Source organism: Megachile rotundata, chromosome 5, assembly GCF_050947335.1.
Source record: "Megachile rotundata isolate GNS110a chromosome 5, iyMegRotu1, whole genome shotgun sequence".
Lineage (NCBI taxonomy): Eukaryota > Metazoa > Arthropoda > Insecta > Hymenoptera > Megachilidae > Megachile > Megachile rotundata.
The window spans coordinates 8,347,794-9,419,843 of NC_134987.1; the positions used below are offsets into that span (position 1 = coordinate 8,347,794).

The 1,072,050-nt window shown below is 36.5% G+C and overlaps 55 protein-coding genes and 4 long non-coding RNA genes across 141 annotated transcripts; 24 read left to right on the forward strand and 35 right to left on the reverse strand.

Moving 5' to 3' along the window:
* Window positions 1-11,050: 11,050 nt before the first annotated feature.
* Window positions 11,051-30,228, forward strand: LOC105663314 (putative protein FAM10A4). Of its 2 annotated transcripts, none has more exons than XM_012291358.2 (5): window positions 11,051-11,337; window positions 11,601-11,909; window positions 11,987-12,399; window positions 28,366-28,581; window positions 28,697-30,228. In XM_012291358.2, the coding sequence occupies exons 2-5, from the start codon at window positions 11,609-11,611 to the stop codon at window positions 28,922-28,924; spliced, it is 1,158 nt and encodes a 385-aa protein (XP_012146748.1). In that variant the 5' UTR covers window positions 11,051-11,337; window positions 11,601-11,608; the 3' UTR covers window positions 28,925-30,228. The 2 variants fall into 2 exon arrangements, with proteins under 2 accessions (XP_012146748.1, XP_076387921.1); XM_076531806.1 differs by lacking the exon at window positions 11,051-11,337 and adding an exon at window positions 11,455-11,530.
* Window positions 12,624-24,311, reverse strand: LOC100877631 (uncharacterized). Of its 3 annotated transcripts, XR_013038187.1 has the most exons (11): window positions 24,031-24,311; window positions 17,681-17,767; window positions 17,517-17,614; window positions 17,266-17,446; window positions 15,838-16,881; window positions 15,608-15,724; window positions 15,216-15,445; window positions 14,765-14,956; window positions 14,434-14,697; window positions 13,579-14,322; window positions 12,624-13,504 (listed from the first exon to the last, which is right to left on the reverse strand). XR_013038187.1 is itself a non-coding variant. In XM_012291356.2 (10 exons), the coding sequence occupies exons 1-10, from the start codon at window positions 24,101-24,103 to the stop codon at window positions 13,945-13,947; spliced, it is 2,664 nt and encodes an 887-aa protein (XP_012146746.2). In that variant the 5' UTR covers window positions 24,104-24,311; the 3' UTR covers window positions 12,624-13,944. The 3 variants fall into 3 exon arrangements, 2 of the variants coding, with proteins under 2 accessions (XP_012146746.2, XP_012146747.2); XM_012291356.2 differs by having other exon boundaries at window positions 12,624-14,322; XM_012291357.2 differs by having other exon boundaries at window positions 12,624-14,322; window positions 15,216-15,388; window positions 24,031-24,303.
* Window positions 26,179-28,352, reverse strand: LOC143264462 (uncharacterized). 4 transcript variants are annotated; one of them, XR_013038192.1, is made up of 3 exons: window positions 27,588-28,352; window positions 26,895-27,499; window positions 26,179-26,823 (listed from the first exon to the last, which is right to left on the reverse strand). It is a non-coding gene; the product is annotated as an uncharacterized LOC143264462 (long non-coding RNA). The 4 variants fall into 4 exon arrangements; XR_013038191.1 differs by having other exon boundaries at window positions 26,895-27,383; window positions 27,443-28,352; XR_013038193.1 differs by having other exon boundaries at window positions 26,895-27,257; window positions 27,355-28,352.
* LOC143264461 (uncharacterized) lies at window positions 30,069-31,476 on the reverse strand. Its single transcript, XM_076531808.1, has one exon. The coding sequence runs from the start codon at window positions 31,474-31,476 to the stop codon at window positions 31,042-31,044; it is 435 nt and encodes a 144-aa protein (XP_076387923.1). The 3' UTR covers window positions 30,069-31,041.
* LOC100883006 (proton channel OtopLc) lies at window positions 31,466-49,162 on the reverse strand. The gene is made up of 9 exons (XM_076531805.1): window positions 47,726-49,162; window positions 36,475-36,703; window positions 36,195-36,309; window positions 33,724-33,949; window positions 33,489-33,646; window positions 32,956-33,172; window positions 32,715-32,877; window positions 31,794-32,657; window positions 31,466-31,603 (listed from the first exon to the last, which is right to left on the reverse strand). Exons 1-8 carry the CDS (start codon window positions 48,723-48,725, stop codon window positions 31,826-31,828), a joined length of 2,940 nt encoding a protein of 979 aa, XP_076387920.1. The 5' UTR covers window positions 48,726-49,162; the 3' UTR covers window positions 31,466-31,603; window positions 31,794-31,825.
* A 4,007-nt stretch (window positions 49,163-53,169) lies between these two features.
* LOC100882783 (zinc finger matrin-type protein 2) lies at window positions 53,170-55,239 on the reverse strand. The gene is made up of 5 exons (XM_003705785.3): window positions 54,865-55,239; window positions 54,368-54,588; window positions 54,226-54,299; window positions 53,992-54,137; window positions 53,170-53,903 (listed from the first exon to the last, which is right to left on the reverse strand). Exons 1-5 carry the CDS (start codon window positions 54,871-54,873, stop codon window positions 53,760-53,762), a joined length of 594 nt encoding a protein of 197 aa, XP_003705833.1. The 5' UTR covers window positions 54,874-55,239; the 3' UTR covers window positions 53,170-53,759.
* A 155-nt stretch (window positions 55,240-55,394) lies between these two features.
* Window positions 55,395-57,864, reverse strand: LOC100882674 (Adenosine kinase 3). Its single transcript, XM_076531807.1, has 7 exons — window positions 57,702-57,864; window positions 57,396-57,618; window positions 56,974-57,147; window positions 56,634-56,904; window positions 56,281-56,547; window positions 55,997-56,198; window positions 55,395-55,628 (listed from the first exon to the last, which is right to left on the reverse strand). The coding sequence occupies exons 1-6, from the start codon at window positions 57,709-57,711 to the stop codon at window positions 55,998-56,000; spliced, it is 1,146 nt and encodes a 381-aa protein (XP_076387922.1). The 5' UTR covers window positions 57,712-57,864; the 3' UTR covers window positions 55,395-55,628; window position 55,997.
* A 58-nt stretch (window positions 57,865-57,922) lies between these two features.
* VhaAC39-1 (V-type proton ATPase subunit VhaAC39-1) lies at window positions 57,923-59,975 on the forward strand. The gene is made up of 6 exons (XM_003705783.3): window positions 57,923-58,177; window positions 58,268-58,618; window positions 58,742-58,899; window positions 58,977-59,153; window positions 59,233-59,310; window positions 59,388-59,975. The coding sequence occupies exons 1-6, from the start codon at window positions 58,057-58,059 to the stop codon at window positions 59,547-59,549; spliced, it is 1,047 nt and encodes a 348-aa protein (XP_003705831.1). The 5' UTR covers window positions 57,923-58,056; the 3' UTR covers window positions 59,550-59,975.
* A 132-nt stretch (window positions 59,976-60,107) lies between these two features.
* Window positions 60,108-62,270, reverse strand: THG (tRNA-histidine guanylyltransferase). The gene is made up of 3 exons (XM_012291351.2): window positions 61,904-62,270; window positions 61,511-61,755; window positions 60,108-61,373 (listed from the first exon to the last, which is right to left on the reverse strand). Exons 1-3 carry the CDS (start codon window positions 62,268-62,270, stop codon window positions 60,918-60,920), a joined length of 1,068 nt encoding a protein of 355 aa, XP_012146741.1. The 3' UTR covers window positions 60,108-60,917.
* Window positions 62,271-62,669: 399 nt separating this feature from the next.
* Window positions 62,670-67,934, forward strand: LOC100877407 (tRNA (guanosine(18)-2'-O)-methyltransferase TARBP1). 2 transcript variants are annotated; one of them, XM_012291352.2, is made up of 10 exons: window positions 62,670-65,423; window positions 65,495-65,724; window positions 65,790-66,006; window positions 66,080-66,232; window positions 66,318-66,482; window positions 66,553-66,741; window positions 66,818-66,992; window positions 67,070-67,404; window positions 67,474-67,610; window positions 67,668-67,934. In XM_012291352.2, the coding sequence occupies exons 1-10, from the start codon at window positions 62,670-62,672 to the stop codon at window positions 67,816-67,818; spliced, it is 4,506 nt and encodes a 1,501-aa protein (XP_012146742.2). In that variant the 3' UTR covers window positions 67,819-67,934. The 2 variants fall into 2 exon arrangements, with proteins under 2 accessions (XP_012146742.2, XP_076387919.1); XM_076531804.1 differs by having other exon boundaries at window positions 67,349-67,404.
* LOC100882341 (ATP synthase, subunit G) lies at window positions 67,930-68,801 on the reverse strand. The gene is made up of 2 exons (XM_003705781.3): window positions 68,643-68,801; window positions 67,930-68,304 (listed from the first exon to the last, which is right to left on the reverse strand). The coding sequence occupies exons 1-2, from the start codon at window positions 68,677-68,679 to the stop codon at window positions 68,045-68,047; spliced, it is 297 nt and encodes a 98-aa protein (XP_003705829.2). The 5' UTR covers window positions 68,680-68,801; the 3' UTR covers window positions 67,930-68,044.
* Window positions 68,802-68,942: 141 nt separating this feature from the next.
* TBCC (Tubulin-binding cofactor C) lies at window positions 68,943-71,334 on the reverse strand. Of its 3 annotated transcripts, none has more exons than XM_003705780.3 (3): window positions 71,141-71,334; window positions 70,618-70,840; window positions 68,943-70,174 (listed from the first exon to the last, which is right to left on the reverse strand). In XM_003705780.3, the coding sequence occupies exon 3, from the start codon at window positions 70,150-70,152 to the stop codon at window positions 69,124-69,126; it is 1,029 nt and encodes a 342-aa protein (XP_003705828.1). In that variant the 5' UTR covers window positions 70,153-70,174; window positions 70,618-70,840; window positions 71,141-71,334; the 3' UTR covers window positions 68,943-69,123. The 3 variants fall into 3 exon arrangements, with proteins under 3 accessions (XP_003705828.1, XP_012146739.1, XP_012146740.1); XM_012291349.2 differs by having other exon boundaries at window positions 68,943-70,308; XM_012291350.2 differs by having other exon boundaries at window positions 70,618-70,857.
* A 440-nt stretch (window positions 71,335-71,774) lies between these two features.
* On the reverse strand, window positions 71,775-79,205 carry LOC100882049 (WD repeat-containing protein 26). 4 transcript variants are annotated; one of them, XR_013038188.1, is made up of 12 exons: window positions 78,738-79,205; window positions 78,146-78,382; window positions 77,404-77,563; window positions 77,163-77,333; window positions 76,776-76,949; window positions 76,378-76,563; window positions 76,032-76,298; window positions 75,800-75,945; window positions 75,522-75,730; window positions 75,159-75,353; window positions 74,834-75,005; window positions 71,775-72,181 (listed from the first exon to the last, which is right to left on the reverse strand). XR_013038188.1 is itself a non-coding variant. In XM_003705778.3 (11 exons), the coding sequence occupies exons 1-11, from the start codon at window positions 78,749-78,751 to the stop codon at window positions 74,950-74,952; spliced, it is 1,815 nt and encodes a 604-aa protein (XP_003705826.1). In that variant the 5' UTR covers window positions 78,752-79,205; the 3' UTR covers window positions 74,415-74,949. The 4 variants fall into 4 exon arrangements, 2 of the variants coding, with proteins under 2 accessions (XP_003705826.1, XP_012146735.1); XR_013038189.1 differs by lacking the exon at window positions 71,775-72,181 and adding an exon at window positions 72,245-72,878; XM_003705778.3 differs by lacking the exon at window positions 71,775-72,181 and having other exon boundaries at window positions 74,415-75,005.
* Window positions 79,206-80,018: 813 nt separating this feature from the next.
* LOC100881941 (protein expanded) lies at window positions 80,019-175,701 on the forward strand. 3 transcript variants are annotated; one of them, XM_012291347.2, is made up of 13 exons: window positions 80,019-80,494; window positions 104,047-104,098; window positions 128,104-128,259; window positions 137,659-137,758; window positions 151,038-151,117; window positions 161,108-161,187; window positions 167,036-167,276; window positions 168,031-168,306; window positions 168,858-169,023; window positions 169,453-169,761; window positions 170,316-170,594; window positions 171,227-173,088; window positions 173,398-175,701. In XM_012291347.2, exons 3-13 carry the CDS (start codon window positions 128,146-128,148, stop codon window positions 173,872-173,874), a joined length of 3,984 nt encoding a protein of 1,327 aa, XP_012146737.1. In that variant the 5' UTR covers window positions 80,019-80,494; window positions 104,047-104,098; window positions 128,104-128,145; the 3' UTR covers window positions 173,875-175,701. The 3 variants fall into 3 exon arrangements, with proteins under 3 accessions (XP_012146737.1, XP_076388013.1, XP_012146738.1); XM_076531898.1 differs by having other exon boundaries at window positions 170,319-170,594; XM_012291348.2 differs by lacking the exon at window positions 104,047-104,098.
* On the reverse strand, window positions 111,099-120,360 carry LOC100877294 (putative sodium-dependent multivitamin transporter). 2 transcript variants are annotated; one of them, XM_076531744.1, is made up of 8 exons: window positions 119,802-120,360; window positions 119,502-119,723; window positions 117,701-118,041; window positions 117,037-117,156; window positions 115,628-115,942; window positions 114,357-114,719; window positions 113,892-114,185; window positions 111,099-113,257 (listed from the first exon to the last, which is right to left on the reverse strand). In XM_076531744.1, exons 1-7 carry the CDS (start codon window positions 119,910-119,912, stop codon window positions 113,915-113,917), a joined length of 1,743 nt encoding a protein of 580 aa, XP_076387859.1. In that variant the 5' UTR covers window positions 119,913-120,360; the 3' UTR covers window positions 111,099-113,257; window positions 113,892-113,914. The 2 variants fall into 2 exon arrangements, with proteins under 2 accessions (XP_076387859.1, XP_076387858.1); XM_076531743.1 differs by lacking the exon at window positions 111,099-113,257 and having other exon boundaries at window positions 113,266-114,185; window positions 119,802-120,359.
* Window positions 175,702-176,742: 1,041 nt separating the features above from the next.
* Window positions 176,743-215,618, forward strand: LOC100877177 (putative multidrug resistance-associated protein lethal(2)03659). 4 transcript variants are annotated; one of them, XR_013038217.1, is made up of 13 exons: window positions 176,743-176,861; window positions 208,408-208,556; window positions 209,766-210,017; window positions 210,565-210,820; window positions 211,137-211,311; window positions 211,561-211,717; window positions 211,793-211,995; window positions 212,133-213,444; window positions 213,591-213,805; window positions 213,998-215,076; window positions 215,167-215,274; window positions 215,332-215,508; window positions 215,587-215,618. XR_013038217.1 is itself a non-coding variant. In XM_012291339.2 (12 exons), exons 2-12 carry the CDS (start codon window positions 208,483-208,485, stop codon window positions 215,362-215,364), a joined length of 3,864 nt encoding a protein of 1,287 aa, XP_012146729.2. In that variant the 5' UTR covers window positions 176,743-176,861; window positions 208,408-208,482; the 3' UTR covers window positions 215,365-215,618. The 4 variants fall into 4 exon arrangements, 3 of the variants coding, with proteins under 3 accessions (XP_012146729.2, XP_076388014.1, XP_076388016.1); XM_012291339.2 differs by having other exon boundaries at window positions 215,332-215,618; XM_076531899.1 differs by lacking the exon at window positions 176,743-176,861 and adding an exon at window positions 208,006-208,066 and having other exon boundaries at window positions 215,332-215,618.
* Window positions 180,156-183,374, reverse strand: LOC105663312 (uncharacterized). 3 transcript variants are annotated; one of them, XM_076531922.1, is made up of 6 exons: window positions 183,031-183,374; window positions 181,647-182,091; window positions 181,272-181,557; window positions 180,740-180,839; window positions 180,602-180,666; window positions 180,156-180,523 (listed from the first exon to the last, which is right to left on the reverse strand). In XM_076531922.1, the coding sequence occupies exons 1-6, from the start codon at window positions 183,034-183,036 to the stop codon at window positions 180,520-180,522; spliced, it is 906 nt and encodes a 301-aa protein (XP_076388037.1). In that variant the 5' UTR covers window positions 183,037-183,374; the 3' UTR covers window positions 180,156-180,519. The 3 variants fall into 3 exon arrangements, with proteins under 3 accessions (XP_076388037.1, XP_076388038.1, XP_076388036.1); XM_076531923.1 differs by lacking the exon at window positions 180,602-180,666; XM_076531921.1 differs by having other exon boundaries at window positions 180,156-180,666.
* LOC105663321 (uncharacterized) lies at window positions 183,795-187,685 on the reverse strand. Of its 2 annotated transcripts, XM_076531919.1 has the most exons (7): window positions 187,117-187,685; window positions 186,015-186,462; window positions 185,509-185,800; window positions 185,210-185,315; window positions 184,456-184,557; window positions 184,200-184,355; window positions 183,952-184,138 (listed from the first exon to the last, which is right to left on the reverse strand). In XM_076531919.1, the coding sequence occupies exons 1-7, from the start codon at window positions 187,144-187,146 to the stop codon at window positions 184,088-184,090; spliced, it is 1,185 nt and encodes a 394-aa protein (XP_076388034.1). In that variant the 5' UTR covers window positions 187,147-187,685; the 3' UTR covers window positions 183,952-184,087. The 2 variants fall into 2 exon arrangements, with proteins under 2 accessions (XP_012146762.2, XP_076388034.1); XM_012291372.2 differs by lacking the exon at window positions 187,117-187,685 and having other exon boundaries at window positions 183,795-184,138; window positions 184,202-184,355; window positions 186,015-186,478.
* On the reverse strand, window positions 187,747-189,154 carry LOC143264482 (odorant receptor 82a-like). Its single transcript, XM_076531924.1, has 5 exons — window positions 188,924-189,154; window positions 188,668-188,773; window positions 188,140-188,241; window positions 187,929-188,084; window positions 187,747-187,867 (listed from the first exon to the last, which is right to left on the reverse strand). The coding sequence occupies exons 1-5, from the start codon at window positions 189,121-189,123 to the stop codon at window positions 187,817-187,819; spliced, it is 615 nt and encodes a 204-aa protein (XP_076388039.1). The 5' UTR covers window positions 189,124-189,154; the 3' UTR covers window positions 187,747-187,816.
* Window positions 195,030-198,612, reverse strand: LOC105663320 (odorant receptor 82a-like). The gene is made up of 7 exons (XM_076531920.1): window positions 197,865-198,612; window positions 196,965-197,415; window positions 196,163-196,451; window positions 196,001-196,106; window positions 195,505-195,606; window positions 195,294-195,449; window positions 195,030-195,227 (listed from the first exon to the last, which is right to left on the reverse strand). The coding sequence occupies exons 1-7, from the start codon at window positions 197,892-197,894 to the stop codon at window positions 195,177-195,179; spliced, it is 1,185 nt and encodes a 394-aa protein (XP_076388035.1). The 5' UTR covers window positions 197,895-198,612; the 3' UTR covers window positions 195,030-195,176.
* Window positions 198,608-201,785, reverse strand: LOC105663313 (uncharacterized). The gene is made up of 6 exons (XM_012291337.2): window positions 201,672-201,785; window positions 200,556-201,003; window positions 199,898-200,183; window positions 199,398-199,503; window positions 198,728-198,904; window positions 198,608-198,658 (listed from the first exon to the last, which is right to left on the reverse strand). Exons 1-6 carry the CDS (start codon window positions 201,783-201,785, stop codon window positions 198,608-198,610), a joined length of 1,182 nt encoding a protein of 393 aa, XP_012146727.2.
* On the reverse strand, window positions 202,803-206,106 carry LOC105663319 (odorant receptor 82a-like). The gene is made up of 6 exons (XM_012291369.2): window positions 205,983-206,106; window positions 204,904-205,348; window positions 204,547-204,829; window positions 204,022-204,127; window positions 203,232-203,333; window positions 202,803-203,179 (listed from the first exon to the last, which is right to left on the reverse strand). The coding sequence occupies exons 1-6, from the start codon at window positions 205,989-205,991 to the stop codon at window positions 203,012-203,014; spliced, it is 1,113 nt and encodes a 370-aa protein (XP_012146759.2). The 5' UTR covers window positions 205,992-206,106; the 3' UTR covers window positions 202,803-203,011.
* A 229-nt stretch (window positions 215,619-215,847) lies between the features above and the next one.
* On the reverse strand, window positions 215,848-229,980 carry LOC100881834 (amino acid transporter heavy chain SLC3A1). Of its 7 annotated transcripts, none has more exons than XM_012291343.2 (8): window positions 229,600-229,980; window positions 227,136-227,239; window positions 226,046-226,256; window positions 224,437-224,573; window positions 220,007-220,188; window positions 218,660-219,674; window positions 217,767-218,032; window positions 215,848-217,550 (listed from the first exon to the last, which is right to left on the reverse strand). In XM_012291343.2, exons 2-8 carry the CDS (start codon window positions 227,235-227,237, stop codon window positions 217,325-217,327), a joined length of 2,139 nt encoding a protein of 712 aa, XP_012146733.1. In that variant the 5' UTR covers window positions 227,238-227,239; window positions 229,600-229,980; the 3' UTR covers window positions 215,848-217,324. The 7 variants fall into 7 exon arrangements, with proteins under 7 accessions (XP_012146733.1, XP_003705824.1, XP_012146732.1 ...); XM_003705776.3 differs by having other exon boundaries at window positions 220,007-220,200; XM_012291342.2 differs by lacking the exon at window positions 229,600-229,980 and adding an exon at window positions 227,745-228,107 and having other exon boundaries at window positions 220,007-220,200.
* A 5,709-nt stretch (window positions 229,981-235,689) lies between these two features.
* RpI1 (RNA polymerase I subunit RpI1) lies at window positions 235,690-244,558 on the reverse strand. The gene is made up of 6 exons (XM_003705818.3): window positions 244,415-244,558; window positions 244,140-244,358; window positions 239,733-244,060; window positions 239,505-239,660; window positions 239,121-239,424; window positions 235,690-239,036 (listed from the first exon to the last, which is right to left on the reverse strand). Exons 2-6 carry the CDS (start codon window positions 244,324-244,326, stop codon window positions 238,903-238,905), a joined length of 5,109 nt encoding a protein of 1,702 aa, XP_003705866.1. The 5' UTR covers window positions 244,327-244,358; window positions 244,415-244,558; the 3' UTR covers window positions 235,690-238,902.
* Window positions 236,075-238,746, forward strand: LOC100881723 (thioredoxin-2). The gene is made up of 4 exons (XM_003705775.3): window positions 236,075-236,214; window positions 238,074-238,190; window positions 238,266-238,379; window positions 238,461-238,746. Exons 1-4 carry the CDS (start codon window positions 236,191-236,193, stop codon window positions 238,521-238,523), a joined length of 318 nt encoding a protein of 105 aa, XP_003705823.1. The 5' UTR covers window positions 236,075-236,190; the 3' UTR covers window positions 238,524-238,746.
* Window positions 244,559-244,573: 15 nt separating the features above from the next.
* LOC100876954 (protein SHQ1 homolog) lies at window positions 244,574-247,935 on the forward strand. 5 transcript variants are annotated; one of them, XM_076531918.1, is made up of 10 exons: window positions 244,574-244,699; window positions 244,992-245,100; window positions 245,191-245,381; window positions 245,449-245,639; window positions 245,725-246,129; window positions 246,207-246,330; window positions 246,397-246,560; window positions 246,628-246,782; window positions 246,881-246,928; window positions 247,257-247,935. In XM_076531918.1, exons 3-10 carry the CDS (start codon window positions 245,315-245,317, stop codon window positions 247,408-247,410), a joined length of 1,308 nt encoding a protein of 435 aa, XP_076388033.1. In that variant the 5' UTR covers window positions 244,574-244,699; window positions 244,992-245,100; window positions 245,191-245,314; the 3' UTR covers window positions 247,411-247,935. The 5 variants fall into 5 exon arrangements, with proteins under 5 accessions (XP_076388033.1, XP_012146720.1, XP_012146722.1 ...); XM_012291330.2 differs by lacking the exon at window positions 247,257-247,935 and adding an exon at window positions 247,103-247,250 and having other exon boundaries at window positions 244,591-245,100; XM_012291329.2 differs by having other exon boundaries at window positions 244,594-245,100.
* LOC100876843 (uncharacterized) lies at window positions 247,257-250,776 on the reverse strand. Of its 2 annotated transcripts, none has more exons than XM_003705816.3 (7): window positions 250,208-250,776; window positions 249,533-249,826; window positions 249,323-249,431; window positions 248,767-249,139; window positions 248,452-248,657; window positions 248,171-248,356; window positions 247,257-248,113 (listed from the first exon to the last, which is right to left on the reverse strand). In XM_003705816.3, the coding sequence occupies exons 1-7, from the start codon at window positions 250,435-250,437 to the stop codon at window positions 247,931-247,933; spliced, it is 1,581 nt and encodes a 526-aa protein (XP_003705864.2). In that variant the 5' UTR covers window positions 250,438-250,776; the 3' UTR covers window positions 247,257-247,930. The 2 variants fall into 2 exon arrangements, with proteins under 2 accessions (XP_003705864.2, XP_012146723.2); XM_012291333.2 differs by having other exon boundaries at window positions 250,281-250,409.
* Window positions 250,777-251,313: 537 nt separating this feature from the next.
* LOC100876625 (sushi, von Willebrand factor type A, EGF and pentraxin domain-containing protein 1) lies at window positions 251,314-262,943 on the forward strand. 2 transcript variants are annotated; one of them, XM_076531896.1, is made up of 32 exons: window positions 251,314-251,846; window positions 251,928-252,215; window positions 252,305-252,560; window positions 252,767-252,961; window positions 253,019-253,183; window positions 253,960-254,142; window positions 254,271-254,483; window positions 254,762-254,962; window positions 255,065-255,313; window positions 255,411-255,659; window positions 255,784-255,996; window positions 256,109-256,203; window positions 256,375-256,675; window positions 256,735-256,947; window positions 257,023-257,184; window positions 257,423-257,719; window positions 257,962-258,104; window positions 258,176-258,275; window positions 258,355-258,568; window positions 258,847-259,003; window positions 259,086-259,175; window positions 259,303-259,412; window positions 259,484-259,656; window positions 259,755-259,969; window positions 260,043-260,250; window positions 260,672-260,845; window positions 260,915-261,006; window positions 261,057-261,193; window positions 261,262-262,171; window positions 262,241-262,394; window positions 262,468-262,647; window positions 262,706-262,943. In XM_076531896.1, exons 1-32 carry the CDS (start codon window positions 251,571-251,573, stop codon window positions 262,873-262,875), a joined length of 6,783 nt encoding a protein of 2,260 aa, XP_076388011.1. In that variant the 5' UTR covers window positions 251,314-251,570; the 3' UTR covers window positions 262,876-262,943. The 2 variants fall into 2 exon arrangements, with proteins under 2 accessions (XP_076388011.1, XP_076388012.1); XM_076531897.1 differs by lacking the exons at window positions 251,314-251,846; window positions 251,928-252,215; window positions 252,305-252,560; window positions 252,767-252,961 and having other exon boundaries at window positions 253,145-253,286.
* Window positions 254,177-265,117, reverse strand: Manf (mesencephalic astrocyte-derived neurotrophic factor). Of its 12 annotated transcripts, none has more exons than XR_013038223.1 (8): window positions 264,907-265,117; window positions 264,533-264,631; window positions 264,334-264,458; window positions 264,102-264,243; window positions 263,838-264,028; window positions 259,085-259,116; window positions 258,840-259,001; window positions 254,177-254,471 (listed from the first exon to the last, which is right to left on the reverse strand). XR_013038223.1 is itself a non-coding variant. In XM_076531926.1 (6 exons), the coding sequence occupies exons 2-5, from the start codon at window positions 264,615-264,617 to the stop codon at window positions 263,853-263,855; spliced, it is 528 nt and encodes a 175-aa protein (XP_076388041.1). In that variant the 5' UTR covers window positions 264,618-264,631; window positions 264,907-265,117; the 3' UTR covers window positions 254,177-254,471; window positions 263,838-263,852. The 12 variants fall into 12 exon arrangements, 6 of the variants coding, with proteins under 6 accessions (XP_076388041.1, XP_076388042.1, XP_076388043.1 ...); XR_013038222.1 differs by having other exon boundaries at window positions 254,177-254,474; XR_013038221.1 differs by lacking the exon at window positions 254,177-254,471 and adding an exon at window positions 257,789-258,112.
* A 354-nt stretch (window positions 265,118-265,471) lies between these two features.
* On the forward strand, window positions 265,472-266,960 carry Alg3 (Alg3, alpha-1,3- mannosyltransferase). Its single transcript, XM_003705773.3, has one exon. It carries the CDS (start codon window positions 265,472-265,474, stop codon window positions 266,780-266,782), a length of 1,311 nt encoding a protein of 436 aa, XP_003705821.2. The 3' UTR covers window positions 266,783-266,960.
* A 2,287-nt stretch (window positions 266,961-269,247) lies between these two features.
* Window positions 269,248-271,693, forward strand: LOC100876517 (zinc finger protein 277). 3 transcript variants are annotated; one of them, XM_012291324.2, is made up of 9 exons: window positions 269,248-269,638; window positions 269,743-269,879; window positions 269,945-270,161; window positions 270,234-270,411; window positions 270,483-270,685; window positions 270,746-270,908; window positions 270,980-271,192; window positions 271,262-271,404; window positions 271,484-271,693. In XM_012291324.2, the coding sequence occupies exons 2-9, from the start codon at window positions 269,867-269,869 to the stop codon at window positions 271,602-271,604; spliced, it is 1,251 nt and encodes a 416-aa protein (XP_012146714.2). In that variant the 5' UTR covers window positions 269,248-269,638; window positions 269,743-269,866; the 3' UTR covers window positions 271,605-271,693. The 3 variants fall into 3 exon arrangements, with proteins under 3 accessions (XP_012146714.2, XP_012146713.2, XP_012146712.2); XM_012291323.2 differs by having other exon boundaries at window positions 269,248-269,518; window positions 269,596-269,879; XM_012291322.2 differs by having other exon boundaries at window positions 269,248-269,514; window positions 269,596-269,879.
* Window positions 271,694-271,832: 139 nt separating this feature from the next.
* On the forward strand, window positions 271,833-275,171 carry LOC100881397 (putative inactive peptidyl-prolyl cis-trans isomerase-like 6). Of its 2 annotated transcripts, XM_012291326.2 has the most exons (11): window positions 271,833-272,070; window positions 272,152-272,340; window positions 272,424-272,486; window positions 272,605-272,752; window positions 272,831-273,023; window positions 273,119-273,269; window positions 273,360-273,549; window positions 273,614-273,804; window positions 273,887-274,032; window positions 274,113-274,242; window positions 274,983-275,171. In XM_012291326.2, the coding sequence occupies exons 1-10, from the start codon at window positions 271,837-271,839 to the stop codon at window positions 274,228-274,230; spliced, it is 1,623 nt and encodes a 540-aa protein (XP_012146716.2). In that variant the 5' UTR covers window positions 271,833-271,836; the 3' UTR covers window positions 274,231-274,242; window positions 274,983-275,171. The 2 variants fall into 2 exon arrangements, with proteins under 2 accessions (XP_012146716.2, XP_076388032.1); XM_076531917.1 differs by having other exon boundaries at window positions 274,113-275,171.
* Window positions 274,336-279,432, reverse strand: mei-9 (DNA repair endonuclease XPF mei-9). Of its 2 annotated transcripts, XM_003705847.3 has the most exons (20): window positions 279,239-279,432; window positions 278,949-279,076; window positions 278,737-278,861; window positions 278,532-278,648; window positions 278,334-278,469; window positions 278,090-278,178; window positions 277,836-278,015; window positions 277,569-277,749; window positions 277,354-277,506; window positions 277,164-277,277; window positions 276,940-277,088; window positions 276,710-276,864; window positions 276,414-276,642; window positions 275,992-276,334; window positions 275,776-275,913; window positions 275,492-275,710; window positions 275,241-275,414; window positions 275,025-275,165; window positions 274,731-274,922; window positions 274,336-274,649 (listed from the first exon to the last, which is right to left on the reverse strand). In XM_003705847.3, exons 2-20 carry the CDS (start codon window positions 278,976-278,978, stop codon window positions 274,488-274,490), a joined length of 3,027 nt encoding a protein of 1,008 aa, XP_003705895.3. In that variant the 5' UTR covers window positions 278,979-279,076; window positions 279,239-279,432; the 3' UTR covers window positions 274,336-274,487. The 2 variants fall into 2 exon arrangements, with proteins under 2 accessions (XP_003705895.3, XP_076388020.1); XM_076531905.1 differs by lacking the exons at window positions 278,532-278,648; window positions 278,737-278,861; window positions 278,949-279,076; window positions 279,239-279,432 and having other exon boundaries at window positions 278,090-278,266.
* A 1,817-nt stretch (window positions 279,433-281,249) lies between these two features.
* LOC100876289 (uncharacterized) lies at window positions 281,250-586,517 on the forward strand. Of its 3 annotated transcripts, XM_076531903.1 has the most exons (13): window positions 281,250-281,572; window positions 360,242-362,149; window positions 465,312-465,362; window positions 532,004-532,159; window positions 577,843-577,984; window positions 579,134-579,350; window positions 580,746-580,844; window positions 581,312-581,470; window positions 581,597-581,735; window positions 582,148-582,463; window positions 582,716-582,845; window positions 582,967-583,436; window positions 586,375-586,517. In XM_076531903.1, exons 2-13 carry the CDS (start codon window positions 360,578-360,580, stop codon window positions 586,380-586,382), a joined length of 3,459 nt encoding a protein of 1,152 aa, XP_076388018.1. In that variant the 5' UTR covers window positions 281,250-281,572; window positions 360,242-360,577; the 3' UTR covers window positions 586,383-586,517. The 3 variants fall into 3 exon arrangements, with proteins under 3 accessions (XP_076388018.1, XP_076388017.1, XP_076388019.1); XM_076531902.1 differs by lacking the exon at window positions 586,375-586,517 and having other exon boundaries at window positions 281,251-281,572; window positions 582,967-584,971; XM_076531904.1 differs by lacking the exons at window positions 465,312-465,362; window positions 586,375-586,517 and having other exon boundaries at window positions 281,251-281,572; window positions 582,967-584,971.
* On the forward strand, window positions 389,139-412,707 carry LOC143264483 (uncharacterized). Its single transcript, XM_076531929.1, has 2 exons — window positions 389,139-390,518; window positions 411,827-412,707. The coding sequence occupies exon 2, from the start codon at window positions 412,252-412,254 to the stop codon at window positions 412,573-412,575; it is 324 nt and encodes a 107-aa protein (XP_076388044.1). The 5' UTR covers window positions 389,139-390,518; window positions 411,827-412,251; the 3' UTR covers window positions 412,576-412,707.
* LOC105663310 (uncharacterized) lies at window positions 551,872-555,413 on the reverse strand. The gene is made up of 2 exons (XR_001096791.2): window positions 554,598-555,413; window positions 551,872-553,173 (listed from the first exon to the last, which is right to left on the reverse strand). It is a non-coding gene; the product is annotated as an uncharacterized LOC105663310 (long non-coding RNA).
* A 1,824-nt stretch (window positions 586,518-588,341) lies between the features above and the next one.
* On the reverse strand, window positions 588,342-591,211 carry LOC100880276 (coiled-coil domain-containing protein 43). The gene is made up of 3 exons (XM_003705846.3): window positions 590,823-591,211; window positions 590,136-590,524; window positions 588,342-590,067 (listed from the first exon to the last, which is right to left on the reverse strand). Exons 1-3 carry the CDS (start codon window positions 590,985-590,987, stop codon window positions 589,995-589,997), a joined length of 627 nt encoding a protein of 208 aa, XP_003705894.1. The 5' UTR covers window positions 590,988-591,211; the 3' UTR covers window positions 588,342-589,994.
* A 109-nt stretch (window positions 591,212-591,320) lies between these two features.
* Window positions 591,321-592,374, reverse strand: RpL24-like (ribosomal protein L24-like). The gene is made up of 2 exons (XM_003705810.3): window positions 592,220-592,374; window positions 591,321-591,989 (listed from the first exon to the last, which is right to left on the reverse strand). Exons 1-2 carry the CDS (start codon window positions 592,298-592,300, stop codon window positions 591,549-591,551), a joined length of 522 nt encoding a protein of 173 aa, XP_003705858.1. The 5' UTR covers window positions 592,301-592,374; the 3' UTR covers window positions 591,321-591,548.
* A 230-nt stretch (window positions 592,375-592,604) lies between these two features.
* On the forward strand, window positions 592,605-594,306 carry RFeSP (Rieske iron-sulfur protein). The gene is made up of 4 exons (XM_012291318.2): window positions 592,605-592,900; window positions 593,149-593,313; window positions 593,373-593,550; window positions 593,630-594,306. The coding sequence occupies exons 1-4, from the start codon at window positions 592,693-592,695 to the stop codon at window positions 593,916-593,918; spliced, it is 840 nt and encodes a 279-aa protein (XP_012146708.1). The 5' UTR covers window positions 592,605-592,692; the 3' UTR covers window positions 593,919-594,306.
* Window positions 594,307-594,636: 330 nt separating this feature from the next.
* chinmo (Chronologically inappropriate morphogenesis) lies at window positions 594,637-673,625 on the forward strand. 7 transcript variants are annotated; one of them, XM_076531913.1, is made up of 7 exons: window positions 594,637-595,005; window positions 617,017-617,244; window positions 635,341-635,561; window positions 636,273-636,685; window positions 637,209-637,456; window positions 637,733-638,014; window positions 660,471-673,625. In XM_076531913.1, exons 2-7 carry the CDS (start codon window positions 617,124-617,126, stop codon window positions 660,701-660,703), a joined length of 1,518 nt encoding a protein of 505 aa, XP_076388028.1. In that variant the 5' UTR covers window positions 594,637-595,005; window positions 617,017-617,123; the 3' UTR covers window positions 660,704-673,625. The 7 variants fall into 7 exon arrangements, with proteins under 7 accessions (XP_076388028.1, XP_076388029.1, XP_076388026.1 ...); XM_076531914.1 differs by lacking the exon at window positions 594,637-595,005 and adding an exon at window positions 595,531-595,724; XM_076531911.1 differs by lacking the exons at window positions 594,637-595,005; window positions 660,471-673,625 and adding exons at window positions 603,345-603,450; window positions 654,163-654,289.
* A 135-nt stretch (window positions 673,626-673,760) lies between these two features.
* LOC100880049 (neither inactivation nor afterpotential protein G) lies at window positions 673,761-680,365 on the reverse strand. The gene is made up of 9 exons (XM_003705844.3): window positions 680,230-680,365; window positions 678,455-678,657; window positions 677,294-677,653; window positions 675,928-676,101; window positions 675,674-675,827; window positions 675,489-675,610; window positions 674,657-674,840; window positions 674,374-674,596; window positions 673,761-674,186 (listed from the first exon to the last, which is right to left on the reverse strand). The coding sequence occupies exons 1-9, from the start codon at window positions 680,348-680,350 to the stop codon at window positions 674,051-674,053; spliced, it is 1,677 nt and encodes a 558-aa protein (XP_003705892.2). The 5' UTR covers window positions 680,351-680,365; the 3' UTR covers window positions 673,761-674,050.
* On the forward strand, window positions 677,554-678,869 carry LOC143264484 (uncharacterized). Its single transcript, XR_013038224.1, has 3 exons — window positions 677,554-677,775; window positions 678,435-678,672; window positions 678,732-678,869. It is a non-coding gene; the product is annotated as an uncharacterized LOC143264484 (long non-coding RNA).
* Window positions 680,366-725,698: 45,333 nt separating the features above from the next.
* On the forward strand, window positions 725,699-838,109 carry LOC100875947 (uncharacterized). The gene is made up of 5 exons (XM_012291315.2): window positions 725,699-729,822; window positions 816,377-816,611; window positions 834,332-834,447; window positions 835,754-836,084; window positions 836,498-838,109. The coding sequence occupies exons 2-5, from the start codon at window positions 816,579-816,581 to the stop codon at window positions 836,702-836,704; spliced, it is 687 nt and encodes a 228-aa protein (XP_012146705.2). The 5' UTR covers window positions 725,699-729,822; window positions 816,377-816,578; the 3' UTR covers window positions 836,705-838,109.
* A 1,007-nt stretch (window positions 838,110-839,116) lies between these two features.
* On the forward strand, window positions 839,117-845,874 carry Sra-1 (Cytoplasmic FMR1-interacting protein Sra-1). 2 transcript variants are annotated; one of them, XM_003705842.3, is made up of 20 exons: window positions 839,117-839,413; window positions 839,544-839,765; window positions 839,878-840,057; window positions 840,136-840,317; window positions 840,390-840,914; window positions 840,998-841,202; window positions 841,270-841,484; window positions 841,552-841,682; window positions 841,764-841,934; window positions 842,007-842,089; window positions 842,175-842,243; window positions 842,347-842,420; window positions 842,480-842,885; window positions 842,956-843,155; window positions 843,235-843,764; window positions 843,829-843,923; window positions 844,008-844,246; window positions 844,324-844,471; window positions 844,553-844,781; window positions 845,637-845,874. In XM_003705842.3, the coding sequence occupies exons 2-19, from the start codon at window positions 839,556-839,558 to the stop codon at window positions 844,766-844,768; spliced, it is 3,879 nt and encodes a 1,292-aa protein (XP_003705890.1). In that variant the 5' UTR covers window positions 839,117-839,413; window positions 839,544-839,555; the 3' UTR covers window positions 844,769-844,781; window positions 845,637-845,874. The 2 variants fall into 2 exon arrangements, with proteins under 2 accessions (XP_003705890.1, XP_012146703.1); XM_012291313.2 differs by having other exon boundaries at window positions 844,553-845,874.
* Window positions 845,297-847,609, reverse strand: LOC100879752 (WD repeat-containing protein 55 homolog). Its single transcript, XM_003705841.3, has 8 exons — window positions 847,369-847,609; window positions 847,101-847,274; window positions 846,824-847,016; window positions 846,562-846,744; window positions 846,416-846,489; window positions 846,176-846,342; window positions 845,893-846,110; window positions 845,297-845,806 (listed from the first exon to the last, which is right to left on the reverse strand). Exons 1-8 carry the CDS (start codon window positions 847,394-847,396, stop codon window positions 845,548-845,550), a joined length of 1,296 nt encoding a protein of 431 aa, XP_003705889.1. The 5' UTR covers window positions 847,397-847,609; the 3' UTR covers window positions 845,297-845,547.
* A 171-nt stretch (window positions 847,610-847,780) lies between these two features.
* l(1)G0020 (RNA cytidine acetyltransferase l(1)G0020) lies at window positions 847,781-852,075 on the forward strand. Its single transcript, XM_012291312.2, has 16 exons — window positions 847,781-847,921; window positions 848,045-848,308; window positions 848,383-848,541; window positions 848,625-848,861; window positions 848,928-849,132; window positions 849,191-849,312; window positions 849,383-849,519; window positions 849,597-849,960; window positions 850,028-850,144; window positions 850,240-850,416; window positions 850,485-850,632; window positions 850,732-850,876; window positions 850,936-851,144; window positions 851,225-851,397; window positions 851,470-851,718; window positions 851,790-852,075. Exons 1-16 carry the CDS (start codon window positions 847,814-847,816, stop codon window positions 852,018-852,020), a joined length of 3,045 nt encoding a protein of 1,014 aa, XP_012146702.1. The 5' UTR covers window positions 847,781-847,813; the 3' UTR covers window positions 852,021-852,075.
* Window positions 852,076-852,154: 79 nt separating this feature from the next.
* LOC100879645 (nuclear FMR1 interacting protein 1) lies at window positions 852,155-858,075 on the reverse strand. The gene is made up of 6 exons (XM_012291311.2): window positions 857,236-858,075; window positions 856,620-856,811; window positions 853,152-853,450; window positions 852,845-853,074; window positions 852,591-852,776; window positions 852,155-852,521 (listed from the first exon to the last, which is right to left on the reverse strand). Exons 1-6 carry the CDS (start codon window positions 857,662-857,664, stop codon window positions 852,166-852,168), a joined length of 1,692 nt encoding a protein of 563 aa, XP_012146701.1. The 5' UTR covers window positions 857,665-858,075; the 3' UTR covers window positions 852,155-852,165.
* Window positions 858,076-858,948: 873 nt separating this feature from the next.
* On the forward strand, window positions 858,949-862,027 carry CycA (cyclin A). The gene is made up of 6 exons (XM_012291310.2): window positions 858,949-859,325; window positions 859,528-859,998; window positions 860,090-860,313; window positions 860,396-860,600; window positions 860,672-860,919; window positions 860,997-862,027. Exons 1-6 carry the CDS (start codon window positions 859,164-859,166, stop codon window positions 861,076-861,078), a joined length of 1,392 nt encoding a protein of 463 aa, XP_012146700.1. The 5' UTR covers window positions 858,949-859,163; the 3' UTR covers window positions 861,079-862,027.
* A 330-nt stretch (window positions 862,028-862,357) lies between these two features.
* On the forward strand, window positions 862,358-867,271 carry Clc (clathrin light chain). Of its 3 annotated transcripts, none has more exons than XM_003705838.3 (7): window positions 862,358-862,517; window positions 863,180-863,338; window positions 864,569-864,655; window positions 864,748-864,837; window positions 864,974-865,085; window positions 865,275-865,286; window positions 866,220-867,271. In XM_003705838.3, exons 2-7 carry the CDS (start codon window positions 863,188-863,190, stop codon window positions 866,398-866,400), a joined length of 633 nt encoding a protein of 210 aa, XP_003705886.1. In that variant the 5' UTR covers window positions 862,358-862,517; window positions 863,180-863,187; the 3' UTR covers window positions 866,401-867,271. The 3 variants fall into 3 exon arrangements, with proteins under 3 accessions (XP_003705886.1, XP_012146699.1, XP_012146698.1); XM_012291308.2 differs by having other exon boundaries at window positions 862,379-862,517; window positions 863,183-863,338; XM_012291309.2 differs by lacking the exon at window positions 865,275-865,286.
* Ankle2 (ankyrin repeat and LEM domain-containing protein 2) lies at window positions 865,567-871,265 on the reverse strand. Of its 5 annotated transcripts, none has more exons than XM_012291305.2 (11): window positions 871,044-871,265; window positions 869,650-869,811; window positions 869,232-869,563; window positions 868,850-869,158; window positions 868,240-868,392; window positions 867,951-868,180; window positions 867,706-867,847; window positions 867,501-867,639; window positions 867,313-867,418; window positions 867,073-867,201; window positions 865,567-866,919 (listed from the first exon to the last, which is right to left on the reverse strand). In XM_012291305.2, exons 2-11 carry the CDS (start codon window positions 869,780-869,782, stop codon window positions 866,871-866,873), a joined length of 1,722 nt encoding a protein of 573 aa, XP_012146695.1. In that variant the 5' UTR covers window positions 869,783-869,811; window positions 871,044-871,265; the 3' UTR covers window positions 865,567-866,870. The 5 variants fall into 5 exon arrangements, with proteins under 5 accessions (XP_012146695.1, XP_012146694.1, XP_012146692.1 ...); XM_012291304.2 differs by lacking the exon at window positions 871,044-871,265 and adding an exon at window positions 870,568-870,725; XM_012291302.2 differs by lacking the exon at window positions 871,044-871,265 and adding an exon at window positions 870,521-870,723.
* Window positions 871,266-871,381: 116 nt separating this feature from the next.
* On the forward strand, window positions 871,382-881,554 carry bmm (brummer). Of its 3 annotated transcripts, XM_012291298.2 has the most exons (14): window positions 871,382-871,518; window positions 871,600-871,995; window positions 876,735-876,847; window positions 877,264-877,383; window positions 877,466-877,654; window positions 877,736-877,819; window positions 878,041-878,217; window positions 878,295-878,470; window positions 878,928-879,038; window positions 879,345-879,502; window positions 879,589-879,676; window positions 879,750-879,843; window positions 879,911-880,109; window positions 880,191-881,554. In XM_012291298.2, exons 2-14 carry the CDS (start codon window positions 871,836-871,838, stop codon window positions 880,379-880,381), a joined length of 1,860 nt encoding a protein of 619 aa, XP_012146688.1. In that variant the 5' UTR covers window positions 871,382-871,518; window positions 871,600-871,835; the 3' UTR covers window positions 880,382-881,554. The 3 variants fall into 3 exon arrangements, with proteins under 3 accessions (XP_012146688.1, XP_012146689.1, XP_012146690.1); XM_012291299.2 differs by lacking the exon at window positions 871,382-871,518 and having other exon boundaries at window positions 871,538-871,995; window positions 878,994-879,038; XM_012291300.2 differs by lacking the exons at window positions 871,382-871,518; window positions 878,928-879,038 and having other exon boundaries at window positions 871,538-871,995.
* Window positions 881,555-882,054: 500 nt separating this feature from the next.
* Window positions 882,055-888,917, reverse strand: LOC100879308 (uncharacterized). 7 transcript variants are annotated; one of them, XM_012291295.2, is made up of 22 exons: window positions 888,559-888,916; window positions 887,592-887,702; window positions 887,209-887,400; window positions 887,011-887,129; window positions 886,656-886,905; window positions 886,318-886,530; window positions 886,060-886,238; window positions 885,762-885,971; window positions 885,501-885,660; window positions 885,342-885,416; window positions 885,212-885,230; window positions 884,895-885,121; window positions 884,662-884,821; window positions 884,374-884,579; window positions 884,162-884,309; window positions 883,853-884,046; window positions 883,645-883,782; window positions 883,458-883,554; window positions 883,284-883,360; window positions 883,008-883,191; window positions 882,672-882,838; window positions 882,055-882,599 (listed from the first exon to the last, which is right to left on the reverse strand). In XM_012291295.2, exons 2-22 carry the CDS (start codon window positions 887,637-887,639, stop codon window positions 882,444-882,446), a joined length of 3,219 nt encoding a protein of 1,072 aa, XP_012146685.1. In that variant the 5' UTR covers window positions 887,640-887,702; window positions 888,559-888,916; the 3' UTR covers window positions 882,055-882,443. The 7 variants fall into 7 exon arrangements, with proteins under 7 accessions (XP_012146685.1, XP_012146680.1, XP_012146683.1 ...); XM_012291290.2 differs by having other exon boundaries at window positions 884,895-885,230; window positions 888,559-888,702; window positions 888,783-888,915; XM_012291293.2 differs by having other exon boundaries at window positions 884,895-885,230; window positions 887,209-887,385; window positions 888,559-888,917.
* A 652-nt stretch (window positions 888,918-889,569) lies between these two features.
* Graf (GTPase regulator associated with FAK) lies at window positions 889,570-898,670 on the forward strand. Of its 3 annotated transcripts, XM_076531935.1 has the most exons (21): window positions 889,570-889,748; window positions 890,708-890,871; window positions 891,332-891,489; window positions 893,159-893,230; window positions 893,297-893,398; window positions 893,480-893,590; window positions 893,977-894,081; window positions 894,855-894,926; window positions 895,151-895,217; window positions 895,293-895,390; window positions 895,468-895,562; window positions 895,968-896,049; window positions 896,136-896,238; window positions 896,324-896,545; window positions 896,710-896,815; window positions 896,892-897,213; window positions 897,311-897,494; window positions 897,578-897,704; window positions 897,802-897,858; window positions 897,931-898,010; window positions 898,089-898,670. In XM_076531935.1, the coding sequence occupies exons 2-21, from the start codon at window positions 890,712-890,714 to the stop codon at window positions 898,178-898,180; spliced, it is 2,415 nt and encodes an 804-aa protein (XP_076388050.1). In that variant the 5' UTR covers window positions 889,570-889,748; window positions 890,708-890,711; the 3' UTR covers window positions 898,181-898,670. The 3 variants fall into 3 exon arrangements, with proteins under 3 accessions (XP_076388050.1, XP_003705884.1, XP_012146676.1); XM_003705836.2 differs by lacking the exon at window positions 889,570-889,748 and having other exon boundaries at window positions 890,432-890,871; XM_012291286.1 differs by lacking the exons at window positions 889,570-889,748; window positions 894,855-894,926 and having other exon boundaries at window positions 890,432-890,871.
* Window positions 898,660-901,705, reverse strand: nSMase (neutral sphingomyelinase). 2 transcript variants are annotated; one of them, XM_012291289.2, is made up of 7 exons: window positions 901,278-901,703; window positions 900,980-901,153; window positions 900,706-900,889; window positions 900,295-900,621; window positions 900,097-900,202; window positions 899,936-900,035; window positions 898,660-899,368 (listed from the first exon to the last, which is right to left on the reverse strand). In XM_012291289.2, exons 1-7 carry the CDS (start codon window positions 901,319-901,321, stop codon window positions 899,353-899,355), a joined length of 951 nt encoding a protein of 316 aa, XP_012146679.1. In that variant the 5' UTR covers window positions 901,322-901,703; the 3' UTR covers window positions 898,660-899,352. The 2 variants fall into 2 exon arrangements, with proteins under 2 accessions (XP_012146679.1, XP_003705882.1); XM_003705834.3 differs by having other exon boundaries at window positions 898,660-900,035; window positions 901,278-901,705.
* A 167-nt stretch (window positions 901,706-901,872) lies between these two features.
* Window positions 901,873-906,596, reverse strand: Sas-4 (spindle assembly abnormal 4). 4 transcript variants are annotated; one of them, XM_076531932.1, is made up of 4 exons: window positions 906,139-906,596; window positions 902,560-905,755; window positions 902,287-902,482; window positions 901,873-902,219 (listed from the first exon to the last, which is right to left on the reverse strand). In XM_076531932.1, the coding sequence occupies exons 2-4, from the start codon at window positions 905,661-905,663 to the stop codon at window positions 902,091-902,093; spliced, it is 3,429 nt and encodes a 1,142-aa protein (XP_076388047.1). In that variant the 5' UTR covers window positions 905,664-905,755; window positions 906,139-906,596; the 3' UTR covers window positions 901,873-902,090. The 4 variants fall into 4 exon arrangements, 3 of the variants coding, with proteins under 3 accessions (XP_076388047.1, XP_012146674.1, XP_012146673.1); XM_012291284.2 differs by having other exon boundaries at window positions 902,560-905,759; XM_012291283.2 differs by lacking the exon at window positions 906,139-906,596 and having other exon boundaries at window positions 902,560-906,043.
* Window positions 906,597-907,236: 640 nt separating this feature from the next.
* LOC100878865 (E3 ubiquitin-protein ligase TRIM33) lies at window positions 907,237-913,203 on the reverse strand. Of its 4 annotated transcripts, none has more exons than XM_076531933.1 (12): window positions 912,895-913,201; window positions 911,921-912,832; window positions 911,431-911,660; window positions 911,065-911,345; window positions 910,868-910,978; window positions 910,591-910,785; window positions 910,408-910,520; window positions 909,024-910,250; window positions 908,737-908,896; window positions 908,482-908,665; window positions 908,245-908,397; window positions 907,237-908,170 (listed from the first exon to the last, which is right to left on the reverse strand). In XM_076531933.1, the coding sequence occupies exons 2-12, from the start codon at window positions 912,249-912,251 to the stop codon at window positions 907,997-907,999; spliced, it is 3,159 nt and encodes a 1,052-aa protein (XP_076388048.1). In that variant the 5' UTR covers window positions 912,252-912,832; window positions 912,895-913,201; the 3' UTR covers window positions 907,237-907,996. The 4 variants fall into 4 exon arrangements, with proteins under 4 accessions (XP_076388048.1, XP_012146672.1, XP_076388049.1 ...); XM_012291282.2 differs by having other exon boundaries at window positions 909,024-910,142; window positions 910,218-910,250; window positions 911,921-913,201; XM_076531934.1 differs by having other exon boundaries at window positions 908,737-908,875; window positions 911,921-913,203.
* A 668-nt stretch (window positions 913,204-913,871) lies between these two features.
* Window positions 913,872-923,120, forward strand: insc (INSC spindle orientation adaptor protein). Of its 3 annotated transcripts, XM_012291278.2 has the most exons (7): window positions 913,872-914,127; window positions 914,425-914,614; window positions 914,689-916,903; window positions 917,393-917,746; window positions 921,249-921,671; window positions 921,744-921,951; window positions 922,023-923,120. In XM_012291278.2, exons 3-7 carry the CDS (start codon window positions 916,602-916,604, stop codon window positions 922,992-922,994), a joined length of 2,259 nt encoding a protein of 752 aa, XP_012146668.2. In that variant the 5' UTR covers window positions 913,872-914,127; window positions 914,425-914,614; window positions 914,689-916,601; the 3' UTR covers window positions 922,995-923,120. The 3 variants fall into 3 exon arrangements, with proteins under 3 accessions (XP_012146668.2, XP_076388051.1, XP_076388052.1); XM_076531936.1 differs by lacking the exons at window positions 913,872-914,127; window positions 914,689-916,903 and having other exon boundaries at window positions 914,351-914,614; XM_076531937.1 differs by lacking the exons at window positions 913,872-914,127; window positions 914,425-914,614; window positions 914,689-916,903 and adding an exon at window positions 916,970-917,127.
* Window positions 923,121-954,279: 31,159 nt separating this feature from the next.
* On the reverse strand, window positions 954,280-955,288 carry LOC143264547 (uncharacterized). Its single transcript, XR_013038294.1, has 2 exons — window positions 954,981-955,288; window positions 954,280-954,860 (listed from the first exon to the last, which is right to left on the reverse strand). It is a non-coding gene; the product is annotated as an uncharacterized LOC143264547 (long non-coding RNA).
* A 35,479-nt stretch (window positions 955,289-990,767) lies between these two features.
* LOC100878643 (RNA-binding protein MEX3B) lies at window positions 990,768-1,060,381 on the reverse strand. Its single transcript, XM_076532074.1, has 2 exons — window positions 1,058,903-1,060,381; window positions 990,768-1,004,952 (listed from the first exon to the last, which is right to left on the reverse strand). Exons 1-2 carry the CDS (start codon window positions 1,059,201-1,059,203, stop codon window positions 1,003,997-1,003,999), a joined length of 1,257 nt encoding a protein of 418 aa, XP_076388189.1. The 5' UTR covers window positions 1,059,204-1,060,381; the 3' UTR covers window positions 990,768-1,003,996.
* Window positions 1,060,382-1,072,050: the final 11,669 nt, after the last annotated feature.

A 1,072,050-nucleotide genomic window follows, 5' to 3' on the forward strand; every position in this document is an offset into this window, starting at 1 on the left:
AGAATGCCGCTGCCTTCCGTTTGTTCATACTTCTCTTTCTGTCCTCATTTCTTTTTTTTTTTGTTTCTTGAAACAATAGAGATTAAGAGGTAGACTCTATGAACGCTGTTTATAAAAGTAACGAGAAAAATGTTTAGCGCGTAAGTTGAGAAAAAGTTGCGAATAAACAAACACTCATGGACTATCATCAGAAATAAAGTTACGAAAACAAGAAAACAAACGATCAAGTGTAATCGTCGAATTATAAAATATCGTTCGCCAGGATTTTATTCGTTCGATCACGAGGTAGACAAACAATATGTCGTTGTATACAGGAAAACGAGGAAAGGAAGCTACTCTGTAATAAGCTTGTTGTACAGTTCCTTTGACGTTACAATATTACTTTAAAGTCTTGCAAAGGGAGTAGGATGAATGAAGCGAAATATAAGAAGCGATCGTCGTCGAAGCTCTCTGTTCGTCGCCCGTGTAGAAATCATTTCCTTTGTTCGGACAAATCATTCTACGAATTTTATCTCTCACCTGTCATGGGTTATTTTTGAAACGCGTGACACGATGAAATCGAGCGCGATATGCTGTTGAAAGAAAAGGACGCTTTTCTTTTAGCATCGTATTAATGTACAGGGTGTTTCAGATTCTTTGGACAAAGCATGGGGGTTTATTCGTATAGATGTTGCGTGAAGGTTGGCTACGGACATTTTATTGTAAACAAGCAAATGTAAAACAGTAGATTTGATAGAATTAATTCATTAAGGACCAAGCAATGAAGCAATACAATTTTAATGCGTTATTGGAATGTAGAATAACTTAAATTGTTTTATCAGAAATTAGAACAAAGTATGAACTGTTAGTAGACAAGTATCACGTGACAAAATAAAAATCAATCTTAATATTCGTATAATAATTTTGTTATAATTTGTAATATTTATGGCCAACCTTTGTACGACATTTTGTCCCCCATAGAATTTTGTCGTGACAAACCTGCGACACTCCATATGTTCTTTGTATAAAAGCGTAGAGAGCACGTCACGATACGCCACCCTTTTTCGAGAATACAATTTTCCACCATCGTTATCCCTCCACCTTTTATCCGGGTCTCTTTCTCTCTGTGTCTATAATTAATGTCCGTTTTTCTCTTTATCTTTTCTTTTACCAAGTTGATCTCAAGTTGCACACACCACGAGCTGTATAACGATGAAAGAGACAGACTATTTAGCAAATGCCATGGAACTTCCGAGGAAAAAGGGGGATTAATTTTAACGTGCTAGTGTATCATATTAAACTATACGCCTGACTCTATTTGCTGTTTAAACGAAAATGATGAACTTAAATGAAAATAAAATGGTATTCTTAAATGCAAAAAAAACGTAATAATAATAATGATAAATAATAATAATAATAAATAATAATAAATAATAATAATAATACTAAAACAGTCTACGAGGAATATAATTACACACTTACATCATATCAAAATTCTAGCGTATAAGAATCAAATCATTATACATACATACATAGATTTATTTGTACACGCGTTTCGATCAACTATTGTGCGCCCCATAACCATGCCATCATTGTATGTACAATACGAACGTACAAATCTTTGATTCTTCATCGACATTGTCACGTTCATTATACACGAGCCAAACGAACGGATTAGCGCGTCATTACGAGCCGTATAATGGGTCGTCAACGATCCTCGTTACGAGTTTACGTAAAATGAGCTGATTACAGGTTTTCATTGAATAGTCGCGCGAAATACGAGAAACGGCCAAGTTGAAATTCGAAATTGTTTCGTTAAACGAGCTGCACGACGCGTTAACGACCCAGAAGCGTATTTTACTTTATATTCGTGCGAAATGTACAGATTAATTACGGAAAGAATTCAGGAGCCATTAACCTCTTCAAGGATGTCGACACGTTTAGTTTCTTAAATTCTATTTTGGTAATGCGTACGCCTGGAAACTTTTAATTTGAAATTTTCTATTAAAAGATTTTTTAATTTAAAATTTTATAAATTTGAATCTGAGCGAATATAGGCTGGATATTGATCTCCAGTGACACGAAATTCAAAAATCCGGAAGAAGGTTAATGAGTATAGTCTGCTGCATAACTCCTGAGATCTTTTTTGATATCCCGTACAGATACGCTCTCCTTATGTGTTCAAACGCGTGACACGTGCATTTTACGAACAAAGGAGGCACCACGAAGAGACCGAAAGAAGAGTAAACATATGGCATGTTTTCCGTTCGCCGAAAGCCATGTAATCAATTCAGTTTACTTTGGAAAAGAGGTTCAATCAAATAAACGTACTCATATTGGCATTTCTCATCTCGGATAGAGAGCATTGTTATCGCTAGTCGGACAGATTTTATCGAACACGGGTGAAGCATTATTGATGAATCAACGAAGAGAGTGATAATATAACAAAGCATCCCCGTGTTATAAACTGCAGATTACCAAGTACGTTACAATAATTTTATAGCTGCTGGCAAACGCAGTAGATCGTGTAGGAAAACGAGCATGTAGGAAAATCAAAATGATAAACGATCTTCAATGGTTACGGATACTAAATCCGTCAAATGTTTCGTTAACACTTCGATGGTCGCCATTTTTATACTTAATGTTTTGTGTTACTATTCTTTATTTCATGTATTAATTCAGAAAGAGTGATGTATAAAAGCGTGGTTTCTTTGGGAAAAATGGCGGAGGAGTCAGTTTGTACAAAGATGTTCAAACTATCAGGTTTCTAAATTCCTCAAGTCAGATTTCTAGGTCTGCAATTTCCTCAATCTACAAATTTCTCGTCCCTTATACAAATTAGAATTTTTAATAACACCAAAGTACTGTGAATGATTTTCGAAATCAGCATTTTTCCTAAAGAAGCCTACTACGCTTAAATACATCACTACCTCGCAACTCTGCGAGTAAATACAAAATTACGAGATTTATTTCGATAAAGACCGTCAAAGTGTTAAAGAGAAGAAAAGAAAGAAGCAATGAAACTTCAAGTAGAAACATTCCAAATTGAAACGAGTCCCACCCTCGCTCCTGTACCCTCGTTTAATTAATCCCACGCTCAACGAGAGAGAACATTAGAAATTCGTTGTTATTCGATGTTCGACTGTTCAAACGCGATCGTAGAACGTACGATGTAATCGTATTTTAATGAAACGATTGTAATTAATGCCTGAGAGAAAATTTAGACACGCGAAACTCGTGTTACACACGCGTCATGATCTTTGTTCACACATTGAAATTTCACGATACGAGCGGGAAGAAAGAGTAACAAAGAAAAAAAAAAATAAAAAAGCAAACTGTGAAGATGGAGGGAAAAGAAGAAGAAGAAGTGTACAAAGCGAACTATAATTTTATACGGAAATCGAAACGTAAATGATTTTACTTGATATCCGTGAACGTTCAAATTTTCATGCGTGACATTACTACTTAGTATCGAACGAGCATTGTTATATAAAAAAAAAAAATTCTGACGACTTCTGAACTGTCTTCGAGCGACAAATCCTCTGGTCCTTCGTTGTCTTTTTTCTCATATTTTCTTTTCTCTTCGCCGAGTTGATAAACAGTATTTTTCTAGACGGGAAACTGTTTTTCTATTCACGCAGGGTAGAAGAATCGCGCGAACTCGAGGGAAACAAAATCGATTTCGAGAGACAAAACGATACGATCCACGCGTTTTCGTTTTCTACGCATTTTACGTTGAAGCTGACACAATTTCTTGTATTCGAAGAATTCGCGTTTCCTTTGAACGATGCGTTAAAAGAATCTGAGACGTGTTAACAAGTGAGAAAAATCCACTTCGTGCATCGATTTCGAGCTGAATAAAAGAAAGAAGAAGAAGAAGAAGATAAAGAAGTATGTCTTTTTAATCGTTTGATAAGGGAGATGTATAAAAACGTTTTCAACTGGCCGTCCTACATAGAATATGGCGAATGTTAAATATATTATTTGAAAGCTATCCTACGTATTTGCCATAACTTATTGATGCGTGTAAATTGTAACAAACGATCCAACGTACTAACGGTAAAAAGAAAGATGAAAAAGGAAAGAAAAGGTGTAACGAAATGTAACACGCAATAATTTTGTAGACTTTATGTTATAATAAAACCGATGTTAAGAAATATTCATTCGAGTATTGTGAAACGATGATTTGAAACGGAACGGGTTAACTGGAAGTGGTAAATCTCCGTAAGAATAAATAAATGACAAGACTTGTATTTCACGATTAATTTCACGGTGTCTGCTGCGTGTTAATTTTAGCTGAATGTTATGGAGACGTTACGATGCAAAATATGCTGTACTGAAAAAAAAACGTCAATTTATTTCATTATCGGTGACGTAACGGGGGTTGGGTGAGAGGCGAACTTACTTTTTGTTGGACGTTTAGAAATTTTCTAATTTACGGATTTGCAAATTTGCAAATTTCCTAGTTATCGAATCCTAAATTTCCAAATTTAATTGCAGAATTTCCCAAATTTCCGAATTTTCGAATTTCCACGTTTCCGAATTTCCAAATTTCCGAATTCCCAAGCTTCCGAATTTCCAAGTTTCCGAATTCCCAAATCTCCGAATTCTCAAGTTTCCGAATTCCCAAGCTTCCGAATTTCCAAATTTCCGAATTCCCAAATCTCCGAATTCTCAAGTTTCCGAATTCCCAAGCTTCCGAATTCCCCAATTTCCGAATTCCCAAGTTTCCGAATTCCCATATTTCCGAATTCTCAAACTTCCGAAATCCCAAATTTCCGAATTCTCAAGTTTCCGAATTCCCCAATCTCCGAATTCCCAAATTTCCGAATTCTCAAGTTTCCGAATTCCCAAATCTCCGAATTCCCAAACTTCCGAATTCCCATATTTCCGAATTTCCAAATTTCCGAATTCCCAAATCTCCGAATTCTCAAGTTTCCAAATTCCCAAATTTCCGAATTCCCAAATTTTCCGAATTTCCAAGTTTCCGATTTCCCGAATTTCCGAATTCCCAAGTTTCCAAATTCCCAAGCTCCCGAATTTCCAAGTTTCCGAATTCCCAAATCTCCGAATTCCCAAATTTTCCGAATTTCCAAATTTCTGAAGCCTCTTCCATAAAATTAGAAACCTCCACCCCAGAAGAGATCCCAGTTACGTCAACGGAACTCAAAGTCCCAATTGCATTGTACAAAATTTTCGTTTCCTCTTTTTATTTCCTTCCTTTTGCCAAACGTCTCGCTGTGTAATGTATCGTTTCAAAACGCCAGTATCTTATCGTACATGTAACATAGGAGTAAGGAGTATATCATGCCGTAAAAGTGACAAATGGTAAACGTTTCTAAACCGAGAAATCATATAGTGATATAACTACCATACTCTCATTCAACCACGAGGATATTCTCATATTACGGTAAACTATCATTATAATGTCACCTCGAAAGCTATAGAAACAGTGTTTAGAGCTGGCAATATATTTGATTGGTATTTCATATTATAACAGTTGTAACATTTTAGAGTGACGAAATGTAAGGGTGACAATAACGATAGTTTACTGTAACTGTGTACATGACATTCATTTCCTGTTCTAACGCGTTTACTGTTGGATTTCATCCATTTGAAAAGAATTTTCTTCTGCTCTCTGATTTGTATTGTTCATTTTAACCTGACAGTGCAACCTTTTGAAACACGTGGGGTGCTACAAAAGTGACATTTGACTGTGCTACAGTTTGTGGGTTTTCATGATTCTTTACTGAAAAATAAAATACATAAAAAAAATAGTGAAACAATGCAAAGTATTCATCAAGTCATACATCTTGCTGGATTTGTTTCAGAAGATATTTTTACTAAATTATGTGAACTAGTACAACTTGCAGGAAGATGTCGCATTTACAGTTGTGTTGTATAATTCTAAAATTCTGTAAATCCTAAAATTTAAAAGAGGACAAGGTAGACTGAATATTGCTAAAGGTTGGCAAAGATATACTTTTCTAAGGATGAAGGTTCCCCCACGATGCACTGTCGAGTTAAAGATGATTATAGTAATGCTCGGTTAATCGTCGTAAAGCTCACTGAACAATTTTCTTCTTTGTAATTATGAAATCGCTGTAATCGCGAGGTACGATAATTTTCGATGTTTAAATACCCGAAGAATCCGACTATTAATCGAGCATCGTATATCCGTGATTGATTCTAAATAGAAATTAGACGTCCTATTTTATCGCTACTTTTAGGTAAAAAGAAACGAAAGAAAAAAGAAATAAAAAATCACATGTAAATAGTGTGAGAAGTAATTAAATTGAACGACGATGGTCTTAGAATTTTTTCAACAGATTTCTTAAACGGATACACGTATAATTTTTGTTATCTGTTGCGCAACGGAGAACAATCAACTTCTTACAATAGGGCACAGCATAATATGTTGCAGAGTGGCTGACTGGGGATATTTCTATACAATAATTTCTATGATAATATAGATTTTTGGTGTGCACCGTGGAGAGCCGTCTTGTAATTGTTGATAATTTTTAAACAAGTGGATGACAAGGTGTATCTTGCATACTGTGCCGTCTTGTAACGAACTTGTCGATATACATAATATCAAATTTTTGAGAACTTATTGTTAAGCTTGCGTTACACACCTCATTTGTAAATATTAGATCATATTTTTGTCTGTAGCATAATGAGGATTTTAACTGCAATTTATTTAGTTTATAGTATAAGATAATAAAGCTGGAAAATATAATGGGATAACTGAAGCGTTATTATTTATTTATACGTAGCTCTTTATTCTACTTCGTATTTTATTTCAAGGATATTCGATTGAGACGAACGAAATAAAATTTTTGCTCGTTTTTAATAAATTTAAGAGACCTCTCATAACTTACAAGTCTGCCTTCTTTGAAGAAAATAGCAGTCGAGGAGAACAAGTTTCAACCACACAAAATAACAGGAGCACACATCATGCTTAATTTGCAAAGAACATTTCCTAAATCGACAAATAATACAGTTCATTCACAATTTCACTTTATTGACATAATATGACAAAAATAATTTGAAAGAATTTTGGAAATCTTGCTTTCCGTATTTCACATTTCATATTTTCGCGCGCACTGGCTGCGAATTCACTGACGCTATCTGGCGGTGGAACCTAGAAACTAATGAAACTACATCAAGACTACAATTCATGGATTTATCAACATTTCCGAGTTATTAATACTTTCAGAGCATTCCAAAGTGAATTAGAATTGCTTCTTGAAGTAATTTGAGGTGTATTAACGAGTATTAACCTGGAAAAACGATAAAAATTATTTTTGGACTGGTGGCGCCATCTCTTCGGCGAACAGGGTGAACTACTGGGTTTTGAAACAGGTCCTTCGTTAGTTCCTATTTTCTACCGCGAGAGAGCGCTGCTTGCGCCATTTTCCGAATGAATTAAATTTATATTAGTGCCTTTTACGATTTTCTAGAATTACCAGAGCCTTCTACGACGTCAAAAATTACAAAAATACCATTATTTCTTAAAATATTACAAAAGAAAGAGAAAATATAGTATTTAAACTAATAAATATGTATTTGTTATATGCACGAGCGCCGCCTAGCGGCGGAAGGTGGAACTAGCGAAGGTGCTGTTTGAAAACCGTGTAGTTCACCTCATTCGCCGGAAAGATGGCGCCACATATGCTATTTCAATTTTTGAAGCTAATTAGTTCCTACGTCTCCCTAGTAGATGGCGTCAGTGGTATAATTTACAACCAACGAGCGCCAAAATGTAATTTGAAATACTTTTGAAAATTTTGACAAAATTCTTCCAACTTTTGAAGTTAATTTTACCATAAATTATTGTGTTTTGCATTTTTATTGTGAATGTAAATTTTGATTCAAAATGCAAGTATATCCGATATAGTTTTCTTTTTGAGATGAAAAGTGCACAATAAAACAACTTATTTCTAAGAGCAAATGTATACTTGCAAAAATTTTATCACCCACAAATTTCGGATGAGTATATTGTAAATTAATCACAATTCGTGATAATACGTGTACGTTATTGGTAGTAGGGGCTAAATAGTCCAAGGTTTCTCGTGGCTACCATTTTCTAAGGAAGCCAGATATATTCATGAATATATAAAGTTTTGAATATTCAATCAGAACCGACATGCGTAAAACGAACATAAATTCTTCATAACAATTCTGTTATGTTGCAATATTAATAACTTGTTTTATCGCCGATATTCGGAAAAATAATTACATACTTTACATGTTCCTTTTTTGATAGATAACGTTTAAATTTCATAATTAGTAATTGAGCGAGCGAGCAGAAGGCGAGCGAAGCTCTTATACTTGACTTTGCAACTTCTTTGTCCGCGTTTTTCTTTTGCACCACTCAACCAATTCTCGTCAAATTTTGCATGCACATGCGTATGTACATCCAGATGGACATAGAAAGAAAAAATTTTAATCGGACTTGCCACGAACGAATAATCACCGAAAAAACTGATCCTAAAAAGTGAGGGTCCGAACACGCATATAAGGAAAATAAAAAAATGAATATTTCGGCACTTTGACGACGTAGTGTGGTTCCTGAGGCATTTAGAAACAAGTTTCTATTAGGGTTTGATGCGTTTTGATGCCTAATAAAGCCAGAAAATCAATTTTTGTCGAATTCGGTCCAAAACGGTACAGGTGGCGCCATCTAGCGGCGAGCGGCGGAACTACGAAGAACTAAAATCTCGATTTTCTTGAAAACTAGGAATTTTTCCGAAATTCTGAGATATACAAATTGTTCTTTATCGCCTACGGAATCGAATGAGTACTTTCATAGCCCTCTAGGACCCTTATTAAAGAAATTAGAAAAATAGCCCATTTCATGGACCAAAAAATTACCGTCCATCTAGCGGTGAAAGTTGGAACTACAAAAATAGAAAATCTCGATTTTCTCGAAAACTAGGGACTTTTTCGAAATTCTGAGATATACAAATTTTTCCTTGTCGCCTAAGGAATCGAACGAATATAATTATAGCCTGCTAGGGCCATTATTAAAGAAAATAGAAAAATAGCCCATTTCATGGACTAAAAAATTGGCGTCCATCTAGCGGTGAAAGTTGGAACTACAAAAATAGAAAAATTCAATTTTCTCGAAAATTAGCGAACTTTGAGTACTTCTGAGGCTCAGAAAGTGCTATGTGATCGCATTAGAACCAAAATAAAGCAATAAAAGTTTCCTGAAAGCTTTAATAAAGAAAATGAAAAATGTCATTTTATGGAGAAAATTTGTGGCGCCATCTAGCGGCGAAACTGCGAACTAAACTGAAAAAACGTATGTCCGGACACGCGTTAAGGGGTCAAATAAAAATTGATTTTCTGGGCTTAATAGGCAAAAAAATGTATAACTTATTGAACAAAAATTGCTTCAAAATGTCTAGAGGATCATACTACGTCGTCAAACTTGTGAAATATTACTTTTTATATTTTTCCTTAACGCGTGTTCGGACATACGTTTTTTCAGTTTAGTTCGCAGTTTCGCCGCTAGATGGCGCCACAAATTTTCTCCATAAAATGACATATTTTTCATTTTCTTTATTAAAGCTTTCAGGAAACTTTTATTGCTTTATTTTGGTTCTAATGCGATCACATAGCACTTTCTGAGCCTCAGAAGTACTCAAAGTTCGCTAATTTTCGAGAAAATTGAATTTTTCTATTTTTGTAGTTCCAACTTTCACCGCTAGATGGACGCCAATTTTTTAGTCCATGAAATGGGCTATTTTTCTATTTTCTTTAATAATGGCCCTAGCAGGCTATAATTATATTCGTTCGATTCCTTAGGCGACAAGGAAAAATTTGTATATCTCAGAATTTCGAAAAAGTCCCTAGTTTTCGAGAAAATCGAGATTTTCTATTTTTGTAGTTCCAACTTTCACCGCTAGATGGACGGTAATTTTTTGGTCCATGAAATGGGCTATTTTTCTAATTTCTTTAATAAGGGTCCTAGAGGGCTATGAAAGTACTCATTCGATTCCGTAGGCGATAAAGAACAATTTGTATATCTCAGAATTTCGGAAAAATTCCTAGTTTTCAAGAAAATCGAGATTTTAGTTCTTCGTAGTTCCGCCGCTCGCCGCTAGATGGCGCCACCTGTACCGTTTTGGACCGAATTCGACAAAAATTGATTTTCTGGCTTTATTAGGCATCAAAACGCATCAAACCCTAATAGAAATTTGTTTCTAAATGCCTCAGGAACCATACTACGTCGTCAAAGTGCCGAAATATTGCACTTTGCATACGCAGTAGAATTGACATAGGCGGCTCATGTACGTATCGCAGTGCTGACACAAAATAATTAATTACTCATTACCCGAACATTATTTATGAACTTTTATGATCGAACCATGTAAATAATGCATTGCTGACCATTCTTTAATCATAAAAGTTCATAGACTGTGCTCATAAAGTGAGTAATTAACGATTTTGCATACTCGTTATCGTATATATTCCTCCTGCGGGCCGCCCGCGCATGTCACTGAGGAATAATTACCGAAAAACCATATCCCCGTAGACTTTAATGCAAAATTGAATTTGCTCGCGCTTATGTACTTGACTTTTCAACTTTTTTGTCCACGATTTTCTCTTGCACCACTCAACCAATTCAACTTGATGACATGGTTGACTATTTTTGCTTTAGCGTGAAATTTACTCGCTCGCTCAACAAGGCGCGGAGCGTCTTATCAAACAGACTAGTTATAAATATACGAAGCTGAACTTATTTATTTATTTACTGTATACGTGACCGATCTCACGTATTTATGACTCTAATATACTTTCTGCGTCACTATTTTTAATTCATTATTAATTTTATGAGAATATATTTCAATACTAAACTTGATCATTTTATTACATACATCATAAAACATCATAAATATGATTTACTATCATTAATCTCTTTTTCCATGGATGTAAAACTCGAATTGCAAGACGTAATGTCTTAAAATATGCGATCATCAAGACGTTAATATACATGAGTTAACATTAACTTATTATTATCCTTGCAGCTGCAAAATGCTTGAAATAACCAATCGTATACAGAAATGATGCAAGTAGAGTCACTTGTAAACAAGCATGATTATACAAATTGTGCATCGCGAGGAATGTGTATTGAGCTTTATGATCGGGTGAAACTGGAACGTATTTATTTCGTACCAATTTTCTGAGCAGTTTGTTGTGATTTGTATAACATTGATTTGTTGTATCGGAAATACAATTAACGACAGTATTTTGAGTAGATCAAGCATTTCTGCAAAATCTGTTTCGTACTCTGTATTAAAATTGACGTCAAGTTCTGTTGTTCCTGAGAAATATTTAAAGACGCAGGTACGTTTCAATTATCCGTCACCGGCTTTCATAACTTTGTCGATTTAATTTTGTTTTAATAGATGTAAAATATTATAGGCTATAAAATGAAAGTGTGGTGTAAAAGATATAGGTTCTATCGCTTTGTATTTGATGCATTTTATACAAATACGTTATTTTACGATAAAATGGCGTGTGTTTGTAGCTTTTAGTTGTAATATTCTAATATTCTCACCTATTTTATACTGTTTTGTTTAAAACTAATTATTAATTATTGTTTACAGGTGGCAAAATGTCTCTTCCCTTGACACCAGAGCATCTTGCACAACTAAAACTATTTATCGACTTGTGCATGACACGTCCCACAATGTTAAATCAACCTGAACTTTCTTTTGTAAAAACGTTCATTGAACATTTTGGAGGAAAAGTACCAAAAGATGAATCGCCGTCTCAAAAATCAGAAAGTGCAAATGTATCCAAAGAACCGGAAACTAAACCTCAGCCAGAGCCTAAAGTAGAACCTGAACCTGAACCTGAGCCAGAAGAAGAAAGCGAGGAAAGTGATTTGGAGTTGGATATGACTGGAGTTATTGGTAAATATAATTTTTTCTTTTAGTATTTACAGAAATATTTTATATCTTTAGTTGCTGATATTTATTTAATGTTTTAGAACCAGATACAGATGCTCCACAAAAGATGGGAAATCCTACTTTACAACCAACCGAAGAAGAAATTGCAGAATCACAAGCCAAACGTGCAGAAGCTGTATCAGCATTTGTAGAAAAAGATTATGAGAAGGCTTTAGAGCTTTACACAGAAGCTATTGTATTAAATCCACAGGCATCTTTACTTTATGCCAAACGTGGACAAATTTATTTACTGCTAAATAAGCCTAATGCTTGCATTCGTGATTGTAACCGTGCCTTGGAATTAAATCCGGATAGTGCAGCTGCTCATAAATTCAGGGGAAGAGCTAATCATTTACTTGGAAACTTTGAAGAAGCAGCTAATGATTTGAGACTCGCTTGTAAATTTGACTTTGATGAACAAGCTGATGAATGGTTGCGTGCAGTTACACCAAATGTAAGTATTTATCTTTTAATTTGTTATGATTTTGTAAATAGCTATGAAAAGAGTTGTAAGGTCTTTTAACTCGATTAATTTATGTACTTTTGTGGAAACTTAGATTATTCTTATATTATCTTGAAGATATTAAGTAAACTATTCATTTTATCTAAATGTTTATTATATTTTTAACTGTTATTATGTGAGTAGTCTTTAGGATCAAGATGTCATGTTCACACAGATGGCAATCATAACGTATATTCCTGTTTGAAAAATACATAAATTAAGTCTACTTAACTTAAGTACATAAATTAAATGTAATCAACATGTTCACTTAACGTGATAGATGTAATTAACATAATTTTGTATAATTTAAACGAGAGTAATAATAACTGCAACATAACAATGCTAACAATCTGCATATTTGCAAGAACCAATCACACGTGTGAACATTAATAATACAATGCAAACCAACAAATATTGTGTAAGAAGTATTTAATTTACACGAGGTACATTAGAAATCAACTTTCTTTTTTCTTTTTTTACTAAAACAAACAATATATTCATTTACATTAAAAATATAGCTTATGCTTCAATGTGGGAAAATGTTATCGAGAAACTAATAATTTTTTCTTGTTTTTTTTTTAATAAACGTTTTGTAACTTTTAATAAGAACACAATTTGTTTATACAAGGTATTTCACAAAAAGCCTCAAAAAAGAGATCATTTGTCTCTTTCTCAATGGAAATATTTTTATACATTTTACATACTTAATAATATGTAATTACTGCTTCAGTTGTCTGGTCTTCTGACAGTTGAAGTCACGCTGCTGTATAATAGCTGGCACAACCATTACACTAAGGTTCGACAAAGTTTGTCGCGCGAGTTCACTTTATTTGCAAGATTTGATGTATCAAATCATAGGACCCCACTATTATCGTGATGCTTTTTCCAAACGTGTCTGATCCAAAGCTGCATTCGAACACATTCAAAAGAGACTCACTATTCATATTTTTTTTTAATTTTTTTCTATTTTATTTAGATTGGAATGGTAACACTCGTACTGTCCTCCAAACACAAGTATTATCTTGAAAAACCTTTGACATTCCAATCCACCGATACACTTAAAAGTATGTTAAGCATTACGATGATCAAATAGTTTGTTTCGTAGTGTCACCAATATTCATTGTTGCTTACCTATGGAAGAACCAACCAGCTTCGTCTCTTCTGTTCGCCCGTCTGGTCTAAATATATTCGTGCAAGTTTGTATTTCAGGAGAGCTCTGTTTAAAAGTGTTACTTTATTCTTTTGCATTGTCTTAGGAGCCAGTTGGCTTTTCTGTTCACCTAAGGGCAATCCAATCCTACTTTTTTGCTGTTTTACAGTTGAGAGAGAGAAACAATAAACAACATTCTCTGTACCGCCTCGAGTACTTAAACTTAATAGTATAAACGTTTGTTTCCTTGTCGCTCTCTTTCTTTTCTTATCTCGTACAATTTGCTCTCACTGCACACCTCGGTGTATCAGATATCAAGAGCTCTGTTTCAGAACGTTCAATTGTACTCAACTAGAAGGAGTTTCGTACTCATGGATGACTTGTTCCACGGACTTCTTGTATTTACCCACGAGCTCTGGCAGATCGTAGGCAATCGCCACGTCTAGTCTATTGATCGGACATCCACGGAAGTATGTGCACGTGGAACTCAATAGAGGGAAATCGTAAAGAGGATTCAGTCGGAAGAAGTCTCGATAAACGTCCGGATCAGGCAGATCGTAACGTGATATGTTTTTCAGAGTACTCAGTCCCTCGTAGATATGGTAATCTTGAGGATTCTCAACGATCTTGTCGCTGATCTCCTTCTTGTTTGCGAAGAATGTTTTGTGATTGTAATACGTGGTTAGATAGCAGTCTACCATTTTAGCATGATTGCGCACTCGTACCTGCAAATGTTAAGACATGATACAGCAACTAGAAATTAGGGTGACATGTTAGAGTACGAAGAAGGTATGACTCTTATCGATTTATCTAAAATAGCTCGAATGGTAACTTACAGCGAATCTTCTGGCGCTCGCTATCTTGTGCTCAACTCTCTTGTCGATGGCAGTTCGCAAATCTCGGAGGAATGCACGTTCCTGAGCGTACAATAATCTGGTAGGCGCACCAGCCTCGTATGGCAACGACCACAACGACGTGGAGTACATTATCGGTGGTTCAGCGCTGGACATCAGCGGCGATATATTCCAGATTAGAGCGCCTTGCACTCTCATCAGTTCCTCTGGTTTTACTTGATCAGCTTTGTTAAGAATGATGCGCGTCTGTTTTCGGAAGTACGCGTTACACATTATATTAACGCACAGCTGAAACTCGTCCGTCGATGCTTACCTGATGTTCCCTTCCTTTCAGTTGGTCAAGGATCGCCTCTGTTTCTGGTCCGACATCCAATTTCGATGGATCGTAGACTAAAAATATTATGTCCGCACGGTCGATGAACCATTGACACGCGTCGTTGAACGGGAACAAACGTTGGACTTGCTTTCGAATTTCTAGGATTCCTGGTATCTCGACGATATTTACCTGTTGTCACGTACAAATTACAGTGACGGTGCAATTGACACGCAATTTATATAGTATGACAGGAAAATAGTTAGACTACTCTACTTTTGCAATGGGTGGAGAAAGGTCATATAAAAATAAATGCGAATGTTATAAAAAATGATAGGGTTTCGAAGATTTAAGAGTTCAGAGATTTAATCACCTAGTTCCTTGCTGACCTGTATATAGACTATTTACATCAGGAAAAGGTTAGAATAAAGTCGTTGAAAGAGGTACTCACTTTTTCCAGCAGCTTGTTGTCGAGCCGTAAACCCTTCAGACGATCGAGCAAACCCTGCCCGAACTTTTGCAGTCCTGAGAATGTCCAGTCAGCTGCAAGCTGGGTGCCATCAAGGATCTCTTCTTCCTCGCCGTGCATTAGAATATTGAAGTAGGCCGGAGATGGCTCGGCTCCTGTGTCATTTCCATTTGCCGTTTTGCATTGCTCCTCTAAGCACTCTCTCAAACCACCTAAACACTATCTGTATATTCATGCTCCTAGCATGCTTCTACCGCTAATTTTCTAAAACTATTTTTGAAGGCGTGATCACAGCCGACTGAGTTAAGCGTTGAACGAAACGAGTCGAAGCATCCTCGCACAACAAATTCAAAAAGTTCTCGTTACTTACGCACCTGTCCTTAACGATGTCTGTCTGTACTCTATGTCGAGCAAGTAATTGATGATGGAAGATTTACCGCCGCTCCAGGGACCCATAAATAGTATCAGCGGTTTGGAGAAGATCTCTGGATCTGGAAAGATGAATGTCTTCGATCAACGTTATGTTGATGTGCATACTTGAAGTATAGGGTTTTTCGAAAGCAGTCTTCTGAACTCTTATATATATTCTGGGAAATGTACTCACCACCAAAGTGTCTGTTACTCAAGTCCCTGTATTTGTATAAAGATTCCAAAGGCTGTATGGCATTGTCGTATACCTTCTTCAAGTCCTTGAGAATAATATCCGCTAACTTTTCGATAGCTCGTTCCTTATCCTCATTTTCTTCATCCAACTTCAGCAGTTGATTTATGTGTTCCCTTGGTCGTAAGTTCTCCGGTACCACAATTTCTTGGATCAGGTCTTCCTCGGGTGTAGGTTCTTGTTCCTCGTCCTCGGCTGTTTCTTCCTCGCTTTCACCGTCCTCCCCTGGTTCTTCGCCTACTTCTCGTCTGGCACGAGATTTCGGTTTCTCATCAGCTTCCTCGTCATCCGACTTCGCTTCTTCCGCGGATTTCTCTTCCTCTTCCGCGGATTTACCTTCCTCTTCGGCTGATTTACCTTCTTCTGCTTCCGCTGATTTACCTTCTTCTTCAGCCTCCTTTTCTTCTTCGGTCACATCTTCCGCGGCATCTTCAGACTCCTCCTTAGCTTCTTCGCTTTCCTTCGCTTCTTCGTCTACTTGGCCCTCGGCACTCTCCTCTTGACCTTCAGCACTCTCTTTCCCTTCTTCTTCCTGTTCCTGGGATTGTGCGTCCTCGTCCTTTTCTTCTTTGGACTCGGCATCCGTTACTTCTTCCGTCTCTTCGGCTTTCGAGTCAGCCTCTTCCTCGGCTTTCTCTTCTTCCTCGGACTTCAGCTCCTCGGCCTGAGCTTCTTCGGACTGATCCTCGTCGGGTTTCGCTTCTTCGGCCGATTGTTCATCGGCCTCTGCTTCGTCGGATTTTCCATCGTCAGTCTGCGCTTCCTCCTCGGATTTCACTTCCTCGGTCTGCGCTTCTTCGTCGGCCTGCGTTTCTTCGTCGGATTTTCCTTCGTCCTCCTGCGCTTCTTCGCCAGACTTATCCTCCTCGGCTTCTTCTTGTTCCGAGTCTGCAGCACCCTCTTCTACGTTCTCCGCAGATTCCTCCTTCTCCTCCTCGGTTCCTTGGTCTGCTTCCGCAGACTGCTCTTCTGTTTTTTCAGTCTCACCTGTTGAGAAATAATACTTGGGTTACTGGAAGGTTACTGGGAATATAATCAAGATATGATATACTGAAGATTCGTATATTGACTATTCATAGATAGACTCATATATTGTAGATGTACTCTTCATCTGCATAAAATACATTATTCTGGTATTCATTTCTGGTGTATATTTCTGGTGTACATTCCAGGCGTAGATTTGGCTAAATAATTTATGTGTGCTGATGGAATGTATCAGACCAAAGTTGCTTTGTAGAGAAACATAATTTGATGTAAAAATTTTGTTGATGCACATGTAGAGGTCGTATGAAGGTCAACTTCATTTTTTATTAAATATTAGGAGCTCTGATTCTCCGGTCCTTATCACTGTAGGATTAAAATAATGTTCACCTTCTTCGGTTTCATCTGCCTCGGCACTTTGTTCTCCTCCATCTTCAGCCTCCGCGGACGCATTGGCAGACTCCTCTTCAGCTTGTTCCGTACTCTCCGCAGCTTCAGCCTCTACAGACTCCTGTTTATCTTCCTCCGTTGCCAAATCCTCTTTCGAAACATCGGTTTCTGGCTCGCCATCCTGAAAATACACCAAAAAATCATTCTCTTTGATCGCATAACCCTTAAAATTTCAATTTGATTCGACTTACTTCCTCGCTCGCTGCTTGTCCGTCATCGTCCTCTTCTCCTTCTTGACTCTGTTTATCGGCATCGGTCCCCGCCTCGGCACTGGTCTGCTCCAAAGATCCTTCAAACGTAACATTCTAGAAATTGCTATGCTCCAGATGAAGATCCCTCAACATCTGAACATTACCTGTACCGAGGTCCTTCAATGCCTTCTCAATGTACGGTCGACATAAATCCTCCGGCGGCACCTCTAGCTCATCTTCGCTTTGCACTCCTGAAACGTGTCGAATTTAATTTTATAACATTTTCGATTTTTATAGATTTTTCAAGGTACGGAAATTGTATTGAAATTTGATAAGGAAGGTTTCGATCGACCACATGTCTGACGTTTTTAGATTTGAGACAATTGTGCTAACTATTATTTTGTGTATTGAATTACATCATGATGTAGAATTTACACTATTTTTGAATTATATAGGATTTGATTTAGAATTTCTGTACCAGTGATAAAAATACGTGACTGTATAATGTGTGGTAATATGTGGTATTACATGTGATAATACACGTGGTAATATAACATCATGCAATGTAACACGTGGCGATAGAACACGATCGAAGGTAATTCGGTAATGCTTTCGGATCACGTATGAATTCGATGTCTGGCTCGATTCTATACCGATTCTTCGGCTGCCAGGAATTTTTCATCGAGAGTTCCCCGCTATGCAAAACACGCGGTGCCAAAAGAAGGCGCGGAGTATTAGATAACCGAGCATGAAGCTTAGCAAAGAGGGTTTAACGCCACGCGACCACCAAAAATATCTGACCCAGGTGATGCAAGATCTTGTCAAAGTCGTTACACACCGCGTTGGGTCAGCCGCGTGCTCAGACAATGACAGGTGTTCAGAAACAACAAGCGTGTTCGTTGAATAACCTGAACGGAAAATAGACACCAAACTGATCGAGAATTGATCGATTTAAATCGACTATCGATTAGCTTTGAAAATGAGCGCGAAGATACGCATCGAAGTATGAACTACCTAACAAAATTTTAATAAATCACTGCTGTCTATCCAGTAACTGATCATTTTGGGAATATTATAAGCGGTGACGATTGGGATATTTAAACAGAGACGTACGTTATAGATAACCGGTACTACCTTGAAAATTGAAAGAGGTATTAGTAACTTGAATGCATTCCAACATACAATACTTCGTGTTTAAACATTCTTAAACATAAAATTATGTCAGTATCATCCTGATTACAGAATTTCGTATATTACCAAAAACTATTCTATTCGGTGGATTATTCTGAAACGTCGAAAACGAGATGGAATGATGGTTGTAGAAAAAGGAGAGAAACTGATATCGAATCTACCTTGAAAATTAAACGAAGTGTTAGTGATTTGAATGTATTCCAAAATACGATGCTACGAAGTAGCCAACAAGAAATAGATAGGATGCTACCAAGTACGATTTATAGAAAGTTACAAATTAGCTTTGGCCACGCGTTAGGTTACTACAAACTGTATGGTGGTATTACGCGTTGAATCACTTTGCATTAGGTTACTTCGCGTTATATCGCCACGCATGGAGTTACCACGCGTTATATCGCCACGCATGGAATCACCACGCGTTCTATCGCCACGCTTGGGATCACTACGCGTTAGATTACTACGCGTGGAATTACTACGTGTCGAATTACCTTGCGTAAGGTTACTTCGCATTATATCGCCACGCGTGGAATTACGGCGTGTTGTATTGCCACGCATGGAATTACTACGCGTTGTATCGCCACGCGTGGAATCACTACGCGTTGTATCGCCTCGCGTGGAATCACCTCGCGTTGTATTGCCGTGCGTGGAATCACTACGCGTTGTATCGCCACGCGTGGAATTACGGCGCGTGGAATCACCTCGCGTTGTATTGCCGTGCGTGGAATCACTACGCGTTGTATCGCCACGCGTGGAATTACGGCGCGTGGAATCACCTCGCGTTGTATTGCCGTGCGTGGAATCACTACGCGTTGTATCGCCACGCGTGGAATTACGGCGCGTGGTATCACCTCGCGTTGTATTGCCGTGCGTGGAATCACTACGCGTTGTATCGCCACGCGTGAAATTACGGCGTGTGGTATCACCTCGCGTTGTATTGCCGTGCGTGGAATCACTACGCGTTGTATCGCCACGCGTTGTATTGCCGTGCGTGGAATCACTACGCGTTGTATCGCCACGCGTGGAATTACGGCGTGTGGTATCACCTCGCGTTATATTGCCGTGCGTGGTATCACCTCGCGTTATATTGCCACGCGTAGAATCACTACGCGCCGAATCACCTTGCGTACGATTACTTCGCGTAATATCGTCACGCGTTATATTACCACGTGTGGAATCACCTCTCGTTAAATTCCAATATATTGCATTTCTACACATTGCATTGCCACGCGTTATATCGCCACACGTTCTACTACCAATACAATTGCAACGACAAAATTGAAAGCAATAGATCTTAGAACAAATGTGTTTTACACGCTCTTAACCAGTAGGACGAGTTATCTCGTCCACGAGGCGAATTCAAATCGTACCACTTGCGTTTCAAGTTTAAGCACGAATCGCACGACGCATCGTCGTGGCTCCATGATTTTTCTGTAGAAAGTTTTCGCGGCTGAATAATGTCCCGAGATCTAGATCTTGGTGTCACAATTTGTGGCACACAGGACGTAAAATCTCGGTCGATGAAAATGTCGATATCATCTTTCTAGGCAGTACCTGGGACCAGGCCGGTTTCTAAGTTTAGCGCCGAGTAGGCGGCTTTGCGCCGAGCAACACTTGAAAATATTTATATATTGGATGAGCGAAACGTATTTTTATCGGTTATTCGTTGCGATGAAGGAAAGAAAAAAGAAACGAAAAATTTATAAATATTTATGACACATTTCTATCTGCACGCCGATGATCACCATAGTAGAGTTTGTTGTGACTGGGATTTAGTAGCTGATAATATAGAAGTGAAATTTGAGAGTTTGAGAACTTTTAGGTTTTACAATTTGTTTGTTATATCCCCACATTTCTTTTATAGATATGTAGATTCTTCAAGCTTTAGATTCCTATATCTTCAAATTCTTATACCGCAAGTTTCAATATTTCTAAATTCACATAACCTAAAATCTTCACATTCTCAAATTCCTGCATTCAAAAATTTCTCCATCTAAAAATCTACACACTCCTTAAATCACCTGACCTCTAGACCCAAAAATTCACACAGCCCAACTTCCTGTACTATAATACAGCTAAACCCGAAGCTTTATTCTTCATAGAAAAGCCTACCGTGTTCAACATCTTCCTCGAATGGAACTTCAAGTAAAAATTGGGTTAAGGGTAGGTTATTCGATACTTCCACCTCAAGCAATTTATGACCTCAGACACATGATAGTGTCCAAAAACTTCTATCCGCTACTGTGTTAAATCTGCCGTCAGTCAAAGTCGAAAGGCAGAGATTGAAAGCAGCAGAGTGTCGCACGTTATACGAGGTTCAAAGTGAAATTTAATGGGTCCACGTTACTATGCGCGAAGAAAATAGGGATTTTCGTAGCATGTCGTAAATTTTCACAGTTACGTCACCGATGCCGCCGGTGCTTTTTGGCACGAGATTTTATCATTACGCTTTTGTTCGCCGCTAGATGAAAACGGTCAGTCTGGGAAAAGTGTATCGTGCTATTTTTTGTTTCTCTAAAAGAATTTTCCCCAAAAAATTTCTAATCAAATATAATCGTAAAGTTCATCAGATTATACGCGATTGTAAATAAAAATTCGCAAAGGAAAATGTAAATTCGTGAAGGAAAATAGAAATTTAATAATTGGAAATTCATTTGTCGGATAAATTGGAAAATTCGGATGTCATGCTGGGAATTGGTTGTTCGTTTCGATGGACGCGGTCATTAATAATGCAAACGAAAGTTGACGCGGATCTTTGGCACCGGCACTACGTCAAACGCGTTAATATCGGTATCCCGCGATTTTGTAAGATAATATGTTGAAATTATACAGCTGCAAAATCCGTGAAAATGTCAAGATATGGGTAATGGAAGCAGAGGTAAGCCGACTGTCGTTTGGCAAGCAGAGCCAGCAAGGATAAAGATAGAATCTGAAGGCTTGTTCCGCGCTCTACGGCATCTATAGCCTTTAATCCTTTCGCTAGAAAAATTAAATCACTTCCAAAACTATTACTTTCACTATTGCCATTGCTTGCTCAAATTTCTATAAGTTCAAATTTGCAGGTTCAAAAATTGTTAAATTACTACATTTTTTCAAGTTCTCAAATTTTGCAAAATCCTAAAGTTCCAATTTTCTAAATTCTCAAATTTTTAAGAGATTCTAAATTCTTCTATCTCTAAAGTTCCAAAAACATGGATTCATTTAGAGATTTGAAAAATGAGCAATTCTCTAAATTTTCAATTTTAAATTTTCACCACTTTATAATCCTAAAAGAGTATCACTCAAAAACAAATGACATGACAATGCAAATAGTACGTCCTCCTTCTATATAGCCATTTTGTAAAACCCTGACAACATAGTAACAAAAAAGAACTTGTACACAATACGCCTATTAAATGTGAAAATGCGAATGCATTTTATAAAGTATTTGTAAATGTTAGGTGCGAGGTGTTTTATAATACGATTGGGCGCAAGGGATCGACTTTAAATATCTCTTTACACGGAATTCACCGGTGAGTTTACAGAATTCGGAGCAGAATCTGGCACGGATTTATATCTGTCCTTATGTAATTATTTGCGAGTTGTTGACAGTCGGTTTCCATTGATTCCCAAAATAACGGATCCTTGAATACGCGATCAAACTTTTTACCCGATCGTTCCCATTTCGCCTCGTTAATCCGACCAAAAATACGATTGCATTTGTGACAGACTCTAAAGAAAAAAGACCCTCGAGTTAACAAATATTGAACTCTATTCACCATATTGTGAACGCGAAGAAATGTTGTAAACGATATCGTATTTGTGACGCAACGCTGATTTTTAATCAGACTGCGAAGAAAAAAGACCCTCGAATTAACGAATATTGAACTCTATTCACCATGTTGCGAACACGAAGAAATGTTGTAAACGATATCGTATTTATGACGCAACGCTGATACGTTTTGATCGAACGTGTCTGCTCGATGCTAAAGAGGCTCGACGAGCCAGGAACCGATGACGCAGACGACTGACTTTACGTAACATTGACCTTCGTCACTCGTCACACGTCCGTCAGTACGTCAACCACATCATCGACCGTTAAAATCTCTTACCCGTTTTCACAATTTCGTACAATGTTTCACAATTTCGCACAAATGTTCACCCTGAACGTCACCCTGCTCCTCGAGGTTCCTCGGGGAAAATTCACCAAGTGCCCGATCGACGTTCGCCGTGAGTCATGACCCTCCTTTATTTATACAATTAACGCAAACAAACGACGCCGACAGCGGTGCATTCGAAAAAACGGTCGCGTGATCCTCCGTTAAAAATAACGAGACAACAAATCGTTTGATTACATCTCGATTGCAGTCAACGATCATTCGAGATGCCGGGGTGAATTCGAAAGCGGGAAATTTTGTCGATTCTACAAAAATTGGAAACTGATGTAAGGGAAGAGATACAGTACATTTATTAGAGAAAGTTTGAATTAAGGTCTTTATTAACACTTTCAAACCCACTTATGGGTTGCACAGTTGAGAGGATCTCGTTATATGAAGTCGAACGTTAATGTTTTATAGCTACCTATATTGTACCGACATTTTAAGATGACAAAAGATAATTGTAGTTAAATTTCACTGAAACACCTCGTATAGCATGTGGAGACTTTTGACTCAATCATCCCAAATTTAGAATATCTTATTCCTTAAAAAAGGGAGAGGAAAAATGCAAGGTCAACGAGACAAGAAGTTACCCTGTACAGGGAAAGCTCTTTTTGAAACTGAAAGTTGTAATAAAAGAAAATTGAAGAGACAGGGGTTCGCAATGTCAATAAGATAGGGAAGTACGAAGAGAAGCAACTTAATTTGAATCACTCTATTTCGAAATTTGGGAAGGTACCCAGTCTATTTTTCGAAAAGCATGTAAAAGAATCAAAATGGAAGGGATGCAAACAAGGTCAACAAGGTAGAAAATAAAATGTTACACCAAACTTTAGAAGGTAATTTATTCCCCGAAGAAAGAAGAATCGGAAGAGGAAGGTTGCACACGAGGTTATCAAATTAGGAAAATACAAAGACAATGCTTACACTAATACTTTCTAAAAAATCGAGCACCAAAAAAGATTGAAAGGATATCGACACAAGGTCAACAACACCTAAACTAAAATTTTCAAATGTTCGGCAACCTCGAAGAAAAAAGACAGCTCAAGGTCACGCAGGTGACGAAGAAGTTTAGCGTAAAGTTTGAAGATTCGTAGGAGCGTCATTTCCGAAAAAATGAAACGCGGTCAAGGGGTACGCAAGGTCAACGGGGTTCAGGATCACGATAGGAGGCGGTGGGGGTTACTCACCCTGTAAGGCGACGACTAGAAGGGCCAGGAAGAGGCCCACGAAGTACGCGGGTCTCAGCCGCGAGCCCGTCATCTCGTTTCACTAGGCACTACACGATGAGCCAGGGCTGGCAGCTCGTCTAACTCGAAACTCGCCCGCGAGGAACTGGCATTGTCACTACCGCCAAACCCCGAAGACGCCCCTCTACTTCGCACCCCACAGGACCACGCGTCTCCCTGTTTTCCTCTTCGCTTTTCTTCTATTTTCTTCTTTCCCGTACGATCGCACCAGATTCCATTCGGTTCTCGTGTACCTTAAGGGAGCCGTGAACCGGATGTCCCCTTGGTTCGCTAATGGCTGGAATTAAAATTAAACTCTCGCGGGAGAGGGGATGGAAAATCGGGAGTGACTTTCAGAAGGTCGGAGACCGTTTCTAGACCACGTTTTCTTTTATGGGATTCTGTGGTTACTCGCTTGGTTGACTCCATCGTTTTCATCGCTTGCGATTGTCAATTCGGATCATTGTAAATGGAGGGAATAGACTTGTAGTTGTCGTGGAGTAATTATGTACTGATAAATTAGTAAGTTATGAACTAATAAAGTGGCAAGGTAGCTATGAACTAAGTGGTGAGGTAGTTATGAACTAATAAATTAATAAACTAGTGAACTAGTAAATCAGTAAACTAGATATGGAAAATTAATGGTAGCCATGTGGTAAATTAAGTATAAGTATTCTTCATGGTAAACTTGCCACATGTAAGATGTGTTACAATTGCAATTATTTAATTTTATGTTGATTTAGCTACTCGATACCATCAGTTACCTATGGTACCAACGTGGCATTGAATGTTGCACCTTCCATGATGAAAATAACCATATGCAGTATGTTACTATATGTACAGAGTGTTCCAACAGATCATATACACGTGTACATATTGTACTTATAAACATTTATATATCATATAAATTTATTACTTATACATTCAATATTAACAATTTAAAATGTGTACACGTACTTAAAGTACGCCCTATATCTTTGATATCCGATCGTTCATGAATACGTCACATCGATCAGAAATCGTGTAAGTTGAATAGCCTGTAGGGCCGAGTATTGTAACGAGACATCCGAACAACGAATACCTGGCTCGCCTTCAAATCATCGAAATCAACGTACGTCGATTAAACAATAAACCGTTTCTTTATTACTCGAAAGAAATAATTCGAAATAATCGAATGTTACCGTACGCGAGAACTCGGTGATGGATGCAACCAACGGAACGAATTTTTATCTTTTACAATCCGAAGATAGTGGCGGTTCGTAGAGTCGCAGTTTTAAAAATACCTCTTGGCGGCCCGGTTTTCTCGGGTTTGCAGGGTCTACCTGGCCGACAGACCGCAAAGACATTGACTAGCGATCGCACTAGGAGATCCTGCACACGACCTACCTTCCCACCTAGTCTTCAACCTCGTTTCTCGTTTCCCCACTCGTCACTTTTTTCATCTTCGACAAAACAAAATGTAGGAATGTGGAGATTTATGGACATAGAGGAGTATAGCGATTTAGGTATATAGGGGTTTTGGGGAGATAGAAGTTTAAGGACGTAGGAGTCGGGGATATAGGAAACTGGGGATGTAGAAATTGGGGGATAATCTAGAGATGTGGGTATTGGGGGATATAGGAATTTAAGGATATAGGTATTGGAGGATATAGGAATCTAGGGATGTAGGTGTTGGAGGATATAGCAATCTAGACACATAGGTATTGGGGAATATAGCAATCTGGGGATGTAGGGGTCGGGGATATAGCAATCTAGGGATGTAGGTGTTGGGGGATATAGCAATCTAGGGATGTAGGTATTGGGGAATATAGCAATCTAGACACATAGGTATTGGGGAATATAGCCATCTGGGGATGTAGGGGTCGGGGATATAGCAATCTAGGGATGTAGGTATTGGAAGATTTAGCAATTTAGGTATATAGGTATTGGGAGATACAGAAAACTAGAGATGTAGGGATCGGGGTTTGCAGTAACCTAAAAATACAGAAATCGGGGTTACAACAATCTAAGGACATAGGACTTCAACTATATCCCTCGGTGGTAATAAAATTTGAGAATGTAGAAATCCATAGAAGGATTTGATGGTGTAGAAATTAGAAACAAGAACAATCATATGCATTTCTTTTTATTCCAACAAAGATTAAGGACATCTAACGAATGTCACTGGTCAGGTTTAATATAGACAGTTATGAGAACCACGGTTATTCGGTTCTGAAAATAAATGAGTGATACGAGGACAAGGTCGCCATGGAAATCGCTGAAGACATCATTGAAAAGAATTTGTATACGTGTAGCTGTTGCTATTGAGCTGTACTGTTAACCGGAAGTGTATTGTTCTGTAGCAGTATGCATTGATTGTTTGGTTAAAACAATTTGAAACTTATACCATTGCTTGCAACTTGCATATTAGAAGCTTTATGAATATAGTCGTGCAAGCAAGAATGTTCGCATACGCAAAATGTTGCAGTTTTGTTTAGCAATTAAGTACATTGATAAGAATACATGAAACAATAGTCTGTCTCTGAATTACATAGCCCGTATCTCGATATTTTAATGGCTGCTGTAGCGGACCATTCAGTAAAAATAGTACTGTCAAACAAACATTTCTCAAACGATTCAGAAATACAATTCTCCAATGCTACTTAACATTTATTTTTACCTCAAAATTCTTTATTACGTTATTGAACGTTGTCAAACGCTATTCTCCAGATTTGAGTGAGTGCAAATAATTTGCTCTTAGATATCAGTGATATCCTAGTGAAAAATTTGAAAATTACTCAAAGTACTTTTTCATAATTTAGAATTTGTATGTATGATTGTTTTACCGTTTTAGAAATTAATATGGCGGGTATTGTGATACCACCGCACCCTCTCCCAACGTTCGCGTGAAGTAATATTAGCAAAATTCCAGCTGCCTCTTATCGCGAGCAAGCTTGTCTGCGAAGCGTGTAGCAAAGAGAAGAGATTCGCGGCGAAATGCGTGCGCTCGGACAGAGAGGAGCGTCGGGACGACGGGCGCCTTTATATTTAGAAGCCCGGGTCGCCGCCGTATAAGGTGGTGCTCCCTCGTGCAAAAGTTCTTGCGCTTGCTAGCTCTCTCCGCCGCTATCTCCCGTCGCTTCTTCTTGTCCTTTCTTCTTATCTGCAACATCTTATTCGCTGCACACGAGCACTTGACCTCCTCCTATCTTTTAAATACAACTTAACGTCATTTAGAAACATCAATACTTGCGATTATCTAATACAGCACTTCTGACACTTATTTGTATTATACTTCTCACATACCTCTTTGTATGCAGTACTTTTTACTCTTCCTAAACAAGAAAGTTCATATTAAACTTCTACTCGAATTTATATTTGTACATGCATGTACCTGCATATGATTTATTTTTGATGAAATTCATGTAAGCTCAATTTATCGTTGAGGCACCTGAAATTGATGTAGCAATAATATCTGTTCAAATGTCTTGATTATATCTACTAATTCGCATAATTAATTTTTTCTGTCGCTATCATACCTTCGCGTTGCTGCAAACTCGCAGCGTTCGTTGAAGTACGGAACTGCACGAAGACTTACGAACGAGCGCCCGCGAATATGAGCACCATTCGAATGATAGTTTTTAATTTATATAGTTTATAAATTTATATTAACACTTTAACCACCAATACTACTCATTAACTATTTTTTTTTAATTATTACATACTCAAAACTAAATAGAAATTCTACTATTGAATGATCCGAAAAATGTACATTTTATTATACGTAACGTAGGTACACATTTATACATTGTGTGCGCGGTTTAATTATATCAGGTGAATTTGATAGTTTCGGGTATTGTAGTACAATATTCAAGGAACTTGTCTCGTTAAATATTTAAAATGTAGAACGGACTGAAAATTGAATTGAGAGCTGAATCAAGAACTGAAAAGTGAGAGTATTGTGCATAATTATAATTATAGCATCACATGTTGCGTTCAAACCACGTATACTCAACAATTTTAATTTAATTCGATCGAATAAAATTCCCTATCGAAATTTCCCGATACTGTGAAAAGTACAACTCTTTGTACAGTATCAGGAATCTGTCCAAATACTAAATCATAATGACGTGAAACACGTCTGTCCAAGACACATTGTGACCTCATACGATTACAGGCTTATTATAGATCACGAAGCAGCCAAATTGGCCAGTAAACTTCGTTTATATAGAGAATCTTTTTTCCTGTTAATCTCATTTTATAACAAAGATTTCCGCTTCCGCCGTTCATATATTAATGTAACATTATCGGTTTCAGGCCCGAAGGATCGAGGAACACAAGAGGAAGAAAGAGCGTAAGGTGCAAGAGAAGTTGGAACGCGAAAAGCAGGAAAGAATAAGGAAAGCTCAAGAAAGCGCGAAGGCCTTCCAAGAAAATACGCGTACTTCACAAACTGATACGACTGGAACTGCTTCTGGAATGCCTGATTTCTGTAAATTCTTAGACGATGCTGAGGTTCTTCAAGCTCTTATGGTAATCTCTTCACTACCTTCTCATGAAATTTTGTTTAGAATTATGTGGTTCAATTTATAGTTTTATTCATGACAATATAGCGAGAGTCCACTTCTAATTGTTCTTAAATTTGCAGGATCCCGAAATAGCCGAGTTCTGTAAGGAGATTTCGTCGAATCCAGCATCGATCTTGAAGTACCAGAGCAATCCAAAGATTATGGCGTTCATCAACAAGATGGCTGGGAAATTTGGTGCTACAGGTGGCGGTGGTTTCCCGGGCATGCCCGGAGGAATGCCCAATTTCCCAAGTGCTGAAGGGGGTACACAACCAACCACCGAACAATCAGACGTTGGCCTTGATTGAATCATTGTTCGTCCATGAAATTTTTCCTCGTTTTATCCTCGTACGATATTCTCGCTAACTTTTTCTGACGCGATATTCTTTCACCGAGGAAAAGAATTGTAAACTGACGCATAGAAAAAATATCCTTATTCCTACGAGCTATATTTTGAAAAGAATTTATTAGATTTGAGATTGTTTCGAGAGAAAACAGAATCATATTACTATATAGAATAGGAATTCTTTATAATGTATCTTGAGGTGAGAATCATATTTTAAATATAAAATATTATACATATATTAATATTCGTGTTGCGTTAGATAAACCTTCAAATAAATTCTTCGTTGTTGATTAATGTGTTCCTTGGATTCTGTTTTGAAATTGTTCATTTCTGTTGTGTAGAGAGAATTTTTTTTTTTTACTGTTTTTGTGCTTTTAAGTAAGCTTTCACGTTTAGTTGTTTGTTGTATTAGATAGATCAGTGATGGGTAGATAAAGTATACGGCACGCGTAGTAATGTTTCCACACAAATATAGATCTTAAAAGTCTATAAATTAAAGATTCTACCATTTTTTCACTGGAAAATTCACTGCCCATCGATACCTGCAAGAACATATCGCTTGCAAGTGCCTTTCAAGAGTGCATTTGTCCATCACTGGAATAACTAATAGCAAGATTTATTTTTATTGCACCGTTGTGTAATATGTGTGATTTCTTTTTAATTTTATTTCGTATATACAACTTTACTGATTGGTTAACTACCAATGTGATAAAGTCAGTTTCTCGAAGGAAAGTTTTATTGTTTTTTTAAGTTTTCTTATTCAACGCTAGATTCAGCATCACGTTATTAGGTTAAGCGTTTTACGTACATATTGTAAACGTTTTGTCCAATTCGCCTCGATCGAGATATTGTATTCTTAACATGTTAAAGATCTTCAAACAATATTTCAATGCTGAAAAGAATTACGTATGAATGAAATTAGTTGTTAATATCAAATGATTAATGATTGTTAATTTTAAACAGCACGGAAAATATAAATTGTATATATTTGTAGAGTGATACAGCATGTTTTTGACGGATTAGGTGCCATGAATGATACATGTTGCTTTTCGCTTAATTATATTTAGTAAAAAATATATTATGTGTTAAAGAAAGTATTCGATTCGTAACGAGAAAAGTTTTATTATAATTTCATGAACATCGAATGGATAATATTAGTTGGGCATCCAACAAACAATACATCGCTTTTAATGTACTTGTCGAAAGCATAAACTACCATACGATGTACCGTGATTTCAATAAATACATCATATAGTTCTGTATAAATATCAGCAGTTCTTATTCACCACAGAACAATCGTAATAAATATATACAAAAAATAGTATTGTTCGTTTAACGATGATCACATAGTTCTGCTTTAAAAGAACAAAAAAAAAATTAAAAAAGACGGAGCTGCATCGTTGTGTCTCTTATATCCAACGACTTAAAGAGTAACGCAACCTTGATGGCTAATAGTTAACGCACTATCTGCATGACTTGCACAATAAATAAATTCCTACGTGTAACTTTCTTACAAACGATAATATTGCACGTAAAATGATAAAAAAGGTACTGTACTCTTAGGGATAATTGTTACGTTTTGATACTCGCAGAATTATTCTAGTAACAACTACCTGCCTCCACAAAACTCAACGATTCTCTTCTTACATTTTTTACTTACATCCCGATTTTCAATCTTTATGAAACAATCGCTGTGACTAAGCTATAACTGACCACGGATTGATATAAAAATAATGACTCACCATATTGGAGTGACTCTGGAAAATACAGTTACATATAATATTCATCTATTACAGGTACATACGGTGATATACCGTGGCGTGATCTAACGTCTGGCGACCTAATAGATCAAATTCGTTGTTTATAGTAGATGAACTCCTTAAACTGGGGAATCAGGGATTTGAAAATTCTATAAGTTTTATATTACAATTGACTCGAATTGAATAATTTGACTCCATTCCACCCCGTTACGTTTGAAAAGTGAAAAGCGTATAACAAAACGATCAACTCGTCCAAATGTTCGAAAGAAATACGTGCTCAACGTCGAATCGTTCTAACGACCCACGTCATTTTAGCGTGCTACGTTCTTCTGATTTTGAGCATGTGCAAGTTCGGATGCCATGGCACTTTCCTGAATGTCGACGTTTTCGTCTCGTCAGCTGATAGAACCTCCTTGTCAGCCTCGGCTACCGGTGTCTCCACCAATCTCAGTCCAGTGATACCGGTGTCGTAGCTAAAAATTCTACGATGTCGTTTCACTTCTTGATCACCGGTGTTCCAATTTCGTATGCCCGGATCACTGACCACGCGTCGGTGCCTCTTCTGATGACGACGATGATGATGATGGTGATGATGATGATGATGATGATGATGACGATGCAACTTTCTTCTGGACGGTTGTACGGTGTGCTCCAAGTTCAGCGGATCCACAGGCACTGACGTAATGCGAAACAAAGAGTTCGGGTCGAAATAGAGCCGATTGTCGACGAAAGGAACGAAATGCACCGAATTCATTGTCCACAAATTCGGGCTGAATAATCTCTTTGGGGATCTCTGGATCGTGGGGGACCATTCGTTGTCCTGGTCCAGATTAATCGTCAGCTTTCTGTGGCAATAGGAGCGGTGCGATCTCGGCTGCAATCTGAAAAACATTAACACAAAATAGATATAAATCATTTCACTATATTTGCTAAATTGTTGTATATAAATGACCGATTTCACTATTTAAGATCAGGAATCGTACTACCATGCATTAAATCACAGTGCATTCACACCCGGCCCACAGGGTATCGAGCCAAGTTATAACTTTCACAAGAAGTATGAATACAAACCTAGAGGAACATGGGTGCAGCGTTCTGTGTCGTCAGTTGAGCGGATGCTCTCCTCTTGGCATTCTATAACACTTGTTCCATGCTTCCAAGAGTAAAACGCAGCTGTGGAATCGATAGAAGATCAGTAACGGCAGTCCGACCCTGGATATGACTCCCCAGGCAAGCACTCCGAAGAATCTCAACTGCAGTTCTTGCGAGATCCAATTCTGCGTAATCACCGTGTCGAAGGCCCACAGGACGGAGTTGCTGAACAGCAGGAAAGTGATCACTTGCCTGGCCGGTTTCTCTAGTATCTGGAAATCGGTTATGCAAGATCTCTTCGACGCCTCTGCTATCAGAGTACTCTGAGCGAAACACTGAACCAGTTGCAGTATGGACGCGATGAGCAGCATGATATGTCTCCCGCGAGTCTCGTACTCGTCGTCCAGGAGAACCAGCGAACAAGCACAAACCACGATCGTGAAAATGGAGTACAATTGCACCCCGAACAAGGCCACGTTCGATAACAAACTGTCCAACGCTGCCGGTGCTCTGCTCACTACGGACATCTGACGAATTTGAACGAGACCGCTGGCAGTCATCAAAGTACTCAGAGTTAAAATACTCGTCAAGGTGCCGCAGGTCAACCAGGACAACGTGGCAGAAGGAAAGTGTTCGTCTTCTCTGACGACCAGGAAGATCAGTATCACCACTATGACAGCAACCATGCAGAGTATGCCCAGAAATAAACCTTTGCTGGAACCGTCGCAGCCCACTTTGGTGTGACTAGCCACATCCTTGCTACCGTGGAACTTCTGCTTGTGCATCAACCGACTCTTACCCACATTCTGACCCATCACGAAAGTCACGGCAGCAGCGATCAAACTGAAATTAAACAATGTTACAAGAGTTCTCAGAGTTACTGAAATAATTCACATTTACCTGAACTGCACGATAAACGGGTAAAGAAATGGCATACTCGATGTCCACAACTGACCCAGAGTGTTGGTGTTTAAGCATTCTTGTAAGGCGATCACTTGAGAGATCTGCTCGTTCGAAATCGGTTGATACGGTTGGTATATTTCTTTCTCGTTTGAGGGATGTTCTGAAAAAATGATAATATAATTTTATCCTTCACATCAGAGTATCTGATATTTTAGGTGAAGCTAGTGATAAGACAAACCTATCAAATCTCGAGTATGTCTGATCAGCGACTCTGGAAAGCCTCGAAGATTCAACGGAGTCACAGAGTTGTGCAAACCACGTTGCGCCAGATGAACGAAGTATGTCCATTCTTGAGCGGAGTCCCAGATCACTAACCGAACCCAAACCGCGATGTTCGTCGCAGCCAGGTGAATGAACCCGAACCTCGCTGCTAGTCCAAATCTTTCTACTAGCACCTGTAATTGGAACATTACCATTGTTGTCATCTATACCTTCCTCTTCAACAAAGTTTTTAATAATTTCAGGTCGTATATACTTAAATATATACTTAACACTGCTTCACAACAAACTGTGATTATACAATTGTTCGAGTGTTTTATATGAAATGTTCCAGGTCATCACAAAGATATATCATAGACTAAGAAATGTTCTTTCATTTTATAACGATAGATCTTATATCTCATAAGTCTCATGCATGTCTTTGGTCAGGTTATTCTTCAAGACGTTCAAATACAATTTTAAAGAATTATTCATCCAGTTTTTATAACTCACCTGTGAATTTACGAACAGAAAGTGCATCTGCAAGAACGTGAAAAGTCCATGAAGCACCGGATGCACGAAAACCACGTCGCTCAAGCATTCAGCGCCTTGCATCATCGAGTGCATCGCCATTTCCAAACCATTGAATACGAGTGTTGCCAAACCGAATACTGAACAAACGTTGTTTTTCAATACCGTTTTTTCACTCCCATAACGGAAATCTAGTGTGCTGCTTTTAGAAACTTACGGAGCGCTCCGACACGAATGTAAAAACTCGTCGGTGCTGTTCTAGATCGCGAGATGTGAGCACGTTTCAACGAGCCGAACCTGGTTAAGGATGCACCACCGAGTTCAGCGTCGTCGACGCCAGCTGCACCGGTACCGAGACTTCCACAACTGTCCACTAACACCCAAATATAGATACTGATGATCACCGCTATGCTTCCAACGTACAGGTACATCAGGAACACTCCCTGCAATGGAGAACAATTGCAACGAATATGTAACTCAAGAATTTGGAAATTTTTTCATTTTGAAAAGTTATCAAAGATGTTTTTTAAATACAATTTAAAAACAAAGGTCTCGATTTGCAATCGATAAAGAGCCATAATATTTGGGAAATGCTTAACACGTTCCGTGCCATGTATACCACTGGTGGTACACGTTAAATTTGATCTTCAGCCCAACCTAACCATCAAGTTAGATCAGCATCATGTTAGGCTACCATTACGTTAGGTCACTATCAGGTTGGGTCACCATCAGGTTAGGTCAGCATCAAGTTAGGTCAGCATTAGGTTAGGTCAGCATCAGGTTAGGGCACCATTAGGTTAGGTCAGCATCAAGTTAGATCAGCATTAGATTAGGTCAGCATTAGGTTAGATCAGCATTAGGTTAGATCAGCATTAGGTTAAGTCAACATTAGGTTAGGTCAGCATTGGGTTAGGTCAGTATCAATGAAATTATTGTGTGATAATATATCAATTTTTATTGAAAATATCAAATGGCCTGAACGACAAGTCAGGTAAAAATGGCTTGGCACGGAACGTGTTAACGAGTTCGCGTTGGTACTCGAGTGCGCTAGATGCCTGAATTAGCTCGCGAATCGCAGCTTTGATTCTTGAAATTACGGTTACCGTGACCCAACAGCATCTCGATTCAAGTTGATCCATACATAATTACATGTGCCGTTGGAAAGGAAACGATCGGAATACCGCCAGCTGTTCGCTTTTCTTACCTTTTAATGCTCTTTCACGGTCAACGTTGATATATCTCTGTGTTTCAACGCATAATGGTAATTACGGTTGCGACCATATGACACTTAATGGAACGATTCCTAACGATTGAGGAATTTACGCGGTAAACAATTTAGGTGTCCAATAAATAACGAATTAGCTTTTTAATAGCACAGAATTGCCAATTTCATGCAAATTACGGTGTAAAATTATGGTCGCGAATTTGGAACTTTCAGAAATATGAAGACTTCAGAATTAAACAATTTGATAATAGAAATATTTAAGAAAACTTCGATATTTTGGATAATTCTATGAAAAAGTTAAGCAAGTCGAAATTTAAAGATTTTGTAATAAAAATTTTTAAGAAAACTTCGATACTTTGAATAATTCTGTGAAAAAGTTAAAAGTCTTGAATTCTTGAAAATTGGAAAATTAAGAGCTTATAAAATTCAGGAAGTTTTTAATTCAAAGCGAGTGTACATTAATATTCGCCTTTTACAACAGTTAGATTGCACACCTGTGAATCATACCGTTATACACTATGGAGATTCCGAAAAAAATTTACAACGAAACGCTCGTAAAGTTCACAGAGCGAAAAAGAAAATGAATTTTTCACCCGACGTCGAACGGATATGCACGCGAAAGTTAAAGTGCACGTGCAATGCGCCAGCATTTTGTTTAACTGATTATGATAACCGTTTCTCGAGTGCACGATGAAATATTACCGAACGTGCAACACCATTTTACGAGACATCCTCTCTACTATAATATTCAACGTTTTACGGATCAAACACCTTTTGGCGCCTAGTTTTTGTCCCTGAGATAGGAACGAGCATATTGCGAACTTTTCAAACTCGGCAAATATGTCTTTGATGAATCAGCGAATTGAATTTCTTACTTGTTTTTGTTGACGGTAATGTACTGTGAAAAGTGTGGACAAATTCAATTTCCGGTTTGATAGACAATACAGAGTTGTACATATTTTATGTGTACTTATTATAGCGATCAAAGTTTATTTAAAAATTAACGGCTTGTTCATAAATATTTGTGAAATTTATTATTTTTGTAACGTAGATTAATTTTTAGTATTTAATACTGTATAACGGATGATAGTTTTGTTTTTATTGCAACCGGGTCATAGCAATCAGATGTACAATTCTAATTTTATAGTTTATAATTAAGGTATAATTTACACCTTTATAATTCAAGAAGCAAACACATTTTAGCTTGCAATATTTCTCGAAGGAATATTCTTGAAATGTGCTTGAATAGAAATCTTATAACATTCTGTTTATTGCTATCCGTTATCGACTTCACACATGTTCAATGTCGAAGGTCACAGTCAAGGATACTGCATTTTTGTTGTATTTCTAATCAAGAATGACTATGACCTTAAAAGGATGCAAGATAATTTTGACAACCGCTTTTCTAATAATACAATTACTGAAAACTTACTAAAAAATCTATTTACTAAAAATAAACTTACTTGAAGACTGAGTAGAGGAACAGGCGTGTCCATGACCTCGGCCAAACACAGAGCAATCATCAGCACGATGACAAGCTGACCGTAAACGTTCGATAAAACGATCCATAGTTGCGAACTGCAAAAGATATAAAAATGTACTTTGAACATGATGCATACGCAATAAAAATCAAGCATTTCTCCCTGCAAGCAAATTGCACCGTTTCTCGAAAGAGTTACGATTTAATTATTACTCCAGCATGTTGCATAAATCATGCATCCGTTCGATAACCCAAATTCTTACAAGGGTTCGGAGTGGTCCAACAGATCGTTTGTGGAGCGTGTCCTGGATAAAAACCTGGAGACCAAAGACCTGGAAGGAACCGAGGTCCTCGTCATCTCGACGGTTGTAGCCTCGTTTTCGGGGTTCCTCTCGCCCCTGTTAGGAGCACCTCCAGGTGCACCCTCCACTGTGCCACCCGTTGTGCTGCCCATCTCGTTCAGGCTGTCCTTGTCGTTCTGTTCATTGCTGGCTGCAACACGTTTACAATGATTTAATTATAAACACCGTTTTTGTTGAACCAGTGATTGAAACTAGTAATTGAGTCAGGGTGAAACTGTCTCAAGTCAACAGACTACTTCAAGGTAACAACCCTGAAGTTCATCCTGAACATCTTGTTAAAGAATCTTAACTTTAAAATTGAGATTCTTAAAGTATAAGTTAAATTGTCGTAAATATTACCTTTTGTGATACTTCGTCTTTTTAAATTTAAAAAAAAATTCATTACTTCACTTTTAGACATGTTAATAAAAATAGCAGTAGACAAGTGTTACCCACATTAACTCATCCAGAAGACAATTATATAATGTTGTAAATTTACAGTATTGTATCAGTATGGAACTGAAAGACAATGCTACAGATGACCTTGACAATGATCTTGAAATATAATATTTACACAGATTATTGTGAAAAGTCATTGTATAACATTGTAAACTTGTAGAGCTTGTATCGGTGTGGAACTGAAAGACAATGCTACAAATGACCTTGACAGTGATCTTGAAATATAATATTTACACAGATTATTGTGAAAAGTCATTGTATAACATTGTAAACTTGTAGAGCTTGTATCGGTGTGGAACTGAAAGACAATGCTACAGATGACCTTGACAATGATCTTGAAATATAATATTTACACAGATTATTGTGAAAAGTCATTGTATAACATTGTAAACTTGTAGAGCTTGTATCGGTGTGGAACTGAAAGACAATGCTACAAATGACCTTGACAGTGATCTTGAAATATAATATAATTTGCACAGACGTGAAAAGTCATTGAATAAATTATATATTATAATATTGGTGCTGAATAAAGGGAAAGTTAAACAATATATGTGAACTTGTATTGGTAAGAAATAAAAATTACAAAGAAAACAAACCGGTTGCTGGAATCGTTCATGTTAATTAACTCCACTCTCTTTGGCCTTTTGGGTCAGTAGAGTGACACGCGTAACTTTCGCTGGAGGAATTCGTCCGTAAATTCGGTACAGAGATTTCGATAATTTATCGGCGGTTTTAACGGAACAAGATCATAAAGCGTTTGATTATAACGAACAATATAGGAGAAAACTGATGTAGCAAAATTTAGAAAACGAGATTATCACGGACCAAACGTATAATAACGTCGTTAAAAATTACGCGAATTGAAAGATGATACTGTTACCCCTCGATTAGCACGTTCTATGAATTATAGGCCAGTTTCTATGAATTATACGCCAGCGAAGAGTATTTTCATTTTTCTATTTCGCAACAAAAGGATCATGTATCGAATAAATGATATAATTAACGATAGCACGCCGAGCGTGTAATTAATTCCAGGGAAACTTGCATTATGCGATTTCGAGATAGCTAATTCATATACTTGGATGTTTCAGTCGATTAAATAAACTCGATGAAATAATTCGAAATTAGTTAACAGAGAGTCCATGGGTGAAAAGACGATTTAATAGAATGACGCACAGAAAACGAGATTAATCGTCCGACTTTCCTTTCGTTACAATATTTATGAAACAGTGTCTAGAAATCGGTACTCTATCACCGATCGACGTGAAAGGCTAATCTTAAACCCATTCAAATTGTTCGAAGATTCTTGCAACGATATTAGAGACGATTCCGATGCCTGTCTGCATCGGACGTGTCTGAAATCCATGAAATGAAAAACGATCTACGGTGACTTCTGCCGGGGAAGGGTCGTCCGTGATCACGATGAAATGATGAAACGTGCATGCACGGCTATCGAGCAGTGACCGATTTCGAACTGTTGACTTTCTTCAAAGGGCGATATCCCGTTAGCCGTATCATCGTTTTGTAACTGTCGGAGGCTACAATGTTAATTGCAAAATCAATAGCGGTTATTGATACGCCATATGGAATATGAATTAGTGGCAGACGTACAGGGAGTACAGGAGGTCTGTAGGGAGTTGCAGAAATTCTGATCAAAAAACGGAGATATGGAAAAAAGGTCGTACCGTTAAACGTCTGCTCGAGAGATATATGTTATGAGAATTTGGAAATTTGCGGATTTGGAGATTTTGGGGTAGGAATTTTAGGATTTAGAGATTTGGGATTCGAGGATTTGACGATTTTTAGATTTGGGGATTTGGGGAGATTGAAATTTTGGAATTTGGGGATTTAGGTATCTAGAGATTTGGTAATCTAGAGATTTGGGAATCTAGGGATTTGGGGATATAGGCATTTGGAGATTTAGAGATTTGGGGATCTAGAGATTCGGGGATCTAGAGATTTGGGGATCTAGAGATTTGGGGATCTATGGATTCGGGGATCTAGAGATTTGGGGACCTAGAGATTTGGTAATCTGGAGATTTGGGAATCTAGGGATTTGGGGATATAAGCATTTGGAGATTTAGAGATTTGGGAATCTAGAAATTTGGTGATCTAGAGATTTGGGGATCTAGAGATTCGGGGATCTAGGGATTTGGTGATCTAGAGATTTGGGAATCTAGAGATTTGGGGATCTAGGGATTTGGTGATCTAGCGATTTGGGGATCTAGGGATTTGGAGATCTAGGGCGCTAAGGATCTAGGGACCCAAGGATCTAGGAATCCATAGACCTAGGAATTTAGGGATTATCAAATTTCGAAATTTGGGATTTGGAAGTTCTGTAGATTATTAATTTGAGAATCTTGACACTTGTTATCTAAAGATCTAGAGATTTTACAAATTGAGGTATCCAGAAATGTAAGGATCTAGGAATCTAGAAAAGTATAGAAATATATAGAAGAGATAGAAGATATGTAAATTTAAAAATTTGCAACCTTCAACATGTACAGTAACAAATTAGCTATCTTAAAAAATTTAGAAATCCACTTAGAAAGCTATCTAAATTAATATAATACAAAGTAGAAAATCATTCATATATCAGTAAAATCGTTAATGTTCCTTTGACATTTTTGCTACAACAACCGGAAAAACTCTCAACCACAATTTTAGCAATAATCGTCCATTAAGTACAAACAAGCGCATAAAATTAATCGTAATAAATCGTGCGAAATGTGCAGCCGTCAGAGTGTTAAATGGAGGTGGGAACCAAATATATTGCAAGTAAATGTGAAATTTCCGATCCGGTTGGTTCGAAATTAGGTCGACGAATTTGAGCTGTTGCGGTTTACCGTGAAGTACGGTCCATCATTACGTCGTCAGAGAGTTGCAAAAAAAAAGACGAGGTAGAAACTCGTCTGTCAGCTGGCAGAGGGATTCGAGAAATTCACGTTCTTCCTGTAGAGTGGATGCAAAAAGATCAATCGCTCGGACGTTTATTTCTGACCGTGACAATAAATCATGCGATCGATCGGTATTTGCCCTTTTCGGATTGTTTCTTACGATTCTTTGATCCACGGAAATTCTCATTCTCTAAAATATTATATGATTCTGTAAAAAGTTTGCAAAATTATTTTGATTTTTAAGCTTTAAATTCACATGGAGAAGTTCCTTTTTATGATACTTTTATGTCGTCGAATTGTGTCCGACTTTCTACATTTCGAAATCAGGTATTATTATATTTGGTAATCAGCCATTTTATATCGAAGACATAAATCAAATGTTTAGACAGTCATTTTCACGAAACTTTAAGCTTTGAATTAACATATAAGTGTAATTTTATGGTACTTTTATATTATCAGATTGTGCTGGACTTTCTACGAAATCATTTAATGTGCAATAACCTAGGTTATGCGCCCATTTTGTAGTAAAACTCGCACGAGAAGCTATGGAGGGCATGTGGGTAGTCAATCAAATCATTTATGAAGAATAGAAATGATCAGTTATTGTTTAGCGAATGAAATCACAGGGTATAAATGTACACAGTTTTATGCACTTCTTAGGGGTGAATTTCGAGTGGCTTTCAAAAGTGAATTAAATACGCATGCGTCGAATAGGAGCGGCAGATTTGTTTTCTAATTTGTGGATTTAATTCTAGAATGTACCTGAATACGTGTTGTACAAATAAAAATAGTTCTTATATCTTGCAAACACAATTACCACCTAAACCACATTATCAGAGTTGCTATATGTATTAATCATTATAATTGTATTGTTATACACAATCCCCATATAAGCACACCTAAATTATTTTCACTGCTATCACAAATAAAAAAATTAATAACGTAAGTTATGTATAGTACTTCTTCTATTTTAAATAGCAATGGAAATAATTTAAAGTAGAACGCGCTGTAACGATCTCTATAAAGAACAAGTAAGATCTCTATTCATAAAGAACATAAAAATTACATATGAACGTTAGAAGTTTACCTCTGCGATTTCTGTCAAAGTAGAAGTATCCTCCAGTCTGACCAAGCTACCGTATTCTCGTACTTCAAAAATAGTACCTCCAGAAAACCAGTTGTAAGCTGGTGTCGCTACTAACACATGTTATCAGTGATATACGCACACATGGTCCGTATTAGAACACCCAAAACAACATCCATGGCGAGTAAACGTTTGAGCGAAGAAACAGCCACGATTTCGAAGAGACAGCAAAGAAGAAACGTTCCAGGCACTATCGTGAAACAGAATGGCAAAGTAACCCAGAATCATGCAACGCAGACCATCATCGATCGAATGAGACACATGATGGTGGTAATGGTGATGGTGGTGGTGGACACCATGATGCGCATGATTATGTCGATGATGATGGACATCACCACTATGACCACGATGATGATGATGATGTTTCTTCTAGCCTCGTTTTCATACGGCGACAAAAGTGCTAGATCGTGCCGCTTACGTTGCTTTTATTTTCATGAAATTTTCTGAGAATTGGAAAACGACCTAGATGCGTCTACATTTTTTAAATATTTGATACATATATATTTTTACACATTATATTGTAAATATTCACGAGCTTTCCAAGCTCCCGAATTCTCAGGTCCTCAAATTCTCAAGCTCCCAAATTCCCAAGTTTCCAAATTCCCAAGTTTCCAAATTCCCAAGCTTCCGAATTCCCAAGTTTCCGAATTCTCAAGCTCCCGAATTCCCAAGTTTCCGAATTCCCAAGCTCCCGAATTCCCAAGTTTCCAAATTCCCAAGCTCCCGAATTTCCAAGTCCCCAAATTCCCACATCCCCAAATTCCCAAATTCCCAAGTTCCCAAGTTGCCAAATTCCCAAGCTCCCGAATTCCAAAGCTCCCGAATTCCCAAGTTTCCAAATTCCCAAGCTCCCGAATTTCCAAGTCCCCAAATTCCCAAGTCTCCAAATTCCCACATCCCCAAATTCCCAAGCTCCCAAATTCCCAAGTTTCCAAATTCCCAAGCTCCCGAATTCCCAAGTTTACAAATTCCCAAGTCCCCAAATTCCCAAGTCTCCAAATTCCCACATCCCCAAATTCCCAAGCTCCCAAATTCCCAAGTTTCCAAATTCCCAAGCTCCCGAATTCCCAAGTTTCCAAATTCCCAAGCTCCCGAATTCCCAAGTTTCCAAATTCCCAAGCTCCCGAATTCCCAAGTCCCCAAATTCCCAAGTCTCCAAATTCTCACATCCCCAAATTCCCAAGCTCCCAAATTCCCAAGTCCCCAAATTCCCAAGTCTCCAAATTTCCACATCCTCAAATTTCCATATTTCCGAATTCTGAAATCTCTAAAGTATCGAATCACAGAAGCTGTGTTCATGAAAATAGGTGACCATCAATAAACGTCCCAACCTAACATTTCTCGTCTCCAACCACGGCAATATAACGAGAGTCAACTGAACTACGAGTGACACAGTGCATAAATAACATAGTTTGAAACGCGTTCATACAAAACGCTGTGCACACGACCATGCATCAGCATACTTAATACATCACCATAAATTAAAAATTTGCTATTCAAGCAGAAATTTCCCATTTTGTAAAAACGCTTGTCAACACGCATGTTAGCCATCAAACCGAGGGAATTTATACGTTGACGATGTACGCATCCCAATTATAATGCTATTAATCGTTCCTCCCGTAGAGCGTGGCTAAGTAATTAGATGACTTATTACGGCATTATTAGGTATGCGAGTCGTGGCATTCTACCAGAACCCCCTGACAAACGAGCGAAAAAATACGTCGCGACCATCTGTCACATGAATTATCGTTGCTGCTCAACTCACGCTAATATATCTGCACGCTAATTTTTCAACGTAGATGATACATCTTAGTAACGTGTTAAGGGTACATCGCATGATTCTGGAAAATTGATGGGGACAAAGTTATTTGCATGAAACATAACTTCATATGCGAGTTGAGTTGCGTTAATCATACTCGGGTCAGTCCTTTGAAGATTAACACCGTGGATAATTAATGTTTTATACATAAACGGTTAATCATGTGAATGAGAAAAGACTCAGAGGGTTATAGCAGAGGGTAGGATTTTTTATATTCCTTGCGAATTATACAATTTATGTTAATTTCAAAAAACTTAATATTTGTAGATATTCAAATTTCTAAATTTTCAAATAAAGTTTTATCATCGCTAACTTTAAGATTAGAGCATAACCACCTATTTATATATCTTTACCATTAAAAACATCGTGATGCATATCTTTTAAAATATCCTAATTACAGTACACGAGCAGCAAGTAATAAAAAGCTGCTATCGCTCTTAAATGTTTAAACACGTAATTTATTTTGTAAAAACTAGCTCTCTTTTCTAACATGTCTGGTAACCACAGGAAACATCATATCTTTAAATGAATTTTATCGGATTACGTGATTCCTTAATGAATAAAGTGTGCTCTTGCACGGCTGCATACTTCTTTTTTCATTTCTCTTGATACTTCACCCATGCGAAACTAATCGGCTCTTTTTACGGCACATAAAACTAAGCGGCTCCGTTACCGCCGCGGAAAATGACCAACCTCTTCTAATTAGATTATTATTTTTTTCAATTAACCTTAAGAATCTTACCGAACTTGGATTTCATTCAACGAAACTATATTTGTTCAGTAACGTTCTATAACACACTAAAATAATTGTTAGACGATTATTTGATAGATTATTGAGCAGTCACTTATTGGACAGTCACTTATTGAACAGTCACTTATCGGGCAGTCACGCATTGGACGGTCACTTATCGGACAGCCACCTGATAATTATTTAACACAGTTAACAGAGATAACTTGTTAATATATAATAACGACAGAGTTGACTAGTTAGGCAGTTGCTATTAATTGAATGTTTTAAAAATGCAAGTACGTGTACCGTGTTTCTTGGCAAACAGAATTTTTATGGCACTGTGACATATTGGAAATGGACATGACAGGGAATCATGCCACCATATGGACAGCGAGAACTTGAACAGAATCGCACGTAACGTTTACTGTGATATTAAACGATAGTTCAACAGATACTGTACGGTATTACCGAGATGCATCGCGTGTCAAATGCCAAGTGTTTAACTGCACTTTAAACGACAATTAACGGGTAGAAAACAGACGCTGAGCGTGGCACGAGATAGGATTTTTTGTTTCTTCGACAAGCGTGGATAAACTTGTTCGCGAAGCTTTATCTCTGCTCATCGTTGTATCCATGAAGCGTTTATTATGGCTTGGAAACGGTACGTGATATTAGATTGAACGGTACGTTAAAACGTTGATGATAAAAATTGATGGGAACATTCGAACGGCAAAAAATGCACCGTAAGACGAAGATTTATAGCCGTAACATGAGGAAGGTACACTTCGCGAAGTATGCAATTAAAGAACGAATACGTAACAATTAATGGAAGCCGAGAGACATACAATCTATAATTTATCTCGATTATCGGTGTATGCCAAAGAAAATGGAAAAATATTTGTATAAACATCGGTACATGTTTTAATTTAATGTCAAATAATCTACAATATACCGTGCATTAGTAACCATCACGCAGGTAAGATTGCTGCGCAAAAAACACGAAGTGCATGACTTAGAAATTCTGTGTTAAATAATTCATTTGTATTCTTGTTCAACGATGTGTTTAACGATGCAACGGTAGCAAACAGCCTTAAATCAAACCGAAAAAAAATTCTGCTGCAGGTTATTTCCGTGAAAATTTTACTTTCAGTCTTGCAGAAGAATTTCTCTTTAAAATTATTGCGTAGGTATTTGGAAACAGTAGAAGATAATTGCATTAAACATAGGAAAGTTCATACATTTTTTTTTTTTTTTTCGAAAATTAGAAATGACGTGCCATCTTGCTTATACGACTATGCTGAAGATATTGTTGACAACGCTAATGCATTTAGATTCGTACAGATTTAATATTCGCTTGTTAATATTTCTGAGCACAAAAAGTATTAACAGTATCAATTATAAACAATGTCAAAATGATAGTGAATCATTAATAACTAATCTTTAACCAAGCCACTAAATGATCACTGACTCTGATCGCTATGCTAATTACATTAATTGCTGACTGCTCTAATTGCCAACTACTAATCTCCGACTAATCGTTAATTGGTATCAGTTAGCACTGTAAACAATACTCAATATTGCATATCGGTAATAAAATCACTCTTAACAAAATCACTAACAATTCGAAAGAAGTTTACTAATTCTTACGTCGCCAATGTATCAGTACCTCGTAATTGCAAAACAACGATAAAGTAATTAGCGTCTACGTTAATTAACGGTTGGCTAATATGTAACAATAGCAAAAATTAAAACACATCGCAGCTTAACGAAGAGCTCCATCTAAGTGGAATGATTAATGACCTCGCTGATGAATAGCTATGAAACGAAGTGCGAAGTGGAACGAGAAAGTAAAGGGTCTTCGAAGACAAAACACGTCGATCGATTCATACGGCGGATTCAAAAGTCCGACGACTTTTCTCCACTTTCTTTTCCATGAAACGAAATGCGCGTCGTTCAGTTTTGCGTCATTAACGATATAAACGACACAGAAAGACATTTGCCCGTCATGCGAGATCGTGATCGCGATCCGTGACCCAAATCCGCCGGTGAATCTCGATTTTTACAAACGGATGCCACAAAGATTCTCGAACGTGTTTTACACGCGTTTACATGCATATCATTTTCCTTCGAGCAACCATGAAAGTCGCGTGCTTGGTTATTCATCGAAACGCCAACTGTTATCTTATTTTAGTTTCTACAAATAAATGTCTTGACGAAGAAAGTTTTAATTTCAGAATACTTTTATTATTAATTCAAATGTCAATCTCAGTGCACGGTTTTCATTACGAGCGAAAATATTTTCTTACACTATTTTTCTGTAGCTGCATTGTTTGTAACTTTCAGAACAATGTGTGTATTAATTATTTATAGAGATTTAGAAAGTTGGAAATTTGTGGGGTTTGAGAGTTTAAGAATTTGTAAATTTTGAAATCAAAAGCTTCCTAAAAGAAAATTGAAAGGTCGGAAACTTGACAAATTTTTAATACAAAATGGCTCCTGTCAATCGCCAAAACTATTATTAACATGAAAGAGGAGTTTCTTGCTTCGTCTCCAACGATACCGAGATTCTTCCGCGTTGAAATTTGATGGATGATAATGACAGAGGAAGCAGTTATCGCACTCTTTTTCACGAAGAAATTCATCAAGAGTCATTTCCAGAGATCCATGATAGGACGTTTATGCCGTGAAAGAGAGGAAACAAAACGAATAGCACAAAAACAGCGAAAGTCGAGACAGCTATTTACAATTCATTGCAACTGGCTGTGATAAAAAGTAATTGAGCTGTGAGATTCACAGGAGCTGTTTGACGTATCCATGAATACGATCTCAAGTTTAACGACGATAATTGTAGCGCAACATTATACGATTATGATCTTTAAATGGCTAGTGAAGTGTACCTTTCTACGTACGTACATAATTGCTCGATTATGGGTTTAATAGGATCATGTCGAGTTAATTTTAGAGGTTTTCGCTGCGATTGCGAAGTGCCAGTCATTGATGTCTACCGAGTCATCGTTATTAAGTCGGGGAATAAGTACATGCACGGGATAATTACATGTGCCTTGAGGTATAGTATTTCAACGAGAGTATTTAAATAAAATGATTTCCATGAGTACCAGGTGACACCGAGTGGTACTTGAGAAAGTGGGGATCTGTAGATTTGAAATTTGGAGTGTTCACAATTTTTAATATTTGGAAATTTAAGAATTTGAGGATCTGGAAATTTAAGAATCTGGAGTTGTAAAAATTAGTTAATTTAAAAATCTGAAAATTTGAAATTGAAAATCTTAAGAGGTAAATATTAAAAAATTAAAAATTTGAGAATTGAAAATTTGAAAGCTAAATATTAAATAATTGAATAATAATAAACTTGTAGTGTTCAAAGTTGAGAAACTGTAACCATAAATTTTCTAAATAATAGATCTATGTTTCTGAAACCCTAATGTCCGGATGTACAAAAATTAAGCGAATAATTAAATTAAGGAGGGCAGTAGGTGTCCACACCTTCATCCTAAATCCCAATGAACAGCCTGCCAACCAATTACAATACCGTTACGTGATGAAACGAATTAGATATTAGTACAGCTGCGAGAACAGACTGCACGCGAATATTGGTCAGCCGACTAATAAAGACACGTCGCACGTATCGAGACAAAGACTACACCACGTCGCATCTACCGCTAGACTGCTTTTTTTCGTAGGATACCGTACGACGACTAACGAGCAACTTGCATACAAATTCGACATGTTTTAATAAACGAAACCGTGTCGAGTGTAAATGTACCCGAGCAATATTCGTATCAAATGGCTTGACGCTTTATCGCTAATTACACTTTGCACTTAACATTACGCTACCATAATTTCTTGCATTAAAAAAAATATGATAGAAAGTATTGAAGATCGTTGAAAAAGTTTGAAGTGAAGCTTTCGTAGGCTTTTAAATAAATGCAATAATTTTTAAGATATACAAGCTATTACTATATTAGTGCATTTATAATTTATAATGCAAATTTCCAAATCTGCAAATATATCCGATATTTTTCCCATATAGAAGTTCCCACATATCCGAACCTCATAAATCAAGAAGTCATAACTCTCAGACAGAAAGAAAACCAATTCCTCACCCTTCTTCTCTTTCACCGAAGAAGTAGAAGCTGTCGAAGCTTCATCGGGCACATCCACCGCTCGTTCTTCTTTACCAGTGACAATTTCGTTCAACCCCTTCGATTCCTCCTTGGCTACCTCCTCTTTACTGCACTCTACAGTGCTCTGATCATCCACATGTTTCCACTCGGTTTCCTTGTTATCGTCCACGGTAAAATCCTCGAGACCAGGAATGTCCCGAATGTCAGGGACCAAGGTCTCCTCGTCGTCATCCCTTATCCTCCATTTTGCTCTCTGACGATGTTCCGTGACATTCTCTCGCGCGGCGATTTCGCTCACAGAATCAACTACCTCTTCTACGAGTTCCTCCTCCTGGAGCATGTACTCTCTCTTCTCGTTGGGATTCTGATAAACTCGATAGGGTCCTACGAGACCCACCACTCCTCGAGGCATCGAAATGGCCCGTTTCCAGTCGCCTTGCTCAAACTCTTCAGGACGATTCATTTCGGTAAACAATCGCCGAGGTTCCGGTAGCTGTTTCGAGGCTATCTGCAGCCACTTCCGCAACTCCTCCTGTCGCGAACAAGGTCGTCGATCCTCTTCGGGTCGTTCCTTGACGGGTTGAAGTTTCCTCTCGAGAAAACCCGTTTCAGGCAACTGAACCTTCTTCGGCTTCCTCACCACGCTGTACAGTGGGTCCTCATCTTCGACTTCGAGTGTTATCGACTCCACAGGCGTTACTTTGTTTCTTTGGTCAGTCCTCGAATCGTTTTCTCGCGGTTTATCGCTCTTCACCGCGCTGATCACCACCACGTTTCTTTTCACACCGTGGTTGAGTAAACTGGTGGATGGCACGGGCTCGTCGGTGTCGAGGACGCTGTAAATCGGCTCGCGAGTAGCCGTCTGGATCCACCTCGGACGGTTCTTCCGCTTCCCGGAGGATCGAAGCTTCGCAGGGTCAACCGTAGGTGTTTTTCGTTCTGCGTTTGCGACGGGAATGTCCGTCAGTTCGGCCACCATGGTCAGATGCGTCGATTACTGGGTGATTGGGTTCGCCGGATGTCACGATCAGATCGTGACGGACATGTCTGAAGAGTTCGGGCCCTAGGAGCTATTTGGGCGCGACACGAACGTGTCAGTATTTAAACGCACTCGCGATTCGTCTACAAATTTTCCTATCTTCCAAAATAAGATTCAAATCGTTGCAAGATCGTTCACCATATGTTAGAATGACTTCTAGATTCACAGACAATTCTGCGAGTAAAACTGATCGCGAAACGTATATCTGATTATCACTTTGCTTGTCAATTAAACCGATGTTTCCAAGTTTCGTGAACGGGTGCACCCGATCAACCACAAAAGGCAAATGTCGTTTCTTGGCTTCAGTTTTACCAGAAACAATTCTTCGTCGACGTGGAGGTGGCTGGAGGTCGATCGTATGGATCTGGCTCTCGTTCGTGACCAGGATGACGAAAAAGGTTTCACATCCTTCGTGGCAACGATAGCTTTTACCTTTTCCATCATCTGGGACACGATTTTCCGTCGGATCGTTGACGCAATGCCTCCTTAATCGTCCTGTTCATTATACCTTCAGAATTGCTTTCTGTTTCTTACAACAGAAGCTTCTTACATTTCTAACTATCTGTGATATAACGTGAAGACCACGTTCAATAATCATTTAATAATTTTTAACGATGAATGTAATAAACTGATATTTTAAAGGAAATTCCACTAGTGCTACAATTTGTAAAAATTTTATTAAGAATTCCAGTGAAATGTCAAAGAGAGTCATAATGAATTGAATGCGCTTTGTGCATTGTCTCCGTTGAATCGATCGATTTGTGGGACACCTTATGCAACCGGTAGTTCGCGATGATACGTGAGTTTCTACAAAGACTGACGTTTATCAATTTTTCTAGCGGTATATTATGTACGTCCAGCTATTTACGGGCCAGCAAACTCGCCTAAAGCTAAACGTGGAAGAATCTGCCGTTGTAACATCGGTGTAGCGAGCCAACAACGATTATCGAGCAGAATGCTTCGACCTCTAACACCTGTTGGAGACGCGTCTTTTTCACTCGAGGCTGTTTCTTGAGAATAAAGGGCTTCGAAGTTGCACTCGCAAGATTGCGGTCTTCTCACGCGAGAGAGAAGCACGCTTTACGATGCCCGTTCTCCAAAGTTAACGGTCCTTCGCTGTACGCAATTTTCCGATGACAACAGTTGGTCACCCACGGTGAAACAACTCCTGTATGCGTATGTCAAACGGTCTTCAAGATGCATCGATAATGAAACTGCGACTAATCTTGATGTTTGATTAGAGTTATAAAACATGTTGCGTAAAGTGGACAGAAAGCGTGAGACGAACGTTGTGAAACATTTGATGTTACAGTAAATATGAATTTAAAATGGTTACGAATTTAACTTGTGGTTTAGGAACATTTAGAGATGAAACGGTGGAGATTTGCAAGCATACTTGAAATTTGGAAATTTGAATATAAAGACCTTCTAACACGGTCTATGAAACGTTGGTCGTTTGTTCTATAATTAGATTCAAAAGCGGGCGCATGTAATTCAATTAAACACGTGTAACTAAGAGATCTAATCGCATGGTACTTACAACTATTGAAATCGCAGCGTGACGGCGAGCAAAGACTCGCTCTGTTAAAGCCGGTAACAGTTATTCTCGTTTTCTATTTGATAACAAAAGCTTTTTTAGCCCTGAGATTCGGGTCGAAGTTTCTCTCTTTCTCTTTCAAATTCTTTGGAAGGACAAGAAATCTTACACCTGTTGCTAATGATTTTAATCTTTGAAATACTTGTTCGAGAAGTTACCAGAATTTCTTGAAGTACATCATTCAACGAGAGTGAAATTGAAATATGGGACTAACCAGGAACATAACCGTCACGATCGTAATCGATACCGAGGATAGGTCAGCGATCGATGAATTATAAAGCTTGCGACGTGGCGAATTCTCGTGGGGTGAAGAACAAACTTGTTTTTCATTTTAATTAAGGAAACATCGAAGGAGAAACCTGTCACGAACGGGGACACTGTTGTACGAAGTTCGAGAGACGTTGCGAATGCAGCTGCTGGAAACTAGACACTGAAAGACTTTCAGAAACCTCTTCAGGACGTATACAACATTTACATCGATTGACATTAAACGTTGAACAGCATCGATGACAATTTTCCTCCATAACTTTCGACATTTACTTTCTCGATGTTCCTGTGATGAATTAATGATTCGGATTGTAAACTGGTGAAGCACACGTCTTTGAGATTTATGGAAAGATTCAATGTAAAATTTATGTGCTATTGTAGGTGTCTCCATTTTAACACAGAAATCGGTGGAACCATTTTGATATGCTTATACCATATTAAATGCTAGCTTACATATTATTAGATTATGTAACATTGATAAAAGTATTATATACATCAAAGAAATAATGAAATATATTTTTGTAATATGCAATGGTATATGAAAAAGTATATCACTAATATATTAGATGATTTATACTGTACAACGTAGCGTTTCTGGCATTGAAATCACCAGCACATCAGTGTTATTATAACCAAAGAACTTTGATACTACTGTATTGTATGTTAATAAATATACGAAAATTTTTAATAGAAAGATTAACCGTTATGTGAGTTTAATGTCGAAATAAACGAGAAATTGGATGTGTAGAACGATCAGCAACGATCGTTTCGGTTCATTTGTTCAATGGAGGCGATCAATCGCGCACGAGTAAGCAGAAATTCTGAAAACAAGAGTTTCGAGAGAAGAGCGGTGAGCAAACGGCGTATAATGGACAGAATTCGCTCTAGTCCGATCATTTTCACTTCCGTGGAAAAGAAAAGGGAAAGTACCGAGTCGTTTCAGAACAAGAAACCGTGCTCTGCCGAACGTGTGCAACATGCGAAAAGAAATTCACATGATCCGTTGAATTACACTACTTACCAAGACAATGTTTATTCAGAGAAAATATGACAGATAGCAAATTGCGCGTTTGCAGAAATTCTCATGAAATCAATTGCCATTTCACACGGCAACGAATCATGTAATACACTTTGTACAATGTAAGGAAATTGAGAAACGATATTAGTATTTCACGATCAAGCTTCATTTTCTTTCTTCATAATATTTTGCAGATTCGCATAAAATATACAAGAATTTGTTAATTTTGGACTTCAGAATTTTTGAGACATTAGATACTTATAATTTTGTTAAATAGTTGAAAATTACGGTGTTTTGAAACTTTTTAATTTTTGAACTTTCTTGCTTCGGAATTTTTTACCGTCCATGCGAAAAGTTATCGTTTTCGAAAGTGGATCTCGGTCCACAAAAATTTTTACAGCCCCGATCCACGCTGTACAAGTTTAAGTCCTTACTGTCTCTCAGAGTTACCATTATTAAATAAAGCAAATGCCTATAATAATTTCATCAAATCCAGAGATTTTTGTACTCACTTGATTTTTCAGAATTACATTCCTGAATAGGCTGAAGATTTCGTGGCATCGTTAAACTCGTTGCTTTCCTCAAATTACAACAAGTTCACTAATCACTACCGAAAACATACGAATTCACCGACGTCAAGTTTATACTTCAACAAATACTGTCAGGGTACCTTAATCTCTGACATTTTGACGAGAAAACGTTCCATTTTCCATTTAAACTCTTTATAATTTCGAATATCGAAGATTCATTTTTCGCGACGTATTAAAAAAGAAACGTCAAATCGAAGCACATCGCTCGGCGCACGTGCACTATTCCGTATAGTCTTCAACAGAAATCACGTGCAAACTGATTCACGGTGAAACGACCTCCAAGAACGAAACCTCCAATTCTCGGAGCAATACAGAAAGATTGATCTTCGGATAAATGGCGGCACTCGTGGACTCTTCGTGGCCACGAGTGTCGGCTATACTGGACTGCGATGCCAACGATGAACCGAGTTAACTCCCAGAACTTAAGTTCTGGGTAGGAAAACCATATACATGCTTAGTTTCAATCTTCCTCGATACATTCTCTCCTCAACATCAGAAAGAAAGAAAGAGAGAGTGCACGTATACATGCAAACGACGCGCTCGTGTATGTGAGCTACGTCCCGCAGAACTCTCCTCTGGATTTCGTCCTCCTTTTTCTCGGAGGCAAGATAAAGAACAAGAGACTAGAAGTGCAAGAGAGAAAGTTGTATAAAGGATTAGGACAAAATTACTCCATACATCTAAAAAGTTATTAAGAATCTTTGGATGTCCCGAACAATTGAACCTTCACCATTTCAAGGTTTACAATATTTATTAACAATACTGAAGTTTGGGAATTTCAAAATTTGGGATTTGTGAATTGTCCGAGATCTCCATTATAACAAAGAAGGGTGATACTGTAGTAAAATAAGCCAGATTTTATGCCGGCAATTACTATACAAAAATTCAATGACACAACCAAAATAATAGACATAGAGATAAAACCACAGATATTGTTTGTTTATAAAATCTTACACTTCTTTTATTGACAAATCGCTTGAGATATCGCTTAAATAATATTTGTTGCATCAGTGGTCCAGAAAAACTGTAAATAGATACATTTCAGAAAGCTTAATTGTTAGCATTGCAATAATTCTAAAATAGATTGACAATAAGTGATTTATAAGGCCAATGCTACTTCACATAACTTTCATAATAGTTTTGTTGTTTAATATTAAATTTCACTTTATTTGCTAAATCAACATACTTTCATGGTATTTAAGAAAGTAATCGTTACTCACTATGTAACATACAGATGTAAAAAGTATCTGTATCCTTGAAACATTGATCATACAAGAAAATGGGCATAAATTAAATTTATTGAACGTGTTGTAAACTTAAATATTTATATCAAAGACCAACGTTTTTATTAAGATCAGTCTTATTTATCCCCGATCTTGTAATGTTCAATGTTAATTGTTAAATCAAACATTTCACCAGAAATGAACACCTAACACTGTAATCTTCTCTAAAAATAAAGTCCAAAAGGCATTTTTCAGAAATAATCCGATAATGCTTCACTGTCACTTTTTTTTAGAGCCAAAACCTGAGAAACCCATTATTGCTGCCATTTCATCAGAAGGCCCACCATTGTCTTCATTAACTTCTTCAATTTTTCTTTTTTTGTCTTTTCTCTTCTCTTTTCTATATTCTTTAATTTTTTCTTCCTATAAATAATACAAAATTATGTTAATATATTGAATGATAAATAGTATACATTTATAGAAAAAATTTGTGTAGAAAACAAACACAAACCTCTTCCTTTAATTCTTTTACTCTTTGTTCTAAATCATAATCTTTCTTTTTTTCTTCCAGCTTCTTTTTATTCATTGCAAAACGTGCTTTAACTTGTTCCAGTGTGGATCTCTCAATTTTCATTGACATACCCAAATTACGTTGATCTAGAAATAATATAACAATTTAATGTCATTACTATATTATTTATATGAGATAACTAAGAAAGTTTGTGCCATTTCTAAGATTGATTACGTTTTGTTCCATTGATGTGGTCTAAGAAATTAATTGAATCTTTCACAACACAGTCACAGACATTACAATAGTACCTGCAATCAGAATATATTATTATAATCTTCTTATTAAAATTATTTTATTTGCAAAGTTTTATTCTTACCCTCCAGTTTGGGAAGATGGTGTATTTTTATTTATTACAACACTTTTCCCTAGTTTGGATTCAAGGTCAACTTTGTAGTCTCGTTGTTTGAGCAATTCTCTTTTTACAGCTGGTTGTTTTGGAATACCCAACTCTTCTTCAGCAATTTCATCCTGGAGACGCTGAAGTGCTATTCTTTCGTACTCCTCCCTGTTCCATTTTCTTCTATGATCATCTGGACGCTAAAGTTAAAATTAAAATTACTTTAGAAGTTTTGTCCTTATGAGAAATCTTTAGTTAATTATGAAGAAATATAGATTATTGTTTATTGTTGATTATTGAAAACCTGCTTCATCGTGCATTAATGTATCATATCATCATTATTATTAAAATATGTATATTTATATTACTCTAATAAAATACTAAGGTTAGGAAATATGTCAAATAATATTTTTAGCACCTATTTAATTAGTGTAATAACAAAAATAAATGTAAATATAAATTATTTAAATTCTTACCATAGACATTGTTAAAGTTTTTATTTTTAAACCACTTTGATAAGCATAAAAAAATAATCTGCCCTGTTTTCTTCGTCGACTCTAAAAGAGATGCTGGTACTGAATATTTTAGATGTTCATAAATTTATATACATAGATATTTTAATAAATGTATACTGTATTTTACAACATAAAATTACAAATAGCAAATAGAAATCGTTTTATTATTTTTTAATGAATAACAACACGTATAATTATTAATGTCCACCGTGTATATGACTGACGAAATGGAAAACACAATAATACGATGGTAGTAAGTGGAGAGTAGACTGAAGTTAGTGAAGATGCGCGAATTGAGTATAGTTTCTTGGAAGTGCATTTCATGTTATTAAAAGTTTATTTACAAACATGAAATGTGACATTGACATAGCCATTATAATGCTATACATTGCATTAGCACTTATATAATACCGTAATAATCATTTATAAGATAATTACAATAAAACATTGGTACATAAATATACGAAAATTTGTAGATAACCTTAAAAATATGACTTTTTTAAAATAATTTTATTTTCAAGCATACATTTGTACATTTTTTTTGTATACCAATAATGTTATATATGTAACATTTTTTTCCACCAATTAAACAGTGATAGTAAACAGTTTATATGAAAATAAATCATACATAACAATATAATTTTTTTAAGACTGGAATTAATTGACTGATCCATATTTTTCTTATATTAAAATTAAACTTATTTAATACTAAATCAAAATAATTTCTGAAATAAAATTATAAGTATCATCAAATTCCATAGCACCATGTTACATGTATCATTTACTGATATACAAATTTTATAAGACAGATACACAACATTATTTATATTACAAAAACCATAATTGTTTATAGATTTCACAAAATTAAATATCTATATAACATGTGTCAAATAAACTAAAAATTTCTCTATAACATCGACATAGAATCACCTACAACCACATATAAACATAGATACAGAATGTTACATTTCTATTATCACAACAAGTATTTTTTGTTTAATAGAACTCTGAGTATAAAGTACTCATAGAATTTCACATAAAACAATTAAGTACCAGACAATAACAAACAATATATAAATATTAAAATATTTACGTTATTGTATTAAATCTGGTGGTACATTTGGTGGTAATATAACTCCAAGTCTTGTTACCATAAAAGATGCTACTTTACAACCATATTCCAAACAATCTTTTGGATCCCAGTTAGCTAATACACCAGCTAAAAAACCAGCTACCAAAGAATCACCAGCACCTGTAGTATCTACAACAGGAACTTTTGGCTTGAATGGTTCCACCTAAATAAAATACAGTATAATCCTCAGTTAACCCTTTCATTTACTGTTGACCTGTATAATATGATGAAACAAATGAACATACTTGAACCGAATAACCCGTCCCCCAAACAGCAATCGCTGGTGCAGAGTCACCTTGGGTCATAACAAATACTCCACCATGAGACCACCAGTTTTTATAAATACTGTAAGCATTAACTGCAATTTTTTTGAGACTATTCAATAAAAATGGTATATCAGCTACATCGTCATAAGCAATGTTTAATGCTTGGGCTAAAGCTTCCATTTCTTTTGAATTTCCAAATACAATGTTTGCATGTCCAACCATTTCACAAATTGCTACCTGATGATCCTATAAAAATTAACATAGTAACATTAACATTATTTTCATACAACTGTACTAGTATATTAATTTAAATTAAAAAAATATTTATGTACTTTGAATATATATCTTCCATTTAAGTTAAAAGCAACAATTATATTTCTTTGTTGTGCTTGTGTAACAAGTTCTTTTGCTACAGGAAAACTGTGAGTTATGAAAAATCCTTCAATATAAATTATTTTTATTGTATCCAATGACAAATTGCATCTCTTGAGATCATCAACATTATATACACCAGCAGCACCTATATTTGCAACAAGACTACGAGATGATTCGTTTATCAATGCTATACATTGTCCTGTAGGTAGAGATGAATGAACTGCATATCTAAAAGAAAGATATATTTACAAAGATCTATGATACAGAAAATAAAAAAAGACTTAAAACACTGCAAACCTTGCATCCACACCTGCTGATCTAACTAAATTTTTCAATGTTGTTCCCTTTGAATCATTTCCAAGACCTCCACAATAAATACAATATCGATGTTTAAAAGTTTCATCGCAAAGCCATTCTAAAATTCGCATTGAGTTTTGTGCTGACCCTCCTGCACTAATTGTCGGTTCCGATCTATTTCATATATCATTAATGACATTAAAATTTTATAATAATAAAATAAAAAATTAAGTTAATTAAAAATATCTGTAAATAAAGATCAGTATAATGACATTTACATTGTACACTTTTTACACAAAATATATAACTTTTGTTTTGCACTTGCTTTAAAATAACAAAATGAAAAAATATACGTTTATATGTTTATATAAATCATGTACAATATAAATGTTTCATAACCATTAACAAATATACTTATTAACTCTAGCTGTAAGTCTGCCAATAATTCCTGCATTTTTTCAGTAGTAAGTTCTGTTTCTCCATCTATTGTAAGATTATGTTTTTTCAGCAAATCCTTATTTTTTAAAAATACAAAAGCATCCAGTAAAGGATTGCCAAATGCTACAACTGCAGGAACATTCAAATTTGCAATAGCTTCTCTCAATGGAACTTTTACTATAAACTTTGAACGTCGATTATTACATGCTGTAAAGAAATTACATTAGTTTTAAAAAGATTATATTCACATCATTTACAATAATGAAGATTTAATATATACTGCAGTCTACCTTCCAACATTATGAAAAAAGAAAACAATAGAATTATAACAATTCAATATTACACATGATTAAATCATTCATCGTTTAAAAACGCTGCAAATAAATATTAATAAATATTAATGTCTTCAGTATTTACATTTTAGTGCTATGAATTTTATATAGTATGGAACTGTTTGAAGTTATCTACGATGCGTGAAACGAATGTTCTTATGGTAAATGGAGTATATAATTTTCATGGTCTTTAGCTAACTTCTCACTGTATGGTCATATGATCGACACGAAAAAGGGCGAGTCCGATTTTAACTTTGACGGATCTGTGTTGGGAGTAGCGTAGTAATAAAACTGTAGTAAACGATCTTTTAAAATGAAGGGTTGTATGTTCAATATTGACGGTGGATATTTAGAAGGACTTTGTCGTGGATTTAAATGTGGAATTCTTCAACAAAGTGACTACCTTAATCTTGTACAATGTGAAACTCTTGAAGGTATATTTTCAATTATTTTTGTGTAGTATGCTCAATATTTAAATTACTATATACATCAGTTTATATTTGTATTCTTTTATATCTGTATAGATTTAAAACTACATTTGGCTGGTACAGATTATGGAAGTTTCTTGGCTAATGAACCATCGCCACTAGCTGTTAGTGTGATTGATGATAAATTAAGAGAAAAACTTGTTGTGGAATTTCAACATATGCGTAACCATTCTGTTGAGCCTTTGTCACAATTTTTAGATTTTATCACTTATAGTTATATGATTGATAATATTATCTTATTGATTACTGGAACTTTGCATCAAAGGCCAATTTCAGAATTAATACCAAAATGTCATCCTCTTGGCAGTTTTGAACAAATGGAAGCCATTCATGTAGCAGCTACGCCTGCTGAACTTTATAATGCTGTCTTAGTAGACACTCCCTTAGGTATAAGAAAAACATACTTCAAACTGTGTTACTTTTCTCACAAAAATATAATATATAGTTTATCATGTTAAAATTTATATTATGTTTCTATCATACTAAGTGTTTAAAAAACATTTATCATAGCACCATTCTTCGTGGATTGTATTTCCGAACAAGATTTGGATGAGATGAACATTGAAATAATCAGAAATACATTATATAAAGCTTATTTGGAAGCATTCTACAAATTCTGCAAAGAAATTGGTGGAACAACTGCAGATACCATGTGTGAAATACTTGCGGTATAAAATTAACAACATACATTATGTATATAACATAATGTGTAAAGTAACATTTTAAAGATAAATTAACTTTGCAGTTTGAAGCAGATAGACGAGCAATTATCATAACTATAAACTCGTTTGGAACTGAACTAGGTAAAGATGATAGAGCAAAATTATATCCACGTTGTGGAAAATTAAATCCTGATGGGTTAGCAGCATTGGCAAGAGCTGATGATTACGAACAGGTCAAAGCTGTAGCAGAATATTATGCTGTATGTATATGATTTCTTATTTTTATAAGTAAATTTTTTTTAATCTGTCTCTACATACACGTTTATATTACTTTTTCAGGAATACAGTGCCTTGTTTGAAGGTGCAGGTAATAATCCTGGTGACAAAACTTTAGAAGATAAATTCTTTGAGCATGAGGTAAATTTAATAGTATTATAAAAATTAACATGATATAATTTTTGTAAATGTTACTGATTTTAATATTTTCATCACAGGTTCGCTTAAACGTTCATGCTTTCCTTCAACAGTTTCATTTTGGAGTATTCTATAGTTATCTTAAATTAAAAGAACAAGAATGTCGTAATATCGTATGGATAGCGGAATGTGTTGCGCAAAAGCATCGTGCTAAAATAGATAATTACATTCCAATTTTTTAAAATGTTTCTGAAGGTTCTATCAATTATTTATGTTCAACTACAAATATCACACAAAAATATTTTTCCTCTTTATTTTTATTCTTCAACTATGAGTAACTAATGATTCTACAGTATTCTATAAATGAAGAAGAGGAAGCTGTCAAATAGAAACAAATAATTATATTTAGTTGATAATTAAAATAAAAGGCCAATTATGTGTTTAGCTAAATTGAAGAAATAATATCGAAAATTACTATTTAGTATTACTGTCATACATAACAAAAATTGATATCATATAGATGTAAATAGTGTATTTTATTGTAGATCGGTCTATATTATGTTTGATGTTATCTGATGTTGTAATTATCGATTCTATTGTAATATAAAATAATATATAATGCATTCCATAAGTTTGAAACTTCAACTAAAATGAGTAAGTTACACTGATGAATTTTTTTTATTTCCCTATATTCTTACCCAGAGATCAAACTTTGCACTTTCAAAAATTTTCGTTACCATCAATTATTCCAATAAAGTAAACGGAATGAATTTGACGACCACCTAAATAAAAAAGATATGTATCTTTATACAAAATTTTAAATATTTCAGTTTATAAAATACTTACATTTTTGCATGTTCTCAGATAACAAAATATTAATATTCAAATTAATAAATGGTATAATAGTATTAAAATTAATAAATCATATAATACTATTGAAGTTTACCAATTACTATTAAATATACAAACGCACGCATGTAACTTATAAAGCTTGATACTTCAAATCAATTTAACACAATTCATACTTTTACCTACAAAGATATGTTTTTTGTAGTATATGAAATGTGTTTACAGTCTGTACCATTCATATTTGTGAACAAAATTTCTTATAAAAATCTTAATATATTTACTCTACAGCAGCCTTTCATTTCATAAATAATTTAATATCATTCAATACAATTTCTTGCTATCAAAAAAACGTCATACTGAAATTGGATAAGTTTGAAAATATGAAATCCTAACGAAAAATATTTGTTAATCATATGTGTATTTCTTTAAAATACTTTCATAATATGTATACATGAATATATACATATACAAGAAAGTATACAAACATACACAAATATGCAATTTATTATATAAAAATATAATTCCTAAAAAAATAATACGATACAGACTATTTTTATGTGAAAAACTTACAAAAAGCCAGAAATATTATAATATTTCTGAAATTCGTAATTTTTTCATTAATAATTAACATACTACAGTACTACCACTTTAAATAAAATAACATTAGAGTACTCTTAAAATTATTGGAAATAAACTTTCGTTATTTTCCGTTAGGATATTTTTCAAATTTATTGTAAAAAAAGAAAAAAATAAATCACTGCTTATCTTCTACAAATTCGTTCACTTTCACACTGCATTTTTTCTCCTTCTGATTCCCGACTCATTGTAGGATGCACTTCTTTGTTCATAGAATTCACATTAGGAACAGATGATGGTGGAGTATTATTAATATGTTTTATATTCGCTGTTGGTGATGGTGGCTTAGTTGCTCTCATTGGATTTGTAGCATTATTAACTAAATTTGGAGGTTGATAAGTTGCTAAACTTTTTAATCCAATTACTTCTGGATTTTCTTTCCAAAAACGATCTGCGATAATATCATCTACTAAGGGAACTACTGCTGGCTTTAATCTACCTGTTCCATCAGGTACTAATTTCCTTATAAGCGTAGTACCCTTTCGGAAAAGGGGAGGTTCTTTATTATAATTTATACCAAATTCTTGAAATAGTAATTCATTCTTATGTGATGCTAATGTACCCCTAAGTTTTTCTTCTGCCTAAAAATTAAATTAATATTTTTATTATAATTTTTATGATGTATGTGTGCACTTATGTTCACATAACATTTTCTTTATACTTATAATGAATTTAAGACATCCTATGCATATAAAGAAATTAAATAGCTTAAAATTACCTGACTTGGAGTCAGCTTCCCTTTTAATACAAGATTCCAAAAACAAGTATTATATAAATTATTCACATGAACATCTGTTTGTCGCCATGCTAAGTAATCTCTTAAATTTTTATCTGTTGGGTATAATACAACACGAGCATCAAAGGATGGTGGATAATATAATTCTTTGCCTTGGAAGAATCGAGGCCAATGATAAACATATGACGATGCAAAAAGTGAATTTACATTTGACATTAATTTTGAGGCTGAAATATAATGGAAACAATATTGTAAATATTATATTAACATTAATAAAAACAATAAAACGTAAATATATTATGATGCAACAATTAGTACATTTTTCTTTTGTATTACTCATCTATCACTTAAAACTTATTTTCATAATATACATACCCCTTCTTTTATGAAGCTGAGTATCTTTACGAAAGACAAACGAATATTCATCGCTTTGACCAAAACCTAAAATAATTTCTTTGAAATCTTCCATAACCGTAATAGCCGCGCGATTCATTAATTGCAAAGCAGCTACATCATTCGGCTTAGTGAATTGATGTGCATCGCAGAATTTCGAAAAATTTCTTCCGTCAATTCTAACCACAATCCAACAATTTGGCAAACAACAGTCGTCACGTTCGAATTCTTTTACATATTCGAATTTACTTTTAGCCATTCTCGTCAAACTTATGTGCCGGCTATTGACCACTTGTTTGACCAAGCTAATGATTTTCAGGAAGTTGCTTCCTGTTGTCAGAAAATACATTTCCTGAAACTGCTGAATGTTGAAGTCTCCACTGTCGAACTTGTTTTTAGTTTCGAATGTGCCCAACCTTTTATTCTCGAAATAATTTCATTCGAAAAATATTATTAATTTTTTGTTATGAAATAAATTGATTTCGGATATGTATATTTATATATATTTTGGAAACCCACGTGCGCGTTTATTGGTTAAGTATATTCGTCTCGCTACTGTATAGAAAAATATGTAATCAACAAGTTAAGTGTAACACTTATATAAGATTTGTATACATTACAAATATTTAAATTTCCAAGTAAAACATTTTTATGAACATTAAATATTGCTTTAAGCATATATGCATGTTTATATGTAAACAAATAATTATATACAAAAGTGAATAGATTTATAAAAAGATTTGACAGAATGGATTTACATGAACGTTACATGCGTACATCAACAATGGATTTTTCAGTTTTTGGATTATTAGAAATTTCATTTAAAGATGACCCATTTTTAGTATTACATCGTTTAGTCAAACATTATAATAATGAGATCATAAAAGGCAATGTGGATACCAAAAAATTGGAAACACTTCGAATGGTGTTATGTTATGAATATCAACTTATATTTAATTCTAAGGAGAGACATACTAGACCAACTCTAAATGATTTATGTTTAAAAAATATACAAAACATTTTATTTTTAGAAAAACATTCTCAACAATTTGCTGTACATCCAATATTATATGATATCATAATTTTGCAGTTAATACTTTACTGTAATTTACAATGTACCGAAGAACATTTGACGAGTTTTCAAAAGTCAAATGTTGATATTTTAACAAATAATGAAAGTAAAGTTTTTTATATAAAAGTTTTGGAATGTTTTCTGGAATCATTGCAATTAAGACAGTTTTTATATGATAATCTGGAAATGAATGTATTAAAACATTTCAATTCATTGTACTTAAAAGATATAACATTATGGCTAGAAATTAAGGAAAACAAAGAATGGCAATTATTTGCTTCAATTCTTCCAAAGTTAATAAGCACTTATGGTTCTGAGAATGTTTTACCAATTATATGGAATTTTGTTTTAAATAAATTGGATGATTTTAAGGATTTGCTTAGTGCATTGAGTATAATAATTAATATATGTTTTTCACTTAATCTGAGGAATGATATCATTCATACACATTGGGAATTATGTTGTATGGAGCAATTATGGTTATTAATTATAAAGAGCTTAAAGTCACCTGTACAACAGTTTCGAAAACAAGGATTATTTATAATGAAACATGTAACTGATTTCATGAGTATTACTGATGAAAGTATATTACACTTAAAGAAACCTGCAATTGTTCCTTTTGTATGCAGTCAGAAAATTAAAACAGAAATATTAATAAAAGATATCAAACAAAACTTCTTTTTGATATTAAATGCATTAGAGGAAAAGCAACATCATTTAATATTACCTGCTTTAACACATTTATCAACCTTAATAAAAGGTAATGAAGAACATACTTTGTGTAATGATTGTTTTAATATTGTTTGGTTGCAATTGATTTTTGAAAGAATATTGCAACATGAAAATAACAACATAGTAAAACAGGGAGTATTGTACATTTGCAAGTTATGTACTTCTATAAATGATGCTGAGTTCTTGAAATTATTTGTACATGTTTTAAACAATACATTTCTATATGAATGTCAGTCTTATAAAAAAGAACCAGAAATATTAGATAGTATTATAGTATTGTTTACACATGCAGCAAAGAAAGAAACTGAGTTCATTAAAAATCTATTGGAAATGATGAACAAAGAAACATGGGCTCCTATACCAATATTCTATGTAATAAAAATTTTGAGAACAGTTCTAAGTAATATCAGTAAAATGAATCAGTGGGAAGATGATGAATTAATTTTAATTAAATCTTTGATACAAAAAAATTTAAACATGCATTCTCACATAATAAGAACTGCATCTCAAATTGAACTTATACAAACAATTTGTCTTCCTATAGAAAAAATAAATAATGTGAAAATTGTATTAGAAACATTATTAGAATTTTCTCTGGATGAAACACTTATAAGAGATTCATTTTCATGGAAAAATATAGTAAGCTGGTTAAAAAAAGTTCTTGTAAAAATAAATGCAATAGATTTTATAAAATGTATTTGTGAAAAATTTTCAAAACAAGATATAGTTTTGAATCTAAGTCCTGCAAAGTTTGCTGTTATAGTTGCCATGTTTTATGATGCAGGTTTCATATTACAACATAAAACATGTGTTGTGATAGGAATACTGAACAACTGGTTGTCAATACTTAATGGGATAAATACTAGACCCTATGCAAATCATACATATATATTTTATATAATAGACTTTATGTCGCATTTGTTAAATTTAAACACAATAAAAACCAGTGAAACTGTTACACAACTTTTGACTTTACATTTTAATAATGCATTACAATTTTTACTTCAAAATAGTAAAAGTATGCCATATAAATTAAAATATGATGAAATCAATAAATGTCTTGCTATAATTGCTTCATTTCTTAACAATGGAAATTTAATTTTATCAGAAAAAGAAATTTTAAATTATGCAGAGAAATTTAAGAATGAGAGTATAGTTATTCTTCAAAATATAAAACAATATACAAGCATGCATTATATGTATGCATTACAGATTTTGTATTATACTCAAGAGATTTTATGCAAAAATCAGATATCAATTTACATGGAACCTATATTAAATATTTTTGATATTTGCATCTCTGATGGTGATCAAGATCAAGTAAATATTAAAGGAAAAGTAATATCAGATTGTTACTTGTTACTTGCAAGACTTATGCATCAATTTTTAACAAAGGTAGAAGTACAGTTATGGTCTCAAAAAATTGATTGGTTCAGAAGTACTTCATATCTTTATGAAGTAGGAGGAAATGAAATCATTCCAGAAATAGCATTAATTTTAAAAACAATTATTAATAAAGGGGCTATAAAAGATAAAGAAGATAAATTAAATTTAGAATCTATTTTTACTACATGTTGGAAAACTACATTATTAAGTAGCAAGAATAAATTGTACTTTATAGCAATAAACAATCTTCTTGGAGTTATTATAAATAATAATTTTTTGGAATTACCTGATGCTACACATTTCGTAAATAATGTAAGAAATAAATTTTAATCCATCATAAAAATAGATGTTCTTAACGTACTAATCATTCAATGCATTTTTAGTTTCTTGATCAATTACTTGAAGAAAGTAATAATGTGCCAAAATTGAAACAAATGTTATTAAATGAAATGAAGTCATTAAAGATATTTTATTTAAAAAATTTACAAGAATCATTATTATCATGTTGTCTTCATGGACAGGTACTAGGAAAAAATAAGCAAATAGAAAATCAAGCATACCTGTATGTTATACAAAATTATAGCACTTGCTATCCACAACACATATCAGTAATGTGAGTATTCTTGTATAATATCAATATACCTAACACAGATATTAATTCACCAATTTTCCTATTAGAGATTATAATAATGACACTAATGTCAGAGCACTTTCAATTATATTATTATACAAGATAATCAGTGCAAATACAGAGTATGCATCCACATTTCTTCCAGTTGTTTTGCAAAAATTAGAAAAATATAGAAACAAACGTTATTTCAATCATTCTTACATACATAAGATAAAGCACAGAATAATGCAAATTTTATTAATATTGCAACCAGTCCTAAATAAGGTAAAAAAATATTGTGTAACTAATTAAAAATATTATTAAGATTGGATAAGATATATTTATAAATTTTTTATAGTTAGACACTATTACATTAGAAGAATATCTCTGCAGTTCATTGCTGTTAGAAAGCAATCAGCATAGTGTTAAACTAATGCAAGAGTGGTTATTAATAAAAATTTTTGCAGAAAATATAGAAATTCATCAAAAACTCTGGAAACTTTTTGAAGAGGTATATAGATAAATATTATTTTGCTTCATTTAAATTTGTTTGGACATTAAATATGTCAAATTTATGTAACAAAATAATTGCACAGGGTATTACAACACGCCCAGGATGTGTTAGTTCTATATCATGTATTTTTTATCATGTTTCAAACCTTCTTCCTACTGATTATCAACGTAATTTTATTTTAACGGGAATAAGGTATATTGCACATTGTTGTTTAGGGCAACAATATAGCATGCGTCTTTATAATCAGGTAATTTGAGTAACCATGTATAATAGTTTATTATCATACTGTATATACATGTATTTTATGTTTAATATAGACCATTTTTGTAAAATTGTATGAAATGTTAGAGCAATTTGATTGTAATGATATTACATCGCAATATAAAGGGTTATATGATGCTACAATAACAAGTTTAAAAGGTGGAAATTTAATGAAAAACTCAAACAGAATTCAAGATGATTTTTATCTTTCAATTTTTCATGCTATCCATGACTTTAGCCTACAGGTAATATAAAAAGTGTTACATGAAGCTATTAAAACATAAACACAATTTTTAAATAATAATTTATTGGTATTTATAGACAATTTATTTTGAACTCCCTCGGTTGACTGACATGGATTCAACTGAATGGATTACTCCGGATTTATTTCAAAATCTACATTTTAAAGAAACTATTAATCATCCTCTTCGACTTTATAATCTGAATACATTATTATCAGATACTAAAACATCATCTTACTTGATTAAGTCTTCAGGTACCCTACAAGCTACATTAATAGTAACAATAGCTATATTGCCAAGATATTAAATAATATCAAATTTTTAAACACAGCTGATAAAGAATTATCTGCACAAAATTCTATAATGGATACTAAACAACTAAATAACATCCAGAAAAAAATAGATCCTTTAATGTCTACAAATTTATCACATGACATTTTTCCAACTATTAGAGAATCTGTTTCCCATAAAAGATCGTTATTGGATGATGAAGGTCTTATAGTTGTAGCCTGTCTTGTTAACCGTGCTCCAAATTTAGGAGGACTTGCTCGTACTTGTGAAATTTTCAGTGTTAAAGAATTAGTTATTGCTAATTTAAATCAAATTACAGATAAGGAGTTCCAGAATCTTAGTGTATCAGCTGAAAACTGGATAACTATTACAGAGGTATTTTATACAGAGTAACTTATTACAAAATATGAAATGTGTGTCATAATAAAACTATAAATATTGTAGGTAAAACCACATCAATTGTGTAAGTTCTTATTGGATAGAAAAAAAATGGGGTGGTCATTAGTTGGTTTAGAACAAACAGTTAACAGTACAAATTTATTAAACATGAAATTCAAGAAGAAAACAATCCTTGTATTAGGGTAAGTAATAAAAAAGAAAGTCAAATGAATTTTTCAGTAAGAATAATACTTTTCCAGAAATGAAAAGGATGGAATTCCTGCTAATTTGATACCTTTATTTGACACCTGTATAGAAATACCCCAAGCTGGTATAATTCGCTCATTAAATGTTCATGTTAGTGGAGCAATATGTATATGGCAATATTCAAAACAACATGTGTTAATATAATTCAGTTTTTATATTCATATAATTCTAGTGTTATAATGAATAGTGCTAATTGATATTTTATATACAATGGTTTTATTTTAATTATGAAAAATAAAATAAACAATGGTGTAATTAAATGGTAATATTCATTTGTAAAGTTTATTTTTCCAGATGTATATGTATATTTATTTATTAGAATGACTATTACTTATACACAGATTCTGCCTATATTAATATTGATGTTTTTTTAAACTTTGTAACCTATGATGTGGCGCTTGCCAATACATTCTCCAATAAAGAACCAACATAATACCTCGAGTGTAACCAAAGTATTTAGCCAAACTTCACGTACTGGAAGCTCAAGAAACCGTTTATTTTTTGCTGCAGATACAAGCCTTTGAATATCATGTCGAATGGCAGGAATGTCAGATATCTTTGGTGGAACCAATTCTACTTTTGCATAATATGCGAATTTTTTAAGGGCAGGTCTTGCTGTAGTTATAGCAGCTGTAATACACATAAAATTATAATTAATAGTCAATATAGGTTATGTAAATTTGTAGCATAAAGTACTTGGTTAAGTAAAATTAATTATGCCTTTCTTAACCTTCAAATTATATTAAAGAAAACATTTCTTATAAATTACACATAATGCTATTTATCTAAAATCAATAGTATGAGCAAATAAGTTATGATTTTAATTTAATAAATAAAACATATAATAAATTTTCATTCGTGCAATAACACTACTGATGTTATATAACCATCAATTTATAGCAAAATTACAATCAATATAAAATTTAAATTACGAGAATAATGATTAGCTTAAAATATTGAATACGTACTTTTAGTCACATTAACTAAACCCTGGAGTTTTGACATTTTTGATCGTTACAATCTTCTATAAGGTACAAAAGAAAATGCACCTTCCAATACACCCCTACAATCTGCAACCCTCCTTTATAATGAACGATTCACCCATCTGATGGCATTTTACCGAACTACGATTCGCGAGTTTAAATTCGATACGCTGTCGAAATTATGTAACAAATTTGTTTCACTCACATTACATTTAATAATAAATACGAATCAATTTTTAAGGTTTTATTTGCTTTCTGTATAATGTGTAAAAAAGGTTAAACATATATGATTCACAAACAGCAAGTTTATTAAACATTTTGTAGGTATACAAAACGCTTGTATAGTACAATTTTTATGAAAAAGCGGAATATGCACATAAAGAATTTAACAAAAGTATTGAACATTGAAAAAATGATGTTTTGGAAACTGAATTTTTAATTTCATAATTTATTTTATTCATATCTATTACTCCCAACTTTTAACACGTAATTCAGGATCTAGTATGCTCCAATTTGGTGAATGTTTTTCATTAGATAACCAATTAAAGTCGTCGATACAATTCCAATTATTTATTTTTGGATCCAGACCTGCTAAGTTGAAGTGATTTGCTTGATCTTCATAAGACCAATTGTAAGGTGCAAAGCGTATGTTTGTACAATCTTCTATGATTGATCTACTTGTAACATGTAAATAAATAGTACAATCTGTTGAAGAATGTAATCGAAGTTGTTGACATGCAAAAGCAAATACACATTCATTGCAGTCATGGGCAAATACAGATGAGGTTACTGGTCCAACTAACACGGTACACTGTTTTAAGTTTACCATGTGCAAAGTACTAGGTGTACCATAAATTCGTACTGTACATCGAGTTAAATCAGAAAGCAGAACATCATTCTTATTCACATTTTCAGCATCTAAAATTAATTGTTCATCGACTTTTCCCAGTAGCATACAGGCACTATCTCCATATTTGCTTGACAACTTGTGATTTTGTTTGGCAGACCCATTTACAATTCCTTCTGATATTTTCAAATCTTTTAAACCATCCGTCACATCATGTGCTTTTTCTGAGGTTTTCTTCACAACTCTTCGGTTTTTAAAACCAAATTTCTTCTTAGGTAATAATTTCAATTCTAGATCAGAAGCTTCATTTTCTAGTACTTGTAAATTTTCTTGTGCTCTTCTAATGTCATAAACTTTTAAAAACATTTTTGATTGTGACAAGTAATTTTTTAACATTAAAATTTCCTTATTTATTTTGTCAAAGATTCCAGGAAGAGCTGATGTAGGTGCACTAGGTGCATCATCTAGCATTTCCTTAATCTTTTTGCATGATGAGTAAAAAGTGTCCTTAAAATAACTGCTTTGTTCAGATTCAACAGCTAACGATTGCCGTTCCTCTCTTCGTCTTTCAATGATATTTTTTCTTTCACGATCCCTTTTAGTAATACGGTCTGGTAAACTACCTTCTATTAAAGTAGGTGATTCCATATTGCTATATGAATATTATTTTCTGCGAAGGATTATGTACTGTATATCATTCAGCTTTAAATATTTATGATTTGTTGATAACATAAATTTATTTTAAAAAATATTTTGTTTTGATATATCTAAGAATTTTGCACTTGCTGACTTTTTAGGCAACAACTAGAAAGCATAAAAAATATAAACTATTATCTTGTACTAATATAATGATAGTTTTTATACATATAAATTTAATAAATAATAAGACAATATAATAAATGTTAACAATATAATAATGCAAGCACAAATTATTAAATATTAAAAACAATATATTAAGTTTACATTGTAGTTTAAAGAAATAACCTCAATATACTTTATGCTTACTAATGTAAATTTCAAGGTATAATAAAATATACAATAAAAATTATAAAGAAATATATTATACATATATATTAGATTTAATGTGTAAGAAAAAAGAAATTATATACATACCTTTTTCTTTAAAGCATCAATTTGAAAAATATATTTTAAGCTACCACTACCTATTAAGGATGTAGGAAGTTTTAATTCCATACAATTTAAGATGCATTTTGTTTATTTGTCCACGTCGAATGATCCAACAATTTTAAATTATTGTCTTCAGACACTCTTTCATAAAGATAGTAAAAACCATTTAATATTGGTGGACAGTATTGATACATATAATATCTGCAATCTAATGTTCATTGATGCCTGTATTAAAATTGATTTAGACGAGTTTACAGAAACATTATTAATTATATATTATAATATAAATTGTGACATGAACGTAATTTTATCAAATTATAACAAATCTAAATTGTGACATTTACTATGATTTTCATATGTTTTCTGCAAATGTTTTTTTATATACTTTGTAAGATATTAATTGTTAACAATGTGAAACATTGTAAAGGTTTATAAATTATGGTACCAAAATTGTCAGCGAATATAACCTCAAATATAAAAGAATTATAGCAAGTAATATATCACTTACCTTGGGATTTACACATAGAGGACCATAGTGCATATGATCCAAGAAAACATGTAACTTCAAAAAAGATGAATGCTTTAACCTTCTTGCGTGTAACAAAATTGTTTGATGGTTTCTTGTAAAGCATACTAAATAGGTAACAATACGATTTCCTAAAATGGAAATTATCAATACGGCAAAGTACTAAATATCTTTCGAGATATCGACTTCCAGTTCGATACGAAAACATAAATGGCATTTGAACAAAAAATTTCGATACATTCTCTCGATGTTAAAAGCGGAAAATTTAAAACACGTTAACTAAATGCAAAAAATAACCAGTAAATTGTTATCTATATTATCATAAATGGTTGGAAATAATTAATCATTAATTTCCAATCGGTTAAAAGAAATTTCTAATTAAAATGGAACTTTAACTATGCAATGTGTTACTCAATTTTCTTTAATTTATCAATGATATATAAAATCTAAAATTACACAAGAACTACACAAACTTTTACAATTCTTAAACCGAAAGAATTAACAATAGTAAAATATTAATCAAATAATGCTTAATTATTGTACACTAAAACGTGAATTTAATAATATATATATTTTGGAAAAAGTACAAGCAGTTGTACCTATAGAAGTAGTCAAATTTAAATAATGTAGAAGAATATTTATTATACAGCTTTTTATACATAAGCACAGATAAAATATATAAGCAGGGAACATGATTTCAAAGAACAATCAAGAATGTACCTGCAACTAGTGTTCATTGTATATCTAGCAATAAAAATATAATCACTAAGATAATTTGTCTAATCATTATAACAAATTACATGGTGTTTTATTTAATTTTACATGTAGAGTATCTAAAATTAAGCTCAAATTATGTATCAAAATTTAGTATAATTTTAATGTCATTAATCCAAAATTATTACAATAATCTATTATCGAATTTATTACAATTTTTTAACCTATTATTAGAGCGATATCTTACTAGAATAAGTTGGTACAAGATGTAAGCTATGCTTTAAAAGATTATGAAATACATTTCCATTTCTGAAAAATAAGAAAGTATCCATTATTACATACACTATGCATAAAGAAATATTTAGTCACACGTATATCTGACTTCTTATAGTTTATTTAAAATATTTTAGATAAATTAACATAAGTAATTAATTCACGCACTATTGGTCTTAAAGTTATACAATTAGTACCTATTATTACACAATTTTAATATGAAATAGCTATAGCAAATATTTTAAGAACAAACACACATTGCTATTGTAATAAACGGCAGTTTTTTGCATAAAATCATATATTTATTATCTTATGTACATATGAAATGATAAACTAAAATCTAAGAATTTAAGAAAGTAATGTAGAGTAATAATAATGTACATAATTATTATTTAACAAGTTTTATTTCTTTAACGAAGCTGAATCATATTATACTCTAATTATATTTGCCATCCTAATAAACTTCAATTGCACTATGGAAACATAACTGTCATGTAAAGACATCATTTTTAATCCTTAAATATTATTCGGTAATAATTATTTAGTATCCTTTTTATATTGATATATCTGGTTCAAAATTATTAAAACATTATTTATTATGATCCAACATAATATAATACTGTTTAAAATGTATTAACTTCACTTGAATTATTTATTTTACATTCTTTATTATAAATTAAATATAAAACCACTTTCCTTTAATTTTCAGGATTCCATTAAATATTTTCGCCCCCTATTTACAAAAAATAATTTAAATAATTAATTTCTTTATGAAAATCTATATATTTACTTTGTCCAACATGGCATATTTTGTATTTCAAGTTATTGTATTACACTAACTATATAGAAAAGAAGAATCCTAACAATTTTCCTTATTGCTTTTCTATGTTTCATGAACAAATATAAAAATAGTTAATTGTAAAGAAGCAATTATGTTGCCTCTACTATAAATGACTGAAAGAAAAAGTATCATTAAAAAGTTTATGATAAAGATATAAATTACATTTGAATGCCATTTAATACTAATTTTTAAGTAAAATTTATTATTTGCTGTTTGTTATATTGCAAACTATATTAAATTACATATTATTTCAAATTATGAGAAATTTCTGGAAATTTTTAATTAGATTACAAAGTGCTAAGGCACCACAGGTAAATGCAAATGATAATAGTGATTGGTATCATATTATCTCACTACAATTTTAGGGGCATGAGCTACAGATGCTTTGTGTAAAATTTTCCTGTTTATGTAAACGTGTTTATAATATTATTTGTTCTAAAAGTATTTGTACACACATACTCTAAGATTCTTTTGTATCATAAAACATCCAATTTGTTTTCAACTATCTACTATTAAATTTAACAAAGGAAAAACAAAGATTTTAGTATTTTCATTTTCTCACTTGTGATTATACTTCAAGATACATTATTCACTCTTACCATATTGTTTGAAAAAAAAAAGCATAATCTGTATTATACATATGATTCGTTTATATTCAATGATTAACAAATACCTTTAATGAAAAGTGAAAAATGCTTATTGCAAATAATAGGACATTCTACCTATTACATACAAACACGGAAATATTTTTGTTTAAACTGAAAACTGTTCATAGAACATGTGCTTGATTTATAATTCTTTTTGATTTGTAATTTCAAAATATTGTTGCGAGTATAAATGACGATTTTCATTGCTTTGTAGCTATAGAACTTAAAATGCAACGTACAAAGATACTTTATTACTACTAAGTAACCAATGTTTTCACGTAAATATTGTAAATCTATGCAATCTATTGATATTATTTTAAAATTTGTATGAGTGTGATAATATTAAGGCAAATGTAGTATTTATAAATTTTTGACACCAAGTGTATACATTTTAATATGAAATCACAGTACAGAATCAAGGTACTAACTTTAGGATTTATGCTCGACTTTCAAATTCAATTTAATTTTTTTAGTAGTAAAACTGTTAAAATTCTGAATTTTAGGATTAATTTTGAATGAAATTATTTTATAGTATAACTCAAACATTTGAAAACTGTAATTTTCTGAGTGATATATAATTACTAACAATTTTATTAAAATGAAACGTTTTCATGTAACAATCGTATTAATTTTACACTGCATCATAATTTAAGACATCTGTATACAAATTGTAACGTACAATATCATGTAAGATGGCAGTTACATACACAGAGAAAAATGAGAATTATATGATCCTCATTGATAATTAAAAAAATTAATTAGAAATTCATGACGCACGACATTGTTATTTACAGCATTTTATTATTAGAAAGATTAAATTTGACATAATTTTTGTCAAAACAAGTTTTTATGATAATCTCGCAAAATCACAAATTTTAATTCTTGTAGTACTTTTTTGCTAATGCACATTAATTTTTCTTTTTTACATCAACGCTAAGACGGAATTTGTTGAACTTATATTTTACCATAACCTATATTAGTCGACATATTATGCTGCTTTTTGCTTTCAATTAATAATTCACATATGTAATTTTGAATTTGTTTTTTACAAACAAACGGGCTGTTAAGGTTGCATACAAAATTGATTAATGAAAAAGAAACAGTTTTTCGAATAACGCCCGATTGAGTTTTAAAGAATTAGCAGTTGATGCTAGTGTATCTCTCATTTACTCTCAATGGTAGTCATTTATCCAGACTTACAGTAATGAGGCATAAAGAGTTAGCTGCTGGGGGGCAGGAAAATGTCAGTATGACGATCAATATGACAGTCTTTTGAACACCATGAGGTCATGGGGACACTGATACACTGTAGTTCGCTACGATACCATTTCATGCCATCCACTACCATTTGAGGAGTTGCTTTCTAATGGTACTAAAAATTAAAGACAGAAATCGATTTATGGTCTAAATCTAAGTGCATATTTCATTCTTGACTTATATTATACATATGAAAATTAATAACCACGATTAAATAATTATATTAAATATTATAATTTTACTATGGTATTAAGTTTGATAAACTTACCAGTCTTGTCACTTTCACCTTTTTCTGGAGAAGATGACCTCGGTCCCCATATTCTCACTGTACAATCGTCTGACACGGAAGCCATCATTTGATGATATACAGGATTCCATGAAACACAATTTACTGTTCTACTGTGTCCTGTTAAAATTGCTATAGGTAGTTCCCTTTTGATATGCCACACATACACTTTAGTGTCTGAAACACAAATATAATCATAGACCATACATTTTCTTTTATCATACCCTTAAACGAATACAACGATAATGATAATTTATATGATTTTCACTGCTTCGTGTTGTTAATAACGCATCCTAATATTGATTTGTAATCAGTACATGATTTGTATTACATGGTTGAACATACCCTCACTGCCAGATGCAATAAAATCTTGATTTACACCACCAAAACAACTATGAATTGTAAAATGCCCTTGAGTAACTCCTTGAAAACGTCTTACTAAACATCTATCTTGTAAATCCCAAAGATGTACACCTTGATTAGCTACATTTAAAAGTGCAAGTCGATCTGCTTTGTTTACACTAAATGACATTAGAGGATGATCTTCTTGTAATCTGAAAAACAGACAAATATTACCACAAATACTACAATACATTACTCGTCTAAAATAATTATAATTTTACATTGTAAAGTCACATAAATCGTCAAAATTATATCCTCGAATTCGGTGATGTGAATCAGCAGCAAGAACCGTTTTACCATCGTTTTTACACCACAAACATTTCACTCGAACTCCTTCCCAAGATTCTGATACATTGCCTTCGATGTCCTAAAACATTGTTTGCATATTTGATATACAGTTATTTCGATGTATAAATGAAATGTGTTGTATAATAAATTTAATTGATATGTTACAAATTGATAGAATTGTCCACGAAGACCTCCTGCCACAAATTTACGTGAATCAGGATACCAAGCACATGCCGTAAGTGAATCGTCGGTATTCTGAGTTACTGTTGCACGTAGTTCATAGTCAGGCGGGTCGATGCTCCAAAGCCAAAGCTCAGGACAATCTTCAGGTCCACAAGCGATTAAAAGACTACTATCAGGACTCCAAGCAATTAGTGCCACTCCATAAGTATGACCTTCTAGCGTTTTTCTGTGTGTTACTCTTAATGTTTCCTGTTGTTAATAATAACAAAATTATTAATTGTTTTAAAAGAAGAATTTTTTATTTGTCTGTATTCAATAATATGCTTACTGGATCCACGTCCCAAATAATTACTGTCATATCTTTAGAACCTGTAGCTAGCTTACGACCATCTGGAGAGAATTTACAATACCATACTTCATCACAATGATTATTGAGCACCTGTATAGTATGGCACGGAAACTGTTCTTTGCTACAGCTGTGGTCCACGAGTAACGATACGTTCTCTAAACTTGTCTAATACAAAAACAAAAATTGTAATTATATCAATGTAAAACTAGAGAATAGTTAAATACAATTTAGGGACAGAAATCAATGCTAATCCATAAAGTATTCTGTTAAACATTCGTAAAAATGAATACAAATAAAATAATTTTGTTATACAAGAATACTACAAAAATATTAGAAATAAAACTTCCGATTTTTAAAAGGTAATAAATAATTACTACCTGAGTGTGTGTTACATGGTATGTACACTGTTGATTTTGCATTTCCACAGCTTGGCACAAAAGAGAGTGAAGGCGTCGTGGTGGTAACATAATAGAGGGTGGCAGGTATTTCTGTAGTCTGTCCATTAGAGCAGCTCTCGAAACTGCACCTTTGCCATCCCAGCCTGCACGTGTCTGTTAACAAGTGTCTATTTGCTAGTGATCAAATTTTCAGTAATAGGTTAGTTTCAGAATATTTTTATATGTTTTCAAAATTGATTTCTTTAAAAGTTCATTAGTAATGAAACAATAATACAGAGAAATATATATAATGCATATTTTACTACATGTATATGTGTGAGTGTACAATATAATATTGCATTATTAGTGAAGTACATAACATAGTACCTGCAATTCATCACGTCCACTGCACATCATAAATGCAGATAATTGATGGACACGACCTGTGTTATGACCTAAAGGTGTGAGTTCATTGCGTAAAACTTGCAATGCTTCCAATACTAATCCTTCCTCCAAATATTCTAAGTATTTTTGTTCTAGTAGTAAGAACTTCATTTCCTGCAAATGAAAAGTTAATGTATTACTTATTCAATTACTTTTAAAAGTTTCTAAATTTGAACATACTTACCACTAGACTTTGATTTGCACCATTTAAAAATGTTTTAAGCTCACTAAGGTCATGTTCTGCCTTGGTCCAGTCACCATCCATAACATGCTGTCTAAACTTTGCGGCTGCTGGATGATCTAGACGACAACCTGACTCTTGCATAAGAAGATCTGCGGTACGACTACAAACAAATTTCATACAGTTAATTATAACTTGTCAATGGTAATGAAACATATTAATTATATAATTTTATTAAAAACATATTTGAATTAATAAATTCCATTTGTGTAACTATTCATTTCTATTTAATAGTAACTGAACTCTTTTAGTATGTTATTAAAGATTGTACAGAATATAACAATATACTCATTATAAATACAATCTGTGCACCTATTATGCACATACCTTTTTTCAATTGCCTATATCATTATAAAGCAAATATAACTTGCAGATACTAGTGACTATATTTCAAAGTTCTATAATTAGCTTTCTCCCACCACATACTGCACAGTCCAGATAGGTTGTGATACAATACTTCTGATAAATGCATACATACAAAGAAAACTTAAGAAACAAAGAAAACATTGCAAACTTATAACAAAGAAAGAAAGCTTAGCACTAAAGTATAACTACAATATCAAATCTTCAATTTGAAGTACTATAGAAATCACATAATTCCCATTCAATGTACACAGGTTTTCATTGAAAATATTTGTATCCATTGCAATTTATAAATACATAGGACCGAACAAACGGTACATACTTAAGTCCAACTGTCTTCAAATGTTGTCCAATGAGTCTCACAATATCTTGATTAGTTTTGTCCATTACTTTCGGAGGTCCTAAGTTTTGATTCGTTTCCCCGTTCACACCATTGATGTCATTATCTGATTCCGGTATCACGTTGCCATTCGCATGAGGTCCGCCAGAGTCAGCTGTAGAGCCATTTTGCTGAAGCCCGGACGAAATGCCACCGTTTGAAGTCTGCTGTTGCATTATGCTGTCATGCACACGGAAATGTTACCCGTGATGACAATGGTACTCCGCAATATTAACACTTATGTGTATTAATCGGTACATTCTATCTTGACTCAAGTATTTCTTCTTTTTACTTTTTTTGCAAAAACTTTAAAATTCTATGCTTGTATACAAAAGATCTATGACTATTCGATGAAAGGATTTCAAGAAATAAGAAAACCGCTTGATAGACAGCACATATGAAAGGAATCCGACGTCGATACGTCTTGAGATTCTGTAAGGAAGAAGATACACGTGAGAGCGTCATTACGAAGGGGGTAAGCCCCTTCGTGTGTTGACTACGCGTTCGCGGTGTTCTAGGGCCCTGATTGCGTTACCGATAGTTTTCCATCTCAGGATCGGTGTGGTGCTCGTCCGCTGGTCGTAGGGTAGTCGGCAGAGAACTACGAGACCTTTTGCACGGTGGCGGAGCGAGTCCACCGTCGTCTGACTCGCTGCTCGAGGCCAGGCTTATGCGCGTACCGCCCCGTTTTTCACACGATTATTGTCCCTAAGATCGTTGGTGGGGCTGGGGCTGGAGCACGCACGCAGCCACGGTTGCGTTGCACGGAAAACTCGTAGCCTCCCCCCTTTTTTTTACACTTCTCTTTCAAACTAATCCGTACACCGTCTGTCCCGTCGGACCTGATGCCCGACGATCAGAAAACGAAGAAAAACAGAATTCTTGTACGACTGCCAAAACGGATACGAACAATGACTGCTACACAGCTGATACTTGTTTAGATCGTCGTTTACGTCACACTGTGATCTTTGCAGATAGTTCCGTTGATTATGGCGCCCGCTATGTCCGCTCAGAAACGTTGCTTTTCTAAACCTATCAAAGTCGTGCGTCTGCCATTTCCACCGTTAGATGGTAGCATTTGTCTGATAAAAAATAATACAGCGGGTAGTTTGATTTTATTCCTGTGTATTTTGATAAATCTTGAACATTTCTTATATACTTTACATATTTCTACTTTGAATACACTTATTATGGTAGAATAAACATTTTGGATATAATATAATTAATCTTTATGCAGGCATATGAATAAATTATTTATTTACTATAAAAAATGTTTATGGTATTAATACAAAAAATAACTAATAATTACCATTCTGTAATATGTAATAAATTTTGTATACTTTCATTGATGCAATACTAACAGTATAATTAATAATTTTAATATATTTAATAAATTATTTTAATTTAATATATTGCATTTTTATAATTACATTTTTTTATATTAGCAAAATGTGAATTATAATACGTGTATAAACATAGAAATTATTTTAATATAAAATGAAATTTTTATTAAAATATAATAACATAGTATATTAAAGTATAATAAGCATCAGTTGTATAATAACAGGGGGCTTCGTTTCATTTAGATTGTAGTAGAAAATATCAGAACAAATTTCAAAGAATTGCAATAAAAATTAAAGTTTTAATCGTCTCAGATATAACAATGGTTTTCATAAGCGATATCTGAAGTAAAATTTATTGAAAAATTTTGTCGAATCACCTTGCGTCTAATCGGAAAATTTGAATAGTTCGGTGAATTCGCGCGTAGTTTCGTAAAGTGCGAGAATCGCGGCGGTTAGTTTAGTCGACTATGGGAAATCGGCGCGCGCCGCTCGTCAGTCGGTCGCCGGCCGCCGGTAGAGCACGTTGTGTCGGTGTTTCTTCGAGTCTCGAACGTTTCGTTTTACAGAACTGTGTCCTAAATTTTAACGAAAAAGCTTGCACGTATAACGATTAACAGCGAGATTAATGCATTCTAATTCGAGCAAAAATGTTTTTCGCGATACTATCAGAACGGTTTTTTCGTGATTCGAGTAACATGTGATAGAAAGAATTTCGTCCGTGTCGAAGTTCACGCGAGATTGTAGAATCTCGTGTTAGCGGCGGCAAACGTGCGATTTGTGTAGTGTTGTGTATTTTATGATAATTCTTGCACAAAAGTGTTTTATTCGTTACGGCTACCTGTTGCGCGCCTAAAGCACGCTTCTTTGTGTTACGTTGGATTAACCGGATTAAGTGCATCGCCGGGATGTTCTTTTCGTCGAGATAAATCATCGAGTACATGAACAAGAGGTAAGTCCTTTTTAATTTATATATTTTGTACTTTTATCAATAAAAATCAGTCGATGTACATGTTTTGATATCAAACTTTGTAATTAGCGTTTTGAATTTTTCTCGTGACGACATATTTCAATACGACGCCATCTTATTAAAAGGCGCGAGCAATATAATTGAAACATTGTCAAAATATGATATGCAATAAAGTATAGAATAAATCGAGGATTGTCCTCTTTCTAGTTGTAATATTCTTTAAATAGAGAACTTTTTACTTTCACGTGGATTCCAATATGACAATGTTAAATATTTTTGTCATGTATAAAAACCATAAGAATTTATATTTGCCTTGTATGTTGTATATAAGATAACCTAACATTATAATGTATCTTCTTACTATGTAAAAATGAAATGTATGTTTGTTTCACAATCAAACCTATATTACTGAATTGATTTACTTGATATATTTAAGCTAAACATAGTTGCAATATTATATATTATTTATGTGACAAGTAGGGGGTACACGAATGTGAGTATAGTGATAGACATTTAATAAAATTATTCGCATAAAATATCAAACATTACTCCAAATATTATTTAAACGCAAATACGTAAGAATTCGTAAGACAAAAATGTCAATGGTATTAAAAAGTTTAAAAAATGATAGAAATATTCAACAGCACTAGAGGTTATGATTTCGTGTTCAGGTTACTTTATGAGAGAAAATGTGAGATAATAATGTTACTAGTTATTTCATCGGATCTCATTAAATTTCTTCAATATTTTGCTGTTGGTTTTGAATAATATTCGAAATGTTTGAAAGTGTTTCGAATCCATCGCTATTTGCGGGACGGGAAGAGATAGCCGATGGGGAGAGGGCACATTCCACAGTGGATGCGCATGCGCACATTCCAACTTGCGGCACCCGCGCATTCGACCGCGTGTATCCACTATTGTTGAGGTTAACTTCTGGTTTATATCTGAAAAAAGTAATCTCGTTGCGAACATGAACCGCATTTAAACACACTATCGGTGTCAGATAATCACCGTAGGTAATTCAGATAAAAATTGTCTAGTAAATTACTAGTTTCTGCGACGTATAGTAATAAAAAAAATAGGTATTAATTCCTGAACGGTGGTGCACGAAGACCGCGAAAATTAAAATCTGAACTTTTATCAATTTCGTGAATGTAGACTTTTGTACTGAATTCGATCTTATTTTTTAACGAATATTAGTTCTATAGTTTTTATACGATTTTTTAATGCATTCATAACTTTTATCGTATGCAACCGTAATAGTACAGAAATGCCTGATTGTAGGCACAAAACGGTTTCTTGACGCGGCGCTCTCTTCAACATAAGGTTCGTCGTATTGAATGTTAATACGTAGGAAATGGTAGCCGTGACTATCGTGTATTATATGGCTGAAAGTAGTTTGATGCAGGGAAATACTGTTCCAATTCTTGATGTAATAATTCCGACCGCACAAATTTCAAAAATATTAATAGCTTAGTGTCAGTCTTTCATCGCGTAGAATTTCTGCTTCTCCTATTTCTCAGGTTTATATTTCAGCGTATCATCTACGTTAACAGTTAATTGTATTAAACAAGGTTAAATTCCTTCCAACGTACTCGAATTCATTACGCACGTATTCCATTTTCCTACGGAAACTTATTACGCAACCTAACAATTTATTAACGAATTACCAGTTAGTATAATCGATAAAATTTAGTCGGATAAACAGAGTTCTACATTCGGTAACATACCAACCACGTTAGTTTTGTAACTCTTACACCCTCGCTCTGTTGCTTCGTACTTTCGTATGTTTGCCTCGGGTAAATATTACCCGTGCAAAATACCTTTCGGGGCTACGTTGAAGGTCTTTGTACCAGGGTAAATAATACCCAGGCATCTCCTCAGTCGACATTCGAAAGGTCGTTTAAACACCGTTAGCACGTATTAGCTGTTCGAACCATTCGAAGTATTCGAGCCAAGCAAAACACATCTTTCTTCTTAATTATTTGTCGTTAGTATCTTAATACTCGAGATTAACAATGACTACATATACTTTTTATTTTACTAAATCATTATTGTTCAATGCACTACTGTTGATAGTAGACTCTCGTCATATTACCAGTTTTACACGGATTTCACACATACCAGTGTCGTTCACACATCGCGGTTCACGCATTCCATCGTCATTCACGCATAGTAGTGTCATTACACACCAGTGATGGGAAACGAGCATAGAAAGGAAACTTTTCGGCCAACGCGATATATCGCCAAGAATGTGCGGCAAATATAACGAGAGCTCTGTCGTGTTAGATAAAATTGAACGTCGTGTTCAGGATCGAAGCCGGCGGCGGATCGTCGTCATGGATTATTTATCACCACCCTGTGTATCGCGAGCTACGTGATCGTGTTTCCCCATGTGGACGGGCAGCGCGGTGAAAGAACGAATCGAAGCAACGATCGTACAGGTTTTCGAAGCAACCGATTCGAAACGGTACACAACGGAGCGCGTACGCGATCCTCTCGCTTCTCCTCTCGATTCCTCGCGTTTACGAGCACACATCCGACCGGACAGCATATGACTCATCGTATCGAGATATAATTATGATAATCGCGGACACCCTGTACGCGCGCCCGTAGGTAACCGTTGCGAATTTCGAGAGGAGGTTACCACGGAAAAAGGAGATTGGCCAAGCCGCGCTGGTCCAATATTCCCCTCGGTGATTACGTTTCCATCGAGCCCCCTAACTACCGCGGTTACGAGAGGACGAAAGTATGTGTTAAGCCAGAATACATCAGCTGTCCCGTGCCGAAAATTCGCAAAAGCCGTTAGCACGGTATACCAAAGACTCCTCTCTCTTCGCTGTCTCGCGCGTCTCACAAGATGCCTCGCTGTTGGCTCTCGATTCGACGATCCCTTCGACACTGATTACCGGTACTGTTATCAGATGTTTAAGCGTCTTATTGAGCAGTAATAGCTCACGGCGGTGTCTCATAAATTTATCAACCGAAATATCTCCCATATAAAAAGATACTACTTCTGACTACGTTCTTGCATTTCATTTTTAATTTTAAACATTGAAGTTATGATGGAACAACATTGAAGCTGTTATAGAATAACTGCTCCATCTTTTCAAATAACAAAATTTGTCAATATACAGAAAAAACATAGAAAGTCTATAAAAATATGTATCTACATAAACATAAATAGTAACGAGATCAAAACTGATGAGAACGATAGTCGAGCAAGAAATTCAGGACATTCCAGAAGGAACCAAAATGTTGGATCATCACGTACAGTTTAGGCATACCACAGTGTGCGAGATTAATTATACGATACCAGAACCGTAATGAATGATATCTTGATGATGTCACGATATGTCCTCGTACGTGTTCGTTTGCTCTTTGTTTTCAACGATCTTTTCGGGAGAGTCGAGGGAACGAAAAGGTTGATGAGACGTGCTCGAATGCACGGATCGGTCAACGAAACGGACAAATTTTCGGAAATTCGTCAGACTTAATAATTAATGGCAAATATTGGCATACTGCAAATTTTGGACGCGAATGTCATCGTTCAAACAACGAAGATTCAGTAATATATTTTCGGTAATGATTCTGGAGTTATATTCCCAAGCTCTGTTGGGTTCCGATCAATCAAGCTAATCGTTATTGGAAGAAAAATCGAAGTTTTCCCAAAGGGGCCGCCCGTTTGATTTTTTCGGCTTTTTACGGTTAATAGAATGGCACAGAGGCCGAGTGCACTGACGAAAGCAGCCAAGGATTCCGGAGCTATTTTTCTATTTTTCAGAAAGAATGTGGTCGAAGGCGGATACGCGCAGGTGCTTCTGTTGCCGTCTCTCTCGTTCGTCTTTGCAGGTCGATTCTGTCCGTTTCGTCTCTCTTCCTCTGGTACGGTTCCAGCTGTAAAAATTGTCTACGAAGGTCTAAATATTCGGGGGATACCACGGGGTGATTATAATTCTTGGGCTGAAGTTGGCTGGAACGAAGGAATGCCAAAGGGGCGGCTAAGACAAAGCTCGATCTCCTCCCTCTTCGCCCTTTATCTCTTCAACGTTGAAGATTAGTATCTATAGTCGGACGACAGATGGTGGTCGGTAGCTACACAGTCCAGATTCTATATAAAGTCTGGAACCAGCAGCTTCTTCTTTTTACTCTTCTTTCTTTTTCAATCTTCCTTCCTTTTCTCCGTTCTTCCTCCTCTAACCCACTCTCCTCTCTTCGGACTTTTTTCTTCTCTCTTATTTCACGCTTATAATCGATCTTCGAACGCAACAACACACGGGTCGGATCTGTTGGAACGATCGTAACCGGTACGGCTAGTTCGCGGGTCACGACGCGAAAGTCTACAGGGTGGAGCATCTAAAATGGGCCACCTCAATCATTCCCTCGTTTTTGGCGATAATGAAAAACGGTTACCTGTTAGTTTGTTTAGAGCAAATTAGGGCCTAGGGAATCCTTGGTATGCCGAAGGACGTCCAGGTATAACTAGGGGTGGAAGGGACTAACGTTCGAACGTAGAAAAGCAAATTTTCAATTCTCCGAATTTCCATCTACAAATCCCCAAGCTAAACTTCCAATTCACAAATTAACAAATTTTCAAATATCTCCTAAATTTTTAAGTCACTGAAGCTATTCCATATAAATATCCAAATTCACGAATTTATCAAAAGCGAGTTTCGATGTTTTCTTCCATTTTCTGCATCTCCACAATTTTCCATAATGTTTCCTAGGGGAATGCCCCGAATAAAACGTTGCCTATTTTACACACCCTTTTACGACTCCGTAACGATCGTAGGATATGATCGAGTCCAGGATCGGATGTAAAACGGTCTGTATAGAAGGTTCAACGTGTAACGTAAGATTTACAGATGTCCGCGTGGCTCGACCTGCATAATCCCGGCCGCACGATCCATAATGCATCGATGAGCACCGCCTGCCTGATCACAATTTATAATTTATTGCCAGGTTGCAAAGCATCCACTGCAACTTTTTCTTTGGCCAGCCTTCCAGGGCATCGTTGATTGTTGCTAGAAGTCCGATAGTTAGCAGCTTCTCTCGTGCAGCATGTTGGAATTCCGTTGATTTAAATGGCGCTCAAGGTAACCGCTTCGATTGAATTTACATCCCTGGCTTTTCTTCGTGTCTTGTTTATTTACGCGCCAACATCACGAACGTTGGATTCCTTCGCAACGCTTGTTCACGTGAAAAGCAAGATGCTAGCCATTACTTTTATTTCCGTGTGACAACTGTGGGAATAGTTCAATTTTCTGTCGATACTCTTAAAATCCTAGGTCTTAATAGCTTTTTTCTTTTCATAATTTCTCTTAAAACCAGAACACTTTCACATTTTTAGTCCAAGCGGACATTTTAGAACAAGAACGGACACCTTAAGAATTAAGGAAGTAAATGTTTTATATGTATATACTATTTATTAAGTAGTATACATTTTGATGTAGAAAAGCATTTCAAACACGATTGCTAAGAAAGCTGCCCCGTTTGGAATTTAATATATTCAGATTTATGAGTATATTATAATCCAAGTTTCTGAATATGGAAGTTAGTAAATAAGATTTTTAGTGTAAATTTGTAAATATAAAGCTCGAAGATGTGCAAGTTAAAGCCCTTAAAGTTGGTATGAGAAGGCAAAGTTTTGGGGTCCCATACCAATATTTTAGGATACCCGCATGTAACCCGTGGCGTTTCCCGTTCATATTACCATTTCGCATAAACATCGGGCATGCGAAGAGACACGGAATAAAAAGTAGCACTTTCGTGCAGCGCGAAATAATTGTGTGTACATAGCCCGGGTGAAATAAGTTACGAGAGTTATTCTTTGATAAGGTGATTTCTTAGCGACTCGCGAGGGCATCTCTCAATTTATGTGGTACCATCATTGATATTCCGTCGAGGAGCACGACTCCTCTCGGGTAAACTTAGGGAGAACGTACCATAGAAAGGAATTTATGCGAAGGGCTTGCGGTGTTTCGACCTTCACGGTCACGTTGCAGCCGGACCTCAAACCGCACGAAGGTTATTTCGAACAATTCCACGCCTTGTCTCCGACTCGGAGGACCGGGTCACAGTACCTGGTTCGTCCAAAAAATTCATATAAAAGAATTCATTTTTTTATTTATTCTTCATCTTCGAACTAGTTCTCGTTTTATAAACTATGTGGTTTGGTAAACTTTCCGCAGACACGTCTGTTCAAACTAATGTTAAAACAAGATAAAATAGATCAGTTCTCTTGTTTTTAAATTATATGGTCAAAGTAGCCTTCTTAAGTAATGATAGGAAGACTAATACGGAGTATCTAATTTTCGATTCTTACTGTAGACATCTGTTCAATGAAAGAAACACAACGAAATTAATAGATAGCCAATACACTTTTTGCTTATTCTAGAATTGTAATATAGTCATTTTCAAAGTAGTGCTCCTGACTAATGATAGGATAATAGCATCTGATATGGAGTACGATTTTTAAAGCTCGCTATAGACCTGTTTTTTGTCCAATCAAGTAACATTAAAAGGCAACAAAATTAATAGATAGGTTTTTATTTCTTCTATAATTACAACGTGGTTATCTTCGAAATAGCCCTTCTGGTTAATGACAGGAAAATGACATGTTAATTATATGTTATTATTTCATCTTATTACGTGTTATTACTCCATGTTTGTAATTTTCCATACATGTACAAATTTTAGAAGTACAAATTTCAGTTTGGGAGAAAAATATTGATTTTAGTGTAAAATGTTGATCAAGTGTAACAATTGAAGTTACGAAAGGGTTAAGAAACGTATGCCATCTTAACGAGAATAGAAAGGTTGCCGGTTCGACTTGAAAATCAACAAAGACTTACGCGGTCTCCCTTTCCACGCGATTACAATTTCAGATCGATTCGTACATCAATGAGGGAACATAAATCGCTTTTACCGTAAACAGTGAACAATGGGCTCGGCACGATAAAAATATCCTCGAAGCATCTGCCGAGTGGTCCGTGGCGCGTTGGCATCCTCTCGAAAGGTAGCTGCATACTAGTGATGAGATCCACGTACAGTGACGGGCATGGCGGACTTTTTTTAGGGCGAATTCGAAAAAATTTCGAAATTTTTAGGTTTGTAAAGAATTTGAGAACTTTAAGAAAATTTGAGGACTTCAGAAGTTAGGATTTTGGGACTTTGGGGATTTAGAAAATGGAATAATTTTCGAATTTAGAAGTTTGAGAATTTGGGGGTTTAAAAATGTGAGAGCTAGAAAATGGATGATGTCCCTCCATTTTAAACGAAAAGTGCACCCTATAGAAATATACCCTACATATAGAAATATTTTCCGTGACGAGTGATGTCCGCCGAAATGAGACTAGTTTTGCACTGAACTGGTATTTGCGAGTACATATTGAACTTGATCGCATCTCTACCGCATACACGTCTTTCTCGGTAGAAATGGCAAGGAACGCGAGAACTACTCGTTATGCATCCGAGTAGGTTGGATAGGGGAGGGCCGTACCTTGGATCGGGCCAAAGGAATCGTGGTGGATTCTGTTTCTTCGTTGTGCTCTCGAAGGAGGAGGAAAGAAACCCGCTGGCAAGCCCGATCGTGGCTCGAACGGGTGTGAATGCCCGTACGTGCCAGAAACGAATAATGAAGCCGCGGTACGATCCACGATAAAACCTGATGCCGTTGGAACGCCACTCACGTACGAATCCTTTACCTTGTACCCGATTTGCGAGCGAGCTGGTCAACATTGCCGTGCCTACGAGCCACGTTGCCCCGAGACTCGGAACACGGCTCCCTTTTCTATAACGTCGTGCTACAACGACACGTTCGACTTTCACGCTTCTACACGCTCGATCTATTACAACGGTTTCGCACCGGGAGTCATTCCGAGACGGACATCGGGGAATCCTTCAGGTGACGTGTTTTCTTCATTCACTTTTTATTTTTACCTGTAACTGGAAGACGGAGAAGCAGCTAGGTTTAACGCAATCTGGATAACTATTTGGATTATACAAGTTGGGTTTACAAGTACTAAATGAACCTGATTACTTTGAATATCAAACATTAGAGAATTTGAAGATTTGAAGTTTGAAGTTTCAACATTAGGATTGTGGTACATTTCGGAAATACAGTAGGTCTAAGGATGTTTGAATCTGGAGCTGTTTAGAGACAATGATATGTGAGGATATGTGGATCCAGAGATAGTGTTTGAGGATATTTGAACCTAAACACTCTAAGATCTAGGATGTAGAGAATAGAGATCTATGTTTACAGGGATACAGGAATTTAAGGGTTTCGATACACACGTTTCGCTTTTGCGGCACAGGTATTGAGAACACGGTGAAGGTTTCCAGAACAGGCTAATACACTCGAATCCAATTACGCTGTCGTTAAAGTAACCTTTCACGTACTTCACCATTAGATATGCTTCATAAGGCGTTAAAATAGCGTTCAAATTATCTAACATCAGCTACCAAGATGAACACGATAAAATGGTTGTCGTGTTTAGCGTTTATACGGTTCCTCGCGGCTCCGTCGTAGGATCATATTAAAATATCGAATAAATTTATGACGAGCGACGATCCGTTCCGCTTGCTTTCTCTGCGTCGTGGTTGAAGCTTTCTTCGAAATATCTTTGTCCTTACCAGGAATTCGACCCATCCCGATCAGCTCTCTCGAAGCTAAGTAGTCTTCGAATTCAGTCAACGTAGCCCCGCGACATCCACCCACGTACTAGTCAAAGAAGAAAGAAAAAAGAAGAAGGGAGAAAGGCAGGAAGGAAGGAAGGAATGTGTCTCCCGCTTTTGAAAATTCATTGCTTCTTGCACCGTTTTCCTTGGCGGGGTTATTAACGGCACACTTGAGCGCCCTACGGAGTCACGAGAGTTATACGACGGAATTTATACGTACTTAAACGCGCTATTATCGTCCTTTGCACGAGATCGCGTGGGCGAGTGTGACAGTAACTGCTGGACTTGCGGGAAGATGTAACGCACGCACGGTCCATCCGTGGACTTCTTTCACTTATTTTCTTCGTGTTGCCCACGAAAAACTACTCGGCCGGCGATAAAGCTAACGATTTGAGAAGAGTCGAGGAACTCGGACGCATCAGCGTGATGCTAACGATCCGAGGATAGTTTAAGGCTTCGTTTTTGAACGGCGAGGTATTCAGGTTTTGATAGCGTCCGAGATACTTGAAGAACTGGGAAGACTACACCTGCTCCGTGATGCTTGAATTTACTGGCGCTAGGAATCGAAAGTTTTTTCTATTAACTTCGCTCGACATGGTTTATTTTTCATATTGTGGTTAGATCTTTTAGTTTCATACATTGGTTAAATCTTTCTTTTGCATACTTTGGTTAGATTCATGTGCTTACTAATTATTTACATTCATGTACACATGTTGATGATCTTGAAATATATTATAAAGCCAACGTATTGAATTCTTTGTCTTCCAATGTCCTTTGTCCTTCCTCTTTCATTTTCATCGGTTTAACAGTTTAAGCACCATGTTAGCCCAGTATCACTACCTTTGACCATTTGATCACAGCAAACATTAATTAAGAAATCGGTTACAAAGTGTGGGATTTCGTATGATTAAACGTAACTAGAAATGAAGTTCTCGATGACGTTCGCTATAGAGTTCCATGAAATATTCATGCGTGATATTCGTAGCATCCTCTCGAACGTATCGTGAGTATCGAGAAACTTGGGTAGCCGGTGAAAGTACAGAGAAGGTGCCATTCTACACGCGTACATGTACATTTAAAAATAATAATGCGACATACGGTGTCAATGTACCATTGAAACGATTTTTTTCTCTCTCCTCGGATTTGCATACCTCGTCATACGATATAAACTCTGCAAACTTCGTTCGCCGTCTAGTAAATATTTACTTGTTTCTCGTCACGAACGGATCGTAACGTGACGTAAATAGAACAAAACGGAATCACAAGTCACGGTTTACACTTGACACTGATGGTTATATACTACTTTTCTTTTTTGTATTCCTACGGGGTGTATCATAATATGGTAGCCCGCATTGATATGTATTCACCGATATTTAAATAACCTTTACCCGATATTATCAATGACTATTATTGTGTGGAAATACTGTTTATGATTCTAAATTTTAATACATAGACATGTGTCGAGGATTATAGGAATATGTATATCTAGGAATTTCAGAATGGAGGAATGTGTATAGATCTGGAGATATAGTATATGTATTCAGAGGTATCTGGAGATCTAAAAAATGTGGAGTACTCCATGATATGAAGTAAAAGAGTAGGTATGTTATCCACAGTAAGATCTAAGAATATCTGGCGATAAAATATCTAGAGATCTGAACATATGAGGACATGTAGGGATGTTAATGTATACTTATCGCAGTGGAAATCAATTTTTGAAAGACTTGATGTGATTCAATCTCTGTACTGTTTAGCATAAGATTAGGCAAAATTGAATGATGTCAACTCCTCTTGATGTTGACTCCTCTCTTTAATTTCGCGATAAATTTCATTATTATCAAAACTGAGTTTCAATTGGAGGAATATACATATTCGCGTCGATCGAAGCGAAAGGGTTAATCCAAAGGTGGCAAACGCAGGGTGCAGTATGCACTCGGAATGCAACTCTCAAAGTGGGCTGCTCTTGGCTATCGGCGTGCATCGAGGAACTTGGCTACCTGGTGAAAGTACCTCCACCTTCGTAACGTTCCGCGTGCGTGTATATCGATGCGTGTACAAGAATTGCGCGCACACGTTGATTCCTCTCCGGGTATATACGCGTACAGGTACGAGGTACTGCCAGATAGCGTGGCACGTAGTGTCAATGTACTCCATTGTGTCATCCGTCACGGACTGTGAGATAACGTGTCCCGTAGCGATGGCTTCGATCTGACCTATTGTTCGAAAAATCGAACGATTCCGCTAGTTCGAGGCTGCTCGAACCACGCTGCATTCCGATGCTCGTTCTTGAAACCGTTTATGCCTCCTAATTGAAATTCTGATTGATCTCTTGATACGCTTCGAGTGGGGAAACACGGAGATTGATGAGTTTACTCATCGTGCTTCTCGGAAAATTAAAAAAACCGTTTGTTAAGAAGTACGGTAATGGAAACATCTATTGCGTCAATTGAATATTAAACGAGTTAGCACTCTGTGTTATTACCGATACTAGGAAAATATTATCGAGTTTTTTATTTGCAGTTTCGAGAGATTTGCGATATACAAATGTTGTTAAGAACTTTATTTTAAACTGTGCTGTTATTTTTGCCAATGGAAATTTCAGAGTTTAATTTTACAGAGTAAATAGGACAATATTGTTTCAAATTAAAATAACAGGAAATTAATTACTTTGAATCATGTGGCTATTAGTTGTACATGAGAATCGATTAAACCGATTTATAAATGTAACCTCGGGTATTAATTGTACGTCCAAAGATCCATGAGGATCGGATAAGTCACATTTTGTTCTAAACATCTTTTTCCTTAGCTAACCGATTAATGTGTGCATTTACACCGAGCCAGACGTCTATGGTCTAATTAACACGGTGGTGCAGTATGCTTGAAGGTGTGATTATCTTGCCCCGTCCAACGGCACGATACGCTATATCTATCTAACAATTTATCGGTGTCTACTTAGCACTCGCGCATGTGTGCGCGCACGTGCACGCGAGTGCAACACCCACGCATACAGCCTTTCCCTGGTAATGTACGCGCACACGCGCCACTTATACGCCCGGCGAAGCATAATCGAGCATAACTCCTTTATACTTTACACGACAGCCACACCGCGTCCTGGCCATTACGCGGACTTACACTACCAGTCAAAAGTATTTCACCGTTTCGAATATTTTTCGGTGCTTTGTAAAGTGCCCGTTTGACCCTCTCACGCTGTGAGCGTGTTCGTGATAAAATGTGCTCGTTAGGGATGAAACGTGTTCTCGATGTTGTGGAGTATGTTTGCAGATTTGTCCACTGTGAATTTATTATAATAATTAGAGCTGTCTTTCTTTGAAAATAATATCTAGAGTAATGTATTGTTTTGAGAGGAGCTGAAATAATTACTGAAGTTAACCGCACCGAATCTTTGATTTCGAATGAACGTGCATGTCGTTAAGAATGTGCATGTACTTTTGTAGGGTAGTGTATTCGACGTTCACAAGTATGCGTGCATTACCTTCTCGACTTTAAGTTATCTTCACGCATTCCAGCTTCCTAGGCGTGGATCAAGCTTTATGGCGTCCCCTACGCCTTTTGTTCCATCATTTATCGAAGGCAACCTCGCCCCATACCTTATTGGCGCTATTGCTTGGTAATTAGCGTTCCTTACGCGTTAAGGGAATACATCTATCCTTTTGTTTATACAGTCTCGGGTTTGACCGTCGTTGATTAACTTGTTCGTGGGATGTAATGGATGTTTACACTGCGCTACCACTTATAAGAATATTCCGTGGATGTTTACACAACCATTTCACGACGCTTCTGTAGCTTCGATTCTTTTATTGCTATTGGTAAATACTAACACTAATAATAGTAAAAATCGATAGTGCAACCGTTTAGCGAGATCGTTCTCGGTTGCCTATCGTGCTGCTTCTTTATGGATTTTATTTTCGGTTAGTAGCTTTTAACTTTACCGGAATGTCGATAAGGCTTTGGAATGTTAATGGCTTAGTAAAACATCATGATGTAGAGCAGTGACTTACGAGTTGAGTGCTGTAGTGTGTACTAACGAGTTCTGTTTCTTCATTCGGATTTCAAACTTTGAACTTTCTAAATATTTTAATTTCTACATTTTTATGAATGTACGAATTTGGGGAAAGGATTTAAGAACGTACTCATTTGCTCATCTATGAATGTGAATACATAGGAATTTAGATATCTAGAGATGAATCTATGGATATAGCACAACATGGTAATATCGAGGTATCTAAAAAATGTCTATAAAGAAAAACCTAAGAATAACTATGAATCTAGATGTCTCGAAAGCTATGCATATCTAAAAATATCTGAACACCTAGAGATATGGGTGCACGTGTATATAGAATAACTCAGAATACCTATGAGTACAGGAAATTCTGAAGTGTCCAAATTCAAGAGAGCAGGGAACGCCTGCGGCGATATCCGGAGGGTAGTACACGACCTTTAGGGTCTCGTAGGAATTTTCGGCGGTCCGGGTCAGATTGACCTGCGTGCCTGTGGCTTCGGCCGGCGTCGCGCTGTCGTCTGGCTCATTTTTTTTGTTCATGCCCTCGCATCTCTGTTATTAAACTCGAATGGCACGAACGTCGTTATACACGTTAACCGTATGGCTGCCGTATCCGGGAACTATCAAACTAACGACGCCTCGCCCGGGGCCGTGCGGCCCAAAAATAGTCGGATGGACCCGCCGTATAATTACGATCCCCAGGATGTAGCCCTGCCGCGGCGATTTAATTCGACTCTCTTCTGTTCTCCTCTCGACGCCCGCGAGACGCCAATCGACGCACGTCCATGCAACCACGAAATTCCAAGGATTCGTTTAGATCGGTAATTTCAACTTTGCTCGCTCCGATCATTTGGCCAGGCTGCTTCTTTGAAGCCCCCTACGAAAAAGTTACCTTAATAGGGCACAGGGTTGATTCCATGGTTTTTGTAGTTATTTCGTATCGGATTGACGTCACCGCGATCAAAAAGGATAATTCACTTGTTCTCCACTATCTTCGTGAACTTCGTCAAGTACTTTGAGCATGAACTTATAGGGACTCATAGAAAGCACATAACAAATTAGGTACATATGTCTCCTTTAGCACATATGTTCTCCCTTTTATAACATAGATTTTCTGCTGCATTATTGCAACGTTTATGTCATATCGATGTCATGTTCTTCGTAACTTCCATATATGATACATTAGAAGAAAAGCTTCATTCCTTCTATTCGCGTAATCTGGGGCCGAACTTGTATCTCTTAAGTCTACAGATGTAAAATAGCAGTCATATCGGAGTAAAATTAGATATCTCAGTGAAACGCACAAAATACTTGTAATACCATTATATACCTTCACGTCCAACATCGATAATTGATCAATAAATATCGACAAACACATAAGCAAAAATGTCCTGTACAAAGACATCAAGTCGGGAGATATGTCGAGCAAAGGATCGAGTTAACGGACATATAATAAGATCTTATCGCTTCATTACAATTTCCTTGGAAACTGTCCGGTAAACGTTTCCCGAGTGAAACATAAATTCGAACGACCGTTCATGTCAGGCCTTTAATATCCGCGGTATCGCAGGATCCGAGTAATTAAGACGCACTTACGCTGTGTTCGTTAATTTTGCTATTAGATGTGCGTTACGCCGAGTAACTGAGGTATTGCATCTTCGGAATGCGTGTATCTAGACGCGTTATGTTAATTGCAACGATAAAATTCGTATTCCCGCGAAAGCTCTAGGAGAGTAGTTTGATACGCGAATACGTCGTGCAGGCCTTTAACGATGAATGGCTACCATCTGCTTTGAAACGTACGAGCCCGAGGTGCATTAGGCTCGGAGTATACCTGCAGGTCGATGTGGATTATCGCCGGTGTAGATTATGCCAGTCCATTTATGCTTGCTAAAGTTAACTCGTCGCCGTACTAAATTCCCGATGACGCGGCCGATGTTGTTCGTTATATGGCTTATTGTTGCATACCTTTTAGAGGAAAATGGATGAAGTAACTTGCTTTCACACTTTTGTGTTTCGGTATCACGTATTCACGTGGTTCACCGCTCCATTGGGAATGCGATGTATGGAATGCCTGCATGCGTTGCCTGCAAACGAACCGCTGATTTGTTGCTGGTATTTACTATTCCCTTTAAATCAACGAATACTTATGGCTTTTACAGACGCGAGTTGTGACACGAGATAGTGATGGATAATTAGGATCACGAGACTGTTGGTTATCTGCGTTCAATTTCTGTAGTTTTATTTCTGTGAAATTGTAATTTGTGAATTAAAAGACCTTCCGGAAATTCACAAAGAGGTATTGACTTATTCAGAAAAGAGTTATTAATAAAAATTGAGGATATTTATTTAAGCGAAATTTAGAACGGCCCCGCATAAATTTCAAGAATTATGAATCATTCTGTTGAATGAACCGTTTCGTATTCTCCTACAATAACATTTTCCTACCGTTATACGCAAGTGGAACAGCTTCTTGAATATAAACGAGTCGTCCGTCGATCGTTTTTCTGGTATCTCGGATACGTCCGTGTGGCAAATGGCTCGATTGGTACACAAAATTCTTCGGAAACTGCTCTTACATAATGTCTTATGTACTTCTGTGGCGTGATCGAACCGAATGGTCCGCTACGGTATGGAATGGAATGGAATTGCTTGGAATGAGGCCACTCACTCTCGGCTCTGTGCTATTCGATCAGTTTGTGCCGCTAGGAAAGGACTCGTAAATGTCCCTAAAAAAAGTGCACTCTCTACCATTTGGTTAACCGTGCAATTTGGATACCTGTGTTCCAGTCACTGGAATACTTGCTATGCTCAACTTCTCGTGGTTACGAGCGAGTCCGTATTATTAAATGCTGGATACGTAAACGTTTTGCATGATTCATGAGAATGTACGTTCTAGTTATTGTATTAAATGATAGTGCAGTGTTGTTTCTCGGATAACAAACTTCTGTTACAACATTCTTTCATTGAACGAGTAAAATATTCAGAAAAAACTTCTTTCAAATTTTATAACTTTTCCGTATTCGTTATCTGTTATAAGTGTCATGATAAATTTTTTAACTGAACTTATCGGAATCAATGAATCGGAACACGCAATCGTTCGAATTGATCGTGTCAATTATTTAGGTATGTGTCTATGATACAAATAGATTCTGCACGGATCTTAATAATTAATCTCTCCGGCCGCTGCGTTACTACAACTTTATCGGTGACTATCTGACGCGCTTTTTGAACTATTTCCCAACAACCAGTCCCGTAGGAGTTGAATGAAACAGGAGTTACGGCGAGGCGAGGTATAACGTTGCTCGTGTTTGTAAATAGAGAGAAGGAAACGCACATACACACGCGCTTGTTATGTCGCAATGATAAATCAGCGTTTTCTGCATTACGGTGCATCGCGGGCAGAGAATGCACCCCTATGCACGGACAGCAAGGTGTACACATTCAAACAGTATACAGATTGTCTCAAAAAGGATATACGCTATTAGGGATCAATCTAAACTTTAAGTTAGGTTATTGTGGTAAGGTTAGGTTAGACCAATATTATTTTGTTAAGGTTAGGTTTAATTAACGTTATTGTCTTAACGTTAGGTTAAGACATTTACTTAAGGTTAGGTGATGTTAACGTTATTGTATTAAGGTTAGGTTATATTAACGTTATTATCTTCATGTTAGATTGGGTCAACGACATTCACTTAGGGTTAGGTAATAATAATGTTATTGTATTAAGGTTAGGTCATATTAAAGTTACTGTACTAAAGTTAGGTCATATTAACGTTATTGTCTTAATATTAGGTTAGGTCAACGACATTCACGTAGGGTTAGGTAATATTAACGTTATTGTATTAAGGTTAGGTCATATTAAAGTTATTGTATTAAGGTTAGGTTACATTAACGTTATTGTGTTAAGGTTAGGTCAGATTAACATAACTGGATCAAAGTTAGGTAAGGTTAAGGTTATTGTGTTTATGTTAGATTGAGACAGGATTAGTAAATCAGATTATTCTTATCAAATGATTTTTTCATGTCCATCTTCTGGAAGACATTCCCATACACGTACAATAAGCTCCTAGATATTTCAGCGATAGCAAGTGTACATAATCTTTTGAGGACCGCTGTATACGTACATACGTAACTGGTTACCGAGTGTGACACGATGAATCGTGCGTGTAAGCACGAAGGCCTACTTGAATCTATACGATGACGGTAAATGTCGCGCCGTTAGAGAATCGCGATGCTTATGAATGCGCGCGAACAACGTAAAGTTCGGAATCTACTAAGCGAGTGGTGAACGGTGGTATCCAACAAATTGACGAACAAAATGAACCATACGTTTGACGCTGATTTATCGTGCCATTGTGCGAACGTCGAAGCGTCGAACGTTGCATGACGTCGTAACTTATTCCATCGGGAACGAAGATGTCCAGGGCGTGCGCGTTGATCCTTGAATTATAAGCAGGAAGCGGTAAAAAAAAGTAACACGAGGAAGATTATACATACGTACGTCGAATGTCTCGCGTGAGTAAAATGGATAAGGATAAGAGGCGACAGAAGAGTTTCGTTGTTTCAATAGGTTTCTATTCACTGGACTATTTTTATAGTACAGATTTTTATTAAATTTTTAATGAGACTCTTTGAACTCTTTTGGAATCTTTAGGTAATTTGCACGTGGTGGTTTGGGCATTTCGGAATTTTAGACTTTTCGACATTAGAATATTAAGTTTTGGGACTTTGGGACTATTTTGAAACTTCAGAAGTTTGGGTTTGTGGTGTTTGGGAGTTTAAAATTTCAAACTTCCAATCTTGGGTTACAAGGACTTGGGACCTCGACTTTAGGGTTTCAAGTTTGAAATTTTAAGTTTATTAAAATATCGACATTTTCAAACTTAGGTATTTAAAATTATGGATCGTTCATTCGAAATGAACCGTAATAGACATTTCTATAGATACCAAGAACCTGTCCGTAAGCGATGTATACGTGTTGTTAAGCACATTTATGCCTCCATTTATCAACGGTATCACTTATGTACATTATACCAAAGTATATGACTATCATTTAATAGATTCTCTATTTCACTCGTAAAGCCTTGGTATTTCCCGAGGGTTGGCTTTTTCGTTTCTTAAAACTCATACCATTTTGAAGAATAACTCGCGCAGCGATATATAGCTCACGTTATTACGATGTTTATTATGATTTCTAACGATAAAATACATCTACCGACAGATCGTTTAATTATCATATATGGTAAAGAGAGTTAAATATAGTAATGCAGTCAGGTGTAGTAGGATCGCACGCAAACGAACACGACTCTCGGAATGTAATTAAGCGCGATACACGTTGGATTCGATGTGTCAAGTTCAGAGTAATTTATCGGAGAAAAACGTGACTCTTTCGGTTTCTTTGGCCGAGCGTAAAACACGATTGCAGGGGACCCATTACTTAATATGGCTCGTAATTTGCGATTTAAAATTCTTCGCCACCATACGACATATTACAAATACCAATAAATACGTGTTTCGGATTGCGTCATGAGTTTCGATCGATGTAAAAGAAAGAGAAGAAGAAGCAAAAAAAAGGAGGAGGAAGTATCCGAGAGCTGCCGCAGGTGATCGTCGTATCGAACACCAGAGAAATTGCGTAATCAACGAGTTTTCATTCTACCGTCTCGAATATTTTTCTACGAACGATAGCAATCGCGCGTTTTACTTCCAGTTTGATTACGTCGATCGAAAATATGTCCGGCATGTTGCGTGCTTAGATACGACTGATAGCGCCGTAGCGATTTCGAGTATTCCGATTGGATCTTTTTCTCCTTTTATTTGTTTAGACAGTTTTAATCGCATGCAAATATATTTGTTATTACTAGATACTATGTGTGGTATTCGCTTACGTGAGGGTGCAATGTAACTGCGTTTTCAAGTTTGCATATTTTTGGACTTCTTGAATAAAGATTTTTAAATAATTTAAATTCCTACAATTTTCAAATGTTTCCCTAAATCTTCAAACCCTACACTTTCAAACTCAAAAATCAATAACTTCGAAAACTAGCGACTTATGCGACTCTCTCGTTATATGACCCTTTTCCCACATTACCCACTGCATTTCATCCAAACAATAAAAAATTAAATCTCGTCATAAAACATCATATACCTTCCTAAATTAGCGTACGTAGATTTGATTCATTAAAAAAGATATGTGTTATAAGTACACGAAAGAAGATAATATAGTGTTTCCGTATGTATCTATTATATTCACAAAGCGTACAAAAAGTGTGGTGGCTTAAGGTCCAGAAAATCGTCCAAATAGTCGATTAAACTTCCAAGCAACTCAGAAGGGTTTTCGAAGGAAGGTTAAGGCATATCGCAGGAGTGGGAGATGAAAGGGTTGCGTAGTGCGGAAGCTTGCCATTATATTCACATTATAATCCCATCAGGGGACTCCTCTGCCTAACTGGACAGCTACGAATAATACGACGTACACGCCTCTACCTTCCATTCGACGTTTATTCCATAGACTTTACGATAGCTTTTCTTTATCCCATTGCCTTCCATCCCTTACGATCTCGGTTATTAATTTTATATTTTCGATTCTCACAATGGAATGTGCATAATAGGCACTGAAAGACGCCGTTTAAACTCTTGAATTTTTCATCTACCACTGTAAGGATTCGAGTTAATTGCATTCTGTTTAGTTCTATACTGCTTTTGAATGGAGATTAATTTCGAAGCAAGTGTAAAATATTTAACGATATCTTAAAAAAATTGTCTGCATATACCTTCCTTTGGTTAAGTATCCTATACTAGTATTAACGTATTATGTTGAACAGTAAAAATATAATATAGGTTAGAACAAATTTTGTACTCCTTTAAACATTACATGGTATCCGAAAATGTTTGCAATATTATATCTCTTCGAATAAAATCGGAAACATTTATGATCATAAAAGAACGTAACATTGAAAAATTGTAAACGATGGTGCAACGAAAAGCGAAGTCAAAGATAATCGGAAAGAAAATATTTGCCGAACACACCCTGTTACATAGCGCGTGATCTACTCGAGTATATAAAGCGGTCGCGTAACAATTCCGCTTAAACGAGACGCGTGTATCGCGTGAAAATCCTTGCGGGCATCGAAATTCCACGCCCCTTATCTGATCCGAAATCACGTACAATCAAGAGTAAAGGGTAGGCCGCGTAACCATCCGTTTCTCTTGTCATCGTGACTCTGTCGGCGCGAAGCCGTCGTGGCCGGCAAAGTGGTGAAAGCCAGGACGACGATAACCTACTCCAGTGCGGCTGCCAGTTGCAGCTGCCTGCTCGCAAAACGAGGAATCCCAGTTACGCGCGTACCAACGAACAGCGCCGCCGCTTTGAGCTTCTATACAGCCATTGGCGTAACTTGCTACCAACTTATTTCCATCCCTTAAACCACTGACAGCTACAATTTTTTAATTTTTCAAGGTTGCACATTTCTGGACTTATATGTATAGCGTTATACATTCTGGTAAGGTAACACGTGGCAATACAATGCGTGATGATATAATGCGTAAAAATTTATAACATGTGGTAATGTAACGCGTAGCGATATAATATGTTGTGGTCTGTAATATGTGGCAGTACGACGCATGGTGGAGCAATGCGTGGTAATTTATAACTTGTGGCAATATAACGCGTAGTGATACAATACGTGATCTGCAACATGCGGCAATACAACGCGTGACAATATGACATATGGCAATCTACAACGCGTAGTAATAGAACGTATGATACCATGTGATCACATAGCGGTCCACCGTGTAGCTATGTCTGGCGATTTGATGCGTGGCGATATAAGAGAGTGTTCTCAGAGAAAAATACTAGTTACGCCAATGTATATAGCGTATATAGAATGCTCGAGTCGAGATAGCAGCGTGTGTGCACGGTGGTTTACTTCCGCTGCAGGCACGCGGTTCAGCCGAGCGCACAGCCTCGAAGCAACAGGACGAAGAACGAGAAGGGAAGACGGTAAAGAAGAAGAGATACAGCAGAAGGACTCGAAGCAAATAAAATGAAAAACAGGTACAAAAGAGAAGCTAACGATGAACACAAAAGAGAAAATGCAAAAGAGAAAATGAAACAAATGAAGGTGATAGAGAAGTGGAGGGTGATTATAAGTAGACTTGTCTCTTAACCTGTTCGCTTCCCATTATGTTTTTATAAACGACAGTTAAGTGGTTATAAATAATCGGCAGTTTTATGTTAAGAACGGTAAGGAAAGATTTATATAGTTGTTTTAGATAAATGTAAAGTTTCAGATTAATTCAATACTGAGGTGATTTTATATGAAATTAGACTTCAGGTGCTTTGAAGTCAATCCTTGCTCTGTTTGGCAACCGGTACAGTCTAAATATTAATGAAATGTTTATGCAAGCATTTTCATTGAGCTCTGATAAGAGTTTTATGGTACTTTTATGTTGGTCATTCCACGTCTTTAAATTATTCATTTGATATCTCAAAATCTATGACGCTCTAAGATCTTCAACACCTGTCATTAGCCACCAGCAATTTTATACTGAAAATATTAACGAAGTATCTTGTGTCCTCTGAATTTTAAGCTTCACATCGACATGTCATAAATGTTACTTTGTGGTAGTTTTATATCATCAAAGTGGGTCTGACTTCACTCCTAAAATCGGCAACGAATAAGTTGCAAAAATGGAGATACACTAATCAAGTCAAACTTCTAGTTGCGACCCCCTTCCCGATTGAAATTTCATAACAAATCTCGTAAAGCATCAAATAAGCTACGTAGTTAACACGGAACGTGTCAATTGCTTTCCCGCTGGGCGTCCCGACGAAAATGTGTCCAGTGTCCGGATAAAGCGGAGAGTGATTAAAGCGGAAACGGATAAGAGTGAGTCTACTGTATGACGAAGGGAAAGCAGACGAAGAGTAGGCGAGAAGGATGATGCAGACGCAACTCTTCTCGCAACAACCCTCTTCTTACTACGTTTCTGCTTCCTTCTCTTTTTATAAGGACGCGTCTCTCTCGCTTCCACGTTCTACTTCGTCTTCCTCTTTCTTTCCATCTTGCTCGAGAGTTCGTTCTCTTCGTCTGGCACAGAAAAAGCTCGTTCCTCGCCTCTCTGTTCCTCTCCTGTTCTGTTCGGCCAATTCCTCGTATTATACCAGGTTGCGGCGTGGAATGCGGGCGTCCTTCGTTCGCTTGGAGCAGCGTCCAACCGATGAGCCCCGCTAGCGTTATCCTTCGCCGGTCCTTCGCATGCGCTCCTTAGGGCTCGGTAAAATTAACCTGGAATACTCGGCCGAGACGCCCGCTTCTTCTCTCTTTCTTTCTCCTTCTCTCTCTCTCTTTTCCTCTCTCTGTTTCAGATTCGTTAAACTCGCTCGGCGCGACGCGACGCGACGCGCTTCTCCGCTTCAGGATGGTGTGCAACGCGCGCGTAAAGGTAGGAACACATTAATATCGCGTCACGTGAAATTACGTGATTCCACATTGTTGCGACGAGACTATCATAAATTGCTACCCGAATACAATCGCGCATTGTTTGTGATAGCGCGTGATTTCGCGTGACACTATGCCTATGTGTTTTTACCTTCGCGGCGGAGACATTAATATCGTGACACGCGAAATTACATGGCTCTACATTGTTACAACCAGATTATCATAAATTGCCAGCCGAATATCGGAATGTACATGTTGTTTGTGACATCACGCGATTTCACGTGACACGGTGTTTTTACCTCCGAGGTAGGATCACATTAATATCGCGTCACGCGAAATTACGTGGTTCTACATTGTTACAACGAGGCTGTCGTAAATTGTGATCCGAATTTAATCGATCGGAATGTACATATGTGTTGCTTGTGGTAGCACGTGATTTCGTGTGACACGCTACCGATGTGTTTTTATTTTCAAGATAGAGATGCTTTTACACCAGGTCACGCGAAATTGCGTGATTCTACATTGTTACAATGTGGCTATCGTAAATTGTGACCTGAATTCAACCGAACGGAACATACATTCGTGTGTCTTGTGATAGCACGTGATTTCGCGTGACACGGTGGCAATATGCTCTTATCTCGAAGGTACACATTAATATCGTGTAGCGTGAAATTATGTTGTTCTACATTGTTGCAACAATGCTAAATTGTGATCCGATTTTAAGTTAGCATTGGTATATGCACATGTGTGAGAGCATGTGATTTCGTATAACATATCAATATCTTATCAGCTTCAGGGGAGGGATACTTTGACATCAGTCATGTGAAATCATGTGTCTGAGAGAATTCATCAATGTAATCAAAATATCGATCAAATGTTTATGTACTTTCATATAAGTCACACGTGTCTAAGTTCATACATATTCACACAAGTCATATCTAAGTTCATATACTTTCATGTACATCATGTCTATTTAAGTTTATATAATTATACTGTATAAAACTGCAAGTTTATACGTCACAAAAGAAACCTTCTCTTTCCATAATTAAAGATGGTTGTCCGAGGTCATCAGTGACCCATACGGTATCGACCGCGTTAATAACCATGTACGGAACACTGTTTTTGCCTAACGTGCAGCAGTGTGCCATTCTTAAAAATGTTCCCGGTAGATTACTGCGGGGGAATTCAATGTTGCGGAAAACAACATACAATTTCGTGTTTTGGACCGTAGCGGTTTGAACTATCTGAACATGTTGGTCAGCGTTCATCGCATCTGAATGCGATACTTTTTGCGTATCCGGACTTTACCTTCGATTCCTGTTATCCGGATAGAATCGAACCCGTGCAGGTGGAACACTATCATCCGAAGCTTATTTGTGTTGCAGGTGCACCTGTGCGAAGCCGGAGGCGGAGGATTCGGAGAACGGGAGAATCTAGGTAAGATTACACGAGCGAATTTACGTATAGAAATTTGAAAAAAGATTAACACTGAAATTACGGACGATGGACGTACTTATGCAGGCTTACCACATCCGTCAATTTTGTAGACATTATTTAGGGTAGCTGAAATTTATTCGATGCTATAAAATTGAAGCATGCTGACGTTACTTATGGGAGTCTGATCAGTTGAGATTTCAAGCTTTTAGATATACAAATTTGGAAATTTTTTAATTAAAATATTTATGAATGTAGAAACAAAGTTGTCCACCCTGGTCAACCCAGTAAATATACAAAATAATTATGAATTAAAACAAACAAATTATACTGCTTATTTATAAATGATCATACAGAAACTAATAGTGAATATGATTTGTTTGCGACGCGAATATATCGGCAAGAAAAAAGAAGCGAAAGGATTAAACGCTACTTAAGGCCCGAGTGTATTAAAAGATTATGTAATTTGTATTAACACATGTTACACCGATTACGCAAAGACTTACGTCACGCCACAATAAAAAGTATCCTAATTCTAATGTTGAGGAGAAGGTCAAGTTTGAACAGCGAAGGTGGCGCCTGGAAGTTGTTTCATAAGACGCGAGTTTTATTTGAAATTTTCTTTTTGTAAGACCTGTTGCTTCGTTTTTATGGCATCGGGCGATACCTGTTAACCCTTCGATTCAAGTGTACCTTTCTTCACCAGTTTTCGACGTCATTCGCTGGGAATCTATAATTTCATTTACAATCAAAACTTCAAATGTCAAAGTTTGCAGTCGTGTATGTACCGGGTATTTGTCAGGTATAATCAACAGAAAATTTTCGATTTGCAAGAAGGTTATTCGAAACCTGTTTAATTCCAACAGGTAACCGCTATGGAAATTCATGAATCACCCGTACAAATTTTTCATTCTTAATTCCACGATACCTTTCATTCGAAATTGGTCCAGCTGAAAATAAATCTAATCCAGCAGCAAATTGGATTCACGGATGAATGATATTCACGTATTTAGTCTCGTTAAAAAGAATCAATCGCCGAAAGAAAAAAGGAATTCATTAATAATTAACATAAAGTTACGTCACGTGTACTATGAACGAAACGCATTTATTTTCGAGCGAACAGGTTTTATCCGTATCGAGAATGTTGTATCGACCACTTGAATAATTGAAACGTATGAATCATATCCGCCCGTACGGATTCAGATCAACGAACCAGCATCGTTCTTCGTTGATCGGGAAAACCGTAGACGAAGACATTTCTTGTTTCGCGTGATCGTTCCATATCGATTGATCGATGGTATCTGTAATGAGACCAAGGGAACATCGGTCCGATCCCATCAATGTTGAACGGGTCGTTTTTGCACGAACGATAAATAACGATACCTTTTAATTTTATAATCTTTTTGAACCAACATACATTTGTCACATTCTATTTTGTCGAGGATGACGATTGGTTCTAGGGAATATTTGGGGATTTGGGGAGTTGGAGATTTGGGGGACTTGAGAATTTGAGGAATTGGGGATTAAGGAGAGGAGGGATTTTGAGGATTTAGGGATTTAGAAGAGGAGAGATTTGGGGGTTTGGGCGTTTAGGGATTCGGGGATTTAGAATTGTAGGAATTTGAAGATTTGGGGATTTAGGGATTCGGGGATTTAGAAGTGGAGGAATTTGACGAGTTGGGAAATTAGAATAGGTGCAATTTGAGGATTTGGAGATTTGGGGATTCGGGATTTAGAAGTGGAGGAATTTGACGAGTTGGGGAATTAGAATAGGTGGAATTTGAGGATTTGGGGATTTGGGGATTCGGAATTTAGAAGTGGAGGAATTTATCGAGTTGGGGAATTAGAATTGGAGGAATTTGAAGATTTGGGGATTTGGGGATTCGGGGATTTAGAAGTGGAGGAAATTGACGAGTTAGGGAATTAGAATTGGAGGAATTTGAAGATTTGGGGATTTGGGGATTTGGGGATTTAGAAGTGGAGGAATTTGATGAGTTGAAAAATTAGAATTGGAGGAATTTGAAGATTTGAGGATTTGGGGATTCGGGGATTTAGAAATGGAGGAATTTGACGAGTTAGGGAATTAGAATAGGTGGAATTTGAGGATTTGGGGATTTAGAGATGGTGGAGTCTGAAAATTTAGGGATTTAGAAATTTGTGAATTTAAGAGTTTGGATTCACGGAGTAATAAGCATACAAGTATCAAATGATTAAAAAGTTTAAAAAATTGAAATTTTATAATCCAACAAATTTTTAAAGCACTCACGATATGTGAACCAGTATCACCAAGATAGTACGACAATCTACACCCAACTGCTAACTTACCAGAAACAAGAAAGTATCAGAAAGTACTTAAGAACTATACTAGCCAGGAAGACCAGTTTCTCCGACCAGTTCATTATCCTCTTTATCGAATATGATCGGAAATAATAATTTCCATGGTAGAATTGAAAATTCGATTCTCACTCTTTTCACCATTGTTGATCGTGTAACCCAAGATTCCCAAGTAATGTGTTTTCGTGGCTTTGTACGTTGAACTTCGTGTTTCTCTTATGGTCATTATCATCGATTGAATCGGACATTACGGATAACCATGGGAACATTTCTATGCATCGTTCCGTGCATATTCATGAATCTTTCATAACGTAGCCTGCTTTGTGTAGTAATTACGATGGCTTGATTTACTCGGTTATCCCATTGTTACGGTAATGACGTGTAATAAGCACGGTTATTAAGCGTTTATTAATCGTACGAAGACAATAAGTGATCGTTAACGTATGTACATTGATTTTTCCGATAATATCGAGGTTAGGTTATTTTTCAGGTAATTAGGAGGGTATCAACATGGGACAAAATAGCTAGGTAATTTATTAGTACACACAAGTTGGGGTACGGTGCTCGTGTTTGTGCAATATAATTAGAGGAAGTATCCACAGAGGGTATATATTTCAGTTTCTGATTTGGGAAAGAAAGTTCAAACTTACATGTAACTTCCAACACTTCCACATGTGATTCGTGATTTTTAACATCATCAGACCTTGAGAAATATTTGTAAATTTAAAAATCTCTAAGATAGTAACTTTCAAAAGAGTTAAATGAATAAGGGTACTTATGAAGTCCATAACGAAAGATACAAAGGATCAATTTCCGACTAAAATCTTTCAATCGTCTGCATTGTAATTTCTCTCCTCTCACCGAATGAAATTCATAGTTGCAATCTTCAATTAAGCTGTCGTTAGCAGGCAACGTTAACAGACACCTCCGGTCAGAATAGCAAAGCGTTAAATTCTTCTCTTTCTGAACTTTATTAAGAAAACCTTGAAGTCATAAAGGGAGAGAAAAAAAAGAGAAATACCACATTATATTCTGTAGAAACCTTCGCGAGCAAGAGGTTCGTTGGCGCGTACAGGCTCGAGCTGTCTCGTCCTCGACGAAAAATACTGTTCAGCATAAATTTCACAAGGAATGGTATGCATCTCCTCGGTTCAGTGCATTCGAGCAAAAGAAAATACACTGACGGCGTGAACGTATCCTGTGCGTGCACTAACACGCCCGCGAGCTTACGCTCTCTCAGCGTGAATGAGCGAGTACGATGTTTATTATAATGGCGTTATGTGCATTATACCGAGTTGCTCGTTAGGCACGTATGCACGGTATGAGGAAACGGAACGGCTGCTCCCCATGGAAACTATGTACAACTCTGGTTAGGTCGAAAAAAATATATGGTGGTTGCATTGGCGTAAGGGCTTGGGGTGAATTTACGTGGATTATGGGGCAAGCTACGACTTAACGTTTGGTAGGTAGATCATGTGATAGGTAGATCATGGGGTGAATCAGGAGGACTTAGAGGGATTTTCAAAGTTTACAATTTATAGATTTGTGAGTGGTGGTGTTTGGATGTTTAGGGATTTGATACCTTGGAATGTGAAGAGGTAGGATATTTTGAAATTGAATGTTTGGAATTTGGGGATTTGGAAGGTTGATAAGTTGGGGATTTGGGAAGTTGGAAGTTTAAGCATTTGGAAGGTTGATAACTTAAGGATTTGGGAATTTGGAAGTTTAGGCATTTGGAAGGTTGATGACTTGGGGATTTGGGAATTTGGAAGTTTAGGCATTTGGAAGGTTGATGACTTAAGGATTTGGGAATTTGGAAGTTTAGGCATTTGGAAAGTTGATGACTTGGGGATTTGGGAATTTGGAAGTCCAGGCATTTCGAAGCTTGAAATTTGGAGCATTGGCAACTTAGTGATTCGATAATTTGGTCATTTAGACGCTTGCTCATTTGGACATTTGGTCATTTGGTCATTTGGTCATTTGATCATTTGACCACTTGATAATTTGACCATTTGGTCATTTGATTATTTTGACATGTAGTCATTTGATAATTTAACCATTTGATGATGTGTCCATTTGATTATTTCAACATCTGACAATGTGTCCATTTGATCATTTCAACATTTGATCACTTGACCATTTTGTTATTTGTCTAACTGGCCACCTGACCACATTGTCATTTTGTCATTTATTCAGTTATTCACTCGATCATTTGAGAATATGAAAGATTTGAAAATAGTCGGCTACCAAAAATCTAGCTACGCCAATGAGTATATACCTACACCATTTACCCCATACCCTATGGTGTACTTCCATGCGTAGAATGTGTTGGTCAAGTACAATGTTCCCCTGTTACGACCGGAATACCGGCGGTATAATTAAGAAATTTATCTTGGTAAGTCAAGAGACGGAAAATAAAAGGCTAAAACATAAATGCACGATCGGCAACTTGCAATTAGCACTAGAATTAACACCGAATCTACATATATCTACTGTCATCTTTACCGCGTTGGTTTAACAATTTTATTTCTCGAGATCTTCAGGTCCTTTCCAAACATAAACAATAAAAACCTGTGTATTCTGATTATTTTCTATGATTTAAATCAATCTATAATTTATAACATAAGATGTGTGTTCTATATAGGATCATGTGTTCTACATCTTGCATATTAACAATGTATTTAAGGAATGTGTAAAAATCATCTTCGACTCCTGATCTTGAATTGCAGACATTTCTAAGACGTTTTCCTCAAAATATCAACTTTTGTCCAGACGAAGAATTATATAAATTAATTTTTTTTTTAATTTAAAAATAACTCAAACGTTCATAAGCCTTGAAGATCAAAATCGAACAATGGGACTCGATTAGAAACTTTATCATAGATCTTTTCTTCCTCCATATTTTTTTTTATTTTCTCAGTCTAAAGCAAGGAAGACGATTACACGGAAAAATGTCTCGTTTACGTCGAGTATTAAATATCCCCCTCATTGTGTTATGAGCGAAAAGCAATGAGGTAGCTTTGCCTTTTCCTCCGGAACCTAAGCAAGGAACGCGTATCACCGCGGATATGACTTGTCTAATGTTCCCTGTCATTAAATGAAATAATCGAGTCGTTGTATCGCGTCCTGCATTCTCATTATAATGCCGCGCATTCCGCGGATGAGGTCTTTCTCTCGGCACGTACTGCATCTACACGGAATACGGAATGCGCAAATGATGGATTACATGCAAATTTGCGCTGAACATTACGTTCATCTTCGCGCACTACTGTTCCACTTTAATTACACCTTGTACGCACACCCCCGGAGGTGCGTTTAATTATTTCGATCCGAAGACTGCTTTCTTGGAGGACAAAAACTCTTAGGTAAAATTGTTTGGACAGACTTTCTATTTTCTACGAGGTCTTGGCGATAGTGGCATTCTTTAGAATCATTTCGTTATCAGTGAAAGCTGGAAGAGTGATTCGAGGAACTTGTAAAATTTAGAAATTTAAGATCTTGAAGAATTTAGAGATTCGGTGGGTTTTGGGGAAATTTGGGGATCTTTTGTGATCTAAAATTTTTGGACATTGAGGATTTTAGGATTTTAGGAAATTTGGAAAATTTGGGGAATTAGGGGATTTGATGGGTTTGGATTTTGGGAAATTTGGGGATTTTTGATGATCTCAAATTTTGAGGAATTTAGCATGATTATATATTCGCTTAATGTGGGGAATTTGAAGATTTGTGAGGATTTGAGATTTTGGGAGATCTATGGATTTGAGGAGTTTGGCATTTTGGAAACTTGGAAATTTAAGGATTTGAGAATTCTATGATTTCACAATTTGAGAAGATTTTGATTATAAATTTTGGAATTTGTTAGTTTAACAACACATAAATAAATTTGGTATGTGACCTCCACATTCATTTACACATCTCTCACAAGACTCTAATCACATCACACACACATTAAGTATCTGCAGTCCATAATAGGATGTACAAATAATAATCATGTATACATATGTTATATTTAAAGATGAATTTGTTATACAATAAAGTATGCGAATACCGGCAGGCCTAGTCATGTAATTTTATAGCGATTCTCGGTAGTGTTTTCCGGCTCCCGTTGTTCTGATCTTAATCTCTTCTAAAGTAGTCTATTACCGGGCTTCGCTGGAATCGAGTTCGTGGGGAAAATACGAACGAAGAAATTAACTGGGTTCTTTACGAGCTCAATTAGAGGAAATTTCTAACTTTATGGCGGAAAATACCAGCCATGATCTCCGAGCATACCGTGAAACACCATGTAGTGGCATATGAGAGATTTTGTAGAACAATTGTTCTCTTTGATTGTTAATTAGAACCTTTACTCCCATGGATACGGGTAATAAAACAAGTAGTATAAACATTTGAACATTTTATTGTTCACGGAAGATGAATGACGCGTATCACAATTTCTATGATCTTTTACCAAGCATCTTCGGTACCAAAATCATCCCACGAATTCGTCACCCTTACATAACCGCGGTACTCCCGGTTGTTTGCTAAATTAGCGTCGATGCGCATGAAACGTGCGCGAATTGCGTAACGCAATTACGAGGAGATAGTAGTTGCTCAACGATTGATGGCGGCGCGTAAAGGTAAACCTTCTTGTGAAAGTTCAACGCAAGTCAAATCGCGAGTACACTAGAATCTTATTTATGTGAATCGCATCCCAATCATCCGAGTCATTTTCAAACGTTACTAGTAGAGTATTGCAAGCTGGTACTTCTAAGTTTTATTTTTAAGACCTTTATTGAATGATACACTTATGGAGAACATTTTGATGGACAGTAATGATAACACTACATGCAATGCTATGTTCAATAATGCCTATCAAAACAACCTGACGGAAGTCTTAAGTCACAGTCACATTTACACCTAAGTTACAGTCCCCTGATTGTACTAGACCCAGCAGAGTAACCCAGACCCCTAAATGCTCCATGGCCCTGAATAGACCACATCGCTGAATGCCATATACCCCTGTATGCCCCACATCCCTAAATGTTACACACTTCTGAGTACCACATATTTATGTATAGGCATAGCTAATATCACATACTCCTGAATATCCCACATCCGTAAATTTCACATACTCTTGCATGCCCCATATCCCTAAATGACCAATCAGATGATTGTATCTAGCTTAGTATCACAGACTCCTAAATGACCCACATCCTTAAATTTCACATATTCCTGAATGTCCCACATCCCTAAATGACCAATCAGTGGATTGTATCTACTTTAGTACCCCTAAATGTCCCATATCCCTAAATTTCACATACTTCAGAATGTCCCACATCTCTAAATGACCAATCAATGGATTGTATCTACCTTAGTATCGCAGACTCCTAAATGTCCCACACTCCAGAATATCCCACATCCCTAAATTCCACATACTTCTGAACGCCCCACATCTCTAAATATCCAACACCACTGTACCTAGCGCAGCATCGCAGACCCTTCAAACTCCTAAACGTGTCATACCTTAAAATCCCACATATACTCCAATATGAAGTTTTATATTGTAATATATCAATATATCGACAACGTAAGTCAATGAAATCAACCAGATACCGTACGTTCGTATCAGCTCTATCAAAAGACACCAGCGAGCCACTGTTCACGATCGAAACGAATCTCGAGGTGGTCCGCAAAGTCGACAAGCGTTATTTCCTTACGTAAGCGGTGCACATTGCACGGGTCGTTGCTTCGTTCTGTATGTCACCGTGTGCCGTGCACGGGAACACCAGTCTGACGGCATTCCATCGTGATTTGCGAACGTTTCGGTAAACGTCCAAGCACACCCGTGGTCCCTGGTGTTTACGTCTGCCTGTTGCAGGAAAGAGAACGTGCGAGGACACTGTGCTTAGCCTAATTCTAACATCTTATGTCTCGGATCTTGCCTCTCCTCGTCAATTCTTTTGATGTTTGACTCTACCAAAGGGGAATATGAATACTTGGGAAGAAGTGGGAAATTGGGGGAAAGAAGAATTTGGGAATTTGGAAGTTGGGGAATGGAATTTGGGGAGTTGAGAATTTGGGGATGTGAAGGTTTAGGAGACGTGGGAGATTTGGGAGAGGTGGGATATTTGGAAATTTAGAAGTTGGGGAATGTGGGATTCGGTGAATGGAATATCGGGGTTTGAGAATTTGGAAATTTAGAAGTTGGGGAATGTGGGATTCGGTGAATGGAATTTGGGGAGTTGAGAATTTGGGGACGTGAAGGTTTAGGAGACGTGGGAGATTTGGGAGAGGTGGGATATTTGGAAATTTAGAAGTTGGGGAATGTGGGATTCGGTGAATGGAATATCGGGGTTTGAGAATTTGGAAATTTAGAAGTTGGGGAATGTGGGATTCAGTGAATGGAATATCGGGGTTTGAGAATTTGGGGATCTGTAAATTTCGGGAGAGGTGGGAAATTTGGAAGCTTGAGAATTTGGAAATTCAGGAGTTGGGAAATGTGGAATTCGGCGAATGGAATTTGGAAGGGGTGGGAAATTTGGGAGTTTGAGAATTTGGAAATTTAGAAGTTGGGGATGCTTAGAAATTTGACCATAAAATTTGAAGAATAAAATATTCAGTAACTCAAAAATCAAAGTATTTACCCTTTCAAAAGTTTGAAAACGTCCAAATGTATACAAATGTATACTATATCTACAAATCGAAGGCAATTTATAAAAGTTTCCGTGCGCAGCTTGATGTCCACGTGTCTCGTCGAATTCGGACTTAGCTCGCCTTGTTTTTAGGTGAAGGCCAATTACGAGAGTTCTCTCAAAGTCAGCCACCGTGGATCTACGCATGTGTCTACTGTAAATTAATGATCGACATTGGTGGTTCTGTTTCTGTTCGTCGGAATTTTTTGGCTGACGGTAGTGTTGAAAATGATACGATGACGTGGCAAGATTGCATGGAGAGCGAACGTTCGGTAGATTAATCGTTGCTCGAGATCGTGTTTTCGATCGGTGAATCGTAAGCCAAGGAGGCGAGGTTCGATTATTCGTTCATGTAACAGGTGAAATTATGTGCTGACGAGAGAAAATCCTTTCGCAGGTGTATCGATTTTGCCATCGTACACTTTCGTATATTCTCGATGCAACAGTTAATAGTAAATCATCTTTTAGATTTCTTATTTATACACTTTCGAATTTATACATTTTTTTCATTTTTGCAGTAACTTTGGATATTTATTAAGTTTGAAGTTTGCAAATTCGCAAGATTAAAAATTAGAAAGTTTCAGAATTTGTATATTAGATAATTTTTGAACTTCAGTGGGAATGTGAAAATTTATTCGATAATGTCTAAATTTATAAATAATGTCTAGGATTTGAAAATTTCAGATTTCGAGATCTTCTCTGATCATTTTTGATTTCCCTCGAACTTCTTCTGTTCTATTTTAAATTTCGACTCCTCAAGGATATCAAGTATACCAAGGATGGTATACCTTTACACAAATAGTCCTCTCAATCAGAAGATAGAGTCTAACGTCGCACTGCTCTGAAACTCCTCCACATTCTTCTCTCGTTTCCTCAACCTCGCAGCCAAAATAGGCGTGAAAAGATCAGGATGCAACTGTTCCCTTTCTTTCCCTGAGATACGCTCGCAGATCCAGCTGGCGACCCATCCGACAGTGAAGCTGAGTACCGATCCGATCGGGCAGTACCACATGTACGAAATGCGGTAGAGATAGAAGTATGAGTCATCGTTAGTCTGGCTGTTAGATAGACGACTTATTTGCCTGTTGGAAAGCAATTGCATTAAATGACATACTAGTATCAACATAGTAATTGCACAGGAGTCGCGAATATCAGAAGGTGTTCGATCGTGAAAAAGTAATCAATAAGCATTCTACGAGGAATGGGGACTGCGAGATTGTGCGTGGTCATTAAATAGCAGGCAAATTCCTTACCCGTTCGCGAAATGCGACGATTCCTCGTAATCGTGATACACGGTGACATTGTACTCGCACGAGGTGGCGTGCAGTTTGTTCGGGATCGGTGGCTTCGGTTGACCGAATCCGATCCACAGAGAGAAAATTAGACTGGTCAACAGACCAATTATCGCTCCTTTCTGATTGCCCGTTTGCGTGAACATACCGAGCGTGAACAGACCAAAGACAGGACCGCCAACCACACCGAAAATCGTCAGCGCGGCTTGAAGCAGTGCACCGAGGTGTCGTGACATGAAAGCCAACGCTATGCAACTCGCACCGACTATCACGCCCAGGACTTTACTGATTATGATTGATCCCGTCGTCGTGATCTCCTTTCCTCTGAAACAGTAATCAATTTTTTAATTTAATTTTATTTTGTAAATTTTTGTTAATTTTATTTTGTACGTAAGTTGTTCTTTGCATTTGCAAATATAAATAAATTTAATATCAGTAAATTTAATACAAATAAATTTAATATAAGTACATTTAATATCAGTAAATTTTAGAAATTGAAAAATTTAATTTTTAAGATAGGAAATTCATGTGCATTGAAATTTATTTGAACGGTACACAAAGTACGGAAATATCCAGTGTTATTTTTTGTTAAGTCGATATTAAAATCATATATAAAAATTATCGTATATCACGAATTTTTAAATACGACTAGCCGTTAATTCTAATAACCTCGAATCTAAATTCGGCGCTCGATTCCGCAAAAATCGTAAAAAGAAGAAATTTCCAAATGACATGATTTATGTGCCGACCAGGTAACCCGAGTGCCAACGACCTGTAGTCGCCAAAAAGTCGGCGAATTTAATATTTGTTACGCGTTTCAAATATGCGAATTTCGTTCGTTCGGGAGCTTCAGATGTATTCAGGAATTCAGCGATTTAGGGATTTAGACAGTTGTTTAGAGATTTAGCTCTTCAGGAATTTAATGATATAATTCGAAGACTTACGGATTGAGGGGTTTAAGGATTTGGACGTTGAAGATTCGATAATTCTTTGCAAATTTAAATATACAAAAATTCTATAGCAAATAGTTAATAAAAAAATGTAGAAGTTAATAAACGTATAAGTTTGTCTAAGAATTTTTGGGTAGAAAGTAAAATATGCTGACAGTAACAAAGTACGGAATTCGATAGAATCGTCCATCCGTTCGATACTGGAATCTAATTTACAAGTCTAAAATATAATTGACAAACGCGTCATAAATTCGGTTAATTCCGCGATTTTACGACTGTTACCTTGTACGGCACAGCGGCCTGATAAAATCTTCGAGTATAACGGCCGCGAGGGAATTCACCGTGGCGGAGATGGTGCTCAGTCCGGCGCTGAAGATGCCGGCTATAAAGAGGCCGGGTATACCTGGATACGCGGAGAGCATGTCCATCACGTAGAGCGGCATTAATTGATCGTACGAGGTGATCCTTCCGTTCTTGAGGGGGTCGCAATCACGATATTCCGCGTATATCGCCAGCCCGCAGAAACAAAGGCCCAGAGACATGAGCGACGACAATGGCCAACTCCACCAGATCGCGGTCCTCGCATCTCTCGGATCTCTGAAAGTTCCGAGTCGGCAATATGATTTTTCTCCACGATTATTATTAAGTCGGATCGCGCACCGGCTTCTCCCGGTTATGCGATTTATCGAACGATCGCTACCGACCGCGACGGTATGCACGCAAGATGCGTGCCTTGGATAAAGTCCCGGGGAAATTCCTTCGTCGTTCTGTCGTCACGCTTAGGAGAAGAGAATCATGATTATGTTGCCGCGAAATGAATACAATGCCTGGATACACGGTAATCCTTGGAAGTTTTATTTCTCTGTCAACGGAATCCGTTGTATGCGGAATTTAAACCTTTGTCGATGATGTATTGGTTCAACTTGAGTAGTGAACCGGTTTAAATTCGTGATGGTAATTTATCAGTTGTTTTATAGAAACTCGGAATACAGGGATATAGAGACATAGAGTTAAGAGAATTCAGATATGTCAGGATCTAGAAGTGTATACTATAATCTGGAGATACTGTGACCTACAGATATTGGGAGTCTAAAGACATCAGGGTTTGTGGACACCGGAGATCTGGTGATCTTTTGAATGTAGGCTTATTGGGGATGTAAGGATACCTTGGACCAAGTATATTGTCGATTTAGCAATATCAGAACAGGAGTTTATAGATCTAGAGATGTAGGGATTTAGGAACATACTGAAACCATGTAGGTTTACCTAATGTAGATATGTATTACCAAATACAAAAGATATTAGTGCAAGTATAAAAATGTACAAAGAGATACAAGTATCCTAACTGCAAGGATCTTGGATTTGAGAGTGTCTAGCAAAAGTTCATTTCACTCACAACCAATACTAAAATCACATACATGATCTATCTTGCTACTTCAACTTTATCATCATAATTAAATTCGCAAACGCTAGTGTGCTAAATCTTATCAAATTAGATAAATAAAAAATGTAAAAGTGGTGCGTGCCACTTGATCTGCGTTTCATGAAAGAAATAAATATGTCGAATCCGACCGGAATTCTTTCGACATATTTCATGATGGAATATCGGCATCGGTTAATCATGGAATGGCAATAATTCGCGATATCGCGACACGCGTACACCTGGGTAGAAAGTCGCCGATGGTGCTCACCTGATGGTTAACATTCTCTGAACTTGAACTTGGTTAGTGCCAAACAAGGAGAGGTAGGTGAAGAAACCGCCAAATGTCAAGCTCCACCAGGTGTGTCGTACCGTTGGGTCCATTGAAATGCTGAATGAATGCACATACCATTGTCGTCAGTATCGATACAGCTTGAATTCCACGTGAAACAAATGTTGCATGCTCGAAGAAACATTGGAAAGCTTACGAACCACCTTACGTTTCGCGTATTATCGCTACGATCGATCAACGTTACAATTTACGATATGACAGGTACAAAAACCTGTTTTACAATGTTACTCTTATACGATGTTATCGCTCACTTATATTTATACGCGCAATTTAAAACCTTTCATACTGCAACTCCCCAATTAATGCATTCTAAAATCGTAACAGTGGAAAAAGATTTAACGAATGATTAAATGTTAATTGTACTCGAATGTTTTTCAACACGCAGCTACGAGCGTAAACAAATATAAATTGTGGAAGCTTAAAATCGGAGTGGTCCATGTAATTGCATCATTTAATTATAATTCATAAAATTAGATAAATTTTACAATTACGCTTTGCACATGTCAACTCCTCTTTTTCTGTGCAGAAAATATATATTCAGTTGTATTTAAAGATATTTAATTTTAAGGAGATTTTAGTTTACTTGTCAAATTCAATCCTCGAACCTCTCCGCGCGATCTCCCAGATTTTATCTAAACCACCGACGTCGACAGCTTCCGTGACGATAATCATGATAACGGAAATCAGCATCAACGCGCTTTGGAATACATCGGTGATGAGCACCGCCTTGATACCGCCGATCGTCGAATAAAACGTGCAGACCAATCCTATGAGGATTACGCTTGCGGTCGTCGAGATACCTGTGGTGGCTTCCAGGGCTAGCGCCGGTGCGTACAATACGACACCGCTGTACAGAAGCAGTTGAAGCAGGAAAGCAAAGCTGCCTGCTAATCTTGCGGCTCTTCCGAAACGTTGTTGCAAATACTTGAAACACATCAATGTTTGTATAACGCATCTACGTCGTTGCAGTTTGTTATTGTCACGGATAGGATTGCAGCAATATAAAATTCTTGAAAATTGGCAATATATTGAGAGGGAAAAATTTTCGTCATAAATGTTCGTTACAGCTGTTTTTATAGATTTTAGTGTTTTGGAATTATTGGAGGAATGTTTTTCGGATGTGTAGTATGTGGCGATATAACGCGAGGTGGTGCAACGCGTGGTAATATGGTGCGTGAGAATTACAACGCGTCACGATACTACACTTGGTGATATAACGCGTAGAAATACGGCGCGTGGAAATTACAGTGCGTAGGAATATCACACGTGGCGATATAACGCGTGGAAATATGGTGCGTGAGGATACAACACGTGGCGATATAACGCGTGGAGTTCCGGCGCGTGGAAATTACAGTACGGAGTAATACCACATGTGGCGATATAACGCGTGGAAATATGGTGCGTGAGGATTACAACACGTGGCGATATAACGCGTGGAGTTCCGGCGCGTGGAAATTACAGTGCGTAGGAATATCACACGTGGCGATATAACGCGTGGAAATATGGTGCGTGAGGATTACAACACGTGGCGATATAACGCGTGGAGTTCCGGCGCGTGGAAATTACAGTACGGAGTAATACCACATGTGGCGATATAACGCGTGGAAATATGGTGCGTGAGAATTACAACACGTGGCGATATAACGCGTGGAGTTCTGGCGCGTGGAAATTACAGTGCGTAGTAATACCACATGTGGCGATATAACGCGTGGAAATATGGTGCATGAGGATTACAACACGTGGCGATATAACGCGTGGAGTTCCGGCGCGTGGAAATTACAGTGCGTAGTAATACCACATGTGGCGATATAACGCGTGGAAATATGGTGCGTGAGAATTACAACACGTGGCGATATAACGCGTGGAGTTCTGGCGCGTGGAAATTACAGTGCGTAGTAATACCACATGTGGCGATATAACGCGTGGAAATATGGTGCATGAGGATTACAACACGTGGCGATATAACGCGTGGAGTTCCGGCGCGTGGAAATTACAGTGCGTAGTAATACCACATGTGGCGATATAACGCGTGGAAATATGGTGCGTGAGAATTACAACACGTGGCGATATAACGCGTGGAGTTCCGGCGCGTGGAAATTATAGTGCGTAGTAATACCACATGTGGCGATATAACGCGTGGAAATATGGTGCGTGAGAATTACAACACGTGGCGATATAACGCGTGGAGTTCCGGCGCGTGGAAATTATAGTGCGTAGTAATACCACGTATGGCGATATAACGCGTGGTAATTCCAAGCGCAGCAATATAACGCGTGGCGATAAAACGCGCCATAATTCCACGCGTGGCGATATAACACGTAAAATTAGGAAATTTGAGATTTCTAAATTGTCCAAATTCCTAAATGATAACAACTGGGTTTTACCTCAAAAGCACTGGCTGTTTTAAGCTTGAAGAACACCGGCATATAGAAGTATGCGACCATGGGGGTAGCAAGTCCATATCCAATAAAAATCACAGCATACTGAGTACCATAAACGTAATTTTCTGAACTCACTCCCAGTAAACTGACCGCGGATAGGTACGAGACCGTTAAGGCAATCGCAACCGGTGCCACTTGCATCGATCTGTTAGCCACGAAATATTCCTGCCACAAAACGATATCGAAATTGCATGAAATTACTTGCGTTTATGTCATTTTTTCGAATGGTACTGTTTGGCTTACTTCCGTAGACTTTTGTTTTCCACCTGTTCTCCAGTAGTATATACCGATTCCTGCACTAATTAGCATCGTTAACACGATCACCACGTAATCTGCTGCTCCCAATGTGGCCATGTTGACACTTTCAAATCGTGATTCTTGATAAACTACTAATTTTGATTGATTATAATCTGGTAATCGGTACTGTACTTAATCGTTGGTTCTTGAAGACGTTCAACATTGCTGTTTATGTAAAGACACTATACTATACATTTACATATTTTGATGATCGTCTGAACTAAAGCGAACTTGATTTTAGACACTTTTTCTTATTGATGGTTACAATTGTCTCGAACGACTAAGGAGGCATGATGATATGAAACACTCGTATGACTCTTATCAGCGAATTATTAACTCAAACTGACGTGTTATCTTCCGTTTAGTGGGAGGTGGTAGTATTGTTTATATATGATCGTAGCGAGTATATTTATTGTACACTATCGAACGTTGTAAACATTGGCGTAACTTTGATTTTTGCATGAAATGTATAGGTTTCGTGGAGAAACCTAACTAATGTGTGACTAACTTGTAAAATAGCTTCAAAAATTGTTAGATCTTTAACATGACTCATATGAAGTATCTCATATTCTCCATTCCACATAAAGGGCGTTGGTCTCTACTTCTTTTTAGATCAGTTCTCATTTGCACATATTTCGTTGGTACATACGCCAGAGATTGTCAAGTACATACTTACTTGTAGTGTACCAAAGATCAAGTGGCTGATAAGTATGATGCAAACAATAAGCTTGAGATAACTATACTTCATTTATTTTTTACCATCGTGTACACCTGAGTCACGTTACTTAAACAATTTATTATTAGGAGAATTTTATCAATTTGTAATACAAGTCTGTTCCCATTTCGATCAATCGATCTAAATCAGTCTTATCTTACAATTGTATCGAGATAATTCAGTAAGTTTCGAATTTTTACATTTGTGAATATGAATGTGTAAACTGCGTTGTATCATACATCTTTATCCAACCTAGTATAATTACTGTGCCTAAAAAAATGTGTAAATTTGTACACTTATAAAAATGCGCGATAATTTTTATTGGACCACTGTTTCGAAGATGAAAAAAAAAATTGTAAAACAGCAAATACATCGATCGATCGTCCCGTTATCGAATTCCATCGTGCAAAGGCGAGGTGCGGGGGCGCCATAGTGTTCCTGTTGCAGAGACACACGTTCGCTATAAAGATTACAGTTATAAAGTATACGGCAAATATTAAGTGAAAGACCATAGATATCGGATCTCGTATAGGTCCGTGACAGTGTTTACGGTACCGGCGACAACCATTTCCTGCGTACTATCGTAGAACGCGTTGTTTGCACGACAAGCGCTTCTTACGGAGCCACACGGCTTATATGCACGTTCGCGGCTATACAAACCTACGCTCGTTGAACGTGCACGTACGTACGCACTTCCGCGTTCTCGTATCCTACCCGAGAGCGCGGGTGTCTCTTATGATTATCGTCGAAATAAATTCCACGGTAACCTATGCCTCTTTTCTTCCACGTCTTCTTGTTTGCTTCCCTCGCATTAGAATAGAATGCGTGGCATTCGGAAAACAGGAGAACGAGATGCTCGGTGCATTCTCCGATACCGGTATCTATCGAACGGAATAAGTAGATCTGTCTGCAGCCGGAATGTTCTGCGAACGCGTGAACACGCGTGCAAAGATGGATTCCACTGAATTTCTTCGTTAAATGATTTGTACGACATTCTGAGAAAAATTCCTGAACGACTAATTCTGACAAGAAAGTCACGATCATTTTTTAATAAAAATAATATTGCACATTGGTAACATTTTGAGAAGTTTTATCTGCAAGGGATAGAATATTTTTTGAATAATTTTATTCACTATAAAGTTGTTGTTGTTTATTATTGAAGGCCTCAACTGCCTGAACTATAAAGTTGGTTATAATTTGGGTCATGATATTTATGCATTCTGACCTTTATTTAATAGTAAAATAGTATGTGTAGTAACATAGTAGTTAAACAGCAAAATGGTAGAACAGTAATAGTACAAGTAAATAATGGAATAGAAAAAATAGTAAAATAAGAGAAATAGCGAAACAGTAAAATAAGGATTAATTGCATTCTGGATGCTGGGCAAACTTGTTTGTTCGCCTAAACAATTTACCTACACATTAGCGATTCCACGCGTTGGGTGCTTGTTAGCGCCAGCTCCCACGTCACGAGTTGGTCATGTAACGCGTTAAGGTGTGTAAATCGTGCTGGTTGTAGCCAAGATTCTAGGCAATTACATAAAACACGGTGGTCTATTGTCCTAACGGATCGTACTCGATCATTTGAATAGATACGTGAAAAATAGCAATAATTTTAACGTTCAGAAAATGGAAGAATCCGGTATCGTTTCGATTGATTCGCGAGTGGATCTATAAGATGGACCATTTCGGCATGGTATTCACGAAGGTATGCATTTTATTGGTCATGGACGAGGTGTGCCCGTGCCTCGACCAACGCGTATTCGTCGCTTCGGTTCATTTCGTCGAGACGTCACGCGCTCCGATCCTAGCTCGAGGCTCTCGAGTTGTTACGATAATAAATATTCCGTATCGAAACGTCGTTAAGTGGAAATCATTTTGCAATTAAGAACAGGTTATTCCGCGGATCGAATCGATTACGATCTAATAATCGTTCGCTCGTGCAATTTACCGCTGGATTATTCATAAATCCGTCGCGTCGGTTTATACGCGTATGCGTAAGAGAAGCATTCCAGCGGGACTTAACGAGCATGCTAAACCGCAAGGGCAGGAGATCAGGGACTTTACTGGAATGCATCGCGAACTGCGTGCACGCATTATGCAGATTCATCCAGACGTAGGTGGAGAGAAAGACAAAACGAGAGACATCGTAGGAAGAATATGGTGCACCTTCGGTTTTCCAAATTCATCAACAGCTTTATTCAATAATTCTATTCGATTTCATTTTGAACTTCTCTTCGTACTAATTCAAGTGCAGCAGCACCCATTATGCTATAAACCATTTTTACAGCGACTAATCTAAATTGCATTACCTTATCAATATTGATTAATTAGTAAATTGAATACATTTTTAACCCAATTGAAACCATCATACTTCAACTACCAATCATAAATTACAATATTAATTTTTATGTGGATAGATAACTTTATCCAAGCGGATAAACTTAAAGCGATACGGATGTGTATTACACGCCTGTTGTATCGCATTAAATATACTTTTCATCTTTTTACCCGATAACCCTGTCTGTAATCAAACAATTTTCGCTGAAGGGGAACAGTGTTAATAACCATTCGCATTATCGGACGAGTCGGTAACTCGTCTCTTTCCTTTCATCGGGAATCGTTAAACCGATTTCTGTTAAACCGTTAACAGGTATGTATCAGGGATACTGTCACGATCGATCATGTTCACTTTTACTCTAGTTAACTGAATACTAATGGAAATGTTACGTGGCCGCTAGCCTATCAGATCGATTCGTTCTTATCTTTCATTTTGCGACGAATAACCGACTATTATAAAGCGCGATACCGTGGTTAGTCTCGAGCGACGAGAGAACGGGTACATGTCTTGTGTCACTTGAGACTGCAGAAGCTGAGTAATTAAATCTACGGTACTGGAATGCGGTTTCCCAGCATCGATCACTTCCTGTCGATTCTCTTTCATCTTCTGGCATCGCGGCTAAACGGTGAAATCGAAACAAAGAAACTTCACGACGGAAAACAGCGACGAACGCAGGGGCAATCTCTAGGAGTAATCCGACACGCTTGTAATACGCGTTGTGTCGCTTTAACCCTTTGCGGTCGTATTTGTGTCGTTTACGGCGAAGGGCTGTTCACGTGCTCGAAGTGGGTTGATGGGCATTGACGAGGACGGTGTGTGCACTGACAGGATAGTTTCTGGATTTCAGACTAGTGGGTTTGGAGATTTAGAAGTTTGGGGTTTGGGAAATTGGAAGATGGGGAATTTGGGGGTTTGGGGATTTGAGCACTTGAGCACTTGGGTATTTTAGGATTTCGGGAGTTGGAGATTTGGACATTTGAGCAATTGGGTATTTACGGATGTCGGAATTTGGGTATTTAGGTTTTTGGAAAGTTAGTAAATTTCAAAAAGTTTAGCAGATTTTGATTTCTCAATTCTCTACATTTGAGAATTTACAATTTGCAAGTTTGAGAAACTGTAACATACAGTGTAAGTACTAGTATGACCACATACATCACCATCCACTGCACCGCCCCATTGAATGCACAATTGAACCAAATCCACAACACCGCATGATACTCATCGAAACTCCTACCATTATCACATCAAAAACCCCCCCAAAAATATATATTTTCAAAAACCGAAAAAATGATGAAAGGAAGGGTTGATACGTAGACATACATGGTCCGAGTTCCCATTCGTCGTTCTCCCTTGGTCGGCACCTTCTCTCTCCTCCGGTAGGTAGGTTGCTAGGTAATTAGATTTGTACACGCGGGCAGCATCGGCGCTGAGAAAAGGACGAGAAGTGGCGAGAGTGCGCAAGATACGGTTACTCATGCCGCTGGAATGTAGTTCACATTGTTTATATACCGCCTCCTACGTGCATGCACGTCGCACTTCGTCGAACGATAAAACCAGTCGCTGCCGCTCCCGTTGTGGATCGAAGCGATTTTCTTCGATTCGACCTGTACACTGTACACTCGGGGCATCCTAATCTTCTTTAGCGGAAATACCCGATGTAGCGAGTCTCCTATCTCATCGATTACTTGGAAAAATTTATTACTTATCAAATTTGGAATTTTGGGAATTTGGGATTTGGGGGATTTGGAATTTGGGGGATTTGGAATTTGGGTGATTTGGAATTTGGGGGATTTGGAATTTGGGGAATTTGGAATCTGGGTGATTTGGAATTTGGGTGATTTGGAATTTGGGAGATTTGGAATCTGGGTGATTTAGAATTTGGGTGATTTAGAATTTGGGGGATTTGGAATTTGGGGAATTTAGAATCTGGGTGATTTGGAATTTGGGGGATTTTTAATTTGGGGGATTTGGAATTTGGGGAATTTAGAGTCTGGGTGATTTGGAATTTGGGTGATTTGGAATTTGGGGGATTTTTAATTTGGGGGATTTGGAATTTGGGTGGTTTGGAATTTGGGAGATTTGGAATTTGGGAAATTTTTAATTTGGGGAATTTGGAATTTGGGTGATTTGGAATTTAGGAAATTTTTAATTTGGGGGATTTGGAATTTTAAAAATTTGCAATCTTATGAATTTGGAGTCTTTAAAAATTCAAAAATTTCAGAATTTAGAAATTTAGGAATTTGAGTATTTGAGGAATTAGGAACCTAGAAATTTGGAAATTGGAAATTTGAAGTTGGGTATTAGAAAATTTGAAACGCCCTGTATCTGAATATCAGGGGTGGTCTACAGTCAGCCACGGTTTCTTTAATCCCCGCCGATCCACGACATGTTGCTGTTTTCGAATTCAGCAAGAGTTTCGTTCGCCTAACTCAGACCGCTTTGTATCCTCTATCTATCTATCTATGGGGTATGGGTTTTGTAAGCAGTCGCGATCTGCATACTGATTCGAAGGGCGGGCTAATTGTCGGCTATCGGTGCCGGCACAAAGGTCGTCGGTGTTACTTGCCGAGCATTCTGTATCGTTCGATGGTGCGGTAATAAACTGCTGATAATTCGAATGGCTAGTTATGGTGCCTTAGTGGCCGTGGACACATTGCGGATAATGGAAATGGACAAGCTTGCTAATGACATACCAACTAGTGGCTCGTGTTATCGTATCGGCCACTCGTTTCCCTTCGTGCACCATTTCGAACCGGTGTTCTTGATAATGTCACAATTCCACCAGAGTTACTTGTTTCTCGTTGCTCCTGATATCGATTCCAAGGTTCTATACTTCCAAAGTCAAAGATTGTAAATCTCACATACTCGGAATTGTTCAATTCCAAGATCCCATAAGTTCTAGAATTCCAAACTCTTAGATTTTTAAATATTTTTAAGAAAATCCATCACATAATCTCAAGGTTCCAAAACTCAAGATTGCTGGAAACCAAAGTTGGCACCCAAAGTCACAAATCCAAAAGTCTCAGAATCAATTCCAGATCCTATAATCTCATGGTCCAAAAATGAAGTCCCAACATTTCAGAGTCCTAAACTTTCAAATCTGGGACCTAAGGTTCCAAATTTCTAAAGACCTAAAATTCAAAGGTTACAAAGTTGTATATGGAATACGATCACTCCACGTAATATGTCGGAGAGTCCGATGTTCAGACTGGGGGATGCATATCTATTCAGATCGGCGCTGTCCCGCAGATTCACCCCCGATTGACCGCGAAAAAGCGTCGTACGGGAAGCGAGACGCACAAAAATGCGCTCTCCGTGATTTTCCTTCGAAGTCGGTACACGGGGTCGGTGATCGCGAGGAGAATGCTACAGGGACGCAGGTTGAACGGCTGCGAAATGCATTGGCTATCAGGTCCAAGAGAGAGAAAGAGAGAGACACGGAGCGACGAAGAGAGAGAGGGATGGTAGGAGGGTAAGAGAGAAAAAAGGATTGAGCAACGGGGGCAGAGAGGGCAGGGGTAAGAGAGGGAGAGGAAGAAGGAGAGAGACCGGCTTTTATAATGGCGCGGCAGTTATACCGGTAAGCGAGTAAATGCATCAACGTGGCTGCAAGCCGAGAGCCAGCCGAGAAAGAGAAATAGACAACTCTGGCTACGAGTATGTACGAGGAAAAAGAACGGGGGAGAGGGAGGGTTAGAGAGAAGAGGGTGGGAAGGATCGAGGAAAAGGGACAGAACGAGGACTCCTCAGGGTGTGGGCGGATTGCACGCGTCTCTCGGTAATGGATCTCATCGATCATCCCTTCGCGGGTAGATGGTTTCTCCTCCTTTCTGCTTTCTCGCGGATCGTCCATTAGTCAATTTCGTCGATTACCCTGGCGACTTCGTTGAATCACCGCACGACCCCGAAATAGCACTCCGACATGTGGACGATAGCCGCGGAAAGGAAGCTTTTCTCGTCCCATCTGCATTTGGGGTTCTACGTCCACCAGAGATTCACTGGACAAGAAGATCATGACCACAATTTTCAAACTTTGAAGTACTTAATTGGTTCCTTTTTCAAATTGACATATCGACCCTTCCAAACTCGTTTCGACATTTCTGAAATTTTTCGTTCACCAAACATCAAGTCCTCAATATACCAGACTTCCATTTTTCCAAAATTGCTATTGCATAAAGACCCTCGAAAGTTGTCTTCGATGAAGGGGTATACAGAATGAAAACATCTTCATGAGGCCCACCAGGTTCGCCGGTATCGCGAAGTCAGATCGTGACAATGTAATCGAGTCAGGTTAAAGCTCGGTTACGGTTTTCGAATTACGGCGCAACAATCGCGTGGATCCGCTGGAAATCGAAACAATTAATCGGTTCCAGAGGGCCTCGAAATTCCACGGGAGAAGAAGCTGATGCCCTCCGCGTTGCATTTTTTTGGAGGACTTATTGCAGCCTCGATTTATGAGCGGCTGCCTGGCTCGGCGCGAGCGAGACCATTCGTTTCTCCATCCACATCCACGCGACCGCCTCTTGTTCCACGGAGATGAAAATGGAGTAACGCCGGGAGCGATTCTGTGATTTACCGTGGACCAACAGCCAGAAAGGGATTCAGCACGCGTATTGTGAAGCGTGCAGGCCACGGCCGTTCCTGCGGCTGGAATCTCTGGAAACGCCACGGTGATTTGTGAGACCGGTTACCGTTTCCATTTGCATACTACTATCGACTCTTTCGTACATTGTTATCTTCGTTGCGCGCGTTATTCTTACCTCTATAGCCTATAGCCTAACGCGGCGGTGGGAGGGATGTAATCCGGTAGGCTTCTTCCGTTTTCATGGGTTACGCGGTGATTGTTTGATCATCGTTGCAGAGAAAATTATACTATTTTCATAGGACACAACTTTACTAGTAATTTTACTACTGCTTAAAGGATGTTAAATATGGTTGTACAATTTTATGAAATCTCTTTAGATATTCGACAAACAATTGTTGTACGATTTACTCAAATATTAAAATCTTTTGAAAGTACCTTCTTTGGTGACATCACAGGTGAAAGTATGAAACGTTACAGAATAACGATGCAATCGACGAACTTGATTTGTTAAAACTTAATTTGTCAACTTGATTTGATGAAACTGTAATTTATAAATGAAGTCAGGTAGGAGATAAGTGAACTATAATCGTGTTTGGTGTTATTACAGTGAGGACGCTGGGCGTAGCGGCGACGAAATGAAGCATGCAGCATGCGTGGTAGCGGTGTCACGGCTGCGCGGTCCTGCCTTCAACCCCTGGTGTCCGCCAGCCGCTATCTCGCCGTTCAAGCCCTTCCTGGTGATCCTCTTTACTTCGTCGTTGAGGTGAGTACAACCGCTTCAAATATAATTATGTATATATATATAACTAGTACATATGCATTAGGAACATAGGAACTTCGAGATGTAATATAGCTCTCATATTCCTACATGTATAAATCTTGAAATTTGGGGATCTAGGTATCTACGTACATAGGAATCTTGAACGTAGAAATCTAAGAATTTGGGACATAGGAATTTGAAGATACGAATTTAGAAATATATGGATCTATCTCTAGGATGTAGAGATGTTTGTATAGGAATGTAGAGATTTAGGAATTTAAGGACATAGGAATCTTAAGATACATAAATTTAGAATCCAGGAATTTAAAGATATAAGAATGCAATATTGAACGCAATATTGATTCAGAGATATAGGAATTTAAGTGCATAAGAATATAAAAGTTATATGAGATATACAAGGATTTTATTCGTGATGTTAAACTTTCCTCGGTATAAAACACGCATAAGTTTTTACAGTACTTATGAATATTATGCACATATCATATACTCCTCCGACGTCCACTCTTCGAGGGCGTATAAGCTTTTCAATTCGAGAGGGTTAAACAGTTAATGGAGAGGAATAATTCATGACGACAATGCATATTCAAGATGCAATACATATAACTCCATCCTATTCCGTTATGCATGGTAATTCCGGGTCATGTATCTTCCATGGGATTTCCTATTATCTTCTAACGAGAAACGATAACAGCGTTAACGTCCAAGCTCGTAGGAAAATTAACAGCGAACAAGATTTCTGTCGATTACTCAATTTCTGCTGCGATAAAAATTCCCGTAATTCAAGTGCTATTTCTCTGTGAACCGTAATCATTCAATATATTACCAATTTCTTAAGTGCTCGAAGGCATTACCAGGTCTATCAATATTATCCGCTTAAAATAGTAAGAGAACTATGGCTTCATAAGTCCTGGCTTTGACCCATGATTGAGCCAGACTCGTGACGTTACAAATCTGACAAAACTATTTGCATAAAGTATTGAGTATGATATTGCAGTTAGTACAATTAAAGATCGCTAAATCCAAAATATACCTAATATTTCAACATTCTTTATTAACACGGCTGGAATTATTTAGGAACCTATCGAAAAACGTGTAGGCTAATCTTTTAAATTTCGAAATTGTGAAAGATTTATTAACGTAACCTTTGTTCGATCAGCCATTCTAATTCACGAAAGGTGTTCATTCAGCTTGACGTTGTAAACGACTCTCTTAGAGAGGACAAGGCAGGTGCATGTACCTTCGCACGCCTTAATATATCGACCATACTATACGCGGGTTTCTCTCGCATCGGTTATTCCACTCTCGCACGCCCACGCCGCGGATGTAACTAATCGCATTCCTCGATTAGAAAATCCAGCCGTGCCCTCGACACCGTGATGCACATGTTCCGATAAAGTCTAGTATTTCGCGGCCGTGTAAGCGCTCGCCGCGAGATGCAACACGGTTGATGCTTTTTTAAAAACGAGGTCGTTGTTTTCGTTTCATGCTCGGATATTGTGGCATACCACCGAGACGGTCAATTGTAACGTATTCAATTTTACAAGGATTCTATGCGAACAAAAATAGTTTCGCGTGTTGAGTCTTGTTTAGCTGCTGTAATATTTATCAGAGTGTGTGTGGTCGGTGTGATAAGATCGTTGAAAAATTAGCGCTGAGTGTGTTGAGATTGATTCGTGCTCGTTTGAAATTTAAGTGGGTTAGGTAGACATCTTTGTTCAGGTGAAGACGAGGGTGAACTTCATGACTTTTTCATGTGGAGATCTATGGTTTTAAACTCGTACTTTCTGAAATGTATACATTTTTTTAATTTATAAGGTCTGCTAAATTTTTTGAGTTTACAATGTCTGCTAAATTTTTTGAGTTTATAAAGACTACTAAATTTATTGGACATATTTATACCTGCAGATTATATTCAATGCTCTAAATATCCTGAATTTTCAAGTTCATGAAATGTTAAAATTCTCATGGTCCCTAACTTGTAAAAATCTCTAAAATCCTCAAAATTCTTAAATTTACAAAAACTTCAGGAACTTCAAAATCCCTAAATCTTCAAAACTTCTAACATTCCCAAAATCCTTAAATTCTCAGAATTCCTATAATCTTCATAATCTCTAAATTTCAAAAATTTCTAAACTCTTGTAAACCACCAAAATTCTCATAATCTATAAATCTTCAAAATCCCTAAAATTTTCCAAACCCTCAGAATTTTTAAAATCCTCCAAATCTTCTAAACCCTTAAAATTCTCAAAGTGCTCCAAATCCTTATATTTTTTAAATCTGCAAAATCCCCAAAATCCCTAAAATTCCCAAAACTCCAAAAATCCCTATAATCCTCAACCCCTGAATTTTGAAAAAATATCCAATTTCTCAAACATCTACATTCCAAAACTCCTAACCTCCTAAATTTCCCGAATTTGGAAAATAGCCAAAATTTAAAAGTTGCATTGGAAGAAAGCAAAGTTGGCGTTGGAGGATAATGAAAGGCGTGTAGAACAACGAAGGCGGTAACAATCTCAATGCCAAGGTTTCCGCAACGACGTCGATTTACTCGTTCGAGGTCTGTTGCCTCCTCGCGTCGTTAGACAAACCATCTACAACGGCGCACACCAGCCATGCCGTGAGCGTAGCGCACCTTCTCACACGATACCATCTTCCTAATTATAGCTAGGCTCATTTGTAACGACGAATCTGAATTCCCGGTTGCTAAGGAAATTCCTCGTTCTGCCTGCGTGCTCTCGTGTTGGCCTCCTATGAAATCAACCAGCCTCGATTCTAGCATCGTTACACCGATCAAATGCACGCGTACCGGGAAAATCTTTTGTCACGAGTTACTTTTGTGGTAAACGTTTTTCTGAGTGAGATCGTAAAAGGTTGACTAAGTACTTTGTTGCAACGTTGATGAAGAATGGTCATTTGGAGAGACGTTTTTATTGTGTGAAGATTCCTTTTTGGGTTTATTCGTCGTAGTTTTTATTGTGCAGGAGCAGGTAGGGTAGTTGGGAAACTGGCGATGTGAGGAGAGGATTAGATTCTGGTTGGTAGGTTTTTAAATTGTGGAAGTTTGGAAGTTTAAGAAGTTCGGGGCTTAGAAATTTGGAGATTTGAAAATTTTGGGAGGGTGAAGTTTGAAAGGGTAGAAATTGGAGATTTGAAAATTTTGGGGGGGGGGCTGAAGTTTGGAGGGGTAGAAATTTGGAGATTTGAGAATTTGGGGAGGCTGAAATTTGGAAGGGTAGAAATTGGAGATTTGAGAATTTTGGGAGGCTGAAGTTTGGAGGGGTAGAAATTTGGAGATTTGAGAATTTTGGGAGGCTGAAATTTAGAAGGGTAGAAATTGGAGATTTGAGAATTTTGGGCGGCTAAAGTTTGGAAGGGTAAAAATTGGAGATTTGAGAATTTTGGGGAGCTGAAGTTTGGAAGGGTAGAAATTGGAGATTTGAGAATTTTTGGGGGGGGGGGGGGCTGAAGTTTGGAAGGGTAGAAATTTGGAGATTTGAGAATTTTGGGAGGTTGACGTTTGGAGGGGTAGAAATTTGGAAATTTGAGAATTTGGGGCTTTGAGAATTTGACGACCTGGAAATTTGAAAATTTGAGGATTCAGGAATTGGAAGCTTAGAAGTTTGGAGATTCGACAATTTGGGGATACAGAAATTTGGAACATTTGAAAATGAACCTTGAGAATTTTTGAAAATATAGAATTTATGAATTTGAAAATTTTGTAACTTTGAAATTTGAGAATTTAGAAACTACAGAATTTCAGAACTAGAAAATGTTCCAAACTGGTAATGTTGAAAATTAAAAATATTTTCTGAAATATTCTTTTCATAGAATTAGTAGCATGTTCGTAACGATATATGTCAGTTCAAAGCAGTTTTGATACTAATTTATTACAGTGAAACGGTAGTATAATAACCGCGTAGATAATTAAAACGGTGATTAGAAAACGGTCCGGGTTTTAACTTGGTAAGAAAAATACGCGTCTATTGTTCGAGACCCTTTCGGTTTGCTTCCGTTCATTCCAATCTTGTGAGTTTATTGGAATTTCTAACGTAAGAGAGCAATAATCCTGGTTTCCCTGTTTGCTACTTTAATGAGAACTAATCTGTTGACTTATTTCTAGGAAATGGTAGGTCTAACCTATTATGTAAATGTGTTGTAGACTGTAGACTTTATTATTTCCTTTGCTGAGGAGAATAAATATAATTAAAAAAATAATGTAGAGTGTAGAATAAGTTAATTTATAGTTCAGCCAGATTTCCACAATCTAAGTGGAAAATATAAGTGTTAAAATAAATTTTCAACACAAGCTTATACAATGTATATACCTTTCCTGGCGCAAGAATCAAACCAGGGTACATCGTGCAGATACATAGTTAGAAAGATACTCGCTAGAATCTAGACTGGATACAATGTAGATCACTAGAATGTGGATCAAATAGATGCAGAGAGATGAGGCAATTAATTCGTTCCATCGGAGCGATTTTTCCGCGCAGCATTAACTTCTGAATGATCATGAGTCAATCGAAGTCTGCATCTTCTCGAAATCAATTTTATAATTCACGTAACTCTCCTTTAAATATAAAATATTTATTCACCTTCGTTGCCTTACTATTGCTTGTCTACTTATTTATTCTCCAAGTAATGTAATTAAAGAAGTGTTTAGAATAGAATGAACATGCTAAGAAAGAAATTGAATTTGAATAATAAATTAAAATTTTCTTTTAAAAATTGAGAAACTTGCCATGACGAGTGTACCGTAGATAAGTATCGAAATGGTGAAGTCGGTTGTGCAGGGAAGTAAATGCAAACGGAAGATCCTTCGGGGCAGATATTTTTGTCAATCTCGCGAATCTATCCCGTGGCTCGTTCCAAAGAGCGAATCGTGAAACGCGCTCCCCCGATAGGATCGACCGTAAATCTGAGCCGACAGGCTGTTCCAGTGGATATTTTATGGTGGCCCGTAGAGATTTGGTGCGGACAAGATCGGCGCCGGAATGCGTCGAGCGACTCGAAATATTCGATACGGGGCGATAAATTGTTCCTCTACCTTGGCGCGCGCATTCCACCGCGAGCATTTATGAGCGAACCATTTCCTTCGGGGCTACGTTTCAAAAAACACCACAATTGTAATAACGTTTCCGCGTACTGTTTCTTCGACGATGCTGTTCTTTTTTTTTCACTATCGTTCTACTGATCAATACTCGTTATTTATTTGCACGATTATTTATTTATGATTAACTGGTGAAATGATTTATCGTTGCTGACTGAAAGTTGCAAACGTAAAATTTAATTCTGTTGTTAAAAAATTATTGTGCACAAAAAATTATCAGATTTTTAAATTTACAAGGTTTTATAAAATATGCAAGGTTTATAGGATTTGCTATTTTGTAGTATAATAGTGGTATAATAATATGACGTAATGTAATAAAATAGTGTTAGTAATACTAGTAATATGGTAACAGTAATGTAGTGAAATATTGATGTATGCATATGGTAGTGTAGTAGAATATTAAAATAGTGGCATAGTGGTGAAATAGTATAGTAGGTTATTACAGTAGTGGTATAGTAGTATAGTGGTATAGTGGTATAGTAGTATAGTAGTATAGTAGTATAGTAGTATAGTAATATAGTAGCTTAGTAGCTTAGTAGTATAGTAGCTTAGTAGCATAGTGGCATAGTAGTATAGTAGCTTTGTAGCATAGTAGCATAGTAGTATAGTAGCTTAGTAGCTTAGTAGCTTAGTAGCTTAGTAGCTTAGTAGCATAGTAGTATAGTAGCTTAGTAGCTTAGTAGTATAGTAGTATAGTAGTATAGTAGTGTAGTAGCTTAGTAGCTTAATAGTCTAGTAATATAGTAGCTTAGTAGCTTAGTAGTATAGTAGCTTAGTAGCATAGTGGCATAGTAGTATAGTAGCTTTGTAGCATAGTAGCATAGTAGTATAGTAGCATAGTAGTATAGTAGCTTAGTAGCTTAGTAGTATAGTAGTATAGTAGTATAGTAGTATAGTAGTATAGTAGCTTAGTAGCTTAATAGTCTAGTAATATAGTAGCTTAGTAGTATAGTAGTATAGCATCTTAGTAGTATAATAATATAGTACTATGATAATATAGTAGTATAGTAGTATTTTAATATTAAGTATTAATATAATAGTACATCAGCAGTATAGTAATTTAGTAGTGTATTAATTCGTCACTATAGTGATTCAATAGTATCCTAATATAGCAGCACAGATCTCACATTTTCATATCATCGGAATCTTCTACTTCTACTTACAAACCGTAAATACTCTCGTCTCTCACGACTTGCAAATTATTAAATTAACCTCGAATATCATCGTTGCTTCGATTATTTGTAATCTTTCGCACGAGCAACATACGAACCATATTAATTATACTTCAGTCGCCACGTTATTTTGCACGACAAGATACAACTCGCGCGACGTTTCTTGTCTTAATCAGGCAAGCGCTAATTCCATTAGGCTGTCGGAAAAATCATGTTTCTTACCATTCGAATCAAACTCGAGTATGTTCGGTATGAAAGCAAGTATCCACGATACAAATAAGAAGCAACGGGTCCGTGATCATCTATGTGACAGAAGAAAAAAAGAACTAGGATGCGAGATATTTATGAGGAAACATTTATTCATCGCGTCATACGTTGTTATATTATTCTTGCTCTATCTCGTGTCGTAAAGTGTGCTGTAATTACTTTGATAACGCTTCACGCATTTCGAAAGTATCAAGGTGATGTAGTCTCGTGATAAACCGGCGGACTTCTTCGTGTCCGGTATCATCTGAATCAAACTCGATCAAGTCTCCGTGTACAGGTTGATATCGAAGCTCCTATCATTTGCATTTGATAAGCCAAAGCTGTTTGTACACATTACAGCCGATAATTTTCTAGCTGGCCATATAGCCGCGGAAATCGCGGGATTCCGACTTTGCGTTTTTACGAGAGCGGGAACTTTAGATAACAAATTTTATAATTTTGGAATTTTCTCATTTTCAAATATTTCTGTTTTTAAAATTTGGGAATGGTCCTTTGTTAATTTGGTAATTCAAGCTTTTGAGGATTTGGGAAGTTGGGCCTTTGAGGATTTGGATTTTTACAAAATTTTGGAGTCTGATAATTTAGAAACTCATAAGTTTGAACACTCAAAAAATACATGAGTTTATGAATCATTTATCTATGAATTTAGAGACCGACAAATGAAAAATTTGTAAAAGAAAAAATATAGAAAATTGTTCAAATACTCTCCCAATAAGTCGCCACATGCTATAAAAGGAACCACACATGAATACTCGATATCAAATATGTTACGGTTCCCCATTACTCGCCCCCAGTGACACCTATAGTCATAACATTTGACAGTAAAAGTCCCGGCTCGCTGTCGGTCCGAAAACATGCCTTAAACGATCACAATTCATGCAAACCGCGATGTCAACGAAATCCGTGGACGTTTGTTTCGCAACGTGGCAAAAGATCGGGTGCGTGTCCATTCAGTCGAACGAAAGAAAGAAACGAGGAGGACAGTATAGTAGGAAGCGAGCCACGATTTGAATATCCGTGGGTGTTCAGCTCGATTCTTTTTATTTCTTATTTTTTCACGGCTTGAACTCACGCGCACGCCTGTTACCATCCAATCTGTAATTCATTGAGCACAGTAAGGAACAATGGCTACGGCTGCGCCGCAGACTTTTCCATAATTATACGGTGCTTAAGTCGTGATTACCGTGCACCGGTTCGCGATGTACCGTCAGCAACTTGCCGTACACTGTGTGGATGATTTTTCGCAACAATAGAAAAGAATTATCTCTGACATTCGCTTTGTGTCGGATCCCTTTGCAGCAGAAAACTGCATTCTTTTGCCTGTATTTGGTTAAAATTTTCTAGCTTGCTTTTCGATGAAAACACTAGTCATAGTTCGTGGAGTGACCATGGAAACATGTATGAAATGTGGGGTTAGGAAACGTTCGGTGCCAGGTGCTTATGGTTGAACTGAGGATTTAGTGTAGACCTCGTGTTAGGTATGTGGATATACTTTAAAAATGTATCTCATAATAGGTGTAACACTTCAAATATTATAGTTATCATAATACTTCTACTCATAATTCATTTATGTCAAGTCCTGACATCCCCAATTATTATGCGTGAATATTATCAAGTTCTCAAGTTCTTGAATCCTAACCTTCCAAATTCCAAGTCTCCAATACCCCGAATGATTCAAGAGATCAGAATCCATAAAAAGTTGACCGATGTCACGCGTTTGTATGAAAAAGGAAGATCGATTTAAGAAGAAAAATCGACCGCAGCTGAAGTTTTATCTGAGTGGTAACATGCGCGCTGGCATTCTGCAGCGTGCGCGCATGTAATAACAATGCGTGGATGTATGAATATTGCAAACGGTGAAAGCGTACCACATACCAGACTCGTTACAACCGTCCCGTCGTAGCAGACTGCAGCCTATGGTTGGCTATGCCATACATCGACCGAAAGAATGTCTCGGAACGTGATCAGAGTGGTGCGATACACCTTGCCCGAACGTGATAACAGAAACCTGCGTTCGATCCTCGGGTTTTCAGTTTGCAACCAGACATCGCAGCTCGATTATCCTCCATTTCGATCGTGCTAATCGATGTAACGCTTCAACCATTCTGATTTTGTTATCGTATGATGAATTCCACGATCGACTCAATTAATTGGCGTAGAGGCGATCGTTTTTGCTGGTTCTATTAACAGCCTCATTGTCCTTGGTCGAAGTATCTCCGAGATTTCCACTGTTCGAGGAATTTCATAGACGGCAATTATATTCATAGCAGAGAACGTGCATACGGAAACACAAAAATCTATCCGGCGCGTTTTAACGCTTCAAAGCATACCGGAATGCACGAACATTCCATCTCAGCCAACAAACGCGATGAGCATGCAACGCTGCTCAACGAGAGCCTCTCTCAAATATTTCGACCACGACCGGATTAAATTAACCAAGTTATGCTCGAGCTGCAATGCATTTAATCGAATAAACGAATCAAACCTCTTCTCGCTGCTCGCGCTCGAGTTATGCAATACGTCTGGGTAACATTGAAACAGTTAATGAATAAACGATGGAAAATACGTTTTCATTATCTTCAAATTCTTGCGTTATTATCCATATGTGAAGTATCTAATGCCTATATAAATCATAAGGAATTACTCATTCGATCTCACATGCATAAACCACCATATGACCATATCGATATCTAATATGAGCAACATTGTAACCCTATGTACTGAAGTCATTGTTCACGCATTGTTGAAGTCATTATCAGATGTCGATATGTATCTATTGAAAGTAATCTTTTCGTTAATGTCCTAATTTGTTGGTATGTAATATGTTTTCAGGCGAAGTCGAGAGTGAAGGAGGTATACGCGCAGACATGCATGCTTCTTGGCCAGCAGGGCATGCGAGACTGCGAACTGTTCGGCCTGGCAATACTGTCCGGTGAGTAAATCGCATCTCGAAACCCTTTTCCTTTCCTACCTGGTTCGACGATCTCGTTTCCGTCGTTCCGTCGTTTAACGGACGAAATGCGGTCGGACGGGCCAGTGAGCATCGTGAATGACTTGTGGGGTAGCGTATCCGCCTCGAATTACGGCGCGCCACTTTTTAACCTCCTCAGGAGTAGATCGAATTACCGAAGCTCACGCGAGTCATTAGGTGTTGCGTTTCGCGAGAGCGCGAATACTCGACACGATCGTGCGTTCTGCAACGTCAAATTGCTCTTCTCGTTTCTTCGAGAAGAACCGTCTCGTAATAGTTCGTGATTGATGGATTCACTTTGAACTTGCTCTCTCGAACCTTTCGACCTTGCTCGAGAAATCTTAAGGATACGTAATGTTTGAAATTTTATAGTCGCAGATCTCTGATTCATAGTCATGCAGATTTTGGAACTTGCAATGTTGATCTGAATGTTCCAAAAGGAATTGAGAAGTTCAAATTTTCAGATGAAATAATTGAGAAATTTGAGACATTTGCAAACTGAAAATTTTCAAATGAAAAAGTTTGATAGTATTCAGATTGTATGAACATTCATATTCCGCAAGCCAACATCTGAATTTGTTGGGTCAAACGGTAGCCAGAAGCTCGACCGAGTCACGTGGTTGCGTCCCGCAACGCGTTCCCGTAAGGATCGCTGTATTCCTAGATCCCAATAGTCCCAAAAAGACTGTTGACTAATCTTTCGAGATCTTTGTGCATAGCCGTGGTCTTGTTCCTCTCGGTCGGCTTCTGGCCCCTGGTGGCGAGCCGTCCCTTCTCTTCACCGAATACTCGCTTGCCACTACCCTCGCTCTACTCTATGCCTTCCCACCAGTCATGACAAGCCGGTCCGACTGGTACCCCCACTAAGCGGACCCTTCTTGGGCCTCGCAGGGCCTTGCGGGACCCCTCCCTCCTACATTCCAACGGGGCCCCATCACGGCGAGCCTGAGCTGGCGGGTTTTGAGGCGCGCGAGCCATGGCACGACAGGAAAAAAATGCATCTGAAAAACCAAAACAAGTAGAAAAAGGTAGCTCACACCCCTGCATACGTGCGTTGGTTTGCGTGAACGCTCGCTACAACCTGCACACGCGAGCGGGTATATACGCGAAACTGTACTCGAACTATCCCGTAGGGTTTCCTCCCTGCGTTTCTCTGTTTTGCCTCACCCTTAGTCATTCGCTTATTTTCCTCCTTCGCTTAATTCTCTAAGACCTCCGTCTGCACGATTGAAAATTTGCAAAGAATTTAGACTATGCGAATTTTGAGATTTGGCAACTGGTAGGGCGAGTGCTGCACCTGTTCGTTCCTCTATCAATTTCTGTCGGCTCTCGTTTATCTTTTTTCTAGATCAATATAGTCCTCTTGAACGTTGGCACTTCTTTGCTCGATTTCATCGTTGCTGACGTCCTTGCTTCTTCTTCTTCATCGTCATTGTGTTCGCCGATGTTGATCTTGTTCTTTTTTCGTTGCTTCTCTTTCGTCTTCTACCCCTGCCATTTCATCGTCGTATTCTTCGTATTCTTCCTCTTCGTGTCCCCCTATCCCGAACCCCATGCCCGTGGCGGTAAAATGACACGGACCAATCGCTGCTGCAATTTTGTAATCACCACCGTCTGGTCTTGGACGCTTCTTACTAAAAATAGATATCGAGAAGGATCGCTCCGGGCAAGCGGACAGCGAGCAACCGCCGTAAAGTTCTTTGGTTACAACCCTCCGCTTGGTGAACGTGATCGAGGATGGTACTTTTGGTCCATGATTCTGCGATCAACTTTTCTGCGGAATATTTTCTAACTAGTTAACGACCTTGTACACAGACTCACGTTATATTGCCACGTACATGTGTTCTGTTGACGAATAGAGACTACTGCATGGGGATTGGTAATCGATATATTGTCGCGCTACATAGCTACGCGTTATATCACCATACGGTATATAAGTGTTGCATTACGGGTTATACTTTCACGCTTCATGTTACTATTCATTGTATCCCCTGCTGTTCTACTTCCTTGTTGTACTTTCATCCGTCGGACTTTGACGCGATTGCCACGTGTTTTAGTAGTACTGTATTTCTGTACATTTCCACGCGTTATATTGCCATATTCTCCGTTACTTAACGTCGAGTTTCATCCTTGCCATATAATAATGCTACTGCGCTAACGCATCATACTACCATATAAGTCTACGTATGGTTTATTCAGGTTATCTATAAAAATATGGCTACAAATATATGTATAAAAGTTTGTATCATTAGTATAGCTCTCCCTGATAAAATATCTATGGCGGTACGCGGCATGGACCGCGTTGTCGCAAGTAATTTATATGAAAGGTCAAATTTTTTGGGCGTCAACGCGTGGTACGTGGTGCGTGGCTGAGGGTCGAGGTGCGTGTTGTTCGCAACAAGAGAAAAAGGACCTGACGAAAAGGGACATGAAAGTGCACGAGAAAGACGGAGAGATGGTAAAAGGAAAAGAGTGAGAGAGAGGGGGAGACACACCCCTGGAGCGCGTTTTATACAGGGTGTCTTGTAACCGGTGGTATAGTTGGTAGACATTTATCGATAACTTTATCGATAGTCAGAATTGTTGAGCGATACAAAATTTTCCGGCACAATTCTCTATCCTCGAATTACCTTTCGACCCAGCGGTCGTTAGATACCGCATAGCTCGTTACAGTCGCGCGAATCACCCTGTATATAAAGGACGAAGGGTGTAGAGAAAAAGCGAGGAAGGAGGAGAGAGAAAGCGATAAATGAGAGAGATAATAGAGTGGCTGTTGTTCGTAGAGGACGGAGATACGTATACGAGAAAAAAAAAGAAGGACGAAGGAAGAAGGAGAGTAGGAAGAAAAAGTGCGAGAGAGAGAGTCGAGGAGACAGGAAAGAGAAAGGTAGAGAAAGAATGAGCCCGGGTAAGACGGTAGCCCGGTGATTTGTATAGGGCCTCTCGTATTCCACCTCCCGCCCAAGCGTCCCTGCCGCACTCGACGACTCGGGACCCAGGAATGTGGAAGGAGGACTCCGAGGACAGGAATCGTCGACGCGCGGGACGGAGCGAGTGGAAGCGAGTAGAAGCGAGTAGAAGCGAGCAGAGAGGTGGGGCAGGGGCCCAGAACGACGGATTCAGAGGCGGAAGGGCGAAGAGGGTAGAAGCAGGCAGCAGAGAATGGGTCTTAGCAGGTCCACTCGGTATATGTATACTTACCTCGATGAAGCTAAGGCTCTGCGTCACAACAGGGCTTCAACGTCCTTCCTTCCCCTCCATTACGCATGCCGATCTCTCTCCGCTGCCCGGACTTCTCGTAAGCAGCACCTACTGCACCATTTAACGTACGTCACTGGAGAACGCTTCCCTTGATTCGTTTCCTGTTAACGCTTAATCCTTTGCTATTCTAATGAGAGCTTAGAAACATCGTTGTTGGATCATCAGAAGTAGATACTGTGATATTTGCTTGCCAACGATATAACTCGAAACTCATAATTGTAGGAAAAATCACATCATGTTTGTGATTTATTCTCAGTGTTTTGATGTCATAAATATTTCTAGATGCTTGATGGTCTAGATGACTAAACACCTATGTTCATAGATCTCGATGGCCATAAATACTGATGTCTCTGAATCAGGACTTCGTGAAATCCTGATGTTCTTATATCTTAGTGTCCCTAAATGTTTGCATCTTAAGATACTTAGATCGTACACCTTATGATTTCTATATTCTTATATTCCTCTATTCTTCCGTCTCCTCTATCCTTATATCTCTAAACTGTCTACATCTCGTCAAAGTTTAGATAAGTCTCCATATTCTTAGCATGGACTACTGAAGCTACTAGGTGCTATTGAATTATCAGTCTATAAACTACCAGATTACAAATGTGAAATACTTGCGATGTTAGGTTACTAGAGCTATAACTACGTCCTGAAAGGTGGACGACTCTTCCTGGATGAGTTCCTTTTAGTACGTCCAGTTCTTCTTGGTCGTGGTGTGTTTCGTTCTTCTCACGTGCAACATGCACGAGGAGGCTTCATTAGCGATCGCGTAATATAAATCAAACGACGACGCGTTTTAATTTATAAAACGCCATTACACCTTATGAATGACCCATTCATGTGAGAGGCTTCGCTTCTTGGACACGTGTCCCCGTTGTTACGACCACGAGAGTCGGAAAGGGAGAGCCGAAGAGAGTGAACAGGAAGGGAGAGAAACGGACGTAGGGAGGAGAAGCAGAGAAAGGGAGGGTCCACGAGGAGTAAAGAAATACAAAAAGGAGAGGTCGACGAAGATGGAAGGACGTCCAAAAGGAAAGGTGGGAGAAAAAAAAGAAGACGAAGGGACGGCGAACCTTCCACGAAGGAATTTTTCTCTCCCTCGTGAATCGATGATGAAACTTTATAGTTTGATCGTACGCCAACGAAAGAGAAAGAGAAGGGAAGGAGAGGATGATTTAAACGGGCGGGAAAAGGATGCGGAAACAAGTAGGTTAGACTTTTGGGTTTGGGAATATAGGAATTTGGGGACATAGGGAATTCGGAGGTAAAAATTCGGCATATGGGAATTAGGAATATAGATACTCGGTATGTGGGTATTGGGCATGTGGGGATTCAGCATATAGGGATTTGGTATATGAGGATTTGAGACATAGGGATTCGGGACATAGGAGTTCGGAACGTAGGAAGTCGGGACATAGGAGTTTGGAACGTAAGAATTCGGGACATAGGAATTTGGGATATAGGAACTCGAAACGTAGGAATTTGGGATGTAGGGATTCGGGACATAGGAGTTCGGAACGTAGGAAGTCGGGACATAGGAGTTTGGAACGTAAGAATTCGGGACATAGGAATTTGGGATATAGGAACTCGGAACGTAGGGATTCGGGATGTAGGGATTCGGGACACAGGAGTTCAGAACGTAGGAAGTCAGGACATAGGAGTTTGGAACGTAAGAATTCGGGACATAGGAATTTAGGAACTCGGAACGTAGGGATTCGGGACATTGGAGTTTGGGACTCAGAACTTTGGAGTTTGCTAAAATAAAAAATTTTCAAATACTATAAATCTGAAAGTGTAACACTCGAAATCTGTGTGAATGTAAAAGCTTGAAAATTTGGAAATTGGAAAATCGTCAACTTCACCTATACGACCCTATGCACCCTCATAACCCAAGTATGTACCCTACTCCAAATTCTTCGACCTCCCGCCATAAATAATCACTAAACCAACGAAATATAATATTAAATAAAAAATGTGATGAAATTTGCTATATAAATCGCCATACCTGATTCCAAAGAGCAAGATGGCGTTGAGGTGTGTTTACTCTCGAATTCCTACGCGCTACAAAGTATGGTAACCGAGATACTTAAATACCGAAATTGTATCCAGAACTTTCTGAACGTTATTACATGTTCATGGCCGGTAACGAAGCGAGCCTCGCGTTGCATTACGGAAGATAGATGGAGTTCCGTTGAACGAACCGAGGGGGATAAAATGTTGCTTCCACTAGCACCATCACTACCACCACCATAAGCGAACGATGGTACCAGCAGCGCCACCAGCACCGGCACCACTCCTCCACCGGAGGCCACTATCTGGAGCTCATCGCATATTTCATCCCGATCAAATTATTCCGAGGAACAAAACACGCCACGTAAGTCCGAGCGAGAACGATGTTCTGTGCCTTTTGGCAGCCAAAGGGAAAGAGAAAGAGAGCCGGGGAGATTGTCGGTTGCCGCGAAGAAAGCAGGAAGAAAAAGGTGGACAGAGTAGTTAAAGAAGACGCGAGAACGTGAAAAAAGGGAAAAGGACAAGATTGCTTCGGACCAAACGGATTCGTCGATTAAACAGAGATATACATGGTCAATGAAGTACTGCCCTAGGGAAATCAAGGGATATCAAATTTTGGTGCGAGTGTATTCTTAGGGTTTCAAATTATATGTTCCAAATTTCTGTAGTTACAAATTTTAGTACATCTGAAGATGTATACATATGTGCTCATATAGCTAGGCCTCACATTCCTGTATCGTCAAGGTTTTATTTACTCAAGCTTCCAAATTCCTACATTCGCAAATTCCTATTGCCTCAAATTTCTACATTCCCAAATTTTTATATTCCCCAGTTTCTACGCTCCCAAATTTTTACAATTCCGAATTCTTACATCCCCAATTTCTGTGCTCTTAAATTTCAACACTTCCAAATTTCTGCGCCTCCAAATTTTGACTCTCCCAAATTCCTACACCTCCAAATTTCTGCCCCCTTCAAATTCCTACATTCCCAATTTCTACGCTCCCAAATGTTTACTCTTCCAAATTCCTACATCTCCAATTTCTACGCTCTCAAATTTCAACATTTCCAAATTTCTGCGCCCCCAAATTTTGACTCCCCCAAATTCCTACACTTCCAAATTTCTGCACCCCCAAATTCCTACATTCTCAATTTCTATGCTCCCAAATATCTACGCTTCCAAATTCCTACATCCCCAATTTCTACGCCCCCAAATTTCTGCATCTCCAAATTCCTACATCCCCAATTTCTACGCCCCCAAATTTCGATATCTCCGAATACCTACATCCCCAAATTTCTACACTCTCAAATTTCTGCACCTCCCAAATTCCTACATTCCCAATTTCCACGCTTCCAAATATCTACGCTTCCAAATTCCTACATCCCTAATTTCTACGCCCCCAAATTTCTACCTCTCCAAATTCCTACATCTCCAATTTCTACGCCTCCAAATTTCTACATCTCCAAATTCCTATATCCCCAATTTCTACGCCCTCAAATTTCATCTCCGAATACCTACATCCCCAATTTCTATACCCCCAAATTTCTGCACCCCCAAATTTTGACTCCCTCAAATTCCTACACTCCCAAATTTCTGCACCCCCCAAATTCCTACATTTCCAATTTCTACGCTCCCAAATTTCTACACTTCCAAATTCTTACATCTCCAATTTCTATGCCTCCAAATTTCTACATCTCCAAATTCCTACATCCCCAATTTCTACGCCCTCAAATTTCATCTCCGAATACCTACATCCCCAATTTCTATACCCCCAAATTTCTGCACCCTCAAATTCCTACATCTCCAAATACTTACATCTCCAATTTCTGAACCCCCAAATTTCTACACCCCCAAATTCCTACATCCCCAATTTCTATACTCCCAAATTTCTACATCTCTAAATCCCTCTACCCCAAGACCCTATCTCTAACTCTCCTCTACCCCCAAACTCCTACATCACCTTACCACTAAATCTCGACGTCCAACTTTGCAATACAGCCGATTGTTAATTAAAGTAAGTCAAGCCACGAAAGTAGAATGATTTATTAGTGTCCTCCGAAGGTTATGCAATTAATGCTCGCACCGTAATACTTCTCAAGCGGACATAACAATTTAATTAAGGTGTTCGTATAAATCTTAACAGTCGAAGTGGTCACGTAAGAAGTATTCTGCCTCGCAGCCGCAGAAAAATGACTTCGTGGAACTATTAAATGCACACTTTTCAAAGGTGTACGGAACCGTGGCGAGGTCTCGCCCACTTGGTTTGTATTTAAAAGAAGGACGGAATGCGTTTGCGAGACCAAGTAATCGTCATTCAGATCAAGATACTATTGTGCCTCTTTTCATCGTGCAAGAATCACATTGAAATTTTTTTTATACGATCCTCAGCCTTGAAGGCAGAAACGTGTGAAGAATTTGAAGAGAATGCACGGACGTGTAATCCGCGACGCTATCTGTTCGATTGCGCGATAAAAATCTGGGTGCATCGAGGAATTCACTTTTTGAAATTGACTGATCGATCGTTTGAGAGTTTCTGTCATGAGAATGGTATTCGATGTCGATTGTGGTACTGTCGTCACTGTTCGCCATTTTACTTACCTTTTTCTATGTCTTAAATAGTAGACTCTGTAAACTTTTATAAATTTGAGAAAATAGCAGCAGGTTTTTAGTTCATTTTAAAAATTATAGACAATTTGATGTTCAAGCCCTTAGGTATTATTTAGAAAGTTTTGTGTAGATAAGGACCCAAGTCTCTTATTATGCTTATTCTCATCCGAACACAATCTCGGAAGTCCCTTTGTACCAAACTAATTTCAGTTATTCCATAAACTCAGAACATTAAAATTGCAGAATGATACTACAAATTAGTTTTCTTCGTAACCACCAGCTCCAAGAAACTTCCCTAAATTACAAATTAAGCAACTTCACCGGTACTCGGCAAATTTCCGAATCCAATTACCCCCGTAACAAAAGGATACCCCGAAAAAATTCTACCGTCTAAAATTATCTTTGTACGCACAATTACCTGTCCACGGTATTCGCTGTACCGCCGTACTGGCCCATCCCACATAACATAAAAGTCACGTAACGTAACGAATGCCAACTTTGTTTAGCATTCATTAGGACTAATTTTCCACGATCGCTAGCCAACTTGTCGATTCTACGAAAAAGGCTGGGTGTTTCGTTGGCAAAAGCGTTGTATATATGTATACATGATGTTGCTCGTGCAAAAGATAGCGAGCGCGAAGGTAGAAGAGAGCGGAGCCCTCTCTCAGCAATCAGGGGTGATTACGGGTGTAATTACGGTTATGGCGCATTGCTGCGCCACGGGATGAGAGAGGGAACATTGTTTCTTTCTGGGAAACCGACGGGTTTATGGGGATCGTTCGTTCGCGGTTTTTTCTTGTCGTGAAGCGCGAATCCCTGCCACGGCCAAATACTCTTTTCCTCCGCTGCATCAAACCGCTGCAACCTACTATATTCCCTTCATTTTTCACTCATCCGCAGATTCACTTTGTTAAATGACTGCATGGGTGGTGTTCATTTTTGTTAAGATATCAGAAATTTTCAATGTACACATTCAAGCATGAGAGACAAGTCCTATACTCAAACATCAGAAAGGTTGCAGAAGGCACTTCACTTTGTGAACAGATGTAGGGTGTCACAGACTTTGTTAAATGACTGCATGTTTGGTGGTGTTCATTTTTGTTAAGATATCAGAAATTTTCAATGTACACATTCAAACATGAGAGACAAGTCCTATGCTCAAACATCAGAAAGGTTGCAGAAGGCAAATCACTTTGTGAACAGATTTAGGGGTTGTATCACAGACACATTTTGTTTTGAAATTTTTCAAGAAGTCTGCTAGATCTACAGTAATTATATCTGAACACTGATGACATTTCAGTCATGTTGCACTTAACAGTACATGATAAAACTTTGAACTCATAGTCCTGTGATAGAGCTTCAACTCTAAAAACATGATGAAACTGTAAATTCAGCATCATATGTTAGAACTTCAAGTATGAACGCATATGACAAAACTTTAAATTCACAATCATATCATAAAGCTTCAGATCTCAGACCTTGATGAAACTGTTAATTCAACAACATATGATGAAACTGTACATTCAAAATCATATGATGATGCTGTATAAACAAAATCATATGACGAAACTGTATATTCAAAACCATACGATGAAAATGTACATTCAAAACCATATGATGAAGCTGTATATTCAAAATCATATAATGAAACTGTATATTCAAAATCATATGATGAAGCTGTATATTCAAAATCATATGACGAAACTGTATATTCAAAATCATATGATGAATCTGTATATTCAAAATCATATGATGAATCTGTACATTCAAAACCATATGATGAATCTGTACATTCAAAATCATATGATGAAGCTGTATATTTAAAATCATTTGATGAATCTGTACATTCAAAACCATATATTAGAACTTCAAATTCTGAAATCATACGATAAAATTGTAAATTAAAAATCATATGTGAAACTTGAAGTAACACAATCAACATGATGTGTTGTTTTGACAGCAAATATCTGTCAGAAAGGGTAAAACGCGTCAACCATTTACCGGCCGAATTATCCGAATCCTCGAACACCCTCGCTGAATTGGCACGATTACACCGTTTTACGATGTTTCGATCGTCGGGTCTTGCGAGACCCCGTGACAACGTTTTTCCGTCTCTCCGTTGCTCCGTTTCTTGCATCTTCGCGGAGGCTCGTAAAAAAGTAAGAACGTTGCCTAGGCTCGTTCTGGGCGTGGCGATTGAGAAGAAGAAAAAGAGGAACCGTAGTTGGATAGAGAAAGAAAGGCGGTGAAAAATAGAAAAGAAGAATGGAGAAGTAGAGAGAGAGAATGGGTCGAAGAGACGGACAAAAAGGAGGACGAAGGGAAGAGAGAGAACGACGTAAGATGTTGGTTGGTCCGTGACTGGAGGGAATCTCTAGTGGGATAAGATGGACCCCATGGGCCCCGATGGTTGGTTACACGAGGGCCAGGGTTAGCCTTCGGGCAACATTCCCCGGTAATGGTCGGGTTATACCTCGGGTAACACAGGTGCCCTCGGCTACGGAGGGAGAGATCTGCAACGAAAGAACTTCGTGGCTGACTTACGACTTTCTCGATCCCTTGACCACGTGATACATCCGTCTATTACCGATTCCTCACGATTTTCGGGGATCAAAAATCTAATGGTAGGGGATGACGTAACGGAGGATTAGGAGACTCGGGGGAAGTTAAAGTAGGGACAGGAAGTTGTATGATTAGGTCGGGGTCTTGGTTTCTGAAACATTAGATTACTACTGCGTTAGTGACGGGATTTGTTTCAAGTTCCTACACACCAAAATTTCTAGCACAACTTTGAACCTCAAATTTTGTGTATCAGTGATTTTCTAAAAATTCGACCCACTCGGAAAGATAAACAGTAGATCTCCTCGGCGGTTCTAAGTAAAACTTAGCACATTTAGTGTGTCCGAAGTGACCCAGGCATCGTCATGCGAGGGTTAATGACGCTGCTGACTCTTGGCTGCTGCAAGAAATACGATGTTCTGACCTTCTTAGGTCGCCACCCCCAACCTTCTTTTTCTGCCGTCTGCCCTAACCTTCTTCTCCTCTGCTCCTTCATCTTCGTATCCCTTCGTCCTTCCTTCTTCATCCTCCTCCTGTTTCTTTTTTCTCCGTATGCTTTTTCGTTTGGTCGTCCTGGCGTCGTTGTTCGTTCTCCTCGTTGCATCCCTTCCCTTCTTCCCGTTCTTCTTGCACGTCCGAAGGAAGGCAGCAGAAAGGAAAGCGAAGAGACGTCGACGAGGGCCAGGTTGCGGCCCTCTTCGCCGCGGAGAGTGCATTACATCCCCCCGGCTCCTTCTTCTTTCATCCTTGGCCGGCTCCACCGCGGAATGTGGCTCGATCCGCTCCTTCGTGTCTGAAAGGCAGCATGCCACACGTGGCACCGGACGTCGTCGAGGTGGACGGCTCGGTGTATCTCGGGCAAATCGAAATATGCTAAATACAGGGTGTCCGAGAATCCTCGACTCCTACTTGCTTCGTGAAGGAGAAACAGGGAGAGACGAACGATAAACAGGAGGAAGAGAGAACGAGGAGACGAAGAGAAGAGGAGAGAGAGGAAGAGAAGAATCGAGGCGCGGCTCCGAGAAACACGAACGACACTACCCGGACCGGCTTCACGATGTGGAGTTTTATTGAGGAGCAGATGTTTGAAACGTAACCTATAATGATTCCATGCTGTATGTACACTCGGATGCAACGTTAGCTTCCTTTCGATAACGACACGTACTTCGATCGTCTTTCGCTTCTCAAAATTTTCAGATTTTTGTATCTAGAAGTTCAAAAACTTCTACATTTCTGGATCATTGTCCATTCGTCTTTTACTTTATGAATTAACAGCATTTGAAGTTTTCAATTTTTCGTATTTGTCACACAGAGTCAAGTTCACACATTTTGGTCTACGTTATCTATCAAATCCTAAAGTCTATGAACATGAATATCCTCAAATTACTCGATCTTCAAATATGTAGATCTTTATATTGTTAGACTTCAACATGATCTCTAGCTGTCTTGGATGCCCATATCTGTAGACCTATAACTTTCTTAGATACCTATATCCCTGGACCATCCAATCTAGATTTCAATATCACTAGATCCTTCAATTCTTCAGATTAAATCCTGTCCCTAAGTCTTTAGACTCCAAATCTCTAAATTCGTAAATCTCAAACTCTTGAATTCCTAAATCTGTAGAATTCTGTAAAATCTCCAAATCCGTACGACCTCAAACTCTGTAGAATCTCTCGATTCCTAAAACCCCAAATTTGTGGCATCTCCAAGAACCTCAAAATCTCGAAATTTCCTCCGTTGACCTTGAACGACCTTGAATGACCTTGAACCACCGGTCAAAGTTGGAGTTATCAAAGAGTCTCCTTAACACGAAAGATCTGTCATTTGACAAAGAATCTAAGATTTGCTAAAGAGGGGGCTAAGATCGTCGCGAAGGGGCCCAGTTCCAGGTTCGAGATCGAGTTCCAGTTCGGAAAGCGCGTCGCGTTGTCGCGTCACGAGGGTCTGGGAGCCGAGTGTCTGGCCCCATGTGGGCAGGACAGGTTTGGGGGCCCTCTCATTCACGAACATCTCCTCTCGCCGACAAGCTCTTTCATTGTTTCGCTCGTTTAGGGGTATCGGCATTTCGGACCATCAGCCGTGCAAAAAGTCGAGCGAGGAGAATGGGTCTTCGAGCTCCACGCAACGACCATATCGGGGCACCGTGGACGCATATGTGCGGCCCTTGTACGGGCCCATTTGGCCCGACCGGGGCCCTCGAATGTCGCGGGCCTGTCGTTCCAACCAGTTTGTATTTGGCCCGCGATTATAATAAAGAAACACCGTCGACGCCGATAAAATTAATTTGTCAGCCGACGAGGATGACTAAGGACTCGGTTTCTTGATGCTTAATGGCCAGGGAAGAAGAGGTCGTTGGAAAAATTTCTTTGCGAAGTGTCGGCTCTACCGACGGTGTTGAAGTATCGACACGAGCCTGCAACCATGTTGCCAAAGATGTTATTTCATTGTTTACGACCTTAACCATTTATGTCGCAATCGTTGTTATAGTTTTTATCTGGGTTTCTTTTGCAATCTGGAATGAGCGACAGTAATTTCGTTTAATGGTTGCAACTTTTCACGCGATACCAACACTGATTGTTCTTGGTATTTCCCTTTCAATTTGCGGAAGAACTCAATTTTTCAGTCAATATAGTAAATTCCCCGAATTTATGATTCTGCAACCTCGTGAATTTGGAAACTTTTAATTTCGCTAAACGTGTCAAGTTTCCTCGAAACAAAAAATTGTCCAATTAAACGCGCGAGAGTATAAATTGTTCGTTAATAATCGAAGTTAATTATTGTATTTTTTCGATGTTTCAGACGGCGAGTACCTGTTCGTCGATCCCGAGAATAAATTAAGCAAATACGCACCGAAGAATTGGCGAAGTTCTCATACATACGTAAGTAGCTGGTTTTTCGCAAATGATATGATTGTATATGATTCGCAAATAATATTTAATAATTATGGTATTAAATGATACGTGTTAACGAAGCTACGGACCATTAAACCTGTTTCGCTACACGCGGAGCTTTCGAATCTTTCTTTCGTTTTTATTTTAATACATTATTGCATTCGGACAACGAAAGAGGAGAAAAAGGTGAAGTGTGAATTGCACGATGACTTGGTCGTCGTTTCATCGAGTCGCCATTTACAATGTATACTTTAAGAATTTACGGGTTTTGATGATTCAGATGTGCATCGAGCACATTTGTGCTAAATGTGATACTTCATGGAGCTATAAATATCCACACTTGAATTTACAGATATTTTAATTTATTAATATTATCTGATAATCAGATGAATTATCTTTATACATCAAATATATGTGTAAAGTTGAAAGCAATATTAAGGGATTATTTTATAGAATATATTAGTATGACATGGACAAAAGAAAGTTGCAAGATTATGAAGGATAAAGAACCTTAAATAATTGCACAGGGTTTTTTCTGTATCACATAGCTCCAACTCAGACTCTGTTTTCTATGTAACCAATTTCCATATAAGACGTGTGAATGAACTGTACACGAATTACACTTCAGGACAGGTGGTTTGCATGTATATTCAAGTATTTGACACCACGGTTTGTCTTCGATAGTACGCATTCAGCTTCGCGTTGGACGCCTGGTCCGTGAAAGCCTGAACGGTCGTCCACGAGGATGGAAATCGAAAGTGTGACGTGGTAGCTCAGCTATGTACGCATCACATTCCATCGACGTCGTACATACGCGCACATTAAATCATGTGTTTTCATAAAAAATGACTTTCAGTATTCTTAAATTGCAGCTCCAATACTTGTTGATTGATTGATGAATTCTTTTGATGTCATTTTCTGTTTATGACCAATTGCCTTTTTCATTGTGTTTATCATATGAGTAGTTTTGTAGATTCAGTTAAAAGGTATCTATTCATTTTGTATTAAACGAAACGTTAAGTCCAAGTTTCGGGTGCAAAGAAGTAAAACATTGGATAAGTGAGTTCTTCATAAAAATAAAGACTTCAAATATGTAGTCAAAAATGAGTAACATGAGAATGAAAGTATGAATACATTTTCAAAAGATTTGACAGAGATTGCACATCAAGGTCTCATGGAATAAAATAAAATTTCTGCAAAAGAACATTAAGCGGAAATCATCCCTCAGTGATTTTAAATCGAAATCATCCCTCAGAGTGGTCAATCGATTAGGCTTCGTTGTTAGCGCAGTGACTGTGGACCTAACGAAATTCCACGCTGCGTTCGCTGAAACACCGTGGACAGGAAGAGAAAGAAGAAGAAGAAGAAGATCCGAAGATGCTCGGTAGAATGTAGAGGGGATGGCAGAAAGCGGCGATAGGGGAGGGGCCCAGTTTTAATAGCCGAGGACCTCTCGCACGGCCACAGAAAATCCTTGCAGCCGATGTTTCGGCGAGATAAGCACGTAGTCCGGTAGCCCGGTTTTACCGGGCCAGTATTTATTGGTTATTGGTGTGGACCGTCATTAGCGAAACGGGGGTCCCACCGCTCCGAGCAGATACGAAGATATCGCACGAGGCGGCACGCTCTGTCTCTCTCTCTTCGAGCCCCTCCGAATCCGTAATTTCCCCTGCGAGACTTCCTCTACCTTCGCCGATCGAAAGCATTCTGCCGAGTTGACAAATTCCTGCGATCCCGCTCTGCTATGCTCGCAAGCTTGCTTGCCAACGAATTATTGGAATTACTCGATCAACGGAAAGTCCTGCAGAAAATTACTCATCGTCGCTCGACTTCTAATCGCGAGCGATTTTCTGCAAATTCTCTAGCACTTGTGGTTTTTGCATTACTCGCGACTTTGAGGTGTTTGGAACTTTTAGGAATTTCGGGATTTGAGGTTTGGATGAATTAGTCATTTGAGAATTTTGGAATTTTGATGTTTGGAAAGTGGAGATTAGAATTGGGCAAGAATGTGGATGTTTGGAGAATATGAAAGTTTAGGAAGTTGAGAATTTAAAGACTCCAGGAGTTCCATTTGATAATTTGGGAATTTGAAAAGTCGAGGATTTGTTTCGTTTAGTAATACAAAAATATGATTGAAGAATGTAGGAACTTGAAGAGTTAGAAATTCGGGAGTTAAAATAAAAAGACCATTCAACACAGTGTTCACAGTTTCCAAAAAATCCCTCTATGTCGATCATTCCTGTCACCCCATGCAAACCACCCCTTCATGAACGAAGAGTCTTAAAAATTTCGAATATAAATTCTGAAACGTGAGAGCGATAAATATTATCAGAGAATCATTGGTTGGTCATCCGGGTGGATAAGAGAGTCTGTAAGAGGAGCGATGTGTCTGGTGGCGACGACGAGTTGCCGGGATATACAGCGAGGCTACTCGTCTTGAAGAGGACTGCCGTTGTACGCTCGTTTAGCGCTACCCTCCAGGCAAAACCACGACCGCCATCGTGTGCCCGCGGATGGAAATGCTAATTTGACCGAAGAGGGCCTTCTACGCACCCTTCTCCTTTCGCCGCCAGCGAGCTTCCTTCTTTTGCTCTTAAATCGTCTTTTTCTCGATTCCTCGCGGCGAGACGTACCGTTCGAACTCGACACAGTCGCGTATCTTACATACAAACATGTACGTGTATACATACATACGTGTTAGTGTATGTCATTCGATTTTGTACGTCTTCAAATTACTGTAATAATTGAGGAATGTTTGAAGTTAGAAGTAGAGGAACATTGGGAGTGGGGGATATAGGGATATTGGTATCTGGGGACGATGTGTAGGTATTGGGGTTTAGGGATATTGGGACGCAGGGATATCGGTGCGTGGAGGTATCGGAACGTAGAGATATCGGTGCGTGGAAATATCAGTGCGTGGAGATATCGGTGCGTGGAGATATCGGAACGTCGAGGTATCGGTGCGTGGAGATATCGATGCGTGGAGGTATCGGTGCGTGGAGATATCGGTGCGTGGAGATATCGGTGCGTGGAGATATCGGTGCGTGGAAATATCGGTGCGTAAAGGTATCGGTGCGTGGAGATATCGGTGCGTGGAGGTATCGGTGCGTGGAGGTATCGGAACGTAGAGATATCGGTGCGTGGAAATATCAGTGCGTGGATATATCGGTGCGTGGAGATATCGGTGCGTGCAGATATCGGTGCGTGGAGATATCGGAACGTAGAGATATCGGTGCATACAGATATCGGTGCATACAGATATCGGTGCGTGGAGATATCGGTGCGTGGAGATATCGGTGCGTGGAGATATCGGTGCGTGGAGATATCGGTGCGTGGAGATATCGGTGCGTGGAGATATCGGTGCGTGGAGATATCGATGCGTGGAGATATCGGTGCGTGGAGATATCGGTGCGTGGAGGTATCGGTGCGTGGAGATATCGGAACGTGGAGATATCGGTGCGTGCAGATATCGGTGCGTGCAGATATCGGTGCGTGCAGATATCGGTGCGTGGAGATATCGGTGCGTGGAGATATCGGTACGTGGAGGTATCGGTACATAGAGATATCGGTACGTGCAGATATCAGTACGTAAAGATGTCAGTACGTGGAGATATAAGTACGTGATCAGTGCATGAGGATATCCATAGGCAGGGATATCTGTATCTAGAGACAGCAATATGTACATATATCAATATATAAGACTATTAAAATCTTTGAATACTGAAGTCCAACTATATCGTAATGTATGGACATTTCCATTAATGTGTCTCGGGGTGTAGAATTATTGGGATCCAGTAATATGTCGTGCACCGGAGACACAAATATAAAGGAATGCAGCTACAATTCCACACTCGAATAATTTAATATTAGTCGGTATTTTAAATTAGTCCAACCAGTTGATCTACAGTTCCAGCTACTTATACACGCCACAACAACCTATTAAACATGTTCCATCCAGAAATATTAAAATTTACAATTCTAAAAAACTTGATCAAAGAAAACACGAAGCTGAATAATAACATGTATTCGGTTCGCAGAAGGAAAAAAAGAAACGAAATGATTGAGATATTGTTTGAAATAGCAGTCGCGAAATGATATATAGCGTAGCTTGCTAATGGACAAGATTTATTGATGCGTGTATGCACGCACTATATCGAGTGGAACACGGTGCAGCAGAAACACCTATAAGTGGGCGATTACCGTTCTCCCCGATGGCTCTCACAAAGTGGTAACACGCCAGGCGCCAAGTAACGGCAGTAGTCAACATCAACAATACAATCCCGCGAACCCACTGGACCATGTTAATGCACCTATATTACAATCAATTTCATGCTACCGTGTGCGTACGCGCACGTGTGTGTTGCCTCCGACAAGTCGAGATCTCGTCATTAACAGAAAGCTGTACCGCTAAAAACAAGCGTATCCGCATTCGTTGTCAGTGACGATTCGTTCCGAACATTCAATTTTTGACGTTGAACTTTATCCTTGGATACTTACGTTGCCACCTGCCGGTACGTATTCGTCACTTCACTTGAATTTGTACCTTATCTATTAGATCACTGATATTAGGACTCAGTTACATTTGTAATTTTTCAACGAAATTCTAATTTTTAGTATTAATTTCATATTCAGATATAATATGTGGTAATAGCAGTTGGAAGTATTCATACATCATAGTGTAATAATTGAGGAATGTTCGAATTTAGAAATAGAGGAACACTAGGAGTGGGAGATATAGAGATATGTGGGGACGATATGTAGGTATTGGGGTTTAGGGATATTGGGACGTAGGGATATCGGTGTGGGGAAATATCGGTGCGTGGAGGTATCCGCGCGTAGAGATATCGGTGCGTGGAGATATTGGAACGTAGAGATATCGGTGCGTGGAGATATCGGTGCGGGGAAATATCGGTGCGTGGAGGTATCAATGCGTGGAGGTATCGGTGCGTAGAGATATCGGTGCGTGGAGATATTGGAACGTAGAGATATCGGTGCGGGGAAATATCGGTGCGTGGAGGTATCAATGCGTGGAGGTATCGGTGCGTAGAGATATCGGTACGTAGAGATATCAGTGCGTGGAGATATCGGTGCGTGGAGATATCGAAACATAGACATATCGATGCGTGGAAATATCAGTGCGTGGAGGTATCGGTGCGTGGAGATATCGGAACGTAGAGATATCGGTGCGTGGAGATATCGGTGCGTGGAGATATCGGTGCGTGGAGATATCGGAACGTAGAGATATCGGTGCGTGGAGGTATTCCCGCGTAGAGATATCGGTGCGTGGAGATATCGAAACGCAGAGATATCGGTGCGTGGAAATATCGGAACATAGACATATCGATGCGTGGAAATATCAGTGCGTGGAGGTATCGGTGCGTGGAGATATCGGAACGTAGAGATATCGGTGCGTGGAGATATCGGTGCGTGGAGATATCGGTGCGTGGAGATATCGGTGCGTGGAGATATCGGAACGTAGAGATATCGGTGCGTGGAGGTATTCCCGCGTAGAGATATCGGTGCGTGGAGATATCGAAACGCAGAGATATCGGTACGTGGAGATATCGGAACGTAGAAATATTGGTGCATGAAGATATCGGAACGTAGAGATATCGGAACGTAGAGATATCGATACGTGGGGATGTCGATACGTGGTATCTGTAATACAACTTACCGGGCCAGTTACACAGTACATTCATAATAGTATGTTATTCTATAATAATTCTGATATACCATATTTCCTGTTGAAATTATTGTAGGATTATTTAATATACAATTATTGTAGGATCATTTAATACACAATTATTATAGGATTATTTAATATATAATTATTAATAGGTTCTTTGTGAGAAATTTATTCAGTACATATGATAAAAAATACACTATTACAAATTCGAACGTTTCAAGAAAAGAAAATAGGTATCGAGAAACGATTACCCTACAATCGGTAAACTTATACGGTATCGCAATAATATATCAGCCACACCTGCTACCATACCAGTCGCCAATGTCGTCCACGCTTCGATAATATCGATACGAAGCACGCCACGAGAAGCAAGTGATAGTATCGAGCCGTGTGTATGCAAATTCCAAAGTGTGTGTTGTCCTGGACTCTCGATTTTAGCGGCAACTGTACCCGCGGGCCATCTAAGAACGTCCACGCGGAGAAGGACGAACGGCCAAAGACGTGGACGAGCATTGGCGTAACAGGACCCACATGAAACCTCCAAAATGTGGATTAAACTCCTATCAGGAATTATAAGAATTATTATAATACCGAATATGATAGGTTTTTTTGAAGGAAGAACATGTTGTGGAAGAACACATGTGTTGTGGTTTGGTTAAAATTTGAGAAGTGGAGGATCAGGAGAAAGTTTGAAATTCAGAAATGTGATAAGGTAAAAATTTATAAATTGGAGTGTTCCAAATTAGGAGAAAATTTAGGAAATTCAGTGTTAGTTAATTTTAAGAATTTATAGAATTTGGAGAAATGAACTTTGTGGACTATGTAGAATTTGTTGAAATTGTGGACTTTGTGGAATTTGTGGAATTGCAGAATTTGTAGAATTTGTTCAATTCATAAAATTTGTAGAATTTGTACTATTCATAAAATTTGTAGAATTTGTATAATCTTTGCACTTCATGAAATTAATACAATAGGGGAACTTAAAAGACATAAGGACATGTGGAATTGAAAAATGTAGGGACTTTGAACATGACATATTTGAAGATATGTAAAATGAATTTGTACATGAAATTGTCTAAACATTTCTGAGTTTGCAATTGAGAGATTTGGAAGTATCAGAATTTCCATTTAAGAACTAGTAAAAAATTAGAAACGTATTCAAAGTGAATACGAACATTAAGTTTGGCAGACTGACGAGCTACCGACGAAAGAAAAACCGTGCAACGTGGGCGAAATCACTAAACTGTGAATACGCCTACACGCGTGTCTGGACCCACGCGTTTTCAAGCGCAGTAGCCGCACACCAGTCCTGTCGGGAACACAGGACTAAATTCAGGATCTTTCTGTCGATTCGCGAAACTCGAGACTGCGAGATTGGAGGACAGATTACGAGACGTAAACGCCTTGGCTCAAAACTGCTGTTCATAAATTTTTATTATAAATGATACTACAAGTGAACCATTATAATTTATAAATGATACCAGAAGTTGAACCATTTAAAAAATGTTGAATAAAACGTTTTAATTAAGAACAAACGTAAAGGTCTAATCCTTGAATCATTACTTGTATAATTTTATACTTTGAAGAGTATATTTCCTATCAAAAAAATTTTTAACGAATTTCATATCTTGAGAATGAAGAAATAAAAAGGAAATATATAACAGTTGTTCGCAGAAAATAGAACGGTAGTTGATTACATGGGAACAGTATTCGAGCATCGATCTAACGTTAATCTCTCACCCACACCCGACAATCTCGGTCCATTTAAATTCAACGATCAAAAGGATTTCGTGGGTTTCACCAATAGAAATTAGGAGCGACTAACACCGACGAGCGGCCCACTTTTCAAAAGTGTACGCTGGAATGACCGATACATCATCCGACGGAGATAGAAGAAGAAAAAGGGGGAGAAAAAGAGAAGAAAAGGAACGCGGACAACAGAGGACGAAGACGAGATCGGCTGAAGGACGAAAAGGAGAAGGAAAGGGAGACAGGCAGCAATAACTAAGTCAGCTCCAAATTCGGTAGCCGAAAATTAAACCGAGAAGGGTTTCTCGGTTATGTCTAGACCTAGACCCTCCGGTCAAATCGTAGCAAATTATACCGTCGGCTCCATCCGCATATTTTACCAACCATAAATATTAATCCACCACGGTATGCCTCTTCGTCTTCCCGTTTGCTGTGTCCTCGTGGATGGTAGGGTGGCGATATAACGAGAGCGTCGCTTCGATAAATTAGTAGATGGAAGTTTTTCAATTTTTGAATTTTAAAATTTGGGAAGATGTAAAATGGGGATTTTTATTGTAAGGTTTTGTGAATTTAGATTTTTGGGTTCTTAAGTTTAGGAATTTTAAAATTGCTAAAGTTTTAAATTTCATGCATCAGGATTTAAAATCTTTTAATATGAACTCTTCAGTTTGTATGGGCTTCTGTGCAAGTCTCTAAATTTTATAAATTCTGACATTTCCAACTCTTCAAGTTTCCAACTCTTCAAGTTTCCAACTCCCCAAATTACCAACTCCTCAAATTCCAACTCCTCAAATTTCCAACTTCTCAAACTTCCAACTCCCCAAATTTCCAACTCTTCAAGTATCCGACTCCCCAAATTTCCAACTCTTCAAGTTTCCAAATCCCCAAATTTCCAACTCTTCAAGTTTCCAACTCCCCAAATTTCCAACTGCCCAAATTTCCAACTCTCCAAATTTCCAACTCTTCAAGTTTCCAACTCCCCAAATTTCCAACTCTTCAAGTTTCCAACTCTCCAAATTTCCAACTCTCCAAATTTCCAGTTCCCCAAATTTCCAACTCCTCAAATTGCCATCTTCTCAAATTTCCAACTCCCCAAATTACCAACTCCCCAAATTACCAACTCTCCAAATTTCCAACTCCTCAAATTTCCAACTCTTCAAGTTTCCAAATTCCCAAATTTCCCACTCCCCAAATTTCCAACTCTTCAAGTTTCCAACTCCTCAAATTTCCAACTCTTCAAGTTTCCAACTCCCCAAATTACCAACTCCCCAAATTTCCAACTCCCCAAACTTCCAATTTCTAAATCTCCAAATTCTCTAAATTTCCAAATCCCAAAATTCTCCGTATCCCAAAATTCCTCAAATTTCCAGCTCCCCTAATTTCCAACGTCTCAGATTTCCAACTCCCCCGATTTCCATTGCCCCAAATTTCAAAATCCCCAAATTCCCCACCCCCCTTAAATTCCCCAAATTTCCCAAATTTTCAGATCTCCTAATACCGACCCCCATATCTTTTCCAAATTCCTAAATCTACACTGAATAAAATTGTAAAAAATTTATCATAAAATATCTGATTAGGCGACTCGACGTATCGCTTCCATCGCGATCGACTATTATCGATTCGCGGACAGGAATAATATGAGCGGTGCCTTTGTTCGATTTAGTTGATAGATCGAGTTACTCTAGTCCTCGAAAGAGCGATTATCAAAACATCGGTTCATTGTCTTAGACGGATAATCGCCGATTAAGCTTAATTAATAGGATGCGTTCGATGTTTATTCTCTGGACAAATAGATGCAATGAACAGCCGTTATCGAATTGCTCCGATTGTTTAACATGACACAGACTAATGACACGTTTTTCTAACGATCGTTCTTAACTTACTTTAATAGCAATCTAATACTTTTTGCAATGAATATCTTGCGTTCTAATCACTCATCCGAGTGCGTGTAGATCGATGATAAACATGATCACGGTACAGTTGTTTATCACTGGGTAATGTATGACGCATATGATGCGTTGTGCATCGATACATCATAATCTATCAAGCAGTTAAAAAGACGAAAAAATATAGCGATCGGTCCAGCATTCCGAGGAAATGAGTAGGTAAGTATGCAATACGATGGAATTCTACCTGGCGTATCCCTCGAATTAGTTGACCAATTAAAAATTCATCTTCCGCCTGGAGAACCGATAGAGCGGAATAATTATCATCCGTGGTAAAATAAAAACACGGGGAACGAGATACCTGAGCATCAAGCTAATCGAACTCCGATAGAACTAGCTGCATTACCGGCCAAAGATCTTGATTAAAATATCACTATCTGCGGACTAGAATTTTCGAACTTTATTCCCGCTACATTACCCCGTACAAAATTGATGTTATCGACAGATAATTTCGATCAAATTGTTTCCACCCCTCACGATGTAATTACGAATTATAAAGCAATATCGGAAACGATCGGTTTAATTAGGAAAATTATAGACGAATTTGCTTTCGATAACGAGAGTCAAATTAATTAGAACTTTCTTTTTAATTTTCAGGGCTTAGACAGCAGCGGGAGACCGGCATTCGTACTGTACTTTCGTGTTCGGTATTACATCGACACGCCATTATTATTAAGGTAAGATTTATATTTTAATATTTTACTGTTCATTTATTTTTCATTTATTTATTATTTTAGTATTCTTGAAAATAGTCAGTCAAAAATTTCTAATCTTCCTGGATCGATCTCTTTTCCCTCGTCACCTAATCCAAAGTTTTTCGAAATCGTCGAAAAACAAACAATCGATCGAATCGGCGATCGGAATCGTAAGGGCGAATAAAAACTCCGGTAGTCGGATCGACCCCACCGGCTGACAAATTATTCACTCGAGAGAGGCTGGCCTCTCTCGTAGGAAGCTAAATTAGTCGAGGACGCTCCGAGCATCGGACAGGCCCCCAAATGGATTGCAGAATTAATCGGAGTAATTAGCGTTCCGCTTCAAATACTCCCCTGTTGCCACCGTACCTGGCCAAACTGCCAAACCTGCGTAGCCTACCGTCCCTCCCTTTTGTCCCTTTTTCCTAGCTGCGGTGTATCGCGATTATAAGGGTTCCAGCCTTTGCCTTGGGCAGATCGACGGACAGAAGGAACGAGACGGACACTCGGAGAAAGAGAAACCGAAAGATCTTTTGATAGTCTCCCATTTCATGAGCGTCGAGGTGCTACAGGATATAGCGATTTTGGGGATATGAAGAATTCGGCGATATGTGGAATTTGGAGACATGGAGATTTGGGGATATGTGGAATTCAGGGATATGTGGAATTCGGGGGTATGTGGGATTCGGGGACATGTGGAATTTGGGACATGGAGAATTCGGGGATATGTGGAATTTGGGAGCATGTGGGATTCGGGGACATGTGGAATTTGGGGACATGGAGAATTCGGGGATATGTGGAATTCGGGGGTATGTGGGATTCGGGGACATGTGGAATTTGGGGACATGGAGAATTCGGGGATATGTGGAATTCGGGGGTATGTGGAATTCGGGGATATGTGGGATTCGGGGATATGTGGAATTCGAGGACATGCGAAATTCGGGGATATGTGGAATTGGGGGATATGTGGAATTCGAGGGTATGTGGGACTCGGGGACATGTGGAATTCGGGGAGATGGAAAATTCGGGAATATGTGGAATTCGGGGATATGTGGGATTCGGAGACATGTGGAATTCGAGGACATGTGAAATTCGGGGATATGTGGAATTGGGGGATATGTGGAATTTGGGGATATGTGGAATTCGAGGGTATGTGGGATTCGGGAACGTGTGGAATTTGTGGACATGGAGAATTCGGGGATATTTGGGATTCGGGGGCATGTGGAATTCGAGGACATGTGAAATTCGGGGATATGTGGAATTGGGGGATATATGGAATTCGAGGGTATGTAGGACTCGGGGACATGTGGAATTCAGGAACATGTGGAATTTGGGGCATAAAGAATTCGGGGACATGGAGAATTCGAGGACATGTGGAATTTGGGGACATGGGAAGCTAGAAAATTTGGAACCTTGACTCACCATAGAAATCTAAAAAATTTGAAAGTTCCTTATTCCCCTTTTCCAATGCCCATAATCCTCGAAGAAAGATAAAGACTATAAGCTTGTAGATTAAAGAATGACAAGCGAAAGAAGAAGCAAAGGGTGGATGTCCGTCACGAAACGAAATCCTGACTCCCGTCCGGTAGCTAAATGCTACCCACTCTTGTAATTATAAATTATTACGTGGCGCGTGATAGATAGACCGTACGCATTAAATGAAAGCACTCGTCCCGGTAATTATACCGATCCGTAGTTGCTTTCTGATTTCCACCCGAAACCCGTGATTTACATCGTCCCTCACCGACATTCACCGCACGTCCACCTCGACGAGGGTTTAATTCGCTAAAGGACCAGTATTGTCAGTCTCAACCGCAAATCTTACCAAAACGTTTCTGAATTTTGCTCGATCCTTTTCTGCTTCTGGCCTTCATTAATTTCGAACGTTATAGCTCGCGGCCGTTTCTCGATCGATTTACAGAATCGCTGCATTTTTTATCTTATGTGAGTTCGGGATTGACAGTGTAGTAATACCAGAGTACATTATACATGTGTGTATATACTGGCATGTGTATGTACTGGTATGTGCTCGTAGGCATTGAGGAATGTGGAAGTAAGGGATATGAAGGTGTATGAGGTTTGGGGATATAGAGAAGGTAGAGATGTGGATATAGGGGAATTTGATGATGTGGTGAGTAGTTTGAAGATGTAGGGAGATCTAGGAGATATTTGGGAGTACAGAGATTTATAAGTTTAGGTACCTCAGAATATAGAAATTTTGGGATGTACTGATTTGGGGATCTAGGTATATAAGGATATAGGTATTTGGTGATCTAGGAGTCTTGTGATGTAGGGATTAGGTGATGTAGAGTTGGTATATCGGGACGTAGAGGTATCAGAACACTAAAGATATGTGAATACTGGGATATAGAGATGTTGGGATGTGAGTATGTGGAAATGTAGGGATGCTGGAGTGTAGGAATACATTAGATTCAATGGTAGTTGCATTTAATGATATCTAAGGATGTTAGGATATAAGAGCTTTGATATGTAGGAATATTGGGACCTATGGGTATTGAGTTCTAAGAGTGATGGAATCTATGGGTATTGGCACATAGAAATACTGGTATATAGGTCTAGGAGTATTGGTATCTTGGAATATTGTTGTCTAAGGGTTGTCTGATGTGTAGCTATAGTGAGACATAGGTGTCCAGCAATATCGGTCTCCATGAACATTGGTATCTACAGATATTGTGACCTAAAATTATTGTTATCTAAAAATATTGCGACCTAAGGGTACTCCTATCTATAGATATTAAACTCCAGATATATTCAAGTCTATATAAATCTTAAGATCCAGAAAATAGATCTTATAGAAGATAGAGTTATAGAAGTCTAGAAATACATTTCTCAGTAATTCCAATAATTTACATTCCTCCATATTTTCCTCCATTTTTATTCCGCCGTAGACCTTCGACAAAACGATACTTTTTGTTAGAGAATAATAATGAGGATGACTTGAATTTTGCATCACATTATCCATAGAAGCGAATAGCGCAGTATTATTACGCTGTTACATCGCCATTTAGTTTATCGACGAAGTCGTACCGGAATTAGCGTTCTATTTGCGGAAGTACGCAACGGACCTTCTTTCGACGGTAATTCAACGTAATGCCATGCAACAGTTAGGTTTTTTTTTCTTTTTAAACAAACTGTTATTATGGAATATAACGTGCGTTATATCGGTTCGATACTAGCGTTTTCCGGTTCACCGTGAATAGCGGCTTTCGAAATACTATAATTCGATGTTTACGCAGAGACATTACGTGCTATTACGTTTATTAACTAATAGTTGGTTGGTATCTAATGATACCGCCATTTCGAGGATCACAGAGTACAGAAACATTTTATGCACTTTTATTTACTCATTTATTTATTTATTTATTTAGTAGATGTGTTAAGGTTTTTCACTACTTTCTTGCTGTACTATTTGGACATTTTACTGTACAACTATATTTCTCTGTCACTATTCTCATATTCTATTACTATACTATTTTACTATTTTACTTAACCACTGTACTATTCTTATATTTTATTGTTTCAGTAATTAATTTTTTCAGTATACTTTTATATGACTGTTCCATTGTTTCACTGTATAAGTTTACTATTGTACTGCAATTTTAATATTTTACTATTTTATTACTTTACTCTTGTACTATATTGTAACACTGCTACACTGCTATACTGTCATACTTGCAATTTTTTTAATATTATATAATTTTATTATTACTTCAGTCTTGCACTATATTGTAACACTCTTACACTGCTACACTGTTATACTGTCATACTACCAACTTTTTTAATATTATATAATTTTATTATTACTTTACTCTTGTACTATATTGTGACATTCTTACACTGCTACACTACGATACTGTCATATTACTAACTTTTTTAATATTATATAATTTTATTATTACTTCAGTCTTGCACTATATTGTAACACTCTTAGACTGCTACACTGCTATACTGTCATATTTCTAATTTTTTTAATATTATATAATTTTATTATTACTTCAGTCTTGCACTATATTGTGACACTCTTAGACTGCTACATTGCTATACTGTCATATTTCTAATTTTTTTAATATTATATAATTTTATTATTACTTCAGTCTTGCACTATATTGTGACACTCTTAGACTGCTACACTGCTATACTGTCATATTTCTAATTTTTTTAATATTATATATTTTTATTATTACTTCAGTCTTGCACTATATTGTGACACTCTTAGACTGCTACATTACGATACTGTCATACTACTAATTTTTTTAATATTATATAATTTTATTATTACTTCAGTCTTGCACTATATTGTGACACTCTTAGACTGCTACACTGCTATACTGCCATACTACTAATTGTTTTAATATTATATAATTTTATTATACTATCATATGTCTAATTCTACAACTTCATTATTCCTTAAGTTCCCTATTTCAGTATTTTCTACCCGACTACTTCTGTAATTGACTTCACTATCCTTGTTATAGTAAACTCTTACACGTCTACTTCCACCGTTTCATTATTCTTTAACTTCACCTTTTTACTATCATCTCCGCGACAACTTCTGCAGTCACTGTCATTATACTAAAACAGGTATACTATTCTATTACATCATTATTCTTTAACTTCCCTTCATCCACAATTCTGCAGTTGACTTCACTGTCATTACACTAAACTGGTATCATTTATTTTATCGCGCTACTAAACATTTGATACCCAATCACGAAAATAACACTTGTCAGTCATTTCATAGAGTTCTTATTCAAATGAAAGACCCTGCATAATTAATATCTGCGAGATACGCTTCTCACGGTTAGTCTTACCCATCGGTGAATGGTTTAGAAATGTTTCTGACACGCTCGTTCGAGATAATGAATCGTAGCATGACTGGTGAATAATTAAAATCCGGTGTTTCCATACTGATGAATTTTTTTCCGCTACCAAATCCAGCGAGTCAGACCTCGATCCTTTGTTGCTTCTACAAATCGTGCTTTCGCGAATAAATTCCTTCTGCACCGATCACAAGAGACGTCTTGTGAAATTCGTATGCTGTTATATAACGTGTGTATACGCGCGATCACGTGGGAGTGTTATGCTATTTACATTTCTATCCTTCCAGTTTCAGCTATTCCAATACCGATCTCTTCTGGTGTCCCGAGATTTGAAAGTGCTGCCACATTTTATTGTTAATCTACTCGCTTTCTAAGCTACGTCTGTCTCTTTTCTCGACTGTAATTTCTAGGATTACCATTTTTGGCTGGCAAGCATGTCAAGTGACATTTGACTCGAAAGTTTAGCGTCGGTTATTCTTAGATCTCCGTTTAGATTTCAGGATTTTTGTTTAGAACTGAGATAAGGCGCAGTTACTGAATTCATGAATAATGCAGGTCACTCATTTGTCAATTTATCGATTATCAGTTGCACTGTAATTCATTTACAACGTTGTCCATTATAATATACTTCAATCACATCGTTGCTTTCAATGTACGTACCTCGTTTGATTGAATTATGATGTGGTTCGTAATTGCAATCGAACAATCACTGTCAATTATGATACAATTTATCTGAATAGAAATAAATGTACTTCAACTACACTCATGATTAAAATAATCAGCAATTGAATGAATTGAAAGACTCTGTAAATAGGCTGACTATTCTATGAAGGTTGTATAAATATAGATATATGAAAAAATTAATGAGCTACTACTTTATGACAGAGTTCATACAGTCATATGTTACATGTTCTTTATACATTGATCATTTCAATAATTTTGCCAATATGAAGAGAATGAAGTGTGATGAGAATGTTAATTGATTTCAGCGATGAGACGACCCGTCACCACTATTACCTGCAATTGCGGGACAACGTGGTCAGGCATGGGGGTGGGGTGGAAAGCCTCCATCCTCACCATCCCCTACACGAGCCATCTATCGTTACGCCCCTGCTCACACTCGCGGGTCTTGCCCTACAAGCCGACCTTGGGGATTACTCCGAAGAACGGCATAGGCCACACGCAGGATCTGTGGGATACTGTAAACCCACGGATTACCTTCCACCTCACGTAAGTATTTCATTCACATCTTACACTAGAAACATTAAATCCTACGCATCAAGCCACTGGTAGCCCACAATGTTCATCGAGATCATAGTTTTAAAGTAATTAAATTATCAAACTTAATTTTTCAACAACCCCTTTGTAACTCAAAAATTTCCAAGTCCTCAGGTTCACAAATTCCCAAAATTACCAACTCCATAAATTTCTAAAATGATACATGCTATGATAGAAACTCAGCTAAGTAATCCAAATAATTTACGCGATTGTTAAAAGAAAAAAAACCACCTCCTTTCGCCTTGAAATATCCGAGGCAATAGATCAAAACGTATTACCGATCAACGAACTCATTTCGAGCCACCGATCCTTCAATTACATATCAAGCTGAGCGTATTCGTTTCGCTGCCCGAACATAAATCTTCGATCCCGATACTAAGGTTTCTGCTCGTTTTTCTAAGATTCACCTTCTGGAATGTAGACCTATTCCCGCTCCTCTGACGTCTCGATCGTAAAACCGGGTTCTCCCCTATGGGGCGACGTGGTTTAATTCCTCGCATAAGCGGGACCACGTTAAGGGTCCTCGGGGGATATAGAGATCTGGGCATATACAAATTTTTAGATGTGCAGATCGATTAGATACGGTAGCTAGGGATTCAAAGATGTAGGGAAAGGAAAGGGGTTGGTTCCATAAGTCTGGGAATATGATTTCGGTGAAATTAGTTCAGCAAAAGCAGGTATATTAAACGTAATCAATGATGTTTAGATGTGCCTCGAGTCAAATGTGCTCGGCGTGCTGGCGGCTCAGCATAGAGACAACCGGGGCCTGTCAAGGGAGGAGGCAGAATTGCAATACATTCGGGAGGCGGTGCTGCTGGAGGCGCCGCTCAACGCTCACCTCTATCGGTTACGAAGAAGCAAGAACGAGGCTGGCCCGGGACGCATACTCCTCGCGATATGTGCTCGCGGAGTGCGAGTTTACGCCGAGGAGGAGACACCGAGGGTTTTTGCCTGGAACAACATCGGCAAACTCTGCTTCGACGTTAGTTTATACCACATACATTCATTTTATCATAAATACCATATACAGGGCCTTTCAAAAATCAGAGCTGATGCTCAAATTGATAATCGTAACTTAACGTTAGTTAGCACTAAACCTACCGGCATATAATGTGTACTTAATTTGAAATTAAAAATGAAGTTAAAAAATAAATAAACAAACAACGAAACATTAATTAGTGCACACATTTATTCTTTATCTTGATGAAAATCAATGCTGATTTCAAGGAATGTACTTTAACAAAATGTGTACTTTATAATAAGAAACTTGTGAAGCGGTCATTTGACCGGTTTGGTAGTTTTAGTGTTAATATGCACTGCATATGTTCATCTTAACATAGAGACCACAGGAATACACAGAGTGTTACAAAAATCAGAACTGATGCTCAAATTGAGGATTGTAACTTAACATTAGTTTCATGTACTGTATATGTTCTCGTTATCATAGAGACCACAGGAATATACAGGACCTTTGAAAAATCAGAGCTGCTGGTCAAGTTGCGAATTTAACTGGAAATTTGATTTGCTTCACAGCGCAAGAAGTTCGAGATACGCGCTGTCGATCAGCCGGACAAGCTCACTCTCTACAGCGGGTGCGATGACAAGAGCAAACTGCTTTTGGGCCTCTGTCGAGACACCCATCAGTTCTCCATGGCCATAGCACCTAGAGTAAACGAGGCAAAGAGACGTGAGGAAGAAGGTGAACATTTTTCTCTGCCTTGGTTTATATTTTCATTTTTCAAATACCAATCAAGAAAATAATATATATGCATCCGGTCGATGTTTCATAATAACTGACATTAGGAGGCACTTCTATATAAACTTCTAGTCTATCAAAATTTCAGTAGTAGTGAATTTATAAAGAACAAATATAACTAATTTTTCATATGGTCTCCGAGATATATCGATACAAAAATCAATCCTCGCGTAAATCCTAAATACTCAGTCTCTCAGTTCTACATCCTTCTGAAGTATCTTTTGATGATCAGCAAACTCGAAAAACTAACTGATTACGGAAAAAATAGCTCACGAGTATTTTAAGTGTACGAGGAACGTTCCGGAAGCGTTAAAATCTAAATTCCGAAGTATCCGTTTGATGTTGAGATCGGTGGTCTGTTTTCAATCGCAGAGAGGAAGGTTCTCCGCGACTGCTACATGTACCCAGCTCGATGCAAGCTGAGTTTAACAGCGCGCGGAGCACGCGGCGACCAACGAATTTCTGTTATCTCGAGCACGTCGTCCAACACAACTTCTGGAATTGTCAGTGACCGGGTTCATAGCGAGGACGAGCCAGACACGGCACCCGCCTCGACCGAGTGTCTTCCACGTCTTACTGAAAATACCTCGCACTCCGGTGTTCAGTGTGGCGTGGTGAACGGCTCCAATGCGGATGTCGAGGACCGTTCTATGCCGTCGTCGCCGGTCTCCACTGTGGATGGTAAATTCAATCAATTAATACCTATTTTAATACATTACATTTAATACATTCCTCCTTCTAAATTACAACTGTATATATACCTCAGCTAGATATTTCTATTCACATAAATATGTATGTATATATGATACATATTCTTCGTATGTAATGTTTCACATATTGTGGCATCATGTGTACTGCCATGTGTATATGCTCTAGTACGACCTATCTGATAATGCTTGTAAATCACAGTCCATTTCCAGTGTTTAAATTTGTAGTTAGTTATCAAATTTACAAAATTAGAAAATGTATAAAGTTAGTAATGCACGAACTTAATAATTGAGTCATATAGTAATGTATTATCAAATTGTCAAACGAAGAAATTTTTAATTTTCCAAGTCGAGAAATTGACTCTTCAACAAAGTCATAAAACACTCCCAGTTACTCTCCCATATTTTGCATACCAATTTATTCTTATATCATACCAGGGTTACCAATTAACCACGGTTACCTAACCATGTACGATGAAATTTCAGTACTGTGTCGTAGAATGCCTGAAGCAATCGTAAAATTTTCAGAAGTCGACGGTACAGATAGCACTCCTACGACGGCTGCATTGCGATTAGCGTCGAGTGCAGCAACGGCTGCCGAGGGGTCACAATGCAGTAGCAGCTGTAGCACGGTCGTGGTCGTGAATGCACCTGCTGGTGGACCGCCACGAATGCGTCGCACCTCGGCAACATCCAGTCTGGAGCTCGGTTACTCGCATACAGCACAGAATTCAGCGGTTTCGTCGGAAACCGCTAGTTTTCCTGGCGCCATTTACGACAGGTGCAAAAAAGGTGGCAAATATGCGGGTGAGTTACAATCGCCTTTCTTTCTTTTTCTCTTCACAAATAAAAAAGAGGAGGCGATTATAGAGGTTGCATTTTCAACAGAACGTATTTTATCCTGATTACAACACCGAACAGGGTCTTTACCTGCGCACCGTTAAGATATCGGTTTATTTCTTTCAATTAAACGAGTTTATATACTCTCTTTTGGTACACTTTTAATAATATGTAAATACTATGTAACGTCGGGGATGCACTTTATCTGTATAATTCCGAAATACGAGGTAGCATTTTGATACCTGAAAAATGGAAAAGAAATTTCAGAGGAACCAGTTGAGCAACTCGCGAAATGAGCATTCCGTTTCTTCGATGCACTGTTGCTTATTCAGATGCAAAGTGCGTCAATAAAATATATACTTTCATAAATGTTAATACAAAGTACGAAAATGATAGCAAAAATACTGGATGTCCTTGATTTCAACTTTTGGCTTTGTTAATTTCATCCGTTGAATTATATACCCAATAATGAAACGTGTGTACATTTTATTGGGATACCATTTGTAGGAGTAAACCAGCTGAAAATAAAACAATCGCATAATTCCGACCAGCCTTTGTCTGGATCGATAACTTTAGACTTTGCAAATTCTGTTCTTTAGGTACTGACATCGCCAGCGAGACCAGTGGAGTGTACACGTTAAGGAGCAGCGAAATGCAGGACGAAAGGATCGGAGATTTATACTCACCCACCGGTGACGCAAACGAGTCATCGGCAGCGAGTGACATGTGTGCCTTAAGTTCCGTCCAGTCGACGACCGACGAAGCATCGGTGACATCCGGTTTCTACACGATCCACAGTGGCCTTAGATCCGAGACGAGCGACGTGTACACGGAGGACGTCGGTACCGAAGACCAAGAACCGATTTACAGTGTCTGTAAAGGTGACGAGGATGTCGCGAACGTGGTGTCCACCATGTCGGCCGTGTCTCTGGATCAACAGCTGGAAGACTCAAGATCCCGAAGCAACAGTATACTCAGTGCTGGAAGCTTCAGGGGTGACGGTAGCGACCCGTCGAGCGTAGGACCATTATTGTCGGCCGACGAGTTGTCGGATTTGATCGTCGGACGATATCCTCCTCGAAAAACTATCAGCAATTCTATGGATTCCGACTGCGATTATGTCACTATGCCTCCACCGCCTCCTCCTCCGAGGACGGACAGCGACCGGCAGCTTCCGCCACCACCTCCGTATCCGGTGAGCATGGACTACGCTACGATAAACTCGTCGCGACCCAAGATACCGGATATTGAGAGGGAACCTCCTCCTCCGCCACCGTACAACGCGACACGAGGAGAGTTCGTTCCCTTGCCGCCGAGGAGAACGGATCCACCACCTCCGCCTCCTTACACGTCGCCGAGAGAAAGAATCCAGATACCACCACCTACGCCGCCCAGAAACGATGCCGTGACACCGAGGGAACCACCTCCTCCACCACCGTATCCTGAAGTATCGGAAGTCACTCGGCAGGAAGCGATTTCGAAGCTGTATCCGACCAGCAGCGAAGAGATCGTGTCGAGGGTGACGTCTACGAAGTTCCAGAGTACCCTGGGAAACAGCAAGACCAACGGCAATCTGACACCCTCGAAGACCAACATCAATGTTGCTACCACCATCGCCAACGATGTTGCTTCGATTGCGCCCAAACCACCTCCCAGAATCCAACCACCCACTTATCCCGGTGACAAAATGAAACCCACGCCGGTTCACGCTCCCGTTGCGGCCCTTGTCGTCGGACCGAATAATTATTTGGACGTGCACGCCTCGCGAGGTGGTCCGGTTCTGTTGCCTTACCTGACACCACCACCTCCTCCTCCACCCCCTCCGCCACCCATGATTCACCCTAGACAACCTCCGCCGCCTCCACCCAGCCTGGCTACCGTTTACACGAGTCAAGTTGCCAGGTCGCAGATCGAACAGTATAAGCAACAACTGTATTCGGACGTCGACTACGTGATGTTCCCTCTGAAAGATCCTGCCGTGTCGAAGCAGGAGTACATAGACGCCAAACAAGGATCTCTCCTGGCGGCCATGGCTGCTTATCCACCACCGCCTTATCCCTCGTTCAACAATAAATCATTAGTGATGTATCGTAGCACGCCGTACCTTCCCGGTTCCTCCTTCTCGTCACCCTCTAAATACGCTTCCAATCAGAACCTTAGCAGCAGCGATACTAGCTCTAACAATTATTTGCCGCATAGTAATCTGAGCAGCCACTACGCTGCCAGCACGAGTTCGCTGTACAGCGGGGCTACCTGCTCGTCCGCAGGAAGTCAAAGTCTTAGACGCGAACCACCAGCGCCCGCTCATCCTCATACGCTACACGCGTTCTCGAGGACGAGAAGCGACGAGAACATCCTGAAGTGTTTCGAATCGCCTTCCAGCATCAAGCTGCAGTCACTGCCGCAACTCAAGCACCGCAGGCTTCCACCACCTCCCCCGCCTCCTCCTTATGAAATACAGGTAGGATTTGCGTGTTGTCTGTTTTTACGTACCTAGGTACTCATTTCTATGATTGCTCTGAGAATTTTTTGTATTCTTTCGACGGTATATGGTGAAAGCTTGTGAGAAGTAGGAGAGAGGAAAGAGAAAAGTAATAGAAAGGAGTATCTCTATTTGCTTTCAGTTTTGAAAGAACCCAGAGAATATATGAATCTACACATTTTTGTACATGAAAGTAAAAGTTGAAAGCTAGGAATGAGAATAATTGACTGCTCTTGTAAAATACACTGCTAGAATATTATCTGAAATATCTAAATATTATTGTTTCAGAATCTTGAAAAGAATCAACCACTTCCGTCCGCTTCTTCGTCGTCCTCTTCGCCGAACAAGTCATCGAGGACGATCGTAACGGAGGAACGCGAAGAAGGAAAAGAAGATGGAATGTTAGACATACGAACGCTTCGCGAAAAGAGTCGCAACTTAGACTTGCCATTGATATCCGCGTTGTGCAACGATCGATACCTACTGAAGCAAACGAAAGCGTTCGTTATGCCAAAGCATCCGACTGAGGCGACGTCTTCGACGTCCACGAAGAACGGCACGAGAAGCAGCAACGGCGGAACTTCCAGCAGAAACAAGTATCCGGTGAGTGGTCTGTCGACCACGCAAATCACAAAACCTCCCAGGAAATCTTCAACGAGTACTCACAAACACCCTGCAGAGGTCAAAGGCAACGCTTACAAAGTCACGAATTCGACGGGCGTGTCCCCGGTGAAAAAGGACCCGACGAGAGCGTCGCATTCATAAGATGAAATCGAGAAAGGGGAAGGAGCTTTGCCGATCTTGTAACATTACAGAAATTCTATACCTCCATAAAGGTACATTCCATAACGCCGTGAAAGATTTGATAAGTTTTCAAATGGTAAACAACGGCTGATCAAAGATCCTGACGATAAGTACTTAAAGTTTCATAGACCGTGCTTCTTCAACTCAGGGTGCCATTTTATCGTGTACGATTCTTCTGCTCGTCGCGGATACTCGAGACGCGAGGTCTGTCAGAGAAGCAATGACAATGTAGAAACTACTAATCAACTGCATTCTTTAGAAAACAGTATAGTATTCACACGAGATGGTTTGTGGAATATTACAGGAACAGAGTCTTTTTTGCAGATTTCCAAATTTACAAGTTCTAATTTTCTTATACAGTGTTACCAGCTTCCTTTCGTTAAATTCGTGCCACTACTTTTTTGACAGACCTCGTATACAGTAATAGCTAGATTACATTTCGTTTAAACGCAAATCATTAAACATAGTGAAACCTTCATGAAGCTTGAAGGAGTTCCGAAGGTGTCTGTTATATTCCCTTCTTCTTTGATTTCATTTTTATGTATATTATGATCTCTCCGATATCGTTGAAAATTGTACTTTTCTTCCCTTAACGAACGAAAGCTTATCGTACATACGTAGAATAATATAGAAACATACACACCAAGACAATAAAATGTCCATTAACATTATTTTTGCTCAAATAAGCTGTTAGCGCGATGAAAGAAAACATTGAATGCGATCGTTGTAAAATCCTAATGGCGTAAAAGACGCTCTTGTACGTACTTACATAGTTAACTAACAAGAGCGACGATATTTTTCTTAGGTACTAATCACTCAGATATTTTTATACTCTGAACGAAGACAGGTATGATTAATGTAACTAGAGAAATAGTACCTTCATTTTTTTTGTATGTGTCTACGAAAGTAATATTTATTACCATCCAGATGATTCTTGTCTTTGTTATTATTATTATTATTTCTTTTTTTTAAATAACTCAATCAATGCTCGCTTTATGATACTTCTATCGAAGCGTTTTTTAAGTACATTTGTGTGTACGTAACTGTAAGTGTAGTTTCTTCTTTTTGGTTAGAAGAAATTAACCTTTCTTCGGATGATGGCGTCTGCAGAGGCTACCCATATTTTTTATATAACTTTACGTAATCATCTGAAAATTTATGTGATCAAGTTCTTGAACGTTTTCGTATAAATTCATTCGTATTTATGAATTTAGCAAAGTGATAATTAGGTGAAATAATGGCTGTACGAAACCATCTGTTCGAAGAAGAGTTAACTGTGCATGCGTGAAAAATTGTCTTTCTTTAGCGACTGAAGGTATGTTACAATGATGTGCAAGTCAAATCTGTGATGAGGTGTAATTCAAAAATTTTCAAACATTCATAACTTTCAAATTTCAAAATTTAATAATTTCTATGACCTCTCCTCTTCAAAATTTGTCACTTGATCGGCTCATCATTGTAACGATCAAGACAACACGAAGATAAATCATTACTCTTGACTGCACTACAGAACACGTACCGAAAGAAAACAACGCGAAACATTTGCAAGAGTCTCGTGTTTAGCGTCGATCTTTCGAACATTAATCACAGATAATAGATGTAAGGGGTAATAATTTAGCCGTAACGTTGACTTATGTTAATTAATGGTAGATATTAATATTACAACATGACCCATTGTCTGTACATAGTATCTGCGTGAAATTATAGGACTTGTTGTAGTCGGAAACCTCATGTATGTACCACGCGCCACCTCAGCTACGAATAATAAACTCTTTTTTTTATAATGAACATCGTTTTCGATAATCATGTTTCAGGAGTCAAATCGAGTGCTACACTGTCCACGTCATCTAGTTTCCCTGTGTTAAATTATAAATGAAAGAGAATTTTAGGTGGCTGTCGGTGTAGCACAGCCATTTTTCAGACGTTCGTGAATTCACCGCTAGAGCTTTTCATTGTTTTACAAATGTGGACACAATTTTCAAATTGTGAAAATTATATTTTAGAGACTACCTCTTGGGGGATTAGCAAATATTTCAATTTCTAAATTGTTAACTTTCCAAGCCGCAAAATTTTCTGAAATTTTCAATTGTTCAATTCTTTAAATTTTGCAAAGGTGTGTTGGTCGTTTATTAGGATTTCTGGTCCACTAGAAAAAATGTTAACTGCGTTCTTACCCTTATACAAAAATCTATACATACAAGATTGTACATACTGGTGCCCACGGATGGCGCTGACGGCTCACTTCTGCAGTATGTGACTTTCGTGCACATTCTCCAGTTAACATGTAACTTCGTTGCCTTGAGATCAAACAAAGAAACCTGACTGAAAGCAAGTGTGACTCGAAAAGCCGAGAGAACCCCATTCGTTCAAATTCGAAGAAGACAAATTCGCCTCAAGTTGATCGGTGCATTGATACACCCTGGGAGCCAAATGAGCTAATATTTGAAACGATAACAATAAAGTAAACGTATTACATTGATCAATACCGTACGGCGGTCAACGTACGCGCAACGTACCGTCTACAACCCTCAAGTTGGCGTGCGGGAAGGTCCCAGACGAAAGGGGAACCACTCGGTCATCTACCACTACCTCGAGCAGTCCCAACGTGACGTTCTGACGTTCGCGGTGACCACACAAGACGTTCGTTGTTTTCCTTCTTCTTTGATTCAATCGTGCGCGATCGTTGAAGCCAATCGTTCTTACCGCCGAAAATACGTGAGTCTAGGCGTGCGTTTACTGATCTGACCAATTGGAGTCGTATCCCTTCCACGTTTCGGTCATATGCCAAGTTGAGGGTTGTCGACTGTAGTGTATATAAACGTTTATCCCTTTTACTCGTTCTTCAGTTGGCAAAACGCTGTTGCATGGTGCGAGTACGCGGAAAATTTGGATGCCAAAGTGTTTCGGAACTACGGAGACTTTGTAGCAGCAGCGAAAATCAATTTTTTGTAAGAACTCTTGTTTCAGTTACATTTTTATCGCACACTAATCACACCGATGTGTAGGAAAGGTGAAAGCCTATAGCTGCGTTTGCAATCGAGCAATTTGTGTTCTGTGTAATTTATTGACACTTTGGTGTTGCTTGTCTCGTGTAGTATATTGCAAGTTCTTTTGATTTTGAATAGATAAAACTAGTAATGATGAGAGGAAAATTGAAACGTGATAAAAAGATTCTGATTAATTTACAAATACGCTATCTCTGTATAGATGAATTAACTTTCTGGGTCAGAGTATTTGTTGTCCTATAAATTAAAAGTTGGTCATCGTGCAAAATTCGTAGAAATCTCTGTTTCGACATAGAAAGGAATTTTATAGAAAAGTTATGATTGTATAAAACACGCAACTGTCAAAGTGTTAAAGTTATCAGTAGCATGAATTGATGCCAATGTACAGATAATGCACTGTTTATACTGTGATTTTATCGTTGGTATTTGGTTACAGAAATTCGGTACATCAATAATTTCGTGTCAATACTCTCTTAACCTCTTTAATTTGTAGAACGTGATTTATCAGAACGTGGTTCGTATAACAACGAACATTTGTCATTCCATTTTTATAACCCGTGTTGGAAAATACAAATAGTTACAAGCCTTTTGAATCATTTTGTGATTGTACGAGCAACTTTTTTAACAAAGAACATTTTTCCTGCTAGTTTCAGATCTTTGTTACATAAGGTGAGTCATGAGAAACAGAACACCTAAATATCCATTGCGTGAATTGTTCATAGAATATTTTTATAGCTAAAGCAGTTAAAATAAAATATTGTAAAAGTAGGAAGTAAATGACACTTCTGTCGTTGTGGAATTATGGTAATAAACCATTCATACGTGGAAATATGAATAAAGCTCATTCGCAAACGTTATCTAGACTCTATGGCGCCATAACGCGGGTAACGATTTTTCACAGGCGGCGTTCAACAGAAATTTCAAGGTCAATATCTTTTTAGCTTGATGACTAGTGAAAGCGACCACGTGTAGAATTCTAATTACTTAGCGAATTCACAGCTATTTTATGGAAAAGTACTATCATGGCATCACATAACTTTTGCGAATAAAATTTATTATTTTAATGAATGTTAAAATGTTTTGTTTCTTGCGACTCACCCTGTATATCGATAGAACTATATTTGTCTTGTGCAGAGATCGTATTACCGACAAATAAAAATTTCCACAGAACAAAGCGAGCCAATTCAACTCATTTAACATCCATTTATCGTGCGACAATTGCTAGTGTCAAACTTGATAATTAATTGACTATCTCGCAACAAAGTGTAACGCTGTAAACAATTATGAAATGGTAATCAATGTGTCAGTAAAAGCATTATGAATTATTATTTTGAACTTTAATGAAGACTCTCTCAAGTTGTACTATTCTTTGTGAAATTCGTAACTTTTATTTTAAATTTCAAATTTTTTTCCATATTACTTGAAAGTACTAAAGTGAACAAACATGGACAGGGGCAAAAAAGCATTAAAGGACTACATAAAAATATATTTTTGATTCTTCTTTTCTGCTATAATAATCCATACTTGAATTATTTACATAATAAAAAAAAAGAGAAACAAGAATGATCCATTGACTTGATCAAATTTTATCAAGAATAATAAACAGACAAATTAATACACATGTAAGAGTAATTTTATGGCGTAATAGAAATGAATCTTTCCGAGATGTATCATAATATCTCGGAAGGCAGCGAGGGCACTCACCGTCCTCGTTTAGTCCGCTACTGAACATGGATTTAAATGTATTCAAGGATATGATTAGAATGTTAAAGCAAAAAAATCGCTATCTAGAAACATCGGAAACATTTGAAGGTTATTCAACTTACGTGTAGAATATCTATCATTCAGACTGTGTACGCATAGATCTTAATCTTTTAAAATCGTATAATCGCGTGTTCACTGATTCAAAATTGGGACTCAATTATAATTGTAAATGAATATATAGGGTGTCATTTGTCATATTTATGCATGTTATAACGCAAATTATCTTCAATAAAATTCCTGTGACTTTATTGACTGTTGTAAAACAATCAGGTAATCGATTCTTTTGTATTTCAAAGGGGTTACTGTTTGACGACTGATATGCTTCGTGATATGTGACCGGTACTTGTTTGCGATTAGCGACGGGTGACTGTAGACACTTTGGTTGAAGGAAATTAACTTCTCCTACAATGTCTGACGAGTTAGTAGACATCAGAGAAATTTTAGGCTAATAAATTTTGTCAAAATCTGGGGATCCTAGGAAAATTCAAATGAGAATTTATGGAGATACTAGAAACTTAGAGAGAAAGCTTAAGATCCTAAGAGAAATATCGGGAGGTTCTGCAGATATTTATGGAGACTTTAAGTACCTATGGAAAGTTTGGAGTAATTCTAGAAGCTCACAGATATTTTACAAAGAATCTAAGATGATCCTAAGCAAAATCTAAACTAAAATCGATTCATACACATGATACGAAATTGTCATATATTTACACTCAACATTTACAATGTTTCATCAATACTATAACTATTTTTTTGCATATCGAATGGTAGCTTTCAATGCACATCTATGACACGATTTAACAACACAAAAGTATAAAATATAAATTTCAAATAAAATACTCCCGATCAATTTTCTGTAAAATTTACTTTTGAACTCCAAAGTGAAAACATTCTAGAGACTCCGCGTTCAGATTAGATCAAGGCCCGCAATAAAGAAACGTATCCGAAGCAAGTTTTCATAATCTGTTACAAACGATAATCGATGATATTACTTTCTCGTCTGCTGAACAAGATTTACTCACCTGAATAAAACCGAACAGCGAGAACGAGTAAAACTTTCCGGCCTTAAGATTCAGCGTTTTGCGTCCATTACACATGCAGTATAGCAACAATTTCTGGTCGTAGATCGATAGTTTCAGCCAGTTAGCGTCGTAGTACGCGTCGTTCACTTTTTTCGACTAAACAGAAATATATTGATACTTTTATTGGCGTAGTTTAGACGAGAGGACTTACCTCGATCTGTAATCGTTCACCTATGTATGAGTACAGATACAGCATCAAGGTGACTATCGTGACATACAAACCGTACGTGAATATATCCACTACGTCGTCACTCTACAAACGAAAGTATAAATTCACTAATCCGTACTGAAAAATTTGGAATTTTTTTATATTCATTGCCACTGTAATTATTTGAATAGTTCAATGGTGGCGAACTTTTTGAGGGTAAATGTTAGACAATGTAACACTGCATTCATTATTACAGCTGTTCTTTTTTATTAAAGATCTTCTCAAGATTGTAAATCATACCTTTCTGAACTACAACGATTTTTATTACCGGGTTTACAGAGATTTCAATGTAACTTAAAAACAACGATATAATAAAGTACAAATATTTATTATGTTGATGATTATAATAAAAAATGAAGGAAAAATGAATTGTTACAGAATAGTGTCGTTACAAATCTTGATACAAACAAAGTATTAATAAAATTTGTGCTATCTTCATCTTCTAGAATTGAAATCGATTTTACCAAATCTTCGGGCAGTTAGTAACAGCTTATCTACTGTAATTATATCTCTGGTGCGCTGCAAACTTGTATCGGTTACTTAATTCTTATCTGAAACAAAATCTTACTTGCACATACTGTAACAATAAAGAAAGTTGAATAATCTGTAATCGTATAAGGAAATACCACCTGTAGTGTACATCATTGAGGTGCCAAATTTTGTGCACGTCATAGGTTCGCCACCATTGCTCTAACTGACATCAAGCCCTTTAAGTTCTTTGAAAGTTTTTAATTTGAGAAAGCGTTAGTTAATTGTTGTGGACGTACCAGCAGAATCGTGTACATCAAGACGGCCATTCTGATGCTTGTTTGTATGAGTTCCATCGCGAGTATGTATTGCAGCGCTGAGTTTAGGGTGTTTGCGGTCCTATAAGCAATAAGTGCAAGATATGTGGAATAAATTCGAAAATCACTATTTGACTCTTGGAGCACTATTGTACGTGGTATTCTTTTTCAGTTATTTTAATGTAACATATTATATATTTGACACATCTGACTGGTTTAAAATTTTTTTATTATAAATTACAATATTATATATTTTATTAAAATACATTTATTGAAGTATATACATTTTGATTGTGCAAATGCACTGTGAAATCTTGACTTCTGTATTGCTTCGAGATTAAGAAAAGATCAGACAAGTTTTTTTACATAAATATTTATGTACTCAGGGTATGTCAAAATTTGGAGATTTGCAAAATATAAATTTTTTGCAAATAACAGATTTTAACCGACTCGACTGTTTTATTCTATTACATAAATTTTTATATGATTCATAACGAAGTAAGAGAGTACTCACATTATTAACTCTACGTGTCTTTCCACCAATTCCTTAACTCTCCGCTGAAAAGAGTTCTTCGAATCCTCCGCGATATTTTGTATGCGATACGACAGAATCGAAAATTTACCACACACGTGTAACACCAAGCTTAGCAGCAGACTAATGCTGCTTATATGCAACAATGCTATGAACATCAGAGGCATTTGGTACGCGTACATCAGCATGTAGTTCTTCAAGTTATCTTCGTAATCGAGAAAAGAATGAACTCGAAACGGTAACCGGTACATCGTTGAATTATCGTTTCCTGCAAACAAGGATTGATTAATGCACACCTATACACACTCTTGTAGATTTATCAAGCAATATCTAACTGCGCCACATTTCAAAAAATACCTGAGCCTTGCAACAATTCTAACATGGGAGTAATGTACCACATCACCGCTATAACTGCGGTGGTTCTCACTGCATATTTGCCGAAATTGTCAGAGATGATATTATAAGACAGATACAGTTGTTTCTCGTCGTTGTTTCGAAAATCATTCTCCGCGAGCTCTCGTTTCACCATGGCGACCACGTTCTTGATCAACTTGCTGAATCGAAATAGAAACAGCATCAAATATGTAGTCGTGGCGATCGTGTTGTCTATAATGTTCTCCACCATGAGTTCTAAGTCGCCCATCACGTCGTACAGGTCCATGTACATGATCACCATATGAACTGAGAGATAGGACATGTACATCACGAACTTCCTATAGGAATTGTTCAATGGCCAGGCGTCGCATATCCAGAAGACACGCTCGTTCAGAATGAGCACGTCCTTTATTTGAGTCTCTTGATCCTGGAATATGCGTTATTCTATGCAAACTCGCGTAGCTATAGTTAGGTTAGGTTCAGTATCACAGGGTGGTAATAATAGTTATCACGAGATGGTTATAAGGTGGTAATTTAGAATCTCAAGAAACGACAGGAGATATAATATTTAGGACTGCGTTTGTAATTTTTTGTTACATCATATCAATATCGAGTGATCAGTTGCTTACGATCGCCAATTTTTAATCACTCAATTTCTTCACAATTTATTTTAAAATATTTAAAGACATAGTAATATTACATGAAAGTTTCACAAAATATCACTCGAGTCTTTTAAATTTGAAACGTGGAGAAAATGCAGAAACGTTAATATTGTTAATGTGTATCCATGTTTCGAAGTTCGGGAAGGCTGACAAGATTTCTTCATTTAAAACTATTACGAAATAACACTTATTTCCTGTTAGCTTAAAGTCTGAAGAGTTGTACGATTAATAATTTCCTCAGAAAAGAGATTGCACAACTCAAACCTTTAACACCACGAAGAAGAATAAAATGTATCATGACTATTAGACGACATTTCCTATATTATCAGTAGCAACTTAAAATACGATATTTCACATAAGTTCTGACCAGATTATTTGACTGAAATATAATTTGGCACACACTTGTAGTCATGGTATAGAAAGTAAATCGTAATGAGCATCAAATAATATCAGCAGGACTATATTCCCAAATTTCAAAACTTTATAATAAACTCTGATAGTTGCTGTCAATCTTAATATAATTGAAAAATAGTAGTATAAAAACGTATCACAAAATGGCACCAGTATAGCTTGAATGACTACGTAAGCAGTTTTCTAAAAAATATGTGATCTCACAGAACGTCTTGCATCACAAGAAAAACGAAATCACCGTAACATTATGAAATTTTACAAGTCTAACAGCTTCGAATTGATTTAAATCTTACCCTCATCACGACTCAGGATGGAATCACGGTCGGTCGCCGGTGATTTTCCGCAGGCCGTATTTTATACGCAAAATCGATAAAATTATAATCGCTTTCGAAACTTCTCGCGCATCCATGATGCATATTGCCCAGCAATTTTCTCCAATTACCGCTCTATAACTTCGGCTAAGTTTCCATTCGCAATCATCGCGAATAATAACTGCTTTTGGAAATTCAAATCATTTTCTTGCGATTTGATCGTCGAATTAATGACAGAATTTTAAACGCTGAAATCACTCGCATGGAGCGTAGCGAAGCAATCAACGGTGGTTTTCCGATACTTTATAGTTTGAGGAAAACGAGGAGAGAACAGTGGTTGATGTAAAATATTTATTGGGAGAGATAAAGTTCTCTGGAAGACCTGGCGCGGTGGAATAGCGTGTTCATTCTTTGATGGATTGAGCGACGTAGTGCAAGTGATTGTGATCGAATCGTTTGCAAACGAGTTTAACCTTTCGCTAGAATGTGCACGGTGCTTGTGATGACGTTGCGTAAAATTAACAGTTCGCAAGAAAATGAGAGTTGTGCAAATTATCAACTGCTGATGCGTAGAAATGTGAAAATGAAATTAGTTTGGAACATTGAGAATGTCAAACTTCGGAATGTCAAATTGAAGCATTGGAATTTAGATACCTCGTCAAATTGAAGCATTGGAATTTAGATATCTCAACTCCTAAGAATTGCAAGTGCAAGAATGAATTCAACAAACACTTCTCCCATATTAAACTTATTATTTCTACATACTAACATAGATACAACACGTGCATACAATACATCAATTCGTATAATAAAACGCACTTTTTATATACATATATTTATATCCAGCATTAACAATCTTTACACTAGATTTCAATGTACATATACAAACATTGACACGTTTCTACAATATGAAATATACAATATCATTCATAGAACATAAACTCCAGGTACATACAAATGCATATGTTAACCGAGTTCGAATGAACAACGTCCTTCCGTATTCCTGATGATACTTCGAGCTGCAAGTAGCATTCGGAGATCAAATCACGGCACGTAACAGAGAAACAAATCCGAAGCAAGTTTTCATAATCTGTTCAACAAAGTTGGTAATATTATTTTTTTAGTTATTGCGGTGAAGGAGATTTACTCACACTAATAAAACCGAATAGGGAGAACACGTAAAATTTGCCGGCTGTAAGACTCAGTGTTATGCGTCCATTACCCATGCAATATAGCAGCAATTTTTGGTCGTGGGTGGACATCTTCAGCCAGTTGACTTCGTAGTATGCGTCGTTCACTCTTGTGGACTGAAAATGGATTTATCATTGATATAATATTAACACAGCATTGATATAGCATTGATATAGTTTGTTATTACTATATCTGCAATTGTTAGATGACACTTACCTCATACTGTAACTGTTCACCTAGGTATGAGTACAGATACAGCATGCAGGTGACTAACATGACGTATAGACCGTAAGTAAGAAATTCCACAACTTGGTCATCCTAGAAATTAAATAAATTAATTCCATACAGGAAAAATTTTAATTCTGTATACTTGTGGATTTCAGTATGGTTACAGTCAGTATACCAATAGTGGTGAACTTGCTTAACCCCTTCCTGTGTTTTGACAAGTCTCACTCGTGACGCACTCACAACTCAGATGTGATTAATATTACTCAAATTTTGAATACTCTTCAACTTGAATTTTAGATCCAACTATAATTTGCGTTGTCAAGGATCCCTGAATATAAAATACTTAGAACATTTTGATTTTCTTTGTTCGTTTTAATGTTATAGTCCTGAATGGTTAGTCTTGACTGACGCACCTCATAAATAAATGGCACGGCAAGGGGTTAAGACGTACTGATAATTGTTGCTGTGATATTTCTTTTTTCATAATAGTTATTATGACAGTTTCGTTGTGGGAAATATTCAAAGGTCAAAAATAATTTTGGAAACAACGTACTATTTTTCCTTGGCAAAAAATTATAGATGTAGCAATGAAATTATGTATACATATGATACGCATGATATGATGCATATGTTATGACATATATGTCATACGTTCACCGCCATTGCTATAATCGCCATAATTTGACAGCTAGTATTTTTAGTTCTAGATGTGTTTTAGTTTAAAAAAGAATAATTGAAGTACCCGTAGCATAAGTATGGTGTACAAGACTACAGCCAGTCTGATACTTGTTTGTAGAAGTTCCAGCGCGAGGATGAATTGCAGCGCTGAGTTGATAGTATTTGCTACCCTAAACAACAAATGTATAATGAATTAAAAAATATTAGCAGACACTACTTGCTTGTAGTCATTTCACTAAACAACCAAATTGGTCAAATGACTTGCTTGCAAGATACATCAAGTTTGATTAAATTAATTCTCCAAAAACATTGTCCACCCCAGATATCATTTGACTGATTAAAGTGTGAATGTAGAATACTCACGCAATCAATTCCACGTGTCTCTCCACCAGCTCCTTAACTTTCAGTTGTAAAGGCTGTTCCGAATCATTTTTTCCGATGTTCCGTATACGATACGACAAAATCGAAAATTTCCCACACACGTGTAATACCAAATTCAGTATCAGAATAATAGTACTCAGATGGAACACCCCTGTAGGCATCAGAGGTATTTGATACATGTACATCAGTATATAGTTTCGTAAATTGTCTTCGTAATTTAGAAAAGTACGTGCTCGTATCGGTATTTGGTAATGCTTTGAACTATTGGCATCTCCTGCGAACAAGAATAATTTTTAATTTAATCATATTTCTATACTAGCAAGTTATTGTATTACACAAAAAATTGAAATTTAGCTTTTCTATATTAGTCACATTCTTTTTAAAAATCTATAGTTCTGTTATAAATCTTCTGTTATCCTTCTGTTATAATCTTTCTGTGACAATTATACTTTTTACCGCATTCTAGCACATACTTGCTTAAAAAATACCTGAGCCCGAATTCAACAGTACCACCAGAGGACTACTATACCACAATACCACTAGAACACAGATGAACCTCACTGTGTATTTGCCAAAATTGTAAGAGATCATATTGTAATGCAGGTATAATTCTTTCTCCTCCATGTTCCGAAAGTCATCCTCCCCGATCTCGCGTTTCACAATGGCGACCGCGTTCTTAATCAACTTGCTAAATCGTAGTAGAATCAACATCAGATACGTTGTTGTAAAGATCGTGTTGTCTACTATGTTATCCACCATGAGTTGCAAATTGCCCACCACGTCGTACAGGTCCAGGTTCATGAGCACCAAGTGAATCGAGAAGTAGCACATGTACATCACAAATTTCTTGTACGAATTGTTCAGAGGCCAGGCGTCGCATAGCCAGAAGACGCGTTCGTTTATTATGAGCGGGTCTTTTACTTGCATTTGCTTGCGCTGGAAGTATGCGTTATTCAATTGAAATAGAGTTGTACAGTTATAGTTAAATATAGTTATAGTGTTTGTTATGGTACCGGCAAGTGGCGAGATATTTCGGACATCCTTGTAAAATGTTAGGGTATTCAGAATTCATTCAAGGTTTTCTGGTACAGTATGTTTATATCGATATATTAAATTTCCGTCACACATTCAACACACGCTCAATGTCACATTTCTTAATTTCAAGTTCTAACACTTTGACTATTAATTTTAAAATGATTGTGAAAGGTGTATCACGATTAGGACACAGAGAACCATCGCACAACAATGCACACACATTATCAGTTTTGAAGCTGGGGTTGTCGAAGGAATTCGGAAAGTCAAATGTAATTTCAACACATGTGATTATGTCAAAATACCATGTATGGTAATATTGTTAAAGTAGAAATCCTGCATCATATATTGTACATTAAACGCAAGACCAAGGAACTACAAAAAACCTCGAATACCACAAAAAAGAACAAAGCTACCCTAAAGTCCATTCATATCTTTACTATTTTTCAAAAGTATCCAATAAGTATAAACTAAATGAACTTACTTTAATAAATGAACTCACATTATTTCACGTAAATAAAAGAGCTTCAAATATGGTCACATATAATTGCATCTTACCTTCATCGCGACCGTCGGTGAAATCACCATCCCTTTTCGGTAGGGCGCGTTTCACCCGCGAAATCGATAAAATGATAATCGCAGTTGAAACTTCTTGCCCGTCCATAGCGCGCCTTTCTCAGCAATTTCCTATAATTATTACTGTACCCGTACATTAGAAAATTTTACGTCCGCTGTACTTGTAATAATTGTACAATTACTGTTACAAGTTCAGTGACCAAACGATCTCTTCTTACATTTTTTCTTACCCTAATGGATGTCTGATTGACATGTACGAAGAAACTTTGTTGCCACAATCACTCTAACCCCGACGAGTTTACTTCATTGTTGAAATAATTACTGCTGATCCCTCGATGGGTCGGTTCACTGAAGATGAGCGGAGTTAATTCACTCTGAGTGAAGAAGTCGTGGAGTTCTAGAAGAGCATCGATGAACAATGTGGCTACCCGATGTGTTTAACGCAGTGTGTATCGAAATATGGACTAGATTTGGTTTGGATTTGAGGTGCAATATTGTGTGAATCGCTTTCAGAGTTTCGACAGTTACAGTGTCTTTACAGTATACTTCAATGTACATACAAATATTGACACATTTTTACAATCCGAAAGTAATATACAATATCATTCACAGAACACAAGCTTGAAATTCACGAGGACTTCGGCTAATGTCTTTTGATGACACTTCAAGCTGTAAGAGGCAGTCAGACCACGGCTCGCAATAAGGAAACAAATCCGAAGCAAGATTTCATAATCTGTCCGAACAAATAAAAATCGGTAATATTACTTCTCTATTTGTTTACGAGATTTACTCACTTTGATAAAACCGAACAGCGAGAACGAGTAGAATTTTCCTGCAGTAAGACTCAGTGTTCTACGTCCATTGCACATGCAATACAGTAGCAATTTCTGGTCGCGTGTCGACAGTTTCAGCCAGTTAACGTTGTAGTACGCGTCGTTTACTTTTATGGACTGAACAGAAATTTATTCGTACTTTTATTTACGTGGTTTGAGGGGAAGAACTTACCTCTGTCTGTAATTGTTCACCTATGAACGAGTACAGGTATAACATAGAGGTGACTATCATGACGTATAGGCTGTATGTGAACATTTCCATGACTTCGTCATCCTGGAAAGAAAATATATGAACAAATCGATATGGGAAAAATAAAAATTCATTCTATCAGATAATAAGTTAAATCTATGTAGGAAAGATTGAAATTTTGTGTACTCATGCATTTCAATGTAATTGTAGTTACATGGCGGTGAACATACTTAAGTATATATGTGTACTTGAACATACTTGATTATACTGATTGTGGCCACAGTAAGATTCATTGATTATGGTAATGGCATCATGATAAATATTCATGATTCTAGATTAAATTGAGCAGAGTTAAAATTTTTGAAAGACCGTACTATTTTTTGTAACAGAAGTGTGAAAATTATGGACGTGATAAAATAATTGTGTCTGTCGTACGTTCGCCATCATTGCTGCAGTTACCAGTGTCTTAATTTTCTCGCATGTGTTCAGAAAGGAATAATTGAAGTATACCTCTAGCATAAGTATCGTGTATAACAATACAGCCATTCTGATACTTGTTTGCAAAAGTTCCAGCGCGAGGATGAATTGCAACGCTGCATTGATAGTATTCGCCACCCTATAAGTAACAAATACAGTGAAGAATGAATTAAGAATGAATTTACAATGAAGTACGAAATAGGTATAATTACACCTTGCTTTTTTATACAATTAGAAAATTACATTCATACATTTGTATTAATATAATGACAAATGTATAATTTCTTACGATATTAGTTCCACGTGTCTTTCCACTAACTCCTTAACTTTTCGTTGGAAAGAGTCTTGAGAGTCCTCTACGACGTTTTGTATACGATACGACAAAATCGCAAATTTAGCACACACGTGTAATACCAAGTTAAGTAGCAGACTTATACTACTTATATGAAATATCCCTGTTCCCATCACTGGCCACTCGTACACATACATCAGAATATAGTTTCCTAAACTGTCGCAATTCAGAAATGGTCGAATTCGTATTGGCATTTCGCAAATATTTGTGGTATTACCATCTCCTGTGAACAAGAATAATGTCTTCATTATGGTTAGTTTTCATTAATGGTTCTTAAGTGAAACAAATTTCTGTATTAAGCTGTTGTCGTATCACACAAAAAATTGAAATTTAGCTCCTCTATTTAGGTACATTATCATTAAGGTTTTAAAATTATTTTCGAGCTGTAATTTTTATTTATTACTCAGCTAGGTAACTTCTCTGGTTTTATGTGCGTTGAGTCAAAAGACGTTGTTAGTGCAAGATATTGTAGTATGATATGTTATTTTATAGCATTCATATGTATTTATGAAATAACATATATAGTTACAATTTCTTGCGAACATATGAACATGTGAGGAACATATGAACGTTCACTGTATGTGAAAAATAAGATATTTTTCTTTATCTATTATAATGTAAACTCAATCTGAGAAGACTCCCTTACATAATTATTTTCCAAATTTCTTCCCACAGCTGTACAGTACAAAAACAATCTATATCGTCATATTTTTTACAATACCATATACACATACTTGCTTAAAAAATACCTGAGGCCGATTTCAACAGTTTCAACATAGGCGTACTGTACAACATCACCACTATAACAATCGTCGTTCTCACAGCGTATCTGCCAAAATTGTCACAGATGATATTATAAGACAGATACAGCTGTCTCTCCTCGTTATTTCGAAAATCATCCTCCGCGAGCTCGCGTTTCACCATAGCGACCGCACTCTTAATCAATTTGTTGAATCGTAATAGAAACAGCATTAAATATGTTGTCGTAATAATTGTGTTGTTTATTATGTTCTCCACCATGAGGCCCAAGTCACCCGTCACGTCGTACAGGTCCATGTACATGATCACGATGTGGAAGGAGAGGTAGGACATGTAAATGATGAACTTCTTGTAGGAAGTGCTCAGTGGCCAAGCGTCGCACATCCAAAAGATGCGCTCGTTTAGGACTAGCACGTCTTTTATTTGTATATCCTCGTCCTGAAATATCCTTTGTTTAATGAAGAATCGGTTAACTGTGTTTAATATTGAATTTACAGGAACCATATTTAATATTGAATTCTCAAGAACCATATTTAATATTGAATTGTTAGGAACCATATTTAATATTGAATTGTCAGGAACCATATATAATATTGAATTGTTAGGAACCTTATTTAATATTGAATTGTCAGGAACCACATTTAAGATTGAATTCTCAAGAACCATATTTAATATTGAATTGTCAGGAACCATATTTAATATTGAATTATTAGGAACCATATTTAATATTGAATTATCAGAAACCTTATTTAATATTGAATTATTAAGGACCACATTTAATATTGAATTGTTAGGAACCATATTTTATATTGAATTATTAAGGACCACATTTAATATTGAATTGTTAGGAACCATATTTCATATTGAATTGTCAGGAACTATATTTAATATTGAATTGTCAGGAACCATATTTAATATTGAATTGTCAGGATCCATATTTAATATTGAATTATGAGGAACCATATTTAATATTGAATTGTTAGGAACCATATTTAATATTGAATTGTCAGGAACCATATTTAATATTGAATTGTCAGGAACCATATATAATATTGAATTGTTAGGAACCTTATTTAATATTGAATTGTCAGGAACCACATTTAAGATTGAATTCTCAAGAACCATATTTAATATTGAATTGTCAGGAACCATATTTAATATTGAATTGTTAGGAACCATATTTAATATTGAATTATCAGAAACCTTATTTAATATTGAATTATTAAGGACCACATTTAATATTGAATTGTTAGGAACCATATTTCATATTGAATTATTAAGGACCACATTTAATATTGAATTGTTAGGAACCATATTTCATATTGAATTGTCAGGAACTATATTTAATATTGAATTGTCAGGAACCATATTTAATATTGAATTGTCAGGAACCATATTTAATATTGAATTATTAGGAACCATATTTAATATTGAATTGTTAGGAACCATATTTAATATTGAATTGTCAGGAACCATATTTAATATTGAATTGTCAAGAACTATATTTAATATTGAATTGTCAGGAACCATATTTAATATTGAATTGTCAGGAACCATATTTAATATTGTATTATTAGGAACCATATTTAATATTGAATTGTCAGAAACCTTATTTAATATTGAATTATTAAGGACCATATTTAATATTGAATTGTCAGAAACCATATTCAATAATCACATTTATCAAAATACTGGTTGACGATGATTTAACTTAAACAGTGTCACAAAGTTTCTACATTTAACCATATTTTATATTAAATTTGAGACTTCCTAATCTACTATGTTTGTACATATGAATTTAGTACTTTCCGTTGTGTAAATTCATACATCGTATAAACTCGACGGTTCAAAATTTTCACTCTTAATTTAAAAATAATTATATTACATTCATTTCACGATCACATCACATAAAAGCACCACGAAGTAACACTTAAGGTATATCAAACTTGAAATAAAAATTAGAAAAGATTGTCCAGATATTTTGTTAATAACGTTAAGATAATCTGAAAAAAGTATGTTGTTACCTTCATCGCAAGCGTCGATGAAATCACTATTCAGTGACATCCGTTTTCGATAGGGTGCGTTCGCTAAGTTGATAAAATAATAATGCTCGAAAGTTCATGCCTGTCCATAGAGCGTTTCTCAGCAATTTCCTGTAATTATTCCTCTCCCCGTATATTAGGCAATTTTACATTCGCAGTACTAAGAAATAATTGCTGTGTCAAGTTCGGTGACCAAACGCTTTCTTCTGACGTTTTTTCTTACCGCGATCGTCGTCGGATTTACGTGTTCGAGCAAACTTTATTGCTAGAATCATTCGAGCCGACTTTTCTTCTTGTTGAAATAATTAGTGGTGATCTACAGTTTTCAGTTTACTGAAAATGGCTGATACACTTCATGGGAAACATTAATGTTATGGCTGTGTTCGTAAAAGTCCACTGGGTTGCGATGAGGTACATCTCGTTTAAATCGCTTTCAGAGTACAAAATTTTTGAAATGTGTTCACTGTATTTGTGATAATGTTACAGAACGTTTTTTAACCATTTTCAAGGAAGGAATATTAAGGGTTGTGCAACTTATCGAGTGCTGATTCCGTGTGAGAGGAAAATAAAATTAATTTCGAATATTGAGATTTTGCAGGTTTAGATTATCGGGACTTCAGGATTTTTATAGTATTAGGTTGGGGAATAAGTTCGTGGCGTTTTGATATTTTCTTTTTTTTACAGAGACATCTTGCAATTTGCAAGAAGTTATAATATTCATTTGATAGAGCTCTTTCTGCTCTACAAAACTGTGTTAATCGTTTTTTTCAGTAGATTCATTTGTCATTGTTATTGAGGCTTAGAAATGGAATATCAAGAAGGTAAAAAGCAGCATTTTCGACACCTGCTCTTCTTCGCTTTCCATCGCAGCGAAAAAGTTATGAAAAGTTGTGAATAGTTGCTGAAACAGGCCGGGATATTTGCAATATATACGGAGAAGGTGTCATAGGTGAGTCGACAGCACGGAAATGGTTTGCAAAATTCAACCTAAGGTTGGGCAATAAGTTCGTAGCGTTCACTTCGTGAGGCACCCAGGCTCCCAATTTTTCGACAAATACCATTGAATGGAGATGATTGAGAATAGTTTTGTGGTCACAGTTCATTTTTTCGACTAATTCACGACTAATTTGAGGACCATCCTGCTTTACACGTGCTCGGAGACGCTCTTCATCGAACTCAGAATGTCTTCCGCTGCGGAGCGGGTTTTCGACGTTAAAATCGCCATTTTTGAATTTTGCAAACCATTTCCGTGCTGTCGACTCATCTATGACACCTTCTCCGTATACATTGCAAATATCCTAGGCTGCTTCAGCAGCTTTTTTGGCCGCGATGAAAAGCGAAGAAGAGCGAGTGTCGAAAGTGCTCATTTTTACCTCCTAGATATTCCATTTCAGAGCCTCAATAGTAATGACGAATGAATCTGCTGAAAAAAACGATTAACACAGTTTTGTAGAGCAGAAAGAGCTCTATCGAATGCATATTATAACTTCTTGCAAATTGCAAAAGGTCACTGTAAAAAAAAGAAAATGTCAAAACGCCACGAACTTATTCCCCAACCTAATAGATAGTCCTTGCATTGATAAAATAATTTTAAGAAAAAAAATACACCGACTTCGAAATGCACTAAAAAGTATAAAATAATTTCTATTTCATTCAATCATACAATTACGTCACAGATATGAATGAAACCTATTTACTCGTTAGGTAGTGTATTAAATACATTTCAACCTTTTCGGAGGCGGCGCAAAATTAAAAGATTTTCTTGAACATGTCAACCTTTAGACAGCCGAACATAGGCAAAGCTTGTATAGCTATTTTTTTTCTATATATATAACTCGACAGCACGCCGCGAAGTAGGTGTTAGTGCGTATAGAATGGAACTATGGTCTATCTAGATTCATAGAGTATGCGACGGAAAGACTCGATCGCCGCATATTCTATAAAGATAGAGCCGATCTGCCGCAAATTTGGTAATTCCCGCGTCGTGGGCTCCGTTTATAGGTTCTTAGATCCATGGCTTCCACACGCGAAAGAAGTAGATTCAATTTCATTTATATCAGAAACGTTACGAAATGAAGATGCAGTCGTTACATTTACGTATAGTCCCAGATATATCTATAATGAATCATATTCTTTCTCAGGATTTATTAATTTCCAATACGCCATACCACAATCAACTGATTATTGGCAGCAACGTTTACTGAGGTATTTTTAATTTTGCGCCGCCTCCGAAAAGGTTGAAATGTATTTAATACACTACCTAACGAGTAAATAGGTTTCATTCATATCTGTGACGTAATTGTATGATTGAATGAAATAGAAATTATTTTATACTTTTTAGTGCATTTCGAAGTCGGTGTATTTTTTTTCTTAAAATTATTTTATTTCACGCTTTTTAGTGGAATGGGGAGAATTTTATAGGATACTGTGAGACAGTTCTTCCGGGCTTTTTTTTTGTCCGCGTAAATGCCATGAACATAATTAAGTAAAAGACAACATGGATATTCGTTTTTCAATTTTTTTTTTTTATTAATTGTTGTAAAATTGGTAAATAAAATCGGCGATTGCATGTTGACTCATACACCACCAGAGGCACGGAGGCATACGTAGAATTCAATATACATATTAGTAACAATAGTTTTTCGCTAATAACTCGAAAACTAAAGCTTCCCCTTAATTGCGGATAAGGAAAAAGTTGTTCAGAATCGTGCCCCTGATAACATATTAAAAGGACATTAAAATCGTCCAAAGTTGATTTCAAAACTTTTCAACAATTTTTCGCTAATATCTCGAAAACTAAAGCTTTCCGCGAAATTTTTATAGGAACAAAATTGTTCAGAATCATGTCCGTGATAAGATATTAAAAGCGCACTAAAATCGAGAAAAGTTTATTTCAAAAGTTGCCGGTTTTTTTGCAATAACAACACTTTGCAATTGAAAAATGAAAAATTTTTTGATAATGGTACCAATGGGGAGTCAGAACCTACCAGATGCAAAAGGTTTCGTTCCGATCGGTGCATCCAGCTAGGCGTAATAGGCGGGCACACATAGAAAATAAAAATAATAATAATAAAAAAAAAAAAAAAAAAAAAAATATACTGATCGAATTGAGTAACCTCCTCCTTTTTCGAAGTCGGTTAAAAATGCCTAGCCACATCTTAGATCACATATTAAACCATAAAAAACACACATAATATGATGAAGCGCACTATATTTATATGCGACAATTACAGTGTCTTTACAGTATCCAATGTACATATACAAACATTGACATGCTTCTACAATAGTAATATACAATATTATTCACAGATCATAAGTTTGCGATTCATGTTAATTGATTTTGAATGATCAATGCCGCCCTTCTTAAAGATGTAAGCAATCAGTTCCGATCAGATAACGGCGCGCAATAAAGAAACAAATCCGAAGCAAGTTTTCATAATCTGTGCGAACAAATCGGTAACATTACTCCTCGATTTATTTACGTTAAACAAGATTTATGTACTCACACTGATAAAGCCGAACAGCGAGAAGGAGTAAAATTTTGCTGCCGTAAGATTCAGTGTTCTGCGTCCATTGCACATGCACTGTAGTAGCAGTTTTTGGCCGCGAGTCGACAGTTTCAGCCAGTTGGCCTCGTAGTATGCGTCGTTTACTTTTATGGACTGAGCAGAAATTTATTCGTACTTTTATTTACATGGTTTGAGGGGAAGAACTTACCTCTGTCTGTAATTGTTCACCTATGAAGGAGTATATGTACAGCATCAACATTATTATCGAAGTGTACATGACGAACGTACACAGTTCGAAAATTTGGTCATCCTAGAAAGGAAATTAATTAACAATTCGGTGTAGAAAAAATTAACAATTTGGTACAGGAAATTTTGATTAATTGTGGACTTTACTGTGGTTATGGTTACTGTAACAATGGTGGTGAATTTACTTAAGATAACTTTATTAATAATTGTTTAATTGTAACATTGTTCATTCTATTATTGCTGTTGCCTTTCGTTTTAATAAATTTTCACCAGGTCGAGGATAAAGTGCCAAATTTTTAAAACGACGTACTACTTTTCCTAACAGATATTCAGCACTAAAGCTAAAAATGATTAAATGGGAGTAAAATTGTGTCCATCATATGTTCGCCACCATTGCTACAGTTAACTAACAGTCCCTTCCTTATGTATTAATTTATGAAATAATAATTGAAATATACACGCAGCATAAGTATCGTGTACAGCGATACAGCTACCCTGATACTTGACTGCAGAAGTTCCAGCGCGAGTATATATTGAAGTGCAGAATTGATAGTATTTGCTACCCTATAAATACAATAAATTAAAAAATAAGTTACAGCACGTTATAATAGTATACTCACGCTATTAGTTCCACGTGTCTTCGCACTAACTCCTTAACTTTTACTTGGAACGATTTTTCCGAGTCCTCTACGATATTTTGTATACGATACGACAAAATCGAAAATTTACCACACACGTGCAATGCCAGGTTCAGTATTAGGCTGGCAGTAGTTGTATGGAATAAACCTACCCACACCACTGGGAATTGGTACAGGTACATCAGGATGTAGTTTCGTAAACTTTCTTCGTAGTTGAGGAAAGGTCGAAATCGGACCGGCAATTCGTAGATCATTGAACTGTTACCGTCTCCTGCAAACGAGAGTGTGTTGTTAGTTTTGATTAGTCAAGTCATGATTAGTCAAATCTTGATTGGTCAAATGTCTTGATTAGTGGTTTTTCGCAGTCTTGAATCAGAAGATATTGTTAATGCAAGACACTGTACTATGTACAATAACATTATCTTGAAGTACTATTGTTCTAAGCGGCGATACTTAGTTATATCACTACTTGCTAACAAACTAACATAATGTAGAAATAAAGATAGGATAAAGAATTTTGTGCGGGTTAAATCAGTCAGTGCATCACCACTCCCACATCTTATCCTACATAACGTTATAGTTATAAACAATATCTTTATAAACAAGATATTTTTCTATTATCCCTTTATGTATAATTTACATACACTCGAACCTCCAAAGTCCCACAACAATTTCCCAAGGTTACTTTTCATAAGAACACTTCACAAATCCATATCTCCCTTTCATCATCCATTCAAATCAATATCTTCTACTATACCATGTATACATACTTGTTAAAAAATACCTGAGCTCGATTTCAACAGTTTCGCCAGAGGAACAAAATAATACAGCAACACCACCATAAAAGTCGTCGATTTCACTACATATTTCCCATAAGTGCTAGAGATGACATTGTAAAATAGATACAGGTGTCTCTCCTCGTTATTACGAAAATCATCCTCCGCGAGCTCGCGTTTCATCATAGCGATTGCACTCTTAATCAGTTTACTGAATCGTAATAGAAACAGCATCATATATGTTGTCGTAATGACTGTGTTGCTTAATATGTTCTCCACCATGAGTTCCAAGTTGCCCATCACATCGTACAGGTCCAAGTTCATCATCACCATGTGGACGGAGAGATATGTCATGTACACGACGAATTTTTTGTACGAATTGTTCAGTGGCCAGGCATCGCATATCGAGAAGATACGTTCGTTCAGAAGAAGCACGTCTTTTATTTTGGTCTCTTTACTCTGGAAGTATATGTTCATTTGGAAAATATAATACTTGTTACAATGTCAAGGATTTAATTTATTTTAAACAGTGTCAAGGATTTGGCAATTTATTTCAAACAATGTCAAGAATTTGGTAATTTATTTTGAACAATGTCAAGAATTTGGTAATTTATTTCAAGCAATATCAATATCCTAATGTTTAGAACTGCATATGTTTTCTGATATGTGTATATGGACAGACTGAATGTTCAAATTTAGAGATTTGCATCAACAGTGCAAGCTTTGCACTTGAAACGCAAGATTCAGAACTGCGATTGAGCTTCTCAAAAAATAGTAAAATCCATTGAATATTTCATATTCAGAACTAGTAGTAAATATAAACAAAAATGTGCAATAATTTTAAAATTAATTAAGGGGAATGAATTTTAAGTAATTAAATATAGTTTCGAGTCATGTTTAAGTCTTACCTTCATTGCGACTGTCAATGAAATCACCATCAATTGACATACGTCTTCAGCAGGTTGCGTTTCACCCACGAGATCGATAAAAAAATTGCTTCTGAAAGTTCTTGCTTATCCATGAGTGCATTCTTAATTCTTACCTATCATTATTTTTCTCCCCTCATATTAAGCAATTTTACAGTCGTACATCTATACTTTGTAATTTATATCTCGTGTTATGTCTTGGTAACATCACTGTCTTCTGCCTTTTTTGTTACCGTAATAATCGTTGTGCGATCTCAATTACCAGCATCATTAGATCTAACTTTCCTTCTCGATGAAATAATTCATGGTAACCTCTCGATAGTTTGTAGTTTGCTGAGAACGTGCAAATGTGGGAGACCTGTTGTGAGGCAGTTGGTGATGGGCTGGATAAATGTGGTCATTGATATGTGACCATCGAGTTCGATGTGAGGTACGTCGTGTAATTGAATCGGGTTAACCTTTCGCTACGTGCACGGTTGCGTAAGATTTCTAATCCTTAACAAGGAATAGTAAGTGTTGTGCAAATTATCCAGTGCTGATACTATTATATGCATTACATTATTTTTACAATATATTTCAAAGTAAATATACAAACATTGACATGCTACTACAGTATAAAAGTAATATAAAGTCATTCAAGGAACATAAGTTTGAGGTTCATGCCCTTGTTACTCGATCTGAATAATCAGTGTCTTCCATTTTTGATGATAAGTGCCAGAAGTAATTCACTCAACGGCTCGCAACAAAGAAACAAATCCAAAGGAAGTTTTCATAATCTATTCAAACAACATAATTCACGTTATAATCAGTAATATTTCTTGGTTTGTAAAGATTTAGTTACTCACACTGATAAAACCGAACAGTGAGAACGAGTAAAATTTTCCTGCAGTAAGACTCAGTGTTCTACGCCCATTACACATGCAATATAGTAGCAATTTCTGGTTGCGAGTCGACAGTTTCAGCCAGTTAGCGTTGTAGTACGCGTCGTTTACTTTTATGGACTGAACACGAAGTTGATTATATTTTTATTTGTATGTTTTGGGGGCTGAACTTACCTCGGTCTGTAACTGTTCACCTAGGAATGAGTAGAGATACAGAATCAAGGTAACTAGGAAAATGTACAGGATGTACGTGATAATTTCCACGACTTGGTCATCCTGGAAAGAAAATAGAATAGAAGTCGATATGGGAAAAATGAAAATTCATACTGATGGATGTTATTGAGTGTGTAGTTACTGTAACAATTGTGGTGAACATGTTTAAGATACTTTAGATAAACGCACTGACTATAATTCAGTTCTTATTGTGGTTATTATGACATCGTCATAAGTATTCTCAAGGATTAAGTTCAAATGCAAAATTATTGAAACAAGTTCGTAATAATATCAAAGTACTTTCATTAGCAGAAACAAGAAATGATGATTCAGATGATAATAAACTAGTTATCGTACGTTCACCATCATTGTTACTGTTAAGTAGAGTGTCTTGCTAGTTTAGAAAACAATTGAAGCATACACGTAGCATAAGTATCGTGTATAACACTACAGCCAGTCTGATACTTGTCTGCAGAAGTTCCAGCGCGAGAATAGATTGAAGTGCGGAATTGATAGTATTTGCTGCCCTGTAAGTAAACACAGCTATGAACTTACAATGTATTAAAAACTAAGAATCAAGAAGTTGCTACTTTCTAGTAGTTACTTTATAACAATTTATTGAAGCTACTAAAAATGTCCGGTTAAGTACCTTACTTCAAATTATAATTTTTGTTACAATTTCGATCCATATAATCAATGAGCTGCGTAAATATAAATCATTCAAACCTTCCAGTTACAGAGAATTCCCATTTCACTCTTTCTAATTGCAAAGAAAATCAAAGACAAGTTCTTTCAAATTTTTTTCTAAAATCTATTTGGGGAATACCTTGCAAATACACCTTGCAAGTACACCTTGCTTTTTTATGCTTTATACATACTTAGTTACACAAACTAACTGAATTCGTGTACAAAAATACTCACGTTATTAGTTCAATGTGTCTTTCCACTAACTCCCTAACTTTTCCTTGGAAAGAATCTTGAGAGTCCTCTGCTATGTTTTGTATACGGTACGACAAAATCGAAAATTTACCACACACGTGCAATACCAAGTTAAGTAGCAGACTTATAGTACTTATATGAAATACCCCTGTACCCATCACGGGCAATTGGTACACGTACATCAGGATGTAGTTTCGTAAATTTTCTTGGTAATTGACGAAAGATCGAAATCGAACTGGCATTTCGTAAACATTTGAAGTATTACCTCCTGTGATCAAAGATATTGTCTTCATTAATGCTTCTTAATTAATGAATTAGCTAATCCTATTAACTATCACATTAGCTAGTTGAAATTTAGCTTCTACGTATTAGTTATATTATTATCATTAATGTTTTACAGGTATAATTATTTTTGAATTGTAATTTCTTTAATTTATTATTAAGTTAACTTCTCTGGTCTAATTTACAGTGTATTGAATCAAAAGGCATTGCTAGTACAGGACATACTACGAAACTTTATTTTATAGCTTTGTATAAGCAAACTTAATTATAATTATAGTTCACGAACAAGTTCATATCGTCAAACTACATTTTATATACTTATATACTTTATTCTACCACATACTTGCTTAAAAAATACCTGAGCCCGACTTCAATATTTTCAACATAGGCGTAACATACAACATCCCCACAGTAAAAATCGTCGTCTTCACCACATATTTCCCAAAACCACTCGAGATGATATTATAAGACAGGTACAGTTGTCTTTCATCATTATTTCGAAAGTCATCCTCCGCGAGCTCTCGTTTCACCATAGTCACAACGGTCTTGATCAATTTACTGAATCGTAATAGAAACAGCATAAAATATGTTGTCGTAACTACGGCATTGTCTAGTATGTTCTCCACCATGAGTTGCAGGTCGCCCATTACATCGTACAGGTCCATGTACATCATCACTATGTGGGCGGAGAGGTACGTCATGTAGATCACGAATTTCTTGTAGGAATTGTTCAATGGCCAGGCGTCGCATATTCGAAAGATGCGTTCGTTGAGGATTAACACGTCTTTTATTTGGGGCTCTTGTCCCTAGAAGTATGCGTTATTTTATTGGACCTATAGTTGTAACAATTTTTACGATTTTAGAGAGGTGGTAGTTTATTAAACAAAATATTGCTGAATATTAATAGAAATTAATATTGAAATTAATATAAGAAATTAATATTGACAATTAATATAGCAAGCCTATAATATAAATATAAACAACCTAATCAACTTTAGGGCCAACATATTATTTATGTAAGTAACTATATATTATTTACTTGTATATCATTTACAAGTACTGTATTGCATTATATGTGTAATGAATCGACGCTGTGAATGACCGTATCAAAGCAGTTCATAACAACCATTGTTTCAGAAATGTAAAATATCAAATATATGTCTTGCAAAATTCTGTTAAATGTATATCCGAGAATATCGAAATTGGAAAACTTGATATGATTTTATCCCATAAAACCATCTTAAAATAACATGTAACTGTGCATTGCGCACCAATAGTTTAGTGTTAAAGAAATACAATAAACGTCAAGTATCACAAATAGCAGCAAAGTCCCTTTAAGTCCATTAAATAGTCCAATATTTCACAGCTACTATGTTTGCAAAAATTGTCAATAATTTCAAAGTTAATTATAATTTCAGAGTTAAGTGTTTCACGTAATTAAAAATAGTTTCCAATACCGTCAATTACATCTTACCTTCATCGTGACCGCCGCTGAAATCACTATCCTCGCAATCGTTTTCAATAGGCCGCGTTTCATTTGCGAAATCAATAAAATGATAATGGCCGTTGAAACTTCTTGCCAAGACATAGTGCACCTTTCTCAGCAATTTCCTGTAATTATTTATGCCCCCGTATATTAGGCAATTTTACATTTGCAGAACTTGTAACAAATAATTGCTGTTTGAAGTTTAGTGACCGAACGCTTTCTTCTGACGTTTTTTCTTACCGTGATCGACGGTGTACAAGCAAACTTTGTTGCTAGAATCATTCGAGTCGACGACTTTTCTTGTTGTAATAATTAATAGTGATCTCTCGATAGTTCTCAGTTTAGTGGAGTAATGGTTCAGGTAATTCAGAGGTAATGGCTGATATATTTCTTGTGAAGAAGTTGGAATAGTCGGACTTTTAGAAGAGCTTCGATGACCCATGTACTAACGAAATTAATCGAGATCTGTGTGATATGATACTATTTTGTCTGATATGATGAGGTGCAGTTAATTGTTTGATTGAATCGCTTTTAGACGAGTGTAAACTTTCGCTATACGTGATATGTTGTGCAAATTATCATCAAGTGCTGTTACCATCACGAGCTGTGTGAAGATGAAGTTACTTTGGAATGTTAAGTATCAAATATTAATTTTGCAACAGATTCAAAACATTTATAAAGCTTTGGTATGATGAAATTTTTGATCATTGAAATTTTTATAGATCAGGCACTTTAGAGTCCTCAAAATTGAATTATTTAGAAATTTGGATACTTGCAAGTTCGATAATCTGACAATTTAAAAATCATCAAATTTGAAAATATAGACTGCTATGTCAGAAAAGTATTTTCAAAAATATCATCACATCTCATAAAATGGAAAATCTCAACGTTACACAGCACACAATGTAGAATCCAAATATTTGGTCTCAAATAATTTCTCCACAATTGAGGTAGCAGCAAAAAACATACATGGGTTCATATGATGAAATCAAGTTTTCAGATGTATTTATATACAGCGTTTACAATGTCCTTACAGTGTATTTCAACATGCATACAAACTTTGACATTTTATAATATAAAAGTATCATAAAATATTATTCATAAAATATAGTTCGAAGGGAATACTCTCGATCTACATCGAAAAATTCATATTTTGATCACTCATTTTGATACTCCGAGTTGCAAATCTCCCAAACAAAATTTGTAGGAAGTTTACGCAGATTAAATCACGACTCGCAGCACAGAAACGAATCCGAAGCAAGTTTTCATAATCTGTCCCAACAATCGACGATCGATAACGTTAATTTCTTATTTAACTAGAAAGATGTTTATTTACTCACTTTGATAAAACCGAACAATGAGAACGAGTAAAATTTTCCAGCAGTAAGACTCAGTGTTCTACGTCCATTGCACATGCAATATAGTAGCAACTTTTGATCGCGAGTCGACAATTTGAGCCAGTTAGCGTCGTAGTAAGCGTCGTTCACTTTTGTGGACTGAGGGAGGATTTATTAATACTTGTATTGGTGTAGTATGGATGATACTTACCTCGTACTGTAATTGTTCACCTATGTAGGAGTACAGATACAGCATCAAGGTGACTATCATAACGTAAAGACCGTACGTAAAAATATCCACGAGATCGTCACTCTAGAAATGAAAATTTATATTGACAAATTGAGATAGGAAAATTTCAAAGTATATAGACTCATGGATTTATAGCTGTAGTTATTGTAGCATGATGGTGGCAAAACTTTTTAACGAAATTGTTTGACATTGCAATGGTAATCTGCCGTTGTAATCATTGCTATAGCCATTGTAATCTGTCATTGTAATCATTGCTTATTATAAATCTTCAGGAGTGAAGATCAATAAAATAAATATTTTGTCAAGCAGTCTACCATTTAAACAATTCTTATTAGTGGATAAACTTAGCCATTTCTGAAAAATTAATATTGCATCTCCTATGTCAAAAATAATAGTATAAAAATTGTCAAAGAATATTCATTGTGTTACTCATGCTGAATAATATTCAGTACCACTTTCATAAAACAGAAAATTAAGAAAAAAGTTGTGAGATAATTCTGGAACAGTGTCTATGTCACAATTTGCGCAAAATTTAATTTCATGTACAACAAAATTTTACTTGCGCATGTTACAAGATTCAAGAAGACATGAATAATTTATGACTGCATTATGTGGTATCACCTGCAGTGTAAACCTTTGGTATGTCAATAAATTTTTTGTACGTCTCATACGTTCGTCACCATTGCTACAGCTAACTGATATTCCTTAATGATCTTTATATATATAGGGAAGTATAATTCAAGTATAGTACAGGTAGCAGAAGAATCGTGTACATCAAGACAGCCATTCTAACGCTTGTTTGTAGAAGTTCCAACGCGAGGATGAGTTGGAGCGCAGAATTGAGAGCATTTGCTGTCCTATAAATAACAAATACAATTTAGAAAAAATTGAAAAACACGTCTCGACATCTTGTAATCACTTTGTAACATTTTATTTTACTGTTCATTGACTCAAACTATTAAGTCAATGAAATGACTGGTTCATTTAACTTTCACAGGTTTTTCATTTTAAATAAAATTTGTCTAAATATTTTTATTGAGGCATATGTTAATTTTTATCAAAGCGAAGAATGTATTTCTCCAGACTGTTAAAGATTATGGTTATTGTACGGTTTCTAAGTTAGGCAAGCATATAATTATTCTGTTATTTTTGCTATTAAGAAGTCTAAAAACTTGAATGTTAGCAAAAGTAGTCGCATTTAGTTAATTCTTGTTTCATTATACTTTTGATATAGTTACTAATCGACCCAGAAATAATTGGAAGGTACGATACTCACATTATTAACTCCACATGTCTCTCCACTAACTCCTTAACTTTCGACTGATATCCATTCTCCGAATCCTCTACAATGTTCTGTATACGATACGACAAAATCGAAAATTTACCGCAAACATGTAACACCAAACTAAGCAGCAGACTAATACTAGTTATATGAAATATCCCTATACACATTATAGGCAGCTCATACGCGTACAACAGCATGTAGTACTTAAAATTGTCTTCGTAGTCAAAAAAAGAGTGAATTCGAAACGGTAATCGGTACATTCCTGTTCCATTTCCTACAAACAAGAATGATAACAACTTTTGTAATCTACAAACACTTTTGCAAGTATATTGTTCTTTAAACAAATACCTGTGCCTTTCAGCAATTTCAACATAGGAGTGGAGTACCACATCACCACTATAACAGCAGTCGTCCTCACTGCATATCTCCCAAAATTGTCAGAGATGATATTATAAGTCAAATACAGTTGTTTCTCCTCGTTATTCCGAAAATCGTCCTCCGCGAGCTCTCGTTTCATCGTGGCAATCACGTGCTTAATCATTTTGCTGAATCGGAATAGAAACAACATCAAATAGGTTGTCGTGCCGAGAGTGTTGTCCAGTATGTTCTCCACCATGAGTTCTAAGTCGCCCATCACGTCATACAGGTCCATGTCCATGATGACTATGTAAACCGAGAGGTAGAACATGAAGATCACGAACTTCTTGTAGGAATTGTTCAATGGCCAGGCGTCGCATATCCAGAAGACACGCTCGTTCAGAATGAGCACGTCCTTTACTTGAGTCTCTTGATCCTGGAATATGCGTTATTCTATGCAAACTTGCGTAGCTATAGTTAGGTTAGGTTCAGTATCACAGGGTGGTAATAATAGTTATCACGAGATGGTTATAAGGTGGTAATTTAGAATCTCAAGAAACGACAGGAGATATAATATTTAGGACTGCGTTCGTAATTTTTTGTTACATCATATCAATATCGAGTGATCAGTTGCTTACGATTGCCAATTTTTAATCACTCAATTTCTTTACCATAAATTTTAAAATATTTAAAGACATAGTAATATTACATGAAAGTTTCACAAAATATCACTCGAGTCTTTTAAATTTGAAACGTGGAGAAAATGCAGAAACGTTAATATTGTTAATGTGTATCCATGTTTCGAAGTTCGGGAAGGCTGACAAGATTTCTTCATTTAAAACTATTACGAAATAACACTTATTTCCTGTTAGCTTAAAGTCTGAAGAGTTGTACGATTAATAATTTCCTCAGAAGAGAGATTGCACAACTCAAACCTCTAACACCACGAAGAAGAATAAAATGTATCATGACTATTAGCCGACATTTCCTATATTATCAATAGCAACTTAAAATATGATATTTCACATAAGTTCTGACAAGATTCAACACCGAATCGAATTGCATCTTACGTTCATCATGGTATTCGACAGGGTCACGATCTGCCGACGACTATTTTCGACAGACGTTGCACGAAATCGATGAAACTGTAATCACTTTTGAAAGTCGTCTTCGATGCACGTCACCCTGCAATTATTACTTTATGTCTCCCGGTTTTTCAGACAATTTTGCATTTGCAATATTTAATTGCTCAAGTTCAGTCAAACGCTTTCTTAGAGCGTTTTTTCTTAGCGTAATCGTCGGAGCAACATGTACGAACTTAATCGCCAGAAGCTTTTCTTCTCGGTGAAATAATCAATGGTCGACAGTTTACACTTTACGAAAACGAGCAAGAAACAGCGGTTAATAGAATCCTCGTAATATATTTATCTGGGCAAATCTCTACACGAGTACGAAGTAACGTAGTGGAAGAATGAGTTCATCGAGGTCTGATGTGCTACGATCCAGTGAATTCGATACGATGAGGTGTAATTGATCGTGTGATTGAATCGTTCAGACGCGTTTTATTCTTTCGCCTCGTAGGATGTCTAGATGGTGTTCGTAATAGTTCGACATTTTTCAACTTGCAATAGGATAATGTGAGTTGTGCAAGTTTTTATTTCTATGAGTCTATTTCTTGAGAGTATAGAAGACTCAAGAAAATGCAAGTAGTTTAGCAGTAAACGTACCAGTACACTTAATACAAAATTAATAATACGGTAGACAAATGAATACATCACAGTATTTAGATATTGCAATATTGATAAATAAAACATAAATTAACATGCAAAGTAATTCTTGATGTCCATCATGTAAAATCAGCATGTTTTTTAAAAATACCTGAACAAATTTTTCAACTTAAAATGAGAAACCTATAAAATGATCATTTAACTTATTTGGTAGCTCTAATGTTAAACAGTGCGTACTTCTTATACGATTCATTAATTCATAACTTTGAAAAATTTCATACAAATTTGAATGTTTGGAAATGTTAAGTTTATCTTAATGGTTCTCGAACAGGCCTACTTAAGAAAAATCCATCAGATAGTGATGCATATCGTCAAAAATAAACATCATTATACACGACATCGTTGATAAAGATAAATCTTCCATGCGGAAATGTAAATTATTTCGGGCGCGATTCAGTATTTGCATTCCTGGAACCTGTCGTAAATTTGTTCTGCGATCACCGGTGAATTACAACCATAGAATAATTTCTGCAAGAAGGAAATATTCAGCGTGATGTTAGAATCTTTGTGTCGACGAGAAGTGTCGATAAGAAGTCGAAGAAAAAACTGGTATCGAAAATTAGTAGATATAAATTATCAATGATGGTTCTTTTGCACTTTGTGAAACGTTTGGTGAAATCGTTTGATTGTGAGACGCTCATTGAGAAACAGAGCTAATTATGATATTACTCCAAAGGTCATAGATTTGAGAAATTGTTTTCATATGGTTCGAGTGTTATTCTAAGCAGTAGGTTTAATGTTGGAAACAACAAAATTATTACAAATTCAGTTTTTTAGTATTTTTAATATAAGGCAAGTAACATTAGGTGATCACTAAGATTTATTTATTAATTAGCAAAGCAGTTTGTTATAAACATAATATAAATAATGAAAAGAGTTGAAATGATTTTAAAGAAAAATTTTTAGAAAACTCTTCAATGTCCATTTTTCTTTTTTATCTTTCAACAGTGTTGAGTCTTCTTTGGTTTCCTCCTAATTCAAATTCGAGTAAAATTTAATACTTTGTTACATGATTACGTCAATTTTGAAATAACATAATTTTGCAACTCAAACAGTGATTATAATTATAACTTTTCACAAGTAAAACCGCTTTAAAGCATAAGTTATCGCAGTTACATAAAATTCGATATCAGGCACATTTTCTGTTTGGTGATGAAATAATTAATTCGTAGCACACGTTTATAAAATTTTAATTTATTACATTGTTGTTCCCTTTTTATCGCATTATAGTTGCTCTTTAAACAATATCGTCTTTGATAAGACTTCACACGATAAATGATGAGGTAAACAAACGAGTTTCATATCTAACTTTGGCTTGAACCAGCATGCACGCTAGTTCGCCACTTGTAAATTACGATATTCGTTTGGTGAGTTTTGTGACTACCGTGATATTAGTTTTATGAGATAAAATCAATTTAAATTTAAACGCGAACCGGGCAGTTGATTAAAAAACAGTTTACAGTTACAAATTGATTCTTAATTAAACGCAATAATTAATTGGGAATAATTCAATAATTTATAATTAGTGTTTAAATTAAATTGTTTTTCATCCCCGGAAGTCGTGCAGTCTATCTAAAATCTGACAAAACTACTGGTGATTAAATTTAAAAAAGAACGAAGTGAAGTTAATGACCTAATTGCACAAACGTATCCAGAAGGACGTATTACGAGATTGTTACTTAATAGTTTTTATTTCTGTGTGTCACAGGAAATGAGGCATACAAGATAAACACAGATTTCCGGAACTTGCCTGGTATGAGCAAAAACTATTACTACAAACAAAATGGATAAAAGTGAAAGGAACCTATTGAAGAATCCGCGTCAAAATGCCAATCTATTATCTATTCTTACGTTCTGGTAAGAGTCATTAATCACTTAAGATTTATCGACAAAGATGACAGAATAAGTATTACCGGTTAACAGCTTCAAGTTTTTGGTAATATCTTTTTTTCGTGCTTTTATCATTAAAATGATTCACCATGTGTTAATTTATCATAAATTAATTTATTGTAAGTTTGTTCATTACGCGTTGTATTGCCACGCGTTATATTGCCACGCGTTAAATTATTACATTTTATATTGCTACGTGTTATATCGCTACGCGTTATATCGCCATGCGTTATATTGCCATGCGTTATATCGCCACGCGTTATATCGTTACACATTATATCGCCACGCTTTATATCGCCATGCGCTATATCGCCACGCACTATATCGCCGTGCGTTAAATTACTATATCTTGTATCGTTACTTACTATAGCATCACTCATTATAGATCATCACACGTTATATTATTACGCGTTATGTTGCCACGCGTTACATCGCCACACGTTATATCGCCACGCGTTATATCGACACGCGTTATATTGCCACGCGTTATATCGCCACGCGCTATATCGCCGTGCGTTAAATTACTACATCTTGTATCGTTACTTACTCTATAGCATCACTCATTATAGATCATCACACGTTATATTGTTACGCGTTATGTTGCCACGCGTTATATCGCCACGCGTTATATCACCACTCGTTATATCGCCACGCACTATATCGCCGTGCGTTAAATTACTACATCTTGTATCGTTACTTACTATAGCACCACTCGTTATAGATCATCACGCGTTATATCGACACGCGTTATATCGCCACACGCTATATCGCCGTGCGTTAAATTACTACATCTTGTATCGTTACTTACTCTATAGCATCACTCGTTATAGATCATCACACGTTATATTGTTACGCGTTATGTTGCCACGCGTTATATCGCCACGCACTATATCGCCACGTATTACGTTACCACGCACTGTACCATTACACATTCATTCACAACGCGATTTCATTATATATACTTAATTCTAAAAATGTATCACTCCTACAATCTCGTCGATGGCAATATAAAAGTCTACTATAATTCAGCAAGTTGCATTCTTTCATAATTAACAAATAATATATTTCTGCCATACATGACGTACGAAAAGGAGATAACACCTTTATCTCTTTGGTTTAATTTTATTATTAAGTCAAAAGGTACAATATTTTGTACGATTAAAAAATATTTGACAGGTGGATCCTCAAGTTGTTCATTGTCGGTTACAAAAAAGAATTGGAAGAAGAGGATTTGTATTGTCCATTGAGAGAGGACAGGAGCAGTTACTTAGGCGAACGTATTGTAAAATATTGGGAGATCGAAGTGAAACGACACGAGAAGAAGAAGGATAGCCCTAAACCAAGTTTATTTAGGGTATTGTACAAATGCTTCGGTAAAATTGTCATGAACACTGGACTAGCACTGTTTGTTCTAGAATTCGGCATACGGTACAGTAACAAACACATACAAACAGGTTAATGGTATCACCGATGCACTGTTCAGAATAATTTCTGGAAATGATTAAGTCAATTCGTCATAGGATAATTACTTACGAATCTTCTATCACATTCGAATATAATTTTTGGGTTACATAACCCAATATAATTTTGTAGAGGTTTACTTTATATTACACTACTTAAATATACTCAAATTTAACATAATAGTTGCAATTGCTTTAACTTGTCTAAGTTATTATATTCAACATGAGTCATAACGACATGCAACTAGTCGATTTAATTATTTTGAACAGTGTGACTCACAAATTCTAAAAAATCGTTTTGTCGCAAAAGAACATACTAACTACTGTGTACTCCGTGTGTGTTATTCAAATTATCGGTGTATCATTGACGATGTCACTTTAAATGCTAATAGAAATACGCGAAAGAGTTGAACATTAACCCAAGTCAAGAACCTCTAAACTCACGTGTTAGGGAACTGCATAGAAAAGAAAATATTCAAAGAATAAGTGGTTAATAAAATCGCATTATGTTTCAGGATCATACATCCTTTCCTTCTCGCTAGATTACTACGTTACTTCGCTGGGAATAGAAAGGATTGGACCAGTGATGTACATTACTATGCAGCAGCATTTTGTTTACTACCTTTGCTAGATGTTCTGATTATGCATTGGTCCTTACAAACCTTGACGCATGTCGGAATGAAAATTAGAGTGGCTTGTTGTACCTTGATTTATAGGAAGATATTGAGACTATCCAATTCTGTCCTTGAAAATGAAACCTCTGCTGGGCAGGTAAGAAATTATACTTTCAAACTTGCTAATTAATTCGAACAGTTTAGATATTATAATATGATAATCCACCACCGTTTCAAACTTTCTAACGACTAGGGTTTAAGTTTGAACAATTGTGAATTTGTAGATTTTTTAATTTGAAGACTTAAACATTTATAAATTTGTAAAATTAAAATTTCAGAAGTTCTGAGTATGAAATATTAAAAACACATGCACCCATATAAAATTGAACTCTTTCAGCTTACATGAAAGTGCCATATAGCGAGACTGTACATTAATTACGAGATCGGTTTGATTGTAAATGTTAATCTTTCAGATGGTTAATTTCTTGAGTAACGACGTTAATCGTCTCGATTACTTCGTCTTTAGTATTCATTATTTATGGATTGGACCTCTACAAGTATTTCTAATAGCCTATTTAATATATCGTGAGATAGGCCTGGGAGCTATTACTGGGATGATGACATTTTTATTATGCATACCATTACAGTGTAAGCATAAAAAAGTGCATATAATTATATCTTCAGATAACTCTTCGTGCAAAACAAAGTTACTGCGTTAAGGAAAATAAAATTGCACACTATTAATTTATAAAATGATATATTACATAATTTTATTTAAAAAAGGAAACATTTATGACTTTCCAAGTGCATGCGATATCATTCATATTATAATTACTAAAACTTATGCAAATTTTACACCACAAAACATGCGTTTAAATTATTATTTTTATTGTTTAGTATATTTTGGAAAGAGAGTGTCACGTTTGACTCTTGTATCGGCCCAGAAGACTGACAATAGATTAAGTTTGATGAACCAAATTATAGCTGGTGTAGAATTAATCAAGATGTACGTTTGGGAGGTACCGTACTCTCTTCTCGTTGAAAAAGCTAGACGGTAAGTGAAATTCTCAAAGCCCTCTTTGCTTATAACTCTTCTATAAAAATAAATTATTAATTGAACTTTCTTTAGAAAAGAAGTGGATGTGATCAAGAAATATTCGATTGTCGAGCAAATAGGTTTAACGTGTGATATCTATGTTCCTCGAGTCAGCTTATTTATTACGATATTAACCTACGTTTTAACTGGCAACACCATAGATGCCGAGAAAGTATTTATGACTACTGCGTTTTACGCCATTTTACAAAGCTCTATGACCGTCGGTTTCACTCTAAGTAAGTCATTTCCTTTTTATATTCAATATTTATTGATAGAAGAATACACCTAAATAGCATTTTAATCATATAGGACTCTTCTTCTAAGGTCTCAATTATACCAAACAAGTTCATAATATTCCCACATATTTTTCCAGGTGTCCATCTGCTAGCTGAAGCCATGGTGTCCGTCAGGCGTCTCGAGAAGTTCATGATGCACCCCGAAATCATTCCTCCGCCGAAGACGCAGAATCAAGTAGCCACCCAATCACTGCCCGTATACCTGAAAAACGTGTCCGCCAGGTGGGACGAGTCCAGAGACTGCACTTTACAAAACGTAGATTTATCGATACAAGCCGGAAGCTTCGTAGCGGTGATCGGACAAATCGGTTCTGGAAAGAGTAGCCTCCTAAAAGCGATACTCAGTGAGTTACCATTACAAGATGGCATCCTAGAAACCACCGGTAAAATAAGTTTCGCCGATCAACGACCTTGGATATTTGCCTCCTCCATCCGACAGAACATACTGTTTGGTCAGCCTTACAACGAAAAGCGTTACAACGAGGTGATTAAAGTCTGTCAACTAAAACGCGACATAGATTCGTTTACGCACAAAGACAGTACGATGGTCGGCGAAAGAGGGATCAATTTAAGTGGCGGTCAACGAGCTAGAATTAATTTGGCCCGTGCCATCTACGCCGAGGCCGACATATATCTGTTGGATGATCCTCTATCGGCGGTCGACGGACACGTGGGTAGCCACATCGTGGACGAGTGTATCTGCGGTTTCCTCAAGGGCAAGACTCGAATTCTAGTCACCCATCAGATCCAGTACTTGAAACCCGCCGATCAGATCGTCGTGATCAACGGCGGTGCCGTGCAAGCGAAGGGCAGCTTCGAGGAGCTTCAGAGGATGAGTCTGGACTTCATGAAGATCTTCAAAGAGGTGGAAGAGAGCAAGACCAAAGAACCCGAAACCGAGGAGAAGCAAACGATCGAGGAGACGAAGAAAGAGGAGGAACCGGAAGTAGGCAGTGAACCTGTCGAGGTGGCAGAAACGAGAACCGTAGGGAAAATTTCCGCCGCCGTTTTCTTAGCCTACTGGAAAGCAAGCAAAAACCCGTGTCTGCTCGCTTTCATGGTGGTTCTGTTTATTTTGAGTCAAGTAATGGCGAGCGGCGCTGACTACTTGCTCGCGTTCTGGGTGAACACCGAGGTAGCCTCGTGGGTTAATATCGGAAATGGTACGATGGCTTTTCAATGGAATACTTTACTATCTCGCGATGGAATTATTTATATTTACAGCGCCTTAACGTTCGGCTTCGTCTGCGTCTATATCGTCGAAGCGTTCACGTACTATGGGGTCTGCATGAGAGCCTCGAAAAATTTGCACGCGGCGATGTTTCGTAGTATTGTTCGGGCTACTATGTACTTTTTCAACACGAATCCTGCTGGTCGTATATTAAACAGGTATTGAAGGAATGAATATTAAATACTTTTTAAGTTTTTATTATCATAAAATACATATATGATTACAATTACATAATTCTAAGTAGAGTTTATGAATGAATACAGCATGTATAAACTAATATCAATCATTTTGTTTGTGCATGAAGGTTTTCCAAAGACATTGGTGCTATCGATAAGAAGCTTCCTTTCACGACGTTCGATGTCACAATTATGTTCTTAACGTTTATCGGAACTGTAGTAATTGTGGGTACTGTCAGCGCGTGGTTATTGATACCGACATTTGTCGCTCTACTCATTTTCTACTACATGCGAGTTATTTATATTGCAACTAGTCGTTCTGTTAAACGTATGGAGGGTACAAGTAAGTAACTTTGCAAAATAGGTCGCTGGGATAGTTGATCAGTATGAAATTTCAAACTATGAGATATTGTTACAGCTTTATGTCAATGATCATCCCTTTTGATCAACTATCCCATCAGCTATCACCATAGGTTTTACAAATCAAAGTTTATATTTTGAATTAATACTTAAGATATTTTATAACATTTTTCAGCACGATCGCCAGTGTTTGATCACGTCGGTGCAACCCTGCAGGGTCTCACGACAATCAGAGCGTTCAAAGCTGAAGAAATAGTCACAAAAGATTTCGACAATCATCAGGACCTTCACACGTCCACCTGGTTCATATTTATAACCATTTCCCGAGCCTTCGGTCTGTATATAGAGTGGTTCTGTCTGATCTATGTAGGAATAATCACAATCGCGTTCTTATTATTCGAGGATCTCGCTATTGCCGGAGACATAGGTTTGGTGATCACGCAGATCACCGCGGTGACTAAAATTTTGCAATGGGGTATGAGGCAAACTGCCGAGTTAGAAAATCACATGACTTCCATCGAAAGAGTTTTAGAGTACAGTCATTTGGAGGAAGAACCCTTCTTAGACAGTATACCGGAAAAGAAACCTCCCAAGGAGTGGCCCACTGCGGGCATGGTGGAATTCAAAAATGTCAGATTAAAGTATGGACCGAAGAGTGCTTACGTGTTGAAGGGTATAAACTTCGTGGTGAAATCCAAAGAGAAAATTGGTGTCGTTGGGAGAACCGGTGCAGGGAAGACCTCGTTGATCAGTGCTCTCTTTCGATTGGCATACATAGAAGGAGAAATCAGCATAGACAATATACCCACAGACACAGTTGCGTTGCACGACTTCCGTTCAAAGATCAGTATTATACCCCAAGAACCGGTGCTGTTTAGTGGTAGTCTTCGAAGAAATTTGGATCCCTTCGATGAGTATTCTGATAACGATTTATGGAGTGCGCTTCAAGAAGTAGAATTGAAGAAGACTATCGCGGATATGCCAGCAGGTTTAACTAGCAAAGTAGCCGAGGAGGGATCAAATTTTAGCGTTGGACAACGTCAATTATTGTGTCTTGTTAGAGCACTTGTTAGGAATAATAAGATTATGGTTCTTGATGAAGCCACTGCCAATGTTGACTCGCAAACTGATTCCATGATTCAAAAGACTGTTAGGAAGAAGTTTAAGCATTGTACTGTCTTCACTATAGCGCATAGATTAAATACCATTATGGATAGTGATAAAATACTTGTGATGGACCAAGGTAACTTAATGGTGAGTAAAAACATAGTCTTTGGAGTATTTCACTACTATTTGAAGTACCTAAAAAAATTGTATGTTCTTTCTGCTATTATCTGTTTTTAGGAATTTGATCATCCTTATATTCTATTGCAAAAGAAAGGATATTTTTACAATATGGTACAACAAACAGGTCCTACAATGGCAAATAGCTTATTTGAAACAGCAAAGAAGGTGAGTAAAGAAATGTTTTAATTATATCAAGATAAAACATGTTAATTTTTGTTCTAGTTTTTTTACAAGAACAACGAAGCACTGTCTTGATGATGCTTCAACTCTACAATTTTAATTTAAATGAAATTCTTTTTCTACGTCCAATTTTACTATCTTGAAACTTGACAGCTTCTCTTAAATATTCCTGATTCCTGTCTTTGGGGAAATTGTCGTGAAAGTATGGTGCTTTCAAAGGTATTACAAATTATTATTAATCTACTACGATAAGAATAGTAATAATTTTTTGTAACAGAAATATAATTTCAATAAAAGATTCTACAGCAAAGAACATATCCTTCATACCAGTCAACATTTGTATAATATAAATCTGCTGTGGCATATTTTTAAGCAGTTAATTATAATCAGGTGTCAAATTATTTTTTTAATAGTGGGATTGGAATGTTAAAATTATAGAACTGTAGAAAATAATGCATAAGAATAGTGGGTGAAAAATATTATTTCTAGAGTGGGTCTCCACTCATAAACATTTAACAAAGTGTATGTGAAAATATAAATTGGAAAAAAGAAAAGATGATGAAGTTTCCTCGTTATAAGCCCTGTTGGGTTGGACAAATTCTTCTCCCTACTCGTGAGAGTTAGAGAAGAATTTTGTCTCGACAACATTACTGTGCTTTGACCAATACTCTACCGCCCAACTCGAAGATCAGCCGAAGCTTCCTTTCCTTATCGAGAAGATGGCGGCAGGCTAGTAGCTTTTGTACTACGACACTTTCTGCCGAGGGTCCAGGGACTTTCCTCAGAGCATGAGAGTCACTGAGAACTCCGATTGTGGCTCCGCGGTGTTGCTCGAAGAAACTTCTGCAGGTCTACCGTTTTACAGAACATTTATGTATGAACTACTGCCGCATGCGAGCACTTGCGAGAAAGGTGCAAGTGGTTCTCAACCACGGACATTTAACAATCTTATACTAATATAATTCGGTATATTATCTACAAACTGCGCTATAAACATGTGGCACTAAAATTAAACTTTTAACTATTTTTATATTTTGCAATATCGAATAAGTGCTTTTTATTATAAATTTGTATAGTCATTCTAGAAAAGCAGTTATTAATAATAATTTAATTTAGTAAATCTAGAGATGATCTAGTTACCCGTACATAGACTTGGGTAATTAATTACACGCCAATAACATAGTTGATTATTTAGTCAATAACTAATAACTTTTATTAAACTGTTTATCCTGCATTAATGTTTACTGTATACACAATTTGTACCTGGAATATTTTGATTTCGAACGAACACATATTACAAATAAATCACAGGCAAAATACAAAGACGTGTGTCAAAAGGACACGTGATGGAGTCATGGTGTATTGAATGAAAATACAAAAATATTGATTTTACATAAGCACCATTTAATTCACGCATCGATAAAACATCGCTCGATCAGTACGAAATTTACTATAAAAGAAGGGAAAATTACGTACGTTGCGAACAGTTCGTATGACACGCGATAAAATATATTATAAAAATATTTCGTGTTACTTTCAAATTCGACCTGAGATTTAAAAAAAGATCTATTCGATACAAAGAAATTTTCTTGTACTTCACGAATGTAAAACAGCTCGAAACCGAAGTACGATCGTGAACAGATTCAATAGAGCCGCAAATATTTTGAGTTTTATTATCAAAACAATTAGGACGTACAAAATGGAGGACGAGTGCCTCGTTCTAGAATTTGATCGTCAAAGATGAACACAAGCGAACGTGAAATGATCTGCCCTTTTTTCTGGAATGTGAAATGCTCGAACATTCGTTGTGCTTCTTCGATATCATTTATCGTTAATCTAAATTTTGATTCTTTTTTTTCCATTCATCATCAGATCAAGCACGCTTGATCTCCAATAAATAGGAACTTTCGCATTTCAATATTCGTTGTACAACGTTCGCAACGATATCGTCCAAATGAAATATCACAAATTCACGTTAATACATCAATTAAAAAAGACGAACATGATACGTAACATTTTGATTTCGAATTAGATCTTATTTATCGAGTTTTATGATGAGTGCCTCGCCCGGAGGTATAACTAGCTGTTTTAAATAGACTTCTCGGTTCATTCTGTACGTCGGACCAACCACGACATGGCCGCCATAGTAGAGGAAAGATAAATCCTTCGTCTGTGTCTCGTTGCCTAAATTCGCCACAAACACGTACGAATTTCGTCGTGGATACCATCGTTCTATTACGATGATTTCATCTTCTGCGTATCTGCAAAAAAAGATATCAATCAGTAAATTTCATTCAAGAACTGCATCATTTAAAAAAATAAATTAACACATCATCAACTGCAGCATTAACAAAAATTTTATTAAGCAGACTCTTGAGAGGATCAAAAAGTCATATGTACACAAACTTAAAGAATATCCAGAGAGTTTATTTTTTTAATTAAACCTAAGTTCAATCTGTATAAATCAAAATAGTTACCTAATATCACAGTTCGCCAGCACCTGGTTTTGTTTTAGCACCGCTTTAACATAAATCGGAGTAGTTTGCGATCGGAGATGCGCCATCGCAGCAATTGTTCCGATCAGACTCGTCTCTAAAGGTTTCGTAGCTTCCGGAAGCCACGCTGTGGGAAGGGACGTAAACTTAATGCCAGATTCATTGTTCTTGTCCCAGTACATAGGGGGCACATTATGCACGTGGGCAAGGTCTTTGTGATCCTCGCATTCGCAGTCCACGATACCTATCTAAATATAAACAAGACTTGAAAATTGTTAGTGATGAACGTCTGTCAGACGTATTGAGACATCATGTGTAAAAAGTGAAATATTTGGCACAAGAGAAATGTTAATCGGCATTATTCGAAAAGGTAAATCTAGATCACAAAATAAGAAAAAAGTATTCTATGATTATAGAGTGTCCAGATGTACTTTGAATGCATGCAATGCATGCTGTTATTTAACCCTCATTCGATTTTCTAAGACCATAATCTACCATTTTTTATTTTAATTAAATTGATAAGTGTAATTAGGAGGTATGCTAAGTTCGAAGATCGAATGAGCTGCATAATTCGAACAGTTAATCTACTTCAATAAAAATTTGGGATTATAATTGATTCTGTAGAAAATACAGTTCGATTATAATTTATAAAGAGGCTGGACTGAATTAATTTTTATTCAGTGAAAGAATTTTTTGGACAACGTATCTTCATACAATATTTTCTTCTTATCTCGTGCCCTAGACTCACCTTCCTGAACCACTGATTCTGTACATTAAAGACTAATGCACACAATAATCAGTACTTCCGGTGGTACTCAAGATCCAAGTGTGCCTCAAGATTATAGGTACATTCGCGTTACATTCCAACTGTGTACCTCGTCTCCGTAAAATATACTCGGCGTTCCCGGTAGCATCATCCCTAACAAAGTAGTAGCCATGGTGGCGTTCTTGACGTTAACGGTAGAGGCTATCCTCGCGAAGTCCACTCCGCCTATGGACCAATGTATCCAAGGATACCCGGGTTTCTCGAACAACAAACCTCTCGTGATGTCCTCGATCTGTCTCTTGATCTCTTTGGTTCCGTTCGCGATGCGCAACGTAACGTCTACCAGATCCACCCTATTCAAAATGGAGTTTTTTGCAGCGACGGATTTCGCAGCGTTCAGTGCGTCTACGTGACAAATGAGTATCCTTTCTGGTCCCAAAATGGACTTCCAATGCCTTACATTGCTCGCGAAGGATTCTTCGTCGACGTAGTGCTCGAGTCCTTTCAGATAGAACCCATCGACGCCCCTCTGTAACCAGATCCTGATCGCGGTGGTAATCGGATCCTCCGTCATAGGTTTCACTGCATTCGACAGAAGAGCTTGTTGCTGCGACTGCTCCAGAGGGGGGGCTGTCGGGAACATAGCCTGTTGAATCGCCTGAATCGACGAGGAGGGTGTCGTCGGCACCACCTTCTGCAGCAGAGTGTCATCGGTAACATCCCTCCTCTCTCGTAACGCTTTGTTCGTCTTGTTTGACTTGTTTTCAGGGATATCATCCTCGAACAATGTCTTTATAAAGGGATACAGAGGTAGATCCAAGAGTAGGCTCATGTTTCTGCGATGAACCTCTCGAACCAGTATGGCGAAATCGTCCAACGTTCCCAGGTGTTCGTTCAAGTCTGTCAGGTTGTCGATGTTCGAGTAGTATTCCGGATAATGCACCGCTGGGAAAATGGAGTTCAAACGAATCCCCCGAATACCTAATTCCTTTAAATAGTCCAGGCGCATGGTGATGCCTCGTATGTCGCCGATACCGTCACCACCTTTGGACGAGTCTTGGAAGGAGGCTGGGAAGATCTCGTAGAAGACGCTACCCTGCCACCATTGTACTGTTGGGTCGCACCTGTTGAAACGAATCGCGTGTTAACTATATGCATTGTACACATATAGCTATTAGCAGAACTGTCGTGTGAACAAGATATTAACTTTGCAAGGTATGTAATTTCTGAAATCTTGCACAAAGACAGTTCTGGTTATTAGTAGGTACAATTCTCTATACTTGGAAGTCAGACACTAAATAATTGCTATCTTTATTCGACAAATTCGTTCAGATTTTTCTTGCGACATCGATAAATCATCCGAATATTTCTATAGTTAGCATTCTCGAGGTACTACCAAGTACAAGAATCTACAAATAGAGGTTCTATTATAATTGTAAGATATTCGAATACACACTTTCTTGGCATCGTGGCGATGACACCGATGACGAGTGCCGTGCATCCAGCTAGCAAAGACATTAACGACCAGAAGCACGTCTTTCGTATGAGCGGCCAGTTCCATTTCATGAAACGATAATCCTTCGACGGCTTCGGCACAACCAGCTGAATCCCAACCAATGGTGGCTTCCCTCCGTTCTCCTGATTGTAAAACTAAACAGTTACAGTGTAAGTTCATAAGGATGTTAGAAAGCGGCAAGCGGTGGATTAGTTAACATGGATAACAACGATGGTTGGCACAGTTCTCTGCAACACGAACAGGTATATACAACGCTGACGTAATATCAGCCCATTTTTGTCCCGGGGAAACACACCACCACCATAATGTATGAATCCTTGTATTAGATGAACTGTAGTTTCTTATTCAATGAGATTTTCTTGGCGAATTAGTGAACAAAAGAACGTGTCGTTGAGTTCGTCTTAAGATGGCACCAAGTGGCAAGCATTGTTGAGCGCTTGAATGAAACTTTTGCATGTTAATATATATGTGTCTCGTGTTAGAATCTTACGAATCGTTTTGTCCACATCCTCATTTCTTGCTTTTATTTGTGGAACAGTTTGATCGTTCAACTTTGGAACTTGTGTTGTGATATGTAATAGATGATGTTTTATTAAAATAAAAATACTAGTTAATTGTATGTAATATTTCTTTTGTTGAACAATCAAAATATTTCAAGAATGACGGCGATACTGATCACCCAGTACATTATGTAAAAATAAAACATTTAGAGGACCAAAATTTGATGTACCTATTTGATCCTGTTACGGATCATTTCCGAGGCGTCAATCCTTTGATAATCCGAAAATAAACCTGTTAGGAAGGAATTTAGCTACTGTTTACACGTGTGATGCTTATAACACAAAACGTGGAAGATATGCATGCCAGAAGTTGCACGTGAGGCCTTATTGCAGACGTGATATACAGTTGACCGTGTCTAAATCGTGATGAAATCGAGAACCGGCGAACGTGAAAAGATGCAAGCACGTTCGAGGAAGAGAAACTTGTTAAAAAAGTCGATCAATACAGTATTTCTTGTGAAACCTCTACTTCAGCCAAATAACCACAGGATATTAGAAAGAAAGAAAAATTGCAAATACAGTAGGTTCTCGTTATATTGCCGAGTTTAGGAGTCTCAAATAATGGTCCCTGTTTGCAGACCACAGAGAATAAAACTGTATCAAAATATATTATGTCTGAAACAATATAGTGACCATTCTAAAAACTTGCTACTGCTGAAACTCTTTTAGCGGTAATATATCGGGAGTCTACTAATATTGAAAGTCTATTGAGTATCTCATGCTGTGTATCTTTGATGTGGCAATCAGTGTACGAATTCAGATTAGTTAAAATACCGAAGAAGGAAGACAATACCGACAACCAATAAATTTACCCTGCCGTTAAATTAACGAAGATAATAGTTTGACTAATTTAATAGTTGAAAGATATGACCGATCGGATGTATTGCAAAAACGGCACGCAATGTTTGGCAAGATATTCCTCGTTTGTGCCAAGCAGATGAAAATATGCTGATTAAAGCGTTCGCAAACTGCTTTTCAAAATGGAACTACAGGTTATTAATCAAAGAACAGACGACAGCGAAATACATAAAGATATTCGGTTTAAATCTAAACTACATTTCGCTGAATCATTATTTGCAGCAACAATAAATTGTTCGTTTAAATGAAGCGATTAACACCGTGAAGAACTTCTGCGATATTCATATTTCACGTGTTGCAAGCAGAAATTACGTAACAGAAGTATAGTTAATATTTAACTTTCTATTTTTCGTTCCTAAGTACACGGACAGGAATATTTTCTGAGAAATACATGCTCGACGCAGTCGACGCAGGATAAATGAAAGACCATTATAACGTATGAATAACATTACATGTTGGCAAAAAGAAACAATTACTGAGATGGAAAAAAGTTGGAAGGTAGAAAGAATAATTATGTGAAGGTTTAATTTAATTTACTTTGAGAGTCATGTCTGGAGGAGTGAAATACAGTAGACTTTCGTTATATTGCCAACTCTGGGCGTCTTTCACTACTGTAGGTCATAGAGAAAGTTGGAAGTTTAGAATTTTTTAAATTAGAAATTGAGGAATTTGGGGATTTGGGAATTGGGGATTTGGGAATTGGGGAATTGGGAGTTGGGGATTTGGGAATTTGGGATTTGGGATTTGGGATTTGGGAATTGGGGATTTGGAAATTTGGGGAATTGAGAATTGGGGATTTGGGAATTTAGGATTTGGGATTTGGGAATTGGGGATTTGGGAATTGGGGAATTGGGGAATTGGGAATTGGGGATTTGGGAACTGGAGATTTGGAAATTTGGGGATTTGGGAATTGGAAATTTGGAAATTGGGGATTTGGGATTTGGGGAATTTGGGATTTGGGGAATTTGGGATTTGGGGAATTTGGGATTTGGGGAATTTGGGATTTGGGGAATTTGGGATTTGGGGAATTTGGGATTTGGGGAATTTGGGATTTGGGATTTGGGGAATAGGGGAATAGGGGAATAGGGGAATTGGGGGATTGTGGAATAGGGAAATGGGGAATTGGGGAATGAGGAATTGGGGAATGAGGAATTGGGGAATAAGGGAATTGGGGAATTGTGGAATTGTGGAATTGGGGAATTGGGAAATTGGGAAATTGGGAAATTGGGAAATTTTGGAATTGGAGAATTTTAGAATTGGGAAATTTTGGAATTGGGAATTTTTGGAATTGGGAAATTTTGGAATTGGGAATTTTTGGAATTGGGAATTTTTGGAATTGGGAAATTTTGGAATTGGGGAATTTTGGAACTGGGAAATTGGAGAATTGGAAAGTTGAGGAGTTGGGGAGTTGAGGAACTGGGAGCTTAGGAAATTGGAAAATTTGAGAATTTGAAAATTTGGGAATTTGGAAATTTGGAAATTTGGAAATTTGGAAATTTGGGAATTTGGGAATTTAGAAATTTGGAAATTTGGAAATTTGGAAATATGAGAATTTGAGAATTTTAAAATTTGGAAATGTAGGAATTTGGAAATTTGAGAATTTGGTATCTAACAATTGCAATTTTCCAATTAATGAATTAACAAAAGTGTACACCAGCACATAATAAAGAGTTGGAACGATTTGATATATGCGACCGAAGCGACGATGACTTGTATCAAAAATAAAAGCGTAGATGCAATTGAACTTGACACACTTACACCAAAAGTAGAATAGGTGATCGGCCGTGGCCAAAACAAAACGTGTATTAGTGAATAAACGAAAACAAACTGAGTATCTTATACAAATTAATATTTATAGTTCGTCTGTTACATATAAATCACAGCAATAATTAATATCATCTGACACATGAATTACTACAAACTGTTAGCATTTTACCACACAATGTTATTCATAAATGTGCAGAAAGCTTTGTAGTAACAAACATATAATACATGTATGTACATCTATATATCATAGTAATATAATTAATCCCTCACTGGCTCGACATCATGTTTCATCACGTTCATTCTTTCTTAAATCGAATACGACACTAAACCGTCAAGTAAACCCGTTTATACAACGAAAATATTTTTCGACAGAAAGAATGACATAAGACATAAGTAAACCAGTTTTTAACTGTATCAAAATTATCAAACTTCATCGAGAAGAAAATAATTTAATAATTCATTACAACCAGAAGTATACTTAATGAAACGAGTACAAGCTTCGACCACTCATACCGGTTTAGTAAACATAAAATTATAATTAACATAACTCGTCACGTGTGTTACCAATGAATCACTACCTCAATAGTGCAAATTCAATTTGAAGTATGTACAACGATAAGAAGCGAAATAATAGTAGATGTGACACGTAAATCACTTTGAAAGTTTTGAGGAACATTTTTACATTTGTATACAAAGTAATGAATGTTTTACAATATGACTGGAGACTAACTCCACAATTGCAAAATAATCAAGTAGTTTCTTTTTTAAACTACTTTTTCTTTTTTTTAAAGACTCATAGCATCTTACAATCTGCCTCACAATACAAGACATACCTCTCCATTTTCACTGTGACAAAATTCTCAAAACTTTCAGTATCTTTCGCTACTACCCCTCTGTGCATCAATTAAATAATATAATAAAATTTGACCAGCTTTATAATTGTTATTATAATCACCCAAAGATAAAAAATATTATAAACGTTTATTAATGAAAAAGCAAACATCCATAAAAGGGTATCACTTTACACTGGTTTCTCCACTACTAGCATCCACCATCAGTATTACCATCACATCATCTACGTCTATAGTCTTCATCATTGTTTTTCACTGTACTCGTCCTACCAAGTATACGTTCGATTGTGGTGCACTGTCTAGCCACAGGTGCCAATTTCTGTCAAATGCTTACCAGTGCTTGAGCATCGGGAGCAAGATGTTGATAGGCCGTGTTCAACTGCGTCAACAACTGTGCACAAACAGGTCCGTTTGTGTCGCTGCTGCTGCCACTGCTCGTCGACTCCACCATTGGATCACGGGAACTTGGCTCTACAATAATTAACGTTCTTTTATCACGAGGTGCTATTGACTGTCAAAACTAAAAGTCAGTCATGTTTCGCAATTGTTATGAAGCGGTGAAACAACAACAATCGACGTTATATATACTGGTCTCGTGATTTATCCGAGTACAATCACATTGGCAAAATTAACTCTTGGATAGCGTTGTACAAAGCTAACGCAGGGTCGAGCGAGACCCAAAAATTATTCTTAAAGATTCATATCGGATTTTTATTTGGAGATTTTAGCTCACTAGGTCTTTAGGACTAAGAAAATGACACTAGGAGGACACCATTCGACCTCTTTCAATTTTGTCTAATAAAATTTTATTTTCTTCTATCGTCGAGACAATTAATAGTGGGTTTAAGCATAATAGATGAATCAATGTGCTGAACTTTTAGACTCTAAATGTAACGTAACCGCCATTACCATAGTAGTCAATAAGGACACTAATAGTCAAACGCACTTCAGTTGCTAATTTTATTCTAACAACGAATACCAAATTATTTATCTTGTCATCCAGACACTACTTCAGTAATTTAAGTCTATAAACAGCGATTACAATAAATATTTGCCTTCATATTTCAGTTTTACTATAATTATCCTAAGTAGCCTCCATCATCTGCCTCCATCATCTTTTCCTAACCTAACTTTCCTAACTTTCAGACAATTATTTTTCTGCTACACCCCCATAATTTTCTTATCACAGTATCAATCAAATAAAGTATCTCCATAATTTTCAAACTTGTGAAATTTTTCCCCAGAGTACTATTAACTCTTCCCAAAGATCCCTTTGTTAAATCTGAACAAAGGTGTTCGACAAAGGGTCAAACTGGTTACAGTTCGTTAAGTTTCGACATTCTTTGAATTGAACTGTATTAACGACAGTGTCGAGCACGCGTCGAGAGGCCGGTCTTTGTTAAGATTAATTCGTCGCCACAATTGAAATTGAATCCTATTAAAGTACTTTACTGTCAGACTGAGAGCATTGTGCATATCGACGCAGTGTGATTACGTAAGGTTCTTTTACAACCGACTTGTGGACGCGATTCGTTGCTCCATAAAATGGCTTCGAATTTTGTTCGTGTTGAGTGTGGATAAAAATACTGACTCAATCCTTGCAAGGTGGTTGTTGGATCATTTGGACCTTCTTACAAAAATAAAATAAAATATAAAAGATATCAAATTTCCATTTCTGTTGAAACATCGTAAAGTTCCTTTTTGGAACATATGTATCTATAAAAATTCTTTTTAAAACATTTTGTGTATCTATAAAATTTCTTTTCGAAAATTTGCATCTATAAAATTTCTTTTTGAAACTTTGCATCTATAAAATTTTATTAAAAGACCATTTATTTCCTCGATAAATACATGAAAATTTGTATGCAATAAAAGAAAGTAAAAAGCGATTCATTCTATGAAACATGTGAGTGTGAACGTAACGTCCATTGAAGAAAACGTACCATCGTTCAGCACTTTGCTCGAGCTGTTCACTATATTCATGAATTCGTTGAGTCCATCCTCTTTATTAATGTTGTCGAGCGTTGGCGGTGGAATCGATTCCACGGGATTTCCTTCCAGAGAAACGAAAATCGCGCCAGATTCCAGGGCACTGCTCGTTTGAGCGCCAGGAGGGCTAGGGGTCAACAATGGGCAATCCGACGCTTCTTCATCCTGTATAAAATTACATTGCAAGTGAAACATTTTTGTACAATATTAATTTTGTGTAACTTCAAGTTTTAAGTAATGAATGAGTGTCTTGAAAAAAAATTTCACCCCACAAAGAATTATTTGCAAACATTTTGTTTTTGTACTTATTCAAACTTCAAACAAATTTTAAGTAAAAAATAAGTGTCTTAATAAAATTTCACCCCACAAAGAATTATTTGCAAACATTTGCTTTTATACTTATTCAAACTTCAAACAAATTTTAAGTAAAAAATAAGTATTTTAATAAAATTTCACCCCACAAAGAATTATTTGCAAACATTTGCTTTTATACTTATTCAAACTTCAAACAAATTTTAGGTAATGAATAAGTGTCTTAATAAAATTTCACCCCACAAAGAATTATTTGCAAACATTTGCTTTTATACTTATTCAAACTTCAAACAAATTTTAGGTAATGAATAAGTGTCTTAATAAAATTTCACCCCACAAAGAATTATTTGCAAACATTTGCTTTTATACTTATTCAAACTTCAAACAAATTTTAGGTAATGAATAAGTGTCTTAATAAAATTTCACCCCACAAAGAATTATTTACGAACATTTTATTTTATACTTATTCAAACTTCAAATAAATAAGTAATGATAATAACAGTTGATCGTTTTTTACTGTCATCAATGACTTTTTAAATGAAAAGGTTATATTGGTTCTGTTACATAAATGTCATTTATTTTAATGAAAGCTGTTAAGTGTTGTAAGGACCCAAACAATTAGAGGATAATAATCTTGAATTAACGAAGCACGTTAATCGTATATAGCATGCGACAGAACAAAGGAACGGAAAAGGTGGAAGACAAAAGGTATATTGTTCACGTCGAACACACCTGTTGGTCCTGATTTATAATGAGCTGCCGTGAACTGGGCGAAGACGCGAGTTCAGTAGGTAGAACTACTGATAACAGTCCCTCGGGCTTCTGAATATTCATCTCTGTTCAACATAGAAAATTAATTGATTTATTTCTCCAGATGCCAATTTTGTAACAGCATAAGTTCCATTTTCTAATCCATAATCTCGTGGATCTCTTAACGTGAGTTTCGAGATAGGTGAGGCGCGAACAAATTTAAAAAATTGTCAAATTTGCATACAAAGTTAAACAGTTACATTTTAAAACAATTAGTATAATGGGGCGATAATTTTCACGTAGCGATATAAATCATGCTTTGAAAGTTGTTGACGATGTTACAAAAGAATATATATTTAAAAACATTGCAGTGAAATGTTGCAAGGAAGGAGGACTTCATTCGAGAAACTTCATTTTCTGAATGAATTTCCTGGTCGATATAGAAGTTAAAAACAACAGCAATCGATCATACTCAAGTTAACGTGAAAGGAAACGTGATAAATATAAAGAAGATGAATAAAGATAAAAAAGAAAATGAGCGAGGAAAACTTTTATTTTTGAAACGATACAAAAATAAATCAAGAACTTTACCTCTCCAAAAGTTGTCCTCTACGAAAATTCTGAATTCCTCTATTCCGAATATTTTTTTAACCAAACACAAGTTTCTCAGCGCTGCAATTTTTCATTATCGAATACGTGCTCGGACGTGGTTGTGGCAAATTATATAAGTTCGTTGAAAGCAATGAAACCATCACGTGGCATTCTTATATTCGGTCGAGTTTCGCGCGACAGCAAATTAATGGGTGAAATTGCAATCGTACATTTCACGATGAAATTCGATATACCATGCCGGGCGCGACGTTCTTACGTAGTTATGTCACATAATACGCTCGAACACGTTGAAACACAATCTGAACATGGTTGTCGTATTTACGAACTGTACGGACTGGCACAGAGCGCGGCTATTGATCGAGGAATTCTATAAAAGACGCTTTGGACGAACAATTTTCTCCCCTACTCCATTAAACCGAAAAGGGCTGTCCAAACGATCCTCGAATGTCGTTTGAAAAGCAGCGAGCAGCACTGTCTAACTGTAAATGAGGCTTGTTTATCGCGAACGTCAAAAACGGTGTAATTACTCTGGGAGTAATGGTAGACTTAATTTCACAATTTTTTATTTTCGTTTTAGAAAACAAAAGTTTCAATATTAATGTACTAAAGTCCCGAGGACTAGAAAGTGATGCGATATATTGGGATTTGATACGTGACTAACCGCGCGGAAATCGAACTCTAAACGATATAGTGCATAACTCGATATAATTGTTCATACAACACGTGGCTAATTAATGGAAATCTCTTTCGTGTCCATATACTTGGATGAATTTTGTAAATGCATTTCAACGAAAAAACGAAGGTGTACCGTGTGTTGAAATGAGGTTGTAAAGCAAAACAGTATATGGCTTATCACGAGGTGTTTTTCTGAATTTGCAACGATTTTCGTGTAATTTTAACTTAATTTTAAGTTTCAATTAACTCAGTACAAGTAAATTTCTATTTCTTCTTAACAAGAAAATTGCTTAAAAGTTTATCTAAATGAAAAAGTTCAAATTGAAAGAATTTCTTAGTCAAAGTATGGCAAACACATGCAATATGGTACCCAAACTTTTTAGTTATAGTGTACAATGTAGATACGTTTACAGGGCTAGGAAGATAACAAAGTATAAGTCAAGCATATAATTAACCGGATAGAAACATTTTAGAATATCAGTAACAAATAATTTTGCTAATAATAATAATAATAATATTAGCAAAATTATAATATTATCGATCGTAATTCGTGAAAGTAAATGTAATTAACCGCGCAATATAAATTGTACATACGTCAATATGTTTGGTGCACGAGGGTCTAAGAATAAAAGGAAACAGTCACACGACCGATCACACTAATTTGGCTTGTAACAGACACATAAATTACTAAACAAATATAGGCACAAGCAAGGAAAAACTGTTATATTAGTCATTATTTTACGATTTAAGATAAAGTGAATCTTAAAATACACTTTGTATTAACATATAATTATAGGTAATTATATTGCCTCCTGGAAAGAAGGTCTAGTGCTGGATAGACATAAACATGTATATTTTAAAAAATCAGCAGGATTATTATTAGTCTATTTCTTTAATATGACAAGTATTTAATGTGACACTTGAATATGCAAGTTATTGAAAATCTTTCATCGTCAATTTATAAAACTGTCACAAGTATTTCAATCATTTCTATAATTTCTATAATTCAGTCATTTTACGAACAGTTCTGTATATAATCATTCTGTACATAATCAGTGTCGTTTTCGACCACCATGGATCACATAAAGATGATTCACCTCTCGACACGACAAATATTACATCACCTCCCATTAACCGATTAGCTGGAACTGCAGCTTACCTGTAATTCAGCCGGTTACCACGTGACAGAGACGACATCGGTAGGATACCTAAAATACATGTAAAATCACTCGCGCAAAAATCGCACAATCGAACTAAGAATTTTTTCTCCGGCTCGTTTCGTTCACCACCTTATTCCAGGCACGTCCGAACTTCTCCGAGCGGAAACGTATCACTGATATAACAAAACAGAAGTTCACCACCGACTACGATGTTTGTACTTTCGGATGTTCATGACCATTCTGCGGTCCCCAACCGTAAGAGAATCGCGTGCCTTCACGTATTATATTTAGCAACGCTCTTCCGTTTCGTTTCGTCTCACTGTGTCTCGTCTCTGGCCGAGACGTTCGCGCCCTCCACGAGCCTGCGCGTTCGTCGTTGTACTCGCGATTCGTCGTATCCAATTGCGACGATTAGAAGCTCAATAACCTCGATATTTCTGCTGTTTCTATTGTTGTTAATAACAACGATCGGAGAGGTGATTGGATTGCGATAAAAGCAATAGTATCGATCGAATGACGGAATCAAGAAAAGCTGAGCACTGTGTAACGGGTCGTTTAGGTTTATTGCGTGATCGAGCGTTTAGAGGTAATGAGATGCGCGCGATACCGCGTGATAAGATATAAATATCTTATGGGTGAAAGCTCGAATAACGTAATAGGTTGGGGATGCTGAGGGTAGAATGATATGTCGGAACAGAGCTTCTTTTCGAATACTGGGAGATTTGGAACTTTATTGTGAACGTACCTTTCGAATACTGAGAGTTTTGAAAATTTCTTCGAATGTTTGAGACAGTAAAGATTTGAGACTTTAAACAGTTGGAAACTTAAAACATGAGGAACTTGAAAATTTAGTGCAGTGACAATTAGAAATTTAAGCATTAGAAAATTTAGGAAACTTGAGAAGTTAGAACTTTGAGTATTTAGGAATATGGAGTGTAGTAATTAAGAAAATTGAACGGGTAGATAGTTGTATATATCAAGTTCTCGAATCTGGAAAACTGACAATTTTTCATCGCGGCCCCTGCAGACATGTTACCTTACTTACACCGATATTACCGACAGCATCTGAATTCGAGAAGCAAACCATTTACAACGATTTGTGTATCATATCCCTTTCGTTATGTTTAAAGTAAACTATCCAATTCTCTTTAGTCTCAAGAAGTGTTTTATACATTATCAGAAACCTGAACGAAACTTCAAAATACCGTCACGTTCCGAATCTAACTAAATTTTTCCAAATTTCGAATACTGCTTGTATTGAGTAGTTAAGAACTTCCAATTATTCTAAACTAGTATTGCTTCTGGAAGTAATTTGAAGTATATTATCCTCTATTGACCCGTAAATAACAACAATTATTAAATCTGATTTTTAATATTACGTGTGGCGCCATCTCTCCGGCGAAAGGAGTGAACTACAAGCTTTTGAAAAAGCGGCTCCGTTAGTTCCCATGTTCTGCCGCTAGATGGCGCTGCGGTTGCCGTTCTCGAATACATTCGAAATATCATTAATATATCTTCTGCATTTATTAACAGTTTATTAACAGTTAAAAATTTTAAATTACACTATAACTAACTAGGTCTGTTTGATGGAGGCGCTCCGTGCCTAACCTAACAATGTTGAGCGAGCGAGTAAATTTCACACTAAAGCAAAAATAGTCAACAGTGTCATCCAGTTGAATTGGTTGAGTGGTGCAAGAGAAAAACGAGGACAAAAAAGTTGAAAAGTCAAGTACATAAGCGCGAGCAAATTCAATTTTGCATTAAAGTCTACGGGGATATGGTTTTTCGGTAATTATTCCTCAGTGGCATGCACGGGCGGCGCGCAGGAGGAATATATACGATAATCAGTATACAAAATCGTTAATTACTCACTTTCTGAACAGTGTCTATGAACTTTTGTGATTAAAGAATGGTCAGCAATGTATTATTTACATGATTCGATCATAAAAGTTCATAAATAATGTTCGGGTAATGAGTAATTAATTATTTTGTGTCAGCATTGCGATACGTACATGAGCCGCCTATGTCAATTCTACTGCGCATGCAAAGTGCAATATTTCGGCACTTTGACGACGTAGTATGGTTCCTGAGGCATTTAGAAACAAATTTCTATTAGGGTTTGATGCGTTTTAATGCCGAATAAAGCCAGAAAATCAATTTTTGTCGAATTCGGTCCAAAACGGTACAGGTGGCGCCATCTAGCGGCGAGCGGTGGAACTACGAAAAAATAAAATCTCGATTTTCTCGAAAACTAGGCACTTTCCCGCAATTCTGAGATATACAAATCGTTCCTTATCGCCTACGGAATCGAATGAGTACTTTCATAGCCCTCTAGGACCCTTATTAAAGAAATTAGAAAGATAGCCCATTTCATGGACCAAAAAATTGCCGTCCATCTAGCGGTGAAAGTTGGAACTACAAAAATAGAAAATTTCGATTTTCTCGAGAACTAGAGACTTTTTCAAAATGCTGAGATATACGAATTTTTCCTTGTCGCCTAAGGAATCGAACGAATATAATTATAGCCTGCTAGGGCCATTATTAAAGAAAATAGAAAAATAGCCCATTTCATGGACTAAAAAATTGGCGTCCATCTAGCGGTGAAAGTTGGAACTACAGAAATATAAAAAAGCGATTTTCTCGAAAATTAGCGAACTTTGAGTACTTCTGAGGCTCAGAAAGTGCTATGTGATCGCATTAGAACCAAAATAAAGCAATAAAAGTTTCCTGAAAGCTTTAATAAAGAAAATGAAAAATATGTCATTTTATGGAGAAAATTTGTGGCGCCATCTAGCGGCGAAACAGAGAAGTAAACTGAAAAAACGTATGCCCGAACAGGCGTTAAGGGGTCAAATAAAAATTGATTTTCTGGGCTTAATAGGCAAAAAAATGAATAACTTATTCAACAAAAATTGCTTTAAAATGTCTAAAGAAGCATATTACGCTGTCAAAGTTGCGAAACATTACTTTTTATATTTTTCCTTAACACGTGTGCGGACATACGGTTTTCAGTTTAGTTCGCAGTTTCGCCGCTAGATGGCATCACAAATTTTCTCCATGAAATCACATATTTTTCATTTTCTTTATTAAAGCTTTCGGGAAACTTTTATTGCGTTATTTTGCTTCTAATGCGATCACATGACACTTTCTGAGCCTCAGAAGTACTCAAAGTTCGCTAATTTTCGAGAAAATCGCATTTTTATATTTTTGTAGTTCCAATTTCCACCGCTAGATGGACGCCAATTTTTTAGTCCATGTTTTGACCTATTTTTTTATTTTCTTTTCTAGCGCTCTGAGAAGGTTCTTGTGGCAATATATGGGTTCTAGGGAGGTCACAGAACAATTTCTGACCCTCAGAAATACGTAAAATTGCCTAATTTCGGAGAAAATCGAAATTTTAGTTTTTCATAGTTCCGCCGCTTGCCGCTAGATGGCGCCACCTGTACCGTTTTGGACCGAATTCGACAAAAATTGATTTTCTGGCTTTATTAGGCATCAAAACGCATCAAACCCTAATAGAAATTTGTTTCTAAATGCCTCAGGAACCATACTACGTCGTCAAAGTGCCGAAATATTCATTTTTTTATTTTCCATATATGCGTGTACGGACCCTCATTTTTTAGGTTTAATTCACCCGTTTCGCCGCTAGATGGACGCCAATTTTTTAGTCCATAAACTGGCGCCACGTATATCTCCTTGGTTCAATTTAATAAATACAGTTGATTTTATTAATCCAATTGACTGCAATATAAAATGAAATGCGTCGAAGTGCAAAAATGTTTTACTTTATCGAATTATTACTAATTTTTAACCATTCTTAGTTTGAGATTTCTATTTTCCTGCCATCTATTGGTAGAAAATGGGAACTACTGAAACTACAGTTTCAAAAGTACGTAGTTCATCCTGTTTGCCGGAGAGATGGCGCCACTTGCTCCAATTTCGAAAAATTTAAAATAAAAATAGCAGACCCCACTGCTTCATATAAACTTTCTTTTTTAATTTTAAAATAAAAGAAATGTTAGAGTAAATCGATAAATTAATGATATTTACTTCAGCATTACTCAAGCCTTATATAATTTATATTATTAGTAATAATATTATTATTACCTGTACGTCGTGCAAATGCTTCGTGTAGTTTCTGCAATTATTTTATGCTGCTTCAACGAGGAAAATATATGTAGGGTACAAGTACATATCTTATCGATTTCCATTTTCATGGAAATTAAAAATGTAATAGTGTCAATAGACATGGTATATCCTCTATCACTTTCTACACGGGTTAAGGAAAATCTTGGAATGATACAAAATTGATTATGAAATTCACATTTAATTATCTCTACAATTGTTTATATGTTCACATGAGATTCAATTCACATGAAGTTCAAATTTTTGTATTCCCTCAGTATTCATACAAAGAATTAAAATACTATTAATAGTTCCCTCTTCATTAATTATTATTTAGCAATATTTTGTCTAAATTTATAACTATATAAACTTGTAAACTAATAATCTATGACATGTTTTATTAACCGCAATTAATATTTGTAATGTTGGAAAAAATTAATTATTCCAAAAGTAATTATTATTTAAATGTTCGATTACCGACAATAAATAATGTAGAAATTGCTTTTATCCTTCTCTACCAATTAGAAATATTTTAGTTTCTTTAAACCTACATTAAGATTAATACGTACTTAACTTATCTGTATCTCTGATACTTATAGGATATTGCGATTATAAAAGCCTATTGCATAATGGTATTGTACATGACAAAAGTAAAACTTTTACGTTTTTCATTCGATATCAGATAAGATTACTATAGTATTGTATCATGAAGATGTTTAATCAATACGTACAAACTGTGGCTGATGTAGCTGACACGTGATATCATTTTGACATCATTAAGTATGTAAATAAATCAAATAAATATTAAATTATTGTTAAATATTAAAATACTGCTTGACATTTTTTGCTGAGAAAATACTGAATAAAATATGCAAAATTTAAAACAATACACTGACCGTTTTCCAACGTACGTTATTAAAGATTAATAAATGTCGAGGAAAAGAAAAACTGGGACACAATTTTTCCAAGAATCGACCACTTATCGAGCGGTCAATAACAAACACTTTAGCCATAAAGTGTTGAATAATAATAATAAATTGAATATCTTATACACAATATTTCTTTACATTATTACAAACGAAAGGTACATTCAACGTTGGCACAGTTATTGCCTCACCCTATATATGAATCAATCGGTTTCTGCATAGTCATTTATGCATTACGTCACGAGCGTTCCGCGCGATCTAAAGTAATTATTTGTGCCGTATAAAAATTTGAATGTACAGGTAACATCGATGAGACCTAATATTGTTATAAATTAACACGCAGAATGATATCGATATTGGAAATGAGTTTGCAATTCATCTGACGTCATGTTACGGTAAAAAGGATTACGCGATGACAGTATATTATTACAAATATATATGAATCAACACCTTAAATAAATTTCTTGTCATCACTTATTTCATTCGACATTCTTCCTAATTATAAGAAACAGCTGTAAAAATAGAAGTTGCAAATTTAAATAAAATTAACTTCTACTACCTTGTTGATCTACAAATTTTTTTAGTAAGTTGGTAGCCAATTTAAATATCACCTATTTTTAATATAAATTGTTCTTGCCATATCGATCTTGCGATGATCGATAGCTTTGGCCCATATTGTTTCAGAACTAAAGTTATATACCGATGGAAGTTCTTGATACAATTACATATTTTGTAAGCCAATGTTTATAAAGTTTGTTCCTTCCGCCAACATTTCATAAATAATGAAAATCAAAATACAAATATTATTCATCTGCATTGGAAACTTTCAAATATATTTCATAACTTTTATTAAATAAAACGAGATATTGAGCGCAAGATATAAAACCGTAATAATGTATTATATTATTTTGAAACACAAACTGTCAGAACACAAAGTCCGCGTAATATCTTATCATTGATAAAGACGAGACTTGGGTGGACAGAATTGTCGCAATTAAAGTCAACAGAAGGAATATTAAATAACGTTTTGTACAAGTATAAAATAACAATAGTAGTTTATTATATAATATAATAATGCGGTTTCAAATCCATGGATGTATTTGTCGAATTTATAGAATTTCCTTGGTAATCGAATCCACTTCCTTGTTACGACATAAGTTACTAGGAAGTTACATACAGGTATATTGTACTCATACAACGTAATTTACTTCGTTCGGAGATGTTCGCGGATCTTCGGAGCTCTTTCGTCGAACCACGAGTAAAATATGGTCGGCACGCACTTCGCTTTGCTTCGCCACACTTCGTGTTTAACCGTGACACCACCCTAAGAACACAAACATAGGAAGGAGAAAGCGAATCCTGAAGTGAAAAAGAGTTAGCCTGAAAGAACGAAAGAGAAGGAGAGAAAAGAACGGAACTACCGAGGATCTGAGTCAGAATTTCTGACCACAGTCGCTCAGTCGCTAACGAAGTACCGAAACGAGCAGTTGTGCGCTACTTGTGCTTCATTTCCAAACGTATTTCTTGTAAGAAATAAAAATGATCGTCGAGGTTGAGAATTCTGTGAGTACTAAAAAATATCTACTAATTTTCATATTTTTTCTCCACGTGTGAAATATGTTTAATTGCGTATAAAATTCTTGTACGTTGAGTAATCACACTAATTAAAAGAAGAATGCATTTAATTTCGTTTGCAGCGCAGTTTATTCGATCATTATCCTACTTTCCGTGAAACTAGTTGACCTTGAAATTATTGATTCCAGTTTGTTCGACTTAACTATGAAAAATTCTTCATGAAAAGAGTTTCCTCGAAACATGTGTAATTGCGGTCATAAACAGTTCGGTGAATCCCTTATACTGACATTATTTTACCCGATTGAAACATCGCAGAATATGCAATTAACATTTCCAAGCATGGTGTTCGTGTAGCATTACGTCAACCATAAATAATTTCAATTACTATAGTCCCCGTCACGAGAGATTGTACACTCTAAAGCAAAATCTGGCTTTCCTGGAGGAAATGGCGGCCAAGGGGAAGCGGTCCCCACCACTCGTTGTAACACCGGATCATTGACAGATTTGATTCACAGAAGGCATCTCCGAATAAATAACAAAATTTTTCTGAACGAATGTTTACCTTTAACGGCAAACTGATTCATTTTATAATGGGTAAAAGTAATGATGGTCTCGATGTGAAACTTGGTTAGGAAGCAACTAATTTGTATCGCGTAAAGTCACACGTGGATAGTGGCTCCCTCGACTTCAATTTAAGAAGCCGCAAAGGAAGTCAAATTTGCTCTCGAGTGTACATACTTATCGGCGGACGAGTTTTCCTTCTGTGCATGTTAGCTCTGATTGGTTCTAATATATTTTGTAATCAAGGATGACACGCATGCGCTAATACGATAGTTATGACACTAAACATGAATATGCGGTAATCTTTTATTTGGTATTTTCCTCCACATCATCGTTTTTTCCACTGTCCTCGTTATTTTTTCTCTATTCTGTACACGTCCGCAAAATATGATACACATGTACTGTAGACGGACACTAACTGGCGGTCAGTCAACTTTTGGATTTAGCCAAAATGTACAAAAATAAATGTAGTTGCAAACGTAGTAAGTATATCTATAAATCAATGCAATGAAAATGACTCCATCATTTATTATATTTTGATTGACAAACTTTCAAATATATAAAAATGTAAAGAAAATTGAGGAATTTTAATGTTACGTATTTGATCCCTTCAAAATTGAAGACAAGTTGTGGAAAGTTCTCCACTTTTATAGCCAAAGGAAACCTATGCACTGGAATGTACATGTTGTCGTGACAAGAACTATAAACGTATATGTATAGTTCGTGGAATTGAAATAATTTATTATACACGAGCATGCAATTTAACTAGAATTACCATTCGTGCAGATTTTATCGACACAATATTGATTCTGAAACATCTGAATTAAATCGAAAGTTTCGTACTATTTTTAATAAATAAAATTAATTATTTTCGATAAAACATTGATATCATATATCGGGAAGATATTCGCAAAAAAATAATTAAACGATAACGGCGGGACATATGTTGAAATGTAGTATGCCAGGGGGAATTAAAAATAATATTTGTATCTCAATAACACACAAACAACATCTATATTCTTAACGTAGATTTAATTGAATTTTTTGCGCAAAGTTAGGATGTTGACCTTGATAATATATTTCAAAGTTATTAAAATCCGCGGTACCACCCCTTCATTTTTATTGCAATTGTTTTTAAAATTATTTTTGATTGAATCTGTATTAACTAAGAATACTTTAAAACAAGAATCGCACTATTAGCGGAAGTAGCATAACAAAAAATTTCCGACTGATTACTTTTCTCAAAATGAATTATTTTTTTAACAATGTATAAATTACTTTTATAGGCAGATTTGAAGAGCAAGTTGGAGAAGGCAGGCGACAGTTTAGTCGTGATCGACTTCTTCGCAACATGGTGTGGTCCTTGCAAAATGATTGCACCTAAAATAGAAGAATTAGAAAAGGTCAGTCATTTTGTTTAGAAAAATTTCTATTAAATTTCTATTATACCTTTTACACAGCATGTTTTTGTTTAACAGGAAATGACCGGTGTTCTCTTCTTCAAAGTTAATGTTGATCAGTGTGAAGATCTTGCTAATGAATATGAAATCACTAGTATGCCTACCTTTGTTTTCATCAAGAGTGGCAAAGTGGTATGTGTTTCTTTAAATGAATAACTATTTTATGCTACAAGAAAATCATGATTAAGTACTAATGTCTTAAATCTGTTTTAGGTCGAAACATTTGCAGGCGCTAACTACGATAGAGTTAAAAACACAGTTCTAAAATACAAGTGAATATAATCAATTTTATTAATAAAGTTTTGTTAAGCAGAAATGTCTATTGATTACTATTAATCAGTAAGAGTAACTAGCAAAAGCCATATAATCATTAAAAATGAAGTTATGTTTCATCTGTAAAGTAAATATAAGGAGATACAGAATTTTTTGATAATGCATTGTCAGTTTTATTATAAACGTTTTGTTGCAAAATAAAATATAATCAGCTTATAAAAATATATATGCACACTGTGATTACTTTTATTTTATCTAAATAGTCGATGAAAAAGGAGATCAAAATCGAACTTCCTCATAAAGTATTAAATTTATGTACAATTATATCACTATTATCGTATTTTCAACGTAAATCTGTTATAAACATTTCATAATCATTTATTTATGCACCCACTGACAAAGAAGTCTCTAGGTCTGGTTGCATTTTTAGCAACACTGAACATATTCCAGTACCAGCTTTGCAAGGTTGGCCCAACATTAATCTGCTGGAAGGAGATACCAAGTTGTCTCGTTTTCCTGTAAATAAAAAGTACAGATGTTTAAGATTTAATTCTTAAGAAATTTTGTTTTCATAAATATTTTTATTTTTTATCTTTTTACCTTGTAACGTGGCGTTTTTCAAAAACGTAAGAGAACTTTCAAAACTGATTTGCTGCAATGGTGAAGCTGAATCCTCCATTCCTTTACGACTAAGAGGTTGAAATGTACCATCGAATGTCATATAATCCGCGATTAACGATAAATGCCTAATATCGACTGTGATACCATACATTTTGAACACGTCTTTTACTTCCTTCATAATAACTCTATTGGCTGCTTCGATGCCGTATGTTTGAGAAATACCATAAATATCGTTCGAATACAATTTATTTAAATCTAGCGATTTATCATATTTGAACATTTCCTATATTGTAAAAAAATACATAAGTGATATGAATTAACAATAAAATGTAAAATTACGTATGAATGTATAAATTTACTTACTATTATATTTATACCGTCCGTTTTAAGGATAGTATCTCCAGTATTATTCTGGAATGTAAATGCTCGTTTTAAATACGGAACCTCCCATAAAACAACTTTTTCTGCCACAGTTCTAATTATTCTTGGTAAATCTAATTTTATCATGTTAAGAGGTAGCTGGAAAATAAAAATTATAATTTTTATGCTCATTTATAAAATATACTCCTAATGCACCCTTGTGATACATACCCAAAATGTTAATTTGCACCATGAATATTTCTCCTCATCATAATCATAGTCTAGCACATTATGGTACATGCCTTTTACATCTCTCTTTCTACGGTTACTGCTTACTTCTGTTTTTGTATATTCAGCTTCGTCTTCTTCTTCTGGCTGCTCTGTACCTTCTGTTCTCTCATTTTCCATTTCTACATCATCATCTTTTTCATTGGCATCATCTATTTCCTCTTCTTCTGGATCTTCATATTCTTGATTTTCATTGTGCCGAGAAATTGATCGCGTTAACGTTGCATCCGCGTCTTCTGCTGCCTCTTCTTCATCTGAAGACTCGTGCATTTCTCCTAAGTTTGCTCGAGGTCTGTATTCTGCTCCTTCATCGGGTTCAGCTTGATCCAGTAATGCGTCGTTGTCATATGGTGATTTCTTTTCCTCTTCAACATGTAGCAAAGCACCTGCTACTTTAGCAACTTTCTTGATTTCCCTAAACATTTCTTTGAAAAATACAAATTCCGTTTTCTTCAATATTTCATGCGGCTGAACACAAAATTCTCCTTTGTACGATTTATATGGAAGAAAATTCATATTTATAGTATATACTAGTTGCCTATTTGGAGTATGTTTCAATTTCCTATTTACGCTAATGTTATCTAAAACATTTGACAAAATACACTTTGTCAATTTTAGTTTCAACCTATTAGAGACTTTTGTTACATTTTTTAAATCGTTCCTAAACGGTATTTCCATGCTAGGTGTTTTAATATTTTTCGATGCCATCATAAGTATTTCACGCAATCTAGGTATACCTAGCGTGACATTCATTTCTCCACGACCAGCAAAGTGGAAAGTGTTCAAGGTCATCTGAGTGGATGGTTCTCCTATTGATTGCGCCGCTAATAAACCTACCGGTTCACCGGGTGGGCAAACAATTTTCATCACTTTCATCGACAGGATATCCCTTAAATCTTTTCTACTAACATCAACATTTCTAGATGTACTGGCCATGTATTCATCTATTAATTTTTCTAATCGTTCGGAAAGCACACCAAAGTCTACGTCTTGTCTGTACTTCGACATCACTGGATCAGGACATTCGGTACATTGATTATAAATTGGTTTCCTCTCTTCTTCCGTGGTTCTTATCCATTTCCTCATAAGTGAAAGTGCAGCTTTACTTCTTCCACTGTTTTCATCCAATCTCTTAAATTTTGAGGCTTTAATAGTATTAGTATTTTCTACACAGAATTTTGCAAATGGACTAATTCTTCTCTTTTGTAAGGAACTTCCGTGTTTACTTTCCCACTTCTTAATTCTCTTTACCAGTTTCAAGATTTTATCCGTGTCTGAAACTTCTTTCAAGTATCTTGCGTCTTCTTCATCGATGATCGCGTTTTTATTGTCCACTAAAAAGTTTATCTGTTCTTTCCTCAAGAACCGTGAACCTGGTACATCAAGTCCATCTTCTCCATAATAAATTTGTACTAGACTACCATCTGAATCTCGTACTGTTGTATCGTAGTTAATAACTAATCCCTCAAGATGTTTAATCAGGCAACGTTGCAAATATCCCGATCTACTAGTTTTTACAGCAGTATCGATAAGACCTTCACGACCAGCCATACAATGGAAGAAAAATTCTTGAGGTTTTATACCTGTCATGAAACGACCATCGATGAAACCACCAGCTCTTGGCGTTGGATCATATGCCGGAAAACTTGGAAGACTTTTTCCACTTATCATTAACGGTGGCCGCTTTCCCTCCAATTCTATTTGTCCAAGCAAACAAGATATTTGCATAGTATTTACAGTAGAACCCTTTGCACCAGACTGAACCATCAATTGTAAATTGTTATCTGGGAATTTTTTTAGAAGACCAGCTGGTAAACATGTTTTATTTATATCGTTAGTGTAAACATCTAAAGCGGTTTTATATTTTCGATCGACCTGCGCACGAAATTTAGGGTTACTCCAATAAGATTCTTCCATTTTGGAGGTAACTACATCTGTGGATGTATCATCAGGTAATTCCAATATTGATTTTTGAATGTCTTCTCCAATGTTTCTACAATTAGATATAATTTCTCTACGTTTCGTGTCTGCCTTTTTTAACAGCAGGATATCTTCAATACCTAGTGTGAATCCATTCAGTTGTAAGCCAGCTTGAAATAATTTACCAAATGCGCTTAATAATTTTGTAGAACAATCACCACCGTACAGTTCGAAAACACAATGTATAAGACCAAATGGTGTTGCACCGTAATGGGTTTTATCCAGTACTCCACACAATAATTCTCCATTTCGTATGATAACTTCAGCCTCCGACATTGTTTTAGGATTTGAAAATTCAGTACCGCATCTCCAACGTCTTGCTTTTGCGACTTGCCATTCTTTCGCATTGATTTTAGCGCTTGCCGTTAAATTAATACGTGCTTGATTTGGCGGGATAATATTGATAATAACGGTCGATACAATCTGTTTACCGGACCACAGAGGTGTCGGTTTGATAATACTAGGTGGAAGAAGAATTATATCATCTTTTATCGTCGATAAAGCAGCATAAACTAGTTGCATATAATCTATACGAGAAAAGAATGCTCCTCTTACCGTTAAACGTACACCAGAAATCATGTGATCCTGAATAAGACCACTTAATGGAGTACCATCTTTGGGTACAAGATATTGATTAGACACATTGGCTATATTATATCCTTCACTTCTAGCAAGTTCATTTTGTGGAAAATGTGCATTCATTTCGTCACCGTCAAAATCTGCATTATAAGCCTTACAATTAGCGTAATGAAGACGTAATGTTTTCTCTCCTTTTAAAATACGTGCTTTGTGAGCCATTATACTGGGTTTATGTAAAGTTGGTTGACGATTTAATAATAAAATATCTCCGTTTTGTAAATGCCTGTGTATTACTTTAACACCTTTGAAAAATTTATGTGCTTTATCACTGGTTAAAAGACGTTTTGCAATAGCTTTTCGTTGTTGATCGTTATCGCCAGAAATTCTCTGTACACTTCCGTCTTCGTGTTCAACCATTACTGCACCAGGATGAACATCAGGACCATTCAAAATCAGTTTTCGTAACCACGCAGCATTCCAAGAAGTAACAGGTACCGGATATGTTAATTTCAAAGCAAAAGTTTCAGGAATACCAATTTCGTCTATGTTTAAATTAGGATCTGGTGTAATAACCGAACGAGCTGCAAAATTTACTCTTTTTCCCATCATATGCATTCTAATAACTCCTTCTTTCTTTTCTATAACTTGTTTCAATCCCTGGCAATTTGCAGACTCTGCTGTTTTATTCATGTCACGATCCATCAAATGGTCCACATTTATTTGTAAACTTTGCCAAGCATTGTGTAATTTCTCAATTGCAGTATTACCTTTTATTTGTTCAAAAACAAGTTTACCCTCCTCTGGCAACTGATTCGTATTTCCATCTTGAATTGTTTGAATAATATTACGAAGGACAAGACAATCTTGAATAATGCTTTTGTAAACTTGAGACTGTGGATGCTCTATCATTTGACCATTAACAAAGTTAACTGGTCTAACTATAGGTGGCAAAACCGGTATCACTTCAAAGAAAAAGACATCAGTTGGATATTCAATATCTACCATTCCAAAACAAGGTAAAATAATTTTCAGAAAATTCCCTTCATTTTCCCAAAGTTTTCTAAGAATCTCTTTAGACTGATCTGGCAATATCATGGTTGTTTCCAATTTGTGAATTGTTCCACGCGAACGTACCTTTTCAATCTTCTTTTCATCTTCATTAGGGGTTTTAATTGTCATAATTTTATTTCTTAATGTTGTAATTTTTGGTATAGGCTTTTGACAATTCTTACATATTTTTGGAGCTGTGTATTGCTTAAGAACATTTTCAACATACATATGCCATTGCATATTGATATTTTTTGTATTCAACTGATCTTCATTATATTGCACAGCAGACTGATTAAACCTTGATTTATTAATAAGATTTTCTATGTAGTCATCAGTCACATTTTGTAAAGATTCTAAATCAACATCATAAGGGTCATTTGAATTTGAAACAATAAACATTATTTCTTGTTCTAAACCTTCAACATCACTGAGATATCCTTGTTGAAGTAGCCTTAGTTTTGTAGATAACAATAATTTGACATAAGGTGGAATCTGTAGAGTAAAGCACTTTAAACAAGCCAACTTAATTAACATGCACAATCCCTTATGAAATAATGGATTGACGACTGGCATGGGTAGTTCTATGTGCCCAAAGTGACCTTGACATTTGAATACATTGCATCCACATGTTCCACATGGATCTGAGCTTTCTAAAAGTGGACCTAAATTAACAATATTTGTAAATTAATATATAACATTCATATAACATGCAATATACAATAAATTATTTTTTTTATTTACCTAATGCTGGATCATATAAACCTCCTTTCAGTGGATGTCCTAAGATATTAAATGATAAAGGTGTTCTTATTTTCGTAACGCTTAAATTTCTTATGTCATTTGCAGTAAACATAGAAAACATTAAACATTTTGGATCTAAATGTTTTGGAGTCACACGTGAAGAACGTGTATGCTTATGTTGTACCATTGTGATAAAAGTTCTCTTACGTTTTTAAATTTCTGTAAAATAAAAGAATTATAAAAGAGCTCATTAAAGAAATAAATAACTTTAATACCTTTAATATGACAGCCTATTTTACGAAGAATAGTTTTTGACAACATTTAAATTCATTACAAACTACTTAGGTTATGAAATTTTTACCATTTGATAAACCGCTCTCAGCGGCGCTAGTGTAGATATACTATATACCAACTATGTGCGATTGATTCTGGAACGATTGTGAACTACTTCAGTTACATTGCTGTTTACAAAATTGGAAGGTCACAAAACATCAGGAAAATTAGTGAAAAGGAGGAAAGAAATTGATTTTATACTCTGGAGTGTAATTAACAAATAGAAGGTCGAACATAAATACTAAATAAAGAAACTGAATTTGTTTATATTATACAATAAATAACATTTTACATATGATTTGTAAAGAATTTAACATTTAATGATTTTTTATACATTATTGTACATATAAAACTGTGATATATAATAAATCATTTATTAATATGTATTGTGAGCACAAATGTCTACTATAATAGTAATAGTGATTTAATATATTAATTTTTTCAATTTCTGAAACAAAACAAGTTTTTTTAACTATATTACAAATATGTTGACTCCACGATTCGAAATAACTCAAACAGATACAGAAGTTGTAATAATTATTCATGCGCCATATGCCAATATTAAGGATACAGAAGTTTATGTTGAAGGCACAGATTTTAGGTTTTATTCTACGCCATATTATTTAAGGTAAAATATTACTTTGTAAGAATTATGTTTGTATATCTTTGAAACACTAATAATAATTTAGAAGAAATTCTGCAAAACTTTTTATTTTAGGTTGAAGCTTCCAGGTGAGATAGAAGAAAATGATTCTTCATTTGGATCTTACGATTGTGAGAAGGGGGATTTTTGTTTAAGATTTTCTAAAGTAAACCAAGGAGAATATTTTGAAAATTTGGATATGATAAGCACATTGTTAGCTCCCTCAAAAAAGAAGAACATAAATGTTCCAAATATTGAAGTAATTGGTAAATATTGTTGTATTTACATTTATTTTTTGTGTTTCCAAGTTACTCTCATATTTTTATACTATAGGAAATCCATCAGCAAATTCAGAAGACATAAATGAAGTGTCAAATGAATGTAATAATATATTAGATGAAAATACAAATGGGGATGAATGGTACATACATCAAAACAATCCTAATGAAACTGTACCTCTTTTATCTTCTTCTCCAAAATATGGTTTTGCAAACAAAATATCTGGAGCTTTAGTAGCTTTTGAGGTATACATTTCAGAATATTCATTTTATATATCATTGCTAATGTCACAGAAAGATTGTCATACAATTTTATCACTTTTAATTTTAGTCATCTTGGATTAAAGAAGTGATAGATCTTCCAATGCCTGATGTAACACCCCAGTCTGAACGAAAAATTTTGAGAGAGAAACGTGAACTTTCAGATTTTAATGAGGAACATTATTTGGCAGATCTTATGCAGCCAGAATGCATAGAACCATATATAATGTTTACTGCAGAATGGGACAATTTAGAAAAAGATAACATTTCGTTTAATGAGATTGAAGTGGATCTATTAAAAGAGCTTCCCAATAAAGAATATTTATTAAATAATGAAGAAACACATAAATTACTTTTAAGCTTAGTTGATATTTTATTTGGAAACTGTTACAATCATAGAACAACGTTAGGAGAAAATACAGTTGAAAGTAGTTGGACTGTGAACAAATTAAGTTCTACATTGACTTGGTTTGATGTATGTTAACTATCTTACTAATTTATTAAATTATTAATATTACATTGTTTCATAGATTTGTAACAATGTTTATTTAGGATTTTTCTACCCCAGAAGAAGTTGTAAGAGCGTGTTTTAGAAGATCAATATGTTACCCACTTTTTCGAAATTGGAAACTTTCTACAAAAGTCTTTGAAGATGTAAAGAAAGTTATTAAGTTAGGTATGTAATTAAATATTGTTATCTTTAATCTTCTTCATTCTCGTATTAAATATGTTTCATTAACAGGTAAAAAATATATTATAAAACGTTTCTGTGAAATTCACGGTATGTTTAATAATTCATGTGAACCACGCTACATACTAAATCAGTTGTATATAAAAGATTATCTAATTTGGTTACAACAAATTAATGAATCTTTAATAGAATTACTGGACTCTTTAATTGCTAATGTAAGTAGTTACAATTCTGAACACAAAACTGATACAAGATATTGAAATACATAATGTTCTTTTCAAGATTCAACCCAGTAAGGAAGAAATGGGACTTGATTTAATAGAATTAGAACAGGCAGCTTATTCTGTTCAAGAAGAAGATCTTATCATAGAAAATTCTGTTCATGAGATAGTAGATCAAATTGATGACTTAACAATTAACGACAATGACAAGAGCAAGTAAGTAAAACAAATAACATCCTTAATAAATATGATCAAACTTAAGGTTTCACTGGGTAATATTATATGTCTTTACGTTGTATAATTTTATTTTAAAGGCCAAAGACTATATACTACATTAAAGACAAACATTCTTTAAAGTATTTGTAAGTATTTTAATAGAATTGTTTTGAATAACTTGTTTCAATAGCTTTATCGCTTTAACAAAGCTTAAATGATTATACCCTTAATAGATGGAACAAATAATTGTACATATCATATACCTTCACTTATGATACACGAATATAATATACTAACTAAAATGCACTACTCTTTGATAGATTACATGGATATCATCTCGCAAAATTGATCATCAATGATAAGAATAACAAACTGCAATCAGATGTGCACACAAAGCATGAACAAAATCGCACAATAAAGAAAATATGCAATTTATCTTTTCACCTAATATACATGTAATTTATTTTGGTACAGGTTATCAAGCAGTTCGAGTTCAAGTGACAGCAGTGATACAGATTCTGAAAGTGATTCAGAAAGTAGTACTTCAACTACTACAACAAGCGACAGTAGCAGTTTAGATTCCGATGACGCGAGCGAACCAGAAGAAATTTTAAAAGCGTGCACTTAACGTTTAACTCTTACATGCGTTTCTACATCTTTATGTTGATAATGATGTACTTCAAAAATCTCTGTAAAAACATTCTCCAAATTCATATATTTATTTATAATATATGTATAAGTAACATTTCATAATTGTACCCTATGTGTTCATATTAATATATATATTTACAATGTATGAATATGGGTGTAGTCTGGAAGGAGAGAGAAGAAACTCATTCGTTTCACGAATGTAGTTCTAGAGAAAATAGATTGGATTTTGTCCCTTCCTGGGGAAAAAGGAATTCAATTACAATCCTTTTAAAGCAATATGATGTATATGATGATGTTAAAGCACATCTTGTCTCTCCTCCTTGGTAACCTGACTACTCCCATGTGTATAAAATCGTTTACAGACTTTAAATCGGTGTATAAATAAGATTCTCTTATATCTATCTTACAATCATCTAGATGTCATACTCGTATAAGCATGTACAGTGTACACATTATCTCGATGGAATACACTTTCCTGAATAAACATGATCTGTTCATTAAATATTGTAGTAAATCCATGTTAACAGTCTATCATAATGGTCCATTAATCTTTGCTGCATCAAGTCATTCGTATCATCGTTATTTTCAATATTTGTATTCGTGTCAATTGCATCACTTAGTCTCACGATGCTGCTTTCACTTACGGAGGCATCATTTATATTACTTTCTGTATCGTCCGCCTAAAAACATTTCGATTGAAATGCAAACTCATACATAAATATTTTAGCTGTCGTTACCGTAGTGTCGTCGTAGTCTAGAAATTCTGCATCTTCATTTTTATCAGTAATTTCTGCGCCATCTTGAGTTCGCCAATAGTCTGCAATTTCTCCGTACGTTCCTGGGCTCTCGTTTATATTGTTCACGTATTCAGTTAACGTTTTATGCTCTAACATCGATGAATTCAATTTTTGGGGTACTACTATCTTATCGTTTGTAGCAATTAAAAGAAAAGGATTAATAAAATTAAACATTTGTCTACTTGAATACATTACAAAATATTCGAAACATTTGATATTACTTCTTGATCAGGCATTTCATTCTTGGTGTTGAAATGATCGTGATAATCAGGACTCCCTGTCTTTAATACCATGTGTGTGTACTTTTTCAACCTATCGGCTTCTTGATGCAAATGAGGAGCATATAATATGATGCGTAATGGCAATGTTTCGGTTTCAGTCTGTACTTTCTCTTCTCTCCGAGTATCTTCACTTGTAGCATTATGATCTACAGAGTGAATTTACTTTATTTACAATTTTCTTTAATTTTGGAACTTTGTAAATGTTATTTAAAAACTTGTAAAAAAATCGTTGAAATATACAAATTGAAGAACTACCTTCTTCCCCTACTTTGTCACCTAAATTATTTTCACTATTCGTACTATTATCGATGTACACGTTATTAATCGCTGAAAACGAATTGTTATTATCTACATTTGTCTGTGTACTGACAGTAGTTCCTAAATCTGGTATCATAGTCGATATTTCTTCCGTCGTCGGAATATATTTATTCGATTGATTCGTGCTATTATAATTTGTATCTATAGCTACTGTGGTATCAGAAGTTATATTCATATTAAAAGAAGTGGTACTCGTATTTTGCCCATCTTCAATTCTCTTTTGCTCATTCTCTGTTTCCTTTTCGTTCAAATTCGTATTTCTTAGATCATCTTCATAGTACATTAAATCGCTTTCTTGAGACGTTTGCACCTAATCGTTGATTAAAATAAGTTAATTCAAATTCTCTTATATTGTTCTAAAGATGAAAGAACAAATGGGTAGTTAACATAGGATTACATTGACAACACATACAAATGTATAAATAATGAACTGAGTTTATCAATGGATTAAAAATGGGTATAAACTGTGTTCGCATGTTTGAAGCATGCTTACATCGCAAGGACCACAAGGGTCTTCGTTGTACGTCGCAAGAATGGCTGCTTTAACGTAAGGGAGATATATGCTCCAAGGAATTATAACTTGATAAGTCAGTTTTCCACAACTGTAATAATAACGTAAGATTTTCTATAAATATTACAATGTATTCTAATCGATCCTTTAAAACTGCTAAAAGGATACTTAAACTAGAATATAAAAGCTCACCCATCGACGATTATCACTTCATCCTTCAAGGCGCGAAAATTTTCCCAAATGTTCAATTCAGGAGTGTCTTGAAGGACGATTATATCATTCTTGTCATCTTTATCGTTAAACACCGTTTCGTCTAAGTAAGCTGAATATTCCGATCTCCATAAAATTTTAGACATTTCCTTCCATGTTCTTATCTCGATACGATTCCCCGAGGTATTTTCTGGCAAGTCCGGCGGCGGTGTCACGGCGAAGAACAAAATATCCGTAAAGCCCGCTTTGACTAATCGTTCTTTCAATAATTTTAACCTTAACAATTAAAGTAATTCTCTATAAAAAAAATTTTACTTTTTATCGTGAAGAGGAGATTATGGTACGTGTTTTAGGTATGTCTATGTAAAATAGTTTAAGATAAGAGTTATCTTTATTGTAACATGAGAGAAGTAAAGTGGAAATATGAATATTTCTGAAATGTGTAGGAGTCCTAAATGTCAAAGACCATTTTCTAAATCTTTAAAGACCCAAATCTCCAGACTTCAAATCCCTAAATCTCCAGATGTTTTCTAATTTAAATATTGACCATCCAAAAATTAAGAAAGCCATATCCTACCCTTGTTTTTCCTATAGAAATTCTACAAAATAATTTTGTTGTACATGCCAATCATAATCGAATCGATCTAATAGACTTACATGATCGTCTGCTTATAACTGTAGTACCAAGAAGGATCTAAAAACGCGAAGACATTGACGCGTGCCAGCTGACCTTTCCATAGATTGGTGTCACGGCATTGCTCGAAGAATACTTGTATCCCTCGGTTCTCCCCCGATGGACGGAAGAAACTAGGAACTTCCGGTGTCTGCTCCTCTTGACCAATGCAACCGGTGATCAACAGAACGATTATCACGTTCAAAATCGACATGACTCGGTTTTCCCGTGACCGCGTACCGTTTCTAACTAACAGATCTTTTTGAGAGAGTGTTCCTCCCTCTAAAAATAGAACAGATGCGTGGACGAAATAAAATACTGATTCTTAATGGTAACTGGTTAATTTCACGGACGTCGACTTTTGATAAAGAAATTCTCGTTGCAATGTTTTCGTACAAAGAACAGGGAGATAATATCGATGAGAACGCAAGAAGATATCATGAAGACACTGGACTAGTTTTGATCATCGTAGAATCGACGTGCGCGTGTAGACTCTCGCGCGATATATCCGGCGAGAAAAATCAATTTATATACGTCGCATTGATGCGATATGCATGCGGGTCACACGGAAACTGTTACGTTTTTCTGACCTCACTTGCTGCCGCTGCGAAACACCCTACCAACATTTCTCTTACACGTGACATAAACATGACACCCTTCTTTGTATAACGTCAGGAAATTTGCTCCCGCATCGTGGATATTTTACGTCGGCCGATTTCTCGGTAAATTTAAAAACGTTCGTGAGCGTTACAAATGTTCGTAACGTAACAGCAGAGCCGATGATAGAGTTTGCCTTTCCCATAATCGCCGTGACCTTTCTCATAATCATCTCGCCATTTTCATCGATACGCGAACTAGATTATAGCCACGTACGGGAAGAAACTCCGAGGGAATTTCTTAATAAATTGAACATTCGTCGAGATCAGTCGATGAGAATGAACACGTGTGCATGGTATACATAAACGGAACAGAGAGTCCCTTGTTCTCAACTTTTCAAAGCTCGGACACAACTTGAACACTCGTTTACACGATTCCCCCGTCGAACAAGTAGCACCAGTTTGGCCCAAAGTGGCAGTTAGTCGATCTTTCGATGTTCCACCGGAAATAAGTGCCTTCACGGCAGTTCGCCATTTTAGATCGGTTTCGCGCCTCGTGTATCGCGAAACATCGTCGGATTTCTTTTTCCAAAACCACGTGACCCACGAGTTTCAAAGAGAAATACTCGAATGATATGTGCAAACGTCGACGAAAGGCAATCCGCAAAAAGATTATGACAAAATTCAAACTATCGTAAAATCACGGAATCAAATTTTATAGAGAAATTTGTGAAGCATGTAAATTGCAAAGATGATTAGCTCCGTCGCAAGGAAATGTATACTGATCGGTTTGCTGTCTCGTTTGTTGATCGCGATTGCGTATTTCCATGATTTTAGCAGATTCGAAGGTTTCGAAGTGGGTTCGGTTGATACAGGGTTAATTGTCGATTTCAAGGAAAGAAGACACGCGAATCATGCGTTTAATAAAAGCTTGGAGAACATTCAAAGAACGTTCAAGAATAAAGCGAATACTCTGTCGCGTCTTTTGAAAATTCATGTCGATCGCTTGAGGAACGAAACTGATCAGGTAGTCGATGTTATGTTTGTAATTTTCAATAAACAAAAATATAAACTTAATCTACTTATTATATTTGAAAATAATTATCAGATGGAATTAGTATTTCTTGTCGACGCATCAGGATCAGTCGGCCTAAAAAATTTCCAGAGTGAACTGAACTTCGTCAAAAACCTCTTGTCCGATTTTTCCGTGGAACCATCGGTAACCAGAGTTGCAATAGTAACATTCGGCGGTAGAAGAAACATCAGACGAAACGTTGATCAAATATCTCGCAGCAGTGAGATCGATAATAAGTGTTATTTGTTGAACAAACAGTTAAAGAACATTAATTACACCGGTGGTGGAACGTACACGAGGGGTGCGTTGTTGGAAGCGTTTGTAAGCATTCCTCTTCATGTATAAAGAATAACTTCAAATGTAATTGAAGTCTTTTTAGAAACATTTAGTAAAATATTAATAATTGTCAGAGGATTCTGGAGAAGGGTCGACCGAATGCGAGGAAGGCAGTGTTTCTTATAACAGATGGGTTTAGCAACGGTGGTGACCCTCGACCTGCGGCGAACCTTCTGAAAAGTGCAGGTGCAACGATCTTCACTTTTGGAATACGAACGGGAAACGTGGACGAACTTCACGATATAGCTAGTTATCCTGGATATACGTATAGTTACTTTCTCGATAGTTTTTCCGAATTCGAAGCTCTTGCTCGACGAGCTTTACACCAAGGTGAGTTGAACTGGATCAAAATATACCGAGTCTAATATAATCTGATATCAACGAGGATTAAATAAATTATGGAACACCGATTATACTATCGAGTTGTGAAGGTTGAATAAATAAACTAAGGAACACTGTATTACCATAAGTGCACTTGGTTATTGTACGAGGCGTGAATTATCTAGCGCGAATTCGGTCCATTTCCGTTGTTACAGATTCGAGAACGGGCAAATACGTGCCAGTGACATATCCAGATAATTGCAATCTCCTATGCAGGAATATCAGCGAAGGAAACGAGCGGAATTGCTGCGATAATTTCGCGACCTGCACTTGCGGAACCACTACTGGTCATTACTCTTGCCTTTGTCCCACAGGATATTTTGGCTCCGGTTTCAGAGATTCTTGTCACCGTGAGTTAAACAATTGTTACTCATTTTTAAATATTTTTTAATACAATTTCTCTTCAGCTTGTCCGAACGGAACGTATGCTTCCGGCGAAATTTCTGGAGATTCAACGTCCATGTGTGTACCATGTCCCGATGCCAATCATGTCACTGTCAAAATACCTGCAACTTCCGTGGAGCATTGCGTTTGCGGTTCTGGGTTTACCACAGATGGTCACAAATGTGAAGGTGAATACCTTAACTTGTTACCAGTAATACCCTTTGCCAGGAGCGAGAATAGGAAACTTTCCAGTTAAAGGTTTTATGTCTTTAAGAGGATCAGGGTACTCTGGTATGTAAGAACCGTATATTTCTAGCTGAAATTTAGGCTTCGAAGCGAGCCAGCCATACTGCAAGAAAAGCACATTTACTAATTACACTAAAAACAGTTTCTTGTTAATACTTCTCCACTTGTTGTGACAGGAGCTGGCAAACAGGTCTTGCCTTCTTCTCGAACGAACGTCTCTGCAGGAATCACAGTTTGTTTTTCCTCGCACAGATTTTTCAGTTCCTCAGTTAATTTGCTTTATAATTAATCATCAATGAATATTCGATACTTATAGAGTTTAACCCTTGCACAGAATTTGTAAAGTTGTAAATAAGTAAAATAAATTTTTAATTTATATAAAACATATTCCTTTATGGAAATTCTTCGAATTTCCGTACATGGGTTAATTTTGATCGAAGAACGTACTTCTGTTCCTCCAATAACCATTCGTACTTCTGCAACCATTTTATTTGCGACCATCTCTCTTTCTTCACTTTCTCGTCAAAATTTTTGATGATGGAAACGAAATCTCGAGCTCTGTAGTCGCGTGAGTCCATTGCATCCACTAGATAAAAGTTTTAGAATTGTTCGAAGTTTTGATAAATATATCCTGGATCAAATTTAACGAAAATGGCTTTCATTCATTTGTACTGAAGTTATTCGTGAATTTAAAATTCTTCTTTTCTCTTATTTGCAGTTATAACGTGTCCAAAATTGAAAATACCCGAAAATGGATATTTGGTGAAAGCTAGCGCATGCAACAATGTTGTGCACGCAGCCTGTGGTATAAGATGCAGAATCGGCTTTTATCTCATAGGTGATAGTATTCAGCTTTGTGGGAAGGATGGAAGTTGGTCTGGTAATGAACCAAAATGTTTACGTAAGTTTTAAAGTATCGTATAGTATCTACAAGGTAGATAGAATTATTTTATTTAATGTTTAATTATATTTGAGATGAGTTATATTTTTTTCTTCAAGAATATGAAGTTACATAATTTTATTTTACAGTGAAAACTTGTCCAGCACTTCGTGTTCCTGCACATGGGCGTATGCGTTGTCAAAATGAAGAGGATCAGCACCGGATCAGAGATAATTCTACAGCATATCCGATCGATACTCGTTGCCAATTCAGATGTGAAATCGGTTATCAGCTTCGCGGCAGCAAAATTCGTAACTGCCTTCCATTAGCACAATGGGATGGACTTAAAGCTACTTGCAAAGGTATTTGAAATTTTTATATGAAACAGCCTTCTTACAGACTTAATATCGAAAACTATTAAACTTTTAATAGTGTGCAATTATAAAACTGTCAAACACTGTAAAATATTCTTCATTAATTTGTAAAACTGGTGAGTACTGCAAAATTTTCTTCTACAGTTTATAAAAGTATTAAGTGTAAAATTTTGTGCTATGATTTTCTTTTAACTTTACCTAAAATAAAATGGTAGTCTGACCCAACTTGCAAAATCACTCTGTATAATAATGTTCTTCACTTGCAGCCATAAAATGTGAACCATTGAAGCAAATCGCAAACGGTCAAATTTCTCCCAAAATTTGTTCCGGACCAGAAAAAGTACCGTTCGGAACAAACTGTACAATTACATGTAAAAAGGGTTTCGTACTCGAAGGACCAAAAAGTAAAACTTGTGGTGGACGTTCTGGTATTTGGAGTCAGCGTCGAACCGTTAATCGTTGTGCAGGTAAAATTCGTAAACTTATAGTTTGCAATTCAGTTTGAAGATACTTGTAAGATTTTTAAATTTATCTCGGGTAAATTGCGATGATGTTTCTTTTTTATTCAGACAAGACACCACCCTCGATAACGTGTCCGCCTGATATTATCACAGAAAATCTGCCAGGAAAGAATTATGCTTACGTTAATTGGACAATTCCCACGACAGTTGATAACGTAGACGAATCACCGACATTATGGAGTAAACCGTATATTAGCTTTCCATGGAAAGTAAAAATTGGTACACGCACGGTGGTGTATGTGTCGCAAGACTCATCTGGCAATAAAGCTAGATGCAAATTTAAAGTTAAAGTTCTTGGTAAGAACCATCTGTTTATTGTGTACATTTATGATTACGATACCAGAACTATGATTATGATTAAAAAGTTGTAATTATTATCGTATTTTTATGTCAGATAAAGAACCACCCATGATTGAGAACTGCATAAACCCCCCAATATTTTACACTGATAATGGAATTGGCGTAAATAACGTAACCTGGGATGAACCTGGTTTCTACGATAACTCGAGAACGCCTGTCCAGGTTGAACAGAACTATAGTCCTGGAGAAAACATGTTTCCTATTGGATTGACGAAAGTCGTGTACAATGCTATTGATAGGTTTGACAACAATGCGAGTTGTGTGCTAAACATTACTATAAAAGGTAGTAATTAATTAATATTTCACAGAACATTGCACAATAATCCATGTCTAGTGCTAAGTTTCATACAATGTAGATTTCTTACTTCGAATTAATTACGGTGCATATGTCTCATTTTTATTATTAGATATCTGTGAAGAAGTTCCAAAGATACTAAACAGCTACTCAAGATGTTCTAACTTGACAAACGACACTAGTGAATGTACAGTAAATTGCGAAGAGGGATTTGGATTTGCAACCGAGGACTCGAACCATCAAATCGTGGAAGACATTTTGTTACTGAAGTGTGACACGAACAGTTCCAGTTGGACTGAGGAACATTATATCCCTGACTGCTCAGGTGTTTCATTCGGTTTAATTTATATACAATTTTTATGCAAATTCTGAGTAAAACTCGGCCATGATGGTAATAGTATATGTCTAATCTATCGTAGATTTATTTTTTATTGCAGAATCGAGTGCTCCTAAAACAGTGTCTCAAGAAGGAAGCATTGTCTTAGAAGGAAACGTTTCGATCGTTTGCGATAATCAAACTACCCTTCGCGAAGTATGCATTTTCATTTAATTAGTTAATTCTTTCCTTTGCTCTCTTAGCTCATTGTTGCTCATCTAACTAGAAGTTCCAACATCTCAACATCCCAAAATTTCAGTATCTAAAATTGCAAACAATAACTTACAGAATGTGCTTTCTAGAAAATTGTTCATTACACTATTTTAGCTCAGCAAATATATTACCGCCGACTTGAGGTCAACATTACTAGATATTTGTGGAAACGACATCGAGTGCAATCTCATCACCTTCGACCCTGAATGTGAAGAAAATATTTCAACGATTTATTCAAATTTGACAAGGAAACGAAGAGAGTTTGATTACTATAACATTCCTGATGTTGAACTCCACCCAATCAAGAATCCTATCGATAACAAATTAAAACGAAGTACCAATTCAAATATCAATAAAACCAAATCAAAAATGAAGAAGAAGAAGGATAAAATTGAAATAAAATTCCAATTTTTAGGTAAATGTCACTTGTTATATTTTCATGACTCTTTTCAAACAAGTCTTATGATCATGCAGGAAAAATAATTGAAGAAAACGTTGACAATCCACGAGAAGGTGTACAAAAGTTGAGACAGAAAATCGAGTCGATGTCTGAGTCTGGAAAATTGAATTTGTTAAATGATAAGACGAATCAAGAAATTGCGAAGCTGGCGTTAAACTTGCATGTTGTGTTCAAGAATTTCCAGGAGATTTGCGATCCAGGGACTGTTTTGAAAAAACACACTTGTGGTGAATATACGATTTTATTCTTTTAAAAAAAATGTAAGAAGTTTTATTCGAATAATTGCTTTATTTGAACTGTAGTGAAATGTCCATTGGGTACTTTCTTTAATTCGGTGACTAAACGTTGTCAGTCGTGTCCTTTCGGCGAATACCAGGACACAACTGGTTCCTTAAAATGTAAACGCTGTCCGGAATACACTTTCACAAAGAAAGTTCACTCGAAGTCTTCACGGGACTGTTTACGTAAGTATATCAATTATATTGCAGGTGTGTTTGCTCAAAACCCAAATCTTTATAAACGACGCTGTCGATAAATGCACTTCAATGCACTTCTCAAATAAAATTTAATTCACCAAATTTTTTCTCCAAAAATTTAAAAAATATATGAAATCAAATTTTCTTAAAAAATTAAATTATACTTTCATTATACAAGGACTCAAATATTAATGAAATGTTTCAAAACGTATTTCAACTTCTTCAGGTATATGCAGACCAGGGTACTATTCCCGAAGGAAACGTTATCAAGTTACACGTTTCACTCTCGAGCCTTGTTTAATGTGCAATATTGGATTTTATCAACCTGAGTACGGACAAACTCATTGCCTTCCGTGTCCACCTGATACAACCACAAAATATCGTGGAACGAAGGACCGAAGTGATTGCTTGCCACTGTACGAAATTGAAAATGGTATTTGTCAAAGGGAATCGTGTTTGAACGGTGGACAGTGTATGCAGGAAGAGGACAGTTTCAGTTGCGAATGTCTGAACTATTATATCGGTGAGTATTTAATATCTACGAAGACATAGTCAAGAACATAGTACTAGGTTATTGAATAAAAGACATGTGTAACGATTTCAAGTCTCTATCTGTAATAGACTATATTGTCATTAATGATGTTGGAAGAAAATTTTTGGAACATGGTAACATGATAAATCAAAAAGTTTTTTCAGTATAATTATACTAATGACAATAAATCTACTGTATAATAATGTATGTTATTAATTTCTTCCTCCTGTTAGGTTCAAAATGTGAAACATTTCAAAATCCTTGCGATTCTTCCCCATGTCTGAACGAAGGAGCATGCAGCCTGCAAACTTTCGCGAACGGTACAGTTTGTTACACCTGCAGCTGCAAGAGCGGATATTCAGGAAGCAACTGTGAGGTAATCCCCTTCATTAAAATAAAAATAAAAATTAAACAAAGATGAATTACAAATAAAAAATGCGATTATAGTTATATATTGACGAATGCGCTATCAACCCTTGTCGAAACAACGGTACATGTGTGAGTACCGAAAATGATTACACATGCGAATGCAAACATGGCTTTGAAGGTATATTTGTGCAAATGTAAATTAATAGATATACCAAAAATAAATCTTATACATTCTATTCCTGATACATATTATCTAGGGGAGTTTTGTGAAACCGCCGTGAATTACTGTGATCCTTCACCTTGCATGGAGGGATCTACCTGTAGAAATGTTAACGATACCTGGCAATGTATTTGCAAACCCGGTTTTCTGGGTCGTTATTGCAATTTGCTGCCTTGTGATTGGATACCGTGTAATGGCAATTCGTACTGCGTGAATGTGGAGGAGCAAGATGCAACAAGATTGAGTTACAGGTGAAAGCAAGTAATAATTCAGTAGAATTTCGTAATATTGCTGTGTTTACACGGACTTTTAGATGCTCTCATAAAATATTACATTTCATATCATATCCTCAAACGTTAAATAGCTACAATATAAAAAATATAGTTTTCTGACCAATCTATCATATTTCTAACTTCAAGAAGTTTTTGTACCTTCATTTAATTCGACGGCAATATAACGAGAGTCCACTATAATTTTACAGAAAAGAATCTATCTGTTATTTACAATAAAATAATGACTTACTTGTTAGATGCGAATGCGTGGAAGGATATACCGGAGAAAATTGTACAACAAAGATTGACCACTGTAAAAGTTTTCCATGTTTGAATAATGGGACCTGTGTTAGCAAGATTTTCAATTACACTTGCATTTGTTCTGTTCCCTTCACAGGACGCCATTGTGAGACTGGAAAGTATAGAATTAACATCTTTGATTTTTCTTATAAAAATAAAATCATTTCTTTATTTCTATTTGAACATTATACTTACAGAATTGTCGTCCGATTATGTCATACAGTTTTCTAAATCAGGAACGACGGACTATGTTAGTATGAGCGGTCCTGCAGCGAATCTTTTAGAGGTACTTAAAAATGATCATATTATTATTACAGCAAAATGATAAAATATTTTATAAAAGTTTTATAAAAACATTGATGAATGTTTACAATTTTACGGTAAAACATTGTGTGTGAAATATTAAATTTTAGTTGACGACATGCTTATGGCTGCAGTCAAAGGATACATTTAACTACGGTACGGTGTTATCCTACGCAACAAGTTATTACGATAACGCGTTTACTTTAACCGACTATAATGGGTAACAAGTGTTCCTTGTAAACAAAGAAGATACCTCTCTTTCAAATCACCAAAAATAATTTAATCTTGTAGACTGGTCATATATATCAATGGTCAGAAAGTGGTGACTGATATTAAAGTAAACGATGGTCATTGGCATTTTATTTGCATCACCTGGGAAAGTCAAAATGGCTCTTGGAACGTGTACATTGATGGACTTTTGAGAGACAATGGAACTCATTTGGCAAAAGGGACAGTAATTCAAGGTACCAAATATTTTATTTATTTAACATTATCGCATGAATTCTTCTTCAAATTATGATTGAGTGACTGACTCTCAATTTAACAATATTAAAAATAAAAGGTAGTGGAACCCTAATAATTGGTCAAGAACAAGATCGCGTCGGAGGTGGATTTTCGGAGTTGGAATCCTTTTTAGGAAAATTAACACTGCTGGATGTTTGGAGCACAGTTTTAAAAATGACAGATGTGAAGCATTTGTTCAACACCTGCGACAAATACAATGGTAACATAATTGCATGGTCACAGGTGCAAGAACATATCCACGGCGATGTCGCGGTAATTACACGCTTATTCGAATACAAAGTTTCGTAGAATTTTTATTGGGATTTTATATAGGAAATATTCTCAGATATTAGGCAGTCCGTTTTGCCGCGGTTGTCCTTTGCCAGTTGTACCATTCAAAGGTAACATAAATGTCAGCGACGATGCACTGGAAATCACCTATTATTGCGACAATGGCTACATGGTGCGATTTTATGGCAAAGAGTATCGATCTTTAAGAATTAAGTGTCTTAAACAAGGACAATGGGAGGGATATTACACACCTGTTTGTACCAGTAAGACGAGAAGCTTTATACTATTCATACTTTTATTTCGAAAAAATTATTTTTTAGTACTGATAAAATGTTTAAGAAAATTTTTAAAAAATTGTCAGTAATTGTATTAAGTTTTGATAAGATATTAAGCTGTTTCATATCAAGTGGTGAATTTTGAAAGACATAAACTGTAACACAATTTTTACCTACTGAAATCCACCATTTGACCTAAAACAACTTTCTACACTTGTACAAAGAGATCTTATCTTTCAAACTCAAACATCAATACCTTTAAGAACCATAGTAATTTGTCACACATTTGTAAACAATGATATCTGTAATTTTTTATTCCATGAACAACTCGAGATCTCACGTTCGGAACATTTTACATTGTTTCAATTGCCACAGAATTTAATGTAGGAATTGTTTATTTTCACTCGAGGAAGAAAATGTGGATTTCCCGGATATTTTCCACGAGGTCGTATGCACGGTAGATCATTTTTATTCGGGGATGAAATACGTTATTCTTGCTTAATCGGTTACGAGCTCCGAGGAAATCCACGTAGAGTTTGTAATGCCGACGGAAAATGGAGTGGATTACCTCCGATCTGTATAGGTAAAAGTCATGCTTTTATTTATAATTATTTGCAAAAATCAGAATAATTTTAATAACTTTCTTTAATAGGGAAAACGTGTAGGAATTTATTGGCTCCAGAAAATGGCGACATCGAGTACGTGATAGAAGAATATGAAAGAGACGATCTTTCTATTTTACAGGTAATTAATTGCTATTCAAAAAAGAAAAGGAAATAAATAACCTTTTACAGGTAGGGCAACAAATCGAATTCAAGTGCGACGTCGGATTTCACATAGTAGGAGAAAGATTCCTAACATGTCTGGAATCTGGAGTGTGGGATAACGAGAGGCCCACGTGCGTGCCTGATGGATGTCCACCTCCAAAGAAGTAATCGAAACAGACATAATTTGCTAAACTCCAATTTTATATAATTTTAACATAATTTTATAATGTAGGATCCAGCATGGCTATGCAATCTCTGAAAACTCGAACAATCTGCAAGAAACATCCACCAGAAGTTTTACATTACAAGTCGCAAATAACACGTTCGACAGAAATTATTATGTTGACGAAGTTATTGAATACAGTTGTCACCCAGGATATAAGTTTGAGGGTAATCATAGTTTGAACGAATTTAAACTTAGGTGTACTGAGAATGGTACTTGGATTGGATTCATTCCTGATTGTGTACCTTTAAAATGTCCTTGGCCCAGCGCTGTGAAAAGAGCTAGAATACTTTTGAAAACGAGAAACAATGATACCATTGAACTTTTTAAGAAAACACCACATAATTTTACAAATTTGGAATTTACGTCAGAAACGAGCGAGGATAGTTTTGAGGAGAACGAATTTTTGGAAGAGCAATTTGTTGTTGGGTCGGAAATTCTGGTAAAGTGTGATGTGGGATATAAGATAATTGGGGATGATGTTAGAATTTGTATGGATAATGAAGAATGGTCGTCGATGTCTTCATACTGTGAACCTCAGGAATGCTCTCTATCAAATCATCCAGTTTTTCGACATTTTAATGAGATGAATCAAGACAATTACACAGATAGTACAAGAAATAATCAAAACATTAAATGGAACAACAGAGATTATTTCAGTGGCTCTTACGAGAACATAGAATACTTTGTAGAAGGCTATACTTACATGAAGAGAATAATTCTTAGTTGCAAAAATAATATAGAAGTCAAACTAAACAATGAGGACATTGATGAACCTGTTTTTAATTTAACATGGTTTTGTAATGAACATGGTAAATGGGAAATAACTAGTTTAAAATTGAATACTACTACAATTGAAGATTTATTTAACAATAAAATGAATGATATTTGTAAAGATCTTATGTGTGATCCAGTCACAGTAAGTAATGTAGAATTGTCTTTTGATTATAAATGTTGATCCAAAGAATTAAAATAGATGTACTATTAGATTCCAGAATATGGATACATTGTTAATAGCAATTATTCGAGAATAATTAACAGCATCATTACATTCAAATGTCATCAAGGTTATATTATTGATGGAAATCAAACGTCTGTTTGTTTAACAAACGGTACTTGGTCTGCTACTCCTTCTTGCAAACGTAAGATCTAAGATATTATGGAACTTATATTCTGAAATATTATTAAAAATATAACGTAGTTTATTTCCTTTAGCTGTAGCATGTGGAAAACCACCTAAACTTACAAATGCAGTGCTGGCTGTGGAAATAGCAAATTTTACATTTGGTGATATAATCACTTATAAATGTTTGCCGGGATATATAATGTTTGGGCAACCGAATATGAGGTGCCTTGCTAATGGAAAATGGTCTAGAGCATTTAGCAAATGTTCCAGTAAGTTTTAGAATGTACAATATTGTGTCAGATTTCTTCTACTAACTAATTTTTGTAGGACTTTCGTGCAATAAACCAAAACTTCCAGCCGGTGTTACCATTCGTGGTCGCTCATACTTGTATCAAGATCAGTTAACTTATGTATGTCCTGATGGTAAAAAGCAAGGATTAATTACATGTAAAGCAAATGGGCAGTGGAGTGATCCACCCATTTGCGACAGGCTTTAGCATGGGAGATTACTAATATAGCTATAATTTCATTCATGAATCTACAATAAACCATCGTAGCAAATTTGTCTGACAGTTTTTTTATTAAATGCCACAATTATTAAATCTTTAATGACTTTTCCATTTTACATCTCGTAAATATGTCTTTACAAAATAATATTACTATACAATCAAACAATCTGTCAATGAATTTCAACTCTATACTTAAGATATTCTACACACTTATGTTTGTATTATATTATTATTCCTGAACGAAGTAAAAGTGACTTTAACTGATTAACAAGTGTATAATACTGAGCATTTGTTGGACTGCTGATTTTATCTAAATTAGTTGATAAAATCAAACTTTTATGTATTATTATATGCAACTGATCAAAAATATTGTAATATAATAATATGTTTCAGATGTTAGTAATATTTTGTTAGTGTTATGTATAAAGAAAGAAAAAAATAAATATATGTAACAGCACATTATTAGTAATTTACCACATATACATTTGTTCATACAGAACATCACATTTTGGTATAAATAGGATTCATACATGTATAAACGCACTGTATCAGAGTAGCTGATGAAAAGCAATGGAAATTAAAACGGTAAGTACGTCTTAGTACGGAAAATTTGACCGATTTATGTTTGTCTAAGATTGGTATGATAAAAAATGGAGCACCTTTTATGATACTTAAATTGCATTAATATGGCTACACTAAAAGGAATTAGCCTATTAAACAAATTTCATTGCTCAATATTCCTATTTTACATCTAAGATATTGCTTAATCAATACAATTTAAAGAAATACAATTTAACATTATTTACTGAATTTATATATCTATACTGGCATTTAAAAATGTCATTAAATAGTTTTACAAAATGGTTTTTCAAGGAGAATAAATTATGTTTCCAGTTTTGTAAAAAATAATATTAAAAAGCTTAGCCATATTAACCTAATAATTTACCTACATCACTTAACACTTTTCAGAGTTCTGTTTTTGAACTATGAGAATATTTTGGTTTGAGTTCTTCAATTCGCTTAATAAAATCTGTCTTTTCTATGCATCCCTCGCACGATTCATCCCATTCACTCAAGATCTTTTTTAAATCACGCACTTTGAGTTTCTTCAGATCCACAGTATTGATATCAATTTGTTTCTCTGGAATTAAATGGTATTGTTATAGTTTAGAAAAAAAATACATCTGTATGGAAATAATATAAATTAAACATACCAAATCTCAAGTCACAAATTTGAGCATCCATCTTTTTTAGTTTTTCACAAACTTTATTTGCAGGCATAGACCAAGATATAGGTTTACTCAATTCACTTAAAATACCTGTTGCAGATTCTTTCAAACCACCTAGATAGTAGCACTAGAAAAGATGATTAAATAACATTATTTATAAACTGATATAATCATTGTCAGAAGTTATTAATATTTGTTCATTGTTGCAAATACTTACAAATCTGTTTTCCTTAGATTTAGTACCTTTACAAAATTCTTTAAATGCTGCTTCTATTTTCTTTGTATCTTTCTTTACATCATCACTTAAAGTCTTAACAAATTTATCCACAGTAGAAATGCATACTGTAATATTGACAGATTAATGGAGCTCATAAAGATAATTAAAGAATAAAGGAAAACAAATGAAATATAATTACCTTCACACTCATCATTCTTTAAAGCTGTAATAGCTGATATAATTCCAATAATTACAATGAAAGTTAATAGCATTTTATTATTCATTTTGAATGTATAATCTGCAAAAAAACAATAATTCAGTAATTTAATGTGACATAAAGTATTAATAACAGGATAATAATTTATATCATATAATCTTTGAGAATAAATTTATTTCATTTTAGCTCAACATATTAAATTTGTATTAATACTAAAAAAGTTTCTTCAATTTGTAATGGTACATAAAATTGGAATTAAGGTGTATGTTTTAACACAAAAAACAAGATATTAATATGCAACTAGTAGATTAATGAAAAAAGGAAACAGAGGGTATTGCTCTTTTAAAAATACTTACGTTTACTATGTTTACTAGGTTATTAAAAATAGCAATAAGATTTAACTTATATATTGCTGCACCAATAATATAACTTGTATATCACGTAAAAAATATTTTGATCAACTTCTAACACAATTACACTAAATCCTTTACTTTGTGCACTAAATATTTCATTCAATTTCTTAATTTAACTACATCGGTCTCATTCACGCTCCGTTTTATACACGTTGGATTCTGTCAAAAGCCCGGAATCCCAGCTGGCGAATCCTGATTGGTCGAACATAATGTGACTCACGTTTGTCATGGTTTTTAGTGATTGGTAGAACATGTAAGGAAATATTTGAACAACCTACCGGATATCCATATTATCCACTAAGAACAATTACGAACAAGCAGACGAAACATTCGAATTTTTTATAACTCTATAAACACTTGCTTGCATTCAGCGATTGTTCACACTAAATTGCGAATACTTTTGTTTTTATTTTTGTTCCTACTCTTGCTATTATTCGTAATATTGTTGAAAATTTAGTGTAAACGCCTCCTAAGAACAAGTCAAGATAACACGTGTATCCATACCAATATGGCACCGCGCAGAGAACTTCGGTCTAACCTGAATTCAATAAAAACTTCAAAGAAAAGTACCAAGAATTGGTACGAAAACTATTTAGAATGGGAAAAATTCACTTCCTTATTCACAGATCCAAGAAAATTAATCATAATTGGAAGAGTGTTCATTGTTTTGGAAATCATTTTAAATGTTTTGGTTATCGAGAAAGTACCATACACAGAAATTGACTGGAAGGCGTACATGCAAGAAGTCGAAGGCTTTTTGAATGGAACATTGGACTACTCGAAATTGCGAGGTGATACTGGCCCATTAGTCTATCCTGCAGGATTTGTTTACATATTTTCTATGTTACACTTCATCACAGGACATGGAACAAACATAAAAATAGCACAGTACTTCTTTGCAGTTCTCTATATAATATTGCTCACCTTGGTTTTTCGCATTTATGCAAAAACTAAAAAAGTACCTCCATATGTTTTAATTATTATGTGTTGTACATCTTATAGAGTTCATTCTATATTTACTTTGAGACTTTTCAATGATCCAGTTGCAATGGTGCTATTGTTTGCTAGCCTCAATGCATTTCTGGATAATCATTGGTATTTAGGGAGCATTTTTTATAGTTTAGCAGTATCTGTGAAAATGAATATTTTGTTATTTGCACCTGCACTTTTAATTGCATATTTATGTAATTTAGGTTTAATTAAGACAGCTGTACATTTATTTATTTGTGCTTCCATTCAGTTAATATTGGGTCTTCCTTTCTTGCTTAATAATCCACTTGCATATATAATAGGTGCTTTTAATTTTGGAAGAGTTTTTGAATTCAAATGGACTGTAAATTGGAGATTTTTATCAGAAAATATTTTTGTTCATCCATACTTTCATATATTACTGTTAGTGTTACATATATTAACTATAATTTACTTTGTACCAACATGGATTAAATACATGAAATCATATGCAAAATTAAAATATATAGAAGAAAATGTACAATTACAACTAAAGAAGAAAGAAAAAGTAGATATGTCTAACATGAGTCAGTTGTTTATTTTCCCATTTTTTGCTGCAAATTTTATCGGTATAGTATTTAGTAGATCATTGCATTATCAATTTTATATATGGTACTATCATACACTACCTTACATTGCATGGTGCACAGATTACAAGACTGTAATAAAGTTGACCATTTTGGGAGTAATAGAGTTATGTTGGAATACTTATCCAAGTACCATTTTTAGTAGTATTTCATTACATGTATGCCATTTAATGTTATTATTTGGTTTCATAAGAAATAAGTCTAAGAATGAAAAAGAAAAATAAAAATTTTAATATGACATGTGTCTACTTTTCCTTTTCCCTTTTTACATGTATCTTCCACTATATTGTTAGATTGTTAACATTTAAGACATTTTTAAGAAACTGTTACATGGTGTTCATAAAATGTAAAAACTGTATTGTTAACAAGAAAGTGTAAATACATGTATTTTTGAAATTTAAATTATTGTGGTTATTACGTATATCCCTTGAAAAATTATTTCGTATTTGATTGTATTGTTGTGCGTTCATTGAGCGAGCGAGCCGAAGGCGAGCGGAGCTCTTATACTTGACTTTGCAACTTCTTTGTCCGCGTTTTTCTTTTGCACCACTCAACCAATTCTCGTCAAATTTTGCATGTACATGCGTATGTACATCCAGATGGACATAGCAAAAAAAAATTTAAATCGGACTTGCCACGAACGAATAATCACTGAAAAAACTGATCCTAAAAAGTAAGGGTCCGCGCACGCATATAAGGAAAATAAAAAAATGAATATTTCGGCACTTTGACGACGCAGTATGGTTCAGGAGGCATTTCGAAACAAATTTCTATTAGGATTTGATGCGTTTTGATGCCTAATAAAACCAGGAAATCAATTTTTGTAGAATTCGGTCCAAAACGGTACAGGTGGCGCCATCTAGCGGCGAGCGGCGGAACTACGAAAAACTAAAATCTCGATTTTCTCGAAAACTAGGCACTTTTCCGAAATTCTGAGATATACAAATTGTTCCTTATCGCTTACGGAATCGAATGAGTACTTTCATAGCTCTCTAGGACTCTTATTAAAGAAATTAGAAAAATAGCCCATTTCATGGACCAAAAAATTGCCGTCCATCTAGCGGTGAAAGTTGGAACTACAAAAATAGAAAATCGAGATTTTCTCGAAAACTAGGGACTTTTTCGAAATTCTGAGATATACAAATTTTTCCTTGTCACCTAAGGAATCGATCGAATATAATTATAGCCTGCTAGGGCCATTATTAAAGAAAATAGAAAAATAGCCCATTTCATGGACTAAAAAATTGGCGTCCATCTAGCGGTGAAAGTTGGAACTACAGTAATATAAAAATGCGATTTTCTCGAAAATTAGCAAACTTTGAGTACTTCTGAGGCTCAGAAAGTGTTATGTGATCGCATTAGAACCAAAATAAAGCAATAAAAGTTTCCTGAAAGCTTTAATAAAGAAAATGAAAAATATGTCATTTTTGGAGAAAATTTGTGGCGCCATCTAGCGGCGAAACTGCGAACTAAACTGAAAAAACGTATGTCCGAACACGCGTTAAGGAAAAATATAAAAAGTAATATTTCGCAACTTTGACGACGTAGTATGCTCCTTAAAAAATTTTAAAGCAATTTTTGTTGAATAAGTTATACATTTTTTTGCCTATTAAGCCCAGAAAAATCAATTTTTATTTGACCCTTTAACGCGTTTTCGGACATACGTTTTTTCAGTTTAGTTCGCAGTTTCGCCGCTAGATGGCGCCACAAATTTTCTCCATAAAATGACATATTTTTCATTTTCTTTATTAAAGCTTTCAGGAAACTTTTATTGCTTTATTTTGGTTCTAATGCGATCACATAACACTTTCTGAGCCTCAGAAGTACTCAAAGTTTGCTAATTTTCGAGAAAATCGCATTTTTATATTACTGTAGTTCCAACTTTCACCGCTAGATGGACGCCAATTTTTTAGTCCATGAAATGGGCTATTTTTCTATTTTCTTTAATAATGGCCCTAGCAGGCTATAATTATATTCGATCGATTCCTTAGGTGACAAGGAAAAATTTGTATATCTCAGAATTTCGAAAAAGTCCCTAGTTTTCGAGAAAATCTCGATTTTCTATTTTTGTAGTTCCAACTTTCACCGCTAGATGGACGGCAATTTTTTGGTCCATGAAATGGGCTATTTTTCTAATTTCTTTAATAAGAGTCCTAGAGAGCTATGAAAGTACTCATTCGATTCCGTAAGCGATAAGGAACAATTTGTATATCTCAGAATTTCGGAAAAGTGCCTAGTTTTCGAGAAAATCGAAATTTTAGTTTTTCGTAGTTCCGCCGCTCGCCGCTAGATGGCGCCACATGTACCGTTTTGGACCGAATTCGACAGAAATTGATTTTCTGGCTTTATTAGGCATTAAAACGCATCAAACCCTAATAGAAATTTGTTTCTAAATGCCTCAGGAACCATACTACGTCGTCAAAGTGCCGAAATATTGCACTTTGCATGCGCAGTAGAATTGACATTGGCGGCTCATGTACATATCGCAATGCTGATACAAAATAATTAATTACTCATTACCCGAACATGATTTATGAACTTTTATGATCGAACCATGTAAATAATGCATTGCTGACCATTCTTTAATCATAAAAGTTCATAAACTGTGCTCAGAAAGTGAGTTAATTAACGATTTTGCATACTCATTGTCGTGTATATTCCTCCTACGCGCCGCCCGCGCATGCCACGGAAGAATAATTACCGAAAAACCATATCCTCGTAGACTTTAATGCAAAATTGAATTTGCTCGCGCTTGACTTTTCAACTTTTTTGTCCACGCTTTTCTCTTGCACCACTCAACCAATTCAACCGGATGACACGGTTGACTATTTTTGTTGTAGCGTGAAATTTACTTGCTCGCTCAACATTGTTAGGCTAGGCGCGAAGCGCCTAATCAAACAAACCTAGTAATTTTTATCCAATAGGAAATTACTTCTGTGATAACCATAAAATATATGTCGGTAAAACATTCTACACAGTAACACATTCTACAAGGAAATGAGAGTACAATAAAAAAGCTTTTATCTTATTTTGACAGCTATATAGGAAACACCGGAAACATGTGATTATATGAACCCTTTGCAAGAATGTTAATATTTCTGTGATATTTAACAATTATGAAATTATGAAATAATTGGTTTTCCTATATGCATTTGGTCAAAAATAAATGAAAATATTTCAATAGGTGCAATGTTATTATACACTAAACAGTAGATATGTAACCTATCATAAGGGAAATTTTGAAGATAAACTTATAAATTTTATAAATTTAATCGGAAATTAGTCTGGTTACTAAAAATTTCGTAATTATGAATTCTGAAGGTATGTTTTGTAAATTTAAATTTCAGTTATAAATTTGAAAATTATTATATGATATTATGTTATAGAAAGCCATAAAAATTCATTACCAAATGTTAGTGACCAAAATACAGCTGTATATAAATCTCAATTTATTGGACTTGATGATAAACCTTATGCTACAAAATGCCTTTTATGTAGTTTAAAGTTTGTTCTTCCTCAGAACGAAGAAGATCTTTTAATTCATTTATTTAAAGAACATAGACTTGTAATAGGAGATGTTTGGAAAATTGCAAGTTTAAAAAGGTCTGAATCCCTTGTATACAATTTTATATTTTATACCTGTTAATAAAATTCTTTATTCTGAATTGCTTTTAGTTATATACATTATTGGGGCATTAAGTTTGAAAAAGAACCTCTAACTACATATTGTACAACTGTATTAATGAAATGTACACCTGATGGTAAACCAAGTGAAAATGAAACATATTATTTACTTTCTGATTGCATCTCTGAAGATAAGGCCGTGAGAGATGAAATACATAGAGCTAGATTGGTATTGATAATTTATATTAATTTTATATACGTTTTATTGGACAATATAATAACACTTCTTGTTGTTTCAAGGAATGGGTTTTAAGTGTACAAACAAATGAGAGAACTGATACAAACTTCAAACGTGGTTGTATCTTTTGTCGAATGGAATTTTCAGGCTTACGTATCACATATGTAAAGCATTTGGCACAAAAACATAATTTGTATTTGGGAAAGCCAGATAATTTGGTGTTCATAGATGAACTTTTAGATAAGATTCAAACTACTATAGAAAAGTAAGTTTCAATAAACATAACATAATTCAACATACACTACTTTAATAAATTTTTTTTTAGTTTAATATGTATATACTGTGAGAAATTGTTCAAAGACCGTACAGTGCTAAAAGAACATATGCGTAAAAAGTTGCATAAACGTATAAATCCTAATAATAAAGAATATGACAAATTTTACATAAACAACTATTTGGAACCTGGAAAATCTTGGAGGCATAAACAGGTATTTGTTTTTTAATTGTTGATAATTATTTTAAATGTTAGTTAGGAATATTTGAATTTTAATATGTTTAGACTCATTTTAAAGAAAGGAGAGCAGAAGATCAAAGTAGTGAAAATGAAGATGAAGATACATGGTCTGATTGGGATGATGATGAAGGTGTTAATATATCATGTTTATTTTGTAATTATAATGACAAGAACTTTCATGATATTCTTACCCATATGAAAACAAATCATGATTTTGATTTTAAAGATGCAACAAAGGGACTAACATTTTATCACAAGGTAACATTGTCAAATTTTGTATTTGAAGTAATAAAATAATAATTTATTAAAATTCTAACTTTAAAACAGGTAAAAGTGATAAATTATGTGAGAAGACAAATTTATTTACAACATTGTATTTTTTGTGAAGTAAGAATTAATAATGTCTTGGAACATATGAAAGAACACAATCACTTTAAAATACCTGCACAAAAGATATGGGATCAACCAGAGTTAGTATATTATAACATATAAAATAGTAATGTATTTTTAAGTTAATTTAAGTTAATATGTAACAATATGAAATTTTAGGTTTTATTTCCCTATGTGTGAAAATGATTCTTTTTTATATAATTTGGATACAAATGGTAGCAGTGATGAGGACAGTGATGTTGAAAATGTTACAAAGTCAGTTTGTGAAATGTCAACTTAGTAATGATTATGTAAAGATATTTTACTTTAATTATGTATGTTTAGAGTGAATTTGTAAATAATATTATTAAAAAGTTAATATAAATTTAATTTGAAATATTATAGACACTAGGTATGTAGGGCAAGTTTAATCAGAAATGTGAATATAGTTTCTATAATGCTATTTTAACATAATGAGCAAGGTTCATTCATCTTTTAAATAATATTTAAATAGAAGAAAATTAAGGATCACAATGATGCAAAATAGATACAGAAATGAATTATTAAAAGCAGATTGTAGTTCCAGTATTTCCGAGAATGACTGTATTAAAATTAAAATCACGGGTATTATAAATACTAGTGCTTTTCAGAAAGCACGAATATGCGCTGAAAAATTGCACCAGCATATGCCATATAAATTTACACAACCACGAGTTCTTGAAATGTTTCAAGTAGACTGGCATGAGTATATTGAAAAAATGAAAAGAGTAATCAATTGTTGCGTTCATACTTGTAAAAGTATATTATAATTAACATTACAATAGGCATTGATTGTAAATCATTTATAGCAAATTGGTGGAAAAATGTGGTCTTTAACTCGAACAGTAGCAGTCTTCATAAACAACGAGTTTATTGGTAGTGATGTGGATTTTTTTTACTATATAAGCCAAGATTATTTTCTTAGTTTACCTTTTACATTGGAATATTATGAAAATATTGCCATGGAACGTTGTAAGCAATTCATGGAAAAATCTAAGGTGAAATGGTTTACTATCTGTGAATTATTTTATTCACTTCCATAAGATTATAACAATGTTTATTTAAAGTTATTACATTCTAGAGAAAATATGTTTATTTTACATTTACTGTAAACGGCCATTTAATGGGCTCATTCGTATTTGTGGTAAGAGTTTGGTTTCTAATTTCATATAGAAATAAAATCACATATAGGGCCATATAGCAATACTTGGCAGTTAATGTTATAATTTTATACCAAAGTCATAAATTTTTTACAAATTTAGCTGTATTCTGATTTACTACCATTAACTTGTCAACATTTTTTAAATCTTTGTAATGGGTATGATGAAGTACAACATTGTTATAAAGATGCTTATTACATAAATACACGCGTACATCGTATCGTCAAAAATGGGTGGATTCAATGTGGAGGTAAGGTGGAGTAAATTTAATTTTTACTTCGTTCATACATTATTTAGAGTACGTATTTTAAATTTCTATTTCATACAGATATTGAATCATCTGAAATCAATGAAGATAGAGCAGGCAATATGGTCGTAATACCCGATGAGTCTTATTGCATTCCTCATGATCGTCGAGGCGTTCTTTCAATGGCAAATGATGGAAAACATTCCAATCAATCTCAATTTTTTATATGCTTGAAACCCAATCCTTGGATGAATCATTACTATGTTGCCTTTGGGTGAGCTAAACAGAACTGTTTCTCAGATGCTTCTGTTCAATTAAAAGTAAACAGTAATTGAGGGCAATTAAATTTTGTCTGTAATTTATATTAAGACAACTCATAGATGGTGCTAGAACATTGAAATTATTAGAAAACATATCGACTTATTATGAACATCCTACTAAGCAAATATTAGTATCTCAATGCGGAGAATATTGTCTTAGAGATGAACTTAAAATGGAGACAGAGTCACAAGTTTTCCTTGTTAGTAAACTGGAAATTATGCTTCATTTTATATCATTGTAGCAACATCTATGTTAAAGGTTAGATTTTAAATGTCCATCCACCTTTTAGAAACATCAACCACCAGCAAGTGTTGAAGGGGAAGCTACAGGGATTAGCTATAATGTATTTGACTTTTATTCTATTGCATCATATCTTGACAATATTGTAGATGTAATAGACGTTCGTGACACACCATCAGTTATTAGGGTTGAACGATATTTGAGTGATCTTTATTGTCTTTCACGTAAACATGAACCAGGTATTAGAAAAAAGAATGTTACCCTACCCTATATATGTATAGATATGTAATATATTTTTTATAGGAATGGATCTGGGTATTTATGAACAAATTAGTTCTGGTTCTGTTGCAAAACTTGATGTAACAGCCATTAAACTTCGTCAGTTACTAATACATTTTCAACCTGATACGATGACAGAATTAGAAAAAACGAGATATATTTCAGATATTTCTGAAATCATATTAGCTCATATGTTTTATCATGAAAGTAACGAAGTAAATTCAAAATCGGCAATGTTTCAAATAACTGTTTATATAAATAATCTATTGTATATAATATATTCTATATATTATTTAGTTTTGTTTACAACACATTTCAATGCATTCTCATACAACAATCCATAAAATATTGGAAATTGCATATAAAATAGCACAGAAAGTTGTTGAAAAGGCTGAGAGAAGATCTATGATCTCACGCGAGTACGGAAATATAAATATTCCGAGGTATATTTAATTTTTAACTAGAGAAGTGAACTTTCGGAAATGTACATTTTTATTGACAAGTCCGTATTTTGTAATTGTAGTATGTTCGGTGCATGTATTCAAGATGTAATGCCTTCCGAAAATTGTATGTTATTACTGCAAGATATATTAAACAAAGCCATATCATGTTTAATACAAATGTATGATATGCAAGAATAATACGTTATTCAGGTAAGAAGACATTTGTAATATATATCAGAAATAAATTTGTAAGGGTATGAATTTTTTTTACGAAGGCCACTGAAGTATATATATATACAAATATTCCAATTTTTATAAAAATTTATATTTGCAAGATCCTTTTATACATATCACATACATAATTTATAAATAATTCTTATCGGTTTCAAAATTTATACAAAAAACGACGCAAATGATAAACAACTCATTTTAAAAACAACATTCCTATATCTATATCACTGCTTGATTTTAGTAAATAATTTTCTTCCTCGGCCTCGAGTAGCAGTTTTTTTACCAGCTGTATTTGACTTTTCTTCAACTGGAGAAGTTTTCTCGTGAAATGCGTTATATAACATTTGTGCTTCATTTCTATTTTCCATCATTTCCGTAAGTTCTTCCTAAAAAAAAGTAAGGTTATTGTTAGTTACGGAAGAAATTTATGGCATAAAGTAATATTAAATTATTTAAATACTACTTACTTTTTTAAGTTCATTCAGATGATCTAATGATTGTCCTTTGCTCAAAACTGTTTGCAAATTTTTTGTAGTAATTCCGGGTAGTTTGGCAACAAAATCTTGTATTCGAGGATTAAATTTTTCTACTGCTATCTGTTTATTTTCTTCCATTCCAATCTCAGCAGCTTTAGCTGCATCTGGTTGTTCTCTTCCTTGCTATAAATTTTTATGTAACAAACATAATATATTATTTGTACTTTATAAATCTATCTGTAGAATTTTCAATCATCGTAGTAAGAAAGTTACTTGCATCATTACCTTTAACTCTTCAAATAATTGGGCAGTTGCGTGAGGACCAGGTGACCATACAAGTTTTAATCGCGGAAAATGTAAAGTCAGAAGTTGAAGTTTTGAAGTAATAAACATATTTTTTATATCTTTACTAGCATAATAATACCCCTGTAATTAGAAAATTAATTACTATCAAAAGAATCCAACCATATACTTTTTTGTATTATATGCAAAAATATATACTTGAAAACAAAATGGTTTATTTGGATCAAATTCTATGAGAAGCATTGCTTTACTATAATGTCTTGTCATAGAAATGGCTTGGTTGTATAATCTTCCACTGTTTAACGAGCCAATGAGATCAGAAATACTTTTCCTTTCAACACAAATATCTGGTGACAAAATGTAATCTCCTACCTATAGAAAAATATACTCAGATAGTTCGTATATTAATACATTTTGGATTTTTGATAAATCAAAATTTTCGACTATACTTGTAATGTTACGGGTTCAATTTTCATGCCTCTTGTATAAAGTATAGCAGGTAATTCACTTCTGAATTCTCTCATATCAACTATGATCGTATTTGGAGCCTCAGGCTGTATTGGCACTCCACCCTTACGAGTATTTGTTTCATCATCTGTATCTTTTTGAATTGCTAGACTTAAACAATCCTCAGTTTTTCCGTCTTGATCGTCAGGTATAACCATTTTCTGAAGGAAGAAATACATTGGAAAAAGTACAAATATAAAAATTAATTTGTAACATAGTGACATACAGTTTTGGCATTAATTAACAAGTGAAATGCTTCTTTTTCCCGTCGTAGCGATGTTAAATATTCCTGCTCTTCCACGGAACCTCCGTAAATTAAAAAATACACCTTTAAATCTATCGACGGATTATTATTCTGATAAACCTATAAAAAATTTGTTTCAGTATTTGTGATTACATTTTACTTACAGGTCAACGAATTCATTTTTTGTTTAATACATACTTCAATTTGCCGTACAGCAGAAATATCTGCTACATACATAATAATATTATTTGGCATATGTTCCGCTAAAGCGCGTTGCAATGCCATTGGATCACCATTTTTTTTTAAAGACTGAATTAAAATAATAGGTGTATCTATAGTTGTATTTGTTAAATCTAACTCTGCAATCTGTGAACATTCTTCAAACTGTGTTAGATTTTTATCGTCATTCGATGCTGAATCGGATTGACTTCCTTCAGGAACTTTTTGAGATAATGTTAGCATATATGTATCTTTTTCTTCGTCTTCATTCTCTTCAGTTTTCTCGGCAGTCGCAGTCTCTCCTTCTGCATTTTTCTCATTACTGCAATACATACAGTCTAATCAGTTATATATATATCAATTTTGTAAATGTACAATTTTATTTTGTATTAATAGCGTACTTTGGCTTTTGCACTTCTTTATGAGAAAGTTTTTTCATTGCTTCATAAAGTAAGTATTCGTTAGCACCCATAATTAAATAATTTTTTAACTGATAACATAGATTACGATCATGTACCAGTATCAGAATTTTCTCATTTTCCTTATTAATTTTTTTTTTATTTTGATGCTGAATTTCAAGTAATACTTCGGACAAAGCAGTCCACTTTGGAGTTATTTCAGGTTTTATTTCTGTATACAAATAATGCGTGAAAAAAATTAAAAATTAGTTTTCTAATACATATATTTATGAACTTACCATTTTTGCCACTGTACACTCTTTCTTTGGCATTTTGAAATAAAATATCTACAGAATCTAACATTAACCATCCACTATTTTTTACAGCATAATCCATAGTACGTAAACAGTTTAACATTGAATAAAATGATACCGAGTCCTCGTATGTCAAACATCTATATAATTTAATACGGTTCTTTTGATTAAAAATAGATTCGTTTTTTCGTCATTTGTCTTTTATGAATACTTACGCAAGAAGACCACGTAATGTTTTCAAATCTGAGAGCAATTGTTTTGTAGTAGCACTAAGTTGGTGCCATAAAGGATCTAATTGCAACTGTAATTGCTTGTGGTATTTTTTAGATATTGCATTTTCAACAGTTAATTCATCTAAGTCCAACTGTAAAAATAAAATGCAGTATATGAAATCGAGCATTTTATGTAATGGTATATGTTAATAAGATATTGCACTTACATATTTGTTAAGTTTTTTAAGTTCTTTGATGACATAATTCATTATGTCAAGTAAAGAGGTTTGAATATTCAACATTTTTGATGTAATTTTTACATGTAACTCAATAACATCAGGCTAAATAAAAAAGTTTGTTCTTATACTTCTTAATACAATATATGTGTTGCATCATTGTATCAATGATAAACGTTACCTTATGTTTCCCTAAACTATTATTTACAAGTGCATGGAAACGTGGCCATAAATGTAATTTTTTGACAAACAAAGCTTTCATTATGCGCTCTACCTGCGAAAATCCAACGGTCAACGCCAATGCTGAGTTACTAAATGCTTTGATAAAACCGGTCTGGAATAATGTATAAAATTAGTGAATATTTTACATTGTAATTTTCTTCTTGCGATACGTACCTTGTTACTTTGTCTATATAAACGAAGTGCAAACGCTTCTTGATATGAATTTAATATATTATGCGCTCTATATACAAGAACTCCAGTAACTAATTTTAATGGAACTCTATTTTTTAATAAATCCACTACAAGAATTCGTCCTGATAGAAACAACACTCCACCTTCTAAATACATTAGCTCCCTATAATTACATAATAAACAATGAACAACATTAAAATTAAATATCTAACAACAATCTTATTATCAGGAAAAGGATATAATTTAAACCTTTCATCTGCAGTACATTCACATGTTACAACACGCGGTAAGTGTTTGATTCCAAGACCTTTTAAAATATCAATAAAATACTGTTCATCATGACCAGTAGTTCCCAAAACTATGATCAAATTTCCTGGATCCGTGTATGCCCTTAATATATTTGCAAACACTGTTTCTAACCCAAGTCCCCTAAAATAAATAATAGTAACATGAACATGCAATATCACACAAAATTAAAATTACATATCATATAAAATATTTACTTTGCAACAACAACTAATCCATCTTCATGGATTATTTCCAAAAACATTTGATTCTCGTATTCCAACATGATTAATTTAAAAATTATACTCTAAATTATGACACACTCAAAATAAGATCTGAAAAAGTAAATCTAGAAGGTACCATGTAATAGATGTTGAAAATGATGATTGCTTTTCCTAAAACATTAAGAAATAATTATGATATACAAGCATATTATATCAATATTTGTATCGGATTATGTACCTCATTAGTATTAACTTCTGAAGTTTTTTCATACGATACGTTTTCAGTATCTGTTGTTTCATACACTAAGAGGATATATTTACTAACTTCATGAGATGGATGTCCATAAACACCTATACTAACAGGCCTTTTAAAACTGAAAATATATCAATTAAAATACATGTTTACATATTTGGTATTGAATTTGTTTTACTATACCTATCAGGGATAAGAATGGTATCTTCTCCACATGTTGCAGACTGAAGACAATATTGATCTGGTTCATAAGTTGGTTTTGTTGTTGTTTGAGAAGCATACAAATCTGCATCACCAGTCCTACAAAATAAAATAAAATTTAATATTTAGCATCATGATGAATAACATATTTAAATCAATCATTGAAGTAACTGAATGGTTTGCTTACTCCGATATTAGTGTTATTCTGATAAATCCATCATATGTTAAACTATAATATTTATATGAACCTGCTGCAACTTCATCAATTATATAATGAGAAAACTTGTCTTTATGAGCTAATACATAAGATATCTGTTAAAATAATGTTATTTTTCTTCAGTCAAATTATTACAATTGAAGATTTGATGTCATAAGTATATATGAAAGATACAAACTTACCAAAATAAGGAAAACTAATTTATTCTTCATAGTACAGTGTATTTTAACATGACCATCACGCAATCATCCTCTCAAACTTTTTCAACAAAGAACAACGCTGTACAATTAAGTTACTTTCTATATGATTTCTAAATAAGGATAAAATGCAACAATCAATAAAATCATTCTATCATCAAATCAGTTGTATAATAAATAATAATTAAAAGTTTTCTATAACACATCTTAGTATAAACTTATTTCACATTTTTCATAGTACACACATCTGAGTATGAAGTAGGTTAGGATATTACCATGTGCTGTTAATTCGTGTAATACTCCTTTTTTGTACAGAAAAGATTGAATATATCTTTTAACAAAAACTTCTAATTTTGTATCACATTTACATACTACGTTCTCTTTAATAGAATACGTATTATGATGCAAACTTCTTTAAACAGTAACTGTACAATATTTGACAGATGTCGCGAGTGATGCATTTAAATACAAAAAACTTATATTTTTTTAAAAACCTAAAGTACGTTTGAAAAATTTCAAAATATTTGTTTTATTTAATATAAAAAACAGTCGGATGTACTTTCAGTTGATAGTATATAATCAATTAGTGTAGTATGATATACCGATAATTTGGGTCCTTATCAATTAACAATCGAAAAGATATTGAAAATTCGAAAAATATTAATGAACATTGAATGGTTCAGAGAAAGTTGTCTTATCAACAAATTCATATATGCTCGAGTTTTCTCGTGTGCATGGAAAAGATGCTACAACATTCCACAAGCTATTACAGACTTCCGATAGAAGTAGGCTAATTTGAAATTTTAAAATATTCTACACGTACTTTTTCTGCTGTTTCATTAAATTAAGTGTAAAACATATTTGCAAAATAGCATTATTTGCGTAATTTAAGACAATTAGCGCGTATCAAAGCTCTCGTTTCTAGGCCTCATGATACTCGCACCTCCTCGTAATCAAGCACGATATCCGCTGCATCACTATTAGGAAATGAGGTATAATAATTACTGCTTTGTCGTAGGAACAGGTTGCATGTATATAATAATGTACCAAGGGAATTAATAATAATCCACTCATTCTATCTGAAAATGTGTCACTAATAATTCTTTTAAATTTATTCACAATTTCAGTAATGAAATTGCAAATTCTTCGTGATCAATATCTCGACAAAAAATTCTTCGTTCTGCACGTTTTACAATGTACTATTTAATCGCTGTACGATATCTAGATTATCATGACTATTTGTATGATCGGTGAAGTCGATCGGAATGCATCGTCCGTGAAGCAATATCAGTAATCGTGTATTTCATTCTATGGCTGGTAGTAAAGTAATGCGTTATCAGAAGGCATTAGAAGATCATCTCGTACGCGTTCTTTGCTACCACTAGCTGGTCCGTCGAATTGCAGCGTGGTTAGCTCGATTCTACCAGTGCAATAGGATCGGCCGATACTTTTTCCTACATCGATATAAGCTACCAGACCGGTAACAGTCTCTCTTTCTCGTGGGGTGTAAACAGGGCCTATGACGAGTCTGCAAGCAAGAGGAAGAGGGGGTGAGCGGTAGCACAGGTAAGATCGTCGGACTCCTGAACAGCGATGTGTACGTTGCCTTATTAGCGATGGGAGCAATACCCTCATGATACCTTTCCAATTCTTCAACCATCTACTATAACAATTTTAATATATTATCATACTCAAAAATTTAGCGCCTTTTTATTAAATTTTTATGGTACGGTAAGCTATATGATGTCATGTATCATAAAATATCATTAAAAGCATATGACGTATTCGTCTCAAACCTTTTATACTAAATTACCTTCAATTATTCCGTTTGTATATACAGGTGCTATATATTTGGTTTAATGGTTAGGTTAACCTCATAACTTCACCATAGAAGATGTCTATAATTTACAAGTTCCTAGATGTCCAAAAATGAGTCCTTCAAGGTACATTCAATCCGTGCATCCTTGCGTCACTTTCCGTACAGCACAATTTGCAGCGTTTAATATCAATCGATAAATCGGACATAAGAGCAATAAATTTCGTAATTAGCAGGGAATCGATCCCATCGCTAGGTGATATGCATGTATGCGATTAAAGGGAGGATGTAGACGGCGCATGGTGAATCGAGCCTAAGGGTAGTAGAGTGGGGTTCGGCGGGAGTGAGGGGAGAATGGCGGAGGTTCAAAAAATGTGTAGGTGCGCGCGCAACTGCTTTGTCTCTGTGTTGGCGGTGGTGGGGGGTGGCTGGACCACGAGGGGCCACAGGGGTCCGTGAGCGGAGCATGGCGGACCAAAGGCGACGGCATCCTTTCAGTCGGCCGCTGAACCCGCGCGCCGTGCGGTTGTTCGTGTGTATAGTCTCGGCTACGAATCGTCGCGTATCGTTCCTTTTCTACTCTTCATCGCAGAAACCACGCGTGTGAGCTTTTTCTATTCGCCGGTTATCCGTCCGTATTCGCGAAGGTGACCACACCGACGGAAACGACGTAAGCTGTGTTCCAGTAAGGACCTTTTCACGCGCCAGGACCGTTCTTTTGGATTTTTTGGAGTACGTCTTCGAGATTGTTTTCGTGCGCGGGCGTAACGCCGACGTGAAGTTCTTCTGCATGGTAAGTACTCCAAATTCAACGCCTTCTCTTTAACCGCGAAGTTAATCCAGTCTTCGCGATGAAAACCCGTATGATGTCAGCCATTATTCTCCGAAGATGTTTCGGCACCGTGTAGATAAGCGCGATTCGCTTCAATGCAACTAACGAGCTAGATCGAAAGAAAGGGAACGAACGTTGGGCAAGGTTTTCACACGTGTATGCAAGCAAAACTTGGAGGAGTGATGCAACGAAGGGGGAATAAGATAAACGCGAAGTTGGCTTGCTTTTTGAATCTCGCGACGAAAAGAAGCTGGTACCGTTTCCCGCGATAATGTCACGTGATCGTACCCACAAATCTTATTACGCGCGAACTATTTAGAAAATGGCGTACGATTTTTGTATCGGAAAACGCATTTAGATTTTGTACGTGATGAAAATTATTCTTTATTGTGTGAAATGTTTTGACAGACACAGGTTATTTTTAAGGGCAAAATTTTCAAAATTCTGCCTTGATAATGATTATAATTTAGTATTCCATGAACACAGCAAATTTTTAATAATATTTATGTACACGTAGAATTTTTTAGTTAATGTTAATATTCTGCTTTAATTATTATAATGATTTTGTACAATGTAAATTAGTAGGTTCGTTAGGTTTCATTAGGGTTCCACTTCTTGCCAATTTTCACCACCCTTATTAACAAGTAATGACCTTCATCATCCATTAAAAAGTTATCCACATCGGAAGTTGTATGTTTTTTATGAATATTCAAAAAGTTTCTCAAGAAATATCTTAAGCGTTATTTCTTAAGAAATAACGGAAACCGCAATCATTTTTACTGAATGAAAAGTGCAAGTATAAATTTTTCCTTTGTTGCTATCTTTTCATTTTAATAAATACACGAAAGGTGCAGATCAATTTTGCATTATAAAAGGACGCTAAATAGACTATAATTTAACGTAATTCACAAAGTAATAAAAAAAGTTTCGTGTCGTAAAACGAAGTGCAAGTTAAACGCTACTGTGAAAAGGGGCCCCTTTTAAAATAATTAGTGCATATAATATCAAGGGTTCGGTTTCTATTGAATCTATACATGTTCCTAGTACACATGCCATTGAAATGAATATTTCTGTATGTATATTTAAAAGAATGACACACATACAATTGCACGGGTGTGCAGTAACACCGGTGGCGCTTTCAGTAACATAAGAGTTCGAAATTGTGCGTAATTACACCATATAATCGTAAGGTACTTCGTGTGGTATTCAAGGTGCGTTCTGAATGCAACGTATATTTGCTACTGTTTCTTCTCCCGTTTATACGCGCAATTTGTTCTGCACGAGAAGAATTAAGAACCGGGGAACTTTTTATGGTAAATAGCATGAAAGGAAAATGCCATAGAACATTTTAACCCTTAACAGTATTGTTCAGATAGGATAAAAAATAATCATTCGAGTGAAAGTTTTATTTGGCTGGATGTTAGGTATTAGATATTAAATGTTTACGATTTTTAGATGTTAAAGATTCTCTGGATTATTTTTCTGTTTGACCAAAATAATTTATTTTGTGTTTGAACAAATTTTTATTCGCATCTTTTCGAATTCCAATAAATTAAGACTAAAAACTCGAATATTTTAATAAACCACTCAAAATCTAATCGACAGACAAATTGCGGATAAATTCTAATTTAATGTGAAGCACTGAGTAAAATTTAATCATGTGATCATGTCTAAAAGAGTAAAATCATTCGTTGGTACGAGCTTCGTTTGTCTCATATGTCCATGACGTTTCGCAAATTTCGCAGAGAAATCATGTGGTCGAGGAGTGTTATTGATAAATCAGTCTTGAAACTCATTGTATACATTGGACGCGCGAAACAAGTTTGATCGTTTTGCTTGTTTCCATTTTTTTATTTTCTCAACGGATCAGAGATTCGAAAGTCGAGGCGTAGAATTGCAAACGGAAGAATCTATAAACAGACAAAGTCGAGGACTTCATTCGGTTTGAAATAACTGACCATTGTAGGGATCAAAGATTTCGTTGTTGGTGCCATCTGGTAGTCGACATTAAATGACTCATATTTTAAAATCGCTTTATCGTTTGCCAACCATCTTTGTGATCCTTTATGTTTAAAATTAATTTATAGAAATATCGATGATCGATATTGGGAACATCTATTTAGAATCTTAAAAATAAATTTGAAAAATTTTATATTTACGTATAATGTATCGATGATCGATATAAAAATGTAGGAAAGTGATCGACAAGTTTAGAATGTGGTAATTTAAAATTTCTCGATTTAATAATCTCAAATTTCTCAATTTACTAATTTAGAATTTTTCAATGTACCAATTTCTCAATTTACTAATTTAGAATTGCAGAAGTTTTTCATTTTATAAATCAGAAATTGCAGCAATGGTTTAAAGGGACTTTGTTTACGGTCACTGAAGAATCACAGATTTTTTGAGCTGTTTTGCTCGCAGTTAATGTATTCTTTGAAATATTAACTCCGTCCGTCCCAGCTTTTTTGTTATCAAGATTCCAGGTTTTATCGATGTCCTCATAATACGTGGACATTATTTATTGTGACACAGTTCCGTTTCGTAAAACGGAAGCACCCTCGTTAATCTTCGAATTTTTTTGATATCGTCTTCGGTATTCAATATTTATTCGATTGTTTTATGCAGACTCTGTCTCGTAAATGAAACGATCATTTGTTTACAAAAATGAAAGACAGAAAATTTCTCATGAACAGTACATAATAAATATCGTCAATAATTTTTGTGAAATTCAAAATTGTATTAAGCTTCGAGTTTCATTATTATTCTATAGAGGAGATTTGCATAGAAATAGGATTATTGACAAATCAATACACTGCACAAGAAAAGAAAAGCAGTTCAGCCCCTCAAATTATAATAGAACTTAAAAACGTGATAATATTCGTGACTGCGGGCAGATTTAATCGAATATTAGTCTTGAAAGTTGAGAGGGTCTCAGGAAGGTTTCTATGGTCCTAGGTTTGATCTCAGGGACGCCAACCCTCGAGTTGTGCCAACTCCAACACTAGTGTCGCAGTACGACAATCGATCTCTGCTGAAACACGTATACCGAACGCATTTTCAGGTCTCGTTAATCTTTGCTGTCGCATCGAGAGAATCGCTAAATTTGTCTGTATTGAAGGAAGAATAATTAGCACAGTTAGCTGCGATTCGCAAAAAAACAACAAACGAATCAGGGCTGTATGTGAAAGTATTGGCACAGGGGTGAAATACGTAAAACAATACAATCCTTCTCTATCATCCTTTGTATTATATTTATTTATAATTTTTTCACTAATTTTTCGAACAATAACTCAAATAATCAAGTTCAGGAAAAAATAATTTATTTCGTCAAAAAAAATAAAAAAAAAATAGAGTCTTATAAAATTAAGGTGCAAACAAAAATAAATTTATTTATTTTTATACGTGTTTCATATTTTTAATCAGAGAAATTTTCATGAGAGAACTGATATTGTTTGCATAGAGGCTTTTTATGTGAATAAAAAATATCGAACGTTGACTCTGTTTTTAATTCCGAGAGTATACAGTAAATATTTGAAGTGGTAATATAATAAAAGGAATAACAATTTTGTACGGAGTTCCACAAGAGGGTGACTGTTCGCGTTGATGATCTCATTTTTCCTGATCTGGGTTTTTACGACCTTCCTTTTTCTTCGTGTATACACAAGATACATAAAGAATTACGATCACCATGATGCATGCTGATAAAAGACGAAGTCAATATTTAGGGTTGTTATCGATTGACCCTTAAACTACAGATATTCAGAAATTTATGAGTTTCATTTCGATAAGTGAGGTTCTTTTGTATAGTAGAGGACCTTTTCAACAGCAGGTATATTTCTGAAATTTATGAATAATAGTAACTAATCAACATAATTTTATTACCTATCCACCCTTGAATATACACCCTAAGTACCCTTCAATATATCTTCATTTAAATAAAGAAAACACAATAATTTATTTACCATGTTTCATTTTTCCAATTTATTTTCGATTTGACAGTAAATACAAGATCGATGTGGGTTGTCCATAATGAGTGAAACAACAAACAGAAACTTTACGTATACATATAAGTGGCATAGAATATCCTCGAACGTAAAACAATGGAGATATTATCGAATCCGGGGTTCGTTTCCCTGAAACTTTCAAATTTTTCTTCTCTCTCCACTCGAGAAAACTTGCTACGATTGATTTATGGTAGCCGCGAACAATACGGTGACCCCAAACTCAGCTTACCGTAAATCACTCCGTCGCGATTGAAAAACTTTGCAAATCAGTTGTTTAACGTTCAGAAGTTGTGCATCGGAAGCAAAGATTAATACAATGGAACTACATTTATCTAAACACGCGGAGAAACAAAACAGTTCGATTAACTTAGTTGTACCGATAAGAGGCGCCAATCTTCTTCTTCGACAATGATTTCTTGTTTCCGTGTGTTGGGTAGAAAGCGCGTGGTTCAAGTCACTGAACTGTATTGTCGAGTTGTAATTTTAGGAGAGACAGTGTGAAGGAGAAGGAAAATTTGGGAAGTTGGAGAGTTGGGGAGTTGGGGATGTGGGATTTTAGGGAGTTGGAAATTTGGAGTTTTGGGGGTTTGGGGTATAGGAATTTGGGGATGTGAGAATTTGGGGACGTGGGAATTTGGGAATTGAGGGATTTGGGAATGTGGGAATTTGGGGACGTGGGAATTGAAAGGTTTGGGGATGTGGGAATTGGGAGATCTAAGGATTTAGGGGTATGGGAATTTGGGGATGTGGGGATTTGGGGATGTGGGGATTTGGGGATGTGGGGATTTGGGGATGTGGGGATTTGGGGATGTGGGGATTTGGGGATGTGGGGATTTGGGGATGTGGGGATTTGGGGATGTGGGGATTTGGGGATGTGGGGATTTGGGGATGTGGGGATTTGGGGATGTGGGGATTTGGGGATGTGGGGATTTAGGGATGTGGGGATTTGGGGATGTGGGTATTCGGAGATGTGAAAATTTAGAGATGTAGGAATTTGGGGACATAGGAATTTGATTATGTAGGAATTTGGAAATATAGGCATTCAGAAAAGTATGAATTTGGAGATAAGCTGCCTCATAAATTTGACAATCACATAATTCCAAAATTCTATCCAATAACCACACAATTCCATTAAAAGAAAAAAAAGTACATGTGCACTGTTTAAACCCATCACTATCTGAATACATCAAGATCGCCTCAAAGTAGACAATTTAATTTTCCAACTAACAAAATTTCCTATATTACCTCCGATTGAGAAGCTTCTCCAGTAACACTCACATCGAACAATTACCATTTGAACCCCTCAATTAACAATGAAACCCGGTATACAGCCAAAATTAATAGGAACTAAAGGAGAACAATGCTCCTCTTGTCTACTCGTATCCTAGTAGACGGCATTTCAAGATTTTGGCACGGCTCTACGTTTCTCAATGGCGAATGGAGCACGTTCTCGTATATTCTTGTTCGTTCAGTTTCTTTTTCTATCTCGTTCATCTTCTGGAATTACTTCTGTTGGTTACCGTGTCTCGAGACGAAGGGATGATAGTTTGATACGATTGAACTGCTGGATTTAATTGGAGCACACGAGGAGAGATCCAATAATTTATCGATTCGAATGCTCGGCAGAGAATAAAACGGACGTTGCTTATCGTTAGATGAAAATTCTAGGTCAATTTTTCGATACTAGTGAAACTTGTTATTGAGAGTGTTGTTATTTATTCTTGTTGCGAGAGTACTTGTATTTATTGTTTAATACTCATATTTTTGATATGAGTCTCCAGATTTTCAAGTTTTGTAAATTTTTTTATTTCCTACTCTCTAATTCCCATCTCTCTAAATTCCTAACTTCTCAAATCCCCGAATTCCTAAATTCCCAGCTCTCTAAATACCCAACTTCTTAAATCCCCGAATTTCTAAAGTCTCAGCTCTCTAATTCATAACTCTCTAATTCCCATCTCTCTAAATTCCCAACTCTCTAATTCCCATCTCTCTAAATTCCCAGCTCTCTAATTCCCATCTCTCTAAATTTCCATTTCTCTAAATTCCCATCTTTCTAAATTCCCATACTTTCTAAATTCCCAACTTCTCAAATCCCCAAATTCCTAAATTCCCATCTCTCTAAATTCCCAACTTCTCAAATCCCCAAATTCCTAAATTCCCAAATTCCTAAATTCCCAAATTCCTAAATTCCCATCTCTCTAAATTCCCAGCTCTTTAATTCCCATCTCTCTAAATTCCCATACTTTCTAAATTCCCAACTTTTCAAATCCCCAAATTCCTAAATTCCCATCTCTCTAAATTCCCAACTTCTCAAATCCCCAAATTCCTAAATTCCCATCTCTCTAAATTCCCAACTTCTCGAATCCCCAAATTCCTAAATTCCCATCTCTCTAAATTCCCAAATTTCTAAATTCCCATCTCTCTAAATTCCCACCTCCCTAAATTGCCACCTCTCTAAATTTCCACCTCTCTAAATTTCCATCTCTCTAAATTCCCAACTCTCTAATTCCCACCTTTCTAATTCCCATTTCTCTAAATTCCCATCTCCCTAATTCTCAACTCTCTAAATTCCGAAACCCTAAATTCCCAAATTCTCATCACCGATTCCCGTCACGCACCGTCCAATATGGTATTGAAATTCGTCGACCTGCGCGAAGTGGTTGCGTAGGACACCTGCATCCTTATAGTCCAGCTATCGATCGCGTTCGATGTGCGTGTCGCGATATCGATGTTATTGGCCCTTATGGTCTCCCGGTGACCGGCGTGTATAGATATACGCGTTTATACGTCTCGTTACCTTGTACCCTCGCAATAGGAATCAGAACAGGATCGACGAGACGGTGTGTGGAAGGTGAACGGATCGAAAGAGAGGCAGGGGTACAGGTAAGTAAGCAGCAGGGATATTGTCGAGGCGTAACAGATCAGAGTGAAAGTTGAGGCACGACTCTGCATCTACGTCTCTTTCTCTTTCTTTACTCCGATCCTGAGTACAAGAAGAAGAGCTTGAAGAATCACGAGTCGAACGGAGTCGAAACGATCGTGTGCACGCTTTGCGCCTTTGACTTCTCTCGACGCAACGATTACGCGATTATATCACGGTGTGTCCCGTTTCTTTAACCATTTCGCCGAGGCGTGTGTTGTGTAATAATCGCGAATCGATCGTTCAAATCTGATACATAATTTGTTTCCTAGATATTCCATGATGTTCAACGGGAAAATCTGTTTCATTATTATTACCATCTGTGCGCTACGCATATGACTGAGACATAAGGATGATATGTAGTTTACGTTTTAGGGGATACTCACATTTTTTTTTTCATTTTTTCTTTTGTGAGGTGTTTTATAGTTTTACGCATATTTTCTTAAATTACAAATTGTCGTATTTGGGATAGGATGATAGCATTGATAGATTGATAGGATAGGTTCCTGAATTGATGGATTGGAGGATTGATGCAGTGATGTAGTGATGTATTTAAGGAATTCGTGAGTTCATACAATGATTTAGAAGAATATGGACTATCAGATTATTTCATTTGGAAATTTACAGTTTTATACATCTTCAATTTAAAGTCTTGAAATTTTTTAAAGTTCACATCTAACCTTCTTATAGTATACTTCGCATAACTTCTTATAACTTATACAACATAATATTACGTATACAGTACGCAATTACTTGCAGTAAATTATCGTTCATACCAAACATGTACATCAAACTTCACAATACATAACACAAGTTTAAATATTTCCACAAATTTTAACCCTATCCAATCTTCCTCACAAGCTCTATCTCAAGAGAATACTTCAAAAGGAAAAAGGAGTTTGTTTTATTTGGCAAGACGAAGCGTTCGATGGCACAAAGTTCGAAACACTGAAGACGAAATGGTATCGAACCCTGCGGGATACATGGGAGTCTGGATAAAAATAGACTATGAAACATCCGTGAGGACCCTTTCGTCGAGTCTAAGTGCGTAAGTGGCATGGAGTGGTTGGCCAGTTGGTCGGAAGTGCACGTTGCATCGTCGATGGGACGTCGGCATGGATCGTGACGAAAGGATGCAACATCCATGGGGAATCAATGGGAGAACGAGAGATAGAGCTAATGTTGTACAGGATGTCTCGGATGCGATATCGCATTCATCGAACTCTGCAAACTTTGATTTAGAGTTTGGCACTAAATTAGTTTAGTAGATGTTTCTTATTGTTAGTAAATTATTTAGTAGAAGTTTCAAAATTATCAATGTTATAGTTATTCAAATTCTTGGAATTTTAATTGGTCCAATTTGCAAAGTCTTAATTGTTGAAATGTGTAAATTGCTTAAGTTCTAAATTGCTGAAATTCTACTTGGTCAAATTCTCAATCTTGAAAATTCTAGCTGTGCAAATTTTTAAAATGATAAAATTCTAACTGGCCAAATTCTCAACCTTGAAAATTCTAATCGTCCAAATCCCCAAATTTCCAAAATTCTAATTGACCAAATTCTCAACCTTGAAAATTCTAATTGACCAAATTCTCAACTTTGAAAATTCTAATTGTCCAAATTCTCAACCTTGAAAACTCTAATTGACCAAATTCTCAACCTTGAAGATTCTAATCGTCCAAATCGCCAAATTTCCAAAATTCTAATTGACCAAATTCTCAACCTTGAAAACTCTAAGTGACCAAATTCTCAACCTTGAAAATTCTAATTGTCCAAATCCCCAAATTCCCAAAATTCTAATTGTCCAAATTCTCAGCCTAGAAAATTCTAATCGTCCAAATCCCCAAATCTCCAAAATTCTAATTGGCCAAATTCTCAGCCTAGAAAATTCTAATCGTCCAAATCCCCAAATCTCCAAAATTCTAATTCACCAAATTCTCAACCTTGAAAATTCTAATTGTCCAAATCCTCAAATTCCCAAAATTCTAATTGTCCAAATTCTCACCCTAGAAAATTCTACTTGCCCAAATCCCCAAAATCCCAAAATTCTACTTCCCCAAATCCCAAATTCCCAAAATTCCAACTGTCCAAATCCCCATCCCTAAAAACCCCAAGTACCTTCTCCACAACCCTCCACTTTCAGCATTATAAATCCCCATTTCACAAAAATAAAAAAGCACACTCCACGAATAGAATCCGGATAAGAGTTTATGCATTCTAAACGACTGGGAATCTTCTGCCGGAAATGCATGCCTCTTGGCGAAGCATCGAGTTTCGCAAGGCGGTATTTAATAGCTGAATCAGAAATCGGACAGCTGCTGGTGTCGATGACTCAGTCGATGGCTACATTCAAATTTGACAGTGACGCGACAGTGCGTGACTTTTTCTACACCAAATCGGACCCACCTAAATACGTAGGCTGGCTAAGGATTTATTCGAGCATTTCAAGTTGTCTGCAAATTCCGTGGCTCTGTTTAAACAGGTGTCTCCTTCGTGATCATTCGACGAAAATATTTTTCCTCTGGTCAGCGTAAACAACAGCAAATTATAGACGTGTCCATTGTTCTGATGGAGACAATTCGTCGTTTGTAAATTAATTATATTAATTGAGTCGTGTGTTTAGTATAGCAATTGGTAGGTTAGGTTAGGTATATCAAATGGTGGTTTTGGAATTGTCATGATTTGATGATGGAAAATTATCGTGAAATAGAAATGAAATTTATTAGGTGTATCGATAAGTCTTCAAAATTTCTTCGATGACTTCAAAGTTTTTCACAGAAAAATCGAAGGACTCTTTTAAAAAGGGAATCGAACAATTGCCTTTACGCTGGCAAAAAGCGTTAGAAAATGATGGAAATTATTTTGTTGATTAGCATTTAAGATTTCTTTATTAAATAAATGTTTTTCGCTAGCAAATAAAATTTTGATTACATTTGGGTAGCCATAATACTTATGGTTAATTAATTTTTGATCTAAATGTAAGTGACTTGAGTATATTTTTCTTAGCTCTTTGCATTGATTTGTAGTCTATAAAATTATCTGATTTAATAGATTCAGACTTGTTCTTATGTTGTATAATGAAAATGGTGCTGGTGAAGGTTATACAAATATTGTTGTCTTGACTATACTAATATTCTGTACGAAATTAAAAATGTAATTAAAAGATCAAATAAGTAATACAGTAAAGTTTCTATATAAGAAAAACTGACATGATATTCTGTTTGAGACTTGACTGAATTAAAAACACTGTAATATTTCGGAAGCAGCTGAGAAGTGAATAGAAGAAGCACAGGATGATTCATGTTTCCTCAGATAGAGATTGTGGATAATAAGAGACCATAAGCATGTTTGTCGTTTTATCTGAGTTATCTTCTTCTGCTACATAAGTATAATCTAGTTCTCCAAAATATGATAAGAAACAAGATGTGTCCTACGTAAACTGCAAGCTGTTTCCTTCGAGGTCATCAAAGATAAAGAAGTACAATTCACAAATACTTCAAAATAGAACAAACTAAACAGATGCTGCTATAAACAAACCTTACTATTTTCTGTAGATACTAAACGTTAATAGATAATTGTTCTTGATAAATTGTTTGTACTTAAAGAACAATTAAAACACGTTTTAAGAATCTTATGATAATTGATGTTTCTCTACGCAGATATTTAGCACTTTCTCTTCAAGTGAAAACTGTATCTATTAGTAAATCAAATAACAGATTTCACTTAAAAAGGTGCTACTCTATGTAAATGATTGAAAAACAAAATTCCTTTTATGCTTCTTTGCCTTTGATTAATTCAATGTAAACTTGATCTGATACAGTGTGGTTTTCTTTTTTGCTTCAAACTTTCCACTTCTCCTTTCTATTGTGATTAAATTCTGTGATGGGGATTTGGGGATTTGGGGATTTGGGGATTTGGGGATTTGGGGATTTGGGGATTTGGGGATTTGGGGATTTGGGGATTTGGGAATTTGGGGATTTGGGGATTTGGGGATTTGAAGATTGGGGAATTTGGAGAGATGGGAATTTGGAGAGATGGGAATTTGGAGTGTTGGCAATTTGGAGAGTTGGCAATTTGGAGAGATGGGAATTTGGAGTGTTGGAAATTTGGAGAGTTGGGAATTTGGAGAGATGGGAATTTAGAGAGTTGAAACTTTGGAGATTTGGGAATTTGGAGAGATGGGATCTTGGAGATTTGGGAATTTGGAGAGATGAGAATATGGAGAGATGGGAATTTGGCGAGTTGGAAATTTGAAGAGTTGGAAATTTAAAGAGTTGGGAATTTGGAGATTTGGAGATTTGCAGATCTCAAATTTGGAGACTTGACAATTTTGGTAATTTGGAAAGCTGAAGATTTGAGGATTTGGAGATCCCAAATTTGAGAACTTGGTAATTTGCGAACATGGATTTAGAAATTTGTAAATGAAAAAATTTAAGATTTAGGTGATTTACAGATTTGAAGAGTTATAAATTCGGGAAACAAAAATCCCCAACAAAATAACTAACAATGCACCCCAAAGAATAAATAATTTCCCAAATCCCCATTTCTCCGTCCACTATCCTGAAAGTTCGTAAAGCGATAAGAAGCGATTTGTCAGCGCAGCCCCTCGCGTGGCCTTCGCGACACTGGTAGCATCGACCGGTAGCAATGTTTGTTGTAGAAAAGTGTGATGAGCGGTTGCACGAAACAATGACTGGTATTCGGAGCGTGCATTTATTTAAATCGCGGAGAGCAAGTGTTGCTGGTTGTGGACGTAGTGCGCAGCGAAGAAGTTAAATATATCTGGCTTGGCCTAACCGTTCCTTCTATCCTCATTCCTTTCGAATGCCCAGCCTGGTCTCGAAACGGATCGCAAGTATGGCTTTCCAGACGAGAGAACTTCGCGGCTCCTTGCTATAACGTCGATGAAGGATAAACAGCGATCGTTCGTTCGAATGCGGTCGTTAAGGTATACCCAGCCACTTTCTTTTTGGGAGATTATAGTAACGAGGTTGCTCGGACCCCTTCGTAATCCTTCTGCTGTAAGGCGCCATGAAGACTTGTAAATGGTTGCTTGATAGGGGGCTTAAGAGTCAAGCTTCGCTGTATTGCGAAAGATCCTTAAAAGGTTTTTTCTTTCGAATCAGTTTAACGGAGTGTAGCATCGATTTTGTCGGGATTTTTATGCTTCCAAAGAGTTCCGAACAGATTTTCGTTGATTGCTGCGCATTTTTTTACATTGACGCTGATTTTTAAGAGAAGTTTTGTTGCAACGTGGGCTTAATGGAGACACGCCTTCAGAGGAGTCTTATGGACGATTCGATACAGAAAATTGGACGTTGCGAGTTTTCTTGTTTTGGGATTTGGGATACGGATTTGGGGTTGATGTTTGGATACTTGAGAAGTTAGGAATGTGAAGTTTGGATGTAGAGAGAGTTGCGAATTTAGGACTTGGGGATGTGGAAGTTTTGATATACTAGGATTTGGAGATTTGGGAATTAATAAAGTTGCAAATGTAGGGGTTTGAGAATTTGGGGATTTAGAGATCTCCAACCTTGGAAATTTAGAAATATTTGAATTTTGGAGGGTGGAAATTTAAAAATCTAGGAATCCTGGAATTTGGGGATCTGAGAATGTAGAATTTTAGAAGTGAATCTGGAAATTTAGAAATCTAGGAATGTTGGAACCTTGAAACCTTGGAAATTTGGAACCTTGAAACCTTGGAAATTTGGAACCTTGGAACCTTGGAACGTTTGGAACCTTGAAACCTTGGAAATTTGGAACCTTGGAACCTTGGAACCTTGGAACCTTAGAACCTTGGAACCTTTGGAACCTTGAAACCTTGGAAATTTGGATCCTTGGAACCTTGGAACCTTGGAACCTTGGAACCTTGGAACGTTGGAACCTTGGAACCTTGGAACCTTGGAACCTTGGAATCTAGGAACCTTGGAATCTAGGAACCTTGGAACCTAGGAATCTAAGAATCTAGGAATCCCTGAATCTGGAAATCTTGAAATTTGTGCTCCCAAAAATCCAAAACCCAAGAAATTTAATAACTTGAAAATTTCAATATTTAAAAATTTAATAATACAAAAATCTGTGTATTTGAAAAATTGTGGCTTCGAAAATTTGAAAATTAAAAACTACATCAATAACATCAAGAAAAGAAAAATTGCTTTAAATTAACAAATCAAAGTTTCCATAACAAGAAAGTGTATTTAACTTTGAAATTAAAACCAGTTTTCGCTTAAATTATTTAAAAATAATAACAGTTAGAAATTTAGAAAGCACCTGCGTGTAATTTCGTTGGAATTTTCACAATGACTGAAACGATTTCTTTACACCCGATTGAAACTGAGAACTTCGTACATACGTTTGACTAAATCCTTTGAAACTCTATTGAAACTTTTAACAACGTTTCTATACCCTGAATCGAAATAAAAGATCCTTAAAAAATCAAATGAAAATTCTTTCTGACAGAGTTATCCAGGTTCTGAAACGAGATTTAAAAACTCGCACGAAATAATAGAATTTTATCAAACCGATGCTGTAGTCTGTTCGATTGAATTGAAATGTAAAAAATTGTTCGGAATCAACGCAAATCCTCTTTATATTTGGTGGAAGCGTAATAAACTTCGTGAAATCGGTGCTGTGCTTTGTTAATCTGTGTTGGAACTAAAGCTTTTTGAAATTGGAGCATTTTGTTTGAATTCGATGGTATGGAAATGAATGTTATGGGTTGGTGTTATTTAAAATTTTCAAGCTCGGGATTTTTTAATTTTTGTATCGGGGAATTTATTAATTTTTATGGTTTTAGATTTTTGAAGGTTGGAATTTAGCAAATTGTCAAATTTACCGATTTCTCAAGCCTTCGAATTCTTAAATTTTCGAATTTTCAAATTTTCCGAGTTCTCAAATTTACCGATTTCCCAAGCTTCCGAATTCTCAAATTTATGGAATTCCCAACCCTCCGAATTCTCAAATTTACCGAATTTCCAACCCTCCGAATTCTCAAATTTACCGAATTCCCAAGCTTCCGAATTCTCAAATTTACCGAATTCCCAAGCTTCCGAACTCTCAAATTCACCGAATTTCCAACCCTCCGAAGTCTCAAATTTACTGAATTCCCAAGCTTCTGAATTCTCAAATTTACCTAATTTCCAACCCTCCGAATTCTCAAATTTATCGAATTCCCAGGCTTCCGAATTCTCAAATTTACCGAATTCCCAAGCTTCCGAATTCTCAAATTTACCGAATTCCCAAGCTTCCGAATTCTCAAATTTACCGAATTCCCAAGCTTCCGAATTCTTAAATTTACCGAATTCCCAAGCTTCCGAATTCTCAAATTTACCGAATTCCCAAGCTTCCGAATTCTCAAATTCACCGAATTCCCAAGCTTCCGAATTCTCAAGTTTTCCGAATTCTCAAAATTTCCCGAATTCCCAAATTTCCGAAATCCCACATTTTCCCGAACTCTCAAATTTCCTAAATTTCTAACTTCCAAATTCCCACATACCCAAATCTCAAACTCCCCGAATTAATTTTCCCTAATACTCAATCTCCCAGTTTCCTACATTCCTCACTCACAAATTTCCAAATCCCAACTCTCCACATTCCTATATTCTCCAAATGCACTGCCCGGGGCACCGAATATCCCATTCATCAACGCTTATCTACCACAATTTCGCCATCAAACCGAAATATTCCGAACGTCGATAAAATTCATTAGAAAAATAAATTTTCCATACTATAATAATTTAAATCCAAGCTACCGCTCCGCACAAATAAACGTCCTCATAAAGTACTACTACTCGTCTATGAAATACTCGTGCATAATGTCAAATCGTTTAATCGATAATTTATAGGGAATCATCATTCTCGCTAAAACATTTAGGTCGGAAGTTACGTGCAACATTTTCGCACTCGAGCAATAAACTAACTAAGCTATAGCCGAGAGTGGCTGTTAGCGAAGAGAACGTATAATGATCGGTAAATTGGCTCTGATATACGGATCGCTTGCATCGGTATACTCGTGATACTCGTTTCATTTGCAATCTCTGCTTACATGTCTTTGTTTCGATTTGACTGAGGATCGAGAGACGTTTCGTGGAGAATCGATTTGACGAGGAAATGGGACGACCGATTACAACCAAGTTATTAATAAGCTTGATAATGTACACATTATTCTGTACAATGTGGCTCGATGATGAAAAAGAAACAGGGGGTTAAGCGCAGATACGAAGACATTGTTATTTGGAACGTATAAAAACTTGCATTTAATCATTTTTTACAGAATTTCATTTCTTTGTATTTTATTATAATATTATTCTGTCGATGTTTATTTCATTTTTGACCACTGTGGATAGTTATCAATTTTTGTAATTACACTGTGGATATTTTTTTCTTAACGAGTTATGATTCATAACTTCTGATATTCATTTTTTAATATATTAAGGGTACCGAAAAGTAATCAAAATTTTGTTTGTTGGCGAAAAATATTTATTTATTAAAGAAATCTTAAATCAACAAAATAATTTCCAACGCTTTTTGTCAGCGTAAAGGCAATTGTTCCCTTCTTAAAAAAAGTCCTTCGATTTTTCATTGAAAAACTTTGAAGTCATCGAAGAAATTTTGATTACTTTTCGGTACCCCTAATATTTTATTTTTAATACCTTTAAATATTTTTTAATATTTTGTAATTGAATTGTGGATGTTCGGTTTTCAATATTTTATAATTAATAACTGTCGATATGTATTTCTCAATTTTTTACAATTAAGAATAGAGGATGTTTACCTAAGGACATGTTTTTATATAGACTTGTCTAGCACTTGAAATATTTTTAATATTTTTACCAAGACTGTATAATAAAATCACCGTTATTTATATTGTAAAACAGCAAACATAGCAATTAAATTTCATTAATAAACCAAGAATAGACCCTAACTTAAACCTAATCAGACACTAATAGCCTAAGTATACTAACAGACTAAGTACATTAATATAGAGTAACTACGCTAATAACCTAAGTAATGACATGAACGCATCGAAGTAAACACGTGATTAATATATTTTATTAAACAAAGTAACAAACACGTACTTTGACCGAGTATTTTTACAGCCCAAGGTCTGTTTTCATTAGCATAGTAGCAAATCGAATGAATGAAAGTGCAACTGGCAAAATGGACGCCTGTAGATACCAGTTAACACACTTTCATTTAACTTTCCTGCATTTGCGAGAAGAGGATTGATTAGCATCCGCGTTTACTTAAAAGCGCGTGAAAAACATTTCATTAGTCGTTTCAATCGCTAGTTAACTTGTTCCATAAGCGGTCAACGTTGAACCGTGAATGGGAAACAAGAGAATTTCCCATCGTTCCATATCGGGATACTTTACCGTAATGTACCGTCAATTTTACCGTAAAATACCATTATTAACACTTGCGATCCTTGTATTTTCGTATAACTCAACAAATAAATTCACCGAAAACCGTAATAATTATTTGGTGTAATTTGCATTATCGAGTTACGTTTTGGGTACGACAAGGTTTATATTATATCAATCATATTAATTACACGTTTCATTTTCATGAAATTAACGTGAATTGATTAATGAAGGTAACAACGGAGGTAAATAACTAAAAAGAAATAAAAATCATTCAAATATTAATATGTTTCATTTAATCACTCTGGGTTATTGATTCAATCAAATTTTGCTGCTGATTTTTTATTTGCTATACTTTTAAACAATAAATCATTTTAAGTAATACATTCAATCAGAAGTACTTTCCACGATTCCCTCGCACGACAGGTACGATATCTTCATTCCTTGTTCAAAAACAGGAAGGTCGGGAAGAGACCAAATAAGTGTAGGGCCCGTTTCTAGAGGAGCGAGCGAAGCAACTCAAGTGTTGAACTCAATTCCATCAGGTTCAACTTCGTTTAGCCGCTCTCGTTTTCACCGCAAGACCAATCATTATAGCCGAGGTTTTATCAGATCACGTGACTAAGAAATGCGCTGTATACTAAGTGCACTTTAAAGAGATATTCAAAATACATATACTCAAGATACATGTTTGCAAAACATGTTCAAAATACAAGTTTATTAAATTCAATTATATCATCATACTTTAGCTTCCATCAGATCACGTGACTGGGAAAAATACATTATCCAGAAAATTTATTCAAGATGTTCATAAAATGTGTTGAAAATACAAGTTCATAAGACATATTCCATTATGTAATTATACTTGAAGTTTCATCAGATCACGTGACTGGGAAAAATACATTATCCAGAAAATTTATTCAAGATGTTTATAAAACGTGTTGAAAATACAGATTCAATTATGTAATTACATATGTGGTTTCATCAGATCACGTGATTAGGAAAAATTTATTAATAGAATGTATTTAAAATATTTGCAAAATATATTCAGAGTACAAGTTTATAAAATATATTCAATTACAATGTGTACTCAAAATCTTTACCAAATGTATCCAATTGTAGTTGCGTTGTTAATCTGAATTTTATTAAAGCTTGAAAATATAAAATTATTTCACCATCGCAGAAACGGTATCAAACTGAATCATTGCGGTACGAAAGGGTTATTTCGAATCTCCGAGTTCGTCAGGGTTATTTAGAAGCTTCTTATAAGGCCATTCAGGCACGCTATTTAGGAAGACGAGAAGAGGATTTTTATTTGCGGTGAGAAGAATACTCGGCATCGAAAGAGTTACGGTATGCAACAAGCCATTCATCAAAAGCACATAATCAGCACCGAAAGGGTTAAATGACGAGGTTGTCGGTGAGAAGGCGTGAGTCACTAGCAAGCAGTGCCTCTGTTAGTTACCGTTAACTTTTAGCGCTGATGACGAGCCATATCCGCGAACACGTGAGAAAACATTCTTCTTCTTCTGTTGGTGCGCGCGTGGTTGCTCGAAGCTTTTCGTAAATGGACGCGCGGCTAATTTGCGCGTATGTAATTAAGTCGATTGCGCGAACGAATCAATCAGCCGGTCGATCGATCAGCGACATCGAATCGGGGAAAATGGCCACTCGAGTGAATTAAATGTGATCGATGCGGAACGAGATTTTATTTGTTTCCAAGTTGATTGGTCGGAACGAAGGTGCACGATAATTGCATGTTCCAAAAGCTATTAAATTTATTTTCTCGTGTTGGATCTCCCTTGTATTTAGTTTCATTGCGTTTCGTTTTTATCTCGTTTGAAATCCGATTGGAAGAAATTTGTCTTAGTCCAAGTTTTTTTAACCTGTTTTTTCCCCATGCTGCATATACGTTTCATTTATTTTCTTAACACCCATTTACTCTATGTAATATTTATGGATAGAGCTGTCTTACTACACGTTTGTTCATAATTATTAAATTTAATATCTGGTATTTCTGTGAACCGATGGATTAATATCTTAAAAATTGAAGTGTCGAAAGTTTGCCAAGGAAATGCAAGTTGAATTAGTTACTGCGTTGCTGAAATTATTTTACTAATTGGATGCAACTAATTAAAGCATTCCTCCTCGTCGTAGGAAGTCCCTGCGTTCTAGATTGAATCTCGAAACTATTCGACTTTCTTCAAATTAGTTTCTCGCAGCGTTGATACAGGGACATTTTCTTACCTTCAAGTGCCAACTTTCTTCGGTTGATTTTAATCGAATTTCTTAATAATCGGAGACCGATCAAACTTTGCTGTGCGGAGCTTTCGATCAAATTTCAAACAATACGAATGGAACCTATTGTTCTTATTGTTGGTAGAAATAGAATCAAATTACTCAATTAATTCATCATAACTTAATAACTTCTTGTAAGTTTGGTATGAAATACTACAAAAATTCTCATTAATTAATTTTCTTCATTCATCGTAGTACATAAAATATATTCAATATAAGTAGACATTAAATGTTACATTGAGAAAAGTAATTTAATCTCTGGAAAGATTAACATACATGAATATTCAGTTTGTTTTTAATTGCATCAACCGAAAGTCTCACGTACAAATATCACCTTTGTTATTATACTTCATGCATTCAAAGACTCATTTATATAATTGTTACATATTCAAAGCAACTAAAATACAATTACACTAAAAATTCTAGTTAAACACATGTTTATATTTTAGTCATAAAATTGTGCTACATCTTTATTATGAAAATCCATGTCTGAACGAATAGATTCAAATTTCACGCCAGTCCAGCGCAAATCAAGATGGCGGTTTACCTATTACTCCCAAGATCGAAAGACGTCTCAAAATAAAAATATGAAGCATCATGAAGGTTTCAAAAGGAAAATGATGTTAAAATGAGTATACTAGGCGTTGAAGAGGATAAACCAAGACGGCTTCGTACGAGAGTTAACCGTTAACCGATTCCTCTTTTTGCATCGTGTTCCTGCCCTCGGTCGTCGCGACGCTTCACCTTCAGATTGGCTTCCGCGTGCGAAAGTGAAACGATCGTGTAATTTCCTCCAGTTTCGACCAGGATGATACACGATACGTCCAAACCCGTACACCGCAAGAAATTTTGTAAGGGGATGACTGATTCCCGGTGATTCTTATAATGGCTCATCAACTACAGTGACACACACGCTCAATTACTTCCACCACTGCCGCATCCCACGTAATTTACTCCTCCGGAGTAACCAACGTCGCTAACATTGTCAATACAAGGCATTATTCTTCCTGCTGATGCCAGACACAATTGAATTCAACCTGCCACTTCGACTTTTTACTTTTTAGAGGACGGTCGTTGCTCCTCGATAATGTTTGCGCTGCATAATTTCACGGGGGGCTTTTGAAGTGTGTCGTATTTACTTCCACATTTTTGTATTAACGAATTTGAAGTGCTGCGAATTTTTTTAGAACGAAATTTTGTAGCTACACTTGTAAATTTGTACTTGCAACTTCATGCATGTGATTTACGAATTTGTTTAATTAAAATAGGCTGTAGCAAATTAAGACATCTGTTTATTTTCTGACAAAATTAATTGTAACATAGTATCATTGTTATCCATACCTGACATTCATGTAAGTTCCTCTTCGGTAAACAGAAAGTTTTAAAAAAAAGCACTTTCAGTTAGACCAAGGTACATCTATTTGAACCTAGCCAAATATGAACAAGCCAAGTAATAAATAATCGAAGCATTAGCAGGATGGTAAACAATTTTTGCCGCAGTTATTTGTCGAATTATTCTTGCGGATTTATAATGCTACAAGCGGCAGAGGAGGGTAAAGCACGCTCGAGCTGAAAGCGGATTTATAATAATTGCAAGCGTGGCGAAAAAAGTTGGAACACCCACGCGTGTATGCGTGCGAGCAACGAAACACGTGCACATGGACTATACATCGTGAGACACCGTTGATTAATGCCCTTTCGTTTTGTATCTTCTTTTTCTCTCCCTCGACGATCGTTTCGATTATTCTTTTCCTTTCCGAAGGGGAGGAGAGTGTTCGCGGCTCTGCGAGCACCGTGTATCGGTTCAATTAATGTTTCATTTTGATTACCTGCGAATTATTTCTTTATTTCATGATGTTTCGGGTGCGTGATTTATGACGGTAGGTGTTGAAGAAAAGCACGAGGGGGATGCTCTTCGAATTATGAAATATTATTGCGTTAATTGGTATATTATACAAATAGTGATTAATACTAAACATGGAAGTAATTAGAACTTCGTTGCAAATCTTTTGGGGCACGTTTACTGGGCTTATTAATTAATGATGCTCGGTGGTTTAACATCGACTAATTTCATTAGTTATTAATTACTATACGAATGTTTACATGTACATATTATAAATATGTGGTCAGAACAGATTGTAGAAATAAATGTGGTCGCAAATAGATTACAAGCGTGCAGATTTATTCTTGACTCAGTTAAGCACTAAATAATTTTATTATTTATTAATATAAATGTTGACAAACGTTACTTGTTGACTCACAATACTGATGATGGTATATATAAGCATTGACAGTAAAGTTTACACAATTTTTATTTATTAAGTAACATATTTGTAGAAGAATGAATATTTCTTATTTTATAAACGAAGGCCGTAATGATGTTAGGACCTCCTTTCAAAGGGACGCATTATTCCGTGCCGCAAGTAGGTTTAATTCATTCTAGTTTAAATTCCAGTCGTAGGTCAGAGTTCAGTCGATTACAGTGCCTTTGATCACTGCGTCCACTGCGGAAAATGTTCTCACGAAACTGGTTCTGTGTATCTCATACACGAGCCTCCATTTTGGTCCCTTCTCGAGCATGCTGCTCTAGTTAACCCAATTTACCGCGATGAAAGGATACGTGCACTTATTTTTTACCCTATCATGATCGTACTGATGCTACCTTAAATGTACTGCTTTATCAGATGGTCATAATTACTTTAATCAAGATACTTTCTACTATATTTTATACCTTTTCTTTGATAGTGGCGATCGCTTTCGAACTCCTGTCACGATTTGAGGTTATGGCATTGTAAAGCACTTGTGATGTTAATTTCTAAAGAGAGGTGGGCACTGCAATGAAACAGAGAGGTGGGACTCCAATTTAGGAATTTAGAGAATTTAGAGTATGTAATTGTAGGTAATTTTCAAGTTTTCCACTTTCAAAATTTCGAAATAATCAAATTACCAAATTTCTAAATTCCCCAAATTCCAAATTTCCCAAATTCCAGTTTCCCCAAATTCCAAATTTCAAAATTCCAAATTTCTCAAATTCCTACTTCCCCAAATTCCAAATCTCCCAAATTCCAAATCTCCCAAATTCCAAATCTCCCAAATCCCAAATCTCTCAAATTCCAAATCTCTCAAATCCCAAATTTCCCAAGTTCCCAATCTCTCAAGTTCCCAATCTCCCAAGTTCCATATCTCTCAAGTTTCCAATCTCTCAAAGTTCCCAATCTCCCAAGTTTCCAATCTTCCAAATCCCAAATCTCCCAAATCCCAAATTTCCCAAATCCCAAATCCCAAATCTCCCAAATCCCAAATCTCCCAAATCCCAAATCTCCCAAATCCCAAATCTCCCAAATCCCAAATCTCCCAAATCCCAAATCTCCCAAATCCCAAATCTCCCAAATCCCAAATCTCCCAAATCCCAAATCTCCCAAATCCCAAATCTCCCAAATCCCAAATCTCCCAAATCCCAAATCTCCCAAATCCCAAATCTCCCAAATCCCAAATCTCCCAAATCCCAAATCTCCCAAATCCCAAATCTCCCAAATCCCAAATCTCCCAAATCCCAAATCTCCCAAATCCCAAATCTCTCAAACCTCCAATTTACCCAACACCCACATAAAAATTTCCAGCCCAAAAATGTCCGAAAAATACAAAAATTAAATGGTAATAAATTTCCCCAGCCCGGAATCTGCAGCGTGCATGTATTACAAACAACAGCGGTATAATCGAAAACAGTAAACGGATGTTTATATAAATTATAGTTGGTTTACGCAGAAGCCTATTTTTAAGTGGAATGAAAGTGATCCCCAGAGCGTGTCCAGATGTTGTAGAAATACCGAAAAGAGTTCCCTTGGTAGTTTATCATTAGACGGCACGCTTTATTAAAGTACCTGTGTACTTCTGCTTAATTCAGCGTCAGATGTGTCTGTCAGGTTGTAATTACACTTTGGGCACGCGCGTCAGCTACTTGATGTTTACTGCAGTCCAACATATGCGTCTTTAAAATTCACCCTCTGTCTGAAGAAACTTAAAATCATTTCCAAGATCGCTTCCCGACGTTTCCTGTAATCTTGAAACGTTTCTATTCACGATAAAACGTTAATGGGCTACCTTGATGTTTCCGTTTCCTGGATATTGAACATAACATTTATTTTACGCGTGATGCCGTTTATCTAGCTACAAACAATTTCGTTGATTTTAAAATGACGGTGAGGATGAAATTTCCGGAAGAAAATCGCCTGTGTTGGACGTTGAGTATCACGGAAAATAAAATAGATTTTTATCAAGTATAATTATTCAGATGAATATAGTGATGGGATTAATAGAAAATATTTGAAAAATGAGAGAAGATAGATGAGTAATTCAACTACTGTTTACACGCACTGTATCTAACTTTCCAATTACAAAGGAGATGAACGAGACGTGCATCTTTAATTCTCGTTGGAAGGGTGCGTGAGGGTCCAGCTAGGTCGTTCCGTCACAGAAGGAACGGAAATATTTGACTTCTGCCCTCAGAAGCTTATACACAGAGGGAGAGAGAGGATCCTCCTTATGGCTCGCGATCTACAGGGTGTTCATAACATATTGCATTCACTTTTGTTGGCTTTAATCTAGTTAATTTAATCTACTTTAACACTATAATCTAATCTCACTTTTCATGTTCATATAAACTACTCTTATACAAGATTAATAACTTTGTTAGAATTTTACCTAAACTAGAATTGCTAATGTATGATGATCACCTTACACGATAATATAATATTGATGATCACCTTTCACGCTAATTAATCTTGTACAAGATTAATAATCTTTTTAGGTTATTACATAAACTGAGCTAACAATGTATGATCACCCAATCTTACAAGATAATTAATTTAAAAATACTTCTCTAAAAAAATTACTGAATGATGAATACAGAATATACTTCAATCTCTTTTGTTTTTTAACCTTGCCTGCTCTTGTAATTGTACCACCCTTACCGAAAGTATTGTATCGTGGAATCAATACCTTGAAGTAGTAGCATATATTATTGGACACCCAGTATTCACTGTTGCACGTTCTCCCGAGTACATAACATACGAACGAACCAAACAAATACCTATACGGTAACACAGGTATCGTAGCTGACACCGGGTCGTTCGATGCCGGTGGTGCCCGGTCCGAGCACGCACGTACAGTCACCGGCAAATCTGCCTCCCATAGGGGAATTTAATTATTTACCAATTATAGGATCTTAGAAACTGGAGTTGGAAATTTGGGATTCGGGGAATTTGGAAATTGGGAAATTTGGAATTTGAGGAATTTGGAATTTGGGGTTTTGGAGATTGGAGAATTTGGGATTTGGGGAATTTGGAATTTGGGGCGCTTGGGATTTGGGGGATTTGGAATTTGGGTTGCTTAGGATTTCGGGGATTTGGGGAATTTGGGGCGCTTGGGATTTGGGGAATTTGGAATTTGGGGAATTTAGAATTTAGGGCGCTTGGGATTCGGGGGATTTGGAATTTGGGGCGCTTAGGATTTGGGGGATTTGGAATTTGAGGCGCTTGGGATTTGGGAGATTTGGAATTTGGGGCGCTTGGGATTTGGGGGATTTGGAATTTGGGGTGCTTGGGATTTGGGGGATTTGGAACTTGGGGAATGAAGGATTTGGGGAATTTGGAATTTAGGGCGCTTGGGATTTGGGGAATTTGGAATTTGGGGCGCTTGGGATTTGGGGGATTTGGAATTTAGGGCGCTTGGGATGGGGGGGATTTGGAATTTGGGGCGCTTGGGATTTGGGGATTTGGAATTTAGGGCGCTTGGGATTTGGGGGATTTGGAATTTGGGGTGCTTGGGATTTGGGGGATTTGGAATTTGGGGCGCTTGGGATTTGGAGGATTTGGAATTTGGGGAATGAAGGATTTAGAGAATTTGGAATTTGGAGAATATGCAATTTGGAAAATTTGGAATTTATGGAATTTGGAATTTGGGAAAATTAGGAATTAGGGAATTTTGGAATTGTGAAATTTGAAAACTTGAAAATTTGGAAATATAAAAATTTGAAAAATTGGAAATACATAAACTTGAAAATTACCAAAGTTCGAAAATGCATAAATCCACCCCCTTAGAATTACAACAAAAAGACCTCAAAAATGTATAGAGTCACAACATAATTTTGAGAACCATCAAGTATAGATAAGTATAGGCGTTATCCAAAGAAGCCACGTTGCACCCGAGTGTACCTGCGGCTCGCACGTGTTGTGTTGGGCTTGACTTATGTGTGCAGCAGCTGCAACGTTGCAGTGTCATTGACATCAGGGCGCACACTAGTTTCCATGGGGCGAGCTTGGCTCACGAAGAAACCCAGTGGGTCTTGTCCTCCTACCGATCGTACATTACACACGCGAGGAGGACGATTATAGCCCCGGTACGGCAACCGGCTGTGTGTGATGTTCGCTGTTCGCGCGAGAAAGATCCGTTCCCGTTCCTCCTCCGCTCCCCTTCGCAGGGCCACGGTTCCTGCGGGTTTCTCCGCCGAGCTGCTTCGAGACTGAAAGTCCTGCGTGGCGAATTAAGCCCATTACGGACCAGTGACAAAAATGAGAAATAAGGAAGGCGGGTTTCAGAGAGGAGAAACGTTTCGTACTTGCACGCGGCGACTCCGATGCATATTCAAAGGGATGTGTTCGTTCGACCGTGCGCGCCACATGACTGCTTCTGCAATTGCTTCTTTTTGTTACACGGATTTATATTTTGGATATATTTATGCTTTTTTAATAGCTATGCCTACTGAGGATCAGTGCTAATTTTAACTCCTTATCGTGACATTTATTTAACAGATGCGTAAGTCAAGACTAACTAACTTAATTAATATTAAGTTGTTAAGGCAACATTAAAACGAACGAAGGAAATTAAAACGTGAGTATTTTATATTCAGGGATCTTTGATAATGTAACTTATAATTGGACATAAATTTCAAGTTGAATGTTCAAAGTTTGAGTAAGGTTTGTTACATTTGAGCTGTAAGTCACGAGTGAGACTCGTCAAAGCACAGGAATGGGTTAATAATAACTTGCATGAAATTTAAGAATTAGGATAGCTGCAAGTTTCGAGATCCAAAATGTAGAGATTCGAAAGTTAAGAAATTAGAAAGACTCAATTTTCAAGCACCAATAGTCAAATTTTTAAATTTTCATATTTGTAAACTTGTTGCGTCTTCACATGTGTAAACATCTTAAATTCACATTTTCAAGTTTGTAGCATTAATATCCCTCCAGCGTATCGTGATGATAATTCTTTACGGGCTGCTGAAAACGATGGTTAACCTTGCCAGCTCGAGTAATTTTGGTCGCTCGAAAATTGGGCCCCACTAAGTGATAAAAGTAAACGGGCACGAGCGCGTGCTTAAAACGACGCGAGTGCACGTGCTCGTGAAAGAAAGAGGATGAGTACGGCGGTCGTTTGTTGTGTTTGTAAAACGCGAACGAGGCAAAGGAAGATCGAAAGCTACCTGCTCGATTTGCGAGCAAACGATTGCCAAGCGGACTAGTAGCGTAAGTACACTCGGATACAATGTGGAGCTCCATTGAATCGCGACGTGTGTGCAAACTTCACTGTTACATCAAGTACTTTATACTTTCTACGTCTCTAAATAATTACATTCTTAATTTACAATTTTTAATTCTCGAGTTTAAAGGTTTCGGGACTATTTAGGTTTACAGTTTTTAAGTTAACAATTATCAAATGTTGGATTATTAAGTTTTTGGTGTTCGAGTCTTAGATTCTTAAGTTTGTTAATTTTCGCTTTTACCACGTACTCAAGTTACTAAATTTTACCCCAAACTCTGGGGTTCTAAATTTGTAGACCTCCATATCCTTAGGTTTCCATCCTGACATTGCTGGTTGATAAATTCCGAGGCTTCTAAATCTTTACATTTCCAAATTCCTATATCCCCAAATTTTTACATCCTCAGATCGCTACATCCCCAAATTCCCACGTTCCCAAACTCCCACATCCCCAAATCTCAACATCCCCAAATTCCTACACCTCCAAATTCTCACGTGCCCAAATCTCCACATCCCCAAATCCCCACATCTCCAAATCCCCACATCCCCAAATCCCCACATCCCCAAATCCCCACATCCCCAAATCCCCACATCCCCAAATCCCCACATCCCCAAATCCCCGCATCCCCAAATCCCCGCATCCCCAAATCCCTGCGTTCCCAAATCTCGGCATCCCCAAATTCCTACACCTCCAAATTCTCACGTGCCCAAATCTCCACATCCCCAAATCGCCACATCCCCAAATCCCCACATCCCCAAATCCTCACATCCCCAAATCCCCACATCCCCAAATTTCCACGTCTCCAAATCCCTACATTCCCAAATCCCCACATCCCCAAATCCCTAGATCCCCAAATCCCTGCGTCCCCAAATCTCGACATCCCCAAATCCTTGACCCCCCAAATTTCTATGACTCCCATACTCCCAACCTATCCCCAAGTCCTCAGTACCCAAAAATCCACCCCACTCGACAAGTGGTCCCAGTAATTATTGTCCCTAGAAACGCCAGATTTGCCTTGGACTGTACCTCCGATCGTTTAGTTAATGAACGCTACTTCTATGCGAGAGGTCGACGGTTGTTACACTAGCCGGTGAATTATACGCCGGCAATAAATAGCAATTATCGTACGCTCCTTTTACGGACGTGCGAAAGCTCGTGGAAATTATGCACCCGTGGCGAACACGCGTTCCTAGAAGGGTGCCAATCGATTTCGAAAGAATTCCACGCACCTCGAACCTACGTGCTTGGGAGGTTGGCAAGGGTTTAAGGATTTACAGGCAGCGATTTTTCAAGCGGTTCCACCGCGTTACTCCCGCGGTTCACTTTTCTCTCGCTTGCTTCGAAACTTAGTTACGTCTAGTCGCTTCTTACGCCTCCTTGGCTCCTTCGGTGTCTCTCCAACTCTTCGTCTTCTTCCCTCTTCTCGGGCTCTTTTTTATGTTTCGTCTTTCTCTTTACACCTATGGTGCACCTTCTCTTGCTCCTTTCCTTTTGCTCCTTTACCTTTCTCTCCGCTCGTCCAGCTAGTTGAGTCCGTCCTTTTCTACTCTTTCTTGTTCCTATTTCTATCTTTCCTTTTTACCGTCCCTCTTTGTTACTCGCTTTGACCCTATGCGCGTCTTTTTCTCGCTTTATTCTGCCACGACCGGCCTACTCTAGCGTGGTACACTCGGCTGCAATCGAGACTTGCGTACAAGTGTACGAAACAATCATCACATTTTTGGGGGTGATAATTATATTTGTATATTTTCAGAAATTTTCAAACAACTTGGTCGCTAAATTCTTACATCCTTAACACTGCAACTTTCACAATTTTCTAATTTCCACTTTTCTGATTTTGATTTTCTAATTATTCAAATTTTCATATTAATCCTTGACTACAGGTTCTCAAATTTTCTCCCAAATTTCGCAAAATTTTGTTAACTAAAATATTGTAAAATTTCTGAACAGCATTCGGAGATGTTTCTATCTGTGAAAAAAATTGAGCGGATTTTTCTCCAGAAGCATTTTTCCTAAGGCCAGATTTGCCGTAGACTGTACTCTTCCAGTATTCCTGTTGTTCTTATTTTTACGCGGACCCTCATCTTCCTTCGTTCGTCGTCTCTCTCCTAACCTTGCTCCTGTTTCATCCTCTGCCAACGTGGCTCTCGTTGCTCTCTCTGCCTCTCTTCTCCACCTTCTATCCCCTTTGCAAGTCTATTCCCATTCGCCAACGGCTGCTCGGCAGCGGCACTGCCGGAACTGGTCCATCGAGGAAAGATTCTTTGAAGAGGCAGCAACAGCCATGCCACTGGCTGCCGCTGTTGCTCTTCGAACCTGCAACCTCGACTTTAACGCTAAAACTACTCAACCGGTCAAAATCGCCGGTTCACGACTCTCTTCTTTTGAATTATAACGTTTAGCACGGTTTTACTGCCGTATACCTTAAATCCTATATGGATTGGTGCATGGGAATCTTTTGTTAAATACTTGTACTCTTTGATTTTTTGTGGATGTGTTATTACAAAATTGATTTACGTATTTAATTGGAAGTACTCTTAATTTCTTGCACTGTGATTTATTTGATAGTTGACATAATTAATGAGAATTAATTATTCTCATTGTACACATAGCTACTCACTGCTACAATATTTAAACTAATAAAAAAAGTTACAGTGTCATATCTGTTTAAGTGTCATGAAAATTACCTTCTGAAACTAAAAATTAAAGCAAGTTGAAAATATGACAAATATTTATTATATCCACGTGTCAAGTGCGTCACGAGTGTGCCTCACGTGCGTCACGAGTGCATCACATGTGCGTCACACGTGTGCATCATTCAATGTAACCCTGAAAACTGGTCAAAAGTATCAGATATAAGAAAAATTTCTTTTCTCAACATAGTACTTTGCATTTTCCCATAAAAATGAAATATGGCATCATAAAGAAAATGAAGAGAGAAGTCTTGCGAGGTATAATTAACCTCCAACGAATCAAGGTTTAACAACCTTGTCCATGGTTTAAAATTGACATCCGAAGATAACGAACGTTTCCTGGCAAGTTGACTGCAATTTTCACACCATTGAGAAGCCAGATGGGTGCATGAATAAGGACAAAGCAACGACGTTGGTAAAAGAACATCGTAATGGTGTTCATTGCACTGTGAACCATCGTTGTTCCCAGCAATTATACGCACGACCAACGGTGCAATAAATAGCCAGGGCGTTTCGACCGAGTATTTTTCAGCATCGTTCGAAATAGAGCACGAGACATCGCACGGAACCCGCCAAAATTCGTTGCTTCGATTAGAGATGCAACATAGTGGCCCGCTTGGCTGAGTAATCGGAACGGTATGGCATTCTGAAATCGGCCCTTGGTTGCTGCCAACCGCTGAACTCTAAACTACCCGGAATGAGAACTACTTGTCTTGAAAATTGGCTGTACCTTTACCTTGAATGTGTAGTTATATTATTTTGTAGATGTTTTTTGTAAAAAGTATCGTAATTTCAAACTTATGAATTTGTTTGTTTATAAATTGTTAAATCTTCAAGTTCAGTGCACAAACCTCTATTTCACAAATCTACAAGTCTCTAAATCTTGAAGCAGCAAATCTCAAAATCCTCTTTATAAACGTTCCCATTTTCAACGTTTTTAAGACCTAAATCCCTAAATTCCCCAATTTTTGCATTTCCAAATACCTAACTTCTCAACTCTCTAAACTCTCCAATTCCTAAAATACCAAATTTTTCAATTTCCAAATACCTAACTTCTCAAATTTCCAAATTCCCAATTCCAAAATTCCTTAATTCCTAAATATTCACCTCCCTGAATTCCCCAATCCCTAATTTTCCACCTCTCTAAATGTCCATCTAAATTTCCCCATCCCTAAATTTCTACCTCCTTAAATTTTCCAATCCCTAAATTTCCACCTCCTTAAATTTTACCAATCCCTGAATTTCCACCTTCCTAAATTCCCCAATTCCTAAATTTCCACCTCTCTAAATGTCCACCTCCCTAAATTCTCCCATCCCTAAATTTCCACCTCTCTAAATGTCCATCTAAATTCCCCCATCCCTAAATTTCCACCTCCTTAAATTTTCCAATCCCTAAATTGCCACCTCCTCAAATTCTCCAATCCCTAAATTTCCACCTCCCTAAATTCCCAATTCCAAAATTCCCCAGTCCCTAAATTGCCACCTCCTTAAATTCCCAATTTCTCAAACTCCAAAACTTCACACACACCTCTCCATTATCAACCCTCCCCACAACATTTCCCCAAACACGATCATATACAAAGTAAACTTGTCAGTCCATCATTTTTCACATAAATCCTTCATCCACCCTATTAATCAAGGGTCAAGCCCCACGTCTCATAATCGCCTTCAATTAGGTACAATTATGTGACAGGGCGAAAACGAGGTTGGAGGAAGGACGGTGAATAACGCGTTACATTGTTACCACAGGTCCTAGCTCGTATAAACCCGCAAAGGGCCATGGTTATTCATTTGAAAATTATAGAACCGGTTCTCTTCTCCGTCGAAAGTTATTCAATTCTCGATACACGGTGTATTGTCAGGTGGGCCAATGGCATGGCGGCTTTGTCCAACCGGGAGGCCGTTCGCCCGGCTCTGACGATCCTCAAGCGACAGGTCATTGTTGCCACCACTCGACTCGAAAACTACCTGGATCGAGAACCTCGCTGGGATGATGGCAAAATCGACTGACAAGAGACAAGGGTTACTGATTTTCTTGAAACTTTTCACATTTACAAATTTACTTTTATATTTACCTATTTGCAACATTATGTATGCATAATCATTGTGGAGATACATGTTCATTATGGATCATTGTGGAGATATATGTTTGGTACTAGATGTCTGACATGGATAGAATTAATACTATTTTACTATTTTGAAGTGTGCAAGGTTATATTTATGCAAGGTCATGTTTTATTATAAAAAGTATTATTTTGGTGTAGCAGTTTTGATGTACTGTGATTGTAGTGTACTGTGATCCATAGTGGTGTTGTACCCAGATTTATGTACTCACGCTGAAGTTCAAACGCATACTTATTGATAAAGTATCAAATGCATACTTATTGATAAAGTCACAATATTTTTATTAGTTTACGTACTCATGCTAATTGGTTCAATGAGACCCTCAATTAGTATTTGGAAATTTGTAAACTTGAAAATGTGGAAATTGTATGGTAGGAATGTCTACATTTGACAATTTGGGAATTTGGAAATCTGACAATACATTACAATATGTGACTTAGGAAATTTGACAATATTGTAACTTGTGACTTAGGAAATTTGACAATATTATAATTTTTGACTTAAGAAATTTGGCAATATAATTTGAGAATTTACAAATTTATTACCTTAAAGATTTAAAATTGTGACATCTGATCCAACTGATTGTACTAGTAACCACAAATAAAACAATGTATCCTACTCACCGTATCTAAATTCCAGTCAAGTCAACTCCTACAAATATGTTTTTCTTCTAGAACCTTATATTCTACTTATTGCACTCGTTCTGTTAATAGCGCACTTTCTTCTTCGCAGTTCGAACGAGTTTAATGGGTTGTTAGCGTTTAATGCCGATCGTTCGAGTGTAATAGATCGGCCAGTGATTGCCGCCATAAACGTCTCACAAAGAATACCAACATTTCTTTTCCCCTATTGTCATTTAACGCGAACTCTATCTGAAATGCTATAATTAATCCTCGTGGTACTGAACATCGTGTGTAACCATTGTGTCGTAAGTTCTTTCAATCAGAAAAAGAACCATCTTCTTTAAGTAACCTTTATTTTGTTTGTCAATAATTAGGGTTGTGTTCGTACGTTAATTAAAAGGGGTAGTAAATGAATTAAAAGGTGTGTAGTGTTTATGAATTAATAGTTACTCAAACTGAAGAACTCAGGTACTTAAAGGTAGGATTAATGAATCAGGGATTACTTTTAGGGTCAATGAATCAGGGACTACTTTTAGGATCAATGAATCAGTGATTTATAGAGTCAATGAATAAGTACTATTTTTATATGAAATAAATTGTATGGGGTGCAATTAGGGTAAATGAATTAAAGTACTAATTATGTGGTAAATGAGACAGGTATTATTTTCATATGAATTAAACGAAACAAGGTTTGAAACAAAAAGTTTAAGAAAATTATTTCTTACAAAATTAAAAATAATCATTCACTTGCATTAATAAATATAACACAACACTGAGTTAACTCAGAATTAAATCACTGACAGTAACTTTTAAACAATGCTTTCATGCATTAAACGTTGGTTTGATTTATGTTTAATTTGCACATACGTATAAACATAAGTTGGTATGCAAGGAAATTAGCGACAACAGTAAATAAAATTAGAGTCGTGTTTAAAGGAATCATCGTGTTCCTCTCGAAGAAAAATAATCCCGGAGGATAGATTTATGCACTGTCTATCGGTGAGTAATGTTACGCGAATTCCAGGTAATTAATTATCACCGTGAACGTTCGTGCACCCCGTAGTACAGCATTAAAATGGCGGCTTCGATATTTTTATTACTATCCGCCGCTGAATATCGCGACTTCGCATTTAACGCGCTGGGAGGAGTCAACGGGAAGAGTTGCATAAACGCGCCTCTGGAAACGTATCCTTTTTTAGTTGAAAGTAACACGAGCGGAATAATGAAAAAAAGAGGAGAAAAATAAAGGGAAAAGAAATAAAAGAATGTGAAAGGGACGCGTTGCCCCCGGCGGATTTCGGCAAGGATTTCGTGCACTGGCTTAGTTAGCGTGGAAAGTTATTTCCGTCGGAGCATAACCGTGTTCCGTTTCGCGGGCCAGAAGAAAAATGGCGATCGGTGAACCGTCGAAAGTACGGGTAAAAAAAATATTTCATGGAACTCGTGGGCGAACGATCAAAAATTCTCGGCGGAAAATCGACGAATAAAAGTTTGGAGAAGAGAAAAGGAGAGTAGAAAAAGTGCAACGCGAAGGGAAAAGCGAAATAAATTACGTAAGAGTTTTTGGAAGATTACTATGTTTGAAAGTTGAATACAATGAGTTATGTCAGACTGAATAATTATATACACATGGTATGATGAATATATTTTCTGCAATCTTGTTCTGGATTTTATCTCCAGAAAGACATTATCAATTAACTTCATTCGAAAATTTAGAACTATTTTTACGATAAATGTTAGCGTGGTTCAGCGATAACTATGCCACGGTCTCAAACGCTCGAAAACGAGACAATTTAAGATTTCAAGATCCGCTATTATATGAAATACTGTAGCCAAGACTTCCGACTTAAAGCACAAGTCAAACGATCCGAGTTTTCAAGGGAGCAATTCAAAGTTTTCAAGAATCCCTGGAGCATTTCATTATTTTCCCCTGTGACGATAAAACTGACTTTCCAACTTTAATTAAGTTGAACGTATTAACAATGTCCTGCAATTAATAATAATAATACTTAATTCAATTGCATAATGTCAATCTTCTTACCGTGACGGTAAAAACCAATTTTCTTGTCTAATTAAATTGTACGCCACAGCGAATAATTAAACATACATATAATTGCAAATAAATAATTACACAAAATGTTTAATCTGTCATAAAAATGTCATAAAAATGTACTTCATTTATAATTTATTAAAACCTGTGTATTGATCTCACGAAGTTAATTTGTAATTTAAAGTACAATAATGTCAGGGTATCTCTTAATTATTATCTTCTGTTATTTTGTTTCTGATTTTACGTTTCTAATATTTTGGTATCAACTCGGTCGTTTCGAACACTTAAACCCAGACCCGGTGGCTCCAATTCCATCTTTTCACCCCGTGGTTGTGTCAACACCAGAGAAGACCATGGAAAGTGTATACAAGGATGGCGGTACTCAAATTTCGAAAGCAGGTGGTTAAAACGTTTGAGCCGGTAAGAGAATCTGGGCTTCTTGTACAGTCATGGGCAAATCTGGTTTTTGGGAAAATGTGGTAAACAAGGAAGTTGTTCATTTATTCATTTTTAAGGATTTTTGGAGACTTGTAGAGTAATGGTATTTTTGGAAAATCATTTTGGAATATTTTATTTAGTTAGTAATGTGGGGGTGGACTATTTTTTAAATTTAGATTTAGAAGGGTTTTAATATACGTGTTAGTAAACATATAAAACATTTTATTGCAATCTATCTAATTTAACAATAATTGTAATGGTCCTAACGAGATTAAAAATTGAAATGTTCGAGTCGCACGGTTCTGGTAGCCGCGTCTTTCTATCATTATCACGTATCATTTACGGTAAAACGACTATGTGGGTTGCGACGTTCACGCAGAGACAATGCTGCGGCTGTTTACAACGTTAGCTCGCCGATAATATTGTTGCTGCCAGCCTTTCTATGTCAAGGTGAAGCTTTTTCCAGTAACTCGTGCACAACGTGATTGTCAATAACCGTTATTAATACAGGATCGCAACGATATAAAAATAACGAGCCCGGACGGAGCGGCCGCGGTGTGAAACCAGCTTCAAGAAAACGACCTGACAGAGCAAATCCGGGCAGGAAGCCTTTGTGTTCGTTGTTCTTGGCCGAGTCCTGGAGGTACACTCGCATGCAGTGTATGGTTTTTTGGGACATGTAAACGTGACAATACTTTTATTTTCAAAATTTCATGTTTACATATTTCCAAGTTTATAAATTTCCAAATTCTCAAATTTTCACATTCTCAAATTTCCAAATTCTCAATTTTCCAAATTTTTAAATTTCTAAATTTTCAAATTTCCAAATTATTAAATTTTCACATTCTCAAATTTCCAATTTCTCAATTGTCCTAATTTTCAAATTTCCAAATTCTCAAATTTTCACATTCTCAATTTTCCAATTTCTCAAATTTCCAAATTCTCAATTTTCCAAATTCTCAAATTTTCACATTCTCAAATTTCCAAATTCTCAATTTTCCAAATTTTTAAATTTCCAAATTCTCAAATTTTCACATTCTCAAATTTCCAACTTCTCAATTTTCCAAATTTTCAAATTTCCAAATTCTCAAATTTCCATATTCTCAATTTCTAAATTCTCAAATTCCCACACTTTCAAGTTCTAAATTCTTTAATGCCTCAAATCCTCAATTTCCCAATTTCCCAAATTCCCAAATTCCCAAATTCCCAAATCCCTACATTCCCAAATTCCCATGTCTCCAAATCCCAACATCTCCAAATCTCCACATCCCCAAATCCCTACATCCCTAAATTCCCACGTATCCAAATCCCTACATCCCCAACTCCCTAGATTCCCAAATTCCCACATCTCCAAATCTCTATACCTTCAAATTTCTATATTCCCAAACCCCTACATAACCAAATCTATATCCCTCCCAAATTCCATATCCACAAATCTCCATATGACCCAATTCCTACCTCCACAAATTTCTGTATCCCCAATTCCCTACATTGATCCTTCCGAATTTCTTAATCAAATTAAACGAACATTCTTCGAGTCCACATTCTTCAAACACGATAATCGACATCCCTTCTATCTTAATAAATTCTAATAAATCCTAAATTCTACCGAGAAACAAAGAAAAGAATTCTATGGCCACCAAATATTGTAGCAAGATATCGATCTCGTCTCCTAAAAGAAGGTCTAGGTAGCATTCTGTGTAGAGATTTCAACACGAGTTAGAGGGACCAGTCTGGTTCTAATTAATGTTCATCCGGTAAGCTGCACGAATGTCCAGGGCAGGTCGAGACTATGAAGCTCTCTTTCGGTTAATAGCACGGTCCATTGTCGACGACCTGTTCTCAAAGGCGGAGGCTGGAAACACGAAGGATGAATTGTCTGAGGCCAAAGGAAAGGCTATACTATACTGTCCACGAAGGTCAACTCTTGCAGAGACGAACGACGTTACCTCTGTGTCTGCGGTTACGCACGATTTTAATAAGAGAGATCTTAATAAGAGGAGTAGTAATCGATGGTTGTGATTTTATGTGCTACTGCGTTGCTTTGGAAGTTTGGGAAGTTGGGAATTTGGGGACTTTGGAATTTGAAAGTTTGGGGTTTTGGGAATTTGAGGAATTAGGGATTTGGAGACTTTGGGGGTTTCGAGGAGTTTGAGAACTTAGGGATTTGGGAAATTAGAGATTTAGGGATTTTGGGGGGTTCGGGGACTTAGGGATTTGAGGAATTAAGGAAATAGGGAATTAGGGAGTGGGAGATTAGAGAGATTGGGGATTTGAGAAATTGAGGATTTAAAGATTTTTATGGTTTGAGAATTTGAGGAATTTAGGATTTTGGGGATTTGGGGATTTGGGGATTTGAGAATTTGGGAAATTAAGAAATTGAACAGTTAGGGAATTAGAGGTTTCAGAGATTGGGGATTCACAGAATTCAGAGGTTCGATGATTTGATGAATTTGGGATTTGAGGATTTCGAGGATTTGAGATTTTGGCGAATCAAGGAATTGAGGAGTTCCAGAATTGGGGATTTGGAGATTTAGGAATTTGGTGAATTAGATAGTTGGTAAATTTGAGAAACTTGTTGCATGAGATTTGAAGAATTTGAGGAATTTGAAGAATTTGAAAAATTTAAAGTATTTGGAAAATTAGGTACTTACGTATTTGGTGATTTAAGAATTTATGCGATTAAAAAAATGGAAAATCATGAATTTGCAGATTCGGACAATTAAGGCTATACAATCCGGAGATCTATGAATTCCCACGATATTTGAAAGTGCAAGATTTGAGACATTTGAGAGTTTGAAGACTTGAAAATCTATAAGTTTGATGAACTGTGTGGGATTGCTAAATTTGAAGATTTAAAAATTTTTGATACGAAGTTCAGGAATTTGAATCTTATAAAATAGAAAAAATTCGAAAAACTCTGCTATGCCGTCTATGAAGGTCAACTCTTACAGAAGCATTCTCGTTGCCGTATGTTTGCGGTTACACACAATTCAGATGGTTGCGCGGATCGTTCTAAACTCGTCAGGATCGATTCTGCGTAGCATCATTTCTACCTAGACGCTATTTCCTGCTGCGGTATTTACCGTTTCGAGTGCTACCAACGATCGTGAGAATTCTTATGCTGTTTCATTTTTACTTAATCGAGTTAAAGGTTTAGTGTCGCATGTGCTTGTAGGTCATTAGCAACATGGTCTTTGTGTCATACTTGATAGTTACTTAGATAGAATTGTATGGAGGTATGTCACTTTGAATTCTACTGAGAAGTTTCTCAACGTTCTCTCCGTTGTTCAATTCCTTCACTGAGTTAGGGAGTTTAACCTGCTTTTCAATAACTCGACACTGTTGTAATAGATGTTGAATAATTGATAGGTTCATGAAAATTTGAGAACTTATTTTACTTCCATTAAAATGGTAGACTTATTATAAAATTAATTTTTGAATTATGATAAAATATTCACTGACAGACATATTCAGAAAATGGCAGACTTATAAAGTTAATTTTTGAATTACGATAAAATATTCACTGACAGACATATTCAGAAAATGGCAGACTTATAAAATTAATATTTGAATTACGATAAAATATTCACTGACAGACATATTCAGAAAATGGCGATATAAGGACATAAAATTATATAAAATATAAAAAAACATATAAGACACAGAATATAAAAAACGTAGAAACCTATACAAATATACATATATGCATTTCAATGAGAAAATATAGTCACATATCATTGTGCACAAAAAAAATTATTTATTTGCAAAAACTCTCAGACAAAATTTAGGTAACATCAAATAAAGCTATAGAATATATAAAAATAATGAATATTGTATTTAATTAGTAGTTTGAATAATTACTTTTAAACCTTACAAATATATTTACATTAACAAAAGCAATTATTTATATCACATATGTTTGTTTTATTCTAGGTATGTATCCGAGGATTATCCGAATAATACCTACCTAACTCTGATCCCGACTAATGTCCACATGCTTGGGTCCGCTTCCCGTCAGTTAACGAAAGAGGTAGGTGTACTTGGCTCTTGAATAAATTATATCGTACATCATGTCCTGAATAAGATCAGGGATTTCCTGACGTCTACAGAAACTGTTCTACAATTCACACAAAAGACAAATTTTTCAAATATTATTTATCAAGGTTAATCTTGTTCCAAACATTCTTTGGAATTATTTCACAAATCAGCGTATTAAAAATATATTTTGTCAATGTCTTTGCAATTAGACTGTTTGTACACAGTTACTTAGAGTTGCTCTGAGTAACAAGTTGTTCAGAATGACGTTGACATATTTAATATTTCAAGGTCATTGAAATTGACAAGGTCTTTATCTATTTTCAAATCATTTCTCGAAAAAAGCCATTTTCGTAGCTCGAGTTGCTAATTTAAAGATTAACCCCTTGCACAAAGGTGATCATTTAATTTTCACAACAATTTTAAATAAATATTTTCTCTCAAATTATACGTGACACGTAAAGAATAGTAGCAGTTAATAACAGCAATATCTATTCCACCAAAAAGTTATCAAAAACACCATAAAAAATGCCTACGAGTGCAAAGGGTTGCATGTGACGGTACATCAACCTAATGATATGTGGACACGTGGGTCGATTATGCAAGTACGTGGATAGTTGGTCAGTCCTGCGGAGATGTTAGAGATTGAAAGTTCCTTGTCGAGGGTCAGTGAAAGAAAAGTCATTGATACCTTTCACCAGTCATTGACACAGTGGTGTCCCGTCGGTTGTCGCGCGTTCGACGAATCGCGTGTACGGCAAGAAAGTATGCGCGTAATGGGTCTCGAGCGGAACGAAGAGGATCGGAGGTACACGTATACTCGCAAGCGACGTTCTGCGTGTGGACCAAGACCACCTGAACGTGTGGCTGGAATCACGTGTTTGAACCTGTTCGAACCGTGCAGCAAGAAGCGAAACGAGTTCCGAAACGAAACTGCGTTACAACATTTCACTCACTTCTCCACTCGCTTTTTCCTTTCCCTAAAACGGAAACTGGAATCGTCCGGTTCGCTTCTTCGTTTTGTGTCTGATATTCAGATTGAGTTGGAAATTCAAATGTGGATGGGATCCAAGGTTTCTCGGACACGATTTTCCAAGAAGAGCGGGATTCTTTATTGCTCTTCGACGAATTATTGTGGATAATAATGTTGGTGGTCGTTGAAGGTGAATTTTAAAATGTGGTAGGGAATGGACCTTGTGCGATGATGTTTGGGAAGGTTGGGAAATTAGTGGGGGTTGGGAAGGTGGAAATATGGGGATTTAGAAATTGGAATTGGGGTGTTTGAGGAATTTGGAGGGATTTAATCATGTGAGGGATTTGGGAAGTTAAAGGGGTTTAGTGGGAATTTAGGGGAGTGGACATTTGGGGAATAGAGAATTTGGGAAAATAGAAATTTGGCAAAGTGAGAATTTGGGCAAGTGGCAATTTGGGGAAGTAGGAATTTGGGGATGTGAAAATTTAGGAAAGTGGGAATTTGACAAAGTGAGAATTTGGGGATGTGAGAATTTAGGAAAGTGGGAATTTGACAAAGTGAGAATTTGGGCAAGTAGGAATTTGGGGATGTGAGAATTTGGGAAAGTAGGAATTTGGGGAAGTGATAATTTGAGCAAGTGGGAATTTGGGGAAGTGAGAATTTGGGCAAGTGGGAATTTGGGGAAGTAAGAATTTGGGCAAGCGGCAATTTGGGGAAGTAGGAATTTGGGGATGTGAGAATTTGGGAAAGTGGGAATTTGGGGAAGTGAGAAATTGGGGGAAGTGAGAATTTGGGAAAGTGGAAATTTGAGTAAGTGGAAATTTGGGGAAGTGAGAATTTGAGTAAGTGGAAATTTGGGGAAGTGAGAATTTGAGTAAGTGGAAATTTGGGGAAGTGAGAATTTGAGCAAGTGGGAATTTGGGAAGGTAGAAATTTGGGCAAGTAGGAATTTGGAGAAGTAAGAATTAGGGCAAGTGGGAATTCGAGAAAGTAGGAATTTGGACAATTGAAAATTTGAGCAAGTCGGAATTAGGGAAAGTAAAAATTCTAAATAGACAAATCTAAAAATTCCGACTAATTACCTCCAAAAATTCTAAACGCTTAAATCCAAAAATTATCAATAACAAAACCCGAAAACTCCATACAGAAAGAAGTCGGTGACCCTCGGAACAAAAGATCCTTCATCGTCCATTACATTTTCCAAAAGCTGTCCATCGAGTTCAATTAATCAAACCATACGTACGGTGAAAATTCAACAATGTCAATGGTGGCAACTGTCAACGAACCCGTCGTCGAAAGATCGAAGCTACTACACAAAACAAATAAACCCGAGAAAGGGATTCGGATTAGACTCGATTGATCATCGATCGTTCCACGTCACGATGACACGCGTGCAAGGTGCAGCCACCTCGAAATACGACGAAAACGACATCCCTGCTGTTCGCAGGCCGGATTTAAATTCGCAAAGAGCGACGAACTCGGTCTCGCACTTTGTCAGAATTCAAGGTTACTGTTCCCAGCATTCACGGATTCGTCATACTTCAGTGTCAACGGCCTTACTGGCGGTATTATTTTTAAACAAACGACATTAAGACTAGGTGTAGATACTTTATTCTCTTTACTGTGGATATTTAATGTTTGCTGTTTCTGGTGGGACAATCTTCAAATACATAATTCTTTAGATTAACAATTTCACAAATTTCTAACTTCTTCAATAGACTTCATTTAAAGTTCAGTCTCTCAAATTTAAAATTTCTTCAGATTAATAATTTCATAAATTTCCTACTTGTTGAACAGATTTCATTTTCAGCTCAATCTTTCAAATTTCAAATTTTCTCAGATTAACAATTTTACAAATTCTCAACTTCTTGAACAGACTTTCATTTTCAGTTCAGTCTTCTAAATTTCAAATTTTCTCAGATTAACAATTATACAAATTCTCAACTTCTTGAAAAAATTTCATTTTCAGCTCAATCTTTCAAATTTCAAATTTTCTCAGATTAACAATTTTACAAATTCCCAACTTCTTAAAAAAATTTCATTTTCAGCTCAATCTTTCAAATTTCAAATTTTCTCAGATTAACAATTTTACAAATTCCCAACTTCTTAAAAAAATTTCATTTTCAGCTCAATCTTTCAAATTTCAAATTTTCTCAGATTAACAATTTTACAAATTCCCAACTTCTTAAAAAAATTTCATTTTCAGTTCAATCTTCTAAATTTAAAATTTCCTCAGATTAACAATTTCATAAATCTCCTACTTGCTGAATAGATTTCATTTTCAGTCCAGTCTTTCAAATTTCATACTCTACCATTTGTCACTAATAACTTCAAATTTCTTACACATTTTTCATGTAATTTATTTCACCACAATTTATTTTACCACAATTCCCAAAATTAACCTTTTCCACACTCTCATAAATTTAACCCAGTACAAATAAATCTCTACACAGTTTGCAAAACCCTTCCTTACAAAAGTTCGTTATATCACATATGCATTCGTACTTTCTCTTTGTCCATTTATCCGTGTTTCTCCCGGAACGTTGCCTGACGGTGTTCAAAGCGAACCTCGTGTTTTGGCAAATTCGGTTACAGCGAAAGGGTTAAGGTTCGTTCAATATTCAACGCGTGTAATTCACGGCGCCGTGAGACGAGCGATCACTTAACGCTGAAGTATGTTAATGGAGTGCGTTCCGAGTTCTCCTACGCTGTTGGCAGATTAGAGATGAATTGCTGTAATATGCTCTATTATGGTACACGTACGTTTTCTATGGTAGTGGACGAACGGGCGGGCATACTTTAAGGCTGACACAATTTCTAACACGATAATAGGTTCATACCGTCGTATTTACTTTAACGTGTAACTGCGGTTGTGCATTCCTTTAAGATGATGTACTCACCTTTTTCGACAAAATTCCGACTCTTTTTCTTGGCTTTTGTTCATTGTTTTCTGTGGCGTTTATCCTTGATTGCGTTGGGAATTAGTTAGTCTTTGTTTTAGAATTTTGGGACTATTTGGGAAATTTTGGGGATTTTGGGAATTTTGGGAATTTTTAGGGTTTTTGGGAATTTTGGGAATTTTGAGAATTTTAGGAATTTAGAGAATTTGGGGAATTTTGGGAATTTTGGGAGTTTTGGGAGTTTTGAGAATTTTGAGAATTTTGAGAATTTTGAGAATTTTGAGAATTTTGAGAATTTTGAGAATTTTGAGAATTTTGGGAATTTTGGGAATTTTGAGAATTTTAGGAATTTTGGGAATTTTGGGGGTTTTGGGGATTTTGGGAATTTTGGGAATTTTGGGAATTTTGGGAATTTTGGGGGTTTTGGGGATTTTGGGAATTTTTGGAGTTTTCAGGGTTTTGGGATTTTTGAAAATTTTCGGGGTTTTGGGAATTTTAGGAATTTAGAGAATTTTGGGAATTTTGGGAATTTTGGGAATTTTGAGGGTTTTGGGGATTTTGGGAATTTTGGGAATTTTGGGAATTTTGGGGTTGCTGGTAATTTGAGAAATTTTAGAAAATGGGGAATTAGGGAAGTTGGATTTGAGAATTTAGGGACTTTGCTACTTCAAGTCTAAAATTTACGACTGTCAGAAGTTGCACATAAAATGTAGGAATTTAGAGGTTTGGAAAATTGAGTGTTCATGAATCTGACGATTTGAAAATTTGTTAACTAGAAATTTGAAAAGTTTGAAATTTTAACAATTATGAATTGTAGAAATGACAATTTGTCAAGTTGAGAAGTTGAGAATTTAAAAATTAATTAGAGAAAATGGGGACTTGTACTCGTGGAATGCACAACGCAATGTAAATCTACATACGTTCCCACAGGACAATAAATCGTCGAGTAAAAAAATCATATTGAGTAATGGCGCTACACGTTTGTTTTCATCGGCGATCGTTTCAAAAGGTTTGCCTATTAATAGTACGTACGATGCATCGTTGACGTTATCCGAACGGGATCATCGACCGAGTTCTCATCACGTAAATGATGTCAACGGTAAAGGTAACCCATTGTCGGTTTAAATTGGCGCGATTCGATCATTGTTGTCACAAGCCGATGCTGCCGTTGTATTTATGGCAGGTAAGTTTTGCAATTGGTCTTTATATAAAATTGACCGTACGCTGCGGTCGAATTGTGTAACGCTTATACACAAGTGACGTAATCGGATTTATCAGTAGGACAGGCTTATCCAAATCGAAATTCGGGTTAAGCAGCCTTACACCACTCTTTCAAAACGAACAGGATGCGCTCTATCTGAAAATAACATTCCTTTACACGAGACATCATTTTTGAGTAAATTACGTTTGAAGGATTTTTGTAAATTTACAATGAAAAAAAGATTTGTAAATTTACAACTAAAAATGAGCAGCTTGGAATTTTCTTTCGTTAATCCAACAATTAATGAATTTCATAAATTGACAAATTTATTTACATACAGTTGCATAACATATGCATGTACATACACATATGTTACATTACGTATAGATTTGTTATTTTCACGCAGGATTCATTTCCAAAGTAGTACCTCTAGTTATATTGCATCGTGCATACAAATCTATCGATCGTCCGCGTAAACCGAAGGTTCCCCATAAATTCTGTTGTCGCAATCCAGCATACGGTATTCGTCGGCGATTTTTATTGTTTATTCTTGTGAAATTCGCGTTGCAATCGCTGGCGATAACTTAACCGCGATGCTAGTAAAAAGAGAAAATTATTTTGCTTATCCGAGCGAGGCATCGTGGATTTAACAAGTTCTCTGGAAATTTCATTTCCTCGTTTGCTCGAAGGCGAACGTGTTCGGGACAACGATACGTACGTGTTTCTGATTGCTGTTTTTGTTGTATAACAGGTGTGCTTCGTAAACTTATGACAGTATCTTTCTGTTTTATGCACTCGCGAGTTTGAGTATCGTGTCGTTCACGTTCGAGTGGCACACGAATTTCTGTAAAAATTTATTACGTGTTTTTAGAGATACAATTATTTCTACTTAGACAAGTATCTTTGGTGAATTTAGTGAATGCATGAGGTAATTGTAGGGACAATCTAGGGAGAGTTTAAGGAGAATTTCATATAGATACATCCTGATGAACCTAGGGAAAGCATACAGAAGTTTTAGGAATAAGTTAGAGAATTTGGGCTTGTAGAAATTTGAAGAATTGTAGAATCGAAGAATTGAAGAATTGAAGAATTGAAGAATTGAAGAATTGAAGAATTGAAGAATTGAAGAATTGAAGAATTGAAGAATTGAAGAATCGAAGAATCGAAGAATTGAAGAATCGAAGAGTCGAAGAATGGAAAAATCGAAGAATTGAAGAACTGAAAAATTGAAAAATTGAAAAATTGAAAAATTGAAAAATTGAAAAATTGAAAAATTGAAAAATTGAAAAATTGAAAAATTGAAAAATTGAAAAATTGAAAAATTGAAAAATTGAAAAATTGAAAAACTGAAAAATTAAAAATTCTCAAATCTACAAACTTGAGTCCCAAAACCGACCATAATTATACCATGTCTATCCTTTATAATTATCACAAAATACCAGAAATATTCCAGCATAAAATGAAATAAACGAAAAAACGAACGGTGCTAAAAGTTTTTTCAATCGCCATTCCTCAAGGATATAATCGAGGAACATAAATATAACGGAATCGTTTCATTACGTTGAAGGAAAATAAAGCATGGTTGCGTTGAATTAGGGCTAATAAATAACCGGTTGATCTTGTAACAATATCACAATCGAACAATCGACATTGAATGAATTAAATCATACAGAAGGTACTGTCCAAGGTGTGCCCAATCTGATTGCAACGATGTATTTTATTAAACAGCCTTTACGTTTATGATACAATAGTAATTACATGGACCGGCTCGGATCCTCCGGCGAGCAATCTCGACACAACTGGTGCCCGGAGCTCGACAACCTGAATCCCTCGGATAAAAAGCAGATACCGTTCTATAAATCATTCATTGACTGTATATTAGACCGTTGCCTCACCATACCGACCTCATACATAAGGATGAAGATTCGTTTCTTTTTTTCATTTCGTTTCTTCGTCGATCGTTCGCGGCAACGGATCCAAGGATCTTTCGACGATTCAGCGAAAGTGACGATCGATAGCGTGTGTGGGTCTTTGAGTAAACGCGTAATCGTGCTCCATTAGCGTTCAATTAGGTTTGGAAAATTGTTCGCTGGATTTTCAGATTCTCGATGGGGACGAACGATAACGAGCTGTATGAGCCGATAGAATCTCTCCAATCGTATCTGCTGAAATTTTCATTCATTAACTTCGCATTTCGATCGCCGATTACTGCCTGGCCATTAAACTTCGGCGCGTTTGTGCTTGGGGATGAATCGTGACATTGATTCTACCCTGATATGAAGTACTTGAACAGCATAATTGCGTTTTAATTTTAAAATTTCAATGACGAACTAAATTAATGGTCATACGTCTTTATTATTTCTATAATATTTAACAAGGTACTTAAAAAATCCGTGAATATTTACATAAGACGTTGGACAGCGATCTTTAAATCAATACCCAAAGACAGATCTCGCACTGTCCGTTGCATCGGCGAAGAAAGAGCACTCTGCATCGAAGCGAATAAAAAAGGGGCGAAAAAACTCGCATATAACTGGGCACAGGCCGAGATCGCTTATCAAGGAAAAAGCTTAAGATCTCTTTGGGCTTAATCGTAAGGTGATATGATCGCGATATTTATCTGGATCGCACAATTAACCCCGCAGCTAACCGGTTGTGTATCTCGGCCGAAGTAATCGCGGACTTGTGCATCGAAGCAAATTTGAACATCGAGATTTCCTTCGATGGTTGATGGATTTCTGAATTGTTCCGAGGGGAGATACGAGTCAAGATTCAACCACCGTATAATAACGAGACACGTAACAGAGGAAGAAAAAAATGAGGGACATACGAACGAAATATCCGTTCGCAAATGGACTCGTAACGTTTACGTGGTCACGTAAAAAAAGTCTTGTTTGCCCACACACTGTTCCACTCGTGGCGTAAGATCGGAGATCAACTTCCGCTCTTTGATCGCCAGAAAGCGGCCTATTCTTCTTCGTGACAGCGCTCGGTTACGGGTCTCGAGTTTGACGCTATGAAAACTAAACGACCTCGAGGATGAAATTCTACCACGTTCACCGTACTGCTCGGATTTACCTTCCACTGGCTACCGTTCGTTGCGACGTTTAAACAATCCTCTGCAAGGTACCTTTTCCGGGTAATCTCTTCACTCAGACTGACACGCGTGCGTACGTTTAAATCTTTCGTTTTTTCCATTTCGATATGCTCGACAAAGACGTAACGAATATCGTTACGAATAAGGAACAGATCTTGTTACCCTCAGACAGGTGTCACATTTGTGTCACTTTAAGTACCATTGTATTGAAATCACGCTCTTTAAATCTCTTATTTTAAAGAGTTGCTGTGTGGAGTCATTACTTTCGATGGACTTTACGATAATATAAAATTTCAACCAAATCGGTGTTGTCAAGGTCATGACCTTCATAGTTTTCCTTTTTTAAAAAATGACAGATGAATTATAAAATCAAAATTATTAATGTTCAGTTCACTGTTACACTGTTTATACATCACACATATGACACTATAGATCTACTTAAATAATGCTTATTACGTTGAACCGATCGAGTCAGCTCTCGAGAGTAAAGAGTTTATCGTACCACGTGAAACGTTCCAAACTTGATTATTAATGTTACCAATGCCCCGTATAATCGTGATATAATCTGCATCGAGACGATTTGAATATGTGCACCGTTTAAAGTAGCTTCGTTAAAGGTGAGTTTCAGTATACGTTTCGCAACAAAAGCGAATGATAGCGAGTATGAAACGTGACTAAGGTTGTTTCATTAACGTCGTCCGGCTTTCCTTCTCTCACGCTGCCGTTTAATATAGTAATTGCTCCCCGATACGATGCCCCGGGACGTGGGAGTTAGCCGGGGAACGGGCGTCGTCCTCTCGCTCACCGACTCTGGGACTACCCTCCTATCCCAGTCGCTGACCAGTCATGGGTCAGTGAATCTTAGTTCCTAGTCACGAATCTGAATACCTGGTGGGCGTGAGCTGCTTCGAGTTTACTCGCGTTTACTCGATACCAGCAACTTCGACGTAAAATGTATACACCTATAGCATCCTCGACCAACAAGCTTTTCCGTTAACGATAACACGCTCGATTTCCTCTTCTGCGGCCTCCCATTATATTGCCGGGTACTGCTCTCGGTTATGCGCGCATATGGATTAGCTTACGTGCAATATATTCATAGAGTTTGTACATATGTTTGTAGATAGAAAACTTGAGCATCTACAAATAAAAAAAACATGAGAATATAACAATCTTTTGTTGATCGATTTTTGTTAGAAAATTAAGTTAAAAAGTGACTTGAATTTTCAACATTCATTTAGCTTCAGTGTAATCATATTGTACTTCGTTAACATAATAGCTAGCTAGAACATGAAATCTAGTTACAACTGAAATTATAAAGCCTTCACAAAGTTCATACTTTAGAGCATGTGTACCAGAATTAATGAAAGGCAAAAAAGATGAAATGAAACGCATCCATATCCGACTGTTCACAAAAGCATTGAAGACATTGAACCACCCCGATTCAAGTTCGAATTTCGTAACTGCATAAGTTTCGGTCGTTATCCCGGTAAATTCATTGTAAGCGTCGAAAGGACGAGCGTGGTACACCGTGATGGCTATAAATAACGAAATTTCGTAAAGGAGCATCTGCATTCCGGGGATGGAGAACGCGAGCGGAGAATCTAAAACGAGCTTAAACTGTGCCGCTTCACGGTGCGCTTCTTTTAATTTTCCGGCCTGTACATCACTGTCGCGTTTCGTTAGACAACGAGGGGAATGCTTTTTCGTTTGCTCGTGTCATGTTGGACCCCTGATTAGTCAGATGCGTTCGACTATATCTCGTTGCTCCTCTCGCACGTGTATCCACCTTTGTTCGGTTTCTCTTTCTCTTTATCCCACCGTACATTTCCCACACGGTGCATTTCTCATGTCCCCCACCGTCCACCGAATCGCTTATTTTTCAACAACATTTTCTGCCTCTGTTCTGTGTTCACTCTATTTTTCACCCCCCTTGCCTTCCTTCTATTCTGTAACTTCTTTTTTTTCCACGACTTTCTTTCGCTTTGTCTCCCGCCACGTTTTCCTGCCCTCGCGAGGCTGAAAATACGAGCTCGGAACAGTCATTGTGTCGAAGAAACTGTTCTCTCTGCTACATGAGCACGTGCCGTGAATTCTTGAGCGATCTACGGAGAAAGGAACGACCATAAGAGGGCTGAAATAGATTGAGACAGTCGGTTTGATGCAGGAAAAATTTATTTGACGAATTAATTGTGGGGAAAGACAAGAGGGACTTTTGAAATTTGGGGAATTGGGGATTTGAGGATTTAGAGATTTGGGGATTTAGGGATGTGGAAATGTAGGAATTTGGGCATGTAGGGATTTGGGGATGTAGGTATTTGGAGATGTAGAGGTTTGGAGATGTAGGAATTTGGGGATTTAGGGATTCGGTGTGGTTGGAATTTAAGAATGTAGAAATTTAAAGGTATAGAGATTTGGGGATGTAGAGATTTGGAGACGTGGGAATTTGGGAATGTAGGGATTTGGGGGTGTAGAGATTTGGACACGTGGGAATTTGGGGATGTAGAGATTTGGGGATATATAGATTTAGAAATGTAGGAATTTGGGGATTTAGGGATTCGGTGTGGTTGGAATTTAAGGATGTAGAAATTTGAAGGTATAGAGATTTGGGGATGTAGAGATTTGGAGACGTGGGAATTTGGGAATGTAGGGATTTGGGGATGTAAGGATTTGGACACATGGGAATTTAGGAATGTAGAGATTTGGGGATATATAGATTTAGGAATGTAGGTATTTGGGGAGTTAGGGACTTGGGGTCTTAGGTATTAGAATATTTGAATATTTAGGCACCTAGAAATTTGGGATATAGAAATTCGAAAATGGGAATTTGGACTGTAGGGACTTGGCGTACAGAAATATTGAGAATAGAGATGTGGCGTCTAAGAGTTACAGCCTAAGTGTTTACGGTATACAGAGAACTTGCGTATATAGATGTGAATTATAAAAATTGTGAGTATACACCCTAGTGTGTCACAACACATAGCTCCTAGCACAAATATGAAAACATCTATCAAAACATCTATTCATTCTCGCAGAATGAATCTTTAATGCAAGAAGCATCAGTTCCATCCGCTTGAAAATTGTCCAATTACTATCGGAGGTACGATATAGAAAGTGGAAATATTATATAATTTCGCTAAAGTGGAAGGAAATTTAATAACACACGACGCGTTAAAAATGTCATTTGCAAAGTTATATCTGTGTGGTACGTGAAAAGGCTCGTGCGCAGAGAGGATTATACTACCGGGACAGGTTTTCATGTGCATTAAACGTGCGAGTAGTATTAAGATGGGCAATATTTTCCGTACACGTTCATACGTATGTGTATCACTATCTTTTACCAAATTCGAGATATAACCTGTTCCATTTACGTGACGTGCCCTGCGCATAATATCGAGGGAATTCTGCACCGAGTATGCAAATATTGCTGCTTCCTTTGAACTTGGCTAATAATATGCGAAATTCATTGAAAGTAACGTGTACGAGTAGTGTTATGATTTTTATAGAAAATATTGTGGAAAAAGTTTTTAGTGGAAAGACATTTTTTTAGGGATGAAATGATTTTCATCAGATATTTTTTTAGTGTTGATTTTCATCAGATATTTTTTTAGTGTTGAGATGATTTTCATCAGATATTCTTTTTGTGTTGAGATGATTTTCATCAGATATCTTTTTAGTGTTGAGATGATTTTCATCAGATATTTTTTTAGTGTTGAGATGATTTTCATCAGATATTTTTTTTGTGTTGAGATGATTTTTATTGGATATTTTTTTAGTTAAGAGGTGATTTTTGTTGATGTGTATCGTGCAATTTCGAGGAGATTTTATTCGGGTCCAGTAGCTACTTCCGACTTTGGATCCACCATGTGGTTAGACCCAATTATAATGAACGATCTTTGCGAAAATGCATGCTGTGCACTGCATTCGTTCGGCACGCAACAGTTCTCGCGTTTTACTTAGCCTGCAGTGCAGAACCCGCCGTTTACGTCTTCAACAGCGATTTCTGAAACTGCGGGTTATCCGGTCGCTACTGTACTCCCTCTGCATTGAACTCAGGTTATTCTGCAAGGTATTTTAGTATTGCTTCATTTCCAAATTTTCATCAGCAAATTTTTAATATATAAAGTTTCTCATTCTAATACTTTCAAGCTTTTTAATTTTCAAATTTAAAAAAATTTATGTTCAAAAATGTTCAAAGACGTTCAAAGATGTTCAAAGATGTTCAAAGATGTGCAAAGATGTTCAAAGACGTTCAAAGATGTTCAAAGATGTTCAAAGATGTTCAAAGATGTTTGAAGATGTTCAAAGATATTCAAAAATATTCAAAGATGTTCAAAGATGTTCACATTTCACATTGTAAAATTCTGACATATCTGAACATATAATTTTTAACTTATCAAATTCTTAAATTCAAAATTTCAAAAATTTCTTACATTTTGTAAACCTCTTAATTTTTCAGATATTTGAAACTCTAAAACCATAAAACTTTAAAACTCTAAAATTCTAAATATCTCGTATTTTCCAAGTAACTCGTCCTGCTTTTCTAATTCAATCAATCGAGGCGAAAACGATACCGGTTATACATTTGAAAGTATAAACGTTCGAGAGTGCAATTATCATCGGTAATGGACTCGTACATTCTTTCCCAAGCGAATCGCTATAGAAACTTTGAAATAGCATTTATGTATTGATGCTCTAGATAGGACGCAGTGTGTTCGATTTCTACAAGCTTGAAAGAATTGCGTATCAAAATTCTTAACCATTCAATAACTTTCATTAAAGTATTAATATCCTCATTCATGTTACAAATATATTATTATAAATGATACAAAATTCTGTAAATATTTAAATTAGTATTATTATATTACTATACACTATTAATAATACAGTAACAATATGTAACTACAATATAATTTATTCTGCAGATATTTTTGTAGATATTTAAAACTATATTATTACATTACTATACACTATTAATAATACAATAACAATATATAACTACAATATAATTTTTCTAATTATTTATTCACATTCTAATTAAAATTTATTATGCACATAATTCCTTACCAGTACAGAGGGAGATTTGTCAGATCTTGCCTCACTAATAAATAACATCAGTAATTAATTACAAATAACATGGAACTTTGTACCATATCAAAACTGCATCAAAGACACTATCAGACTCGTCTACAATAAAAATTTGTTCACGGTATATTTTCAACAATTATCTACAAATCTACTCGTTTCGAATGCAGACGTAGCAGTGTGTTCACAAGCGTGAAAAGCAATCGTGAAAATTCATTAATAAAGTTTCTTAACGTAGCTACGCTTTTTTCCCCGTCTTTTTTGCCCTTCCATCGCATGTATGGAAACCGTAAAGAAAGACTACTGCAACCATAATAATATTTTTTCGCCGATTTGAGAAGTCGCGAAACGATCCCCGCGATACGTAAGCTAAATAAATGCGCGTTTCGATCTCGTTACGGATCGGCGTGATCCGCGTAACGAGTTCTCAGGATGGAAAAGCCGGGAAAACGGCAAGAATAGAAGCTGAGGCTAGCGTTCGAAGGGAAAGATTTGATATTAGATTTGCTTTTCAGCGCGCTCGTTAGATACGGCACAAGCACGCTGCGTGTCTCCTCCTCGGATTCCGCCTCGCTTACCCTCTTCGATGCTAACGACTTCTACGGCTTTAGTCAGCTAAAAGTTCAAGCTGAAGTCGACCGAGTCACTGTACGGCGCCATGAGCTGGAAAACATAAGCAATTTCTTCCTTCGTTTGGAATATTTGCCACGTTTTATATACTTCGTAACTTCATATTTCTAGACTCCTGTTCGTATTCTTAAACTTTCTAATTTTTGAGATATCAGGTTTTTTGTATTAAAATACTTCATGGACTCGAACTTACGTATTTTTGAATTTTTATATTGTCATATTTTCAAACACTTGTATGTTCAAATTGTCAAAAGGAGAAATAGTAACATTTTTATTTTTTCAAGGTATAAAATTGTCAAATGGTGATGTAGTAAATAATCGTGTAATAGGTATGAAATTGGAAGTCAAATAGTCAAGTAGACATACAGTTAAGTAGTTAAGTAGACAAGTAGTCAATGAGTCAATGAAACAATTAGTCAAGTAATTAATGAGTCAATGAGACAGTTAGTCAAGTAGACAAACAGTCAACTAGCTATGTAGACAAGTAGTCAATAAGTCAATGAAAGAATTAGTCAAGTAGTCAATGAGTCAATGAAAGAATTAGTCAAGTAGTCAATGAGTCAATGAAAGAATTAGTCAAGTAGTCAATGAGTCAATGAAAGAATTAATCAAGTAGTCAAGTAGTCAATGATTCAATGAGTAAATGAGTCAATGAGACAGTTAGTCAAGTAGTCAAGTAGTTAACGAATCAATGAGTCAATGAGTCAATGAGACAGTTAATCAAGTAGTCAAGTAGTCAATGAGTCAATCAGACAAGTAGTCAAGTAGTCAAGTAGTCAATGAGTCAATGAGTCAATGAGACAATTAGTTAAGCAGTCAAGTAGTCAACGAGTAAAGTAGTCAATGAGTCAAGTAGTCAATGAGTAAAGTAGTCAATGAGTAAAGTAGTCAATGAGTAAAGTAGTCAATGAGTAAAGTAGTCAAGTAGTCAAGAAGTTAAGTAGTTAAATAGTTAAATAGTTAAGTAGTTAAGTAGTTAAGTAATTAAGTAGTTAAGTAGTTAAGTAGTTCAGTAGTTAAGTAGTTAAGTAATTAAGTAGTCAAGTAGTTACATAGTCAATTAGATAAGTAGTCAAGTAGTTACATAGTCAATTAGATAAGTAGTCAAGTAGTCAATTCTCCAATTCTTCAATTCTTCAAATATACCATTATTCAATTCTTCAATTATTCAAGTAGTTAAATAGTCAAAAAAGGAAAAATCTCTTCACAGAATGAGAATGACGTCACATCACATTAATGTCACCATAAAATCTCCAATAGTCCACATAAAACAGTGAATACTTAAATTTCTAATTGTCAGAATAAAAGGATAAAAATTCTCGACATCTCAGTTTCTACTAAAATATTACATGACTCCAGTTGTCAATGTTACGTGTTTCAAGCTACTCCATCAAATAGAATCTAACGTTTAAACAAAACGACCTTGTGCAAGAAGGTTTCGGGCATACGAGAGACTGTATATTACCAGGGAAATATGAATCATTACATTCGGACTGGTTTCAGCGAGGTAATTTAGACGTTTCACACAATGTGTGCCCGGAGAAGCCATTTTCTATCATAACATACAGTGTATCGTGAGAATAGAAGGACGCTCTTGTATTCAGTTGAAACTCGGGTAATTATTTTATAGTTTCGGTGGCGAAACGCGATGTCGGTGTACGAGAAGGAATTGTTGCGTTGATGAATTTACGAATGCCGTAGTTAGGGTCGTTCAAGCGTGTAAGTGAGTTAGGTTAGACTGGCGTTTTGATTGATTGTGCTTGGAACGAAAGAATAATTAGAGAAATTGACCAATTTTGGACTTTCAAAATTTATACTTCAGTGTCACATAGATATGAAGCTAATTTGTGTATATCTCATATTTTATGTTATATACATTATTATATTTATCTATGTATGATATTACATATATTTGTCTACAAAATTTTTATTCGTCGACTTCCTTCATGGCGCAATTAAGCAAAGCCATAGAAGAAATAATTACGTTGTAATAAACATAAGATGCCTAAATTAGATTCTCATCTACAGTCACAATAAAAACACTAATACATATAATTTTCATCCGCAACCATACAAATAAAAATATTTAAACTATCAAAATAATAAAACTAATCAAATATTAATTGGACGGCGGTAAAAATAAACTTGAATATTATCCAATATTAAAGGCAATTACTGAAAGAGCCACGGCCATCAAATAGTCAGAAATATTTAACGAAACCACGTTAGACATGCGTTCAAAAACGAATCATTCAGCACGCAAGAACGCAATAAATATCTGTCGGTAGTATGCTACCTGGTTACGTTTCCTCTAGTAATTACAAGTTCCATATAAATACAGAAAATGAATTGGTTCGAAACGCTTCTTGAAAATGGCATCCAGCTGGAAAACAAAGAAGTCTCGGTGCATTACGGAAGTGCTTAACATTACGAGTATCCTGTTATGGGGGTACAGTATACTGTATGGTGTGAGTCTCCCTGTTGCTTGGTAACCCACGTGTCACGGTCGTGCACGTCTTCGGACAACGTTTCCTTAGCATGAACGTTTAAGCAATAATGGAAAACAGATTTTTCTCTTGTTGTCTAATGATTTTCGATGGTACACGTGTACACGTTTACGTCTTTTCACGGATTATAGTAATTCAGGCAATTGAATAACGCGATGCATTAAATTGCAAATTGAATTGCATCGTGGGATCAAAACGATTATAGGTATGTTGGTAGTTTAGGGTTTGATGTATAGGTGTTTAGAGTTTTGGATTTTCAGAATTAGGGAATTAAAATGTTGGGAGAGTTGGCAGCTTAGAAGTTGGAGAATTTGGATAATTCTGAAAATTGGGAAAATTATGAATTTGGGAATTTAGAAATTAGGAAATGAGGAATCTAGAAATATGGGGATATTTGGAATTTGAGAATTTGATAAGTTGGATGTTTGGGAATTCAGAACCTAAAAATATGGATATTTCTAGAGTTTGGGAATTTAGGAAGTGGGTGACTTAGGAGTGGGACATTTGGAAGAGGAGAATTTAGAAATTGGAAATTTGGGAGTGGGACATTTGGAAGAGACAAACTTGGTAGCGGGAAATTTGGGAGTGGAATATTTGGAAGTAGGAAATTTGAAAGTGGGAAATTTGGAAGAGGCAAATTTGGAAGTGGTAAATTTAGAAATGGGAAATTTGGAACTGGGAAAGTTGTAAGAGGGAAATTTGGAAGTGGTAAATTTGGAACTGGGAAAGTTGGAAGAGGGAAATTTGGATGTGGGAAATTTGGAAGAGGAAAACTTGGAAGTGGAAAACTTGGAAGTGGGAAATTTGAAAGAGAAAAACTTGGAACTGGAAAACTTGGAAGTGGGAAATTTGGAAGAGGGAAATTTAGAAGTGGGAAATTTGGAAGAGGAAAACTTGGAAGTGGAAAACTTGGAAGTGGGAAATTTGAAAGAGAAAAACTTGGAACTGGAAAACTTGGAAGTGGGAAATTTGGAAGAAGGAAATTTAGAATTGGGAAATTTGGAAGTAGGAAATTTGGAAGTGGGAAATATGGAAGAGGAAAACTTGGAAGTGGAAAATTTAGAAGTGGAAAACTTGGAAGTGGAAAATTTGGAAGAGGGAAATTTGGAAGTGGGAAATTTGGAAATGGAAAATTTGGAAGTGGGAAATTTGGAAATGGGAAATTTGGAAATGGAAAATTTGGAAGTGGAAAATTTGGAAGAGAAAAAGTTGGAAGTAGAAAATTTAAAAGCTGCAAATTTGAAAGCTACAAATTTGAAAGTAAAAAATGTTGAAATTGAGAATGTAGTAATGTGGGGTCTAAACTTTAAGAACGTGGAAAAGTGGAAATTGCAACTGGAAGTTCGAAACTTCCAATATCCTCTCCAATATTCCCCAATACCACCCGATATCCCTTTTCCCTCGAAGCTCCGTCTTCCACATAAAGTCTACGCCGTAGAATCCGATTAATAATCGAAATTGCCCGAATACCACATACGCTCTTCTGTAAAAGCATAACAGTAATAGCGTTTTTAGTCGATAAATGGTTGCGCATATTTTTTCCAGTTTCTCGCTTAATATCCTTTTTCCATTGGTTTTTCGTCGAATTGCAAAGGGATAGTAATTTTAGCGGGCACTCGGGTCACGCTTGACCAGTTTCGCGTTGAATAGCCAGGCAGACTGTACCGGGCATAATACTTGCCGCTCTTCCATCCAGACAAGACTTCATAACCTCTATAACCAGCATAACCACCATGACCATCTCGTGCCTAGTCGGGACTGGTATGGGGAGTTGGTTTCGTATTATATAACACATAGACGAGCCAGCAGGTACGAGCTGCGCCCCAAGTGGCGTATCACGAGCAGGTGTTGCCCCCGGGAACGTATCATCAAGGGCTATTTATAAAGGGACTTTTGTCTCGACCATGATCGCGGATCATCCTCGTCTAAAACACGCGATTAAATTACCATGGTGAAATCAGTTTTCAACCGATGTATCTGCTCAATTTTTCTTCAATTAACACCACGGTGAAATATAGAGGGGTCGATGCAAGATACGAATGAAAGATAGGATACAATAAATTCTAAGGGGAATTTTGTTCAATACTTTTCATTTATTTATTTTTTGTCTTTTCTAAATTTTAATTCAGTTTTCATAATTTTTCTTCTTAAGGATTTTGAAAATTTTTGTGATGGACTCAAGTTTTCGATTTTCTTTGTATGATTTTCATATATTGCTAATTCTATGAATTTCACGCTTTTACAGCTTCTTGTAGAAAGATCACTATGGTATTATATCTGGTACTTTATCATTCAAATATTTTTCTAAGGTTTTGCATTTAATAATCTCCAGATTTGTTGCTAAATTCCAATACAAAATCAAATACAAACTAGAATCCAAAAATTTCACCCTTTTACAACTTCTTGTAGAAACATCACTATGGATGTATTATATCTGGTACTTTATCATTCAAATATTTTTCTAAGGTTATGCTTAATTTGTTTCTAAAAATACAAAATCAAATATAAACTAGAATGCACAAATAAAAGTATACGAGGGTATACAAAGAAATCGACATTACTAACCAAACATAAATATGATGCTCTTTCTGCAGTCATAGTGCAAAAAGCAACAATGTAGCAGGGACGTAGCAAGAAAATTCGAGTTAGAGACAAAGATACCGTGTTGGTATAAATCCATGGTGTAATGTGGATCCGGAATGGAAAAAGGCCGGTTGTTGGCAAGTGTACCGGTGGATCGTATCTCGGCAGGGAGAAGGAAGAAGGAAAAAGGGTTCGGTAGAGTAAAAGGAAGAGCGGAATAAACGGGAAGAATCGAACAGAATGGAAAGAAGGAGATCTGGGAGTGCGAGAGAAAGAAAATTGGCCGAGGTATATACACTGTGGCGGGAACTGGTAAAGACTCCTACGCGACAACGTGGACAAGACCGGGTCTCACAATATATCGCACCTTCGAACGAGATAGCGCATAAGGCGCTATTTCACATACAAATACCCATGGTGCACTTAGTGTGGTACAGGTACGGTCTCTCGAACACCGCCTAACACCCACGCGTTTCGTTCGCTCACCGAGCCTTATGCAGTAACGTTATCCTTGCACTCTGCGGAGTATCCTACGGTTCCCTCGGCTATGCTACACTTTAAGAGATTCCCTATCTACCCCATGGAAATTCGAATTCCATGTATTACCCGGCCGTTTACCAGACAATGATATTTTAATTCTCCAAATCGATAGGATCTGGCCACGGTCGGGTCACCGTTTTCAATCGTGACTCGACTCTTTCTATCGCAGCCAACCGAATAATACGCTGTACCAAGCTTTAGGGCGCGAACGCGGCTTAGATCGCTGCCGGTGGTATCCCTGGGGAGCCTCCTTTATTCTATTTTCGTTTACCGCACGCGGCAGGAGAATGGGAAAAATTTGTGCTGCCGGGGACTTCGGGCTCAAAGGGTAACTTGGGGAAAAAGGTGGATCCGCTTCAAATTTATACTTCTAAGCTTCCTCTGTAGTGTTTAATGTAGTTTCGGTGTGAAGTTTGGAGTCATAATTTATTTTGGGGTGGAAATATTGTTACTCAAAATTTGTTCTCATTCTAACTACTTGTTACTTTACGTTATTGTTATATTGCTTTAATATTATATCAGTGTAGTCTACCACTATGTTCTGTAGAATGATATTGTTATTGTAAGACCAAGCTACTGTGGTCCTAGCATGCTGCACTATAACATACTAAAATAATAGAATTTCTGACTAGTGTAGTTGCACTAAAACAGTAGAGTAAAACAGTAGAAATAGTAGTTAGTGCAATAGTGAAACAATAGAATAATGGAATAGCAAATTAGTAACACCGTGGAACAGTAAAATGATAAAATAACGAAACAGCAATCTAATCAAACAATCAAACAACAAAATAACGAAGAAGTAAAATAGTAAACCACTAGTACAGAACAATATAAAATGATGAAATAACAAAACAGTCCAACAACCTAACAGTATCGCAATTACTTCCGCATCAAATAATCTACATATATCATACTATAAACTTCACAAAGATGTCCGAAGTTGTCCAATCGATTGCGAAATAAGATGTATTCAGATCACCCGGTACATAGGATAGTACATAGTTCTAAGTATAGTGATCGCAGCAACACGCAGGCGGCCAGTAGATGTATACGAGCACTGTACGGACATAGCCCGCATGCGAGGACGAAGCTCGCATGACGGCAATGACCCAGGACTGGCCTTGCGTTTCTTTCATCTTTCCGCCTTCTCCGAATTACATTCGATTAAACCGTCACGTTACTACCACACCGGTTCCGCTATAAACCAACCATATTTTAGAACTGCTAATCTTCCCTCACCGACAGCTTCCTTTTCGTCAAATATCTTTTATGGTACTAGATTACCTGTTTTATTCTGAGGACCTACAACAGTTTAAATTAAACGGTGCTGTTGGCCCTGCTATATCTAGCCACTGGCTAATCTATCTATGTTGTTGTCATTCATTTTTTGATTTAGATAGGTTTGCGATTTTTTTAATTTGGAAATTTTGGGATTTGAAGAGGTAGCAATTAGAGGACATAGGAATATGGGGATATAGTATGGGAGGACATAGAAATATGGAGATATTTGATGATATTTATGGACCTGATTTGGGAACAGGAAATTTTGGGATTTGAAGAGGTAGCAATTGGAGGACATAGGAATATGGGGATATAGTATAGGAGGACATAGAAATATGGGGATATTTGATGATATTTATGGACCTGATTTGGGAACAGGACATGGAAATGCAGATACTTCAAAACAAAAATGTCCTTCCACTTCGTAACTCAGAAATGTTAAGATCCAGATCCACCTCAGTCAAGATTCAGAAGCAACTATAACTTGTAATATTTCTACAAAAAACCAAACCTTTCCCATAGTAACAGAGGTTCCAAACTTTTTCTGCCAATCACTCAGCAACCCATAGACTCAAATGACCCGTGAATTATTAATATCAATGACGCAAGGTGGTTCCTAGATAGACACCTATCTGTACAGCGATCGTATCCAGTACAGGTTAATGTCGGCCATCGAACAAGAAACCAAATGCTTTTCTCTCGGTACAGCCATTGACAAGAAACTCTTAGCTGCTTGGTTTAACGGTGAACGTAACTTCTGATCGGACAAGCTATAGTGTTCGTGTTATGACATCATAAAAGATATAATCGCGAACGGTAGAAGAAAGAGGCTGGAGTTGTCGTTTTCTTGTTTCGTCGTGTTATGAATTACGATTTAATGGATGACCAACAACCATTTCCTTTTAAAGGTTCAAGCTAAACGAACCGCTACCTTGAGGTCGCCGGGTCAGCCACGGATACCGATCTCGATTCATGAATCGCATAATGAACCGTTGCGACAAATCATAGAATAAGATCACGCATAGTGGTACCTGTACTTGGAGGTTAATTTAATCTCTCGCTGGTTAATTAAATTTTTCACTAGTTCTCACAAGTAGGGTAGGGTGTAATCTTCTGGTAATTCATTTTTGGGAACGTTTGTGTATTCAGTTTTGGGGGATTTTTGGAATTTTGGTACTTTGCAATTCTGCAATTTGAAGAACTTGAAATTTCAAAGTTTTAAAACCTTGGACCTTTTACAACTTCTGAATTTTCACACAATTTTTTAATTTTCTGAATCACTGTCAAATTTTGTCTTCTTGCAAATTTTTTAAAAATCTTGAACTTCTGAAAGATGTGTGAAATTTTATTTAATACTCGAATAGTCCATTAAGCAAAATGGTGTCAATAGTGATCATCAAATGTAGCCTTCATAATGCATTAAACCACGCATCCAAGTTTTCGGTGATATAAAAATTCTGGTATTAAAATCCTATCTCATACTAGTATATCGAACTACCATTTTGTAGTCTCTTGTTCCCCGCATAATTACTATGGTTCCTTCTTTTTTCGCCGAGAAGTGGCACGAGGACAACGATGAATGAAAGCGAAACCATGTAGGCAAGAGAAGGACCACTTGGTGGTCGAGATGTAGGCCGAAATAAAGCTCTCTATTAATGTACCGAATCTTTTCGAACCGACGTATTCAGATCGTGTACAAAACACTCTATTGCCTCGCGTATACCGTTTCTAATGGGCTTTTACGATTCGCTGAAACACTTTTGTCCGCCGATTTCCCTTGAACCGCCGCCGGACAATTAGGTATTGTGCAACAATACACACGAGTTGCTAGGAATGTAATCGCGAAACGAAATATATGGTAGTTTCTTCGACTGACAGATTGCGATACTTGAAACAAAGCTTTCGTCGAACTTCGTTGCTTGCATGTCATTTTTGATGGATGTAGGGCACTGTCGATCAGTTAACTCGAGTCATTTGAGGTTATAATGGTGGCGAATAATGGTATTTTCTTTGGGGAATTTGGGAGTTTGGGGTCTTTGGAATTGGTGAGTTTGGAGATTTGGGGTTTTTTAGGGATAGAGGGATTTGGAGATGTGGGGATTTGGAGATATGGGGTTTGGAGATGTGGGGATTTGGAGATATGGGAATTTGGAGATTTGGAACTTTGGAGATTTGGAAATTTGGAGAGATGGGAATTTGGAGAGATGGGAATTTGGAGAGATGGGAATTTGGAGATTTGGAACTTTGGAGATTTGGGAATTTGGAGAGATGGGAATTTGGAGAGATGGGAATTTCGAGAAATGGGAATTTGGAGAGATGGGAATTTGGAGAGATGGGAATTTGGAAAAATGGTAATTTGGAAATTTGGAACTTTGGAGAGATGGGAATTTGGAGATTTGGAACTTTGGAGATTTGGGAATTTGGAGAGATGGGAATTTGAAGAGATGGGAATTTGGAGAAATGGGAATTTGGAAAGATGAGGATTTGAAAAGATGGGAATTTGGAGAGATGGGAATTTGGGGAAATGGTAATTTGGAAATTTAGAACTTTGGAAAGATGGGAATTTGGAGATTTGGAACTTTGGAGATTTTGGAATTTGGAGAGATGGGAATTTGGAAAAAGGGGAATTTGGAGAGATGGGAATTTGGAGAAATGGTAATTTGGAAAAATAGGAATTTGGAGAGTTGTAACTTTGGAGTCTTGGGAATTTGGAGAGATGGGAATTTGGCGAGTTGGAAATTTGGAGAATTAGGAATTTGGAGAGATGGGGGTTTAGAGATCTTGGAATTTGAAAATATGAAAATTTGTAAATCCTTGAACTCTAATTCCCAAAGTCCCAAAATTCCAAACTCCAACTTCCACTTTCCTAAAATTCCAAAATTCCCAAATCCAGAACCTCACAATCCAAAAACCTCCCAACTTCCAAAATTCCAGTACCCTAAAATTTCACCATCCAAAAATACCATAATCCCAATCATCCTCCATTTCGCTTGCCATACCAAGAAAACAAAATGGCTACTATCCCACATTCGTCCTCTCTGATCCATTAACGTCACAAAGAGCCTTACAACGCGTTCCCAACGAGGTTTCTCTTTTTTTTTCGCTAACAGCTTTTGTGTTCGCGAAACGACGAGAGAGTTCGTCTGGTGAACGTAGATTAAAATTGATCGATGAAAATCCGCGCGGAGAGTGAACGAGCCCTGGACGATTTAACCGAGTAATTTGCGCTCTCGAGGTCGATGAAACCTTCGACCCCGGTTAAACGTTTCTCGGCCATTCAATGGAAGCTACCGGCGTTGCTGGTGTCGCTCAAGCTGTTGCCCGACGAGCGTAGGACGACTGGCTAACCCAGACAATAGCTAATCCATTCTTGTTTCACTCTCTCGCGGACACGAGCTCGCTAAGGATCGTCACTTTTGTAACTTGTTCCTTTCCATCGAATTACCAGTCGACGTCATTTCTATTTTGAAGGAACAGGATATTGTAACGACGATTTCTAACTGATTAACACGGTCTTGGACACTATTGGACACTTGAAATTCAATATTTTATTTGCTGTTTTTTTTGCACTCAAAAGTTATTCATGTAATTTGTAAATCGTTATCAAGTTGGTGAGAGTTGTCAAATACGTCAATTTTATATTAATTATTGTTATAGTCTTGAGACCGGTAAATGTTCAAATGTTAGGGGTATGTTGGATGTGGTGATGATTAATGGACGGCTTGGAATTAAAATCGAACTCGAAATTCGGTCGTGATGAAATAATTTATTTAATTGACAAATACAGTTGATACTCGTAGCTTAACATTCGAAATATTATAACCACAACTCAGTACATACTCCTAAGTGCTTTTCGTGTGTGTAACATATGTTTCCAATTTGTATGCACATGTCCAAATGTACATTTACAGTTTACAAATATCATTATGCAGTCTTCTGTTTACAAATGCATTGCAGCAATACTGCATCAAAAATTCATACATCAAATGAGCCCCATAATATGAAAACGAAAATCGCATCATATATTCTCACTCCGTACTCTCTTGAAACATCAAACTTAAAACTCTCTTGTAACAATCGCGTTTAAAATGTTTGAGAATATTTGTCGGTTCACTAAAAAAACATTCATCACTTCATTGATTGTTACATGTAAATTGTCTTCTGCAGCAAGAATATGTTTACACTCGAGGCACGTATCATTTTAAAAGCAAGGTGTCTCGCAGAAAAATTCAAAGAAAATGTGTCTGAAGGAATCGCACTCCCGACGAAAGATCACGGTTAAGGGACGTGACTGCCGCGATTCGTATGCGTTTCGCGAATTTTTTTCAATGTAAAAAACGACACGAATTCTTGAATATACATCTGCTTGGCCCACGCCTCTCCGAGCACACCTGTGATGCGGTTTCACCCGTTTCTATAAAATATCCTTTTCTCTTCTGCGTCAGATATTTCCTGCGAAAGTTTTCGCGCAACTTTCCGAAAAGATTTTCTTTTTCTGGTATTCCGATAATATTGTAATATTTTCTCTGACAGCGAAATTGGTTTTAGGAAATTGATATTGCATTTGTGATACATGGGTACGATGAATTTGACGTGTTTATGGCGTGTGACCTTTTTGGAACGGCTTGTACAAATTGTTTGATTGTTTCGTATCTTAATTTCCTTGCAAACTAACGGACAGTTTTCACCGACATGACGTGACGATGGTTAAAGTCACGACTCTCACGCGCGTTCTACAGTACAGGGTGTCCATGTTGGATCCAGTTATTGATAATATATGAAGATTTATTAGAAGGAAAATTATTATAGAGAGAATGTATGAATCTTAAATTTATTAAACACTTTCTAATTCTAATTCCTTAAACATTTTTTAAAATATTGTAAACTATTGTAAATCATTCAAACTACTTGTGTTACATAATTTGTCTTTGCATTCGTATTATTTAACTCGAACAAAAAATTATTTGGGCTTGTAAATTTTTTAGAAGGTAAAATAAATCTTGATCTAATGAATAAATTAATACATGAGAACGCTAGGTAACATAGTAATTATACTCGAAGAAACCTAACCCCTATTTTTACATAATCAATTACGAAATAACAAGATCGTTATAACGAAGACACCCCATATATAGATGGTTCGAAATCGGCAGCAATATAATTAACACGCGAATCGGTAACAAAGGCTGGTCGTGCATGCGCAGCTGGCTAATGATCGTCGATGCGGTACCAACAATGTGCCAGCAATTAATGGTCGTAATTTATAAAGTCCCTAATTATATAAAAGTTCACGCTTTCTTTACTCGTGGCACGCGTCGTTTCTTTTTTCATTCTCGAGTTCTTGCTCATCTCCCGAGGTGTACACTCTCTCCCTGTTGCTTTCGTACTCCCTGTTCTTTCTCACCTTTTTCCCTTAATAAGCTCCACTTTCTTGTCTTCGCTCGTCCCTTCGTTGCACTCTCCGTGCTTTCTTTTTCAGTTTGCACGAAGAATCGTACACGTATAATTGGCTTCTTGCGTTTACCGACCGGCGCATATTTGGAGTTGGCTCGCGTGTTCACGTGCATCGCTTTTAAAAGTATTCCGTGGTATATCGCCGCGATGCATCATTATCGAGCGAAAGGTAGATGCTGTGTACGCGATACGACGATTCCTTTTCAACGTACGTATCGCGCCAGATCGCGAATCGAGCTGTGCGTGTGCGTTCGATACGTGCACGTACAACGTGTCTGTGTACGCGTTCGCCTAACCGCGAACAGTTTCTTGTAACGATTTATCGGGGATCGCCGGCTTCGGCCGGGGAAATAGAAGTTTGAATGAAACGCATCGGGAAGGGTGGGAATCGTGTCAGAAGCTTTTCAGGCTACGGATTGATTTGTTACTGACGCGAGGAATCCGAGCTCGCGGTCACTTTGAATCGTGTGTCGCGTGGATCTGGAGAATTCACCAATCGATACCTTCATGCATATCGAACATTTTCGAATTAAATATTGATCCGTTTAATCTATAGGCAATGCGTGTACTTTAGATATATGAGGCTATTGGCATTTGGTGATTTTCAGATTTGGGATTTAGGGCTTTAAGATTAGGGATTTGGGATTTCGGATTTAGGAATTTAGAATATAGGGATTTGGGATCTAGGAACTTTGAACCTAGGGAATTGGGGATCTATGGAAATTTGGACCTAGGGAATTTGAGACTTGTGGAATTTGGGGTCTAGAGAATTTGGAATCTGTCGAATTTTTGACCTAGAGGATTTGGGACGTAAGGAATTTGGGACTTGTAGAATTTGGGATCTAGGGAAATTTGGACCTGTGGTATTTGGAATTTAGGGAAATTTGGACCCGTGGAATTTGGAATCTAAGGAAATTTGGACCCGTGGAATTTGGGATCTAGGGAAATTTGAACCCGTGGATTTTGGAATCTAGGGAAATTTGGACCCGTGGAATTTGGGATCTAGGGAAATTTGGACCCGTGGAATTTGGGATCTAGGGAAATTTGGACCCGTGGAATTTGGGATCTAGGGAAATTTGAACCCGTGGATTTTGGAATTTAGGGAAATTTGGATCCGTGGAATTTGGGATCTAGGGAAATTTGGACCCGTGGAATTTGGGATCTAGGGAAATTTGAACTCGTGGAATTTTGGACCTAGGGAATTTGAGCGCGAGGAATTTGAGACTTGTAGAATTGGGAATCTAGGGAATTTGGAGTCTAGAGAGCTTGGAACCTAGGGAATTTGGGATCTAGAAATATGAAATCTCCCAATTAAAATTTTGCGGATTTGAAATTTAGTGAGTTAGGATTTAGAGATTTGGAGATGAGAAATTTGGGGTCTAGGGATTGCAGAGATTAGAAAAGCTAAAGATATGCCAATGAAGAAATTTCTCACCCTAGTGATTTTAAATCTAATGTAAACCTTGAAAACCAAGAATTTTCTAACCATCTTCAAATTTGTATCGGTATAATTATCCAAGTACTGTATCCAAGTGTACATTTCACCCTCGGTGATTCGAAAATATCCACGTAGGCGTCGCCTATCGTCGCGCCTAGATCGCAGTCATCGGATACGCGATACCGCCGCTAATTATTCGTTTAGTTATCCCATTTCGCATCTCTCCGAATAAGTAACCGGCATTTAACGGTTGAACAAGAGTTAGCTAAACAGGTGGATCGGTCGCGAAGAGTTAAAACAAGCCTGTCGTGCGCGGCCGCTGCCGAGCGTGTGCAATAAAATCAATACAATGTACCCGGCGTCAACGGGGATGTAAACAAGCGTGCGTATCAGAACAGAAGGCAGAAATGCACGCTGTAATCGGAGACATCCTCGACGGATTTCGCCTCGTTATAGGAAAGATAGCTTCGAGCAGGGGCAGACCTGAGGCTTCTTCCTCGTTTACGATCAAGATCTATCCTCCTCATTTGCGTCGTTCGACTTACCGGTTAGAATGACCGGTGAAAAAAGAACGGGAGAACGCTGGTCCTCTTTCGCATGTCCGCGTAATTCTACGCGTATCACGTGGGTGGACGTGAACACGCACGTAGATGCCGTCGAAGAAGGTGTAACGCGGATCCTGAAGATCGTGAACCTGGTTTCGCAAGTCACTCGACTGGCCTTCTTACGTTACCTCGCGTTCACGATGTTGTTACCTTAAATTCGAGAACCCTGTTCCTCCTTTACGGCCATTCAAATTTTATTTAAATTGATAGATTATTGCGTAGGGTACATATACAGGGTGCTCCAAAAAATATTCTTTACCTTGTTATTATACGTATATTTAATTTTTATCATGATGTTTATTGACATATTTGCAGGTCTAATAGGATGATTTAAAGCAATGCGATATTGAGTAAATTTTTCTTTAAAATGAGGGTGAAATTTCATTTCTGATATTAACTCCTTTCATGATATATTTTAAGAATTATGTACACTAACAGTTCCTTTGATAATACAATTTGAGACTTAATTGATAACATAGCCCTCAGTTCATTAAGTCAGACTCATGGCACACAATATTTATATTATAACAAACCCAGATTATGTTTGAAAGAGCTTCGACTTCAGTACACAACCTTAACTATAAAATATACCTAACAATTTTCCTTCACTTATTTATCTTAACACCATTACTATAATTTAGCTCTAACTTCCAAAAAGATCACAAACTACGGGGTTGAGAATGCAGAGAGGAAATCAGCAATTCAAAATAGAAGATTTATGTAAAGTATGTGTTTAAAAGATGAATGCTAAGGGTTGATTGATCATTTCCGGTGTTCAGAACAGTAAGATTTTTATTTATATTCCGAGATGTGTTTTTAAGCAATGGTCAAGTTCGATTATGGGCGGTAAAGGGAAGACCGCAGTCGTTTGTGGGTTATTGATTAGCAAATGGATTCATGGTCGGAGATTGTTCATGATTTGATCCCGCATAATAATTGTTGCTTCGATCGGACGTGATAACGTCGGCTCGAGCGGCCGTGTAAAACGAGACTGAAAATTAGAGTAGGTTACAACCACGAATTTTCGGTTAACGATCGGTTATATGCGCTGTATTACGGTATAATGCTTCACATGGATATCGATCATGGAGGGTAATATTAGAGGCCGCTTATGGCGGGATATTTTAAAATGTTCGTTCAATCACTTTCGTTATATTGCAGGTGCGGGAACTTTCACTTCACGCTGTACTATCATTTCTATAGAAATACACGATTTTTATACTCTTTTACGATCTTGACAGAGACACGTGCAAGTTGTTATATTAATCTTGTGTACTTTATCAGAATATACATTTAAAAAAAAAATAAATAATGTTTAAAGATCAACATTGAATGATAAAATTATCGTAGAATTATCATTGAATAGTACAAGTGAGTTACTGTATTGATTAAATTGAATTCCGTGGTACTTTACTAATAGCGGCTTTTTGAAATTGGCGCCACATTTGAAGCGTTTAAACATCGTCAATATTTTACTCAGATTATTAATAAATTTTGTAGAGGTTGAAACTAGTAATCTATATTCCAATTGTCCATAAAAGAAACAAGAGGTAACTTTTTCATATCAGATAAAATTGTGAAAGTTTATTTATTTTATTGTACACTGTAGAACATGTATAAGATTGCGATAGTTGGAAACTCGATGCGATTGGTTCGATCGGTGAAGCCATCCGAGCCCTCGAAAGAGATTCTTCTATCCCCAATCCAATATCCGAAACGGGCATTCTCGTCCGCGGCTCGTCTACAAAAGTCCAGTTTTATCTTCGATCAGTCTGTTCCTGGGATAGCGGAATCGTAGCTCCAGCCAACGAATCGTAGCACGTGATGTACACGTGCATAGGAGGCTAGTCCCGGTATCGATTTCACGAGCAGCAATTATTTTCTTCTTTTGTCGGGGACGTTTACCCCACCTTTCCGCCTAGTTGCGGCTGTGGTTGCCGCGAAAGGGATGGAAAAAGGGGTAGCGTAGGTGGTGGGCCGGGGTCAAAGCACCTTCCGCGGCGAAAATCCATTAGGAAGAGCGTTGCCGAGTAATACACGAAATGAAAAACATTCGCCGTCGATTCCCGTAATTACAGCGTAATTATGTTATTGCACCCAGCGCGTGTCCTCCGGGGGTGTCGAACCTTAAAAGCGACACTCACTGACGGCCGGTTCGATCGATACAGAGAAGGCGACGAGTAAATTGCGAACACCGCCGATCTGCAATTACACGTGTAAAATACAGATCGGATAGAGGGATATCCACCTATTCATTAATTAAGAATGCACGACAAATTGGACGGTCTAAGTATACGTTGGACTCGAGTGTGTAATTGCGTTAATCCTTTCGATTGCCTCGAGACTCGAAAATTACGCGATCGGACGAGCTTTTCTTCGTTCTAACGAGTCAATCATGCAGAGCGGAAAACGGAATCGAATTATCCTTCGTGTGCTTTTAAATAATTTATGGAATATTCGATTTGCTTGGGAGATTGCTATCCTGTGATATCCATAGAACGGTGATGGGATTAATGGCAACCTCTCAGATTTCTAAATTTAACTCTAGAATTTTAAGAATGCGAAAATTTTGCTGGGAATGTCCTGAGATCGTGAAGAATAGTTCAGAAATTTCAAATATCCAGGACGGTCATTAAGAAACATTCTATAAGTTTTTAGAAACGATATTGTAATTGATTACAATTACAACACACCGTTTAATGAATACCTACGACCATTATCGTTGCAGCAATCAATGTGCTAACGCTACTATACTATTTTCAGCGATTTCAATAAGAATGCTAACTATCTACACCCACGGATTGTCGACTCTAAATTCTAAAAGTGCAAATCAAGGTACACGTGGTTCACACGTAAATCGAAATAGACTCCCAGAATCAGGTGTTGTTGTAATTTCAGGATTAAAAGTTTCACCTCGCTTCGTGCATGTAATTAGCCGTTTGCCATGGTGCTCTACCCACGTTGTTCGGATGAAACGTGTTCGACGACTCATCATCGGTGTGTCCCAGCTTCAGGACCTTTCCCACACTGTTATTATAGCATTGTTCTTTGCGCGATGATCGGCTCGTTTTTCATACGGGCGAATTAATGAGAACTAGGATAATAACATTCGATCTCTTCGGATGTTCGCTTCGTATTCGAACAGGGCTTAGATGATACAGAAGACAGCGAAGACAATGGCAAATTCCGTGAGCCATTATCTATCCTTAGTGTGATCTATCGTGGATACGATCGCGTATGTCTCGTCTTTTATCCTTATTATCGTTTCGAGAGACTCGGACAGCTGGATTCTTTGTTAACGCACGTGTCTTCTAACTATTTTTGCATCTTTAATGATCGTGTTCGTTGATGTACGTTTCTGCGTAAAGATGTTGGAAGGGTTCTAGGAAATGGGACGTATAATTGGGTCGCGTATTTTATAGTGAAAAGTGCTGCAGATTTTTATTATATTATCGGCGTTTATATTGATAGGTGAACGGGTTTCGATTTACATTGAGGCGGTTCTAGGACATTACGCCACTTTAGAAAATTGCCATGGGTTACACATTATATGACGATGCATTGTAATGTTGCAATTGATGTGCATTGTATTATCTCGCATTATATTGTAACGCATTATGTTACCACTCGTTATATCACACATTCAAAAATCCATATACTGCGATAGATATGCGTTGTATTACCATACGTTACATTACCACGCGTTATATTGCCTCGCATTATATCGCCACTCGCTATATTCCCACGCATTGAAATTCTCATATACTGTGATAGATACGCATTATATTACAGCGCGTTGTATAACCACGTACTATATTGCCTCGCATTATATCGCCACTTGCTATGTCGCCACTCGCTATATTTCCACGCATTGAAATTCTCATATACTGTGATAGATACGCATTGTATTACAGCGCGTTGTATAACCACGTACTATATTGCCTTGCATTATATCGCCACTTGCTGTATCGCCACTCGCTATATTTCCACGCAATGAAATTCTCATATACTGTGATAGATACGCATTGTATTACAGAGCGTTGTATAACTATGTACTATATTGCCTCGCATTATATCGCCACTCGCTATATTTCTACGCATTGAAATTCTCATATACTGTGATAGATGCGCATTGTATTACAGCGCGTTGTATAACCACGTATTATATCGCCACTTGCTATATCGCCACTTGCTATATCGCCACTCGCTATATTTCCACGCATTGAAATTCTCATATACTGTGATAGATACGCATTGTATTACAGCGCGTTGTATAACCACGTACTATATTGCCTCGCATTATATCGCCACTTGCTATATTTCCATGCATTGAAATTCTCATATACTGTGATAGATACGCATTGTATTATAGCACGTTGTATAACCACGTACTATATTGCCTCGCATTATATCGCCACTTGCTATATCGCCACTTGCTATATCGCCACTCGCTATATTTCCACGCATTGAAATTCTCATATACTGTGATACACACGCATTGTATTACAGCGCGTTGTATAACCACGTACTATATTGCCTCGCATTATATCGCCACTCGCTATATCACCACGCGTTACCAAAGTTACTCCCATATTTTATGCTCTGTATAGAAAGACCTCCTCCTATATTACAAAATTCAGACTCTCTCCTATAATTTTCCACCGTGGCAATATAACGGAAGTGTACCGTTTCCGCCACGATTATAAATGTCTTTATTACCCGCATACTGAACAGAATCCCGTGTACAACGTCATTTATAATCCTAATTTAAACATCTTCCTCGACTATTAAGAAGCGGCAACATTACACAAACTAAGTCGTACCTTGCAAAGATCTCGTGCATTAACCATCGAACATACAACTTCGACTCGGAACTTGCGAGCAAACGATAATTGGTCGCCAGTATTCCGAGGTAATTAGGAACAATGAAGAGAAGTAGTGCGGGAAGCGGTAACGGACGATCGTCTTCGGGGTGTAACGCGATGATCGCGCGTTCCGAACACGCGGAAACGTTCACAGAACGAAATTAGAGGATTGTCGTCCGCGAGAAATCTATAGCCAGGGATGTCTCTCGTTGGGACAAACATTCGAAGTCACGCGATGTTAACTACCTGGAAGGTTAGTTAGTCCATTGATTATGGGGAAAATCCTGTCGTTCGCTTGAAAGATGTAATATTTCGTTGAGCTTTCACGAATAATTAATGCACTTGATGCTAGACGTGTTATAGACTAAAAAGTGGCTTCATCAGGTTTCTTTCGTTGAAATACCAATTTTAACTATTATCGAAAGTTTCCTCTTGTTTAATTACTAAATTGAAAGAATCACTTCAGAGTTTTTACTTCAAGCTTTTACTTAAAATCCAAAGAATATTGTATCCTTTGATATCGAAAATTGAACGAATAACAGTAATTGAAAATTGTGTAAATGGCAGCAGATTTCAGGGATGTAATTTATTAGCGTTGTATTTAAGCAAGTACGGTATTGCATGCACGATATTCATGATGAAGGGTTAATTTGTATACGAACGAAGAAGTAAAAACGGAACAGAAAATTGTAAAATTCGAAAGAGAGATACCGATCAGTGTACGTAACATTCGTGCTCCGGATACATCCCTGGTCAACCCGGTTAACGTAATTGGTCTGAATCCCAAGCCGTGACTAATTACACGCGGCGATACGCGCACGCTTCGGCGCCTCTGTCCGCTTCTCCTTCGCTTGCTCAAGACTCGTTACGAAAGAAATTTGAAAGCTCTTCCTTCGGCTGCGAGGGACCGATTAATTTTGAAAGGCGACGAAGTTACGTGAACACGCGGTTCAGGAAAATGCACGGCCGAACGATGCTGGTTCTCGCGCAACGGGATTACACCACCCAATTTATTTCCTCTTACTTTCACGGCTAAATTCGATTGCTTGGTGCATCGATGCAACCGGTTAGCGCTTTCGGAAAGATGCCATTTGCATATTTTTTAATTTTAGCAATTGTGAAGTTTTTCTTTCGTGGGTTCACAAATTTTGAAATTTTTGGATTTTTATATTTGGGGATTTGGGATGTCAAATTTTTTAATGGAGGAAATTTGGAAATTTCGAGAGTTACATAGCTGGAAGTCTGTTATAGAGATTTAGACATTTTAAGGATTCAAATAATTAAATTCCTAAATTTTTTAATTTTCAAGTGCTTAGACTGTCAGATCGTTAAATTATTGAATTATTAAATTGTCGAATCATCAAGTCATCAAAAGGTCCAATCATCACATCATTCAATTGTTAAATAGTCAAATTGTCAAAGTGTCAATCAATCAATCAATCAATAAGTCAATCAGTGAAATCATCAAATCATTAAATTATGAAGCTGTCAAATGTTCAAATAGTCAACTATCCATCTTTCCATATCAACCAATCAAAAATACACAATCTTCCAAATTTCAAACCCAAACCTTGCAAACATTAAAACCTAACCTAACCAAAAATATAAAAATTTGAAACCTAAAAAATGTACAAAATTACAAAGTACAAAATGTAACAAATATACGAAATATACACCTCGCGTGTAATGAAGAGTGATTCGAATGAAGGTTGAAAGAGTACCGTTGCAAAAGGTGTTCCATATTTCGTAGTGAAATGGAATTAGCCATAGAATTGGTTAGACGGAACGAGTTACACGGTTCCCAAGATTTCTCTGACTTTATGGCAACGGAACGCGGCTGTCTAACGTTCGTCTATGTAGGTGCAAAACAGTGAAAGGTTTTTCAAGGCACGAAAGTAAGTGACACCCACACATCAACGGCAATGCTAATGTAAAAAGGCAAGGCCGTTCGTGCGTATAAAAGTTCACTGCATTATTGCGAAACCGATCCTCTGTTGCAACTGCACAATGACGCCTATTGGGACCGGACAACAAATCTTTCGAGAATTCACTATACTTTTGTACATCTAATAATAGCTGAGAGTTCGATACTATACATTTCAGTCATCGATGTTCTTTCATAAAATCTCGCTCTTACAATTTTCTCATTTTTTAATTTCTTTGTGTATAAAATTTGTATATTTTCTACAATGGCACATAAATTAGTCGAGGTACAGAAGTTTGGTACTTTGGAAACTTTTGAATTTAGAAATTTGGTGTTTGATGCTGAAAACAAGTTGGTAATTTGAAAGTGTCTACACTTTGAAATATTAAATTTTCAAATTATCAGCTTACTACATTTTCAATTTTAAGAACATAGAAATTTATAAAAGTGTTTTGATATTTGATAAGCTATCAATATAGAAGTTCAGAAATGCACATTTAAACCATAAAAAATTTATTCTTGAAATAAAAAAATATTAAAACCTGAGAACTGAAAAATCATAAACTCCGTTCTAAAGAGTGAAAAATAAACAGCGTACTGTTTCCAAGAAAACCAAAGTGCGAAGTGTGCACTCGGTTATGCAAATAGTTGTCGTAGGTTAAAACTGCAGGATGAGAGGGTGAAAAGCGCAAGTAAAGTGCGCGTCGACAAGAAAGTTGGTAAGAAAGCATAATTTTTGATTGTCTAGTCTCGTGGCACGAGGCAAAATGCCGGAGTTTCCGTGGCTTAATTTCGACGTCTCCGGTACGCTCGAGACCGCTTGCAATTCTAATGCAGTCATTAACCAGCGTCGTTTAAATGGAAAAGACATCGGTCTCGGTCTCGCGTCGGCTCGATCTCTCTTTCTCTTGGTCGTCCTCCTCGAAAATCCGCGTTCTCTCGTCGAGAGTTGTACCTGGCGAAACGCAAAGCGGCGTTTAATTAATCCGACGACTTGACCGAATTTTTTCAGCGGCGCGATGCGGATCATCCTGGAAACCGCAGAGCCGTATAGCATTCAGTGCATGAAAGCGCGAAAAACAGAGCCAGCCAGCCTGTTACGCGTCGAACGTTCCGCGTCCCGTGAAACAAATACCGTTTTAAAGGAAATGCCAGAGAAAAAAATTATTCCACGAATTCGACAAAAAACAGAGGGAGAGAATGAAAAAAAATTAGGCGCGTGGTTGTGCGTGGATAAAGAAAAATTGTTGTTAATTATGAATTTGGGGATTTTGGAGATTTTGGGGATTTTAGGGATTTTAGGGATTTTAGGGGTTTTAGGGATTTTGGGGATTTAGGGATTTGGGGATTTGGGATTTGGGGGACTGGGGATTTGGAATTTGGGGAGATTGGAATTTGGGATATTTGGGATTTGGGGAATTTGGGATTTGGGGAATTTGGGATTTGGGGAATTTGGGATTTGGGAAATTTGGGATTTGGGGAATTTGGGATTTGGGGAATTTGGGATTTGGGGAATTTGGGATTTGGGGAATTTGGGATTTGGGGAATTTAGGATTTGGGGAATTTGGGATTTGGGGAATTTGGGATTTGGGGAATTTGGGATTTGGGGAATTTGGGATTTGGGAAATTTGGGATTTGATGAATTTGGGATTTGATGAATTTGGGATTTGATGAATTTGGGATTTGGGGAATTTGGGATTTGGAGAATTTGGGGAATTTGGGATTTGGAGAATTTGGGATTTGGGGAATTTGGGATTTGAGATTTGGGGAGATTGGGATTTGGGGAATTCGGGATTTGGGGAGATTGGAATTTGGGAAATTTGGGATTTGGGGAGATTGGAATTTGGGAAATTTGGGATTTGGGGAATTTGGTATTTGGGGAGATTGGGATTTGGGGAATTTGGGATTTGGGGAGATTGGAATTTGGGAAATTTGGGATTTGGGGAATTTGGGATTTGGGGAGATTGGGATTTGGGGAATTTGGGATTTGGGAAATTTGGGATTTGGGGAATTTGGGATTTGGGGAGATTGGGATTTGGGGAATTTGAGATTTGTAGAATTTGGAATTTGGAAATATGGAAATTTGGGTATTTGGAAATTTCTAAAATTGTAAATTTGAGAATTTAGGAATTTAAGAATTCAGGGCATTGGATATGAAAAATATAAAATTGAGACATCATAATTATCAAATTTGGAACCCATAAGTTTGGAAAAAGTAATTTTCAGAATAAGCTTACACTTTTTTGGTACTCAAATCTAAGGGTGAGCCGAAACGCTTCTGTTTGAAGCCTTATACAGAATAATTGCATTTGGAAAAGGAATGAGTTGCTTTTTTGAGAAACGGATGCGTGACTTATGCATATGAGCGTCGATCGCCTTATACGCGATCCGAGGAACTCTCACTCGGTATTGTTCGTCCACTATAAAATAGTTTCAACGCAAATGTGATCGTATGATCTTCAATCACTATGTTAACTCTTATAATTTAATTTAATGCGTGTTAACGAATTTTATATCCATTATTGAAGTCTCTTTATAATTCAGCACTCAATCCAACATTCACAAAAATTTCTACCGAATTTTGGGTGAACAAATATTTATCACTTATATTGTACAATAATCAATGCCCTAACAAAATCATTACCAATAACAGAAATCTTGAACGTCATACTAAGTGTTAGATCACCAAAAGTTTTCAGTAATGTATATGGAATTTATTGCCCGCAAAATTGATTAAATTCATTTTATAACGTGAAAATATGAAAAATAAAAGTCAGCGTGCTAACAGAGTTAGAGTGATGAATGATCATTCAGGTGTTATCAGCAACATGACTCGGCGTTATAATAAAGTGGGTTAACTGGCTATTCGTTGTAGTATCGTTCGATATTAATAAATCAGATGCAGATAGACGGACTTCTATCGCAAATTGAAATCCGTGTATCTCAGGCAGCGGTTTTGCTGGCAGCGCGTGTTACACGGGACACGAACCTCCCGTAATGAAAACAATTTCGAAAAGCTGATTGCACGCGTAACGACGATCGACTGTTTCAGTTTTAACGAGCGATAGGAAATTGTGTCGTCGAAGGGAAAGCTACTACGGATGATGTAAATCATCGCGTCGTTTCGTGTTCATCCGAACGAGAAACAGGTACAGTCGTTGTTCGTTTGTCGTATGCGTTCTGTCCACTTCAGTTTACAGATCTGACTATCGATATTCTAAGATTTCGATAATGTACATATATTATCGATCGGTATATTGACTAGGTATCGTTCTGGACGAATGGTGGTTGAAACTGTAAGTAATTCTTAGAACCTCGAATAAAATTATAGTGAAAATCTTACAGTTTTTAAATTTTCAAATTTTGAAGTGCAACAAAATTTTTCAGTTTTAAATTTCTATATTTCCGAATCTTTGATTCAATGAATTTTTAATTACTCATTGAATGTTAGTTACTCAAACTTTTGAATCCCTAAATTTTAATGATTTATAAATTCTAAAGTCCTTAGATTTCCAAATCCCTAGATTCCCAAGTCCCTAGAGCCCAAATCCCTAGATTCACAAATTTCGAAATCCCAAATCCCTAAATCCAAAAATCCTTAAATCCAAAAATCCCTAAATCCCAAATCCCTAGATCCACAAATTCCGAAATCCCAAAGTCCCTAGATCCCCAAATCCCTAAATCGAGAAATCCCTAGACCCCAAATCTCTAAATCCCAAACCCCCAGATTCCAAAATCCCTAGATCCCCAAATCCCTAGGTCCCCAAATCCCTAGATCCCAAGTCCCTAAATTTCAAATCCCTAGATCCTAAATCCCTAGATCCCCAAATCCCTAGTTCCCAAAATATCTAGACCCCAAAATCCCTAGGTCCCCAAATCCCTAGATCCCCAAATCCCTAGGTCTCCAAATCCCTAGGTACCCAAATCCCTAGGTACCCAAATCCCTAGATCCCAAATCCCTAAATCCCAAATCCCTAAATCCCAAATCCCTAAATCCCAAAATCCCTAGATCCCCAAATCCCTAGGTCCCCAAATTTCTAGATCCCAAATTCCTAGATCCCAAATCCCCAAAACTCTAAATCTCCAAATCCCAAATCCCTAAAACTCCAAATCCCCAAATCATCAAATCCCTAGTTTCACAATTCTCTAAAATCCCCAAATCCTCAGACTTCCAACTTCCGTTCGCAACAACGATATCTGAACAATATTGCCGATATACCGTTCGAATATCAGAGGGTATCGATAATCGATAATCATACCTGCAGTCAAGGCAATCCAAACGACACTAAACAACATATTTTGCGTGTGTCTATACGTGAACCGTAGATTAATACAGACCCATGTAGAATTTTAATTAGCACTCAAGATGCGTTCGAGTGCCGCACCGATTCGACAACGAGAAACTCCGACGACCGCGCTACGTTTCCCCCCACCGAATGTTTGTGCAAACTAGATAATAAAAAAAAGCTCCACCAGAAAAGTTTCGAGAACGTTTCCTCGGTTTTATAAACGTGCTTGTTCAAGTTGCACCGTTTTCAAATGAGACCGGACCTTTAATCGTTTGCTGAATCCTTAGCGTTAATTGCGGTCGAAAGTTCGCTAATTAGGAAGTAATTATGTGTACAGATTAATATTTGAAGCCAGTAGCACCTGATTTTCGTTCCTGTTACCCGTATCATTATTTTACGTTCTCCTGTGCTTCTTTTTTAATGCAGCCGCAAATATCTTTTGTTGGAAAGAGCATGTCGCTGTGAACTCTTCATGAAACTTGTCATCCGTATTCGCATATGTCTCATTACATTTCGTATGCATTTTTAAGACTCTTCGAAAATTTGTATATGTTTGTGAAAGGAATATTTGATGCTAGATGTTTGGTGACTATGATTTTTATGTAACTTTGCTGGGGTGAATTTTAAAGGAAAAATTCGAAGTTTTAGAAGTCTTGAAATTTCCAAATATATTGAACAGTCTTACATCACCTTCAAGTGCACGAGAATCTCAATCTCGAGATTATACGGTCGGTTAGAGATTGTTTAAACATCCCGAAACCGTCAGAATTCTTGAATGCATCGTAGAAAAGAATCTCTCAAAGGTCGTACGTCGTACGGTAAAAGGAAATCGAATTTTCGAAGAGTATTTCAGTAGACATCCCGGTGTCTGTCCCGAGGCACCGGCCACAAAACGACCTTCATCCTTCACCGATCTCCAGCAAATCACCTCGACTCCCTCTGTCCGCTCTTTTTCATTCTCCCCTTCCTCCGTAGGAACGTTGGCGAGTCACGAAGTCGTACGTTCATATTTCATCGTCGCAAGACCGCATCGTAGCCCACTCATTCTCCGTTCATCATCGTCTCTAATCATTTCATTATTTCACGGCCGTTGCTTCGCCGCTTCGATTTGTTGTAGCCGTTTTTCTTTTAAGTTGCTAGTCCCTATCCTGTTCCTACTTTCTGTTCCAGATTTCGTACGAACCGTCGACGTACGGTACGAAAGGCATCGAGATCGAGGATGTAGCGAACAGGGTTGTCCTGTCACGAGAATCGTATCAAGAGGATGTGCACGAGAGCACGAATCGCGTCCACGAACAAGCTCACCGTCCGGAGGGGAATCTGTAATCGTTCGTTATCGACCGAAGCATCGATCAAGACCACTGCCATCGTGATGACGAGCTAGAGACCAACGTAATATTCCGTCCGTGAGCCGTCCTTCGATAGTCGTTTTCGTACCGATCGCCGTAGAACCGTTTGTCCGCCTTTCGAGATCAAAGACTGAACCGTATATCAAAGACAGGAAAGATGTTGGGAGTGAGTCAACCGGGAAATCCACCCTCGAGCCTGCGACATTCGGCGAGCTTCTCTTGTCTGCAGCGGGGCACAGCGAGCGAGGGGCACAGGGCGAGGACCTCGACCCTGCTGCAGCAGCCGAGCCTGCAGCTAAGCGGAAGCCATCACCAATACTCTTCCGGTCAAGCATCCCTGCTGCAACACTCGACCGGTAACGTTCAGCACCGCATCGAGGCGTTGGAGTCCATTCAGGACAGCAACGACTACGGTTTCGTGAAGATTAGACCGCGTTTGCGCAGCACGAACGCCACCTTGTACTACGAGGAGGAGGTGGCTGCCCAGAAGAACGCCCTGTGGGATCGCGACGCGTCCGCGTTCAGCGACCGCGAGTGCGACACCAATTACAGAGAATGCTCCCTGAAGATGAAGGACCGCGACCACTCGCCGAAAGTGGGCACCTCGAAACACCAGAACCCTTTGAGAGGAGCGTTGATTCTGTTCACGTCGACGTCCTCCTGGTGGAAAGCCAGACAGCGAGAGGATCAGTTGAACGGGTCGTCCGATCGAGCACTCGCGACGACCACCGCGGCCGTCGGCTCCTCGTCCGAGCGAAAGTGGTCGAGCACCTCGATGGCGTCCCCGTCGAACGAACGTAAATGGCCGTCGGTGACTTCGCCCACGAACGATCGGAAGTGGTCGGTAGGCAACGGCGCCTTGACGTCGCCGGGCAACGAGAGGAAGTGGACCAGGTCGTCCGTCTGCTCGAACTCGACCGGGCAACAGGACAGGAAGTGGCGATCTCTCGGCGCTCTGCTAAGGGCTCCCACGGGCACCGGTTCGCACGCTGTTCAGCACTCGCTGTCCCATAACATGAGCGTGTCGATGATCGAGGGCGAGCACTTCCGGGAGGATCCGCGTGGCTCGAGTTGCAAGTCGACGCGTTACCAGCAGCCCACGTCCTATTCGGCTCGCGTGTCCAGAGTCAGCCGGGACATATACAGAGAAAACGGGGAATTCGGTCAGACCTCGGGTAGATCGAAGGTCAGCCGTAGGCTGTACCAAGACAACAACGCTACGGAGTCGACCGAGAGAGACATCGACGAGAGACATCTGAACAGACATCAGTTCGAGGAGGATTGCCGAGGCAGAACGAACAGGGAGAGCTTCTGCAAAACTGATCAGACCGGAAGCGAAACACGGAACACTTCTACCAGATCCAGCAGAGCTCAAAGCTTTTATCTTCTGGATGATTTCCTGCGGCCACAACCGCAGCCGAACAAATGCATGCTGAACGTTTATTTGTCGCCGTCGCACTCCAAGTCTGGCAATAACGATCACGGCAGATCTGCCGAGGTGAAACAGATCTCGCAGGGGAACGTCACTAACATAACACCGCCCCGACGTCACAACTCCAGCTCCGATAGCCTCGAGGTTGCGACCAGTCCGCTTCCGCCACCGGTTCCACCGCCGCCTCCTCAGGTCACCACCCGGGACAGGGAAAGGGGTGAGAATTTCAAAGAGAAGGACGTGTGCCAGTGCAAAATGTGCTGCACCATTATGCAGCAGAGATCTTTCGTTGAAGAGGTAAGTCCTCGGGGAGAGGAATATAACCGAGGGGGATACGTTTGCCGTACTTTGCCGCGGTTCTTTTGCCCTCATATGGGATTTCGTCGAATTTTAACCGCCGCTCGTATCTGTCAAGACTCATCCCCTTTTATGCGTTATTTTTGCTTGCGGATTTTTCTGCAAATATTTGCAAATCGATTTATAAAATTCGTAATAAAAAGATCTAACGATGATTGATAGTCGTTTCTCGTAAAAACGCGGAAACTTAAAATCTCTTTCAAATACGTGATCGATCAATGATTTAAATCGCGTCTCGTCGAAGATTTACACGCGTAAACAGCTTGGAACGTTTCAGACAACGAACCCGGCTTGAAATATCGCGGCGTGTCGCGGCACGACGACAAAAATATCGTTGCGGGACGTTTTGACCGGTGGTGCCAACATTGTTCTTTGGAGTCGTTGATCGTCGCCGGTGACGAATGTGCAGCCACAAATTGCGTTCATATGACAAAATGTCTAACACGAAAGATGTTCTGAATATTCTTTTCATGCAGTTATGATAAATTTCAAATGTCAAAGTGTATTAATTATTTTCTTACGAAGTATCACAGTAATGTTGTATTAACATCGACTCTCCAAGGGTTAATTTTGGTAAACGAAGATTCATTTACAATCGCATAAGTTCGAATGCAGGGGTAAAAATTGCGCTCTCGTACGTGATAGAAATTCGGAACGAAGGTTTTCGAAGTATCGCATGTAACATTGCATTAACACCAAGGGTTAATCATTTTGACAAACGAAGGCTCGATTTACGATCGCGTAAAAGTTCGGTAACTGGTTGCCGCGAGGGGGTTAAAAATTGCGCTACCGCACGAGTACGTGTCGAAAATCCGCAATGGAGGTTGCTGTCGGCCACAAGGATACAGCAGCCGTTTAAAATCGACCAGAAATCCAGTTGAATCGTCCAGCAGCGTTGCAGCGGTTACTAATAATAGAGTAGATGCTGGAAGGATAGAAATACGACTTCCTTCGGTACCCTCTACCCCACCGCGTCCCAAGAATAACGGGCTTTCGCGTTCGATACAACCGCACGATCAGCGAAATAAGGGGTCAGGGGCGGCAACCTAATTCAAACATTCGTGATACGGCTAACGGGGTGAACGAAGACCCGCGATCACGTGCTTCGAGGTCTAGAACAGGTTGAAAGGGAGATCGAAGGAAAAATGACGTCCACCATGATGTTTAGAAAGTTTGTCGTAACTGCTGATGATAATCCTTGGTGATGTTAATCGTTGCATGATGCTTCCATTTTTGTGGTACTTTCGTTAACTTTCGAAAGGAAAATAATATCGTGGATGTTACAAATTTTAATTTAGAACAAAAAAGATTTTTGCAATATTTTTATTATATTTTTTTACTTTCACATTAAATTAAAGCTATGTTTTCATAGAAATATTTAAAATTGTCAACTTTTGAGTTTTTTGGTTTTTAAGGATAAAAATTTTTGAGCGTGCAAGGTTTTAAGATCACTCACTTTTAATTGACATGTCAAAATATGTTCTTATCAGACTTGTAATATTATGGTTGTTACGCTTGTTTGATGACTTTCCGCTGAATGTGCCAATTACTAGGCGCCTTTAGGTGCCCATTGCATCGAAAGGGTTAATTATCGATTATGGATGGTGCATATGTACAGTAACGTTCAAAAGTTTTGGACACGGGTGTTGGTGAACAAAATTTCAAGATTTTATATGCAGCTTCAAATTTCAGTAACTTTACTCATTCAATAGTGATTCATGAACGTTCAATCATTGTCAAAGTCATAGAATTAAACCAAGGAATAAATACAAATAGAGAAGGTAAATTATTAAAAAGTTTTAAAGATGTGCAATAAAATTCTTGCCAAAATATAATAGTAAAGATTGCAATAGATAATTAAACCACACAAAATATCGCTAAATAAGACTTTTGTATAATACTGTGCAATTTACGCAACAGAAGAGTTAAAAATATAAAATCTATAAGATTATCAGGGATGCGTGTCAGTGCACGATCTAGTTAACGGGGTAACGCGTTAATTGCTCTGGTGAGTACACGTGACCCGCAACGTGGATTAAGTTTAATTAAACAGAAACGTATAAAACAAACAAAAATTCGTTCTAAACATGTTGCAGTTAATTGCACGTTATCTATGGTATTTGAAATCTAGGAAAAATTTAGAAATTTAAGGATTTTGATATTTAGAAATGAAAAAATACCAGTATTTGTAAACTTGCAGATTTAAACTTGAAATTCCTAAAAGTAGAAAATCGAAGAATCTAAAACTTGCCAATTTAAAAATGAAAAAATAGCCAACTTCAATATCCCCATCCGCAACCTCCGATTTATCCCTGAAATAACAAAGTCAACAAAAAACTGAAAATCCCGACTAAAAACTGCTATCTAATAGAAGTTCCAACAGCTCCGTCGTAGCAATCAATGCGTTATTAATTTTCATTAAAGCGTGTCGTGTCTTACATTGCCAATTTGATTGCGGCAGTAAACCGCGTTAATGAAAGGAGGCGCAACGTTTTATGGCCATTGTACTCGTTTGTCTCAGTCCGTCCTTTGTTGTCAGGATTTTAGCGACGCGTAACTTGGAACGTTTACCCTCGTCGTTCTTTCGCGATCGTTCATCAACCGTATCGTTGATTCCTCGTTTTTTTTTCTCTCTATAATATCAAGACGTCCTAGGTCAGGGACGCGTAACCTACGCATCCGGTTCAGACAACCACGTCCACCGGTCTGTCGAGAGCCGCATAGACTGCTGCTGCGGCTAATTCAACGTCTACCACGGCAAATTACTAGCACCGTGTTTCTTTTTATTCCCAGCCGAAGAATGTGGCGTTAAATTCGCGGGATTTCAGGTTTCTCGAACTACGCGACATGCTTCGAATACGCGCTACAGACTCCAATTTTTCTTATTCGAATACCTTAGCTACTGTGGAGATAATTTGTAATTGCTTCTATACGTTAATCGTGGTAATTACGTATTATGAAATATTGGTGCGGATGAAGTTAGCGCTAGGGAATTTGGACATTTGAGGATTGGCGGACTAGGGAGTTTTGGAACTAGGAAATTTGGGGACTAGAAAATTTGGAATTGGAGAATTTTGGATTTAGGAAATTTGGGATTAGGGGATTTGGAACTAGGGAATTTGGGAACTAGTGAATTTGGGGATTAGGGAATTTGGTAACTAAGAAATTTGGAACTAGGGAATTTTGGATCCAGGGAATTTAAGAACTAGAGAATTGGGGGGCTAGAGAATTTAGGAACTAAGAAATTTGGAACTAGGGAATTTAAGAACTAGAGAATTGGGGGGCTAGAGAATTTAGGAACTAAGAAATTTGGAACTAGGGAATTTTGGAATTAGGAAATTTGGATCTAGGGAATGTAAGAACTAGAGAATTGGGGGGCTAAGAAATTTGGAACTAGGGAATTTTGGAACTAGGAAATTTGGATCTAGGGAATTTAAGAACTAGAGAATTGGGGGGGCCAGAAAATTTGGGAACTAAGAAATTTTGAACTAGGGTATTTTGGACCTAGGAAATTTGGATCTAGGGAATTTACGAACTAGAGAATTGGGGGGCTAGAGAATTTGGGAACTAAGAAATTTGGAACTAGGGAATTTTGGATGTAAGGAATTTGGAACTAGGAAATTTGGAACTAGGGAATTTTGGATCTAAGGAATTTGGAGATTAGGGAATTTTTGAACTAGGGAATTTAGAATCTAGGGAATTTGGGATTTAGACAAATTGAGAACTAGAGAATTTGGGAACTAGGGAGTTTGAGAAACATAACTTTGAAAATTTCTGATCTTAAAAATTTGTAAAATTCTTAAACTTGAAGAATTGCTTGCTGAAAGAATATATTATAGTACAACAGTAAATCTGTAATATGAAATTCTTATAACTTGAACGATTATCATTTGATAATTATTTTGACCGATTTAATTCGTCACGCTAATAATTATGCTGTAATAGAATTTACGTTCTGAATGGGAATTATTAGGTTGGCAACTAAATTCGTCTCTACCGCTTCCTTCCTGTAGAATGATTTATTAAAATTCATTGAAATTGTACAAGAAGTTTGAACATAGAGGCTTATTTGTGAAATAAGATGAATTGGTACGAACTTTAGATGGTATAGTTGTAGAGAATGTACAGTATAAATCAATTTTAGTCTCATTTTGAGAAAGTAGCTCGAAGCGAGCTCGAATTTGATACAGAGAACGGGAAGTAATCTAATTTTCCAACTTACGTCAATCTTACTCTCAGGAGGTCATTTAGAAGCTTGAAACTTCTAGTATCAGTCAAGATTATACTTAATCAAGTTTTTGCTGGGAAAATGAGAAATACACCTTGAAATTTCGTTAAAAATATCATCATGTTTTTCTGTACTTCATTGGTATATTATTACAAAAACAGAGACAAATTTTGCTAAATAATATTTTGTAAAATATTTACTAATGTAAGATAAAATTATTTTTCGTTAAATTTCGTCGAATATCAAATCGGAATTGGCTACATATATTGTCAGCAAATATTATACATACAAGGTTTGTCCATCAATATTAACAACATAGATACTATTACATGTTATGATTAAACTAGATGTTTATACATTTGTGATTTATTAACGTTTGCAAAGTAAACACAAATCAATTAGTCCATATGCTGTGCATAGATTGTATGATTTATTCACATGAACCTGGACCTGGATGTATCAAAAGCATAAACATATGCAATTATATTGTACGATATTTTATTGATGTATGACATTCAGAACTTTTAAGGGATGTCATGCAGAAAGAGGTCATAAATGTCATACGATGGTCTCTTGTTTACTATGCAAGCTTTATATAAAATATTGTTCCCCAACATGGATGACGTCAAAAATACTTAAGTCATTGTTTGACTTACATATTGTCCATCGTTGATTTTCTGTTCTATCCCTAAACAAATGCAGCTACATAAAACTTAACATGATTCGAATTTCGAAATCTAAGTGGAAGTTGAATTATAATATATATTTTGCTGACGTGTGACATTCAGAATTCTGAAGGGATGTCATCTAGAAAGAAATCATAAATGTCATACGATCCCTTGTTTACCATGCAAGCTTTACATAAAATATTGTTCTCCAACATGGACGACAAAAAATATTCGAGTCAGCAGTTATTGACCCTGCATCCCCAAAAGAAATGCAGCTCCACACGACTCGAATATCGAAATCTAAATAGAACAAACGCCTCCCGTCCTTCACCTCTTCTTTATCTCACCCCTGTTCGCGATTTGCATTGACCTTAAGCCGCAAACAGTACGACTTAAAAATATCCAATTATCTCGAGTTATTCTCGAGCAGTATTTTTCTCTGTTCGCCGCACAATGTGGCTCGTTGTGTTGCTCTTAAATCTCCGACGGAATAAAAAATAAAGATGATCGGTTCGTTTTGGTCGATGGTTCCGGCGATGCATTATCGTCGATTTCTCGTTGCGGATTTTTATTCGACGCCAATATCGACGAGGACGTCCGCGAGTCCGGTAACGAGAGAAAAAAAGGAAATACGAAATTTATCCTTTCTGGTCCGAGGTTTTTATTCGCGATGGGTCGAGACACGACAAGCAACATTTGACGAGCGGGCTGTGCCGGTGCAACCTCACGATGACGCGCAAAAGCTCGTCGAGGATGGTCGCGCGAGTGAAAAGAACGCGTCAGGTATGCGGCAGTCGCGAGCATCAAAAACATTCGCCAGATGTAAAACCGAAAGGCGTTATTTTAATGCACGATCAAAAATAAACGGGCAAACGATCGTGGAAAGCTCGTGTCCGCGAACACCCTGCCAGAACACGTTTTCCACAAACGTTTCTCCCTTGTGTTTCATCTGCTACGCGTTTACTCGTCTTTAAGCATCCGCTCGCGATACAATTATGGATATTTTTGACGCTCGAAACGCATATCCTCGCTGTTTGGTATCCATTTAGATTTTCGTGAGGTTTCATCCGGTAAATAACGTGGCGAACACGTTTCGTGAGTCACCAAAATGTAAGACTTTCGGTCACATTCAAATGTGAAAGTACTTAGAGCTGCCAGAGAAAAGTTGACTGTTCATATTTTTTCAACTTGATATTTTTGTCAGTATATTGCATTGTTTAAATGAAAATTTAACTTAACACAAATTTGACTTGATACTTATACAATATATACATTAATTCATTCATATGGAAGATATTTAAGTAGTCCAACATGTCAGGTTAATCACATCCAAATCACAATTTTTCTCGCAAACCTCCAACCACAATTTATCATAATTTCCAACAACATGAACTTGACAGCATTCTTTGTCGAAGATTTAATACCAGTCTTCTCTAACATTGCAATCAGGAATTCCTCAAATCTCAAGTTATTCAGTTAGCCTAAATCGGACATTTTACAGTTCTCAGTCTTCTCGCACAAATGTTCACTCAATTATCCTTCGTCATCACTTCTCATTAATTTTATAGTATACAGCCACATGTTTTGTCCAATATCAGATACCAGTTTTTGTGAACATTGCATCAGAATCTCTTGAAATCTCCAAGTTATTCAGGTAGTGTAACCCAAATTGGACATTTCACACTTCTCAGTCTACGGACGTCCTTTCGAGTATCCTTCATCGTCATTTTTTAATCATTTTACAGTAAACTTAGTAATATCTTTTTACGTTACGCAGCAGTCTTCGTGAATCAGTCACCAGAAAACTTTAACTCAAATTGATTGTGTGTTGATGATAACAGAAAATGATATTGATAAATGACACAATTGATAATATTTAGCAATTCTGTCTTCCTACAAAGGTTCAGTCATTCTGTCCTGATTCATAGTAACAGTCTTTTTGAACCAGTGACTGCACCCGAAGTTTTACTGTAACTCAAATTGATTGTGAATTGACAATAACAGAAAATGATATTGATATATGACAGAGTTGATAATATTTAGCAATTCTGTCTTCCTACAAAGGTTCAGTCATTCTGTCCTGATTCATATTAACAGTCTTTTTGAACCAGTGACTGCACCCGAAGTTTTACTGTAACTCAAATTGATTGTGAATTGACAATAACAGAAAATGATATTGATAAATGACAGAATTGATAATATTTAGTAATTCTGTCTTCCTACAAAGGTTCAGTCATTCTGTCCTGATTCATAGTAACAGTCTTTTTGAACCAGTGACTGCATCAGAAGTTTTACTTTAACTCAAATTGATTGTGAATTGACAATAACAGAAAATGATTTTGATATATGACAGAGTTGATAATATTTAGCAATTCTGTCTTCCTACAAAGTTTCAGTCATTCTGTTCTGATTCATTAACGAGTATAATAAATTTGTTAACGAGATTTCTGATCAAAATCTATGTTGATCCAACGTAGAGTATGATCCAACGTTCTGAATCTTAGAAATCGTCCACTTTTCAAGGGCATTCAATTCAGTTAAAATTACATATCTCACCATCGTTGAAGTCTCGGAATAAATTCGATAACAGGCAATATCACATGTAACCAAACACGACAATAAATTATCCGAAGCAGTTATCGAAGAGGAATTAAACCGAGTATCCAAACGTTACACCTGAAGTAGGGTCTTGCTAGCGGTACAGGAGGAGAGATCGTGGTGCGTGATTGTCGCTTGGGGATTGATTTGGAATTGAATTTCTCGCGAATACTCGGCGCCGATGTTTCATCCATCACGCGGATTATTCTAGCAACGCGTCGAGACAGTAACGGGGATCCTCTTCGTAGAAAAATTTCCCACGGTACACGAGGAGAACTTTATTGCCAGTCAGCCGGGGGGATGCGTCCTTTTCATCGATCCCGCATCCTGTATTCGTTGCTTTCAGCCTTCTCAGGATGTACCTACTCGCGTTCGTTCGCCGTCTGAATAATCCTCCGCCACCCGCGCATACATCAAAACACAATATCTTCATGTAGCAGTTATCTCGCCGGTGATTTCTTGGCCGTACACCCTAGCCGCGAACACGGCCTATGGGTCCACGTAGGACATTCAGCCAATGGATGGCCGAGCCTGCAAAATTATTAGGGATCATTCCTGTGCTCGACAAATAAAGACCTTACTGCACGTGCTAAGGGTGCCTTTTTTATTCCAAATATTCTGAATTATTACTTCAAATGAATACCCTTATTCAAAACATTCGGGTGTTTCATATTAACATCACTTATACAAATATTCAGAAAACTTGATTATTATCTTGAGTTAATTTTATTCAAAATATAATGAAGTATTACTTCAAATAATTACCCTCATTTAAAACATTCGGGTGTTGCATATTAACACCACTTATACAAATATTCAGAAAACTTGATATTACCTTGAGTTAATTTTATGTATATATTTGATGCCAGTCACTGCAAGATTTAATCAAATCACATCAAGGTATACGTATCAGCTCATACGATTATCTTATACCATAAATTAATATGATCTAATTCTGATGCTTTGCAAACATGTTCAGTTAATATCAAATATAATTAAAGTTTGAAAAATGATTAAAAATTTGTATGAGACCACACCTGACTAAAAATATGTCCAATCGATGACAAGGGACCCGAAATTGAAAAGTAGCGAAGCAACATCGATTCTTACACCTCGAAGCGTTCGAATATTACGAAAGGTGTGCGTTAGCCTTAAAACGTCGCGTCAAGAGAGATTAGATAGAATGAATCGAGATAGGAGATTTGATAGACGCAGGTCGAAGGAAATGCGTACCCGAGGACGCTACTGAAAGGGATTCGTTCACGGCTCGGGTTTTGAAACGTCCTGTAGGGCAACGAAGGAGACAGGACCGTATAAGATAGAAGGCACAAGATAGACCCCTGACGGTGATATCTCACGGTGAGATCTTCAAACCGGCCGTGTCTGTCGTTGCGTCGAACCAGGGTGATTTATCATTATTGAAATACGGACCATTTGAGCCATCGCTGCCCATTCTATGCTCCTGCACGACGTACCACGTTTTCCATCTTAAAGGCCTGCTGGCCGGAAAGTTGCCTTTGTGCCTCTCATTCTCCGCTTTACCCTTCTTTTTATCTTCTCTTCCTCTTTTTTTTTCTTCTTCATTTGCCTCGCGTCTACTTAAACTTCCTTTAAATTCGACTCGTTCGATGACCCTTTAGGTTTGATCGCTCTTCCTGATTATGGGCGGTTCGATGATGTTTAGGATTTTGGAGGAATTCTTGATTTTTGGTATTCAAGTTTAGGCACTTTTTAAGTTTAGCGTTTAGGAATTTGGGAATATTCAAATTTAGGTATTTTGAAATTTCAAATTCCCAAATTTCGTAGTTCCAAAAGTCGCTATTTCCCAAATTCCTTAGTTCCTAAATTCCCTAGTTCCAAAATTCCCTAGTTCCCAAATTCTCTAGTTCCCAAATTCTCTAGTTCCCAAATTCCCTAGTTCCCAAATTCCCTAGTTCCTAATTCTCAAGTTCCCCAAATTCCCTAGTGCCGAAATTCTCTAGTTCCAAATTCCCAAGTTCCAAAACTTTCTAGTTCCAAAATTCTCTATTTCCCCATTCCCTAGTTCCAAAATTTCCTAGATCCCAAATTCCCCAGTTCCCAAATTCCCTAGTGCCGAAATTCCCTAGTTCCAAATTCCCAAGTTCCAAAACTTTCTAGTTCCAAAATTCTCTAGTTCCCCATTCCCTAGTTCCAAAGTTCCCTAGATCCCAAATTCCCCAGTTCCCTAATTCCTTAGTTCCCCCATTCCCTAATTCCAAAATTCTCTAGTTCCAAAATTCCCTAGTATCCCATTACCTATTTCCAAAGTTCCCTAGATCCCAAATTCCCCAGTTCCCTAATTCCAAAATTCTCTAGTTCTCCCATTCTCTAATTCCAAAATTCCCCAGTATCCCATTACCTAGTTCCAAAGTTCCCTAGGTCCCAAATTCCCCAGTTCCCTAATTCCTTAGTTCCCCCATTCCCTAATTCCAAAATTCTCTAGTTCTCCCATTCTCTAATTCCAAAATTCCCCAGTATCCCATTACCTAGTTCCAAAGTTCCCTAGGTCCCAAATTTCCCAGTTCCCTAATTCCTTAGTTCCCCCATTCCCTAATTCCAAAATTCTCTAGTTCCATAATTCCCTAGTATCCCATTACCTAGTTCCAAAATTCCCTAGTCCTCAAATTCTCTAACCCCCAAATTGCCTAGTCCTCAAATTCTCTAACCCCCAAATTGCCTACTTCTCAAATGGCCAATTCCCAAATTTTGCTATTTTCCAAAGTTCCAAATTTTCAAGCTTAAAATTTAAAAAATTGTCAAACTCACAAATTGTAAAAATTTAGATCTTCTTAGATTTACAAGTTACTAAAATTTCACATTCTAGAACCCCACCTCTTCCTATACCATCACTTCCAAGAATGTTATACCGCTCTTCATCCACGGCCATATAACGAGACACCCCATCAGATAATTTCACGCGTACACACGTAATTACAAGCATGTTACAAATGTTGCATGTGCCCGGGTTCCGAAATATTATTCAAAATTATCAACGCAATCGCATCACCGTTAACGTGCAACATAATTTACGCTTTCGCAAACAGAAAGTGGGGGATGTGGACTCTCCATAAGAGAGCAATAAATTTCGATTGCGTGGACCATACATTTTTTTCCCTGCCCGGACAGATGGTGCTTAACCGCGAATTTAATTTTACTCAAACCGGATCTCGAGCACGTGGTTATATTCTTCCCGCGAGAAACTTGAAACTGACTCATACGCTCGCTCGCAAGGTTTCAATTATTTTCACGAAATTAACGAAACCGGCTATGAAACGAAGAATAATCATGCGTATTGCACCGTGAAGGTGTTCAATGGATAGAAAGTTTGATCGATATTAAATGTGCCGCAGTCGAAAAACTTGCCTTTGTTAGGTTCTTGCATATCAAATGTGTTTCGACACGTTCGAAGTATGACATAATTTGATGACATAAAGTGTCGCTAAATAACGATTATGACATCAGAAGACTAAGAGGAGTATTATAATTGGAAGCATGTATTATTTGACTGTTGAATATATTCAGTTTCATTTTGTATCGATTATGGTTAGACAAGAGGGCTTTTTATTTTATGAAATGGTAGAAGTAGAGTTATTTATAAAAACCACCCACTTTGAAGTATTCAGTAAATAATACAATTCATATGTAAAGTTATATTTGCTGAATAAGAACTAAATATTAATTCTGGTAATTGATGCACATTAACATAACGTAGATTCATTAAACAAACATAAAGTTTTAACATGCACATTTTGCTTCGATGTAATTAACATTAATATCATGGTCGAATATACTGTACTTGAATAATCCTCTTAAATACTTCGTAACAATTACATGCGCCATTTTGTCATACCTCTGCCTTCATATCATAGACAATTCTACGATATTTTACATAAACTTATAATAATTTTATAATTAATATCTCTCTAATCCTACACATAATAATTCTAAATAAACCTATACATAAATCTATATAAATGTATAAAATAAACAATAAAATGTTTAAATGTATAAAATAAATAATAAAATGTATAAATGTATAAAATTAATATCTTTCTAATCCTACACATAATAATTCTAAATAAACCTATATATAAATCTATATAAATGTATAAAATAAACAATAAAACGTTTAAATGTATAAAATAAATAATAAAATGTATAAATGTATAACATTAATATCTCTCTAATCCTACACATAATAATTCTAAATAAACCTATACATAAATCTATATAAATGTATAAAATAAACAATAAAATGTTTAAATGTGTAAAATAAATAATAAAATGTATAAATGTATAAAATTAATATCTCTCTAATCCTACACATAATAATTCTAAATAAACCTATACATAAATCTATATAAATGTATAAAATAAACAATAAAATGTTTAAATGTATAAAATAAATAATAAACTGTATAAATGTATAAAATTAATATCTCTCTAATCCTACACATAATAATTCTAAATAAACCTGTACATAAATCTATATAAATCTATAAAATAAACAATAGAATGTTTAAATGTATAAAATAAATAATAAAATGTTCAAATGTATAAAATTAATATCTCTCTAATCCTACACATAATAATTCTAAATAAACCTATACATAAATCTATATAAATGTATAAAATAAACAATAGAATGTTTAAATGTATAAAATAAATAATAAAATGTTCAAATGTATAAAATTAATATCTTTCTAATCCTACACATAATAATTCTAAATAAACCTATACATAAATCTATATAAATGTATAAAATAAACAATAAAATGTTTAAATGTGTAAAATAAATAATAAAATGTATAAATGTATAAAATTAATATCTCTCTAATCCTACACATAATAATTCTAAATAAACCTGTACATAAATCTATATAAACCTACAAAGTGTATTAAAAACGTACATGTTTCAATTAATAAGAAAAGAATGTTAATTGTTTCACTCCTTTCTGATCGAAAGAAAGCAGTTCAACAAGCAGTAATTAGAAATTGCTCGTAAAAATTAAATTATAAAAATTGGATGAAAGCAAAAAAATATTTGTAGGATCAATATGGAAGAAAGTCAGACTTTCGTGTGGACGAAGCGAAATTTGCACGCTCGTACGAGCAGTCGGTCGTCAAACCACGCAAGGAAAATATCCTTTTAAGACTTTTTTAAAATTGCGGTCAGTGCGTTAATCATCTGATAAATGAGACTAGCCAAAGTTCCACTTGTTAAACCGCAGAACCGGCATCATCCTTGTTAGACGGTCGATCCATAAAAAGAGAAAAGAAAGAATAAGAACGAGTTTAGCGTCGAAGAGGTCCTACCAGTCCTGCGATACTCTGCTTCGGAACTCGTTTCAAGTCGCCGCGAAAATTGTGCTTTGACTTGGAAATCCTATTAGGCGTATTATTAATGTCTCGTCCGCTCTAGATACATTCTTTTCTTTCTTCTATCGTTCTAGGAATTTCTTTGGAGATTGCGATCTGTGATCGTTATCCTGGCACGTGGGGAAGGGTCGAAAATGTAGAAAGATCTGAGGGTAAGGGTAGATTATCGCGGTGATATTAACGCCCTATTTGGGTTAGGCGGACAGAGATACTAGCTATTAAATATTAAGATAAATTATGGGAGATTATGTGTTTAATGGCGGTTGAGGGAAATTGACTCCTGGAACAGGTTAATGATGAGCATGTTTTGAATATTTGAGGATGTTTTAAATTTTTAATAATTAAAATTTATACGGTGTTTTTATTAATATATTTAGACGGACTTGTTGAGTGGTTGTTTAATGTTTGATTGGGAGAGTTTCATGGATGAAGCTCCATTGGTTATTTATTTAAAGTTTCATGAAACCACATTTATTAATTAAAGTTCCAACAAATTTTTTTTTAAGTTGAAAACAAATTGAATTAGTATGATAATTATATGTGCAATTATGATATAATAATAATGTACTGTAACAGATGTAATTACAAATACTTACATCTATCTACAAAATTGTAGTTATTTACAATTACAGTTAAGTACATTTACAATAAATGCAAATGTAAAAATAAAAAGTGCAAAATGAGTTAGTATATGTAACAATTTTTTACCTAATCAATATCCAATATGAACGTCAATAAAAATATTTTTCTAAATTATTTAAAAACAATCTTTTTGTGAAGTTTTCTCCAAATATCCAAATTACCTTTATATTCTTTCTGCATACAATTTTTGGAAATATTCGAATGTTGTACATGTTCCATACACTTTGTATCATAAGAATTGATTATTAAAAAAATATTGACGATTAGAAATTAGTGATTTGGGAGATGCAAGGAGTTATTGACTTTATCTACTTTCTTTTCGCAACTGCAGGTGCAGTAGATTTCTGTCGTATCGCTGTTATATCGACCCACAGATTTCTGCATTACCAGCACGGTCCGCAGTTTGCATCTCGAACCGATAAGATGACACCACCAAATAATTTATTTTTTCGAAACCTGAAACTGCACAGGATAACACAGAGTGCTTTTAAAAAATTTCAAAACCAGTTAATTTCATGAATATTGCATTACAATTAAATTTTGTAGAAATATTTAAAATCCTTGAAGATTGTTCAAGTTTTGTAATAAATTGTAATAAATTATATTCTTGAAGATAACCATGGGGTAAATTACAGGGGGTAGTATACAATAAAATTTAAAATAAAATATTTGTACTTGAAAATAATAAAAATGTTACTTTTTTATTTTTATCTTATAACATGACATAACAAATTATATTGTAAATTATATGAAAATTGAGAGTCTTTTATATAATTTCAAAATGGTGTGTCAGTTATTATATTTGCACAAGAATATCCAATAATTTGTACAAAATATATAACAATTATTAGGGATAATTATTTTAGACAGTCCTCCAAATATAATTCTTCAAATACAATTCTCAGGTCCTTAACATCTGAAAATTGCAAAGAAACAATACAAAATTTATGCAGAGATTTTAATTTTTTAACGCCTCAGCAATCAACTATCCGTATCTCCTGTTTTCAAAATAACGACCTTACGTTTTAATTACTAAATCGTACACCCTTGAACTACGAGATAGAACGAAAATCGTATGAGCGTTATCTAAATGGAAATCGTGCGAAAATATTCGTTGTTGTCGCCCGCATGTTTGCGGAATTCCACGCACGTGGTCGAATCTCCGAAGAAAGATGCTTTGTTTGCGCGATTAAAATAATGTGATGTGGGTCTCTATGTAAATCAACGAGGCTCTGTTCTTTAAAGTTGTTTCACAACGTTAATCATAATTGCGATCGCTTGTAAAGTTCTGGCTTCCGATCGATTCGTATCAATTAATTGCTAGTCTTTGAGAAATATAAATTACAAATCTCGTTAAAAAATATGATGCTGATTTTACTGATTATGTCGGAGAAATTAATGGTGATCTTGAGGATTTGTTTTGGAAGATTAATATTAGCTATATGTATGAAATTAAAATAGTTGTTAGTGCTTTTGCAATTTAGATTTGAGAAATTGATGTAAATATTGTGAATTGGATTTAAAAGATTATTATAGATCTTACTAATTACAGCACACAAAAATTAATGTACACTTCACAAATTTGATTTAAAAAATTATTATAAATTTCACAAATGACAGTAAACAAATTATTGTACATTTCATAAATTTGATTTAAAAAATTATTACAGACCTTACAAATTACATTACTAAAATTAATGTACAGTTCACAAAATTGATTTAAAAAATTATTATAGATTTTACAAATTACAATACAAAAATTAATGTACTGTTCACAAATTTGATTTAAAAAATTATTATAGATTTTACAAATTACAATACAAAAATTAATGTACTGTTCACAAATTTGATTTAAAAAATTATTATAGATTTTACAAATGACATTACAAAAATTAATGTACAGTTCACAAATTTGATTTAAAAAATTATTATAGATTTTACAAATTACAATACAAAAATTAAAGTACAGTTCACAAATTTGATTTAAAAAAATAATTACAGATCATAAAAAGTACATTACAAAAATTAATGTATACTTCACAAATTTATTTTAAAAAAGTATCACAGATTTTACAAACTAGATTTTAATAAATTAATATACATTTTAAAAATTATACTTAATATTTTGATATCATGTTGAAGTAAAAATAATTGAAAATTGTATAATCCAGGAGGTGAAATATTTTCAAAATATTTTGTCTATAATTCTAGCTCTACTTTCATCATATTCCGGCAATAATTATAGAGATAGACTATAAAGTTCGTTGCTTTTAATTAGTTATTCCCCGTTGTTCGAGTTAGAATCTCTTGAAATCGACTACACGTGGAGCTTTTATGCAAGCTTCCGTGCCGCACGATACGGATGCATTTAATTAAGGTATTCAATTGGTAGTTTCGTTTACCTCATGGTATAACTCATTTCTAGCCTTTTAATTAACGGTATATAACGTTTACTGTTGAAATTTATTAATCCCATTTATAGTTAGTTGATATGGATTGATTCAGTTTGGAATTTAGTATGGTATATTCTGATTAAATATAATTTTAGAGGTTCTATTATTATTATACTTTTCAATACTGGGGGTTGCTGATATTTTCTGGGATTTTGGGGATTTTAGGAATTTTAGGATGTAGGAATTTTGGAATGCAAGAATTTTGGGATATAGGAATTTGGACATGAAGAGATTTGGGGATATAGGAAATTGGAGGATGTGGATTTCGGGATTTAGGAATTTGGATATGAAGAGATTTGGAAATATAGGAAATTGGAGGATGTGGATTTCGGGATGTAGGAATTTGGACATGAAGAGATTTGGAGATATAGGGAATTGGAGGATGTGGATTTCGGGATGTAGGAAATTGGGGGATGTGGATTTCGGGATATAGGAAAGTGCAGATGTAGATTTGGGGATTTAGGAACTTTGGTGTGTAAGAATTTTGGGATGTAGGAATTCGAGTATGTAAAGATTTGGATTTATAGAAAATTGGAGTTGCAGATTTCAGGAATTACGAAATTGTGAAATGTACATTTAGGAATATAGAAAATTAGGGATGTAGATTCCTAGCTACATGAATTTCAAGATTTAAAAATAACAATTTATCATCACAATAAAGTTCTCCAATCCCCCTTCAAAATCTCCTCCACCAATACCTCAATAAATTAACTACAGAATATAAAATCAGCCATAGTTCAACGACGTCATCAAATGACGAACGCGTTATGAATCAAGCCTTAATCGCGTACGTAGAATACGTGTACGCAGACGTCCTCGAACCGCACACCAGCGCAGGAGTGTTCGCGAACACGAGATACCGTGGCACTTAATCACGGTATCAGTCTATCAATTTGTATCGGGAATGCGGGTGCAAGTACGCAGTTCCTCAGGTGAGTATGTGGGTACCGGTGAGATTTAGATTCCGGTTGCAATTTGCTGTTCTGCCGGTCACTCGCCCCCTCTTACACGCGTTCGATAAACGCGCTTCGATATTCAACTGCCATAGAGATCCTTATTCTACCGCCCAATATTGCAATTATACATTTTGCTGTTTCAAAAGATAATTCTATATATCAAGATGATATCAAGTTTGAAGGTAATCCGGGTGCTAAATTGAGGAGTGCTGGTATTATTGGTATAAATGGGGTTTTTATTTTGGGGTTAGTTAGGTTAGGTATTTGGAAGTTTTTTCAATTTAGATTGGCAACTAGGGGATTTGGAAATTTGGTGATTTGGGAATTAGGGGATTTGGGAATATGGAGCTTTGGGAATTTGGGAAGTAGGGAATTTTGAAATTAGGGAATGGGGCTTAGAGAATTTTGGAACTAGGGAATGGGGTAATTAGGAAATGGGGGAATTAGGGAATGGGGAATTAGGGAATGGGGGAATTAGGGAATGGGGATTAGGGAATGGGGGAATCAGGGAATGGGGGAATTAGGGAATTTGGGAACTAGAGAATTTGGGAACTAGAGATTTTGGGAACTAGGGAATTATGGAACTAGGGAATGGGGAATTAGGGAATGGGGGAATTAGAGAATGGGGATTAGGGAATGGGGGAATTAGGGAATGGGGGAATTAGGGAATGGGGGAATTAGGGAATGGGGGAATTAGGGAATGGGGGAATTAGGGAATTTGGGAACTAGAGAATTTGGGAACTAGAGAATTTGGGAACTAGAGATTTTGGGAACTAGGGAATGGGGAATTAGGGAATGGGGGAATTAGGGAATTTGGGAACTAGAGAATTTGGGAACTAGGGAATTATGGAACTAGGGAATGGGGGAATTAAGGAATGGGGAATTACGGAATTTGGGAACCAGAGAATTTTGGAACTAGGGAATGGGTGAACTAGGTATCGGGGGAACTAGGGAATTGGAGAACTAGAAATTTGAAAATTGAGAAATTGGGAGATTTGGGAATTGAGAAATTTGGAAATTAAAGAATTACAGAATTGCATATATGAATCGCAGTATTTGAGAATTAGGTCATCATATATCAAATAATCTCGAACTTAGAATACTTGCGAATTGTTAAAAATTAATAATTCAAAATAATAAGAACTTCAAAAGTACTTAAGAATTTGCAAATGCAATGCTTCAGTATTAGAAATGTAATTTCCCTTCAACAAGTTGATAGCACAATACAAAACGGCAGCCGAGAATCGCGGTAGCGTTCGCATTGCATATCCTATCACACATGATATCGTGACCTGTACGTCGTACTAAAGGACAGTTAGAATTACCTTTGTCTTCCGGTGGCGTCTTTACTTCTCTCAACCATTTATCTGACACTTGCATGTACATTTCAAATGCAAATATTGCACCGAATCTGTCCGTTGCGTTGCGGGTTTCCTTGGCACAGTGCTTATCCTACCGTGCGATAGGGTCGTTATGCTTGCACAGCTTCCAATTTATGATAATTAGGATATAGGAATAGGGATTCTCAGATATACGGATATTGAGATATCGGATTATACGAGTATAATGATGTAGAGTGATGTTGAAGCATCAGGTTATAGGAATATGATCATATAGGCACATGTGAGGATAAAAGATTACAAGGATATGAGGACATGGGGACATGGGGTTATATGGGAGCGGTTATATAGGGTTATATAGGTATTTGAAGGTTTTGAGATATCAAGATGTAGGGACGTAGTGTGATATGGAGGATGTGGGGACGTGGGGTCGTGGGAAATGTTGGAATATGGAAGCATCGGGACCTGGACATATTGGAATGTGGAGGTATAGGGATCTAGTACATTGGAATATTGGGATATAGGGATCTGGACATATTGGAATATGGGAGTATAGGAATCTAGTACATTGGAATATTGGGATATAGGGATCTGGACATATTGGAATATGAGAGTATAGGGATCTAGTACATTGGAATATTGGGATATGAAGATTGTGCCATATTTGGTACAATTTGGATTTGGGGATGTAGAGTTTTAGGACTATAAAGATATCAGAATGTAAGAATTTGGAGATCATAGAACTCTAGGTCCATAGATATCTAAGGTGAAGTAGGGATCTAGGTTCATAGGTGTCTAAAGTGCAGTAGGACTCTAGGTCCATAGTTGTCTAAGGTGAAGTTGAGTCTAGGTCTAAAGTGATTTCAGATTTCAATTATTTATTTCCTTCTTAAATCTTTTTTTTAACAAAATGTAATTAGATCCATTTCTACACACCGGATAGAAAATTTCATCACGATCACAGAGACCAAACGAGTCGAGCAAAGTTTAATTTCCAGTTTCAGGATTCATAGGTGATCTAGGTCGGTAAGGCATAAATGATGCCATTTTCAAGATGATCTGACCCGGAAATGGTCCTATCTCATATGGACGGTTCGTCTCATCCCCTAGATTGTGGTAGGTTCGAATAGCAAGCTATATTACGCAATGTGGCTTATCCCCTGTGTTTGATCCTAGTATGTGTCTATAGTCTGTGTGCCTCTACTGCTGATCTTGCAGACATCGATACTCGTCCTTGCTATTGTCAGTTCTAAATTAACACGTTAACTGAACTATAAATTATTGAATAAAATAGAAGAAAATTATAACATTAACTTTTGGTATGGTTGTTTAAATTGTATCATTCGTTTCAATTCAAAATTAGTAGTTCAGGCTTCATATGTCATTCACATATGTCACATACGTGTGTATATTATGACAGATAGTATATGAAAACGAAGTCATGGTAGATACCTATGGTTGTTTAAATTGGATCATTCTATAATTCGTTTCAATTCAAAATTAGTAGTACTGGCTTGATATGTTATTCACATATGTCACATACGTGTGTATATTATGATAGATAGTATATGAAAACGAAGTCATGGTACATATCTATGGTTGTTTAAATTATATCATTCTATCATTTGTTTCAATTCAAAATTAGTAGTACTGGCTTGATATGTTATTCACATATGTCACATGTCACATATGTATATTATGACAGATAGTATGCGAAAACAAAGTCATTATAAATATAGACAATTATAATTGCCAGTATAAAATTATGATAGTATAATACCATGCAGAACGAAACTAATTTGAAAAAATTTCAAATCTGAATAACACAAAACAAAAGTAAAAATGAATAACAAGAGAAATCACACATGATCTTAAATAATAAATAAAAAACAGTTTCAGACAACTGTTCAGAAAGTGTGACAAATAACATGGATTCAAACAGTAAAAAAATAATATCATTAAAGTATAAATTACCGAATACCATAATTACCTCAGTACCCAATAAACTGCTAAAATTTAAAAATAAATTAAAATGCACGTGCTGCACTATTTTAGCTCGCCGCATCTTTTTCCCCTTTTATGGCTGTAACGGCGAAAATAATTTGAAGGGTATTAATGATCCATACAGATGCTGACCTTAAACTTGAACACGTTTATGAATTTTCCGATCCATTATGATCGTGCACATACTTTTGCCACATAGTTCACTGATTCTCTGTTATGAGTCCCGGCGGTTTAACGTGATTTAATTTCCCGGCTAATTACCTCGTACATACCTCGGTAACTATTAACCGCGTTATAAATATGCGGCCTTTGCCCCCCCATACTATTTAATACCCCTTTCGCTCGCTCTTTTTTACTGTTTACGAATTCCACAATGAAATATTGAACGACCTGACTCACCGTCGTGTTTTCCGTGAAAATGTTCGTTATAGCAAAGTCGCAGAATACTTGGAAACTTGGAAACTTAGGGATTTGGAAATTTGGAGAGCTGCGTTGGTTTATGGGAATTTTTGGGTTAGGAGGTTTGGAAATTTGAGAGGTGAGGAAGTTGGAAATTTAGGGGTGGAAGTTAGAAATTTTAGAATTTGGGGATGTGGGAAATCGGGGGATTTGGAATTTGGGGACGTGGGAAATTTGAGGATGTGAAATTTGGGGACGTGGGAAATTGGGGGATGTGGAATTTGGGGATTTAGAGATTTGGAAATTTTAGAATTTGGGGACGTAGGAAATTGGGGGATTTGGAATTTGGGGTGTTGGAAATTTGGAAATTTTAAAATTTGGGGACGTGGGAAATTGGGGAATGTGGAATTTGGGGACGTGGGAAATTGGGGGATGTGGAATTTGGAGACGTGGGAAATTGGGGGATGTGGAATTTGGGGATTTAGAGATTTGGAAATGTTAGAATTTGGGGACGTAGGAAATTGGGGGATTTGGAATTTGGGGTGTTGGAAATTTGGAAATTTTAGAATTTGGGGACGTGGGAAATTGGGGGATGTGGAATTTGGGGACGTGGGAAATTGAGGGATTTAGATATTTGGAAATTTTAGAATTTGGGGACGTAGGAAATTGGGGGATTCGGAATTTGGGGTGTTAGAAATTTGGAAATTTTAGAATTTGGGGGCGTAGCAAATTTTTAGAATATTAGAATTTAGGGGTTTAGAAATTCGGAAATGTAGAAAATTTAAAATTTGAGAATTCAAGAATTCTAAACCTTACAAAATTCTAAAATTTCAGAAACCTAAAAATGTACAATCCCAAAAACCTAAGAATCTACAAATATCGTGCACATCACATCTCTTGCACTCACAACATCTAAACCACATCATCAACATACTAAAAGATCTCTAAATTTCCGACATTGACACTTAATTGCAAGTTGCACACCTCCACCATTACATCATGCGCTATTAAAATCGAGAAGCTAGAACGTAAAATAAATTGAAACCATCAGACGTTCTCGTTTATACGAACAATAAACAGTGGCTGGTTTAAAGCAGTTGGATCGTCGACAGGAAAATGCAAGCCATTGTCAAGATGTCAAAAGCTTTGCTCGTTCTTTGCTACGCTCGCGTGGCAACGATTATGTCCGTTGTCTGCTCACGTACAATTATTTCGATTCGCGCAATGTATTTTTTATTTGTCCAACGATCGATAAATCGTAGTAATAAAACCTTCGTTCGTTTCGTGACATCCGCTTATAAACCACGCTCGACCAATCTCTTTCTTTTCCCATGTTGCTGGTCAACGCTTGAAAAACAGAATTGCTCGCTTTAACCGTTGCGAACACGAATACGTCCTATTTATTAATAATTTACATCGATTCTTTCATGCGAATTTTTTGTGAAGGAAAAAACGTTTTGTTCTCTATTCGATGATTTCAGACAATTTTTAAATTTTGGAATGAGGGATTGAGAAGCGAATGTTCAAATTTTGGTGTGGATTTGAGTTTGAACTTCTGTGAATTAAAAATTTTAGACAATCTTTAAATTTTAGAATGAAGGACTGAAAAGTGAAAGTTCAAATTTTTTAGTGGATTTGGATTTGAACTTCTGTGAATTAAAAATTTAGACAATCTTTAAATTTTAGAATGAAGGACTGAAAAGTGAAAGTTCAAATTTTGGAGTGGATTTGGATTTGAACTTCTGTGAATTAAAAATTTTAAATAATCTTTAAATTTTGGAATAAAGAATTGAAAAACGAAAGTTCAAATTTTTTAGTGGATTTGGATTTGCACTTTGGATTAAAAACTTAATTTGGGTTTCTTTGGAGCAAGTTTGTAATTTTAGAATTTTTTTTTGGTATTTTAATAAAGATTTTGATGTGGGTAATTTTTAAGGAAGTTTGCTATTGGTTTTTTTAAATTTAGATATCGTGAAAGGCTTATTTTAATTTTAGCCTTCAAGTTCGAGCTTCAAGGATACACTCGAGCATAATTGGCACTGTGGACGGTGTAATTAATTTGTCCGAGTGTGCTTCTTAAAATATATTTGAACTTTTAAACTTCTGTAAGAAAGGAGAATTTTGTTAGGTTGGGTTGGGTTTAGTTTGAAATGTATACAAAGACAAGTATATTTATATGACATCATTATCTATTATGTCCAAATTAAGTTAGCTAATAGTTACAAATAATAAAATCAATAAAATAATTGTATCAGCTAGATAACCTCAAAACATTGCCTATATTATTATACTGAACGTACAGATTAATTAGAGGGTTAGTTTCTACATTTCTGAAGAAGGTTTAAATTAATTTTCACATAAAAGTCAGTTGATGTAATCAAATCATTATAAAAGTCATTTATAATAGATTATAAATTTAAGCTATCGAAAGTAAATTTAAATATGGCTGACAAGTTTCCTTCCATCACTTAATGTCAGAATAAATATATGTATCATTTAATGTATGCATAATGTGTGTACATATAATGTAACATAACATGACATCACTTAATATCAGATCAAATATATAGTCTTAACATATTTTTTTAACTAACTAGTAATTTATATAACTAAACTATGTATTATTTTTCTTATATTTTTTCCGAAATTTTTCTTTTGCCAGTGATGACAATAATACCATCCACAATTTGTTTATCAGCTATATCGATAACAAGCTATCATGCATTGTACATTCATCCGCATGGAATCCGCAAGTCTCCGTAACAGCCTATACTCCTGTTTGCGATAATGATTACTCCGGTCGGTGTGGAGCCACCAAGATGACGTCGTTCATTTGCGATCTTCTGGCCGAATTCCAATTCGCCCCTCGAATCTCATCGTCGTGGACCCGGTTTGTCGTCCGGAAGTGGCTCGTTTATCTTCCTGGAGTGCTTCGCGAAAGAACTTCCTTTTGCTTAAAAACATTCCTTCAATACGATCATTAACCCTTTCGTTGCTGGGTTGTGCATTTCCTCTGATTGATATACAATTGATTATTGATTGAAGAGTATTCTGTGGTTACCAAGCATGATTCACGAAAGCATTTCTGCGTTGGTATCACAAATTTGAGTATGAGGGTGTACATTTGAAAATTTAGAGTTAAAAATTGAGGGGAGAAGGGAAATTTATTGGAGGGAGATATTAGGGAAATTTGGAGATTCTGTAGGCATCTAGGGAAGTTTGAAGAGGTTCTAGGAATGTTTGAGGGTGTTTATTCATATTTAAAAATTAAGAGGAGAACTGAAATTGATTGGAGGTAGATACTAGGGAAATTTGGAGGTTCTATAGACACTAGGGAAATTTGAGGAGATTCTAGGAATGTCTGAGGATATTTATTCAAATTTAAAAATTAAGAGGAGAACTGAAATTGATGGTAGAGAAGTACTAGTTAGACAACATAGACATAGACATAGACATAGACATAGACATAGACATAGACATAGACATAGACATAGACATAGATATAGACATAGACATAGACATAGACATAGACATAGACAACATAATCATAGCCATAGAATTTGCGGTACCCACCCCATTAATTCACAGTATAACAACTTTCGAAACGAAGGAAATTTGAAATTTTCCCCCGGGTTTAATTCCTACCAATTTTCAAACGTAATTCTTCAGTCGGTTACACTGTTCAAACATTCGAAGAAACTTCCGGTGTAAACTTGACTCGTAATTTCACCGGTGAAATGTTTAATGAGGATTTTCGATGTAAGACTCGCAGAAGGGTGTGGGCGGTAATGGCGTAAATTCAATCCAACGTCGTTTGATCCTCTCTGGTTACAGAGTTGCAGAGAAAAGAGCATTTTGATGAACCAGAAAATTTATCATTAATGTTAAATGATGTAGAATATTATCGTTAACATTCGTACCTTTATAATAATTCTCCTTTACAATCATATTAAACACTTTCCGACTTTTAATTTTCTCTTTGATACATTTATTTGTGGACGTTTTATTAACTTGCTGTTCTTTCAATTATATTCGGATGCGTTTTTAATTCTTGCGGACAGAGTATGAATTATTAGATAGGTAATGGAGAATATTTACGGACGCTGAAATATTTACGGATTTATGTATTTTATGGCTTGTAATATTAATAAATAAATGCTTTAAAACGTTGTATTATATGACATTAATAATAACTATGTTTCATAACAATATATTGTGTAATATTAATAATAAGAGTGTTTAATGACTTCATGTTATATGACGTTCATACTAAAAATGTTTGATAACAAAACATTATATAATATCAATAATAAAAATGTTTAATGACTTCATGTTATATGACGTTCATACTAAAAATGTTTGATAACAAAACATTATATAATATCAATAATAAAAATGTTTAATGACTTCATGTTATATGACGTTCATACTAAAAATGTTTGATAACAAAACATTATATAATATAAATAATAAAAATGTTTAATGACTTCATGTTATATGACGTTCATACTAAAAATGTATAATAACAAAACATTATATAATATCAATAATAAAAATGTTTAATGACATCATGTTATATGATATTCATATTAAAAATGTTTGACAACATCATATTATATAACATTGTTTTCATACTTCAAGCTAATTCCATATTTCTGCCATATAACGCGATACACATGAAACACACATCGCATATGCAGTTAAATATGCAACTCGCACGAGTGATTCACAGTTATTCGTCGAAACAGTTTGTACTCTTCAATTATGAAAATCTCTAACGCAACTTTTTACGTGAATATGGTGGATGCAAAATATTTAGAGAATATATAATCCACGAGCCCATCCCGTGGAGTTTCTCGGAAGCAGAATTCTATAGAACTCGTCTGAAAAATGTACGGAAATGTAGTCCGCGTTTCGTGCAAATTTAACAGCGTTCGCGGAAGTTCGCGACAGAAGAACGCATAGAAATCGGCCTCTTTTCTTCCGGGAATCGCATCTGCATCGAAAGAGAAGGTTGCATAAGATTTGGTGAAAACAGAACCACTAGAATATCGATTTTGCCAATGCTACATTATTCCTCTTTCACTAACCCTTTCGATTCGACATTGGGTACATAATTTTCGTTGACTGCATAGACTTTCGTTTTCAAATGCTCCATGTAATTCTTTATGTAATAAATTATTAGTATATTGCATAGAAAATTATCTTGAATATTTAATGTAATTGTTTAGGTATCAAATTATTGCTAAAATTATTTCAAACAGAAATTTAACATAACTGATGTTCAAACACGTTCATCATATACGAATTCGTTATAAAAAATGAAAGTATCCTAAAATTTATAAAAATTCATATTGTGCGATGAATTTTATGTTCAGAATCGGGGTAAAAAATATAAAACGTCGACTAAGCTACACAAATTTTAGGACTTCATTAAACATCATACATAAGCACTCATAAAAATTATATATAGAATATTTTTGTTCAAATAAATATCTAACTTCACACATCTACAAACTCGAACGTGTGACTAACTTTTGTGGATTGATAAAACTAACAGAAAGTGAGTTGTATTTTTTTATGGAAAATTGTAAGTATGCGTAGAAAAAGTGTGAACAAATATACTTCCCCATCATTCATTTCCTCCATAATATCTGTATGGAGAAATAAGTGGAAAAGGAATCCAATAAAAAGAATAAAAGAAAATGGTCTTCCATATAGAGAAAATCAATATCTCCAAAATCATTCATCCACTTACGTGGTCTATCCGAGACATTCTGACAACACAATTTTCCACGAGTTTCCTTTCCGAGGGGTTGTAGATGAAATCCCTGGGAAAGGAACAGGAGAGAGAAACAGAAAAAAGCTTCTTCGGGTCTCCTTATCAAAGAGGGTTTGTCGACCAGAGTGGAAAACGGGTTGTAGACACGAAGTGATTCGTCGACCGCTAGAGGTGCGTGGACGATCAGGTAAGGGTTGAAAGGAGGCCAGGGGATGTCGGTATTGGGGGTAGATTGTTAGGGCTGACGTCGAGCTGGGGAGTCGCAAACAGAATCCCAGATATTACGAAAAAAAGTAGCAAAAATTTTTTGCTTGTGGGTTTCACCTTTGACTTTGTTCATCCCTCAGACATTCATTTATAACACAAAATTCTTCTGCAATTTTATTTTGTATTAAAAATTCTGTGTCCTCAATTCTTAAATTATTTTCTCAAATGTGTTAAAGAATTTATATGAGGAATTATAGCAATAAAGATTTAAATATTGTCTTGTTTATTCAATAAGAGATTTGAGGTTACTAGCTATAGCTAGTAATAGTGAAGAAAATATTTTTTATTGTTAATAAACAATTGTCTATCAAATTTAATTGAAAGCAAGAAAAAATGGTATTGGCTGAAGACATCGAAGTTAAAAGTATTTCAAGAGTTCTTCTGCATAAATTTTTAAATTGAGATACTTTTAAATTTTTAAATATACATATCGCTCCGAGTTATCTATCAAAAGCCAGAAATCTTTAAATATTCAAACTAGAAATTTCCACGAATCCCCAGAAGAGCACATTCTGCGCACCCTTACGTCCATGATCTTCATCATCTCCCGTCACTGTTTTGCATTCATATTACATATCCAGCACCTAACTCAACAACCCCTATCATTATCCTAAGAAGCATCACTCGCAGCACACCCTAAAAGGCATCTAAACTCGCCCACCCCAAAAAGCGTGTAAAATCGCAACACACCCTAAAAGGACCTCAGACCGCGACCCTAAAAACGTCCTAGGCAGAGTTGATCACCTGACCGACTTAAAGCAGGTGAGTCTAACGAGGCAAGAATGGTCCTGGTAGGCTAAGATCGGTTTTAAATAGAAAAAGTGGCACATCGGTATATCAGCGGGATTCTGTGCCACTGTGCGTCGGGACGTGGAGCGTTAAAGGTAGGAAGAAAATCGAAGAAAGATGGACGAAGGGCGAAGTCGCGAGAGCGTAAGTCGCTTTGGTGAGAAAAGGAGAGGCAGAGGGTGTGGGCAGAGGACAGGGTTGGAGGGGGTGGTGGTCGGTCGGTATCGTGTAGGGTGGTAGAAGGACCTGCGCGCGAATTTCCCGCGTTCGCTCAACCTCATATTGATCCCACCCCAGTAACTCCCCGCATCCTACTATAGCGGGCTGGCAATAGGGGTTGAAGAGGGACGGTGGAGGGGATGCCGGGCGGTGGGTGGTTTATCGGCGTATACACAGTACGAGGGAGAAGACGGCGAATAGAATCGGAGGAACCGTGGGCTCCGGGTGGTCCAGCGCGAAAGTCGTGTTGCGAGAGCGTCGAAAACGCGTCGTCGTACTCGTCTTTCGTCTTCTTCAACGTCTTTCGTGGTCGTCGTCGTCATTGTGCTCGCCGCGAGTATTCTCGGGATACCCTTTTCGCGTAACGACCTTCGTGATTCTCGGCCGAACGTCAGTGTCTGCGGATATCGATCATCTCTCGTGATCTGAAGAGGCTGACGAACAAGCGGAAAATAACCGACGCGGAAGAAGAGGAAAGGAAGGTGTGAAATAGTGGGACCCGGTGGTGATATTTTTTTACGGCTCGGTACGGGATCCCCGATCTCGACACCGCCGACGGATCACGTGAGATATCTCGATCTCATTAGCCGAGCACTTTCTCTCGTTCTCACGCACCATTGATTCACGGAACACGCGGGTCAATTTGTGCCGTGTTCCGCCACGCTGGTACAACGGCTCGCACCATCTAACGCGGTCCAGGCTGATCTTTGTTGCTCGTTTCGGTTGCTGCAGGCTGCAGGCGAGTCCTCGGAACGCGTGTCTCGTTCGCGATTGTTCCCGTACGTTCCCTGCCTTTACGAAGGTTCTTAACCATTGCCACGTTTCGTGAAAACTTGTTCGATGAACACACGGTTCACGACTTACCACTGCGGATTCGATGTCTGTACGTGTACGCATTGTGCTTTCAGAGTTCACGCTTGATACATTGTTTGACTGTGTTTATGAAACTTCGTTTTGGGCTGACGTATATCTTGATGAGTACGAGAAAATTTTGAGAGAAATTGAATTATAGGACTGAAATTAGTAGTGCTTGAACTTGAGGAATTTTTATATTTTCAAGGAAGAAAAAGTCGTTTAAGATTTAATCTACAGGTATATCATATTTGTGATGTAGGAAAGAAAAAATGGTGGAGCATGTCAAGAATTGTCTTTTCGATTTATTTGTCTTGTAAACGTATAAGGGTGTAAGGAACTTTTTATATCTACTTTCAGTTTCCAGTATTTCAGTTTGTTGACCAGAAATGTTAGGCGATATTAATACTTCGGTAACTTAGGAGCATTCGATATCTTAAATTATTGACAATTATTATAGATATTGGGACAATATTGTTGTCACTCATTTAGGTACACAATGACCACTGATATTTATAGATGACTATTATAAACGACAGTGATACTGTCATTATTACTGACAGTATTAATAATATTCCTTGTTGTGTTATATAGACTTGGGTAATAATGTGAACGAATATTGCAAAACAAAGCGTCACCCGTTAACGCTTGATCTACCCCCTAGTTCTACGCACTGCGGTGAATACTTCTCGAACAAATAAAAATCATTTTTTAACAACAGTGCCAAATTATCAAACTTCTAAGTTTAAATCACCTATAAATTTTTCACTCTACATTCATAACATTTTTCGTACGATAAAAACGCTGAAAAAAAGATCGTTATTTATGTTTATAGCATGAGGTAACGTTACATCTAAGAAACCTATTTTTAACTCATTGACGGCAGCATATTTTATCGAACCGGAGACTTCTGCGAGTTGACATTACAGAAAAGACTGTATCTGGAAGATTTAGTGGTGAGTTTTTCAGAGTTTAAACTAGAGGTATAGGGAGTTAGGTAGGTGGAGATATAGAGATCTAGTGATTCAGGGATTTAGGTAGATATAGGTAGTCTGATATAGGTGTATGGAGAGGTCTGACTCTGGTGATATAGGTAGTTTGATATGTAGAGATCTGGTGGTATTTGGATTTAGGTAGCTGGAGATTTGGGGATATAGAAATTTGGGAATATAGGAATTTTGGGATACGGGAGGTTGGGGATATAGGAGGTTGGTGATATAGGAGGTTGGGGATATAGGCGGTTGGGGATGTAGAGACCTGGTGATGTCGAAATTTGAAGATGCGAGAATTTGGGAATATTGGGAGTTGGGGTCTAGGAATTTGGGAAGGTAGGGATTTGGTGATGTAGGGACTTAGAAAATAGGGATTTAGGGATATAGCAATTTGGGAATATAGGGATCTCTCATATAGGAATTTGAGGATGTAGGATTTGGAGATAGAGGAGTATCGATATATAGGAACTTGGGGTACACAAATCTGGAAATCTAGAGACTTAGATGTATAGGTATTTGAGAATATAGGAATCTGTTGATATAGGTATTTGGAAAATAGGAATTTGAAGGTACAAACATGTGGAAGTCTAAAAATTTAAGAACACATCGGTCCATCACTACAGAAACTCATAAACCTATAATCTTTCACCCCTTATCCTCCTCTCACCATATTATCAAACGCATAAGCACAAACTTTTTCCACAAATATTACCACAGTTATAAATACAGCACCCCAGATGAGAAGCGCAAAATCAGAGCAGTAACCGTAATTCTCGTCGGCAAATTACATCCGGTGAAAATGAAATATAAAATACACAAACCCTAATAATGATACACAGTACCTGAAGGGGTTCGTCTGACCGTATTCTTAGCGCCATTACTATGAAAAGTCGTAGCTAGGGCGTGCTCCATTATTCGGAGATAATAATACCAGGTTAACCTCGACGTGATCAGAGAGGCTTCGAGATCTATCGACGTGGATCTGGGAACGATCGAAATATGTTTCTGTGCGAGAACGATCGCTATGTGTCGCGTATACGTGTACTATGATGGCTGTGGTCGAACGAGATAATAGAGATGCAACGTACATTCGTCTAACTTAACTGTTGGGCATGGTCTTGGTCGAATTGCAGCGTTGATTTGCATTATGCCGTTATTAGGGAAAGTTCGATCGTGAAGGGTTGCACGAGGTGGGCGAATTTGGGTCGAGTTTCGAACGTGGAGGGAAGAGAATGTTTGAAAAGCTGAAGTGGGTTCTGTTGATTATAGTTGGAGTTTGTGCAATCGTTTGAGGTTTGAAATGGACGGATTCGTTATCACTGTGCAGTGCCGGCGAACACCATATTAGATCTTCGTTTAGATACCTTTTAAATCTTGTTTTATTATTTTTTAAACTTTTTGGGGATTTTTGCTGTTGTTCATTTTTCAAGATTTATTGTATATTGATTTAAATTATTAGTTCTATATATAGGATTATATATAAGATATATATATAGGATTATATATACTACATTATTAGTACAATGTTAATTGACAATTATTGAGTATAAATTTAATTTATAGATTATTAAAATTTACATGTTCTTCAATTGAATTATTTAATACTTTAAATCAGTTATTGAGTAAAAAAACATTTAAGAAGTTGTAAATTATCAAATTGAATTTTTTAATAAATTATTACGTCAAATCATTCAATAAATCACTAAATTGTATCATACAATAAATTATTAAAATAAATTGTTCAATAAATCATTAAATTGAATCATACAATAAATTATTAAAAAAAAATCATTCAATAAATCATTAAATTGAATTATACAATAAATTATTAAAATAAATCATTCAATAAATCATAAAAATGAATCATACAATAAATTGTTAAAAAAAATCATACAATAAATTATTTTAAAAAATCATACAATAAATCATTAAATTAAATCATACAATAAATTATTTAAAAAAATCATTTAATAAATCATAAAAATGAATCATACAATAAATTATTAAAAAAAAATCATACAATAAATCATTAAATTGAATCATACAATAAATTATTAAAAAAAAAATCATACAATAAATCATTAAATTAAATCATTGGATAAATGATTAATTTAATTGTCTCAACTAAGTTAATAGATTTCCAAAATAATCAATAAACTTCATCATAATTTGATTTCGTGTGAACCCAAACATCATTAGCTAAAGTTGACCAATATTTTTCAGCGAAGTTAAATCTATACCCACAGTATTAATTCCCCGTTAAGAAGATAAGAAGATGTTGAACATTTCTACGGATTCGTGCGAAACTCAATAATATTGTTATTCCTCGAAGCTCGTACTACAAATTTGCAATAAGTACACTTGGAAGTTTTCGTCGAATCGCGCAAAGGGGATGAAGATGTTTATCTGTCGTGCGCAATTTATAGACTGTCATGCGTTCGTTACCTTCGAGCGAAATAAAGAAAGACACCAGACGATAAAATTCACGTTCGAGATAGATTCACGCGTTTATAGTAGGCCATTAACGGCGATAAAGCGTGACCAATACAATCTCTACTGCGCTCGCAGTTTTCTTCCTCGCTGTAATCTTCGTCGAATATTTAACACCGCGACGTGTAATTTTCTCGGTCGTGAACGTTCACTAAACTTCCGTAAAATCGTCACAGAGATCGTCTAATGGGTCGACAGGAAATCTCTCGGCTCGATTCGAACGCGATTTAGGTGACGATAGGTCTCGCGTTCGATTTAACGATCCGTAATGTCGTGGAACGGAAATAACCGGTACAGCCTGCTTCGTTGACCGTGCAAACTTTACCAGTGTCACGGATTTATCGTCGCGTTATAGTTTATTTAAAGCCACCTGTGATGCTTCGAAAAATTGAAACTCTTTGATCGTCTTAAATGATGCGCTAAAAACAAAATGGCATCATACTTCATTTTTGTGCCAACATTCAAGCACTGTCAGACTTCGATTATTATGCAAACAATTTATCTATGAATAATTACTTTCGTTAAATAATTTTATACGACTCGAAAAATAAAATAAAATTTATTTCAATACGAAGTTTAATTCGTGAAGTGAGGTTAGGACTCACCTGGTAAAACACTATCAGATAACTTCTAAATATTATTAGTTTATAAAGTAAACAATGTACAGATGAATAATTAGTGTAGTTAAATAATTTTTCAATAGTTCCAAAAGTACAATAAAATTGATTTCAATAACGAAGTTTAATTTTTGTACAATGAGGTTAAGGCTGTCTGGTGTAGCACCGTCAAACAGCTCGCAGGGGCTTAGGTTATAAAATGGAGGATGCTTTACCAATGAATAAGTTTCGTTCAATTTCTTACAGTTTGCAAAACTGTCTGAAGACGTATGAATTTTTTAATGGATTAAAATTTTGTTTATTACACACAACATCACGAAAAATTTTTAAATTGAAGATGATATTTTTTGTTAAACACAATCATCATTTAATCAGAAATCTTTTTGATATATTCATATGTATTTCTGTAAATATGAAATAAATTACAAGAAATTGAAAAAGTATGAGGCATATTGTAAGAAATATGAAGTATGAAGATCGAAGAAACATGAAATATAAAAATAAAAAAAATATGAAGTATGAAAATCAAAAAAATGTGAAGTATGAAAATTGAAAAAATATGAGATACTGAATCACAAACCATAAAAACATTTTCATCGAAAAATAATTTACCAAACAAGATACAATTTCTCAGAAGGGTAGAAAAGCATTCACAAAAGCATTTAAAAAGCAAGTAACCATAGAAAGAGAGCTCAGCAAGCGTGCAACTTGTCTGAAACAAAGGTTTCTCCATAATTTCACCTACATTTAGATAACAATGGTCACTGAATCACTTGGTGCGCGTAAAAATCTTCAACGATCTAAGTTCGCTCGAGTTCTCTATTATTCTCTAACGTGTTTTGTCCAGCGTGTGTGAGGTTAAAAATCGATAACGACAAGATACCTGCATAAATTCGTAGCACGCGAAGGAAACGATATCGTATCGTGTACTGACAAATCGTCCGAGAAATCGAACCCGAATCTCGATACGGATATCTCGATACGGTATATCAGAAGTGACCGTCGACTTTGAAGATATTATATAGGAAGATATTGTATGGTTTACTTAAAATAATTGTAGATTGCATTATTTTAATATTATTCATTTATGAATTTTATTCTTTATTGTATGTTATTTGGGTTGTGTGATTGGGGGTGTGGAATTTGGGGATTTAAGGGTTGGTGAATTATGGGGAATTGGGGATGGTGGGATTTATGGGTTGTGAGGAATTGGGGATGTGGAGATTTGAGGATGTTGAGATTTGGGGATATAGGAAATTGGGGAGGTAGATTTGGGGATATAGGAAATTGGGGAGGTAGATTTGGGGATATAGGAAATTGGGAGGATAGGAATTTGGGGATATAGGAATTTGGTGATGTAGAGATTTGGGAATAAAGGAAATTAGGGGTGTAGGAAGTTGGGCAATTTGGAATTTGGGGATTTAGAAATTTGAAAATTTTAGAATTTGGGGATGTGGAATTTGGGGTGTTAGAAATTTGGAAATTTTAGAATTTGGGGATGTGGAATTTGGAGTGTTAGAAATTTGGAAATTTTAGAATTTGGGGGATTTGGAATTTGGGGATTTAGAAATTTGGAAATTTTAGAATTTAGGGATGTGGAATTTGGGGTGTTAGAAATTTGGAAATTTTAGAATTTGGGGATGTAGGAAGTTGGGGGATTTGGAATTTGGGGATTTAGAAATTTGGAAATTTTAGAATTTAGGGATGTGGAATTTGGGGTGTTAGAAATTTGGAAATTTTAGAATTTGGGGGATTTGGAATTTGGGGATTTAGAAATTTGGAAATTTTAGAGTTTGGGGATGTAGGAAGTTGGGGGATTTGGAATTTGGGGTGTTAGAAATTTGAAAATTTTAGAATTTGGGGATGTAGAATTTGGGGTGTTAGAAATCTGGAAATTTTAGAATTTAGGGATGTAGGAAATTGAGAGTTGAGAAAGTTACAAATTTGGGGGTTGTGATAGAGAAAATTGTGGATGCAAATATAGGAACAGCGAGATTGGAAAATATAGAATTTGGAAACTACAGGAATTTCGACCTATAAGTATTTCGAACTATATGTTTTTAGAGTCATACAGGTTCAAAACTATAATATCTAGAATAACATGATTTGAAACTATATAAATTTAAAGTCATAGAAGTCTAACCTAATTCAAACCTTAAAATAAATTTCTATACAAGCATTTAATATATTTCTCACAATTTATTGACTTCTCTCCTTATTTATTCAATTTCATTTACAAATTTTAAACAAATTTTGATAGGATCGAAAGGTAATCTAATAGAATTGAAAGCGCAATCAAAGTAGTTTGACGAAGGAATGCAATGTAAATTAAGGAAAAGTGAAACAGTTGTTCGAAACTATTCGTGCATGGAGGTCGACCCATTTTCGTCTTCAAACGAAAACTTTTCGAAAGCGCATAGAATTCGTAGAATTGACCAGAGTTCATTGAATAAAACAAAAAAAGAGTAGTTTGAAGTGTCCTTGATCCCTTCGTCCACCAATCCTCTTCTATGAAATTCTAATGACCTCTCGACCTCGTTTCATCTCCATATGTTGCTGAAGCTTGCTATCGTCTTTCTTAGGATTTTAATCTCACTTGGGTGTCTCAGGATTTTATGCACCTTGAGCGTGCTTTTTTTGTAATAATTTTCTGCCTTTGACTGCTTTTGAGGTTCTTCAAATAATAAAAAGCTCTTGCTGTTCTGTAAATTATGAGACTTTTAACATCTTATTTTTTTTTTTTTTTATTATTTTTCCCAGATTGCAAAATTCTCAGATCCCAAATTTTCCAGGTTCCAAAATTCCCAAATTCCAAATTCTTCAAGTCTCAAATTTCCCAAATTCCAAATTCTTCAAATTCCAAATTCTCCAAATTCCAAATTCCCCAAATCCCAAATTCCTCAAATCCCAAATTCCCCAAATCCCAATTTCCCCAAATTCCAATCTCCCCAAATCCCAATCTCCCCAAATTCCAATCTCCCCAAATCCCAATCTCTCCAAATCCCAATCTCCCCAAATCCCAAATCTCCCCAAATCCCAAATCTCCCCAAATCCCAATCTCCCCAAATTCCAATTTCTCCAAATCCCAATCTCTCTAAATTTCAAATTCCCCAAATCCCAATCTCTCCAAATCCCAATCTCCCCAAATCCCAAATCTCCCCAAATCCCAATCTCTCCAAATCCCCATCTCCCCAAATCCCCATCTCCCCAAATCCCCATCTCCCCAAATCCCCATCTCCCCAAATTCCAATCTCCCAAAATCCCAATTTCCCCAAATCCCAATCTCCCCAAATCCCAATCTCCCCAAATCCCAAATCTCCCCAAATCCCAATCTCCCCAACTTCCAATCTCTCCAAATTCCAAATTTCCCAAATTCCAAATCTTCCAAATCCCAAATCTCCCTAATCTCAAATTCCCCAAATCCCAAATTCCTCAAATCCCCAAATTCCTAAAATCCCTAAAAGTTTTACAATTCACAGGTAGTATTTATAGGTTAAGTTAATGACCGATATATAGGTTATGTTCATTACCGCACAGGTGTATATTGGATTATTAAACATTTTTATTCGCGAAAGTTTTCATTTTAGCACAAACTTTGTTGCAATTAAATCTGATACTTTTATTATACTTTTTAACGAAGCATGACGTATTAATTAAAATTTAATATCACGTATCTGCCTTTAAAGTACGTAGCTTTTATTAACCAACATTTATCAAATTTTCAATTATACAGAAGGTTATTAACTATGTGTCGTGTTCATTTATATTTTAACGTATTATCAACATGATACTTCTATCTTGATTTTAACATAAGTACATATTATTTAATACTCTCTTTAATACCACGAGCAAGTAATAGTTATTTCTCAAAAATTATTTATGATGCGTATAATTATAGCAATCAATACCAGGAAGAATCAACAAACTCCACATTTCTACCGTCATCATCATTATTATCAGCATTCGCAGTAGCATGCAACGTTAATTAACCTGCATCGAGTTGCGCGAAAATGATTAATCCTAATTACTAGCCAGTCTAATAAGAGTACGGTGTTCCATAACCGCTTGGTTCAATTTCATTTCCAGTGGGGCTCGTATCTTTTTCCTTGTGTTTATTATCGTATGCGATTTTGCGCTATCACGTTGTTGTGGAACGCTCTTTTAATTCGCAACAGGCGATTAATTAATTTTTCACTGTTTCTTGCGATTCTTGTAACCATTCACTTTCATATTTTAATGGATACGTTTATTAATAAATGTCCCTATTTAATTAAGTGTAACTTGTTGTATCTGTGTGATACTAAAGTGATATTTATTTTATTTCGTTGTCAAATTGAAGAATTTGAGAATTTAGGATTTTTGGAAAGGATTTTTGAAATTAAAAATTCGGAATTCGAGATTGAGGGATTATTAAGTATTTCAGTTTATAAAATTTTGAATTTCTAAAATTACCCAAATCTTCTAAATTAGTTAAATCCCCTAATTCCTAAAATTCCCTAAATTCCCCAAATCCCAAATTCCCCAGATCCAAAATTCTCCAAATCCTCAAATCTCAAAATCCTCAGATTTAAAATTCCCCAGACCCCAAATACTCCAATTCTCAAATTCCCTAGATCTGAAATTCCCCAAATTCCAAATCCCTCAAAATACCAAATTCCTCAAATTCCAAATTCCTCGAATTCCAAATTCCCCAAATTCCAAACTCCTCAAATTCCAAATTTCCCAAATTCCAAATTCATCAAATTCCAAATCTCCCAAATTCCAAATTCCCCAAATTCCAAATCTCCCAAATTCCAAATTCCCCACATTCCAAATCTCCCAAATTCCAAATTCCCCAAATTCCAAATCTCCCAAATTCCAAATCTCCCAAATTCCAAATTCCCCAAATTCCAAATCTCCCAAATTCCAAATTCCCCAAATTCCAAATCTCCCAAATTCCAAATCTTCCAAATTCCAAATCTCCCAAATTCCAAATCTCCCAAATTCCAAATTCCCCAAATTCTAAATCTCCCAAATTCCAAATCTCCCAAATTCCAAATTCCCCAAATTCCAAATCTCCCAAATTCCAAATTCCCCAAATTCCAAATTCTCCAAATGCCAATTTCCCCAAATCCCAAATTTCCCAAATCTCAAATTCCCCAAATCCCAATTTCCCCAAATCCCAATTTTCCCCAAATCCCAATTTCCCCAAATCCCAAATTCCCCAAATTCCAAATTTCCCAACTTCCAATTCTCCAAATCTAAAATTCCCCAAATCCAAATTTTACATATCTAAAATTTCAAATTTCTAAACCAATAATTCTAAAATAATCACATCCACATTTTTGTACTCGAAAGTTTCGATTGGTAATACAGCTAATAATAGAACAATAGCCCACTAATTCAGTAAGGAAGAATTACCACGAGAAAACTACTTATTAGCAAGGTTCATCAAAGCCCGTGTAATTTGCATGTTAGTCAACGGCGATAAATGAACCGTCAGAAGTTGTGCAGGTAACCTAACATTAGAGAGACGTCGATTTTTTCCGTGAACGTAGCCGGAGATAAAGGCAGCTGGTGGTCAGTTCGGTTCCTGGTGCACACGAATGCCCGGCTATGACTCAGACGCTGTCATTTAACGAAAGAAAGCGTTCTCTTTCGCGAACCGTGGAGCAATGCATAGGTAAAAGTATGATCTGAATGCGATAGAGAGCGAACAGATAGGTACGTAAGTAAGCATGTGCGTCAGCCGCAAGATCACGATAAATCATTAACCGGTCGTGTTTATTGGCCATGCTCGAGCAAATGTTGGGCTGCCGGTGAATTTATGATCGCGATCGCTCGATCGATCGCTCGATGAACGCAACACGCGTCCTGAACCTGGAAATCTCAGGTGCTTTTTGTTAATTATCGGTAGCTACGTACTAGATAAGTGACAGATCTTTGATCGGTGGCCTCACGTGCGGACTCTTTCTTTGTTAGATACGTGTACGTACACGCGTGCGAAAATCTGAGACGAGATTTATGGGGTTGCGTGATTCTTGGGTTGATAACAATGCTTATTGATAGCTCTAATTGTTGGACTTTCAAGTTTTCGAATTTTTAAGTTCTTAATTTTTCAAAGGTAGAAATGCTCAGATTGTGCTTTTCTTGATGTTGTATATTTTTTAACTTTTATATCTTTAAATTAGTATAATTTCAATTTTTCTGGGGTTCCTAATCTTGGTAGCTCCAAATCAATATATTCCTAAATTCTTACAACTCAACTTACAACTAATAATATCTATATAATGTCTTATAGTGTATATCCCCAAATCCTTATATTTACAGAATTTTATACTCCAAGCTTTCAAATCCCAATCTCTCCAAATTCCAAATTCCCTAAATCCCAATCTCCCCAAATCCCAATCTCCACAAGTCCCACTCTCCGCAAATCCCAATCTCCTCAAATCCCAATCTCTTCAAATCCCACTCTCCTCAAATCCCAATCTCCCCAAATTTCAATCTCTCCAAATTCCAATCTCCCCAAATCCCAATCTCTCCAAATCCCACTCTCCTCAAATCCCAATTTCCCCAAATCCCAATCTTCCCAAATCCCACTCTCCCCAAATTCTAATCTTCCCAAATCCCAATCTCCTCAAATCCCACTCTCCCCAAATTCCAATCTACCCAAATCCCAATCTCCTCAAATCTCAATCTCTCCAAATCCCAATCTCCTCAAATCCCAATCTCTCCAAATCCCAATCTCTCCAAATCCCAATCTCCCTAAATCCCAATCTCCCCAAATCCCAATCTCCCCAAATCGCAATCTCTCCAAATCCCCATCTCTCCAAATCCCACTCTCCCCAAATTCCAATCTCCCCAAATTCCAATCTCCCCAAATCCCAATCTCCCCAAATCCCAATCTCCCCAAATCCCCATCTCCCCATCTCCCCAAATCCCCATCTCCCCAAATCCCAATCTCCCCAAATCCCCATCTCCCCAAATCCCAAGTTCCCCAAACCCCAACTTTCCCAATTTCCAAATTTTAACTCTCCAAGAATCAAATGTTCAAATTTGAACCTTGACATTCTAAATAAACCGAATTGAAGCCCTATTTAGGTCCACTGATCAGTTCACATATTATAAACTTTAACATTCACATCCTCTAATCTAACTATTCTCCAAAGCTCTAATTAAACTCCTCCAATTAACTCCATTCTCTAATCAACCTCCAGCTTACGAATCAAAGAGCTACGAACTAAAATGAGCTGTGCAATTCGTGTCAGTCTCCTAAATCGGAACTATTCACATCAGAGTAAATCGTTGAATTTCACTGAAATTGCACACCAACGTACACACAATTACAAGTATACACACAGCCTTCGGTTAATTTTCTCCGTAACCTTTCTAACAAATTATTTTGGCGAAAATTACCGTAGACGTTCATAATCTCTCATAGTATGGTAGCGAAAGAGTTAAATATCGAGAGAACGAAACTTCTCACTGTCAGATCAATCAAGCAGATCGCGCGATGCTTGTAAATCATTCAACCGGTTTCGACCCCGTTCACCGTTGTCCATATTCATTTAACCCGAGCGGGTAATCAAACCAGACTGATGGCTGATTACAAGCAACCCGTTCTCAAATGTAGCTCAGAGCGTACGGACACACGTGTAACGTGGAAAACGTCGCTTCCGAGCTAGGAAACCAGGATAAGAGTAGAACAGGCTGTGGTCGGGTTCGTTATTACACGATTATTATTGGCGTTGTTGGGTTAATCTCGAAGGTAACCCCGCTGCTTGCACTTAGCACTTACGTGGTTGCTCTACGCCCATAGGAAGTGACCCTCATCCTGTAACTCCACTTAACTCGGGATAGTAGCTGCCTTTGTTCGAAAAAAACATGGAGAAAGTAAATGAAAAAATAAAAGCATGTACAACGTTGGGAAACATTGGCGTAACCATTTGTTTCTGAAGTGGTTAGGTCTAGAAATCTTGGGGACTTCTGTTCATTTAAAAAATTTAACAGGTTGGGTTACCTTTGAAGCTTCAACAAATTTTTATAATAAATTTTGACTCTTATTTTATCTAATTTCTACTTAAATTTCTTTGCATCATTAATATTTCTTGAAATATTTGAATGTTTGCATCTGTAGAAAGGATTTTGTCTGTAGCCCCTCCCTGGAGCCCCGAAATCAGGGAATTATAAAGTTGCTGTTATCTGTACTTTTGAGGAAGGAAGTACTTTTGTGTACTGATATCTTCTTCACTTGTTTGATTGATTTTTAGTGGAAATTTATTGGTATAATAAACTTGTACGTTTTCTGAAGACTATGCTTCAATAGCCTAACCCTAGAGCCCTAGTATCAGGGAATTATAAAGTTGCTGTCATCTGTACCTTTGAGAAATGAAGCACTTATTATGTATACTAATATCTTTTTCACTCGTTTGATTGATTTTTAATGAAAATTTATTGGTGTAACAAACTTGTACATTCTCTGAAGACTATGCTTTAATAGCCCAACCCTAGAGCCCTAGTATCAGGGAATTATAAAGTTGCTGTCATTTGTACTTTTGAGAAAGGAAACACTTATTATGTATACTAATATCTTTTTCGCTCGTTTGATTAATATTTAATGAAAATTTGTTAGTATAACAAACTTGTACATTCTCTGAAAACTATGCTTTAATAGCCCAGCCCTAGAGCCCCAATATCAGGGAATTACAAAGCTGCCACTCTACATATTCCTAACAAAATATTCTTTGCATCTACTGATGAACATCTGTTCTACATTTTCGATCAGTTTTGATTAAAAATAATCAGTCTACAGTTTAGACAAGTCTCCAGTTATGCCACTATCGACGTACAGTCGTGCAACGAACCGATAAGCCTAAGATGATCGCAACCTCGCTTCTTGACACGGTGTAACCGAAGTTGATAGAAAATCTGAACCTACGTTGGATCTTCCGTTGATATCACAGAAGATAATGACGAGCCGTGAGTTCGCAATTTCTTATCGATATTGGGAACTCGAAGAAGTAGAATGTTTGCTAGAAGGTGTTGAGGGTTCGATTTGATTCAGAGGAGATAAAGCATTCTTGTATTAGATGAAAAAGTTGGTGATTCGATTTCTGAGACGAGCTTTTGTCGGATTAGCTCCGGGGATTTGGGAACTTGGATAAACAGTGTTAAATTTGTTAAGTCGAAGTTGGCGTTCGGCAAACAGCTACGGAGACATCTGTAATATAATTTTCTTCTGATATGTTTTCTTGTCGTGTTTTATCCTGCGTTGGACATTTTCTTAGTTTTTGTTGATAAATATGGGTGACATGTCGACAGATATTTTAACTAAAGCTGCATTTTAGAAATTTATGAATTCTTTGAAGAGTTTGTAGTTGAATAATTTCATTAATAGTCTTGTTATAGTAAAGTTAATAAAATTTCTTGCACTATAATTTTTATATGGCAAAAACTTGAAACATCAGAATATTGAATCATCTGAGAAAGGGAAAATTTTTGATGTCTCATTTATTTATTTTATAATAATCTTCATAAAGTCTTACAATAGAGTTGTGTCCAAAAAAAAAGATGTTAACGATAGTAAATCTCACGTGTAAAGAAACTACGAACAAATTTCACCATATTAAGAAAAAGCTATCTCTCAAACACAGCAAGCATATACCACAGTTAACATTTCGTGGAAGTTAATCGAAGTCAGTGAAATATTTATAAAAACGTGCAACAATTTCTAAGGAACGTACATGAAGGTTAGCAAGAAATTATGAAAGGTAGCAGGAACGAAGACGAATAGAAGAAGTGTTCTTAGAAAAAGCCAATTACCGATTGAACGGGAAAGTATATTGCTGAACGTACGTGTATTGAGTTCGTTAATAAAAAAGAAAAACTCGAATTGAATGGAAGCTTTTTCACTGACTCATCGATTTTTTTTTTTTCGAAGGATACGTATTACGTTGAACGATTAAGAATTCTTCCAGTTTCTTTCTCCTCGTTTTATTCGCCACGGTTGCGATTGTAATTATATCTCGAGCTCACGTGCCAATTATAACATGTGTTTAATTAAAACCGTTTAAACGTACATGTCCCACTTTAATCAGGATAATCGAATGCTTCACGTGCTTCGATATCATTTTCTTCCTACCAGACGTTATTAAATTTCTTTGTTGACATTTCCCACTCTAGTTTGATATTTCATGAAGTTTCATGCAAAGTACATTATATAATTTCATATGAAAATACTACTTTATGTGATAGATTTATGTAGTCAGAAAATTGTTGCTTTTGTGAAGATTAGGTTTTTTGAGGAGGAACTTTCATTTTTATTATATCATTATTAAAATTGAAATTATTTAGGAATACATAAGTTTCAAACTTTTTTAGATAAGATACTTTAAAACAAGCTTTGGGACAATTTGTGCATTTGAAGATAAAAAAGATATTGAAGAAATTGAACTACCATAAATTAAATGTCATTTATCAAAAATGGAATAACATTTTAACCACTTCAATAAAATTGTTCAGTTCCCAATTTTATCGTTCAGTATTGATTACCCCGTTCAGTTTATTGACCTAAAACCCCCATTAGAATTATCAAATACAACACGACTCTTCAACTAACTTTCTCCATAAAAAATCTTGTACTTCACCAAATGATCTTCCTGTACAATATACTGAGCAAAGACCCCCATTAAAATTGACAAACACGATACGATTATCAACCTAATTTTCTCCACAAAAAATACAAGTACAAAAACATGTAACATTAGAAAACCGTGTCACGATCCCAGACCGCAGAAGTCTTCCAGCGAACTCCGGGTTCGAAGAACAAAACCGACTTATGACACTTGAATGGCGTTCCTCATCAACGCACCCACTTGTCGTTATTGTTTTTAACAGCTACGACGATGCTCAGTGGCGTTGCTCGAACTCGGTTACTACCGTCCGGGAAAGAGAATCGCAGGATGTCCCCGATGACGAGCGGTCGATCGTTAAAGGTAGACGTACCATGGAATCGAGTGTCTCGAACAAAGGATCTCGAACTGGACAATGACTCTCGACGAGCGATTCGAGCGTCGCGACCTTTGCGCTACGGGAACAGAATCATGGCCGGGCAAAAGAGAATCAGGAAGACCCCTTTACAGAGAGTAATGACAACTTTACTCCCTGTTCTAACTACATAGTCACCGACGAGCCGGAGGTAATTAAAGGGCATGGAAACTAGGTGGCTGTTGCCTCTATGTCGACCGCCATTTTCCTTTCGCTATGAATACGAAAAGTGTGCGACCGATGGTTTGCTGGTAGAAGTAGACTGATTGTAAGGTTTTTGGAGGTTTATTTTTGGGATAAGGTTTCGAGGATTTGGGGAATTAGGAAGATGGGAAATTAGAATTTTGGAAATTTTGTGGGCTGAGAATATGGGGTTTGGGAGATTGGGAATTTGGGAGATTGGGAATTTGGGAGATTGGGAACTTGGGAGATTGGGAACTTGGGAAATTGGGAACTTGGGAGATTGGGAACTTGGGAGATTTGGAACTTGGGAGATTGGGAACTTGGGAAATTGGGAACTTGGGAGATTGGGAACTTGGGAGATTTGGAACTTGAGAGATTGGGAACTTGAGAGATTGGGAACTTGGGAGATTGGGAATTTGGGAGATTGGAAACTTGAGAGTTTGGGAACTTGGGAGATTTGGAACTTGAGAGAATGGGAACTTGGGAGATTGGGAACTTGGGAGATTGGAAACTTGAGAATTTGGGAACTTGGGAGATTTGGAAATTGAGAGAATGGGAACTTGGGAGATTTAGAACTTGAGAGATTGGGAATTTGGGAGATTGGGAATTTGGGAGATTGGAAACTTGAGAGTTTGGGAACTTGGGAGATTTGGAACTTGAGAGAATGGGAACTTGGGAGATTGGGAACTTGGGAGATTGGAAACTTGAGAATTTGGGAACTTGGGAGATTTGGAAATTGAGAGAATGGGAACTTGGGAGATTTAGAACTTGAGAGATTGGGAATTTGGGAGAATGGGAACTTGGGAGATTGGGAACTTGAGAAATTGGGAACTTGGGAGAATGGGAACTTGGGAGATTGGAAACTTGAGAGTTTGGAAACTTGGGAGATTTGGAACTTGAGAGAATGGGAACTTGGGAGATTGGGAACTTGGGAGATTTGGAACTTGAGAGAATGGGAACTTGGGAGATTGGGAACTTGGGAGATTGGGAACTTGGGAGATTTGGAACTTGAGAGAATTGGAACTTGAAAAATTGGGAACTTGGGAGATTTGGGATTTGGGGATTTGGAGATTTAGGAATTTGGGGATTTGACAATTTAGAAATTCAGGAATGTGAGAATTTGGGAATCTGACAATTTGGGAATTTAGGAATTTCAGAGTTTCGAGATTTGGAAAATCAGCGACTATATGATTTAGTGATTTGAGAATGCATCTAATTGTCAAATTGTCAAAACGTCAACTTCATTACCTATTCAGAAAATTAATAATTTAAGAACTAGAAGAAACTAGGGAACTCAGACAAGTCTTTAACCTTCGCAATTTAAGTATATAACAATTCATGAACTCAATAATTTATAAAAATTTCAATAATTAAAAAACAGTACCTAAATTTAAATTCTACCCTCAAAATCACATAAATCCACAAAGTACCAAGCTGAAAATAACTTCGAAACCTGAGAGCTTCGAACCTCAATTTTTATCAGAAGATCCTAGTTTATATTCGACCGAATCGAAAGAAACCCGATGAGTCACGCACAGGACTTACCTGTAATTTAGGACTTTGTGTCCGAAGCAGAGACGTTGAAGATCCTGTCCTTGGATCGAGTCGCAAATTAATAACACCTATTCGCGGGTCTACCCTGTTCGCCAACAACTGCCCCCACCATCTGCTGGAAAAGTTTTCTATCCACTTTATGGAGCTTTATCTTGCTTTATGCCCGACTGGAAAGACTGCGCAGGTATTCGTGAAAGGAATCCCAAGGGCACCGGTCCGGGCCTCGAAAGGACGGTCAACGCACCTCGCGGTTCTTTGTGTGATTCAGTCGCGTTTCTAAACCGTTTTCACAGAACGAAATGTCTGGCCAGCTGGTTAACGACACCTGAAACGCCCACGAAAATCTGCATGACTTCGCGTGAGAATCACAGTGTTTCAATTCAGGGAAAAGGATTATCTTTGTGTGGGATCGAATTTATACTTCGATGAACGATAAGTCGGCTATTGTTGTTTTTTGAGAGATGAATAGGTTTTTGATGGTTTATTTGGAGGATTATAGGTTGGTGGTTTAGGTGGAATTTTGGGTTTATTTGACTGTAGTTGAAATGACTGATTTTAGTCTTGTATAAGAACCTCAAGAATTGAGGTAGACATAGACGTAGATAGGTGAAGTGTGGACTGTTGCTATATGTGGATGAGTGTAGAGTACAAATATCAACGTTTATAAACATATCTAAAAATCTTCAAATTCTTAAATTGCTAAATACTATTCAACTCCAAAATGTCCAAACTTCAAACCTCTCAAAGTTCATAGCTGCTACAATGTGGACACTGTTAGCAAAGTTAGCAAAACTTCGCCTATCCTGAACAAAAACCCTAATATCAAATATGTTTGTACAAAAAACTAATTCAAAATTTCTATACTACTTAATAGAAAAATATCTATGCATAGCTGCTTTCTATCATACAGAACTCACAATACGAAAATCAATTATAATTAAAAATAAAAGATTCCAAGCTAAAAAAGGTCTAAAGCTGACTGCTCTAAAGGTGACTGCTCCCAAAAACGTGCCAAGTTTGAACTCGAGTGAATCACGCGAACTTATCAGTTTGTTAAACCGTCAGGGGTAGTCTCGGTCATGTTAGTGATCGATTTCCACGAATCGTGTCGGACGATTATCGATTGTTTCGAGATCGGAAGAGCCGCGAACAGGCAGGATCCACCCACGGACTACGTGGCTGGTCTCTGGTTTCGATCGATCTTCGTTGACCGTACGTAAAAAGGTAAAAAAGTTGGAGGCTCGTTGAGAGGTGCACCTCTGTCTGGCTCCTCTAGGGTGTCGTATGCAAATTTTGTTGCTTCTATCTGTAGCCAGCAGTCATGGAGCGTATGAATCATGCCACGACGCTCTAGCGTCTCCAGTTGCAAACAGGAAATACATCCGACGTCGGGTACGAATACAACGCGTGGAATTTTATACCGTTCCTCTGCGTTCCTTGATCGTTTAGACACTTTGTTATGGTATCTTCTGATATGATACGGACAATAAAACACTTGGGTGCTGCTTTGAATAACAAGATCGTGGATAAGCGTTCTGGAAGACAAAGGAAGGACGGCTTATTTTCGATTTGCATTGTCGCGTCGAATTAACTCTCTCGATATTATGTAGGGATCTTAGGGACTTTTTTTATTTTCACTTAAATCCTTTTTCTTTTGCAAATCTCCAAATTTTGGGGGGAATTTTCGAAATCGAAATTCTCGAATCTGTAAGTTCCAAATTTATGAAATTTCAAATTTTTGGGTTTCTTAATTTTACATTTGCAAGATTTCTGATTCCCTAAATTTTTATTTGCCTACATTTCCAATTTACCTTCATTCTAAATTCCCTAGATTCCCAATTCCATAGACCCCAAATTCCCTAGACCCCCAATTCTCTAGACCCTCAATTCCCTAGATTTTCAATTCCCTACGTTCCCAATTCCGTAGATCCCTAATTTCCTAAATTCTCAATTCCTTAGATTCCCAATTCCCTAGATTTTCAATTCCCTACGTTCCCAATTCCCTAGATTCTCAACTCCATAGACCCACAATTCCCTAGACCCCTAATTCCCTAAATTCCCAATTCCCTAAATTCCCAATTCCCTAAATTCTCAATTCCCTAAATTCTCAATTCCCTAAATTCCCAATTCCATAAATTTCCATTTCCCTAAATTCCCACTTCCCTAAATTCCCAATTCCCTAAATTCCCAATTCCCTATATTCCCAATTCCCTACATTCCCAATTCCCTAAATTTCCAATTCCCCAAATTCCCAATTCCCTACATTCCCAATTCCCTACATTCCCAATTCCCTAAATACCCAATTCCCTAACTTCCCAATTCCCTAAATTTCCAATTCCCTAAATTCCCAATTCCCCAATTCCCCAATTCCCCAAATTCCCAATTCCCTACATTCCCAATTCCCTAACTTCCCAATTCCCTAAATTCCCAATTCCCTAAATTCCCAATTCCCTAGATTTTCAATTCCATAGACCCTAAATGCCCTAGACCTTCAATTCCCTAGATTTCCAATTCCATAGACTCCCATTTCCCTAAATTCCCAAGTTCCTATATTTCCAATTCCCCAGATTCCAAATTCCCTATCTTCCCCACTCTGAAAATTCCCATTCCCCATCCCCATCTTCCTCAAATGAATCTCTCTAATTTACAAACTTTCAAATTCTGAAATTTCTCAAGCTATCGATAAGTATACCAACTTAAAGAACATAAAACCTATTAATAGGTAATGTTCCTTATCAAGACTCAATTATCAAGCGGTAATTGCGATCCCGTACACGGGTGAACGTTTTTCATATCAATTCTTCGAATCTTCAATACAGGCTTTAAGGCTAACTGGCGTCGACGTAAGTACAGTTCGTCAATTCTCTTTCATGCGAATCAAATTGATCCCCTCATCGACCACGAAGCAAGTATTATAACATCATCTCATCGAAGCTTGTAGCCCCATTGTTCCGCTTCTCTCCTTACTTAGCCGGTTGATGCAGTACCCCTCTCTCTTTTTTTCCACGTTTTCTTCATCAAGTAGCTAGTCTTCATTCAGATTAACGAACGTCGTTTAATTAATGGGAAACCGTAGCGGAAACGGGTCTCGTCGATCGGTTCGTGTCTCGCTGTAGTTTGGATCCAAGGCCGATACACCGGTAACGAGCCCGGGAAACGCTAGCTTTCCATTTCATGCGAGCAACATCTTATCCAACCAGCGAGAATAAACTTGTCCGGTTCGATTGGAATGCTAGAATACGCTCGAAGCTCGTGGTAAATCTTAAAGATTGTTCAGCGACGCGGAACGAAGCGGTCACGCGATCCGGGGCCGGAAAAATTATGCGACCATACTCGTGAACTCGGATGACCGGGAACTATTGCAAGACGATGGGTACTCGATATTTACTTCCTGTAAATCCTCGTTCAAAGTTAATTAGAATGCTATAACATTAATTGGAGTTTATTCAATTTTTTAAACTCTTAACGGCATGAGAGGATCTTAGAAACATCGAATTTTTTCAAACTTGGTATGATTAGAAAATACATAGAATGAAACAACTTTGTGAAATTATAGCTTCAACTCTTTCAAAGAAGGGAGATTTATGATTCAGATTTTTAGCTGCTTCAGAGTAGTATCAGAGTAGTAATGGATTCGAAAATGGAATCGAGAAGTAATTAATTTATGAAACTGAATTTTTGTACACTAATTAGGTTTCATGAAAAAGTCTACATAGTAATTTTCATCAAATTCGGCCTTCGAATAATATGACTTCTATTTTGAGATACCTTATGTAAAGAATCTTGGCCAGTATTTCGTGATCGGCCACAGCAATTGTTACCTAGCCATTTTATATTAAGAACATCTACGAAGGACTTGTTTCGATGAAACCTTGAGGTTCATACCATACTTGTTCGCGACACTGTTCCGTCATAAAATCGCGTTCGTGAAAAATTCATTTCACACGCCAACCTAAAAGCGTTGAAAGTGAATGAAAGTTTTCCCCTATGATCGAACCGTCGCTAGTTGCAAGCAGCCTGCAACGAAAAGAACAAAAGCCGAAGAAGCGAGCGACATCGTCGAGTCGGAGTGACGAGAGTTCGAAACGTGCAAAGCTTTCAAATTACCGAGCCTCTCGTATCGTCGCATCGTATGAAACAACCTTGTATTTTCTTGCAGAGCGTACAAGTAGATCGGGATACGAAGGTTGGCAGTGAAGTCGCGAGAATTGTTCGATTTCTTGTCTACGGTTCGCACGAGTTAGCCACGCGACCGTGTTCGAGGAGGGGCCGCGAACAAAAATAGAGTCCGGCATTTTTGTGTGATGATTCGATGCACGACGGAAGAGAATTGTAGAGCGAAGCTGTTGTTCTACGATTCGGTCGTGCCTCTCGAAATATCCACGTGAACAGGCGACTAACGTGGACGAGATAAAGTCTGGAAGAAACGATTGCTTCAAATGGAAGAACTGGCGTTTTCACTGAACGTCATCCGATATCTCGACGAAGAGTCATCGAAGTGAGTGTCGCCGTTCGAATTTTCCCGCCCCGATCGCCGTTAGTCCGATCGACAGATCGATCGTTTGGTTAGCGATCACGCCGAATATGGATGCCCTGGAATTGCAAGCGGCCCTGGTCAAGCTCGATCCGGCAACCACGGTCACGCCGATCGGCTCGAGCGTCAAGATGTTGCCGCCTCATCATCGTATCGCGTTCGCGGTGGACCTGGACGAGAACGATCTGACCCTGGAAAAGAACACGGTGCAAAACGACGAGAAATCGAACAACGTGTCGTCCAGGGTGCAGAGTACGGCACCTAGAAAGATGCAGAACAATTGCTCGGCTCAGTTGACCGTGGCCGGCCATCAGAATCATCCGAACAAACAACAGATTGAAGTGTCCAAGTGCGAGATGGCCGAGGTCAGGTGACGCCAGGCTTGCTTCGACCTTATCTTTTATCACACTTACCCACCGCACAGGGGCAACAAGCATCATGCTAAGCATCACGCTAAGGAGAAGAGACATCATCATCATCATACAATGCATCATCAGCATCATAGATCTCATGTGGTGAGTCAGTGGTACTATGAGTGTTTGTTTGTTCGCGTTGGCGTAACTGGGTGGGAACTTCGGTGGGTCCGATTTTGATATATGGTTTTGTTATTGGAAAGGGATGTGGGAAGTAACTTCTATACCTTGTGTCGGAAATTTTGGGGATTTGCAATATTTTGATTTTTGGGTTTTGAAATTTTCGAGTTTCCGAATTTTTTAATTTTCGAGCTATTGAATTTTAACATTTTTAGATTTTTAATTTTCTACTTTTATTAATTTTCAAATTTAAAAAATTCCAAATAGTTGAATAAATCCTTGAATTCCAAATTCTCCAAGTTCCAAATTTCCTAAATTCCAAATGCACCAAATTCCAAATTCCTCAAATTCCACATTCCTGAAATTCCAAATTCTCCATATTTCAAATTCCCCAAATTCCAAATTCCCCAAATTCCAAATTCCCCAAATTCAAAATTCCCCAAATTCAAAATTCCCCAAATTCCAAATTCCCCAAATTCCAAATTCCCCAAATTCCAAATGTCCCAAATTCCAAATTCCCCAAATTCCAAATTTCCCAAATTCCACATTCCTGAAATTCCAAATTCTCCAAATTCCAAATTCCCCAAATTCCGAATCCCCCAAATTCCAAATTTTCCAAATTCCAAATTCCCCAAATTCCAAATCCCCCAAACTCGAAATCCCCCAAATTCCAAATCCCCCAAATCCCAAGCTCTCCATATCCCAAATTCCCTAAATTTCAAATTCTCCAAATCCCAAATTCCCTAGATTCTAAATTCTCCAAATTCCAAATTCTCCAAATTCCAAATTCTCCAAATTCCAAATTCTCCAAATTCCAAATTCCCCAACTCCTAAATTCCCCAACTCCCAAATTCCCCAACTCTCAAATTCCCCAACTCTCAAATTCCCCAACTCCCAAATTTCCCAAATCCCAAATTCCCCAGATCCCAAATTCCCCAAATTCCCCAAATATCAAATCCCAAATTTCCAATTTTCAAAATTCAAAAAATCGCACCTAAAATGTTGTCACTATGCTAGGGAAATTTGGCCCACCCCAGGCAGAAATTCTAGTTACGCCAATGCTTGTTCGATGTCCTAGGTGGTGTAATTGTTTCTTTTCTTTTAATTTTCGATCGCAAGCTTCCGGCTTATAAAAGCTTGGAAGATGAATCGACTCGCTGTTGCCTTTGCAGAGAAAAATTTCGTTGCGAACGGAAAGTGTGATTGGAATCATTTTTCGATTTATAAAGCAAGGTTGAACATTATTCGAATGAACTCTAGATATAAATTTCGAACGATCAATAAATATTTCAGAACAACGTACACATAACACTCTTGTTATATTGCCATAGATGTCGTAAAAACCTCGTGCAAACGAAGCTTGCAAAAATGTCCATGTAAAGGCCATATAACAAGTAATTTTATTTTATGAATATTCGAGAACAAAAAATCAGTTTTGATGTTAAGAGAAATACATTCGAAACAATTTCCAAATAAAATTTATAATAAAAAAAGTAACAAAGGATGTTTAACCCGAACAAAAGTTTATTCAAACGAAAATTTGTGCTACATTGAAAATTGCCTGATTTGCAATTTCGCTTAAAGCAATCTTAGAATATATATTGTTCTCGAATATGTTCGTTCAAATTTATATCTGAAGATTATTTAAATGATGACCGACTCTGGTTAGAAGTCTGTGTACACAGTAGAGTAGGTACATGTTGGTAGGGCATGCATGAAACATCACACGTAGCAAAATATTCTAATGATTTATTTGACTGTTTATCCACTTTATGTTAGCAAGATACAGACTCCGAAACTTTGACTATCTATCATACCCGCAAACGGAGGGAATGATACTCCACTGTATGTGTGCTTTATACAATCGAATGCTCTTAAGAAAACGGAACAGACGAGACACACAAACAAAAGAAAAAGGTAAATAGAACGAACGGTATTGTGAACACGAAATTCCATTCATACTTGGATCAGTTAAGGTGGAAGTTGTATTCCTGTTACGTTCACCCGGTGAAGAAGTGAATTTAAGTAGCCATAATGGTTCCATCAATAATCGAGACGAGGCTTTTTGTTGGTGCTGTCCATTAACATTCTTAAAGTCATGTTTTTGATTCATACGAGAGTTTATAGTTGGAGTTGGAGCTCTTTAAGGTGTGACTTGAAAGGACACTTTGAAATTTGGGGCATTTGGAGGTTGAGGAGTATAAAATTTGGAATTTGGGGACTTGGGAAATTGAGATTTGGGGTACTGAGATTTAGGGAATTGGGGTTTGAGGAATTGGGATTTGGGGAATCGGAGATTTGGGGGAAGTAGGATTTGGGAAATTGGGATTTGGGGGTTTGGAGATTTGAAACTTGGGAGATTGGGAACTTGGGAGATTTGTTACTTGGGAGATTGGGAACTTGGGAGATTTGGAACTTGGGAGATTGGAAACTTGGGAAATTTGAAACTTATGAGATTGGGAACTTGGGAGATTTGGAACTTAGGTGATTTGGAACTTGGGAGATTGGGAACTTGGGAGATTTGGAACTTGGGAGAATGGGAAGTTGGGAGATTGGGAACTTGGGAGATTTGGAACTTGGGAGAATGGGAAGTTGGGAGATTTGGAACTTGGGAGATTTTGAACTTGGGAGATTGGGAACTTGGGAGATTGGGAACTTGGGAGATTGGGAACTTGGGAGATTGGGAACTTGGGAGATTTGGAACTTGGGAGATTTGGAAGTTGGGAGATTGGGAACTTGGGAGATTGGGAACTTGGGAGATTGGGAATATGGGAGATTTGGATCTTGCAAGATTGGGAACTTGGGAGATTGGGAACTTGGGTGATTTGGAACTTGACAGATTTAAAACTTGGGAGATTTGGACTCTGACCGATTTGGAACTCGTGAAATATTTAACTCCATAAACTTCCAACTCGAAAAACAGAAATTTAAATCAAATCACAGTAACCTAAAGCTTCAAACACCCAAAAAACCAGAAATGTAAATCCATCAAAGTGGTACATTGATACCCCAAAAAACATCACTTTTAAATACGTGTCGTTATCCGAAAGGAGTCAACGTATCACCTGAGCGTGCAGGCATTAATGGATGTATTTCCGGAACGAGGCCGGGCTGCGATGTAAATCGGCCAAAAGAGAATGGCATCGTGACCCGAATATCTTAAGGGCAGCCTCAAAGGGTGATAGGTGATCGCGTAGGTGTGTTATCTTGTAAAATTGTCGACGGATAACAGCCTTAAGATGTCCATTGAGATGTGACTTTTGACGAGTGCAGCATCCAACGTGCAATTGAATTCATTCAACGAATAAAGGAATAGTAATTACGCGGGTGAAAGCGAACTGATCTTCGCCGCTGGAACAGAACTCAATCCTCAAAAACCTAAATAAATAAACTAATTCCCCAATATAAAAAAATAAACTCCAAAGTCTACTCTTAATCCAAAAACCTTGAAATGCACAAAAGAAGCACCTAAACCCAGCATCCCTCCACCATTAAATAACAGAATAATCAAGCATTAAAAATCATACCAAAACCAAAGAATCAGAAAGGGTCAAAACAAAAAAAAAGTTGGCAGAGTTTTTCCCAGCAAGTTCGAAGGCAAAAGACGATCGCCTATCACGCGAGGCGTGTATCAATTCCTGTGTAAGCTGGCTGGCTTGCGTGAAATCGAAACCCAGTTCTGTTGGATCGCAAATATTGTTGCATTCACTTTTGACAGCGGCACCGTTAAACCTTCGCCACGGTACATACAGCCAGACGTGATTCATATCTGCTCGACATTGAGGCATAGTCGTAACGTTATACTCTCATTCCGGGTATACGCGTCTCGCAACGAACATAAACTTCGCAAAGCTACGCTATTCCAGTGTTACTTGTGACTCGCGTAACTGCGTGCCTGTGTTTCCCGTTTATCGATGCGCGATATCGATAAACTTCCATTTTGTTTTTTGATTATTTGATGGTAGTTATTTGATCATTTGATGGGGTGCATCGATTGGAAGTAACGAGGATGTGGATATAGGGATTTAGGGATGTAGGAAGGTAGGAAGGTGGGGATATAAGGGTATAGGGATGTAGGAGTATAGGAAGGATGGGTCATAGGGATATAGCGATGTAGGAAGATTGGGATATGGGGATATATGAGTGTAGGAAGGTTGGGACATAGTGATATAGGGGTATAGGAAGATTGGAACATAGGGATGTGGGGAGATGGAGTTCTAACATTAGAGAGATGTGGACATATGGAGATTTGGACACATATACATATGTGGACGTAGAGATCTAAGAATGTAGGGTTCTGAGCAAATAGGGATTTGAGGGATTAGAGACTTGGGGCAATAGGTATATGACATAATAGGTATCTGGAAATATAGAAATCTGGAAACTGATACCTAGGAACATACCAATTTGGGATAATAGTGATTTGGAAGAATGGAAGTTAGTAATCACGATTAAGGGATATAAAGATTTAGCTAAATAGGGATCTGAAGATATAGAAAACTAGGAAAGTGAGATTTAACGAAAAAAAAATTTGAAGACGCAGAAACCTAGAAAAATAAATATCTCACCATACAGAAATCTCAGGAAATATAAATTTGGATTAGTACTCCATGTATAAAAATAAAAATCTAAAGTACCTTCATAAAAAAATAAAAACGTACATAAATCAACTTTTTCTCTTCCCAAGTTTAAAATACAAATTATCCACAAATCTTGAACAAGTACTCATAAAATAGCGAGTTAAAATATTTGATCAGAACCAATGATGTGTGAAAACACGTGTATGGCACGAAAAGACCATACAGTCACATTGGTGGACACTTCCCCTTAACGCGGACCTGGGTCAGATCGATAACATGGACCCTGTAACTCGGTCATCCCCCTACTACCTTACCATCGATATACGAAACCATTCTGCTTTAGCGCACGTATGCATACGTGTGTGTGACTCGTGTCGCGTGTGCGAATTTCTAATAACGCCAGCACACGCGTACCTTTGTCTCTGCCTTTGTCCTCGTTGGAATGTAAATTAGTCTTCTAATAGTGCCGTATCTACCGTGCGACAATGCATGGGCGAGTTTCTAATCAACCACACGCAGGTGCTGCAGTGCGTTTTTTTGTAAAATGTTCCTCATCATTCTTGCTAAATTTATTTCAACTGCATTTTTACAAATTTAATGTATTTTATATTTTTTTTCTGGGTCAGAGATGTTTTGAGAAGTAAGGAGGTTTTTCAAATTTAGCTAACTGAAGTTTTTTAGTTTTATAATTTTCTTATTTTCAGATTTGAAATTTTTTAAGTTTGCAAGGTTTCAAATTTCTGAATTTCTGAACTTTCCAAGGTCTCAAATTCCCAAATTTTTAAATAACCAAATTTTATTGGGAACTTGGGAGATGTGGAACTTGCAAGATTGGGAATTTGGGAGATTTGGGAGTTGGGAGATTGGTAACTTGAGAGATTGGGAACTTGGGAGATTGGGAACTTGGGAGATTGGGAACTTGGGAGATTTGGGAGTTGGGAGATATGGAACTTGGGAGATATGGAACTTGGGAGATTTGGAACTTGAGAGATTTGGAACTTGGGAGATTTGGAAACTTGGGAGATTTGGAACTTAGGAGATATGGAACTTGGGAGACTGGGAACTTGTGAGATTTGGAACTTGTGAGATTGGAAACTTGGGAGATTTGGGAAATTGGGAGATTGGGAACTTAGAAGATTTGGAAACTTAGGAGATTTGGTACTTGGAAGATTTGGAAACTTAGGAGATTTCAACCTTGAGAGATATGGCTAATTACCAAATTTTCAAGCACCCAAATCTCCAAAACCCCAAATTCCAAATTTCCCAAATCCCCCAAGCACCCCAACTTCCACACTCCCCAATTCCCAATTTCCCAAAATTTTCAAATGAATAAATTTTAAACCTTCATAATTCTCCACTCCCAAAATTTCTCAAACCTAAAAATTCTCCAGCTCCAAAACTTCTCAACTATAAAAATCCCCAAATCGTAAAACCTGCACTACCTCTCTTCTCTCACAATTCCAAAATTCATTACATAAAACATTACAGTATAACAAAAATGAATATTCCTCGAGCACAAAATAGAAACGCAGTAATTACACCGAAAGTTGTAGACAGTACATATGCAAATATGTGTGGCGCGTGTGAGCATAAATTCAAGAAGATTCACGTGCCCGTATTATTTTCGTGCACCCTTGCATCGCGGCCACGTGCACGCGTATGCAGAGCCAGACGCAGGATTCTTCGCCGCTTTTTCCTCTTTCCTCTCTCGTTTCTTCTTTTTTTTATTAATGTACCGAGCAAACAGCCGGAATTACCATTCAGCTGTATCCACTTAACGGGGATGATTCATTTGATTCTATAACTGGATTTCTCCTCGAATGCGCATTGAATGGATAAAAATCGTGCGTGCATCGCTTGCGAGTTCGAACAAGGGTTTTTTGTATAAATTTCCGGAACAATATTGCTATGCTCTTTGTGTTGCCTTGCAAGTATGATTTTATTTAAAGGAGCTCTATAAATTTTAAAATATTGGTTTTATGAATGCTGCAATTTGTCTGGATATCTTTAGAAACATTATACATATGAAATAAAATATTAAATGAATTATATATGAAATAATTAGATATGAAATAATTATTTCGAAGATGCATTGAGAGGAAGAGAAATTATAATAATAATATTAGAAATAAACTAACGAATCGATATTTCAACCAACCACTTCGTACTCAGCTTCCATCATTTCAACAGAATTTCATTGTCCCAACTTCCAAATTCGAACTTCCCTTAATAGGAACAAGTTGGAAATTCACTTCGAGTAAGATTCTGAAGTTTCTAAAGGTTTAACTACTTACTCTTAAACAATTTATGTGTTGCCTTCTTGGTGGTTCATTGTCAAGTGTACAAAGATATTGATAGAGAACTTTAATTAAATTCGTGACGAGATCATTCTACGTAGGGATGGGTTAAGCATTGGAGACATTTAGGGTAGTTTGAGCATTTGAGATTTGGCTATACATTACATATGTATGTAATGTATGTATGTAATGTATATATGTAATGTATGTATGTAATGTATATATGTAATGTATGTATGTAATGTATGTATGTTAATATACATATGTATATAGTGTGTGTATATTAACGTATGTATGTAGTGTGTGTATGTCAACGTATGTATGAAATGTGTGTTTATTAACGTATGTATGTAATGTGTGTATGTCAACATATGTATGTAATGTATGTCTATAACATATGCACGTAATGTATGTATGTAATGTACATGTGTAACGTATGTCTATAATGTACATACGTAATGTATACATATGTAAGCATATACATATACATATCCACGTCACATCAAAGTGTACACACATAATTTTAAAGTGTACTCTGTTCATCACTGCTAAACCAATTCCAGCGAGCCCCGCTTTTTGAAGCAGCGCCCTTGTTTTTTAGAATGGCACCCTCCGCTGAAAGAGGTCCACCGTGCAGGGTGAGCTTTTCAATCAGGCGCTTGAACCGTGACTTAACGCATCAAGATTTAACTTAACGAAGCTTAAAAAATAAGCCGAGGAGAAAGACAAGTATACGTGTGCTTACACGACATAGTACGAGATCTAAGCCGGTCCCGAGGGGATAAGTATCTACTTAAGGGCTTCTGCTGTGACCGATGTAATATATACATGTCTACACACGTGAGTGCGTGTATATACGACGCGGGATATCGCGTGTGTACAGTCGAGTTCGGATCAATCGACTTAAAGTCGATCCACGAAGCTTTAGCCCCTGGAAATTGGGTGAAGGGATTAAGGGGGATGTTGCGGGTCGGTGTGTGTGCCAGGATTATCTGCTATGAATATTCTCCCGGAGTATACGAGAAATATTTATAACGCTCACGTGATTCGTAATAATCGGATACATGATTTATGATTTTTTTGTAAATGAAAAATGGATTGAGGTTATATTTGCTTAAATAGAATTTTGCTTGGAATATTTATGACATCGTTTTCTTATTAGACAGGTCAGAAATTTAATAAAATTTGCATTTATACAGTAGAGGTACTGGATTACTGATTCTATAATTTAATTGAGCAACAGACATACGTTGACATATACACATTACATACATACGTTAATATACACACAACACATACATAAATCAACATACATACATTACATACATACATTACATACATACATTACATACATACATTACATGCATACATTACATACATACATTACATACATACATTACATACATACATTACATACATACATTACATACATACATTACATACATACATTACATACATACATTACATACATACGTTACATACATACGTTACATACATACGTTACATACATACGTTAACATACATACATTACATACATACATTACATACATACGTTACATACATACGTTACATACATACATTACATACATACATTACATGCATACATTACACACATACATTACATATATGTATTTATGCTATTGAAGTATGATATAATTAACTTACAATCGAATTTCATTCAAACTTCTCGACTGATTCAATTACATTAAAAAACAATTGAATTTATAACCAAAGATGATTGTATTACAGTTCAGACATTTCTTTGAAGAATTTTCAATATCGTTCAACAATTTATGGACTGAATTATGTGTCCGTACATATATAACATGTATGTGTATATGTACGAGTCCTAACCTTGAGTACCTGGAGAAATGTAGCACTTGAAAGATCTTCATTTGTAACAATTTGTTAAATCGTCTCCCTAACCCCGAAGAAAAACAGTGATTCAGAGATCGATACCGAGACGTCGATGAATCACGAAGCAACCGCAATATTTCATGGTACTTTCAAGATTGGCCGTCCGTAAATATCCACATCCGGTTTTAACAATCATCCTCAGGATGTGCGTGATGCTGCGCGAATTCGACGCTTCTGTCACGATGTCAGACGATTATAAATCCGGCTGGTAATTTGCATAGCAATTTCATCCCTCGTGACACGAAACGTCGAAGAAAGCTGAAGAAAAAGAAACCTTGACCAGCGAGTTTCGAACAGTTATATTTATTCGAACAACCTTCGAAATTAATAGATAGCTCGTAGACTTCGATTAATTTCGAGTCTCGTTCTCGGAGGTATAAACGAGGACCATCCGACGCGACGCGCAGGGATCAAGTATTCAACCCTTAATAAGGTAGTCTCTAATGAATATTAATTATATCTGGGAACACACACGAGCACCGGCGTGACCTTAAACCCGACGTTATATATCGCACGGTAATTTGTCTCTTACGAGAAACGTTTGACGTTTAATGAGACACGCGAAGTATTTCAGCGCGTGAGGGACTTCGTTCGATATTCATTGTGTACGTAGCTTCCGTTTTAACACCTTTAACATCGCCATTGTTTGCGTCGATATTAAACCTCTATCATTATATTATACTCTCTCGGTACACTCGGCCAATGATTTCCTTTGAGCTACGATTACTTCAGGGACACTCTCGTCGTCCGTTATTGGAATATGGGGTAATTCAAATAAAAGACTTTGCATCTTTAACCCTGCGTCGAAAGATGACATTCACCATTCAATATTTAATATTTATAATAAATGTTGTTTAACTAAATTTATAGTATTATACTAGTTTTAACTAAAACGTTTTAACATTGATATTTTGCAAGAGCAAAAATTTTTTTCTGAATTTTATCATTACGTACTAATAAGATATATAATCAGGTCACATTTTTTTTTTACAAAAATGATGCATTTAAGGGTCAAGGTTTGTCTTTATTACAGAGTGACTCTCAACGCATACATTTATCTTCGTCCATCAATAAAAATAATAATTCAACATCCGCATACATTAAAAACAGATATTAGACTTACAAGTAAAAAAAGTAAAAAATCATACAAATTGTGTAAAAATTAAGTACGACATACCTACAAAGATTGCAATTTTATCTCATATTTTGAAATAAGTAATTTTAATTAATATCTCGCTTCCGAGAGGTGTCGCAAATGATGTCTGCATCGCAATATCACTCCCCGATATCAGGTTTTATATCAGCAACCTCGGTAAAACGTTTCATTTGTCAACGAAATTACCCGACGCGAGCGCTAATTCAAGAAAGCTATTTAGATATTACAGCGGACATAAAATAACGTTTCGAGTAACGCACGATCGGTGGATCGACCCACGCGCTGCGTCGATATGTTTGTATCGAATGTATAAAGAGGATTAACCAAACAGGATTGTTCGAAGCCCGAACTTGCACAGACCACGTGTTGCGGTCCCCAATCGGGAACTTTGCGATTTTATCGCGATATATTCAAACGGTTCTCGGGGAGAACACTATGCGTTCAGGAAACTTATCGTTATTCCTTTGAGTATAGAATAATTTTCTTTTTCAAGTACTAGGATTTGCGATTAGGGGTTAAGGAAATTCAAATTTACGGATTTGCAATTTTAGTAATGTAGTGGTTTACTAGTTTACAAATTTAGATATTCTAAAAATCACAAATTCCCTAGTTCCAAATTCTCAAGTTCTAAAATTCTCTAGTTCCCAAATTCCCTAGTTCCAAATTCTCAAGTTCTCCAAATTCCCAAGTTCCAAAACTTCCTAGTTCCAAATTCTCAAGTTCCAAAATTCCCTAGTTCTAAATTCCCAAGTTCCAAAACTTCCTAGTTCCATATTCTCAAGTTCCAAATTCTCAAGTTCTTCAAATTCACTAGTGTCGAAATTCCCTAATTCCAAATTCCCAAGTTCCAAAACTTCCTAGTTCCATATTCTCAAATTCCAAATTCCCTAGTTCCAAATTCTCAAGTTCTCCAAATTCTCTAGTGCCGAAATTCCCTAGTTCCAAATTCCCAAGTTCCAAAACTTCCTAGTTCCAAATTCTCAAGTTCCAAATTCCCTAATTCCAAATTCCCAAGTTCCAAAACTTCCTAGTTCCATATTTTCAAGTTCCAAATTCTCTAGTGCCGAAATTCTCTAGTTCCAAATTCCAAGCTCCAAAACTTCCTAGTTCCATATTCTCAAGTTCCAAATACTCTAGTTCCAAATTCTCAAGTTCTCCAAATTCCCTAGTGCCGAAATTCTCTAATTCCAAATTCGCAAGTTCCAAAACTTCCTAGTTACAAAAGTCCCTAGTTCCAAATTCTCAAGTTCCAAAATTCCCTAGTTTCAAATTCCCAAGTTACAAAATTCCCTAGTTCCAAAACTTCCTAATTCCACATTGTCAAGTTCCAAAATTCCCTAGTTTCACAGTTCTTTAGTTGTAAAATTCCTTAGTTCCGAAATTCACTAGTCCCGAAATTCCCAAATCCCTATATTTCCCAATCCTTATATTCGCAAATCCCCATATTCCCAAATTCCCAACTATTCAAATTCTCAAATTACTGAATTGTATTATTAAAAAACCTAAAACCTAAAAACCCTAAAACTCAAGCAACATGAATATAATATCCATCCACCGAATCGTCTACATATTTCACTAATAAAATTTCCTCATTCAACGAGAGCCTATAGATTCCAGACCTTGTGTCTGTAAATCATCGTATGTTGAACCGCGATGAATAATTCCGTGGAAAGAAGCAGATATTCTTTCGCAACCTTGTAAATAAAAGATACAGTAACATTACAATCTTTTTTATTTCGTTAATTTATGTGCGCACATTGCTCTTTTTTCCCGAGCATTCAAATGGGAACGAGACTTTTCAGTCGGTCCTCGTGCATGCATACGTCCGATTTAAAGACGCGGACGAAATAAACGTCCGAAACGAGATTCGTGCACTGGTGTCTCTCTGTCTTTGTTCACGTGAAGAATTCCGGAAGAGCATCGTTCAAGAACGGCCGCAACTCGCCGAAGACTTTACGTCCTCTGCACAAAGAGTTCCGCGCGCTTTCTGCCTCGACACTTTGTCTCCGCTCGCGCGTTTCCACGAGAGATACGTGTTCGTTGTAAATCGAACGCGTGGGTTGGATCATTCTACTTGTCGGTGAATGCTTTTCGTCCCGGATATACGGGAACCTGACTGTCACGCTTCTTTTTCTCCTTCGTTTATTGTATTCTACGGATGAGTCACTATTCGATCGAAATTTCACCGGAACTTGGAATATTGCTAGGTTGCTTTACGGAGAAATCGATGATTTTGGGTATTTGGAAATTCCCGTATTTGAATGATAGTTGTATGATAATGATAAGTGTAGATGATTTTGTATATCAACATTTTTGAATTCACATATCCCTAAATCCTTAAATATCTAAATCTGGATTTATGTGTTTGAGAGAGGAAGGATGCTTGATTGTGCGCAAAGGAATCGGTCGGACGATGAAAAGAATCGACTCGAAGGCGGCTATTTTTGAGAGCAACAGCGCACATCGAGTGTACAGAGCAAATATAACCATGCAAATAAGAGGAAGGCCGTCGAAATTGACGAAAATGACGCTTCGACGAAGAGAGCATACAGGAAGCTTTCATCGGGATCCTTGAAGACAATATTCCGTTTTATAGATTCTCTTTTTTGCTATGCAACATCCTACTATTATTAACCTTCTCTTAAAAAAAATTATACTAAATGATGCTAAATATATTCTCTTGACGGTGACTTTGTTTTATAGCTGCAAGTATAATAAAAAACGTTGGTGGTATAAGAAGACAGGATGTTAAAATTTAATATGCATGCATCACATATGAATATGTCTATTATGGAACAGTAGTTGCAATACAGTTTTGTACTATTTTTATGATAAAAATTAAGGTAAATTTTCTCTTTACTTTCAGTTATATTATCATTCAATCATCAAATTCTCTCATGTGTTAATGTATGACACAAGAGTTCATATAAGAAAATTATTATAATTTTAGCTTAATCCTATATCAGCATAAATATACCAGTAAACACATCGAACACAAAATAATCCTGAAATTAAAACGTTTAACAAGAATGAAATTTTCACCTGATCTCCAATTATTACTCAATAAAATCCCTCATGCGATAATGTATGACACAAGAGTTCATATAAGAAAATTATTATAATTTTAGCTTAATCCTATATCAGCATAAATATACCAGTAAGCACATCCTACACGAAATAATCCTGAAATTAAAACGTTTAACAAGAATGAAATTTTCACCTGATCTCCAATTATTACTCAATAAAATCCCTCATGCGATAATGTATGATACAAGAGTTCATATAAGAAAATTATTATAATTTTAGCTTAATCCTATATCAGCATAAATATACCAGTAAACACATCCTACACGAAATAATCCTGAAATTAAAACGTTTAATAAGAATGAAATTTTCACCTGATCTCCAATTATCGCTCAATAAAATCCCTCATGCGATAATGTATGATACAAGAGTTCACATAACAAAATTTTGGTTTAATCAACGTATGAGTAAATATATCGAAATAATCGTTAAATTAAAACGTTTAACGAGAATGGAACCGCGTATGAAAAGGGAGATCGGAAACGTAGAACAATGACACATTCCAGCTGCGAGTCGATCAAAGATTATAATATACGCTCGAGCACGCGCTCTCGCCGGATGAACATAATATTTGATCAAGGCACGCATAGCGTGCACACGAGTACGCTCGCACACGCTTTGGTCGCTCGCGATCAGTGGCTGCCCGACCATCTGTCTCGAAACACGCGTCCCGGCGTCTCGCGGAAAAATCGACGCCAAAAATTGAAGTGCCACTCTGTGTAATAGTTTCTTCTAATTTTATAATCCACTGTTTTACTAATTACTGTTTCGAACAACGATCGGTTGTCGGAGAGAATTATCGATAAGTGATCATTGTATTAAAACGAGAGCACAGCTTCACAGGATAATAGCTTTTGGTGAGAGATATAAAGGTTGCTTTAATCTCTTTCAAGGGTGATTTTAATCAGCTGCAGGACACAATTTTTGCGATTTTTATTCATTCTTCTGTTTTAGTTAGGTTGTTGAGAATGAGAGAATTTTTTGGTACAAAATTGTACGTGCACTTTCACTATTAAGTAATTTTACCTTCAGTGTTAACTTTGTTGTATGAAACTGTCAGAAATATTTCTAATTTTTTGGTAATTGCAAGCTTGTCTTTTATATCTATACACTGTTCTATAATATTACAAGTAAGTTCGTTTATTTCCATTCTTCTGTTTTGCTTACACTATTGAAAATGAGAGAATTTTTGGTTTAAAATTGTACGTGTACTTTCACTGTATCATTGTTAATTTTGTTATATGAAATTGTCAGAAATATTTCTCATTTTCGTTTGTAATTGTAAACTTGTCTTTTATATTTTTACTCTGTTCTGTAATATTACAAGTTCATTTATTTCCATTTTTATGTTACACTGCAATGAGTTCACTTATTTGTTTTTTATTATTACGTTCAGTACATACTTGTACAGTAAATAATCTCATGATGATTCAGAAGTACCCAAAAATTCGGCCCTCAATTTTGTAAATATAGAAAATTCAGGTTGTAGACGGTCAACGTTTCCTAATGCGATGCAGAAGTGTTCGAGCCTTCATACAATGTATTAAGGTGAATCCCTATTTATAGAGCTGAGGATGAGAAGGGTGTTCCTCTCGTGGAGAGTTGTACGAGGCCAGTTAGAGTCAGTAGTCAGTGGTCGTTCATGGTCAGACAGTAGATAGTGGTTCAAGTGGTTCAATTGTTCACTTTCGTTTCCTTTCCTTCGCTCTTTCATCTCGTTTTCCTTATATTCTTCTTTAACGTTGCAAATATTTATTTTTACTAAATGTGCAAGTTTTTATTTTTACTAAATATTTTTATGAGTAAATTTGTCTCTTTTTATTACATTTCGTTGAACTTAGAAATATAAGCATATGTATAAATGATAGTCTTGTCAGAAAAGAGGTTAAAGACAAGTTCATAAAGAGGTCAAAGACTGTTCTTTTTCAAGGTTTTTACAATTTTTGACAATTTTTATGATTCTTTGTTTATAATATATTGAAATGTACAGATTCAACATTTCTTTTCAAACTTCGTTTCATAAAGCTTCAAACTTGTCACATAAAACTTATATACATTAATTATTCTCATAACTGAAAAACCTACAATCCAATATTTTAAATATTTAAAAAGTCACATCTGTTTGTACCTAACAAAATGTATCTTCCTTATTCAAATTTTTTTTAAATTTTTAGCAATTTAGTGCTCCACATTTCCCAGAAATATTCAAAAACTTTCAGAATTAAATGACAGAGTTAAACAGAATGTGTACGTTTCGATTGGTTCCAAGAATTTTATTGTTTAACATCTTTTGTTCTTTTCCTATGGTATCCTTTTCTCTTCTTTTGTTCAGCAACGCTGCAATTTAACGCTGTTTACGCGGTTTCGATTTTCACTTTGCTTCGACTCTTCCAGCGAATGCATACGAATATTTATACAGCTCTTTAAGTGGTAATATATTAATATTCATACGACTCTTCAAGCGCTAATATTCGATCCAATGCTTGTTTTAAGCGTTATGTTTGAACGATAGACACTGTTTGCGTTAATTCATTAACAGCGGTGTCCAGTTACAAATTAAGACAATAACTGGATTACGTGGACGACTGTGAGTCAGAGTCAGAAAATGCGAGTTATTGACGGAAACAGAAATTAAGGCAAAAATAAAAGCATTCTTGTTTATTTATTACTTCATTCTGTGTTTTGTATACATTGAAAATCATCCACGTGACTAGTTATTCATTATTATTATTCAAAAATATTCATTATTCAAAACTTTATTCAGAAAGAAAATTTCATACAAAACTTTTATATGGAATTTTATATTTTATATGAAATATTTAGTTATGTATAAAAAAGTGACGCCTCTGAGATTTCGATTTTCTTAGTTTCTTTCAATGAAACATACTTCTTCATACACAAAAGAATTTCTGTGAAAAAATATGAAAATATTAATGAAATCAAAAGTTTGTATGATGTGTTAGAATTCTTACAGTGTCTCCTTTATGTTAAATATTATAAATACTTAGTTGAATTCAATATTTAGTTAAATATCAAACGTGGTGTAAATTATCAGTTTAACATCGAACCCCAATATTTTTTTTTTTGTAAAATTAATCTGTGTCACAAAAAGCATATACGAATACATAAAAAGGAAGATGTGAGTTACGATTTGTAACCACGATGTCCTTGCAATTTTTACGAATAATTTAAGAGATTGGAATTGAAACAAGACACCGAGTATTCGAAGCAAACATCGTTGGCATTGCACCCTTATCCAACGATGATGCAGCATTTTTGTCCCGCTGAAAAGGAGAATTTACCAGAAATTGTTGACACGGAACCGGTTAGTTGTAAGGGAACGCCTTTTATTTTCGTTCATTATCTGGCGAAGGTAAAACCGAGGGGTTTCGAGGTAAAGAACCACGGACGCTCTTAAATCAGAATAGTTGCTCGTAATTAATGATTATGATCTCGCTATGCGCAATTCGAAACCAGCTTGCAAACTTATCGGGAACTTTTGTTCGCGATTTTAAGAGAGTCCTATAACCGCCTTTAATTTTACTGACATTTTTTCTCTTCTTCTCTGCATCCTTACAAGCAAAGTTTCTTAATAATCTTCCTCGGGAAAGCTGCTCTGAATTATGTTTTCTACCGCTATTATTTTAAAACTTCTGGTGGAGGGTGATTTGAGAAATGATTTCAATAAAATGATCCTGAAAATATTCTATAAAAAATTCTATTTTATACATTCATTAAATTTTATCATTTTTTATTTTGCTATTAGATAAACAATTTTTATGATGCTTTGTGTTTCTCTGGTTAGACATGTCCTTGTGCGTTGCAGAAAATTATTTGAAATTCATGTGAAGTGACTTTCAATGTATTAAATAATTAATTCATGTAAAAATACATGTATAATGTAAAATTTAAAAAATAAATATTTGAAGGATATTGCATTTAAATGTTGCAAACAGAGATGCAAAATAATAAGTTTGTTAAAAATGTTTGGTTGAAGCAGTAAGCAAGAGTTAATTTTTATTTAAACATCAAGTAAAATTAATTTTTATTGAAGTGTTGGGTAAAAATGAATTTTTACTCAAGCATCAAATAAAAATGAATTTTTACTCAAGTATCAAATAAAAATGAATTTTCACTCAAGCATCAAATAAAAAATAATTTTTACTCAAGTATCAGATAAAAATTAATTCTTTCTCAAGTATCAAATAAAAATTAATTCTTTTTCAAGTATCAAACAAAAATTAATTCTTGCTCAAGTATCAGATAAAAAATAATTTTTACTCAAATATCAAATAAAAAATAATTTTTACTCAAGTATCAAACAAAAATTAATTCTTGCTCAAGTATCAGATAAAAAATAATTTTTACTCAAACATCAAATAAAAATGAATTTGTACTCAAATATCAAATAAAAATTAATTTTCACTCAAGTATCAAATAAAAATTAACTTTTGCGTATCCAGTAAAAATGTCTACTACGTCAATAACAAAGAAATTCCAAGAACTAACAGATTAAAAAACTGCAAAACTTCAAATGTTTAAACGTTGACAATGTATAATCGGTATAATTTATTTGTGTACGCAGTGAGGTAAAAAAGTAAAGAATAGAATCTCCGGTGCAAACGTCGCGAAATCTCATAATACGATGTCAATCCCTCGGTATACCGCATCGTGGTAGTTGAAGCATAGATCACCCTCGAAATATTGGATTACGGCAACGACGTCGATACCTGGTGAACGCGTGATTTAATTTAATATACAGTGGAGGGAATGTTTCGCAGAATCGGGACGTGTCAGTATAGAGTCGGCCTTCCGATTGCGAGGAGTTCGGATTCTTTCGTCAAACACGAACGAAACACGTTCCCAGCAGTTTGTATTCTTCGAAACGTGTCCCTTCCACGTCAGTACTCGTTCGAACGATCAGCCGAGACGATCGGAACTCTTCTTTTAAAACGATCACTTGACTATTCTCTCAAAATTATTTACACGAAGTTTACAAAATTATAAAAATTATTTAAACGAAGTTTAAACAAAAATTATTTAGTCGCGTTGTAAATAAAAAATTTCGTTTATTGTGAATCACGAATAAGAATATAAATACGTTCATATATGTATAAAAATATAAAGTCGATCACACATAAAAATTTAAAATTGTTCACATATGAAAATATCAAGTCGATTCTCCAATAGAAATATGAAATCATATATTAAAATATAAAATCGTTCATAAAAACGTAAAATCGTTAAAAGAATCGTCTATAAAAATATTAAAATTGTATAACAAGGCGATCGTTGTTCGAACAGTGTCCGTAAACTTCTTTCGAATCTGATCAAGAATAAGACTCGAACAAATATTTGGATTTTCTGAACTTCTTGTGAATTGTTAGGTGATAAGCAGTGGATTTGTATGAGTTGTTTTGACTGTGATCGAATGATATTTGGGGAGTGTAAAATCGTGTACCGTGGATAAATTGAACTCGAAGGCGGACGAAGCGGCGTGCCAGTAGATACACGATGTCGACGTGCTCGCTGATGCCGGTGTCTCTTCAGGATATTTTGGTAAATATTGTCATTTCGTTTGGTAAAGAGGGCTTTGGTGAAAATGCGTAGTTTTATGTTTAGGGAGGTGGGTGTTGGAAAGTTCTGAATTTTGAAGTAGAAGTTTTTGATTTTGGAAATTTGGGAATTTGGAGTTTTTACGATTTTTAATTTAGAGCATTGAAGTTAGGATATTTCCAAATTCTCAAGGTTTGACATTTAAATTTTTCCAAATTTCGCGGATCACAAATTCTCAAGGTTTGAAATTTCAATTTTTCCAAATTTCGCGGATCACAAATTCTCAAGGTTTGAAATTTCAATTTTTCCAAATTTCATATATTACAAATTCTGAAGGTTTGAAATTTCACATATTCCGAATTTCACATATGCCAAATTCTCAAGGTTTGAAATTTCAATTTTCCCAAATTTTACACATTTCAAATTCTCAAGGGTTGAAATTTCACATATCCCAAATTCTCAAGGTTTGAAATTTCAATTTTCCCAAATTTCACATATTCCAAATTCTCAAGGTTTGAAATTTCACACATTTCAAATTCTCAAGGGTTGAAATTTCACATATTCCAAATTCTCAAGGTTTGAAATTTCACACATTTCAAATTCTCAAGGGTTGAAATTTCACATATCCCAAATTCTCAAGGTTTGAAATTTCAATTTTCCCAAATTTCACATATTCCAAATTCTCAAGGTTTGAAATTTCACACATTTCAAATTCTCAAGGGTTGAAATTTCACATATCCCAAATTCTCAAGGTTTGAAATTTCAATTTTCCCAAATTTCACATATTCCAAATTCTCAAGGTTTGAAATTTCACATATTCCAAATTCTCAAAGTTTGAAATTTCACATATCCCAAATTGTCAAGGTTTCAAATCCCAAATTTACAAAGAATTTTAATATTTAAAAATTTGAGAATTTAGCTATTCGCCAATACGTAAACTTGACCTTCCAAAAAAGTCTCAGAACCCCAAAAAATTATAATCACCTCAAATTTTTCCGTCAATATCACTTCTCACACATACATACATGCATACATACAACAAACGCACTACTAAAGTACAAAGAGTCAATTGTGTCAATCAAGATACTACCATCATCATTTATGGTGTAACAGCTATAAATACCCTTAACGCTAGATAATTTCCATGATTTCAAAGAATATCTATTCTATTGTCCACTTTTTGCCATTAATCCTGGATCTTCGACGATGAATATATCATTCAATGTAAAATGATTAATCCCCGCATTACGATACCACGTATCATGAAATATGTAGTTCGTGATACAAACACGTGCAGTTTCATTCAGTTTACGATAAGATTTGGAATTCCTTTGTCTATTAAACTACGCCATTCTGCGACCTTTCTATGCTGTATTTTTGTTTATTGTTATTACTTTACGAGAACCTTTTCTGGGTCGTTTAAGAAATTTGTGTACTTGGATTATAAACTCTTTATATACAAAACGGTTTTGTTTTGAATTAGTGTTTCTAACGATGGGTTCTGAGAATCTTTTCTGTCGTTCATTGTGTGATTATTTTAGGGATTCATATGGAGATTTGGTTTAGATCTTAGTATGGACGTTTGCTTTAAAGATGTTTCGTTTGGAAATAACTGAAAGAAGTATTATACATATATGACATATGTGTATATGTATAATAAAGAGTCTCATTATGAATTCTAATAAAGTAGAATTTTAATAAATCTGTGGAAACATTTCTCTCCATTCAGTAATTCACTTTACTTATTCACAAACTCATAGAATTTAATTAATTTATTACCTGACTCATTTTTTTGCATTTTATATGAATATTAGGATTTGCATATACAGAGTGTCCTACAGTATAAGGACCTACATTAGTTGTGAAGCACCCTGTATTGTCACATACATTATCGATTGAACAAGTTCCTGTTTGAACTTTCATTTTGTCTTCTATTTATATTATTTATATATACATATACTATTTATATTATTCATACACATATGCTATTTATATTATTCATACACATATGCTATTTATATTATTCATACATATATACTATTCATATTATTCTTACACATATAGTATTTATATTACTCTTACACATATGCTGTTTATATTATTCATACACATATACTATCTATTTTATTCATACACATATGCTGTTTATATTATTCATACACATATACTATCTATTTTATTCATACACATATGCTATTTATATTATTCATACATATATACTATTCATATTATTCTTACACGTATAGAATTTATATTATTCTTACACATATGTAATTTATATTATTGATACACATATACTATTTTTATGTTATTCATACACACATACTTCTATTAATTCACTTTATTTTATACTGTTTATATTTAATTCAGTCTCTCGCACAAAACTCCAAAAATAAAATTTTATCCACAACAAGAATTTACGATACTATTATGTCTCCAAGTGGTGACTTTCCAATATAATTTAATACACAAATCCAGGGGAACAGTTTTCATCCGCAGCAACCACAACGAAAGGTTAAGGGTTAAACACGTTTTACCCGTCAATATTTTCCCGGAGCTTTCACTCGCCATATTATTTTCACCCCGAAGAAAATTCACACCCCCACGCGCGAGTGTCGTTCAACAACGCACCCACGTGCTTGCAGAATCTCACCTTTTCAAATATCACAGTTGCATTTCACTGTGAAAGGAAAAATCTCTCTCCATGATGTTATTGATGTACAACATGCAACGACACTTGGAGAAATGCGTTCAACGTACTGTTCTATATTGTTGCAATTTTAAAACGTTTTTATGAAATGATATTACTGTTTCATGGTGTTATTATCCAGTGACGTTGTAATTCAATGGTGTTACTGTTCATTAATTTTACTATATATTACTGTTTAGGGATATTGTTATTTAAAGTTACTGTTCAACAATATTGTTATTTAAGGTTACTATTCAACAATATTGTTATTTAAGGTTACTGTTCAACAATATTGTTATTTAAGGTTACTGTTCAGTAACGTTATTAAATTACAATGTTGCAGATCAATAATGTTTTCATGCAATGATGTTATAGTTTAATATCGTTTTTTTGTAACGATGTTACTGTTCATTAACGTTATTATACAAAGACGTTACTGTTCAACGATATTATTATTCAGTGAGGTTACTGTTCAGTAACGTTATTGTTCTACAATATTGTTGTTCTATAATGTTTTTATCTAATGACGCCACCATTCAATATCGCTTTTGTCTAATGATGTTACTATTCATTAACGTTATTATACAAAGACGTTACTATTCAGTAACGTTATTGTTCTACAATATTGTTGTTCTATAATGTTTTTATCTAATGACGCCACCATTCAATATCGTTTTTGTCTAATGATGTTACTATTCATTAACGTTATTATACAAAGACGTTACTGTTCAACAAAGTCATTATCCATCGATGTTATCATTTATCAAAATTATTCTTTAAAAATGTTACTATCCAGTCGTTACAATTTGCTAATGTCTTTATCCAACAATGTTATAATTGAATAACGTTATTGTCCAACGACGTTGCAATTCAGTAGCATTATTATTCTACAACGTTACTGTTCAACAATATTATTATTCAACAACGTTACTGTTCAACAACATTGTCAACCATCAACGTTATTATTCATCAGCATTACTCTTCAAAAACGTTATTATTCAACAACATTACATTTCAATAATATTTTTGTGCAACGTGACAATTTGACAGTGTTACAATTCAATAATGTTTTTATGCAACAACGTGACAATTCAACAACGTTACAATTCAATGTTTTTATGCAATAACGTGACAATTCAATGTTTTTATGCAATAACGTGACAATTCAGCAAATTTATAGTCTAACAAAATCACTGTTTAACAACATCCACTCTAAAACATCCATGCAAAATGTTTCAAATCATAGTATTTTATAAACGTACTCATAAATTTTCATAAACATAGTTACAATTCAATAATGTTTTTATGCAACAACGTGACAATTCAGCAACTTCACTGTAACAAAATCACAGTTCTACAATATTCACTAAGATATTCATGCAAAATGTTTCAAATCCTTATATTTTATAAACATACTCATAAACTTTCATAAACATACTTAAAATATAAGCAAACACATAATATTTTACTTCCAAACAAACGTTTTACTCCAAGAACGCCGAAATTCATAACGCGAATACAATTTGATGAAATAACGTTGCGATCTCGTAATAGATGAAAACTGGTACACAGCCTCATTGTTCTCTGGCAACAAAAACTTTCGCATAATTGATATTACGATTTATGAAAGTTTCACGATGAAACAACTCCCGTCGAAGTTCGATGCAGCTCGTAACAGTCGCTCACGCTTATTTCGAGAAGGATAAAAAAATCGAACACGCTTCGTGGTGGAGCTTTTGTTTATGACTTGAGGTTAGCTTCTTCGGGTTGGATTTCTGGAAGGGGTCTTATTGTTAATTAGTTAATGAAGTTTTTGTATTTATGGAGTTATGAAATTGCGTTCACTTGTAGTGACTTCGGGATTTATCTTTGCGTTGCATTAACCACGTTCTGGTTTTAGGTAAACACAATGCAATGATGTTTTCGATGCAGAGAATTTGATGCAAAATTCTTCTTATTCTTAACTTTGTGCTATTTTTTTATTTCTTGATTATTTTATGTTTTTATATTGGGAGGTTCAAAATTTAACCCTTCGTTGCATTTTGGGGTGCATATGTTATACAATGTATACGAGGGTGTATATTGTGTGGAGTTTTTGTATTTTGAGGGAGATAGGTGTATACAAAATTTTATGAATGATAAAATTATTTTTAAGATGTTCAATATATTTAATTCAAAATAATATTTAACTTGACACATTCAACATATTTGATTGTAAATAATATTCAACTTGTTTTTAAAGATTCAAACATTTTTAATTTTAAACAATATTTAACTTGTTTCTAACACATTCAACATATATAATTCTTAATAAAAATTCATGTATTACTATCATTTTTATTTATGTAACATTTAACATAATGTTAGCAATATCACTCTTGTCTAATGACATAAACACCTTCAAACAACCCTTATGTTTCATAGTCACAACTTTTTATAATGTCTTCTAAAAATTGTCTAAATTCTAACATAATATCACTTGTCAACATTATCAGAACACATTAACTATCATCTCATTAAAATTACTTATAAAAGTTCAAAAATGCTGTTCTTTAAAAATCGCGCACCAAAGAACCCCGATAAAACAGCCAAAAAACCTAAGAAACTTTGCAAGAACCAAAGTTAAGATTCTTCCGCTAAAGCTGTCAAAAGTTCAGCGAAATATTGAACAGAATGCTTGTGAATTAAGACGGAGGCTGTACGAGACACCTGCGAAGGGTTGAAAGTACTTACTTTATCAAAGCGTCAATAATGGAGGGTTATCGATCAAGGACTTAGGCACCGCACTTGACAACGAGGAAAGTTCACGAGGTGAAAAGTCGGTGGAAAGTTGTAAGACGCTTAATTTCGAGCGGAAATTACGGCGATGTAAAAGTACGCGCACGATGCATAGGCGCGAAACGATGGCACAATTCGCGTGTAAATTACGAGACGCGTACAGGACGTGAGTGTACGTCGAGTGTGGGATGAAAATAGGCGCTTACTTAAGGAGAATGCCTTTACCACTAACACCACCTGACACCGTGGCCTTGCTAGCAGCTAACATTATCAACCACGTTCGACGACAGTCATTAACGTCATGCGTCGATTGAGTTTCATTGAACGGTGACGGCACGCACGGTTATGGTGCATGGGGAAATGTGAAATGTTGGTAAACGCTTAGAATGTTGTAATTGTATTGATCACCGCGTATATACATATGTATGACATATACATATCGTATGTACATCATATGTACATATCATACATACATATATTTATATGATATATGTAACACATGATATCTATGCATATGTGTAACATATGATATCTATACATATATGTATGTCATATGTACATGACATCAATAGATAATACACATTGTATAGATACATGATATCTACATATGTATCTCACACACAGTACAGATACATGATATCTACATATGTGTATCATACATACTACAAGTACATGATACCTACATATGTGTATCATACATACTACATGTACATGATACCTACATATGTGTATCATACATACTACAGGTATATGATATCTACATATGTGTATCATACATTGTACAGATACATGGTATCTACATATGTATATTATACATTATACACATACATGATATCTACATATGTATCTCACACATAGTACAGATACATGATATCTACATATGTGTATCATACATACTACAAGTACATGATACCTACATATGTGTATCATACATACTACATGTACATGATACCTATATATGTGTATCATACATACTACAGGTATATGATATCTACATATGTGTATCATACATTGTACAGATACATGGTATCTACATATGTATATTATACATTATACACATACATGATATCTACATATGTATATCACACATAGTACAGATACATGATATCTACATATGTACATCTCACACATAGTACAGATACATGATATCTACACATGTATATCATACATTGTACACACACATGATATCCGCATACACACATGGTATACATATATGACCACAAAATAAACGTCACATCAGACTTGTACGTCAGTCGACCCCCAAAGTATAAAAACTCGAGCATCAAATTACTGAAGCAAGAATAGTATAAAAATGAATTGAACTCAAAATAACTGAGTAATATAATGAAGTTAATTTAGCACAGTTAATAGAGAATTTCAAAATGATCCCAGAGAGATTGCATCAATCTGCATTCGATCATTTCTCCCAGCAGCAACTGAATAGCAGAATCAAGGATACCTTTTACCTACAAAATGAAAACTATGCTCCTAATTGGTACATATCGTGAATCATCGATGACCGGAACGGTATAAAATGCATCGATTAGCGATTTCACAAGCAATCGAGCGTTCCAGATATCTTTAGGAATTAAAAATTGAATAGTAGTTTTCTATCATATATTTTTATGATTCGTAATAAGGATTTCAAATAGATCATTAGTCAATTATGAAGAATGGAACACAAAAGGAGTTTATTCGATAGCCTTAATCGATCAGTAACTACGCTATTGATCGTCCATTGATTTGATCATCGAAAGCTATATTTAACCCAATTAACTTTTCAATCAAATTTTATCTGAAGTCCACTTTATCCATTTGTACTGAAAATATTCTTTGCTAGAATTAAGACAAGTATTGCTCCATAATTGAGCAAGAAAAGACACAGTTCGATTCTTAAGGAATTAAACACCTTTTATTCCCGCAAATTTCGCAACGACCTCGAACTTTCAATCCGCATTTTCACGGTTTCGAATTTTACATTTTATGCACCGAGTAAAGTGTACGACCTCGTTTGTTGCACTGCTCGAGCCGTGGGCGATAGACACCTCGAATATTAATTACAGAGAAAGAAAAAAATTCGTCAATGGCCTGGATAACTTAATTAATTGGAGCAAGTCGGTCGAGAAACAAAGGTCGAGGTTCTCGAATCCTTGTCTAACGATTCATTTATTTTCTTGTGAAGATACATCGATTTATCCGGAAATTTGCGATGCAAATTGTGTGAAGTGTAATTTCACGTATGAATACGCTGGATGAATGTGGTGAAGAAGAGATGGTGTGAAGCTTTTAAGTATGTGTAGGTAATGATAGTTACTAGATGAACTAGATGACAAATTTTCAAAATTCTAAATTCTCCAATTTCCAAATCTTCCAAATTCTACGTCCTCCAATTTCTAAATTCTCCAAATTCTAAATCCCCAATTCCAAATTTTCCAATTTCCAAATTTTCGAATTACCACATTTTCCAATCTCCAAATTTTCCAATTTCTAAATTTTACAAATTCTAAATCCCCAATTTCTAATTGTTCCAAATTTTAAATCCCCAATTCGAAATTTTCCAATTTCTAAATTTTCCAATTACCACATTTTCCAATTTCCAAATTTTCCAATTTCAAAATTTTCCAATTACCACATTTTCCAATTTCCAAATTTTCCAATTTCAAAATTTTATAAATTCCAAATCCCCCAGTTTCCAATTGTTCCAAATTCTAAATCCCCAATTTCCAATTTTGCCAAATTCTAAATCCCCAATTCCAAATTTTCCAATTTCAAAATTTTCTAATTGCCACATTTTCCAATTTCCAAAATTTCCAATTTCTAAATTTTACAAATTCCAAATCCCCCAATTCCCAATTGTTCCAAATTCTAAATCCCCAATTTCCAATTTTTCCAAATTCTAAATCCCCCAATTTCCAATTTTTCCAAATTGTAAATCCCCCAATTTTCAAGTCTTCCATACTCTAAATCCCCCAATTCCAAGTCCTCCAATTCCAAATTCCCCTAATTCGAAAATTTCTCAATACCAAAATACCCCAAACCCAAATCCTCAGCTTAAAAATTTCCAACATCGACTCCATTTAAATTCAAGATGATAGTAACGAAACTAGTGAACTTACTCCACCCTGGACAAGAACGCTTGTTACACGCAGTGATCTAACCCTTTCGGTAGATCTTCATGTAGCTAATTCCCTATGGACACACGTAATCACGCAAGAATTCTCATAAAAGTATCGGATCCCCTTAGAAAGAAGCGAAGCTACAGATGCAATCGGTCCGCTACTAGAATAATACGCTGTTTATCTTTCTTTCCCATGTCACGGTTAGGAATTTCATGATACACGTGTCATCGGGAACCTAATAAAGCCTCTGAGAGACGTAATCGCTCGCACGAAACGCCTGGAGGAATCCGCGATCTCCAGTTACACGGTCCACTTTCTGTATCCTTCCATTTTCCGAAGAAAATTAGAAAATACCGTTCTCGATAAACACTCAAACTTATAATCTCGTGATCAACTAATATTCAAAGTACTCATACCTTATTTATATTTAAACATACTGGAGGAAGTCGAGGTTTATTGTCATTGAAATATTAGAGGTATACAAAGTTTACTGATATTCAGACATTAGAGGTGTTCAAACTGTATTCACAGTCAAGGATATTAGAGATATTCAAAGTTTATTGACGGTCAAATAGTAGAGGTATTCAAAGTTTATTGGCATTCAAATAGTAGAGGAATTCAAACTTTGTTGATATTTAAATAGTAGATGTATTCAAGCTTTGCTGACATTCAAATAATAGAGGTATTCAAACTTTATTGAAATTCAAAAATGCTAGCGGTATTCAAAGTTTATTGATGTTCACACATTAGAGGTATTCAAACTTTATTCACAGTCAAAGATATTAGAGGTATTCAAAGTTTATTGACGCTCAAATAGGAGAGGTATTCAAAGATTATTGGCATTCAAATAGTAGAGGAATTCAAACTTTGTTGACATTCAAATAGTAGAGGTGTTCAAACTTTGTTGACATTCAAAAATACTAGAGGCATTCAAAGTTTATTGATATTCAAATACTAGAGGTATTCAAACTTTATTGGCATTCAAATAGTAGAGGAATTCAAACTTTGTTGACATTCAAATAGTAGAGGTATTAAAATTTAATCGACATTCGTATATTCAAAGTACTCAATCTTTATGGACACCTGAGTATTCCAAGTACTGCAACTTCATCGACACTTAAATACTTGAGATAGTCAAAATTCTTCAACAATAAGATGTTTGAAGTACTGCTACTTCATCGACACTCCAGATGAAGGTCTGAACCAATGGTCCAGATACTTAAACTTCATTGACACTGCAATATTCGAAGTAGTTCAACTTCATTGACACTCAGGTATTCGATGTACTCAAACTTTATTGTCATTCGAATACTCAAAGTCCAACTTCGTTGACATTTGAATACATGAAGTACCCAACCTGCAATGATCCTTGAACATCACAACTACTCAATCTTAATTACCATTCGAATACTCAAATTAGTCCAACTTCCATGATCCTCAAATATTCACAGTACTCCAACTTCGTTAAAATTTGAATATTATAAGTACTGAAACTTCAGTGAATCTTGAACATCAGTGCTCAATCTTCATTACCATTCGAATACTCCAAGTGCTCCAACTTGACCCTCGAATATTCGAAGTAGTCCAACTTCATTAACCCTCGAAGTGCTCCAACTTGTCCCTCGAATACAAGCTAGCATACTCGAATACTAGCTAGCTTGACCCTCGAATACTCTCCGAACTTCCTCGATCCTAGAAGTCCTTCAACTTGGACCGTCGAGTACTCGAAATCTCCAAACTTGAATAGTTCCAGTACTCCAACTAGACCCTCCAATCCAAACTACCTCGCTCCTAGAATATCCTATCCTAAGCAAATGTGATTGGCACTCCCATATATAATACTCTCCTCAAGCATTCAAGATGAGAATATTTCCCGTCCAGCGAAAATATTCCCTGTCCAGTGCGAATATTTCTCGTCCAGTCTGACATGTCCAGTAAGAAGCAGTGAGAGGAATATCCAGCCGAAAATCCATTTCGGGAAGAAAAGGAGACCACAAGGTACCGTGGCGTGTTTGTGCTCCTTGGAGCGTGACGGAAACGGAGGGCGGTCGATAAAACTGCAATAAAGTGCATGCGCAGCTGCAGCTCCGTCGCGAGATCGCGTAGCCGTGGATTGTGGACACGAGGGCTGTGCCTATGATCCGTAAGCGTGTAATGGAATTAACCGCGAAACAGCCTCGGCTGGTATCTTGGAAGGCCTCTGGTTTGCATCCGCGGCCACTTCGACACGGATCTAATAGTTTTAACCGCGAAACCGTATGCTGCTGCTCGGGAAACACGTGTTGCCGGTTGCAGCTGCCGATCGAATCCCATTGTGCGATATTCTTACGCAAGGCGCACCATTGCGTGTCCATCATGCTGCGTCGCGATAAGAATCGCTAACGCGGATACGATGCGTGCGACTGCGTTGTGGACTGCAAATTTTAGGGGACATCTTGGGACCCGTCGATGGGAGGATGTTTGGAGGTTTTAGGATTAGAGAATTTGATGATTTTGGATATTTGGAGATTGGAGGATTTGGTGGTTAGAGAGTTTGAGGAGTTGAGGATTTGATGATTTTGAGGGTTAGAGAATTTGGGGAGTTGGGATTTGATGATTCGGACGATTAGAGAAGTTGATGATTTTGGTTATTTGGGGGTTTGAGGATTTTGAAAGTTAGAGAGTTTGAGTTGAGGATTTGTTGATTTTGAAGGTTAGAGAATTTGGGGAGTTGGGATTTGATGATTCTGGCGATTAGAGAATTTGATGATTTTGGTTATTTGGGAGTTTGAGGATTTTGAAAGTTAGAGAGTTTGAGGAGTTGATGATTTGATGATTTTGAAGGTTTGGGAATTTGAGGAGTTGGGGATTTGATGATTCGGACGATTAGAGAATTTGATGATTTTGGTTATTTGGGCGTTTGAGGATTTTGAAAGTTAGAGAGTTTGAGGAATTGATGATTTGATAATTTTTGAAGGTTAGAGAAGTTAAGGAGTTGGGGATTTGATGATTCTGACGGTTAGAGAAATTTACAATTTCAACAATTAGGAGTTGTGAATTAGAGAATGGTAATACAGGAATTTGAGGAAATCAAAATTTGACAATTTTGGCTATTCAAAAATTTGATGATTTTGGCAATTCTTGAATTTGAGGATTTGTAGATGATTTTGAGAATTTTAGAGGATTTGAGAACTAGAGAATTTAATGATCATAATGCTTAGAGAATTAAAAAATTTTTATAATTACAAAAACTATCGAGTTAAGAATTTGAAAATTTTGGTAATTTTCAATTTTTTGAAAAAATTCAAAGCTTCAAAAATTGCAAAGATTAGATGATCTCAAACTTCCAAAAAGATCTTAAAGTTACAAAAATCCCAAATTTCCCAACCGCAAAAAATTTGAAAATTTTTCGAGAATTTAAAAATATTAAAAATTCAAAAAATTGTGCCTTTGAGAATTTTTTGTGCACAACAGTGCACTCTGTAAATACATTAGTGTGTACAGAAGCGTGAGATATTGACCCAGATTTTATGCAACTTTTTGTTTACATGGTTGAAGGAACGATATATACAACACGAGCTTGTTGCAGTTGAAATGATGTGGTGTAACTTCCACTTGAGACACTTAGAACAGATCTATCACTTGCTGCGGTAAAATTAAACAGAAGCTTGAGATCGTTATAAACCGTTCTCTATCGAAATTGACCCACATTACGAATTAACTAATGTGAAATTTAAATTTGATATTTCAAGAACTATACAGTCTTGAAATTTAGAAAATTTCTCCTGAAGGTCCTCAATTTTTAAATTCCTAAATATATCAATTTCTGCATTTCTGAACTTTGAAGATGCCACATCTCCAATCTTTCAAAGTGCCAAAATTCTAAAGCGTCAAAATCTGAAATTTAACAAATTTACAAATTCCTACATTACTAAATTGCAGGCTCTCAAAGTGCCAAAATTCTAAAGTTTCAATTCTACAAAATTGCAAGTTTCAAAAATTAAAAAGTTCCTATTTCCCTAAATTCTAAAAATTCCATAATTCTAACTTCCCAAAGTGCCAAAATTGTAAAGGTGCAAAATCCCAAATTTCACAAATTCCATAATTCCAAAATTAAACTCTCAAAAATACCAAAATCTTGCAGCTACAAAAATCTTGAAATCCCCAACCCCTAAAGATTCCAATATTCCAGTATTCCAACATTCCTAAATTTCACCCTCTCAAAGGGCCAAAATTCTAAAGTTTCAATTCTACAAAGTCCCAAATTTCACAAATTCCATAATTCCAAAATTAAACTCCCAAAAATGCCAAAATCTTGCAGCTACAAAAGTCTCGAAATCCCCAACCCCTAAAGATTCAAATATTCCAATATTCCAGCATTCCTAAATTTCACTCTCAAAGTGCCAAAATTCTAAAGTTTCAATTCTACAAAATCCCAAATTTCACAACTTCCATAATTCCAAAATTAAACTCCCAAAAATGCCAAAATCTTGCAGCTACAAAAATCTTAAAGTCCCCAACCCCTAAAGATTCCAATATTCCAGTATTCCAACATCCTAAAGGCCCAAAATACCCAAACTGCCTCGTTACAAAAATTCCTCCCAACCCCCAAAATCAACCACCCAATCCACAAATCACACTTAACCATTAAAAAATATCGACCGAATTTCCATAGCGAAGTTATTGCATCCATAAGTTCACGTGTCGTAAAACAGACGACCGATTCCGAGGTAAATCTGGGTCGCCATTCTTTCATTACGTACAATTCCCACACGCAATGCGAGTGAGCTCGTTACATCGACGCGAGAGTGAAAGAAAGGAAAAGTTGGCGTTATCTTCGCGAGATAAACCGATGCAGATCCGAGACTTTCATTAAAACGGGCGTAGCAACGTGGAATCTCTAGTGGACAACGATGATCTAGGGTAGCATTCTTGTAGCGATTTTCGGCCGAGGTATTTTCGTTTTTGGCACGTTGCTGAGACCTACATCGTGAATTTAACGAGCAGGTTATGCAACTCGAGGGCCTCGACTCAGACATTCGCCTTTAACATCCACGCTGATGGCCGATTAACTTGTTATTTCCCAATTAACCAGCTGCTGGCAGGTGGTCGAGATTCCTTTTCAGAGCAAACATTAACCTCTCGCTGTCGTTAATGTGCATTGTGATACTAATACGATAAATACCGGCATTTGCGATACGGATAGCTGCATAGGACTTTGCATTCCTTTGTGGATGGCTATTTTGGACACAAAGGAGTTTGGTAGAGAGAGGATGAACGTAGAGAGAGAGTTTATGAAAATGTCTCTAAAGGGAGATAGCAGAGAATAGTGCTGGGTATTTTTATATTCTTGAGATTGGTACTAGGAACTAGGCGATTGGTTTCAGGTTACGTGTTATAATTTACAAAATTTTGTTGATTTGACGAAAGATCGGGTATGTTTTGTTGAGATATGGTTGTGAGGGTTGGTTGATACTTTGGTATTATTTACTTTTTTTGTTTTGGTTATTATTTTTTAGTTTCACTCGTTTTAGTTTCATTCTAAGAGGAAGGGAATTTAGGAACTGGGGAATTTAGGAAGGTGGGAATTTAGGAAAGTGGGAATTTAGGAAGGTGGGAATTTAGGAAGGTGGGAATTTAGGAAGGTGGGAATTTAGGAAGTTGGGAATTTAGGAAGTTGGGAATTTAGGAAGGTGGGAATTTAGGAAGATGGGAATTTAGACAGATGGGAATTTAGGAGAGTGGGGATTTAGGAAGTTGGGAATTTAGGAAAGTGGGAATTTAGGAAGGTGGGAATTTAGGAAGGTGGGAATTTAGGAAGGTGGGAATTTAGGAAGATGGGAATTTAGAAAGTTGGGAATTTAGGAAGGTGGGAATTTAGGAAGTTGGGAATTTAGGAAGGTGGGAATTTAGGAAGTTTGGGATTTTGGAAGTTGGGAATTTAGCAAGTTAAGAATTTAGGAAGATGGGAATTTAGGAGGGTGGGGATTTAGGAGGGTGGGGACTTAGGAAGTTTGGGATTTAGAAAGTTGGGAATTTAGCAAGTTAGAAATTTAGGAAGTGGGGAATTTAGGAAGCTGGGAGTTTATGAAAAGTTGGGAATTTATGAAAAGTTGGGAATTTAGGAAGTTGAGAATTTAGCAGGTTAGGAATTAAACAAGTTGGGAATTTAGGAAGTTGAGAATTTAGCAGGTTAGGAATTAAACAAGTTGGGAATTTAGCAAATTAGGAATGTAGGAAGATAGAAGCTTATCAAGTTAGGAATTCAGCAAAGTTATAGCACATGACCATAACAAAAATCCTAAATGGTTAACAATTCCCTGATGAATCTTACGTCGTCTAATGAGGTTTCTCTTTTCGATGGCTTTCTTTTAATACACCACTGTTCTCTCAATTAATAGCTCCCTATCAGATTCCTTGTTTCCCAACTCTCCTCATTACCCACTTTCTTCGAACATTAATAAAAACAATGCTCGGTTAGAGGTTATTGTTCACGATAATTGCTGAATGTATCGTAATCAGCTACTGAGATTGGGTCGGCATCGTTATTAATATATTAGATTTTAAGGTCAAGTTTAAACACTGCAATGCAATATATTAATACCATGCTTGTCTTCTTTGTGAAACGTTTACGTTTCTGTGTATGTGGTGAACTCTATAATCATTCGAACGAAATCTAGTTTCGCTAAGTGGCTTAAATTAGGTGAGTCTGCTTTTAGTTGAAATATGATGAGATCAGGCTCTGATGAAATCTGTGCCGTTGCTCTTCTGGTTATACGATATTGGATTAGCCAAAATGTTATGTCCTTTTTGTAGGTTGATTGCGTCCGCTCAATTTGCTGCACGAATCTGGGATTATGGAGAGATGTTGGGATTTGAGGGGATTAGTGTTTCAGAATATAGGGATTTGGTGATGTGGAGATTTAGAAATGTGGAGAATTGAAGATGTGGAGATTTGGAGATGTAGAAATTTGGGGGTTTAGGGATTTGGTGATGTGGGAATTTGGGGATGTGGAGAATTGGGAATGTAGAGATGTGGACATATAGGGATTTGGGGACGTAGAAATTTAGGGGTTTAGGAATTTGGAGATGTAAGGATTTCGGGATGTAGAGATTTGAATATATAGGAATTTGGGGGTTTAGGGATTTGAAGATGTGGAGAATTGGGGATGTAGAGAATTGGACATGTAGGAATTTGGAGACGTAGAAATTTGGGGGTTTAGGGATTAGGAGATGTAAGGATTTGGGGATGTGGAGAATTAGGGACATAGAGATTTGGACATATAGGAATTTGGAAATGTAGAAATTTGGGGGTTTAGGGATTTGGAGATGTGGGAATTTGGGGATATAGAGAATTGGGAATGTAGAGATGTGGACATATAGGAATTTGGGGACGTAGAAATTTGGGGATTTAGGAATTTGGAGATGTAAGGATTTGGGGATGTAGAGATTTGAATATATAGGAATTTGGGGGTTTAGGGATTTGAAGATATAGGAATTTGGGGGTTTAGGGATTTGGAGATGTGGGAATTTGGGGATGTAGAGAATTGGACATGTAGGAATTTGGAGACGTAGAAATTTGGGGGTTTAGGGATTAGGAGATGAAAGGATTTGGGGATGTGGAGAATTGGGGACATAGAGATTTGGACATATAGGAATTTGGGGATGTGGAGAATTGGGGATCTAGAGATTTGGACATATAGAAATTGGGAGACGCAGAAATATGGGGGTTTACGGATTTGAGGATGTGACGAATTGAGGATGTAGAGATATAGACATACAGGAATTTGGACACGTAGAAATTTGGCAGTTTAGGAAGTTTGGGATCTAGAGAATTGAGGATGTAGAGATTTATCAAAGTAGAGATTCAAGGATGCAAAGATTTGGGGATATAGGATTTTTGGGATGTACATATTTGGTAATAAATTACATATGTGAATGGTGGGATGTACATATGTGGATAATTGAGGATGTAGACAGTTACATAGTAGCAATATGTATATGTAAAGATTTAGGGGTCCAGGTATTTAGAAATATAAGACTTTGGGTCACAGAAATTTGATTAAAGAATTTTAGAATCCAATAACATAAAAATAAACATAAATGTAAATAAATTGTACATAAAAGTACAACACTGCATTTATCAAATAAAAATCTATCACGTCTATTTCACAATTTTAACATTGCCTTTCTCCCATTTTTTCATCGACTCATTCGCCTATATTTCACACATTTTTATCTACAGTCCATGTAATAACTCTAGCGGCAGTCACCATGTTAAAAAGTTTATTGCGATGTTTGTTTTATGCGACATTGTTCCGCATTGTGTTTTTTTTCGTGGGTGGTAATTGTTTGTTCGTCACGACGGTGTTGAAACTTTCAACACGTACTGTTGTTATCGAGAGAGCTGACTGAAATGATTCATTGATCACTATAAATGTGTTCGCAAATAGTCCGTTGGGTAATGTACGAGGTATTGGCGGTTGTAGATATCTAAATGGAATGAAACAACTAGACATTGGAATGCTAAAAGCGGTTATAACTTTGAAATAGGGTTCGATAGGATTAGGGTGTAGATTCTACGTTAAATTTTTTTGTCGAACGTTTGTTTTTTATTTTACACTGTGTATTAATTTTAGTTCTCGTAGCATTCATCAAATTTTGATTAATTCTTTTGATGAACTTTAAATTAGTGTACATGCAAATTTTTTTAGGAAGTGGGGAATTTAGGAAGCTGAAAATTTAGGAAGGTAGGGATTTAGGAAATGGGGAATTTAGGAAGGCGGGGATTTAAGAAGTTTGGGATTATAGGACGTTGGGAATTTAGGAAGGTGGGACTTTAGGAAGGTGGGACTTTAGGAAGCTGAGAATTTAGCAAGATGCGAATTTAGCAAGTTAGGAATTTAGCAAGTTGGGAATTTATCAAGTTGGGAATTTAGCAAGTTGGGAATTTAGCAAGATGCGAATTTAGCAAGTTAGGAATTTAGCAAGTTGGGAATTTATGAAGGTGGGAATTTAGCAAGTTGGGAATTTAGCAAGTTGGAAATTTATCAAGGTGGGAATTTAGCAAGTTGGAAATTTATCAAGTTGGGAATTTAGCAGGTTAGGAATTTAGCAAGTTGGGAATTTAGGAACTTGTGAATTTATCAAGTTGGGAATTTAGGAACTTGTGGATTTATCAAGTTGGGAATTTAGCAAGTTGGGAATTTAGCAAGTTGGGAATTTGGCAAGTTGGGAATTCAGCAAGTTGGGAATTTATCAAGTTGGGAATTTAGCAAGTTGGGAATTTGGCAAGTTGGGAATTCAGCAAGTTGGGAATTTATCAAGTTGGGAATTTAGCAAGTTGAAAATTTAGCAAGTTGGGAATTTAGCAAGATGCGAATTTAGCAAGTTAGGAATTTAGCAACATGCGAATTTAGCAAGTTAGGAATTTAAAAATACAAAAGTGTTTAATTTTGCAAATTAATAAAAATTTAACAAGTTACTAATTTAGGAAGCTGAAAATGATTCATTGCATGAATAAAGTTCATTGCAAAATAAAGAAAAAATGCTCTATTCTCGTAAAGCGAACCCAATATTTTATCGTCGACCAGGAATCGATTATTTTATCCAGATCGAACCGATGGGATTGTATTGCGGTTAAGGTGGCATGATCAGGAATCGTTATACTGTGTGCAGTTCGTGAATCTCAGCGATTGAACGAAAAACGAATTACGGTTTATTAGTGCGTAACGTTAAAATGCCTCGACGAGAATGGACCGTGTGAAAATTCACCCGGGAAATATCTCTGATCGTCGCTTTCCCTTTGATTCATTTGACTATTTGCGCTTTTGAAGTCTGTGCCACGTAACATTCCGCCAAATACAATTATATCCAAGGTAAATTTAATATAGCTTCGAATAACTTTTCTGCGACACAAATTTTTTTATGATTTTCCGGATATAATTTGTTTTATCGAAACTTTTGGACAGAATTTACATGTTGGAGATTTTATACATTTTTTAGTTATTCAAGCTTTTAATATAACTTTGGACAGAATTTACATGTTGGAGATTTGATGCATTTTTTAGTTATTCAAGCTTTTAATATAACTTTTGGAGAAAATTTTCAAGTTGGAGATTTTAGAAATTATTTAGTTATTCAGGCTTCTAATAAGTTTTAGAGAAAATTTTCAAGTTGAAGATTTTTAAAATTTTTTAGTTATTCAAGCTTCTAATTTTTTGAACAAAATTTTCAAGTTGGAGATTTTAGAAATTTTTTAGTTATTCAAGCTTCTAATTTTTTGGAAAAAATTTTCAAGATGGAGATTTTAGAAATTTTTTAATTATTCAAGCTTCTAATTTTTTGATGTACGAATTTGCAGATTTGGGACATTTGCAAAATTTTGGATTTTATTAAGTTTGGATATTTTCAGATTTTATGAAGTTTGAATATTTTCATTTTTTATTACATTTCATAATTTCTAGATTTTTATTAAGTTTGAATTCTTTAAAGAATTGATAATTTGATCATTTAATGACTATAGTTTAATGATTTTATAATTTAATTTAACTATTTAAAAATTAATATAATCATTTCATTGAATCATTTAATTTAATCATTTGATTTGATCATTTAAAATAATCATTTAATTTAATCATTTAATAGAATCACTTAATTTAGTCATTTAATGTAGTCATTTAATTTAATTATATAATTTAATCATTTAATTTAATCATTTAATTTAATCATTTAATTTAATCATTTAATTTAATCATTTAATTTAATCATTTAATTTGATCATTTAATTTAATCACTTAATTCAATCATTTAATAACTGTTCCGAGTTGCTCGGAATATAATTAACGTAATATTTATGGGTATTTTGTCAAGCCCAAAAACGTTTCACCTTTGCAATTTTAAACTGATATTTAAGACCATATGAACGTCTCCACAACTTGACGTTCTTAACAATTGACAATAGCCTTCTAACAGGCCAGAAAAGCACGTTTTCCTAGCGCCAATATACCTTTTCTTAAAGAAGTTTATTTCCATGGTCCTAAACTGTGCACCCCACTAAAGTGGGCCTACGCGCTCAAACTCCGATGATAAACACATGGTGCCCATTTATTGCTTCCTTTGAAGGACCCAAATCACTTAACTGTTTGGGTCGCCTTATTAACGACACCTTATTTGCAACCCTGGAGTGAAGGCTAAAAGTCTTGCAATCCCATTCACTGAACCATCTCACCAATCAGTACTTTTCACAAATAACTATCTGTCCTGATTGGCCCTTTTTTGGTAACGCCTTCACGTCCTGAACTTCCTTCGTTGCTTTCTTTTCTGGCTGTTTAGAGTCGACTAGTGAGTCTTAATTCAGCTTCCTTAGAATATACTTACTTCGGTCAGTCTTACATTAACTTTGTCACTATCAACGACTTTAACACACAACAATCATTACAACTAGTGGGATGATGAACTACATCCTTCATTGACCTGGGCACACCAGTGTGGAGGACTCTGAGCCACTCTATCAATTCTACTCTATAACACTAATTTTACATATAATTCCACTACCGTAACAAGTTGTGGAAACGCCATGGGTCGACGAAGATTTACAACCTTCGAAATTAACTATAAATAATTAATATTTTACCCAGCGCGTGAACATTGGTCCTTCGAGCCGGATACAACGAACTTGCTCAGTGCATAAACTCAGTTTACAGTGCAATAATCAGGATTAAGTGTTACAATGTGTATCGCAAAGTGTTTGAAAATCGTAGTGAATGACCACACTGGTGTGTTTCCATGCACGTCAAACGGACTATTAAGTGAAATTAACTCGAAAACATATCAAACAACGGACAATCTGAGGATTTTCCAAAGGCTTCATCAAGATAAGTCAACAATCAGTATACAATTTCGCTTCTCTAAAGTAGGCTCGTTTAATCGTTTCGCCAATTTCTTTGATATTCTTGTTACACGATTTCATGACATCAGACAGTCATGTCAAATCCGTCAAACTCTAACATAACACAATTCTTAATACAAGAATTTAACATTAATAACTTGCGACACAAATGAAGTAATAACATCAGGCAGATTTCTTGACACATGACCAGTTTTTAATTACAGAAATTCATATCATCACAATGTATCATATTTCTCATGCAAATACAACTACCTGATTTAAGTACTCAATCTTTTCAACAAAAGTTAATGTTAATTGTTCCATGGATCTAAACGGACACATAGTTTCAGAATTCAAGATAATTATTACCCCGTCGTAGCCAAGATTATATTATTACTCTAAGACAGTGTCCGACGGGTCCATCGACCCACTGTTTTAACACACTACCTGACTCGCGCATACCTACCCTAATGGTCGTAAACCATTTCAAATGCGTTTGCACGTATTCTTTAGTAAAACAGGCTTATTATCCATTCATCTTTTTACATTTATTCAAAATCATACAAATTGCATATAATAAGAATCTTCAAAAACATTTCTTACATCTGGTCGTACAAATAGATGATCATCAATTAATCTGCGGATTTTAACCTCCTTGGTCAAAATTACGGGTTTCTGTTGCAAAATATGACTCCCATCAATTTCATCAGAATGTTAAAACGAAAAACTTCATCTCAAAATATATCTCATTGATGTTATTTTATTCCTAATAAGAGGTTGCCGTATTCGCAATTGTAAGAATTCTTCTCAGGTCACTTCTTAAATAAACAACGAACATTATAACGTACTTCTTATACCTAAAAATTTAATATAATTGAATTGCTATCATATCAATTATTCAGTGAGGTCATAGCTGTTACTCGATAAAGGTCAGGTTCAAATCCACATAAGATCTAATTTCATTATTAACTTTTTCTATTTTATCACAAATGCATGTTAATAAATGCATTTCTGTCAATTGTCACATAATTAGGATATGTTGACAATTCAAGAGAATAGGAAATTAGTGTATTCATCATTTATGTAATAACAGATAAATCTGTTATGATTATTCGAAATATATATTACTAGCAAAATCAACAGCTCTTCTCTTTTTTAGACGTTGAATGATAATTGTACTTCAATAGATATTACAATAAAAGTCTCATGTCAAAAGATCTTAGCATCTGGCCAGACAAGTGTTCTATTTCAATTGCATTTAATAAAATTTCAGCCTAACAATATTTCAATTTTATTAGAATCTTCAAATTCAATTTACATGACGTCAACATATTCAATTGTTATGTACTATCAAGCAAACTTTAGGGAACATCAGCAAACATTGAACTTCATGACCATTCTAAAGCGTTATAATCATTAAAATCAACGTATATGCATTCAATTCTTGTTATTCTTAAATATCTAAGGTTAACAAAATCTAAATTTTATCTTACGTTGATCTAGATTCATACTTTCAAACATGTAACCTGGATTGGTTCATCGGGGGGAGCAAGTCAATTTCCCAATTCATTCAAAATATGTCATACCATGTGTAATTCAATTTACTTTATTCTGCAAGCAATCACACTTCACTTCGAAAAGTGAAAGTCGAACTACAAGTTTAGCATTTTCTAAACGGTTTTGGTCTGTCCACCACGTCAAAGACGCCACGAATTCCCATTGAGATCATATTTCAAAAGATCGTAATTCAATTCAAAATGAATCTTAGTCATTAAACTGTTTCTCAGACTATTAGGGATTCTCAATAATACGAGATCGATTGTAAAATTCATTTACAATTTTCTTTAAAAAAAAAAAAAAATCCAATAACTTTCTTCACAACACGTGGAACAACCGTCCGTGCTTGTAAAAAAGAATACCGACTCTAGGTCAGCGTATGGTCATAAACAAAATCCTTACTCAATAAAAATACAGTGTCGACCTTTTGTCAGCTGAAATCAAGTGCAAAGGACAGTCGTCTATGGCATATTATTGTCATCAGGTTTCGACCCTCGTTTTAGAATACTACCTGATGAGACCCTGGCTATCCTCATGGTCGCAGAGTCCTATTCTTCATATATCTTACATTCTTTTGTCAAGAAAGTTACTTTCGTTTAGTTTCATGGAACAACATATCAGAACCACCATTAAAATATTATTATTGGAATCTATACTACAGATTAACTTTAGATCATTGTTTATGTTCAAAGCGTCATAGAATATTTCAGTTCTGAAGATTTACGACCTTCTTGAGCTGGAAATTCTATGTAACGTGAAAACAATGTACAAATACATGAGACTCAATTCAAAGATATCAAAACACCACAAATTCGTGTTATTTAAGCATTTCGAACATGAGGATTATCCTTCCTCTATTTCTTTATGGCAGTTTTGAGGTAACTCGTTCAGTCTTGGTTTACTATGACAATCAGACCGATTCATAGTGCACTCATTATGCACACCATTTATGCACCGTTTTTTACCAAAATCCTTGTCTTTCCCAACGGGCCAATGCACTCAGACTTATTCAAACTGCAGTCGCGAAGTGTGCTTCCTACAAGGAATGCCAAGGCACTCGGACTCAGTCATACTGCAGTCGCGAAGTGTGCTTCCTGTAAGGAATGCCATGGCACTCGGACTCAGTCATTCAACAGTCGCGAAGTGTGCTTTCCTTACAAGGAAATGCCATGGCACTCGGACTCAATCAATTACCGGTCGCGCAGTGTGCCTATTCTCTAATTCCTTACTTCCTATGGAAATCCAAATCATTCAACTATTTGGATCACCTTTATAACCATCACCATGGGCAATAACTGAATTCCTTTTGGTGACGCACACTCACCTTTGCGAATCATCGCAACAATAACATACTTAACCAAGACACGAGGGTACACTAAAATACGAAGTGAGACGGAAAACCAACTTCCGTTGATCTAATCAACCTCAAAACAATGTATAAATCATACAAGCCACAACATAACAATGTTTCAAACTGCCTTTCATATAAACTAACAACTTTAATATCCGTTGAGGATCTATCAGCCACGTCGAATGCATGTAACTGATTCAACTACCAATTCTTCATCAACCTGTTTTATCACGAATTCACAACTAACTGACAAACACAACCGAAATTCAGCCTCAAATGTGTCGCAAGAACTAAATTATTTACTTTACAAATTACAACATTTTAATTATTCGAACAAAATCATTTTGAAATCACGTTCATTCATGTTTATCACATCAGACGCACTGATTTATCACTATTTTGCATTTCGAACAATTTATCATTGGCGATTCGTTAACGAATTCTACGCAAGCGGAAGTCAAATCATCAAACAAATCATCAAGATTCAGTGTTCAAATGAAAAAAAAAAAAAAACATCATTCAGAAAATAATGCGCTATCACTGCAATGGCTTCTTGGTGCAATCATGCATCCAGAATCAGACAACCCCATCCAGATGGCCAACATTCAAGATGCCGCAACAATTCTTTCATGAAATCAAGCAAGTACCACTTTCTACCAATCAAGCAGAACAGGTACACCTGGTGACATCAAGGTAATCGTAGGTGATACCACATGACATTCTACAGTTCAAAGATAAGTACCCAGACTTTCTTTATTGATCGGTACCCTCTCAACGGGGGGAGTATGTTCCGAGTTGCTCGGAATATAATTAACGTAATATTTATGGGTATTTTGTCAAGCCCAAAAACGTTTCACCTTTGCAATTTTAAACTGATATTTAAGACCATATGAACGTCTCCACAACTTGACGTTCTTAACAATTGACAATAGCCTTCTAACAGGCCAGAAAAGCACGTTTTCCTAGCGCCAATATACCTTTTCTTAAAGAAGTTTATTTCCATGGTCCTAAACTGTGCACCCCACTAAAGTGGGCCTACGCGCTCAAACTCCGATGATAAACACATGGTGCCCATTTATTGCTTCCTTTGAAGGACCCAAATCACTTAACTGTTTGGGTCGCCTTATTAACGACACCTTATTTGCAACCCTGGAGTGAAGGCTAAAAGTCTTGCAATCCCATTCACTGAACCATCTCACCAATCAGTACTTTTCACAAATAACTATCTGTCCTGATTGGCCCTTTTTTGGTAACGCCTTCACGTCCTGAACTTCCTTCGTTGCTTTCTTTTCTGGCTGTTTAGAGTCGACTAGTGAGTCTTAATTCAGCTTCCTTAGAATATACTTACTTCGGTCAGTCTTACATTAACTTTGTCACTATCAACGACTTTAACACACAACAATCATTACAACTAGTGGGATGATGAACTACATCCTTCATTGACCTGGGCACACCAGTGTGGAGGACTCTGAGCCACTCTATCAATTCTACTCTATAACACTAATTTTACATATAATTCCACTACCGTAACAAGTTGTGGAAACGCCATGGGTCGACGAAGATTTACAACCTTCGAAATTAACTATAAATAATTAATATTTTACCCAGCGCGTGAACAATAACAACATAAAATAAATACATTACCTCATTAAATTATTTCAAACACAAAAACAATCAGCGCAATTAAAAGTGTTTTCACTACACAGTTCACAAAAAGTCAGTTTTGATTTGATTACGTTCGTGTTTGCTTTGTTTAATGAAGTGCATTGATTAATTGCCCGTCAGACATCCGCGGTCAAATAATGGAATAGGTAATTAAATTGTTTTGTCTATAACACAAAACAGCGATACAGTGTCTTTCAATTTCTCGCATCTCGAATTCCTTCCGTCATATCTCGATGCACCGAAATGCGTTGAAAAATTCGAACGTCTAACTTTAATCGTCGCCATATGCATTTTGTAGCTGTGGGTCACGATTACCTCTGCGCTCGAAGGATCAAAGGTTAAAGAGCCGTTTTTTAATCGGTTAAATTGCATTACGACGTTTAATGAATAATTAGTCACGAGTGGATGTTATTCATCTCATTAAACGAGTCTCATTACTTGTAACCAACGTTCGCGTTAATTAATATTTGTACGAATAATAACGTTACTCGACCCAATTCAAGTTTAACCTCGTCATTTTTTATTTCGAATTGCTTCTCGATGATATTGAAAATAATTACTGGTATTTTTTTCACGATCTTACTTGTCACACGAAGCGATATTTTACCATTTTTTTTTTTCTACCCCTTTTTAGAGTAAGAGTACTGTGTTAATTTAATTAACGGTCGATAAAATTACACGGTTTTCGCGATAAACACGTAAAGGAAAGGAACGCATACGATTGATAAGAACGAGATTTTCTCGGCAAACGATAAAAGTTTCGACACGGTCTGCAGCCTGATAATAGCAACCCTCGATGATCGAAGAAAGCGGACAGTGATCTTTGTATCTGCACGTGCGACTCAACGAGGAACGAGGAGAGAAACGATTATCTTCGATTCAATGAATGTAAATTATTAGTCGTTTTGGTTTTACAACCGTTAGTTCGTTACGGTCGACCGTAATCAGTCTGCGTCACGGAGCTCGGTGATTAATTCACCGTTCCTTTTAATTATTTGCCCGGCATTAATGCGCGTTTTGATGCGACGAACACATGTTTTCCACTTGTAAATCAGCCGATGCATTCCTTCGGACAACGGCTCGGGTGTTCTTAGGAACGATTTCAAGCTTGTTTCGTCGATATCCGTAACTCTGTTCTTTTGTTTTTGCGCGCGAAATTTGAACGTTGTTACATTTTCGTGTAGGTGTTTATAGGGTTTTAAATGAAGGAATGTTTGGATTAGATTTTTTTATTTCTAGGACGGCAGACTTTTGGATTTTGAGATCTTTAAGTTTCTAATTAGTGACATTAGTATATTTCAAAATTCCTTACGAAATTTTTACAGTATCAAATTCGTAAGTTTTAATATCTGATTCCTGAAATTCTTACATTTCGAAATTCTTGGACCCACATTCCTTTCCAGTGATTTATAGATTTCTAGAGCCCAAATTACCAAATTTTCAAATTCCTAAATTCCCAAATTCCCTAATTCCCTAATTCCCAAATTCTCTAATTCCCTAATTCCCAAATTCCCAAATTTCTAAATCCTCAAATCTCTAGATTTCTAAATCCCTAGATCCCGAAATCCCTAGATCCCCAGATCCCTAAATCCCCATCTCCCCAAATCCCCATCTCCCTAAATCCCCATCTCCCTAAACCCCATATCCCTAAATCCCCATATCCCTAAATCCCCATATCCCTAAATCCCCATATCCCTAAATCCCCATCTCCCTAAATCCCCATCTCCCTAAATCCCCATCTCCCTAAATTCCCATCTCCCTAAATCCCCATGTCCCTAAATCCCCATCTCCCTAAATCCCCATATCCCTAAATCCCCATATCTCTAAATCCCCATATCCCTAAATCCCCATATCCCTAAATCCCCATATCCCTAAATCCCCATCTCCCTAAATCCCCATCTCCCTAAATCCCCATCTCCCTAAATCCCCAAATCCTCAAGTCCCTAAATCCCTAAATCTCTAAACGAAGGAGAACAAAGAGCGCAAATCGACCACACGCGAAGTCAGTTCGTCGAACGATTATCGATAATTCGACGAATGCCACGATAAAGAATCGATCACTGTTCTTAGATTGTGATTCGAGCACTCGAACGATAGTAGGTTTATCTGGTTTCTCTCCTGTCTTCGACGAATCAATAAAAAAAACGTGTTCAATCTACGAACCGCACTTAACCCTTTAATTTAACCTATTTAAACTTGTATACAGGGTGTCCTGCAATATGTAGCACAAGCGAGAAACTGTTGATTGACAATGTGATTCTATGACTTATATCGGTGATTATTTAAAGATGAATGACTATAATCATCCTTGATAACAAAAGAGTTAATGTACAATCTATATTATGCATATGAAGAAACTGTGTGTAATTAAAAGTGACTACTCACAAGTCTACGTGTTTGTTGAGTCAGTTTACAAGTGAAACTTCACATTGTAAAAGCTAATACCATATACATATTATAGTTGTAACTCTTGTGAAGATAATTATTGTGAACACAACGCGGTTATTAACATCATTTACAAGTGAAATGTGACATCTAAAATTGTTACAATACTTGAATTCTAATAATTATCCACAAGACAGTCTCTCTACACAACCGACAAGTGAAACAATATCTAAAAGCGTAAATAGCACATTTTAATCCTACTAATAACCTACAACACATCGTTAACAGAATCCACAAGTGAAAAAGAGGTTACACCTAAGAGGGTTAATGCTCCGTTTTAATTTCGATAATCGTTCGCGAGAGCACGTGTTTGCAAGTGAAACAAAGGTTAATAATGAATGAGAGGAACAAAGTGAATACGTTACAATTCGCAAGAGTTAGGTCGTAATTGTTGACGATGCTGTGCAGTTGAGCACACAAACTGTCCGACGATAAAGTGTTAATTAGTCGACTGTTTGTTCGCGAGATACGCGAAAGCCACCATCCGACAACAAGTAGGAAAACGCATGCTGTTTAAACGGAGCCAATCCGCACCGGCACCATAATGAAGTTCCTGGTGAAATACTACGACTTCCTAACCGTCAAGTTTTCCACGGTGAGGCTTCAGCTTCGTTCTCTAACGAGTTCCACCTGTAAATTCTTTGTTTTGCATATCCGACAGCGATTGCTATCGTTTATGGTGTTCCAGTATTTTTACTTCGTTCACTTAACGCATGCTGGTTTGCAAGTATTCACATCTTAGCGAAAATAGAGTAGATTACGGATTTTTATTGTTTCTAATTTTATTTATTTGGTATCGAATGTGGTGACTTATGGAAAATTGCGATCAACTAAATCGAGTATATTCATTTCAAGAATTGCAGAGATTGACCTTTATATTATAATTTTTAGGAAAGTGATATTTTCTAGCATTCACCATGTTCGTTACTGTATGACACTATAACAAAGTTTGACGCAGAGCTTGAGAGTTATTGATACGTGATAGATTAGTGTCTGCCGCTTCTCACTACATAATTTATTATGTCTGACTCAGCATAATGTAATACTGTTATGATAATAAATAACGTGAGCAAGAGTTTGTAACAATTCTTAATCCTAATTAAAGCAAATCTTGGAATTACAAGTTTGACTGTCACAGTCAAAAAATTTTCTTAGATAATATTTACATTTTTAACGAATCTTACCAAATATGTTCACAATATCTCATTGTACATATTATACAGGGTGTCTCACAACTAGTGTAGGTGTGAAGTTTCACAACTGCAGGTAATGCATAATGCACGCGCCATATTTCTACGCATTGTAATTCCACGCGCCATATTTCCACGCGCTATATTTCTACGCGTAGTACTTCCACGCGTCGTAACTCCATTGGCGTACTTCCACGCGTCATACTTCCATGTGCTATATTTCCACGCGTCATACTTCCATGTGCTATATTTCCACGCGTCATACTTCCATATGCTATATTTCCACGCGCAGTACTCCTACGCGTAGTAATTTCACGCGCCATATTTCTACGCGTTGTAACTCCACGCGCCATATTTCTGCGCGTAGTAATTCCATGCGTCGTACTTCCACGCGTTGTACTCCTACGCGTAGTAATTTCGCGCACCGTATTTCTACGCGTTGTAATTCCACGCGCCGTATTTCTACGCGTTGTAACTCCACGCGCCATATTTCTGCGCGTAGTTATTCCATGCGTCGTACTTCCACGCGCTGTACTCCTACGCGTAGTAATTTCACGCGCCGTATTTCTACGCGTTGTAATTCCATGCGCCGTATTTCCACGCGTTGTAATTCCATGCGCCATATTTCTGCGCGTAGTTATTCCATGCGTCGTACTTCCACGCGCTGTACTCCTACGCGTAGTAATTTCACGCACCGTATTTCTACGCGTTGTAATTCCACGCGCCGTATTTCTACGCGTTGTAACTCCACGCGCCATATTTCTATGCGTAGTAATTCCATGCGTCGTACTTCCACGCGCTGTACTCCTATGCGTAGTAATTTCACGCACCGTATTTCTACGCGTTGTAATTCCACGCGCCGTATTTCTACGCGTTGTAACTCCACGCGCCATATTTCTATGCGTAGTAATTTCATGCGTCGTACTTCCACGCGCTGTACTCCTACGCGTAGTAATTTCACGCGCCGTATTTCTACGCGTTGTAATTCCATGCGCCGTATTTCCACGCGTTGTAATTCCATGCGCCATATTTCTGCGCGTAGTTACTCCATACGTCGTACTTCCACACGCTGTACTCCTACGCGTAGTTATTCCATGCGCTGTATTTCTACGCGTTGTAATTCCACGCATCATATTTCTGCGCGTAGTAATTCCATGCATCGTACTTCCACGCGCTGTATTCCTACGCGTCGTAATTCCATGCGCCATACTTCCACGCACTGTATTTCTACACGTTGTAATTCTACGCGCCGTAATTTTACGCGTCGTGCTTCCACACACCGTATTTCCATGCGGTGTGACTGGTCCATCTTCTTCCTTAATAATTCAAAAACGAAGCTTCACATCTCATTTTTGTAAAGGAAAACCTTATCCAGAATCACCACAACTACCCTCGATTCGAAGGATCTCTTGTAAGACACCCTGTATATAATTCCATGCAGTTGACACGTATTTCCAATTAGGTAAGTGTACGTATAATTCGGTGACTGCATTCTTAAGTACAAATCCCTAATAACAGGTGATAGATTCATATGTGAATTTAAACATCCATGGCAGTCAAAGTGTTATACTTCATTCAAATCATATTCGTCGATGTTTTTAAGAATCTGACAGTTAACAAATACGTCGATACCTCAGTCTCAAGGCTACGCCTTTGAACCGCATCGAGATATCGCCACGTTTCGTTTGTTTTATCTCTCTCGCAGGAAAACGCAGAAGGGATAGGTCGAATTTTATTAGGGACAAACATTATCGATAATTAGCCGTAAGAAGCGAACGAACGATAATGGAGCATCCGCAGTACAGGTCCGACCTTTCCGATATCCTCATCAAAGAATGGCATTATGCGAACGGTCGGGCGCGAGAGCACGCGTTCCCCGTGCCCATTATCACGCCACTTATCACGCCAAGCGTCACCGTTAAGACCCCTTCATTTGCCACTGATAATTGGATTTCTCTGAATCGAGCCGGGTCCAGCGTGACTCAGGAAACGAGGATCGCGATACGGAAGCGGAAAAATTCGCGTGTTGCGCGTTCGCCATTATCAGGAATCGCTGCCTCGTTCTCTGTTACTGCTGTTACTTTTCGCCTGGAAAATAATTTACCGACCATACTGAATCGCTGCTTGGTTAATTATTGGCCGTGGATTCTCGCTGCCGATGTTACGATAACTACTGTTTCGAACGAGGAAATAATGGATTGTTTCGGTTTGTTCGCTTTTTTCTTCTTGGATTATTTAGAGGTTAGTTTGGTGGTATAACATTCAGTCATTAGGATATTATAGTATATTGCATATTTCAGTATGTTGGATATTAGGGATACGGTAGTTTAGGGATACATTTTGGAAATTTAAGTTTTTTAGCATTTGGAGATTTTGGAATTTGAGAACTTTAGAAATTTGACAATTTGCAAGGGAATTTAAAAATTTAGGGATTTGAAAATTTAAGAAATGTTGGTACCGAGGGACACTTGGATCTACTGATATTGGTATTTGACGGTATTGATATCTAGGAATATTTGCATCTAGGGAGATTTTCATCTAAGGACTTTTGAATTTGCTGATAATGGTACCTGAAGTTATTGGAATCTAGAGATATTTGCATCTAGGGATATTTTCATCTAAGCACATTTGAATTTGCTGATAATGGTACTTGAAGGTATTGGAATCTAAGAGATATTTTCATCTAGGGATATTTTCATCTAAGGACATTTGAATTTGCTGATAATGGTACCTGAAGGTATTGATATCTAGGGATATTTGCATCTAGGAAGATTTTCATCTAAGGACATTTGAATTTGCAGATAATGGTACCTGAAGGTATTGGAATCTAGAGATATTTTCATCTAGGGATATTTTCATCTAAGGACATTTGAATTTGCTGATAATGGTACCTGAAGGTATTGATATCTAGGGATATTTGCATCTAGAAAGATTTTCATCTAAGGACATTTGAATTTGCAGATAATGGTACCTGAAGGTATTGGAATCTAGAGATATTTTCATCTAGGGATATTTTCATCTAAGGACATTTGAATTTGCTGATAATGGTACCTGAAGGTATTGATATCTAGGGATATTTGCATCTAAGGAGATTTTCATCTAAGGACATTTGAATTTGCTGATAATGGTATCTGACGGTATTAATATCTAGGGATATTTGCATCTAGGGAGATTTTCATCTAAGGACATTTGAATTTGCTGATAATGGTACCTGAAGGTATTGATATCTAGGGATATTTGCATCTAGGGAGATTTTCATCTAAGGACATTTGAATTTGCTGATAATGGTACCTGAAGGTATTGGAATTTAGGAATATTTTCATCTAGGGTCACGTGTATGTAGGAATACTGACATCACGAGGTATTAGTATCTAGGGATATAAATATCATAAGATATTAGCATCTATGGATTTTGGTATCAGAAGCTTGAAAATTTACAAACATTAAATTTCAAGAATTTGAAAATTTCAAAATGTGATTTGAAAATTTAGCTGTTGAAAAATTTGAAGATTCAAAAATTGACGACTTGGAAAATTAAAAAGTTAGGTTAGAAACTTAACCCCTTGCACTCGAAGGTAATTTGACAGTAACTTTAAAACTTAATTAAGAAGTTAAATAAATATTCTTGAGGTTATTATTTCTCTGCTAATAATTTCCAGTATTGTTTGTTTCACTATGTTTATACGTCACACGTGTCAAATTATAGAATCAGTTAAAAAATGCTTATCTCAAATTATTGTATTAAATAAAATGGTGACCGAGAGTCACCTCTCGAGCGCAAAGAGTTAATATTCGAAAACCTGAGAATTTAAAGATGTGACAGAATTTAAAGATGATAACTATATGGTTTCTTATCGAAAGGAAGCCCAGGCTGTAGGATGTCGTTCCGCTTTCGCATTCTCTGTCAATTTGTTTCGCCGACAGAAGTTTCATCGAGCCGACTATTATTCTGTGTAGCGGTGGCACAAAGAGCGGCGGGAAATGACAAAGACCCAATGAACTTTATCAGCGTGTGCCGTGGAGTGCAGTGACACGTCGATGCAATTTGTCAGTCGTTGCACCGTGGTTTGCTCTATGAAAATTATCCAGCTGGAACGTGGCCAGTAAAATACGCTGGGAGGGAAAATTTTGTTCCCGGAACGAATATTAAATGTTCTCGTTACGTTCCCAACAGTTTCGGAGCAACCGAAATGATGTTACGGGAGCTTAGACGAATTTGGTCTTCCTTTATCGCCATAAATTTCTGCTACCTCCAAAGAGAATTCATTAAATTGAACGATGCCTCTCATTCTGACGATCTTTCAAGCAAGAGTTTTATTATTTATGTAACATTTATTTATACACGAAAATGTGTTTGAATATTGTTCCCTTAAATATCTTCAATAGCAAATAAATTTCTAACTGCTCATTGTTTAAAATGATTATTTTGTTACAATCTTTGTATCGAGTATTTTAGAAATAGTTAATGCTTGAGTACTAGAGAAGCAACTCTACCTTGCGATTTCTTGTTTTGTCTAGACTTGTATCTAGTGAATGATAGTGTATTAATATTTAGAGTAAAGTTTATACATTTAGTCAGTCGAGGTAAGAGATCAGAATTGGTTACATGATTTCCTGCCATTAAGAAACTTTGTTCATGAAATCGATGCATGGTTGCATGATTTATTAATACACAGTGAATATTCATGCGCCGCTACTATACATATCACTTCCAAAGAAAGAAATATATTGTTCTTCGATTTAAGTTGTACAATGATTCATTGATGAGTAGAAATATTTTTAACGAACGCTACATTGACACTGGAACAAATGATACGAAATGCACGCCTCGTTATAATAATTACTGTAATTATAAAAAATTATATTTTCAAAGAAAATTTTCTATAAACTCAGATGAGCATCTAATTCAAAATAAATGATTTTTTAATGTAAAATAATAGATAATCGATGAGTGGAACATAAATTAGCTTCGAGCTAAAAAATCAACCCTCTACCTTAAAAAAAATATTTAAGTATGTTTTTCAATAACTTATTGAATCTCCAAATTATTACTTATAATAATACAAAAATTACATATGTTCCAGTGTTAAATAGAATCGTATCAAATTTTACATAAAAATTGTATCTATTCAATTAGCATCTCGTTAGTCCACAATTTATACCCGTTCGATTGCCATACCCTTTACAATAGTTTCTCCTGACCGTCGATGACATGACAGAAAGAAAACGTACCTTTTTACACGATTATTTATAACGTTGCGTAATTATTGCACTGGCAATAGCTGTTGATCAATCAACTAATGATTTCGTGTCGATTGTTTCAGGTGAGTAGGCGATCCAAAGAACGTGCATCTCTCTACCAAGAGACTGGGAGGGTGAGTTAACTTGAAAGTTGAAACTTTAGTGACATTAGATCGTAGGCAGCGATTGTCTTTGTAGGACACATACAGAGTGACGAGACATATGCGTTTATAGAATGATTTGAGAATTTAGAGATTTGGAGATTTGAGGATTTGGAAATTTGGAAATTTGGGAATTTGAGAATTTTGGGGCTTTGGAAATTTGGAGATTTAGAAATTTGGGGGTTTGGAAATTTTGGAATTTTGGGGGTTTGGAAATTTGAGGATTTAGAAATTTGGGGATTTGGAAATTTGAGGATTTGAAAATTTGGGGGTTTGGAAGTTTAAGGGTTTGGAAATTTGAGGAGTTGGAAATTTAGAAATTTGGAAATTTAGGGTTTAGAAATTTGGGGGTTTGGTAATTTGAGGATTTGGAAATTTGAGGGGCTGGAAATTTAGAGATTTGGAAATTTGAGAGCTTAGAAATTTGTGGGATTGGAAATTTGAGGATTTGGAAATTTGGGAGTTTGGAAATTTGGGGGCTTGGAAATTTGAAGATTTGGAAATTTGGGAGCTTGGAAATTTGGGGGCTTGGAAATTTGAGGGGTTGGAAATTTAGAAATTTGGAAATTTGTGGACTTGGAAATTTAAGGATTTGGAAATTTGGGAGCTTGGAAATTTGGGGGCTTGGAAATTTGGGGGCTTGGAAATTTGGAAATTTGGGAATTCAAAAATTTAGGTATTTGGGGATTTGGAAACCCAGTAATTTAGGAATCCTCAAATTCTCAAATTTAAAGATTCATAATTTTGAAATTTTGAAAATTTCATATTCCCCAAAATCCAAATTCCCAAACTCACATAAAAATTGTCTATCTCCCAAATTTCAAAATACAGAATCTCCAAATATTCCACTCCACACATCTCCAAATTTGCAAACATATAAACTCAAAAGTATACAGCCAAAAAAAAATAATTCAATAACCACCTATAAAATATCAAAATCATCTAAACGCAAATCTGCAAGAACGATTTGAGAACCGCTACCCCAGCCATAAGCGTACAATGTGTATCCACCTACGCATCGCAACATCGATACAAGTCCGTTCGATTATCATGCACGTTATGTTACATTAAGCAGGAAGGACCTTTTAATAATACCTTCGTGTACGATCGACACGTAGCCGTTCACGAATGCATCGAAACGTTTATTATTGAACGACAACGACGTGTTCTCGTAGCCGTGTATTCACGGGACGAAATTGAATACAAATGGAAACACGCTACTCGATTAATTGATCGTTTCTCTCTTTCTTTTTTTATTATGTACTCCGTTGCTTGGGGGAACGCTTTTGTTTCAAGAGGGATATTTCGGTAGCACGTTTACGCGAAATTGATTGATGTATCGTGTTTCGAATAGAGACGATGAATTTACGTATGCATATTGGACGAAGGTGTTACTTCATAAGGGAGTTAATAGCGCTTTGACGCCACTCGACGGAGTCACGTATTCTCGATAATTAAATTCTCAAAATTAATACACTTCTGTTCATTACTCTGTTGATCTTAATTATTTTCTCTAAGTTACGCTTAAGCTTATTTTTATAAAGTTTCTATTTTAATAATTTCATTCGTGTTTCTAGTTTTATTCTGCAAATTTATGTAAGCAAATTCTGAACACGTTAGACAAATTATATGAGGACTTCCTCTATTTGAAAATTATACTTTCCAAGTTATTTTAATGTCAAGGAGCAATTTTTACAGTTTGCAATATTTTTTAACAGCTTGCAATTTTACACTAAATTAACTTGATTTTTGTCTAAAATAAAAATTAATAGGTTCATCACATCTCCCATATGATGACGCATTTTGTGTCAACCACTTTTACAAAAAACAATTTTAATTATAAAATGATATATGGTATTATTAATTCCATTTTTTTGCAAGTGCGTCAGAGGGAGCGATTTCATCCTTGTCATAATATTGACGGATAAAGAATGTTCAAATATTAGGGATATTTTGGAGTTAGCTATCATTGATGGATGGGTTCGATTTAAAATTAAACTTGAAATTCAATTGTGGCGAAAATATGAGGTTTGTTACATGTGTACAGTTGTCGTCACATATGGGATGACGTATGGGAAGACAAAGTATTAGGTTAGGTCGTAAATAAGATTAATGTAAGATTGATAAAAAATAATTAAATTTTGTTAAAACAATTGATCAGACTTGTTGAGAGAAAAATGACTATTAATCATCATTTTTAACAAAGTGGAACAGAAAATCATTTTTCAAAGTGTTAACCTTTGTTGACCTTTCACCTTTATTCTTTTAATTTACATTTTATCTAATTACTTTCATATTTATTCAATTTTCAATTTTAATTAAATGAGCCTGAAAAGTGTACACTTCCTATATTTAGACTCATTTATAAAATGAAAAGAACGTGATTCGAAAACAAACCACCCCCTAGACAAGAAAACCATACGTAAAGAAAAAAGAAGAGAACTCCTGTGGGAAATGTCACTCGCTACGTGTAAAGTATTTTCGATCGTGGCATTCGCGTTAAAGAATGAAGGAAGTACGTAAGAAAGGGCGCAGGTACGGTGAACCCAAAGTGAAATTTTGAAATCCGTGCGCGTAACCTGTCGTAGATCGTGGCGTTGCGTTTATGGCAGTCACGTAATTTCGTTGCATCGGCGCAACGAGAGCCTCGCTAACGAAGACGAATCAATTATGTAAGCAACTGGGTCAGAAAAGTTCACGGTCAATTTCGCCCGTGGGATTGTGTACACAGTATGGTGACCATGATCGCGCTGCACCGGTAACAGGATCCTTGATTCTCTTTGCGCTGCATGGTGCTTCACGATATTATTTTGTTGTATGCTGAAGAATATTCCATTTATGTCTTTTTTGTACGAGTATTTTTAATGAGATTCATGCATACAATCAATCATTAGATACATTATTAAATCAATCATTAAATATTATATATATCATGTCATGCATGTTATACATATATGTAATACATGTATCATACATCATACATATAAGAAAAAATAAATTGTGTGTACAACTTTATGACTTCAAAGAAGAAAGGTACACTAATGCACATGAAGGTACAAAATATTTACATATGTGTATCTATGCAAATACCGAAGAGTACACATATGTGTATATGTATATGTATATAAATGCATACATATGTGCACATGTGCAATACAAATATAATACGTATGTGTATACAAATGTCCAATATAAATATACGTGTACAGACTCACTATATAAATACAGATATGTATAAAAGTTCCATACAAGTACATATACTTACACAGATATACGTATGTGTACATATGTGACATACAGATATGTGTACGTATAAAAATGCACAACACAAATATATATAATAAAAAAAGCATGTGTAAAAATAAATATATGTAATAATAAAAGCCCCACAAAAGTACATGTACTTACGCAGATATACATATGTGTGCACACATGACGTACAGATATGTGTACATATAGAAATGAACGACACGAATACATATAATACAAAAAACACATGTAAAAACAAATATATAAAATAATAAAAGCTCCATACAAGTACATGTATTTACACAGATATACATATGTGTGTATACATGACGTGCAGATATGCGTAAATATAAAAGTACCCAACACAAATATATGTATCTCTCCAAATTCAAACATGTATAAATGTACAAATGCAAAGTACAAATAAGCACACATTTAAAAATGTCCAGTACAAATACATATATGTACAAATGTAAAGTACAAATACACATATGTGTACAAATACGAAGTACAAATATACACATGAATTAAGTATACCAAGTACGAAGTGTATACTTAAAGAATGCATGAAAATACAACACTGATATAATGTTTCAAATAAAACAACGAAAACAGCAAGCTAAAAAAAGAGACCTGTTGCGAATCGAAGACAGAATATTTTTCTTCACGATCGATATCGTTTGTAAATAGGTAAAGTGCAGATTTACTGGCTCGGTATTTGATCAGCCTTGTATAAAGTTTACCGTCGCCGTCAGATAATGAGCGTGTCTGATTAAACCAGCTCGTTGAAAGTGTCTCATTCAGGCAACGCACTCGTGCATTCTCCGGTTGATTCTCACACCTATCGAACGACAATATCCAACGTTTACGATTCATTAGAAGAGATATAAAAAAGATGATATTGCCAGGTTATTGTGGATTGTATTTATAGAACTAATGGAAGATTTTCACGCAGTCGGAAATTAGATTGGGGTGTTGGTGGAAGGTCTGGGAATTGGGAGAGAAATATGACGAATAGTGGATTTGGGAAGATGGAAAATTGGGAGGTGGAGATTTGAGGATTTGGGGAGTTGGGGAGGTGGAGATTTGGGAATTTGGGGATTTGAGAATTTGGGGACTTGAGAATTTGGGGTTTGAGAATTTAGAGATTTGAGAATTCGGGAATGTGAGAATTCGGGAAGGTGAGAATTCGGGAATGTGAGAATTCGGAAATTTGAGAATTCGGAAGTGTGAGAATTCAGGAATGTGAGAATTCGGGAATGTGGGAATTCGGGAATGTGAGAATTCGGAAATGTGAGATTTCGGAAATTTGAGAATTCGGGAATGTGAGAATTCGGAAATGTGAGAATTCAGGAATGTGAGAATTCGGAAATATGGGAATTCGGGAATGTGGGAATTCGAGAATGTGAGAATTCGGAAATGTGAGATTTCGGAAATTTGGGAATTCGGGAATGTGAGAATTCGGAAATGTGAGAATTCAGGAATGTGAGAATTCGGGAATGTGGGAATTCGAGAATGTGAGATTTCGGAAATTTGAGAATTCGGAAATTTGGGAATTCGGGAATGTGAGATTTCAGAAATTTGGGAATTCGGGAATGCGGGAATTCGGAAATTTGGGAATTCGACAATTTGAAAATTTAAAAACTTGTCTTCCGCTTATATTGCCACATCCACAACCCACTCCCACATCATTACAGCCATATATCGAGACTGCAGTTCAATCAACCTACATGAAAATCGATAAAGACCACATCAGCAGTATCCCTCATAAGAGCCTCAACAAATTGCATCAAGATCTCATCATAGATCCCTGGGACATCCTCTTCATTGAAATTACACAACAATGGATAGAAATATCGCTCGAAATCGTCCACGGGTGTGCTAATAAAGAGGATTACACACTCGATTATACGTTGCAGCCTCGCTTTAACACGGTTGTATGCAAACGACTCGAAGATCCTGCGGGAGAAACGAAAGACTGGTTATCCTATCTTTGAATAGAAGTAGTCACGAAGCCGCTTATGGACTTTGTATATCCGTGTGAATGCTCTTGCATCTCTCGTGGTTGCATCTTGTAGGTAAACATGTTTAACGCCCACTCGAGAAGCTTGCAGTGGTTCTCAAATTTTGTAAAATCAAACTATACAGTCATACCATAAAAAAACTATCAAATCTATGCAATTAAATTTTGTTAAAGATATCTAAACTGTACAATCAAATTTTATAAAATCAAAGTACACAATCAAGTCCTATAAAATCGAAGTACACAATCAAGTCATATAAAATAAAATTATACGATCAAACGCTATAAAATAAAACTGCAACAAAATGAAGCTACACATGAAATAAGTACAATGAGAAAAATATTTGTTTGATACAATATATAATATATTGTTAAATGTTCAAACTATTTTGTACACACTAAAAATGTATATAAAATATATGTATATTATAATATAGTAATAATGTAGATAACTTACTATAGTAAGATATCAATATGAAATGAGAGGAAAAATAGTAAATGTTAGTATAAGAAGTTTTGAAGAAATTTATGAGAAAAAATAATGAATAAAAATGCGAATTAGTCTGGTTTGGCACTGTTCAGGAGTCTAATGTCTAGTCTAACGAAATTCTCGTTTACGAACGATTAATATTGCATCCACGCACGCAACCCACGTATATTAGATTTGCGAATCTTCACGTCCCACGCTTGGCATTGTATCGTAATACAACGATTCAGAGACCCCGTCCGTTACACGCGACTGATTCTCGTGATTCATCGATATATCACCGATTCTAAGTACCTTCTACTAGTTTCTTGGCCCTTTCGGTGCTTAATAATGATATATCGATGTTGGTAACATTTGCAAATCACGACATTCATTTCTTTTTTTATTTTAATTTGGGTTGTTAAAAGAAGCGATGCAATTGTATTCTCACGAATAACTTCACATCCTGATAATCCTATTATTAAAATTAAGCCAATTTTGCTGAAATAGAAACTTTTAATAAAGAAATTAAAATATGAATTATCATATAATAGAAATTTTGAAAGGATTAAAATACGAATTAAAATGGAACATAAATTGTCATAAAAGAATTAAAATACAATAGAAATTTTATTGAAAAAATTAAAATAGAGATTGAGACATTGTTATAAATATAATATGCAAATTTTTCATCTTCATAAAATGATAAATTTGTCACAAAAGTAAGTGGACATAGAGAGTTGAGCAGTTGAATTTATATATTTAAATTGTTATTTGCTCAATTTTAATTAGTAATTTTGGCGAAAAGCAAGTGCGAGCGTTGCGAATTTAATTGACAATCTAAAATGCAAATTTTTCGTATTCATAAGCAAAGTGTCGTATTAAATTGGTTAGAGAATTAAGCAGGTATGTGGAATATTAAACAGCTGGCGAATTTGTAATCAATTTAAATGCAAATATGTTCGTGTAACACTGTTACAGAATGTTTGAAATATTTAAGTAATGCATATGTTAAAAATTAAATTAAAATAAACGTACTAAAAATTGAATTCGAAAATGTGCAATCATTAAATTTGTAAATTACTAATATTAAATTATTTTGGAGTAAAATTAAATATAGGTAAAATTAAAATATGTATAAAATGAACAAACAGAATAAAATAATAAGCAATATAATTTTAAAACATATTAACAAGCATCTTGAAAATAAAAATTGACTCAACTATTAACACGCGTAGAAAGTGTGAAATCTTGTCTCTGAAAGATGTAACTAAAAATGTCACTCAGGAGAATTGTTTTTACCAAAATAGACGGAGCTTCAACTTGTAAATTCCATTAACATCAAGGTCCCGGAAATTCCGTCGGGACACGTGTCCAATCAACGCGAATTCGCAGCTAACTAGTGAATTTATATGAACGAGTAGCAACGCAATTTACTATTTAACGATCCGTTCTAATTGTACAATTACATACCGTCCATATAACGAGTAGATCACAATATTCCGGGAAATAATTGTTAATCATAGTCATCTACGCTTTCACTGACCTTTGACATATTTACAAAACTCAACTAGCGACGACAGGATTAAACGTTTAGAAACTTGAAAATTTGGGTACTTTGAAATTTAATGTTATAAAATTTGAATTTTACTGAACAGTATTAAAAATATCTTTTCGGCGAAATCATAGTACATGTAGTTAGGTTTTTAGTAAAAAGAAAACTGCTAATTTATGGGTTAATTTAAATTTATGAGCGAACGAGTTTGAGTAGACAGTTTCGAGAACCTTTCAAACAATCACGATCGCTTGGAGAAAGTTACGGGACAACCCTGTTCGTTAATTAATAGGTTCGACGACGAGTTGACGCCAGGAATAATTGACATCGGATCGAGAATCGACACACCTCCTTTTCGCACGATCGATTGCTGTTTCGTTAGAAGTGTAGGGATACGGGAATGTGAGAAACTGAAGCGTTCCGAATTTCTAATTTTCTACATTACTAGATTTTCAAATTCTCAAATTTCGGAATTCTCGAATTTCAGAATTTTCAAATTTCGGAATTCTCAAATTTCGGAATTCTCGAATTTCGGAATTCTCAAATTTCGGAATTCTCAAATTTCGGAATTCTCAAATTTCGGAATTTTCAAATTTCATAATTTTCAAGTTTCCGAATTCTCAAATTTCGGAATTTTCAAATTTCAGAATTTTCAAGTTTCCGAATTCTCAAATTCCCAAATTCTCAAATTCCCGAATTCTCAAATTCCCGAATTCTCAAATTCCCGAATTCTCAAATTCCCGAATTCTCAAATTCCCTAAGTCTCAAGTTCCCGAATTCTCAAATTCCGGAATTCTCAAATTCCCAAATTCTCAAATTCCCGAATTCTCAAATTGCCGAATTCTCAAGTTCCCAAATTCTCAAGTTCCCGAATTCTCAAGTTCCCGAATTCTCAAATTCCCAAATTCTCAAATTCCCGAATTCTCAAGTTCCCAAATTCTCAAGTTCCCGAATTCTCAAATTCCCAAATTCTCAATTTCCCAAATTCTTAAATTCCCGAATTCTCAAATTCCCAAATTCTTAAATTCCCGAATTCTCAAATTCCCGAATTCTCAAATTTCCAAACTCTCCCATTCTCAAATTTCATGGTCTCAGTGGCACAAAACGTATTTTTAACAGAATTAAATTGGATATAGGTTAAGCCCGTATCGAGTTAATTATTAACACTTTCTGTGTATTAAAGGTAGCTTCGGTATTGTATTAGATTAGGGTATCTTCCGTTTGATTCGAAAGTAGGTTAAAAGCATTGAAGCTTTCTATAAGTTAATTAACTCCTGCCAAAAACTAATTATTTTCTTTTCGAGTAATCTTCTAACGCTTTAATTGATTACTTTTGATTTACCATGATCAAATATTCAAAGACACAAATTGTACAAAACAAATTAACATTACTATGCTATATTAAAAATGTATTAATATAATTACTGTTATATTATCATTCATTGTATTAACAAATTTTTATGAGTTTTAACGAAGCTCATTAAAAATTTTTATTTTTACCATCAATATTAACATTATGATCCATTAAAGTATTTTTTTAAAGTGAGTCTTCATGATCTAACCAAATAGCATGAATCATGTCTGATTCAAACGCTTATTGATATAGTACAACCTTCTTCACAAATGATTAGAAATCCCATTATCGAAACAGTGTCCACAATATTAAAAAAAATTAATCCACAATAAACAGAAGTTTTATTTAGAAACTTCCATACGATTAATCCTGTTATAATAATAAAACCTCTTGAAGGTTAAGTTTTAATAAAGTAATAGAAAGATCTTTTAGCTGCTCGTCCTTGGAAACTAAGCTTCCACGCTGAAATGCGTTCGTCCTTCGAAAGATTACTCTGAAACGAGGACGAACTTGTGCAAACAGCTCTGTTCCGTATCTTTGCTTAATATCATTATTTAATATCTTCAAGACGTTTTCAAATTTTCAAACATTTTAACTTTTTAACCTAACCGTTCGAATCTTTTCAACTATGGAACTTTATACATCTTTTAATTACAGGATCTCAAATTTACAGTTTTCTTAATTAGCAATTTCTAGATTTTTAAATATACAGAGATTTCAAGTTCTTAATTATCAAAGTTATAGATTTTCAGATTTTCTTTTAAACTTACAAATTTATTAATTTTTCTATTTGTACATTGACAAATTTGCTTATTTTTAAATTTATTAATCTGCAGATGATCAGAGTTACAAATATACAAATTTTCAGACTTACAAGTTTTCAAATGTTTCTTGAATCTTGTACCGTAAATTTCTCGTACCGTAATTTTCTCAATTTATTCAATGTCGAAATTTAAATAAAAATTTGCTAATTAAATAAAAATTGTGAAGTTTCAATAATTCTCCTCCACTTCAAATCCTTACTATAATTTAACAAAACTATTATGTCCATAAATAAGCAATCATATTCTGCACCTGCGTTAATTATAAATTCGAATCGACACATCTGAAGGAACACATAAATTCTCATTTTGTAGAATCCTTCACCCTACTCTTTACCACTGATGATTTTTCAATTACTGTACAAACGAATGAATCTATAAAATCATTCTGAGAACACCTCCGACAAGTCATCGCACAGTTCCAAAGAAACCAGCCCTATGACGAATCTAATTACCGATCCGTCATATTACTCGTTGCAAACTTCTGTTCACGCGTGTTGACAATTTGCAACACGTGCCAACGATGACGTTCAACAACTCGTGCACGTATTTACGAGTCTCGGTTCATTCATAAAAGCGTAACTTCCTCAAGTATATTGCTCCTCTCACCTGGTCGTCATGACAACAGTTATTTTCATTCATGCCAGTCCGCGTATTACGCGAGTCGCGAGATTTTCTCGATACTCGTGACTCACGTAAGCTAGTAGTACTCAACGCGAAGACGTGGCTCATCTCGCAGAAATCATAGCACTTCTGGTTACGTAAACCGCGACGAGTCTCGTGGTGTAAATAAATCGTGTGTACCGAGTATCGTCGCATCGGTTTGGTCGGCTAATAAGCGGAAATATGTCAGCAAACCGATCTGATTAAACGTACACAAAGCACGGAGTATGATGTACTTGTGTAGGCAAAACTGCAATATAGGGGAAGGACTTATTGGTTATTCGATATAGGGAAGTATTCTGATCTAGTGCTACGGTATTAGTTTTCGTAGCTCAATAGCAATGATTCAAGTACTCGATTCTTTGGATTTATTGGTTGTTAGTTCGATGTTTCACAGTTTCAATTTTTTCAATTTTTGGAGTTGGTAGTTTTGGAACTTGTGAATTTTAGATTTTATGAATTTTGTATTGCAAGTATTCAAGGATTCAAGGATTCAAGTATTTGAGTATTCGAGTATTCAAGCATTGGAGTATTCAAGCATTCGAGTATTCAAACACTCGAGTATTCAAGCATTGGAATATTCAATCATTCGAGTATTCAAGAATTCAAGTACTCAAGCATTCGAGTACTCAAGCATTCAAGTATTCAAGCATTCGAGTACTCAAGCATTCGAGTATTCAAGCACTCGAGTATTCAAGCATTGGAATATTCAAGCATTCGAGTATTCAAGAATTCAAGTACTCAAGCATTCGAGTACTCAAGCATTCAAGTATTCAAGCATTCGAGTACTCAAGCATTCGAGTACTCAAGCATTCGAGTACTCAAGCATTCGAGTACTCAAGCATTCGAGTACTCAAGCATTCGAGCACTCAAGCATTCAAGTATTCAAGCATTGGAGTATTCAAGCATTCGTGTACTCAAGCATTCGAGTACTCAAGCATTCGAGTACTCAAGCATTCGAGTACTCAAGCATTCGAGTATTCAAGCATTGGAGTAATAAAGCATTCGAGTATTCATGCATTGGAGTAATAAAGCATTCGAGTATTCAAGCATTGGAGTAATAAAGCATTCGAGTATTCAAGCATTCGAGTATTCAAGCATTGGAGTAATAAAGCATTCGAGTATTCATGCATTGGAGTAATAAAGCATTCGAGTACTCAAGCATTCGAGTATTCAAGCATTGGAGTAATAAAGCATTCGAGTATTCATGCATTGGAGTAATAAAGCATTCGAGTACTCAAGCATTCGAGTATTCAAGCATTGGCGTAATAAAGCATTGGAGTAATAAAGCATTCGAGTATTCAAGCATTCGAGTACTCAAGCATTCGTGTACTCAAGCATTCGAGTACTCAAGCATTCGAGTACTCAAGCATTGGAGTAATAAAGCATTCGAATATTCAAGCATTCGAGTATTCAAGCATTCGAGTAGTCAAGCATTCTAGCACTCAAGCATTCGAGTATTCAAGCATTCGAGTATTCAGGAATTCGAGTATTCAAGCATGCGATTATTCAAGCATTCAATTATTCAAGCATTCAAGTACTCAAGTATTGAAGTACTCAAATATTGAAGTATTCAAATAATCAAGTCGTCAATCATTCAAGTATTTAAATATTCAAGTATTCAAATAATCAAATAGTCAAGTAGTCATTCATTCAAGTATTCAGATAGTCAAGTAGTCAAGTAGTCAGTCGTTCATGTATTTAAACATTGAAGTAGTCAATTATTCAATCATTCAAGTATATTTCAGTATTCAAATATTAAAGCATTCGGGTATTCAAGTAATCAACTACTCAAATACGTAAGTATTCACTTAATTGTTTAGTTGCTCGACAGTTCGATTGTCCAATTATCTACTTCTTCAAATCATCAATTTTTCAATTTCTCATTTTGTCAATATACGAATTCCTCAATTTTTCCAACGTTGAAACATTTTAGAATATTTGAAGTTTTTAAAGAATGGATTCTGTTGAAAATCCTACGATATTCGATATCGTACAATCAACCCTCGTATTATTCTTTCGTATATATTGTATCGACCAGCAACGCCGTTAACATCACCGGACATCCCCGGTGTTTTTATCTCGTTTCTCTCGTGTTTGTTCAAGAGTACGTTTTCGGGGGAATTAGTTCGAGGCTAACGATTGATTGAACACCGTGGGAGTAAAGAAAATGCTTTCATAGATAATTGGATGTAGGAAGAGATTGATGCGAAGCACGTACGCGATTGTTTGAGATAAGAGCATCCCGAGATGAATTTCAGCGTTTCAGTAGTTTACCACTGGTCAGAAGATTATTATGTTAAATGTTATGTATAGGAAGTGGAGAGAGAAATGGCCTTCTTAAGGCCTCCTAACTTTCTCCTGAAAGGTAACCCGAGGAAGGTAATCACCTTCTTACGGAGATAAATTTGTTGTAAAAGTGATTCATGCTTCTGGGTAGTGTCTCTATGATAACTATGTCAGCTGCATCTACTCTACTCTTTGTTGGTTTATTTTCTATTTCGGATGCTATTTCTGTTAAAGAGCATCATAAATTTGGACAGTTGGAATTACAGAAATTAAGAATGGGAGATGTAGAAATTTAGGAATGTTGATGTATAAAATTTGAGAAAAAAGAAACTTTCAAATGTACAAATTTTGAAGTGGAAATTTAGAAATATGGAAATGTAAAAGTGCAGAAATATCAAGCTTAAAAATTTGGATAAGTGAGAATTTAGAAATGTAGAAATTTAGAAACATAGAAACATAGAAATACAGAAATATCAAGCTTGAAAACTTGGATGAATGAGAATTTAAAAATGTAGAAATTTAAAAACATAGAAACATAGAAATACAGAAATATCAAGCTTGAAAATTTGGATGAGTGAGAATTTAGAAATGTAGAAATTTAAAAACATACAAACATAGAAATACAGAAATATCAAGTTTGAAAATGTGAACAATTAAAAATTTGAAAATATAGAAGTGTAGAAATGAAGAAATATGAAAAATGTAGAAATATAAAAATTTTGAAATGTAGAAGTTTAAAAATGTAGAAATCTAAAAATTTAAAAATCTAGAAGTGTAAAAATGTAGAACTGTAAAAAATTAAAAAATGTAGAAGCGTAAAATTGCACAAATTCACTAGTGTCAAAATATTAAAATTAAACATACAAAACATAAAGAACGGACAGAATAAACGATGCAGAAATATGCATGAACAACATGTGTTCTACTGAATAAGCCATGCGTTAATCATGGTGTAATGAGGTTTGTTACAGAGCGAGCGCTCTCGGGTCAGCCTTTATTCGATGTTACAGAAAACCGATAAACTCTTAAATTAATTACAACGTGCTAATGAAAGATACATACCGCAAATATAATTACTTCCAGGATGATAAACTTCTCTATAATGGCAGACTGTAATGTTCCTTTATTTCAAGCGTGTGTATAATTATAATTAACAAGCGTTATTACGGTATTGCATAAAATGTATCTCGTTTAATTTCTTTATCAAAATTAAAGCGTAGCGTTTTGCTCTTTATGAGCGGATGCAATTAGCTTCGAAAGATAATTTCGGATCGAATATGATGAGGTCATTGTGCGTTAAGTGATCGATTTTGGGGTGTGCAGTGACTGACACAATTTGAAAACATGAAAGCAACGAAATAACACTTGTGGTATGTCAATTTGAAGATGAGAAGCTTTTGTTTAATCTTGAGCTTTGTACTAATGCTTCACTAATCATATCAAGGTTTTTATGTCGGTTTTTATGTCATCAAATTGCATGATTTTGAGTTAGTCATTTAGTGTGTTGAAGTCAGACATTTTGTATGGAGGACATTAACCTCTTCAAGAACCATTTGAGGTTAGAAAATAAAGTGACGTGTTTATGGAATTATATTTTGCTAACTTTAAATTGGTAATGGTTAAATAACAAAGTTATGAAAGTATTGATAACATACAAAAATAAAGACAATCTTCATATGTGTATATGTGTGACTATATGTGCACTGTATGTGGTTGTTGAATTAAAAGAAAACTAAACTAAATATGTGCACACTAATTCTTTTCATGTATACAAATACATATACACAGTATGTCATTGTCATTAATCAGGTTAAGTAGTTAAATAGTTAATATAATAATTTTGTTAAACAAAGCTCTAAATATATGATATTTGTTAGTCCTCTCATATGAAAGACATATCAGATGTCCGTTTCGACAGGCAGATAAATATCGGCAGGGTCAAGCATTTTCACCCCAAAAGGAACCATTATGGTCGAGGCTCAGTCCTTAATGAGGGAACCGCATTAAAAGTGACTCACTTCCGGTGCAGCTCTGGCCAGCTAATGCACAAATTGCGAGTCTAATCGTTCCTTCGTAATCTCCAAAACTATGTGTTCTACGTTTCGGTTAGCCTTTATCTGTCACGTACGCAACTTCTTATCTCTTACCACGATAACTACAACCTTCAACGGTTGCACCTCCTAAAAAATTTGTACAACAGACTGCACTTTAACAAAGTTCTCTTAATTTTGACATCTTGGAGTATTGATTTGGATTTGAATTTGGATTTGCATTTGAATTTGGATTTGGAGTATTGAGGAAGTTTGAGATTTGAGGATTTTGGGGTTTAGAAATTGTGGGACTTAGAAATACTACATTTTAATAGTACAGTTTAATACTACCATTTAATACTACATTTTAATACTACAATTTCATACTATATTTTAATACTGCATTTTAATATTACAATTTAATACTACATTTTAATACTACATTTTAATACTGCATTTTAATACTACCATTTAATAAAACAATTTAATACTACATTTTAATACTACAATTTAATACTATATTTTAATACTGCATTTTAATATTACAATTTAATACTACATTTTAATACTACATTTTAATACTACATTTTAATACTACATTTTAATACTACATTTTAATACTACATTTTAATACTGCATTTTAATACTACCATTTAATAAAACAATTTAATACTACATTTTAATACTACAATTTAATACTATATTTTAATACTGCATTTTAATATTACAATTTAATACTACATTTTAATACTACATTTTAATACTACAATTTAATACTACATATTAATACTACATCTTTAAGAAATACTACAAGGTACAATATGTCTGAAGGTGTATTTTTAAAAAAGAATTTCACAAAATAAACCCCTTAAGAAAAACAATTTCCATCGAAACGTTAATCGTTTCTCCGGCAGCCATTTTCCAAGAAATCTCTGCAGTACATAAAAGGACAATTATCCATGTGATATTACGCGCGCAAATAACTGTGGGAGCCGATTCTTTGCAATATCCTGTCTTCTTGTGTACTTTCACAGTCGTGTACTTATGAAACGCAACTTGCCTCGAAGAATCTAATCCTGAGCATTATCGAGTCTTTGACAAAATCTAGGACAACAGACCTCGTATTCATATAGCTTCGTTATGGAATTTCTAATATCCTATTTTCCTTGTTATTGTTGAAGGCGAGGAGATCCGTGGACGAATAGTGTCGTAATTAATTATGTACAAAGCACAAAAACTATTTATTTAAGAACGATACAAAATACAATCAGAATTACGCGAGAAGAATATTAGAGAACAAAATTAAATCGAAACATGCGAACACAAGAAGGAACGAACAATGATGATTAACATCGCTAGATGGAGACAAATGTTAATGCTAATTCGTGTATCGCTCTTATATCGCTTTTATCTCCAATAGTTATTCCGTTGCCTTTACGAAACGCAACTATGACCCAATATGTTGCATCGATAAACGAAATAAGCCGATTCCTGTGTTTCTGCGCAAAGTATGTTTACGAGCGCGGTTCAGAACCGGAATCGACGTCCGATGCATATAAGAAATTGTTCGAGGCAGAAAAACGCAATGGCGTAAAATGTGAAGGAACTGAAACGAGCGGTGCAAATGGAAGGGCCTCGAGCACCAAGGGAAATGGAGCAAAGCAATAGAACTCATCGGCCACGTTTCCGTGGAACTCTTGCTAACAATGAGAGAAAGGAACACGCATTTTTCTTTCGTTTAATGCTACCTCGTTTGCTGCCTGCTAAAACTATCCTTCGATGCAACAAAGTTGCGTACAGTATCGCTTGAGTAACATTTTTCGATGAAAACTCTTAGCATACATTTTCATATGTGGGTCACATATTGCAATATTTATAGTCTATTCTACTGATACTTTCTTTTTTCTTCTCAATCCATTATCAATACATTTTTATCATTTTTGTTTTGAAGAAAAATTTGAGCAACTTTAGCTGACATTTCTGTTCGAACTTAAAAAATGAAATTTCTGTTCAAACTTGAAAAATGAAATTTCTGCTTAAATTTGCTAAATCAAATTTCCGTTCAATCTTGAAAAAATGAAACTTCTGTTTAATCATGAAAAAATTAAATTTCTGTTCAATCTTGAAAAAATGAAATTTCTATTGAACTTTGATAAATTAAACTTCTGTTCGAGCCTGAAAAAGTGAATTTGTGTTTAAATTTCTTAAATTAAATTTCTGTTTAATCTTGAAAAAATTAAATTTCTGTTGAAGCTTGAAAAAATGAAACTTCTGTTTAATCTTGAAAAAATTAAATTTCTGTTCAATCTTGAAAAAATTAAATTTCTATTGAACTTTGATAAATTAAACTTCTGTTCGAGCCTGAAAAAGTAAATTTGTGTTTAAATTTCTTAAATTATATTCTTGTTCAAGCTTGAAAAAATTAAATTTCTGTTTAAATTGTCTAAATGAAATTTTTATTCAACCTTGACAAATTAAATTTCTGTCCAACCCTGAAAAAGTAAATTCATGTCCAAATTCCCTAAATAAAATTCATGTCCAAGCTAGAAAACTTAAATTTCTCTTCAAGCATAAAAAATTAAAATTCTGTCTAAATGTACAAAATAATAGTATAAAATTGCATAAACTTCGTTCCGGTCTGTTATTCAACGATGAGGAAATATTTCTCCAAATATTATCTCCGTACAGGGAGGTTCGCCCCACTATCCTTGCGTAACACAAAGTAACTCGTAATTGCAAAAGAATTTGGCAATTCATAGCAGAGCCGTGAGAATAAGCTGAAATAAAATGATTCTCTCATTAGCGTCGCAATGAAATGCAAATTCGTAACGGTCGAGTGGCCAGAACAGGTTTCGAATTGTTTCCCTGTTGCATTGTAGGCGACAGAACGCCACGCGAGGCATTGCACGAGCAATAATGACGAAATTTCAGTCATTACCATTTTACGTGGATTCGCGGAAGCATAAAGTGTGCCAAGCATCTCGCCAGGTATCTCTGCTGGTATTCCATTTTTCTATGAGTCAGAAAATTCATGCTCTTACCTATAGTTGCTACGTAATTTTGTTAGGTTCAGTTTTGACAAAAATGAGTGTTCGAATCTTCGTTGCTTTGGAAATTATGGCAATTTATTTTATTTTCTTGTGGTACTATTTTTGTGAATTCGGCATGTCACTACTGGTCTACTATAATATTTCAATATATTGATTTAAGAATTTTTGAATCTAAATGTCTGTAGATATTAACATTCTTAGGTCTATCATACATGTACCTTGATAAGCCACATATATGTCCACATATGTCCATATATGTCCACGTATGTCCATATATATCCACGTATGTCCATATATGTCCACATCGTCCATTGTATATCCCACATGTAGGTCCACATATCGACACATCCCTAAATCCCTGAATTTCTGCTTTCTTTGAACTGTATATCCCTTAATTCTTAATATCTTAGACTTCTATATCAGACCCTACCTCTAAATCTGATACCTAATTGAACCTACCAGGAAGAACCTCAAGTTAGGTACTTCCACATGATTACGAACCACATGAACATAATCACATAAAGCATCTTCCAATACTTCACTAACAGAGTTCGTACATAGAATCTCGTATCCAATACGGGACTTAATTATTCGTACAATAATCAGTCTTGCTAACATCGTATCATGCGAGAAGTATAATAAACTATACAAGAAAGTGTAGTAAATTATATAGAACGTATAAAATATGCAAACAGTGCGAATTAATGTAGCACTTTAGATCAACTGGAAAGAGAAAACACCCGATACAATCAGGCATTTGCATAAAGACTAATAATTGTACAATAATAAAATCATTGCTATAGAAATCCGAGGGGAAACTTTCTAATTAAAATAGTGACTGATTACCGACGACGCGATTCAGGATTGGTCGTCTTTCACCTAAAACGCGTGCGTTAAATGGCTAAATCCACGACGATGTTGATGTTCGTTGTGCTGTTTAACGTTCTGCAAGTGTGCACACGTGTTCCACCGTAAATTTCTAATCATCGTGAAATCTGTCCGTTCGGAGGAACGTGAAAGTTCGCCAAGTGGCCATTCGATGATGATATACGATGTAATTTTCTGATTCTTAATTTTCCACCGAGGCCGAGACCGTGTGATTAACGACGAAATCGCGCGACGATGAAAAAAAATATCTCATTTTCCATGGTACGCGTAGATACGAGTTTATATACTTTCGACCACAATTTCCAATTCTGTTTTCGAAGTAATCCGCACTCGCACGCGGAGAAAGTAATTGTTATTTAACGCGGGATTTTTACAATTTCTCTTTCGCGGGATTATATAATTTTTACGCCGACTGTCCCGATTCGCATCCGGCTTGGTGAAAATTCACTTTTCAACCGGTGCTGGGCATCGTTTGGTGATTTGGGTAGTTGGGGAAGTTGGAGGATAATGGAGGAGGTTGTGGAGGGTTTGGGGGATTTGGGAATAGCGGGTTTTGGGATTTGGAAATTTGGAAGGTTGGGAATTTGGGATTTTGGGGATTTGGGGAGTTGGGGAGTTGATTATTCAAGGATCTGGGTTTGGGGGATTCAAGGATCTGGGATCTGGGGATTCAAATATCTGGGATTTGGGGATTTGGGGATTTGGGAATTTTGAAATTTTAGGGGCTTGGAAATTGGGGAATTTGGAAATTTGGGGGGTTGGAAATTTGGAGATTTGGAAATTTGGGAGCTTGGAAATTGGGGAATTTGGAAATTTGGGGGGTTGGAAATTTGGAGATTTGGAAATTTGGAAGCTTGGAAATTGGGGAGGGGGGGGGGTTGGAAATTTGGAGATTTGGAAATTTGGGGATTTGGAAATTTGGAGATTTGGAAATTTGGGGATTTGGAAATTTGGGGGCTTGAAAATTTGGGGGCTTGGAAATTTGAGGGTTTAGAAATTCGGGGGTTTGGAAATTTGGGGATTTGGAAATTTGGAGATTTGGAAATTTGGAAGCTTGGAAATTGGGGGATTGGAAATTTGGAGATTTGAAAATTTGGGGGTTTGGAAATTTGAGGGTTTAGAAATTCGGGGGTTTGGAAATTTGGAGATTTGGAGATTTGGAAATTTGGGGATTTGGAAATTCCAGGTTTTGGAATTTGGAGACTCAAGGATATAGGACTTGAGGATTCAAAGATCTGGAATTTGGGGGTTCGAGGATTTGGGGTTTGAAGATTCAAGGATGTGGAATTTAGTGATTTTAGAGAAATGAAAATTGTAGAATTTTGGGAGTTTAGAATTTTAAATAATTTGGAGGTCTGGAACTGTAGCATTTTGGAAGTTTGAAGATCTGATAATTTCAGATCTGAGAAAGATCTGATCCGGAAATTTAACACTCTGGAAATAAACTTGAAAATATCCAGAAGTGTACAAATCAGTTAACCCAAGAATCTATAAACTTTGCTTCAAGAAATAGCTTCCCCCAGAACATATAACTATCCACATCAATCTATACATTTGGCGTCCCAATATTCGCAGTCCAAAGATACAAAGTTTAACTTAGATCGATCAATATCATCGACAGAAAAATTTGAGACAATCAACAAAACTTTGAAACAGCAAATAAATATGAGAAAGCACAGAGAAGTTTTATTGGGCTCGTTTAAACTATAAACACCTGAAGCTACAAATGTACTGAAATGATAAAGCTTCGACAAGAAACGTGTTACAGTTCGCACCTGCGGTATAAGATGCATCGTTGAAATGACCTGTTTGATGACAAACGTGGAAAATACCGTGACACAAAGTAAAACAGCAGACACGCACCATTTCTGGCGCATTCTCGAGCAACGTGATGCACACTAGGTGAATACATCGACGTAAGAAAATACGATTCGCGCGAAAGTAATGCATAAAGCGTGAATAAGTCACTGGAGAAAGCGTTGCATAGGTTTCTTTCTCGATTCGAATCGCGTTCGACGTCGAACATCTAAACTTCTATTTTTAACATATTCCTTGCATCGTACAATAACTTGAAGGCTAAAAAATGTATGTTTCTAATCTAATCTGTATGAGTATAATTACTAAAATCGAGCTTTTAAGGCATTTTGTAAATAGAGTTGTTATCTTTTGCCTAAATTCTCAATTGTGTTTGGTAACGCACTCGTTGAAGAAATTAAGATTTTTGATTGGTGACACGCGTTATATTGCCACGCATTATATCGCCAAGCGTTATTAGTGACGCGCGTTCGAATTTCCACGCGTTATATTGCCACGCGTTAATAGTGCTATGCGTCAGAATCTCCACGCGTTAGAATCTCCACGCGTTATACCGCCACGCGTTAGAACCTCCACGTGTTATATCGCCACGCGTTAGAATCTCCACGCGTTATATCGCCACGCGTTAGGATCTCCACGCGTTATATCGCCACGCGTTAGAATATCCTCGTGTTATATTGCCATGCGTTATATTGCCACGCGTTAATAGTGCTATGCGTTATATTGCCACGCGTTAATAGTGCTATGCGTCAGAATCTCCACGCGTTATATCGCCACGCATTAGAATCTCCACGCGTTATATCGCCACGCGTTAGAATCTCCACGCGTTATATCGCCACGCGTTAGAATCTCCACGCGTTATATCGCCACGCGTTAGAACCTCCACGTGTTATATCGCCACGTGTTAGAATCTCCACGCGTTATATCGCCACGCGTTAGAATCTCCTCGTGTTATATTGCCACGCTTTATATCGTCATACGTTAATAGTGCTACATGTCAGAATCTCCACGCGTTAGAATCCCTACGCGTTATATCGCCACGCGTTAGAATCTCCTCGTGTTATATTGCCACGCGTTATATCGCCATACGTTAATAGTGCTACGCATTAGAATCTCGACACGGTAATAGTGCTACGCGTTAGAACCTCAACGCATTATATCACCACGCGTTAGAATCTCAACGCGCTATATCGTCGCGCGTTGTATTGCCACGCGTTATATCTCTGCCCCTTAATGTCAGAATGTGTTAGAATCTCCACTCGCTATATCACGATTAAGTCTTCACGTATTAAAATCAACTCTCGTTATATTGCCACGCGTTACATCGTCACACGTTGATATTACTATATGTTGTATAACGACATTAGAAATGCTACTACCCATTAGATACCCATTATATAATGCCTCGCATTATATTGTCACATAGCGCCACTCGTTGTATCTCTTATAAGATACAAGTTAAGTTCTAGGATCTTACCTCGTAATCTAATTATGCCAGTGATGAAAACGTCAATGTGTTACAACGAAGAAAATGTCATTAATCAGTCGAAGAAATTTATCTTCTTCATGGTCCGATAAAGAAAGCACATTTCTCCGAATGTTTTCGAGCGATCTGTTTATCTTAATTGCAGAAAGGTGTGTTAAAAGGCGGAAGTGGGGCCAGTTTTATTGCACTTAGCCGATGGAACACCGAGAGACGAGAAAGGTTTCTTTTTTTCGAGAGGGCAATTATGTCGTATTGCACTGTTCAGGTCGTAAGATAGTCCGCTGAATCTGGCTTGCATGCTTTCCTTTCTTTTTCACCGCTAGAAATCTCGGATGAATCACGCACACAATGCGTCGCGGTTCCTTTTTTAACGCGGAAAGAAAAGATAATCGTACGTCCGATGATCTAGATTTTAATCTCTGATTCGCTGTAATGTTTTCGTATTCTTTTATTGGGCTAATCAGCGAGTGATTAACGAGGAGATGGTTATACAGAATCGGAACGTGATCTTGTTCAAACGTAGACATTTAATTAGTCAACGAGCCGCAAAGGTAACACGGTTCGAAACACTCATACGGATTTCCGATGGTGAGTCATTAATAGTCATGTGTGCTCGTATGTACATGCGTCTATGGCAGGTGAAATCATAGCTGTCAGCATTTCTCGAATTCTTTGAAAATTCTTCGAGACGCTCGTTCTATGTGATCATTAACCATAAACACTTTTGCCAATTCGTCAAGCTTTTATTTCGTTGCAATCTTTATCTTGCAAAATTGTACTCTAAGATGAAAATTTCGAAATGTATACTTGAGTCACTTTACCCAAACCCTACTTTAATCAAGTCTACGTTAAAATGATAATTTTATCTCTCCGAATGGAGGAAGAAAATTAATTTTGTAACAAAACAAGTTTCAATACAAATACAAATACTTATTCTCTTATAAAATTTCATCCGCGTATAGACAGATTTGAATTTGCCGCCATGTGAGGTCGCTGCTGCTCCTTCTATTAATGTCATCTTCGATGAGGACTTCATTGTCACAGAGTGTCCGAACTTTTTAACATGTCCGTGTTAAGACAACCAATATAAAGAGAAATCTACCTTCTGCTAGCTTCGATTAAAATAACTTCATTTGTCGAATACATAAATGTCGGATCTTAACATGTCTATGTGAAGACAACCAGCATAAAGAGAAATCTGCTACCTTCCGCTATTAACAGCTTCGATTAAAATGGCTTCATTTGTCGAATGCATTAATATCGGAACTTAACATGTCTATGTTAAGCCAACCATCTTAAAGAGAAATCTGCTATCTTGTGCTAGTAGCAGCTTCGATTAAAATGGCTTCATTTGTCGAATACATAAACGTCGAAACTTAACATGTTAAGACAACCAGCTCGAAGAGAAATCTTCTATTAGCAATAACTTCGATTAAAAGCGACTTTGTCATAACCAAGTTTCCAAATATGTAAGACAAGAAGGTTAAAGAGAAACTTGCAATCTTTGGTTACTAGCAACCCAATTAAAATGACTTCATTCGTCACATGCATGGATGTCCAAACTCCTGCACATGTCCATGTTAAGACAACCGTCTCAAAGAGAAATCTGCTATCTTAGTAGCAACTTCGATTAAAGTGACTTCATTCGTCATATGCATAAATGTCCAAACTGCACATGTTCGTGTTAAGACAAGCAGCTTAAAGAGAAACCGTCTTCTGCTAGTAGCACGTTCGATTAAAATGACTTCGTTTGTCATCCACATAAATGTCTTTTATATATACGAGCAGCATAAAGAGAAACATCGATGCATTTCCCACAGTGCATCTGGCCACCGTCTCGTTCTTTAAAACGCTCGCCCACCTTGTCATTATGATTGGAAACCCTTTCGTAGAATCAGGTCAGACAGCTGTCTGGTCGACGCCGAGCGCACCTCTGTCTCATCCTCCTCTTCGTACTTTTTTTTCGTCTTCCTTTTTTCCCTCAGCTGGCAACAAAGGCGGATGAATCTCGCGTGTACACGTACGACACCCACGCGTGTACACCCTCGTAAACGCGGCGGCATAATAGGATCCACTATTGTCCACTTACGGTCAAAGTCTGCGAGTAAAATTTGTTGGTCTATCGGGATTTTGCTTCTGTTTATAGGATTGTTATACGATGGAAATTATGTTTCTTTCTTGGATTGCGCTTCTTTGAAGAGTCGCAGAAAGCAGAGCATTGTGGCGTCCATCTAGAATTAGCATTTTATGGACGTGTGAAAGAGACTTCTAGTGCAACTTTGTGTGGTAATTTTTCTTTGTTGGGAAGGTTGGTTGGGGAGGTTATGTTGGAAATGTAGAAAATTTCGAGATCTGGATTTTGAATGAACTATCAAATTTGTCCCATATTTATAAATTTTTAATTCCAAGGTTGCAAATTCTCCAGATTCCAAATGTCCCAACTTCTAAGTGCCCAAATTCCCCAAATTGTCAAATTCGCAAATTCACAAATTCATAAATTCCTTGGTTCCAAAATTTCCTACTTCCAAATTCCTGAGTTCCAAATTCTCTAGTTCCAAAACTCGCTAGTTCCAAAAATCCCTAGTTCCAAAATTCCTTAGTTTCAAAAATCCTTAGTTCCAAATTTCCTAGTTCCAAAATTTCATAGTTCCGAATTCCCTAGTTCCAAATTCTCTAGTTCCAAAACTCCCTAGTTCCAAACTCCCTAGTTCCAAATTCCCTAGTTCCAAAATTCTCTAGTTCCAAAATTCCTTAGTTTCAAAAATCCTTAGTTCCAAATTTCCTAGTTCCGAAATTTCCCAGTTCCAAATTCCCTAGTTCCAAACTCCCTGGTTCCAAACTCTCTAGTTCCAAACTCCTTAGTTCCAAATTCCCTAGTTCCAAAATTCTCTAGTTCCAAAATTCCTTAGTTTCAAAAATCCTTAGTTCCAAATTTCCTAGTTCCGAAATTTCCCAGTTCCAAATTCCCTAGTTCCAAACTCCCTGGTTCCAAACTCTCTAGTTCCAAACTCCCTAGTTCCAAATTCCCTAGTTCCAAAATTCTCTAGTTCCAAAATTCCTTGGTTTCAAAAATCCCTAGTTCCAAATTTCCTAGTTCCGAAATTTCCTAGTTTCAAATTCCCTAGTTCCAAAATTCTCTAGTTCCAAATTTCCCAGTTCCAAAATTTCCTAGTTCCCAAATTCCATAGTTCCACATTTCCTGGTTCCAAAACTCTCTAGTTCCATAATTCCTTAGTTCCAAAAATCCCTAGTTCCAAATTCTCCAGTTCCAAAATTTGCTAGTCCCCAAATTTGCTAGTCCCCAAATTCCCTAGTCCCCAAATTCTTAAGTACCAAAATTACCAATATTTAAAAATTATCGATTTCCCCTAATTTCCCAATTCCCAACACAAAAACCCGTATGTTGAAATTCCTAAATTGCACCTCCATTACCACAATTTCCACAATTTCGAAAATTGCAATATCCGAGTCCATTAAAAATGAACATGTATGACGCGGCACTTAGCTCGACACCAATACATTCTTTCCGTCCATAAGATGAGTCTGCATGAAAATCGAATGTAGCATGACCGAGCAAGTGAAAAGGACATGATTGCAAAACTTCCTTCCTGCTTTCGAGGAGTGTATAAAATTCTCAGCGTTCTATGACAAACAAATTTCTAAACCAATTCGTTCTTTCCTCTAGTGAATTCGTATTAGTTTTAACGGATAATGTTATTCACGATAATCACGATGTTCCATGCAACAGAGTTTACACGATCGAAATATCGGACGATCCATTATCAACGGTTGTCATTACGTGATCGGGGAAGCTTATTGATGCGCGCCGAATCAATCTTTTTCGTGACTACGATGCCCGATAAATAACAATACTGGATTGGTATTTTTGCGAACGGAACGTGAGTTATTCGTCGAAATTTATGTCGTCGGACGTGAAATTGCTGCCTCGTGAAACGGATAGAAACGTTGATAAATATTTGATCGATGAGAAAATGGCGGACGATGTTTGAATTTTTTGTACGGAGTTATTGATATAGAATCGTGAAAAGCTTTCTCTATTACCGCGTAAAAATTTTAACACTGCTGTCGATGTTAATGTTTTACGGAAACTCGTTCGCATTTTTATATCTGCCTTTATGTGTCACGGATTGGTGAAATATTTTTATGGCACGGCTTTCGGACGGAATCCTTATTTATTTGTGGTCTTAAAATACGAGGTACTACATTGTTAAATAATAGTGAAATTGTTGACGATGTTGATAATGGATATGTAAAACCAATCTGAATTATTGTATAACAAGAAATGATATCATAATCGGTGTTAATAATTGATCCTCGAAATTAATTCAAATTATGAAATATTATTATAAAATAAAATTATTAACCATGTAACAATGGATATTCGTAACGTATCTAATTATTAAATATCAATGAAATAAAATTGTTAGCAATATCAATAACGTATGGAAATTGAACTCATAACATCACCTAACCTAATCTCATCACATAACCTAACCTAACCTCACAATGAACATTCAAAATGTATGTAAATTATTAAATAACAACGAAATAAAATTATTAACGATGTAACAATGTATACTAAAAATGAATCTAAATTATTAAATAAGAATGAAATAAAATTATTGACAATATTAATAACATATAGAAATTGGACAGAATTATTCTCATCGCCTAACGTAACCTAACCTCACAATGGACATTCAAAATGTATTTAAATTATTAAGTAACAACGAAATAAAATTATTAACGATGTAACAATGTATACTTGAAATGAATCTAAATTATTAAACAAGAATGAAATACAATTATTGACAATATTAATAACATATAGAAATTGGATAGAATTATTCTCATCACCTTACCTAACCTAACAATGGACATTCAAAATGTATGTAAATTATTAAATAGCAACGAAATAAAATTATTAACGATGTAACAATGTATACTAAAAATGAATCTAAATTATTAAACAAGAATGAAATAAAATTATTGACAATATTAATAACATATAGAAATTGGACAAAATTATTCTCATCACCTTACCTAACCTCACAATGGACATTCAAAATGTATGTAAATTATTAAATAGCAACGAAATAAAATTATTAACGATGTAACAATGTATACTAGAAATGAATCTAAATTATTAAATAAGAATGAAATATAATTATAGACAATATTAATAACATATAGAAATTGGATAGAATTATTCTCATCACCTAACCTAACCTAACAATGGATATTCAAAATGTATCTAAGTTATTAAATAAAAATGAAATAATATTATTAACAATGTGACAGTGTATACTTAAAATGAATCTAAATTATTAAATAAGAATGAAATTATTGACAGTATTAATATACAAAAATTGAACAAAATTATTTTCTTTAAACATCGTATAAATAAAATTGCTATTTCGTTATTCGAAATTTCAACGATATATTATGGAACACTAATTACGGAATAGAGTTTGTAGAAACAGCGACAGCTGGTCGAGCACCGTCGATAATTTAGTATTTTGGACAGTCGAATACTATTATTAAAAGGAACTTGGAGAAACTTCGGTTTCCAATATCGTGTGCTATTAAGTGCTTAAACAGCAATTGCAGCAATTTATGGATCAGTAAGTTGTAATATTCTGGATTAATAATCATTTAACAACAATACAAGTATCTTGAGAAGTACATATGTAATTTTGAAAAGTAACATTAGAATTGTTCTGAATTTATCGATATAAATGAATAACGTATCGAAGCTTTAATCACGATCGTTTAATCTGCGTTACAAGATAACATAGTCAATTACGTAAAATCATTTCGAATCGTGATGATTAATCATTTGTTACGATCTGAAGTAATGTTACCGAAATAACATGCATCATGAAGTTTATTGTGGATTTAGGTGGAATAATATTTTATATTAATCCAGCTGGAGTAATGTGCTTTGGAATGTTTTAATTTTGAAAATTTCAAATTGCAGGAAATTACTTTGGGATTTTTGGGGTTTGAGTAGTGGAAATTTAGAAATTTAGAAATTTAGAGAATTTGGGGAAATTAAAATCTTGGAACTGTTGGATTTGGGAATTTTGGCACTTTGGAATTTTGACACTTTGGAAATTTTGGGACTGTAGGAATTTGGAATTTTAGAATTTTGGTATTTTAGAAATTTGGAACTTTAGAATTTTGGGATTTTAGAAATTTTGGGACCATAGAAATTTGAAACTTTAGAACTTTGACACTTTGGAAATTTTGGTACCAAAGAATTTAAAACTATGAATTTTTGAAATTTTGAAGCAATAAATTCTACTTATCGATGAATTAATATATTTATTTAAAATTATACGAATAGAGCAAACACCATTGGCCGCTTTCATTCGTTAATATTTTGAAAAGTAGCAACGTTGCTAAATATTGAAGTGAATGTTCAGTTATCGATATTTAATAGCAAACATGCTGAAATTATATGCATTTAACCATCGATAGCAAATAAGTAAATATTCAACTATGCAAATACCAAAAGTACTGATATGAACTTTTTATGAAATTCTATCTTGTGTAAAATATACATGTACTTATACAAAGTGTACTTTTTTCATGATACATGTAATACAAAAAATTAACTTGTAAAAACGAAGAATATATTAGAAACGAAGTTAGGAAAATTTTTGTAAAAATTTTCAAGTCTTCAAGTTTCTAAATTTTGTAGTTTGAAATTTTTTAATCTACCAAATTTTTTAATTTTGTAATTTGAAATTTTTTAAACTGTCAAATGTTTTAATTTTATAATCTGAAATTTTTTAAACTTGAGTTGAGGATCTGAAGATTTGAAAAATTAGAAATTTGGAAATTTAGAAATGAGCATTTGAAAATTAGCCAATCCAAGAATTTGAATCTGATTTCTAAATACAAGAAATTGAAAAAAATTTCAAATTAAAAAGTTCCAAATTTCCTAACTAAAAACCGCAAACCCATCACTATGAGTCACAAACAAAAATCAATACAATCAGAAAAATCCAATTGCATCGACATTGTCATAATAAGGAAACGATAAGGTAGAAAAGGCATGTGACATTTTGCAAGAGAAAAAATGGAGATTAGAAGGAAATGACGCATCGAAGAACAAGCTTTTTCCGCAGCGACGGAACGGAAGAGTCCAAAGTCACGATCAACTGCGTTATTACACGAGAAACGACAAGAGCGATAGATAACGTTTGATGTCGTATCCGCGTTAGAGAACGATACACTCGCCTTGTAACCCGTGAAACAGGAAGAACGACAACGTATTTTTGTTTTCTTCGCTAGCCAAGTCTGACCGCATGTTACGCTCCTTCGTCGTGTTCTATCGGCTTAAGATCAATGTGTCAAAGCTATGCCACGCATTCGTATCGAAGGTGATCCGAGCTGGACGTTATCCAACGACCGCACCAGAGAGCGAAAACCGCAGACAACTCGATCGCAAAGGCAGATTCTAGTTACGCGACAGGTGACAAAGTTTTCTCTGCTTACAATCGCTCATGAAAGTATTCAAACCCTTGTATCCTAAACTGTTTACGCGTTCGCAGTTATTTTTATTGATATGTAAAATAGAATGCGTGCTATGTAAATTTATAGGTGCAATTTGTTGTACAACTGTACTGGATGTGATGTGTTCGTGGATTGGTAAGTTTCTGAATTCATATACTGCTATTTCAAAGTTTGAATTCAAAAAATTTTTTTAATATGAAGTTATCAGTTTTTAAAAGTTTCATGTTATTCACTTTTTGAATACCTTAGTGGGAACGAACTTGGTAAATTCCAATTTTCTAAATTTCTAACTTGCTACATTGCTAACTTGCTTAATTCACAGTTTGTTTAATTCACAACTTGCTAAATTCCTAACTTGCTGAACTCCTAAGTTGCTAAATTCCTAACTTGCTAAATTCCCAACTTCCTAAATTCACAACTTGCTAAATTCCTAACTTGCTGAACTCCTAACTTGCTACATTTCTAACTTGCTTAATTTCCAACTTGCTAAATTCCTAACTTTCTAAATTCCTAACTTGCTAAATTCCTAACTCGCTAAATTTCCAACTTCCTAAATTCACAACTTCTTAAATTCCCAACTTGTTAAATTCCTAACTTGTTAAATTCCTAACTTGCTAAATTCCCAACGTCCTAAATTCACAAGTTCCTAAATTCCCAACTTGCAGAACTCTTAACTTGCTTAATTTCCAGCTTGCTTAATTTCCAACTTGCTAAATTCACAATTTCTTAAATTCCCAACTTGTTAAATTCCTAACTTGTTAAATTCCTAACTTGCTAAATTCCCAACGTCCTAAATTCACAAGTTCCTAAATTCCCAACTTGCAGAACTCTTAACTTGCTTAATTTACAGCTTGCTTAATTTCCAACTTGCTAAATTCCTAACTTTCTAAATTCCTAACTTGCTAAATTCCTAACTCGCTAAATTTCCAACTTCCTAAATTCACAACTTCTTAAATTCCCAACTTGTTAAATTCCTAACTTGCTAAATTCCCAACATCCTAAATTCACAAGTTCCTAAATTCCCAACTTGCAGAACTCTTAACTTGCTTAATTTACAGCTTGCTTAATTTCCAACTTGCTAAATTCCTAACTTTCTAAATTCCTAACTTGCTAAATTCCTAACTTGCTAAATTTCCAACATCATAAATTCACAACTGTTTAAATTCCCAACTTGTTAAATTCCTAACTTCCTAAATTCCCAACTTGCTAATTCCTAACCTGCTAAATTCCCAACTTGCTAAATTCCCTACTTACTAAATTTCTGACTTGCTAAATTTCCAAATTCTCAAATCCTTAAACCCCTAAACCCCTAAACCCTTGAACCTCTAAATCCATAAATTCCCTAATTATTTCCAATTCTCCAATTTCCTCTAAAACCTTCCCAATCTTCTAAACATAAAAAATTGTGCATAAAAACAATAAAACGTAAAAAGGTAAACCCATTTCCGCAATAAAAATGCTAAAACCGCATGAAGCATAAAATTTTCCTGCGAACTGCAGACTTTCCTTGTTCACGATCTTCCAAAAAGTGTTTCTCAAATAAACACCACGCTTCCAGAAAATCTTGAAGCACTTCACAAATTGATCTATTATCGGATCGAATCTTACAAATTTCATCGAACCTTGAGTCTTTAATCTGAATTGTTAAATTTCGTCGAGTGATAAAAACAATTACTGCTTTCTTATGAATGAACGAGGTGAGTCACACGTTCTCGCGAATCGAGATACGTCTATTCGGTCGATTTTCTGGGAATTGGATCTATCATACACTCTGGAAACGGTATCGTCATCGATTGACACTGAAATGTTAATGAAAGATATTGAAATTGGTCCTGTTGGTACGAGGGGAAGAACGTTGCTGATCCGGAACTTGTATCATGTAATCAGAAACGGTAGATGACAGTGAAAGTGCATTATTTACTTATGCTGAATGTTACATAATACTTTGCCGCAATTGAGTTCTATTTATCTATTTTCTTCTGCTTCGTTTGCCCAAACGGAGTATAAAATGTAATATTAAAGAAATAACATGTACAAAAGACAAGCAACGAAAAATTAATACAAATACGTAAAGAGATATTAATCATGTTTAATCAAATCTCCATACTTGTTTATATAATTCTACTATTTTAGGAGCTACTTACATTCAATTTATTAATGTAAGTTTAAAGATCATTCAAAATTATTCAAACATTCAAAGAGCTATACAGAAAAGTATAAAATGTTGATAAAGTAAATAAACATACGAAATAAGGTAATTTTGAATACCCAACATTTATGCAAAGTAACTGTGAACGAGCAAGTCGAAGACAAATTATTCTGTAAAATAAAAAGCATTTAATAGGATTCAATAATTAACCCGTTCCTCATTAACCCATTACATAAGTAAATCCGTAACGCATACAAATTTTACATTTAATATTAATTATACTAATTGGAGTGAAACTTGTGTGCTTTAAACTACATCATTACTTCTTTCTACGAAATGCAAATTATATAAAACAGAGACTCTATAAAAAAAAAGAACGTTCAAAAATCAGTGTGCGTCGAGGTTGATGAAAACTGTAGAAAAACAAGAGTACCATGCAGAAAGAGGTTCCTGTGTATTCGAAACGCGTAAAGCATTTCAAAAAACCTGCTCACCGCTGGAAGGGTATTAAATCCTTGCCAATTTCCCTTCGCGCAATACTGAGACACGTGCGTGTGTGCGAGACGCGTACAGTCAACAGCAAATCTGACTTGTCTGGGGGAAATATGGCAATTGGGCAGAAATTCGTTTTCTGGAAATTTTGGGAGTTTTTAATATTTTTGGATGGGTGCAAAATTTGGGGTATGGGAATTTAGGTTCTTTGAAATTTGGGGTTCTAGGGATTTAGGGGATGTAGAGATGTTAGGGTGTAGAAATTTGGGAATTTAGGGATTTAGGATTCTAGGGATTTAGGGGACGTAGAGGTCTTGGCGTGTAGAGATTTGGGAATTTAAGGGTTTGGTAGTTTAGAGATGTTGGGGGTCGAGAGATTTAAGAATCTAGGGATTTGGTACTTTAGAGGTGTTGGAAATTGAAAGATTTAAGGCTCTAGGGATTTGGAACTCTTGGGATTTATGGATGAAGGGATTTGGGATTAAGAGAATGTAGGAATCTAAGAATCTGGAAATTTTGGATTAAATTTAACTGATAGCTTTCAAGTTAATTTAGAACCCCTGAGATTAGGAAATCTAGAGATTTATAAGGTCTTAGAATTTGAAAATCTCGCAATAGAGGTATTTATACATTTCAAGATCCAGAAATTTCAGAGTCCAAAAATTTGATAACCAAAGAATGAGGAAGTCTAGAAATTCAAAACCAATTTGCAAACATAAAAGATCCATAGGCATTCAAACAGATGAATTTAGTCACATACATATTTACAAATTAACATAAAAATTCAGAGAACTCAAAGTTGATACCTAACTTCCACAAACCCAAAAATTCCAAAATTTGAGGAAACCAAAATTCCAAACCGAAATAATCATTTACGTGTAATTCGAAGGAAGACAACATTGCCCTCGAGTGTACACGCGTGTGTGAGACGAAGCATGTAGACGCAGGAGCTAAAGGTGCGTGCGTTAACACTGGGTGCACCGACACGCGTCGCTACACGCTGGAGCGCGAGCGTGTATGCGTGCGACGCACACGCGTGCGTGTCTGGCGTCGGCGATTGGCGGGTGGGCGAAGGGAGGGGATAAGGAAAGGCGGGTTGGTGGGGAGAGACGTAGCGACGAGTCCCCTCGGTTTGGAGTAGCGAGTGAGCGAGTGAAAAGCAGTCAGTCAGTTAGCGAGGCAGCCAGAGGCAGGAGCATGTTCGTTACGGGAGCTCTGTCGCGTGGAGCACCCTTCAACGATTCTCGTTCGATCGATCCGTGATTATGGATCGTCGTGTATACACGTCGTTGTTCCATTGACATAAAACCACGCGCGAAACGGTGCACTGCCGATCCACTGCCCCCCACGTTTTGTGTTTTTTTTTTATTTTAATTTGTCGCTCTGAAAGCATTTATTTTTACCTGTGCGTTACGTGAATACCAGGTAACAGTGATACACTTCGGTCCGTTTGTTCGTGCTGTGTTTTTAAGGCTCGTGGTAAGACGATACCCGATAGATCACAGTCGCGCGGACACCAATGAACGTTTCCCACGGTAGTGACGTGCCCTCGGTTTGTTCGTTACACGTGACAAGTGAAAAGACGCTCGCGATATGCCTAGCCAAACCACCACCATACTCCTCAAGTGCTCCATGGTGGATGTGCCGGCACTCAACCACGTGAAGCTGAAATCCTTGTACGGGGTAAGTAGACCCCTAGATCGCATCTGCTTGCGCCACGAGATGAGCTCTAGGAACTCGCGCGTACTATCGATGTAAACAATCCTACCTCCTGGAATGTACGGAGGTATACGAAGACACGGATATGCGGTTCGATCAGTTTCTTTCGGACTCGACTTCTGTCAGGTCTTGTCTTCTGACGTACCTTTGAGTACGCGGCACGGTAACGTGCGTTTGATAAGGACCCGGAGTCGGGAACGAGAATAACGGGATCGCGAGCAGGACGTGTATCGTGTTTGTTAGTGACCCGAGACCGATGATATATGGTCTTTCAGAGACTTCTACTCACTGCTGCTGCTCGAACTATTAGGCCGACTGTGTGAAAAATATACAGGGTGGTCAGTAACTGATGGTGCATTCAGGTGTAATATTTCTTCTAGGTAGAGAAATGTCTTCTCTAAAGAAAACATGACTGAAGAGCTTTGACTTGTTTGTTTTTAACATTTGGTTACTTTGATTACAAACTTGAAGACTTTATTGAGACTTCATTTCAAGTGAAAACTTACAGCCTATGTGGCTTGTATAAAAATATTCTGAACTTGAACATTCGGATGAACTCATCCAAAGTCTTAGAAAACTGTTTACAGTCTATGTAGCTTATATAAAAATATTTTGAACTTGAACATTTTAATGAAATCATGTTCAAAGTCTCAGAAAACTGTATGCAGCCTATGTAGTTTATATACAAACTTAACTTGAACATTGTAATGAAATCATGTTCAAAGTCTCAGGAAACTATATACAGTCTATGTAGTTTACATACAAATACACTTAACTTGAGCATTCTATTGAAATTATGTTCAAAGTCACAAGAAACTATTTGCAGCCTATGTAGCTTGCATGAAGATGACCTGAACTTGAACATTTTGTTAAAATCTATAAGAGCTTCTATAAGAGCACATTGTGGAGAAGAGTTGATTACTGTGACTTCTGTGAAGATAACCTAACTTTGAAAATTCTGTTGAGATCATGTTCCAAGTCAGAACACTTGCTAGCCTAATATAGCTTGTATAAGAGTATCCTCCTGAAGTCACTAAATTTGAAAACTCTGTTGAAACCGTGTACCAAATCACAAAAAACACTTCCTAGCCTAATATATTTATACAAGAGTAGCCTTAACTTTAAAATTCCATTGTGATCGTGTATCAAATCACAAGAAACACTTCCTAGCCTAATATATCAGTGTAAGAGTACCCTTAATTTCAAAATTCCATTGTGATCGTATCCCAAATAACTGACACCATCACCTAACCGAATATATCTATAAAAGAATACCCCTAATTTCAAAATTCCATTCCATCACATCCCAAATCACTGAAAACAGTACCTAACCTTATCTTTGCACAAAAGTCCCCAAAACTTGAAAACTCCATTAAATTAAGACTCTCCAAATCTCAGAAAATAGTAACCTAACCTTATCTTGCACAAAAGTCCCCAAAACTTGAAAACTCCATTGAGACCAAATCTCAGAAAACAGTAACCTAACCTATGAAAACAGTAACGCATTATACGAGAATACTAAACTTGAAAATCCAGTCGAGTCCGCATGCAAAATCACAGGAAATAGTTTGTACGGAGTTGTTTCTGTGACAAAGCACGGTGCGTTGACCAGCGGTGGTTCATTGGTCGAGTGGAACGAACTAACGAACGATGGCATCGGTTTAAAGAATCTCATCCCCGTTTGCGTGGCACGCGTAAGCAACGCAATGGTGAGGGTTCGTGACAGGGTGAATAAAAAGGGAAGGTCTGGCCACGGTGTCTGGAGATGTTTGTGCCTCATTAACGTTAACCTCATTCGACGCGAATGCAGATGCATACGCGAGTTAGGAGGAGCCTGTCCAGGAGTCTCACGCTCGTCTACGGACAACATATGCACCGGTACACGTGTGTTTGTAAATCCGTGTGAACGGCCACGAACAAACCGTGTACGCGGCCTCGATGATGCGCACAGTGCATTATTGTAATGTTTTTAGAACCGTGAAGGTTCTGTTTATTTTCTGTACGAATCAAATTAACCTTTTTGCTGGTTGTGTAATCGTTTGGCAAAATTTGATACATGACTCTCCAGGAAAACTTGTATCTCATGTGTAATATGTACGCTTTGTTTATAGCATTTGTGACTTAAAGCTGATAATTAAAGCTTATCATACGGGGAAATTATTAATACTGAAACGACGTTTGTACACTTATTTTTCATCTTAAGAGGTAAGTTAACGAGCGAAGAAAAATAAATTTACAAAAAGTGTACAAACTCGGTTTTGAATTTTGGCTGCGTCATATGGAGATGCTTCTTGATTATTTTTGTGATTTAAATTCTTTTAACTTAAAGATGACTTATTGTGACACATTAAGAGGCACATACATAGCATCTATAAAAAATATAGTACCTACGTATTTTTCAAAACTACACCAATTCTAATAATTTTTTTAGTTTGAAGATATAATAAATTGTACGCATTGTCGTGTACGATAATCGTAGTTTCTGGGTCGTGTAAACTCCAGCGAAAGGGTGAACCATATAAAAGTTTGAAATATTCGTCGTGTAAAATTCTTTGCTCCATACTGTACGTTTAAAGCGTACACGAAAAGGGGGAGATGTACTGGTCGCGAGTGCACGTTTTGTGCAACGAAAGCGCAGGCTGATCGCACACACGGCACTCCATATTGACAAACGGACAATGGACTCGCGTTTACGACGCAAAACCGTGTTTCGCCGTACCGAGAAAAGTGTCGACCACAATGTTTGCCGTTGCCCTGATAAAGTATGCCTTAACCGAACAAACTAATGATACGGAAAACACCACGAGGCTCCGAAGCGACTTGTTAACACGATACTCCCAATCGTTGCTGCAATTATTGTGAATTCTCACGTTCTGCCGGCATTCGAAAACTCGATACCGCTCTTTCTTTCCGTATAAGAGGAATTCTGATGTTTAATTGGAAATTTATTAAATTGGGGATATAGGTGTTTGGAAATATAAGAATATGGGTAACTGTCGGTAATTATGTATAATTGTGGGAAGTTACAATAATTGTGGGAAATTGTATTATTGTGAATCTGGGGTAATAGAGATATTGATGTATGAGGAGATAGTTTAGATGTGTAGGGATATGGAGATGTAAGGATCTAGATATGTAGAAGGGCGTTGAAGATATGAAGGCTTGGTAATTGGAGTATTTAGGATTATTTAAGGTTAGAGAATATAAGTATATAAAGATCTAATGGTACGTTTATCTGGAGTATAGGAAACTGTGTATTATAGAAATCTATGTATGTAGAAATGTAGGAAGGTGCACCAGTAGAAATCCAGATATGTAAATATCTAGTCATATGAGGATCTACGTATGTGGAAATCTGGACATGTAGATATCTGAGCATATGGGAATCTACATATGTAAAAATTCAGACATGTGGATATCTAGCCATATGGAGATCTACATACAAAAAAATTTAGACATGTAGATATGTAGGAATATGCAAATCCACATATGTAAAAATCTAGATATGTGGATATCTAGCAATGTAGAATCTACATATGTAGAAATGTAGATATCTAGTAAAGTAGAGGTCCGATATGTGAGGTATCTAAGAACATACTAACCTAAGTATATAAAAATCTAGGAATATATAATAGTAGCCTAAGTATGCAGATATCTAACAACATACTAATCTAACTAACAGACACCTAAACATTTACATTTAGGTTTAAAGACTCAGATATAAAAATGTGATACAGGAATTAAACTACGAAATCTCCTAAATTTAAATAATCCCATAAATATGAATCGCCCATAAACATCGAGTGGAATCAATGACTGCAGAATTTTCCTCCGATCTCACCTTGTATTACGCATGCAAGGCGCATTTTAACAGCTACCATAACATCGACAACGGTCTGCCGATTAAAATACACGTCGTATTCTCTCCGTCTCGAAAAAAGTGTCTATCAGTGATAAAGATATTTTCACCAAGAGAAACAGACGTTTCATTTACATAACGATTGCATACGCTCCCAGCGAATCGAAGCTTTACGACGAAAAAGAATCTTAAGCATCCTTATCAACACGACAATAATAGCTTTCGTTATCGGATATCAGTATGACGATCGATAGCATCACATGTAGCAATCGTAGGCAACGTGACTTCCTCGGATACGAAAGCTCCCGCGTTTTCTCGTGCAGTCGTGGGTCTAAATATACACGGGACCACAGGGACACCAGTGATTTTAAATTCACTGCTGTGGGAGAGAAAAGACACTGTGGGAGAATGTGGTAAACTTTGGGCGGTGACGAAAAATTAAACGACCGTACCATGTGTGTGTATTTAAGAGGAGAGTTGGGTTGCCAGTTAGGGGTTACTTTCTTTAAGTTTTCATTAACAAGTTTGTATTGACGTTTGTTGGATTTTTCAAGTTTTATAGTTTTGAAGTTATGGAGTTTTGAAGATTTTAGTTTTTTATGTTTATGAGATGCGGAATTTTTGGAACCTTAGATTTCCAAATTTCTACACCCCCAAATTTTCACGCTCTCAAATTTTCACGCTCTCAAATTTCCACACCCCCAAATTTGCACGCTCCCCAATTTTGCAAGCCCCCAAATTTCCACGCATTAAAATTTCTACACACCCAAATTTCCACGCTCTCAAATTTCTAAGCCTCCAAATTTCCACGCACCCAAATTTCCACGCCCCCAAATTTCCAAACTCCCAAACTTCTACACCTTCAAATTTCTATATTTCCAAATTTCTACACCCCCAGATTTCCACGCTCCCAAATTCCCTCGCCCCCAAATTTCCACGCTCCCAAATTTCTAAATTTCCAAATCCTCAAATTCTCAAATTTCTATATTCCCAAATTTATACACCCCCAGATTTCCACGCTCCCAAATTCCCTCGCCCCCAAATTTCCACGCTCCCAAATTTCTAAATTTCCAAATCCTCAAATTCCCAAATTTCTATATTCCCAAATTTCTATATCCCCAAATTTCTACACCCCCAAACTTCTACACCCCCAAATTCCTACACTCTTGAAATTCTATATCCTCAAATTTCTACACTCTCAAGTTTCTAAACCCCGAAATTTCCACTTTAGTATTACAAATTTTCCAGCCAAAGTCCCAGAGTCACAGCAGGCGGTGAAGTTTTCCCCTCCTTCTCGATTTTCTCTAGAGGAGTCTAAACGTGCTTAGGCAGTGTATCTACACGTGAAACATCACATGTGGTGAGATGTTTTTTCTATCTGATTCGTGGAGAGGCTTCGTCACTAGTCTCTCGGGTGCTAGATAAATCAATTGAAAGAATCGTAGATATTACTAAGAACGTGATCATTGTGTTTCGTAATTGCGCGCGCCGAGGCGATAAGATATTCGTGGAAAATGTACGAGCAGAATGACCTGAAAACACGACATGGAATCAATTTACATGGTATTATTTAGAGTAAGAAGAGATACGAGCGCTTTGTTTGAAATAAACAGAGATATCGAAACGAGGTGTGAAAATCTGGTTTTTACGAGACGATGAAAGAGGGATTCTTGTTTTATATCGATACATTGAACTAATATTGCTTTTCGATACATTGAAAGTATAGCATGACAGATTATTGCAAAATTGCTTAGTCTATTATCAACGTACGATGTTTAATAAACGTGACAGTTTGTCGATTATTATCTATACAAAATGGCCGACTGGCAATTACTATAAACAATCGGTTTAGGTGCACTCAGTGTCACGATTCGACGACGTAAGACCATATCGCTTGGTTCACATGAACTTAAATGTTGGTGTTTACTTAAAGTTACAGATTATTCTTAATAACACGTGACATATTGATAGCTGCAATAAGCGAGTTAATCTAAAAGATATCAAGTATGGCACAATGTGGCGACATGAATATAACATAAATTATCGTTCCTCCTAAACTATTTCGAGACACGAGATTGGTTAGAAATAACTGTTAATGCTCTATAATCCAAACTCTGATTCATTTAATACAACACGGGCAAGTTCGCAGATATTTTTCGGACTGGTTCTCGCGTTAGGTGCAGTTTCGTGGTGAGCGATAACGATACCGGTGAAAACCATCTTGTTTTTCTTTGAAGGAACACTCGGGAGTTTTACGGTGTAGCTCGATAAACACGCTTCTTATTACGGTGTACATTTCGCGGACTGGACACTATCGCGCTTCTTTCTACGAAGCGTGGTGTAAGGCGAAAAGCATAACCTCATCCACCGGTGAAATAAAACGGTGTTATTGCGTAGCGGTTCTTTTCGGAGCTCGACGCGGTCGAACATTTTTGTAATACATCATACATTATGTGGACAAAATATGATAACACAGTATGATACTGCAGTTGGGCACTAAAATATGATAGCATAATATGATACTTCTGTATGATAGTAAAATATGATAGTATAATATGATACTATAGTTGATAGTAAAATATGATAATATAAAATGATATTGCAGTATAATAATAAAATATGATATTATAATGTGATACTATAGCCTGATAGTAAAATGTGATACTACAGTATGATAATAAAATATGATAGTTTGACATGATATTGCAGTATGATAGTAAAATATGATAATATAAAATGATATTACGGTATGATAGTAAAATACGATAGTATAATATGAAACTATAGTTGATAGTAAAATATGATAATACAAAATGATATTGCAGTATGATAGTAAAATATGATATTATAATGTGATACTACAGCATGATAGTAAAATATGATACTACAGTGTGATAATAAAATATGATAGTTTGACATGATATTGCAATATGATAGTAAAATATGATATTATAATGTGATACTATAGCATGATAGTAAAATGTGATACTACAGTATGATAATAAAATATGATAGTTTGACATGATATTGCAGTATGATAGTAAAGTATGATATTATAATGTGATACTATAGCATGATAGTAAAATATGATACTACAGTATGATAATAAAATATGATAGTTTGACATGATATTGCAGTATGACAGTAAAATATGATATTATAATGTGATACTACAGCATGATAGTAAAATATGATACTACAGTATGATAATAAAATATGATAGTTTGACATGATATTGCAATATGATAGTAAAATATGACACTACAGTATGATAATAAAATATGATACTTTAATATGATTTTACAGTATGCTAGTAAAATATGATAATATAAAATGATTTTGCAGTATGATAGTAAAACATGATAGTATGAAATGGTTTTGCAGTATGATAGTATAATATGATAGTGGGCTATGCTAGCAGTATATGAAGATAGTAAACTCTAACGAAAGAACCCTACCTAAAACCTTGTCGAACCACAGAAAACCGAAATGGAGGAAACCTTGGTACCGCATCGGACAAGTTGGCAGATTAAAAATCAAAAATTTATCGATAGCCTACCCTTGGGGTGTGTACCGTTGCTATCGATCTTGTCCTGCTGGAATGGCCTGGGGATAGAAATTACGTGTACTCGGGCTGCTGGGTATCGCTTTAATTCGATAACCTGTTTCCTTTTTATGCTGTTCGAATCCGCTCTCACGGAGACCGAAGATCGAGACACAACCGTTGCTGTTGCTGCTTCGTTTTTTGCTCGACCTCGTACCTATATGTATACAACATTTATATATATATGTATGTATGTATGTAGGTATACACCTGGAACGAAGTGACCAGGTCGAGCCCGTGGCCGTGAAAGTTCTGTTTCACTTGTGTCTTTACAGGCCATCAGGGCCGTGTCTCTCCCGGTTTCTTCAGGAACAGAGTCCCCGCCTCGAGGAAAAATGGAGAAATTTTCGAAAGCGACCTTTTCGAACGTTGCGTTGCTTGTGATCCGCTTTTCCGACTACCTTGATTTTCTTGATTTTTATGAACTGAGAGCGGTGTTTCCTTTTACGAAAAACTGGTAACGATAACACACTTTTGACCCAGTTGATGCCAAGTGTCACGGTTTCTTTCGAGAGAACGCATCGGTTTCGATAAACTTGTAATACTATCATTTTTATGATCATTTGCAATTTTGTTTAGTAACTTGTCAGATTTTTAGTTGGTTAGGTTCAGTGTTACATCAGTGAGTTTAGTGTCAAATATTGCTGTAATTGTGTTTGAAAATTTTTATATCTTATCAAGTGTTTAATTGTTGCAAAACAAAAGTACTTATCAGTTTCATAAAATGATAGAAATCGTCGAAGGATTAGAACCAGTAATCTTTTATTGGTAATAGGATTAACAATTTTTTATATCTGTATGTTGTATTGTGATTAAATATATAACCAGAATATTTAGTAATATTAATATGAAATTCGTAAAGTTAATAGCAATGTGAAATTCATCAAATGAATAGCAATATGATTTTCATCAAATTAATAGCAATGTGAAATTAATCAAGATAATAGCAATATGAGAATCATAAAATTAATAGCAATGTGAAATTAATAAAATTAATAGCAATGTGAATTTAACCAAAATAATAGCAATATAAAATTCATCAAATGAATAGGAATATGATATTCATCAAATTAATAGCAATGTGAAATTAATCAAAATAATGTCAACATGAAATGAATAAAAAATGATAGGAATACAAAAGAATTGAATTAACCTACGAACTCTCTATAAATTCACCTCTCACCAGTTAAATCGACTCCATCACAAATGAATACATATACACTCATTATTCTATCGTTTCATTTTAATACGATAAGTACATTATGCGAATTCATAGACGGTTCGTAAGTGAATGATTCGATTAAAATGCGGTTCAATTTCACGCGTCACGACCAATAATGATACGCAACAGGAGATATACCAGTATAATTTTCGAGCAAATGAAAGACCAAGCTACGAGCCACTGAGCTGACAGTCATTTTAACGTGACATTTTGAATGATCATGTACCTACTGAAAGAGAAGTTGTATCCTATCAGGGTATTGAATCATTGCAGTGTACCGATTGATAACGGACGATTATGAACATTGGCGTAACTAGGATGGTTTCAAACACTATATATGGGAGAGATAGAATTCAGGAGGTTTCGTTGAAGAAATTTGGAAGTGCTTAAATTTACGTATTTGTGGAGTTGTACTGGTTGAATTATTAATTTTCAACGAATTTGAATTGTTAAATTTAATAGATCGTTGAACTTCTAACATTCATGTACATTCATGTAGTCACTTTCTGAATATTCAGGTTTGCAACTTAGCAAATTCACATTTTAACTAGATCCACAAACTCAACTTCTAATTCACAAATATCTCAATTTTCCAATTGTTATGTATATAAATTCTTGTATTTCCAAATATTTTCTCAAATTTCTGAATCTGCAATTTCTACATTTTCACATTCCAAAATACACAAGTTCTTAGGCTGGCAAACTTCCAAATCCCAAACTCTTAAGTTCCCAAATCTCTATATACCCAGATTCTCCAATCGACAAATCTTCACATAGCCCAACTCTGAAGTGTCCAAATCTTCACATATCCCAATTATCGAATCACCAAATCTTCATATCCCCAAATTCCTAAATTTACCAATCTCTACATCTCCAAATTCCCAAGTGTCCAAATCTTCACAAACTCCAATTCTCAAGTTACCAAATTCCCAAATCCCCAAATTCTCAAATTTACCAATCTCTATATCCCCAAATTCTCAACTGTCCAAATCTTCACAGACCCTAATTCTCAAGTTGCCATATTCTCAAATCCCCAAATTCTCAAATTTACCAATCTCTATATCTCCAAATTCTCAAATGTCCAAATCTTCACAGACCCTAATTCTCAAGTTGCCATATTCTCAAATCCCCAAATTCCCAAATTTTCCAATGTTTATATTTCCAAATTCTCAAATGTCCAAATCTTCACAGACCCTAATTCTCAAGTTGCCATATTCTTAAATCCCCAAATTCCCAAATTTTCCAATCTCTATATCCCCAAATTCTCAAATGCCCAAATCTTCACAGATCCTAATTCTTAAGTTGCTATATTCTCAAATCCCCAAATTCTCAAATTTACCAATCTCTATATCCCCAAATTCTCAAATGTTCAAATTTCACACACCCTAATTCTCGAGTTACCAAATCTTCGAATCCCCAAATCCCTAAATTTCCTATTCCCCATATCCCCAAATCCTCAAATCTCCAAACTTCCAAATTCCTAAATTTCCTATTTCCCATATCTCCAAATCCTCCAATCCCCAAATCCCTAAATTTCCAAATTCCTAAATTTCCTATTCCCCATATCCCCAAATCCCTAAATTTCCAAATTGCTAATATTCCTATTCCCCATATCCCCAAATCCTCAAATCTCCAAACTTCCAAATTCCTAAATTTCCTATTCCCCATATCCCCAAATCCTCCAATCCCCAAATCCCTAAATTTCCAAATTCCTAAATTTCCTATTCCCCATATCCCCAATTCCTCAAATCTCCAAACTTCCAAATTCCTAAATTTCCTATTTCCCATATCCCCAAATCCTCCAATCCTCCAATCCCCAAATCCCTAAATTTCCAAATTCCTAAATTTCCTATTCCCTATATCCCTAAATCCCAAAATTTCATAACTTACACCTTCACCCCCATCCACCTCCATTACCCCAACAACTAAAACCATTGAATCTCCATTCCCAACCAGAAACCCAGTTACGCCAATGGGTATCCCGTAGCCGCCATATACTTACAGGTCAATAAATGTCCAACGTTAGACAACTTGAACAATCTCCATTTAATAAGACGAGTAGAGCAGGTTTTCTCTCCCCTTCGGGCGACAAATGAAATCACCTGAAAACACTTGCACGTGAATGTCGTTCGTGCATTTAATACCCTTCGTTTCGTTCGTATTTCGTCTCTCACGCGTATCCACATATGTTGACTTAATTGTTTAATTTTAGAATATTTCTATATAATCACCAAGCTGTTTCTCGTTCTTTTTTTTTATCCTTCCTTGAAACACGTTGCGCATGCTATCTTCGTACACGCAAATTTCGAATGAGATGCTCTTTTATTGGTCTTAGGTAATAGTTGCGGGTAACATGCGATCTTTCTGCGTCGATCACGCGAATTTTAAGTGAAATTCAGTCGCGGTAAAGTGGTACGAGGATTACAGAGAAATAGGGTAGTCAACTACAGTAGCTTGAATCAAGTTTTATGTTTGTTCGCAATTAAGTTTATTAGGGGACATTATTTTAATATTATTTTGTAAAATTATACAACTTAATATTACATACTTTAATTCCTTTAAATTATTTTTAATCACATTGTATTCGGTTCATTTGAAATTTCCAAATGAAAATAATTATTGAGAGAATCAACCCCTTGACCTACAATTTTCTGGACAGTTGCGTCACACATAACTAGCTAATTATTGCTACAACGTTAAAAAAATTGAAGAAAGCTAAAATATTAAGCATTTTGCTTTGATTGATCCTTGATTACATAGATTAAGATTAGAATTGAACCTAAAATTGAATTATAATGAAGATACGAGTATTGTTTATTTAATTCCAACTGTAGAGTGCGACACGAGTGACATATTAGACAAGGTGTTGAAACGAAACAAAAATTATTTTGCACAAATTTCTTCATTTCATTCTTCATAATTTTTAGAATGACTTGCTATGCTTACCTTATCAGTTGATAATAATATTTTGAAAAATGTAAAACGTTTGTATATTCTCGAAATAATAAGCTGTCTTAGGGTTAACATAAAGCAGCAATCCTCAGCGTTTTCTCGCCAGCTAAAAAGCTAGTTCCAGAAATCTCAAGGTCCCGAAGATCTCCCGGAAAGAAACCACTCGAGAAATGCACGTTCGTCGCCCCAAGCGTTTCTCGTCACGAAACAAACGTCGTGGTATGTATAACCCGACGAAAAGCAGCAGCAGCAGGGGTCTTCAAGTTGCGTTTGACGTTCGTAGCCTTTCGCCAGTCAGCAATAAAATAATTCGCCTGGCAAGCAAACACTTGACTCCTCTCTGTCCTTTGGTCGCAACAGACGTCGTTCTCCTCTTCAGCCAGCAACCCTCCTCCCTTTTTTTTTCGTTCGACTGCCTATATATACGTACACCAGTCAAAGCACCACGACGCTCCTCATTCTATACTCGTCTACGCGTTACCCTCGGGAACGGCCCTTCCACGCACTCCCTACCGTTCGTTCATCGGCTATGTATATAGGGTGTTTTCGATCGACTGCGAAAATGGTGAAATGTGCTGGGAAGAAGTGAGTTTAGAAATTTGGGGATTGGGGGGTTTGATTTGGAAATTTTGGGGTGGTGATTGTGGGGATTTGGGAGTGTAGAGATTTGGAAATTTAGGGGTTGGAAATTTGGGGATTTGGGAATGGAGATATTTGAAATTTTAGAGAGATGGAAATTTAGGAATTTGGGGGTGTAGGGGTTTGGGAGTGTAGAGATTTGGAAATTTAAGGGTTGGGAATGTGGAGATTTGGAATTGTAGAGATCTGGAATTTGAGAAAGATGGAAATTAGGAATTTGGGGGTGTAGGGGTTTGGGAGTGTAGAGATTTGGAAATTTAAGGGTTGGGAATGTGGAGATTTGGAATTGTAGAGATCTGGAATTTGAGAAAGATGGAAATTTAGGAATTTGGGGGTGTAGGGGTTTGGGAGTGTAGAAATTTAGAAATTTAGGGGTTGGGAATGTGGAGATTTGGAATTGTAGAGATCTGGAATTAGAGGGATGGAAATTAAGAATTTTGGGGGTGTAGGAGTTTGGGAGTGTAGAAATTTGGAAATTTAAGGGTTGGGAATGTGGAGATTTGGAATTGTAGAGATCTAAAATTTGAGAGAGATGGAAATTTAGGAATTTGGGGGTGTAGGAGTTTGGGAATGTAGAAATTGGGAAATTTAGGGGGTTGAAAATGCAGAGATGTGGATATTGAAGGATTTAGATATGCATAGATTTGGGAATCTAGAAATTTAGAAGAGATCTGAAAATTTAGAAAAATTAAAAAATTTTTAAATTTACACATTACGAAATTTGTACTTATATTTGGTATTTTAAAAACCAACAATTCTTAATTTCCAAATACAAATAATAAAGATCTCATAAAACTTTCTCTTCTCCTTTATCCAAGCTAATGTTAAGTATACGAATTTCACTTATTAACACAAATTAAAAATAAATATTATTGAAAATTTCGCAAGTAATATAATTGAGTACATTTGTATAAGCTAGATGAGAAGGACCGAAACGAAAGAGATTTCTATTTCTGCTTCACAAGTATCATTCAGCGGTATATTCACTTTCTATTAGACATGATTTAATACCCGTAAGAAAAAACTCGCAAAGTCAATTACTATCTACTTGACGACACAAGAAGGTATCATCAAAACACGCTCGTTATTCCGACAAAGGTTTAATAAAACCTTGCGAAGAGCTCTTCGATATCAAACGACCAAACTAAATAAATCGTGAAACACACAGTGGGATATCTGAAAGGTAGCCGAGACGATCAATTTACTCGCAAAAAAACTGAACAAGTGGTATTCGAAGTCGCAATTTACAAACATCCATATCGCAAATAAAGAAAAACCTGACTGATATTACCTTTTTGCTCGGTTGGCCGTGAAATTTACGCAATCGAATTGCATACTCGTGTATGCGAGGATGATTTTCCTTTTTTTAGGGTTTCACGCAAGATCGATGTATAGAGTGTCTTAAAATGGACGAAAAAAAATTTGGTAATTTTTGCTTTTTCATTTTTTAACTTCAGTTATTACATTTTTTAATTTTCTAGTTATCAAATTTTTTAATTTTATAGCTAATAAATTTAGAAATTCACTGGATACCAAATTTCATGTTATCAAATTTCGAAATTCCCTAGATGGCAAGTTTCTAATTATCAAATTTCGAAATTCCCTAGTTATCAAATTCCGAAATTCCCTAGATACCAAATTTCAAGTTATCAACTTTGGAAATTCCCTACTTATCAAATTTAGAAATTCCCTAGATAGCAAATTTCAAGTTATGAAATTTCAAAATTCCCTAATAATCAAACTTAAAAATTCCCTAGATACCAAACTTTTAGTCATAAAATTTAGAAATTCCCCAGTTGTCAAACTTAAAGAGTCCCCAGATACCAAACTTCTAGTCAGCAAATTTAGAAATTTTCAAGTTTCCAAATTTAGGAATTCTCGAGATACCAAATTTCAAGTTACCAAATTTATAAATTTCCTTGTTATCAAATTTAGGAATTCCCTAGATTCCAAATTTCTAGTTATCAAATAATCGAAATTCCCTAGTTATCCAATTTCGAAATTCCCTAGATACCAAATTTCTAGCTGTCAAATTTAGAAATTTCCTTGTTATCAAGTTTAGGAATTCCCTAGATACCAAATTTCTAGTTATCAACTTTGGAAATTCCCTACTTATCAAATTTAGGAATTCTCGAGATACCAAATTTCAAGTTACCAAATTTAGAGATTTCCTTGTTATCAAATTTAGGAATTCTCTCGATTCCAAATTTCTACTTATCAAATAATCGAAATTCCCTAGTTATCCAATTTCGAAATTCCCTAAATACCAAATTTCTAGTTATCAAATTTAGAAATTTTCTTGTTATCAAAATTAGGAATTCCCTAGATTTCAAATTTCTAGTTATCAAATTTAGAAATTTCCTTGTTATCAAATTTAGGAATTCCCTAGATTCCAAATTTCAATTTATCAAATTTAGGAATTCCCCAGTTATCAAACTTAGAAATTCCCTAGATACCTAACTTCTAGTCATCAAATTTACATACTCGTCAATATAAAAATTTGAGAAAAACTCTCAAGTTTACATATGTATCTCATTCGACCGAGATCAATATCTCCAAAACTGCAATATAACGAAAGGCAGTCCCAAAGTGCATTCACCAGTGACTTCACAATAACCATTCTATAATAACACATATTCACAATAAGTGTATTCACACTAGTCACAATAATAATTAACAAAATAACAGAATGTTTCCAAATGAATTTTAACATTAACAAAATTAGAGTACCTCCTCGCTATATATCGCCACGTTCCCCGAACGAATTAACCGTACACAAGTTTTCTCAGAACCGCCAAGTTGCATTTCAGGTGCAACTTTTTCTCACAGTCAGTTTTCGCGGTAGAATTTTCCGGTGAACCTTTACAGTAACAAGTCACGACTCGGTGAGTATTTCATAAGTGGTCCGCGGAATGGGAGACGCTGGAACGCAAGAAGGAATCGTAACTCGTAAGATCTAGGCCAGTTGTCAATTGTCTTGCTAGTCGAGGTGCACCAGAATGCAGAACGCGAGCAACTAGACTAATGATACTAGTGATACGCACATCGTTAATTATACGTAGATCCAACTTAATACGTCAGATGTCTGATTAACTATTCCGAATATGTTACGTTTACCTTTCAATCTTCTATTACGTCTATAAAATGATTTCGAACTTCGATCGTTGACGGAGATACTTTCAGTATGCAATTTTACTAGTGAGAAGTAACACGTGTTTTCATTTATGTCGTCGTCTTAAATTCCAGGATTTTATGCTGTTATTTTGTCATCTATGGTAATTTTTTGTAATATATCATTTTGTGTATTGTTCATTATTTACGTAGGTTCATTTTGTTGTCTATGTTAATTATTTACGTCATTTTATTTTGTTGTCTATGGTTATTATTTGCATCGTGTCATTTTGTCATCTATGTCAATTATTTGTGTTATATAATTTTGTCATCTATGTTAATTATTTACTTAATTTCATTTTGTCATCTATGTTAATTATTTGTATCGTATCATTTTGTCATCTATGTTAATTATTTACGTCATTTCATTTTGTCGTCTATGTTAATTATTTGTATCGCATCATTTTGTCATCTATGTTAATTATTTGTGTCATATAATTTTGTCATCCATGTTAATTATTTATGTCATTTTATTTTGTCATATATGTTAATTACTTGTATCATATAATTTTGTCATCTATGTTAATTATTTGTGTCATATAATATTGTCACCTATGTTAATTGTTTATGTCATTTCATTTTGTCGTCTATGTTAATTATTTGTATCGTATCATTTTGTCATCTATGTTAATTATTTGTGTCATATAATTTTGTCATCCATGTTAATTATTTACGTCATTTTATTTTGTTATATATGTTAATTACTTGTGTCATATAATTTTGTCATCTATGTTAATTATTTGTGTCATATAATATTGTCATCTATGTTAATTGTTTATGTCATTTCATTTTGTCATCTATGTTAATTACCTGTATCGTATAATTTTGTCATCTACGTTAATTGTTTATATCATTTCATTTTATCACATATGTTAATTACCTGCATCGTATCATTTTCTCTATAATAATTATTTATATCCTTTCATTTTAATCTACACATACAAATTATTTATCTCATTTTTTCTTCTATGTAAATCATAACCCATAATTTTGTCATCCATGTAAATAATTCTCATCGTATCGTTTCATCACAAAAATCATCATCAAAGACTTGCTTTCGTTTCAACGTCACATATCTAAAACTTCGAATAAATTGTGAAATCGCTTTGACAACTATTATCAGACCCAAGCACGCAAAGCGTGTATTACGTGCAGAAATAGAGCATCTAGAATCTAAAAATATTATCGATAGAGAGATATTCACAGTTGAGCAGCTAAAAGGAAAAACGTCACTCTGAAAATGTACACTTGCATAAACATTCGCGATCTAATTATTACATAACGCGATAAACCATGGAAATATTCTGCGAGGTGTTCGTGACCCACAAAAGTAACGCGAAGTAGGTTAACATTTCGATTTCGCTGGCGCGTATCGATGCTTGATTAACAATTTCCTGAAAGCGAGTAAAAGTGCATCCTCGACAACAAGATATCTTTTAGCGGGACACTGACGCAAGTGCACGAACCAGGGATTTCCTACACGGTACGTTTTCGCAAGTATCAATTAGCCGGTGGTCATTGATCGGTGAAACCGTTTCTGGTATTAGCGACAGACGGTTAACTCTTAACCCACTTCGCGTTGCGACACTATGCGGGGTTGCCACGAAAATTTCTACGCAAACAGTTTTCAAAACTATTCTAATATTCAGAACTATACTAATAATAATTTTATAAAGTTTTCTCAAACACCCAAAAGCAAGTTTTTCATCGGATCTGACTCAGAGTCGGTTTCCTTGTCGACCTTTAGTTCCATCAACCTTTCGACTCCTCGATCCGTAGCCTTCTCACGATCAACTTCGATCTAATCTGATCTAATGTTTCCACACTTCCATTGGTTCTAGGCTGACTTCGACGCGATTTCATTCTGGCGGATTTAAACGAGGAGGTTTAATAGATCAAGGTTTAAGGTTACCGTGGGTAGACTGTTTGGGGTCGTATTTCTGGGACGTAGGAATTAGGGGAGGTATGGGAATTTTGAGATATGGAGAGCTGGGGACGTAGAAATTTGGAGATATGTGGATTTGGAAATTGAGGAATTTGGTGGTGTGAGAATTTTGGGGTTTGGGGATTTAGGAATATAGGTGTTGGGGTGTGTAGAAATTTGGGGATTAGTGGAGTTGAGTATATAGAAATTTGGGGGTGTAGAAATTTGGAAGTTGAGGAATTGGGGGACATGGAAGTTGGGATGTGTAGAAATTTGGGGATTTGAGAATTTGGAAATTTAGGAATTTGGGGGTGTAGAAATTTGGAAGTTGAGGAATTGGGGGACATGGAAGTTGGGATGTGTAGAAATTTGGAGATTTGAGAATTTGCAAATTTAGGAATTTGGGGGTGTAGAAATTTGGGGATGTGAGAAGTTGAAAATTGAGGAATTGGGGTGCGTAGAAATTTGGGGATATGAGAATTTGAAAATTGAGGAATTGGGGTGCGTAGAAATTTGGGGATGTGAGAATTTGGAAACTTCGGAATTGGGATGCGTAGAAATTTGGGAGTGTAGAAATCTGGAAATTGAGGAATTGAGGGATATGGAAGTTGGGATGTGTAGAAATTTGGGGATTTGAGAATTTGCAAATTTAGGAATTTGGGGGTGTAGAAATTTGGGGATGTGAGAAGTTGAAAATTGAGGAATTGGGGTGCGTAGAAATTTAGGAATGTGAGAATTTGGAAATTGAGGAATTGGGGTGCATAGAAATTTGGGGATGTGAGAATTTGGAAATTGAGGAATTGGGGTGCGTAGAAATTTGGGGGTGTAGAAATCTAGAAATTGAGGAATTGGGAGATATGGAAGTTGGGATGTGAGAATTTGTAAATTTAGGAATTGGGATGCGTAGAAATTTGGGGGTGTAGAAATCTGGAAATTGAGGAATTGAGGAATATAGAAATTTGAAGACATAAAAATTTGAAAACATAGAAATTTGAGAGCATACTAACTTAAAATTTTAAAAATCTTGAAATCATAGAGATCATGAATCTTGAAAGACATAAAAATTTGCAAATATAAGAATCTGAAAACAATAGAATATACTTGAGTAAAGAAGTAGAGCGAAACAAGAGAAGATTACACTTTTATTTCGCAAAAAATAAACGTCAACCGAGACAAAGTTTTAAATCGCCCGTTGAATGCACGTTGAAAGCAGTTAACTGTTTAAGGCGCAGACTTATGCATTTTCCTAGAAAAAACAATCGAGCGAAACGCTGCTTTGTGGGTGGAACTCACACCATTCCCACAAGCAAAAGTAAGCCAATCGCTGGTGATAAGTCGGTCCGTAGAAAACGGGGATTCTTCGGTCAATAGTGATTTATAACGCCATTTGTTTCGACGTGCAGTACGGTGTTCTTAGAGGTGAAGAGTAGTTGTACAACGATTTTCAATTTTACTTTGGTTTCTAATTTTAATAGGTACTTAATCGTTCAATCCGTGTCTCTATTAGTGCCTCAATATTTGTAATTTTCGTATTGTCGTTTAGAAATTTATAATTAAAAATGACTTTCTAAAAATTCGAATTTCTAATGAAACTTCTATTTCCAACTGATACTCAATTTTTTTATGTATACAGAATGCAAACAATTTCTATCTTCAACAAAATAAAAGATGAAGTTTAAATAACTTCAGGATAAAATAACGCTTAAAATACATCCTAATAATAAAATACATTCTAATAATACACAAAAACAATGACAATATCTATATATGTTTGTTCGACAAATTTAGTAACAAATTAAAAGTCCACATATGTGTATACATATGTTAAATCAAAATAAAATTACAAGATAAATTTTTACAATTTTTTGTACATAATAGAGAAGAAGCTTTAAAAAGAAGCTGGATAAGAATCGTACATTCTACATCTATGAAATAGCACATATGTATTACATACTCATATGCTCCACATATGTATTACATACTCTAACACCTAGAATCAAGAACAAGTGTAACATATAATAAAATACATAAATTTTTATAACGACGCTGTTTCCATCAGAAAATGCTGATGATTTCGTTCTAATAAACGGTCACGGCTCACTTGAAGTCGCACGTTACCGGAATTAATACCAGTGCGGCGAAAAAGGAAAATCGAGATGATCTGTCGCAACATCCTGTGTTTCGCGAAACGGCATAATACGCTGCCAATACCGGGCATTCTCGTTCCCGAAGATTATACCGGTCGCTTTTACCCCACTGCAAAACTATAGGTACACTCTGGTGCAATCTAAGTTTCCTTTGTATAACACATAGGTATATACACTTATATAATGCACATTCAAGTTTTATAAATTCGGAAATTTTCAGGTTCTCAAGTTTTCAAATTTCTACATTTTTAAATAATTAAATTTCTGCAAATTTCTAGACCCCCAAATTCCAAAATTTCTAAATTCCTAGACCCTTAAATTTCTACATCCCCAATTTCCTAAATTTTCAAGTTTCCATGTTGTCAAATTTCCAAGCCCTCAAATTTTCACGCTCCCAATCTCCACGCCTCCAAATTTCCACGCTCTCAAATTTTCAAACCCCCAAATTTTTACGCCCCCGATCTCCATGCTCCCAAATTTCCAAGCCCCCAAATTTTCACGCCCCCAAGTTTCCACGAGCCCAAATTCCTAAACCACAAAATTTCTATACCCCGAATTCCAAAATTTCTAAATTCCTAGACCCTCAAATTTCTACATCCCCAATTTCCTAAATTTCCAAATTTCCATGCTGTCAAATTTCCAAGCCCTCAAATTTTCACGCTCCCAATCTCCACGTCTCCAAATTTCCACGCTCTCAAATTTTCAAGTCCCCAAATTTTCACGCCCCCGATCTTCATGCTCCCAAATTTCCAAGCCCCCAAATTTCCACGCCGCCAAGTTTCCACACGCCCAAATTCCTAAATCCCCAAATTTCAAAATTTCAAAATTGTTATACCCCTAATTTCCTAAATCCCCAAATCCTCATATCCTCAAATCCCTCTATTCCCGAATCTTAGATCCCCAACTCCCAAGTTTCCTTTTCCACCCGCAGTTTCTCCAAATTATCAACCCCCCAAAAATCTGTAAAAATCATCGAGTGCCCATTTTCCTATATTCGTCAGTATCCATTTTCCTATATTTCCCCTAGGGAAACCGAATTTGCCATTGACTGTACCCGTTCCTCAGCAACGTATCGAGCACTGGTTATTTCTCTGCGTCTCGTTCGATGAGCCTGAAAGCGACTTCCATCGAAATTACCCGGTGCACCGCGGCTCATATTAACAGTCCGTGCAATGGTTCCGTCTCATTTGCAATTACTCCGACTGAAAGTGGAATTCTCGTGTAGGTACGTCGTTAACAGAGCGTCCACGTGTGTCTCGTTGCGTGTTCCTAGCTGTTTCCCGATGCATGGCGGTCCAAGAATTCCCGATGGCGTTGCGAATATAAAAAAGCGATGAGAATTCCATTCTGATGACTCTCGGTACCAGCTGACAGCATTCAAATATCCTTTGACGTTGCTTCGATCGGATGTATCGCTGATCGATACATTGTGACTGTTGATAGCAAAACAATCGATGTGTGATTGAATGACGATTCGGAGAAATAGTGACACCATTGTGAACTTTTCGATGCAAATTTTTGTTAAATGACGCTGGTTTTAGGTATAATTCTTGTGATGTAATAATGTTATTATTCTTAGCATTATTGTAATTTACAATAACTTACTATTACTGTTTATTAACTCTAAAACTACCAAACCGATCGAATGACCGCTCCACAAGGTTTTCATTATGAGATACACATTTTGTTCAAATGCATTCCTTGAAATCAGTATAGATTTTCATCAAGATGAAGAATAAATGTGTGTACTAATTTATGTTTCATCGTTTGTTTATTTATTTTTTAACTTCATTTTTAATTTCAAATCAAGTATACATTATATGTCGGTAGGTTTAGTGTTAATGTACATATGTACATATAATGTACGTGTGCATATTAATGTAATATCGTTAATATTGTTATTGTGTCTACTTCTAGTAGGTAGATGTAGCTGAATAGGTGCTCGAAATTGAAAGTCAAATAGAATCACTGAATTTTTGTCGTATAACAATGTCAATGTTAGTTGTTTAGATGTAGATACCTGAGTATGTTGGAGCTGAGTATTGGTCAAATAGCATCACTTAACTTTTGTCGTATAACAATCTTAATATTACCTGTTTAACTCTAGGATATCTCAGTATGTTTGTACTTTGAATTGAATTCCAAATAGACTCACTCAATTTTTGTTACATAACAATCCACATATTTATTGTTTAATTCTAAGATACCTGAGAAGGTATGTTGGAGTTGAGTATTGGTCAAATAGCATCACTTAACTTTTGTCGTATAACAATCTTAATATTAGCTGTTTATCTCTAGGATATCTCAGTATGTTTGTACTTTGAATTGAATTCCAAATAGACTCACTCAATTTTTGTTACATAACAATCCACATATTTATTGTTTAATTCTAAGATACCTGAGTAGGTATTTTAATGTTTAGAATTGAAGATCAAACAGAATCACAGGTGTTCTCATAGGTGCATTTTATTGTTTCACTAATTTCTTTACTAGATCACTTCTAGTCTACTATCTAAGATCAATATATTAAAAATGCAACATAAATATAAAATTATACTCGTACGATTACCTCGAATGACCAATAAAACATGTTTGATTAGGAAGCAGCTGCGATTGAGCTTTATCTTTTATTATGAAATGTTATCAGTTGTCGGAAGGCGTTTTGATTATGCAGTAAGTTGTATGTACAGAGATAACGCTCGCTAGATACGCTGGATTATCTCTATTAGTGTTGCTTGGAATCGTGTACTCAAGATTTACATCGTTAACTGAATCTCGAGATAGCGATCTAATGGGGGACAGCAGTGCTGGCTTAGGGGACCCCTCCTGCAAAAATTATGGCAACGGTTACCAATTATCATTTGAAGTTCAATCTTTCAGATTATTATAAATTTTGTTATAGCCGTAAAAATAAATGAAAGTAAACTGAATATCTTGAGCTAAAATCAATCTTGATCTATCAAGGACTTGAATAAAAAATGACTTCGATAAGATATTATAAACAAATATTTTCTTACATATTTCCACCTATGAACTTGATTTTTAAAAACATCAGCTAATAAAAAAACTTGATTTCTCTTCGAAAAGAAAAATACCTATGATAAAAAAACTTAATACATATTTTCTTCCTGAAAAGAATCTAAGAATTCTGTTTCGTCGAAAGCTATTTCCGCCCCTAGCAGCAAATGTCCTTACACCTTGAATTAGTATTGGGTCCATCCCTGATCAAAACGTTAATATTATTCTACTTAGTTTGGCTCGATGGAGTTTAAATCGATTATAAATACTTCGAAGCACCCGATTGGCTCGGTAAGAAACGCGAATATCCGTCTTTAGAATGCAAGACGAGTCTGTGGTCGTTAAAATCCCTGCAGCGATCGACCTGGTCGTAGCTAATCGAGAGAAACAGCCTCTTAATTTCGTCGGAGGTATGCTTTCAGTGACCTGGCCATTTAAACTCATCGGATGGGTCGCTTAATAACCTTATCTCCGATCGTAAAATTGAATCGTCGCATTGATCTATCGTTAAAATGCATCGCTTTCGTGAAAGACCTAATCAGCGTGTTTCTTCGTGTTCTACGATCAAAGTGCCAGTAGGATTCTTGTCGATTAACGTCTCTCGCTAATTTCAACTACGCAACGTGGTACTATGGTCTCATTTTACAAACAGATATTTGGATTTGTCGTGTAATTACTTGAGTTGTTTATATTTGAGATTCTGGACGTTGTTGTGAAGGTTTCTTTGCTGAAAAGGAGTAGAATTTGGTAATATTCTGTTGATTGATTTAGTGAGGTTAGAAGTAGGGAATACATAGGAGTACACTTGTGAGAGGCAGACTATGTGGATTATAGAATTTTCAATTTTTATGTTTGGGAAGTTGTGAACCTTGGAAATCCATTACCTGATTGAACAATCACAAATTCTTTAGTTTTCTACTTCTCATGCAGCCAAACCCTCAAATCTTTAATTTATTATATCCTCAAATCCTTGAACTCCCCAGATCAACTCCACAATGTCTCAATCACTTCAAATCTTCAAGTCTCCAATTTGTCATATTCCCAAATTCTCAAACTCCTCTAATCATCAACTCCCAACTTCTCAAACACTCCAGATACTCAAATCTCTAATTTTTCATGTTCTGAAATCCTCAAACTCCCCAAATCCTCGAATCCCCAACTTCTCATGTCCCCGAATCTTCAACTTCTCAAATCCCTAAATCCCAGTCTAAAACTGTAAAATTCTTAAAGTCCTAAAATACCAAAATCCTAAAATCTTAAAATCCTAAAATTCTAAAATTTTAATATCCTAAAGTCCCAAAATTCTAAAACCCCAAAATCCGAAAATCCGAAAATTCTAAAGTTTTAATAATCTGAAGTCCCAAAATTCTAAAACCCCAAAATCCTAAAATTCTAATATCTTAAACTCTACAAATTCTAAAATCCCAAAATCCTAAAATTCTAATATCCTAAACTCTAAAAATTCTAAAATCCCAAAATCCTAAAATTCTAATATCCTAAATTCTAAAAAATCTAAAATCCCAAAATCCTAAAATTCTAATATCCTAAACTCTAGAAATTCTAAAATCCCAAAATCCTAAAATTCTAATATCCTAAACTCTAAAAATTCTAAAATCCCAAAATCCTAAAATTCTAATATCCTAAACTCTAAAAAATCTAAAACCCCAAAATCCTAAAATTCTAATATCCTAAACTCTAAAAATTCTAAAATCCCAAAATCCTAAAATTCTAATATCCTAAACTCTAAAAATTCTAAAATCCCAAAATCCAAAAATTCTAGTATCCTAAACTCTAAAAATTCTAAAATCCCAAAATCCTAAAATTCTAATATCCTAAACTCTAAAAATTCTAAAATCCCAAAATCTCAAAACGTAAACCTTCCCAATAAAATCGCAAAAAAAAGTCCATAAAAAGCCTGAAGGTGCGAGCGACAGAAATGTTGAAATTTTAATCGAGCCAGGTTCGATCTAGAGCGCACCGGTTCCACGGCTTTTTCGCGCTCGTGCACAGCCGCGCACCGAAAACCGGCCGACGCACGGTCACGCAACAGAGTGCACAGATAGAAACAGCAAAACCTGGCGGATACCTGCTCGTGCACACGGATACAAGCAGAAATCCCTTCGAGACACGTGCAGGATAGCAGATGTATCTCGTCTCAGCACCTGCCAGCCTGAGCAGGTACAAAGAGACTAGGTTTAGGACGGCAGCTGCAGCTGCCCCTGTCTCTACAAGAGAAACGATCTTTTCCGAGAGGAAATCTTTTCGAGAACTTCAACGACCCATTACCTTTGTTCCGGGACGGTGTACACCGTGTGGGTGGACCGATAAAACCAGATCTACGAACACACTTCCCGCGACCCTTTTTAACCGGCCACGGATCGATAAACGTCTTTCTGCACGCTTTTGGAAGCTTGCGCGAAAACCGGAAAGACTCCGATTTCACGTTATCCGATTCAAGTTATGGTTTGGCTGAGTTTCATTTTTCTGAAAAATTATGTCTGACTCACGCTTTCGTAAAAGTTGGATGTAATTTAGTTTGGGTAGGTTGATATATTGATATGTGCTCCATAGGAGGATGGAAGAGGTTAGGAAGGATAAGAGTAGAGGGTCTTTGTTTTGTCGCATTGCGTGTAGCAGCCATATTGTCTCTACCTTTAGGTAGATTGATGGTTGATTCTTTAGGAGGGTTCTATCAAATATAATACAAGGTTCTATTCATAACGAAGAATGTAGAATATTTATATATACGATATTAAATTTTAACCAGCCAAAATTTCTATTCGATTCAACCTCAATATTGGTTTACTCCACAATAATCCACAAAAGAGGCATTCGCATACTCATTCACAAATGTCTTAATTAAGTACAATACTCTTAAGAGTAGATTTACAATTCAATCTCGTAAAAGTATCAAAAATTTAATCAGTATAGTCATTGCAGTTTAACGAGGCAGCAGAGAAATCAGTAAAGTTTTAGGGCGCAGCTTGTGCAGCCACAATCTGATCACCTGCTATCGTTGTGTACGCGTGCGGCCAGGTGTTTCGAGAAAAATGGAAAAACGTGAGAGCCACCAGAGATTAAGGCTCGGCCCTTGCTAAAGCTAATGATAGGGTTCATCGGCACGGTTTCAGCATCTTCTCGTTTCTTTCTTCTCCCTTTTTCTTCCTCTCTTTTTTCTCCTCTCTATCCTGCGGCTCTTTCGAACTGCAACAAGCACATCTGTTCCAAAGAGGATCCTCAATGAGAGATTGAATTCTTTTATGGACTACTTGCACACCTAACAGGCTCACCGGTGAAATTATTGCTTTCGATCGGACGGTATAACGTTTTGTTTGGAGACGCATGAGAAAGTTGTTCCTTTTTTTCTGACGTCAAAAGTGTGATAAAAGGTTTCTCCTTTGAACTGGCTACACCTTTGGAGAGTTACTGCGGTTTCTTAATATCTCTGACTTTTTTCGGATGGACATGTAATTATCTTTTGACGACTTTCGAAGTTTGAAACATCGTAAGAATATTTAAGAATTTGTCAAAATCATGAATTTGACAGTGAAAGATGTACGAACTTCATAACCTAACTTTTTGTAAATAAGGTTGAGTTTGAAACATAAAGCTATATGTGACTTTTAAAATTGAAATTGTGAAAGTTCAAAAAAATTCATGGACATTAAAAATGTCTGATTTTCAACATTTCTATAAATTTCATAACCTAAATGTTTGCTAATAAGTCTGAAGTTTGAAACTTAAACCTCCATGAGATTTTTAAAATTGAAAATATGAAAATTCATAAAATTCATGGACATTAAAAATGTCAGATTTTCAACATTTCTATAAATTTCATAACCTAAACTTTTGCAAATAAGACTGAAGTTTAAAACTTAAAGCTCTATGAAATTTAAAAAATTGAAAATATGAAAATTCACTGAAATTCGTGGATGTTAAAAATGTCTGATTTTCAACATTTCTATAAATTTCATAACCTAAATGTTTGTTAATAAGACTGAAGTTTAAAACTTAAAGCTCTACGAGATTTTTAAAATTGAAAATATGAAAATTCACAAAATTCATGGACGTTAAAAATGTTTGATTTTCAACATCTCTATAAAATTCATAACCTAAATGTTTGCTAATAAGACTGAAGTTTAAAACTTAAACCTCCATGAGATTTTTAAAATTGAAAATATGAAAATTCACTAAAATTCATGGACGTTAAAAATGTTTGATCTTCAACATTTCTATAAATTTCATAACCTAAATGTTTGCCAATAAGACTGAAGTTTAAAACTTAAAGCTCTATGAGATTTTTAAAATTGAAAATATGAGAATTCTCTAAAATTGGTGGACATAAAAAATGTCTGATTCAACGTTCCTATAAAAGTAGAATTCAGTAAATGCAAGTATAGCGAGTATCATAGCGCGCAACATGGCCGTCAAGTTCCCACAATTCGCAATATGCGTACAAGAGGCTTATCTCTTCAGGACAAAACAAATACCGGGACCGTGATCGAGATAAAAGAAAAAACTCGCAAAGCATCTGGCTCGTTTCGTTATTAGCGACAGGTGATACAAGTCGCGTGAAGAGAAAAATGCAAATCAGTGTCTGCACCGTGAAAGTTGCATAATGCGTTCGTCAACGGAGGTCGACACGTAACCTTGCATTTAACATAAATCATCTTCGGAATCGTAGTAGAAAACAAAAAGCGACTCGTTATGCCTTCCATAATTGAGAGACACGTACGACGGGACGTTGGAATGCCATGGTAGAAGGGGTGGAAAAGGGGTGGGTGTCGAGCGTTTTTAATTAACGAATATAATCACGGGCTCGCCCGAAGACAATGGCTCGTGAAAGCGATTCGCCGGGGATTGTCGAAGCGGGAACATCGATCGGGGATCATTAAGGAAGCCTGGTGACTTTCTTCGGGTGCAGTCATCGGTGTGGAGTAATATCCCGTTCATCGTACTAGAACTATCATCGCCTTGCTGATCTCCGAATCGCTCCTTTGTGTATCGTCCTGCCACTCTTTTTCATTCTGCATCGACATTTGTGGGACGAACTGGGGAGATTTCACGCGTCGATTGTTTGACATTTCATTTCAGGATGGAGACCCACCAGCTCCTTTTGCTCGCTTAATTATACCTCTTCGGGTACTGCGCATTGTCTGATTTTGATCGTGATACTCGGCGAATTGGGTGTTACCGTGATTGATACGTTCATGATGATGGCTCTCATTCGAGAGCTCAATTTACTGGCTGGGTATTGTTTGAAAGGGTGTAATATTCGATGTTCTCCACCCGGACTGTTCCCACGCCTCCTAAATCTTATCTTCAAAGCGCTTTCTAATATTAACATACATTAGTACATATGTCGCTGCAAATAATTTGTTGAAAAATTGAAGACATTTGTATTAAACAAAAATTTAAAACATTAGTAATTAAACAAAAATTAAAAACATTACTATTGAACAAAAATTGAAAACATTAGTAATTAAACAAAAATTGAAGACATTAGTAATTAAACAAAAATTGAAAACATTAGTATTAAACAAAAATTGAAGACATTAGTAATTAAACAAAAATTAAAAACATTACTATTGAACAAAAATTGAAAACATTAGTAATTAAACAAAAATTGAAGACATTAGTAATTAAACAAAAATTGAAAACATTAGTATTAAACAAAAATTGAAGACATTAGTAATTAAACAAAAATTGAAGACATTAGTAATTAAACAAAAATTGATAACATTAATAATTAAACAAAAATTGGAAACATTAGTATTAAACAAAAATTGAAAACATTAGTAATTAAGCAAAAATAGAAAACATTAGTAATGAAACAAAAATTGAAAACATTACTAATTAAATAAAAATTAAAATCATTAGTAATTAAATAAAAATTGAAAACATTGGTAATGAAACAAAAATTAAAAACATCAGTAAATAAACAAAAATAGAAACCATTAGTATTAAATAAAAATTAAAAACATTAGTAAATAAACAAAAATTGAAAACATCAGTAAATAAACAAAAATTAAAAACATTAGTAATTAAACAAAAATTGAAAACATTAGTAATTAAACAAAAACTGAAAACATTAATATTAAACAAAAATTGAAGACATTAGTATTTAAACAAAAATTGAAAACATCAGTTAATAAACAAAAATTGAAAACATCAGTAATTAAGCAAAAATAGAAAACATTAGTAATGAAACAAAAATTGAAAACATTACTAATTAAACAAAAATTAAAATCATTAGTAATTAAATGAAAATCGAAAACATTGGTAATGAAACAAAAATTAAAAACATCAGTAAATAAACAAAAATAGAAAACATTAGTATTAAATAAAAATTAAAAACATCAGTAAATAAACGAAAATTAAAAACATTAGTAATTAAACAAAAATAGAAAGCATCAGTTAATAAACAAAAATTAAAATCATTAGTAATTAAATAAAAATTGAAAACATCAGTAAATAAACAGAAATTAAAAACATTAGTAATTAAACAAAAATAGAAAACATCAGTTAATAAACAAAAATTAAAGACATTAGTAATTAAACAAAAATTTGAAACATTGATAATTTGCAAAGATCGGAAAGTTTGAGTATAAGTTGCTATAAAATACGAAGTGTGCGATGTTGTTACGAATGTTCGGTAAACCGGAAACAAAGGAATAGGAATAGAAATGTTGAAACAGATTGCACAGTGAGCACATCCTTCTGGAACGTGCGTTGACCCGTGTTACAATGGCACAAGGTTGTTACAACGATTCGACATTGATAATGAAACGCAGGTACATCGAACTAATGGCACTGCCCCGTTACTTCCGGGCGCACCTAACTTCATTTAGCTTGTACGGTTAGCTTGTTCGGATACACTAAAATTACATTACCAATTTGAAATAACAAACTGGACGAGTAGAGTCCTTGATTTATTTAACAATCGACATTACCTTTGCATTTGTCTTCTCGTTCTGTAGTTACTTAATATTTCCAGAAACAATGATTTGTTTGATTTGATCCTTAATGTAATGATACCATAGTGATCCTTACATAAATAATTCATTAAAAGTTTAATTGAAAAAATTTTTTAATGCCCCATTTTTTATCTCATTAGCAAGAAGATTTAGAAATTTAGAAAATGAATATGAAAAATTATAGTAAAATATATCTGATAAATGGTGGAGAAAGAGTTAATCAATCAATTGCTTTAAGTAAAAGGAGTTTTCTCCAATAAAAAGACCTAACGATTATACTTTCACATATGTGTGTGATTATTTCAAGATTTCTTGTTATCTGCAGAATTGCACGTTCTGTCAGCCCATTGAATAAATCACATTATTAACGAGAAGTCTTGAGCGTTAAAAATAAACAACATTGTAAAAAGGTATAAAAATAAAAAGAAACAATCGGTATGCTATATTTAAGTATATGCCTTGAAGTTCGTCGGTTCGTTTACATATTTCAGTCCACGCGCAGGCATAAATCCGTTGTCTCGTTAATTTGAATTTGGGTGCCGAGGATTCCGTTACTTCTTCGTTTCGAAGGCAAACAAGAAAATTTCCATCGGCCGTTTTATGACGTGAAAGTGCATCTCTCCTTCGTCCCAATTTCAATTGTGTCCCACATGATTTACCTGTCGCGTCCTGCGGCAACCGTAATTTCATTAGCGCCTTGATGAGAAGGTGAAAACGACCGTGTCTAATATGACACGGTTTAATAAGAATTATGACGAGTCGCTATACCACCGACGCCACAAATCATGTACAGAGGATCTCATTATCGTACTGTTATACAACCATCCATAATTCAAGTTCAAGTTCAAATGGGAATAGATTTAGATCTGACTTATGTTGTTTAACTTTGCCTAACATAGTTACTTTTGTAACAATCTTGGTAACCTAACATTGTTACCCAGGTATAAATATGTAGCTTGATAACTTAACCTAACATTGTTACTTTTGTAACAATCTTGGTAACCTAACATTGTTACCTAGATATAAATATGTAGCTTGATAACTTAACCTAGCATTGTTACTTTTGTAACAATCTTGGTAACTTAACATTGTTACCTAGATATAAATATGTAGCTCGATAACTTAACCTAACATTGTTACTTTTGTGACAATTTTGGTAACCTAACATTGCTACGAAGGTACAAATACGTAACTTGGTAACTTAACCTAAATGTCAAATTTATTTTGTTAACCTGATGTAATTCAGGAATCTAACCACACCTAATAATAAATTAATATAATGTAATGTAACAATTTAACATAATGTAACAATTTCAGTTAACAGCTATGAATGATAGGACCAACTATATCTCTTATTAACGCAACCTAGCTTAACTTTATAGCCTAACTTAATCAAATTGACTTCAATAAAGAACATAACGTCTCTGAAGCTACCATAACGTACCTATCCAACTTCAACTTACAACTTCATGAACCAAAGATATTTATCCTTGCTTACTAATAACCTAACCTGACCAAATCGATTTTAATACAGAACATAACCTCTGTGGAACTATCATAGCCTACCTACCCAAATTCAGCTTAGAATTTCATGAATCAAAAGTATATATCCTTGCTTACTAATAACCTAACCTGACCAAATCGATTTCAATAAAGAACATAACCTCTGTGAAAGTACCATAACCTACCGAGCCAACTTCAGCTTAGAATTTCATGAATCAAAAATATATAGCTTTGCTTACTAATAACCTAACCTGACCAAATCGATTTTAATACAGAACATAACCTCTGTGAAACTGCCATAACCTACCTACCCAGCTTCAGCTTCGAATTTCATGAATCAAACGTATATATCTTTGCTTACTAATAACCTAACTTGACCAAATCGATTTTAATACAGAACATAACCTCTGTGAAATTACCATAACTTACCTACCCAACTTCACCTCACAATTTCACGAATCACAAGTATATATCCTTGCTTACTAATAACCTAACTTGACCTAATCAATTTTAATACAGAACATAACCTCTGTGAAACTACCATAACCTACCTACCCAACTTCAACTCACAATTTCATCAATCAAAAGTATATATCTCTCCTCACTTACAACCTAACCTACCCAAATAGATTTAAATAACGAACATAACCTCTCTGCAACTACCATAACCTTCAACTCACTCACCCAAATTCAGCTCACAATTTGCTCGCAGCTCACAATGAATGAAAAGCATTTATCCTCATATTTGCATTGAAGTGATAAATGTTTGAACAAAAACGAGTACACAGATGGAACGATAAAATCAAAGAAAATTTGCGTAAATATATGTTTGAAAGGAAAGATCGGATATCTATTTATCCGGGTTTCAATCTCATCCCACATTTCCGCCTGTATGCACCTCCTACACCGTTTCATTCACCGAACGTAAGCCCCGTCTGACATTTACGTGGTTCATTCACCGTGTGTCAATTAACACGCGCACGGATCACGCGAGCAGATGCTTGTTCTTGTTAATTAAGGGCTTCTCTAATTTATACGCCGTCTCATTTGCGTCTTATCGCGGCGTACTAAACGAGCGATTTAGTAATAGGAGACAAAGAAGATGACGCGTGGGCGGTTTCGGATGCTGCGCGCGTATCCCGTTGACGTATATAACACACACGTGCGCGGATGCGACATCGAACTTATATGCGTATCACTTTGCATATGAGAGGTCACACGTTGATATGATAACGGAAGGAGAAATGGGTGGGTACGTAAATAAGCGAATTGAGAGAAGTGGGGGGTTTTGGGGTGTTTGGGGAGTTGCAAAGCGTAGAGTTGGGAGTTGGGAATTTGGGAATTTGGGGATTGGGAAAATTTGGAAATTGGGAGTGTGAAAATTTGGGGGTGTAGAGATCTGGAAATTGAGGAATTGGGGTGCGTAGAAATTTGGGGATGTGAGAATTTGAAAATTTAGGAATTGGGGTGCGTAGAAATTTGGGGATGTGAGAATTTGAAAATTTAGGAATTGGGGTGCGTAGAAATTTAGGAATGTGAGAATTTGGAAATTAAGGAATTGGGGTGCGTAGAAATTTGGAAATTTGAGAATTTGGAAATTTAGGAATTGGGGTGCGTAGAAATTTGAAAATTTAGGAATTGGGGTGCGTAGAAATTTGTAAATTTAAGAATGTGTAAATTTAAAAATTTGATAATATAGAAATTTGGGAATGTAGAAATCTAAAGATGTTAAAATGTTAAAATTGGAACTATATGACCCACAGAATGTATAATAAAGTTTCTAAACATTGTTTCTATAAGTGTGTCAGTTCCCGAAGCCCACGTTTCCCCGAGAAACCATTTGTTAGGTCTTCTTTCTTAAATAAGAGACGCCCCATTAATTGTTCGTCCGGTCTCGTATTTCATCCGAGATTTAACGACGCCAGGTTGCATCCTCATTATCATCGAAGATAAATATTGTTCGCCGTCGGCATTGTCCTAACGTAGGCCGATATTTCATTTCAGAGTCCTGGAACGTTGCACAAAGATGTCGGTGGTGCTGGTACCAAGGTCAGCGGAAAAACGGTCGGCGGTATTGGCACTGCAACCCTCACCACGCTCTCCTCCATTAATAATACATCCAACACCAGCAGGAACAAGAACAATCCCGTATCCCAGGAGGTAAGTGAAAATTTTCTATACCTTCAATCGTTTTACTATTTCCAAACCGGTAGGGTCACAAATCTCGATACTTCATTCGAATATCTTAGAAAGTTAAACATTTTGTTTGAATTTATAGAAAGTGTAACTACACTGAAAATGTAGGACTTTTGGAAATTCAGGAATTTGTAAAGTTCAACAATTTTAGAATTTTTAAACTTACGTAGGATTAAATTGAACTTAAATCGATCTTGGTCCAACAATTATAAATTAATATCTCAAAAGATTAGTTCACCTAAATCTAAAATAACCAACTTACACTCAAACTTATAATTAACAAAATCATTTTCCATTAACATAAAAATATCAGTTTCTTCCTATATACAAAAATAACAAGTTTCATATTAGTGATCATTTATCTGTATGCCAACTATCTGACAGCCGCAACGAAAGTAATAAAATTCTGACTCCGGTATCTTCACCAAAGAAATTCTTCCAATTCCTTTAAATTCTTAAAAGTATTCAGTAGCATGTACAAGGTGATACAAGGTTCAGGACATAATTACCCTCGATCGATCTCGTTGCCATGCACAGAATTGAGTAACTCGCCTTGACTTCGAACGTCTGCTGTTAAAAAATTGGAACAGGTCGAAGAGGTTCGACCACTTTCGATCGATCTGAACGTTAATAACGTCAGTTTCAACACTGACTCCAAAATGCGTCACCTTTCATGTAACTATAATTAAGAAATTCGTAAATACGTTGTTTCATACCCTCGTCCCCAAAAAGAAAATCCATCGATCAATCTATAATACATATACAGGAGAAATATTATTTTTAATTACATCGAATCACTCAATTTCATCCGTCGATACCGTGTAGTGGAATCAATGTGAAAAGTATCTTTACGCGTTGTGATTTCTACGCGTTGAGTTTTCGATGCGTTGTAATATCGACGCGTTGTAATTTCGATGCGTTGTAATTTCGGTGCGTTGTAATTTCTACGCGTTGAGTTTTCAATGCGTTGTAATTTCTACGCGTTGAGTTTTCGATGCGTTGTAATTTCTACGCGTTGAGTTTTCGATGCGTTGTAATTTCTACGCGTTGAGTTTTCGATGCGTTGTTATTTCGGTGCGTTGTAATTTCGATGCGTTGTCATTTCGGTGCGTTGTAATTTCGACGCGTTGCAATTTTGGCGCGTTGCAATTTCTACGCGTTGAGTTTTCAATGCGTTGTAATTTCTACGCGTTGTAATTTTGGTGCGTTGTAATTTCGACGCGTTGTAATTTTGGCGCGTTGTAATTTCTACGCGTTGAGTTTTCAATGCGTTGTAATTTCTAAGTGTTGAGTTTTCGATGCGTTGTTATTTCGGCACGTTGTGATTTCTAAGCGTTGAGTTTTCGATGCGTTGTTATTTCGGCACGTTGTGATTTCTACGCGTTGAGTTTTCGATGCGTTGTAATATCGACGCGTTGTAATTTCGACGCATTGTAATTTTGGCGCGTTGTAATTTCTACGCGTTGAGTTTTCGATGCGTTGTAATTTCGGTGCGTTGTGATTTCTACGCGTTGAGTTTTCGATGCGTTGTAATATCGACGCGTTGTAATTTCGACGCATTGAGTTTTCGATGCGTTGTAATTTCGGGGCGTTGTGATTTCGATGCATTGTAATTTCGACGCGTTGAAATATGGACGCGTAGAGTTTTCGATGCGTTGTAATATTGACGGGTTGTAATTTCGGCGCGTTGTAATTTCTACGCGTCGATATTTCAACGCGTAGAGTTTTTGATGCGTAAAACTACCAACGCGTTATAATTCCGGCGCCGCGACACCTCATAATATCATCAATACACCACGATAAGATCCCGCGTAACTCACCACAGATTGCACCGATTAGCAAATAAGAGAGGTAAAGGAGGATTTAATCGGAAAGCTGTCGCCTTGAGATGTCGGACTGCTCCGTCATGCGATTCCCTTTTGTCTATTCGCGATCTTGTAACCAACTCGCGAAGTGCACTTATGTAAACGATCAAAGATACTTTGCTAGTATCCTGTGCTAAGCTGCTATAACGTGGAATATAAAATGCACTTATGCTGTGGCTGTCCTTGCTGCCGGGCTTAACTCTTTCAGCCTGATTTATCCAGGTACATATCGATCAGGAAGTATTGGAACGCTTTCTTGTCACCATTTTAATTACGTGATATTGAACGAGGTATTGATCAAGGTTCGGTCAATTATTTTACAGAACTTTGAGGTGGAAATTGTATAATATAGTATTCGAATATTTGAGATGTTCATAATTTTGGAACTGGTCGAATTGAGAATTTGTAAACTCGCTATAGCTACTTTCAAGAACTAAAGAAATGGTGAATTGAAAAATTGAAAACTGGAAAAATTGAAAATTGAGAGAATTGAATAATTGAAGAATTGAAAACTTGAAAAATTGAATAATTGAGACATTGAAAACTTGGAGAATTTAATAATTGAAGAATTGAATAACTGAAGAATTGAATACTTGAAGAATTTAAAACTTGAAGAATTGAATAATTGAAAAGTTGAAAACTTGTTCCATATCGTATTCAAATGTTTGAGACTTCCATAATTCTCGAATTGAAGAATAGCCGCCACTTTTACTCAGCTAATCCGTATCCATCAGTTTTGCGAATGAAACTGGCATAAATATTTATGCGCTTTCTACGCTCGCCGGTGTACGACTAGACGCGTACAATTCGACGTTCCAGAAGGCACGGTGCGCGATTTCACGAAATAAAAGAGAATTTTTCATTTGATTTGTTCGGGTCCATCGGGTCTCCCGTGTCCCTTTCACGGATCGTACAGCTGCAGGACTGGATAAACGTGATCGATGCGTTCGCTTTCCAAACTTTCCAAGCTCGATAGAAACCACTCTATATTTTACTTTGTGCTGTTCTACCTGTCGATCATAATCGCATACGCGAAACTATGTGCATTTACTTAGAGTAAATCAAGGGCGCGCGATGAATCAAACAGGAAGTCCGAACAGTTTCTTCCTTCGGACATTGCATAATTTAATTTACACGTGGCGAATCTCATTGCCACGAGAAATGTTCGATTAAATTTCATTTATGACCTTCCGAATTTTGGTATTGGTCGAGTTGAAAATTGGCACACTTCTGTATTTGAATATTTGAAAGCTTACAATAGCTGGTTGGAAGAGCTAAAGAAATGGTGAATTGAAAAATTGGAGACTGGAAAAAATTGAAAATTGGAAGAATTGGATAATTGAAGAATTGAAGAATTGAAGAATTGAAGAATTGAAGAATTGAAGAATTGAAGAATTGAAGAATTGAATACTTGAAGAATTGAATACTTGAAGAATTGAATACTGGGAGAATTGAAAACTTGCAGAATTAAATACTTGAAGAATAGAGAACTTGTAGAATTGAAAACTTGAAGAATTGGAAATTAGGAGAATTGAATAATTGAAGAATTGAGAACTTGAAGAATTGAAAACTTGAAGAATTGGAAATTGGGGAGAATTGAATAATTGAAGAATTGGAAATTGGAAGAGTTGAATAATTGAAGAATTGGACATTGGGAAAATTAAATAATTGAAGAATTAAAAACTTGAGGAATTGAATAATTAAAGAATTGAAAATTTGGAAAGTTCGAGAATTGAAGAATTGAAAATTTGAATAATTAGAAACTAGAAAAATTGGAAATTGAAAAAATTGAATAATTGACAAATTGAAAACTTGAAGAATTGAATAATTAAAGAACTGAAAACTCGAAGAATTGAAAACTGGGAACGTTGAAAAATTAAAAAACTGAAGAACCTAACAATTGAAAACTGAAAAGTTAGAAAATTGAAAAATTGAGCAATTAAGAAATGTAAAATAATTTAAAAATGAAAAAATCGAGGGTGCATAAATTTATAAACGCGTGACATGAAAATATTAAGAAGGGAGTTTATCGTCACGCAAAAGATGTTAACGAGAGCGACTCGTTTTCTCGCGGACTGAACAGATTAACGTAATTATATCTTTATTTCTTAATGAGATGTTAAGGGCTGTTTGCAAACGTTACGTCCAGCGTACGTTATTAAAATCATAGAAAAATTACAGGCGTCGTAGGAAGTACTTCTTTTAATTGAAAATTCTAGAATTAACGAGATGCTGGAGGCTTTTACTGCCCCCTTTTACTGTAATGTTCTGCTGCACTCAACAGATTCCACATTCAGCGTTCTGCTCGTTTTCGTTATGCACCTCTTTGTTCATTTCTTTGGTGGTTCTTTCCTTGAGAGAGATTACACAAGAGACTTTCGAACACAACGAAACATCCAGGTAGAATTACCTTCAATTCAGCAGACAGTTTAGTTCAAAACCGAGAGATATCTTGTAACTTGGCAAGCACATTTTCTTCATTAGGCGGAAGATGTCTTTCGATAAATGCACGGGCCGTTGAACTTCTCGATTACTCTTTTTTATTCGCAATAAAATCGTTACTGTACACAATGCATTTCATCGAGTATTATTTCGTTTTATTCTCTGTTATTTCATTTCGCTGATTATTTCATTCTCTGGTTAATTGCACAAAACCGCGAATAAAAAGAACAAACAGGGGCAAAAAGGAAACAAATATAAAAAGAGAAATTCTGCACAGATTTCAAACGTGAATTGTGTAAAAGGTTTAAAATAATCACCTGTAAATGTTCGCGTGGTATTTGTGTATTTGCTTTTGACATGTTACGTACTCTGTGTAACTGGGTCAAAGAACCTGCAACTGTTCTGTGATTTAAAAAAATATCTAACAGGACAGTAAGGACATGTGATAAATTTAAATATGAGAAACCTAATGGTTTCTCCGGTATCTATGAAAGGATTTAATAACCACTGCGGTTAACAGAGATACATGGTAATAAGTGGGTATAAAATCGGTTAATGTCGGCGTAAAACTGACATACCTTCGTAATCTATTTACTTTTATCTTTAATTATCAATTAAAAATTTTATGGTACTATAAATAGATATGTTCGGATAAAAATGTTTGCCATTAATTTTAGCAGGAATCATTTACATTTCTGTGATGAAAATTTTCTTAAAGCTTCCTGAATTGAGGTTAGGTTAGATTAGAGTAGAATGTCAGAAAGGTTAGGTTAGATTAAGCTTTGTTACATAGGGTTAGGTTACATTAAGGTTTCTGAATTGAGGTTAGGTTAGATTAGAGTAGAATGTCAGAAAGTTTAGGTTAGATTAAGCTTTGTTACATAGGGTTAGGTCACATTAAGCCTTCTCAATTGAGGTTAGGTTAGATTAGAGGAGAATGTCAGAAAGGTTAGGTTAGATTAAACTTTATTAAACAGGGTTAGGTTACATTAAGCCTTCTCAATTGAGGTTAGGTTAGATTAGAGGAGAATGTCAGAAAGGTTAGGTTAGATTAAACTTTATTAAACAGGGTTAGGTTACATTAAGCCTTCTCAATTGAGGTTAGGTTAGATTAGACTAGAATGTCACAAAGGTTAGATTAGATGAAGGTTTATTAAACAAGGTTAGGTCTCATTAAGGTTTCTCGATTAAGGTTAGGTTTAATTAGAATAGATTATCCCAATAGGTTAGACTGAATTAAGCTTTATTAAACAAGGTTAGGGTACATTAAGCTTCCTCAATTGAAGTTAGGTTAAAATATAAAAGGATATCACAATAGATTAGATTGAATTTAGCTTTATTAAACAAAGTTAGGGTACATTAAGCTTCTTCAATTGAGGTTAGGTTAAATTAGAATAGGATATCACAATAGATTATGTTGAATTAAGCTTTATTAAACAGAGTTAAGGTACATTTATCTGTATCAAGTATAGTTAGGTTACATTAGAGTAGAATATCATGTCATGTTCAGCTAAATTAATTTTTATTAAACAATGTTAAACCACATTATTACTTATTTACTGAGGCAAAGCAATAACAAACTCATTTAAAATTAGGTTACATTGAACATTATTTATTAATGCAATGTTAGTGCAACGTTTGGATTATCTATCTGCTAAAGTCCTCAATAGCAATATAACATTGTAGACGCGTTTATCAGGAATGTGAGAACGCAGCCTGACGCAATATGTACTGTATTAATTGTAATAAACGGTGCCCTGAAATCCCAAACGTCTCATAAATTATCCAATGCTACCTATGTCGATGAAACGTAATTGGCACAGTAAAACCAATTAAATCCTGTATCCCGGGATTGAAACCGACGACCCTGGAGAAATAATCGTCCATTGACACGTGAAACGAACCATTTGTCATTGCATAATACGCTCCTTGTCATGAAGGATGAGTTGCGAGATGAGTTTCTTTCACGATTCCCGAGTTTCCAATCGAACACAAAAATTCCGCAAGTGGCTCGAATTAATCTCGCGTCAGTTCACGATCGATCACCCTTTCTTTTTCCTCGTTTTGTCGGCAAAAACGTTACGTGGATTCGGCCGCCGTTGTTATATCACCCGGTGGCTTGTTGCATATCGAAATGTCGAAAAAGATTCATAACTTCATAAACTTTCGAAAAAAGTGCTTATAGAAATTCTAATCGTTATTTTACACATATCTGAATATAGACATAAAACGTCACATAAGTCAAGCTTATATTTCTCGTACAATAAATTTACAGTCACTGTAAATTTACAATCATGACAAAAATAGATATAGGATGCAATTTTAAAGATTAATAAATTTTGAAAAATTAGTGAAATAATCTGTGTAAAATAAATAAATTTCACTCGATTTAAAAGTCTTCGTTATGTCACCATAGATTTAATAGAATTGTCACAAATGCTTCCACCATAAAATTGTCTCCATATAAATGGACAGTTATAGGTCTGAAAATTTCACTGCAGCATGAAATATGCATGCAAGTTCGACGCTGAACGTATTAATAGACTTGTTGTGTTCTACGCAGTGTGTCACGAGCGTCATGCAGCCATAAGAAGGCTTCGCATAAACCATAAACGTGCTGGCACTGTAACTCGATCGTCCGGCATTGTATCTCGGATTTCGCGATAGCATAAATATGCTACCTGGCCCGATGTTAACAATCCCAGGTAAAAGTAACATTACGCCGGACAATACACGCTGGCTAACCTTTTTCCTGGACAACGACATATACGCCCAGAAACTGTTAATTGCTGTGGACTGTCAAATATGAGGAGAGTTGAATCGTTTTTGAAAGACTTTGAAAATAAGTGAATTCATTTAAGAATTTGGGGAGTGTGGAGATTTGGACGGAGGGAACTTTGGGGAGATAGGGAGATGTAGGAATTTGGCAGTGTAGGGGTTTGGGGAGGGTGCGATTTGGGTGTGCAGAAATTGGGGAGGGTGGAAATTTGAAAATTTAAGGATTTGGGGATGTAGGAATTTGGGGGTGCAGGAATTGGAGAGGATGAAAATTTGGAAATTTAGGGATTTAAGGATGTAGGAATTTGGGTGCGTAGGAATTTGGAGATGTGGAAATTTGGAAATTTTGGAATTTGGAAGTGTAGAAATTTGAGGATATAGAGATTTGGGAGCGTGGACATTTGGTGGCTTGCAAAATTTGGGCGCGTAGAAATTTGGGAGCGTGGAAATTTGGGTGCGTGGAAATTTAGGGGCTTGCAAAATTTGGGCGCGTAGAAATTTTGGAGCGTGGAAATTTGGGGACGTCAAAATTTGGGGACTTGCAAAATTTGGGAGCGTGGAAATTTGAGGGCTTGCAAAACTTGGGAGCGTGGAAATTTGGGGGCTTGCAAAATTTAAGAGCGTGGAAATTTGGGGGCTTGCAAAATTTGGGCGCGTAGAAATTTGGGAAGCGTAGAAATTTGGGAGCGTGGAAATTTGGGGACGTCGAAATTTGGGGGCTTGCAAAATTTGGGAGCGTGGAAATTTGGGGGTGTAAAAATTTGGGAGCTTGGAAATTTGGGGATGTGAAAATTTGAGGGCTTGGAAATTTGAGAGCGTGGAAATTTGGGGGCTTGCAAAATTTGGGGGCTTGCAAAATTTGGGAGCGTGGAAATTTGGGGGCTTGGAAATTTGAGAGCGTGGAAATTTGGGAGTATAAAAATTTAAGGGCTTGGAAATTTGAGAGCGTGGAAATTTGAATGTGTAGAAATTTGGAAATATAGGAATTGGGGTGAGTAGTTTAGAGATCAGAGAACTCGAAAATTTAGGAATTTAATATTACAAAAACTTGTAAATTCAAGACTACCAAATATGTACCCACAATTCATTTTCAAAAATCTCTAAAAATAACCACGTAAAGAATTAACTTTTCACTCAGCAGAAACAAAGTACAAAAAGACAGACATTATAAAAAAATAAAACCGTAGCTATTTAAAACCCGTTCGTATTTATTCATCGAACGAAGAAGCATGTGACGCGTGCAATCACGACTTGTAATTCGTCGAAGACATTTACCGTGGACTTATACGACGAAGAATGTCTCGCAATTAATCCTTACGCGGCGGATATCGTGGGCATCAATCAAGTTGGTTAATTAGACTTGGACGATCTTTGTAAAATGGTTGTACATAAGCGAACTGTCGCGTCAAGTAGTGCATCAAAAAATACGCGTGCTGGTATAAAAAGTCGTTCATATGAAAGTATAATACCGGCATAGAAAGTTAGAACGCGTGGCTGTTTAATGGTTCGAACTTTTCCTCTTTGTCTCGAGGATCTCAGGGGTGTAGGACTCGTGAATTGGATTTCTTTATCTTCTCAAAGTCTGGAATCCGTTAATAACTCGGGAAGGATCGTGATACTCCATTATGCTCCAGTTAATTAATTAATTGATAGCGTGTAACGAGCCGCGTTAATGGCGCGAAAATTCAAATTATAATCCGTGCAGTTGTTCTAGATAAGGTTAAACTGATCGTATACAGTCTGTGTACAAGGTGTTCCACTTCGAACGTTTCACGGTGAAATTACGGTGACCTTGAAATTCACGTCCTTAGAATGTTCTTTTATCTCCTTAAACGAAATATAAGCATTCAGTTATTCTTAATGGAATAGTTTTAATAGCGATGGGAATTTAGATGTTATAGTTAAGTGCGATGACTTGTACACAACCATTGAAATTTGTAGTCGTATCTTATCAGAAAGATTTATTGCTGGTGAAATATTATGGTAGTAAATATTTATAGGCATATAATTGTGCATGTACTAAATATTTATACATATGCTTTATAAATCATACATAAATATGATTTATAAATATTTATGTATGATATTTATTATGAATCAGTTATGATTTCTAAATTGCAAATATAAGCGTACTATGTATCTTCAATTAAGTTCTCCTCTGGGAACGCTAGTTTCCTAAAAGATAACGTGTCAGTTATGTCGCCCAGGGGACAACTCGGTTTTAAGGTTAATTGTGCACATTAGAAATTTCCCCTTAAAACCTCTGCCATGCCGTCAGTATCACAAACGTGTCACATGTACTAAAAGACGCGTACAAGTGAGTCAATTACACGTGGAACCAATGAGTAGTGAAATGTGCTGGCGGTAGTGATGGGTTCGAGTAACTCGCGAACGCACTTTATTGAACAAACTCTTTTCCTACTTAAACATCTAGAATATAGAGATTTAGAATTTAGAAATTCACTATGTAGAATTATAAAAATACAGAAACTTTGTAGAATTATTGGTACTTATAATTGGGTTTTATTGATTTGTGCAATTGTAAAAGTTTAGGAATGACTTAAAAACCTGCTGATTAAAGAATTTAGATAGTCAGGAATTAAAAATGTGTTCATTTTAGAATTCCAGAAGTCTGAAGATCTATAAGGTTTTCAAACTTGGAAATCTATAAATTAATCAGTCATATGTTCTTGCACATAAGGGTCCATTTCCTCTACATTATTTCCTCTACTCTACAGTATATGTTTCAAGATCAACATGTGTAAATTCTGATGGTCAAAACCACCTCGAATGCCATAAATACAATCAGTGAGACTTACATCCGAGTAAAATTTGTGAATTATAAGTTGCAAAAACTATGATAAGTAATAAAAACAGTCTCGAACGCAAAGTTAGTCCCATCAGTAGTGACCACACAGTCGAATAGACAGGTCCTGAGGCAACGTCTGAAAATCACGGCCAGGTGAACCGTTGCGTTGATTAGCCATTTGTCGTGTGTATTGACCGGGTCCCTGGAGGTCCTCTGTGGAAACCATAGCTCACACAGGCGTTTTCTCTTCACCTACACCCGTGTACGTACATGTACATCTATACGATGTGGCCTCCGCGTACGTGCCGCGCCGTGCCACACCGATTTACCGTTATCTCCATACGCACTTTGACTTTATGCGCTCGTGCATATGTGGGTCTCTCGGGTGCGCTTATATCTATGCTAATGGAGATATCCATTTGTTCGTTCGATTATAAGACCGCGTACTCAAACCAAGAGTTACGCGACGACGAACTTCGAGACCACCTGCAGACTCGACCTAACGCTTAATTTTAATTTCATGTCTCATTATTATCCCCTTCTTCTTCTTCTTTTTCTTCATCTACTTAGACCCGATGCATACGAGCGACATTTTTTGTTTTATCAGTCAGAAACGACGTGCGCTGTGAGATCGGATGGAAAACGTTGCTGCACATCACGTTCGTAAAATTTAATAATATTATTTGTGTAAACATTTGTGGAGTTCATAAGTGTGAAATATTCTAAATTTTAATTTTTAATGTAACTGTGAACTTCGTGTGTAAATATTTGTACATTTCTGTGACATAACTGCGAAATACTTGAACACATCTTGTATATTTTGAGACAATATTTAAATCTTGAGATACGTTTACATCTTGTGTATTTGTAGAATAAGTATTATATAAAGGTTGAAGGCAGTCATGAATTGTGTGAATTTTAGGTTATGTTTCAATATTGTTGCTAATTGGAAATTTTATAGCTTGCAAATCCTTGAACTCGATTCTTGCACACGTGACGAAACCCCGCGGATTAGCATTAGAAATCTGTAAAATAGAATTACTGGTATTCGTTGCGCAACAGTACAGCAGAAAATCTGTTACTGAATCAAACTTGAACGCAAACTGTAGCAAATACTAATTCGATTCAATGGAATTAATACAATGTTTACTGTGGTGTAACAGAAGATGTAACCCTTATTTAATTTCTGTAAGGTCAGGTACAGAAGTTTTGCTCAGAAATTACAAATACAAGAATATCTTACAGTTACACTCACATGTATTATAAAACACAGTACATATGATCGAACAGCATAAAAAAGTTAAAAGCTAATAAACTCAATACATAAAATTTTCCTTTGCAATATAAATTAATTTCGTCGAGATGTCATAACTGTTATTTGAACATCGCTGTCTCGACTACCTGTCTCGACAAACACCGTTAATAAAAATGAAATTCAATGCACGAAGCGAAACTAGATAAATTTGATGCTTTGTTAAATGTTGATAACTTATCGCTGACGTATCATCGTATCTGAAGACAGTTACGCAATAAACATCATCTAACGGTGTCCAATCTTCCTAAAATCGTGATTCAATCCGTGAAAAGAAATTCCTCGAAGGCCGTAATCAAAAAAGAATGTAATTACAAGACACGAAGGCGGAAGAACAATATCGTGTGTGTCACTCGTCCATGATTCACTAAAACGGGATTCGATATTTGAAAGGTCATCGATTTAGAACACCATCGAGTTCGAACATGCATTATATCGAGTCGATTTACGCTATTCTTTCGACTCGTGTCTCTCAGTCCGTACATGAATAGACTTCTTGAAATCACCGTGAACATATCCTCACGTGAATGATAATGAAGCCGTCATTCTATTGTGTTCCGCTCAAATTAAAGAATCGCCAATGACTTTATTGCTCGATAATGAGACACCTGGGTATTCGGTATTTAAACTCCGATCGATTGTGTAACTTTGATTATTTATCTTCGCGTTGCGTGTATTGTGCATTCTTTTAAAACATTGAGAAACGTAATTTCGTAATTCCATTCATGAACGGAATTGCTTGCATTGTTCGCATTTTATGTGAGAAAATTCTACGAGTTTACTAGACCTACAATTTGCGTACTTGAAATATTCAAATTTTCATTCTCTACTCTTTGTTATGTGAGCGTGCACCAATTTCGGGATGCATTTTTGAACACGCAAATTGTAGTAAGAAATAAACAAGTAGTTTATAAATTTATTTGGGAAAATTGACTATCAAAAAGAATGAAACAAAAAATTATTTGTAGAGGAGACAAGAGATATTTTTGATATCATTGTTACTTTTGGAAGAATAATAAAATGTGACATTTGTTAAAATATAACAATATGTCAAAATATAAAAATTATTCTATATAATGACTATTACTGCTATAAACGATCAAGATGACAATTTACGTACAATATCTATGTATAATCCGATAATGAAGTATACCGAATAAATAGACCTCAGATCAACCGTAATCCTAATGAAATCTATTAGCGTTATCTATAAAAAGATACGTTCCCACAGAGATTGCGTCTAGCAATTCGTTGGATTGATGGTTCATCAAGGTTCTCCTTTATTAATCTCGAAAACGATCAAGACTTTCTAACTCGATAGAGATATGCCCGTCGATCGGGAAGTGCAATTGCGAAGCAACGTTCGTTATTATTGCACTTGGCGATAGATGCACGGAGCGCATAGATAGAAATCACAATTACGCCTTTGTAAACGTTGCTTGACGCCGGTAAGTGGCGGTATGCGTGTGTGGTCGAACTGACAAAAGGACAATGAACTACACCAGTAGCTTCGTACCGTCCGGTACGTCTAGATAACCACTTTCGGTTATCAGCGAAATTATGTTCCCCTTTTACGTCCATCTTTCGCGCGATTCTTTTTTTGAGGTCTTCGAACTTTCTGCGGTTAATGAACACTTTCCTCGATTTCAATATTGTACGTGTTCCATCAACTTTACATTAGACTGGACACTTAAGGTTCTTCATTACTTCTGACGTTTCTATGGTATTGAATATATTTGACTGACGTATTCAAGGTTTAGGGTTTTCGGGTGTTCTTTAATTTTGATAAGTTAAGGATATTAGGATGGGGGTGTTGAGATATTGGAAGGTAGGGATATTGGGGTGTAGAGATATCGGCATGTGGGAATATTGGGGTGTAGAGATATCGGGACGTAGGAATATTGGGGCCTAGGGATATCGGGCGTAGGGATATCAGGACATAGAGATATCGGGATGCAGGGATATCGGGATGCAGGGATATCGGGATGCAGGGATATCAGGATGTAGGAATATCGGGGCGTAGGAATATCTGGACGTAGGAATATCTGGGCGTAGGAATATCGGGGCGTAGGAATATCGGGGCGTAGGAATATCGGGGCGTAGGGATATCGGAGCGCGGGGATATCGGAGCGTGGGGATATCGGGGCGTAGGGATATCGGGGTGTAGAGATATCGGAACGTAGAAATATTGGGATCTAGGGATATCGGGGCGTAGGGATATTGGAGCATAGGGATATCGGGGCATAGGGATATCGAGGTGTAGAGATATCGAAACGTAGGAATATTGGGGTCTAGGGATGTCGGGGCGTAGGGATATCAGGATGTAGGAATATCGGGGCGTAGGGATATCGGGATATAGGAATATCGGGGCGTAGGGATATCGAGGTGTAGAGATATCGAAACGTAGGAATATTGGGGTCTAGGGATGTCGGGGCGTAGGGATATCAGGATGTAGGAATATCGGGGCGTAGGGATATCGGGATATAGGAATATCGGGGCGTAGGGATATTGGGGCATAGGGATATCGGGGTCTAAGGATATCTGAGCGTAGAGATATCGGGATGAAGGAATATTGGGGTCTAGGAATACGGGAACTCAGGAATATTGTGGTCTAGGGCTATCGGGACATAGGTATATCGACACGTATGTAGGTACATCGACATATAGATATATCTGGATGTAGGAATATGGGGGTTTAGGAATATGAAGACGTAGATATATTGGAACGTAGGTACATCGATATATAGATATATCTGGACGTAGGAATATTGGGGTTTAGGAATATCAGGTCGTAGATATATCGGAACATAGGTACATCGACATATAGATATATCTGGATATAGGAATATGGGGGTTTAGGAATATGAAGACGTAGATATATTGGAACGTAGGTACATCGATATATAGATATATCTGGACGTAGGAATATTGGGGTTTAGGGATATCAGGTCGTAGATATATCGGAACATAGGTACATCAACGTATAGATATACCTAGATGTAGGAATATGGGGGTTTAGAAATATGGAGACGTAGATATATCGAATCATAGGTACATCGACATATAGATATATCTGGATGTAGGAGTATGATGGTTTAGGGATATGGAGACGTAGATATATCGACACATAGGTACATCGACATATAGATATATCTGGATGTAGGAATATGAAGATTTAGGAATATCGAGACATAGGTATACCTAGACATAGGTGTACCAGCACATAAGTATTTAAGGATGTAGTATATCGAAACGTAGGTATATCGGGACATAGGAACCTCATAATGTGGCGATATCAAAGATATTAGGAAATGTTGGGTCCAAGAACTAGTGGTGCATAAGGATATCGCAATGTAGAAACATTAGAATGTAAAGAAATCAAAATGTAGAGAGTTCAGGATGTAGGAGAATGTGTAGACATCGAGATGTTAAGATATCAGAATACAAGGATATCAGAATATAAGGATATCGAAGTTAAGGATATCAAAGTATAAGGATATTGAAGTATAAGGATATCAGAACGCAAGGAGACATAAGTGCATCGGTATTCAGCTATATCAAGTTCCAGAAATACGACTTCACATTCGCAACCAAAATACAAAAATATTTCTTTTATTACAACTGCAAATTTAATTTGAAGATGTTTGACACTCACACAAACTCCAGCAGTCTCCACATTCTTGAGAAGACTTATGTCATCAATAAATAAATTAAGCTTGATGCTTAAATATAAGATACTCGTGCTTAAATACGAGACGCATAAAATGTGTTCCCGTGTCGTATTAAATCAAACAGTAAAATTCTTAATGGAATATTTAATTGGTCGCCGGGTAGTCGAAGTCAGAATAGAATAAGGAACGTCAAAGAAGCAGCAGGTTTTCAGAATTAATGAACAACCGAGTGCTCGAATAAATGACATCGATTCTTGTTCACGTGCAACGGGTCAAGTGGCTCAAGTCAGCCATTCCGCTAATTAAAGACGAGGACTGTTCTCTGCCGCAGTGGTCTCGCAATCGGCCGATATGGCTGAATGCCCCTCGAGATTGCATCCTCCGGTGCTGTCGTTAATAAAACTTTGTACATAAATCGGCTCGAGTTGAGCACCGTCATCCTTCTGCTTCTCTCTCTCATCATTATGTCCCGATAATTACAGTTTTTGCGGAAACCTTGAACGAGAGGGCACCGCGTAACCGGCCTGTTACCACTCTTTCAACGCACGGACGTTTTCCACCATGAAACTACCATGACCGATCGTGTGTTAACCCTTTTAGACGAGGGGAGACAGTCGGAAACAAGAAATACCGTCGTTATTGTGTACGGGGGAATTTAAAGATAGTTCTTGAGCTTTTTGTGATAGTTTGCTTAGGGAATACTTAATCACAATTTTTTACTGTGCGAGGGTTCGAGGAAAAATTCGAATACGACTTTGATTATGTTCAAAGTTAATAGAGTGTTGGATTCTGAGGTTCATTTTTGAAATTTGTATATAATAGTCAGTAAGAATGGAAGTAGATGTTAGTAGGCAGTGAGATATTTTTGCATTAATTTTACTACAAGGTTATTTGATGTTATCATTGTAAAAATTAGTTGTAATTATTGTTGTACAAAGTGTTCAAATTTTATATAAAATAGGAATAGCCAATAAGATGTATTTACACAAAGTTTACTAAAAAAAGTTGTAAAACATTATTGTAAAAACTGAGTGCAATTATTATTACAAAATATGTCACATTCTATTGTCCATAATATCTTTGAAATTTTTATGTAAAGTAAAAAGCAATCAGCATGATGTGTTTACAATTTTACCACAAAAGCAACAAGGTTAAATATCATCAAATATTATTACAAAAATGAATAATTTTCATTTTAAACCTGCTTTCAAACATAATAACAGTAAAAGGATTAATTTCAATAGCACACCATCACGAAATTAATAGAACAATTTCGATAATTCACCACATAATTCTACTAGTCTACACAGTCTGTGAAAGTAGATTAGTTAGAAACTCGAGTTATCTTCTGAAACTGGAGGATGCTTCTTTTTCTTACATAACGCCGACGATAGGGATGGTTCGACGGTTGTCCGTATCGACCTCGCTTCCGGTGGGCCGTACGACAACCCGTCACGTGACTTCCGTCAGCTCGTTTGCGCGTTTACACGGCAAACAATGTGCATTTCCATACGCATTGGTCGCATACGAAAGATGCATTTACTTCTGGCCCAACCCATGAGACCGTACTGTTTGGAGTCGAGGAAAAACATTCTAATTTTTTATGACCTGTATGAATCGTGAATATCAATGCGAAATTTATTATTTTTGGTGCATATGAAATTTTATGTGTTTATATAGTTTGTGGTTGCGTTGTTAGAGTTTGGAGGCAAGTGTTATTTGATTTTGAATTTGTGGGTTTTGAAATATGAAAATTTGGGAATATGGGAATTTGGGGATCTGGGAATTTGGGGATTTGGGAATTTGAGGATTTGGGGATTTGGGAATTTGGGAATGTGAGAATTCGGAGATTGAAGAATTCGAGAATTTGGGAATTCGGAGATTTAGGAATTCAGAAATGTGAGAATTCGGGAATGTGAGAATTCGGAAATTTGAGAATTCGGGAGTGTGAGAATTCGATAATTTGGGAATTCGGAGATTTGGGAATTCGGGAATGTGAGAATCCGGAAATTTGGAAATTCGGAGATTTGGGAATTCGGGAATGTGAGAATTCGGAAATTTGGGAATTCGGGAATGTGAGAATTCGGAAATGTGAGAATTCGGAGATTTGGGAATTGAGGAATGTGAGAATTCGGAAATGTGAGAATTCGAGAATTTGGGAATTCGGAGATTTGGGAATTCGGGAATGTGGGAATTCGGGAATGTGGGAATTCGGAAATGTGAGAATTCGGGAATGTGAGAATTCGAGAATTTGGGAATTCGGAAATGTGAGAATTCGGGAATGTGAGAATTCGAGAATTTGAGAATTCGAGAATTTGAGAATTCGAGAATGTGAGAATTCGAAAGATGCTACTTGCATCTTGCATATAAAGATACAGGAACGTGACTCTTAAGACTTTTACACAGGCTAATACAGTAGCCTTAATTGATTTTACAACTCACCAAATAAAACTCACCGGTAAACTTTTATCAATTCCATTAATAATCGTAATTGAACGTGAAAAGAGAATGTCTTACCGCGATAAAATTCACCTTCTGATTTATGTTCTCCAAAATGTCACTTGTAATTAAAAAAGGTTGAAAGTCCAGTAGTTCGATTAATGGAGCAACATTTTCCTTTTCTTCCATCAAATTATACACTACAAATTTCTTCGTGTCATTTCACATTTAATTACATTTTGATGTTTCAATCATTGACGTAAATATACACATCGTGACAGAACGACAGCTCGATTAATGTTTTCCGGCTTTTCTAAAGTGAATGTCTTCCTCTTGTGTGTCAAGGCCTTAAAAAAACTATATTTCTTTTTTGCTAAGATTGGCAAGTCAGCGTTTCGCGAGTTCGATGAAAATACTGTCCCAAGCTACTTTTGTTTGGTGTCGTGGAAAACGGAAGTAGGTCAGTCAGCAAATTCTTTATCACTGCTTATTTCAATACCTCGAGTACGAATAAGAATATCGTGATAGATGCAGTTTCGTAAGCGAATCAGAAAATTGCTTATAAGCAATATCACCTTATAGGTAATCCACTAATAAAAGTGTTACACGAAACATTAAGTAACGGAGCCAATTCGTTGCTCGACTCTTTCCTTCTTGGATAATACTTGTGTACTACATTATGGAACGCTAGTCAGATATTATTTTATAATACGGATATTATTTCATGACATAAATTATTTAAATAATTTTTCAGGAGGTAAATTATTTAGATATTATTTCGTGATATAAATTATTTAGATATTATTTCACGACATAAAAGTTTAAATAAGTTAAATAAGTCAATAAAATAAGTCAAATAAGTCAATAGACAAGTTTTTCAAATTCAAGTCTTTAAATTCGTGAACTAGACATATTAACAAAAGTACCATCCATGGTACTCTAAGAGGCAATTCTTCAAATTTACATATTTAACTTCATAAACTAAATATAATATCTGACCTCCAGTCAGATATTTTGGAATTTTGGGGCATAGGAATTTGGGGATGTGGAAATTTTGGAATTTGGGGGCGTAGGAATTTGAGAATGTGGAAATTTGGAAGTTTTGAAATTGGGGGGTGTAGAAATTTGGGGATATGGAAATTTGAGGATGTAGAAATTTGGGAGCGTGGAAATTTGGGTGCGTGGAAATTTGGGCGCGTAGAAATTTGGAAGCGTGGAAATTTGGGGGCGTGGAAATTTGGAGACGTCGAAATTTGGGGGCTTGCAAAATTTGGGAGCGTGGAAATTTAAGGGCTTGCAAAATTTGGGAGCGTGGAAATTTGGGGGCTTGTAAAATTTGGGCGCGTAGAAATTTGGGAGCGTGAAAACTTGGGGGCGTGGAAATTTGGGGGCGTAGAAATTTGGGGACGTCGAAATTTGAGAGCGTGGAAATTTCGGGACGTCGAAATTTGAGAGCGTGGAAATTTCGGGATGTCGAAATTTGAGAGCGTGGAAATTTCGGGACGTCGAAATTTGGGGGCTTGCAAAAATTTAGGAGCGTGGAAATTTGGAGGTATGCAAATTTTGGAGCGTGGAAATTTGGAGGTGTGAAAATTTGGGGGCTTGGAAATTTGGGGATGTAGAAATTTGGGGGTGTAGAAATTCAGAAATATAGGAGTGAACAGTTTGAAGATCTGAGGACTTGAAAATTTAGGAATTTGATGTTGCAAAAACTTGTAAATTCAAGGCTACCAAATATTTTATTATAAAAAATTATAAAATCTCAACCCTAAATTGTAATTGTGAATTTACCTAAAAATTTAATTATCATGTAAAATGTATTTACATGAAACTCGAGGTTATTACAATTTGGTGGTTTATGTAGCAAGCTCATAAATTTCCATCGTTGATGATACTGTTCTTTAAGTGTTTATTCAGTAGAACGAGTGTTTGGGTGAAAGTTATGCATTCACTTAACAAATAGCGAGTAATTATAATCTAGCCAACGATTGCTTTCGCTAATGATCAGTTATTCACGCCACTGGAATTGATTAATGCGCTTTGTAATCGCCGGTTCTTTCGAGTCGACCATTTTTAGTTTGGAAGAAAGCGAGGTAAATAGTACTTCGTTAAGCGGTCTATTATTCAGGGAATTAATTAAGGTAGGTTCAGAGTTTCAACTTCGGTGTCTAAAATTGTAGACAAGGAAAAAATGTAAAAAATTTATCTTTGTTTTCTGACAAATATATTTCTGTGCACTTTAAATGCGCCACCATAATTTTGCTGGAATATAAAACGGCAAAAGGAGATGAATTTATAACATTATTTTTATGTGGCCTTGGTTAAATTCACAAACATGATTACATACTTTATAACGTGGATATTATAAAATGGTCTTTTATTATTAAAAAAAGTAATGTAAATATACAGCAGAAAAATATCTTCGAAAATAACTCGTGAATATTTATTACAATGCTTAAAATTTTCTGTGCACACTGAACAAGGTAAACAGTCGAGCTAATCGAAACGGAAGCGTACAATTTAGCGGGCGACATCAAAACAGTGGTCACGTATGATTGAAAAGCCCATCGTATAAACTGTGTTATGTACGATTGAAAATTTCATCGACCAGTCGGTATATTCGAGTGCTTATAATTCATAACACGATGGAGCCTCGATAATGCGGCGTGTAATCGTTTCTTTGTTCCCTGGGAAACCACTTTCCTATTAACGCACCTCCTCTGCGTTTGAATATTAAGAAGGAACATCCTGTTAAATACGTTTCCGCTGAAAAATAATCGCGAAATATTACTACTCGATTTATTTTCCTGGTCGCAATTATTTTAATAAAACTTAATACTCAAATTTTCGGTTGTGATCATTTAGACAGACGTGTGGGTATATTATTTACACCTTAACCCACTCGAAAGGTCACCTTTCAATATTTTTTAAATCTGAATTACTCTGGATATGGCGATCATTGGTGAACTTGAAATGAAAATTAAACCAGAAATTCCATTACGGTGAAAATTGTCGCATTTCAACAAACATGTGCGTCACATACACGATATAAGGCAGAGGATTCGTATATCCTTGATACTACATTTCACGCCAAATCTTTTCTCTGAAAAAAGTATCGCGCCACATCCCGACAAGGAAGCCATTAAGCGTGGCTGTCAAAAATCATCGTTGGCTGATTGATCAGCCGCATCAATTCGCTCCGTGAGCACAAATGATCCTCGCATGAAAAAAAAGAAAGAAGAAACCTGAGTAATCCCTCGCGAGTGAAATAACGCGATAATATCAGACACGTCATTATCGTGGTTGGCAGGGCTGCATTATCTATCCATCATCGTCGTCGAAAACGGGAAAAGCCCGCTGTCGTTGTCCGTTGATTCGATGATCGAAACCTGCGCATCGAGTGACGCATTAAGAATTCCGTTACACGCTCGAACGCAACGCGGGAAGAAGAAGAAGAAGAAGAGGGTTCTCGATGATGCTTCGAGGTAAACGTTGGCCCGATCGAAGACAATGGAAAGTGGAAAGACAATCGAACGAACGTCAAGCCCGTGGAAGCCTTTCATTGCCCAACAGCAACGGCACAACATACGCTGCTTCTGCGTATTGAAATTCAATCGGGCTGCCTGTATCTTGGATGCCTTTGTCGTACGCGTCGTAGGACGCTGCCGACACAATATTTCCGTTTAGCAGTCGGGAATTCGAATACCGAGTTTCCCGCTCGTTTTCACCGGTCGCGGAGTAATTATTAGCAACACTTTGTCTCGACAAAGGACAACTCGTTGGAATGGAACGTGAGGGTAGATCGATGTGGATAATGGATTTGGGTCAGATTCGGAAAAAGTCGGACGAGTTCGGTCGGAAATACGAAGGTACCTGGTTGGAATACTTGGGGGTGTGGAATTGCGAAATTTGATTTGTGGATCTGAGGATTTAGGAATTTAGAGATTTGAGATGTAGGAATTTGGGGATCTAGGGATTTGGGAATCTAGGAATTTGAGATCTAGGAAATTGGGATGAAGGGATTTGAAATCTTGGAAATTGGGATGAAGGGATTTAGGAATGTAGGAATTTGGGGATCTTGGGATTTGGGGATCTTGGGATTTGGGGATCTTGGGATTTGGGGATCTTGGGATTTGGGGATCTTGGGATTTGGGGATCTTGGGATTTGGGGATCTTGGGATTTGGGGATCTTGGGATTTGGGGATCTTGGGATTTGGGGATCTTGGGATTTGGGGATCTTGGGATTTGGGGATCTTGGGATTTGGGGATCTTGGGATTTGGGGATCTTGGGATTTGGGGATTTAGGGATTTGGGGATCTTGGAATTTGGGGATCTTGGGATTTGGGAAACTTGGGATTTGGGGATCTTGAGATTTAGGAATGTAGGAATTTGGGGATTTAGGGATTTGGGAATCTTGGAATTTGGGTATTTAGGGATTTGGGGATCTTGGGATTTGAGGTCTTGGGATTTGGGGATCTTGGGATTTGGGGATCTTGGGATTTGGGGATCTTGGGATTTGGGGATCTTGGGATTTGGGGATCTCGGAATTTGGGGATCTTGTGATTTAGGGATCTTGGGCTTTGGGAATCTTGGGATTTGGGGATCTTGGGATTTAGGAATGTAGGAATTTGGGGATTTAGGGATTTGGGGATCTTGGAATTTGGGGATCTTGGGATTTGGGGATCTTGGGATTTGGGGATCTTGGGATTTGGGGATCTTGGGATTTGGGGATCTTGGAATTTGGGGATCTTGGGATTTGGGGATCTTGGGATTTGAAATCTTAGAAATTGCGATTCAGGGATTTAGGAATGTAGGAATTTGGGGATCTTGGGATTTGTGATCTAGAAACTTGAAATCTTAGAAATTGAGATGTAGAGATTTGAAATCCTAGAATTTGAGATATAGGGATTAGAAATCTTGGAAATTGGGATCTAAGGATTGGAGACATAGATTTGGTACCCAGAAATTTAGATATCTACCGATATAGCATACTATAAATTTAGAACTCAAAAATTTGATAACATGTGAATTTTGAAACCTGAAAACCCTGTATCTTGAATTTGTACATATAAGAATTTGTGTTTACGAATCTGCAAATTTGACCTGCTGCACAATTTCCTCTCCTACATTCTGGTCCAGGGCCATGTAGCGGGACTCCGCCGTAGATACATATCTAAATACAAGTACAACTTTCGGATGATCCGAAAATAATCGTGGTTTCTTGAACTCGCACTTGAGTAGAAAGCTAAAGATCCATAGGATTGCGTAATTTGAACTTTGAAATTATAAAACCTCCATGCGAGCAGAAGTTCAAGGTGAAACAGTATTAGAATCGTCAATTACTTTGGTGGCCAGAGTCCGTGACGCGAAATAGCGGTTTTGAACGTAAATCTTTTTAAGCAAAATTTATTTCGGCGATAAAATCTGTTGCAAGTTTGTGTATCCTCCGAAACACGTTCCAGCTCCAACAATCCAAAGCTTCATGCAAACGTCCCAGTACAAAAGTATTTGTCTGGTGATTCGACAAAAACGTGAAAAAAGAATCAGAGGATTCCTGGTAAAATACCGACGAAACAATCTCACTGTGCATTCGAACAATTTTGTTTAACCTTTTCATTGAACGTGTCGTTGTGTTTGCACAATACCTTGCTTTGTGTTCTAACGTTCGTAATTTTGTAATAAGTAAACAATTGAAAGTCATGTTTTATATTTCCGTAAAGTGTGATTTGATGGCACCTTTTGTCTTTTGATGTTAGTAATTTTATAATAAATATATAACTGAAAGTATGGTATTTTTGCTTTACTTTAAATATTTGTACTGTCTACATCTGTGACCAAACTGTGACTAAATGATCTTCCTCACTTGCAAATAATATTTACAGAAGAAACCGATTTCTTCCTGCCTTTCTATTTTTCCTGTTTTGCACTTCCACTTTTTCCTGCTTCAACCCATTAACTGTCTTTTTATTTTAATTTCACCTCATGTTTTCAAATTTGCCTCGAACATCCTTGTACGTGATTCAACATCAAAACAAAAAATAATTCTACAAACTAGAATCTAAATGTTCACCAAGAACATAGCCCACATCCACTGCAAATAACAAGAAAAATATACACATATTCGAGTTCCCATTTACTCGCGGTAGCAACTGGGTTACCTAAAAGAGATCAAACAGAGATGGCTGCATTGAAGGAGAGGAACTGTGAGGAAAATAAGGACGTCTTCGGTGTCTGACAAAAGCGATTATTCGTCTCCGAAAAGGTTTTGGCCTGGCCTCGAATAAGACCCGGTAGAAAATACGCTGACTGCCCGGTTTCTTTTCTCCTTTGCTCGAAGCCGTGCACGCAGGACTAACCCACGTTTCGAATAATAAACTGGTTTCGGAGTTCCGGTTTTCCGTCTTTCTTCGTCCCGATAGCCGGTCGAAGCAGGGATCGCGCGAACCTTAATAAGGCAATGAAACCTTTATGCTCATACATGGTAAGACTAGACGGCCGGTATATAGCTCTTTCTCTATCCGCGTTTTCATCGTGCCTATTCCAACATGGACGAGCATCCTCTTCTGCTTGATCGATCGACGAACCTGTTCGACGACGCCGATCATCGGACGCCATATACAGCGCACCTCGGCAAATGTAGGGGACATTTCTTTCTTGCGGGGTCATTACTGCCTCCGCTTCATATTTATGATGCTCTTATTGTTCCTGTGCAATTTTGCGATTTTTTGGTTAGGTATTGATATTGATCTGGTTGGGTATTGCGTTTGGTATATTTGCGTTGACGGAATTTTTTTGAATCAGGGATAGTTGAAATCTGGGGATGGATTGGGATTTGGGTGATTTGGGATTTGGGAGATTGAGAACTTGGGAGATTGGGAACTTGGGAGATTGGGAACTTGGGAGATTGGGAACTTGGGAGATTTGGAACTTGGGAGATTTGAAACTTGGGAGATTGGAAACTTGGGAGATTCGGGATTTAGGAGCTTTGGAACTTGGGAGATTGGGAACTTGGGAGATTTGAAACTTGAGTGATTTGGAACTTGGGAGATTGGGAACTCGGGAGATTTGGGATTTGGGAGATTGGAAACTTGGGAGATTGGGAACTTGGGAGATTTGGAACTTGGGAGATTTGGAACTTGAGAAATTTGGAACTTGGGAGATTGGGAACTTGGGAGATTTGGAACTTGGGAGATTGGAAACTTGGGAGATTAGGAACTTGGGAGATTTGGAACTTGGGAGATTTGGAACTTGAGAAATTTGGAACTTGGGAGATTGGGAACTTGGGAGATTGGGAACTTGGGAGATTGGGAACTCGGAAGATTTGGGATTTGGGAGATTGGAAACTTGGGAGATTGGGAATTTGGGAGATTTGGAACTTGGGAGATTTGGAACTTGAGAAATTTGGAACTTGGGAGATTGAGAACTTGGGAGATTTGGAACTTGGGAGATTTGGAACTTGAGAAATTTGGAACTTGGGAGATTGGAAATTTGGAAGATTGGCAACTTGGGAAATTTGGAACTTAGGAGATTGGGAACTTGTGAGATTTGGAACTTGGGAAATTTGGAACTTGGGAGATTTGGAACTGGGGAAATTTGGAACTTGGGAGATTTGGAACTTGAGAGATTTGGAACTTGGGAGCTTTGGAACTTGACAGATTGGGAACTTGGGAGATGGAGAATTGAGGAGATTTGGAGATTTGGAAATTTGGAAATTTGGAAATTCGGGAATTTCTAAATTTGCAAATTTACAAACATATAAATATAAAAATTTGAAAACCTGTAAATTTCAAAACATACAAAATTGCAACCCTCCTTCAACATCCTCCTAACACCAAAACAGAAACATATAAAATGTAAGTTCTATGAGTAATAAAATGTTCATGCATCAAAATGTATAAGAAAGGAGACAATAATGAATTGACGCAGAAGTATCGAGTTCCGTTTACGCATCGTAACTGTTTAATATTTAACACTCTCGTCACTATTTTCGTCTCGAATCCTTCGAGCAGCAACTACTCACCACAGATCGGTATTTTTATTCTTATTCTTGAAGCAGTTAACAGCTGTTTCGTTCTGGACGTAGGAAAATCGCTCGGTTGCCCTGCCCGAGTGTGTTGAGCAACGTGCATAACTTGTCCGGTGCGTTGGCAAACAAACCGGGCAACAATGTACAAGGTTTAACTCGTTTGGTTGTCGATATGATTTAGAGATCTTTTATTACTCTTAAAATGTCACTGGCATTATATGGTAAACGTATACATAGATATAGTCATCGCTGTTTGTGAAAATTATTTTTAGATTTTCTTTTTTTTTTTTAATTTGTGAACTTCCAAAGTGTTAGATTTAAAAATTTTGGTTTTTCAATTTTGGACATTTGTGGATTCTTAAGTTTATGAATTTATGAATTTGTAAATTGTTAATTTTCTTTTTGAATTATTGAACTTTTCGTTTTTTAAATGATTGAGATTGTTGGGTACAAAATTCAAGAATTTTAGTACGTGTCACTCCTCAAATTTTTGAATTAGCAAATTTTTAAATTACAGAAGTTCTAAATCACTTAATTACTAAATTTCTATATTTCTATATTTTTGTGCATGTGTATGTCCACAAATCCATATGTCTATATGCTGCATGTGGATATGTTTGTATGTGTATATGTCTGTATGTGCATGTGTCTATACAGGGTGTTCGGCTACTGGTGGGCATAATTTTAGGGGGTGGTAGCTGGAGTGATTCTGAACAACTTTTTCCTTTACCAAAATGCTGGTTAAAGCTTAGTTTTCGAATTATTGCTGAAAAGCACTGACCAATGAGATCGCATATAGACCGGTCGCGCGACAGCGTGAGCGACAGCTTCGAATATGACGGCCGATCGTCGTCGTGAACAAATGTATCGATACTGTCGGTATAACGTCGGTATAACGTCGGTATAATAGAAAGCTGTTAGATGAAAGTTACATTGAATAATGAATAAAAAAATCTGGTTATTGTTGAATTATCATTCATTCATGAATAAGAAATAACAAAATTAGTCTCTACTCACGTAATCAAAGTAAATCGAATTTATTCAATACGTTTATTCGTTATCGCAAAGAAATAATAGCTAAAATATGGAAAATTATTTTCGTTAGATATTGTAATGATGAAAAAGAACAAATTCTCATTTTTAAAAAATTGAATAACTTTTCTATTCAACAAATAAAAATGTGAATTGAATAATTAACAAATTTAAATGTAGCTCACCCATTAAACCGCAAATAATCACAATAAAAATGTGTCTCTGTCACCGGTCCGATCCACCGGTCCTTACTGTTAATATAAATCAATCACCATACAGAAACTCTCAAAAAACTCTCAAGAAACTTCATTGTCACCCATCACTTTCATCTTTCATTATTAGTTCTCATTATCATTTTTCTTTCTCATTTTTCACTAATTTGCACTAATTTTCACTGTGAGTCCGACACGTAAATAGGACGAATGAAAACACGTGAACGAATATTCATAAATAATTTAAACTATACTATCTTGAAAGCAAGAAAACAGAATTTTCGGTTAAAAACAACGATACATTTTATTTCGACACGTTTCTTTCGACACGTTTCTTTCGACAATAAACGATGACTGTCGATTGACGCCGCAGTCGTTCAACAGATCATCGTTGCATGGCAACCGTTCGCGACGTATGCCTCGCAATCGAGAACAAAACCGCGATCCGTAGCCAGTCTAACAATGTCTTCTAATAAAATATAATATAATTTCGATTCCTCAATTCGGATATCTTATAATGAGAATAGTGTATTGTTAAACATACATATCTATGAATAATCGTTCACGCGTTTTCATTCGGTTCGTTTACTGGTCGTGCTTATGTTGTGTAATTATTATTAGAAAAAGACAGTGAAATAAATTGAGAGTTCATTGACCCTGCCAGGACATCAGCTGTTGATGCTCTGATCGGTGGATCTACACGGTGACACAAATATTTTTTATCGAAGCTAGTTTTTCGATGAATCAATGAGTAAGTGTTATTTAAGTTACCTCTGTATTTTTAAAATTAAATGTACGCAGCAATAGATTTATTTCACTTCAATGAGGTACTGCATTAGATATTCTATTCCAATTCGATCTCATTTCATAGGCAAGGTACTCATTCGGTTTGAAACGTAAATTTATTCGTTTGCTTCATTAGTATAGTTGACAAAATTAATTTTCGTGAATTTATTCTTTTTCCTTTTTGAAGGCATAAAATAAATACAATATACTTCGTCTGGTTGTTGTAAACGTGAATTTATTCTTTTTCCTTTTTGAAGGCATAAAATAAATACAATATACTTCGTCTGGTTGTTGTAAACGTGAATTTATTCTTTTTCCTTTTTGAAGGCATAAAATAAATACAATATACTTCGTCTGGTTGTTGTAAACAACAACTAATTGGTTTATTTCTCATTCACGAATTACGAAGATTTTAATATTATTTTAAACATGTTAATTCATTACTCGATTTAATTTTTACCTAATAGCTTCTTGTTATACCGACAGTATCGATACATTTGTTCACGACGACGATCGGCCGTCATATTCGAAGCTGTCGCTCACGCTGTCGCGCGACCGGTCTATACGCGCTCTCATTGGTCAGTGTTTTTCATTAATAATTCAAAAACTAAGCTTTAACCAGCATTTTGGTAAAGGAAAAAGTTGTTCAGAATCACTCCAGCTACCACCCCCTAAAATTATGCCCACCAGTAGCCGAACACCCTGTATGTTCATGTGTCTTATATGGCCATGTGTCTATATGTCGATATGTCTATATGTCCATGTAACTATATGTATGTTCATGTGACTACGTGTTCATGTGTCTTATATGTCTATATGTCTGCACGTGTATATGTCTGTATATGGATACATATGTCTGTATATCCATGTGACTATATGTTCATGTGTCTAGTATGTCCATATGTCTACATTCTTATATTGCCACCTTCAAAATTCCTAAACATCCAAATACCCAAGTCCCAAAATTATCAAATGTCCACAAAACCAAATACTAAAACCACCAACTATAAAACAACATAAACTTCAACACACGATTACCGCCAACGACGCGTTTTAAAACAAAGTCCAGCCCAAAGGCATTCAACACCCAGATAACAAACGCACGAGCACCGAATCTACATACACGTTGAACACATCGGTATTAAGATACCTCCAACTGAAAATCATACGCTTTAGATTTTCCCCATAGCTGTATCGAATCGCATACGTCGGTTTGTAGTTGCGTTAGAATTTCACGCGCTCGTTGCTTCGTCGAGCACTCGTCGGAATTGCTCTTTTGCTCGTTTAGATAGAACCGGACACAGGTTATCGCTTCGCTTTGCACGCGTACACCGTGATAGAAAGTTACCTGCGTCCCTCGACCCGGTTCGTTTCTCTTTTTTCCGCGATATCGTGCGATTCGAAAAACTTAAAAAAACGCCATTGTAATGTATGAAACCGAGAGGCGTAAAGATAGATCCCCTTATCGCATAGTGAAATTCTGGATGTACGATAAAATATTCTGGTTGAATATTATAGGAGACAAATCTGGAGATAAATCTACTTGTGTTATTTGCTGAATTAGGGGACAAGGTGGGTTATTGTTTGTAGGTGTGGATTTAGTGTAGGTAGGTTTAGTGTAGGCTTTAAGAGGAGGGTTAGATATAGAAGGTATAGGGTTGGACAGTTTTTCATTTTTTTATTTGGAAATTTAGAATTTTCTAATTTTTGGAATGTGTGAACCCTCAAGTTACCCACATTTCTGAGTTATTTTATTTTCAAATTCTCACATTTCTAAATTTCTACATTTCTAGATTCTTAAATTTTTGAGTTCCAACGCTCTCATATCTCCACGTTCCCATATTTTCATGCTCCCATATCTCCACGCTCCCATATCTCTGCGCTTCTGAATCTCTAAGCTCGCAAATTCTCACGCTTCCAAATTCCTACGCTATCAAATCTCTATATTTCCAAATTCTCACATTTTCAAATTTCTAAATTCTTGAGTTCCAACGCTCCCATATCTCCACGCTTCTGAATCTCTAAGCTCGCAAATTCTCACGCTTCCAAATTCCTACGCTATCAAATCTCTATTTTCCAAATACTCACATTTTCAAATTTCTATATTTCCAAATTTCTAAATTCTTGAGTTCCAATGCTCCCATATCTCCACGCTCCCATATGTCCACGCTCCCATATCTCTGCGCTTCTGAATCTCTAAGCTCGCAAATTCTAACGCTTCCAAATCCCTACTCTGTCAAATCTCTATATTTCCAAATTCTCACATTTCCGAATTCTCTCATTCCCCAATTCCTAAGTTTCTAAATACCTTCATTTCCAAATCTCCACGTTCCCAAATCCCTACATCCCCAAATCTCTCCTCTCCCAGATCCCTGCATCTCCAAACTCTACCATTGTCAAATCTACACAATCTCAAACTGTCACAACCCACCTCCTCAAATTTCCAAACTCCTACATACCTAATTAAAAAAATCTCTACATTCCCAAATTTGTACACTCACAAATTCTCCTAAATGCACATCTCCAAATGTATACCAAGTATCCACACATCTAAACACCTGATTTCCAAATCTCTAAATTCGAAAATCTCTCACTTCCCTTTCTAAAATTAATCCTAGAGAAACCACATCTGTTCCCAGCCATCCACACTCAAAGAGACGTTCTTACATTAAAGTGAAGTTTACATTACATCGTAGAGTACGGCCTTCGAACTTTTATTGGTGTGTCAAGAGCGTACCGAAATACATCGCAGATTCACGATATAATCGAATCTTTGTATCCAAATGGATCCTTTTTCTACTCTCGATCGTAGAGCAACTACGATTTGCACTCGTTACTTGTAGTTACGTAAACGTAAGCTGATTTCCGCTCGATGGATGATCCTCGAGATAAGGTAAACGCGGCTCATAACTTTCGATTGTTGCGAGAGAACTATAAGCCGTAGGCGACCCAATATGCACAGCTTTCCGCTCGCTTTTGTAGGTTCAACAACTGGGTCAACGATAGACCCGGTCTTGATATCGATGGTCCTGTTTACAGCTGTATCGATATCTATCGGTCTTGTACCTTTTCATTGATAAACTGGGTAAAAAGAGACCCTTGTTCTGCATGGATTCACCTATTCTGTGAAGATTTTTTACTCTTTTGCGGGGTCTTTTTTGAAAATTGCAGTAATTGGTGAAGTAAATTATGAACATTATTTATGCAGGATTTGTGGAGTGCTTGTTAAGTTGAAGCTGAAGTAAGAGAATAAATAAATATTCCCTGTTTGGTTTTTACCAGATGTGTTTTAATGAATGAATATTTTCAATGAAGTGCATAGTAATCAGCTTAATTGTGTAGATATGCAAGTCCACTTACTATGTTTATTAATTATTGTTCAAATAGAGTGAGTTCATCAGAAGTCAGTGAAAATATTAAAATTATATCTGTATGAGTTTATTGAAATTTTTAAAATTGTCATTGTTGTTTGAATTTTTTAAAATTATTAAACTTATCGTACTTGTATAAATTTACAAACATTAGTAAACTAGTCATACTTGTATAAATTTGCAAAAATGATTAAACTTGTCGTAAGTGCATGAATTTTTTTAAATTATTAAACATGTCATAGTTGTATGAATTTATTAAAATTATTAAACTTGTCATAGTTGTATGAATTTATTAAAATTATTAAACATGTCATAGTTATATGAATTTATTAAAATTATTAAACTTGTCATAGTTGTATGAATTTATTAAAATTATTAAATTTGTCATAGTTGTACAAATTTGTTAAAATTGTTAAACTTGTCATAAATGTACAAATTTATTAAAATTATTAAACCTGTCATAATTCTACAAATTTATTAAAATTATTAAACTTATCATAATTCTAAAAATTTATTAAAATTATTAAACTTGCTACAGTTACATGAACATATAAAAATCACCAAAATTCTTGCAGCTAAAATTACAAACTACTAAAAACTAGTAAAGATGAAATTAGAAAATTTACGAGAGCCTCGTACATCAACCCGAAAACAGCCGAAGGTATACGAAGCTCTACTTAGCTACCAAAGCTATTAAAACTAGGCGAAATGGCTAAAGTTAAAATTGTCAAAGTTAAAAACTATTTAGGCTAGATGAAATTATCGAAAGGCACCTCGACGATACTTATATAATCCATGAAATTATCAAATCTGTGAAAACTAGTGAAACTGTGTTAAACTCGAAAACTTGAAGTTATAAATTGTCGAGGCTATTAGCTACACAAATTACTTGAAACAGCGTTGCAATTTAAAAATCATTACAGTGTAGCTACCATTAGTTGAATAATTAACGGATGAAGAAAGAGAGAATATTCTGTGCATTAGTAAACCGGTTATCTTAATTTGAAGTAGCGGAGATAATAAATTAGATTACAATAAATTGTTAGTGGTCTTGAAAATTAATTTTGTGTCTTTAGTCTCTATTAGATGTAGGTTTTAATTATACGTTGACAGCGGATATGTTCACTGTATCGATTAATTAACTGGAAAGGTATTTATTATTTAAGTAACTGAGTTAGTCATTTGAGTAACTGACTTTGAGTAACTGATTATTCGAGTTATTGGGACTGTTATTTAACCAATTAGATAACTATTAATTAATTGATTAACTGAGTAGTAGTTAATTATTTGAGTCACTAAATTTGAGTCACTGTTATCTAAATAACTGTTAATTATTTAACCAACAGTTACCATTTCGATAACTATTAATTACCTGATTATATTAATACGACAAAAGTATCCCAACACATCACTAACAAATATGAAACTTTATTAAAGAAATTTTATTAAATATTTTCCTAATAAGCACTCATAAAATAGAGTCCATCATTCTCCATAAATTAGTTGAGCTCTCCATCAACTATTTCCTGATTGAATAGATAACGCTTTCTATCGGTAATAATTCATCATAGAATACTTCCTTTCATCTGCAATATTCCACCAGGGCAATTGGTGAAGCATCTATATTAAATCAAATATCGATAACTTGATGTAAAATGAAGCTTCCATTAAGACGTGCTCTTTCGCTGGTGAGTAACAACTAATGCGCAGCTCGTGTAATTGATAATTACATCCCTCCTACTGATTTAACAGCACTGAATCCCTTCAGACATTCATCAGTTGGGATAATTGATAATGAAACGGCTGATGGTCAATTAAGGTAATTATGGTGGACGAACTTTAGGGGAAACGGTTGAAGAAATCTGTGCGATCCGAATTACATTCGATATGGTGCTTTCTTCTACATTCTCAAATTTTTTAATTTCCAACTTGTCAAATTTCTGAATTTTTATGTTTCATAACTCTCGAAATTCCGAATTCTTGAAATTCACCAAATTCTCAACATTTCTCAATGTCTCTAATTCCTAAATTCCCAAATCTCCCAAATCCTAAATCTTCCAAATCCCAAATCTCTCAAATCCCAAATCTCCCAAATTCCCAATCTCCCAAGTTCCCAATCTATCAAGTTCCCAATCTCCCAAATCCCAAATCTCCCAAGTTCCCAATCTCCCAAGTTCCAAATCTTTCAAGTTCCAAATCTCCCAAGTTCCAAATCTCCCAAGTTCTCAATCTCTCAAGTTCCCAATCTCCCAAGTTCCAAATCTCCCAAGTTCCCAATCTCCCAAGTTGCCAATCTTCCAAGTTCCCAATCTCCCAAATCCCAAATCTTCCAAGTTCCCAATCTCCAAAATCCCAAATCTCCCAAATTCCCAATCTCCCAAGTTCCCAATCTATCAAGTTCCCAATCTCCCAAATCCCAAATCTCCCAAGTTCCCAATCTCCCAAGTTCCCAATCTCCCAAGTTCCAAATCTCTCAAGTTCCCAATCTCCCAAGTTCTTAATCTCTCAAATCCCAAATCTTCCAAACCCAAAATCTCCCAAATTCCAAATCTTCCAAGTGTCAAATTTCTCAAGTTCCCAATCTCCCAAATCCCAAATCTCCTAAATCCCAAATCTCCCAAATCCCAAATCTCCCAAATCCCAAATCTCCCAAATCCTAAATCTCCCAAATCCCAAATCTCCCAAATCCCAAATCTCCCAAATCCCAAATCTCCCAAATCCCAAATCTCCCAAATCCCAAATCTCCCAAATCCCAAATCTCCCAAATCCCAAATCTTCCAAATTCCCTAAACGCCCTAAATTTCCCAAATTCCCCAAATTCATCGAATTTCCTAAATTACCGCGAATAGTAATAAAAGTCCAAGTAACAATTCTGGATGAGGGATCTCGAGACTTGCATCTAATTTTACGATTGTCCTCGATGGGCGAACCCTAACGCCTTTAAGCGATTAATCAAACTGGCGTTGAATTGATACACGGCCAAACGACACTCGACATTCAACCAGACACACGTATTCTCTTTTTAATTAAATAATTCTCTGGTTGGCACGCGTCTGACAGGCTGTTCGTCCCTTTTACGACCACACGGCGATTGTATTCCGTAGAGATGCCCGAAAGTTTTACGTTCGGATGCGAATTCGATTTAATTTTAACCGTTTGACCAACGAAAGCCTTGTTTCGAACAGCTGTTAAGTAATCTCAGTGCACTGATCATCCAAGACGCGTTGTATTCTAATAGTCCAAGGATGCCGAATTTGACCCCGATTGCTGAGCTTGTTAGCACTTAATGCGATACCTTCTCGTGTCATTGCTATACAATTGTAATAGTATTCTGTTAATTGTCATTTATATTGTGGTCTTTCATTAAATAAAATGAGATCTTCCTCATCAAACAAAATGTAAACTCGATCGTTGTCTTTCAACGACGACTCAGTCATCTTACATTAACAATATTTGTGTAATTTGTTAACAATTTGCACTCCAAAAATTCATTTTCCCATTTACATTGTTCCCTCATGAAGACAACTGAGTGCAGAAACTTAATATTTTTCAAAGATTAAGGTACTCCAAAGTTAAAGTTGAATTGATGCTTTTATAAGAATTATTTTATATTTATTATCCCTTTGCACTTGAAGGTAATTTGACTGTTTGTAAACAGCAACTTTAAAACTTAGATAAAAAGTTAAATGAAGGTTTTTTTTTTAAGGTTTTATTTATTTTATTTATTTTGAGGTTTTATTATTTCTCTACTAATAATTTCCACTGTTGTTTGTTTCACTATGTTTATACGTCACACGTGTCATATTATAGAGTCAGCTAAAAAATGCTCCTTTCAAATTCTTGTATTAAATAAAATGATGACTGAGAGTCATCTCTCAAAGGGTTAAATCATGTCAGACAATGTATCACCTACTTCATATCTCAACCGTATATATAATCTCTCGAATGAATTTTCAAAAATTTTGTCCACGTCCTTAATTAAAAAAGAATAAGTATGAAAATATTCATCGAAAAGCCACTAGGTGTTTTTCCCCAGCCATTAATCATCCATAACAAAGTTCGCACACCGTCCGATACAGAAGGATGCCACTGAAAATTGATTAGCGTCAATTGTTAGCGTTCCACGGTTTCAAACTCGAAGTTCTTTAGCTCCCGTAGACAATTACGAGCAGTTACGAGCAGCATTGTTACATCACTGTAACTCGTGTCGCTGTAGTATGAATAATGCAATTTTGATTCGCCAGCTCGTTTCATGAGAAAATTAGATTAACGCGAGCGTCGCTCCCGAAGCGTCGCTGTTTATTAAAAAAAAAATCCCCTTATTCCGAGGAATTTTGAGAGCGTATTAAAGTCGAAGAAAGCGAACAAAATGGCGGGAAACGGTGGAACCGAGGCAAAGTTTGTGAAGGAAGCTCGTTTATTAAGAATTCAACTCATTTTTATTCTTAACGGTTGAACACACGGCTACACTTCGTATAAATCTGTAAATTAACCGGGTTCTGCTAGCACACGGAATATTCTGTTTCTGTAAATAATAAATTGGGGTGAATGAACTGACGTCGTACGTTATTCAAGCTGACTGAGTCGCTCTTTTTATACGAATGAATTTCAATGTCAAATGGGAAAATAAAACCTGTTGCTTCATCGCGCCTTGGATTTTAGGTGATAGAAAGGTTTTCTAGATTTTTAGGTTAGGTTTAGATGTGTGATGTGTTTATTGGGATAATGAAGGGAATATTTGATAAATTTGATGGTATAAATGGTGGGATATAGTATTTCAAGGTTTTAAATTATAAGATTTGCAAATCTCAAATTTCTAAATTTTTGTGTTCTTAATTTTGTCGAGGTTCTGAGTTCGTAAATTTCTAAATTTTCAAGGTTTACAGATACCTGCGTTTTTAATTTCTCGAATTCCCAAATTTCCAAGGATTGCAGATTCTGAAATATCTAAATTATTGCATCCCGAATTTACCACGTTCCAAAATTCTCAAATTCCAAATTTCTCAACTTCCTAAATCCCAAATTTCCCAAATTTGTAAATCACTACATTTCGAAATTTTCACGTTTCCAGTTCCCCAAATTCTCACACCCCAAAATTCTCAAGCTTCCAATTTTCTAAATTCCATCTGTTCACAAATTCAACAAATTTTCTAAATTTTCAAATCTCTAAATTTCCAAATTTTCACATTTCCAATCCCCTAAATTCTCACACTCCAAAATTTACAATTTTCCCAATCCCAAAATTCTCAAATTCCATCTGTCCACAAATTCCACAAATTTCACAAATTTCACAAATTTCATAAATTCCACAAATTCCACAAATTCCACAAATTTCACAAATTCTTAAATTTCTCGAACTAAATTCTAAAATTTGGAAAGTCGTTTAGTTCCGTTAATTTACGATATTTGAAAGTTCCAACATAACCCACGCAACGCAGCAACGTAACAAGACGAGATTTTTCCAATAATCCAGTGAACGCCTGCTAGTTGTCGATGGTAAAGGTGTTACTTTAGTAATTACCGTACGCCATCCCACCTGGTTAAGTGTGCGGCACACGCAGGTTAATGAGCTTTGCTGTTCCCAGCTTGGTGACGTTTCTAATGTGTTTCCGAGATACCTTGCCCGCCCACGTGTCATACAATCCCACGTACAATATCATTTCAAACTATTTATCCAATCGTGAAACTTTCCACGTATGTACATACCTCGTTGGTCAAATTAAAAAATTTGCAATTATCAGATTTTATAGGGTTGAGAGTTCGAGAATTTAGGAGTTTGAGGGTTTTTGGGAATTTAAGGATTTGGGAACTTGAAAATGTGGTGAAGAAGGAATTTAAAAACTTGAGCGCTTGGGAGTTTGAAATTTGACTTGGGAGTTTGAAATTAGATTTGAGAGCTGGAAATTTAACTTGAAAGTTGGAAATTTGATTTGGAAGTTTGAAGTTTGACTTGGGAGTTTAAAATTTGACTTGAAAGTTGGAAATGTGACTTAAGAGTTTAAAGTTTGACTTGGGAGTTGGAAATTTAACTTGAAAGTTGGAAATTTGATTTGGAAGTTTGAAGTTTGACTTGGGAGTTTAAAATTTGACTTGAAAGTTGGAAATTTAACTTGGGAGCTTGAAGTTTGACTTGGGAATTTGAAATTTGACTTATGAGTTTGAAATTAGACTTAGGAGCTGGAAATTTGACTTAGGAGTTTGAAGTTTGACTTATGAGTTAGGAATTTACCAATTTGAAGGCTTAAGAATCTATAACATTGAAAATTTGAGAACTTAATAAATTCTCACACAAATATAATAAACACGAAGTTCATAAAATTAGAAATTTCAGAATTCAGAAATCTGATATTTGAACGATTTACTACCTATAAAATATGGAACCTCGAACCCATAAAAGAATAAAAACAGAATTCGATTAACAGATCTTCATCTGAAACAAAAAGCAACACCAATTTTGTTTACGTTTCTCGAAAAGAGTAACGACTCATAAACGCGTGGCTCAAAACGAGGGTGAAAGTTACATACATTGTATTCATGGCCCGCTACGCGATTCGAATCTCTGAATAATTCTACGATCGGCATAGTTTCGCGAAGTATAAGTTCGACGTGTATTGTTCGAAGGCGGTAGATGATCTGCTTTTGGATCGTGAAAGGTTCCACGGTTAAGTGTTTTCTATGTTGTATTCGAGGAAAAGTGCTTCGTCGATCGGAGTTTCCGGTTGCTTTTCTTGTTGGGGATATTTTTCCTCGCAACTTTCTGTGTCTCGATGATCGACACGTGTGAAAGCGATGGCTGAATATATTAACGCTGTAAAAACTATGTGTTTGTAACACGTATTCAGCTTTTACAATGATGATCAAAACCGGTTTAATAATGGCGAATCTTGGAGATTAGGTTTTTACTTTATAATTGATGTACGTGGATACAATGTATGTAGAAACTTAATGTGCATAAATATAATGTATTATTTGCATGAATATAATTTATGATATATACATAGTGAATTTTTGATGTGCACAAATTTAATACATAATGTATATGAATGTAATGTATCATATGCATAATAATTAAATACATAATGTGCATAAAAATATCATGCATTGTATGCATAAATATAATGCACAATGTATATACATTTAATGTATGATGTACTTAAAAAATAATATATTATGTTAATAATGCATATGTGCACATATGATGCATAATGTGCATAAGTACAATGTACGATGTACATAAATATAATACATAATGCGCATACATAAAATACATATAAATATTATCTACATTTGATGTGTGATGTGCATGAAAAATAATGTATTATCTTAATAATGTATATGTACACATATGGTGCATAATGTATATGAATATAATATATCATATTGCATTATAATTGAATGCATAATGTGCATCAAAATTTCATGTATTGTATGCATAAATATAATGCACAATGTATATACATTTAATGTATGATGTACTTAAAAAATAATATATTCTGTTAATAATGCATATGTGCACATATGATGCATACTGTGCATAAGTACAATGTACGATGTACATAAATATAATACATAATGCGTATACATAAAATACATATAAATATTATCTACAATGAACATAAATATTATGTATCACATGTACAAATATGTACAATCTGTATAAAAATAACATATGACACACACGAATGTAACATATGTGTAACATACAAAGTATTTTATCTATAACACACTTCTATAAAGAACACAGTCAGTCTCATAAAATAATATTAACTTTTGAAATCTTCTTTCATACGTCACATGAGTACAACATACACAATTAAAATTGTTTAATAATTAGTTTATTTGCTGTGCATGTTTAAGTCTCTCTTCGCAGTTTCTCATAGAAAAGACATTAAAAGAAGAGTCAGAAAGAACGATCGTAGGAGTAGATTTTTCTCAAGGACGATATACCATTTCCAACACAGTAACGTCGTTTCGATCTTCAACGGTTAGGTGCATACGCACAATAATTCCCTACGTCCAAGTTATGCATGCGGTTTACCTTGTGACATCTCTTGGCTACAGCCACGCGCCTTTCTAACGCGATATCACCACGCAACCGCTTCCAACTGTTACCTACACGGTGTCCTAAACGTAACTTTCCCTATTTTATGACCCCATCAAATGCAACGTTTTAGTTTATTTTTGATAACTTAAGCTTGCTGTATTCTGCTGCGCCTGTGTTATGCAAAGTAACGTCAAATGCGTTTCATAATTTTGTTTTACATTTCATAAACTTGCTCAAACGTTATTTTGACGGTAGTACGTAAGACTTGCACGGTGGAAGACATATTGATGGCTTGGAAAGTTAGTAGTTAAACAAATTGTTTTGAAAATCTGAAGTATGTGTAACCATATATCACAGTGTGAAATTTATGAAGGGTTTCTTAATTTTCTGAAAATTCTTCTTCATGGTATGTGAGTATGTGAGATACTCACATATCAACTAGGTGATTTAATGTCAAGTATTTTAGCTTTCATAAAAATTATAGTAGTCTCAGCAGTTGGTTATTTTAAAATCTGGAAAACAACATTTTTCTTTGCCCACTCTATCGAACCAGATGGTTTTATGAATATTTTTAGAAAACGTCCTATCAAAAGAACACGGTTCATACATTTCTACCATATGTGCTTTTTACTGAATTTATAGTGAGACAAGGTTTAACAGAAAACCATATGGTTTTTCAATTTTAACTTCGAAAGATCTTGGTAATTTAATGTTTAAATAATTATGCCCTAGAGAGTAATTTCACGATTCCCTTACCGAAGAAATCTTCGTTTTCCCCATTACTATCTCCTTCAGGAACAATATCCGTATTTTTCGAAGTAATGCGTGGGGTTGCTACTCGCCCTTAGCTTCTATGCCCTCGAAAGCAATCAATCCGGTGAAATCCAATAGCTATACATGTAAGTGCCTTTTGGATCACTGGACACGTGAGTTGTTTACTGTCTCGCATTTTCCCTAGCCCTGGAGGCTATATTCCAAACGTAAATTTGTGGGAGACTCATTTTTCCATTTTTATATCTTCAAATACCTGTATTTGCAAATTGTCACATGTCCAAATTTCTACATTCCCAAATTTTCATATTTTCAGATCTCAGCATTTCCAAATACCTGCATTCCCAGATTTCCACATCTCTAGATCTCTACACTCCCCAATTTCCATATTTCCAAATTCCCACATTTTCAAATTTTTATGTCTCAAGTCCTCACATTTCCAGATCTCAGCGTCATCGAATACCTACATTCTCAGATTTCCACATCTCTAGATCTCTACACTCCCCAATTTCCACACCCCCAAATGCCTATATTTCCAAATTGTCACATATCCAAATTTCTGCATCCCAAACCCTCACATTTCCAGATCTCAGCATCCCCAAATACCTACATTCCCAGATTTCCACATTCTCAAATTTCCACACTCCCCAATTTCCATATCCCCAAATACCTATATTTCCAAATTGTCACATGTCCAAATTTTTACATTCCAAACTCTCACATTTCCAGATCTCAGCATCCCCAAATACCTACATTCCCAAATTTCCACATCTTCAAATTTCCACACTCCCCAAATTCCTATATTCCCAAATTGCTACATGTCCAAATTTCCACGTCACAAACTCTCACACTTCCAGATCTCAGCATCCCCAAATACCTACATTTTCAAATCTCCACATTCTCAAATTTCCACACTCCCAAATTTCCACATCCCCAAATACATATATTTCCAAATTCCCACATGTGCAAATTTCTACATCCCAAACTCTCACACTTCCAGATCTCAGCATCACCAAGTACCTACATACCCAAATCTCCATATCACCAAATTTCTACATATGCAAATCCTTACACTTCCAAATTCCCACACCCCCAAGTACCTACATCTTCAAACACCCACATTCTCGATTCCACATCTCTACATCCTGCACATCTCCACATCCTACACATCTCTAAATCCTCCACATCTCCAAATCCTCGCTTTCCCAAAATTCCAAATCCCCAAATCCCAAGCTTCCCACCACATAATCCTCAACACGTCCTCTCCCAAAATATCTCCCATCCAAACAACCATAAACATACCAAAATCAGCCAACATTTTTACCCAGATTTCCAACCTCGTTGACAAGCAAACATTTCCTCGAGGCTCCACATACAAAGTCATAGAATGTAATAATTGTCAAGTGAATTTATTTAAGGTTCTTGGTCGTGAAAATAAGGTCCTTTCGATAGGTTCGATTTCGCGTCGAGGGTCAAGCGGATTTGGCTTGTCGGGCCGTGAATCTTGGCCGCTCGTGAATCGTCTCGTTTTATTTATGCTCTCGAGCCGTTGCGAGCGTGTCGCCTGGCAGAAGCTCCGGACAGGAAGGAAGAAGCAAAAAAAAGAAGCGAAAAAAAAAGAGAAGAGGACACACGAGAGGGAGTCAAGAGAGTACACGATTACAATTTATACGCGTGGCTGGTAGAGAACCTCCTCTCGTCTCGGTTATTCCACTCTCTTACTTTTTATTTATGCCGATGCGGCGACGCGAGTCGCGCGATCACCGACCGATAATAATTTTTCATTACATGACCGTGGCTGGCGTTGTGAAACGCGTTCCAAGTTCGATGTCGACTTCTTGCGATCTGTTTTTCTGACTTATGAAAAATCGAACGTTTGCGAGATCGTTTTTGTACGGGGATTAAGGTGCAAGTACTTCGTTCAAATATAGATCGGTTTGTAGTTTGGATGTTGTGAAGCACTCTATCTTGCATAATTGAAATTAGTTGAACTTCTCGTTAAAATGAGAAATTATACTTCCAAGTTCGTTGGAAGTATAATTCGCTGATTTTAGGTGGAGAACGCAAGACTAGATTATCTGTTGTGAGCCATTTTGTTGAGGTCTCCATTTTGTCTACAAATAGCTTGACCGAGTATTGTGAATATTTACAAAGTTTTAATTTAAATATTTCAACAATTCGAATTAGTTTCAGATAGAGTCAGAAAGATGTCACACAAACTATGAGGATAACCTTAAAATAATTCCAGAGTCACCAAATAAACTAGTCCAAATAAAAGATGTAAAGAAGGTATCTGTACATAGCAACTGAAACTTGAAGTTGACTTAACAGAAAATACTCCGCAAACATTACCCAAAACCGAATTAAGAATTAATGAATAATCACGTAATAAGATCTGAAACCTCAAACGAGGCAATAAATGCTGATTAAATATCCACGTCGAAGTGCGAGGGTGACAAAAAGAGAAAGTCTATTAATCTCTATAATGGCGTACTCTCGGCCCGAATCGAATATATTTGCCGACCATAAAGAGCGCAAAGACATAAAGTGAATTCGGTCCGACAAGGGATGTTCGCCTCGGCAGTTACGCACGGTCCCGTGACCCTTTGATAGAAATTTATGTCAACATCGGTCTGCTCTTAATCGTCGTTAACCCTAATCAATTGGTGGTGAATCGTTTCGCTGTCTGGATCGAAGCTCACGTGCACGTGCACGATTAGCCGGCCAGAAAAGAGAGCCGTCGGAGCTTAACTTTCGTACGAAATGTTAGTCTGTATGCCGTAACTTCGATAATTCCTCGGTCGCGATCGTTGCGTGATCGCGAATACGTTCGATCGCATGATCCCCGTGATTACACGTTGCCGCAATGAATTACTTACAAGGCTAAACAGAAACTGTTTATGGGATACGAGTTCCCGAGCAAGATCCTTGCTCTTCTTCTGCGAACGCTCCCTGGAGCTTTTAGAAACACGATATTCGCTTTGGAATCGCGACTCTGTGTTTCTTATTTCGCTGTTGATTATCGTATATTGTCTGATATGTGTGCTATTGAAGCTATTCAAATGGCTGAATGTAATTGCTACTCCACTTAAGATCAATGAAAGGAGAGGAGCTATTCCTACTGTACAAATTCTATTCAATGGGAGTCACTGGACAAGGGATATGGAAACGTCAAAATCTATTGTGGGGAACTAAAAATTAACAGGTACTCGAAACTACTCAGGGCTAGGAGGCTATTTCGTTACTCAGAACTACTCAATGTTACTCAAATCCATCAGAAGCTATTGGAAACTACTGTGTGCCACCACAAGTTACTCATTACTAGTTAGAAGCTGTTCAATGTTATTCAAAGATACTTGGAAGCTACTCAAAGCTACTCAGATGCTATTCAATGTTGCTCAATGCTGCTCAAAATTATTTGAAGCTATTTGATACTACCCTAAGCTACTTGGTGCTAGATAGAAGCTACTCAATGTTATTCAAAGCTACTCGGTGCTAATCTGAAGCTACTCAATGTTACTCAAAGATGTTTGGAAGCTACTGAAAGTTACTCAGATGCTATTCAATGTTGCTCAATGCTGCTCAAAATTATTTGAAGCTATTTGATACTACCCTAAGCTACTTGGTGCTAGATAGAAGCTACTCAATGTTATTCAACGCTACTCGGTGCTTGTCAGAAGCTATTCAATGTTACTCAAAGATGTTTGGAAGCTACTCAAAGCTACTCAGATGCTATTCAATGTTGCTCAATGCTGCTCAAAATTATTTGAAGCTATTTGATACTACCCTAAGCTACTTGGTGCTAGATAGAAGCTACTCAATGTTATTCAAAGCTACTCGGTGCTAATCTGAAGCTACTCAATGTTACTCAAAGATGTTTGGAAGCTACTGAAAGTTACTCAGATGCTACTCAATGTTGTTCAATGTTGCTCAAAATTATTTGAGGCTATTCGATGCTACCCTAAGCTACTATGTGCTAGATAGAAGCTACTCAATGTTATTCAAAGCTACTCGGTACTTGTCAGAAGCTACTCAATGTTACTCAAAGATGTTTGGAATCTACTCAAGGCTACTCAGATGCTACTCAATGTTGTTCAATGTTGCTCAAAATTATTTGAGGCTATTCGATGCTACCCTAAGCTACTATGTGCTAGATAGAAGCTACTCAATGTTATTCAAAACTACTTGGTGCTAATCTGAAGCTACTCAATGTTACTCGAAGATGTTTGGAAGCTACTGAAAGCTACTCAGATGCTATTCAATGTTGCTCAATGCGGCCCAAAATTATTTGAAGCTATTCCATGCTACTTAGCATTACTCAAAGACACTTACTGTTACAGACAATGTACTGACAGCTACTTGATGCTTCTCAAAACTATTCAAAGCTTTTAAAATCTACTCAGGTACTCAGTGCTACTCAATGTTACTCAGAACAATTTAAAGCTTCTCAATATTACTGAGAGTAGCTCACTGTTTTTAGAGGTACTAACAGCTGTAGCTACTTTAAAACTAGTCGTAAACGGTAAAATTCTACGTCACACAGAATACATCACCGCTGACTTTTTCATAGCTCCCTAGCGTTTCTCTCAAATGAATATCCCAGGGATTTGGTTAGCAGACGTCTGTCGCCCAAGTTTTACGAGATCTCGTAACTTCCCTCGTCTCTCGAAATCTGATAAGACAACTCGCGGGGCAACCGCGGAAAAATAATGAACGAGATCGTGCAACCGTTCGCGGCAAGAACAACGAGACAGACAGTTGATTATCATTCAAACGGCACCGGCGACCGGTGACTGCCCTTGGCCATACGGAAAGGCGACGCTTCGCAAACGAAACGCTTTAATGCCTGAAAGAGGAGGAGACGTAATTGTCGGTTCGTTTCTCCTCGTGTCGTTAAACTCGTCGAGCCTTCGTCGAGGGTCAATATCCACCACTTACGTGCTTATCTTTCCAACTAATTCGTTCTACTTTCGCGGAAATTCCACGATGGATCAAACGTTTTTGGACAGGGAACTGTTTAGCTAGCGACGGTCAAGTGTCTTTGCTAAGCTCTGAGGTGTGGATGTTGACAGTCGGCTTTCAGTTTGGAGACTTGAAAGCTTGACATTTGTAGTTCTCTATGGGTCTACATCTTCTGTCTTTCTGTCTGAGTTGCACATGTCTGAATTGCACATGTCTGAATTTGTTGAATGTTGGAGGACTTGGCATTTTCTTCTGAATTTTTAAATTTGCAATTTCCCATATTACTATGACTCCAAATCCCCGTAACTTTAATTTCAACATCTCTACTTGAAACATCTCCGAATCTCTATATCTCCAAATTCTCATCTCAACTTCTCAACTTACCAAATCTGCATATCTTAAAATTTCCATATCCCGAAATTCCCACGTCCCTAAAATTCTCATGTCCCCAGATCTCTACGTCCCCAAGTTCCCACGTCTGCAAATTCTCACATTCCCAAATCCGCAAACCTCCGAATCTCTGAATCTGCAAATCCCTAAATTTCCAAATTCTCAAATTACAGAAATCTCTACATCCTCTAATCCTCACGTCCCCAAATCTTCAAATCCTCAAATTTCCAAATGAGCAAACTACTCCCAACTTCATAGAACCTCCTCAAAAATAAAAGCATCAACTCCCATAAAAATGCCAATACAACAAAAGGAAACTATACAATATAACGGTATGGAGAATCAACTATTCTCTTTTTTACACCAAACTTTTTCAATCAATTCACCGTTTTGAAGTATAGAAGAAAGTTGCAAAAGAAGAACCGGATTGATGATTTTTTCTTTCTAGAAACGTGACTAACTGTACCTTAGGGGGACCATGATCGTTAAAACTTCTGTGTGTATAATTTAGCGAGCAAGTTCGTATTGCGAAGCTAATTTCGTTCCACGAGAACGAAATCAGATCCGAATCGTGATCAGAGATCGAGATTTGTGCGTAACGATGATAGCTGACCTATTTTCTTTTTAACGTCGACCTATCGAAACGAGGCTCCAGTTTTTGCGTAGCGCAAGAACGTGAATAGAAATCTTTCAGACGTTTTGGTGTCGATTATTATACGTTGATTTGTTTGTTACAGAAATTACTGTCATTCTTTCACCCCAAACCGACGCGAGTGGAGAAATCGGACAACAACAACACGAACAATTCTACGACTAACAACATCCACAACAACATGCCGATACACGACTCTATCAGCGTCACTTCTCATGACGTGTATCGTACGTACATATTCTTATGTATTTATTTGCGTAAATATTTGACGTGAATCGTGAATAAATGAATAGTAAATGGCTAATGAATAATTCTTGGAATGTTAAATTATATGTAAAAGTGTTTGTGTGAAAAATTTAGAGGTTGATTTTTTTTAATTTATTTGATATTTGTGCATATGTGATTTTAGTCACATGTGGTGTAATAGAAATTATATTATATTTATTATTTACTAATAAACTACTATTATTTAATAATAATTTTAGAATATCTGTGCATATGTGTTTTTTGAGTCACATGTGGTATAACAGAAATTATATTATATTTATTATTTACTAAGAAACTACTATTATTTAATAATAATTTTAGAATATCTGTGCATATGTGTTTTTTGAGTCACATGTGGTATAACAGAAATTATATTCTACTTATTATTTACTAATAATTTACTATTACTTGATAATAATTTTAGAACAATTTCATAATAATTTTAGAATATCTGTGCATATGTGATTATAGTCACATGTGGTATAACAGAAATTATATTCTACTTATTATTTACTAATAATTTACTATGACTTGATAATAATTTTATAACAATTTCATAATAATTTTGGAATATCTATGCATATGTGATTATAGTCACATGTGGTATAACAGAAATTATATTACACTTATTATTTACTAATAATTTACTATGACTTGATAATAATTTTAGAACAATTTCATAATAATTTTGGAATATCTATGCATATGTGTTTTTTGAGTCACATGTGGTATAACAGAAATTATATTACACTTATTATTTACTAATAATTTACTATGACTTGATAATAATTTTAGAACAATTTCATAATAATTTTGGAATATCTGTGCATATGTGATTATAGTCACATGTGGTATAACAGAAATTATATTCTACTTATTATTTACTAATAATTTACTATTACTTGATAATAATTTTAGAACAATTTCATAATAATTTTAGAATAATTCTATAACAATTCTACAATATTTCTATAACAATTTCTTTATATTTTCAATGAAAGCTCCGATCACAAAAATGCATAACCTCAAAGATCATATAACTAAAATTTGAAAGAACATGATTGAAATTTGACACGTACTCTAACGCAAAGTTGTTTCGCAAAATGCAGCTGGGAGATTGCCAATGACATCTCAGGAGGCCCTCAAATATTACGGTTCGAGGCTCACAGAATTCGAACGTGCCGAAATCGAGAAATACTCGGAGATTTGGTACCTCGGTTTATCGGCCCATAAAATCCACGGTGAAGAAGGATCATCGCAAAATGGCGGATACGACGATGAAAATGGTAGTTACAACAAGGTCCTCCACGATCATATCTCGTACAGGTGCGTACCTTTCCCTCTTTTTCGTTCTGGTTTTCTCTTTTTCAGAACTTTCCATTTAATTACGAACACCCAGTGCCCATTAACTCGCGTCGATTTCACGTTTTTTTTCCTGATACAATCGTGATTTATCTTGTAATTAGAAGGTGCGACGTTTAATAGCCCTATCCGTTCGGCTAAATACGAAATCGGTGTAAATATCAGTGAGATTCGAGTGAAATATTGTTTAATCGATACTTGTTTGCGTACTTTGTGATCGACGATAATTACTAATGTTCACACTTGGAAAGTTGGATTATTAGAAACATTAGATGAGATATTTTAATTTTTATATTTACAAGGGGCGAACTTGTATAGTTGAATATTTCAATTTTGTTATATTTTGTTTTAATTTGATAAAAGTTAAAAATTTTCAAATTTACATAATTTGTAATTTCGAAGTTTAGCAATGTAAAATTATTAGCAAAAGTTCAGCAAAAATATCGACTACTCAACCCTTAAATTTTCAGGTTTCTGTATTTTTAAATTTAGGAATTTCGTAAAATAAAAATATCAAATTTCCAAATTTTCGAATATAAAATTTGTTAACTTGCAAAGTTGCTAATTTTTAATTTGAAATTTGGTAATTTGGGAATGTAGAAATGCAGAGAATAAAAAAATTGTAAATTGACAAATTTTGGATATAAATAAATCTGAATTTTATGTTTGCACAACCTCAAGTTACATCGATGTTGCAAATCGTCACATATTTCTGAAACGAAGAAAAAACATTTCAATCCATGCAACTAAACTGGTAAATATCATATTCCGACCACGTTTTTATATCATGCAATCGTGTTTGCATCGTTTTAAATACGTATTTTAGAACTAGATGAAAACCTTCGATCGATGAAATTAAAACGATAAATTGCAGTCGTGAAAACGATCGTATTGCAGTCGTGTTTGCATCGTTTCGAAACTTGCTCTCGGAAATAGAGTACCGGGAAGTAGTTATTAAATTTGTGTCGAAACGGGATATATTGGAGGGAAAAATTTCGTTTGCAACATTCGATTGTTCCGCAATTAAAATGTACAGAAGCTTTCACGTGTATTTCGCATAGCTTTCAACTATGTATTTTCATAGTCCAACCGTAGTTGAATCGATTCAAGTTTCATTCAGAAAATCGATACTTTAATCAAAGAATTTCGAACTTAAACGACTTGTAACAAATTTTTGTTTGTACGAATAAAGTAAGGTGCATATTCATAAATTTCAGTAAGAAATGTACATAATGTAAATAATCAAAGAAGCTCGTTATCAGTAAACGTAGAACTTATCTGAGACACATTCTTTCTTGTGTATTGTAATTTAAGAATTGTAATAGTACGAAAAAGTAATTTTGGCATTCTTTTATTCAGATATGAGATATTGGAGGTGATTGGAAAGGGAAGCTTTGGACAAGTGATCAGAGCGTGGGATCACAAGACGGGTCATTATATTGCCATCAAGATCATCAGGTTCGTGAATTTGGCGCTTAATATTTTATCTGACAATGAGAAAATAATTATAGTACAAACGTTTAATGGGCGTTTTTGTGTGGGTTATTTTTTCAAGATCGATCAGTTCTTGGTTGCTATTTTATTGTTTGATACATTCTTCATGTAGAAATATTAAATATTTTGTACTGGAAATAAATATTTTATGCTTCAAATATTAGATATAGCATATTAGAAATGTTAAATGTATTATATTTGAAAAATTCAATGTATTAATATATACTACACATTCAATATATACTTCAAATATTAAATACACTATAAGATGAATTAACTGATACATTAAAATTTGAATATACAAGATTAAAAAGTAAGCTCACGGTTCCACCTTTCCTTGCTTATTAAATTACAAAGAAAAAATGTATATATGTTCGCTTCATCTATGAAAGAGCACAGCGTTAAAATAACGTGTCATGTCGTGGTTGCAGGAATAAAAAGAGATTCCATCATCAAGCGCTCGTTGAAGTGGAGATCTTGGAACATCTCAGGAAGAAAGACTTGGACGCAAACGCGTCGCACAATGTGATACACATGCTAGAATATTTCTACTTCAGGAACCACTTGTGCATCACTTTTGAGTTAATGAGGTACGTTACATAATTTTTTAAAACACTCTTGTTCCCTTTTGCTGACTTCTTGTTAACGTGTTCAAATAACGAAATCTTACTGACTCCCAAAAGTATATCATATTCATCTCTATGTCTTTTTTTCAGTTTGAATTTGTACGAGCTAATCAAAAAGAATAACTATAAAGGATTTAGCCTGAGCCTAATACGAAGATTCGCTAACTCGCTGATTAGCTGCCTCAGACTGCTGTATCGAGAGAAGATAATTCATTGCGACTTGAAACCTGTAAGTAAACTAAATTTTTCAACATTTCGAAACTCGAGGTCTCAAGTTCACAAATTTCCACGATAAAAAATTGCCCAGTTAAGCTCTAAAATTTTCCAATCTCTAAACTTGCTGTATGAAACCTCCTTCCACATAAGAAATGTACCAGTCCCATCTCACAAAGAAGTCCAAAGAATGAAGCTCGTGCTTCCATTTCACTTTCCTCCGCTTCATTGGAACGTTGAACCAAGTATCCTTGGTCGTTTAATGAAAGTTGTCCTTCCAATAAATGCGGTGACCCGCGTGCTAATAAAGCAACGCGTAAACGAAGTAAATAGACGCGATGTAAAGTAACGAAGAATGCGGGAGGTTAATAGGCGAAGGGTAATGGTAGCTTAATGCTGTTCTCTGATCCAGCGTTGTTCGTTTACAGGAGAACGTGCTTTTGAAGCAGCGGGGTAGCAGCTCGATTAAGGTCATAGACTTCGGATCCTCGTGTTACAGCCACCAGCGTGTATATACGTACCTTCAATCCAGGTTTTATCGAAGTCCAGAAGTAATTCTGGGTCTTCCTTACGGCACACCGATCGATATGTGGAGTTTGGGCTGTATTCTGGCCGAACTTTACACCGGCTGTCCATTGTTCCCGGGCGAGGATGAAATCGAACAGCTTGCCTGCATTATGGAGGTTCTTGGACTTCCGCCGGAACATATTATCAATCATGCGTCTCGTCGCAGGCTTTTCTTCGGTAAGTTAGTTCCGTTGGTTCCATTCTTCAAATTCTAAAATTTGTCGGACTGTTTTTCCCGAAGTCTCTGTCAATTATTGACAGAATTAAGGGGTTTAAAGAATTAAGGTGTACATTAATTTGTGAATACTTTATTTCGAATGTAACTGTACACCCCGGGTAGGTTTAGGGTTGACATGAAAGAAAGTGCGTTTCGTCAAGAAAGAAACATATAATTTTTGTGCAAACTGACCGTTGAAATTACTGTTCCAGACCCGAAGGGAAGTCCTCGATGCATAACAAACAGTAAGGGCAAGAAAAGGTGGGCAGGTAGCAAGAACCTCGCGATAGCTCTTCGTTGCACCGACACCCTTTTCGTGGACTTCGTCAGCAGATGCCTCGAGTAAGTATCAAAATTTCTTCTCCTAATCAAGTTAAGAAAGAGTACAGTTTTCAACCCAACTTCAAAGAACTAATTTTCAAAAATAGCAAAAGATTAATAAGGTCGATTTGTGATGTTCCAGGTGGGATCCAAAGAAACGCATGACCCCCGACGAGGCGATGCGTCACGAGTGGTTGAACTCGTCTTCCTCTCACGCGAGTAGTTCCTCGTCGTCGACGTTGGCTACCACGACGGTGAACACGAACGCGAACAGCAACGCGAACACGAACGCGAACACAACGAGCCTGGAGGCCACGTCGCAGTCGGCTCACGCGCAAACGATTAGCGTGACCGTGAGCGCACCCCGGCAGCGTGCTACCACGGTGGAGGATCCTCCCAACACGATACATCGTCTGTTCAAGAATTTCAAGTACGTGCAGAGGATCAGCATGACCGAGAACGCGGTCAACGGTGGTCTATTGGTGACGAGCAAGCTGAACGGTAGCGCGAGTAGCCACGCTCTCGCGAGCAGCACGCAGACGACTACCTCCTCGAGACACGCCTCGACCGGCGACATCGTCGCGAGTCTGGATCCGAATCTCGACGATTCCGGTACGTTTTTACCGCCGATATTGTGAAATCGGGTCTGCGCTAGCCATTTCTAGATGCTTTCTGTCGCGCATACCGTGTCGCGATCGAACTTCGGCTCTTTCACGTACACCGGGCACGCTGTACGTTCGAAACGGTTGAATTAATATCTCGGCGAGGAAAGGTTCAATTTGGTCACGACAATAAAAAGCGTTAAACAAACGAAACAACGCACGGTTCGCCGTGAGGCTAAGACCAATAGACAGACACACGTTATCGCGTACACGTTGACGACGATGACCATATTCTTTTCGGATGCTCGGTTCGATACAGAGAGCGTGTCCGGTCAACGAGGAAATGGAAACCATTCGAGATACAATGATATCGAGGCATGTAGAAATTGGCTGGCCGGATCGAGCTCGATCGTTCTTCGACGCCAAAAGGCTAGGCAGAAGCGTTGCTAGTCTCGGCATGCGCCGAGATAATTCGAGGCCAAAATAATGTGATGAACCGGAGGCGCGTGCCGTGAAACAACGAGAGCATGGTTATATAGTAGAAATGCGGTCGTTTCGTTCGTTAGCCGAGCACGGACACAGACATACACGCGTAAACATACACGCATACACAGACACGTTGAACGATTTTAGCGTCTCGGCTCCGATGTATATGTCACTCAGGTAATCGTAAACGACGTGTGTGCACCAATCGTAGAGAGTCGATCGGAAAATAACGTAGAGTTTCGTTCCCCTCGCCCACGACATTCGTCCCTTATTCTCCGAGTATAGCAAGATTCTTACTAGGTATACGCGTTTTGCGAATCGGATACGACGAAGGATCGTTCGCCTTGCTTGACGATCGATTATACGAACTAGCCGATATTCGATCACGTGACACGAGTTGTGACCGAGTGTCGATAAAGATCGTTAGACGCAGCGGGTTCGATTCGCAGATTGACTAGCGCAAATTACGTTACGATTACTATATAAAAAAGTGTACGAGGAGCGAGAGGATGAATGCGTTTTTAACAACGAGATTCCCACGCGATATGATTCCCATCGAGTCAGCATCGAATTGCGATCACGTCGAGAGAGAAAGAGAGAGAGAGAATGAGAGCGAGAGTGAGAGAGAATCTGAGTCGTCTGAAACCCCGTGGCAACAGGGTCGTACGATTTAATAAATGAAACGTCAAGGCAAAACGACGACGACGGAGTGGCAAGTTACTCCGAGACGAAGCGTGCCCCAGTTTCAAGCGAGGCCTGAGTAGTCTTATTGTGATATTAATCTACCACTGTCTTATGTAGATCTCTGATATTAAGAAGTAAACGATCGCTGTATCAATGGTTTTCTTTTTTCATTACTATTAATAATCATTATTTTCTTAATACTGATTATCGCTCTCGCTATTACTGCTACAATATAATTACGATATTCACGGAATTATTCGATCAGTAATAACACACGAGAGATAACATTATTATCATTATTATTATTATTAATATTATTAGAAATGTACAGGTTTTTGAGTAAGCCCTCGAAATCCAACAGTTAACAGCACGTAACCGCTTTCTTCTTTTTTCCCCCTCTATTTTTGTGGAAAACGTCGTTAATCATTATTGTATTTCTAAGAGAATCGTAAGTCGCCCGAAAGTTCCCTGTTATCCTTTGCATGATTTCTCTAGCGACCCGAAGGGGCTCCGTAATTATTATTAATCGTTTTAGTCGCAAAATATTTGTGTTTTGCTGTACAGTTAGATCTATCGAAAAAGAAATCATTCGATTGTCGAACGCTTAGATTCGATCGTGATCATTATTTCTATCAATTATGCGAAGGATTTGAAGGGAACCTGTGTCGTGTTACGTACACGTCATGTTGCAAACGAATACACGCGCAAGCTAAGAAGAATATCCGCTCTCAGTGTTCAGAAATCACGAAAGTTCAATTTAACAAAAGATACACGAGCTCGTAGATTATCGTAGAATATTCGTACATCATTCATCATCCTTTCTTTTATTGTGTTCTCTTTTTATTTTGCATTTCGACCGGTCGTAATCGCTTCTCTCAACGCGATCTCGTAAGTTGTCTTCGAGCATTTCGCTGAACCCGCAGCAAATTACAATTTAACCCTTTCGTTATGGATGACATGTGGGCCATCTTATTCACAATTAATTTACGATACACACATTATACAATGCAGTTTCATTAGATTCAATAGTCATTTTTTCTAATAAATTTCAAGAATAAACTGAGAATTGATTTATGTTCTACTGTCACTGTGTACTTTTATTAAAGTGATCCATTAGAAACGCTTAATCTTTCAATTATACTAATTCGTATACCCTTATGGTGGTCCCATAACTTACAAAAGACATAATTCAAAATCTACGACTATTAGATACCTCGAGAAAGGGGTTAAATAATCACAAAAACTGCTGGAATCCTTAAAGCTTTAACATATAAAGTCAATGAAAATCACGCGACAAGACTGAAATAAATTAAATCGTCGATTATAAGATTTCATTATATTTAAATACTTCGTGTTAGGATCACGTGATACATTTCCCATGTCCTATTTATTCTACGATGTCCGAAACTCATTTGTTTTATTAATAGCGATTTAATGTAACTGTCCGAGTTCAATAATTTTGCACGTTTATTCCCGTTCGTGGATTATTTTACTGCCACAATTATGCTTTTAAAAGAAGACAACTTACATAATGTCACGACTATTATTATACTAAAAAGCATAAATAGCGTAGAACGAGGTATTGAAAGAAATACAGTTTCAAAAGTTGGCACATTTAAAAAATGAAGACGAAAAGAAAATGTATTCGTTTCTTTTTTTCATTCGTATCTCCATGACAAAGACATTGGTTACTTTTTTTCTTTCAATACTCGAGAAGCCACGGAAAACGTAACATGAACTCACGAATCCTTTTTTCTCCTTTTTTCAATTTTTCGCAGGTTCATGAGTCGCGTAAACGAAATTGATCGATCAGAACGCGTAACGAGCGGTTTCATAAATTCGCAGACGTCATCGGCACGAGCGAAAGAGAGAAAAGAGCTGCCCCACGGAAGCAGTTTATTCATCCGTAGTCAAAGCGATGAGTCCAACATTTAACGAGCGTAGTATTTAAGGCAAAAAAAAACACACACGCATACACAGGTTTATAGTGAACAAGAAATATCAAATTGTGTATAATAACTAACATTAACAAACGCGTATGCATGAGTGCGCGAAAGCGAGCGTGAAACGAAGAAGAAAGGAAAACAAGAAGAGAAACGTGTTCGGTGAGAATGCGTCCGGAGTGAATGCGTTACGTTACTGCATATACATATATACATATACGATTTTACGTGTTAAGAAACCCACGCGGAAGCGACAAAACGAGTTAAACATAGGATATCCATTTAGAAATAAATAGAAAAGACCGTTTGAACAACGTAGCTCCGATACGCGGAGTTCTCTGCTCCCTTTTACCTAATCCTCCCACGTCTACCCTTGATATTACGGGCCTGCAGTCGTGTCAATTGAATTGCTCGCGAATAAAAAGAGGCAAAAAAAATGTTTGACGCGAAGAAAGAAATTTCTTTAAAGTGACTTATGATCCAGTCTCGCGATTGGACGCATTTATTAGATACCTACGATGAACGTTCACTAAACATAATTATATACGTACTATGACTGCCGGTATTCCGTATAAAATAGTACGTTCATTCATCAAAATGTTAGAGTTTAAAGTGTTAAGCGCGGGTGGTGAAACGGGACGAGCATTCGAGTTGGCTCGGGTCAAAGATATTTGATCGAACTCGAATAAGAACATACGGACTATAAGAATTTATTAATCGTATTTTTAAATTTGAGAAGATAGAAATTTCGTATTTGCAAATTTAGGAGTTTAGAAGTTTTAAATTTGAGAATCTAGAAATTTTTCATTTTCAAATTTAGAAGTATAGAGATGTCGTATTTTCGAATTTGAGAATATAGAAATTTTAATGTAATATACGAGTAATTGGGATTTCTAAAGATCTGTACCCAATACGACTAGAGTCCGAAATGTCTGGTACCCACACACTCCTAATTAAGAGCATAATTATCGAATCGGAAAGATTCTCTTCGCGTCATATCTATTGCATTGAACGATTCAATTGAATCGACTGAAAGTATTTGGCGCGAAGAGTCGATACACGAAAAGAATGTACGAAAATCGAACGCAGAATATGTCGATTGTTTCGTACAATTTTTCTCTACGTATCAGTGGTTCACGCCAATAATAACTGTACAGTCGTTGAGTTTTAGTTGTGTTCACTATATTGTATACAGTGGGATCAAATTACGTGCGTTAGGATCGACTGATCTACGTGAACTGACGCGTTTCGAATACGGCGCGCGTGCGTCTGCGCATCTATTTACGCATGCGCGAGCATCACATGACACGATGCGCCTAAATACGAAATATTGAAGTATACTTTCTAAAAAGAAACGAAACACACAAAAAAATAGAAAAGAGATAAAAACGATGTGTTTAAGCTTGAACTAATTAGACGATGCATCCTCGAAACGAAAGCTCGTTGTATCAAATTCGAAATGGATAGAGAAAGAATCATTGGTCGTGGTCCGAATTTCTTTTGGTTCTATAAAAGAGAAACCAGAATAGAAGCGGACGGAAACGACAGTCGCTTTCTAGTCCGAAAACGTGCGTAACAAAGAAAGGGGATGGTCTAAAAGGTCTAAACTCTACGAAATGAAAAGAAATAAAAAAAACAAAGGGAGAGACTCTCTTTCAGGCTTCAGCGTGGAATGCTCTTAGCGTATATCTGTTAGGACAGCGTGTAACTAATTATCGAGTTAACGACGTGATTAGATCTATCGAATTCAATTAGATAGTAATTTGTGCGTACACGGTGAGATCGTTGCCACCGCCACGACCGTCCCTTCTCCCCCTCCCTTCTCGACACAAGATTGATCCTTCAACAAAACGATCGATCTACGAAATTATGACGATTGATCGTTCTTAGTGTAATTCAATAGGACAATCACGAATAACAGTTTTGTGTTAGCGTATTATGGAAAAAGGAAAAAAAAAAAGAATTCTCTAGTTAAGCAGCGTCCGTAGGGACACGAGTATTCGAGCACAAAGTGTCGTCTTCTTCCATGAAATATCTCCGTTGAAATATGTAAAATTGCGCGCGCTGTTTAATTGATCGACAAACTCCACGAAAATTTGTGTAAATTTCTTCGTTATACGTTTCTCGTCACCGTCGAATTCACTTAATTAGATTTCACGTCGTTAATTATATGTCGTATCCCTTTTAATGGAAGCATGTACAAAATGTAATAATAAATATATCTTTGGTAACGACACAGTTTTTCGCATGTTTGAGATACAAAGATCGTTAGCGTAAATTCTGCTCGTAATTTCTCGTTTAGAAACATGTTAAAGCGTCGTCGAGTCGAATGAACGTCTTGAAAAGGATTTTTATTCGACACGTAACGATGAGCTTCGCCAAAACGAAATATAAGATTTAAGGCGGGAGGGGGAAAGGATATAAACAGAGAAATAATAAAAGAAATATGGCAGAGGAGAGAGAAAGAGAGCGAGAGAGAGAGAATGAGAGTGAGAGAGCAGGAATTGATAACGATTATTCGTAACTCGGCGTTGAACATCAGGGATGATCTTGTTACATTGTGTGTAAATGCGAGTTCGTCAATTTCTGCCCAACTTAATTATAGTGAACGAAGAAAAGAATTGCTAATAATAAATGATTATAATAATGACATTAGTATATGTAATGATACGATACTGAAGCATCATCATCTTTTGTATCATTTGTTCGTTTGTTTTTATCTTACTGCGTTTGTCTTTCATTATTAATGCAATACCAAGATGACTCGGTTTCGACACGGTATCTTGTGTGTAAATATATACTAATAAAAAATACAAATACAAGAATAACGTCTTAATTATTCTTCGATTCAATTACCCTTAATTATAATACATTTCGCTAAAGAATTTGTGAACATCAAGACATCGTCATATTCCGTCAGGTATGTTAATTTTAAATGTTTTAAATGGAACGGTAGAAATAAATACAAGGTATATAGATGTTTTCAGATAGATTTATCACTGTTTTACATGTATATATCATTTCGATATTAATCCAAATTAAATAAGATTAAAAAACAGAATTCATTTAAAAGATTATGCCTTAAATACACACGAAAGTGATGTGTAACAAATTTCAATTGTTAAGGAAAGCGTAGAAAAGAATAAATAGAATATTTTTATAGTGAAGATCTTTCGTAAAGATTTCCAATGGATAGAAGGCACAGGATGCAATGTTACATACAACAGATATAATTAGCATCGTTCAACAGCACATGTACATTTAACATCTTGCCTTGAATCATATTCTTTTAAGATACCTGTTTTACAGACACATATTTCTAGAAGAAACTTAATAAACAATTTAAATAGCTGTTGATGATTTTTGCATGCACGAGAATAAACACAGACATATATGTATGCTAATTTGATTATTTGAAATCTTGAGGTAAACATTAGAATCCTATTGTCCCAATGCTACCTTCTTCTTTCTCCTTTCTGTGTTTTCCGTTTCTCCTTCTTTTCTTCCTTTAACTGTTTTTGTTTCTCCCTGAATGAAAAGACATATTCGTTAGCAACACATGTAGTAATGTTTCATGCAGAAAGAATAACTCATACCTATCCTCTTTGTCTTTCTCTTTTTTCCTTTGACTGTCTTGTTTTGCTTTCTCCCTTCGTTCTTTCTCTTGCTGTATTATTGTTGCAACATTTGTGTTCTTTTCAATTCCACAATCTCCTCCACTTGCTCCATCCTCCTCTCCCTCACCTTCGCTGTTTTCCTGGTCTGACATTTGACTATACTGAGCAAGAATTGCTTCCCTTATCCGTCTTTCTTCTTCAGTGTAACTTTTTTGTGTGGTAGTTGGAAGAGACTGAGATTCTAACATTCGTGCCAGTCTGACATCCACATCTTCAACTGGTACTTTTGAAGCAGCAACATCTTCAACAGGTAGCCACTTAGCCCAAGCACTCAAAATTTCTGCTACGTGTTTACTAATATCATTGTCCTAGAAATCAATAAAATTAAAGAGTGCAATTTCAAAACGTAAGGTGTCATTCCATAAATATACATACGGCATGACATCGTCGAATTATTAACACGTTAAAAGGATACAACGAGTGTGTCGACGATATTTAAACATGCATGTATAAAGACAAAATGTACATCGTATCGAATTTAAAGAGATACATGCGAATCATCGAGAGATACAATAATAATAGCACCGTTGTTATTTTTGACCGGCTGATAGACTTCGACTACGAATAGCAAGCATATTCTAACCTCACAATCCGTGTGCTCCTCACCGTTATGCCCGAGAGTATGCCTTCAAGGGCTTCGGTCTTCTCATCCTCCGATTCATCACCTTCTAAAATTCCTTTGATGTATGATCCAAAAACACCTTCGTCAGTATTTAAAGCCTGCAACTTCTTGCTGAGCCAACTATCAAACGAATTTGTCGCTACCGCCATGTTCGGCTTTTTCAAGTTTCCGACTCTTCTACGGAGTGAGTCATTTAAATCGATTCCCACAAATGTTGTCACAAAATGTTGCAAATTTATTATGTCATAAAAATGTTGCAAATAAAATTTCGTTTGAAAATAATTTTATATAACATTTTTATGGTTAAATGTGTAGAACGTGCTTGAAATCACGACCAACCGTAACCACAACCTAACCCGATGACCTAACTTAACACTAACTAACCTAACCACGACATAATCCAGTCCCACCCTGGCCACTCTTTGATTTTGAATATTTATAAGTTCGACGCCAATAAAAGTGTGTAAAAAATTATATAATGCTTTGAATAGTTCTTACATTAGTAAAAAATTTATTTACAAGCTGTTAATACAGTCGCCTATATGAAAATAATGAATGACATAACTTATAATACATGTTTCTTACATTTATAAAAGTGTATTTCCATTCTTTATGTAAATTAGATGATCATGAAATATTCCTTCATAATGAATGTGATACATGAATGTACAAAGTCTGTTTGAAAGATGTTTCTATTTGAAAACATAAATTTAACTGTTCATTTCCATTTCTTCTGGCTCTTGTTCATCATTAGATTCTTGCATCTTTTCTTCTTGCTCTGCAGCTTCCTCCAACTTTCTCCTTTCTTTCAATCCTGCAGCAGGTGATCTTATAAGAGATAAATCACGTTGAACTTCTCTAATGTCTCTTTCTTGTTCTATTTCACGTCCTTTACGCAATCTCTGCATTATATGTAGATTCTGTCTCCTCTGTCTAATATTTTCTACTTTTTTTATTGCATCAATCGTCTTGTTCCATAATTCTCTATTATATTTAACAGGGATGTTTCTTCTCTTTTCAAATTCAAAGGATGGATCCACTGCCAACTCCTTGCCAACAGTTTTCCTGTATGCTTTGGTCCATTTGACTTTTCTTGGATTTTTCTTCTTCTTGAATGCAGCATGACATTTTGAACGACAAAATCTGAAGATCTGTAATATAAGTATGCATTATGCATTAGCTAACACCAGTAACAAAATATCGAATGCAATTTACAAAATTAGAAAGTGTATACATAGCATAAAATAATAACGTTAAAAATATGTTCGCAAATGTACACATAACCTAGACACTATAAGAAAACTAACCTTATACAATATTCTTAAGCTATAAAATATGGATTCCTTAATCTACATTTACCAATTTTTAACAAAGTACTAACCTTACAATCGTTCCTTACAAATTGAATTCCATGTCCTGGATAAATCCGAGACGAACAAAAATAACACGTTTCTATACGCATGTTGCATAAGGTTATGAAAACCTTAGGCAAAACTTGGAAGTAAAACGCGAATGGATGTTAATTGGTAAGAGAACATCCTAATGAAATTAGACAGCTAACAGCGCCACCTACAAATTATGAATAACAAAATAAAAATGTTTCTATAATTATTTTATTATACATTCAATTGAGTACGTGACTAATATTCAGTTAGGTATTCATAGGAAAAATTTTATCGATAAATTTTTAGTAGAACCCAAGATGAAGACGTTTTTAATGCACCGTTTAAAATGACCGCTAAACAAAACCGAATCGTAGAGACATCTAACAAGTAAGGGTCTTCGAACGAAAGTCAGTGGTAGTGGTGTTCGATGAAGTCTTCTCGTTCATCCGTTTGGACGTAGTTAGTAAAAATGAACGTTGTGGCAAAATCGACCAGTTTGACACCTTATTTGAGGTCGACTGTGGCTACAGTTACAAATGGATTGCAACCGATAACTGCAAGTGGTCCTATTAAAAAATCAAAAATTGTTACCGAACCTGTCGTCAGTCTAATGCTCAACGAAAGTATGTTACGAGCTATTATTACAGGGCCTCTGCGTGTGAGCTCAGGAATCGGAGGTTTGAAAACTTTATTCAAATACTATTCTATTAGTAGTCACACCTTTTCAATAAATTCTAATTTTATATATAATATGATTATATAATCATGTCTTATACATTAGATTTTACAGATCACTGTAGTACCAATTGAGTTACCTAATATATTTTAAAAAGAGAAATTTGTTTGTCATTTTTTTATTATTTAAAGAATGTAAGTATATCTTACTCAACTAACATAGCAACATTTTTATAATTGATCACTACAGCGACCAAAGCAACAAGCTTACAAGCAACGCAAAGGCGATTGGCTCATACTGATATTCAATGGCCAGATTTTACTCCCTACCGTCAACAATCCAATAAAGACCCTACAGTTAACGATCCAGACAAAGCAGATACCCGTAAAACCTACACATATGTTGTAACAGCAGGTCAGTAAATTTATTGATTTTCTTTGCTATGGTGATATTAATTTTTAATTATGCTACAGCTCTAGGAGTTGCCGGAGCATATTCTGCAAAATCAATAGTACATAATGTAGTAGCTATGTTAGCTGCATCTAAAGATGTTATGGCTTTAGCTAAAATTGAAGTTAAACTTGATACAATTCCCGAAGGAAAAAGTGTTGTATTCAAATGGCGTGGAAAACCTTTATTCGTACGCCACAGGTAAGTGTTTACATATTATAAATTCATCATATTATGCATACATTATTTAAAATTTATATTTACTTTAAAATAATAATAGGTCAGCAAAAGAGATTGAAAAAGAATCACAAGTTGATATTGCAAGCCTCAGAGATCCACAAGAAGATAAGGATCGTGTGAAACAGCCAGAATGGTTGATAGTTTTAGGAGTATGTACACATCTGGGATGCGTTCCAATTGCAAATGCTGGTGAATTTGGTGGTTATTATTGCCCGTGTCATGGTTCCCATTATGATGCCAGTGGAAGGATTAGGAAAGGACCAGCACCTCTAAACTTGGAAGTGCCAGAATATGAATTTCTTAATGAGACTACAGTAGTAGTTGGTTAAAGTATGAATGCTTGTAGTCAAATAATAATGTTATTTTTAATGACACACCTTTTTTCACGTATTATTCCATTCAAAATTTAAACAAAACATTTCCTATACAAAATTGAGTCATCAGTATGTGGGAACTACAAATGCAATAAAATTGTGTAAATAAAATAATAAATTTAACCAAAATAGAACAAGTTTATTTAATTCGTTTTCGAATAAGAGTTATTAATTAATAGTAATTGTAAATGGATGCTATTAAACAGTGGTGTCATCCTACTTTGTTGCACAAATAATTATAATGTGATGTAGTGAAGTGAAGCTGGACCCATTGACGTAGTTGTAGCTGATTTCAAGTGGGTCGCGTTAAATATTAAAATATAAATTATTTAACAGCACTAAAGTAATATTTTTCATTTAACCCTTTCTATTTTTTTTTTTAATACGTATTCTAAACGAGTAGATTGTGAAGAACTATTGTTTTCGAAAACTATATCTATAGGACTTTAAAAATTTGAAACTCTGGGTTCGAGACTTCGGTACTTCAGAATTTTGAAATTAGAACCATGAGCTTAGCAATAAGTCTGATATTAGTAAAAGAGAACTATGAATTTCGTATTATATTCAAAATTCTACGAGTTCTTGAATATAAAATGAATCTTCCCGCTTCCACTAGGCGGCGCCACCTAATCTAGACGAAAATTTCGTTTTCGAGGCAAGACAAGGGCGTCTATGCGACCGACAATCTGCCGGCCGATCCTCTGTTTTCAGTCGCCTTCGCTGCGGGCAGCGTACGGACGGAAGAGTTGAGAATTTTTCGCGAAAATCGGTTGTGTTTCTTACACTGTCATCACTTTACCGCCATTGTATACGATGATACAAAAGTCCGTAACTCTTCGAAGCGTGATTTTCGTGAGCGTACATTCGAAATAAGAACGAAAATGTACTTCCGAAAATGAGTTCTCTGTTGGCGCGATACCGGTACCTAGAAGTACATCGCAAAAGGGTTATGATCGAATAGCATTCGATAACAGTTATTAAGGTGACACTTCGAAGAACAAGAAAAATAGGCGGGAGGCGGATGCGTGGAAAACCGATTTTGGTAAGGTTTCATTTATTTTATCTAATATTTATATATTTCTTTTTATTTCATCTTTACCCGCTTTTATTATTTTAATATGTATTCATACAATATTATGTCGACAAATCACGTGTGAAAGCATATTATATCGTAATTCGAAGTTGTCAAATGGAAGTGCATGATAAACTAACAAATTTTGTTCACTTTCAATATGCATTTCGTGTCAGTTTAAATGATCCTTTAATTTGAAATAAATTTTTGATCCCATCCGGTAACGACAAATCCACTGGCATCGTTGACGATACCGACAATAGTTATTGAATGGAATCCGAAACAGATTTCCGTCGCGTAAATCAAATCATTATAGCAACTTAGGGCAATGGTTTTCGTAACCTTACCGAGATATGTTTGTGTCTGCATGTTTAGTTCCACTGGTACGATGACTTTTGTACATTCAAATCATAGTTTGCATCCTGTTAACGGTTCTAGCACAAGCACTCATAGTTTTTGCGACACTACTTGCGTGCCTTTCGATTCGTGTAAACAAAAGCACCGATCGTCATACTTCGAAACGATCAGTGCGTTAAGGTCGGCTCTGCATATGGAAAGTTAGTTATTCTTCGCTTTGCGTTATATAACTAAATGTTATATTAACATTACAAATATTAAAATACGTGTTTAACATTTCGAACATTTAAATAATTTTCTGAAGATTGTGGTACGGCTTGTGACAACGTTTGGTGAGAAAGCTTCATTGACTATATTTAGACTGTAATAGAGTACATTAATACTTTATAGAATTCAGAGATCAAATTAAAGATGCAAACTTTGGGTTTAATATTAAATTAAATTAAATTAAAGTTGAATAACTTTTAAGTATGTTTGAAAGAAAATGGAATTAATTTATTCTGGAGTACGGTCAGGTTATTAACAGGTCCAGATATTAATAATCTTTTTTTGCGATTGATAAATAAATATTGTTTGTAATGTCGATTGCTTCGAGTTGTACTCGCTATCGAATAATTTGATATTTCCGATACGAATTGTAAGTAGTACGCATTAGTTTCGATAAGCAACGGTTGTAGCGATATCGGCTGTCATTGTTTTTTCCCGCGCAATCGCGATTTCCACGCACCGGCTGCCGTATTTCGGTTATTCCGGTTAATTACCCCCTGGATAACGCGAGCTGGACTCGAATAATAAGAAGGCAACAAAGTTCTGTTCGGCGTGCATTGAGGTTATTCAATATCGAAGGACGTGTTGTCCGGATCTGGTTTACTGTTTGCAAATGCTAACGCTGACCCTCTCCAGAATTTCGAATACGCGCCACGTTGCAAGTGCAAAGCCGCGGCTACCGGGCTTTTTTTGGCCACGATAGAGCCCCCCTTTTCCCTCCCGCCGTGCACACCACTTTAGCAGCCCTTGCCTCTCTTCCTCCTTTCTTCTCGTACCTTCGGCGTACGTACTAGCATTCTAATTCTTTATGCAGCCGGCCAAGGAAGTTCACAGTAGGAATGCACGGAAGGGAGGTTGCAAAATCCTGTTCCCTTGTTTTTTTTTCTCTTCGTTCCCTCTCTGTCGCTCTTTCTGTGAAAGAGGTCGTTTTGTGCCCTGCATTCATCGCGACGCACTGGCTGGTGCGCGTGTGTGCACACACTGCCGATCGAGCCACGTGTGTCCGTGTACGTACTCGCGGCCTAGGGAAAACGAACTAGTGTGCGTACGCTAGTATATGCGTGTGCGTTTGCGTGCGTGCGTACGCTTCCGAAAGTGAGTGGGACACGCGGTCCTTCACGCTGAAGGAGAATCAATAGATGTGCGTTGCATCTTGCCCCTCTTGTCCCCCATTTCGGCTATCCCGCGCGCACCCTTCTTCTCTGCCGCTGACTCGACCTTCGCAGGAGAGTACCTTCGTCGAGCATCCCTTCTTCACGATTCGGTTGCTGTTCGGTATTGAAAGATGTGCAGTAGATGATGGCTCGTTGTTGGTCCGTACAATTTTAGTCTTACGTAAGCTGATGGAGGGTGAATCTGTCACGGTGGACAACCTTCATAAGACAGATTCTGGAAAAGTCATTTACGGAGGCGGATTTAGGGTGCGCCCTGGATTTCTGTTTTTGAAAATTTAATCAATTATTGATGTTTTGAGCAACAGGAACCTTTTATAATTTTATCTGAAGGTCTGATAGTAGGATTGGAGAAAGTACACTGTGCAAAATTAATAATTGTTCATTTCTATATTATTAGAAGCTTTTTTATGTGGAAATACGATAATGGATACAAGGAGTACATTGCACTGTATTTTTTTATTATGACAAATGTTCTATTGTATAAGTAGTCACATTAACATCTAATGTCTATTTAACTATAATTATTAAAAATTTATGAATTTTGGTACATTGCTTTACCTATAAAATATATTCATATTGAAATAAGTTAAATTAGGTTCTGTTAAAATTGCGGTTACTTTTACTCGTATTAGATTAGGTTATAATTAGACATTGGTTACAATCATTACAATAATGATTGGATTAGATCCTTTCACTAGATCCTGACTAGAAGTTAGCCAGACTTATTTATACAAAGTTAGGATTACTTAGGTTACATAACCTTGTCCATTGTAGCAGAGAAATAAAACCTAAGAATGCAAATACACGACCTGGAAAATACATGGTACAGAGGGATATTTTTATGTGAAAGTTATGTTTCCATGATTCCACTGAACGTTTCAATCGATTTTACACGATGTTCGTCCGTGTCTTACTACCCCCGCTTGTGTCATGTAGAAGGTGTTATCCGATAGAAAGTTGACGCGTAAATCAAGATACAACGACGGATAAACGGCAATTGCCATATAATCCGTCAAAATACAACGAGTTCGACGTATGCTCGAATCGTGCGTTTAGCACCGACTATCCTGTTACATCGATTAAATGTGGAGATACCTGTTCGAGTAGCAACCGTCCTTATCCGACTACTGAATTATTTAACAGGAGAATCGTTGTTTAATGATGCCTGCGTCGTTTTACTTCTCCCCTTGCTTGTTTTCCCGCGTTACTTTGTAATGTTACTTCAGCGGTTATGTTTGGTAACTGTTGCTGTTCAAATGTTACACTTTTAATCCTTGATGTGATTGAACACTAAAATTATAGTGCATTTCTTTCTTTGGTATTGTATTGGGTGAAGAAGGCTACAGATTTAAATTAAAATAAAAGGCTGCAGTAATAATTAAAATATTTAGTACTTTAGATGGTATTTGTTCACAAATAGCAACTCTGTAATTGACTGTCGATTTCTAAAGATAAAAGAGGTAGAGTTAATAATTTTAATAACCACAAATTGCATCGTGCACGATAGAAGTGTATACTAATATGCCCGCATATTTATTGATCTATCCGTTTATCCGAATACCTACCCCGTAGTCCTTAACTTCGGAGGGTTGCACGGGGTGCAACTTTTAACGTTGATGTATACATAGAAGCCAGTGATACGGTTACAGTGCTTCAATCGTATTCCAGATCGACCAATTCTTACCAATACTTTCTGTTATCATTTATTTCTTTCTAGGAAGCTAAAATATTGAATCAATTTCGACAGAGATCCATAGCCTTACACTTGTCATCCTATCGTTTCATTTCAAATAAAATCCTAAAATAATTGTGTGCTTGCTTAAAGCGAGATTTAATGTTCTCTACATGCTAGTGCTTCAATGCAATATTTAATGCAATATTACAGTACCCGATTAATTCTTATCTGATTGAAACGGGATTCAATGGACCAATACATTCAATCATGTAATCGTAATATAATTCGATAGATAATTTTGTCAGACATTATGTTCTAATGACTCTTAAAAATAAATACACCCTTCGCACATGCGCTAGATCTCATTATATTAGACCATTATTAATCATCATACGTTATCAGATCAAACATTAGATCCTGTGTTACGCAAAAAGTTTAACCGTCCTTTCAGAAAGCCCCTAAAGGTTAATATAATTAAAAGCTTAATCAGTCCAGTAGCAAAAAGCCCATTTCTGCGGAAGCTTTAAGAAAATTTAAAAATCCATCGGAGGTGAGCAACCCTTCACCGGCAGAAAGTTGCATTTTGGTAATAAGGGGGTGGGGCAAATCGAAGCGAGGACCGTGAAAAAGCAGCGAAAGCGAGCGCGGGCAATCGTAATCGCTCGGAACGTGGGCGAGTTTGGGAAAGGAAGGTTTGGGGGGGTGAAAGAGGGTGAGTCAGGGAGGCACAGGTGAAAGCGAAGCCAAGGTGGTCGAGTTAGAGCGGTGTTTGGGAGGGTGAAAGGAGGTTAATGATTAGTTCTTCCGAGGTCGGGGGCTGTTGCCGGGTGCAGGTTGCCTGGCTCCCTTCAGACCACCCCGTTTCGCCCTTCCGCCCCCCTGGAGGACATCATTCCACCCTCCCTCGTGCCGTTTCCTCCCGCTTTTTCGCCCTTCGATCCCCTCCGCACTCACCGATTCTGCCAACCTCCGAAATTTCTGGCCCTACCACCGACGCAGCTACGCATACCGCCGGGAGAACGGGGGTGTGAGAGCTTGCAAGGTTGTTTTCCCCTCCAACTTTGCTGCTACCTTCAGGAACGTAGCTAGACCGCGCGGAATTTCCGGGCCGCGTGTGCTCGAGAAATTTTATGCAACGTATCGTCCACTCGTTTCAGCCTCGCTGAAAAATTTTCACGGGGGTGAACGAAGATCGCGGTATGCGAGACATTGCCTTAATTATCGAGCGATGCCAGTTATGCGAGGCAGGGCTCGTAATCTCCGCTGAAATTCGTTCCGATGCTCCGCTACCTTTTGGACACTGGCTGCCCCAATTACCAACGCAATTGTATTTTGCTTATATCTTAACTATACAATTTAGGAATTTTATTTTCTTTGAATGTCTATTATACAATTTCTCTTTTATCGACGAGTTTAAGTTGTTTCTACTACTATTTGTTTCTTTCTCTCTACTGCTACTACTACTACAGCTACTGTAGCTGTTTCACATTGTGGCGCAAGGAAGATGTAAATGAAGGGGTTTTTTGAAATTTATATTCTTGGACATATTCGATCACCACCGAGGCTTTGAATTAACTTGTACAACTATATTTCAATTTAAAAAATAGTAAAATAAGGTACTCATTAGATTTGACCATTCAAATCTGATCTTACATGGGTTCTGTCATGGATTAAATTAACTATGTCTCACTTAATACGTTACATGAATAATGTTCATTTCATACATTTTTTAAATGTATTTAATAAAACAAAGACAATGTATGTAAACCATGATATACTCATTTCTATTGGAACTTCTTTAAATAATATGTTTCAAATCGTGATTAAATGATTGTACTTCCAAATAAGAACCATACACAAAGTTGCACAACGAGTTCGTCTACTTGTTAATTTCATTAGTTGAAAAGGTATGTAAGGGATGCTTCACGGGGCATTACTCTAAGCGTCATCTAGCGAGGAAATTTTTCATTACCTTCCTTCTTATTCGAGTTACAACGAAGACGCGTGTACGAGAGAATGGTCGTAATTAATGCGTTCACGCTAGAAGTTGTCCACCCGTGAACCATTCGGTGTCAGCTGGGTTTAGGTGGAATTTCTCATATGCGGGCGTAAGGATGTATGAGTAGTCGCTTTGCAATATTTGTATCGTTCGTAAGTAGATAAGGCTGCGGATGCATTCGGAAACCGCATATGAAAGGTGTTAGTGTTGATTGTGTGAATATAAAAACGTAATTTAAACTGTGAATATGGTTAAGTATGAATGTTAGCGGACGTGGTGGTTTTGGAGGTGTGATTGACGAGGAAGTGAATTAAAAGATGGATGATAATTTTCTTTGAATGTTGAAAAATCAGAATTGAAACAGAAATTATTTCCAAGTGTATTTTAAGTTTAATCGTATCATTGTTATACTTCACTGTTACATTGCTATAAATCTATCAAATCCCAAAGTGTTCAAATAGCTAAACATCTCAAAGTCCCAGAGATTTAAGAAGTCAAAGATTCAAACACCCAAACATCAAAAAATCCCACAGACCTAAAATCTCAAAGTTTCAAATATCCAAATACCCAAAAGTTCCAAAGATCTAAAATCCCAAAGTTCCAGATCTACAAATACGCAAACGTCCCAAAGATCTAAGTCCTCAAGTCTCAAATACCGAAACACCAAAAACTCTGAGACCTTCAAACAAAAAGTCGCAGAACACCAAAGGCCTCTTAATGCACCCTCCACTAATTCCAGTACAACATGAAAGGAAACAAATGCCCCCATAGTCGATTACATAGCAACCTTGTGTATTGCGTCGATTTCTAACCTTGTTCCGTCGTTTGGCCGGTGGTCCCATCCATATTTTCGTTCGTCCGCGTGCTAGTCAAATTATCTTATCGATTCCGCGAAAAAGCCTTTGGCCTTTGGCTCGCCCCTGGCGAACGAAACGTTGCGTTGGTTCGCTGCAGAAAAAAAGTGTAACGAAGTAAAAAAAGAGAAGAAGAAAAAAGGAAGGAAAAGGTTCACAACGCTCGCCCTTTGCAACGTCAGCCCTGGCCGAGAGGTCGCCCTTGTAACCAGGGACGGCCGAGCAAATTCTATTTCGGTCTGGAGTATAGAAATCAACTTTTGCAAGTTTAGAGTTTGGAGATTTAGGGATCTTGGGATTTGGAAATTTTGGAAGTTCAAGGTGGAGGGATTTTTAGATTTGAGGAGTTGAGGATTTGAGGATTTTGGGAATTTGGGGATTTAGGGATTTGGGGAATTTGGGATTTGGGAGATTTGGGATTTGGGAGATTTGGGATTTGGGAGATGTGGGATTTGGGAGATTTGGGATTTGGGAGATTTGGGATTTGGGAGATTTGGGATTTGGGAGATTTGGGATTTGGGAGATTTGGGATTTGGGAGATTTGGGATTTGGGAGATTTGGGATTTGGGAGATTTGGGATTTGGGAGATTTGGGATTTGGGCGATTTGGGATTTGGGAGATTTGGGATTTGGGAGATTTGGAACTTGGGAGATTTGGGATTTGGGAAATTTGGAACTTGAGAAATTTGGGACTTGGGAAATTTGGAATTTGAGAGATATGGGATTTGGTAAATTTGCAACTTGAGAGATTTGGGATTTGGGACGTTTGGGATTTGGGAGATATGGAATTTGGTAGATTTGGGACTTGGGAAATTTGGAATATGAGAGATTTGGAACTTGGGAGATTTGGGATTTGGTAAATTTGGAACTTGAGAGATTTGGGACTTGCGAAATTTGGAATTTGAGAGATTTGGAACTTGGGAGATTTGGGATTTGGTAAATTTGGAACTTGAGAGATTTGGGACTTGGGAAATTTGGAATTTGAGAGATTTGGGATTTGGTAAATTTGGAACTTGAAAGATTTAGCACTTGGGAGATTTGGGATTTGGGAGATTTGGGATTTGGGACGTTTGGGATTTGGGAGATTTGTAATTTGGTAGATATGGGACTTGACAGATTTGGGATTTGGTAGATTTGGGACTTGGGAAATTTGGAATTTGAGAGAAATTGGGGGCTTAAGGATTTAGAGATTTAGGAATTTGAGGATTTCAGATTTTGGAAATTTGGGAATTTAGGGATTTACGGATTTAGGAATTTGAGGATTTGTAGATTTAAAAATTTAAGAATTTAGGAATTTACAAATGTAGGAATTCCGGGACTGGGGTCTCTGGAGAATTTAACACCATGAGAGCTAGGGTGTGTGAGGATCTATGTGATTTGGAGTCAGTTAGAAGGCATTTAAAAATGTAAGAATTTGGTGTTTAGAGCTCTGAGAATTTAAGAATGTAAGGATTTAGAGATTCGAATCTTCAGATTCAAGAATTTAGTTTGAGAATTTGGCACTACCAAAATTTCGACACTTTCCCTTACAAGGACCCTCAAGTAGAGAACCTTGCAATTTGAGAATTAAAGAATGCGGTACTGATTGTGTAAATCTGTAATTCGTGAATCAAGTCCCAGGGACGCATCTTGTCGGCCCTGCTAGTAACGTGGCTCGCAGTTTGTAGCGAAAGTGATGGCTGTGGCCGGTCGGTCGGCTGCGTAGCGCAGCTACGGGGGTGCGTCGGTCGTCGGTGGAGGCGGCTGTTCCTCCACCTTGAACGCGTTCGAGGTGGTCGCGGTGAGGTGGTTGGTAGCCGTGGTGGCGGGTTTGGGGGTGGTTGCTTTGGTTGTGGAGCTGGCGTGGGTGAGGGCAAGGGAGAGGGGGCACCGGTAACCTTGCAACCCTCTTGCGTACGCGAAGGAAGGGGAAATGACAGGAATCCCGGGAGGAGCGGTGGGTTATGGGTTGAAGACAGTCGGGGGTGCAGCCGCACAGGACGCCAGTGACGGGCGTGACGTAGTCGGAGGAGGATGTACGCCCCTGTCGGCGAGGGCCACGGCAACCAACAACCATCCCTGGTCAATCCATGGTGGCTTCATCCGCCAGGTACAACCGTGTTCGCCTCTTCATTTATTTTCATCCCTCTCTGTTATACCGCCTTATTTTACCACCGGACATCTCGTCGGACTATCTTCGTCCAGACGCGTACATCGATGACAGAACGATCGATCTTTCCGATTGTTTGTGAATTGTTTCGCGCGCGACTGTGTTCCTGCGGATTCTAGATGGAGAGCCAACGACATGAATGCTTGCACAGGGAAGATCGAACGATTTTTGCTCATCTATGTGCTTCATTGTGGGTGATACGCTGGCACTGGGTGACACTCGCGTAACCTTGGCCCACCTTAGCCTTCTCCGGGAATTTATGGCAACCTGTGTTGTTTGGGTAGTCGGGACAAGATTTTAACCTTTTCAGGGATGATTTTTTGAATAGCAGACAGGTGTGACATTTTTGGTGTCGTATTTTATTTGATCTGTAACGTGAGGTATGAAAGAATTTTTAGTGTATAGAAGTAATGTAACATACACGTATGTGATCTTTAATTGACGGGTTTAGAAACAAGATAAAGGTTCACGTATGTGTATCCTTGAAGAGGTTAAATAGGTATCAAAGTATACCTTACATCTTTTCGGATGAAGTATACCTTCTTCTAATAGTCATCTAATAGTTATTTTATCATTTAGAATAATTGTCAGTTATTCGGAATCAATTGTTGATTAGACTAAATCTTGTGCGTTGTTATTAGACTATCTATATACGTATAAATACAACCAAATACAATTAAAATTTTGCTAGGGCAATGTTGGTCAACTTACATGGAAAATGACACTGAACAGGCTATGTCCATTATCATGATTACACTTTTAATTTACGCGGCAACAGAAGTCCATATCACAAATTAAATAGCCCAAAACTGTTACAGTGTCAGGAAACATTTGCATAACTTATAAAAGATCGCTATCGTTACTGACATAATTATGTCAGCGTTGTAAAATTTTTTGCAGTAACAATAAATATAATTATTAGTTAAAATATTGTCACACGATTATAATAATGAAGTCATTAATTATACTACAACCAACAATATGCTAATAACTCTTCGGTTACTCCATCGATTACTGAATTTATTCTAAAACTTCTATCACAATATTCATTTCTGAATTAACAAGTGCAAAAATCTTGTCTACAAAGTAAACAAGTAATGATAAAAATCTTGATAGAAGCAGTCATACAAATTTTATTAAGAACATATTCAAGTCCACATCCTTCACATATGTACATCACATATGAACATATTCGTACCGATTTCGATGAAATTGATAACTTCAACCCCCTCGGAAGTAGCTTTGTATCACACCCCGTTTAATCGGAATCGATCAGTGTTATCGTAATAATTCTTTTTCTGTTTCGTGAGAACCGGATGTCTCTGCTGCTGCTCTCATTAATTCTCGGTTTACGTTCTACGAATTGTCTCGTGCAGGTTTCGTGGCTCACTCATCGACTCACCGTTATGTACATTGTATAGTGCGCTCGTACAATCCACGTTTCCTATTCGTCTAATTTTATGCAGCTCGTGCACGTGCTACGTGCACGTTTCGTATGCGCGTGCAGCACCTAACGGTATCTAACTGCGTTCGTTTCTTTAGGTTCTAAAGGAACCCTTACGTTCCCATTTAAGTACTTATATTTGGTGCTGTAATTATGTCGCAGCCTTTTCTAGGCATTTCTGGGGAAATTTGAAGGGTTTGAGGAACTGTAGGGGTGAGGAGATACTTCTGGATTTTTGGTTGATGAATTTTTGTATTTGTGGACTGTGGGGGTTGGAAATTGGGGAGTTCGAGGTAGGAATAGGGAAATTTTTGAGGTTGGAAATTTGGGAGTTTGAGAATTTAGAAATTTAGCAGATATCGAGATTTGGGAATTTTTACAATTTTGGGACTTCTGGAATTTGGAACATTAGGAATTTGGAATTTTGGGGATTTGGGACTTTAGGGATTTGGAACTTTGAGAATTTGATGAATTTTAGAATTATAACATTTAAGGTATTGCAACTTTCGGGATTTGGAAAATTTGATATTTGGAGATTTGAAGATCTGGACCCTTAGAAATTTGGAAAGTTAGATATTCAGGGATTTGAGAATCGTGGAACTTCAGAGATTTGAAACTTTAGAAATTTAGAGCTGTGCAAACTTGGAATCATTGAAAATTTGGAAATTTAGAAATTTAACCACTTAGGTATTTGGAGATCTGCAAATTTGCAGCTTCAAAGACATAAAAATTTATAAAATTGAATATTTTAAATTTTGTAAATCTTCAGATTTGAAAAATTGAAAATATGAAAATTTGAAACTTAAAATATCTGAAAATTTACCACTTAAAAATATATGAAATCCTCAAATCGTATTTCTCCTCCCCACATTTGGCGCGCATTTACCTCCTCCATTTTTCACCAAAAATCCTCAAATATTCGTTCCTCTTTTATTCTCTTTCAATTTTGTAGTAGCACTTGATCTTCCTAAGTAGGTTGATCGCGTTGATGCGAAGGCAAATATTGTTTTTCGTTTATTGCACGTCAGTCTTATATGCGCACGTTATTTCAAAGTAATCATCTGTTTATAAATGTTCAGGTCCTAAGACGTAACTGACTTCCTATCTCCTAACAGTTGTGTTTTATCATGATTGTTTGCTGCTGCTTCTTTTCCTTTCATCTTCCAAGTTTATTTTGCAATCTTCAGCTTCGAAATTTATTACGGTAATAGCAATTATTCTTAATTCTTATTGCGCTATTTATAGAGGAAGTCAGTGACCTCTGTTTTACAAAAAATTTCATATATTTAACAAATTTTTTAATTTTCATGTGGATGAAAAATATAGTGAATCAAATTTTCTTGAAAGATGGAGCTGTTTTACCTTTATCGTAAATTGCTCGATTAACTAGTTTAAATTAGGCCTAAAAAAAGTTAATCAGTATTACCTTAAATTAAGAATGAAGCAAAGAAAAAATATAATGGATGAAAAATAAAATAATAAGGGATGAAAAATAAATCTCTGTGAACCAATTTCTTTCGACAAGAGTATTTGAATAATTTCAGTAAAATATTCCAAGACGATTTCAACAGGTCGTTTTAAATATTAACGTTTCTCGGAGCGAAAGTATTAAAAGAGATCATCAGAAAAACTTTGAAGCACCGTTAGATCGAGTTTTAGATCAAACGTCGGCACACAAATAGAAAATTCATGGCTAAGGGCTATTTGTTCCTCGTTTCTTTGCTAGATTCCTGTTTAAAGCATGAAATTGTCTCCGGTCGATCGTAGCAATGCCTTTTTCACGCGTTTCCGCTCGAGCGTAACATCGTACGCTCGATTTCGTAACCGTTTCCCGCGCTCTCGTGGCCCTGATTCCCGCGTTTCGCGATTTACGTTTTCTGTCGTAAAATTTGCGTTGTGGCGTCAACCAGCGAATCAACACGTGTTTTTCAATCGTACACGTGTCCTACATTCGTTTTCATCCTTCTATATCTTTTGTACACATGAAGATGTATGCTCTTTAAAACAGTAGTGAAAGCAGTTTTAAACAATTTTTTAATTTGAAAGTTTCTTTTTTTGATGAAGTTGTTCATTTGTTCGTGTCCGATTGTTCATTATTCGAATTAGTATTTTACGATGGGTTAACGATTCTGAAATTTTTTTGTAATACATCGAGGGTGGTTTTTAAGAAAATAAGGTAAAAGATTACGAATTTAGTAATTTAATCATTTTTAATAATTTAACAATTTTATAGATATTATACTTATGAAATAATTATAATTTTAATATAAGATAGTAATTATAGTTTATGTACAGGTTTATAATTATAATACAAGACAGTAATTATAGTTTATGTACAGGTTTGTAATTATAATACAGGACAGCAATTATAGTTGCATTACAAGTTCATCTTATAGTTAAAAAAATATTACTTTATTCACAAAATACCTCCATAAAGAATAAAAAGAAATAAGTGCACGAAAAGAAATTAATTTACAATAATTGTAATAATTAATACTTAAATACTCCACAAAGAGATAAGTAACTAAATAATGGACATTTTAATTACTCAACAAAAGAGATCATTTTCATTTACCTATTTATATAAAAATTTCAGTATAAAGCTAGTGTTGAATCCGTATCATTAATTGTCGTTAATTGATTCAGGGTGACCAAATATTTATGCACGGCGGAGTACTTCGTTGCATGCAACCAGCGGTAACATATGTCTCATAAATATCCCATGAACGAGTGTGGGGACAGTTAACAAATCGTAGTGTCAGAGAAACAAATTGTGTCTGTGCGTGTATCAGATCCCTGCATCGATTCGTAAGGACAAAAGAAAGTCCCCAAGTCGTTCTTTGTGTAAAGGGAAACACCTGCTCCTTTGGTTTTAATCAAATTATCGATACGTTTTCGTGCTACTGCACTGCTCTGTAATTAGTATTCAAATGCTGTCGTGTTTGAATTATTAGTTGTGGATGTGGGGATTTTGGAGTTTGGGAGTTTTGGAATTTTATGACTTGGGAATTTGGAAATTTAGGAATTTTGGGAGTTGGATATTTAGGAGTTTGGGGAATTGAGTATTTGGAGATTTGGAATTTGGAATTTGGAAATTTGGGGATTTGGGAAACTAGGAATTTTTAAGTTCCTATGAAAATTCTTAAACTCCCAAATTTTCAAAGAATTTTAGGATATAGAAACATTGGAGTTTAAGCATTTAGGTGATTTAGGGATTTGTAGGTTTGAAACTTTGGGAGTTTAGGAATTGTGGGATTTGTAAATTCAGGTATTTAGGGATTTGAAGGATTTGGGAATTCGAGAGTGTAAAAATTTTGAGATCTGCAAATTTTGGGTAAGTTTAAAATTTGTAAATTTGAGGGTTTGAGGATTTAGGTGCTTGTAACTCTGAAGGTTTGGAAGTTCAAGATTTATGGGGTTTGTAAGTTCAAGAATTTATAGATCTAGAAGACTTAACAATTCAAGAGTTTAGAAATCTTGTAATTTGTTGATTTTGCAGTTTCAGAATTTAGAGACCAAATTTTAAAACTCCACAAGTTCGATATCTATAACTTTATAAATTTAAAAATATTAAAAATTGAAAACCTTTCTAAGAAGTTTTATAAAAATGTATCAATGTACAATCACGTATCAACAATATACTTATGAATCCTAATACACGAAGGAATTGTTAGTTGAGGCATCTCGATCGTTGCGTCGATATTACGGTAGAGGCACGTTTGCATTTCCAGCCCGAAATTTTCATCAGACAAGAACCCTTTTCTCTGCATTTTCCCTACCCCTCGGCAATTATTACCGGGATTCGGGATTCACGCAAATCTCGTCCTTCTCTCTTTCTCGCTTCCTCTTTCATTCGGCGGCGGAAGCCACCGTGGGGATCGTTGGATAAAGGGGAAACAGTGCTGCGGTAGGCATCGTTGGCTGCAGTATTGACTATACTTCAGGGGCAGCTCCTTCGTAGAATGTATTTTCTACGTTATCAGCCTTCGTGCTGTGCTACCTCCCTTTTCTACCAACGCACCGTTGCAACACTGCTCGAACTTCTGCTAGGGGATGAAATGGCAAACATCCTAATCCCGTTCCTCAAATCATTTCTTTGTTTATTTAACGTTTACAAGCACCAGACGTTTATTTAATGTTTGCAACGAGCTATTATTTAACTTTCACAAGTGTACAATTTTTAATTTTCATGTTGAGTGAACGTTTATTGGACGTTTACAATAAGCGGACATTTATTTAACGTTCATGACGAGCAGACACCTATTTAACGTTCATGATGAGCAGACACTTATTTAACTTTTATAAGTGTACAATTTTTAATGTTCACAATGAGTGAACATTTATTGGACGTTTACAATGTGTGGACATTTATTTAACGTTCATGACGAACAGACACTTATTTAACGTTCATGATGAGCAGACACTTATTTAACTTTTATAAGTGTACAATTTTTAACGTTTACAATAAGTGAACATTTATTGGACGTTCACAATGAGCGGACATTTATTTAACGTTCATGACAAGCAGACATTTATTTAATTTTTATAACAAGTGTTAAATTTTTAACGTTCACAATGGGTGAACATTTATTGAACGTTCACAATGAACGGACATTTATTTAACGTTCATGATGAGGAGACACTTATTTCAGTTTTACAAGCGGACACTTATGTAACGTTCACAACGAGTGAACATTTATTTAACGTTTGCATCGATCAGACATTTATTTGACATTCACGAGCAGACATTTACTCAACATGAACGTTATAATCATTGTACATAAAAATCATATTACTCTTGATTATTCTATGTTCATTTATTTTTCTTCATTTTCAGAAATTGATAAAAATGATTTCGTAAAATGCATTATATTTGCTAAAAGAAAAGTAAGGAGATAATGGTGGATACGTTGCTTTTAAGACCGCCTTTGGTCCTCATCTACTTTCTTCTCGGCGGTATGTCCATTTCTGAAGAAATGCACATCCGTATCTACTGTGTGTACTCTTATAGTAACCGATGCTTTTGACTGATTCGTAGCGCTGGTTAATAGGGTGGGTTATCAAAGCTGCTCCACGCTCTTGTACCTATTGGGCACACCGAGCCGGGGTCCTTAATTGAATCGGCGAAATAATTCAGTTACCGACTACACAGCGTAATGCACTAATGCAGTTTTCTGCCTGAGAGAAAAACAACGGTAACTCTTTCAGAAAACCGCCACTTCCCTTTTGCAGTTGTCGCGGCCGTTCTTCTGTTAGCAAATGCAATTTCGCGCGGTGCCATTATGTTTGAATCCGTTTTTCACCCATTCTTTTTTCTGGGTTTTCAACCCTTTACCTTTACGAATTTTTCAATCCTCTACATTTACGATTTTTCAACCCCCAATATTTACCGGTACTTACATCTTTCAGATTTTCAAACCCTACCTTTCTAAATTTGTATCTTTGAAGACATAGACATACAATTTTTTAATTCACAAGTTCACAATTCTTTGTTACAACCGAATGACACATTTCTGACAAGTGTCTCATCGAACCTGTGCGTTAAATTACTTCTTCAAACAACTTTCATAATTCTGAACAACTTTCATCTATCAGTTTTAGCAACGATCCTGCAATGGTTTACGATATTTAACAATGGCCAAATTCTCTATAAATCTCTCATAGATTATCTGATAATTTATGGAGTGCCTAAGTCTTCCAGTCCATGGTGCAGCAATTAAAGCCGGTCCACGTCCATTTCCAATTTATCCTTCCGAACGAGTCATCGTCCCCTCCGCGCGAGTCAGCTTGACGCTTTCTATCGCGAGTCTGAAAAAATCCATACAACGCAGTGCGTTATCTCCGCAGCCTGGACCTGGTGACATAATACGCGTCGCCGTAGGAGAACCGCCGAATTACGGTGCTCTCGTCCGCGCACTAACATTCTCACGTTGAATCACCGTCAATGACACGCACACGTACACGCTCGCGTTCATACATTCTATCTGGCGATACGCGCGTGCGCACTGGGATGCGCGTGTGCGCTGCAGCGCGCTCGCAGCCCCGCCGTCCCGTGTGCACACGCCCGTGTTGCAGCGAGCTGCCGCGCAAGCGTGTGCGTGTGCGGGCGCGTGCTGTGCGTTCGTGTGCGTCCGTGCGCGTTCGTGTACGATCGTGTGCGTGGCCAGGGGCGCGCGTGCGGCCCCGCAGCGACCTTGAGCCTCCTCGATCCTCCCGCGAGCCTCCCTACCTTCTTTCTCGTTTCTCCCCCGCCCCTTTTTCACCCCCCTTTTGACCGTTTCCCCTCTACGCGTAATATCCCCCTCCCCTAACCCGCTGCCGCAATTGCTTGCCTCTCTCTCTTTCTCTCTAAGCCCCCCTTCCTTTCGCTTTCCTTCACTCGGAGCGCCACGCAAGTAGCGATGGCTTCGAGATTTCTTTCGAACTTTTGATCAAATTTTAAGTTAGTGCCTTGATTTCGGTTGGTTTAGGACAGTTTTTGTTTGGAAGGGTTTGGGTGGTTTAAGGTGGGGTTTGAGTTTGCTGCAGGTGGGTGCCATGTACGTGCTAGGTCCTTTGGGGAAAATTGTGATACGAGGGAGAAGGTATTGGTCACTTGCTGTATGGAATAATAGACTGTTATGCTATTATGTATGCGTAGTTTATACGATGTTTATACCCCATTTCAAGCAAGGTGTATCTTCGTACCTTCCCCTATGTGTACATTCTGTATGATACAATTGTGGGCGCAAGCATCCGATTCATGGTTTATATTTCAGTTTTCAAACTTTTAGGTGTTCACGAAAAAAAGGAACTAAAAAATCTGTAAGTTCGTAATTTGAACGATACGAAAAATCCTAGAAAAAAAAATGTGCGTAAACCCATCGCTAAACGGCACGCAACGATGCCTCGAGCGGCTGAATTTCCATCTACCTTCTCTCTCTTCTCTCCGTTACCCCACTCGTTTCCGTACCCCTTCCTTTCATTACTCTTTGGTGTTACATCTATCTCGGTCGTTCGTGCTCTCTCGTCTCCCCACGACTCCTACGCTCTTTTCCCCTTCTCTCTCTTCTGCCCCTCGCAAGGCTCGACGCCTCTTGCACGCACGCAATGCCGAGGCAGGGAGTGCACACTAAATTTTGGCAGATCAGGGACGTACCTATCGATGTTCTATGTTGGTGTCATTTTTAGGGCGTGATGTCCATAAATTATCTTCCATCCTTTGGTGTTTTGATAGATGATATTAGATTAGAGTCTTTGGTGTCTTTTATGATGTCCTTTGTCGTTGAGATGTAGAATTAGTATCGTTCACGTGCACGTGTCAAAGTGGATACAGTTTTATTTAACGGAACGTAGTGTAATGGTTTGGCAGATTTATGCTTTGGTTACACGAGTATCTGTACTATAAAAGTCAAATGTACGTAGAAATATATGTTTGACTTTAGCCTCTTTATATTTCAATTTCTTTATATTACTATCTTCAGATATTCATTTATGTGCGTTTTGTTAGATATTCAAATATCCTTAGATCCTTATGTACCTGTTTTTATTCTCAAATGTCTCTCTGTCCTTATATCCCTATTTACTCAGGTATCAAAATATCCGTAGATTTCCATATTCTGATTTCGAAAAATTCCTAGACACCTATATGTCCAGTTTCTCCAGATATCTGATCACATCTAGATTTCTATATCCTCACATACATATTTTCCCAGATATCCAAATGTTCCTATACCTCCATATCTCTATTCTTTCTAAATCTTCTAATATCCCTAACTCTCTACTCATATCCTTTTTCTCCCAATACCTGTATATCCCCAAATACCTCTAGATCTCTCCAGCCGTAATCCTACTTAAAAGTTTCTTGGTAAAGCCGAGCGTCGCTTTCTAGATTCTTCGAACGTGCTGACTATGCAATCGCGTGTAACTTTCTCGAGATATTGTTGAGTCAAGCGATGCATCGCTGCAACGTTAACAGCGGAATCGCGTAAATGACCATCGTCGAACGTGATCGAACGACGATGTAACGCGACGCGTCCGGCGATGGAAACTTTTCGGTTGACGACAATTTGCAGCAGATTTACGTGCAGCTTGCTCCAAACATTGGAAGGGCTATTGTCAGAACGAAGAATGACGCGAGCCGATCATTTCGTCCCGGTTCACTCGGCAGCTCGTAAATTCGGCTCCGTGACCTCGACTTGAACGCATACCCGTATAGTCTTTGCGCGTCCAACCGGTATTATGCTCGCGTGTTTATTATGCAGGACATTCTGCAATTTCATTTGCTCACGCTCGTTTAGAACTTTGACATTGTTTAACGATGTTCTAACAATCGGGATTGATTATGCACGTTACGTAATCTGTGACGCACGTGTACTCGAAAACACGCATGCACGAGCTCGCTCGATGCATTCTTCGCATAGATATTTGTTTTTGTTTTGCGAATTTGGTCGGAAATGACAGGGTATCGATTGGTATTGGCAAGCTAGTTAATGAATTCTTTCGTGGAATTTTCAGTATGGCTTATTGGAATGATTAATCTAGATTTAGCCTCTAGACATATGTTGAGCAACAGTCCGAGCAAACCAGTTGCACTTGAGAATTTAGAGACGTGTTAAGAATTTGGGGACATAGTTATTTGCAGACTTGGTGGTTTGAGGAGTTAAGGATAAGGGAATATAGAGATTTTATAGTTTATATATTTGAGGACTTAGAATGTGGAGTACATACAATACCTATTTGGAGATATAGGTAAGGTTAGATATATGGAGATTTAGGAGTCTAGGTAAGGATGTAGTACCTTAAGGAATTAAGAATTTTGGGATCTAGGGATTTAAAGATCAAGCAATCTAAGGACATAGTAATTTAGGTATGTTGGTATAGTTCGGATTATAGAGACGTGGAATGAAGAAATCTATGAATTAGAGGATGTCCTAATTCCTTTCTTTAAAAGACTACAGTGCACTCAAGAGTACTTAACACTAGATTTACGGACGTTCGATGGTCGCTTTTATTTAAATTTACCTAAAGTAGAAAAATAAATAAATTGCAGATGATATGTGAACTGCCTAAGACATTGATTCTTTTGCTAAAAGTTGATGAAAGTTGATATTTTTACAAAAATTTCTTAACAAATTCTGTCATCTAAAATAGACCTATTATCCGTCATTTTGACGGGTTCCGTAAATCTAGTGTTAACAAAAACGGGATAGAAAGATGAAATAGTTATTAACAACGAAACGAAACGAAAGGCGTATAGATGCATCCACGATCGCGGCTGCACGAGGCGGTAAGATTTCGTGCGGCAGTGACGTAACCTCGTGATCCGCGATGACGACAAGCAGCGTGCAACAAGGACCCCATCCAGATCGGCGAGTGGCGCCTTGTCTCCTCGTTTCGGCCCTGGCACGTGTTAGATTAGAAAGTGGCGGGGACCCGCGATACCTTAGAAACGTTAGAGGGGATATACGAAGCAGCGTGACAACAAAGACAGAACGGAAAAGAGGGTAAAAGAGAAAGAGCGAGGAAGAAGCTTGGAGCGGAGCAGAGAAAGAGAAAGAAACTCAGAGAGTAGCTTAAAGAGCACACGTGATAAGAGAGGGGGCCAAGAGGAGCACGCGAACTAAAGTTCTAGCCTTAAGCAATCTAGCCCCACCCTCCTCCGAAAAAGTCGAATCTTACTCCCCCTCCTTTTGCTGTTCTCCTCGAGCGAACGTTCCCCTCCTCCCACCTACACGACCTTCCCTCTTCTTCCATCGCGCTACCGCCACCGGCGCGGCGCGGCCCCACGAAACCACCGAACTCACACTATTTCGTTCAACCGCATTTGCATCGGCACCGATGACCCATATTCACGTTCTTTCCACCGCGACACGGCCACAGCACCGCGCGACGTCTTTAATCGTCCTTCTCTTTCCCGACACCGGACACTTGACGATCCACCCGCGCGCGTGAAAAGACACCGTCGACCTTTATCTCTTCGATTCATCGGCTGTTTCGAACGGAACGGGGACGGAGAGTGCGCGCGAGTTCGACGCGGACCCGTGTGCTGTGTACGCGCGTGTCACCGACGACGGACAGTTACGCGTGATTCTTTACTCGTCGCGGCGATGCAAGTCGCTCACTCGATTTCGGACGGGTAAAACGTACGCTCGGCACCGTGTGCACCAGTGTTCGGATAAAGTCCTCGAGACGGAGTGCGAGCATAGAACACTTTCGCGGATCATGTGCCGCGTGAACACGTGTACGCGACACCGGTACCGAGAGTACTTTGTTCAGTGAGTTCGAACTCGAGGATTCGCAAGTGATCGGGCGGGAAACCGAGCCTGTATAGTGTCCCAGGAATCCGTTGTTCGTGTTAACTTACACGTTTCGTCACCGATGCATCGCTGCTCTTCGGACTGATTCCAGTAATACGCTCCTACACATCGGTACGTTCCGTTCGGGATTTTATCGCGTACCGCGGAAATCCGGCTGAACTTTCCACACGCGGTTAGCCGATAGATTTTGTCGCGATCGTTTGTACTCGATCTTCAAACCGCGTTCGCGTTAGGTTTTGGACGAACTCGAAGTTGGTTGATTAAAACGTTTCCGAGATGTTAGATGCTTATGTCTAACAATATACATTAGATACTTGTATGTGTCAGTGTTCCGTGTACTTGACTTTAATAATATAGATACTTGGCAATTACCTGCAATATGTACTAGATACTTGCATTTAACAGTATACACTTTTGATAGTGTCATAAATGTTCTTCCATGCGGGGAAGTCGATGTTTATGGTAAAGAAGTCAATTAGGTCTGTCCAGCTTCGTTAACGAAAAATACACTGTTAGCTAACATTGACAAATTTATTAGAGATGAGTAATACTTCCAAACGAATGACCAGATTGAGACGATAATTCATTCATTTTTTTGCTAAATAAAGCTCAAGTTTGTTAGACTAACGGAATGTACAAGTTTAGAAGACAGTGAGAAGTTCGACAATTAGATGTTGATTACTTTATTACATAAAATTGTGTTTCAAAGTAGTATACGATTTTTAAATTGTTTTACAAATTCGCTCTAGCATCTAGTTTCATTCTTCGTCATATAAATGTAACATTTTAAATCGAACTGTATTATAAGTTACTTACTGAACCACGATTCTTGTACTTGCTTCAGAACTATGATTCTCGTATGCAAGTAGATTCCTGTGCTATTTAGCTACGGTCACACGTTCATCTCCATTCCTTCCAACCGAGAAATCAGAAGGAAACGCATAACGAGAAAAGTCGTTTGCGTGCATCGAGTCTTAACCTTTAAAGGACCGACGTGGTCATTATAGTGATCAGAAAGTAACTAAGAAACTTAGCGGAATGCGTATTGTGTGCCTTACAAAAAGTCACACGGGATGCCAAGGGGTAACACATACGCACACTTAGTAAATATAATCACATCGACCATTAGGTGGCTCAAAAATATGTGTAAATCGAGGCGTGTCTCTTTTATTCTGAGCAATCAGTACTGCAATGCTCGCACGAGGGTTCTTGTAAAACATAGTAGGTTGTATACAATGCGTTCGGTTTAGATGAGAAAATATCTTAAAATACACTTTCAGAGACACTTCACTATTCTCATTTGTATTGGACACACTATATATGCATAAATTTTAAGTAAAAAAGTTCAGACAATATAGGTTCTCTAAAGGTTAATCCTCTCGTTATGGGAGAGTGCATCTAATTTGCAGGTAGTTTGTTAAAAATGAAAGTATGTCTGACAATTTCTCTAGCTAAGAGTAGTGGAAAAGTTATGAGATAGTAAGATGGCAGTATCGCAGAGTAGTTGCATCATAGAATGAAGTGTAATGAGATAGAATAATAGCAGAGAATAGTAGTAACAGAATAGTAGAACAATACGATAATAAAGTAATAAGACATAAAATAACGACAAAAAATATAGTCTACAAAAAACCTAACAAATATAGCCTAATCGCAGTACAAAAAGCGTAGCGTGTACATACTGCAAACAGTAAATATAGCAGGGAACCCATGAATCGAGTAATTGGTAAGTAAAAAGTAAAGAAAGATTAATTTTTTGCACAGTTGGACGAACTGTTGGGCACGAGCGCGATCAAGAAGGAAAATACCTACACGAAGGTGGCAGAGACAGGGGTGACGAAGGTCACGGGGTTGGGCCTAAGGGTGGCATCATGGACTCTAATCAGCACCAGTTCTGTCTCAAGTGGAATAGCTTCGGTAGCAACTTGGCGACAGCGTTCTCGAATTTGTTCAAAAGCGAGAGTCTTACCGATGTCACCCTATTCTGCGAGGGTAAGTTCCTTTTTCAGTATCTAAATTAAAGTAGCAACTGGTCTATCGATCCGAATATTCTTTATTTTATTGCATACTGGAGTTTGCCATTTTCTATTTGCAGATTCTCAAGCTTCTTGATTTTCAAATTTCTGTATTCACAAATTTAAACTCTCAAATCCCAAATTCAAGTATGTACGTACGTACATAATGTACGAATGTAAGAATGTATTATACGTACACATATAATGTATGAGCGTAGGAATGTATAAAAATTCAACAATGTACATCTACATAATATAAATGTACCTTACATTTGGACAGTAACTATTTAGACTTTCTCTAACAATTCGATGGACTTAGCCGATAATTAAAAAGTTTCGAATAACTTGTTCACCTTAACCCTTCCGAGTTCTAATAAAGAGAAATGTTATCGTAAATCGGGTTGGTCAAAAAGGGGCCATTCACGTGACCGGAAGCATCGCCTCCATGTCTGACCAAAGAGGCGCCATCACTCCTTGCGCGCGAAACGCTCACCTGTCGAGCTACCGATGCAGTTGCACGCCGCCGCTTTGTAAAGGTTGCACGTGTGCGACTGCAGGCCAAGTGCAGCGGCCGTTGATTGGCCCGTCCCTACCCCCGTTTCGACCAATCGCGTGGGCCGAGCTTCCACTCGCGCAGAGTCAGTCGATGTGTGCATGCGAATCTCGGCTGCTTTGCACATCGCCTTTATAGAAACGTTCCTACACGTTGCACACGCGTGTGGTCACGTACGTGCATACGTAGTACCTATACCGATGCGCCGTTTCCCCCGACGAATGTGCAACATTCTTACGGATTCGTCGTCGCGAAACCGCAGTCCGCGGCGAGCCGCGATGCAATGCGCTCGCGGTTGCATCGCATCGTCCTCGTCGAGAGGATGATCTCGCGGAAGAGTTTCTTTTATTTCGACGAGAGAAAGAGACAGTGAGGTGTTTTTATCTGACAGATAAATGCCACGGTTGTATCGTGATCGGTCGACTTTGTATTTATCGCGGCTCGTGCCGTTTATGCAGACCGTGACTGTGCACCGCTTCCGGTCCAGAAATAGTTCGATGTGTGCATCTTCATTCATTATGGATAGACTTGGAGCAGAGAATAACATGTGCTATTTGGGATTCGTGTTTGTGGTGGTGGATCTTTAGGTGAATGTTTATCAAGTACATTGGTAATTAAGTTCGGCTCTTGTCGTTGATGTGTTTTTTATTTTTGAAGCTGATTGTAACTTGTCACTTAATGATGGTGATCTTGTACAAATTTTGTTCGATTATTTTTTCGTCGAATTGATGAGTATGCGAGAATGAATAAAAAGGTCAAAGTGTACTGTTCTTTAATTTTGTTAATATCAGAATTTGTAATATCTTTGTGAAACCCCTTCGGTGATAGGCTCAATTTTTGGGTGTAATGTAATATAATGATCCATGTACTTTTTGCTATATTTCAAAAAGATATTTTAAGTGTGGATATTTTTAGTGCCATCACATTTTTGTAAATTCGTTCAGTTCAGACGTCTTTGGTTTAGGTAAGCCGATCAACAATAACAATTTAGACATCCAAAATTCTAAACATTTAGTCATTTAGAAATTCAGCAGTATATAAATATGTAAATGTAGGAATGTAGAAATGTGCACTGACGATATATTAATCTGGCACCCAAACATTGAATGAAGATGCATCAAATGTCCCGAAAGAAATCTTCAAAAATGTTTACAATGTGCAACAAGTAATATAACGATTCACTCGGCAAGCGAAAATTGTCGAGACTCTACCGATTACGACGTTAATAAAATTTTGTGTGATTTATCAGCAAAGCTGATAACGCTACTATACCGCAACATGCGGGACCAGATAGCTGTTCCGTTATCAGTCACATTGAATAAACAAGAATGTGCAACTTTCGAGGCATAATTTTGAAGTCTTCTGTTTTCTTACTTTGCGATCGGTGGATAATTTATTAATATTATTGCATTCTAACGCAAATTGATAGCATTCTCTCCTCCCTTCGAATGAGCCACCAGCTAAAAATCAACAGATTTTAATAAAAAAAATTGCAGAAGAATCTAATTTTTTCTAAAGAAACAAACTTGTTTCTAATCTCTGAGTTTGCGAGTTACGAGTTACGAGTGAAAAGACGCTACTTGAATTTTGTTATTGCTTATAGCAAAGTAAGCCATCATTTTTTGTGATCTCACGTCACTGGCATCTTTCACTGCAGCTATGTTGCAGTACCGTTATGAATCGATGAATGCTGTCTCGTCAGATATTCGTGTCAGTTCGATTTAGAGACGGCTAACAGGCGTCCCGTTAAGTGCACTGTAGAGAAAGTTGTGAACGACTGGATCGACCGATTAATCACTATCGCTTGCGAAGACCGTAAAGCTGCTCGCTTAATTGGTTAGCTGATCGACCACGTGCCATCGAGCTGCTTTTTTTCTCTCTAACACTCTCGAAAGCTTGACTGCATCGATCGAACCTGATGAATAGTTTCCTGGTCTTTCATCTATCGAATACGTGTTATAAATAATTAAAGTATCGATTCTACTCGAACATTTAACAGGTTTACTGTTCAGGTGGTTCAACAAAGTTTTTAATAGATCAAATTCATAGATGTTTAGGTTTAGAGATTTTAAAATTAGAAAGTTCAATATGGGGAGAGATTTTGGAACGGAGAAATTGGTTGTCGTTCAGTGATAATGAGTGAACGTCAGTTAAGTGCACGTCAAGTACTGCACCTTCGCCTATCGTTTAATAACTAGTTGATTCATTTAATTCGATGGGTTTCAATGGTCATAGACCTTGCAGGTTTTATATCCTGCTATGGGACAAAGAGTATTTTATTCGTGGCATGCAACTCGTCGATGGCCTTCGTGTCACGACGTTAGATATCTAAAGTCCACCACGCGATTCGCGATAACCCTCGGTGGCCCCCGAGAAGGAGCATCAGAAGAGGACACTTCCGAAACGCTACTCTCTTATGTTTCTACGGACGTGATACGAATTTGGCGGTTCGCGCGTGCAACGAGCCTTCCCAAAAAGTTGCTCTCCCACTTTTAACCTCGAGAGCACCGTTTCCTCGCCAACACGATCCTCCTTCTAACGCTTTCTCCAAGGCGAGACACACACACACGCACACGTCTATCACGCGTGTCCTGATTTCACGAAATCCATCGTTGGAACAATTTGTTTGGCGAAGGGAAAGGAAAAGTTTCCTAGCCTTTCGTTTCCCAGCTCTGCCGAAATACCGAAGGCCGTGGTTCATTTCGGAAGAGCGAAAGTCGACGAGAAGCAACCGATGGGCGAGAAACAGGGAGAGTAACACGATGCTTTGTCGCCGGTGGAGAGTGGTCTTTCTTTTCGTGAACGTTAGAGGGTGAGAACGTAAAAGGAAGGTCGGTAAGTGGGAAGGGTTCAAGGACGACGGAGTTTGGTAGGAAATAGAGGGAGACCGGGTAACGCATAGCTCCAAAGAGAATCATGGTTGAGCAACGTGCGCTTTCGTGAACGTAGTACGTGTGTGGATGTGCGTACGCTGGCACGATCCTACCACCATACGCAACCGGGGAATATATGTATGTATGTACGTAATCGTTTGAAGGCCCAAAGGAAGCCGAAAGTAGGCCTGGGTTACAGTTAGATCTAACAGTCTTCTTCACGGTCTTCTCGAACCGTATAGGTGATGCACACTGCTCGACCATGTCGGCACGTGGTATACGCACTGGCACGCAGAGCACGATTGTGTACGCGTGGCTGTGTGTGTGGGTATATGTGCGTGGGACGCCATGTATGATGTATCTTCTATGCTTGCAAGCGACTTCGTGCAGGAATCTTCTATGAAAGTTAGAACGTTTTAAATAGCTTCAATGATTTATTCTTACCTTGAGGAATTAGGCTGCTTCGATTACTTATAAAATATTGCATCGGTGTATGTGATGTGGATTTTTTTAACAACAGATAATAGCTATTTTTAGGAGGGGTGTATGAATACGCTGACTTCTTGTTCTAGTTTTCTATAATAGATGATTGTGGGTGTATGATTAGGTGACGTGATTTCTAAGGCTTCAGAAATTAAATTGGAACAATGGAGTGTCTTATTATTTTAATGTCCTGGTGACTTAGATTGGAGTTAGGGGGAGAGTGTTTGTATGTATTTTTTGAAAGATAGATATTTTTGTGAACATTTTATTTTACTATTTTATTATTTCGTTACATCTGTTGTTTTAATGTTTTGCTGTAATAAAACATTGCACCACTAGAAAGTGCAATAAAGTAGTAGAATAATGAAATATGTTCAATAGTAGTTAAATGGTGCTAATTGTTTATCTAAGATTCATACAATCAGTTAAAAAAATTTTCTGTCTCTTCTGCTAATTTAATCGGTTCGCAGAAAGTTTATTAGCTGAATATTTGGGTCGTAAGAATGAATTTGTCAAGCGGACACGAAACCGTCTTTCGCATCTGGGAACAGTGTCCGGGATAGTTCCGTTCGAATGCCAGCAAACGGTATACGAATATTTCTAGTCTAACGTTCCACGTGTCGCTTGCACACTCGGTTTAATCTTGTGTAACGTTTACGCACACACAACTGAACACAGTCGCGCGTGTGCGCGCGCTCGCATCCGCGAGAGCACGCTTTCTCGTGCGCCGATAACGCACGCGATTTTCCATTCGTGACGTGTAAAAAGCGTAATTCGCTTTTTTCCCCGATTTTTGCCTCGAATATTTTCGTATCGCGCATACACGTGTTCCGACTCGGTGCGCGACACAATTTCTTACGGCGAAAGATTTATGTACTCGTTATCTTTCGCCTTCGTGCGTTATGCAACTACCGACACTGAATCGATATCGACGTCCACTTACACACTTTATGCGCCACGTATTTATACCGACCATTCAAGACCTATCATATTTTTTATAACTTCGTGCTTTTAATAAATTCAACGTTGAAATAAATATATTATGCAAGTTTGTATTATAATTATGTTCATTGGAAATAAGCAAACTTATGTCGAAAATCTGTAATTAATATACGTAACCCATGACACATATAATATATTATTTATACAAAATATTATATACTGTTTATTACACTATTTGTTACATTTAATAATATCGGTACTTTAATACAATTTAACAATGAAATTTATGTAATAATATTAATATTATACATAGTCGAGAATGAACTTATTTCTGAACGTTTCAAAAAAAATTATATATTGTTAGCCTGATAATAAAATTACAAACTTGACAAAATAACTCAGGAATAAAAAAAAGATCTTCATATAAAAAATTCAGAATATTTGAAAGTAAATTTATTCTGTAAAATAGTATGAAACATAGATTTTAATTTGTTCAAACGTTAGGAGGCTTCAGGAGGTAAAATAGATACGTGACGATTATTTATCGAGATCAATCGTGTTCAGTAGGTCACCGTGTTCGGTGCAACGTGATAAAAGTATGGTTAGAGACACAGTTTCCGAGTGGACGATATCTGGGTGAACGAAAAGGGTCGGGCACAAGCAGGAAATTAGGTCGTGTCAGTAGCTCAACACTTTTGTGTGTTGCAACGCAGGCCAGCACGGAAACACACAGATGCGTGGTAGACGTCGGGTATTTACATGCACAGCAACTAATTATCAATCGTATCCTGTACGTTGTGAAATATTACATTTCACACCGTTCATAAAGCATTCCGTCAGGTTATATCTTAGTTTCGTGACGGGTGACGGGATGTTATGAGCATGATCTAATTCGGTGTTGAAAGATAACGGAGTGTACTTGTAAATCTTCTTCTTCGTGGATTTACAAATTTGTATTACAATTACAGATTTGCAAATTTTATACTTTGTAAATGTGTAAGTTTGTAGACTGAAAAATTTGGTATTTCTAAATTTAAAAGTTGAAAAAGGTAAATTTCAAAGTTTGAACATTTGATAAATTTGTAAACTTCATATTTAAGGACCTGTTGCTTCATTTGATGAACGCGTGTATTGCAACGAAGTAGAAACAGACGTATGTAATAAGCCTATTCTACTTAAGTTGTTGCATATCAAATGGCGGATTTCGAAACGTAGAAAGTCTAACACAATTTCATGACATGAAAGTACTACACAATAGTAGTTACAGCATATCAATTTACAGCTCGGAATTCAGCGAAAACAACTACATAAACATTCCATTAACTTTCAATAAAAATTGCATAGTTCGTTGGACTAAATAAATTATCATCACAAATATTGAAGAGTCATGACTGTCTATTTTGTCGACCCGAAAATAAAATAGTACAGTTTCCGGTAATTCATGCAAAATCGAAGCAGTTTGTACGGTTCAAGTTATCGTTCATTGATCGTAACGTGAACGGGATTCGGCCTCCAGCCGCACGCGTAAATAAAATGTCATACGCGTTATCTAGTCGATAAGGGGAAGGATCGAGCACAGGTACACTTCCGTTATTTGAATTTCCAACGACGACTCAAAAATGTAAAAGGAGTCTTCTTTACTACTTTTATTCGCGACAAGAATCTAAGCTTGTTCGCATCAAAAATTCAACACTGAAACTGGTTATTACAAAGTATCTTAAAATTGATATTTTTGGAATTGTGGATGCACGAGTCATAACTGTACCAATTATTTTTAAGAAAAATTTGGGTCAAAATAAAAAGAAAATAACTGTATCAATTATTTCTAAGGAAAGTTAAGATCAAACATTTTTATAAATATAAATATGCAAATTATAAAGGAACCAATTTTTAAGCAGAGCCAAGATTAAAATAAGTAAAGTGATTGAAAGGAGTGAATGTAAAAAGGTATTTAGTAAAAGAAATAGTAATGGTAAAGTGAAGCACAAAGACAGTTCAAGAAACTCGATGCATGACCGATATAAGGGGGATGACCGAGAAATGGGGAGTGAACGTACTTGACTCGTAAACTCGTGAACTCAGTCAAGCAAAGTATACTTCTTAGAGTCAAGGTTATTCTTCTGATGCAACAGGATGCCGGCCATTGACACCGTATTCCTCTCACCAATTCGGGTTCGAATATCGTGCGACTGATTCGGCAAACACCGTAAATACTTTTTTCTCGCTTCCTCCTATGTCTCTAATTAACCAGTTCCCTTTATCTCTCCGTCGAATTAAATTAATAACTGTTTCGACAGATACGGAAGGAACAAGGTGTTCTTCGGCTTTCGGTAGAAGTGTTGCATTAAAGGACCAGAAAAAATCAGAATATAAGTGTAAAAGAAATGAAAAAAATATAAATATGACTCGTATCGATAGAACACATGTACCATCTCCTTCTTGACCATCCACGATTTCTATATTCTTGAAAGTACCGATAAAAGTTTATAACTTAATACCTCCAGAGCTAAAAGCCATTGACACGTACTTGGAGAAATCAATATTTTCGTGTGAGCCCTGAAAGCTAATAAAAAATTTGATGGGCATGTCATACTTTTTCTGAGAACCGATAAATTCGTCGAAGGTGCCTCGGCGTCCTTATGGCTTGCATAATCCAGCCCTGATCGTAATAGGTGAAATACGAGAGCCGGACTTTATTTCGAGATTGTTCGGTTGATCTATTTGCTGTTCGCGCTATTCGAAGGTTTCTCGGTCCGGTTACGAGGCCCTCCTTTGCCAGCTGCCATTTCTGTTAGAAACGTGACGTCCATAACCAGAAACGTTCTAGCATCGCGCGATTTTGAAAGACAATTCGTGGAATATCGTAACGTCATAAAAAAGTACCGTAACCTCGCAATTACCTGGTCACGATGCTGAGTTAGAAGAGTTAGAAGTTTAACCGGAACAACGTGGACTCATTTTTGGACGGGCTCAATGCAAAATATGCTTGCCAGTTTCTCTCGTTAACCTTGCGCCTCTCGAGAAAAATATGATTAATCATTCAGCTCACTGGATAGTTTGTGAAATGATCTGTGTCATTGTTCTTAGATTATTGCATATCAAATGAAGGATAAACGGCCTGACGTAGGTTGCTGTCGTAAAGGTATCGCGAAATTGTTTCCTGAATCACTGACTGTATTGTTCTACAACCATCTTGATATACAACTATTATATTGTATAAGATGACTGTTAAAACATGAGTATATGACTGGTTATGATATGACTATATTGACTATGTGTCCACATATGACTGTATTGACTATGTGTCCACATATGACTATATTAACTGCGTGACTATACATGGATGTGTTAACTATGTGGCTACATATGACTCTACATTAATGATGTGATCGTGTCTGATCATAATATGTCTATGTTAACTATGTGATCATATATGACTACTTATAATATGGCTAGTTAATTATGTGACCACATATGACTATCATATTATGACTCCACATATGTCACCACATATGGTCATCATCATATGACCACATTAACTATGTGAACATGTATGGCTGCTTATAATATGGCTTGTTAACTATGTGACCACATATGACTATCATACTGTGACTCCACATATGTCACCACATATGGTCATCATCATATGACCACATTAACTATGTGAACATGTATGGCTGCTTATAATATGGCTTGTTAACAATGTGACCATGTATGACTGCTTACAATATGGCTTGTTAACTATGTGACCACATATGACTATCATATTATGACTCCACATATGACACTACACATGATCATCATCATATGACTACATTAACTATGTGACCATGTATGACTGCTTATAATATGGCTTGTTAACTATATGACCACATATGACTATCATATTATGACTCCACATATGTCACCACATATGGTCATCATCATATGACCACATTAACTATGTGAACATGTATGGCTGCTTATAATATGGCTTGTTAACTATGTGACCACATATGACTATCATATTATAACTCCACATATGACATCACACATGATCGTCATCTTATGACTACATTAACTATGTGACCATATATGCCTGCTTATAACATGGCTGTTTTAACTATATGACCACATATGACTATCATATTATGACTCCACATATGTCACCACACATGATCATCATCATACGACCACATTAACTATGTGACTATGTATATATAACAGTTATAACTATATCAACTATGTGACTATAAATGACTATTATAGTTTGAAGAGCAACTCAGTCCGCATCAGTAACCACATCTCAAAAAATGGCTGATCAATCGCAACAAACTTGAGCACCACTCAGTTATTCTATCCTAGGTTTCTGTATAATGAAATTTATGAAGTTTGACACAGCCCGATGACATAAAAGTATCATAAAACATCTTGTAGCACATCGAATTAAAGCTTGAATTTTCAAGGAAATGACGATATAAAATACACGAAGTCTAATAGGAATTGATTAGAGGTATCGTTAATAGGTGTTAGCCTAACTATCGTCACATAACGTGTTCATCAGGTATACTTTCTCTAAATATTCCAGCAACCTTCGCTGTATCTTTATTCCAGGAATATCTTCACAGGAATCCATTAATTGATGTAACTGCTAAGCAGCCATTTTATAATTGGTATTAATGGAAAGTTTGTGTGACAAAATTTGTTAAATTTGGAGCTTTATTTTGGTTGATACGGTTGATTCCTTTATGTTAATCAGACGTTTCGAAATTTCTTACACGATACCATTTAAGAATTCGATCTACATTAAATTCTGCATTAAATTCAAAATAAAACTTTGAATGATAAATTCAGGACCGTGAACGATAACCGAGTATATTACAGCGATATCTGGTATATTTAAATGTGATAATTGGTACTAAATTGGATGTCAGTGATATGCAACAATGTTACACTTGTAAATTGGTAAAAAATATGATCTTATTCGTAATAGGTAGTCGGTACAAATGTAGCGTTTAATTGTTTGTTCTCCGACAAGAAGAGTCCGTTTCGGTATCAGTTCGATCGTAATCGATTCAGCATCGAGAATGGAAAAACGAGCGTGAAACGCGTGGAACTAGAAGCGATTTCAAGGCCTGGTATTCGTTAGTATTACAAGGCAAACGCAGAGTTGCGAAACGCTACGATGTTGATAGCGGTGCTGTTCGTTATCAGATTACTAAAGGTATTAAATACCATGTGGTATCGAACGTGGATCGATAATATTATGCGCTCTAGCCAGATAGCGGCGCGTTTGTATGTACAAATGTACGAAAAGGAGAAATTAATATATTCGTACATGCGTGTAAATTGTACACGAATGCAGGTGCCCACGTACTGATAATTTTCTCGAATCGAGAGTTAATCATTAAACGACTAAGTGGGTCAATGACACGATTACACAACTCGTTAGCTTAGCAGGCTCGTGCGTGCATTTATGGGCTTTGTTGGAACAGACGCAACGCGTTGTAAATATAACCACGAAGCTGCGATATCTCTTTCTCTCTCTCTCTGTATACAGACACAAAACGTAGCAATTTTGCGCTCGATACTTCTTTCCATGTTTTCCTCTTGTTTAGCGACCGAGTATGTGGGGGAGAATTATCGCGATGTCTGTCTTCTGAGACTTTACTGGAAGTTTCGGTTTTTGGTTCTGTTGATAGTTGTTTGTACTAGGATATTGGGGTTGGAAAATATTAGATGAATATCTAGGGATGTTGAGATCAGAGGATTTTGGGATCTAGGAATATTAGAATTTGGAGATGTTGAAATTTGGAGGTGCTGGAATTTGAAGATGATGGGATTGGGGGGTGTTGGAATTTGGAGATATTGAGATTGGAAAATATTAGAATTTAAGGACGTTGAGATCAGAGGATTTTGGGATCTAGGGATATTGGAATTTGGGAGTGTTGGGATTTGGGGATGTTGGAATTTGGAGGAGCTGGAATTTAGGGATGTTAGGATTGGGGGGTGTTGGAATTTGGGGATATTGAGATTGGAAAATATTAGAATTTAGAAACGTTGAGATCAGAGAATTTTGAGATCTAGAGATATTGGAATTTGGGAGTGTTGGAATTTGGGGATGTTGGAATTTGGGGATGTTAGAATTTTGGGGTGTTGGAATTTGGAAATGTTGAGATTGGAAAATATTAGAATTTAAGGACGTTGAGATCAGAGGATTTTGGGATCTAGAGATATTGGAATTTAAGAGTGTTGGGATTTGGGGATGTTGGAAATTGGAGGAGCTGAAATTTGGGGATGTTAGGATTGGGGGGTGTTGGAATTTGGGGATATTGAGATTGGAAAATATTAGAATTTAGGAACGTTGAGATCAGAGAATTTTGAGATCTAGAGATATTGGAATTTGGGGGTGTTGGAATTTGGAAATGTTGGGATTTGGGAATATTGAGATTTGGAAATATAGAGATTTGGGGATGGGATCTGAAGATGTCTAGGTTACGGTGTGTTAGGATTTGGGAGTCTTGGGACTTTGGAACATGAATATTAGGACCTCGGTTCATTAAGCTCATAGAATATTGCAATCTTCACATACTATGATCTCAAATCTAGGATTCCAGGTTCCTACAACTATCATAATCTAGAGTTACTAAGTATATATCCACAGGTCCTAAGACTCTACAGATATTGAAATCCAACAGCTAATAATTTAGACACCTAACTATCTGAACTTCCATGCCTTTTAAGAATATTATAACGAAAGAAGCTAGTAATGTAATTATACAATTATAGCACACGAATATTAGAGAAGTATAGAAGTCTAGGAATTTCGTAATTCATAAACACTTTAACTACTTTTTGTTGTGAATATACGCAGCGCTGGTTTATCTATGCCGCAGTGATGAAGTAATAAATTTTGGTTTATCTATGACACGAAAACCGTACGAATTCTTATCGGTATCTAATAGTTGATTTTATTAGGCTTGAACAGTTAAATCTTAACGCGATAACTGCCGCACTGCAAACAGAATTCAAAGTATCACAACTTTGTAAAACAATAACCTAATATGATAATATAACAAATAATTCAATCTAGTCCTCCATTTGCAATTATATTACAATTCGACCAGTCAACCTATAAGGAAATCACATTACTTCAGTCAGAATCATCATCGATACTAACAAATAATTCAATCTAGTCGGTATTCCTCCATTTGCAATTATATTATAATTCGACCAGTCAACCTGTAAGGGAATCACACTACTTCAGTCAGAATCATCATCGATACTAACAAATAATTCAATCTAGTCGGTATTCCTCCATTTGCAATTATATTATAATTCGACCAGTCAACCTGTAAGGGAATCACGCTATTTCAGTCAGAATCATCATCGATACTTCAGTTATATAAAATTAATTAAGTCAGGAACTTTGGTGAATATAGAAACCCCACCGGTGACTCCAAATTGTACATAACAATATATGAAGCGACAGAAGAATCCGTCATACCAAGACATCCCAAGTGTTCCAAAGTAAAGGGATTTTGTCCGAAGGGTCCACGTGCAGCCACGTGCGATTGCAAGTACACGTGATCAAAATTTTTCGGCCGCGCGACAAAGTTTCAAAGCTCACGGCCACCGCCCCACCATTTTCCTCCGTTTCTCTCTCTTTCTGCTCGGCGAGTATGTGCTCAATGATTGTCATCGTGCAGCGTACGTACGCGTATGTAACAGAGAGAACATGTGCGAACTGCTCGACCTTGGTCCCACGCGGCCATTGGCCGGAACCAAAGGAAGCCGACCGTGCCGATTGGCCCGCTCGAGAGCTCTAAAACGAGCTCTAGCACGCGCGTGCAATGTGTTGATCGCACCGCGTGTGTGCCCGTAGGAATCTGGCAGCAAAATTCAGCTACGGAGGGGAACCAGCTCCTCGCACTTTGCATCGTCGACCTTGTCAGGCCATTGACCGTCGTTTTCGCCCCCTTGGCTCCTTTCTTTGTCGTTACACCGTGCCCGTTTCGCTAGAATCGCTCTCCTTATCTTGCGACCGGGTTTAGAACGATTTCAACTGCGTATCACCGATGTACGATCGATAGTGAACAAAGCTACGGAACATGCACGTGCTAGGTGGATGCTTTTGTCTTTTGATGCAGGGGGTTGCTTATTGTACCTTCTTGGTTACCTAACCTTCAGCTCATCACTGCTCCTCAAGATATTTGATTAACTATATATTCTAGGTGATATTATTTTATGTACCTGGATCTTGTTTACTGAGTATCTAGTTTCGTATTTTATTTACTAAGGATCTGTTAAAATTTCTATCTGATAAGTATCTGATCAAGTATTGCTACTATAATAAGTATTGATCTAATTAGTATTGATCATAAGTATCTGATCTGGTTAGGATTTTTATTTGTGACGTGTCTGGTCAAGTATTTTATTTATTGAGGATCTTCAGTATCTAGTTAAATATTTTATTTATTATTTTTAAGATTGTTCATATCCTAATGAGATGTTTTAAGTATAACAGAAGAAGCTATATCATTTTTTGAAAAATTTTGTACATGAAGGTACATATACATATGTACATGAAGGTGCAAAAATATTATTGCAATTTATAAAGTTTTGTAACATATCAATTCCTTGTAAATTCTAGGTATTCTCCTCGAAAATTAATTGTAGTACTTCTTATTTATTTACACACCTCATCGCTCTTAATTACAGATTTCCTGATAAAGTAACCACGTGTACTCGAAACATCGACTTTATTAAAAACGCGATAATTCTCCTTATAATATGATAATTTTAGATTAGCCAAATATAAGTTTAGCATGTCATTTGAAGCTAAAAATTGAATCTTACGGAAAGAATTTATTTTAACGATCTTACGTGCTCGAAGAGGCACGTAATTGTTTGGAGCAACTAATCATTGGTGAATGGAATTGCTCCGTAGCAGCTAACAGGAATGTAAACGTTTCCTTTTGATTCCATTGCTTCCACGTAGAGGTAGAGTAGGATTGATCGAGATAATTTAAACGTTGACAGTGTAAATTAACAGCGTTCCGCGTTTGAATTATGAACTGTTTTCACAGTTACAGTTATACTGCTTTGTCTAATGTTACCACGTCTAAGAACCGTAAGATAACGTTTGTAGTCATCGTTATCACACGATGTAAGCCGGAGATTTGTTCGCGTATTTTCTAACATTTAACACCTTAACTAATAGGACAACTTTCGAAACACAACTTCGGAACAGATTAATCTTTCGATTATAAATAAATGACAATTTCATGTCATGATAAAAACTCTCAATTAGATAAAATTTCCGATAAAAAATTGCAGTTTTATCTTCGTGAAAATATACACATAATATTATAACAACCTTGTGGAATTGATGTTGGTTAAAATGTGAACATGTCATGCAGTGTACTCTCATTTTATTTTCGTGACACTATCGTTCTTCACCTTATCTCCGTTAACTCTATCGTACATAGTTTGAAAACTTCGTAACACTTTGCAGACACAGTATTTCCAACTTCAAATTATTACAAAACAAGCACTCGCACATGGGACGTGTCGAAATCCGCTACTCGGTATGCAACTTTGGCGGTGTTTTTGAAAGCACATGTTTTCGACGCAAGGTGAATCAATGTCCCGATAAGAATCGGTGTCATTTTCGGCATAACAGGAATGAAATTTAATTTATGCCGCTTCCGGGTTCGTACAGCAACGTTAGACGTGCGCGGAGTAATAGAAAGATCGCGTACGATAGAAGAGGAAACGATGACCATCGTAGGAAACCGAAAAACCCTAGCCCATAAAACTGTTTACCAGCTGGCCTTGGAGTATGAATAGATTGCCCGCGAAGAGTGCATTGCTCCGTTGCGTAACTGCGCGCGTGTTATTTTGCAAGTTTCTTCGACCAGAAGGCTATAGACGTGAATTAATTTCTCATTCTCCGGCTAATGGATTTCATTAAGCGGATTCTGTCGACGATTGTCTACGTCTATTTACTTTATCATTGTTCCCTTGTTCCTTTCAATCGTTGTGACAACTATTGATAACGCAATAATCGTATTACGCTTCGTCGATCTTTGGCTGTTGGAAAATTCAGCAGCTTTTGGAATTTGTTCATTTTTATTTTTACGGAGGGAAGATTACGAAGTCGATATTTTGAAGCTTGGGATACTGAGGATTCTACAATTGCAAGATTTGGAAATTTAAAAAAACTTTTAAATTAGGGAACGTAAATGTGGAGTTGTATGAATGAAACTACAATCTTCAAAGTCTGAATGGTAAAATTTCTAAACTTCAGCAATATAAAAATGTTTGTAATAATACTAATAATTTGAAAAATTCAAGATATGGAAATTTGATAGAAGAATAATATATGATCAAAATTAATAATTGCTATCACCTCAGATCCTCCCACAATCATGACTATAATGCTCGAGACAAAAAGAATCTGGTTTCGGTCGAGAAAAGCGCGGTTATTACGGGTAGCTCTGGTTTCGGAAAATAGCTAGACGAAAACACATTCGCGTACTATTTTCGCTGCGTCGATCCACACAAAGGATGCGAGAATTCCAGGCACATGTTTCCGGGTCTTGGTTATGAGCTGTTGGCATCAGCGGTGGCATAAGCCGCGAACACGGTACGCAAAACGCCCACACACGCACACGCGACTGGGTCGTTGGCCCCTGCACACCACACATCTAGGATGTATGTATATTTGGCCCGCGATACCTGTAACCATTCATAGGATGCTATATTTGGCAGGTTGCAAATCTTCGACTTCTCATGCAACGTATCGGATAAGAAATTTAATCTTCCCGGATGAAAATGAAATTTTCTTCATAATTCATTTATCAAATTTTTGTAATCGGTCTGAAGTGGACATGATGTAGGTGATGAAGGTAATGATTAAGATGAAGAGGAATATGAATATAAATGTGGATATGAATATGAATATGAATGTGAACATCAATATGAAGAGTCATCAGATGAAGATGATGAAAGTATGATGAGAAAGATGAAGCTGAAACTGAAGTTGGAAATGATGAAGATGAAAGTGCAGATAATGAACAAGAGTGAAAAGACGATAAAAATGAAGGAGCTTATGATGGAAAAGATCAATACAAGGTTGAACATGATTTAGGTAAAAAGCGATGTACAAAAGACGAAGATGAATTTAAAGACGATGGTGAAGAAGCAGAAAATGAAGATCAAGGTGAACCCAAAATTAAAATAATAAACAAAAAGGAGAAAATGAAGAGAAGAAGATAAAGTTGAAATGAATTATACCAAAAAATCAAAGAATTCTGGCTTGTTCATAAACTGCGAGAGTAAAGAAACTCAAATACGAGATCGAGAGCGCAAATCTTGTTACGAAAAGATAATTTTGAAGAAGCTAGTGAACTGTTTACTTGCACGTGGAATATCGGAGGTTAGGTCTATAAAGGGTTCAGGGTTTGCTTCTTATTCTAAGAATCTTCCGAATATCAAGCAGCCTCGAAGAACTCGATACGCTTTAGTTAGGCGAGCCATTCCGAAAGGCAGGTGGTTTCGGCCACCTGGCTAGCTGTTCTCGCATGTCTTTCCCCTTTTTTTTCCTCTTGATTTCCTTATTCGAAGGATATCGTGTTATTGCGTCTCCTCTCATCTTCCTCGGTTCGTGCATAATCGAACGGTGACATGGTTTGTCGTTAGGGCTTGTCAGGTGCTCCTACATCGGTATTAGGTTGTACCTTGTTTTTCCAATCCTTCCGTTTCACTGCATCGAGCTCCTTCACGTGTTGGAGTATCATTTTAATTAGGCACAAGATGTGGTATAAAAACTTTCTCTCTCAACTGATGGTTCTTCTATATGTCCACTATTTCCAATCCTTCCGAAATAAATATTATTCATATTAACAATGTAGAAACGAATCATCACATTGCTTAACATTGCATATTGCTTAACATCGTATATTCCTATTTTTCACCGAGTGACCCTTTCGAATGAAAAATTACCCAGTTAGTTTTTGAGTATAATAGTAACGAGGTAAATGGTGGAACGGGCACCTGGTTAATATTCGTTGATCCAGGATTGTAGCATGAATTACGCCGCGTAAGCGGAGCGATGTTCGCAAGGGACTATGATAAAAATATTTTCCTCACGGATTTGTTCTACAACCTATGCGGCGCCGTATTCGTTAGACGAACTCCGATATCGTATTACGCGCACGTTACACTTGCGTACGTGAATTGTAAATTACGGAAGATCGTGTCCGAAGATGGCCTAGATATCCAGCGGGCTGCAAGAAAAGGGCATCGGACGTCAAGCTGGCGCTCTTTGCCTCCTTTATGCTCTCTCGCGGAGGGAAATAGAGAACATGAGGCGGTGAAAACAAAAAAAAAGGGTTCGACAGTCACCGCTTCCTTTGCACGCCAAAATTCCCGCGGTGCCCGGGCACCATGAAAGCCGTGAGAAAAAACGAGTAGAGAATAGAAACATGCACGGGTACCGAAAGTCGAGTAGTTCTTGGAAAACGCGAGCGTACAACCCTGGCCTAAGTAATCGTCCTTTGTTGGATATCCTCGTGGCGTTGTCCTTTGTTCGCGGTTTTATTCTGTCTTGTGATGATAAAAAATTTCACGGATTGCGAGTCCGATCTTCATACTATCAAGTATCAGTATGTTCCTGGATGTCACTAAATACCTGGACATCCTGATACCTCTATATCCAGATATTCTTAATGCCATGTATACCTAAGTCCATATGTGTGACTACATGTCTCTACATTCACATATTCTTAAATCATGTCTAGTTTCACATATCCTTAGATACATAGCTCTATATCATTATATCTTTAACTCACGGTATTCATATATCCCTAGATTCCTCTATCTATAGGTCTTCCATGTGTCCAGATCGCAACATCCTCAGATCCACAAATCCCCATATCCCTAAATTCTCACATCTCTTGATTCCCATTTCATTAGATTGCTATATTTCTGAATCACCACATTCCTAGATCCACATATTCCTAAATTCTTCCCCATAATTTCACATATCCCTAAATATCCCTAAAGGATAGAAAATATACCCCCAAACCTTATATGTCGAATTAAATTTGTGCAATGATCGACAAAGTAAGAAAATATCAATTAACTCCCATACCATTCAGAAATGTTTCCAAATGTTTTTCTTAATACTTGAACGTAAAGATAAGCTAACGTATATGTATTTTTGTATATGTTTCAGGAGTAACGTTCAAGGCACATAGGTTAATCCTCGCAGCATGCAGCAAGCACTTTCAAGAGCTGTTCGAAGGAATGCCTCCTTCTCCCGCGGGACTGATCGTTATTCTCGACGGGACGAGTGCCCACAATATGGCGTCCCTTCTCGAATTCATGTACCGTGGAGAGGTACACGTGTCCCAGGAATCCCTCAGCTCTTTCCTCAAAGCAGCCGAATGCCTTCAAGTATGCGACTTATTCCATCTCTCGAAAATAATTGCCCTAAATAGTAGTCACGTGTTCGAACGCGCACCGCGTACTTTGCATTCTTCGGGGGAACATCTTTTTTTTTATTTTTGGACACAATTAATGGCCGGTAGTTCCTGTTATAAACGGGAGTACGGTGAACGACCGTGTCAATGTTCTTTCGAACGGAAGATTTATTCGATATTGCTGCATATGCTTTAGATTCATTGTAGAAAATTAGAAAATATTATATTATGGTACTTGCGAAAAACTTTTGCTGTACTTGCGATACTTATGTCATCGATCTTATTTGATCTGTTGGATGAAGTACTTGTGAGAGATGTATCTACCTCAAATTTTTATTTTTCTCAAATTATTATTTCTAGATCTCTGTGTTCCCTTATGAATTTCTAAATTTTCCAAATTTCTATATTCTTAAATGTTGATATCTCTATATACTTCTATACTCAAGAATCACTTTATTTTCAAATATCAGTATCACCAAATATCTACATATACAAATTTCAATATCCTATATCTATATCTTTCATATTTCTATCTGTCCATTATCCTCAGTAGAAAAATGATCGATGATAGATCATTGAGAACGATAGACGATCGGTTAATTATTCACCAGAACATTTTCAAATGAAATGACTAAATGTAGACTAAACATGATACGAGTAAAAGAGAAATTTGATGAAATTGCAGGTGAAGGGTTTGTCCATCGAGCACGAGAAGCTGGCGGTAGCGCAGAGGCACGCAGCGGAGAACAGTAATTCGTCGACGGACGCGGGGGGTGGAAATGGCGGGGGTGGCGGTGGCGGAGGTGGCGGCGGAGGGGGTGGAAGCGGTAGCGGAAGTGGCGGTGAAAGCGGAAGCGGCGTCAGCGGTAACAGAAACGGCGGTGGCAGCGTCGGTGGCGGTGTGGGCGCCGGTATCGGTAGCGTCGCCGGTGGCGTCGGGGAAGTGAGCGATCTGGCCGAAACGGGTGAAGCGACCATGGTGAGAAACACCATGAAGAGGACCCCCACACCGGCCCCTTCGCCCGCCCCTGCGTACCCCGTGCCCAGTCTCTACTCTACCTCTCACTATTACGAAAGCCCGCCGAAAAGGCTGATGAGGTAAGCCCTTTTATCGTCGTGAAATTTTCAAATGTAACCAACCTTCCCGGCCTTCTAAGGCCGAATCGTGGCTCGCATTCCACCATTGATCGACCGTCACGCGATTAACCCTGCGGATACGTATATGGTCACACTCGAGCACGTTGCTAATGAGCGTTGATGATAATTGTCTCTCGTGTTTCATCTGACTCTATATATTCATTTATCTGGGATTAATATTAGGGTTGATTAGGGTTGGATCTTTTTGAACAAGTCTTTCCTCTCAGTTGTTATGTTGATTTTGATGGTAGTCTCAAAATATAAAGATAAAATTATGAAGTTGACATTTTTATTGGGTATATTATTGTTAGACATTCATATTCCATAATTATATTTATAAATCTGCAAAATGAAACTTAGTACATAGACAATGAATAGATTTAGTGTAGATTCGATAGTACGAAGACAGGTCTCAAATTGCATGATTTGTTTGCAAGTTTCGATCTACTGTAAGTGTACGTCATACTTTTGTGCATTTTTCCAGATCGCCGAGCGATGTTGATACTCTAGGAAGGGCGAGCGTGTTGCGCGACGGCACTGCTTTTCGGCCTGCATCAGCGCCACATCCGCTTATCCTGGAGAACCATTTCTATCAGCCATTCATCCACCCTTCGGAAACACCCGCACATCCTCACACAGCGCCACACACGCCCACGGAACTGGAACAAGAATTGGAACGAGCGAGGTCCGAGGAACGTAGCAATTGCGATCTCAAGGAAAGCGTAGCCGAAGGTGAGACTCTTTTTATCAATTAACCATTTGATGAGAAATTTGCCAACTGCAAATTTTAATACACTTTTGGTCATGAAAAATGACGATGTTCATATGGTTCATTATTCTTACTCTCATTAGTCTCTGATTATAATGTATCAAATGATAGGGGTTGTGTACCCTATTGGATTTTTCCACTACGAACGAATAGTTACACTTAAGTGATATCGGTGCAATGCTAAGCAAGTATAATTGAAAGCATAAGTTTATGATTAACAAAGTAATTGTATTTTGCAGATCTTCGAATAAAGCAGGAACCAGTAGCGTTGAGCGATCGGGAGAGGGCAGAAAAATTGGCGGAAAGACTGTCTGGCGAAGTATATTCCGGGGGAAGGGGGTTCGATAGTGGTCATTACGGTTCAAATTCGGATCAAATGCAACATGGAGGGCAAGTTGGCCACGCTATGGTGCCCTTACCGCCCGCTCATCCACCTACTCCTGATCTCAGCCCTGCACCCACCACCCCTGCTATGTGGAATACGAAGATCAACAAGGCTGGCACCGTTTCCACTCCAGATGGTGAGTCAGATCTAATCAATTCCCTTTACATCCAATTTAACAATTATACTCCTCATAATGATGTGGTTACATTGTATAATCACTATATATCTTGTATGACAGTCTTCAAAGTATATTTTTATGATGAGACTTATGAAGTGTACATCTCTAAATTTTAACATTATGTACACATGTTAATTTATTTAATTGATTTATTTATCAAATATGTGTACAAGTTTATTCTTTTACTGTATGATATTTATAAAATTTTCGGATCGAGGTAATTAAGTTCGGATGGAATATGAAAGAAATATAAAAAGAATATAAAAGAAATAACGTCACAGTTTTTACGTACAAGCAAGATAAATAAGGAGAGAGCAGAATTAAAAAAATTTGTATTATGGGCGATACAGTTTGCCAATTTACATACGATTGATACAGTTGTTGCTACCATAGTTAGTATAGTGATAAGCGTCATACAGGAGAGGAAAATTTCTTAACGGTCTAAATGATATATTAAATTCAACGAGTTAAGTATCTGGGAGATTATTTGATGTTTTAAGTTAATCTGAAGTAGAATTTGAGAATTTAAAGTTCAGAAATTTAAACTTTGGTAAAACTTAAAACATGAAAATGTGAATGCAAAAATTTCCGAGCTCGAAACGTTGAAAATGTCTAAATCTAAAGCTCGAAGTGTCTAAATCTGACGATTAAGAAACGAAAGCGAGTATTTTTAAAATGGCAAATTGTTAGATAAAAGAACATTGATCTCCGACGCTCTAATCCGCATTATCGCGTTATTTCTATTTCACCCGCGTTAAATAATTACGGATTAAGTCGATTCTCAATAAAAAACTGCGGCCACGATATCAGAAGGAAATAAATGTATCATCGATTACACAAGTTCGCTAAGCTCCTCGCAAACACAACACGTGTCTTTTGATTCATCGCGAACGATTACGTGGCGGCGAAAAATATTTCTTCCAAATTTATTTCTCATTAAAGTGAATTAATTACGAGAATCGTTGCTTATTTACATCGCGTCGATACCGATATCGTGTTTACAACCAGATCGCTCGAGTACGCGTGCAATTAAATCACCGCGATTCGGAGTAATTATTGCGATAATCGGTATCGTTGAACTTTCGAGAATTAGTTATAAACGAAATTGAGACGGTGACGTTTTATCTGGGCCAGTTGGAAGGCCTTTCCTAACGTTACCAAATGCACGACTAATCGTTGCATCATCGGTTGCACGTGGAGCTTTCTTGATGTTGCAACTTCTGTCTATTCGTTGGCCCCTCACAGTTATGTCGCTCTCATCTTTCACTCTCGAACTCTTACCGGTATCGAAAGAATGCAGTTATAACGCTCGTGTATCGATTGCAGGGCTATTTTGGGTACATGTTAAATATTTTCTGACATTACAATTCAAATTTCTTAACTTTTCAAATTTGTAAACTTGCCAACATATTCGTAAATTGCAAACATATTTGTAAACTTGCAAACATATTTGTAAACTTGCAAACATATTTGCAAACTGCAAACATATTTGTAAACTTGCAGCCCCAAATTTAAATTCAATTTGAAAGTTCCAAATTTATAAACTCACCATTTGTTTTCAATTTAACAATCCATAAACGTAAGTCAGAAATTCCTGAATGTCGAAATTTCCAAGATGACGAATTCAACTACGGAGAAACCTTCATATGGAGCATATCAAACGGGTACGATTACCCTCGTAAAGTCGTTCACGACCTCGTAGATCCCGAATCCCAGATATCTTCACACGTACATCACATTCAGCCTTCTCGTTAGAGCCCGAAAAAACAATTTCGGCAATCACCCCTTAAACGTCGCTTTAGCATCGTTACGTATCCTCCGTCGCGCAATTCGTCGTCGAGACTTTTTACCTTCGAAGATAAAAAGCGACAACGTTGAAAAAAAGGAGCAAGAGGGTCGGTCAGGATGTGCCTTACGACGATGTCGCTCGACTCGCCTTCACGGCGTGAACAAAGTGTACAAAGAGGATGCAGGCGACGGTGCAGCCATTGGGAACATCTTTTGCTCCGACGAGCATATCACGTAAAACGGGCCTAGGGTGGGCGAACAACACATAGAACCACACACACACAGAGACGACAGCGAGGATCGCTCGATGTGTCGCGGATGACGCTTTAACCATTTTTAATCGCTGCTAGATGAGCGAGCGTAACCCGCGACGGTAAAGAAAGAAGCGAACCGGCAACTAATGCAACACGGTTATTGACATTAAGCGTGCTCGAGCGGAGCGCACGACACGGGAAAAGGCGATACCTGTCGAAGCGAGATCCGTTGTGTCCACGGAAAAGGAAAAGACCAAGGAAGACGAGGGGCGAAAAAGAGCGGCCTTTTTCATAACGTTGGCGGCGCTCTTTCGTCAGCCGCTATCTCTCAAACAACTCGACAGGTTAGATGCGTCTTTGGAAATTTAGGATATTGGGTTTTAATTTGGGTTTAAATCTGGGAGCTTCAGACTTTGAAATTTGGGGACTTGGGGTTTTTAGATCGAGGGGGAGCATTTGGAGGTTTGGGTATTTGGAAATTTAGGTATTGGAGGATGTGGACATTTGGACATTTGGGAGTCTTGAGATCTATAGTCGTAGTTTTGGGAATTTTGGAGATTTGTAGATTTGGGAGATTGAAGTTGAAATATTTGAGGATTTGGAGTTTTGGAACCTGAAGTATTTGAACACATGGGAGTTTTGGAATTTGAAGATTCAGAACTTGGAAGATGTGGAAATCTGCATGTTTAGTAACTTGGAGATCTTCAAACTTTTAGTAACTGCAAGAAATTTTGAGAAAGTTCCAATTTTCTCAAAGTTCCAATTTTATAAAAAGTCATAAGTTCAAACCTCCTAATTTACAAATACCCAAATAACAATTTCAAGATTCACAAAATTCTTAAAATTCTAAAAACTTCTAAAATTCCCAGTCTTCCAAATTTTCAAATTTCTTAAGTTTCGAAGGTGTCCCTCTTCATTCACATTGACCGAGTATCACCCGAGCGAAGCCAACAAAAACTAATGATTCCCTGGATCCCACGATGAAACGAAACTAACGGCCACGAGATTGTTGGACCATTCTATTAAAGTACAGTTATGCTAGCTTTGATTTTGTCGTTAGGAGTTAGGTGAATGTTAGTGACTCGCTATGGTTTCTGGCATCGCTAGAAAGCGAACGGTTCTGTTTCGCTCTTCCGGGTGGCCAACATTCTCCAACTGGAACTTCAGGTGATAAATGATACGATTTAACTCTATTTGTGGATGGGAGTCTTAGCGAAAAAATGGTTTGATATGTATGCTATCGTTTTAGAATGTTTCTTCTATGTAAAGTGTTTTTGAACTTCTCTAAAATCTTAATGGTAGATGTGAAACCTTGATAATATTATTAACAATCATTTTCTGATTGAATTGTTTAAATTGTTCATTTAGTATAACAATAGTTCCTAAGTGTTAGATTGTGAAGTTTTAATGATGATAATAATAATCATTTTCTGATTGAATTGTTTAAAATATTCATACAGAACAATATTAGTTCTTCTATCAGTTTTGTACAAGTTTTTAATATTTTTCTTAGAGGAGTTCCATATTAATTCACACTCATATGATCAGGTTTAATGCAATAAGATACAAATACTCGTTGACTAAATCTATAATTTTATACATGTGATGTATAGATGTAGTGAGACAGATAATAGTGACAATTAGATGAAAGTAGAACAGTAAGACAGTAAAAATACCTTCGAGTGCAAAGGGTTATACTTTCTCTTGACTGTCACTGTACCGCAGCGAAAGATTTAGCAAAGGCGTACAGTAACTAGGTTTACCAGTTCAACAAACACTTTCAGATCAAAAATAAATTACAACAATTAATCAACAGGGGAATTCACATATTTCTCCATGTGAACAAAAGTTAAAATTTGAACAGAAACATCTCAATAATTTCTATAATTTAAACTGAGATGCAGACCTAAGAATAATTCACATAACTCTATCTGAACAAAAGTTAAAATTTAAACAGAAACATCTCAATAATTTCTATAATTTAAACTGAGATGTAGACCTAAGAATAATTCACATAACTCTATCTGAACAAAAGTTAAAATTTGAACAGAAACATCTCAATAATTTCTATAATTTAAAATGAGATGCAGACCTAAGATTAATTCGCATAACTCTATCTGAACAAAAGTTAAAATTTGAACAGAAACATCTCAATAATTTCTATAATTTAAATTGAGATACAGATCTAAGACTAATTCACATAATTCTCCACTTAAACAAAAGCTAAAACTTGACCAGAAACTCAATAATTTCTATAATATAAAATAAGATGCAGATGCGTCATTTTAGCGTAAATTAAACATCGAGTGACTCAAAAACGATCAATCAAAATCGCATTAAAATTTCTACAAGGTTTTCTCTTTCGTCGAATATTACAGAAAAAGTGACGTGTCTTGTGCCGGGAAAGTCGACACGCAACGTCGTTGAATAATAAACGAAGAAGGACTAGAAATTGCTCTCGCCAGGCGGTGGTTTCAAGTCGATGCACCACGACACCATATTCGTTTCGTTCTATTCCTTTTTCTTCGGCTTCTTCCTTCCGAGGCACACACCAATCCTGTTGCAATTTTGCGCACGTGCCTCGTTAAAGTTTCAGCGAAGCGTGCACGCGCGCGACCCACGCCGGAAACGTTCGACCACTTTGACTCCTGCTAGCATTCTGAAACATTAATTCGTCGTTTCCGACTATTAATTTCGTATGCGGATCGTTCAGACGCGACGTCTGTGCTTTCGTGTTCGAAAAAATGTCAGACGATTGTAAGAAGGTTTGCAAATGGATGTTTGCAGGAGGCTCGCGTTATATTGCCATTTTTATGTGAAAGTTGAGTTGTGAGGTTGAGATGGTGAGGTATAGTATGGGCGAAAGATTCTTGGTGACTGAGGTTTTGTTAATGTGAGTTGGATGGGAGTTGGCGCTTGTTATATGGTCGGATGTTTGGGTGATAGTTGTGGGGTTGGCAAGGGTATTTAGAGTGAATATTATTAGGGTGTGGGTAGGAAGTTTGGGGTTGGAGATTTGGGGAATTGAGAATTTGGAAATTTGGGAATTTGGGAATTTGGGACTTGTGGAATTTAGAAATTTGAGAATTTGGGACTTGTGGAATTGGAAAATTATGGAATTTGGGACTTGTGGAATTTGGAAATTTGAGAATTTGGGACTTATGGAATTCGGAAATTATGGAATTTAGGACTTGTGGAATTTGGAACTTGTGGAATTGGAAAATTATGGAATTTGGGACTTGTGGAATTGGGAAATTATGGAATTGGGGACTTGTGGAATTGGAAAACTATGGAATTGGGGACTTGTGGAATTTGGAACTTGTGGAATTGGAAAATTATGGAATTGGGGACTTGTGGAATTGGAAAATTATGGGATTTGGGACTTATAGAATTGGGAAACTGTGGAATTTGGAAATTTGAAAATTTGGGGCTTGTGGAATTGGAAAATTATGGAATTGAGGACTTGTGGAATTGGAAAATTATGGAATTTGGGACTTATAGAATTGGGAAACTGTGGAATTTGGAAATTTGAGAATTTGGGGCTTGTGGAATTGGAAAATTATGGAATTGAGGACTTGTGGAATTGGAAAATTATGGAATTGGGGACTTGTGGAATTGGAAAATTATGGAATTTGGGACTTAAAGAATTGGGAAACTGTGAAATTTGGAAATTTGAGAATTTGGGGCTTGTGGAATTGGAAAATTATGGAATTTAGGACTTGTGGAATTTGGAACTTGTGGAATTGGGAAATTATGGAATTCGGAACTTGTAGAATTAAGAAATTTGAGAATTTGGAAATCTGAGAATTTGAACCTTCATAGATTTGTAAATTTGTAACATAACTCATAACTCTAAATATATTGCCAGCTACATCAGTTTTCCAGCACTAAAGATACACCTCTCCCAATATAACAGAAGTGAAATATAGCAACAGCTGTGCATTGTTGACGTGTAACTTTATATTGATTATGTGAGTGATGTAAGCCTGAACTTTCTATCTTATGTCACTGATCACCGTTAATTCATACATGAAGCACGAGTACATTATAATTATCATATCGATCTGAACGAATCATGATGCTATGAACTTTGAGACCCGAAATATTTCCAAAGCATTCTCATTAAGTATACTCTAACATTTGAACTTTGTCTAATATTACAATTATTTGTATCCGTTTAAAATTCTTGATATTGACCAATCATATGATGATTGATTAACACTGGACCCAGATTAACACCGGTACCAGATGGCTCATAACCGATTCACACGTTTCTTATTTTAAATTATAATATTTATTAAGATTTTTGTAATTTGTGTTTTCATGAAATCTTGAAATCTGTTTTTGAAATAAAAATCTTGATTTTTGTGGAGATAATTAACCCCTTGTCATACAATTTATTTGCCAGATTCGTTGGTCAAAACTAACTGTTCATAATTGTAATATTAAAAAACAAAACAATGAAAATTAAAATGTGAGAATTTTATATTCAGCATTTTTAACTATACAAATTTTGTAATTGGATCTAATTTTCAAGTTGAAGAGTATTAAAAATTGTAGCAAGGTCCTGTCACATTTGAGTTTGTAAGTGAGTTGTGTTTTATCTTCTGTTCATTCTTTTATTTATTTTTTTTTTATTTCAAAGGTTTTATAACATTCGAACTGTGAGTGAGTTTGATTAGGTTTTATCTTCAGTTCATTTTTTTTGTTATTTATTTTTTTTTACTTTAAAGTATATATGCATTATGCACAGTTCTTTACTACTAAACAAAAACAACCCTCACCGTTAAACAAACCATTATACAATTCACAAAATATCAACCCACCTCGAAGGTACAATAAAATATTTGTACCTTTTTCTCCGCTATTTTAATTAGCTTGAATCTTCCTTACGTTCTTCCTTACGATCACGTGCAGGTCCGGTCGATTTGGAAAAGGTTCAAGAATACCTAACACGAGCCGATTTAGGCCACCGTTTCTAAGAAGCGATTAGTCCTCGATTCTCGCAACGCGCGAACCTCGAAACCGGGTTTAACCTCCAAATGTTGGGAATCATTGCACAATGCAGTAACAACGCGAAATTCTTTACATGTTCTTTACAGAAAACCTTCTCAGCATTGTGTCTTTTTACACGATTACATAAGTCTGTCCTGCATTGTAATTACACCACTCATGATACTGCTTTGTGCAATCCTGGTATTGTGGAGGCAAATGTTATTTATATTTAAATTTGGGAATCTTGGATTTGAAGAAGATTTTGGGAAATTTGGGGAGTTTGAGGAATTTGAGAATTTGGGGAATTCGGGGGTTTGAAAATTTAAGGGTGGAAATTTGGGGATTATGGAATTTGGGGAATTTGAGAAATTGGGGGTTTGAGAATTTAAGGCTGGAAATTTGGGGAATTTGAGAAATTGGGGGTTTGAGAATTTAAGGGTGGAAATTTGGGGAATTTGAGAAATTGGAGGTTTGGAAATTTAAGGGTGGAAATTTGGGGAATTTCAAAAATTGGGGGTTTGAGAATTTAAGGCTGGAAATTTGGGGAATTTGAGAAATTGGGGGTTTGAGAATTTAAGAGTGGAAATTTGGGGAATTTGAGAAATAGGGAGTTTGAAAATTTAAGGGTGGAAATTTGGGGATTATGGAATTTGGGGAATTTGAGAAATTGGGGGTTTGAAAATTTAAGGGTGGAAATTTGGGGATTATAGTATTTGGGGAATTTGAGAATTTGAAGATTTGGAAATTTAAGGGTGAAAATTTGGGGATTATGGAATTTGGGGAATTTGAGAATTTGGGAGTTTTGAAATTTAAGGGTGGAAATTTGGGGAATTGGGAATTTGGGGGTTTGGAAATTTGGAAAATTTGCAAATTTGGGTAGTGAAAGTTTAGAAATTAGAACTGCAGATCACGATTCCTACTTATTCCCCGACTTGTGAAATGTAATTTTCCAACGTTCATAAAAATGCTTCTATCAGGAATCGTCTCCAATCAACAGTGAATTAAAGTTCCATTTGAAGGTAACTTTTTTTTGGGAAGACGCGAGAAAATGTTGAGTTCCCCCTCGGAGATGAAGAAGCAAGAAGGCTTTGAATGAATTATGGGTATAGACCGTTGGATGTTTTTTTAAGAGAGGATGCGAAAGGCTGGTTCCTATGTGTGTCATGGCCAAAGTGGCCCCGGTATGTTTTAGAAACTGTTAGAAAAGTTTCGTTGACTCTCGTTCACGGGCTGCAAATTATCGCTAGAGAGAATTTGTTTGACTGACTCGCACCTAAGTACTTTCATAACTTCCTCAAACTAATCTCTCGGAGCTATGTGAAATTCTTCGCCTTAATTGATCTGCCTAACATGGCTAATACGCTCTTTTGTTTTTACCGGCTTCCTCATTTGCATTTACCGCCTGAATTGTTTTCGTTATTTTTGGAGATACAAGGACGCTTTTGGGAGAAGTTAATCGATCGGTCATGATACAGCAAATTAGGTTTTTGTGGTTTTCGAAGGGGCATTGTGCAAAGAGATTTATTTGGAGATCTCAGAATGGTTTAGAAATTTTTATTTTGGAATTTATACATTTTTGTGTGGAGTTTGTGGTTTTTAAGTTTTACGAGTTTTAAGTTTATGAATTTTCAAATTTCTAAATTTAAAAATTTCCAAACCCCTGAATTCATAAATTCCCCAAATTCCATAATCTTCAAATTTCCAAACTCCCAAATTCTCAAATTCCCCAAATTCTATAATCCTCAAATTTCCACCCTTAAATTTCCAAACCCCTAAATTTCCAAATTCCCCAAATTTCCACTCTTCCCAAATTTCCCATCTCCCCAAATTTCCAAATCTCCAAATTTCCACTTTCCCCAAATTTCCAATCTCCCCAAATTTCCAAACCCCCAAATTTCCCATCTCTCCAAATTTCCAATCTCCCCAAATGTCCAAACCCCCAAATTCTCAGATCTCCCAAATTTCAACCCTCAAATTCTCAAATCTCCCAAATTTCAACCCCCAAATTTCCACTCCCGAATTTCCAAATCCCCCAAATATCTCCCAAAATAACAGTAAAATATATAAGACCAGTTTAGTACAGGAAATCTAACCGAAAGAGTTGCACAGCTCGCATTAAAGTTTATCGGTCACAGACGATGTTTTCGGACTGTACACATCGTTTGCACACGTGTTATTTATTAAATATGATCGAAGCAAATGCGTGGGCGTCATCTTCGTTGACTTTGTTAGAAGTACCAGGGAAATCCAACATGTCAACCATCCCTAGGACTTGTATTGATCGACAGCACGCACTATTGTGCAGGAGAATCGTTCTAACCAGAATTAGAAACTGTTTCTTCCGTATTACGGTTCCTGATAATAATCCAATTGCTTCATGATTTATCTAAATCCAGTTTGGATTAGTTTTATCGACGTTTGAAATAATAATCGATCGAATAATCGATCAGTCGATGTTCTCTGTGGAAGATTTATTTTTCGATAGTTGATGAGTGATGTAGTTTGAAGGCGTTGAACTTTTAGTTTCATTAACTATTTTGTCAAAATTATATTTTTTAAATTATTTATAATTATGTTTTTATTATAGTACTTTTAAAATGATAATTTTTATGAAGTGTGTGCTTCAGCATGCTGAAAAATTTTTGTTTTGAATATTTGCATATTTGAAAATTGTTCAGCTTTCTAATTACTATCTTTCTACATTTTTTAACTTGATAATTTGAAAATCTTCAAATCTTCGAATTTCAAAAATTTATACATGTTTGAATATTTTTAAATTTGAACATGTTCAAGTCTAATAGTCAACAAAGTTTGAAAGATTATAAAACTATAAATTATTAAGTTTCTATGTTTCAAACCTTGATTTTATAATTTGAAAAATTTATGACCAAAATACTGAATGAAATTAAAATAATAATTAAGAAGTTATGTAAAATGAAAAAGCTAAATAAAAAATCATACTTCCAAAAATTAAATCAAGACATTAATTAAATAATTAAAAATCAGTATGACTCAAAATAAAAAATCGAGAAATGCATGAATCGTCAAATCGATAGCGTGCAGAGTAGCCACGTGTGCTATCGAGATTGCAACGATTGCACGTATGATTTATCGCAAGCAACGTGTTAGTTTGCGGTTTGGATGTAGAGTGGACGCGTAATCACTCAATTGGTCAGTGATAACGCACAATCTTTCAGTTACATACTCTTCCAAGACGATCATACTAAACTGCGGATTGCTCGCGCTATTTTTGTCCGCACGCGTGCTTTTCGTTGCACGTATTGTTTCTACATATAACACACGTATGTTTCGAACACACGTGCGCACAAACACCGACTCTCACGCAACACGTTCACGCTGTTAACCGTTAGACCTCCTGATAACATGAAGAGTGGGTCTCGTGCAATGCCGAATTCGGGTCACGAAATATTTCACGATAATACCGTCAGAGGGCCTAATGGTATCAACCGACCTGATAAGCGATGTGTATCTGACCATCAAGAGGTATGCTTCATTCTTCTGGGAATCAAATATTCAGTGAATACTGTGTTTTGAGAAAAGTGCTGGGAGTTTTTAATTGGAGGAATTGAGGATCGATTGTAGTTTGAAAATGGGATGGAGAGTGGGGGTGGATCTAGGTGTATATTAAGTTTGCAAGTTTTGGAAGGTTTAGTGATGCGGAATGAGATAGTCTGTAATTTCTAAATGGCTAAATTCTCAAATTCCTCAAATTCCCTAATCCCCTTTTCACCCTTGTATTTTCAAACTCCCCAATTTCCAGAACTTGAATTTCCACTCTCCCCAAATTTCCAAATCTCCAAATTTCCACTTTTCCCAAATTTCCAATCTCCCCAAATTTCCCATCTCTCCAAATTTCCATTCTCCCCAAATTTCCACTCTTCCCAAATTTTCAATCTTCCTAAATTTCCCATCTCTCCAAATTTCTACTCTCCCCAAATTTCCACTCTTCCCAAATTTCTAATCTTCCCAAATTTCCCATCTCCCCAAATCTCCAAATTTCCACTTCCCCAAATTTCCAATCTTCCCAAATTTCCAAACCCCCAAATTTCCCATCTCTCCAAATTTCCACTGTCCCCAAATTTCCAATCTTCCCAAATTTCCAATCGTCTCAAATTTCCAATCTCCCCAAATTTCCAAATCTCCAAATTTCCACTCTCCCCAAGTTTCCAAATCTCCAAATTTCCACTCTCCCCAAGTTTCCAAATCTCCAAATTTCCACTTTCCCCAAATTTCTAAACCCCCAAATTTCCCATCTCTCCAAATTTCCACTCTCCCCAAATTTCCCAAATTTCCAAATTCTCGTCTCCCAAAATTTCCAACCCCCAAACTCCTCCGCATCCAAATTTCCAAACTTCCTATTTCCCTAACAAACTCAAATCGATTACCAAATATCTCCCCAGAAATAAAACACCCAGTTATACAACCAAAAATCTTTCTCAACGAAACTCTTCACCCTCTCAGAATTATTGTAATTAGCCCTAAAATTCAAGCCATATCGAAATCATTTGTAACTCCGTATCGCGAAAGCTATTCATCATATCCCCAAAAGTTCGCGAAGCACATAAATCACGGTACCGATCCGGTAACCGGTGATAATTCTAGTTTCATATCGTTGCATCGTGGGCAAAGGGAAGTTGCGTGTCGGGTTTTCGTGCAACGTTCGTGAACGCGTTTGCACGAACTTTGACACGCGACCGTCAGATAGCGCTCGATCGCGAACGCAATTGTGTGCGCGCGCGCACGCTCCAGGCGCGTATATTTTTGGGGGTCGAAGGGTGGGGGGAAAGTTTAGGTGGAAATGGACGACAGCCAGGCGTGGGTGCAAATTTACTGCAGCGCTCGCGATTCCGCAATGTCGGTCGAATTCGACGTATTTCATGCGACCGGCCACGCAACGGTATTGAGTGGGGGGTAGATATACTAGCTGTTCGAAAATTATCTGCAGTAGAATGCCGTGTTATCGGCACTTGCGAGGCTGCGGAACTGATGCCATCGAAATTTAACCATTTCGTAACAGTTTGACCAACTGTCTTCTGCAGTTTAATTAAACGCTGAAATTATTCAAAACTTAAGTTAAATTGCTACAAACTTAATTTATATAATTGGAGGTTTAAGTATGTTAAAAACGAGCTTACGTAATTGGTTGAGCGAATTTTTTTAGGTGGAGGAATAATTAAATTTATGTAATCGAAGCATCATTTAAATTAAAGATAACTAAAGGATATACTGAGTTTTTATAATTAATGATAATTAAAGAGTTAATTTTCATAATTAAGGAGATGATTTAATTTATATGATTATTGATGAAGTTTTTGTAATTGAAAGATCGAGTAAATTTATTTAATTATAGGATCAATTAAATTTATATAATTAAAGGCTCAACTAAAACTATATAGCTGCAGGATCAGTTTCGCGGATCCTGCAGTTTTAAGGGTTCAATTAAAATTGATTAATTAGAAGATCAATGAAGTTCATGTAATTATAGGAATAATTAAATTGAAATAATTAACGGATTAATTAAATGCACATGATTGAAGGATTAATTAAACGTACGTACATAAGAGATTTTATACAATTATAAGAAACGATGAATATAAATTTCCAAAAAAGTTCAGAATAAAATTGAAAAAAGAATATATAAATCAGACAACCAAATGAAATCACAAGAATTACTATTATGTATAAAATTGCAATTCAATGAAATTGAATGAAATTCATTGAAATTCAATGAAAACAACAAATGTGTGATTAAAAAAAAAAAGAATCATAATTGTATGAGAATGGTTGAGCTTTGATGAATTACAACAGTTTACCGAATCGAATGCACCGAGAATTTTGCAGTGTCCAATGCGTGGGGTGCCGAATTTCGTAGAGCCGAGCCTACCACGGCACCTACCAATCAATAAATGAATGCGTGCGTGCACGGACAGTGGTCGTGTGCGTGTGTGTGTGTGTGTGCGTGTGCAACTCGGTGCTCGGTTGTGTGAGTGCACGTGCCGCCAAAAGTTCGTGAACGCGCAAGGTTTGCGTGCTTCCCGGTTGTTTGTGTGCACAACTACGCGTACGAGGACCGAGCGTAAACCGTGCCTGCACCTATATACGCTGCTACACAAAAGTAGCCGAAAACTTGTGCGGATATCACTGAAACACGTTTCAAGTATAACACTTTTATTACTGTATTATATTCTGCATATTCAACGCAGACATGCATTTATATGTCTTTGAATCAACGAAACAATGAAATCAGTGAAACATATGCAAATATGATATTTGTACTGCATTATATTTTTATGCAAGAATGTATTTTGTATATTTAACGTAGATCAGAATTATTGACTGTTATTATTGATATAAGTATTTATCAGTTGACAGGAAATGAGCATACATTTCCGTAAATAGCAGTACGCTTGACATGTGTTCGTTTATAGCTGAAACTGCATTCTTCTATGTCTGATTCAAATTCTCCTTTTGTACCGCTTTCACTACGTGCTTTCACTACGTAACACATGTTCACCGTTGTGTTTCGAGGGTCTGTATCTCTGCTTTTTGATATTGCTATATTTCTGTGTTCCTGTGTGCCTCAACCTTCAAAGCCTTACATTTTCATATCTTCAGATTAGCACTACTTTTGCATTTCTATATTTCTTGATAGTTTGTTCTTAGATCTTCTTATTTCTAGAGCAGGATACCTCTGCAACGGGATATCCTTGGATCCCACATATACTGATATTTTTAGGCCACGATATTCGTAGAGCTCGGTATCCTTAGAGTTGATATCTTTAAGTCTGTATACTTGCATTCAGATATTCTTGTATTACGATATTCTTAGAGTTTAATGGCTGTACATCCTGATGTTCCTACAGTCCATATCCATGCATTCCAATACCTCTACGTACCGATATCTCTACATTCCCATATCCATGCATCACGATATCCATACAGTCCATATCCCCGCATCCAATACCTCTACATTCAGATATCTCTACATCCCCATATCCATGCAGCGTAATACTTCTACGTACCGATATCCCTACATCCCCATATCCATGCATCCCAATACCTCTACATGCCAATATCCCTACGTCCCGATATCCATGCATCCTAATACCTCTACGTACCGATATCCCTACATCCACATATCCATGCATCTCAATACCTCTACTTGCCAATATCCCTTCGTCCCGATATCCCTATGTCCCAATATCCCTACGCCCGATATCCATGCATCCTAATACCTCTACGTACCGGTATCTCTACATCTCCATATCCATGCATCCCAATACCTCTACATGCCAATATTCCTTCATCCCGATATCCCTACGTCCCGATATCCCTACGTCCCGATATCCCTACGTCCCAATATCCCTACATCCACATATCCATGCATCCCAATACCTCTACATGCCAATATCCCTTCGTCCCGATATCTCTACGTCCCGATATCCCTATGTCCCAATATCCCTATGTCCCAATATCCCTACGTCCCGATATCCATGCATCCTAATACCTCTACGTACCGGTATCTCTACATATCCATATCCATACATCCCAATACCTCTACATGCCAATATCCCTTCATCCCGATATCCCTACGTCCCGATATCCCTACGTCCCGATATCCCTACGTCCCGATATCCCTACGTCCCGATATCCCTACGTCCCGATATCCCTACGTCCCGATATCCCTACGTCCCGATATCCCTACGTCCCGATATCCCTACGTCCCGATATCCCTACGTCCCGATATCCCTGCGTCCCAATACTCCTGCCTCCCCATATCCCTACACCCCAAATATCCCAGCATATAATTTCTGCAACAATAAGCATTATAGTATATAATATTAAATAATGCTTGTCTCTACCGTGGTATTAACACATTCACTGCGTGACACATTTACAGTCACAGTGGAAATAGACATGTGTGGTTAGACATTAAACCACCTTGTCATTAAGATTAACTGTTCGGATTTTGTTATCTATTTGTAGTAATTCTCGAGAATAGAGAAGTGGACTTGTACCAGCAAACCCTCCTGCGTTACAGTGGATTAGTATAGGCGACATGATAACGATTTACGTATCGAACGTGCATTATCGATCGACGAATTTATTGCCCGATATGTAGGTCACCGTGTGATTCGATCAATCCGTCCAGGAAGCAATAGAACTTTCGTTTCGTTTAATTAACGTTATCTTCAGGCAATTGTTGCTGAATCGACAGATTGTCAGAAAGGGGAAGAGTGACGTGGCGTTCTTAGAGAAATAAAAAACTAACATTATCGAAGACACGAATTCGATTCGATAATCTTCTTATCGGAGCAATCGAGAGAATAGTATCGTGCAAATCTTTATTCAATTTTAGAGAACTCCACTTTGAACACAATATTCAAGATTAATTTTCAAATTTCTAAAATTTTGAATTTGCAAATCTGGAATTTGGGAATTTTAATATTTCTGAATTTCTAAGCTCCCTAATTTCAAAATTGTCAAATCATCAAATTTCATAATTCTTTAGGTTTTCAAATTTCAAAATTAACAACTTCTTTCCCGAATTATCAATACTACGAAATTTTGAATTAAAAGATTTAGAGCACCAAAAATAATTCAGCTTGTGAAAGCATCTAAGCAGGTCGTCTTTAATCTCTGATTGATCACATGGTCGGCCACGTGGGTTTCCCTATTGGACATCCCTCTATATTCTTATTGTTTTAACCATCCTTTTCAATTGGTATGCACAAAGTTATATGTATTCTTCAAATTACAAATGGTACATGATACATTATGTTCTTTACGTATGCAGAACTCGTTCTGAACAATATCTATGTAAAAAGATAAGACTACACCTCTACATCGTGGTTTCACATTCGATTTTTACGGAACTAAATATAGCACATACGCGACACATAAGTTACATACACGAAGCAAAAGATCATCTACATATACCTACGCAAGATCTTTTTCCGTTTCTTTAAATGTTAATACCTCTGACATTAACTTTATTAACTCTAGATTTACGAAACACGAAATGACGTATCTTATTTTAAATTACAGAAATTCTTAGGGGTGTTTCTATCGAAATATTCACTTCTGTCCAGATGAAGAATAACTATATATATAAATTGCATAAACATATAATTGTATAAATCGTATAAATATATAACTGTATAAATTGCACAAATTGTCAAGATGGAGAATATTTTTACATTTCATCCCTTATACATATATCGTTACTATAATACATATTTAACCTAACCTAAGCGCGCATCGTCCGCAAATCCAGTGTTAAATCGAGTAAGCAAAACACAACACAGAGTTCGTGCAATATCACGAAAGTTGGGGTCTATTAAACCCCGGTCAAAGGTTAAACACGTCTCGAGAGTGAAAACATGCGAGGCGACGCGAGCACGGAAGTGGCAGAAACAAGAGCACAGAGGGAGCTGAATAGTTATATTTCGATTCGGAAGTGGACCGTTGTGCAGGTTATGGTTTCCTCCGATCGAGGGTTGGCATCCCTTGCACGGGTTCGTGGAGATCTCTAAGAAGAGAAGGGACGAGGTTTCCTTTGATTCAGGGTCAGAACGCACGCTACCCCGTGTCATTGATTTTTCGTTCACCTTTGCCCTCGGACGTCGAATTAAATCGTGGAAAATTTCCCTCGTTATCCCCGGCTCGATTCTTCAGCTTCTTCTTCGTCCCTTGACCGATGTTCCTTTGTTTCTTCTCCGATTTGTTCCGAATGATCGGACAGACTGCCGCCCAGTCGACGACGACCAATTTGGCGCCACCGAACGAAATGTGTCAAGGACTGTGTGGCGATCCACGCTCCTACGCGATGGAGCGTATTCATCCGTCAAATCGCCCTACCCTGGATCTCAGAGCGTGGAAATGCGGCGAACAGACAACTTTTCTGGATCGCAACGGAGCTGATGTTCGGATTCCTACAGATTTCCCACGAGACGGAACCGTTTTATCCATCGCACGTGTGCCCTACGATCTTTATTTTCGCTCTTCGAGTTATGTCATCAACGTTCACACTCGGACTATTTCTACCAGGTGACCAGGATTGTGTCGATGCAGAACTCGCTCGGTGAATTTGATTTCATTCGTCACGAATTTCTTGGACCAGATACACGTGGAAAATGTGAAGATGTCTGGTAAAATGTATATCATATATTGAGATAGATCTCGTGAAATATTGGGAGACATCACACACGATTTGCTGCATCTACACACATCTTTTGGTAACTTATATAAGTTAAATTCGATGTCGATAATTTATGGCGTAGCTATAAATTGTTTTGTACACTTAAAATTCAAGAATGGTTATCTGATTGATAAGCTGTGTAATATACAACATTGCAAATAAGTTGCAGAAATTTATCTTGTCTAATCACGGCAGATTATTTTTGAAGCTCGTATCTTATGAAGCACTCGGTGCAATCACGATGTACATACATACGATGTATAACAAATTTGAGTTTTGCTACTTACGACGCACTTTGTGACAAGATGTCTTTTCTTGGAATATAGGAAATCTAGGTGCATGAAAATTTTCCGGAATAGGAATCTAGGATGTAACCTTGACATGTACATATTTCACCCTTACAGTAAAAATTTCTACATTTAACTATCTAAGAAATCTGCAAATTTTGCCCATATTAAATGATATCCACCCACGAACATCCGCGACGATAACGCGAAAAGCAACTGGGTTTCGAAACCTGTAAAGGAAGAGAATCTTGAAGATGTCACGCAGCTGAGAAGCGGTAGCTGACAAAAACGTTCCATCGGATGAATCCGGGGTAAAAATTCCACATATAAGATTGACGTTATCCAATGGCGATCGATCGATCGTTGCGAAGCCGCTGCGAGTTGTCGTAGGGCTGTATCGGTGCTTTCTTTATGTTATTCGTTAGTTCGATCCATTCAACCGAAAAGGGAGCTATAGGGTCAAGCCTTCCCGGAGGATGGAAGGGGAAGACCTTGGAGGCTGCTGCGTCTCGTAACTGAACCTTTCCATTTTCTCCCCTCTTTCTTTCTCTCTTCCTTTCTTTCTCTGTTAAGTCCACGCAGTTCGGAGCCGACCGGACGCGAACTGTTGCGGGATTTCCTCGCATCGGCCCTTCGCTCGAACACGCACAAGAAATCGAAGGCCGATTCGGAAATGCCGTACTTCCCATCGATTTATAGCATCGTTTCGAGATTTTTCTCGTTCGAGGAACTGAACGTATTAGTTCTGTTAATCAATTTTTTCCGATTATGACCGTATTAGTGTGACGAGTGCTGGTATAAACCATTATTGCTGATTGGTTATTGCAACTGGTTATTGCAACTGTAGTCAGTTTATGAGTGGTCACTTGTAATTTCATGTGTAACAATATAAGACGAAATTCCACATATGTTGATATGTGTATGAAGCACGGTAATTTCAGCTACAAATATAATACATGGTAACTCAATGTATAATATGCTATGGAAAATGAATGACTCCAAACATGAATGAGAGTTCCATGAATTATTCCAATAGAGTACTTGAACAATTTTAGCCTGTTTGAAGCAAGGTTAGAAATTCTTCGTTTTTATGGGTATTGAACTTTATTGAAACATACAAGAATGAATTATAAGAAACGTCGAGTTTCGATCAAATGAAACGTAAATATTGAGATCATTATCAGTATTTACACGATAAGAAGCAGCACGTTTAACGAAGGCGTCTTAACAAAACGTAATCGTGTTTGCATTACTGCAACTCTCCGAAATGTATCGCGACAAGAGATATTTCGAAACCGAAAAAGAAAATAAATGATTGTTCAACGATTAGTGCAATCGAATATCTGAAAAGGAAATATCGCAGAGCGCAGCGAATTCAAAAATACACTTGTGTCATAAATTAATTCGATGAATGCGGCGACCTTGTTTACGATAACACAGAAATTTTTCAGTCTTTCGGAGGAAACGATTATTTATATGCACAATATCGTTACGGGGCTCGTATCACGGCGTTACAGTATTATTATTCTGCAAGCACGTGTCAGGGTCACCTTCCGCGAATTTCGTTACACGCACACATGTAGCAACGCTCAAAATAATTTTTCCCGAAAATTACACCATCGGCAAGAGAAAACGTTTCTCTTCTTCTGCATTCTCGTCCCGTTCATGCATGTGGAAACATTTATTTTCTTTTTTTTTCTTTCTTTACATTTTTACACCGATTGAAAAGATTCAAGGCCGGATGCATCGCGGGACACGTTGCCGTCGATCGACCGCGACACGCGACGTTATGTAATCAGAAGAATACTATGCGTCAAACGCATGCCAGCAGTTCTTTTTTTATTTGCAGCTACGCAAGTTACCCGTTGACTGATTATCATCCCGCCACCCAATTATCCGTCTTCCAGACTATCTAGAAATAAACCCCTGTCTCACACTGCTGAGGTTGTCCGAGCTTCTTTCCGTCTCTACTGCAGTCGCTGCACGCAATCGATGAAAACTTTGCATTCGTAATGAAATATTATATTTTTTTTAACATGGTATTATTAACCCCTTGCACTATTTTGACGAGTCTGACTCGTGGCGTCTTACCTTGGCCGTGATCAATTTTACTGAAATTTTGAATACGCTCCAATTTGGAGATCAAGTCCAATTATAATTTGCATAGTCAATAATTGAATAATAACATATTGATATAATATTTCAATTTTTTTCGTCTGTTTTAATGTAGCTGTAATTAGTTCTGACTGACGCACCTGACAAATAAGTCATAGTGTAAAGGGTTAATTTTTTAGACAGTTTTATGTCATGTCTGTATATTGTCACGCATGTGTTCAAATATGTTGTATATCGACGCGTTGCATATCGTCATGTCATATATCAGCACGCTGTATATCGGTGTTATATGGATGAGTTGTATATCAACACATATCGATACATTTTATACCAGTTGTACACCGACATATTATATGTATATCGACACATTGTACATCGCTGCATCATGTATTATCGTGTCGTATACTACCAAACATTACATTGTGACTTATTTTATAACATATAAGATATTCACTCTTACGAAGTGTTGAAATATTAGTCAAACTTCCACAAGTTTAACATTGATACTTTTATTCGATTTCAGCCTCATAAACAAATACCATGACAGTCCATAAAATCCACATTAAAAGTTTAGTTTTGTACATATGCTCACTAAATATTGAACTACCAAATTTGACCAAACATGAGAAAAATGCGCAGTTACCACTAAATTACATCCCTCGTTCCACAAAAAGCATGAAAACGAAAGAAGTGAGTGACGAGGTTACGATCCATCACGGTAAGAAAAAGGAGCAAGGTCCTTAAGCACGATTTCGAAACAGGCTCCGAACACGAGAGATCTGTCAACTGCAAGCCGCACTTATCCTCTATCGATAGTCCGAACTCCGGGCGATTTAATCGATCGCCTAAACACGAAAACACACCGGGCGGTCCGGTTGGTCGGAGATTAGCCTCCTCGATACATTTCTGGGGAGTGAAAAAGGGGGACGAAGGATGTCCCGTAATAATCGTCGATACACGCGAAATTCAGAATCCGAAAATTTCCAGGCAGGGCAGATGGCGTATCCTTTCGCGGAAGCGATCTTTCTCGCTTCTTTAAACGCCGACACCGGCGTTTTGCGTTTCTGCATGTCTCAGGGGCGTACCTACCCCGCGGGCCCTTTTCCCCTTCAATCATCTTCCTCTCTCTTCGTTTTCGTCCCTTTTAATTTCTACGCGTCTCCCTCGCTCGTGTAGCATCCTCTCCGTTGCTCGTGATCTCTGTTTTTGCCCTTCTTCTCAGCTTCCGTCTCATCGGCTCACGCATTTCCTCCCCACTCGGGCCCGTTCCACGTAAGAGGACTTCTTCACGGATTCCGAGCCTTTGTTTCGCCAGCGATCCTTTGTGAATTTCAGTCAGCTGCACGAAATCGTGCCCCGCGGCCCACTTTACTCTTTCTGCGATGCTCCGATCCTATGGAACGCTGAAAAATCGTTCGATATTCATTCGGTATAGGCACACCGCACGTAGCGTAAAAACCTTGGAAAACTCAGGTTGAAAGGGTAATCGTTTCTGAGATACAATTATTTTTGTATGGTAGCATTATGAACGACTTGTTGGCTTTTGTCATCTGCGGTGATTATCTTGATCATATGTGGATGTAGAAATTTGGAGATCTAGGAATATGGGATCTGCGAATCGAAGCACATAGTCATATGTGGATATAGAAATCTTGGAATCTTATTAAGAAATTTCACAGATCGGAAGTTAATTTTCCACCAAGTTTACATAAGCATTTTCATTAAAATTGCAACTTATGAGTCACATAAGTTCAACGGAAGGTGAATCGATCGTGACGCACCTTCACACGTCACGTTTGTAAACTGATTCACGATGCATTTCATGAATATTAATATGTTATTAAACACTTCCTGACAACATTCGAAGACACAATAATTCACAATATTTCCTTGTTTCACATTTCAAGAAAGTCTTAAATTTTGTTTAACTTGAAATATGAAATTTGATAATTCTTTTTGTAATTTCATTGTTAATGTATTTATTACTAACAAATAATGTATCAACAAAAAAAATTATTCGAATCACAACCGAACCTTCTTCAAGCGGTCTCGTGATATTCTGAAAGAAACGGGACGAATCGAGAACGGTTACAGTGGATTCCCCTTAATGCCAGTCCTTAGGCGCTAATGAATGGTTCCCCGTGGCCTTAGGAAAATACTAACGTTTGTAAATGCCGCCCTCAATGCGATTCGATCGTGACCGATGGGAATCGCAGCGGTTCTCGACAAGCTTACACGTGCCGGCCGCCTGGGTGCCATTGGCCTGTAACTATGAACTCCATTCTCGTTCAAAGAACTGATGACCAATTTTCTTTTCATTCACTTCATTACAAATGTAATTGATAATTTTTTCATACTGAAACACAAGTACTTCTATAATACATGAATATTTTATAAAATGAATATTCTATGAAATATAAACATTGCTGTCGTTTATAAACACTTGTCCACAACTGTTTGATGTGTATATGCACACCCAGTTGTCTCAACGTTATAGTTTATAAAGTCCGTTGATGTCTGGAGCTAAGAAGATAGGCTCTGACCGATAGTCACAGAATAAGTTAATTTTAGATGGACACACATGAACTTTTCGTAACTGTTTAAAAAATAACATGGTGTAGAGACAAAGAGCGTGAAGGATGAGAAAAGGCGATGTGGAGGTTACTTCTCTCATCTCGACCGCAATTTTCTCAGCTCCCAACAGTAGCTCAAATCTGTAACATGACTAACAACGTCGATTTGTCGTATTTCAGGCAAGAAGCTAAAGTGTCCGTTCTGCGAGAGACTGTACGGATACGAGACGAATCTGCGGGCCCACATACGGCAACGTCACCAGGGTATCAGGGTGCCGTGTCCGTTCTGTACGCGGACCTTCACGCGGAACAACACGGTGAGACGGCACATCGCACGCGAGCACAAGGCCGAGTTGAACCTGAAGGCGTTCCAGCAGTCGAACCATTCGATGTCGGACTCGGTGCCGCAGTAACGACATCCTCGTGGTCGTCATCGTCGTTGTCGTCGTCTTAGCCACGATCGTCGTCGTGATCGTTGTCGTCGTCACGGAGGCAGCCCGGTGGCTACTCGAGTAACCCGCGAGTGACATCGAGTAACCCGAACGATTACGAGGAAGATGGAAGGTCCACCTTCCCGGTTTGGTAGTCGGTCAACGCCATCCTCATCCCGTGTCGCGACATTCTGGATTCGTCGTTTCCCTCGTGAACTCGCCTCGCTGCGTTTGACAGCAACCGAAGAACGCGTTTCGACGACAGGACTACAAAGGGAACGACGCGACCTGCTGGGTCATCCTGACCGGGTCCGTTCGCAATAGTTGTCAATTAAACTGCGAGCTACCCGGGTCTTCTGCACGGAAATGGATCCATGGCAGACGGACAGGATGTTAACCCTAGGGTGGTTCTTCGGGGTTCACCTCGTAACACGACGTCCTTGTTGGTTTCGGTTCTTAATCCGTGATCCGTCTGACTCTTCGAATCTATTTTTATAGATCCACAGTTCCTTTTAAGCCTGCACGACAGCGCTTCGTTGAGGATGGACGTCGGATTCGGATGAGGCCGGAGGCGTTGACCGTGTAGGAAAAATTGTCACGGTGATCCATGGAATTCACGGAGGATCAGAAGAGGAAAGGAGCTCGGGAAAAACGTCGACGTCCGATTGCTCGCGTAGCTATGCACAGAGGTAGGGAATTATGCGCGTCGCGCCTCGGACACGCTCGCGGATACGCTGCAAATCACAAAACTAGTCAATGAAAGTGCAACGTCGAGTAAGAGTTATTAACTAGAAACGCTTTAAAGAACGCGAATTAAATAGAGAAGTAGAGAAAAGAAAGAAAACAATGCGTGAAACACCGGAGGATAGAGGAACGTTGAAGAAACCGGACGCGGATTCACGAACGCTAAAGAGAGAAAGGAGAGTAACGAAGAAAAAAAGACGCATATCTCAGGTGAATCGTATACAATAAGCGAAATAGATGTTTTTGTTTTCTCTGTCTTTTTTTTCTTCTATTTTTTTTTTTTTTTTAATTATTTTTCGTTAATTCACTCCGCGCGTTTCGACGCCCCGGAAGAACGTTCGTTGCGTACCAAGAAACACGCGGTATCGAGCACGAAATGGCGCATGCGCCGTCGCGAAAATAGGTTTAATTAACGAAAAAAAAGTGTCTACTTACTGCCGCTACCTTTTACTGTATATTCGATAGTTGAACGTTACCATTGGATTAAGAATTACCGAACTACTATCGCATCATTGATGCCATCGCCGCATTAAACGCTGTTATATACTGACATGCCGCAGGGAATAACTGGTACTATTATTGCTGTTGATGTCGAGAGCCTAGGGTCGAGACACGGGTGATATATCTACTTTACGCGTTAGTGCCAAAAACACGGGAAATCAAACAACTCTGGATCAGAATCGCATCTTAGTTTGTACGTTGTCGAGCGTCTTAGTTCTCCCTAGGGAAAAAGATGATGTACGAGACCCATCACTTGGCTGGCGTTTACGTCTTGTTCGCACGGGACGATTATTCGATTTAGAATTCGTTTTAGAGCTGTTTCGTTTTTAACCAGATGTGCTACATTTTTCGTGTATTAAAAGAACGTTTCTCCCCTTTACTGAAGAACAACTTGGTACTATTGAAATTTTTAAATCTTGCAAATTTTTTAGTAATCGTACATCGCCATTTTCTTTGAGGAAGATTAGGATGCTCGACAGCGTCTCCTAGCAAGAAGCTAACCCACAAAACATATCCAGAAGAGAGTGGTGCATTTTACCGTACTCCGATGCAGACGTATATTTTTTCTCATCTTTGTTTTGTATAGATATACCGTTTTATAAAAGATTTATGAGATTATTACTACGATTACTGGAACAGACAGGCTGTCGAGTTACTGTATCTCGTGTAGATTCTTCTTGGCGAATGCGTTCAATGTCCACACGAAATAATACTCTTACACCGAAATATATTTTACTTTGCCATAACTTCATTTTATATACAAGTTAGGGTGTTAATATCGCGTCACGCGAAGTTACGTGATTTTACATTGTTATTACGTGACATTCGTAAAGCGTGAGCCGAATATAGCCGAATATACGTGCATTTAGTTTAAACATATGTATATATATGTTGCTCGTGATAGTACGTGATTTCCTATGACGCGATAGTAACGTATAATAGCAATGGTAACCAAGTTCAGAAAATGTATTTTTAACGAGACGCATTCGCCAAGAGAAATCGAAACGTGACACGTTAAGTCACGCGTACAATCACTACCACTTTGTTACCTGTTTACAATGTTTAATACGGACTTTTGTCCGAAGCAATAGTCGAGATATAATAGGGGATATAATAATCAATAGACCAGAAATGAACAAAGAGCATAGGGATAATTGCTAGACCGGTTGTATAGAATGTGATCAATGCAATAGTTATTATATTACATTACCTATAGATAGATATATAGATACTCCTAGTCAGGATGGCACCACGATATTACTTGTTGCAGTATTGACACGTTTTTATTACTACAGACTTTATCTATCTCTCTTTATTTCTTGTACCCTCCACCGTGTTTTTCGTTGATTCTTCGTTTTATTTTTCTACTCGCCCCCCAAACCCCGCCCATCCCCCTGTTCTTGTTTCTTTATTTTTTTCTCTTTGTTGCGTTACAGAAGATGAAGTTTAACCAAGAGTTATCTCACAACGATACGCGAATACCGTACGGTATCAAAGACAATAGATAATAGAGAATTATTTAGTATTTATATGGTCAAGCTAGGTTATTGCAGAAACAGTGAAACGTATATATGTTTTGTCCGTTTCGTACCTTTTTTTTTTCTTTTTCGTACTCTTTTTTGATTACGCGTTGCATGTGTTCTTGTTCGTTCTCTCTCTCTTTTTTTTCGTTTACTTATTTTTTTTCTACGCTACTGAATCGCGGGGATTTTTGCCCGCGTTCTGCCAAACACTTGTATAACAGTACTACCTCATCGTTTTTATAATGACAAAACAAACACAGGGAACATTGAGAGACCACGATATTAACATCTGTACATTCCGTACAGCCGCTACTACTTGTCTGATTAGTGTCGGAACTACCGCTGTTATACCCTTCGAAGGGTAGATCTCGAAGATTTTCGCTGGAATTCCTCTTCGTTACACCGTACTGTCATCGTAATCTAAACGATCACGCAAATCTTATTTAAACGTTGTCAAAGGGTCCACTCGCTGTTCGAGACATTTCCAGCCAGCGAAATACTATCGAGATCGTGGTCACACGTGATATATAAGCTCTACATATTATAATATAATAGATCCGATTTTTTTTACAAAGCCGCATACGCTCGGGTGCAGAAATGGCTTCCCTTGGTTAACCCTTATGCACATCTGATGTAGCGTTAATTTAGATAATATTAATGTACCCACCACTACTATTAATTTAATATTATAATGACCTGTTAATTTTTATATTAACCCTCGTACCGTGTACGTCTTTATATCTGATTTAACATTTAATTTAATCTTTAATTACCTCGTTGAAAATCTGAAGCTTTATTAAAGTATATTGTAACGAAGTGTAATATATCTTTGACGCGTTAACCAAGATACGCCATCTTTGCGCTCGCGCGTACGACGTATGTACAACTGACGGCTAGAAACAATAAGATACACGAGTGGTCGAATGTGTGCGTACGAGAGAGTGTATGTGTGTGTGTGTGCTAGACTGCGTGATTTCGAAGCACGTTTATCCGGTGAGAAACAATCACAGCGATTTCATCGTTCAGCAGCGAGGTTCGATTTTTGGAGCGATAGCGATTTTGATTTTTTGTTTATCAGGAAACCTGGAGAAAATTCAAAGAAAGGAAAAAGCGACAGATACGGTTCGCGCACGACGAACGAAAAATTTGAAATCACGCGAGAAATGTCGATCGCGGGGGCGTAATGCACGACGGAGGGGGTTGTGGGATAAAAGAAGGCGCAAAGGGATAAAACTGGTAGAGGGTGTGGAAACTGAGATAATAGAAGAAATTGTGTCGCGTGCACACGTGCTCGTTTCGTCGGCAGATTTCGCGTTTTCCGATCGGGGTTGCACTAATGGAAAAAATCTTCGAAACGAGCTGGCAAATGGAAAGAGCAGAAAAGAAATAATGGGAAAATATAAAAAGAAACAGAATGCTACGGAGCGTACGAGGAAAAATTGTTATTCGGACGCGAGGGTGAATACCGATATCCTTTCGAGCGCACTGCGAATGAATTTTTATCGAGGATGGTCTTCGAAACATTTTAGACGACGTGAAAAAATTAGTCATAGAGGGAGGATCGAGGATGCTGCGGTAAAAGGGATTATTCAAAAAAAAAGTGTTATGTGTCGTTTACGTATGTGATGATACTAGGAACATACACGCACACGTACACGTAGAGACACGTGGATACCACATACACACGCTAAACACGCATGGGATACGTCGCACACGGCCGAGTAACACGCGTACGCGGGTGTAAATAAGCTAGTAATCACGTATGACGGTCGAATCTTTTTTCTTGTTAATTTTCTTTTCTTTTTTGTTAAATTAAGTCGAACATGTTATTTTTGTCCTCGGCTACTCTGCCAAGCAGAAGCGATGATAATCGGAACAAATATGATCGATAATGTTTAAGTCGTACGAGCAACTCTTAGCGTTAAGTTTACACTTTTCTTTAGCATATTCTTTTTTTTTAATTCCTCTTAGGTAATGTTTGGGATGACTAGAGGCCGAGGTGAACCGTTCGCGCGAACATTTTGGGGTCTCGCAAGTTTCTTTAGTTGCTTAGTAACAAAAAACGGAGGGGTGCACGCGTGTACACTGGGGTATGACGTAGGCTTTTCTTGGGAAGTGCAGACTCTAAATTTTCCTCTTCGTGAATTACTTATTCTTGGAATTTTCTATGACTCATCAGATACTTCAGCTTTCTCACTAGGGGACTCTAGGTACATTTAAAATTTCTCAGTACGGTATCCAAGGTACATCTAACCTCTTTCATTTTGGTACCTTTAAGCTCTCGTGAAGTTCTCCACAGGATTTTCTAGAATTCCCTAGACTCCAATAAAATTCTTTACAATTCCTCAGATTTCCACAGAATTCTTGGGATTCTCTAAATTCCTAGAATTTCTTCAGAATTTCCATGATTCTTCAATTTTCTAAAATTCATCACTGCGCCCAAAATTTTTGCAGATTCCAAATTTCCTAAAAATTGTTCACAATCTCCCACTGATTACTTAGGATTCTCTAGATCTCGGAATCGTTTCTAGAAACATTCTGGAATTCCCTAGAGTTCTACATTTACTCTTAAGCAAAGTCTACTTCACACCATAGCGTACACTGTACATATGTATATGTAGGATGAACAAAGAGTGGAGCGTGTAGAGGCGAATGATGGGTATATATTTAGATGGTCGACACGGAATTGGGACAAAGAACTCACCTTTCGATTGGGAGAATCCTTAATTATATCGTAACCGCAAAATCCTTTCGAACGTGACTGCACGTTTGCAACGAATACTCGTTCATAATTCCTCGGGTGTGTGGCTGAAGAACGCTTCGAATTTCAAAAATTGTACACACCTCGAGAAGGTGGTTTATCGTTTTCCTTTTTCTTGCACGTTGTTGAATTTTGTCCGACCGTATCCCAGAGTGCAACGCATATACACACAGACACGTACACACGTATACACTCACGCACATAGTACACACATAGAAAGGGCGCGATACGTGCGTACACGTCGCGTGCATATATCCACGTTACGAAGCCACGCGAGGCCGTACGCATACACGTATGTACCATTATTGTATCACGGCGTAGGATAAAATGTTGCATGTTGTTTCTATAATATGTGTTTTACGGATTGAAAATCCTTTATAGATGTCGTGTGTGACACAGCTTGGCGAGGCAAGCTTTACACCGGTGGGTCCGTCGACCGTTGCGCGGGCGTCGCTCGTCAAGCGTCGAGAGAATCGAAAATTAATCGAGGTAATTAAAGGTAGACCATAAATTGTCGGCAAAGCGTTGGTGCTCGAATGCGCGACCGAGACTCCCGGTGTAAACGGGCTTTCCGTGATTTAAAAAGTGAAAAAAAAAACGAGTAAAAAAAGAGATGGTAATCCTTCGTCGCTAGTATTCGGATAACGGAGTCGCGGGCAAATAAAAGGGAAAACAAAATGGTCGAAAAGAAGAAGGAGATGGTTGGGTGCTCGCGAATCGCGAAGGAGGGTCGATGTTATCGCTGCACCTGCAACTGCTCTATACTGTTTGATTCATCGTATAGTATATAAATAGTACTATACCATAGTTGATAATGATTGTATAGTACATGTATCACGCACGCATTATGCATATTTAAACATTGATGAAAGGAAAAAACTTAAAAAAAAAAAGAACGTATACACAAGAGACACACATACATACACACGTACACCGAGAGAGACACGCGATATATCGAGAACGTGTAACGAACCTTTCGCGGTAAGATGAATAATAATAATAACGATTAACGATTAATTATTGTAAACGGTAGGGCTCATATTGTCGCAGGGCGGGGCTTCGATTTTGGCGGCGTGCGACCCTCGATATGGTTTCGAGCGGCCGCGACTTATAGTACAAAGTAAACTAATGTTAAGGGGTAAAACGATAGAAACGCGATTACGGATACAAGAGAAAATGTGAAGGATTTTTGTAAACTTACTATACACGCTGTAGAACGTAACACGATCGACGACGACCACGACGATGACGATAATGCTAATTATTTGTATATCATAGTTGAAACGGGGGACGAACAGGCGAATGCATCGGTGGCTGGTCGAGGATTCGTTCATCGTCACTTTTTATTAAGCTCATTCTACTGCATTTCTATCGCATTTCTTATAATAGGTGCTCTTGTATGGCCGGGTGCATCTTAGGCTTTCTTTCATCAAGAGAGAAGAGCTTAGGTTTTAAATTTCTTAACACTTATTGCTCTTTTTAGATTATTTTTCAAGGACCTATGTTCTTGGTTAAATCTCGGAAATTGCAAAATCTTCCAGTTATCAATCTTTTGAATTCGTAAATTCCTAAATCAGAAAATGTTTAATTATACACAGGTTCTTCCTAGATCATTTTCAAACTTTTTAATTCTCACTCTAAATTTTGTTCAGTACTCTCTTACTCAAAGAAAGCTTACCTCGCACCCGAATGTACATTCCGTTTGGTGGACGTTGAAAATCTCTCGCATTTCCATCGTACAATTTACCAGTTTGCAAGTGATTCTATAAATATAGTGCCGTGTACTGTGATGTGTCCCTTAACGTAGAAAATAATGATGTCGAGGTGAACACTCGATGACTCGTAGCGTAATATTGTCCACTCGACGGGGTACATACAATGTTTTCACAGTTTCCAGGAGGAAGGGGTCATTACTTTAAGCGAATTACAGGTTGAAACAACACTTTACATATCAGTTTCAGGACGATAGCAGACTCTTAGATTAACTTGTTCACTAGTTTTATTATCCTAAGTGTACCTCTTCCTCCGTGGAGCCACAGAACTGATTATTCAATGACTGTCCATGTGATCGTATTTTATACCAAATAACTCGCAATAGTTTACGATAGTTACAGGATTGTTGAGATCGTTTATACAGACTGTTTTTTTTTAAGAGATTAATGGTCAATAGATAGAATGGTACCTTTGCGATTATTCGAAAACAAGATCGTCCATTTTGTCGCATGCGTTGGTTGTCACGGAGGTCAATGAATAAGAAACTTATGCTTGTAAATTTAAACTGAAACATGTTAACATCTTGATTGTCAAGGAAGTCATACTACCTTTCTTATCTTTCAAGTTTAACAAATTAATAGATCAATAAATTTCATGTAATCAACTATGAGTACAGAGGGTGCTCAAATATTAACTTTGTAAAATTAGAACATGAAAGTGAATTTAATTGTGAAGTCTACAAAAATATTTCATTGGCAAATTTAAGAATTGAGAAAACAAACTTATATTGTTATCGAAGTAGTTTATAATACTACTTCAAAATTTTCTTGTTTTTAATGAATTTGTTATTCGATCCACGACAATCAGTGTATTCAGGTACATCATATTAATAAAATTTTTCTAATCAACTGTGACAATCAACGCGCTAATAAATAGAGAAAAGTAAAAGACTGGAGAAACTCGACACTGCCAGATACGAGCTCGAGTCCTTCCGGGACCGATCCACGGATGCACTTCCTGTCGTCGACCGTCACAATAACGGATCACAATACTTCGTCACATACTAGTACAAATGCTACCTCACACAGTAAAACATACAGGGTGCAGAAAGGAAACAAAAAAGAATTAAACTTATAAATCTCTGTACATAACGCACAGTTAAATCGGTATTTTACGATAGAATCGTCTCAGAGGCACAATCCGTCGATTTTGAAAAAATGACGACGACGATGACGATGACGTACGAAAAAAAAATAAATCGCAGATGATAGTTAACAGAATAAATTCGAAACGGGGATTGGTCGTTTGTGAACGACCATCCGTGCCACGAGTCCTTTTCTCAGGAATATGAAAACCAAGTACAAACTACAAAGTATAATAGTCGATAAGATTTAATAACATAAATCAATAATCAAGCGATGCAATAGTTGAGTGTATAGTAGGGATCATTTGGTGTATTGTTACGCCATTTTCTAATTGTCTCCGTCTATTTCTCTCTTTCTCTTTTCGACGTGTAATGATTAATGTTAAGAGACGATGGTCATCGATTTCGTGGAATTCGATGATTGCTATATTACGCACAAATATGTTAATTACGTATGTAAGTGTATGAGGGATTCTCTTCATCTTCGATCATCTTCATTCTTTTATTTTTCGAATTTTGCTCTTTGTGTTTTGTTGATCGTGACAGAGCAAAGAGGAGTATCATTGAATCACTGTTTTAACCCATTAATTTCCAAAAATTCAAAATATAGTATTTTTTACGTTAATTCTTTATTAGAAATACTTGCAATTAGGCTATTAATATTTTTGCTAATTTTCAAGTTTCCTAACTTCTAACTTTTCCAAAAATCACGAAATTTCGAACTTTACTAAATCACCTAATATCAATATTATTTAAATCCCTCGATCAGAAAATTTGGATATTAATGGGTTAAACAAGAGGAAGTAGCAGGAGTCCACCTGAAGAGAAAGAGAGAAAACAGGAAGACGATTAACGTTTCAGAAACGAGGAACGCATTCCTCTTTCAATGGACGTACTTTTTCGATCTGAGCATAATTTTTCTTCGTCTCTGTTCTCAGCACCGCTGAACAATCTATTCGACTCTCCTCCTCCACATCTCAGACGCGTCAGACCTTTCACCTTTTTGAATTTCCCGCGCGCCAACCAGCAAGCACCATTTTTGTGGTTATTGTTCTTGTTGAAATGTGTTTGTTCTTTGTTGGTTGTTTTGTTACGTGGTGTTTCGTTGCCGGACGAATGTTTCGAACTTCTTTTTCTTCTCGAACGTTATCAGGAATGGTCTCGAGAAACGTTCAGTTTCCCGCCATTTTTCTTGTTGTTCCTTACTCCTTCTTTTTTTCGTTCAGAGAAACAACAAAATACGGTTTCTTCTTTCTTATTCGTTGTTAGTTTATATATATGTACATATATACAAGATGTAGATTACTTTTAGAAAGGGTATTGTACAGTCTTCAGTTATTCGAATCGTTTGAAAAACGATGTTTTCTTTATTTCGTAGGTTAGGAAAAAGGTTTTGAATTTCGTTTTCTACGTTTCTGCTTTCACTGCGAATCGAGAAAACCATAACCCAGGATTTTGGAATTTTTCATTTCTGTCGGTCGTGAAAAGGGTCGTTAAAAGGGTTACTTGTGAATCTCTCAAATGGCAACAATTTAATTTCAGGCTCTTCGCTTCTCATGAATTTTCATTTCGTAACAATAAGCTTTCCTCGAGTTGTAAAGCTTTTCACAAATTCGACCGTGTCTGGTCGATTACCCTGCACGTAATTCGTGCATCTGGGTCACAATCGATCCACCGCCATTCGAGGGTGAAAAAAGATTCTGTAGAAATCGTGTATATTGACAAATCCAAAACAGAAGCGAATATTTTGTGCATAGTTTTGAAATAATCAAACTGCCTTCTCGCAGTGAAATGTCCTTAAAAAGCTCGGACATCCGTTCGGTTGCATTTTCTGATTGAAACGCCACTGGTTACCCAAAATAATCCTCTCCTCTTCCTTTCCTTTCTCGATCACTCCATTTTCTCCCTGCTTCTTCGTTTTCCTTCAAAGAAACGAGCAAACGGTGAGAGCAATCACATTTTAATATACATACGTACATAGGTGTATACGAAACCGCTTCTACCTCAGATACAAACATACACGCATCTACACGCATTGTATCGTACATATAGATCATCGGATTAATCGGAGATGTCCAAAAGTTTCCATCGTACTTGTATAAATAGGAGATTTAGTAACATTTTTAGCCTGCTTTGTTTCACGACGTTAATTTGCATAATCACTGAGACGCTATTTATTGATGTCGTTATAGTTTGTCGCGAAAATTTTGTCGTAAAATTAAATGAACGTTTATGTACATTATTTTCGTCACAGATTGTCAAAATACATTTACTTTGATATATCTACAGTGTACAATTTCTATAAATATTTTTTGAGACTATAAGATGGAAATATTTGCATTCAACTTCATTTTTAGTTTCAAAAATATTTTTCATCGTTTACAAATCTAATTTACCTTTCGCTTTTTTCATGATGTAATGTTTGGTTATTGTAAATTGATGTTTGATATAGGGTTTCTAAATTTCTGACAAACTTCAGTTCAAAATAACAAATAAAGATAATTCGATGGAAGCTTTTGCGTGTCTCATACTATTAACAATTCGTAGTATTTTTTATGGATGCTTACACGGTTCCTTCTCGGTTTTTCTTTCTCGTATCCCGTTCAGAAGTATTATTTTTCTACGCGACCGCCTCGTCCCGTTGGACGTCGCGTCACCATTTTCTCTGCTAAGGAAGAACGTGAAAAGGACAAACAACCATGAGAACACCGATAACAATCTAAATAATATATACGTAAATAATAAATATTTATATACACACACATAAAAGTATATATATATATATATATAGAAAGAGAGAAATATATATATATAAAAAAAATGAGAAACTATAATTGCCGGAAGCTCCCGTGAATAAATATATCGGATATATCCTTTTATTCCGAATTCTTCATCCTCAGCATCAGACAACCCCGTCATCCTTTCTCAGCCATCCGTACATGTAAATAAACATCCGTTTATATTTATTTATTTATGTTTCTATGCGCTGGACGCGTCTATGTTACACGCAATTGCAAATTAATCGATACTATTCCTATTGATAACGAAAGAGTACACTCATTTTTTCAATATAAATATAAATGAATATATATATAAATATATAAATATATAAATAGATAGAGTATATATATATATATACATATATATGTAATATTAAGGAGTACTTGTTTAGGTCGTAAGGGAGCCCCGAACTCGTCGCCCCGCAATGTGACACCACGTCGAAGACAAAGGAAAAATATTAATAAATAAATGAATAAATAAATATATATTATATATATATATACACAGACACACAAATGTGAATGAAAATAATGGAATGATTAAAAATGAAAAATAAAATAAAAAATAATGAAAGGAGAAAGCGATTCGTAAATCGCTGAATGACGCGGTGCAAGCCACGCGAATCGGGTTCTCCTCTCGATCGCGAATGAAATTCGATCGAGGGTCAATCGATGAAGCGATCGATCCGTGCGTCGAGCTAGATAATCATTGGGCATTTTGCTTTCTCACCGGGAACATTCCGGTTCGTTCATTTGCTCTGTATCGCGTATCTTGATCATTTAATCATTTGATCGAATCTTCCGTTCCGAGGATCTTTCGGAAATCGAGAAGAACGCGAGTAACTCGAGTTCGCGTCGCGTCGTTCGCTTCGTCGACAATCGGCGCACATTTAAACATTATTCTTGTTGCACTGTTCACGAGTGAAACGGAGAGAGGAGGAGAGGAGATGCTGGCTTGCGTCGCTTAGAGCTGAGCGACACGGTGGTTACCAATTTTTTTTGTTTTAAGTTGAAAGATTAAGTTTTGCGTTACGACTATATTGGGTAAGTTGCGAGGGAGGAAGTTTCGAGGACGAGATAGATAGGGGCGATATAACGAGAAAGAAGGAGGGAAAGAGGGACACAAAGGGGCGCCAAAATCGGCGCACCTCGAGCTTGGAACGGAGCTTGCGAGCCACGTGTAGTTGCGTTTTCATTTTCTGTTCGTGTCGACGAAAAAGTTCACCGAATTCTTTTTATTTATGTACGCGAAAAACGAGGGGACTTCGTGAAAACGTTGCAACTCGTTTCCGGCGTTTCGATGTTGCTTTTCGTGTAAAACGCGTTTCTGCGCCAAACATGGAAATGCGCGAACAGTAAAAGAGGTGGAGAGCGTGTGCGAATGACAGAGAAGGAGAGAATGAGAACAAGCGCGACGATGGAGTAATCAGTCGAAACTCTGCCATCTTCTGAGATTCCGCACTGGAATCAGGAACACGTCGAAAGTTGGGAATCGTGGAACGAAAGAAAAATATGAAATGGCGAAAGAAACGCGAAGTTACGATTTTTTCTTTTTCTTTTTCTCCGAACGCGAACAGCAGGGTGGCAGGGATTCGTGCTACCGCCGAGTTTGAGTGTAACTCACCCTCTTTTTTTGTTTGTATAAAAATTAATCGAAATTTAATTAGACTATTAATAACTGTTCGATTACTGTAAAACAAGAAAACTTTACCATTAATTATAAATTACAAAAAATCTAGCTACATGTTATTTCCTAACCTACCCTCTCGTTCCTTTTCTCCAAGTTATAGTAAATTAAATATTACATTTATTGTAAGTCATGTAATTTATTCAAGTCCAATTTATAATTTACATGATTTATTTTTATCTTTGATAATAACAAAAATTCTTGCCCATTCACAAATTGTTATAAATATAATTTTATAAGATATAAATGTATGTTGAGTTTATTAAGATAAGTGTTTTCTGATTATTTTTATTAGTATCGTATTTAAAAGATACAAAAGTGTGTCGTTTCTTTTTTTAAACAATTTTGCAAGTTAGCTGAGTGAAGATTATAGTTGCGAAATTAAACAATGAATGCATTTAACTTATAAAATAGTTTAATTTTTTAAATGCTTGAATTTTTTAATATCGTCCTCTGTTACATCATAATTAATTAGTCTACTCGGATGTGCGACCAATGATCAAATCACTGGCTCGTTCCGCCATAGCGATTATGACAGAGTTTGGATTTCCGGAAATGGGAGATGGTATCACGCTGGCGTCTATTATTCTAAGTCCATTAATTCCTCTCACTCTGAAGTAAAATACAAAATTAATTAAAGTACAGTATCATATATTAGTGTCAGTTTGAAAGAACTTTTAAAATTCTAAAAAATCAGAGCAGCCACAATAATGTCAATATAATTATTCGAAAAAATATTTAAATTATTAAAATATGCTTCTTATTCAACATAATTATACATAATTAATGAAGACTTTACCGCAGATTTTCGTCGACAACCGAATTATCGTCGGCGCCCATTCTACAGGTGCCGCACAGATGATGAGTGGTTAGACCACCGACTCTCATCGCACACTCGGAATATTCTATATCTCGATAGTCTTGCGGCAAGTGTCGACATTCTGCTAAATCGGGATGATGAATTTTCGCGCCGTAATCACGGAATTGTTTCGTCCCGATCATCTGAATCACGAAGTTCAAGGCTGAAAAATGAAGACTCGTCACGCGAAAGAAATTCACGCAAGAACGTTAGGTTCATTTACCTTGGTGGGTGCATAGAACGTCGTCGTAATTTTCAAGGTAGGCAGGATCGATTTTCGGGTGATGACGAATCTTGGTAGATCTCAATGAAACGGTACCACGGCTCTTTGGTTGCAGACAATACGTCAGAAACAAGCAACCTTCCTGCGTAATGTTATTGTACGTTGGATAGAATGCTCTGTAAGGCTGTTTCAAACAGAATTTTTTAATTGCATTCATTGTTCATTTAGTATATGCATTTAATTGTTACGTGTAATTGTTTCGTATAAGAGAAGAGAAAATTCGAGACGAGATTTCAAACAGAATTTTTTAATTGTATTGATGTTTCATTTAGTATATGCGTTTAATTATTACGTGTAATTTTTTCCTACAACTGAAGAGAAAATTCAAGACAAGATTTCAAACAGAATTTTTTAATTGTACTGATTTTTCATTTAATATGTACATTTAGTTGTTACGAGTAATTTTCTCATACAACAAAACAGAAAATTCAAAACGAGATTTCAAACAGAATTTTTTAATTGTATTGATGCTTCATTTAGTATATGCGTTTAATTATTACGTGTAATTTTTTCCTACAACAGAAGAGACAATTGAAGACAAGATTTCAAACAGAATTTTTTAATTGTACTGATTTTTCATTTAGTATGTACATTTAATTTTTACGTGTAATTTTTTCGTGCGACAGAAGAGAAAATTCAAGACAAGATTTATAGAAAAGTTTCCATTGCACGCTCGTATTAGATTGTTCGAATAAATGATCAAATAGAAAAAAAGTAAAAGTAGAAAGAAGTAGAGAGGCTTATCAGTTAATTTTTAATAAATGATCAGTACCTCAGTTTTGTAATTAGCTAAGGACTTCAGCAGCGTCTCATCAGCAGTGGCCAGCCCAAAAAGCATAACACCGCTATTATTCGCACGACCAGCCGCCATTATACCGTTAGTCGCAAGCCATCCTTAAAAACCAGAATCACGATATTACAACGAAAGTACCATAATTGAGACGCTATTTTAGTCACCTCTTCCAAAGATGAAGTAATTGAGCACTTCGGGAAGAGTTTGTAGCTTCAGTAAAGTTATGCTCACTTTTGCCTCGAGTGTAACGTACATCGGAAGCATAAAATGGTCGAACAGATTCTTGCCCACTTCTGAAACGTTCCTCACCACTGGTATCTACAAACATCCTTCTTTATTCTTACATTTATATAGCTTTGTATAAAGGAAGAAGCAAGATATTATGAATAGGATATTTTAAAGGAATTTTTCAGATTACCTGAAGTTTGTCAAGATCTTCGGCCGGTCCGATGCCGGAGAGTAATAGTAATTGAGGAGTATTGAGAGTTCCGGCGCAGAGGATCACCTCTTTTCTGGCGAAGATTTTTCCTATCGATCCATCTTTGTAGACCACCTTGATACCCTCCACGCTTGAGTTCTCTTTGAAAAGTATCTACAAAATTATAGATGCATTTCAGTCAGTAATGACGAATCAAGTAGCCTTTGATTCATAATTTTTGCACAATTGTAATTATGTTTCGTTAATGAAATAAAATATCAATCCCTCAAAATTTCTATGTTACACAATTTCAATGTTGCAAAATTATTTAGTTACAAAATTGAAAGAGTGGAAAGGTCTCAGTCCTGGAATTTAAAAGTCCCAAAATTCCAACACCCTGCATTTTGCCCCCCAAATTTTGCACAATTCTGTAATTCCAAAATTCCAACATTGCAGAATTATTTAGCCCCAAAATTAAAAAAATCGCAAAGCCTTAGTCTTGGAATTTAAAAGTCCCAAAATCCCAACACCCTACACTTTCAACCCCCCAGATTTTTACAATCCTACAATTCTAAAATTCCAAGATTGCAAAATTCCAACAGTGCAAAATTCCAACACCCTGCATTTTGCCCCCCAAATTTTGCACAATCCTATAACTCCAAAATTCCAACATTGCAGAATTGTTTAGCCCCAAAATTAAAAAATCGCAAAGTCTTAGTCTTGCAATTTAAAAGTCCCAAAATCCCAACACCCTACACTTTCAACCCCCCAGATTTTTACAATCCTATAATTCTAAAATTCCAAAATTGCAAAATTCCAATACCCTGCATTTTGCCCCCCAAATTTTGCACAATCCTATAATTCCAAAATTCCAACATTGCAGAATTGTTTAGCTCCAAAATTAAAAAAATCGCAAAGCCTTAGTCTTGCAATTTAAAGGTCCCAAAATCCCAACACCCTACACTTTCAACCCCCCAGATTTTCATAATCCTATAATTCTAAAATTCCAAAATTGCAAAATTCCAATACCCTGCATTTTGCCCTCCAAATTTTGCACAATCCTATAATTCCAAAATTGCAAAATTCCAATACCCTGCATTTTGCCCTCCAAATTTTGCACAATCCTATAATTCAAAAATTCCAACATTGCAGAATTGTTTAGCTCCAAAATTAAAAAAATCGCAAAGCCTTAGTCTTGCAATTTAAAGGTCTCAAAATCCCAACATCCTACACTTTCAACCCCCCAGATTTTCACATTCCTATAATTCCAAAATTCCAACATTGCAAAACCCAGCATTGTAGAATTCCAACATACCAAAATTCCAAAATTGTAATAAATAGAAAATTGAGACAATAAAAATCTTACCTTGGAGACCAACGTGTTCATCAAAATATGCAAGTTGTTTCTGTTCCAGGCATTCTGCAAGTGCGCGGTGAACGTGCTCCACCGTGATCCTCTTTTGGTGGTGTATAAGCCTCTTTGTAGAGTCACATTATTCAACTTGAGCGATTCTTCCGCCATGAGGAAAGCTTCCGCCAAATATTCTTTCTCCGGGCTGGACATTACGTTCATAATATCGGACACCTTTTTAAAGTACGGAAGTAAATCGGCGTGCGACCAACCCTTCGGCCAAGCTTTGTAGTCTTCCGACCTTCCGAAGGAATGAACCAGGTAGTTCATCTGCCCGCTTCCGCCCAACCCTTTGCCCTTTGGCACTTTTTGTATCTGTGGTTCGATAAAAACTTGTCGATCAACGCTTTCCACCCTTGGACGTTCGTGAACAATTATATCATCGTCACAAAGATAAATGAAACGATAGAACTCTGTTATTTTGATGAATGCATAAGGTAATGTATGTGTTTTCAATTTTGGAGAAATGCAGTTATAAATTTTTATAATATTAATAAAAATATGTGTACTGAGTATATTCTCTATTAAAGTCATTTTTTGAAGGTGATATAACATTACAAATTTGTTATGTTTTAATAGAATTGTCTTTCGATAAAATATGAAGTATATTAATTGTTATACTTATTTTATTTTGAAAGTGATATAACATTGCAAATTTGTTATGTTTTAAAGAAACTTCAAGCTATAGAATTGTCTTTTGATAAAATATGAAATATATTAATTGCTATACTTATTTTATTTTGAAGGTGATATAAAATTGCAAATTTGTCACGTTTTAAAGAAACATCAAGCTATAGAAATGTCTTTTGATAAAATATGCAATACATTAATTGTTATACTTATTTTATTTTGAAGGTGATATAGCATTGCAAATTTGTCACGTTTTAAAGAAACTTCAAGCTGTAGAATTGTCCTTTGATAAAATATGCAATATATTAATTTTTATACTTATTTTATTTTGAAGGTGATATAGCATTGCAAATTTGTTACGTTTTAAAGAAACATCAAGCTATAGAATTGTCTTTTGATAAAATATGAAATATATCAATGTGATTACACTTATTTTATTTTATATATAATTATTTTATGTTTTTAGTATATAGAATATGTGCTCACATGATTCAATAGACCTCTCGAAGAGAACATTTGCGGCTCCGTCGAATAAGACCAATCGACTTCAGTTCCCTGCATCATGGGCGCCAGAATTGGAACACTGGAGACCCATCCGAAATATCCTCCAGCTTCGACCAACAGCACCGTAACGTTTAATGCCTCGGAAAGTCGTGACGCCACTACACAACCAGCAGTACCAGCACCAACTTCGGAAACAAAAGGTATATCACTGTTATTCAACCTTTCATAATTCCAATTTTCACAATTGATACCGTTTCAGGCTTCCAGGATTAAATCGTGCTTTATCAAGGGTCTGAGGGCGACTCAAAGTTTCAAACGGTATTAAAGTGTACTTTAACGCGGTGAATACCGAGGGTCATCGGTGGCATACTATACTGCTGTGCAGATACTGAAGAGACACGAAGAAATTTATCTTAATATATTTAGAAATTTTTTAAGAATAGGGGTTTCCAAGTTTTTGAAAGTGGAGGTAGATGATGGTGAAATTGAGAAATTTGGGAAATTGGAAATTTGGAAATTTTGGGTGGTTATTTATGAGTATCTCTGAGTTTCTGGATTTCAAGATTTCTACACCCTTGGATATCTACATCTCCAAGTGTCTGCATCCCTAAATCTCTAGAAATATGGATTCGTACATCTCCAGATCTCTGCATCCCTAGATCTCTAAATTCCTGGATCCCTACATCCTTAGGTTTTCATGTCTGCAAATCTCCACATCCTTAGGTTTCCACATTTCCAGATCTCTACGTCCCTAGATCCCTACAACCCTGGATCCCTACATCCTTGGATCCCCACATCCTTCGATCCCCACATCCTTAAATCCCCACATTCTTGGATCCCCACATCCATGGATCCCCACATCCTTGGATCCCTACATTCTTGCATTTCCACATCCTTGGATCCCCACATCGTTGGATCTCCACATCCTTGAATCCCCACATTCTTATATTTCCACATCCTTGGATCCCCTCATCCTTGGATCCCCACATTCTTGGATCCCCACATCCTTGGATCCCCATATTCTTGGATCCCCACATTCTTGAATCCCCACATCCTAGGATCCCTGCATCTTCAGATCTCTGCACCCCTAGATCCCTACATCCTTAGATCCCTACATCCCTAGGTCCCTAAATTTCTAGATCCCTACACTCCTAGATCTCTACATTCCTCGATCCCTAAATTCTTAGTTCTCTACAACCCCATAGCCCTATATTCCTAAGTTCCAATACTCCCAAATTTCCTGCACCCCCAAGTTCCTATTCTTGTAGAATCCGATAGTCCCAAACTCCTACATCTCTAGATTTCTATACTCCCAAATTTCTACACCCCTTAAAATCTCTGCATCCCTAAATCTATACACCCCAAGATTCATACCTCAATATTGACACATACAGAACCTTATATTTCTCCACCCTCAGATCTCCAAATCTCTAAACTGTAAATAAATCAAAACATCCCTAATATTAATTCTCCCGATATCACTGAAAATACAAACTTGAAAATCATATAAACTTTACAAAATCATACAAAATAAACCCTCACTCCATGTTACACAGTAATAGTACAACCGAATCGCAAGTTACATCAGCAATCTTTCGGATTTGTTCGCGAAACAAATCCGCATCGATCACATGATTAGATCGAAGGATTAACTAATTCCGTTATGATCCACTTTCGTCATGATCCACTTCATATTCGACGACAACTGCGGCACCGTAGCGACACTTTCAAACGACGAGAACAGACGTTCCACTTACCGATTATATAATCGTAATGCGTGTCAGGGTGCTCGATAATGCTGACCGGGCTGTTGAAGCAACAGTGATAGAGTAACGAGACAATTAACACCAACGTGGAGAAGAGCACGTAGTTCCACATCGTAGGAGAGTTTTTTGCAGCACGGTGGCGATCGGTATCGATGACGGAACTGCGAGAAACTGCCACGATCAGGGCGCAACGTAATTCCGATATATTAAATTAGTATCTCCTCGGGCAATCGATAGTCGTTTATAGTAACGGAGATGAACTGTCACAACAGAAACAGGTAACTGGTGATCATTTTTAACCCCGCAACGCGTCAGTTTTTTTGTGGTGTTGCGAGAGATATTTCGAGGGTTGAGGTTTATGAGAAGGTTTGATAAATCTTTATTATTGGACGAGGTGTTTATTGGAAAATCTATATGATGTCACGTGTGAAGTGTCATGTATGCGGTTTATTTAAATTCTTAATGAAATGTTCTTGATATCCTGTCTTGATAAAAGAGTGCAACAAATACATGAATGCAGTGAATAGGTCTGTTTGATTGAAGCGCATCGCGTCTAACCTTACAATGTTGAGCGAATGAGTAAATTTTACGCTAAAGCAAAAATAGTCAACCGTGTCATTTGGTTGAATTGGTTGAGTGGTGCAAGAGAAAAACGTGGACAAAAATGTTGAAAGGTCAAGTACATAAGCGCAAGGAAAATTCAATTTTGCAGTAGTCTACGGGGATATGGTTTTTTGGTAATTATTCCTCTGCGGCAAGCGCGGGTGGCGCGCAGGACGAATGTACACGATAATGAGTATGCAAAATCGTTAATTACTCACTTTCTGAGCACAGTCTATGAGCTTTTATGATTGAAGACTCGTCAACAATGCATTATTTACATGGTTCGATCATAAAAGTTCATAAATAATGTTCGGGTAATTAGTAATTAATTATTTTGTGTCAGTATTGCGATATGTACATGAGCCGCCTATGTCAATTCTACTGCGCATGCAAAGTGCAACATTTCGGCACTTTGACGACGTGGTATGGTCCCTGAGGCATTTAGAAACAAATTTCTATTAGGGTTTGATGCGTTTTGATGCCTAATAAAGCCAGAAAATCCATTTTTATCGAATTCGGTCCAAAACGGTACAGGTGGCGCCATCTAGCGGCGAGCGGCGGAACTACGAAAAACTAAAATCTCGATTTTCTCGAAAACTAGGCACTTTTCCGAAATTCTGAGATATACAAATTGTTCCTTGTCGCCTACGGAATCGAATGAGTACTTTCACAGCCCTCTAGGACCTTTATTAAAGAAATTAGAAAAATAGCTCATTTCATGGACCAAAAATTTGCCGTCCATCTAGCGGTGAAAGTTGGAACTACAAAAATAGAGAATCTCGATTTTCTCGAAAACTAGGGACTTTTTCGAAATTCTGAGATATACAAATTTTTCCTTGTCGCCTAAGGAATCGAACGAATATAATTATAGCCTGCTAGGGCCATTATTAAAGAAAATAAAAAAATAGCCCATTTCATGGACTAAAAAATTGGCGTCCATCTAGCGGTGAAAGTTGGAACTACGAAAATATAAAAATGCGATTTTCTCGAAAATTAGCAAACTTTCAGTACTTCTGAGGCTCAGAAAGTGCTATGTGATCGCATTGGAACCAAAATAAAGCAATAAAAGTTTCCTGAAAGCTTTAATAAGGAAAATGAAAAATATGTCATTTTATGGAGAAAATTTGTGGCGCTATCTAGCGGCGGTACTGCGAACTAAACTCAAAAATCGTATGTCCGTACACGCGTTAAGGAAAAATATAAAAAGTAATACGTCATAACTTTGACGACGTAGTATGCTTCTACAGACATTTTAAAGCAATTTTTGTCGAATAAGTTATTCATTTTTTTGCCTATTAAGCCCAGAAAATCAATTTTTAGTTGAGCCCATAACTTGTGTACGGATATACGATTTTTGAGTTTAGTTCGCAGTACCGCCGCTAGATAGCGCCACAAATTTTCTCCATAAAATGACATATTTTTCATTTTCCTTATTAAAGCTTTCAGGAAACTTTTATTGCTTTATTTTGGTTCCAATGCGATCACATAGCACTTTCTGAGCCTCAGAAGTACTGAAAGTTTGCTAATTTTCGAGAAAATCGCATTTTTATATTTTCGTAGTTCCAACTTTCACCGCTAGATGGACGCCAATTTTTTAGTCCATGAAATGGGCTATTTTTCTATTTTCTTTAATAATGGCCCTAGCAGGCTATAATTATATTCGTTCGATTCCTTCGGCGACAAGGAAAAATTTGTATATCTCAGAATTTCGAAAAAGTCCCTAGTTTTCGAGAAAATCGAGATTCTCTATTTTTGTAGTTCCAACTTTCACCGCTAGATGGACGGCAAATTTTTGGTCCATGAAATGAGCTATTTTTCTAATTTCTTTAATAAAGGTCCTAGAGGGCTATGAAAGTACTCATTCGATTCCGTAGGCGATAAGGAACAATTTGTATATCTCAGAATTTCGGAAAAGTGCCTAGTTTTCGAGAAAATCGAGATTTTAGTTTTTCGTAGTTCCGCCGCTCACCGCTAGATGGCGCCACCTGTACCGTTTTGGACCGAATTCGACAAAAATTGATTTTCTGGCTTTATTAGGCATCAAAACGCATCAAACCCTAATAGAAATTTGTTTCTAAATGCCTCAGGAATCATACCATGTTGTCAAAGTGCCGAAATATTGCACTTTGCATGCGCAGTGGAATTGACATAGGCTGCTCATGTACATATCGCAATACTGACACAAAATAATTAATTACTCATTACCCGAACATTATTTATGAACTTTTATGATCGAACCATGTAAATAATGCATTGTGGACGAGTCTTCAATCATGAAATTGCACAAAATGTATCCACTAAACGTCTAATTAATAATTCAAAATGACCTCGTGTATACCGCTTGTCACCGCGGCTGGCCTTAAGTTATTAGTTAATAACTACTTAATTCATTAAAAATCTGAACAAATACAGTACGAGAAAGTAGCTGAGGGATCACTGAACATTCTTTTATAGTAAAACTGCATAAATTGTGTTTAGAAAATGTGTTAACTAATTATTTACAATAACAATGTGGATATATGTGATATGAAAAAGTAGCTATGGAATCACTGAACATCCTTTAATCATAAAAGTTCATAGACTGTACTCAGAAAATGAGTAATTAACGATTCTGCATACTCATTATCGTGTATTCATAAATATTATAAGTAAAATTACAACCTAAATTCTAATTGTAGCTCTTAGCTCGGTATAGTTCTCTAAAAATTTTTTAAAGCCTTCAGAGAACTATACCAATTACCAGGTCACACCACGTGGAGGTGGCTACGATAGTGACCCACCCTAACTCCAAATCCCTTCCTCCCTCCAAATGCAACCTCATTTATCAGAAGGATAAATGAGTTCTCACTCTACATACAAGTTCTTTACCACAATCCAGTAAAGAACTTGTATTACATACACACACACACACACATCCATTATCTTAATACAAATCGCATGGGATCCCACACACGCACGCTTAACTTATTCTAAACGCCGCACGGTACCTCTCATTCTAAGATTGCACTCAAATAATCTATGACGAATTCAAAAAGCAAAGGGGCAAAAAAGAAAGTTAGAAGAACTTTCTACTAAAAGAGAAGAAAGTTAGAAGAACTTTCTACTAAAAGAAAAGAAAGTTAGAAGAACTTTCTATCAAAAAAGGGGACCATTATTTTTCACCAAGCGAACCTTGCTTTCCATGGGTCAAAGGGTAGCCCATAGTGGCTTACGTGAACCACAACGGCAAAGATGAACCGAAGATACCTTTGGTAAGAACGAGTGATACACCCCAGTTGGCGGAGGGTTCCCATTTCCCCCAGCGCTCTCGCGTCTTACTACAGAGAGGATACCCAGACCGTGATGCCCCTTGGCAGAATGGCGGCGGGTCGGGGAGGCACATCAGAGTATGAGAGGTGCCAACCCCGATCCGCCCCGCCGGGCAAAGAATATCACTCGCGCTACACCGGCACTTGCAGCTCACCTCTACCGCGTGTTCACAGCGCTATGAACCCCCAATGATCCACTTGGGCGCAGAACGATTGACAAAAAATAAGTGGGTATACTACAAGCTAACGCGTACAAAGTTTGAGAATTGAGAAGATGAGTGCAATTTGGAATGAGAGGCACTTACAAGGACCCACCCGCCCTGCCCACGAGCACACTTAATTTAGAATTAACGCACGCATAAAATTAGCTTAAAATTAACGCACGCATACAATAAGCTTAAAACTAACGCACGCATACAATAAGCTTAAAACTAACGCACGCATCCCTCGATGATCCCACGATGATCCCTCGATGATCCCACGATGATCCCTCGATGATTGACATCTTCAATGATGACCTATTACCTATAGAATAAATAGGTGTAACAATAATTCATACTGACATTTAAATTCGTATTATCATTTTCAGAATAAAAATTAAATTAACCTCGAATCGACTCTCTAAAAACCTGAAACAGATAAAACAATTAAGACACATATGAATAAATAAGTTCCTTACATAAAATTAAAACCTGAAACATACAAAAATGATTAAGACAAATATGGAACATTGAAAACTACTTACATAAAATTAAAGCCCTAAATGTGCCTTTTGTTCTAAAATTGCACTCGTATAATGTAAAAGTAAGTAAAGAAAAGAGAAAAAGAAGAAAGTTGGAAGAACTTTCTTTTAATTTTAAAGCAACTGTTAATAAAAATGATAGGTTACTACTATAAACTAATATCTAACAAGTTAAAAAATTGTCGTCAAGATGAGTGCAAGTTAAAACAAAAGGCACTTACAATTTGCGCAAGCTTTTCGTCACATATCGTAACGAAAAACCTGCGCCCGAGCCCACCCTGTCCTCCCACAGCTCGGAATTAGAATAAGACTAATGCACTTAACATAACTTACAAAAAATTAAATTCTGAAACAGACAAAAATTTGTTAACATTGAAAATTAGGCAAAGAAGTGAAATATTTTAAAGAGAATCGCGAAATAAAACCGTAGCCCTCAGCTTGATATAGTTTTCTAAAGACTTAGAAATCTTTAGAGAACTATACCGATTACCGGGTCACACCACGTGGAGGTGGCTACGATAGTGACCCACCCTAACTCCAAATCCCTTCCACCCTCCAAATGCAACCTCATTTATCAGAAGGATAAATGAGTTCTCACTCTATATACAAGTTCATTACCACAATCCAGTAAAGAACTTGTATTACACACACAAACACACACACACATCCATTAACTTAATACAAATCGCATGGGATCCCACACACGCACGCTTAACTTATTCTAAACGCCGCACGGTACCTCTCATTCCAAGATTGCACTTAAATAATCTATGACGAAGTAAAAAAGCAAAGGGACAAAAAAGAAAGTTAGAAGAACTTTCTACTAAAAGAGAAGAAAGTTAGAAGAACTTTCTGACAAAAAAGGGGAATAGTATTTTTCGCCAAGTGAACCTTGCTTTCCATGGGTCAAAGGGTAGCCCATAGTGGCTTACGTGAACCACGACGGCAAAGATGAACCGAAGATACCTTTGGTAAGAACGAGTGATACACCCCAGTTGGCGGAGGGTTTCCCATTTCTGACGCGCGGGCGACTTATACAGAGGACACCCTTACCGTGATGCCCCTTGGCAGTATGGCGGCAGATCGGGGGGGCACATCATGCTATGAGAGGTGCTCCCCCCGACCGGCCCCGCCGGGCAAAGAATATCACTCGCGCTACACCGGCACTTGCAGCTCACCTCTACCGCGTGTTCACAGCGCTATGAACCCCCCATGATCCACTTGGGCGCAGAACGATTGACAAAAAATAAGGGGATATACTATAAGCTAACGAAAGTTAGAAGAACATTCTGTCAAAAAGAAAAGAAAGTTAGAAGAACTTTCTGCGAAAAAGGGGGACAGTATTTTTCGCCAAGTGAACCTCGCCTTCCATGGGTCAAGAGGTGGTCCATAGTGACTTACGTGAACCACGGAACAGAGATGAACCAAAAGTACTGGCAAGAACGAGTGACACATCCGCGGAGGGTTTCCCGTTTCTCCCCGCTTACGTTTAAAGTAAGTCTTACTGCAGAGAAGAAACCCTGCCGTGAGGCACCCGATCGAGACGGAACATCAATCGATCGGCCCCGCAGAGATGTGTCCCTGGCGCTACACCAGCACTTGCAGCTCACCTCTGCCGCGAATTCATAGCGCTATGAACCCCCAATGATCCACTTGGGCGCAGAACGATTGACAAAAAATAGGTGGGTATACTACAAGCTAACGCGTACAAAGTTTGAGAATTGAGAAGATGAATGCAATTTGGAATGAGAGGTACTTACAAGGACCCACCCACCCTTCCCACACGATTACAGTTACTTAAAACTAACGCACGCCATAAAATCAACTTAAAACTAGCACACGCATAAAATTAGCTTAAAACTAGCGCACGCATCTCTCGATGGTCTCTCGATGGTCCCTCGATGATCCCTCGATGATCCCTCGAAGATCGATGTCTTCAATGGTGAACTATTCATTACCTGTAAAATAAGAAGGTGTGACAATAAAAAGAGAAATAGAAAAGAAAATGCAAGATTATCTAGTTAAAATAAAAACCTGGAACATCTGAATGAAATTAAGACAAACAAGAATTGGTAGCGTAAAAACCCGAGACATCTCTATGAAATTAAAACAAACAAGAATCGTTAAAGTAGAACCCTGAAACATACAAATACAATTCAGACACATATAAATAAATAAATTGCTTAGTTAAAATAAAAACCTGAAACGTATAGGTATGGTTAAGCCCTAAGTGTGCCTTTTGTTCTAAAATTGCACTTGTGTAATTTAAAACTTTGTAGAGAAAATGGGTAAAGAAGAAAGTTGGAAGAACTTTCATTTAAGTTTTGAGCAATTGACAATAAAAATGGCTATTACTACAATCTAATATGTAACTAATGGCTATTACTGCAACGTAGTATGTAACAAGTTGAGGAATATTTGTAAAAATAAGTGCAAGTTAGAACAAAAGGCACTTACAATTTGCGCAAGCTTTTCGCCACGTGTGACGAAAAACTTGCGCCCGAGCCCACCCTTCCTCCCACAGCTCGGAATTAATGTAATTTTGATATGAAATTCAGAAGTTATAATCGTAGCTCTTAGCTCGATATCGTTTTCTAAAGTTAATTTCGTGAAAAATATTTAGAAAACGATATCGATTACCGGGTCACACCACGAGGAGGTGGCTACGATAAGATAGTGACCCACCCTAACTCCAAATCCCTACCACCCTCCAATTGCAACTACCTCATTTATCGGATGGATAAATGAGTTTTGACTCTACTTAGCCCGCTGGCTCGCAAAAATATACAAGTTCTTTACTATAGTACAACAAAGAACTTGTATCGCACGCACGCATGCTTTACATCTTAAAATTTAATACGCTCACGGGAGCCCCCACTCACACTCATACTAAACGCACGCGTCCTCTCATTCTAAGATTGCACTCGTATAATCTATAACGCAGCAAAAAAGCAAAGGGGAAAAAAAGAAAGTTAGAAGAACTTTCTATTAAAAAGAAAAGAAAGTTAGAAGAACTTTCTGTTAAAAAAGGGGATCAGTATTTTTCGCCAAGTGAACCTCGCCTTCCATGGGTCAAAGGGTAGTCCATAGTGGCTTACGTGAACCACGAGACAGAGATGAACCGAAAATGCTGGCAAGAACGAGTGACACATCCGCGGAGGGTCTCCCATTTCTCCCCGCTTGCGTTTGAAGCAAGTCTGACCGCAGAGAGGAGACCCCTGCCGTGAGGCGGCAGATCGAGATGGTTCATCAATCGATCGGCCCCGCAGAGATGTGTCCCTGGTGCTACACCAGCACTTGCAGCTCACCTCTGCCGCGTGTTCACAGCGCTATGAACCCCCAATGATCCACTTGGGTTCGGAACGATTGACAAAAAATAACTGGGTATACTACAAGCTAACGCGTACAAAGTTTGAGAATTGAGAAAACGAGTGCAAGTTAGAATAAGAGGCACTTACAGGAACCCACCCGCCCGCCCACGAGCACACTTTACTTAAAACTAACGTACGCATAAAATTAACTTAAAACTATCGCACGTATCCCTCGAAGATTCCTCGATAATCCCTCGATGATCGATGTCTTCAATCTTCGCGTATACGCATTTCAGACGTACACTCATTCACACTACAATGTATTATAATAGATGCAACTTAAAATTAACTTAAAATTACTTAAAATTAGTTGATGAAGTCCCTCGAAGGAAGTCTTCAATGATGACATATTCATTATCTATAAAATAATTGGAGGTAACAATAAAAAAAAGAAATAGAGAAGCACATGCAAGATTAGAAACGTTATAATGTTTAGGCATGCACAATTCATGCTAACATGCAAAATTCATGCTAACATTTTTGGAATAAAAGTGAAATAAAACTCGAGTCGACCCGATTAAAATACGCAAATAAAATACAATATACTTGGGAAATATATAAATTAAAACAAACACGAATTATTAAAATAAAAACCTGAAACATACAAATATAGTTGAGACAAATATGGATCATTAAAAATAATCACATAAAATTAAAACCTGAAACATACAAAAATGATTAAGGCAAATATGAAACAATAAAAATTACTTATATAAAATTAAAACCTGAAACATACAAAAATGATTAAGACAAATATGAAACAATGAAAATAACTTACATAAAATAATAACCTGAAACAGACAAATATAGTTAAGACAAATATGAATCATTAAAAAATACTTACATAAAATTAAAATCTGAAACAGACAAAATGTAATTAGGAACATATGAAAAATTGAATTACTTACATAAAATAAAAATCTGAAACAGACAAAATATAATTAGACACATATAACAAATTGAATTACTTACATAAAATAAACATCTGAAACAGACAAATATATATTAACATAGAAAATAAATTACTTACTTAAAATAAATTCCTGAAACAGACAAATATTTATTAATAAAGAAAATAAATTACTTACTTAAAATAAATTCCTGAAACAGACAAATATATATTAACATAGAAAATAAATTACTTACTTAAAATAAATTCCTGAAACAGACAAATATTTATTAATAAAGAAAATAAAGTACTTACTTAAAATAAATTCCTGAAACAGACAAATATTTATTAATAAAGAAAATAAATTACTTACTTAAAATAAATTCCTGAAACAGACAAATATATATTAACATAGAAAATAAATTACTTACTAAAATAAATTCCTGAAATAGACAAATATTTATTAATAAAGAAAATAAAGTACTTACTTAAAATAAATTCCTGAAACAGACAAAAGTAATTATGACAGAAAATTGATGGAGCAAGAAATGAAATCTCCCTTCATTCGAAACGAAACTCTTGAAAAATCGAGATCATAGGCTTTGAAAATCTTAAAGTCCTCAAGAAATTACGATTTTGAAAATCTCAACTCCGAAATAAAAAGACAAATAAAATTGTCAAGAAATTAAAGACTTCAAAACCGAATTGAAATGACGAGGTGATCCAAAAACTTCGATACTCGAAATAATATTCACGCATAAAATGAAAGAGAAACTGAAATCAATGTACAAGTATTAAAAATCAACCAAATAATAAAGTAAGAGAGAGGAAAAAATAGAATCTTAGAAACATTGAAGCTAGAAATAAAGTCAGAAAGAGTATTAGAGGCCCTATCAGTGAGTACAGGACGCAAGACACATTCACTCACTCACACATACTGTTACATATTCTAAATGCCCTACATGTACCTCTTATTCTAAAATTGCACTCGCATATAAAACTTTGAAAAAAAGCAAGGGATATGAAAGAAAGTTGGAAGAACTTTCTTTTAAGTTTGGGAAAATTGAAAAAAATGACAAACTATTACTACAGTCTAATATGCAAGTTAAAAAATTGTAAGAAAGATGAGTGCAAGTTAGAATAAGAGGCACTTACAATGTGCGCAGGCTTTTCGCCACGTGTTGTGACGAAAAACCTGCGCCCGAGCCCACCCTTCCTCCCACAAGCTCGGAATTAATGTAAAACTAATGCAATAAACAGAACTTACCAAAAATTAAATGCTGAAACAGACAAAAATTGCTAAACACAGAAATTTTAGAAGAGAGAACAGTGTAGGAACTTACGAAAAATTAAATTCTGAAACAGACAAAAATTTATTAACATAGAAAATTAGGCAAAGGAGTGAAATATTCGAAATAAAATTGCGAAATAAAACCGTAGCTCTCAGCTCGATATAGTTTTGTAAAGACTTTAAAAAATCTTTAGAGAACTATACCGATTACCGGGTCACACCACGTGGAGGTGGCTACGATAGTGACCCACCCTAACTCCAAATCCCTTCCTCCCTCCGAATGCAACCTCATTTATCAGAAGGATAAATGAGTTCTAACTCTACTTAGCTCATAGGCTCGCATATACAAGTCCTTTACCACAATCCAGTAAAGAGCTTGTATCACACATACACACGCACATACATTAACTTAATACTAATTGCATAGGATCCCACGCATACGCTTAACTTATTCTAAACGCCGCACGGTACCTCTCATTCCAAGATTGCACTCAAATAATCTATGACGAATTCAAAAAGCAAAGGGGCAAAAAAGAAAGTTAGAAGAACTTTCTACTAAAAGAGAAGAAAGTTAAAAGAACTTTCTACTAAAAGAAAAGAAAGTTAGAAGAACTTTCTATCAAAAAAGGGGACCATTATTTTTCGCCAAGCGAACCTTGCTTTCCATGGGTCAAAGGGTAGCCCATAGTGGCTTACGTGAACCACAACGGCAAAGATGAACCGAAGATACCTTTGGTAAGAACGAGTGATACACCCCAGTTGGCGGAGGGTTCCCATTTCCCCCAGCGCTCTCGCGTCTTACTACAGAGAGGATACCCAGACCGTGATGCCCCTTGGCAGAATGGCGGCGGGTCGGGGAGGCACATCAGAGTATGAGAGGTGCCAACCCCGATCCGCCCCGCCGGGCAAAGAATATCACTCGCGCTACACCGGCACTTGCAGCTCACCTCTACCGCGTGTTCACAGCGCTATGAACCCCCAATGATCCACTTGGGCGCAGAACGATTGACAAAAAATAAGTGGGTATACTACAAGCTAACGCGTACAAAGTTTCAGAATTGAGAAGATGAGTGCAATTTAGAATGAGAGGTACTTACAAGGACCCACCCGCCCTGCCCACGAGCACACTTAACTTAGAATTAACGCACGCATAAAATTAGCTTAAAATTAACGCGCGCATACAATAAGCTTAAAACTAACGCACGCATCCCTCGATGATCCCACGATGATCCCTCGATGATCCCTCGATGATTGACGTCTTCAACAATGACCTATTACCTATAGAATGAATAGGTGTAACAATAAAAGGAGGAAACAGAGAAGCAAAAGCAAGATTAGAAACATTCTAATGTTTAGGCATGCACAATTCCTGCTAACATTTAAATTCATATTAACATTTTCAGAATAAAAATAAAATAAACCTGGAATCGACTCGATAAAAACCTGAAACAGACAAATATTATTAAGACACATAAGAAAAATTGAATTACTTATTTAAATTAAAAATCTGAAACATAAAAATATAATTAGACACATATGAAACATTACTTACTTAAAATAAAAATCACACATACAGTAGTACATTCTAAATGCCCTACATGTACCTCTTATTCTAAAATTGCACTCGCATATAAAACTTTGTAAAAATTGCAAGAAGATAGGAAAGAAAGTTGGAAGAACTTTCTTTTAAGTTTGTGGAAATTGAGAAATAGAGACAAATTATTACTACAGTCTAATATGTAAGTTTAAAAATTGACAAAGATGAGTGCAAATTAGAATAAGAGGTACTTATAATGTGCGCAGGTTTTTCGTCACTTGTGGTGACGAAAAACCTGCGCCCGAGCCCACCCTTCCTCCCACAGCTCGGAATTAACTTAAAATTAATGCACTGAAAATAACTTACCAAAAAATAAAATCTGAAACATACAAAATTTTATTAACCAATAAAATTGTACAAGAAGATGTGAAACAATTCTATCGAGAAACAAAAAAACACAATGAAAAATTCGAATTTAAAATCAATCAACAATAAAACAATTTATTCAAAATCAATTCCTGAAAATCTATTATTCAAAAATTCCTGAAACAGAGAAAAATAATTAACACGTAAAATTCGGGGAAATTAAAATCGCGAAGGGATATATAAATCTTGAGAAGCTCGAGATAAAATCGCGAAGGGATATAAGAATTTCGAAGCTCGAAATTTAATCGCGAAGGGATTAAAAAATTTTTAATTTCGTAATTTAATTGCGAAGGGATATAAAAATTTTTAATTTCGTAATTTAATCATGAAGGGATGCAAAAATCTCTAATTTCGTACTGTAATCGCGAAGTGATGCAAAAATCTCTAATTTCGAAATGTAATCGCGAAGGCATGCAAAAATCTCTAATTTCAAAATGTAATCGCGAAGGGATGCAAAAATCTCTAATCTCGAAATTTAATTGGGCGGGCATAAAAATCTCGAATCGCGAAGGGATACAAAAATCTCTAATCTCAAAATTTAATCGCGAAGTTATGCAAAAATCTTTAATCTCGAAATTTAATTGGGAGGGCATAAAAATCGCGGGTGGCTTTGCTCGTAAAAATTCGAGCAAAACGATACATTTTGTATCGTTCAAAAAAACACATGTAAAATGCAAAAAAATAATTAGCGAGCATAGTGACAAAATGACTCTCCATCCTAAGATGGACAGCCATTAATAGTTCCCCTCTTCTTTGGCAATTTTGCCGGGGCTCTTCGGCATATAGCCTCTTCTCTCTTCGGCATAGCCTCACAAAAATCACTCGCGAAATTTTACGGTAACTCGGACATTCTTAGTTTTCACACTTACATAAATTTTCAATTTTGCTATCAATCTCCATAAAAAGATAGCAGACAATTTTATAGAAATAAAATTGCAATACTATCCATTTATTTCGATCGATAACAAAATCGAAATTTTATATAAATTAGTTTGGTAAGAAAGAAAAATGACTCAAAATAAAAAGATATACGACCAGCGATTGCGATTGCGCTGTTCGTAAAAGAATGTCCGAGCAGAATATTTTATTTCACTGCACTTCACTTCACTTCACTTTATACTTCATTTTTGCAGTCGGATCTAGAACCCGACTGCGACTTACAAACTAAAAGGTCTGGCCTGAACGAACAATCGAGTTCAAGAGAATATTAAATAAATTCATATTTAATATTTTTCTCTTCTCGATTTTTCGTAAACCCCCCAGATGCAAGCATCTCACGTGTGAGAAAGGAGGATAGAGAAACGTGAAAGCTTGCTCTGGCCCTACCTACTTAAAACTAACTCATTCACACCAGAAGTAAACTACCTGCCTGCCTATCGCTATATTTAAAAAATTGCAAAGTCCATTCTCACAAAAACACACTCCACGGTTCTCACACATACCACCCGGGTGCAAATAAGCCTAATCCTAGGGAGTACGTCCCGGGACGTCTCCGACACCCGAGTTCAATACAACATTCACACTCTAAGTTCATACCTTTTTGCTGAAATCGATCGACAATCGACAGTGAACATTGAACATATTTCATTTTTGTACTCTTTCGAATATTCAATGCAATATGTACATGTAATAATTTTAACTACTCATACAAGTTTCTAACTTATTCACTTTATAAAATTTTCAAATGACTCGACTTGCATTTTATGTGCATTTTCAAATGACTCGACTTGCATTTTGTATGCATTTTCAAATGACTCGACTTGCATTTTGTATACATTTTCAAATAGAACTTTGCAAAATTTAAAAATAAATCTATAGTTTGAAATCGACACAAGGTCCACGACCTAACCACACACACACGTGTAACTTGTGTCGATAATTCACTGTCAATTTGTCGATCGCTAATACATCTTAAAACTAAACCGTGTCCACCTGCCCTAACCCATGCGAGTAGCATCTAAGCACGCGCATGAGTATAGAGCATAAAAATGAACACGGCCACATGTATTTTGACCTACCAGTTTTCTTCATGTGCGCTGAAAATCCTGAGCTAAAAACATGATTAGTAACATGCTAATAAAGTGTCTTCCAGCAAAAATTTAAACTAACTAACTTTAAAAAATTTTCAAAATGGAAAATGGAAGATCACTTTGCAAAAATCTAAGTATCGATTGTTTCATTCTGAACAGATTTTTAATATCAAAGTAAATTTACTAAATGATCAAAAACATTCATAATCAACTTTGATATCAAAATCTGTTCTCCGCGAAACTTTCTTGTACATATGTGTATTTAAAAAGAGTTCGCGATGCAATTGAAAGTGAAAATAATATTGAAAGTGACTCTAAAATTAAACTAGCACGAAATCGGAGGGTCATCCGACTTCAATGTACTAATTTTAATTTGATTCGTAAAGAAGTTAAGTTAAAACGCGATGTACAAGAAAACCCTGACCTGATCTAATAAATATAATAAACAGTTTGTACGAATTTTACACGATCGTACAGTCGTGGTCACTATGCTCGCTCAAAAATATAAAATACAACCAGTTCCCGTGTCGCTTCGGACCATTCGTCCTACGACATGATGGGAACCGGAGGAACCATAAAGCATGCGACTCACCGATCGTTGACTTGCGCCACTGCGATTGTTTTACCGGTAAAGCATCAGAGATTTGGACTGCTTTGGACTGCTTTGGCAACGTTTGGATTTGGCAGTTTGTCCATTGGATTGGCAGCGTGACCTGTAATCATAGCAGGACAACAATTTAGTAACTGTCAATCACTTTGCATTTCGAGTAACGTACACATTATTTGAACGCACACAGTTAATAAACAAGTTAAGCATGCATGCAGTACTACATTACAAAAACCAGTAATAAATTTGCAAACGTATATCAAAACGTATAATCACTCAGTGAGACATTATAAAATGTTCGAAAAAATATGTCAATGTACTTGAATAATTATTGTATGGTACAGGTTAAAACGTATGCAAATTTATACCGAAACACATAGATAATTACATGGTAAAACACGTTAAAACACCAGTGCAAGTATGCCAAAACATTTAAATAACCATTCCATAATACACACTAAAACACCAGTAACAATTTGTTAAAATATTTAAATAACCATTCCATAATACACACTAAAACACCAGTAGCAATTTGGTAAAACATTTAAATGATCACTCCATAAAATATATTAAAACACCAGTAACAATATGTCAAAACACTTAAATAATCATTGCATAAAGTACACTAAACCACCAGTAACAATATGTCAAAACAATTAAATAATCATTGCATAAAGTACACTAAAGCACCAGTAACACTATGCCAAAACACTTAAATAATCATTGCATAAAGTACACCAACACCCAATAACAGTTTGTAAAAGCACTTAAATAATCACTCCACAAAATACATTAAAACAGTAAAAAATTAATAAAACATTCAAATAACCGCACCATAAAACACAGTAATAAATCCGTATACACATGCACAAACGCTTAAGGAAACACACTAGTAAAGTCACTGATACTTGTAGAACCACACCATAAATTTTATTAATACACCCCCATAATTAATAAAAAATAATTATTAAAGCACATTAAACAGTAATAATAACACACTAGGTACACTAATATATCCGTATATGCATGCAGGTAACACACTGGTTAAGTCACTGACACTTGTAGAATCACACCATAAAATTTGTTAATACACCCGCATATTTATTAAAAAATATTTATTAAAACACACTAAACACTTATTAAAGCACAGTAGGTAATACAGGGACAAGCACAATATCGGTAAAGTAAACCCTTGACTCGTACCGGTAAGTGTTGACAGGGCCGATCCGACCTCCTCGACTTCCAAAACAAAACTGAGCAGCGGCGACCTCTTCAAGTGTAAGTGCGATTGGTAGTTTACAGTAGCCAATTAGACATCACGTAATTGACCAATAGATCAAATTGAAGTGCAAGAGTGATTGCTAGTGTACAGTAGCCAATCAGACATCATGTAATCCACCAATAGCGTGCAGCCACCCTCATTGGTTGCTGTATAATTATTCTAACGTCATATTTTTTATACTTTTATATTTTTTGGTAGTTTATTAACAAATTTATTGCTGGAATTATTTCAATTTACTAATTTTTTTTAACTTAATCTTGTAGATATGTTGCAAAATGATTGTTAATTAATATATTATGAAATATTTTATTGTGGTTAATAATTTTTTAATTATTTATTTATAAAGTTGTTATTATAACTGTTCGAATTCGTCGTTTTCATTAACTTACTCTAGGAGATATATCGCAAAATGATTGTTAATTAATACATTACGTTATACTTTATTGCAATTAATAATTTTTTAGTTTTTTATTTATAAAATTGTTGTTGTAACTATTCAAATTCGTCGTTTTTATTAACTTACGCTGGCAGATATGTTGAAAAATGATTGTTAATTAATACATTACGATATATTTTATTGTAATTAATAATTTTTTAGTTTTTTATTTATAAAATTGTTGTTGTAACTATTCAAATTCATCGTTTTTATTAACTTACTTTAGCAGATATGTTGCAAAATGATTGTTAATCAATGTATTACGAAATATTTTATTGTAACTCATTACTGTATATTTCGGAGACAGAGCGCACGAGGGTTGCGAAGCGAGCGCGCGCCCGAGAAGGACAACAGGGAGTAAATTTATTCATGCCGGATTATACGCGATAAGCGACGGGAGAACCGGACGGCGGTCAATCGAGATTTACCTCTCAATCGCGCAGGATCTATAAACTAGTTATTGTAATTCATGATTTTCATAACTTTCTCGCGCGAATATCTTGTAAATTATCTACGAATTATTGTATTCAAATTTATTTTTATATAATTCTTTGTAATTACTTATTACTAAAGAGACTCAGTACATTATTCAAACTGTTCTGAACACATAGTTTCATATTTTTTAAAAAGTTTCATTCTTACATGATAAAAAGTCCTATTTACGCGCGGTTTTTTAAAAAAGTGACGTCATCGAAAATCAAACACATAGTGCCATCTCTCCGGCGAACAGGGTGAACTACACGGTTTTGAAACTGCAGTTTCATTAGTTCTCCACACCGCCACTAGAGGCGCCACGTGTATCATTTCCCGTTAAATTTAATTAATTAATAACTTCGTAAAAATAACTAATTTCATTGCAATTAATTCTGAATTTAATTGTAAACGATTCCGTTCTTAAAATAAAATTGTATATGATCAAACGACGATTTAAACATTGATCGCTTGTTCAGAATTGCAGACAGAACTTTTCTTGACCGACGGCTTTGATAACAGAACTCTTTTTTATCGACGACTCTGATGAACACATTATCAAGTAAGTTTAAAATATCTTGAATACAATTTTTGCATTCATTAACGTTATCAAGTAGTTAACAGTTTTAAATCATACTCCAACTAATTATTATCGCATTCTGACGTAATTATAACTGTGGTAGCGCCTCTAGCGGTAGAAATTGGTACTAACGAAGCGCCTGTTTCAAAAGCTTGTAGTTCATCCCGTTCGCCGAAGAGATGGCGCCACTCATACTTTTGAAATTCCCGTTTAATTAATATTGGTTTTTCCATGTTAATTAGCTTTAACACGTGTCAAATTAATGCAATAAATAATTCTAAATAGTTTAAGAATCTGTCGAAACCTTCAACATCTCAGAAAGTCGATAAATATAATAATTATTCTCAATTTACTCTCCCTAGTTCCTACCTTTCACCACTCCATAGCTAGACATCTTATACTGCATAAAAAACAATTTTTTAATTTTCTAAAATAATACTTTCAGTTTAATATTGCTTTATTTGATGCAAAAATGTAATTTTTTATTTTTCTAGTTTCATGTTCTAAACCCTAAGTTTCATGACCCTAGCAGTACCGTTTGCATCAGCGCGAAAGTACAACATTTTAAACCATGTATAAGAATGAGAGTTGTAAAATTTAACTACTTAAATTATTTAGCCTTTTATGAACTTCTAAATCTTCCTTACACAATAAATCATGGTAGTTTCATTATAAATATAAATTCCAGTGTTAAATTCAGTTTTTAAACCACAGTTATATTATGTCCTAACCATCTAGAGTCTAAATTCACCTAAAGTTCCTAGATTCACCTTTCTAAGACGTAAAATACACAACAGAACAAGTAGCTTTTAAAAATGACCATATAGGAAAATGTTATTCTTTATCTATACTGAACCCCTTTTTCTATAAATTAAACACCCTACGTGCCAATACATGATTACCGCGTGTGACCCGTTCCCTTGGCATCCATTTTCCCCAGGGAAGATTTACACTCGACAGTGTGATCCCAGGTGAAGAAAACGAGCTTTCCAAGTGGTTTCTTACGGCGAGGTGTGACCGCACCTCAATGACACTGTAAACACTCGGCTGGTGTTTCCAGCAATTACCAGGTAAACCGCGGGGTGTTGTTTGCCACGAAGGAAATGTGTTACAACAACAGAAACGGCGTACGAGTTTCGTGGCGAGTCGATTGGAGAGGACCGGCAATGTAAGAACCCATTCGGAGTTACGCGGCAAGAAAGGATTTTCAAGGGCATGAGCTTGCAGATTTCTTCACCGCGGCCAATCTTTTCGGCGGTCGCCCCTTTGATTCTTACCGTCCGTGTTTGTTCTAACATCGCCCAACGTAAACTCCAAAATTTCCTGCTAATGGAACGTCGATCGCCTTGTGATCGCTCCTTGAGTAACTATCACGTTACTGTGATACAATGGTTCCGCTGTTTGCGTGTTGTACGGATTGAGAAAATGGGAATCTGGTTGTGTAGCAAATGTTGAAATTTGAATAGGTCGAGATGTATAAAATTCGAGATTTGAAGATGTAGAAGTTTATAATAATATAAATTTGAGAATCAGAGACTTGAAAGTAGTTTGCAGACCTTAGGGTTTAGGAGCCTAAAGATGTGGTAATCTACAAAGGTAGATTATAAATTTGGGAATGTGGTAATTTGATTAGTTTAATTAATTATAAACTTGGATATTATACATTTGGATATGTAGGATATATAAAATTCGAAAATTGGAAGTGTAGAAATTTGAGAGAATAGAAATTTGAAAATCAGAGATTTGGAAGACTAGTTTGCAGACCTTAGTGTTTAGGAACCTAAAGATGTGGTAATCTACAAAGGTAGTTTATAAATTTGGGAATGTGGTAATTTAATTAGCAAGAAGTTTAATTAATTATAAACCTGGATATTATACATTTGAATATGTAAGATATATAAAATTCGAAAATTGGAAGTGTAGAAATTTGAGAGAATAGAAATTTGAAAATCAGAGATTTGGAAGACTAGTTTGCAGACCTTAGAGTTTAGGAACCTAAAGATATAATAATCTATGAATTTGGTAATCTATGAATTTAGGAATATGGAAATTTGGAAATTAGATTAGTTGTAAACCTAAAAACCTTACTTGTGAACCTATAAACTTCCAAATTTCCAAATTCAGAAATTTACAAAAGTTAAAACTTGAAGTTCCAAAATATACTAAAATTCGCTTTTTGAAAAATTTGAACATCAAAAACTTCAAACCTTAAAAATTTGTAAATTAAGCAGTCTTGAAATACACATACGTGTCCATCACAAAACATCAGTTACATCAATTACATCAATTACATCAATACCGAACATAAACAGGAACTGTATTCAACGAACGTATTAACTGTTATAAGGCCACCAGCACGTTGTTACGTTAGCGAGCGAATAAAATTGAAAAAAACAAGCGTCCGCTTCGAAGAATTGCTGGAGGACCCTTTGAGACGAATGGCGTTTCGCGAGCGGCCGAAAAATATTTTCGACCACACGCAATATTGTGCTCGTGTTTACTGAAGAAACACACGACACGGTGGTCGAAATTCAAGTCGCGCGTGCTGCAATTACAATTCCTCTGTCGTCTTTCTGTTGTATGAACCTTTTTTATTGAAATGGTACAATAACTTCTCGACGACAATTCACCCTCCTCTGTCAAAGTAAACGATGTTTTCTGCAGGTTGATCGGGGAGGGATTTGTAAAATGAATGATTGAAAAGAAAGTTTTGTGGCATTTTATGCTAGAATTTTTATACAATTTTTGTGAAAGTGAAGGACACACTTTGAATCAAGATTTGTGGGGTAGGTAGAGAGTATTAGAAGCTAGATAATTTTTGATGATATAACAATGACATAAGAATATCAAGATGTTAAATGTTAAAATATTAGAAGATTATAGTTGAATTTAATATAAGTCATTTAAGTATGACGATATTGTAAGATGCTTTATCTTCATTTTTCAGAATGTAGAGAAAGTAGACAAACGTTCCTTGCCTCAATCCTTCTTCTTCATTTTAATAATTCACAGAAAAGTTTATTCTCCATTAAGTTTCTATCGTTAAGGTATGCTCCTTCCACATCAACGCCTAACATCACTGCTGCCTTTACACTAAAAGTTGATTACCATGTCTCCATTTGCCAAATGCACCAATACTTCAATGTCTGGACCAGACTATTGTACGAGCACCTTGTTCTACATTAAGAACATTACATTAATCAAATTACATTTGATGTATGTATTTGATGTAATGTAATTAATTGTAACATTTGATGTAATGTAATTAATTGTAACATTTGATGTAATATGATTAATTGTAACATTTGATGTAATGTAATTAATTGTAACATTTAATGTAATGTAATTAATTGTAACATTTGATGTAATGTAAATTAACTACATTTGATTACTGTTCAATCGTCCACAATATTTGACACTTCCCTCCACAATTAACAACAGAAAAACTACCTCAACAAATGTCTTTCACGAATCACTGTAAAGAACAAGAGTCAAAAACCAAGAGTCGAAAGTGATAGAACCGGTATCAACACCTTTCGTTTCCCTAATCGTTTCCCTGTGCAAGAAGGTCCTTGTAATAACATCTTCCCGAGGTCACGAAAGCAATACGCTCATAAATAAACAAAGGAACCACGCGATGGACTTAAAATAGTTTGTCCGTGGCGTAGTCGGCAGGCATTTGCTCGGACAATATTATTTTATGGTGACCAATGGTCGTTGGGTCCCCGAAATACGCTCGTTGCTGCTCGGGAAGAAGCCTCTGATCTCACCGATTCATATTCGGAATGTAAATCACGTGTTTGCGAGCAGGGACGGGAAATTAATGGAAAGCGTAAGAAGAGCGTGCTAATAGGACCCGTTCCAATTAGGCTGCCATTATAGACAATATTTTTCTACGACGTCGGTGGGTGACTTTTTGACGCGGTCATTAATCTTCTTCGTTTATCTTACTGACGAGAAAAATCGATCGTTATGAGACGTGTGGACGGATTAATCGTGCGAACTCGAGTGAAATTTCCTTATTGGGTTGTTAGAAATGAAATTTGAGAAGTGGAATATAAAGCGCGAAGTCGAGTGAAATTTCCTTATGGGGTTGTTAGGAATATTTGATAAGTGAATAAGGGAATATAAACACATGTTACTTCCTTTGGGATAAGTATACGAAAATATATATTCAACCAATGAAACTAATAAGGATACTATATCAAGTCAATATGGAACATATAGAGGGAGTCTTTCGAACATAACCTAACATTTAAATTTGGCGCCAAGAGAGACGACAGTCAAAGATGAACATCAAAGTTTGAGTATAAACATTTATGGACATTCCAAAGGAAAAATTAAACTTTGTCCTTAATAGAAAAATATAAAAATGCCATTGTGTAAATTAATATTATATATCAAATTAAATGTGAACTCTGAAGGAATGTTCCCATTAAATTAAATTAAAGTTTCCACACTCACATCATCACGACTTATATACCATAATCTGATACCACTTATGTACGACTATATTAATATTGTGGGTACAAAACGAACGATAAGAATTCGTGATTAATCTAGTTTAATTAACATCGTAGCATATGATTAATTCGAAAGGTTCTTTCTTCCAAGAAGCAGCTAGTTCCAGTTTTCCTGGGAACTAGCGCCATGAAACGTAACGGTCCACTCACAAACTCCGGCTAAAAGGGTAAATCAGTCAATCTGGCCGCGTTTAATTAAATTTCTATGTTGGCCCTTATCACAATGGGGTCCGATCAGAATTTACTAGAACCCATGGTGATAGAGCCCACGCTGACTTTCACTGCTGTTGCCTGTGCATCGGTCGTTATTGGGACATTTGGAAATTTGACAATTTGGTCGCTTGGAAATTTTAAGATTTGGGGATTTGGGACTTTGTAATTTCGGGACTTGGGAATTTGGAAGCTTGAAAATTTGGGGACTTGGGAATTTGGGGACTTGGGAATTTGGAAGCTTGGAAATTTGGAAGCTTGGGAATTTGGGGACTTGGGAATTTGGAAGTTTGGAAATTTGGAAGCTTGGAAATTTGGAAGCTTGGAAATTTGGAAGCTTGGAAATTTGGAAGCTTGGGAATTTGGAAGCTTGGGAATTTGGAAGCTTGGAAATTTGGAAGCTTGGGAATTTGGGGACTTGGGAATTCGGAAGCTTGGAAATTTGGAAGCTTGGGAATTTGGGGACTTGGGCATTTGGAAGCTTGGAAATTTGGAAGCTTCGAAATTTGGAAGCTTGGGAATTTGGAAGCTTGGAAATTTGGAAGCTTGGGAATTTGGGGACTTGGGAATTTGGAAGCTTGGAAATTTGGAAGCTTGGGAATTTGGGGACTTGGGAATTTGAAAGCTTGGAAATTTGGAAGCTTGGAAATTTGGGAACTTGGAAATTTGGAAGCTTGGGAATTTGGGGTCTTGGGAATTTGGGAAATTTAAAAGTTTTGAATTTTGGAATTTGAAAATTTCGAAATTTGAAATTTTAGTGATTTGACAAACTAGAAATTCGTAAGTTCAGAGATTCGAGACTTCGAAGATCCGTACTCTAAACTTTACCAGAAACAAAGGGTTACGAGCGGTTCACTGTAAAAGCAATAAAAGGGTTATCCTAGAAGAACGCTAGCCGCGTAAATTTCGAGTGTTTAATTTATCGAATCGTAAAATTGAAATTTGGTATCGGAAACAGGATGAAGAAGCTGCGATAGGAATGCTCGTAAAAGATACGTCTGCGCGAATTTATGATCTGCTCCTTATCTGTACCCGTGTAAATCGATCTGAAATGGACAAATTGGAGACATACGCCAACTTTATACGGATCGATCAAGATTGTCCCTTTTCTCTTATTTAGTACCTTACTGTTATATGTATACTTATGTGTATACGTGCGTTATCTGGTATACATGCATATAAATGTCACTATTAAATCCTTTAACTTGGATGACCTAACAGGTAAAGCAGTTTAGTACAGTATAGTTATGCTTTTCTGTAACAAGGAGTGCAAATTTTTATATTCTAAATTTTTCAAATTCTCAAATTCTCAAATTGCTGAATCCTCAAATTCTTCATTTTGTAACTTTTTAAGTTTTTAAATTGTCAAATTTCACAACCGATGCATTTATTTATACAATTTATTTCACGTATCGAAGGATACATATCGAGCCAGTAATTTTGAAGTGAAACGTCTGTAAACCGCTAAAAATGTCCGCGACAGGAATGTTAAACATTCGCCTTCGAAGGTACATCCCGAGGATCTTCCTTATGGGAACACTCCATTACGTATGCGCCTTTCGGAAACGCTGTCCTACCTGTTATCGGCTGAACACGAGACGATCTCGTTGCCGCGATTCGATCGACCCGATGACATCCGCCTGTCGACTTTCAATTAAACGAAATAAACGAGCTACCTGAACACAGATAATCTTTATCGATACTCGTTCACCTACATATAACGCATCCATAAGAACTGGGTTTCGAGTTACGTTACGTTGCATTATATTACAGTACGTTAGGTCAGATTTTAGTTAGATTAAGTTTTATTATATTAGGTTAGGTTAGATTAAGTTATATTATATTAGGTTAGGTCAGATTACAATTTAGGTTAGGGTAGATTAGCTTATATTATATTAGGTTAGGTCAGATTAAAACTTAGGTTAGATTAGATTAAGTTATATTATATTAGGTTAGGTCAGATTAAAACTTAGGTTAGGCTAGATTAAGTTATATTATATTAGGCTAGATCAAATTAGCATTTAGGTTAGGTTAGATTAAGTTCTATTATATTAGGTTAGGTCAAATTAAAATTTAGGTTAGGTTAGATTAAGTTATATTATATTATGTTAGGTCAGATTACTGCTTAGGTTAGGTTACATTAAGTTATATTATATTAGCTTAGTTCAAATTACAACGTGGGTTAGGTTAGATTAGGATATATTATATTAGGTTAGGTCAGATTAAGACTTAGGTTATGCTGGGTTAGGGTACACTATATTAGGTTAGGTCTGGTTACAACTTGAGTTAAGTACAATTTTATGTTTTATTAGGTGAATTCAGTATAATTAGTATATTAATACAAGACTTTAAATGTTAGTTACGTTGTGTTAAATGTTTGAATCACTCGCTGTTTAGTTAGGTTTGGTAATGTGTTTAAATCACTTGCTGTTTGGTTAGGTTAGGTAATGTGTTTGAGTCAGTTGTTATTCGGTTAGGTCTGGTAATGTGTGTCAGTTAGGTCAAACACATTTTTACATATCATTTACTACGTTCAATTTTTGTTGTGCATTTGCAAAGATGAGCTTAGACTGACATTGTGGATCGGCGTTTTTAAACCAATTGGTTTAAGATGCCGCCATTTTACGCTCGACACTCGGTAGCAGGTTTTAGTAGCCATGTTCGTGTCTTCAAGCGTGTTTCATACGTTTCTCAAGATCAGAAACGTTCCGATCCTCTTAATGCTTAAACGTTTCGCTCGCATCAGCTGGCAGCGGTTTAAACGGATTAGACGCGAATCTACGGACCAATCAAATTTCTTCGAACGAGTAGGTGTAACAGAACGGATGATCCCCGTGGATCGAACAGATTCGCTCGTACCGAGCACCATCGGGCAAACACTGAAATAGTTTTCGCCCACGAGACGATGCCCGGTTACTTGATCCTTGCATGACGTCGATGCATTAAACATGAAACATTGTTTTAACGGAAAAAACTGGTTCGTTCGTCGGCTTACCGGGGGTTGTAATCTGATTCTTGATGTCTAGAAGCAACTCGTTGCTGGTACTATTTCATTCGACGATAGAGATCGATGCAGGTGCTTATGTGGAGCGGGTTGATTATTCCACCGGAGCGTGGGTGAGGCACAAACATCTTAAGATGCTTATTCTGTGTCATTATGAACGAACGCGTATCTGGTATGCGGCTACGACCCGCTACGATAGAATTACTTATTAGCTGGAATTTAATCCGTACGCCAACGAATTAATTTTCATTAAGAACTTGCCGGTCGCCTGTTCATTATCGCGACTAGAATTAATACCATCCGTGCTAGAAACGGGACCTGCAGTATTTGCGATTTCCGAATGTTCCTCTTAGAACTTCAGCATTTTAGAATTTCAGAATTGCAGGATTTTAAAATATTAATACTTTGAAACTTTGGAAAAAATGACTGAAGATGAATAATTAAATTCAGTAAATAAAATAAGTGGTACAGCAATAAACATGATATAATAATATAATAATTGCTACAAAATAAATACTACAATTAATCAATTAACGCCAAGAATTTATAAAATAACTACAAGAAAAGATTTGTTTACCTTATCACACAAATACTTTCTCCTTCCCTTATCCTAAAAATTTCTTTACCAAGATACTCATCAAAATTCTTCTAAAAATGATCTTATTAAATATAAGAAACTGTTGAGACACGAACTTTCGTAACGAATAAAACAGAACTAGCGAGTCGATTGTGCCGTGACAAATGGTACCGAAGTAAGTAACTGTTAACGCCACTAATATTACCATTGGCGACGAGTTTATGCTCGACAACGACAGTGTCACTACGAGAGCCTCTCAATCACGTTAAAGTCGTGGAACAGTGTACGCAGTGTCGTCTTTCAAAATGAAACGACACGTACGTTTCTCGTGTCTCGTCGACGTGACAGATTCCACCGGTACATTTTCTGACGAATGCATTTGTACATATCGCGCGTACCAACACAAACAGTAGGACGATCGAGGAACGAAAGCGCGGTTAATTTGAAACTGGGACAGATCGATGCTGTTGATTTCGAGAAAACAAAGTGGGCTCGTTACCGGCCGTTTCTGCTTTCTGATTTGTCATACAGTTATGAAACGAGTGAACGTCCTCGACCCTACGTCTAACCTCTACCGATTCCTTCTTCGTTTTATGTGTCTTCAGATCCGGTTGATTTCTTCAGGGACGCTTTGTGTTACGATAACAAAACATTCTTTCTTTCGCATGCCTGTATGTAATTAGAGGAAATATCAGTGGCGAATATTAAGTGGAAGGAGTGTAGTAGTGTAGCTGGGGTTTTGAAGTATTGGGAATTGGTGATTTTAGGAATTGGGGGTTTTGGAGTTTGGGATTTTGGTATCTGGATATTTAGAAATTTGGAAATATAGAAATTTGAAGCTTTGAGAATTTGGAGGTTTGGTAATTTGGAAATGTTGAAATCTGGGAGCTTGGGAATTTGGAAAGGTAGAAATATGGGAGCTTGGGAATTTGGAAAGGTAGAAATCTGGGAGCTTGGGAATTTGGAAAGGTAGAAATATGGGAGCTTGGGAATTTGGAAAGGTAGAAATCTGGGAGCTTGGGAATTTGGAAAGGTAGAAATCTGGGAGCTTGGGAATTTGGAAAGGGAGAAATCTGGGAGCTTGGGAATTTGGAAAGGTAGAAATCTGGGAGCTTGGGAATTTGGAAAGGGAGAAATCTGGAAGCTTGAAAATTTGGGATCTTCAGAATTTGGGGGTTTAAGAATTTAGGGACTTTGGAAATTTAGAAATTTAGAGAATTTGGGAATATAGAAATCTTGAACTTTGAGAATTTGGAAATTTGGAAATCTAGGTGATTGAAAATTCAGAAATTTATAATTCTCACAACTTGGGATTAGGAAAGTCAAAAATTTGGGTATCCAAATTTAAAAAATTTATGACTTGAAAATTTGTGTACTAAAAAATTTATAACAAAAAAAATATGAAAATATGAAAAAGTAAAATGTGTATAGACAAAGTAAACGCTAAAGTAAACAACCATTCCCAGAATAAAAATGAGCTCGAAAGAGGAAGGAAAACAGAAGCCCAAGAATCTGTTCGTGACGCGAATTTTAAGTCAAGCTTCGAAATTAAATCGGAATTTTTCTAATAATTTATTCCATCGACTCCTCCATTTTCATTTGACTTGATGAATTGCTGGTACGAGTTGCTCATTTGTACTCTACGGGTCTGTAATCGAGGCCCGAAAGTTGTATTATTATTCCGTGGCGTCTAGGAAGTATCAGCGCGTTAGAAAAGGAGGTTTTACGGGGACGACCACCGTGTTAGAATTATGTGAAAATTCCGTGAATGCACGTTCCATCTAACACCCGGCGGTTGCCTCGTGGGAGTTTTAAATCGGTAGTCGATCCCACGGCTCATCTTCGCACCTTTCTAACCATAGACCTAGGTTAGACCCGTAGGATTTTAACCCGTGAAAATGCAGTTTGTCAAATCCTTTCTGAGAGAAACTTTTATGTTCTGCGTTATTGGCTTGGGTTATTCTGTTACTGAAAAATGAATTATAATGGCAATTATATGACTTGCACACATTCTTACATATGCATACATTCTTCTTAACATATGTATACACTATTATGTATATTTTGTTTCGAGATACGATTTAACCCTTTAACCTATGATTTTTTTTAGCAGATGCTTCTATGAGATAACTAATTATTACTGCTGTATGAAGTCAAATAATGATCAAGCAAATTATAATTTATTTTCAAGATACGATTTAACCCTTTAACCTATGATTTTTGTTAGCAGATGCTTCTATGAGATAACTAATTATTGCTGCTGTATGAAGTCAAATAATGATCAAGCAAATTATAATTTATATGCTAAATTAAATTCTATTCTTCATTATTAAAAATATGATTTAGTCTGTATCTGAACTATAACCACAATGACACAATATTATAAGCTAAAGGGTTAATGTTTCACCAGTGTTAATATACGTCCCTTTGTTACTCACAAACTCTGTATTTAATGTCTATCGAGTGTTTTTAGGCCAATATGACCGAGTGTAATGCTATTAAACGAACGTTATCCAATGGTATCACCAACCCGATCAACGGTTGATAGTATTATGCTAATATACTCGTTGCTAATAAGTGGTAAATTCGCGTAACGACTGTACCACTGGATTAAACTCACGGTGTCGGACGATGTTGCGCGCTATATAATTTTATAAATTACTAAATTGCTGTTAGAGAATAAGCGACCATTAAATGGTTATAAACAAATTCAAATTTATTCAACTTTACAGTCAGACTGGAGCAATTATATTGGGACTCAATTTCAAATTTGAAAAATTGACTTTATATTCAATTTTAATTATCTGTGAAAGATTTGTAACTCTTTTTAAGTATTTTTATCTTGACAAAAGTGTGAAACGTTTTGGCTGAAAAGTTCTATAACTTCTTCCAAAATTATTGTTATTCTCTTATTCATTTTCATTTATTTTTATACATAGTTATACATAGTTATTCATTTTTATTTATTTTTATACATAGTTATACATAGTTATTCATTTTTATTTATTTTTATACATAGTTATGCATAGTTATTCATTTTTATTTATTTGTATACATTATACATTTTATACATGGTTTCATCATATTTATACATCACATAGCATTTAAAAAATATCTCTTTCAAGAGATATTCTTCAAATATCTGTTTCAAAAGTGAAGTCAAACGCAAAGGGCCTTTCATAGTTAACTGGTTAATTTCAGCAAAGAAGTCAAAGAAGGTAAAAGTACGAATCAACATCGATCATCGCAACGAAGCAACCAGAAGACGCGATTCCAATTGGATCAGCTCGAAAGATGAGCATAGCCGACAAGTTCGATTGGTATTGGTTCGCGTTCCTCGCGATCGAGTCATCGCCTGAACGATCCCCGAGAAACGATTCCTCGGCAACAAACTTCGCCCGGGAAGGCTATCGGGCATCTCGTTGCACGCAACCCGGCCCGATCTCTCATCCTAGGGGATACGAATGAGTAGGCGCGATGGATACACTGCGCAGAACACGCCCGACACGCTAAACGCCCGCTCCGGACTCGTGTAAACAATTATTCATCCGGTGGATCCGATTCGCTCCATTTCTCAATTAGTCCGACGAGGACCGTGGGCTTGAGTCATACTTGCCAGCCGTTTCCGCTACGAAAACCAGGAAGACGTTTCTAGACATCCTATTTTATTTTCGTGACCGGTTACGTGCTCTCTCTTCGTTTCTGGCGACGTTCGCGGTCGAATGTAATGGAGAAGTCCTTTTAACGGCCGCAATAAAAAGCAAATAACGTCGAAACGGTAATTCCTTTGGACAAAGAAAAGGTGGCGGTAGATCGGCCACCGTAAAATCGACCAAATTGTGAAACTGAGATTTTACTTCTCGCGGTTTAATGGTAGCTACTTTTTAGAGTATATAGGTTTTTAGGGCAGAGAAGTACTTCAAAAGCTTTTGAACATACACATTGGCTTTCACGTTGCTTTCTACATTTATGTCTGTTTCATTGAATTAATTGAAGAGGTCAAGCTGAACTGACACTTCAAAATTCAAATAATTTTTAAAGAATCAATATTACAATTGTTTATTAAGAAAAATAATTATGGAGCACTTAGATGCAACAGATTGGACTGCACAATATAAGAAGTAATTAATAATTTATTTAGTAAGAAGCGTAAGAAGAGTCTGACCATATGTGTAGCAAGAAGCTGTTCAAAATTATGATCTTAACAATATGTTCGAATGTCATCGAAGTTGGAGAAGGTTCCTTTACATCTGATGTATACGATCGACTTGTAAATACGTACGATTATACATGTCTGACTTCGTTTTCCCAGTCAAAAACAGTGAAGACAGACATACAATTACATCCAGGTCGCACAAAATGTCTTTATGCATCTAGACTCGTAACGGATCTAAAACCCAATGCACACAAACGACATTGTGCTGTTCAACCATATGTCTTGTCTTCCCAGTGAAAAGCAACAGACATACAATTGCAGTAAGATCACACGACAAATTGTCTTTAGGTAGTCTCGACTTGCATTGGGTGTGAGATAAAACCACATCTAGTCGTGTGATCTCTCTGCCATTTTATTAACTGAAAAAACGACCACAAGATCGCACGAGGTCGTAGAAAAAGCGTACCAGGTCATATTGCCGAAAATATTGCATGCAAAGGGTGAATCGAATACAACGGTAAGTAGGTAAGAGAAGATCTGAAAAGTATTCGGACAAGTAGCGCGACGAATGGTCGGACAGGTGACAATCCTGAGGCACATATCCGCATGGCATCGTAGATAGCCGTAGATCGTCGCGACACGTGAATGCGATAGCCGGTGCGTGGCACGAATATGGCATTAAAAAGCGTTATTTATCGACGGATCTGCAGTCACGGCCAACACACCGATATCCGTGTGCTGCACGCCGGTATTAACATTAAGATTCTCATCGTACGATACCGGCCGTGGAAAAAGAAAAGCAACTTTTCGAGTGGCTGTCAACCGGCTAAGACGCACGGCCGCCGCTCGTTTGGACTCCTGCTCCTGGCTCGAGAAGCAGAACGATTACAGAATGCGATCGAACGAGCGAGAAAATCGAGTGCGGGCAGACCGCGACCGGCCAGAGAGCTCTATAATCCCTCTAATCTCTCGAATCAGGGAGACGGGGGTATTCGTTACACGCGTGGCACGTACTACTAATTTATGCCCGTGCCTCGAAAGTAAACACGACGGAAACTACCGCAACGAATGGGGAACGTCCGATCTCCGCAGCCACCGGTATCGTGAGAAAAATTTCGAGTTCTCAAAAATACGGCTTGTGGGTCGAAGACGTTGTTGCTGCCGCTTTGACCGGGCGGATGATGCCGCTCCGATGTACCCGGGGAAATAAAATCAGATACCGGAATAAATGGATTTCAAATCATTTATAAATATTGGGCAAAGCGTTATTTTGTCGTGAATGAGGGGACAGAAAGGGGACTTTGAATAGTGGTATTTTATGGTAGATACAGTGCTGGGTGGTAACTAGGGTCTAATGTACTCAATTTATGAGGAGGAACTAGTATCAAGGGTAGGGAATTATTTTGGATGTTTTGAAGTTTTCTAGGTTATAAACCTTGGAATTTTTCACTCTCGAATATTCAAAGTGGACCTTCAAATCTTTAGATCCTCAGACCTCCAAATCCCAAAGTTTGCAACTTAGGTTCCCAAACACTGATGTCACAAAATTCCTAAGATCCTAAAACCTAGATCTGCAAAGTAGACTTGCAAATCTCCTTTACGCCAAAATCCCTATATCTCTAAAAGTTATCGAGTACAAAATTCTTTCTCCATCTCCATATTTTCCCTAAGAAGTTCATATTTGTCCACGACTGTACACGTTGACATTATCCCAAAGGTTAGAAATACCTAACCTTCATACTTGCATAAATTACGATTTACAAAAATATAATGTTCTTGTTCAATAGCAATATATAACTTGTAATAGTAAGCAGATCGTGGTAATTGATCCACGAAGATTGCATCAAATTTTCTGCTCTGAACTTGAAGATTTCATGGTCGAGCTCGAATCCTTTAACGATAATGAAGCGATCGGTTTCTACAAATTAAATCCCGTTCTTCGTCGAGGAACGCGGCATATTTTATGACGAATACTATTCGTTTCTTCATTTTTTCTGTTTAAAGCTGGTGACGACGACAAAGTTTCATTTTCACTGAGCTAATCACGTGTACACTCAGGTGCAATGTTAAGTTAGTTGCTCAAATTTTTAAATTTTCAAATTTCTCGATTCCTGAATTTCTGGACTTCAAAGTATCTAAATTCCTGAATTCCTAAACTGAATTTCTAGATTTCTAAATTCGTAGATCATCAAACCTCTAAATCTTGAAATCATATTGCAATTTCGTGGATTGCCAAATTCCTAGATTTTCACATTTCTAGTTCCCCAAATCTCAATGTCTTCATATAGCTAGCACCCTTAATTTCTAAGTCCTGAAATCTCTAGATCTCCGAATCCCTATATTTCTATATTCACGATCCAAATTCAAACGTCCCCAAATCACAAGTTCCCCAAATTTCCAAGTTCCTGAATTCCCAAGTCCCCAAATTCCCAAGCGCCCAAATCCCCAAATTCCCAAATTCCCAAGCTCTCAAATTCCCAAGCTCCCAAATTCCCACGTCCCCAAGTTCCCAAATCCCCAAATTCCCAAATTTCCAAATTCCCAAGCGTCCAAATTCCCAAGTTCCCAAGTTCCCAAGTTCCCAAATTCCCAAATTCCCAAATTCCCAAGTCCCTAAATTCCCAAGTCCCCAAATTCCCAAGTTCCCAAATTCCCAAGCGCCCAAATTCCCAAATTCCCAAATTCCCAAGTCCCCAAATTCCCAAGTCCCCAAATTCCCAAGTCCCCAAATTCCCAAGTCCCCAAATTTCCAAGTCCCCAAATTCCCAAGTCCCCAAATTCCCAAGTCCCCAAATTCCCAAGTCCCCAAATTCCCAAGTCCCCAAATTCCCAAGTCCCCAAATTCTCAGATCCACAAATTCCCAAGTCCCCAAATTCCCAAATTCCCAAATTCCCAAGCTCCCAAATTCCCAAGTTCGCAAATTCCCAAGTCCCCAAATTCCCAAGCGCCCAAATTCCCAAATTCCCAAATTCCCAAATCCCCAAATCTTAAAATTTCGTAGCGATCAAATTCTCAAATCCCCAAACCCATACCCTTCAAAATTCCTACATATCCAAATTTCTAAATCCCCAAATCCCTACATTTAAAAATTCCTATGCATCCAAATTTCTAAATCCCCAAATCCCTACATTTAAAAATTCCTATGCATCCAAATTTCTAAATCCCCAAATCCCCACCTTCCCACATCCGTCAACCCCCATTTCGAATATCCTGAAAACCATAACCCACCCCGAAATCCATAACCCATTCCCAAAATATCAAACTCTAAAAAGTTAAAAAAAAATGAACAAATGTCAGATCTCCCCTTTGTTTAATAAATTTTACGAAAGTCAGATTTGTTGCTGACTGTACGTAAATACGGCGGCAATAAAAAGGAGGAAACAGTAGAAAAAAGTCAGTCGCAGGACATAAAGCGACGGTATTTCTACGTCGTAAAGTTTTCTCGTTATCCTGTCGGTATCCGGATGCAGCGTTCATCTCCTGCGAATATACATATAAAGAAAACATGGCGCGAGGATCCCGGTTTCTCGATTTTCATTCAACGCGGCCCGCGAACGCCCGTCTTACGGCAGAATTATGCGTAACGCGTTGCAGTATGTGGACATTCTTGCCGCATCGACTTACATTTTTTTAAACGCTTTTTATTGGCACGAGTGCCGCTCGAATGAGATGCATGAATCTTCTCTACTCTGCGACGTTAAGCTTTGTCCACACATGGACACAATGTTTCATCGTCAACGTCTTTAACGGTCAAGATTCCGAGTACAGTAGACTCTCGTTATATTGCCGCCATATTTTGTTCACTCTTAGAAACTTCGTTGATTGTTTCTGGTAAGCTTTCAAGTTTAATACTTTGCGCTCGAAGATAATTTTATTGTTCGCAAACAGCAACTTTAAAATATTAATTGAACTGTTAAATGAGTTCTTTTGAGGTTATTATTTCTTTACTAATAATTTTCGCTATTATGTATTTCACTATGTTCATACATCACATGAGAACTATTATAGAATTAATTAAATAATGTTCATTTCTAATTATTGTATTAAATCGAATGGCGTCTGAGAAACGCCTCTTGAGCGTAAAGGGTTAATACTTTTGGAAGGTATTTAAAAAAGCATCACCTTTTCAACTTTTTAACTGTCATCACTAACATTTTAAATGTCATCAATAACGCAGTTATTCTACAGCATCCCATAAGAATATGTTAATCTCACCAGAGCCATCATTTGGAAGGTTGAACTATAAAATTGCACATCCTAAGAACTCACCGAAGGAAAAGAAGACATATCTTCCCAATTGGCCTTCGTAATTCACATTATGGTCAGACTTAAGAGGTCTTTTCTTTGAGAAACCTCTTATGGTATACGATACAGATTTTTATGATGGGCGTAAATCTCGCGACGGATGCAAGGAGCGACTAGAAATCGTGAAAGACGTGGCCAATTCTCTAATGATTCTGATTTATCACCGATGGTTTGTTCCGGTAAGTCATTGTCCCGTGTAACCCCATACGCGGCGCTCCTGAGGACCTCACACGGGATACCAATATCAAGAAGCGTCGGTTGTATTGCAACACGTTCGGCGATCGTATTTCAAAGGACGTCCTATATGGCAGCTTCAATTTTTTACGCTTCCTCTCCGCTCCATCTGTATTCTGCCAAATACCATTTAACTCCTTCGTTGAATACTGTGTCTCGTTTAATATTATTTTTTTTTTAGTTTCATATGTTATTTCACTGGCATAATGTAATATTTACTGTATTAGTATATTAGTAATAGTATGTTTCAGTATTAGTTTGCATTTTTGCAAATTTTCATCGCGAACGTGTTCTTGTATGTTTTTTTTAATAACACCTTAATCTCATATTTAGTACCTTGCACTCTTTCGACGAGTCTGACATAGTTGTACTTTCGCTATGATCAATTTTACTCGAATTTTGAATACGTTCAATTTAGAGTATTGTATAGTTAAATTGATACCACATGATATAACGATTGACAAAATGATATAACATTTCAACCTTCCTTGATATCGTAGCTTTAATGTATTGTTCTAATATTATAGCTGTGATTAGTCATCTCTAACTGACGAACCTAACAGATCATAGTGCAAAAAGTTAAGCTAAATTCTCCATAGGCAAAAATCTTAGTTACGCCACTGAATCTTTTTTCTCTCCAACCAATGGCTAATCCCACGTCCTCAAGAGGGGACAGGTGATATACATCAGGTATCGAAGCGACGACAGTGTGTCGGCGATGCTATCTGAAAGGTAAGTAAATTTTCAGCCAGGCCAATAGATAGTTGTCCAAAGACCTGGCATCTTGGAAGATCTGCATTAGCAGATGGCGCGGTTAATAATCTGTCACCGGTTTCGGTAACGTGCCATTAAGTGGGCGTTCACGAATCATCGGGATTCTTTACGCGATAAAAATCGCCCTTCGTTGAAAACGTACGAGTAAATCTAACGTGGATATCCAATCAGCGTACATCAACGGATTAATTGAATTAGGTTATCGAATATGGAAAAACGATTCGATCACATCAAAGCAGCGCAAAATGGTGGATAAAAACCTGTTAATAGGGATTTGCTGTAATAAATATGGAGGCTGTAACTCCATTTATGCTGTAACATGTCTAGTTGGTATTGAGAACTTGGATAATTAAATTTTGGAAAAATCTCTAGAAGAAATTTATGTTTAAAATGGAGTTAAGTCAGATGTACAGAAACTGGTTATGTTAGATAAGCATAAATGTTCTTTTGAATTAAATCATTATGAGTATTAAGTATTATGTTGTATTGCTAAGTATATTGTATTTAGTTATCCTTTTTTTCTGCATCATTATTTTGTTATTAACAAAATCTTGAGTTACAAGCCTCATGATTTTACAAGCCTCATTGTCATGTTTACAAGTCACATTTCTTCACATTACAACAGACTTTACCTAAACATTTCCACATCCACAAAGAACTTAAAACCACTACAAAATATTGTCAAAATTTCTGTCGAAATTAATAACGTCTAAAAATTATATTATCTCTGTCCCTCCGCAAACTGTAAAATTAAGCTATTTTAATAATTTCGTACATAATGTCTCAATGTAACCACCTGTTTCCCTCAATTGAGAAATAATTTGAACCTTCTCCCGTATGACAAAAAACGAAAAAAAGCATTGAATATTCATGAATACCGTGAAACGTATCGTGAATATTTACATGTTAACATAACTCTAATAATCAGTTTCTCTGGAGTTCCCCCGTATTTGTATCTGATTGCAGCAATCAAAATTTCGACCTCTTCGGGAGAACACCGGGAGACGGGTCTTGGAAAATTTCGTAACGTAAGAGGAACTCGTGTCTCATAGCGAACGGTACTTCTACTCGGAACGGCAAAACGGAATTCGACATCACAGACAGACAGACAGACAGAAGAGCGCAAAATGTCTCGACTACATTGCCGTATCTATTTTCATCCGAGATGTTTTAGATGCTCTACTATTGAACACGACAGGCGAAACGAGTTGCGCATCGGCTTATGGCGGAAGTACTGGCCTCTACAATACAACACGATGCACCTCCATTAGATAATTGTTGGGGAAATAAATTTAACTTACAAGCTGGTACGTTCAACTATATTTACGTTTGTGGAAATTAGACAGAGGATCACATTTCAAATTTATGAACTTTCATATTTTTAAATTTTCGACTTTTTTAATTTACAGATTCTTATGTTAAGAAATTTTGAAATTTAGAACACTGAAATTTTTAGAATTTTTTTCAAGTTTAAGGAGTTGCAAATATGGGAACTTCACGTTTACTAATTTTCAAGTCTTCAAGTTTATAGATTTGTACATCTTCAAATTCACTGAATTTCACGAATTTTTAGACTTTAAATTTATAGACTCTTTCATGTCCAAACTTTTAAATTTGGAAATTCGGGATGCTTCAAATTGTCACATTGTCTGATGAAGGATTTAATTTCTCAGATATTCTATAAAAATATAGGTACTTCAAATTTACGAGTCATCAAGTTTTCACACTCTTATAGTTTATAAATATTCCAATGTAGAAACCTTCAAGTTACAAGTTTGAAATTTACAAATGTTCGAAATTAGAACTGCAGAAAACCCGAATCTTCAGCTGTCCACCTATCTATTCAGAAAGTAGCATCAAAATAAAATTCCTCCGCTTGCACATCACCGTGTCACAAATATTTACAGCTAAAATGATCTCATTGACCAACCGCTCCAAAATATTCGAAAGTAACAAGAAGAGAAAGGAAAATGATTGTAACAAACAGCAAAATATCGTTTCCGAAACGATGATGAGAAACGGGACTAATTCGCGAAATGGTGTCGGAGGCATCCTAGAGACCCGGCTCCGAGGAAGAGTCACGCCCTCCTCGTTACCAAGGGTTTCTCCCTTTTCCCCTTTTTTTCGCGATAATATCTCGGCAAATACCGAGCGAGGGAACCCTTTAGCTCCGACCAGGCTGCCGCCTGCACGCGTAATGCCCTAAAATTAAATAGCCTACGGCGCCAGGGGCTGAGGTGAACGTTGCCCCGAATCGAACCCGATATCACCGGACGAATCGTTCATGTGCCAGTTTCCTCTGTCGACATTGACAACCGGTGATGGTACGCCGTTTGATAAGCGTATCTACTCGTCTTGCATCGCTGCTCAAGAAAGACACCGACGTAGGTTCGCGGCTTTGTGGACGCTGGTAAATGAAACGTGGCTGAGCTGTTAATCATTCTGGTCGACTTACGCTTGCGTGGGAATGATTTGTCATGCGCTTTAACCTCGCATTTATTTGCGGTCAATATTTTGATCTTTGCTATTACTGTTCTGATGAGGAATGTAACATTGATTTTAGAGAGAGAGATTAATTGTTTTTGGAAGTTGGAGATTTGTGGAATTTGGGGTTTGGGGATTTGGGAGGATGAGGATGTGGAGATGGGAGAGTGGGGTTTTGTGGATTGGGGGAAGTAGGAAAGGGGATTTGGGTATGTGGGAATTTGGGAATATGGAGATTTAGGAATGTGGGGATTAGAAGATTGGGAACTTGGGAGATTGGGAATTTGGAAGATTGGGAATTTGGGAGATTGGGAACTTGGGAGATTGGGAATTTGGAAGATTGGGAACTTGGGAGATTTGGAACTTAGGAGATTTGGAACTTGGGAGATTGGGAATTTGGGAGATTGGGAATTTGGGAGATTGGGAATTTGGGAGATTGGGAATTTGGGAGATTGGGAATTTGGGAGATTGGGAATTTGGGAGATTGGGAATTTGGGAGATTGGGAATTTGGGAGATTGGGAATTTGGGAGATTGGGAATTTGGGAGATTGGGAATTTGAGAGATTGGAAACTTGGGTGATTTGGAACTTAGGAGATTGGGAACTTGGGAGATTGGGAACTTGGGAGATTTGGAACTTGGGAGATTTGGAACTTGGGAGATTTGGAACTTGGAAGATTGGGAACTTGGGAGATTGGAAACTTTGAAGATTTGGAACTTGGCAAATTTGGAAATTTGGAAATTTGGAAATCTGGAAATTTGGGAAATCGGAAAATTGATTAATTCCCAAATTTTGAGACTTCGAAAATTAGAAAATGTAATGATCCCAAACATCTAAGAATTCACTAATCTAATCTGTTGAATTGCCAAAATAGAAAAGATTATAAAATCAACAAAAATCCTAGAAGCTCATCTGAAAATAAAATGGCGATTATGATATTTGCATAGATTGTTTAGTGGCTGCGAGCAATCGATATCGGCGATGTAAACGAAACCGTCTATTCAAAGCAATCATCTTTGATTTTAATTTGCGACCTAAGAGAGGGAGAAGAAGTAGGCGTAATGTACCGTGTCTCGCTACGACCTAGACACGTTAATTTACACTGCGGGCACGTATGCATATTTCTTAGACACGATTGGCAATAATTAATAAAGTTACCTGCTAGCTCGTTTCATCGTGCATTATAGGCGTGCCTTAAACTACCACCACGGTGTACTTGAATTACATGCGGTTTTTGCTGCGGACTGCTGCAAGCACGTGCATACAACGTGTATAAAAACAGTGACTTCTTTATTGAAACGGTAACATTAATTACGTGAAACTGTTCTTTGAGTATGTAATTAACGTACTTCTTAAATTGATATTTGTTTATTAACGCGTCGGGTAACGCGGTGAAGTTGTAAACAAGCCTTTTAATTAACTTTATTTTAGGTAATTTTCTAGTTTAATTTTATTCTGTTTAGGTTTCTGGTTTAACTTTATTCAGTTTAATTTTTAATTAAAAAATTATTTACAGTTTCAATATAAATTTAAATTAAGGAAAATTTAATTTTGCATGGTATGGAAAGGTTGTTAATTAACGTTTAATTTAATTGAAGACTTAATTAGTTTAAAGTCTATAATATGTCTTATTATATTTTGTTTATTGAATAATAAATTCTTATATCGTAGTTCATATATTTTCCAGATATTTTATACTCGAAGCATCAAGGAGAAACGTTGAATCAAGAAATTGAAACATGAAACTTTCGTCGCTGAATTTCATAAAAAATTGAATTATTACGTATCCTAGAAACGATGCGTACTATCTCCGTTTCTGCACACTTTCCCCTCGGCAGGTATAGAGAAAAAACGTTTACTAAATTATTGTGCATGTTCTGGAGGAATCAGACACTATTAATTACATGTCCAAACCACGATGAGAAAGTTATAACATACAAGCGTGAACTTAACAGTGTAATAATAATGACCATATTTCACTTGATCCATACTTTCTTCTTTATTACATAACCTCCCCATTATATTGCATAATTATTCAAAATAATCTCGTAAGGCAAATTTGTCAATGGCTGTCAACAAACGTGTTCTGTCATTTGACACTTTTTATTTGAGTAATTCTTTTGGAATTGTTAAATGATTTTTACAATGTATTATCTCGTGAGCAACACTTGAGTTGTTTCTTCTTATCAATAAGAATAGGAAAGACATATTGAATATTTTATTGAGTGTTTACTTATTGTTAATTTTAATGTTCATGTTCATGCTCATGTTTATGTTCATCTTCATATTAATATTTATATTAGTATTCATATTAATCTTCATATTAATGTTCATATTAATGTTCATATTAATGTTCATATTAATGTTCATATTAATGTTCATGTTAATGTTCATATTAATGTTCATATTAATGTTCATATTAATGTTCATATTAATGTTCATATTAATGTTCATGTTAATGTTCATGTTAATGTTCATGTTAATGTTCATGTTAATGTTCATGTTAATGTTCATGTTCATGCTCATATTAATGTTCATATTAATGTCCATATTAATATTCATGTTAATGTTCATATTAATGTTTATATTAATGTTCATATTAACGTTCATATTAATGTTCATATTAATGTCCATATTAATATTCATGTTAATGTTCATACTAATGTTCATATTAATGTTCATTTTGATATTCATATTAATGTTCATATTAATGTTCATGTGAATAATGTTGACTGTATCCAGTTGTTAATTAGACATTAAAATAATCGATGGTTTCTTTGTAGTATCGAAAAGGTGCACATTATGATGTTGCAGAATTGTTACTTATAAGATCCCCTATAATTGTAAAAAGTTTCAGCCCCAATCGGAGTTCCGAAGGTCGTGGCGTTCCCCTCCGAAGTATAATTACGCTTGCGGTTATTTGAAATCGTTCGCGTTCATTTTGTTTTAATAAACGGGCTGTTTGTGCTCATCCCATTGGGAGATCGATCTATGGAAATGCAAGGTAGTCTGGTATATTAAGATACATCTGTGTGCCAGCCTTCAGGCTACTTTTAAATAATATTCATAGCAAATATTAGACTCGAAAAATACAGTATACAATTTATTTTTTCTCTTGTCATTGATAAGAATTAATATCAAGTATTGTTTGAACAAAAATCATTTAACAATTTCAAAAGAGTCAAAATGAAAATTGTTGATAACAAATGAATGCGAATGGCTTTCTTACTTTACGAGGTGCGTGTTGACTTAAGAAAATGATTACTTTGGAGGCCTTTTATAGTTATGCAAATTTTGGATCAAAACCCGAAGGTCGTGCATTCCCCTTGTTAACTGAAAAGCAACGTTCAAAGATTCGTGTATTTAGCTACGCATGCACGCACGAGATATAAGATTTGATAGTGCGTTGCGTGCAGAATCACTGGATTATTATCGGTTTACAATGACCGAAGTGCGAAGCGTGCCGACGATTTCGTGTATCGAATTTGTAATCAATTTTCAATCGCGCACAACTCGATTGCGATACCATCAATTATGAACGAAGACTACATACAAATTCTTCAAATTGTTTAAAACTTTCACGTCAAGTGCAACATAACTCATATTGTATAAAATTAGAAAGTTGTCCACTTTGAAAATTTGAAAGTTGTCTACTTATAAAAATTTCAAAATTGTCTATACTTATAAAAATTTGAAAGTTGCCTATATTTATAAAAATTAATTTCAATACGTATGAAAAGAAATTATCCTAACTTTATTCACACTCTGTAAATACCTCGATATCGTTCCAACTATTTAATTTCAAAATTGATTTATTCGGTCAGGTATCTGGCGTGAAATCAACGGCTACCTGAACACATAGCACACGACGCCAGCGCGTTATAAAGTGTCATGATGGCGGCAGACGATCATTCGCAAATGTAAAATGAGTTCGATAATTGCACGGAACAATGGCACCGTTTATTTATAAGCCGTATCGTTTTCTTACGGCTGATTATCTTGCAACGTGTACGCTTGTCGATCCGTCCTCGTACACTTTCATCGGCGTCGCTCATGAGCGATCTGACTTTCAGATAGTTTATCGATCTGCAACGCTTACATTTTCGCTTATCGCGCCACTTGTAAACGAGAATCTTGCATTCTCATCGTGACCCTGTTCCTCGCCGTTACTCTGCACCCCTATCATCGACAATTACCTTCAAGATTCTTCCTTCGAACGTGTTCTTTCACACGACAACCTATTCCACGATAAAATTGATTAATTATCGATTAACGGGTTGGTCAAGATGTCGTTGTGTAATTTATTTGTTGACGTTTTTTTCTTTTGCAAATGTATGTTATTTGAATATTACACTGTGTCTTGTTAGATTCATTTATACATTTAAAAATTTTCAAATTCTAAAATTTTAACAATACCACATTTTTAAATTCTTTGTAACTTTACAAATTTTTTAATGTCTACAAATGTCCACATTTCTTAATTCTTAAAATTCCTCAAGTTCTAAAAATTCTTAAAATTCCTCAAGTTCTCAAAATTCTTAAAATTCCTCCAGTTCTCAAAATTCTTTAAATCCTCCAGTTCTAAAAATTCTTAAAGTTCCTCAAGTTCTCAAAATTCTTAAAATTCCTCAAGTTCTAAAAATTCTTAAAATTTCTCCAGTTCTAAAAATTTTTAAAATTCCTCCAGTTCTCGAAATTCTTAAAATTCCTCAAGTTCTCAAAATTCTTAAAATTCCTCAAGTTCTCAAAATTCTTAAAGTTCCTCCAGTTCTCAAAATTCTTTATATTCTCCAAATACCCCAAATATACTAAATGCCCCCAAAAAAGTGGTGAATTGACTAAATTTGTCATCTTGAGTGTGTTAGAGAATTTACCCTATGAAGATCTACTATTCTCGTCAGTGGATCGCGTGTGTTATGATCATCTATATACATTTCCAAGTCAGGTGCTATGTGTATTTCTGCATATAACACGGGTGATTCACGAAACCTGAACATGAACGCACAAAGCATGACACAGACGTCGCTTACGATACACGACCCTGTACAAATATTAAATGCAGGCAATCATGATACGCATTATGTTCGGAGTTTAACGTATCATTGCACATTACATATTTAACAGAAATAATATGTGTATATTTAAAATAGGGAAAGTAATGAGCCAATCTCAAAAATTGTTTAAACAATTCTGAAACAAGAACTGTAGCCTTAAAATTGAGCTTCCATTCAAATATCCTAAGAATTAGAAATTGTACAATAAAATTCAATGGTCAAACTTCTAATATTGAATTTAGGTCATTGTGCATACTTCACTGTGGCGTAAAAGATATCAAAAAAATGTATTCTAAATATAGAGTATTTTTAAGATGATGTAATACAACACATATTCCAATATTATCTAAGAATATTACGTGTTTCTATTACCAGCTAATCCGATTGCGTAGCAAATACCAAGTGACCGTTAATATAACGCAAATATTCGAACCGTGTCAAGAATAAAAGAAGAAGTAACAGTAAGTCTGACAAATAGTAGGGAAAGTGTCGTAAATGAAGCAGATCGCAGACATCGGTTACGTAGTATCGTTAATACGAGCAGTTGGTAAATCCGCGAAAGAAAAGTCACGTAATCTCGCGCCATAAATTCCGTCAGATTGCTTCCTAAGAGTTTTATCGGAAAGATTGAACAGATCAGACGAACTACTCTAATCGAAGTCTAATCCCGACCGAGAAAGCGTTTCGTTCCTGTTCTTTTATATCAGGTGTTTAAATCGCTCGCGAGATAACACGGTTCTATACCAATTTCCGCGGCTAAGCTTCTTCTACGAGCCGCCGTGAACCAATGAAATATACAGGTGGCGTAAATTCTAGGGTGCAACCATTCCTGGAACAAGAGCGTGGATAATTGAAGCGGATGCAATCCGGGAGAGCCGAGGTGCCGAAACGGGTCTTAAACGAGTTCGAAAGATGAGATAAGAACCCCCATAATACTTCTCAAGATGAATTGCATCGTGCATAAAGGGTTGGGTACGTCATATTTTATGACTCATTTTCGGGCTCTTTATCTTCGTTCTTTCTATTTAATTTGACGTTTCTCGTTCGGTTTCTGCAGGCTAAATTATTAGACATTTGAGGTTTCAGGGCTCTGAGAATTTGGAAGTTTGAGAAACTCGAACAATTTGAGAATTCCGAGATACGAAGATTTAAGAACTTAAGAATTTGAACGTCTGGGGAGTAGAATCTTTGAGAGTAGAATTTTGCAAATTTAAAGCCTTGAGATATTTGGAAAATTGCAAATCTACCAGTTGGAAAATTTGAAGTTAGAACCTTCAGAAATTTAAGAATTTAAGAAATTTCGAAAGCAGACATTCTGAAAGTTTCAATTCACCTTTCATCCCTTATTTAAAGTAACTCAAATTCCTCGTTCAAAAGTCTAGTATTAAAATTCCCTCCTGCGAATAAATTAGTATTATAAGGATTACGGTGAACCGTCGAAAGTAAAGTTACGCCTCGAGCAGGGGATAATATAGCGGCAATTAAAAGGAATCCGCTAATTCGCTTGACAATTTACGTAACAATTTTTTTGCAATGCTATTTCGAGCGCGACGCAGCGCAGAGCGGAGTGGCGCGGCGTTCTCTGCGGAGAACGACCAGTATCTCCGCGGTCGGTGCATCGAACCCCGCGATCGGTTCCAAGATTGAGATAAGCGGCTTGCGAAGAAATAAGTAGTTTAAGCCTGTTCGCGTGGCCGCAGATTGGTCTGACGTCGCTTGCCACCGGGAAGTGGGGATGTTTTATGCATGGAGCCAGCGTTATGCATCATTCCAGGTGCATCTCGAACAGAACCCGTCGAACTCTGCTTCAGTGCAAGAGACACGTTACGCTCGATTGACGAACAGTGTTCTCGATATTAAAACATCGGTTGTAAAGCCAAACCCAACAAGTGCACGCACGTCAACAAGTGTACACGTTCGCGCACAATAACGATACGTAATTAAAATTCGACAAGTTCCACAATGGAATGTGGAAAGAAACGAACACGATACGGAATTTGATTATTGTTCACGATGTTGAAGTTGTCCACACGAATTAACTCTTTCGCTTAAACGTATGGTTTTGGATAGATGTAGATATCGTGCCGTTTTTATGCTGGCAGGTGCTTAGAATAGTCAATTGTGTTCGAATGTTTTGTACTTCTTGTGCCGATTAACGGCTGTCGCTCGATTAACAGCACAGCATCTGAAGGACATCTGATCGAGATCGATATGTTTGTATTGTTAATGCATGTGAGTATCGGTGCCGTACTGTTATCAATCAAAGTACATACATGGTGGAAAATATGTACTGGATGATACAAAATTCGTGGTACACCGTGCGGTGATTCGAAAGAATCATGTTTTTTTATATTCTGTTTTTGATGAAACTGAATTTAATTCTTTTGAAGAATTTACTCAATTTTTCAAAGTATTTTTATAAGAAATTAAAGATGACAATTTGAACCATTTTTGTATTAATTTAATCATTCATAGATGTGATTTAATGAATTGTAATAATTATGGTTAGTTCAAATTATTATTAGTCAGTGTCTTTTATCATATTGTCATACTACTTACATTTATCAACTGACATGTACATTTATCCGTTTACTTGTATATTTATCTAATGGCATGTACATTTATCTGCTTACATGCGTATTTATCATACTTCTATCGTGCTAGTATATCAACTGCATATTCCAGTATCGATAGCAACGTCGACAATATATTAGCAATGTCATGAACAATAATATCTGACATTTTCCCGATGCTAATACTTGCATTCACAGATTCATATTCTAACGTTGAAAACTTGCTTTTCTGTCGCAAGCAAATTTTATTACACACGTATTAAACACTTTTCACAACGAAGCAAGGTACGAAAAAATATTATTCTTATTTTTGTACTCATTTCTGAATACATTAACCATACGAACATGTCGATGTCGATCTGACGTTCTTCAGATGCTGCGTTGATAAATAGACAACTCTTATTTTTTAACCTGCAGATTGTATTTTTAATAGAAATTATTCACCTTGATTTTTAGAAGTACGTCAGTAAATATGACAAATGAAGTTATTTTAGCCAGAAGTTTTACAAAACTGGGACAGCCTGTACATGGTGTCGAAGAGCACACTAGTCTGTTGTCTACTACGTTGATTTCTAATCTCCCGTTTATTTTATTACATCAGTCACATCTTTTAGTATGATCATTTTTATTGCTATTCAATCTGATTCCTTCTAGTTCCATACATGCAATTAAAATCAATACAAAATGCATGGTATGTTGATCTCCAAATTTCCTACAACAATGAATCATCTAAAAATGTTGACTCTGTGCAATTCTGATAACGCAGTGGCGTATTGTAAAAATCTGAGGTGATATCTCGGTCATATAAATTGTCGGTGATCGATAGGCTACCGAAAAAGAGTATCGTCATCGAAAGAGTTAAAGCGTAAGAGACAAACGGGTGAAAACGTAAAGTCGAAGAGACAAGGGAATCGCGTGACGATCTTCGGCAACGGGGATGTTAGAGGAAAGCGTGGTGGTGGGGAAAGGTTTGAGGGAGAGTGGGGGCGTGCGTTACGCAGGATTTAGGGTTCTACGTGGTGGTGTGGAGCCACGAGAAGCGTGGTGCTCGAATCGTGGTGGAGAAGCAGCCGACAGCAGCAGCAGCACACACGGTTTCGCCGCTGCGGAGAAGCCTCGCTGCTCTCGCTCGGAGCAGTCTGCGGCGATCATCGCTCCTCACGGTGTTCCGTATGGCCATGCGTCGTCCCGACATTCTCGATACCACGCTCAAATTCATCGTCGACCCTGCGCGACACTCTACCGTCGCCGTCGCTCCCGAAGAAGACACCCTGCGACACGAGAACGGTGCTGGAGAACGAAATTCCGCTTGCGTTCGAAAAACCGAGGTACCACGCGCGTCTGACCGACGAACCGATGCACGCTCGAGGAGTTCTCAAAGCTCCGAAGAGTTTCGCGAATTAAGACCATCCGGAGAGTGCAAACGCGGTGGTGAATCGACGCTCGGTAAACGGTTCGAGGACACCGGACGGACGGTATTCGTTGACGTTTTCTTGATCCACGTCGCACACGCACCCCGAAGTCGCCACGCGGGAGGACCAACTCGCACGCCGGGTCCACCTATCGCTCGACGACTCGACGATCGAGTCAGTGTTACTCTTGATTTCCGCGCGAGCGCCGGTCTCGGCTTACCGGAGACGATACCCACGCTCCGCTTCATTCGTTTTCGACGATCCTCGCCGTTTCGCTCGCCGTGCGATCGTACCCGTCAAACGGATCCTCGGGGAAAATCGAGCCAAGTGCAGTTCCGCGGTTTCGATCCCGTACGCGTCGTGTGAAGGGAAGAAAATGTTCGGTGTTATCGATTTATGGAGTTTCGTTTACACGATAATCTTATGCCGGAGACTTGCCGGAAGACTCGAGGAACGAGCGTGTCCGTATAGTCAATTTATATGGTGATTCTTCGTAATAATCCCCCTCGGATCATCGGATTATACGCGGATGGACGATCGAACGTTAGACGAAATGTTCAGTTTCAAGGTGAACCAGTGAGATTTCCGTGGCACAGTTATATCCGTATTTTCCACCGAAAACCACGGAGACGTTTCCCGAACGAAAGAAACTCTGCTTACGATGTTCGCTTTTGTGCTCCGACTACGAATACGTCGACTAATATACACTGGGAGATAAACCGTTATCGAAGTATGTGTACCGTGATCTGTATCGATTCGATAAACGTAATTCTTCCGTTATTTTCATGCCTCGAGAGGAATTCGATCGCTCTTTTCCCGATCGTGCTCGTTTTCGTTATCGACGCACGCGGTCGCCGACAATTCGGATACGCGCGTTTTTACGAGAAGGAATATCGGTGATTCAGTTTCGACATCGATGCACGCCGTCGTGAGAAAATGGGAAAATCGTTCGGAACGGTTACGTGCACCAGCAACGACGGTTACGACAAGAGGTGATAGACGGAAGTGAAAAGATCGCGAGTGGCGCCAGTTTAATTTCTATCCTCCGATATAATTATTCGGACCAACCTGAACGAGTATTACGTAACGTCAAGAAGAAATTGTACCATCGCGTATGCGTGTGTCCACGCGTGAAGAGTCTTGAATTTCGTGCAAACGCGATAATGGCGGAGCGGAGGAGAGCGGAATGCAAGAACGGGAAATTCCGACTGGTGAATTCTGCGATTTATGAAAAAGGCGCGACGCAACGGTCGCGTTAGAACGATCAACAAGAAGGTAACAGGTTTTGCAAGAGGATTCAGAGCGCTCGAAACGAAGCCGAACACGAACCGAAGAATCCATCCGATGACAACGGATCGATGATAAACATTCCGCGTAATCTCGTCGCTCGATCATCCCCTCGAATGACACGGAGTATAAAATAATCGGTTATCAGCGACTAGATAACGAAGCCGAGCGATCGGATCGCGATCGATCCCGAGAAACGAAAATTACAGGAGATCCGAAGGAAACTCCGTTTTGCCGCTGGGGGGCAGGTTTCGTGGCCGCGCAGGATCGGAAGGAAGTAACGTATAGTTCTCGTCGTTAGCATCTCGGAACGTCATATATCTTGGCAGTAATGCGCACAAATTATGCGTCTCGCGCCTCCACGGAGCAACGGCCACTGAGAAGCGAACAGCGGTTGCGCGTTTACACTTACGGATAATCCTGTATCCGCCGATTCGCCTTTACCTTTCTACTCGACGGTTCCCACTGCCTTTTCTTTCCGTTTTGTTTCGTCGTCGAACAAACGATCCGTCCGAACGACGCTTCGGGCGTCGTTCATGTTCGTGAAATTCGGTCTGCTTCGACACTGACGCCTCCGAGGGCCACAACATGCATTCCTCGTCTACGTGACGTGTTGCACCTTCCCCAGGATGAGCACAGTGCACGCCATGTGACCCTTGCAGAACTCTTTCGTGATCGATTATGCAGCGAATTTTTATTAAACTTACCGATCCTTTTAAAACTGTTTAGGCGTGTAAAGTGTGCACCGGATGATAGAATTCCCGGAGAAAGTGCGAAAGTGATTTTTTGGATGCGAGACTTTGATGGTTTCGTGGACTCGTGCTTCGTATTGCATCGGAAAGGAATTTTCGGATCGAAGAAATTGAGAAGTTATAGAAGGATACCGTTCAAATATTGTGGGATTATCTTTCTGGAATTCTCGTGACACTGTCGCACAGCTGTCAGTGAAAATAGGAAACATCGAATACCGTTACTCGGTATCCTACCGAGGGGTCCGTTTACCTAGATCCCGAATGTGGCAGGCACGTGTCGGCAGTGCAATTACTTGACGACGATTGTCAACTGACTGGAAAATTTCTGAAATACCGCGAGTCATATTTCTGCATTTACCGTTTTCAACGAATCCCCTGTGAGTTTAAGTACTTACAAAATAACGATTAAAGAACTCGATGGTTCCGCATTTAAAGTTTGTAACAAATGTTTCATTAAATTAGTGGATTAAAATTTTGAATGGGTTAAGAATATTTTTCCACGAAAAGGTGTCGATGGTGAAATTGTTCAGTGAAGAAAAACGACAAGTTTTCGCCAGAGATTCTCGAAAGGAAACATCGTGCTTGTGTTGAGAATAACGTCTGTGGATTTTCGCGGCGAATTTTCTACGAATGGTACCTGTAGGAATTCGCGCGACGCTGCTTTTGGTGAGTACTCGCCATTACAATTGGAATGTATTAGTTGGAAAGCATGTCCGATTGATTCAGTACCCGGTGGAATTAAGCTCTCTAGACTGAATCGTATAAATAGGTCAGAATTTGCATTCTAATGTTTAATTATGTAAGACGGCCGATTGTGTTTGTATATAGTCTGGCCACACGTTGCTTTTCAATTTACGCTTATTACCGTGGAACCAAACTACTAGGAACACGACCATTTTATTTGAAATACGACACAGAACGTGTTTATAAATGAAAAGTTTATATCCGTATTTAGAAAGCTTCTATTTCATACATTTAATATTCTTCTTTATTGCTTATGACTCTTATGCGCGGGAAATACAAAAGTCAAACGTAAAGACATCGAATAATTTAATTAGAAATTTTATTAAGATCTGTATTCGTTGCAACAACTCTTGTAATCTATTGTTAAATATTTTAAAATATTTATGTGGTGCTTCATATTCAATGTAATAACTTTTTAACTAAAATAGTTATACAAAATATAATTTTTAATTATATTTATTGTAAGAACTTTTGACGGAAATGGAGTTTTAAATGATCGAAATTCCAAGAAGAATTACACGCAAAGAATCGAATTAACTTATTAAAGAATCGTGTGATTTCTGGAAGAAAACGTTTGAAACCACATTTGCTAAGGAGTAAAGAATTATTCAAATCAAATGCAATCGCGCAGTTTTATCGATTGAAAGGTCACAGATCGTTAAAACAAAAGATCCATTGTCGTTGAAGTATCCAACACATTTTGACACGAGGTCTGTTTTATTACATATGTAGGAATGATGTTCGCTGATTAATTACAGATTGTGTCGCATAAGGCATGAACAAAACGTCTGTCAGTATACACCAGACACGGAATCAAAATTCTGATCACGACGCGAATGAACGTTCGTTCGTTGACTCTGTTATTCAAGTTTCGGCGAATTTGTGTTCCGCATCGTTGCATCGTTTCACATAATAAAACATTCTATTTCGTTCCTGTCTGTCTCGTAAAATCAACGGTATTAAAAGTTAGGAAACTTGGCATGAATAAAACTTTGTTCTTGTAACTAGCACGCACACTGTTGCCACATTAATGACTCAGCAATTAGAATCCAGGTTATTGTTATTCTTACCTGTGAGTGCTGAGTTTTTTAATTAGAGTGATGTTTAATGGAAATTTAGAAATTTTTGGGTGAAAATTTCTGAATCTTAAATTTTTCGAATCGGTAAATTTTCAAATTAGTAATTTTCCAAATTTCTATATTTGCCAATTTCTAATTTCCTCATTTTTCCAATTTCCCCAATTTCCAATTTCCTCAATTTCCACTTTTCCTAATTTCCAATTTCCCCCATTACTAAATTTCCCAATTTCCGCTTTTACCAATTTCCACTTTCCCTAATTTCCATTTTTCCCAATTTCTAAGTTTCCCAAATTTCTAATTTCCACTTTTCCCAATTTCCCCAATTTCTAAATTTCCTAATTTCCACTTTTCCCAATTTCCAATTTCCCCCATTTCTAAATTTCCCCAATTTCCAATTTCCTCAATTTCTAAATTTCCTAATTTCCAATTTCCCCAATTTCCAATTTCCAATTTCCTCAATTTCTAAATTTCCAAATTTCCAATTTCCCCAATTTCTAAATTTCCAAATTCCTAATTTCCCCAACTCCTAAATTTCCAAATTCCTAATTTCCTCAATTTCTAAATTTCCAAATTCCTAATTTCCCCAACTCCTAAATTTCCAAATTTCAATTTTCCAAAACTCTAAATTTCGAATTTTCAAATTTCCAAATTCCTAATTTCCCACTTAATCTCCATTACATTACCACACAATGTGTCCTCACTCTTTGTATCTCAAAATACTCTCCCCACTTATTCCCTCTCATCATATTGCCGCTCTAAAACCACCCATATCCCATACTCGCCTCCAAAAAATGTTCTCTAAATATTTCGCAATGTAAATAAAAATAAAATCGTTAATCTTAACCAGCAAGTTGAAAGCTACAATCAACCCCACATCAATTTTTGCTATTTTGTCATCGATATTTATTTCTGCGAATATCCATACAAGATCACAGTTCCCTGTGATTATTTATCATGATAAGTATCCTTTCGCGAAACACGTACACTCACTGCGATGCTTTGTTGATTAGCCATTACTCCACTTACGATGCCGCCGCGGCGCAAAATTACCATGAATTACCATACACGATAAGAGTGACGTTAGCAGCCTATATGTACTTACTTCAAATGTATCCAAAGGTATTCAATCGTTACCTATTGCGAAATTCTTGTAGTCGTAGGTATTGTACGCACTTCAACGCACTTCGATTAGATTGCATATTCGAATAAATTAACAGTTTGGTGTTTGAGCGTGCAATACTTCAAAAGTATAGGTATTTTAATGTGTATGTGATGGGATTAGTGAAGTATCGATATGTGAAGGAGCTTCATTTCTTGTGGACGGAGTATTAAAATGTTTTCTTGGGAGAAGGATGTGCGAAATTAGAAATTGGGGATTTGAGTATTTGGGGTTTGGAAATTGGGAGTTTGAGAGTTTGGGGGTTCGAGTACTTGGGGGTTTAAGAAATTAGAAATTTGAGAATTTGGGGGTTTGGGTATTTGGGGGTTTGAGAAATTGGGAGTTTGAGAATTTGGGGGTTTGAGTATTTGGGGGTTTGAGAAATTAGAAATTTGATAATTTAGGGGTTTGGGTATTGGGGGGTTTGAGAAATTAGAAATTTGAGAATTTGGGGATTTGAGTATTTGGGGATTTGAGAAATTAGAAATTTGAGAATTTGGGGGTTTGAACATTTGGGGGTTTGAGAAATTGGGAGTTTGAGAATTTGGGGGTTTGAGTATTTGGGGGTTTGAGAAATTAGAAATTTGAGAATTTGTAGATTTAAGTATTTGGGGATTTGAGATATTAGAAATTTGAGAATTTAGGGGTTTGAGTATTTGGGGGTTTGAGTATTTGGAGGTTTGAGAAATTAGAAATTTGATAATTTGGGGTTTGAGAAATTAGTAATTCAAGAATTTAGGAGTTTGAGGATTTGGAATTTAAGAATTTAGGAATTTAAGAATTTTGGGAGTGGAAGTTTGAAATTTGGGGGTATGAAAATTTGGAAGTTTCAGAAATTGGGGTTTACAAACATAGAAATATCAGAATTTGGAGATTTGAGGGATTGGGAGTTTCAGAATTTACAAATTTGAAAATTTGAAGCCTTAACTGGTATAGATATAAGGAATTTAAATGGTTGAGAATTTGATAGTTTCAGAAATTGAAGAGTTGAAAACTTTCAAGATTGAGAATTTATAAATTTGATTGACTGATTGATTTCCCTTATAAGGACCTCGACTGATATAATCATTAGCTCATTTATGAACTTACAAAATTCAATTCTTAGTTATATAACTAACTATTAACTACATAACTATTAATTTAAAAGCTTGAAAATTTAAAAATTCATGAACCTTGAACATCTAATAATTAAGTACCCTAAAACGTATAATGACTCCAACAACCTAGTTACGTCAGTGGTACACTTCCCGCCTCACACTATTTCATCAGCACCGCTTTGAACACGATAAGCACATTTCCATGTTTCAAACTTTGACTTCATTGTCGGTTTTTATTTCACCCACGTAATATTTGTTATACAATTATCACGAGTTTTTACCCTGGATATATTTGTATATGTTCAAGTTCCATCGCACCGTTGACGACAATTGTCTTATGTTAGCAGGAAGTAATTCTTATGTCAACGTTAAGGTCGATGACAATTTTCGGTCCTTTTAACGCTCGACTAACACGACGCTAATTTTTTCCGTACATTCGAATTCCTATCCCATTAGCTCTTCGATGGTTATCGTTATTTTCTTTGGGTACACTGTCGCAGGATAGAGGACATTTTGTATTCGTGTACATAGTCGGTTTTGGTACCAGTTTTGCTAACGTACTTGCAGGTTTTATTCATTTATGTCTATTGTACTGTATAGTAGAATGAGTTAAGTGTATATGAATATTATGAAACTTTTTGAAAGGAAAAACTTCAAGATTTATTTCCAGTTTCCTATATTTCCAGATCTTTAAGTTTGTAAATATCAAGGTACTTAAATATCAACGCCCTCAAAGTTTCCACATTTCTAAATTGTTATGTTTTTAAATTTCTAAAGTCCTATATTCGTAGACCCTCCAATCTTGCATATCTCAAATACCTAAATTCGCAAAGTAAACCTGCAAATTCCTAGACTCCCTCATTTTCACATTTCCAGATTTCCAGGTCTTCAAATGCTAAGGTACCAAATTACTGTGTCCCCAAGTTTGATGTACCCAAACTTTCATTCCATCCAAGTAGCTTCAGAAATCTCTAAATGTCCACATCTCCAAAGTCTCCTAACCTCAACATCGTCAATTTCCTACTTCCCCAAATTGCTAAAACCCCAAATTCTCAGATCTTAATATCCACCCCAGAAAATCTCTACATAACCCACAAAAAGTGAATAAAAGTGAATCTGTCAGGTAACATCTTTATCACCCAAAAACAAAGAAATACTCCGCGTAACAAACTCGATCCCGTGGGTTAAGAAATGGAAGCGAAACGGGGTGCTGCACGTGCGAACAGATTGGATACGCGTCGATAATGATCGTCGGTTAATATCGGTATAAGAAACAATAAATTCGCGTGCGCAAATCGAGCAGGCGAGGTTCGGTATCATGAATGGTGGATAGAGGTGGAGAGCATGAAACGCGAGAGTGTAAATCGTGGTCTTACCGCGTTTCACCGAGACACGCCCCGTTAATTCGCGGGTTAAACGCGAATACCCGCCCAGTTTTCGGGGTGAGAAGAGTAGATTTTCTTTTCCCTTTTTAACAAGTTCCCGGCTAGTATCTCTCGTCTTCGTCTTGCAAGGGTGTTGCGCCAACAACGGAGGATCACGCTCCGACCTCTCGCCGATTTCCGATCAGGTTAAACAAACAGCGACTGGTTCTCACCTTTATCGCGATAATAGCTGTAATTTCGGCAGGTCCTCGTCCCCACGTACGCGTACGTGCACCTCTTCTCAGATTGCAGACGCTGCTTGATTGCATGGCGCGGCTTCTTCGCACGACCGCGATTTATTACGAGAACCTGTCCCTCCTGTTAGGTCCTTCGGGATCGTTCCTTGAATTCGTTTGGAGGTGTTTAATAATAATTGCAACAATCTGCTGTGGCTCGAGCTTAGAGTTAAGGTTGAAGTCGCTTTAAATATCTTTAAAAGTGGAAAATGTGGTGGACAATATGTTTTGAACAATTGTACTATTTTCTGGCTGTGGACGTTTATTCAATTGATTCAATTTTTAGTAGTAGTGTTCTTCAAGTAGCATTCGTTACCTTGGACCTTACGTTTATACAGGGTGTTTCATAACTAGTGGAGGAAGCTACCCCCTGAAATGGGAGGTAGCTGACGAGATTTTGAATAAAATTTCCCCTTGCAAAAATGGGATTTGAAGCTTCGGTTTTGAATTATTAAGGAAAAACACCGACCAATCAGAGCACGAGAATTATACGCGCTTAGGTGCTAGTCGCTCTCGCGTCTGCGCATGCGTAGTGATCGCGCTCTTATTGGTCTTCGAATATCTGAAAAATGTTGTCAATTTGATATTCTTATCGGGGTCAACCTACCGGTAGAGAATTAAACGAATTTAAATATTAATTTGGTGTCGACGGTGATTCTTAATGAACTGCCGAGTGTCTGCCTTGTTGTGTTCCATTCAAGGTTTCGATAATTTTTCCGTCGATATGTTATTCGAGAAAGTTGTATCACAGACGGTGTAGATGTTTTTTGTGAAATACTGGAATATAGTAATGTGGAGATATTAAAATGTGGAATACAAAAATATGCATATAAACGAACACAAGCGGTATATGGAATATATGGTAAAAAAATATGGAAATATACAAATGTAGGTACATGAAATTTTCATAAGTAATTTGGAAATGTGGAGGTTTAGAAATTTAGAAATCCACAAATTTAAAAATCCAATAATCTATAACTCCATAAATTTGAAAATTCACATCAAAATATCTATGTCCATACCTTTTATATTTTAAAATTAAATGTAAAACTTCCTAAATTTCTTCAAGAATTCCCAGTATCTCTGTAGGTCGTTGTACCCTAATCATCAGAAACTCCTTTCCGCTAATTAATCGTTCCACATCAAATAGGAACTGGTGCCATTTAGTATGTTATAAAGTCATAATTTCAATATAAGTTTCATAGACAAGAGACGTAAGTTGGACAAGAACGGTGCACCCTGCGCGAGCAGGCCAAGCTCGATCAGCGTGCTTTCGTCTTTTTCTTCGTATAGTATTTGCACGATGCTTACGAAAGACAAGCAAGTAAACGTATACACGAGATACCCGGGGGTTCAATGAAGTGCACATCCGACAAGCGTGCGTCTAGACGTCGAGGTTCGGTGAGCAATGCTAATGTGGAAAGCACGATAATCGATGGCTCTGTAGAAGAAGATCGAACCTTTTTGTCATCGTAGTGGTCCCAGCCACACGATAAGCATGTCCAATAAAATAACCCACTCGTGTACTACACGTTTCGCAACGACACTAACAATCTTGCAAATAGAGAAAGTAACCATTTTACTTTCTCTCTATTTTCAGAATTAAAAAACTTAGAGAACTTTAAGTCGTATGACACCAGATATATTGTATCACCTGTTGAGTTACACTTTTTAAATTTCCAAATTTCAATTTCCAATGGCATCACTTCAGGAACCATATTTTAAAAAGAATTTATAATGTCACGTCGAGTATATACAAACCTGGTATCACCTGGTTGAGGTACACTTTTTAAATTTCCAAGTTTCAAGTTCCAATGACATCACTTCAGGAACCATATTTTAAAAAGAATTTATAATGTCACATATACAAACCTTGAACACATTCGATCAAGAAATATTACGTAAAATCTTTCGCCGTTTTAGCGCATAATTATATAAACGGTTATTTCATGTCTGCGCCTCTTCAAATTTACCGTGTAAATACAACACGGAAATCAGGTTTGACGATTAACACGCGCATCATCGGCTCACATTCCATGGGACAGTAAATGTTCCGCGGTGTTTACCTAACAATAACTTATTTAAGGATTAGTTATCTACTTATTCGTGGTGTCTGGTTCCGGTCGCGGTTTATTCTTATTTTCGAAGATGAAAGCTCTCTACGTAACCGGGAAACCATCGGGTCTAGTAGTTTTAAAACTTGTTCGAAACTCGTGAAGTTTACTTTCGTAGCCGTTTGAAGTGGCGTCCATCGGTACCGGGACCAGATGCGTAGAGTATACATCGAAGGTACATCGACTTTACGAGATTCGATATCAAACAGTCGATTTAATTACCTTCGAAACTTTTCCTTGGTCAGTCCTTAAATTTTCGTTAGATTTTCAGGTTCGTAAAAATCAGCAGCCTCTTCTTATCTATCAACATGTCCCTAGGCAATATATACTTGATCGTTCGAGGTTGAACGAACTAGTTCGAAATTAGTTGGACTGTAAACGAGGGTTTACAGTTTTCGCAGTCATTTCCGCCGGTGTAGTAGACCGTGGATCGAACCACGGGGCACCCTCCGGATTGTCCATCTAATTTCGAATGATCTAAGCGGTCGGTTGTTTAGGCACGACCGTGCGTCTGGCAGCACATAGTAGCGTTAAAGAGAGAGAAAGAGAGAACGACGAAGAGGGTGGGGATTAGCTGTGAATGAAGCTAACCACGCGCTCTCTGAATGGAGCCGAAGGCACACGGTGGAATCACAGTGTATATTTCCGTTCGTGTTTATACAGGAATGCGCCCGAGGAGCCCGGGACATTTGAAACGTAGCAGAACTCTCTGGCTAGGGTCCCTTCCTTTTCACGACGTTGCAACAGAGATATCCACGCGAGATCGGAGTGGCAGGAACACCAGAATGGGACTCTGCCCACTAGCTGTCGTCGTCCAAATAACGACTATTTTCGTACGCGTCCTGGCTTTACGGCGGACTACAGTTCCCGCGAAAACGCTGCTTTGAACTCGCGCCGCGCGGATAAAACGGGACAATGCGCGCGCATTTCCCTTCGTAACTGGGTAAATGATCAATTATCAAAACAAGAGTTATCGAAACCAGTTTCTTGTATCTTCTAATATGAAATTGTATCTTCTCTGTATACATAGTGGATGTTATCACATGTATATTACATAGAAGTATAATTATGTTTGTTTATGAAAAAGAAAATATTACTCACAAAGTGACTCGGCATTTACATTGTTTATTTATGAAATATTCCAAACAGAAGTTGTTTATTTTTCCAAGTGTCACTCGACATTCTGTTTGGATAAATAAATATATCAAGCTTATATGATAAATGTAATTTATCGTTCCACTATCGATCGATAACTGTCTGAAAAAAATGTTAATGGGAAAATTGCGATCGATTTAAAATTGTCGAACGATAAGGTATCGACAACTTATCTTCGCGAATCTATGAAAAAAAATACAGGAAGTTGATCCTGACATAATCGATGTTGTAATCGGTTCTCCATTTACGAAACTCCCGTTCACGTTACCTCTGCACCGAAATGAAGATTCCAGTTTTATCGAAATTTTCACGTGCGATAAGAGCTGTTCAAATAGCGATGTACGATACACCTGTGTTACTGTAAAATGCTTTTTAAAAGCTCCATAGGCGCCGTACGCCATGCAGAACCAATAGAGAGGTCGTCTTATCTGCGGAATGCTCGATAAAGAGTTGGCCGATAATGTTTCTCGGTATTTTGCTGTTTTGCTAAGTGGTCTGAGGCTATCGTCAACTCGAATTGAATTTGCCCAACAATGTTTCTATCTATAATTCCAATTTTATCGAGCACAGACGTATTGATCACTTTTTGCTGTCGTAAGATCCTTTATCCTCGCGTTATTTCACTGATTACAGAAAATCGTATGTTTCTTCACCTTGGACATAAAACCGGTATCGGGGATCTCAAGAATTTCAATACCTTCCCTGCACGATTTGCGGATTTATGCATTCTATCGCGTTAGATTACCACACGCTAAATAACTACTCGTTGCAGGACGTTAAATTGCCATGTGTTACTATGCGTTAAGTCGATGCACGTTAGATGATTGTAGATTACCATGTGCTAGATTATTGAGCGTTAAACTGTTACGTTAGATTACCATATAGATACACGTTAGATTACTCGTATTAGATTACTGTGTTCTCAATTATTATGCATGAAATCATCACACGTTAGACTACTACGCGTTGGATTACTATCTATTAAATTACCATGCGCTAGGTTATTACACGTTACTTCACTACGCGTTGGATTACCACCCATTAGATAACCACGCGCTAGATTACCATACGTTACTTTACTACGCGTTGGATTACCACCCATTAGATAACCACGCGCTAGATTACTACACGCTACTTTACTACGCGTTGGATTACTACCCATTAGATAACCACGCGCTAGATTACTACACGCTACTTTACTACGCGTTGGATTACTACCCATTAGATAACCACGCGCTGAGTTACCATACGTTACTTTACTACGCGTTGGATTACCACCCATTAGATAACCACGCGCTAGATTACTACACGCTACTTTACTACGAGTTGGATTACTATTCATTAAATTACCACGCGCTAGGTTATTACACGTTACTTTACTACGCGTTGGATTACTATCCATTAGATACCTTCACGCTGGGTTACCACACGTTACTTTACTACGCGTTGAATTACTACCCATTAAATACCTTCACGCTGGGTTACCACACGTTATTTTAGTACGCGTTGGATTACTACCCATTAGATAACCACGCGTTGAGTTACCACACGTTGCTTTACTACGCGTTGGATTATTACCCATTAGAAAACCACGCGTTAGATTACCATACGTTCCTTCACTACGCGTTGGATTACTACCCTTTAGATAACCAAGCGCTGGGTTACCATGATGTAGATTTACCTACGTTAAATTACTACGTGTTAGTTTACGGTGCGTTAGATTACTATACACTATGTCACCACATGCTAGTTTACCACATTCTAGATTATCATCCGCTGAATAACTACTCGTTAGATTACTGTGTGCCAGATTTCTGCGCGTTAGAATATTATGCGTTGGATCGCTACTCGTTAGATCATTGCGCAGTCAACTTCTGCGCATTAGGTTGCTGCGCATTAGGCTTCTACGCATTAGATTGCTGCGCATTAGATTACTACATGCTAGATTACCACCCATTCTATTATCACACGCTACATTACTACACGTCTACAATATTACCACACATAGTACATATACGCATTAAACTTTACCACTCATTGTTCTCACCACATACTAAATTTAACCACCCATTACTATCACGCGTTATATTCCCACGCGTTAAATTGCCACGTTATTTAATCCATCGCTAGATCCCGAGTTCTACTCCGTAAATCGAGCGACGAAAAAGATTCCTAGTCAACTTTCATCGTCGCAAGAATGTCTGACTATCAGGGACATCGTGCAAAACGTAAAATGGAAGCAACGAGCTGTGTAAATTCACGTGGATCCGTGTTTACACGCGTTCGTAAAACGGATAAAATTATCGGCCGATACTGTAACAAATCGAGCAACATCTTATCCGTGGCGTCGTGAGCGACACTTAATTAACGAACGCAACAAACCGCGGTTAAGTTGATCGCGTTAAAGGGAACGCGTGTTAACCCGCTTCACCTGACGCTTGTTCACGAGGACACAGTAAAAGGAGCAATTAGTATCGCGGCGACCAGTATCTCGACTCCGCCATGCTATCGATAGATTTCGTGCTGGTAGATCGATCTTACGGTACCAGTTCGTCTACCGTTAACCGGTATCGAGCTGTTCGACCAATCGCGGGGAACGTTCGATGGAATGATACACGCGATTGGCTGATAGTGTTAGTAATTAACACGTAGCCACAGTGAAAACAACTATGCGTGGTACCATTAAGGTTCCCAAATAAACAGTCAAATTCTCAATGAACCGATTTGTTGATACATTAAAAATTTCAATCTCAACATATTTAATTTTAATCAAGGATGAAATTGTAATTTTGTATCGAACGTTTCTCTGATTAAAAGTTTGACTTTTAATTAAAACTCACCATATTAAATATCGAAGGTAAATCGAGGGAATTTTAATTAAGGTTGAAACATATTCTTATAACACTTTTCACAATCTTATGAATTCTCCATACTCTCCACTAATGGGATTTACTTTAGCGCCGTTAAAAGTTGATTACTTTCGCCATAAATTATCCAACACTGGATTGGCCGACGTCTCAGGATGAACGCGCCGGTAGTCGGTCTTTGAGGGCGCGATAATTACGCGCGTCGGTAAGTCGATCGACCGAAATAGCGTTTATAAGTGTCGGGATTAATTAGTCATGCAACGGCGATACGTGTGACAGTCTGTCCGAGGAGCGTGTGTGATCGTCGCGAATTTCTTCGCGCGTTTGGTCGCGCCTGCTTATCGGCCTGAACGTTTTAAGCCGACAAGCGTGAGCTTCGCGCCACGGTATAAACGTTGTGCGATATACTCGCGTGGGTTACTACTTTTATTTGCCAATGCGAGATCCTTCCAAGAAACGCGCTATGTCGAAACACGTGGGAATTTCGACGGTGACGATGGATCCGCTAAATCTATTTATTGCCGTCTTTTAAAGATTAGGAATTTCAAAGATGGATGCGACAATGTTGGATTTGGGACAATCGCTTGATGTTGGATTTCATTTAAACAAGCCTGAATTTGTTGTTTGTTTAGATGGTATCTAAGATGTGTAACACTGTAATCGGTATTGTGGTGATCTTGGGTAAGAAGCTGAGAGAGATTTAGAGATTTGGAACTCGGTTATTCCCGGTGCAAGATTTGATCGAAGTTGCGAAAGGGAATTTACAGATGTAGACATTTGGGATTTGGAAATGGGGGTTGTAGAAATTTGGAAGAATCAGAATTTCAGGGTGGAGGAATTTAGGGTTCTGGAATTGGGGATGTAGAAATTTGAGAAATTAGGGATTTGGGAAATTAGAAATTTGCGAATTTAAGAATTGGGGAAATTGGAAACTGGAGAAATTGGAAATTGGGGAAATTGGAAATTGGAGAAATTGGAAATTGGAGAAATTGGAAATTAAGGTAATTGGAAATTGAGGAAATTGGAAATTGGAGAAATTGGAAATTGGAGAAATTGGAAATTGGAGAAATTGGAAATTGGAGAAATTGGAAATCGGAGAAATTGGAAATTGGGGTAATTGGAAATTGGAGAAATTGGAAATTGGGGAAATTGGGGAAATTGGAAATTGGAGAAATTGGAAATTAAGATAATTGGAAATTGAGGAAATTGGAAATTGGAGAAATTGCAAATTAGAGAAATTGGAAATTGGAGAAATTGGAAATTGGAGAAATTGGAAATTGGAGAAATTGGAAATTGGAGAAATTGGAAATTGGAGAAATTGGAAATTGGAGAAATTGGAAATTGGAGAAATTGAAAATTGGAAAAATTGGAAATTGGGGAAATTGGAAATTGGAGAAATTGGAAATTGGAGAAATTGGAAATTAAGGTAATTGGAAATTGAGGAAATTGGAAATTGGAGAAATTGGAAATTGGAGAAATTGGAAATTGGAGAAATTGGAAATTGGAGAAATTGGAAATTGGAGAAATTGGAAATTGGAGAAATTGGAAATTGGAGAAATTGGAAATCGGAGAAATTGGAAATTGGGGTAATTGGAAATTGGAGAAATTGGAAATTGGGGAAATTGGGGAAATTGGAAATTGGAGAAATTGGAAATTAAGATAATTGGAAATTGAGGAAATTGGAAATTGGAGAAATTGCAAATTAGAGAAATTGGAAATTGGAGAAATTGGAAATTGGAGAAATTGGAAATTGGAGAAATTGGAAATTGGAGAAATTGGAAATTGGAGAAATTGAAAATTGGAAAAATTGGAAATTGGAGAAATTGGAAATTGGAGAAATTGGAAATTGGAGAAATTGGAAATTAAGGTAATTGGAAATTGAGGAAATTGGAAATTGGAGAAATTGGAAATTGGAGAAATTGGAAATTGGAGAAATTGGAAATTGGAGAAATTGGAAATTGGAGAAATTGGAAATTGGAGAAATTGGAAATCGGAGAAGTTGGAAATTGGGGTAATTGGAAATTGGAGAAATTGGAAATTGGGGAAATTGGAAATTGGAGAAATTGGAAATTGAGGAAATTGGAAATTGGGGAAAGTGGGAATTAGGAAAATTAGAAATTAGGGAAATTGAAAAATTGTAAAATTGTAAAATTGTAAAATTGTAAAATTGAAAAATTAAAAAATTGAAAATTTGGAAATTTGGAAATTTGAAAATTTAGAAATTGGGAAAATTAGAAACTTGGAAAATCAGAAATTTGGAAACTCGCACCTCCAGGAATTGGAAGATGCATTGATTCCTCTCGAACCGACAAGACCAATGATTTATGAACAGGAGAGTACATTGGAAATCCCATATATTCGTACACACACGTATCCTTTTGAGGTATACAGGGTGTTTGTCATGATTATAAAAGGACAAGCAAAAGAAGCACATATTCCATGAGTGACGGCGAAGAAGCACTCGATGACACGGTGGTGGTACTCGGATTTAAGTACCTTGGTGCTTGAGGCGGGAACGCGAGTGACATATACTTTAGGCATTACAATTCCGTTTGTAGACACTTTCTCTTCACGATACGTGTGTCGTTCCCTTGAAAAATCATTCGGGAATTCGAACACCTTGTTCGTGGAATCTGTGTCAAAATCATATGCGAAGAGATTCCACAACTTGGTTCTAGCGCGTTTTTCTTGGGGCTCTCGAAATGTTGCTTCTAATCTGGAAGAGATGGAAGAGATTCTGTCGTCACTTTCGTTATTTAATTTACACAGTTTCAATTAAATAATAACACAGTAACTAAAGCTTGTTATTTAGTATTTTACTATTTAGTAAATAGTATTGCATGTTAAAAAAATAGGTTAAGTCGAGGGACAAAATAAATATGACTTTTATTGTTCATGGCTGATCTTTGTCGTGGAGTGAAATGAATTCCTATGTGACTGAATTTATTGTCTATTTGTAAAATATTATCATGCATCTCTTAGTGAAATGCCATTTGTTACGTGTTAAATTGATGAATAAAATGAATATGATTTTTATTGTTCATGGAGTGAAATGAATTCCTATGTGACTCAATCTACTGTCTATTAAGCTGTCATGCATCAGCAAAATATATGCTATATTTAAATCTGGAGGATGAAATTCATATTCGTGGTCGATCAACATCACAAAATGGAATGATTACGACTTACAATTAATTTACGACTATAGTTAATACCCTTCGTATGTCGGATCGACAAACATCAGTTATTTTCAGACTCCCATTACAGACTACAGACTAAGCAGTTCTACGTACATTAAAAATGGCATTACATAGGGGATGATCTAAAAATAATTCCGCTTCTGACTATTAAAACTGGAATTACTCTAACAGATTAACATTTTACACATCGAAATCGCTTTGTCTTGCAAAAAACCCGTCGGTAAAGCTTCTTGTGGATTATGAAAGCATAATTCTCCGCGGAAAATCCAACGACGTAAAGTCAGTCATCATTGCGGGCGTTAAAGTCGTAATTGGTTTCGAAACTCCGCGAACCGTGCGTTAGACCCGGTATTATTTTTATCAACACGATCGTGGCTAAGTAGAGGTTTATGCCCGATTGGCCACCGCGATGGATTTAATTGAACGTTTATAATTAATTGGTTGCCGTCACGTCGACCAGTGTCGATTTCAGTGCGTGCAATTAGCTCGCCTTTGCTCGACTCGACGGCATGATAGTTTTCTGAAATAGAGTTATTTCTCTTGTGCAATCTAATAACGGAACCACCTCCCATTTTCGTCACCGTTTCGCCACCAGAAAAGAAACCGAAACAAGAATTTAAACGTCCTATAATTTGCCACAATCATCATTAAGAGGCGTGATCCTGTAACATGAACACTGATATCCTTTCATCCGCCACTTTTTATGCGGTCTATAACCTCGATCGTACATACAGGGTGTTCCATGCAATTTCTATCAAAAATAAACAAAATACTTTTGTAGACATGCATCAATTTTTGTCTACTTTTATATGCACTTTTTAAGATGGAACTGCGTCTTGTTTAGGAAGATTGGTTACCTGAAATATTTTGTGTAGAAGAATATTAATGTACGACATAAAAAATAGCTTGAGATATTTTATAATAGTAGTCGAAGATATTTTAAGTGAATAATCGAGATAGCTTACCTAAAAGTACGTTGCTAGGTGAATGTTCTAAGGAGCTTATGTGAACAAGAAACGTATGTGTGCATATGAAGTGCATATACATATGTGTGCATATGAAGTGCATATACATATGTGAACATATGAAGTGCGTATACATATATGTGCATATGAAGTGCATATGAAGTGCATATACATATGTGTGCATATGAAGTGCATGTACATACGTATGCATATGAAGTGCATATACATATGTGTACATATGAAGTGCATATACATATGTGTGCATATGAAGTGCACATACATATGTGTGCATATGAAATACATATACATATGTGTGCATATGAAGTGCACATACATATGTGTGCATATGAGGTGCATATACATATGTGTGTATATGAAATGCATATACATATATGTGCATATGAAATGCATATGCATATATATTCTTTTCAAAATAATTCACAAACCACTCTTCTCTTATATACAATAACACAAGCTAGATTAAAACTTAAGAAACACCATGCAGTTGTATACAAAAATGTCTCTGCATTTTCTAGATGCACCCTGTTTTCGTAATAAAACCCCAATTTCGTAATAAAATGAAATTCTCTTCCGATATCACTTAACGCTCCATCATAACTTTTCCTATTTGATATAATTCGTCCCAGTTATATCAGATATCCTGAGTAAATAAACAGGCAGATTCGTAATACTGCGGTTGTATAATCGTTGCATATTGCGTCTGAATATTCGTTACGTATCTTGATAATCTTATCGATCAGCGATCTACGAATGATTAACAAAGTCTCGTTTCAAGCGTAATAACCTTTTATACGGCAATAAATAATGTCGCGTCTCGTATGATTCGAGGTGGTCCGAGACAAGGGTGTGATTAACGGATCAGGGAATTCCGTGTGAAAGATAGAACGCAAAGATCGTAATTCAACGCATCTAATTGGATGAAGCAGGCTTTCTCGTTCGCGACTATTTACGACGATCGTTTATTCCCGGAAACGGAATTCAGCCGGAATCGATAACGATTTATTGCTCGCGCAGACAGGTAGGAGACACGGATGGTCAAACATGAATTTCAGTCGCAGGATGCGTTTATTATGGGGTCTGCCGAAAATTGAACGGTCGTTGATGATTACCTTTCAAAGCATTTTCACGTTTAACTTGTTCGACAATTTATTTTAACCTCTTGCATTTTTTACTTTCACTCCTCGTACATGAAGAGTTTGGTCGCATTTAAATTTTATTTATATTTCGTGTATTTATTATGTATGATGATTATTTAAATTTTACATCAAAGTTGATATTTTATTAGTCCTTTCTAATAAATAATATAATTGCAATCATATGTATAATATTGTAGTCCAATAACAAAAATAATGTATCATAAAAAAATATCTGTTTGTATAATTACGAACTTGTATAATTATTCGTATAATTTATATTTACAGTCGACGAAAAAGTTGAGCAAACTTTTCAGCATTCAATTCACATGTTTGTGTAACGTCGCAAAAGATGCAAATTAAGCGGCGATTAATTAGTGGAATCCCGATCGTATGATTACACGTGCACTTATAAAGACGTTCACGGTGAGTTTACGAGTTTCTGCCGGTTATGGGGATATCATTAAGTAGCTTGACTGATAGTACGCGTTATGATCAGCCTTCTGGCGCAACTAGTTATCGCTGGTAATGTAGATGATTTTTCGAACATTAAATAACACCCCGTAGTGAATAGGTCGGAATTAAAAGATAATATCTGAGATATCAAAGAAATATTGTGCAGAAAAAAAGTCCAGTAATTTCCGCTGCATAATACAATTTTCTTGAAAGAAATTAATTATGTTATTTGAGTTTCTTGTTGTACGTAATGTGTAAGTGATAGTGATTTGTGGGATCAATTTTGATGATGAGACATAACATGTTTTTAAATTCTGTGATTCTCTAAACTAAACCCCCATACACCTTCCACATATATCCACATCTATCCTTCCAGATCTGAATATCTTCTAAGTACAGGTATCTTTAGAAATACCCAAATAATTAAGGATAAGCAAGTGATTACGTCCACTCGGTAAGCTTAAGAAAGTTATTGCTTTAGTCCTCCGGTATAATGGATGATTAAAGAACTGAAAGTGGAATCCTACAAACGATGATCATTATTCCTGTCGGCTTATTTCTCGAGGCTCCGATAACCCACCCTGATATTGCATGCACCGAAAGAGACATTAGTAATTAGCAGTCTGTGCAGCTAAAAGAGCGTACTTTGTCAGCCTTTGCCCGCAGGTTTTCTTGTAAAACTAACTTGACCAGATAAAATCAAAGAGGACACTAATTAAACAGCAACAAATTAACGACACAGCAAAAATAATCGTACTCGATTACTTTTAATTACAATTATTAGCTGCAGACGAAAAAATGAATATTTGTCTGTACGTCTTTTATCATTTTCATGTCGATTCATTAAGTAGACGTAAACGGCGCCGTAACATAATAATTCTGCAGCATGAAACGACGGTAAAATATGAGTAACAGCGTTTCTATTCGCCAGAAGGGTATACGCTACCAGTCTGCATGAAATGGTCAATAATTTCGCCCTGTCGAAGTAGCGTAACGCGTGGCCATTAAACGAGCCGTGCCAAAACATGCCGTACAATAGCGTGGTGAATCTTATTTACGATTCTGCTTATCGTAACGTGTTACGGAAGAAGTCGTAACGTTACGATCGTTAATGGAACGATTGTTAATCGAAACATTTCCGCGATACGCAGAAACTGCCGTACGATGAATGATTAATGCGAGCTGAACATAATCCACTTTTATCGAATTGTGCGCAATTTTTTACGTCAATATTTAATCCGACGCGGTTGAATTTATGAAGAATTTACTGATAATTTGGGATTTATTGAATTGCACATTTTAGGTGTTATTTATGGATTGTTTTCTTGATGTCTGAGTTTTGGCAAGTGGATATGTAGATATATTGGGAGATCTTGAAATCTACATGATCGTAAGAGTTTGATTTAAGGGATTGAAGAAGGGACGTTGAAAGAAGGGAGTGTTAACAAGTGGAAGGATATGTAGACACCTGGGGAGATCCTGAAATCTACGAAAGATCCTAAGAATCTGACATAAGGGGTTGACAAAGTAGAGACGTTGAAAGAAGGGAGTTTTGGCAAGTGGAAGGATATGTAGACATCTTGGGAGATCCTGAAATCTACGATAGATATTAAGAATCTGACCGGGGTTGACAAAGAAAGGACGTTGAAAATATTGAACTACAAAAGGTTATCCATGGTTGATCCTTCACTCAACTTTCAATTGTCAGTTCACTTACTTCGGTTTTGTAGGGAGGTATACTAGATGGTAGTGGTCTTCCTTAAATTTAGAAAGTTCTGTTATTTTTCCGACATACTGTGTATATCCCAAAACCACCACAAAACAGTACCACGTATTTATTAACAAACAGTTACAATAGTATCGAAAGGTTCGAGCGATATCTCCATAAAATACATCTCGGGTTTAGTAACTTATGCAAACGAGTTGGGCAGCCTATAAAATAAAGCAGGCCTTTATTGCTTCTAGTTATTGATAACAAACTTCCGTCCGATGAATCGTTCAAAGGCCTCGTCGATACGAAAGGTTCGACTATGCAAATCAGGAAACCGAGGGGTTCGTTAGCGCTCCGTGTAACGCTAATTTTTCCGCGCGACGCAATTCTTCATTGGTTGCGTACCCTTGATGCAGCATCAATTAAACACGTGTACGATGCTTGATAGACGCGTAATTAGTAGATACGGTTCGTTTATCCAGTTCTCGTTGAACGTTGAGTTATGAACAGGCGAATTCGCAACGCTATCGCGAACTGTGCCGGATACCTCGACGAAAGTCCAGCGTAATTTCGCAGATTGAAAACTACTCGGAATACCTGTTGGCGGATACGAGGTTACCGACGTGGCCGTAGATTATTATTATCAGACACGCTTGTATGCCACTGGCCGGTGTCTGTTTCTTTGTCTCTTTGATAAACGATGAATTATTGAGGCTCGGGGATACGGGGCAACAACGTATATCAATCTTAACCCTTTGCTGTCGCGCTTGTTTAATGTATCGATACTCTAATAGACACTCATACATTCACGGATCCTTCTGCTACTACATTTTTGCTTCTGTTTCTATTTATACGTTTCGAGATCTATATGTCTTCTGATCGTTAGCTTTGCATCTTTACAATGAGTACCATTAGATCGCCCTGATTCTTGGCCTAATTATATTCGTAATAAAAAAAGTTAATTACATACTTTAAGTTCAAATATTTTTAATCTATGACGCACTAGGTGCGTCATAATTTTTGCATCCTTATAATGAATGCCATTAGATCACTCTGATTCTTGGTCTGATTATATCTATGTTCACAATAAAAAAAATTAATTATACAATTTACGTTGAAATATTTTTAGTTCATGACGCACTTGGTGCGTCATCATTTTTGCATCCTTATAATGAATGCCATTAGATCACTCTGATTCTTGGTCCAATTATATCTATGTTCATAATAAAAAAAATTGATTATACAATTTACATTGAAATATTTTTAGTTCATGACGCACTTGGTGCGTCATAATTTTTGCATCCTTATAATGAATGCCATTAGATCACTCTGATTCTTGGTCTGATTATATCTATGTTCATAATAAAAAAAATTGATTATACAATTTACGTTGAAATATTTTTAGTTCATGACGCACTTGGTGCGTCATAATTTTTCGACTTTGAACATCAAAATTTTTCAGCATCACAACTTAAAACTATATCTATTAGTCTTAATATTTCAGAGTTGAACAAAAATTACAAACTTGAAAATTTAAAATAATCAAAATTAAAAATTGGAAAGTGTAAAAATGTTTAAATATGAGAAGTTAAAATTTCAAAATAAAAAGGAACAGTAACTTTACTCTGTAAAAAGTTTTTATTATATCTGTTCCACTAAAATCGTATAATTAAGAACGTTTAATTTCTGTTTATCTGGAGTATATATTGCTTATTCTTGTTAGCTACAAATACGTCAACTGACAATATACACGCGTAAAATAGGTCTATGTTGATATCTCAATTTTCTCGACCACTGATAGACACACTTTAATAAGTTTGTTGCAGCTAAGTAAATTGACTTCCCTATGAAAAGGTTAAAATCACGTATCGCGTTATCTAGATTCAACAATCTTATATGGTCAATCAACTGCGTCGATCATGAACATTTATACACGACACGTTTCTTCGAATAAATGTCAGCCGTCTGTAAAGAACGTTGCTTTAAAAACTTTATTAGTAAATGTATTCCAAAAACTTATTCAACGATTCTAGTCCAAATTTCACTCTGTTGAACGTGATTATCTTTGAACGTAACTTTGAAGAAATGAGATGTTGTTCTTAAGCATTATTAGAATTGTTTCAAAATATCAACTTGGCTGTACGACTTTTAACCAAAACGTGACAGGGTCCAAATAGCCCTTAAACTTTCCTAATATAACACTATTTACACAAGTTCACAATTGTACTTAATTTATAATTATTACATACTGTCACTTTTTATTTCTACGTTTATTTCTAAGTTTGATCAAAGGTGTATTTACTTTCTGTCAAATGATACACGGAATAATTAAAACTACTGATTTCAAAGACTCAAATCCACGTTAATACAACAATCTACCACAAGAAATACAATATAAAATTTGACAGGGTGAAATCAGCACTTACCTCAGTACTCAAGGGTTAAACTAGTCGGCGTAGAACGAGTGTCGTACAAATTTGGCAGGTGCATCGAATAAAGTTAAATGGCTGCCTCGGGTGAAAGTCTGCGAATTCAGCCATTATTCTTTCGCGAAGGCCAAAATTACGGACAGTGTGAATCAAATAAGCCGATAATGTAGGAACGCACATAGCTTCGAGCTACGGGATTCAGTGACTTATTGCACGATGCTAATCGACTTGCCATGTGTAGGTGGTCCTAGGAATCGCATCACTGCTCGCTCGAGATCCATTCTCGCTTGCCTAGGGAAAATAACGGTGCAGGGAAGCGAGAATCATTACTTCGCTTATATTCGCTTTTTAGGGACATAATTTACTGGCGTTTAGAGGGATTTTAGGATTTTAATTTGAAGAGTTGGGGATTTGGGAAATTTGGGATTTGGGGAGTTGGGGATTTGGAATTTGGAGAGTTGGAGAGTTGGAGAGTTGGAGAGTTGGAGAGTTGGAGTGTTGGGGAATTGGAGATTTAGGATTTAGGGAGGTGGGGATTCAGAAATTTGGAATTTAGGGATTTGGAGATTTGAGAAGTTGGGGATTTGGGGATTTGAGGATTTGGGGATTTGGGAATTTGAGGAGTTGGGGATTTGAGGAGTTGGGAATTTGAGGAGTTGGGGATTTGAGGAGTTGGGGATTTGAGGAGTTGGGAATTTGAGGAGTTGGGGATTTGAGGAATTGGGGATTTGAGGAGTTGGGCATTTGAGGAGTTGGGAATTTGAGGAGTTGGGGATTTGGGGAGTTGGGAATTTGTGGAGTTGGGGATTTGGGGAGTTGGGAATTTGAGGAGTTGGGAATTTGAGGAATTGGGAATTTGAGGAGTTGGGGATTTGAGGAGTTGGAAATTTAAGGAGTTGGGGATTTGGAAATTTGGGATTTGGAGAGTTGGGAATTTGGAAATATGGGGAGTTGAGAATATGGGAATTTGGGAATATGGGGATTTGGAAATATGGGGAGTTGAAGATATGGAAATTTGGGAACTTGGAATTTCCCAAATCTCCCAAATCTCCAAATTCCTAAGTTCCCAAATCCTCAAATCCCCAAATCCCCAAATTCTTAAAATTCCAAATCCCTAAATTGCCAAAATCCTAAATTTCCAAATTTCGAAATATCCAAATTCCTAAATCCCAAATCCCCAAATCCCCAAATTTCAAAATTTTGCCCAGTCCAAATCCCCAAATCCACAAATCCTAATTATCCACCCAAAATCCACTTTCCTCACTAAACTCGACCTTCATGCACTTTTCCTCCACTAAAGAATTCTTCAACTTTCCAAATACTTGAAACATCGCTTCTGACATATGCATGCCATAAATCACGACCTTACCCGGCCTAACAGTAGGACTCCATGCCAGGACTATCTCCGTACAGGAAAGGATCATTAGTGAAAATACCGTCGGTCTCGGTGAACTTCCGACGTAACGACTCTCCTTTTCAACCAAGGACAATGTCGACGGCGAGAACTTGCCCAAGAAAGCGAGTCTCACGTGACGGCATTCGATTTCTCTTCGTAATCTCCGCTTCGCGTGTACGGACGGCACACTGGGCCAACCGAAAGGACCAACGATTTATTTGACGTTTCGAACGGTGTTAAGGTGTTGGCGATTTAGATTTAGGGTCGAGAGAAATCCTGATAAATTTCCCTACGGTACCCTACGAGCCACGCGGCGTAAACAGTTACTTTTGTATTAATATGCTAATAAACGGAGTTCAACGTGTTCATCATTTTTACGCGTACAGAATACCTACTCTGCAGCTGTAGAATACCTATTCGGCAGTCATAGAACACATATTCTCAGTCATAGAATTAATATCTATGTTAACCCCTTCCCGTGCCATTTATTCAGATGCGTCAGTCAAGACTAACTATTCAGGGCTATAACATTAAAACGAACAAAGAAAATTAAAATGTTGTGAGTATTTTATATTCGGGGATCCTTGATAATGCAACTTATAGTTGGATCTAAATTTCAAGTTGAAGAGTATTCAAAATTTGAGTAAGCTTCGTCACATTTCAGCTGTAAGTGCGTCACGAGTGAGACTCGTCAAAGTATGGGAAGAGGTTAAGATGTTCAGATCTATCAATAAAGAAGGTTAAATTTTTACCCTAGTAAATGTTTCAATCCTCAGTTAAATTAGAACGTGTCCACTCCAAATTTCCTTGTAAGAACTTGTGTGGAACGTCAGTATTTTCCCTGGTCACAGGCCACTTTGTAAATTGCCGTCGTAAAATTAGCGAACGGTTAGAGGTTACGGATGGCTTGGCCTCGTAAAAATTTGTCATTGCCTAAACGGTCCCCGTGTCGGGACCTGATCCTAATCCTGTCCGTCATTTTTCACCTTTCTACTCTTAACGATCCAACGTGTGCCAACGACTAATGTCGACGCGGGTCGAAGTACTTACATTTCTTGTGCTATATTCAGACTTCCGTATATTCGACACTGGCAATAATTTCGAGTGCGATAACGGTACGTTGTGGAAATTTAGGGAGGCAGTTTGAGGACGTGGGTATGTGTGGATGTACGAGGGTGGAAATTTGAAGATGTACAGAGATGATGTGGGGAGGTTGGAATATATGAATATGAGGGTGTTGGGATATGAGAATGTGAGAGTTGAAGGGATGTGAGGATGTGGAAGCTTGAGGGTGGGGAGAGCTGAAGATTTCGGAATTTGAAGATATAAGTATCGGAGGATGTAGAGATGTGGAACATGTAGAGATTTGGGAGGATAGGAATGTGTATGTGTGCAGATTTGGACATTTTAGAATTTGGAAATATGGGAATTTGAAGACGTAGAGATTTACTCATGTAGGGATTTGGGAATATAGGAATTTTGACATATGGGAATTTGGAGATATAGGAATCTGAGGATGTAGAGATCTAGAATATCATATAGGTCATATGTGGATTTGGGAATATAGGAATCTGGGGATGCAGAGATTTGGTTATATAAGGATTTGGGAATATGGGAATTTGGGAACGTAAAGATTTACTCATGTAAGGATTTGGGAACATAGGAATTTTTACATATGGGAATTTGGAGATGTAGGAATGTGAGGATGTAGAGATCTAGAATATCATATAGGTCATATGTGGATTTGGGAATATAGGAATCTGGGGATGCAGAGATTTGGTTATATAAGGATTTGGGAATATGGGAATTTGAAGACGTAGAGATTTACTCATGTAAGGATTTGGGAACATAGGAATTTTGACAATGGGAATTTGGAGATATAGGAATGTGAGGATGTAGAGATCTAGAATATCATATAGGTCATATGTGGATTTGGGAATATAGGAATCTGGGGATGCAGAGATTTGGTTATATAAGGATTTGGGAATATGGGAATTTGAAGACGTAGAGATTTACTCATGTAAGGATTTGGAAATATAGGAATTTTGACATATGGGAATTTGGAGATATAGGAATCTGAGGATGTAGAGATCTAGAATATCATATAGGTCATATGTGGATTTGGAATATAGGAATCTGGGGATGCAGAGATTTGGTTATATAAGGATTTGGGAATATGGGAATTTGAAGACGTAGAGATTTATTCATGTAAGGATTTGGGAATATAGGAATTTTGACATATGGGAATTTGGAGATATAGGAATGTGAGGATGTAGAGATCTAGAATATCATATAGGTCATATGTGGATTTGGGAATATAGGAATCTGGGGATGCAAAGATTTGGTTAAATAAGGATTTGGGAATATAGGAATTTGGAAACGTAGAAATTTGGTCATATAGGAATTTGGAAATATAGATATCTAAGAATGTAGAGATCTGAAACATTATATAGGTCATATGTGGATTTGGGAATACAGAAATGTGGAGGTGTGGAAATTTGCAAATATAACTAATTTGAGTCTACAGAAATCTAAAAATCTAAAAATCCATAAATAACTTAATAACCTAGAAATGCAAAAAATATAAAAATCCAAACGAACACCTAAAAATATAAAAACGTAAAAACATACAAAAAATGAAACAAAATAAAAGTTTGATATCTACATATTATAGCTCTGAAGGTATTTAAAAGTAACACTTCCTTTTATCAAACTATCCACGATCTACCCACACAAATCGGACCCCAATTCAATATACAAAGATACAGTAATGGCTGTGGAAATTCACGCATCAGCCAGAACCGAGTGCCATAGCAAAGTGTCAATAAACACCATATACTTCAGAAGTGAAAGATTTCTCGCACGACGATAATGTTTGTTACGATCGTCCATTAAAGTTCGAGTTCCTATTTCGGGCCAACCCGTACCGTTTTCTTTCACACATACGAAGCTTGAAGAGAAAAAAAAAGAGACTTGACAGAGATAGGATGCGATCAATCGGATGTAAAAGGTCGTAGCTGGGCGGCTCAGGCTTAAAGGAAACAGTCGAATTATCGTGAAGGCCGCACGTCAGATTACTAATTGAACGAATCAATTCAATTAATGATCTCTCGTTAGAAAGCTTTTAGTCCGAATGTAATAGCGCTACAAACCTGATTTACGAACGTTTATTAGATAAACGGGTGTTCGGAGGCTTCTTTCGTTTCGTGGTAAAATTCATGGCGGTTGTATGGACATGTGGGTCATGTGGAGTGTAATAGGGTCATGTGGTCATTCATAATTATAACTGCAGTTAGTGGAATCTTATGACCAATGCGAAAAGATATTTTAGGGGTGAAGGATGGAAATCTTGGAATTAGGATTGCTGGGATGGGGATGTGTAGATTTTTGAATTTTCAAGTTTTCACATTGTCAGATATAATAATTTGCGAATTCCCAAATTGCTGAATTGTCAAACTTTTAGATTGAGAAATTTTCCAATTTTAATTTTACTAAATTCTCAGGTCCAAATTTCCAAATTTCGAGTACCAAAGTTTTTTAATTTCTAAATGTCCGAATTCTGGATTTTCGAATTTCTATCGTTCCAAATTTCCAAATGTCTAAAGTCTAAATTTTGGAATTCCTATCGTCCTAAATTCTCAAATTTCCAAATTTCCACGCGTCGAATTCTCATTTTACCAAATTCTCAAACGTCCAAATTTCCACGCGTCGAATTCTCATTTTACCAAATTCTCAAACGTCCAAATTTCCACGCGTCGAATTCTCATTTTACCAACTCCTCAAATTTCCAAATTCCCACCTTGCCAAATTCTCAAATGTCCAAATTCCCACCTTGCCAAATTCTCAAACGTCCAAATTCCTACATTGCCAAATTCTCAAATAATCAAATTCCCACCTTGCCAAATTCTCAAACGTCCAAATTCCTACATTGCCAAATTCTCAAATAATCAAATTCCCACCTTTCCAAATTCTCAAACGTCCAAATTCCCACCTTGCCAAATTCTCAAATGTCCAAATTCCCACCTTGCCAAATCCTCAAATGTCTCAAATGTCCACCTCGCCAAATCCTCAAGCACCCAAATTCCAATCTCTTCAAATCTCTAAATACCCAAATTCCCATCGTTCCAAACCACCACTCTTGAAATCCCCAAATCTTCCCAATCTCCAATTTTCAAACAACCTTCAAATCCCAACCTTCCCAAATCCCCAAATTCCTAATTTTTAACCCTCTCCCTTCACCTCCCAAATTCCCAACTCACCAAAATTAAACCTAGCTCAACCCAACCACAGTGAACTTTATACTAATTTCCACATAACGTTTCCTCTTACAAAGTAATAAGTCCCAGTAATAACCATGAACATTTTTCCCATTTTTCTCTACACACGGTTAGCAAACGTAGATTTAATCGATCTACATCGAAAGCTCGTGTAGAATTGCCTATCACAGTCGATCGAAATTAATCTGTTTCCGTGTAATTAGTACGGTATAATAATCGCAGCAACTATCTTGTCGCTCGTCATAAAACGAGTATATAGAACTGTACAAGTGGAAAGGAGAAAAAAAGAGGTGAGCCCGCAATACCGATGCTTTATGACTGTACGGATTTTTATGATAACGAGAAATGTGGTTCAAAAGACCGCGGTCGGATTAGTTGTAAATTAATGCTGGCGCCAGCATTCATTACAGCTTGTGACTCATTAATACAGTTACATTTCTTTCCAGTAAACAGTCGTGTATATATACGTATGTATTCCTTCCGAGGCGTGACTGCGTTGCTTGACATTTTAGATCTGACGAGCTGATGCAGCCAATTGTTAATAATAAAGTCGACGACAGCGTTCGACTGATTGTAAGCTATAACAGGCTACACTTTGCTAGAATGTGATGTAATAGCTCTTGTAAAATGCTACTCGATAAGCAATTAACATGGTAACTGGGGCCACTTGTCCTGGACCTCGGGGTCAAGGGTCGGTGTCGTTAAACTTCCTTCTTTTCAGATTTAATCTTTTAGGGATATTTTGATTGTCGGATTTGGATTTTTTATGGGTTCTCAGATTTTAGGATTTTTGGAATTTGAGATTGTTTGGATTTTGGAATTTTGGAATTTTGGAATTTTGGAATTTTGGAATTTGAGAATTAGGGAATTCGGGAATGTGGGAATGTGGAAACTTGGGAATTTGGAAGCTTGGAAATTTGGCAACTTGGGAATTTGGGGACTTTGGAATTTGAAGGCTTGGGAATTTGGGGACTTTGGAATTTCTGGACTTGGGAATTTAGTAGCTTGGAAATTTGGGGATTTGGAAATTTGGAAGCTTGGAAATTTGGGGACTTGGGAATTTGGAAGCTTGGAAATTTGGGGATTTGGGAATTTGGGGACTTGGGAATTTGGAAGCTTGGAAATTTGGGGACTTGGGAATTTGGGGACTTTGGAATTTCTGGACTTGGGAATTTAGAAGCTTGGAAATTTGGGGATTTGGAAATTTGGAAGCTTGGAAATTTGGGGACTTGGGAATTTGGAAGCTTGGAAATTTAGGGACTTGGGAATTTGGAAATTTGGGAATTTAGGAATTTTGGAACTTTGAAATCTTACAACCTTAGAATTTCCAAAGTTTCAAATTTCTCAAACTAACAACTGAATTTAGAAGACATTAAATCTGCAAACTCAAAAATGTCGAAATATAGAACTTCCCTTTCAATTTCGACAAAAAAGCAATAAATCAGTTTATCTACAAATCCTTCATACTCTGATTCTACACTTAATGATCAATCAAACGAATTTGCATAAAATATACCAGTTCTACGCACGTCATACGTAAAAGGTATACAACATGCACATAATACGCTTCATGCAAATATATGAATTAAGAAAAATATATTTGTCAATCTCTCTAATTATAGAATCAACCTCTTACACCTCATTTGATTTCCTATTATCAATAAAAATGGGCATTTGCATATGTGTCAGCAATCTACTTGTCACTGCTACAACAGTTACGCAAAAGTAAATTTATTATTGTATTTTTGAATACCGTTATGTCTTTACGAATATTCATAGTCTTCAATCAGATGTGATTTAGTGTGTGATGTACAAAAAATTTGATTACACTTTATTACTCGGTTGAAGTGTACGTTTTAACCTATGTAATTTTTTATTACTTATAGTGAAGTATGATATACATACATACATATGTGCATACATTCATACGTACATATATACATACATTCATACATACATTCATACATACATTCATACATACATTCATACATACATTCATACATACATTCATACATACATTCATACATACATTCATACATACATTCATGCAGACATTCATACATATACATTCATACATACATACATACATATATTCATACATACATTCATACATACATTCATACATACATTCATACATACATTCATACATACATTCATACATACATTCATACATACATTCATACAGACATTCATGCAGACATTCATGCAGACATTCATGCAGACATTCATACATACATTCATACATACATTCATACATACATTCATACATACATTCATACAGACATTCATGCAGACATTCATGCAGACATTCATACATATACATTCATACATACATACATACATATATTCATACATACATTCATACATACATTCATACATACATTCATACATACATTCATACATACATTCATGCAGACATTCATACATACATTCATACATACATTCATACATACATTCATACATACATTCATACATACATTCATACATACATTCATACATACATTCATACATACATTCATACATACATTCATACATACATTCATGCAGACATTCATACATATACATTCATACATACATACATACATATATTCATACATACATTCATACATACATTCATACATACATTCATACATACATTCATACATACATTCATACATACATTCATACATACATTCATGCAGACATTCATGCAGACATTCATGCAGACATTCATACATACATTCATACATACATACATGCATATATTCATACATATATTCATACATTCATTCTTACACACATTCATACATACATTCATACATGCATATATGTAACATATGTACTATTAGGTTATATAAATAGCTTGAACTGTATATTCAACCAAATTTTCTTCCCACAAATAAATAATGAAAATAAACAAAAAGCTTTGTCTGATATAATCTTATATGTCTTCCTTCGTATATATTCCTATAATTCTAATGTCCTATAACTGTACCCATAAATTCACGTCAAAATATCTTATTATAGCGATGTATACATTAACACGATTAAAATAAGCACCTACTAAACTAAGCATTCTTAGACCCACTTCCAAAGATTTATTCAATCCATATAATTTTCGAAATCATTCTGGTTTCCCAGAAACAGCAAAACACACGAAGTCACTTTATCTCCTCCGTTATCGTAATTCTATGATTCGATGTCGTCCCGAGAGTCCCTATATCTGTTCTAATTAGTGCCACTTAACGAACTTACGATCAGGATAAGCGTCGTGTCAACACTGCTAACTCGTTACTCGTTGCTCCTATAAATAACCGCTGAGGACAGTTCGGAAGTTGAACGAAGAAACCGCGTCAATTATCGGCCATTGCTTTTGTCTCTTTACGATACCAACCAAGTCGTTTCCATTCTTTTCTCGCTCTCGGAATTAGTATACTTATCGGGCCGCATTGAGAGATGAAATCGGTGGGAAATTCCCACCAAAGATAACGAAAGAAAAGAACAACGACAGGGATACCGATGCAACATAAAGATGTTTCATTTTGACGCCTGCACAGATTCCCTTTTATCTTAATTAAAGTACCCTTTTCTTTTGTAATCCCGTTGCATCCCAGCTTTTTTCACCGCTGGAATCACGGAATCCATCAAAGCGGTATCCCTAATGTCCTTAGAAAACCGAGTCGGCAAACAGGTCGCATTAGGACAATTATCGGGTTCTCTTCTACGACCGAACTGTGGGAAAATTGTGTTCATCGATAAACGACGATGCCTCGGTTAGATCTCTACCCGTTCACAGTTTGTACAGCCAATTATTATACTAATGCACGAACGTCGCTAAAATCATTGTCACTCCGCTGTAGAGGAGAGTCCGCTCGAGAATAAAAAATCACAAATGACGTTTAGGACGCACCGTCGCGTGCAAATATTTGAGGCGTTAAGTCGCTTTTTAAACGCTTCGGCAGAAGAGTTTTAAGTGGTTCGCTCGAATTCCGATTTTTGCTCGGTTCCTGGAGCTTTTTAGGTGGAATTCTTGCTAAAGGTTATTTTTCGTTGTGGGGTAGTTAATTAATTAGCAAAATATAGGGACTTTGAAACTATTTCAAGGGGGTTGAAAAATTGGGAATTTGGAATTTGGAGAGAGCGAAATTTGGAATTTGGAATTTAGGGGATAGGGAAATTGGAAATTTGAAATTTGGGAAATTTGGAATTTGGAATTTAGGGGATAGGGAAATTGGAAATTTGGAATCTAGGGGGTTTTAAATTGAGAACTTTGAATTTAGGGGGTTGGAAAATTGGGAATTTGGAATTTGAAGGGTTGGAAAATTGAGAATTTGGAATTTAGGGGATTGGGAAATTGGAAATTTGGAATTTAGAGGGTTGGAAATTTGGGAATTTGGAAGTTAAAGGGTTGGGAAATTGAGAGCTTGGAATTTAGAGGTTTGGAACATTAGGAATTTGGAATTTAAGGGGTTGGGAAATTGAGAGATTGGAATTTAGAGGGTTGGAACATTAGGAATTTGGAATTTGAGGGGTTGGGAAATTGAAAGCTTGGAATTTAGAGGGATGGAAAATTGGGAATTTGGAATTTAAGGGGTTGGGAAATTGAGAGATTGGAATTTAGAGGGTTAGAACATTAGGAATTTGGAATTTGAGGGGTTGGGAAATTGAAAGCTTGGAATTTAGAGGGTTGGAAAATTGGGAATTTGGAATTTAAGGGGTTGGGAAATTGAGAGCTTGGAATTTAGAGAATTTGGAAAATTGGGAATTTGGAATTTAAGGGGTTGGGAACTTGAGAGATTGGAATTTAGAGGGTTGGAAAATTGGGAACTCGGAATTTAAAACGTTGAAAAATTAAAAATTTAGAATTTAGAGATTTGGAAAATTGAAAACTCGGAATTTAGAGAATCGAAAAATTAAAAATTAAAAATTTACATATCCCAAAAACTAAGACCTTAAAAACTTGAAAATCAAAACCCAGATCTTGTTAATTTACAGACTCCGCAATTTACAAACACACCCAGAATTTAATTTATCATAAAATTGTCTTTTCATTCCTATAATAAAATTAGAAATGTAAAACTTAACTACTGTAGAATGTCTGTATCATAACGTTCCGCCATAACTGCGAGCGTGGAATCGCCATAAAATTTCCGCATGAAAAAGCATGAAGGCAATATCGAAGAAATGGAGCTTCTGTTTGGTCGAAAGTGGCGTGTGCCAGAAAGGTAGAACGCCTATTGCGAGAAAAGAAAAGTTGCGAAAGGTAGCTCCATTCGGTCGCGTCAGGCCGAGAGGCACCTGAAAGTTTGCGAGCGCCGTAAAGATACAAGGTGCAGCCGAGCGGCCAGCCCGGGGCTGTTATAAACGTCCCGATATTATCTCGCCCCGAGTAAATGCATATTGAAAAGCGGTTACGCGTTCCGGAACCGGTGGACCTGGCGTGTGTTATAATCCGTTCGTTTAGCTTGAATTCTAACGAGTCATCGTCGTCCACCACGTTTAGCAATGAGAATGCAAAGATTTTAGATCCTGGTGAAGGTACTGTGTTCTCGATAAATCACCTTACCTTATTTTAATTCGCGAAGACTTTTAGATAAAAAGTATTCACCTACTTTTTTATAAATATATTTTTTTTATAAAATGCGTTCGTTAAGAGTAAGATGCATATAGGTACTCTCGGCTAATGTGTTTCATCTGTAGAAAAATATTATTCTCTCTTTATTCTTAGTGATATTCAAAACAAAATATGTATAAAGTACTTCAAATATTCATAAGAGATAAAATTTCACATTAATCAATTAAAAAAAAAAGTTTCCTCAAAGTGGATGCGAACTGAGGGTCTAAAGATTACAAGTCCAATACAGTGACCACTACACTACATATACCATTACTGTAATATAATGTATTATTACTTATATACCTAATAATACGATACTCATTTCTTTCCTAAAATATTACCCCTTCAAAACTAAAATTTCGAATACAATATCTCCGTACTGAATTTCATCGAAATCTACGACGGAAGGTTCTCGAGTAAGATACCTACACGTCCAGAAAGCAGAGCTGTGGTAATTTGTTGAGGTGTACGTGTCCGATACGGTGGCCTAGGATGGGATGCAGTATCGTGTCCTCGGAGCAGTAGTGATGCGTCTTCGTGGATAAGAGGCATCCTCGAAGAACTCGGTGGACAAGTAGCCGACGTAGAAAGGCGTTGCGTGATCGAAATTTCTAATCGTCGGTCTGTCGGCTGATTCGATATTCAGCTCGCGATGTCGGAGTAGGTAGGTTGACTGCGTTAAAGGTAGCTGGGCCCCCCTGTTGTTTCAAAAAATTTGCTGGACGATTATTTAACGCCAACGGATTCCCGATTTATGAGAATCGCTGATGATATCCTTTTCTTCGTTCTGGATTGCTGAGTTGCTTCGCCGTTGCAGAAATTGATACTTCGTGATTGTTTTGCGGTGGACACCGTTCTGCACCGGTGCTACGACTCTGATATCCAACAATATTCCCTGAGCTTTGTTCAAGAATCGTGGGATTTTCTGAAGAAAGTTGCCACATGACCACAGCTTTTTTAACGACGTAGAAGGTTATGTAACTTTCTATATGTTTATAGAATGTAAATATGAATGGACTTGTTATTACAATTACTCTTTAGGAGCAACAGGTATTAGTATGCGTTGTCAGTAAGTTTTACGAAAGAAGCAAAACCAGGAAGGAAATCTTTATCCGTCAACAGCTATTATTGAGAAATACAGTTTTGAATTGACGTACACATTGAAAACAGTTACCTGGTTAACTAAAAATAGTATCTTCTATGACCCGTTAATTCTAAAAAGTCGTAACAGGACCGAAACGAGCGATATCGAGAGATGCAAAAGGTTAAGCGTGACGAAGAAAAATAAATCGATAGAACCGGACAGGTGGTTCGACTGATAAACCAATTTGAGAAATTGCTCGTATAAACTGAAGCATCCTCTGTTCGAGATGCAGGCGATATGCAATTACCCGGAGGACAGTTCCTCGCCGGTTTATCGCGCGATTCCCGTGCACGGACTGTGAAATCGCGGAAAGCTGGTTTTCTGAGGACGATCCGCAGGGTTCCAGCCGGGTGTCGTCGCTCGCGTTCCACCAGAACTCGAACGAAAGCGGGAAAAGAATAAAAAAGGACGAAGAAAAAAAATGATGGTTTCTTAAGCGCCAAGCAGGTTTACGAGACGTTTATTTCCGCTCGGTTGGCGATTCACGAGGCGTATCAGAGACGCACGGTGGCAGCTCTTCGTCCGAGTCCTTGTCCCTCGTAAATCTCGCTCGCAACAAGACCAAAGGATATGTGTTTCGTGAATGAGTTACCGGATCCTCCTCGTCGCACCGGCCAACGAAATTGGTCCTCGGGATGCAGTCGAATCATGAATAAATTCACCTTTATCCGTGTCGCTAATGGATGCGATACTGACACCGTCGCATTTACCTTTCGTGCTTAAGCCTTTTTTACTTTATTCGAACACATCCAGGCCCGATACATTTTAGTTAGATATCCCTTGTGTTGCTGTATGATTAATTGCGCTTGGGTTATAAATTACTTTGCAAGCTTGTTAGGAAACTATCAGCCTTGCAACGAGCTACTCTGCGACTGAGATGTTTCACGAGGTTCGTTTTAAATCAAAATGTGGCGCGTGTCTCATGATCCTACGTGATTTAACATATGTTAAAGATGGGCAGGTGAACTGAAGGACAATTTGCGATACAACGATGAAATTTGTTAATTCAGAAATTAAGCACAGAGAAATTTCAATTTTAAACAAATGTAGGAATATCAAACTTTCAAACCATCTTACTGTGTGCTATTCCTTATAAAGTACTTCGCAAAGATTTTTTCAATCGTCCAACTTCGTAGCACGAAAGAATAAATATTCGAGAGCCTATTTTCTCGAGATTATAGTCGAAACTTTCATCGTATTGTTTCGGAAATGTTAACAAGCAGTACTTACAAATAACGCGAATTCGCACGTGGCTAATCATTATCGGCGAGACAAGTTTGAAAGTAATGATGGCGGGCTTTAAGTACCGGATCGTGAGGATAAACGGCTTCGTCGTGTCAAGAGGGAAATAATGAAGTGCTTTGCGACACGTCTCGGAAGATCGTAAAGACAGAAGTTGGAAAGGACAATAGTGGCGGAGAAAGTTATACGATGTGATTACGATATGAACGATGCTCGTTTATAACGTCGCGACAACGGTAATGTCTGAAACGTGTGTATGTCTAACCCTTCGTTTCATGCGCTGCTTATGAATTCATTTGATCTGTATAGAACACTGCGTTCGAATAAACATATCATTCGCCTGTAAACTGGTTAGAATAAATTAAATGGAGTGAATCTGTGACAAGATACAAGATAATGATACGGGTTATCTTTATCATCGATCACGACGATTATCATGAGGCGTACAAAATGGAATCTTGTTTAAAATTTAATCTAGACAGATGCTTACTATGTTTCGTGATATTATCGAACATCAGCTTTGCTTTATGCTACACGTTCCTCTTTTTATTGGCGTTTTGTCAAATAAGCTGATTCAAATTTTCAGGCTTCAAAATTCATTTTCTCATTTTTGAAATTCCTCGCTTTATTAATTTTACGTTCTTCAAAACTATTGACAGCAACATCAGAATAAAGAAAGTTAAAATGTTATGCCTACTTTATATCAGACTACGTAAATTATAATTATAACCTCAAATTGAAGCCTATTCGAGTAAGATCTCACGAGACCCATCAAAGTAAGCAAGCTGCGAAGAAGTTCTCGAGAGAATTTCGGTAACGAAAAGCCACGAACTCGAAGAAGTCCAACTGATGGGATATCCGTAGTAGCTGGCATTATCTTACACGAGTAGACACACGTATACGAGCGTGTCGGGGGGAGGCTGAGCTCGAAACAACTCACTCAACCTGATCCAAAGCCGGCAGGCATCAACATGGTTTCTCTCTACCACGTTTCTCTGTCCGGTTTCGTTCTTCTGTTCGTTCGTCCTGGCTCTCCGTTTGTCGGCTGTCGGCCAGGATGATCCTTAACGCGTGTTTTGACGCGATTAGTGGCCACAGTTTGTGAACAACGCGGCCCATTGTTCCTGGCTACGTGGTCACGCGTGTGAATCCCCTCGTTCATCTTTGCTTCTTCGTGGTCCTTGTCAAGGATATGCCAGGACATCGGGACACGTGGGCTCAGAATATCTCTTCGACGTACAAGGTATTACCGTACATAAGTTTATTGCTACCTTCATGTTTTACTGTTTTCATATTTTATGGAATTTTAATAGATCTTGACTATGACACACTTTCATGTGGAGTTGTACATATATGTATATTCAAAATATTCACGATTGTAAAATGTAGAAACGCTTGCTAATATACTGAATGATTTGTTAGATCAATTTAGTGAAACAGTAAATGTGGCAGTATGAAAAATTCAGATGTATATATCTTTTATAGGTGAAGAATTGTGCTGATGTCACGTTACATTTATCAATAAATAACAGTATATTAAATTTGACAGTATGATTATGGAATTTTATATAGCAATTTATGATTGCAAGTACCAGTTCATGTTTTAACTACGTTTCAGTTAGATGTGTAAGTTCGCTGTCTCAATCAACATCTATAAATTGTAATGCAGTAGCAAAATCATGACACCTACAAGATGTTGATTAACGTACCAGTATTCTCAATATTTATTATCATTAAAATATTGAGAACATCGACAGTGTATATCCTAAAAATTCCGAAACGTCTACAGTGTACACAGACCGCCCGAAGTGTCCATACCTCAAAAGCAGTGAACGGATAGCCGCTAATAAGCATATTTCAACTTGACCAGCATGTCACCGCAAAGATGTACATCCGAAGAAGGTTAATAATTACACGCCGTATATTGAAACAGATACGAGTGAATTTTTCTCGATATCGGCAATCAGCGAATATATACGAGGGTTGTCTATCGTGCACGGCAAAGATCGGGGGCGAATAAACGGCCGCGGTCGAATCTCGCGTAATTTCACAGCGACACCAACGGGCCGAGGTGATTGGTGGTCGTTGATGGAGGCCGCGTTTATCGTTCGATCGTTAGACAAACAACGCAATCGCTATGCATAATTTCAGCTGGCGGCGATTGTCGCAGCTGAGATACACAAACGACACGGTGTGGTTTTCCTGGCGACGTTAAATCAACCGAGTCCTTCTTCCGGCTCTCTCGTTGCACTGCCCTTCGGCGTCGAAACGCGACTGATTTATTGGCCGACGCCCGGTTAATTATTATGCCGGTTCTCTCCTCCCTTGCACCGACTACGTCCGTTCGCGATAAATAATTTGTCACGGACAGAGCTGATCAATTGACGCGGCTCGATTTCCAACTATCGCACGGTTCAGGAGTCGCTCGCTGTTCGATACGTTCTGTACAGTCTGTTACAAATCATCTACTTAATATTACTACTTGTCAAGTTGAGTTCAATGCATCAGTTGGGTATTTGAACAAACGTTCTCTAGCAAAATTTCGAAGTCTCCTTCTAAGAATAAAATGTATCAAATTCGTTATCGTAGCTGCGTTTATACGTTTCTTTTTTTATAACATAGGCGGTGTACGGTTATCAGCGTCGGTTTCCACGAGTCGAACAATGGGTTCCGAGTATCATCCGTTTATTGCTGATATTTTGTCTACGGCCCTTGGGTTAAGTATCAACGTGACTCCGACCGTGCCGTATACACCATAAATCATTCCAAAGAACATTCATACGTGAACGCGTATTTATACGTCCGTTCTCTGACACCTTTGCAAATGTGGCCGCACAAATCGTGATCGACATTCGAGCTCGACGATTTTTTTTTAATTTTAATCGAAAATTTGCAGACATTTGAGGGTTGGAGCATTTGGGAATTTGGATATACAAACATTTAGAGCTATGAAAATTTTCATATGTAGAAATCCTAAAATTTAAATCCTTAAGCAATTTGTTCCAAAGTTTGGTCCTTCGGAAATTTGAAGTTCCAACGCATACTGGGGAGGATACTCGTTTCCTGACAAATTCGATTACCGTATTACTCAATCCAATCAATATTTCGTTCTGGAGATAATTTTCACTGAAAGAAAGCTACTCACAATTATAACAGTTTCAGTGGGTAAACCCGGCAGAGAAGACATCTCTGTCCGATAAGATGTCGTCTCTCACTTGCCGCGTCAGCGTGGTTGACAGTGCAGTAATTGAGACGCGATTTCTCAGCGATAATCCGACAGGTAAATTACTCCAGATACGTAAGCCGTTGTCTCGTCACCTCGAAGAAGTTACGACTCGTTATTTACACCTTCTCTCTCCTTCGCCTCTCTGTCTTTACTCCCTTTTGGTAAGCAGGTCGAAGTCTACCTCGTGTGTCAAAACCGATCGAGGGATTTACGTTTTCGTGGATCAGAGACACGCTCCTCGTTACGGTCTCTGTCATTCGTCGCGGATTCGAGGATCCCTGAGTGTTGTTTCGAGTCACTGCACGCACGCACACGCTCAAATAAGTATGTTAATTTCTTCGAGGGAAGATGGGTGTCCTCTTCACGGGTACAAAATCGAGACGCAGATCTGTCTCGATCTGTTTCGTATCGGTCTGCTTGAAATTTTAATCAGATCGTTTAATGGGCCACTTAATGAGTCATGGCTTTGATACTTGTTTAAGGGTTCTTGTTTGGGTACAGGTGACGTAATGTGGGATTTGATTAGGGAACTGAGCTTGGATGGTTTTTGGTTTTTTAATTTGGGTATTGCAAATTCCTACATTTTCAAATAGCTACATTCTCAAATACCCATATTCCCAAATTCTCACATTTTCAAATTTCTACATTTGGATATACTTAAATTCCCAAATCGCTACATCCCCAATTCTCACATTCTCAAATAGCTACATTCTCGAATTCTAACAATTCCAAATAGCTACATTTGGATACACCTAAATTCCCAAATCGCTACGTCCCCAATTCTCACATTCTCAAATAGCTACATTCTCGAATTCTCACATTTCCAAATTTCTACATTTGGATACACCTAAATTCCCAAATCGCTACATCCCCAATTCTCACATTCTCAAATAGCTACATTCTCGAATTCTAACAATTCCAAATAGCTACACTCTCAAATCACCACATTTTCAACTGCTCACATATCCAAATTTCTAAATTCCCAAAAACCTAAGTTCCCAAATCCCCACATCCCGACCTTCTCACACATAAACCTTTCGCAGCCAGAGGGTTAAAAAAGATATCAAGCTACAAAAACATATCGTATAGAAAAAGTACTTGAAATACCGAAGAGATTAAAATGTAGAGAATGTAACTAAATAACAAATAAATCTCACGAAGTTTTAGCGCACAATTACCGCACAATGAACGATACGAAATAGTCGATAGGATTGTTTCAATGACCGTGGATGAGAACGGTACAAGCTAGTTTTCCCCGTCGTAAACTAGTTCCCTCATTTCGTTGGAGCATATTATCTCCATGGAGGCTAAATAAATTTCGTATTCAAACGACCGGCTAGATTCACGGTGTGCCCGATGTACAAATTGAATGCCCTTTCGAGCATCGAATCGAGATACGGCCACTCGATAGAATCCGAATTTTAAAAAGGTATCTGAAGGGAGGAAAGCACCGTGCAACGGTGCCAATAAATTCTGTATCTTATTGTGACGCTGCGATAAATTCCTTAGGTGGATGAAAGAAGGCGCCGACCGTGGCGCCGCACGACCTTTTTTTTATTCAGGTAATCTCGGTTATACCTGATTTTCCTGAACTTCTTCTTCGTTCTTTATATTCTCGTTGCAGTTTAACGTGCACTATAACGGAACGATCTTACGTAATAGAAGAGCAATAACTTTGGAACGTGTATGCGCTGGGACAAGCACCTCCTCGTTGCCTTTGTTTCCCTTATAAAACTTCTTGCAATATTATATGTGTAATGTTTTTATATGACGTGTTCGTATATGGGCGTATATGTTCGTATTCATTCGTAGGTGTTCGTATATGCTTTTACATGTCCATATACATATGTTCTTATATACTCTTATATGTTCATACATGTTCGTATTCATTCGTTCGTATATGCTCTTACATGTTCATATACGTATGTTCTTATATGCTCTTATATGTTCATATATGTTCGTATTCATTCGTTCGTATATGCTCTTACATGTTCATATACGTATGTTCTTATATGCTCTTATATGTTCATATATGTTTTTATATTTTCTCATATGCTTGTATATGTTTTTATATTTTCTCATATGTACATATATGGTCTTATAATTTTTCATATGTTTATACATATATGTTCCTATATTTTCTCATATGTTTATACATATATGTTCTTATATTTTCTCATATGTTCATACATGTTTTTATATTTTTTCAAATATGTTTAAATATGTTCCTATATTTTCTCATATGTTTATACATATATGTTCTTATATTTTCTCATATGTTCATACATATTTTTATATTTTTTAAAATATGTTTAAATATGTTCTTATATTTTTTCATATGTTTATACATACATGTTCTTGTATTTTCTCATATGTTTCAACATGTGCATAAAATCCTACATAAAACCCTCAAAATAGGAATATTTGGCACTTGATATTAATTTGGGTTATAAAAAGAAGTTACACTCAAATTAAATAACAGAAATATAAAAACTAACTTGTTCAAATTATAACATAATGCAAGTGTTTCAATACACATAACCAATGATATTACAGAACATTTACGGATCCTCGATTTTCGAACCAAATCCATAATCCATATTTATCAATCGTAAATGTCATAATTTCCTGAATTTCTTAAACGCATCCGTGTTAAATTCAAGAATTTTAAAAGCCTCATCATCCTTTCCGTGCCATTTCTTCTCGCATCTCCCCACAAAATAAACAACGGTTTCATCCCAAATAATCTCCGTTTTAATTTCGGGGATCGCGTGCGAAAGTTCTTTTTTATCCTCGGAATTAAGTCTGTTTCTAAATCGGGATGCAAGCCGATTCCCGTTTGTATGGCGTGGAAATAAAACAGGAAGGGGGATTAATCTGTGCCCGAATGGAGAGCGTAATCGTTTCTCTGTCCACTTCGATCTCACAGGACCCGTTTTATATTATACAATTTGTCTTTCGAGCGATGTTACAATTCCAGCGTGATTGCTTCCTCGGATTATGCGGCATGACTGGCTGGATTTTCTCCCCCGTGGAATTCGAGCGACATACCTAACGCAAGAAAGCGACGGCCATCTTTCCGGGTTCAATCTAGGATCATCTCGTACTCGATGCTTGTAATCTCCAGATTAGTAGGTTATTTGTGTCTTGAACACGCGAAGAGTTCTCGACGGACATCCGAGACTTCAACCGGGAAATAAAGATAGCTGGGAACAGCGCTAATTTACATGTTACATTCCGATGCAAAATTTTATGAGGCAAAAAATTGTCATTTTAATAATTCTCTGCAAAAAAATATTGGACTGTTAGAATGTCTGAAGACAGCACTGATGAGCACAGCTACCCTAACAAAAATGACGTGTGCAATATTGGTCTCTGATCTTCAAATTTATTTTTGTCAAACTTTCAAATTTTGTAACTTATGTACTCATGAATTTACAAGTATACAAATTTCTGAATTTGCAAATTACAGGATTTTAGTTGATCTGAAAATTTGATACAATGTAATTGAAATGTAAAGTGTATGAATAAGTTTATTTCTCGGTTATCATCAAGTTTTAGTTTCATTTAGTTTCATAAGTACCCCTGTCATATTGTATTAACAATAATCCTCTCTGAAATCGATATTTCTTTAGTAATTTCTTTTCTTTAGATATTCTTTTAGTAATCGTAATTTCTATAGAAGTCGTGCGCAGTTTAAAAAGCCTAAAAAGAACAAGATCTCTAAACATAATATTTGTAAGGGTGAAATTATGGATTCCAATTTACCTATGACAGAAAATATATGAACGAAGGATATTTATGTGCGACAAGGATCCGTTCACACGCGACCATTCGAGCGTCTCGAAACGTCCGAGGAGCAGAATTATTTTAAGAAACGAACTAGCATCAGTTAGTTGAGGGAACCGAGACAAATATTTTCTTTCGAGACCCGGGTAAACGCGACAAATCGTGCGTGCCACGTCAAAGTGTGAACGTATGCAGGCACGTCGGTAGAATCGTTCACACGGTACGTGCGTGCCTAGAAATCGGAGAGTTTTCACGATATATTGTAGACCTGTAAATTATCGGGTCAATCCTCGTGAAAAATGTGCTTGCGGTAGGTCTAACAGCTTTCACGAGTTTCTTTTCTGAGAAATGGAAACGCCAGTTTGAACGCATGTGGGACAATTCGGAAATTTTCACTTTTTCAAGTTAATATTTTTTTATTTGTAAATTTTCTAATTTTTAGTTGTTTAAATTTATACATTTTCCAGTATTGGATCTCTCAAGTTTTCCATAATTTTCTTTTCAAAATTTTCGATACGAAATCTCTCCAATTCTGAAATTAAACAATATTGGATCTCCTAAATTTTCAGTAGTTCAAATTTACAAATTATTGAATATTGGATCTTTCAAATTTCCAACAATTCTATTGTCAAAATTTCTAACACTGGATCTCCCAAATTCCCACTAGTTCAAATTCCAAAATTACCCAAATTGAATCTCTCTAATTTTCCAATTTCCCAATATAGGGTCACCCAACTCTCCCAACTCTAAAATTTTCAAATCACCCACCCTTAAAATCTTCAAATCCATTAATTGCAAAATACTAAAATTTGTAAATTTACGATTAAAAAAATTAGTGTCTATAAAAGTATCTACACGCTAAAGTTAATAAACGAAGATTTACTAAGCAAAGTCGAGCTAGCACTTTCCCATCGTCGCCATCTTGCTTGCTACTCTATCTTCTCTTGATTTACACGCATTCCTTGATTCTCTCGATAATTCCTGTCTTTCCCGACAATAAAACCCGCGGATACGCCCCTTTGTGCAATATCGATTGATTGTTACTGCCCGTTGTTAAAAGTGACATAAAATACTGAACACTGAGAATGCCACCCTCTCCCTTTCGGCCTCGATTTTTCCGTCTTAAATACCGTTTCGCACGTTGCTTTACGTTACTCGTAGAAATGTCTGGTTTTATCGCGGGACATGTTCCACGCCCTCTTCACAATCGTACGAAGAGTCATATAACGATTGTAATGGAATCCGTGGTACTCAGGAACGCGGTAAGTCATAATTCTCGTACGCTCTATTTCAATAATCCCGATGAATAATACATTCGTTATAAATCGTCGGCTAATTTGTATATCTTTGTGATTGTGGGAAACGCATAAACAACGCCGGAAAAAGAGTAAAAAAGTTTTAAGTCTTATTGTAGATCAAGAGAGAAAAAACTGTCGGATAATACGAACGGGGTTGCGATCCGGAGCTGAAGAAATCGTTACCGTGTTACGCAAGTGCGTTTACGATGGGCATATTTCATATTAAATTATGATTCATTACAGTGTGACAGGCTGCGTTGACCAGCCCATACATTCCTGCTGCCAATTCTTTTGATCGAAATATTGCTTTTATTTGCGAGCGCTTTCGTTACCGTAGATGACTCTGATGAACGAGGTCTGAGGAGGAACATGCTAGGTTAGAATAGAATCGTGGAACAAATTTGTAGAAATTTCTGAGTTACATTTTTTAGTTAACAAATTTCTATGTTAGAAAATTTCAACCAATTTCTAAGTCAATTTGTCAGTTAATTCTATTACAAAAGGTACACATAGGTAGATATACAACTCGAGTTGATAGTTTGCTATTATACATACATAATACATATTGTATAAATGTGCACATGTATACATGTGTACACGTGTGTTATAACCAATGTTATCAATACATATGTACATGTGTACATGTACATGTATACAATATTATATAATACAGTATAGCATACTATTATACTATTACAGCATACTATTATCATATCCTCATTACTGCATCACATTTTGTATTTCAATATTACATTATATTCTACTTAACATTTTCCCTCAGCTTCTCTTTCTTCAAACATTATTAAACTTTAATACGAAATGTACTTAACTGTGATCATTCTCATGGTATTTCCGGCGCTATTAAAATTGCCAACCTAGTAAATAACCGCCCTGCCGCCAGTTTGCTCAACGAATTAGCAAAATTCCTCGTGAAGAAACGTACACACACGACATCGCTGTATATTCAGTTTTTGCAATTCGACGAACCCATTGATCGTCCAAGCACGTATTCAATCCAGCTGTTTTTAATCGATCGACTGGTAAAAGCCAATACATCTTATTGGGAACAGTGTTCGGGCGCGAAATTGATTAATATCGGCACGCTTCCATTTCGATTTCGGTCCTTGTTTTTAAACTGACCCCCTGACGCGATTCGAGCCTTCCTGGAAGACGGAGCACCGATCGAGATTCGATCTCGTTTCTTGTTCGCATGGATGAACCACTTTTTTCTTTTTATTAATTCCTATTGTACTATTTTATTCTTTTGGGGTATGAATCATAGGAGTTGAGTTTTTGATTGAGTAGTTTGATGTATGAGGAATGTGGTGGATTTGTGTGGCGAGGGAGAGGAAACTGGTTTTAGTGAATGAGAATTTGGGAAATTGAGGATTTGGGGATTTTGAAATATGGGATGTGAAAATTTGGGAAATTAGGGATTTGGGGTTGTGAAAATTTGAGGAATTGAGGATTTGGGGGTTTTGAAATTTGGGAAATTAAGGATTTGGGGTGTGAAAATTTGGGAAATTAAGGATTTGGGGATTTTGAAATTTGGGATGTGAAAATTTGGAAAATTAGGGATTTGGGGTTGTGAAAATTTGGGGAATTGAGGATTTGGGGGTTTTGAAATTTGGGAAATTAGGGATTTGGGGTTGTGAAAATTTGGGGAATTGAGGATTTGGGGATTTTGAAATTTGGGAAATTAAGGATTTGGGGTGTGAAAATTTGGGAAATTAAGGATTTGGGGATTTTGAAATTTAGGATGTGAAAATTTGGGAAATTAAGGATTTGGGGTTGTGAAAATTTGGGGATTTTGAGATTTGGGATCTGAAAATTTGGGAAATTAGGGATTCGGGGTTGTGAAAATTTGGGGAATTGAGGATTTGGAGGTTTTGAAATTTGGGAAATTAAGGATTTGGGGATTTTGAAATTTGGGATGTGAAAATTTGGGAAATTGAGGGTTTGAGGATGTGAAAATTTGGGAAATTAGGGATTTGTGAATTTTAGAATTTGGGATATGTAAATTTGGCAACTTAAGGATTTGGAGATATTGAAATTTAGAATATGTAAGTTTGAGAAATTAGAATTTTATAAATCTAAAAATTTGTGAAGTTAGAGCTATTACTAGAAATTCAAGAAAAGCTATTACAACTTGCAATATACTGAATCCACCAATATCTTCTAATATCACATCTCAACTACCCCATACATCACAACAAAAAAGTGCCACTATAACATCCCACGGCGGTAATATAACGAGAGTCTAATTTCCTGTACCTTGCGCCATTAATACCAGAATCAGACAGGAATCTGCCTGTATTCTATAATAAAATACAAGTTCCGATCAAAGATTACCCAAAGTAACAACTTTATTCGTCGTCCCAAGGGTATCGTTTAAAGAAAATTGCAACCTGAAGGTATCTCGAATAGTAACTCGATAATAGGTTGTTTGTTGGAACTCCATGTTTCTCTTTTCCCTGTAACTTTCTTGCGTGCAAAGAAAAAACATGGTTCGAGGAAAATTATTGCTCGCAGTGAAGCATTCATTACAAGCGTACATCCATTTCTCACTTCACCCGATAGCAGCGCTCGGCTACGAAATGCAAATTTTTGTCGCCATAAATTTCTCCGTTAATCGTTTTTCTGAAATCGAGTCCCTTCTTTTTTCTGTATAATTTATTTAATATTGTCTCTTCCAATCGTACAAATAAAGGTGCATCCAAAATGATTTTCTTTTTTTCAATTAAAATTTTAAAAAACTTTTTAAGTGGTCGGGATATCTATAAGCAAAACTGATCGCTTCATTAACGAAGAATGTTTTGACGGGCTCGGAGACGGAAATAACAGAAAAGGAGAAGTTTGTTGGGAATAAAATTGCCGTTAACCGGTCGTTTCATCACCTGATCCGATTCCCCGCACGATAAAAGAGAATCGTTTTGAGACGATTTTATAAACAACGTTCTTGGGACGAAACGTAAGCCTTCCGTCAACGGAATGAAAACGGAGAACCGAGAATAAAGAAAAGAACAAATTAACTCTTATCGATTGGTTGTCGCTCTGTTTAATTTCTTCTGACAACATATTGCTATAGAAACGTCGAACTGGTTTCGAAATTGTCCGTCTCCATAAATGGCGGCCACGAAGGATACGTCGGCTTTATTTAAGGATGAAACAGCTTGACGTAGCATCAATTCACTCCGTCGTTTATTTTCAATTAAAAGTTTGCTAATTGCGGTAATCGCTGGAGAGATATTTCATCGCGATTTTTGTCGGGAGGAGAAAATTAATAATATTTCATGCTGGAGGTACAATGTATGGGGATACGGTGGTGATAGATCGTGTAGTGAAATGCAAAAGAAAATGTGAGAGTACAAATTTTTTAGTTAGGCTTGGTACTTGGTAAATGAGGAATTTTGTAATTTAGAAAGTAAGTAATTTAGGTACTTAATAATCAAGTACTAAGTTCGATGAACGCATGTTTCAAACATATTTTATCAGAATTTACAGTGCTAATAATTTCAGTAAATCTCGTTTGTGAAGGTTCAGCAACAATCTTGAAGTCCTAGCATGCAACTTTGCTTCCAATGTCGCTAATTACGTATTCAAACATCTATAGCCAGTACCTAAAACTCCAGTTGAAAACCTTGAAATCCATTATACTCCACATATGTAATAAACATTGTACTCCACATATGTGACACTATCAGTTTGTGTCTACAATCATAACTTTTTAATTACTCACCCAACAAAATTCTATCCAACGAAGCTATGAGTTCTGTCAATATACGTGCATATTTATCCACATCACGTATCAAACATATATCACACATCACATACATAACTCAAACACATAACCTATAAATCAAAATCTACATATGACTATGTTAATAAAAATGAGATCACATGAAGTTTAATAACATGAAGTTTAATAATTTGAGTAAGTGAAAATACTTTGAAAGAAGTATTCGTGAATGTAGGTGATCTAGAAGCACGCGACAAAAGTGGGCGCTGTCTTCGGAAAGAGATTTATAAAGCAGCGGAACGCTTCAAAGAAGTCGTCCTTCATGGTGCGTTGACATACAATCTCGTGCGACCTAACCACCTAGAATACTACCTAGAAAAACCGAATTTGTTGGCTTGGAAACACGAAGAGAGGTAAAGAGGCAAGGTAATGGCACCCCGCTGCGGTGCACCCTGTTGCGAGGGGTCAGCACCCTCCTGTCGACCATGTGTGTATACCTTAACTTCCAGACAAATACGCACGATGAAATTGTATCCAACAGTCTATAAAGTGAACTTTCTTGTTGATCTTACCTGCTATACGAATCGTTCTGATGTTTCAATAAGAGGGCTTAAGGGTGAGTTTCATCTCTGCAGCATTTTGCAATGTCTTTACTTTGAATTTCTCTTAAAAAGAATCTTTCTTAAAAACTTTCTTATGATGTCGTTAATTTTGTTATGTTATCGTTAATTTTACATTATAAGACAAATTAGAGTAATATATTTTTAGCAACTTTATCTCAAATATATTTGATTTTTTAATAAAAAAATGCGAAAACAAATGCTTTGAAATAGAAACAGTGATGGCTGAATTAAATTCGTGGTGCAATAAAAATAATAACAGTAACAAAGCTAATGAAAGACGTTAATAAAGAATATTAATATGAAAGCTAAAACCCGAGACTCGCGGTACAACAATATAAATCTGTCATTATCACACTTTATTATAGCTAATTAAATTCTAAATACCATTATACGTGTAAATGCACTTTATTATCCATTTTATAGTCTACCTTACGAAACTTGTACAATTGTCAAGAATTTATTTGCCACTCGGAAGCAGAACAATAACACAAAGGTTATTTGGCCAACAGTGAATTAACCCGTTACTCGTAAAATTCTGAAATAAAAATCCATTCGAAATACCTAAACGTTGCGTTCATCAGGCAATAGAATATTTTTTCTTCCTGTTGAAATCGAATAATAGAATTCTCTGAATTATTATGGCCGCTAAAAATGATCGCATTCCGTGGTACGTAAAGTATAATACAGATAAATGCACTTGCTATGCGATATATCATTGTGTAATATTTGATTTCGATCCGAACGCATTTGCTCGCCTAAACATGTGTATTTTTCCGCTCGATGGAACGTTAAATGTCTATAAAGAACACTTTCGATCGGAATATCTGATTTAACATTTAAATATTCTTCTCGCTAAAATGTAACGTATAGATATTATCTGATGAAAAAACGTTAAGTGCAATGTAACCCCGTCGTGTTAAGCAATTCTTGTTCCGTGGCTGCATAAAGTAACATTCGTACCAATCGATTCGTGCAAATCGATAACGCAACCTGAATAATCTTTCCGGCTGACAACCGTTTGGGCTTTGTACCGAAACCGACGATACACGAGTTTTATTCAAAGTTTTGGGTTCGTTGCTTTCAAGGAGATTTGGAAGGATTTAGGGAAATTGGGAGGTTGAGAAGGGGGGAAGTTTAGGGAAATGGGGATTTGGAGATTTTGGAGATTTGTTAGTGGGGGATAGAAGGTTTAATGATTTGGAAATTTGGGGATTCGAGGATTTGGAAATTTTGGGATTTGAGAATTTGGGAATTTGGGGATTTAGAAATTTGGGGATTTGAGAATTTGGGAATTTGGGAATTTGGGAATTTGGAAATTTGGGAATTTGGGAATTTGGGAATTTGGGAATTTGGGAATTTAGGAATTTAGGAAGGTAGGAATTTGGGAAGGTGGGAATTTGGGAAGGTGGGAATTTGTGAAGGTGGGAATTTAGGAAGGTGGAAATTTAGGAAGGTGGGAATTTGGGAAAGTGGAAATTTGGGAAGGTGGAAATTTTGGAATTTGGGAATTTGGGAAAGTGGAAATTTGGGAAGGTGGGAATTTGGGAATTTGGAAATTTGCGAAATATGAGAATTCCTAAATTTTCAAATCCCCACATCTCCACATCCCCACATCCCCACATCCCTACATCCCTAAATCCCCAAATCCCCAAATCCCCAAATCCCCAATCCAAAAATTCCCTAAATCCCCAAATCCCAAATCCCAAATTCCCTAAATTCCCTAAATTCCAAAATCCCCAAATTCTCAAACATAAAAATTGTCCCACCAGCTCCCAATTAGCACATCACAATTAAAACATTTTTCAAAGAGAAAGTGTAATATCATTTTTCCATATTTCGTCGAAATAGAAATTCACCATGACAAGAAAATGGTTACACAACGCGTTACCACACACGAACATGCTTTCTAGATGCTCTTCCTTGTGCATCCACATGTTTCTTCGCTCGAGGAGCCACTTGTGAGCACGACCGAGACACAACTCCACTTTTCAAAATAAGTAGAAAAACAGTGTATAGTTTGCATTTAAACTTTCCCTGCTCTCTCCTCTTTTTTTATGGTACACGTCGAATGATTTACATACAAGTGCACCGTGGATCGTAATCTCCATAAGCGCCACATTTCTGTCATCCTTGAGATACTGACACATGGTTTCGTCCTTATGAGGGCGCAGGCTATAACCCGTTTCTGTGAATTTGTTTTCAAGAAGAACAGGGTAAAATTATAATATTTATGTTCCAATTTTAAATTAAATACTATATAAAATTTTTTTTCTAAAATTTGAAAAAAAATATATAAAATTCTAACTGATAATAAGGTAAAATTTTAAGTATATTAACAAGGTAAAATTCTAAGTGTGCATAGATAAAATTTATATAAAATAATAGTATTAATTTTGTTAATATGTTTAATACAAAATGATGTGGCTTTGAAATTTAAAATAAATAAAATAGAAGATCACAGCGGAGAGGTTAACTATTAATTGATAATTAATTAAATGTTTCCCAATATTTCGTAACGAGACCAGCGTGTATCCAACGATAATCCGAGATCATTTTTTCGAAAGTACTATTTTACGACGGAAGCAGATTTTGACGGATACGAGGAATTTTTTATCGGTGACAGTGAAAGCGACTTGATATATCACATCGTTTGCTGTACTCGTCGAGATTCGAAATATGGGGCGTGCAGTGTTCAAGCGGCCATTAATTAGTAGGCAAATTGAGGGTAAACATTCGTTGGAATTTTTCTTTTTTCAAGAGCCCACACGTGTGACGCCTGCATGTCATTCTGAACTCGACTGTTTGTACTTAACATACATTTCCTGTAAATTATAAATTTTGTTAATGAAGAATTATGTAGACAGAGATTAAGAATTTTTTCTCAACATGCAAGCAACGAAGGGAAACCTTTAAACTAAAACAAATTCAAAAATTAAATTCAAGTATATAATTTGAATCATTTCTATTTAAATCTAAAGGTACTGGAGTTTTTAACCAGACTCGACCACCAAATTTCATTCACCAAATTTTTAAAAGTCTTCAAATTCATGGAGAATTCATAGTTGAAGATTTGAAGCCACTTCGTATAAAGTTGCGTAGAAAGTGCACGGATAACGATAAAAGTCCGAAGAAAGTTAAAATTTCAGCGATATTTATCATCGATCGCTTCCATATCACGCTTCCTGGTTCCCGACATCTGCACACACCATAAATTCACTTTCGGAGTCGGGCAAATACATGGAAATAATTTATGTGTCGCAAGTTGACGCTAGAACCGCAGCTTCAATTGCGCTGCAAATCAAAACAACCGCGTGATCTATGATCAAAGCTTGTTCCACCGGCTGCGATTCCAAGAAACTCTTGGCACCGTGTTACGGAGCTGAATGTTAACGATGCTATTCCGAAACTTGTTCAGATTTTCAATTTCCACCATATTACTTTGTAATCTCTCATATTCTCCCCGTTAGTACCAATGGGCCGCCACAAAAATCGAATTCGAAAGTTTCGCAGAAAGTTCAACCGCGACAGTCTCTTATCTGCTGGAACTCGATTGCATTCCAAACTTGCAAACGTATGTAGAAAGTCTGACACAATTTTATCATGGATGAAATTTTACTTGTAGGAATGTTTTGCTTATTGTGTGATGTTAAAGCTCATGGTTTTGTCAGAATAATTATGTACACGTTCTGTTGATGTTTCTTAAAGTGTAGTAATATTTGTTAATGTATGTTATTGTTCTGATAACATGAATTTTGTCATAAATTTCGTTCAGAAATGAATAAAATAAATTTTTGGGATGATTGCTCATTTCTGTATTACACAGTGCAGACACTTTATTCTATCGCAGTTCTGCGACAAAAGGGGTGGAAGTCGAAGAAGTATGATTAAACATTATTATACGTATACAACATTCAATGTAGCTAAATATACTTGGCCATAAAGATATAATACATATACGAGTTTATTTTTATATGAAACCTTTATCAAATACAACATACTATAAAATAAATGAAAAGTAACAGAGAAACTATCCTTCACTGGTCACAACCAACCCCAAAGATAAAATATGTGTATAAGTTTACTTTTACATGGTGTATTCGTGATGCTATAAAATAAATGAAAAGTAACACAAAAGCTCTCCTTCACCGGTCAAATAACGGACATCAGTAAACCTCCATAATTAATTACGAAACGTTTTTGCACCATTCACGTTCCTGACAAGAAAGAATTTTTTCTATCTCGTGAACCGCCTCGTGAAAAAGTCGCTTCACGGTTGCTAAAAGGCTATAACCGAAGCTAGTTGTTTTTAAACGACGTGGCTGTTTACCACGAAGAAGAAGCATACCGGGAAGCTGTTCGAACGTGGCAGTGAACCGTGGCGTGACACGAAATGGGATCAATTAGGGACGCTTCTTCTCGGCAGATACAAAGGGCGGCCTGAAAAAGAGGGGGAAGGTGGTTATTTTATTTTCTTGCGAATTTCCATTGCGCCAGAAGGGGGACTCACGCCTCTCACCGCCCACAATCCTGTCGACTGTCAGAACTGTCAGTGTTTCGTGTGTCGGGTCGACTTGCTTCTTTTAATCCTCCACCATCTCGTGCTTTCGTTTCCTTCTGATTCTTTTGGCATTTTTTCACCACCCGTCCAACACGCTTCTGAAGCTGCTCCGACATTGATGGAAGTAATTAGTATGTTTCCTATGAAATTAGAGGCCAGCTTTTAACTTTGTTGACCGTTAGGAGCTGGGAGATTTAATTCTACATTGCCTCTCAAAAAATTAGCATCGAAATTATACACTCTGGGGTTTGTAACAATGTGTTCTTAGAAATCTTCGATTAGTGATATGATTTTAGAATTCTAAATGAATTTGATTTTGTAATAAGTTTCAAGATTTTGACTTTTTACAGTTCCTTCAAGTTTAGCCTCTAAATTATTCTGTCATGAATGCAACCTTGCAGTACTTTCATGTCTTTAACCTACATTAAATTTGTACTTCAAACTAGCTCATGTGACATGGTACAGTATACAAAAGCATCTATTAACTCATGTGACGCTACAGTATACAAAAGCATCTATTAACTCATGTGACGCTACAGTATACAAAAGCATCTATTAACTCATGTGACGCTACAGTATACAAAAGCATCTATTAACTCATGTAAAGTTATTAAAATTTGTTTTACAAAATCTTGCCAGTTTCATATGAAACTACTAGTATGAAGTTCAAGAAACCTGTGAAACCCAAACCGACATAACCTCTAATATCAAACTAGTTAGTTTCGTAGCAATCTCCCCGTGTAAAATCCCGGTATCTTATTAGCGTAAAAATCTTGTGCATGCATGGAAAAGATAGTGAACCGTGAACAGCTCTTCGGGTACCATATCCCGGCGTGTTAAGATGTGCTAAGAGCTTATGGCATTCGCGTGCATTCACGCGTGTATCGCTTCGTCCGCGTGTTTCCGCGGCCTCTCAACGCACCGTTTGACAATATTATAAACGCCTTCGTTTAAAGTACATTCAGCCAGGATTTACGTTGTACAAGCACACCGTAACTTTGACACTTCTGTTTAAACGATTTATATCTCGGGTACTCGCCGTGTGGATTCACCAATCTCGTATTCTGAAATAATAACCTTTTTCTTGACTGGCTCACTTTTTGACTTTCGCGGGCTTTGTGTGCCTGCTATGGTAACGCGAGAAAGTTATTGCTGCATTGTCCTCGCAACAACGATATGCTTTAACGAGAACTTAATGAGAGCATTATATTAAACCTTTCAGGTTCTCTGCTGTTTTCAGGAGTGTCTTACGGAAGCTACTTGAAAATGTGACTTTTTGTGTATTCTTATCTCGTTATAAGATGATTTTAGGTGCAGCATGTAAAGTTCATCAATTTTAATTTTTTTAAACTGTTCTATTATAATTAAAACCTGTATACAGGTTTTTACACGAAAAGTTGATTGTTTATCAAAGATATGCCAGTGGTCGAATAATGCAATCATCAAATTTTTAAAGACGACAAGTTAGAACTAATAAAATTTCAATGACTGCTGTTTTCTTCTTTTGGATGTTATTAATACTCCATAGATTGAGTTGATACTCACGTTTGATACTGTACTTACAACTGAATTATTCAAACTGTCGTTCGACTAATTTATACAATCGAGGTAATTTCACAAACTAACAAGTAATTTGTATATCTAGTCTTCTTTACACTCCCTGTAAGCTTGTAACTAAAAGTAGGTGCTTTTCTTATATTCTCGTACGTGTTTGTCTCAAGAGGACATACATAATTGATGTAGTTAAGAATGAGCTTCAATTACGTATTACCCATCGCATAATCGGTTATGCGTTTCAATTCTTATCACGCTGTTCCGATAACTGTAAACCATAAAGATCCAGAAGAGGTTGAGCTGGTTCATGATATCGAGAACGACTTCTGTATTACCGCCTCGGATGCAGTTCCTTTCAGCATCGAGTGCTTGAAGATTGCGTTAAGTACATTAACAGATAGCGAGTGCTGTTCTTAATTTATGAGGCCATAGTATAAATTACAAGGAATTTTATCACCTAATTCTTTCAGAATATATATCTACAAGTGAATTATGATATAATGGAATTCCCCAGTTTTCTTTCTGATTCTTTTGATTTATAAACATCGGGAAATAACCCAAACGCTGACAGCGGTCAAGAGATTAAGCTTTCTTAATTTGAATAGATGGTGAACGGGGTTCCTCGTTTGATTTATGTAATATTTTAAGGGTGTCTTGCATGGGAGTTTGAATGAGGTAAAATTGAGAGTTAAAGGCACAACTTAAAATTAGAAAGTGGAGAAAAATTGTGCAACTTTTGTATAAAAAATTTCGTGATGTTCGATTGCAATAAATTTGATCTGCGTTTGACATCTTGTGGTAATTTTGCATTTCTAAAATTGGAGATGAAATTAAAAAAAAATTAATACTGCATTAATTTCTTAGAAATTTTATGTTTCCTAAAATTTCAAATTCCTCGAGTCCGACAAAAATTACAAAATTCGAAAATCAAACTTTGAAACTCACTAACTTTAGCACCAACTCCAAATTTCCTCACCCAACCTTTCTCCCAAGAAGCAACCTCCAGTCCAGACTCCCTTCGGCAAGTTTGCAAAGGATACCACAGATTGTTTTACAAAATCAACCACCCACCCCTTCACCCTGTACGACCGAAGGCTAATTCAAAGGGTAGGAACCGTGAGTCAAAACAATGGTCCGACGCGTTAAAAGTAAATAAGTTAAAGGTGTTCCTTATCCAGAGGGTCAGTTTATTTGGTCGGTACCCGTTTCGAGGCGTCAAGAATCTGCATAATTACTGTGAGAATCGTTCGCAGCCACCGCCTAGCGCCACTCGACAAACTCTCACTGAGATTCCACTCGTGTTTCACTCACGAGGGGTACGTTTGTTTAGGGTGGAGGACCGATCTTTTGTTTCTGTATCTTGTTGCGCGCACAAGGATACTCGTAGAGGCGCAGCGAAGGGTATCTTATCCTTCGAGGAGCGGACAAATCGTGGCTACTTGGAAGCTGCTCCGAGAATATACTTGGACAGGTATGTAACTTCGCTGCCTGTGAACATGAATTCCTTTCGAACCATTCACCAGTGGGAATTAAATCGTGAGAACGATAAATAATCAAACGCCGGGGTTCCAATGATCACCGATTGAAATTTCACTTCAGAGGTCCAAATACAGGCACTAGCGTATTGCCCACGTTTCAATATTTACTGGTTGCAAAAATCAGTGAAACTCTGCCATTATATCTTATGAAAGCATTATTAAATTAGGAATAGTTCTAATTAGGAATCTTTATATCTTCTACATGTACGAATATTTTAACGACCATTAGGGTTGTAAGATCACATATACCTACATGTAGTGAACATATGTTCAGTACAAAATGTAAAGAATGCGAGTATAAATTATTGTAACTATTATAAAATTGAAATGAAGGGGGTGCATACTCGATCTCGAAATAATAGACTGAATCAGATAGTTAATCAGAGTTCCACTTATACTACCCTCACCCACGCTTAAGAAAATAACATTCTTCTTCGAGCGGGGGTTGGATATAAATATTATTGAAACAGTGCGTCTAGCGTGACGTTCCACAGATCACTGACGTTCCCATATTTTTTTCTATGTTTACCACCAATCACGGGGTTCTCATGTAGGTGGCGATGACGCACATGATCGATACGTAAGAACACTTGGTGTGACGTTCGAGTGCCATATAATCTACGAGCGAACGTTAAACGTTATCTAAGAGTGGCTGTCCGATGATCCGCGTAAGTGTAATCTGCGAACCCCGAGTACCGTGCGAAACGTCATCGAAAAAGCCGATAACAAGTCTCTTTGCTGAATCGTAAAATCATCCGTTATACGAGGGATTCACGACCTTCCTTGGTGGTTCGCGGTTGAACGTAAAATATAAATCATCGATGATATCGCGGTAATTTGTCTCGCGATATGACCATACCATGAGAGAGTAAGTACTCGTTCTTTTCAAGAATTTTCCTTTCCTTCAATTTTCTCTTTTACTAATCGACATTTGTTTCATACTTTTATACCTATCAAATGTACTTGAGAAATTTTAAATACAGTATGTAAATCTTCTCGGGAAAATAAAGATCAAATATGCGGAAAATGATGAGCAGTAAATGCGGTGATAAAATTTTTCCCGATGATCGAACAAGTGCTTGAAGCGATGGTAGCTTTTAACCTCTGATTTCCTGCGCTCGATTAACTGTTCTGGTAATTTTAGCATGAATTAACACATTTGTGTGTGATGCGTCAAAAATGAAGATGATTTTGTAGAAAATAAAATCAAGATACGAGATTCAAAGTCATTGTGATTATTTTATGGGCTGAAAGGATGCACATCTTGATGTAACACTTTTGACATACAATATAAGAGTAAATGGGAAATTTTTATCTGAAAAAATTACATTATGACAAAAATTGTTGCCACAATGTTCATTTAATTTCGTTTAATGTTTCATTTAATTTCAACTTGAATTTACAAAGTGTTAGAGCGATGCAATAAAATTGGAGCTTCGTGTAATGGAAGACACCGATGTGACAAAATGGAGTCGATAGAAGTCGCAAGATGGAATTGATAGATTATGTTATGCTGTTTTGCACCTTACTTTAGAACATGGCACGTGACAAGAACGATACACTGATCGATTCTTATTAGTAGTCAACATCCCTGTCTACCATATAGATTTATTTCGTCTGTCATTGCTGGATAAACCAGTCGTAATGTATTGCTGACAGTCTGTTTGATGCATGGTTGTAAATATACCTTGCAAACATGTGACACTCCCTCTAATTGTTAACCCTAAAGGACCCTCTTTCTTTTATTCATATCATTGAAAATTGAAAATTGTTTTTGTTAAAGGATTATATAAAAATATAATTTGATCAAAAGAATATATTTCACACGTCACGTTAGTACTGTCAAAACAAATTGTTAATATTGTGAAGAGCAATGAACATCACAATGAACATCGCAATAAGCAGCACAAAGATATTAAAAATTTAACTATTCAAATATTTCTTTAATTCATGTCATAACATCTGATATAAATATTAAATCCCGACCCGTTGAAATTTAACAACAGCAAAATAACCGATTCAGCATATTTAAAATTGAAAATAGTGGAACACATTATCTTTCTCCGTATACAAAATATTCATCAGATAATCACCATTTATCTCCTCGAATCAACGTTCCCGAAAGTCAAATTTTTCTACGAATTTTGAAAGTCGCATCTTCTTAAGAACAAAAAAAAAACGTGACACCATTACAGAGAATGAATGGAGGATGACATTTTGCAAACGGGCCTCGCCTCTAAAAGGCAAGCAATTAATTACAGGTTGTTTGCAAGGAATCGCGTTTCCCGTGTCGACCGGATATTTTATAATGCGAGTTGCACGCAAATATCCTCAGGGACACGGAACATTTCAATCAAATCCGGTTCGCCGGCCGTCAATCCGCATTAATGTTCTTCATTTACACGGCACTCGTTAGGTCTTGACATTTTAAGGTGGCGCCGTCTGACAAGCGTGACAGCATCGGCGCAGCAATGCGCGTTACTTGCCGGTTACTTAATTTGCCGTTCAGTAAAACACCGCTGCTCGCTCGTAAAAATACAACCCGTTATCGGAAACTGAAAATCGTACAATCGATCGATACCGGTGGTCACGGGCGTAACTATGATTTTCGTTTGGGTGGCCTACGTCTACCATGTTGATGTGTGGAATATGTGTGCATATGTCTGGTGCTTTACTGGGACGCTTTCGGTAATCGGTTTTTGGAGGTTTGGGGACTTTGGGAGGAAGGTGGAGCATTGGAGGATTTATGGAGGTGGAGATTTTTTAATTTAGAAATTTGGGAAATTGGGATTTGAGGAGTTGGGGATTAGAGAAATTGGGATTTGAGGAGTTGGGGATTTGAGAAATTGGGGATTTGAGAAATTAGGATTTGAGGAGTTGGGAATTTGAAAAATTGGGATTTGAGGAGTGGGAGATTTGAGAAATTGGGATTTGAGGAGTGGGGGATTTGAGAAATTGGGATTTGAGGAGTTGGGGTTTGAAAATTAGGTAATTTGAGAAATTGGTATTTGAGGAACTGGGGATTTGAAAAATTGGGATTTGAGAAACTGGGATTTGAGGAGTGGGGGATTTGAGAAATTGGGATTTGAGGAGTGGGGGATTTGAGAAATTGGGATTTGAGGAGTTGGGGTTTGAAAATTAGGTAATTTGAGAAATTGGGAATTTGAGAAATTGGTATTTGAGGAATTGGGGATTTGAGGAGTGGGGGTATTTGAGAAATTAGGATTTGAGGAGTTGGGATTTGAAAATTAGGAAATTTGAGAAATTGGGATTTGAGGAGTTGGGGATTTGAAAATTACGAAATTTGCGAGTTCAAGAAACTTGAGAAGCCCAATTTGGAAATTTGCAAATTAAAAATATGGGAGTTAGAAATTTAGAAAATTTAAGAAATTGCAACTCTCATTTTGGGAATTTGCTAATTCCAAAATTTCAGAATTTGGAAATTTGAAATATGAAAAATTGAAATATACCCCAGACCCCACCTAGTTACAGCAATGTACGAGAAAGGCAAACGAAATCGCAACTTTCTCCGCGGTACATTAGTTCCAGCGTGTTTTCGATCGACGGTGAGGATCACCTTATCGATTTAATTAACATCTGGCCGTAAAAATGGTTTCAATCGTCGCGGGAATGTTAATTATAAAATTTCACGAACAACGAAAAAATGAGTCGATTTGCCGGTTTTACGGGACCACAGGCGTCCGTCAAATGGCTTCAAATTGAATCTGGTTACATTTCATTTGCGATCGAATTAGATATCGTTACGCTTTCGAACGTGTTCGACGGAGCCGATCAGGCTCATAATTTGTTTCAATTCCAGCGTGACCATTAACTGGTATTAATTAACCGCGAGTGTTAATAATCGTTATCGTTTTTACGAGCCACCGGTTCGCGCGAGTTCCGCGTTACGAAATTTCATTGAGCATTGAGCAACGTTAATTCGAGTCGTTTATTGTAACGTGTAATACGGACGATAAGATACAACTCGTTGTTAAACTATTTTTAGAGATACCTCGGTATATCGGCTAGATTTAGCTACTGTATTATAAATTCACCGACAGATACGATCTTCCAATTCGGTTTTCGCTTTCCTTATCTTTCTAACGATGTCGAACGATTTATCTCCTATCATAAGCACAGTATTGACCTACTGAATAATAAATGCGCGAATAACTTTTTTATTTCGTAAAAGACCAGTAAACATTTTACGTGCAGCATTGACCTAACTAATTATCGCTCGAAGCGAAAATGAACCTTTTCGTTTTTTGCACGAAAAAAAAACCAGTACATAATTTAGCGGAACGTTTCAGAGACAAGATTATGTGCACAAGAAGATATAACTTTACCGTTATCTTTGGTTTAAAAACTAATTTGCGAGCAAATTGACAATCTCCTTAGCAATAATTTACAAAGTGATCTAACTGCATCATGTAGATAAAACGAATCTCGAAAATGACCTTTTAATCGATGCGGTAATTAACGGTTTAAACGATAACAGTTGAGTTATTCACTCGGTTGATTGGCAATCGTTAATTCAATTTCGTTCGCCATCGTTCTTTCGAACGTTTCCTCTGGCTTCACGCATCTGCATTATAATTTGACGAACAGGTTGCGATAATTTAACAAACGTATGCTTGGCAAACACTTTGTCAGAATCGATTTGTGCTATCTGGATTCACCCGACATGATCGAGTTTCATTGTGCATGTATCAACGACATAGTTTGCAGCTAGAATTATTGTGAATTAAAAACTGATCGCAATGGCGGACGATGTAAATAGAGCGAGGGAAGTTTTAAGGAGCGGCTGTTTTATATCGGTAACCGATCCATTTCATTCTGTTCGACAGTGCAAAAACGGGGATATTAATAGTTCGTCTTTGGTACAGAAATGTTCATATTCAGATTCACAAAATTTTAAAGCCAAACATTGTTAAACATATCATTGCTAAATATTTTCAGAGATGTGGATGTAGTGAATTTTAAAATCTTCAAAATTAAAAATTTACAAATGTAAAAGATTAGACAATTTAAAAATTGTCAAAGTTAAATAAAAGTTCGTGAAAAATTTTAAAAGGAATATGACAGTTTCCTGGGTCTTCCCTTACCAGTAAAGGGTTTAGTGCAATATATATCATGCGTAGTACTCACGCTTATGATCAATAAACATGAGATTACTTGGGATGGTAATTGTCACCGGTCCGTCTTGTATTTTGCGTCGTGGTCGTCGAAAAGAGGCATGCACGTTTCAACGAAAGTAGTAAACACCGTAAGGAAGCTGGCTAGTAAGATCGTAAAAGCGAGCGACACAACGCAAACCACTAAATCCCATAAAACACCGGTTTCCTGGGTAACCGGTGTTCACCTTAACGGTACGAACATACGTCGCTTTCGTTCTCAATAATATTCAACTGTAAAACCTCGGTCGAAACTCGAAACGACAGAAATATCGGTTCGCCCGTGTAAGACAAGTAAAAAAATCGTCAAACTTTACACGTAGCCACAAATCTGGCCAGATTTATCGCTTCCGGCATCGAGGTGATAAAAATGTGGCGAATTAATACGCTCGAGTTATAACGTCTCGATGATTTATAGAATATAAAATGTTAGACAGGAGAAGCTCAGTGAATATGGTCAAAGTAGAGAATGAAGGCAGCGGTTAGGTGTTTCGCGAGATGATTAAACCGGCATCATTGACCGCCCTCTTATTATCCCTACCATGAAATTGTGGCCCCTTCTCTTTCTATCTGCATAATGCATAAACAGGGTGAAAACACGAGGAAGCCGTAACGGTGTAACGTCATTACGTGGCAAAGAGACTGCGAATTTGCGAGAAACCACCATGACGGCATACCAAACAGCTCTGAAACTCGAGAGCTCGTTTGCATGGCCCGTAATCTTTTCGCTGCCTTAATTCGCGAACTACCTCGGGGAAAAAAGGTGTGAACAACGTTTCACGGATAAAATCCTTGAGGTCCGAACGATTCAACGGAATTAATTTCGGTAGTCACAAAGATACTTTTGTGGGATGGCTGTTTAAAGGGGATGTGAGAATTAGAAGGTAGTCGATTAGTATGTAAGTTTAGATGAATTGTGAGAATGAAGGATTATATGGAAGTTGAAGTTGTGGACATTTTGAGATTTGAGGATTCTTGGGGGTTTGAGAGGATGAGGATTTGAAAATTTGGAAATATGGAATTTTTGGGAGTGAGAGATTTGGGGGTTGGTGGAAATAGAGCTTGGAGACTTGGAGATTTGCACATTTGGAAATCTTAGAATTTGGGGATTTTAAAATCTTGAAATGTAGAATCTTGGGATTCAGGGATTAAAAGGTCTAAGGGTTTAGGAATTTGAAAATTTAGCATTGAAGAAATTTTACGGTTTAGGAACTTAGAGCTTTATGGAATTAAAAGTTTCAGAACTTGCGAACGTCAGAATTTTTTTTATTTAGAGATCTGACTTTCCTAAAACTTGAGAACTTCAGAATTTAGCAAAATCAACTAATCTAAACCTTACAGTACACTTATAAGCCCCACATCTCTCCCTGCATGGTATACTTATAACACCATAAATCCACCCCAGTCACACCAACGCAATCCTCGTTTTTGGTCCCTGACACATGGTCCCATTTCGACAGTTTAAGTGACACAAAGTGCACGATTTTACTCTTTTGAAAAGTGTCATTTCACGACCGTATCGATGTGACAGTCGCATAAAAGCAACGTCAGAACGCGATCAGCACCGACCACCGTGGAATCCTAACAAAGTTAACCGAACCCTCTCGCATAAGTGGGAGTCAGCTGCCGCGACTGGATGACAAATCGTTGCTTGGCCGACCTGACAGCTAACATCCATTGGCCGTTTTACAACTTGATAAATCGCGTCGGTATCCCCGCGTTCCAAGAACGGGACGCTTGTGCATTAAGCGTGCACTTCGTCGTTGCTCCTGTATCGAATCTGCTTCCGGTCAACCTATACTTCCCGCCAAAAAGTTCAAATTTGTATCGCGTACGGATGTTATCAATCGCTTCGTTCAATGGGTTTTAGGAATACTTTAGATTTTCGTTTAGATTCATGGGAGTATGTGTACCTTAATTTTTGGTAGGATGTTTGGAGCTGGAAGGATGTTTGAATTATTTGAAGTTTGAAATGTTTGAAACTTGTGATAGTTTGAAATTTTAGGGATTGAAGTTTGAAGTGGTTTGAACTTTTAGGAATTAAAGTTTGAAGTAGTTTGAATTTTCAGAAATCGAAATTTAAAGTGGTTTGAACTTTTAGGAATTAAAGTTTGAAGTAGTTTGAATTTTCAGAAATCGAAGTTTGAAGTGGTTTGAACTTTCCTATAATTTTTAGCAGCTAATCTCGGCATCCTATGTTGCGCAAAGAGTTCGTTGAAATTACGGGAAAACCGCTTTTAGTATAATAAGTCGAGTCACTATTATTTGTTATTATTCGCAATTACCGTAGACGAAACACTATCACTGGAACCAGTTCTGTCATCCAAAAACGAAGAGTGCTTAGTGAATAATTGCGGAGAGAGAACGGTGGCTAATTAAGACGAGAATTAATTGCGATCTAATCGGCCGGTATGAATATTACCTACGATAGCGTCTGACAACAGAATATTAATAAATAATTCGACTGGAATACACATCGAACAAAACCAGCTAGCTGTGGCAAAAACGCGAATTATGACGCGTTGCATCATGTTGATATTCTGTACTGGTTTGATACGATCGAAATGCGATTATTGGTCAGCGTAATCCGCTAATGAGCAATTGACTGTTGCAATAATTAAGACATGCTGAAGTAAACAAATTAAACAATGATCCCTCTTATCTTCGAACGTAGATTTTAGCAGTGGTTCTCCACGTACAAACAAGCTTTTTTATTTTTATATGTATTGATACATAATTTTTATATATATGTATGAAGTACTAATGTTTGAAACTTCTCTTGAGAAAAGGTTTGCAATTTCAGTATGTTTTCGATTTTTGTCAGAATTTATTAGAAATATAATGCATGAGATAGTAGAGACATGTCAGAGAGATAACATCAAAAACACCTATCAATATTTAACAATTTATACATGTTCTATTATAATATATTCGATATGCAGCACTTTTATTACCTAACTTATAGCACTGAACAAGGTATCATACCCAGGCCGTTGTTTTATTTAAAAAAGAGAACAAACCAGTTCGTGTTGTTTCAGGTCAGACATACCAACCTCGTGTTTTTATAAAGCCTCTCCAAATATTGTGCACTATCATTATTTCTGATAATCAACAAACCACAAATAGTCTCGCCCAGAAATTAATACCTGTAACTAATGCTGCTAAACCTATCAACAAAGAATTCAAAGCACGTGACCCTCGACAGCAATATCCTCGAAGCTTAATTGATTATTGCACAATACACGAGTATATTAAAACTGTTCCTTTAATCGCGGCCACGCAGCACAAGCAATTTCTTTAAGTAGCTGTTCTCCGAGCTATTTGCACCAATTGACCGTTTACCGTTAAACCGTACAGTCAATAGCAAATCTGGCTTCGCTGGGGAGAATATAAGTTATCACTTGCTAATTTTTAGAAATATTTCAGGTATTCAACATTTCGGAATAGGCTGAGTATTTGAGGGGGGAAAAGTTTGGGACACTTCGAGATTTGGAAGCTGTGGGATTTTTGGATGTGTGGATTTTGGAGATTTAGCTATTGGAGATTTTGGAATAGGAATTTAGGAAATTTAGAAGTTTGGAGATGTGGGAATTTGGGAATCTTGGAAGTTGGGGAATTTAGAGATTTGAAGGTTTAAGAAATTTTTAAGTTTTGAGATTTGGACACTTTGAGGTTTAGACACTTGGAGATCTTAGTATTCGTAAATTTGAGGATGTAAGGAATTGGCGATGTAAAAATTTGTGAAACTAGAAAATTGAGGATATAGGAATTTATAAATCCTTGAGATTTAGGGAATTTAAGGACTTAAAGGTTTAGAAATTTGGAAGCTATAAAATCTTGAAGACTTTCGGACTTAGAGATTCAGAGAATTGAGGATTCAGATATTTTAGAGTCCAAGGATTTAGAAGTCTATAAATCATTTATAGAACTCATATCATTTATAGATCATAAATCACATTTATGAATGTATACGTAATGGTCCATAAATCTTGAACTACGAATATTTCGAAATTTAAAAAATTTATAGACCTGGAGATACAAATCCGTCGATTTTAAAAATGTAAAGAACACAAAGAATTTAAAAACTTGAATTGACTTGAATTGTCCTTATCGAAAGGGAGGCTACGTTGCAGCCGAGTGTACATACCAGATTCCATGGCGTATAATTAGAAGTAGATTGGTTACACAGTCAATGCCTCGGCGCGAAATTCTGATCGTTATCGCCTCGTCGTGCCCCGACTTAAACGGAACTTATTACTCTTCGTTCCCTTTCGAGATCCATAGAATCCGAACGACCTATAAATATCGTTCCTTCTCTGCACCGTCTCATTCTTCCATCTCTGTCCCGGTTGAACCATTAACCTGCCGCTGAACACCGTGAAGACGCTTCTTAGGAAGCTCGAGCGTAAAAGCGGCTTGACCTTTAGCCGATGTTGCTCCAACTTGGACGTATGGTAAATTACCAAACGACAACCGGTCAGATACCATCTGACATAACATTTTTACGGTTCTCGAGTGGCACACGAAACCCATTACTTATTCGTAATGGGATTAAGGGCGCGCTGATGCAACCTAACCTAGAACTCTGCTTATGTATTCGCGGTTTCGTTTTGAATATCGACCGATAAAGTCCTGAAGACTTCCACCGTGAAATTGTGTTTTAATTGACTTTCCACGATACAAAGGAGGGTCACCATTCTTGCAATAAGTGCTCCAGTATCGCTCGTTAATTATACATGAAGGTGCTTCTGGTTGCGAGACGTGTTTCTATCTATGGACAATGTGTGCTGCTTTAGGTCTTCTGTTAACTGTTTGCGGACTGCATAGATTAATGTGTATCAGCCGCAATTGCTATGATTGGTAGTACAGCCATATTAGTTATATGGAGAAAAATATGTGGAGAGCGTTTTTTGATAAAAGTGATAGCTTTATTAGTCTTGTTAAGTGAGGCAGAGTTGGCGGTATGATTAAGAACTAGTTGAGGAGTAGCAAGATCTGCTCTTAATTTAGTGTCCAGGGTGGCCTCAGTATCCAAAGAATACGTAAGATGATTTCAGTACTGAAGGAAAAATTATGGAGTCAGGAAGATTCATTGAACTTGCGATGTCAATATTTGATTCAACATAGATGTGAAGTGATCTCACTAGGTATATGACATCATCACTATCAACAAATCCAGAAACCCTCAGCTAAAACTACAGTCCTCCATCACATTTGCCACCTCTAATTTGTCAAGAAACCTCAAACAAATTGTCGAACCCAGCATTCCCCATTATTTACCCACTCAATACCGCGTTACACGGTTCTGCCTATCCTAATCCAAATACAGTGGCACACCTGTTTCAATTGCTTAGCCACGTCCCAGCGCGAACTATATCGTCCGGAAACTGAGCCAGCCGGTCAGAATGAACGACATTAAACGGGTCGTTCGTTTATCCAACATCAATCTTCTCGGTTCGCACAATTGGCCGAACCGGTATGTAACACGATTCCGAATGTCCAGCGAACCCGAGTGACACATCCAGGCTCCGTGTATCTCGAGATTACGAAACACGATTCATTCAGTCGTCCCACACCGTGCGGTTATTTTCACCGGGTGAAACCGTTACTAAACCCCCTTGCGTCAATGGCGAACAATGAGCCGTTGTCGCTGGCCAGAGTTCACCCGATAAGGCGAGGCTACTCTCTGCGAAAACGATCAGATCCCGCCCCAGAAGCTTGTCTAAAAAGTCGGAATTGACGGCTCCCGAGCATTGTGACTCTATCGACATGAGAAACGTAAACCAGCTGCCGTAACTATGGCGGGACATAAGGTCTGCTAACCCCATTCAGTGTAACGGGCCTCGATTGTGGAACTGCTGCCCCAGTGGAAAAAACAAAATCTGTTGTATTCTTCGATAGACTGCTTGACAAGTTAATTCGAGAACAGAAATTATTTTTTGAGGATTGACGCATTTGAAGATGGACTTAGAACACGGACTTAGGACATGGACTTAGGACATGGACTTAGGACATGGACTTAGAACATGGACATAGAACATGGACTTAGGACATGGACTTAAGACATGGACTTAGAACATGGATTTAGGACATGAACTTAGGACATGATGTTATCGGAGAAAAGATTTATTAGAGTTTCTTTATTAAAGAAACTTAGAGAAAGATTCATTGCTTCCTAATGAACTTGGAATTTTACTTTCGTATATAGAACATGAAAAAACAACTATGTGGCAACTTTCGAATATTATGAAGACCATCTCCTAATCAAAAATTTCAGTCTGACCACAATTCAGTAGACTCGTCCTATTCGTCTCACAACCTTAAAAGCAGACCTTGATCATTAAAAATAAATCAAAATAAAGTAATTAATGTTGAATCCCATTTGGAACGTGGCAAATAAGTAAAGTTGACTCGCAACATTGATGTTCCGAAAATAAACAAATGAAGTTTCAGTGAGTTAGTATCCAGAGGCGAGTTGGTCCCATTTCCGCGTCTGTCACGCGATACCAGCAATCTTCTGTCCGCGATAGATCGCATCTGTATCGATTTATCCGCGACAGGCCGAGATCGAACCGGTCGATCGTGCGTCTGACGTCTTCGATCGAACGGAAATCCTGAAAGTCCCGATGTCGTGGCGATTTTCAGGCTGCCACACCGCCGGGATGTAATCTCCGGCTGCGATCTATTGTACCGCGAGGCGTGGACAGCCACGATCGAGATTCTTAAACGAGATCGTGGCGCCGTGTTAATTGACGGGGATTTAGATTAATTATCGGGTAACGAGGATTGCAGATTTATCGCTGATAAATACGTAGCTCTTTTTTGCATTCAATTTTTATGCTATACACTGTAGGGAACGGGTTACGCAAGCGATTCTGAAGATAAACTTTCTTGAAGGATCGAACCGTTTAGGGTGCTCGAAAAATGTTTAATCCCTGGCAGGATATGTCACTGACGTTGTTTCAAGAAATTGAAATGTTGATACAGTTTACTGCGGCTTTTAATAATATTAATTTACCACCATTTATCTTGGGTAATTATTTTATGGGATAATGTGATGGAGACTGAAAAGTCATATGGTAGCTCAAGTTTTGACATTCTATTTTTTGTATAAGATATAATATTATAATTTACTTGCTTATACTTTTAGTTTGTACTTTTGGATTTCTATGGTCGTAGACCCCTATGATACATATACTTTCAGATCCACCATTGGATTCCTATATGAATTTCTAAATTCCTATATCTTTATGCACCTAACTAGTCCATATCTTTACATCCCCAGTCAGCAATAACTTAAAGTCAAAGTGACTATTATAAATATTTCTAAAAATGAAAACCAAAATAAAACCTCACTACTATAAACCGAATAAAACTACCATAAACAGAATAAAAGTATACAGAATAAAATAGTGAAGAAGGTACGATGCGAAGATGATAAAGTAGTTCCGATTAACCGCAAACGAAGATCAAGCCTTTCGACAAATGATTGTGCTTTATATCATAATTCACCGGTTTGTCGGTCTGTTGCATGCATCATTTTCACGAGATAAACACGTAGGTATATTGCCGATGGTGGTCGACTATGCCGCACGTGCATCGTTTTGCTTGTACCATGTTCCTTCTTCTTCTTCGTTTTTTTTTCTCCCCCGTTTTCTACGTTCGTGCTGCTTACGTACGATCCATCTTGTTCGGCGCGTGCCGAGGGCGATGAGCGAGCGCGCGTTTCAAACGTGTGTTTAGACCGAATATTTCTTCGGGGACGCGAAATTGCAATGCAAAACCTTCGCGAGATATAACTCAAGGTCTATGAAGTCGCATTCCGTTCCGTCAAATCGTGTTTTACAGCTTGATAAACCTGGACCGAGATATTTGTACAAACGAGTTTGAGGAATAAAGAACCTCCGCGCCATTTTTATTCCTCGAAAATTGTCCGAATTACCTTGCAAAAGTTTTGTTTTCATTAAACTACGTGTTAACGTCTAAGCACGGTTTCAGGAATCGCTTCTAGCACGAGTTATTTTTATCGTTCAAGAAATAAACGATGAAGAATTATGAACTACCGAACGTTTTGAACAAGTTTCCTTTTAGCAATTGCTAAGTTAAACATCTGGAAATATTTCAAGTATTCATCGCGATTCCTACATGAGTCATTTTTAAAGCTCAAAAAACAAACAGCGAAGAATTTCGAGGATGGAATTCAAGTGTCGTTGAACTTTGATCGGATGAATAACATTCTTAAATATGGTTCATGGTTTTTTACTCTTCACTCGTTTAAACGTATCTAAAAATATTTTCAATGATCATTACTTTATAAGTCATTTCATAGATAAACCCCATACTTATATTTTAATAAAATTCTTGCTACAAAATAAATTGCTGGAACTTCTTAAAAAATTGCATATCATAAAACTTACTGTGTCAGTCACAACCCTATTTGGTTAACCTGAAAATACAATCGTTTAACCACTAAAAATTAATGCTCGAGATGTAACTATGTTTGTCACAATCCTCTACATCTTCATACATATATCCAACAAAAAAAATTTCTTGCACCGAAAAAACAATGAGCTCAATTACCTAAATCAACGTAGAATTATTGTCGCACGTGTTCCCGACAATGGCCATTTTACACGTATTTCACATTGATTGTTATTTAAACGAAGATGTTGATGTGGACATTCCGAGGAGAAACAGTATCGTGGGAATTGGGTGTCGACGAGAGAAAACCTATCAACGAGACATTCTCTGTTTAACTTGGAAGTTTATCGAGACGTTGACATTGACGCTGTTATAGTAATGTAAATGAAGCGATGGGTAGCGTTAACAGGCCTTGTATGGCGAGGCGTTTAGCGCGAGGACGCCTCGGAGCAAACGTTCCGATGTTGGTCCAGGCTGGTGACGCCGAGAATTTTTGTTCTCTTGTAAGTATTTCCGAAAAAGAAAACACTTCTGGACAGGCCTGGAGCACTTCCAAAAGCGGTACGCGGTTTCGTTTTCGTTTGGAAAGCGCATTCCCGCACCGCTAACGAACCTCATGATCATTCATAGCAAACGGGTTCTCTGGGATCGAGAACAAAGTTGGAATGTTCGTAATCGAAATCCTTTTCAATTTCGATCGTGATGAAATTCTCAGCCATAATATCGATAATAATTATTAATGATATATAATAATGATATGATAATAATACATAGATTTTTAGGTAATTAGGTTTGGGATTATTCTTAGACGAAAATTATTATCTAATCACTGGGATGTGTATGGTATGTAATACGTTTAAAATTAACCTAACTTTGAGTTGGTAACGCATCATTGACGTAATTAGAATTTTGTGCAGGGTGAGCCAAGTCTCCTGGTGTTATTAAGTATGCTAATATGTCATAGTAGACTAGATCAAGTAATTTTTAGAAATTTCGAAATTTAAGGAAGTGGAGGATTAGAAACTTTGGATTGCGGAATTGGACATTTGGGAAATTGAAGATTTGGAGATTTGGGAAATTCGTGGATTGGAAATTTAGAGATTTGGGGATTTAGGAAAGTGAGAAGTTAGAAATTTGGGAAATTAGGGAATTGGGGAGTTAGGGAATCGTGGAACTGGGGAGTCGTGGAACTGGGAAATTGTGGAATTAGGATTTGTGGAATTGGGAATTGTGGAATTGGGAATTGTGGAATTGGGAATTGTGGAATTGGGAATTGTGGAATTGGGAATTGTGGAATTGGGAATTGTGGAATTGGGAATTGTGGAATTGGGAATTGTGGAATTGGGAATTGTGGAATTGGGAATTGTGGAATTGGGAATTGTGGAATTGGGAGCTGTGGAATTAGGAATTATGGAATTGGGAATTGTGGAATTGAGAATTGTGGAATCGGGAGTTTTGGAATCGGGAGTTTTGGAATCGGGAGTTTTGGAATCGGCAGTTTTGGAATCGGGAGTTTTGGAATCGGGAGTTGTGGAATTGGGAATTGTGGAATTGGGAATTGTGGAATTAGGAATTGTGGAATTGGGAATTGTGGAATTGGGAATTGTGGAATTGGGAGTTTTGGAATTGGGAGTTGTGGAATTGGGAGTTGTGGAATTGGGAATTGTGGAATTGGGAATTGTGGAATTGGTGCTTGTAAAATTGCTACTTGTGAAATTGCTACTTGTAAATTGCTACTTGTCGAATTAGGAAATTTAGAAGTTGGAAAATGGAGAAACTCATTTAATAATCGTGAGATTCAAAATTTGTGATCTCTAGGAATTAAAAAATTAAAAAAATGAAATGTCTATATCAACAAGAAAATCATCATCAACCTAACCGATTTCCATCTCGCCAAATGCAATAAAACGCAAGATCTATTCGTGATTACTCCTTTCCCTGTCAACATCCCCGTTTGATCTATCAGAAAGCAATACGAAAGAACTATCATTCCGAAAGAAAGTCGTTTCCGATCATAGCCTCTTCAGCTTTCTTCCTTTCGTTCTTTCCTCTCTTTTTCGGCATACCTTTACCTGCCGCGTTGCTGGTGGCCGAGTTTCACGTGCCGTTAACCTTGAATCCGGATTTAACGGCTGCGTTTATGCTAATATGCCAAGCCGACGAAGAAAACACCGCACGGGAACACGAACCCACCGACGAAACATCCTGGCAATCTTTTTATCCCGCGGGACCACCATGAACTAATGACAATCGGTTCGAAAGTTGCGATACATCGAACCAGTCTTATCCTCTGCTTCATTTTAAATTCATCGATAGCATGTTAGACGATAATTGATCGTAAAGGAACGATTAAAAGTGTATGCAAATTAGTGTACTTCCATGAGTCAGCTTCTTGTTTTCGATAAACAACAAATCATAGTGTTTGCTCAGTAAACTCCTTGTTCATTTTATGACACTATTGTGGATGGGTTTTGATGATAAATCATTCAACGATGTTTGAGTGCATGTAGAAATTTATTTATGAATTACAGATCTTCAAGGTTTCAAATCCCTAAATTCCTTGATGTCCAGATCATCAAGATTTCACATCCATAAATATTTAGATCTCCAAATCTTCAGATTGTTAAATTCTCAGATCCCCTCATTCTTAAACCCTTAAATTCCTAACTTATTAAATCTCCACATTCTGAAATCCTCAATTTACCAAATTCCCACATTTCCAAATCCTCAGATCGCCAAATTCTCAGATCCCCAAATCGTCAAATATCCAAATTCTAAAATTATGAAATTTCCATATCTCCAAATCCTTAAGTCTCCAAATCCCTATATCGCCAAATCTCTATATCTCGAAATTCCCAAGTGTCCAAATTGCTGGATCTCCAAATCCTTAAATCGCCATATCCCATATCCCTAAAACTCAAGATTCCTCAAATACTCAAATCCCTAAACTCACAAGGTTCCAAATCCCCAAACCTTCAAGTTCCTAAATTGTAAAATTTCCTAACCAAAAGTAAACTAGTAGGTATCCTTCCCCTAAATCGCCGTTTTCCCCAAAGACACATGACACGTTCAGCAACATACGGAGTGACTCGTACAACACGTAGCATGTGATTATCACTTTGATATCGGAATCGTATCTGCATTTGAAACGTGTCTATTCCATTAGCAGATTTAGATGGAAATCGTTCTATGGAGATCAGCTTTAAATTAAACACAAAGTGTTTCTCTGCATCGTTAAGCGCTCCCACACTTCGCGGCATTATCTCATCGAATAAATAAAACATGAAAGCATTATCAATCGTAATGATCGACTTCCTAAAAGGCAACGAGCCAATTTACCGTCACGCCTTATTGAACAAGTACGAATTTACTGAACGTTGCGTGCGGTCACGAGGTTACCAACAAAATGCCGCGAAAAACTCGCGAACGACCGTAAATATATCTGCTGCGGTTCTCAGTCTGCACATATTGTTCCGTTAATGCCGCGACAGTTACTCCTTCTTTTATCAAGTTTCGCGGTTTCGTGATTTATGTCTCTCCTCAAAGTTTCTCTTCGCGGTTCGCATTGTTTGTCACGTACTGACTTTCTCCGAGATCGTTTTTTACTATTTGCCTTGTTTCCATCTTTCTTAAGTGGTTCTTTTGTAAAAGTAGTACTGCAAATTCGCAGATCCGCATCTGCTCATTTCTAGACTCTCAAGTCCTCAGATCCTCATCTCTCCACATTTCTAAATTAGACCCTCAAATGCGTATCTCACCACATTTCTAAATTTGTCATTCATGAACTCTCAGAAATTCTGAAGTCTAGAGCTTCAAGTCCACAGATCCTTTAATCTTCAAAACACCACATACCTCGATTACAAATCTTCCTATCTTAGAAAATTGCCAAATTGTCAAACTATGTGATCCTCAAATCTTCAGATCCCGTAATCTCTCTATCCTGAAACCCCCAAATCTCCAAACAACCAAATCCTCATATTCTCAAATCTTAAGCTCTTCACATCCTCTAAAATCTTCAAATCTTCTACTCCCACATCCTAAAGTCTCCATACCCTCAAATACCCAAACTTGCAAACCTCCAAAGCTTCATGTCTCCAAAAGTCATCTCAAGAACCCTGAACCTAAACTCTCAATCAAGAACCCTAAATCCTTCCAACCTAATCCCGATATTCTCCCAAAACCCCAACCAAAATGAAAACTAAAATCTACTAGAGAACTAATATCTAACAGATAAGTACCGATTGTTGCTGAATATCTGATCACATTCATCGATCCAGAATTTGTACGCGAGCGTTCACAATGGACAGCATCTGGTAGCCGTGTGTTTGAAAGGAGCACCAGATAAAAGTTTCCGACAAAAGTACGGAGTGTGCTCGCAGACGATTAATTGCGAAGCCAGGCATTGTTCCAGGGTTCATTATTATTAAACGGATCCTTGGTCTCGCGGACGTCGCTACCTCGATTTCTACGATTCGCGGCGCCGCATATATCGCGGTAATGAAGGCAATTCATTCGCTTATTCACCGTGTCGTTTTCGTAGGAGTAAGACATTAACGGGCGTGCGCGCGTATACACGCGAGAAGCACCGTACAGAAATACAAATGTGTCGTGACGTGGGCGAAAACACGCATTGAGATGCGTTTCTTTTCTCGCCGGCTACCCACCCGCACCTACGGTTCGCTGCCAGCCAGCTCGTTGATTCTGTTCGCCCGACTATGCGACACGAAAGCGAATTGCAGCCGAATGATTCATGTGCACCCATTCGTTTGACGGGTGCTGCCTCATTTTATTCTTCGGCTTGGAATACCGGGAAATGGACAGAGGAGCTTTTGTGCGCCGCGACACCAAGTAGCTAAATAATTATTATATTTGGTCTTGCGCGTCAAATAGTTCCCGGTCACGTATGACATGATTTAATATCGCAAGATTCATGGTATGTCTAGTTGAAGGATTTTGTGAACTTATTCTAGTACTTCAATGTGAAATGATTGGTTATTTATGAAGAACTCGAGTTTGACATAAATGACTCGGTATATGAAATTGCATTTTGTAATTTCCAAACTTGAAATTAAAAAATGTGAAGATGTAGGAGTCTGAAAATTCTTGAATTTGAAAATCGTTATCGAACTAACCCCGTTCGAAAATATCGAGGTTAGCATGAACGGAGACGAAGCGTCGTGACGAACACGAATTTCAGGTTTTCCTCAGTGAAAAAATACTAGAATGGGTTAATGCGTAATAAACGCAGGTCCATCGTCTTCAGCAGTGTCGCTTTAATTGGCGACTGGTTTCGGAACCAGTCTTCACCTTGTTTCACACACAGCCGTTCACTGGTGGAGGATCATTCACAAACCTTATTATGAATGATTTCTCACCCTCGCTCGGAATTTTTTCCACCGATCAATGTAAATATCTCCGTGGTCTATTCGTTCGTCGCGAGTCGCGTCATATTGTAAATTACGCTGCCACAAGTTGATTACGTTTTATAGTCTTAATCCCCGGACACGGTCCTAGAATCCGACAGAACCTAGACTTTTATCTTAACGATCGAAATACTTCGTTAAACGACTCCGCTCTTTTGTAGCCTGAATTGTGTGGATTGATAGTCTGTACTACAGTCGGCCGCTAATAAAAGTGGAATAAACCTAGCTTTTATGCGACCGTTTTACGAGCCTCGACTGTTTCTCGGAGATCACACCAAAACGACGGTTTTAACGGCCGTGAGATAACAGCTATGTATCAAAGGACGTACGTTAAAATTTACGAAGATCAATTATCAACTTTATAAAACTGGAAAATCGGTATCAGAAGGTTCTTAAATTACAAGATCTTTACATGCTGCATTTTCTTGCATCTTTATCCCTAGACATCTTTAGGTAGATCTTTAGCCTTCTGTATAGCTTGCTTATCCATGTTACTAGGTTTCTATATATCTAGATCACAAATGGATTTCTATATTTTGAAATTCGTACACTCCTAGATGACGATTGGTAGATTACTTAATTACTAGGTTACTGGGTTACTGAGTTGCTCGGTTGGATGATTGGGTTATAAGATTATCAGATACCTAGATTTCTAGATCACTAGATTACTAGTTAGTAGATTACTACATTATAGTAATAGATCGCTAGAGATCCACATCTAGATTCCTAAATGATAAGGTTACTCCATATTCCCATATTGCTACATCACTGTATCTCACTGCATTTCCATATCTTCATACACTCATATTCTGATATCCTATATTTCTATATTTATATCTAAATCCTTATACTCCCACATCCCTAAATCCCTATATCTCCATATTCCCAGATACCCAGTTATCCCACTTTCCCAACACCCTACCGTTATATCAGATCTCTGTTCCCAGATTTCTATGTTTAACCACAAAAAAATTCTTGACAGCCGCATTCGTCTTCCTCGCGATTTCTCTGATTGACTCGGGAGGTCTCGATCCCACAAGTTTATATTTAGACGTACAACTGATAAGGAACGTTAAAGTTCTCTATCGAGTAGTCGTAAAAAGGCAGTGATAGCTCAATCGATTCTATCGTCTGGTTCCAAGTGATATCTGACGCAGATGAATTCCCACGGAAACGTCCGCGAGATAAGCTTTTCAATTAGATTCATCAACCCCCCGCGTATCCGCGGCGGGGTTTCTTTCTGGCATGAGACGCGTAATCGCTCATAGAACGGCGAGTCCAACAGCGAGTGTTCGCGAACGTGTACAGAGTTCAGCTTCATGGAAAAATATCGTCTCGATTGTCAGTATCTCCGCGTTCGAAAAAACAAGTATGCGAGGCGTGTCTCGGAAATCGCGTATAAATCATACGACGGCCAGGTCTAAGGAAGTCATTACCAAAGAACGTAAGAGCCGCGACGTCGTGTATGTCACGAGTGATAAGACGTCTAACGGATTTGACGATTAGCCTCGTACACGTTGCTCTTGCTGTGTTACAGCTGCTCGTGTGGGCGTTTACACCCGGTAGTTGTCAAACGGTTTACCCACTGGTTCTTATACGCTTGATTAAATGCGCCGAGCACTTGACCCCTGCTCGCTTTCAGAATCGTGCAATTATCGGGGTAAAAAGAATACCGGCGTGATTAACTGGCCGTGCTGTAATTTACGTTCCATTACACGCTTTGCTGACTTCCATTTCGCTCGGAAAGAAGCATCGCTTAATCGACGTTAAATGATTCTTTGATACGTTCATTGAAAAGTTCATTTCCGTTTTTATTCTCTTCGGCGGAAATTTACTTTTTCAAGGATATGCTTTTAAGGATGTACTTGTTTGGTAATGTTTGTTAAATTAATGTTTGGACACATATTATCTGCTAAGTATATCTGTTAAATACATGTATGACTTTTGTATAGGACTTTTAGATATATCTGTTAAATATATACTTGTTTGCAAATACTTTGAATACATACTTTCGTCAAATATACATATGTGTACTTCCTTAAATATATGCTTATTTGGAAACATATGTCTGTTACATGTATGATCTGATATATGGTCTGTTACATATATCTTTGAAAATATATATTTGTTAACAATAGTAATATTTGTTATAAATTCTTATTAATACAGTACAAGTATATTTACAAATATGCCATATCTTTTTGATTTCTGTATATAATATTATTCATCATATTACAAAATTTATTTTCTTCAATGAAATAATCAATGAATACTCTTCTCTGTCATGTGCCCAAACATGATTCATCAAATAAAAACATTCACATTCCACAAACAAATAATCAATATATTCATTCTTTGTTTTGTGCACGAATATCATTCATCATATAACATTTATTCTCCCAAATAATCAGTGTATCTATTTCTGCACACGAATATTCATCTATCATCCTAAACAAGTTAATCAAGCAATGCCTCGAAGAAATAAGAAATGTTGAATTAAATGCACCGAGTTTAACACCATAGATATCGTGGATGTCTTGTAAAACTGCGGGGTATCATATGCATATTATCGTTTCTCGGACTGTACGGGAGCAGTAAAAGAAGTCGGCACATGGTTGATAATGGGACAACTTCTTCGAGCGATCCAGGTGTTAAGGTATAATTTACAAGAAGGGTAATGTTACTTCTCGGTGCAAAGCTTCCAGCATTCGATGTTCCCTCGAGGGTAACGCGAAAGGGGAGTTTACACGTATGGCGAATCAGGTTAGTCTTGCTGATCCTCTTGCGTTAATCGTCGTTTTATGTAAATCATACTAAATCGATTGGAATATTGAAAAAAGACTGAGAACATAGGAAATAAGGAAGAGCCTCGGGTCGAAGTAACAGAAACGTTTATGTGATAATTTAAACGTGTACTACGATTATTTATTAGCATACTCGCTTATTCCGTAGGAGAAAATTGTGTGAGGAATTTGCCTATGCATTCTATACGCTATTTTAGGATAATTTTAGATGCTGTGACATAGACAGTTTTTCAGAGGAAACTAAAATATTCCACCTTCTAAATTTTTATATGTGAATCATGTATGTGTTATTTTTTGTAGATAAGACTCTTCAGTGTGTTGCATTGTTCTGTTTCTTAAATTTTATCCTAAACATTGCTGATTTAGTAAACGGATTTCTTTTACTGCTCTCACTTTCTTCGTTAGCGTAAGTGTATTAGCGTAAATGACTTGTCTACGTATCTTATTACCGGTAAACTGATATTTCCATTTAACCTTACTATCAGTGTAAACCGAGCTTAAGATAGTTTAGGCTATAAAATTGCGAAAGTCACTGTGTGAATCACATGTTTGCGGCACCGAATTGCGTTCGCTAAAAAATAGGAAGTGTATTTATATACTCATACGATGTTTCGTGATTCACACACGAGAACTAGACACGACCCGTAAAACTGGCGATAATCGTTGAACGTTGTTTGTTTTACTACTCTTCCTCGTTACAACCGCGAGCGTTGATGTAAATGAACAGTTGCGGAACCATTATGACGAGCCTTCTAACCAGAAGTAATTGCAACGTCAAGGGGATCGTAAAAACGTCGCAATACAACTGCTAGATTCCTCTAGCGATTCGGTAAATGGGTTTCAGCTTGTCACGAGCACATATTTACAACTCTGAATAGTAAGGTTCGGGTTAAGCGACATTCTCCTGGTCATCGTTTGCAAAGAAATTGCAATCTACATAACCAGTACATTTTGTGGGATTATGTGCCTTGTAACTAGACTGGGTAGTACGGGAAGCTGGACGTAGAACGACTAGGGAATTACAGTGCAGACTCTTTAAGACATTCTCTTAGACGGTAAATTATGAAATAACATTTCTGGAGTACATATTTGTGAATATACAAACTCAAGTTTTCAAGTGTGGATTTTTAGGTTAGGTTAGGTAAGTTCCCAATCTGCCCAAGGTGCCAAGTTCAAACATTTTTAAATTTCCAAATATCCCAACTGCAAAGTTTCAAAATTCCCAAATTTTCAAATCCCCAATTTTCAATCTCCCAAATTTCTAAATCCCTAAATTCTTAAATTTCCAATTCCTAACTTATCAAGTTACCAATTTCCCAAATTTCTGGAACCCCTGTTCAAAAATTTTCCTATACCAAAATTTCCGAATCTCTAAACTCCCAAATCCCCAAACCTTCAAATTCCAAAATCCCCGAATTCCTAAAAATCTCCTAATCCCCAAATTCCCAAACCACCAACCCCTTAAATCCCCAAACCACCAAACCCTCAAATCCTCAAACCTCCAAATCTCCAAATCCCCAAATCCCCAAATCCTCAAATCTCTAACCCCAAATCCCCAAATCCCCAAATCCCCAAATCCCCAAATCCTCAAATCCCTAACCCCAAATCCCCAGATCCCCAAATCTCCAAATCCCCAAATCCCCAAATCCCCAAATCCCCAAATCTCCAAATCCCCAAATCCCCAAATCCTCAAATCCCTAACCCCAAATCCCCAAATTCCCTATTACGTGTCTCACATCCCGAACTACCGGAAGTCCGCTATTTTTCATTCATCACGAAAGAATTTCACGCGTGTAAGAATTTAAGCAGAAACGATGACGAAATAATGACAGGCACCGATTACGAGGCGCCGGCGCTATCATTCTAGAAAACCACTGCAATACTCATCGATTTTATCGAAAACCGATTGAAATACCACTGATAAATGATTCAAAGCAAAGTTCAATTTCCCTTTCGCAAAGTATCGACATCTTATCGGTATGTATTTCGCAGTAATAATATGTTACATTGCATTCCCATTTGCTCGGACATACATTCTTGCTGTTACAAGTCATCGTTCGATTTATCGAATCGTCCATGCAATGTGAAGTTTATGCGTTGTTAAAATAAGTACGAGTATCTCATTAATTTTCATTATTTTATCTTAGTGAAGAGTACTAAACTGTCAATTGGAGAATTCATATTTTATCTGTTGTTTTGATTCGTGTTCAAAATATATTTATCTGATCACTTTTGTCAAATTTTAAGCTTTATATTGATATACATAGGTAGGGTAACTGGATAGTTAGCTATATTATATTAAAAGTTTTAATAAATGATATTTTCAATGTATAGTACTACTTTCAATAAAATTTTAGGTTTAATATCGACCTACTGTATGTGATATTTGAATTGCGCGCTCGAGAAGGGTCACGTGATGTCCAGAGGCTCCTCCATCTTGGGCCACCCAGTTATAAGCACTATATTAATATTCTTAAAAATATTAATAACCCCTATATAAAAAATCGAAATCTACGAATGTAATATACTATAATGCAAATAATATAATATAAATAGTATAAATATGCCAACTTATAATACTTTTATATCATCAAATGTCAGACTTTCCACATTTCGAAATCTACCATTACAGCCTAACAACGTGCCATTTATTTCCATAAACATATAAGAACCCGTTGCATATAAAGTGTTAATGATCATATTATGCAACTCATTTATCGATTGTCTCTGAACAATGTAGCTAATCGAAGATCATTATCCCTGGCTGTCGTATTAAATTATGTTGATCGATTACCGATCTACGACCAGAAATTGCGGTGTATGCACTTTCATTTACGTATGTAATAACGATAATAACGATTCTTGCTGTGTAAGTAGAGTGATTAGTTGCAGAAGATTAACCACGATCAGGGGATGTTTCCTGAAAATTCTCTACGCTCCCTATCATTACAAGGTGCCATTTATTTCTAATCTCTGCGAAACTTGCAAAACGACAATGTTTCTTGTACAAGTTTCAATCGTTCGCTGCTAATGGCGGATAATTAAAATTCTACCTTTCTATCCGGTCTTTGATCGAACTGTACCGATCGAGGCGATTAGTGCTCGATCTACTGTAGTTGTCGATCGATACACTTCTTATCCATGAATTTTCTTAATGTTTTGATTTCCAAAGGTTTTGGTCTGCAAATGCCGAAATTTTTAAATTCTATCACTTCCAATTCTTGAACCCTACATTTTCAATTTTTCAAATCTGCAAATTCCCTAATTGCTAGAATATCAAGGTACCAAACTTCTAATATTCCCGAGCCTTGTTGTTCACAAATTCCGAAATGTCCACGACCCAAAATACCAAGCTCCAAAGTCCCAAAAGTACTGAAACCCCAAACTCCATCAGTTCCAAATTTTCCAAAATTCCGAAATCTCAAAATCTATCACTCCCAAAGTTCCAAAAACCCTAAAGTCCCAAAATCCAACAGTTCCAACTTCCCAAAACCTCTGAAATCCCCAAACCCCAAATGCCAAACTCCAAACCCCAAAAACTCCCTCGTCCCAAAATCCCTTCTTCAAAATCGGTAATTTTCCGCGACCCACATGTTCACGCTGCATATTCAAAAAAAAACAAGGAGTGCTGGACGCATAAATATGTGGATAAGAAAGTCTAGAATATCTGGTACAATAGTTATTTTATAGCGCTATCCGTTGAAAGCAATAATGCAAGCCGTTTGCTGAAAGCTTATCCGTTCAATGCCGTAAATTATGTTCAAGTATCAAACATTGTTCTCCTTTAGCCGATTCAATCGGTGTATTGTTAGTCTATCTCTAATTCTCCAAACTTTCGGTGCAGACCACGTGTGCCAACGCTAAACAATGGAGCACCTGCGACCACCTATGCGAATTTCGCACGAAACGCGGCATGACGGTGAACGTTTTAATTCGAACGCAGGTGCCAGTCATTCCCTAACCCAGGAACACGTGTTCCCGATATTTTTCTGTGACGGAACATGCAAGAAAGCAAGGTGTCACTCGGGAATGTGAACGACATTCCTCGACAATGCGTATCGTTGATAAGCCCCGATAAACCTCGCGTCTAAACGGGAAACGGAGAAATTCGATTATGACACATTTCGTGTTCAACGAACTTCTACTTCTTTCAGACCACTCATTTTTCTTGGATATTTTTACTTTCACTATCTAGCGTTTTCTAACCTCACCGCGAAGTGAGGTTAGATACCTGATGCAGAGTTTCAGGTTTCCAGATGTCTTATGTTGAAATGATATTTGTCTGGAATTTGTGAAATCATAAATAATAATAGAAGTCATAGTTACATTTTCGTTGTCATTCATTGTTCATGTAATTTCAAGTGTCAAACGATGAAGTTTCAAGTTTAATACGAAATTGGATAAATTATTAATAATAATAGAGATCATATGAATACTGCAATATATATTCTGAACTTTATATTTTCAAAACGATTTTTGTTCAAAGACAGCAACCTCAGTAACCTCATAAAGCAATTTGCAGACATAAACTCCCTTGAACAAAGAACTTAGGTCACTCAGAGAAACTGGTTAGTCTAAATAAGCATGGAAGACTGTTATCGTTGTAAAAGTAGCGTCGATAAGGGATAATACTGTCGCCGAATGTGTCTAAGCGTTATCGACGAATTCCTACCGGACAGTAAAGACCCATGTGACTCACCGTGAATATCGGCGATACGTTTCCATGTAGAGGCGATAATCCAAAATTATTACGTATAATCCGCTTACGATTACGCGGGAGCACGCTTTTGTCGAGCCGCCGACCGCCCACCCGGTCCTGATCGAACTTTAACCGGTTCGTGATATCGAAAAGGTGAGAAGAGGATTCGAGTGATTGACGATGGGGGGTCATGGGACAACCCACTACAGACGGGCCGACGAGATAATCCGCTACTCTTTTGTGCGATGAACGGGCTAGTTAGGACGCTTCCGTGTGTGGAGCTTCAATGAGCTTGATACAGAAAAGTTAGGTGGACATTATGTGGGTTATATGTGAATTATGTTGAGTGTAGGAGAAATGGAGGAAAGTGGGATGTGGGGTTTTGAGAAATTGTGGAATTTGGGGGTGTAGGGAGGTGGGGATTTGGTGGAAATTTAGATATTTGGAAATTTGGAAATTTGGAAATTTGGAAATTGGGGAATTGGGGAATTAGGAAATTGGGAGATTTGGAAGTTGAAAGATTTGGAACTTGCAAGATTGGGGACTTGGGAGATTTGGAATTTGGGAGGTTTGGAATTTGGGAGATTTGGAACTTGGGAGATTTGGAACTTGGGAGATTTGGAATTTAGGAGATTTGGAACTTGCAAGATTGGGAACTTGGGAGATTTGGAACTTGGGAGATTTGGAACTTGGGAGATTTGGAACTTGGGAGATTTGGAACTTGGGAGATTTGGAACTTGAGAGATTTGGAACTTGGGAGATTTGGAATTTGAGAGGTTTGGAACTTGCAAGATTGGGAACTTGGGAGATTTGGAACATGGGAGATTTGGAATTTGAGAGATTTGAAACTTGAGAGATTTGGAACTTGGGAGATTTGGAATGTGGGAGATTTGGAACTTGCAAGATTGGGAACTTGAGAGATTTGGAACTTGGGAGATTTGGAACTTGCAAAATTGGGAACTTGGGAGATTTGGAACTTGGGAGATTTGGAATTTGAGAGATTTGAAACTTGAGAGATTTGGAACTTGGGAGATTTGGAATTTGGGAGATTTGGAACTTGCAAGATTGGGAACTTGAGAGATTTGGAACTTGGGAGATTTGGAATTTGGGAGATTTGGAACTTAGGAGATTTGGAACTTCGGAGATTGGGAACTTGAGAGATTTGGAACTTGCAAGATTGGGAACTTGCAAGATTGGGAACTTAGGAGATTTGGAACTTGGGAGATTGGAAACTTGGGAGATTGGGAATTTGGAAAATTGGGAAATTTGGAATTTTGATAAGTTAAGTATTTAGGTGTTTGGGAACTGAGATATTTGGATCTTTGAAAATTTAGAAATTTGAGAATTTGAGAATTCCTAAACTTAAAAAGACCCTATTCTACAATTCCCGAGCTGTCGCCTCAACATAATTCTCTCCACAAAAACACTTCTCAGTACGTACCGTACTTGTCAAAGCTTTCTATACACCTGACAAAGCCACATCGGAATTCGTATTTTTTTCCTCACAATCTACCGATTATTGCATAACCGTACAGTGTATACACGACTTTTCCCAGGAGGAATCACGGATGCAATAAGGAAGGCAAAATGTATTCGTGACGAGAAAGGGAAGATTTATGGTGTCCTATTAGCCCGTCTTGCGGAACCAGTTTGGTTCCGTGACAAAATGTCCTCGCATATCCTAGAAAAACACGTGTTCGTTTTGTGCTTTAAAATATTCAGTACCTAAATTGCAAATGCTCACCGGATACCCATGAAATCGTTCATTAATTGATCATTAATTATCGGAAGATATCGGCGATTCAATAATGTCGCGATATGATTAATAATCCTGTCTCGTATAAATTATAACATATGTTCGAGAAAAATTCGTGCAAATAAATCAAAGAGTACGAAGTGTCGATTTGTTCTTATCGTAACCGCAACCTGTCTGGTATGATCGAACTAGAATTATGTTTGCACAGTCGATTGCAGCGGTCGGAACGGAAAATGGTCTCCATGGTTTTCGAATCTCATGAAACTGTACGGTTAAATTGCCCACGGCTTGTTTTGCATAGTAAGTGCAATCGCAGAACATTATACTATGCAAATCGACATCGATCTGATCGCATCTATTATTGTACTGCAATCCAGAAACTTGGACACTGTGGGTTTCGTTACGAAACATTCCTTCAGTGAAATCGGAGTAAATCGAACTCCTGCACATGTTTCAAATTAATGTAATTTGCAACACGAGTGCATTTTATAATTAAATATCTCGAGTACAAAATGAAGAGCTAGAGGAACAGGTAATTGGCATTGGGCTGTAAATCAAATTCGATTTACATTGATATTTTGTTCATTTTCTGGAGTCGTGAGTGATCGATGAGTGTATTACAGAAGGTGGTAACATGAAGCTGATATAAATTATTTAATCTCTGTAAACTAGTCAAAAATTCAATTTGCAATTATAATTCATCTTCTCCACATCTAATTTTGTAATGCATCTCCTATTAAGGATCCAAAGATTTGAAGTTTGGTATTTGTAAAGGTGGAAATCTGAAAATTTGTAAACATAGAAATCTGTAAATTAAAAAATGTGGAGCTACATAAAAATCTAAAAAGTCAGAAAACTAGATAATTCATAAAATTCCATAATTTGAAAATTAGATAATTTAAAAATTTGAAGTATAAAGACTTGAACATACGGAAATATGTATCATGCCATACGAGTGTACCGAATACCACCGTCATGTGAAAGCATAAATTCATCGATGCCCTTTCGATGTCGGTTAACAACGTTTACCATTCGATATGTAACTCTCCATTACCATTACGTGGGAAGGCGTGTTTACACGGTGTGAGAGGCGTCGCGGCTTCGGACGGACCAATCGATGATTTCTTGAGAGTCATTAACTCATATAACGAATGATACTGGGAGCGGCAACAGATCATTGATACCGCCATTCTATCATAGATGTTTGTGAACCGAAGGAATTGTGGGCGCGGATTTGATACTGCCACGATCTCGAAACCAATGGACAGCTGTCTGTCCGATTTTACGCTTTGCTACGATAGTAATCTACCTCTACGCGACTGTTTCTGTTCTACGTTTTTATTTCAATCGAACGCCACGAAATTATCTGTTGACTTAGTGCAACCAATTCCTAGTCAATCTCTGGTTAATTGAAATATTATTTTCGCTAATCTATTCGATCTTTTTTTCAAACTTTAATGACGTTTATGTGTCAGACGGTAACTGTGATCGATTTCATAATATATCATTATCGAATAACATGACTATAACATGGGGAAACTATAACATTATCACATAAACAATATCATGATTATAACATAAAGAAACTATAACAGTATCATGTAAACTGTAACATGACTATAACTCGAAGACACTATTATGATATAAACTATAATATGTCTATAACATAAAGAAGCTGTGACATCATCACATAAACTTATAACATGACTATAACATTGTTAAATTAACTATAACATGATTATAAAATGAAGAAGCTACAAGAAGCTATAACATTATGACATAAACTGTAACATAACTATAACATGAAGAAGCTATGACACCATCACATAAACTTATATCATGACTATAACATTACTAAAGAAACTATAACATAATTATAACATGAAGAAACTACATGAAGCTATAACATAATGCCATGAACTGTAACATAACTATAACATGAAGAAGCTTGACATAAACTATATGTCTATAACATGAAGAAGCTATTATTACATAAAGTATAATGTGTCTATAACTTGAAGAAGCTATAACATCATCACATAAACTTATAACATGACTATAACATTATCCAATGAACTATAACCTGATTATAACATGAAAAAACTGCAACATACATATGCAACATATGTTTTCAATTAGCATACAAATTATTATTGAAAGTGAGTTAGGTTTACTTGAGAGGGTCCAATAAAAATTTGTCTTAAATTCTGTGGTTCTAAATGGAAGAGGATTATAACATGAAGAAACTGCAGCATACATGTGCAACATATTTTTTCAATTAGCATACAAATTGTTATTGAAAGTGAGTTAGGTTTACTTGAATAAAAATTGATCTCACATTCGGTGGTTCTGAATGGAAGAGGAGATACATAAGAGTATCGAAAGGGAGCAAATCACTTTGGTAGGTCAGTTCATATCGGCCGCTAGCGTATTTGGTTATCAATCGGAAACACGTCAAGATAAGATATCGGTTCGCAAACGTTATCATCCAGCTCGTGGGTGTGACGAAACTGGCTGATATTTCTTTTTACCGAAACGCCGGCGTTTAACTCAGGCATCATTACTTTTATCGGCAAATCTTAAAGATCGTTTCAGTCGAACGCAACGTGTCGCGGTGATCGTGTCGACTTCATTCTGATACACGCTGTTCTCCTATCATCAGCAATACTTCACTCCCCACGGTGAAAACAATCGTCTCGAATAAAATCAACGATTCGAACTGCATTTTTATACAATATACGGTTTGTGATCGTGAAATATAGTAAATGCAAGAGTTTGTACAATGGAACTGATGTTGCAAGTGTAAGTTTCAGTGGTGTTTTTTTAACGTTAGTGGGCACCGATATTATAAATTCGGTTAAATTGATTCTGTGCTTGAGAGCCATTTTTTTTACTTGTTAGGACAAGAAAAAATAGTAGAAATATATTTCGAAACTGAGAAACAGAAATTAATCTGTATTTCACTTATTACGTTACTGCGTGTCTGACCACATACGTCAGTTTCCACTGCGACACATGTCAAGTGTGTCTCCTAACCTCAGTAGTAAAAATTCTGAAAACTGCAATAAAAGTGTGAAAAATAAGATACTGAACTTATCTTATAAAGTAGTAATGATTTCAGTGAGTGTTGAAATTGCAAAACAAGACTATAGTGAATAATGTTTTGTTGATAGATCGATGTGGAAGCCATGTTACCGGATCGGCAAAACGGATCGCGAGAAATCGATGTAGAACCGGGAGAATCAGATCAGCTGGACACAATTCGGAGCTAGTGAAATCGAACGGGAAATCGTTGGCCAACAATCGAGGATCGACACACGTGGTCGGTCCTGTCGCTTCCACCCTACGGCCTTCCCGCTGGCGTGGCCAGCTACTATGCGAATTGAAGTTCTCAGTACCCTCGTCGCGGTAAGTTTTCTTTTATTATAATAACGTATTAAAATCTATGAGAACTCTTCTTTCTCATGAACAAAGTTATCAACATCAATCGATGATAATTTGTGATAACTTGTGAAAGTGACAAAAGTGAATTTGAAAAAGATAGTTTAACATCCAATAACATACCAAAATAACCAACAATAAATATCTACCATAATGAATAATAATTTAAACAGTAACAGCCTTGATTTAGTTAATTAATCTAATAATTTGATACGTTACGGTTATTTAATACGTTTAGATTTTGAAGCATTCCTCAGCTACAAATCAGTGAATTCATAATCATGTCTTTCAAAAACTAGTTAATAAAAAGTGTTGCAACACGCCACAATCTGGAAAAAATGCAGATTTACAAGTATGACATGTGTGGCACACTTTTTTTCATTTAATGACACCACACGCATAAATTATTACCTATACGAGTACGTAATAAATTACGAGCTATAAAACTTTAATATTTGAACCGAGTCAGATTTTATTGACTGAACAATCAACGAAAATCATCGTTTTCGGTAGAAATTTATATACCCGTGTTACAGAAAGAGTAATGAAATTTTATTACGATAATCCTATCTCTACATGTTTTAATCTATATAATTCTATGGTACTAATTTTCGAGCGTAAAATGAACAGCCAAGTATTACATTCTCCAAGAATGTGAATTCTTGTTCACGAAACATAGGTGTTTAACAGGTGTTTAAACAACGTTCCCGTAAATCTAGTTTATTGCAACAAGAAACATGCAATTGTGCACACGTTGTGACATTGTATGTCTGAAATGCCAACATGAATGATAATCGCGATAAGTTGGCTGGATCTAAATCATAGCCCATATAGAGTGGGTGTAATTACCATATTGTCCTCATGTGCTTTTCACAACCTACAAGAGTCGTACAGGTAAAGGGCACCTTTCAGACCGTGAGACAATATTGTATACGTCAGGTTCATTCCAAGCACATGAAATAACTAATTTTATAATTTCAACATTCTATATTTTCTTTTGAACCACTTTCAACATGTTTTATTATTAGCGGATATTTATGCATTTATAATATACCAGAGTCTATAAAATAAATTGCTGATCTTATAGATAATGTTTACGTATGTTTTACACAGCTTGGCAATCATAAATAATGCAATCTATTTATTATACTATAAAATTGAGATCAGGGCTGAATGATTAAACTTTGTGCTTTGAAGAAATACATGTATGAAGAAGACCTGAAGGATCTAAACAATAGTGGTTTCACTAATATTTCAAATTATATGCAGTCATATTAAGTAACAATAAATCTAGAATATTGTTTATGTACCAAAGAAAACCAGCTTTCGAATGTCCTCGACATTCGATTATAATTTTCGAGCTTGATCTCTGATACCCAATAGATCAATGACTTCCGTCGACGAAAATCCCCATTCCACGATCTTTCAAGACTTTAATGCTTCTTTTACGAGCAACGAGAAATGATCTGTCATAAACCACCGCGTAAACAGGCGAACGCGAGTTACAACCGTATAAATCAACGCAATATTTGCCGCGTAATATTATTTGTACAGTACACGATATTACTACCGGTTCTTTATTATTTTGTAACATAATTCAATTAACATGTGGTTGTTACTTTATGCACGTGTAGGTGAAATATTATTTCAGGCCGCGATAGCCGAAGTTATATCACCTTTGATAAGTATCTGCTTTCTTGTTTTTCGAGTGGATTTACCTGTAAATAAAAATCTCGCGTGCTACAGTTATATCGAGAAGGAAAAGATATTAATAAAATTTGTATAAAAAATTGATACAACTAACCAATATTTAAATTCGAGACGAATCGTTTATAACTCATCGAATAGGTTATTAATATAAAATTTAATATCGATAGGGAATTAGATATCGGTCACGATACTTCGCAGATTGGAATATTTATTGGGATATATGAATGTAAAGTGTTTATTTGGAGACTCGGTTGATAAAGACTGTGACATAACAGCACAATAACTGCGATAAAAATTGTTTTAATACCGTAACACTTTCACTATTTTTAGCATTCCTCGTTGAGAGATTTAATGAGATTATGGGAGGGGGAGAGTACTATTTCAATCAAGATACGATGGATTAGAGCGCGAGCTTCGAAAGCCGTTTAACGTCGCGGTTATTCGGTCGGCGGCGTTGCAGGAATATCAGGAACGCATTGATTTTTTCGTCGAAGACAGATTACCGTCGGTGCAAATTAATAATCTAGCCTTTCACCGCGTGATTTCCAAGGCGATTTACAGATCTCTACGCATAGATCGTAATATTACGTGTTGCGAGGAACGCGACGATACCTCGAATCGGCGCCGGATTGGAATTGATCCCAATCGAAAGTCTTTAAAACTAGTCTAGCCGTTGCTAGATGACATAATTGAACCAACGAACAATCAGCAGATTCTATCTCGAACTGTGACACAAATCACCAAGCAACTTTTATAAAAATTCTGTTCGTTGCTTAAAATTGAGAACCTCGATATCGTAAACAGCTGTGATGACCCGCTCGATTAATAAATTTGATTGAATGATGTAGGCATAAATATTGCACGATCACTTATCACTTTCAAAATTATCGTATAATGATCGAACGGAAAGAAATTTATTGCTATGATCGTATCTTTATTTATACATTTATTTACGCAGGTAAAAATCATCTCTTGATGGCCGACACTACTGATTTAAGCCTGTACCTATTTAGAAATGAAATTCATTAAAAATTGTAAGATATGTGACATCTTTAGATATGTAGTTATATAAAGACATAGATATTTCTGAACGCATGATATTATAAGACACTTATAAATAAGATATCGAACATTCTTCCCTTCTTATCGTGCTGCCAATTGTTCTCATAATTTCAATTCTTAACTAACATTGCTTTGACACTTTTGAGAAGATGTTTTAGAAATAAAAAGTGGTCTCTAGATTTTATTGAAACCTTAATTTTTAGCAAAAGTTGCAGCAAGATTTAAGATGTCTGAACAATTTTAAAAAGCTTACAGTTTATTTTATGATACACATGGTATAAAATTTAAAAGAGTATGAGAAATTTAAGAGATTCAATTTTAACAGGAATATAACTTATGATATTATACGATATGATCAATCTCTCAAAACTACCAGCAACTTAAGAAAATTTCTAGCATTCAAACATTGGTGTTATTGCATTTGTGAATTCTTAAAATACTCATTTCCTTATTTACACACTTCGTTATCACAGAGTCGACCATTTAAATCTCGGAAGCTGTTCCTTATTATCGATTAATCTAGCTAGTTAACTGTAAGATCTGCGTTTTCCGTTTCGACACCGTTGTCTAGAATGAAAAGCTATTACCCATCTGATCCCGCGATATATACGAGCTAATTAGATTTAAAGCTTCCTATTTCGCACCTCGAATAATCTGTACCGCTACATCGCGTCGACTTTCCTTCGATCAATTTCTGGCCGGAAGTGAGCCTCGATGTTCCCAAGTTGCGCTTGGCCGATCTTCGATCGATATCCCCATTAATTGGCCTATATCGCATACCAGTTTTATCCGAACAACATTATGTGCTGACGTACGAATATCCTCTGGTCGATTAATGCCGCCTCGCGATGTTGTCCCGTGATATTGATAAATGATAATTGTCGTTGGCAACGAGACTCGGCATCGCGTGTAACGCGGAATAATTTAATAATGGCAGATTAGCAACGCGAGCAGACAGGGGATACCGGGACAGGGAAATCGTGGCGACATTAATATGGTAATCGTTTTACCGGCGCCAATGCTTCCAATAAATAATTCTCTTAACTCGACTATCCGCTGCCTCGTTTGCTACCGTTACCAGGAACGGCCTGATTATGCGATACTGGGTGATCTTTTGATACACCCTTGCTAACTTTTGTCCACGAAAAAGTAGGAAGTAGTAACCAAACTTGTGTACTTGAAAAAATTTCTAAATATACAAATTTTTAGGTTGAGAAATTTTCCAAACTTCCAAATCTCACAAATCCTCAAGTTTTTTAAATTAAAAAATGTCCAAATCCCTAATTTGCAACAGTCTAAACTAACTGTCTAAATCCCTAACTCCCTAAATCCTTAACTTCCTGACACCTTAACTCTTCAACTCCCAACTCCCTAACTCCCCAACTCCCCAACTCTCTAACTCCCTAATTCCCTAAATCCCTAACTCTCTAAATACCTAAGTCCCTAAATCCCTAAATCTCTAAATCTCTAAATCCTTAAATCCCCAACTCCATACCTCCCTAAATCCCTAAATCCTTAATTCTTGAATTCCCAAATCCCCAAATCCCAATATCCGCAATTCCCAAATTCCTCAAATCACCAGATCATAAATTTTCCAAATCCCAAATTTCACAAGTTCCCAAATTTCCAAATTTATAAATATCCAGATTCTAAATCCCTAAATCTCCATATCTCCGAATCCCCAAATCGCACAAATCCTCCAAATCCTCCTGCACATTTTGCAAACGCCGTATAAACATGTTCACTCAAACAAAGAAGAACATCGAACGGTTGCCCCGATCAATCGATAAATCGCTCGAAATGCTATACATATTTCATTTCTAGTCGTGCCGCGTGTATCATTATCGGGGATCCAGGATTATTTTGTTGGCGTTGTTAAAATTACCGGAGTGGTTGCAGGATGAGCAAACTCGCGATGCTTCTTGCAGACGTTCTGGTGATAAGGAGTGATTAAGTGTAACTATTGATACGTGGTAGTGATCGTAAATCTGAGCTTGTTGGTTAATTTGCAACGGAATGAAATACGACGGTGAATAGGGTTTAATTCCTGTATCGTGCATGTGATCCCGTCCTCGAGAGAGGTGTAATTTTGTACTTTCTGTAATAAATACGATCACACTGATAAGCAGACTGCCAGTATTAATGTAATTGCCGGGGTACGTGCATAAATATACGAAGCGTATACGAATCTCGTGTTACGTGCAAAAAATTAATACATCACGTGTAGCAACAAGTCATTCACTGTCTTTTTAAGAATATAGTTGAAAATGTATTTAAGTGTTTAAAGTATATTTACCGCCACTTATCTTATACTTGTCAACGAGTCGTAGCTATGTATTAAGGGCTGATTAACCTTGGTTTAAGTAATCTACATGAAACTTCATTTTATGCAATATTAAAAATATAGGAAAGTATAGTGCAAAGAACGAGTTAACGATTGAAAAAGTGTATAAGTCCTTGCTTTGCCAGTTTGTCGAATATTTCGAAAGGAAACGCGATGTGTTCAATTACTAAACCTGCACCGTTATCTTATCCAGTATCAACATTCTTGGATAACAAATTGAAAATTCTCCAGCGCGATAAAACGGTACTTCGCGTAAAAAGACTATGCAAAAATGGCGACACGCGACGTCAGCTCTCAACGTGTCGATTTCTTCGGGTTACCACGCAATTAAATACATCGTGTAATACCACCGTTTCACCGGTATATAATTTACCCTCTAATGACAGTGATCGGCTAATTAATTGATTGGACGGGAATAATTCACGACTAAATGATCGCGTGTCTCTCGGTAATCATACCGTAAATATCGCGTTGGCGAGAGGCACACGCGCGAATCGATCAAAGAATAGCTGCGCTGGAAAAAGGAAGTGGGAGATCGTCTTTCAGAGGGCTTTGAAGCGTGCACGATTGAAATACCACTCGATCCTATGTGGAATCGTGCGTCGACGTTCTCGTATTGATTTCAAAGCAACCGACCTGCCCGCTCTGGCTGAATCATCCACCCACGCGAGCTTCTTGCGGTCCGCGATCGCGATCGACGAATATATTGTCCATTCGGTTATTGTCAGCTCGTAGGAAGTCTACAGAATGAGAAGATTAACCCTGTTATACAGGGTCCATCATAATATGTGAACGCCACTTCATTTGCGGACTCAATGCACGCGAATGGTACATAAATTCTAATGCAAATACGCGAACCACCAGTAACTCCATTTCCCATGCATCGAGCCGACGCCATATTGTTCTTATTCGCGTCTCCAACTACACGTTTTTAGTTCCTTTTTAATTAATTGCCACATATGCATATTGTATACTATATTTTTTTTATGAAGATTAATTAAGAGATATTTATTTTATTTCTACGAAACATTCATATAAATGTACTGTTCATATAAATGTTTAATCTGTCTGACGTTTTCGAGTAGTAGAAGTGTCTAAATTCTTTCGATAAATAGTTCATTCAATTATTTATAAACAATGCGCGATATCTCATGTACAACCCTGAAACTGGAGATGCTATTATAGATTATCGATATTATCGACTTTATTTATATGTAATGATACTCGTATCAACTGATACTTGAAATAGAATGTAACAATTTTTAATGTAGTAATGAGTCTATTTTTATTTGAACTTAAAATTTCACTTAACCTAATACAGAGTTAAAAACAGACTCTAATTCAAAAATGTAATTAGAAGATGCAGATGAAATAAGTATTTATACTCATTTGTTGTGGATGCTAAACTTACATGCAAATATTATGGTACACACTGTATATTGATTATGTAAATTTTGCGGAAATGATAATATCGATAATCTCGATCGTCGATGACTGTCGATAACACATGCAATGACAGTGATCTTAATGAATCTAATAAAGATACGAGCACCTCAAAGATCGAGCTGATATTCCAACAATTTAATGTAATTACAGGCGATCACTGGCAAGTTCTAATTAATTATCTAATTGATCGTACAAGTTACGGAAGTTTGACATAATGGCGTTTGAAATACTGAAACGAAGAAGAAATTGAAAATAATTCTTTTAAATATCGTCTCATATTTATCCACGATAACTATCGTTCGCTTGTCCATCGGTACAGGAAGAAGCCCACGTTTATTTCGTAAACGCGAGGAGATATTGCCGAATGGACGCCTTCTGCCATTATCGTCGGGACGCATCGCGGCGATCGAGCCTGCAATTTAAAACAATTTTCAAATAATATATTACGAATCGTAGTTGAGAATATAAAGGAGGGTTGGGTCTTGACTACGTGCTCCCTTTGTTCCTGCCTTCCGGTGATTTAGTGTGTCGTGGGTGGATTGTGCCTCTGGCGCGATATCCTCTTAAAGGACTCTCGGAAGAAGGATTCTCCTGTTACAAAACGATCTTTAAATGGATGGCACTGAAAATGTATTACATCATTTATATTTTTCTTCCAAATCGTTTGTTACAGACCTTACCTACTATTAATGTAATGCTTACTTATCCCACTATTTTTATTTTATCTCACTATTAATGTAATGTTTACTAGAGTTCACTTAATGCACGCACGTTTAATACACGTTAGCCCATCACTCACACATGCATATTCTACTCTATCATTCAGCGTGTTGTATTTATCCTATTCTGACTCTCAACACGTCTCATCTAACCAACGATATACAATCTCTAAAGAAAGCGTTAGAAAGTTGAACATTTTTTATCATCCCCCTATATCAACACCAAAGATGACAGTATGGTACAATCTACTTCAAAATTAGCTCCAACGTTGACTGTCACAGTGGAAGCTTACGTATACGATCAGACAGATTTTTAAAAACAAAGATATCTTTCAATTTCACCCCTTAATCTGCCATCCCTTAAACATCAAAAACACTTTAAACGTTACTTTCGTTTATTGTTCTCGTAAATAATTAATTTAACTAAAATAGCAAAATGTGGATAAAATTTTTAAAATCCGCGACAGAGCATTGGTTCGAGGGTTAACGTTCCAGAGTGATCTCACGTGGTCCCCGCTGGTGCAAGATGTGGTAAGCGTACGCAAGATTAACGCGCGCGCGACTTATACACGAAACGGCGAGGCGACTAACCAAATATTTGTACACGTCAATCATAACAGACGGCAAAGCGTTCGTTGTCTAAACAGGCCGCAGGGGCCCCGTGCATTGCGAGCCACTCGGTAGCGTTCACCATGGATGGAGCACCTTTCATTGCTTCTTGCTCTATCTCTAACAAGACCCTCGATAGTTACCGTTTGTCATGCGCTTCAAGTCCTGTGTTTGCTTCTACCACGAGAGAAAATCATAGACCACGGATCTCTCTCCGATTTTTGTCCTCGGGATACTACTGCACTCAAATTGCTGCGTAAGTACTCGAGCTACGTAACCACAAGTAGCTGCAATTCTTTGGCAAGAGATGCAATTTTGTTGTCTCGTTTACGTTCGCTTGCGTGCTTGCGGTCTGATGTTTATTGCTTGCTTAGTTCTTTGGTAATTGCCACCTTTCTACCATTTCATTCTTACGACCAAGGTTGGCTACTTGATTTTGAGGCAAATTTGAAGCGTTCCATATCTTCAATCTGAAAAGCTTACCAATTTCTAAATTTAAAAAATTGAAGTTTTTCGATTTAATGATTTATGGAAGCGGATGCTAAGATTTATCTAAGGAGATCCAAAGATTTATGTAAGTAGATCCTTAGATTTATGTAAGTAGATCTAGAGTTTTATATTCGCGTTGATTTTAGAGTTTTCAAATCTGAAACATGCACATGTGCCGGCATCATTCAAGACGTTAATGTATGCACGTGTAACCGGAGAAAGTTTGCCTCCGTTGACATTACTACGAATTTACACGATTAATCGCCGGTTCTTTTCTCCAGAGCCGTTACCCGGATTCAATACACGACAGGTAAAATCCATAGATCGAAACTTGACTACGGTTCGTCGCGTAATCTGTCGTCGATGATCTCGACGAAAGGTTAATAAGAAGTTCTGCCACTGGCATTTCAGTCACTGGATTAGGATACTATTTCTGTCCTGTTACAGCAAATAAACGTGTAATTGCTGGGAAGCAGTTCGTATGATCGTCGAACTTTAATCGGCTGTTTAAATCACGTTGTTGTGCGGCTGTCTCACGATCATAAATCGTTGTGTAACGATATTTTAACACTTTGACAACCGGTATCACATGTTCGTGAATTTTTACGTTATTAACATTTACTCTATTTGTAGATGTTGTGTCGTGTATCAATTATAGATCGAAAACTGGTAATTGTGCAGGTTACGGGGGAAAAATTCTCAAACGTAATCCGATTAGCAGCGAAACCGGCGCTAGACGTGTATCCACTTTTAAATAGCATGCACGTTCCAAATATATAAAACTGATGATTGGAAAATTTATGGCGTCTCATATACATTTTGATAAATATTATAAATTCAGAATAAAAATATGAGTTGAAAAAGTAAGCAGATGCAAATTTTATTCTATTTTCAACTGTAATCTTGTTTTGTTAGATACCGAATCGCATTATCGCACAGTTAACATTTGTTAACATTATCTACATCAAATATAGGGAATTCAGATGAGGTACCAGAAGATAGAAGATAATGTTTCAGATAATGTTTGGGAAAATCAGTAGCACCTCAGATCCCTGTCTATTACATTCTACCTTTGTAGTATCACTTTTTAATAACATTTTACACTTCCATTTTGTTGGAAAGAAATGAAAAAATCTGTCAGGAAGGAAATTCATCATTGACAATGTGAATGGTGTACTTTAATCTGTATTAAATATGAACTACAATAAAAATTTGTTTAGGTATGAAGAGGCGTTACCTGGTGCTATGAATAGGAGGGTGTATAGATGATATTCGACGCGAGGAGATATGAAATGAAGAGTTATGGTTAGAGATAGAGTAGGAAGGAAGGTAAATAATTTTCCACTCGGGTAATAAATCACGATTCAAGATGGTCGCGGCGATAGGAGAGCAGAGAATCAACAATGGTCTGTATTATGGCGGCGCCGTGTCCTGGTAGCGAGGCCAATTAGACGCGCCACGATTTTCTCACGTTCCGACGTCCCGTGTCCGACAGCGGGAAACAGGGACGGCTAGGATTGCGTAAAATTTTTATGCACATTTCGAAAGAGTCTGACGTCGCGGCAGCATCGTAGACGGCGCTCCGCGATATTCAAATCGGGCATATTACGATAGCGATAGAGACGGGCATCGAGAACCGTCGTCCACTTATTTCCCATATAACGGTGCACCGTTTCAACGCGAGAGGCTCGTGGAGACCTATAAATTATTGCCGCTCCGTCTCTATCCAATCGCGGCCTCGCTGGTCGGCGTTAAAAAAAAAAAATCGCGACCAATGGTGGCAGAGAATGTCCGCAGCTCGTAACCACCGCCTCCGGTTCAACGACGGCGGCGCAGTAAAATCGGGAAATATTACCGTAATAGCTTCGCGTTATTTTCCCGATCGTACGCGCCGTCGTATCATATTGTATGATAATCGCGACCGATATCCCGGTGATCCGTCATCCGGAATTCCTTTCGGTGACCTGGAAATTCGTTGTTCTGGCGTTGTGCGCCTCGGGAATGGATGCCAAGGAGATGCCGGAGAGCAAAAATTGTAGGCGGGTAGCCATTTAAACGTTTGATACTTCACTTGGCTAACTCGATTGGTCAGCTCGGTCATCCAGTAAACGTACGGGATCTACGGCTACTGCGACTGGAGGTGCTGCAATCGATTATCGATACACTCTCGATTGATCACTGATACGTTGATGCTATCGTTCAGATCTTCTTAACATATTTGTTACATCTAATAACAACAATCACGGTAGAATGCCTATGTTTAGTATTACAATTTGGCAAGTTTAAACTTCATACTTGACCTGACACTAATTCCTCTTAGTTAGTTAAACTTTAAACACAATTCAACCTACTTTCAGACGGGAATAATTAAAGACAAGGTACTGTTCCTGACCTAAGTTACCTTAGATTTTATCATCACATTAGGTTAAGTTGTTTTAGACAGTTAACCTAAGTTAGGTTAAGTTATTAGGTTAAGTCAAGTCAAGGTCAGTTTAGGTTTGGTTATGATCAAGTTAGTTTTTGTCGAGTCAATTGAATTCGATTAGGCTAGGTTAAGTCCGAGTAAACTAGATCACATTAGGTTAGATCAGATTAGATTATTAGGATATATGCGTGTAAATTGCGAAAATATTACATGAACGAGAATATACATATGTTTATTTATTTCTAATTAGGTAGATCATCAGTTATTATAAAATAACGACGCTACTAATTCAACATACAGGTCTCTTGAAACACAAGCGTACATTCATATAATGAATGACATCCACAAATCACATAGTACTCTCAGCAGCATGAATCTCCATCTTTGCAGATTTTCAATGTTTGTGTTCCAGACTCGTGTTTCTGTTTCCTTCTATAAGAGTTGGTGGTCTGAAGAGTTTGGTTAGCATTCAGGAAGTCTTGTATAATTAGACGGAAACGTCTAACCCTGCACGGTACTCTGAATTGTCGCGGACGCCGCCGTAAATGACTGGGCTATTCTTAGATGGTACGCCGACGGGGTTAATTCCTGATATTCCTTTCGAACTTGTACTCTAATGATTCGCATGATTCTAATGCGTTCTTGGTGTTATGTGTAGGTACTCATGTTTTTAATTATCACGTCGTGTCTAATCATGTCGAGCTCAATACTATTGAACACGTGTATCATCCAGACGAGTTAAATCGTATCGGATTCAATCATGTCGAATTCAATCGTGTTAAATTGAATCAGATGGAATTACGTTACGGAGAGTAAATTTACATTCAGTCGATTTGTCGTAAATTTAATCGCGTTAAATTGATGTTGGATCGCGTTGAATTAGATCGCATTCGAATTGTATCAAGTTGAATTTCGATGGATTAGATCGCATTTAAATTGTACCAAGTTAAGCCGAATTCGATCGCGTCGAATTTGATTGAGTCGAATTTAATCGCGTCGAAGTATTGAACTGGATCGTACCGAATTTGATTGCATCTAAGTAGATCGTGTCGAATTTGACAGCGTGACTCCAATTGTAGTCAAATCGCATCGTGACAAATTTTATCGCGTCAAATTAGATCGTGGCGATCTGAATCGTAGCGAGTTGAATCGCGTGGAATTCCATCGCGTCAAATTCTATCGTCTCGAATTCGAACCGCGCCAAGCAGAATCACATCAAATTGTAGCGCGTCGAATCGCACAGAATAGAATCACCTAACATCTATTCGCCATATGTCGCCGTATCAGTTTATCCACGTTACGATCCATCAAATTACTCCAAGAGATTGCTCCAGGCCTGCATCTCGAATTCAATTGCTCCGTTATCACGCACTCGTGTTACCGATGTGTCCGGTTACGTTAACTCAGCACGTCATTGAACGTGCTCGAAAGCAACGACCCGCGATCACGGATCACGCGATCTTCTGGCATTTCGCACGTAAACGACACACCCTGGTGGGTGCACCCGAAACAGCCATCAGGAGCGCATAAACTTGCGTCGCGCTGAAGATAATCCGGCGAGTATATACGTCGTCGATCCTGATTTTGGACCTAAGCCTCCGGAATACAAAGAGACACGCACAGAGGATCTCCGTGTGTGCGAGCACGGAACAGACATAAACAAGCGCGGCGATAAACCACGTTCTCCCGATAGGAGTATTGCCTCTTTGAATGTTATCGGTCCACCCTGCGCGAGGGTACGTTTATCGAACGGGACCGCGTTCTCCTTCGCACCGGATGTTGGCTTCGACATTTCAGAGGCTTGATTTTGAAATATTAGGCTGTCGTATCGAACGAATTTCGAAACTTTGAAAGTCCAGCTAGGAAACGTTGTCCTTTCAATTCTTACTTTCCCCTTTCGTTTTTTATTTTTATCATCTTAATGATAAAACTTGTAAACATCTATTTAATAGATTAGACATATGTTGAATTGTTCAAATTATGAGGTAATAAAACTACAGTTGCGTAAAAAGAAGACGAACAAGAATTTGAATCCGTGGGTAGCATCGATTAAGTGAATACAAATTGAATGGAATTCTTCTGAAAAATACATATTATGTGTAGGAAGATAGTGTAGGGTGAAACATTGTTTCTATCTACAAAAAAGACATTGTTTCCTTTTGAAACAAAGTGTTACTAATACTACAATGTTGCATTCAAGATAAATACACTGATAGTAATTTTCAAATGAATGACTTGATGATTGAGGAACATTGAACATTGATATGTTATTATGTTTTTGTATAATTTATGTATTAACAAAATAAGGTAAAAAAATTCTAGTTGCATTTGTAAGTGACAATCAGCATGAATGAACAGTACATACATTGAATGTACAGTCGATCAATATAAAAGCTTTGTTAGCAGAAAAGCGACTTTATGGCGAAGGTTCATCGAAGGCCGATTTTCGGTCTCGAATCAAGGCTAATTTGAAAGTACGTGCTCGATAAATCCCCTACCGAAAATCTCGAGTCTCGTAAGCAAAAACTGCTGGTTGTATTCAGCCTCGGGTACCGTGACTTATGGCTGATAGGTCCGTATTTTTTTTGCTCTAAGAGAAACGCTCCAGTATATGCAGGAACGAGTTTGCAATCGGAGAGCCATACTTCACAAGCCTTTTACGTTCTTCGCATGGTTTGCCCCAGGAAGTCTTTACATCCATCTGATTAATATGCGGTAATCGACAGAATTATTGTAATCACCGTGTACCGAAAGGCGGATCTCAAATCTGAAAGTTTGCAAATTTTTAAGTCTGTAAAATTTCCTGTGCACAAAATTAAAAATTACATTGCTAAATTCCTAAATTTCAAGATTTGTAATATCCAATATAATGATATGTAATAATTGTAAAATTTTTAATATCCCAATTTTAAAAATATGGAAGTACAATTAAAAAATTGAAAAGTTTGTGTGATTGTGAATTCATGAACTTCTAAGTGTTCAATTTTGAAGGTTTTTAAATCTTCACGAATCGACAGGGCACTCGAGCGGGCCATCGCGAACGTAAACGACGCGCGTCGAAATATCTTGGGACAATTCGCGTGTGCCGACAACGAACCGGCTAATTTCGAGTTTCGAAAATACGTTTCGCATACCGTCTGACCAGGCATTTCATTATCAGCCGGAAGACGGGTTCGCAACGAATTCGAGACGCTAATTAGCGTGTTTCGAACCGTGGCCCGTCTCTAAGACATACCGCGACCATCCTGAAGAGAACTTTAAGTGCATCGTTGACTCGGTATCCGCGGGGAAATACGATCTGCCGAAATCGCGTCGTGGCCCGTCTACAACCGAATACGATGTTACGATGCCACGTGTTTTACGAGCGGGTAGCAACAGTTTTTTAAACGGGTTTTTAAGTGTACGTTTCAGGTATAAATTTTGACGGTGCACGTTATTGGTGATTTCTGTTTGGGGAATAATTTTTTGGTCGATTCCGCTCGCTCCTGGTAGCCAGCTATAAATGTACAGTTTCTGTAATAGCCTCGTAACGCGTGTATCTTGATTTTTCCACGGTATATATTCGTTAACAGAAAAATATGCAAAATAAACTTCGAGAAGCGAAGATTGAAATTTTACACTTGAATGCACTCCGCATTCGAGTCTGCGAAACAGATCGATAAATCGATAGACTGAATTTTATAATGTCGGCGAAATAGCGTCAACCCGAATAGACGAAAACGAGAAATGCGATAAAACAAAAATGATCCCTGCTACAATTTGTAATCTTGATTTTCCTCCGAGCGACGGTTCTTGATTTTCCTCCGAAGAGATATGAAGTTCGCAACTGGTTCTGCAAGGAAATGCGAGAAGTGCAGGTCGCGAAATTTTCCTCGTTTGTTTTTTATACTATTTTGAGACTTAGTGGGTCAAAGAAGAAATTGTATACCGACGGTAACAAAGTTTAAAGCGGCGCTTGAAAGCGAGGAAAACTTGACAAGTTTCCGTTGTAAGCTGCCAAGAGCCGGTACCATCAAGCACTAAGAGCGCAGTTTTAGGGGACATCTATATATTTAGAATATTTAGTGGGGGAACGGTCATTTTAGCCCTTAGTTACCGCATGAGTAGACTGCATTTTGCGCGTACTTAGACTTCAAAATAGAGAACATACAACCGGAGGATAAAAGGCATTCTTAAAATACAGCACGAGATACGACCGATCATTAAAATCATCGAATCAGCCCATAAATCGTCAACCGAAGCCGGCTACGCTTTCAGTTACAAATCCTTCTCTCGTATAAAACGTTCCGTAAACATCGTATCGTTTGTTAGCCTGTAAAAACGAAATAATGATGCTTATGTAAAGGTCGAAATTTCCATGCGAAACGAGGGATTATTTCGAGCCCTTCCGAGTATACGCCGACAGAGCTTTAAGGTTAGGTAAATCGGTAGATAAATCAAACTCGGTTTCTCGAATTTCAATCGGTTCGGACTTGTTTAAGATTCTTACTCCTACACGAAATCTGACATTTTTTTTCATATCTTAACATCGTTGAAGTCTCATGAAGTCTTTGACATTTTTTCTCAAGAGTACAATGTTTATTAAAAAACATTTCAAATTATCTCATCATTCTATTAGTAACTTCAGAATTTTCACATGTGGTATTTTAATAAGACAGAAAATCAAAAATGTAAAAACTTAGAAACTCAAAAATTTCAGATATCCTTACAGTCCTTTAAATCTTCAGATTTGGAAAATAAAAATTTGGTAACTTAAAATGTACCAAAAGAAAAATTTCAAGTATTTAAATTTTTATATTTACCAGCTGATAAATGCACCACTTTAGAAATTTGATGAGGAGGTGAGTGGATAAGAGTCATTAAGGGTAGACGAGATACCCTTGCGTAAGTGATCGTGATTCTTGTACCTGTATGCGAGGATCGATTAAAATCGCGGTGTGCCAGCAAAAGAGAGGACAAGAAACCGATAAGGATCCGAGAACACAGTGTGTGGTCCCCGTTGTGCATGAATATCCGTTTAATTTGAACGCCGACCCCCGTCACAACGTTGAGTTCCTCATACAGGAGGCGCCAGTTACTGAACCGCTCACCTCGAACAACGATGGCTTAATTAAGCGACACGAGTGTTGACTATCACTTATTTTTCCATTTCTATAAATCACGGAGCTCGCTATTCTACGGGAACTTCCTACGGACACAATCGTTGAAGTTAACATCGCTATTTTCTCGAAAGTAGATTGATTTTAAACGAATTTAACAAATTTCAAAATTGCAGTGTCTCGAAAGTTAAAAATGGCCTAAATCATATGTGTCAGCAAAACGATGTCGCCGTCGGAGGGTTAAAATACGATATTATACAAAATGATGAAACGGTCTGATAAACGAATTTTCGAACCACCAGGAATTAAAAAAAGAAACGTGCAATAAGAGAACCGAAAAGTTAATGAGCTGGAATGGTACATGTTTATTACATCAAAGAAATGTATTTTTAATGGAAATCAGCTGACGATAACATCGACGCTACTTTTCTTTTCGTTAATTGCTCATCTTGTAATGCTGAACTTTATGTAATTTTAATATTCGTGAAATGCTAACGAGCCGTCTTGACCACTTAGAAAATCATCAATTACTGAAAACATGGTACGGTATCGTAGCGACTTTAATACGACAGCCAAACGATTCTGCGAGGAATGGCAAGAAGTAGAATAAGTAATATTTTATTGTTATGAAGTGCTTTCTATGCTCTTATTATTAATATGAGCATCTCGTTTACTATAAAAATCACATTCCTACATTTTTCAAATTTTTAATTTTTTTATACAAGTATGAAAAAAATTATGTCTATTAAGGTTATATGTATTACAATATTATGTATATCACGCTTGTTAAATTTACATAAAAATATTTATGTCGTGCATACAAAATTTATATCTGTTATAATGTTATGTATATCATGCATATTAAGTTCATATATATCATAATATTATATGTTTGAAATTAAGATATAAAAAAGTTTAAATGCAACAATTTAATTATTGTTAAAGTGCTATATATTTTCTTAGAGATCACGTAACAGAGATATTTGAAATTTTTTAATAAACATTCATTACAAATTTTCCTCATGAGTCAGATCCCACGGAAATGCTTCGTTGCGAAACCAACGTTACAAATGTTCGATTTAAAAATAGTTGAGTAATCGTCGTTCCACGCAACTCTACACGCAGAGTCTACGAAATTGAATTAAATAGCTGATAGCGACGCAAGAATCGCGCCATCTCTAATTCCTGGCGACAAGATATATTCCGCAATTAAGTCGAAAGCATACGGGAGAAAGGGAGAGAAAGAGGGACGGCCATATGAGGAGACGAGCTGTGAACGCCTCGGGGCCTGTTTTGCATAAAAATTATAAGCCGAATTAATGTTTTCACCTCCGTAAACGCGTACCATGCTCACGTGCACTGTACTTCGCAGTCGCGGCCGATCCGTGACTAACACAGTGGTTTATTGCACGTTAATACGAATCCGGTACCACCGGTATTTTCTCACACGTCGCTCTCGAGACGCCCTTATGATGCTCGACAACAGGGATGCATTAACCATTAAGCAAAATGAGCACGTGCTTAAGTCGGTGTACCTTAAAAATATTACATTGCTCATATTTCTCGGTCATAAAGTAAGGTTCGCCAGTTTCAAAATTCCGAAGTCTTAATACTCATCTTGAAGTCCTATCTCAATAGCTCAAACCATCATTGCAAATCTTAAACCATTGCAAAGTCCAAAACTCTTCAACTATTAAAACTTTAAATTCTCACTATAATAAAAATTGTTTAAATTTCTATAGTTTCGAAGTCGTATGGTCTAAGTATGAATTTTTTGTTTGCAGGTGGTTTTGCTGACCGCAGTCCTGTGCCCGCGGCTTGCTGCCGCCAACAACCATACTTTATCCCTCTCCTCTCGTAAGAGCAGGGAAAATCCTTTCAGAGGACATATCTCTCGCTGGTAAGTACACTTCCTAGTGTTATCACGCCTCGATAAATATAGCCCAATTTATATATCGAAATCGACGAAATACCTTAGCTTCGATGAAGCGAGAACACGCTTCAATCAAAAATAAGTTTACGATCTTATTAGATATCGCGTATGTATCTGTGAAATGTCTCAGCATCACTTTGATATGAATATATATTAACTAGGGTATAAGTTTTTGACTTTATACCAGCTTCGGTGAAATTTTTTAAATCTGCCAGCCCCTAAATCTCCAAACGTCCGAATTCTCCCCAAATCCCTAAACATGAAAACAAAATCAATCTTCCAATTTTCTCAGATACGTAATATAGAGTACATTATCAATTTACGTATCTCGTACCTAAATCGCTGCACATATACCACGATCGGCGAAATACCTTGGCACCGTTCAAGCTTGGCATCGCTTAAGCAAATTTATCAACACGCGAACGACATATTTCGCGCGTTTGAATTTCAATTTTCAATCAGCGTCCGCGGACACCCGTATATCTCCGGCGTTTACCAACGACATGGCGTTACCCATTATCTATCGCGTCTGACAAGCTGTCTTAATTATTATTAATGACTCGCGTAAATGGTCCAGCCAGTGAATACGGAATCGAATCGAATCGGTGTTTTTCCGGCTGGATAGAGCTGCATTCTTATCGCTCGGTTTAGACACGAGCCGCTACTTTACCGGCACGAGTGGAATGCTATTTCTCGTTCGACGATGGTGCTCCAACTTCGCGTGTGTTTAGAATCTAGTCTTTTTATTATACCTGCCGAAAACTATATCCACTTTATGAGATTTTATATAATTGTTGACATAATGGGATTTTTCGCTCTTGCGACAAATTGCTTTACGTGTTTGGGCACACAGTAGCTATTAATCTGATAGAACAGATATATCTACTGACAAAACTTGGACCACTTCTCTATAAATTTGAGCAAGCTTAAATGTATCTAGTAGTAGTACTGTATGTTTAGTATAATCTCGAAAGTTAAGGGTGGAATGAAGTCACAAATCAATCTGTTTAAAAAGATAATTAACCACCTTATATTTAGTACAATATATAACCCTGTTTTTTAATAATGATAACACTCTAATTGAATATCAATGAATATCTGATTATATTCATCAACGTCCACAGACCACTAATAAATGTCGATACGCCAGCTGATACGTTCGACGTGAAAAGAACATATCGGTAGAGCTAATAATTGGTCAGCTGTTCCCGTCTAGCTCACGGTCACTCATAGAAATTTTAACGATCAGTTCGTCTGTCGGTGAACTTTCCAGGACGCAGACCTTGGACGACACGACCAAGCGGATGACTTATCGAGAGATGAACATGATTCTGCGACAGGAAGGAGGCGAGGACGGCCTTCCAGTCGATTGCTGCCCTACGGTGGAGGAAATGGTGGAACCGGTCGGCGGTCGAAATCGGGAAAACATGTACGTCCAGCTGTATCGGGATGGCCAGCACACCCAGAGGTTCTTCGAGTACTCCTGCAGGCCAGACGTCCTCGACAAGCCGTGCAGGTTCATCGACCGGAAGTTCAGTAACCAGTCCAGATGTGTGCAGAAGTTCTCGTACACTTACGCTATCATTGAAAATTCTGGATCGAAAGTATGTATTTTCCACGATGCTCTTATCTTACTCGTTTCTTCATATCTTTAGAATCTTTAGGTGTCACACTTTCAAATCTACCACTTTCATCTTCAAACATTTATATATTGACGAATTTCCAAATTTAGAAATGTACAGGGCTACTTTATAACTTTCAAGTTTAACATAATCAAGTTTTGAAACTTACAGATTTAGAAACTTAAAAATGTAAAAGTTTCACGATGTAGAATTTTCAAGCATTGCATGAATGTATCTCTTAATAAAAGAATATTGCTAATTTCAATAATTTGGCTGCTCGTACACAGCTATACAAAAATCTACTGTACTGTTGCCCGTTGTTAGTGTGAGGAATTCTTGTGAAAAATAAGAAGAGTTAGTACTTGTGTTTAGCTAAGTGTTTTATTTGTGTGCAGGGTGGAAAGGAGGAGCACGGTAGGCATAGGCACAGAGAACGTCTGATCCCGACATTTGCTGGTAACACGGTGGATGGATCGATGTGGACGTTGGATTACATCGAGGTGCGAAGCGGTTGCAGCTGCGAAGTGATGCCGAAACCGAAGAAGAAGAAGAAGTTTAAAAAGAGCAAGCCAAGGGACCAAGACTTAGACCTGGAGACGTGAGATCTTTTGTGTGGGAATCAGAGCAGATTCCACCTTCGATCTCGTGACGTTGCAGCGATCATCGATACAGATTATGGAACGATGAATTCGATGGAAATACGAAAACGTTACCAGTGAATGAGTTCTTTTTCAACGAAGAAGCTCGAACAATCTTTGAGTTATTGAAAGTATTCTTGAACGAAAGTGCCTTATCGTGAAGTTGATCGACGATTATTTTAAGATTTTATCGTTGTATTTATTATTATATGTATACAGTTTGAGTACGTTTAAGAGTTAGCGATAGAATGCAAATTTTGCCGTATTATTCCGTTTATTTTTGATAAGATTGTAACGTTTATAGTTGGGAAGTAGTACAACGAATCAAGTAGAATCTCCTTCGAACGAGTAGGTGAACAGACTGATATTACGATTCGAGGAGTCGAACGCGAGACGTGTTCTGAATTACAAACTAATATCAGGGTATATATACAATGTAAAAACAATGTAACGATAAGTAATGGTACTTTTAGTAATAGCGTCTCGAGTTATGTTCGGTACTTAGGTAACTACGTGCGTTTTCATCCGCGGCCAGTTATTATTATTATACTCTTGTACTGTACGTTTTAGAGATAAGACACAGTTAGAATATTTTTAGGATAATTTTTATGTTACTAATTTAAGCTGTCGTGTTTCATAGATCTGCGCGCGATTACGTGTCGAGCCAAACGCTACTTAAAATTTATTTAACTAACGTTATTAGATTTATTCCTTTCTTTAAGCACTGACTAGAAGAATTAGCGAGTGCAACGACGTTGCATTAGTTGGTAACCATGACAATTATTAATAAATCTGAATTTGTTGTAATCTAAGATATCGAAGATGTAGAGTTTATTTTGTACCGTGAACATGTAGGTATTTTTGTACGAGGTAAATAATATCTTCTTAACGTTACATTAATTTAACGCAAAGCTGCCATTGTTCGAACGAACGTTTATCAGTTTATCTATTCCTTTGTACATATACACAGAACAGTAAAGAAACATCGAAAGCAATACACTCTGATGCGTTAGATTAATGTAACGTGTAAATTATAAGACAAAAACACCTTTCTGTTTAGAATCAATAAAATATTCGATGATACTGTACTTAAGTAACTTGTATTAGTCAGATGTACACACCGACCACGTACTATGCATAACGTATTTATAAATGTATTATAGTAAATTACACCGTACGTTTAATTTACACAAACCTTTCCCAAGTATACTTTTCTTTTCTATTACAATAGCTGTCGTATTAGTATTTTAACAAACGATTTCAACTCGATAACATTCATGTATTATAACTATGCATCGCAGATTTATTTTCTGTATCGTCATGTATACATTGTACATAAATGATATTAATACAATTGTTATAAAACGTATTCGCTTATTTCCTTTCCCATGATAATTATCAACGTAGCAACAGAAATTTATTATAGAGTATTTGATTTAAGGAGGTGAAAGCATTTTGGAAACTTCATTTTTATTTGGAGGTTGAAATGGGTATTCTTGCGCGCGCCGGCTGAACGGCGCCAGCTGCACTGTCTACGGATCGAATCTACAGACATGTAAAATTGCGTTTTTTTATAAAGTAACTATCTTATTAGCATTTTTATATCATTCTAAAGCTAATAAGTGTTTCTAAAGTAATTTAATGCATGTTATTGTATAATTAAATAGTAGAAAATCGATATTAATTGATTTAAAAAAAAAATAGTACTAGTAGCGCCATCTCTCCGGCGAACGGAGTGAACTACAGGCTTTGGGGACACTACCTTCGTTAGTTCCAACTCTTGCCACTTGGCGGCGCCGCCAGCACTATCGATCGAATCTACAGACATGTAAAATTACGTTTTTTTATAAAATAACTTTCTCATTAGCATTTTTATATCATTCAAAAGCTAATAAGTGTTTCTAAAGTAATTTAATGCATGTTATTGTATAATTAAATAGTAGAAAATCGATATTAATTGATTTAAAAAAAAAATAGTACTAGTAGCGCCATCTCTCGGGCGAACGAGGTGAACTACAGGCTTTGGGGACACTACCTTCGTTAGTTCCAATTTCTGCCACTTGGCGGCGCTACTTGTATCTTCTCCTCATATATCCTGAAATTCCAAAACCCATAATTATGTCGATAACATACCCACAATATAGATAATGACAATATATGTCGATAACATACCCACAATAAAAAATCTTCATTCCAATCACTGAAATCTTTTCGCAAATATTTCTATACGAAATGGAACAATTTGAAGAATTTCAGCTAAATTATACGTAATAGATTTGCTAAAGTTTACGTCTGATGATAATACGATTCTGTTCATTCTATTTCGTATTTTGTCTGAAATATATTCTAGAGGGTGCTCAAAGACAGCAGTTTTTTTCATGAGACAGGATCTCCCAGAAGGCTAGCGGTTTTTAATAGTATCCCATCAATGATAAAGCTCACATTCACATTACTCACATACTCACATAGAGTTGTGTTGTTGATAGGATAATCACTTTGTTGAGCGAAAGGGTGGAGTGTTAAAAAATATGTCTAGGTGCATTTACGATATACTTTGAAATTATTATATTCAAATATGCTAGATGTACTGTAAAATATTCGAAAATTATTTCACTTATATTGTAACTATAAGTTTCTTGAACATTTGTCTGTAGGAACGTAACCTCAGAATAGGTATGTCACATAACTAATGATTATTTGTACATGATTTGTAATGTTTATGATTATTACATGGGAATTTTACTTTTGTGTATTTAGTTTTAGTGAGATACAAGGATTAATATTATTTATTATTTTTACACAGAATTAAGTAATAATGGCTACAGACAAAGTAACTTTGGGTGATGCTTTATCAAATGTTGATGTACTCGATGAATTTACATTGCCAGATGAACAGCCTTGTATTGAAGCACAACCATGTTCTATAGTTTATCAAGCAAATTTTGATACTAATTTTGAAGATAGGAATGGTTTTGTAACTGGAATTGCAAAATATATTGAGGAAGCAACAGTTCATGCTAGTTTGGTAATTATATTATTATTAACATATTTATTGCCTTTTGACCCATATACAGGACAATTTATAGTTTTAAGAGTTTAGTACTAATGTTAAAAGTGATTCTATTTGTGTTTCGAAGAATGAATTATTAGAGGAAGGTCTGAAACATGCAGTAATGTTATATACATGGAGATGCTGTTCCCGTGCTATTCCTCAACCAAAATCTAATGAACAGCCGAATAGAGTGGAAATTTATGAAAAGACAGTAGAAGTATTAGCACCTGAAGTGAATAAGTTATTAAACTTTATGTATTTTCAAGTAAGCAATTAATTAATTAATTTACCTCATGTTTATGTATTTCTACATGTGTGAAATTTATATAATCTTACCTTTCAGAGAAAAGCAATTGAAAGATTTTCTGGAGAAGTAAAACGATTATGTCATCATGAAAAAAGAAAAGATTTTGTTTCAGAAGCATACTTACTTACATTAGGAAAATTTATTAATATGTTTGCAGTTTTAGATGAACTCAAAAATATGAAATCAAGTGTAAAAAATGATTATTCTACATACAGAAGGTAACTATTTTTTTAATTTTTCATCGTATATTTATGTTTTGAATTATATAGTAACAAAAGATTCTTTTGCAGAGCTGCACAGTTTCTGAAAGTGATGTCTGATTCTCAAACGTTGCAAGAATCTCAAAATTTGTCAATGTTTTTAGCTACACAAAATAAAATTCGTGATACAGTGAAGGAAAATTTGGAAAAGATTGCAGGCTATGAAGAGTTGCTTGCTGATGTTGTTAATATATGCGTTCATATGTTTGAGACTAAAATGTATTTGACTCCAAATGAAAAACACATGCTAGTAAAAGTAATGGGGTTTGGTTTATTCTTAATGGACAGTGATCTTTGCAATATTAATAAATTAGATCAAAAAAGAAAATTAAAATTAGATAGAATTGATAGAATTTTTAAAAATTTAGAAGTGGTACCATTGTTTGGTGACATGCAAATTGCACCTTTCAATTACATAAAACGTTCTAAACATTTTGATGCATCAAAATGGCCATTGTCTTCATCTTCAAATAGTATAAGTCCACAGGCAGATCTTATGGTACATCTTCCACAAATTAGAGAAGATCATGTAAAATATATTAGTGAGTTAGCAAGGTAATATTAAAAAGTAATTACTGTTAGTAAACATGAGGAGAACAGTAATTTATATGTATAGAAGAAATATTAATTTTATACAGATATAGTAATGAAGTAACTACGACATATAAGGAATGTGGAAGTGATGCAGAAAATCGAGAAACTGCAGAATTAGCGTTACGGGGATTGCAATTACTTTCTCAATGGACAAGTGTAGTGACTGAACTTTACAGCTGGAAACTTCTTCATCCTACTGATCACCATATGAATAAAGAATGTCCACAGGAAGCTGAAGAATATGAAAGAGTAAGATATATTGTGTTCGTTGTTTCTAATTGCCATATAATGTTTAAAAATATATTTTATTTTTTAGGCCACGCGTTATAATTATACAGATGAAGAAAAATTTGCACTAATAGAAGTTATTGCAATGATCAAAGGATTACAAGTACTAATGGCGCGTATGGAAACTGTTTTTATCGATGCAATACGTAGAAATATATATGCGGAGTTACAAGATTTTGTACAACTCATCTTACGAGAACCATTGCGTAAAGCAATAAAGAACAAAAAGGATCTCATCAGAAGGTATGTATATCAATTTGCCTATCAACGAATTTCATAAAAGCATTAATTTATTTATTCACATTTTTAGTATTATTGTATCTGTAAGAGAAACTTGTGCAGATTGGCATTTTGGAGTAGAACCATTAGGGGATCCAGCACTAAAAGGAAAGAAAGATCCTGATAATGGATTTGGTATTAAAGTACCGCGCAGAAATGTCGGTAAGCTTAAAAAATGATTTAAATTTTTAACATTGTATAAGATTTTGTTAATTTATTCATATGTTTAATATATTTGTTTAGGACCATCTTCAACACAGCTCTATATGGTTCGTACTATGTTAGAATCATTAATTGCTGATAAAAGTGGTGGGAAACGTACTTTGAGAAAAGACATTGATGGTCAATACCTTGTTCAAATTGATCAGTTCCATAAAACTAGTTTCTATTGGAGCTATCTTTTAAATTTTAGCGGTAAGTACAATGATAATTATTTTTAAGTCTCTTAATAAAGTAATTTTTTTAATATATCTTTTTTCTTTCTAGAATCATTGCAAGACTGCTGTGATTTATCTCAATTATGGTATAGGGAATTTTACCTAGAAATGACTATGGGTCGGAAGATACAGGTAATTAAAGTTATCTTTAAAATTATTCTGCTTTAAATTTTATATAAATGAAAATAGCATTTTGTATACCTAATTTCATGATTAGAAATGTCAAGTACGTCATCAGCATAATGAAGAGTGCAGCGACTTGATCACTATGGAGAAGCGTATTCAGGTACTCTATTGTATAAATTATTACTCTACTCTATAAATTATTTACGATAATTTATTGCAGTTATAAAAATTATCAAATAAAAATATTTCGATCCATATTTCAGTTCCCGATTGAAATGTCCATGCCGTGGATACTAACTGATCATATATTACGAAGCAAAGAACCATCCATGATGGAGTGAGTATAAATAAAAAATTTGTATAATTTACGTCTTTTAATATAATATATTTTATTAGGTATGTTTTATATCCACTTGATTTATATAACGATAGTGCGTTATACGCCCTAACTATATTCCGTAAACAATTTCTTTACGATGAAGTAGAAGCTGAAGTGAATTTATGCTTTGATCAGTTCGTTTATAAACTTAGTGAGCAAATTTTTGCTCATTATAAACAATTGGCTGCGAGCATATTGTTAGACAAAAGATTTCGAGTGGAATGTGTTGCATTAGGAGCATATTTACTGCCATACCCTCGCGCCAATAGATATGAAACTTTACTTAAACAAAGGCATGTTCAGTTATTGGGAAGAAGTATTGATTTAAATAAATTGATAACCCAACGTATTAATGCAGATATGCAAAAATCATTGGATTTAGCAATTAGTAAATTTGAATCTGGAGATATTACAGGAGTTGTAGTAAGTTAATCAGCAATTGAATAATTCAGTGCTATATGCATATGGTTTACATTACTTTATAACATTTTAGGAATTAGAAGGACTTTTACAAGTTAATCGTCTTACTCATAAACTTTTAAGTAAATGGCTTGCATTGGATGAATATGATGCTATGTTCCGTGAAGCAAATCATAACGTGCTAGCTCCGTATGGAAGAATTACATTACACGTATTTTGGGAATTAAATTACGATTTTCTCCCAAATTATTGTTATAATGCAGCAACAAATAGGTATGACAAAATAAAAAATATTTAAAAGTTTTTTATAGATTGGTAATCGTTCATATAAAAATTATATGCTTGCAAACAGGTTTGTAAAATGTCGTGGACTACAATTTGTACAGCCAGTACATAGGGATAAACCTCCACAAATGTCTCATCACTATCTTTGGGGAAGCAAGCAATTAAATTTAGCGTACAGCACACAGTATGGTCAATATTCAGGATTTGTTGGTCCGCAACATTTTCGAACAATGTGTAAACTTCTTGGATATCAAGGAATTGCCGTGGTAATGGAAGAACTTCTAAAAATTGTAAAGTCTTTGATTCAAGGAAGTTTACACCAATTCACTAAGACCTTAATGGAGGCTATGCCAAAAGTTTGCAAACTTCCAAGATATGATTATGGTTCTCCAGGAGTTTTAGGATATTATCATGCCCAATTGAATGACATTGTGCAATATCCAGACGCTAAAACTGAACTTTTCCATAATTTTCGTGAATTCGGTAATACAATTTTGTTTTGCCTTTTAATGGAACAAGCTTTATCACAAGAAGAGGTTTGTGATTTATTACACGCAGCACCATTTCAAAACATATTGCCTAGACCATATTGCAAAGGTAATATTTATTTACTTTCAAGGATAAAGGCATTTTTCAAATGTTAAACTAATTTGACTTTTAGAGGGTGAAAAACCAGAAACTAAACAAAAGCGTCTCGAAGCCAAATATGCTGCTTTACAGATCGTTCCAAATGTGGATAAACTAGGTACAGCTAAGGTAAGTAACTAACAATTATTAAAAAATATATGGTCACAATAGAAGTATATGTTATATATTATAGATTTGATTTTAAATGTTTAGCAAGCAATGATTGCCAGGGAAGGGGATTTATTAACGCGGGAACGGCTTTGTTGCGGTTTGTCAATATTTGAAGTGGTACTAAGTAGACTACATAGCTTTTTAAATGATCCTATTTGGGTTGGTCCACCTCCTGCTAATGGAGTAATGAATGTGGACGAATGCACAGAATTTCATAGATTATGGAGTGCATTGCAATTTGTATATTGCATTCCTGTTGGAGAAACAGAATTTACAGTCGAGTTAGTGATTCATACATATATATTATTTAAATATTAATATTAAAAATACAAATTTTGTATAAGTATTTATATTTTAGAGAATTATTTGGCGAAGGCTTGCATTGGGCTGGGTGCACCATGATAGTATTACTCGGTCAGCAAAGAAGATTCGAAGCTTTGGACTTTTGTTATCACATTTTAAGGGTACAACGTGTAGATGGTAAAGACGAAAACGTTAAAGGGATTGTAAGTGTTTATACACAAGTTTTATCTTACTGCATTAATTATTTGGCTGATTAACCATTTACTTTTATCTCTGTTAAATAGCACTTGAAAAGAATGGTAGATAGAATCAGAAGATTTCAAGTATTAAATTCACAAATATTTGCCGTACTAAATAAGTATTTGAAGAGCGGGGATAGCGATGCAACAAGTGTCGAACATGTTCGGTGTTTTCCACCTCCGATTCATCCTTCACTTGCTCATGCACAACAGCAACATTACCATACACCAGAGTATTTACGTGAAATAAATCATCAGTAAAATAATGCTATAAGTAAGAATATTTTTTATTCGATAATAATGAAGGCTGAATTTTACTTTTTAAATAATTAATAAATATAATTAGGGTATGGAGCATTTATTGTTTAAGATTTTCTAATAATAAATTGAGAACATTTATTTGAAAAAACGTATTCTACATTACTGTTGGTAGACATAATATTAAAATAATTTAAAATTATTTTTATTAATTTATTTCGTTTAAGTTACACAAAACTCTTAATAATATTTATCACACTTTTCAGTATAAATAAAGGTATTTATGTTTTAGTTTTCTAAATTTTAGATCATTATATTAATAAGTATTAATAATATATATCATTTAATCCTTAAGCTATTGATGTACTATGAATTCTAATATGTTTTGTATCTTTATTTATTTGTATTAAAACTGTTATAGTGTATGAATGTTTTTAAAAAGTATAACGAAAAATGTATAAAATATTTGTAACTGGTGATAAGTATTCAGTAAATTTTGATCACTATTTGAAAATGTAAACGTATACCATCTATATTCAACGGACTTTTATTATCTTTTTGGGAATAAAATACCGTACAGTTAGAAATTCCTTGTAAATCATTCAATGCAACACATCATACTATACTTAATTTTGGTAACTTATATTACATATTTGGTAGTTGATGTATAGAAATGTTATTTATTTTTTTCTTAATTATGTTATAAAAGGAAACATAACAATTACTTCAAATCAGAAGTAAAAAAAATACATTTTACATTAACTATTATTTTTATTTCTTTACTAAAGATCAGAAAAAAAGTTAGATGCATTATCAAATTTACTACTTGGAAGATTATGTTTTAGTTGTTTTTGTTTTCCACCTTTTACAGGTTCGGTGACATTTAAAGTTTCAAAATATTGTACATTCCAAAATTTGATATCATTATTATGTGAAGAAGATGCAATTAGAGTACCATCACTGTTAACATCAAGCGTCTCAATAGAGAGATCATGTTGCCCTACTATTCCGAGATTACGGCGAGGGAATAAACTAGTAGCTCTGTATATCAATATAAAAAATATTTATATTAATTTATTTATATATAAATCAAATTATTGTATATAAAAGTTTAAGTTACATCTTACCTTAACATTCCATCTTCCCCTCCTGTTATTGCAATATTTTCAGTAATTGGAATCATACAATTTATAGCTTTTTTAGTTGGGCTAGGAAATTCATCTGAATGAAGTCCAAATTCTCCCCAATTATATATGTACATTTTTCCTTTACTTGTTGTTACCAAAATTTTTGTTTCAGATTTAAATAAACCAAGACATGTTAATTCTTCCTCGTATTCTTCTGACTAATAAAGTAATTATGATATGTAAATAATTAACTAAATAACACATAATACTTATTTATACATACTTGAACATGCATTTTCTTTCCCGGTATATTGAACGTGGTAATAGAACCGTCCCCGCTTGCACACACCAGATATTTTGCCTCTTCATTTGTTATTATAGCACTTACATAATCTTCCATTTTCTTTATTGAAAATACAGGTACATCTCCTTTTTGCCTAAGATCCCACACTTAAAATATTTGTACATAAATATAATTATATATTAAAAACAAAATAAAAAAACAATATAAATATTATTTTACGTTTTACTACACCATCATCATCTCCTGTTGCAAACATGTTTTCTCCAATTGTGGTCATTGTATATATTGGTTCTCTAAAGTTATAATTAATTACTATTTATACAATAAATTTATGACATTTTATAAAAAAAAAATTATATACATACGTATGTGCATTCTCATACAATCTTGTTAATTTCTCTGTCTCTACATCAGTAAGCATTATGCACAAATCTTTAGCAGTAGAAAATAATGTTTTACCACTTTCATTAAATTCTATATCACGACATGCTTTAAGATGTAATTCTAGGGTTGATGCAAGTTCTGTTTCTGTGTTATTGTACTTATATCTAATGTACAAAAAATATGTTTGTTAAATAAATATACCATTTAAAATAAATTTTTAGTGCTAATAAATTTAAAATTTACAGGTATACATCTCCTACAATATTAGCTACAGCGATCATGTCTGAGTTAGGGTGAAAACATATATCTACCACATGATCTTCTGTTATAATTGGTGGAGGATGATTTGATTGTGCATTTTGTGCCCGAATTATTGCTTTTATAACTTCATCTTCTTCTTCATCTTCATTTAACAAAATTGAATCTGTATCGTTACCTGTAATAATAATAATAATAGTAACAATAAATATAGGTGTAACACATTTTTTATAGCTTAAGTCCCTTTATTTATAAAACTTACTTGTACGTGCAGATACTTGATTATTATTTGAAACAGGATTTTCTACATTGTTTTCACTTTCAGAATCATTGCTACTGTTCAAACTATCATCGTCTGAAAGCATATCCATACTACTATCACTGTCACTGTCATTATAACTATTATTACTTTCATCACTGTCAAGTGTAGAATTATCTGTAATTATATCATAAATTAACAGGTAGGTATTTATGTGAAAGAAATAAAATATAAAATAATGATTAACAATATTGTAGAATAAATTTATTACCTATCAAGTGTCCTCTATTAAAATGCATGATTAAAAAATATAAAAGATTTCTTTATTCCTAACCTAATTTTGTTAAACATCAATAATAAACATTTAATAATGTATATACAAATATAAGAGTCAGACACTACCAAACTTTTGAGATATTTAGCTAATTCTCAACAAAAATCGTGCCTCGAACAGGTGGCGTAGGAGACAGTAATGGTATATTTTCACAGGAAAAGACTTTCTATTCTTTAATCTACTCCATCTATCCTTTATCTCGTTTATGATTAAAGTATACAAAATACTTTTTCCCACTCATACGTGTAAAATTAACCTAATCTAACCCAACTTTACAAAGTAGACGCGTACTGTACATCAGATAACATAAAGAGAGACATGCGGTGAACACGTTTTGAAATTATAAATTTATAAAAAGAGAAGAATATTTTAATAATTAACAATGGTGCGTAAAAAGATAGATAACCGCATTCGCGTTTTAATAGAAAATGGTGTTAATACGGGACACAGAACAATGTTTATTATTATCGGCGAAAAAGCAAGGGATCAGGTTAGTGAAAACTATAAAATTTATAAATTAAAAGTAAATTACAACTAAATTTGGAATGTATTTATGCTATAATTGCTATTAGTACTATTTATTTATCGACTAAGGATTCAATTTTTTTTCCAGATTGTTTTACTCCATCACATGTTATCAAAAACTGTTGTAAAAAGTAGACCTTCTGTTCTCTGGTGTTATAAAAAAGATTTAGGATTTAGCAGTCATAGAAAGAAACGAATGAAATCCATACAAAAAAAAGTGAAATCAGGAAAATTGGATGTTAACGAAGATGATCCATTTGAATTATTTGTTGTTTCTACTAATATAAGATATTGTTACTATCATGAGACACATAAAATATTGGGAAATACATATGGAATGTGTGTCTTACAAGTAAGATTGTGCATTTCTATATTTATTATAATTTTTCTAAAATAATAATTAAAATAATTAATTGATTTCAATAGGACTTTGAAGCAATTACACCAAATTTATTAGCACGTACCATTGAAACTATTGAAGGAGGAGGCCTTATTGTATTTCTTTTACAATCTGTAAATTCTTTAAAACAATTGTACACAATGAACATGGATGTTCATCAAAGATTTCGTACAGAAGCACACCAAGTATGTCTTTAATCTTTAATTTTTTGATTTATACATAATTTAATAAATTTATATATTTTTAATGTGTGCTTCCTACTTTGCAGAATGTTGTTGGTAGGTTCAATGAAAGATTTTTATTGTCCTTAGCTTCATGTAAAAGATGTTTGGTTGTTGATGATCAATTAAATGTACTACCTTTATCATCACATAATTTAAAAATTGAGCCTATACAAAAATTAACTGTTTCTGAAGAACAAACAGAATTAGACATCTTAAAAGACAGTTTAAAAGATACTCAACCTATTTCTGCTCTTGTCAACTGCTGTAGAACTATTGACCAGGTTTGTATATAAAGTTATTGCAGTAGTATGTACATGCATAGGGGTAATATTCCATTTATTTTTTAGGCTAAAGCACTTTTAAAATTCATTGAATGCATCTCTGAAAAGACATTAAGATCTACTGTATCTTTAACTGCAGCCAGAGGACGTGGAAAATCTGCAGCTTTAGGTTTAGCTATTGCTGGAGCTGTAACATTTGGTTATTCAAACATTTTTATTTCCAGTCCAAGTCCAGAAAATTTAAATACTTTATTTGAATTCATCTTTAAAGGTAAATTATATATTAGAAAACTCCATTTAAAAATGTTAATTATTAATGTAAATTTTAGGATTTGATGCATTAGGATATCAAGAACATCTTGATTATGGACTTGTACAGTCTACAAATCCTGAATTTAATAAAGCTACTGTACGTGTGAACGTTTTTCGGGATCACAGACAGACAATACAGGTATAATACATTTGATCCTAAAATACAAATGTATAAATGTTAATGAAATAAGATTTTTTTTTGTATTTAGTACATTCATCCCACTGATGCACATAAATTAAATCAAGCAGAATTACTTGTAATTGACGAAGCTGCTGCTATACCACTTCCTTATGTGAAAGCTATGCTTGGCCCTTATTTAATATTTCTTTCATCAACTATTAATGGGTAATTGTTTCTTCTTTGATTTTGATTTATTAATATGTACAACATTTTTCACACTTAAATCATGTATCTTTTAATAGTTATGAAGGAACAGGAAGATCTTTATCATTGAAACTATTACAACAATTACGAAGTCAAACTGCTACTTCAAACAGTCACGAAAAAAGTGACAAACAACAGAATGAAAAAACAGTTATTGGGAGACAGTTACATGAACTTACTCTAGAAGAATCTATTCGTTATAAACCAGGGGATTCTGTTGAACAATGGTTATGCGATTTATTATGTTTAAATGCTACACATGCACCTATAGTATCTGGATGTCCGCCTCCTGATATGTGCCAATTATATTACATAAATAGAGACACATTATTTTCTTATCATAAAGCATCTGAATTATTTTTACAAAGATTAGTAGCTCTTTATGTTGCTTCACATTACAAAGTAAGTATTTTGATAAAACATTTGGCAGGTTAAAAGGAAGATTATTCAAAGTTAAATAATATTTTAGAATAGTCCAAATGATTTACAAATGATGTCTGATGCCCCAGCACATCACCTTTTTTGCCTTTTGGGACCTATAGATTCAAATAAAAAATCGTTACCTGAAATACTAGCTGTTATTCAAGTAAGTATACTTAATGTAGACATTGGTACAAATATACAAGGAAATTTAAATGACCGAAGTACACGTTATATTTGTACTATTTTTGTAATATGTAGGTTTGCTTAGAAGGTGAATTGAGTAAAAGTTCTGTGAATAGTGGTCTTGTCCGAGGACAGAAAGCAGCAGGTGATCTTATACCATGGACTATAGCACAACAATATCAAGATCATGATTTTCCAACGTTAACTGGTGCACGTATTGTTCGCATTGCAACACATCCTGATTATCACGGGGTAAATTTATTTGATTACAAACATTTTAACAGAGATTGATTTATGTTTAATAAGTATTCGCATTACAGATGGGATACGGCAGTCGGGCACTAGCATTGTTAAAACAATACTATGAAATGAAAATACTTAACATTAGCGAAGCGCCTGCAGAAACACCCACCACTGAAATAGCTAAAGTTGAAGATGACAACGTAACTTTGTTAGAAGAGCAAATTGGTAATTACATTTATTACATTGCAAATTAAAAATTATTTAAAATGATTATTATATTAGTTTCAAATTTATAAGTTTATACTTATAATAAAAACTTTTTAGAACCTCGATCTTCTCTACCACCGCTACTTCTGAAACTAAGTGAAAGACGTCCGGAAAGTTTGGATTATATTGGCGTATCTTTTGGAGTTACCGAACAACTTCTGAAATTTTGGAAACGAGCTAATTTTGTACCTGTATATTTAAGGTGAATTATATTGTTAATTATTTTTATTTCACAAATTGAATATTTTTATTATGTTTCAGACAAACATCAAATGATATAACGGGCGAACATTCATGTATAATGTTGTATAAGACAAATTTTGAACAAGATGATAGTAAGTGGTTGCAAGCGTATTGGAATGATTTTCGACGACGATTTATAAATTTGCTTTCTTACTCGTTTAGTACATATTCAGCTTCATTGGCTTTAAGTATTTTAATCAATAAATCGGTCACACCAGAGATTACAAGTTAGTACGTCTTATATCCCTTTTATTGTAATTTAAATAATTTAATAATAATAAAACAATTATAATTGTGTTCTTTTTAGCAATGACGAAAGACGTTTTAGACATATATTTTTCATCATATGATCTAAAACGCTTAGCTATGTATAGTAATAACATGGCAGACTACCATTTAATAATGGATTTATTACCATCATTGGCACGTTTATATTTTCTAAATATGATGAATGACGCCCATTTATCACCTGTGCAATCGGTAGTTATTTTTGTCTTAATGAATTTTTAACTTCCAATGTATCTACTTACAGAGTAATATTTTTACTTGTAGGCAATCTTATTAGGATTAGGTTTACAACACAAAACTGTTGATAAATTAGCAGAAGAGTTAGGTCTACCGCCGTCACAATTACTCGCATTGTTTAATCGTATTATAAGAAAATTTGTGCAGTATCTTAATGGAATAACAGAAAACTTTATTGAAAGTACTATGATGAAGATACAAGGGACCAATGAAAATATAAAACTTGACCCTGTCCATGGAGAAAGTTTACACGAAGAGTTAGAAACTGCAGCAAAGGTGGATTTTTTTTTCTTCAAAATATTTTGTGTATTTAAATATAAAATTCTATGTTTATGGTATTTTTGTAGGAATTGAAAGCTAAACAACAGGCTGAGTTAGCAAAATTGAAGAAAGAAAATTTAGAACAATTTGCTATCAAGGGTTCAGAGGATGAATGGAATAATGTACTTTCTGGAAAGAAAGCTAAGAACCTCATATCTATAAAAAGTGGCGAGAAAAGATTATTAGAAGATAACAACGCTTTGGAACATCCAAAGAAGCAATTCAAAAAGAAGAAAAAACCTTCTTTTAAAACTTAATCACTGTAAAACGTTTTTAAGCACAAATAAGAAAATAAATAAGAAATAAGAATTACGGCGTTTGTTATTTTTCATATAAAATTTTTTAATATTAAATTTTCCAAAATTTGCTTACTGTAAAAATATAATTTAAATATCATTACTATCAGTCAAAAAAATTATTATTTACTATGTATTTTACACATTGACAAATTAAATTTCTTTCATGCTGTATAGATCGTGAAAGTAGTTTTTGTAATAATTGTGAGGTATATGGTTGTTGCTTAGTTATTTTACGTTTCTGTTCTTTATTTTTTAAGCGTCGATTTAACTCTGTATTCTGTTTGTCTTTAGGCTTAAAATTTTTAGCAACTGGCAACTTAAGATCAGAACATTCTTGCGTATTCGTACATAATTGTGTATTATGATTAATTTCATTTTTTGTCTCTTTAATATCATTTTCTTGTGATATCGAATCATTCAATTTTTCTCTCTTGATTGGTACTTCTAAGGGGCCATTACCTATAAATAATACTAGTGTAAATAAATAATATAATATAATATAAATTATAATAAATACTTAAAACTTACTTTCTTCAGAAGAACTTTCATAATTTGCTACTAAATTGGGTAAGCTGAAAGTAGGTGCCACAGGTTGTGCTGATAAAGCTGGTATTTCCTCTTCATCAGAAATGTAATTAATATTTTCCTCATTTACATTTTCAATAATTTCATTAGTCTGACTTTCTACTTGTAAATCAGTATTACGTAGATTTACTGAAAACTTCATTCATGTAAAAAATATTTTAAAGAATAAAAAAATGATCTACTGCTTAAATGCTTACATGTTCCACAAAATTCAGGTAAACCTCTGTATATTTCTCTTTGTTGTATGTTATGATTTTCACTTGATTGTTTTTGTATTGTTCTTTTTCTCTTGCGAGAGCGTGCCATTTTCTTTTTTTTATTGTCTTTTTTAGTAATCTCTTGACTTTCTTTTATTACTTCCCCCCTTTGTACTTTCTCTAATTCTTCTGCCTTTCGTAATTCGACGTTAACTTTTGTAGGATATCTCCTGGAATATAAGTAAAAATTATGTCTATTACAAATTCTAGCTCTTGTGTATTTCTATTTCTTTGTATTACAACTTGCTTTTTCCGTTCCATTATCCATTTTTCAATGTCTTCAGGAGTCGACAGATTTTTTATTCTTTGATACAGTCCACTACTATGTTGCATTGTAATATGTTTTTCGACAAGCAATGGATGAGCAGAAAAGGTACATCCATCAATACCGCAAAGTTTGTGTTCTGCATTATGTTCAGAAAGAGCATCCTCTGATGAAAATTCTTTATCGCATATTTCACAATAAAACGATTCATCATCCTCTGAACTGATATCATTTATATCTCTTTGATCATAAGGTTCCTCGTCGCTTGGATAAAGATGAGCCTAAAAACGGTTACTTCAAATATCTTTTATACACTATTCATATTCAAATTGAATGTAAAAATACTTCTTAATAATTATTATGTATAAGTAACAATGATTGGTACTTTACAACTATTAGATGATTTTTGTCTCATACCTTCATTTCTCAGTTAACAAATTTTTATTAATATTATACAATGTATTACTTATTTAGAAATTAAAAAAGTAACGTATTTTTTAAAGAACAATAACTTACAGATTTTTATACTTCAAACATAAAAAATCATATTAAGTATTTTACAAAAATATTTGATTAGAATTTGTATGAATAATGTAACAAATTAATAAAAATCACTATGCACATTGTAATTATAAAATTATAGAAGTATTTTTTCACAATCTTTTGGACGTAAGTGCTACTTGAAAAATATGTATATACAGATCAAATATGTTTAAAAATGATAATTACTTATGTTCTTATATAAAAATGATTATGTTTCATTTTAAGATGCTTTCCAGGGTATTCAGAAATTCATTTTCCAAGTTTATAAGAATACTAGAAACGTAAAGATTTTGTCAATATCCTTTTAAGTTAATTACAAATGTCAATATAAATTTTGTTTATAATTGCCCACAGAAAGTACTTTGTGATTAACGCAACATACTATGTACCATACATAACATAACTTAAATAGCATATAAAAATCTTAAAATATAGAATTTACGTAGAAATATTATTTATCTTAAAATATTGAAATTTAGAAGGTGTAGTAAATTCTTATTGTAAACTGCTTACAATCAAATGTTACGTTTAAAATGTAAATTTGGTAAATTTATTTAATATGTAATACTAATCAGAAATAGTATATGCTCATTTTTAATAGAAATATAAATATGTGCAATTGATAAACAATTCTGGAAAAAGAATATGTCTATGGAAGTTATTCACAAAAAATTTGTAGAAAGATCAGTTTCATATTTCAGAACGATTATTCGACGCATATACACTCGTAATTGTTTTTTTAAAGTGGTTCATAGAGTAATTGGAAACACCAGATTTAGAACTTATAGAAATACGGTTTATTCTTACAATACGCATCTTAATTACAAATTTAATTTCTTTTGAATTTATATTTTGTGGAAGTCATGTATCATTGAAATGAATAAAATGTATATGATACTACGACACATAATAACAAACAATTACAAAAATTGTCATATCCTAATACAGAGCCACAAGCTATCTAACATCTTATTCTTGCTTATTATATAAATTTAACTTACATATCCAATAGAATACAGATTATTAAATATACTAAAGAATGTTATATAAATTTACTTTCATATAACTTTTAATTCAGTATGTTATAGCTTACAGCACTGTATACTGGCCAAGGAACAATTAAAAATCTTAACAAAATTATTTAAAGGCCAGTCCTTATTTAACTCGAGAAAAGAAGTTATAGACATCTAATATTTCTACTACGGAAATATGCAAGAAATATACAAAATTTTACATTCATAATTATGTAATGAATTAATAGAAAATTATACTTTTTCATAAAGTATTATGAGAAACAAGACAATATCTGTGGTTTAAATATTTAACTCTATAAACTCCATTTTTTCTGAAAGTGTTCATAATAGTTTAACAGCATGCACTCGTATTATAAATGCTAACGAACTTATGTTGCAAAATAATGATAATCTACAAATGACGAATAGTGGAAGTATGAAAAATTAAAGATGATACAGATATTTTGATAGCAATATTTTCAATTTACTGCGTGTTAAAAATAAGGAATTAAATCGTTCTGAAGTTTGAAAACAGAATACTTGTGTAATTAGACTGTTCAATGCTCTATAGGAGGAGTAGCCTGAAGCTTAAGACTGTGCCTGTTTGCTGGAAGGCTGCATCTCCTCCATTAGCTCCGTTTGTTCTGATTGCTCAGTCGCATTCTCAGTTTTCTGAACACCCTCGGATTCAATCGTATTCTTATCATCTGTTTTTTGACCACCCTGTAATTAAAGCAATTTATCAACTATCATTGGAACTATATAGAATTAGGTATATAATACCACTTAAATGAAATATAGGAATAATGCTCATTTTGAATATGTATAAGTAATACTATTAACATTATTTTACTAATACAGCTTAATGATGTTTCTTATATTATACTAATTTATTGATTTAAATAAACAACTAATTAAATAATATACTTAAAATAATATAATTCCAAAAAATTACTTAAATATTATGTATGTTACAACAGAGATTCCCAACTTTTTATCGTCTTTAATCCACTTGTAGGTATTTTTTCAACAACTTCCCTTTCCTTGAGACCAAAGAACTGCTTTTGTAAGTATGACATTGAATTTAAAAAATAATGTATCATAAGTAAATGGAATAAAAAAAACTTTCATTCATAGAAGTGGATCTTGACCATGAAAGTTTGGGAAACCCTGTGTTATAATATCTTTAGACCTAACAAATATTTTGGAATACTTACTGTAAATTATTAAAAAAATGAAGTAGTGTTGTATTTTATCTACGATAAAAGGTACACCAAATACAGTCCTTAATCATATATCATATAAATAGAGAAATGTAAGATAACAGTTTGAAATATAGAAGATTATTTGTTACTTATTTGTACAGGGTGGTCTATTATTCTTTTCCAAATTACAATAGAATACATGTTGTATTAGTAACAATGAAAGAGTATCATTTAAGTAAATACTCAAAATTCTTATTAAAATTATTATAGGAATATGATAGAGAAGCAGAACAGGTTAAATTCAGTTCATATGATAAAATTAATATTTAGTACAATTTTTAAATTATATATCAATAATATAAATTTTGTATGCATATATAAAACTGTAAATGGTGTTATGTTTCTCGTAGTATAATACGAATATCATGAAATTTAACAATTGTAAATAAAATGTTATATTTGTAATATATAAATTACTAACACGTTTTATCAAGATAGTTGTTTCCTATCCCATAAAATTTTACATTATTTTAATTTCTGTAATGTCACAAGTTAATTTCAAACTATATTTTAAATTAAATGGATATATAATTATTATAAATTGTACAATAATAATCCACACAACAAATTGTTGATTTAAAAAAACAGTATTTTATGTTATGCATATCAAAATTAAATAAAAAAAATACCTGTTCAGGATGTTTTGCAAGGTAATCATTTTTAGCATCTCTGATCATCCTTGTTACTTTGTTCCGCAAATCTTTAAATTCTTCCCATTCTTTTGCATCTTTATTTTTTTTAGCTTTAGCATAGAGTTTATTTTTCTTTTGTATTTCACTACGAATTTCATCAGTCATCCATGGCTTCTTCAATTCTAATTCCTGAATAATCATAATGACTTTTGATCAAAATTTAATAACAGTTTTTTAATTTGGTTTTTTAATGATCATTTTACTTAGAAAATAATATTTTTAATTCAAAAAATTTCAAATATAAAAGAAAATCTAAGCAGTTTAGACAAAACTTCAAAATTATCCTTTTAATACTAATTGAAATAAACACACATATCATTTGAGTATAAAAGTACAAACAAAATAAATTTACTAATTATAGTTTCATGCATCCATTAAACATCTTTCCAAACCTGAGTACTCATTTGTAACGTTAATCAAAATTATTTCAAAACCTGATCATTGAAAAGGTTTGAAACAATTTTTATTAGATTTTGAAAGATTTAGCAATAACGAGCACTCAAATTTTGAAAGATAATATTATCTTCTTACAATGACAAATAAGATTTCATACTTCAAGTTTGTTGACTTTTTTCACATTATTTGATGCTTTGCCTTTAGCATTGCCATTTCCTATGGAATATCGTGGTCTCATATGAGATAAAATTTGTGGTGGTAATGCTCTTCTATGCCAAGGTCTCATTAATGGTCCTCGAGGTCCTGCACCTCTCAAGCCTAGTGGTGGAATCATTGGGGCCATAGCTCTGACTCGTGGACCAAATAGTGGCATTGGACCACTGGGTCTGCTTACTCCACCTGGCCGCGGTGGTGGCGGTAATCTTTGTCGTATTGGGCCAAAAACAGGATTTATAGGTGGTGGTGGCATTCTTGGAGGTAAACCAGGAGGTGGTAATCTACCGCCAAATCGTGGAGGTGGAGGAGGCCGTATACCAGCCGGTGGAACTCTTGGTCCTAGCAGAGGCCCTCGATTTAATGGACTCATTGCTATATTTGATACAAAGTCTTTCAAATCACTTATCCGTCCTCAATCAATTAATGTCTAATATACCGCCAAACGCAAAGTGTTATTTACGAGGTTAAAACTCAAACTTCACACACAGTTTGCACACGAAATACGTGATCGTGTATAAAAATTTTATGCTTATTAATTTCTTCGGATTAAACTGTTACTGCAAAATCACTCAGTGCATTAACTGTAGTTGTTGATACTGCAAAAACATTACAAATTTGCATATGAATGTATAAATAAACTTTTTATACAGCAAGGAATACCGACAAGCTTGGATTCCTTCGTCACAGACTACAATGTCTGTCACCAGGGGATGCACATACTTTTTCGCGTATCTCGGCTCAGTTCAAAACGCTCTTTACGATCAGTATGATACTAATCTATAGCTTCTTTCGCATTTTATGATTATATACATGGTGAACAAAAATGTATTAATTCAGTAAAGAAGACATAACTTAGCGAAATATATCAAATATAAGATCACTGGATATGTCATGAATATTATAAATGGATATGAGTGTTACATTTGATGACGAAGAGTATTAGAACCAATCGAAATCATCATGCGCAATTTGAATAAGAATCATTTTCCGGTACATACATTTTCTCATTACCTACTGGTAATACCACTTTAAAATTTCAAATCCCAACAATGAACAAATTGAAAAAATGAACTAAAACATCTTCTTTACAGTATTATATTAAATAATAAGATATTTAATACAGAATTTATTTCATAATATTGGCTAGTATATTTTATAAATACATAATTTTAAGAATTTGTATACATTTATAAATAATAAATTTATTTTAATGTATAATAATTACTGCTTTTTATACTTTTTATATACATACAAGTAATCCTAATTTGAAGATATTACTATAATTTATAATCATCATGATACATATGAATTACATAAATTATAATTCATTTGTATACACTTTTCATTTTCTCACGCGTATAATTTAAATAACAATGTATCATTCAAACATGTTTTATGAAGTTTGAAATAACAAATATCTGCATAGATCTGTACAATGAAATATATCTTAGATAGATCTTTATAATATTTAAAATAAAAATAAATTTTAATCTTTGTATAATGATAATTTTAATAATGTTTATTTTATAAATATTGTATTTCTAAATACTTTTACGAACACAGATTTCCATCATTTATCTGATTGGTGTATTCGCGATTTATAAGAGACATGCTGCTCTCATTGGTTTATTTGAGCAACGCTTTTAACGTATCACCAGCTGTTGAAGTTACATTTGTTTGAAATCAAACGGCAACTGAAGTTTGTTGGGTTGCTTGGAGCTCCAAAATTTGTCTGCCATGCATGGACGGTAAAAACACTTCGTTATAATAAAAAGAGAGCATGTGCAGTGTCTAAAAAGCAGTAATAATTTAAAAAATAAAATACTTGATTTATATATACGATATTGAGGACGAATTTAAATCTGAATAATGGCCACAATTCGAGTACACGAAGATCAAGAAAATCGTATGGTCGATGTTCGTCGCGGCAAAGAGAATATTACTGTGCCTCTTCAAAATCAAACGTTACAAGCATCAAAACGTGCTGTCTTGGGTGTACTTCATAATAATTGTAAACGTAATTCAAAACCAGTACGTATTACATCTATTTTTTACTTTTGCTCCCGCGTTTTTTTTAGACCTCGAAATCGATAATTTTCGTTATTTATTTAACAAGATACGTGAATACGAAGCATAATTATAAACGTTACATAATTTTTGTACTTGTTCCAAAGTACTTAAATTATTCATTATGGATTGTATGAATGAAATAATCTTACTTGTTTATTTGTAGGAGATTTACAAAGATGAGAAATTTCCAAGAACAAAAGCAGTTATACCTACACAGTTTGAACCTTTCAAAATTTATGAGGAAAAGAAAGAAGAAGTCATATTCAAAATCTATGAAGATAAATTAGAAGAAGAAACTTCTGTTGTACTTAGAGACACAAAGCATAAGAAAGAAATAAAAGAGAAACATGATGTTAAATCTGAAAGAGAAAAGCCAAGGTTAGAAGTAAATCCTATGAATGTCTCAAATCTATCCACATTTTGTAATGCTACTCAAGATATAAATGAAAAAAAGGAAAATGAAGTTATTTTTTCACAAGACAGTCTAATGTCTTTAGAGAAGTCCATTTCTTACTCTTCTTCTTCGAAAAAAGAAATTCAAAAACGAAGAGAGTCTATTAAGGAAATGAGAACAAATTTTTTCGATGTGGATGAATATAGAGCTGATATATATAACTATTTGCGTGTAGCAGAGGTATATATTTTCTTGTTTATTTGTAATAAATTCTAGGAATGAAATGTCTGTATTTTTAGTGAACATGTGATTTTAAACATAATTCTTTCAGACACATCACAGACCAAAACCAGGATATATGAAGAAACAACCTGACATAACATATTCAATGAGATCGATATTGGTGGATTGGCTTGTTGAAGTAGCTGAAGAATATCGGTTACAAACTGAAACACTTTATTTAGCTGTTTCCTATATAGATCGCTTCTTGTCATACATGAGTGTTGTAAGAGCAAAATTGCAGCTAGTTGGCACAGCAGCTATGTTCATTGCTGCGTAAGTTTCTTATTATGTAATCTAAATTTATATGAAAATATTTTTATTTTTAAAAAACAATATTTTATTATAAATTTTACAGCAAATATGAAGAAATTTATCCACCAGATGTAGGAGAATTTGTATATATTACGGATGATACATATACAAAGAAACAGGTACTACGCATGGAGCATTTAATTTTAAGGGTTTTATCCTTTGATCTGACTGTACCAACACCACTTACTTTCCTTATGGAATATTGTATTAGTAATAATCTTTCAGAGAAAATAAAATTTTTAGCAATGGTAAGTAACTAATGCTTATTTGTTTTTATATTATTAGAGCATTATTCTAATTCTTAAATATAATTTCACAGTATCTGTGCGAATTGTCAATGCTTGAAGGAGATCCATATCTGCAGTTTTTACCTAGTCATTTAGCTGCATCTGCAATAGCACTTGCGCGATATACATTATTAGAAGAGATGTGGCCGCACGAGTTAGAATTGGCAACTGGATATAGATTGAAGGATCTTAAAGAATGCATTATTTATCTGAATAAGACCTTCTGTAATGCATTAAATATTCAACAGCAAGCTATACAGGAAAAATATAAAAGCAGCAAGTAAGTTTAGATATTTCATATTTCACTTAACATTTTCGTATAATTGGAACTGAGCATTAAAATATGTTCTTATTTAGATATGCACATGTAGCATTGTTATTACCACGACGTATTGATAATGTAACGCTAACTTCTGAAGATGAAGAAGAAAATGCCTAGTATTGAGCAAATATTGAAAAAAAAAAATAGAAGAATCTGTAAATTTATGGAGATAACGAACCTCCCATTATAAAATCCCATACTATGAGAAATAAGGAGGGGATTAGGGCAAGACTGACCTATTGTTTCACAAATGAAATGTACGAGTTACTTCTTTATTAGCATGTTTGGTCACTATGTTTTGCCTGAGCAAACATACTGACTTCACTTTTCATATTTCGCCACTACCTATACTTGTATAGGTTGTAGGTAAATTTTAATAACTATTTTTAGAGCTTCATCATTATATTAACGAATGAAGCTCTAAATTATGTTATTTAGGAATTGTATTTTTATATGCATTTTTTAGATGATTGTTAACAGAACATTTGCTCCACGTACATTAATGCTTAAATTTTGTTGCCAGTGATCTGTCATAATAATAGGAATTATCAAAATAATAACTGTATTTATTATTGATATTGTACTAAAAATACACATTATCGTGCTGGAAACACTTCCGTGTTAAAATGATTATGGTATTTCATTATTTTCACAATTCTTGTACAATCTTTGTTCATGTTATTTTAAATACCATACGAACGAAAATATCATCTAAATTTTTGTCCTCAGAACCTACAGATTGTTTTACAAAATGTAGGTTCTACGGCCTTTAGTGGCAACATATTGTCGTAACGGTCACCGATCTTTAGTCATATCTGGAATACATTGTCATTATAGCAAATCATCAATACATTATCGTATGCTATTGTTATTAACATTTCCTTTTCTATAATTTATTTTATTGTAAGAATATAGTAATAATACATATATGTAACACACAAATATAGTTAAGTTTCGATGAGTTCAAAATTGTATGCCAAGGTGTCAGTACCCTGAAACCCATGTTATTCAAGGGTCATATGTTCCAATTTACAGAATATATATAAATTTAAATTTAAAATAAAAATTATTCCTTAGATTGTTTTTATAAACGAATATCTTAAGTGTTATAAAAAAAAGAATAAAAATATTGCATTAGCTATTTATATAAATACGTACAAGTATAATTATTTTTATTGAGTAAAATAAAGATGTAGAATAAAAAATTGATAAAATTATCAATATTTATATTCGAACAAAGCATAGAACAATTTTTAATTTTCAAATTATTTCTTATTTTTTTTAAACAATTGTTTGCAGTTATTGAGTACTTAGAACCTTTTCTATAATAACATTCCATACAAAAATATTCAAAAATGAAAAGTAAATAATATTTTTATAATTTTCGCAAAAGGTTGGTAGTACTGATTTATACTATTCAACTACTACATTTAATTGTGCGCATGTGTGCGTTGTACTTCAGTACAAGTAGTATTGACGTTGACAATTTGCAAATAGGAATCTAACGACATTTGGGGGTGTTTCCCAAGATTATCACATTTCAAAACGTTATTGAGGTACAATATTTCATTTTACATTCATAATACTTATCATAATCAATCACCTTTTTTCTGTTTTGCATGTTATTTTTTACAAATACATTTAACGTCTTCGTTACTTACCTTCAATAAGTATACTATTTTTAGGTTATTTTTAATTAAATTATTTAAACGACAAATTATAAAAGTATTTATAGATAATACTTTTATTTAACCTATGAAACCTACTAAGAATATATTAGTATAAATTAAGATATCACTATAAGGTTTAAATTTAAATTTCTTGAAAATTATATTGTAACACATTTGTTTTTCCTTAATACTATTGACTATACTATTTAAACAAATAATACATGAATATCAAATTTGTTGCAACAATTATTTTAAATTATTAATATGGAAAAAATGATTTTTATTTCTATTATCTAATGATCAAATTTTGAGAAGAAGGTTCAAAAATGATTATAATCGTTTTTGCATAATGTCTATACAAAATTTAGTATTTCAAAACATTTAAACTTGTTTGCTCTGCAAGCATAGTTTTTAAGTTATATGATTATTGCAGCAAATATGCGATGCATAATAAAGAACGATACTTATAAATTTATAAAATTGTCTTTTCTATATAATGAAAAATATTGTTTTCTCTTAAGAATTATTACTTTATTTGATGTTATTAGTAGACAATATGGATGCATTTGGTGACAACTTCGTCATTGAACCAGAAGTAGATCCTGTGGCAGAATTTGTAGCAAGAGAACAGGATCAATTAGCAGGATTAGAAGATGAAATTCCTCCAGTATCCATGGCTGCTCCTGCAACAGCACCAAATATAGATGGTAATGTTTTTAAATCATAATAAACTATAATGTAACATGTTGAATGTCATGTTTAAAGTATTGAAAGTTTCATTAAGTACATTTATTTTTAATAGATGATTCCTATTATTTTTAACCGACTTCGAAAAAGGAGGAGGTTACTCAATTCGATCAGTATATTTTTTTTTTTTTTTTTTTTTTTTTTTTTTTTTTTTTTATTATTTTCTATGTGTGCCCGCCGATTACGCCTAGCTGGATGCACCGATCGGAACGAAACCTTTTGCATCTGGTAGGTTCTGACTCCCCATTGGTACCATTATCAAAAAATTTTTCATTTTTTAATTGCAAAGTGTTGTTATTGCAAAAAAACCGGCAACTTTTGAAATAAACTTTTCTCAATTTTAGTGCGCTTTTAATATCTTATCACGGACATGATTCTGAACAATTTTGTTCATATACAAATTTCGCGGAAAGGTTTAGTTTTCGAGATATTAGCGAAAAATTGTTGAAAAGTTTTGAAATCAACTTTGGACGATTTTCATGTCCTTTTAATATGTTATCAGGGACACGATTCTGAACAACTTTTTCCTTATCCACAATTAAGGGGAAGCTTTAGTTTTCGAGTTATTAGCGAAAAACTATTGTTACTAATATATTGAATTCTACGTATGCCTCCGTGTCTCTGGTGGTGTATGAGTCAACATGCAGTCGCCGATTTTCTACTGTTTCTACAAACACGTCTTGCCGGCCGATAAAAAGCGTGAAATAAAATAATTTTTAGAAAAAAAATACGCCGACTTCGAAATGCACTAAAAAGTATAAAATAATTTCTATTTCCTAATGAAGTAATTTCTATTTCATTCAATCATACAATTACGTAACAGATATGAATGAAACCTATTTACTCGTTAGGTATTATATTAAATACATTTCAACCTTTTCGGAGGCGGCGCAATATTAAATAACATATTCAAAATAATCTTTTAATTTTGCGCCGCCTCCGAAAAGGTTAAAATGTATTTAATATAATACCTAACGTGTAAATAGGTTTCATTCATATCTGTTACGTAATTGTATGATTGAATGAAATAGAAATTACTTCATTAGGAAATAGAAATTATTTTATACTTTTTAGTGCATTTCGAAGTCGGCGTATTTTTTTTCTAAAAATTATTTTATTATAATAGTATATTAGATAATTAAGTTTTGTATTAGATAATCATAAGTAATTTGCCTTTACAATTTTAAAAGTTGGTCCGGGTGGTGATGCTGAAGGTAGTTTTGAGATAATAGATGCAGTTGGACAGCCAACTGATACACAAGCACCACCAACAACAGGTAAATCATATTAAATTGTGCCTTCAAACCATCATATATATTTTATTATCAAATAATAACTACAGGTTTATAAAAATAAATGTTATTTTTAGAAAGTACACCCAAACCTCCTCCTGTTAAAGAAGAGCCTGAAAAAATAAAAAAATGGAGAGAGGAACAGAAAGCTAGACTGGAGGAAAAAGGTACATCTAAATACAACTAAATTTTAATTTTAATCAAATATTTATATTGTTATACTGGTTGATGAATTTTTTATGACAACTTAAAATTATTATTTAGTTAATAAAATCATTGTTTTCTTTAATATAATTTAATTAGATGCAGAAGAAGAGAAAAAGAAAGAAGAATGGAGGGAAGCAGCAAGAAAGGAACTAGAGGAATGGTATAAACACCATGCAGAAGCTATCAGTAAAACAAAAGCTACAAACAGGTAATGTTTAAAATTACCATTTAATTAAATTTTATTCCGTATAATATTTTTAAAAAATTTATAACAATTTTTGATCACATTTATAGATGCAATTAAAAGTTTTATCATATATAAAAATAAAATATTTTATTAAATTATTTTAAAATATGTACTACAATACTATTATATTGTTTTCATTCTGCTTCTTAGGGAATCAGCCAAGTAAGTTACACTATATTTTTTTGCATGTATAATTGCATTGCATCGCTGTATAATATAGCTTGCTTATACAATTCATAAGCAAAATGGCACCAAAGACATTAGATACTTTCATACATGTTAGCTGCTTTTTAGTGACAATTTATATATGTATCTTATGCTTGATGCAATTATACTTAAAATTTATGTTTCTAATCATCTCATGCGAGCTTCATGGTATTGGATCATATTTAAATCATACATACTTGAAACAATTAGTAGAATGAATAAGTTACATTCAAAATATAAATATAAAATACTTTATTATTAAAATTAATGATTGTTATATTACACATGTAGTATTAATGATAATTCTTATGTTATCATTAGTTCTTTTATAAATTTCATAACTTGAATGTTTTGATACATTAGCATTTTTACAAATTATTCTAATGTGAACATACAAAAAAATATAAACGCGTTTATATTTATTAAATAAAAATATCATTCATAAGAATGTCATATTTTTATAAAATTAAAAGTGAGGAGTGTGCGGGTAATTCAATGCGTACTTTTTATATATAAATGCTCGAGTATTAAAGGTACGACTCAAGATTGTATTTAAAATCGATCTTAAACATTATTTGTATGCAAAAAAATACTTTTGGCTTTCCGTCCCGTTTCATGCGAACTTGTTCCAACCTGATTCTAGTCCGTAATTTTGGATACCCGCGCATTCCTAATAAAAATATAGCAGAAAAAGTTTTGAAGACATTTGAATTAAGTCTGGATTTCATGGTGCTAATTGTAATATGATATATATGTGAGAAACACGGTTAGAAATGTCAAACATATATGCTGCGCAATATCATTAATGCATACAGCATACAAGTATTGTCGCAAATTTAAAGCTTTATATTTATTATAACTTATTTAATATGACGTCTTTATTCATAGAAACGCAGAAAAACAATTTGTAGCGGAAGCTGATGAAGTGGAACCAGGGACCGAATGGGAGCGCATCGCAAAACTTTGCGACTTTAACCCCAAATCTTCTCGGGCTTCTAAAGATGTTTCTCGAATGCGGTCAATTATTTTACAATTGAAACAAACTCCACCAGCTCCTGTCAGTCTTTGATTAAATTAATTTGGTATGAATCATAGATATATATATATATATATACATACATACATATACATATATATAATATCAAACATATTAAATGAAAGAACAGTAAACACAAATTACAATATAATTTGAAAAAAGGATCATAAATGATCTGCCAAGCAAAAATATGTAATGTTACTGTGAATAAAAGTTATTAATGACAAGTATCTCTATAAATACCAAATTTAAAAAATAAAATGTGTGATTATTCTTTCATTGAAAATAAAAACAAAAATTTTAATATATAAAATTTCGTAAATTATTTTAATCATTTTCTTCAGTTATCATATAAAATTTTCTGAAAATATACTGTTTTTAGTATATCTAATAAGTTTTGAAGTATACTAATATTATTTAACGCATAATTTGTTGTGCATAATATAAAAATTTTATACAGTTTTATTTTTATACACTGCTCGACACTTTCATATTTCACGTACCTAGAAGGTCATCATCAATTTCTTTTTTACTATCCTTAGATTACTTTTTCTGAAATAAAAAATAGCAAATTGTATTAATGGTTAATGATATGTATATATATATATACATATATATATCTACATATATACAGACACATACACAGAGAACAAAAGTTTTAGCGTTATGGTTGAATATAAAACAAAATGTAAAAAGTATTGTTACCTGTGTAAATCAGGTTTCATAATAAGGTGCATGTCATGTTGCCAACGATAAATGTTTGGATATGTATTGGAATTAAGTGATAATGGTACCGCATTATAAACAGCATAATCCAGTTTTGTTGGTATAAATCTAGAGAATATACAATATTATATAAAATATTCTATGTATGTATAATAAATAATTTATTGTACACAGAAAATATTAATTTAATTAAAAAATGGTTTATCTATATGTTATTACCCCTCAAGAAATATACCAGGACCTTCTTCTGCAATTTCCATTTCATCATCAGAACTATCTACAGTTAATTTTGGCGATGACGGTGGTGTAAAAAATTCTAGTTCCTCTTAAAATGGTACCATTTTATATTAATTTTCAGTGTATAATTTAACATAAATTTTCGTAAAAAGAAAGAAATTAATACATACCAACATTATTTTCGTCTTGATTATCTGTATTAAACAATGTACATGATTGTAATTCATTGCATAAATGATCTATTTCATGAATTAGTTCCTCTTTTGTTTCCGCATTTAAATTTGAATCTGTTACTTCATTATTTGAGTTCTATAAAGAAATTGTACGTGACATGTAACAATAATTATAAAAAAATTATTTTCGAATTTTTTATACCTGACTATAATAAAGTAATTGAAACTTGTGTTCTAAATATTTTTCAAGTTTCATTAAACCTGCTGTAGTACGAAAATCTGCGAAATCATTTAAAAATGGCCAATATTCTTTCCATGGTACTTTGTATTCTTCTGCTAAATCCCTAAAAATTATATACTGAATTTCAATTTTTATTTCATTCAAAAAACCTATAAATGTATGATGATTACAACACATCTAATATAAAAATTAGTAATAAAATGTACCTTCCAACCCGTTCAAGTCCTTTCTCTGTATCTTGAAGCCTTAAAGTCAAGTTATTGACTGGACTGTCTGTAGTATTAGATTCATTATCAATTACGTTTCTAATCGAGTTGATGTGAGAACGCGGAGGAGTTTTCCATTTTTTTCGAAATTCTACTGCACGAGACTTTGTCATTGGTCCCGCAAATGCGCGTACCTCTAAACGTGGACTAATTGGATCCGTACTTAAATTCTATAAAAAAAATTATTTATAAAACTTCTCACAACATAAATTTAAGAATGCTAACATACCAAAGGTTTAGTTGGAGAAAAAGGTTCTCCAATGATAGGCTGAAATGAATTATCATCTGCTCTTAATACAGGTACATAATACTGTTCTTCCAATAATAAACATATCTCTTTTTTTAATTCTGTATCGTCTTGACAGGCTCTACTGCAAATTATCTATAACAATAATAGAAGTATAAGGTAATTTTGTACAGAAAATAGATCAATAAAAATTAATTGCATTTATATACAGTAAGTTGCACTATATAGCTCCAAATAGATTAGAACAAAAAGAAAATTAGAAATTTCAAATTAATAAGTTCTTAACTTCAGAAAATATTAATGTTGAAATTTTTAAATCTAAATTTATAAACTTTTACATTTGAAAGCTTCAAGAGTTTTATTTATATAGTTTTTTCCACAATTTTTTCCACTTCTACTGAGCACATAGTTATACTGTACACAGTAATACCCAACTAGTAATCACAGTTTTGTTCATTTAGTAGTAGAACATCTTACTTGTACAGTTAATAATTATGATAAAGTCTTAAATCTGTGACCACTAGCAAGACACTATTGTATTTTGGAAAATACATAATGTAAAAAATATATATGTAATTATTGTATCACATACATCTACTGGTAGTTGTTTGTATTTATTTGGCAATGTTTTTATACAGCACGGATATGAAACAAGAACTCGAACTACATCTTTCAGTCCAAATTTAACAGCAAAATGTAATGGAGTTTCATTTAATCCTTTATCAGGCGTATTTAGGTATAGATCTAACAGAATCTGTGCACGATCCACATAACTTTTGCATTCATCACCATAAAGTAACTTTATGTATTCCGTATTTCCAACAGTGTTTAATATTAACTCACACATATCTGGTCTATCTGCTTTGACTGCAATATGTAATGCATTATATCGACATCCCTCCTATAATGAAAATAAAATTTAAATGTTTAATTTGCTCAAGTATGAATATAACATTCATAATATTGTATCTTACTTGTAAAATTGCAGGAGTATCACCACTACCAATTAAATATCTTGGATTTCCCCATATTGTAGTCTTTACAGCATATAAATCTCCATCTTTAATTAATTTTCTAAAACATACTAGATCCTGAGATCGTGGAGCTTTAAAATTACATGACTTTTCCTCTACTACAGGTACAGTTGACGGTAATAAAGTATTATTAACAGAATTTATTTTTTCAAAACCAGTCTTTGCATATTCTTCAGCTTCTGATCGTTTCTTAAATGATTTCAAACGACCAGTTTTAAATTCTTTAATTACTTTTAAAGCTTCAGCTTTATCTTGATAAACTCGAATATTTTCTGTAATATTTAAATATAAAACATATGAAGAAATTAAAAAGGAAAAGTGGAATTAATATGTATAAATAATTATATTTTCATAGTACTTTTTGAATCATTCTCTGCTAAATAATCATTTTCTTCAGGTATATATACAGCATGAAAAATTGTTTCGTTTGACAAAGTAGAATTCCCATAAGTCGTATTTAATGTTGACGACGACTGTTCGTTTTCGCCCATTGTTACTTCGTTTTATTTTTTACTTCAACCTGTACAGACATTTATTGGTTATGTGTCAAATTAGAAAGTGTCAAACAACACATTAAATCTTTCACTTCAATATATTTCAAATTCTGTAAACACTGTATTTCAACAGAAATTTAAATATAAATAACATCTTTTTTTCTTAAATAAGTCAAATGAGCAAATATTTATTTTATAGTTTATAATGAACGCGTATCTACGTCGTTCACAAAAATAACTTTTTTTAAACATGAAATAATCATTTTCAATTGCTTTTAACAAATTAATCACACTACTTATAAAACTAAAATGATTTAATAAATTTCTTATAAAAATAAGTTTTCAAAAATATGTCAAACCTATACAATTAAGTAAACGGTTGATTTAAGATTACACTTATTCTTAAAATAATAAATAACTACGTGAAAATTCAAAAATGACACGTGTCACGGATGTTCATACAAATTTGATAATTTATAATAGAATGTTATATTTTTAAAACAAAAACCTGTCAATTCGTATGTAACTGTCATTTACGAAAACAACCAATCCTAAACAGAATTGAAGACATCAACCAATAATCTCAAATGCATATTTGTATTGAATGTGTAAACGTACATATTCAAATTTATTATTTACAATATGAAACAAAATTATATTTATTCTTTATCTGCATATTAGAAAAGTATTAGTTTATATTGAGTAACCTAATACAAATTTGCAAAAAACAGTTACCTTCTACGCACGAAATGTTGAATATCAAATATAAATTAACTACTTACAGCTAAATCCTTTTAACTGTTTAGTATGGGTACTAATTAAGTCTAAATCTGTATGTACCAATCGCTATAGACTTAACATTTTAACCAATTAACAATTGTTTATTATAAATCAAACGACTGTTCGGTTAAAAGCTGTTCTCTTGTTGGAAATCAGAAATAATATAAATTGGCGCGTATTTAATTAAAGTTTTTCTATTTCCTAAATACATAATAAAAATAGTCGTATTGTTTTTTACGTCAGATAATTACTATCTAAATTATGATGTAATTTTAAATAAATTTAAATATACAAGTCAAATAGTTCTTGATTATTCTTGCGATACATGTGTTATTTACTTATACATAAAATGTAATATTTTCAATATAATATAAGTATAAAAAAAATATTCGTTTTTATAAAAATCTACCCTATTTACTTACAAAATTATTAAATTATATTTAATGTGTTATTAGAAGAATATTGTTTATATACTTACTGAGTTTAATTCTGCGCATGTTAGTTGTGATTGGTTCGCGTATGTTTTGTAAGCGATGTGCCGATGTCAAACGTGTATACTTGGTGTCCTAATTTTTCAAATTTCTACGTTTGTCAATTTTTAAATTCCTAAATGTTCAAACTACTAGAGTTATATCTAGTTTATGTCTCCTCTTCGTATTTGTATATTTTGTCCGCCAAGCGAATGACCGATAAAGTGGAAAGAATAGTGTGATAGCAGGATAATAATTGAAATTAGTGATATATTGAAATCAACCGCTTTGCATGAACTGAGTATGATTTCTCTTTCTACAGCTAGATGCGCCCTCTATGATAGATACGTGGAAATACTTCGTTTTATCGGGAAAGAAACATATGTATCCAGAGGACTACATCACAATGAATGAGTTTAAGAACACTGAAGTGGGCGGAGCTATCACCACACCATCATTGCCAACCAATGAGCAGCTCATTAAGTATTTACAAACCGTACGTCATTAAACGTGTATTATCTCTTTCGCTGTTTGTAACATGTATTTTTCTCAATCATACTCAAGATTACGCTCGAGTGTTTCGGAAGGCTGTTGTTGTTGGCGAACAAGGACTACTACAGATAGTTCGAACTTAGACGTCGCGTGAAGTACGTCGTGTAAAGCGCTTTCTTTGCAAGTGATGTTCATAGTGCCGTAGAAAGGAAATCAGTATTTATTTTTTTATCTGTTGTACGATTATTCCCGATAATCAATATAAACAGGGCAATAACAAACAATATAACATAAAAGAGAATTCCGAAATGAATTTATCGTTTGCTGGCTGTGGTTTCCTTGGTATTTACCACGTTGGTGTGGCAGTGTGCTTCAAGAAATACGCTCCACACTTGCTTTTGGATAAGATTAGTGGTGCATCGGCTGGTGCTATCGCTGCTTGTTGTCTTCTTTGTGATTTACCCCTCGGTGAGTGAACTCCTTTGTTTATATATCTAATAGATATATATTATCTTGAGCAATTAGTTTTTTCAATGTTATGATTCGATTTTATGGTTTCCGATATTGTACATCTCACGTTTTGTATTCATTGCGCATACCGTTGAACAAATTATTGTCAGTGTACCAATAATTTCACATCGTAATTAAACTGCAAATATCTTTACTTGTCTTTAATGTCATTCATCAAAATCTTATGGGAATCACAAATTGTCAATATACATATTGACGATATTCGCAATATTGTATGGCCGATGCATATTGATGGTAAATTTGGGAATTTTGTAGGATTATCAATTTAGAAATTGAAGACATTTATAATTAATCAGGTTTATAATTAAATATAAAATGGAAAACTACAATTTTCAAATGAATGTAAATATTCTATAAATTTGGTCATTTTGCTAATAATTCTCGTATGTAGGTCAAACTTACGAGATTTAAAGTGGAAGTAGTAATAAGAACAGTTATCAAATGTTTTTCTTTGTGAGTAATACTGGTAATAAAATATAACACAATGTGAGCAATTATAATAGACATATTAGCATGAGTTATATTACACACTACTGAACATTTTTTACCATGATAAGAATTTATCAGTTTGCACAAAAGAAAAATATCCTTTGTTTTAGTAATAATTTAAACATTTGTTAAGTTTCATATTCAAATTAATCAGCGAGACAAATTTATGAAATAAATTTTGTTAATAAATATTTTATTATTGATTCGTTAATTTTATAAACAAATATTTCTTGTTGAATGTAAAATCTAAAATTGATTTGTCATATAAAATTATGATATAGTTATAAGTATATGTAGAAAGTACACAGTAAATATTAATTAATAATTTCCTGCATCTATGTCTATAAATAGTTATGCAGTAAGCACCGAATAGAAGTCACCGAGCTTACATGTAATTTGCCATATGATGCATTACGGACCAGAGATCCGTTGCTCCCGTAATTCAAAACATATTTCTGATTTATAATTAAACATTTTTTAAATTATATTAATTACCAAAATATCTCACTTAATAAAAGCATCAAACAAACAAATCGTCGTAATTTTAGCAGTTCTTAAAAAACACGTAAATACCGGAAAAATAATGCGTACATACAAAATGCGGATAAACATGTTTTATATAAGTTCAAATGAAAACACGGACGTACATATGATCTACAGGGAGCATGAGAACGCAGATAGCGTTACAGAAACATCCGATTAAAATATACGATGAAAACAACTTGACAAATTCTTTCGATTATCACTTATACATCGTTTTACCTTTTATCTACATACATTTCTGTTTACTACCAAGCAAGACTATCATTTGACACATTTTCTGTGCCTCGATTGTAGATATACACAATTTACATACGCAATGCTTGGGTAACAGTGTATGATATTCGTGTTATGAGTCGAACGTTAAACACTTTTAACCTATTAACATTCAAAGTTGTGAGTACACACTTTGTTATGCATTTATGGTTATAAATTATTATTCTTTTACTATTTTCTGTCATCAGTAAATATTCCTAGCGTCATAGTTATTTTAAATAAACACGATTTCCACGAAAGTTAACCGTTACCCGGGTTCAGGGACGGTTAGTTCCAAAACACTGAAAAGAGAATGCTTGTTTTTTGGGATTTTGAAACTTTTTAAATTCACAACTTCGAAATGAACTTTAGAATTCTGGGACCATTGATTTTTAGAACTTTGGAATTTTTGGGACTTGTGAAACTTTGGAATATTAAAATTTTTGGATTTTAATGCTTTGACATTTTGGGATCTTGGAAATTTTAGTGATCAAGATATAATATATTATAAATCAAAAAAATTATTCTCAAAAGTGGATTTACGTCCACAAAAGTTTCAGGGGCCTTGGAATATGATTTCGACACGCGATATCGCGTGACCAAATGTAGAGTGAACTGCAGCAAACATATTAATCTATTTGCACATATGTTTGTTTGTAATAAAAACTGTTATCTCGAAACTACTCTATTTATGACCTCTGCGAATTAATGGGTTAATTAGTGTAGAATGAACAAAAGCGAATTCCGCTATTTCCATATCGTATCAAACGATGATTCAGATGTATTGCGTGAGGATTTATCTCTATCGTGTACACTTGTTTCTCTTTTTCTGAATTTCATTTTATACACGCATATTTGTTATAACAAAGGAATCGGCCGTCTCGTTTGAAAAATTAATTGCTCCCGTTTCAAATTTATTTAATCTGGTAGTCTTTTTTTCGCGAGCATTTAAACGAGATTAAACTGCTTGACAGGATCTATTTTAGCAATATATTTCGCCGCTATCTAATCGTGCCTCTTGCGTTGTACTCTAATCGTTTTATTGCATTCTCAGAAGTTATTGTGCATGATTAATAGTCGTATGTACGAATCACTTGTTGATACTTGTATCGGTCGATGCGCAGCAGCATCCCATAATCATCGAATGTACATAATCTATGACGCAAACATTTTTACCATGCGAGACTGTTTTGTAGAAAAACGTTTAAGGTCGTGTATACTTACATACGCTAGTGCAATAAACTGCGTAGCGCGCGCGCAAGATGCGCATCATGTTTTGCGCCAATTAGATATATCCGTATTAGTTGTAGCACGTAATTTAGGATATTATAGTGTAGCGGTTCTCAACCTATGGATCGTGACCCTTAAGAGGGTCAACTATTCTCTTCGAGGTCATCGCGGTTGTTTTCATTGACTTTTACTACTTATTCTAATTTTGTTGCATTATCATATTCTATTACTAACTTGATACTGACTTTTCATCAATGAAACTTGTAAATTTAGGAACTGAAGTTGACAATTTTTAAATTATGATATGAGGTATGTGAATTCTTAAGCTGTGTCTCTTATGTGAAGAAGGTCATTTCGTATTTGGAAGACCTCGAGGTTCTTAGCTAGTTACGTCAGTGTGCTCTAGAAAGTATCTAAGGAATTTAAAGAGGGCCAGAAAATACCACGACCTAAGAACGTTCGTAATCAGACGAATTAAAAATGTCAGTAAATTTTGCAATGCAGTCATCGATAAAAAATTTGTTTTTATTCTACAGATTTCGTATTATCGGTGATGCGGTTAAAGTCTAAACGATATCTTTAAATATCTGATAGGATAATGCAATGCAGGTATTAATAAAGTATAGTCACGTGATATAGCGTGATTGTAAATCTTTTCAGAAATCAAATACTATACTCTTCTACCCGTTCTATTGTTATTATAATTCGTCGAGATCATAAATTATATTGTTATAACCTGTTTTATAATATTTATATTTACCATGGGGCCGATGTCAAAGCGTTTTAATCAGAAAGTAAACTCGACTCTCTTCTGATGTGTACAGCATCAATAAAGGAAGCGGTTGTATCTAAGGCAAACAAAGGAATATTTGTTTTGTAGCAAGGCAATGCTGACTCGTGCAGTAATAGATAACAGTGTACATATGTACATAAAACTTATCCAATTTATACAATGTAACATACGAAATCCGTGAAATCAAAATAGAACGACGATCTATGATAGACTACTCAGAATTTCTTTATCTAATAAACAATTTTTTTGAAAAGATATCTTTTGTATTAGTGAAATGTTTTTATTATAAAAACCGTCGATTTTAATATAAAAATATAAATATTTTGTATTATATATTTTCATAAATTATTAAATACACGCAATGGATATCATCGTCTTTTCAGTTTACTGATTCTGTAGTTTCATATTATGCTTGCATTGCACAAACAGGTATCACGCGTATACCGAAAGTGAATGGCACCATGCAACGTTAAAATTGCAATGTCGTAATCGTTTTTTTTATCCAAGTATTACAAGTACATTTTTTTATAGAAAATATAAAAAATTCGCATTACGCGATGTTTCATTGGCCATCATGTAAATTACTTAATGAAACCTTTTTTCTATTGAACATTGACTTTAGCTTGACACGTGTGAAGTTTCGTTGTATTTTTCTTGATGGCAAAATTACGTCATTTACCGGGAATATAATGCACAGGAAATGGCAAAATTTGAATAAATAAATATATTAGTTGGGATGACTAGGTTTTAAATGACTTCCAATTTATTTTTTTGAGTTTGGTTTGTCACACCAATAATATATTCCTTGACAGTAACATGTTCACCTTGAACGGTCTTATGAATAGACTATTTGTATTTACTGCGGTGATGCCGTAAAAAATGAACCAAAGGTATGCTTTCAGTTTGCATAACGGAAGTTCAATAAAGTGTAGCCCACTAGGGATAAGTCATACCGTAAATTACATTTTCCGTGCTTTCGCTCAACATGATACGATATAATTTGACCAATAGAGTACTGTCAAATATATGACAATCTTTAGTATTTATATCATAACATTTGTATTTAATTTAAGAATAAACAGGAAAGATGAAAACATGAGTGTCAACGGTCTTTCTGGAAATTCTATTTCTTGTTCGTTCTGCTAAATTTCTTCATCTCTTAAGATAAAATCGCTCTTAGATTACAAGCAATCACCTCATACAGTTAAAAGAACTTATCAATTTCATTAGAGATTAAATATTTAATCAATTCGACATTGCACTTTTCAAATATGATTAATGGAGATATCATACAATCATAGCAGTCTGTTTCATATTATAATTCATTATTTTTTTTGTATATTAATTGTAATATGTGATTATATTACAGGGGAAATTACAAGTAATGTCTTACGTGTTGCACGCGAGGCACGACAGCGTACTCTCGGTCCATTTAGTCCATCGTTTAATGTTCAAGAAATATTGTTAGAAAGTTTACAAAAGGTACTTGTTTATCAGCAATATTTTAATGTAAATTTTGTGACATTTTAATATGCATAATATACTTGTTATTGGCGTGACTAGATAAGAGGCAGGGTTCCATTATTCGTGTTGTGTCACACGTTAGATTACCGCGTGTTATATCGCTGCGTTTAGTGATATCGCTTCTTGGAACTAAATACAAAATATACAATAATATTGTTATTACGTAAAACTATCAATAGAAGCTTTGTTAAAGTTAAGCAATACCAGATATTTTGTATTATTAGTAATGGATCTTCTTTACTTCAAACAAAATTCTAGTTATGCCAATAGATGTGGTTCTTATAGATAGCTGTTAATGAGATATAAATGTAATATAGAATGTAAAACTATTTTCATTGAAATTATTATATTATTAAGATTAATATTTGTTGTAGTTCCTCCCAAATGATGCCCACATTCGAGTAAGTGGTAAATTACATATATCCTTGACCAGAGTATACGATGGAAAAAATGTAATTGTGTCACAGTTTTCTTCTAGGGAAGATTTATTACAGGTAAGAAAGTTTTATTTATATTTACATGTTTTTATAATTGTTTTAAATAATATAATAATATATTAAAATGTATGTTTTTCAGGCCTTGTTAGCAAGTGCATTTATTCCTATCTTTTCTGGTCTTTTACCACCCCGTTTCCATGGTGTTAGATACATGGATGGTGGTTTCAGTGACAATCTTCCTACACTAGATGAAAATACAATTACTGTTAGTCCATTCTGTGGTGAAAGTGATATTTGTCCAAGGGATGTTTCTTCTCAATTGTTTCATGTGAGTTACCTACAGTTGATCAACATCTCTATAACTAAATATATATGTAAAGGATATTAATCAAATATTTATAATTTACAGGTAAATTTTGCAAATACAAGTATAGAACTTTCAAAACAAAATATATATAGATTTGCAAGAATACTGTTTCCACCTAATCCTGAGGTAAGATTTCACAACTTATAATAAAATTATCTATGAAAAATATGTTGCATACTTTTATACTCTTCTATATAAAGTAAAAATCAGAGTTGGATTTTATGTAGTACTGCTATTCTTACTGTTACTAACATTTATTATGAGTATTAATAATATATAAAGATAGAATTATTGAAACGTAATTACTGTAATTACATACAATATATAAAAATTTGTACACATTGCAGATCCTTTCAAATATGTGTAAACAAGGATTTGATGATGCATTAAGATTTCTTCATCGCAATAATTTACTTAATTGTACTCGATGTCTTGCAGTACAGTCCACATTTGTTGTCTCAGAAACTCTTGATGATAATATAGATTATGATCCTGAATGTTTAGAATGTAAAATGCATAGACAGGTATAATTACTTTTCATATAAATTATGTTGTTTTATGATAAAAAGAATATATACTATATTCTAAAAACATGTTGTAGGAAGCATTGGTATCAAATTTGCCTGAGACAGTTATGACTATATTTCAAGATGCAATTGATTCTGCCAATAAAGGGCTTATTAACTGGTTATTCAAACATAAAAGTGTAAAACTTCTGTCACTGCTTAGCTTACCATATACGTTACCAGTAGATGTAGTATATGCAACTTTCACCAAGTAAGCATTTTATTATTATCTTTTACATTCTACTTTTTAACGAAATTCTTCTAGTAATATATAAAAGTAATATGCATGAATTATCGCTTGCTTAAAATTGCATGCTCTTAAACTAACAATTATATCTTTCAAGGAAAATGCTTACTAACTCTTATGTGAAATCAAGCATATTGAATTCAAAGATACCTAACAAATATTATTCTGTACGTTCTTAATTTAAGAAATCAGTGTTCAATAAAAAAACTTAGAATATTATTTATTATTAAAGTAACCAAAAATTATCCCGTTTTAAACATTGTTATTATTTTACGGTTTATTTCAAATATAATTATATAAGATTGACCTATTTATGCAAAATAAGGAATTCATGTATTGTGCTTGTATGTTTACATAATCTTTAATAGTTGCTTTTATGATTTACTATCCTATTCTTAACACTATGCATGTGGTTACATAGTATGATTGGTAACAACATAGAAACTCGTTCCTTGGAGTACAAAGTAATTGGCAATATTCTTCTTAGACGACCGCAGATGATTTCTAGAACTAAATATATAACAATTTCTCGGTAAGCACACGCTTTTAAGAAAAATGAAATTTATTTTTGTACATGTACATTGGAAAATAGAAGATTTCTCTTTTGTAGTAAAAAATTGTGTAATTCCTATTCATTAATGTATATGTAATCAATTATTATAAAATTTTCATTTTTTCAAAATTTATCGAACGCTTTTAAAAAAAATTTGCTTATTTTGGTATATGCGTGTCCTGAGATGCGCGTATGATTATATTCGTTACAAAGTAATAATTGTTTGCTTATATAGTTCTGTTTGTTACACAGTATTTTTCACTTTGTTTATTATTTTATTTTCAGATTTATTTTGAATGTTCCCAAATTGCGAAGAAATTTGTTAGAATTACGAACATTCTTCTTGAACCAATTAAGTACAATATTTCCCAAAATTAACGTATATTATCAGCAAATGCCACAAACTATCAAATGTCAATTAGCTATCACAGAATATGGATCAAGTAAGTGGAATGTTTTCTGCGATTTGTTGTTATAAATGCACAGCTATTTTATAATATGTGTATAACTTATTATTCACACGTTTCAGATATATATAATATGGAAGAAATAGAAAAGACTGACAATTTATATAAGAGTAAAAAGAATCTGAATTTAACATTGCAGTATAATGAATTGTAAGCTTATAAGTCTGAATGTTTTTAAATTTTGTAATCAATAATTATTGTAATTCATTACTTTATTTTCTAGACAACCCTGGAAGGACCATAATAATAAATCAAATTGTGTTATAAATATGTCCGATCTTTCAACTGTTGATGATACGTTCGAAAATATTTTGCAAGTACGTGGTAAAATATTATTTATTAATTTTAATATTAACATTTATTAACATGTTTTTTAATGTATAGGTCACTTCTGAACAAGAAGCGGTGATGGCATATTATTACATGGATGAGAATAACAAGGTGCAGGTGACGGAAATATTTGATGTTACAGATGCAGATTCTCATACAATGTTATCTGCGGATGAGATAGAAAATAATACAAAATTACAGTTTGATGAATGGGATGAACCTTCATGGATATCTCAGCATACGTTTAATGACGGTAATTTATTGTATATATTAATTATTGATGATTTTGTTACATGTAAAGTATTGTATGTATAATTCAAACAATTTGTTATAGCTGTTACCGAATCTCTATTTACGGACGGAAATGAACAGAGTCTAGAAAACTTATCAGAAATATCTTTTGAAGATGATATTTTGGGCGGTTTGAATACTTCTTCTGATCCAGAAAGTGAATGGGAAATAAGTAAAGATTTTCAAACTACAAAGATTACTAGTACACCCAATAGTGCGACAGAAATAGATTAACCATTATTGAAGATTTAAGATAAAAGAATTTTTAATAATTAATGGAATGATGTATGAGTGCGTTATATTTATAGTCAATATCATGGAGTGTGTGCATATTTCTGTAGTCAATGATATTGATGAGATTATAGTGAGAAGAATTATTACCGATGCTCAATATTGATAAATTTTTACAACGCTTTAGAAATATTATTTGAAAAAGTCAAAAGATAGATATATGAAATTGGTTAGTTTTATAAGAAAGAAGTTGTAATTTATAATCTGTGTTATGCACTGATAAATGCAAGCAAGATACAGTACAAATAACGTATAAAGAAGCGATGTGTATCTTCAGCAGAGCATACACAGTATTTTATTGTTAATGAAATCTGATAGGAAAAGATTAATATTGTTAGTACATACTTGCAAGGCAGGTATTGGTAGATCTCCGAAAAAGAGACTGATTATAGAAAAAATGTACATTATATAATACAAAAATCTATCTCTACTCTAATTTCACGTTAATTTACTGTTTGAAAATGTAAATATTAAGTACAATAGGTTAATTAATACGAAGCATTAACACTTACTGTTAACTAAGTTATTTTATCAATTTTTTGTTACATTTTTATAAAGGAGAAGAGGAAATATTCTATGTAAATATTTTTATAAACAAATGGAATGTTACCAAATTATTTATACAACTACATCTTGTGATAAACATTTAGTGGAATGATGAAATTAGCTATATAAATTAGAGTAGGGAAATACACTTTTTGATCGCATACAGCTGGAACTGAATGCCAATTAACAGATAAAATTTTTATATTGTTTATTATTGACATAATCATTGTTGAGGATAACTATACTAATTACGGTTATCGAATAGGTTGTTTTGTATGTGTTAGAAACATAATGCGCTGATTGCTCTTGTACGATAAATGCTTTATAACAACAATTAAACAGCACAATTTAGGTAATTAATTTTGTACTAAATTATGCTTTAAATAACACATAAAGAAGTCATGATTAGTAAATATTTTTAAAATGTTACATTTATATGCGTATGTATTATGTGATAAAATATTGATGCAATAGTTATGTAAAAAATGCATGTTTCATTATAATTTTATAACTGTTACATATGTCATTAACTATTATCTATTTAAATAGAAAAACATTTCTATATTTTTACTATTATTTTATTTTTTGAAATTGGACATTAAGATTATTGTCAAATTTTGATTATAACTATTACTTTGGACAAAATGGAACACTTAATATTTTCACTAGTCAACTTTCTATATCTTCGTCTCTTTCCAATATTTTCGTATAAAATTAGTAATTTATAAATTCGATTTTTTCTCTATAATGTGATATTTTGTTCATAGCAAATCGCAAGACATTCTTATAAATAGTTTCAGTATTTACATTTGCAAAAACTGCTGGAAATAGTTATTTAAAATGGTCTTTGTGTAAATTAGATTATAATATGTTTTGATTACACATGTAATTAATGAAATAAAATCATTGCAACAAAGAAAATTTTTTACATACCCTATAATCAGTAAACTAAGTGATCGGTATTATAGTGGTTATAATTTACCAATTATATTTTTTATATAAAAAATAGAACATTAAACAATTTTATAATTAAATGAATAATTTGAAAAAGGGAAAAGATCAATAAAAAATGGAATATTTATTATATTTTTTAATATAAAACAAATCATGTCATATATATATATATATATATATGTATGTATATATATATAAGTTATATGTACAATAATTGAAACCGCCATCAAGTACATTTTGAGGCAAAATACATTTTCATGGAAATAATTTATTGCACATAGGCACAAAAATATGAACTACGTTGAGTTTTATAAAATATGTTTTCATTGATAAACATCGATTAAACACGAATAGAAATTTCATAATTTACAATTATCTTCGCGTGCATGATTAAAATTAATAAATGTCACATTAACATAATATACAAACACCCCATTACATCCCTTCTCGGCAGGCTTCAATTATTTAAATGTATTGTGAAACATTATTAATTATTTGAACATATTCAGGCTGGATCTTCCCCAGGAGCAGATGTAGAAGTTCTCTGAGACTCAATTTGAGTTCTATTTTGCGCATTACCGGTTGCAACAGCTACTTTGTGTTGTGCAGCTAAACACTGCAACTGTTGGAGTTGGACAGGTTTAACAAGAGTTCTTTGTAACTACAAAAAGAATATACTGTGTAAAAATTGTCTGAATTATAATATTTATATCAGCAAGTATATTGCACATACTTGTTGCTGCGATAATGTTGCTACTCCAAGACTTTGAGTTTGTTGACTGCAGTGTCCTGTAGAAGCTCTAGCGTGCAATGATTTTGTCAATAAAGTTTGTTTATTTGCAGGTACTACTTGGGAAGAAGGTGTTGTCTGGGATGTCATAAGCACTGGTTTCGTTGCTGCTATAAACAAAACATTTTTGTAATTTCTGTATTTATCGTAGAAACACGTAATTCCGTTTTTTTTTAAATCTAAACAAGATAAAAAATGATAATAAAAAGCGAACGTGCCTACAATGCTAATGTTACAAAATGAATATCTCTCTACTGTAACATGTCGAGGATAACTTACCCATTATAGGAGTTAACACCTGTTTGTTACCAGATAATATTAACTGACTTGCTGTAACTGTCTTAGCCACAGTTACTAACTGATTTGGTAAAACAGTTGACTTAACTTGATTTGGTTGTACTTGACGAGTCATATGATTAAGTCTTGGCCTTTGAGATCCAACAAGCTGAATTGCTTGGCCACCCTAAAAAACGAAAAAGATATTTTGATATCTGGGAAATTGTAAAATTTAAATTGTTAATCAAGTTTTTTCTTTGAGTATATCTGAATATATACCTGTGAAAGAGTGACAGAATTGCTGCTACGTATATTTTGTTGCGATAATCCTTTGACTCCAGAAGGTATTATCTGGGCTAAAATATTAATATATTGTGATAGTATATTGAATTCTTTATTGTAAATTAAACAGGAATATTCACTCATCTTTTTAAGTAAATCATTAAGTCTTACCAATCGGTAATGATAAATGAGCATTAGCAGGATTAGCTATTACTACCGTCGGCGTACTTCCAGCAATAGCTGTTGTAACAACTGTAGTAGCTACCATCTAAACAAAAACAATATTTTTTTTTAATCTGATGTATATCATATATTGGAGTATATGTATAGATATGTAAAATACAAAAAGAAAACTAACACTAGAAACTGTAGTGCAAGTATTGGTTGCAGAAGATATAGGCAAAGAAACAATCACTCCTGTAGGTGTAACAGAACCTGTCGTTGCCGATACATTTAGTGACATTGTAATGGGTTGTGATAATCCGGGAAATGATACCTGTTACAATAGAATACATAGCAACAACTCATCTACTACATTATACAACAGACAAGCAACTTTTCACAACCTGAACATTTTGGAGACCGTTGATAGAATTTGATAGACTAGTAAGATTTACACCCTGCAAGTTTACATTAGTAGATGGTGGGGTAGTCATTGGAGCCGCAGACTGATTATTTTGACTGGAAGAAGCAGTTAATCGTTCTAATAAAGAAGACCCAGAATTGATTCCTGGTATTGGATTATCCGCAGACGGTGTCCCTGATAAATAAAATAACAGATTTCAATATTTTGGATTTATTCAAATGTAGCACTTAAGCAAACTCATTAATATAGTAAGATTAAGTTAGGTTACATCAAAGTTTACAAAATGTACCTGCTAATAGTGCTGAGAGTCCTGGCATCGATAACCCAAGCGTCGAAGTAGGATCTTGCACGCGAGCTAATCTGACAGCTGTTGCTTTCACTGGTTGTTGTTTACAACCTAATTGCCCCGTTAAAGTGGAACTTAAACTTACCCTTACCTAAAAAATACATTTTTTAGAAATTTGCAATAATTTTCGAAATACACAATTATAATTTATTTACCTGTCCAGTGGTATTAGGGACATTAATAACGTTTCCATGACTAAAAACTCTAGATGGGATGGAAGCATTCAATGAGATCCTTCGCGGTTGAACCTTTTGCTGAGTTAAATTGGCAGGACTACTATTTAACAAACTAAGAATCGCAGCATTATTTGATTTATTTGGAGTTTGTGTATTACTATTCATAGCAGCAGCAGCAGCATTCGCTAAAAATTCGTTTAAACAAATTGTTTACTGTGGAATATATTTTTTTCCTTTGTATCATAGTATATCAATCTCATTACAAACCTGCAGCTTGTTGTTGAAATTGTTGAGCAGAATTCATAAGAGATGTTACAAGAGCAGTTATTGCTGGATTGGTAGAGTGCTTTTTAAATGGTATTTCATTTTGGTTCTGATTAACGGTTTCCGTAACACAATTTTGTGTACCTGCTTGCAACTGAGCTTGCTATAGAAACATATAACACTATTTAAGTATGACAATAAAACACACATTACAAAAACTTATACATCATTCTTACCAAAACTGGAACATTTGTGGATGTAGCATTATTAATGTTGTTGGTAGCTTTTTGTTGAAAAACTAAAATTCCAGATCCGTTACAGGAACTACCATCAGTAACTGACATTGTAGAATTGTCAATTTGTACAGAAGTGGAAGCATTTGATCCGCCATTAGTCAAAGATTGCCCTGGACTTAACGACGTAGCGTCAGTTTGGGCAATAACTTGTGGTATAGTTGCTGAATCTACACACGTCAAATTATTTTGTGCAGAAATAGTAGCTTCACTTATGGTTTTTATCGAAGCTACTTGTCCAGCTAAAGTATTTAACTGACCTTGAGCTCTTGATAGAATCTAAAATAATTATGAATAACTGTAACTGTCATTTATCTTATAATAATCGTATTTAAATTTATTATAAACGTTAAACAATTCTAATCATTTTATAACTAGTTATTACTCTACCTGCTGTGCCACATGCTGAGATTGAGCTTGCTGTAAATGCTGAGCAACTAATTGCGCTGCTTTCGCTTGTTGCGCCTAAAAAAACGTTTGAAAACGTATGAAAAGGAATAAAAATAAGATAAAGTTATTTTAAATTAAGTTTCTAAAATGAATATGTACCTGTTGATGTGCTCGTTGCATGCCAGGTGTACATGTTACACGAGGGACCTGCCCTGGTACAACATGTTTTATTCTAACATTTTTTCTACCCTCTTCCGTGAATATTTCTGTGAATTGCTGAATATAATGGTTCGCCAAAACTCTCGTACCTAATGTAAACCTATTAAAATATTAAGGTTAAAGTATTTGTTATCGTAATGTATTTTTGTAATGTAATAATTATACACTAAAAGTATGATTTAATAGTATTATAAATCATACCGGCATGCAGATCCATTTTTCTCTCCTTCACGATGATTCTTATCCATATAAAGCTCTCCCAGGTACTCGGAATTAGAAGGTCTTTGCAGAATTGAGAGCTTTATGTGATCTATTTCACCTTGACTTCCTCCAGTTTCTAATATATATTCTTCTATAACCTGTGGCAAACAGTCTTTTGTTTCTCGCGGGCGTTCGTATGCTTTTGCGAATCTATTTTGCATGAAGTATGATATTAGTAAAATACACCACAAATATAAAAACATAGTACAAGTTAAAATGATAGATTATTGGAATGCACCTTAAAACATCGATGGGTGTATTTGGTGGAAGTAAAGGGGGATTTGTAAGAGAAGGTGGTGGACAGGCAGTGGTTGTAACTACTCCTCTTTTTGCTTTTAATTTTTGCATTAAATCTTGTATTGTTAGCCCTTCTGGCTGTGCCAATTGTTCTAATTTTCTTTTGCGATTCACTGTAACCTGAATAAATAAGACCATATATTAATAAAATGATAGTTAATAATTTAACTGGTTTAAAAAAATTGAAATGGAAACATACTTGAGAAAATTTTTTGGCTTGTCGTATAAGTTGATGATCAGTAAGTAGAGATTTAGACTGCCGTAGTCTCGTTGTAGCTAAGCTAGGAATAGGATTTGGATCCAGACATAAAGGTCCTTGGGTAGCCGCCACTAAGTGTGATTCTAACATTAATCGTTCTTCATGGCTCCAGTCTCCATCACTAGTTAAGGTTGATACGTCCGAGAGTACACTCTAAAATATAGTAAGATAAATGTTATACTAATTCATCATTAAATTATTTAATATTCTTCTCCAATTGAAAAGATTTCTTAGCTGTATGTTTCATTAAAAAATGATAGATTGTTTAAATTTCATACTTGTGTTGTAGGTTTAAGAAGTACATGATGAACTTCAGCTTTAGTTTGAGGAAATGTTTTTCGATAATCTCGAACTTCAGCTATTATACAGCCATCATAAAATAAATGAGAATGATTGGTTTCCAGTTGCTCTGCCAACATTGCAGGCAACTGACCATTATCTATACACGAAAGCAATTCACCCTGTTCATAACCCATCAGTTGTGTTTCAGCTAATATTGAATTTTTATCATATTGATTTCCCTTATCACTGTTATATAAAATTATTTAATTAGTATTTTATTGTAAATTTTTACTTCTAAATTACATAATAACTTAACAATATGAACATATTAAAATAATGTTAAAGACTCACCTATTTCTTACAGCTAATGAGTATCCTTTATTACCAGCATAGAGATTAACAATTAATGTATGTAAACTTTCTCTTTGCACCAATCTTCCCAAAAGATCACACTCATTTTCAAGATTGTTCTATGTATTTAAGTGAATAAAAGTATTATTAAATAGTTACTATTTGTACATTAAATGTTTCAAAAATTATTTTACATACCAACACAGAATCAGGTGTTGCATGAGGAACTTTAGTAAGTTCTTCAAAATATAATCTAGTTAATTTAGATTGAATGCTATGTTTAGAATGGTTTTGCTCTTTCCTCTGAACTGATGGTTTATCAGATGTTAAGCTCAAAGAATTTTGTCCTTGAACATTTTTCCAACACTTGGACACCTGATTAATCATATCCTATGTAAAAAGTGTGAAAAATAATAAACTGTATAAATATGCTTGGTAAAATTAAGATGTATGATTTAAATGTTGCAATTGGAACACAATATAAAATGTTATTAATATACTATCAATTAAATTATATAAAGTAATAATAAAAATTACAGTTGTATTATAAAAATTACTTGAAATCAATTTGCAAATAATACCTGAGCCTGCCGACAAGCATCTTCTAAACTACAGGCTGTACCAATCATTTTATTCTCTGATTGCTAATATCACTTAATGTCATATCTGATACAATAATGAATCTTCACAGGCTGAAATAATCACATTAAATTTTCCTGTTAATTAAAATAAATTAATGAAATGAAAATATAAATTAATAATATGAAAAAAATTAATTTTGTATGTTTTCATTACATACATAAAACAAAAATTAACTAGCAGACTTGTTGTCATTTGTAAACTGATCATAATAGATATACTCTTTTTAAGAAACAAAATTAACGAATTATGTATTGTAAATATTTATTTGTAATAGTAACTGTACTGTATAAAAATAAATAATATTTTTATATATAATACATATGTGAGTTTGCCAGTTTTGCTGTTTACATATTAATTAAAGATTTTAAACTTTGAATTACTTAAATTCAATAAATATAAAGTTACATGAAATATTAAACTACAAATAATTGCTGTATCAAATACACATTCAAGAAAAAGATGATTAATAATAATAGCTTTAAAGACAATGTTTTATTCAACGCAGAAATACAATAAGAAATGGTAACATAATTTTCTGAAATATAAGATGAATGTTAATACTAAATATCTTACACATGAAACTTTACATATATTTGCTTACTGATGAGACTAATATCTTTCATATCTCATCTTTCAAATATTGTAACAAACATTTGATTTTTAATACTGTATCAATGTACAAAAAAGTGATGAATTAACGAATAACAATAATCATAAATCAAGTTTATCGAAATAAATATTTATATACAAATTAGCAATAGATATACATGAATATGTTTTAATCATAACGTGAACTCACCGAATGTCAAAACAAGCACGCTATATAAGAGGTTATGTAAATGTTTATGACTTAACATCAGTTGTACCTTAATATTTCAAATAAAATAACAACAATAGGTTATTTACCTCGAAGAGATCCAAAAAGTGATATTATGGTAAACATTGGACACAGGATGTAACTTAACTTAATTTTTTTATCATAACCTCATATCACTTGATAAATAATATATATACAAGTTTACAGATATTAAACATACGTGTCAACCAACCCTAATAACCAACAAAAATTATTTAATGTCAGATAAATAATATTTACAAGTTATAAACGTCATTTTAGGACACAACGTAACCTATTATACAAACACCACACAATCATAGACTGGAAAATTGCCCACATTTCGCTCTAGCGACATATTCAATTTACACTTCATAGACTCGACTAACATCGGGACAACCCTAAAGGCAAATTTAGTATTTTATAGTGTATTTTGCGAGAGAACCATAACATCGAATAACGAGTTTTCGTTCACGCTGCGCAGACTGCTTTGTGACTAGGGATAATGTACATGCATTCTAGTGACATTTGTAACTCCGAGTATATATATCCAGTGATCTTTTATTCAGTATACTCGTTTACATCATTACTTCTACCTGATATTCGTATATTTCTGTTAACCGTATATAGTACCCCGAAGTGTGAAGCCAGCGGTAGAAAGACTTCACATTAGTGATGAAAAGTCTTCTGAACTCAGCCAAGATGCGCGAAACAAGTATATTCTCTCGTGACAATCAGTATAATATTTTATATATAGCACAGATTTTGTGTCAAAAGAGGATAAATGTATTGGGTAGGTTATTAGTGGAAAAGAGAATCACCATTAAGAAGTGTAACCAACTTTTCAGGAAATTTTGTTATGAAATAAATTGCAAGTGACTCAAATAATTTACTTGAATTTAATAAAAATAACTGTATTTAAATTAAAGATCATACTGTTGTTGTGATTTATCACTTCTTTTTCGTAAAAAAGTAGTTTTGTTTATTCATCTTATATATTTCTATTTGTGGTACAACTGTAACACTTAAGATTTTGTTGTCAATACGACTCCATTCTTTAAATAAATTGTGTATGTTCAAAATTATAATAAGACTATGTTCAAGATGTAAATATTTTATATCGAAGATCGATATTTGTGAATAAAATTCAATATATGTTATAAAAAAATCTTTTAGCAGTGTATGAAAAATGTGTGGAATCTCGGTTAGTGTAAAAAAGCAAATATTGCTCCAAAATTTGTACGAATGTTTGTAATCTAAAGTAAGTATTTTTATTTTAATAAACATTATTTTTTATATAAAAATATTTGCCACTTTTCTTCTATAGTAACTCTTGATATCATTATTTATTATAATTTTGTCTATTCTTTTATCTTTTTTCAATATGTTACTAATTGTAGAATTTTATACATTACTGAAATGATACTAAAAGTGATAAGTGTAATAATGATTAATTAATTATACATAATTTTATGTATCTCATTAGTAAAGGAGAAATGTTAGAGTTAATATGTATGTATTATTTAGTTGAATTATAATTGGTTAAAATTCAGTATTTTTTTATCAATGAAATCGAAATAGCACAATAATTAAATAATGACATATTAAAAACAATTTCAAGTAATATATTACAAGTATAATTACAAACTTTTGTGTAAATTTATTAGAAATTTTAGTTTATGTTCATTGACAAAAAATCGGTAATTCCTATGAATAATAATTTTATATGTCTATGCAATACAAATCGTATTTCAGTGATAAATTGGTATTAATGCTATTATTTGATATTTAAAATGAATTCATAAAATGAAATTTTGTGTTACTGTAGGTTATAAATTGAATTGTAAACTAATTTGAATATCCCGCCATTTAATATATAGTTGATATATTCGACTCGAGGAGTACGTGATCATTAATCGACATAAAATTCCTATCTATATAATCTCACTAGTGATTTGTATTACATAGTCTTTAACGAAGATTCAGAAAATGCATCGTTGTTCATGACTATCAATAAAGAAGAAAATTGTTACGGATTGATTTTGCCTTATGTCAAAAAACGTCTATTGTGCGAGATATCTCAATACGTTTAACTGTGATAAAGACTGTGTCTTTGTTAACTAAATGATTGCTATTCTTTATTACTTGTTATAAGTGTTGATTTGTCTATTCTGTTATTTTGATTTATTAATGACATTTGAACTTTAATATACAATCAAGAATAATGGGTGTTGGCCTCAAACCATTAGAGTTTACGGATTGCTTAACTGATAGTCCCTACTTTCGAGAAAATCTTCATTATCATGAACGTGAATTGGAGAACACCAGCCAACAGATTAAACGACTCATCAAAGAGGTCAAAGATCTTTTACTAGCTGCCAAAAGTAAGTTTATTGTTTTCTGCATGCGCATGTAACAGCTGCTGTCATTTTATTCAATTTTACGTTAACGTTTTTCAATAATATATTTACCTTGTTTATAAAACTATGGTATATAACAATTTTGTAATTAACCGTGTGTTGTCACTAACTTTTTTTTTTTTAATTTAGGTTATCAATTAATATCTTAGATATGTATTTTTATTCTGTGACGAATATATTTTTTTCTCATTTGATAAGAAACTTAGATAAATTTTATTTTTATCTTTCCCTTTTATTAATTTACTTTAAGTAGAAATAATGTTATGTATCAAAAATTAGCTTGTATTTCTTTATGTTTGTTTAATACTTTATAAATAATTGATATTGCATATATGAATATGATAATTACAAATAATTTTAATTAATGAAAACAATATGAAACATGTAATTGTAATAATAATAGTTGATAATAAATTATTTTTAGACTTATCCAGAGCCCAGAGAGCATTTTCTAAAACATTACAGAATTTTAGCTTTGAATGCATTGGGGAAACTCAAACCGAAGACGAAACTCACATATCACAAAGCCTTAAGGAATTTGGTAAACTTATTGCATCAATAGAGGATGAAAGGGATCGCATGGTATGCAATGTTTTTAGTAAATAAATGTGTTTTATATCTGTTGGAAGAAATGATTTTAGATAAAAATAATTTTTGTCAAAATATCTGAGATTTTTCAATTTATTAATATTAAATGATATAATATATGAAAATTAAAACTTGTACTTTGATATATAGTTAATAATTAAAGAAAATTATAATTGTATACTAATACATATAACTGAATATTAATAGATGTATTCATCATAATGCTTATTTCTAAAATAAATCATTTAAAGGTTTAAAATAGGTTTCTGTATGTCATGAAAAAAATATTATTATAGAATCTTCGTACTGTTATAGAAGGAGCTGAACCTGGTTATTTTGGGGTATATCTTTTGAGTCATATTTTCAAACAAAGTTCTTATGTTTTGCATATTAAATTATATTTACTTGTTTTGAATATTTTTCAGAGTCAAATGAATTAACATATTTTAATGTACATAGGTCTTCATATTTCTGATTGCACATAAATAGTTTTTTCCCTCAAACTATATAACAGCTTCCAACATTTTCTTTAGTACCCTTTTCAAATAACAAATAGAAATTTCATATATTATTGCATGTATTTGTCATGTATTAACACATCTTGGTACAATGTTTATAAGCATTTTATATTTGTAAATGCAAAACAGATTAGATAATTTTAGTATTGTTGATATATCAACATTTTACTTTAATACACGGGTAAGCTACATATTAGATATTTGATATGCAAAATAAATCTTTTTCCAAATAGTGAAATGAAGATTGTTGTTTTTGCTTGTTTTATTATAGCAATACCAGTGCATGTGTGTGGACATAGGACACATACATACATCTACATTCATTTTTTAAACGAGGAATGTGCTTAGTAATATTTAGCATTTTATATTATCTGTGATATCCTTAGTCATTCACAGATAATCTTTAAAACATATACTAAATACATAAAAGAGAGATTCATATAATGTATACATATTAATGAATAGCATATTTCCTCTTTACATCATAAGCTGATGTATGTATCTTTTGATACATAAATGTATTTATATCAAACTGGAAATTCTAGTATATATTTAATTTTTGAATATTTCTAATTCAAATACCTGATTTATTAATACAATTGTAATAATTTGATTTATACCATGTTTTTTTCAGATTTATGTATCAAACAAATAGAAATAAGTATAACAATTTTTCAGACAATTAAAAATCTTTAGAATTATCAATAGTATTTAGAAATACAATTTATAATGATTTAAATTATTTTTTTAATATTTATTTAATTACTTATTTGATCATTTTTAAGTGATATTTAGCTTTGTGTTAAATGCTTATCATATATCAATACTTATAAATGTATAGAATATACTATTCATCATTTGAGTCTTATATAATACTGTATATTTATAACATAATTATTTGATTTATATGTGCATATTTCACAATTTAACTTTCATATTAATTATTTTCATTATTATTTATATCAGATATATCATATAGATGATAATATATATATATATATTCACATAATTTATGCGCATTATATTATTTATAGTTTATTTATTTATATATTTGTTTTGACATCTAGGGCAAACTCGACTTTTAGATAAGTAGATTTATATACTCATAATGTCCTTTTTTTTAATTCAGTAAATTTTGTTTTTAGCTTGAACGTGCTTATGATCAAATTATACTTCCACTGGAAAATTTTAGGAAAGAACACATTGGGGGAGTTAAGGTAATTTAGTTAAGCCTTTTATTTCTAATAATTATATATTGATGTATAAACATGATACATTTATAGGACGGAAAAAAGAAATTTGAAAAACAAACTATCAAATTTTGTCAAAGTCAAGAGCGATATTTAAATTTGTCTACAAAAAAACAGGACAATGTTTTACAGGAGGTATTATAGACATTACTTATATATTATAATAAAAGTAAAAGATATGCGTTATTTCACCTAATCTAAAATATATTATGTTAGGCTGATGCGACACTGGACATGGCCGAAAGACACTTTTGTCAAGCTAGCTTAGAATATGTGTTCTTACTTCAAGAAGTGCAAGAACGAAAAAAATTTGAATTTGTTGAAACTGTAAGTTAGTTTTCTTATAAATATTTTATTAACACGTTCTGTGCCATGTGTACCACCGGTGGTACACGCAGTCATATTTATTTAATACGCTGAAAACATATTTTATGACAAGTGTAACTCTGTAAAATACATTTCAACCAAAAAAAATGATGGATTATACAAAATGCAGGATAGAACAAAAGAAAAAGAGAGTTACTTATGTATTGATGATGTAATGAAATATTGTGTGATAATATATCATTCTTTATTTAAAATATCAAATGGCCTGAACAACAAGTCAGGCAAAAAAGGCTTGGCACGGAACGTGTTTATTAATGAAAATGATTGAAAATTATATATTATAAAGAGCTATCGTGGATTATAAATAATAATATTATTTTTTTCAGTTATTAGGTTTTATGTTTGGTTGGTTAACTTTCTATCATCAAGGGCATGAAGTTGCTAAAGATTTTAAGCCCTACATGACTGAGTTACAATTAAAAATACAGAAGGTTAGTTTCCAATGTTATAGTAAGTTTCATTGCTTAAAAATATATGAAGGAAGCATTAGTATTTTAAAAAAGCACGATTCTAAAACAGATTACTTACATTGGCACTACTGAGAAAATAAAAAATTGCTTTATACACTGTAACATTGATTTATAAAACTTAAGTGTAGGGAGATAAATATTTTGTTAATCGATTTGCTGGGCCTGAATTTGAACTCAAATCTTCTTCTGCCTCTCCAACAACTGGTTTAATATTAAGCTACCGAGTATTTTCTCCCTAACTCTTAAAACTGAATTGGCTGATGCCTACATAAGTATGTTACATATTGTTATTTCACATTCTGTTATTCATAAATTTTGTATTTATATTAAAAAGTGCTAGAAAAGTATGCGTTTTTGTTGTAAATCGCAATTTGAATATTTTGTTTCATATTCAGTTTTGTTATACAAACAATAAACGCAGTAATACTATTTTATAACGATCATAAAATAATTATTCTCATAAGAATGTGATACAACATACTCCAAATGATTACAGACTATTTGGAGATATTTAATTTGGGAATTTTTCAATATCTTGTGTGGCACCTTAAAATACTTTTAATACTAGTAATTTTTTTTATGATTGATTTAGTTGTTAATGTGAAGCTGTTTGTAGAAATACTTAAGAGTAACTTCCATACTAAATTATTGTGTGGTGCAAATATTATTAGGATAACAGCATGACAAATAGCTTACTAATTTTGAATTTTATGTGTGTGTGTGTGTTTTACAAGACTAGAGAAAATTTCCTTGCTACCCGGGATAAAACAGAATCTCTTATGAATAAAATGAAGGATATGAAAAAGGTATGTATTATATTTTGTACAAATATCATTATATTTAATGTATATCTTCCTGTTTACAATATACAAGAGGAAATACTTTATAACATTCATTTTATATTGAATAAATATCATTAAATGTCAATTTAATGTAATCAGATTATGTATGTTGTATGTTTTATCCGAATTTCAAAGGATTAATTTTAGTAACATGTTACAATCATACTAGTACTATTTTCATTTTGTAGTCTGCTGTAGAAAGTGGAGTCAATAAATTGTACACCCGTGAAGGTTATTTATTTTTGATGGAAAAAAGTAAGTGTACAAATTTCAATACTATATTTCATTAATGTAATTAAAATATATGTACAAACCTATTTAATTTTACAGAAGCATTTGGTACAACATGGACAAAGCAGTATTGTACATATCAAAAGGACAAGAAAGAATTTACAATGATACCATATAATCAGCTTACTGGAAAATTTGTAAGTGGAGGTATTGAATGTACAGAATTGGCGTAAATTTATTATTTAAAAAATTCATCTATATTGTGTTTTAATAGAGTAGCAAAGAGGTTTTAACGTTAGCATCTTGTATACGTCGTATGTCAGACACTATTGAAAAACGGTTCTGTTTTGACATCACAACCATTGATAAGTAAGTTTATTTATAATATTTTCAACTATTATTGTATTATCTTATGTATTTTAAACGGTAGAATTTGGAACATGATAGTTAATTTTAAATCATTTATCTAATCAGATACTATGTTTTATGTTTAAATGTCTATTCTTCAAAGTTTGATACGTTTTGCATTCTTGGGAATTTAAGGTAGGTGATAGATAACCTACTTTTCGTCTCTTTTTTTTTCAACGCATCTAAAATTAAATTTAGTAAAATGATCAATTACATGAATTGAAATGTTAACAAGAATGTAAAAGCTCGATTAAAAAAAGTTTCAGTTCCAAATTAACAATTTATAAAATATTTTGATATAGAGTAAATCTTTAATATAGACTTTTTTGTTGATTGCATTTTATAGATTTCCTATTTTTTTTTCAGGCCTAATGTAATATACACATTCCAAGCACTTTCTGAAGAAGATAGAAAGTTGTGGTTAGATGCTATGGATGGTAAAGAATCAGTACGTGTTTGAATTTCAATATTATACTCTCTTTTTTTATTTTGCACGAAAAGAAAATATCAATACATAGTAATATTTAATTCTAGAATTATGCTGCAGTGGGTTCATCTACAAAATCTGAAGAAAATGTTTTAGATGAAACAGGCTTCATGTTTGTGTCAAAATGTATTGCAGCGCTTGAAGAAAGGGGTAAGATTAATGTACATTCCTTAATATTCTATGAGATTATTATGTTATGGAATATTTTTAAATCGATTTATTATTTGCTTATTAGGCCTTGAAGAACAAGGTCTGTATAGAGTTGTCGGTGTTGCTTCAAAAGTAAATAAGCTATTAACAATGGGATTAGATAGAAGGAAACTTGAAAAACTTAATCTCGAAAACCGCTTCGAATGGGAAAGTAAAACTATTACTAGTGCATTGAAAACTTATCTAAGGACATTATCCGAACCACTAATGACTTTTCGATACTATAACAGTTTCATTTCAGCTGCGAGTGCGTATAGGTATTCTTTATAATATTATTTTATTTGTAATCCCGATTAAGAGTGTTCAGTTTATCATTTCATCACGTATAAATATTTTTAACTTAAGTTTTATCGATAACAATATCTCTATGGTACTTAATATTATTATTATTATTATTGTAACTTTTAACAGAACAAGACTTGAAAGAAGCGCGTATATGCGACATTCATAATCTTGTTTATCGGCTGCCAAAAGCAAATTTCAATATGCTAGTTCTTCTTGTTAGACATCTTTGTAGGTATGTATACACATTGTATTACATTCATAATAAAAATAATTGAATATTTCCAAAATTTATACAATTATATTTGCAGCGTGGCAAAAAAGAGTGATAAAAATCTAATGACTGTTGGAAATTTGGCTGTATGTTTTGGTCCGTCTTTATTAAGACCAGAAGAAGAAACTGTTGCATCTATAATGGATATTAAGTTTTATAATATCGTAGTTGAAATTTTAATTGAAAACTGTGAAAGAATAATTGCTGGTCCGCCACAAGATACCATGCGCTCAACACAAAACACTGTTTCTTCTAGGTCACAACGTGTAAGTACAGAAGACGGATCAACGTCTTCTGGTAATGGTACTTCTTTTGCGAGATACCCCCCGGTACATACTATGTCTTCACCACATGGACACGTAAGTTATTTTATCAGTCAATTTTATAATTTCAAATGTAAATTCGATTTTTCATTAATTGTGCAATATAATGACTGAAACTAAATTATTTACATAGCACACTACAAGATTATACTGTGATGGTCCATTAGCAGTTGTTACCAAATCATCTTCTATCGATGATCGGAAAAATGGAGACTATGAAAAAACAGAACATCCGAGTCATAGAATACAGCCATATTTGGATAGTCTAAGTGGCTGTGTCAAACTAATGAATGCCATGTACCATTCTGCAGATGAAGGTTATTTTATATTTTTTTAAAAGTATATTGTGTTTGTCAACATGTTTCATAATTTAACAAATATTAATGTTATATAAATGCAGTATTAACAAGTGGCAACACAAGTAGCTCGAGCGAATCTGATTTGCCGGCAAAGCAAAAACGTGGTTCAATGATGTCTGTACATTATCCATCGGGTTATCCTCAACGAAATAATCCACCAGTATCTGTGTAAATATGTTTCTTTACAAGTATTTAATCGTACATAATTTATAATTTATGTTTTTATTATTCTTCGGTATTTTCAATATATATTTTTTGCTTATAGAATTAATACATCGCCCAGTAGTGGACGTTCAAGTCCTGGACAAGTACCTGGTATTTGGTAAATACAGCTGTTATTACGATTGCGGCAAAAAGGATAAAAATGAATGAATAAATATATTGATTTTTTTAGGAGAGTTCGTACTTTATATGCCTGTGTAGCAGGAAACGACGGAGAATTATCATTTGAACCAAATCAGATCATCACAAACGGTATAAAAAAATTAACTATGTTTATATTTATGAAAAAAGGCAAAATTACAGAATACTGATTTTAATTGTGAATTACAGTAAAGGCCTCTGTGGAACCTGGGTGGTTAGAAGGTACACTAAATGGCAAGACAGGACTGGTCCCAAAGAATTATGTTGAACAATTACCTTAAATGTAAAACAGCCAAAGAGTGCCTAAATTGTTTTTACATTCCATAATTGTAGATTTTTTTAGCACTGTTGCTTGTTAAAGCGTATGTTCATATTGGTGGCATATGCGAAACGCAATATTTTCTATTTAAATTCCTTTGGGTACAATTTACATAGTCAATTATATATACATTCGTATATACATCTTTTATTTATTAGGAGCCTCTTTGCTCAAAGACGTCTATATTGTATATAATCTATTGTAGAAAAATTTATATATACTTACATAAAAAAGTATATAGCGCTAATATATTACATGATATTTAAATACATTTGTACTGAAAGATATTGCTCTAATATGCAGCTCGAATATATATAGGAGATCTCATAGGCAATAATATTTGTTTATACTGCGATAGTCTTTATGCGTACAGGTGCGCGCGTGTACACACACATATACGATATAATATCAGAATGTGATATAAAATAAATAAATACCAAATATAATCAGAATTTTTAATAAAGAATTTATTGATGTACAAATTTGATTTATTTAAATATTATAAAATGGTGAATATATACATTAATAATTTTCTTGAACAATTATTATATAATACTTTCATCAAATCAAACAACTTTAATCTTGAAATTAATTTGAAACATATTAACAATAAGAAAAAGTTTCTATATTGTAAGATTATATATAATAAAACGTATTGAATGTAACTGAACCATATTATTCTTAAAAAGTTATAATAAATTTTAATAAATGCAATTCAGCCATTCAGACACCAAAATGATTAACTCTACTTTTTGCATTTTCTTGGTAATTTTAGTGTTAAAATATTTAATTACAAGTAAAACACTAAAAAAGAAAATAAGTAGTACTTTTATCTTGTGAACTTAATCACTTTGACAAATGAATGCATCATTTATGGAATTATATTTTTAAGAATAAAAATTTGCTAACTAATTAACATTTCTTAACTTGCCTATTCTTTCTATAAATGTATGACATTTAAAATACTGTTCCATTTTTATTAGATATGAAATATTAACACTTTCACGACCGGTGACACTAATGTGGTGCCATAGGCAGGCCAGTGGTTGTTGGCCGGTGACACTTACGTGGTGTCATTGATAGGCCGTTGTTATTAGCCGTTGACTCCTACGTGATGTCAAAAATATTGCCGGTTCATGGCGACGTTTCACTGCGCAAAGATGCGGTCGTAAAAATATTAATGTAAAAAGTACTGGAATTAATTATTACTGTGACTAAAAATTGTGCAAATTTACAATGCTATTATACATAAATAATGGATAAGAATAATTCATAGAAAGAGAGGAAATGATTTGATTATTGTCATATAAAGATAATATTAAAATAGTAGTGCTTGTAAACACTAATATTTATTATATAAAAAATATACCTATTAGAAATAGCAGTATATTTTGATAGTTTTAACTGAACAATGGTGAAATAGTTTGAAGAAGAAGTTTCTAGATATGTATTTCTATAATTTCTATAATTTCATTGTTTATCTAAATTATTATTTAAATTTGTTAAATAAATTTCCATTCCTAGACATCCTGCTTTCAAAGCATTCTTTTCTATACTATTCCATATAGAACACATGAATAAAGCATAGCAGAATATTGCAGTTAAAAGAAGCCGTCCGATATTAACTCCAATAGATATACCATAAGATGTAACAGAGCAATCCAGTCCCATAGACCAAATAAGTGGTATAATTAATATTAAATCTATTAATAAATACCAATATCGCTGTCGTTGAATACTTTTTAGCGACGTTTCACATATTTGTATAGCTTCTTTTAATGAATCTCTAACATCTATGTTTGAGTTTTGAGACTTGCCTACAATAATTATATAGTAAGTACTGTACATTATATAAAATGTATTATATTATATACTTACCAGCACTAAATTTAACACTAGCCATAATAGCCTCATGATCAGAATAACTAAAATTTTTATAAGGTACTCGTTTTGGAAAGGGATGTTGAAAATCTGTTACTTCTATCTACAAATATATCATTAGAATAATTATTCAAGTATTTAATATATAATTTCTAGTAACTAAAACAGTTAGTTTATAAAGGCAATTTAACATACTTTAACTTTTTTTGAACCCAAGTATAAAATATGATCTATACGCTTTCCCTGTGGGAAAGTTCTTGCAAGCTTCGAACTAGTGTAGCTATTATTGGCACAATCATTGGTCCCTAAATTACTAGTACTTTTTGAGCAAGCATCTGTTAAACCAGCAACACCACACATGATCCTATAAGCTAAATCCTGAGGTTCTGCATTGAGATCACCTCCTAGTATCGCAGAATCAGCATCACCACAAGTCATTCTAATAAACTGGGCAGTATCAAAAGCTTGTAAAACTCTATGTGCTTTATATTCATCACTGTATGTGTTATATTCTGCATGTAACTGAAACATTAAATATAGTAACTATTTATTCAAATTTCAGAGGGTATATAAATAGAATATAAATAGAATATAAACATTCTTTACATGTGCAATATAAAAATTAATATTTAAGTTATTAATTTTAAGTTTGCAAAGTCCAACTCCTTTTCCACCAAACCAATCTCCATGATGTATTTTGTGTACATATCCATTTAAAGGCCATTTATGAAACATTACATCTTGAATGGGATATCGAGATAAGATACAAATACCTGATCCAGCAACTCCACTATAATATAAATTATATTTTAATATTTAAAATGAAATAAAAATACATAATAATAAAAATTAGTGTAATAATACCTGTACATATATTTACCTATAAAAATAATGTGAATATGGTAATTGTTCTTGAGTTTTAGCTTTCATCATTTTAAAATCATCAATGGACCATACCTCTTGTAAACAAATAACATCATAATTCTCAGTAGCAAATTTTTCTGCAATTGCTGTCATACGAGCACTTCTATTTTTTGAAACATATGGTATTCCCCTATAAATGACATCAAAAATATTTTTTATAACTGAACAAATAGAAAGAAAGAATAATTAAAATAAGAATACAAAAGTTTTAAAAATAAATTAATATTTACTGTACCAAACGAGTTTGAACTTACCAGCAATTCAAAGTTAAAACATTTATTGACACTTCGTTTACCATCTTTGATGAATTATTGGTTAAAACAGTTTAACACGTATAGGTTTAGAAAACTGATATATACTTTTTCATTGATATGGTATGTTTAATCATATATTGATATCACTTCTTTTACTATTAAGTTAAGATTACAAAAACACCAAAAAAAGTTGCTTAAGAAATTGTAATTCATAATGGTTTCTTTTCATTCTTCACATTTCATTTTTTGTTACTACACGTAATCAAATTCACAGCTATGTATTCATATTATGAATAGAGTACTTCTTTTATATGTATTGCCACACAGACGGCATATGTGTCCATATATATAAGACATATACTTAAAGAGTTGCTGATAGAGCCATTGGTTTATCGATGACTCTGCGCATGTACTCTACTTAGTTTGAACATATAAGTATGCTTCGTAACCAATAGCAACGTGTATACGTATTGTTCGAATTTTATCACGCCTCCGTATATACCCCGTGTTTTTTTAGTTTGCATATTTCTTACAGATCTAGGATTTGGAAATTTAGGAAGTTTGAAATTCGGAATATGCATTAATAAAAAAGAAATTGTTAAATAATAATTTCATCTTTATTTTGCAACATCATAACAGTATAAAATTTAGCTTTCTTTTATTATAGTTTATTTGCTATTTAAATATGTAGTTATAATAATAATAGATTCAATTTCTTTGTATAAAAATTATAAAAAATATATCATACTATATCAAATTTGATTATCCTAATAAATATTAATTTCAATCACATATTTATTATATTTACAACTTTCACTGATATGAATCCATTAAAAGATTACCATCCTTGTCTTTAAGACGTATTCTACCATTTGAATATCGTGTTTCCTGGGTACCATCAGGGTAAATAAATTTAATAGTACCATCAGGATATTCTCGTCTCTAAAAAAATCATATTGATTATAAAAATATGTAATGTTGTACATAAATTAAAACTCAGTTTTATTACTTTATGAGTTTTAGTATGTATTTCTTGTTGTCCATTTGGTAGAGTAAGAACTTTTTCTCCATTAGTAAGAATTTGTATTAATGTCCCATCTGGTAATGTCCATTTTTCAGTACCATCTGCTTCTAAAATTCGTACTGAACCATCTGGAAATAAAACTTCTACTGTACCATTGTGGGATCGCCTTTCTACTTGACCACTAAATAACAGGAAAAATTGTATTTAATATATAATTAAGAATTATTTATAAAAAATTATAATCAAATGATGACATACTCAGAAAATTCTAAAATTTCTAAGCCATCTGGCATTGTTGTGTGCCATGTTTGAGTTGATGCATAAAAGTATTTTATTTTCCCATCTTTATTGGTTTCCCGAATATCACCATTATAGTATATTAGTCTAGTCAAACCTTGATTAGGAAAAACCTTTTTAATATTACCATTTGGAAATTGATATTCTGTAGAACCATCTGCATGTTGAATTTGTCTTACACATTGCTTATTAATATTAGTATTGTCTTGACTAGTTGTATTTTCCACATATGCATTATGAAATGATTCATGCAATGATGTTGGCCTTGATTTTTCATTGTAATCTTCTGTACAAACTTTTGCAGGAGACAAAGCATGTGCATAATCATTTTGTACTTGTGATTGTATCTTATTATTAGAAGTACTATGATTAAAAACTAAATCAGATTCTTCACAAGATTTATTACAGTTGTTTTCTTCAGTATTTGTTTTTGTACTTAATTTCCTAAGTCTGTCATTTAAGTCTGAATTTAAATTTTCAGAAGTACTAGATTGTTCATGAATTTCCCTTATGTCTGAGGTTGCTTCCTTAATTAAATTTTCATATAAACTACGCTTTTTTGCAATATTTACCATACTGGTTTGACATTTTTCTAACTTTTTACTCATAATATTTTTACTACTATCCCGATCATGTTCATTTCTTTCCATATGCTTAGCATCTATCATATTTTCTGATTTTTTGTTACTATCATCTGGTGGAGTATTAACATTTTTGGATTCCTTAAGTTGTATATCAAGTTGTTTGTTAATCTGATGAATTACCCTAGTATTAGAAATGGTCCCAAGTTTTCCTTTATTTTTAACACTACCTTTCTTCAAATTTTGTAATCTCTCAACTTCCTGCTTCAATTTTGAATTTTCCATTTTTAATATTCTCATTTGACATTTCTGCCTGGATTGTGCTGCATTCCATCTACTTTCCTTTACATATATTTCTTCTCTTAATTTTTCTACTTCTTCCTTTAAAGATTGTATTTCTTGTCTTTCTAACTTATTTTGTTGAGCTTTTTCTAATGAATCCTTCATTCTATTTTCTAGCGCAGCTTTTTCACGCGCTAGCTTTTTTCTTTCATCTTGTAAGCGATTTTCTGTTTGCTTTTTATTTTCCTCTAAAGCTTTTTCTTTTTCTGTATATTCTTTATGTAAATTTCTATGATCTTCTTGTAACTTTTTACGTTGTACAGATAAAGCTGCATTTTCCTTGCGAAATATATTGATTTCTTGTTCCAATTCCAACAAACGGTTTCTTAAAAGTTCTGATGTAAAAATAGTTTCATTTGTTTCTTCAATATTCTCTGTCATTTTAATATCAACTACTTCCTCATCATTGTAATTGTCTACATATTTATCCTCTTTTTTATCATTATGTTCGTTCATATAGTTTTTCGATTGTTCAGTATTATTAGATGTATCAACTTTTTCTAGAACTGAATTATTTTGACTATAATTATCTAAGGTACTTTGTTCATCATCAGCTGACTGATCTGAAAATTCTAATTCATTTACCCCTCCTTGAATATTATATTGTTCTAATTTAGACTTATAATTATTATCTTGAATTTTATTATTTACAGATACGGGAGTCTCTGATATTTCATATGGTATTGATACAGAGTCTATATTAGAAGTTTCTGGAGTTGATGAATCACTCCAAACTTTTTCATCTGAAAAAGTTCTTGTTACCAATGATTCAGTTGATATACTTGATGTATCTGTTAATCCAATAGTTTTATATTCATTATAATCAGCAAATCTGACATGAAGACTAACATCTGCTTCATTGTTATTCTCAGTATTATGAAAAGTTTCTGTTCTATTATTTTCATTAGTATCTTTTGAAACATTTGAATTTTTGTGCATATTTTGTATTAGTTTTTGGCTTATAACAGAAGCAAAATCACTGTAAGAATCAGTATTTTTATTAGAAGTTCTACACTCGTAAGCTGGATTAGATTTTAAAACCAGTCGATCATTAGAATTTTTAATCAAGGGATTAATTTCTTGCTTAACTATGCCATCTTCTGTTTTATATTTGCCTTTTTTTATTTTAAATGGCGTTGATTGTTGCAAAAATGCAATAACTGCACTGGATGTAGAGCAGAAACTAGAATTTTCTGCTTTTTCTTCTAACAGTTCAAATATTCTTACTTCCTCTAATTCCTCTTGTGTACCAAATTGAAAATCTGAAGAACTTAATTCAATTGTATTCTTAATTTCATTTATATACTTTTGTAGCTGTATATCTGAAGTATTGGATTCAGATTTGCAACGAAGTTTTCGTTTTGGTAGTGGAATGTTTTTGAGGCTCAAATGCTTCTGAGCAGAATTTGCATAATGCACATTTTTTGACAATTGTGTATTTACAGATTGACTAATATTATTTTTGCTTTCCTTCTTACACTGCTTAGAATTAGATTGCGTACTATTAGAGAGAGAACAACTGCGTGATCTTTTTTTTGTGGCAGGAAGATGAAGTCGCTGGTTCAGTCTAAATCGGGATAAGCCTTCACCTTTTTTAAGAAATGGTTTCTTTGCCTTGATTTGTGTTTTTTTTATATCTTGTTTTTCAACTGATACATTTTCACAGTCTTTTAATTTTTCTTCAAGTAGTGTATGAAAATCTTTTTTTGGAGAAGGAATTGGTAAATCATCAATACAAACATGATTAGTTAATAATTTATCAGGTGGTAATGGTGCTATTCCCTCTATAATAAATTCTCCACTATGTCTTGGAGAGGTCAGTGATATATTATATTTTGGATTAAACATTTTATTTTTTGATTGTTCATTTAATTGACCATCCATATTAACTAAATTTCTAATGGATTCCTCCTGAGAAGATTCTTGATGCGAAATATGATTTTGAAAATTATTTAAACTTCTTTTAATACACAAATTATTATCATGTAATATTTGTGAAGATTTTTGTTCCACCTGTGGTTCATTACATGTTATAATATCAATATTTGAATCACTTGTACCTAATGTATCATCATTAAGGTCAAGTTCTTGTATTGATAATTCAAGGGCTTTAAATATACTGTCTTGTTTTTGAGTTAACATTTCTCTTTGTAGTTGTTGTTGTATTAATAATTGTTTTTGTTGTTCTAACTGCCATTGTCTCAACTTTTGCAAACGTTCAACTATTGATGCTTCTAACTCCATTTTTAAGTAGTACAGAATATAAAATAATTTTAATATGTATCAAACATTTAATTTTGTAAGAATATGTATGTGCACCACATACAAGTTATTGAAATAATATTAAAATAATTTCTATATATATGTATATGTACGCATATAACACTATTATTCACAATATTTATAAAAAGATAGCATTATCATTACTTTTCTAAAGGAATAGTTAAATAAACTGATCCTTCTGAATTGTTATGGAATCATATTTCTTTCAAAATAACTAAAAATTCTTAAAATCCAGGAAAAACATATAAATACATACATATACATTATAAAATTTGTATTTCATTAATTATTTTAAAATAATAAGTATATATTTTGAATACAAATACATGTATACCTTTAACTGCAAGTGAATTAAGTTATGAAAATACACTAAGAATACAAAAAATATATTAAAAATTGACTGTGTTAAATCATCTGTTTTCGAACAAATAAATTTTATATCTTTGCTGCGAAATACCGGTTGACAATTTAAAAATTATATATACTATGTATGTACTTAAAATTCAAATCTTGTAAACATAACAGTTACCTAACTTTATTTTTCGATAGAATTGTGGTATTCTAAGCTAATTTTCGTCTATACTGCGCAGGTTTACTCTGATTGGTTATAACACACTCCGTAACCAGGGGTAACATACAAATGTTTCAAACACGTTTGTCGCGCGATTGTGAAAGTCTAGTGGTCTTTTATTTCATATGTGTGCTTTTAATTATCATTACTTTTTGACTATTCATTGTTTACCGTATATATGATTATGAAGCAAGAAGTAGACTGTTGATTGACGGTATTTTATATAAATTCAACTTAGATGCGCGAATTACTCTAGATCTCTCGTGAAATAAAGTATGTACCGGCTGAAACCGATACGATTGGTTACTTAAATAAATATGTAGCTGTTCACATATAATTCGTTTTCCAAGAAAAATAACAAAATGATTTGTATATATATAAATGTTTTAAAACAATAATTAGGAAATGCATTTTATTTTTAATTTCTCTATAATTTTTTACTTTTATTAATTTCTATAAGCATAACATATTACATTTTGAATAGTACATAAATTTTTGAAATTTATAAAACTGTTATAAAATCAATTCTATATTATAAGATTACGTTCTAATATGTAATATTTTTTTATTTGTGACACAATTAATTGTCCTATTAATCTTTCTATTATATTTGAAACGATGAATTTGATTTATAAATTTACAATTTCGACTATAAAATCAATTTTTTAGAAAATAAAATTATCTTGAAAATTTTACCGAACATTTTTACATATTATACACGTGTACTTAATCTAACACATGTAAAATTATCAGAAAGTATATATTTGAATACCATCAAATAAATACAACAAAAGTAAAAAATTTCATTTTGAACAAAAATGTCGGTGTTATAAAATTGACAATAAAAAAAGGTAAAAATCAAACATTAATGTAATTAATTTTAATATATTGTTACACAACAAATTGAACACGTGCTTAACTATTAAATGTAATATATAATTTAAAATGTTAAAAGGATGAATTACATTTAAAACAATAAGTTTTGCGAATTATATCAATTTATAAAAGTTCCAATTAGTATGTTAATGTAACATATTCGATCATAATTTTTCATCAACAAATAATACAATATTTTCCCCACAAAATTTTATTAGAATGATAGCGTGTGTATGTATATATGTATATATATATGTAAAAGTCATAATACTTTATAAAAAATATACTTGTGTATTTACCGAAATACTTCATCATAAAATTAATATAATTTTCTTTTAATAAATCACTTAATCACGTGAAACAATGATACATATTTCATCAACTGATTTCACGATAAATTCATTAATGACAGTAAACATCTGAATATTCTATTGATAAACCCTGTGAGTAAAAATATACTCACTATTGATTTATAAATTCATGCATCTATAAGCTTATACATGTTAAGCATGATATAAAATTTACTGATATGAAACAAAACATCCAAAGAATTCTACGCTATAGTTATAAATGTTTATCCAGTTGTTTTGTAACTATCTTTAAACATTTATAATGTATTTTATCAATTCACTAAACGCGAAAAGCAATGCTCATTATAACTAAGAAATGTTCACGAGTTACTTTAAAATATAACGTGTTTTAAAATAATATACGTATTCAAGTGCTTAATTGTGAGAAATAAAAATCAATCGCTAACTATACGTCGATATTTTCTATTAGGAGGAAATACTTCTTCGTCTTCGTCTCTATCAGCCGAAAGGAAAGGATCGTCGTAAGCATAATTTGGAGCCCATTTCAACAATAACTTTTCAAAAAATTCTTCTAAATTTCGAGCCTCTTGATATACTTGCGATTCAACCTAAACATAATAATATTATGCAGCCGTATAAAATACATTTTAAATATGATTATAAATTTTCTAACAGTACTTACAGGGTTGTATGTAAAAGCATTCTTAAACATCAATCTGATGTCTGCCATTACTTGTCTTAAATCTGTATAATGATTTGGATGTTCTGGTTTTAATTTATCTCTAATTACATCTAATGCAATTGGTTTTTTAATGATACGATGATATTCCACTATCTGCCGGTAAAAAATACAAAATTTAACTTTTTTCATTTCATATACTTGTAATACATATAATTTAATTTTTTGCGATAAATTTACCTCACTAGATACAACTTCACGAAAAGGTAAACTCTGTTCGTACTGGCAATAAAGTTCTAACACAATTCTTTGTGCAATACGTAATTCCTTGGCGCTCATTGTATTTGGTCTCTTTTCTCCTGGTGGATCATCCGTGCAATCGAGAACATTTGTACATAGCATGCATTGCCAGGTTTCGCTTTCACTGATACACAAACGAATTGTATATGAGTAATTAAAAATCTTACTAAATTATGTAGGTTCATATATACTTACTCAGGAAACGATTTCAAGCTAGGAATATGACAATACAAGTGGAAGACTTTCGGGCATTTATCACAACATAGTACTGCATCCCCTCCATCCATACATACAGCACACCAGTCTTCGTTAGGATCATCCTTTGCCATGGATGCTGCAGCATTTTTTGAATTATCTATTGAACATATAATGATGTATAGATACTTATAATTTCGTGCACACTACATGCGTAAACAAATATAAATAATTTTTATCATACAATTACATCATTTTATATAATCATTTCTATATTATTAAAATACCTGATGAATTTTCAGTCATTGGATTCATTCCTTCGTCCGTTGAACTATCTACTTGAGTCGAATCTAATTGATTTCGTTGAGCTTCTGGTATTACCACGATTCCGTTACTATCTAATTTTGCGATAGTCAGCATTAAATCATTCAATGATTTTTGGCAAAATTTGTCTAAACTTTTTTCAGTTTCATCCGATTTTCCAGGAGGCACAGGACTAGGTGTTTTAGGTACTGATGAACTGACTGTGTGGCCAACGGACACTAAATTTTGTGATTGAGGTGGATTGTCGGAAGCAGTACTTGTTTGTGTATTATATTTTTGATTTGTATTTGACTGTTGATTTTTTAATGTTATTTTGTAAGTATCATTAGTAGGAACTGGCATGGAAGGTGCTGTTGGATGACGGGAAGTATAACAAGGAAGACAAGGATTGACATTTTGAGGAATATGCCAACGAGCTGCAGCTGGTTGTTGAATAGGATAATTCATATGTTGTGCAGGTAGAGAAGGACTACATTGTTGATGCCTCATAGCTGGCATTGATATAGGTGGAGTGGCTGGTGGATACGTATGCGGTTGTACTGGTCGTTGAGAATTATTTGAAGGATACCTATAAGGTGGTAATCGATATGGTACATGATTTGAAGAAGGGCGGAAAGGGGGAGGATTATGTGCAAGAAGTCCACGCAAACTTGTGTTTTGTCCCAGTTGGTCTATATGAACTTGCTGATGAGGATGCGTAGATGATGTTACTTGTTGATGACAACTTCCTAAAGGACGCTGCTGCATCATTAATGGTTGTTGTAATCGGTTATTAAAATTAACTGCATACGGCACCCGTGGTTGATGCGCCTGTGGCGATGATCGTGGTGGCATATTATTCAGAGGATGATGTTGCATAGGATAATTTTGTGACGGCGCTTGCTGCTGCTGCTGCTGTTGTTGTTGTTGCTGTTGTTGCTGCTGCTGCTGTTGTTGTTGTTGTTGAGTTGCTAGATGAAGAGGCACTTGTTGATAGGAATTTTGTTGCATATTACTTGATTGTTGTGTAGCAGCTGGCAGTTGCGCAGTTACAGGAGAGCCATCCATGTGTGCAGTTGATAGAGTGGGTGTTTGTTTTTGATCTGTTTGAGATTCATTGTATGACATAGATGGTGCATTTATTCCCCCTAATGGAGATATAGAAGGGTATACTCTACCATCTACAACAATTGCTCCAATAGATGAAACCACTGAAATTAGAAAAAAAATATATATTTTACTTAATATAAACGAAATGTTGATTGTCTTACTGTAATTAAGAAAATAAAATAATTTTAGTTTATAGCAATGCCACAAACTACCTATATTAATAGTATATAATTAAGCACCTATTATTATTAATTTAACCTTTTATCAAATCTGGTACTTTTTCCAAGGATAAGTGTATTCTAACTGGTATTTCTGGATTTGGAATGTCAGCTCGCCTACTTTTGATTCTTTGCAAATGGCTTGTAACAGATCTGTAATAAGAGTATTATAGAACATTCCTATTCATTTTTATGTCCATTATAGTATTAACTAAATACACACTTTTTGCTATAAAGTAATTCCATGTCTGAGCCCTTTTTTAAAGCATGAGTTACAAACTGAATGCAATGATCTGTAAGTTTTGATAATTGGTCTAAAGCAACCTTTTTTTCGTTTAACGTATTTTGCTTTTGATCGCAAACTTCGTTCAAACGCATAACCAACTGTTTGCCGCGCGTATTAATTGCATTTGTTAATCTGTATAAACAGTATTATAAAAATCAATAAATTTTGATTTATTTGAAGAATGACATTAAGCACAAAATTTAAAATAACTTACTGCACCACCATTTGTGTTATGTCTTGTACTAAACTTTTCTTTTTCTCTAAAATAAGACCTTGCCTATCTTCTATAACCTTCATTGCACTTTTCAGTAGAACCCGTTTGTAACTGAAAATAAACACATTTTATAGTTTAAAGTTTTAAAAGAATACAAAAATTTTGTAATTAAAGTAAAAGAAAACACTTCAAGTTACCTTACTTCCTTCAGTAAAGTTAATACAGAAGTTCGTGTTTCTGCAGCAATTTCGTGAATAAATTTGTACTTATGATCTCTGTGTTCACTTAACTGACAATCTCTACAAGTTAATCTATCACATGTTTGACAAAATAAAGACAACTGTTCATGTGAATGAATAGTACAAAACAAATAGCCAGGTGTTTTTTTGCTAGCTTTTTTAACATTATCTCTATCATTGGCTACTTCATCCTTTGGTTTAATTGTGTGATCCTTTGTGATTTTTAATCTTTGATGTGCCTTAAAAATATTTTCAAAATAATTTTTGGTTCATTTTTAGAAATATATATATATATATAGTATAATGATATTATAACTTTATTACCAAAACACAACTCTGACAAATAAATTCTTCACATTCCACACACCAACTTGTGGCAGGAGCATTATCATGACAACTAGTGCATTTTTTTTCTTCTTCCGTTTCTTTAGATTCATCATCAGTACCTGGGCTATTATCTTCTTCTATCAATTTTGAAAGAAATCGGTTCTCAATTAAATTTTCTGCTTGAGTAGTAACATTACAAATTTGACATGCAATTACATTGCTTTCCACTGCAACAATAAAAATATAGATATTTTTTAATTGTCATAACTTACATATTACGGTATATATTTTTTTGATAATTTTAAATTACATAAAATACATTTACTACAAGAAGTTGGATAGAATAAATACAGAAACATGTATATTTCAGCTTGTCTTTAAATATTTAAAAATATTGTTTGAATATTAGGAAGGAACTAAAAAATTGTACATTATTCATGTCTGAATCGATAAAATTAAAAATTGTAAATAAATGTTAGAGTCTTACACAGAACATCCACGTCAACTGATGTATTATGATCGTTGAGTTTAGTACTGACACATGCTGAGCATGCTGCATGTAAACATTCTAAAAGTTTTGGATCATCACCAAACGCGAAAGTTTTCCCACAAAATACACACTTTGATAAAAATGCACGCGTTTCATTTTCTTGACCATCAGTTGTACATTCGATACGCTGTTCACATTCTTCCTCGATGCAAACGCCCTGTACTTGAGATGGTTGCATGTCTTGCTTCGCGCCAGTTTGATCAAGTGGTTCTTCCTTGATCGTTGGCAATGGACCTGTTGTTAACAGCTCATTTGTTCGAGTCTCCATGCTACAATTATTCAGGCACGAATAACCACACAAAAAAGTTGTTTTTAAATGTTATGAAAATATATCTTTCTTAAACCGTGTAGCGCCATTGTCCACCATATTACATTTTCTGTACTGGTTGCAGTTGCCGCAATGTAGGTAAGAAACTCGATGTCGAACTTTTACACGTGATGGCGCTCTCTGAGATAGTGTTCAATAATTCTAGGAAACTTGCAGTGCAGCTAGGAAATATTACTAGTCACTATAAGAAAGCAGTGACATGAGGAATACTTTCCGGATCAATGTTTACATGACAAAGTGCACATATTTGCAACAATAAGCACTATAACATTTTAACATAACCTTTGGTACGAGATTAGCAGCACACCGAGCACATCAGACTTTCTAAAAATGGCTTTCTAAACAGCTTTCTAAAGCTTTCTAAATTTTTTGCCTATACTTTATTTCGGGACAGAACCGCGGTGCCGAACGACGAGTTTTCGTTCATACTGCGCCGGTCCGTTCTGATTGGTTCTGCATGTTCTGCAATCGGGGGTAATGCACATGCGTTCTTAAAGTCTTCGTGATGCCGATCATGTATCCTATTACATACCCAGTGAAATTTTATTTTGTATACTACTCGTATACTGCATTACATACACACCTATCGGGATTCGTGTATTTTATCCACCGTGTATATGATCCACCGAGTAAAAAAGTATGTTAGTAGGTCAGCACTGAGTGGAGGGGTGACTTCTGAAGTTAACTGAGTTGCGCGAATTAAATATGATCTACCGTGGAACGAATAACAGTACACTGAACACTTGAGGCTTTCTAAAGATGGCTTCTGTCTAATAGTCTAATCCAGTTAGGTTCAGTGGAGCCCTGCGTTTCCCTCACTCCGTATACCTGCCCCTCGAGTAAATTGCAACCAAGGAGGATAGATACTATCTTGTACCTTGTCTGTCGCAGAGTGTGTCCTCTTTTGGCATAAGCTATTTGAGGGGAAAGCTCACGGAGTGAGGGAAGCTCGAAATTCCGTTGAACGTGGTTGGTCCAATTTAAGCCGATTTTTAAGCGCGGATTATGTTGCGCGCCAGTTTATGCGCGGTAAACCTGCAAGCTTTCGGGGTTGTTTCTAAGCTTCTAATACAATCGCTTCACATTTAGTACTATAAATCAAAGTATACCAAACCCATTCAACAAATATTTTCATGTTACGACTCGTCGATTATATACGATATTCGTAATTCCTTTACCATTTTCGTGTCACATGCGACATTATCGGTATAGAATAGAATACGACAATAGCGCTACTGAAACTGTAGAAATCATAATCGAACGCAGCGATCGTCAATTATTTCGATATAATCGTACTCTGAATTGTTCTACAGAATCCTAATATAAGAAAGGAGTTTTTCCTGGAACTAAAAGGCACAATAATAAGGAACACTATAATTTCTTCTTGTAAAAGTAATTTGTGCTATAAATATTTTTCATAAGTAAGTAATCAACCGATCGACAATTAAAAGTTATAAAGTTGACGCTATCTAATTCTTACAGAAATTTAAATTTCACCAACCAATCAGGGTAACGCACACACGCGCTTTAAATAACAGTCAGTACCCAGCTGTCCCCCATTTCGTACGGATCTTTCCGTACAATAGATTCGACCAGACCCTTTATGCCTTTACAAAATAAGTCTATTGGTGTAGACGTTCCCGCACATATGTAGCGTTTCGAAACAATACCACAGAACAGTCAGTTGTTGTGGAATACAAAAGGTCTGTATTATCGATAATAACGGAACAGCACTTACATTTACCTGGCATTAGAAGGAATGTCTCTAAAGGTGCATCTAATAAAATAAAACTTCGTTTCCCGAAATAAAAGTTTGGTATGTTGGAACTTTAACTAAATTCAATAATGAATAATTTTTGTGATATCCTTTTTCCTTGATGCTTTAAATAATTGTTTATTTTGTTTAATGATCAATGCAACCGTGTATGCATGTGTTTGATATACGGGTGTTGCATATGTAAATTAATGATCGCATACGCGCTTTCTTTCATTCGACACAGTTAATACAATCTCACTTTCCGCCAGTCATCGAGGTTGTACACGCGATCGGTAAAAGTGCCATTTCTTAATGATCGCCTCTGCGACATGACTGCAACTATCAAACTTGTTATAGAATCTAACATTACGAGAAGCTTATTGCCACGTTTGGAAATATCTAAATTCGTCAGCATCCATTACTAATAAAATTCCAATGCGTGAAATCATCATTCTGCGAAATAATCGTCAAAGAGAACGAGTGAAAAGAATAACATGAGCTGTGCAACTTTTACTTCAATTTCTACATTTTCAAACAAAAATGCAAGGTACGTACAATTTATAAACATTAAATTATTTATAAAGTAATTTCATTGCTTGTCATGTAATTTTATTTTTCTAGATAACATATTAATATCGTATGTTAAATAATTCTTCACATTTTATTTTTGATGGATAATTGTTCTCGTAGTAACGTGTATCGGCTATGTAACTGAAAACTGATGCATAACTATGATGCCAATGCTAATACATACATGATCGACCTCTAAACGATTGAATTGCGAATTGGACTAAAGAGATCGAATCGAAGATCGAAGTCGTAATAGTACACGGGTTAAGTGAATCATTCACGCACACATACAGAAGGGACACTTCAGTGCCGTCGTTAGCTCAAGGGGCCCCGGCACTTTGAAAATGTACAGAATTATGAATTTGGAAATTTGAATGCATTTGAAATTTGGGGGCATGGAAATTTGGGAATATGGGAATTTACAAATGTAAGAGTTTCGAAACTTGAAGATTTAGAAATTACAAAATTTGCATATTTTGGAAAGTCGGAAAGTCGAATTGGAAAATCTAAAATTTGAAAATCATTAAGTTTAGAAATTTCCAAATTCCCAATTTCCAATTTTCACGAGAAATACTTGAAGAGGATCACTTCTAATTTTAGAAGTGTCAAACCCACCCTGATCCCTTCATCTAGTTACGCCAATGTCATCTGGAAGCATTTTACGCAGATGTGCAGCGCGGCGCGTGCCCCTGGATCCAATGGTGGTGGAAATGTTTCTTCGGTCAACTTCTACAGGGGAAGAGCCTGACCCCCGCGTGTACACGTACGCACACGAGTGTGATAGGGAATAGGGAGTCACACCTGGCCCTTAAAAATAGCATTGGCGTGATTTGGTGACGTTGTTCGTGGCGTGCGCGCTATGTCTATAATCACAGTTTGTTCATTCCTTTATCGACAGTCATTCTGATATCTTTCACCATTCCTAACATTTTCGTGATCGGTGTCACGTATTCGTGACATCGCAAAGTTTTCCATCATTGTTCTTTTTTAAAAAGCAATTTTAAAGTTTACATAATTATTTGGAAAGTTTACAGAAGTTTGAAAATGTCCAAGTTCGAAGTTTGAAGATTTCCAAATTCAAGAATTTGCAAATTATAAATTTTCTGAACCACCGGAATTTCCAGTAATAGCCAGTGACCATAGCGAAAGTAACGAAAGGGTTGATAATAGTTTTCAAAGCAATTGATTTGGGAAAAACTAATCGAACACAGTTCCTGTTCACGCCATTGCATCCTCGTCGCTGAGAATGCACCTAGTTACGCTTTGGCGGTTACACGAGGGTGCACACACATGCCGAGGTACTTACACGGGGGTACACGTACCGTATAGAGGTATGCAACCCCGTGGATACGACAAAAGGGAAGGGGAGGAGCTGTATTTTCATACGGGTTGGCTTACGAGCTCGAGGCGGGGAGAAGCGCGACTTACGGGAGGAAGTCGGAAGCGTCGCTATACGAGTCAGTCGTTCGCGAAGCACCAATACGTTTAGATCGATCGACGTTACGTCGTTTTTAATAAATAATTAATTTTGTGCATCAAGAAGGAGTAAACACTGAACTCGCCAGATTATTGCAAATCGATAACTTAATGATCCAGTAATTGTCCTTTAAAGTGGAGCCAATTATTTGAAAGTGGATCCTTTTCATATAGTGTACCTTCAGTAATAAAATTTATAAAAAGTAGATAATACATTGTTAACGGAAAAGGATGTTTTCGGTGTTAACGTGAAGAACCATCGGATTCTCCATGGGGGTTGCTACGGACACCATAAGGTCCTTCTGGCACGCGACCCGTGGGAGGGTCGTTCCGCTCTGTTGAGTCGTGAAACTACCCCATACGATCGCGTTATTTTACCGCTCATCCTCGTCGTTACCACAGAAACTGAAAGGGAATTTTGAAAACTTTGTTGCAACGACAACGAATTAAATTTCGATCAACGTAAAAGTTAGCTGTATAAATCGAAAATGAGCGCGTTCAAGAGACATCAAAGCAAAGTGTTCTGGAATCATATGGCTGCTCAGGATCTAGAAAGTGTAGATCCTTTTGGAGCGAGAAACAATTTCACCAGGACTAAGCAGAATCGTGGAACTTGCTTCGAGATACCCGAAGAGGAAGCGGAAGAACGATCGTCCAGCATCAACGAAAGCGACACGTTCGAAACTGCGAACGTAACGGCGATTCGTGTTTGCCCAAATGGAAATGAAAATTCTCAGGATCTGTATCCTACGATTTCGATCCACGAAGACAATAATTTGATGACTCAAACGTAAGTCGAATTACGATGGAAGCGAATGGTGTTTGCACGTTCATTATCTGCTTCTTCGTTATCGCGGTGACACACAACGCTACTTTTGTACCGCTATTCTAATTGCTTCGATTTCATGAGCGTATGATAACATTTTATTCTACGAATTTGTTCGATCGTTGTTTCATGGAGAAAGGTATCTTTAAGAGACATCGATGCCGCGTAGATTTATGAAACTTTTAAGGGTGCGTTTAATTCTTCGATTGTAAAACGTATGCGGAGTATAGCAATGTAGATGCACTTTATTATTGCAATAGATTATTATATACAATTTATTATACTTTATTATACAATTTATTATATCTTAAAATTAAAGTTTTTCAAAATGATCACCTAATATTTTAGCTATCATTTACATGAATATAATTCTACTTCACTTATCTCGTTCACCTGACGATTATTTATGGCTCACATTCCACAGTATCAGACAATCACCAAAAATGCTTTCAGGGTAACTATGGACATAAAGGATGAAGATAAAGACGACGACGAGAATATCGCTGGTGCGATAAACAGGTCTTGCAGTCCTTTGAGCCAAGACCTCAGGAGTCTAGATTCTGGCTTCTCCGATTCCGAACGATCGAATTGTTCCGAGTTGTACGAGAACGAAACACCGCGACGTCGAAGAAGACGGAAAAGAGTGAGAGATCGAAAACATGGAACGAAACTCGGTGCTACTTGGTTGGAACACGAAACTCTTCCGGATCCTACGTATACTTCGACGCCCAAGGACTCCAGAATTTTGCCTCGAAATACAATGGTCCTTAATGCGTATACCAAACGAAACGTGCCAAGAATACAAAGGTAATTGGAAGATTATACTTCGAGTAAGAAATTTACAATTCACGAGTTGGTTGATTATGATCAGATATAGTATGTTAGCCTGATCTGAATGTTAGAGCATTAACTAAGTACCAAACATGTATCTAAATTTCTGGAATACCCATATTTCTAAATTTCCAAATTTTTAAATTTTATTCTGCTTCGTGCATCACTTGCGACACTTGATCTACACATCTATTATTAACACTGACTCATGAAATAATCAGAATAATGCATTATGTAAATTCTGTCGTTATTATTCAAAGGTAACGATGCACAATTGGTATGTTTGATCAATAATGGCATAAAATTACAGCATTATTAGACATGTACATATTGAGTTGCACTAAAGGAATTATCTTTGAAGCCAAGCCGCACCTTGTAGCAGCCGATAAGGTGCGAAGAATGTATGTTTTAAGAACATGAATCGTCACGATAATGTCCTCGTGCTGAGCCAAGCGATAGGAATGCAACACATAAAATACTTCCTCATGTTCATCTGGTGTTTCGTAAACTTTCGTTTGCCCCTGTATGATGGCTAATCGCCGTGTCCACGCGCACGTTACCTTTACCGGTCATCATTCTCTAGGCTCACTAGAAGTAGCACGACTCATCGTTCTGAATATCAAATAGTCATTATATACGCAACTCGCGATAAAAACGACTTGACTTGCATTTTATTTATGACGTAACATGTAATCAATCAGGTCTGTGCACTAACGGGCGCTGTGGGGTAGCTTTTTAATTTGAGAATTTTACTGCATTTTTAAATTTGTACATTCGAAGACTGTATTTATACTTGGAACTTGGTAAAGTTGTAAATTAGATGTTTGAAAGAAATACGTGTAGAAGTATGAAATTTTTCTATGTGAAAACTAAGAACTTTGAAATTAACAAAGTTGGAAAAGTGAATTTGTAAGTTTAACATATCTGAATATACATATATGTATATTTTACAGTAACTTAATTTGTAAAACTGTCACAGAGATGACAGCATGCATAATTTTCTGATTAATATTCCGTTAGGCAGATGAAATTAATATGTGCGTGACGTGCTCGGAAATTGCAAACTGGTGCGGGTACTTAACAGCATAAATTGAACGTAGGAAAATTCCGTCGCATGTAATCAATTAACTTCGATTAATGTAGATTCAAACATCTATAACGTAAGTTCAATCTACCAGAGCAACGTAGAGACTCGATTAATTAATACTGGGAAGCAAGATCAATTTACATACTTGTTTTGCAACATTTACTCAGTGCTATCATTAAGATACCGACTGCATCGCATACATACTTTATCTTCATCGAATTAGACACTTTGAAGTTTAATGGCAAACATTACGAAATTACTTCATAGCAGATGAAATTAATGAATTTATTATGTGTAAATGTTGAGATCTGAGTAACTAATTGCTGTTGAGAATTGAATGTTCATTCGACAAACTCTACTGCAACTGATCCTTATGGATATTGTTTCAAAATGGCCGCCGTCACTGGATGACTAAAATGTTACAATATAACAAGAGTTTGCTATACTTATTGTATTTTAAATTTTATATTGTTAAAAATTACTTTCATCACATATACTAGTGTTTTAACTTCGAAATGTAACTTGATGTTCGCTTCAAGATTTGAACGCTGCTTTTATACCGTCGTAAATATTCCAATTTGTCAGACAATAAGAACTGAACAAGTCCTTTCCGAGTATACTGATCAAACTAATCTAGCTGTACCTTCTTTCATTCATTGTACATGCAAAGAAGATTGGTCCCTTCGATAAATCGAAAGCAATCCAGCACAAAAGATGAACGCATAAGTTATAACTTGGTCCGACGCATATACACGTGGTCCACAATGGAACGGCGTTCACCGATCGTGGTACGATAGATCCTCGAAGGAAATTTTTGTCCCGACACCCTGTATATTTACACGCCGTACGTGATTCAATGCGACGTGCTACACGAGGAATACGTAAATGAAAGAACGACGACGAGGTTTGACTCAACTCAACCACGGTCCGTAGCGACGACAGCAAACGTACGAAGAATTCATGCTACCGCGTGGATCGTGTGCAGGTGACGGAGTGTAGCTTATTGTTAGTCAAAGAAATGGGATTAGTCATCAACGTCCATGAGAGAACGATTTTAGTTCCGGAGGTAGCCGATTAGTCAACATTCGCTCTGTACCGCTCCTCGTCGGTGTGATTGTTCCGGAAGCGTTATCGTGCACCTGGTTATGCGGCTTGGAATTCGACATTGGTTAGGCCTTAACTATGTCGCGGCGATGGTAGCCGAGACTGCTGTCTCGTTATGGCAAGATTAAGGTATCGTAGACGGATCTTAACAGCTGATTACGGAGATCGATTGTGATGACCTTAGAAATACAATACTTTTACGAACTAATTGCGATGTACACTTTGGAGCAAAGACTGAGGATTTTTAAGATTTGAGAACTTGACATATTTGGGTATTTGAGGATTTGGGAATGTAATGAGTCCGAGATTCGGAAATGTGATAACTTGAAAATTTGTGAACTTGGAAACTTCAGAATTTAGAAACTCTAAGTATTTGGAAATGTGGAGATTTGGAAATGTGAGAATTTGAGGATGCGTGGTTCAGGGAAGTGAGGAATTAGAAATGTAAGAATTTAAAAATGTAATTTAGGCACGTGAGAATTTGAGAATGTATAAATTTAGGAATATGAGAATTTGGAAATTTCAGAATTTGATAATATGAGGTTTTGGAAATTTGGGAATTTGATAAAAAGAGGTTTTGAAAATTTTGTAATGAAATGTAGACAGCTCTCCTCCAGTGAAGCTTCTGTGCATTAAAAGTCACACTTTATTCAGCGACTGTAAAAAATCTATCGGGTGAAAAAGGTATTTTTGGGTTCAATCGATTAAAACTCGTTCATCGTTAAAACATAGCTTGACCGACATTATCAATATATTAAGCAAGCGTATTTTGAAAGTTGCAAAAATGTTGTTTATAGTTACGTAACATGATATAATGATGTCTACGTTTTAATTACTGAAATTGGGTTGACATCGTTCGCTTTCGGTGAATCAGCCTCGAACAACGAAGATCAGTGACTCAACAATGATAAGTTAATTGGCAATAAGAAGGCTAAAGCGATTGCTGAGATGTATCAGTGCTGCATAAATTTCACGGCGCGCGAATAACGGACGTAATTATTCCGGTTATTAGAACTGTTAAGATAAGGATTAAATATATGGTAATGCTTCAGGGCATGAAATACCTTAAACGATCATTTAAATTTCTGAGATGCTTAATAAAGATTTATGAATATGGGAATATAAGGACTTAGAAGTCTGGAATTTGGAAATATAATTTGTAGATGTAGAGAAAATGGGATTTATGAATTTAGAAAGGTAGAAAATAAATCTATGAAATTGTATGTCTATGAATTGAGACATCCAGGAATTTGGAAACTTGAGAATATAATCGTAATTCTTTTTCAGACTAGAGGAGGATCAAGTAGACGCGCCGAAAATTCCAGCGTCCATCTCCTTCGAGGAGGAAAGTCTCGGCGATTTTCTGTACGCAGCCGAGCCACCGGAGGATGCCATAGAACCGCGGAGTACGAACTCGTCGACGAATTCCTATGAGACCGAATCATCCTGCAAATCTCTTCTCCATTCGAGAACCTACAGACAATCGTCGTCGGTTAGAGCGTGGCTAAGTAACCTGGCGATGGAGACCGAAAGCGAGTGCAACAACACTCTTCAAAGCAAAGCTCTGCCACGACGGAAACGTCGTGAGTTCTTGAGTGAAAGAGACGAAATGAACGATCTGAAGACTTTGTCTTCTTTAGCTACTGCGGCCGCGAATAAGTTGTTGATAAGGGTGGAGCAATTCGATAAACACTATGAATATATCTTTGAGTAAGTGTACGCATTCGAATTCGAAGGAAAAATATATGAATGACTGTATTTATATTTCGCTTTTTCTCTCAGCAAAGTGTCGCATATAGAAAGAGGCAGATCCGAGAAAGAACTTCTGCGTGCCATTGAGGACGATGCTTTCTCCGTTCTCTCGGAGTTGGGCGCACCACCTCCTCGTAGAATACAGCAGACCAGTTTGAAAGCAATACTATCGCAATTGGAGAGCATCAAGACTTACGTAGATAGCGCTGTGGATACACGTTTAGATTTCTATATCGAGGTATTGTTAATCTCATCGAGTGGTTATGAAGGTAATGAAAATATGGTACTGAAATTGATATTTTCTTGCAGAAAATAGTCAGAGGTTTGGAAGAGTCACCGAAGGATGACACAACGGTAGCCAAAGGTGCTTTGGCGGCTTTGACTGCTCTAGGACTATCAGGGCCTCGGGCAGGAAATAGTATCACCAGGTGTTCCGGTATCAGGGCTCTGTTGACGTCCCTTCTCACAGCTGGAGCATCGTCGGTGGATTTCGTTACGGCTTCCCTTCGAGCTTTGGCGAGCGTATGTTCTTCTGCCACAGTGATACACCAGTTCGTCAAAGATGGAGGTCCAGAGATACTGACGGATCTGCTGAGCACGGACAAAATGTCCGAGAAGGAGAAAATGGAAGCGACAGCGTTGGTCGTGCAAATAACTGCACCGTGGGTCAACGCTTTAGGTTTACCTTATCTGGAACCCTTCGCTAATGACCTAATTCCTTCGTTGAATCGTCTAGTCGAGAGTACCAACTGCGGACAGACATTATTGTTGGTCGCAGCCGCGTTCAATCATTTGTCCAAGTCCAGAAAATGTGCCCAGGTGATACTGGAACACGGGACCGTGAAGAAGTTGCTGAAAACCGTGAAGAAATCAACCGGCAAGAACGTTTGGTTGATGGAGCAGGTAGCAGCTCTTATCAGCGAACTGGCACGTATCCCCGAAGCTCGAGCACACCTGGCGGAAGCTCGAGCCTCTATCGCGTTGGTTTCTTTCCTTAGAATGAGACCGCCAGGTCTTGAAGATGCCTACAGACGTTTGGAAATTACTGCAGCAGCAGCGCTCACGAGACTCTGTGTGGATCCAGAGATCGCGAGACAAGTAGTCGCTATTGGAGGTGCTGATTGTCTTCCATCCTGCAGGGTCGATGATCTACTTACGGAGGACGAAGATCAAGTCGAAGCGGGATTGCTGCAGTATACGAAATCGTTAAGAAAAGCGTGTAAAAAGGCTGCGAAACAAATTGATATTGCAAAGGCTAGCGACTGTAGTACATTAAGTTAAGATTGTACTTAGGAGAACCTATCGGTACAGCGCAATTTATTCGAGAAGTTTTTGAAATGTATAATTCTTAATATTATTTAGGTATAAATAGTGTGCCGCAATAAAGATCATGCAAATTTTCTATAAGTCGATTTAAACTATTTCTTAACCCTACGTTCATCTAATTTCATGCTGACCTAATCTAATCACAATGTTCTAATATAACACTATTTTTGGCTGTTCTACTAGAAGCTGTAATATTCTGGCTCATGTAAAATTATGTAAATAAAATCCGCTTTGCAAAAGGAAACGTTTATGAGAATAATTTTGAGCTCAAAAAAAGTGTTGCAATATTTTCATATAATTCCCTTTCTTAACGACTGTTTCATGTGTATACCATAAGAATATATCTTCTGTCGGTGATGTAGGGAATTAGGACTGTTTGATTGTGGCGCTCCGCGCCACACCTAACAATGTTGCGTGAGTGAGAAAATTTCACGCTAAAGCAAAAATAGTCATCTGTGTCACTCGGTTGAATTGGTTGAATGGTGCAAGAGAAAAACGTGGATAAAAAAGTTGAAAAGTCAAGTACATAAGCGCGAGCAAATTCAATTTTGCATTAAAGTCTACGGGGATATGGTTTTTCGGTGATTATTCCTCCATGGCATGTGCGGGCGGCGCGCAGGAGGAATATACACGATAATGAGCATGCAAAATCGTTAATTACTCACTTTCTGAGCACAGTCTATGCACTTTTATTATAAGAGAATGTCCAGTGATCCCTCAGATACATTCTCGTATCATATTTGCTCAGATTTTTAATGAAATTAATTAGTTATTAACTAATAACCTAAGGCCAGCCACGGTGACAAGCGGTATACACGAGGTCATTTGAATTATTAATTACACGTTTTGTGGATATATTTTGTGCACGTTTATGATTGAAGAATGGTCAGCAATGCATTATTTACATGGTTCGATCATAAAAGTTCATAAATAATGTTCGGGTAATGAGTAATTAATTATCTTGTGTCAGCATTGCGATACGTACATGAGCCGCCAATGGCAATTCTACTGCGCATGCAAAGTGCAATATTTCGGCACTTTGACGACGTAGTATGGTTCCTGAGGGATTTAGAAACAAATTCCTATTAGGGTTTGATGCGTTTTGATGCCTAATAAAGCCAGAAAATCAATTTTTGTAGAATTCGGTCCAAAACGGTACAGGTGGCGCCATCTAGCGGTGAGCGGTGGAACTACGAAAAACTAAAATCTCGATTTTCTCGGAAACTAGGCACTTTTCGGAAATTCTGAGATATACAAATTGTTCCTTATCGCCTACGGAATCGAATGAGTACTTTCATAGCCTTCTAGGACCTTTATTAAAGAAATTAGAAAAATAGCCCATTTCATGGACCAAAAAATTGCCGTCCATCTAGCGGTGAAAGTTGGAACTACAAAAATAGAAAATCTCGATTTTCTCGAAAACTAGGGACTTTTTCGAAATTCTGAGATATACAAATTTTTCCTTGTCGCCTAAGGAATCGAACGAATATAATTATAGCCTGCTAGGGCCATTATTAAAGAAAATAGAAAAATAGCCCATTTCATGGACTAAAAAATTGGCGTCCATCTAGCGGTGAAAGTTGGAACTACAAAAATATAAAAATGCGATTTTCTCGAAAATTAGCGAACTTTGAGTACTTCTGAGGCGCAGAAAGTATTATGTGATCGCATTAGAAGCGAAATAATGCAATAAAAGCTTCCAAAAGGCTTTAATAAAACAAATTAAAAAAATGTCATTTTATGGGGAAACTTGTGGCGCCATCTAGCGGCGGGACTGCGAACTAAACTTAAAAATCGTATGTCCGTACACGCGTAAGGGCTCAATTAAAAATTGATTTTCTGGGCTTAATACGAAAAAAAATGAATAACTTATTCAACTAAAATTGCTTTAAAATGTCTAAAGAAGCATACTACGTCGTCAAAGTTACGACATATTACTTTTTATATTTTTCCTTAACGCGAGTTCGGACATACGATTTTCGAGTTTAGTTCGCAGTTCCGCCGCTAGATGGCGCCACAAATTTTCTCCATAAAATGCCATTTTCTTTATTTCCTTTATTAAGGTCTTTAGGAAGCTTTTATTGCATTACTTTGCTTCTAATGCGATCACATAATACTTTCTGCGCCTCAGAAGTACTCAAAGTTCGCTAATTTTCGAGAAAATCGCATTTTTATATTTTTGTAGTTCCATCTTTCACCGCTAGATGGACGCCAATTTTGTAGTCCATGAAATGGGCTATTTTTCTATTTTCTTTAATAATGGCGCTAGCAGGCTATAATTACATTCGTTCGATTCCTTAGGCGACAAGGAAAAATTTGTATATCTCAGAATTTCGAAAAAGTCCCTAGTTTTCGAGAAAATCGAGATTTTCTATTTTTGTAGTTCCAACTTTCACCGCTAGATGGACGGCAATTTTTTGGTCCATGAAATGGGCTATTTTTCTAATTTCTTTAATAAAGATCCTAGAGGGCTATGAAAGTACTCATTCGATTCCGTAGGCGATAAGGAACAATTTGTATATCTCAGAATTTCCGAAAAGTGCTTAGTTTTCGAGAAAATCGAGATTTTAGTTTTTCGTAGTTCCGCCGCTCACCGCTAGATGGCGCCACCTGTACCGTTTTGGACCGAATTCTACAAAAATTGATTTTCTGGCTTTATTAGGCATCAAAACGCATCAAACCCTAATAGAAATTTGTTTCTAAATGCCTCAGGAACCATACTACGTCGTCAAAGTGCCGAAATATACATTTTTTTATTTTCCTTATATGCGTGTTCGGACCCTCATTTTTTAGGTTTAGTTCACCCCGTTCGCCGTAAAGATGGCGCCACATGTTTAATTTAAAAAAAATGCAATAAAAATTAATTTTCTTGGCTTAATTAACGATAATATGTATTAAACGCGTATGAATTTAATGGGTGAATGCTTTAAGTTCATTATCCTAAATCGCAGATGGCATTATAATACTCTGTTCGTGTACGATCGGTATTTCAGTACATGGTAATTCTGCAACTCCTTTATGCTTGTCGGTATACTTCGTATGGGTTTCACCATTTACCATAAAGTGGCGCTAGCGATATTAATTTCTGTGTATGCATTAGAGCAAACAGTAAAAAGTATAAAAATTTGCATTCAATCAATTTATTCTTTTTCAATACAAATTGTGTAATATGATTGTGTAGAATGTATATCTTAAAAGATCGTGCGATAGAAAGGGATGTTAAGTTATATAAGAATCTTATAGATAAAAGTAAGGATCCATCTCCAGAAATATTAAACTCAATACAAATTATTAAACAGGAATTATTCCTTCCAATAAAATAGCACACACAATTATTCTTTACCCCTAAAAAAGTCAATGTATATTTTAATAACAAGACCTTAAAATGTTATATAATTTATAAGAAACCTGAAGTAAGTCAAAACCAATTTACCCCTCAAAAGTTCTAATATCATACATAATATATTATTCGTCTAAAACCTACGTATAAAACGAAGTCATGTTCGTTATATTTCAAGACAGTAAATCGTGCAGCGATTAAACGCGAACTATTTTTGCCCGCTACCCCAAACACTCCGCAAGATGGGACCGAAAATGACAAGGGTATATCTCATTTCCCTGATAAAAGTTAATTAAAATAGTTTGAAGAAATGAATAAACTCGCCCAGCAGCTAAAATACATAGCGGGAGAAAACGCAGTCGAGATGAAAAAGCTTCTGAAACGCGGATCGATGCTGCGCTTGGTGCGCCGTTCAGGGCGGGTTGCATACAAATAGGCGGCAACGAAATGCGTGAAATTCGAAGAAAATTTCGAAAATTACCACGCGATCCTTCGCATGACATATACGTTATTTTGTACCGTGCATATCGTTGTACAGGAATAGCCGAATCGCTCGAAAAGATTATTAATTAGTTAATCGAAGAACTTTAATAGTTGGCAGTTGCCGGGACGGGTAGAGGGAGATAGGTCGTACGTGCATTCACCCCCGTTACCGAGGGGCAAAGTCCCCGCTTCACCCCTGCCGTTATCCTTCGAGCAAAAGGTCACGTACCACCACCCTATCGATCGTTCACCTCGTCCTGGGAGTCGCTCCTGGTAGCCAGGTTAAAGTGGAAGGTGTGAAGGACCTCTTGCACTTCGGATATGAATGTGGAAAGTTCTTGAACGTGAAAAGGAAGGAACAACATTGTCCCGTCCAGGTTCCTTTATTAAATTCCATTATCAAATGCAAACTGTCGTCATTCGGACGCTAAAAATGGTGAGGTTTAAAGAGTAACTGCGGAAGCTCGCCATTTTTTTCCACGAATAAACTTCCGTTTCAAAGATTTAATTAACGTTCGTGCAATTCTATACTGTAATGAAATTTCTATATTGTAATGTTATTAATGAAATTGAGATTAATCGCTTCTTTAACTGAACATAAATTAAATTATGCTAATGTATGTAGCTACATGTAACTCAAGTGCTATGAATGTTTGTCAACAAGGATTGAATCTGTATTTAATCAGGGTTGAATAAATTATATTTGGATTAATGATGGATTATCAATATTAACAAATTGTATCTGAACGACAAAGAATAATTGAACGCATAACTGATTACACATTGTACGAAACGGAAATTTATCGCGTACGTCTCATATTTCACAGTAACGAGACAGACGTACCTAATATAAATTATTCATTTGATTTAAACGCGTTAGGTAGATCTTTACCTAGGGTCTCTACATCAACAATTACAATTCTGCATGTATAATTGACTCGGTAATCGGTCTCTGTTTTACATATCAGTGAAACAACGTATCTGGTTGAACTTCGAACGTCACCTTTGAAAAATTACTCTATCCAGAAGGAAGATCTGGGTAATTAGCCCATTTTTAATAATTTGACATAGAGGTGTTCTTTCGTAATTAATAATTTATGTCATAATCTTTTTTCTCAGCATGTAAATGCTAGCCTATTATCCCGCGGCCAACAAAGAGCAGTTCAATGGACCTCGATATCGTGTTTCGTACCTTACGAACGAACGATCGAGCACGAAGCTCTCGACATCGGACAAAGACAAGGAATAATACGACGTACCAAACAATGAACCCCGGTATTATGTTCTCCCTTCGATACGAAGTAGTATCCAGTGTAATTCAGTGGCCATTCGATGTTTCGTTGCTCGATGAACCTTCGCTCGTTCAACGTCTCGTTTAATTTTATGTGGCGAAGCTTTGATTATCAAAACACTGATTGAAGACAACTAGCAGATAATCAATTGAGGGGATATTTGATTATTCGAAATCAAATATCGAAATACGTGTTACCGATGTCAAAGGAAATTAAAGATTATTAAATCATTATTTATTTCGTCAAATCAGAGATCATTAAATGGTTCATGGACCAATTGATCACGAAATTGATCAAATATAAATGAATTGTTGACTTTACCAGCAGTTTGCATATATTTTTAAATAGTTGATCTTGAGAAAATAAGTACTTTGCTTGTAGATTACTTTTACATACACTTGTAAATTTTTATCTTTCTTTTAAATAATTCGTAACAAACATTTTCGTTCTGTTTATTTGCCTCCTGCGGATATATGTGTCTTTATTTTTTGCAAATGAAGAAGGCGTCTGGGAGAGTTTCTCCCAATATGTCTATCCTGTGGATATAGCGTTAAATGTGAGAAGTATGTTGATAAGATGTGATGAAATAAAAGTGTCCATATTTATAGCACATGAATGTAAGTTTAATAGCGTAACTAGGCCGCTTAAACGTAGCAGGGGACCGCAAACAGCATGAAAGATGAACGCAAGTCCACCGGGATCTGGTAATACCCGAGGAGGAGTAACTTAGTTTCCCAGTCGAGGCATCCTCGTAAAATCTCGAACGGATCTTAAGCGATCGACGGTTTGGCCCTGCAATCTCTGCGGCCACGCGATCGCTGTCGTCGGGACGCTTTTAATCGGCTGGAAAATCCTACGGGAGGACAGTCTGCGGTAAATTCGCGACACGAATCCCTTCCATGGCAACCCCCTAACCGGGCTGGAGCCGGATCAGGCCACGGAGGATCCCGTCGCTACGATTTCGGACAGAGGAGCGTACGTTGCACTCACCAGAAGGGAGTGTCCCGTACGACCCACCCCTACACCCACCACACCCCGCGTCAGTACCCCTACTGTGATACCCTAGCTACGACCCTGGGTTCCGTGTCTCCCGGGCTGCACCGGGGGGTGAACGCCCTCGCCTGACCCAGACTCAGAATCGATCTCCATTCGTTGCACTGTTGGCAATCCTCGCCCCCATCCCTCACCTCCTCTCGGTACCCACCACCCTGGGAGGCTCGTCACACTCGTGCATTTTCCCCGGAAGCAGCTCTGTAACCTTAGAAAAAAATAGCCTTGCTGGTCGTCACTGTCTTACAGATATTCCTAGTACAACCCTGTCTTCGCGCTTTTGCTTGCTCCTTTTTTCCTCGCGGTCTTTTGACCTTCCAACGCTGGTGGTTAACCTTTTAACTCTCACGCCTGCGACATTACCGCCTTAAATGCATGTGCATTATTTAACCCATGAACATTTAAACTGGAAACATTTTTTCTTTTGTCAAGTTTTTATCGATCTCATCAAGGTTTTAAGAATTCTTTTAGAAAGTTGGCGACACATGGACTTTTCATTTAAAATTTCCAATATTTTCTCTACTTTGCAGAAGTGTTCGAGACATTTTATTCTGTTGCTGTTGCTAGTGAAGGACCAAGTCCTCTCTCAAAATATAGGGGTGTATTCGAAAGCCTCGTAATTTCGAACCTTTCAAAATTTCATGATCAAATCTGCGTATTTAAATAAATACCTCTAATAATTCAAAAGTGACTATTGTAAAAGTGTTAAAAAATAAAATTGGATTTACAATGCAGTTAATATTTGATCATTCGATATCATTCTTGACCGTAATCCGATTGCGTTTTGTCTAATTCCATTGAGTACGTATACATGTTTAATAGAAATCGGATGAAATTTCGATAGTTAATTTTTATTTCGGCGACTAGCTACGGGTAAAAATTTATTGCAGCATGTTCGACGTTCGTTCACCCCTGTCGATATTCCGGTCCCAGCCAACCCGGGAATTCGAGTAAAATTACAACGAAAGGTAGGAATTGGTGGATGGTACTGATAGTAATGTTGAAATAGTAATGTTGAAATATTGAAAACGCGGTTACAGTCATCGATCGATCGCACAATGGAAAAGAGGGTTTTAACATCCTATTGCATACTATTTGTGCTCATCGCTGCTCGTGAATTGTTGATAAGGTGTTATTTCAGTGAGCAGTATTTCTTATGCGTCGCGACACGACTTTGAAAATCCTGATGGGATCTATAAGACACGATTTCATAGGATAATAGTGGATCTAGTATTTCACATATTTATACGTGTACTTACAACGGTTGCGTGCAAGTTCTGTGATCGACAAAATACTGAAAAGACGCAGTGATGGAAAGACGAAATATGCAATCATGGTGCTCATGGAATTTTATATTATCGCACAACTTTGCGACATCGAATTTCTGACAATTAGAGGGTTCCACGAAATAATCGAGACGTTATAGGAAAACCGTGATCGAAGATAGCCCGAAATTAAAGGGGGTGTACAGCGTTCAGGGATGGTAAATAATAAAAGAGAGTAGCATCTTTTACGAGCGGGTGTTTATCGAAGTAATTTTACGTGATCGTCGCTGGTACATTATCCGTAATACACCCATCAGCTATTTTACTCGATGCACCATAACTCCGTATGAAATTGCTAGCATCTTCATATAACAGACGCTTAATGAAAATAAATCAAAGATAATGACAGGCTCCGCGAAGTGTCCTTAAAGCGTAAAACGGCGGGGGCTTTCAGAGAGTAATGTATGGCGGTAAATTAAAAACATGTTTCGAAAATTAAAATCAACGTGCCGTTCATCATCCGTATTCTAATTAGAACTCGACGTTCAAGCTTTTATCAAAGTAGTCACTTTTTATCGTATTAACATTGCAGTTCATTTTCAGTAGAGTTCACACTGTTGTTTATTTCTGACGTTCTATATTTTTGACATTGTATATAAATTGACACTGTGCATAAAATCGGTGGTAATTTAGTAATGACAGATAATTGTTTCAAGTATAAATTTCAATTTAGTACCTCAATAATTCGATTACTTAACTTTTGGACGGTAGCCATCGTGGCTAACATGGCGGTCAACATAACCTCAACATATTTCACATAGGTAGTAATTGTTAAAAATAAATTGTTAGAGTTTTGAGCTCTTACGGACTCTAATTACTTATGATCATAAGTGTTTTCAAATTTTAACCTTTCAATAAAATTTGTAAATTCGAAAATTATGAAACGATCAGCAAATGTGCCATTGCTTCATACGCGCTGAAATGTTCATGAAACGTTCGTGAACATCACGACTCTTGTGACGACATAATTACAGGAGCGACTCGATTGAAAGCGACGCGACGCATCGAGACGTCCTCGGTTGAACCTTCTTGGTTCGCTAACAATTTCAACCCTTTGCGCGGGAAAGTCATCGGAGGGAGGGAAAGGGTTGCAAAGCCGTGTAAGTAAGTGCGACTCGGCTCGACGCATTCTTCGAGTCGAGTTTTCTCACTCGCTGCGGTCGTTACGACTGGTCCAACGGACTTTTTAACGACCTGCTGTACCTATGGCAGTGGCGTTCACCAGCTCGAAGGGTGGCACTGCTATCGTGGCCGGGGAACATTGTGCCTGCGCCGTCTGCGAGACATTGCCGCGCACCAGCTTCCACTAGGAATATTACAAGCACGGAAAGAAAGATATGCAGGGGGATGAAGACGGGGTTGGGCTTTCGATGGGTTCCCCTTTTTTCTCGGCTTGACACCGCGTCTCGATATTCTCGTTCGTCTTTGAGATCACCCCTTCGGAATGGATGAAAACACTACGATATTTATTTATGCAGGCTGTCATCGATGATGCAAAGTTGAGAATGCACGATGAACATATAACATAATTTAGGCTCGTGTGTGACTATTTTTGTAATATTGGAAAAATTTATATAAGATAAATTTATACAGAACATTTTTTAATAAATTGACTTTGGATATTTGAATCTTGTAATTTATTCATTCTCACGTGCTTGAAAATTTGTTATTTATTTTGGACTTAAATTATAATTTAATAACGCGTAATATTCTTTATGGTTCAATAAAAGTACTTTTAAAAAATAAATAAGATCCTCTTATAATTAATATCTATAAATGTTACGACCATGTATTGCCATAATTATCGCAATATTTTCTTTCACAGTAAAATAGAGGATCATCGTACTTCAACCGTGAAGTAGTTATTCGATAGAAAGATATTAGCATTGAATATGTTATAAAGAAGCTTGTTTAAAAAATGTTTATTTGTAAAAAGTTTATGTAGGTAATTAAGCACGATCTCCAGTGGACGGTAAAATGGGAGGTAATTTTTGATAAGGAAGAAACTTGATGAGAAATTGTGAAGCATAAATCTGTAGCTAACGTTGAATAAACATAGTCTATAAATATTCATGCAACACGGTGAAACGTGTTCATGACAATTTATGTAATTAACGAGCTTTCATAAACATTGTTTATTACGGCATTCTCGATCCTAATTTTTCAATGGAACGAGTACATTATAATATAACGTATTTATATCTTACCAATCAATTGAAGTATAAATAAACGCGTACAAGTTCCGAAAACTGTGCCATTATGTGAGAATTTCCGGTATCGATAAAATTCTGAATGAATTGTTACCATAAATTTTGGTCAACGCGTTAAAAAATGTTAGTACCTCGGGTAATTTGTGTTAAAACGCGTCGTGACCGAAATAATGTTTGCTTTCAAACAGGCACGCGTTACTTGTGCCCATGGCATTTTCAAATCGAAAACTTTGTCGATGCTTCAAAGAATTGTTTTATTTTGCGTTCATCGATGCGAAACAGAGAAGTTTAACGCGTTTGCAGCGCAATAACGTCGAGTGCATCGATTCAATTGAATTAATTACACTGGAACGTACGGTTTAAAAATAACGAGCAACCCGGTGCAAACGAAAATCAATACATGCTAATGGTGCGTCGGAGACGAGAAGAGTATTAATAATTTAGGTATAAATAACACCTAATCGTAAATAGTAATCTTGTGAACAATGCAGTGCGCAAGCATAGTATCTATGAACATGTGCAATGTAATACTGCAAATGTTAATTCACAATTGCGAGCAGTATTGAACTTCGAATTGCATAGGTTGTTCCAATATATTGCAGGTAATTAAGTGTGTTTTAATACTTCAAATATTTTTACGTGCTTAAATTCTCAAATCTTTAGATTCAACAATTTTCAAATTTTCAACTTATTAAATTCCTAAATTCTTAAATTATTTAATTTTCAAACTTAAATTTCCAAATTCGTGTATTTCTAGATTCCTATATTCCCAAGGCCTAAATTTCCAAATTCCCAAATTCCCAAAGTCACAAATTACCTAGTTCCCAAGTCTCCTAGTTCCCAAATTCCCTAGGCCTCAAATTCTCTAGTTCCTAAATTCCTTAGTTCCAAAATTTCCTAGACCTCAAATTCCCTAGACCCCAAATTTTCTAGTTCCCAAATTCCCTCGTCCCCAAATTTCCTAGTTCCAAAATTCCCTACTCCCCAAATTTCCTAGTCTCAAAATTCCCTAGACCCACAATTTTCTACTTCCTAAATTCCCTAGTTCCAAAATTTCCTAGACCACAAATTCTCTAGTTCCCAAATTCTCTAGGTCCCAAATGTCCGAGTTCCAAAATTTTCTAGACCCCAAATTTCCTGGTTCCAAAATTCCCTCGTCTCCAAATTTCCTAGTTCCAAAATTCCTTACTCCCCAAATTTCCTAGTCTCAAAATTCCCTAGACCCACAATTTTCTACTTCCTAAATTCCCTAGTTCCAAAATTTCCTAGACCACAAATTCTCTATTTCCCAAATTCCCTAGATCCCACATTTCCTAGTTCCAAAATTTCCTAGTTCCCAAATTTTCTAGCCTCAAAATTCCCTAGACGCCCAATTCTCTAGTTCCTAAATTCCCTAGTTCCAAAATTTCCTTGTCCTAAAATTACCTAGTCCGCAAGTTCCCAAATTTCCAAGTTTCTAAAATTTCCAAGCGTTCAAATATCCAAATCCAATTTTCCAATTTCCTGAACTTCCAACTCCCAAACCCCAAATTCCAAAATGTAAAAGTTCGAAAGTACCTAAATTTAATACTTGCAAGTTAACACATAACGTGGCCAGTGTACAAAACTGTCAACAATAACTAGATTGAATTTCTCCTGTAACAGGCAGAGAGTTGGCGCGTAAACCGTCGTAGGAAACTTATCAGCTCGTTCGAACGGATTTTCCCGCTCGAGGGTTGCGGGAAGTTGAAAACAGTGTTGAACGATGTCCGCAGCATTGTCGGGGCTGCATCCTGACATGCGGCGGGCATATCTATCGGGGCAAGCGTTGCGCGGTGGCAGTGCGCGGATCAAAGTTCCGCGAGCAAGGAACGACGCACGTCGTTCTAGCTGCGAAACGAGGCCATTTCTCTCCCCCGTGTCGCCACCGCGTTCCACCGTCACCGATGCACCCCCTTTTTCCGCTTCGAGATACGTCAACACTTCGCGGAACAATCGGGAAGGGAGAGTTCAATGCACCAGTGCCGAGTTCCACGAACTCCTTTCCGCGCCGCGGCGGATGTGCACTCGCGCCGCTCCGCTCCGCGCCGCGCCGCTTCAATTCACTGTAACGAAGTTTCAAGCTTTCCAGACGGGAACTCGCGGACGTTTGCTCTCGCAACGAGAACTCCTCCACTGATCTACCCTTAGATTTCAATGAACTTTTCCACACGCTGATAAGTCACGTTATTATGACTCTGTGCCGTGTGTTTCTTTTCAGAAGCGCAGGGGCATCGTCGAAGACGAACAGGTCGTTTGTACGATAAAGGAGTAGGCTCAGACTTTTAATACCACCTCGTTTGTGAAATATTCCCGGGGATCATTGTGTCACAAATATGCAATCCAGTTTCTTTTAATAATAGGGTGAATATTCTTGCATAAAATATACACTACTTCTAGTACATCAGTTTGACAGTTGAAGTTTAACGAAAATGACTGTGCATAACATCGTTCTATTCATGATTTTGTTATGACAGATAGTTGCAACAATAACTGATTTTAGAACATCAAACTTAAACAGAAACTTGATAGAATTTAGAAAAATATATTGAAGCAATTCTTCAATTTGTTCATTTAAAAATTTCAAATTCAAAGAAGTTAACATTTCAATACTTTCTGAGTTCATAAATTTAGAAATTAGAAAATTTATTGGTCCTTTCGTAGTCACCTTCAATCGCAATTAGAGAGCTATTTACGTGGTAACGCGGTGTACCAGCCAGTATATAACCTACCCCTAAGAGAGAGTTAATTTCGGTAACGTCGGTGGTTGTAACACGAGACAAAGGTGAACGTCGAATCGATAAGAGGAAAATGAAAGCAAGAATCACGTGGTTGATCTATAAACGTCTGAATTTCATAGTTCATAGTTGGAAACTAGAGGGTGTGGACCACCCTGTGTACGGGTCTGAGCGTTTTATCCGTCGAATTAGTCGCTCTGTATCATTAGCTATTCAAATTCATTTCTCTGTGCAACGTTACGCGACTGAAATATACCGGCATTATAACAACGGTGGCGTGATTGCCTCCACTTTAGTCACATCGTTGAAAATGAAGTACGGGGCTCGTGCCTCAGCTTAGGGGCGCGCCTCTGCTCCGCACCACGTTCGAAACCCGGAGTTCATTGCACTGGAAAAGTTTCGCTGGTTACGCTCGATCGACGAGGAGCTAACAAAATTTCCAGCCGCTCGCCTGAAGACAAAACAGAAGCGGTACGCTCTTGCTGGAAGGTTGTTCAAAAGTTATTAGGTTAGAATGAACAACAACTCGATCGTATCTTGCCCTTGCTTTTCGTTAACGCCCAACGTACTTTCATTTTACTGCGCCAATATTAGCGGATTTCGCTTCACTTGCAATAAATTGCAAGACTTTAGGTGACTATATAATGGAGGTTACAAAGGACGTTATAATTATTTTCGTATTAACCCTTTGCACTCGAAGATAATTTTACTGTTTGCAAACAGCAACTTTAAAATATTAATTAAAATGTTAAATGACTCCTTTTGAAGTTATTATTTCTTTACTAATAATTTCCACTATTGTCTATTTCACTATGTTTATACATTACATAAGCACTGTTATAGAATTAATTAAATAATGCTTCTTTTAAATTATTGTATTAAATCGAATGGCGTCTAAGAGGCGCCTCTCGAGCGCAAAGGGTTAATATACGAAGAGTTCAAGTTTAGAAATATGATTGTTTTAGGAGTGTGGAGATATAGAAATTATGATGATAAATGTTTAGGTAGAGGGTTGATTTGAGGGGTTAAGGCTTGATAATTTGGAGAATTTAGCGATTATGGATATGGGGAATTGGGAATCCGGTGAACTGAGAACGTGGAGAAGGAATTTGGAAAATTGTGAAATTGGGGAATCCTGAGAATTTGGGAAATCTGGGGAACTAGGGTTTCGGGAAATTAAAGATTTGGCAGTCGAGAATCTAGGTAATTAGAAATCCAAATTTGCAATCTAGGAAACTGGGAATATGAAGATTATAAATTAGGAAATTTTAAGATTTATTGAGAATCTAGGGAATTGGTGAGTCGTTTAGAATTATAATCTAGACAGTCAGAGGGATTTATGAAGTTGGGTCTCTCGGGTAATTTACTGCATTTATCAAATTTAATAAATGTGCGGAATCAAAAATGCAGAAATTTGTAATGTTCCACACTCGAAACTTTCCACTCGCTGAAGTTCAAAAATTTCAGAACAAAATTAAAAATTCACACTTGTGTAACTTCACGAACTCGCACTTTTCGTGATCATTGACCTCACCGCTTGAATCGTCATAAAAATTTTGTTTTAAAATCCAGAATATAAAGAGGAGAAATTTTGTTATTTAAGTACAAGGGTAACTCAGCAGTATACCTCGTACAATGTACGTAACAGAATTTGGCAAGAGTATCCGGATAGTTGGGGGGTTGTAAAATAGAAACATCCCCGTGGTTGCCACGTCGATCCGCGGCGCGATCGGATGCTATCTTAATTATTGATTCAACGTGGTTGCTGGTGAGGCCGCGATGTCTGGGAAATGAGCGCATGCGAATTATAGGCGGGGCCGCGAGGCCGACCACGAGTTACGCTGACTGAAACTAGCGAGCTTGAATTACGATTCGCGTAAATCATCGGCCAGGCCGGTTTTCGCGTACGATTCGGCCCATTCGCGACAGGGAAGAACATGTAAATACTTCGTGGCCATTAACGTTTCTCGTAATTTTTTCTGTTCTCTAAAGGGACATATGTTCCGGTAATGCTACACCGGCGCGTGATTACGAGCCCTATATGGCCGAGTATACTCTAATGTAAGACCCTGTCCCGGTGCGTTCTTAACAATTAATTACCGGCCCGACGCTTGCCCCCTTCTGGGCAGTCGAAGAAAATCTGAATCGTTGATTAACGCTACTCGCGTGATAGTAATTTCCACATAAACATACATGGAAAATTATGAATATTTTTGCCAATTATTTTTATCGAGAATTTTATTTTGATGCTTTGAGTTTTGATTTTGTGCATTTGTACTGTTACATTAGTTTTTAAAATGAGGTTAATCCTGTGACTTATAATAACGTGTCATTTCTTATGATGCACATTGCAGTTCGATACAACAAGTCAAAATTCACAGCTTGTGTTTGGTTTACCAATTATAATTTGCATAATGAGCATTGCAACAATGAGCTCTGACTGACTGTCGAAAAAACCATAGGTTAAGGGTTAACCAGATTGTGTGATTTGATCAAGTGTTAGATTCCTATTGTACATTTCTACATCCTACTATATCCCTACATTCTAAGCAACACCCTCAGTACTAAAATCCCACTTCCCTGAAGTAATTAACATATTAGCCTAACCCCAAAATTATCTTTCTTATATTTGAAAGTGTTAATGAATTTTCCGATTCATACGATGTTCAGTCGGGTATAAAGTCGGACAACAAAGTGTGGAGACACAAAGCCAATCGAAGTCACCAAACGAAATTCACAGAGTGTCCGCAAACGCTTTCCATATGGCACGTTTCCGGTCGGGTATCACGCCGTGATTTTGCTAAACCGCAAAATATCGTTGTTTACAAAGTTTCGCGCGCGTCACGGACGGCTCTGCGTATCCCCGATAATATCGATTTGCCGGGCGCGCGAATTTTTTATACTTTCGTCGTATCGTAACTCGCCCCTGGGCCGCTTCCCCCGAGGAGAGTGGTTGTTTATCAGCCCCGGGGATTTCCAGCGGGATCGGGCAAACCCTCCGGCAGGTCCACCTGTCCGTGCAACGGGCACAGGTGTCCGAGGCAAACAGTCACGCGGCAAGGTGCAACGGCCGAACGTGACTTCTGCTCGAATCTGCGGCGACACGATCGGCCACAGGCGATCCCGACAACCGACTATTACGCCATTAACCGTCAAATTTGACAAATAGAACGTGAACTTTTTTCACGTTTTTCTTGGAAAACGAAATTCTCTTGTTTTTACTCGGTGTGCGCTTTTTATCTACTGTACACTTTTGCTGTCTCGACCATAATTTACGGTGTTTCTGCGGAAACTTGAAGTACGGTCGATGAGGTCCCGCAAGGCACTTCCGACAGCCTGTTGAGGACCGAACAACTTTCCCACAAAGTTGCCTAAATTTCGGGACTGGCGGTACGTAGACACCGGTGCATACGTGGATACTGGTGAGTATGGTCATGGGGAGTTTTCACCCATGTGTTGACGAACTTCAAGAACTCGGAGGAGCATGTCTAGCTTTTTTTATTGATTTGATTGATGTGTGGCTGCTGGAAGTAATTCTTTGCTCGTACCAAAAATATTACGTACGAGGGTTTAAACCAATTCGCAGCTGCACTTCTTTCGATATTTTGCTGGAATTCATCTTCTGAGTGAACATAATTTCTGTATCTTTTGTACATGGTTTCGGAATTGAATCAAATTTTTTCATTTATTGAGAACCTGTGTATACTTGAAAGCGTAAAGGTTTATAGCTTCATACATTAAAAACAAACTTACTGACTTTGAAAAGAATGATGAATAATTTAGTATAGTTCACCCTCTGAAACCTGATAAAAGCATTTGACTCGCACTCTTTCTTCGTTAGCGAAAATGAATAAATTTTTTGTGCCCGTATCATTGGCATCCCCTAGCATCAATTATTCCTTGCAATAGTTGCGTAGTGCGTTCCGTCGACCCTGAAGAGGGATAATGCGCCACATGAGAGACAGTAAATGTCAAAGTTTGCGTTTCGACATTTGTAGAGCTTCATGCTCAGCGAGTTAAGTAGTGTGAGCAGGAAATTCGATTGCCAGGGTGTTATAAAGCAACGGGAGACGCGTGCGGGCTTTGCCCGCTTATAAAACCACCAAACGACGACACGTGGTTGCGCGAAGAAAGCACGGGGTAAGAGGACGGGATAAACAGAAACAGAAACGAAGGGGTGCGAGTAAACGACTACCAGATGGGGAGGAGAGCGAAAGGTGAGACGCACCGAAGGAGATGTTGAATAAACGAAGCTAAGTAGAAAAGGGATGGCGAGGAGGAAAAAATTAAAACGCCGAGACGTGTCGGCCCGTGTGTCGCCGACTTGATGGAGGTACAGTAACTGAAGAAAGTATTTGTAAAAAAAATTGCATTCTATATTTGCTAATTTTACAAATTTTTAATGCAGTCATAGTATCATTTGTTAATGATTGCAATGAACTTTGGTTCTCAAAAACAATAAAAGAATGTAGAACACATTGGTAGAGTGCAATGGTACACAGCAAGATAAAATGGTACTGTTGGTTGCATTACTAGTGTGATTGTACACGTACAATAGTACAGGGAATATAATGATATAATAAAACAGCAGAATAATAGGATAACAAGATAAATAATTGAAAAAAAAGAATGCATTACCTCAGCAAATGTTTGCCGATACAATTATCTGCATCTGTGGATTGCAAAGCAATACAAAACTGTGCTTTAACGATTCTTTAAATGCAAATATCCTTATTATCCCACAGAAATATATTACATCAGAGACACTGTAACCCTCCATTTGTTACGATCACATTTAAAAAAAAATGTGAATGCATTATCTCAAATAAATACTTTTAAAATTTTGTATAAAATTTCATTTTATACAAAATGAATGTATCCACTACTCCTAAAATTTGGCAAAAGATGAAATTTCATACAAGATTTGAATGCATTACGAATGTTACCAAAACCTGTCCAATTTTGTAGAAAATGAAATTTTACAGAAAATTTGAATGCATTACCTCCGCGAATATTTTCTAATACCTACCATTCTGTAAGAAACGAAATTTTACATGAAAATTGAATGCATTACCTCAACGAATACAATTTTGCAAAAACCAAAATTTTACAGAGAATCAGAATGCATTACCTCGGTGGATGTTTGTTACATCGCTAAAAATTCCTTTTTTCAGTACTGCGATATTTCGTGGAGTTTTTGTAAAGCGGAGCTTAAATCATGGTACCGTTCGAATACTTTGGTAGTTCACTGTGTGTGCTCTCGCGATAGATCGCAACTCGGAACGAAGGGTAGTTCCGTTGGCTGGGTGGCGCACGTTGCGATGTCAGAGGGGCGTTCTGTGGACGCATGCGTACCTGGCTCGGCCCTGACTGCACCACAGGGTGGTTCAATGTTACGGGAGGGCACTGACCCGAGCCGGAGAATCCACCCCTCGGTGCACCGAGGTGGCTACACCCCTGGTATACGTACGAGTCCGCCGGTCCCTGCAACCAGCCCTCCGACGATTCACTCCTCCCCGCCAACTCCTCGCCGCCACCTTTACCACCCTCGTTCCGTGTTGCTTCACAGCCACCACCATCACCACCACCGCCACCACCACCACCGGCGACCGGCTCCGATATCGGCCTAGCCTAACGTACAACGGAGCATCGTGGCCCGGGATAACCATTATCCACCTCTCACAAATCACCTGGACCATCGTTTACGCGGCCCGGTTCGTCTTTGCCGCGCTACGATTTGATGCACCCGTCTGCCTGCTGCAATTCTCTCAATCAAGGTTTTCGAACTTTCTGATTTTTGTTATGGTTCATCCTTTCGTTTATGCGCGATTGAAATCTGACAAGTTGAAAATTTGGGATTTGATGATGGAAACTGGTGATGTGGGAATTTGGAGAATTTAGAATTTGGACGTGTGAGGATTTGGGAATTTAGAAGCTATCTTAAAAAAAAATTTTTAAATTTAGAAAAGTAGGAGTTTATTTCCAAATTAATTCAAAAGTTAATAATTAATGACATTCTCGACAGTTACTACTATCGAAAAGAAGCCAAGATTGCACTCCAATCCACGTTCTCGAAAATGCGCAAATACTGTATACATCAGTAACAAATGTATACATCAGAAAAAAAATCTTTTGTATCTAACATGGATGCAACAAAGGGTAAAAATTGTCTCGGTCAACGGGTTCATTCAATTTTCAACGCAACTCGGCGGGTGTACCCACGTAATCGAGAGATTAAGATCTCGCAGTGGCGCAGTATCGGTCGCAACGCGCTGGTCCACGCAGGGTGCTTCAACCCCTCGGGTCGCTACCCTCGTCGAATCCGACCCTGAAAACGACCGTTCTTCGTCGCAACGAAAAAACGCCTACCAAGGTAGAAATCGTTCTTCGAAGAACTAGGTCTCCTGTAGTGTCGATTTCCGCTGCCTTGTCCTATTCTTGAAAGAGATAATAATAGATCGTGGAAAAGGTCATTCTTTTCTTGATATCGAATGGCGTTCCTCTTTCTGTACCGTAAATCTTGACACGGAATCGAAGGAGACGTTAAAAAGGACAGGAAATGTGCTGGTCGATTTTTTCGAAGATCGTTGACGATGTCTATATTTGTCGATGAAGAATTCAAGATTTTCTATCAAAATAACTAAATTAGATACAGAATTCTTAATGTTGGTAGAATATTACTGTGTATTATATAATGCACAGTTTCGATTTTGCAAAGTTTCGAGCCTTAAATAAACTTTTACTGCTTTCCACTGTTTATTTTTGTTTATTCTAGGCTGCTGAATAAAACATGAAACAACGCAAAGTGGAGCAATCTTCTTCGAATTCAAAGTAATTTACTGTACGAATAATTCGACAGATCAGATATTGGTTTAAATATCTACATATTAAAGCTTGAAATCGTTCTCTATTATAGTGTCTAATACCAAAAAATTGATACTTAAAAACAAAAATTATTTTGAAAAGATATTAAAAAATTTGCGACGTAAAATTCTACAAGGCGTTCCTAGTTACCAACCATGTTGTTCAAAGTCAACCGCCAAGCATCAAAGATCAAAATCCCCATAGAAAATAATTCAATTCGCCAGTCTGGATGGTGGCAAAGAGGGGGTTTGGTTGACGCAAACGGAACCTCTACCACGGTCTCGAACGTTAAATGTCGGATGTTGGCTTCCACCGATGCCTATATAACTAGCACTTGAGACGAGCTGGCAGGGGGTTTCCAGTGGGGGTTGACTCCGTCGGTTGGGTCGATTCCCTGTTATGCTAATTTGTCAACGGTCGGGCTCGGGGTAGTCGACCGAGGCTCAAAAATTATTCTTCGCCTGGCTAACTTCTCTCTCTCTTTTCTCTTTTCGTTTTCTTTCTATACCTTGCTTTCTCTTTGAGGAACTGGTCTAAATGAAACCGTACTTCCGTACTATTCTCACTAGGGTGAAACCCCAACCTAACCTACACTTTACCTAGTCCATATTTAGACCCTAGCTTGCATTTAAACCGCTTCCTAACTGACTGTATCACTTGGTCCATGTACGTATCTTCATAAACAACTGTACTGCACATTGCATTATTAATAAAAATTTTTGAAAGCATTCTTACATGTTTTTCGTGTAACAAAATTGATTTATACATTCTTGTAAATATCTAATTATTCAAACAAGTTATTTTTTAAGATAAAAATTAATTCCTCGTTTATGAACATCTACGTCCATAACATATGAAATAATATTCCAACGAAGTTCGAAGATCATGCACGACCTTCGTGAGATAACTGTTCACGAGTAATAAGTCCTTGCATTAATACAACTAAAATATTATCGATAATTCGCCCTGTCGTAGGGAAAGATCGTTTCGGTTCCACTCGTCCTTCAAGTAGCCTTTTATTTCGAGTTTCGTGCAACGTTACGGTCCGGCAACATTTGTCTTCCTCCGACAGTATAGGCGAGGAAATGCGCGCCTCTATACGTCTTCGTGAATGGGTCGTTTTATTGGCGAGGGAAATAGACATCGCTAAGGAAAAATGGTCGGGAAGAAATTATTCGACGATTATCGTCATTCGCACGAGGCCGAGCGAGAAATATAGCCGGGTATGCAGATGGTCAGCGATGACCGGGGTTGGATAACGAGCCGGTGGACTCGGTTGATGAACGTAACCTGGGATTCCAAGCTTCTCGATCGCGTTTCCTCGCGCCGAACTATTTACAAAGTAAACGCTCCGAGCTGCGGGAACAGGGATATGCATCGCGTATACGCATTCTGTGATTTATATGCGGCCGGTAGCCATCGTGACGAGCGTGAACCTCGTGTATCGAGCTTGTGATACGCGGTACGCGGAAGAGATTGTGGGAACGGCCATTTTAATATTTCCAGAACGGGCGTTGATTGGCGAGAAAAGTTTCCCGGTATCCTTGGAATCGGAATGAAACACCTCGTTTGACTTTGAAGTATTCGCTTGTAAATCTATTCGAAGGAGTATGAATCAAACATTAGGGACAAACGGTGATCGCACCGATACATATCGATGATCAAATAATTTAAATAATATTTAGTATTGATGCTTTTGGTACAGTTTTCGATACTTCTTGCAGCGATGTCAAGTCCACGCAAGTGACATGTTGAAAATCGGTGCCTACTTGAACCAAAAGTTATCGATTTTATCGATGTTTATGTGGAAGTGTCAAACACATGTTTTCACGATAATTTTCTAGAAGTAGAAATAGGTATCGATTTTTGTGGAAATAGGTATCGATTAGGGTGTATGTATACTAGAGCCTCGAGTCGGGTTCGGAAAAATTCGGGCGGGATCGGAAAGCACTGGAAATGTCTTTTCACATGTGGGTGTTCAGAAACTTTCGAAATTTGTATATTTGCTAATTTTGGGGTTTGGAAATTTGAATTTCTAAGTTTAAAATTATTCTAGTATATTTCTACTAAGCGCTCTTTTGTATTCGGGAAGATTCTTTTGAACTATCTGATGGTCCTCTGTCTGGCTGAATTTTGACGAACTCGTCTGCAGCTTGATACCGATAGAGGTATGAAATATCGATACTGTTTGATATCTTCGTTTGTCATTCAATACCGGATGAAAATCAGGGTTGGGCATTTGCAATAATGGGCAAGTGTGATGAAAATTCGTAGACTGGTATCAAGGGTATCGATGGTGTATCGGATCCAACAATACCTATAATGTATGAACGGAACCATAAATCTCTACTGCATTTCTCTATTTCTATTTCAGCGGATCCCAGTACATAGCCAACCGTCTGATCTAGGAAATTACAGCATGGAATCAGAAACGGACAGTTCCCGGCGAGCATAGTTACGGAGCGTCGATCCCCGGGGACTCCGTCGTTCGTGTCGACGACCGGGAATACCCAGCCACCGTACGTTCCGAACTTTCCTCGTTTTCGCAGACGACTCGAAACCGTGTCGAGTTCAATGTGTTCCGTCCACCCTGTCATCCTCGCGCCCCTTCATCGCCAACCCCACTAACGCAATGTCCGGACGATATCGCGTTAAACTTCATCGCGCTAAAATTCTGTTTTCACACGGAAGAATCGCGTAACGGAGACGGGAGTCCGGGCCGGAGACGGACGCGATGCTCGTTTCGTCTCGCCAAGGAAGAAAAGAAGAAGAAGAGACAAAACGACAAAAAGGAAAGAGAATCAGGGGTGTACGTCGTTATTTCGCGGTGGATGCTGCGGGATCAATAGCGTGGAGAGCCGAAGAGCTGGTAGAGGGAGGAACAGAGAGGGACGGAGATTGGCACGGGTTCTATGTGCGCCTGTGTTCGCGTGACAGAGAACGACCGAGAGAGAGAAAGAGAGAGAGAAGAAGAACGAAGAGGGATTCTGGACACGGTGGGGTTGTTTAAGGGGGTAAGAGAAAGACAGCAGACAAAGGGTGACTCCCCTAGTCTCTGCTACCACAGCTTCAAACCTATCCCTGTCTCTCTTACCGTTCTTTCCTTTCTCTTTCTTCATCCCGTCGCGCCGGTTTGCTCTCGCTCTGTCTACCACCCTTATACCACCCAACAACCCCAGGAGTCGATGCATCCAGGGTCGTTGCTACCGGCAGCGAACGATTCAACCTTCCATGCGCTCTCTCCACCCTCTACTCACCCTCCTTCTGTCACTCCTTCTTTCTCTGATCCTCTCGGTACCTCTCGCGGTCGCTCCCTTTTCGTTTTCTACCCTCCTTTCTTTCTCTGTCGAGGTAGCGGTGCGTCTGCCTCGTGCTCGATCCGCACGTACACGCGCGCGCATCGATACGGGATAATAAATACGCGCGCTGGTGCAAGCGGAATCGGCCGCGTGTACCGGCCTCACTGACTGTGCATTTTGTCTTTCACGTGTGTATCGCGCGAAACATACCGTGAAACGAACCCGGAGAGAAAGACGGCGATATCGATGCGGAGAAATGCCGGTGACGACGAAACTATCGATACCGGCTACCTCGCGAAACCGCGGGGCAAGTTTTCAAGGACACGCGATCAGGATGCATAGCAATACAAACGGCCGTTACAGGTACACCTTCGCGTGTCTTATCGCCGGGAATTTCATCGAGGGTTGATACTTATCCATCGCACGCAGCCGTATATTTTGACATTTTCTTTTATGGAAATCGCGCGATATGTGTCGCTGCCTTTAATTTCTGCTCACCATTCAAATGGTCAACGTATCGATTTGTACCGTACAACGCTAATCGTGGTTTACTCTCTGCCCAAGAACTTTAATTATGGATATAAATTAAACACTATCGGGTATTTACTCGATTAAGTGGGATGGACATATTTGTACGGATTGGGAACTGAAATCATCATAAACACGGAGTTAGGGCTTTTGGGAATTAGGGATCTTGTGGTCATTAAGAGATTTAGGGATTCTTTAATCTACTGACCTTTAATATAAGGATATTAGGATCTAGGAATATAGGGATTCGCTGGATCTAGATACATGAAAAACCACCCCAAAGTAAAATACGAAAGATGTATCAGAATCAAAAGTTTCATTAAGCCGGTATTTTCATAAGCAACGTATTTTCTTTTTGATTTCAAACTATCACCAGATTTAATATTTACTAATACTTGCTATGTAACTTGATAAGAAGTACTATAAACGGCAACCTGAGAACGAAGAGACTGCGGTTGACGTTTAATCTCGATCCACAGACCGCTCGCATGTTTGCACAGGATTCGGGAGGAAAGAGTCTGGAAGAGGAAGATCGCGAGTTTCGGGTTTGTCTTAGCCACAGGACTTCGTCGCCGCAGGCTCGACCAGGATTTCCATGGCGGCAAACTGTTTCTTCGTCGTGCAACAAGAAGGAACCTACAATTTCCGAGGGCATCATTCTTGTTTATTCCCTTTGTCCGTCTCTCTTGTTTCGAAGGAAACCGTTTGAACTTTGGGAAGTCTGAAATTTACTCCAAAATGTGTTCACCTGCCGACACATTCTCGTAAACAAGATAAAATGTTGCAACACCGGGAGATAACGATCATCGTTGCTCAAGAACCGTTATAATTGACAAGAAACATTATTAAGTATTTAGTAGAAGTGTTTCATTTAGTAGAAATATTAGATGAAATTTTAGAGTAGATATTAGAAATTTAGGATTGCATACATTTTTAATTTAAAAAATTATCAAGTTATAATATAAATTTGGATGCAAAATTGTGTATCACAACATGTAGATTTAACATGCGTCATGTAGCTATATATGGAATTATTATATGTGGAATTGTCACTTGCCATATGTAGAATTTTCATGTACAGTATCCTTAGTTACTGCGTATAAAATTACTAAGCATCCCTACACGTGTGATTCCTTCGTGCTGTGTAACCACATGTGGACACCGCTGCGTGTGAAATTGCTGCTCAGCGCACAGCCACGCATTATATCGCCAGCCATAATCCTCATGTCCAAATCAGTATAAAAGAGTATCTGCTTATATAAAAACAAATGCCCGAAACGGGGGTAAATAGTTTAAAGATGCGGATAGTGGCGGCGCTCTGACGTAAACACAAATGGAATACACATATTCGAATCGAACACCTCACGAGGCGCAGCTCGGAGCCCCATTAATTAGATTTTAAACATAGGAACGCTCTTATCCTGTTTCCTATAAATCGAAGCCCGTGTATCCGCGGGCTCGAGTATTTCCGCGAAATAATTAATACAATCCTGCTGGTTCACGCGTTTCAAGATTTACGCCCGATCGTAGAGTAGCGTCGCATAGCAGCTTTCTGGAAGTCGACACGGCGCATCTCATCTTTCTGCCCTCCTCGTCGCTTCGAGCGATGATAATTATTACATTATCATTAGCCGTTTGTTATCCGAGAGGCGAGGTTTCGCGGAACGGAATCCGACGATGCAGCAGGAGGTCAATCTGTTTTTAAACGTCCGCCTGGTTGTCCCGTGTTATCGGCTGAATTAGCACGAATAAAATATCGCGGCCATTTTCTCTTCCACGTTATCGTTTATATTCATTATCCCGGAAGGTTTTTCAAACTTTTTCATGGCACGGTTAATTAAGTTCAGTTCGTTGATCGCTAAAGTTTCTTTACCGCCGGATGTAAAAGAAAGTTCCCCCGCGGTGTTGCTACTTTTCAAGTTTGACTATTTACTATTTGCAAGTTCACGACTCTACAAGTTTGGCCGTTGGAGTTTAGGCTTTAAAAGGTTTACTGCTACGTCAATATTCTCAGACGTGGATTATATGAGGAACGCTTTTATTTTACAAGTTCACTTAAACTACTTTAGTGCCAATTGTGTTTTAAAACATATTCCAGAGGGACGATATCAAGATGGAGGTAAAATTGCAAGCAACATTTCATACACGTGAAAATATTTTTCATCATTCTTTAACTATATCTACTAAAAAAATTTGTACATATTCTTATACTATGTCTACGTGTCTCTCAAAAATTTTAAGCTGACTTAGCAAAAAATTAAGGGGATACAAAATTAAATTGTGCATGTAGATGAACATATTAATTATTACTGATATGATTTTAAATTTAAGCTACAAGTTTGGTACCCGAAGTTACCGCCTTAATATTAACGCTGTTCCAAGTTTGTCTCCTCCTTTCGTTTACTAATTACTTACCCGAATAACATCTGACGCTCCATCACGCTGCCACAAGGCGTTAAACTCGTTTTTCGTAACGTACATGAAAAAGTAAAAATTTTACAATGAGATAAATACAAATCCATCTTTAATGCTCACACAACAAATTCGCGAGAAGAATTATTCATACGAGCTTAAGTACACGTTGCCAGACGACGCAGCTGTGTGTAAACGTATCGATACGCAAATGAACACCGAACAAACAGATCTACATGTAAACACACACGTGCAGGTAGACAACGTCATTACAATTTCGTGGATTTACAGGGTGTCCGTTCAATTTTCTGCCAATTTTGTTTCCACTTCAACAGTGCGCATATGTGTTTTAAATGTATCGTTGGGCGTATAAATAAAACTCGGCCTGCAGAAAAATGTATGCTCTTACGCCGTACGTATTTTGTTCCGCATCGAGCTGAACTTAAGTCATAAACTGTCCCAATTACGTGACTCACCCTATGTACAGGCCAGCGCATATATATTTCGATACGAGCTGTATGTCATCCGCCATCATAATTGCACGCACACACGCTCGCGCGGGCTCCCAATGTGTGCGAGCAATATCCTCAAACATTCTCCCCGTACGAAATAGGTACACACAGGCTACGCGTAAACATGTATATTTATTTTATCCAGCGTCGCTAAATATTATTTATTACCCGACGTATATACATGAAAATCGCGATCGAGCAATGAACCGGAAGAGAGAAATCGAACACGAAGTGTCTTCGCTTCTCTGTTCCCATCGTTGTACCTGGATCTGGATGTCCTTAGGCACCACGAGGAAGCCCTTCGGTGTCTCTTCTGTTTTACGGTATTACGAGCATTGAAAGTACATTAAGAACCGCCACATCCGTGTCCACGTATATGCATATTTAGCCTGGTTCACCTCCGACACGAATATCTTCCTGCTGGATGTACAGTTCCTGGATACTCCAGCGTTAGGCAAAATGCGGCAGCCATCTTGTGGCTGAAGTTTTTTGTATATTGATTTGCATCGTCTATGGTCGACCATTTTCGAGGAATTTTATACTGTGCTAATGGTGTATGTTAGTTATTCCCCTGTTAATCTATGGTTACCTATTCCGATCGTTTTCAAGTAATATTTAATGAATTGCACGACGTGAAAACTTGAGGGTTAATAAACTTGCAACTCGAGGATATTTAAATTTAAGAATTAATATCGTGTTGCAAATTTTCATGTTCACAAATTTTTAAATCTATAGCTTTACATATTTCGTATTTATTAAGAAAGTTAAAATTTTACAAACTTTTAAGTCAAGTTTAGAAGAAATATTTAAAAAATTTTTTAATTTTGGAGTTCTTTTGTAGGAAGTTTTTATGATATGTTCCACAGCCCTCTTCGTAGAGATATATCGAAAATGACAGTAACACTGTTTTATAAACTAAGTAAATTGGTCAGCTCAGAGTTACGCAGACTAAATTGCTGGAAAATCCGTGAATGCAATCTTGATGCCACGTTTAATCGTCATCTTTCGATACGTGCATATCTAAACTACGAGGCAGTATCGTGCCACGAGATTTCATCAGTTTTATGGATGACGAATAATGGAAGAACGGGAGCGATACACCGATGCATTGGTAGATTTCTCGAGAGGGGGTGGCTGCAGGGTGTCTACATAGCGAGACGACGCTTTTTACAATGGAACAGAATTTTTGAGGCGATAACGCCGATGAAAAATGTATCGTGAGAAGATGAAAATGCATTGTAACGTTGAAGCGTTTCTCTTCTCATTGTTTAGCGGAATGGGCGTCGTCGTTTTAGGGCGACAGTCGTCTCTCTATAGCGACAGCAGTTCGTTCAACATCGAAAAAAAAGCTTGTCTCTGGTGTAAAACGCGTATGGGGTGGAGACGAATGTGAAGGATGAAATACTGATAAAATAGAACATCGTATGAAATATTTGCATCACCGTTGTGCATTTTACTGTCAGAAAAATATTTTATTATTATTCGGTACTTTTAATCAAGTAGCCTACTTTTGTAACGTATGTATAATTGACACATTTGTCGGAGTGTGCATTTATTAAGCCGCCATTTTGATAAGGAACACATAGTTCCAATTTAGAGTAAATTGGCAAAATACATATACAGAATATTTTAGAAGAAAACATTTTAAAATTACATTAAAATAAATTATATAAATAAATAAATTAAAAATTTGGTTATGTTGGATACACTTTGATAAGGATTGAGTTAGGTTAGGTTAATCATTAAATTATATGTCAGTTAGGTTAGATTACTCATGAGGAATGTCACCCACTACAAAAATAGGTACAAAGTCACAAAAAGTAAAATTGTTCATTTAATCTACTTGATGTAGCGGTATCAAAACCGCGAATCGGAATGGAAGAAAATTTCATAACAGAGAACTCGGAAGACGAGATGTACACGTAGTGGTTCACAATTCGGTCACGCCCGACGAATCGAACGTGAAAAATTTATGAAATTGACTGGGCCCGCGCGTTGGAATATCAAAAAGCGAGCAGACAGAGCTCCTCTCGTTTACCGGTCTGGTCGTATCGATTCCCGTTTCGAATCCGCTCCTGACCGCGACGGCGGCGTCGTCGTCGCGACGAAAAAACCGCACGAGCTTGAAATCGCGCGACGATTTACAACGCACCCTGAGTCCAATCGAAATTTTACGCGTGTTGTCGCGTTACGTGTTGCGAGACATTGCGACGTTCACGCGAATTCAATGCGTGAAAATGACCACGATTTTTTTCGTGCATACGTCACACTTTAAAATTAAGTAATTGCTACGTGAAAGGAAAGAGGAATTTCAATCATATTGCTGTTTAAATTACGTTTCAAATTTTTTTTAGACTTTATGGATTACTTACACGTTTATTATAAATTTTTAATAAGTTTAATGTTTGTCACGTTATAGACCAAATGGTGGGATAGTAAAATAGCAAAATGGTAAAGAAATTAACCATGATGTATAAAACTGTTATCGAATTTTGTTTAAATATATCTGTCATATAAGACCATGTACTGAAATAAAATAGTAAGTCCGAGAAAATAAATGCAAAGGGTTAAGATAATCATGCCCACAAAAAAGGAGGTTGCTTAATGAAGTATAAATGCATCTGCATAATCAATCTACTTATCGTGCTATTGATCCTTCAAATCATTCCAGCAGAAACAATTACCTAAATGCATCTTCCTGATGACCTATCATGATGCAGTTGGGTCTGATGGGCTATCACGATTTTAAAGAGTTATCTATATCGAGGCATCGAGTTCGACCGCATCGAACGTTCACGTTTCACCACGAGGCAAAAATATGCTGCGTGCGGATGTCCAGTACGAGCCAGTCGACCGATATCAACCAGGTGGCGTCCGAATTACAAGGTTGCAGCAAACACCGCCGGAACAACGCGTTTCCTCGGCATGTACAAAGCACGTAACGCACGAACAACGAGCACGGGTACCAGCAACAACAACAACGGCGATGGTAACAACAATAACAAGAAAGGGAACAGGGAGAGCTGGATCGAGGCGAAGCGATGAATCCCAGGTGGAGGGCAGCTGTTAGGCGGACGCAACACCTGCTCTTCTTCCTTCCGTCTTGAACGGACAGGACCCGTTCCGAGGATCCAAAAGAGTCTATCTTCTCGACGTTGTCCCTCTCGTTCCTCCGATCCTTCTCTCTTTTTCCTCAACGCGAAGCGGCATCGTTGCCTCCTGCATGCGGGTGCTCGGCAGGTGCTGCATTTTTCTTGCACCACCTCCCTTTTCTCATTACTATTATTAGTGAACATTTCTTGGACAGCACGGGCCACGACTGACGCCTGGTCTTGCTTTATTTCTTAACTCTTGCTTCGCCTGTACAGCCGAGCACTCTTTAGTAATATTTCAAATTTGACGTCTGTATGGAAATTTTGTTACTCGAAAGTTTTGTAAGCGAGATGAGTATCTCAGGAGACTTTTGTTAGACTTAGAGGCTCTGGAAATTTGATATTTGGGGATTGTGGAATTGAGAATTTGGGGAATTGAGTATTTAAATTTCGGGACTTAAAAATTTTCTAAACTTAAATGCAAGGGGCACTTGCTTATCTAGCTACGCTATTGCAAACTTCATGAAAAATGTTAAGGCAAAGTATTGAAATTACTGTAACACCTGCTTTTTACCCGTATGAAGAACACCTCGTTGCTTTTTTCGCTACACTGGAAGAACATAAACGCACGCGAAGGCGCATAGAAATGGACTAACTCGAAACCTTCATTTTAAGAAGAGGAAGAAATTACAGGATAATTTAAAATATACTGCACCCTTCGTTTTCAGTGATCCATCAATATTAAGCCTTCGTAAATATCTGTAATTTAGTTACCATGATCGTTCTTCAATGTTCTCCATCCACAACTCTTTCTACCCTACGAAAAGTTCATTAAAAATAAAACGACATCGATTCAACGTTTCTGTGGCGACTTAGTCAGACATTGGTTCAAGATAACTTGAAATATAATACGTTAGGTATTAACTTCTATGTGAATAACCTGTTACTTAGACACCATTTTCTTTATTCTTGTGGAGATATGAAACCGTTTCAGTGGAAGGTTCTTTAGACAATTTTATTTTCATGTTCTCAATATAGAGATTTATTTAGGAAATATTAAGTGTAGTAACATTTATTTGAATCTGAGGTCTAATTTGAAATTTCACGAATCTTTCAAGTTGTTCAGATTGTCAATTCCAAATTTACAAAATTACAAAACTGAAAAAATTTTCAAAGTTCTCAACATCCACTTAACCACAGGTATTTTCGACACTACCCTCCAGCAGAGCTCATTCAGACCAGAGAAAATTTCTAGCTACGCCAATGTGTTCTTTTCGCACATGCTTATCAAGAACACAATCTCGCAACTTTCGAAACGACACATTCTCGTGAAAATACACGATTCGCTAGCGGAGGTAATACGAAAGGTACAAAAAAAAGGATACTCATCAAGAGGGATCCGGCGTCGGGTGCCGGCAAAAACTGGATTCGAAACTAAAATCAGAGTTAAAGAGCGAGAAGGAGGGGGAGGGTGAATCGGAGCAAGAAAAGACTTTCGGTCGGCTCGTGGCTCAATTTCGTTGGTCGCCGCGGGAAAAAGTGCATTATACGCTGGCACACAGCCGTCGAGCGACGTCGTTTCTTCTTGCGCTCGGTTTCGTGAGCGTCTTGGTGGCCCCGGCGCTCTTTCCGCCCGTCTCTTTCTCCCGCGACGTCTCGCGGGCACCCTCTTCTTTCCGGCCCCACCATGGCTACCACGTGGCATCAGCACCGTCTCTATAAACGAGCACGCGCCACCACCTGCTTCTTATTATCCCCACCCTCGCGGCGAGGCTGCAACCGGCACCCCTGCCCTTTTTGCAACCCTCCCTGCACCCGGTCAACGTTATTTCGCGCGACGCTTTCCCTCCTCGTTTTCTTACGTGCTGCCTCCACTTTCCCGTTCGACACGCGCCGTTGTTTTATACGACGCCCTTTTCCTTCGTTACCGCTGCTCGCCTCGACGTCCACGCTCCACCTATCAACGATTTCCCTCTTTCTCAAATACTACTTTTTCTTATGAAATATTACGACGTAATTAAAACTTATTTCTCGTTTCATTTGTGGGCAATTTTAGTAAAATATGAAAACATATAGATATTTTTCGTGAATTTTATAAATTATAGTCACTGAGGTCTTTCATGATTTTTAGGTCTTTTTGTATTTTTTACATATTTGAATATCTTTGCATATTCATATCTTTAAGTCTGAAATTTATACGTCCCTAGAAACTTACATGTTTTAATTTCCATATCTGTAGATTTTTGTAAGCCCACATCCCCGTATTTCTACATGTATTCCCAAGTCCTAAAAATCTTTTTGGTTGTGTGTCTACTTTATATTTCTATATTTTTAGAGTTCTACATCCTAAGATCTTCAAATCTCTTTACTCCTAAGACACGAAATTGCTTAATACTCCTACGTCTTTGAAGTCAACGACGAGACACTGTTTATGGACTTTAAAGATTACCCTCGACGTCGATGCTTTCCACGTCCTATGGGTTCGCAAAGGTGCCTTAGTGATTCTACGTCTTCGCAAGCAAATGACAAGTTTCCATATAATTTGTAAATGTTAGAAATTGTCGCAGCTTCGAAAATTAACTTCAACGCTTTCAACTTCCTTAAGATAGAAATACCGAATCTTGGAAGTTTCACTTCGTAACGCGATGGTTCTTTAATCTGCAAAAGTTGGGGATTATCTACGGCTTGTACTCCGTGTACTCTACGTGGTTGCGAAAGTTGCCTGATGTTTGTTCGCAATTTTGTTTATTCTTAAAAGCAACGCTAAAAACCTCTTACTTTGTGATGTTATGACTTTTACAATTTCCGTAAGTTGGAGGTTATTACGGTAGCCGGCACTTTCTATTCGCGTTTTATGTTGGAGAACTTTATCTGCGGATTCTACAGATTCGCTAACAATGTTGCTACTTATGAACATACTTTTTCTTCCAAATTAATGACAGTACGCATTTATTTAATAATAACTTCAATTTTAATAATCATTTGATTTGCAAAAATTGTTAAATCATTAATGTAGCAATAATTTGTAGATCAGCAACGTCATCATTGTCTTTTACGTTCAATATATTTGTGGAAGTTGTTAAATTGTCCTAGCTAAGTTACTCTATTATCACGTCATTTAATCCTTACGTTAAATTAAATATTAATCATTAAAAATGAGGAAAAATTAATATACGCTTCAGTTCATATTCCAGATTGCATCTTTGAAATTGCAGCAAAGCTCCCCTTATTTAATTTACAAAAGTGAAGAATCATCGACGTTGCTTTGAGGATTAGCCTCAACTTCGCCGCTTTCTAAGCCCCCTACGTTCGCAAAGGTTGCTCGGGATTCGTGATTCTACGTCTTCCTGGAAGTCCATTAAACTTTTCGCTTTGCGCTATTGATTCAGTCAAAGTTGCCAGTCATTAACATAAATATTAAAACAGAGGTTAACCGTGTCTTCTTCGAGCGTAATCGATCGTCACGCTAAAAAATTGCCCGGCGAACTCGCGAATCGAAGAAACGATCGCAGCCAAAAGCAACGCAACTATTAATTTTATTGTCTGTGTCGCGGAGAACGCGACGCGATTCGAGGGTTGAAATTACCCCTTGAAATATTCAGCAGTCTGGCCTTGGACGGGAACGCCCGGACACGGGGAGGGTTCAAACTGAAGGGTGGAACGGTGATCCACGTTCCACGAAACGTCGACCCCGAAGAACGACCACGACGTAGAGGGCGGGAAATGTTGCGTCTCGTACGGGTTAAACCCTTATGCAGCCCTGGATCCGGCGACCCGTGTGAGAGCTTCTTAATTACCAGGCTATAAATAAGAGCGTCGCGAAAACGCGAAAAAGGGATAATTAATTCCGGTACACCGGCGCTGAGCCACCCCTTTCTCCAGACATGGGGTTCCGTTTTATATTTATTAAATTCTTGCGTATCAAGCAATGACTTTCTGAACGTCTGACGATGTAATATTATCGAGGCGGAGTTTATGCGATATAACTTAAGGTTTTGTGGAATATGAAAAATTTTTATTTGGTAATTTGGGGATGTGGAATATTTTTCTTACTTTAACTCTCTGCATTCGCAACTTCACTAAATAATTTACCGTACAAAACTAAAATAATTACCAATAAAATAAAAGCTTGTAAACAGCTACATCCGAAGATAAATCTTTCAAGGATGGAACTTAGATTTTTGTAACGCGTAAACTACAGGATTAACGGTAAAAATAAATGGTGCAATGATCGAGCAAGTTTCATGCATTTTACTGCTTGTTTTTTCTTATACACAGATAGAGATACGAGTATTGGACAGGCGAGTTTTATCGTTTCACCGATAACCAAACGGGTTTAATGTTCATCCTTTTGGTTTCGAATTGAATATTAGCAATAAAACTGTAACTGCATTTCTATTAACGAACTTAACTCTTTGTTTATACGGAGAGATTGTCATTCACTGTACACTCTGTTAATGCAATTTTGATACGGCTTTCCTTTTATCGGCTATTCGAGGAGATGAATGCTTGGGTTTTCCAACCTTTCGGAAGTTCTTTCATGTAGTAAAAATGTTACTGGAAAGTTAGTATATCATTAATTAGGTAAGAACTTGACGGTCTGGTGGAAAATGTCTGAAGATTATATTTTTAACAAATTTTATTTAAAATGGTCTACTCTATTCGTCATAATTTTCAATATAAGTACAAATCAACGTGTTAAGAGTCATTAGAAAAGTCATTAGAATATACGAATATAGTATAGTACAAATATAGGAATATATAATATATATACATACATAAAATATAAAGTATGGTGTACATCTTCAAATATAGAAATATTAAAAATATAAATTGTGTACGCCTACAAATAATTAAATTCTCAAAAAAGTATTTGTAATTCTTGTCAAGTCTTCACAAGTCAGTCTTATTTTCTTCGCAACAGTTGTAGAACGATATATTATACAAAAATGGCAATATAGAAGAGTCTATTGTTCATCCGTAATTCTACAAAAAGTCAGATATCCCGACCTACTTCAAAGACATAAAGAAAATCATTGAATCGTAGAAATGGTTTTAGCCTAGAAATGGTTTTCCAAGACGTATCTCGTAATACCCAGTAGAATCGTGTTAAATTCAAGAAAGCTGTAGATTACTCGCGGTGGGCATATTATATCCGATACTGTCAAACTACGCGGTAAAGTGCATTAGCGTAAATCATCGTGGAAATATCGGCGACCTAGTTGGCGAATAGGGTTTGGATGGTTACACGAAACAAGCAGTCCTCCATGCATGATCCAGCTTGGTGATGATCGCGATCGCATGATGTGCCTCGCACCTGAAGCAAGAAAACGTGTTCATAGCACCTGCCATGACGCGTACCATAACGACAGAAGTATATTTTACACTGACAGATGCCACATTCGATTTCTTCAGAAATATTTTTTCGTTATCCAAAAGAGTACGCTTGCTCATTACGGTGAATCGTAAAAAAACTCTTGATATCTTTCGATTCTTTTACACTAAAAAGCGGAACATTTTGTCATATTTTTGTTTCTAATAAAATTTTACTGGTCCACTCTTATAATAAATACATATGAAAATCGGAGGGCGCAGTTTGGCGCAAACGGTGTTCGAAGAAAGTTTGAAGAGTAAGAAGTTCCCGAAATACGTTTCATTTTCCGCACGAAGTTCGAAAGTCAATTCGGAGTTTGAAACAGTGAGATCAGGCTAATGTTGAGATAGAAGGATACTGCCCTTCGACTCCATTAATGAAAAGCCAAGAATACATTAACGTTTCGAGTTTTCTTCGCGTGAAGACGCAGCTGGAAGTCGCTTTGAATAACTGATTCCTGTCGACAGGTGTGTATGGATATTACGAAGACGTTGGACTTTGGACATGTTGTCTGTGTTTGAAGCTTCTCGCGATCAATATAGACTGCCAATACAATGTTGTCAATCAGAACTGAGAGTTTCGGAGTATTGACAGATGTACTGTACCACTTTGTTCATTGTTAATATAATTACAGAGAAATCTCAGAGGAATGAAAGGTACAAAAGTTACGAAATTGTAGTAAATTTAAGAAAAATTATCAAGAAAATGGTAAGAGTCCATCACAAACACAATTACAGTATGTTTCAGCACAATCGATGATAAGAACAAATCAATAAAAAAGAATACAAAGAATACTAGGATATAAAGATATACAAAAATCCTCGTGGGGATTCAAATGTGGATTTACTTATTTGTGTAATGGACCAGAAGTTTGATCAAAATCGATGAGCCACCTGCGACGTCTCCTGTTTTACTCTAAATGCACAAAGTAACTTTGTCCCTTACCTCTCGATCAGTCTTCGTTGCTTGACTCAGAAAAAGAACATACTCGTACAATCGCAAGAAAAGTATCGTAGCTCAAATTATTATTTAAACAACCATTGAAGAATCGACCGTTAACTAAAATTTTTAACGGGTAAGAATCTCAAAGATTGCCCCGATGCCCATCCCTGTTTGGTCGGAAGAGGAGATTGCAACGCCACCGTGATGGCTGCGCGAGGAAGAGAAACACCAGGAAGAGGGATGGACAGACGGGGTTGCCGGTGAAGGAGGATGCAAAGAGACACGGGGAACGGTAACGAATGCCTGGATACTGACACAGTGGCCATTCCGTTCCATCCACTAGCTTTTCTCTCTTCGATTAAACCATCCTGCTCGTTCCTTGCCCAGGATACCTCGCCGTCTCTCTTTCTCGTCGCGTCTACTGTCTGTCACTGTTCCCCTGGGCTCTTTCCCTCCTCGTTTCTCGATTTCTCTCGGTCGTTCCAGTCGGTTCGATGCACCGTCGCTGTCTCTGTCGTTCCCTCTCGCAGACATAATATCGACAACTGTTCCCGTGAGCGTTCATCTCGCATTCGCCCGCGCCGGCTATTGTATCGCCCGTGATCTTTGCTGCGTGCTCTGTCGTCGAATGGTGTGGCAACGCATGGAAGATCCTGCCAATCAGTTACAAATTTGGAAATCAGATGTTTGAGAAAACTACCAATTTCGGGATATAGAAATTAGGGTGATTTGTAAATTTGGGGGTTAGTTATTTAGAAAGTTTATTTGGGAATATGGATTACAGATATTTGAGAATTTGAGGATTTAAATATTTGGACAATTTTAGACTTTGTTTATTTATATATTTAGAAAATTTGACAATTTGGATTTGAACATTTTTAAAGGTACAAATTTGAAAATTTGTGAAATTTATAAATTCGTCTATCTGCAATTTACAAATTTTCTAACTTCGGATACAACATAAAATGCACATATAAGAATTAGACACAACCTATTTTCCTCACGGGGAATAAGGAGAGCATAAATGTTAATCAATATGCTTTATTAAATCGATCTATTAAACCTTGCCAATAATTATTAATTATGTTTGTCCCCTGGGTGGTTAAAGCGTGATGCGTCGCGAATATAACGCCGCGTATTTGCAACGTAATGAGATCGTCGGCCCGCGGCGAGCGTGCCGTTAATTTACACCCCAAAAGCGATTTCACCGTCAACAATGATCGAAAATATTAAAGCAGACCGATCGGACACGGTCCAGCGGTTCTTCAGGTTCAAACGCCGATATCGGTTTACACATTGCGTTTTCCCCGGTTAATTAACCGCAAAAACATTGAACGCAGTATCGACTCTCATCGCGGGGTGTATGACTAGATCTGTGGGGAGGGTTTCACATTAAATCACGGTTACGATTAGCGTCCCTTTTAGCGACGGATCTCAACGGATTTCACCGTGTGCGTGCGCACGCTAATTAATCCCTAGTACACCTGAGCTGCGACCATCGTCGGAGGGGATGAACTAATTCAACGGACCCAGCATCGAGTCTCTCTGCTAGAGCAACCAGAACTTCCTCTCTTTCCCTGTTTCCCGTTTCTCGTGCTCTACACCCCCCTCTTCTCTTTATCTCTACTCGTGGACGCAAATGATATTTACCACCGAATCGTCTGCAATAGTCGCTCGCATAGGAATCACTGGTAATTTGCTAATCGATACGATCGCGTATACGCACGAGAACGGCGTGCTGAATAATAACACTAGCCAACAGCCAATTATAGCGAAATGGTATTAGTTTCAAAATTAAATTACAAGACATCCCAAAAAATTGCTATAGATTTACGTACATTATACACAATATCTTACATGCCCTTCAAAGGGGTTAGGTAAACATGTTAGCCCAACATGTTAAATGTAAATTATTTTCAAATTTAAATATGCGATGAAAGTAGTTAAAATTTTATAAAGAAGAAATGGTAGATAACAGAACTGGTTGAAATCTGTTTGTACATAGTCTATTACGCATCGTATCGATAATCGTGCATTTTCCTGTCAAGAAAGAGCCCGGAGCGGAGAAGGGAAGCAGCAACAGAAGGAGGAGGACGAGAAAGAAAGCAGAACCTTGCAGTTTCTCCCTCGCACTCTTACCCTCGAACGATTGCGGTTTTCGGATGCGGATCCGCAAAATAGGACGGACCTACCCCTTTTTTTTCGAGAGGGCACTCGCTCGAGGGAGACGGAGAGACGCGGAGGAGTCAGGAGCACGACAGAGACGGGGAAAGGGAGAAGGTGGATGAACTGTGCGGAGGTCGGTGAATGGCGAACCAGCGGAAGGGGTAGCAACATCGACGTCGAGAAAGAGATACACGCAGGGGTGGAACGGAGACGGCCAGTGCTGAGCGAAAAAGGGACGCGAGTCCTGGGACGACGGAGTCGCGGTCGTACAATGCGAAACTTTTCCGCGATTATTTCAATGGACAACGCGACGAAACGACAGAACGTAAATAAAAAGGCGGAATCTCGAACAATGCCGATCTACCCCTCGTTTTAACGTCACCCGAGACTGGCGACTGTGTGTAAACAGGTTGACGGGGGTTGGAAAGACGCCGGCTCCGATAGACGGCATCGTACACTCGGCAGCAAGTCTGCACTTTTTAGGAAAAATCTGGTGATCAACGGGGTGGGGATTTATTATTGGGAAGTTTTACAGCTTTTGAAATTTAAGCTTGAAAACTTATTTTTGATGATTCTTGTGATTCACGATTTTTATACATGCGACAATGGGATATATTATAAAAAATAGGGAATATGCATTTGGTGTAAGTAATGCAAAGATGCATGCCATGTAAGTAATACACGAAACGTGTAAGTAGGAATGATGCATCACGTACTGGATCTATGCTCAGAATATACAAAGACACAGTGCAACAATGTCCATACGTGACTCTTCTACAGAAACGGCTGAGAGGGAACATTCAACGAAAAGTCAAATTTCAACGAAGGAGAAGTGTATTCTTACTAATAATTTAAACCAGGAATTAAAAGCTTCGTTATACATTAGCACCTACTCATAGCAGTCCACCATAAGAACCGTCCAATATGCAAAGTATGGTGATTTAGGCAACGTTGACATAGCGTATTAGAGAGATACAAAGGGTGAAATGACATAACATCGTTACGCGAGTGCACTTTCGGTCGTTTAGATTCCACACAAAACATAGTCAAAGCGGGCCGTTAAACCTGTTAGAGGGAAAGAGGTAGCGGCGAAGTGTCAAGAACCTCGAGCGATCCACGACCTTCGCAAAGCGACCCCAACTTCGGCCGTCTTCCCGTGCTTCCCTCGCCGAATACCACGACCTGCTCGACTGTCTTCCTCTCGGATGCTTCGTGGAAAAAATGTCGCGTTGATCGGCTCGGTGATCCGCTCGATATTTCCATTCGAACGGGCGTTCAGAGACGCCGGTCTCGTTTCTCGACCACGCACATTCGACCCGGCTCGGCAGGGTTGCGTGCACCGGCCGTCCGCCACCCTCTGCCAGACTTGGAGGGCGGGGGTGCAGCAGCCTGGGAGCAGGATGTGGAGGAGGTGGATGAACCGGGCGGCAGTCTGCAGAGTTCCGCGCGCAAACACCGATAACCGAACGCACACGTACACAGAGGGGAAGCTCGTACACCCTCCTGTTTCGCGAACACAGACACGGAGGCAACGTTCGTGTGCATCGTCACACGCGAGGGGTAGACACACCAAAACACACGCATCAGGCGTGATAGTGTGATGTCACGGTCGGGGGAGAAGAGAATCATCGGGAGAAAGAGAGGAACAGAGGGAAGTAGGATGCGGAGGTCGTGGGCACGAGCGTAGAACGGGGGAGAGAGAGAAGCGGAAGATGCGAGAGAGGGTGTGAGAGAGTGGCTGGGTTTCCTGGGTTCGTTGTCATGACGACGAAACCTCCGCTCTACCAGACCAGACAGAGATTCGCGTTCACCGACAGCAATAAGCACACGAATGCAGAACCGAGGGCTGGGTGAGACGGAGACGGGCTGTAGCTGAATACAGGAAGAGAGAGAGGGACGGCCAGATGCACGGAATGAAAAAGAAAGAGTAGCAGAGGGGAGAGTGGAGTGGAGAACGAGAGAAACTCTGGATAGGCGAACGGCGAGAGGGAGAGAGAGACAGAAAGGGGAAAAGAAACGAGGATACGGACAGAGAAAGGGTGAGATTGTGAACTGGAGGAACAGAGACTGATAGAGTCACTCTTCGTCCCTCCGAAACTACCCGCTGTACTTCCAGCCAGCCCTCCTAGGTCGTCCTGCAACCCCCGCTGTCTGGCAGGTCGTTTGTTGCACCGAATCCGCCGGGCCAGTGGTTCTCCGCGTTTGAAATATAGCTGCTACTGGTAGCGGGTGCTTCAACCCTGCAAACCGGCGAGTTTGTTGCACCCTCGACAGTGGTTCGCATGCTTGATGTTCGGTGAGACGATTCACGACGCTCATTAGGATAAAACGAGACAATACGCTTGCGTAAAAAGTATGTATGAAAAAATATGTAATTTGCAGTACAATTTATATATCCTCCTATTTATATATTTATAAAGTGGTGGTCCAGGAAGACATCTGCCTCCATGTAATTTTTGATAACAATTTTTTGATGTATATTCGATGTAACACTTAAAAAATAACTTTCTTAAAAATTTGGAGATGAATGACTGTTTTATTTAACTTTGCATTACATTTGGATTATCTCCATCAGGCGAACACGAGACTGAGTCATAAATTTCCGTTACAAAGATACAAGACACGTATTTACTTTGTTGAAAAAATTGATACACATATGTCTGCGCAATATCTTCCGTATGTTTGTAGCAGATGCAAATTACCGAACAGGTGGCAAAACATTGTCGACGATAACGGGGAATGTATAACAACTGACTATAAAAATGAAAACGTGTTAGGCAATAAAAAATGTGAAGAAACAAAATGGAAGCTATTCATAACTCGAATCTATAATTCAACAAAAATATCACGCTCGATATATTCCATGAATAGAAAATAAAAAAAAAGGGTAGGAGAATCGATTGCGTTCTCCTGAGATATGATATTATTTATTAACATAATACGCTTATACATATATAATAATTTAAAAAATTAATTTATTCGTTTATACTCTATTTTATTCCGTGTCGTCGAACATGAAACCCTGATAGCTTGGGATTAACCGTATTATATTTTGCCTGTGCTTTCTCCATTTGTTCTCATTCGCGCATACACATGTTCTTTCCTTCACATGCACTTTCTCGGCTACCCCTCTCATTCCACTTGATGTTTAATTGTAAGAAATCTGCATACACTCGCACACGCGTTCGTTATTTCTGCGTATTCCAAGAGTGCACAATAAAACATGCTCGCTTAAATAACAACTTTTTTAATGCGTAAAATGCCGCAATAAAACAAATGTATTGCGGCACGCTATGACTGTTATTATTCAGAATGTTATTGCTTCATTTTCCAATTTAAATTTTCCACTCGCAATCCCACGTTTCTCTATGTTATAAAAACCGCTAAGAGGGAGGGCAGTTATGAATTCAGAAAATTAAGAATGCTTAAGAAAGGACTTCAGCTGAAATTTCGGTAATAATAGCCGTTTGTTTATTACAGTAAAAGTTAGTAACTGGGAATATTAAGGATTTAGGAAGACGTATTCAAGAATATTGTCCAAGAGCTTATTCTTGCTGCAGCATGGAACGATACGAGGAGAGTCTACATACACAAAATGCAACGATACATGGACATATTCGACAATAATGGTCGATCGATTACAAATGGAGAGCGTGTCCTCGATCGTAGGGACACAGTTCGACGATTCCCTTTGACGACAGAGTCTGTCAAAGGTGATTAAAGCTGATTAAAGAATCAGGCCTGCTGCGTATCGAGCTTCGAGTGCTCTTCCTCTTGCCCGGAAGTGATCGATAAAGGAGCATAGCTCGTTGGAACTGACCTGCCCAAGCTCGCATGATCAGCAAATGTATTGAGTTGGTCGAAAACGAATTTGGGAAAATGGACCTAGGCATTTAGGAATATTTTGACGATTTGAAATTTGGGGAGTTAGAGAGTGGGGGACTTGGATGTGGGATCTGGAAATTTGGGTGTTTAGGAATATGAGACTTTAGGAATTTGGATGATTAGAGATTTGGGAATCTAGGAATTTGGAGATCTAGGGATATGGGAATCTAGGGATAGGGGGATCTAGGGATAGGGGGATCTAGGGATAGGGGGATCTAGGGATAGGAGGATCTAGGGATAGGGGAGTTCTAGGGATAGGGGAGTTCTAGGGATAGGGGGATCTAGGGATAGGGGGATCTAGGGATATGGGGATCTAGGAATTTGGGGATCTAGGGATAGGGGGATCGAGAGATATGGGAATCTAGGAATATGGGGATCTAGGGATGGGGGATCGAGAGATATGGGGATCTAGGAATATGGGGATCTAGGGATTTGGGGATCTACGGATTTGGGGATCTAGGGATTTGGGGATTTAGGGATATGGGGATCTAGGGATTTGGGGATCTAGGGATTTGGGGATCTAGGGATTTGGGGATCTAGGGATTCGAGGATTTAGGGATATGGGGATCTAGGAATTTGGGGATCTAATAACTTGGGGATCTTGGAGTTTGGGAGTTTACAAATTTGGGGACCTAGAAATTTGGGAGTTTAAAAATTTGGGGATCTAGAAATTTGGGAGTTTAAAAATTTGGAGATCTAGGGATTTGGGAATGTAGAAATTTGGATGTCTAGAGATCTGGAAATATGAAGATTTGGGAATTTAAGAATTTGCCTACCTAGGAATGTAAAGATCTAGTGAACTTGGGGTCCTTCTGAGTACTTGAATTAGCGATACAAAAAAATTTCGAAATTTGGGAAATTAATAATTGTAAAGTTAACATGCGTGTGATTATCCGAAGAAAGCCTACGTTGCAGCGAAGTGTACGATCGCACTTGGAGGTCTATGCCACGTGCCGTTGGCTCAAAGGTCACGGCACGCGCCACCGGCTCGGATGTCGATATTATTATTACATCAGGCCCGGTTGTGGATGCACTTATGTGGCTCGCGGATGCACTTATGGTTCGGGACGTGCACGTCTCGTTTGCATCATCATCGATGTCACGGTCAACGTACTTACCCGCCGACGAAACGAGCAAACTAAGGAATCAACCCGTTAAAGTGTCAAACAAATAAGAAACGATTTCTTGGGAATATAAATTTCATGATGAATGCGATACAAAAGATTATAACTGTTGAAGTAATTTATTTGACGTGTTAGAGCTGTTGTACAGCTGAAATTGTAGGTGTGAACTTAGATATTGGTAAGAATGTGTCGATAATTTTTATGATAAAATGTTTTAAAAGAAATCAATCTGAACGTATAACAGAACTTCGATATTTTCCTGTCAGACAAGTTTGGAACATTGCATTATTAAATTTGAGTTGGCGTTTTGAAAATATAATAGACGATCTGTAACACGTTGCTATGTAATTCTCAGCCGCGCCCTGAAGCCCCTAACGCAGGAAAGTATCGAGGTTCCACTGCAGTAAGCATTGAAAATCCATATCGTTCAAGTGATAAACGATGTAAACGTCAAAGGTATCAGACATACGTTTTTTTATCTTTATCGAAAATGTTCACATCTGACACTTACATCGTTAATCATTTCAACTTCTCAATTCGCGCTGAAAATAAATCGGCTTTATCAAGAAATCCATTCGTGTTATATGAGAACTCATAAATTTTTGTGTCGCTTCTCACTCGGTCGGGTGTTCTTATTGCATATGCCGCCATATTGTATATACAAGAATATATATGTATACATACCTATGTATAATATTATATTTATAATAACCTATATAATAATTACGTATTGCATTAACAATTGTCATGTACAACGATATAATTACGTCGATGTTTTAAAAATGCACATACTCATGTGTATATGTGTTACATATGTGTTACACATATACATGTGTTACACACACGAAAATAGGTAATAGAATATACAAGCATCGAAAGTACGTGTACGCTCATGTTCTATGCAGAAGCACCGCTGAATTTATGGTAACTTGTTAAACCGATTATATCACGCTGGTTTACGTGTATCAACGATTAAAATGCGAAAGCGAAGATCATCGGTCAGCTTATGCCTTATGCGGATTGAATGTAATCGCGTTGCTGTTTGATTCGCAGTTTCCATGTGTTCGATTTTAATTTGTCTCTGCTTACTTTTATGTCATTGCTTCCAGGAGAATTTCTAACTAGTTTTTCACTTGATCTTAACAACTGTTTGGCACTGACTTAACAACCGAGATTAATAACCATTGTTTCATTAAGTATACGATTGATTTTGTCACCCTGCTGCTTCTTCACGAGCTGAAAAAGGGTGAATTTCATCCAGCACTCTCTAATTAGCGAATGACGATAAGTGATGCTCGGGAGAGTGCTCTACGTCGTTGCTTTCATCGTTTCTTTCATTTTGCTTTCCCTTCTTTTGCATTCCTTTTTCCCTCGCATTCGCTTTTTACGATCGACACTAACAATGCTGAGCAAAAATCGGTTAATTTAATACGGATTAAGGAAAGCCTCTTGGGTCTCGCGCTTACGAAGAACGCGAATCATATCCACCATCTTTGACCACTGTCTTCCTTTTTTCTTTGTGTCTCGTCATTGGTTCGATTTTACGGTGGATACGCATCAGGGAATATTCATTTATCTCGATGGAGTTCCCTGGCGCGGCTGTTTAAATCGTGGATCGAGGGGAAATTATTTTTATCGTCTCCCCACTGAGATTACGGAGTCTGAATAATTACAACAGATTCCTGCGAAACTGCTCGCCGTTAATTTCTACCCGAGGTGAAAAAACTAATCGTGATAGTTCAATCTTCGTGATGGCCACTCAAAACTTGAAAAACATGCCTCCGCACGCGTTAATTTCGTCGCTCTTAAAATTTATGTACTGTTCCATTTTTTTCGTCAAAAAATTTCACAAATTAATGTATAATATACTAGAATAGGTTTTATAAAATAGTTGTAAAATAATAATTATAAAGTATAACGGGATGCTTGAAAAGTAAGAAAATTAAAAGAAAATGTCCTACAATGAAACTCCTTTTTCGTGAACTTTGAAATTTGAAAATGAAATAATTAACTTGTAAAAAATTGTAATTATAGATTATCGTATACACGACAATTTCCACCATGACTTTGACTAATCGATCAGAAAGAAAGAAAAATAAATGCAACGGGTGTAAACAGTACGTAGATAAATGCATTGTTCCCAGAAAAAGAGAACAAAGCAATAGAAATGTGCGGATGAAACCAAAATTGCACAAAGTCGCTTTAGAATATCGGTTCGAGATCACAGAGAAATCTCGAGTACTCGTGTTCGTGTAACAGTGGAAGGATTAAAAAAAAAAGTTGGGATCAATGCGAATTCGCAGGCTTTTGATTTCTCGATTCAGTCGTCACGATACTCGCGATATGCATCTCGACCGATACCATCGAGGTTGAATTATTCGCTGAAAAGCGATAATCTCTCGTTAACGATAATGAACGGCGAGTTAACAAACGCGGAACGAATGAACGGGTAGACGAGGGGTTGAAAAGCCGAAGGAATCGTGCGGGCAAAGCATCTTTCAAATGAAACCTTCCACGTTTCTACCATTCGAACTTTCCTTTCCGTTCTCCTTGGATGCGGGAAATGACGGTTCAGAAAATGTGCACTGAAAATCGGGACTGAATGCGTTTATGCTCTGTATTTTACCTTGGTGAGTATCAAAGTATCCGATGCGAGTATGAGGTGCAATTGAGATCTAAATAATTTTGTAAAGTATAAATGTATGACGATATTTCATTTTGTTAATTAATATAAAACTCTTCACTTAAATTTTATGTCCCACATTTTTCATAATAATATTGTCATAAGTTAAGGGTTAGGTATGATCTTACGGGTTGGATATGATCTGCAGAGTTCAATGGTGCACTTTATCTTGACTGATGCATGGCGACCACATATTGTGGGCATATTTACGCAAATTGAATTAATCGATTTTATTCATGATACCCTCATATGCATATTCTCTCAGAAATTAATTAAGTTGTTCTAAGTAATCTTAGAAAAATTTGAATAAATAATTATTTAATATATTTAGTAAAGTAGCAATTATTTTGTAATTTAGAGAAAGAATTTTTTAAATCCTTAGAGAAAGAATTTTGGAAATTTTATCTTTAATCTGAAAATTCACGAAGGGGTTGCTTCTTTATCTCTCAATTTTTTATCGCAATTTTCAACCAATTTTTTGATATTTTAGTAAATATGTATCGGTAAAAAGATATTCCTTGAGCTAAAAATACGATGCAAAAAAACTCACCTTTTTTGTTCCCAAGTTTCAAATTACACGTGTTTACGGGTCAAGTCAAGCTGTCTCCAGGAAGAATGTTCCGTATGGTTCTTAAGATAAGATAATGGAAGAAAGATTCATGGTCGTGAATTCAATGTGGGTAGATATTCGAGGGTTGCTTCTGAATTATACGAAAAATAGGGGTGCTAATATAGATGATATCTACTCGAAAAACTAAAGTCAACGTTAGAAATTTAAAATTTATCGTAAATGAAATCGCTTTTTAATATCGAATCGCAGGGTTGAAAAAAATAAGGTTAAAATAAGGGACATGAGGCGGTCTTAAAAATCCATAGATTTACGATTCTTAATTCCTAATGAACCAGAGAATGCTTAATTGGAACGTGTACCATCGATCTACTTTTTTTTATTTCAAATTACACGCGCTCGTATTCATGTCTTCTTTTTCTCGCGTTTTTAGTTGTTTTGCGCCTAATCACCTCCATCGCGATTGCATTGTTCTTTAACGAATCTAGCTGGAAATCGACGAACGATTTTTTTGCGATTTCAACCCTTAAGTTCGGAACGAGCGATTGTGGAGCTGAAATTTCGCGATTTAAAAATTTTGAAATATCTAAATTTGTAGATTTTTGGATTTCAAAATTCTTAGACTTCTAAATTTGTAGATTTCTAAATTTCTAGATTGCTAAATAAATAAATTTCTAAATTCCTAAATTCCTAAATTCTTAAATTCAAGGATTTACAATTTGGAAAATGTACAAATGAGATTTTAAAATTGATAAATTTCTATATTCCAAGATTTCAAAATTGATGACTGTAAAAATTTAAAATTTGGAAAATTCTAACTTTGAAAATTTGAGAGTTTGAAGTCTTCAATCTATACAATGTACCGCCATCAATATACAATATCTGAAAGTGCGCGAAACCGGCAATATAACGAGAGTCTATCCCGTAGAATATTACGTATATGAAAAATTAAATCGTTTCACTAATATTGACTGTAGCCCAGCATGCAAGTTCCATGAGAAATTCCGTTTGAGACGAATTTTTCCATAAACGAATATGTAACAGATGCTAAATCGCTATATCGGAAATATAGCTGATAATAGATTGCGTCGGACGTGGCGAACGAAATGAAAAAATTGACACGGTATTGTAGAAGATAATATATATTTTCTTTCAATATATTATTTTTCAATATATTATATATATATGTATATATTCTACATACATAAAGCAATATATAAATATATAATCGATATACGACACAATCATTTAAATTAACACATATACGTTATTACAGGCAGGATATGCAATTTTATGCAACTTTTTACGAAGTACCTATGACGACTCGTTTTCACCGTTCTCTCTTTCTCTGTGTATGTCCTTTTTTCTCTCTAAAGCCCTCTTTAACGAGAAAATCGATCACTAAGAAATTTTACAAAATATCCTGATGCCACGCTCTCGACTTACTCGTTAAATATACATCATATAATTACGTAAACGTTCACATCTCTAATGTACAATTGTTTTTTTTTTCTGTATTCCTCTTCTTTTTGTTTCGTTTCACGCACGCACACATTCTCTCTTGCTCTCTTAAGTTCATTTTTGCCTTCTTCCTTAATCTTTCTTTCTCTCCGTTTTATCTCATCTTTTATCCACATATTACTTCTTTATTTTTTTTTTTTCATAATTTTATTTTCTCGCGTATTTTTTTTCTCTTTCTCCGTTATTATTCCCGATAAATTATAAAAATATTACGGCGATCGTATAATAATAATCTGTATTCCAGTCTATAACCGCGTTATGCGTGTGCAATCAGATCTTCTCGACGAAAACAGGAAGCTTCGGACAAACACAATGATCACTGAGAACCTATACATATACATGTACGTATGTATATATGTATGTATATACAAAATGTCTCGCGACACAAAGCAGATTGGCGATTTTGTATAAAAAGATAAGTTACCGATAAACAATCGAATTTATCTATATACCTATTTAATGCTATAAAAATATACGAAACAAGTACAAGCACATCGTGCGTAAAATTAATACCTAGCAAGGACCGGGTATATCAGATAAATTCCTTCGGTCCCAACCGTGTAAAACACATTTCACGAGGAATTTTATTGAGAAGTCATAAAATCGTTCAAACATAAAAATACCCAAAATTAGGAGATAACATGTTCAAGGACACACATAAAAATGTCCCAGTTTTGAAAATGTTCCACGATTTTTAATACGACGCCATCGGTAAAGATCGAAATGTTACGAAGTACATAAACAAATTTCATTGTACACTTTCGGCTTATATTTTTAAGCAGAATCACCATATTTCTGCTGGTATATATTGCGGGACACCATTGTATATGCGAAGAGAGAAGTAATGTAGTGTTCGTTGACGACGCTGTCCACGTTTCTCTCTTTTCATGTAACCTATGTTTTCCCTAACCTCTTCGCAGACCTGGGCGTTTTTCGAATTATTTTACTCGAAGAGTTTTAAAATCGAGGAGGTTTGATAGCAATCTTAAACTGGTCTAATGCAAAAGTCTGAACCTATTGCGACAGGAAAGAAAAGATCAGTTTATGTCAAATTCTATCTTCGTCATCGGTAAAACGATTATTATCTTTTGCAATTATGTTAAATGGTCCCAGACACAAATTTGTTACACACAAACTTGAAGAGAGAATTTTGCACGAAGCAAATTATAAACATTGATGAAAATAAACGTTAATAAACTCTAAATTTCTAAGTAACTGTATTATAAATAATTGAAATATTACTTCGGAGAACAACTTTTTATTTTGACATGTCTGCTGCAGGCGCTATGGTTCTAAGTTATGGGCTTGGTGATCTCGATTACAATAGACTCTTGTTATATTACCACCATTGTCCGTTGCATGCAAGAATTCAATTTTCTTACGTAGTTTTCCGGTACTACTGGTTCCGTGGAGTATAACAAGAAAATATATTAACCCCTCTGATACATTTTTCACTGTCAATAGGAATTTTCGTAAATACACAAACTATTATGGCTTCCAAAATATTTACAGTACTGTATTACAGCTTTCATTACAATATTTATTCAGATATAATTTTTATCCAATAGTTAAATTTCGAATAATAAACATTCACCTTATTTTCTAAATTAAAATTTTTACAGAACAATTCATGTGTCGATACAGTTCAATAGTGAGAACATATGATAAATGTTCTAAGAGCGTAAATGCCTTTCTTGTCAACCAAAGTATTAAGTTCGGTGTCTAAAGAATTTTACGACCTCGCTATATCGGAGATTACACAGAATACGGATTTTGAGTCTGAAGGGTTATTTTCAAATAAAATCTGCCCAGGTCTGCACTCGTGATCGTTCGCGACTGTCTTCGAGCCGCAATCCACTTCTCTCGAGTACAGCGACGTCTAGAACGTCTCTGAGAGCGGATGTTCCCCAAACATGGATATCCCTGAACGTGGACGTTCTAGACAACCGCGTGCATTACAACATCCGACGAGTCGTCGAAAATCTCTCCATTGGCGTAACTAGGCTTTCTGTCTGGGGTGCACCAGCTCCCCTTTGATGACGCTGAGACTCCACGCAGGGAATTAGCGAGTGATTTTATGGACATGGACATTTGAGCATTTGGGGATTTGAGAATTTTGAAATTTTGGAGTTGGAGAAATGTGGAAATTTGGAGATTTGAGGATTTAGGGGTTTAGGGATTTGGGGATGTAAGTATTTTGGGGGTGTAGGGATTTGGAGGTTTTGAAATTTGGGGATGTAGGGATTTGGAGGTTTTCAAATTTGGGGATGTAGGGATTTAGGGGTGTAGGGATTTGGGAATTTAGAGATTTAGGGGTTTTGAAATTTGGGGACGTAGGGATTTGGAGGTTTTGAAATTTGGGGATGTAGGGATTTGGTGGTTTTCAAATTTGGGAATGTAGGGATTTAGGGGTGTAAGGATTTGGGGATTTAGAGATTTAGGGGTTTTGAAATTTGGGGATGTAGGGATTTGGAGATTTAGGTACTTGATAATTTAGGAATTTGCGGGGATTGAGAATTCGGGAATTTCCCAATTCACTACTTAGAAATTTGCAAACTTAGAACTTGGAAAATTTAGAAATTCAAGGATTTGAGAATTTAAAACATCCCAAATTCGGAATTTACAAATTTTTGAAAATTTAAAACTGCGATAAATTTGAAAACCTTGAAATTTCTAAAACAAGGTATCCTACACCCTACGTTCCTTACTCTATATAGAGGAGTGAGAGCATATTTCCAGAAGACTAGATCCACCCTAGTGTTTATCTAGTTACGCCAATGATTCTCTCCCACTATCTGTCTCTCATTCCCTTTCACTCTATTCTTTCATTCTTACTATTGCCTCGAAAATTGCGGTGACATAGGGGAAGAGAGCGTTGTTCGAGGGAAGCAACAAAACCTCCTGGAACCCGAGTACTTAACTAAGGGTTAGTACAGGGTACACTCAGAATTTGACGAGGATATGGGGATGCACGAGGAGACATGTTGCGTTATGGTCATAGAACGGCTAGATAAGAGAGATTACAGCTACGCGGAACCACTCTTATTCGCTTATGGGGTCACTGGACTTTTACAAATTTCAAAACGTGTGAATTGACTCTGGAAATTTTAGGATTCGGAATTTAAAACTTGGGGATTTGAAAGTTTGGATATTTATGGATTTGAAAATAAGGGGTGGATAATTTGATGACTTGAAAAGTTGCAAGCTGGAAATTTGGTAATTTGTGGATTAAGAAAAATTTAGGAAGAATGATGAGGGTTGATGAAAAATTGTTTTGAAAAATTTGACGATTTTGATACTTGGGGCTGAGAAATGTGACGAGCAGGAAATTTATAGATTAAGAAATTTGATGATTTAGATTCTTGGGGACTAAGAAATGTGATGAGTTAGAAATTTATGGATGAAGAAATTTGATGACTAGAAAATTTGGGACCTAAAATGTGACAAGTTAGAAATTTCCTAATATGAAATTCAAAAAGTAAAAAATTTGCCGATTAAATAACTCGAGAATCTATGAACCTCAAACATTTGTCAAATATAAAATTTCAAAATCTTGCGAATAGACTCGAAAGTCCATAAATTCGAAGATCAGCAGAACTCAAAGACGACACGTCTGTTGGTAAAGAAACCCGACCCTAATCCTCAGAAGTGAAAATCCGGCTGGTAAAAATGCGCTCTGGCGTTCCTGCATGTTTCCTTTACGATCAAGGGAATCGTAAGGCCATAGGAAGGGTAAATCTGATCCCCGCGGCAGATCCTCGGTGCGTTCGTTTTATTTGAGCAGGAACGGATTCAGCTAGGATCGTTAGTTGGACGTCGGTTGACGTCCGTCAATCTTCGGTCGTGGAGATCGACGTCGGTTCCGCGTGCCGGTAATCCCTGCTAGCAGAAAGTTGAAACAGAATTGAGGAACAGGGAACAGGGTCGTGGAAGATCGGACGATTTCGATTGCTTGGACAGAAACGAAGAGCGGAACGACGCGCAGCGAGGGTTGAGGTGAGGAAAAATCGAGGAGCTCCTTTCCGTCGTGGGCAACGCGACATACGCATCATTCACTCGCCGCAAGAATAAATTCAAGCAGTCTCTCTCTCATCTAGCCTAATTTAGTCTAGTCCTCTTTTTCTTTCTTCTTCTATTTCTTTTTTTTTGGGGGGTTTTCTCGTTTTCGCTACATCTGTTCGTCTATTTTTTTTGCTTCGATTTTTCGCGGCTTTATTTTTTTTATTCTTCTTCTCTTAACACTTGTTCGTTAACAACCTTAAGTTTCGTTCACACACGTCTCGCGTACTTTTAAATAGTCTCATGGTTACTTTATTGCTTTGAAAATTCCGTATTGAAGACGCAAACGGCTCGATTCGATCGTCTTCGATAATGAAACGTCGTGAAGAATGATGCGCGGGGAAAGGACGGGTAAAATACGGGGAGGGGTTGAAAAAGTCTCACTTTTCAACGAGGGTAAGGGATACTAGGGTGTAAGGGTGGACAGGGGGACGAGACGATTGGGGGGATAAAATGGGGAACATTTAAGAGGGGAACTTTGTTCGATAAATAGTAAACGATGACACCATGTAACGTACGTAAAAATCGTAGATTATTAGCGTATTAAATGTCATTAATGTTTATATCTTTATCATATATATATACTATATACTTCTTATAATTTTTTTTCCCTTTGTATGCTCGTGTCGTGTATATGTGTGCCTGTGCTCGTATAAATATTCATATTCCAGTGTATCACTATTCTTCTCGTATAATTGTTTACGTACGTGTCGTTTTGCATTTTGCGTGATTGCGTGCGTGAGTGCTCGCGTGCACAGCTGTATGTATTTTCTTCTCATTTTTGTTTAGGCCTTAATCGCTGTTTTCACGGTCTCCGATCCTCGGTTATTAATACTTTTTTACATCAACTACGGAAGCCTTGAATCGAATTCACGATGGTTCGAGTAGCGTTTAAGCAAATTATTTGGTAATTTATGACCGATAATTTGCCTCTTTTGGATTTGATCGTTTGGAATACAACATTCAGAAATTAGGAAACTTTTGGGGATTTAGCTTCAGATCTTCTAATCTAGAAAACTGGAAATTTAGAAACTTTCGTTTGGAAAATTGGAAGTTCAATCTGAGAAAAACGGTGTTCGAGTGTACTATGATCTACTGTTCTGTCTGACTACACATCGCTATTTCTACTGCAAGAATCGACACACATTCCCTACTTTAACCAATGAAGCGAAGTTTCTGAAATACCATTACTACCAATAATACACTTTGAAAGTCAAACTTTGCAACTTACCTATATTTAAAATAACTAAATATGTCAATTTACCCTCGAGCAATAAACATATTAAAATTATAACTTCCCAAATAATGAAGTTAAAGTTCAAGAACAAGAAATTATTTGATTTGTAAATAGAGCGAAAGGGGGCTGAAGATTCATCGATCAGTCAAACAAGTAGATGAATTTATACGATCAGGCTACAACGGAACTTCTCGTCGAGGTAACGAGTTTACCTGCATAAAAATATAATCCGATAGCTCCCTTGCGCTATATATAGCCAGAAATCGTATCGGCCAAGCCGGCAATTAATAACGAAGTCCTCAGCGTCGATCATTAAACGGCGAGACTAATTGGAGCCGCTCGAATGGGTAACCAATCCACGCTCGACGTTCGCGAACCATCGTGAAAATGCATTTCTAATGAACATTGCCAGATATACGTTTGCAAACGGATGACAATTTTCAGACATACCAGACCTAACTTAAAAACGGAAATTGATTGCTTCAATTTTCGTCTTCGTTCGTTATTAATCTTTCCGTTCATGCTGTCGAGTGTTTGATCATTTTTGTTGTGCTCGATGGAAAACTGTAGCTTAATAAATAAAATAATACTTTCATTTACTTTACTTCGAAATTTTGCAAATTTTATTAAATTTACTAAATTATTAATTTATTAAATCTCCAGATTTTTAAATATGGAAAGTTTCAATGTACTCTGTCATGAGGTTCGAAATTTTGTACTAAAAGTTCACATTTTATTATTTTATAAATTAATATTTCATTGAACGTGTGATCAAACACTTTGCAGCGTCCCGGAAGACTCGAAGATGAAACTTGAAATTTATCATAGTTCATAAATTCTCTAATTGATATAATTTGTCATACACCATAACCTTTCTCTCTACAAAAATAGTTATCGATACACACATATTCCTAGCCGAGAATCTCGATCTTCCAACAGCGAGTGGAATTGCACGCGGCACAATTGACGCACGAAGAACCACCCTCAGGGGATGAAACGTGTTCTCGTTTGTGTTACACTCGAAATGTGCCTAAGAATGACGTGTGCGTGTATGTGTGTGTATGCTCGGTGCTTCTTCCTTTTTCACTGTTCCTTTTGTTTTCGTGTCTGTGTGTACCTGTATCATCGCCTCTCCTCTATGTGCTTTATCGTTACGTTAATCAGTCGAAAAGCTATGCGCGTAATATCATAATAATGTACCATGTATCATATACGTACGTATGTAAATAAATATATATATACAAGATAACGTTAAATATATAATATATATATACTATGCATTTACGTGTATATCACCTTATCTGCGCGAAATCGATCGTTACGTTTTAGCCATTAGGTTTTTAGGTAGTCGAACGCGAAAATGAGCGAGCGAGCGAGCGAACTATTCGGGGATGAAACTCGAGATTTCGCGCGGGTGCAACCTGTGATCATTAACCCTTTAGCTATCAAAGCTCTGCTACAGAACATTGTACTTGTACATTGGATTTATTCTGTACTAAATAAGCTGAGGACATAATGAGGACTATGCAAAGCACACATTCAAAAACACAGTTATTAACAAAAGGTAGTGATTGCTGAAATGTTGCATATTTATAAAAACAAAATTAATTACAATAGAGGTACTGATAATAGTATAAGGATTCCATAAAATATTCGTTATAAAAATCATGTAAAAATTTGGAAGTTAAAAGATTGGAAAGGGAGGAATCTAAAGCGGGTAGAATTTGAAAAAGATATCCGATAACCTAGCTTGTAAGTACGAAAATTTAAAAGTTAAACAATGAAATTTAAAAACTGCAAAAAGTATATAAAAGTATTTTCTAAAGAATATAGCTAAAGGGTTAAAGAGTTGATTTAGTCGCGAGTCACCTCGGTTGAACGTTCGCGACACGTAAATACGTCCTCTCTCTCGTTGCTCCTTTTCCCGTATCCGCTTTCTCTCATTGTCAATCCAATCCTCGAGCTTTTAACGCTCATCCCTTGTTTTTCTTTCCTCCATGTCAGCTCTATCTATCTGTGGTGTCCCTCGCGGGTTGACACGCGCGGTAAGCGAGCCACCGTTCACGGCGAGATCATCGCGTTGCTGGCCTACTTTCTCACCGTTTTCTCACCCTTAGTCGATCAACGAATATGAAATATAACGGATCTGTCCGCAAAAGAGAGTGTGTCTCTCGCTTTCGTCGCGTACGCGGCTTAAGTAACTAGACTATAGGAGCGTTGGGCAGTACGTGGCATATTTATTCCTCTTTCTTACTTTCTATTTCTCTATTTCGTCTCTTCACCCTATCACTCCCTTCCCCGGTTCGTCACTCTCGTCATCTCTTTTCTCTTCTTTTTTTTTCCTTTTATTGGATTATCGATTCGGGACGCCGATCGTGGTCGTGGTCGTAGCATCTTTTGTTAACTTTTTCATTCTTTTATACTATTCTTTCCTGCTCTTCTCGGTTGCGCTAATTCAAATTTTTAGATACTCCATTTGCTCCAAATATCAGACTGTATGTACTTTTCTGACGTCAGAAAAGATTCGCCTCCAAAGTTCAGCTTAAGAGTACGAAGATAGTTTTGCTAATAAAAATGTTTAACATTAATATTTTCATACATCCAAATATTCAAACCTTCCAAATTTACAGTTACCACATTTTAATTTCGTTAATCTTTCAATTGTCAATTTTTTCAAGATAATTTGGACTAAAAAGTTTGTCTAAGCTTGATATCAGTTTTGGCAGACTTTGGACACGATCTCCCTCATTTCAAAAAATTACACACAATTTTACAAAATTATTACTTTTCTATGATTGTATGAAGTTCGGTAGAAATTCATGTTTCATAGATACTCTCGTAAGAAGGGAAAACGAGGTTCGATCGGGATGCACGCTAATTGCGGAGCATAACGGAAACGAAACCGAACGGAAATCGAGTTGAGTGGCGGAAAAGTGTACGCGAAATACGGACAATGGCTCCGGTTTGTTGGCCACTCGGCCATCATCCAGCTCTGGCAACCAGCTATACGGATTTATCGGTAAACGAATTCCAGCCGTTCCGGCCTCGTTCCCATCGGAGTTCCGAAGTGAGCTCGTTTCACGGCTGACTTGTCGCTCGTTGTGAACGCGAAACTGGCCACGGCCCACTAATCGACCGGGCGACAGCTAATCAAAGCGTGATTTTAGCCCTCGTGAAAAAATTCTGAAACTCGGATCCGAGTTTAGGGCGAAAGCAATTTAATTATTAGTATGCTGTTTCGTTTTAATAATTATGAAGGGTTTGCTGTGATTTTTGTGACCGAGTTATTAAGGCGATGTGAAGGAAAGTGTAACTTTCTGATTATGGCAAATGAGTTACAACGGAACTGGATTGATATCAAAGAGATAAAATATTAATTTTAATGTAGTTTGCGTAAATTTTCAAAGTTAACTTTTCAATTTATTTCACATTATCGACATATTGTAATTTTCAAATTTGTAATGGAATTTATTATGCAATTGTACAGCAGACTATGTGAAAGGGTCACGAATTTAAGAGAATTGAATGCAGCAGCTAATCCTCATAGGAATTTCTATTTCTGACAAATCTTATTATATTGTTATCTTATGATAATGAAAAGAATTTATAACGATGATTTAAACAATCTGCTGATTGGCTTCAGCAAAAATTCAAGCGTCATCCACATATGAGAGATGTCCAGATGAAACAATGAAGAACGTCCCAGATTTGCAAGCTAATCGATCGAATTGAAGTGATTAATATTATCGCGAGCAATCGATGGAGCTTATATTGAAGCTCTTATTACAACCATATTAACTTTCTTTTATTGCTGGGATGCTACTGACTGACCGTTCGAGCTGCGTCCCGTAAATAGTCTTTACGTTAATTTAAAAACCTATGGTGTCTCATCGTCACTCTTTAAAAGCTTAATCACGCTACATCGATATAAACATATATATAACATATATATAGATGTTTATATATATATGTATATATATGTAAATAGTATTTGTTTTACAGCAACTAGAATTTCTTTGATCTACGTACAATTGTTACGTCGGGAATGTTACACGAGCGGGTCGATGTATCTATAATTCGCACTTACGGGGGATTATTACGAATTCACGGGGAAGGATTGGTAGACTTGTCAAAAGGGGGGGTTGTAACGGGATTTATCTTATATTTTCATTTACGTTTACGAAGAAGGGGGTTAGATTGGGACTTAGGGAAGTGTTACGCGTATATATCTATATATATTTTTTTTCTTTAATATCAATCTTTCTCACGGCATCGTACCAATTTTAATAATACGGTGCAGTCCTGTATAATACTTAATTATCCTCGTTATTATTATCATTATAATAATCATAATATAATCATAATCATAATAATCATAATAATAATAATAGTAATAATAATAATATATATATTTATATATCATACACAGAGCGTAAGTATATAATATTTATCGTCATATATATTTAGATTTAAATATTACTTTTAAACTTTTATAACGTTTCATAGATCGAAAAATAAATATAAAAATAAACCGGGCATTTAGGTATTAATATTTTGTATTAATAATTTCTCATCTTTTTTTTCCACCGTTTTCACTTCTTACTCTTCATTTTCATTTCTTTTTCTCTCTCTCTCTTTCTCCTTCAGGCCGAAACCTTTTACTCCGATAATTCCTTCTCGTCTCCTCTTACTTCGACTTTTATCTCCACTCGATTTTTCTTCTCGTTTGCCTCGAGTCATCGATCCAAGAACGATTCGACAAAACCGCGTTACGAACTCTCCTCCACGCACGTTTGCTCGCGAACGCGTTAACTCGTTTAACGTTTTCGTTTTCATCTTTTTTTGTGCGTGTATTCAATCGATTCAATTCGATGTTCGCAGCTAAACGATTTACAGTTACGCGTTCGCGCCATTCGTCTTTCATCCACAGCCTTACACGTGTTTCCGGCACTTTGGTGCAGACCAACGATTTTTGTGTACTATAATTAAAATGTCGAAACGTTTTGGAACATTTTCGATATGTTTTTTGCGTTCGAAACAAATTTACAGGTTTTTTGAGGATTTTATTCATATGTTTATTGTAACTGCTTTTTCAACTGTTCTGTTAGCTTACATCTTATGTGTTGTCTTTTGGGTTAATATTTGAAAAAACAGGTAGAATATTTTATTATAGTAAACATGACAGTACTGGTTACTGTTTTAATGAAGCTTAATAATTATTTCAAAATGTATTAATTTAGCAGATAATTTGTATCAGTTACAGTAGACTCTCGTTATATTGCCATCTTTACATAGACTTTCATACACACGTTATATGACCCACGCATTTTATCTTATTCTTCACTAGTGGCAATATAACAATAACCTCCTATAATTCGACATTTTTGTAACCTATCTCATGAATTACTTATCAATTTGAAAAAAGAACATGGACGTCTACTTATCAATTCGATAGAAGAACATGAATGAAATAATGGCTCCAAATTCGTAAAACCAGGAACCATAAAAATTAAAAAATCGTTCGTCCACACCAGACTTTACAGTCATTAAAAATCGAAGAATTCGTATAATTGTAAAATTTGGTCTTCGTTCGTCGAAAGGTTGCTTGGATATCGATGATCGTGATCGATCGATTTGAGCCCAACGCGAATCACGTGTCCAAGTTCAAATGAGCCACACGCTCCAGTTTATTAATTACGATAGATAAGATTTCTCTCCTTTGCTTTCTCTCTTCCTCCCCTTCTCCCTCTTTCTCTTATTTTTTTTTTCATTTTGTTAGTTTCTTTATTTTGTTTGTTTGTTTGAGCAGTTCGCAATGTTCACGAGAAAGTATAAAATTAATTAATTACTCTTTATCATGTGCTCTGTGTCTCTCATTCTCTCCCCCTCTCGCTCTCTCCTTTCTCTCGTACTCTTTCTCTCTCCTACTTTAGTTTATCCTCTTTTTTCAATGATTCTCGCCGCGTGTTTTTTACTTCCTTACATTTTTTTTCTTCTATCGTTTTTCGTCTCTTTTCGTCGACGTTTCGCGATTTCTCGATCGATTCGCTGAACGATCGATTTTATTTTTATTTTTTTTATTTTTCTTTAAATATCTCTACTCTTTAAAGTCGTCGTTCATGACCTCCATTTTTCTCTTCAAACGACTGTGAATATTTATATAATATATATATAATGTATGTAATATATATATATATATATATATTGTATATATATAAAGATGCATTTCGATCAATACGTTTTACATATTTTAACTGCGCGTGTTTTTTTCTTTGTGTATTTCGCGCTCGCGTGTGTCCGTGTGTGTGTACGTGTGTTAGTATAATGAACGTATGATTTACGTATGCATGTTTTTGTCATCTATATGTTCGTGCTTGTATTACTCTCTTCGTTTAATTACTCGGCAAATACAATCGATTGATACATATACGTATACTCTTCTCTCTCTCTCTCGCTCTCTCATTCACTCACTCTCTCGAAAACGCGTTGCATAGACAAAAATGTTTTCTATTATCTAGGATCGTTATCATAATAAAATAGAAAAAACCTCGTTTTCACCAGAGGTCACGGCTCTATACTATAATAATAATAATAATAATAATCATGGTGTAATAATAATATATATATAATATATAATATATAATATATATATGTATATATAAATATCTATGTAATACGCGCCTTATAATTTACATACATAATATGTAATTTTTAATATTTATATTCATATATTCACTTTTAATATATATTTTTTTATGTATTTGCTTAATATTAAATTTATTTCTCTTTTTTTTTTACTCGCACCTTTCAGATAGATATTTCTGGCAAAACGTTTGCCAGCTACGTTTGTTTTTTTTTTTTACGATTTTCCTTTTATTTTTTTTCTTCTTTTTTCTCGTTTTCTATGTCGCCACCGTGCGATATAATTCTACGCAATTGAAAAACGAAATCGCGTATTCGAGAGACTTAATTAATATCTGGTAATGCTAGTGAAGGTTCGAACGTTAACATAGCTCGACGATCTATCGTTACATTCGATTAAGTCGTTTATATGTATATATATATACATTTTCTCGTTATGTTACGTTCACGACAGATCAATTGATTCCAACAAATTCCCCCGTTGAACGAGGGAAATCTATATTTAACACCAAAAACAGCGAAATTTCGTCGAGAAACGAAGTGATAACGAAAAAGAAATATGTAGTAGAAAAAAAAACGACGTTAAAGCACGGATTACTCTGCTCTTTCCAAATCGATGCGCCGATAATGCTGGTTGCGTGAACCGTGTAACACGAAGATTAATTACAACAAACCAGGGAGGGAAAAATCGAATTTTCTTTTGGCGAGACACGAGTAGGGGGTAAGCAACCCTCGTTCCGTTCGTTCAATAGCACCTGCGCTGACAAAATGCCCGGTTATTTTACTTCGTAGATATTGCACAAGAAATGCTAGAACCCAGAATCCCTTCCTCCATCAAAACTATTAAACAGTACTTAAAGTACTCGATTAAAGCATTCAAAAAACAGTAGAATTCCGAATTCTTTCTGAATCAAAATGAAACGAAGACGTGAAGAAGAAGTGAAGCAGAGAATATTTTTAGATTGCAATTTGTAATGCAAACGTACAAAGAATATTACAATGGTAAAAATTCATGACGAAAATATATGAGGCGATAAAAAACATTGTTAAATATCTACAAAATGTTTAAATTGAGCTAACATTTTTAACAGGAAGAAATACACCCAAAACCTTCTAACAATGCACACTGATTTATAACAACAAAAACTGCGCAAGCTTTTTGACAGCAACTAATAAAGCACTGATCGAAAACAGCAACGTTGAACAATGTTATTCGACAAACACTTAATCTATATGCCATCCATTATAACCTCAAAATTGAAGCATGAACAGACGAGAAGACATTCGAAAGTCGAAGGGAAAATAGTTTTGAGCAACTGAATAATTTATGTTACTAATGAGTTTCAAAGGTCCCTCTAAACGAAACAGGGGAAATTTTATTTTATGTTTGAGGTAACACTTTGACGGTGTCAATGGAATTTCTATATTACTCACATATATTTGTTATCGTTTATTCGTACTTTAAAATGTGATCGTATTAGACAAAGTTTCTGTATATCTGTGTAATTAAAGGTAGTATTTAAGGAAATGAAAGTTAAGATTTACAGAGTAAAGTTTACGTTTATGATGTCTATGTTAATGGTCCTAATTTATAACTATAAGGGAATGTAAAATTATAAGAATCACGAAACGACCGTCAAAGTGTTAATAAATAATCCTTGAGATCATGGATCTGGAAAAGTCGATTTAATCGAGATTGAGAATCACTGGGAAGTTGTAATAGGGTGGTCGGCCAGGGCGTCGCCGCGTCTCCACGACCCCCACGAGCTATCGACCGAAGAAGAAGAGAGAAAGAGAATCGAGACGACGAACGAGAGGGAGGGAGAGGGACAGTGGTAAGGGATAACGAGAGAAAAAGAGAGGGACGAAGGGTGAAAAGAAAGGGAGAAATAACACGACCTACGAACGAGCAAGCAGGAAGGAAATACGGAGCATTTACTAGTCTCGTAAAAAAAAGTTACACCCTATACACATCCCCCTATTGAAGAACGAGAAAAAACGAGACAAATTTTGCAACGATCCCGCGTAACTAAAAATTATTAAGGGTACGTCTGTAAACTCGATTTTACCGCGTGATTAAAAACAATTTGTCAGAACATCGACTTAATTTAGTACATTATAACTCAGTTATTTTAGGCAAATTTATGTTCGATCGTTTTAGCTCATGCAAATTGTACAAACTTATAAATCTAGCTTTATGTAAATGAGGGAGCGTGAAGGTTAAAATAACATGTAAAAAATGTTGAGAAAAACGCGATAGGTAAAATTGATGTTCTCGAGTTAAAACAATTAGATTGGTGGTTGCGATTGGGATTAATTAATCTTGAGTGTCAGGCGAAAGCGGAGGCTTCTCTGAGGGAAAATGGCGGTACAGGGGAAGGAGTTGAATTTTCAAAAATTAGAAATTTTTTAATTAATTTATATTAGGGTTTGAAAATTTGGAAACGTGAAAGTTTGGCGGCTTGATCTCTGACTCACTGGAAAATGATGAGGTATTATAATTCCAAAGTTAACCTAATAGTCAATAGCAATAAAAAGCAAGAGAAAATGATAAAAATATAGGGGCGAGAGCTAATAAAAACTCATCGACAAAGCGTTCGAATTATAAAAGTATTCGTCTGTAAGGTATCTCAAAGATCACAGTACGATTACTGGTTTCACGAGGGAGACCATGGTCGTTTTAGGGCTTCCCACGGATCGTCGCACGATCCAGATCAGCGTCGCGGAACCGCGTCGTGACGCTGACCCACCGCACCGACCTTGAAATCGAAGCCTAAACTCCCGCAAAACGTCTGCATTCTAACGAGGCTCGTTCTAACGACGATGGGAAAGTTCCATTCGAGGGAAACAAAAAAGAGGAGAGAACGAACGCCTGACATGGATAGCTTTATCGAAGGACCTTTACCCTACCCCTTGATCTCGTGGTAACGACCTTCTAGTAAAATCGAGATCCCTACTCGTTCAAAGAAAAAACTCCAGATGCCTGTCCGTGTACGCACCAGCACATCGAAGGTCTTACAACACTGAGATATGATTTTTTTTTTTGTTACCTTACGTTTAACATCTAAATCTATGTCCTTGTTCGACCCCTTATTCTGAACCGGTCGAAAAGAAGCGTTTTGGTATCTTCATAAAAGGGCGTACAGGAAAGTATTGTCGCTTGTTGCGGATGCACTATCCATCAATTTGAAAATATGATTTATCAGTTCTCTTTAATCCTTTTGACCTGATAACTACTGATGATAGATATAAATTTTTAGTAATTGTTACATGGATTTAGTATATGATACATCGATGGTCGTGCATTTGGTGGAATTTTGCTAGCTTTTTATCGTAGAAGTGATGAATTTTTGGATCACTTTTTCGGGGGTTGTAATTGGAGATTTTGGGAATTTAGTAATGTGGGGGTTTGAGGATTCAAGATATTGAGATGAAAATTTGAGGACTTAAGAATTTATGGATCTGACGATTTGAGAATGTAGTGATTTTGGGAACGGTCTTAGAAATTTAGGAATACTATTCGAAAATTTGGCAACTCGAGAAGTTTGAACCAGAAAAACTGCCACTCATCCAGCGTACGTCACCTAATTTCCAGCAAGCGCAACGACCCACCACTTAACGAGCTTCATGTCCCATACAGTATCTAAAAATCGGGTCAAAAGAATTAGAAAACGAGCAGTTCCAGATTACATTCACCGTTGGACAATAATTTCCCATAGCCTCTGGCATTTCTGACATCGAAGATAGCATTGTCAGTCTCTTTTCTCTCTTACGTAACGAGACCGTTATCCGTACAAGATTCCATCTCCTTTCCTCAGCCACGAAAGAAATTCGCCGACGATTCCATTCGACAGTATCTGAAGAGGGGATAGAAAAAACAAAAGCGAAAAGGAAGAAAGAACGAAGAATCCCGGGCACAGGGGATAGCCGTGTACAGTCCTGAGAGTGGCCTCGAGATAGCAGAAGCATACGTCTCTCTTTTCCCTGCAGGCCGCTTCTCTATCTGCATCTCTTTTCCTTTCAACCCCTACGGAGGCGGCGAGTGTTCCCCGCGATTTTCCAGCAACGTGTGCTGGCTTCTACATATATCAGAAACGCGAGTCGTGCGAGAGCGAGAGCACGCTTGCCGTTATCGATCTACTGCGGAGCAACGGAAGCTGCCGAGAGTACAAAGTCGAAGGGGGTGGGGGTGGAAAAGCGAGAAAGAGGGATGTCGAAGGGGGTGAACCGGCCGGTTCGACGGAAAAGTGCTGCCGACTCGCCTCATCGCTCTTCGAATCAGACTATTTTTGCGTCCATCTTTCACGGTCTCCTTCGTAATCCGCTGGCAACCCAGCCGATGCAATGCCGTAGTCACAGGGAGATCTTTCGCTTCGATCGAATTTTTAATCATCATTCGTTTCTACATACTTCGCATCGCAGTTAATATTATTAACAAAAAGCTTTTTTTCAAATTTTGTGGTTAAGTACTCGGCGCAGGAGGTAACCGTAAGAATGTCACGGTACACCGCGGTATCTCAAGTAGCAAAACTCGATGACTACGTAAAATATTTCCCATGCAATATTGTGCGAAAGACAATTATAACATTTCTTCAGTGGGTGTAATATCGCTGAGTTTAAACATAAAGGTTTCCGAGAAAGTGGTCCAATTTTTAAGCGAAGTTATGAAATTTTTAATAAAAATTTTGAAGTGCAACTTATTACTTCCGACATATTGTTAAACATGTTTCGAGAACAGTACTTCGAAATTTCGTATTCGAATTTGAAACGTAGTCTGCGAAAATGAGAATTATATAAAATACCTTTATGAAACGTTGCCGATAGAATATAGTAGAGAAATAAATGCGCGATGAAAACCATCGACTAAAAATAACCGAGGCAACCCCCGAGAAAACGCTCGACCACCCCGTGGGTGTCGAATCACAGATTGAGACCACTGCTATAGTCTGACCACACGTGTCAATTTTCACTGCGTTCGACGTGCCAATCATTTGTCCACACAGGTATCTGTCAGATGTTAACAAGCATGAAAAATGTGTAGCGAAGAGTTAAGCAAGGGTTGGCCCGTCTCGACGTGGTTTTTGACGACAAACGATTTCGAAGTTTCTTCCGCGTGTCACCGATTTTCTTCGCGAGTGTATGCATCGCAATAGCGACGAATAGCGTAGCGGGGTCTCCTTGGCATCGTTTCAGAGTGTAAGCTACCTACTTTCGAACTCGACGAGGTCAAACACACCGCTTCCAGGGATGCGAGTATTAATAACTTTCGATTTCGACGGTTAACTGTCATGATTGTATGTACGTGCGATTGATCCGGCGTGTTCGAGAAAGCTGGAATTGAAATGCGATTTTTCGCGGACGAGAAAGAGAGAGATAAAGTTGTGCAGAGAGGGAAGTAGGGAACGGGTGTTGAAGGAACGGCAACCTCGCACCCCTGACATGCCGCCACCATCACGACGGCGGCATCGACCGCAGCCCCAACGCTGCAATGCGACGTTGCCATCCCAACGGGCAACAGCCCTTGCGGCCAAACCGCTTTGGGGGCAGCATGGACAGATTTTCCCGGCACGCTCCTGTTCCGTGTGCTCGGTCATTGGTCGTTCAGGGCACGCGACCCCCAGGACCGTCGCGATCGACGCGGATACCACGTGACTATTACACCCCTGCGACGAACAACCTTGTTATTTAACGCGTTCAAGACGATAACGAAATTCTCCAGCTTCTGCTGGTAATTGCAGATTTTATCGAAGATTTTACTGCCTAACATTTTTAGATCGGTCATTGACATTCGCAGTGACCTGTGGGTCATTTTGATGTATACCGGATGACCAGGTAGGTCACATCGTCCTGAACGAGTCAACATGTATTACTCTGAACGAGTATCTACATCGCTACCTTTCTCTTTCGCAATCTTGTTTTTGTTTGAAATTATGTTGCAAATCTGTTGAAACATTTCTTGAGGGAGGTGAGTATAAAGTAGTTGAAACTGTGTTTTTAAAAAGTTTGGTTCTTGTGAATTATCTCACCCTCTGATAGTAGAATGTGTCAAATTCTTGGAACTGTTATATCATAGAGATTCTTTGAAATAGAATTATTTGTACAGTGAATATACTGCGACACTAGAGATTACTTTTAAGGAAGAAAATGAAATACTAATAGAAAATGTATGAAACTATTATGTTCTTAAAGAAGTAATATTGTTTAAAAATAGGGATGAGATAATCTACAGAAGCAAAAAAATATTTGACGTCTTCACGATTGTTAAATATTTATAAAATGATAAAGGTTGAATAAATATGATAGAGTGGAACTGAAAGAAAAAAATGTACACGTTCATTATTTTCTGTAAATCGTGTGACTCGAAGGATTTTAGGTACAATTTGGGAAGTAAAAAGAAAAAAGTGGTGAAAGGTTGACTTTCCAATTAGATTGAGACACGCAACCCTAGGACCCCGTTGACGAACGTGGACACGTGATCGCCATTTCCTCACCCCTTGATAATACTGATTAATCATTCCAGTAAATTAATGTAGTTAGACATTCAAAAAACGACGCAATAAAAAGTACAAATTCGAATAAAATTAAATAGAGATATTATCTGTGTAACCATTTTAACCCCCTATTGAAAATGAACAGAAATGAAATGAAATATTGAAAATAATTATGGATAGATGAGAATGAGAGAGGAGAAATGTGTCTGTAAGCAACTTGGAGAACGTATAAAGCAGAAATAGAAAAGAAAAACGAGAAATTAAGAGTCGATGTATAAAAATCACGTAACATTTTATTAAACTCGTTTCCAGTATGTATATGCATGTGTACGTGTAGTTTCTTGGCTCTGATTTTTTCCTTTTCTCTCTTTCTTTCTTTTTTTAGTAAAATATTTGGTACCGCTTCGTAAGAATTCTTACATTAGACCACAATAGTAATTTTTCCTTATTTCATTCGTTTTTCTTCGTCTTTCCGTCGAAGAGATTCGCGGACATAAGGTCCGATGCAGGAGGACGATTTTTGTCGTCGCAATTATTCACGTCTGATGCTGCTTCACATAAGTGTTTGCATATCTGCAAATTTGAAAATTTAGAGACTTGAAATAAAAATTTACAAATTCGAAAAAAAAACAAATTTTCCAAATTACAAAATTTAGATATTTCGATAGAGGAAATTTATGAAATTTAAAATTGTGAAAAATTCTAAACATTCTAATTTTCAAATTAAAGACTTTGTAATCAAAGAAGAAAAGTATAGAAATTTGGTAAGTGGATGTTAAATTATGGAACTACTCCAAAATATGTATGAAAAAGATACATAAAATTGTCGATGGAGTACGGTGTTCTCTCAAAATCGTACAATATCATCAGATGTTAAATCGCAGCAACGAAAATCGTTAAACGGCACCGGACCTAATCTTCACAGATCGAATCTGGTACAAAGGAAAAGCACGACGTCCTGCCGCACGAATGTAAGTAATAGAACAAGAGAGAACACAAGTTTTATATTCGCATCGTATAAAAATAAACGATTTGGAAGTAGGATTGGCGGCCAACGCGGACATCAGCGAAAATGCATCTTCGTTTTCGACATCCGACGTCACCGGGCTCGCGCGGCATACATGATTATCTCAAAAATGCTTTCCATAATATAATAATAATAATATATATTATATATATATGTCTATATATATATATTATATAAATATAAAAAATCATTCGACAAAAATATATTACGAGATAAAATATGCATTTCGATAAGTAGCTTGGATCGTGTCTTATCGTGAACAGTAATAATCGTTATCGATAGTTAATAATCGCAGGCTTTTTAATGATAATTGTATGTGTCGTAATAATAATATATTTTGTAATGATGATAGTAATAAACTTAATGATAATAATAATTATGAGGGATAATAATAGTAATAATTATAATCATAATAATAATAATATATATATATTAATAATAATGATAAAATATTATTGTTTAATAATTAAAACAGGACAGTCAGGTTGTTACATCTGGCATGTGTTTGATTTCTTCATAATTTCTTTTAATCTTTGCTTTGATTGCGATATAAAGATATATAATAAAAATATAATCATCGCCAACGAATCAACGCGGAGAAACCTAATGAAAAATTCTTCTCTAACGACTAATCTAATATTATCTAATACATACGAAATATATATGTATATATATAATATATATATATAAATCTTTTAATCTTCCCTCGTTATATAAAGTGTGTATTTTTTATTCATTTATTTCGTCTTTATTACGTTGACCTTTCGGATACAACAACCAATCAAACACAGAACATTTAAACAACCGGACAAGAACACAGGAAGGAAAACATAAGTACACGATATATAAAAATCATGATATATATTAAAATATTCATAATATTAATAATATTAATAATAATAATAATAAAATTAATAATAATAATAATAATAGTAATATATTAACGCATGTTCATAAAATTACATAAAAAAATATAGAAAATAATAAACTCGTAGCTTCTCTATTATTCTTTTTTTTTTTCATAATTTTTTTTGTTCTATTTTCTTTCGTTTTCGTTTTTTTTTTATCTTCTGTATCATTCATTCACTCGATTATTCTCACTCGTGCACACTCTTGCCGCGATTAATTTTTTTTCTTGTTCCCTTTCATTCAGAATCCTTCCTCTCCGTTCCCTTCTGTCTCGCCGTTCGTCCCTTGCACACTCTCAAAATATAACTTCCGGGGTAAAATGAATCTCTTTCTCTCCCTTGTGCCCTCTCACTCTCGGCCCTCTGATTATTACACGATTTTACGCGGTTATACATAGATTATTCGGTATATAGATCAGTAATCGTATGATTGTTAATTAGTATACGCACAATATTCTTGAAATTTCTGTCTCTGTGCTGTGGTGAGATCCGTATGTGTCCTATCGGTGTACATGTACATGTGTGTATGTGTGTGTGGCTCTGCGGTTTCTACTTCGTACCCAAATTTTACAACGCGATCGCCCATCGTGGGCCATCGTAATATCAAAATTTGGCGAGCGTACGCTCGGACAGTTTGCCGTTAACCCTCAAAACTCGTCGCGTCGAAATGACGGGGAACGACGGTCCTCGTGTCGCGTATTCGACTACCAATTATCGATTTCTTATCGATATCAAACGATACACCGTTAACGTACTTTAAGGCTAAGCGTGATTGAGCTAGAATGTAACAGGTCCAAGGATAGACTAAGGTTAGGTTACAGACAGGTTGGGTGAAGAAAAGGTTGGAACATATTTCGGATTGGGTTAAACTAAGATCAAGATGTATTAGGATAAGGGGCAAGATTTAGGTTAAGATAGGTCAGTCTACGTTCTATTACTGTTAGGTCAGATTAAAGCTACTCTGCGTTATCTTACGCTGCAATTAGGTTAATTTTCTGAGTAATGTTAGGGCAAGTTATTAAATTACATAAGGTTGGATTACTATTAGGTTACTAATAGGTCAGAGTAGGTTAGGACTGTCACTGTAAAATCAGGTTACGTTTATCAATAATTAAGTTAGAATCAAAGTTAGGCTCACAATCAGATCAGGATATATTAGATTAAGGGTAGAATATTTTTCATCATGTCTAAGTCAGGAATATCACTCTAATATCGAGCAGAAATTACATTCTCCGTCAATCACCAGTCCTTTTACCGGTAGTAGATCGATCGATGTTTATCGATAACATCACTGATAACGGTAGCCTTAGAACAAGAGGAAAAAAATCAGAGACACGCGATCGGAATCGCGTGCCGATAATCGCGCATTCCTAGTTAGCACTCAGCCACGGCGCATCGAGTCACAAATTGATTATTGCTGGTTCGTTTAACGTCGTTACGGGATTAATTATAGCTATCGTCGGAGCAGGGTGACCGATTACCGTGGCCCGATAATACGCGACGCGTCTTCGTCGTCTTTCCACCGAGCACCTTCCATCCTTTTTTTTCTCTCTTTCTCCTGTCCGATTAAGCGTCGCGGTTCGAATCGTAAAATCATAATGCCCAGACTGACTCGTCGTTACCACCGAACAGTGCGAACAACTCGATCCATTTTGCCCTGACGTTCGTTCTCTTTCGCTTTGCTCGAACCGGGCCGGAGCTGCACCGAAGAAGAAAAGCAAACGAAGAGGTAGAAGATCGCGTGAAACGCGTGGCGATCGAGAAGAAGAGTTCTGAACACTCGCGGCCTCGAGGGATGATGAGAGTATACCGAGGAAAAGCGAAGAAAAATGGGGACAAGTCCACGCAGATAATGGAACAAATTACATATTTACAAATTGGGGACCGCGAGAGTACACTCGGATGCAAGGTAGGCCTCTTCGAGGACGAACGTAGGGAATGAGACTCCCATTTAAATTTACAAGCATATTAATCAGAAAATTTCATTCACTTTGCGAATCTTCGCGATACTACCACGAACGGATCTTCCATTCCCTACATCGCCATTTTCCTCTAGGAGAGGCTACCATGCACACGCGTTTCGAATTGTTCGATGCCTGATCTTTCACTCCTGACCACGGCCTAAAACCCTGGCGAAGATTTGGAGAACACGCCGAACCGGCACCATTCCACGATTTCTATTTTAATAGTAGACACTATCGAATATCATAATAGTAATAATAATCGTTAAAAAAGAAATGATAGTAATGCTGATAAATACGATGACGTTAATAAAATATCGAATATAAAATACTCTTCGCTACCATATATTAAGATTCTCGTTTAGCAATCGCTTTTTCTTCTTTATCTCTCTCCCTTTACCCCCTTGCTCGTCGCCTCGCAAGGGTTCTCGAAAGAATACTAAGCACAACATTCAATATATTCAATATGTATATATATATAACTATTATAATGCGATAACTATGATAATGCGTTACACGTTTGCATGCATCTCAGCAATACGCTGGAAAATATTTTGAGAAAGAATTTTCGGTATCGCTTTTTCACCTAGTGTGTACTTGTTTTTCTTTCGTTTCTCATTTAACCCAACCCCATTACCCAGGCGTGTCCCATCCCCAGTCCCTACGTATCTTTTTTCTGGGTTTTCTGTTTTAATATTTTTATCCATTTCGAGTTGCATGTCTTTTCGGTTTGTCAGTCAGAAATGTCGCGACAAGTAGCACGTTCGCAATCTGTCTTTCCCTTCGTTCCGCGTACAACCAGCTCGATACCTTTCTTTTCAATCCCAACGTTTTCTGCTCGCGAAATCGAGGAAGTACTCCTTTCACCTTCGATGCTATTAATATTAATATAATAATATACATTTACATTTATATATATATACATATATAGACTTCTTTTTTTAAAATACTGATTCTCTAGTTTCGGAGCGGTTGCCTTCCTCAGATCACGTCGCGTTTACGAGAAACTTCGAACAAAATCGTATTTGATTACTCGCACACATACACGCAGACACACGCACACCCCTATTACCTAAATATCGTTTCTCCAACTATCGAAGAAAGGAAAACCATGCGTCCTGCTGCGTCAATTAAAAACAGCGCATCCTTCTGTCTCAAACACCCGCATTTTCTTTTTTTCGATTTTTTTGTTTTCTTATTTTTCGGAGAAAAATGGCAATCCAAGGATACAGAAAGACCGCTGATCCTGTCTGAGAGACTTTCCAACTGATGCAATTCGAATAAACGAAAATAGCAAGCTATCGAGTCTCGTAGGAACACAAAGTGAATGAAAATGAAATCGAAAAGAACGAAGGGTCGATGGACGCGATTGATCTATCGATCAAGCTTCGAGAATTTGCACCGTCGGTTCATTTGCTGTTGAGATCGAAATTCGGGGCTAACGACTGATCATAATCCCGTGATACTGGCTCTATCCCGTTCAATATGTTTCCATCTTGCTTGCGTACATTCGAAATTTTTTATTTCTTAAAATGTTGAAGATGCATTTAGAGTATATTAGGTAGTTTAATCGTGGATGATTATTGTTTGAATTTAATACTACATGGTCCTGCTCCTCCTTAAAGCAACACACGAATTATGTTATGGCAGATCGTAAATTATGGTATGAAGGGTTTAGGGCAGTATTTTCTACGACAGACCTGTACAGTTTTCAAATTGCATTATTTCATATAGCATGTTAATTTCTAGAGAATCTTGTATTTGAAATAAATATTGAAGTGTTTGAAAGTTGATGTGATTCGATAATTACATTTGCAAGAAATTACAAGACAAGTCAAGATTAAGTACATGACAATTTTGCAAAGTAGAGGAGAGATATATAATAAATTTAATAGTAAAAGTTTTTCCAAAAAAATGGTATCAACTATGATGGTCCCGGATAAGAATTTGTTACAAAGAAAAAGAATTGTCTTACTTAATTTCAACTGTATCTCCAAGTCTGTTACCCTGACGAATTCCATTTTCGTTTCAAGAACAAGTATGAAATCGTAATTCACGAATGTACGCAAACGATACGGATTAAAACACGTTACAAGTTGGAAAAATAAAAAAAAAATGACAAGTAATGCCATGTTTACATTGGTGTTCGTTAGCGATTCAAGTGATGAGCGACGTCAACTCGCAGCGATGGGTTTGAGACGATCCAAGTTTGTTCAAGAACTGCAACACCTATGTGAACACGACATGTTTCGACGCTGACGCGTGCTTTCCTCTCCGGATTCAGATTTGAAACGCGACCATACGCTACGTTCTCTCGTTCTTTACGATAATTAAGTAGACTCGTAAGTAATTTAACACTCGAGTTGTTCGAACGCACAGTTCGATATAGAATAATACAAGTGAGTTGCCCTCGAACACGTGAACGCCCTTACCTCGCGAATATAATATCTTCTCTGTAATGTACAATATATTAGAGATACACGAACGAACGATCTCACTCGTATCGAATCACTATCCATCGTCGATCGACAGTTTGCACCGAGAGAACGAAAAAGAAGAGTACGATGATGAATTAGACTCGGCACGCTTAGAGATAATGGACGTACGCGTAGTCCATCGATCCCATCGAACAAACGAACCCCGATCTGCTGTTGCGACTGATCGACCGATCGATCCCGAAGCGTAAAACAATTTAAATAGAGTTTCAAACGAACGACAAACAAAAACACGGCTCGCAGATCGATGAACCGATCGAACGAACCGATATACACTCAAGCAGCACGGATATATACTCGAAATATATATGTATATATATTATATATATGTGTGTATGGACCAATAATAATAAATTCTACTAATTAATATTGATAATCAAATATAGAGCTATTCAATAAAATACAAGTATATAGTAAATAGAGAGAAAAAAAATTAAGCAACAACGATCATCTATTTTTCTCCACCTCTCCGTCACTCTCCGTCTCTCTTTTTTTTTCTATAATATATATTTTATATATAATATATATTCATCTATACATATGTATATATATATATATATATATATATATATATATATATATACGTTTCGATATACCTATAATTATCTGCATTTTCATTTTAATCTCCGTTCGCTAGATTCTTATTCTGTCGCCTACTAACTCCTAATAATCTCCCTTACGTTTAGTTATTATTCTTTGAGATATGTATCGTCGTATGGGTGTACGTGTCCTTGCAGTTGCTCAATATAATCGCACGCCGTTTCACCCTAGTGTCAAAACCTCATTGTCTCTTTCTCTCGCTAAATATCCAGAACTCGCGAGGGGAGCAAAAAGATGTCGAACGAGAATCGTTCGTTCGCCTTAATTTCCCTCGAATACCAGTGTCTCGATCACGGAAGAGAGGCCTAGCTCGCGATCATCTCGTATCTCTTGGTCTCGTTTCCATCGTCGTCGTGTTATTCTCGCCGTCGAATCCGTTTGTCACCTCACGGCGACTCAATCGTGGCTAATTGTACGCGTGTACGTGTATGTGTATGTGGTGTGTGTGTGTGTGTGAACTCGCGAGTGTGAAAGTGTTGCACAGTATGGTCTACTCGTAATCTCGTCGTGTGGCGCGGAACGCGAACGCGTTCTCGCTTTCTCGTCTTTGTTTTATGAAAATGGCAGTTATCGGTCACAGCCAATGGCTATCAGTAATCATTAAATGTTACGCTTTAATACGATTACGATTAAGTTAACCTTACACGCATTACTCGTTACGTTAAAACATGATAAATGCCTCCTAGAGAGAACGCGCTACAAAGATACACAGCATATGCTCATTTTTTATAGTTCGTTCAACCACGGCCAAGTCGCCACGAGGGTAACGACGCGTACAGTTTCGTTGCATTCGAAAGAAGGGACCACCGCCTCGATTCCCGTATCGATCCGCGACGTAACCTCGACCCCGACAACGATCGTTCGAGCAGTGTCGAAATCGCGACGCGAGAAGCGAACTTCTCGACTGGTTCGCGTCCGAATTTTGGCTCGTTCGCCGGCTAAATGTGTCGGACTGCTCGCGTTCTATCGATCTGATCCGAGAGCCCCTTTCTCGAAGGGTCGGTTAAGGGACGGTCGTAAAATATCAAACGCGAACGCTCGCGAGAATGGCGAGATCGAAACGTTCGGTACGCTACGCGATTGCAGCTTCTTTAATATCGTTCTAGTTTGTAACATCGTTTCTTTTTGTTCGGTTTGCAGGTTATTGCGAGGTCATCGACGTTTCCCCGCGAACTCGCGACACGCGGAAAAAAAGAGCAGGGTAGAAAAGTCGTGTCGAGCCGGGCTCCGTAGCGAGAAACCGTTAATAAAAAACAATAATTAATTTTACAATACCCTTTTAATACACTTCACCATTTTATTTTTAATCTCGATAAAAAAATAAGACTTTTAATACGTTTGTATAAAATAACGAAAAATAGATTAAATAACAATTATAATAATACGTTATTATATTTTGGATATTTATAAAAATATATATATATGTATGTGTGTATATATATATCTATATATATTTTACATAATTTACTTATAATAACTCTTTCGAAAGCGCATAAACAACTTAAAAACTGAAAACAGAATATATCAAATGGAAAGACAAATGGGGAAAAGGATCACGTCGCGAGCTTACCGTGATCCGTCCGACACATCGTTGACTGACACCACTGAGAACGGCCCAACGGTTTAAGTGAAAAAGGAACTTGATGGTCAGACAACGCCGGATAATTCGCGCGTCGTAGATCGAGCCGGAAATCGAGGCAGTCTCCTGGAGGATTTATTCCCGTGTGCTATAAGTGAGTCTCTACCATTGGCGCAATTAAGCTACAATTACCACAACTCCCAAATCGTCAAAATTGCAAAATCTTTATTTAACAAATTTACGCGTTAACGCAGAGTTAACTTAAGAAAGTTGCAAATTCCCAAAGTCGCTTCTAAAATTCCTATATCCCTGATTCTCAAATTTCTTAATTCCTCGACTCTAAATTTTTCAACCCCCTCGATTCATCCCAGTTTTCAAATTCCCGAACTCTGCAGATAATTTAAATCCGGAAACACTCGATTACGCCAATGGTCGTACAAACGTATTTTCCTAATAAGCCCAAAAACCTACCCTTTCCTCTAAGCTAGCAAGCCTTCACCAACCTCGCAACGCAACCAGCGAAAAAATCAAAGTTGAATAAAAAAGTAGATAAAAGTAACAGTTTTGATTCACGTATGGCACTGTAAATCCTGCTCCGTTTCCGGTGATTAGCCTCGGGGGGAATGAAATTAGCTCCGACATTTTGCGTCTGGTTAGCGGACACGACGTCGGTGTTATCGAGGAAACTCGAAGCGGTGGTGAACGCGTTTCCGCGCGTCTACGTCGCGAGTATAGACGATCGAAAACGGGGACAGCAGAGATCGTGACGACGTTATCGGCGGGAACAAGTGGAGCGAGCACGTACGTACGTATATACACGTGTACACAATGACACGGACCTAAGTGCGGTAGCTAATAGACGACGAAGATGACGATGCTGAGGAACGTGACACGGACTTTCGTCGCGATATGTCGGAACCTCGGCCAAAGTGAAGGTTGTGTTATCTAGCCAGAGTTGTCCCAAAGTCTAGCGGAGATTCCCGACAAACTGTGCTCGTTTTTTGTTTCACCGTTCCCGGGACACCGTGGCTCCGCGGGGAGGGGGAAGACACGTGGATCGTCGAATATATCCGTCAGACGTCCCGGTGACTCGAGTTCCGGCGGCCCGATATCGTCGACCAACGATTTTCCTTCAACTTCCGCGATCGAAGAGCGGAAACGAACGAGACTGTAAGCGTCGAAACTGTGTGTTTCACAGGAAAACAACATTTTCATCGTCAAAACGTTATTTATTGACAAAATATATAAAAGCTATAAATAATTGTAACAACGCTCTCATCATTATTTTTCTACGAACGAAAAGCAATACCTTTAAAAAAATAGTACTTACAGCCATTTTAGTTTCGCCCTTCGATCGTGACCTGTCTTTTTGATACACACCCCCTGTGGCGTTTCGCTTTGACGAGGGTTAATTTCGATTCGCGAGCTGACGAGATGCGATTCGAGTTCTGGCAACCGCCCTTCATTCTCTGCCGTTACGCGTCCCGCGGGAAACCTGCGAGCTCCTATTTTCCCTTGAAAACGCTTTCGACATCCGCGCGGATTACACCGTTTAACCTCTCGAACCCTTCCCTGTCCGCGTGATCGTCGAATCGAGTCCTCTTTGATCGTCATGTCTTTCAAGGTTCTGTCGAAAGGAAGAAGCGAGAAAAAAACGCAAGAGCGACAACCCCGTCCATTTTCTCGTCTCGTTTCGCGACCTTCCTCTGTTACTCTCTTTTCCTACCCTTCCCTGCTCTCGAATCGTAGAGTCACGCTTACGCAACGAAGTTAATGACAGATTATCTGGCATGATCTACATGTACACGTACAAACACGCCGACCGTACTTTAATTACACTGTGTGCGACGGCGTCCCCGTATATCGGAACATAGATGCTATAGAGAGTACCTATAAATATATAGTTTATATGTATATATATATAGAATATAATATAATATAATAATATAATAATATATATATAATATAATATAATAATATAATATATGTTTATATTCATCACCGTACCTTTTACGCATCTTTATCTCTCTCTCCTCTCTCTCTCCAATTTATACTTAACATAGAAAAAATATAGAATTTACTTTGCCTCGAACTTAAATATAATAAACTTTTCTCTCACATTCAATCTCTCTCTCTCTCTCTCTCTCTTTCTTTCTAGCATTGATTATAATATATATATATATATATATATATATTTTTTTATTCGTGTTTCTGTTCGTGCGTGTGCGCGTATATGTGTATGATGCCGAGTGTGCACGATGCATTTCGCGAATGTCTTTTTCCCATTTCTGCTGTTTATGACAGTGTGGCGAGCGTACGTTCCTACAGATAATTGCGATGCAGGGGAGACTTCGTGATTTCGAATTAACTTAAAATATTACGAATTGGGAAATCTAGTCGTTTGTGAAAGTTTTGAAAATGTGTAAATTCGAAAGAGTAGTAATGAGGGTATTTGGAAACTTTGTAATTTGAAAGTTTGAGAATGTCGGAATTAGAGAAGTTGGGAATGTGGTAATTTGAGAATGTGGGAATGTAGGAATTTGAGAATTTTGAAATTTGACGATGTGGAAATTTCTCCGCCTACATAAATCCTTATCCAAGAGAAGCGTACGCCGCAGGCGAGTGTATGCATGTATGTAGCAACAAATAATGGACTATATGTATGTATACTAATATACAGTATGCACGAAAAATGCGTCTAAACGAACGTACGCGTGACAGACTGTTTCTGCTGCATGAGTGTGTGTAGGTGTGTAGTTAGCTACTATCTCGCAATGGAAACACTTTTAACAAGCAGGAAGATTTTTGTTTCTCGAACGAAGAGAACGACGCGGGATAAAACGGGGCTGAGACAATCGAAACGAAACACACGGCGAACGAAAACACAGGAAAAAACACGATCTCGACGTAGAAACGTCAAAAATATACAAAATTAAAAAATAAAGAACGAAGGGGGTTGGAGGGGTTGAGTTTGGCTGATAAACTACCGAAACACCCGCTATACAGAGCTGCGGCTCGAACGACCAAAAAAATATCTTCTTTCTATCCGACCATCCGTCAACACTGGATGATGACATATATAATATATATAATATATATATTTTTTATATATATATATGTAATACGTATTAATAATATTACCTCGACTTGTTCGGAGCTGCGACTTGAGCATATTTTCGTTTAAAAATGGCAACGATTGACAAGAAGTTTCGACGATTCGAAGAAACGAAACAAAGACGAAGGAAAAGAGATCGCAGAAATAGAAAACGACGAAGACGATGAAGGAAATCGAACTCGTGATCGAAGTCGGCATAAATATAAAACAATAGCGAAAGGGGTGTAGAATCGAGAGCACGTCCGAACGCGGACGTTCCCACATTTTGGCCCTCTCTCTGTCTAACGTCTACTAATAAGTAATTTCGTCCTTCGATTTTGGTTATGATCTAACGCAAAGGAAAAGGAAAAAAGCTTGACCAGCTTTCGTTTCTTTCTCGAGACGCGTTCGCGCGAACGGCAACGAGACGTTCGCCGTGAAAGAAAAAAAAATAATAAAAGGAAAAAAGTAAATGGAACACAGAAGAACATAGAGACACGTACCGGCCACCCTCTCGTGCGTACCGTAAAACGAATATCGCAGTTTTTGGGCCCACGCTCGTGGCACGACGGGTCATGACCATTTTTCGCCGTCTAATGGGATCATGAGACTCGTCCACGAGGATGTCAGCGGGGAAGGACGAGGAACGAGACACCATGGAAAGAACGAAATAAAGCTTGGTCGTCCTTCTTCGCCTGACACGTTATCCTAACGAGAGGGCGCGGTAGAGTGACACCGTTATATAGCATCCGATAATACATCTATGCGATACAATAATGCAATATAATATAATTATAATATAATGCAATGACGAGTTTCCAAAGAAAAGCTAAATACACGGGTCGTCGATCCCTACGTGAAAGATACGTCGGTTTAGTTCTTCTTCGAAATAGCGAGCTACATCGCTCGATTATTATTATTATTATTACTAGAGCTCAAAGAATACACTCAACGGGGGGAAGAAGTCGGCCGCGAACCACGTGGGGATCGACCGACAGCTTTTCTCTTTCCCTTGTTCTCGTTCTTTTCAGCTTTTTTACGGGGAGAGTCGGTTCACGAGATCCCGCGATACGCCGTCTTTTCTTTGTTTTTTCTTTTTTTAAACACAGTTTTGTTTCCCTTCGAGCGCCGTTTCCGCTTTTCCTTCTTTTTTTTGTATCGTTTTTCCTTTTAATATAACTCTTATAATAATTTCCTCTTTGTCCACGGCGTGTGCAGCTGTCCCCAACCACCCGTCGTCCCGTCGACGAAACGCGCGAAAAATACAAAATCTAAATCTCCTCGATAAAATATCATCCCTCTTACTGTCGTCAGACTTCTCCTGACACCATATTTATTTAATTATTTATTTATGTTTATATTTATATATATAATATATATATTATTAATATTATTATTATTTCAATTGCTATGTCGCTTATATAAAGGTAAGATAATACTCTAGTAGCGAGGGAGGCTGGGTGGAACGGGCACGCCGTGATTTTTGTTTTTTATAATACTATCATCTAAGTAGTTTCCCAGCAGATCGAGGGACACGTGACCACTCACCCATAACTTCTTTCATTTTTTTTTTTTACTCATCTCTTTTCTCTCGTGCGATGTGTGCCTGTATGAATGAGATTGACTGTCTGCCTGTATAGTGTACGTGTATACGCGTGTACGCGTGTTTGTGTTGGGTGCGTCAAGTGTGGGCAATTTTTCGGTAATCATTCGCTGCGGTTGCATGTGACGAGCTCGCAGGTCTCGAACGGTCGATTAACATCGGTGCATCGGCCGACAAACTCGCTTCCACGAAAAGTTTTCGCTTGTCGTGTGTTAAAAAGGGCGAAGAAGAAAAATAGGCATTCTGACTATACTTGACTCCCTATGTTAGTTGGTCAAAAAACGACGGGCATGAACAGATCGTTCGCTAGACTCTAAAAATCCTTGGCGGAGAAACTTTGGAAACTCAGGCATCGACGAATGCACCTTACGTTGTTCGGTTTCTTATCGAACAAGCCCTACGATCACGTGACCTAACTCTGACACGATTTTGCCAGGTTTATACAAAAGATTTTCGACCATCCTCGCTGAGATTCGTGCTTTGTCGGTGTTTTGCGCATTTTTCCGTTCGTACGCTACGCGATCAGCTGTTCGTGTGCCGCCATATTGGAGTTATCGGTCACGTGACCGCGGACGATTTGGACGATCGAGAGAGCAATCGAACTCCGTTAAAATTTTTGTCACGCTAAAATGTTTCTGTTACGAGTATCGAAGCTTGTAGTTTTCATTAAACCGGAACGATAAATGGAACGTTACGACCATCGTTTTTCTTAAATAAAAATATACAACTCGTAGAAATTTTACTCGTCAATGATTGCAAGCACCTCTGACAGTGTCTCGTTAAATGATTGCGTAATAAAAATTACAAGTTCGATCTCACCAACGTAAAAACATGGTGGTGAAAGAAGGATAAAATTGAAAAATATTTAAAAATTGTGAGCGCGTTTCCGCGAGAGCGCCGTCGTTTCTGGATTGTCAATTATATAAAAAGAACAACATTTACACTAAACAATTATTGTATCGATCCGAATTCGATAACGATTAAATTCGACCATTCCATTTTCTAGACTGCCTTCGATTCAAAAGAATTTGTATATAAAAATACGAAAATACCGTGAATACAATCAGTGAATGGAATGTTATTGCAATCAATACGAAACAGCTAGCTCAGCCTAATTCATTTCTCCGAGCGAGTAGCGTCTCGGTCCCGCAACCAACGCGTGTATCGATCGGTGGGCATCATTTATTTTCCAATAGTTCGAAGGCAAGCCCGTAAAGCGGCAAAGCCAAAAAGTGATCCTTCTGTCACGACACGGTCTTCCCGTTCGACGTCGATCAGAGTGCCCGATTGCTCTCCGTCAAGTTACAACACCGCTGACCGCTCTCGGCACGACAGAATCTCGAGCCTGCAAGCTCGATTTATTAAAGTATGAAAACGATGACAATGAATGAGCGAGTATGTTTTTCTTCTCTCTCTCTCTCTCTCGTCCTCTATTATCTCGTAGAACTTAAAAGCTGACTTCGTTGTATCCGGTCGGCGGGAACGACGCGAAAAGTATTATCGGGTAATTCCCGGCGCGTAGAAGAGGTTATTGGCAGCAGTGGAATTGAGACATTGTGCGCGTCCGCTCCCCCGACGTGGCCGCGAAATGAACGCGCCGCGGTCTGAAACGAACGGGGGACACGAGCTGTACGGAAAATTCGAGGATGGGCGTTCTCCGGCGCCGTCGTTCCTGGATGAGCCGGCAAGGTCGAAGTGCAGATCAATCGGTGAAAATCGGTATTAGCCGGTGTACCAGGTGCCGCGACGCGAAAGGAGCCACACCGGAGATCCGTTGGCTCTCTTCCTCTCTCTCTCCTTCTCTCTCCCTCTCTCTTCGTATGTCCGGGGGATGTTTAAGAGAAGATACGAAGCGCCTGTAAGACGGGCCTCGAACAGACGGGGCAGCTGGGGTCGGAACTCTCGCAGACCCGGTTGCTGCAGTCCAGGCAGAAGTGATTGTGTCCGCACGGTACGAGGGCCGAGGTGACCTCCTTGTCGCCGCACACCACGCATTCCCGTCGTCCCAACAGCGAGTCCGTGGGCGATGTCGGGATCGAGCCCGGCGGCGATGGCCTCGAGGGCAACGCGACGCCGGGGAACGACCAGATCGAGGATGCGGACTCGAATGACGGGGACTCGCCTAGGCTCTCGTCCCTCTCGACCCCGGCGCCCCAAATCGCCACGATATCGTTCAGTCCAGGTGCACCGGAACTACTGGACGAGCTGCTGCAACTGCCGCTGCTGGAGAACGCGCCGTTCGATCCGTTCGAGCCATTCGAGCCCGGTGGATCCAGGCAGCCCAGAATCGAGCCCAAACCACCGCGACATAGTACACTGAGCAGTTCCGAATCGTCGAGACTTGGTCCTGTGCCGGTTCTCAGGGCTATGTGAGCCTCGATCTCGCGTCTCGCGGCCTCCACGCTCTCCGGCAATCCCGTCACCTCGAACACCGGCTCCTTGTCGCGACTGGGCGTCACTATGTAGGTGTGCGTCTGATGTTGGATTCTCTTGATGGTCGCGCCTTTGGGCCCTACAACCAAGCCGACCACTCTGTACGGGACTCGTACCTGAATCGTCACGTGGCCTGGCACCGATGCTGGCGGTCCAGGAGGCGCGCCCAGAAGCGCGCCCAACGAACTCTTGCGTGACGCTCGGATTTGAGAGAAATGCTCCGCGGCCGAGAGGATCTCCCGTTTCGCGCGGGCTACGTCCTCTTTGCGGCCTGTTACCACGAACACCGGCTCCTCCCCACGCACCGGGGTCTTGATGTAAGTGTTGGTCTTTGCTCGAAGCGCTTTGATTTTACAACCTGCAATCAGACAGAAAAACCAGTTACGTATCTATCGTTATAACGTTCGCTATAATTTATCAAATATTTCGATTTCACGCTTTTCTACACGAAGTACTTTTAATCGGTAATTATTTCTTTATATTCTAATCATATATCTTTTGTATCTGTAAATAATTTCTAAATATACTGCCATATAAGTTTGAAACGAAAAGAACCGCATTGGAATATTTAAAGTGTTTCGTGTTCTTTTCATTAGTAAATTTATAACTTCATAAATGTAGGAAGAGAGAAGCAAAAAGTTTAGAAACGACGAGGTACGAAATTACGAAGAAATTGGTCGCAAATGAAAGCCACATCCAAGCTCGCGATAGTTGGCCATAACCGGCTTAGACCCTGTACGCGTCAGATACTTTGGAAGTTTTGTCATGGCGCAATTGGCCGTACGCGACGAACAATCAGCGTACATAGAACCGTGTACGGTACGAAAAAGGAGAAGCAGAAAGCGGCGGGATGCCGCGGAGAAGGAAGGACGATAGAAGAAGGAGCAGGGTGCAGGAAACTGGAAGGAAGGAGGTCCCGACCCGGTCTGGTCCTCGGTCTCGCAGACTCTCTGGCCTTGAGCCGGCGCAATGCTAGCAATGCAGGTGAACCACTCCTCGCCCTATCCTTCTTTCTCCCACGGGCTTCACCTGTGTCCTTCTCGCTCCTTCTCCTTGTCGTCGTACTACCTTTCTCTTTCTCGCGGCCATCCTTCGCGGCTTCATCCTCTCCTCTCCCTTTCTCTCTTTCTCCAAGCTCCCTTTCATTCAGTTCACTCTCTCCTTCGGTGCACGAACCGAGCCAGCGAACGCGACACACGCGGCTCTACGGATCGCATACCATTGCCTTTCCGTTTCTCTTCGCTCCGAGTCACGTTTCTACGTTCATTAGCGTCTTTTTTAATTGCGACTATATGGACTGAGTAACGCGGCCGTAAATCATGCGGCGGTTAAAAAAATTCACTTAGACTCTGACAGAGAAACGCATAACAATCTTCTCCGATCGTGAACCGATCGAGATGGGTTACACGCGATAACGGATGATAAATCAGCGAGCTTTTCATGTTTAACATTTAAATTACAAATTGGTGGTGCCTTAACGCCAAAAGGTTTAACATTTTCCAAGTACAGAACTTTTTCAATCTGTTTCTACACTGAATTCCAGAATTTCTGAAGATCAGATCTTAATAATTCCTGCAATTTCTCAAGTTCCCAGATTGTGAAGTTTATAATTTGTAAATTCTAGAGTATCTACATTTCTAGAGCTTCAAAATCTTAAGCCCCCTGAATCTCCAAGTACGCAAGTTTGCCAAAGTACAAATATTGAAATGCTCAACTCCAAGTTCCCAAATTTTTCAATATTCCAGTTCATGACTTGACAAGTCACAAAATCCATAAATTACCAGGTGATGTGGGTGATTTAAAAGCAGAAAGGTGGCTAAGTAATTCTGATTCTTATCCAGTAGCCGAGAAATCGAGCAGCGGAGTTAAACGTGTTGGTCAGAACAGAAGATCCTTGCTTCGACGCGACGCGGCAATGTCATGGGCGTCCATGGTTCTTCAGGGACAACCGCTGCGGCACAATCTTGACATCGATACGGCCTTAACTGCACACACGATGCGGTTCGCGATTCGAGGCGTTTACGCGACGAGGAAAGGAAAGGGACACGCGCGTCACACGCGTTGGACCGCGCGAGGTCGTCTCGGGGGCGCGAGCGTAATTGCGATTATAACGTCTTTCCAAGTTTCAACCAATTCGACGAATATTCGTCGAAGAATCTGCTCATCCCATAATCATTATCTTCTTAGGAAAATAGACACTTTTTGTAGTTTTCCGTGGCTCTGTTAGCTGCAGTCTTATTTTGAAGAAGGTAGAAGCAAATGGTCAAAGAATGTGGGTGAACTGTTTGAGTCGTTGTGAATTATTAACATGATGCGATAGAAAATTTTATGTTCACATGTCAAATGTCTATTGAGAAGAGACAATCAAGAACAGAGGGGTAAACTTGTTACAACTACACGAGAAGGATTAATCATTAAGGAGTAATATTTTGTAAAAAATAAATTTGTGGATGAAGAGACTTTTCGTAGATCAAGATTTGTGCGGAGTAGTATATATATAGGATGATGTATTCATCAGTAATAATGTCTGTATTTGAAAGGGCTTGTCCCGTAAATAAATGAATGGCAATAATTTTGGGGCGTTGTTCGTTGCGTAGGTGACGATTACACCGTTCCGTGTCGCAAACGCGCGCGGAATTGGACGCGTTAATGAATGGAGAAAGCCGGTGTTGCACCTTTTATGCACGCATCTCGTCCCTGTAGAATTGCCGGCTAAAAATGCAACGATTATATGCACGACGAGGAACATGTAACGGCGAAACGCGTCGACGCATGTCCTCGAATCGCTAGGGTAAATCCTGTTTCAGTTTCATCGATCACGCTTTATTTTCGGAACCCATTGTATCCAACCTTCTCTCGTCTCGTTTCTTCATTCCAGCCGGTTTACCTTCGATGATTATATTCATTCAATGGTTACGTACCATCCTACCCCTTTTGATACACTCAAATTCAATGTAAACAATACGACTGTGCTTGTTTGCGACCTTTAAACGAATAAGCGGATTGCGGAGGCTACTTGGCGGAGATGTGGAGATTTTGTGAATTTGGGGACTTGGGGAGTTTGAGAAGAGGTTTTGGGAACTTGGGAGTTTCAAGGTTTGAACATTTAGAAATGTCTGAACGTTAAAAAATTTAGAAATTGGAGGATTTAGAAATTAAGGAGATTGAAGAACTTGATGATTTGAAAATGATACATCACTTTATACCAAACCAAGAAGGCTAATAGTCAGATAGTGAGTGGCTAATTCTAGACAATAAAACGAAACAGCTAAGGGCAAGATCTAAATAAGAACCGCAGCGAATCGTGCAAACAAAATGTCTCCTGTTCTTTGTTCTCGACGAAGCGTTGTTCCAACTGAAATGCAACTCGGAATTCAAATCAAGTAGCTCGCTCCACTTTCTTGAACCGCGTAAATTCTCGTTCAAGGATTCAGCGTTGCTTTGCCAACGCACACTTGATCGAACGGCCGAGCGTGTGTGCCAAAGCCACAGGATCCTTCGGCACGCTACAAGGTTGCAACGTCGAAGAACGTGGAATTGCTCGTTCTCGGTAGAAACTGAAGAAGGAACACGGCACAGGTGCAATTTTCGCAGGGGAATTTTTCCACGGACGGGAAAAAATCGAGCGATACCGCGTGTCAATGACTACGTGGCTCGGCTAGACGCGTATCGTAGCGATAAACCGCTGCGGGGTAAAAGAGTCGGTCGTAATTCTAGCTGGCAAATTGTTAAGACGAGCACGCCACGGCACAAGGGTAACCATTATTATCCGTAATCTGAAGAAGCATAAATTTGCCCAAGGATACCGAGGGCCCAAGGATGCCCGAGGCCAAGCATGGTAGATGAAAGAGACGTAGAAATCGAGAGGAATAAAAATTACGGGGCAGATTCAGCCGGAGAGGATCTCGGTGTCGACGTTACACGGAAAAACAGTGTTTACGGCGGTATTTCGATATAAATTCAATCGAAATAATATCGAGTCGAGCGAGAACCTTTTCAAAATCGGACGCACGCGGGAATAAAATTAGAAGAAGTTAAATTTCTTAACAACCATCGTGAACTCTCGAGTATCCTCGAGTTACCCGTTAACGAAACTCTTCAGGAATCGATAGGCCAACTTTACTCGAAAGTTCGAAGAGCAACGCCATTCCTCTGACGTACGAGCCTAACAAGGCGAGCTTGTGACCTGATCTTCTCCGGTTTCAATGAAATTTAGTGCGACTTATGCGTAAAATAAACGAACAATCTCGGAACATTGAGAAAAAAATATACTTATAGTCGCTCTTATATTTATTCATATATGATATTCTAAATCGTAAAAGATACAAATATTTTAAGATGAATTGTTTCGGTGGAAGCTCCGTAAAACTACTGAACCTTTCATAATTGTTACATTTCATGTTAATTACTTTGAAGGAAAAATATTTCTTCCAACCGGATGCGTATCCGGAGCAAAAGATTTCAAGTCCGACGAGTTCGCTACACCGCAATCGCTATCGAATAATTAGCTCCGATACTTGCATATCAGTTTTCTCATAATTAATTCGGGGCAGATGCGTTTATTTTGCCCAGAGGATTACCGTCGTACTAAATTTCATCCTGTCTTCTCCAAGTTCGACAGATTAAAAGAGCACAGGAGAAAAATAATAAACTTCGTTGAGGAGCCGTGACCGCGATCTAACCTGCTCTTTTTTCGTCGCGTCAGCCGAGTTTCCGTTTACCCAAGGTTCTCCGTCGTTCCGGAAATTCGCCTAGGGCAAATCGGGGCGGTTCAGTTGGCTAAATAACTCCGAGAAGAGGCAGGTGGACGAGGATCGGTATAGGTACACAGATAGGAGCGGTTCGCACAAATACACGCAGCTAGAAAGCTGCCGCGAGTGGAAAGAAGAAGGCGAAGACGGCGTCGCCGAAGAAGAAGAAGAAGTCGAAGAAGAAGAAGAAGAAGACGACGACGAAGAAGAAGCAGAAGGTTGCTCGTGGTCGAAGAAGGTGGCTGCTAACGCGACCATGGTGGTGGTAGTTCGGATGGAGGAAGAGAAGGTGGGGCGTGGGTCGCAGACAGTTGAAGGGCCGCGGCCAAGGTGAGGTGAAACGAAGAGAAGAGAAGAGAGAGTGAAAGGAAGAGAAAGAGACTGCATCGGAGAGAGCGTAAGGCGCCTTTGCCTTTGTCTGCTTCTATCGAAGGGACCAGAAGGGACGAGAGGATCGACCGGGACCGAGGAACTCGACCCGATCCTTCCTTCGTCCTTTACTCCTCGTCGAATTCTTCGTCTTCTTCTTGTTCTTCTTCTTGCACGCACCGTAAAATCACGAAAGACGTAAAGGGAGTATTAGTTTCGGTACATTTCACTTCGATCTAAACGAATTATGTCGGATATCGAAATACTCCGACATCAAACATTTTACGGTTTCTGCTCGTGTCGGGTGACTTAGATGATCGCTCTTCGTGTTCTAGAACAGCGACCGATCAGGTGTACACCGAAGAGTTCACGGGCACTTACGCGGAATGTGCAAGGATGAGGGGGCGACATTGAATCCGCATGCCAGATTTAGATACAGTGCAATTTAGATTTCACGTATTTCGAATTCAACGAGGTTCAATTTGACGCAATTCGACATAATTCAGACTCCATTCGATACGATTCAATTTGCCGGCGATTCGGTATATCGGAGGTTGCCGATTTGGCCATCGGTGTTCCAGAAAATAAACTCGGCGTATCGTATGGCGACACGATCGAAAACCGGGTTCGTTATTCCGTTGATTTCTTTCTTATTCATTCGAGGTGCCATTCACGTAGCCGATGCACGCGAAGCACGTGGTCTGTTCTCCGGCCGAGTACAATGCCGTGCAAAGCCCTCTCGGGAGAGGAGTTTGGACCTTCTATTCCCACGATACGTCACTCTCTCTCTCGAATGACGTTGCTGAAATCTGCAGCAGCCACTAGCAGCAGCAGCAGCAGCAGCTCTCTCGAAAGGCCGCAGGATCAATAGTTACACGCCTCTATAGCCGGCAGCTGCATTATACACGCGGCTCGGAAACTAGCGGTCATAGTGCGCTGCACGTACACATGGAAACGCATCGTGGTCGCGTCTACGTTATCGACAGATTTGCAATATCTACACCGGTAGGTTGGCAAGCTCGTTACACTGAAACGACCATGATTCCTGGAACCCGCTATCGTACATCAATTACGTTCGACTTGATTGATATCAAAACTCGGATCCTCCATTGTGATTGCTCGTGGCTTCCTGCGCTTCGGGCGTTGATTAGTTACACTGATCTCGAGACGGATGGCTGTTCCAGAGAAACGAAGGATTCTCGAAGAAACGATGAAATCCTGCAGCCCACTACGTTTCTTAGAAACAGGGGTCTGGGGGAGGGTATGAAAAAAAAATGGTCCAAGAGGGACAGGAACTCGGGGGCCATCTGCTCTCGTCTTTTGCTTTAATTACAGCCACCAAATGCCTCGGCCGAGAGGCACTCGTCTTTTCCTCGGCGACTCGCCGACCAACCGTGGGCGGTATCGACCAAGTCGACCCGAAAAGGACCGCAGAGAATCGGAACCGTTCGTTTACCTCTCGTTTCGCTGATTTAAACGCGACTCCGCCACGAACATCGATGGACGCCAACTTCGTTTCAGATTCGATATAACGTCCAAACTTTTTGTTACTGTTGTCTCCATCGAAATGTTATCGATAACTTGATAAACGTATCGATAATATCGAGATGCTATCAATGATTCGATATACAGATTGATAAATCAATACACATATCGATATCGGCGAGATATCTTAAGATGTATCAGAAACGAATCTAGCTACAGAAATCGCAGTCATCGTTCGAAAGTAAAATATGATACTAAAATCTTCCAGAAACAGTTCGTCCATAAAGTCTATCCTACTTCCATGAAAAGTTCCCCAGTCGATTAAGTCGAGATAACTCCGGCGATCGTCGATAAACCGCACTATAATCTGTTCCAGAAACCTTACGAGCTAGTAAGTTAGAAAACCAGCATTCCAGAGGCTGGAAAACGCTCGAGTCGTAGCGTAGCGTCGATGACAAGCTACGAATACGAAACAATGTCGGGTCAGGTACAAGGAACGGTGGTAAGTTTATTTAGGATCGATGGATCCCTTAAGTAGCGGTACCCTTTGCTCGGGTCCCAGGACATTCGTGCGTCTTGTAGGTTCGTTCGTGGGGCACGAGCCGCGCGGATATCACGAGTTTCTCAGGCAGGTCAGTGAAACTGCGCCGTCAAGTTGAAGGCCAACACCCCCACAATGCAACGGCCGAATACCACCGCTCGCCCCACCAGCCTCTGATCCTCGACCACTTTATCCTATTCCCCCTTCCTTGCCTTTCTGTCCCTCTCCCGACCTGTCTCCCTCCTCTTTCAACGGCCAAGTCGCCGGAACATCCGAGGAAACTCCAATAACGACGATAAACTTCCGAAACGTTGTCCCTCCTATCTTATCGACCGAAAATTTCCATCTCGATCCGGTCGCGATTTTCCATCCAACTCCGAAAACGAGTTACCTATAGTAGCGGCTACGTGGCTCGACGAATGGCAGCTCGTCAGTATAGACCGGCGACGCGGTTACTCAGGTTCGATTCAGGTGGAAAAAAGACGCGGAGCTCAGGAATGAGTAGCCTCATCGCGATCAACGTGCATCGCGTTCGATGCACGGACATGGTGATTATTCACTAGTTTCCAGGAAATCTGCGCGCCGATTGGTCGACCGCTCGACCAATCGCGAACGTCCTTTGAGAGCGAGGACAGCTCCGTTCGAGAGTCAACTAGAGACGAGTGGTCACTGTTGCGGCGACCACCGCGTCGCGCGGATGCGTTGCACAGGTGTGCCGATGCATCTTCCTATGCTCCTCCGACTCCTCGTCCTCTCTCTGTTTCTCTTTATCTCCCTCTCGGATCCCTCTCAAAGGCCAGAAATTCCAACCTCTTCTCGAAATAGATCGATGACACTCGTCCGAACAATCCCGACCGTGTGCACGCATCGCGTCGCCGCGTATGCGTGCCGTGTGCGCGCGCAACCATCCCTATCCGCGTCTATGTACACCGTCGGGCATCGTACACCTCCATAGGGAAAACGGCGATAAACGGAAAGGAGGATGCTGACTGTTATTGGTACATTTTCTGGTTTTATAATTTAGGAATTGTGGAATTTACAGATTTTTTAAAACGGAATTTTGGAAATTTGAGATTTGGGAAATCAGGATTTTGGACTGTTGAGAATTTGGGAATTTGGAGATTTGAGAAGTTAGGTATTAGTTAGTGATGTACAAATTTGTAAAATTTAGGAAGGGGATTCAAGGGTTTGAGGAATTTAAGGATTTGGGGATCTGGAGATGTGAAAGCTTGCAATCTCGAAATAGCCACTTAGAAATTTGGGGAGATAGGTTTTGGAACTTAGAAATTTAAGTATTTCATAATTTGGAACTTTGGTAGTTTGGGGTTGCAAAATTTTCAGGATTCGAACGTTAGAAAAGTCAAAAGTATACTCAAGTTTTGAAAATTAGAAAATTCAAAATTTTAAGAATCTACTAATCAGAAATTGAGTGTTTGAAAATTTAAAAATTGTAAAATCCTAAAAATATTAATAAAGAAGTCGTCGAGTCGACACATTAGCCCCTGAAAATGACGCGAGCCGGTGGGAAGTACCACCCACACTCGTTATCCGAAGTAAACCTACGTTGCCGCCGAGTGTACACGTACCGCGATCTATAGGTGCATCTATATATATAAACATACGTACACATGCATAAAGCGCATACATGGTGATGTGTACATATAGATATATGCGGCTCTCTCGGGGCCGATGTCTCTGAAATAACCGAGCGAGGCTCACTCGCCGGACAGGGGAATAAGGTGCAATGCACGCACCCGTTCACTGCGTCCTCTCTTTCTCGTTCTCCTTCTACCACTCTCTTTCTCCGTTTACCACGCTGTCTTTTCCCTTTCTCGCGTTCGTGCGCGCTGCAACTGCAGTTGCATCCGACACTGTCTCGAATGGCAGTGGGGGTCACACTATATTAAGATTGAACTCCACTGACACGGCCGCCCAACTGCGTTCATTCTCCTCCTACTCTTTCTTCTCTCTGTCTCCGTTTATCCCGTGGCCAGTCTACCCTTCTTCCTCTTTTTCTGTTCCGTCCACACGCTCTCCTATCTTTCTCTTTCTCTCTCTTTTCTCGCCGATATACGTCCGCTATCCAGGCTCGATACATTGTTTCTCCGTAAAGAATCTTTTCGAACATTTTCACAAAAGTTCTTTATCAACTTGTAAGTCAACTTTGATAATTAGGTTCGTAGGCTTAATAGGGTTGTAGGATTTTTAAGATCTAAATTTTGGAGATTATTTTTTGATTGAATTTTATTGTAAGTCAAGTTAGTCGGGTCGTAAGAATTTTATAGGGAACTTCGTTCATTATTTTATTACTGGATATTTGTCTATGGACTTATTTTCATATGTATACCAGTATAGATTTAGTTAAAAATATATCGATACGAAATTATTGTGTTAAACCGAATAGTCAGTCATCTGGTGAAAAATATATTTCCTCAGTTGGAGATTTCGTGAAAAATTCGATCAGAGAAGTTAATTTACTTCAGTACGGGCAACGTCGACAGAAAGGATGCGAAGGAAATGACCAGGTTGATCCTGGCACAGGACGAAGGACGCGCGCCTAGGCTTGCGAAGCGTCTCGCGGATGCGCACGAGTGCCCGTGCAAAAGACGATATGGTAACCAGGTTGTGTACAGTAGGAAAAAATGCACCTGGGGGAAGCCAAGTGTGTGCAACGTGTATGGTCGGTGCTGTCGTGTACGAGAAAGTGGGAATACAGATCCCATCGGTTTCTCAACCTTGAATATTACTCGCGACCCTCGACACGCGATTCGATTGCTATTTACGTGGCTTATCGAGTCCGATAGTCCAAGATGATGTCCACTGTGCTCGCATTAGACGCTTTATATCGTTCGACATTTCCAGTTCACTTTGCATTCAATTTCTTATTTGAAACACTGCCAAATTTTAGTACTTTGAAATGAGTTAGTAGGAATGAAATTTTCTATATTTTTAATAAATTATGAGGGACAATAAATGTTCTGTTTTCTTTCAGGGACTTTTGTGAATTTTGGTAACTCGTATGTGAGAACTTGTTTGGAGTTATTAGGTATATTTTATTGTCGGTGATAAGTCCTAAAGTTATAGAATTTTAATCTCTTTTCTTAAGGTCCGATAATTCCAATATGCCAAAATTCAGAAGTGATAGAGGATCAAAGTCTGAAAATCATAAAGTACAAAAAGTACCAAAGGTCCAAGTCCCAGAATCCCACTGTCCACATACCCAAATTTAAAATCCCGAAGTCCTAAAGTGTCAAAACTGCAAAATCTCAAAGTTTCCCATTTTCAATGTCCTAAATTCCTAAACTAGCAAAGTACTGAACCCCCAAAATAGTTGAAAATTCCAAGATCCCAAAGTCCTAATACAGCAAACAGTTTTCGTATCTATACTTCCTTCGTCGAAAGAACAAAATTCTCCACGAACACGGTGTATCGCAATATTTTTCGCTGCGGCCGATACATACACCAGGGCCAATTATCGTATCGGTTTCTCGGCGCAGTTATAGTTGAAACGAATATGGAAGAAAGTTGCAAAATAACGAGGCAGCGCATTTAATCCGTGGTCCGATGATTCATTATCGGTTTACGAGAGCTCGGGACTTATGCGGACAACAGTTCGGTTATAATTACACGATATTGGATGTCACGATATTAATGAGCCACGGCGGATATAATGGGACGTGCTGCCCACCGTGGAAACCACTCCGCCCAGAGTGGCTGGGCTCCGATCGTTCGAGAGAAACCGAAGGGTGAGTCATTCCGTCGATCGACCTACCTCAAACCTCTCTCGACCGAACGAGTGGAGGAGACACAACGGTTCACCGTGAAAACAGGTAGCACCATTCTCTAAACCAGTATTAGATTTTCTTCTCTGTCCTTTAACCCGCTCTAACGTGTCTTTCAACGTGCCTCCTTCTTTACACACCACGGATGTACACTCCTCTCCATAAATCGTGTGACTACTGTTTTCAATTTTTAGATCTTTACATGCTTTATATATACAGAGTGATTATAACTGTTAATTGCTTGAACTCCAGGCGTTTACTTCTCGGTCATTTAATTATGAGAACTCGATATCCTGCATGAATATTCACATACTGCAATTAATTCTAATTTTCTATCTGCGTTATGCCATGTACGTCCATCTACGTTAATATATGACAGAGTCAATTTTCAGGATTTTCAAAAGTAATCAGGATGTTTGCACAGGATGAATTGCAACCATATCATATTCATGTATAATTAACAAAATAAGTATACATATGTGACTCTGGTCCTTATGATTCTGTAGATCATTTCAGAATGTACAAGTCAGTTATCAAAGATTTATCACATCACAAAAATGAATAATATTTTTAATGTACCTAAGTATGCCGTTCGCAAAATAGTGTTAGCTCCGATACACCGTCCTTCGTTCAGAAAATTTTGCCAATATATTCTTTCCGAGCCGTGGCACGTTAAGCCAGGACTTCCCCATGCGCAAAGTCAGGATAAATCGATTACAACCGAACATCAACGAAACTGTCCCCTGACCTGGAAGAAGGGTGCGAAAAGTACGCGACCCCTACAATCATGGGTATGCCCCATCAGCTGTGCCTTCCAGCTGTAGGCTACTTCAAATGCAAAAAAGCACCTCAACCAAGGGACAGGCTAAGGTCAGACTATAGAGCATGTATCGATCAAAGAACGGTTCTCGTCATTTTCTCTCCTGTGGATGGAGATCGGTTCCCGAGGGTGAGAATGAAATGAACACCACTCGTGACCGGTCACCACTCGCGTAACGACGTTGTTTGGGGTGCTTTGGGATCCCTAACTCGGCTGAGTGTAAATAGTGTGTTATGGGGAGGAAGGAGTTTGGAAATTTGGGGATATGGTAATTTGGGAGTTTGGTGATTTGGAGATTTGAGGTTTGGAAATTTGGGAATTTTGGGGTGTGGGAAATTCGGGAGTGTAGGAAATTGGGGGTGTAGGAAATTGGGGATGTGGGAAATTGGGGGCGTAGGAACTTGGGGATTTAGGAATTTGGGGATTTAGGAATTTGGAAATTTAGGAATTTGGGGATTTAGGAATTTGGAAATTTAGGAATTTGGAAATTTAGAAATTTGGGGATTTAGGAATTTGGAAATTTAGGAATTTAGGAATTTAGAAATTTAGGAATTTGGGGATTTGGAAATTTAGGAATTTGGGGATTTAGGAATTTAGAAATTTAGGAATTTGGGGATTTGGAAATTTAGGAATTTGGGGACTTAGGAATTTGGGGATTTAGGAATTTGGAAATTTAGGAATTTAGGAATTTAGGAATTTAGAAATTTAGGAATTTGGGGATTTGGAAATTTAGGAATTTGGGGATTTAGGAATTTAGAAATTTAGGAATTTGGGGATTTGGAAATTTAGGAATTTGGGGATTTAGGAATTTGGAAGTTTAGGAATTTGGAAATTTAGGATTTTGGAAATATAGGAATTTGGAAATTTAGAAATTTGGAAATTTAGGAATTTGGGAATATAGGAATTAGGAAATGTAGGTATTTAAGCATTTAGAAATCCAAAAATTAAAAAATCTACAAATTTATAATGTTAAAAATTCAAAACTGCACAGTCCAAAAAATATAAAAATATTAACCCCAGAAATTTACAAGTCCTTAAAAATTTAAAAATGTCAAAAATTTAAGACTACAAAATTATCAACCTTCCCCATTTAAAACATGTGATATATCACCCATTTGACTCAATCCAATTCTCCCTAGTCGACGTCCCCACAAATTCGATTAAAATACTTTGTCAGCCCCTGAAATCTCCGTTTTTCCTTTGTCGTCCACTTTTGCCAACTTCCTCCGTTTTTATTCTTCGTTTCGATTCTTGTCGAGCCACCATCACGTTATTACCCTCCCTTAGATAGCACAAGCTGTCTCAAGGTTCGGAAACCTCGAGAGGGCGATGAAACTCGACCCTAAGACGAGGTTCCCTTCGCACAGTATAGGAAAGTAGATGCTTTTTCGCACGATCCATCCATCTCGTTCCTCTTCCTACATTTTCTCTTTGCTTTGTTACTGGAAGCCATTCGTAATTTCTACCGAGTCACCAAGGGTAGCAAAAAAGAAAAGATGTGTTGTTAATTCTATGGGAACGAAAACCCCTTTTGGTGCTACTGTATTCATCGAATGTTAATGCGTTTTTTGTAGTGTGATTGTAACCTTCGTGTTTTGAGATTTATATTAACCTTACCCTCTGCTCTTAACCGTACCACCAAAAGTCCTGATAGAGTTCTCTAAATGGGCCATATAGCGAAACTGTGTCCACAAGAAACAGAAATATTTCTCCAACAATTGAAATATTTCTCCAAAATAATTACTCGACGACATTTTACAGCAAGATGGAGTTGAAAAGTAGTGACAGGTCGATTCGACCATAGTGTATCGTCAGCGCATAAATAATCGTACGAAAAGAATTGAAGCCGGAGGGGGCGCCTTGTTGCAGTTACCGTGACTAGCATTTCCTGTTTCGATCCCATAACCACCGATGGGTATAACTAATTACTTTCGCGTTTCTGTTGCCGCTGTTGCGCTCGTTATTTATGCCCTCGAAACATTACGCTAATAAATCTGGGGGAAGGGCATGCGCCAATGATAATTTGTATCGAACAGGGGTGGACAGTAAAATACGAGGGTTGTTCGATGACTAACGACAAGGATTTCGTTGCTCAATTTTTATCCACTCCATCTTGACCGTCTTGCTTTACTATTCCATCCAGATAAGCTGAGAGTTTCAACATTTTGCCTGATTTTTATCAATTTCTTTGAACTTTCCTACACTGAAGGTACACTGATCTCTTAAAAATTCGTAGTTTGTAGGAAAGTATGAATATGTACTTTGTTCTACTTTTTTAGATAAAAAGGTATGTAATAAAAACATGTGAAGTTTTCAACGTGGTAATTTCATTAAGGCTAATTGCACTAATGCATGTAGTGCATAACCTCCTATCAGTTGTTTCATTTTTGTAAGACCGATGGTACAGATATGTACTAACCGTTTCTTCATCATTAACTCATTTTCATATTTGATAAAAAAATATCAAATCCTATATTTTTTTAGAAATATGAAAAATTTAATAAAATTGCTAATAATATGAATGTTAAAAATTTACCAAAAGAAGGTTAATTATGGTTAAATTAAATATGTGATCTTTTGAGATACAGTGTCTACGGGGACATGAATGACCCAGGGGTTAAATAATTCGTGTACTGTTAAACGATTGCGAAATTCGAGCACACGTGCGAGCTACGGGCCTTTTCTGCGACTAAGATCGCGATCACCAATGGATTCACCTACTTTGCTACGATCTGGCAAAAATCTCGCGTTGCAAATCGTTCGATTCCTGGAATCCTCAATGCTGTTCGTGACCCAATGATGTAGAACAAGATACGCGACTTATTTTACTTGGAAAGCGTCCTTAAACCCCGTAAACACGCCGTGACTTCGGTGATCTAGAATACGATTCAGGATTACAACCTTCCTACTCGTATAAAATTAATATTATAATTCGCGCGTTGATAAACGTCGCAAAACGAAATCGCATACGAATTCTTCCGGTTCTTTCGGATTAACATTTACGAATTTGGAAATTTGGTAGCTTTGTTGTTTGAGGTTAGGAAGTTGGAAATGTGGCATCTTAAAAATTTAGGGTTTTGGGGATTTAAGGGTTTTGGGACTTGGAGTTTAGGAATTTATGGATTTGACAAATTTTGGAATTTAGGGATTATGGGATTTGGAGTTTAGGATTTTAGGGATTTGACAAATTTTGGAATTTAGGGATTATGGGATTTGGAGTTTAGGATTTTAGGGATTTGACAAATTTGGAGATTTAGGGATTTGACAAATTTTGGAATTTAGGGATTATGGGATTTGGAGTTTAGGATTTTAGGGATTTGACAAATTTGGAGATTTAGGGATTTGACAATTTTTGGAATTTAGGGATTTAGGGATTTGGAGTTTAGGATTTTAGGGATTTGACAAATTTGGAGATTTAGGGATTTGACAAATTTTGGAATTTAGGGATTTAGGGATTTGGAATTTAGGGATTTAAGGGATTTGGAGTTTAGGATTTTAGGGATTTGACAAATTCGGAGATTTAGGGATTTGACAAATTTTGGAATTTAAGGATTTAGGGATTTGGAGTTTAGGATTTTAGGGATTTGACAAATTTGGAGATTTAGGGATTTGACAAATTTTGGAATTTAGGGATTTAGGGATTTGGAGTTTAGGATTTTAGGGATTTCCCAAATTTGGAGATTTGGGGATTTGGAGGTTTAAGAATTTTGAATTTGAAAATTCAAGATTTTGGAATTTGGGGATTTAGGAATTTGGAAGTTTAGGGATTTGGAGATTCAGGAAATTGGAGCTATACCAATTTAGGGGTTTCGAATTTGGGAAATTTAGAAATTTTTAAATTTATATTGCCAGACGCATCTGGCAAATAAATTATACAATACAGGGTTAAGAAATCACAAATGTCCAACTTGAAGAATTCTATAACTCCACAAATTAAAAAAGTATCCAAAAGACACAAGTACCTAATTGTAAAATTAAATCCAGCAAGCAAATGTTAAGCCCACATAAATCTGACGCATTGTTTACGCGCAAACGCCCCAAGAGTTCATTCATCGACAAGAGAAAAAAGAAGAAAGAGTACACATTCATTCCAGAAATATATCTTTGCATCGCGGTTTGGTTATTCTTGCGGTATGATTTCCTTTTACCTAGACTGCCATACGATGTGCATACAAAAAAGGGAAGGAAATAAAAAGAACGTGGTGGTACATCGAGGGGTTACAGTTTTTAAACGCGGAATCGAGTTTTACGGGTGACCCACATTTCCAGAAGGTTTTTGTGGAGGAAAGTAAAAGGTACGTTTATTTAGATGAACCTTTCACCTCGCGGTGCTTTGGCATTTTAAGGTTCGCCCCGGTTTTTTTTTCCCTTGCCCCGTTGCTCGATGAATGGATCGGACACACCGTGTACTTAAGACGTGTCCTCGACGAGCGTAAATGGCCTCCTCGCCAAACTTCCATCAAATTGCGATGGTACTTCAAGCTTAGGCAATCGCCAAATACATATAATTATCTGTAATCTATAGTTTCGATGAAATTAGATACTGCGTTAATTCTAAAAATTTAGAGAAGTAAAATTATTTTCTTCTAATTGTATAATGGTGTAATTCATGAAGAGGTAGATATCTTGGAGATATGTGTAAGACGAGGAATATTTTTTTAATAGTTTGAAGTTATTTAGTATTCTACTAGGACTCATCAGCAGATTTATAGATGCCAACATTTTTCATTTGAAGATCTTTTCCACCCCTAAAGTTCTCATAGGACTATTATGATATTTAGGACATATAGGAATTGACCAATGTGACGATTTTATTATACATGATATATGATATACGAGATAATATATTACAGCATGTAATTTCTCTGAAGGTAGATGGATAAGTGACTTTGTGCTTGATACTCAATACCTGAGCTTTCAGCCTACCTCATGCTTGCAAATGAAGTTTCCGAGAACCATTAGATAATATAGATTATCTGAGTCTTCCCAAAATGACAAATACCCTGTTAGAACATCTCAAGCCCACATTCAGAGGCCTAAGTGTAAGAAATGACCACATCAATTCTAAACCCCTAAGTTTCTACATCAAACAATTTATAAAAATCAGTATTACGATCGGTATCAAAAATCAGTTATAAAATGAGCTTCAAATGAAGCATCTGGAAAATAAAAGCTGTGCTGAAATAAGGATTAACTTTGAAATTAAAGAAATGGTGTGGCAAAGAGTTAATGGTTGAATATCTCGCAACGTTTGTGTCCCTATCGATCGAGATCGCCGCAGTATCTTCAGCGCAGCTCGTGACGCGCGGGCTCGAATCGAGAGCAGCGGAGAAAGATGGGAAGAGAGAGAAAAAAGGAGAGACGAAGCACGCTTAAGACGAAAAATTATTTGGAGCGCGAGGAATTGACGCGTTCTGCCCGGTAACGACGTTCCAGTTTTCGTAACGAGCCTCGGCATGTAAAGCACACCGCCACGCCGGTTCCAGTGAAAATCTCCATTATCGTAGCCGTAAACTTCGACAGCAGGTGCAAAACCGGCCAATTTCGGTCGCTCGGCTTTCCAAGTAGAAAAGCGCATTCCCCGGTTTGGGTGGCAGCCCATAACTCGCGTCCTCGAATCAACAACATAATGTGTCGTTAAATGGTTGACCGGTGTGCACGATTTACGATTGTAAATTCGACCAAGGCCCTCTCACCTTCCTGTCACTCGTTTCTATTTTATCCGTCTTCGTCACCGGTTTCGTGTTCTCTGTTCCCTTTCTACCACGCTGCTGATAAACCTTATCGCGTCGGGTTGCACTTCTTGCGACGCTCTTGTACGCCGAGTTGCCTTTATGGCTTTTTGGGTCTTCGAGCTAATGCTTGACATGATAGGACTACTGGACGATCGCTTTTAAGGTAATAGGCGCTCTTAGTCAATGAAGGGGAATTTGGAAAAATTAAATTTGTGTTGTGTTACGTACTGAGATATTAAACTTTTAGGTTATCAAGTTTTTTAATTTTTTAAATATTGAATTAACTAATTTTTGAATTTTTAATTTTGCATTTCCATACATTTTTAAATTCTCAAATTCCTTCATTATCAAGCATTCCGAATTTGCATTCTGAAATTTGCAAATTTCCAAATGCCCACATACGCAGCTTACACCTCTAAAATATTCCAATTAAAAAATCTCAAGCCTCCAAACCCAAACATCACATTTACAGACACCATAACAGTTAAGCTATTAATATAATTCTCAAAAATATGAAAGCAATGTATGTTCCCAATAAAATCTCAGCATGACCATAAAACACGAGTCATTACGTACTCTCCATCGTCGAGATAGATGTAAATCCCCGAAGGGATCAATAAAAATCCGAAAAAGCACCAGGAGAACGCGTTGTTTCTGTTCACGCGTCGTTTGCTTCCAAGTAAAACGGAATTCCTCTCAAATTTACCGGCTTATCGCGTACACCTGACGATTCGTTCCCGTCCGTCCGTTCGTCTCGCTCGAACACACTGCCATTAGGGTTGTTTTCTCGCGGAACGCGTCTGAATCGCGTGTTATCGAGCGCGTGCATGGTGATACTCGGAAAACCTTTCAATTCTTATATATTTTTACAATCACTTTATTCAAATTCCCTGTCTTCTAATATATCACCATAAATTTTATACAGCTGTATTATTTATAGCATTAACCCTTAGGAAGTATGACTAGAGAAATGTACTTCAGCTGTGATGAATTTTACTCGAATTTTTAATATGCCTTTGGAGTTCAGTTATAATTTGCATAGTCAATTGTATAATACAAAATTGACATACATCATCATTTACATTTCACATCACATTTCAAGAGTCTTTGTCTTAATATTTTAGCTGTGATTAGTTCTGACGCACCTGACAGATCATAGTGCAAAGGATTAATGCTAGACATAACTTACAGCATAACCTGAAATTAATGCATCATGAGAACCTTGTACAGTTTATTGCATACTAGAAATTAAAAGAGCTTAGCACGACTACCCTTAACTGAAGTTACAATATAACCTTAATTTTCTCAATTTCGTTTACAAATTTTACTAAGACCCTGATGTGGTAATCCAAAGTAACTGAATGAATGTTAATGCAATAATATATGAATAATATATTATATACATACTACTAAAAATTAAAAGAGCTTAACAAGACTACCCTTAACTGAAGTTACATAATCTTAATTTTCCTACTTTCGTTTACAAATCTTACTAAGACCCTGATGATCCAAATTGAATGAATGTTAATACAATAATACATTCCTTAAAAATTGTTAGCGTTTATTCCTTAAGAGGTACAAAATCTCTAAGAACCTTATCTCAAAGATCTTGAATGTATCTCTAAGATATTTGAATGTAAGTCAGCAACGCGAGATACGTTCTCGGACATCTCGCGCGAGTTTTACTCTCAAACGGACGCGAACGAGCAAGAACGTCGTCGGACGCCGCTTTCCTCGCCGTTCTGTCCTTTTTCTTTATCCGACCGCTATCATCGTGACTCATCCAGAAAGCCGTGTAGAGAGAGGTTAGAAGCACTGCCTGAGAAACGACAGACTGGTAGAAACTCGTTTTCCCGTGGCGGATCGATGCGCGAACAAACGCCATGGGGAAATCTTAAGGAACGACGTTTGCTCGTTTTGCCTTTGGCCCCGAGCTCGATCGTTCTAGGGTTATTGGATCCCGGCGATGAAATGGGAATGGTAACGGCCGACACGCGGAACGGGGATTCTTTTTCGGGAAAGCGCCCCTATCAGGCTTTCTTTTTCTTTCAGTGAGTTGCGATTCGAATTATTTCGATCAAATTGATTCCCAATCTCTGCGCTTTTTAGACACTCGGTAAAGAAAACTGTCTGATAATACAAATGATTTAATGATAATAATAATACAATACCCTGAGACAAAATCTGAATCGTTAGAGTCCTAAGTGCACGGTGTTCTGTAGATCAGATATGAAATTTTTATATCTGGGTTTTAATAAGATTCAGTGTGGCTTCAAGGATTAAGAAGAACATATTTTAACATTTTTTAAAAATTTGTTCGCTCTATTTTTTTATCGAAATGAACACTGTATGTTCAAGTCGTATTAGTTTAAAGAGGTGCTAGATTTATTTTTGTGTAAAATATTAGCTACTGCAGAAAGTATTACATTCTTAAGAAATGTGAAGACAGTATCAAATTTAAATTTATATTTCCAATTAAAATATACATCTTCTACTTGAGTTATCTTCGTGTTTGACTTATAAGAGACAGTAAAATAGTAAAGTACAGTAAATTTTGATGGGAATACAGGAGATGTGGATTATTTAAGTCATCCATTGAAAAGAACGATACGTTAGGAAATGACACCTGGGAGCACAGCTCGTTTTGAGCAGCGGCAAATGTTCGAAAAATCGAATTAATTATTCGCGTACAGGGCACAAACGGGGTTGGAAGGTTCCAACGGCCCAACCCTCGTTGTCGTCAACCCCAACTGACGATCCCTTTACGGAACACGCACACTCGGGACACGCGTGGCTTATCGATCACTTGCAGAAACGGCCCTCGTGTAATGCCGACCGGTGTTTCCAGCCCAAGGTATTGACCTAACAGTGAATCATCCGACGACTGACTATACATCACAATTATTATTATACAATACGTCCAAGCGTGACGCTTTCTGTTGCGTCGAACAGCTGACAAGTCTACGGACTCGTCGGATTTAACCCGGTGCTGGGAATATTTCCACTTAAACGAAAATAGCTTTGACAACTTTACTTGCTATTGTACATAATTTGTCTGAGAAATATCTCTAAACTTTGCATCAGTGTTAATTTCAAATATTGTCTACTTTTTCTTAAAGGAGCATCGTTCAAAGTTTAGAATCGATAGTCACAAGATATCGACATGTCTGATAACGTGACTCAAACACACAACCATCCCTTAAAATTGAGGGTCAAATATTTTGAAAGAAAGAAAAAAATTGTATTAAAGACACTGTATGTTACTGTGTAGTGTCTAAAGGAGTAAATGTAGAAAATAAAGATAGAAAAGGGTTTAATAGCGAGTTTAAATTATGGCTATCTTAGCGGGGAGAATACGGTGCCAGTATAATTAGCAACGAGTGAAAAAGCACCACGTGCTCCAAACATATCGCGTTCGAGACAAAGTGAAAAGTGCGTCGTTTAAAAAGCATCAGCGCATTCTCTCAACCGTACGTCACCCTTGTCCGCGATTAGAAGCCCGCGAACAAGCACGAACAGTTAATGTTGCTGCTTTTACACCGAGCTGCTTCGACATCGATCGTATCTGTAGTAAAGGCTACGTGTTTTCCCAAACTTCATTCTTGCTATCATGTTTACGGTGTTTAACACGCTCTATAAACAATATAGTCCCGATATATGGCTTCCTTTTTTATAATATTCTACAGATTTTATAATAAATCTTCAAATTTAACAATTGAAAAATTTGTACATTTTTAAATTTTCATATTGTCAAGTTTCAAAATTACAAATTTTTAAATTTGCTCATTTTTAGATATTCAAATTGTGAGGTTCCACAGTTACAAAATTTCAGTGAATCCTTTTTTTATTTTTGTTTGTAGCTGTAGTCTCCTAAGGCAATATAGCGAGACTCCGTATTAAATAGACTACTCAACTGTTAATTAAAAGGATTTTCTACAATTCTACCATGACACTTAAAGCGTTAATAATCTATATTATCGGATATTGTACTGGAGATTGGCAGTTCCTACTGTAGTAACCAACGCGTTAATTGCATTCGAGATCAGGGTCATATTATAAGATGATCCTCAATTAACACGTTGACTGCCGTAGGGATCACCGGTAACTGGCGTCTCAGATGTAATGGTAATCGAATAATTAACACGAAGAAAGCAGCGTTATTATTACATCAAAGATACACAGAAAAAGTCAAAGGTTAACCTCGGAAATTAAATACCCATACTTTAACATATTAAGCTCCCACTTACATATACAATATTCCCTCCAATAAAGACAAAATTAAAAGTAATTCATTTCGTATTTCGCGACTAAAATCTGTAATGTTGACGCACATTGTACGTCATCGATTTCGATTAACCCTCGAGCGGGATAGCTGGGTCAATTGTGACGTACGCCTATGAAACCCGACCATATTTTTAATCGAAGCACAAAACTTTCAAACGAGTAATTATATTGCAGAATAATAAATGAATGTATGAACATAGCAATCGTTTAAATTAAAAAAAATGAAAATAAAATAAAGTAAATTTAAAGCGCCATTGTTTCATTTACGTATTAATAATTATTTTTCTTGCGTTTGTCCTGTTTAATCGATCGTGTCGCCATTTTTACGACGAATCATTCCAACGAACGGTTCGTGGCAACCTCGATATTTTCTATACGTAGAATCGGTCTTTTCACAGTCATCGGCCTCTTTCAACCCTCGTTTTCTTTCCCTTCGAGCACATGCTGATCGATATTCGCTGGTGCATGCTCGTGCCAGCGGCTCCAGGAAAGATTAGCGAAAGACCATGCCATGGTTCGTTTCCATGGGAACATTCAGATATCGAAACTTGGTTGTTTCGTTGAATGAAAGCACAGAAAGCGAGAGTGAAAGGGGGAAATTTTCGAGTGGGCGTAAGCCTGTGCACTGAAAGTGCCGAGAGTTGGCCAGTATTTCAAATGGCTCCAATTTCGAACAAGACGAAGATATTTATATAACGAGTGTTAAATTCGAAAATAACATTCGAAACCTTGTTTCAGATAAAATGTTACAGTTTTCCTCGTCGAACTAAACCTCGGACCATAAATGATATTTTACGATATTTTTATATCGCGAAATCGTGTCAGACTTCGCTACTGTTTGTCGTCAACCATTTTGTACTGGGAATATTAACGAAACACTTGTATAAAAACTTTGAAGAATCTTTTCGTGTTGGGCTCTACATTGCAATTCTGTAATATATTTCATAACAACCTAACAGGAAGTGCATAGCATTATTTACAGAACGTTTTTCATTCCTCTCATTTCAGTGAGTCACGATTTCAAAAGTAAACAATGGAATAAATGTCTGGGAAGCGGTACGAAATCCCAGCCAATTTTCGAATTAATTCCGCGTTATTAATCCGGTGGAGATATCAGGGTCAAACGTAAACACTCATAAGCCGTATGATCCTGGATACCAGCGAAATCGGAGTAAACAATTACAAGACGAAATATCCTGGGCAACAATACGCTCCCAATAGTTCCAGATTATCGGATTTGCTCCACCATTGTATGCCTCTCTTACAACTGATTTAAGGGAGCTTTCAAGCAGATTGCTCGACGACGCGAAACTGTTGTACAAACCACGCTGTCTAACGTTTAATCCTCGTCCTTGTAGACGGAAAACGGAAGGATCGTTGCACCGACACGCTATAGGCCGGAAAGCTCGGGTAATTTCATTTTGACAAGCTGCACGGTTTCGAAAAGCATCGTGGACCAATTGTGGGTCCGTTTCTCGAATCTACAAAAGCGAGTTACCGTTGTGCGCTGCCCGAGGAGTCCTCTTTTGTCCCGGAATATTTCTAAAGGCGGACACACCGGCGTGCAGGGAACCCAGGGATAAATACCTGAAAAGAGAGACCTCCGGATTCCGTGGGCTAACATCTCAGGTTGGCCAATTTTGTCCGCCAACCGGGTACACAATTCAGTCGCTTGTATACCTGGCCTCGGACAAAGACCGATTCGTTACGAATTATGAACCTGCGCACGCTTTTCCAACATGGAAAATTTCCACCGGTCCATTTTCTTTTCGACCACATTATTTCGACGCTCTTTCAAATTGCTTTCCTTTTAGCATACGATGAATTATGCCCTAAGGTTTGGTCTGTGTGAGGCTTTACGTTGAGTTATTACGAGTCGGATCATCATGCGTTGAATTATTACGTGTTAGATTACCTCGAGTTAGACCGAGCGTTAGATCGCGTTGTATTACCCACGCGTTAGATACGCGATGAATTATCACGCATTAGATCGCCACGTGTTATAGTGTCACGCTATACTTCTATGCGTTAGATCGCACGCGTTGGATTTATACAAATTGCATTACCAGTCAGATTACCACCCGCTGTTCTATCACGCGTTAGATAACAACCTCCTTTACTACCACGCGTTAGTTATCCACCCGTTGCATTACCATACGTTGGATAACAACCTGCTGTACTACCAAGCGTTAGTTAATCACTTGTTAGATTACCACACGTTGGGTAACAACCTGCTGTACTACCAAGCGTTAGTTAATCACTTGTTACATTACCACACGTTGGGTAACAACCTGCTGTACTACCAAATGTTAGTTAAGCACTCGTTGCGTTACCACACGTTAGGTAACAACCTGCTGTACTACCAAATGTTAGTTAAGCACTCGTTGCGTTACCACACGTTAGATAACTATCTCCTTTACTACCACGCGTTAGTTAACCACCCGTTGCATTGCCATACGTTGTATAACAACCTGCTGTACTACCAAGCGTTAGTTAATCACTCGTTACATTACCACACGTTGGATAACAACCTGCTGTACTACCAAGCGTTAGTTAACCACCCGTTGCATTACCATACGTTGGATAACAACCTGCTGTACTACCAAGCGTTAGTTAATCACTCGTTACATTACCACACGTTGGGTAACAACCTGCTGTACTACCAAATGTTAGTTAAGCACTCGTTGCGTTACCACACGTTAGGTAACAACCTGCTGTACTACCACGCGTTAGTTAACCACCCGTTGCATTACCACACGTTAGTTAACCACTCGTACTACTACACGTTAAATGACCACCCACTCTCACGCATTAATCATATACTATCGTATTCTCACGCGTGACATAACCACTCGCATTTGTACTATCACACATTGGACAACTACCCATTGTACTCTCACGCATTAGATCTCTATGCATTGTATACTACCGCATCAGATCGTCACGCGTTGAATCCCTAAAACGTTAAATTACTACGCATATCACACCACATTATATAGCCAGGAATAGTATCTGCTCATACAATGGTCATGGGTCGCTTGCGACGCATATCAGCAACATGTTGCATTACGTGTTAATGCTCCACTACGAGTTAATGATTAAATCATCAAAGGACCTCGTTACCAGGTGCAAAAACATTTTCCTACAGCACTTAATTTCTATGATGCTCTTATTTAAGATCCCTATTTTGTCGAGACTAAATAAAAAATTTGCGTGAACTCTGAATCAATGCACAAGCGCGCAAATCACGAGTGAACAACGCGAACATTCGCATCGCGTTCGCGCGTAATTTTCGTCGCGATTCTTAGCCCCGACACTCTGAATTGCAGCTGCAGACTGCACCGGATGTTTTGGCGATGACGGTTAGTAGCTTCGACGATTTTCTCTGTTAAGCTGGGTTTACATGTTCTTGTTAGTTGCACAAACTTGTAGCATTTGCGCGGGAGTTTGACCCGAATTATGTTCTATCGGATAAATTACCCTAACCAAAATTATTAGATAATTAATAACACAATATTTAACAGATTTTAACTGCTAAGTGAAAAATTCTGATGGAATCAAATTTTATTAAAATTGTTACTTATGTCTCTTTAAAGAATGTACATTTGAACCTACCTTATAGGAAAGTAAACGATAAGTTTATATAACATATTCACGACCAAGCAAAATTAGCAAGCAAACGAAAAAAATACCGCGATCCAAACATGTAAATATGGTTGTAAATACAACATTCGAGCATTTCAATTTGTGCAAATGGCGCGAACGTGTAAACCGAGTTTAACATGCAACTACAGCAAGGAGTGCCACGCGACAAAAAACTTCGCGCGAATTCTGTGCGCGAACCGTTCGACAAATTAAAATGTATGAGCGAATTAAACAGTCTCTGGAATTCATTCGAATTTATCCGTCGATCGAGATAATTAGATGTTCAGCTATTCGACTGACTTTACAAGTCGATCACGTGGAATAAATTGAGAGCGTGTTCATTCTTCGTACCCCTCAATTATATCTTTGCGATGTTTAACCTTTTGAGTAGCAATTATTTGACCCACGGGCGTGTCAATATTCATTTGCCTCCTTTTTTCTCTCGTTTTTCGTATTTATACTTGTGTATGGCTATATTAAGCTCTTGTGGTATATCGATTAGCATTACATGTAAAGCACACTTTTGTAGAATTTCAAGTATTAATAGTTCTGTCTTTTTTTAAAATGTTCAAGCTTATAAATTTAGCAGATAGTGCAAATGACTATATGTAGATATTTGATTATTATATATACGAATTTTTAAATTTAACAATTTCTAAATTTGAACATGTAAATTGCTATCTTTTACTGCTAATAAAACAGTAATATTCAAAATGTCTCACAGCTTTTTCTAGTATGTCAATCAATTTTCTCCTAAATGCGAAAGATTGTGAACAAAACTAAGCGAAAGAAGATAAAAAAAATGTGCTTCATTAAAAAATGTGATTACGTTCGATTGAAATGAGAAAATCGAATTACCATAAGGCCCCGTAAACATGCACGATTTCCTTGATACGTGTTGGTACGATTTCATTAAGCCGATTTATTATACAGAATGACTGGCACCGATAAGACAAGAATCGCAGGTGAAAATGGTCATGCGAAATATCGTCTGCGCCGATCGTGAACTCGATCGTGACATCGACGAATAGATTCGCGAAAGGCCGACAAGCCAAGCCAAACCGAGCAATCCTCGTGCAGGCGAAGCCTTGAAGACGTTTATCCTTGAATTCCTTGCGAAATACCGGCGGACCTCGTGCACGCTTCGACCGACGTAAACATTTGTACACGCAAACGAACGATCGTGTTTTTTTGTATCGTATACACCGATGAATCGACGTTAACCTAACCGGGCAAATTAACCCGGTAAGTACGTGGACCACGCCTTGTTCGGTTTAAAAACCGACCAACTAATCATTTACGGAAATACTTTTACTTTATCCGCCATCTCCCGAAGGAAACACGTTACCGGTCTAAAATTGGACTACCGATCGATAAGACTCTAAATATTTCTTCGTGAAAAATAACCTTAATGATGCCTGCGGGAGGTTTCGATCTTGTCAATTCAAATTTCGCGCGGAAATTCGAGACTGCATATTTTTAATTTTATATACGTGTGTATGTAACATGGAGATTAAATAATGTGATAATAACATTTATTGGAATAATAAAATCATTAAATATGTAGTCATTCAATATCTTTTGTGTTATTGACTTTTTACCTTGCGCGTCAATTCAAATTTCGCGCGGAAATTCTATGCTGCATATTTTTAATTTTATGTACGTATGTGTGTAACGTGGAGTTTAAATAATGTAATAGTAACGTTTATTAGAATAATGAAATCATTAAATACATTGTCATTCAATATCCCCTTATGTTATTGATTTTCTGCCTTGCGCGTCAATTCAAATTTCGCGCGGAAATTCTATGCTGCATATTTTTAATTTTATGTACGTATGTGTGTAACGTGGAGTTTAAATAATGTAATAGTAACGTTTATTAGAATAATGAAATCATTAAATATATTGTTATTCAATATCCCCTTATGTTATTGATTTTCTACCTTGCGCATTAATTCAAATTTCGCGCGGAAATTCTACATTGTATATTAATGATTTTATAAAGATATGACAGTGAATTGTTATAATGTAATAGTAAACTTTATTACAGTAATAAAATTATTATATACCCAGTCGTTAAATATCTTTTAAATTATTAATTGTCTAAGAGTAAACTTTACAACATTTAAAATTGTAAGACAGTAAAGAAATAAATTTTCAAATAACATATGCCAGTGTTAGAAGTAGGATTTGAGTCCCATAATTTGAAGGGGTAAGTCCCACCTTATAAATCCTCTAAATCCACAATACCTATTGGAAAATCACTGTTCAATCGGTAGAAGCGTAGATCGACCGGAAGATAGTCTCTGGTTCGAATAAAGACTGCATCATCGATCCTTTGTGAATTCTATGAACGGACCTCCGCGGGAGAATATTTTGACAAAGTAACAGACGCCTCCCGGAGAGGCTCGGGCAAAGACCAAGCTGGAAGCGAGCAGATCGTCCAAGAATACCAAACGAGGGAGGTGTCTCGAGATCGTTCTAACCTCCCGCGAAATTCTCATAAAACCGAACGATATTCATACCGCATACTACATTCATTTCTTCTTGATGCATATTTATTTCAGAATATTTTTTGGTTATTTCGCAAATTGTCAACTTTCATAAATTCTTGCGTCTTCGAATTTTTAAGTATTTAATTTTTCCAGTTTTGTAAATTTTTATATTTTCAAATTTGTAGTCGTTCAAATTTTTGTGTTTGTAGATTACAAAGTTCTTACATTTTCAAATTCTCAAATTTCCCACATTTCTATATTGCCAGTTTCTTAGTTAGGCAGATTCTCAAATTTTTATATTTCCAAATTCTGCAATTCTTCACATTCCTACATTTCCAAATTTTTAATTCTTCAAGTTCTCAAATTCCTGAATCTCCAATTTCCTGAATTCTACAGTACTCAAAATATCTCAAATTCCCAATTTTCCAAATTGTCCAATTCCATTGTTCCACTCGTTCACAATAATGCAATTAATGAACCAGTCTAACCGGCAACCGCACAATAGGTATGATAATTCAAGGCGAGTATACATGTGTATAAATACGAAACGCAGGTCGCTGATAATTATAAATTAACTCAACGCGTTCCAAGAATAGAACGGCTACGTCAGCGTTTAATAAATGGTAACAAACTTCTGAATAATAGAAACCGTTTCGGCCGCTGACACGACCTAGTCTCCATTCAGACCCACTAATCGATACTCCAGAATCATCGCGTCAGAATGTATACGCAGTTTATTACATCACAAGTAAACGAATGAATGAATGAAATTTCAGTGCATAAACGATCGTTCAAACCGATCTCGTAAAAATCTGTCTTTCAAAAGCGCCATCGTATCAATACCATTGTTTCGTTCAATGAAATTAACTGGACGTGAAACAAGTCGATTATCGGTCTGCTTCATTAACGTTGATCACTGTGTCGGGTGATGATCAAATTTCCATAGAAATGTATCAATTGTACAAAATTATCTTTATCGGATTAAGTATGTATGGTGGAATTAACAGTGATGGGACTGTGACTTATGAAACGTGTACTGTATGACAAATTTCTCTAGGGAACTGATATAAGGGAAGAAGGTTGTTAAGTATGGTTTGGGAATTTCCATCTCCTAACAATCTTCATAGGTGCAATAAATTCATGTGCGAATTTTAGTTTAATCAAAAATTTAATAATGTCGTAATGTTAGGTAGAAATCATGTTATATGTACTATAATGAAATACATATATTTTATAATGAAATACATATGAAGTTATTTTAAATACATATGAAGTTATTTTAAATACATATAAAGTTATTTGTACAATAACTTACATATGTAGTTACTTTTCTAATAAAATGAAGTTATGTACTTTATAAAAGTTTGGACAAGAGAAAATGTTATTAAGAAATTTCTCAGCAAGAGTAACAGTTAACACCTCGATTACTTGAACAATTGTAACAGTTTGAAACTGTTTTCCAAATGAAAAGTAATCTATAGGGAGGTAGTAGAAAGCCAGGATGTCACGATTTCGTGAAAAAGTGCGAGGGAAAATGGGTTAATATGTTGCTTCTCCCAAAGGGTCAGCCAAAACTGGCACGGTTGTTCAGCGATATCTCTACATCGCGGACGTCATCGTTGATGATAGCACCTAAACCAAAGCTAAGAAAAGCAATTTCAATTAAACTCAACTCTGAAATAAAGATCTAAGAAACTTACATTAATTCTTTAACAATCTTCAACATTTAAAGAACAAAGCTGCATGCTCCACTCACAAATGAACATCAGACAGGTCACCTGTTAGACATGTATATCACTTACAGAAAAATCAAATTGTGACATCGTAACAGGAAGTATGTAAAAATCAAGCTTTCTGACAGCAATAAAATTAACCTTCCAACATTTGACTAATGAATCATGTTACCATATAATGTTAGGAATGTATGATAATAGAAGTTCCTGAGTTGAAGACACAGCCACTGACAAAATACCACTGTTCCAAATATGGACATCTTTCTTCAAACGTTATTTTTGTACAATTCAGAGGATGAAATCGAAGAAATTTCATTTTCGATCGTTTACGATCGGTGGACAAAATCCCGAACGAAAATCGCAGGGCGGCGCTCGCGATGTTCGCCCATGGGATTCCGTGAATTCCTGGCTTCGGATCTGGCTCAGTCAAGGAGGGTGGGCGGGCGATAATCTCGCAAATTTCATTCCTAAAATGGGTCTCTGGCGGACAAAGACGAGGCAACCGAGCCGAGAGGAAAAAGCGCGGCTGCGTGGCGACGAGCGAACGCGCTGGAATCCGAAGACGTTCAAAGCATCGTACACGCATCGTTTCATCCGCGATGATGGGGTCGACAACGCCATGGGGAAACAAGAACGATCCATAGCGGGAGAGTGACATGTGTATGCCCTATCAAATTCATGGAAACAAGTTTCTACGCCATCGCGTACTCGTAATTATTCGATGTTAAGGTTTCAAAATTCCCGCCATGTGATGGATAAGGTAGGATAGGGTCCAATATGAATACGGTGCATTGGGAGTTGATTTTGAGTGATTCGCGTTGAGTATTAAAATAGAAAAGGTTTGACAATTCTACAAATTGTGTAATTTAGTGGTAAATTACTGAATAATCGGTTCTCGAAGGTCAGCTTTTCAAATTATCGAACTTTGAAACTCTGGGACAATTACAAAACTTCAAGACTTCAAGAACTTTGTAACTTTAAAAGTTGAAAATTGTTCAAGTTACGAATTTCGAAGTTTACATCCCTCTTACGAAACTTCGAAAAAGAACTATTTCCTTGGTCAAAAGACGATAAATCTTTCGCGTTATTTGCACAGTGGACCGCTCCGCACTGACCGGGTCAGCAAGGGTCAGGCAATTTGAGAAAATCGATACTGATCGGAATCGGGAAAGATAAGAAAGGTTCGGTTTTCTCTTACTCGGTGTCTGGTCTGTCTGTTCGGATGTCGCCATCGTCATCGTCATTGTCGGCATCGTTTTATTCTTCGAGGCAACGAAGGCTACGAAGAAGAGGACGACGGAAGGCGTGTGTTGCACAGGAGAGAGGATTCCAGTCGAAGAAGGGCCGTTCTGCCCCGCACATCCCACCCGTGGTTTCCGCCGGCCTTGGAGCCACTGAACCACTCCGTGGTTCAACGATTCGACGGCTCAGCGGTGCTCAACCACCGGCGTACCTTTTTGCCCGATTATTCTCGCCGTTAGTTTAGGGATCGAACAAAAAAGGCACCCGGTAGAAACGGGTAGAAAAAGGGAGGAAACAAAAAGAGAGACGGCAAACGTGGCTAGGTGATATCACGGAGACGGAAAGGACTTTGATAGCGGGATTGTTGTGAGAAGATAAGGGCTCTGGATAAAGCTGGCTAGGTCTGGATTTTCGCCTTGCTTTCTTTTCAGCTCCGGCCATTTCGTACCACCTACGCTCAACGCGAAGGTACAAGTAGATAGGGATCATAATTTCAGCTTGGGAAGGTGTGCTGCCTACGTTTGTTCAGCTTCGTTTTTCGCACGGTGCTCTTCTCTCTCTCTCTCTTTGTCCGTTTCTCTCTTTCGAGAGTGTACGTATAGCTGCAGGGAACGACAAGCACGTGTGTAACGCGCGCCAACCCGCGGAGCGGACTCGCGGACCGAAACGGGACTCGGATATTTCTAATAATACCCCGGTAAGAAACGCTTAACGACGACCGATCGAGAGGATCGAACAGGATAATAATAATAGATATCAATTCCTCAATTGCGTTCGATCGATAAATTAATCGTCGGTTGCGTTGATGCGAGTCGATCAACGGATAACCAATAACGTGGCATTCGAATACGTAAGTAAATCGATCCTTCGGGAAAACACGGGGATGAACAAGGAGAGAGATTCTATCCTGCCGTCGCGAGAACGGGTTTAGATTAACGCGTTGTTAAGTGGTCAGATAACGAGCTCACGCTGAAACGTAGGTACTCGCGTTGTAAATCAGACCGGGGTTCTCAGAAACCGGTGTACAATGGGCCAGAACGATAAGAAATAGGAGAAAACTGGAAATTCAAATGCCGCGCTATTGCATTTCTTACATCAAAGATATCGATCGAATATTTAATTATCATATAATTTAATTATGATTAACTTGTCACTTTATATTACACGTTCAAAGTGTACACATTTGGCAGAATAGCAAAATCCATTGTTACCAAAAATTTCAAGATCACAGGTGTTCGATTTGTTAATAAAATTCATCGTGTTGAATAGACGTAATTTTCTATTTATCGAGATTTTACCCCATTGCATGTCTAGAAACAGAGGTCGCGTGAAACAACGGTCGAAGCGGACAGAAGACATAGACGCACGATTCCTCGCGAGCTTTTCAATTCAACGCACGATCCGGACACCTTCCGTTCACTTCTTCTCGTCGTACCATCCACGTCTCCGATGTACATATAGCCAATGACCCGAGCGTCATGGCAAATACGCCACCTAATTTTTTTCTCGCTTTCTAAGCCTTTCAATCGTCGACAGGAAGTGGCATACACGCGCCGACCACCGACCAACGACCGTTCTTCCCTGTCTCGGTACCGTGGATGGATTTTAACCCCGCGATGCACGCGCGTCTACGTGTTCTTCACCGAGGAATTCTCTTCGCGCGAATACACCGTGTTCGCTTTAGCTTCTTCGTTCGTGGTGATATTCTGATACGTGCAGGCTTTTAGTAGAATCACCGCGAAAGACCCTGCGTGAACGTGCGAACAACGGAACGTATTGTTGCATTGGTTCTTTGAATTCACCACAAGATTGCCATTTTATTCACTGAAACGTTCACATTTTTTCGGACGCTTCTTTTATAGCTTCAGAATCCAAGAATAAACTTGTAGGAATATACAAATTTAGAATTAAAGAATTTGAGCAATTAGGAATTTTGACAATTTGGGTAATTTTTGAATTTGAGTATTTGGAGATTTAAGATGTAGTAATTGGAGAATTTCATAACTATGAATTTTGATGATTTGAAAGTTTTATAACTTGGACGAAACCTGAATCTCCTGAAAATCTGAAAATTGAGAACATGGGGACATCCACATTTTCACGATGCTCAAATCCCAAAGACGTTTGTTAAAAAATTGCAACACAGTAACGTCAAAATAAAGCATCAATTTTTCTCGCGTGCGAGTACGTTAATTGCATCGGACACCTGTCGACCGAGCAGGCGAGTTAGGCGTCTGCCACGACCTCCGTTATCGCGTGGGGCCAATTAACCGTCATTTTTTTCTCGTACGCATCCTGTATCGTCGGTGGTTGTTCCCCGTGGATCATCGGGGATGACGTTGACAAAAGATCGGGTAGAGCGTGTCGCAGGTGCTCGTTGGGGCAAAGTCCTCGGAGGATGGTAGCGAGCGGTGATGCACCTGCGGTGCGGAGGTGGGTGTTCGGTTAGGAGAGGCCGACGACTCTCTCGCGAGCGAGCACCGTCCGCAGGAACCAGGAGAGGAAATAAAAAGCTGCAGGATGCAGACACAAATAGATTGCAAAAACATAATAATAGAGAAAGAGAAAGAGTGCGACGGGAAGGGTTGATGGTGTGTGGGTAGGGTAGAAGAGAAACGGAGGACGGGAACGGGGAGGAGCCGAGACGAAAGGGACGAAAGAGAGGCACACGAGACGCTTCAGCACGGCTGGAGGCACGCTTTGTCTCAAGGCGAGCTGCTCTCCTTCGTGGCGGCTCTTCAAAAAGATCGGACAAAGGAACGAAACGTATATACACGGCCAAACCAACAGAGTCTACGGTGTTCGTTTCGCGTTACCAGTTTGAGAACCACTTTCGCTCATCCGCGACCTCTTTGTCTACGAAGATCGCACGCCAGCCGGGCATCTCGCAGCCTATTAGGAGTCGTTATCATTTCACCTCTCACCACCGAACACGCCGATAAAAAGAGAGAGAAAAAATCGAGAGCCACGTGAAATTTCGACACGGTCCGTTCGTTCCTCTTTCTCTTCTTTTCGGTACCGACCGGGGACCTGGCTGGTCTCTCGTGATTTATAGGCATCCGGAGAAAAATTGTTGAACCTTCGGCGTTTCATAAATCGGGGAATGTTCTGGGAAGTCCAAATGGGTACCGCGAACTAGACGTTCCTTCCTGTTAATTGTGGAATTTCTCCAGATCGTTCATTTTCAACACAACCTTCGCTACATCAATTTTAGACGAATTCTTAAGAAATCTACAGCATCGTGAAAAAGTGATTGAAACAATTTTTATTTTACTGATATTTATTTTATTTTATTTATTTTACTGATGATATTCCGACTTTTAATGAATATATATTCCCACAAATTCTGAATGTTCTGACGCTTTGTTCATTTAATATTCATCCATACCCTCAGAACCCTATATCCTCAAATTTCTATGTTCCTACATTTCTACTTATTACCTACAGCTAAATTTCTGCTTCTAGACAACTGGCAAAACCAAGATCTTTTCCGCTTTCTTATTCAGATGATGTCTGCGCAATAATAAAATCTTTTTCCGCGAAGCAACGAGAACGGACTGTGTTACCGCCAGGTACTGGACGAGTTAACTCGGTGCAAGTTCGCGACGGCACAGAGTGATGCAGTTTCAATAGATGAACAGGTTAACGTCGTTAGTGTCCCGCTAACAATTAACGATGAATCGAGGCTACGCGCCGCCTCCTTTTATCCAACTCGACTCTTTCAGCCTCGTTAGCGAACCGCGCGATATAGACGCGTCGTTAGGAGCGTTTAGCGTAATCTGATTTCCAGCGGAATAAAATCGGAATTCATTATATCTCCGAGGGACTCGCGAAACGACCACCGGTCCCCGTCTTCTTCAATGTTTCCTGCTCGTTTTAAATTGTGGCGACAAAGAGAGAGAAGCAAGCTTTCTGATACCGACCGAATATAAATTGCCAGCGTCCACTTCGGGGGACCGGAGGTGCCTTCGAACTTGATTTTATTCACGAGCACGACCGTAAAGAAAAATGCCGCGTTATATATCGCGGTGAACTTAATACCGATCGCGTTACGTGTCCCAATAATGCATCGGGAGTGCAAGTTTCTCCGTGGATGAGAATTAATGGCAGGGGTTGCGAATGTAACGGTGTAGCAAAATCTTTAAAAATGGCCAACAAATTCAACACATCATTTTTATACTCCTGTTGCGATATCAATTACGATTCGAAACTTAAACTTTGTACTTCTGCATTTATCAGTGTCATTCCCGAAGAATTGAGCATGCAAGAAACTTTAAACGTTTCTTTCTTACTGTCAAGAATTGGTTTTGCAAGATTATTGTTTCTGCTGAGGTTATGCAAAACTTGAACCAGATCGGTGATTCAAAGATTGTGTTGGTAATTTAGCAGCATACGAAAGATATATACAAGTATGTAAAAATCTGAATACCTAATTTTGGCCTGAGCATTCCTGAACACATTTCTAACGTTCCAGTCACAATTAACCTTGTACCGTTCTATGGTTAAGACACATGTTCAAGGCATTTCGAGTCGAAACGATTTTAAAATCGCAGTCCACGAAATGTGTGCTCGAGAGAACTTAATCTTTGACACTGGTGTAGTAAGTGTTTCAATGGACAGATGGCGATGTGTCTCATCAGTAACAGGTTTCCTTTCGATCACAGATTTAACTACCGACAATTCGCGAACCTCGGGAAGCGAATAATAGCTCCACTTTTCCTTCGATTCTTGTTTTGTGGAAGAAGAAAAAAGATGGAGCCAATGAGATCGTAGTTGCGCAACGCGAAGAAAATTATCTGGAGCAACGGATAGGAAAAGCGTGGATCGAAATCCTTTCGGCTCGTTTCGGCCAAGGGATTCGCTTTCCGCGATTCACCTTGTCGCGCGAGTCGTGCTAATTATCGCGCCAAGTACGTACACACACACAAAGGATGTTCCACGGGTTTTTATGTCGACGGAACAACCGACATTAGGCAGTAGGAAGTAGGTCAGTGCCGCGATTCCCTCTAGTATCTTTCGAATTAGCTCGCGCCTCTTGTTAGAACGACAGAGCGGAGAACAGAGCGGAGCGTGTGTGTGCTGTCACCGCTTTCCCTTTCCGCGAGTTTTGCGTAACCATCGCGGACGCTTTAATACGTTACGCCGTTACCTCTACAACACGTGCCTCGCACGAGTATACCTCTTTTCCTCTCGTTACAAAAAGAACGCGTCTGAAAACTACCAGCGAATAATTGTACAATTGTGTAATTATGAAAGCGGTCTAACGAGGATAGTGACCGACCTTCGCTATTCCGATGTCGTTCAAACTTCGATTTCTTTCGTAACTATTGCAAAAAATTAATCTTTTCAAACACCTCAACTTAAAATATCTCATTGTTCTTTTTACATAAAAATACATAATTTCATTAAAAATTATTGCTGCAACGTTTCCTCCATATGAGGTGACTTAATAAATTTTTGTAAGATTATGCAAATAAGAGAGATCCTCAACCGCCTTTGTAAGGAAGAATTAAAGTAATTAAATTTCCATGGTGAAAGAGACAATATTATAAAGAAACGATGAGGAAAGATGGATCGAATCTGACGAGAAGGTGGGTCGAATTTTGCAAGAACGAAAGTCGAAACCGCGAATGGTGCAAAGAACGCGAAAGCGTCCGCCAGCACCGCAAGGCGAATCTCGATTAAACCTCTCGAACGAGAGATCGAGAGAGGCAATGAAAAACGCCGAGGGACAGGTTCGCGTCCCGATGACACACTACCAAAAAGAACTGTGCTCGATGGGACCCGTATAAAATTCCTCCGGGCGGTGTTTTACAATCCGACTAACACGGAACGGTGAGCATTCGACCAACCTTCGGATCAACGTTGATCCGTATAATTTCATTAAATTCAGAGATCAAAGTGAAAAAAGAAGAAAAACGCTATTTGCCTGCTCGAGAGTGAACTGATGTGGCGCCATACTAAACGAACAAAGCGTATTATATCACCACGTTCTGTAACCAAGTACTGTATTGTGGCATTGTATGGCTAAGCGTTAGATTAGTACGCGTTAAATTACTGCGGGTTAGATCTAGATGCTGTACACTTCCATGCGTTAAAGCGCCACGCGATTAAATTTTCCGCGTTAGATCACCACGCGATAGACTTCCGTGTATTAAATCGTCGATTGTCGAACTGCTATGCGATGCATTTTGACGCGGTGAACCTTTGTGGCAGGTATGGACACGCGATAGATAGCGTTAGATTTCCATGCGTTAGATAACTAGATGATGGATTTCCACGTGTTAGATAACTAAGCGGTAGATTTTCCAAGTGTTAGGTACATCACGTATTAGATTTTTAGGTGTTGGATATCGACATGCATTATATTTTCACGCGTTAGATATTGACGTGTTAGATAGCTACGCGTTGGATTTCGTCGCGTTAGACATCAACGTGTTGGATATCCACGCGTTGGATTTCCACGCGTTGGATTTCGTCGCGTTAGATATCGACGCGTTAGATATCGACGCGTTAGATATCGACGTGTTGGATAGCCACGCGTTAGATTTCCACGCGTTGGATTTCCACGCGTTGGATTTCGTCGCGTTAGATATCGACGTGTTGAATAGCCACGCGTTGGATTTCGTCGCGTTAGATATCGACGTGTTGGATAGCCACGCGTTGGATTTCGTCGTGTTAGATATCGATGTGTTGGATAGCCACGCGTTGGATTTCCACGCGTTGGATTTCGTCGCGTTGGATATCGACGTGTTGGATTTCGTCGCGTTAGATATCGACGTGTTGGATAGCCACGCGTTGGATTTCCACGCGTTGGATTTCCATGCGTTGGATTTCCACGCGTTGGATTTCCATGCGTTGGATTTCCATTCGTTGGATTTCCACGCGTTGGATTTCCACGCGTTGGATTTCGTCGTGTTAGATATCGACGTGTTGGATAGCCACGCGTTGGATTTCCACGCGTTGGATTTCGTCGCGTTGGATATCGACGTGTTGGATTTCGTCGCGTTAGATATCGACGTGTTGGATAGCCACGCATTAGATTTCCACGCGTTGGATTTCCACGCGTTGGATTTCCACGCGTTGGATTTCCACGCGTTGGATTTCGTCGCGTTAGATATCGACGTGTTGGATAGCCATGCGTTGGATTTCGTCGCGTTAGATATCGACGTGTTGGATAGCCACGCGTTGGATTTCGTCGCGTTAGATTTTGTCGTATGAGATTGTGACACGTTAGATCCACTACGCATTAAATTCCCACGCGTCAGATATCGGCACAATAGATAATTACGCGTTCGATTTCCACGCGCTAGATATCTACCCGATAGATAGCCACGCGTTCGACTCCCACGTGCCAGATATCTACCCGATAGATAGCCACGCGTTCGACTCCCACGTACCAGATATCGACACGATAGATAGCCACGCGTTCAACTTCCAAGCATTCGACTTCCCCGCGTTAGATTTCGACACATTAAATTCTGACACATTAGACCCACCACGTGTCAAATATCCACGCCTTAGATCACCATGTGTTAGACAACCATACGTTGAATCTCCATATGCGACCTACGTGTGTTAAATAGCCACTCGTTCAATCTCTACATGTTACTTCCACGGATTAGATCATCATTAGTTAAAATTCTCTACATTAAACCTCCACGCGTTAGATCACTAGTTAGAACCCTATTCTATATATCGTCACGCTTTAACCATAGAAACCGACGTAATATCAAAAGCAGGTGTTGCCATTCTGTTCAGCAAGGACTGAAAGAGTTCAAGTATAGATATATTGACTTGCGTGCGTGGATACAATTCAGCTATGTCTGTTGATTGAAATAAAAAATGGTGTACGTCATAAGTGCCGTACTTTAACAGATAGCAAAACTAGTAGAGCATAATATGAAAGGAACAGATGTTCCGTTGATAATGATAGTGGTGTAAGTCAGGCTTATGGTGTATATCATTGTGAGTGCAGCTGTTTGAGGTGTTCATCTGTTTTGCCAGTTTGTGACACTGATCATGTATTAATTATTGATATGTAGTATTTCGGATGTATAGAACTGTTAGGATACAAGGATCTAAAAGTAAATATAAGGAGATATAGGAAGAAGTAGAATTGTAGAAAAATTCTGAGAGAAACATGGAACAGATTCTATGGAACTTAGGTAAACTCTGAGGTTTATCTGGAAAGTCTAAGGGTGAAGGTTCTAAAGAAAACTTGGAAATCTAAATCTCCAAATCTCTGTAATTCAAATTTCTAAATCCCTGTATCTCCGAATCTCTATAAACGTGATCCATCCCCAAATCTTTAGGTCTCAGATCTTTGAATTCCAAACCTCCACACTGCTAGATCTCTATGTTTCAAAATTTGTAGATTTCCGAATTCCTATATCTCCAGACCACATATTCAAATCCCAATATCGAAGAAAACCTTACAAGAATCTTAAAAGAATTCTGAATCTAAAAAATTCCAAGAGTCAAGATAGAGGGTCCAAGGAAATATAAAAATAAAAACGTAAAGGAAATTTATTACCCGATTATTCACTGTGATACGTGAAGCCATCCTCTTTTAATTTTGCAATAACCCGTAAAAAGCCCAATGTACATTGGCTGTCATCGCGCTAAGAATAAAAACAGTCCACTAACACTTTCCCTTAACCGAGGGAACCTAGTTAGCAGACTCGAATCCCATCTCTATCTCCCGCGAGTACACAGTCTCGCGTTCTACACGCATGTACACGCGTGTAGAGTCGCAAGAAAGAAAGGGAGAGAACGAAGGCGAAAGGATGAAGTCCAAGCTCGGCTAGAAAGAAACGCTCGAACGGAGAGAGCAGTAGACACAGTCTTGAATCTTGACCTAGGACACGCACCGACGACTACGTCACAGTTCGACGTACTACGAAGGCTCTCTCTCTTTCTCTCTTTTTCTCTCTTCCTTTCTGGTTCGTGTACGAGAGCACCACTGCTGCCACGCTCGACATTCACACGGTTCTCTCAGGATGGAAAGGTCGGCCGAGGAGCGAGGTCGAGGTTTTTCCTTGAGCAACGAGAAAATTCATTCGTGCTGTTTCGCCGGAAATCGCCGCGTGAGGTCTGCGCGTATTTCTGCTCGCCCGTTTTTTCCTCCGACTGTCGCTTTCGAAGCTGGATCCTGCCTAGACCAGATCTTATTATCGCTACTCATTTTCACTCCGACTCGATTAATTGCGATCTGGTCTTCTTTTTGTTCGAGTTGATTTTTGTTGAGGTTAATCGTATTACTTGATTCCTGTATTATCTTGATTATTAATAGCTGGAGCCATTTGTGGTTAAGGAAGGTGATTTCTTGCTCATTCGACTGTAATTAGTTCATGTTAATACGTGGATATAATTCATGCTTCGTGTATTAATATGATAGATGAATATATGGAAATAGTATTTCCATTTGTGTTAAACGCAAGATCTGAATCTTCAAATGTCCCTAAAAATCAACGAATGTCTCCTTCAACATATTTGCTCCAGGGAATCCAGATTTGCTTTCGACCGTCCTGTAGACACTACCGGAGCAAACTTTAACCAAGCTCATGTATGTATGTTGCACAAATTTCAGGTTGCCGTCGAAGAAAGGTACAAAACTTCATATCAGAATTATTTCCTATCATCACACTTAGTTCATGTTAGAAAAGCATCAAGTTTTGCATTAAAAATACAATAAATTTCGTATTAGAACAGCATGAAAGTTCATATCGAAAAGACTACTGAGATAAAAATTCAAATTAGACATGGAGCCAAAGTGTTGATCTGAATGATTCATATCGACCTGCCGAGTACGAGTTGCCTAAGATACTCGTATTATTAGAAAGAATCCTGAAGATTCGATCAAATTCCACGGCGGCGATGATCGATGACGATGCAACCGGCAGTGCAGACGACGTTTTCCTCGGTCCGGACGGAAGTGCCACGTCGGGTGCATTGTTGCGAGCGTAGCGTACGGGACGCGGATTGGCCAAATGGAGCGAGAGAGACTCTCGAGTTGTCCTGTGTTGGTTGGTACACGTATGCATACGCCTTACCGTTCTCTGTACGTGGCAGATACATACACAGGCGAGTGTAGGTGGGTCGGTTGCGAACCACTTCCTCCCGGGACGTGTGCGGTCTTCGAATAATCGGATACTCGTGCGTGCTGCATCGAGGAAAGGATGTGCACCGTTGTAAAGCAAAGAAGAAAAAAAACGGAAGGTGGGGAGGGTCGGAGTATTAAAAAAAGAAAAGAAGAGAGGAAAAAAAAGGAAAACGAAGAGTTGCTCGATGCTCGAATAACACTTCTTTGTACTCTTTTCATAAAGCGCCGGCTTGGTCCCTCGTTCGCTTTTACGCATGAAATAATGCACGCCGAGGAAACTCGATAATACGAGGTGTGGAATCGCGAGATCCTCTTCTCTGCACGATGTTTCGACGATTAACGGTACAAAAACATCGCACGCCAGTTCCTGTATGCACTAACGAAAAAGGAAAACGCACACGTACAATTCGATAGCGTGCGAGAACGCTGCACCTTATTGTTTGAGCTACTGCTATCGATCATCGATACATTATCGATGCTTTATCGACGTTTGACGATATATCGGTAATATCGTTATGCCTAATAGGGATGGCTAAGAATGCATAATGTGAATGTAGTGTATAGTTTTATCGTTCGAATTTACACGTTTTTATCTACACATGCGATCTAATCTTGAACAAGAATAATTCAATTTTAATAATAACATTGCGGACGGTAGCTTAAAATAGATCTCATTATTCAAATGTAGTGCATCAGATTAAATTAGAAATGAAAAATTTCTAATCGTCGCATCATTCAGAGCTAACTATTACCGCAATGTTAAAAAAAATTAAAATATTAGGTCTGTCACGTTGGAAACATGAGGCAATAGGTAAAATTTGACTATTACGACACTCATTCTTTCGCGATATTCGTCCTTCATTGTCAGCAGTGCAGATGGCCATATATAGAACATCGCGCTAAAATAGCGGTTCCTCGCGACAGCCGTCATTTTAAACGCCCGTATATCCCCAACCTAAATATCGCGAGTTACTGTCACACGAAAATGTACCCTAATCGCGGTGGAATTCCGCCAAGTCTGACGTGTACGCGGAGCAAAGGATTCCTCCGGGCGTATAGCGTTGAACCGGCAGAGCGGCTGCTGCTATACGTCTCAGGATAAAGAGAGGAAAAGAAAGGAGACGGGACAAAGGTCTGACAAAGGAGGAGAAGACGATGGTGGAGAAGGCGCAGGCCACCGATGGAGGAAAGAAAAGCGACTAGCACGAGGTTAAGCGAACCCTCGCTTCGTCGTCCGCTCGTGTGCACGTCGTTCACTGGATATTCGATATCCCCTGTGTAGCTTGGAGTATTGGCTCCGGCCTGCTGGTGTGCAACAAACAAAGACATTTTCCACTTCCGATCAGGCTTACCAACCTGGCCACTCGAACCTTCCCTGTCCGGTCGAAATTCTATCTTATCCTGTCTCCCCCCGGGATCGACGAGATTCCTGGCCCAAAGAATCGCGATAAATCGAACGACTCGATCGATGAGTTACTCGAAGAAAGAAACGTCTTTAACCTACATGACTATGACCGACGGAGTACGCTTTCGAGACAAAGGCCTCGAAAGAGGATTTCACGCTCGAACTCGCTAGAGACACGGTGAAACGCGTGGTTGCCTGACCTACGGTGAAGTTTAACGTCCCTATTAGTGCATGTCATTTGAATGGGAATGTAATAAAAGTCGCGTGCAGCATAATTTAACTCAAGGTCGTGCACACCCGCCTCTGAAACAGATGTAGAAGAACGCGAGTAGGTATAGTGGGTACCATACGGTCTGCACTTCTGCGTGTATAATTATACGCGCGAGTCGTCGCGTTTTTTTATCGGGGAATAATATTTCGTGGCGGTGGTAAGCCGCTCGTGACGGGCCTCGATTCCGTCTCGAAGGAATCTACCGGCTGCGCACGCGAAATTAACGCGGTATGCATAATTAACCCTAGCAACAGTGCACGTCGTACTCACCGGTTAGAAAAAACATTATGTTTCTTATCTACAAATATATCTTTGTATACTATATCGAAACATTCCTATATCTCTATACCTATGTTCCTAGATTTTCAAATCTGATCTCTATGCTCCCAAATTCATTCTTGACTCTTCATATCTCCAGATCTACAGATTCTTGTAGATCTCTGCATTCCGAGTTTCTAAATCCTTAAATTCCTATATCTCTCTATGTCCTTATGTTCAAAAATTTCCTCAGCTTCCTATTGTCCCTTATTCCAAAATTTATTTTGTCCCTATTATTAAATTTAATCTCCGAATTCGAAAAATGAAACAAAGTTGTAAACTTGTTCGAAATCCCTTTCGAGTTTTCCCGCCTTTTTGCTCCCTCATCTCTCGACTCATCAAACGCTGGCTACCGCATCTCGTTTAATGCGCTGTCCTTCCCAAATCGTGTTCCCAGATAAAATCGTGTAAATAAATAGAGGATTCGAGGATTTTTCGATGGCTGTAAATGAGCGTCGTAAAAGAAACAAAACTCGAGACGAGATAGCGAAGGGCGGTTCGAGAGGCGAGCGACCTCTGGTCGAGGGTAGTCGGTGCACATGGCAGACAGAATAAATAAAAAACAAGAAAAACCGCTCATTTCAGCCAACGCGCTGTAAACATCTGCTAGGCGGGGGCACGTTGGCCCTCCAGTGGTTCTCAAACATAATGGAGAATATTAGTAAGGGAATTAGTCTCGAAAGGTTCGTAAACAGAGAACCTTCATGTGATCCTCTCTGATTGAAGGCGGGATTTTTAAATCTCGCAAAATGCATGACTATGTATTTGAATAGAAAAGTACTCTGTTTAATTATTAATAACAATTTTACACTTCAAAATTTTGCCTCATTCAGATTTATATCTTATTCACAATATTTCTATAATTATGTGAACGCGAGTTGTTTAATGTAATTCTACATAAAATTTAGATCTACCACCGTTACGCGATAACTTATCGAATAACGTGCTCTAGCTGAGCATACCTATGCGGGTTTTTAAACACTTTTTCAAGATTGAATGTATCTCTAAAATTATGCTGACTGATCCCGCCAAATTTCATTGAAATCTGCGACAACGTCTGAGACTCCTTGTCAGTCTCTCTCTCGTCAACGACATTCAACGTCCACTATATTCTGCATTCTCTCTCTCCTTCCTCTTGAGGGTTAAGTGTCGATCCAGTTTCAAGCATGAGAACGGAAAGGCCCGGTGTGGGTCGGCAGCTGCTTCGGAGGCCAACAAAGGCAACAACCACCAACTTCTCGCTACGCTTTGCTACTATAACTGCTACTACTGACATTTGTCCCACCAATTCCATCTGTTTTCCTTTCTTCGAAGAAATCTTTCGATGAACTACAAAACCTTGCGTTTCGTCACAGTTCGGTCCACGAAAGTCCCACGTGATTTGACAACATAATACCTCAAGTCTCTCAACATAATACCCGATGCAAAATAGCTCTTTTCATATTATCGATCTGGAGGTTCAATAAAAATGACTAGATACACGACCATATTTTCAATACAGACTGGACTTTTATAGTAAAGAAGGGACAAACATATTCTAACAATTTTCACATACGTAAAAATCGATATGTGTCACATAGCAAACATTACAAAATGTTCGAATAAGTTAAATAATAAATTAAATTGTTCGAATAAGAAATCAGGTAGTATTAAAAACAGCAGGAGTGTGTTTATGTATATTACAAGTCCTGTTCAGCAGTTCATGTCATCAAATAATATGAAACTTGATATGCTTCAAAATTAACATCAATTCCTCTTACGACCGACCATTTTAAATTAGAAGAATTAACGAAGGGTCTGTGTAATTATTTTGATTGAACAGAAGGACAGGTCATAAAAAAAAAATCCCGAACGAGTTATTTATTTGTCGTAAACGCTTATCTCGCGATTTCATGAGATATTGGCAAAGAGAATTGCGGTAAGGGGGGCAGTAGAGTGAAAGAGGATCGAAATGAACTGGTACCGAAGGCGTTAAAAACCGATCGAGGATCATGTAATTTCGTACGCCTTCTTTCTTTCAATACCCATGACGAAGCTCAAGGTTTCGTCGGACGGAGAAAGCGCGGGAAGTTTCGACATCATCGTCGGCCGCAAATTGAACCGAGGAGGCGACGTGCAAACGTTCCACGGCCTCGTGAGCAAAGGAACGAGATGAAATTGTTTTGGGTCCCACAGTCCCGGTGTGCGTGACAAAGTGTGTCGTTAGCGACAAGAGGACGATGAAAATTTGACGAGAATCTGGCGTGCGTTCGCGGAGAAATTTCTCCCTCTGTTCTGGTGTAAGATTTCTTTCCTGGGCGGAAATTCTTAATTTCGTGGCCGAAAGAAAACAGACAGAACGGAAGGCCGGGCTTCGAAAACGTTCGTGGCCAAGAATTTCCACCGGTCCCAGACCCTTAACACCCCGTATCCGTTCGTTCAATTTCGAAACGATGTCCGAGATAATTGTTCCTTTCCCTTTCCTGGACGGGGACACGTATCGCGGTCATCCAGTTACGCAGGAATTGTTGCGAATAATATAAAACCGCAGCACCAAACGTTCCGGAAATACCGTCGATTTCTTGATCCTATGTAAATGCCTCTCAAATTATTTATAGACCACGGCAAAATGTTGACCCTACTCAAACTTCTTTGTGTGGCTTTTTGCCAACTCGTTTCGAACCTTATGATATAGGATCTCTGATTTTCGGCTATTTGGGTAATTGTTTTTTCAAGCGTAAACTGCATTTGCATATTGTTTTACATCGTTCCTGTGGAACATTTTGCGTAAAAGTCTTTCGAGGTGAAACTTTTGAGATACTTTATCTTGGTTGTATCTTTAGATTACAATACATGTAGATATGTTCTTAGGATACATGTAGAACGTCCATACATTCAAACATTTCTATATTTCTAGATTGAGTCTATCCTTAGATCCTATACGACTACACTTTTAGATTTCTGTATCTCTAGTTTCCTGAACCTATTTCTATACAAAAAGGATGATGTCATTGGAGAGATAAAAGATATTCCCGCCAATGAAACGTGCAGTAGAAAGCCGAAAGAACCGAAAGGCAAGCACGGCTGGTCATTCGAGGGGCAAAGGGTTAAAACGTTAGTTTCGAAATCGATTGTCCGGCGCGGCGATCGGAGAAAATCTCTTCTCCAGAAATATCGGGTATACACGAAACGGAACAAAGTAAGTTTACCGTTGTAACTTCGTGAAGAGCAAATACAAAGGCCTATACACTAACTTTCGGGATGCTCCTCCCTATCTAAAAGCTGCGTAGCGTGACCACACCGAGCGACCGGCTCGTAAAATACTCGGAAACGATTCTCCCGTCTGTTGGCTGCCTTTTTACGAACACGCGTGAACAACGCCGGGGCATGGTGTACGGGTCTATTAACACGGTTTCATCGTTGACACAAATCTTCCCAGTCCGGTAGATGAAGAAGTAAGAGGAAAAAAGGAATAGAAAAGTAACATGACTTTGACCTGGCCAAGAGCAACGGGCACGTGCTGTGCGCGCGTAAATAAAACGTCCCGATTCGAATTCCTACCGCCATTACCTCGTGTACCATTTAGAAACGATACGTTAAACGTTCCACGGAAGTCGCCATCGCGTTCTCCGCCCGTGTAACGCACGCACACCAAAGTAATAACCTTACCGACACGTTGTCACCAACAAGTTCCTTGACAAATAACGAATACACGCACGAGACCGTCTATCTCGTGAGCCCGTTGCAAATAAACGAGTACCGATAACCGTGCGTTCGTCTATTTTGCTGAACAAACAAAATTGTCGCGCGGCAGCTGGCACGCGTCGTCGCCTTCTTCTTCGACGAACAGAGAAAGTTTCGCGAGTTCTGCGGATCTATTAAGAACTGGAGGAACACCGTAAACCTCCGGCCTCGCGTGAGTGCCGCGGGTTACGGGGTACTTTTACGACGTTGGGAAAACTTACTCTTTTTATTTACTTCTCTAATGCGTTGCGGTCCGAGGACTCAATAACAGAAACTTATATTCAAATCTTCAAATTTATAAAATCTCTCAAATCTTTAAATACCAAACCTTTCGAAATTGTTATATCTGCACTCTCTTTATAGCTGCAGCTCTTTTATTGTCAGATTTTTCAAGTACGTAAAGATCCTCCAATTTTTCAAGTACGTAAAGATCCTCCAATTTTTCAAGTACATAAAGATCCTCCAATTTTTCGAGTACGTAAAGATCCTCCAATTTTTTAATTCCAATATACATGCAAAGTTCGAAATTTCCATTCTTGAAGTCGTCGAATCATCAGATCTCCCGTTTCAGACGCGTGACGGGTCATAATTGGCCCATCTTCGGATAGGTCTTCCGTTCCTTAGCAGGGTGCGTCCACGTTACGCGACACTGCAGCTAACGACCTGGATAACCAGCCGTGATGTTTCCAAAGTAACGTCATCGTTCGCCGCGATGCGACACGAGGCGACGAGTCTGGCGACGGAGTCGCTCATTACAACTTCCGGTCCAGAAGAGCGAGCCAGAAACAGGGAGAGAGAAAGACGAAGAGATTGAGACCGCAGAACGGTGGGGAGAAAAGAGGAATCAGCAGCGCGACGCACCGAGAGAATGAGATGGAAAGAGCACAGGACCAGGGTAAGAACGAGAGAGAAAAGACAGAGGGTACGGGAGAAAGAGAGAGAGAGAATCGAGCGAAAATGCTCAACAAATAGCCACATCCTCATAATGGAACGGCGTATCAAACTCATTAGACGTCGTTATTGAATCGACACGATTACGTTCGCGCAGAAAGATCCGATCTTCCCGTTAAAACCGATCGGTTCAGCCTTATCACCCTGGACATTAGACGTGGCTTGTGGACAGGATGCATTTACATATTTTTCTTTAGATCTGTTCGTTTCATTTGCATCGTATTGTTTAGTTGTAACAGAAGTTTCATATATGTATAATTTCATATTGCTTTCTGGAGTCTTGCACTCGACTGAGGTTTTATGTGAAGTGAAAGATTAAAGTATGCATTTATCACCTGGTTGCAAGCTGTTCGTACAAATATTTTTATTATTTTCTATTCACATATGTGGCATATACTAGTTCTTTTAAAATACTAAGTACATTTACTGTTCCTTTTAGATAGGTTTAATTTTATGGAACAATGCAGCCATATCTACTGTTATAGATAACACTCCTGACAGTAGAGGTTTAAATATTTTTGAAAAAGAAAAGAATGTTTCCTACACAGTTTCACACATGAAGAAGTAGAAATACAGAGGAATAGCGTAGAGGTATTATCAGGTCCGAGGATTTAACAGGGTCAAATTTGACCCTGTAAAACTTGATCCCATCCCCGTTGAACAGCCGTGTACACGCGTAGACGAGCATACATCGTGAAATCAACACGCGTTCGAGAGATTTAGATGGAGCGAGTACGGGAACCCAGGCCGTGTTATAGCAATGATTCATGCCAGGTATATGTTAAACTGGTTCCAAGGCGGGCTGCAACCGCTGGGAAAAAAAAGAATCGTGTCCCGATCTACGAGACACAATGCAACATTAGAGAGAAAACGGGCTCTGGACGAATATGTAGATCCGCAACCCTGGTCCGGCTTGTAATCGGCGAAGGGTGGAGCGTTTGGGAAAGCAGGAAGCAGACATATTTCATGTTAGAATGAAAAATTATAATTCACGACTGCCTAGAGGTTCCTGCTCGGACAAAATACTTCGGATACTTTGTCCCCCAAAGAATGCAACCGCGTTCAGTTATCCTTCGAGACTAATAGTTTTACATAATTGAAAAACATTCGTGGAACGAATAGGTTTAGTCATTTTTCGAAAAGAACCTTTCACGTTGGGCTACAAACTTACGTTGGCCATTTAATAATAGTACATGTACCTCGAAAACTATGATTTTAGAGAAAACCAGTTTAAATATTCCAAACACTATAATTTTCTACAGACCGATTCAAAAACATCTGCCTTCGTATGCTTGTTTCAAAAAGTCGTCTATAAAACTGCATCCATAAAAAAATAACAATCGTCTGTACACTAACAATTTACAAAAATTAAACTTGTAAGGTTATAAATTAACTTAAAAATCTGTAACTTGTAAAATGATGCACCTAAAAATTGTAAATATAGAAATGTGAAAGTTTGGAGTAAAAAATTCGAACAAACTCCGTTCAAAAGCACTAAGGTCAAGTAGTGCAACAGTATTTATCTCGCGACGATAATTTGTTATAATTAAAAACTGCATAAAGACGCAATTGTAATACGAGAAAATAAGTAAACAGACGAGTGGTTAAACCGAACGCAAAACGGCGAGCAGAAGCATGATATAGTCAATAGCCGCGCACGTTTCAGTCGCACGACACGTCAGTGGTTCTCAAACCGCGGTCTGCGGCTCGAAAGAGGATGCGAACCCGAACGGAAGAGACGATAAGCACGTACGGAAATCCGTGGCAGGCTGTGAATTTAAAATACGAACAGTCTTGACACCGTTCTAAGTGTCTAATGTTATTGGACGTTGGATATTAGCACGGCTCACGCGATCACCATCGACCACATACGGCTTCCTTTTTTACTGGCCATCGTTTTCCCTTCATGCTTTGGACATCGATGGATGAACACCGTTGCCAGATGCGTTATATTCAGATATAATTCGTTACGGAGCAGATATCGTGCACCACTTAATATGGCTCGAGGTTTTATGCAAATCTTAAATACGGTTTGCGTTCTAATTTTTTTGTACTGAAAAAATTCCATCAATACAGGAATTCAAATATTATTAATTCAAATTAATGCAAATTCAAATGGATTACTAGCAGACAAATAATTATGTAAAACCAGAGACCACCTCTTCAGATTTTTAACTCAACCTATTTTTTGGAGTTTCACATCCATCACCGTTTCTAAAATAAGAATGTCAAACGCTCGAGTATTATGGTGCCCGGTTGTGCAATAGAAATTAAAAGAAACGGGTATAACCAATCTAAGCCTTGAACTCTGACGAAAAAGGCTTCGTCATTAGATCGATTCGTATGCTAACCACAATTGACACAGTGATAAAATATACCAAAGTAGCTGTTCGAACGGTGAAGGATGCATTAGTTATTGATTCGAAAATTGGGCACATGAAGGTAAACTGACTGTTGGCGATCGTTCAATTTCGAATTTGCAAAACTGTATCACATCGGTTAAATCGGCCGCGTGTGTTTGTATACACACGTGACGACAGGATGCGCCAGTGGCTGAGAACGAGGTGCAGATGATCGATCGGCGGCACGTGCTATCGATAGACACCTCTCTCTTTCCTTCGCATGAGTTTACACACGTTTCCACGTTTCATCGAACTTTTCAACTGAGAACGTTTAAATTATAAACAGGGGAAAGACACGATGAAATATTTCCGAATGCTTTAGATTTTCTGATAATCCATCATTTTTAACGCGGAAGCAGAACTGTTGTGCAACGCATGCAAGAAGTGTAAACTGCAAGATAGAAAAATGGAATTGCATACAGAGATATTGGTATAAGAGCAGATACAGATATAAAGTGAAGGAGAGAAATGAAATAGTAAAGCGTTTGTATAAAAAATAACTGTCCTTTAAAAGCTGTACGCAGAAAACCATTACACAAACGTTTTCACCGCGGTCGAATAAAAGGATTTTTCGAATTTTCAAGATCGATAAGGACACGAATCTCACCGACCGCAGATAGAAAACAGAGTCCGCATTGATCACCGTGATCGGGATTACGTGATTATTTATCAGGCGCGCGATCTTTGCCAGACGTTAAAGATTTAAATGGCAAGCCACGTGGCGCCGCGCCACGCTTTGGCCAACGAGATTTTCTCAATTTCGAAACACGAACCTATCGTGTCTCGATAGTAAGTTGAATCGCCCAATAAAAGAAACTGTTTCGTTATTCAATGGAAAGATTATCTTTTCACGGTGCAACGGGCTCGGCACAAACGTGTTCGTTAAGCACGACGATTTTCTACGCTCAAGACGTATCCTCACGTCGCGTGGCTAACTATAGGCAATATAAAACGAAAATTGTCATTTATTGGTCAAATGCAAATATCACAAAGGAATTATTTTTTGTCGATAGAGATGGAGCATAGTAGTCTCTGATTTGTCATCTAAATGAATTATTGGATTATACGGGGTTTATGAAAAATTCATTAACATCAATCACATTGTACAATAATCACATTATGGTGGTTATACTTGTCGATGAAAATTTTAATAGTACAATCTGTGAAATAATTAAGTTTAACATTTTTAGATTTCAGTTAACTGTGCTCTGATTTCCAAGGTGAAAATTTACTGTATATCTGCAATTGTACTTTTAATCGAAATGAAATTGAAAATTTCTTATTAACCTTCATGGCACAAAAAAAAGGATCGAAAGTAGGAATGTAAGGTTTGCGCCAGGTACATACGTGACTGTGTTATTTTCATTGGTGTTCGACTGTGCTTTGACATTTGAAAGGAAGGAAGGGGCTCGTAAAACTTCCACCCTAACGTTTTGTTTGAAATTCCCGAAGTTTAACGGTCGTCGACATTTCGTGCTCTCAGATGAGCGGCCGGCTTTCAACCATTGTAAACACCGCTTAATCGTAACCTTACGAGATAATAACAATTACTGTCGAAGATTTACCGAACTGTTTAACGCTACCATTTATTACTCCGTAGAAACAATTACGAAATAATCTCCGTTTATAGACCTAGATGAAAATGCATGCATAAATAAATGTAAATATGTGTGCCATCGGTGCACGAGGAATTGATAAAGATCGCTGAATATCTTTTTTACTCGTCACCTCTACGAACGGGTTCAAACTCGATGATAAAACGTTGCTCTCTGACGAAATATGAGTTCGCTATTCCTGACACCTTTCTTGGAAAACGTGATGCAGAAAAAAGCATGCCAAGACGTTTGCGACGACGAATGAAAAAGAACGGAGCCTGATTTTTGCCATTTCGAGGAACGGCTTGTTCGAAGGCTACGAAAATGTCATCGGCCTCGGAACACCCAACGCGATATACGTACAACGATTCTTTATTTATGAGATAGGAAAAACTACGTTGCATTACTGCAAACGCGTAAACTTTTAAATCCATTTTACGGACACAATTATTCAAAATACGATCGTTTCATTTTCTAATTTTAGCGGCGATTGCGTACGTGGTAAGAATAGGATCTACTGCTTTTCAAACTTAGTTTTGAAACTTTGAATGCTTCTTTCAACATTTTTTGCTAGTAATCTTTTTTACTTTTTTTATTAATTATTCTTTCCGCTAATTATTTATTTTACTAATTATTTGACTAGTGATTAAACAGATCAGTTTCTACATTTAATGTATCAAAAATTGCAATAAAGTATTTGAATTATTCGATTATATCAAAGGTAAGACGCGGATCAGCGATGACTCCGCAGCAGTCAACGTGCTCTGAAAAAAAGAACGAAGATAGAACTACATACCTAGCCCGATCGGCAAGGTAGTGAACGAACGACCACGACCTACGACAAGGTTCACTGTACGACGATTCGTCGAGCTTCCAAACGAATTTGCTTTTCGAAGTTAGATTGGTTTAATTGCAGCATTACTTGATACCGTGTTTCTCGCGCCACGCTCACGCCCGTGCCAATGAACTGTCAGTGGTGCTATACGCGACAGATTCCGGTAACAAGGAATGCAAAATAACGTACACTAGCAAACACCACTTACGTAAACGCAATACCGTTCGAACACATACGATATACTCTCGATCTACGTTTTATTATACAGAGCGTATCATAATACGTGGACTCAGCGATAAATTCAGTGCACTTAAATTGGGTGAGCTATTTTGGCATTGCACTAATCATTGGCACGCCCAACGGGTTCTTATAACATTTTTTTTTCAAATATATTTTTCAACGAGATGTGGTCAACATTTTTTAATTTTCAAATTGGTAATAGTTTGTGTTTCTTTGATTTAACCTAATTTTTAGTGCTCTGGAATTATTAATTGAATTTATAAAGCATCGACCGTTTTCGTCATCATTAAGCAATGCTACCCAGGTATAACGAAAGTGGCAATATAACGAGAGTCAACTGTACATGAAGGTTACAATTACTTATTTCACTGTGACTCTATTTTTAATCACAAAAGCAGCAACCCTAATTTTTTAATACTGAATATTTATTTGTAAACAACAAAAATGTATGATTTCTGCAACCAACAATACCAAAGTTTTTCTCTAAAAAAATACGAATAAGTGGCGCGTAATTCGTCGGTTAATCTGTCATTTAAAAAATGGTGTTTACACGTACTAGTCAGCAAGGTCGTACACGAGATACGAAGCGTTGTTCATAAACAGTTGAATGGAGAGTTCAGTTTGGCAAAAGAATTACTGGAAGACGGAAACGATTGTATCTCGGAAACAAGCTCAGGTTGAACAAACATTTATATACATTTTTGTATTGTTTCTGTATGTCGAATCCATCAACGAAGTTATGCTTACATATTATGGTACATTCTGTATAACTCAATGTTTAGAGAAACACTTTAGATACCGATACTAACCGATGTTCGAATCACTGAGGGAGAAAAGAGTTTTAGGCGTTAGCACAGTTATGTTTGTTTAACACATGGGGGTTATTGGTGCACACTATGAATTTAATGTAATCGAATAGTTTTTTAATTTTGTGTCATAATTTTTAATCTTAATACTCTTTTAAATAACATTTTTGCTTACTAATATAATACTGTCAGTAAATATTCGGAGCCCTAAAATATTGATAAATACGACGTCTCCATAAATATCACTTCAATGACTAATCTTGAAGATATGAGCGAGAATACCTATAAAATTTTCGTTCCAATATTTTTTAATTCTACACTTCATGAATACAGAAGAATTACTATTATTTAATATCAAGTATAATTGTTTACATTAGTTTCAAATAAGTGAAATTTCATCCCTGACAGTCTCTTAAACTAGTTACATCAAAGAAAAAATTAGGAACTGAAACGATCACATAGCGAATAATCGTAATTACAATATAGCGTTATTACGTAGATTCGCTTTCACCGTGGCATTAGACGAGGTAAAGAATACAAGGAATATCTTTGTTGACCATGGTAAGCCGAATGTAACGCGATCACGATTTATCGAGTTTCGAGTGATCCTTTTCGTTTACTTTTCGACTATAAAAATTTATCAGCGATAAAATCGTTATCGATTTTAACGAAACGTTTATATTTAGACGTTCGTTGTTGGTCGCGTTCGAGGATAGAGAACAGATAATCGTGTTCGCGAAGTTAGCAGAGAAGTCGAGGTTATGTTCGCGCTTACCTTGTCGGCCGACGATCTCTGCCACGTGCTCGCTGCTAGGCACCGGCACGCACTCGGTCATGTTCTGGCTCTTCTTAGAACGTGCTTCTTCGAAAACGCCAGCCGGTGTCGTTTGCAGAGAGTCCGGATCGTTGGCAGTTCCGGTGCCAGTCCCTGTGCCGGTGCCCGGGCATCCGGGTGTGCCCTCCAGGCCGAGCATAGACAATTCCAATGCCAATTGCAAGGCTCGTTGATCTTCGAGGGAAGCGGTACCACCGCCATTCGCTCCGCGATCCATTTCGCTGAACAAACTCGTCGGCATGTTGCTCGACTAAGTTTCGCTCGCGTTGTCTCACCGGCTAAGTCGATCGTACGCGTTTACACAGGACCGTAAATCACAGTTTTTATATCCTTATCCACCGATTCGTCACTTCTCGTCTTCACAGCCCGCGTTGTCTTTTTACCTTTGCTTCGCTTGGCTGAATTGCCGGTCGAACGATCCCTCTTAGACCAGTGTCTAATTCGAAACGATCGAAAAAACAATGAAACACACGCGTGCGCGCGCGCGCGTGCACAACCACACACACCAGGATTTATTTAGGACGAGATATACGGTGCCGCCACACACCAGGGGAAGATAGTCGAACGGTCTCTGGTGCGCGGTCACGAGGGAATATATTTAGGAAAAACAACGATGCACCGTACAAAAATAAAATCGTCGACTCCGCCGGTGATCGTTTCCGTCCTCTTCTTCCTTTTTCGTCCGATCGTCGCGTTGCCGCGCGTGTGGTACGAGCGCACGTCGCGAGTGTTGTTCGCACACTGGAAACGCGTGGGCTACTGCTCGCCCGTAATCTCGTGTCCACGATCGTGCGCTCCTTTTCTCGTCGATCGGTCCCTCGCACTCGCGTGTTTTCTTTCACCGCGTGTAACAACCGGCCGTGTATGAAAATGGCCTTCTTCTCGATATCCGCACTGGTCGGAGCTTGTTCGTGTTTCGTATCGAGCAGCGACTTCGAAACCGAAAGTCAAAAAGTCGTCGCTCGCTGCGTGCTCGTGCGTCTCTCGTTTACGATCGCTCCACCGAGCGAAAATGCAATTTAATGCTCGTTCGTTTTCGCCCTCTCTTCCGTTTCGTTCGTTCTCGTAACTCCCCTTCGACGGGACGACGTAACGTAACGCAACGTAACGGCGCGTGTATCACGTTTGGGAGCCTCGTCACCGACCGACTGACTAAAGCGTCCGAGAGCGTCGTCGCGCGACTGAAGCACTGAAAACGGAGGCAAAGGGGCGCCGCGCTCTCTCTTTCGTTCCTTCTTTCTCTCTTTACTCTCGCACACTCTCTGTCGCTCTCCTTCTCCCTCTTTTTCTCTCTCTCTCTCTCTCCCTCACCGCGATGTTTCCTTTCGAAGGCAGGCGCGTGCAACTACCCTCTCGCTCGTGTTACCACTGCGACTGACTGCGACGTACTGCGACTGCGGGTGCCAAAGCCGGCGCGCCGCCATGTGCCGGACGCCGGCTATGCGCCTCCCTGATTGGTCAGCCCGGTCACGTGGCCACGTACCACCCCTCCCCACCACTCTCTGGCGAACCAGCGTACAAGACCAGCGCACCTACCGGCTGAGAGCGCCGCACTTCGTTCTTCTCCGGATACGGGTGCGTGCATTCGTCCCTACCGGTTTGCAACCCCCTCCGTGTTACCGTTTGTGCTCGTCTCTTCGCGAACTTTCCCTATGGATCCACGATAGAACACCGGCTGCACCACCGATTTTCCACCACGATGACTGCCAGCCCGGGGCTGCCTGGGATCGTAGCTCCATCTCTACGCGATGCCGCGACCTCCCTCGATCGGGGGATGCACTTTCATTCCCGTCGATATTGTTTCGGTTAATTTAATTTATTCTCTCTCTCTCTGTATGTGTACTGTTCGGTTGCTTGATGGAAATTTTTAATTAACGATTCTATTGTGTTTGTCTCTTCTTTCACGTTACGACGGAGAACATTTGGCTAAAGGAGTGCAGCGTTTTTACCAGCTTCGAGTAAATTGGGGAAGTGTTTACAAAATTATAGCTTTCGCTTGACGTTAATTCCTTTGGCACGAGATACACTGGTGGGTCAGAATCAAATATAAAACTTTGTAATCGATAATCATGGGTCAAGTATTCGAACCAAATAACCGAACAAATTTCATGTTTGATTCATCGATTAATCCATAGTACCAATACAATACACTGTTTACGCATAAAGGATGTTTTAGGATGAATAGTACAATGGAACACGGGTTGATTTCTTGTAAAAAACCAATTTTTATATAAATAATAAAATAAAATAGTTATTAATATCAGAAGCGTATATTTTTGACAGACTCGGTACGCGATATAGATTTTTATTTATTCTCGGTCAGGTGTTTTGCAGTGCGTTTTCCAAGAATGTTGCATGCGCGGTATCGTACAACTCGGTGCAACACCCTTTTCTTTCCGCAGTCCCGTCAACGACCTCTGGCTCGCATATAGGGTGCATAGCAAACGCGTTCGCCGGTACTTTTTCGAGGCGCATGTAGTCATTGCGGCACATCGACGAAGGGATATGCAACAGGAAGGAAATTTACGACTCTCGAGAAATAATAGCAAGGTATCGTTTGAGTCGTAAACCGTAGTTGGGTCGTTTCAGGATCCTATCACGCCGTAAATTAGATACGACGTCAAGAGTATTTCAAAGGAAATCTTGACTATTCCCCTGATATCGATACAAAAGCTACGAGATCCTCCTTTGAGGACTACGATTTTGAATGGTTTAATTGCTCGCGCTGCCTCTCTCGGGACAAGTTTATAATCCTCCATTACTTGTCCTTTTTCGCTTTTCCTCCCCGCTCCTCCCTCTCGCTAGTAATCGGTGCTCGATCCTGCATACACCTACTAAAAATAAACGTAACGATCAATAGGATTAATTGGAAACTTTTATTGACTCGCTTCTCGGTTAAGTTAAACACGGAACAAAAAATCATACCGATCTTACGAGAGCGAAGTAAAAGTTACGATGTGATAAAAGTTTAAAGGATATCGGTAGCGAAACAAGAAAAACAGAATTTTTTTATCGCGATCGATATTCGACGACCACTGTCAAACAAGTTTTCTGCAGGAATGTCTCAACCATGGCTGCGTTCTTCCACGTTGTACCGTGCTATAGCCAGCGTTGCACCGTAGAATAGTTAACTTTCCGTAATCGAAGTATCAAGAATATCCTCACTCTGAATCGGTTAAGCTAGGCTAAGTTCCTTCGATCTATCGTCCTTGAACTCCGTTGGTCGATGATACCTCGGGATAGCGAAGTATATACACGGGATTAGTTGGACACATGTAACTTTTCCATTACGGTTTGCTATCAGTGTAAACGTAAATCCTTAAACAAGCAGAAAGGATAATTCAATTGCTGAAAAACTTGTTCAAATTTTATTCCCATGATACGACAAACGTAAATGCGTTAAACGCTAAATCTTTTTTAATGATCGAACGACGAAAGTGGATTAATGGTTTTTTTAATCGTCAAACAATTTTCATGTACCGCGAAATAATATGCTCGATAAAAATTTTGTATTTCACGTTCCTTATGAATTGAAAAATGTGAGAAAGTACATTAAATGTAATAAAATGAAAAGGTGAAGAGAACAATGGATTAAATTCATACCCTAAATTATACGTTGGGTCGACAAAGGCTCGATTCTGCCATTGGGTTAATAAAAGAAGTTTGCATGAACCTTAACAAAAAAAATAATCCAAAAAGAGGTCCCTAAAGGGAACCAGTCCAGTTCGACTCGTTGAGTTCGATGTAAAACGGAGGAGTAATTTTTTTTAATCGATAAATCAATGTCGGTGCAATATTGTCGCTCGTGTTATTATAGCGATTTCGTCGAAGAAAATAAAAACATATATTCAGTCTAAACCCATCTAAATGTTCCATGGACCTTGAACCAAGGTGCAACCGTGTTCCATTGTTCTCTGCCGACGACCCTTCGTCCTCTCCTCGACCGACCGATTGCTCGATTTTTAGTGGGGTCTACACACGATCGAGACCGTGTCCTCCATTCTCGAAGACAACCCAAGACGCTCCAGAATAATTCCAGAATATCAGAAACCTTATACCTTACCTGCTATCTTTTATATCAACACTAATATTAAAATTTAGTACACAATTTCTCAGTCATTTTTGAGTGCTAAGAGACTTGTGTATTTAGTTTAAGGTAAAAAATGAATAAGATACGTTTCTCTTGTGTAAAAGGGACATTAAACTATATTATAGGATGATCTCATATACTAAATGTATGTAAAGTGAATACAAATTGTAAATTTAAGATCTTAGGCCCTCCATTACAGTAAGTACCAATGTTGAATGAGCATTTGCATTGGACCCCAAAATTTCCAAATTCCCAAATGGATGAACTGAATTGAAATGACCAGATTTAAGAACGAAAGACGTGATAGATTGACGATAACTGCGGCACAGAGGCTAAAGACACGTCGAATAAGAATATACGAGGGTACCCGAAATTTAATGATTAAATGGTAAAGCAATTCGCCTAAGTGGCGAGAGGAAAGAGAAACGGGGTCCACGAAAACCGCTAAACTTTCTCGCAAACGAGATCTACAGCAAGCACGATTCGGTAAAGACGACTCCTAATTTTGTTTCTCACCGTTCGTTCGCCGAAAGCAACGACCCGGCACGCTCTCTCAAGGCTGTCTCGGGACGCCACCTTTTGCCAGGAGCACCTGCCGACTTCTGGCGAGCTCGTGCTCTCGAACCCGCTCGTAAATACCTCCGAGTTATCGTGTACGTGGTTTTCGAAACTTATATTTCGGACTTGCCTCTTTGTATCGACGAGTAGAGGAAGCGGAGACGACGAACGATTTACTGTGAAACACCGCATACCCCGAAGGGGTAGTTTCTCTCGACGTGTGGCTCACCGACATACGCTCGAAACTCGAGCGTGAAAATAACGTGTGCGCGCACGTGCGTGTCCGACGCTTACTCATCGAACTAATTGCCCCCGTAATCACCGTGTAATCAGCTGATAATCGATGACGGCAATAATTTTCCTATAATTGCAGCCAAAGGAGAGAACGCGTTTACATACGCGTTGGATTCCCAACCGCGATCTATCACGCTACTCTTCGACCGCGTCGTCGAAATTCAATTCGATACTTTGCCGTTGACAACATTAACGCTAAATGAATTTATCTTTCGAAAACTAAATCCCATACAGTGTCGGATTAACACCGGAGACCTTAAGCTCTTAAAACACTTTCAGTTACCTCCATATATAGAAATAAAAGATTTTGTAAATCTGCATATTTGGCATACCAAGCTAGAAATTTTATTTCAACATTTGGTAGTTTGAGAATTTGAATGTGTAATGTCCGTTTCACGACAAAGTCTAAAATGACTTCAATTTCGAATCGATTGTTTAAACTTTTAGAGGAAATGTCGAGATCTGGAACTGTAGTTTCCTCGATGTCAGTTCGCATACTTTGGAAAGTATTTCGCATTCGGAATGATGGGTCAGACGAAAAGTTTTCCGCTTAGAAAGAACCAAGTATGGACCAGAGAATAATTTTATTTTTCGATATTCGAGCACCATAATACGATTCTCATAATTCGTTAAACTCCTCAAGGCGATACCTACAAAAAACCGAAAATGAATACGGTCGTTAACGGAACCAAAAATCTCACAAAAAGTTTTGATCTTTCAGGGGAAATAAAAAGTGGAATTAGTTCCTCGAATTCGGCAGATCCTTGGGTATATGGGCTTCGAACAAGGCTTCTAACGTGACTTAATCGTTGTTTAGTTCATCTTTTATTTCGGTCAGGGATAAGCACCTAATATGGAAATATTTGCTCACTCCGTATACTTCGCATTAATAAACCAACAATTGCAAACTAGCTGTCAGAAACTTTTGAAACTGCGAAAACAAATTCACTGAGAATGATACTGCATGAAACAGTAGAAACTTCGCAACAAAATCACTCTATACAATTCAAATTGAATCGAGTTCCAATTAAAGTTGGTTTATAAAGTCGGTCGGATTTCAGAATTTGAAAATTGGACAACATGTTTCTAAATTTTTATTGTGTCATTTGATAATGTGGATTTGTCACGGAGTTCTGATAATCCGAAGAAAATCGACTATGTTTGTGTTTCTCGTGAATGTGTGCGCTACTTGTGACTAAACACGTAGCAATGGCAATATAGCGAATGACGATCTAAGACTGCTCCCCGCGGGCAAGACCTCTAATCACGCGAGCGTTCTCGCGCATTTCCATGCTCCCTTTTGCAGCTTCAACCGAGACGAACAGCGTGGAAAAGGAGCCCTGAGACACGATGTTGCAACGCGATAGCGTTCGACTGCGTCGGTTACACGAATCGCGGCTTATTACGAGCAATGATGACCCGGCGTACGTTAAATGTGTATCTTATTAAGCCTGATGATATACATTACAGCGCATAATGGTACGGTTGAAAAAGTGTTTCTTTATGCGGTAAAGCGAGCAGCAGCGTCCCAGAACGTTCTTTTGGATCATCAGGCCACCGGGATGAATTACAGGCGTTCCCGAAACGCCGCTATCGTAACAGATTTCCATCGTTCGCGCCACTCAATAATTACGATAAGATAGAGCACGGTGTCGGAGGAACGATGAAACGAGGCGGGGTTCGAGCGATTCGGAGCGAGACGTTGCGCCGAAAGGGGCGTCCTCGCAAGGGTCCGGCGTAAAAGGACCCTCGAGACGAATATATACGCGGATTGGATCCAAGGGGACGCTCGTCGCTGGCACGCGCATAGTCGGATAGCCGGCGCCAGCAGCTCATTCGACTCGCGTTTAACTTAATAACGAACGGAACAGTTTCTGGCTGGCGCATTAACTAACTCCTCTTCGGCGTTCGGCGTCGTTCGTCGTATTTTTAGCGCGTGCAACCGGTTGCCTTCCACCGCGATCATTGTCGTTGCTTTGCGAAACTGCTGCAACTCCTGCGGAGAGCAACGCGCTCGCGCCGATGTACGACCGCGGCGCGCACCTACACGCGTGTCGCGCGATCGCGCTCTCCTCGAATATACACCTTGGCGATTTTTCTGCTCGCACACCGGCTCGAGCGTTCCCGATGCTCGCCGCGAGCGCACACCGACTCCCAACACCACCAGAAAATACCAGATCGCGTGTGTTCGTGCGCGCCTACACTCGATTCGTATGCACGCATACGCCGGAGAATATTTCGTTCGATTTCGATCGGGGTGCTACGGGGAGAACCGCATTGCTGGCCTCTGAGTCGATCGCGAAAGCGACGATGAGAACCCGTGGCGACGATCACCGTCGAATTAGAATTGCTGTTATCGAATGTCGATAATATTCCTATCGACGCGATGACAAGCTCATTTTTTGCATGTTCACATCTTTATAATGTGACATTGTACTGAATATCGAGAAATATGAAGACTTCATTCAACATTTTTGACTTTGTATGCAAAATATGTATTGTACACTGGGATGCGAATTGTTCCCATAAGATATATCAAAGTGTAAAAGAAAGATAGAATCTTAAACAGGAATAAATTGTCTGATAAAACTTGACTCGATCTGACTTTATTTAACCAAATCTAATTGGAACTTGGTTCTAATCTAACTAGACCTAACATATACCCTATCTGAATCTATTCTAACATAACCTGGTTAAATTAAATTGACTTGATTTTGACCTAACCTCCATAACCTAATCTAACCTAACTCTATAACGTAATCTAAGACCGTGTCTTAATAACGAATGATTATACGGTATACTTTAATTGCTCTCATTATTGATATCTAACGATGTTACCCACATATTCTTAAATATCAATAAGTTATCGATAATAATTGATAATGGCCCCGCGATATCCGAACGAGTATACGCAGCCGAAGGGCAGGGCCGTATTACAGCGCGAGAGGACCCGTTCGATACCATTTTGCGTCTGTATTCCGCTTTGCGTGACATTACGACGTACGAGGAGTGAATTTTAATGCGACATGAGCCAAGCGCACGCGGCTCCAGGGAGGTAAATAAGAGCGGAAAGACGCCGTGTCAAGGTGCATCCTTGTAACATTTTGAAAATTTTATTCCTATGGGAATTACTGCTCCTGCTCGTCATTGAACGGAGAAGAAAAGAATTCTATGGTATTCTGCATTCAACTTTGAACAGCTTGTCTTAGTATTTTCAGGGCCGAAGTCAGGTAACTGTGACTGCTTTAATGAACAATCTTTCTCTTACTTCTTCTCATTTTTCATTCATTTATTGGTTCATTAAGTACAACAGTTACTCAGAAATTAATAATTCTAGGAATGAATCTTTCCTAAACTTTCCCAGCCATCGATGCATATATAGCCAGCTATATAGCTAGAGATAAAGTCTATGAAAAGGTCTAAGTCTTAAGTTCGAAGGTCTATGAAAATTATAAGAAAAAAAAGCAGTATAAAGTTGTTGTTTAGATATTAAAATACACATAAAACTATAAAGCTGTTAGTAGAAAACCGTCTCCTTTTACAAGCCCTGGTTAGTCCCTTGGTTGTAAATCTCCCCACCTCAAAATGTAGGAGAAATTCGCATCCAACATATTCTTAACGCGTTTATTCCAAAGTAACAGGTGCAGCTCAACATAAACCTCAAATGACCTCCAACTTGACGCAGGTAGATCTACCTAAGCGGGTGCAAACGTTTTAATATCTAGTTGCATTAAACCTCTATAACCTAGTGGTAAGGTGCTAGCTATGTAAACCAACTGTTTATGGATTTATGTGTTTATGAGGTAGTTAAGAATAAGTAACACTTTAGCATTACTTTATAACTCGACGTTAAATTACTTGGTCACTAATTTTCTCTTTAACTAGCAAAACTTTCGTGTTGTAATTTTATCTTCAACGGTAAATTTTTTACACCAAGTTTCAAAATTGCAAATTTGAGAAGTTTAAACGGTGAAGATTCACACGAGAAAAATTCTTCGCACGAAAAGATTCTACACTTTCTTACTTCGTGCAGAATCTTTTTATCGATAAAAAGATATACGAAAAACAGTCTCATTTGTTTAGTAAAAGGTTATAAATTAACCACCTGAGTTGATCGCAATACAAAGAAGCAGTCGCGCGCACACGCGGAGTTGACCACGCTGTTCAAATTTATTATTTCCTAGCAATTAAACTTTCCGAGACCCGGTTGAACGAGTTACTCGTCGACGAAACTCGAAGCAATTTTCCAAACAAACGAGCCTTCAAACGAACCGCAACCACAGGGACACTATTTTCTCGCGACTTAATCATCGATCGCGTTTCGGAATAAAGTCGAGCGACTCGTCGCGTTAATTGTCTCGACAAGATCGCTTCTGAACGCGGATTAGTATTAAGGATGAAAGTCGCGACTGCACGTCGAATTACCGCGACGTCGATAACAGTGATCGACTGTCTGCCGATACTTGGTTAGCCGCGAAATTACGCGGCCGCCCACGCAATAACGTCCAGCAAGGAGCATCCGCATGGCCAGCGGTCGTAAGGCCGTTGCACAACGAGGAAAGCGCATAAATAGCATAGTAAACGATGATAGCGCGGATAAACCGCGGCTTCTAATATACCCTCTGCTTGGAATCGCGGAATCTGCTTCTGTAGTCTGTGATCCTTGTCATCTGTTTCCTCCTACCGACATCTTTTTCTATCTCCCGTTTACTGTCATGGCACATTGGTAAACTTCCTTTGAAGAACCGAACAGACGCCTAAATTCTCGGTTCTCAAATTTCTCGCATGAATGAATACCTCCGGGACCAAGTGAATACGACTACATCAAGAGGGCGCGAAATTTGAAATCTTAAAGACAGCAAACAGAATTTCAAAGGACGCTAGGACTCATTGTTGGTAAGATGCAAAGGTGCTCGCCGGAAAACCGAAAGTCGTTGAAAATGAACTGCTACTCTTGAAATTAATTCCACGTGAGCTCTCTGATGTGCGTACACGCGCGTACACATTTGCATTATCATCTGCATCCACAATCAACACGCAGTGCATCGCGAGCGTTTCCAATTCCAAGAGCTCTCCCTCAGGCCAGAGATTAATTCGCGGAAATGCAAATGCATATTTCCATTTCAATGCGTTACAAATCTCTCAAAGCAGGAAAGGAAGAAATTCAACGCTTCCCACGTCTAAACAATTAACGAGCACTCTTCTTTCCCTCGTTTTCCGATTATAATCACGAAAAAGGAGGAGACGCGAAATCGATTCGATCTGCTAAATTTCAGAAGTACGAGAATTCGGAAAATGAAATTACACGGAAAAGACCAAAAAAAATGGACGAAAAGCATACGAGAACATATCCTAGAACGGTCCTTACACGAAGAACACGAAGGACTAAAGTAAAGGACATTACCCCGTCGTCGGAGGACAATGATCCAGACGAATAGTTTCGTACATACGCTTCCAACAATTTCGCTGGACCCCAACGCTCGTCTGGATTCGCTATGAACGAATATCTTGCGACACCCCTGACGAATTTGAAGTTGGTGAATCGAATGAAGGGGAGAGTGAGATTGGAAGCAAAGGGAACAGGGTACAGGGAGGAACAGAAGGGAAACGAGACGACGAAAAAGGACAGAGAAATGGGAGCACGCGGCGAAGGAGAAGAAAAGACTCGCTTTTCAGTCGGTTCAATAGATTTCGATCTGAGCGACTTTTTTCTGGGCACGAAACGAAACGAACAATGGGCCAGACGGAAACCATGGCCAAGCTTGAAGGTTTCCTGCGTGTACACTTCTACGTGCATAACACTCGCCAACGAAATATAAGGACAACAATTTTTCTTTTATTATTCATCGTTTGTACGATACTTAAACTGTCAAGATTCGAACTTGTACTTTGTGAGCCTTTCGAATGTTATTTTTTTATTGTCTTCGAGCTTTCCACGAATTTTGCAGTTATTTATAAACTGTTCTTCTTTTATTATATTGATGATAATTTAGTGAGCAAAATCTCTTTTTTATAGAAGATACAATATAATCTGAAGTTTAGTGTTTTTGATGGAATAAAAAGATTTCAAAAGATTTCTTCGTCAATAAAGCTATAAATTGTCTGTTTCATATTCGAAGACTTTTAACCAGATGAATTTTAAATATGCATGGAAATTCTTTTAATATTAAATATAATTTGCTAAAGTATAGGATATGCGTCATATTTAATCGCTGCAAACTAGCCTTAAAAGGTTAGCGTTTCAACATAACCGAAGTCAGAAATCATTTTATGGACGGATAAGCTTATTCAATTATCGGATGATTCGGAATAGCTTTGAACCTCAGACAGGTTAAATTTTAAATGCGATCGAATTTTTATGAAGAATATTTTTAGCACGTACTTGGAAAGGCGAGGAAACGGCCAGTTGTTAGCTATTCGGTGCTCTCGTCTGTCGGGCCCACGAGAGAGAAAGTCAGTCGACATCGATTACGTATAGCAGTTGGGAATCGAAGGTCCCCCAGCTGTTCCGTCGAGACCGATGGACCAACGCCTCCTTCGAAAGGCCTCTCCCAACTTGATGATGTTTATCCGCCGAATCTCGACGAAATTGATTGTTTCCTTTCGTGCACCGTCTGCAACGGTGCGATTTCGTTAGCGCAACATGCCCCGATAGGGTTCAGTTTAACCTGACTTGTTTCTTTAAAAAACCGTAACTCTCAATTAAGAACTTTCATTAAAACTCGACACACCTCTTGAGATATTCTTCTTTACCCTATCTGGATACGGTGAAAAAACTTGATCTGGAAAAAAAAGAAAGATTACAAGGTAAGGAAAATTATAAATGGAATTAAACGAAAAAATGAATTTTTAATATGAGACTCAATTTAGTTTTTCTAAATTGTACATGTGAATTCTGTTTCTTCGTCATCACAGTTTGCGTAGGCCCGATAATACTTAACCACTTCGTGTTGCTATAGCAAAACTTTTATAATTGAAAATGTATTTGAATGTATCCAGACACAGAACCATAATGTGTATCTATTACAACTCCACATTTGTAATTTTTAATTGTATATGGTATTTAATACATATTAAATTTTTATTGCATTTACGTATGGACAAGCATGATCTTTTAAAATGAAATAAATAAAAGAGATCTCCCACAGCTTAAGGTTTTAAAAATGTTCTAAATGTAATTGTTCGAGCAATAAATATACATTTCAGCATGGAATCGATACAGAATAGGATTATAAAATTTAGCTGGAACAATACCGGGATTTAATATAATTCCCAGAAAAAGGAAGTACCGGTGATTGTCATGAAAGTTTTTCAATTGCACTCGAGTGCTTGTCCCAAAGTTTATTACACCCCTCCACGTTGTTCACAACTATACTCTATTGTGCCTGTCCGTGAATAGGTTATTCCGTTTCCGGTACCTTTATGAGCCAAGGGTTAATCCGGCCTTTACGATTCAACTGACCGTCGATCACGAACAATTTGCCATTCGTTTTGGCATGCATTTAATCCTGGCTCCTCGAAATTCCCAAATGCTTTTCAGTCAATAACCATCGTCGGGAGTGCAGGAGCGCGGTTCGGTCAACACGGCCATCCTCGGTCGAGCCGTCGCTCCGCGAGATCGATAACAGGACATAGTAGCATTTCTATTTATATGGGAGTGCGGTTCGACATAACCAGAGATACAATCCGCGATACGTGCCAGATAGAATCTTCCCATCCAATTTTAGTCCGTGGAACTGCGGGGAATCGCGATACACGAAAGCTTGCGGAACAGAGTCACTCGATAACGCACGAAAGGATGAATCTTAAAATTCTATAAAAATCGACTGAGTATCGCTGAATGAGAAGAAAGCTCTATAACAAATGGAATAATTATGCAAGATACAAATACTATCTTATCGGTAGACTTTGTTTAGTTACGACAAATAAAATTACAAAGTACATTCATAAAGTCAGTGTTAAATACACGAAATGAAGGTGTAAAACGTGTGAAAGTATGAGTGTGAAATATACGTTCGACCGAAGAATGAATGAAACGGAGCGATAACGAAGAAAAACGTACGAGTGTGTTCAGTGATAAGAAACGTTGATTCGTGTACGGGAATCGAGAGATGTATATTCAGGAATTATATATATTACGAACTAT

What these genes read in the sequence shown, in the direction of transcription:
- Ankle2 (XM_012291305.2), bottom strand. Translation starts at nt 869,782, where the DNA reads ATGGGCGAAAACGAACAGTCGTCGTCAACATTAAATACGACTTATGGG. An exon ending in AGCAGAGAATGATTCAAAAA is followed by an intron (nt 869,564 to 869,649) that starts GTACTATGAAAA and finishes TAAATATTACAG; the next exon opens with AAAATATTCGAGTTTATCAA. An exon ending in ACAAACAACTACCAGTAGAT is followed by an intron (nt 868,393 to 868,849) that starts GTATGTGATACA and finishes TTATTGTTATAG; the next exon opens with ATAATTTGCAGTAGAGCCTG.
- LOC100875947 (XM_012291315.2), top strand. Translation starts at nt 816,579, where the DNA reads ATGCGAATTGAAGTTCTCAGTACCCTCGTCGCG. An exon ending in AGAGGACATATCTCTCGCTG is followed by an intron (nt 834,448 to 835,753) that starts GTAAGTACACTT and finishes TGAACTTTCCAG; the next exon opens with GACGCAGACCTTGGACGACA. An exon ending in TTGAAAATTCTGGATCGAAA is followed by an intron (nt 836,085 to 836,497) that starts GTATGTATTTTC and finishes ATTTGTGTGCAG; the next exon opens with GGTGGAAAGGAGGAGCACGG.
- LOC100883006 (XM_076531805.1), bottom strand. Translation starts at nt 48,725, where the DNA reads ATGGTGGCCGAACTGACGGACATTCCCGTCGCAAACGCAGAACGAAAA. An exon ending in TTCCTCTACTCAGTCTTCAA is followed by an intron (nt 33,950 to 36,194) that starts GTAAGTTTATTT and finishes TCTCCATTGCAG; the next exon opens with GGAGTGTTCCTGATGTACCT. An exon ending in CATTCGTGTCGGAGCGCTCC is followed by an intron (nt 33,647 to 33,723) that starts GTAAGTTTCTAA and finishes ACGTTTGTTCAG; the next exon opens with TATTCGGTTTGGCAACACTC.
- LOC100878643 (XM_076532074.1), bottom strand. Translation starts at nt 1,059,203, where the DNA reads ATGCCGACGAGTTTGTTCAGCGAAATGGATCGCGGAGCGAATGGCGGT. An exon ending in AGAGATCGTCGGCCGACAAG is followed by an intron (nt 1,004,953 to 1,058,902) that starts GTAAGCGCGAAC and finishes GTCTGATTGCAG; the next exon opens with GTTGTAAAATCAAAGCGCTT.
- bmm (XM_012291298.2), top strand. Translation starts at nt 871,836, where the DNA reads ATGAATTTATCGTTTGCTGGCTGTGGTTTCCTTGGTATTTACCACGTT. An exon ending in TGTTAGAAAGTTTACAAAAG is followed by an intron (nt 876,848 to 877,263) that starts GTACTTGTTTAT and finishes TATTTGTTGTAG; the next exon opens with TTCCTCCCAAATGATGCCCA. An exon ending in TATCACAGAATATGGATCAA is followed by an intron (nt 879,503 to 879,588) that starts GTAAGTGGAATG and finishes CACACGTTTCAG; the next exon opens with ATATATATAATATGGAAGAA.
- LOC100878865 (XM_076531933.1), bottom strand. Translation starts at nt 912,251, where the DNA reads ATGGAGACTCGAACAAATGAGCTGTTAACAACAGGTCCATTGCCAACG. An exon ending in AGTTGACGTGGATGTTCTGT is followed by an intron (nt 911,661 to 911,920) that starts GTAAGACTCTAA and finishes TTATTGTTGCAG; the next exon opens with TGGAAAGCAATGTAATTGCA. An exon ending in GTGAAGTTGTATCTAGTGAG is followed by an intron (nt 908,398 to 908,481) that starts GTAAATTTATCG and finishes TTTTACCGGCAG; the next exon opens with ATAGTGGAATATCATCGTAT.
- RpL24-like (XM_003705810.3), bottom strand. Translation starts at nt 592,300, where the DNA reads ATGCGTATAGAAACGTGTTATTTTTGTTCGTCTCGGATTTATCCAGGA. An exon ending in TTGTAAGGAACGATTGTAAG is followed by an intron (nt 591,990 to 592,219) that starts GTTAGTACTTTG and finishes CTTATATTACAG; the next exon opens with ATCTTCAGATTTTGTCGTTC.
- LOC105663314 (XM_076531806.1), top strand. Translation starts at nt 11,470, where the DNA reads ATGCATTTTATACAAATACGTTATTTTACGATAAAATGGCGTGTGTTT. An exon ending in TGTGTTTGTAGCTTTTAGTT is followed by an intron (nt 11,531 to 11,600) that starts GTAATATTCTAA and finishes TATTGTTTACAG; the next exon opens with GTGGCAAAATGTCTCTTCCC. An exon ending in AGGTTCTTCAAGCTCTTATG is followed by an intron (nt 28,582 to 28,696) that starts GTAATCTCTTCA and finishes TTAAATTTGCAG; the next exon opens with GATCCCGAAATAGCCGAGTT.
- RFeSP (XM_012291318.2), top strand. Translation starts at nt 592,693, where the DNA reads ATGAACGTTGTGGCAAAATCGACCAGTTTGACACCTTATTTGAGGTCG. An exon ending in TGTGAGCTCAGGAATCGGAG is followed by an intron (nt 592,901 to 593,148) that starts GTTTGAAAACTT and finishes TGATCACTACAG; the next exon opens with CGACCAAAGCAACAAGCTTA. An exon ending in CCTTTATTCGTACGCCACAG is followed by an intron (nt 593,551 to 593,629) that starts GTAAGTGTTTAC and finishes AAATAATAATAG; the next exon opens with GTCAGCAAAAGAGATTGAAA.
- LOC100882049 (XM_003705778.3), bottom strand. An exon ending in ACCATGTAACACACACTCAG is followed by an intron (nt 76,564 to 76,775) that starts GTAGTAATTATT and finishes TTTTTGTATTAG; the next exon opens with ACAAGTTTAGAGAACGTATC. An exon ending in AGGTGAAAGTGACAAGACTG is followed by an intron (nt 75,006 to 75,158) that starts GTAAGTTTATCA and finishes TTTAATTTTTAG; the next exon opens with TACCATTAGAAAGCAACTCC.
- mei-9 (XM_003705847.3), bottom strand. Translation starts at nt 278,978, where the DNA reads ATGAAGAATAAATTAGTTTTCCTTATTTTG. An exon ending in AGAATAACACTAATATCGGA is followed by an intron (nt 278,649 to 278,736) that starts GTAAGCAAACCA and finishes TTTATTTTGTAG; the next exon opens with GACTGGTGATGCAGATTTGT. An exon ending in CTGCTGTACGGCAAATTGAA is followed by an intron (nt 275,914 to 275,991) that starts GTATGTATTAAA and finishes AATTTTTTATAG; the next exon opens with GTTTATCAGAATAATAATCC.
- LOC100881941 (XM_012291347.2), top strand. Translation starts at nt 128,146, where the DNA reads ATGCGTGGTAGCGGTGTCACGGCTGCGCGGTCCTGCCTTCAACCCCTG. An exon ending in CTCTTTACTTCGTCGTTGAG is followed by an intron (nt 128,260 to 137,658) that starts GTGAGTACAACC and finishes ATATGTTTTCAG; the next exon opens with GCGAAGTCGAGAGTGAAGGA. An exon ending in AAAAGGTGGCAAATATGCGG is followed by an intron (nt 170,595 to 171,226) that starts GTGAGTTACAAT and finishes TCTGTTCTTTAG; the next exon opens with GTACTGACATCGCCAGCGAG.
- LOC100882783 (XM_003705785.3), bottom strand. An exon ending in CCATCTTCCCAAACTGGAGG is followed by an intron (nt 54,300 to 54,367) that starts GTAAGAATAAAA and finishes TTCTGATTGCAG; the next exon opens with GTACTATTGTAATGTCTGTG. An exon ending in TAAAAGAATTAAAGGAAGAG is followed by an intron (nt 53,904 to 53,991) that starts GTTTGTGTTTGT and finishes TATTATTTATAG; the next exon opens with GAAGAAAAAATTAAAGAATA.
- nSMase (XM_003705834.3), bottom strand. Translation starts at nt 901,321, where the DNA reads ATGGTAAACGAAGTGTCAATAAATGTTTTAACTTTGAATTGCTG. An exon ending in TATTCACATTATTTTTATAG is followed by an intron (nt 900,890 to 900,979) that starts GTAAATATATGT and finishes TTTATATTATAG; the next exon opens with TGGAGTTGCTGGATCAGGTA. An exon ending in TTAATTTTTATATTGCACAT is followed by an intron (nt 900,622 to 900,705) that starts GTAAAGAATGTT and finishes TTAATGTTTCAG; the next exon opens with TTACATGCAGAATATAACAC.
- Manf (XM_076531926.1), bottom strand. Translation starts at nt 264,617, where the DNA reads ATGAATAATAAAATGCTATTAACTTTCATTGTAATTATTGGAATTATA. An exon ending in AATCTAAGGAAAACAGATTT is followed by an intron (nt 264,244 to 264,333) that starts GTAAGTATTTGC and finishes CATCTTTTCTAG; the next exon opens with TGCTACTATCTAGGTGGTTT. An exon ending in AATTTGTGACTTGAGATTTG is followed by an intron (nt 264,029 to 264,101) that starts GTATGTTTAATT and finishes ATTTAATTCCAG; the next exon opens with AGAAACAAATTGATATCAAT.
- LOC143264461 (XM_076531808.1), bottom strand. Translation starts at nt 31,476, where the DNA reads ATGAATTCGGTGCATTTCGTTCCTTTCGTCGACAATCGGCTCTATTTC.
- LOC100882674 (XM_076531807.1), bottom strand. An exon ending in ATGGAAGATATATATTCAAA is followed by an intron (nt 56,548 to 56,633) that starts GTACATAAATAT and finishes TAATTTTTATAG; the next exon opens with GATCATCAGGTAGCAATTTG. An exon ending in GGACGGGTTATTCGGTTCAA is followed by an intron (nt 56,199 to 56,280) that starts GTATGTTCATTT and finishes TATTTTATTTAG; the next exon opens with GTGGAACCATTCAAGCCAAA.
- LOC100881834 (XM_003705776.3), bottom strand. Translation starts at nt 227,237, where the DNA reads ATGAATATTCAGAAGCCCGAGGGACTGTTATCAGTAGTTCTACCTACT. An exon ending in TTATAAATCAGGACCAACAG is followed by an intron (nt 226,257 to 227,135) that starts GTGTGTTCGACG and finishes AATTTTATACAG; the next exon opens with GATGAAGAAGCGTCGGATTG. An exon ending in GTATATTTTACGGAGACGAG is followed by an intron (nt 218,033 to 218,659) that starts GTACACAGTTGG and finishes GTTTATATTTAG; the next exon opens with ATAGGTATCGTGGACTGCGA.
- insc (XM_012291278.2), top strand. Translation starts at nt 916,602, where the DNA reads ATGAGCGCGTTCAAGAGACATCAAAGCAAAGTGTTCTGGAATCATATG. An exon ending in CACTATGAATATATCTTTGA is followed by an intron (nt 921,672 to 921,743) that starts GTAAGTGTACGC and finishes TTTTTCTCTCAG; the next exon opens with CAAAGTGTCGCATATAGAAA. An exon ending in GTTTAGATTTCTATATCGAG is followed by an intron (nt 921,952 to 922,022) that starts GTATTGTTAATC and finishes ATTTTCTTGCAG; the next exon opens with AAAATAGTCAGAGGTTTGGA.
- RpI1 (XM_003705818.3), bottom strand. Translation starts at nt 244,326, where the DNA reads ATGGTACAACATAAGCATACACGTTCTTCACGTGTGACTCCAAAACAT. An exon ending in TTTATATGATCCAGCATTAG is followed by an intron (nt 244,061 to 244,139) that starts GTAAATAAAAAA and finishes TTGTTAATTTAG; the next exon opens with GTCCACTTTTAGAAAGCTCA. An exon ending in GAAAAACGCCACGTTACAAG is followed by an intron (nt 239,037 to 239,120) that starts GTAAAAAGATAA and finishes TTTTATTTACAG; the next exon opens with GAAAACGAGACAACTTGGTA.
- Clc (XM_003705838.3), top strand. Translation starts at nt 863,188, where the DNA reads ATGGATGCATTTGGTGACAACTTCGTCATTGAACCAGAAGTAGATCCT. An exon ending in ACAAGCACCACCAACAACAG is followed by an intron (nt 864,656 to 864,747) that starts GTAAATCATATT and finishes TGTTATTTTTAG; the next exon opens with AAAGTACACCCAAACCTCCT. An exon ending in AGCTAGACTGGAGGAAAAAG is followed by an intron (nt 864,838 to 864,973) that starts GTACATCTAAAT and finishes TAATTTAATTAG; the next exon opens with ATGCAGAAGAAGAGAAAAAG.
- LOC100876625 (XM_076531896.1), top strand. Translation starts at nt 251,571, where the DNA reads ATGATTAGCTCCGTCGCAAGGAAATGTATACTGATCGGTTTGCTGTCT. An exon ending in TGAGGAACGAAACTGATCAG is followed by an intron (nt 251,847 to 251,927) that starts GTAGTCGATGTT and finishes AATAATTATCAG; the next exon opens with ATGGAATTAGTATTTCTTGT. An exon ending in TTTCAGAGATTCTTGTCACC is followed by an intron (nt 252,962 to 253,018) that starts GTGAGTTAAACA and finishes ATTTCTCTTCAG; the next exon opens with CTTGTCCGAACGGAACGTAT.
- LOC105663319 (XM_012291369.2), bottom strand. An exon ending in ACACGATTCTTCTGCTACCT is followed by an intron (nt 203,334 to 204,021) that starts GTACTATACTTG and finishes TTTCATTTCTAG; the next exon opens with AGTGACGATCTCGTGGATAT. An exon ending in GTGAACAATTACAGTACGAG is followed by an intron (nt 203,180 to 203,231) that starts GTAAGTATCATC and finishes ATCCTCCCTCAG; the next exon opens with TCCACAAAAGTGAACGACGC.
- LOC100879752 (XM_003705841.3), bottom strand. Translation starts at nt 847,396, where the DNA reads ATGCATTTTAATAGAGGACACTTGATAG. An exon ending in ATTGTAGGAGATGTATACCT is followed by an intron (nt 846,745 to 846,823) that starts GTAAATTTTAAA and finishes TTTGTACATTAG; the next exon opens with ATATAAGTACAATAACACAG. An exon ending in TTGTATGAGAATGCACATAC is followed by an intron (nt 846,490 to 846,561) that starts GTATGTATATAA and finishes TTATAACTTTAG; the next exon opens with AGAACCAATATATACAATGA.
- LOC100876954 (XM_012291329.2), top strand. Translation starts at nt 244,958, where the DNA reads ATGTTGACTCCACGATTCGAAATAACTCAAACAGATACAGAAGTTGTA. An exon ending in TCTACGCCATATTATTTAAG is followed by an intron (nt 245,101 to 245,190) that starts GTAAAATATTAC and finishes TTTTTATTTTAG; the next exon opens with GTTGAAGCTTCCAGGTGAGA. An exon ending in AAACATTCTTTAAAGTATTT is followed by an intron (nt 246,929 to 247,256) that starts GTAAGTATTTTA and finishes ATTTTGGTACAG; the next exon opens with GTTATCAAGCAGTTCGAGTT.
- LOC100877631 (XM_012291356.2), bottom strand. Translation starts at nt 24,103, where the DNA reads ATGACGGGCTCGCGGCTGAGACCCGCGTACTTCGTGGGCCTCTTCCTG. An exon ending in ATTGAAGGACCTCGGTACAG is followed by an intron (nt 17,615 to 17,680) that starts GTAATGTTCAGA and finishes TTACGTTTGAAG; the next exon opens with GATCTTTGGAGCAGACCAGT. An exon ending in CGAGCGCCAGAAGATTCGCT is followed by an intron (nt 14,323 to 14,433) that starts GTAAGTTACCAT and finishes TAACATTTGCAG; the next exon opens with GTACGAGTGCGCAATCATGC.
- LOC100881397 (XM_076531917.1), top strand. Translation starts at nt 271,837, where the DNA reads ATGATGCAAAATAGATACAGAAATGAATTATTAAAAGCAGATTGTAGT. An exon ending in TGGGTGGATTCAATGTGGAG is followed by an intron (nt 272,753 to 272,830) that starts GTAAGGTGGAGT and finishes TATTTCATACAG; the next exon opens with ATATTGAATCATCTGAAATC. An exon ending in CATTACTATGTTGCCTTTGG is followed by an intron (nt 273,024 to 273,118) that starts GTGAGCTAAACA and finishes ATTTATATTAAG; the next exon opens with ACAACTCATAGATGGTGCTA.
- LOC100881723 (XM_003705775.3), top strand. Translation starts at nt 236,191, where the DNA reads ATGATCGTCGAGGTTGAGAATTCT. An exon ending in TCGTCGAGGTTGAGAATTCT is followed by an intron (nt 236,215 to 238,073) that starts GTGAGTACTAAA and finishes TTACTTTTATAG; the next exon opens with GCAGATTTGAAGAGCAAGTT. An exon ending in AAATAGAAGAATTAGAAAAG is followed by an intron (nt 238,191 to 238,265) that starts GTCAGTCATTTT and finishes TTTGTTTAACAG; the next exon opens with GAAATGACCGGTGTTCTCTT.
- LOC100877177 (XM_012291339.2), top strand. Translation starts at nt 208,483, where the DNA reads ATGGATAAAAGTGAAAGGAACCTATTGAAGAATCCGCGTCAAAATGCC. An exon ending in GTTCTAGAATTCGGCATACG is followed by an intron (nt 210,018 to 210,564) that starts GTACAGTAACAA and finishes ATTATGTTTCAG; the next exon opens with GATCATACATCCTTTCCTTC. An exon ending in GCTGGTCGTATATTAAACAG is followed by an intron (nt 213,445 to 213,590) that starts GTATTGAAGGAA and finishes TTGTGCATGAAG; the next exon opens with GTTTTCCAAAGACATTGGTG.
- LOC105663312 (XM_076531921.1), bottom strand. An exon ending in AGACACGTAGAGTTAATAAT is followed by an intron (nt 180,840 to 181,271) that starts GTGAGTACTCTC and finishes TATTGCTTATAG; the next exon opens with GACCGCAAACACCCTAAACT. An exon ending in TGATGTACACGATTCTGCTG is followed by an intron (nt 180,667 to 180,739) that starts GTACGTCCACAA and finishes GCTTGATGTCAG; the next exon opens with TTAGAGCAATGGTGGCGAAC.
- LOC143264483 (XM_076531929.1), top strand. Translation starts at nt 412,252, where the DNA reads ATGGATGCCCTGGAATTGCAAGCGGCCCTGGTCAAGCTCGATCCGGCA.
- LOC100877294 (XM_076531744.1), bottom strand. Translation starts at nt 119,912, where the DNA reads ATGGCCACATTGGGAGCAGCAGATTACGTGGTGATCGTGTTAACGATG. An exon ending in CAGAGAATGTTAACCATCAG is followed by an intron (nt 115,943 to 117,036) that starts GTGAGCACCATC and finishes CGGAACTTTCAG; the next exon opens with AGATCCGAGAGATGCGAGGA. An exon ending in TCGTCGCATTTCGCGAACGG is followed by an intron (nt 114,186 to 114,356) that starts GTAAGGAATTTG and finishes GCTTTCCAACAG; the next exon opens with GCAAATAAGTCGTCTATCTA.
- LOC100879645 (XM_012291311.2), bottom strand. Translation starts at nt 857,664, where the DNA reads ATGAGTCCATTAAATCGAGGGCCTCTGCTAGGACCAAGAGTTCCACCG. An exon ending in AAAAAGTCAACAAACTTGAA is followed by an intron (nt 856,812 to 857,235) that starts GTATGAAATCTT and finishes ATGATTATTCAG; the next exon opens with GAATTAGAATTGAAGAAGCC. An exon ending in TGAAAGTTCTTCTGAAGAAA is followed by an intron (nt 852,522 to 852,590) that starts GTAAGTTTTAAG and finishes TATTATTTATAG; the next exon opens with GTAATGGCCCCTTAGAAGTA.
- Graf (XM_076531935.1), top strand. Translation starts at nt 890,712, where the DNA reads ATGGGTGTTGGCCTCAAACCATTAGAGTTTACGGATTGCTTAACTGAT. An exon ending in TTTATTTTTGATGGAAAAAA is followed by an intron (nt 895,218 to 895,292) that starts GTAAGTGTACAA and finishes TTAATTTTACAG; the next exon opens with AAGCATTTGGTACAACATGG. An exon ending in GTACCATTCTGCAGATGAAG is followed by an intron (nt 897,495 to 897,577) that starts GTTATTTTATAT and finishes ATATAAATGCAG; the next exon opens with TATTAACAAGTGGCAACACA.
- LOC100876517 (XM_012291324.2), top strand. An exon ending in AAAATTGCAAGTTTAAAAAG is followed by an intron (nt 270,162 to 270,233) that starts GTCTGAATCCCT and finishes AATTGCTTTTAG; the next exon opens with TTATATACATTATTGGGGCA. An exon ending in AAATACATAGAGCTAGATTG is followed by an intron (nt 270,412 to 270,482) that starts GTATTGATAATT and finishes TGTTGTTTCAAG; the next exon opens with GAATGGGTTTTAAGTGTACA.
- LOC100877407 (XM_012291352.2), top strand. Translation starts at nt 62,670, where the DNA reads ATGGATTTACATGAACGTTACATGCGTACATCAACAATGGATTTTTCA. An exon ending in TCTGGAAACTTTTTGAAGAG is followed by an intron (nt 66,233 to 66,317) that starts GTATATAGATAA and finishes ATAATTGCACAG; the next exon opens with GGTATTACAACACGCCCAGG. An exon ending in AAAACAATCCTTGTATTAGG is followed by an intron (nt 67,611 to 67,667) that starts GTAAGTAATAAA and finishes ATACTTTTCCAG; the next exon opens with AAATGAAAAGGATGGAATTC.
- LOC105663320 (XM_076531920.1), bottom strand. Translation starts at nt 197,894, where the DNA reads ATGGTGATTTCATTGACAGTCGCAATGAAG. An exon ending in ACTGTTGAAATCGAGCTCAG is followed by an intron (nt 196,452 to 196,964) that starts GTATTTTTTAAC and finishes TCTCGTTTGCAG; the next exon opens with GAGACGGTAACAGTTCAATG. An exon ending in CGCTGTTCGGCTTTATCAGT is followed by an intron (nt 195,228 to 195,293) that starts GTGAGTACATAA and finishes TTGTTCGCACAG; the next exon opens with ATTATGAAAACTTGCTTCGG.
- VhaAC39-1 (XM_003705783.3), top strand. Translation starts at nt 58,057, where the DNA reads ATGAAGGGTTGTATGTTCAATATTGACGGTGGATATTTAGAAGGACTT. An exon ending in ACAATGTGAAACTCTTGAAG is followed by an intron (nt 58,178 to 58,267) that starts GTATATTTTCAA and finishes ATATCTGTATAG; the next exon opens with ATTTAAAACTACATTTGGCT. An exon ending in CCATGTGTGAAATACTTGCG is followed by an intron (nt 58,900 to 58,976) that starts GTATAAAATTAA and finishes TTAACTTTGCAG; the next exon opens with TTTGAAGCAGATAGACGAGC.
- Sra-1 (XM_012291313.2), top strand. Translation starts at nt 839,556, where the DNA reads ATGGCTACAGACAAAGTAACTTTGGGTGATGCTTTATCAAATGTTGAT. An exon ending in TATAATGCAGCAACAAATAG is followed by an intron (nt 843,156 to 843,234) that starts GTATGACAAAAT and finishes GCTTGCAAACAG; the next exon opens with GTTTGTAAAATGTCGTGGAC. An exon ending in GCCTAGACCATATTGCAAAG is followed by an intron (nt 843,765 to 843,828) that starts GTAATATTTATT and finishes TTTGACTTTTAG; the next exon opens with AGGGTGAAAAACCAGAAACT.
- LOC100876843 (XM_003705816.3), bottom strand. Translation starts at nt 250,437, where the DNA reads ATGTCGATTTTGAACGTGATAATCGTTCTGTTGATCACCGGTTGCATT. An exon ending in ACCCTTGTGGTCCTTGCGAT is followed by an intron (nt 249,140 to 249,322) that starts GTAAGCATGCTT and finishes ATCAACGATTAG; the next exon opens with GTGCAAACGTCTCAAGAAAG. An exon ending in TGACAAAGTAGGGGAAGAAG is followed by an intron (nt 248,658 to 248,766) that starts GTAGTTCTTCAA and finishes TTCACTCTGTAG; the next exon opens with ATCATAATGCTACAAGTGAA.
- LOC105663321 (XM_012291372.2), bottom strand. Translation starts at nt 186,453, where the DNA reads ATGCAAGTAAAAGACCCGCTCATAATAAACGAACGCGTCTTCTGGCTA. An exon ending in GTGAACAGTTACAGTATGAG is followed by an intron (nt 184,356 to 184,455) that starts GTAAGTGTCATC and finishes ATCCATTTTCAG; the next exon opens with TCCACAAGAGTGAACGACGC. An exon ending in CTCCCTATTCGGTTTTATTA is followed by an intron (nt 184,139 to 184,201) that starts GTGTGAGTAAAT and finishes TTTGTTGAACAG; the next exon opens with ATTATGAAAACTTGCTTCGG.
- LOC100882341 (XM_003705781.3), bottom strand. Translation starts at nt 68,679, where the DNA reads ATGTCAAAACTCCAGGGTTTAGTTAATGTGACTAAAA. An exon ending in TTTAGTTAATGTGACTAAAA is followed by an intron (nt 68,305 to 68,642) that starts GTACGTATTCAA and finishes TGTGTATTACAG; the next exon opens with CTGCTATAACTACAGCAAGA.
- LOC105663313 (XM_012291337.2), bottom strand. Translation starts at nt 201,785, where the DNA reads ATGTCTTGGCAAGAAGTTTCAACGGCCATTATCATTTTATTGATTTCG. An exon ending in AATATTGAAGTCGGGCTCAG is followed by an intron (nt 200,184 to 200,555) that starts GTATTTTTTAAG and finishes CTTTGATCACAG; the next exon opens with GAGGTAATACTTCAAATGTT. An exon ending in AGACACATTGAACTAATAAC is followed by an intron (nt 199,504 to 199,897) that starts GTGAGTATTTTT and finishes GTTTACTTACAG; the next exon opens with GGCAGCAAATACTATCAATT.
- Alg3 (XM_003705773.3), top strand. Translation starts at nt 265,472, where the DNA reads ATGGCACCGCGCAGAGAACTTCGGTCTAACCTGAATTCAATAAAAACT.
- CycA (XM_012291310.2), top strand. Translation starts at nt 859,164, where the DNA reads ATGGCCACAATTCGAGTACACGAAGATCAAGAAAATCGTATGGTCGAT. An exon ending in ACTATTTGCGTGTAGCAGAG is followed by an intron (nt 859,999 to 860,089) that starts GTATATATTTTC and finishes TAATTCTTTCAG; the next exon opens with ACACATCACAGACCAAAACC. An exon ending in AAATAAAATTTTTAGCAATG is followed by an intron (nt 860,601 to 860,671) that starts GTAAGTAACTAA and finishes ATAATTTCACAG; the next exon opens with TATCTGTGCGAATTGTCAAT.
- LOC143264482 (XM_076531924.1), bottom strand. Translation starts at nt 189,123, where the DNA reads ATGTATGTGTACGAGTGGCCAGTGATGGGAACAGGGATATTTCATATA. An exon ending in AGACACGTGGAACTAATATC is followed by an intron (nt 188,774 to 188,923) that starts GTAAGAAATTAT and finishes TGTTACTTATAG; the next exon opens with GGTGGCGAATACTATCAATG. An exon ending in CGCTGTTCGGTTTTATCAAA is followed by an intron (nt 187,868 to 187,928) that starts GTGAGTAAATCT and finishes TTGTTCGGACAG; the next exon opens with ATTATGAAATCTTGCTTCGG.
- LOC100876289 (XM_076531902.1), top strand. Translation starts at nt 360,578, where the DNA reads ATGTTGGGAGTGAGTCAACCGGGAAATCCACCCTCGAGCCTGCGACAT. An exon ending in TCGTCGCAGGCTTTTCTTCG is followed by an intron (nt 582,464 to 582,715) that starts GTAAGTTAGTTC and finishes TTACTGTTCCAG; the next exon opens with ACCCGAAGGGAAGTCCTCGA. An exon ending in TTCGTCAGCAGATGCCTCGA is followed by an intron (nt 582,846 to 582,966) that starts GTAAGTATCAAA and finishes GTGATGTTCCAG; the next exon opens with GTGGGATCCAAAGAAACGCA.
- LOC100880276 (XM_003705846.3), bottom strand. Translation starts at nt 590,987, where the DNA reads ATGGCGGTAGCGACAAATTCGTTTGATAGTTGGCTCAGCAAGAAGTTG. An exon ending in GCATACTCTCGGGCATAACG is followed by an intron (nt 590,525 to 590,822) that starts GTGAGGAGCACA and finishes ATTGATTTCTAG; the next exon opens with GACAATGATATTAGTAAACA. An exon ending in GAGAAAGACAAAGAGGATAG is followed by an intron (nt 590,068 to 590,135) that starts GTATGAGTTATT and finishes CTTTTCATTCAG; the next exon opens with GGAGAAACAAAAACAGTTAA.
- TBCC (XM_003705780.3), bottom strand. Translation starts at nt 70,152, where the DNA reads ATGGAATCACCTACTTTAATAGAAGGTAGTTTACCAGACCGTATTACT.
- LOC100879308 (XM_003705837.3), bottom strand. Translation starts at nt 887,639, where the DNA reads ATGATTGGTACAGCCTGTAGTTTAGAAGATGCTTGTCGGCAGGCTCAG. An exon ending in ACGGTCTCCAAAATGTTCAG is followed by an intron (nt 883,783 to 883,852) that starts GTTGTGAAAAGT and finishes CTATTGTAACAG; the next exon opens with GTATCATTTCCCGGATTATC. An exon ending in ATTCTGTCACTCTTTCACAG is followed by an intron (nt 883,192 to 883,283) that starts GTATATATTCAG and finishes TTCGTTTTTTAG; the next exon opens with GGTGGCCAAGCAATTCAGCT.
- chinmo (XM_076531910.1), top strand. Translation starts at nt 603,375, where the DNA reads ATGTACGCCCCTGTCGGCGAGGGCCACGGCAACCAACAACCATCCCTG. An exon ending in CAAGGAAAGCGTAGCCGAAG is followed by an intron (nt 637,457 to 637,732) that starts GTGAGACTCTTT and finishes TGTATTTTGCAG; the next exon opens with ATCTTCGAATAAAGCAGGAA. An exon ending in CACCGTTTCCACTCCAGATG is followed by an intron (nt 638,015 to 660,470) that starts GTGAGTCAGATC and finishes GTCGTATTTCAG; the next exon opens with GCAAGAAGCTAAAGTGTCCG.
- THG (XM_012291351.2), bottom strand. Translation starts at nt 62,270, where the DNA reads ATGTATTTTCTGACAACAGGAAGCAACTTCCTGAAAATCATTAGCTTG. An exon ending in TCAGCTTCATAAAAGAAGGG is followed by an intron (nt 61,756 to 61,903) that starts GTATGTATATTA and finishes ATTATATTTCAG; the next exon opens with CCTCAAAATTAATGTCAAAT. An exon ending in GGAAGCTGACTCCAAGTCAG is followed by an intron (nt 61,374 to 61,510) that starts GTAATTTTAAGC and finishes TTTAATTTTTAG; the next exon opens with GCAGAAGAAAAACTTAGGGG.
- LOC100880049 (XM_003705844.3), bottom strand. Translation starts at nt 680,350, where the DNA reads ATGTGGAACTACGTGCTCTTCTCCACGTTGGTGTTAATTGTCTCGTTA. An exon ending in TAGCTAATTACAAAACTGAG is followed by an intron (nt 674,841 to 675,488) that starts GTACTGATCATT and finishes TGTTTGAAACAG; the next exon opens with CCTTACAGAGCATTCTATCC. An exon ending in GTTGTCGACGAAAATCTGCG is followed by an intron (nt 674,187 to 674,373) that starts GTAAAGTCTTCA and finishes ATTTTACTTCAG; the next exon opens with AGTGAGAGGAATTAATGGAC.
- Sas-4 (XM_012291283.2), bottom strand. Translation starts at nt 905,765, where the DNA reads ATGGAGTTAGAAGCATCAATAGTTGAACGTTTGCAAAAGTTGAGACAA. An exon ending in GAAATTTTAGAATTTTCTGA is followed by an intron (nt 902,483 to 902,559) that starts GTATGTCATCAT and finishes CCTGTTATTTAG; the next exon opens with TGGTCAAGTAGAAAGGCGAT. An exon ending in TACATACTAAAACTCATAAA is followed by an intron (nt 902,220 to 902,286) that starts GTAATAAAACTG and finishes TGATTTTTTTAG; the next exon opens with AGACGAGAATATCCTGATGG.